We start from the raw sequence: 960,180 nt of genomic DNA on the forward strand, positions 1-960,180 counted from the left end.
GGACGTCTCAGCTGAAAGGCGGTGGGTGCACAGCCGAGGGTCACAGGTACCGGTCAGCGTGTGTGCATGTCCGGACACTGCCTGCCTCATCTTTGGCATTTTAGCAAATGCCACCCCTTGTTCTCAGGATGACAAGGGTGTCTCTGGCAAAACTTGACCTGTCATGATAAATGTCCTGCACCAGCCTGGGCTTACACCGGGCCCTACACACATCCCTGGAGGAACTGGGTGGGGACACAGGAATTGGCCTCGTGATATCGAACCTGGGGACTGGTAGCGCACATGAGCCCAGGGTCCGAGGTGTGCGACCCACCCCCATCAGCAGGACTGTCACACTGGGGGTGACAGTTTCCCAGGCACAGCCTCCCCCTCTCCTCCCTTGGGACAGAGGGTGGCAGACTCATGGACCCCGCTGGCTCCCCCAATCTCAGAGTGTTTGCATGCAGCTTAGTAAAGTCGGTCCCCAAGAGAGAAGCTCAAAGAAAGCTCGAAGCGAGGTTTGTAACAGGATGAACATTTTAGATGTAGGTTTGTGTGTGTGAAAAACACAAACACTGCCTTTCAAATACGTCTGTATTGAAATCCTCAGTGCCTAGTAGTTTCTTTATGGTTTTACATAATTTAGATCTCTCATGGAGGTTTTTTGGTGGTTTGATTTTAGAAATTTTAATAAATACAAAAAAGTACAGACATATTCTAACCCGGTTACAGGGTTTATAGATGTTTGTACAGCTCAAGATGAGCAGAACTCCATCACCTCCCAGATGGGGAATAGCTTTTCATGTCCACTGGGGAAGTCCCATCCTGTGTCACCAGCTCCAAACTGGGCAATGGTCACAGTCCACGAGATGCTTTTATAATTTCTTTGGCTTTAAGTATTGCTGTCAGTCGTTCTGATGAAAACCTTTCATTTTATCGTGAGGATTTAGATGCCGTCGGAGCTCAGAGGACAGGTGACCTTATCCCATGCCCAATGGGCTAAAGCACTTTACAGAGAGATAGACGTTCCTTTGGAATTTGGGGACCACGTGATGCTGACTTTTCTCCCTGTTTGAAAATATCACTTCTCCTGGAGGGCTCAAGGCACTTCTGACCCCACATTTCTTTCCTCCCTACCTTCGGCCAAAGAACATACACAGCTTTCTGTTTTCCATTATGAGGTTGGAGCTGAAATAACCTGCTACTTTATTGTTACCTCTTTCAGAGGCTGTGACTCCCTGAGATAACACCCCTGCAGGCACTGCCCTTGGGACGTAGTGTGTTCACTTACAGGTGCGTCCTTAGGGAGTGTGCCTTTTCCCCTGTCACTCCCTGTAGGATCCCCACCTTACCCATCAGCATTCCCACCGTACAAACAAGCTCTGTTCCCAAAAATGTTTTGGGTTGGCAAGGGTCCCACGCTGGGCACCGATCAGCACATTCTTCCAGTCCTGGGCACTTCACTAAACTCCTCTGTGTGGTGCGTTGGTTCCCGGGGGCACCTGTGTACATTTCCATCGTCACCCTGGTACACGGACATACCAGATGCAGGGAGCACTTAGCACAGCCCTGCGGGAGAGCGACTCCTTTTCTGTAGTCGTCAGCGCTCTGAGCCTTCCCTGGGACCTCCAGCAAAAGGCAGGGGTTTAGAATTCAACGTGGAGGCCGAGAACAAGCCCGATGACAGTGGATGCTTGAGGCACAGCCTACATGTCATTGCAGGTTTAAGCAAATGCCTGAATTACAGGCGGCAGGAGCTGAGAGTGGAGAATGAAATAATAAAGAATTGGTCAAAGCCAGGAAGAAAGAAGTGGCTGTGAGACCCTGAGAACGCTGCTCACACTCACTCGTGAGCAGTTCTCTCTCCCTCTCTCTCTCTCTATCGCTCTCTCTCTCGCTCTCTCTCACCCCTTCTCTCTCTCCCCCCTCCATCTCTCAGATATAGTATCTTTTGTATTGACTTGATTTTGAGATCAGCTTTCCCTATGTGGTAGCACGTAAGGACCGAAGCTGATGGAGACTTCCATTCTGCCTGCTCACACCCCATGAACACTCACGTATCTGGAACGAGAGCTCTGAGTGAGGAGGCTTCCTTGCCCAGGAGTTTCTGGCTGCCCCTCTGTGACCAGGAGGTGGGCGCATTGGATGCAAGAGGCACAAAACAGAAAAACACCGGGGCCGTGGAGATGCCGCTGAGCTGCTGGACAGACCTCCACGGAGGCGGCGCATGTTTACACGGCTCGATAAGCTGTTCTTCAATCCAGTTGGAGTCTGGTTTCCTCTTAATTGCAATGGAGAGATTTCCAACTGGCAGGGAGCAGCAGCATGGTTTTGTGCATGGCCCAGAGGCACTTGGAGGCGTTTTAAGAATACATCTATTTGTGATGGAGAAGAAGGAAGAGGATAAGCCAACCTTACAGTTCTCTTCATGAGCAGGGTGATTAATTTCCTGCGTAATATCCCTATTTTTCGATCCACTGGTGAGAACACGCACAGATGCCTCTTCATTCTGAAGACTGGTTTCAACAGCAAGCCAATACTTGAGCTTCTACTAGTGCACTTGGTCCTAACCTGGTTGTTGGTGGTGTTGCAAAGACGGACAAAGTACCAGCCACACCTTCGAGAATAAAATAAAACAGGGTCACGGTTGTGATACGTGCTGGGGACACACACACATAGCCCTGTGTGTGGGGCAGCTGCAGAGTTTGCAGGACCCTGTTCAAAAGTCAGGATAAGAAAGGATAAAAGGACCAAGATAATAAATTATAAAGGTTTTTCTCGTGGACTCCCTCTCAGCTTGTTATGGTTTTTTTGTTTTATTTTGTTCTGTTTTGCTACTTAATATTTTAAGTAAATACAATTTTTAAAAAATCGAAATGAATTTTGCCATTAATCTTTATACTGTGGTAGGCCAGTTTTAAATGTAAATATCAGTGCATGCAACTTATATGCAGAATCACTGAAATTTGAAAAATCTGTATTTTAGAGCTTTTAAGTGCATACACATTTTGTTCTTGCCCAAACGGTGGAAATGTTCTACCAAACTGACTCCACTGCTTTTATTTCACGTCTTGATATACACACATTCGAACAATCTCTACCTTCAGCTTGCTGATGAATTAGGGAAGGTGGGATAGAACAGCAATTCTAGGCTGTTCTATCTTCCCCTTTTCTTCTATGTCACAATTTCTGCACAAGCCGCCTGCTATCGTAGGGGAGTAACCTGAGTAAGAAAATACACAATGGTTACGAGGTTGGTTCTTCTTGGGACCCGAGGGGACAAGGGCCCAATAGAAAGGACACATGCCGTGGGTCTGACTCTTCCTAACCCCAAAGGGGTGTTTTGAGGCACAAAGGGCTGTGGACTGAGAAAAGCATGCATGTTAATTCAGACGTGCTCACATACATGGTGCGGAATGTTGGATGAGTGACCTGAGCAACCTGTTTCTCCATCTGTAAGTGGCAAGGACAATACCTGCCTGGAGGGTGATGGTTGAGACATCAATGAGATAAGACAAGGTGGCTGATAGATGCTACCTATTCTTGTCCTCCAGTACAGTCCACCTTGCCAGTGGTTGTGATGGGGGGACAGTCAGGGCATGGGATGGCGGGCACAGAATTGTTAAATGACCTAGGTAAGCCCACCCCGTCCTGGACGGCCTCCTCATGAGCATGTGCCTGAGGTCCTGCATCCGTGCTCGTCTCCTGGGGGACGCTGGGACCAGGTCGGGCCATCAGACATCCTCCGACACCACACATCACGCCGGCTGCCTCATCCGGCAGCACGTTTGGGGATAGTTCCAACCTCGTCTGAACAGTTGAAGAAAGAAGGAAATTCAGAATACATATATTAATCGTAATAAAAGCTTCCAATCATTGACTTAATTTAATCCTTGCTGGTAAGTTAGATCCTATTTATTTCCCCATTTTGCAGTTGAGAAAGTTGAGGCTTAGAGATGAAAACCAACTGACAGAGCTGGGATTTGAGCCCAGGAAGCCAAACCCGTAAATCCTGTCTGCATGGTCCAGTGTTAGGAAAATCCATATGTTGCTAAGTGTGTCAGAGAGTGGAGGTTAAATGTTGCAGAGTGTCACTTTACAATTTCACCACGACAGTCCTGGGTGGAAATTTGATGGTGCCGAGAAGGTCTTGAAAGATGGGGAGAAGAGACCCTTGTAGCCGACTTATCGGGCACCTCCATCAACTGAAGGCCAAGGAGGAACGAAAACCAACAATTAGAAAGTCAAACTGATACCTGTCAGAAAGCATAGCTCACTTTGACAATTGCCCTGACAGACTGCTTTGGAGAACACCCCTGTTTTGTAAAGTGAGGCCCACATCTGTGTTTTATGTCCTGGTTTTGTCTATAAAAAATGGATGTCTGTCCTTCCTTCCCCCAGCTGTCCCCCTTGTCACATTGCTGGGCACCTCCTGTGAGGCAGCTACCGGTGGCCCATGCCTGATACTTGTCCTAAGATGTGAGACGTCAGCTAGACCAGAAACATTAAGTGGAGAAACAAACAAAAACCAACAACAAAAAAAGACCACATTAGCTTTAACAAAGTGACAATTCTGTTTTCCTCTGAAAAAAAAAGGAAGTCCGCAATAAATTACCCAGTAATTTTTGAAGTAGAAAAACACAGTCATTACCCCAGAATATCAGGGTACAAGCATTTGTAGGAAATTTGCAGTCTCATTAATTCTATATACGGCATATTTGGCCTCAAAATGGAGTGAATCACAAAGTGAATTGAATCACAAAGTGAATTTTACTGCCTCACTACCATATTAAATGCTGTATTTTGTCTGTAGTTGATTATGTAATGTTTAATTTTACCTGTAACACATATTTTATCTGCCTTAGGGTGATTCACTTTCCATGTAAGGAAGGAACATGCTGCAGTGGTCCCATCCTTGTTGCTACAACACAGTTTTTAATCTCAGTGGGCTCATCAACACCCCTGCACACTCACACACATGTACACGAGGTTTACTCTGTCTTGCCTGAATGTGCAAAATCAAATTGTCACTATCTGCCTGGTAATGATAATTCCTTATGGCACCTTTGCTTTTCAACTAGATGGAAGGGACTCTTCCCTACACATTTTTGTTTCTGCCTCAATCGTTCCTATTGTGCCTTCCATCTAGGAATGATAAGGTGATGGTTATGTTGATGATGGTGATGATGATGATGGTGGTGATGGTGATGATGGTGGTGATGGTGGTGATGATGGTGATGGTGGTGATGGTGATGATGGTGGTGATGGTGGTGGTGGTGATGGTGATGGTGATGATGATGGTGATGGTGGTGAGGATGGTGATGGTGGTGATGGTGATGATGGTGGTGATGGTGATGATGGTGATGGTGTTGATGATGGTGATGGTGGTGATGGTGGTGATGATGGTGGTGATGGTGGTGATGGTGGTGATGGTGGTGATGGTGGTGATGATGGTGGTGATGGTGGTGATGGTGGTGATGGTGGTGATGATGGTGATGGTGGTGATGGTGGTGATGATGGTGGTGATGATGATGATGGTGGTGATGGTGGTGATGGTGGTGATGGTGATGATGGTGATGATGGTGGTGATGGTGGTGATGGTGGTGATGATGGTGGTGATGGTGGTGATGGTGGTGATGGTGGTGATGGTGGTAATGATGATGGTGGTGATGATGGTGGTGATGATGATGATGGTGGTGATGATGATGGTGGTGATGGTGATGGTGGTGATGGTGGTGATGATGGTGGTGATGGTGATGATGGTGATGGTGTTGATGATGGTGGTGGTGGTGATGATGGTGATGGTGGTGATGATAGTGATGATGGTGATGATGGTGATGATTGATGGTAGCTGCTAAAGTGGGTTGGATTATTTGCTCCCTCTCATTAAGCAGTGTATACATTCTGCGCTTGCCTTTCAACTTGGTCATGTGGCCCTCTTTAACCAAAATAATGAGAGTGAAAATGACAGAAGGCTTATTCCAAAAAGGCTAATTAATTTGGAGGCATGGTGGACTCCTATTTGCACCCCTTGAGTGCCCTATACCTTGAACACAGCAGACCCTAGATTGTATTCTCTCCTTCAGCTTGGGTCCTGGAATGAGAAGCTTGGGTCCAGCAATTGCAAAGGCCTTGAGAAGGAAGCAGTCAGACGTGTTTGAGGTACAGCAACACAACCAGAGTCATGGCCATGACATCATGCCTATCCTGCAAGGCCTGGTAGCCATGGAGGCTCGGATCTGGCCAGAAGGGGGCAGGTGACAGAAGCAGCGCTTTTGCCTGCTCGCCATGGATTCCCCTTTCTTACAGTCACTTCTGCTCCCAGCCCAGTGGGCTCAGGCTTAGTCAGACAGTCCCACCCAAGCTGAGGGGGTGGAGACTTACAGTCCTATCGTGTTTGGGGTCAAGGTGTAACCTGGAGAATTTGGTACACAGGACTAACAGCTGCTGTTGTCCTCCTTATGTTATGATGTGAGCACAAGTGCATTTACTGACAAGAGTGCACAACCAAAATGCTTCTGAGAACTAATGCACCAATTCTAGCCTGAGGATATTGCAGTCAGGTAGCAACCTCCAGCGTTCCTGCCGTGATGCGTATTGAACTTTGGGGCATTCTGAAGTGACTTTTATTTTATTGAGTGACTCAGCTGCAGAAAGGATGAAATTGTACAACCACAGAGATAAAAAATGCCTCACGAGCAATGGCCGTGACAGGGCCACCTTGTCCGGCTGCCCTGCCGTTCTGTGTTGTGTATTTCTCCAACACTGAGTAGTCTTTGATGCAGAAAGCCATTAGATCGCCGCTGTCCCTGTAACTGGATGCTCAGATCCAGAAGTCATGCCAACAGCCACTTCTGTCACACCAAAACAGGGTCGACGGATTCTTTACACATGCAAATATATTCTGAGTGCTGGCTCACATTCATAATTGTTAGATGTTATAAGATAATGAAACTAATATTTTAAATACCATGCCCTGTGTAAATGACAGTTAAGCTTTCGGGAGGATCAGGAAGGAGCGCATTGTTTCCTTCTGCTGGGTAAATATTCATCAGACTGCGATGATGCCCTGTCATTCCCAAGGGCTTGGGGGAGGTTTGGATTTTCATTGCTACCTGTAGCTTTAGTTCCTCGTATTCTGAGGCCAACTGGGAGGAACCTTCACCACACCAGCTGTCCCTCTGTGCCAGGTAAGTGGCTGGAGCAGCTGAGAATGACTCTGCTTAGCTCAGGGTTAAAGTCCAACTCTAGACCAGGAAAATTGGGCTAAGGGCCAGATCTAATCACCAGCCAATGATGGAACACGGCTCAGGCTGATGAGCCTTGCAAAGCCCTTACTTGGTTTAAGGGAAAGGGCACCTTTCTCTCCACCAGCAGCCTGCCCACAGAGCTGCGTGTGGGTTCTCACGTGTGCGTCGCGCGTGCGTGTGTGCACCAAGTATTCTATGGGCCACCTGCAGGTGCAGGGTCTGTTCCAACCCTGTGACATGGGCACGGCCATTACCTCCATTTTAGGAGTGGAGGGAACTGAGGTTCAGAGCGGTGACTTCCTTACCTAAGGTCGCACAGTGAAGAGAAGAGCTGAGATTCTAAATCAGGGACACCTGCAAAGGTCTCTGGATGAAGTGCAACAGTCTCTCCATCCTTCCCAAAGCAAAAGGCACCCTGGGGATTTGTAAGAGGTGGGCTCCTCCCGGGTGCACCGCCCACCAACCCCAGGGCCCAGGAGCTCCACCTGCGCAGGAAGCCCACCTCTGAATCTCCCAGTTCAGCTTCCGCGGTCCCTGGTATAGCGCGCCTTGCCCGCCCCTTGGAGGCTGGAAACCAGCGCCAATCTCCGTGGGCGCGGGGCGGCCGTGTGCACAAGTGCGCCCTCTAGCGCCGGCGGGCGGGAGTGCACCGCGTGGCGCGGGTCCTGCGGGCGGGATGCACCTGGGGCCCGCAGCGTCAGGACGCCCACGCCCGCCATCCTCACAGCGCGGCCTTCCCGTCAGCCTTTGCCCCTTTCCTCACCCTCTCCATTCCTTTTCCTGTTCAGCCCTTCCCTGCCACCTCTAATAATCTGGTAAAATCAGAGGTCTTTCTTGCCAAAAAATGCGCAAGTGCATAGAATTCAGCTGGAAATGCCAAATTTCAGGGGATCACAGGCCTCTTTGCAGCTCATCCACGAGAGCCCTGGCCGCGTAGGGGCTCAGCAAGGCCTCTCTGATATAAAGAGAGGGCCAGGCCATTTCAATTTCCCCCAGATTTTTGTATAGAAGGAAGGAGGGAAGCAGGGAAGGAAAGAAAGAAGGAAAGAAGAAAAAGGAAGACAGAAAGCCGACATGGAACTTCCAAGTAGGTGGTGTATTTTCAATGCTCACGTTTGACCACGTAAATGCTTTTAAGTTGCGAAAGGTATAATACGGCATTCACAAGCTCCTTGGAGAATCTGGGAACGCATTAGTTTTCAGTGAGGTGACAGGGTCTGTTTAGCTCCGTCCTGTTGTCGCTGTGGCTGTATCACTGGATGGGCAGGTTCCTCTGGTCGTAACGTTCAAAGGCCCGAGCTGATTGTCATTATTAACAACAATTTCCTCTTTCCCCTGTGGTCTGTAATGGTTTCAGCAGCTTTGAGGTTATTTGGTCTTTTAAGGTTTGGCAAAATTATTCTCTGTGCTTTAAAATAAGTGAATTGCACTTGCTCAAAGAGATTTCTCATAAAAATCTCAGTGTTATGGTTTTCATGGAACGCAAAACATTGGAAAGGCAGTGACCTTTGTTGCACATCTGTGAGGAGCAGAGACGAGCTGGCTGGGGCTGCGTTCCTGCTGCTCTGAACCCATCCCCACGACCAGACCCTCTGGTCTGATCTGCTTCACCCTTTGTGATGTTTCCCGGTGCTGCCACAGAGGCCATCATCTGTGGCACTGTCCCTCTCCTGGCTGCCTGCACCCTGCTGCTGGCCTGGCTGGAGGAAGCGTCCGGCCTCTCAGCTGGTCTCACTGTGTATTCAGGACAGTAACCGCTGGGGGACGCTTGGAGCTGCCTGGCTTGACAACGAGATAGGACAGTGAGTAGAGAGTGTCTGGGCTGGTCAGGGACACATCCCTGAGGCGAGAAGGGGCCAGCCGCGTGCAGAGCAGAGGCTCAGGAGGGCCCGGGCTCCATGACTGAGGGACATGGGAGCCTGGAGTGGCCGCGCAGGGGGAGGGGAGGGCTGCTGACCGCTGAGATTGTGTTCATGGTCTAACTTGACCGAGGGATATTTCACCAGTTAACAGGGAGCAGAAACGTCATAGGATCTGCTGGACTTTTCATCAGAGACAGGGAAATGCCCAATTCACCAATTTGAAAGGGCCGGAGGAGACAAAGGGACATTGTATTTCGGTCCCATGCTTCTTCACGTTGTAAATTCAGGGTACCAGGTGCCTGTGACATGGGGAGGAGAGAGGAGATGTGCCACGGACGTCACGGTTACAAAATAATCACCAGCATTTTCTCCTCTGTCCCACTGTCCCCGGTGTCCCGTCCTGGGGGTGGGGCTGCAGCGCTGAGGATCTGGGCAGTCTTCCCACATGTGCCCTTATGACCCAGGGTCATGACCACAGAGGAGAACCTGCTGGAGGCTGGGGCTCCGACTTGCAGGGCAAGGTGCTTCTTCCCCAGTGCGGCACCCACCTCACGCCCTTTGCTCACTGGGGCAGGTAGGACAGGTGTCGTCACCCTCTTTGGACAGGTGGGGAAACCCAGCAGGTGTAGCGGTTAGGACAGCACTGTCAGCTGGCAGGATTTCTGGGGCAGGACGCCACCCTCTGACCCGGGGGCCCACTGCTCTCTCATCACAAGAGGGTTACCAGGGTTCAGGGGAGCGAGGCTGGGATACTGTGGGGCCAAGAGCACCGGCTGATTCAGCATCGCTCCTGTGTTGTTCATGAAATGCCTCGGCTGGAGCAAGGGCTGGGGTGGTTTTCAGGTATGCCACTGAAAGGAAACCTCAGCCTCTCTCGACACGGGCATCTTCCTGTGTGCAGCTCTGAAAGCTTCTGCAAAACCCATCAACTTCACCCCCAGCAGGGAGCAGGGGGAGGCTCCCAGGTTGGGAGGGGGGCCTGTGATAGTGTGTCTGGTCCTGAAGCCACAGTGTCACCCTGCAGTCCAGCTCTAATAAATGTCCACCCAGCAGCATTTCAGATGTCCCATTTCATGCCCACTTAGTGTGCCATCACCAGCTGGAGGAGGGAACGCCCATGGAGTTGGTTATCACGAGCGCTCTTAGAGAGCTGGGGAGTAAGCTCGGAATTCATTAACGTTGCATTTGGGTAATGTGAACATTTGATTTTATTGTTGAGTGTCTCCCAGTTAAGCAACAGGGCTCCCTCCTCCAGAAAGCCTGGTGGCAGTGGGCCTGCTGCTGGTCCGTGGGAGAAAGAAGTGAGAGTGTCGTTTGTCACTCTGTGTTGCTGGAGGAAACACACGCACTATGGTGGGGGGTGGGGCGGAATCTCACATCTTCAGCTGAGAAATGGCCTGGGGTCGGCCACGCGACGTTTTCCAACTACTCTGATACTGCTCGCTGCTGTGAAACAATATACGGGGCTAAAATCCGACCTGGTTAATCTCCCTAAATGACATCCTCTCAGTCTTCCATAGAATCATTGATTAATGCAATGTCTATTTGAATCGGGCAGAGAAACCAAGGCCATTGCATTCTGGTGGGGCATCGCCTACCCAGGAGGCAGTGGGGGGAGACTCAGCTGAAGGGCAGGGTCTTACTAAGGAATGTCTGGAGCTCTGTGTCAGCCTGGCTTCTAAGAAAGGGGGGGACATTTCTGAACCGAAAAGCAACTATGCACGTTTACAGTTGGCTAATGGGGCTTGGAGCTTCTGTGGGGTTACTAGGCAGACAAAATGGAGTTTCACTTCACTATCTTCCTTGTAAACTTCTGGCAGATGGTGGTGGTGGTGGTGTGTGTGTGGGGGTGGGGTGGGGTGGGGGTTGTGCCTCTCACGTTGGACAGAAAAGACCAGCCAGGTTCCTGGACCCCTGTAATTAAATCCCACACACTGTGGTTTGGCTGTCTTTTTCATGGAAACGATCCATCCCAGAAACCCAGGTCGGAGTTTGAACTGTGAGTAGGAACCGCGTAGGTGTGTCCGCTATGAGTGTGTCACCAAAACGCACCCCAGCACCCACCCACCCCGGCTCATGGAGGCAGGGCAGAGCGCTGGGAAATCGCACCGGGAAAGAACGGGCCGTCATGCTCTCGTTAAATCCCTCCTTAAGTGGCATACGCAGTGCCATGCACTTTGTACTGCTAGAGCTTTGGGCAGCGGTACCTCCAATCCCAGAAACCATTCTTCATACACTTCTCGTGGGTCCTGGAATTTTACAAACAGAATCTCAGTCCCTTTGGCTGCATCTACCTTGGATCAGGGCCGAGGAACAGAATGTTCGACTGGGAGGCTTGGAACAAGAGGGGTTGTTATCTCCTCCACCACGCAGCCTGCACTCGCTTCGTCTCTCTTCAAATCCAACAGAAAACCTTCTCTGTGATCGTCTGTGAGGGCAGCATCCCACAAACCCCACTAGTCCTGGTGTCCTGAACTTGAAGGTCAGGACAATTGGAATGAGGTGGGTTGAAATTGTATTCAGAAAACATTTGGTGAGCAAAGGAAAGTGCCCAAGTTGCCGTTTTAAGCATGTGTAACGAGCAGGGTTATCCCAAATGGAAGGAACACCGCCAGAAAATTCCTAGGCCCACTTACCTAAAATGGTTGGGGCTGGATGTTGATCAGCATTATTTAAATTGTCTTCCATGCAAATCTGACTGTAATAACATTATATTTCTTTTTCACATTTCTGATCCCTTCACAATTTTCGACTAGTGTAGACTCCACATTCCCGCTCAGTCTGGACTGAAGAGTTTGCTATATTTCTCCTCAGAGCGCTCAACAGTTTCCTTTGAAAAAGAGGAAACAAATATTCACAAAATAGGCAACTGGAACTTCCTTTCACTAGTTGGCCCTCGTTACATGCTGCTTTCCTGGGGTCTGTCACCTTTTCCAGAAGAATCCATCCTTACTCTTTTGCTTAACAACTCAGATCTTAGGTTTGAAAAATCATTATGAGCAGTTTTCTAGACTGAGAGCTGAAGACTTGTGCCCTTTCTGATGACAGAAAACGAGCATTCTTGTTTTGCATAATGTGTTTAATTTGTGAGGCACGTTGGCAGTTCATTGCACCGGCCCTGACACACGGTCACACCCAGGAGGTTTTCAAAGACCAAAGCGGTTCTCCACGCGGGAAGTCCACTCAGTGGCTTCCGTGCAGACACCGAAGAGGGCGAGATGAGTCCCAGTGTCACAGACCTCTCCTTGGCCCGGGGGTTCTGCCAGAACAGGGTCTTGACCCCTGCCCAGATTTCCCTGACGTGCCTTGGAGCTCAGCCCTTTCCAGGTGTCAATCATTCACGTGTCATCCCCATGTCTTGTTAAAAATTCCCTCGCCGCCGCCGCACACCAGCTCACACCCATTTGTGCAAGTCAGCATTTTCCTTTAACTTTACTTAAAAGCATCATTTACAGATGCATCACATATCACTGACATAAATACATCAGCTTGCAGCTTCCTCTGTCATTACAATGCTACATTTCGGGACAGAAATCAATGCATTTTGATTCATGACCTTGCACACTTCAGCTTGTTTTGAAAAACCACTGGAATTGTGGTAGCAATCAATGAGAGACGCCGACGTGGCATTCGGCGATGATGGAGCAACCAGGTAGCTGTCCGTACACAGGCCCACACACAAACCCGCACCTGGGGAACCCTTCACCCTGCAGAACAGGAGGGGCTGCTTGGAGTGGGGAAGGAAGAGGCTGGTATTCCAGAGCTGAGGGGTCTGCTGTCACTTATCAGCCTATGGAAGTGACAAAGGACGACCCTTCTTTGTTTCATCCCATCAGTCTGGTCATTTGCTCATTAGGTCTCAGATCCACTGCTGCCCTCGCCCCACTCTGCGTCCTCTCACAGGGGCCCGTCTCTGCTGGCTGCATGTCCCTCCCCCTGCCCACTAGCTGCGGGGTAACCCTGACCCCGGGGAAACACCAGTGAGACCAGAGGCCCAGGTGGCTGTGCTCGCTGTGCTTTGGGTTTACTCCTGGCATCCCCTGTGTCTCCTTCGCGGTTCCAGCTGCCACCAGCAGTCCTTCCTCCCACGGGGCTGGAGCTCTTGGGGGTCCCTGCTTTGCATCCCACCTCCTCCTTTTGTCCCTCTGTCCCCAGGGGTGATAATAGCTCCTCCAGTTACTAATCTCCAGGCAAACTTCCACTGCCCAGCTGACCTGTCACCAACACTGCTGCTGCTGACCCCCCACATTCATGCCTGGGGCCGTGCTTTGAGCTCCCCGAGTTCTGTTTTCCCGACAGGAGCCTGAGGGGAATGCACACTCACCGATGCACAGGCTTCATTTCAAACGGAGGAGCCCCTGCAGCAGAGGTTTAATAAGGACGATGCCATTTTTCATTCTCTATTTCTAGCATCTAAGGAGCATTTGTGGAAAATGCACTTTGCGTCTCCCTGCGGATGGTGGGACCAGACCCAGAAAACTTGACCGGCATAGCTAAGCTGGGACTGTGTACTGTGGGTCTGGGGGCCGTAACCGGTTTTCAAGTAGATGCGTGACAGAATTAGATCAGCAATTGTAGAAAGGCACCGCAACGGCTGTGGAAAGAAATCAGGAGGGAGAGACTAAAAATGTGCAGATGGGCCCCCAGTGTCATCACTGATGTGGGTCAATCCCCTGTGGCCGCCCCAGTGACCGCGAGCTCAGACGAGCTTCAGGTTCTAAGGCGTTAAGGTATCTCTCTTTATCTCCACTTTTTCTTAAATAAATTTGTTTCACAATGAAACTTTAAATCACTGCTGTAAGTGGAAAAGCAGTATTATTTGGCACAAACGATAAGCAATCACAAAAGTCATGCACACAGAAAAGGTTGTTAAATTCTAGTTCTTAGACCCTGACTGAACTTGAAACCCAATTTCTCTTTGATAAAAGGATGATTTTCAAGTGATCTGTCAGCATGAAAATGAGATGCTTTCTTTGGTGCAATCAGAGGACTTGGAAGAGAATCAAAAACAAAATCTTTATCGGATCCATGTCTTTCTCAAGAGTGGGTAAACACAGGAAAGACTAAGTGGGCCAGCTGTTTCCAGAAAAGTGGGGCGCTCACATTTCATTGTGAATGTGAAGAGTATTCCTCTTTGTTTCATGGGCCAAAACGTGTGGCCCCAAGGAAATGACCAGCATGTGTCATTGATCAGCGTGTGGCCCCTGTGGGCACTTGAGTTGGAGACCCCTGGCCCACAGTCTGTGGAACAAGGGACCTAATATTCTCCAGCCCAGAGAGAAGCAGGGTGTCTGTCCACTTTCCCTGGAGCCCAGGAGTAGAGATGGAGGGATGTCCACAAGGTCAGAGCAAGGTCAATGGTTCTTGTTCTTCCTTCTCTTCTAAGCCTGGATGAATGAAGCAAAGGGTGTTTTGGGGCGATACCATTTTCTTTGAAGAAAATATGGAAAGCTCATTGGGCCTCAAGCAAATTAAAAATGGCAGCTGCGGTGTCCTCCATCTAAACTCTGCAGAGTTCCCCAAGTGGAAACGTGGGAAATTGCATGTATCTGAAGTCTTCATTTCACACGATTGATGAGCATTAAGTGGGAAAATAAAATTAAAGTTGTGTGAAAGATTAAAGCCGTCTTGTCCTAATGAGACGCTTCTGTTTTTTTTTTTTTCCTGTTTAGTAAATATATATTCACTCACTAGACAGGATTTTTTAAAGTTAGAAATAAAAGTTAAAAAAAAAAAAACCACAAAAAAAACAAAGATGGTTGCTGGTACTTTCGGGGAAACTGACAGAATCAAGACTGAATTTGGTTAGAAAAGCTGTGTTTAGAGAAAAGATCTGCAGGATTATTTCACAGTTTCCGACGTACATGTTTGGATTTCCATCTTGCAAATGGGTCAGTGTCGTGTTAATGCCGACTGTCCTCCATTTGTCTGTGTGACAGGTATTAACTGAGCGTTTTCCATGAGCTGAATGGTGCTAGTGCCGAGGATACACTGGCGAATAAACCAGACATGGTCCCTGCCCTCAGGGAGACCGTGACGGACAGGGTGACACAGAGGTGGGGCAGTCACATCGAGCGGCTAACAGTCCTCTAGCCTTCACCATGCAGCAGGCACTTTTCTAAGGACTTTCCAAATTTATTTACTTTGTAAATCCTTTTGGTAATTCTAAGATGGAGCCACTCTTATTTTTGTCCCTGTGACATGGATGAGCAAAGTGAGGCACAGAGAAATTAGGTCAAACAGTAAGTGTTAAGAAACAGTACACGAGGCTGAAAATTAAGTTGGTGAACTCATCCTAGAGAAAGTGCTACATACCTCATTGTTGAATGTCACTACGGTCACCTTCGAAGTACTCCCCTTGGGAAGCTATGCACTGATGCCAGCGCCTGGTCCACCCTTCAAAGCCATTTTGGAACTCTTTTTCTGGAGTGGCCATCAGAGCTGTCCTCGTATTACCCTTGATGTCCTGAATATCATCAAAATGTCTTCCTTTCAATATTTCCTTTACTGCGGGTAAAGAAAGAAGTCACTGGGGGCCAGATCAGGAGAGTAGGGAGGGTGTTCCATACAGTTATTTGTTTATTGGCTAAAAACTCCCTCACAGACAGTGCCGTGTGAGCTGGTGCATTGTCGTGATGCAAGAGCCATGAATTATGGCGAAAAGTTCAGGTCGTCTAACTTTTTCATGCAGCCTTTTCAGCACTTCCAAATAGTAAACTTGGTTAACTGCTTGTCCAGTTGGTACAAATTCATAATGAATAATCCCTCTGATAGCAAAAAAGGTTAGCAACATCGTTGCAACAAGTTCGTGAACTTAAGAGTCAGACCTCGTACTCTGTGAATGATCAATTCGGTCAAGGTGACAGCACGTGAAAGACGAGGAGGCCCCGATTTCAAATGGGTGGTGGGTGTCCTCTCCGGGGCATTGATATCTGAGCAGAGCTGCAGGGGGAGTAGAGGAGCCGGCAGGAGAGATGTGAGGAGGTGGCTGGGAACCGCATGCTCTTCCTCTCCAGGTAACACTGTCCATTTCCTGGTGCCCAACTCAGTGAAGGGAAACGATTTCAATCCAAGCTCGGCTTTGTAAAATGTGTTATTATGAAGGTTAAAGTCGGAAGGTAGAACGTGCTTTACAGCTGGTTATCTTGGTATATAATTAACTCTTAATTCATTGCAACGTCTGAGGACCTGTGAGCGTGACCTTACTTGCAAGTAGGGACTTTGCAGAGGGAATCAGGTTCAGATGGGGGGTGCTGGCTGAGGGAGGGCCCTAACCCAATGACTGGAGTTATGAGAAGTCCCTGTGATAGGAAGACACAGACACAGATGGGGACCGCCTGACGATGGAGACCGGGTTCCGAGTGAAGCATCTACAAACAAGGAGCACCACGGGTGGCCGGCCGCTGCCAGAAGCTGGAAGAAAAATGGCAGGAGACTCCCCTGAAGCCTGCAGAGGGAGCCCGGCCCTGCCGACACCTGGATTTCAGATTTCTGGCCTCCAGAGCTGTGAGAGAATGAATTTCTGCTGTTTTAAGTAGTTTGTGGCCCATTTGTTAGGGCAGCCCTTACACTAAGAGGGGCCCACGTCTGTCCTTAAAGAGCCCACTGTCCAGGGGGAGACATGGGGGCAAAGACAGGAAAGGGCCTTGTCTCGGCGAGCCCACTGTTGGGTCTCTCAGTGGCTTCCCAGCTGACCGGGCTAATGTGGATTAATCTCTAGGGACGCATTTAGGTAAGATGGAAACCCTGAAAGTGAGCTGGCCTTGCTGTGACAAGCTGTCGTCAATCACAGCCGGCTGCCAGCTGTGGAGGCCACGGCCACCAGCTTCTCCTTGGACGTCAACATTGCCCACCTTTAATGACAGCCTTGCCCCCACGGAATCCACCCAGAAGAAAAAATGAGGCTCTCACGTTGCATCCTCTGTTTCCTGTGATTTCTCCGTCCTTCTCTCTACTGTTCATTGCCCTCTGGGAATTCTCTGACAATCCTTGTGTGCAAAATTCTAATTACTATTCCCGGGACCGGCAAGTCTCTTTTTCTTCTTGTACCTCCTGGAAAGTTTGACTTCTTGATGATTTCCTATTTCTGCACAGAAAAAGGCGGCTCTTGGCACGGGCCGCCCATTATCAATGACTCGAGGACACGCCAGGCTGTGTAAGGGGGCGTTGAGAGTTGGTTGACTTCTAAGTGCAAAGATGCAAACCCACCAAAGAGAAGAACGAGACGTCACAGCCTGGGGCTCAGAACTGGACCGCAGCCGCCCAGTTTCGTGGGCAGGGTGCTTGCTGCTGTGGGTTGAGGAAAACCGCCAGGGTTCCTTGGCCCTGAATGGTGGTTTTGACTAAATGCAGAGGGGCTGGCTCCTTGGGGAGAGGCTTCTCCTTCAGACGGCCCCACAGGGAAAACGTGGACATGCTCTTCTCTCTCTGACCTCCTGGTTCTCCTCCTGCAACACGAGAGGGTCGGAGGAGGCTCCAATTCTGTTTTGTACGGAGCGCGTCTTAAGTGTTGGGCTGCTGGGAAAGCAAAAGCTGTTCTGCAGGCAAACAGCTCTGAGAAACCCTGAGTATCTTGTTTGTTAAGTGTCACGCAAGGCCTAACAGGTGTAAAAGATGAAGTGAACTGCAAGAAAGGAACCTGTTTAAGTTTACCAAATTCTTTCATTTTGTCATCGTTTTGTCTTGGTTCACTTGGACCATAACATAAAAGGAGCCTAAAAGTAATACCTCCATGCGTTTATGTAAATGGACATTCACGTGTATATGTATTTTTTCAGCTACTTTCTGGGCCCCTCCCTTTGATTTTCTTTTGTCCGCTCCCACTGGACTTGTCGCCACCCACACCTCTTGCAATGGACTGGAACCTTCTAATTGGACTTTCCACATCCCGTCTGGGCCCCTCAAATCCATTCTGTGTATTATAGCCAGTGGGTCGTTTTTAACAAGGGAATCTCATCCTATACCCTTTCCTACCAACTCCTCTTCCTCCTGCGGTTCTTGGAAGAAACACAAACACTTAAAATGTTTCTGTCCAAGCCAGGCCTCTCCCACCCCCTGCGGGCCCTCCAGCCTCCCACACCAGGCGACCTGGGCTCTCCATGCCCCAGCCCACTGGGCCCCCCTTCCATTCCCTTTCCTGCAGGGTCTCCCTCTGCTCTGAACACTCTGCCCCTGTTATTACCCGGCTTAGTTCCCATTCGCCCTCCAGGCATCTGCGGGAACCTCCCTCTCAGGGAAGCCTGGACTGATTCTGCAAAAGCAGGTCAAACCAGACCATTTCACATTTGCAGGCGACCGTAGGGATTTTCTCGGTAGCTCTTCTCTGGTCATGCTATTTTTACACGATCACAGGACCACATCAATCTGCCTTTGTCCCGCCGTCACCTTACATACCTCTTTGTGAAGACTGATCCATGTGTGTTTCCCCACGGGAACCGCGTGGGACAGGTCTGGTTTCACCCCGGTGATATTCCCAGCTTTTATCTTGGCAACAGGCACCACAGGTGTGCAATAGACGTGTTGACGTGTGAGGGATGAGTGAATGAGTGGATATGCCAGGCCCGTGCTTGAGACAGAGGATGGGTAAGACACGACCGCTGCCCTCGAGAAGGTTAAGAATTAATAATTAAAGTGTGAATTGACAGATATATGTACAAAACGGGAATGTATCTAAGAGGAGTGTGGGGAAAGAAGAAATAAGGAGGGAACTCTCCCCACAGGTGTTCCGTCTGAGCTCCACCAAGAGGAAGGAATAGGGGTTATTATGAGCATGTTTGTTTGTTTGTTTATGGGGACAGAATCTCATCCTGATTTTTCTGGTATTGGCTCCGTTTTTATTCCTAGTCGATGTACTGCTGGGCAGACCCAGGACGCTGGACAAGTCACCCAGACCCACCCTGCTCCAGTGTCACCTCTTAGCTAATTCCACCTGCAATGACCCTATTTCTAGAGAAAGGCACTTTCTGGGGTACTGGAGGTTAGCAAGCTGACAATGAATTTGGGGGACACAATTCAATCCATATACTGGGAAAGTTAGCATGGTTTGGGGGGCTTCTGAGGAGTTCGGGATTTATCCTTCAGAGGACACAGTCCCTGAATTGTAGGGGGTCCCTGTCACTCTTATCAATGTGTTGTCACTAAGCAAACGGAGGTTGACATCCTTCCGTCTTCCCATTCCCACCCCAACAGCCATGGAACTTCAAGGCAGACACCTTGCCTTTAAAGGGAAGTGTTCTTTTTTTGAGCCTAATGAGGCAGGATGGACGACGCCAGGCCGAGTTTCCCTGGGCTGCAGTGGGTCTCCCTGGAGGCCCTCTCCAGGTTCTTATTGCCTCCTTGGGTGCACCCTGGGATGGGGGCTACAGGGTGGCCCCCAAGTGTCTGGAGAGTCTGCAGCATGTGGCGAGCACAGGTTGAGGGAAAAGCTCCCTGGTGTAGCCATGCTGGGAAGCGGTCACTGCAGGTCAGAAGTGTCTGGCAGCCAAACAGAGCCGCTAATGGTGTTTACATGTTCCCACAGTGATGTATTACATTTTAAATCATTAAAATGGGGAGATTTCACATCAAAATACAGATTTCTGGTTTCTCCTTTAAAATTAGAAGCATTGACATGGTTGGGACTCATTTCTGTGTGCACTGCTCTGCAGGACCCGGGGAAATGCTCCCATTTCATCTCACACATCCCTTTGGTCCCACCCAGGTGTGACACCAGCCAGGCGCCTGCAGGCACTTAAGTTTGCGACCCTGGGCTTGGTGAGTATGGGAAGGATTCAGATGTTGGGTGAAAAAAATGGCAACACAGATTCAGGTTTTGTTTGTGTGTGTGTTGGTGCCAGTGAGTCTTAACCTAAGTTCGGTGCCTAGCTTTGCTTTTCATGTATTATTCTAGGTGGGAGCTAAGGGCTTCTCGGGCAGAAGGTGTATCTGATCACAGACTAGACGTCCCAGTAAAGGACACACATGTGTATCATCTTTTAAGGACAGTCACAAAGGACCTCCACTCCAGGGTCTGATGATCTACATGTGACACCGAGATGAAATGTGACACTGGGGGCTAGAGGAAAAAGAAAAGAGGGGGAGAAGCTGAGAACGGGAAGGAGAGAGGGGCTTTGGAGGGCTATTAATTCAGTTACTTTAAAGGCAAAGTGAGTTAATAAATGGTGAGCTTGATTCCGCTGGAGAAGGGCGGTATTACTAGCAGGTCCTCAGCACAGGGCCAGGTGTTGGATAGAAGACAAAGCTGCACCGATATTTTATCACCTGGGTCCAGGCGATCAGGGCAACAACTAACTCTTCCAGGGTCCTCGGTGTCCTGGGGAGTCCCCAAGATAGGGAGGCTTGAGAATGCCTAGGGTTGGGTGGTTTCTGTCTCACCTGAAAGCAGGACATAGCCCCTCTGGTCTCTACTTCCATCTCTTGTCTGTGTACCGAGGACGAAAACCCTTTCTCCTTTCCCTCCATCCCTGGTTTTTTCCCGTTGAGCCACCTGACTGCGCTCCCCAGTATCAGACAGAAATAAAATTTCTCCCAGGCAAGCTGGTGGGCAGAAATGTGTCTCCATAGGTCCTGAAATGCAGATAAACACCTGAAATACCAGATGCTTATTGAACTGAAACGTGCCGTCCATCCTTCAGGGCGTAATCCCTCACGACATCTAACTTGATAAAGCAGAGGCCATTATCTTTCCGGTCCAGGCTTCACGTAATGGTTGTGCAACGATTTTTGTTCCTGCATCACGCTGGGAGAGGGAACCTTTTCAGCAGGTATTATTAAAAGGCTTTTAATCCACGAAAGCTTAACCAGCTCAAGTAAGCTGAAAGCACCATTGCTTCTGTATCGAAGATACATGAGGCCCCTTTATCTAGTAACCACCATTTGCTGTAACAAAGATTTTGGATCAAAGCCGTTGAATCAAAATGTGGTGTTTTTTTTTTTTTTTAATCTCTTTCTGCCACTAGCTCTAGGCCTTCATAACCCGTTTCATTGCCTTCTCCTCCTAGGAGAACTGGAAGCAGGGACGCTCTGTCCCCTCCGAAGTCCCTCCAGCATCTGAACTGAATTCTGTCTTTTCCCCCACATATGAGCCTAATTTCCTCCACATTCAGCCTAATCTCACAGGAACGGTGGAGGCGTTTGTGGGCCATAGGACCTGAGTTCTGAGTCCCACTGTGTGTTCAGGGGAAAGCTGCCTTTGCACACAGTATGTTCTCTTAGCCATTTGTCTCCAGAAAAATGACATCACACAGTTCTGCACACATTTTCCTCCCCAGTAGGGGCACTGTCATCCCACTCCTAGCTCATTGGCTTTGCGGAAAGGGACCCATATACAAAGTTTCTGAAATAAAGAAATAGTAATAGCAACAACAACATATCAAATACTTATTGTGCGTCTGACCTTGTGCCAAGAGCTTGCAAATGTTGTCAGGTCTAATTTGCATACCTAATGGAAAAGTAGCTAATGTTTATTAACTCTTGAGCCGGACGGAGGGAGCTCCGGGCTGCACTTGCATCACCTCTTTTGGGGCATCAGCAGTGCTCATTTCATGGGTTGGTAATGTAACTGTGGCAGCGACTGCCCATTTGGATACCAAACATTGCTCTTGTGTCTGGGACGTCCAGCTCAATGACATTTTTCTGCTTCCATAGACTGAGTTCCGGCCAATGGAATGTGATGTGTGCATTTCCAGCCCTTGTTCATATACCCTCCCGCTCCATCTCTCCTGCTCTCCCTGCCCTCACCTCATGGCCAGGTGAAGCAAATCCAGGGGTAGGCTTGGAGGCCCCAGAACACGGCAGCAGTAAGCTATGGCAGGAGCCTGGGTTCCTGAGTTACTGCGTGGAGTCGCCAGAAGACCATGCATGTAGACACCGCTCTGTCTATTAATCCAGTGTGTTTAGTCAGCTCGGGATGCCGTTGGGACGTTCCATGCACTGGGGCCGTAAGGGACAGAAACTTAATCTCTCATACTTCTGGAGGCTGAAAGTCCAAGGTCAAGGCACCAGCAATGTTGGTTTGTCCTGAGGCTTCTTTCCTCGGCTTGCTTGGCCATCTTCTTGTTGTGTCTTCGTGTGGCTTTTTCTCTGTGCACACACATTCCTGGTGTCCCTGCCTCTTCTTTTAAGGACACCAGTCGTATCCGATTAGGGCCCACCCCTGGGACCTCACTTAACCTTAACTATCTCTATAAAGACCTCATCTCCAAATTCAGTCACATGGCAGGTTAGGGTTTCATCATAGGAATTTTGTGGGACACATGTCACCATACCAGCTAGGTGGCCCAGCCTTGGGCAGTGACTCTTCTGGATATTAACAGGACATAGTCACACAGGACAGAGGTACACCCCTCAATGTACCAGGAGGAGAGTATGACTTGTCAGCTTGTCATTGTCTTGTGTTTCTAAACGCTGCACTAAATTCCAAGCATTTGAGCCTTTGTTTGGTTGGGGTTTGTGTGTTCCTGCCCCTTCCCCAGGAAAAGGGAGCTCTGGCAGCTTTGCGAGTGTGGCTTTTGTGGCTCTCCAAACCCTCACAAAGTCACTGTCCTCATCTTCTGGGGTCATCGGGGAGGGTCATCTGTTCTGGGTCATCTCATCCTCCCCTGGACCCCAAACGGCCCGAGACGTGCCATTTAAGTCTGAATTAATTGATTTAGAAATGGTTTTTCTAGGGTATCCATTTAGAACAGACTTGTTTATCAATGTCCACTGGTCCGTGTAATTCACCATCCAACTAAACTTACTTAATTTCCCTTTCTTTCAAATAGTATGATTTTAAAGGTGGTTATTTAGTAAGAAAGCACCCCTGGGAGAGAAACATAAGCCTAACAGAGCATTTTATTTCATGAGTAATACCATCGGAAACACAACACAGTGTTTTGTGAAGCTTGTAAAACCCACCAAGCTATGTCCACTTCCTGTTTCTCAGGTTGGCCGTTCAGCTTAATTTTGACTCTCAGTCCCCTTCCTCCCACCCCCCATTTCCCTCCCTCCCTTTCTTCAGTGTCCACTTGGCTTTAGATGCAATTCTACAAAGCAGGAAGACCAAGGTTAGCAATGCATGGTCCTGAGTTTATGAGATGCATCAAAATGTATTCATTTGGCCTCTTAGTTTACAAGTAACAGAAAATCCAATTCCAACTGGTTTAAGCAAATAACAAAACAGTTACATTTTATGTAGCTAACCACTCAGGGGCAGTCTAGGCTGCAGGTCCAGCTGCCTCGGGTTCAGCAGGATAGTTTCTCTTTGCCTCATTTCCCACGGTCTGCTCCACGTGTTCCCTTGTCAGACAGGCAGGGTGGGCTCCTGCAGCTCCAGGCTTATGTCCTTCCAGGCAGAAAAGGACGTTTCTTTCTCAGTAGGTCCCACCAAGTCTTGGGATACACTCTGATTGCAGCCTGGTAAGAGGGCAGGGTCTGGGCAGGACCTTCTGGACTCAGCCCCTCTTAGGCATTGAGCTGATGGTTCCTGTCCAGCGAATGGACGTCACACAGCGTTGCAAAGCAGCTGGGCAGGAGTGATGTCCAGCCATGATGGCATTACCTGTGGACAATGGGTGAGATGGCACCTCTAGTATAATTACAGTGGATGGCAGATCCAGGCAACGCCTCTGGCTGAGGGCAGTTTTTATAAATGCATCAGGTCATCCTTTCAAAGTTTTAGAATGATGTCATTGGAGAAATAAGAAACTTAGTAAGCTGTTGCTCACCAAACTGACAGGGCCTCAGCATGGACAGGCAGACACCCCAGACACCACCGCCAAACACCCCAGCCTGAGGTCTTCTGAAATATGGGATTTGTGCTTCTTGCAGTAAACTCCAACTTCTATGAGATGTCTGCAGCAGTGCTTATTTCCAGCAGGCCACCAACCTTGTGGGGCTGTGGGGTCACGTGTCCGTTCCTGAAACATCATGGTTGCTGGATGCGTGTGGATGACACATTTCCTCTATTTGCACAGAACCATTACTCAGAAAGAATGTGCGGGTCCAAGAGACTCTCCTGAATGTGGCAGGTGGTTGGGAAGGACAAGGCCAGGGATTTCAACATGGTGGTGCAGACGATGGCACGTGGAGAACAGAACATTCCAGCTCTTAAACCTGCTCTTTCAACCAACTTGGGTCCTCAGATGTAGGGCATTTCCTCAAAGCTCCCCTCTCCCGTGGATTTGACTCCTCGCTTCACCAAGACAGCTGCCTGCTGGCAAAAGGGGGGTGGGGGGCCTGGCCCAAAGCCCCTGTTCTCCCCACCAGGCCCACGTCCTGCCCTGGGCCATGGGACAGGCCCTTTGTAAAGCACACACGTGTCCTGTGGGCTGGGTGTCCGCTGCTCCTCTCCCACCTTTCTCTGCCCCTTTTCTCATCTTGTTTCCACAATTAGTAGATTAGAGATAAATCCGTCTTATTTTCTCACGAAGAATAGCTTAAAAATTATTTCTGATCATTTTCCCTTTGGTTTACACCTTCCTACTCCAGTGCTCTGTTTTTCCTCCAAATTGCCTCTCCATATATCGTCTCAAGCACGGTCGCTCCTTCCTTATAGATCTGCTGCCTGATGTTAAGACAATAGACATTTCAGTTTATTAACCTTGCTTTCTCCATGTCCCTTTTCTATGCCTGGTTTTTCCTCCTTTCTTGCATAATTTGAGTTGAACTATGATTCCTTTTCTCCATTTGCTGGTTTGGACATTTTGCATTCTGTTGCATTTTTAAACAAGTGTTTGAAATTTCAATTTGTCATGCCTAATTGGTAACATATCTTCTGGAAACAATTTGTCGTGGTTATGATTCTTATGATTTCCTTCTGGAGCAGGGAACATTGCAGGGGTTCCCCCAAGTTCCCAGCAGTGTGTGAGCCTCCTGTTTTCTGAGACCTATGCTTAGTTTCGTCCCTCGCCCCCTTTCTGTCCCTTTTTCCGACCATCCCAGCTGACGAAGCTTGGGTCAGTGGCTGGCCTTCTTAATGTCATCCACATGACTTTGACTTCAGGGCTGACTTCTGTGCACGTACTTTTGAGACAGAATAAAATAATCACTCTTTCTGACTCCATCGTGCTTGAGCCTGTCCAGTTGCCATAACACATGGGCTAGCAAGTTCTGCTTCCTCCTGCAGGTAGATGCTAATCATTAAAGGGAACTCACTGGTAGCCTGGGAATTACTGAAACAACCTCCCAGCTCCAAACTTCCGCCCCAAGGAGATAAGGAAGGTTTGTATAAAACAATGACTGTTTATCCCAAGATTTATAGGAACCCTGTGACTGGGACCACGGCAGCAGGAGTTTATTGACCAAAAACCAAAGCAGTTTCACCAACCCCCTCGGACCCTTGCTCTGTAGTCATCAGTCACCTCCTGACCTCAAGCCCCTCCCACTCCCCCCTTCCCCAGACATAAAAGAAGCCCGAATTCTGTATTTTCTCAAGATGGTTCTTTAGGTTGCTAGTCCACTGTCTTCTCAGCTTGCTGGCTTTCCGAATAAAGCCACTTTCCTTGACCCAACGTCTTGTCACTCCACTTATTGGCTGTCGTGCAGTAAGCAGTTTGAGCTTTCAGTCAATTATACTTTCTTTGTCTTCTCTGAGACAAATGCTTCACTTTATGACTTTAAACAAGCCGTGAAAAGCTGAACACTAAACTGTCGTATGGCTATTTTTATAGCACTTTCTCTACAGAGTTCTACGGCACAGGAAGACACCACTCTCCTTTGTCTTCCATTTGAATAACTTCTGATAATAATTCCCTTGAAAGTTCTGATGTTTCAGAATGTTGTATCCAGAATGGCTCCCACTATAATTAAGCAGCGTGTTTGTCCAAATCATGGCGTACGTCTGTGAGACCCGCCCTTCATTCTTCAGTTCCTGTGCAATTAATTTTATATCTTGATGGGACACACTGACGCCTGACCATTTGAAACAGTTTTGTGATCAGGTTTGTCAGACTGGGTGCAGGTGACAAGGTCATACGGTCCTGCTACCTGCAGAACTTTTATGGTGCTACGTTCTCACCTCAGAGCCATCTCAGCATGGCTCGGGGGCCATGCAGGCGGCTCGCTGCTCTGTTCTAGAACACACCGGTTTATGTTTTGGTCAGGTCAGGTGCTCCACGTGGGTTTTGCTGTGTGGCCGGCCAGACTAGGAGGACGGACCCTTCCAACAAAGATAACCACAGTCACTCCCCCCTTAGCTCTTTCTTGTCTTTACTGACTTTCCTTCTCTCGAAATTCTTTGAGTGTTCTCCTGTCTTATTGGCGGCTGTTCATGCCCATTTGAATATGGCCAATCAGCGTGGCCAAGTTGCCTCTTCCTGGGTAATTAACTGACACCGATATTACCATGGGGGTGTTTGTTTAAAGAATCAACATAGTGTGGGCATTCCTTTCCACTCACCCTGAATGTCACTGGTTGTTTTTTTTGTTTGTTTTTTTTCCACATTGTAGGGAGGAAGTTGGGAGGAAAATTTTATAATTCTATTCATTTTAGTGGAAAACAAAATTCACTTTTCACGTTCTTTGTAATATGACGGAAATGAGCCAAGTCGTCATAGCCTGTTGTATTTCCGGGGCCGAGAGGAAGGCTATCCTAAAACAGCTCTGTCTACTACAAATCTATTTTTTTCTTTGGTTTAATGTAACTTTGCCACTTTAGACATCTTTTAAAACTATTAAGGTACTGGCGGTACTGAAAATTCCCCAAATATTCCCTTGCGCCCATCAAATCTCTGTCCTTTTCGAGAAGTAGAGTGAGCAGCTCAGTAAGCACTTTTATCAAATGCTCCTGATTGTATATTTCCATGAAAAGAGTCTACCTTTTGTCTTTTTCTATCAGAATTTCATTTTTTTGAGACTGGAAATATAACTCTGCATTAGAATATCAGGGCTTTATTACACATTAAAGTACAATGAGCTATCAAAAAAATAAGGCAAAATTATCAGGGCTTTAAAAAACATATCACCTCCTTATAAATTACAGTTTCCAAAAGTGTCCTTTATTTAAAAAAATGAATACAATTTTGCATGGGGTATTTGGATTAAGCATTTACTTTACAATTTGATATTTTTTTCCTTTGGGACTTGTGGTGCAAGTAATGAATGTAGTAAAGAATTAAGCTATTTCACCCTCCCGCATCTCATTCTTTTATTGATTTGTACAGTGGGAATAATTATGTAGACGCTGTAGATGCACCTCATAGAAGGAGGAGGAAGAAGAGATGTGTTGTAAGTGGAACGGTCAGATTTACCAAATAAAAATGCAGGACCCCAGTTAAATTTAAATGTCAGATAAATAATAATTTCAATAAAGATAAGCAAAGCAGTAGTTGAGATGCACTTGTACTAAAAATGTATAATTTATGTGAAACTCAAAGTTTGTTGGATGTCCTATGTGTCACCTCACAACCCTAATTATGGGGGGGTAGGTGACAGAGTGACAGAGAGGAAAGTGTACGGAAAAGACAAGAAGGATTAGATATATTTTGCGTCCTTGGGGACTCATCAGATAGGAGCACAGAATAGCTTTGTGAGTAGTGAGAAGCAGTGATACATTTAAAAATCGGGCTGGAGAAAATGATGGAATTGATGTCACAGGGGGATGGCTACACTTTGATTACTGCCCTTGTGTGGGACACTGGCAGCGACCCTGGCATTACATGTGTGAACGTGTCATGCTGACCTGGCCCATGGCGCACGCTGGGAGGCCACGAGGTGTGGAGGGAAGGACCCCGTTCAGACCCAGGAGCTCGAGTGTCGTCGGACTCAGGACCTAGTCAGGTCTTAGCCTTGTGCTGTCCACGTGGCCTCACCTGCCGGACCTCAGTTGTCACGCTCGGCACGAATGGTCCTTGTCTTGTGTACTTTTCAGCAACGTTGTGGGAGTTGGAGGACTTGATCGATGTCATCAAAGCCTGTCAGGGGGGTTAGTCACGTATTGACGTCATTTAGCTTCTAAGTTCTCGAGGATCAGTCTGGTTCCCTGCGTGATTCATACCTACTAGCAGGTACACGTAGTCAGATCAAAACAAAAATTTGCTGTGGAATGGACGAATCCTACTATATACTTTGTTGAACTTAACCAGTCATGTAGAATCCAGAAATACCCATTGTGTGTGTGTGTGTGTGTGTGTGTGTGTGTGTGTGTGTGTGTGTGTGGTTTAACGTGAGCCTGGCTGCCAGCACAGCAGAGGGAGAGCAGAACGTGAAGCTTGGTTCTTGAGATCCTCCTGATTCTCCCAGATGCCAAGGCGGTGCAGAACATTAGGCCTTAATTTTAGGATTTTCTCCAAAACTGTTTAGTGAAGAAAAGATAATTCTATTGAAAGACATAGGGTGATGTTATGGAAGAGGAATTGGAAAGGCACATAAAAAAAAAATAGTGCAGGAAATATCCACCTCATTTCGTAATATACGTTTTACTCTCATCTGTCCTCTCCCAGTGGGGAGTTTTATTTGCATAACAAGACTGTAATCAGCCGTCAGTCTTGCACAAACCAAAGGAATTTTGACTCCTTTTCGCTGACTGACTATCACATTGGCGTTACTTGGCCGTATGTAAACATATTCCTACATCTTGATTTAGTTCAAAGCATAAAAATTTTTGATGTGCAATTAATTACCATTCTTTGTGGGGTGAACCAGAAGCCAACATGATGGAGTCAATTGTGAACGGAAGCCGAACACGGCTTTGCCGTTTAATAAAGATGTGCTACATTTGAGCCTGATGAAAGCCTACGCACCCTGATTAAGGCTTTATTTTTCAGTCTTTCAGTATTTTCAGCCTGAGTGTTCTCTGCTACAGACAAGTACCTAGATGCAGAGGGTACAGGGCTCACCGTCAACCAGGAACCCAGTCAGTTCCTTCTGCACAATTAGCTGAATGTTGGAGCCGGAAAAATAGATACGAGTTTGTTCAATAGGCTTTGTAATGAGGAATAAAGCCCAGAATATGTTCACTTTTCCCTTCTCCATTCTGGGGTCACTTTCCTCTGCATTTGCATCCTTACCCAGATTTTTAAAAAATATAATGGATTCCTATGTACTCACTTTAAAAAAGTATCCACTGACTTTTGTCCCATTACAAAGTAAGCCATCGGGTGATTGTGAAGCATTTCATCTCCTGTTTCTCCTGTGCCCATTCCATGGGTGGGGGTTGTTTGGTCTGTAAGACCAGTGGCCAGGTTCTGGTGTAATCTGTATTTCTCAGACTCTTCCATACCTGGGGCGGGTGGACTCATTTGGGCACCAGTTCAGATCGCCTGTAGATCCAGTTCGTTTTCACATGTGCAAGCACAATCGAGTCGGTCATTGTTGACATGACTGGCTTTCCTGACCCCATATCAATCCTTTGCATTCAGCTCCTGACTCTTGCTGGCATCTCTTGTTTCCTTTCCTTTGATGATGCAAGAATTATCTGGAACTGGGCTGTTAGGGTGGCCTCCCACTGAACTTCTCACCTTCATTTGTATCTGCCCCCATGCATCTCATGCTTGCCAGCAAATTAATTCCCCATGATCTGATAGATGAATCCAGGTCTAGAAACTTTGCATCATCCCACATTGAAATGCTGCACCCATTACACAGTAACTCCCTGGGCTGGGAGAGCCACATCCCACAGAGATGGGGAGTCTTTACTAGAACCCCAAAGAGAGTCAACTACTTTGACTCTCAGATGTTCAGGCAAAACCCCTTACAATGGTCCAGCCCTTGGACATGGCTTCGCTTAAATTATCTGGTCTCTGGGAAGTACATCTGTATCATTTGTGCTTGGAAACTGCTGATCAACAGCTCCCAGACTGCCTCTCAGTCCCCCTTCTGGGTCATTGAACATTACTGACTTCCAGTTCCCATGCCAGACACCGTGCTTTAATTGGTCTGTGGTGAGACCAGGGTGTGAGAAATAGAAAGGAGGAGAAGATGGAAGCATCATATTTGATAATGAAAAAATAATAATTTTCCAATTCTGCAGTCAGTCGTAAGTACTGCACTAGTTGAGTTTGAGGTAGGAATATGCTTACATTTTAGTACGTATTTTGATTAGATAATTATAAGATTTTGGGGGGCCAGGTCACTATTTTTAGAGACATGATATAGAGCGTATGCTATTATGTTTTGTTCTCTGATCCCAAGTTTTCAATATTCACTAAACCCATCTCCGTGAATAGTGCTGTGCCAGGACAAGTGATTAAAACAAAATCAGCCCTTCATTCTCAGAAATTCACAGCAAAAGTGCTGAGCAAATCTTATTTTTAGTAATAACTATTGCTGTTTGAACAATTTTAATACTATCATTTTAGAATGAGAGTGATTACTAACTGAGAAGTATACTTAGGAAGCAGCCGTGGTGCTAATGACATCCCGTATCTCATGTTCCCTCCAACAATCAGACAGACCAGGCACTGTTATTTCCTCCTTTCCATGCCTGAGGGAACCAGGATTTCCTAAAGATGACTTTTACCTAGTGAGGATCAGAGTCAGGAATGAAACTCAGTCCTCCGACTCCAAAGCCACGCTGGTCACCACTGAGGAATAATCAATTTAAGTGGTCTTTGCACGGGACGGAGGTGAGTGGGGGGCCAGCAAGGCTGTTTTGCCTAGGCCCCTTATTCCACAAGGGCCTCGGGTGAAGACTTTAGCATTGTGAAAATTAACAGAAGGAGATCTCAAGTCAGATTGGAGTTGGGAGGGCCTGTAGGGGGAGCTCTCTGGCCCTGCCACTCATCCAGGAGGAGGAAGATTTTCTCCTCCCTTGGCAACAGCCCAATCACAATCCAGCCAATGAAAAGCCACTCTGAACTCCTAGTTTCCTCCAATGGTCTCTTTGTTAATAACAGCTTCACTGCAACTTCCCCTTTCGTCTATAAAGGAACATTCCTCTCCTTTGTTCTCTGGACTTGCCTGTGGTTTTGCTGCAGCTCACCTGTCCAGAATTATAGTTCCTTGCTATTCCTGAAAAAAACCCCTTTTTGCTGGTAGAATACCCAACATATTTTTAAGGACAGCATTGTCTGCAAGGAAGGCTGTGATACCACAGAAGAGTCCCAGTGAAGGACGGGAAGGTGACCGAGGATCATTAAACAACTTGACGCTTACATCATCTCATTACCCCAATATAATTCTGCACTTGCTGTAAATTAACATTTTTATACATGTTATAATTATCTTGTGACTAGTATCATTATGTCACAATGTTTTTGCATGTGTTGACAGTATCTATTTAGAAAATGTCAACATTTACAACAATCAACTTGCATTGGCATTTCTCTTAAAAAAGAAAAAAGGAATTAGCTGGGCTTTTTTTTTTTTTTTGTCTTTTTTGTATTTCAATGGGCTCTGCTCTTGTAAATGAGTTGCTGCTGGTGTGAGAGAATCTGTGTATGTAAATAGCCAGGATGTCAGTGAGAAAGGGAGGTCCCATCACGTGGGACGAATATGCTCACAGTCCATGTCCCTTCCCGCAATTGTGATTTTGTCTTCGTCATCAGGCAAACACCCAGAAACCCAGGAGAAGCAACAAACAGATCCCCAACACCCCGAATGACCTCATCTTCTGTTGAAGTCATGTCTTCTTCTATACCGAGGCAGCATTGCACTCAGTGAGGATAAAAGCCCCTCTCTTCCAGATTAGCGAGAACAATGTGAAGGAATGTGTCACACCTTTCCACACAGGTGAGCCAGCAGCATAGGGCGATGTGGCAAATGAGCAAGGAGAGTGGCCAGGCCTCTACTTCATGATCCTGCAGCCGTGAGCCAAGCAGGCTGCATTCCCAGGAGTAGGTAAAGGAAGACACAGGTGCCAGCCCTGTGACTGGCTCTGAGATACCTGCCCCTGCCTCCGGTTCACACTGGCCATGGGCTCCCAGTGGGCACTGCTGATCCGGCCTCCTGTGTATTCCTTTGACTCAGTGTCTCTTACTGTGGAAATGAATACATTTTGTGGGCCCCATTTTGACAAGAAGGACCTGTTTTCTAGGGCAGGGATCACCGTTTCAAAATAAAATGTTTTCTAGAACACATTTCAGGAGTACAGACATAGCCTGAGTAAATAAGATAGTGTTGAAAATTTGACTTCTAATGGTTTTATGACTTTTATACTGTTCAAAAGGATTTTATTTCCTAATTCTGCAGAGGGAATTGTCTTGCTCATCCAATAGCTTCCAAACATGGAAAGCATTACAAAAGTACAGTGTTGTGGATTCAGGTGTTTTTGAAGTAAAACATTTCCTGTTTGGGGATATAGAGCTCTCAGTCACTTCACAAATGTACCTTCCCAAACGAAATGTCCCAGCAGCCCAGATTCTTTCTTCTAAAGGGAAGCACTGGTTTTGGTGTCAAATGCTTCTTCCATTCTCTGTGGCTTTGATGAGTGGAGATGGCATCCGATGCTTTGAAGTTACAGCCATTGACCCTCAAGGAAGTGCAGCGCCCCCTAGTGGCAGCACAGGTACGACCTCCGCCAGCACTGATTGCATCTCATGTGCAAGCTTGCCCTGTGACATGCCTCTTGTAAAGGAAGGACTACAAACTCTTGTTCCCATTTCATTCCAAAGTCACACTCAGAAATGCACAGATGCCCAGAGCTTCCTGTCTGGGGACCTAAAATAAACTTAAATTCTTCACGAAAACGTTTTGATTGCTTGAGTCACACATCGGCACAATTTAAGAACCTAATCTTATGCATTTTTTTTTTTTTCTGGAATAGGCAGCATCAGTTCCCCTTATGGCTTTCTGCATTTCCGGCACACATTCTGGTTACTTTTCTAACTCTGTGGTCTCCCTAAGTGCAATGTTAAATCTTCTCCATATTAAAGGTGTGGCTAGCCCTGTCAAGGCAATCCACTGAATGGCACACTGAAATTGGCTTAATCAACACTTACCACTAAAGAGAAATCATTTTTTTTATTTAAACAAACTTTCACTTAAACAGGATTTAATACCTTGTTGTAGTTAAGTCACTGAGAAGCATGAATCACGGCTCATTTGCAAGGAGCAATGCAAAATCAGCTCCTGGGCCTGCTTCCAGAGTTAGGGTGAATGAATGACAAATCTGATACTGACCAACAATATTTTACAAGCCTTTAACATTTTTCAGCACTGCTGGTTACCAGGAATTTAGGAGACCCAAATACTATAAAATGTAGTGAAATAGATGAGTTCTCTTTTTGAAATATTAGTAGACAGTGTCCGAGGTAACCATATTCGTAAAACTCCATTAAGTGTGTGTGTGTTCCTGCTTCGAATTGTGGAAGGGGTGTTTAAATTTTCATGCCGGGAAGCACTCCAACATCCAAAATAAGAGAACAGCTCTCAAACAGGTCACAGAAAGTGGACTCTCGGATGCTAAATTGAAGTAAACCTGAATTCCCGAGTCTTTGTCTTCAGGTAGATATGTCGCTTTGTTAGTTGAGTAATGGATACATACCGGAAATCCAAGAGGTAAGGGGCACTTAAATCTTTGCTCAAAAGTGACATCATCAACTGCTTGTATGAAACGTGGGTTCGTTTCTGTCCAAGTTGGTGTAGTTTTTCTTTCAATGTTAAAAACAGTTGGTTGAAAAATTATTCTTACTTTTCTTTACGGCTGAGTGTTAAACATCCTGTAGTGGGTTCACTTTGCCCCAAATCAGCGGTGCTCTGGAGAGTCTCTATTTTTGTTGTTGTTCTTTTAGTCGTGTCTTTGCTCTGTAGACAGACATTCACTACCGAACTACAAATAATTGCAAACTTCATTGTATGAAGGACAAGCTGACATCACCAGCAGAGGTCCGGGCATCATTCTGTGTCACCTTCACCTCTTTTCCTAACAATCTCCTGAAGTATGCCGTTAGGAGAGGAAGCTGTCAGAATGCGTAAACACACCCTAAGGGAAACCCAGGTTATTTTGTCGGTGTTGTTATCATCCATTTCCCTCCCCAGAAATCCACATTTGAACCACCATAAACAGGCATCGGAAGCAGCATAAAGATTTATTTCTGTGGGATTTTGTCACTATTTAATTACCATACATACCTAGGCCTCCAGCCTGCAAAACCACAAAATGTAGTCATTCCAGAAACATCTCTCTTGTTCGTGCTTTAAAGAAATTATCTTCAGCTCAACTCCCAGTGGACAAAAGTTCATGTCCACACAGGAGAGAGCGATGGTGCACTCCCAGTGGTAGTAACTGTTCCTCTCAGCCTCTTGCCTCCAAAACAGAGACCTTCCATTGCTGTCTTGTCACAGTCAAGGAAACATGGCACATGCCGGGACTGAACTAGAAGCAAACACTGTGGGTTACAGCATCATTGCACACGTGAGTGACGTTGTCTCTCTAGGGTTGGAGAGGTAAAGTCAGCTCTGCGCCCTGGCCAAGTAAGAACAGGAAACGGGTGCCTTTCCACTCTCACCTCTGTCACCTGGACCTTGGCCAAGGTGCCACCAACTCTCTGGACCGTAATGTCTGCAACTGCAAACAGAGTCACAATGAGGCACCATCCGGACGTTGGGAGGTGGGGGGTGCGTCATTGCCAGGGACGTTGTTTGATCCCAAGGTCTCTGCCCCCAAATTAGGGGTTTAGGGCTTTCCTGTCCTCTGCACTGATGGAAGACCTAGTCTTCTAAGTCAGATGTTTGCTAGTGACAAGGAGACCCTGGCTCCCCTCACAATTGTACCTCCTTTACTTCCACCACCTGTCTCTCTGAGGCCCCACCACACCCACACTCCTGGATGGAAAGTCCGACTCCCGATACTGAGGTCACCATGAGCTTGCTGTGTGATTTAAATCCACCAATTTCTACCCTTGACAGTGTTCACAAGGGGTTATCAGTGTGTACTTCATCTCATGTGCAAATCATCGATTTTTGTTTATTTGAGTCACTGGAAACATTATGCATTCATTAAGACCTAAGCATGTAAGGACATTTACAAAAGATGGAAAGTGCTGACATAGCGTCAGGGACAATCTTCTCTAATGTTCTATTTCTTATTATAAAAAGGGAATCAGTATCCCAGAGACAGCTAATGCCTGGATTAAGTGTTCAGCTTCTGCCCACGGAGTCCTAACCTCCAGGACCCATGACGGGGGCCTTACTTGGAAATAGGGTCACTGGTGACGTCATGAGTTAAGTTGGGGTCACACTGGAGTAGGGTGGGGCCCTAATGCAATGTGACTGGTGACTTAAAAGAAGGGAAATTTGGACATGGAGACAGACACGCACACAGAGAATGTGTCATGTGAAGACTGCAGTCGCGCTGCCCTCAGATCAGGGGCTACCGGAAGCTAGGCGACAGGCCTGGAGCACGCGTGTCCCTAACACCTTTAGTGGGTCCGCAGCCCAGCTGACACCTTGATCTCTGGCTTCCAGCCTCCAGAGCTGTGAGACAACCCATTTCTGTTGCCGTAAGGCACCCCATTTGTGTGCTTTGTTATGGCAGCCCTGGGAAAGTAACACACCTGGTCATGTCCATTACAGCACTCTCTGGCCCTGTCCACCTTATTTCATTTGTGACCGTGGAGTTCTTTGCAGCACATTTCTCTGGCAATGCAGTCAGACTTGGCCTGGGGGGGGGGGGAGAAGCTGCTGCTATCAGAGCTGGACGGGGCGATGAAGGAGGGCAGGATGTGGAGGTCAGGGACTCGGATTTCAACTCTGGGCGCTACTGATGTGTACATTACTGTGTGACTGGGGAAACGCCTGTCATCTCTAAGCCCCAGTCTCCTCTTCTGTAAGTGGGGGTGCGTGTACCTGCCTGTCAGAACCATTGTGAGGATTAAATGAAACTGTGCTGGAAGAAACACTTTGGCAGAGAGCCTGGTGCCTAAAAGGCTTCAAGAGCAGGTAGTGTTGTTATTACACTTTCAGCTCCTTAAGTTCTGAAGAGCATCTTTATTTTGTCCTCCTGATGGCTCGATTGGATTAATCAAGACACTTGTTCATTTCCTTTCAAGTAAAACTGGAAGGCAGCTGGCATGAATCATCAATGACGTATCCTGAGCCATCCATTTCCGGGTGCTGTTATCATCGTTTGGGCCAGGCAAGCAGGGCACATGGGGACCAGGAACACCCTCTGGGCGAGGCCCACATTCAGTTGGCCAGAACGTGGACGCTTGGCCATGTCGGGCTGCAAGGGATGCTGGGAAAGGTGGCCTGGATCCTGAGCAGCCAGTGAAAAATGGGTGTTCGCCTGAGAAGAGGGTGGAAGTGGGCTCCATGGCTGCCTCCATCCCGATCCCAGGTCAGCACGTAGGTGGTGGTCACTGAAACGTGGTGAACGTGTTATTATATGGTTACTGTTGTTACTATCTGACGCTGGCAGAGTGTTTCCTGTCTTAAGCAAACAGAGAGCAATTTCCACACCACCAACTAAAGATTACTTAGGACCACGGTACTTTGAATGAAGTCAGTCCCTTTGCATTAGAATTCACTGGCCAGCTGTGGGGAAGTGATTACCCCTGGGTCACAGATGGCGGTGCCATGATTCTAGTGGTAGGGAGTTGGCCCCCGTGATGAGATGTCCCCCCGGGTCATGGTCTGACATGAGTAATGCCTCACTCACCCCGTCATTTCCCCATGTGGCAACTCCCACTATGCGGCTTCTATAATCTAAAAACGATGGGACTCAGGGAAGCAGCTTAGTATTAATGGGCCCAATTATAGGACTTGCTGTTTTTTTTGTTTGTTTTTTCAAAAAACAGAATTACAAGACTGGAGAAACTTAAACAGAAGGGACGATGCATAGCGGACAGAAAGAGCAGCTGTGAATATTCTGAGTCCCAGCTTCCATAAGACTCTCCTTAACTCGGTTTCTTAAATGACCAGAAAATTGTTTCTTAAATGACCAGAAAAGCTACTTTGTGGAAAAAATGTGTATTTGGGAAATGAGTCCATTTTCCTATACAATACGTACTATTTTTTATTGTTACCATCGATGCAAAATCTGATTTGTATGCTAAATTATTAATAGTTTGCTCTCTGTAGTTGGGAAAATGTTTTAATTTTAAAGATGATAAAACACCATTTAAATAAGGGAAAGAAATGACTGAATATGAAAACATCTGTAGCGAGGGTGACTGAAGTGCTTATCTGCCAAAGACATATGTCAAAAATAAGAAAACATTTCGGAAGGGCTAATTCACCTGTCAGATGAGTATTTTTGACAGGCTGCATATTGCTAATGGGAAAATTAAGAAGTATTGTTTAGCTTTGGGTGAGTTGGTGAATTGAATTTCCCGACTTGTTGTTTGGGAACATAATTTTTCTCTATGTAATTGCATAGTTATATTGTTCAAGTGCCGTTAGACTCGCTAATAGATAAAGAACAACCACCACGAAAAAAGAGGCAAGTGGCCCATAGCGGCAGATTTGGGGGAGAGAAGAAATCCTTCTTTGCTCTTCTCTGATGGTGGGTCAAAGTTGGGTGGCCCTGGGGACCGAGCCCAGTGAAGCCAACAGTAGGCATATCGGTCGGGGATGTTTAAGAAGGCAACTGGGCAGAGTGAGCAACACGCCTGTGAGCGGACGCAGGGACTCCGGCTTTGTGCTATGTGTGCTGTCAGGGCAAGGTTGCCTCCACCTACTCCAGCTCAAGCGGGCTTCCAAGGAGAGCATTATTCCAGCGTTGTTCTTTATGGCATTCCATAAAAGCCCTTTTACGGCAGCTATTAAAGCTATCTGCGTAAACGTAACTTTTATGGCTGAACGATACTCCAGCATATGGCTACACCGTCATTGACTTAACGATTTCTCTGTTGTTGGATATTTAGGGTGTTTTGTGCTTTTCATTATTATGAGAAGGGTGGTAATATTTCTCTTGGGCATAAAAGACAAGGTCTTCCTCGAGGGGAACCTGGTGACGGCATAAAAAAGACTAAACTCAGCTGTACCCCTCTGCAGTAGAACGTTGTGCTGTAGGCAAGCTGGGGAGAAGCGCCTTTGTGGGGGAGGGGCTTCACTAACGCCCTGGAAACAGAGTCCTGACCGCCCAAGGTGTGACTGCACTCAGGTCCATGGGAAAGATACTCTGTGCTCAGGGCAAGTCGCTGGGTGTGTCCTCAGCGGTTACTCAATAAGCAGGCCACACCATGCAGCCTCCACACACTTGTTCAGTTTACAAGTATTGACCAAACACCTACCATGAGCCAACAATTTTTTGGTGGGGAGCAATGATTCTCCAAGTGTGGTTCGTAGACCAGTCGCAGCAGCACCTGGGAACTTGCTAGAAACACAGATTTTTCTGTTAACACCTCAGACTGACTGCATCAGAAAGTCTAGGGGTGGGCCTGGGCAGTGCTATTTTAGCAGAGCTTCCAGGAGGTTCTGGTACATGCTAATGTCTGCGGATCACGGTTGTAATATGGCCCAGGATGACAGCCATGGATGAAACCCCCGCCTTGTTTGAATGTGCCTTCTAATGCGAGGAGAGAAACCATAAACATGCATTTAAGTAGCAAGTGGTGGGTTTGGAGGAGGAAAGAAAAGCAGGGGTGTGTGGGACGATACCTGAACCTGAGAAAGGTGCACACCTGGACACTTGGATACCTGTTCCAGGCAGAGGGCAGTGAGCATGAAGGCAAGCGTCGGGGGCACAGGTTGGCTCGTGGAATTCTCTGTCTCTGCGCTAGGAATGGACTGGAGTGCTGGTTTCCCACCTCCGTGCAGGGTGTGATGGTTTATGTTATGTGTCCACTTGGCTGAGCTGAGGGGACGCCCAGAGAGCTGGTGGGATGCGATTTCTGGGGTGTCTGTGAGGGGGTTTCTGGAAGAGATTGGCATTTGAATCAGTAGGTGGCCCTTCCCATTGTGTGTGTGGGGGGAGCTCAGCCTTTGAGGTCAGAACAGAACAAAAAGGCAGAAAAGGTGAGTTTGCTCTCCACTTGAGCTGGCACGTCCATCTCCTCCTGTCCTCCGACATCAGCACTCCTGGTTCTCAGGCCTTCGGGTGTGAATTCCAGCACCGGCTCCGCTGGGCCTCCAGCTCACAGACGGCGGCTCACGGGAGCTTCTCAGCCTCTGTAACTGCGTGGGCCCCTCCCTCGTGACGATCTCCTTCTATGTGTCTGTGTATGTCCTATGGGCTCTGTCTCTGGAGGAGAACCTGCTGTGAAGAGTGTGGACCTGGAGACGTGGGAGCCCAAGGTGAGGCTGTCCTTGGCCTGAGGCTGTCGGCAAGGCAGGGACACGTTTGTGCCTTTGCCTGAAGTGACCGCCTGCAGAGCTGCTTTTGAAAATTCCTCGAAGATGCTCATTGACACCAAACTCTGCCATCTGCCTTTGGTTGGTCCCCACACAACTACACAACGTATTATCCCCACACGTTCTCTATGGCTGAGCTGTCATCTTGGGAAAGAAAGAGGGGACTCGAGCGCGTGGACATGGGAAAGATATGTCTGCACATGCGGAGGAATCAGAAGAAAAGTCCAAATGACCTCAGCTCATTTCTTGGAAAGCGTTCTTATGTTGGCTTCCTCCTGGTTTGGTTCACACGAAAGTGTGTGTGTCTTTAAGGAGCATTTCAGAAGAGAAGCGAGAGAACCGGGTACCTGAGTCAGTGTCAGTGGTGAATTCTAACCACGACTGACCCTAAGGTGTGGGCACTAATCTACCAATAGTGTTTACACGTGAGACCAGAACGCTGTAGCAGTAAGCGGACTCTCCTGCAAGTGTATCGCTGAAATTACACAGCAAGGATGGGTATTCTCAGTTTTTCATGCGAAGGGACTCTGCTGGGATTATATCTTTATATTTGGAAAAGGGAAAAGAAAACCCCGGGCATTTAGATGTTGACTTTTCTTACTTACATGGGCCTGGGGCAAAATTTGAACTGACCGAGATGTCTCCCAGAAAACAGTATCTGTGAAACACTCGGCAGCAGCTGTTAATATAAATAATTCACGGGTAACTGATTGCAGGGGTGCTTCTAAATCTGGCATGCCAGGCTGAGTAACAGGATGATAGCATAATGGAAAGTGATAAGATGTTGGGTGCTTATTCCCATCCCAGCTCTGTAGGTTATAGCACCCAGGGTCCTTTCCACTCATCTGAGTCAATCATGGGAAGATATTTAAAGAAATCACATTACTTACCGTCCCTCTCCCATTCTGAGTAAAGATGCTACCGGTTTAATTTAATGATGATTTATTCTTTTAGATTCTGGCTTCAATCGGCACTTTTGAAATGACATCTATTTGGCAAAAATGACCCAATCTGATTCCTGGATTGGCTACTCAGGTGTCCAGAGCTTATTATGGGACGGGAGAGAAGGAAGGTGGCAGAGGGGTCATATATCTGGGTCTGAAACTCATACTAGGCTTCACACATAATCATTTATCTTCATCTCAAAAGACCATCATTCTGTTTGGGAGTATATGTCAAAAAAATTCATTTACAAGCATTTAAAATATTACTGAATTTTTGTCAGCTTCCGTAAATTTTTATAGACACGGAGACTCATATTAAGGCCCTGATGTGGGTTTGCCCAGCCTCTGAGAGATAAGGCTGATTCCCTCTTTTCTGGGACTCTCCCCTCCGCCAGCTTTCCAGCCCACTCCCCACATTGGAGCCCATTAACTGGAGAGAAACTGTCCTTGGGCCTTATCCTTCCTGGAACTGAACGACCCAACCCCACGGTGAGGGGTCTTTATCCACGCGTCTCGTGTCGTGTCTTAGGTGATGAGCTCATTCAACTTGGGTACCACATGTCATGGTTTTGTTACTCAGCCTCTGCATGTCTTTGTAAGGCTAGGTCCGACAGTAATACTGGAAAGTGGTTCATATGGTCGAAGCACAATTACGTGGGGAAACTTGGCACGATGTGCCCTTGGCATCACTGACGATGTAAATGCAAATAGAAAAATGGCCATTCACCTCACAGGTACGTGGCTGAGTTACTCTATGGTGGTCCGCAGACAGCTTAAACAGAAGTGGGCTCCTTACACAGATTTCCGAATCGAAATCCCCACTTTGTAACTGAATACAAAAAAATGGAAGGAATGAGTTAGAATTATGCAAACTTGGAATGCTTTCCCGTTTCCAGGAATGCCCTGTTCTCAGAACTGCTCTTTAGCCGAAGCACGTTGCAAACACAGAGGCCGTGGTGACCCCTGCCGTGGTAACACTGATGGGACTCAGCTGTTTTGCTCCTTGCGTGGAAGATGCAGCAGTTAGCAGTAGATGAAGGATATTAGCGTCTTCCTAGTACAATGGATTTTTACTGAGTACTTACCAGGTCAGGTCAGTGGGTGCTAGGATCCATGGCCAGTGCTTTGTGAGCACTTACCTGAAGTAACACTCCATTCAACATCACGCAGAAGCACTTAATGCAACGAGACAAAGAGAAATAGATGGAATATTGGAAACGAAGGAGAAATGCTTTCTTTGTCCACAGACAGCATGACTGATTACACAGAAAGTTCCAAAGTATCTATAAAAAGCTACTGAACTTAGAAGGAGTTTAACATAGTCACTGTATCAATACATATAAAGTGTATTTCTTTATTCCATTGGAAACCGGAATGAGACAGCCTCTTTTACAATCACACAGAATTGTGAAATTCTTAGGTATAAATCCAGAAAATAGGGGCAGGTTCCACAAGATGGAAACTATAAAACACTGATGAAAAAAACACACAGAAATGAAACCCTGAGATCTGAGGTATAAACCATATTTACGGATTGCTCAGAGGTCGCGGGTCCCCGTGCAATCTACCGATTCCGTGTAACACAATCCCGACTAACACGCCAGCAGAGTTTTTCTGAGACCTTCACAAAATGGATCGAAAATTTATATTACAAGGCAAAACAGAAAAAAAGACGAGCAACACTTTGTAAAAGAAGAACCCGGTTGGAGCACTCCAGGATCTGGTTTTAAAATGTGTCATGAAGGGACCATCCCCAAGACGGAATGGTATTTGCAAAAGGAGGCGCCTGTGAGTCAGTGAGACAAAGCTGAGGTCAGACGTGACTTGCACCTACACGGAACATTGATCTTTGTCTCAGCTACAAAGGCAATTCAAAGTGTCAGAAGTGGCCTTTTCAACAAACAGTTTGGGAACGACGCGTGTCCCTTAACCCCTACCTTATACCACATAAAAACTTAAAATGGGTCCCCAACCTACATGTAAGGCCGAGGACTATTTCTGAGGACGTGGGTGAAGAGGATGGGGAGGAAGAATTATGAATTTATTTATTGTTTACAGTTGCGCTGTGGGATGGGTATTGTTGTCATTTTGTTTGCGGGTCAGGCTGTGGGGTACAGAGAGGTCAAGTCATTGGCTCAAGGTTGCACAGCCGGTTAAGTGGCAGGGCTACGGGCGCAGGACTGATTTGGGGCATCTGATCTCCCATAGCACTAGGTTGTCTAAGCAGAGACACCCACAGGAGGCTGGTGAGACCCTTTCTGAGGGGGGGGGGGGCTGCACCAGACGGGCTTCCAGGAAGTCCCGACAGCCGAGGGGAAAGCGATTCAGACCTGGAAGTTGTGACGCGTGCTTAGCCAAGCTCCTGTGAGTGACGGATGGCTGTCCCCTGCATCCCCTTTTCTTTCTCTTTCAACGGCGTGACTGGGTGTCGACGATCAATGCAGAAGCAGGGGTGCTTGCAGGCCAGCTGGAATGGAAGCGTCTTCAGATAGATGCCTGCACGTCGATGCTTCTCTCAGCCGTGACTGCCTTCAAAGATGGGATGGTCACCGGAAGGCTCTTAAAAGGACAGAATAGTGACGTCAGAAAAGACAAGAATATAGGGCTTTCACCACCCTTCCCCCAGCCCCCACTGTCACCGAGTGCTGACCTCCCTGCCCCCCACCCTCTTGCCAGCAGACGGGGCAGACGCTGCCCTGGTGATGGAGGTTGGAAGGATGCAGGCACGCAGGGCAGGAGAAAGATATTTTGCAGATAGTCAGGATTCTGGAGAAAGCAACGGGAGAGAGGAAATTTGTGCGGCGGCCTCTGTGCTGTTTTTATTCTGAGTATAGGACCGGAGGGGATGCAGACGCAGAGATGACTGTGACAGGCCCCGCCCCTTACATGGTCACTGCCCATCAGCAATGAGCAGGGACTTGGGGTCCCTGGGGAGGGGGAGCATGGGAGAGCAGGCATTTGATTTGACAGCAAATTCACCGGCCGGGGCGAGCTCATGCTGGTGCCATGTATGAAGAGAACAGGGTTAGACGGTGGCGCCAGGACTCAGACAGCACCCTTCTGAGTTGGTGTCTGCGTCTCTCCATTCTTCTGTGCTGGAGTCTCTCTCATATATCCCTTCCCTACCTGGGGACAAGGAAGGACATCTGCAGTGACAACATCCATCCTGGGAGCTAAGAGACCTGAGCGGAGAGAAAACATGTTTTCCCCGTTATCCCTGGGAAAGTCCCAGGTAGGGCTCGCTGGTCCACCTGTCCCTGCCGTGATCACTATGGCAACGCACTGTGGTGCTTTGATTGGCCAGGTCTGAAAGGGGGCATTCCCTGTGTTCCGGTGGTAGGTCAGGCCCAGTGGAACCAGAGGGAGGGAGAGGGGAGGGCTGTCTCCCCTAAAGAAACCAGGGGCTGCTATGAAAAGGGCATGTGGTGGAAGTGGGGAGAAGACTCATGTGTCCATTGTCGGAAGACGAAACTGGAATGCAATCTGGGGCCCTCTTGTGATCTAAAGTGAAAGCTGGGCAAACGTCAGTTGTAGAGGGAAGACAAAGGATGTCCCAGAGCCCCGTAACTAGTCTCCTTGTATTGTTTTGCCCAATTAGGACAATAAATAAAATGTTGGAGTAAGTAAAGAAACAGTTTCCTCCCTTTGGTTAAAGAAACAGTTTCCTCCCTTTGGTGCAAAACTCTAGCTTGACTCAGAAATACTGCTTTTATTGTCTGCCTACTGTTTGCAACCCTCCAAAAACCATTCCCAAGGGTGCTGCTAAAGTGAGATGGAAAGTTGCTTTGCCCCAAAGTTTATAGAGGGGAGAAAACTTTGGGGGTGGGAGTGGGAGTGGGGGGGAGACTTGAACATACAGAGAGAGAGAGAGAGAGAGAGAGAGAGAGAGAGAGAAAGAGAGAGAGAGAGAGAACAGCAAACACTCTTCTCCTGCCATCTACTCAGACCCACCGTCCTTGAAGGGGCAAAGGCCTGGCTGCTCTGAGGGGTATCTTGTCTGTCCTTTGAATAGCGGTGCTGACACAATCCCCAGCCTGGGAAGTGGGGGTGTGGATTTCTCCTTAGAGAACTCAGGCCTGGTCTTGTTGTTTGTCAAGTTGCAGGAACTGATTATTTATTTACAGAAAAGTCAGGAAAGCAAGCTACTGGGTCAGTGGTTTGAAGATACCGGTGGGTCCTCGCCACACATCTGCTCTGGTGGGCAGCCTGCAGTGTCATCATGCCTGGTGAGACCGTGTCTCAGGCGTGAGAAAGCCTGAGGGACGGTGGGTGTCCTCGGTACACTGACTGCTGGCCGTGCTGTGTTTCAAACACAGCTTGAATAACCATTTCGTTTGTGAGAAACGGGTGCTGGAAAACGCTACTTTGTCGTTAGCCAGCACCACGATTGCTTAACTCTGATGAACACCAATGAAAAGGGAAACACTTGCGTTCGTGCTGTATCAGAAATTCAACTGCTTCCTCCTACCAAGAGTTCAGGTAGTTGCTACGCTTTCTCCTTAGGACAAATGTTTAGAGAATTTCTACAGCCCAACTTCCCCCCCAGAATTACTAATTCCACCTATTGTGACCAAAACTCCTTTAAATAAGAGCAACATTTTTTCTGTCCTAACTTACCCTTTACTGTGTGGCCCCCATCCCTAAGCATGTCAGAGGGCTCTGTGCTTCGATGGTCAGTTGCTAGCTTTTTACATGCAATCCACGGCCCACTGGCTTAGGTAGCAGTGACTGCCCTGAGATTGCTGGGGGGCTGTGTGGCCTCGGGAATTCTCCCGCCTCTTTCCCTGGTGGCTCCCAACAGCCAGGCCCTGTCGGTCCAGGTGCAGCAGTGACACTTGATGCCTATCTGGGGTGCTCACACCCTGTCTGAGTAACCCCAAGGTTACTCAGGGTCGCTGTCGATGGAACAAGAACACCTGAGAGGTGCCAGTCATGGGACCGGCGTCTGTGCAGTGGGGTCGGCTTCCCCTACTCCGCCTTCATATCTCTTCAGGGCTGACAGCTGCACCTCACAACCACCCCTTAGAAACATACATGGGAGCGTTGGGCTCATCCTCAGTATTCTACCATAACTTGGAATAGTCCACCTTTTGATTGGCAAAGTTTGCAGAGGGAGAGAGATGGGGGGGGGCAGAGAGGAGGGGAGAGAGAATACCTACATCTAACACCTATTTAAAAACCATTAGTATTTCTTAGCCTGGGGCCCGGAGACCAGCACTCATTTTGTCTTCAGGAGACCCCCATGTCACCTGTCTCCTGAGAAGCCTCACGGACCCCCAGCCTGCCTGTGACTGGTTTTACATTTGCAGGCTTGAGCCCCACGCAGCAAAGAATGTCCTATAGTCCGCATGGACTTGACACCTTCTGCGCCAGGGCCAGCCCTGCAGTCATTTCATTTTCACGGCTGTGCTTGGGCAGCAAAGCCATGCAAACACAGCCGATGTTCTTTCCTCTGAGCCCAAGGTATTGACATACATCTTAGCATCCTCTAGCCTGTGTAAAACCATAACGTCATTTGTTTTCTTCAGAGCATTAGAGACAAAGATAAATTTGAGCTATTTGGGGGTGGTGGTGTATCTGACTTTCTTTGAACATTTATTTCACCCCAAGGAGCACTTCCGTGCTTCTGTGAGAGTGCTTACATTGATCTCAGATAGGAAAACACAGCATATCCTTAATTTGATGGTTTTCGAACCAATTTAGTTCCCTGCTCTCAGCCAACAGGGCAAGTGGCCAGCCTGTGAAAACACACTGTGTTCCAACGCGTGGGGCGGGCAGACTGTGCAGTGGGGCAGGTGCAACACCCTTTCCGAAGATGCAAATCCACAGGGGGTGGTGGATCCCCCAAACCCATGCACTGTGGGCCATTTGGGGGAGATGATTAGAGTTCTGACTGAGATTTTTACAAAGTGGGGAAGTTACGAAGACTGACACCCAAGCCCTGCACCTCTGTACATTGCTTCTTTTCCTTTCTGTTTTGTTTTCTTCAAGGCTTTTCTGAGCAAAGCAGGGGGCACAAGCGTGGGTGTTTGTGTGGGAGATGCAGACAAAGGATAGAAACTTGAGCTAAAGTGACGAGGAAAGAACAGATGGCTCAGGACAGGTGACTGGGAGCTCCAGTGTGAGGAGCAGGGAGGAGCGGGCGGCCGGGTGTTCTTCCCCCGTCCACGCAGGGTGGGTGGCCTCCAGGCTGCTGTGCAGTCCACAGAGTAATAGCTGTGATGCACAGTATTTCACCCAGAACAAAGACAACTGTGGTCCAACGTCGGGAAAGAGAAGCCTTTCGGTAATAAACATTCTTGGTGAGCTGAAGTCCACGGTGTGTTGAGATGCAGTCACCCTAGAGGTAGAAGTCGTTCGGCCATGTCTAGGGGAGCTAAACGCAGCCTTACTTATAACCCAGCGCTTGTGCTCCTCGGCACACACCCGAGAGGAATGAGCCATGAGAACATATGTCCAACAGAAGACCAGTGCAGGGCTGGTCCACGATAAATGCTTCGTTAACGTAGGTTTTTTTTTTTTTAATTGCAATTTTCATTTTACATTTGAATTTTATTTGTGTTAGTGGGGGCTGGAATTTTGATTGCCTCAGGGAGACGTGAATGGGAATCTATAAAACAGATTGATTAAAGAATAACCCGAGCTGGAAAGAACATAGTGTACGAGTACATTCATATGATGGAATAATACACAGGAATTGAAGGAATAAACTAGGATTGCACTATGATTGGGGTTACAGCTTTTAGGGAGGGCAACCGCAGAGGCAAGTTGCCGTCTGTGTCACATCCCATCAAAGGTACGTACTACCAACTTGACTTACCACGTGGTTGCCAACCTTGACCACCTGGCTGCACTGGTGTCTGTCGGGGTTCTCCGCTGCAAATGCCCTCTTCTCCCCTTTTCCATATCATGCTCTCTGGAAGGAGGTCGCTACGTGTAGCCCACGGCTGAGGCCTTGAGGACAGGATATCTACCTATTTGGAATTCTTATTGCGTGGCACATTGGTCTCTCTCCCCCATATATGAACTTGTTGAATCATTTCTTTATATCAGTGTGGACTCATGTACTTTATACTTTGGGTATAATCCAATACTACTGTGTTTATGTATTTTACTTTTGCTCAAATTCTCCCCACGTTGGCCATTGGGACCTCGTCTTGAATCCTGTGCTCCTTTGACAAACCACCATCAATGTGGGTCTAAAAAAAAATTTTTTTTAAAGCACTTCCTTACTTTCTGGAACAGGAAGCTCCAGACTAATCCTGTATATTTCATGCCCCAGCCCTAGAGTCAGACTTTCCCCAAAGAACCCTGGTTCCTTTTATTGGAGTATGATATCGGAAACCAAGATGGTAGGTGTGCTCATTGCTATGGGGTGTCGTTCCTTTGACGCTGACAGAGCAAAGAAATATGTGTGGGTATACTAAGCCTTGTATATATAACACCTATCTATAAATATTTCCACATGCAGCCATCTGTATCTACATTAAGGTAAACATGAATTCATAACGATGTTTCCAGCTCTAGTTCATTGCCGCATGGATTATTCCAGCGCCCTCCTCTCGCTTATCTGTAAATTCCCACTCCATCACTCAGAAATCTGGCCAGCCCCCACCATCTGCCATCTGTTTACTGAATTGTTCTATGGGTGCTATTTTTAATAAAACTTTCAAAATAATTTTAGACTCACATGAACGTTGCAAAAATAGTGCTGACAGTTCCTGTACCCAGCTTTGCCCAGTGATAACGTCTTAAAGGAGTGCAATTCTTAAAGCCAGGAAATGAGCGCCACAGTGATGAACTGCCATGGTCTATAGACCTTATTTGGGTTTGACCAGTTTTTGCATGCATTTCTTTTCCTTTGTGACTATTTCTGTGAGATTTGATCACACGACCACCACCACACTCAGGGAACAGGACTGCTCTATCACTCAAGGAAGTTTCCTTGTGTCACCCCTGTGCCACCCCTCGATAGTCTCATGGTCCCCCCATCTCTGACTCCTGTGCTCCAGCACTAACATTTGGTCATTTGGATCAGAGAGCATGTAACCTTTTCAGATGAGCTTTTCAAAACTCTGCAGACTCTGCTACGGCCCGTCAAGTTGTTCTGTTATCTGTAGTTAGTTCCTTTTTCCTGCTGGAAAAATCATCTTCCACCCTAAGGGTGACCCTCAGTTTATCCTTTCACCCCTTGAAGGACATTTCGATTGTTTCAGATCTGTGGCTATTCCAGTTAAAACTGCTATGGACATTTGTGCACAGGTTTCTGTGTTTTCTCTTCTCTAAGATAAACAGGTGTGGGATTGTCGGTTACAGATGTGGAAACAGACACACAGCGGTTAAGAAATGTGTCTGACTTCGCTCGGTTTGTAAGAAGAAGACTCAAGATTTGGCCACAAGACGTCCAACTCCAGATCCTGAGTTTCTAACTGACATAAGCTGCTCTAATAACCATAATCATCGTTATGGGGACACCTATATTAACGGGGCATTTAGCACGGACGGGCCCTATGTGAGCTCCGCGCGTCAGCCCTCTCTGACAGTCACAGCGCCCTGTGCGACGTGGGTCCTGTCACGACCGAGGCTCCCAGGATCAGACTTGCGTTCAGTGGTGACAGACCAGACCCAGGGCCCAGGCAACTGCCCGCTCCCGAGGGAAGGGGTCCGGCTTTGTCCCTGGCCATGCAGTCTTCCCGGCGTGCTTAAGGCAGCTAATCCTGGCTGCATGACGAGACCTGGGGACATGAAGCTTCTAGAACAGTGTGTCCCTGTGGAAGGCCAATTCCTTCTCCTGATGGCATAGGGGAGCACGATGGCTCTGTGACAGTTTTGCAGGATTTATTAGCATGCTGAGAAAGTCACTTCGTGTGACTCCACGAGCACTTTGGGCCTCGAGACGCCTGACAGACGTCTGGAGCACTCGGCCTTTTGTCCGTGTGATGGGCGTACCCTCTCTGAGCGCTGAGCTGCTCTGGTCCAAACAACGGTGGTCTCGTGTGGCTCTGAAGCAGTAAGAACCGTGCCGGGAAGGACACAGGTGGGGGCTGGCATCTACAAGACTGGAGGACAGGACTCAGAAGAGAAGGTCTAGGGACCCAGGATCACAAAACAACCCAACGTCCTTCAGACAGGCGTTGCCAGAAGAGATCCCAGTGTCTTCTCCCCACCCTGCTGCGTTGATCACACCTGTGCTGGGTTCCCGCTCCCGGTCACCTGAGCAGGTGTGTGTTCAGGTTCTCTCCCCAGCGCCTATTTGGGGGTTCACCCTAGTCCCCACTTATGGTTTGAAAGCTCCTGGTTTTCCCACACGGACGTCTTTCTTATTTTATTCCGAGTCGTGATCTGGTGGGAACTGGATTTCTAGGCAGGCGCCCTCTTTCCACATTTAACATCTTGCGGCTGAGGCCGCCGCCCTAGGTGTTGGCATTTCATTACAACCTGGACTTCCCACACAGGGAGCTGCTCGTCCTGGGGGGCTGAGTGAGGGGAAGCGGAACCCGCCATCAGAGGCTCTCGCCACCAGGCTGACTGTGGCTGAGGTCCTGCTCCTCACGTCAGGAAGACAACCACCATCGTCCCTTCTGCTTCAGATCCACTGCCCTCCTCCAAGGAGGCAGAGTGGGTGCAGCTGTCACTCAGGTGGAGAGCATGGTGAGCTCTGGTCCAAGACCTGGGAGATGCTGGGAGATGCCTGAGAGTGGGGCCAGAATCTCATGGCTCAGGCTGCGCATATCACAGGGGAAATGTCCCTGACGAGGGCCCCAGCCCCGGCCACTGGACTTTTCAGCCCCGTCCTGCCCACCCGCTCCCGTTATAGTGAAACCCTGTCCGTGCCCCCAACGCCTCCAGGTCTCCCCCCTGGACAGCCTGTCTGACAGCCCCCTGCCCACTCCCCTCCTCCACGTTCAAGGCATGTGTCTTGATCTTTTCACGAATAAAGACATGCGTTTCCACCAGCCTCTCAGCTCCAGGCAAATGTGCCCCAAGGAACCGGCCCTTTGCCCCGGGAGCTCTGAATGGCATTACTCCACCCCAGGGGGTCCCTTTTTCTTGAAGAATGTTGTCGTGGCTCATCTTAAAAGTGGGAGATTTTGTGTGTGCTTGTTAAGGAGACTGACCTATAATGGGGAAAAATAGATACTTAGTTTTCGGCCATTTGGGCCAAGGCTGGATTCTCAAAATATTGCTCGAGTGCAGAAACCGCATTTTATCTAAAGCCCTGTAAACAGCGCCGAGCGAGCAAGGGATGCTTGTTCATATTAAGGGGGTGGGATGTCTACTTCCCTTTGACTCTGGCACACAGCTCAGGAGCTGTTTGTCCTTTGTGTATGGATTGTGGGCCCCACAGGCCACTGCTACATTGTCATCACAAGTGGCCTTTGGGTCTGATTTTCTCCGTGAAAACTCCAAGTCTCTTGGTGTGACAGCAGGTCTTTCTACTGCGCTTTTGTCACAAAGGCCACAGGGACTGTGGTGGCGCTTTTTAGAAACAACAGTTTCTCTGTGTCTTCTGTCAGTTTTAGGAGCTTCCATGTCCCTCGTCCTCGGGGATGAGAAGGTTTGAAGGGCTCGTGCACAGTCAGTTCTGGGGGACAAGACAGCCCAGTGAATGATCGATACCAGGACTTGTCCACAATTACGTACAGAGAAGACGGAACTCAGGACGTGCTCCAGGACAAGCTTTCCAGTTGGCATTACATCTGGATCCCGCCAAGTTATCTGTAGTTTCAAGGCACAGTACAGTCTGCTCAAGCAAACACCACTGTCCCCTCGAAGCCACTGCCGCTATAGGATGCTATCTAAATACACAGGTGCCACCTTGTATTTTCAGCTCTTGGTTTAGGCTGAAGACAGTGACAAGAGCGTTATGTGCCTGCCAAGCAGGGACAAGACAAAGCACAGTCTCCTGTGCCTCATGCGTTTGCCTTGTATATTTTTAGTTATGTGTTTTGTTCATGGTGCTGGTGACCCTCCCTTCTTTTGGTATCTGTCTCCTCAGTCTGCTTTGATTCACATTAATTACTAGGAGGCAAAGATGTCATCACAAAGGTGAGACTAGGAAATTTACAAGTGAAGGGAACATCATTTTCTATGGTGGAAACGCTTCTTTCTCGTACAATCAATTCTCAGAATGTAGTCTGTTTACAACAGACACAGAGGCACGTCACGCGCCTGAAGTGGCTGTGCACACGCTCAGGTCTAACTCCTGGGCAGCTAAAAAGAAATGGCCTGTGCCGGTCACTTCCAATGACTCGATACCGGGGAGAGGTGATGGATAGTTGGACTTAGGTCTCGCAGCTGCTAAATGTCTGATTTGTGTTGTGCCTGAGCTCCCAAGATCTGAGCATCCATTGGACAAACCAGACTCTGGATTGACGTGTTTGTTGCTATGGTGATGGAAATTGCCAGCGTTTGAATAACCTCCTCGAGCTTGACAAGCATTTGGTAACAAGGCAGCTCCTCCCCGTCACTTAACAACAAACCGTAACAACCGTGACTGTGTTGAAAACGTTCCAGAAAAAAGATAAAAGCAGACAGAAATAAGCCATTGCAAGCCTAAGATGTGGAAATGTTTGAGCTGTGAGAGAGCACATTTCCTGAAAAAGATCTTATGACGGGAAGCAGTATTTCTGAAAAATGGTGCAAACCCATGATTAGTTGTAAAGGAAATACCTCTGTATTTGGAACAATTTTTCACCCTCACTTTCAGGTAGGCAAAGACAAATACATGCTCCCTAATTACTGGGACACATGGCAGGAAGGACATTTTCACAGGCTTTAGGATGCGTTGGTCATCACTGGCCCCACAGAACATGGATGGGTCTTTGGCTTGGGTACCGGTATTTAAAGATACGATCACTGCCAGCTGAATCTGCGTCTAAAATATTGCCAGTGGGTTAAATTATTAATGCTGTTAGTGCAGATCATATGATGAAATTATTTGTATTCCTATATATTCTTTAAAAATAATCAACTCAAATGTATTTTGTTAAGAAAGCTACATCACTGTTTTTTTCTAGTGTGTCATTTTCACTGGGATGAGTGACATAATCTCTCATCATTCCAACTATCTCCTAATGTTGTTAGCCCAGGTCTTGCTGCACATAGTAGGTTCTCAGTAAACATTTCTGAGATCGCGTCTTAGATGAGAACTGAACGTGTTTGCTTCAAGAGGAGCTGTGAGTACATATGACAGCAGAACAATAAAGACTAGTCACCTTGTCTGAGAAGCTTGAACCGGAGGGTACTTCCATATTCATCAAGTTATTTCAACTTCTGTGGTGTAAGAAAAGCATATTAAGTATCAGCCCAAAGATTAAGACTCTTTCGTTGTCCCCTCTTCATCAAGAAGCCCCAAATCAGGACACGTTTCTAGAAGTCACTGCAGCTTCTCTCCTCGTGTGTACTTGAGCGTCTGCAGATAACTGGCCAGCAGCCATGCTGGAGTTAAACACTCTGACCAGAATTTCTGGTTGCGTCTTTAAGTAACTGAATCCCCACGGGCTGCTTTGCAGCCAAACTGACCCTGAATAGCATTTTGTGTCCACCAGGGCCCCCATGACAGCCCTGCAGTTAGAGATGCTGGGACCACGGTGTTGTGTATTTGTACCCGTTGCCTCTTTGACCTGTCCGCTGCCTCATGCCTTACTGGGGGTGGGGGGAGTGGGCGTCCAGTGACGACGGACGGCTGTCAAGCTGATTGGGTCAGAGTGAGCATTGCGGCCAGAGCCGGGCCGATCAGAACCTCTTTCCTGGGAATCTGGACCTTCAGTCTGTTGCTCAGTTGGGAGGAAACGTGTGGCAGAGTCGGGGCTGAGGTGCCCCCGGTGCATCACGTGTGAGGGGATGCGAGAGAGTTCACGTGCACACAGGGAAAGGAAGGGGCAGAGAGTCAGAGAGAGGCAGAGAAAACGAGGTAAGGAGCTCCAGAGACAGGACGGAGAGACGAGCTGTCTTGTTTGTTGGAAATGATCACATTTTGAACCCTCCTGTCTTTCCAATAAACCCATTTGTCTCAGCAAGTCAAAGCAGCTGCTGTTCCTCGCGAGCAAAACAGACCAGTTGCTAAGACAAACCTGGAGGCACGTCTCTTCCCTCCTTGGTGGGCTGGGAGAAACTCTATCCCCTCATGGACTCTCTCTGCGTGTATTGGTTACTCTCTTACCAAAGTACTGCCGATGGTTGATAAGTGAGGGAAGGCTTATGTATTTAAGGAAGTGGAGTTGGTTGGTACTCAGACCAATGCTTATTTTTTTCCTCTTCATTTTCTTGGTTAAAATGCAACAAACTGTTGGGACAGAACGATCAACATTACGATTTGAGTAAGAAAGAAACATACAAAATATGTGGCTGTGGCTATGATTGTCGCACTTGGCATTCTCTAATGATGTTATATGATTCTTAGATACCACGTGTTTGCCTCAAAGATTCCATCAGCTTCCCGAGAAAACACCAGCGCTGGTATTTCTGGCGCTTCTGTTTACGTAATGGCTGTTTACGTAAACGTGGCTGTGTATCGCACAGACATGTCTGTGTGTGTATACGATGAAGACATTTCCTTTCTGTTCGGCCTGTTTGGTACGGCAAGCAAACTTTCGACCATCTCTAAGTATAGAATTCAGGTTTCCTAAGAAGCTATCCCAAGAGAAACAATGAGACTGTGCATAGTTCAGACTGACCATCTCCTCGGCATCCCACAGGCTGAGTTACTTTATAAATCAACCCTCCTAAGGAAGCTGCAGTGCGTGTGCGTGTGTGTCTGTGTGTGTGTGTGTGTGTGTGTGTGTGTGTGTGTCCCAATACCGCCAACCAATGCTCCCACACCACCTGGTTGCCCCACGGTTCAGTTCAATTCTGACACCATCGACCTGGAGACGCATCACATCCCACAGGCTGAGGGCTCAGTCCCACGAGACTGCCCCCCACTTCTGATGCCAACTGCAAGTCCAGGCTGTCCCCTGTGCTTCTGACTGACCAGCTACAGATCAGAGGTTCCAACCACCCCTCCTTGGGTCCGATTAACTTGCAAGAGCGGCTCACAGAACCCAGATGAGCACTTTCCTTACTAGATTACCAGTTTCCTCGGTTTCCTATAAAAGGACCTAATTTAGGAATCCTCAGAGGGAGGAGATGCACAGGGCACGGTCTGACAGACGATGCCTCTGTCCCCGAACCCCCGTGTGTTTACCAAGCTGGACGCTCTCCGGACATCGGAGGCCAGGCATCTTCCTGTCCTCCGGCCTTTCCACAGGTGGCCCCTTTTACATAATTACTAGCACTGTGAGTAGTGGTGGTGTTATGCCGAAACTGCAAATCATTTTGTCAAACGGTGCTAGGAAATAGAACCCACCTCCTAGGTTTGTGGTGGGGACAGAATACGACCATGCAAATAAAGGGCTTATTGTAGCACTGGACACAGGATGCATGTTCAATATTATTATTCATTATTGCCCCCATTTTACCAGTAAGCAAGTGGGACCGCTGAATGGTAAAGACCCTTGCTTGGTTACCCCGCTCATGAGGGCTGGTGGCAGGACCCGATCCCAGAAAAGCCAGCTCTCCAGGCTCATCTGTCCCTTCTCAGGACCCCTGCTTCCCACGCGGCCTGTGAAGGCTCAGCTGTGCCCTGCTCCCCCTCAGAGCTTTCAATGCGCCCCCCCCCCAGAGAAGGCTGAGGCCCCACCTTTACGGATTTGTTTTTGTTCACTTGAACTCTTAGTTCTTTTAGAGAAGGGTCTAGCTATTTTATTGCCTCTCGTCCTAGAGTTTAGACCCACAGAGAGCAGGGAGTAAATATTGTTTTGAATAAATTACCATAGATTAACATCTGGCCCAAGTGGGGTGGGAGAGCCAGGAAGAAACGAAATAAAATCCTGCCCTCAGGCAGCGAGAAGTTCTCCCTGTTGCTGAGACTTAAGAGATCATGTGGTTTCATCACGGAAACCTCAAGCCTCCCACACGGGTCTTTGTGGAAATGGAGAGGGAAGCCATGAACATCATTTAAGAGGAATTTAAGTGGTGAGCCCAGCCGTTCTTGGAAGCCAGGAACAACAGACTGTATTTTCATGAGCTCTGATAAGCGCCGCGATGTGTTTCTCATACAAAAATTATTTCCTGTGAATTTGTTAATTAATTTAAAAGAGGGCTGAGCAGAGAGATAACAGTCACTGGAAAACAACAGTTAAAAATCAAACGGGCTTTTGTGGCTGAGCTCTCACGTCGTCATTTGCAAGAATCTTGATTATAGAAGCTAATGGAAAACGCTTGCACTTTTCTCATGCAATGAAACAAAATCTGGACGGTGACATCGAAATCATTAAATGCCACCCGAAAGCCAGGTCAGGAACATGATTAGCTGCTGAGAGAACATCAGGTGGTCACCATTCTCATTGCTAAGTGAGAAAGCGTCTTGAAGCTTTAGACAGTCACACACTCTGGGAGGATTGTTAGAATCCCCAGTTTGAGAGGAAGCTTCTCAAACATTGGTTGGGAAGCAGTGAAACCTTGAACATTCCCAGCCAGTGTGAAAGGAGTGATTTACTGCGAGCAGCGGCATTTAGTCTCCTTTTAAGAACACAACGCAACAGGTCGTGCTGACGGCGGGACCTCTGTCAGGTGGGGGAGTGTAGGGACGGAGTCCCAGAGAGTTTCCAGGCTCTCGGCCTCACATGGAAAGGTGCTGGCTCCAGTAGTAGATGGCCATCAGCTGTAAGCAGTTAGCCATTGGCCACTGATGTAACTACCGTGGTTGATCTAACAAGGGGCGGATTGCAGTTAGCAAGGGGTTTGTTGGTTGGTTGATTGGTTGGCAGAGAAACGGACGGTGGATTGCAGTTAGCAAGGGGTTTGTTGGTTGGTGGGTTGGTTGGCAGAGAAGCGGACGGCAGGTTGCGGATCGTGTGGCTCCTGCTTCCTGTGTCTCCAACCCAGCCGCCAGCGAGACTATAGTCGTGTGACTCCCCTATCTATGGCTCCGTGGGTGTTCCTTTTTGGCCTCACCATATCCTGCGTTCTTGTGCGGGGAACGGGACCAGAGACCCTGCATGACACACAGCGCAGCGAGTGGGGTGTGGTGTCGGCCGGAACTCTCTGAAGGGTGGCGGAGCAGTTTATCCGTATGAACACTCAGTCTCAGGAGGCCTGTGAGGAGTGGTGCCGGGAACAGGAGGTGCGATCTGCTTGGGAGAAATGTTACCTCTCGGTGAATTGGTGGGTCTCTCAAGCCTCGGGGTGGCACACCACCCTGTTGGCTGTGGCGGGTGTCACCTTCCTTTTGGAGGTCTGCTGCTGCTGTGGGCTCCTAGAGTTGTCGGCATCTGACACGGAGGCCTCTACCCACTCGGATGCCTGGCGCGGCGAGCAGGATTCTGCCAGGTAGGAATCGTGTGAGGTACCCGGTGGCCACTGTTCTCAGAAGGTGGACCCCCAGGAGGGGTGGGAGGACATGGATGGCTCGCCGTCCAGCATGGAGAGGGCCCTGCAGGCTCTAGTTGAGCGGTTGCCGGAGGAGCCGGCCGCGTGGGCTGGATGTTCCTCACGGCCTTGCAGCATAGCTTGGAGGACGGGCTTAATGAAATAGCTCAGGTGCCGGACCAGCAGCCCCGGGGGAGGCGCTGGAAGCTGGGGACTGGCATTTAGAGGAGGTTCTCACCGCGTTGTGTCATAACTCGGAGGAAGCGCTTGCTGGAATAGCCCAGGTGCGGGACCAGGTGTCCTGGTGGGAGACTTTGGAAGCTCGGGTCTGCTTGTGAGAGGAAGAGCCCCACAGTGGAGACTCTGAGGCAGAGGAGGAGGAGGTGAGTGCAGACAGTGTAGCTCCCAACCCCCAAGTCCGGCCCATCTTGAAGCAAAGGGTAAAACGTGAGCAACCTTTGCGCCCCGGGGGCGTTGCTGCAGGCAACCCAGCTGTGACTGAGTTCACAACCTACACCCCTTACACTCCCACTGAGTTGCAGGAGCTGGGGAGGCGGTACAGACAGCGCCCTGGAGAGCCAGTTTCGGCTTGGCTGTTACGTTTATGGGATGAGGGAGCAGACAACATTCTCTGCTCCCCAGGCGAGATGGAAAAGCTAGCCTTCGTGACAGTGCATCCGTCCCTGTGACAAAGGTTACAAAACTGCCATAGGTTGGCCAACAACCAGGGAAACCATTCTCTAATGCAGTGGCTCACGGCTGCGGTATGCACAGTATGGGGACAGGCTGGCGAGCTGCCAGACACTGTGAGTTAATGGCAGTCATATACAGAACTTACACAAATCATCCATGAAATGGGTATGAGACATGCTATTTTTAACCTCAACATCCAGGGCCCAGATGACGAGCTTTTTACTGCCAGCATGAGAGATCTGGTTTTGGACACTGCACCTGCGAGTGCTTTTGGATCCTTGGTCGCCATTCTTATGCTCTATGTGGGGCGGTGGATCCATGAAGTTACAACTGCCATGGCCACCCTGGGGGATGTTGAAAGCTGGCAGTTAGGGAAGTATAGACAGGAGGTCCGAGAAGTCAAGACCTGGAAGCCCAAGTCAAAAGTAAGGGGGTGAGGTCGCGGGCCTCAGAGAGTAACATGCACGCACAGATGTGGTGTGATCTCGTGGCAGCAGGGGTCGATCAGGAAAAAATAGACTGACAACCCAATGCACTCTTGTTGCAACTTTGGAAACAGTTGCGTCCGGAACAACAATTCCGGAGAAACATAAAGGAGGAGTCTGGGAAAGCGCGACCCGTGTCCCTTCAGGACTTCATGCAGCCGCTTGAGGCCGACTCCTGCCAGCTTGATTAGGGGTGGGGCCAAGGTACCCGGTCAGAGGGGACGAGCAGGGACTGGAGGCCCCACGTGGAACTGTCCATACATTGGTCCCCTTCTAATGTGCAGAGGGTTTTGGCCCTAGTTGACACTGGCACAGACTGTAGTCTTATTTATGAGAAAACCTGGCTGTTCCCAGAAAGTTTAGGGACACCCCCTGGGACATTGCTTGGACTGGACTGAAACTTTTTCTCGTGTGAGCTGGGTTCCAGACACAGGGCCCCTCGTGGAAGATGCTTGTCGCATAGATTGTGAGGCAAAACTCTATAGGGGTGGAATGTGGGGACAGAGTCCCAGAGAGCAGTTTCCAGGCTCTCCGCCTCACGTGGAAAGGTGCTGGCTTGGGTAGTAGATGGCCATCAGCTGTGACTAGTTGGCCATCAGCTGTAACTGGTTAGCCATTGGCCACTGATGTAACTGCCGTAGGTGAGCTAGCAAGCGCGGATTGCAGTTAGCAAGGGGTTGGTTTGTGGGTTGACTGGTTGATAGAGAAGCAGATGGTGGATTACAGTTAGCAAGGGGTTGGTTTGTGGGTTGACTGGTTGATAGAGAAGCAGATGGTGGATTGCAGTTAGCAAGGGGTTTGTCGGCAGAGAAGCGAACGGCGGATTGCGTATCGTGTGGAATCTGCTTCCTGTGTCTCCAACCCAGCCGCCAGCGAGACTATAGTGGTATGAACCCCCTATCCCTGGCTCCATTGGAGTTCCTTTGTGGCCTCACCATATCCTGTGTTCTTGTTTGGGGAGCAGGACTAGAGACCCTCCATGACAGGGAAACAGAGCCATGACGGGACCCTGGCCAGGACCCTGGCCTCAGGGCTGTCCCCATCACCACGCTCTCCACACAAAGACCCTGGGCCCACAGAAGGACACTCGAATAATGCCTGCCTTTCAATATGGCAGTTATTCCTAAATGTCTTTGTTGACAGCTGGTGAGGCACAAAATAAACACAGGCCCATTTGCAAGTAAGCAGGAATTAGCATAATCGGCAGCTGAGGCATTCCACACAGACACAGAACCATAAAGAACCTAGTTCCTTCAGAGACAAAGTTGGGGACGGGAACTGCCTGGAATACTGAGTCACTCACCACCTGCCAAGGTCCAGCGAACCAGACCAAAGACGAGCCATTGTTTTCTGGCCTAAACAGTTCTCAGAGTTCATTTTTCTAATTAAAATAGAAACTAAGCTCATGATAAAAATATGGCACTGCGGTGATTAAAGAATAAATGCTTTTGTAGATGATGAAAAAAAATTATGGATTTGAGTCTCCATTGCCCAAAATATAGCAGATAATTATCACAGTCATCTATGGAGGGCGATTATTAAGTCTTCTCCGTTTTGTCATCCCCAGAGTCTAATCAAAATAAGAGGGACTGTGAGAAAACAGAGTGTTTATACTTTGCTCTGGGTGAATACCAGCCAATGTGCCCGTGGAGACCGTGTCTGCCAAGCCTGGGGACCATTAGTCTTGGGCCATAATTAGAAATGGAGCATCGCACTGTGTGGCCGTGAGGGTCTCTGCACAGCCCAGCACCCTCCCTGTGCTCGAGCGGCTGACAACGAAGTCATTCGCACACTCAGGACAAATGTGTCTGCTCCTTTTAGCAGAGCTGGAACAATTTGTAGGAAAATAGCTCTTTATTGCTCAAAGATCTGATAGCAAGGGGCACACAGAGGGCCCAGGGAGCGCTAATTAATTGGTTCCTCTCTTTTCTTCACGAATGCCATTTGCACCCGTACGAGCCACCATCTACCTTTTGGCAGCACGTTTCTGAGTGTTGAAGCCCATCATTCAGGATTCACACCGGTCAGGCCGAACCTTTGTGAGCCAGACTTGCATTTGATCACATCCATCACAATAAAGGATCGGCCTGAAAAGTCCCCGTCTCTCTCAACTCATTGCTCTGAAGGCTGCTCCGGAGCACGGCTGTTTCCCAGGCCCCTCTTCCTGCGACTTACCTTTATGCGTGTCTCAAAGCTGTGCGGGCCACCTGCCATCTGGCCGTGACCTTCCCTTGTGCAGACACAATCAGCGCCCCACCGCCTTTCTCCCGGAGACAAACTGCTCCTATAGATTCTTCCCCACCTTAGTCATAAAAAGTAGGTCAATTCTAAAAATAAACACGGGCGAGTGGCCCCGATCCCAGGGTGTGTGAAGCCGGCCTCCGTGTGGCTGGAGTAAGGAAGGGACATGCGACAGGTTGTAGTGTTACCCAGTGGCTTCATTTCCAAATGCTCCATGCTTTTCGGACACAAGAGAATGAAAATCCAATTCAAACGGGTTTAGTTTTTTTTTTCTTCTTTTTTTTAAGGCGGAACATATCAGCCCGTGTGTAATACCAGAGCTTCAGGCTTGACTCGATATGGAGGCTCAAATAATTTAAACGGGACTCGGTTGCTTTACTGTACCGTTATGTTTTATGGCAAAAGTAACACATCTTCCTGTAAAAGAATTAAAAAATACAGGTTAAGTGGAAAGAAGAATATACAATTTACCAGTAATTTCAATATTCAAAAGTCATCAGGGTTCGAATTTTGGTGCCTTCCCTTTTAGTCTTTTGTTCCTTGCCAACATGCATTCGGGACTGTGGTGGTCAGAATTGTAGGGCAGGCCCCCCGGTTTCCAGCCTGTGTGTCATGTCCTGTACTTGAGTGGGGTGGGACCTGAGGGTGTGTTATATTACCTGGTAAAGCATTCTGGCCCCTCGGCAGCTAACTCTGACCTAGTCCAAAGGGACGATGTCTGGGGTGAGTCCAAGACATTGAGCTCAGGTGAGCCCTTCAGAAGAAGAATCAAGCCTCCCTGTGGTCAGATACCAGAAGGACCCGGGGGACTGTCTCCTGCTGGCCCTGAAGAAGCAAGCCACCACAAGTTCTCTGGCTTGGAGAACAGGAGTTCTGTCAACAGCCGCAGGAGCGGGGAGAGGACGCCGAGTCCCAGGTGAGCCTCCAGCTCTGGCCGACGTTGGCTGTACTGGTGCGACCCCTGGCAGAGGACCCGCCAGGCTGCACCTGGACCCCAGAACCCTCAGCAGGGAATAAACGCATGTTGTTTTGATCCATTCCACTTGTGATAATTTGTCACGCAGCATTAAAATCTAATACAGGGCCATACAAATAAGAGGGACCATTTGCATAATGACTTGTGACATTTTTGTCACATGGCTTAATGGATGACATGTGTCCCATTACATGGGTGCTCTGTTGGTTATTTCATTCCAGTGTCATAAACACAAACAGTTACAGGACGCAGACAGGGACATACGTTTATGAAGAGACTGTGTGATCAGTAAGAGTGGTGGGTGACACGGAGAACTAGAACACGCGTGGCCAGTCTAAAGGGCGCAGTTACTACGGATACAAACAAAAGTTGTTTTTCCATTTTTTTTTTTTTTTTTGGTGGGGGGGAGGTAATTTCATGCTGGGGCATAGTATTCCAGACCTTCTCTTCTCTCTGAAGAGAAGCCATCTTTCTGGAAATTGATGGGGGAAATCACGTTTATAAATATTGGCAGCTAATCCAATTTTTATTTAACTCCCTCAGAGGGCTGAGTGGAAATGATCAGTTTTCCATAATTACCTGACAGGTTTCCGATTTGCAAATTATGCTGTAACTGATTCTGTATTGTTAGACACAGATTGTCCCCAAAATTTCATTACTATAAACACGTATAAGTGAACATATTTGAACTAAATCTTTACCAGCATCTGTGATAAATTCCACAGGGTCAACATCAAGACCTGAGAAGATGTGTTGATGTTTATATATGTTCTGAAGGTTCTTAAAGCCAATTGCAAACATGACCCCCGAAAGGTGATAAAGTTTTCTCAGCCTCAGCACAAGTACTCATATATGTGTCCTGGTCCCTATTTCAGTTTTGGATATCATCTTTTTTACATGTATATTAAATTATATCTATACAGTTAATATCTTGTTGTGTAATTTGTAAATATTTGGTACTGATGAAGTTGAATATCTTTCATCTGTTCACTGCTCATTTGTATTTCTTCTTAATGAATTGTCTTTTCAAGTTCTTTAGTTTTTCTTTTAGATATTTAGAGCTCTTTATGTATTAGAAAATTAACAAAGAGTTTACATTCTATACCATATTGGAGAGGTGCAAAATTTTATCTTGGCATAGGTTACTATTTAACCATATGGGCACAATATGTCTTAGAATGATTTTCTCCTAATTGAAACGTTCCAAGATGTGAAACATGAAATTCGTAGTCTCCAGTGCATTGTGTGAAAATCAGACCATCTGTCCAAGGTCACAGCCCCACTCAGGTACATGTGTAGGTCTTGCCACTGGAGAAAAGTAATAACTAAATCGTTTCAGTGATAAGAGGAGCAGAGGCGTAATAAAAATGAAGAAATAGGAAGACATAGGATGAGCTTTCCCTTTTGCTTTGGGTTTGGAAAGAAGTAAAGAGCACGAGTGCTGTTCTAACAACAAGACAAGCCAGGTCAGCTACAAACCATACATTTTCTTGGGCCCATCGGAGAGCCACCCAGTAAACTGAATTCCAGAGCGGACCAGGTCTTCCAAGGAGGGACTGGACACCACTGTTCCACCTTTGCCAGAGTATGGGAGGAAGGGGCGGCCGCCCACAGGAGGGCGAGAGGAAGGCACCTGAGGTTTGTAACGCCTGATCAAGTGAGCCAGCAGGCAGTCTGGAATATTAGGGCCCCAGACGCAGAGGGGTTCACACACGCGCAATCTCTTTTCCTGGACGTCCAGTGGACACTCAGGAGAAACCTCAGAGGGAAGGCAGACCTCACCTGAGAGAGACCCTGAATGGCTTATGCATGCGGGTGGGTAGGGGGTTGTGGCTTCTGCAGGCTGGACACAAAACCCTGCTTCCCAGAGTTTTTTCTCCTACTGACCAAAAGTGTCAAGTTGGTGACAGAGACACAGGCAAAAACCCATTGCTTCTGGAAAAGAAGCAAAACTTTCTTACCTTTTCAAGAGAGATGGGAGTCTCTTTCGACTCCCAGGGCACAGATTAAGACCCATTGTTCCTGGTGAAAGCACACAAGGAAGAAATCTCGGGAGGGACAGGAAACCGTGCGGGCAGCAGCATCCATGATACAAGGCGGAGTTTGGTGCCATCACAGGACAAAGAGACTCTGAAAGCCGACACCCGAATCTCGGGTACCAGGCTGTGAATCAGGAGAGGGGAGAAAGCACCCCGTCCCCACAGCTAGCCACAGGAAACACACATGCACAGATGGGGACAATGACAGGTACATACAACAGAATATGACTCAGCAATAGTGAGAAACGCACTAACTAGAAACACAGCAACACCCACAAACCTCAGTATCATTCCGTGAATGAAAGAAGCCATCACACCCGCAGGTCAGGGCTTGTCTGGGGCCCCAGGGGAGGGAGGGCGGACTCTGAGGGGACAGGAGGAATCAGGGGTGGTGAACGTGTTCTGCACTGTGGGAGCAGCTTCCCGGATTTACGCAGATGTATTTAAACAAGGAGGCCATCGGACGGGGCCATTATCGACCTATACAGCCCTTTCTGAGAAAGCAATCCAGCAGGTGGGGTGGGAGGCGAGCGGCGTGGGGCTGTCCCCCTTCCACCCACAACACGTTTCATCTGGGTTTCCGCTTTCTCTTTCCATTCTGTTTGGAGTGGGTGCCACCCTGCATCTCCAGCTGACCTATGCGGGGCTGGCTCTGTGCCTACACCTGCCAAGCACTGTGCTGGGGTTGCAAACTGGTGCAAGACGCATGAGTGCAGGACTCACACAGGAATTGTTAGATAAATGCAGTCTCTTAACTTCAGGGGCTGAAAGGTGTGTGGGGAACAAGAGTCTGGAATCGGGTGGAACCGGAAGCAGCAGCCAACTTTGCAGAAGGCAGAGCTGAGAGGAGAGAAGAAGAAGACTGACGCTGCCTCCCTGCATCCACAGAGTCATACCAGATGACGGGGAGCCCCTTGTTGCAGAATGCAGCTGGAGGGGTGTTCTGATTCCTGCAGGGAGAAGAAAGAACACCTGGCTGGACATTCTGGAAGAAGCCACCCTCCGGTCCTATTTTAGGGGAGGACAGGACAGCCATCAGGCGAATAAGCACACATCTGGGGAGGCTTTGGAAAACAGACAAGCTGCACAGCAGCCCTGCCGGGGAATCTGAGCTCCAGCAGAACCAGCAGAGTGTGGCCAGTCTTCGCCGGGACCAAGCAGCCTAAGCAGAAGCCTGGCCAGGTGGTCTGTTCCACACAGAGGGTCACCAAACGGAAAGGCAGCTACAGACAGCTGGACACCACTGCAGGCGTGAAGAGGACTCATCACAGAGGAAGAACTTCCCTTCCAGGACCACCTGGAACCCTGGATCCTTTTCTATCTCCCAGGCTGTTGGATTCCCAGACATTCCTTCAGGCTAGCCCCTCCAAGCGGGTTCAACAACAAGCAGGGAGGGGACCCGAGGGAAATCCACCAAGTCTATTGAGTAAATATGAATAAATATCTAGCACTGAGTAAACATCTAGTAAGATCTTAGGCCTGAATATTTACTCCTTTACGGGTGAGTCAACAGAACACACCCACACATACACACACACAACAGAACACACACCCACACATACACACACACATGCGTGCACACACACGCCATGTAGGTTATACAAATTTGTTTAATAAAATGGAAAGAATGTAGCCTCTGAATGCAGAGGAAAGAGCCCCCTTTTCATAAAAACGCGCTAAAGGAAACACATAAATTCTAGACAGTCCCTGCTCTGTGTCCTCAAATAAGGCTGTCGTGGTGGCAGAGGCAGGAGTTCTGATTCTTGTCCCCAAAGCAGCCATCCAGATGGACTGTACGTGCTTCTTTTGGCTGCCAGTTGTTTGAGAAAGTGAGGGGATTGAGTACAGGAATCTGGGGACGTGAGAAAGACCGACCTGCAAGCTGGGCGACCGTCCTCCCTGTGCCTGATCCCCAGGTTTTGATAAAGCGCAAGGGGAGATGGCCGTGCTCACTCACCAGGACGGACCCCTCCGCTGACCCCCTTTCACCAGCACATGTGCTCCTCATGGGCCTCACGCACCCTATAAACCCATTTTTCCAAATGCGGGGTGACTGTGCCAAGCCACGAAGCCTGTGACCAAGCCCTCCAAAGCCGCCGGTCTGCTCACAGATGAGGAGATTTAGGAAGGAATCCTGTCAGGAAGGACTCCGAAGGCAGAAATGCCCAGGATTAGCCCAGCAATGGAGGTTTGGAAGCTTAACCAGGGAAGGACCCCAGGCAGATCTGAACTCAGGCAGGCATCTTTTTTTCTTCTCCCTACCTGTGTCTCTTATTCTAGAGAAGCAACAGAATATAGACATTTTGTAGGGTCCTAAGGCCAAAGATTCTGTACCTTGGCATCTTGCCCTGCCTTGTCATGTGTGTGGTAAGGACAGATCTATTTATGAGTGACCCTGGAAATATTTAGGGTGGCAAAGCACGTGCCCCCAAGCCCAAGCTGTGTGCCTGCGACACCCACTCTTAGAGGTTCTCTAGTGAGGTGCTTTCTTTCACCATGCTAGAGAAATTAAACTTTTGAAATGAGCTGTAAAATAAGACTATGTACGTGTACACATATACAAATATAATCTATTAAATGTAAATGCATATATGTCAATATATAACATATTGTCGTGTGCATACTAGTACTGTCTATTAAATATTACATCAATTATACATTACACATGTGTACTACATACACTTTACAAAAACAATGCAAAAATAACACTGTAGTGTTGCATCATGCAGAGTGTTATTTTTACAGTCTTCTCTATAGTTGCATGTATATTTCACAAAATAATGTAAAATTAACATAATATGTAACACATACATCCATATTGTATTTCCTATATATATATATCACAGAAGATAGATTCCAGAAGTTTCTGATCGCCTAGATGACCTCTCCCTGTTCTCCCAGCCAAGTGTACCCCACCTGCTTTATTATCACCATTTCTTTTCTGCTCTCCTGGCTCCATGCATAGTGCATAGAGCCAGAGTAATTATTAACCCGTCTGCCACATTTTTCTGTCCTTAGAAAAGCAACCTCATCCAACTGCTTTGAAGTCCAATTTTAATTCAGACGCAAACTGCTCCCTTAGTACTAATAATGGAAGAACAACCTCGGGCGAACTGTAATTACAGAGGGTTGCTGCTCTCCGTCTGATTAGAATGTCATTTCCTGACTCCTGCCCGACCGCACGCGTCCATCCAGCATTTCCACCTCTTCCTCCTTGTGGCCTAACCCCCGCGAGGCTGTTTATCACACGATTCCTCACCTCTCACGGGAGGTGTGTTAATTTAAATGTTAGAGAGCAACAAAGGCCAAACAAAGATGGGACAATTATATACACATTTTTATATATACAAAGAGGCTTATTATGAGGAATTGGCCCGTGCAATTGTGGAGGCTGACAAGTGCCACGAGCTGCAGAGTGGAGACCAGAAGCTGGAGGCCCAGGACGGCTGATGGCTCAGGCCCCGTCTGAGTATAAGGCCTGAGACCAGGAAGAGCAGATGCTTCAGGTCAAGTCTGAGCACCAGCAAAAGGACACTGTGCCACTTGAAAGCCATCAGACAGCAGCATTCTGTCTTCCTCAGGGGACAGTCAGTCTTTTTGCTCTAGTCAGCCCTTCAACTGATTGGGTGAGGCCCACCCATACGAGGGAGGGCAATCTGCTTTACTCAGTCTACACACATCACTGTTCACCTCATCCGAAAACACCCTCACAGACACACCAAGAATAATGTTTGACCAAATATCTGGGTGCCAGATCACGCTTTCCAGGTGTGGATGGCAGAGAGGGTATCATAGTGGTGACACACAGGCTGTGTGACTGTGGGCACGCAATTTTGCCTGTCCCAGAAGTAAGGTCCCAGTGCAAAGACAGCAGCCACGTTTCTTGCCCCCTGGCCAGGAAACCGCCCCTCAGACTTCCCCTGAGCTTTCTGCAAGGAGAATTCTTTAAAACGCAAAAAAGCTCCCAAAATTCTAAAACCTCCATGCCTTCCCTGAATATAAAATTCTAATTGTCTGGAGCGCAGTGGAATTCAGCAGATTCTTTCTTTAAAAGTAGGAAGAACTCACACACACAGCCTTTCGGGGTGCGAGCCCTCTTCTCAGCCCTTCGTATGTTTATAAGCAACTGAATCCCCACTAGACCCTCCCTGCCAGACAGCAACGACCTTCAAGCTGGTGTACCACCCAGGTGAAACCAGACATCCAGGGTAAGAGCGAACCAACGAAGCAACAGCACTCATGGTTTAAAACAGTTACTTTTCCAGGTTAATTCTGGGAGTCTGTGCCTGGAGTAACTTGCCACACGACCGAAGCCGCCAACGGGAAATACTTCTTCCTATTATTATACTTTCATCACATCCCTTATAAAACCACTGGCCAGTCCGAGGGTTTGGTTACCAACATGACGATGTGCTCTATTACCTAACTTACTGGCTGAAAGTTAATCCATGGCATGCCTTGTAATTGTTATTTCTTGACTGCTAATACCACTGTCAAAACTTCAGGACTGCAAATGCCTGGATTATATCCAGAGGATTTGTAAAATGCCAACCACGAAAAATACTTTACTGTCAGGTCAAGGCTAATTTCAGGCTTCTGGATGGGTGAGGAGCTGAGTGCTTTGGGGCTGTGTCTCTGCGCTCAGGAAAAGAGAGCGTGCTGCGTCCAGTAAGGTCGTTGGGGTCGCTCTGCTTCAGAATGAAAATACTCCGACAGTAAGAAATAGGTCTTGTTCTTTTTTTATGTACTTGGCCTAGAAATGGACAAAGGAAGGGAGAAGTGGGAAATGCCTTCTGGTCAATTAATTTTAACGAATGAAGAGTCTGAGTGGCAGGATGACCCTCCCTTTGAGACTGTGTCATAGACAACATGTGCAGTGAGTAAAGTTTTAGTGTCAACGTAGTAAATCACAGAGTAGTACGTGTAGTGGGTACTTACGGAGAACCCTTCATTAATACTTTTTAAAAAATGTTTGCTGGTAGAGTCCCAAAGACAGTTCATAGTGTATTTTAAAAATCTCTCTTATTTTATTGGCAAGCAAACCAGCAGACACATGAGGAAAGAACGCAGGACTTGGGAAATAGATCTCATTTCGGTCTGTTTTCCCAGTAAATTTTCAAAGCCTTCCTCACTCTCACCTGCATCCTCCAAGGACGCATATATACTACAGACCTGACACATCTGGGTCTTGAACTTGGGCTAATTTAAAATTATAACCCACTGCTTTCCAGTCCTACCCAGTTAATACCAAGGGCAGCCAGGCTGCAACTATCATCACATTTTCTCTGTTTGTTTTTTTATTTTCCCCACTTTCCAGGCTCTGAGTCTTTTAGGCATGAAAGCAAAATGTAACTGCCTTCCCAGCAAATGTCACCATAGGGCCAGAGGGCGGTAAGCTGAGAACACTGTTAGCTGAATATGTCACACGGCCCTCGCGCTTGGAGTCAATATTTCACCTTCTAAGTTTTCACTGCTGACCAAAAGCTCACAAGAATCCCTTTATAACATCGCTTCCATATCTGAGAAGAACTTAATGCCACCGGGGCTGGTTCCATAGCATGAGAAGCCACCAAACAGGATTTGCTCTTATGTTAAAAAAGTAAATTGCCTTTTTTGTGGAGAGTGTGTCAGGCCTGCCATGCCTACAGATCGTTTTCATGGAGCTGGTAAAGAAACTCCGGGTATCACAGGGCAAAGCCGGACCATGCCTTTTGACATGACCCCTGGACGGACAATGGTGATTTACTTAGTAATTAATTATTCAATAAAGTACTAAAATCAATTAATTGTATAATAGTTGTAAAGGTACAGAAAAGTTGCAAAGACAGAGAGAGTCCTCACGTAACCCATACCCAACTTCCCCGATGGTGAACATCTTGTGTTCCTACGGTACGTTCATCGCAACTACTGGATCAATAGCGACACATTATTATTAGCTAGAGTCCATTTATCAGATTGCCTCCGTTTTTCCTACTGTCCCTGTGCTGTTCTAGACCTTCCTTGTTTTCCTGACCTTGACAGTTTTGAGGCTCCATCCGGCACCCTGAGACTCGTCAGTCCTTGCAACATGGGTACATCATCAATGAGGGTGAGAAGAAGCCATGTCGTGTCTTTTTTGCATAGCTCAGTCCTTGGGTGACCTTGAAATTCCCCACCCCAGCCTTACTTTTAGGTTAAAACTGCTGCTGTTTTTAGAGTGTCCTTGGCTGGAAATCAAAGAGCCAAGCTTTCTCCATCCACGTTGGCTGCAATTTCCAGGCAAGGACCCGACTCCCTGAAGACAAGTTTACTGGGGCTGCCGCCATCGTGTGGGTTGTTCTGGGGGCTCGGCAGAAGGCGGGTCTGCTTGTCTCCATCGCAGGGGCTCCCCTCCCCGAGTCACGATTCGTTCACCATCCTGTGTGCGAGGCACTGACGGGGTCCTGGGGGCATCCCGGTCACCTTGACAGTGTCTGCCCACATGGGGGACAGGGGGAGGCTTCAGAGAAGGCAGACCATGTGTGCGACTGCTGGTCCAGCAAAGAGACAGGGCTGCCACATAGTAAGCGTGTGTCATCCACATCAACTGTGCTGTCCAGTAACGCCTGGGGCTGTCCACCCCTGCCCTGGAAATCCCGTGGGTTAGGACTGTCCTATCGCCCACTGCTGTGCCCTGGGGGTGTGACTCTTACTTTGTCACAGCAGCTGGCAGCTTCATGTTCATGTATATTATGACAAAAGCTGATTTTACTTCTTTCAGCCAGTGCTTTAATTTTCCACCAGGATGGGAACAAAACTCATCTTTTAGAACAAGCTGAGCCTCGTTTGTCTGCTGAGCAGTTTAGCTTCAATCCTGCAGGAAACCAGACTCCATCAGAAGCAGCAGCCCCAGGCAGTTTGGCGAAGGTGAATCTAATTAGAGGATTTGCCGAGTTTAATGGAAGCACAGAGGAATGAGAGGTTGACACGCTGATCTATAGAAAGAAGACATGAGACCTCACAGGCTACAAGCGAGGCTTTCAAAACAGGCTCACACATTTGAGAAAACATGAATGCTTACTAGGTATTTGATGACAGAAATTATTGTACAGCGTGTTAGGCATGATATGGCATTCGAGCTTGTTTAAAAACAGTTGTTACCGTTCGGAGAAGTGTACTAAACTATTTACAGACTATAGGTAAAAAAAAAAATCTTTCTCAAAGGTTGCAGGAGATGCTGTAAACACAGGTGATTTCCAAGGTTTTGCTTCGCGGAGGAGATGTATGCTGCCGTGACCACGGGGAGTTTTGGAAACCAGCTCAATGTTGCAGCCCCATGACACACAGCCCGTATGTACATGTGTTATCTGTGCACTTTGACCTTCTGCTTTGCGGGTACAGGCCCCTCTTTGGGATCTTTGCCCACATTTTCGCTTCTGAATATGTGGTGATGAATCGTTTCAGAGCAGATTCTAACGTCCATGTACAGCAGAGGCTTCCAAATGGCTGTGGCCGTGGTGAGAACCCCTGGCTGAAAAGTCCTCTGAATGGAATAATTGCAGACACATAATTACTGGGCTCCGTGCCACGCGAAGTCGTAAATAGCGCTGACAATGTAATTTGCTCTCATGGACGACGCAGTAGCTCATTACGGCTCCATTGCCACCCCTCCATGAACAAGCTCATCTGTGTCTGAGGGGAGCCCCTGTTGTGTCAGACGCCTGGGAGTGTGGCCTGATGGCAAGTGGGCAGTGGTGGTGCTGCTGGTGGGGCGTCTGGCCTGGTGGTGCCCCAGAGTGTCTGTGCACCCCCTCCATAGAGCAGAAGGCATGATGGGACAGCGTGGAGATCTTCTGTGTGATTTATGTGTGCTCGGATTGCTTCCACGCAGGGGACTCTTAAGATAAATAAACGATTAAAATAGATGCCATCTGCAATGAGATAATCATAGTGCCAACAACAGTGAGAAGGAAGAGGAGGACGAACATACAGTCAGGATTCCTTGAGGACCCGTCATGGGTCAGTTTCAATGTCAGACTAGTTACTCAGAATCCTGCACCGTTATCTCTTATTCCACTGTTTTAAATCTTGGGTCCCATGTGTTTTTCATCTTTCTGAAGACATTATTTTTGTTCTTCTTGTGCCAGTAGCAGCCCCAGCCTATTGCTACAGGACCACAAAATAGGAACTTTCATCCCCCCAAGCCTGTTGGCGTGAAACTGTCCCCTGCTGTCCCCGTCCCTGTGGGAGTCCTCTTTCCGTGGACGTCGATTAAAGTCCCTGTCCTAGCGTTCTGGTGCGTCTTCATCACGTGACTCTGTCACTGCCCCATGTCCAGCCATGTGGGCCCCGTCCCCAGCTGCCTGGCTGGGGGCAGCTTTATCCCTCCTGGGTCCTACACCCCACAGGACGAGTTTGCAACTCTTGGTCTGTGAGCATGAGGCCATTTCCTTCTAGTGCATCGTCTCTCAGCTTGTTCACAATTCCAATCGGCAGGAGACATGTTCACCGTGGTGCTGTCGTTTGGGCCGCCCAGGGGAACACGGTGATTCTTAACTTTGGAAAGAACAAGCCTGAAAAACACGTGTGCTGTGGTTCAGGGCTCTGGAGTGGGGCAGACCTTGGTGATAACCTGCTTTCCATCACTGTACCTGGTTACTGAATTACCATGTTAGGTTTCGCTGTTTCTGTCGGTGGCAGTCGGGTGACAGTCTCCATCCTGGGACTCCTATGGCTGCATCAGTCATGCAGCTTATATCTTGCCACCCCCGGGGGGGCTCCTGCGTGAAGGGCAGCTGTCCGTCGTGTCCACTGCTGCAGCAAAACCCCTCTTCTGGCTCAAGAAATGCCCCTTTTTACCTGAGACCGTGCTGTCAACACAACCACTCTTGGTGGCAATGGGGTTCCATTTCAGGCTCAGAAATGTCAGCTTCAGCATCGAGTAGAGCAGTCCCACTGGCCGGGTATTTCCATGTGTGTGGCAGGCGTTGCTCTGCAGCTCCCTGTGAGGAATGCGTGTTGTGTGGGTGTAAGAGGCTCCCCTCATTTGCCGCGAAAAGTGCAGTTTGGGTTGGGGGACTGACGGCATCGGGCACGTTCACATGGCAAGAGAAGCACGTTCTTGTCCGTTTCTGTGACTCCATGGCCTGGGCTCTGTTTTGTGTTCTCTCCGCCCTCAGGCAGATGGCAGCAAAATGTTGACCAGGTCAGGATGAGTTTGTGCCATGGAGAATTAGGGCTAGTTCTTTATTTTTACCTCAACATATCCATGCTCTTCTGTTTTTTCAAAAAAATCTTATTCCATTTGTAAGTGCTTACCACCAATTTAATTTCCATGCAAACTTCCTTCCTGAAAGCCCTATAATTTCTGTAATTCTGGACTCCTTTCTGTTTCATCTGAGTAACTTGCTGTAGATACGTTGTCTCTGGTTCTCCGAGTACGTCAGTGTGACGGTGGAGTTGCACCGGGGTGATTTCTCCTTTCACTGGAGGGTCAGCAGACAGAGTGCCTGTGGTACCTTTTGATCCTTGATCCCTCCTGATTCTCCTCACGTGGGGAAAAGGCCATGTCTCAACGCGGCCTGTGTTCTCCATGACGTCCATAAGGGTGGGCGATTAGAAATTGAGGAGCCCCAACGCCCCCTTTCTTTTTGCAAAGTACAAATTCCTTTAATGGTGGTAAAAATATTACTAATCTTAGAAATGTTTTTAAAAATACAGAAAAACTAAGGAAACATATTTAAACAAAAGTGAAGCTTTACGAATGTCTCCGTCCATTTGGTATTCCTTTTTTTCTGCGCATTTTCATATTTTCTTGTGCTCATATTTCAAACACTACCTTGTATTTTGCTTTTTTCCACCCAACATTGAACATACATATTTACCATGTTATTTTTAAATTCTAAATATATTTACCATATTATTCTATTTTTCATCTGCATAATTTAATGCCTGTGTAATCTTCCGGTCTTTACAACTTTGATTTAATCAATGCCCTATTTTGCAAATACACCTATGATCTCTCTAGTGTTAGCAGCAGAACTAGCTGCCATTACCAACCTTCTTGAGCATTTACAAGGGCCAGGTGCTTTCCATCGTCTCATGGACCCTCACAAGCTGGAGGGAGAGTCTATCATGATTGCCCTTGGACACAAGGACTTAAAAAACTTAACACACCCAAGGGGACGCCCTCTGGGGCCAAGGGTGTGCCCGCTAGTTTGATGTGAGAGGCACATTCTGTGTTTGCATTCATGTCTAGAGCAGGGAAGTGAAGTCCCATTCTGGTTCTGGTCCTGTCACATCATGGTCATTTGTGGGGTGAAAGTGGCTTGTGGTTGTGACTGAGCCTTCAGAGCACTTGCCTTTCCCTGGGGCCAGAGCTGCCAGGTGCTCCGGTCCCCTCTGCATTCCCACCCCGTCTGTCTTCCTTTTCTGCTCCCTTCCCAGTTCTCTGAGCACTTTCCCTCCCTTGCTTTGTCTCGAGGCAGGGCCAGTTGCCACTGATTTTGCTGCAGTTTATTCTTACGCCCGAGTTATTTCAGGATCCCCTGAGGAGTTGTTTAAAGGAAACCCTTTTTTGTTTTGTTTTGTTGAATCCCCTGGACTTCTTAATCCTGTTACAATAATCCCAAGGGTGATTCTTTAGTTTAGGTATCGAGTCCTACACACACACACACACACACACACACACACACACACACACACACACACACTCACACACCCACTCACTTTCTTGTTTTCACTCTTCCCCTTTCACAGAACATACGACCTGCCCTTTCAGACCCCGCTTCACCTCATACACATTCTTTCACAAGAATCCATCATTCTTTACTGCAACCATTTACTTATAAATTTTAAAAAAAACACATAAAGAAAAACAAAATCAAAAGCAAAAACAATCAAGAAACTCTGACATACTTGCAAAGACAGACCTGGCTCGGTGGCCCCAGTAGCAAACTCAATGCCTGGAACATGTGAACCTGAAGTAAGTTCTGGGACAGACACTGGCAAATGGAATGAGGGAGATCTGTCCCAGATAAATTCTACCCATGCTCTTGATCCTGCTCAAAACACGGTAGCGATCAGGCACTTACAGGGAGCGAGATCAGGTGGAAACACGCAGGCCCATAGAAACCAGGGAATTATCTCAAAGTGATCAATTTTCACCTCTCCGTGCAGTTATTTTTTTTTTCCCACATAAAAATGTGGCAGGAAAGAAATCCTTCATGATATAAAATAATCAACCTCTCACCGTTAATAGAGGAGCATTAAAAAATGTCACTGTGAGTGAAGGAGTTTTCCATGTCTGCCCACCATATTTTATAAGTGTCACTATGTAGATTACATTTAAGATTGATCGATGTCTACAGACAATTTCTTTCACACAAAACTTAAGTTCTGTTACTCTTATTCTAATGTTCTTGTCCCTATAGGATTAGGATTAGGTTATTTCATCATTCTCTTTTGAGGAAATAAAATGTGACTTTTATTTTTTTGTGGAAATTTTCAACATACATCAAAATAGAAGATAAAAACATAAGTAAATGAATTTCCAAGTTCTCACGACCCAGTTTCAATAATTGTCACCATTTTGCTCATCTTGTTTCTTTGCACCTGAAATATTTTTAAAAGAACATTCCAGATATCAAAGGATTTCATCCGTAAATCCTTTAGGATACATCTCTAAAGAGAAGAATTTTTTAAAATGTAACTATTACTACCTTTAATAAAATCAACAATGATTTCTTAGTATCTTCTGATATCAAGTCAGTGTTCAAATCTTCTGATAGTTTTAATAGTGACTGTTTACCCATTGGTATGTTTCAATCAGATTTCCAAGTTGTTCTAAACCAAATCCATCTTTATCTCAGAAATCATCAGGGGAACTCATTTTTTTAAAAAATGAAATGTATGTGGCAAGATAGGCAAAAAAATAAATTTAGTAATATCCAGGTTTGGAGTAATCATATTGGTGAAAATGTGCACATTTATAACTTTGTGGAAGACAATTTGACAGTAGCAACTGAGATGTACATATCTTTTATCTTGTTTTAATGAATATATTATATCAGTATGTTATTATGCAGACTCTTTTCAGCAGATAGTAAGAAAATGTCCAGTCTTATAAAAATCACTGTAAAATGAAAATTTATTGACAGAAGCATGAAAAAAGTGACACTTTCTAAATTGTACATCATATTGTATGGGCTAGTGGCAGTCCTGCATGTGTGCACAGTGAAAAATGCTCAAGGGGTGGTGGCATTATTTGAAATAGGAAAATAATGATGATGGTGGTGGTGATGGTGATGGTGGTGATGGTGATGGTGGTGATGGTGATAATGCGGTAAAGCTCTTGATATGTAATGGCACAATTTTTAGATGTTGTGGACTGATTTTGAGGTCATGAACACCATATCTGAGCAACTCTACCTGGATCCAAATACCTGTCCTGTCCCTTATTAACTTTGTGATCCTAAGACATGTTACTTAACTACTCTTTGTGTCAGTTTCCTTATCTGGCAGCGGGAGGTAAAAGAATTCCTATCTCATGGGACTGTTGCAAGAATTAAATGAGTTAATACATGAAGAACTCAGAACGTAGCAAGGAGCCTGGGACATTGTAAGAGATTTATGCACTTGGGTACTGCTGTCATCATCATTACCATTTTCTCACACCTGTGATGAATAATTTGAAAATCTTGGTATGTCCAGTCAGCAATTGGCATTTACTTTTAAATGTTTCTTATTTTATAGGGAAAAGACAATTTTTAGAAAATACGAATTTGACTGGTAATAAGACTGATTCTAGCATAAGCTTGTTCAATATATTTACTTGGTCTTTTGTGGATTCTCTGTGTGAATCCTTTGCCCAGATATCAATGACTGTTAAAAAAATATGAAGGTAAATTTCATTTTTAGAGACTTTGCAAAAAAAAAAAAGTTTAAATGATCATGAGCTTCTTAGGATATTTCACACGTCAATGGTGCTTACTAAAAATTAGTTAAATAATTAAACATTCTCTGTCAGGAATATCAGCAACTTTAAAAAATGAAATAATTCTGAAAATAAAGATATTGAACAGCATCCTAATATAATCTGCATATGACAAGGATCGCAAAAGTTCAGTTCTAGTCCCAGATTCAGGGCTTCAGGTAATATTCCCTTTTTAAAAAGTTGCAAAGAAAACACACACAAAAACTGAGAAGATAAACTAAAAATAGCCAATGCAATAAGTCTTGAAACCATGAAATGCCAAAGGCTGAAAGTTTATTACACACATTCATGATGGATTTACTCTGTGTGCGGTCCTGAAATCTCCAAAATTTCATTTCAAGGCTCGAGTGTTTGCCCAGCCCCCTTGGGACAGGGAGTTTATAAGAAAGTTTGCAGAAGATTAAAAGTTCAAAGTTCTTAAAATGCACCCTCTCTGCCCCCATCTCTGACTTTCATTCTCCTTTCCTACTTTTCCAGGACTTGTATGTCCAGTCAATAATTAGCATTTACTAATTAGCAATAATTAGCATCTCTCTCCATCATTGAAATTATGGTTTTGAGCAGGAAATCCCCAGGCCCCAGCAGGAAGGGGCTTGTCAGCAGAACCGCCCCCCCAGAGTAGCTGCGGAAGTGTCCCTGGTGCTGACACCTGACTCCAATTGGGACGGTGACAAGATGGGCTTTGCTCTCTCAGCTGGAGGCTTATGGGAGCAGGTTATACCTCAAGTGGGCGTTCCGCTTATGGGGATGGGAGCACAGGGTAGGGTGATGGGAGGCTGAGGTGCGTGTGTCAGTGCTGTGGCTACAACTATCACAGGCAAATAGACGGAACCCTTTGTCCCTTCTCTGGCTTTCAGGTGGATTCCAGGGACACTAGGTGATGCCCACCTACAAATCTGGGAGGTGAGTGAAGGTGTCAAGGTCAGTGACGAGGAAAATGAGACAGAGAGCATGGGAGAGAGGCCAGACCACACTTGAGAGGGTGGTTCTGAGTGTTTCATCCATCAGGAAATGGACAAGGAGGGTGGACGGTGAGGCCATGACCTGAGCATCAGGCTTCCTGGGTTCCCAGCTGTCAGGTGGAGGGGAGGACCCGTCCAGGAGGACCCCCGAGTTTTCATTTTTGCACAAGTGCCAGGGGCTGGCTCCAGAGCTGCTACTGAGCAGTCACGGCCTTCATCAGCCGGACGTTTAAAGCGGGATGATTCCGGCCTGAGGTAGATGTGCTTTGAAGATTCGGAAAGCTCTGGGGGTTTGTTAATTTGATAACAAATACTTTATGTTATTTCTCCTTCCCATAAATCTGCCACTGAAGCCATCCATTTGGATTATTTTTGGAGGGGGAGGGGGTCATTCTCTACTTTCAAGTTCTGTTTAACATTAGTTTTACTTTTGCATAAGGCATCTCTTCCTTGGTGTTTACTACTTATTCAGTTAGGACTAAGACATATGGACATTTTGGGGACTTACTAATTCTTTCAAGGACTAAAATGGAACTTTCGAGTCACCACCCTGCTGGGTAGACTGAAGGGTTTGGCCTTCACAAGTGCTACCTACCTTTTTTCTTTTTCGTTAAGCAGTGTAAATGTATTAAATAAAATAATTGATAAATTTAATAAGACGTTATCCAACAGAGTATTATGCAATCACCAAAATAATTTTAACTCATTAATTTACTTATTTGACAAATATTTCTTGAGCAGGAAACATGTGTGCTCACCCTGGTTAGGCCCTGGAACACAACACTGAGAAAGGCACATTCTAACCACCTGTAGGTGAGCGCCGGGAGGGGACAGTGGCTGGAGGTTGAGTCCATTCCCAGTGGCCAAGGAGCTAATTAATCACACTTGTATCACGAAGCCTCCATAGAAACCCAAGAGGAAGGGCCTGGGCGAGCTTCCGGCTTGGCGAACACATGGAGATAAGGAAATATTATGAATGTTTATCACCATAGCAACACATCCTAAATGCTTTCTAGGTCATTTAACCCTTGGGGAAACGCCATGAAGAAGTCACTATTGCTGTGCCCATTTATAGACGGGGAAACGGAGCCACCGAGAACTTAGGGACATGCCCTCCAACCCGCTAATTCTACCCCCAGGAATATACTTGAAAGGACTGGGAACATGCTTTCACACCAGAACTTACATACGAATGTTCACAGCAGCATTATTCCTAACAGCCTAGAGTTGAAGCAACACAACCGTCCATCCACTGATGAGGGGATAAACAAAACGTGGGCCCGTCGTCCCTCGGTGTCTGCAGGGGGCTGGTACTAGGACCCACCACCAGTACTAGGATACTGGAATCCACGGATGCTCACCTACGGCGCTTATACAAAACGGCACAGCGTTTTCCTGTAACCTACGCACGTCCTCCCGTACACTGTAAACCATCTCTAGGTTACTCGTAATACTAATACAATGTAATGGCCACGTAAATAGTTGTTTTGCTGCATTGCTTAGGGAATAATGACAAGAAAAAGTCTGTACCTGTTCAGTAGACACAACCATCGTAGGCCTAACTACACAGCACACGGCAGCAACAATGTAACCTTTCCAGAGCGATATACATGATTTTCAATACCAACCCACAGCTACGGAGACCTGACTGTGCACCCACACGCTGGACCATCACTCAGCCGTGAAGCAGCAAAGTGCAGGCACGTGCTACACTCTGGAGGGACCTTGGAAGCATCACGCTATGTGAAGGAAGCTACACACAAGAGGCCACACACTGTGTGGTCCCATGTATACGAACGCTTCGGAAAAACCAAATCCATGGAGACAGAGAGTAGATTAGTGAGTGGGGGAGGTGGGAATGGGTAGTGGCTGCCACTGCAGGTGGGTTTCTCTGGGGATTTCTGAGAAGGGTCTGCCATCAGAGGTGATAGTTGCACAACTCCGAACCCCTGGGTGTACACTCTTTATGGCATGTGATTGATTTCTCGAGAAAGCTGTTACTAGAAAAATGAACAGGCCGAAGTGACCGTTGCTGGGTCTGGAGCGACCCTTTCTTTCACTAGTTGAAGAGAGCCCTGACTGTCACTCTATGGGGAAAGTGATCTGCTCTGGAGCTTTAACACCACGGTACTCCATGGACGGTTTCAAAATGAATTTAAGCCAGTGTGGCCGTCTGAATCTCAGGGAAGACAGAGTTTGCGCTGCCCTCATTTAATATTAGCGTCGGGGAGAGGGCTTTACAGCATCTTCCAGGAACAGGTGTGATGCACTCTGATCAGGAAACAAATTACACGAACAGCTGAAAATGTGCACATTTCAAAACACGCACAGGTATAGGACCATACGCACACATAGGGCAGGCACTGCGTAAAGTTAGCTGCTGTTAGTTGTCTCACGATGACAAGGAGATAATCCACGGAAAGTCCTGTGTCTCACACCAGAAGCTGTGTAACCCACTATGGGCTACAGGTGTTCGTGTGTGACATATGTGACCACATGTGGCTTTGTGAAGACCAAGTGTAGGACTCACCATCCTCGCTCCTGTGCTGACATAAAGGAAGGTAAAGGACAAGCCTCACCCAGAGGAGAAGCCACCGGCAGACTGTCATTGATGATAGGTCATTCCACGAGTGTCCCCAAATTCACCGGTTGAAGACAGAATAAAAGGAGAGGCAGATTTATCCTTATGTGTGTGTCCCTGCCCTTGAGATGTCTTTTGAAAGCAGCGGATGCTTTCTCTTCCTGAAACATTTAAAGATGTCCCCTTTCTGTTGGTAATATTTGAATTAATGGAGGTGCTTAGGCCAGGCAAGGGCAGGGTGAATGCCGTGAGCTCTCGCCTTCTCCAGTGGGGGTCACTCTGTCAAACCTGTGTCATTGGTTGAATGTCAAGTAGAAGAATATATCAGACCAGGAAGTGCTTGCCTCGTAGCACTGTAGCATTTAGATAATTGAAAATTACAATAGCTTAGCATCTTGCTTTAAGTTAAAAAATACAAGGGACTATTTCTCAACAGCTTTCAAACCCTCACAATAAGACGAGGTCTTGTCTGGGCTCTGTACGCAGAATTCTTGAAGCAGAGCAGCTCCGGGTAACAGACGGATTTAGCCAGATTAACACATACATTACCACGCAGAGACGAGTAGTTATGTAATGGAGCATGAAATGCCCTCACTCTGTAGAGCTCAGTGGATGCAGCCTCGCGGGCCTGGCCCCGCCAGCGCTCAGTCCTGCCACCTGACTTTGGAGAAGTTTCAGGGCTGGAACCTGAGCCCAAGTGAGGTCTCCCCATTACATACAACAAACACGCTCCCGGAGGCTTCCTTTGTCATGTGGATCCCAGAGGCAATGAAATATTAGCGTGCAGCCACCTTTTCTGTGCAAGTCGCACGCCTCAGTCTAACATTAGCGGGAGGGGTGAATGACAGGTAGGCAGCCGTCCGTGAGGGGCCGGTGTGAATAGAAGGGCGTGCGTCCCCCTGAACAGAGGGTTCACGCTCCCCTGTGGTCAGCTGTCTCCAAGCAAGAATATGGGCCCAAAGCTGATTAATTGTCCGCATTTTAAAAGGAAGGAGATGCTATTTTTACATGCAATATTCTGACATTTAAATGTCCATGGCTAATGAAAGGACACACACTGTGCCAGACAGACATAGCTTGGCCCCTGCACCGTCACTTCACAGAAGACAGATGTGTGGTTTGCTCTCTGTCTCCATGGACGCACGGGATCGAAGGGAAGAGACCTGCCTTTGCTCCCCACGGCACCCCCAGACACTAGCATGCCGTCCGGCATAAAGAAGTGGCTCCGTCTGTATTTATCAAGTAAACACATTTGACGAATTAAGACCACCATGCGAACAGGTGGCATCTTCGGACAAGGAACGCTAATCATTCTAGGGAAGAAATGTGAGGAAAGCCATTCCTTTCTAGCCCTGGCTTTTGGCAGTTATTTCTAAGTTCCCTTCAGTTTGGTTCTGGTTCCTTATTATGAAACAACATGAGACAGGAGTGCATAGTTTGTGGGTAGAGTGTCGCCACAGGAAGGAAAGCTCAGCTTTCACAAGCCACGCAGTGGGCAGAGCACCACTGCCGAGTTCACTGTCCGTCTTGGCAACTTCCAGGTTAGAGAAAAAGGGTTGTTGGTGTATTTTGGTTTCCATTAACTAAGACGGTTACTAAGTAGCTTTCTAGAAAGCACTGAACTTGTGCCCCTGGCATAAGTTATGAGGGCAGCACAGATTGAAATACGCACAAAAGCAATGCTGAACGAACGAGAATGTCATTAGTCTCACCAGTCTTCGTACCCTCTGTAAATGTCAGTGCTTTAGCTCTGAGACATCACTTATTCTTTGGAAAACGGGGGAGTGTGAGGGGCACACACCCAAGCCTAGAACCCGCGATGAGAGTTTCGGTCCATCCGTGCCCAGTCCCCGAGCTCCCACAGGCAGAGAATTGGGATTTGCTGTGCTCTCTGACCGTCCCTTCTCCTCACTCCCGCTCTCTGCACGAGCACATCTGCAGACTGGCCGTGCAGTGGGGCTGCTGCTGCCACCCATGTGCCTGTCCCTTGGTCTCCTTGTGAATCCTGTGCCAAGAGGCAGGAGGTTTCTGCCCGCCCACCTGGCACCTTCTCTAACAGACGCTGACACATGAGTGATCTTTCCACATATGACCTGGGAGGCTGGAATCACCCTCACGCTAACGTGCTGTCACCCCACTGCTTCTGCATTTGATCTCCGTGGGTTTGATCCTTCATACATATGTGAGTAGACATGAGTGGGTGTTAGCTGACGAGACAGATGAAGCCACAGAAATGGCTTCTCCTCCCGCTCTCTGCCCCTCCCTCGTTCAGGGAGACCCCGGCCTGATGGCTGACCTCATACCGCTGGCTGTGTAGCTTTGGGCTGTCCCTCTGCACCCTCCATTTCCCCACCAAATAATGGGACCATCACGTCCACCTCGCGTCGTGGTTGGGAGTTTAAAGACAATCAGGCAGGATAACCTCACACTCAGTCGCTCAAGAAATGTTTCTCGATTGCCTGCTGTTACAAGGTAATATAGCTTTTTCCTAACTCCACTCATTTGAGGAACCTTCATGATTTGGGGGCTCTGCCCCACCAGTTCCTGGGAGACCACCAGATGGGAGGGGGAGGTCCTGTCTCGTGGAGGTCTCGCCCATTACTGGGCAGGGCCAGGGGACAGCACTCCTGGTGGGGAGGGGGTGACTGCTTTTGGTGCCTAGTGATGGTGGGGCTGGTCCACATGGTGCCACCCTCTGGGCTCCTGGGGTGAGTAGAAGGGGATACCCCTTATTGGTGGGGAGGGCTAGAATGAAAGGTGCATTCACGCCGTCCAGATGTCTAGAGTTCTGAGAGGAACAACATCTGCAGTGTGGTCAGCAGGACCCGTGTCCTCCTGACCGCGTCTTAACTGGAGACCCAACTTTCCTATCTGGAAAAAGGGACACTATAATGGAAGGTCAGGCTCAGTTGCAAGGAAGAATGTGAAAGCACCAAGGTTGGCTACTGAGCCATAAACTCGGCTTTTCCTGGTTTTTCTGGGTAGATATTTACATTTAGATCCTCTTGACACGTGGCATAAAACCTGTGCTCTTCATAGATTGTCCCCCTTTTAACTCTCTAGATATCCTACTATCCTACTAACTTTGAATGTTTCAACCTTTAAGGGTGAAGCAAACCCAAAACAAACCACATTGGGACTTGTTAGCTATTTCAACGGTTTAGTGACAAGAGGACATTAAATAAACGGTTTGGCTATACATAGGTTTTATTTGTGTGGCTATATAAATACTCCCCTAATAGGCACAACTGAGAATTAACTACACAGCTCACTTTGAAAATAAGCAGCATTGTCCACACGCAGGAACCAACGCGGAGGATTAGCCAATATTCTGAAAGTTTCTATCCTTTATAAAATAAGCTTAGACTCACGTTTAAAGAATCAACATTTTCCAGCGTAGCAAGCGTAATTTGGTTGCATTTGTACTGATTCAGAGATGACCAACAAGGAGTTAAAATATTTCTGAATGTATTCATTCTAAATCAATATCCTGTCAAAAAGGCAATTCTCAGAAGAGTTAAAAATTATTCGTAAGTACATGAAAAAAATTAGTCATGGATCAAAGAATCAAGGAAAACAGACTAATGACAAGCTCTCCCTTTCTGTCGTGGCAGGCTAGGTAATTCCGGGATAATTCTAGGGTAATGAATCCCCCCTCTTGAAGTCGGTAAAAGAGAAGGAATGCAAATACCAGCCAACAGTTTATTAAATATAATAAAGACTCCCCAGGCTGGTCTCAGAATTTCACAGAGACCCAGGGAGTCACCCAGGCTTTTGAGAACTCTGCTCTCTGGGGCCAATTCCGGAGGAATTAGCTGAAAACCAGAGTCTGCGAGGCTCGCAGCTGGTGTGACGATGGATTTAGGGAGTGACTGGGTGGGTGGGGGGCTTGCTGAGCCATCCGTGCTGTGATTGGGTCTCCGGAGGGCAGCACCCATGAGGAAATGTGCAGCTGAACTAGGCAGGCCCTCACAAAGGCTGAAACTCAAGTCCACGCCCATTTCTGTAGCTTTTTTTTGTCCTAGGTAGATAGTGTCAACTAAAAACAGATCTAGACGGAGGTTAGGAGAGACTGAGCAAAACAATGATTGAAATCAGGGGAGAGGGGCTCCGGGGATAGGAGAGAAGGGACGGCTGCCGTCGGGAACAGTCCAACCTGACGTCAGCAGGCAGCTCATGCTCACACAGAAGAGACGCTTTTCTTTTCCAGGGAGGAGATCACAAACCTGGGAAGAGTCAGGCGAGGGAGAGAGGGATGAGCAGGTGGGTGTGCCTGGCGGGTGCCCTGAGGTCTGGGGGCTGCAGGAGCGTCTTCTGTGTGCTGACGCTCAAGGGTGGGCCAAGGCTGAGTGGCCTGGGGAAGGAGAAAAGCTCCAGTAAAGTTTGGTCAAGTGGAATCAGTGGGATGTTTGTCCAGACTGGTAGGTGGGGACAGACAAACAGATCTGCTCCCCACCCAGCAGACAATGACCGGGGCCTGGGAGGGGCCATACGCAGGCCGTAGTGAAGTCCTGGGGGAGCAGTGCTCTTTGCAGAGCCCCCAGGGTGGGGGTATATCCTGGCCATCGCCGGCTCCAGGACACGGGGGTCACATAAAAGTCAACACTGTTGCTACCCAGACAGGTCCGTGGGATTACACACCATCCTGACACTGAAAGCAAGTTTAGGGACAAAAGAACGACCGATTCTTTTTCTTTCTTCTTGTGTCTCTGCAGTAGAGATTTTTTGCCATTAGTCTCTTTTGATTGTTCTGGTGTCAAACGAGAAAATACATGTGATTAGAAACAGTGCCTCGCACACAAGAGTGTCATCTGCGGGTCTCATCATCATGATCATGGAAGGAAAATAATTCAGAGAAGTGACTTTTAAAAGAACAGAAGTGACAAATTAGTATCCTGCGGAACTTCCTATTTCTCCAAAGTTCCTCATGAAGCAAACCCAGGCCTCTGCTGAGGACGGACTGAGCTAAGACGTGCAAACGTTAGGGCAGCGCCCCGCCCCTGGTAAGCCCTTATTACGTCCTGGTCATTATCAAACCTCAGCCTGTGAGCAGACGCCATTCAAGCAAGCTTTCTAAAGGATGTTGTTTGCTGCACAGTATTACGTTGCTCATATTTATACAAGAAACATCCAGAATATTCATATCCTATCAATAGTTTTTGTGTCTTTTAAATTCCCAAGCACTGCATACAGACTGGAGCTAGTACACACACACACACACACACACACACACACACACACACTTAAATACACATTCCTTCCTGTCTTTATCCTAGGATGGGGGACTCTGTGGTAATGCAGTGAAGCATTTTATTTTCCTACTAACGTGAACACGAGCCTGCATCATCGGCCCTGACTGCAGCCTCATCCCACACTGTCTGCAGACAAGAACCTTGGGCCCTGCACACTGGTGACACGCTGACAGGTTCAGCTTCGACGTGGCAAAGGGGTTTCTTGCCCCAAATACTGGAAAGTCTCATGTGACTGGCGGCCATCAGCTAATGACTTTGAGGCTGCATTTCTCATAATTAACAGTGATCATGAAAACTAAATAGTACAATAAATCCCACAGCTGACACTGCAACAGGAAATTCACTGGTCCGGGCAGCCCTCGTTTCTGACCTTGGAAGCAGCGCCCATGAGAAGGTCAGACCGCAGAGCACACGGGTTAAAGCGTTTACTCTGTGGTCAGGCGGCTGGACTCATACATCAGCTTCAGCATTGACGAGCTGTGGCCGTTGGCCAGTTATGTCATCTCTCTGGGCCTCATGTCCACCATGAAAAACAAACGTGGCTCCTAACCACGGCATCTACCTCACAGGTCATCTACGTGCTGACTGCTTGCCTCATTAGGGAGAGTGCACCCGCGAGGTGCTCAGCAGGACACAGGAGCACATTGCCACGGAGAAAGCGGAGGACTAAACACAGGAAATGTTTCGATGCACGTGGACAAAATTAAGAGAAGGCAGAGCACCTGGGAACTTGCACAATGGCAGCTGTTTCCACCTCCAGGCTTGAAAGGCAGAAGAGTGAGCAGCTACCAGACCCGATGGGACCTGTGCCCATGGGAGAAGGACCAGCCAATGGAATGCAGGCTTCTCCAGAGGGACGGGCCCCTCAAACCATGGCTGGCAGGGAGCAAGTGAGGGGACGAACACCCACCCTCCCTGATATTGTTCTCCATCAGAAGTCAGAGACAGGGGCCCCAGGCAATGCCATGGAGAGGCCAGCCCGCTGAGTGCAGAGCAGGGGGGTGGGGAAGGGGCACACGGACTGGAGGGGTGGGCAGGAACTAGCTAACCCAGCGACCACGACCACCAAGGTCAGCTCAGGTAGGCACACACCCTAGACAAAGGAACAGAGAAAATGCTGGCAGTACAGTGACAGCTGTCATTACGAAGAATTGCTCAATGGACAAAAGTAGCTGTCACAATCACTCCCGTTCAAAATCTGTGACACTGTCCTACAGCTCAGCTAGAATCGGATGAGAATCCTACCAAGAACGAGCTGGAGAGAATAGAGACAGCAATGAGCCTTTCTGTAAGGCTTTAGAATTTACAAGTGGCTGCCATATATTAAGTCACTACTGGGCCTCCTAACAGGACTGTTTCAGTGACTACTTAGAGCTATTTACAAGTGAATAAACTGAAACATGGAGAGTTTACGTGGCAAGGGTCAACACTCGTGTAATTTAAGATACTGAAATTTTTAGTGTTCAGTGGCTCTGTACACACGCACAGTGGCGTGCAGCCTTCCCTCCTCTCCGCTCTGGAATGTTCTCGTCACCCCCAAAGGAGACTCCATGAAGCAGTAACTCCCCATTCGTAGTCTTTCTCAGCCCCTGGAAACCAGCGTTCTGTTTTCTGTCCCTACAGACCCGCCCATTCTGGACGTTTCCTGTAAATGGAACCCTACAGTATGTGGCCTTGTCTTCTACTCAGCGCCGAGGTTTTGAGGTTCATCTGCTTGGGGCGTGTGTCACTCTCTGCTCCTGCTATGACCAAATACTACCCCATCGTATGGACGGACCTCACTGCGCTTAGCCATTCATTAGCGATGGACACCGGGTGGTTTCCACCCTTTGGCCACCACGACCAGGACTGCCAGGGCTTACTGCCTGATTCTAACCTATGTCCTTTTAGAAGGTTCATGGAGATGACTTGAAAACACGGCATTGGAACACACGATCGAGATTTACTCCTCTCCTCCAAGCATATTCAGCAATATGCTTGGAGCGCAGAGTGGGGGGCAGGTTCTGTCCTAGTCACTGGGGACACAGGCAAATCTCATCTCTCAGGGTGCTGTCTGGTGAGTGAGAGGGGACCCACGGGGACACACCACCAGGTGGCAGTAAGAGGCGGGGAGAGAGGACCGCCATGGATTGGGAACGGACGGCAATCTCATACTGACCATTCTCAAGAAGGTTCTCTCACCACATGAGAGTTCAGTAGAAGCTTTAAGAAGTGAGGGCTGAGCCTTTCAAGGGAAGAGGGCTTTCGGCAAAACAGACCCAATTCAAACCCAGCCCGACCAGATGGCAGCTGTGCTGCCTTGAGCAAGTGACAGCTTCTTGGAGGTTGTTTTGTGACTTGTACAATGGGATAAAATAATTCCCGTCTCACAGGGTTGCCGCCTCAGCACCGTTAGAATGCTGTAAACTGCTCTGTTTTCCAGCAATTGTTTGTTTAGATGCATAGGACTCTCCACGGTGCCACTGAAGAATCTGGCAGATGCTTTGAGAACAAATTGGAGGGTGGCCTTTACGTCCGTGTGACTCGTTTCTCGTCAGGGTCACGGCCCGTCACGTCCTGGCTGTTTTAGCAGCTGTGAGTTCAATTTTGTCTTTCCATCCACGTGGGATTGCAAAGAGCGCCATCAGATATTTATTCTCTGGAAACACATGCCTCACAGAACCAAGGCCAATGTGGTATGTCCTCCCTGTGGGGGTGCAGAAGGGCAACTATTGTCCCCAATTACAGCCAATCTGAGATATCAGAGTCCTGCATTTCACTGCATTTCAACATTTAACAGTTTTCGTTAAAAGGGCCATCTCTTCCTTTCACTCTTAAACCTTTTTTTTTTTTTGTCAGATTCTGCCTTAAATTGAGAAGCTAGAAAATGACATTTATCTTGTGGGCGGCAGGGAACTCTGAATGCCCCGAGTGATGAAAGCTATGTGGACAAAGGCACTTGGAAATGTTCATCCTGCCAAGAACTGAGGAGTGAGGGAGAAAGGTGAGCTAGAGGGGACTCTCGTCAGTGATTCCCGATCACCTGCTATCGGTCATCTCGTGTCACAGACGTGGGCGCTCCACTTCCGAGCGGTGATTCCTCTGTCCGCATCTGCTCTTTTGGGGCTGCTGATATATCTTCTTATCAAGCCGTCTGGGGAGTGATGGCCTTTGCGAATCAGTCACCTCCCAAATGACCATGCTGATAGGAGCTCACCAAGAGAGTGACATGGCAAGACAAGGGCTGCCCTATTGGTCTTGGGGGAGATCAATTGTTTTCTGACACCGTCTTGCCATTTGTAAGAGTGTGGCTGCTTCTGTGATAACAGACGTAGAATCTCACCAGCTTAGAGGTGGGGCTCAGCACCCCTCCCTCCAGTGGCGCTGTCTTGTTTTACGCGCCGCCATAACTCTGAGCCCACACCCTTCTCCCCGGGGTTTCCTGGAGTTTGATACCTATGCCTAACCGCGATTCCAGCCTTCAATCGCAGGCCCTTTGCTACCCAAGATAGTTGTAGGAACGGGGGACTTTGTGGAAGCAGCCAGCCAGGGAGCAAGGATGCTCGAAGCTGAGGAGGAGAACCTGACCAGGCAGCAGACCAGCCGATGGCTGAACGGGGTGGAGGTGACATGTCTAAACTCAACCCTTGTCTCCATCACTTCTGAGGAAAATCAGTGAGCGTCACTGTACCTCAGGTGCCTTTTTCCTTTTTCCACGGTAAGAGCACTAGTAAAACCAAGTGTACAGGATGAATACTCATGAGAAAATGCACTCAGAGCTCGGTGCCTGGCACTGCCCACAGTGGCGTCTCTCCTCAGTAGACACGCCAGCCAGGAGCAGCCTCAAGGGTCCTGTGCTCATCCCCTCTTCTTGGAATGCCCTGCGCGTTATTTCTGCAGTAGCACTGGTAGGCTAGCGTCCACAGCAGTATTCATGAGTAGATCACTTGTCTTCTCTCACTAGACCACACTGGCCTGAGGGGGGGGGGGGCATGTCCATTTTGTTCACCTCGATAATCCCAGAATCCACAAGTGTGCTGTACACAGTAGCTTCTCAAAAAGTTTGTGAATGAGGCCATGAATGAATGAATGCGTGAATGAATGATTGTTTTTATGAGCATAGAGAGCCTTTGCAGCAAACCATGATGGTGCCAGCAAGAATGAAAATGAGAAAACTGCACTGTACTAGCTTCTTTGAGAGTCACTCGCTTCCCCTCCCACAAACCTCCCGGTCCACCCTGCCCTAGAGGACAGGTCACAGTGTTTCTGTCTGGGGACTGACTAGTCGCGGACCCACCCACCTCTTGGGAAAGTCTCCCTCCAGTGTTGACCCTTCTGTACTTTGCAAGTTTGGGCCGGCCTCCCCACTGACATTAGTCCACAAGACAAGTCAGATCTGTTTTTTTCCTGCGATGTCTTCCCCCTGGCTCCCTAAGGTGGGTGTGGGGGTGGGTAATGTCATCACTTGGATTTCTCTGATGTCTGGTACACATGGCTAACCGGGAGAAGAGACTGGAGAACATGCCTCCACGGAAGATGTAAGACGTGACTCTCACGGATGTGACTGGGTTTAATGAAGACTTAGAATAGAGCTGACTGATCACTACACAACTAAACAATTGCATCTCCATTCCAAATTCTGGTCCTTAAGATCCAGGAAGAGAGATGGGCTCTGTAGAGAAGAGCCAAGTTGATGCTCAGGGAAAGCAAAGAAACTGTCCGGGATCTACAGTGAGTTCCTGAGATAGTGCTGTTCGCACATGGCACAGAGCCACACAGACTGTCAGCTCAGGACACGAGATTGACACTTTCGTCATCAACAATTTCTCTGTGAGTGAAAATAAGTCACTACTTAAATTGATCTCCATTCTGCTCTGAAACCTGTCCAATGATTTTACCGGAACTTCTAAATCTGCAAACAGGGAGGGGAGAAGAGCCCTCCCATCGCCCCTGATCGCCTTTGATCACCATTTACTCAGTTTCAGCATGTTACTTGGTTCTTCTTCCAGATTCATAACAAATCGCTCCACACAACTGTCCCTTATTTAACATCTGGGAACAGGATAAAGTTTAGGCTGTGGTTTCTAAACTGTCATGATTCAGACAATTCGAGGCTAGAAATTCAAGATGAAGCTGCCAGCATGGCCCCCTTCTCACCAGGGCCACCCTGGTCACAGCCGGTGTTTCCCGCTGTGTCCCCGCATGTGGAAAGGGCAGGGAGCTCTCTGGAGCCTCTTCTATAAAGACACTAACCAGACTCCGGAGACTCCACCCTCATGACGTAAGCACCTCTCAGAGGCCCCGCCTACTAATGTCACCACCTTTGGGGGTTAGGATTTCAACACATGTATTCAGGGCAGGGGACACACACATTCAGACCGCAGCAAACTGCACTCTCTGTTTCCAGGAATATGCATATTTTTAACAAGATTGCATTTTTCATTTTCTCTGGTCCATAGTAAACATTTTGGAAAAACTTAGGCAATAAATGAAGTTTCCAGTGTTCTTGGAGGTTTGTTGGTCATTGCTTGCTTGCTCGAGGGAACTTTTCAGAGCAAGGCTCTTTAATAACCACGTGACTAATGTTTTTTTGTTGATAGGTTAAAGGGAGGGTGTCGTACGGGGCGGCCTGCGGGGCCGCTGGTCCTGCTCCCCACATAAGAATGCAGGACATGGTGAGGCCAAAAAGGAACACCCACAGAACCATAGATAGGGGAGTCATACCACTATATTCTCTCTGGGGGCCAGGGAAGACACACGCAGTAGTAGCCACACGATCTGCAGTCCACCATTCACTTCTCTGCCTGACAACCAACCATCCAATCAACGCAGCCCCACAGTTACATCAGTAGCCAATTGGCTAACCGGTTACAGCTGATGGCCAACCAACCACAGTTGATGGTCATTCACTACTCGAGCCAACACATCCCCCCAGGAGGCCGAGAGCCTGGAAACTGCTCTCTGGGGCTCTGTCCCCACCGGTGGTCAGCTTGAATGTTCTCCAAACCTTCCCTCTGTGCCCTGCCTCTCTCAGTCTGCTCCCACTTGTGACAACTATTGTTGTTTTTGACACTAGAGAAACAGAAGACAGCCAGGATCCAGAGAGACCTAACTGAAATGGACAGTTAAGGGACAATAGCTGTTTTTGTTTTTTTTTTCTCTCTAATGTTCAGAAACAAAATTCATGCTAAGTCTCTCTTATGGGCGTAAGTGGGTACAGACACCTCAGTTTTGGAGATTCAACCCTGAGCACCTGGTCATTATAGAGATCGGAGTATATTTGAAAATGGCCTCAAAACAAATGCTGGAAAAGTGGCAGGACTGTGAGCCGAGGTGGTGATGGGGGCTGGTGGTGAGAAGAGCTTCTGAACTGGCCATATTTCACTCTAGACTCATTCCTGTTTCCAGCAGAAACCCCAGCCCTGGTGGCTCATGGTGGCCTTGGCCGACAGTCAGGAGCCAAAGGGGAAGCCCCACTCGCATGCCCATGATATTTGCATATTTTAGAAAAACTAGTAAGTGGCGGCAACTGCAGTATTTGCCTGGCTTTGTGCCTTCTTTCCTGGCAAACTTTCATAGAATTAAATGGCCTGTTTTGTGGTTTTCCGCTTTTCAGCTTTAAAGTAGCCTTCCAGGGGACTGGGAAGAGCCTAGAGACACAGCACCTCCAATAGCTTACTTTTATAAAATTTTTTTTTTGAGTTGGAGATAAAGTGACTTGATCTTGAGTCTCTATCCAAATCACCTGCTCTCTGTACCCCAAAGTGTCCCTAGATTAGAATGGAGTCCAATCTGTTTCTGTGGAATTCAAGAAACAGGGAGTTGAAGGCAGATGTGACAGAATCAGTCATGTCATTTGTCTGCAGTCACTTCTCCTGGGCACAGCCTCGCACCCTGTGCCATGGAGATCAGATATTCGGTAGAAAGACGAAAGGCAAATGGCAGAAATGGGGACAACCTGTCTCCTGCCCAGACACCCAAGCTTCCACCATCCCTTGCTTGCTTAGGAATATTCAAGACCTCTCTCCCTATCTGCTCAGGAAAGTTCAAGAGCAGAGGAGCGAATTCTGAGTGGTAGACGCAGCGAGTTGGGGCCTGACATGGCACGTGTGGGTCCCATGTCCTCACCCAGGGACGACAGGGTATTGGATGGAATCGCAGGCCCTTTCCAGTACGAAAACCAGACCCCGACAATGCCTCGGTTTCTGCTTGCACCCTCTGGGCCCATGTGCCTCGGGCCCCAGCGGCTCAGTCAGAACAGCCGTATTTCCTTAGTGCACCATCACTGGGCAGCAGACCCTGTGCTCAGCTACAGCGCGGACCCCACTGCCGTGTGGGTTGTTGGCGCAGACCTCGCATCAGCCTCCTATTGCTGGTGTAATGAATCACCACAAACCATGGCTAATGCAATAGAACGTCATGACCTTACCATGCGGGAGGTCGGACGTCCAGCACAGATCTCAGCGGGCTGAAATCCACGTGTCCGCTCCGAAGAAGGGAATCCATTTTCTTGCCTTTTCCAGCTTCTGGAGGCCACATTCCTTGCACACAGCCAGCATCCCTGAGCCGAGTCTTTCCCATGATGCTGGCTCTCGGGTCCCCTGTCTCCTGCTTCCATTTATAAGGGCCCTTGTGATTACATTGGGTCCACCTGATAACGTGGGGAAATCCCAGGTAATCTGCCCTTCCAAGGTCAGCTGTTTGCAACCTTCCCTCCATCTGTTACCTTGATTCCCCATCGCCATGGAAGGTAACAACCCCAGACTTACTTAACTGGTCACGAGGCCCAGAGCTCGCAGCCTCCTGGAGAGTGAGGGCTTTATCAATCCAAGACAGATGGATGTGCTTCCTCCCTCCACTAATGTTTCAGCTCTGTGAGGAACTGACCCTCAGCTTCAATTGCAAATGTGGGAAGGAAACCAATGAGAGGGGAAGGTCTGCAGAAACCACTCTCCCGAGAAAGGCTGGAGGCCGTCACCCAGTAATGATGTGTGGACGTGAGACCCATGAAACTCACGAGACTTCTGTATATTTGCAAACAGAGTCCCTGAACAGACAAGTGGCTTGTGTGTGGCGTCAAGGTCAGGACCATTCTAACGTTTCCCGTGATGTCCTGTAATCCTAAACAGACCTGTGAAGTCCGTTCAGCAAAATAATGAACAAAACAAAGGAAACAAGTTCTACCTGAAGAGACATTGACTTTCCATCGGCAGAAATGAAGCACATCTTTCTTTACGTCCAGGTTCTACGAGGATTGGCCAGTTCCAAAGGTTGACACATTTTCAGAGAAAGAAGGGTTCTAGTTCACAGTCAGGGACGGGAGCCTGTTGGTGGATGGACGGCACGAGCCAATTCCCACAAGAAGCTCTCATGTCAGGCGATGGGCTTGTATCATCTCTGAAGTGAGCGCCATGCTTTTTCTCTGCCAAGTGACGAGGGTCTCAGTTCTGTACATATTTCCTGGTGGTGGTAAAATGAAAAAGCCAGCTCTTCAAGCGTGAACTTGACAAGGACGGGTATTAGCCTTACAGCTCAGCGTCTAGCCATTGCCGGGCACAGAACTGGGCACATAAGGAGGCTGAAACACACTCGGTCGTTTTACACCAGGGGTGACAACCTTGTTCTGTGAAGGACCAGCTAGTGGGTATGTTAGTCTCTGAGGGCCACTCCATCCCCGTTGCACTGACTCATCTCTGCCATCGTAGAGTGAAAGCAGCCACACGCAATTGTGAGTGAACGGGTGTGACTGTGTTGCAATAAAACTTTATTTACAAAAATAGGCAGCAGATCGGATTTTAGCTGTGGGCTGTAGTTTTCTGCCCCCTGCTTTGCACCACGGAGTTTAGGGTCATTTGTTCACTGGAACATTATAGAATGATTATAGCTAAGAGATCATTAGAATGTGATAGAATTATTTCTAATTAGGTTATAATTAGAAAGGTCAGGTACCATTTCTGTTTCATAAACCAGTGTCTACCCGTGTCCTATCACATGCCAAGCACAGAATGCTCCGCTGCATGGATCGCTGCTGCACCCACCTGTGTCATTTGTATTCTAAATCCTAAGACTGAAGAACTAAAAGTCTTGTGACCTGAGACATCAGTGCCATGCCCTTCCTCTGCCATCGACCTCAGATAAATCCCGTCCTCTCTGTAAACTCTTGTCATTAAAACGACGCGTGTTCATCACCCAGAGTCAGTTCTCCTTCCATCACCATATATTCGCACACACAATGGGATTTATAGATGATGTAATACAGAATTGTACACCTGAAATCTATGTAATTTTACTAACAATTGTCACCCCAATAAATTTAATTTAAAAAAAAAATAAATAAAATAAAAAAAACACACAAAAAAACGACGCGGTCAGAAGCAGATTGAGCTTCCTGAAAACAGAAGCCACACACCCCAGCAGCAAAGCGGGCGATCTCAGGTGGCACCAGGCACAACATTGAGTAACGTTAAGTCACATAGTCCCGTTCAGTTCTTCTTCGGTCCTTTCAGTTACGGCCAGGGGAGTGTCCATTAGCTGCAGGTAGATCTATAACACCTTTTAGAGGCGCTGCCCTCAGGTTCAGGATCCTCGGCAGAAAAGAGTAGCTGGATTTTGTAACACTTCATAGCATTCATTTTAATTGTATCTATTTTTTACAGTTCCCTCCCAGTGGCGGCAGGTAGCACTGCATTTCTATGGCCCTGTTTTCAAACAGCAGCAGTAAAGCCCGAGTTTCTGGTGTAAGACTTTTCTAACTCCTTCCTCACTGTTCACTCCAATAGCCTTCTAAGGGACGACCTTCAGAAAGCACTTCGGATGGATTTTCTTTTTCTCAACTCTGTTCTACAGGTAAGGGGACCGTATTTGTTTATACAGAATGCTGAGAGTATCCCCTGTGAGTCCGAATCTCAACCCCAAGGGACTCGCTGGCTTATGAAGGTCAGCTCTGCTCGTAAGCCCCCTACGAACTTAGCAGCCTTGAAAACGGCAGAAGTCTCCAAGTTTCCACCTGCTGTCAGGTAACGAGAGAAAAATGGTGGGGGCCTCACGTGTCACTGAGCATCCAACAAACATGGAAGACAAGCAAAGGGGACTTTCGTTGGAAACCAATCTGACACGGTTAGAACTGCACAGCGGCTCTCTGGGACCAGGGAAGACACTTTTAAGATCACAATCTGATGAACTGTAACCTTTGCTTTAAGTCACGTGTGGGGCCATGCCGAGAAGACAGACTGAACTGCCACCCACTGTGGGAGAGACACTTAGAATCCCCCTCCTGTGCACACTTTCCAGGCCCAGCATCCCACAAGCAGAAGTTCCTGGGCGGGATCTGTGCTCACCAGCGCCAAGAGTTAGGTTTTAAACTTCTCTGCGTTGCAGACGTGTCTGTCTCAATTATCTCAATTATCAACAGCCTCCTGTTTTAGCTCCTGAACTTGCCAATGCGCATTCTTTGTTCACTGCTTCCACAAATGAGTGTCGTTTTTGGAAAAACAACAACAGCCTTGAAACAATTGTAGCATTTATATCCAACAATTTCAGGAAATTAAGTGACGAAAACAATTACAAATAATAAGGTAGCCATTTTTAATTTTTCAAGTATTAATATTTCTTTGGCTATGAGAACATTATGGAAAACATATCAATTCACAAATATGATAGTCAAATGCTGATCAAGCTTCCCCCTTGCACACACACACACACACACACACACACACACACACACACAGAATTTTTCCTTCTGAGTATTCCATTAAAGTGAGAAAAAGAAGATTTCTGGCTCGATTCTCCATCACAGGTTGAACTTGCCACTCACAGATATGTTGGCCAATCACAGACTGATGGAGTCACAGTTGGGTATCTGATGACTGAAAACCTCAAGTCACGGGAGGATAAGCAGGACGGGGGCCTGAAGTGGCACGTACAAGCGGTGACATCGGATGGCAGGAGGACCCGAGGTGACCGGACTGATTAGAAGATGCTAAGGGCCAGCGGTGAGCAGGGGAAGCCACACTGTGCCAGTAACAGAACGGCAGGGCTGAACCTGGACAGGTGTGTCCAGCTGGACGTGGGGCTCGGAGCTGCCAGAAACAGTGGGGGGGATTTTTAAGGCACATTTGGGAACCGAGCCCCCCCACCCACCGCGCACGAGCTGAGGTTTTGACCTTAGTCTCTAAGAACGAGTGATTAATCAGAGGTGTCAGGGAAAAGGACAGGATGCGAGTGGGAGTTAAATCAAAGCAAAAAATAGTTAGAATCCCATTTTTCAACGCATCTTCTTTTCCAAGAATTCAATGTATCAGCTGGAATGAGGGCCAGATTGAAGTTTAAGAGAAAAGATAAGATGAAGGATTAGATGGTATCCAGTCCTCTAAAAAAAATTTCTACTAGCACATAATGCAATTTTTTTCTCATTTACTGAGCACCATTTTTTTTTTAACAGATTTTACTGCTGATTTTCCTCCCCTCTGTTGTCCCATAGACTTGAAGCTGGAAAAACCAAGTCCAATTTCTAGCTCTACCACGTAAAACTATGTTGTATCAGGCACATATCTTAGATTTTTTTCTGTAAATGAAGACATTAATTTTTATATGTTTGAGTAATAGCAAATAAAGTAATATAATCCCGACTCAAATTGTCTTAAACAAATAAGAACTTCCTCTTATTCCACAGCAGGGAGTCCAGCCTATAGAGCAGTCCTGACTTTTCTCTTTATGGACCTGTATGTAAAACCCTTGTGACTGACACATGCGTTCCTTAAAAATAAGACAAGCAAACAAACAAAACCCAATAGACACAGACACAGAATGGTGGCCACCAGAGGGGTGGGGGTGGGGGCGGGGGAAGAGGAACAGGGGGTCACATATACGGTGACGGAAGGAGACTGGGCTTTGGGTGGTGAGCACACAATGCAATAGACAGGTGATGTATTTAGCATCACAAACTTGAAACCTATATAGTCTTATTAACCAATGTCACCCCAATAAACTTAATACATTAAAAAAGCAGTGAGTGCAAATTAGTGGAATTAGTGCTTTCCCACCACTAATTTCCTCTTTACACAGAAGGAGAACATCCATGCCCCTCATCTGAGTTTCCACATCACCGTCAGCTCAGCAGGGTCTTGTGGACACAGGGATGGAAGGAAACAGTCGGCAGAGAGGCTTCCCCCTGACGCCCCTGGAAGGGGAGCTTCGGGGCGACTTTCTTGGTGAACCTTTTGTGTGGTGTGGTACCTCGGAAAGAATAAAGTAAAAAAGACAGGATTAATCATAGCTGTTTTTCTTAACTAGAGGGAAACTGGTTTCACATGTCCCTCCCTCGATGTCGGCGTAAGCAGCGTGCACGGTAAGAGACCACAAACACGCCATGTGCCCCACATGGGCTCGCGGGCATCACACACAACATTTGCATGACCTTCTCTCCAAGGTCACGGGGAGCAGCTGGGGTGGGGCGGAGGCTGTTTAAGAACCCACTTCTGGCCCAGTGACTGCAGTGTCCCAAAGGAATCACTGCAAAGGGTTGTGCAGAAGCTCGTTCTCTCTGCCCGAGCTCAATCGGCAAGGCTGGTGTTCTTATTTGCTTTTTGTTTTTTTCCACACTACAAACCAGAACGTTAAAGTGCGAGCGAAGACCTCTGTCACCCTAATAAATTTAATTAAAAAAAAAAAAAAAAAAGACCTCTGTGCATTGTCTGGAGGTTAACCTGGGTTCACTACCATCCTGACCCCCGTCCCAATTGCTTTGGGGACAAAGAGACTTTCCAGCAACGCTGGCTGATAACATGTACAGAGGCTTTTGAACAGTACCTGCTGTGCCCGTGGCATTCCTCTGTTGTCACACATTCCATTCACCAGGTGAACCTTGGTGCAGAACCCATTTTAATGAAACGCTTTGCAAGTCCTGGCTGAAGGGATGGGATCGGAATCACCATTGTTCAACAAATGGCTACGGACTCACTCAGCCACGGTTACATTTAGATTGAAAAACTGCATGAAAAAAAGGAGTAAACATAATTAGTATTTGGACGGGCAAGAATGGCTGAATAAAAATGTTCATCTTTAATTGATCGCACACATCTTGTATAAAGAGATTATTTTTCCTGGTTTGGGCTAACAGCACAGAATTATTGTGCATAATTATGGAAACAGTTGGTCTGTGACAACTGAATGGTGTTTTGCAAAACCCTCATTTTGCAAGCTGCTTGAGTCAGCTGACCTCCCCCCCAACTGGGTTTATCACGAATAAGTTCTGAGGGACACTGACACAGGCCAGCAGTCCCCACACAACTGGTCAGTGGTACCGGTTCCCATGTCACAATCTCACCTGTCATTTCCACTGAGTTGCGGGGAGAGAAAGGGGTGGGCCACGGGCCATGGTTCATGCTTAGCATCTGACCCTGGGAGTCTGCTCACCTCACGTCCAGGTTCACGTCTCCTTCGCTGGGGCTGCCGTAACGAAGCCCCACAGACTGGGTGGCTTAAATGCCAGAAATGCATGGTCTCCCTGCTCTGGCGGTTGGAGGTCTGAGACCAAGGTGTGTGCAGGGCTAGCTCTTTGTGGGGACTTTCAGGGCACGTCTGGTCCAGGCCTCCCTCCCCGGCTTCTGGTGGCTGCTGACAATCCTTGGCATTCCTTTCCTTGAGGGGTCGTCACTCCAGTCCCTGTCTTCAGAGAGTGACGAATCCTCGATTCATTGCTGATGCTACCAGATGACTGTTCCCTGACTAAGTGCACACACGCGAGGGCCTGTGACCCTGCCGGGATCCACTTCCAGTAGTCCAAATGCCATAATCACAGGACTGCCGGCCAACCAAGTGGCGGTGGGAAGAGGCACCTCTCCACCATGAAACACCGTGCACCGGGAAAGCTCCGGTGGTTTCAGAGCTCAGCCTTTCGCGAGGCCAAGAAGAGCACGCCACTTTTGCAGCTTGGGACCCAGTGCCCTTTCCTGAAGCGCAGATTCGCAGCCACTGCTGATGTCAGTGCCCAGATGCCGCTCTGTGAGCTTCAGGACAGCCTCTCAGGAGCGGCCAGACAGGAGCAGCAGGTGGGGCGGAGCGGCCTCCAGTGCTGATGGGAGACCAGGAGTTAGTGCCCGCCTGCCCTGCTGTCACCAGGCCCTGGCAGCAATGCAGGCTGAAGTATTTGCTGAGGGCGGTGACTGGACGGTTTGCACCCAACGCAGGTGGCAGGGGCTGGACTGTGGGCGGGCGTGGCTGGCACCTGAGCTGGGCACCTCCATCAGCTCGGAGCCCTGGCCCTGGAAGGTGGTCCACCCGTCAAGAAAGTAAATGGGACGTCATCATACGTTTGTTTCCTCAGCTAAACATCCTTAAATTGTGCCCTCTTTCCTTCGTAATCTGTCCATATTTAATCAACTGTGAATGAATCTTTTACTCCTCTAGCCTGGTTTGGAGCTGAAAGGGCAGCTAAGGATCGTCACACCTGCCCTGCACGGGTTTCAGGCAGAGAAGGGACAGAAATAACATGTGCTTTTGGAACTGGAGATGAGCTATTGCGCCAGCTGTCAGCTGCTGGTCCCCTGTACCTCAGGGCGGCCTCGGTGCCCCTGACCAGTCCTGCCCACCAGCTGCCCCTTCTGCCCAGCTGCATCCCAGGCTGCTCCAAGCGTGAGGTCAGGGACAGCCCTGACAGAGGGACTCCTGTGATCCCGTTTACAGGTGACAGGGCTGAGACAGGTGTGGAGGGGCCGCGGCAAAACACAGGGGTCTCAGAAGGCGGACACGGAAGGAAAGAAGCCGGCAGCCAAAGCCGGCAGCCGCGGAATCCATCTGTACGACTCCACCTGTGGAAAGTTCCAGATAGAAAGAAACGGAGGCGTTAGGACACGGGAGGGGGAGGTGCGTGTGGGTCGCGATGAGGCAGGCAAACCGAGCGGACTTGGGGACCTTCCTGATCGTTTATTTCTTGACCAGGTGGAGGTTGCACACGTGCGTTCACTTTGTAATGACCCGTCAAACTACACTCTGCTGATTCGGGTACTTTTCCGAAGGCCGGTGGCAGTTTACTAAAAACTTTTTTCAAAAATTGTATGCCGGTGTCAGCCCCATCAGACCGAGTGAAACGCGTGGACAGAACTGCTCTCCCTTCCGCGTCCTGAGACGGCTCCACAGACACCGCGGAACTCGCGTTGTCACTGCGCTGCGCTCCCAGGCCGTCCCTGAGGGGAGAGAAGCCGTAGTCACGCCCCGAGTGGCAGGGGCCGCCCCCTTTCCCAGCCCGTGGCAGCTCTGTCTGGTCCGTGGGATTTGCGGGGTTTCTCCAGCCCCGGAGCCGTGGGCGAGGGAGAGGCTGGAACACCTGGGGCATCGCACGGAGCAGAGTGTTTGTAATTATGCGGATTGACCCTTTAGTTCATTTTCCTTGATGAGATTCAGGTCCACACGGCGTGACTGCTCAAGACCAAGTGGACTGGGGGCTGGGCGGGTTGCTCTCACCCCTGAGACTCGCAGGAACGCGGGGTTCAAATTATGAGCTTGCGGGTGCTTTGAAGGACTAGCTGGGGCTCGTCTGCGGAGACCCCAGCGCACTTTATCTTTAGAAGGTCAGACCGAGCCAGGGCGGGCAGGGGTCTCCAGTGAAACTCCTGAGTCATGTCGTTTATTTGGCGTCGATAAATACATCCCGTTGCCCTGGAGCTAAAATAGGCAGGCCTTCCTTCTCAATTCTGTTGTAGGAAAACATTAGCTTGCTTTTATTTGGGGGCGGGGGGAGAGGCAGTGACATTCACATAGAAGACCGATCAGCATTAGAATAAAATATTTATCCAATAGTCTGAGATTTCTCTAGAGACTTCTCCATTAGCAAAAGAAGTGCGTACACATCGGCTTATTTTAAGGAGATCCAGACAGCTGTTGGAATCAACTTCTGCTCAGGCTGAACAGCACAGCGATGACAAACGTGACATATGCAAATAACCTCTATTATAAATAAAGATTATTTGCTCTTTCCATACAGCGTGGCAATCACAATAAAAATGAGCTGTGCGGGGGAGACCAAGGTGGCCACTGGGAAGCAGAGAGAGGGCTTTAGTGTGTGGCTTCATTGAATTACGTGCCTTTTCATCGCCCGAGCCACTGGCACTGTGCTCTAATGTATGTCCCCAGGCTGCAAACGTTCTCTGTGCTGAGCCAGGTCCTGAAGGCCCCGCGGGTCTCCGGTCTCACTCTCGAGTGTGTGCAGCGCGGCCGCTGAGGGGGTGTCTGGTCTGAAATAATGGGAATCCCGCCAGTCCTGACCCTGCAGGCCCTGGCCCTCACTGTCCACCCGGCGGACGCCCTGTCACATGCGCCCTCCAGGCCAGGCCACGTGGCTCTGCTGGAGCAGTGTCGTGGAGGCCCCTGCCTCACTCTTTCAGGACCCTTGGATCAAGCAAAGCTGCAGGAAAAGCTACACACCGTGTCCCCTGGAATAGGCACACCCACCAGCATCATCACAACTCTGGTGTGGACACTGAAATGGGGACGAGCTACCTGGCTGCAGTGTCACACAGATGTGGTTCGAATTATGGTCTCAACTGACCCATCCTACACCCTCGCTGGGGAAGCTATGGGCAAAATTTTCTGCCAAAACAAGGGCATAAACCAAGAAAGAAACATACCCAGGAAATGGGGGCTCCAGCACGGGACAGGGTGCAGGGGACCCCCCAGGAGAGCTCTGCGGCTGTGCCCAGGCACAGAAGGCAGCCGGCCAGAAGGGGCAGGTCAGCAGACAGGAAGCTCTTTGCAGAAGATGACGGGTGGGCCTGGGGGCAGTTTCCCGCTTTATAAAATGGGTACGACTGAGCGACCTCACGGGGTGGGGTGAGGAGTGAATCCGTTGCCTGTCACGTCTGGTCTTGCCCCTCCCCCACTTTCCCTAAGAAAGGATCCCATCTTACACACAAAATTTCCAGTAACAGGCTCTCTGGCAAAAGCAGAAGACTAGGAAATTAATTTTCTGCCAGCAGTGTGAGTTAATGATGACACAATTTGTAAATGGCTTTGTTTTCGTAAAGACGTTATATGAGTCCACAGAAGAAATCACTACAACTCACGCCTGCATTCTTAAATACAACACGTTCAATTGCTTGTAATTGGTTTACATGTTAACGTTTGTGCAACGCACCATATCAGGGAGTATTCAAAAGTCAGGTGCCCCCAACCTTTACTAAATAAAGAACATGGCAGAAACATAAATTAACCCATTTCAAAAGAACCTCAGAAAAGGTCTTTCCTGGAGCCTCAGATGATTTAAAATTGATCTCCTATAGCTTGTCCTACTTTTATATTCTTAGCCACAGACAAAATCGTGGCTGCCAATTGTCAGGCGAGATGCTTTGAGGACCCAGGGTTCAGTGGTGCTGCTGTTCTCAGGGCTTACTCCTGGTGTTATCTCGTCTCGCCTCCATAATCCCATTACAGAGCAAAGAAATACCCCACCACCGGGATGCAACCGCCTCTTCCAAGCTGCAAGGCTTGACTCTGCCAGTGATCACACAGTCAGCAGACACCCCTGCCCTGGCAGGTAGGCAGGCCCACACACGTGTGCATTTCATGCGATTACACAAAGACAGCAGCATTTGAGGCAGACATGTTTGGAAGTCAGGGAGGGAGGGAGGCCTGTGCAAACTGCGCCATGGTTCTCATTTGGGCAGACATGTATTTGGATGAAAAACGCCCATTCACAAAATATGACAACGGATTTTACAAGGCCACAGATTTCTGCACAAGCATCAGTTATGTTGGGGTGGTCCCGATGAGCAGAGAAGGAGTAAGACAGGAGTTGAAGAATTAAGGTAACAAAGAAATACCAAAAGAAGAAATGGACCTCCCATGAACCAGTGATTATAATGTAACCCAAATCCAGTCGTGTGGTCAACTCCACTCTGTACCCTGAGTACAAGGATATTTTTAAGCAATAAATAAATTTATTTTTAAATGAAATTCCACAAACCAGTGGTTTGTAAACACATATCTGAGTCTCTAATTAAAGCGTCTTGATTACAGAGGTTCACAGGTCGGGAAGAACGCGGTCTCCTTTGAAATAGAACAGAGTGCGGGTGAACAGTTTTTTGTTTTGTTTCTTAAATAAATTGATTTATTTAAAGAAAGTAGAGAGTATGGTCAGCCCTGGAGTCCCAAAATCAAGTGCCCGCAGGAGCCAGGCGATCTACACGAGGGAAGCCGACCCCTGTAAGGGGCGGGGGATGTGGGGCGGGGCGGGCCGGGTGGGCACGCCCACCTCAGGGGGCGGGGCCTGCTGCCTCACGTCCAGCCCACAGCTGCTCGGCGGCAACGTGGACCGTCACCACATTGTCAGTTATTTTACTGGGAGCCAATCATCCTGTATTTCATGTAACATCTTCAGACATTTAAAACACCGAGAAGAACGAAGGCATCATTTCTGAGAGGCAAATCCAGTCTCTGCACCACCCCTGCAGCCTTCCACGCACCCCCAGCTTCTCTGTCCCCTGAGTGACGCACGTCACTCAGATATTTGTTGACACATCCCCACCGGCGCACACAGACTGACAACACCCCCACCCTGCGGCAACCCCAAACCTAAGGTGACCAGCCCGTTTCCCACCGAAAGATCTTTTTAAAGGTTTTTATTGCCAATTTAAATAGCTACAGTTTTAAGATGTCGGTAAAACAGCCGAATGCACGTCCGTATTGATCGCTCCCTGAGGCCTGCGTGGGTGTAGAGCCACGTCTGTAAAACGACACAGCCCTTCATGCCTTCGCGCGCCCCACGGCCTCAGTCGGCGTCCGGCCTGAGCGCAGCCTCAGTGTCTGCGTGTGTCCCTGGGCCCTGCGTGGAGAAGCTCCGCGCTTCTCGGGGCCTCGCTTCCCTGTGAGTCACCCGAGAGCAGCAGCCCCGAGACGCCTCGCAGCCGGGTCACAGCGGGGCCGGTGGCCGCTCTCTGTGCCGTGGGTGCATGTCCACGCCCCAGCCAGTCACTGCGCAGCGTTTTCACCAGGCGTGGAAATCCTCGTGGGAAATCCTCCAGGCTTTGAAGCCCTCCAGCGGCAACGACAAAGTTTACACGCCAGGACTCTGTCTGCCTCCTGTTCTGGGTGGTTCCACGGGCCTCGCGAATTTCCAAGAACCACCAAGCCTGACTGGGGAGGAGGTGTCTTCCCCAGACGGTACTTAGTTGTTCAGAATAATGTCAGCGTGACAGCGCCTCGCGGTCGACGCCGTCCCTCGGGGCTAATCACTGGGGACCAGCTCGCGTGCCTCCACATCACAGAGGGGACTTCTGGGCTAAATACACTGCCCTCTCCTTGTTGATAGGAGCACGATGAGACGGAGGTCATGACTCCTTGGGCCTTGTGTGTCACTGGAACCATGCTCAGGGGAAGAGCTAAGCCTAGAAAACCTGGACCGTTGCCAGATTCACCTCCAGCAAAGGCCGCCGGCTCGCGGCGCCATGTGGCCTGAGGGGACGTCAGTGAGGTCTTCACCAGCACGTGCCTGATCTGCTGTGACAAGTGCTGTGTCGCTGGTACCGGAGAGGGGGCTGTTCTCCGTGCCGCGCGCGTCCAGGTTCTTGGCATCTGGAGCAAAGAATTGAAGGAGACACAGAAATAAAGTGGTGAAAGAGCAGTTTATTAGAGGAGCTAGCACACGCCAAAGAAATAGGAGCGGACCGAGTGACAGAGAATGGTCAAGAGCCATTATTAGAAGAGAAGGTACACACCAAAGGGTTTGGAGCAGGCCCCTGAGCCAAAGCAAAGCTCAAGAGGCTCTAAAGGGCCAGACTGGCGAGGACTTGGAGTTTTTATCTTTTTTCTCTAGAATGGGCTGTTCCTTTCTGGGTGTGGGACCACTTGATTGACACCTGTGATTGACAAGAGGCTATTATCTCATCTTTTCAGACTGCCCATGTTCCTTCCCAGAATCCAGTCTGTTATACTGATATTAATGAACTTCCGGGCATATGTATGATATTATAATGATGGTATAATGAGGCCCAGGTGAAATGAAGGTCGTTGTGGCCTTTACTGCACAGGTGTGAGTGGCCGGTTTAATCTACTTGGGTATTTTGTACCCATTTGTTCCTCATAGGGGTAGATAATTACAATGAAAGGGGCAAGTTTTGGGAGAGGGGAGGTCTTTTGGGCGGTTGCATTCTGTGGGTTTTGTTGGACGTGCAGGAATGCAGACCCGATGCCTGTCTCTAACTGCCTGCCTTGTTTTCCCCTTGAGAGACGTGATCCCCATAAAATCTCTATGGGAAGTTGAGGGACAGGGGGTCTTTTCTTCTGTATCTAGTTCCTGCTGGATGGGGCGTAGAGCTGCCCCTATCTATTGGGGGATTCATGGAACTCTCCTCCTATCTGATCTTAGATGAGAGGAAGGGGTCTCGAGACCCCCCCTGAAAGACTGTGTTGGCTTCTTTGGTTGCAACTGGCAAACTTGCTGGGGAATCCTCTGTATCCCCAATGCCCTGAATGAGGAAAAATAGATTTTAATAACTCCGTTAGCTCTGTAGAGCCTGTGGCCATTCAACCAATCATTCAGGTGTTGTTAATTGTCCAGGAGTTAGGCCCAGAACGCGTAGGAGAGAACATTAGGCTTCAATGATTACAATCAACAAGTATGAATCACAAGTTTTAGGGTAATTATCTAAAGCAGGGGTAGGAGATTTCTATGATTCAGGTTAAAAACAATCTATTATTTATGATTTAAGAAACCAATGGAGTTAAAACACTGAAGAAAGAAAACTTAAGAGTTTCTGTAGCAAGAAGCCCTTTCATTTGGCCCGTATCATTGCCAGAAGGCACACTGGCACCTGCCGTTAAAGAATAGGTCTGGGGGGGGGGTCTGAGTTTCCTGGGGACCCGGAAGCTCACCCGCCATCTACTTTCCCCCTGAAGTGCTGGGGACCCCACACAATCAACCCCCCCTCCTGGCATCCTCTGACTGCTGCCTATTCACACCCAGGATATTAATGGTGGGTATGCCGTTTGGTGGCCAGGCATCAAAGAGCAGGAACTGAAATGCACTGTGGTAAACTTTGCTGTAAGCTGCACACTTAAATTAGTAGGTGAAAGGAGCAGAAAGCTCAGTGTGCTCTCTTCCCACGTCCCAAGTCCCCTATCACGTTGACTTGAGTTTTGAAAGACAACCTGGCTGTTGGACGCCTCGTGTTGACCGTGTACGTCTGAGCATATTCCTCCATTGTGCGGAGATCTTCAGTCCTTATTTCCTGCCAAAGCCCCTCTTGGAATCTATCTGTCCAGATGGTTCTCTCATCTTCACGTGGTAGGAGAGCTTTAATTAAAGAAATCCAACACGGACGCCACGGGGAAGGAGCCAGGGTTCAAGGATAATGAGGAAGCCGATTTTCTTCATGCAGAGACGAAAGTGACATCTTCTTAAAATTGTTAATTCAATTTGAAGGGAGAAATAATGACCTCCTCTGGCCATCACATTGAAATGTCCTCAGAGAGGAAAGTGGACGTCACCCCATTAACTCCGTGGGTCGGAGCCAAGAGCTGCATTAGCCAAAAGGAGGCTTCCTCAAGGGTACAGCTCCACCAGCTCAACGTGTGTTCTCCAGAGAGCAGAGCGGGAAGCGTGTGGGTGACCCCAGTTAGAGCTGGTCGGCGAGTTTTCTGTTTTTAATGACTCTCACGTGTTGTCCTATCGGCAGGGGCACAGCTGAAGCGGGTGAAGCAGGAAAGTGCTTCGCGTCGGAAATGATTTTCCAAGTTCTCGTTGATGGCAGTGGTTCTCGTGTATTGATCCATTCAGACCGTCACAACCTGCAACACAGGACAATTCATCTTTGCTCTGAGCTGGGGGCATTCAGACACCACGTGTTCCGTCATGTGTGGCCACAGACCTTAAAGATACAAAGCCTCACTGAGCCAATGCGCAGGTCCAAAGTGCCTCCCACACAATGGGAAATAGCCCTGCCGGGGGCCGTCTTCTCACAAGCATTCATGGGCCATTCCAGCAACACCGTTTTATACTATTGGCACACACTTTCAAACCCTCCTTTGAAAGAATTCTGCATTCTGTAATTGGAGAGTAATTCAAGTCAGGAGCGTAATGGGGGTGGGTACTATTTTATTTTTCCCAACTGCTAGAAGTCAAGCATTCATTTCAATGACACTGTATAACTTTTAGGATGGTTGATGGTCATTTGGCTCATGGGAAAAGCAGGAAGACCAAGAAATCTAAAGAAACTCCATCCTGGTTTCAAGCAGGCCTTCTTGGAGCGTGTGGTGTGCTCTATTTTGTACGCGTCAAATCTGAAAACAACGAACGAGCTGTAAAGTGAGACCCATCCATCCATCCATCCAACCAGCAAGCGTCCACTGTGTACACTGGACAATGAGAACATGCCCCTCAGTTCATAGGGAGGGATGGCAACAGGTTTACATTGGGGGACACCCTAATGAGGTATAGTGAGTGCTAGGGATTTGGGGGCTGGTAAAGGAAAACAATATTCGGCCACGAGGTGGCAGCAGTGAACAGTTGGCTTATTTGGGCGACAATGACAGGTTTACAGGCCGAAGGCCCCTGCCCAGTGAAACCCCTGAGGCCATGGTGTGGGGGCCACAACCCAGAAGGGCAGGAGGAGGGGCTCACTCATGCATTTCCTGTTTTAAACTTACTTTAACAAAGAAGGGAAACACAGCTATCCCAGCATTTCTCTGCGTCCACTGACGCCAGGAAGTGTTTTCGCAAACTCATTGAGCCCGAGGAGCCTGCAGGACCGAGCCCAGTTCCTGGGTCGCGTTCAGGGGCATTACCCTCCGTAGCCATCCGTCTGTGTGTGTTGGTTTGGATGCCCCTTAGGCCCCTGCTGAACCTTGAAGGGTTTATGGCACTGGTGGTGAAGCAAGGAGGAGATGGGTTTCGGGTAGATACTGTTCATTCTGGAACACCACCCCCTCCGCCGGGACCATGGACAGAGGCGGACACAGGCCGCTTTTTGGAGACGCAGGAACTAAAACGCCCACAAGGGGGCAGGCTCGGGTGCCCTGGGGGCTTCTCTCCTCTGCCTGAGGCTAGAAGCCGAGTGCCTGCACTTTTTCTTGTGGTTCCTGTGCACCCCACCCAAACCTGTGCGATAAGCTTCTTTGAAAATAAACCCTCTTTGATCCATCCTATTTGTTCCATCTGATTCTCGTTGAAAGCCCAGCTCCTACCGTGTGTATCAAATAATGCCCGCTCCTACTTTAGTGACACGCATGTTACTTTTTAAATAAGCATAATTAAGTTTCTTCCTGCGATGGTATGTAAATACATAGCTTAAGTACACAGTCAAACCTGTGTGTCAGACAGGCACCCACCAGAGAACAGACCCGACAGGACACACAGGAAGAGGCTCTACCAGGGCTGGCAATTCCGAGGGTGGCTGAGTCTGAAGCGCGCAGGGCTGGCCGCCGGGAAGGGCAGGCTGGACCTCTTGGGCGGAATTCCTTTTTTTCTCAGGAAGCGTCAAGTCTTCTAGCTGATGGGATCGGTCCCATCCCCCTTATCTATAATAACCCCTGTACTTAAAGTCAACCGAATGTGGTCCCCGAATCACAGCTACAAAACACCGTCCCAGCGACGCCTGGGTTAGTTCGGGAGCGCAGCTGGGGGTGCAGCCCGACCCCCAGCTCCCACCAAAAGGCCATCTCACCGCGGAGCTCAGATGTACGCGCACATCTCCTGACAGTGATGTGTGGACGGTGGATCTGGAAACAGTGACTCAGGCCATTCAGTTAAGGGGAATGAAGACGAGGACACGTCCCAGGCCACCTAGAAAGTGAGTGGCTGCTTGACACAGTCAGAACTAGAAACAAGTCCCCCGATTCGTGGTGCATTACTCCTGTAATAAACTGTGCCGTTCATTCCGGCCCGGAGGAGCTGGGCGGGGCAAAGGCAGTGTCACCAACCGCGGGTGGAAAATTCCACCAACAGGTTATTGGCGATGTTTGTGAAACCTCCTTACAGGCACATTTCCAAGCTGAGCAGAATTTCAGTTGTTTGGGGCCGCTTAAAAACTCCAGCCTACGATGAATATTTACCTTAATTTCCAAGAACGCTCAAGGAGACCCAGCTAACCCAGAAAAACGGCTCAAAGTCACCTGCCAAGGAAACACAGGGGCAGTTATTACAAACTCAGGGCAGCTCCAAAGAGAGGAGAGAGGAAACCGAGAACCGCGGTCTGTCCAGGGAAGAGAATTCATCTGCAAGACCTGTGCTCTCCATGCAAATTGGCTGGGTCACAGCAGAACTTTCCAGAACAAGGAAAATGATGATGCCCCCATGCCCCACCCCCTCCTGACACTGCAAGGCGTAGCCTCTCCCAAGTCTTATGCAAAAACATCTCCTACTATGAGCCTGTGTAAAAACAATTTATGGGTCCGCAGCCTGGACCCACCTGCAGCCTTATTTTCTTATTCCACACACTGTGTGTGTTTTTAAAAAAATTTTAGTTGCATTAACATCTAAGATTAAAAAACTGGACATTTTCACATAAAAATCTAGATTGTCTCTTGAAATGGGAAGAACTGTTGCCACATGGGAGCGGTCAGCTGGAGCTACGGTGGACCCACGCCTTTCAGCGTCGCAGCGTCTCTAGTCTGGTTCCCCTGTCTGGGCCCGGTGCCCTGATTTACATCTCTGGTCTGGCCTCTCTGGGCACGCAGATCTGAGGACGCAGGAAAAGGAGAACGTCTCTAATGGCCTGTCGCTCATCCTGTGGGCCCGAGGACTGCCCAAGCTCCTGTCACGCTCAGTCCTGGCTAGCAGCCATCCGTGGGACCAGAGCCTGGCTGGGGCGCCAGCTGGGCAGCGTCGCCCACGTCCCCCCCCATGTGCAGGCCCATGTGCTCTGCCTGCTTCCTTGTTTGTGGGTAACACCCTAGCAGATCACTGCTTCTTTTGGATGCCTCCTGTCTCCAATTTTATCTCTTTGCTTAATCACTACCCCCTTTTTGTTCTCAGATGAACCCGATACAATTTCTCTGAACACCTGTAAAGTTAATTCGTCTCTGTCACCCTATATTTTGAACCAAACCAAAAAACAACACTAATCTCTCATTTATACCAAACCAGTGATGCATGAATTTTATTAAATCAGATGAGACTAGAAGACAGACTTTGTTTTATCCGAGATGCATTTGGTGGAGCCCACTTAACATCACATTTGTTCAGTGAGTTGAATTAAGCTAGCTGCTCTGATTGCTACTGGAGTATCAGATATACACTCAGCCTTTTCAGTCTGCTCCTTCTTCCTAATGCTTAGCTGAGAAAAAGTCTCCTCTGTCAAAAAGAAATATTTAGAATAGGTCATTTCTAACCTGAAAAACAGATGGATTAAAACTCTTATATTATTAAGCAATTGCACACACTTTACATAATATGATAGTTCTGTCCACACCGCCAAGTGAAGGCAGAGGAATGGGAATTATAATTATCACCATGAAATGCCAGGTGTCTTAGCAAGAAAAGTTCACTTTCCCAAAGGTGGTTTAATGTCATGACCACATCGCCCTGTTTATATAGAACTTATTTTGCATGATGAGCCCAGCAGGCAGAGGGGCAGTGTTAGAATTAGCAAGTTTATTACTGTTAGGCAGGAAAGAAGACTCTAGGAGAGGGCTGAATTCGTAGCCAATCCATTCTCTGCAATGACAATGAGTTTCTCCCCTGGTCGCGCGTACCCAGTTTCCCTGGGACGTAAGCCCCTGGCCTGCCTTGTTATGCCTTTTTAGGGTCATTATGTCAGTTAACAGAGAGGCCCCTGCTCCCTCGGGCCCGGGGTACCAGTCCTACAGCAGCCGCTTCCCATCAGACGCTCAGACCTGGTGCTCAGGTTGCTGTGGCCCCTGATGAGATGCATCCGTCTGCCTCACTCCCAGGTTCGTCCCTCCGGGCAGGGCCACGGCCCCTGACGTTCCCACAGACACGCACTGGGATTCTGTACACTTCTGTGTCATAGGGAAAAGGTCACCCCAGTGGCACTCACCTTCCAGGCGTCCATCCTCAACCCGCAACGGACTAATCAGCCCTGGCACTGTCACCCCGTCCCAGTGAGTATTTTCAGTCCTTTTTGGCCACTGTTGGTAACTTCCTGCTTGAAAATGGGCTTCTGCCGATCAGACTCTAGATTACAAATCAAACATCAATGTCTTGTATATGTACATCTTCCTGTGTGGAGCTAATGCCGGCAGTTTCCAGCACGGCGGGGGCGGGGGCGGGGGGCACTCAGTAGCTGTTTGCTGATTGAGTGATTGGCAGATTTTTAACGTCAAACTTTCTCAGGAGTGAGGCTGGAGTCGCTTAGACACACAGTCAATTGTTTGCTTATCTCTTGAGCTTCTAGCACAATCTCTTTGGAGGGCTGGCCAACAGCCGGGACTACAATTTAACAGGCAGATAATCCAGTCACAATGAAAGGCTAAAGTCTCCTCACACCGGGACTTAGCTCTGAAAAGCTTTTCAGGGATCAGCTGGCCACACGGAGAAAACAGCCTCTGGGCCAATAAGGGGGCGCTTTCCAGCAGTGCCCCAGATAATTAGGTGGTATGTCGGAAAGATGAGATCTACACAGATGCCACCGGGAATATTTGCTTTTAAGAAGGTATAAACACATAAAGGACACACCAAAAAAGGATTTAAAAGAAGTTCCTTTAAGACTCTTTTGCTGTCAATCAAACTCAAAAGATGTTGGTACCAAAAGGCAACCAATCCTTTCTTTTGAGGCTCCAGTATGAAAATGTAGCTGGGCTCGACAAAAGCTAACCCCGCGCTTTGGGACCCTGTTTGACATTTCTGTATGTGCATTGTTGAATTTTTAGTATGTGAATCTGCGTTTGGTAAGGACAGGGGCTGCTTATTTAGTGAAGGTAACAATGGAGGGACATCTAAGGCAATTAGAACAGAAGGAATATTTGGCCAAGACGGAGCCACATGAATGTTAGAATTTGCTTTGTCACTAGGCTAGACTTGGGCTGCCACATGGAAGGTTAATATAAACATGCTGCCTTCTAAAAAGCAAATGACCCTGATAAAGCCTGCCATTAGCTGGCAAGTTATTGCAAGCCAGAGGGGTTTTAGCAACAGGCTTTGCTGCTGTGCATCTTGATTAATAAACAGAAAACAATAGTCCCACATTATTTGCTTGAATTAGGTAACTATCACTGTAGATTAAGTTTAGTCTCGGTGGGAAGGCCTGTGGAGTGTATTAGTCAGCACGAGTGATGGTATGCGGCAGTGACAAACACGTCCACATCTCAGTGGCGTCACACACTCAGGAAAGGCTTGTTTCTCACTTGTACTAAAAGTCCATCACAGGTGTGCTGGCTCCTCTGGTCCATGACGTCTGCACTTGGGACCCTGGCTGCTGGAGCAGTGGCCACTGGGGACATTACAGATCATCGTGGCAGAGAGAAAGCGAGTGTGGTGAATGTATGATTGGGATTAACGGTCACCACCTGGAATTAACAGGTTGTAGTGTGCAAAGCTGGCCATACATAACCCCCATCTCTGAATCCATGCCCTTGCAGTGTGATTTTGTAACTCTTCCATCAAGAGGTAGAATCTTTCTCCTCTATTTGAACGCAGGCTGGCCTTGTGACTTGCCTGGCCCACTGTGACACTAGCCAATGTGATATAATCAGAAGCTTGAAAGGGGACTGTCATTAGCGTTTGTCCTCTTAATGTCCTTTTTTCATGTGAACAAGCCCAGGCTAGCTTGCTATTTGCTGAGATGCTGGCAGCAGCCCCCAGAGCTGTGGGGGGGGGGGGCACTGCACGAGGCTGACCTGACATCTGAGTGCACAGGCTTGGGTGAGCCCACCCGCGATCAGCCGGACTCGGCCCAGATCAGCAGCAGGATGACCAAGAGACTCACAGACTCCTGAGAAGCAGGAAGTGGGTTTTTGTGTGTTTTAAGCCACAAAGTTTTGGGATGGTTTGTTATGCAGCAACAGACAACTGATACCTAACAGACTCCATTTATACTCGACTCTCGTTAGCCAAAGAAAATCACATGGCCACACTCAACTTCAAGAAAGAGGGAAGGAGAATGCTCTAGTATGTCCAAGAGAGTTATCGGATGTAGTGACTGGACAGCACCAATGACCAACACAGGTGGGCATACCAGGGAGTCAAATGAAAAATAAACCCAAAGCCCAAAACCGAAACAGTCATATGTGGAAACCATATGTTCCACAATTTGGTGCTTGAGTCAAAGCTACCGACCTATGCAGATGAAAGTGTAAGAGTCCTTGATTATGGGAAGTCACTTCAATACTCACCACTTGCAGGGAGGGAATGTCCTTCAAAAATAAGTGACAGTGCAAACATCAGTTTACAAGCTCACGTGCAGATGTCATCACCTTTCTCTGTTTTCTAGAAGTGAATCTAATTTCTAATTTAAATTCACATCAGCCTAGGTGAGCTGGAAATTTCATTTCAGTCCTGTCCTGGGTGACTAGGTGTGGTCAGGACCCAGGGTCTCAGATGCTGCCAGGGCCGAAGGGTTGACCCATCTGGTCCTGAGTCTGCAGTCACCCAGCTTCCTGCTGCAGTCCCATTCGAGGACTCGCTGAAGCTGCAGATTTTAGAATACACTCTGGAGACAGGGATGCTTGTGAGGTGTACCATGCTTCTCCACTCAGTCTAGAAATTCTCCATTCTGGCTGCCTCTAGAATGCCCTAGAAAACCGTTACAAGCTACAGACACTCCGCTGTGTGTCCCCACAGACCAAGTGAACCAGGGCCTCTGTGGGTGGGGCCCAGGCAGGCGATCATCCTTCAATAAATCACCCCAGAGATGCTGCCATGAGCCTGCATTGGGGTGTATCCAGGAGGTATGGGTCCTGGTGTTTTGATAATTTGGGGTTTCTCTTCATTAGAAAACCTACAAAATAAAAAAATAGATAGGAAAGTAAATATTTATTTCAGAAGGGAAAATAAATTACATCAAACTCCAAATTTTGAAAATCTACTAAATGCCACACGCATCACAAAATCCAGAAAAAGAGTAAAATGATTTTGTTAATTAGCTGCCTAACACACCTCTACTCTCCCTCCCCCACACTCCAGGTTCATTTTGTCTGCATGTCCTTTGTCCTGATTTTATAGCACAGATTTGTACACCAATTTCTACAGCAAGAATGGACAATACTTCTACGTTAGCATACTATACTTTAGTGAATAAAAATGTGTTTTATTTTTAACATTTGATTTTTGAATGTATGCATTGCTAACTACATCGCTAGCATTTAAACATAGTGGTATTTTATGATAAATTCACGTAATTCTCATCAAAGGTAGAATACATAGACACATATGTGTACGCATCCACCTACATCTATAATTGTATCCGTATGTGTGCAGCTGTGCATCTGTCCATCCTTCTCTGAGTGATGTGTATGTCACAGTATATACTGGCCGGATCGATCAGGTCAGGCTCCCAGAAGCAAATACCATAAACTGGTTTAAACAAAAGCACTTTATTTCTTCACAGTTCTGGAGGCCACAAGTCCCAGATTAAGGTCTGGCAGGTCTGTTTCTGGTGACATCTTTCTCCTTGGCTTACAGATGGCTGACCTCTCACTGTGTCCTCGCATGGACTTTCTTTGGTGTGTGAGCTCCCTCCCTTCTTCCCTTCCCTCCTTCCTTCCTCCCTTCTTTTCTTCCTCCCTCCATTACTGATAGCCATCAAGAATCCGCAGTGCTGTTCTGAATGAACAAAAATAAATGCCTCCAAATGTCTTTCCCCGTAACAGATGATGGATTGCTTTTCTCCCCTCAGTGCAAACCAGAAATTGAAACGGATGGAGCGTGTCTTAGGCAGTGTCAGGCAGACAGCCGGGATTGTGGAGCGTGGGTCTCTGACCGTGTGGGGTACAGGAGGGGGAGCTGGGACATCCACATTGGAGGTGGGAATGGGGGTCCACGGTCCCCAGGCCGGAGGCAGATGGAGGGCTCGCTCTTCTGCCTAATATGCCTTTTTACTGATTTTGCACATCCTTCCCAAACATCTACAGTTTGACTGTTCAGGGGTAAGGAACAAGTCCACTCAGGGATTCAGGGAATTTATTACCAACCCTCAGGGCACGTGTGTAGGCATGAGAAAAACCGGAGCAGCATCTGCATGTTGCCAGCTGCTGTGGCACAGGAGAGCCCTGCCTCCCGCTGTGAGCTCCACGCTGTGAACTAGCGTCCTTCTGTCATCTCTTCAGGGCCACTTTTCTCCTTTTTTTTGCATTTTGGTGCTTTTTTGGTTGATTTCCTGTTTAAAATAGCACCAAGCAAAGTGCTGAAATGCCCTGAGCGGCCCTGAGAGCAGGGAGGCTTCCAAGCGCCTCGGAGAAAACACGCGTCAGATAACCTTTGTTCAGGCGTGAGTTACAGCAAAGTTACAGCACTGATGGCTGAGTTCAAGTATGAATCAACAGTGCATATTAAATAAGGCGTCTCTAAACTGAAACACATAAAACAAGGTTATGTATTGATCGGTGGATGAAAATGTGGCAAGAGGCTCCCAGGAACCTATATGTGTATTTCCTCTGGAAAAAACAGTTCCGCTATGATTCCACTTACAGGAGTTAAAATTATAGAGACAGAAAGTAGGGCAGGCTGGGAAGCAATGAGGACTTTGCAGAAATGAGCATCACCTGTCTGCGTCTGGATGTGTGCAAGCTGAGCCCCAAATAGTCTAAACCTAGGGGACTAACCATTGGGTGTGTTTGAGACGCGTTCTTCTCAAGACTTGAGGCTTTCGGCATTAAAACGAGGAAAGTCCCAGGCCAGCTGGAGAGAGTTGGACCCGCGTGCACTTGGATGGTTTGCAGATCAGTGCGCTCTGCCTTCCTTTGGCTTCTCCACGACAGAAGTTCTAACGGGAGTTCCAGAACATGGTGAGGGCTGAGAGGAACCCTGACGTGAGCTGTGGTCTGGGAGCTCCGGCCTCACCCACTGTCCATCCTCCTGGGCACAGTTGCTGAGAGCAGGAAGGGACATTAGACAGTCACCCCTTCATGCAATACTGAGGTCCCTCCACTTTTGGACCTTCAAATAGATGTGGAAGAAATTAGAAACACAAAAATGGGGGTAAAATTCTCGTACGTGTTCTTGGTTTTATTTAGTTTGTTTTTGGTTTTAAAGTGACACTTATTTAGCATCTATACACATAAAAGACGTCATCGAGGCCAGGACTCACGGCTGGGCCTGTTCCCAGCAGCCTGAGAACCCTCCAGGCGCCAGCGGAGGAAGAGGAAGGTCAGGTCAAGAATTCCTGGCTGAGGAATTGTTAATTCAAGACTCAACACCTTCAAAGTCTATGCTCACTAGCGGCCAAATGTGAACAGACCCAGGCTGGCACCATCTCATTAATATTCTTACTCACATACGCTGGTTTTAAATAATAGATGATCGTGAATGTTTCCCCAGGTAGTTTTACTTTGTATCATATATTTTATCCACACTTCTTTGAATTATTTAGTTAGAATAAAAAAGGCAGTAATCCTGCCATTTAGCTCTTCTGATTTTCCCACTCAGCAGCCTCTTAAATTATTCCAATATTTTGCATCAACAACAGAAATAAATAGTTGTGTACAAAATTTAGTCACACCAAGATTTTCTGACCCAATAAAAGAGTTAGTTGTCCAAGAACTCCTTTCAGGCAATTATAAATATGTCAAAATAATGTAAAAGTATGGCATTTGTGATTGAGTCCAAAGTAAGCATATGAAAGTGGTTGTAAATTACTGTATTTATGATTAAATATATGCTTAAATATACACCTTCCTATGTACTCTTGAGAGCTGGCAAAACCCAAATCCAATTTTGAGAAACTCTTTAGAGAAGAAAGTCAGAGTTTCTCCTGGCAAAGTTTTAAAGGAGAAGAGGACATTAAAAGCAACAATCAGGGGCTGGAGCTCCGTGCTCCTAACTCCGAAGGCTGCCAGTTCGATTCCCACATGGGCCAGTGGGCTCTCAACCACAAGGTTGCCAATTCAATCCCTCGAGTCCCACAAGGGATGGTGGGCAGCGCCCCCTGCAACTAAGATTGAACACGGCATCTTGAGGAGCTGCCTCCCGGATGGCTCAGTTGGTTGGAGCACGGGCTCTCAACCACAAGGTTGCAAGTTCGACTCCCACAAGGGATGGTGGGCTGTGCCCCCTGCAACTAGCAACAGCAACTGGACTTGGAGCTCAGCTGCACCCTCCAAAACTAAGACTGAAAGGACAACAACTTGAAGCTGAACGGCACCCTCCACAACTAAGGTTGAAAGGAGAACAACTTGACTTGGAAAAAAGTCCTGGAACTACACACTGTTCCCAATATAGTCCTGTTAAAAAAAAAAAAAAAAAAAAAAAAGCAACAATCAGAATGTTGATAATATGAGCTCAGTGGATTGCAGGAGAAGATGGGGGAGGGGACTCCTTCCTGCTCCCAAATCTTGAGATTATAGGATTGTCAGTCTCCTCTATGAAACACTTAGATTTTTTATTTAATATTTATGGGGGTCTTCATGGGTCAGTAGACAAGATTTTAAAGGTCCTGGTTTGTGGGACCAGTTGTCCACTTATATCTGTTTGGTGAACTTCTTGCAAGTACCCTGTTTCCCCGAAAATAAGACCTAGGCAGACAATCAGCTCTAATGCGTATTTTGGAGCAAAAATTAATATAAGACCTGGTATTATATTATATTACATATTAAAGACTGGGTCTTATATTATAGTAAAATAAGACCGGGTCTTATATTAATTTTTGCTCCAGAAGACACATTAGAGGTGATTGTCCGGCTAGGTCTTATTTTCGGGGAAACACGGTACTACTGAAATAAAACAAAATCTTCTCTCCTCCTTCCACCCCCTGAGCAATGGAAGCTTCTAGTCCTATGGTGCCCAGGTTATTCCTCACAAATGCCAGCTGCTTTGATCAGGAGTGGGGTCCAGGCATGGGGGAGTTTTCCAAGTTTCTTAGGTAACTGTAAGAGATACCCAGGACTGAAAACCACTTCCGAGGGGAAATCCCTGAGAGTGGACAGGACTTGACTGAGACAGGAACTGTGTCTGCTTTTCTTGGCAGGTTGATCCCGGGAGAATGGAAGACGTATTTTTATTCCCCTTTCAAGGAAAAGCTCACGCTGTAGGTTTCTCTCCGAGAAGTCGAACTTCTCCTTGCTTCAGAGAATAGATAAGAAGGTTTGGCTTTCCAAAGTCTCGAGTTCTTGGTGTGGACTCTTTTCAAAGAAAGAGAGGGTTCTAGGTGTGTGATTGAGAGGGGTGGCCACTGAGAGGGTTTCCAAGGCAAGTGACCCAGTTTGGAGGAGGATAGAGGAGATGGGGTCAGGGTGACCAGCTGTCCCAGTTTACCCAGGACTGAGGGGTTTCTGGGAAGTGAGGCATTCCAGCTTTCCAATTATGCTAAAATGCACAGAGTCCTTGGCAAACTGGATGGTTGGTCACCCTACCTTGCAACTTAAGGACAGCACCCTACAAGGCTAGAACATCAAGTGGGGGGTGGGGAACCTCCCCAGGCAAGGGGAGCGTCATGTCTCCAGTCCCAGCTTGGCTTAAGAGGCAGGAGCTGACGTCTCTGAGCGGATCCTACGGACGTAGGTCGGGGGCACCCAGGGGTAGCAGCCATGATGGATCGGTCAGAGGATTTCCTCAATTCTGGATTGGGCAAGCTCCAGGAATCTAGAAACTTCCGTGACAGATGGAGGAAGAGTCCCCTGAAACTTACCAGGATCGATTTTCTGTCAAACCAGATGGATGGAACAGAGCCAGACCGGAAGGCACTAAGAAACACACTCAATGTGATACGTGTGGAACTTTAGTGCGTGATACACTCATTTCCTTGAACTCCTGCCTCAGTTGAAATGGGGAAAGGAGAAATATAAAGCGCTACAAGGACGACTTAGAGAAAAATGGGAGGGAATAAGCCTCAACCACCCCAATTCTTTCTCCCTGTGCACAAGCACCTTAGATGCTTGTTCTGGAAAATGCCTACTTCTGAAAGATAAGACTGAACCAAATAAACAGCTCGCTTATCATGACTTCTCACTGCTGTGTCCACTGAGCCAAAGAATAAAGGGAGGCAGACTTTCCTCGAAAGGCACAGCCAGGGACAGTGAACACTTCATGGGTAGCAAGGTCCAGCCCTTGCTTCTCTGGCCCAGTATCAGGTCAGGCCCAGGCTGCCAAGCTTCCGGCCACGTCAGGGCAGGTGGGGTGAGGCCCCACCTGTGTGCCCTGGGCCCAATCACAACCAGCTTCCTGTTTCACAAGACCCTCCTCCATCACCCAACCCTGGGCTCAAAACCTCTGAAGATTCTGCCCTCATTTCTGTTTTGAAACTACCAGGACCATGTAGGTGGTGTCCCCCCCCCCCCCCGACTCCAGTAAGTCCAAATACTTACGTGTGCTGTTCACCACGTTTTTCTGTCAGTCCTTCTGGTGTGACATTGATAAATAAGAATATCTCTTTCTGCTTCCAAGTCTGTCAGTGCTGGCGATGACGTAGATGCCAGCCCATGGAGAGATGTTACAGAGCAGAGCTCGCAGGAGTCCTGGAAGACAGGGGCAGCATGAGGGGGTCCTGGCATCTCTGACGTCTTGACTTCAATAGCACGGAGCGTGGAAACCTCTGAATCCAGGTGAGATCAGCGCAACCACCTCACCTGTATTCATAGAGGGACGGGCAACATCATCATGGCCGTTTCTCTTCATTTGGCTGGAATTTGGGAGAAGAAAAGAAGAGTCCCATTGGGTTCACGTGTGTCATGCATCTCGGAAGCCATTGTTTCATTTTTGTTTCAAAAGGAGTTACAAAAACTAACCTTCAGTTTTAAATCACACAACAATGACATCTGTAAAGGCAAATTTACTGGGAATCACATGAGAATGAAGTAATGTTTCTTCTTGTCGTCAAGATTTGAGTTGTTTTCTATTTATATGCAAATGTCAGATTCCTAAGCTTGCTTTATGCTTAACAATGCTGAAATAGTATTTATTTCCCAACACATACGCGAGTGGAGTCCTGGTAGGACAGCGAAGCCATTCTGATCTCAGGTTTAAAACACATTCCTGAACCCAAACATGTACAGCCAGTTGCTCATTTTCCTTTTCAGATACAATAAATTATTCTATTTTTTCACAAGAGTACAGTGATTTATCGATTTTAAAATTAGCATTGGATTTTAAAAAGACACATTTGCCTCTTAGTAGAAGCAAAGCCGATGGCCAGAAACCCCAACTTTGTCTTTAACTCTCTGTAACCTACTATCTGTACGTTTGGGTGTGAGCCCTTTCTTAGTTACTTTGTATTTCCCTGGAAATCCCCGTATCTGATTGCCTCTGTTTTAACTGTATTTTAAGTCCTTTGGGGAGAGCAGCTTATAATTAAAATGATTACTAATTGGGTGTTTTTAATTAGCTGCTGTCTGATGAGAAATTACAAGAAGATTTGGTCCCTGCAGGAGGATGAGTGACCAAAGAATCCCTGCAATTTAGGGGCCGTGCTCTTTCCATTTAACTTCCTTCTAGCACCCAAGACCTCAAATAATTGTAGCCTGTTCAGAATGTACAAGGCAATGAGAGAACACAAGGCAGTGAGATTTTTCTCTGTTCTTTCTCACTGTCTTGCACATTCAGAAAAGACCCTCAACATCAAAGAGGGATCTGAAACTTCTGCTTGGGACTGACCCAGATTCAGCCTGGCCAGTCAACAGCATCTAAAAATTCTTCATCAGAGCCCCCATGGACGTCCGGTCTACCGATGTCAACAAGCCAAGCCTCAGAGGAGAGATTACACTGGGAGGCAATTATTTGACCCTGTTGGTTTTCAGGACTGTAATGAACACTGCCAACTTTGCTTTGCTCCCCTCATCTTCTCCTCTCCAGCCCGGCCCTGCCCTCCCTAGCCGGGGTCCTTCCCAAGAGATGGTAAATGAGAAGGGAAGCCATTGGAAATGAATGAACATCACCAAGACCAGCCTGTTAGTGACTTGTCTGACAATGTCTTGGCTGTGTGTACAAGGAATTCATTACGGCGCTCGCTTTCATGTACCCCACCGGTGCGAGCGTTCACCCCTCACATACAAAAGCAGGAGGTCCCAGCTGGGAATGACGGCGCATCTGAGGACGCCACAGTGCAGGCTTTTCCAGAGGTTGCTGTCTTCTTTGAACTTGACTCCAGGGGCTTTTGTTAAGAAGCAACACGTAAAGTGCTTTCAGTTATTTTTAATACTTGCTTGTGAAGATACTAGAAGTCAGTGGTTATCAACAGAATCACGTGGATGGCTTGTGAAAACAAAGACTGGGAGGCCCCACCCCCAGGGTCTGGGACCTGAGAATCCGTCCTTCAAATAAGATTCAAATAAGATTCCGTTGGTCCAGGCACCACTCTGAGAACCACTGCTATGGGGTAGGAAGGACGTTTCTGGAGACAAGAGTATTTCCATCTGGAAGATATGGAAAGTTCAAGGGTTTGTTTTTGTTTTTTTTTCCTGTGGCCATCACCACTGCCCTGATCAAAAAGGGTTCTCTGCAGCTCCAATGAATACAGTCTGTCTGCATGGGATATAAGCAAGGTGAGAAAAAGGCAGCAAGCCTGGTGTTTCTCACAGGACTTCAGACTTAGAAATGGCAGTGGCATTGGAGGAGAACGGTCTGGAACCAACATCAGAAGGAAAGAAACCAAGGGGAATTCATGGAAATCAAACTCACTCCTTTGATAGATGGTTTGACAACTAAATAGACAAAATGCAATAACACATCAGCCTAGGCTTTGGAGTCCAATAGTCTCAGGCTCAACTGGCCCTGTGAAGTTGGGCAAGGTCCTTAAAAAGTTTCAGCCTTAGTTCTATCTCTACAAAATGGTAATGACAATACTACCTATACTGCAGAGCTATTGTGGGCTCAAATGGAACACTCTGCTTAGCATATAGTAAGGGCTGAACAAATGTTAGGCATAATCACCATCATCATCATCATCATCACCATCACCATCATCACCACCATCACCATTACCACCACCATCACCACCATCACCACCATCACCACCATCACCATTACCACCACCATTACCACCACCATCACCACCATCACCACCACCATCATCAACATCATCAAACTACTAGGGAAAACTGTAGGGGAATTTGTGTGTAATCTTGGGAGTTAGGAAGACTTTCTAATATTAGTGAGGGAAAATTTTTTGCTATTAAAAAGTAGAAGTCTATCTAGAGTGGAAAGAAAACTAATTTTTAGATGTTACTTAGTTATAAAATAATTTACTTAACAATTACTTATGAATGAAATAATCATGCTAATGCGTGAATAAATATAAAAAGAGAGTGTTTTCTGAGGGAAACACATGCGGTTGTTTGAGCAGTTATAACATGGGGAAAATGGCCCACACAGAGGGTTCGATTTTCCAGAGAGAAAGTACAAAGGAGCTGAGGCCCTAAAGCTGACAGTGAAGAGAAGTCCCAACGTTGGCGGCTAAGCACAGGCGGTGAGCCTGCGACTGAGACTGGTACTTCCTGACCCAAGAGTTAGGAGAAAATCAGGAAAGTGAGAAAGCAAGTTACAGCCTACTGTTCAAAGCTCCTGAAGTATGATATAATCTCCTGCCTCCCTTCCCCAACCATGCACTTCTAACTCGCCTGGATTTAAAAAAAGTTTGCTCATCGGGCCTCCAGGGCCCAGAATATTCTGACCTGTGCACGTTTTTTGTTCCAAATCTTCCTTCCAATGTGAACATCCTGTACGGCCCCTCAATTCACACCTCTGTAAAATGCGGCTACAAATACCTCCCTATGAGGCTGTTATGTGAAGTACTGGAACTTTCCTGGTTTGCTCTACACGTGACATAAATGCTTGCAGCTGCTGTCATTGTTATTATTATTATTACTATTATTACCTTCTCCCCATCCACTTCCAGTGCCAGTTTCCTGCCCCTGGCAGCCCGCCCCTCCCTTGTTCTGATGGGAAGTACTGACCAGAAGCACAACCGATTGCATTCTGTGTTGGACTGTTGTGTAGAGTGAGCAGATAAGAGGTGCTCGGTTATTATTTTTGTAAAAGTATAACTGTGTAGAGGGTATTTTGAGTTTTGTTTGAAAATGAGAGTGCTATCTCAGGGAATACAAGAAAGCATGTGTCGTGTCTCCTGATGGCAGAAAGACATCAGGAGGCATCTGCAGAAGAAACAGGGCTGGGGTTTGTACATTATCTCAACTGCAGAGCGGAGAGGCCAGGATGAGCTGCACGCTTGGAGGCGGCACGCTGGGTTGCCCTGGTAACAGGCATCTCCTGTTCTCACAGTGATGGTGGTGTAATAAGAATAGGAAATATTCAGAAGAAGTGGTCCATGAGCTCCTTTTTAGGGATAGTTTAGGAGGGAGTTTGGAGTAGTTCTCAGAGATGATAAAAATTAAAGGGTCTGGTGAACAATGAAACTGCTTGATGGTGTCTGAGGCTGCCATCTGCCCATCAGTTTTCTAGACCACGGATGCCATGATCCCACACAGCTCCCCACCCTGCTGCCCACTGGTGTGAGTGGACTCTGTTGGCTCCAAGTAAGGACATTTCCAGAGGGCATTTGAATTATGACCCTTTCTCGGTGGGTGTTATGTGATGACATAGGAAAGGTTTTCATTATTCCACTGATGGCCTCGTTGTTTAATTTCTTGGCTTCCTAGTGGAGCCAGCACGGTATTTTACGCCCTGCACTTCTGTGTTAGATAAAACAGGCACAGGACCCTTTAACGGCCACGTTCGATTAAGGTAAAACACACTGATTTCTCCACTTAGAGTAGCTCTTTTCATGAAAGAATGTCTACACTCCACCACTGAGCTCCAGGATCTCAGAATATGCACATGTGGATTTGGTCAGTGGTCAGTCATCTGTGGCCTGACAGCCCAGTCCAGCCCACCTACTTTCAGATGACCCAGGAACTGCGAATGATCTTTACATTATTAAGTGGCTGAAGTGAAACCAAGAGAAGATACTGTCTGTGGCATTGGAAAGGAGTGTGACATTGAAGATTTACTGGAACACAGCCTCGCTCAAGCACTCATGTGTCATCTATGGCTACTTTCACGCAGTGACAGCATTGGTGACAGGGGACAGGAACCTAAAACGTTTACCAGGTGGCTCTTTACAGAAGTTTCCCAATTTCCGCATTAGGGAAATGGCTTCTGGAATCTCATTTCCTTTCATCTGGAGGGATCCTTTCTCCCCTTCTTTCATTCATTTATTAATTAGCTCGAGGAAATGTGGAGGCGCCCCGGTTTGTGCCTGAGGCTGCTCGGTACCGTGGCTTCACGAGTGGATAGAGTTGAGCCAGGACGAGGGGAGTTAAAGCCAAGATTTGGAAGAATGACGGCCCCGGGCAACAGGCCTGGCTGCCCTCACCGTTGTTCAAACGTTCCCGCAGCTCGCACCCTTGGCGAGGTGGCCGTACCTACGTTATCCGGGAGCGGTCCTCCCCGTGAACCTAACACCTGTGGGTCACTTGAACAATACAAACGGTGAGCACGACTGTCCCTTCCCAGGGAAACCGCCATCACTGGCAGTCGAGTGTTGCAAAATTGAGATAGGCACACACACGAACATCGGGCTGTCGGGGCTTAATTGGCTATTTGTAAAGTATATTAAAAGTTTTTAAATTGTGCCTGAGCCATGAAGCGTTCCCGAAATGAGAGAGCTGTTAGGTGGTGAGGACACGCTGCCGTCTCCTGACGCTGCCGTGCTTTGCCCTCCCGACGCCTGCAGCAAGGTCCTGACTTCTTTGCCTGGACCACTGGGGCCCATCACAGCATCGCTTCCCCCTGAGAACCCACCTTGACCATGACTGTGACCCACTGCCTGCGCCCAGAGCCCTCCCGTCGGGTCTCAGAGCTCGGTGCCCCTGAGGTTGGAGCCGCACGCTGCTCTCAGAGAATTCACTGGCTGCTGCATTTTTCTCCGGTCGATTGTGCATTCTCGGAGGAAAGGGCGGGTGTTCTCTTCATCTCTGCATTTCCGGGGCTTAGTCCAGTGAGCCTGGGGCATAGTGGTGAGTCGTGTTTTTGATGAAAGAACGTGGCAGGGGTCACACATCCAAAGGTTTTCAGGGGCCAGGCTTGTCACATATGCAGCAGTCGGGGTGTGAGAGACAAGATGGGGAGATGGGGACTGCTGAGCGGAGAGCCTCATTTAAAGGGCGGCAGCCCTTCACGGGGGCAGGTGGGGTCAGTAGAGACAGATTTTCTGATTTTTCAAGAGAAGCAGAAAAATTGCCTTTGTGTGCCATATATTTTATTCATATTGAGAAGTAATTTAAAAATTCAAGAAAAAAAAGCCCGGACCCGGCCAACGGGTCAAATGAAACGCTGCTGTGAGGCCAATGAGAAGCCGTATCACTCTCTCTGGGCGGTGAAGCTTTGGGTAACTGGGGAGTTGGGTGGCATTCCAAGCTGCCAAAGGACCCACGGTTTACTGCTGGGTCCCCCAACTTTCTGTGTTTGTGACAGACATCGAAAGCTGGCTCTCGCAGTGGCTCTCACATGCTGAACTCCCTGCATACTTGGTTTACTTTCCTGTGGAAGACTGCAAAGGCAGAAACTTCATTCCCCACACTCCCCTGCATGGAGTGACCACGTGACAGAATTCTGGCCACTGACGGGCAGAAAGGGGCAGAAAGGGGCAGGCTGGAGCTCCTGGGAGGCGGTGGGCTTTTCCAGTACAGACGGCCCCTCTTGGAGTCCCTGCTTCCTCCTGCTTGGGACATGCCAGTTTTAAAACGTCCTTGGACCACGCAGAGGAAGCCTGGTCCCTGCGGACTCACTGCACGGCTGCCCTGGTCCAGACGGCCTGGCTCTGCATCTCCTGAGACACGAGCAAACGGGCCACTGCCGGTGGACGCCAAGCTCCTTCCTGTGGGCACGGGGTCCTCACTGCGGCACTGAGGAGATGTCTGTGTCTCGCTCCACTTGTATCTTGGGATGGTGGCTTTGGTCCTGACACAGAGATCCATTTGAAGGGTGTGAAAGCCTGGTTATGTCATGTCCCCTGTGAGAGCTTTTCTCTGGCCCCTTGGAGCCTGTGGGTTGAAAGGTGACCACATGTGTGGACTGCTTGTCTACCCAGTGTTTACTTTCACAGGGATAAGTGTGCCCGTGCACCCCAGCACCCTGTTTCCTAGGGCTCACCCAGCCCCTTCTGCATAGGAGGTGCCTGCTTAGCTCACAGGCATCTGGCCCGGCAGCACTGGGCCCTGCCCCTGCCCCCCCCTCCCCCCCGTCTTCCTCACTCGCCCTATGCCCCGCGCCCATCCACAGCACACTACTCCACGTTTTGGAATGTTCCCTGCTCGGCACAGCTTGGACACGGGCCTGTGTGCCCCTTACACAGGCAGCTTTATTTCTTCTCGACTCACCCTCGCCACCTCCACTCATCCTTCTGGACTGAGCACCAACGTCACTTCCTGTGAAAATCCTTCCCTGGCTCCCCTCAACTGAAGCTGTGGCCTGTAACCACCCCAACCTCTCTGTTCACGCCTCTAAGATACAAGGAGTGACCTGACTAAGCAAATGACACTGCACCATGGAGCTCGGAGGCCATTCACCCCAGGTCTCCCAGAGGGGGGATGAAGCTCAGGGCTCTGGGATGGGGACTGTTGGAATGATGGACGGATGGGTGTGGGTGGGTGGGTGGATGGATGGATGGATGGACAGGTGGATGGATGGACGGACAGGTGGATGGATGGGTGGATGGATGGATGGATGGATGGATGGATGGATGGACAGATGGACGGGTGGATGGATGGATGGATGGACGGACAGGTGGATGGATGGGTGGATGGATGGATGGATGGACAGACAGATGGATGGATGGATGGATTGATGGATGGGTGGAAGGATGGATGGATGGGTGTATGGATGGATGGGTGGATGGGTGGATGGACGGATGGATGGATGGGTGGGTGGAAGAAGGAATAAATTACACAAAAGCTTATAGTAGGTGTTAAAAATACTTTTTGAATTTAAGTTTGAGTCATAAGTTGACGTTCAGCAAAAAGCAGGGGGCCTAGTAACCTAGGTGATGGCATTTTGGCAGGAGCACACATCGATGAGTAGCATCAGAGGGACTCTTCAATGTCAAAGAACCACTTAATCCAATCTGGTCACTATATTCTTTTTAGTCCAATGGCATTTTCCAGTGGTCACTCCCTGGGCAGGTTCCAGAAGACTGAGCAAGACTTGGAAGGATGCCACACACAAAACACCCAGAGAGGAGACAAGAGCATCATTAAGAAAGTGCCGGAAATGTTTCTAAAATAAAGGAAATGCTAATGGCCCTTTGACTGGTGGCAATGGACTCATGTCATATTCTTCTCAGGCTAATGGAAAGGGGGTGTCACTTTGTGACATCTTCTTGACTGCTCTGCCCTTGTCAGTCTGCAGAGATATTAACGTTCTGGCGCTGCTGAAGTCCCCAGGGCCGGGACGTGCCATTCACTTAGTAGCGATACCAACCAAAGAAAACAAGACTGTAAAAATACAGACGCTGCTCTCCTGTCTCTCACTGGAGGGACAGGAAGAAATGGACAAGGAAAGGCAGGGAGTAATTAGGGAAATAGGAGCCCAGCTTTGTCTCTCTGTTTGGACAAAAACTGGTAACAAACTGAATGAGTGCCCCTGAGTCTGTGTGGATGACAAACCTTACTCCACCTGAGTAATAATAATAATAACAACAGCAACTGTAAATACAGAAACATCATTTACTGTGTGCCTGACACTGTCCCAGATGCTGTTTCCATTTGTTAGCTCATTTCATCCTTACCACAGCCCAGTTTGGTAGAAAATACTATAATCATCCCCATTTTACAGATGGTGAAACTGAGATCCAGATAGGCTGAGTGCCTTGCCCGAGGCTGCCCTGCCCGCAGGTGCTCGGAAGCACCCCACCAGTCGACCTGCTGTGGGCAACTCTCCCCTTAGTCCCCCAGAGGCACCTGTGTTCAGGGGCCGCACTCAGCTGCCCACGTTTTGCTCTCTCCATCTCTACAATCACGCATCCCAATAAAAAGTTGATGTGGGTTCCTCTTAAACATAATTGATTATTTGTATTGCTTCACTTCACTTTCTGTGGAAATGCCATTAAAATTAGAGTAATTTTATAGAGAATGTGGGAGGTGACATAAAGCCACATACACACATAAGAACTAAAGGGAGAGATAACAACTGAGATAAAATTTGGAAGGTGCAAAGCGGATAGACACGTGGTAACGGACTTCGCTGAAACTTAAGTGGGCACTGGGGGCGACCAGGAAGTAACTGAATTCACCCTGTAGAGTCCTGAAAAGTCTGTGTTGGGGCACCACGACCAGCTGAAGAGGAAGCATGGGTGTGGCTGGAGACACCAGGAAGCCCCGAGATCCTCTGGAACCTCAAGATAACATTCCCTACACCTGGAAAGGAAGGTGCCTCTTGCACTCCTCTGCAAGAGACTTATTCTGTAGGAATAGCAAACCAAGAGTGAATTCAGACCTCAGGCTTGTCTGATGGAGGGGGCTTCACGGTGAAAATAAGGATTAGGGGAAAGTCAACCTGCTCCTCACTGTGGACACCCCAGTGCCCTCGGGGCTCAGCTCCAGGGTGCAGGGGCCAGGCTTGCATCCCTCTGCGCCTTCCCTCTAGGCTGGATGAGTCTCCATGGAACCTGACAAGCGTAGATCAAACCAACACACACAACTACAAATGGTGACAGTGACCCGAAATGAGCCCACGCTGCCAGATCACCATCCGGGCGTCACCCGATTGGCACGCTCTGTGCGTGGCCCAGAGCTTCTGGGCAGCTTTTCAAGTTCCTCACCTTTCCACATGAAGGAGCAGCAATGAAACCCCAAACAGCGGGAGAAGAACTCTAACTGGGAAGGAAACTACAGCACAAAAGCCACACAGGGAGGAGACGAGAGAACATGGGGGCAGGAGGTGTTCAAGAAAAGCTTCCTTAGTCTTTTTAGGGAGACGACGGGGCAGGGCAGCTGGTGATGTCTCGTTCACGCCAACCATTACCCGGGGAACAGGTTAGACAGAGCTGGGCGGGAAGCAGGTGGGCGAGTGACGAGGCGGCTGGCGAGCTGACCTGGGGACAAGGTGACAGCAGTCTACACCCCAGCACGTGGTGGAGAAAACACGAAGGTTTCACACCACATTTCTGAGTGTGATGACTGACTGAGTGGGGAGGCGGCAAGGAGGAAGGAGTCCCTCCCAGGCCTGGGTGAGTCCAGCCTCTCTGAGTCTGTGCCACCAAATCCAGAAAAATCCTTGGATGACGCAGCTACTCGGGCAGTGTGAGAACTCCATGGGATTGTGTGGAACTTCTTTATAAATGACAAAACATTCCACAAACAGAGTGTTTGTGATTAACGATAAACCAGTGGGAGAGTGACAGATGGGTTAATCAACCATTGTCTCAGTCCAACAGAAGCAAAAGGCACGGTTTGGGTTTATTTTCATGTTTGACTACTTTTACCTAATCAGACTGCGGTTTTGACATTATTCATTCACTCAACCAGCGGGTTTTCAGTAATGACAACTGCCAGTTTCTCTGCTTGACACAAAGGCATCAACTAAATCAGAAATGACTCTTTCCTTAAGGTGTCCCTGAACCTTGAGTGCCAGTCAGAGAGGGGGTCTGTCCTGCACACGGAAGGCGGGGTTGGGCGGGCGCTTGCCACTGTGCTCACAGGCACCGCAGGACGTCAGGCTGCCGCCCGCAGAGGCGGACGGCACACAGGCCACGGAGCAGAGTCGGGTCCCATCCTTAGCGAGGCTCCCTCTCTCACATGGGCTTCATGAGTCTACAAACGCTCGCTTTGGTCTCAGCCTGTTCCATCCCAGTTTCTGTCACTGCCAACCAGACAAAGACGCCTGTTACGTACAGTTTCACAAAAGGGATGTCATGTGAACTGTGCCTTCAAGGATGACAAGCGGCTTGCTGGAAGGGGAAGGGACAAGCCATTGCAGATGGGAGGAAGGTCATGTGCTAAGAGACCAGTAGAGAGGCTGGCGGGGGTGGGGGGGAACACGGCGCTGGTGGGAAGACCAGGGTGGGTGTTGGTGGAGCAGCTGCAGGACCCACACACGGAAGGGACGAGCCAGGTCAGAGCAGACTCTGATCTCAGAGTTGGCTGCTGGCTGCAAAGCCCTGTGTCTTCTCATCTCCAGGCGGCCATGGGGACAATCAGACCACACGGTGTCCTCTGGAAAGGGCTGTGAATGGGTTCAGTGTGGGGTCACACGCTGCCCCCTTGGGAGGAAGTGAAACAGCTACAGAGAAAGCACTTCAGAGAAGGACACCTCTTCTCTGGTCCAGTGGCTGGAGGTCACGTGCGAATGACTTGAAGGGCATTTAAGTCCTAAACGCATCCACTAAATGGGTTTCAGGAAATGAAAACATATGAGAGAAAATAGTCATTTTTCTAATGGCTCACTAGTAACCCAAGCACCACCTTTCCCATTTTCTGCTGCTTGTTTCACAGGAAGTGCTCTTAGCTGTGGTCAGAGAAGATGAATGTACAAAAAGGAAGAAGAAACACACACACAGACACATACACACGCACGCACACACACACGCACACACGCACACGAGGAGTGCGGGCTCTGGAAGCCTCAGGGCCAAGCTGTTCACACGAGGACACCACAGGATCTAATGCCACAAGGACGTCTCTGCCTCAGCGCTGGCCCTTAGTGACATTAACCTCCTTACGCAGAGCGTGCCCGACTGGCTGTGCCTCCTGCCTGCTTTCCGGACAAAGACAATGACTAGGGAACGGGCAGGGGAAACATTATATGGAGTTTCCTCTGTTCATCCGCTGACCTCACGAGGGGCTATGTGAGGACAATGACATATGCTCACTTGCTTTCTGTCCCAGAACCTTGCAGCCCACAGAGCCGCTCTTCAGAAGGGCAGGGTGGGGGCTGGTACCTGCTTTCTACCTGCCCGGCATCGTTTCCTTCTCCTCTGCACCATCCCTGCCCCAGGTTCCCCAGCAGGAGACGGGGTGGCACCGAGGACGAGGATGTGTGTCCCCTCCCAGGAAACAGCTGCTACTCAGTGGGCATGGGGTCCCCCTGGTGCCACAGCCTTGGTTTTCCCACCAAGAGACCCTGAGATGGAAGCACACACACGGGAGAGAAGAGCTGAGAGGTGACGACAGGACAGACCCCAGTCTGAGGCCCTGGATCAAGCCGCACCTGAGCCCACACGACGCTTTTCATGCTGATGCGCCAGTCAACGTCCGCATGTTTTTCCCTTTCGATTAAGTGGGTTTGAGTCGGGTTTCTGTCACTAGTAACATGAGGATCCAAGTCCACAAAGTGAGCCCAGCATGAATAACACAGGGCGCCAAGTGCTGAAGCAAGTGGAGGCAAGTCGGAGATGCAGACATCTCTGGACCTGCGCCAACCAGGGGCAGGAAGTCTTCCTGGGAGAGGTGGCATTTGGCCTGGATGGGCATGGTCACAGAGGGCATCCAGGAGCGTGAAGAGTAAGGGCTGTAGCCGGGCATTGGCAGTCCTGACACATGCCTGCATCCGAAGATGCTGTTGACAGCATCCCTTCCACTCTCAACACTGTCCTGGATTGGATGATAAGTCATATGATCGCCCTCAGCTTAGGGAACCTGAAAGAACCCAGGTTCCTGACACCCCAATTTGCAGCTGTCCCAAGTACAGTGTTCAGCTTCTCCACATGTTCACCAGTGCTGTGGTCCTCGGCCCTCCCAGGAAAGCAAAATGAAGAGGGAAGGAGGGAGGGGGAGGGGAGGGAGGAGGGGGCGGAGGGAGGGCGGGGGGGGGGGGAGAGAAAAGGGAGAGAGAGACCGACCCCCAAAGTGGGTTCGGGATGAGCTCATTTGGGGACTGCTTGAGGGAAATCTGCCTTCCTGGAAACAGCGGTGCTCGGAGGGCAGGCTGGCGATGGAGGGTGATAGGGGTGAGCTGCACGCTGGCCAGAAGTCTGCCTCTTTGAACTAATTACTGCCTGCCAACAAATGACAGCCATTCAAATAATGAAAGACAACCTCAGTTCAAGGACACCTGTCAAAAATGGGGCAATTAACATTCGGAGAGGTCCATTAGCGAGAAGGCTTAGGAAAAATCTGTTCTTATAAACCTTTAATCGCATTAGTCCTTTCAGAACCGGGTTAGGAGAGAAGGGACCCTGTGTGGCCTCACAGTTAAATGGCACTTCCTGAGTAATGTATGTCCCAGAGACCAGGTCAGAGGTTAAATAAATCTGATTCAAATGTTAAGGTAAGTGGAATGTAAATATTTGCTAGCTTTTCCTTTTATTTACCTAAACATGCATGTCAATAGCTTCTTAAAGTTCCTCTACAAGTTGTTAAAAATGCTGTGGTTTTGTCTTTAATTTCAGTCAGGGCTGAATTAAATTTGCAGCTAACTTATAATAATCGTTGTTCTGTTTGTATTTTGTTCCTGATTAACCTCTCTAATTGAATATTTCCATCATCCACCTTGTAGTTGTGACATGTTTACTAGCTTTTCCCCAAAAGCTACTCATTGAAAATTACTGTAATCCAGGAACCCATTTGACAAGATGACAAGCGACAGTCCCTTCCCACCGCAGATAAGAGCTACTGGTGAGGGATTTCAAGACAGCAGCAATGAGGCGAGTCCCCAGCAGCCAGGAGCGCAGCCCACAAACACGAGAATAAAGACAGGAACCCCACAACTCAGGGTGGATGGCATGACATAAGTAATAAGACCCGGGATACTCAGCAAATGACAGGCCGAGTTGAGGTTACGTCCTATATGTGCTGATTTTATATTTATTATCGCCCCAGTATGTCTCAAACAGTACTAGAAGTGCCAGGGGGTCCTTGATCGGCTTAGATTTCCCCAGGTGTCACTCATTTTCTCCCCTGTGGCTTGCTCTCTACTAATTGTCAAGGAGATATTTATTTTCTTCCTGCATGCATGAGCACCGCATTGGAATTTCATCAAGTTTTTTCTCTCTGTATTTTCTCGTTTTTTACTGAAATCTTTGTTTTGTGTACATTAATCTCACAACGTATGTGGGAGTTAATTCAAAATGTATACCTTTGTTGTTGGTGTTGCTTAATTTACCCTGACTGCAAGTACATTGTAAGAATGTATGCTAATGTCGTTCATCTTCTACTGCGCCTTCTTTTTAGTCACCAGTATCCTGTGAACTACCTACCACTGGCATTTGTTTTCGAAATGATACGTAGAAGGCATAGACTCAATTTCCTAGCATATTTGTGGTATTTCTTCTGCTGTATTCCAGTGTGCATTCAACAATGCTGACAGATTTCTTTTAGCTACGTGATTTCATAACTTCTCAGCACGCGTTGGCTATTTTTCAAATCCAGGACTCTCTTCTTATACACAATATACAGCACATTGTATTTATATAAGCAACAGGATACATTTTCCCTCCAAAACCGTTTTAAAATCATTTCTCATCCATATATAATGTAAGGTACTTGTATTTTCTCCCATAAATATTTTTAAAGAGAAAGGAATGTTCTTTCCTCTTTTACATCGTGTGTTACAAAACTTATAACTGTTTTGTAAACTCTTTCAGTTAACCTTCAAATAGGGTTGCCAGGTAAAATACAGGGCAGCTAGTTGAATTTGGACTTCATATAAACAATGAATACTTTCTAACTTATAAGTATATCCTAAATATTGCATGAGATACACGCACACTGAAATTATCCATTGTTGATCTGAGAGTCGGCGTGAACCGACTGCCCTGTATTTCATTTGCTGACCCTGTAACCCCATCCTCAAACAACCTGTACGGCCCCAACTTGTGCGGCTTCGCTTCACTTCCCTTCTAGATCGTTTCTCCCACAAAAACAAGAGGTTTCTTTGGGAGAGCGTGGGAACCTTGAAATAGCTTCTTACATAGAGACTTGGACACTTCAAATTTAAAATAAGGTTATTTACAGCCTTTCCTCCCAGGTCTGAAAATACAGCAAAATGCAGACTATGTTCACTTTCTCTAGCATCAGATTGTCGAGTTCTAGACTAGAAGCACGGAAAGTTTATGCAGGAAGCGACCTTGGCATTCACCTGACCCACAGCTCTGTTTTCCACATGGGGGTTGGGGAGGGGGGCATGTGCCCAGGACCCTGCTCCTGGCAGGGCCTTCACACCGAGTGAGGGCTCCTGGCTGACTCCAGGAAGGGACATTTCTACCACAGTGGCTTCTGCCAAAATATGATTCATGCACAGTGTGTGAAATAATTTCTAGGGGACACACTGACAAAAGAGAAAGCTACACAGGCTGAGGCCACACAGGGTGGGGGGGCTGAGGGAGGGAGGACGGGGCACAGGCAGGATGGAGCGGTGGGGCTCGGTGAGGAACACCCTGTATTCTGTTTGTGGCGCCTAGACCCGTGCGGAAGGTTCCCCAAGTTCTCTGCCCGGTCCTCCGTTTTCCTTGGGGCCAAAAATAACAAAAAGGGGTTCCTTGAGGGAAAGATATCCCTTTAATATCTACTTTCCTTTCAGAAAGAAGCCAAAAGCCATTTAATGTCACATCCGCTGGCAGTTGAGACATCATTTGGATCATTCTTATTCATTTTTTCACGTTAACATAAAATGTCTCCCCTGTCTTCAAGTCTCCAGTGAAGCCTAACAGCTTTCTAATTCCTGAGCTCGCACAAGGCGGTTTTTACATTCCCTCCAGCCCCAGGTCAGGAGCTGGCACTGGGCGAGGCTTTCCAGCTCATGATCCATCAGCAAATGCCAGGCCGTGGACGAGGAGACCCAACATTTAAAGAAACAGTGGGGATCTCTTTTGGAATATGAATAACCATCACTGTATTTAGTAACTCCCCAAATGCACGCTTTCACACTCAAAGTCCCTCTCGGAGTTGGACCCAGCTGGGACGCACCCATCTTATTGCACATATGCTCATTCCAGACTTAAAACATCTATGATTCAAGGAGGATTATGATTGGACGTGCTACCAAGTAGCTGGCAAAGTACAGAACAGAATACAGAAAAGGCGCACCCAAAGTCCTGAGGGGTTCCTGAATTAATGGGATATATACCTATATATAGATATCTACATATACCCAAAAAGTGTGTACAAGTGGACACTTTGGTTAGCGTTGCTCCAGCAGTAGTTCGCCGTTAACAGAAGTGTCTGGACACTGGTGGGAACCACTCTGAGCACCTCTGGTAATTGCAGACGTCAAACTTGTATTCATCTTTTATTATCGGTACATATTGAGTATGACAATTTTAATACAGGTTTCCTTTCTTTCTTATATGCGTATTCATTTCTCTCTCTCTCTCTCTCTCTCTATATATATATATATATATATATAATATATATTTATTATATATACACACATATATATAATAAATTAAAACTAGGGAGAATGTTGGTGACTCAGAATCTGATCCCTGCATTTATGAAAACATTGGGAGATTTCAAACTAGTTTTCCCTGCGGGTGTTATCATTAGAAGCAGCTCTTCTCATTGATCTCAATGAGGACTACACTTCCCAGGGACACACGGATCCAATCATCAGTGTTTTCGTTACAAATATCTCCTCTGTTTTTTAAGAGCTCTGGATAGAACAATGCGTTCTCCTTAGGCCTTTGTTTCAGTCAGTTGAATTAAAATTCAAAACCCAGAGATATTCTGTAAAGCAACATATGTACCAAAAAGAAGCAGATATTTTATTGAATTGTCTTTCCAGACCAGATTTGCACAGAAATTTCAATCTATTAAAAAAAAATTGGATTCCTGTCACTACTTCCTGGTTTCAGGAGCCTCTTTCACATGTTAACCTCATGAATCTCAAATGTCCTCTTGTCTTTGTTAGAAGTTGATGAAAATGCTTGCCTGTGTCAACACATTCAAATTTCCACTTGAAATACACCTTAAAGACAGTATAAAGAAGGAAATGGAATTTGTGTGTATTTTTTAAAGGTGGACACTGGATATTTCAAAATCCTTTTTTTTTTTTTTTTAAATAAAACCAAAGTATGTCAAACAATCTGAAGAATTTGGGGAGGAAAACCAAAGGTTGACCTTTTGGAACCATTTGACTTTTACATTTTGAGTTTGCTTGCTGCAGGAGAGTTGGGGTGAGATGGAGAATCTGGGTGCAGGATGTCACCTGCCCCTGGAGCCCATGAGAACTTTGTTCTCCATCCAGAAGCCACCTGTCCAAGCCCGCGAGGAAGCAATGAGGTTTCAGCATCCATAGCAAATAAATGGACGATGGTCAGGCCACTGGGATTTTCCCCACTTCCCTCCCTTCAGGTCATTGGGGGGTATTCCATCCCTCTACCAAAGGCCACAACTTCTGTGAAATGGTGCCATCCCGTAGCCATTTTTTCCTGGTTCTAGACACCACTGGCTCCCTTTCCTCTTGAGGCACAAGAAGTATATGAGCTCTCCACTCTCACTGGCCTTGTGATCTTCTATGTGTACTTGGTTGTATTAACACTATTTCTGCCTTTTCAAGAGCTGAACTGTTTTTGAATTACTAGTTTGAGTGTGCCCCTGTTTCCCACAGGATGTCAACTGACAAAACCTTAGACAAAGCTTCTTTATGTCATGCATTTCTACGCCGAGCTTGTGAGAAGCCCAGGGCTCTGGCCAGCCCCACACCCAGCCCTGGGGGGAGGACAGGCTCTGCTGATGGCAGCTTTTCTGCAGGAAGGTGGCTTTAACGTGCTGTCCTGACTAAACTTCAGCCAGGTTCCCCGGCCTCCACCCCAATGGCCCTCTCAGTGGTTCCCACAGAATCCAGAGGCACCAACCACAACGGCCTCTCCCCTCCCTTTTCTTACAGCATTTACTTTAGAAAACTTGTCACTGTAAGTTCTTTCTCTGCCTCTGTGAGACAGAAATCTTTTAAAAAGCCTCTGGCCAGATTTAGAACCCTAACTGACTCTCTTTCTAAGGACCTGGGAGCCATCGCCTTGAAATGTAATTGTCAAGAATGGAGCGACCGGTTAGCTCAGTTGGTTAGAGCCGGTGCTCATAACACCAGGGTTACCAGTTCCATCCCCACATGGGCCACTGTGAGCTGCGCCCTCCACAGCTAGATTGAAACCACTACCTGACTTGGAGCTGATGGGCCCTGGAAAAACACACTTAAACTAAATAAAAGTTAAAAAAAAAAAAAAAAAAAAGGGTGGAGCAAAGCCATCTCCAGTGCCCGTGGGAGCGCAGGAACCTAAGTGGGAGGATGCCTTGCCCGGAGCCTTTGGGTAAAGCCAGCCGGCAAACGCAGACGGCCTGCGTGTTCCCTCTCACCCTCACACCTGGCCTTTGTTTCAGTGGCGTTGAGCTCAGGCTGAATTCTGTACTCTCTCCTCTGCTGGTATAGCCTTGACTAAAGTCGTTCGTTGCCTGTTAACTTTACCTGCTGCAGCTTATGTTTTGACGATTGCAAACAACGGAAACAAACTCTGGTCATTTTGGACTAAAGATGAGAATGATGTGTAGGCACAGTCATGTGGCAAGATCGTAGAAGACCAGGGCTGGGGACAGCAGGGACCAACAGTGCTCAGCCACCTATTCCTTTGCCATCACCTGTGCTGGGGGCGGGGCGCAGACGCGCGGGGCGGGGCCCTGAGGCGGGGCGGGGCCCTGAGGCGGGGCGGGGCGGGGCGCGGGGCCCTAAGTGGGCGGGGCCGAGGGCCGAGCACAGACAGGTTTGGCGCGGCTGGGACCAGGGCGGGGCCCCGGAGGCGGGGACCGCGGGGGCTGCTGGAGAAAAGTTGTGGGGATCCGAGCCCCAGCAGCCGCCAGAGCCGCCCCGGCGAGGACCTCCCTGCTGGGAGAACGCGCGACCTTCGGAGACGCAGCCGGACGGTCCCGGCTGGGTTGCTGGGGGTCGCCCCGGGGCACCGGGCCGCCGGCGGGGCCGCAGGATGCGCTCCAAACACACCGCCCCGGGGCTGTGCGGGGCCGCTGCCGGCAGAGGTAAGGCAGGGACGGGCGGCTGTCACACTGGCCTCTGGCGCGGGTAGCCTAAATTTGGGGAAATCTGGTGACGGCGCTGATGCCACTAGCGGCGCCTCTGCGGGTCGCGGGGCGGCCCCTTGCCTGGACGGGCAGACCCCGGGGCAGCCCTGTGGGGGGTTGGGGCAAATCTGTCCGTTCCAGGATCTGCGGAAACGCTGCGTGGAACCGTGTGAAGCACCTGGAATCAGACCAGGTCTTGTTCCCAGAGTGAGGAGGGCGCGTGGCTGAGCGAACGCGTTCACCGTCCCCCACTCGCGGTTTCCAGGGGTCTACCCCAAAGCACCCTGAACACGATGTAACGCTGAGGACCCAGGAAGTAGGGCTGGGCTATGTGCACCGACTGCAGAGCGTACGATCACATCCTGCCCCCTCCTCATCCGTACCCTCAGCTTGTCAGACTGGGTCTGGGGCTCCTGGCTTTTTGCACCTCTTCCGTCCAACCCCAGCTAACGCTCGATCTCGGACCGCCCAGGAAGGCGCGCTCACAATGCAGCTGCAGCAAACCCCAGCCTGGCAGAAATCTGGACTCACCCTAGATTCCGTCCGATGACCCCCAGTTTGTCGGGCTCAGCGATGGGCGTGTCTGGGGCAGTGGGCGCGTCTTTCGAACAGACTGGGCTTCCCAGGAGCCCATACCCGAGGCTTTTCACCCCAGGCCCCGTTTCAAGGCGGGATTGTGCAGCCTCCTGGAGTGGAGAGAAGTTAATGTGCCGTCGGGCGCAGGTGGTATCATGACTATTGCTATTTATTCTGCGCAGGTGGCCCCGGAGCCCCAGGAGCAGCTGGCATGACGCATCCTTCCTCCCCGCCGTATCCCAGACGCGGGCGGCCCCAGGCGGGCGACGCCTCAGCTCCGCGGGGACGTGGCTGAGCCAAGAGCTTTTGCCAGGGACCTAAGGTGTGGATGTAGGTGGAGAAAAGAATGTTTCTTGCCGCCCCCCAGGCAGTGCGCGCCCGCAGTGCGCCAGCGGGCAGCCGCACCCCTCCTGCCTCTTGCTTTGGCGCACAGATTCCACTCCAGCCCCTGGACAGGCTGGTGACCAAAAGTCAAGTCCACCTCAGTGGGCCTCACTTTTCTCCCCCTTCACTCTCCTTCCTGAGACGCTTTAAGTTGGGCTTGATGCACTTGGCAGACACAGATTTGTTTTTCAGAAATCATTATGTTGGCCTTGGAATTCCACAGAAATCCCCGCCCTGGAGAATGCAGGTTCCTGACAGCTCAATAGACTCTGTTCTTTACAGTATCACTGCCCAGTTTAAAGCAGTGCCCTTCTCTCCCAAACACTTCAGACAAATGGTGCTCCAGGTGTGTGTGGGGGGGAGGCGGGGAGGTCTTTCTCTGTGTTTCATTGGAATGTTTCTACGTGTGTGCCTAGACCGAGCACACGTGAATCTCTGCCTTCCTCAGTTGGTTTCATTTTCCTTGAAATTCTTCCAGTCTCGTCTTTAGACAGGCTGTCTGGGTGTGTGCACACGATATGGTGCATGTGCACGCATTTCTGTTTTTTAATTGTTTTCAAAAGGAGCTTAGACTCAAGTTCATCTAGAGATGGGCCAAAGAAAGAAATCTGGCACAACACTGGATGGTCTCCTATGGGTGGTTTTAGATACTTGCAGGAGTAACTCTGACTCTTGAAATGGAGCCCCGCAGCATAGGCGGAGAGTGGGTTTCAGCAAGCTGTGTAAGCAGACGAGCCTGTAGTGCCTGGGACTTTATCCATTGGTAAGCAGAACCTTCCATATACCTTAGCATAAAAAACTAAGTTGTCAAGATCAAGTGAAAAGAAATCTTCTAAGATGAACTACCATGTTTCCCTGAAAATAAGACCTACCCTGAAAATCAGCCCCAGTTAAGATCGTCAGCCAGACAGACGCATTTAGTACGTTATGACGATGTTCCCCAGAAGGAGACGACATGACTGTGTTTGAATAAATGCAGATTGTTGTACAGGAAAAAATAAGACATCCCCTGAAAATATGCCCTAATGCATGTTTGGAGCAAAAATTAATATAAGACCCGGTCTTATTTTCGGGGAACACGGTATTTGAAAGTCACTCCACAAGTGAGCAAACACTGGGTGTCTAAAACCATCCTTGGAAAAGTCTTTCTTTGTAAGTACCCTGAACTCCTCCTGCCACTCCCAACGCACATGGCTCTTCTCATTCGAGGAGACTGTAGGGAATGAAAGAACGCCTTTCTTAACTAAAAGGAGACTTCATTTGAAGTCAACCAGGAGTCCTGACCAGAGAAAGTACCTGCAGAATTGGAACAAATATGCCAACTGCAATTATCAAATGGGAACAGGGTAAGGAAACGCATGTGAAGTGGAAGCGTTGCTACATTCTCTCAGCTCATAAAACTGCATTCGATTGATACAGAACCAAATATCAGTCATCCAGAAAATCATACAATGGAAAGCAAAATTGTCTTTCTCCATTGCTCCCTGTTTCTAGCCTGCTTACCTATACGACTCACGTTTTTCACAATCACCCATCGCCAGTTTGAAGATTTCGGGAGGGCAGCCAGTTGTGGGATGGATGGGTTTGTGGGTGCTTCTGGTTGGCACATGGATGGGGCAACGTGTCCTCTCTGGACTCTGGATTTCCTCAGTAGGAAGGATTTTCCTTTAGGGCTCGTGGGAAGGATACTGTCGGCAAGAAAACAATGAACAAGCGCCTCTAACTCCTTGACATTAATCTCTCTGGAATATCTTCTTCCTTAAAATCTGAACTCCCAGGATCCTTCACTCCATTAGGGCAGGTGTGAGCCTTGGACACAGTTCAGCTGGACTGTCATGGAGGCACTTGAGGGGTGGGGACCTCCCCCGACCATCGGCCAGGACTTCACAGCCTGTGTGCCGGTATCTTCACCAGCGGTCGGCCTTGGACATAACGCAGTTTCTTTGGGCCTCAGTTTCTCCATCTTCCTACACCAAGGTTTGCTGGAGCCAGTTTGGGGACACTAAAAAAAGGCCACCTGCTTCTTCTGGCGGGTTCCTAGGGGGTTAGATGAGAGATGCGTGGCGGAGGGTGTGATGGGAGCCTGAGGCAAGCACAGCCTTGTGTGAAAGGCTGCCCAACACAACGGGCCTGTGAGCGCTGCTAACGGGCTTTTTCCACCCAGGACGCTGCCCGACAAGGAAATGATGTTGATGGAAAGCAGTGGTTCTCAGTGTGGGCTCCAGGCACCCCTAGGATCCCTGAGGCCCCTTCAGCAGCAGCAGCAGCAGCAGCGATAGCAGCTGCTGTTATTTGCTTTTTCACTTTCACTGTGTCCAGTGGAATTTCCCAGAAGCCACGCCATGTGTGACATTGCGAAAGAGTGAATGCAGAAACTGATACAAGAATCCAGTTGTCTTCTATGAAGCCGGACATCAGAAATTTGCAAAAATGCAAAACGATGCCACTCTTCTCACAATTTTTTTTTGTTTTGAAAAATAGTTACTTTTCATTAAAAAAAGTTATTTATGTTAACTCATGAGTTTACCATTTTTAATGAGTTAATCACTTTTTTTAATTCTCCAAAAATTCTGAAACAACTTTGTAAACTTGAATTCCACCGATGCACAAGGAAATTCTTCAGTATTTCAATTCTTTTTCGGGGTTGTTAGTGCACGCCTCAGGTCAGCTCATCTTCAAATAGGTTTTATTTCCCCTTGGCTAGAAACAGCTGGCTGACAGGTAATGGTATCTTGGTAATACCTGTGCTTTGTCCTCTCTGTGAGTCATACATGTTTCTTGCGAAGGTTCAGCCTGAACCTGGGAGGCAGGGAGACCAGCTCACCGAGGACGCTTTCTGGGACAATCATCCAAGGCTTCCTCGGCAGCTTCTCCTGCTAAGACCCCCTTCCCTTTTGTCTGCTGAGGCTCACTGCGGCTCGCCAGTATTTTGAAGATTTAATTGGGCAACCAGTGCACCTTTATGCTCACCTGCCGCTTATATTATGTACTGGAATGGGGGAAGGGGAGGAGAACACTTGTGACTTAATGAAAAATGAGATTAAGAACATACCCCCAATGCTTCTGACAGCATAAATTCAGTCACTCATCCTGGTGGCTTTGTGTTATAAGGAAAAAAGCTATGAGGACATAGAGTCCATTTTGCAACAGGCCTGGACTGCACAGCTGGAATCTGTAGCTCAGACACAGCGTTCCCATCCCTGAGCAGGTTCCTGAAGCCCTAATAGGATCTGCTGGCCATCGGAACTGCAGGCCGAGATTGTTTATTGGCCATTTGTATGTAAATTTCACATATAATGGATATTATGTCAGAAACATTATTGCAATTAGATAGAACACAATGCACTATCATATTTGAGCTGAGATACAAAGAGACAGCCTGTGTGTATACATGCACATGAAAAAGCCAGCTCATTCTTGGTTTCTGTAAGAAACTCCATCTCAGATGCTGAACCTGTGATCACAGTGGTTGAACTTGGTTAAAACTACGGCAGTCACTCCAGGCTGGGCAGAGGGGATGGACTTTCAGAGGAAGCAGCGACGCCTGGCCTTAGTGACAGCTCTCCGAACGCAGTGCCACTGATTATTCTACCAAGCGCTGCCTCAGATGCCCTTACGGCGGAAGGACAGACATTCTTGGAGCTAATTATAGCTAATCACAGAATAAAGAAATAAGTTCTTTGCTTTTTTTTTCCATTCTAAAGAGAAATGAACTGACATGAGGAAACGGAAAGATGAGGACCAGGTACGCGGCCGTCAGTAAGTTACAGGTGGGGACACCTGAGGTCAGGGAAGAAGGAGCAGCTGCCTCCTGCCACGGGGACGTCACACTCCGCACCACAGCGTCAGAAGCTTTCACTTGCCATCAGCATATAAATTAAAGCACCTTCTATGGAACTGTGTTTTCTCTCTTCTTCCTCGCTCTACAAGACTGTGAGTGACGTTAGAGACACTTTCAGTGCTCCTGGATGTAAGAGGTGGGTCTGATCTCCACGTTAACGTCAGATGAGGCAGCCTCAGAGCTTTGAGGCATCTTAACCCAACACACGTTGCTAATGTCTGTGAGAAATGCTTTCACTGCAAGTGACTGAAAACCCACATGGCTTAAACTACTGGCGACAGTGCTTTATTCTGCTTACTTAGCAAGCTGTCTGGGCCGAGGCAGCTGCTGGCATCCGTTTAGTTTTTCTAGACTGTCAGCCCTGGAATCTACGTCTGGCTCTGACCGTCCCTCACGGTCACACGGCGGCTGCTGTCACAGCCACGTTCGAGGCAGGGGGTGGTGTGGAAGGAGCCCACACCGGGGATGCCGGTCTCATTTATCAGGAAAGTAAAGGCGTCCTGGAAGCCCCCAGCAGGTACCTGGTTCTGTCTCATTGGTCAGAACCATCTGACACAGGCACCTGAGAAATGAGCATTTACTTTCCCGCTGCCTCTGGGGTTTACTCCCTGGGGAATTAAGCCAACACTGACTGAGAGCAGAGCACCTGGGGTTCCCCAGTGTAAGGGGGGGACACAATGACGATCAAGACAAACGTGGTCCTTGATGTTATAGAAATGATAGGCTTCTGAGGGAAGCAGATATTAAGTAATTGATTAATGATTAAGTATTTAATGAGTTTGTCGTTAAATGCACAGTGGCATGAAAGAGGTGGAACAGAACTCTGTGGAAATGTAGAAAGCTTCTCTGGGGCAACAACACTTGAACTGAGTGACAAAGGATGAAGTAAAGTAAACTGAGTGCAGAGAACGAAACAATCATTCTCAACAGGACAACGTGGGCAGAAAGAACTGTGTGAAGTCCAAGAGGCGAGGCCAAAGGGCAGGGACGGGGGGTCCAGTCCCCACAGCACAGAACGTTATGGCGTCTTGGAAACACCCAACACCCATGATTGTGAGCTTTGCTGTCCAGTGCTATGTGGAGCCATTGGCAGGGACCATTATGCACTGACACTAAATTGTCATTTGGTGGCTCTTTCTTCTCCAGCCGATAACTGGCAGCATCTGTTTGCTGTGCAACAGCCTGAGTCTGGCTGGATGTGCGCTGTCGAGCACTTTGCGTGGATCCCAGGGGTTGTCCGCTCTCGCTGGGACTGACCTCAGGAAACCCACACGGGTCTGCACGCCCTGCTGCTATCGATTCCCCAATTTACACCTGACAGTTGGTTCGAGGGACCAATGAAGACATCAACGGCGCCGATGTGACAGGTGAAGACAGCTGCTGCTTCTCCCCCAGAACCAAGTCCTCAGAAATCAGCTCAGCAGTGGAGATTCTCTGATGCTGACAACTTTGCCATCTTTATTTAATCTCGTAACTTGAGGGGATCAAACAAAAAACACATGGACAACCAAGAGCCTAGAGCAACGGAGCACAGGCTAGGGTCACCTGGCCGATCACCTTCAGACCCACTGCTTTTTGTGCAAGTGAAGCCTGGATGGCAGCTGACTGTGGGCCGACCGTTGTGGAGTCTGGAGCCTCCGGGACAGTGGGCTTGGGAAGAGGCTACTTGGAGGCGATGAATCAGTCACTCGCGAGGGCGGGTGCACTTTTCAGGAGCAATCAATTCCGCAGAGGCTCTTCTGTACCCTCTCTGCCCTTTCTCCCACCCAGCAGGCATGGTTCCAGCTCCTCCGTAACCTCCAGGGTTCTGTGATGTACAAAAGGATGGCGCCAAGAGAAGGACTGGCCCATGTCACCTGGGGCATTTTCTCTGGAGCGCTGTGTCACCCCTGGGGTATGGGTGTGTCTGCTTTTGTGGTGTTGGCCTCTGCAGTTGTCTGGCAGGTGCGGTGTGTGGAGACGTCACGTCAGACACACATTTCCCAGCACAAGTCCAGTGGTAAGCACTTGTGGCAGAGACAGACTGAACAAGGCCTTCCATGGGTGCAGGCAGCGCCTCGGAGGAGGAGTGTCACGGCAGGCACGCGTCTCCCCGTTTAGTCTCAGGGCTCCCAGGACCCTCATGGCCTGGAAATCTCCCCACGCGTGTGATTCTGGTGTTTCTGGGTCTGTAAACAAGCTAGCTACTCAACTGGTCCCCGACCAAAGGAAGTGTGGCCCTTTCCTAGCAAAAGCTACGTGTTAGGTGCTTACCGTCTGGTTTGAGGGATATTCAAAGGTAATTTTCAAACATTGGTTCTTTTCTATCTCAGCCACACTTGAGGACTAAACTCTCACATAAAATTCAACTCCATTCTCCTAGTGAGACTCTCTAAGAATTGAACATATTTTTAAAAATTTAGGAAGTGATATTGTTGAACAGAAGCTAGTATGTACGGGAGCTCAGGTCTCCAGGCAACAGGCGATGTACCAAGGTTTCATGGAGACAGAAGACAAGCCAGGGCCCAAGTCCCAGACAGCAGCAACCGTTCAAAAGCCAGGGAAGCCACGCAAAACCCATCTGCTAAGAAACAAAGCAGACCTGGAAGCAAACAGGAAAACATGGCGGTACTTGCAACCATGCCGTGGGGTCACAGGCGTGCCTTGTGTTATCACAGAAGCCAAATGCTTTCTCCTCCTAAGGAGGAGTTGTGTTTTCATTTTATTTTTAAAATTCCGAACGGCTTCAAGCATTCTTAAATACACGGAGGTTATCGTGCAAACATCCCTTTGTAACATCCAGCTTTCTAAGAGATTAACGTCCTGTCATTCTGGGTTCAGAAATTTTGTTTTTAAGGAAGAAGCTGCTATACAGACGTGGCCGCGTGTTCGCTCCCCGTACGTGAGGAACTAAGCCTCACATTGCTGTCCATTCTGGACACGTGCAGAGACCACACGGTCTTTTCAGATTCACTTGCTTCTGTTTCCCCTCCGTGCAGCACTGAGAGCTGCTGGAGGAAGCGAGTTCTCACGGGTGGCGGTGACCCACGTGGGGTCACGAAGGCCACCACACCGGGAGCATAAGCCCTGCTAGCTCCTTACTCCGGCTGTTTTACTTTTCATTCATGCTACTTGGACATCAGGCAGACTATGAGACAGTGAAGATTTGCAAACATTTGGTTTAAGAAATTGTGTCACCAACGAGCCAGAGACGAGCCTGTATCCTGGCTTCCTGCTGCTTCCTTCCTGTCAGCAGCCTGATACCCATTAGCTAAAAAGGCTGCTGGCACCAAAACCAAAGTTTACACGTCCAATTGTTTTAAATATAACCCCAACAAACAGATCTCTAGCCAACATTCAGAGGCTGCCTGCTTTGGATAACCCCCAAAACTGCACTTGACATCTGCTAGCCGTAGGTATGGCCAGTCCTGCGGCCATAAAAGACCCCAGGCCACTGCTGCCTGCGGGGCTCTCTGCCTCAGATTCCCCACGGTGCCCCGGCAAGAAGTCACTCAGACCTGGGAGCTGCCACCAAGCCCCCTGACCCTCCGCTCCTTCTGGGCGCTGAGCCCTGCAGCACGGCCTCCGGAAGGGCTTGTGCTGTGAGGGACGTCCCCTAAGGGCAACGGCCCAAACACACCCCAATAAAGTCATCATGTGTGAATAAAGCCACCTCGTGGTTACAGCCCCAGGCCCTGCCACTCTCTCCAGAGAAGATGGATATTGGGTTCCAGAGCGCAGGCATCTCAGGGTCCCTCTTTTATGAACAATGTGGGTCTTGTGGGTCCCTCCTCTGCCCCCTGACAGCCGCCTCCACCCGTGAACTTGTGCCTACATGAGGCTAGAGCTCCTGGGGTGCCAGGTCCCTGAGACACTACCATGTCATATCACGGCATTAGTGGGAAGAAGGCACCTCAAGCTGGGATGAGTGCACTGGGGACCCTGCAGCTTGGAAAGACCTGAACCCCTTCTACACTCAATAAAGCGTCAATGCTGTTCTTGGCCCAGGTCACTGGGCAGGTCGTAGGGGGCCACTCCATAGCTTTCTACTTGTCCTGCTTGCCCTTCCAGAGTCTCCCTGACCAAGAGGCGACCTGCAAAAGCCACAGCTGTTTCTTCCTATGCAGCTTCTCACGCCTTCCCTCCACGGCGCCATCCAGCTCACCGGACAGGACGGGTCAGCTGTGTGTCCATTTCCATCTCTCTCAGCTCGCAGCCACCCGCCAACGGGCAACGCCAGGGCAAGGTGATTTGAGAACTACTTCGGGGCGAGTGCTATTGCTGCGTTATCACTGGCACAGAGTCTGAAGGAAACTCTTTCCTTTGGGGTCAAGCTGCCCGCTGCAAGTTAGTCACCAGGACAGAGTTGGACGATGACGTTAATAAAACCCAGTCTCGGTCTCTCTCAGGAGAACTTAACATTACGCATTTTGTAAAAGGCTGTTATGCTGATGGGACGTAACCTTAATGTGAAACAGGCCGCCGTCCTCCTGACCTCAGGGCCTCGCTGGCCAGGGAGAGACGCAGGCGAAGCTGCACAAGGACGGATGGTCTCACTCGGTTTCCCTGACTGGGTCCAGAATGTGGGCTGTCTCCTTGGTAAAGGCAGGCACCGCTCTGCTTTGGATGTAAGAACAGAGGTTCGTCACGGCCTCGATGGGGATATTGTCATTGTTCCCATTTGACACTGTGACTGTTGTAAATGCCCTTCAGCAGACGGTGAATCTCCCAGCACAGGGCCAGGCCTGTGTCATCCTCACGTCCCACTGTCCAGCACAGGCCAGTCCTGTGCCAGATACTCAGTGACCACTGCCCAGTTAACAGCTCTGCTTTCTCCGAGTTCAGGGCAGTCTCACCGTGTATGGGTCACCCTCGTGCTCCATGGCCTGCGGCTCGCTGGGTCATTTCGCTGGGGCTCTAATGTCTCCTGGTAGAAAGCAGTCGATTGCCCTGAGCGTGGCTCAGAATCTATTGCTCATTAAATTGAGTTCCGGAGAAGACTGCAAGATATTAGCCCTGATGCTCCAAGGCAGCAGAGAGGCTCAAGGGCACAGAGTAATTATTCGTTTGCTAAATAACACAGACACACAATGGCTTAATTACCGTATTTCCCAGCGAAAAAGGATTGTAGTGATTTTCACATCAGAGCATCTCATTAATGAGATTTGCTAACTGTTATTGGCGATATTCTGAAATGCCCTTTTGTTTTAAATCATTTTCTAAATTGCTAATGTCGTTTGTGGGAGAGGAAAGTTCCCAAAAATGTCTTGTGGAGGTGAAATGTTAGCGATTCAGAAAATCCTCCGTGTTCATTTCTTCCCCAGCGGCAAGACTTGATGGAACGAGAGAAAAGGGCTTCTGACATGTCCTGTGTCCACACCATCAGCATTCACGTTATTACATCTAGAATTTAAACGTAAACAAACCACATCAGATGTGAGAGTGCCAGGAGTGCACAGACTCTAAGGGTCCCGTGTCACACCTGTGCACCCAGCTCTGTCACTAGTACCCGCGTGACCTGGGGAGGACCCGTAGCAGGCCCCAGTCTCCTTTCCTGTAATATAACGAGGTCCACGGACTGATTCAGCAAGTGTTTCCTGAGTGCTGCAGACTCCCTTCTAGGCACTGGGAAACACAGCAGCAAATAGAAGTGGCCTGGGCTCCTGGTGTCCAGGAGCTTATATTCTGGGAGAAGAGACAGACAGTAAGCTGGGGAGCGAACGCATGCCTGGGAGTTGAGCTGTGTATAATTGTGCAATTTATAGGCAAATGACACCGTGTAATTTAACCGAGAAGTGCTGGAGCTCCTACTGCCAGGAGGGCGGCCCGGGAAAGCTTCTTGAGGATGCTGACATTTTAGCCCAAGTGTGAATAGTGAGAAGGAGCCAGCTTTCAAAATTTTGGAGGAACATTCCAGGAGGACGGAGTAACGCCTCTTTCCACTTCAGCTACCCCCCCAGCCCCTGCCCTGACACATTTGCCCTCCTGTCAGGCGGGCGGTGTTTCAGTGACTGGGATAATTTTGCAGAACTGACGAAGGGGAAGTTAAGTGAGGCACCCCTGTAACTCGCTCGTAGTGGGACCTGCAGTTCTCACACTCTCACTGCGTAATTAACTTACTGCCCCGTCTGGAGTGGCTTCCTCCCTCTTCAGAGGCCCCTGGTGTGGGCCACCTGAGAGGAAGCCATCGGCTGCTTAGGGCCCCGGGCCACCTCTGACAGGGGCAGCTTCCAGGTGGGAGCCAGGCGGCCTGGAACAAACGTGTCACCCCACCCGGGCCTACAGCTGGGGGCAGCTGTGGAAGCATTTAAATGGGACAGTGCACAAAGGGGCGGGTGCCGACTGAGCCGGCCCTGTTCTTCCCTCTCCCCTCCCTCCCTCCTTTCGTGACCACCCTACTTAACACAGCTGCCCTGTCACGTGACCCTTCAGCTACCGCACTGGTCCTTCTTCTTCACAGCTCTTAGCATTTCCAGACCTTGAGGACATCGGCGCGTTCAGGTTCCACCTCAGTCCACAGTCTCCTCGCTGTGGCATCTCCAGGGCCTCGAGCACTGTTGGACCAGGGTCGGTGCTCGAAAGCGTCTGCCAAATGAATGAGGCTTGTCATCAGCCCCTTGACAGTTCACTGGCCAGGCAGGCACGGGGCAAAGGCGCCCAAGCTGTAATTTCCAGGGCTCGCTCACAGGCAACGGTTACGTTCACACGTTTTCTTCCCTTTTTCCAGCTTTATTGACATATAATTGACATGCAACATTGTGCAAGTTTAAGTAAGCGCACAATGTAGCGATTTTTAATGTGTATGTTACAAAATAGTTACCACAGCCAGGTTCGCTACCGCACCCCTTACCTCACCGTTCCGTGCGCATGATGAGAACTCTAAAAACCTAGTCTCTCACCAACTTTCAAATCTGCACCACACAGTTGTCAGCTGGAGTCGTCATGCTGTCCGTTACGTCCGGCACCTGCCCACCCTGTCACTGGAAGTTTGTGCCTTTGACCCCTTCACCTCTTCCCCAGCAGCCAGCCCCCCGCCTCTCGCTACCCCAACCTGCCCTCTGCTTCTATGAGTCTGTTATTTTTAGCTCCCACATATAAGAGGAATTGCTCAGCCGTGAGAAAGAAGGAAGCCCTGCTGTTTGTGACAACGGGCATGAACGCTCTGTTCCTGCTCCTTCTCCTTCCTGCCATTTGTTTGGCTGATGAAGGAAGCCAGGTGTGTGGGTACAGGTGGGACCTATACCCTCGCCCTTGGGTTCCCCGAAAAGTGCGGACCATCTACACTCAATAAATCCCACTTCTGATAAATGGATTTATTAACAACTTCCATAAAAATGAGGGAGTTTAATCGCTTCAACTTAAAAAGGGCCAGTTTAAGGGAATATGATCTAATCCATTTACAGAAACTTCTTTCTGCTTTGTGAATTAAGAGTATAAAGCAACTGGCCTGATAATCCCTCGACAGACTAATAAACGAGAATCAGCTTTTTAAAATAGAAAATTGATATGATTAGAAAGCTATTAACTTTTCTCTCACTCCAGCAGCATGGAATAAGGAAGCCACAGGGGACGCGTCCTTCAAAATAATTAAATTTCCAAATTAGCCTTTTGGTTTAAGAATGTTCTGATTTAATCCTTTTGTTAAGTTGAAGTACGGTCTGGGTTTATTTCCCCTGCATTTGGGGGAGCTTCAAAGCGTGCACCCAGGAACTGCTGGTGCTGAGGGGGTGCCACCTGCTACACAGGGCCTTCTGATCTGCACCCCCCTCTGACAAGGGATCTGAAGTTCAAGGTCCCATTAGCCCTGGGTTTGAATCCACGCCCTTACGTTGTTCACCACACGCTGCTGATAAATAAATGCGTAAGAGGGCAGAAGCTAGAGAACGGATATTTGACTGAACCTCAGGCATCAAAAGCCAGCACCCTGCAGGGGGCAGAGGGAAGTGCAGCGACCCTTGACCTTCCAGATTAACTCCTAGGGTCACAACTCTCGATTAAAGAATGAATCCCATGAGACCACTGGCTCACGACTGCTGGTGTGTGTGGTGTTTCCTTCTTGAAGCTCTTTTTAGGAAGACCTGTTCGTGTTTCCTCACCTTGATCACCCCAAGGAGGAGCTCGTCAGGGGTGCTGGTGACAGTGTGACGTGCCTCCGGGGACCGTGATAGGAGACTGTACTAGTTTCAGAAACGGGTCAACCCAGGAACCCAGGAATAGTTTCAAGTTTCTGGATCTCTTTCTCTCCCTATCTCTGAACTCTGTCTGCCCTTGTCTGTGTGGGTTCTTTTTAAGGCACTTTCCCCAAATGTTGAAACACAGCCACCGCAGCTTCCTTCCACCAGGAGAGAATGTACAAAGTTCTAGCGACAGCACAGTGGTGTCACTCGCGTTCACTTCCAGGGTGCGGCCATGTCTCCTGTACTGCGAGCGAGCGTGGCAGCCACAGGGCCACCACTGCCCTCCCCTGACAGACTCAGAAGTGTTTGTAGCCCTTCCTAGTGACACAGGACGCTCTCTTTTCCGATGTAAAGTCCCTCCTCCTCATTATGGGACTCAGCAGCTATGTATGTCTAGCCTGGTAAGTGTCAGTCCCTAATGGCCATTAGTCTGTGACGGTGTTAGGAAAACTTGCTTGTTTGATTCTTTCTACTCTCCAGAACACTTTGGTGTGCACTGTCCCCTGTCACCTGGAGGCTCTTGTGACGTGGTTCCATGGATGCACTAGTTTCCTATTCTGCTGCAGCCAATGACCACAGGCTTGGAGGCTGAACACAACACAAGTTTATCATCTTAGGGTTTGGGAGGACAGAATCCATCATGGGTCTCATTGGCCCCAAATCAAGGTGCGGGCAGGGCTGTATCCTTCTGGAGCCCACTTTGTAAACGGTTTGGTGTTTTCTTAAAATGCTAAACCTAATGGAATCCCATAAGGTTAAGGATATTATTCTACTATTCCGTTACAAGACCAAAGAAAACGCCAGCCCAGAAACTCATGTAAGAATACAAGTGGGTTTCTGCAATGAGCAGTCACAGGTCAGGAACTATCTGGGGCAGACAATCCCATGAAAGAGAGAGTGTAAACGCATCAAAGGGATCCCCTAAAGGCTCCCCATGTAGCTCAGGGAACCGAAGGACCCTATAAGTCAGCCGGTTTCCAGGGGCAGTTTCTGGGCCACTGGGCCACACCTTCGTGCATGAAGGGCCGGGGGACCAGTCATAAAGTCCTGCACTGATTCGGCACAACCTTCCAAACATAATGAATGCATCACTCTACAGTCAGAGAGGAGCCGGCCAGCGTGTAAACCAAACCAAACCGTCATCACAAGTCTCCCTCCCCCTTCCTCTCAAGCTCAGAGTTTCATCAAAAGGTGGAAGACAAGTTTGAAGACATGGATTCACACTTATGCCGCCAGACATCAGATGCTTCTAATTAGCTGCCTAAAAGGCAAAACACTATTTGGGGTACACTTCAAGACGCTAACAGACATTGAAACAGCAGCCATTGCAGAGGATGCCACAGAACAGATGAAAGAGGTAGCCGCCGTCACAGGGTCTTAATGAGCCAAATCACGGTGTTGCTGGACGTGCCAAAGAAAGCCATCCTGTCCCCCAGTTCTGGGCAGGGAGGCGGAGAGAGCAGCAGAGATATAAAACCTCAGCACTTACATGGAAGCAACTAAATGGCCTCTTCCATTTAAAAGAAATTATACTCCTCCTTGACTAATTTCCACCCCTTTCCTGTAACTTCCAGGCCCTCTGATTTACTGACTTGGCTTAACTGCCAGTCCAAGAGCCGCCTTTATTGTTTTCCTTTTAGCCGAACTGTTTGCCTGAGAGAAAACCTTCTCATTTTAGCAAATTAAGAGAGTTCTGCTTTAAATACTGTATTTATTTTACCCGAAGTGGCCTCAGGGGAAAGCGTCCATCTGAGGCGCTCTCAAGAACCTGATTAGAGGTACTCAGACTGTGGCGGAAAACCCAGGTCCTTATGAAAAGCAGTGAGGTCAAGGAATCCCTCCTCTTGGTGCCAGAGCTACACGTGCTTTGGGCCTTATTAGCACATCTTTCGATTTCCTAAGTGAGTCCAGCACACGGCCGATACATTCTCTGCCTTGCATACACAGCTATGACTGGTTCTGTTCTTCTCAAGGTAACAGTCCCGTCTGGGACAGAGTCAAAGCTATACGCGGACCTCTAGTCGGAATAACAGACAAAAGCAAAATGCATCCTATCCACTTGAAAAATAAACACATTAAAGTCTAGAGGACCTAGTTGACTATGTTTGAATTTTATCAAACATGTCAATAGTTGATCAACATTAACGGAAACTAAAATAATGTGTCTCCCCAGGCTAAATAAAACTTGTTTTAGTAGGAAGAATGTAAAGGTCCTAGAAAAAAAAAAGTTTTACTGAGAAAGAAAAAGAAAGGGAATAAAGCGTTAACTCCTGGACTAATTCTGCTGAATTCTTCTCGTAATGCCGGGGGGTAGGTTATGTGCGACACTGAGACTCTGCAGCATAAACCAGGAGAATTGGGTCACTCTGCTATCTGGTTGGCTCATTATTTTTCTGGTAAACTGTAAAAGTTAGGATATGATTGCTTTTGAGTTTGAAACGTTTTACAATTCATTTGGGTACCTCTCAGTGAAAGGGAGCTGTAGAGTGCTCTAAAAAGAGGGATACGAACTTGAGTTTGGTTTGAAGCACCTTGGGAGGGCAGGGTTCAGGTGATAACACTGGGTCACCGTTTGCAGGGGCAGGTGACAGCGGGGTGCTCGGAGAGCTTCTACTGACGCAGGAGGAGGGCTGCCAGGACTGCGTCCGGCGTCTGCCTGTAGGAGCGCAGGCCCCTCTCTGGAAACTCCCACCACCCCACACACAGCCGTTCTCGTCTGCTCACGGGTCCAGAACGTGTGCAGAGGAAGGAGACGGGCTCTGTGATGGTCCACATGGTCTCAACATGGTAGATGAAATCCGAGTAAGTGTCTAGATTCCTCTCCGTAGAGTTATGCGTGTGATCAGGCTGAGCTTTACACAGCAGGGACCCCTAGGAGACAGACATTTCAACCTCCATTCAGCCTTTGGAATGAAGTCATCTGGTCCGTTACTACTTTTAAAAAGCCTCCCCTTTCATGCTTTATGCTACACATCATAATTTTTCTTCCACTTCACATCTGTTGTTCTTATCATTTTCTGTCCCCAAACATTAACTAAACACATTGTGATAGAATCACAGCGTGTGCTGAGTAGATGACGAGAAAGTCCAGGCACCCAAAGGAGTTGAAAACTTACGTCCACACAAAACCGGCACAAGGACGTTTATTCACAGTCGCCCAAACGGGAAGCCACCGATTTGTCCTTGAGTGGGTGATGGAGAAATAAGCTGTGGTCCATCCAGACGACAGAATAGTACTCAGCGCTAAAAGGAAATGAGCTACCGAGCCATGAAAAGACATGGAGGACACTTAAAGGCATGTTACTAAGTGAGAGAAGCCAAGCTGAGAAGGCCGCACACTGTGTGATTCCAACTACATGACATTCTGGAAAAGGCACCACTACGGAGACAGAAAGATCAGCCGGTGCCAGAGGCTGGGGGAGGAGGGGTGAAGAGGTGGAGCTCAGAGGATTTTCCGGGCAGTGAAACTACTCTGTGTCTTACTATGACTGTAGATACTCATTAGATATTTGCCAAAACTCACAGGACATACAAAAGTCAATGCTGTGGTGTTTGGGTGACAATGATGTGTCACTATAGGTCCATCGATTGTGACGAATAGCTCCCTCTGGTGGGGGTGTTGGTAACGGGAGGTTGTGCACGTGTGGGGCCTGGGGGCATACGGGAAATCTCTATCCTTTCGTTTTCAATTTGGTTGTCAATCTAAAACTTCTCTTAAAAGTAAAGTCTGTCAAAAAATAAACAAAACCCAGGCCTCCTTATGTGGGTCTCAAACGTTTACATCAGGACCAAGGGTGTCATCACCTCTTGGCGCTGCCTGCTTCTGTGTGGGCGCCATCTCTGGCAGACTTTTTTTATGCACCAACTTCACGTATTTAATTGCCCTGCTCACGCAGAATACAAGACATCTCAGTGGCCAGTGCTGGAGAGGTGCACGCGGGTGAAAGTCTCCGAGCGTTAACAATACATCCTGGGGAGTTTGCAGCCAACGGCCCGTCTCAGGTCAGCGCATGGCCTGATGTCCGGGGACCAGGCCGAAGGCGCAGCCGCCATTTGGAATGTCACTGGTCCTTGGAGGGTCTCGGATTGGCAGTGAAATGCTCCTGCTTGCCAGTGAGACACATGCTGCTTATAAAGTAGTCAGAGAACTAGCCATGGGGCCATCCTGCCACAGGGCCCGCCCCGCCACCGGGCCCGCCCAACCACAGGGCCAGGAAGTGAACTCCTGCCATGTGCCCACCAGGTGGAGGGCAGAGATATGCCAGGAGGGCACTTGTGATGGTCACATTCACTGTCCACTGATTTTCTCCTTTTGGTTTTGTCTGCATGCACTGGAGTGTGAGGAGCAGAGGCCATGCTTGCCTTTCACCTGGGCTACCCAGTGCCTAGAGTGGGGCCTGGCACACAGCAGTTGCTCGGTACTGCTTGTGTGTCAGTTGGGTGTGTGTCTGCCAAGGAGCACGCACGTGTAGACTGGCATGGGTGACAGTGTGTCTCCACATCTTGTGTCACCACAGGTATGCTGGCCTGAACTTTCTAGGCCCGTCCTAACTTCAAACATCATACTCCTTTAGTAAGGAAACACCTAATTTCCTGTTCTGATTCTGTATTCAAGGAGCGTGGTCTGCAGACTCTAATCCGCTCATTAGGGTGAGTCAGTCAGCCTGGATCAGAGACAAGACACATTTTCGCTGGGGGACTCAACGGTTTTCAAAGACACTGGCTCCCAGGGCTCTGACCTTGAATGTTCAGAAGTGAAGCGGAGACTGGCTCTTTATTGAGCTATCAGGCCGGAGACCAAACCCCAGGAGGCCATGTGCCTTTCCCAGCGCACTCCTGACCCTCCCCTGTGGTGGCAAACTGGGGACGGTGGGGGCACCCTCAGTGGCAAAGGTCGGCCTGCCCAGTGGCCATCGCATGGCCCATGACCCCTCATCAGTGCAGCGTGACGGAGTCAGGCCGGCTCAGCCATCACAGGGGATGTCGCCTTTCACTCTGGGCCCGTGAGTGTGCTTCATCTTCCAGGGCCTGGCCTGGCATCACCTCCCACCCAGATTCCGTCACCTGGAATCCTTACCACGCCTGACAATGCACTAGCGGGGCCACCTCCGGAAACCCTCTTCACCAGCCCTGCCAATGTGTTCCAGAACACTGTGCGAACTCATTCCCCTCTCCTGGAACCCAGGAGAACAGCCACTCAGGCAATGAGCGTGGGGGCCATTCCTTCTTCTGAGCCACTTTCTTTCATGTCCCATAACGGGACCCATGGGCAAGTCTTAAGGGACCAAAGAGAAGCGTTACCATCCACTATCACCTCACACGTTCATTTCTCATAATTAGTTCCAACCAACACATTTTTCCTTATCAAACTGTTGCCAGTGAGGATAGGGGCACAGCTCCACATACGATGTGGATACACTGCTGGCTGTCACCCCGGATGTCACTGGCATTGAGTGGGTAGGCGCCAGGAAGGCTGCTAAGCAGCCCACGTGCGCAGGGCAGCCCCCCTTCCCCAAAACAATTATCTATCACGTCAATAGTGCCCAGGCCGAGAAACCCTGTCCGGGAAGAACGAGTGTGAGGCTTCTGGAATTAACACAAGGAGCCAGCAGGAGACGTGACCAAATGATTGGATTTTCATTAATTAGAGACAGTATTTCCCTTCTTCTGAAGGGGAGCTCGTGGCTTAGGACTATTTACACAGTCTGCGTTTATGAGAGCTAGCAAATCCCTCCATTGAATTTCTGCCCAGATGAGAAGTGTTGGAGAGACCCCAGGTTAATTGAACATTATAAGTATCCTGATTTGATTTTTTTTTGACGTGAATGGCATTCAGAATTCCTTCCCGCTGTGGGTGACAGTAACTCCCTCACTGAGTCCTCCAGCTTCCTGGGGCGGGGGCCACATTTCGGTTGTCTTTGTCACCCCATGTCCTTGTACTTACAGAACGTGCGGGGCATGTCCTTTCTTTGAATGACAGTTTTTGAATAGTTCACGGCGCTCTTTTTCCTGAATACATGTGTATGCGTATGTATGTGGGCATGCCTGCGCGTGGGTGTGCGTACTTTTTCTTCTGTCTTGTATTTAATTTCTTTGCTCTGGTGACATTTAAATAGTCCCTGGTGCTAAGTGGTGCTGTGAGCTCTGGTTTTCTTGGAGAATCCTGGCTAATCCTGTCACTGTCACCCCATGAGAAAGGTCACTGTCCTCTCCTCATCAGTACTGAGTCAATTTTAATGAGACCTGCCTCCAGAATGGTCGCATTTCCTCGCCTGCCTCGCTGCTTTTCTCAGCTGGGAGGATTCTGCCCATGTACACGTCGCAGTGGATTGCTCTCGTTTTGAGAGCAACACATTTACGGAGCACCCTTGCCTCACGGCTCCCTGGGGAACTCAGCCACGAACATGAGCGCGTCTTTGCTCTGGAGGAGCTGAGCACAGCCTCAACGCTCAGCTCTCAGGGTCGCCAAACCTCACTCACTAGAGCGGCTGGTTTGAGGGCAGTGCCAGGTCCTCAGCCTCCCCCTGTGCTAGTGCCGGGTATGCTGTGGTACCTAATAAGTGCTCCAGGAAAACGCTGTGTCATCAGAAGCACGACGCCAGTTACATGCACTTGCACTCGAACACGTGGCTGACACTGTAGGAAACCAGGGGTGGCCCTGCCCCAGCCCCGTCACAGCAGGAGGGAACCTGAGGGTGAGAGTGAGGCCCCATCTTTCCCCAAGAAGCGCACGCACTGCTCAGGGCAGCAGGCCCAACCCTCACTGTGCCACCGGAGACGCTGAGAGTGCCACCTGGGGAGACCCCTGGCTTCACTGCCCACAACTGCGGTACCAAGGGGTGAAGGGAGGCGAGGTTGGGTCCCCGCGTGAGTCCAAACTGTGGTGCAGACGTGACACGCTCCTGCAAACGGAGCAGCTGCTCTGCTTTCATCAGTTTCAGAGCTGTGGTTCTGCGAGGGCTTCCCTTTAGTTTGTCGGGGGGCCACCGAGCGCCCCACAGGCAGTGGAGAGCATGTGCAGTGGGGCCAGCCAGGCCTGCGCTCGCGTCCCGGTTCCTCCACCTCCCAGCCGAGGGATCCCTGGGGGGCTTTCCAATTCCTTTAAGCGTCAGTTGCCTCACCTACAAAATTCATTAAGTAAATCAATTCAACAGATTCTTTTGGGGTCGTGACGATACGCCGAGCACTGTTTTAGGCACGGGGGTTAGAGCAGTAACGAGTCCTAGCCCCGCGGGGCTCAGGGCCTCCCGCTGCCTTACTACCCTCTTGCTTCTGCAGACCCTTTGGCAGGCTGACGAGCCTGCAGACTCGCCCCACGTTAATGCTGTGAGTGCATAAAATACATGGCATTACAGAGGAAATGCATTATACTCAGATGTGGTTATCAGAATCTGGACTAGGAATGTACACTCATCTTTATTACTGTACTGGTAACAAGACGGCAGGGCTAATAGCTACTATAGTTTTGAAGTAGTGGTGAGTATAATTGACATTCTGAAGCATCTGCTGTGACTGTAATGTGATATGAAAATATCTATAATTTCTCCTGGTGACAAAGCAGAGATACTGCTAATACTGCTAAGGCTTGTTGCCAATATTTATAACAGAGTATTTGAAGAAAACGTTACATTGATGTTAGAAGTTACTGGCACAGCTGGCATTGCCCCGACACCATAAGTTTTTAGGAAGGAGCCAGTGGGACAGAGCGTGAGCAGAGGTGTTTAAACCTTCAATCCCTGAGGACCCTGTGTCCCGGTGGTGGCATCTTTTGCAGAAAAGCATGTGACTGTCAGCACCGGAAGGAAAGAGCTGCTTCTGGGACCCTGCTACATTAATGATCCATTTTCCTTATAAAAGTAAAGACGTCCTAGTCCACGAAAGATTGTCTGAAAGCAGCGGGGAAACCTTTCAGATTATGAAGGTTTACAGGTGGGTGAATGTTAGGATTCCCATTCCCAGAACAAGGGACATCTGCAGTGCCCTGAAGATTGGTGGGGGGAAGCATGTTTTCTTGTGCCTGTTGGCCATCTGTGTGTCGTTACTATGTTTCTTACTTAAAAGAAAGAAATTAAATTGATTTGGGGGAATGGGAGGGCTGAGTTCTCTGTCAAATTTTCTTTTATTTTCTCTACAAATGGGTCCTAACTATTCACATCCTTCTAAGACGCATCTTAGATGGTGGGTCGTGGGTCACCGTGGCAAGTCCAAGTTCAAGAAAGGGACAGCCTGCTTCGTCCTTCCCCCAAGTCACCTCCACTGAGTGCCTCACCCTCAGCCAGCTGAGCCCATGAGAGCCGAGCGTGCGGTGCTCCTCTGTGTTTTGCTTTGGTTCAGCCTCTCCTGTTGGTGTCGGGCCCCTTGCTGAACTCTGACCTACAAAACTAATTTATACTTGTTCTCTCCCTTGAAGGAGCTCCCAAGTCAGCCAAGAGGCGACAGCGGTGGGGCCGGTGTGACGGAGGAGAACTCAACCCAGGACCAGCCGCTGGAACCAGGTGGCACCACCTGATTTCTTGTTTCTACCACAAATTCAAATAAAAGTATTTCGGGCTTGATTTTTAAGTTTTACGCTTTCTCTCTGGAGTGCTTCTCTCTGTAGTGCCATCTCATCGAGTTTAAGTTTTAATGAAACATCTGTCATTTGCTTGTTAGTCCTGTGGCAACCTGATGCTTTACTAAATTTTAATTTAGCCCAAACCGGATAAGGTTTCTTCAGACAACAAAGGAATGCTATTAGCGGGGAACAGTCAAGATGAAGCAGTTTCCTCAAGTGCTAATAGATTCAGGGGCAGGGAAGGAATTACTGAGAAGCACTTGATTACGATTGAGCACTGAGGCCGGGGTGTGTGAAGGCCCAACTGAAACGGCAGAAGCCAGGACAGAAGCACAGATTGTCCAGACCCAAGTGCACGGTCTGTGTGCTTGTAGGTCCCCCCATTGCTCAGCAGGGTGCCGGACACTGCAGGTGTTCAGTGGAAACAACTGGGAGAAGGAAGGACGGGAGGGGTGGAGGGAGGGGGAGAGGGAGGAGCCAGTGAGGGAACTGCATGAGGTCTTCCAGGCTGAGCGTCTGCTGGGACACCTGTGAATTCCTTTTCACTGGAGGCAATCAAATTAATATGGACCCTCTATAGCCAAATGGATTTTCACTGGATGGAGACTTGGATCTAAGCACTTAGATGCTACGATCTAAGCTCTCTCTGGTGCTCACGGAATGGAAGGCATTTATTCCACAGCAGTCACTGAATCCCTGCTGTGTGCAGGGGAATAGAAAGCTCAGGGAGCTACAGAGAAGGAACTGTGGTTTCCTCCCTCAAGCGTTTACAATGTAGATAACTGACAGGAATAGCTACTGGTCATTACTGGTCAAGCACTATTATAAGCACATCAACATGCTGACTTAGCCACGCCTCACACCGGACCTAACACAGGTAATGCTGCTCCCTACATGTTACAGAGGCATCGAGAGGGTAAGGAGCCCCAAGGCCATCCAGCCAGAGTTCCCACCCAAGCTCCCGGCCCTGAGCCTGTGCCCTCACCCCCATGCACTGCTGCTTTGCCCTTCCTGGAGGTTCTGGATTACGTGCTGGAAGGGGTGTCTTGTGAGCAGAAGAAAGTACCACCCCTACCGCTTCCTCAGTGGAGGGCTCCGTATAATGAGCTTTTCTGAATTCTGTAACACTACTGTTTTCAACCACATCACCTGAAAGACGTGTTTTCTTCTCACTGCCAAGGTACTTTGAAGGTCTTCACAGGAAGGATGAAAAATGTATTTCCAGAGCGGCAATCTTTTCATGTGTCTCTTCGTGATGAAGTGATGGCTTTATGCTTTTCTAGGCTCCTAATTACATTGTTTGCGCGTAAATTCTGGCTTCGGGACCCCTGGAGCCTGTCACACATCATTAACAGGTAGGTAACTGTTTTCATTCTTCAAGAATAAGCATAACTAGATGCACGCAGGACAGAGAAGTGCCCACCTACTCACTCTGCCATGATTACATGCCCGGACTTGTGGGTTCAGCTGGACTGGGCAATAACAAGACACTCAAGACCCGATGAAAAGACGTGAATTTGTTGAAGTCTTCCTGCCCAGAGAAACACTTTGTTTCTGAATCTGGCTTATGAGCTGGCGGACCAAGCTTTCCTGAAGGGTTGACAGAAAGGCTAAGATGGCGGGTGGCACGTTTTCTGGATGGGTCTTCTGAGAGGACACTTTGAACTATAATAACGAGACAAAGGCATCATTGAGGATTGAGGTGGAGAAGACACAGCCAGGTGTGGTAAGTAGCAGGACCTGGCCGGTCTAACACACCTCCCTACATCAATTAGACTGTTTTTGGGTTACAAATCATGAAAACTGAAATGCAGCTTTGTTTAGCCAAACGGGAAATTGGTTGCATGATGTACCTGAAAAGGGCTGCTAATGTTTATTGCAAAGTCGGATTGAGGGCTTCCCTGGGACCTAGTTTCTTTCCATTTCTCAATAGTGATTTCCTCTGTGTTGTCCTCATTCCCAGCCAGGCTCTTTCTGGGTGGTGGCCCCCAACAGTTTCGGGGCTTATGTTATTCCAGCTCAAGTCCAGCAGGAGGAAAGCGTCTTTTCCAGCCATTTCACCGTAACGGACCTGGTTCCTGTGTCCCTTCCTGAACTGGTAGCACTGTGGGCATAAGACGGAACATGCTGACTGGCCAGACTTACAGTGTATCCAGATGTGGAGCTGGGAGTGAGCGTTCAACCTCTTCGTCTTCAGGGTAAAGTAGAGAAAACAGCCAATAAGGTCACACAGAATGGACAGACGGAGAAGAACTGACAGAAAGCCCACCATGTGTACATTGGCGGCGGGGGGGGGGGGGCATAGCAGGTCTCCAGAGGCATCTGCAAACGGCTGGAGAAACACTTCAGCCACCAAATACTTACTATGTGTCTGTGTTATTGATGGTTGCATAACAAATCACCCCCAACTTAGCAACTTAGAAAAACAAGCTTTAGTTAAAAACACTTTCTGTGGGGCAGGAACCTGGGGATGGCTCAGCGGCACGGCACTGGCTCTGGCTCTCAGGCTGCAGGTAAGATGGTGACGGGCTACAATCGTCTGAAGCCGGTGGGGCTGGAGGTGCCACCTCCAAGCCGGCCACTCCCACAGCTGTTCAGTGCACGGGGGTGTCACCGGGAGGCCTCAGGGCCTCACCATGCGGCCTCTTCACAGTCCACAATGGCTTGTTTTAAGTAAGACCTACGTTTAAAATTGTTGTGTCCTGTTTTCCCTAAGCATTGCAAATGACTGAGCATAGATTGTCTTACGTTAGGAATTAAGGAACACACCAAGAAACACCACAAAGAAGAATGTGAAATCCTTTCCTAGTCGAAAAGTGTTTGCACCAACAGAGGCAGAGATGAGCTAGAACTTTCCTGATTAAATCACACTGCTCCGCAGATACGCCGGGACCTGAGTGAGCCAATGGCTTTTCATTGCTGTATCTCATTTAGATAATGTGGATGGTCAGAAGGTATTTCTGGCTGTAGGTACCGGAGGAAACAAAAATCACAGCTGAGCTGAGAACCCCACGAGATTTCTGATTTGCACAACTCATCCATTAAACAAGGAAGAAATTCTCTCTTCTAGTTTCCTTGTCCAGTGGCATGAGCAGCAGGCAGAAAACGATCATTTCTGTTACACCCTGTATTCAGCCTTTTTCTAATTACATCTGCTAAACTGCCGTTTGCATCGAACATGCCGTTGACATGCATTACCACTCATGGACTAAGCTACATCGATAAGAAAATGCCACAGACCCGAACGTGCTTCTTTCCCTTTAATTTTTCTTCTTCCCCTGACAGACGGTTCTAACCTTCTCCTGACGGACGGTGCTAACCTTCTTAAAGATCCCGTTCCCAGAAAATGAGTTGGTTAATACAGTGTCTCTATGTTGTAGACTCTTCTAAAGCCACGTTTGCCAGGCCCCGCATGACTTTTTTTTTTTCCAAATGGAGCACTGATCCCAACTCCTGCCCAATAACGGTAACTCGTTACGCTCTCTCCTGCCAACAGCTGTTCTTATTAACCAGGGTTTCAACCAGTAAATATGTTACCAAACACGAGTGACAGATAAATCAAACATTGCCCAACACGCTTTGACTGTATCATTCAATAAATATGTAGGTTCCAACCCTGATTTATTTTTCAGCACAGCTGTGCAAAACCGTACTCGACATGCATTTTCTGAACTTTCTTGGTATCTGAAAACCCACTTGTGATGATAATAATGTCACGAAAAGCTGATTTGCGAGCCATGGTCCCCGGTCCTTGTTCCATCGCTACAACTGGGCAAAAGGGGCTGTGGTCTAGAATATTGGGTTTGTACCAGAAACGTCTGACAGTATAAACAGGACAGATAAGACAGTAATGTTAGTCAGCGTTCTCCAGAAAAACTCAACCAATAGGATGTACGTAGATTTATAGAAAAAGATTCATTATGAATGACTGACTCATAGGATTATGGAGACTGAGAAACCCCGAGTGGCCCTGTCCAAGCTGGAGGCCCAGGAAAGGCCACTTATTGCTAATCTCTCCCAGACACACCCCGCAGACACGCCCACACAGCATGTCTCACCAGCAATCTGGGCATCCGTCAGCCCAGTCAGGGTGACACCTAACAGGAACCATCACCACAGTGTATTGAAAATACCCATCACAGGGTCTGGCATGAGTAAGCCACTGGTAAATGTAACAGTCGTCATTATGATTACACATTGTTTTCACACGGAGGTCTTTCACTATGAAGGGGTGGTGACACTAGATCAGGGTGTCAGGAGATGGTGCTTTACCTCCTGCTTTGCCATGTTGAAGCCACCTGTCTTTATCCAACCCCTTGGCATCTCTGGCCTCAGTTTACTCTTCTACCAAACAGCGGTGGTAGCATCTGGCCCAGCTACCGCACACAGGTAAGTTCTTATGACCCCCCCCCCTTTAGAACTTTGGAGAGGATTCATCTCCCTGTGTACACACATGTTATCATGTAATTACAAAGAGAGACTGTTACACTCACACCATCACGCCATCACCCTATGGCCCGGGAGCAGGGGCCATGCCCGACACTTTCTATTGACTGTAACAAAATAGTAAGTCCATAACACATATTCAGAAATGTATTAAATCTAAATGAAAATCTGTCGACTTTCTTTACAATTATTTCTTTGAAAATTCCTAATGTCCCCCCTTTATTCATGTGGCTCTTCCTCACCCCCTTGATTCAGAACAGCAGAGAATGGAGACTCAAATGTGTTGACTATCTTCCATCTTCTGGGTGCTTGATACTCTCCCAGAATGTCCTGTAGGAGGCCTGTTTCATGTTAAGGTCACACTGACTAGCTCTTCATAATTAGTACCACTGTCTTTTTCCTGGCAGGGAGATGACGGCCCAGAGAGGCTTGTGTCTCACGGAAGTGGATCTTGCTTTTGGATCTGCCTTACTCCAGGATACGTGTCCTGTTGGGTGTGTGGCGTGGACATGACAGATGTACCATATAACATTTGTGACTTAATGGATCCCTAGAATTTTTCACTGCAGTTTGGGGTGCTCTTTGTGGTGTGGAGATGATGGGAGGGACCCAGCAATTTTGACTGAGCAACAGTTTCACGACGAAGGCTAAGGACTGTGGTAACCACACACATGCGTGGTTAATCAAAGCTCTAAAGTGAGAATTTGATTCCATGGAAAAGACTGGACCACATGGGACTGGTGACATGGGAAGGACATGTGGGGCTAAAAGGTGGCACTAGGGTTATTTTCTTCAATTGCACTTTACTGTTTTGCTAAAATGAAACACAGACCGAAACCTAGACCAAGGCCTTCCCCTGGAAAGCAGACATCCCTTTTGCTGGAATCAATGGCATCTTCTTTGTCCGGCCCTGCTCACTGGCTCACGGAGACACAAGTGCTTTGCATCAATCTATAGAATTTCAGTGATGGATGCCTTTCAGCCAACACAAAGCCTACAAAGTGCAGAAAAGTCAACATCCACTCCAATCAAAGAATGTGCTATTTAAGGTTAAATCAATAGGCCCACATTTCTAGACTGAGTAAAACATGAATCCGTAATACAGTTATTCCAGAAAGTCAAGTCTGATGGGCCTGCCCCGTAGTTCCAAGATTTACCTATAAAGATAGGACTGTATGATTATAAGAACAGGAACAAAACACAGGATGAAAGAAATGCATTTGACATTTGCTCCACCGCAGGCAGTGCGCAAATGGAAATCAATACACGTGAAGCCCAGGCCTCCCCCCTGTAGTACAGAGGTGGTGCCAACATTTATTCCCACAGTGTTTATTCTCCTCAGTGGGGAGAGCTGCACATTCAGCCTCAGGGTACGGCATTCCGAATTAGACCTAAAAGTGAATTAATCCACTTTCCTAACAATACGTGGCAAGGTCAATCTAACCCAGCTCCCAAAACAATGAGCAGGGAGGAATTTATTCACACCCAAAGCAAACAGAAGATTGGGGCCTTCACAGTGACAGTGATAAGAAAATGATCCATGTCGAGATACTTTCTGTTTTTCTTTTGTGCATGAGTTTCATTTCCCCAGAGAAACTCGTGCACAAGGAAGGGATTTAGGCCGAATACAGACCTAGACTCGTGGTTGTCCAGCCCCGTAATAAGAGAAGAAAGTAGTTTTTGTTACTGGTTTCCCTTCAAAGCGTCCTAGGGAGGAGTCTCACCACACCCGGGTAACCAGCCTAACGCCCAGGCCAGTTGCTATGAGGTAGGAGGGTCACTGACGGGCCGATGGGTCCTGCTTGGGTCACGTGCTCATCCCTGAGTGTGTGGGCCGGCACCAGGAGAAAGCGCAAGCACTGCCATGCTGTCACAAAAAATGAGATCCCTTCTGCTAAGGTTTTCAGTTCAGAGAAACAAGCTGAAGACTTTAAGCTATTTCCAAACTTGGTCATTGATTTGGAAGATCTGAAAATATAGATATCACTTAAGTTACCTGGACCCTCTTTGGAAATTGAGGTGTGGGTGGGGGTGGGGGTGGGGGAGAAATAAACTCAGAACAGGTTGTTACTAAATTCTAGTTTGATGACTTGGGGAGGGTTGGACTTGCTCTTGATGGCGAGCGTTAACTAGATGGTTAATGAAAAATAAAAGATCCTCCTCCAGGAGGTCCAGCTTTCATAAAATTGTGCCTCCGGGCAGAGGGATGTGGATTTCAGGAGCTAGATCGGGAGGTGACATGGGAAGGACATGTGGGACTAAACTGCGAAGTTACTTCAGCCAACGTGAGGCGCTTGGACTGCAACCCATCACCCCTGGGGGCGGGGGCAGGGGAGTCCTTTAACTGGGAGAGAACCTTACGAAAATCCCTGAAAACAAATGCAATGTTGGCACCATGTGGACTGGGGAGGAGAAAGAATCCTTGAAAAGTTTCTTCCTTCTATCAAAAAAGACAAATCCATTGGAACACTTCCATGGCGAACCCCAAATATTTGTGAGATGATTAGTTTGAAAGGTTAGAGACGCAGCAGGAAAAGAGCCATGTGACAAGGGCACGCTCTCCTGCCATAGACCACGGCCAGCAATGCCCTGGGAGACCCACGGCATGAGCACCCAGTGGGTCTTGCTCCAGCCCCCTGTCAAGGACCCCGAAGGGCCTGAGGTTTTACTCCATTGCCACAGCAGTTTATCCTGCCACACTTTCACGAATGCCAGCAGAACACAAGAGACTCCAGGGCCGGAGACGAAAACTCTGTTCCGCACGGCATACATCACATTTACGTACGTCACTTCTCTCTGCCCCTGCGACTTCCACGGGGGTGCTGCAGCAGGGCGTGTTTACATGAGGAAGCCAAACCCATTCCTTCTGCAAGGTTCCTCTAGTTTATCCACAAAGCTCGACATTGTACCAGCTAGCGATGGAAAAACGATTTCAAGGGTCCATACCCACTCTTGAAATGCAGATGATAAAGGGGGGATTTGGCGATGAAGGGAAATAAATTAATAACACACTCCTCAAAGGATTCTGTGGGAGTGAAATGAGAGAATTCAATATTCTCCAAAGTGAGGTGGAAATTATTTTAGAGGATGCAGAGATCCACTTTTTAAAAACGATACTTGGGGGACTGTTTCAATATATACACTCTCTGATGAGTGCTTCAGCATTTGGCTAAATAGAAAAGAGCAAAGTCAATTTAAAGGAATTCTTAAAACATATTAAGTGAGGATAGAAAAGGTGGCACTAGGATGGGGCAAAATTCTGGAAAACAGTATAAAAATGGCTACAGTTTTAAGAATCGCCACCATGATATGAACTCATGTTATAGGTTGTATCAGAATGGTATTTTCCTTTTATTTTAATTGAAATTATTGTTAAGATAAGGGAGAGATAGAAAGAAACAAAGCAGTGGGGATTTTAGGATTGGGCAGCAAGCTGAGGATTTAGGTGTGAAATCAAGTTTTAGACTGAGGTAGACGCTGTATGACTGTCGGGTGGCTGCATTTCTGGGGTGAGAGTCCTTTGGCTCCTTCTGGAACAGCCAAATGTGCCCTTGCTGATAAAAGGAGTGGCACTTGGCTTGGCAAGCAGAGTCTCCAAGCACGAAGTCCAAACAGGACCAGAGCCCAATTTCCCGAGAAAGCTGTACCCTGTGTGTTCTGCAGGCGCTTCTGGGCCTTGGAGGCACCAGCCTGGCTGCCTGCCGTGGCATTTAACTGGGCACTGGCCTCCGCAGCAGGCAGTGTTGGTGATTTGCTTGGGCAAGGATGCCCAGGGGCCATTAGGCACGAGTGTCCACATATTCAAAATAATTACTGTGGTACTGAATTATACGTCTCTCTGATAAAGGAGAGAATCAATAACTAATTCCATTTGTAAAGGAATAAAAGAAGATTATGCAGGCTGCAATCTTGTTAAAATAAAACTGCTGCACTTAGGGCATTAGTGGCTGGTATTTAGGGTTTATACCTAACTGCGTGTCACCATCTGTTTGTGCTATCGTCATGATGCCCACCAGGAGGAAATTCCGTATTCCTAGGGCTTCTGTTTACTCAGCCACAAAGCAGATATCCTCCAGTCAGTGGCACCTCCAAAATGACCGATGGATCGCCCGTGCAATGTGGCAAAGGGGGTGCTGCCAAGAACAAATCATTCAAGCCACTGTGTCCTCAAGCATGGCGCCTATACCCCTGGAGGCTTATAACATGGTTTTGGGTGGTAAATGACAAAGCAAGCTGTTTTTTATTATCTAATACTCACATTTACTTGATATGTGTTGGAAATCAATGTAAGGACAATGCGAGAGCCATGACTAGTGGGTATTACTGCTTGGATTACAGGCACGCGGCCAGGTGTGCCCACGGGTATAAACCTTCAGCGAGTGAATGCCACCTCCTGCCACCGGAGTTGGGACTATGGAGCGATCGCATCACACAAATCACCAATAGAGTTTCTCACTTTCTCAATTTAAAGCACCCGGCTATGCTGAGCTCTTTTCAGTTCAACTTAAATATCATGTGATTTTTGGAACACAGACATGGCAGAAATTGGGACAGTACCATAGGAACAACTGGAGTTTAAGGAAATTTGGCCTAAGAGACGCTGATGACTCAATTTTTTTGTGTATTAGAAGTCATTGCTTCATCTGTGCATCCATCCGCCCACCCATGCATTCATCCATCTATACAACAAACACAGAAACTGTTGTTGTCTAGATGTTGGGGATACACAGGTGATTAAGACAAGATTTATGACCTTGAGTGGCTCACAGTGTATTGGAGGAGACACAGTACAATCTGAACACTTCCCTTAAACATGGGCACAAAGTGCAATAAGAGCATAGAAGAACTGAGATTAGAGATCTATGTACCACATGGAAGGAGGTGGCGTTTCAGCTGAACGTTGAAGGTGAGGAGGCGTTCACCAGGCAAACAAGAGTAAGACAAGATGGCCTTTCAGATGGCAGAGGTCACAGCAAAAGTCTAGAGGGACAGGGGGTGTGACAAGTCTCCTCTTGTGCAGGGGAGGGGACACAGTACAAGGTGCACAGTGGGGGAAAGGCATGGGGCTATAAATGTAAGTAGGGTCTTTAAAAGCTCTGAACTGTATGTTGGGATTTGGAGTCTACTTACGAGCCCAGAACGGTAGAGCTGAGGCATGCATCACCGCTCCCCAGCATGTGCTCATGGCAGGCATCACTAATCAATCCCGTGCTGCCTCCTGCTACAGCCCCTTCCTTCTCAAGTCAGACCTCTCTCCAGCGGCCATTGCTAATTGGTTTGAAATAGCAAGTGAGATGAAACCTCTTTCCTGTTTCTGGCAGAGTCTGTGGAGCTGGAAAGAGCTTTTAATAAGGATTGGAGCTTGATGGAAAGGAGGCCAAGATCTGTACTCCCAGACAGTTATATAGTTAAAACCATCAAATAAACAAACAAAACAAAACATATCCACATTCCACTGGAATCAGAATCACATGACCAGGGTCACCTTAGTCCAGGGGGTGAAAAATGGTGACTCTTGAGGCAAATACAGCTCGAGATTTGCAGTTTGCTCTAAAAACATTTAATCTTTTACTGATAATGAATAGCAAGGAGATTCTAAATTTCTTGTTTTTCTTGAAAGATTTGAAAATTCACAAACACTGTGTGTGCGTTCCTACCTGGCAACAACCAAGACCGTCCGGTCAGTGGCTGCCCTTTGGCGGGCGTGTTCCCTCCCGCATGCAGTCAGGGCATTTCCGGTTCCTGGTACCAGACGCCTTCACTGACACCTGTCACTTGCCCGGAGCCGGGAGGGAGGTTTTAGTTTGGCTCCTGCTTATCTCACTCAACAGTATCTCATGACATATCCCTAGATAATGACCTGAATATATGGACACATGACATTTTTATAAATTGAATTCTGAATTGTTACAGATATATTCGATGCAATCGAGGTGTTTGGCTTTTTGTTTTGCCTTTTGAATGCAAATCGAGGTTTTCCCACATCAGAACCTTTCAAATGAAGGAACTCTTAAATGTTACAGGAGGATAAGCCCTCTGTCCATGCAGAGTAAGAGTGGCACAGCCGGGGCCCTACCCAGTCCTGCTAATAGTAATTTCAGTCCTTCACTGTTCACCGAGATCCTTCTAGTGATAAATGGCACTGAGCACGGCATGTTCTAATAAGGCTTTTATTTCCTTTGCGTGAAAAGAGCCTTAAGATTCCCAAGTTGGTTCTGATCCTGTAATTAAATGGAATGTACTGACAATGCCATGAGGTGATGGTCAAGGGGGTAAGCTTTCAGTTACAAGGTGAGTGAGCCCTGGGGACCTGAGGTGCTGGCTACACTTAACACCACTGCGCTGTGTATTTGCAATGTGCTAAGAGAGTAGATGCTAGTGTTCTCAGCACACATGCACACACACACATGCACACATACTACATAGCATACACGTACACACACACTCACACAATACGAGGTGAGGCATGTCAATTAGCTGGGTTGTGGTTATTTCATACTGTATGTACATCAACTCATTGCACTGCACCCTAAATATACACATCTTTTATTTGTCGGGATGGAAAAGTGTCTTGGACTAGGGTTTTGGGGGAACTAAACAGACGTGGTTACGTGTGGGGCTAACGAGAATCAGAACCCTCTTCAAATGAAGTAATGCGGAGAGCAGTACCGTGGGCTGCAGGCAGCGGGGTGCCCTGGAAACAGATGGTGGGAACCTAGGAAAGGGGCCGTGAGGAGCTGTGGTACCAGGTGTCCATCAACACTAAGCTTCTCTTCCCAGCAGGTGCACACGCACGGGCTGGCCAGCTGAACTCGGAGGCAGGCCCACTGACTGGTGTGCAGCCTCCGGGGAGCGGGGACAGGTTGCCCTCAACCTCCCCATGGGACCCAGAGCAGTGGCACTGGGGCTCAGCCCGCTTCTGCTGTGACAGGAAAATGGTCGGCTCGTCCGCTTTCGGTTCTTACTGACACCCTGTCACAACGTTCTCTTTCCAGTCCTGCACACAGTAATGAGGTTTTAAATCCTTCCAAGTTGCTCTGAAAGGCAGTTACCAGCTCTGTTACTGTGACCTTTTCGGTGCCACATGATTTACGGCGGGTGGGGGACTCAGAGAGGAGTGGGTCACGAATGCCTTCCCTCCAGCCCCACAGCCTTTGGTGTTTAAATGACGGCACTGGGTTTTATGTGGCTGCGGGTTGTTTCCCAGAAACCTGTGTGGCTACACATCTGGGAGCATGTCACATCCCACGCTTCTGTGTGGTATCACTGACCCTGGCACTTTGTCACCATTGGTCAGACAGCCTCCGATAATATTCTTAGGAGACACTGAATCTTCAAGTAATTGGTTGTTTTTAAACCACTTTATTGGGGTGTGATTAACCTACAAAAGGCGGTACATATTTCGTGTGAGTTTACAACTGGAGGAGTTTGCAGACAGGTACTCACCCCTGGACCCACAGCCACAATCTCTGCTGAGGACCACACTTCTAGCACCTCCGTCCGTGGCTTTCCCCTCACCTTATACTTAGAATTATTGTTATTTTTTGTGATAAGAGGACAAGAAATTCTAGAACCTCCCCCCTTAATGTGTTCTGCTCTCAGGGGCTGGGCAATAATCAGCTTAGCAAACACAGCCCTTCTGATCTTCATGTAAATTGTTTTGTTTGGGGAGATTTCTTCAGTGTTGTTTATCTTTGTAACAGAAATTGGATTTGTTTAAAATCTCAAGAAGCATCAGCAGATTTTGATAGAGTTCAGTACCTGAAATACTCCTGCAGTTCTATTACCTTACATCCTGTCTCAGCCCCCAGGTCTTCTGCACACCTTTACCACAAACGCCTGAGGGAGAGGGACCAGGCCTGGACGCTAACCTTCGGGGCCTGCTCCACTGTCCGGGCCCAGGTGAGCGAGGACTGCGCGGAGATCACACAGCCTGAGCCGGCCGCAGCTAGGGAGGGAGCAGACGCAGGCAAAGGGGACCCACTTGCTGTGCTTTATTTGTGCATATTAAACTCATAGACATATTATTTACTTTATGAAGCACTGTGTCGACCCTCTTTTTTCCTTCTAACGGGCACATGGCCACCTTGCTTCTAATGGACGCATGGCTACCTCATTTTAATGGACACACAGCCACCTCGTTCTAATGGACGCACAGATACCTCGTTCTAATGGATGCACGGCCCCCCTTCATCCCCACATTTGCGAGCAGGCATGATGACAGCTGACAGTCAGGTCCGTGGTGAAGCTGCAGTAGGCCCAGTGGCCCTAATGTGTAAACCAGACACTGCTGCCTCATTCAGGGCGCCATCCTCATGACCTCATTTAACCTGTATCAGTTCCTTCCCCCAGAGGCAGTCACATGGAGCATCATGGCTCCAGCATATGAACCTCGGGGACACAATTCAGTCCACAGCACCCGTGTTCTCTGCGGCCCCGACAGGAGCCGAGGAACCAAGAACAGACGACGTCAGAGAGAGGACGTGGGGCTGCGGCCCCGGGGGCCCAATTTCAGGAGGCAGACTGGCTCCCATGAACCCAGAGCCCAGGGCAGCGGCACCACAGAGGGTAACAACAGTCTGGGCTTGGGGCTCAGGGGGCCCCCACTGCTACGTGTTAACGGGAAGGAGCCTCATAGCCTGGTGCAGGTCATGGCCTCAGAACCAGACATTGCCAATCACTGCAACTTCCGTGGGAGAAATGCCTTCATTCCCCTGAGCCTCCATGAGGGGCCCTGCCGCTCAGGAATGCTGTGAAGGCTGATGAAACAGTGCATCGGAGGAGGCCTCCGGGTGCTTAAATGCTATTACTCATCCTCTGTGCTTCATGAGCTGTATTACCCTTTCTCAGATGCCTACCTGTAAATACGAACCAGTATTTGTCACATCTCGTGTAAGCCTGAAAGCGTGGGCTGTCCAGTCGGACTGTGTTTGCCACTTACAGTCCTGTGGCCTTGGATACGTTACTTAATCTCCGTTCCTCAGTTTTCCCATGTGCAAACTGGGGGCGGTAACTCCACATGAACTTGTTCAGAAAACCTAATGTGTATAATGCACTTGGGGTGATGCCTGGCGCCTGGCAGACGTGTGATAAAGGTTACACATTTCTTCTGCAGCAGTAAAAACAGTGTATTTTAATGCACTGGTTAAAACCATGCTGTGAGACATAGAACCCAGGGAGCACGATGGCTCAAGCACAGTGGATGTCCCATTTCTCACTCACACCACGTCCCTGCAGTGGGCAACTCTCCTCCAGGCAGGTGGACGGCTGGGCACCTCCGTGGGGTCTGGGCACTGCCTGCTGCGTCCGGCTGGCAGGTAGAGTGCACGTAGGAGGCAGAGCCCTTTTCACACACCATCTTCTCTCACACTCTCTGACGAGTCATCACGCATCCACGCTGACGCAGGGGCTGGGGAAGGTCAGGCCTGTCGGACAGCAGCTCCCTGGATGCTGCTGGGCACTCTGGGGGAGGGGGGCTGTCTCCATCAGAGCCCCCGTGTTAACACCAGCAATTCCAAGATGTCATTGTCCTTGTGTGAAAAAAGTGCCCCTTGTGTTGGGTCATCAGGAACTGACAGCCCTCCAAGGTCCCTTGAGGTTCTGTGAGCTGCTGGGAAGAGCACGGCCATCCCGCCTTCCAGTGATTGGTTAGAATATGACACGAGAAAAGTTCTGAGATGTCCGGAATTAAATGACAGTGGGCAGGAGAGGGAGAGAGCCAAGAGTATTTACGCAGTTCAGAGCCGCGGGCCAACTCACCACAGCCTGCTCACATGCCTGAATGCGCGTGTGATGGGCCAGGCCTGCTGCCCACAGCCAACCAAAGTAGTAAATATGTCTTCCTTACGGACTCACTGTGAGCCTAGCCTAGAAGTGCCCCCTTATCTGTAGCCAGTAGGAATTCTTTCAAAACCACTTACAGCTTCAAAGCCCACACATAACACATAACAGAGCCCGTTAACTCCAGGATGGCTGACGTGTTGCCTTCTCCATCCAGCACTGAGCTGGTGGCTTAGACCCCAGGCCCCTGGACGTGGTCCTTTCCTGGCTAGCACTTGGCTGCATAAACCCCTACCTATAGAAAGGCTTTCACCTGCGAAAGTTTTTCCTGAACAAATACACTCACTTGCCCTGAGCAGCCTCAAGCACTTGTGCTGGGTGCCCTTGAGGTGGCAGTTTTTTCCTGCAGGGGGGAGGAGCCCAAAGCAAACTTATACAGCCCAGGGGAAGTGCAGCTGTCTCTCCTGGGGTGAGGCGTGTTCTAGCGAAAAGCTTCGGGGCCTGGGGAACGAGTTAGATGAAACAAATTCTAGGACGACATGTTTTCATAGCGCCTGGACACGATTCGGCAACTTGGCCTCAGGAGACGTTTTCGTTATTTGAATGGAGGACACATTTTCTCCTTGCAGAAAAAAAAACAAACCGTTTACGATGGTGCTGGACGAACACAACCCATCTGCAGCGGGAAAAGGCCCATCCCGCTTTGGGTTGGTCCTGAAGGGTGCAGGAGTGTGCGATTTGGGAGTCCCTGGGGCGCCCACAGTTTGTCCGACAGCTAAGCTTCCTACAGGAAACTTCCTTACGCAGCCCCAGGGCGATGCTACCAGGCTCCCTGGCGGCCGTCAGAGGAGTGAGTGATACTCTTGTGCTTTCCCTGTGCTTCCTCCATGGTTGTCGTTCTTCTCACACAATCTACATCTTCAATTTTCTGTTTCGTAACCACTCGCAGGCTCATTTGTTCAACAAGAAAGACTGTGACCACTTGTAGCAGCAAAGCACAGCGGGTGCCCGAACACTGCTAAACCAGTGAGTCACTCTGCTCCCCACTCCACGTACACATGCGCCGCGTCCACCCCGCTAGCAGAGAAACGCACCGCTAGTAACACCCTTACCGGAGCCAGCAAACAGCGCTTTATTCCCCAGCACACCTTTCACGTGGGAGGGAGCTGGGTGAAGGCTCTGCTCAGCCCCACCTTTGCCGCAGGCTCTGCACCCACAGGCGTCAAGGTGAGCAGGCTGGGGACGTGAGTGAGGGAAGGATCAGAGCGGGAGGCAGTGGACGCAGCCACGGAGAGGAGAGTGGAGCAGCAGTCAGGACACTGCCTGTGTCAGGAGGCAGGTCAGCAGTCAGACATGGTGACAGTAGGAGAAAAAGACGGAGCCGGGAAGGGAGATGCAGTGAAGAGATACGGAAAACTAAAATTTTTTTTTTAAGTTAAATATTTGTAAACAGTTACAAAAATTTTTTGAATGTTAAAAAAGACTAAGAGAACAAAAAGCCCAGTGCAGGGGCAAAGACCTCAACTGGGAATACACATGCGCGCGCACACACACACACACACACACACGCGCAGTATTCATACCCCTGTACGATGTGTTGGTGGGTTGGGGGAGGGATGGAGCAGGCAGGAAACACTGTTGGGAGACACAGGAAGTGACATCCAGGACACTGTCCAGTGGTGGACGTGGCCAAACCTCCAAGCAGCCTCCTTATGAGCTGCATTACGGGCAGGACAGGAACAGCTGTATGTTATGTAAATGCTGCTGCACAGCAGAGAAAGTCTGGGGTAGATTTGAGTCATGCGTTCCAGTCCCACTTTGCCGAAGGCGTATGTTGTGCTCCAAAGCCGGGAACAGACCTATGAGACCTGGATGCATTGGCTCATGGGGGGCAGACACAGACCCACAGCTACCTATCTGACAAACAGGAGAGTCCACCAACTGGGAGGGCTGAGCCAGTGATGGAGGAGTCAGGGCTGGGGGGTGGATCCAGGACTCCAGGCCGCCACCCAGCTGGCCCCCCAGAGAAGTGACCGGGAAGACCACCATCCTTTGGGTCCCTACATCTCAGGGCCGGGCCCCGACTCAGGGCAGGGTGCTGCTCCAGTTGGGAGGGTTGGTTACTCAGATCAGGTGGCGTGTTTCTAAGTGTGTGGTTTTAACATTGTCATAAAACAATTCACAGCAACCACAATTCACTTTTATAACAGCGTTTCCACAACCAGTGCATCAGAAAGCCTATAAAAGAGAGGTGTGTTGTCAACACATTAGGAACAAAAGGAAAAAAAATTCCCCAAACACCATCAAAAGTAAGTGTTTTCTGTTCCTTAGTTTTGGAAATTGTTACCTGCTCAAGAATTCAAGCGTCTTGAAGCCACAAATTCCCCTGCATGGGAGCATAACGAGCCGGTTGATGACGGCCTCGGGGAGCGATATCTGGCTTTCACGGCAGGAGGAAAACCTGGCGGACGGGTGGCCTCTGCTCTCCTGTCTGCAACTACAGGCCGAGCTGGATGGGAAAAGGCTCAGGTTGAATACTGTCTCACTCCTCATTCGGGTGGTGCTGGCTGAGAAGACCGAGTTTGCTGCTGCTAAGGGCTGCTCCGCTCCGCTCGGCAGCTGCTCAGACAAAAGGGGAGAGAGCAGAGTCCGCTTTCCGGTCAGGCCGCCATGAGGCTGTGAGCAGTGGCCCACCTGCCCGTCCGGACGCCGTCTGGAGGTGGTGAGGGACCTGGGACAGGAACCAGAGCGCTCAGCATAAGGACGGACCTTTCCGAGATCCTCTCTCCCGTGCATCTCTTCTCCATATTGTATTTGTGTCCACGTATCACCTGATGCTCTCAGGTGGTCAGTGTCTCATTAGCCCCGCCCCACGGATGGGGTCTGGGCAGGTAGCTGGGACATTCCACCCGAGTTCCTCAGTGTGGGTGTGAAGACAGGATGTGAAGTCAAGCAGTTCAGCAGGAAACGGTTCCATGTCTGGGGAGCAGACCTTTCCAGGCAGGTCGGACGCTGACCCTGAGCTCCTGGCTCTCTGTGGATTTTTGTCTCCCTTCCCAGTTCTTCTACTGCTTCTCTGCTCATTTGCCTCTGGCCTCAGCTCTCAGATATAGAAAATGTTACTGGCGTTTACTCTACCTTTTCCGAAGGTGTGTTTTACTCAGGACGCTCCTGGGGGAGCAGTCAGGTCCATGGAGCCCCTCTCAGATGGGCGGGGGCGATGGGCCCCCACAGGGAGACGTCACTCATGTCCCCACCACACCTGGGGGTGCTCCAGAGGGCAGGGACTCGCTTCACTCAACAGGACCTCAGTAAGATGTGTTTCAGTAATTAGGAGACACACGCACGCACACGCTTGGGGAGTCCGCTGCCATTTTTGTGCCACATTTGAAGTCAAGGAATCAATACATTGGTGCTCACGACCTGGAATGTGTCAGCTTGTTTTCACGTGGCAAGTCCAATGACAATCACTGAGAAACGCCAGTGTGATACGATGACATAATCGGTATCAGTTCATGAGCAAATTCATCACGATGGAGATTGGTTATGGAATTCCTCTGAATTAGCAGGGTGGTGTCAGGACAGGAAGTCTTGACACAGCTCAGCTCTCCAAGGATTTCCCCTGAGAAAGTTACCTGGCTGCCGTGTTCAGTTTCCTCGTAGAAATATATTGACTCAGTGAGGAAATAGAGTCAACTCTAAGTGTTTCAGAAATAAGACACCTAAGACAGGAATTGGAGCTTACACGGATGTGGGTGAGCTGGGAAAGAAGTTTGTGGAGGACGCAGCTGGAGGATAAAGGAACAGTCACTGGATTTCAGAACTTGTGAAGCACCAGAGAAGCAGGGCCTGAGGAAGCAACACACCTCCCAGCCGCCATGGCCTGTGCTCTTCAAACGCCTACAAAACCTCTTTCAGTTCCCGACTCCAAACTCTAAACAGCCTCTGGGGAAATGGACCCAGAAAATGCAGCGCCCAGCCAGAGAAGAAGATGGTGGTGGGGCTAAGCTGCCCACAGGAAATTCAGCACGGACGTGTGCACACCCAGGGCAGAGGAAACGCGAACATACGCTGGGAAACACAGCTCACTCATTCGTTTATTGACTGATTCTTTCACACGTGCAGACTGAAGCATCACCTACTTTCTAACAGTCACTGTCTGGTGCTGGGAGCTAACGGTGTACAAAGCAGACGCCATCCTTGCTGTTATTCTGGTGGTGGTTCCGTCTCACGGCTCTCACTGCAAATGTCACTGATACCTCTTACTTCTGTGAGGGAGAAAGTGAATGAGCTTCTGATTGTTGTTTGCTCTACAGAACGTGACCTCAGCCCAAGTGGGAGCTTGGAAAGCTGTAGATGTACAAAGTTGAAAAAGAAAGAAACAACAACCAGACCGTCTTACTCCCTATTAGCTCCATTTATGGCCTTATTCCCTCTTTTCCCAGAAAGCAGGCTTCAGTGACATGGGTTTCTTCCTAGAGCCTGGGATGCCTCACCCACAGGACAAGAGCTGCGCGGTAGCTAGCGAGCGCCCCCCAGTGCTTACGGATGAAAGGGCAAAATATGGAGATGGGGCCTCACAGCCACTGTTTTCTTTTTATTTCAGGAATCAGTGCTCGGGGCCCACGAGCAGCCACGTGGACACAGTGCGGGTCTCATGTTCTGATTATTATTTGCTATGAGCAAATGCCCTATCAGTCCGGGTTCTGATTCTAGAAAAGCGTGTGGCAGAGGGGGTTTTCTGCACTCCTTTCAAGAAGAAAGGTGGTAGCTCGACTCGTGACTCGTCGTGACTCGTGCTAAGGGAGCAGGCAGGCGGACACAACTCTCGGGCAGGGTCCCCAAGTTTGTTCTGACTGCTTGAGTTTCACGTTACTGACGGCTGCCACACACAGCTGCATTTATGTCCGGGTGACACTGAGAGAGAGGAGAAGGCTTGAACCAGCCACTCCTATGCTGTGAACAGGGTGGCTGCCAGTGAATTCCGGCCTCTTCAAGGTTTTCACTTTAGTGAATTCACGGCACAGTGAGTTGGGGGAGAAAGGTCTTAGCGAAGACGCATCCTAAGTGAGAAAGCTGCGGGGAAGAGGCTGCCGGCCTTGATGGGATTGGTTATGGAACTTGACAGGAGACCATAATATTTGTTTTGCTGCCCTGTGCCTGCTGAAATGAAAAGCCATGTCAGGGGAGCGCTCAGAGAATGATGTTCTTATTTCTTCTACCTTCTTACAGTGCTGGGGCTTTTACGGATGCAGAGCTAGAAATGATCATCACACTCCATCAATATGAGAAACAAAAGCAAGGTTATGAGTCAGAGATATTTCAGCCTCAGAACAATAAGGCTACTGATTGAGTCCAATGTGACTGACGGCCAGGCATCTCATCTGTGTGGCATCATTGTGACTGCCCACAGCCCCGGAGCTGGAGGGACAGTGACTGGTAAACCAGATGTCCCGGATGCCCGGACTGTGTCCTCTGATTGTCCTAGGCCTACGTGTGGCTACTGATGCACTGACACAGACAGGCATCTCACAGACATTGTGGGAGAGTTCCAAAGTCCCCAAGTTAGAATGTTGCATACGCTGCAAGGCTGGCCATTTTGAGGCCATTACTGAGCATTCAAAGTACAACTGCCAAGACTTCTCCCCACATCTAGAACAGCACATAGAGGTGGCAGGTGGGGTGGAGCCACCTCACATCTGTTGAACCACATTCATTCAAATGTGCTGGGCCCAACTGGCCTGCGGGTTGACATGAAGAATTTTGTCCGAGAGAGAGATGAAGAGGAAAACGCACACAGGTAATTGGTTAAATAACTATTGTGTTTGTTGAAGTCACCAGGAGTGGACATGGGAATGTGTGAATTAGAGAAAACCAGGTGACAGTCCACTCAAGCCCGACTCATGCACCCCGAGAGCCTGCTGTCCTTCCGCCATTCGACGCGGCCACACTCGCTCGCCTCCATGGATCACACCCTGCCCCTCGTGCCTGTGGGCTTGGAGCTTGTCCCTCACTCGCTGCTGTTTGTTCCGAGGTGCTGCTCATAAAACCAGGGGCTTCTCCAGAGTATTCACAGGGAGGTGAAATACTAGTATTTTCCTGGAGAGCATAAGAGGTGTTCGCATGGTCCCACAACGGCCACAGTAAAAGGCGGTCTCCCTGCTGTCTCTCTTTTGGCCTGCTGGCCCCATCTTAGGCCAGCCTTTTCCTTCTGTGGCATTTACCAAATCACTACACATACAGCTGCACGACTGACGCCCTGCGAACTTTAGAACCAGCGAGCTCGAGCCACCGCCCAACTGCAAGAAGACTCCCGCTGTCTTTAGCAGTAAGCATTGAATGAACCCAAGTCTCCTGCCATGGGATGGCGTTGTGAGGACACATGCTTCTGCCCAGGGACCCGCAGGGGTAGTCACAGGAGGTCACTCTCCTTCTCCCTCCTGTCTGCACACCCATGGATCCCTGTCAATGGCTGGGGACAGAAGGACCAATCTCTCTGCCACGGTGTCTGTTGGCTAAAAAGCTGAGAACCACGGGGAGGTGAAAGGCTCCACAGAGATGGCAGGTACGTGTTTCCTGAACTACTCCCCACCGGGGGTGACTTTATTCCCCGCCATCCTACCCATGATTTAAAAGGTAACAGTCATACTGGTGATACTAACGTTTTTACGGAGCAGTTACCACGTGCCAGGAAGTCCATTAAGAGCTTTGTATGTGTAACTCCTTTTAATTAACGTCCCCACACCTTTTCGTGAAGCGGGTTTGTCACCATCACTGATGTACTGACGTGGAGCCAGCAGCAGCAAATGTCTCCCCGCGTCACAGAGGCGGTGGGAAGCCGGTGAGGATGCCCCGGCCCTGCCCACACGTCTCCAGACACAGAAGTACTGTTTGTCTGCATGTCACAGGGAAGCCCTGTGGCCATGGCGCTCCGCGGCCTGGACGCTGGAGCCAGACCGGCTGGGTCAGCGCCGCTCAGTCCAGCTCACTGCCCGGTGAGCCTGGGAAGCTTCTAATTCTGTGCTTCTCAGTGTATTCGTGTGTAAATGGAGAATCAGGGCGGTGCGCTGTGAGGCCAGTACCAGGGACGTGCTAAGTATTGCACAGGGGTTACTGTTAATGCCACTACTGTCTTCGCCATCGGTGTCATCACCACCATCTATTTATTATCGGGCTTTTCTGTGTTTCTACCACAACTTGTTCCAATGTCACCTTCTCAGAGAAGCATTCCTAGCTACCTATTTGAAACTGCAATCCCATCCGTCTGTATTTGCAATCGTAACGTCTAGTACATTACTTCCTTAGCTTCCGCCTTCCTCCTGTCAAATGTGAGCCCCACAAAGCAGGACCCCTGCTCTGCTCCCCACCAGGGCTGCTGCCCAGAACAGTGCCTCCCCGGGGGATCAACACACACCTGGTGGGTGGGTTTCACATGACGCTGGGGGCTCAGGCAGGTGGCTCACTGCCAACCGCAGAAGCCAGCCCCAAACCAGGCTTTGTCCCACAGGCTCTTCGTCAGCAAGATGGACTTGGGGAGCCAACTGGTCCTCAAGAAATCCCTCCTCCTTCCCGGAAAAAGACGCTGAGTACCATCAGGCATCATTTTGCTCCATCCAGCAACCGGCAGAGGGACCGTTTTACAACCAACTATTAATCTTGTCGTCTGCTTTATGGAGCTGTTAGAGGAAGATGCCTTTAGCAGCCGATTTCTCAACCTTTGGAGCTCCAGGATCACAGTTATTCAAGTGACAATTTCATGACACGGTGTCTGGATGACATTACACTGGTTTCTAAGACGCGAGGTGGTGGCAATCAGAACCTCGTGTGTGCACTGAACAATCAGAGGGAGACTCGGCAGACACAGTGAGCCTTGCCATTCGTGGGCTCGATGGCATGGACGGGGCCCGAGTGAGGGCTGAAGCTGGGGTGTGCAGGGCTCCCCTTGATCTTCCTGGGGACCTCCAGGAGTGAGACGGGGAACCAGCCCCGCTCTCCTTTCACAGAGCCTGGTGGCCTGTGGTACGGCTTTCAGAGGGCGGCGTGGGGCCCCTCGGCAAGCCTGTGGCTGGGGTGACAGGCGCGAGGTGTGGTCTCATGTGACAACCAGAGAACAGAGCAGCGGGCACTGCACGGTTTGGTCCCATGAAACCTTCCATGTGGGCAGCTAACAACCATTCTGTCTCTGGGGCCTCATGGCTTCCTGTGACTCGCTCCTTCTCTCTGAGGTTTTCATTTCCAAACTGTGCCTCAGTTCCCTGGTTTGTAAAAGGGCTAAAACAATACCTGCTGCACAGGTTGCTGTGAAGACTAAATATATCCATATTGGAAGTGTTTGGAACAAAGCCTGGGACACAGTACGTGCCCAAGGACTCTCAGTTGTTACAATTATTGTGCAGCAGCTTTGTTCATGCTCTGATCCCCTTTCTGCGGGTCTGGTTTCTCTGTTGGTTGCCCCACAGCTTTGGGGTTCCTTGGTACAAAGTAACCCCATGTCACTGAAGGATGGAATTCCAAGGAGGGAGAATCTGATTGGCCTGGCTTAGGTCAGTGTTTACTTGTGGACCAATCATCTGTGACCGGGAGATGAGGTCACAGTGTAAGAAGAGCAGGGAGGCTTGTTCAGGGCCGAGGGTGAGGAGGAATGACGGGCATGTGTTGGTGCATTTTTTAAACTTTATGTGACACTGTTTTTCTGTCTAGCGTGCAGGCCCCTTAGAAGTCCCAACGAGGCCTTTGTGTGCACCCCTGAGCGGCCCAGGAGCACCAGGGATGCAGCCGACAGGAACGGCCATCAATCCTACGATTTCTTACTTGTCCCAGCTCCTCAGCTTTGCTCCCACTCCTCGTCCCAGGGTGTGGACGGAGACACGGGGCCGGTGTGCAGGGGGGGAAGGTGAGCCAGGGCTGGGGGTGGGGAGCTGCCGCCGCCAGGCTTCTGGAAACTGGGACAGACAGCAGAGCAGTCTCCCCTAGCGCCTCAGAAGGAAGCAGCCCCACGTGGATGTGGACCTCCCCTTGTGAGACCACGTCTGACTTTCTGCCTCCAGAACCTGAAATGATCCTTTGTGCTGTGTAAGGAGGATGGGGCTTCTGGAGGACAGACCTGTTTGGGGTCAGGAGGCTACTGTCGCCATCTTGCGGACAACTTCAGAGGGAGCGTGAGTCCTGGGAAGGAAAAGGGACATTGGAAGATACCCCTAAACCCCTGCCAAGTACTTGTTGGGGTCAGGCCAGTACTTCAGGTGTCTTTACTTTGCGCCAATCCTTGGCCCATTGTGGATGCTCAAGTGAAAGGGGAAAATGACAAACGTCCCTTAAAATGCTGCTTAGCTCTCTCCTCCAGAGACTCCCACAGAGAGAGCTGTCTGCTGCTAATGCTGGTCTTGGGTTCACAGACACAGGGATACTCAAAACTATTTCCAAATCAAGCAACAGCGGAGATGACCAAACATTAACTGTTTGGTAGGCCCTGCCCTGGGCCCCTCCGATATTTTATCGCATTGAACCCCCCAGGAGTCTTTGGTTGTATCGTTTTATAAATGTGGACACTGAGGCTTAGAGAGGAAGACAGGTTTCCCTGGGCCACAGAGCAGGTTAGTGGTGAAGTCAGGATTTATATCCCGCTCCCCACACCCAGAACCTGAGATCTAAATCACGAGGCTGTCGCAAGGCTGACCATCACACAGGATAAATGGAAAATGCCGCCACGTCCTCTCCCAGCCCAAACACAAAAGATCAGAGATAAAAGACTAAAGATAGCCAGAATCAGGGGTTTTCTGGATCCTGAAGGGTCCCAGTTATTAATAAAATGTTAGTAACAACTAGGAATGTGACCTTTTACCGTTTTTTTGTTTTGTTTTCTTCTTTTTTACCTTTGACGAGATTCCCTTTGGTTCCTAAAATGTGGTAAGAGATTAGTATCTGGACAACCTGAAATTTTCTCCACAGGGGGTTTTTGGGGTGACCTTTGGAAAAGGACCAGTTATGAAGCTATTCCCACCACCTTTCCTGGGGCCTGAGGAACAAACACTCTGAGTCGTAGCCCTGCCTTTCTGGGACGGGTGTATCTGCGACTCATGCATATTTATATCAAGTAACACATTAGAGTAAATGTCAACGTAACATGCAGAAAAGTAAATGACCCATAAAGAAAAAGAAATGATTTTCTCTCCCATGAAAGCTTTTAAATATGCAAACATTTTGATGCCCAATAGAGCAGGTCGTAAAGAGAGTTTGGTGCATTTTCTTGACAGAGGTTTTATAAGGTTTTACAAGGGTTTGGGTTGGCGTGCAGTGTTCAATATTTCACTCTATTGCATTTTGAAACCTGTTTATTGGGCAATTCATACTCCACAGCACTGACGTCTCCACACATGCCTGGTGTGTGTAGGGTAAAGACTGAATACTGATAGATTTCTAAACCCAGAACGACTACACTTGGGGTGATGGGGATTATGCTTCCAAAGATGCCTGGAAATGTTAGGGATTGAAGCTTTACAAAAGTCAATTCTGGACTTCTAGCTGAGTTAGAGTGAGTTCACGACTGATAGGATACAGTTCATTTTTTTAAGCCCCTTAATTTGTTAATGCTCCTGGTGGCAAATGATTTATTAGACCAAGTCACGGGAAAGGTAATGAGAGAGGTTATCTCTTTATGAAACACTGGCATCCTCGAGGTCTGATAACAAAATTCCGATGTGAAACCTCTCCTTCATGCGTAACCTCATGGGGTTATTCATGATGTCTTCATGCCTGTGTGTCAGCGCAGCCCAACCTCCTAGCTTGAGGAGCCCCAGGAGATGATTTAGACCAAATTTAGGACAGTGTTTATATCAAGGGAAGGAAAGGGAGGATACGACTGGAAAGGGGCACCCAGGAATAACCAACAGGATTCGAATGTTTTAACCCAGCTCTGCCTGTATCCACGGGCGTTGCTGCTACTGTTCTGGTGACGCTGTTTTGTGGGGTTCTTTCTGGATCAGGAAAACGGCGGGAGGCTCGTACTCTTCCCCGCCCCCCAAAGGGAGGTGCTGACTCCCATGGATACAGTGACGCTGGAGGACAGAAAGGGACTGAAGTTCTGAAACGTGGCATAAGGACGACCTGCTTCGGAGCGCTGTCTGTGTGCTGATGCACAGGCCGCTGGCTGGCTCTGAGGGCCGACCCGACCTTCTCATGGCCCTGCTCGGGGGTGCTGGACTGGGACATGACCTGAGTGAAATGGGGGGCAGAGGGCTGGGGGTGATGGGGAAGTTGGCCTAGAGCAGAATAAAAGTAAGGAGACAGCCTGAGGATTCAGATGTGAGAGGGTGGAGATGTGGCTTCTAGAATGTGCCTAAGAAGACACTAGGCAGACATAAATTCACCTTAGGGAGGCCACTGGACATCCCAGCACTGTGGAGAAGGAAAAATCTTGTTTTAGTTTTAAATGTTAGCGGACTACATGACCACAGGTCCCACTGAGTTACATGTCCACTGTGATTGTAGTTTTAAATGCAATGAAGTTTGTCAGCTGCACTGGAGACTCCATGCGGGAAGGGTGGTATCTGCAGTTCTCACTTATATCCCTAGCTCCCTGCACATTTTCTGGATGGAGGGACAAAGGAAGGACGTGATACGACCAAAACTCGGTCGCCCCTCAGAGTTAGAAACCACACAAGGCCCATCCAGTGCGATGGGAGCGTGGAGGACCGGATCCCGAGAACCCGACCTGAGGAAGACAGCGGAGGAAAAACAGCCTACACTCTCTCTTCCTCTGTCTCCCAATCTACCGTCAGTCCATCAAGGTCTCCTACTGGCTCAATCAAGTCTTTACTGAAATATAATTCACATACCATGAAATTTGCCCTTTTAAAATATACAGTTTAATTTAGTGGCTATTAGTATACTCACAGAATTGTGTAACCATCACAAAAACCTAGTGTTAGAATAGTTTCATCACCCCAGAAGGAAACTGTGTCCCCATTAGCCGTCAGTCCCCCACCCAGCCCTGGGCAACTACCATCTGCTTTCTATCTCTATGGATGTGACTACTCTGGACATTTCATGTAGATGAAAACACACACACGTGGCCTTTTGTGTCCGGCTTCTCTCACTTGGCATCATGTGTTCACGGTTCATCCACATGTGGCGAGTGTCAGAGCTTCATTCCTTCTGGCTGAGTGACAGTCCATGATACGAACGAGGAGACCACATTTGGTTTATCTGTTCATTAGTTCCTGGACATTTGTTTTGTTTCCATTCAAATGCTAATCTTAACTTTCTATTTCTACAATCTGTTTTAATAATATGGAAAGAAGTGGAAGGTGACAGACATAGCATTTTCAATAAAATATCTCAAAATACAGTTTGCTATCACACAACTGTTAACTTTGTAGGAGGTTTCAAATGTTTCTCAGGACATAGTTATTGCATTTCCAAGTATATCACTTTATACATGGGCATAACTTATAAAGGGGGAGAAAATAATTAGTTACGGGGGGAATTGTCTGAAACATGTCATTTAGCTTAAACTGAATGTCTGAATTTGGATAAACAATTTCTGGAAGCAAAGGTAAAAACTCCTGGGAGAAATCGGTAATTTATCGCATGAAAAGTCCTAATTAAAGGGAAATAATAATTCCTTGAGTCTTTGCCTTTATGAATTTTCTGTTTTGAGAGTGTAATACTCTACAGACCCATAGAGGTAGAGCTTTTACTAAAAATGATATTATAAGCTATTTCAACTACCCCAAATTTGTGTTGGATACTGTTTAAATTGGTGATTTTAAAAATATATTAGGTTAACAACAGTTGGTTAAGAAATTCTTCTCCTTCTGTGTCCTTAAAGGCGAGGGTCACGGCGTAAGAGTTCCAATGTGGCGCCTCCTTATCTGAAAAGGACCCGCGCTTTGGGAACTCACCGTCATGCTGAGGCTGTTTTCTTGGCCCTGTAGCCAGACATCCACTACGGGCTACAAACGGTCGGGGGATTCTGTTTATGAAGTGCCAGCTGAAACAGGCGCCGTTCACTCACCGTCCGAGGTCACTAAGCGACCCTCATTCCTCCTTCTCTAAATATTTCTAGAAGTGGGAGATTGGGGAGCATTCCATTCCCTCTGACTCATCAAATCCTATTCGAAATCCCAGGCACATCATTACCTTTTCAACTTCCCACAATACCCTGTTTTAAAGACTATCAGCCCCTCTGGAAAGAGCTTCTGAGGCTTGTTTGTCAGCCAATGTGTGACGTTTCTCCCACTGTTCACGGGGCCGGATGCACGAGCCTGGGGAGGCACCAGCCTGAGTCAGCCCAGAGACCTCCTCTCCTCACCCTTTGTAAAGGTGAGCGACTCACAGCCCGGCCCGTGGAAATTGTCACCGAGAGCTCCAGGCTGCCCAGGTAATGCGGGCGGCAGACGCCTGACACGCCGTTGTCACTTTCCTCCTCACCCCCAGTCATCGGCACACACGACGTGACCCGGTCCCACATGGCTGCCACAAGCCACATGCCTGTCACAAATGGTGCTAAGTCCTACTCCGCCCAATCACCCAGAAAGCTTTTCTTAAACGCCTAGGGAAGGAGCAGGACACTGCCCCTGAAGGACGCCGGCCACAGACCAAAGCAGCAGCTGCAGCCCGGAGCCCCGCTTCATGGGGATTTCCTGTCAGCTCTGCCGGCTTAAATGACCAGAAAAGCTATTTCGTGGAGAAAAAAATGTGTTTCCTGCTAATAAGTCCAGGCTGCTATATGATTCATAGGACTTTTTATTTTGACTATTAAAGCAAAATTTGATTTGTTTTCCACATTATTAATAACTGCCCTCTAAATTCAGATAAATGATTTTTAAAAATAAGACATAATACCTAGAGTAAGAGAATACCATTTAAACGGGCACGAAATCATTCTTGTTCATAAAAATATCCGTAACCAGGTAACTGAGCTGCTCATGTGCCAGCTCCTGCGACGCAGTCCTACTTACGCCTATTGTCTCGTGTGGTATTTATGGCACTGTCCTTTCACTCGCGGAAATGTCCCAGTGTGGCTAATAAATTATGTCACCACCCCAATTAGAAGCTTCTTCCAGGCCCTTTGCTCTCCTGGTGCTTTAATATATCATCTGATTTAAGATGTTTTGCAGAATCCTGTCAGCTGAGGAGGCTGGGCGGTGAATCCTGTGACCCGTGCACCGGCTGTGCGCTCGGTGGTGAAGGAAAGCGGGGTGCAGGCCGGGGTGCTGGTGCTGTGGGGGCAGCCCCTTGTAAGTGTGGGGTTCGCAGTGGGATGCAATGCGGGGTGCTGCAGGCTGGCCAGGCCACCAGGCTTCCAGCCCTGGAAATGGGTACTAAGTGTTTCTAGATAAAGGCCAACGTTAGCCAATAGAACTTTCTTCTTTCTTTCTTACTTTTTTTTTTTTTTAAGAAAAGAAACAACAGTAGCAACCAAAATGAATATTTTTGTTCTTTAAAACCTAGTCATGTCACATGCTCCATCTACAAAGTAATTAATACCTCCGAGGGTTCGGCGTTAAGATTCTGCCACCTGCTTTGCCACCCGGAGAAGGGGAGCTCCTGGGCATTACGGTGGGAACCCATTTCAGGAATGGCCCTGAAAACCCAGGGCCTTCACATGACCAGCCCTCCCAGAGAACACCCCCGAAGACTTCCTAGCTCCCAGAAGGGCGGTCTTTTGCCAGAAAGACTTTGGCCAGCCAGAAAGGTGTTTTTAGGGTGTCAAAAAATCATAATATTTATAATACAGTTTCTGTTTCTCATTTAAAATTTTGATCACAAAGACAAAAGAGGAGATGGACAAAGTCAAACTCTCTAACAAACGTAATCAAGTTTGTTGGAAACACCTTATTCAGAAAGCTCACAATTCGATCAATACAAATTGCAGCCCACAGCTTACTCAAAACTGGTCCTCGCCAAAGAGAGAGCATGATTTACAAATTTCTAGGAGGCAAATTCTTTTCTTTGGGAGGGAGTGTGGGCAAGTTACTTTGCATTCTTAGGTGTTTAAGATTTTCCTGACATTCCCTAACTCCTGCCTGTCTAACCAGCCTGAGGTCACCTGAAGCTGGCCATCTGTAGGAATCAGAAAGCATCCAGGCTTAAAACGACAAGGCATCGTCCAGATTTAAAGCAGCCAGAGACCCCATGGGTTCGTGGATGACTGATCTCAACCCAGGAGACCCACTTAGAAGGTTTAGGGTTGGCCTGTGGAGGATTTCTAGAGTGGCTTGTATAGCTGTGTCTGAGACAAACAGCACCCCAAACGGCTGCGAGGTTAGTACTGCTGCCACTGTGTGTGGCTGAGCCCAGGCGTTCACAGAGGCAGGTCTGGCACGTCACCACCCCATAAACTTCATCGGTAGGAAACCAGAGAAGCGATGTCCGACTCCTGCCTCTGTCATGCTAAATATGGGTTGAAATGTCATGTTTTTATATTTTGGATATGTTATTTGAGATTGAATTTACTTACAAATTAAAAGCACTGTTGTCAGAAAAAGATAAATCTATATGATGCTGTATATTTACATTTATATCATTTGAGAAAAGTTGCCAAACTATCAACTGTTTTAGCCTCTTGGTGGTAGGATACTGGTGACTTTAAATTTTGTTTCTTTCTAAAATAATCTGCAAGTTCTGATCATTCTAAAGTGATTGTATTTCAGGTTAGTCAATGTATTTACAAGAATACTCCAATGATGTGTGTAAACGACAGAACGTTACTAGTTTGAAAACGAGGCTGCAGGCCTGTCTTCTCACACGGACCTGCCCTCTTATCTGCCTGCGCATTGTAATTCAATGGAAAAACGATGCTCTTCATGGCTGTGATTATTTCATATTAATTTCTATTCGCTCTCAGACTCACAACTCACACAGACGCCTTTGTTTCCCGTAAGCACTGAGCGTGCCTCACTGTGGAGAGCCTCCGGGACGTAGGGCCCATTTGTGGTGGAAATGCCCGAATGAGCCTGGTGGTCGTTCGCTTCCGAACCTCGTCAGGATTCAGCCATAGATCTGCCCGGCCTGGATCCGTGTGGACTCGATGGCCACTCACAGGGAATGACTCACAGGGTAGCCCACTCGCGGTGCACATGCGTGACACACAGATGTGTTTCCAACACTATGAGACCACAATACGTGAACTGTGCACACTTCTGTTTTTTGGTATATAGTTGTTATGTGACTAAATTTACAATTTTGGCTGTTTTTCCCATTTGAAATGAATGCCAAAAACTTTTCAAATGACTATGACGTATGACTTGTCATTAAATAATCAGATTTAATAAGACACAGAAAACTCAAAAGAGATGACAATGAAATAATCCATTTTAACATGGTTTAAAAGGTTAAATGAGGTAATTTTTCCTTCAGCCACTCTGAAGGGTTTCCGATTTCCTGGGTGACCTTCAAGAATTCTATCTCTGCATTTACCAAAAATATTTCTATTATTCAACTAAAACCCTGCCTTTATTCTTCTAAGGAACTGTGTTTTTAGGGTGGTCATGTCTGACAGAGACAAAGAGCTCGTCCTCTGGTGTATAATTTGAGGGAGATCAACCTGGAGGAAAAACAGGGTATCACTGGAAAGGCAGTTCTTAACTGCAGTGTGCTTTCTCCTCGAGAGCAAAGTCAATTTTGAACTTAATTTATATTTATTTTTTTAAAAAGATATAGTCATAAAATTGTTTTAAAAGATATTTTCCTACTTCTTTCTCTCTCCCGCTTTAACTTCTGTTCTCAAGTCTTGGCTTCCTGTGGCTGTCACTGTTTACTCCCTCGTAACGGCCACCTCTCTTGTCCCCATGGCCAGGATTCTGACATGGTCAGGCTACGGGGTTTCCAGCCCCGTCCATGAATCAAGCCTGGTCTGAGTCCGTCAGAACAACCGGGCACTCCTTTGTCTGTGATTGGCCTAGGCATGAGCATGTGACCCATTTATGGCCAATGAGACAGGAGGGGAAGGATGTTTGGGGCACTGGGAAAATTTTTTTCCTTAATAAGTAGAAATAAATCACACAAAAAGCCTTTTGCCGCCCTCATATTCCCTCTTGTGTTGCCTGCTGTTTTGGAGGACGTGACACCTGGATCTGAGGTCAGCACATTGGGACCATGAGGCACTGGGCCCAGAAAACAGGCACCAGCCCCTCCCCAGGTCACTTGAGTGCACACACGTGGTCAGTGCTAATGGTCGTCTTGGATTTGCCAGTGGATTAGCTGCTGTGCTTTGTATGGAGAGAGAGCTAATTTAATTTGTAGCATTGCAAATACTGTGGCCAAGTTCAGATGCTGAAAATGAGAATGATTACGATACCAACACGCCCCACACGTGACCAAAAAATGTGAGAAAACTGTCATCTGAACGACAGACACATACCAATGAGTTAGAGAGGGAAGTAACCCAAACAGAGCACCCTGCACAACACGTAGGAAGGAATCTGGGGTTGGGCATGTTGGAGAAGGGGACGTGACCGAACCTGTAGGAAAGTCCTGGATGAGACAGGCAGGTACTTGTAAATCAACCACATTTTCTTATCTCCCCAGAAGACACCAATGCTCACTGCAGACAGCGGCTACTGAATTCGCTTGGCAAACCACATGAAAGGACACATATTACGGTAGGTCCCTTGATTGCTCTAACAAGCGGCTCATGTTCCATATCTTAGTTCAGAGGTTGAAAGCACCAGGGCCTGTGGGCAGACGAAGGCGGGGGTTGGATCACAGACGTCCCTTACCTGTGGCACCGATTCTGTGAGTCCTCACCGAGGATCACGCTTTCTGCAGCACATCAAGCGATGTGTTCCATCACGACAAAAAGTTGTCGCCCCCAGCTCTTCGGTACTTTGCTTTGCAAAATGGAGTTTCAAATCGTCTGTTAGTGAACCTGCAGGAGACATAAGACAAAAGAATATTTATAACCTGTTCAAATACGAGCTAGAATGTGCTCGTCTATCTACGTATTCGGCAGACAGCGCAGATGCAAATTTTGGCTAATTCCATTCCATCTGTAATGTCCCAAAGGAAATGGAAAGATCTCACTGCTGGAGAGCCCGGGTACACTGCGCACAACCCTGCTACAAAGGGGCATGATTGTCTTGACTGTATAATGAGGCCTTCTAAAGGGAAGTCTCAGCTCACTTCCCGGTTCCTTTAAAACATGCTGCGGCATCTAATGAGACTTCTGACTTCACAGCAATGGAAGGCGAGCGCCTCCTGAGACACTCACCAGGGCCACGGCTATTTCTTTCGGCAGCCCAGGAACTACGTTAACATGCTGTCTTGTCATGAAGCCACATTTCCTAGTGTGGGAGAAAAATAACGTCTTTCTCTAATTTGTAAATACACTGAGGATGAGAACAGAGAGACAGAGGATATTAAAACAAAAGTCTATGTGCTGCTTCTCTTAGACTGTCCGATGGCACCTGAAGAAGCCACAGAAGCCAGACTGCACGCCCCCCCACCACCACTCTGAGTTGCTTGGTGTGTTCAGTGTTACGTGTGCAACCGAGGCTCGTACAGTGAAAAAAATGAAGCATTTATTATTTTTTTTGAAATAAGAGTTCAAAAAAAAAAAAAGCCCCACCCCCACCCCCACCCCCCACACCACCTGCTAAAAAATGTCACCAGGAAAGGACAGCCAAGACATTGGTGCTGTTTTTACAGCAGCTTCGATAATAATTCGAAACATTCATTCGGGAATTGTGCTGGGGAAGTCAGTGGCCCGCCTCCAGCTGAGCCCCACTAATATGTGCTGCCCTGACTGGCGAAGCCGTGCTGTGCTGTACGACTTTCTCAGTGTCTTTACTAAGATGCTCACTTATTTGGAACCCAACGTCAGTTTCATGAGTTCAGACTCCCCCTGAGAAAGAGGGTCTCATGGATGTTGGCGTCTGCTGTACGTGGCAGTGTTTACAGGTGCTGGACCTTTCAGATGTGGCTGGCCAGTACGAGGATTTATAGAAACAAAGGACCTGATGGACAAATGCCTCGTCTGTCAAAATAAGCCTGCAGATGGGAAGTGGTGGGTATTTTTGGAGAGCTAGAAACGCAGTCCTCGAGGCCAAAGTCATGCTGTTCCAGTAAGCGAAATCCGCAGTGCCAGGCCCAGACAGTTCTGGTGATACTGTATTTAGCCTGATAGCATCACATTAAACTAACAGCAGGACTCAGCAGAACGCAGCCATGATAAAAGCAGCAGAGCTGCTCGTCACATAGGACTTTATGTTTAACTATATTCAATTTCACCACTACATAAAAGGAAAGAAGGGTGCCCAGAGGGTTGCAGGCAGATCAGAGAACTGCTATTGGAAAAAGAAGCAGAAAGAGTAAAATTATCCTATTCTTCCACGAGACAGAAAGAAACATGCCATTGCTATTTTTAGTCAATAAAATTAATGTCTAACTAGTCCTATTGCATTTACAGTCTCCTTTTAAAAAGTCATACATAAGTTGATATAACTATGCATGCATTTAAAAAGTAACATACTGTATTTTGCTGCTTTTAAAATGTCCTCATACCCTGCTTTATGAATTCAATATATTCTGAGCATATCCCTGCACTATTAAACACACTATTTGAAAATCAAATCATTTGTATCAAAAATATATTGCCATCTTCATCTTGTTGGATTTTTTTAAAACAATTTAAAAAAATTATCCCTGATTGGCCGATGAGACAGTGGTCCTGGAATGATATGGTCAGGATTCAATTCAAGTCTACTGGGACCTCAGAAATATCTGAAAGCTGTGAAGTGACAGTTTCAGACGTCCCCTCAGTATATGTCACGTCTGGATCAGAGAGCGTGACAATAACCAAATAATAATGGCCGACGTTTCCCCTTCTCCATGATGGACACCAGGCATTCTTCTAAGCGCTTTTCCCGAATCAGCCCACCCAACTACCACCCTCAATAAAATGTAAATGTCACCACCTCCATCCTACACGTGAGTCATCTAAGAAACAGAGACAGACAATCGTTGAAGGCCACGCAGGAAACAGCACTAGGAAGTAACCGACTAAGAAGACAAGCCCAGGAAATTGGACTCTGAAAACACCCCTCTTAGTGACCCTTTTGATATCTCCTCTGTCGACAGGGTGTACAGCCTCTGGGCCACCGAGAAATCGTAATGTGGGTCGTGGGCACAAGACGCCTACATGCTCGTCCGGCAGACACAGGAAGGGGTTCCCACATCGTGGGCTTTAGCTGTGGGCAGGGCCCTGACTCCCCAGCAGATCCCTTAATGGATACTTTGAATTATTATCTAAGATGTAGAAACAACACCCAAATAACACGTCTGTCTTCTCACAGGGAATGCCACTGATGGGCTCACTGGTCACTGAGTTCATTCTATGCGCCCATCACTTTGCAGGGAGCGAGGAAACACAGTGGTGAGTCACAGACACGGTTCCCACCCCCAGAGGGGCGTGTACGTGCACACGACCGTGTGCATGTAACTGACGTAAGTCTACAAAAGGAAAAAACGGATTCAACGGAACATAAGAAAGGCCCCAGAGTAGAGGATTTAGGTTAGGGACCTGAGAGGAGGTTTCTGTCTTTCAATAGTAGCACAGTTCACCCCAACATAGACGGGGCATGGGCCACTGCAAGGCCCCAAATGGCGACACTGCCAAGCCCACCACCTGGACCTACGGTCGGCATCACCTCACCTCGAGCCTGGAGTATCAAAGCAGAAGCAAGGCTTCCTGGGCCAGCAGGAATTGGGGCTATCTGCCCACCTGGGAGTTCCAGCAACAGACTTCCTGAGTCTTCAGTACCCACAGACGGCTTCACAGCCTCTGGTGTTTAACTACTGGGCTGTTTGAAGGCAGAATTTATCTTTTTTGACATACAATGACCCAAACAGCTGTAGAAACATGTTGGGGTGAAGTGTCTCCGAGTGTGCTGACGGGACACAATTGTCAGGATAAGACAGAAGACCTGCAGCTTAATTGATTCATCTTCTAGGAAAGGGAAGCCGTGGGCAGATCGACGCGCCCCCACATACCGGGGGAACAGTCATTAAAAGCGTATTAGAATAACAGATCCAGGCCGCAGACCGGAACACGCGAAGAGAGAGGACCACCACCAGCTCCGTCTGAATCTGTTTCTCACACAAGCATCCTCCTCGGTTTATTCTGCCGAAAGGAATTAACTTAATGCAACAGCGTGGGGTCCAACAATTTCTGTGTTTGAAGCCAGGGGCTGCTATAGAGGGAACCGGGGAAATTGAAGTTCCCAGATTCTAGATTCTAGAACCTGCAAGACTGAAAAGGGAATTCTCCCAACATGGTTTTATCCCGATGCGCTGTTAGGATCATCAGAGGACATCTCAAATATCAGGGGACATGTGACGGCGACAGGAGGGCCCCATAAAAATCTATGTGCCTCCTCTCTGCTTCTTGGTTTTTCTCGCAGCTCAACTGGGGCTTGTGACTTGTTCTGGGAGGGCATGTGACATGTAGCACCTCTGGGAAAAGGGACTTAAGGCCGGTGTGCCTTCTCTACCTGTCACTCCCCTGCTGCAAGGGCCTTGGAGGTCACCTGCTCTGGTAATGCAGCTACAAGACAGAAGACAAATGCCATTTAAAACCAAGTCACATGTGCATGGGGAGTGAACCTATAAGATTTCACAGTGTGTGGGGGGAGCTGGTGAGCCTGACTCTCCTAGAAGCCCTCTTCCTGATGCCTTTCCAAGCCCACTCTAACAAATAAAGGAATGTATTTTCGTCAACACGATCTAGGAATAGAATTTCTGGGCCTCAGCCAGAGGCTACTGTAGGGGTGACGGATTCTAGAATAGTCTTTGTGCGTTCACAGTGGCGCGAGGACCAAATCTGACGGAGGATTACAGCTCTCTGGGGTTGCAGTGACGGATGGTGTCCACACGGGCTAAGCAGATGCCATAAATCATAAGACATTTTTACTGACTGTACTGTGACTAGAGCTTGAGCCCCGACTCTGACATTTCGCACATCTTAAATTAAGAATAATGGGTCCTTCTTTGATCATTTACCCAGTAGGTAGAATAAAATATCAGAGCTGAAAGGGCTTTTCATTGGGTTGGTGCAAAAGTAATTGCGGTTGAAAAGGTTAAAAATAATTGCAAAAACCGCAGTTACTTTTGCACCAACCTAATAAAATGGTCTTAATGAATCCCTCAGTTTAATCCAAATATCTATTGTGTTCCATGGACTGTGATGGGTACTGGGAATTCAGGAATAAAAGAGACCAATTCCCATTCTTAAGCAGCTTATATTTTAAGTGAAAAAACGAATATAGAAACTAAATAATTAGATGCATCCAACAGACTCATACAAAGCGTGCGGTGGGGCTTGGTGGCGGTGTGCTCAGCTCAGCGTAGCCTCTCTGAAGGAGCTCATGACCCACCTGCATCACAAAGGATGCCTGGCCAAAAGTACAGAAAGATGTCCCAAGAAGAGGGAACTGTGTGAGTAAAGGAGTGACGTGTGAAAGAGCAGGGTATACAAGGAACAAATGATCAAACACGTACATGATGGTGACTGTGTCGAGACCAGTCCAAATTCTTTGTACCTATGGGTTCCATCACATTTAATTAGGTGTTCCTCGGATGTGAGGTGGAGAAATGGCAGTACACGAAATTGTAATCTGGCTTTGTACTTTTCTAGCACTTTGTTTTCACGCATCGAATCTTGGTTTTTTGTTTTTTTTATTGTGGTGATATGATATATTCACCACATATTTCTGCATGAGCTGCAAGACTGTGTGTAAATAAGAACATCTCTGATCATGTGCAGATGGCCCATTCTCAGATACTGCGTTTTGGGATGGAATGGCATATGTTTCAAATCTTGGAACACTTACAATGAAAGTCATTGTAAGAAATATTATGTCCATATGGTTAAATATTAAATCTGTGTTAAGATGGAATTTTATGTGTTTTCAAATATGGTATAGAATATAAACCCTTGGCTGATGTCTTTAATATATAAACAACCTTAACAAATAAAAAAAGCAAAGAGTACATATAGAAAATTCACCTGAGAAGAAATAGAATTGAAAATAAATATCAACCTTTCCGATAACAAAACACAATATACCATCTATATTGATAATATTTTTAATCATATATAATATTATACGCGCTAAGAGCTAATAACCCAAATTTGGAAAAGAAGATTGTATTTAGTACAAACTATGTATTAGTACAAACTCTTCGTAGGACACTTTTTCAACATGCATCAAAAGCCCTTAAAATGTATAATCTTTAATCCAGCTCTTATTTTTGATAGTAAACATCAGGTTTTAATCACATCTTGAGCATATTTCTGTTCAAATGTAATTGATTTCTACATTGCTTAAAATAATGAAAATTCAGATCAATCTACTTGTTTAAAAATTACAGCTGGGTTACATCTAGACGGAGGTTGCAAACCAGAAGTCATGAGGGCAATCTTGCCTCCAGACATGTCCCCATTGGCCAACTCAGTGATTTAAATCAAAGTTCCATTGTTCCCCAACATTTATAAATAGGCCCTTAAGATAAACTCTGGGATGCTGACTGGCCTTGAAAGAACAGAACATTTGTCAGCACTGCATTCTAACATGAGAAACCCCGGCTGCCACTAGACGTTCAATCAGACAGTGGACGCGGTTTTCTGTTTACTGCAGCTCCCCTCACCCCTTCCTGACCTGCACAATCCCTTCACTCACGTCCTCCACCTGTCTGCGTCCTGGGAGTGTCTGAGTTTATCGTTTTCGCATTATACACCATGTAGTCAATCCAAGTAGTATCATATTAGTCAGCCATTAGAAATGGTATCATTGAAATATTTACTGATGGAGAAAGATGCACCTGAGGTAAATAAGTGTTGAGAATGTTACAAATCAAAATTCCCAACATGATTATTTTCTTGCCTCCAAAATGCATTTTTGCAAAGAACCAAAGACTAGAAAGCTCTGCACCAGAATCTGAAGTAGGTGCCTCAGTGTAGGAATAGCTGGCACTTTTCATCTCCTCCTCCTGCTTAGCTGCACTTTCCACATTTCCTATGGTGCCCACCTCTGCCCCGTCTCCGTCCACGTCCGGCTCCTGCCCTCAACCCCTCGCTCGCTCCACCCCGCTCACCACTTTGGTTTGGCCCATCGGGGTTGCTCACCTTAGGGCCATGGCTTGTCCCCAGAATGTGCCGTCCTACATCTGTGTCTGGCCGGTCCTCTGCACTGTCCCTGTCTCGGCCCCAGTGACACTGCTCCCCTGACTCTGCAGAAGCAGATGGCCAAGAGCGGGAGCTCGGTGACCTGGGCCTGGGCCTGCCCTACCAACCACTTTGGAGTTCGAACCTCTATGTCACTGTCACTTTAAGTGGAATATAATGAAAACTTAATCATAGGCTGTAAGACTCAGAAACCTGAAATGTCTAACAAGATTATTCATTAGGAAATGTTTTTTTTTATTTTTTATTAGCACATGGAGGGGAGAAAGTAAGATCTGTTTCTTCACTGGCTTTGAAGTACTAGTGCCTAGTTCTCAGTATTTCTCCATGTCCTGTATTTCCCACGTATGTTACCTTCTTTGAAAGGCAATGTGTATGTCATTAAGTGATTTTCCAGGCATGTCTCTGGATAGCTGAGACACAGACGAGATATAAATCCTTTTAAGGCTCCATTGTTTCACCTGTAATATGGGAGCTAATTTTTGAAGTGACAAACTTACACTGTTACTACTTTTACAGCCAAATCTCATTTGAACATGTGTTTAATATGGCTCCAAATTTTTTGCTCACCATTTGAGGCCATAAAATTTCTAAAACGGAAATCCAAAGAAACTTATACAAATGGACAGATATAAATTTAGATATAGAACAGATAAAAGGTAGATACGTGTGTAGATACAGACCAGATGTAGATACGGATGTGACCTAGATGCAGAAGATGGCCTGAGGTGTCGATAGCTATGGCATCGGCACAAATGGAGCTACAGAATAGATGTACTTTTCCTGTGTGTTGGACCAACCATTTTTCTGCCACTTTCTCTGCCCCTAAACCAGCAACAGCCTGGAAATAAACTACATGAAACTAGAAAAATGTTAATGTCTCAGTGACATCAAGGTCTCCAAAAAGATTCTCAATGGGAAAAAAAGAAGTCTCGAAATAGAAAAGTGTTTGGCATTAAATTAAGTATGCTAATTAGCCCGAACGACTCAGAAACCTCATCGACCAGCCCTGTGAAGAATTCACTCCACAGGGATCTTTTATGACTGCTGGACTCAAGTCATTTTCCCGGGTCACCTTCTTCATTTGAGGAATTGATTCCTCTATTGGAAGGGGCATGGCCTTTAATTTGTGCTGCGACTTGTACAGGTTTCTTCTCCTTGGCACGTGAGCCCGAGGCCTCTCCCTCAGAGAGAGGAGGCCGCAGCCCTCCCAAGACAGGCTGTGTGAGCATTGCTGACATTTCGCACTGGATTTCCTGGCAAGCATTTTCCGATACCTGCACCTCGAGGAGCCGGCAGGCACCTGCGGGAACAGCTTAAAAGCTCCCAGCAGAAAACATGGATTTCTAATGCATACTCAGATGCCAAGGCCCGAGGCTGACTGCGTTAGGTCCAGACTCTTACGTGCTTAGTCAGCACAGACCTGGAAAAACAATTCCGTAACCAGTCAGTCCTCTCAGTCCACCTCGTGGGAACATCCCTGGGTGACTTCAGAGGCTTCTGAGTTGGGGAAACAGGAAATGTAAATGAGGGAACGCTGACGTGGGCAAGTTCGAGGGAGAACCAAAGAGGAAGAAAGTGCTATTACGGGACACGTGGGGGCGGAGATGGGTCATTTCTGTCATTCATCCACACGAATTCTTTTCAAATAGTAAATGCATTTTAAAGTTGTAGAATGCATTTCATTCCATTTCTAGAATATGGCTTTTACTCTTTCCTTAAGATATTTTTACATTTCTGATTAGGGAAGTAAGTGACAGGTGACCAGATCAGATCTATTATTGTGTTTCTGGTGTCCAGCTGACGGCCTGTCCACTGTGTGGCAGTCTTTGGTGGGAGGTATTTGAAATGAATTAGTACAATGGCTCTACCCACACTTATCAGTATTGCTCTTCAGAAATCCTGGGCGGTTTGATGGAGCTGGTTGAGGCTTTATTAAATTCAAACTCAAGCTATTAAATCAAGGCTTGGAGCTCCTACGGCCTGGCCAGTAGAGAAATCAATCGCCATCTATTGCTTTGGGGGTTTCTCTCTGTTATCCTTGGCCCCTGTTTTCTCTCAGAAGTACGGCCACTCACAATCCCCAGTGGGACGGGGTGAGTGAGGAGAGAAGAAAAGTGGGGGTTCAGTGATTCAGTGGGGGCACCTGCACCCTGAGTCCCGGCTGGGTGAAAAGTCATCCAACTGTCTTCAGATGGGTGCATTTATTGTATGTAAATTACACTCCCTCACGTTGATTAAAAACAGGTAGTAGAGAGGACACACAACAATTAAAAAAGGGTAATAGAAAAGACACATAACGATTCTTTTCTTTGAACGAGCTCCAAGTCGCACAAAACGTCTTTTCTACGCCAGTAGCGAGTGTTCTCTTTAATTTTCTGCAAATACGTAAGATGCTTGTTTTGAACAGCACCTTGTTAGGTGAGAATTCCCAGGTTTCCCCCAAAACCTGGTGCTGTGAATGGGTGCCGGGCGCATTTCCTAATTCTGGAAATTAATGGCCGCATCCCTGTTTCCTTGGCGAGGCACGTTACCTACTTCCTCTCGAGAACGGCCGGTCAAAGAGAAACACAATTCTTTTTCCTCACGTGTCCGGTAGCAAGGAGGAGATGGAGGAACAGGAATCAATACATGTGACGGCCACCTTCCCACCGGAGTGAACGGGCTGGGGTGAGTCCCTGGAGAGAACACTCACTACTGGCCTAGAAAAGACGTTTTGTGCGACTTGGAGCTCGTTCAAAGAAAAGAAAATTTATGTGAGTTTTCACCCAGCCGGGACTCAGGGTGCAGGTGCCCCCACTGAATCACTGAACCCCCACTTTTCTTCCCTCCTCACTCTGTGGGTGAGAAGTGGGTAAGTATTGGAGAAACAGGAAGCCCATTCTGAGTGCAACACCTGCCCCACCTTCATGGCTGAACAGCTTGCTCAGGGAATTTGAATCGCATGTGCCGGGGTCAAGACAGGCGGCAATTCCGAGGTGATGATGCTTGGTATGTGCTTTCTAGGTCATTCTTTTGCAAGAAAATCAATTATTAAAATGACACTATATCGTCTTTTTCACACTTGAGTGTCTTCAGGAGGGACGGTGAAGAAAAGCTTGGAATTACATGTGGAAAGGTCTCCTTTTCAGTGCAGCTCTGCCACCAGTTAAAAATGCAAAGAACCCACAGGGATGCATAATTCTTGTTACGTTATTGCATCTGTTTGTTTGTTTCAGATCAAGGGTCAGCAAACCTTTTCTGTAAATGGCTGACTAGGAAATATTTTTGGCTCTCTGGGCCAAAAACTCCAAATGAAAATGTTCCATAAATATCTCCATATCCATGTAGAACAGAAAGACCATTTTCAGCACGTGCGCTTTACAAAACCAGCGGTGGCCCGTGGGCCACAGCTGCTGACCCTGTGGTCTCTCGGCCTGACACGACTCTGCCCACAGCCAGTTACAGCAAACGGCCTAAACCTGAGCCCCCGAGTGTGCCTGTTCTACCAGCCTTCTCGGTGCTGTGACAAATTATCACATATTTGGTGGTTTAAAAACTCATAGTTGTCATCTCACAGCTGTGGCGCTCAGGAATCCGAAAGGGGCATTTTGTGGCTAACGTCAAGGTGCCAGCAAGGCCGGCTGTTTCCCGGGGCTCCAGGAGACAGTCCGGCTCTTGTCTTTTCCAGCTCCACAGGCGCCGCCTTCCTTGGCTGGCAGCCCCTTCCTTCAACACCAAAATCAGAACCACAGCGTCTTAAATATCTCTCTGGGACTCTGACTTCCCTTCTGCTCCCTCTTTCAATGATGAAGTCCTTTATGAATGTGACATTGGGCCCACTAGATAATCCAAAATAATCTTCCTACTGTAAAGTCGGCAGATTATCAACCGTAATTCCATCTGCAATCCGGACTCCCCTTTGTCACGTGACCCACACACGCACAGGTCCCAGGTCTGTTTGAGCCTTTCCTGGGCTGTTGTTAGCAGTATATGCAACTCTAATTCTCACACCTTCTATCATCTAAATCATGGCTCTGAATCCCTCTCAGTTTCCAACTTTAAAGCCTGTGTACCACTGTTACATCCCCACCTTTTCACGTCACCTCCTAATTCTCCATTTCCGCTAAACAATATTGGTGAGTTCTATTTTCCCTTTTTCTTTCACAGTTCAGTGAGAAATACTATTTATTTGCAGAAAACCCCTGACAACTTCCCTTTGATATCCCAATCGCTAAGCCAAGGGACTTGCTATCTAAAAACAGGGAGACACTGCTCAGTGTCTGTCCCTAAACTTTACAATAACCCAGACTTGACACCTCTATGTGCTGTTATTTAATGAAAACACAAGTCAGTGGCTTTGCCCATCACCAAGCGTCTAAGCCAGTGGTTCCCAGCGGCGGGCAAGTCGGTCCGCTTGGGAACATCGGCAACAGGGAAACACTTTGGTTGTGACTACACGGGCCATGGGTTGGACGCTGGTGTGGAGAGACCAGGGTGAAGACAGACACCCCACAATTCACAGGACAGACACCCCACAATTCACAGGACAGACACCCCACAATTCACAGGACAGACAGCCCAGAACACAGAACCATCTGGCTCCACGTCAGCAGCGTTCACACAGGGAAACCTTGATGCAAACAAAACGGTCTAAAAGTTAGAGAGTTTTACTCGAGGGAGAGGTGACCACTAAGCGTCAGGCAGTGACCCCTTCCCTGAGCTGAACTATTTTTAAAGCATGTCCTCGCCAGTGGTCCTCACTGCTCTACGTCCCAGGACGGGTTATTTCAAATATTTTTTTAAAAATTGACATACAGAAACCTGAACTCACACCGCCTTAAACAACAAGGTAATTGTTCTTTTCAGGTAACAGTAAGTCCAGTGTACAATAAGCTATGGGCTAGCGGCCAGTGGCTTCAGGGCCTCGGTGATGTCACTAGACATGCACTGCCAGAGGTAAAGGGAACCACTAGAACAAACTCCTCTGCTCCTGGGAGACGCAATGACTGAGGCAGAGAGGCTGTCCACTCACCAGGACACGGGGTTCAGAAGAGAGGGCTGGTCAGGGCAGAGAAGAATGATTTCTGAAACATTCTAACCATGTCAACACCCATGAAATAGATCCAATTATACATTTAGAAACTTCTCCTAAAGTCAAACCCCGCCCAGAGTGTCACTGGAGCATGCTACCAAATGTTCCAGGAGAGTGAACGTCTCCTTCACGAAATTTTCCAACCTATTCAAGAGGAGGGCACACTGTGCCATTCATTCTTTGAGGCCCCGTGTTACACTCATCACAACCCTGAAGATGCATCGCCAGAGAAGAAAACTATAGACCAACGTCTCTCATCAATATCAACACAAAAGTCCTCAACAGAACACTAGGCAACTACTAAAGCGACATGTGGAAAAAGACCATACACCATGGCTAAGTGGGACTTATCTCAGCAATAAAAAGTCGTTTTAACATCTGGAAACCAATTATCATCGCACATTGTATCAACAGAATAAAGGTCAGTGACTCAGATTATCTCAATAGACTCAGAAAATACTTTGTGAAATTCAATACCCTATAATAATAAAAATCTTTAAAAAAATAAGAATATAAGAGAGTTTCCTCAGCCTGAAAATATCATCTGCAAACATTCCATCGCTAACACCAAATTCGACGGTAAAGCACTGAATGTTTCTTTCTAATATCATAAAAGACACAGATGTTCCTCTGACAGCTTCCTTTCAACAGTGTACTGGAGGGTTTAGCCAAGGCAATTAGGCAAGAAAATGAAATGTAAGGCATATAGATTCAAAAGGAAGGAGTCAGACTATGTTCTTTGCAGATGGTATGATCTTGTGTTTAAAAGATGCTAAGAAATTCATTTTTAAAAAATTTCTTAAAACTAAGGAAAGAGTCCAATAATGCAGCAAGCTTGCACAAAATAAAATGAATATACAAAAAAAATCAGTTGCGTTTCTATGCACTGGGAATGACTAATACACAAATTAAATTAAGCAAACAGATCAATTTGCAATAGCATTAAAAAGAATAAAATACTTAAGGCAAATGTAACAAAAGAAGCATAAAACTTGTACTCTGAAAACTACCAAACAGTGTTGAAAGAAATTAATTTTCTAACCAGGGCAATTAGTCAAGAAATGAAACAAAAGACCACAAAAGTAGGAAGGATAAAGTAAAACTATATCTACATGTAGAGGTCATAACCTTGTATATACAAAATCCTAAAGAATCCACATAAAAACTATTACAAATAGTACAGGAGTTCAGCAAGGTTTCAGGATAAAAGATTAAGAAACACAAATCAATTGTATTTCTAGACAGTAGCAATGAGCAAACTGCAAATGAAATTAAGAAAACATTGTATTTACAATAGCAGTAAAAAAATAAAATAGAAATATGTATTTTTTTAAAAGTACAAATTGATACTCTGAAAAATGACAAAAATTGTTGAAAGAAATGAAGGAAGGGCCACATCAATGGGAAGACATGCCGCCATGCTCCTGGACAGAAAGACTTAGTCGTGTTAAGATGCTAATCCCCCCAGACTGATCTAAAGATTGAATATAGTCGCTGTCAGAAGCCCAGCTGACCTCTTTGTGGAAATGGACAAGCAATCAGCTTCACACAGAAAACCCAAAGATCCAGATTAGCTAAACAATCTCGAAAATGAGAACAAAGCAGGAGGATTCACAGCGCTCAATTTCAGCACTTAATGCAACACGACAACGACACAGAAGTGGTCGTGATACTGGCACTGGGGCAAACACACAGACCAGTGGGACAGAAGACGGATGAGACCAAGTCTGGATGAGGACGTGGGAAAACTCAACAGTCATTCACCGCTGGGAGGAATGTAAAGACATACAGCCACCTTGGAAAACAGCTTGGCAATTCTTCAAAATATTAAGTAGAGAGGTACAATGCGACCTGAAAATTCCCTCAGGGGATACACCCGAGAGAAATGAACACACACATGCACAGGAAGACTTGTGCATTAATGCTTGTAACAGCATTAGCAATAATAACCCAAAGTGGAAACAACTGAAAGGCCTGTCAGTGATGAATGGGTAATTAAAATGTGGTTTAGCCACACAAAGGGATAATGCTCAGCCACTCCAAGGAACGAAGGACATGCCATATACCATGGATGAAACTTACAACTATTATGCCAAAGGAAAGAAGCAGTGCACAAAAGTTCACATATGATTCCATGTAGATGAAATGTCCAGAGTGTGTAATGCATAAAGCCAGAAGGTAGATTAAAGATTGCCCAGAGCGTGTGGGTTGGGCAGTAATGGGGAGTGACCACTAATGGTATAGGTTTTCTTTTTGGCTCCATGAAAATATTAAAAAATTGTTGGTGATGATGATTGTGTAACTCTGTGAAGGTGCTAAAAAATACTGAATTTTACATTTTAAATGGATGAATTGCATGATATGTATATAGTATCTTAATAAAAAGATGGGCTTTAAAAAACAGTCCCATTGCATCTTGCCAAGCAATTACCGTGCTAAGAAAGAGCATCAAAGAATGATCCAGAAGACATTTTATTAAACTCACACTATTTGTTCTATCCACGCCATGCTTTCCTTACGTGCTTAGCACACGTAAGAATGGTATAAAGGTGGTACGAGAGGTTTCTGTGCTTTTGGTCCTGGGGTGGTTCCTGTGTTTCCCTGCTTTTTTCAGTGAGGAAACGCTGATGTATTCCAGGGAAAAAAAGGGGATGCAAAGAGACTTTTAAAATAGGTGATGAGGAGATGGCATATTCATTCTATTTCCACAGATTCAATTCATTGGGTGAAACCTGGAGCAAAACTCATTTTAATGAAGTGCTTTGCAAACCACTATGGAAAAAAGAAGAATAATCAGCATCGCTGTTCAACAATGTTGAATTGACTAAACCATGATTACTTTTCTGGAAATAAAAATCTTTGCATGAATACAAAAAATAATTGTAATTAGGACTGGGAAGAGCGAGAGCTGAATTAAAAATGCTCATCTTTTATTAATCACATACATTTTTCATAAGGAGACTATTTTTACTAGCTCAGGCTAATAAAAAACCATTATTCTATAAAACTGTGGAAATCGGCTCATGACAATTTAATGCTGTTTTCCAAAGCTCTTATTTTGCAGGGGCTGAGATAAGCCAAGCTCACGTGGGTGTTCCTTAATCAGACTGTCCTCGAGGCAGGTGCCCCAAGCCAGCAGCTCACATGCAGGTATGGAGTGTCACTGGCCCCGGCCTAACAACCCCTACTGTGCACTGGATGCTCTGAGAAGGAAGAGAGCAAAATGGGGCAGGATTGCACCCGACCCCAGGGCTTCCGGGGACCGCACCGCCCCCTCTCCCCAACCCCCACCCCCTGTGCCCACACAGGTAAGCTCCTATCTTCTGACCTAAATCACACGAAGAAAAACTTCTCTTACTTGGATGCCTGAAGATTAGAAGAGCAAGACTGAGCGAAGACTGAGCGCTTAGCGGACCGGAATCCTTTAATTATCTTTGACCTCCACCGTGCACATGGCTTGGCAGACAGAACAACAGAGCAATGAAGCCGCTCACACGAGCTTGGTGGGTTCTGCAAGGCAGTGGCAGGTAAGCCACGAAGCCGAGGTTCAATTCCTGCGTCTGAGACTCTAAAACTCATTCCCTTTCCGCTAGACTGCGTCCGTGTCCGTACACAGGGGATGGCGTTTGCTGGCAGCGCGGAGGAGGATAACAAAGTCATGGTTTTAGGCAATTCGTTATCGACAGAACAGAGACTCAAGTCAAGGGCTTCCTTCCAGTGGGCCGGGGTGTGTATCGTAAGATTTTGTTTTTAGCTCCAGGTAACGTAAGTCCCTATTCCAGGCTATAAATATATAAGGAGTTATGTTTTCACACAACAAGAACCAGATATAGGCAGGTTATAGATGACACGTGGCTCATGACATTCCTTCCCTCTTCTTTCTCCCCCAAATTCAGCAGGTGACTTCTGTCACATGGTCACAAAATGGCTGCTCCGTCTCCACATTTTGCATCTACATTCCCAGGAGGTAAAAGGGGGGTGGTGCCAACAGACTACTTCTCACAAGGCTTTTTATGTGGATAAGGCCGCCTTCCCTAACAAAATTTCAATTGTGTCACAATGATTCAAACTGGGTCACATGCCCTCAGAACCTGGGGACCTGGGGGATCTGGAAAGCAATTTTGTTTTCCAGCTGCCGTAGTAAAGAAAGGCAGGGAAGGACCAGGAAGGAGGCTGGCTTCAGGGTGGCCAAGGCAAGCGGCTCCCCAGGGAATTGAGTCCTACAGTGACGTAAGGAATGCTCCCGGGACCGCAGAGGAGTGAACAAAAGTTCCTCGTCTGTACTTTCAGTGAATCTGGCTTCATCTCATTATAGAAATGATCATGAATATTGCTTGAGCACGACTGTGACAGCTTCCTTTACCAACATTTCGTCAGTGAAAAGCAGTATGATTGTTGGGCGTGGCACGCGTCGTCAAAATGACTGTGTGGGGAGACGACAGTCAGAAGGCAGAGCTAAAGAATTCATGCTAAACGTGAGTGTGCTGTGCAGAGAGAAACAGCAAAAAGGAGAGTAGCTGGTGTTACCGGCTCCCCTCACAAAGCAGTGGCGAATCCGGCTAACACGGGTCTACGGCTTGCCCTCCGATGGAAATGGGACATGTGTTACCGTGTCGTGTCGAATCTGTTTCTGAAGGAGGCCGTCCTTCACCCTGGCATGACTGGATGTTTCTTCAGCTGAACTCTGTGTGTTTTACACGTGGATGACACTGGGTGACACTGTGCACCCGGAACCTTCTGTGACTGTTGCCTGAATCTTTCATGGTCGAAAAGAGAAGGGGAAAAGCAACCTTGGGACACGGTGAGGCCAGAAGAATGGGTACTCGTGAAAACCAACTGAACGTGCCATTTCTTCTTCCTGAATGAATGTCCTGCTTGACGCCAACTGCCAGGGAGGCAAAGAACTTCCTGGCTTCTGCCTTAGAGATCAGAAGTGCAGGAACTTACTCAGACATGGCAGCAGAATTCAAACTACGATGGGTGACCAATATGCCCTCCCCACAGTGCACTGTGGGGGATGGACCTTCAGGTGGGCCCAGCAATTGCAAGACCATGTTTTAAAATAACACCAAGGGCAATTCAAGTCCTAGTGGGGCTCTGAGAAAGTTTCACGAGGACGCGTGCTCTCCTCTGGGACAATGCGCTGTCCTGGGTACTGGAGCACAGTTCCTTTCCGACCAATGGGCGCCGGTCCCTGCTCAGCTGTGTCAGCCTGCACACCACGTGCCGTGGGCCTGCCTTCACAGGCACAGCATGCTTAGCTCACATTCCTCACAGTCTACGGGATACGTTACAGTGGGCCTCAATTGACAGGCAAAGTCTTACCGGGTTTGGTTCTGAACGAGCCTAAATCTTAGACTAGCACAAGCCATGTGAAGTCTTACTGGGGACGTGAACTGAGAGAGAAGCGTCTGGCTGGGGAATGGGAGTCCCTGTGGGGCGGGGACGTGCCCACTCAGGTCCAGCCGGCTGCTGCCAAATGGGAATTCAGGCCAAGTATGAGCCACCCTTCTAACAAGAGGGGGAAGGCTGAAATGTGGGTGTTTGTCTGAAATCTCGCTATTTAAAAACAAATGTTGGTAACTACCACAACTGAAACTAAATTTAAGCACAGAGCACCTTTAAGGGACACGCTACAGGACAGTTTATCTGCAAATTGCCAGTTTTCAATCTCTGACCTACATATTGACTTTCCTTGAAAAAGGCACAGTTTCTCTTAGAGCAGACGGTATCATTAGACTGGAGCGCCCCCCACGCCCCATTCCCTGAAGCTGATATAAGGATTCTAACATACCATATTTTGTGCTCCATTTTTTGCTCCAATGTTTACAGAACTAGACTAACAGTTACATGGGGAAATACAAGTGCTATTAGAAACCACACGTTCTGTTAGAAAATTAAGTCCATCCGGTGTGAGAAGCCAGCGCTACAACGTGGTCTGTGTAGAATTATGTGTGCACTTAAAGCCGTTGGCTCATCTGCCTGATGAAACGGTAACAAGCTGTTCTGCTTTCAGTCACACCCAGATTGGGTGTGAAGGGCTTTTTGGAATGCTGTGTATAAATTACTTATTTCGCATACTTAATTTTAATACTGTTAGTAGTGGGATTTTTTTTTAAGAGTCTGTACCTAAGTGAAGCGGGCTTGAAGAATAAGAATGGAAAAATAAGCGTGCGTCCCCCCTCGACAGGCAGTATTAGAATGCATTCCTGAACGAACGGTATCTCCACTGAGTATCAGTGCACAGGCGTTTTTATTACGTTAACTGGAATTAGGGACGGCTGAATAATCTTTACGATCACAAACAGGCCTGTAAGTCATGGTTTTAGGATCTGGGTTTTTTTTTTTTTTTCTGCAGTGAAAACTCTCTTGCTCTTCTGTTGTAATTTCTAATTTTCTTACAGCTGAATAACAAGTAGAAGTAACAGGCAGGGGCGCGTTTCAGAGAGTGGAATTCTTTCTGCTGTAAAATACCGTGAAATAAAATGCCCGGGGCTCTGTTTGTGAAATATGCAACTTGAATTTATTTCATAAAGAGCATGCCTATATTGCATTTCACTATTCACTTATCAGGAAGTATGAGTTATTAAAATGTAAGCATTTAAAACATTTTTTGGTCATATTTCCTGATACTTCTTCATTCTTCACACCCCAGGCATCTCAAACATGAAAGTGGTGGTCCAGTCTGTCTGGACTAGACGTAACAGACTTTATTTGCCCAGCCTGGAAAATGGGGTGGTATTGTGACACCCCATGGGTGTTAGGAAGAGTGGATATGTTGCATGTACTTGTTAATCCTGCCTTCTGCTTTTCCTAAAGCAAAATTCCACTTTACATATTAAAAAACTAGTAACATATTCTCATCCAAAAAGAAACTAGTTTTCTTCTGACAGTGTAAGCTGATGAATAATACACTGCTCTCAAATTATTTTACACTAGTTAAAGCATTCTAACCATAAGAAATGTCATAACGAAGACATTCTCGTCTTTAGTATAAGTAACTGCAACTGTTTGTAATTGATTTGGTGCTTCTGTGTGTCTCTGTTAAAAGACCAGAGCAGAAACACATTTGTTTTTTGTTCTTTTTTCCTCAGGATTGCGTTGTGCCTTTTGTGGGGTTCTATACAAATGTGATGATTACTTGTTCCATTTCTTTGAGAAATGCCAATGGGATTTTGATGGGGATTGCATTAAATCTGTATTTTGCTTTGGGTATTATGGCCATTTTAACTATGTTAATTCTTCCAATCCATGAACATGGAATACCTTTCCATTTCTTTGTATCTTCTTCAATTTCTTTCAATAATGTCGTGTAGTTTTCAGTGTATAGGTCCAATAAAGAAGATGTGGTGCATACGTACAATGGAAGGCTACTCGTCCATGAGAAAGGATGAAATACTGCCATTTGGGACAACGTGAATGGATGTTCAGAGTATAATGCTAAGCAAAATAAGTTCAGACAGAAAAAGACAAGAATCGTGTGATTTTACTCATATGTGGTACATAAAACAGAAAGCAACAAACAGAAAAGACAAACAAACTCATAGACACAACAACATGGTGGTCCAGAGGGGAAGAGAGCAGCGGAGGGTAAAGAGGGCCAAATATATGGTCATGGAAGGAGAACAGACTTTGGTCAGTGAGCACACAATGCAATAGACAGGTGATAGATTATAGAATTGTACACTTGAAACCTATATAATCTTATTAAACAATGTTACCCAAACGAATTTAATTAAAAAAACACATATTATCCCACTTGAGAAGACATTTCAGAAAATGTCTGTTCTGTAGCTTCAGATGATTTAAATTGATGACCCATAGCTGGTCCCACTTTTGTATGTTTAGCCACAGACAAAAGTGTGGCTCTCGATTGTGAGGCAACACACTTGGAGATTTCAGTGTTAGTCACATTGCCACTCTCAGGTTTACTCCTGGTTTAATCTATCTTTCATTCATAATCCCAGTAAAGAGGGAAAATGTTCCATGACTTTTATTTGAGCTACAGGGGACTTCTCCAGTGATCAAACACCTTTTGTGTTTCCAGATGTATTCACTATGACAGATAGATACACGTGTATGTGTCTGTATTTTTGTTTATCCATTTCTTTAATTTCAGTTTTTTCATGAATATTTTAGAAGGAAGTAGGAGATATTTACACCAGGTGTAGGGGCCAGATACCATGTGTAATCGATGTGTCTAATGAGTTGTCAGTGAGAGGCAGACGGGGTGGAGGCTGTGAACTCAGGATCTAGTTAGTTTCCTGGATTCAGATCCTGGCTCTGACACAAACTACTGGTGTGACCGTATGCGATGTCCTAACATCTTATTTTTTAATCTGAAAAGTGGGATTAATAACTGCACCTAGTTATAGAAGTATCATGAAGATCAAATGAGTTAATACTGCAATGCCCTGAGAAGTGGGGCATGTAAGTGTTTGATAAACAACGATAGCAGGTGCCAAGTTTGACCTTATCAAGGACGGCAGGTACAGGTAAGGAAGCTGGCACCATGGAAACGATTAGCACCAGCTCTCTTCCTGTGCTGCTGCATCCTTACATATTTGAGATAAGTAACCTCAAATATTAGGTGGAAAATAAAAACAAACAAAGAAAGGGGACTCGGAAAGGGTGGAGGAAGACGAAGGTGAGAAAGGAGTACAGCAAAGGTCGAGACCATCACGCCCTACGAGGCATGAAATAACGTAACGGCAGTATTTGTATTTGGTGGGAAAATAAATAAATGCCCCGGATGCAGAATTGAAAGCAATCCTTTTCATCCATGCAGACTGCACTGCAAGGAGGAAGGGCGGACGTGCTCACCACCCAGCGAGTGGACCATCACTCCAGCTCCACAGGACATCAAAACTGCAGGACTCCTCTTACATCTGAATTTGCCCAACTTTTCTCTCTCCTCGAATCATCCCAAAAATTCTTTGTGATCTTTGGGGAAAGGAAGATCTTTTTATTCATCAGGAAACTGCCTTTGAAATAAAAATGTAATATGCATTTGAAAAGAGGTCAATATATCTTTTGAAAAGAGATCAAATACACCTTTGAAAACAAGAGGAGCCCCAGTTTGTTCAGAATCAGAAAGGATGTGACTTTGAAGATCTGTAAAGGAGGCAGGATGGCTTTCTGAAGGAGAAGGTATTAGGCTGTTTGTTATTAATTGGGTTATTAAACAGACTAATGAGAGGGCATTCTGTTGAGCGTAGAGACCTTCCCACACTGATGCATACACACCAGGATTCCCAGGGGCTAGTACACAATGTGCACTCCCGAGTGCTTATTATAAACACTGGCTGGCATTGGCAAAGGCCCTGCACTCGATACCCGTGCCGCGTTCTGACCCATTCACTGCCAGCCATGTGCCAGGTGGGCTGACTGAGGCACGGACAGGTACACAGCCTGCCCAAAGGCACCGAGTGCAAAGCGGGCGATCTAGGATCGGAACCCAGGCCGTCTGACCTCAAAGTGGGCCCTGGACCTCTCAAAAACTAGCTGTCTGGAGGGGGGAGAGAAAGGAGGACAGGTAAAGCGCGCACAAGAAATGGGGGAAGAGACACAGGAGAAGCATCTGGCTGGCAGTCACGGAGCCATCCACCGCCTTCCAGGGGAACTTCAGAAGACTGGGTGAGAAGTGTGAGTGTGTCAGAAGGAGGAGTGACGGAGAAGCAGGATGTGGGGCGAGACCTGGTCCACGGAAACCACGGAGCAGATAACCTCAGTGGTGCAAAGCTGGTAAGGGCACCGGACAGACAGGCAGGTGATGGAGGCCAGTCCTACCTCACAGCCTCTGTTTCTTCCAGGAGTTGAGAGGCAGGTGCTTTCCTGAGAGCATGGAGTGTGGGGATTGGCTGGCAGATGGGGAAAGTGACCTGGCAAAGGAGGGGCCTGTCTTCACGTCCTAGGAGCGTTGAGTGGCCTTGAGGGTCCCCTTGGGGCTGGAGACCATGAACTAGCAGAGCATCCAGAGTATCCTGAGCCACTGACGGCCTGGGCACAGGTTCAGTCCACAGGGGTGTCTGACTTCACCGGGAGCTTTCCCTGGGCCGGGCAGGCGCAGTGGGAAGATGAGAGAACCAGGGTGTGGCTGGCACAGGGCAGTGAAGAGGACGGCCTGGGAGGCCGCACGGGAGAGGAAGCTACTCAGCAGGGTTTCCTGGCCGGAAGCACAAGAGGGGCTGAAAGAGACAGGAGAGGCTTCTGGGAGAGGCTTACGGGCAGATACAACACAGGAGGGCAGCGGAGCGGCTGCCCACGGACATGTGACTGATGGGGGGGGCGTCCCAGCTACAACAGCAGTGAGGACACTGCAGGCGTCCTCACTGCCCATGCTGTGGGGACAGCCTTCTGGCGTGCAACCAGTAGGACTCTTCAGGAACACCCTGGGCTGGGGGGGGCTGCTGAGACGGGGGGTTCACTGGCTTCAGACGGACGACTCCGTGTGTCAGGGAGGAGCCCGTCTAGCCTCAAAAGGAAAAATACCAGTGGATTCAAGTTCTGAACTCTGTCTTTGTTTTCAGGAATGAATCTCTCATGACATATATTCTCCCTACATGTTTATACATTTTTAAGTATTTCACAGAGATGAGATCATCTGAACCGCCATACTACTCTGAGCCTGCGTGAAATTGTCTGCAAAAGAAGGATCGTACTAATAGCCACATCGCAGAGACAGCATGCAGATAAACTGTGGTCGTGTTTGTTAAAAGACTCCTACACAATGCACCCTTCTCTTGGTTCAGGTCCCACGTCCTGATGTCGGGGGAATTAGCTGAAGAGCAGTGGCATTTTTATTTCCCCGGCTAAATTAGCACCATAATGAAGCAATATCATTAACTAAGTTTATCATCTATTCAGCCAACCAGCTGTGAAATAATGTGGTTCTTGACGATTTATTACGTGGTATCTATTATTTCCAATTATTCAAATGCAGTAATATTGAATTAGCATTTCAAATCACACAATAGTTAATTTGACATGTTCCAAATTTGAGTGAAATATAACTTCAACATGTATTTACAGGACTGGAAGTCGTGCTGCCCCCTCTTGATTTACACGAGGCCTTTTCTGGGGAATTGTCCTGGGAAGTCCCTTGGGGCTGGGGGGTCTCTCCGTGGGGCCCGGTACTGACTGACAGGCAGCAGGTTTCAGGCCGGGAGAGATGGAGCTCAGTGGGGAGATACAGCAAAGAATCCCTCTCTGCTGAGGTCAAGGGGAAGAGAGGAATCTGGGGGGAGCGAGGTGAGGGTGGAGAGAGGTGGGGTGGCAGGAGGCTGAGTGACAGGGCTCTGCCCCACAATCCCCAGGTCCTCAGTCAAGTCACTAAATGAGGTTCGCCAGCTTCGGCCCGACCAATGTTTGGGGCCAGACCATTCTTTGCTGTGGGGCCGTCCTCTGCATTGTAAGAGGTTTCACGCCTCCCTGGCCTCAATCTACTCACTAGCCAGTAGCACCCCCTTCTAGTTGGGACAACCAAAACTGTCTCCAGACACTGCCAGTGTCCCCTGGCAGGGGTGCCAATTTCCCTGTTTGGGAACCACTGACCGAAGTCTCTGAAATCCTGGATGTGATTGGACGTTATAGAACCAGGAAAAGGGGCTCCGTGTGGTGTCTGGACTGCCAGGGGAAAGGGAAACAAAAGTCTGCACAGAAGAACGGCACAGAGGTGACCCCGCGGACCTGAGGCCCCAGATGGTCCCAGGCACTGAGTGCGGGTGGGCAGTCACCAGTCCCGGCGGAGCAGGCTGCATGCAGCACTGGGGCCACAGCTCAGGGTCCCCGTCATCTCAGACTCAGTAGCCAGGACACTTTTCTGGCAGACGTGGCCAGCTTCCTGTTGTTGTTTTCCTATGTCACACTTTTAAAAATGCCATTTGGGACAGCTATGGGGTTGGGCATGGGAGTCCAATTACATTTATTTACATAATTTTGTAAATCATGTTTTAAAAATTGGGGAAAGGGAGGTTTTACTGAAAATAGTCAGGTGGGCTGTCGCTGAGTGAGATCCGGAAGCATGTCTAAGAAACTGTTACGAGCGCTTCCGTCTGGCGCTGGGCTCTGTGACAGGTGCTCTGAGGGTGACTCTCTCGTTATACGTGTAGGAACCGAGTATGACTTTTGTAGTAAAAGTAAGTTAAAAATGCAATAAACCTGAAAAGTGCCTTTATAACTAAAATCACAGAAAACTGTGTGTCTGAGGAGTGAGTGACCGACCGCATGGGGCCCTAGTGCTGTGGTGGCCACACAGCATCAGGAGACCCCTCGGGGACGGCGTCCACAGGACCATGTGGAACGTTCCCGACCCTGTCACGGGCTCACGGTGACCTGTCTCCGCAAAGCCTAACGGGAGCCCCCACGTGATAACCTACAGGCGACTTCCTCCTGGTCCACTCGCCCTTTCTCATCTCCCATTTTCCACATGCTGGGTGTGCTGGGGTGACTCATTAGTAGTGACTTTCTGTAGGGACAAGCAGTCGATGACATGGACAGGTGTTTGGTGATGCAGATGACACAGCCGTCACACCTGCACTCTATGGACGTGGCTCTTATTAGATGCCGGAAGCCGGTCCACAGTGGATCCGATTCCTGCTCAGTTCCCCATTAGCCTGCAGCCAGCTGAGGCCCAGCTAACTGGTGCAGGGTACCTGCCAGGAAGTGATGCCAAACACTGCAGTTTTCTCCCCAGATCCAGAAAGAAGCCTCTCTAAGACAAAAGGAATGGAAATGAACTGTGTTGCCCTCAAATCAGTGTTGCAGGAGGGCTGGCCGGCGCCCTCACGAGCCGTGTGGACAGCTCAGAAGCACATCTGTCAGGGGTTTAAAGTCCTTTACCAGATTCATGAGTCCCTTTAGAAGGAACCACTTATTTAAATTCCTTGTCTTTTAAATCAGACTCTAGAGTCAGGAGGGGGCACAGCGGGGAGTGTGGGACGGGCCCCACTCCACGGGGCTTCACACAGTTGGGGAATGTATTTGTTCTCAGTTGCATTCTCCTGATGCACAGACTTGGAGCTCCCACTGCACATCTCGCACATAAACAGGAGCCACGATGGAAATCTTTCCTCTATTAAAAACATTAACGTTTTAGGAAAGCACTTGTAAGTGGGAGAAAAAAGGCTATTGGCTGCATTGATTAATTTTCAAAAGTACACCAGGAAAGGAGCCAACTTTACTCAATGTTTCCACCAGTTCTGAAGATAACTATTGAACTCACACAAAATTCAACCCAGCCAGTGGAGAGTGAGGCAACGTTATCAAAACTGGACCCTAATGCAAAGGCTTTAATTTTGCATCCAAGAAGTATGGAGTATTCAATGTCCCATCCAGATAATAAACATCCAGAACAAATCAATGACAGACGTATGGATTCTGGGCGAGGAGGCAGGGGCTGTGGGAGGCAAGAACACCAAGGAACTTGGGGAACAGAATGTTTGGGGCGCTGCTTGGAAAAACAATACATCCGAAACTCGTCTGCAGGCGGTCTTGCACCACAGGGAGGAAGGAGACCCACCAACATCAAATCTTAAAACAAAACTACATCTTTGCTCAGAAGCCCCTTGAAACAATCTCATTCATTCATTTTCTAAGCATTATTAGGAGTCTAATATCATTCCTGAGTTAAGTTTCATAATTCATAAGGTACTAGGGCCAGAGATGGGTGAAGAGATGGTTATGTTGGACAATAAATACTGTATCAGGACAATGAACATGGCACTCCCACTGGTCATCCATCCATCCATCCATCCATCCATCCATCCATCCATCCACCCACCCATCCACCCATCCATCCATCCATCCATCCATCCACCCACCCATCCATCCATCCATCTCCCTATCTCCTCCCTAGGGAATACGTGAAGGTAATAGATGGTGCCCAGGTCGCCACACTCCTCCCTGTACAACCTCTGCATCACAGCACGTAGGGAGCACGGATCAGAGGCACTTCATTTCTTACCTCTCCTCAGATGTAGTCACGCTCTTTTGCTAGAAAAGTGGCCCTGAATAAATCAGAGAGGGATGTGTCCCTTTGTGCCTCAGATGATGCAGAAGTTGTCCCTGGAGTTTATGGGGCAGGACATCAGTGCCCTGGGCCTGGGGGAAGGATGCTAACAACCTCTGCCCTGGGCACGTCATGGTGGTGCAACACCCCCTCCCCTGCCAAGGGCGGAGGCTGCCCACAGCTCTAGGGAGTGGGGTGCAGCGAGAGTCCGCCTGCTGACTGTATCTGGACGAATATCCCCGTCTGCTCTAGCCTTTTGGGGTAGAATCTTCGGAGAGTAGGGTGCTTTCCTCACTGCCCTTGACCCAAATGCGATCTGAAACCTCAAAAGGAATTTCAGTCATCGCCTAACACAGTGGACTCCCCGACTGGGCTCTAGCCGGCAGTACGAGATAGGGACCCACGCACACATCTCACATGTGCATAAAAACCCAACAGGCCGGAGCAGTCTCAGTTTCTGAAAACAAAACCAAACTCTACTGCGCTGTCTGGGGTGACCAGCAGCCAGCAGCTCGGACACTAGCCGCGCCCCCTTGTCACTGGCTTCAGACCCCAGTCCCACGGGGGTGGGGGGGGCTGCAGGTGTCCAGTCTGTTTAATGAGGTCTCCACGCCTCCCGGGGCGAGGAGTCTCCTCAGACTCAGAGAGGCATTTGTAAAAATACCCCCAAACACACTACTGAGAAGAACACAGTGTGGGTTTTAGAGAAAATAACAGAATTGATGACACCCTGTCGTGGTTACTAAACAGTCCACGAATTAAAGAGTTTACAGTTGAGTTCCCAGAGTTTTTATACATGATGTGGAGAATTAATGCACCCTGAGGGTGGGCTGGGGGGGACACAGACGACACGGTGAGCTCCCTATGGGCAGCCCCAGCCCCCACGTTTGCTTGTTTTTTAAATCAGAACTCTGTGTAAAACCCCACGGTAGCGAGCGCCCCACGGTACTTCAGAGAGTGTGAACGGGGTTTATTTGTAGCTGTAGAAGCCTTTTCTCGCGTCTGTACTTGAGCAGGTGGATTCAGCAGGACTCGGCACCGCTGACACAAGGGAAGTGCCCACAGAGCTGACCACATGTCCCCCGTCACTAAGGGGGGCGGGCCTGTCTTTTGGGGGGTGACGGCTCGGGAACCTGTTCCCACGTTCACAGGGAGTTCCAGAGCGTGGGTGGGATCCAGTCCCCTGACTCGGCAGAGGCATCTGGACGGGCTCCCACTTGGGCTCCAACGGGACTGCGTCTGTTCCTTGAGACCCCAGGACCAGAAGTGGGGCCACCCGACACCCCTGGTCACGGGGCAGCTGTCTTGGCCATGATTTCTTGGGAATGACACCCAAGTCACACAAAACAAATGCAAAAGTAGACAAGTGGGACTACATCAAACTAAATGGCTTCTGCACAACCAAAGAAACAATGAACAGAATGAAAAGGCAATCTATGGCACGAAAAAATATGTTTGCAAACCATTTATCGCATGAGGAGCTAATATCCAAACTAATAAGAAACTAACCGGTGGGGTTTTTAAGGTAATTCCACAAATACTGACTGGGCTGCTACTACATCCCCAATATGCCCTAGATACTCAGAAGGACCCAGTAAAATGTTTTCAGAGTCTAGGTGCACTAACCGTCGGGAGTGAAAGAAATCTGAGGGGCTGGTGAGACTGGGAGGCAGTTCGGGGGGAGATGGAGGAAGCCCCTTTCTCCACGGCCTGGGACGTGCTGTCCTCTGTAGTGAAAGCTCTTCCCTCTCCTCTTACCTGGCTGACCATGTCGCTCACGCTCAGCTCAGCTCGCTTCCTCTGGGCAGCCTTCCCTCAGGCCCCACCTGCTGAGGCCCACCTGTCTGTCGGGGGCTGTCTCAGACCCGGGGGCTCTCCTCCTCTGCCCTGTCAGCACTGTGACTGCACATCTGTTTGCTGATTACTGGCCTCTGATGTCCTCCGGCCACGGACTGTAAACCCCATCAGGATGGCTGCACCGTCTGTGCTGCTACGTCTTTATTTCCAGGGCAGCACAGCACTTGTCACTTAGGAAACTGCATAAAAGGATGAAATCTGGGCGGAAGGAAGCCAGGGAGGGGGAGGAACAAGCCTCTGTGCGAGTTAAAAGGCAGGGAGGGGACCTCAGAGCCCTCAGAAGCATTCTGACCCAACCGCGAAGCATCTTAGGTCTGAAACGAGAGAATGGCCTGGCCCTCTCACTGCGCCTGGGGAAGGTCCCTGGGCAGTGGGGTGGGCTGGTATCTAATGGCACTTTTCATGTCTGCGAGGCACGTATTGTTGTGGGGGTACTTTTGTTAAAAGCATGCTTGAGAAGGCTCATTATTGCTTTATGAGCCAGTGCTAAGGTGACTTTCCTGGGAGTGCTCACAGGTACAGGAGGAGAGAAACCGGGATGCAGATATACTTGAATGTACTTGAGAAAACTCAAGTGCCCAGATGCCGTGTTACGCATGTTGGTTATGTGCAGTCTCAGCTTTAGTGTCTGCCAAGTGGGTGCTACAGCACTTCTCAACTACCTCACAGTCCCGGCTTTCTCCACAGCCAGGCGTTTCATCCTCCTCTAAATCATTAGAGCTCATTTTCTTTGTCATCTGATGCTGGTCATTGTGCTAACATTTATGTGAGCAGACACATTTTCAGAGCTTGTTGCATCAAAGGGTGGATTAACTTCCAAACGTGAACTAAGAGGTGTTTATGGTACGAAGAGGTGTTTTTGTTTTTTCGTAGGAACCTAAGGTATGGATGTGATCTAAACACTAGATATTTTCTGGCTGGTTTTGGTTCAACTGCACTGTCGTTGGACCGACACAATCAGGCCTGAGCAGACGGCAAATGCACATGGACCCACGACCAGAAGTCACGGTAAGAAGGAACTGAGGTTGTGACCATTTTATCAACTGCCCGGGAACCATCAACCAGACCTGCAGGGTGGGCTGGGCTCGGCTCTGGACCGGCCACGCGCTTCACCCAGGACGCACACCTGAAACGCACCGGCGGGGTCAGAGGACATGGGTCCCCACGAGCTCGGGGAGCAGGCAGGTAAGAAGAGTCTTTGGTGCCGGGGGCACTGCCTGAGCTGCAGCTCTGGGTCAGAGCCTCACTTTCACTCAGACTCGCTGTGGATTCTTCAGCAAGCGGACGCCAGGGAGTGTGTGCTCCCGTGTTTCTAAAATCCAGATGATACTATATCCTTCACAGATGGTTGAGATTAAATGAGATTGTCCATGAAAAGTAGTAGAGACGTACTTTCAAGTGCTGCTCAAGGAATGCTGGCCACTGCTTTTATTGTTTTCGTCCACACTATAATCATTCTCTCTGCAGCGGTAAGACCCCCGTGGCCCCATTACACGGATGTAGATTTGCACTGCCGAGGGCAGTATCTTCTCTGAAAGTGTTACGCAACATTTTGGTTGTTCGTGCCGGTAGCACGACGCCATTCGTCCCATTCCTTACTAAGGGCAGGAAGTGTGACATTTTCTAACACACTTGCTCCCCTCCCCCGGAGGCCTCTGGGAGGCCGCCATGAATGGATTCCTTTCCTAAGGGTTTCTGAGGTCAGTTGACCTCATAAGGCTTTTTAACTGATTTTTTTCTGTTCTTTTAGGTCCCGAGGAGCTTGGGTCTGGACATACTGCAATCCATAGGTGATCCTCTGAGCAGGCCTTTTCCTGGAGAAACGCAGCAATATTGTTAATACTGGCCAATCAGCGTTTCCCTTAATTAAGGGTGGGCTCCCTCACTGGCGAAGGTGGTCAGGGATAGAAATCCATTAGCAAAGTAAACAAGCTGATAAACTTCTACTAGGCTCTGGGGAGAACTTTCTTCCCTGTGTTCAAGATTGAAAACTGATTGCAATATTGTCTGTAATTACTAGAACCTATTACAGGGCCAGGCACTCAAAGGAATTGTGTGGCTGCTAAAATGACAGGATTATCCCCACAGCCCAGCCAGAGCTCTGTGGAAATGCACTTTCTTAAGTGTGCTTTCTTAAAATAGATGAGGGCACACTCTTCTCGAGCAGGGAGGTTAAAGGAAGCGTGTGTAAGCTGAAGGTGACAGCTGGTGCAGGTTCAAAACGGATAGGAAATGGGTTTTGTTTTTTCGTAGTTTTCAGGCCATGACTGTCTTTACGTTGCTTTAATCTCAGCCTCCGTGTCGGAGCTGAATGGTAAGACAGTTACTGCCAAACACAAAGCGGTGAACTTTACAAGTCATCCATTGAAGGTGTCTATTCAAAATCATTGTATGTGGTTGACCAAAGCTGAATGGAGTCCAATTATTTTGGGGTGGCTTCAGGAAACATCTGCTATGTTTTCCACATGGACAAATGTCACAAACAGCCACCTTGGACAGATATCTGTCCTACTTCTCAGGGACACCCCAAGAGACAGAGAAGCTGGCCAGGCAGCCCAATGTCACACTTCCTGGGAACAGGGGCAACAAGTAAGAGACAGGGTGGCCTCAAGAGACAAGAGAAGCAACCCAGAACCTTTGTCTGCCCATGGAAGAGAACCCCTGGATAATCTGGGCAAAAGTAAGTCTCCCAATGCGATCGGCTGGGTCAGACAACAGAGCATCTAGAGCGAGGCAACTGTGAGGCCGTTACCGTAACCTCCTCATGAAACTACAAGCACAGCGTTTCCTTCGTAAGAAAAACGTCCTGTCACAGATGGTGTAGGAGGTCACCCTCAGTGAGGACCCAATGTGCAGGCTACACTGTTTTTAAATAAGTTACCAGAATTTACAAGTGGGAGATTTCACGTAAAAGTCTAGGTTTTGAGACTGTTGAAGTCGTAGGGTCTGGACCCGGGTCTGCATTCTCACGGGACAACTGGCAGGACGGGGTCTTCACCCTCTGCCCCTCTAGGTGGCGCCTGCTCCCAACCGAAACTGCGATCATCACTGAGTAGAGGGGCTCATTTATTTACATTCTGGGTCTGGACCCCCCAGGTATTGAGTTTGCGAATTCCCAAAAGGAATGCATGAGATGGCCTGTGGCTGACACTTGCAATTCCCAGCCCTTGTGGCTTTTTCAGACCCACAGCCTGGCGGGACGTGAGTGTCAGCGGGGTGAAGCCTGCTTCTCTTGGAGGTGCTATTTCCTGACCCTGCCCGTGCCCGCCTGCTTCCTGTGGGCGCTCTTCTGTCGGGTCGATGCTTTTTGGGGAATACTATTGACTTGAGTGTTACCACTTTTCTTAACAACCACCTTTATGCTCCCTGGGTGAACCTAAGACGTGTCTCACCCCTGGCAAGCAAATCCACCTCGCGTCACCTTGTATTCTGAGTCAGAACAAGTATGTGTACTAATCTTTCTAGCATGAATTTCTTTAAATCACGTGGGGCTACAAGGCAGGCTTCGTTGTCCCACGACGTGTTCTGGGAACACCACTGTCACGTGTTCAGGCTGCTCCGTTCGGTAGCTGGGCTATTAAACTCTCTCAGTCTTTTAGTCCAGCGAGGTCTTCCCAAGTTTTACAGAAAAAAGTTCTCCTCTGTCAGAAAGCAGTATTTAGGTCATGTACTGAAGTCATCACTGCCCTGGAAATTAATTACAGAGCAGTTCAAGTCTCGCTTTATATTCCTGAGCCACTGCACACCTTTCTTACTTGTCCTGTCCCCACAACCAAGGGAAGGCCGGATCGTAAGAATGGTAATTGTTGCCATTAAGCTGTTGTGGGGTATCGCATCACGAGACGTCTACTCCCCAAATGTGAGCTCCTTCACGCACACGTGGCTCTTTTTATAAAGAATTGAGTTTGGAGGCTGAACTGCAGAGCGATCGAAGGCCTGTGGCTTCCCCCAGTTACCGGACGGCACTTCCAGCCAATTAGCACACGCACAGATGGGGTTCTCTGTCATGGTAGGTGGGTCCCCCACATTTCCACATATACCTACTTTGCTTGGGCCCTCAGTTCTGTAGATTTGTCCTCTAAGTGGCAGCACAGGAGCATAGCGTGAAAGGGGCCATCTTTTGGCACTGAGCGCATTTCTGATGTTGAAAAGATCTGCATTTGTTTACACAACATGAGCCCTAAACAATGACATCACCTGTTAGGCAGTCGGCAGAGCAATCCATTCGCACAGAGCGGCCCCGGCTCCGCTGGGTTTACTGAGTTATGCTGCTCAGGCGTGGTTTTCACCTGTTTGTTCTCCTTATAACCCAAGCCGAGCATCTGATGTCGCTTTATGGACCCTTCCCCTTTGTCCAGGATGCTCTTTCTGCCCATTTCTTCCACGAGGATTGAAACACCTCTAATCTCACCCACTGATGCCTGGTAGGGTATCCGCACGGGCCGTAATCTTCCAGCCCCCGGCAAGAACTAGAGGAGACTGAAAAGGGCAGCACGCGACCTACAGAAGGGCCTGAAGTCCTCCCTCGCCCACAGCTCTGCGAGGCAGCGCACTGCGGGTAGGACCAGTAACGTCCCGCTTCCCCGGGGACATCGTTTCCCCTGGGGACCATCTCTATTCTCACTGGGAGAATTGCTCTCTCCTACCCAAGAAAGCCAAGGCCACATTGGGGTGCGCATGGCATGTGCCTGAACCTCGAAGGTCCATGATAGGTGTTGAGTTGGCAGAGACAAGCTTTATAGACTTTGGAGTCACATCTGACTGTCCACCGCTCCAAGTCACTGTGACACGGATCTGGAGCATTTTTGTGACGTGTCAAAGCTGAGCCAATGGATTCAAATCAAAGGCTTCAGGTCCCATGAGGATGTGGGCACAGCATGAAAGGCAGAGCCCCAGACTAGTGCCAGCTGCCCAGGGTCTTCGCAGGTCCCTGGAGATGGGAGGGTGGTGAAGAGCTGCCCCTGAGCTGGCTACCCACCCTCCCTTCTTATCTGCGATCCGGGCAGTGATGTGTCCAGCCTCAGTGTGGGGATTCTGATGGCCCCCAAATGGCCTTTGCTGGACACTCATTTTCCCGTCTTTTCTTTCAGTAGAGTGGCCAGATGACCCACAAAGAGACAGTGGGAAGTGGCTGAGACAGTCCCCTCCTGATACAACTAAAGCCACATTTTGCCCTCCCACTTCCTTCCCTTGGGGACACAGGTATTAGTAAGTTATGTGTGGAGTTTCTCCACCATCTTGTCACCAGGAGGATGACAGCACGAGGATAAAAAGCCAACACAGAGTATGATAGTAAACAAGGAAAGAAACAGGTCGTGTGACATCACAGAGGCTGAAACTGCCACCAAAGCACCACTGGCGGACTCCCTGTGAAGGAAACTCGTTCCTCTGGCTTAATCACTATGGCCTGAGCTTTTCTATTATTATAGGTGAATCCTAAGTGATACAGATAAGTTTTCTTTTTTGCTTTTCTTTTATAAACATGTTGATTCCTGAGAAGCTAAGGAAAACAGAAAAGGAGAAAAAGAAGCAATCACCTCTAATCTCACGATTACAAGGCTTTCCGTGTCTTACTCCTCATCCTCACGTCCCCCCAATTCCCTTTATCAAGACCAAAGCAAGAAATACACATCGTGTCGTCTCTTTCCTCAGGCTTCCCCTGGATCCTTCAAATTCCAAATGAGAAAAGCTGTCATTTTTAAGAAACGCAAAAGCTCAGATTGAAGACCCTCTTTCAGAGGACGCCCTTCTGGCCAGGCCGCTGTGCCGTGGTTCCCGGCAGCTCAAGAGCACCTGCCCGTCAGCCATTCTCCGGGTGGAGAAGGGCATGTTGGAATTCCCATCCTTTCCAGGTGAGACTGCTATTTTCCATTTACAACAGTCACTTATTTGCCTTCTTTTTGAATATTTTGAGTTTGAAAAGATAAATATTCTAGAGTAAAAACATACCTATGTGGCCTCATCACTATTTTGCTATCAACCACTTGCAGAGACAATGCTAAGATAAGCCACGCAAACCTCTATCGGGGGCACTAGTGTAAGCAACACTGCAGCTGGGCTGAAAGCTTGAAAGGCACTCTTGTGTTGTGTGATGTTTATGTATGTGTATTGTTGGAGCTTTAGTATGTAAATCGGCCGTCAGAAAGGATGGAGGCTGCTGACTTTTTACAACATGCTCTGAAAGGTCCTTGGTGCCGTTAGAAGGGAGAGGCCCACTGGGCCAGGAAGCGGCCATGGCAGAGACAGAAACTGACTCACCTCTGGACTACACTGGGCAGTGACGAGGTTACAAACGGACACCTTACCCCTCAGCACAGCCCTGGGAACTCTGCAGCCAGTTCGTCCCATTGCTGTGGGCAAAACCGCTCTGTCTGTCACATTTCTTTTTGCACATCCTAACTCCTAAGCCGCAAACCTATCACTCTCCATTCCTGCGGACGAGCTGCTTGAGTCTGAGCAGCCGCACAGGTCGGCAGGCCCCCTGCCTGTGGCTGAGTGACTGCGCAGGGTGCAGCTGTCAGCACGGGCACGAGGACACTGACGTAACAAACAATCCCCAAGTCACCACGGCTTCGCACACAACAGAGAGAGGTGATTTCACACATACTGTGGGGTCCCTCTAACTAATCCATGGCTCTGGCTTTGATCTCCGGGAAGGGAGAAGTAAACGGATTCAAATACTACGACAGCCAGGTGTTACAGAGTGGGGTCTCTTATGAAAGTGAGCTCCAAACCCCTCAAACTGTGAGGTTCCTTGGGTGTAAATGTCTATTACATTGCTTTGTACACCTGAAACAAATAAAAAAGAAAGAACGAAAGCAAAAAGAAACTGTGAGGTTCCTCTGATCATGGGGAGAATCTCATTCTGTGGAAGAAAGAGGCACAGTTTGAACTTGGAAATGGAACCTACTAATATTTTCCAAAATTCCACTGACTTTCTCACTTAAGTCTTCATTGTAATAGGCTGATGAAGGAAATTTGGTCTATGGCTTAATCACTGTGGCTTGAGGTTTTCTGTTATTACAGAAACCTTCAGCTCTACCCGGGCCCAGGGGAGATGGAAATCCATTTTCTGTGGTCTCATGGGCAGACCCCCTGCATCACTTAAATTCGTTTTAACTTCTCACCTGGCTTGGGTTCAGGCTTAAGATACACGAACGTGTTAGGAGGTGACCAGTGGTCTCTCCACACAGAGCAGTTGTTTCTAACTGTGGCTGTACCTTAGAATCCCAGGAAAAACTTTTAAAAAATGATTTAAGGAAGGTCCCTACGTCAGACCACTTGAATCAAAGTCTCTAAGTGCTGGCTGGGCCTGTCTCCCTACTTGGTGACATGTCCCCTGGTGGTTCTACTCTCAGACAGAGCAAGAGGCTGGTCTCAGTTCTGTGGAACCTGAAGATTACACAATTATAGGGACCTTCTTAATGAAAAATAATTTAAAAATGGAAATAAAAATCAGGTATAGATGTGAATATTTACTTAGGATGAAAAAATAAATCACAAGAGGTTATACATTTTAAAAAGCTGACAAATATCACAAAATTTGCAGAAATAAATGCAGTTTTGTGAATAACAACTGCCTGACAAGTCTATGCTACTGTCCTCATGTTTTGTTGACTACTTGAGAGTTTATTTATGTGACAGTGACTTTGAAATATGATTTTTCTGTAATGATATAAAAAACCAAGCACTCCTGTACCTTTTTTATTATTGATATTTATTAGGCCTAATATATGTGACATATCTGCCACTAGGTGTGATCAAACAATACAGTGAATGTTTAAATTAAAAAAAAACACTTATTATAGTGAAAGACACATTGCCATTCATCCCCCTCAAAATACTGCCCCTCGCTTTGAGCACACTTATCCCATCGTTCTTGCCACTTTCTGAAGCAGTTCTGGAAGTCCTCTTTCGTGAATGTCTTGAGTTGCGCTGTCGTGGCTGCCTCAATGACCTGAATCATTTTAACTTTGGGGAGTGCGTGCTCAACTGCCTCTATTTTGAGACCCCCCAAACTATTTGGGGGATACCTGAACTTAGGACTCCACACACCCTTGCTTACTTGGCTCTCACATCCTCTCTGAGCTGCCCCACAGCATGTGGCATCTTTATCGTAGCTGAACAGGAGAAAGGCACTGACAAATCTCATTCTCTTCTTCACCCATTGTTTAGATCAGAATATAATATCCTAAATTGAAGAGAAGACGATTCCTATAACTCAAACCCCTCATTTTGTTCTTTCAAAAGCAGTGATTCTGCCTTGAGTTTAAATTTCTCTTATGAATCTCAAAAGCTGGCCCTAGACTTGTTTACTTTTTGTGCACGTCTTCTGTATGTGCGCTCATTTGGGCAATCCGCCAGAAACGCCCTAGCTGATTGGTTATAAAGGAAAGTACAAAGGAAGGTGGGGAAATGCTGTCTGGTTTGATAGTCCCTATTATCCCGACTCAGGTGGAATTGTGTGACTGCAGGACCACAAACGTTGAAAGACAGCCAGTCCCGACTCTGGTGTTCCTTACACCAAACCCACATGCCCTCAGTCTGTGTGGGGCTTGGTTGATTTCAGTGCGACTTCTCCAGGGCAGGAGACGGTGTGTGTGGTTAATAAAAGAGCCAGCCAATATGGAGAAACCCACAATTGCTCCCAGAGAGAAGACAGGCAAAATTAAACAAGCCTCTTCCTTCCCTCGTGTGTGTAATATTCATTTAAATATTTACTTAGAGCAAATACATTTTAATGAATTTTCAGTTAAATTAAATCAACTCATTAAACCACGTTTAAGAGATCAGAAATGTAAAATGAATGCCAGGAGCGACTTGTTAATTTCTGCATCTGGCTGACTTGAACCTAGAGAAAATGGCCCGTGTGAGGGCGCTGTTCTTTTTCTCAAGAAAGACAGTCCTTTCCAGTGTGTAGGGCTTGTTCACATCCATAACCGTGGAGCGTGACCCCCATCATGGACTCAGATGGGGAAGGCGGGGCTCAGAGAAGCTGAATCACTGAACTTACTCTGCCAGACAACAGAAAGCACAAGCGACAAAGGCTTCAGACACTCGCCCCGTGCACTGCTCAGTTGCTATTTGCCAAACGCTCTCAATGTGATCTATTTTCTGCCCTCCCAGCTCTGTTCTGAGCCTTAGAAAGCTCACCTTTACCTTCCTGCTTCCAGTCAGATTTAGCCAATGGGTGGCAGACCCCGGAGAGCAGGAGGAAAGACCTATCAGGGTATTTCTTCCTTAATCGTGTCCAGGATTACAGCCCTCAGCCCGGTGACACTGGCCCTCCTCTTGCCCTTTCAAAACTAAAGTGAAATGCATTGTATGAAAAATGCTAGTAATAAAAATGTGTATAGTAAGAAGCTATAGAAATGAAAAAGAAAACAATGTAGTCTGTGTTTCGTCAGACCCAAGCGTATTTACATACTGCGTTTCCCCGAAAATAAGACCTTGTCAGACAATCAGCTCTAATGCGTCTTTTGGAGCAAAAATTAATATAAGACCCAGTCTTATTTTACTATAATATAAGAGCGGATATAATATAATATAATAATATATTAATATAATATCAGGTCTTATATTAATTTTTGCTCCAAAAGACACATTAAAGCTGATTGTCCGGCTAGTTCTTATTTTCGGGGAAACACGGTAGTTGTGAAAATACAAGGTTTCTTATCAGTGGTGTGATCACAGGTCAGCCCCCTGGTCCCCACAGGTCACCTCACCACCAGTCACCTCTACAGGGGTTAGTTATGTGAAAACTGAGGGATCAGCCACCCCTGTTGGATGGTGTTCTTCTGAAGATTCAAAGTCTGCAGAGTAAGGCCAGGTCTGTTTCCTTGGCCTGAGTGGAGTAGAGGCGACAGCAGGGAATGTGCTAAAGCACATGGCTGTGCATACAGGGACTGGAGGCAGAAGGCAGGAGACGAGCCAGGCTGCCTGCGGTTCCCAGGCCGGGACCACGGCCAGTCTCACCCAGCGTCCAGTTTTCTTCCCATCGGGCGTTTCTAACTTAGGAGTTACTTATTGCTGTAACGGCATGTGAAAGTCACTCTTTAGCATGCATTCTGCTTGAATCCAGCTCCCTCTGTTTAGTCTGCTAGAACTCTGCCTCCTCTGCATTCTTTCCCCGACCTTCCTACCTGTCCGTAGACTGTATGTCCATTCGTTTTACTCATTACGCCCTGAGGACACGAGGTTCTGGTCAACTCCAGACTCGCCGAAGAGTAAAGCTTCAGGTCTGTCAGCCATGACCGAGATACAATCACCCAAACGCAAACGAGAAATAGCTCCAGATTCATGAAAGCAGAACGGGCCCCTGGGCCACGTGCCCCGGGAACCGGGCCGAGCACAGGACAGCCCCACGGGCCACGTGCCCCGGGAACCGGGCCGAGCACAGGACAGCCCCACGGGCCACGTGCCCCGGGAACCGGGCCGAGCACAGGACAGCCCCACGGGCCACGTGCCCCAGGAACCGGACCGAATGACGCCGTGACTGACACCAGGCCCTGAAGCCAGGACCAGCTGCCCCGCCTCAGCCCCGACGGGTCAGGAGAGCCCAGTACAGGACCCCAGCTCCCACCGTCACCGTGATTCATGAACTTCCCCTGCATAGCCCGGCCCCTGGAGGCCGTGGGGAGCCAGGTTTCGGAGAGCGCTGGCTCACCTGTGTCCTGGGTCGGCCCCAACTCCTAACATAAACCTTTAGCTTCTTTGCCGCATACTCCTGCTTCTGTCTTGTTTGGCTTGGATGGGCTCAGGCCAGAGGGCCCTTTGAGTCTGCGGTGACATGGCCCCAAGGCTTCTCGCCTTTCAGGCCTGGTCTTATTCGTGAGTAAATTTAGTCAGAGCCAGAACAACATAACCTCGTCCACATCTTACTCACCCACTCTGGCTTTTAATAATATTAGGTTGGTACAAAAGTAATTGCAGTTTTTGCAAATATTTTTTACCTTTTAAACTGCAGTTACTTTTGCACCAACCTGGTATATGTCCTGTTTTTTCTCATGTAGCATTTATATTTCTTGTATGTATTATATTGTGCGCTTGATATGTTGATTTTATACAGTTAGAATAAAAAAAAGCAGAAATCAGGCCATTCCCATTTATTTCTTCGAATTTCGCCTTCATTACTTAAGAATTTAAATTTCTTTGATATTTTGCATTCACAACAGAAATAACTGAAATGTGGCAGATAAAATTTAGGTTATGTCAAGCTTTTTGTGGTCCATAAGAATGAAAGTCACCCACATGACTTGAATTTCCAGGAAATTCTAAGCATGTGACACTCACATAACTGTGAGGCATTTCAGACGGTCCATGGGAATCACTTTTAAGCAGTTGTAAATGCATTAATTTATGATTAAGTTTACACCAATTACTATGCTGTCTAGAGCTTATTAAGCCAAATCTAATTCTGAAAACCCTTTAGAGAAGAAAAGCATTGTTTGAGAAGCAAGGGGTTGTGGGAAATTAGTGACATAAGTACATTTTGATAACTCACGTCTGAGTGGGTTATCGGGGGAGATGGTGGCGGGGCACCCCTTCCAGCTCAATGATCCGTGAAAGGATCCGTCCTTCTGTCAGGCTAGTGGGTGGAGCAGAGTTCACAGATTTAACCACAGCTCCTTCCCAATGAACAGGAGCACACTTCAGTCAAAATCTTTACGCAACGCTAGAGAAGATGGTTGAACAATATTTCTAGGTATTCAAATACAGAATACACGCCTTCCTAAATTGGTGTACTCTTTATTCCAGTGTTCCTAAGACAACAATTGCCAGAAGTTCTCTGCATACACATAGAGTTAATTGGCTTATTTTTGATGTCTACTGATGACCCTTAACTGAGGCAATGAATTCACGTCCCTATGCTACAGAAAATAATTATGGGGGCTTGCTATAATTTTACCAAAGTTAGAAATAACAAGGCAAAGCTACCACATTTTCTAGGACATTAAACAGCCTACATTTATGACTAATTCATGGCTTAGGACGGGCGGGAAGAGAGAGGCAGAGGAAGAGGAGGAGGAGGGAGAGAGAAGGAGAGGGGACTGCATAAACTAATTTAACTCACGCAGTCTTTGCACTGCTTCCAATACACAGGTTGGCCCCCGAGGGTGTGGGCCCGGGACGTGGGTGTGGGCTGTGAGAGCTGACAGGCTCCGCCAGGTACTTCCCTGCTTCCCAAACAGCTCTTCCTCTCATTACACTGAAATGCCTAGTTTCATGGTTCGAATGGCACTGCATAGTAGAGCTCAGTGTCATATATTAGCATGACCCCAGTCAGACAGGAGGGGCCAGGCTCAGTCCACATGTGCTGTTGTGTCTGTGCAAACACTCAGAGCAATCACTGCTGGTCTCTGTCTGACGACAGTCTCTGGTACCTGGTCGCCATGTGCTTGAGCCACTGAACGGACGCACAGGGAGCTGAAACTCAAGAGCCACGTAAGTCACATCTGTGCACGAACGCTTTCCTCTCTGCACAGCAGACAGCCGTCTGCGGCAGCCTTCTGCCCAGAAATCTCCATCAGAACTGCCCGACTGCCTTTCCTGCCATTCTGATGGGTGGGGGCCCAGCCAGCCTGGAGGACATGTCAGAATCTGAAGGCACAGGCCACTGCACTACCTGGAGTGCTTCGTGCACCCCTGGTTTCTCATTGGCCTTTAATGGATGTGAGGAGGTGGCAGGGCTCACGGCCCAACATTAGTTCACAGACAGGAGGCAGGAGGACACCATCCCGAGGGCACTTGATAAGCAGAGATGTGCTATTTCTTGACAGGGTATTAAACACCGAGATGCGGGGGATCGCCTGACCCCTAGAGCTTTCGGGCAGCACAGGGGACGGTCACCTCCTCAGGAAGATAGCGTAGGTCATGAGAGCCTTGATTTTGTGGAGATTCTGAAGGCGATGAAAGCAGAAATCTATGAATTGGGGTCAAGAGCAGTGAAATGAAGTGAAAGGAGAAGCATAGTTCAGATTTTGTTTAGCTCTGGCTAGAGCTTGGCAAACCCACCGACGTCCTCACGGGCCTCAACCACACTGAGCAGCTACTTCTTGGCAGCAATTTCATTTTTATTCTTTATGTTAAAAAAGAATCAATCTACATATTTAAGTAACATGACAATGACATTCCTAAATGTTAATTTACTGAGTTAGATGGAAATACTGAAAATCATTATTTTTCACTAGTAATCTGAATCTGTGTTCTTTTCTATCTATATGCAAATGCTGGATTCCTTAGCCTATTTTTTTAAAAAAAATATTGTAGTATTGCCTATTTCATAAAGTTAAAATTAACGAAGTTCTGTTGTGATAGTGGGCGTTTTGATAGCAGGTTTGATATGCTTTTTGTTGCCATGAAGCTACTCTTTGCATTTTGATATTTAAGTACATAATGAACTATTTTAATATCTTCTCATTGATCTAATAATTTATGAATTATTTTTTTAAAAACATACGTACATTAAAAAAAATCAATTTCTTAGAAATCAAGCCAAGTAGTTGAATCTCCAACTTTGTCTCTAATTATCCACAATGTGCTCTCTGCACAAGGTCCTTTTACTGGAGTTTTCTCTTCCCTCCTTGTTATTTCCCCGGGTTTTATTCAATTGTCTATGTTTTAACCATAATTTAAGTGCTCTTTGGGAGGGCAGCTTATAATTAAAATCGGTCCTAATTGTGTGTTTTGATTTCGCTGCTGCTTCACGAGGAATTATAAAACAATTTAGTGCGCACTGGGAGATTTGAGACCAGGGAGTGGTTCCAGTCGGGGAAGCTCTCTATTTCCAACCTCCGTGATGCAGACGGAAGCCCAAGTGCACGCAGTGTGTTTCCAGGGCTCAGGGATGTGGTCGTGACCCAGAGGAAACAGGGCTGCCAGCTTAGGCCTGGCCTGGCCACTGGCTCTCCGATTCAGAAAAGAACAGGGAAGATGGGAGACTTCCTGTGACCTCAGTGTAGCGACCAGATCCAGTCACTACAACCAAAACTTCTGCTGACTCTCCTGCTGTGTGACCCAGTGGCTTTCAGGACTGTAGGCTCGTACACTGTGCATTTTTTCCCCTTGTTTATTCCACTGAATTTCCTCCTTTTCAGCCCCACCCCTCATTAAATGAGGTCCTGCCTATGAAATTATCAATGAGAGGTGACTTCCTCAGCGTGAGTAATAAATATCAAGGCTTGCCGAATGCACGACTTGCCTGAGAAATCCTTGTTCATATCGGCGGTGCATTCATTATGGCCCTTATTTTAATTCAGTTGAATCAACACAAGAAAATTGCCTCCCTGCAAAAGCAAAAAAAAAAATTAAAAAATTAATAAATGAGAAGGGGGAGGAGAGAAGCAAAGTGAGAGAAAGAGGGAGAGGGAGGGGGCAGAGGGAGGGGAGGAGGGAGGGGAGGAGGGAGGGGAGGAGGGAGGGGAGGAGGGAGGGGAGGAGGGAGGGGAGGAGGGAGGGGAGGAGGGAGGGGAGGAGGGAGGGGAGGAGGGAGGGGGCAGAGGGAGGGGAGGAGGGAGGGGAGGAGGGAGGGGAGGAGGGAGGGGGCAGAGGGAGGGGAGGAGGGAGGGGAGGAGGGAGGGGAGGAGGGAGGGGAGGAGGGAGGGGAGGAGGGAGGGGGCAGAGGGAGGGGAGGAGGGAGGGAGAGAGAGAGAGAGAGGGAGAGAGGGAGGGAGGTGCAGCCTGTGGGACGTACACTGGTCTAGGATCATCAAAGTGCATGAATCCAGGAATATTCTCTGTGTGTAGTTTGCAGAAGCTTTAGTCAGGGAATAACAACACAGCCTGCATTCTCTTACAATATCTTTCACTGTCATTAATTTTTAACCCCTAGGATACTATCACTGTTCATAAGGTTCTGAAAATTGTCAGTGGAACCATCTAGCAAAGATCGGAAGTCCAGGTTTTTCTCTGTGATGGCTGCCACTGCCCCGATTCCCAGGGGCTGCCTGCCGCCCCAGCCCCTATACACGGCCCGGGATTTGCGCTGGGATAAGAAGGAAGGTGGTCAGCCCTTGGTGAGTGTTTTTCATGTCAGCTTCTCATACAAGGTATCACAGCAAATAGAGGAAGGGCAGGCTGCTAGCGAACACAGGGAAGGGCGTCCGCGTCTGCACACGGTTGGGCCCGTAGTGACAGGATTCGGCTATTCCGTGCCCCCCACACCCGCCATAAATAATACTTAGGGTTCTAGGTCCTGTTGGACCCACCCCTGCCAAGCTGCACATTCTCAAGCCACTTGGCAGATTGCTTCCAGGCAACATCTTTATTCCTGGCCAAGACTTTGTCGTAAGTCCCTACTGTCTCTACCTAGACAGCGGGTGGAAATGCAGAGGACAGTGTCCTCTGTCTCTCAATGTAATCAGCTTCCCCAGGACTGTTCTAGACAGAGCACGAAGACGTGGTGCCACCCTCTTTTCCTTCAACAGCCCGGACTTTCTCTCACCTGCCCCCATCCCACACTCACGCGGGAGGTGACATCATGGCGCGTGCTCACTGGAGAGAGAACCTTTTCTGTTGAGAGGGACACAGGGGCCACCTACGGCCAACAGGATGCGAGAAGACAGCCACTTCATTATGGGCGTTACACGCTGGCTTTTGAAAGATGCTCAGATGACTCGCAAGTATACACGAGGTTGATCAATCTCATCTTTGCGATCAGAGAGCCGCTGCATTCTGGGTCCTGGCCTTTGTGACCATGGGACCTTGAGCGTGGCCCTCACATTTTCTACGCACCCACGTGTGGCCTGAACCTTGGCTTCCAGGCAGCATTGACCAATTACAGTTGGTACCGCTCTTCAACAGCGACACCGTGTGGCCGTGTGCAGCATGACAGCAGCTCCTTTCCACTTCGATACTTACAGGACCTATTGCTTCTGAACTATAAATGAACACCCAGGAATCCTGAAGATGTGAGGATGGGAGGAAATCAAACTGGAAAAACCTGTGATTTTTACTAAAGGAGCCTGTATTTTTTTTGAGCAATTACTTGGTGGTGGTAGTGGGGAGGTATGGCTGTTTACGTTTCTCATCTTTATGCAAAGGGTCATACTATTCGCTTCTTCCATACCGACAATGCCCCACTTTTCTTCACAAGTCAACTGGACAGACGTATGTCCTTGGGAGTAGATCACTGTGAAGCTGCAAAGGTGACTGTAACTGGTCTCGGCCAGTCGTGGCCATTGCAGTCCTGGCATCTTCCTGTTGGAATGAGTCTGTTGGCCCATCCAGGCCGATGAAATGCAATTAGAATTTGCTAAGGCTCCTTGAAAAGCTCTCTGAGAAAGAGAGAACCCTGTGAGAAAGAGGTCCCGTTTCTGCCTGCTCTGTCTCAGCCTGTTTAGGACGCTGTATGTAAGGACACACGCCTGCGACTGTGCAGCCTTTTGCAGCCCTGGCCAAGGAAGCCGCGGAAACGGGAAGCGGGAAGCAGGAGTGTACCTGGCACTGACAGCTATGTAGCGCCAGGGAACAATCCTAGCACTGTCCGTCTCCACACGGCTTCATTTCAGCCGTGTTTATGTAGGAGTTTTGTTATCTTAGCACCAAATGGCCCCCAAATTGCAGCTTTGTCCATTATTGTAATGAAAATACACATTTTAGCAGAACTAAAAATAAAAATGCATATTAAAAATAAAACAGGTTCCTCAGTTATACGTCTGAAAAGCATCATGCACTCCTGCTTGACCATCTTCTCTCAAATGTAATTAAATGATTCATTTTGCAATTTTTTAATAGCTGTCTCTTTGCGTGACAGCAGATCCCACAGGGGCAGGAGCCACGTCTCTTGTTTATCGCCTGCCGCATAATGGAGGGCCTGACAAAGCAGCGATACTCAAAAATACCTGCCAGATAAAAGTTGGATGAGTCAGAGCAGTGCCATTTCACATTTGTACTAAACACTGGATGCCGCTACCAGATCCCAGGGCATCTAAGGCAAGGGCACCTTCCAAGGGCCTTGGAATTAAAACTGTTCCTCCAACTTTGAGTAGAAGAAACAAGTACCCAATTCAGGCTCCAGCGCTCACTCATGTTTGATTGATGGTGTGTCTTCACAGGTAAAAGATACAAATGGGCTCTGAAGGAGAAACGCACCAGGAACCTATCGATTTTGCTCCAAGTGTCCCAGGGACAAGGCTGGTCCCCAAGGCAGGCAGCGCTGTGCAGGCTGCCATTGCCACCGAACGCGGGAAACCAGCATTATCAACTGCACTGTTAGTACTTCCACTGAAATCTTCTGAATATTTTGCACTGAATTGGCCAATGTTCCAATCGTGGATTGAGTCCCACAGACCACACAGCTCCTTCAAGTGCATCATTTGCCCAAAGACTGTGCAGAATGAGTAGATTTGGACGAGCTGAAACGCTCCGTCTTGTCTGGCAGAAGGAGGACGGCAGCCCCTGGATCGTAGGCAGGGATTTGTCTGGCTGCACTTTCCAGAGTCACTCAGGGCAAACTAGTTCCTATTACAATTCTTGCTTCCCCCCTGGTTTTTACTGCGTGCATGGGAACGACCTTGAAGTTTCCTCTACTGTAGTCTTTACTGACTTATCCAGAAACACTGACTTGTCAACAGGCACTCTCGCAACCTGTGTGGGAATTCAGTCAAATTTATGTTTCCTTGTTTAATTTCTTTGCTTGTGGATAGACACATTCATTCTTATTTCATTTAACTTTTTACATTGTGACTTGCTTTTCTAGCTACCAATATTTTCTGACTCACAGTGCTGCCATTTGCTTTTATAATACCATGAGAAAGACATAAGGATCCATTTACCAGGATTTTTCGTGGCATTTCTTCTCCTGCTTCGTACCAATATTCACATCAGCCAACATATTTCTTTTATTTATGTGATTTTGTACATTTTTTCAGAGCAAATGGACTATTATTTTATATTCCAATCAGTTTCCTGCTACATTCTAATATAGATTATGATATATTTATATGGGCAGAATAATATATTTTCTCTACAAACCACTTTCGTATCACTTTCAATGAATTCACTGTGAAAATCACTCAGACACTCCTACAAATATTCCACATGGAATAAGAATGCTTTATGCTCTCAGGTACCTTAAATGCTGGCAAATAAAGTATGTGCTCCTTCCTAAAGGGACCCTGAGTGAGTGAAATGGAACCAGCGTTTGCTGAACACAGAGGCCTCTTTGCATGAAATATTTTCTTTAACTCCCTAAACACCTAAGATGCTGGAACCCAGACGCCCGCAGTGGAGGCGGCAGGGTGGAGACCTGGGCCTCGGAAGAAGGACTCCCGTCCAGCTGCTGGTGCCACCACTAGAAATGGAGCACGTCCCCAAGGAGCTCTGCAGAGGTGGCCCTGCCCAGTGGGTGCTGGCATCTGTGACGTCTGTCATGAGGCTGGTTCTGGAGTGTGAACAGAAGCTGGAAACTAGAACCAGCTACCCCTGACGGACTGAGGGCCCTTGCCGCGGGTCAGGAAGGAGCGAGTGCCCTTTTTCATCCTCCATGTCACCGCCGCCCTCTAGCACCCCTTTGGGCAGAGCCCAGCAGAGTGGAGCGCCAGGCCCAGCATCGCAGCGTGTAGCGAAGAGGCTGGAGCAGAGGCAGGACAGCTAATGACGGACAGAGCTACTCCCCCAGACGTCCTCGTGCGGTACAGACGAGTCTTGTCTCCGCCATGTCTTAGAGCCCACGGTGTGTTCCGGCGCCACTGTGAAGGAGCGACATGGGTAGTGTTGCTGGGCCGTTTCCTGTCTGAGCTGCGTCACACACCCTCCCATGGCTCCCGGGCGTGTGTGTTGTGGCCTCGTTTCTGTAGGTGAAGAAGCTGAGCTAGGGGGAGGTGGCCTGGCCGGCCCAATGCCACACGGCAGAGAAGTGGCCGACCGTCCAGGTCTAAGGGTGAATCTTCAGTCCAGAACTCAGCTCGGGCCTGCAAACTGGGTTTCCTGCAGTTTTGCCTTTTCCTACCATCTGTGGTCCTGCAGCCTGCGGGCTGTGCTCGGGGGTCCGAGGAAGGAAGGCCGGCAGGCAGGCCAGGATGCAGCGGCACACGGCAGGAAGGTGCGACCTGAGGGTGGGCTGTGCACTGACGGCCCCCCCTCAGCAGGCCGTCACCCACTTCGGATGTTGTGGCTTTACTCATAGTTCATCGGTTCCAAAGCACATGTTTTCAAACAGTCACATCTCTGAAATGGGGGGGTGGGGGACATCTTACAACTGATGCATCTGGCAATTACAGTGGGCAGTATTTGCTTTTCTTAGCGATACATAAAGTTTTACAACTGCTGGCACGAACAATGTGGTATCATCGTAACTGTCAGAGTGAGGGCAGTCAGAGTTTTGAGGACGAGCAGTGCTCCTACGCTCACCAAAGTGCTCCAGGGATCAGCCCCAAGGTGCCACGTGCATGGCCATCGGCCCTGAGATGGCACTGCTGTCACGTCTGGCCTCGTGGCCTGGCCTGCCCCGCGTGGCTCTACGGGTGTCAGTGACGGCGACAGCTAATGTTTCTGAGCACTTCCTATGTCCTGGCACTTTGCCGAGCACTGTACGTAATGGTATCACAGAGCCCTCACAATCATCCCAGGAGAAATGCATTTTTAACATTTTCACTGGAAAGATGAGAGAATCAGGGCTTAGAGGATCTAAATGACCTATAGGAGAAAAGAAGCAAATGGAAACGAAGTTACTAGATGGAAGAAGAGAAACTAAGACAGAGAAGTAATCATGTGACCCCTGCACGAGGCCGTACCTGAAACCATCCTCCTCCCCTAGACTTCAGAGTTTTAGGAGCCAGTGAGTTCCCTTTTGCTAAGAGTATTTGAAAGAGTCCTAATAAGATACTTAATAAAACTCCTTGATTATATTTTTGCATGATAGCTCAGCCCTTGCGTGCATTACAAGCTAAACGGAGGCATTTATTTAAAAAGTCACTATTTTTTTTTCCTTTGCCCAGTGTCCACACAAAGAAGTGATGTTGATTACGTGCTTTCCATGGCTCTTGGCAGCGGTGTCAATGTTTATTTTACCACCCCAACTTTTTAAACTTCACTAGTGGTTTTCGCTTTGCAGCTGCTCCATTCTGCTAACACTGAATATGCTTTGGAAGGGTCTCTCTTACTTTCAAGAACATTCTGGGACTTTGAAGGCATTATGCTAAGGGAAATAAGGCAGACAGAGAAATATAAATGCCATATGATCTCACTTATATGTGGAATCTAAAAACAAAATAAAACAACACAACACATAAGAACCGAACTCATATTATAGAGAAGTCATTAGTGGTTGCCAGAGTGAGGAGTGGGCTGTCGGCAAAATGGGGGAAGGAGGTCACAGGTCAAACTTCCCGTTACAAAATGAGTAAGTCCTGGGGACGTAACACATAGCACGGTGACTACAGTTCAGAATACTGTGTTGCGTATTTGAAAGTTGCTAAGAGAGTAGATCTTAAAAAGTTCTCATAACAAGAAAAAGAAAGCTGTGTAACCACGGGAGGTGATGGATGTTACTAGACTTACAACACATACATATATCAAGTCATTATGTTGTACACCTGAAGCTAATACAATATTCGGTGTCAATTATATCTCAATCAAACAAGAAGCTAAACCAGTGATGTAGCACAAACAAGCCTCCCCCAGAATGCAAAGTGAGGGAACAAGGACATAAGATAGCAAGAAATGCGATGACAGATGTGGAGGAACAAACGGCATTTGGCACAACACTACACGGTGTTTCCACAAAAGCAATCACAAAATTAGGACAAAAACAATCGTCAGAGCGATAAAATGCCTAGTAACTCACCTTCTAGATTTATGGCGCACCTGAATTTGCAAGTGGAATGGACACAGAGGACCACCCTCTAGAAGCAATCTGATAAAGTTTCAGAATTTCCAAGGATACATTTTTCAAATCCTACATGCAGCCAGGCAGAAAACAAAACAAAACAACTTAAAACACGGTTTACTTATAAAGATTGAAACATCACACTGGTCTCAAACTTTTCTGCCGTAACATCAAGGTTTGAGAAGGAAAGATTGTGGCCCACGAATCTCCACCAAATCTCCGGTTGTTATCAGTGTACAAGGAAATGACCAACTCAATACAGAACAACAGTCCTCTGATGAAGTCAACATTCGACACAGTGAAAGCTTAGAGCCACTGGAATAAAATGGACGTGGCCTCACTACAAGGTAATTGTCGCAAGTCAATGGCTAGCATCAGACAAGGAGATGGGCCGTTACCGTAAATGATACGACGCTGATGCCCACCATTACCTACTATTGCTCCGGACATTCTCACGGACCCACAAGGTCACAGAGATGAAGGTGTGTGGAAGCTCATTACGTATCTTACTTCCATAAGATACAATTACCTAATTAGAAAACATCTGGGACTCCTGTAGAGAGAGCTTCCAGCAAAGCTATCGCTTCATTGTTACAAAACCATGGCATGCATTTACCTGATCTTATGGAAAGGCAGATGCTGCCGCCCCTGCATCCCTGTAAAACGGATCTGTAATTAGCAGAGTGGCCCCATTGCCAGACGTGGACTTGTCAGCGGCTGAGGAGGTTTGCACTCTGTCAACTGAGGTAAACTGCCCTGTTGGTTTCCAGGCGACAACTGGTAAACAAGATCAGTTTGCTCAGATCTGGAAGGTGGAGATGAAGGTTGCTGTGGGCAGGGGAGACGCGGCCGTGGGGTGCCAGTGGGTCCTCTCCTTTCTCACCTCCCAGCTCTCAGCCGTGTGCCAGCCCTCTGACCTCCACGCCCCAGGCCCACCACGTGTGCCGCTGCAGACCTGCCGCAGCAGTGGCCACACGGAAGGGACGGTGTCATACAGACTGTGTCCCAGCACAGCCGTTCACAGTTCACGCTGGCAGCCAGACTTGCCTGCTCCCCAGAACCCCCGTAAACTACGACCCATCCACTTATGCAAAGCTTGTGCCATCACTTTGGGGGGGCCGCCTAGTGACTTTTATCTGTCCCTCCAACCCTTCCCTCCAGACCCTTGATTGCCTGGCTCCCCTCTCCCCAAATTTGGTGAGGCCTCATTCTAAAGATACCCCTTACTCCATAACAGGAATGGAGGTGCTGCTTCTCTGATTCAACCCCTCTGATAGGGGACAGTTTTTCTCCATTCAACAGACACACAGCATCAAGTCCAACCTCGTGAAGCAGCCTCCCCCAAACAACTCGTTTCTTATCCCAGTCACTCAGCTCACCCCTTGATCCGCTTGACCCAAAGAATGTGTTGTAGATCGAAGAGAATGATGAGCTCTCAGAATCTCTACGCCCCAAATTCATGTGCTGACCTCCTATCCCCGAAGGCGATGGTGTCAGGAGGTGGTGAGGTCCTGGGGGTGGGGCCTCATGAAAGGATCCGGGCCCTTGTAAAGGAGACCCCAGAGAGCGCCCCCACTGCTTCCTCCACGTGGGGACACGGAGACGGTGGTCCCTCTGAACCAGGCAGCCCTCACCAGACACCGAATCTGCCGGAGCCGTGATCTTGGCTTTCCAGCCTCCAGACCGCGAGAAATCAATTTCTGCTGTTTAAGCGCCCAGTCTGGTATTTTTGTTACAGCAGCCTGAACGATCAAATGCGAATCAAGGGGCGATGAACTGGTCAGCTGCCTGACGACACAGGCCAGCGTGGAGGCCTGTGCAGAAGCCACACACTCCCTGCCGGAGCAGTCAGACCAGTTTGCCGAGAGGGAGCCTGTGTGAGCCTTACAGTGGGACGACCGGAATCCGGCCTCAGCAGCAAGTCCTCTGCTGGCTCCCCTAACGCCGCGATCTATCCTTAAGAACCAGCGTATTTTTAGCTGGCAGTTCCCTGGTGAAGGAAAGCGTCCTGGCCATAAAGCTGGGGGAACAATTAGAAACACATTAAAGGATGATTTAATATAAATGAGAATATTACAAGTTGTAGGCTTCACATGCCTCTATTAAGCGCTATTAGTCAGAAATTGCACTGCATATGGTACCACAATCCATTTTGCTGGAAAAAAAATAGCATCTATGTAGACTCCAGATACACCAGTGTAATTAAAAGCATCCTTCTAGTGAATTTTAAAGCATCCAATTGACTTGGATTGGTCCTTGCAGCTCCCTCCACTTGCTAATCAGTCTGTCAAGCGTAATAGCCATTTGGGGCTGGAAGCATTGAGCCCTGTGTGAATGGGCTTATCAGAATGTCTTAGAAAGTCAATACATGACTTCCTGCCAAAGAAATGGCTGCAATTAGGCAGTAATTGTGCAGTGTCTGTCCCTGTGGCTTTAAAATCCTACCAGGCGGATCCTGTCCCAGAGGAACAAGAAGCTCCCACCCAGGGTTCAGAGCGTGATGTGCGTGGGTGGGCGGGACAGTTCTCGGAAGACCCACGGGGCTCTTGACTCCAGGGTCAGCTCTGAAACCTCTGTGTCCAGCGTGCTGAGGAAGAGTGAGTTTGGGCCCGGCCTCCATGGACGCTGGAGTGTACAGCTGACACGCTGCCGCGGGACATCCCGGGAGGTGATGCTGCTGTTGGCTCCCGGGGCCCAGTGCGCGGGCTCATGGTGGGTGGACACCTGCACCCTCCAGCCACGCGGGGTCCAGACTCCCTGGCGTCTGCCTGAGCAAAGGCAAGTAAATGTATTCAGATCGACAGGAAGTCACTTAGCTTCTTGTGCTACAACTTGTTTTTTCTCTCCAGTATTCAGGAGCCATCATTACAACCATCCATCAGAACAGCATCCTCACTTCTCGGGCACCTGGTCCCCCGAAAGATACGGAATCAACATTATTTCGCTGTGAGTTTGGGAAACTTCTGTCAGAATTTTACTGTGACTCAGAACCACGCTGCAGAGAATCAGGGTGTGCTTTTGAGTTAGGTTTTAATCATCTTGGGGAAAAATCAAAGTGAGGATAAGACGGACTATTTTAGGGCAAAAATCTGAATCTGAACGACAATCTTGAGTCTGAAGGCTCATTTTTAGTCTGAGTCTGGAAACCGAAGGCTAGCCTCAGTTGGGAAGACGTAGAGGCCTGAAATATCACATCCCAAAGGAAGAGCGAGCAAGGATTTTGAGAATGTAGAACAGGGAAGGAAGTCGGTTGCGTCCACTCTTGATGGTGAGGATGGTTCCCTCGGTGGAAAGCTCCACACTGCTCGGCCATGTCTGCCATGGGGAGAGGCCCTGTGTGTCTGCATTACCCTCCCTGCTTCTGGGCAGTGAGGACAGTGAAATGACAGAGTCCCAGCCAGGTCACCCTCAGGGATTCTCTACTCCTCTGTGAGGTGCCACTGAGACCCCATGACAGTTCAGAGCCCTCCTGGGACAGAGGAAGCAGCTCCCGGAATCCTCCAGACCCCTCTTGCGACACTTGCCCTGAGATCTGGCTGTGCAGCCTTCCCGGGTCACTATAAGAAACCTTATCTGGGAGAGTGACATGCTGGGGATTCTCCGGACACGGGGGGCGGGGGGGTCTTTGAGGCCCCTGACAACTGACTCTGTCTACAAGATTCTGCTGGTGGACTTGACAGCAGCAGTGGACTGGCCTGGGCCCCACAGGTTACCTGGCAGGTGAAGTGTCCCATGAGTGACTGGTTGTCTTTCATTTTTCATTAGACACCTTTGGGGACACTGTCTCTCTGTTGAAATCTCTACCTAAAAAAGCACATGTGACGACAACCATTTTGTTTTGCACTCTTCTATTATCAAAAGGAACATAAACATATTACAGTTGGCTGTGTCCCACGTAGGTGATGCAAGTTGTTTGAACAGAAAAATGCACTTCGGTAACGTCTCATTTACCACCTACACTGTGAACGCTCCTTGAAAACAATTAGGTGCTTCCGTTTATATCCTTCTTCATCTGCTGTAGGCATTACTGAGCGGGTGCCCGTAGAGGGCTTGCTTTCTGGTACCTTTACCTGTGTGTACATCAAGACTAACGTGGGCTGCTAACCCTGGGCTGACGGGCAGGGCGGGTCTCAGCGCCAGCCCGGCCCCGGCACCTGTGCGTTTCCAGGGAGCACTAACTAGCACCCAGAATCACGCCTCCACAGACCAGCAGATCTGCAGCGTGATGAGCAGGAGCAAGAAGAAAGTTGTGGCTGTGGGACCGACTCGCTCAGGGAACACAGAACGGGTGCCTACATGTTTGCAATTGATCTCTGCGTAACCCGCACTCCAGCAGACCTCCGAGGTCCTGCGTGTACCTGTTTTCCCCAGAGCAAGTTTGTCAGTGATGCTTGGAGGCCATATGCCATCGAGTGGCCTGTCTGTTTGGCAGTGGGTTTCCAGAATAAACTTGCAGCAGATGGCACTTTTATGTTCTCTTATAAACCAGAGTGAGGTGTTCTGCAAACCGCTGTTATCTCAGTTATATAAAAATGATTTCACAACTGAAAGGAGCAATTGTAAAATGTCAAGGAGAATGTATGCCCACTGGGTATCCTGTGCAAATGACCAGAAATAACCATCTTTGTCTGACCAGATGAAACACTGTGTACTTTCTAAATATTCTTTTATGCAATTGCTCCAGAGTGGGTGGCCACACTTCAAATTTTCCAATGGACTTCAACTGCCCACAGCTCAGCACAGCGAGCCCGGAGTCTCGGCGATTACATTCAGTAAACCCATTACACCAATGTTCACATAATAGGGTTTTAGATGTTTTGTCATTTCCGAGCACACATCAAAATGCAAAAACATAAAAGGATTTCTCTATAGAGTGAACTGGATTCAACAAAGCGGAAAAGAAAATGGACGAAAGCATGAAGATATTGGGTCATGCTGACCTGCCTGTATTCAGACAAACCTTTGCTATTGTACATTTCTCAAGATAAAGAGGGAGAAAAAGCCAGCTAAAGAAGTTCAGGAAAGAAATTGGTTGTTGTTAGTCAGTCTCAGTCAGTAATAGGTTCTGGGTATTTCTACGGCAGGAATGCAACATGACACATTTTCCAAGATTCTATCAATATCATTAATATTTATGATATGTTTAAAAAGACAGTGACTGGCGGCAATCCATTAAATATTTGTTTTTGTACATGAGGTTTTACTGGGACACGGCCATGCCCGCTCATCTCTGCTTGTCTGTGGCTACCTTTCATTACAACCTCAATGTCGAGACTGCAGGGCCATGGGCTAAAATATTTACTATCCGGCTCTTTACAGAAAAGTTTGGGACCTCTGACATTATACATTCAGCTGCCCCGATGCAATCCTACCTCCCCATTTACTAGCTCTGTTGCAACCTTAGGAAAGTGTCTTCACCTTTGGGAGGTGGAAACGGTTTGCAAAGAAGGTAAAATAACTCCTCCCAGAGTCCCTTGCTGGGTGTCTGAGGATTGAACACAGCGATACGGGCGTGGTTCTTAGCGCAACGCTGACCACGCGGTCAGAACACAGTCAGCGTTGGGAAGCACATCCATGATTAATTCTGTGTGCTCATAAAAGAGGCACATTTCAAGGTATTTCTCATCAGAGACTCGGAGCATGGCTGCGGGCACTGTGCCAGCCCACGCGAGATAGAGGGGCAGCCTGAAACACTTCCACACACAGGGCATCCCCCAGCACAGCATGCTCTTTTCGATGGTCTTCATTTTACAAACTGTGACAATGACAGTTGTAATTGTGCTTGTTTTATCTCCGTATTAGACTAGACATTTCTCTGACAGATATAGGGTGTGATCCACCTTGCAGGTGTTTTCATTACTGCTCCCAAAAGATGCTCACGGCACACCTAGCGGATCCTTCTAGCAAACTGCCTGCTGGGTCACACCCTTTCCTGTCCTCTCTTCCCCCCCAGTTCCGGAGCACCCACAGTTTCCACCTGCTTATGCATAAATGAAGGCTCTGTCCATCGATGGAGGGGTCGCTCCACCCAGCTCCTACCGCCACGCCGAGACATGGGGGATTACAAACGCCATCAGCTGCTACTCATTTCTAGCCTCATGGATAGGTGGCGGTGTCTGTATTTTTAATTGGTATAATTAGCATTTTAATTAAAATAATGCTTATTATAAAAAATTGTAAATAACAGAAAGGTTAGAGCAAAAAATTCCTCAAATCACAGCACCCTAAAATAACCACTGGTGGTATTAATGAAAGACCATTTCAGTCATTTAAGTACAGACGCGTATTTTACAAGAAAACAGACACGAATGCACAGAGGGAAGAACAGAATGTGCTATTTTTAAAAATTATATTCTGCATGTTTCCAATAAAATGTGCTAAATTTATGGTGGCTTGTGTCCAATGGAAGACAAAGGATCCCGAAGGAAACTGCTGGTCTTCAAATAAATATTAGTTGACATCAGAGCCATTGGTGTTGAAAACATTCGGTAAGAATGAGGGGTAGAAACTATGGTAAAATGAATGTTTAGAGCCATCATTTAAAGTGTTGTTTCTGTTATTGTCTTAACGTTTTAAGCTCCTTTCAGCTGGGAAAGCCTGCGTCCCGTCTTCAGAAGGTGAAGGGATGACCAGGCTCGTCTTTCCCCACTCCCTCCATTCCTGATTATTACTCACATTACATGTTAACGTTTCTAACAGTCACATCCTCCAGTGAACTTCCAGTTCCCACCCACTGACTCTTAGCTCCCCATGAAGTGGATCCTGTCTGTCTCCTTGCTCACTCACCATGGCTTCACTGCTTCCCGTCTTCCAGAGGGGTGTTAAGTGTATTCAGGAGTCCTCACCAAGTCCCTCCAAGTAACTGATACAGGCGGGTGGGGGGCTTTCATTGTTTCATCCCTTCACCATCATTTCCATATGCTCTCAGGAGCAGAAAGGGGGTCAAACTATGTGTTAAACCCACTGTACTGGAGTGAAAATCTCAAAATGTTTTTAAAATGTAAGATGTAAGGGACTTCCATGCAATCATCTGCTTGATGACGTCGACTGATGGCCTGGGATTGTAGCTGAGGCCAGAGGAACGTTTGCTATTTCGCTGTTGGCACCAGCCAGCTCACTGAGGGGCTGGGAAGGGTTTCTGCCCAGGGACAGACTTCTACTTAATGGCAGAAACTTCTCTAATGAGCTACGAATGCTTATCCCACAGTTAAAGAGTGACACCCTCAGGGGAAGTAACTGTGCCCTCATTTATGTAGAGTCTGGTGGACAAGGGCTGGCTTCTTTCCAGAGTACAAAGGAAAGATCAGGGATAGACAGGGAAAGAAGACACGGGGATTGCTGTGGACGTCATGGCTCGTGTGCCAATCTCTCCAATTCTCCGGAAACGTCTCTCCCTCTGAAAAGTATGTATTAGGTTGGTGCAAAAGGAATTGCGGTTTTTGCATTATTTTTAACCTTTTAACCCTCAATCCCTGTTGCACCAACCTAATACTTCTGGCTGATGATGTGGCCCATTATTAGCACAAGTGTAAAGTCCTGCTCCCTGTTCAGGGAGGGGCGGGGGCAGCAGCAGGAGCGGCCAGGCCTAGGAGACCCGGGGGGATGGAACAGTCTGATGCCTGGGATGCCTGTGCAGCTGCCCTGGGGTTTCACAACCACACGTTGACTTTTCCTGTGGGTGTCCCTTGCAGGCTGTTCAAAATCCCCAGTTGAGAGGCAGCCACGCAAAACAGGCTGGTTCTGCGGGGAAGTGAGTTGGGTCTGAGAGCAGAGATTGTCCCATCTTTTGTTTCCCAGAAACCTGCCTGGAACCTTGACAAGGAATGAGGAGACGCGGTGCTCAGAACACTTTGCCACCAGGCGTTGCTGACCTGTCCCCACCTTTGTTCCAAGGTGGTGACTGACTGCTGCACAGAACAAGACGTCACAGCTAACACGGCTCACTCCCTAAGGAGAATGGCACCGACCTGATTTCTCACAGTGTAAAGGAACCAGAAAACAGACAGCCAAGCATGTGGGCTGGCTGGTGCCTGTCCTTCACTTGTGCTTTCATTTTGCCTTCGGTGCCATCACCTTTGTGAGGGCAGGTCCAGAGTCAGATGCTGATCAAGCTCCCAGGAATTTATAAAGTGCTGAGCGCGCACGGGTCAGGGTCTGAAAGCACCATTTCTCCGGGCAACGAGGCTCGTACGTCATGAGTGGGAGCCGAGTCTGGTGGGTGTGTGGGGAATGGACTGGACACTGCAGGGCAGCTGCCGTCATCATCCACATAAGACGTGTGGTCGCTGGTCCTGGGGGGAGGACAAAGAAAGCCTGTGACCGCTGGCTCAGGTCTGTCTGGGAGCCGAGTTCTCATGGGAGCAGAGCATGTGCGCATCCTGGCCTGAACTACAAGGCAGAGATAAAGTACCCACGGTCAGGGACGTGTATGTTCGCGGGATCCCCCTTAAGGTCCCGTGAACCCCCAGGACATGGGCAGCCCCAAGGGAGAGTCTAAGAAGAAACCATTCTAAGCTGGACACGGAAAGTCACGGCAAGAGAGAGCGTGGCAGCTGTTGTGACATATTGTTGATCAGGGTAGGTCTTTAAAAAAAAGCTCAAGGTGATAACAAGCTGTCTGGCGAAGCGGCTGCCACGCAATGTTCAGGTTAACAGTTAACGCGCTTTGCTCATGAAGGCGGTGCCTCTGAGCACCGCCCCCGGGTCCGCACTGGAGACCAGGCAGCTCGGACCAGCAGCCACCAGCGCTTCCAGGAAGAGCGGGGGTGGGACCAGCTGCCGTGGGGCTGCTTCCTTCCTCCATCACTGGCCTGTGACATACCGCCAGCCACAGAGTGGCGGATGAGGAGACTGGTGACAGGTGAGATGGCGCACAACTCAGATTCTGGGTATTTGGAGGCAGAGCTGAAAATATAGGAACTAAACTCTCAGAGTTTTACTGATATGTCCCCTCAGGCCAGGGAAACAAAAGAAAAAATAAACAAATAGGACTACGTCAAATGAAAAAGTTTTTTCACAGCAAAGGAACCCATGGACAAAATAAAAAAGACATCCTACTGAATGGGAGAAGATATTTGCCAATGATACATCTGATAAGGGGTTACTATCCAAAATTTATTAAAAAAACTCATACAACTCAACACCAAAAACAAACAAACAAACAAACAATCCAATTAAAAAATGGGCAGAAAACATAAAGAGACATTTCTCCAAAGAGGACATATAGATGGCTGGGCCAACAGACATATGAAAACATGCTCGATGTCACTGACCATCAGAGAAATGCAAAAAACAATACTGAGATACCACCTCGCTCCTGTCAGAATGGTCATCATCAATAAATCAACAAACAAGTGTTGGAGAGGCTGTGGAGAAAAGGGAACCCTCGTGCACTGTTGGTGGGATTGCAGATTGGTGCAGCCACTATGGAAAACAGTGTGGAGGTTCCTCAAATAATTAAAAATAGATCTACCATATGAATCAGCAATTCCACTCCTGGGTATTTATCCAAAGAAATTCAAAACACTAATTTGAAAAAAATATATGCACCCCTATGTTTACTGCAGCGCTACTTACTATAGCCCAGATATGGAAGCAACCTAAGTGCCCATCAACAGACAATTGGATAAAGAACTTGAGGTACATTTATACAGTGGGGTATTACTCTGCCATAAAAAAGAATGAAATCTCACCATTTGCAGTAACATGGATGGACCTAGAGGGTCTTATGCTAAGTGAAATAAGTCAGACTGAGAAAGACAAATACTTACGGAATCAAGAACAGAATAAATGGGCAAATAAAACAGAAATAGACTCATAGATACAGAGAAATAACTGATGGGTGCTAGATGGGAGGGGGGTTGCGGATTGGGGGAGGAGGTGAAGGGATTAGAAAGTACAAATTGGTTGTCACAAAATAGTAACAGGGACGTGAAACATAGAATGGGAAATATAATCAATAATGTTGTAAAGACTGTGGGGTGTCAGATGGGCACTGGACTTATCGGGGGGAATCACTTCGTAGATTATATAAATGCCGAACCACTGGGCTGCATACCTGAAACAAATCTAAAATAATATTAAATGTCAGCTATAAATAAATATATATGTAATGCACATACATAGTCACAGGATATAAAGTACAGCGTGGGGAATATAGTCAGTGGTATTATAATAGCTATGTACAGTGTCAGAAGGGTAGTAGACTTGGGGGGGTTATCACTTTGTGAGGGGTGCAAATGTCTAATTGTTATGTTGTTTTGTACGCCTGAAACTAATTAAAAAAACCTCTAAGTGCTTGCCTGCCTCCCCTTCAAATGGAACTTAGAGAGGCTTATGTCTGTGACCCTCAAACCTCACCTTTGAAAAGCACCTCACTTACATTTTAAGTGCAAAGGAAATTGCTCACCTGCGTCTGCTCGCCTGCGTCCCTCACATAACCGTAAACACGTCTCTTTGCCTTTTCCCCAGGAGTTCAGCAGAGTTAATATTCCTATTATTAAAAGCTGCTGAGTAGGTGTCTCCCCAGGTTCCAGAACGGGTTTGTCCAGTTGTTTCCAGCTCCTGAGTCCCACGTGTGAGGTAGTTAGGGAAGTGAGTCTAACTGACCAAGGCTGGGCTCAGTTTCCTCCCTGTCACCTGCTCCTGTATGGAGGCTGAATCTAAATTTACTCAATCTTAAGGACGTCAAGGTAGACAGACAGAAAAGCCTCATTTTCTGCAGTAGGAAAAACTGAGGAGTTCCTTTCTTCTTGCGTCTAAAATTGGGGCTGAGACTTTTAGAGACGACTGCCCTTTAAGCTGCAGTTTCGACACCGAATAAATGATACTGCACGATAAATACTTCAAACCCCATTGAGCATGACTTGTTTCTCGGTTGGGAAGACAACGTTTTCATGAGAAAAAAGGTGAATTAGCGTCACTACTGCTGCGTCTCAATGTGAGCCTTAAATAAAGTAAGTGGGAGGGCACTGGGAACAAAGGTCTGGAAAGGCGTGGGCCAGAGCCCAGGAGCTCGTCCCAGAGGCTATGCTGACGTCATAACATGGCTACTTGCTGTGCTGGAGGCCTCTGGCAGTGCGCTCCTTGCTGTCCCTATGCCCAGCATCGCAGAGGGAGCCGAGAGTCACCGCGCCGGGGGTGTCCACGTGCAGCAGATGAGGAAGGCTGCGAGCGGCTGGCCGGCCGTCTGTTTGTCCTGCAGGAGGCCCAGCGTGCGGCCTCCTGACTGAGGTGGAGTCCTCCCTGAGAGCCCGAGACGTGATCCAGCCCCACTGATGACTGCGATGGCTCATCTGATGTGTCCACTGGAGTGGACCACAGACATTTGGCTGGACATCACGTGTGGGTGCGTCAGTGACACCAAATCTGCCGCTGGGTAAAGCAGATGGCCCTTCCCCATGTGGTGTTCCGTGGCGCTGAGGGCCTTTGAAAGAAACTCACGGAACACATGACACAGGAGGTGTGAGTGTTGGCCTGGTGACAGGAGAGAAGAGCCGGGGCTGGGACAACAGGCGGCCCTTTATGTGCCTGGGCGTTCCGCTGTGTGGCAGGTGGAGCGGATCGGCTGTTTATTCAGAGTGAGTGGGAGCCAGAAGGGAAGTGTTTCAGCCGACAGAAGAAAACGCAGGCAAGGCCTGTGCAGTTCAAAGGTCCAGCTTCCAGGCTCTGAGGTTAGACAGGCCTGGGGTCAACCTCCCCCCAAAGCACTTCCCCGCTGGTTGACATGGACAATGTCACTTATCCTCTCTTGGTGTCATTTCCCTGCTCCACAAATTGGGGATAATAACAGTAGCATGAAATTATGCAAAATGTCAGATTAGCGGGCAACATTTACCAATTTTCAAAATAACCTTTAAAAATCCCTTAAATATCATTAGTTCACTAGGAGCTGGATTCCTAGAAGCTCAAAATGCCAACAGTTAACTCTTGTTATTTTTCTCTGCGTCTCAGCTCTGGCCAAATTGCCTGGGGCAACGGAGGTCAGACCTACTTGTAAAGAGGTTCGGGAGGAGTCAGAGGATACATAGAGTTCCTTCTCTCTGTTAATGAGCCCACGTGACTGAGTTGTCATTTTCCTTAGACTGTAGACAATACAATCCTACTGTAGAATTAGGAAGGGGAAACAAGACGGCACTTACAACTGGGTGACCGAGTACCTCTGTAAACATCACACATGGGTGCCTGCGTATACAAGGGACGCTGCGTGTCCCCACTGTCTCTTCCTTGCAGATCTCAATCTGGTGCTCACGAAAAGGACTGGGGACAAGGCGGGGTGCCTGGGAGCCCCCCTTGGTTCAGGTGCCAACGTGTGAAAGAGGCGCAGGAGCCGCTGCCCCATCCTCCAGGAGACGGGTGGTGACCAGCTGCTCCTGGGTGACAAGGCAGAACACACACCATAGACTAGCCGTCTGGCCCTCGGGAGGACAGGGAAGCCACCTAGCACGCTGCCACCACACAGCACGGCTGCTTAGAGAGGTCCGCTCACGGCTTTGAAATGCACTCGACAAGTGCTTCTGTGCCTTCCTGTTTCTAACTTTGTCATGAGACTCTTTTCAGCAACAGCAATCCACTTTTATAATAGTATTTCCATAACTATTATTTCAGAGAGACTAGTAAAGAGAGGTACGTTGTAAATGCAGTGGAGGGGAACAAAGGGAAAACAAAAAATAAAAACACTTTCCTAGACCCCATAAGAAATAAGTGACTAGCGACTTTTTTGTTGTTGTTTTGCCCTGGCTTTAGAACTAGTGATGGGCTCAAGAAATCAACTGTTTTCGGTCAATGGGGTCCCAGCATGTGGACCTAACGGGGAAAGTAGAAACGGTGGTTGCCTGGGGCTGCATGCCGAATTTTCAAGGCAGAGCCAGAGCTGGAATGAAGGCACGAATGTGTCTGTCCTGCTGTGTGAAGACAGGTGGGCGAGAGGACCAGGAGCTGGCGGCAGATAAAGTGCTCACGTCCTGACGGGGGTGCTGCAGGCTGAGAACGCCCGGCTTGCTGTCGGGGGCTGCCCTGCTTCTCTCCCTTTACGTGGCCGGTCAGGTGAAACACAGTGACAACAGTAGGAAGGACAGATGAGAACAGACTCACGCTTGCTGGGCAGTCCCGTCGAAATTGGGGATTTAGATAATAACGACGACGATGAAATTAACGTGTCAGTGACCGAGCGCCAAGGCTGTGCCAGTTCCCGTTAGGTGCTCGAAGGCACGTTTTGCATGTAATAGCTGGTGAGCTGGTGAGCCAGCCTATAACCTCCTAAATGGCTTGCTGACACTACCACCACTTTGCAGGTGTGGAAACGGACGCTGAGAGTGGAGGTGCACAGGCCAAATTCCACAAGTGACGCCAGCAAAGCTGGGACTTGAATCCATGCGTGTGGCCCACCCAGCGCACGTACTGGGGGCACCTTTGTTCCCCCGCCTCTTATGCTTCTTTCTAGGGGAGCAGAGGCTTATTTGGGGCTCAGGGACTTGCATTAACTTGTGAACCCCCTTAGGTCTGGTTTAATGTCTTTCTTCCTAATGCTGTGCCTCTGATCTAGAGTCCCCAAAACCAAGATGGAAAATAGTATTTACTTCTTTTACTGAAGGTTTTGTTTGTTTGTTTTGCTTTGCTTTTTAAGCCCCGTGAGACCTATATCAGACTTTTAACTTCCAGAACACTCAGGGCAATGTTGTGCTGATTTAAGCCACCGAGTTTTTGGAACTGTGTTACAGAAGCAATAGAAACCTAATCCATCTCCTGCCTCGTAATGGGTGTTTTTTACATTGGTAATATGAACAGGCTGACTGCATCCTGAGAGACTGCGTACAGGCTTATCTCTGCAGCAGAGAAGAAAAGCAGCAACTTTGGGTCCTGGGGGTTGAGCCTTTCTAGTCAGGGAAATCGTTTGTTTGAGGAAGAGACACAGTACCTGGAAGGCAACTGTCACTATAATTGACGTGAGTTGCACTTGGCTACTTATAAAATGTGTACGGTGACACTCAGACACATTCATTCCCATTTCAGGCTTGTTGTTACTGACTCAAGGGAATTTACATGAAATTCTTTCATGAAAGAGGAAGATTTCAGTAACATAATTCATAACGTGGCCGAGTGGTGGCACAGGCAGACTCAGGCTGATGCGAGGTCATTTGTCAGACGGGGGACGCAGGCAAACCCTTGATCTCGCTGAGCTTTTCATCATCAATGAAATGAGAATAACAGCACAGCCAGTTCTATCTCACAGGACTGTGGTTAGAAAACACAGACTAACATGTTCATGTGACCTCATTTTGTAGGAAAACTAAGTTAAAACACAAAGGGAAGCAGCATTTTCCCACGAATATGAGCTTCTGCTTTCTGCATATTACCTATTGAACACAGAAAACCCCTGAAGGTTCTTACTCTCTAATCTGGACGCAGTGCCGTCTAGCTGTACTTAAACTTGGGCAGTGGATGAAAACATTAGAAAATTTAAGATTCTGTATTTTGCATAAAATACAAAAGTACCAGAGTCTTATCTTTTCTTATACTGCTATTGGAAATATTTTCTGGCTACTATTACGGGATAATGTTATGGAGGTTAAGCGTTAGGTATTCCTGATAAACCTGTAAAATGTTACTGGAAAATGTTAGTCCACAATTTGTTTTCTAAAATCCATTTTACCAAAAGCTAGTTTAATGGTGATACATTCTGCCTGAGAACTAAGTTGCAAGATATTTAAGTGAAAGGACTGATGCCTTCAGGTCATTAAAATTGCTTGTCCCATTGTGATTTCCGGGGGACTTGAGAATGTCCTCAGGATCTGCCCATTATTGTTCCATAAACATCTCGCCAAACAGGGCAAAACCAAAGCAGGACAGGATGGCTAAACGCCACGATGTAAACAGATTAGCTCACTTGTTGTATTTTCTGAGCAGACATACTCATTTTTAACGTAACGAGTCACACAGTTTGAATATCCAGCACCAAGATGGTCATTCTTTTTGAAATTTTACATTATTGTCACTAAATTAATCCAAGGCTTTGATAAAGAATGCACGATTATTATAGTTAGAAGCAAAGACCAGAAATGTAGTAGGTTGTTCTTTATGGAAATCCTTTAATTAGCAGGTGAAATCAAATAATTATGAAATGCCTGAATAAGCCATTCCAGCAGGTGTTCTTTTGCCTGTAAATTAGGAAAGTATTTTTCCATAACTGTAAATTACAAAGTTGTAAGTGGTGGTGATAAAGCTGTGATTAAACATAAAGTATAGAACACCCATTTGATATTAATGTCTCCTTTCCTCATGCGCTGTGCTCCCCTCCGGTGATTTGGTTTGTGAGATGCTGTGTGCAGACCCGGGCGTCCGCCTGACCGGTGGGCGTCCCGTCACTCACACTCCATCTGGGCTCAGAGGCAGTGTAACCACTCACCTCTCCCCCTGCATCTCCACTAAAGAGACAAGAGTGCATTCCGGGAGTGTCTTCAGGTTCCTCGAGAGACCCCAGGGAACTGGTCAATGGGGCTGGTGTGTCTTTCTCTGCTTTTGTGTCCCACAAGTGGGGGGGGGGGTCAGCTAGAGCACCTGCAGCCGACGCTGGCGATTCTTGAAGCTTCTCCCTGCTTCTTATCCAGTCGCTCTGTCTTCGAGAGCAGCATTCCATGACAGGGTAATTAATGTCGCCTCTTCCATGCTTTTTATGTGCCAATCACAGATGCGTATGCCATTGACTTTGCAGCAGGTTACCTATTCAACTGACGTTCTCATGTTAGACAGGAGTCCATTTATCCAAGCAGGTGGTTTTCTACTCTTAAAAAATTCCATTTCAGCTACTGGAAACAGGTCCCAAATTGCTGTCTACTGACTATAATTATCGCCAATTCTAAGACTCCCGCATCCTCACACGTTTAGCAAATCATTTAAAAAGTTACCAGGAGCACTGTGTCTTTTAGACAAGATGGGTTATAAGTGCGCTTTTTCCCCAAATACCTCAAGCCAGCACTGTGTCACCCTATCTGCACCGGCTTTCCAATACATTACGGTTTAAATGGCATTATCTTGGTTAGTCGCCTGAATAGTTGCACTTGAAAATGATCAGGAGGCATTGGCTCATCTTTCAAAATTGTTTAGAAAGGTGCAAGTACCACTCAGTTGTGCGACAGGAAGTGGACGCCTAACCGTAGTGCACTAAGCTAGAGGGCACTAGCTGAGCTTCCCGTCAGGCGCTGTCTCCTTAGCACTGACCCTCCGACCTGGTCACGAGCTGTTGAAGCTTAGAAAGCACTGCGGGTCCTTCTCCTAGTTCCGTGTACTTATGACCTTTACGGGAACGAGCATTTCTGTGTATATAACCTGGCAAATCGGAAGGAGACCGGTCATCAATGCTCAGGTTTCGCTTCTCTTGGATCTTATTCAAGACGGTTCGGTGACACGTGTAGACATGTATCACCTAAGGATTTTTCAGTGACTGCCTCATCTTGTTTTCTACAGGATGGCATGGCTTCAGTGCCCCTGAGGCTGACATTACAGGTGCCAATCCACAGTCCGAACAACCTGATACGTCTTAATTACCACTGCTTACCAAGCCTGCTCTACCCCCGAGCCCCACAGGCATCCTATTAGGTTGGTGCAGAAGTAATTGCGGTTTAACAGGTTAAAAAAAAAATTGCAAAAACCTCAATTACTTTTGCACCAACCTAATATAATAATGGACATACAACATAAAGTTTGTCCTGGTGAAGCTAACCTGTGAAGCTGCCTGCTTTCAGGCTTCTAAAAAGCTGCCTCAAAACGAAGCAAACTGGCACAGCCACTCTCTTGCACCCGCCTTTGTTCTCGGCACTTCAGGTAACCCCGTTCCACTGGCAGCTTCATCCTGTGCTTTTTCTCCTGGGATGGAGGTGGCCCAGGCCACAAACCCCACAGGTCTCCCCCACCTCACCACGCATGAGTGCAAAATTATAAGCGCCGTTTCAAAAAGAGAAGGAAAAGCAGGATTTTGAAAATAGCATTCAGGAAACAATGAACACCTGTTATTTCAAGGGGCTGGGGTTTTGTTTGTTTGTTTGGGGTTTTTTTGCAAAGTGCAAACACTGCATTATAGATTTTTTATAGGCAGATTTTTAGTAGCCATCGATTGTCTCCTTAAGAATTTATTTATGTTATGCTGGTACGTTTAGTTTGCTTTCTAGATGTTTTTCCCTAGAAGAGAAAGCTCACAGAAGACTCTGGAGTGGGCTTCAGTGTTTTCCTACCGTGTTTCCCCGAAAACAAGACCAGGTCTTATATTAATTTTTGCTCCAAAAGACGCATTAGGGCTTATGTTCAGGGGATGTCCTCCTGAAAAATCATGCTCGAGCTTATTTTCCGCTTAGGTCTTACTTTTGGGGAAACAGGGCAGGGCATCCTGACTCAAGGTGAGCAGGTCACTGTTACTTTCCAGATGGGAAATAACGACTCAAGGAAATAAGGGTTACAGTCCATTAGGGAAATAACCCTCCCTGTCCAAGAAAGTAATAATGTTCTCAGTGCCCAATACGGGACCGTCTTTGTGTTCTATGAGATGCCCTCACAACGTCATTGCTACACTAGGGTCAAATTTTCAGAGGATTTATATATATATATATATATATATATATATATATATATATATATATATATATATATATATATGAATTTATTTCAAAATGTGAGGCTCTGTCTCTTTAGGTTCTATGAAAACTGAAAGAAAAAACAACTTCCATATACTCCCACTGCCTATAGAAATAAAGTACTCTGCAAACACGACATGGATATTGTCTTAATTTGTCGTCTGTGTGATTATGACTTTTGCTTCAACAAATGGTTTAAATCACGTGTAAATGACATTTTTCCCTTTGCTTTTTCTGCACAAAGATAATGTGAAAATAGGGAGAGGTAATGTGCAGCTCTCTGTGTTTTATTGTTAAGGTTGGAACTGAAATGACTCACTGCTTCATTTTGGGAGAGACTCTAGACTCAAGTGTTAACATTAAAAGAGCAAAGGTTCTATGACAATACAGGAAAGAAAATCCTTGCTACTTTAGCAAAGGTTTCTTAATCAGGACTCAAAATTGCTAACAATAAAAGAAGAAAGTGATTGACCTTTAAACAATTAAAAACTTCTGCTGATGAAAGATACAGTTTGAACAATGAACAGGCTCAGATTGGGAGGAATATTTGCAATGCTGTCTGACAAATTTTAGACAGATTACATTAAACACTCCGACAACTCAATAATGAAAGAAAACCTAATTTACGAAATGGGCAAAAGGCTTGAATAGACTTTTCATAAAAAAGAGCATATAATTGGCCATGAAGCACAAGAAAAATGCGGTTAACATTTATCAAGGGAATTCGTATTAAAACTACAATGAGATCCCTCCACAATCTTCCAGAACAACGAAAATTTTAAAGTCTGGCCACAAGAAATGTACGTGAAAATGCGGATCAACTCTCTTCCATTGCCGGTGATAATTATTTGCCAGTTCCTTTTAAAGGTCATTATATACCCGGGAGTGTTTCCAGCACCACCAGCTACTTGTGGTTTCTCCAGACCCCAGCTGGGTGTCCTCCAATTCACCTCCGTTGCGACACTACCGACCAGGAGCAGGGCCCAGTCCCTCAAGACTCGTCATGTATCGTACAAGTCCAGCTTGTCACCTGTACTTCTGACTGAGTGACAGTAAACTTCAGTTCCCACGACCCCTTCTCAGGTTCGACCATGTGCTAGAATGGCTCACAGAACTCAGGGGAACATTTGCTTATGTTCACCAATTTACTATGAATGCAAGTCAGGAGTACCCAGCTGGAAGCGATGGGTGAGGTACGGTCGGGGGCATTTCACTCAGGAAATCCCACGGGTTTTAGGAGCTCTGTGCCAGGAACTGGGGACAAGACCAAATCTATTTCTTATTAGGAATATTTTCTATGACTCCGCAACTGAACTTCTAGGCAGTCGCCCAAAAGCAGTCACCAGCAACTGAAAGCAGTCCCCAGAGACCTTCCACACAGCACACTTCACTGCCTGAAGTGTCCTTGTCATTGATTGATTTATAGTCTGTGAGAACAAGAATTCTCTTTCGTTCACAACTGTCTCTCTGATTCCCGAAACAGTGTTTGGAACACAGCGGTTCCTAAATAAATATTTGAGGAAGATATGAACGCATATAATCTCCATATTGACAGCCGGAAGTAGACCAACGTACTCCTATTTCACAGAGAGAACTGAGACACAGAGCAGTGACTGACTTGTCTGCCATCACACAGCGGGGGCTACACAGCTGGCGGTGCTGCCCTCAACACACCCGTCCGACGTCAGCCTGGAGGTTGGCTGGTGTGACTTCCTTTGGTCCGTGAAGATGCAGTTCTGACTCCAAAGCCACCCCCCAGTCTCTCAGTCACTGTCACTCAGTGGGACTGCTTTGCTTGTGGCTGCCCAGCAACCGCGTTCTCAAGCCTGCCCCCCTCCCCTCCCTCTCGTGGAAGCGGCAGTTTCTTTAGGCTGCATCAAAGGTTTTCACCAATTGGCTGGAAAATGTAAGAGAATTCACAGAAGACATAAGTACTGAATGGGGGTCTTTTCTGGAAGCAGGAGAGACGGGGAGACGCTGCATGCGACTTGGGTTCATGAAGTAGATAGTCACGTGTGTCCCTAACAAATGCTACTAGAACACCTGCTCTGCGACAGTCACTGCTCAGGGGCAGGGGTGACAAAGTAAACAGAACAGACAAGATGCCTGGTCTCCGTGTATTCTGGAGCTTGTATTGTTATATATGGAAGAACGTATAAAAATTCACAAGTATTAGGAAAACTACCCAAGAAAGAGGCATATGAAAAGCCAGTGGCCAGGATATGGGTTCTGATTTCAAACAGTCACAAGACGCCCTTTGATAAGCTGTCATTTCAGCAAAGACCTGCAGGAGGCAAGGGAGTGAGTCATGTGGCTCTCTGGGGATAAAGGCTGTTTGAGCACTGATGGGCAAAGTCAGAATTACCCTCGGGCGTCTCTAAAAACACTGAAAAGTGCCAGACAGGGAACCTCTGCACGTCCACGGCAGGCAGCTTCCCTCTGGTGTGGGGCCGACTGCTGTACCCTCAGCTGAGCCCCAGATGCACAGGGCCACGCTGTGTGAAAGCAGGACAATCGCAATCAGGCCGACGACATGCTCAGGCTGAGCCACGTCCGGGGCCAAAGCAGAGGGACCTGCACACGGGGACTGGTGCTCAGTTTGGGCTTTGCTCACTGGGCGGTGGGCAGCCTCGCCTGAACCATTCAGGTTCTTCTTCCTCTTCGTTTAGTCCTCCCTCCGTCGCTTCCCTTTCTTTGTTTTTTCCTATCTGTTTCTCTCTCGCTCTCCGGTATGTATATGACTGATTATGTCATTCCAGGATACCTATGGTGCTTGGAGCTAATGAATGTAGGCACACATTTAGCCTCTGTTTGCAAAGGGCCAAACCACAAACGATGGGTACAAGTATTAGGGAAAGAACTTCCGAAGAGCTACCCAAAGGCACCTGCACTGCCTTGTGAGTGCCGGGCGGGGACACAGGGCAGCTGGAAAAGCCTGTTAGGGCATCACCCAGAGTGCTTGGTTGCAAATAACCCCAGGGTCAGTGCACCTTAAACAGAAGATGACGGTACTGAAATTCATGGCCACCTCCCAGAGTCCACGGGACACAAGATGACCTGGAAAGCAGCAGGGGCCAGCGGAGGCTGGAGGCAAGGCAGATGATGCAGCCGAGTTTCACCACAGGAGCACGTGACAATGACCTTGCTACTCACTGCCACCACTGGACGCTCACTTCTGGCCCCATATTAAAGTCCCTCCTTCTGGATTCAAGTGTCATGGAAGGACCTTCAGTGGGTCACGTCTGGTTCCCCTTCCTGTGCCCGAGCTGGCAGATGTTCGCAAGATAATTTTGGGCCCCTTTTGACTTCTTCAGAGAGAAGTGAGCCCTGCCTCCATCAAGACTCCCAGCAGGGTTTACCCACCCAGGAAAGTCTGAGGGGATACAAGGCAGTCTCCCCCCCAAACGGTCAAATATCGTTGAAAGGTGGAGTTATTACTGAAAGGACTTCTGAGTTGGGTAATTTGCAGAACTCGGTCATCTTCAAAATGTCTTCCTATTTCTAAGGTTTTACAAGTACGAGGTGTTTGAAGCAAGAATCTATGGGACGTGTGTACAAGCTGTCCAGCTTTTCAGCGGAGAACAAACTCTACTGATCTCTGGCCAAGTTATCTGAGCTCTTACCACATTTCTGTCTGATATGGCTGCACTTTAACTGACCGGGTTATCTGTGGACCCACTGCACGGGTCCAGGACACACTGAGTTCTGTGTTTGCGTGTAAAAGAGTTAGCACAGCTCGGAAGGAGAATGCATGAGAACCCGTGTGTCCCACAAGAAAGAGGTGAAGCTGAAGGGGCCCCAGAAGCAGGGAATTCCGGGGACCCCCGGGTTATGTGTGCCTCCCTGCTTCCACACTGCCCTCTGTACTCAAACATCTACTGTCTCCTGAGGGCCGGCAGGTGAGTCCTGTGACACCTGGGTCTGAACGTCACGGTCTGGCCAGGTCAGCTCTTTCTCTGGGGAGCTGCCTTACTCTCTTTCTATCGCTTATATGTAGCTGATATCAACCCTACAACACGCTTCCCCAGCCAATGGGAGACGGGAGTCTGCTGCCACCCAGGACACTGCTTCCCAGGACAGGCCGTTTCAGCGTTACGCCACCATCAAATCTGACATCCAATTACAGTCACTATTAGTTACAAACACAATTTTACAATAATTAATGTGGCAAATTGCCACTGAGAAATCCAGTTAAGCAACATAAATTTCCCCGTGTTACACACGGCTGTGACTTCTGAAGGACAGGGGAGGCTATTTTTAAGCCAGTTTTCATATCTCTAATAGGAGGTTCTTCTCCCCTGGGGAAGGAAACAGCGTCCTTTCATAAACAGAACACTTGCTTGAGGAGGAGGAAACTTGCATTACTTTCCAGCTGTACTGAGGTATCAACAAATAAAAATGGTCTATACTTAAGGTACAATTTGATGTTTTGAGATATGTATACATTGTGAAAGAATCACCACCATCCAGCTGACTAACATTTCCCCCACCTCACCGTTACTATTTTTCTGTGTGTGTGTGTGTGGGGGGGGTGGTGAGAACACTTACGATCGCCCCTCTTAGCTGATGCCGTGTTCAGTACAGTACTGTTAACTACTCACCATGCTGGACATTAGATCTCCAGAAAGGACTGAACTTGCATAACAAACACTGCACCCCACTTCCCCTCCCCACCAGCCCTTGGCAACCACCATTCTGCTCTCTAGTCCTCTGAGTTTGACCTTGCCACGCTTGGGATCAGAAAACTGCGATTTTCAGCTCTCCTTCCTGATCAGTCAGGGAGAAATCATTTACAAAGGACGTGTATTCTGAGAAGGCTATGGAATGTCCACTCGTGGGACTCTCATGGGCAGGGCTGCCACGTGCAGCCATTCAGGTTGGTCACTAGACAGAGGCACTAAGGGCATGGGGAAGTGGGGGCGACATTTAGCTCTCACACCCTGTGTCCGATTAAAGACGGTCACATCATTTTTGTCACTCCGCACAAAGCAAGCAAATGTTGGAGCCCCAAATCACCCCCAAGCCAGCAAAATCCAGGACCTGACTATTAAGTACCAGGTAGAGAGAAAGCCGCATACCAATGAAAACAATTCCCAATTGCCACCTTGCATCCCTGTTACCACAAACACAAACGGATCAAGGCGTCAAAGGTTCGGGCCATTCAGATATGGTGATTTTGCTGCAGCGGTTCCTATTCTAATGAAGGTCATTATCACCTGCATGGATGATATTTCACAGATTTGCAACTTCCTGTGACATTTCCTGAGTGCATAAATGCTGGTAAGTGATTAGTATTTAGAGAACAATAGAAGAACTGGACTAGAAATGCCAATCACAAGGAAAGGTCAATTATCAAAATATTCAGAGGACCTTTTCAGACCTGAAGAAAAGAAACAGTTTGGAGTTCACACCTACTTCACTTTTGAGACAAACCTCCTGCAGCTCATACATATTTGCACTAAGTAACATATTACAGTGAATAGCATCTAAGAGATTCGTTTCGTTTCTTCTTAGTTTAATTCAGTAATATCAATGACCCCTAAAGAAAAAGACAAATATTATTTTTCAATCAAAAAGACTATCAACATGTAAACAACATAATATCTAGTAGAGCAGGTGACAACAGGAGGTCACAGCATTTTCTTCATGGAAATTTCACAAAGCTCTGCTAGGCAGTTCAGTTACTGAGAATGATTGACTTCTTGTTCTAGAATATTCTGTAACCTGTGTTTCTGATGACTCTCCCTGCTTTGTACTAACATTATCAGAAATGTTGCAGGAGATTGCATCACAGACCTTATGAAAGGGTGATTTAACGTGAGGAGTAATGGAGATTATCTTTTCAATGGTGTCAGCATTTTTCAGGATTCTCTGGAGATTTCTAGCTGCAATTGTGTATGACAAGCTTTCAGCGTTGTACCCTGTATTAATTAAAGCAATCTAGCAACAGCAACAGATAAATCCATAATATCAGGCAACCCAAGGAAGTGTCTTTTAAGTCTCATTAGTTGCTGGGGGGTGAGGGGCGCCGCCTCACACTGTCACTTAGGCTCTAGGCTTCTGCCATCTGTGACTACAGGGCCCCCTACAACCTGACACCCCAGCTGGCTTCCTTCCCTGTGGCCAACAGATGAGAACAGAGCGCAGTAGGAAAGTTACACAGGAGGAGCGCATGGGCCACGCCTGGAGGTGCCGTATGGGCACTGCGCCCACATGTCAGTACACAGGCCTGTCACACACCCCACTTACCACACTAGAGGCCGGGAACTGTGGTCTAGCCGTGTGTCCAGGAAGAAAAAAATCAGATATGGTCGATACAGGACGCACACTCACTGTATATTTCGATGGGTCTCTTAATTGTGAATCCATCTTCCCAACATAGAATAAAACCACCTAAAAAGCTCCATTTTCTAGCCTCAAGGTCATCAGAGTGTAGGCCTGAGACACTTTGGTGTGAGACCCTGACATGGGAGCAACATTAGGACAGACAGGTGTGACACAGGGCATAGTTACTGTGGCAGTGGGTGGCAAATGTGCAGCGTGTTCTTGAGTCAATGGTGGCAGAGGTAGCTTTCCAGCGGTCACAGTCATCATGGTTCCCTCCTACTTCAAGGTCACTCCATTCCCATGGCTTCCCCCACATAATGCGCTCAGGTCATGGCCCCGCCCAGAGCCTAGCTCCTCCCCTCTCATCGCTCCTCCCACATAATGCCCCTCATGTCAGAGCTCCGCCCACTCCCGTTCTCCCTTTGCCAAATGCTTGCTCTGTGGAGAGGCTCTGAAAGCTTTTACCGGAAGCTTGGACAAGACCCTCTTCTACGCTTGCTGGGAACCATTCTTGAGCTGCTTAATATTCCTTAACATTTCCTTTCCTGATTAAAGACTCTGCTCTGCAACTAATGATGCTGAAATGTGATAATCCTTCTTTCTGAGGAAAAGAAATACAAACATAACAAACACATGCCCTTCCATACTGACCTTTCACTCTGACCAGCAGAAGAGGTGTTTTTTTTTTTTTTTTAAGTCACACCATATATTATTGCTATCATTTAAAAATCACAGGATTTCATCTCTAAACACTGATTTCTGACTTCTCTTTAAAAAAACATAATAATTGGCATATTTGAGAATATATGCCAGAGGTGCCCAAGAATGTATACACATGGCTTGTATTCATCTTTTGTTATCTGTATATATTGAGTATTACAATTTTAATACAGGTTTTTTCTTTCTTAAAATGTGTATAGATTTGTTTGGCAGCCTCTGTACGGATGATGCTTCGTTAAACATTTACTTAATGCTTAGGATTTACCAAACCCAGGTAAGAGAAAGCAAATTTCAAGGCATTTTCTTGCAGCCACACTGTATGTGATGCGGACACAAGTATTATCTCCTGAGATGGTCAGGTTTGTGCCAAAGAATCGACTTCCATTCTATTTAATGGGAATGTGTCTCAAGTGATGGGTTTCTGATCCTTAATACCTACAGGTTTCAAAATGAGAGGCTGCGTTTTGGGGCCACAGGTGCACGTTTCCACCATCACGAGAATCTGTGACGGTGTGAAGTCAACCAAACTGCTATACGCCAATTGTTTTAACAACTGAACCCCACATGTGGAAACCTGAATACAAAGTACACGGCGTAAGCAATCCATAAACGATGAACGGCACATGGCCAGTAAAATTAATTTAAAAATTTTAAATTCACGAGTAACTGATAAAATGGAAATCAGTGTAATAGTTTGGTACCAAATTATAGCACTTTTGGGATGCAGAGTTGATTCTACTCCACATTTTCTCTCTTTTCCCTCCCTCAGCTGCTGTGGAGGAGGATGGAGTCTAAGACGCGACAGAAGCACAGGAGAGAAGAACCCGGGCCTCTGGGTGACGGCTGGAGCGGGGACCTCGTGTCCCACACTGAGCCAGGACGCAGGCAACAATCCAAACCCTGCTGATCCAACCCACTGCATAACACAGCCCTCCATGACTGCATTATGTCACGTGCCTTCAATGTCCAATCCGACACTTGCATTCAGAGTCACAGCATTATCAAGGACGCCCTAAAATAAACGTCTCAATTTCCCCAGCAACAGGCTGGACCTCACAGACATCCTCTTTAGTTAGCACAATGCAATAAAGATTTTGAATTAGCTACAAAATTTTTGAGATTCATACAAAACACAGAATTCCAGTATTCTGTGAGAATGACGGCTCTATTTGGCTTGTGTAACGATTGGAGGCGAGCAGCAAGTGCCCTCTAATACACTGAGTTTCCCATTCTCTCCCCCTGGACCCCCTCACTCATTTGCGTTCACCTCTCTTCTGACTTTCTGACACCTGCTGCCGACTGACAGTGAATAACCAGCAATTCAGGATTTTCCACACAGCAATCTGGGAATTATTCTTGGATGTCAACATTTCATTTCACCTTTTAAAAGGAGTCTAAATGTTTCTCAAGTTTGGAAAATAGGAACTTTATTCATCTCCTTTCCACGTCTGCATTTCTGAACATTGGTTCATTCAAAAACAAGGAATGATTAAACTTTTTTTCTAAAAGAAGTTTTGCTGAAATCCAGTTCCCTCAACACTTCTTTCCCTTGTCTCTTATGTGGCAAGACAGAAAAAGAAAAATCCAGGGCCAATGTCTAACGAATAGGTAATCATTTGTATTAGGGTATAAATATCCACCATCCCATGATGGTGGATATTCCAAGATCCAACATGAGACCTCCATGAAGGGTCCTCTTGAAGCATGAAATCTAATTCATTGCTGTTTTTAGAAATTGTTTTCCCAAGGTATCAGCCTAGAACAGGCTTCTTTATCAAAACCCACTGTTCTGTATCACCCACCATCCAATTAAAATCCCTTTTTTCACACCAATGATATTTTGAAGGTGGTGTTTTAGTTTCAGACACATCACATGGTTGGTGGACAGTGCACTTTAGTGAATGGGTGGAGGCCTCTGGGGCAGAAGAATAAGATTTCCATGGACATTTGCAGGCTGCCCTTTAAACCCTCCTGCTTTCTCAGATGGGCGGTTCAGCTAAAACTTAAATTTCTCTCTCACCCTCCCACCACTTTTCCTGTTCCTCCCTCCCTCCCTTCCTTTCTTTCTCCCTTCAATTTTTTCTTCAGTGTCTCCTGCTGTTTTCTGAGAAGCACCGTGTCCCACACTAAGTCAGAAATGGTCCTGACTGTATGGGATGAATAAAGTATGTCTCTTTTGCAAGTGAATATAAAATTGCTTCAGCCCTAGGCAAAAAAATAAAGGAAGTTCGTTCATAACCTGCAGTTTGCTCATAAACTGCATTTCGTGCACGTTTTCCACCTGCGAATTCTGTACCTTTTGGCCTCACTAAACCCCAGCCAGGAGCTGGCTCCATGCTGAGTGTGGGGAGTTGTCCTGGGGAGACCCTGTCCTGGTGTGTCCGGGGGACCCACAGGGATCCCCACTAACTGCAAACCTACTGTAGTTCTGTCTGGCAAAGACAGGGGAAAAATCTACGAACTCCCACATATTTACTGAAAGCTGATTTACTGAGTATTAAACATTTTTATCTGAATAATTTAATATAGTGTAGGTTGCAAAATGCAAGCTTTTAATATATTTTCGGCCTGCTATGATTACTGTCAATTTCTTGGTTATTCCATTATGATGTAGTCTCAGCTTTTAAGTGCTTTCTAATTGCCAATAAAAATACATAAAAATTCAGCACTGAGGGTTCCTGACAGTAAAATCAAATTTTTTTTTTCCTGGTAGGTACAGTTTGTATATCAAGCTTTTATGAAAAGGCAGGGGTAAAAATGAACACCAAGAATATAAAAGCATATTTTTTTTCCTGTCTAGATGTGCTCAATGCATAATTCCTCATGCCCTTCAATGTCCCGATATCTGCCCCCCAAATCCATTTCAATCAAGGCACCTACATAACTATAGTCCCCGAAGCCCTGTGGAGCAGAGGCAAACGGTCAAAACATATTCATAATGTATTCATAATGTACCTTTTCCATTCTAAAGATGTGTTTCTTGAATAGATTTTATGCCAGGCCATGATAACTAGACATAATCCCTAGGTCTTAGCATGTTAACATTACACCATGATTTAAGAGCTTGTAAAAAACCAGTAGCATTTTCATTTTCTATATACCATGAACCCAGGAGGGAAATAAGGTGTGCTTCTGATATTTGGCTCACCCAGTGAGTGGGAAGAATCACGGCAGCTTGTAAATTAAAATATTACTATGTACCTTGACTCTCTTCACCTTTTTTCTCTTTATTGCTATTCTCATCCTATTAGCTGTCACTAACTTCAGAGAAAACGATATGTTCTCTACAAGATAAAGAAATTTTATTATGACTTGCAAGACTCATATTAAATGATTAAAGAATTATAAGCTTTATATTGAGAAAAATGAAAGCAATACATTATATTATAGGGAAGATTTTCCTCCTTCCTTTCTTCCTTCCTTCTCTTTCGCCCCCTCCCTCCCTTCCTCTCTGTCTTCCTGCACATACACCTTAGTATTTTTTTTTATGAACAGAAAAGAAATGAAATGATCAAAGAAGAAAAATCCAATTAGCTGTAGGTAATTCATTCCTGTGCATTATAAAACAGCCACTACTTTAATTTTGTATGCAGCATTTCAAATGCTTGGTCTCACTTTGTTTTACCCCATTACTGCATCCTTTCCCTAAAGCTTCTCTTTCCTCTGCGGTCTTAGGAGTCAGCTTTTATAACTCACTGGGAAGTCAGAGCTTTACTGCAATTTTACAATGACCGCTATACACCTCCTTTTGAAAAAAGGAGTTAAGAGAAGCCGATGAAATTGCACACACAGGATACCTTTTCATCCATGGGAAGGAGTGGGGACAGGGACAGCAGTTGTGGGAATGCAGGACAAGCAGAGGCGGCAGCGTCTGAGCTGTCAGCCGTCTGCGCACGCAGGGCACTTGTGTGCCCCTCACACTGGAGGGGCAAAGCCTGCTCATGTGGACTCTTAAGAGTCTCCAGCCCTGCTCACTTTCTAGATTTCAGGAGCAGCAAGAAATGATACAGTGTAGAGCGCCCTGAAAAGTGTGTTTTTACATGAGCAAGAGTGACTCCATCTTGGGCACTGAGTGCTGTGGAACTTCCCCATGAAGATAAAGAAGTAAACAAGCACGAGACAGTCGGTGCAGCAGCCGCAGGGGCTGACAGAAAACAAGTCTGTGAGGACTGATGAGGTGACGTCATGGGGCTCTGCTCCAGTGCTTAAGAAGCCAGGACTGTGACAGCTCAGGGAGCCCCTCGTCTGCTCCATCGGACTCAGACCGAACCTCTGCTGACCGACGCCCGGACCAGCCGCCCTGCACACCGGACGCTGACTGATGCTGGGACTGGTTCGTTATCACAATCCTTTACTGAAGTGTCACTGCTACGTTGATGGCCACATTGCTGTGACTACTGTACTGTGACGTTGATGTTAAGAGGCTGTTCCACCCACGGCACTTCTGTGTGAACAAACGAGCACACTAAGGCACGGCACCTGTGGGTTTGCCTTGGTTCCCGCTCGAAGCCACGGTGACCGCAGGGGCCTCCGTCAGTGCCAGGTGGATCCTGGGGGTCTGAGAGTCTCAGGGGTTAGTCCCTCTGACGTGCAGGAAGAGATTGCAGAACAATCTGTGAGCCTGACACTTGTGACAGATACAGAAAATCAGATGGTATTTTGTAATTTGCAGTGGAGAGAAGGGAACTCTTTCTAGTAACTTCAGATGCCAAATTACATCTCTGCCATGGACTCTTCATAAACTTTCCAGTGCACCCTCCGTTGGAAATCTAATTCTGTAAATGAGTCCTTCAGGGACCGGAATTATCTTACGTCTAACGCAGTGTTCTGAGAAGACTTCACCCCTTGGTGCCGTCATTCCAAATGCATCTCCTCCAGTCAGAGGAGAGCCTGGGGCACATGAGGCAGACGCTGGGTGATGGAGTGAGAACCTATGATGGGGTCCCCACTTTGGGCTCTGGAGCTTTGTAGCCCGGCCAGAAACTGCACTTCCGTTTCCTAAAAATGAAGGTGAGCTCCCGCGTTAGTTCTCCTGCGAAGCCCGCTCTGGACCAGCTGACCAGCCTGCACTGACCTGGCGAGGCCTGTTCCTTAGCTTCGCACAGCTGAGCGCTGACGGCGTCAGGTGGAGACGGAAGCAGTTCCTGGGTCAGATAACGAATGCCTCTGACGCAAAGTGCCGCAGCAGCTAAGGGAGCGAAACAGGTACGGGATGGAAGCTAGGACAGCCGTGCATCCATCAGCCATCGCTGGGAAGAGCACATGATTCTATGGTACTCCAAAGATTCGCATAAGCCTTAGGCACCCAAACCTGGCTTTAACCCTTTGTATGGGTGTCCTTCCCAAACGTGTTCTGCTTACTGTTCTTTAAGAGGAAGGGGAGGAGTGTGGGGTGACGTGTGTGGGTACAGAGGGGTGACTGTGCATCACTGAGAGTAACCCTACAACCACTGACTGGATGGGCCCCAGTGCTGGCAGCAGCGAAGGTCAGGAGCTGGCGCTCTCATCCTGCGTGATCCTTTATCAAACGGTCCTGAATGAGCAAACGTTCTGGATTCTTCTCTGGGGGTTACAGTTTTACTGCCCAGTCTTACTACCCTGCACCGTCACTTTTCGTTGCTCTCAGCATGCTTTCTTGTAGCAAGTTCCACGCAAGCAAATTTGCTTCTTGTAAACAACCTTTGTCTCGGAAAATTTATTTTCTATAACGTAAGTTCCAAAAGGAAGGCTCTCTTTTCTCCTGTTCGTCTGGCACCTGACACAGCACAGCTATGCTGAGAGCCCGTTAGGCTTTCCTGGAGCAAACACCAATTGTGCTGCAACTATGTGCAAAGTAAGAATTGGTGGCTCAGATCCAAACGGCTTGACTTTCTACAGTTCATAAGACCAGTGGGTCTTTACTGGCTTCCAAGGGCTTTTGAAAAATCTCATAGTTCTTAGTTCTAGGAAGTGTGTTTTCTTATCACAAAGTCTCCCATTATTATTATTATTATTTTTACCCAGATAGCCTTGCCCACTTCTGGGGAATTCTTCCTCCTCACCAACTATGTGGTTCCAGAGAAATCTTTAATGAGAGACCTTTGCAGATCCCTTCAGGGATTACACTTGAATTTTGCTGGGTAGCCAGATTGCAGGAGAGGTCCTTCCAAAATCTGCCCGCGTATCGCCTTTTCACGTTTTCTGACTCCACCTGACTTCAGTGACCTCGTCCTTCTTAGGATTCTGTGAGTGCTTCCCTGTCTTTCCTGCAGCTGCTGATACCCATGTAAATCTCTTCACATCAACAAAGCCACTTACTTTGTTCGGGTAATTTACTGGCCCACATGTTACTTACTGCCTGCAGATATTTTTGCCAGTTAATCCCAGGTCTGGCATTTTCCTCTGCCAACTCTGTGCATCATTTCTTCTATATAAACCAATGACTCACCGGGGGGGGGGGAGGGGCTGGAGGGGCGGGCAGTAAACAGGGTCTTTTACCAACCCCTTCTGTTTTACTGGACAAGTTTCCTTTTGTGTTACTCATGTCATCACGGAGAATTTACACCTTGAATGCAGTGATGTAACATGATGACGACTCCCTTCTTAGAAGAAGCTTATCTTTAACGTGCTTTTGTCCAATCCAATTATAATGACTTATTCTGTTCAGTTTAACTTTCCAATTTCAGAAATCTCCTTAAAGTAGGATTAGATTGCAGATGGTCACAATCCTATGACCTCTATGAAGGTATTTGTCCCTTTAAATATGTATAGTAAGCATCTCAATATATTTTATTTGATAATGAACTTTACTAATAATTGCTACTGCTAATACATTTCCTCAAAATATGTCATCATTTTTAAAAATTCACTTTAAAAAATGGTAAATGTCAAATCATTCATAGGGTTGTCATTTTTTTATATTCTCTCTTCACAAATTACAGTTTTCTAAACCATTTCTTATTAAAGGAAATGACTTTGCATTGAGTTATGGGCTATGTTTTCTTTCTGTTTGCTTTTTAATTCTTTGAGAATAAAGGTGACAGATGACAGACATGAAAGGAGGTTATTTCCAGTATCTTTCCCGTGCATCTCGTTGTCTGCAGGCTGACATTCCTGAGACTCGGGCAAGGCATAGCTAAGATGGGGGCAATTATGCAGGACCTGTTCACATGTTTGCCAGAAAAAGTGGCAGCAAGAGGCATGTGTGTCATGGCTGGGTGACGGTGGGGGCTGCAGGGGGAGGAAAGACAGGGTTGACATATTTTACGACTCGAGAGACTATCAATTAGCTCGGAGAGAGGTCAGGAAAGGGAATAATGGGTTTATTGACGTCGGGAGAAAAGAGAGTCTAACTTTGGTACCTGTATTGTTATGTGGGCTTTGGTGTCTTTTTAATTGGCTCCCCTGTTCTGTTTCTGTCCTGATTTTGAGATTCTGACATCATGTAGACTATGTAGAATCTATTGTGGATGTGATAACTGTCGGGAAGAAAGAGTATGTGGAAAGAATATTGGATTTGGACTCTGAGACTGGAATTTTGTCTTGGTGAAGGCTGAGCAGGAGACATGCAGCAGGAAGGAGAGAAACGAACAATTATGCGTCTATTGATCTAACATGGGGCCCGAGGAAACACAAAGTTTACACATCAGGTCACACTTGGCAATGCAAATTCCTGCAGGCCTTTATCTGTAATAGTGGGAACGAGATAGACCAGGAGGTGACGTAACTCCTGACAGTGGCTTTATTCCACGAAGCAGAAGAGACAGGCCAGATGAAGAAAGGTTTTCAAATGCGTCATGTCAGCAGACGCAGCAGCAGAGGATTTAGAAGCCCTCTCAGAAGTCCCTACTGTACCCTCAACAGGGGACACGGCTCCTTAAGCAATATACACAGTATCCGGAAGGTATTTTTGTATTTGTAAAAGAAACGTAACGTGTGAAAGAACAAAGGTGACGTCAAATGCTCGGCCAAGAGATGTGAAGCTGCTGTGAGACACGTGGGGGGTGGGGGGGTGACATGTGTGCAGTGTGTCCCCCAGGGTGCATCCTCCTTTCCTCGGGTCACCTCGTCTTAAGTCTTGGCACCCAGAATACTACCACTTGGAGGCGGCAACGGCAAGACACGCACTTGAGCTCCGGCTGCGTACTCAAGTAAGGATACAGGTTAGATCACAGAGTAGGTACGACGCCTGCCACTGCGAGTGAAAACTCTACGGCTGGTTAAGACAACAATGTCGACAGTGACAACACCACCAAGTTCCAAGGCATGAAGTCTCCTTCGAATGCAATAAACACCCACGGCCGCTGAGAACAGCTCTTGTTCTGCCCTCATTTGACTCAATCCTTCCATGATAAAACCCTCCAACTTCTACTTTCTGAATGTGGTATCATTTAATAGAACCGGCAGAGAAAACCAGTACCTGAGTTAAAGAAACACTGAATGTCTCCTTTCTGCTTATAGAAAAATCAATTTATCTGTAAGCCAAACCCCATTTTCATTCTGCTATATTGCAAAACATACTTCCGAGAGTCTATTTAGGGTTATGAGACAGCAAATGCAATAGCACAACTTGACCAGACTGCCCTCCTCCAGGCAGGACCCCAGGAGGCCACATGACTCTCAGGAGCTCACCGGGAAGCCGGCCTGGCCAGGCGGTAGAGGAAGCTGCCTCCATGAGGATGGGTCAGGGGCGCGGGCTGCACGGGCCTCGCACCTAGCGCTGCTCTTCCCTCTTGAATTCCACAGTGAAGGCTGAGGGTTAGTCCCTCACAGAGCCCGAGCATTAGCGCAAGCTGGAAAGACACCCGGTCTCAGGCTGGGAACGCCCTCACCTTGGCGCAGGCTTTCAGCTCCGTGCCTAGGGCAGTTATGCAAGTTCCTCCCTCCTTGCCGCTGGGTTCCCACGTGAAGTCCAAGTCGGAAACACTCCTGCCGGTGGGCTGCTCGCCCTGTGGGCCCACACATCAGGTGAGGAAAGCTGCCAGGGGTTCTCCCCCAGGGACCCAGAGGGACACCTGGCAGGAGGAAAGAGTTCTGACACAGCAGCATAACACGGAATGAAAGCTTCCTGAGATTATATAAGGTGGAGGAAAGAAAAAGAGAGACTGCTTTGCTGCAATTTTCTCATGTTTGCATCTGTTGATACCACCTTATTCTGCCTCGTAATAACACAAATGGAATAATTTATTCACTCACACATTTTTTTTTTGAAAACCCGTTTTGCGGCCCTAAAGTGTAAGCTACTGGGTTCACTGAGATGAATGAGGCCAACAGGGTGCCTGTGCTCGGGAAGTCACTCTAGTGGCCCAGAGACCGCAACCAACAAGGAAAACGCTACCATTGCAGGTCCTGGAAATGGTGCCACAAGCAGAAACCTGGGGCTGGAGCTCCAGGTCGCAAAGAGCTTCAAGAAGGGCCTCTCAAAGGAAAGAAACCTGAAAGATGAAGTAAAGTTGGCCCTAAACAGAAGAAACGACAGTGCAAAGGTCCTGAGGTTGTAGCCAGGGGTGGTCACACCGCAGACAGGCCCACATGGAGGGTGGCAGGCATCCTCCATCACTCACATGGTTGTTGCAGCCACTCAGCGAGGCACGCGTTACTCTAATCCCCATTTTGGGCGAAGAAACTGAGGTATGAACATACATTCTTCTCAAGCTCACATGAAACATTCACCCAGACAGACTACATTTTGGACCATAACACATATTAACAAATTTAAAAGGACAGAAAGCATATCTAGCCTCAGACCACAATGGAATTAAATTAGACATGAATAACAGAAAGATAATCGGAAAACCCAAAAACATGTGGAGATTAGACAACACACTTCTAAATAATATGTGGGTCAAAGAAGAAATCGCAGGAGAAACTAAAAAAGCACTTTGATCTAAATGAAAATGAAAATATACTTATCAAAATTTGTGTGGTGCATCAAAAGCATTTCCTAGAGGAAAATTTACAGCATTGAATGCATATATTAGGAAAGAAAATTATCTAAAATCAGTAAGTAATCTAAATTCCCACCTTAGGAAATTAGAAAGAAAAGAGCAAATTAAATCCGAAATAAGGAGAAAAGAAATAATAAGAATTAGATAAGAAGAAGAATTGGTAAGCCTCTAGCAGGCTAATGAAAAAACAGAACTGAGAAATAGAACTGAGAAAAACAGAACTGAGAAAAAATAGAACTGAGAGAGAGAAAATACACAAATAACTAATATCACAAATGAATGACAGGACATCATGATAGATCTCGTGGAAATTAAAAGGATAATAAAGGGATAAATGCTATGAACAACTTTATGCTAACAAATTTGATAACCTACATGAAAAGAACCAATTCCTGGAAAGACATAATTTGCCAAAACTCAAACAAGAAGAAAGTCAAACTGAACAGGCTCATACCTATTAAAGAAACTGAATCAAAATTTATAAGCTTCCCAAACAGAAAGAAATAAATTATGGTGCATCCAGACAATGCAGTATTATTCAGTGCCAAAGAAATGAGCTTGTGCTCTTAAGTAGGCCGCCCATTTCTCCTGCCTCTTAGACCGTGAAACAACATGAAGCGTTCAAGACAGTTACACCCTTTAGTGCTGGGGAGGCATGGATTTGAATCCATAGGTACAAAAGGAGCGCTGGGCAAGTTTCTTAACCCACCTGACGCTCGTTTTTTTTGTTTGTTTGTTTGTTTTTTGTTTTCCATCTGTAAACAGGACATAACAGTATCAGTCTTGCAGAGGTGTTCTAAATAGCTGAAGTACATTTTGTTACAGAGATTATGGACTAGGGTGGACACTCAAAATGACAGTTAACAGAATTTAATTTTTAAAAAGAACCAATTGTCTTGCTCAGGTGACTTATTAAAGATTAAGTGAAGATTCCAGCTTACCATGCAGTCTTTCCATCCTTTGTGCTCCGGGGTATTTTGTTTAGACTTTTGTATAGCAACTTCTTTCCCTTGTGTTACAAGTACCTACTTCCTCTGTCCTGCCTAGAAAACACAGGCAGGGCTCCACCCCATCGCTTACTAAAGTATAGCACGACAAATTACTGGTACATGATTTGCATACGTGGACAACTGAAAATAAGTAACAGATACGTATTTTAATGTGTATGACTAGATGGTCTGCACATTTTCACAGGTGGTTCCACAGCAGACATCAGCGCTTCTGACACTGTCCAATGGCTTATAGGTCTGGCGTGCCATGAGGACGTCATGTCATACCACAGAATATGCTCTCTACTCTACGAAATTACCAACTATGATTTAAGACAGGTACTTGCTTGTCAGACCATAATGTGAATTATGGTGCTAATATTCCGAGACTAGGAGTTAATCCTTTTCGGAGCATCTATTTATCTATAAAATGGGCACGTTATAACTTCAAGTGATATTTATAAGTCACCATGTACTGTTTGCACATATCTTCCCGTTTACCGGGGTCCACCTGCTTCATTCATTCATTCATTCATTCATTCATGCCACTTCTCTGCTGATTGTGACGCCCCTAGAAAATTCCATAAATAATGTTTTCTTTGGACCTGTGATCCGTGCTACAAAGAAAAAAACTAAAAATACAAAAACAGGGCTTCTGAACAGCATGTTATGTACCAGATGGCTCAGACCTGGTCTCTTCGTTCCCAGCCCTGCTAATTCCTCCAGCTCAGGTTGGAGGCATAAACAACGGACAGGGCAGGCAGACCAAGCGTATCTTCCCCCCCGTGCTTTATACACCAAAGTAATTTCAAGCTCCATTAAAAAGTGATTCATCTTTGCTTGGTGATGTACATATTATTCTGGCTAAATACATTTGTTTCCATGAGCCGATATGCTTCAATAATTGTGTGCCCAGGGCCTGGTCAGGACATTGTAGTTATTGTGAGGGTTTTAAAGCTGTTGAAAAATGTGCTGCTGGGTGAGAAGGATGCAAATTCTGATATTTAACTCCAAGCATGGTGCTGAGCCATTACAGTGTCTAATTACTTGGCTGTTGTAAGGCACATGTGCCCAGGTCTGACACATCCCTTGACTTGACATTCAAAACTGTGCCCTGAGTTTTTACAGAGTGACCCCCGCTGGAGAAGGCCAGAACTCGCGGCATTCACCCTGCCCCCTGCCTGCCCCAGCGTCTCCATTAACGCACTTATTACCCATAAAAAGGGGACACATTTAAATGCTTCAGGAAGAGAAAAAGCCTGCAGCTTTCACAAGAGAGATCTCACGGTCAGGGAGGTTCGGAATTTGACATAACGGGAAAAATGACCTTTTAGAAAAAATGAATTCTATGTTGAACAATCTAACCATGAAAACACTAAAACAATTACTTTCTTCTCAGTGTATTTCTTTCAGCTTAGTGGCTTTTCAGCTAATTTACACTCCTCACTAGATATTCTCTATGAAAACAGAGAAGCAAGGACTGCCGGCCCTAAGAGCTCCCTTCACAAAGCCACACGCCCTCTTAGAGTTCACAGGCAAACAGCTTTTACAATGACAATCACCAGTGAGCAGGCTCCCCTGTGCCAGGCCTCTGTCAGGCACTTTAGGACATGACCTCACTTCTCAGCTTCCCAGCCAACTGACAGAGGACGCCCTGGGGGCCAGGCCCAGCCCTAGGACGTAGCATGGGTCCCGTATTCTCACAACAATTCTGACGTGGGGGGCACTTGTGTTAGCTTCCTACCACTGCTGTAACAGATTTCTACAAAAGCAGAAGCTTAAAGCAACACACAGTTACTATCTCACAGCTTTGTACCCATGTGTCACCTAACTGAACTAGGATGCTGGCAGGACTGCATCCCCTGAAGCTCTGGGGACGAATCAGCTGCGAAGTTCATCGGGTTGGTGGCAGAAATTTAGTCCACGAAAGCTGTGCGGCCTGTTTCCTTGACTGCCGTCTCTCTGAGCTTCCGGAAGCCTCCCTGGGGCCGAGGCACAGCCTCGTGGCTCGGCCTCCTTCCCCCACCTTGATGGCAGGTCCCGGCTGCTCACACTGCACGTCTCTCTCCTTCCCCTTCGGCCACAGCTCTGCTCTGCTTTCCTGTTCTGCCCCAACTCTCCAACCCAAAGAATGTTCTCTACTTCCAAGGGTTCACTGATTGCATCGGTCCTCCCCAGGCGTCTCAGAGCACCTCCCCATCTCAAGAGCACCTCCCTTTCACACCTGCGAAGTCCCCTCTGTTGTGTCACCTAACATTGTCACAGGTTCTGGGGACGAGGCGTGGGCATCTTTGGTGGCCATTCTTCTGCTCACCACACCACAGCATCCAGGGGTTAAATAAAGATGAAGAGACTGAGGCTGCAAGATGTTCACGTGCCCGAGAAAGACGAGCTTACGAATGGTGGCACCGGGCGCACCTCCTGTCCCCCTCACCTCTGCACCTATGCACTGTAACCTGCAGCCCACGGGCTTTATTCAGAGCCACACTTCCTCACCAAACAGGTTCATATTCCATCCTGAACACATCTGCCACTTGTGCAAAATTGCCAGTCGTTGGGCACAAGAGGTTTGTGTGCGACCCGCAGAATGCAGCCCGGGGCTTTGTCATGTCAGCACCGTGTTATCTGATAACCACTACTTACTTCTATGATTTCAGTCCTTTTGGCGAATTTCTTTTCTAATGACTGTTTCCCACATCTGTCCCATTAAGACGCGTATTCCAGCTCACGGGAGCTGGCGGTAAATGAAGAGAGTTACAGCGTTAGCCTTCCCAGTGGCGTTCGCTTAAATTGTGTGTGCAGACATCCCCGTGAGCTCAGTGGTTTTTGTCTCCAAAGCAGGAGGCACATTTCTGACAGTAAAATTCCCGGTTAGCTGATGCCACTGTGAGGAGCAAGCTGTGCATGAGCAGAAACCAGAGCAAGACTCCTGGCTCCGATCCAGGTCCCACTGCTGGTTGGCTGGGACTCTGAGCAAGTTACCTCGCATCTCTTTACCTTAGGTCATCCATCCATAAAATGGGTGCAGTCACCAAAGGCATCCTGGGGATTTAACTGAATTTCAACAGACAGCATTTCCAGTGATGTCTGCCACATGTTAAGACCCATCTGTGTGTGATTTCAGGTGGAGTGTGCTTACTTTCAGAACATGACTTTTCCCCCACCTTGAATTACATACTCTACTGATTATTACTTAACCTTCTAATCATGACTCAGTATGATAATTACACACATGCATTTTGATATGTGAAGAAGCTGGAAACAAATGCAGGGTTTATCGAAGTCACGTGAACTATTTGCTGTAATAATTAGAGGCCCACACTGATGACTTTGTGAGTCTTTCTTCCTCCTATGTGTTTATTTTATCTTATTGTCTCCTCATATCAGCTGTCATATCCTGTCTGTTGCTTCATCCCATTTGCTAGTCTGCTGTTTCATATCTACTGTTGGTTTAGACACCAAATAACCAACCTCATGACACTGACGTGCAAAATAATTTCTTGTGAGACTCCAAGGGCCGTTCCATACGCACAGAAATGAACTTGACAGGATTCAGCGGTGCTGCTAGTACACAGAGGTCTGTGTACCTGCTCTGACTCGGGCAGGTAGCTCCACATCCCACCATGGAAGGCAGGAGAGGAGACGTGGGCGAATGCAGCCCTGAGCCCCCTGGGCTGGGCACACCATCACCACCACCACCACCACCACCATCATCACCACCATCACCATCATCACCACCATCATCATCATCACCACCATCACCATCATCATCACCACCACCACCACCATCATCACCATCATCATCATCATCACCACCATCACCACCATCACCACCACCACCACCACCGCCACCATCACCATCATTTTCACCATCACCATCATCACCACCACCACCACCACCACCACCACCATCATCATCATCATCACCACCACCACCATCATCACCATCATCATCATCATCACCACCATCACCACCATCACCACCATCACCACCACCACCGCCACCATCACCATCATTTTCACCATCACCATCATCACCACCACCACCACCACCACCACCAGCTGCTCCCGACAAGGCAGCGTGTGCGCCACAGCGTGAGGCCAGGATGCTGCCACCCAGACCCACGGCCTCCCCACGCCGACCTCCTGCCATCCCCGCCGCCTGCCGTAGCTTGGCTGGTGTGAAGCAGCATTTGCCAAGTCATAGCAGGTTCAGTGAGCTCATTAACTTCATGGATTCCATTAAAGCACAACTGATTTACTGCCATTTTGTGAATTAACTAATCAGTCTGCAACCAGAGGTCAGGACAAGAATTAAAGAGACATTATTTCTGGGTAACAGTCAGCATAGACTAAAATCTATCTCTCTCAGGGACCCGAAGACTGGAGAGTGTCAAAGATCCTGGGGTTTAACAGTCTTAGGGGCTTCCTGGTTTATTAATCCCACCTCACATTAATCCTCGAAGCACTCTGAATCAAAGTGATAGACAATTAGGAAAAAATTACACAGTGCTTTATTTCAGTTATGTTCTCAGTTCTAGAATTTTCCTTTTATTTTTTCTGTAAGATTCCACTTAGAGAACTACTCTAGTTCCATATTATCCAGTTTCTCAAATATGTTAATCACAATTCTTAAATCCATATCTAAAGACTAAAATACTGGCATAACCCATAAGTTTGTTTCTTCTGATTGGTTTTTTTCTCTTGGTCTAGTACATTGGAATTCTCTGAGGGTCTTATTCTTTTATTTATTGTTTTACTAAATGCTGAACATTTCTGTAAAACAACTTGAGACTCTGGATAATGTTGTATTCTTCCAGAGAGGTTTTACTTCAGCTGTGGCCTACAGTTAGATTGGAAGCAATTAACCTTAATCCGATCATAAATTGAGATGATTTGAGGCTGCATTTTAATATTTCTAAGGCTTTATTTCTGGTTCTCTCTTAATCCTAAGTCATAGCTATTGAGTGTTCCCAGTAGAAAAGCTGCACTTTTTAAAATATATATAAACGTCCAACTTTTTGATAGAGTCCACCGTTAATTGTTGACCATTTCCGGCCAACATCTAAGGTCAGTACGTCAGCCCTTCGAGGCAGTTTTCTGTTTGTCTCTCAGCATCTCACTGTCAGCAGCTGAGGTTTAGCAAGTGCCTCAAAGGCCAGTGGACGCTGAGTGTGGGCTCACACCCCATGTGTCCCATCTCTGTGGGCTTCTATCGGTCTCTCTGCCTTGGTCTACCTACCCCCACCTCTCTCTCTCTCTCTCTCTCTCTCTCTCTCTCTCTCTCTCTCTCTCTCTCTCTCTCTCTCTCTCTGTCTCTCTCTCTCTCACACACACACACACACACGCACACACACACACACACAGCAGTCACTGGATTCCGAAGGTGCTGGTGCAATCCTGACAGCTTCCATTCAGTCCCCGCTCGCCAGCACACAGCCTCATTCATTATGTCAGAGGCTTTCAGGTGTCTACTGCTTCTTTCTCTGGCCTGTGCATCAACCTTCCGGAAGGGCCAGTAAGGAATACAACAGCATCCTTGGTCGTACGAAGCCCACTTGAAGCATCCTAGGAATGCTGAGACGGTCCCCGAGTCCTACAGCCTGGGCACCTCTTACTAAGGAGCGTCCCTTTCTCTAGAGACCTTCCGAGGCGACACTGAGAGGGGTGCTGGGCGAAAACCTCCCAGGTTGACAGGAATTGGGTAACAGTAAATCTCCAGACCCTCCCCACAAAGCCCCACCAGTGAGCAAACTGGGCAAATCCTCAGCGGCTCAGCAAACTGGGCTCCTCATCTTTGAACAAGGGGAATTTCTGTGCGGCAACAAAACACGGAGCAAGCTGTCAGCTGCATTCCTTTTACACCCTATTATGCACCAGCGCCAGAATAACATTGTGTTTGGTTCTAGTCTGTGGGCTATTGGGTCTGCTAACTGCTAAGACAGTGAGGACGCCAGGAATGCCTCTGTTTCTGCGGCTCTCTGCCCGACTGCCAGAACTCTAACTAACACCCTGAGCTGCAGGGCGTGGGGTAGAACTAACAGGCAGAGGGAACCTTAGTTCGAATCTGCCTTAAAATACTGTCGCTGAAACCCCCTCCCTGCCAGTAAATGTGGTTGAAAGTGGGAAGAAATATCACAGGATGTGGCTCAGAGGGCCTGCGGCCCTGCTCCACGAAGATGCTCAGACCTGGCGTTTCCCAAACCCCTGCCCGTGTGTGGGGACGAGGGTGGCAGAGAGTAAAGCTGTGCAAGTCCACCTGCCACACGACGGCTTCAGCTACGGCCCAGCTGCGGCCTGGTGAGCAACATGGGACAGAAGTGGTTTCTCCTTTTTATACCTGCAAGAGGACGCTGACCAGGGTGGTGACGTCTATTTTAATCGTTTATTTATCTTAAGAGTCCCCTGCGTGGAAGCAATCCGAGCACACATAAATCACACAGAAGATCTCCACGCTGTCCCATCATGCCTTCCGCTCTATGGAGGGGGTGCACAGACACTCTGGGGCACCACCAGGCCAGGCGCCCCACCAGCAGCAGCACCACTGCCCACTTGCCATCAGGCCACACTCCCAGGCGTCTGACACAACGGGGGCTCCCCTCAGACACAGATGAGCTTGTTCATGGAGGGGTGGCAATGGAGCCGTAATGAGCTACTGCGTCGTCCATGAGAGCAAATTACATTGTCAGCGCTATTTACGACTTCGCGTGGCATGGAGCCCAGTAATTATGTGTCTGCAATTATTCCATTCAGAGGACTTTTCAGCCAGGGGTTCTCACCACGGCCACAGCCATTTGGAAGCCTCTGCTGTACATGGACGTTAGAGCCTACTGTAAACGTCAGGGTACTGTGTGTCCTGAAACAAAATTGTGGCTCAAGGTTCTAAAGATGCGCCAATTTGTGGGAATGAGCCGCTCAGAGTTTAGAGAAAACATTACGGTTGTGGTGTGTGAGGCAGCAGGACTGAAATAGTGCATTAAACTCCCAGTACAGTTGTCAGGTCAGCATAAGTCCTCCCAGGAAAAGCACAACCTTGAAGACAAAGTGAGACCGTGGGTTTTTACAAGCTTTGAAAGTCATTCGGACAGCTTTTGATCGATCGTAAGTGTTTCGTGCAGTTCACTGCTGAGGACACTCAAAGCAGTGACTACATTGCTACATATAACGTGTGTGTAAGTATGTTTTACCTTATTATTTAAATCATGTTAAAAGAATTGAACCAGAATTAATTCATGCAACAAATACTTACTAACCACTAATTAGGTCTTGGGCATTTAAGGTAGATTTGGGGGAATGCTTCAGTGAAACTGCCATGAAAAAATAACTTGAGAGAGCTATGCAAACCTGTATTCTGGAATACGGAACAATATATAATTTATGACCTTCACAACGACTTGCTTTATTAGAAGGACAAATATATAAGCAGTCAGAGAACCAGCACCGAGTCGGCAGGTACTCAGTTAGGAGGCTGTGCGACAGCAAACCCCGCTCTCGTGTGACACAGGACTCACAGGTCCTCTCAGAGCTATGACTCAGTGCGTGCTGATGGAATCGGCACGGGCGTCTGAAATGAAATGGTTCTTGCTTTACAGAAGCACTGTATTTAGACTGGTTTCTCGGCATATGCGGATCATCTCCCCGTGCTGAACATGGCAGTGTTATTTTGATTTACTTGCAAAACCTCTGTGTAGGTCTGGATGTCACTTTTGTATTGTTTGGGAAATCCTTTCTGGATCTAGTTTCGTTCCCAGTCTGATGGTAAGACCCCAGAGAGCAGACACGACCTCTTTGCTTGGCTGAGAAGCTCACATCCAGCTGTGAACGTGAACACGTGAAGTCTGGGTGGGGACGTGTCCAACAAGGAGGCCGCACGCGCGGGCACAGAGACGCTGCGGGATCAGAGGCTCCCACATGCCGCTACTTGTCACCGCTTTCTAGTTTCATGACTGTATTAGTACCACAGAGCTGCTGTAACTATGACAAACTGGATGACTTGAGACGACAGAAATTTATTCTCTCGAGGTTCTTGGGTCGGAAGTCTGAACTCAAGGTGGCAGCAGGGCTGTGCGCCCTCCGCAGACTCGGGGAGCGGGGTAAGAGCCTTCCTCTTCAGCCCCCGAGGCCCCAGGCATTCCTTGGCTGGCGGCAGCATCACGTCAAGCTCTGCCTGCGTCATCACAGGCCATCCTTCCCCGGGGCTCTCCACGTCACCTCTGTCTGTGCAGCTCTGTCCCAGGGTCAAACGCCCCCTCCTAAGGACACCAGTCAGCCTGGATTAAGTTGTGCCTTGACCGCCTCCCCTGGACTTGGTGACATCTGCCAGGCCTGTTTCCAAGAAGGTTATACTCACAGGCACGAAGAGTTAGGACTTCAACATATCTTTTTGGGGGGACACCACTCAACCCATAACAATGACCATGAGCAAGAGCCTGCTTTCTCCAGGCCGCAGACGCCACATCAGTGAAACAGAACAACAGCGGCGGTAACAACCGCGGGTTATCCTAAGGGCTAAACGAGACCAGGGAGCGACCCACGTCGTTCTGAAGTGACGGTTCTCTGCCCTGGAAAGAACTGGATTATTAGTCTTCTGCCCTTTTCAGGTCTTTCAGGAGGAAGAAGGTGGGCTGGGGGGCAGTGGGGGGCGGCAGGAGGGGAGTGGGGGTGAATTAAAAAATTTTTTCACTTTTTTTTTTTAAGGCACTACTGAAAATCTACAATGAAATAAGGATTTAAAAAATGGGAAACTCTCATCTGACTTGGGAAATCTTAGCAGTTCAGGCCTTTGAAGAAACGGAAGTGCTACTAAATTTGAGCAGAATATGCGAGAAAACCGGATGCAAACAGTCAAAATTGTACATCACGTAATTCCTTCCTGCGAAGTGAACCTTACAAAGCCTATAGAAAGAAAATCTTCTCTACCCACAGTCACAATACTAAGCAGAGACAACTAAAATCTATGTTACTGTGTCTAAACGGTATTTTTCTATAGCAGATTCCAAATTCTTATTTTATTTTCAGGCACACACCTGGGCCCCCCTCAGGGAGAAAGAAATCCCCTGTCAGCCCCTGCATGTCACTGTGGTTCTGAGTTCAGCTGGTAACTCAGGGCTCCCATGCTATCAGATCGCCACATTTTCCGATTTAGAAATTCTCGTGGGCACAGCGGAGAGTTCCCCGGGATGAGTTTAGGAGACGAGGTGTTTTGTGCTGTGTCCATTTAGTGCACACTTGCCGCCGCCCACAGATGTACGCTGCATGAGTAAGTACCATACACGGTCGCCGATACATTCAGTGCTAAGCCCACCCTCTGTGCCCCTGTTAGAATTACACTTTCTTCTGCTATGAGCTTGCAAGCTCTTTAACAACTGGCAACCACACCTAGCAGAATGCCTGCAGGACCTGTTAGCAAGGGACTTAAGGTGAGATGCCAGGGACATTTAAATCGCATATTATGAATACAGCCTACAGCCTTTACTCTCTGAAAGACACAGTCCAAGAGACTTATGTTCAAAGGGAAGTGATTCTCTGTAAGCTGCTGCATAAATGAATGAAACAAGAACACCGCTTCAGGGCACGTTCTGATTATTAGGAAGCTGACCCAGCTTGTAGGCCTGGGGCCAGGTGGTCCTAAAAGACTTGTGTGTTGGTGACGTTTCCAGGAAGTCTGGAGAGATGTCTGAATCTTTGGCACTCGTGTGCACAGCTAGCTTGGTAATGGATATACCTTTCTCTCTTGAGCCTTTGTCCATGCAGAGGTCTGTCGGGGGATTAGAGTTCATTACGGAGATGTAGCACTGCTGAGCACTGCCTAGCCTGCTTCCAGAATTCCCTGCACACTCCTGTTTCTGAGACTGTGACAGGTACCGTGTAGCCAGGGCCAAACCAACATACTTCCTTAAGTTTCTCTGAACGTCCATTTCCGAGAAAGTCCCTATCTGGGTGATGAAAAGCAGAAAGAAACCAGGCTTTTTCTCCCAAACCACATTAATATATCTTTTCTCACAAGGTTTTGCAGTGAGTCTAGTAACTGAGTACAGATTCACAACTCCAGCAATTAGCTTCTGGGGTTTTCCATCACATCTAAGAGAACAATTTTCCTGGCGTTCCTTTTGCTGCCTCAGAGACTGAAATGTATCCTGCAAATCTTTCCGCCCGGAGACCTGGCCTTCCTCCCTGCACTGCTGGTCAGTGTGGTCTCCCTGGGACTTCAGTGGTTAAACACACATCCATCGGCAGCCACTCCCTACTGTCAGCAGCTTAACACAGGGAGTGGAAGGCAGAGAAGAACAAGCACAGGCCTTGCCTTAAATTTAGGCCTCATGTCTCACCTGTGCTCAAGGCTCTCAACACAGCAAGACCCTGAAGGCCCACCATGGGGCTGAAAGCTCACTTTAGGGTGGGGATTATCACAGGCGCAAGCGCAGGTAAGCGAGTGCTGGCTCAGCACCATGCAGCAGCCCCTGACGCAGACAGTAAGCGCCTTTCTGCTTCTGAAGGCGGCGGAAGGATCTGCCTGCAGTTGGGACCAGTCACCACCCTTAACCCAGAGAGCCAGAGTGAAAAAGAGCCATCTGGGGCTGGCCGAAGCATTTTCTGGATCCATTTTGCTAATAAAAGTTGAATCTCTATTTATGATTTTTAAAAAGGCAACAGAGTAATAGGAAAAAATCATGTTTCTCCTATAATAAATACACTATTCATTTTTAAATGCTTTTTTCCTGTCTAAAGTGTAGCAGCGTGCTCTTCGTCATTTATGAACAGTGGCGATTAAAAGCCCAGAGACTGATCAGAATATAAGAGCAAATAAAATAGAGTCAAACGTAGTTTGTTTGTTTGTTTGTTTTTCCTTCTGGGGTAAAAGCCCAATCTCTAGGTCCACTGGGTCTGTATTTGCAAGCCCTCCAGGGAGGGCCATTTGGTAGGTAGGAACACACATTTGGTAGGTTATATGCATTATACACTGTACTCTTACACAATAAAGGAAGCTAAAGGAAAAATGTTACTAAGACAACCATAAGGAAGAGGAAATGCATTTACAGTCCTGTATGTATTTACTGAAAAAACAGCAAAACCCCTGCAGACAAATTCAAAGCCCTGCTCGGGGGCAGCCGTGCTGTGTCGTGTGTCCCTAGGGCCCTGTGACCCTGTATCCACGTGTGTCCCCAGGGCCCTGCGACCCTGTACTCATGTGTGTCCCCAGGCCCTGCGACCCTGTATCCACGTGCACCAGTGAGTGCTGCTCAGCCCGTCACAACGCAAACTCCGTGAGGAACTGGACTCCGTGTCACTGACGCCTCAACAGTCAGTGTTCTGCACAGTCCGTGTGACACAGCAGCAACTCAGGATAGTTCCGAAATGAGAGCATTCGGGAAAACACAGGTCTGAAATCTCTGCCATTTGACTGCACTCACGGGTCAAGGCCATTATTGTTCACTGAAGACGTGAAAGGTCAGGCTCTGACTCCGGCTGTATTTACAGTCCAGCCACGACTGGTAACAGTTTATAGCCATGATTCCACCTGCTGTCCCGCACATACGGCCATGATCACCACTCCCTCCCCTGCTTGGTGGCCCTGGAGCTGGAGCCACGCCCTTCTGAAGTGAGCAGAGACCAGGACCTTTACCTCTCCCACCGTGATCACAGTTTCTGGGTCAAAAACCCCATTTTTGGTACCTACTGCCTCACAGCTTTCATGCCTATATTGGCAAGAATGGGTGCTATAGACTGAATATGTTTGGGTACCCCCAAAATTCATGTTGAAGTCCTTCCCTCCCAATGTGATGACATTAGAAGATGTGGCCTTTGGGAGGTAATTAGATCATGGGGGTGGGGGTGGGGCGTGGAATCCTCATAAACAGAATTAGTTCCCTTTAAACACAGTCCCCAAGAAATCTCCCTTGCCATGGGAAGTTACAGTGAGAAGACAGCCGTCAACGAGGAACCGGGCCCCCACCAGACACTAAATCTGAGAACCTTGATTTTGGACTTCCCAGCCTCCAGAACTGTGAGCAGTGCATTTTCATAGTTGACAAGCCACCCAGTTCATAGTATTTTGTTACAGCAGCCCAAACGGACTGAGGCAACAGGCCTGTGAGAAGTCATCGGAAAGAGGCATTCTCTACTAGAGTGCTCAAGGCCAGCGGCTGCAACACACGAGGTCTGCAGTCTTCCTGGCCTCAGACGGGATGATTCTATTTCTCTTGTAAGCCCGATGTGGCCAGGCAGCTCTCTTCCACACGACAGGAAGGCCACTGTGCAGCGGAGAAAGACTTAAAGAAGCTTCGGCCCTTAACTGCCACTCTCTTCTCAGGCGTCCTTGGCAACTTGCCAGATGTCAAAGCAACACCAGGACACCATGACAGCCAGACCCAGGTTCAGTGTGAGAAAGGGACTTTCTGAGAAGAACTGCAGTTACCAGGTCCTCACTGGTCCTTAGAAAGCCAGCAGCAGCCCAGAGCCCAGGCAGGAGACGGAGTCACTCAGTGGAGCCCTGATTGGCTGTCAGTTGGTTCCACGGTCTGGCTTCTCACTCGCTGAGACAGCAGAGGAGGCCTCACTCCAGCCCCCTGCCTCTGTGGCCTCTGTCCTCCCCCCACTGGCACAGGAGAGCGGCCAGGTTCCTGCCGCAGCTGCTCCTCCTGTGCACTCACTCACTCAGCTGTGCACCGTCTCAGCTGCTCCGGGCCTGGCTGCTGCCACCTGCCGTCTGCACCTGCCACCTGCTCGCTCTCCCTGCCTCACACCATCAGGTCTGCATCCAGATGCCTGAGTAGTGACCAAATGCCATGAAATAATCCTGAGGCGGCTGGTTTATAAAGTCCCACACAAGTCCGATATTCTGAAATGACCCTCTTCTGATGAAAAGATTGCAAGGAAGGTCCTACATGTGGCAGAATAAAGACTGCTTTCCGATCCATTTCTTGCCACGTTTCTTTTACTATTTCTGACAACCGTCGTCGTTCATTCCTCCTGTGGCACTGGTCCCCGCTGACTACTGGAGATGAAGCCTTTGTGGGCCAGTGTCTGGATCACGACAAATGACGACGTGTGCTTCCAGAGGAAGGCCGATTTCAAATATGGGATTTGCCATTGTTTTTGCTATTATGACTCCACAGCAAAAATCAATCTTTTCTATATTTGGAGATAAGAAAGCTTATTTGGTATGTCAAACCACAGCAAACACAGGGTTGATTTCAAAAGGGACAAACACACACATATGCAGACAGACAGACAAGGAAGTTTTTAACAGTCATTTAAAGTAGTAAAGTACTGGAACTCACCTACAAGTCCAACAATAGATGTTGGCAAAATGAATTACATTAGTAATTATAACAAAATAACAATGAGTGAACACTTGCTATGCCAGACACTATGAGAAACAGCTTTTGCACCTTTTCTAATCCCCCAAAATCCCTAATCAATATGTATGCGGCGTTTCCCTGTGTAGTGAGAATATCTAGCAACACACTGACTTGCATTGGTGACATACTCTATTAGGCAGCTGATGTCGTGATAATGATACATAACACCAACGAAATCAGTTGCTTATCATTCAAGAACTTATTTTTCTTGGCCGGGACCTGTGTTAGCATCTGTGAACGCTGCTGGAACCCGCTAGGCTTGGCTGGAGGCTCCGGGACTGGCTGGCTCAAGTCCGTTCCACCTTTCCAAGTGTCTGTCTTTCGGTGATTAGGAAAGAGGACACTTTTCTGGCTGCTCTATTGAGAGTTTTTATCTCCGTTCAATGAAGCACAGAGGAAAAAGAAGAAAGAAGCTTCACTTCGGTTCTCTGGTGACACATTGCTCTGGTGAGCGCCAGAAATAACAGGATAAGCGTCAGGGCCGTTTATTAACTTCCACAGGCTGCTGATGGGGCAGCCAAGCCCCTTCCCAGACACAGTGCTTGGCACTGAAAAACACTGATTTACGTTGTGAATGTGAATCTAAACTTCCTTAAGAGAGCTTTCCGTTCTCGAGCCTACAGATGCATTCCTTTTTCTGGAGAGGAGTCTGATCTATTTAAAACATTTTTAAGGCTTTCTGTGCGGACCCCGCTGGAGCAGGGGTGTCTGGTCCCGGGGAAGCTGTGCCTCTGCCCTTCTCCGCCCACCTGGTGGCGATGTGCCCTCCAAGAGGCTCCTCCCACCAGGCGCGGAGTTGCCACGCCCACGTGGCTGTCCCCACGCCCACGTGGCTGTCCCCACGCCCACGTGGCTGTCCCCACGCCCACGTGGCTGTCCCCACGCCCACGTGGCTGTCCTCACGCCCACGTGGCTGTCCTCACGCCCACGTGGCTGTCCTCAGGTCTTCCTCGCTGTGTCTCCTCCACAGCCGCGTAGGTTTCCCATGAAAGACACACACATATGGCTGTAGAGCTACCGTGGGTCTTCTCTCCACGTTAACGCGTGTTCCGCGACGTGTTTGTTTCCTTCCGTCTCCCACGGTCCCTGATACGTTCTCTGGCACACGGCACTTAGATTCTCGGTGACCAACTAACCAGACAGACCCAGCACGGAGGGCAGACGCGGCGCCAGCGGAAAGCCAGGCCCGCCTCCCGCTGCGGGGCCGCCCTCTCGTTCCTCTCGCGTCTTGTTAGACCCACTTGCAAACCAGCCACAGCAACGAGAACGGCGCCACAGAGGGACCGCCATGAAACAGGCTGCTAGGAAGAGACGCCGGCGACCGAGCGGCATCTCTGGGCAGCCCCGCCGCCCCCACGTCGCTCTGCCCAGCGCACGGCGGGCTCACCCTAGGGCGCCCTGGCCCTCTCACCTCCACTTTCCCCCAAAAGCACGGCGTGGACTCGACTGCCAGAGAAGGCGAAGCTGTGACTGGCGCAGTCGCCTTCCTGGCGCCCACAGGCAGGGCGGCCAGGCTGCCCGCTCCTCTCGGCGGAAACCACAGCTCCTGGCCCGCAGCCCCCCCTCTGCAGGTCCTCAGAACCCCTCCTCCCTCCCGTGGCCTCGCAGGCCTGCGCGTGGGAATGACCTTCACTGTAAGTCACACTGATGGGATGCACTTGTGATCTCCCTTCACCCCACTGCGACCTTCAGGGATTCCACACACGGTCCAAATCGGGACCTGGGAACACACAACACACCCTGCATTTCACTCGGGCTCCTGGGGGAGTGGGACGCACCACCGTCGTCCCCCAGAGGCCCTTTAACTCCACTCTGCACATCTGAGCGCCCCGCAGGGCCGGCCAGCCGCCTGCCCCCTGTGTGGGACAGAGGTGCTGGCTAGGGCCCCGACTGGCTTCCAGAATCCGTCTTTCCACAGTGACAGCCCAGCCTCCTCGGCCAGGCCACCAGCAGGAAGAACATGGGTTTTTCCTTGAGAAAAGGCCACGTGAATATTTCAGTCCCTGCTGTAGCCTTAGAGCAGACAGGATGCTGCTTCCAGCAACAGACACCGGGAAATCATGCCTCTGCCCTATTTAAAACAATAAAGAAAAACCAGGATCTCACAATTCAAGGCCCAAGGCAGAAAAAGCTCCAGCTCTAGTTAATTCAGCTGCCAAAGCCACTGCGTCCTCAATAACCAAGGCTCACTTGTGGGTGCAAGGTGACAGTGACAACACTTTGAGCCATGTGTTTCCTCAGAGAGATGGAGAGAAAACATCTCCCGAACCAAAAACTGCAAAGCCCTGCCTTTCGCGGGATTGGGCCAGCTCAGCTCCTGGGTTTACTCTTGAACCAATCACGGTTGTCAAGAGGACACGGGGTGTGGACCTGCTTAGGCAGCAGGGGAGCCGGCAGCCAGGTGCTCAGCATCCCGAAGGGGAAGGAAGAAGAGAAGGGCCCTGACCCCAATCAGTGTTCTTAGGATTCATGACAAAGACGTTCACGTGTTTGTGGTGAGGAAATTATTTCATTATCTTTCTTCCCAGCACCGCGCTCCCCTAACGTCTCTCCCGCTCCCCTCTCTGTCTATGTCCATCCTTCCGGCCCTGCACTGAACTAAGTGCTAACTCTCTTCACTCCCGGCTGGCTGTGAAGAGGAAGGCAATCGCCCCAACCCTCTCAGAGAGCTGGAGGCAAACAACTTCTGGTGAAGGAGAGAGGAACGACCTCTTATAGTTTCACCCACTGGACACAGCGGGAGACAACTTCAGTCTGCAGTAATCACACCTCCTAAGTATCAACATTCTGGCCAAAGGACAGTTCTGCGGCCCAGTAGTCAGGGACTATAAATTCCCACGGCAGCCTGTGAAAAAGCCACTGAGGCCACGCGTCCAAATATTTTGTAAGAATGCGTTTCCCTTAATTCATATGAAAGAGAGGAGGGGGGGGGAGAGGGGGAGAGGGGGAGAGGGAGAGAGACAGATAGGAGAGAGAGAGAGAGAGAGAGAGAGAGAGAGAGAGAGAGAGAGAGGAGAGAAAATGGTCTGGATTCAAGTGTAATTGCTACGACGACCATGATTAGCCATCCTTTATCAGACTAGCTATTTCTATCATCAGTTTTCTTTACGCCCAATCACACCCACAGCTCAGCTCAGATATTTACATGTTTCAGGTTTGGGATGATTCATTTCTATTTGCTTTTAATTTCCTCATATAATATGTCAAATTTGGCCACAAGTTGTTAAGAATGATTGCTGTTAAATTACCCAGAGGTGTTATATTGCTACTTAACGCCTGTGTTTGATGTGGTTATTAAAACGGTGACAACACAAATTACCATAGCAACACAAACAAGAATTTATGGCCCATCTTAAGCTCTTGAGGCTGAAAATATTGATGTCTATTGAAAGCTTGGGCGTGCAGCCAGTCACACGTCTAGCTTCGGGGTAGATGCGGTCCCGCAATATACCATCTTGGATATGAACTCTTTGGCAGAGTCTACACTGAATAGAGCAGGCATGTATTTTCCATTGTCCAGCCGCTGGGATGCTTGAGCACAGGCCTGTGTACACGACTTTCACCCACATGACACGTTTATGCATCTTTCCCAAGCTTTCCTTCTGCGAGTTCATTGTGCGAACAGGAAAAGTCACCGCCCTGTAAGATGGTGCTGTCCTTCCCTGTCAGTGTCCTTAAATGCTGCCCAGAACAGTGCCAGCTTTGTCTCCACGGTAACCAAGGCACTGAAGGGCCCAAGTCATCAAAAGGGGATATGATACTACCAATACTATAGATAAAATATGTGCCTAGAAATACAGAAGGTGCCAAAAAAACATATATATGTTAAGAAAGGAAAAAACGATTAAAAATGTAATACTCAATATATACCAATAACAGTAGATGAACACCAGTCACGTTTGACTTCTGCAGTTACAAGAGGTGCTCAAAGTGGTTCCCACCAGCATTCAGACACCTCTGATTATGGTGAACTACTGTTTGAGCAACGTTGACCAAAATGCCCTCTTGTACACATTTTTTGGCTTAACGTGTGAGTTGGGAATTAAAATAGGCTTTGTTCTAAGGAGAAAATTGCCAAATTCACAAAAAATACTTATAATAAAGGCTCAGTAATTCTTAACTATTATTTATTACTAACGTTGTTTCTGGGGAAACTCACTATTTTCTCTCAATTGAAGTATAATCTCCACACAGTAACGTGCCCAGACCTGAGAACACGGCCCCACGCACTTCAGCACAGCGGCATACACCTGAGCACGCACTTCCAGGACACCCCCAGCACGTCAGCGTGTTCCCACACGCCTGTCTCCATCAGTAGCTCACTCCTCACCGTGACTCCCTGAGGGGAAGGCAGTGGGAGGAAGACAAATCTGCGACCATACCTATGTGTGTTCTCGAAATTCCTATCAAGGCAATCATTCCGCGTGGGTTATTTTTGGTTGGTTCCTTTTGTTCTCGTTCACGTTGGTGATATTTAGGCGCGTCGCTGTGTGTGGCAATAGTTCCTTTTTCTTGCTATACTGCATTTGTTGCCTTCTGCAATATTCAGTGGTCTCAGTCTGCTGAGGTCGATTTATCCATCCTCCTATGGGCAGGAATTCGGGTTGTTTCCCAACGTGGCTCTTGGGAAGAAACCAAGTACTATGTGGACTCATGCACTTATTTCCTTGAGGAAATACCTAGCGGGGGACTTCTGGGTCAGCCAATAGGTGTTGGTGTAGATTTTGTAGGTGATACTGCCACAGGTTGTTGGATACCCGAAGTAATTCTATTTCAATCAAACATTTACTATCTTGCACCTAAGTGTGTGTTCACCAAAAGCATTTTTGTGACATTGAACGGAAGAAGCCATTATTCCTGGTCCAATTTTGCATTCTTGTCTATTATTTTTTTCCTTACCAACTTCAGAAAAGCCCTTGGTACTGCCTGCCCTCTGAGGGGCGAAGGAAAGAAAACCCAGCTCACCCACCACCCTTCACTGCTGTTACTGAGAAGCCTGCTCACAGCGTTCGATCAGCTGATGCTTTCCGCCTTCCTCCACCCCGACCTCTTCTCCTACTTGCAGTTTGGCACCCCCAAACATCCAATGTGCTCCAGGGAAGAGCATCCCTTGAAGGGGAAGAGAACTAAGGCAGGAACAGAAGGCTTAGGTGCCCGTGCTATGTTTCAGTCCTACATGAAATCTCAACCAAACAGCACTGTTCCGTTTCTCCAGGTTCACGGTTTTCACTGCTCTTGCCACCCCCTGGCAGGGTCACCATGTCAGAAAGTGTGGTCCTGTGCACCGCAGCCCCCACACCCCCCTGCGCCATTAGCCCGTCTCCTATAACAGAGCAAAGCAAGCTTCTGCCAGCTCCGCCTCTGTGCCAGGGGCTGAACCTTGGCCCTCAAAAGGTTCTGAAAAATTAAGGATCTGCTGTCTTTGCTCCTGGAGCACAACCATCAATCGAAGCTCATTCACAGAAGTGTGAAAACATACCTGGGAATCGATAAATTCTAAAGGAAGTCGTAACCTCATCCTCTAGCCGCTCAAATTGACTGTGTCTATAACTCCAAACAGGAAGAATGCTCTGGCTTTGCAAAAGTGTGAAAAATGTGAACACATGTCCAAAGTTTGAAGTTAAGGAGTGTGTGTGTGTGTGTGTGTGTGTGTGTGTGTGTGTGGTGTGTGTGTGTGTGTGGTGTGTGTGTGTGTGTGTGGTGTGTGTGTGGCCGTCGCCCCACAAGGTGCTCGGAAGGTAATTGTGGGGCTGGAAGCTGGAGGGTGGGAGACCTGCTGGTCTATCCCTGTGCAGCTGGCACCGGACAGACTCTCGGACACTTTCTCCCACTGAGCCGAGTGGCTGCGCCTCATGTGACCAGCCCGGGCAGGCTGAGTTACGGACATGGTGTCTCTTGGCCAGTGGAGACGAGGTAGGGCTCCTGCCGACGGTGAGAGGTCTGACATGAACCACTGGTTTTCTGACCACAATAACCCAAAGAAAGATAATAAAACAACACCAACACAGAGATGTGGGGGAGTTTTGTCTTTGCTTTTCTTAAACTCAGACAGGTACTAGGTCATAGATTTCAAAGCATGAGACAACCCTGAAAATGCAGTGAAACCCTGACATAGTCCTTGACGTGGAAAGTGGTGGAGTCCAACGGCAGCTACTGGAGGAGGCAGGGCAGGAGCTGTGGCCTGCTGCGCTCCTGCCTTCTCGTCACCCTGGCGGTGACCCTGAGGGGCCGTTATGGCAGCCAACGAGCTCATCAGCCAGGCGTCTAAGGCCACACACGGCTGCACAGGGCTCAGTAGAGCAAGGCAGGCTGAGTCCCAGTGAAACGAAAGGAGGATTGTCTAAAGTCACCGGGGAGGAGAGTACCTCCCCAGGAAAGGGACTGGCCTGGGACGGGACTGACATCTCTTCAGGTGGCTGAACACCTGCTCGCACAGAAGAGCCACCCGGATGCAGACTGCCGTTGATGGAGCCGTCAGAAGCTCTGCTGACGGCCCAGTCAGCCAGGACAGGGCTCAGCACGGCCTGCTGGCAGGACACAGGCCCCATCTGAGGACGGCAGCTCAGACCAAGTCTGACAGGCCCGGGCGGGAACCACGCCGCCCCATGGGGCTGTGGCAGGAAGCACGGAACGTGGTTTTCTTAGTTCCGGAAAAACTGTCCGTTCTGAAATCTTCCACACTATCTGTTACAATCCCTGCTGTTAGCTTGTACTACAGGGCAATAGTTATCAACACAGCATGGTATTGGCAGAAAAACAAACACACAGACCAATGGGATAGAACTGAGAACCCAGAAATAAACCCACATAAATATGGACAGATGATTTTTGGCAAAAAAGCCAAAAACATACAATGGAGAAAAGACAGTCTCTTCAATAAATGGTGCTGGGAGAATTGGAAAGCCACGTGCAAAAGAATGTAACTGCACTGTTATCTGCCACCATGTACCAAAATTAACTCAAAATGGATCAAAGACCTAAGCATAAGACCTGAAACAATAAACTGCATAGAATAAAACATTGGTACTAAATTTATGGACCTTGGGTTCATAGAGCATTTTATGAATTTGACTCCAAAGGCAAGGGAATTAAAAGCTAAAGTAAATGAATGAGACTATATCAAACTAAAAAGCTTCTGCACAGCAAAGGAAACCATTGACAAAATAAAGAGGCAACCAACAGGATAGGAGATTTTTGCAAATAACACCTCCAATAAGGGGCTAATATCCAAAATATAAAAGGAACTCATACAACTCAACAACAAAAAAACAAACAATCCAATTTAAAAATGGGCAAAAGACCTGAATAGACATTTCTCCAGAGAGGACATACAAATGGCCAATAGACATATGAAAAAATGCTCAACATCACTAATCATCAGAAATGCAAATAAAAACCACAATGAGATATCACCTCACCCCAGTCAGAATGGCTATCATCAACAAGACAAATAGTAACAAATGTTGGAGAGGCTGTGGAGAAAAAGGAACCCTCATACACTGTTGGTGGGAATGCAGACTGGTGCAGCCGTTATGGAAGGCAGTGTGGAGGTTCCTCAAAGAATTAAGACTAGAACTTCCATATGACCCAACAATCCCTCTCATGGGTATCTACCCAAAAAATCTGAAAACATTTATCCATAAAGACATATGTGCTCCAATGTTCATTGCAGCTTTATTTACGGTGCCAAGACATGGAAACAACCAAAATGTTCTTCGATAGATGAATGGATAAAGAAGCTGTGGTATATATACACAATGGAATACTATTCGGCGGTAAGAAAAGATGATATAGGAACATTTGTGAAACATGGATGGATCTTGAGATTATTATGCTAGGAAAAATAAGTCAGACAGAAAAAGTCGAGAACCATATGATTTCCCTGATATATGGGATATAAGACTGAAAACAACAAAGGAACAAGACAAACAAATAAAGAAACAAAAACTCATAGACACAGACAATAGTTTAATGGTTACCAGAGGGTAAGGAGGGAGGGGGGTGGTAGATGAGGGTAAAAAGGATCAAATATATGGTGATGGAAGGAGAACTGACTCTGGGTGGTGAACACACAATGTGAGATATAGATGACGTATTGCGGAATTGTACACATGAAACCTATGTAACTATACTAACCATTGCCATTCCAATAAATTTTAATTAAAAAAAAGAATTTTTATACATATCAAGAGAAAATCCATAATTAGATTTTAATATATGATAAGATAAAATGGCTATTTATTTTACTACCATATTTAGTAGTTTTATTCAATGACAGAAAGAATTATGTGCTATGAGATATGATTTCAATAAAAACTAGTAACAGTGGTAAAAAAACATTTAAGATGTTAAATTGAATATACTTTTATACTGAAAGCGGCATCATATAAAATAGTGCCATGCATCACAGACTGAACCATACAAACAAGCAAAGTGAGTTTGCTGCTTGGCTATGAAGTGCTGACGGACGGAGATGGCATCCGCCGACGTGGGACAGGCTCTGAGGGGCAGGGGCTTACAGTGTGCTCCGCCCAGGCTTGGCAGAAGCACCCTGGCTTGGACCATGGTGGACGCCATGTAAACACAGAGCTGAGGCTCCCCCAGTGACCTTTGGCTTACCGGGACCTACGGTCATACCATGGTGGTCGCTAACATGCTGGTGTCATTGTGTGACTAGCTGCCACAAAACCAGTGGGCTCACCCACCTGACTGTCACCTCAGGTCATCAGTCAGCACCTGCTGAAATTCTGAAGCCCAATAATGTCACATGTGTAACAGCAATGAGTTATTTACCCACATTGATAAATGTTAAATAAGCTTTAAATCCCCCCCACATAACAAAATACTAAACTCTCTTAGTTCCAGTCCCCAAAATAACTGGCAAATCAGTCTGTCTGTCACTCTGTACACTGTCAGCCCCCATCCCTCACCACTGTCACTCGTTCCTGGACATTTATAAGAACCCCCAGTCTGTTTCCACGATTCCCTCTTTGCCGTGTGCCAGAAAGATCACTTCAAATGTTACATGCACAGCTGCCCCCACTGAACTGCAAGAGAGGGAATCGTGGTTCAGCGGCTTCCATCTAGGAACGTCTAAAACCCTAACTGAGCACCCAGAGATTAATGACTGACTGACTGCTTTGAGCAACTTCGGGTAAAAAGCAAACTTCGGGGAGAAGCTGTTTTGGCTGTTTCAGGAAGACGCACGTGGGTCACAGGTGGGAGGGTGGTGGCAGCTGCCAGCGCATGCGGAGCCCAGAGCCGGAACATTCTGAGCAACCCATCAATCTTGGCAGCGAGGCCCTGACGCTGATTAAGGAGCAGCACCGCGGAGATGAAAGATGGTCTCAGGCCTTCGCCCTGGCATTCGTCAGCCACCTGGGCAGGGGACAGACAGGGGCCTCCGCAGATGACAGGGGTTGCTCCTCGGATGGACTGTAAACAGATGGAGGGAACTCACTGTGTGGCCGTGCTCGTCCTCACCCTCCCCACTAAATCCAATATCGTGGCTCCAAGAGCAGAGGGCCCCTCTGGGGAGCTCAGGGAATGCCAGATGAGAAGCAGGAAGCTGATGGCGCGAGGGAAAGGCAGACACTGAAGGGCGCTCTCCTAAGCCAGCTACCATAGCGGTGACTGGGTCTTCACCAGCTGGTGAAATTTTGGGCAACATTGCAACATGCGACCCTTAGAACTGTCCCATCGGAGGTACGAGGGGCTGGGGGAGCACATCCTCCACCCCCTAAGAGTCCCTGGTGAAGGGCTGCTTATTCCTCAGCATGGCCAGCCCTGCCCAGACCTCTCACAGGTGTGGGGAGGAGAGAGAGGCCTGGGCCACAGACACACACAGAAGAAGTTCCAAGGTACCTTGTTTATAGAGTTTTATTTGAAAAGAATAATTGGAAAGGCTAATGACACATGACAGGTCTAGAGCTGAGATTTTTATGTTTTTTTCTCATGTAATCTAACCTCACCATCAATATTATCCTCATTCCATGGGGAAACTGAGTCCCGGGGGTCTCAGTGGTCACAGGTAGTGGCGGATGTCAGAGCTGGGATTCAGACTCAGCTTGGTCTGAGCTACCGTGTTTCCCCATAAATAAGACCTAGTCGGACAATCGGCTCTAACACATCTTTTGGAGCAAAAATTAATATACAACCTGATTTATAGTATAGTATAGTATAGTATAGTATAGTATAGTATAGTACAGTACAGTACACGACACGACACTACACTACACTACACTACACTACACTACACTACATTACATTATATTATATTATATTATATTATATTACATTATATAAGACTCGGTCTTATATTATAGTAAAATAAGACCAGGTCTTATATTAATTTTTGCTCCAAAAGACGCACTAGAGCTGATTGTCCGGCTAGGTCTTATTTTTGGGGAAACACGGTAAGACTGTGCTACTGACAAGTTGAGCACCCTGGAAAACTTTCCTGAGAAGCAAGCTGGGTGAAGGAGGCTAAACCGTGAGTGCCGAGCATGTCCCTGGTCTGTAATCTCCAAGACCCAGACCGTGTCCCTGAATTTAGAAAGGGAGGCGCCCAGGGCCTGCATGAGTCTGAGGTTTCCTGGGGCTGCCGATGGGGGAGTCCATACCGATGCCTCGCTTGGGGGGGCACAGCCTTGATTCTTTCCACAGGTTCATTAGGTACCTTCCTTTCTCCCTTCTACTGAAAGGACTGTGGTACAAGTTGGGCTTTCACTGGGCAAACAACATCCTTGTTCTCCAACTCCTCAAGGCCACGCACCCCGCAAAGACAGAGGGGCATGCGGTCACGCTGGCAGTTTCAGAACGTCAGTATGCCTCGTCGTCTTGCCACATCACAGCCCACACTGCTAGCCGAAACTCAGTCCCTCACGAGGAAAAGTGCCAGATAATGATTCCATAGCAATCTCACGATTTAACCGAGACAAAAGCGCTGCAATTAGTGGCACTGCCCTAAGACCAGGTTCACGTTAGGATGCAGGCAGGGGAGACAACCGGGCCTGAGACGGCCACTGGGAGCCCGATCTCATAGCAATCTGATGAGCTACAAAGTAACGCAGATTAAGCAAAGTGGCCAGTTTGGGTTTTTCAATATCAAATATGGTCACACGTGCTTGTCGGAGAAGTAATTCCTATTTAGCAATTTATTTCTACATTTAAAGGATGTTCAATTATTTTTTAAAATATCTTTTTTCATTCTAATGATACTACTTAAATTTATAGAAATAAATTTTAATTTGGCACATAGATTAAAATTTACTTTTATACTGAAAGGAGAAAAGGGCTGTTGTATAGTAGCAAATAAACAGTGACAGAACATGGATTCTTTTTATTTTTGTCTCTTTAATATGGGAGAACTGATACAAAAGTCTTATTTCTAAATATAAGTTCAGGAAGCACACATCTGGCCCATTTGTTCTCTAATGCATCATCTTCCATGTTTAGCTTTATGCTTTCTTGCGATTTTGCAGTTTGAGAAAAAGCATCCCTAATCATGAGGTTCCGCAGAACTCAGCTGGTTCCCTAAATTCCACCACTTCGTGAATGGCATGAGTGCATGAAAAGAATGGGGCAATGGCTTGTTTTGAAATTGTGCACCAATTAACTTACATTTAAATTTCCTGAGTTCTATTAACCATGATGTGGGAAAGTATGTTTAATCTCTGCCAACCACAGACTATGTCTGAGAGAAATATTCTAGAAATCAGTAGCTTTCTTAGTATGTATAAAATAACTTCTTGTGCAATGAAATTCAATTTTGTAGATATATAGCAGGTGTAAGCAATCTTAATGGGTGGTTTCAAAACTGTTCCCTATTTGTTTAATATAGAGAATATCTGCCAGTATTCGATAATAGTATCAATAATATTAACAATAATAATCTCTCATTCAGCACATACTTACCCAGCAATCACCTATATTCTTGACAAGGATGTACAGTTGTGATAAGGCTGCTACTTGCCAACCCCCATACACATTCTTCTCCTTTTCACTAACGAAATCCCCAATTTAAGCTGACCGTGCAGAATAAACACAGCATTTTTTGCCTCCCTTGCAGCTATGTGTAGTTGTGTGATTAAATTCTGGTTCACATGATATGGAAAAACAATGTGTGTGTCTTCTGGGTCATAGTTTTAAAAGCAGAGGACTTCTCCTCCTCTTTCTTCATACCCTCGCCCCACTGGCTGTAACAGGATTGGAAGTCCATCACCTTGAACCGCTTAGATAATGACAATATCCCAGAGAGAGATAAGCAACAAAACAGAAAGTACCCTCACGTGACCATTTTCTAAAGAATGCCTAATGTTTCCAGAGACCCAGACATGGATGCAATGATCAGCATTTTATACCCCAGGTCAGGTGCGTATCATCACGCTGGTTGAAAGCTGCAGCCTGGCAGTCAGAGGGATCCACAAGGAGGTAGTGGGAACATCAGACCTAGAAGCCCGATTTTCCAACTAGGGCTCTTGACAGGGAGAGATAAGAGTGTTGAAAGCTAACAAAGGCAAATTTCCTGTGAGAGCCAGTATTTCACTCTAACTGACAAAGGATTTAATGTAGGAGGTGGTGATATAATCCATCAGTGCCAAAGAGAGCTTTAAATTCCTGAGTTGTAAGTAAAGATCTCAGAGTCAAACGGTATTACCGGTAATCAACACCTTCCCTGCTCTCATTTCTCCTCATAATGCCTCCCGTGCAGACAGAAGCATTGTTAGTAACCCCGCGCAATTAGAGAATTGATACCTAGATGTCGGAAGCATTTGGCCAAGGGCCATTTGTGACAACATAAAAGTAGACAGAGCCAACTTATTTTTGCTTTGTCCAAGGATATATGGATGGCTTCCATTTTCCCTACAATGAAGCACTTGCTTTGTTCACAGATCCATACACATTTGGGCACAGCTCATCCTTTCTTTACTCTGACAGATGAGAATAAAATCGGGTTTCCTTTCTGCAAACATAAAGCCGAGAAAAACACCCCCTGCCACTTGGTACTGACATATGCCCTGCACCATCTTGGCAGCTCAGGCCCCTAACCAGACACTAGGTCTGCTCTGGGTCGAGTCATTACTATTTTTTAAGTGAGCAAGAGGAAGATTGCTAGAATGGCAGAGACTGGCAGATGCCCAGGTGGTCTTGCATGTCAACTCAGAGAGCTTAACAAACCTTTTCAGAGAGCTGCTCGTGTAGGCCAGGATGTGGCATTCTAGGAACTGGATGAGACAATGACATAGCTGAGATTTCTGATTAGATCTGATTATTCACATTGAGAGTTTCCTGGACTTTTTTTTTAAGGAGATGCTTCTGCTGGTCTTTCATAACATTTCTAGCCCAGAAATAAATGTCTGGCTATAGGGCCAAGTAAACAGTTAAATTAAACACCAAGAGTGAATGCCCAGAATACCACTAATTTTCCAAAAAAAGAGATCTGGACTTTACATTTGGCTCTTAACACTTGACCCTAAAGTAAAATAGAATATTTTCTCAACCAACTATTATTAACCAAACGTATGTGTGTCTGTGACACACACTCTCATATACATAACATACACACACACACACACATGCATATATATGTGTGTATATATATAAATTTTGACCATACAAATCCAAATTCGAGACATGGTTGACGATAATCTTTTTTAGTACAATTTCCAAATAACTGTAATCAATTTCTATTGTTAGTACTTTGGATGGAATCCATTCACAAATCAATAGCTTTGTTAAGACAAAGACCAAGATCTGGGGATTCAGATTTTAATTAGAATATGAAGGGGTTAAGTTAAACTTTTATTCTAAGGGAACTTCACTGTTTGGTTAGAGTAAGTCCATTTTGGACAGTGTTCTAAATACATTTTTAATAAACGGAATCCATTTTGATCCATAACTGATGATTTTACTGTGTGTTATAAGTGGTTCCATAATAAAATGAGCTGTGTGTGGAATGCAGGTATCAGAGTGGAGAACATCTGAAGAATTCCCCAGTGTTGAATTTTAAGATGCTAATGTGTCTTTTAAGGGATCCTATAGTCATCAGGCTTTTCCTGTGTCTTTTTTGGTTGCCCTTTCCTGCCCCACGTTTTTATACAGGATTAGAGAGAAATGTTGAACCATATAGAAAATAAGGCATCGCCATCTGGGATTTTATTGATTTAGCTCTATTTTTGATGAAAGTTGGTTTCCTCCAAGTTGAAACTCCCACAGAGACCTCGCGTTCACAGTGACACCAACACAGTGAACTACGTGGGGATTTGTGCTATACCTGGAAGGTGTGACAGAAAGGCCCACCTTCGCTCACAGTTGACAAATTACTTACTTCTATCTATCGAGAAATAGAGTCATTTTTGTTGCTATTCGAGCCATCCTTTTAGCTGTTGCTAATTAGGGTTCTGCCATCAGCCCACGTGACGAGAGCCGCGTGGGGTACAGGCATCACTCAGGAGGGGTGTGCAGTGTTAGCTGGCGCGCAGGCCTGGGTTCCACGTGGGCTGGGATCCAGCTCCGCTGCTCACTAAGCCTTGTCCTTGGGTTTATGGCTCAAACTAGGAGGGCCTCACTTCTTTGTCTGTGAAATGAAGCCTTCGCGTCAGTCAGCCCCTGTGGCACTTCAGTTAAATAACAAAAGGGGGGCGTGAGCATGGTTATTACTTTCTGCCCAGCGCCTTTTCCTTCCAGGGGCTGCTGCTACCACCTCCATGCGATACTGTCACTAACTCGTTAAACACATGGTTCTAATGCTTTTCAAATATTATTTAATCCTCACACCCTGGTGAGTTGCTGTAATTGAGATCACTTAACAGATGAGGAAACTAAGCAACGTAAATTTAGTGACTTAACTGAAATTATATAGCTCGCAAGTGGTAGAGTCAGGATTGAAACCCAGGCTGGTAGGACCCAGAACCCATCATCTTAACTCCCGTGACATAATGAGCATGTGACTCAGGCGGGCCAATCAGATTACCCACACTCTCTGGAATCAGTGCTTGGCTCAGAGTTGGCATGTGACCCTTCAGACCCAATTCAGTTCATTTCAATTATTGATCTGGACACTAGGAAAGATAATTTCACTGTCTTTTGTTTTATTTTTTCTGAGCTTGCTTGCTACAAAGAGGGTGTTCTAAAGTCGATGGAAGCCTGGAGTTGTTAGGTGCCATGTTGCTTGAGGACAACTGCTGAACCACTGAGCCAAGTCAGTTTGAGCCAACCTACCTGGACTTTCCAAATACATAAGGCACTAAATTACCTTTCAACTTAGGCTGATGTGATGTGGTGTGACAAATACAGCAGATACAGTCACTGTTACTGCAAATAATGAATTCATGATCCATATTTTAACATGGATGAACCTTGAAAATGTGATGCTAAGTGAAAGAGGCCAGACACAAAAGGCCACGTATTTATGAGTCCATGTGTATGAAATGACCAGAATAGGCAAATGCGTAGACACAGAAGCAGATTGGTGGTTTCCAGAGGTGGGGGGCGGAGGGGGAATAACTGTTAATTAGTATGGGGTTTCTTTTTGGGGTGATGGAAATATTTTGGAATTAGATAGCGGTGATGCTTGCACAACCTTATGAATATACTAAAAAAACTAAGTTGTATACTTTAAATGGAGCATTTTATGAAATAATGATTTTATCTCCATTAAAAAAGAAATTATCAAAGCATCCTTTACTGGCTTCTTTCCTTTCCCTGCCTTACCCCCGTCTCCACCAATGTTTCCTGGGAACACTTCCCACATAAACCACTTGTGTTTGAATACTTGTCTCAAGGTTGGATTTTTGAAGAAATGCAAATTAAGGCAAAATCCTTCTCTCCCAGTTTAAGGTGAAAGAGAAGTGCTCCCCCTGCTGCTGGCTCAGGGAAAAGCAAGGATTACAACGCAACTCGCCTAAGGAAACCCCTCTTTCAGGATTTCAACCTACTGGACTGCCCATCTTTGTGTGCCCTCAGTGTTTGCTGACCATCTGTATAATGGTGGTCTAGCATCTTCCTGTGAAAAGTGAGCTTTTCCCACTGCTTCCCTGAACCCTGAATTGTTATTTTATAATATCTAGGAGAAGTACAAGCAATATTCCATAGTGACTTTAGAAATAAAATGTTATAAACACATTTGAAACACTTGGATATGCTTTGTCTCTCTCCCCTTTTGAGATATTCCCCATCCTGAAATTGGTGCTAGTCATTTTTAGTGGCCTTTTTAACTTCGGGGTTCAGTGTGCTTCTTGGCATGAGGGCTTACATACATCATTCACTATTTGAAGTAAACGTATCCATAAAGTAGAGATTTCAAATGTAGACTCACAATTATCAGATCTCATGCATTTTAATTTTTCATAAAGAAGCAATCTATTTCATTGCAATTTAATTTATTTGACCTAACAAATCCTCATTCACAGTCTATGCTGACAAATTCAACAGACTTTATAAATCATTCATCAATATCTAGTTTGTCATAAATTCACTCCAACTCTGGAAACAGGGCCAGGAGCTAATTTTGTATTGCTTCTTGCAAATGATCCATAATTCATAATTACTGTACCCTTCAAATGTGACAGGTATTTGATTCTGTAAAATGACCAAGTTTGCTGAACACACACACACATTTCCCTAAAAACAAAACAAAAAACTGGGGTTCTCCAAAGGCAGCACATTACCAGCAACTCTTAAAGATACGCTAGGGGAAATAAAAACAACTTTTAGAGAAAAGAAAAAGTATGTCAGAGTAACAGGAAGCGGTAAGGAAAATTCCCAGTGCTTATTTCAGCAAAAATGATGTTTAAGTTTTATGATTGTTGGTGGTATGTGACTTAGAATAACTTTTTTTGGTCAAATTGAAATTTATTTCAGGTGTTCAGATAGGAAAATAGAAAGCTCTGGGAATTTTTAGCACCATAAATTTCTGGTGTGGCTTTGAAATATACAGGGCATATTGACTTCATCTTCCCTTTCTCACCCAGTAAGTTATTTATTGGGCACAGGCTTGTTGAGGAGCAATATCAGATGCGTGCGAGGCTGAAGGAGACCGTATATGTTATCCCACGTGGGGCACTTAACCTCCTTGAAAACTGGTGAAAATACCTTTAAAAATATTTGACTGTCTTGTGAACTCAAGGGAAACAAGTTATTTAAGCCTCAGAGACGATAACAAGTTCTTCCTTGTTAAAAATGTGACACTGAAACCAACATTCCTCTTGAGAAGAGAGGATGTTGACGGCTAGGATATTTTCTCTCCAGCAACATAGCTATTCTGTAATTGAGAGCTATATAGAAACAGACAGAAAATGGTTTGAATAGTGGTGACACATGACTCAAACAGACCTACACTTTTTTGATACTTTTCATGTGCAGAAGCAATTGGATAAATTCCCAATTACTTCTCCAGACCTTGGAATAAGATAGATGATAGATAGATAGATAGATAGATAGATAGATCTATATCTATATCTATATCTATATCTATATCTATATCTATATCTATATCTATATCTATATCTATATCTATATCTATATCTATCTATCTATCTATCTATCTATCTATCTATCTATCTATATGTCTATATCTATGTATATAAAATCAGTACTTAGCAGTCAGTTTTCCAACCTGCTCATCCTCAACCAGGCTAAAAGTTTACATTCAAAAGCAGCCATGGTCAATAATTCATCAGAGATTATGAATTGGTGATCATTTCCAAAACAGGCACAGGTTTCTTTCTAAGGAGAAGTGAGCGCACGACACATTGATTTCCGAAGGAGCTACGACCAGGGTCAGTGAGTAAATGTGGGCAGGGGCCGTGGACACGGAGGCGGGACTTCCTGTGCTGGGGGCTGGCGTCCAGCAGGCCTTCCTGAGCCTGCAGGTCACAAGGTTGCACCGCTGTATTTACGGGCGCCTTTCAAATGGGTGCTCCTGTGGCTCACTGCCCAGCGCGGAGGGACAGAAGCCCGTGTCCCCTCTGAGGACTCCCGAGTTGCTGCTGACAACTAGTCACCCCTCCCCAGGTGACTTCCTTCCAGGACGTCCCCATAACCCGCACACAGATTCTAGTCCGTCAGCAGCTTATTCACACGTCGGTCTAGAGAGGTCCAGACAGCCCCGTTTTGAACATGCCAACACATGGAGTCATATTTTCTTTAAAGATACAAAAACATTTTCGTTTTTAAATAAAGGAATGGCACTCTAGGGTCTAAGAAACAATGGCATATTTTAAATCTATTTCCCCATTGAATTCCTTCAACGCGTAAGGATGTTTTTATTGGAAGCACTCTGCTCACAATGACAGCCCTTGAGAAGGCGACTGCAGATGGAGGGCACAGTGGTTGCCGATTGGTAAGGGCACAGGGTTTTCAGACACTTGAACACTCGCCCTGGTCAGTTTTCCCCACCCCGCAGTGTGGTTTTGTTTGTCTGGCGTCTGCCCTTTGCAGATAACGTGACGTGGCTTAAGCCGTCATATTCTGGAATGGAGTGTCCGCGCAGAGTGTCCCTTCTAGTATTTGCTCCACACCCCTGCTGAAAAGGGACTTGCTGCAAAGCGTCATCCTGGTGGTTAAGAGAACGGCTCTGGAACCTGAACACCATCCAGGCCTGTGTCCATTACTACAAAAGCCAAACCTACTGAGTGAAGTAACATCCATGTTTCCAGCTGACTCTCAGCTAGACATGCTGAGGCACGTTGACACAAATATTTTGTCCACCGGCTGGAGGTAATGCCAACTGTCAAGCGTACAGCTCCCCCAGCCTCTCTAGGGTCTTGTTCCGAGCAGAAAATATTGGCGCTGGAAGCGGACGCTCTGCAAGCACAGTGAGTCCTTCACTCAGGTCCCTGTGTGCTGATCGGTTACCGATTTTCAGACAAATGCTCGTGAGAAAGTGAGGGATCTATTGAAGAGATTTAACTCGATGTGAGTAGCTACAAACAAGATACTATAATACTTACCATTTAACTACGAGAATGGCTACTAAAGGTAAGTTTTGTAAAAGAAAAAGAGAAAGCGTGAAGCGTGGTGATACTCTTTCCGTAGGTCTGACTGCACACAACACAGGGGGAGGTAACGTGGCCGGGGCCGCCTGAGTAGTGGCTCAGGAGACCTGTATAGAAACACATGGCTGTGGAGGCAACACAAGTCCCCGAGGGAGGTGTGCAGCCAGCCACAGCCCCAGCCACAGCAGCCGACGGCGTGCCTCCCAACACAAGAGCCCAAAAGGAAGGCATCATTTCAAAGCTCCTTAAAAGCCTGTGCATGCCCACTGAGTTGGTGCCTCAAGCCCTGAACCTTGAGCAGAGGATATTCCTTTGACTTCTTGGAAGCGATTTACTCTTACTTGACACACAATTGTCATACATGTGGATATTCACTCAACGGACATCTACTGAGTCATGAAAACTGCCCTGGCTCTGCACTCACGAGGTGCTAGGTGAACAAGAGGGATAGCAAGCTCAGTCTCGAGATCACGTGCTCTCCTCGGCAAGAGCAGTTTGCAGGAAAGAAACGAGAAGGTACAGGGCCTAACAAGGGAAAAAACCTCAGGGAGAAGTGACAGCACAGTGGGTGGCAGGAACACCATAACAATCAAAGGGAGATTTCAAAGAGCTTGTCCTTTTGGGTCACTCAATAATGGAACAAGGCGGCTTGGACTAATAGCTCCAGTGGCAGTTACTGCATTCCACAAAGGTCACGGCTACAGCCTGGCACTTGGAGTGATACTAAGTCCTGTACTGGAAGTTAGCCTAAGTTCTCCCGATGTGCAGATTGCAAGAAAGAGGGATGCTTTTCAGCCTGTCAATTCTCCATTAAAACGTGGTTATTCTGAAGTGTTGGTATTTGGAGGTACACACTTTGGTTATAACATAGAACCACTCAGTTCTGACTTTGCTGGAAACACGACATTTCTCATCGTCTTCTGATAACATTCTTGCTCTTGCCGTCATCACGGCTCCCCACATTGACGGCTATTTCACCTGGAACGCGTTTTATTCCCCATCCCACTGGGCCACTGGCTCTGGAATACAACCATACCCAAGATGCACGCCATCGGGGAGGACAGGCTGAGGAGACGCAGGCGGAAGGCCAGACCCTGCTCTGAGAGGCACAGACCTGCAGTCCTGCCGGGAGGCGGAGTGGAGCCATGCCTGCGGAGGCCAGGGGCGCCGTCCGCCCCTCACGCTGCAGAGGACAGTGAGACACAATGGCGTTCTAGGGCACGTGTGTAAATGGAAAACACATTCTAGGAGAGGACGGCTTATAACTGAGGAACTGAAAACTTAATTAAACAGGCATATTCCATGTAAGGGTTACATTCACTGAGCTTATGTCTAAGAGCAGAACCAGCCCTGAACTTTAGATTAGGGACAGACCTTCCGCCTGGGGAGTAAGTTAAATGCCAACATTGTTATCCAGAAGAGTTCGGAAATTACAAGCCATGCAGAGCTTTAGGGTAGACAGAGGTCGCGTGATACGTGAAAATGCTGCTGAATTTTCTGAACTATTTACGGCTCCTGTCCTGCACCAGAAATGTGGGCAGAGCTGGAGTCTGTCTGTGACACTGCACACCCATGTGAAAGGAACAGATTGCAGGCCAACATTCAGATGGCCAGTTACGCTGACCAACCCCAGCAGGAGGCTGTCTGAAGACCCAGCTGTTCCCCATCACAGCCCACCCCGAACTGCGAACTGCGGCAGCCGGTGCCTTCTGGGGGTGGCTCGTCTGGCACTTAGCCACGTAGCCCAGATCAGGGACAGTGGGTCTTCTTTCCGTGAGATTTCATTACTTTCTCCATGATCCCTCAAGCACTTCCCGTAAGTCTTCTCTTTAGGGAAGCAAAGAGCAACCATTGCAAAAGGAAGCGAAAGTTCTGATTTTCCAGGCAAAGGAGAAAGGGGTCTCTTAGGAGAATACACTTTAGACGGCTGCAGGCAGAGGGCAAAGATGAGGCAGTGAGCAAATGCGTGACTTTCTGAAACTCAAACAGTGAAGCAGAAACTAAAGGCAATGACTGGTTTACAAAGCACAGGGGTCGACTGACTGACTGTATGTTGATAAAACAGTGGCCATGGTTCCGTAGGGCCTCTGTCTACCTTTCCTTTCTCATGGACAGAGACCGTACACCCAGGTGTTTGGCAAGCAGGGACGGGAGGGGCAGGGAGCGCGAAAGAAGGAAAGATTATATACATACCTCTCCTATAATGCTTTGTTTTTAATCTTGTCAATAAGAAGCCTGTAATCCTTTAAATTGAAATAACTTAGCAATAAACATATAAATCATACCAAAGCCACCATCTTGAAGGGGATGTATAATTTTTCATGAAATAAGTACACTAATATGCCAATAAAAACGAAATAATAAATTATAAAAAGATGCCAAGAAAATCAATCATTTGAACTGTCAAAGTAAAATGAACAGTTTATTCCCTAGACAAGTTACACACTCAAATGTGATCTTGTCTCCCTGTGAAGATGAATCGCTACAGACACGGCCACTGTTTGCTGTTTAACACAGGGCCGTGCATCACCGCGGGGTGTTAGCAAGTTGAGACCTTGGGATTAATTATTATCGGGTGCAGAAATGCACCCAGCAAGCTTACCTGTAGGCGGGAAATGCAGTTTGTATGGGCCGTGACCCCTGGTCTCTGCTGTGCGGCTCCAGGGAGTCCCCGCTGGAGATGGATCGTCACGGAGCTCAGGGTGCAGGGAACGCAGCCCCACAAGCCGGGGCAGAACGTCCGTAAGACTCCAGGTCAATTTCCAGGTTTGCTCGGTCCCTCCAGCCCCTCCTTTTCCTTTGGCCATTTTAGCCATGGCTTGAAGTTTTCTTCTTTTTCTTTATTTTCTCTCTCTCTCTCTCTCTCTCTCTCTCTCTCTCTCTCTCTCTCTCTCTCTCTCTCTCTCTCTCTTTCATTTTTAGTTTTTACTTATTAGTAGGCACTAAAATCTAGAAAATTTGATATGGAAAAAGAGGCTTAAATTATCTGTGAACTGAATTAATTTTTATCTAGACACTTCCACTGCTCATGCTGTTTTAATGTCACCTACACAAGTAAAATCATTCAAATGAAAAATGTGAGGAATAGGGATTTTTCATTTTCATAATTTAAAAAAATAAAGGAAAAATGCATTGATTTTCTTTTCTTTTTACATTAAAATATGTGAGGACTGAGGGAATGGAGGTAGACAAAAAGGGACACACATTACGGACGCGACATGAGATGCCAAAGACGAGGCTATCTCAGAAGAAGGCCGCGTGCCCCACGGAACCCCTAGCGGCTCAAGAATGGACGCGTAAACAAAGTGATGCCTGTGCGCCTGCCCTCAGCACATGCTCGCTCCACCCCGCTTGCTAAGGAGGGTGCCTGACCTAGGACAGGTGCGGCAGGTAGGTCAGCCCTGGCTCCATCAGTGCAGTGGGAGACGGCTGTGCTCCCCTTGGCCTTGGCAGATGTTCAAAGCCACCTGGGCTTTTCCAGTTGAGGTGACGTTGCTATACAACATTACGTACGTTTCAGGTGCACATCGTAACTCGACCTCTGCGGGCACTCAGAAGTGGTCCCCACCCAAAGTCTAGTCCAACTCTTTCTTCACGGGGCACTTCCCTCAATCCTCCCATGACTCCACTGCCAGCCTTCCTACCCAGGTAAGGCCGTTCCTCCGCAGACTGCTTCTACCGCGGCCCCTGCCAGCTCTGCCCCTGAAAGAACAGTAGGCTCCTCTTGCCAGGAACGCTGCCCCTCGGGCAGGATCTCCTTTGGAACAGCCCCAGGCCAGCATTCCTACCCTGTGTGGGTTCTTTAATGGGTCCCAGGATTTGCACGCCTTTAGCCCCCATCAGAGGGCCACGCTCTCCCCGGCTACACGTCCAGCCCTCTGTGTTGCCAGCACAGCTGCCCAGCTTTCTCAGTGTGTGGTGGCACCTGTCCACTGTGCCAACCTCACCGGGGGGGGGGGCACAGGTCCAGCTGGAGCTGCTCTCCCCAGACCAGGTTTGGGAGCTGGCACCCCCAAACTCCCTGTTTGAGATGGGAAGGAACTAATAGTCCAGCTCTGTCCAAATGAAGCCCCCTCACAACCATATTTTTGTGTCACTTGCAAGAGAAATAGAGCTACTTGATTTATTTCATAAAATCAGGACGGCGTATGTATCTTGGCCTTTCTGGCTTTTTAAACATGAGGAAATGTTGACACAAAATGTCTGAAGAAAGAAGGGAAGGAAGGATGTAAGGGGAAAAGGGGAAAAAGAGGAAGGAAGGGTTAGCAGCAATGATATGTGGGTTTCAACTGAACAGCCAACCTAAGAAATAGAAACGATATAAGCCGGCGGCTTGCTAATCACCAAAAAATCCTTGTTTTACCCATGAAATAAAATGTACCTGTTATGAGCTTGATATCACAGTCCCATGGGTGCTTTGAAACTAAACCTCCTCCTTAAAAAAAAATCTCGTTATTATTTCAGAAAGTAATTTTAGCTGGATTGTGAATTTATTTGGATCAGTGGGTTTTGATAACAAGCTTGTTCTAAACTGATACACCAGAAAAACCATTTCTAGAGACAATTAAAAATGAATTGCTTTTCGTGCATCAGAGAACCCTCGGTGGAGGTCTCAGAGGGGATGGAGGTGCGACGTATTTTACCCGCAGCACAGACAACCCCCTCCTAAGACACTGATCCTGAAATTTCGGTTCTTTATGACCACGCAGAGCAGAATGAAATGAAGGATGCCGGGTCTGTATTAAAGCAAGTTAAAAATGTCCAGGCATCGCTTGCATTTCAAAGAGACGATGTGAGGAAATACAGCTGTGGGAAAGAGAATGAAGGCCAGTTTTACCAATTTGAGAATTATTTCTCACCCCTTTATAAACTGAGAAAACATGGAATCCAAGATCATTCTCCAAGTGGCTGGCTGGGAAACACTGAACGAACAGTGTCCCCATGCCATGTAGGGCAGGTGCCAGCCGGTCACAGGGCAGCAGGCAGTGCGGGTGGTGCGGCTGGCCAGGGGAAGAGACAGACTGAGGCCTCATGTTTCCTATTGTGACGTAACAGCTTCCTGCTGTTGGCTGAGCTGGTGGCTGGGAATGCCCACCTCCTCACCCCCAGCGCCCCCGGGTCAGACGCCCTGGCAGGCTCTTCTGGCTTCTCTGCTGTGGGTCTCACACGTCAGCGTGATGGCTGAGTGGCGTTCCTTCTGGGACAGCCTGCATCCCAGCTTCTTCCGAATGTGGGCAGAATTCGTTTCCTTCTCACGCTCTGCACATGACCCCTGCATCTGCAGCACCCCCGCAGCAAGTCCCCGTGCTGTGCCGGACCCCTCCCAGCCAGGAGGAAGCTCTGCTTTGAAGGGCTCAGTGATGACACTGGGCCCAGCGAGAGAACCTAGGATGGTTGCCCTATTTTACCGGCAACTAATCAGTAACCTGAATTACATCTGCAAAGTCGTCCTTGACAAAAGTTAAGACAGTCACAAGTGAGACGGCAGGGGCAAACGTCACAGGGACCAAAATTCTGCCTCCCACCACAAGATACGAGACATCTGTGTGCAATTTTATATTTTGAATTATTGACAACTACTCAAAATTTGTTTTCCTACTTTGTGAGCCCAGAAGTCTACGGCTTGGGTCCAACCACATGCTGCTGAAGTGCAGCCTCTGCTTCAAAACATCACGGACAGCGGCAGACTCCAAAATAAAATGCCACATTGGGCGCTAAAGGCCCGTGTCGGCACCCAGTTCTGCGAGGATGTCACCCCAGGGTGCGACACAGCACAGACATCACTGTCCAGGCCAGGGCAGTGGGGCCAGCCTGTCACTCAGGGATCTGCTGTTCTCAGGACCCATCCTCTTCAGCAATCAGCCAATGGATGGGACAGGGAGTGGAGAAGTCAGACCCGCTCCCAACTGCTTCAGCACAAAGGTACCACACGTTACGTCTGCTTACATCCTATTGGTGAGAACTGGTCACATGGCTCCACTCCAGCAAGTGTAGGGGAAATGGGACAAAGCGACCTTCACTGTACCCAACAAGAGGGGAATGCAGGTAGGCATTTGCGGGCGCTAGAAGAACCTGCCACAGAGATAAACAAGATAATTCCAAATGTGCTTCTAGTATTGTAAAAGAATTATAAAGTCAGCAAGATTAAACACCGTCATACAAATAATGGGCTATGGGAAATGCATCTATGGATTTCAAAACCCAATTTGAGAAATTTGAATTAAAAGACATTTGTCCAAACATTTTTATCCATGAAAGCTTTTTGTGCATCTGTAAAATGTAATTTGATTAACAAAATGATTGATTTAAACACAACTCCTCAGAAGCCCAAAAATATCACAAAAAATGGTAGTTTCTTTAGTGATAAAAACGCTAGTCATCCAGAACAGAGGAAAGGAGGGCCGACATAGCCTGCTAGCTGTCCACACAATTTCCGTTCTCCTGTCCCACCTCTGTAACTGAAAATAAAGTTATTTGGTGAGAGGGACATGTGCTCAACCAACAGACTTCATTTCCTGTCTGCCTGTCTGTCTGTCTGTCTGTCTGTCTATCATCTATCTTATCTATCTGATCTTTATTTTTTGTGATTATATGTACATAAGGTATTTAACTAAACCTCTATTTTGAGACATTTCTGTTGTTTCAAAATTTTTCTTGTTGTGGTTGTAAGAAAGCACTGAGAATAACCTCTCCACACGTGTTTACACATCTCTACTTTCTTAGTGTAATTCCACAGGAACAAAATGACTTGCTTAAAAAGCATGCTCGATTTTAAGTGCAGTCGGCCACAATTCTTTCCTGAAATTTGTGCTTCCAATAGAAAGGTCTGAAATGCACCTTTACGCTTTGTGCAGTTACTGGCAACCTGGTTAACACAAATTGGCTTTAATTTATATTTCATTATTACCAGTGATGCATTCTGTGCCCATTTGTAGGTCACGCTGCATAGATTTCCTATGCAACACACGTTGTGATTTATCTTACACTTGCTTAAATGGTGGGGTTCATTTTCCAGTTGCACTCAGACCCTCACCGAGGCGCTATGAGCTAGAGCTGACCATCAGCCCGCTGCTGCGAGGAAATGGGTGCTCACACAGGTTAAATGTGTCACCCTCACTGTGTGTGGACGGGGAGGATGTGAACTTAACATCCGAAGTCCCACAGTCTTTTCCGGAAGACCACACCTCCTTCCTCTTGCCGCTTGTCCTCTGCAACACCCCTGAGAGAAGCTTGGCGGGCCTGTCAGAGAGCAAGACGGGAACAAGAACTAAAGCAGCCCTCGGCCATGCCCTCGTAGTGCAGGCTCGGGAATCACCATGCAGCTGGCACAGGATGGGGGACCAGCTGACTGGGGACAGGCGACAGGCTGTGCTCGCTGGACTCTGACCTACGGAGTCGGCCTCTGAGCCGCACTTCCCTCGTCTTAACACAGGTAATGCTACCTCAGCAGCTCCGGTCACGCAGTTCCCGTCAGGGAGGGAAACCAGGAGGGCAGTACAGCTACTGCCGTGAGCGCACTGTCTCACTGCAGCCGTTATCAGACATAAAGACGCCGCCCTAGTGTGCTAGCAAATGCAGGAACACACATGAAACGGTTTTCAGAGTGTGCGACGTTCAATATAAATAACCAAGTTGTGGTGCCATTCTTACCTCTCTTAAGTGTGCTGTGTCAGGCTGAACGACCCCAACAAATGTGCACATCTTAAAAACTTTTTACATCTTGTAAGTTCATCTTTAGAGGCAAAATTTCGCCTAAGATGAGTGAGTGAATTCTTAACAGTTCGGGTCTCCCCGGTGACCCCCTCACGGTGCTTCAGAGAAACCCCTCCTCCGTTCCGAAGCTGGGCTAAGCCTCACATTCCCCGTGACGGCCTCTCAGACAAAGGGCAGAGCTGGGAAAGGAGAGGAACCAAGAGGAGTAACCAGCCCCTAAGGAGAAGCCAGTTCCGGGGCTCAGGCCGCTCCGCCCCAGATGAGCCTGGAGAGAAGACGCACTGCGTGTGACACGGAAACAAGGCGGACATGTGACACAGCAACCGTCTGCATTCCTACAGGCCCGTATACACGCAAAAATGCCCAGTGCAATTCTGGAACAGTCCACACTAAAACAGGAGCGAAGGTCATCTAGAGGTTGGGCCCTAGGATGAGGCAGGGACGCACCAATTTTAATTCTTCCTATTAGATTGCAGTTTCACTTTCACTTATTTTATATTTGTTTTTAGAATTTTTACATTGAAACCCTTTCAATTAAAAATTTCAGTTTTAGTTTCTATATCTGTTTGTGTTGTATACATTACTTAAATACACAAAAACGAATTTAAACAGATTTAAAAATAAAAACAATGCCCTTTTCTACACAGAACAGTGCACTGGTCTCACCCTGCTGACAGACAGACTGCAGGTGTGCAAATCACCCACATTTACCCACGTCAAGCCTCAAGTCACCAATCGTCATTCATTTTTCGGAGCAGCAGGGGGGAAACGGTCCCAAGTCCATGAGCACATTTCCTCCTCAGTAAATGCTGATCCCAGAGCAGCTGCTCCGTGCGATCTGCCTGCCGACACGTGGCGGGAAAGCCCGTCCCACCCTCCTCCTCCTCACGGCCAGTGACCAGCGCCCATTCACGGTCCCCTAGGAGCCCTGGCTTCCAGTCCCTCGGTCCAGTGCCTGATTCACTGTCCCATCCGCAGTGTCACAGCCTCTCCAGGATAAGGTGGGCGACACACGGTGTGAACACCTGTATCCCACACAGATGCACCTACGCAAACACTGCCCCATAGAAACCCGTACATCCTCCTGCACAGACCTCTCCAAGCAGGACCGCTGCTCTTGCAGCAATAAGGACAGTTTGCTTCCCAGATGGCACCAGTTTCTCTGTTCAGTGCTAGTTAACGTTTCCATTAATAATTAGTAAAACATGATTAACTGTTTTATTTATGAGGACAGAACCCTCCCCACGAAGGGCTACCAGGCTGGGCATCTGCCATCTCATCATCACAACTCGGAAAAGCAGATGAGTCAGCCGAGAGTAACACCCAGGGAAAGCAGGGCGCTAAGGTGAAATGACCGATCACGGATCCAGTTACCCGGCGGGAGGGCGGGCAGAGTCACGGCCCTGCGGGTTTAACGTCCCAGAGCGAACGAGTGGTCACAGCCCACAGAAGCTCCATTCAGAATCGAGGGCAGTGGCACAAACCTCATTTTCCATAATGTGCTGTCTCATGGGGCGTTTGGCTTCTGCACACGGCCCCAGCTCTGCTCTGTGCGGAGGGCTCTCTTCCAGAAACGACCTGCAAAGTCCTCTCACCTTGGGGGCCTGATAACATTGGCCGGGAGGCTGTGGGGCAGGAGTGCAGTGGAGGAGCTGTGAGAGTTGTGAGAACGCGGAAAGGGCAAGAAGGGAGTCTCTCTGACGGGAGGCTGGGCACTGGCGTGAGGGCTGTGCTGGGGCAAGGCCCCGCTGAGCGCAATGCTCAGCAGAAGCGGCATCCCAGGCAGGGCAGACCTGCCCTCGGCCTAGACCAACAGGAAGGAAACGTCTGCGGCCCATTCTACGGAGCTGAGTCTGCTCTGCCAGCAGGTCATGAGGGTGAACTGAGATACCGGATGTGAAGCTGGCAGCACCCAGCCCAGGACTAGGAGGCTCCCCACCCCCCGGGGGGCTCAGGACCCAGCGCCCGGGTCTGTACAGTTCACACTGCAGGCGGGAGAAACAGCCTGCTGGGACCTGGTCTCTGCTGGGCTCCTAATGGATCGTTAGTTCTCATCAGTCTCAGAGCTGAGAGGAAAACCAAGTAAAGGGAAGAGGAATCAGCCGACAGGAGCACGGACCAGGGCCATGGCTGGCTCACCGTCCCCCCTCCTGCCACATTCCTCCTGCTTCTGCATCCATTCATCCATGATTTATGAATGGAAGTAACAGAAAACACTCCACCAGGCGATGCACACAGCGCCACGTTCAACACCAGACGTTCCCAACAGTGATTATGTCAGAGTAAGAACCCGGGGACAAGGCCTGGTCACCAGTACTGCACGGTGAGGGCTACCAAGACCGACGGGCTCGCCAGCCGCGCTGCCAGGGAAGGCGCTTGGTGGCTACTGCCGTGGCCGCCTTCTGCCCAGCGCAGCACCTTCATTGCCATCTCTGTGCCTCAGGGTCAGTTTGTCCCACCCCTGCCGTCCTAGGGGAACTGTTCTGGGAGAAGAGGCGAGGGTAGCACCGGACAGCTAACTGACCTTAGTGGGGTGTTCCCCTCTGCATGTGGGGCCGGTGGGGAAGCAGGTCTGTGGTTCCTCCAGCTGTGACAACATGGCGCTGGGTTCCCTTCATCTGTTAGAAGAGTCCGGAATTTGTGCTGATGCGTGGGTCTGAGGAATGGGAACCCACCTACTGGCCAACCCAAAGTCACCCCAAGGAGGGGATATGAATTCACTAAGTCCTCTGTGTGGCGCTTGCGCCAGCCCTTACCTGCCCAGGGCTCTGTGTCCTCACACTTGGTGGAGGTTGTGATAAGCTGTGACCTCGTCGTCAGCTGGACGGCCAGAGGCGCCGTCCAGCAGCCAGAGCCGCAGCTCAGGGCGTCTCCTGGTCAAAGGGCCATGCTATGGCGGGTGAGCTGCCCAGGACTGTTTGCTCTCAGGCTCCGGGCAGCAGGACAGGGACCCTCCCCTCACGGGGAGCCCTTCTCAAGCTGAGCGAGGCCATGCGTGTCCTGGGAGGGCTCCAGATAACCTAGGACTAGGTTCCATCCTAGCTTCACACTCTCTGCCTGCGTGATTGACCCAAAAGCCTAACTTCTGAGCCTCAGTTTCCTCAACTGTAAAACAGGGATGTCAGTTCTCCTATGTGCCTTCTCGTTGTCTGTTGTCAAGGGGACTGATACGTTCTGCCCGTCAGAGCTGCCAGAGTTTACTCTGGGAACCAGGCACCGAAACATCAGCGAGGGTCCCCTTCCCACTACTGGTCACCAAGTACATGTGTTTCCAGGAGACACAGGCACGGGGCCATCGCCGACCCTGCCTGATCCCGAGACACATTCCCACACCCCCGGCCTTGGACCTGAGTGGGGCCTGCACGGGGAAGGGCACACGAAGGGCTGCCGGGAGGAGGGAGGGAGCGCAGGGCGATGGTTACTGAGGGAGGGAAGCTGGGAGGCTGGCCGGTTTGCTCTGGCTCGTTCCAAGATTTCTCCGCATTATGTGGAAACAATCCCAGAACGTTCCTTCTTAATTAGAGATGCAAAAGCAGAAATGAACAAAAGATCTAATTCATCTCGAAATCTCAGTGATGGTGACAGGAACAAAAGGTTGACAATGCAGCAATAGCTACGCTCCGGCCAACAGGAAGCATATGTCACATCTCCAACGAGAACGGAACAATAAAAGTCCAAACCACCGGCGTAAAGGAGGACAGAATGCGGGGGTAACAGCCACTCTGCCTGACACTTATTCTCAGCTCCCGGCTCTGCGACGGGCGAAGGGAAGGAAATGCATGCCCACAGGTACAATAACAGTTTCTCTGTAGGGATGTTTGCCGAGCATGGCTCAGAGGGAAAGAAAGGGCCTCACACTTCTCTGGATCTCGTACATCTCCTTCCTAACAAAGTTGGGAGCAGTCTGAGAGCTTCCCTGGGGCCCGTGGAGCCCACAGCAGACAGGACGCTTTCACGCAGGTCAGTGCAGAGACATCTGTGACCCCACGTCCTCCTGCTCCCCTGTGGGGTCCTCACAACGTCAACCCCACGTCACCTACAGGCACAACACAGGGCCCAGGGCAGACCGGCAGCCCCGGGCCAAACGTGTTTGCAGAGCTTTCCATGGGGTGACTTGGCAATATGTAATGTGAAAAATCTTACATAAAAATCGAAATTTCCAGAAACACATCATTAAACAAGAGAAGAAACAGGAAGGAACTGCTTGTCCACTTTTTGGTACAATGAATTTGGACACGCGGTGGACTGGTGTTGATTCCAAACCCACCGAGTACAGCCACTCAAGCCTCTCTGTGCCTCAGTTTCCAGAACTGTAAAAGGGGGTGACACTTGCACCGACCTCATGGGTGTTGTGTGGGTTCAATGCTGTCATGTACCCGAAACGAGCAAGACAGAGTCTGGCACAGCGGCCTGTGTGCTTTCATTGGTACTGCTCATGCCAGGGGGCCCTGGGGACAGGGACATAAGTCAGACATGGAACCTGCCCTCAAGGACAAACACGTCAACATGCACGGGGTCCCTCACACGTGTATCTACACGGGGGCTGGAAACACAGAGGTGAGGACCCGCGGGGGTGCAGGCTGGTGGGGGGGAGGTGGCTGCACCCGTGGGAGGGACGCTGGGCAGAGGCACGAGCACAGACGCGGGAAAAGATGTCAGAGCCTCAGCTTGTTTGAGGACCTAAGTAGGTTCGTGCTCCTGAGATTCAAAGAGATGAACATGACCCTGAGGAATTGCCCCTCTCGTCCCCTCCTCACCCCCTCACTCCTGGACCATGTGTTTCAGCTTAAACTGCTCCCACCGCCAGCCCCAAAGGTGCACATCTGACCAGGCAAGACAATGCCCATGTCCTATTCAATGGCCAGAGAACTGCCGGGTCAAGAATGGACACTAGAGCAAGTTCCATTCACCCCTGGGGCCCTTGTTGGCAGCGTTAGAAAAGAGAAGTTTCATGTTCCTGAACCTGGATGTGAAATGACACCAGCCTCTGAGCTGCTGGCGGCACTGAAGAACCCACCTGAGAATAAACACAAGACACAGGACATCAGAACGTGACGGAGGGAAACAAACTCGTAATGCGCTTCAGGTCCAATTTGGCTTGAAGTCACCACGGCCACCTTCAGCTACGTGAGCCAATACGTTTTCGTTAGTGGCCCGAGCTAGTGAGGTTTGCACATCTGTGACTTGTAAACAAACAAACTGGCCAAATGTCACTGCAGATAGAATGGAGTCACACCCGTCAGTTCCCACCAGCTGTCACCCCTGCCCACCCCCTCCCAAGATGCTTAGCACGATTGCAGCTCAGCCACATGTCTCAAGCACTGATGCCCGGAAATGCCTCCGTATGAAACTATAACTCTCAAGATTCAAGCTGGAGGAAAACTTAGTCAAAAGCCCTTTGGTAGCTACTGGAAATTAACCCAGGAAATTCGGCTGATCTATCAAAGCTGGTGTTTTCTCTAGAGGTGACATGGGGCTCTGCTTAGTGACCCTCCACTGCCACGTGAGGAGCCAGGCTCCTTCACATTTCCCCCTGACAGTGCATCTCCCTCTTCACCCCACCCGAGCCTTTCCTTCTCATCACCAGGCCAAACACTCACACTCCCTTTAATCAGTTCTCCTGTGATTAGATTTCAAGGGCCCTCAGCCACTCCCAGACACTCTTGGGCAGAACATAATCCAATTTCCAGTGCTTCGCTTATGGTTAGGAAGGCAATTATCGGCCGGAGTGACAGAGCAAGATCTACCATGTGTTGCCTATTTTTGACAGAGACCAAGGTACAAAAAATAGCTCACATTCCTCTGACATCTATCAGAAAGCCAGCGGCACAAATGTGACAGGCAATGACAAAGATGGGAGTGGTGGGCAGTGTGGAGCCCACCCACCTCTACAGATGGTAGTAACCTATCAACTGCAGAGGGTGTTGACAGACAGGAACAGGACTCGGGGCAGCCCAGCCAAGCGGTTTTCAAGGGAAGCTGGAAATCCAGACCTCAAGGTAAGACTGGCAATTTTTACCATGGTGGCAACTGATTCATTTTTTTAAACGCAGAACACACACACCCCTCTGAGCCAGATCTGGCCCGCAGCCACATCATGTGTGTGATGTCTACTCTAGACCAAGACTGGTCAATGCCAACAAAGGTCATGGCCGCCTCACGGCAACCTCTTCAAATGGTTGACTCGCTGGACTCACTGCGAGTGGCAGGGCTTCCTCACACAGCTATTGCTGCTACACTGCCTCTCATGGAGTCTCTCCTAGTGAGGACTTTTTTTTTTAATATACAGGTAGGACTTTATCGTTGTCCTTCCTCACCTGCCAGATTAGGTCAAGTTCCATCTCTGAAAATCATCGTGTTCCTCCAGATTCTGGACTCTCACAATTGCTCACAACACCCCACCCTCCCCCCACCTTTGATCCCAATTCTGACATCAAAAGATAATTTTGTATTACCACAAATTTCCCCAGTTCACACTCTTCTCCCTTAGCTAATCCCAATGCACAGAATTTCCCCGCTACGCACTCTTCCTACAGAATTCCAGGAGCTCCTTGCAATCCTCACAAGATCCACCCTCGGAATTGCCCAGAAGCCCCTGCACGGCCACAGGAGCGGTAATGCCTTAGACGACGCGTTCTCAGCAAGGTGCTAACGAGTGGTTACACTACTCGAGAACCCCTGGGAACATCCCATGTCAGCACCAAGGACAGTGCAGCTCCGTGGATTCCTCCATTCCTCTAGGAGATGTGGCAAAATCCATTGCTGACGTGGGCCTTACAGCTGTGAAAGATGCAATACAGTTCATTAACTAAGTCCTCTCGATTTATAGGGGCCCCAGGACCTGGCATTGCCCAGACAACGGATGAAGCAGCTCTGAGCCTGGGGTGTTCCTATGAAGATTGGGCTGTACTTTTCTGGAAGAAAGCCCATCTTTATGCAGCTACAAGGGTGACCATGGGACATAACACTTTTCCAAAGGGGTTTATCTATTAGGTTGGGCCCAGGATAGTTTCAGTACATTTCCGTGGAGGAGAGACAGCCAAGTGTAATGCAGCAACGGAATCCAGCCCTCCAGTGGCTTGGACTTGCCCCTGTAGGGGAGACGTCTCCAGGGCAGGAACGTGGGGACCCTACCCTGTGGGCTTCATACCAGGCTCTCGGGAGGGAACACAAGGTTTAGGGAACTGCAGAGCTGAGCCACTACGTGGCCAATGGCGGCATGAGCACACAGATACAGGCGCTTTCTAAACACCATCATTCTTCTCTCCTTCGGTAATTTATGGGAACTATAAATAATGTGCATTGTCAGAGGCGACCAAGGGAAATGAACCATCAACCATTTCTGTTCCTGAGCAGATGATCAACGACGACTTGGCTCAGATTTTTCTAAACTCTGAATATTTAAGCCTTGGGTTTGTTTAATCAAACCTGCCCACAGAGTACAAGGGCCGCCACGAGCCCCGGGCCCAGGTTTTAAGCTTGTCCATCTTCTGTCTTGAGGGAAAACGAACATTTTAAGGCCAGGAATAGGTTGTGCCAAATTTGGATTTCCTTTGGATTGTTAGTGTTTTTTTTTTAATATGCCTCACAGAAAGCTCACTGCTTCTTTATCAAAACCATCTCTGGCTTACGGTACAGCCTCTGTCATGCGGGGTCTCAGCTCCCGCTCCCCGCATAAGAATGCAGGACATGGTGAGGCCAAAAAGGAACACCCAGGAGCCATGGATGGGGGGCCCATACCATTATGTTCTCGCTGGCCGCTGGGTTAAGACACAAAAACAAACATCCACCAGTACCCCAACAAGGGGGTCTTCCTGCACCCCAGTCTCGCTGGTGGCCGGGCGAGACACAGGAAGTAGGATCCACACGATCCGCAATCCGCCATCCACGCTTGCTAACCCCACTTGCTAGCCGCAATCCGCCATCCACTTTTCTGCTACCCAACCAACCCCCTAGCGTAGCCACGGCAGTTATATTAGTGGCCAATGGCTCACTGGTTACAGCTGACGGCCAACTAGTCACAGCTGATGACTGTCTACTACCCGAGCCAGCACCTTTCCACGTGAGGCCGAGAGCCTGGAAGCTGCTCTCCTGGCTCTGTCCCCACAGCCTCCTGTGAAGTGTCTGTCACACTATGGCCTAAAACATCAGCAAAGCAGCCGCTCCCCAATCTTTCCTGCCATAGAACATCCCACGGGCCTTTGTCTACCGGGAAGTGTTTAAGGCTGAGACCAAGTTTCCTTTAACCTCTGAGCCAGAGCCAGTGGAACGTGAGGCCCAGCAGGGCTCCCAGACGCCTGTATTTATCTAAATGAACGAACACCTAGAACCTGGGGGCTCTCTTAGCAACTGAAAGGAAAAAGATGGCTCCAAAGATTTAAGTCCTGTCTCCCCGAGGTCTCTGCTGCAAAAGGAAACTGCCAACTGGTCTGCCACAAAAAATAGACACTACACTTGGCGATTCAAACAGACCCCTGCAAAGAACATGAAAAAAACCGGGCTGGTTCCTGGCTGAATCTGGGTCATAAATCCAGCTACTTAGAAGGGAGAACTGGCAGCAACGCGCCGTGGCCAGATTTCCCAACCTGTGAGCTGTATCCCCCTGGGAACAGCCGGCTTAGGTGGCACAGGGACGCACGTTTCTTAGTCCTCGAATTTAATGTACATGGAGAAAAAAATAGTACATCAAACTCATGATTTTCTTGTCATGTAGTGAGGCTGAAATTGATCTCTAAATTTAGAAAAGTGAATCGTTTGAAGAACATATGTTGAAAAACAGTATGTGATACGGGAAGCAGGCAAAAATTGTGAAGACGGTGGGTGGAGAGACAGAGGGAAGGGAAGGGAAGTACTTTATACTTAATCTCAACAATACTCCGAATTATTATTATTCCCGTTTTACAGATTAGTTGTCTTCCACGGATATTACACTTGCAAATAACAACAAACTTGTCAGCAAAATACATCAGTTTTGAAGTAACCATTTGAAAACAATGTCAACCAATGCAAAATTTATTGCATTAAAACATGTCCATCCTTCTCTGGACAGACTCTCTTTCACTCACTCACCCACTAACTGTTACCTGAATGCACGTGTGGAGACAGACCCCAAAGCCTATCGGCTGCCATGTCCCCGAGAAGCCCCGTTTTACCAGGGAGAGGACACACACATGTAAGGTGCGCAGTATGAGCAACACCTGCGGAAATGGCTGTCAGGCCAGCACACGCAGGACAAGTGGCCACGGCAACACTCCCGTCCACACAGAACGGAGGCTGCACCTCGTTTCCACCACACGTGGCCAAATGCCACTTGCTCCTTCGCAACCTCGGCGCTTCGGGGTGACGTCTGAACCTGACGGCGCTCAGAGGGCGGGGAGGGACAGGAGGGAGGGACAGGCCACTGCGGACGGAGGGTGGAAGTGTCACCAGCAAGGGTTCCTCCATCGGGAACCACGAGGAGCTCCCCGATCGCCCGCCAGGATCTTACCGTTTCCGGAGGGGCCTCTGCGAGCTCAGTCAGGCCACGGCCTTGAAAGCAGCTCCCACGGGGACATTGAAGGACCGGAAGGGTGACGGCCCAGCTTCCGGGCCACCCTCTCCGTGACCTCCTCCCGCACGATATTACGGATTTTGTCACTAACTGTAAAGTCACGTCCTTGCCCGAGTTTGAAGGTGGTTGAAGGGGAGACGGAGCCCAGGCAGGGCCGTGAGTGGCCGGAGGCGGGAAGGCCGGGGGGACCAGCGTCTCTGCCGAGGTCCCCTGGGGGTCAGGGCCGGACCCTGCGAGGTGGCCAAGCCTCTGTCCTCGGTGACGGTGTAGCTGTCACAGTGAGGGGCCTTGGAGGACGGAGCTGACACTAGAAGGACACGAGTCTCTGCCGAGGTCCCCTGGGGGTCAGGGCCGGACCCTGCGAGGTGGCCAGGCCTCTGTCCTCGGTGACCGTTCAGTTGTCACAGCAATGCGGCCGCGGTGGACAGAGGGGACCGAGGGACGGAGCGGTCCTTCCACAGAGACACCGCCTCGTCGCGGGGGAAGCCCGGTCCCGGCGCCGGGCCAGGAGCACAAGCGGTGCCGGAAGTGCCGCCGCGTTGGTTTCCCGACTTCCGGCTTCACCTCCGTCAGTGTGGTTCCGGGCCTCGCGGGTCCCGGAGCCGGTGCCGGTGCGCACAGCGGGTCAGTCACCGGGCGCGCGGCGTGGGACGGACGGCGTGGGCCGCGCGGGGGCGCGTCCGGGTCACAGCGACCCTGGCGGCGCTGCCCCTGAGCCCGTGAGTTGACGGGACCGGAGGGGCAGCGCTGGGCCAGCCCGGCCGTTTCCTGTCCCCTGCGGCCACACTTGTCACCAGTCCAGACCGGTGTCCGGGAGCCGAGAGCGACCCTAAACCAGAGAAGCCGGTGAAGGCCTGGGCCCGGGACCGCCGGCCCAGAAAGGAGCGCGGACACAGGCGCCTGGTCAGTTATCTCACCCCCTCGTGTCCTCGCGAAGTCCGCGCGGGGACTCCCTGGGGCGTGTTCCCACAGCGGCGACACGGTGACAGCGCCCCTGCCACATACCCGTGTCAGGCAGTGCCCACGTGGGTGGCCCGTGGGCGCCCAGCCCGAGGCGCTGTGACCGGAGGGTGGACGGAGCCGGGTGACGTCAGAGGTCAGCGGGCTCGCGGCGAGTGGCCGGGGACACGCGGGGCCCGAGCTGCGAGGCGGCGGCGGCTCCCGTGGGAGCGCGTGGGTCGTGGGCAGCGGCACCGCGGGGGCCTGCGGCCAAGGTCTCGGTCAAGTGCCCGGGGGGCCGGTGGCGCAGGCCGCTTCCGGGGTCCTTCAGGGTCACGAGCAATATTTGAACACGTTACTTTGACTGTGTAATCGCAGCTTAAAGAAAAAAATAATGAAACCCAATTAGTAGGTTTGCTTTCTTCACAGAGGTGTGAGTGAGCGGTTCCCGAACGGTTCTAGCGTATTCTGGGGTTGAATAAATCAACAAAAATACTGTGGCCAATGAAAACCCAGTTTCTCCCCGAGGGAGGTGTCGTGGTTACAGGGTGGACAGGGACTCGGGTGGAACCGACTCATTGGTGTCGGGTTGGAATTGCACAGAGAAAGACAAAACACGCTCGCTTAAATAGGACAGAAAGAGACAGAAATAGCCAGCGAGATGGTAAAGGAAACACTGTTTTTGTATTTTTAAATTTTATTTTTAATGTATTTATTGAGGTGTACTTGTTATAAAGATTTTTAAACCAGATTAGACACCTAGAGAAAGCGTGACATAGAGACATATAGAAAAACAGACAATAAAGCTTAGAGACACAGAAAGAGAAAGATGGTCATGGAGACCAAGAAAAATAAAGTCAGAAAATTTGGTCTGTGTCCTCTGATTCCTGTGTCCTCTGCTTCTCTTGACTTGGGGGGCTCAGTTTATTTCCATTTCTCAGCTCTTAACTACAAATAATAATTCTATGAGTATTTTCTCTAACTCCTTTCTTGTACCTTGCTGTTACCACTTTGGCAAAGCTCTGCTCGATTTCAATGGTTATTCTGTTATCTGAAATAAATGTTCTTTTCCATCTTGGGCTAAATTAAAATGTAATAAAGCTTGAGTTTGCCACCAAACCAGCAAGCAGACAGCTGCTCAATTAAAACCAAACCTGATTAGATGGCACCATTGAGAGAAATGCTCCAGAGGAAGAGCACAGAACCAGTGCAACTCAAGTCTATAATCATTACTTTATTTAAATATGAATAAACCCTTCTGTGCATTTTTTACTGTGAACTGGCTGGTGGCTTGGTGACTGCAAAGACCATGAGGGCCTGGGCTGGAGGCTCCAGCTGGTTCCTGATCTCTGTCAGGTCTTATCCATAGATAGATGCAGATGGGGATAAAGCAGAGCCAGGATGAGAGGAAGACGAGGACAGAAAAATACAGAGGGAGGGAGAGAGAAGATCAGTAGAAAGAGATAGAGAGAATGTGTAAGCTGAAATGAAGTCAGAAAGAGACAGAGACAGGCAGAGAGAGAGAGGATGGTTGTGTGACAAGCTAAGGAAAGACACAAGGAGACACATGTAGTGAGAAGCAAATAGAGAATGGCCTAGAACCGGTGACAGCCAAGGAAAGCAGCCAGACTGAGAATGGCAGATGGAAAGACAGACAGAGATACCAAGAAAGACAGAGTGAAGAAACAGGGAGACAGGTCTTTGCATATCACAAGCATAAGCTACATGACATATTGTAATATGTGCACTTCCTTCTGTTTAATGACTCATTCACCATCTTTTTCTTAATAGACATATACCTATTATAATGAATATATAAAGTGAATACTAAGTTATTGTAATCCAAAGTAATTCTAATGTACTGCCCTAGCACTTATGAATATTTCAAGAATCAAGTACATATGAAAGTGCTAGCTATAAATCTGTTTCTGTTTTCACAGCTGTACGATATTTAAATCCAATTTCACTTCTTTGCCTGAGTCTCTAAGCATGTGAATGGGCTTATTTCTCAGGACTGATCTTTATCTTGCTAGAGAAACACACACACACACACTCTTTGAACCTTCCTCTATTTAGAGAAAAGTTCAGTCTTTCTCATCATCTATCAATTCTCCAACTGTGTTAGAAGAAATTAATATATTTTCCACTTTTACAACAAATTGCAAAATAATCGATCACCCGTTTTCTTAATTCCTTACCTGAATCCTAACATTCATTTACCTCTAATGAAATTACATCAAACAAGAGCTCTCTGGGGCTCCGCTATCCTGTTTGTCTAGACTCTCCAGATCGTGCTGCTGCCATGGAGTGGCCAGGCTAAGGGCAGCTTCACCACTGCCCTCACCAAAACCTGAGGTCCCGTCTCCCCATCTCTGCTGAGAAAACATCCAGTCACCCTTCAGGGATGAGACAAACACAAGTTGAGCTACTAACTTATCTGCATTTTCACCAGGAGGTCAGAGCCTTCTACACTTCCAATGCCATTATCTAATATTGTGATCGTTACCTTTCATCTCATTTCACCTGAGAAGAAAATTACACAGGTTGTTTTATCAGATGTGGTTTTAAATGAGTGTGGGTACTGATACAGAATGCAAAGGAGCAGGAGCTATTACGACAAGGAACTGAAGAGAAAGCTGAAAGCTTCCTACTTTTTCTCACAGAGAAATCTAGGGGTGATAGACACCAAAAGGAACCATTTCTCCTCCGGACAAAGACAGCGATTCCCTCAGTTCAAGATGTAGACCCTAGAGTTACAAACTGGGTTCTGGTCACACCTATTGAAGAACTCATATGTCGACACATAAGGTTTGAATTTTGCGTAGAAAATAGGCTCTCAAAATGCTATGCCCAACATTATTTCTAAGTTTTCATATGTAGTATACTTTTGAATTTTACGCAAGTCACTGGTTTTTATTTTAAATCACTTAGTTCATAAATCATTATAATTCAGTGCTATAAACCAGAGGTCTTATCAGGATAGAGGGTAAGTATGTTGGGCTTGGCGGACTACACATTCCGTTGCAACAACTCCATTCTGCTGTGGTGGTTCAAAAGCAACCATAGTAATAAACAAATAGATAGACATAGGTGTGTTCCAATAAAACTTTATTTACAAAACCAGGCAGTGAGCCAGAGCCACAGGCCCAAAGTCATAGTTCCCTGACCCCAACGATCAACGATCTTCCTTCCAGACTCACCAAACCTACTCTCTGAAAGCTTTCCAGTCTCAATAGTCTCAATTAGTTGCTGGCTAGCCTTTTCTGTTTTTCAAGATAAAAATCTTGCCATCGTCATTCTGTCATACTCCATATGAAATTCATCAGCAAATCTTCTCAGATCTATCCTCACGTGTCCAGAATTTGGCCACTCCTCCCACCTCGACCTCCAGACCTATGTCCTTGGCTCAAGCCACCATCAGCTCTTGGCTCAATGACTGCAGCACTCTGCTAAGGAGTCCTGGCTTTGCCTTTATGCTCCAGTCTTTGCTCAACACGGTGGTCAGCGTGATCCCATCAGAAGACCTCTAAGACCTTGCTCTTCTCAAACCCCAACTCACACAGAGATCAAGCCTTTATGAAAAGCAGAACCTAGAGTATGGCCTACAATGCCCAACATAATCACCCCCCACCCCCCGCTGTCTTACTCTTGACCATACCTCTCTATTCCTGCATCCTCACTGGCCTTGAATGCTCTCCCCACATCCCCTTTCCTTTGTCTAGTGAGCCCACTCATGTTTTGCACTTATTCATTCAACAGCTATCTCCTGGGCATCATACACTTACTTGGATGATGGTCTCTAAGTCCCACTGGGCATGTAAGCCCCACATGTGTCTTTTCAGGGGTAGGTTGACCTTGTTCTTCTACCACCAACTAAGAAATCCAAAAAGAATGGTCATAGGAGAGATGGAGAGCAGTCAACATAAAAAGGAGGGAAAAAATAAAAGAAAACAAGACAAGCCATGGAATGAAGGGGAAAGGAGACAGGCTAAAGGAACACTCCTCAAAAGACGGTATAACCCAGATGGTAGAACCCAGCCTCACCTGTGCTGAAGCACGGGCTGGGTAAAGGTCTCCCTCTGTCCAGTAAACCACACCGGAAGGGGCCCGAGGGCCTTCCCATTACTCTCTGGACCCTACACTCCATATACTGTCTGCCTGCCTCACATTTGCAAATTTCATGTATTGTATGAGTGAGTGAATGAATGAAGGAGAGAATGAATGAAGTGTGCCACAAGACAGGAGGAAGAGAAAGCCTGAGAAGGATATCACTGGGCGCCTGGATCTGAAGACAGACCTGACCTTGCTTTAGTCACCTATGTGAGCTAATTAATCAGTTCCTTTTACATCTTAAATCAGTCTACTTGGGATTTTTCTTCTGTCGTTTGAAACCTAAATGTTCATAACTAATAAGATGGTAACTTGATAATTTTGAGGACTAGATTTATGATTTTATCCATGGTATGATTTGGTTAATTTCAAACAATTTCTATTTTTCTAAAGTAACCTGCCTTTGGACGATGGTGGTGATGACAGATACGTAACACATGGAGTGTCCACTGCGCAGCAAGTGTGTTCACCCCTTTATATATTTGTACATATCAACGTACATATCAATCCTCACAGTCAACGTGCATATCAATCCTCACAGTCAACGTGCAAGGTGGGTACCACCCCATCCCGTTTTATAGATGAGAAAACTGATGCACCAGAATTAAGTGGATGGCCCAGGGTTAGAGAGCTAGTGACTAAGTGGTAGAGCAGGATTTGAACCTGGGTGGCCTGGCAGCAGTCATGTGTCACCATATGTGCTGTAGTAAAAGTGTACACAGCCCGCTCGACAGAGATGACCGACTAGGGCTTCAGCATCTCCACCAACGAGGGTGACAGACCGCCCCGGGCTCCAGCTGAGGGTTTTGTTACTAGCATGCAGGCCACACGTCATGATGACCGTTGCTGCAGGAGCACCGCCAGCTCCCCACGGGGCCCTAAGCACAGTCCTAGCTGGTCCCTCATGCTGGCCTCTCTGGAGGACACAGTGACGATGTGGACAGCGTCCCTGCCCTCAGTGAGGCACCATCCAGGCCCCACCTGCCTGCAAATGTTGTCAGTGCTTTGCATTCTTTTCAAAATTTGAGATAACAGTTAAAAATTGGAAAAATGTTTCATCTTAAAATGGCTGACCTGTCATGAGAGTGTGGATGGTCTGGCACTTGTGGGCTCCCATGCCCCAGGGAAACAGCGGAGGGGGGCTGCGTGGTGATGCCCTCTGTGGACTGGGAGCAAGCCCCTGGTCATCAGCCTCCATCAGGCCCTCTTTTCTCTTACACTCACCCATCTGACCCTGGTTCCTGGAGAAATCTGGTTTCAGCTCCTTGACGGATGGTATTGGCAGCCCCGTCCACTGTGGGGCATGATGGGAGTTTTATACCTGTGTCTGTGGTCCTCTTCTCAGGAGGCTTATGATCCAAAGGACACAAATCCCACAGAGCCAGCAGGACCTGGCCAGCCTGTGGGGCCTCCTACCGAGTGTCCCTGCTCTTTACACATGGAAAGTTCACGTTGATGGCGTTGTCCTTGGAGCTGGCGTACCCAGTCAACAGCAGTTCAGTTGAACTGCCCTGAGCAGCAGCTGAGCCACCACGAGGGGACATGTGCAGAGTCAGCCCACCTTGCTGGACAATCCTCTGAATACCTATTTCCTCCCTTCTTGGCGGGCCAGAGGAACAGCAAGGTCAGGGCCACCTGACACGTGGAGACAGGAGCACAGGCAGCCTCGTCATGCTTCTCCAGCTGAGTCTAAATAAATAAGGCAGTAACAGCACCCTAGGACTCAGGGTTCAGCTTGGACTTTAATTATGAGCTAGAATATGTCCTCCTTCATTAAGGAAATTTCACCAAAACCTCGGAGAATTCTGTTTCTGGGTGGAAATCCCTTGCTGACGTCACTGATGCCGAGAACTGAGTCTCCCCGTCCATCCTGGCTCCCCCTGGTACCTGGCACTCAGGCCCCCCATCAGGTGTGTGGAAGGAGGGACTGACCACCTACCCCTTACATCTGAACCGCACTTCAGTATTTCAAAAGCGTGTCGGGATTATGGTGGATGAACCCCTGGGTTTGTCTCACTTAGCCTCTGGATCACATTAAAATGAGGAAAAAGGGATAAAAGTGTTGTGATCCCACAGCAACGATGAAAATGGGCTTCAGCAGATCAAAGACATCGATCATCTCTGAGGCTGGGAAGCAGCAGATGGTGTGGGGGTAACTGATGAAGCAAACAGGGCAGAGAATTAGCAACAAAGGAATGCAGGATTTAGGCTCCATGAGAGCTTATCAAGTTTATGGACTTTGACAATGTAAAAAATTACAGACCCAATAAATATCCAAACAGGAAAGTGGGGAGAAATCTCAGAGTGCCACTTCTTCTACTTTCAAAATGGGAGTTGATCTCATTGTCTAAAATTGTGTCACAAAAACAGGGATACGAAAGACAGTTTGGGGAATGTAATCAATAATATTGTAACGATTTTGTAGGGTATCCGATGGACACTTGTCTTATTAGGGAGACCACTTCATGGATGATGTAGGTTCCTGACTACTGCAGTGTACACCTGAAGCTGATGCTGAATAGTAATGAATATCAACTATAATTTAATATATATATATACATATATAGTCACAGGAAGCGGAGTACAGCATCAGGAATAGAGACAGTGGAAATGTAACAGCTGTGTGCGATGTCAGAGGGGTAGTAGATTGGGGGACGGGGGTTATCACTTTGTGAGGGGTATAAATGTCTATTACATTGTTTTGTACACCTGAAACTAACAATGAAAATAAATAAATAAAAATAAATACATAAATAAATAAAATTGTGTCACAAAAGAAATAGAGGTACTAGGAGTAACAGCTATAGGAATACAGCAGGTCCTCAACTAACACTGTTTCCTCATAACATTCCTGAGGTGCCTAGGAATTTACCTCTCGTTTATATGAATTAACCTGTGGGAAAACTGGCTTCATTATATGTTATTTTATCACAGTTCTGAAAACCTATTGATGATAAGTGAGGACTTAATGTAGTAATAACAACATACTCATACTTGTTCCAAACCTTGGTACATTTTTTATGTAAGCTTTGTATTTCCTAACCTTATTCGGGTACTTTAAAAATTACAATCTCTGGCTGTAAGCTAATGTTCATTTGTTTTCCAACATATAACAACTCTGTTTTGCATTCTTTGTCTTCCTTTCCTTATAAATCAAAAGGAATGTTAGCACTTTCATAAATAAAATAGGGCTTCATTTCAAAGGGTTTCATTGTTACATGGTGTCCATCTGTTATCTATTTATGCAGCCAGCCAACCACTCATCTGTGTGTTCATGGATGGATGAGACCTAAAGAGATGATTCTTCAGTAGGACTCATCTCCACGTTGGGGAGTGCTGGCATTTGGGCCTTTCTCTTCGGTTTAACATTTTTGTAATGAATAGGTTTTGTTTTAAATAAAAACAAGAAAGCCTTTCAAGAAAAAAAGCCCCACGCAGGTGCCCAGCGAGCCTCAGGGCGGCAGTGTTGGCTGAGGGAGGCATCACCGTCCAAGCTGCCAGGTGCCAGGTGCCAGGTGCCAGGTGCCAGGTGCTGTGCTGAGCGCTGGGCGGGGCTGCAGGACGGAGCCCCCACTTCTCACACTTGGGGAAATCCGGAGTCCCAAGTACAAAGTGTTTGAAGAACAGCCAGTTAACTGGGGAGAGGGGGCGGCGGGGCAGGTGTTTAGGGAGCCCTCTGGGGGAGGGCAGCGCAGGGCGAGGGCGGCCACAGCTAGTCTGTGAGCGCCATCTAGTGGGCACCCCGGGGACTGTCGCCCGTGATTCTGTGTCCTCGGAAAAGGAAGTCAGTTCAAAGCCAATCAGAAACGCCATCTTGGCGTCTGTAAATGAAATAGAGAAAGGTGTGCTGGGCTCTGCACTAAGCTGTGCGAAGGACAGGGGCACGGTGACATTTCCTCGCGTTCCTCTCAGCGGGGCTGATGGACAGCTGGGGAGCACGGGGGAGGCCAGGGCCAGCAAGTCTTTACAGGCGGCGTCTATTCCGACTGGTCAGTGACCGTCCCACCCCGTTATGAAACACTCAATATCACCACTACTCTCTAGTGTGTCGCCTGTAAGCACGCTGGCACATCGGTAAGAAGAAGCCATTAACATTTATCACACACGTGTTAAGTGACAGACCCTGCGTATCTTGCCGCATTTCATCCTGCGAAGACCTTGACAAGGTTATTCTGGTAGAACTGCTACCCCTTTAACAGACTGGCCGACTGAGGGTCCAAGGGCAGGTCGTGGGACAACACAAAGCTTAAGGAAATGGCAGGTCCGACTTGCACCGAGGCAGCTTGACTTTTCTTAAACGCACACGTCTCGGCTCAGACAACATACACATCCACGATCCAGGTCCCCGTCACGGGAAAGGAGAGTTTTGTTTTCAAAAGGAAGATGATTTGCTCAGAATACGACTTCCCCATGATTTCAGCACTTTAAGGGGGTGTAAAACAGAAGCATAAAACCCTTCACATAATCGCTCTCAATTTTGTCATTCAGGGCTCATTACCCAACAAAAGAGAACAGTTCCCAAGCAGGAGTCGGACGGACGTACCACACGACAGACGTTTCTGTGAGCGAGGTCATATTAGTGGTATTGACAGAGCCTTAAAATTTGTCACGTCACATTCCTGCAACAGAAACCCCCAGAATTCTATCCCTCTGTTGCTCTGACTGACAGCCACTAGTTTCTTTCATGAACTTGCTTACTGGGTCTATTTCCCCCCTTTATCTTCAGAAATCGTACATCAGCAAAGGCTTCCCCGAGTAGATGCAGGTCAGCTGAACTTTAATGGATGTTTTCCTTCTGCTTTTCCGCTCAGCTGACTTGAGCCGGCATTCTGGCACCATGCCTTTGTATTCTGATATGTTTATTGTGCACTAGGAAACACGGCAGTAACCGATGTGCCGAATGTGTCCACTGGCTGTGTGATTAGCTGTGGGTAATTGGATCTCACTAGACACGTTAGAAGTCCAGTGGTCCGCGGTGTGGAAACTTAGAGTGCGTGGCTTTAATCTCATCCCACAGAGACGGCTATTGCTGGTCATTTGCACAGTGTAGCCTCTGGATGACCTGGGGGCAGGCAGGAAGGAAGTGGGTGTGTGGATGGTAGAAGACAAGTCTCAAGATGCTGAGTGGGATGGATCAAGTGGCCGGTCCAGCAGCCTGAACGCAAGTGTGTGGTTTCAAAACCATGTGGCCTGGGGACTGCGGTTGTCACAAAACATTGTTTTAAAAAGTGAAATAATGTTTAAAGTTTGAATTAAAAAATAAAAAGGTATGTTTTTTAAATAATAAAAATGTAATATAAAAGAATCAGAGAGAATGAAGAGGGCCTTTTTGTAGACATTGACAAGGTGATTTTAAACTCCCTACGGAAAGGCCAAACCAACTTCGAAAACAAACAACCATGGAGGACTATTACTACCTGGTTGGAAGACTTATTATAAAGCTGTAGAAATGAGCACTGTTTTGAATTGAGCGTTTGGAAATATATCTATGTATCCATAGCTAAACTTAATTTTCAATGGACGTTCAAAGACACACAGTAGAGAAAGAATCATCATTTCAAGAAACAGTGGTCCAAGTGCATAAATCTGTAATTCACAGGAGAGGGAATTCAAATGTCCATCAAACACGTAGAAAGATGCTCAAATTTGTTAGTAATCAGTGAACTCCGAGCTAAATCACGAGATGCAATTCAATATCCCAAATATTGGCAAACAATGTGAAAATCTGACCACACCAGGCATTTGGAGAAGATATAAAGAGAATACAAATTGATACCATTTACAATAGAGAACAATTTGACAATGTCTTGTAAAATTGAAGATGTACTTGCTCTACAAACAAGTGCTTTTTCTAAGTGTATGTGTGCGTGTGTGTGTGTGTGTGTGTGTGAGAGAGAGAGAGAGAGAGAGAGAGAGAGAGAGAGAGAGAGAGAGATTCTCATGCATCTGTATGAGGAGATATGTATAAGAATATTTGTGGCAGCATCATATGTAAGAGATGTAAGCACAAAATATTGGAATCAACCTAATTGTCCATCAGCTAAAGAATGGTTTAATAAAATGTGATATATCCATACGAAATAAATACCACATATGAGCTAAAATGTATTAATCATAGTTATATATTTCATTACTAAATTAATCTTAAAATGTAAGAAAACGGAGAGAAGGGCAAGTTACAGATGATAAGCATGGTAAATACTTTTTATAAAAATGTTAAAAATGCATGTAACAATTTTACAGAGTTTATAGATCCACAGCTACGTAAAAAACTATAGAAACACGTGTGGGAATTATATGACTATCTTGGAGAAGAGAGAGAATGAAATCAGAAAGGAAGGGGTACATAAGGACTTCCAACTAGTCTGTAATGGTGTCTTTGAAAATACCAGAGGAAATATGCCAAAATATTAAGAGGGGCCAAATCCAGGTGCTGGGTACATACGTGTTTGTATATTATTTTCCATACTTTTCTATAATCTGACACGTTATTTTAATTGAAAGCTCACATCACCACATCTGTCTTGTTTGACAGTCTGCCATTATTTTAATCTCAAATGCATTTCTTCTAGCCTGAATGCTCTAAGAAATTTCCCATCTGACTTTTTATCTCACAAGTAGTCCAATCCATTGTCCTACTTTCCAACCGCAGGAGAATAATCTTACATTTTCTTCCTCCTCCGTTTTCTTTTTTCTTTTCTTTTTTAAAGAAAAATGTACCTCACAGACTAGTATGGATGACCTTATTTTTGCTTTGCCAACACCTTCCCAGAGCTGAAAACAATGAATCTTCATAATGAACCAACACTTTGAGAACGACGCTTCCTCAGCTGCCAAGCCCACGACTGTTTCTCACACTAACAACTCACCCTCACTCCAGCTTATTTCATTTCATCAGCGTCATCTTGACGAAGCCCAGACACGGCTAAGACAAGGCTATAATTATCTTCTTCTTTGCCTCCATCTGTCTGACAACATCCCAAACCCTTCCAGAAAACAATGACTCAAAAATCATTTCAAACTAACTCCCTAATACAATTTTTAGAAGTTATCCTTCTTTTTGTTTCTTTCTATTATCGCCCTTCAAAAAGCACTTATGAATGCAGAATGACTTACGAACTCCATTTCTCTTAAAATCTTCCTAAGGTGGGGTCCCTAAGATTGTCCCCTGGTTGGGGTGGCTTCAGACATAGTATGCATGGTATGTACCAGTGACATGCACCAGGGAAGGCCTTTCCGATTTCTTAACTCTCCTTTAAGGTTCCTGGAGTCAAGATTTGGGGGTGAATTTTCATGGGTCTGTGTATTTGTCTGAGAGTGGAGCTGGCAAATTTGTATAACAGAAAGTCAAGTTTTGTATAAAAGTAATTCATTCCCAGGCTTCAACCCTCACAACGTAGAAAAGAAGGTAACAGCACAGTGTCTTCCTCCCATCGCTGCCACCCCGACCCTCAGCCGAACTAAGTCATTACTTGTTTTCTTATTGACCCCCGAGATAGTCTGTGCATCGTCCAGCATGAACATGTGAGATTCTTGGCTGCGGTTTTACACCAGTGACGCATTGTCCGCTCTGCTCTGTCCATGCAACGTCCGACCTGGACCCGAGGGGACGGGAGCACTAGTCATTCTGCTCCCAGACAGCGGGGTGCTCTGGCTGGGAAGTGAGGACAGAACCAGCCACGTGGTCCCAGGTGGCCACAGGGACCAGCAAGGACCATCCTCCTGCATCCCAGCAGGGAAGCAGTGACCACAGCACGAGGAAACCCAGGCTGAGGCAGGTCCCACGGCTATGAAGGGGGCGCCTCCAGGATCCCCCACCCCATGGCTGCAGGGCCCATGGTGGAGGCTAAAGGTCACGCTCACGCAGTGGAAAGTTAATTATTGCAGTCACATTGAGATTTACTCTTTTTAGTCAGGCCTATGAGCCACGATCTATGTACAATAAAATTCTCAATATTAGTTAAGTGTCTATTTCAATGAATGTCAACAAACCAGCATGACACAGTAAGTACCACCCTCAAGACACAACGTTTCCATCCCCCCCAAATCCCCGATTGCCTCTTTGCAACCAGTGCCCTCTCCATAACTCGCAAACCTAACAATCACCGACATGCTTTCTCTCATAGGTTCTCCATTTCAAGAGTTGTATATAAATGGAATCATACAGTGTGTAGTCATTGATCTGGCTTTTTCAATTAGCGTGATTCTTTCCAGATTCAACCATGCACTTTCATGCATTACATATTCCCTTTCAGAGTCAGATGGATAAATCCGTTTATTTATCCATTGACCAGTTCATGGACATTTGGGTTGTTTCTGTTATTTGGCTATGATGAGTAAAGTTGCAATGACATTTGTATTCAAGCCTTAGCATGAATATAATGTTATCATATCTCTGGTAAATATTTACACATGGGGTTCCTGGGTCCTATGGTACGGGCGTATTTCACTGTGTAGGAAACTGCCAAACTGTTTTCCAAGTGGCTGTGTTCATCTGCACTCCCACCAGCAATAAGTAAGAATTCCAATTGCTCCAAATCCTGGGTAGCACTTGACATTGTTCATCCTAACCACCCGTTGGGCGTGTGCTGGTATCTCACTGGTTTCCCTTCACGTTCCCCCACTGACTAGCTGTATTGACCATCTGTCCATGTGCTTATGAGTTATTTCTACATCTTCTTTGTTGTGGTACCTGTTCCAATATTTTTGTCATTTTTAAAATGAGTTGTTTACTTTCATGTCATTAGAGTGTAGGTGTGCTTTGTAGAGTCTGGCTACACATCTTTTTTCAGGTACAGAAAAAAGAAACACTTTCTCTCAATCTTTGGCTTGTCACCTCTTTGAAAATCAGTTGATCTTGTATGTGTATGTTTCTAGACTCTTGATTCTGTTTTATTGATCTATTTGGCTATATCTATGCCAGGACCACACTGCCTTGATTCATGTAGTTTTATCTTAAGTCTTGAAATCAGGTTATGTAATCCTGCAATTTTCATGATTTTAGTTTTCCAAAATATATTGTTTTTTCTATTCTAGATCCTTTGAAGTTTCAAGCATTGATTTCAATCTTTTGTTCACTCTCCACTCCTTTTAGGTAGATGTCGTGTGTGTGTGTGTGTGTGTGTGTGTGTGTGTGTGTGTCTGTCTGTCTGTGTGTGTGTGCGTGTGTGTGTGTGTGTGTGTGTGTGTGTTCCTGTTTTTACTTCTTACAATCGCCATTGGGGAAGTATTGATCTGCAAGAAGCGACTCAGCCCTTCCCAGAAGTGGACTCACCAGTGAGGTGTCTTGGAGGTGCCTGCTGTTGCGGTGAAGCAGGAACGTGTCAGGGGACTGGAGGTGACTTTCTCAAGAGCATCATGGATAACCACGATTACCAGCTTCCCCAGGAAGGTAAACCACCCCTTAGAGTCAGTCCTCACCAATGCTCATGGCACCTCAAAACATCAGGGATCATTTCAACATCACGGAAAAATAAGATCAAAGGAGATGGAAAGAAATCATTGGCCGAGAGAAATATCACAAATAGTTTTTGACTAAAAGTAGCTCAGTCCACGTTCTGTGAGTACCTAGCTGTGGAAGTCCTCTGAGCCATTTGAAGACAAGCCCAAACAGGACCTCCATTCGCATACATTTTGAAATATAGTAGGATAGTTCAGAGAAGCCCAGAATATATACAGAACTCCTAAAACTCAACCACGAGACACAAACAACCCAACTCAAAAATGGGCCAGGGACGTGAATAGACATTTCTCCAAAGATCATGTACATACAAATGTCCAATAAGCATATGATAAGTTCAGCATCACTGATCGTTAGGGAAATGCAAATCAAAACTACAATGTAATGTCACCTCACACTCAGGAGAGATACTCTCCAAAAACAGAAAATAAATGTTGGCAAGTATGTGGAGAAATTGAAACCCATGGGCCCTGTTGGTGGGAATGGAAAATGGTATAGCTACTATGGAAAACAGGATGGGGCCCCGCAAACTACTAGAAATAGAATTATCACATGATCCAGCACTTCCACGTCTGGGTATAGAGCTAGAAGAACTGAAAGCGGGGTCTCAAAGAGCCAGGCGTGCCCCCGTGTTCACCATAGCACCGTTCACAACAGCTAAAACACAGAAGCAATCCAAGTGTCCTTGGAGATGGATGAATGGATAAGCGAAATATGGTCCATCCACACAATGGAATATTACCAGCCTTATAAAGGAAAGAAATTCTGACACAGGCTACACCGTGCATGAACCTGGAGGACGTTATGCTGAGTGAAATAAGCCAGACACAAAAAGACAAATACTGTATGATTCCACTTAAATAAGATACTTAGGATGGTGGTTGCCAAGGGCTGAGGGAGAGGGGATGGGGGGATTATTATTTAATAGGCTTAGAGTTTCAGTTTTCAAAATGAAAATAATTATGAAGATGGATGGTGATAATTGCACATTGTAAATGTATTTAATACCACTGAACCGTATGTACATTTAAAATGGTTACGATGATAAATTTTGTGTATTTTACCACAATAAAAACATCTGAAACCGAGAGAGAGAGAGAGAGAGAGAGAGAGAGAGAGAGAGAGAGAGAGAGAGCCAGGAGCTTACTGACAAGCTGCATATCATTTTAGTAAGAAATCAGAGTTATTCTTGTAACTTTCCATTTGTCTGGTGGTTTTCAATACTTCTCAGCTTGGCAGAAATTCCAGGAGGAAAAATTTTTATAGGCTCCTGAAATCCCAGAGCATATACATTCGCCTAAATGAAGAGCTCTCCTTCGGGAAACATACATCCTCAGAACCCAGTTAATTAAGGCCCAGTGATTCCATCACATGCCCTCCTTGGTCCACCATATCCATTATAACTGCCCCAAAAGCTTTCTTACAGGGCAAGTGCTCTGAAGCCATCAGGTCGTAAGTTAACCATAGCTAAAGGAACTGAGGGCATGTGACTTCTCTAACTTCTTCTTTGTGAATGACATCGATGCAAGTACTGCTGGAGTTATTTTCACGCAAAGGTGCTCTTGTCTATTACACGTTGGTTATATTATTTGGTCTGGCTGAGCAAGTACCCACTAGACTCACGCATGAGGAAATGGTAAACCATATATATTTTTTAAAAGTTGTGTTTCTCTTTTGTCTTGCAAAACCTGCTCATGTCCAGTGAGAGAACACAAACGTAAGACGGCTCAGGATGGCAGGTGGCCGCGATGGCCATTACTGATGCATCCATTTCTCTAGGTTGCAGGAAACAGGGTTCAGGCCCCCATGCCCTCACCCAACACTCAACGCCCAACGCTCAGCTCACAACAGAACTCAGAACCCTCATTTAAGAAAATGGGTCCATTAGCGCATCTGAGGGAGGGAGAAGGAAGTCCAGACAATGCTGGGATGTTGAGCCACCACCAGGCCAGCCCTGCAGAGGGCGAATGCCACTAATTGGCCTAAAACAATAAAATAAAAAGGGACATGGGGCCAGCTTGGTTCTTCCCACCGTGCACTAATGAGGGGGCTCTGTGAGGGTCATTCTGAGAGACCGACCTTTCACATCATTATTGCGTCCCCCACCCTCGGCCACTAAGGAGAGTCAGACGACTGCTGGGAACAAAGCAGAGCCTGCTGGGTTTGCCATATCCAAAGAAAGACTGAAGCTGGACTTCAACTTTGAACCTGTCAGACCAGTCCCTGCAAAAGCAGTGTTTCTGAAAACGTTGTTTAGTCCTAAGGTGACCATTTCTCTCCTCTGTCTGTCTACGTGGACTGCCTCAGTCTAATGAGGGATGCTGGAAATCTGAGAACCAAGATTTCTGAACCCAGATCAAGACCTGTGGTCTGAGAAGTAGGAGCTTCTGAGGGGCAGAGAGTAATTAAAGTGAGGACTCTCCCACCATATCCAGTGTAGCAGAATTATGAAGATATAAGGAGCAGCCGGAGACAAAATTAACAATCTGGAGACAGTCTCCAACTCAACAAAATGTCACAAATGTACACTTTTCTGGGTCTTCAAGTTTGGGACATAACTCATTCATTCAAACATTCAATATCTATATTGAACATATATATGTATGTGTATATATGTAATATATACATACATATTATAATAAACATTTTATATAAATAAATACATGCTCAGCAGTTACTGTGTGCCAAGCTCTCTCAGCAGATGAGCTTGCTGCTCTCCGGAGCTTATTTCCTAGTTGGAGAAGACAGTTTCGAGCGAACAAAAATACAGGGGACAATTATTAAATGGTGAACTTGGTGGCCCACCAGCGCTCCCTCCCCGGCCTCTCTTTCCTCTGAGATCTGGCTGGGGGGTTGTGGGGGGGCTGCACCTGCTCCTCCTGCCACCTGCTACGGCCTGGAGCCACCCTGTCACCTGCCATCAGGGGACTCACAGAGGGAGCCAGAAACCTTATTTTCCCTGTAAACCCTCTGGCGTGTTTGTCATCCCAGCACCAGCTGGCCCCCAGCCTGACCAGCTATATGCAGAGATGGAGATAGAAGAAGCTGAAGTGGTGAGGAGGAGGGTCATTTAAATAGCGTCCTGAACGGAGCTGTCTCTGAGAAAGTGACGTTTGAGAAGACTATGGAGGACAAGGTGTCCCAGACTAGGGGACAGCGAGGGCAGAGCCCCTGAGGCTGTGATAGGTTGGCCACATTCCAGCACACGTGTCCTCCTCCCATGCACACACACCTTCACATACACACAACACGTGCTCACACACATACACACACTCACAGAAGTGATGGACGGGGCAGAGGGTGAGTGGGTGGTGGGCCCCTCGCCCACCTGCAGCCCCGAGAACCAGTCCTTGTGCCGCAGGCCCACCCATAAAACCTCACACGTCCTAGGAGGGGTGGGGCTTTCCGAGACCCCCTGCAAAGGTGGGTCCCCTGCACCACACACCTCAGCCTGCCTGGATGCTTCTGCTGGGGCTGCCATCATGAACAAGTTGCTTGAAGGACTCACAAAAGTCACTGACGCTCTTTCGTTCATGGATATGGTTTAACTAGGGACAGGACACAGGCCAAAATCAAGCGAAGATGCACAGGGCAGTGTGGGAGGGTTCCAGAAAGTTCCGTTGTCCTCTCCTGTGCAGTCAGGACCCGCCCCTTCCCACCATCAATGTGACAGCACGTACCGCCGTCCAGAGCAGCGAGCCCAGGCCGCAGTATGCAGAGATTTCCTGGGGATCCACTACATTGGCATAATTCACGGACTCAGTCTCCAGATCAGCTGATGACGCCCTGTGACCCAAAGCCCAACCCTAGATACCAAGGTTGGTCTTTCTGGCATGGGCAGCCTCCTTCTAGGACCCTTGGCTGTGGCTGCCCCACTCTAAGGTCCGGTGTGGACAGCCACTGCCCTGAACAAAGGTACTCCTACCAGGAAATTAAAGAAAAACAAACCGCTACATTTGGGTTCCAGTCCCCAGGGCGGATTTCTGCGGAGGGAAGAAGCGTGAAGAACGAGGTTCACCGAGGCGGGGCTGCTCCGTATTTTACTGCGTTTAATCCCCTCTGCGGGCCTGCAAGGAAAGCCCCACTTTACAGAAGACGCAGAGAGTCTGTGGTCTGACTGACTCACAGGCTGGCAGAGGTGTGGGGCCGCCACGCACCCGCCCTGCCTACACCCCAGGCCGCACCTGCCTCCAGAAAGACCCCTTTCCCTGGGCCCCAGGCTCTTCCCAGGTCACCCAGGGCTGCTGCTGCCACAGCCCAGTGGTGGGTGGGCGTGCGGGGTCTCAGACACCCGAAGGGCCGGCAGACACGCTCAGGAGTGAGACCCCGTGGGTACGTCACGCGTGTGCGGCTCACAGAAGCAGCACTCGCTTATTTGCGTGTAGAAAGGACGCTGTTGAAATCTGAGTCCCTATCGCTTCAGTGTGTTTTTCATGATACATCTTCTCTGTGTATTTATCACAGAGGCACCAAGGTTTGTTCCTAATGGGTGTTTCACATTGATTCTTTCAACACGTTAACCTGTTATTTGCATATTAATCATATAGGAATAGTCTTTGTTACACAGAGATGTGCTTTCTTGTGTATCTTGAAACACATCAGTCTCTGTCTTTCCCCTACTTTTGATACAAGAGTGGATAATAAAAATCTTAGCTCAGTCAATACTTACAGGTCACTCTGTGCCAAATACTGTTAAAAGCACTTTCCATAGATAAAAGAGAGTAATCCTCACAACACCCGCGCTGGGCAGTGCGATGGGCTGATGCCAGCTCCCAAAGCCTTGTCCATAGTCTACCCTAGAGCCCTGAATGTGACGGCCTTGGGACCTGGGGTCTTTGCAGATGTAACTGAGTGAAGGGTCTTGAGCTGCGAGCATCCTGCATTAGGCTGATGGGCCCCAAATCCAATAACAAGTGTCCTTAAGAGAAGAGGAGAGGACCCAGGGGCCTCGTGGAAATGGGGGCAGAGATGGGAGTGACGCAGCTGCAGGAGCCAGGGGCCACCAGGGGCCACCAGGGGCCAGCGAGAGACCCTGTCAGCAGGGCTGCTGTCTCTTGGGGCCTCTCTCTGTGGCATCTCCATGTGTCCCCACAGGGTCGTCCCTCTGTGCACTTGTGTCCTGACTGTCTCTTCTTTTAAAGACACCAGTCATGTTGCATTTGGGCCCACCCACATGACCTCATTTGACCTTATTTATTCTTCCAAAGTCCCCATCTCCACACATCAACACATTCTGAGGTCCCGGGGTTAGGACTGCAGCCTACGGATTTTGAGGGGACACAACTCAGCCCCTGAGGTTAACTTTACAACAAACGGTTCACATGTTTAAAGTGGTCAGGAGGCCTGGGGTGATCTTCACAGCAATCGCTTCTTAGCTCCACACGTTTTATTCCTTCCATTAACTGGAAAGTGACAATTTGCTGCAATGAGTCATAGAGTCAGGGCACACCAAATCCATCACTGCTGGGTTGTTGTTGTTTTTTTTTTTTTTTTTGCAAATGATTAAATATTACTTTCTTTCGATTTATAGTCTAATCTCAGTGACAGCCAATCCATCAGTTCATCTGCTGCTGTTTAGCTACAGCGTTTTGCATTCATTATTCCCTGCTTCTATCATTCTTTTAAAAGGAGGGGTAACTTAATCCGCCTCCTGACAGCAGGGAAATTGAATGGTAAGCCACAGAGATGAGTGTTTCTCTGGAAAACAAAACACTGATTGCAGTGCCGTAGAGCCAAGCAGAGGTCTTTTGTCCCAACATAAGATGGACGAGCCCCAACTTCTGGAAACTCCTCATTTCAGAAAGTGAAGAAACCTCCAAACCTCAAACATAACTTGCTAATTGGTACAAATATTCTGGTGAGCAATTTGGCAACATTGAAAATTAAAGCTATACCGGGGGTGCCAAAAAAATGTGTACAAGTGGACACTTTGGTCAATGTTTCTCAAGCAGTCGTTCTCCATAATCAGAAGTGTCTGGACGCTGATGGGAACCACTTTGAGCCCCTCTTGTCATTGCAGAAGTCAAACGTGACCTGTATTCATCTTTTGTTATTGGTATACAATGAGTATTACAATTTTAATAGTTTTTTCCTTTCTTAAAATGTGTATACATTTTTTTTGGCACCCTCTGTCTATACCCCCAAAATGTAGTGATTCTACTGCTGTACACAAACTCTAAAGGTTTGGCATCATATTTTCTACTATAACCATGAAATAGATCTGACACGGCCACTCAACGCACACGTGTGCACACACATAGTGGATGGACACTATGAATCGACAATGTTTTCTCAGAGCTGTCTCCCTGTCAAACAACTCTCTCCCTGTCAAAATACAGCCCCCAGAGATCCAGGCTGCCAGGACATCCCGCTGAAGGTCACGGCGACCATCAGTCAAGGGCCTCATGCTGATTGGACAGGATGAGTCCAAGGGGGCCAGTATGCTGAGGCCTTGGGCTGCAGAGGGCGTGGAGGTTTGGGACCTGCTCTCCAGGGGTCACAGGCCTGCAGACACCCTCCCTGAAGTAAAGGGCTCACACCCCACAGCACACGAAGGAAACACAACGCACAACGCCCGTGGGCCTCTGTGGGTTCTAGAGGACCCACAGCCCACACCCAGGAGGACGTGCCAGCCCAGGCACCATGTGGCAGGCTGAACAGCCAGGCACGGCAGTCAGTTCAGGGATTGGTGCAGTCCACGCTGGGCCAACCCATCAGGCAGATTCATGGTGTTGGAGGTGTCCCAGGGAGAAAGCTGCAGCGTGAAGCCCATGGACGTCCCAATGGGAGGATCCCTTGGCGTTTTAGAATGAGGTCACGCTGCCCAAAGCAGCAGGCTCTGCATTCTGTGTGCCCTTGTAGAGTTAGGACACCCGACAAGAGGGAGACGGGCCATGTGTCTGGACGTACCCACTGGCCAGATTCTGTCTGGACTGCCACTTGTTCAAGTCACAGGGGCCGGCAGCAGTCCCTTGTAAGAAGGAAAAGGTACATCTGGACTGAGCTTGAGCAGGACCAGAGGGCACTGAAAAATGGCCAGAGCAGGTGGCCCCACACTCACGTGACCCAACTTCCCTGGGCCCCACGGGGGTCCAGCCCTTGTTCCCACTGTGCCCCCCCCAGAGTGCACAGTAGGTGTCTATGCATGACACAGGACCTCTGCCACCAAGGCATTAGGGTCCTATGTGTCATTCTCCTGATGTCACTAAGTGAAGTGGACTAAAATGCCCCCAAGTCTTCCTCAGTCAGCCGAGGGCCAGAACCCCAGCCCCGGGGAGCAGGCAGAGGCCAGGGCTGGGGAGAGCTGTCCCGTCTCCCCTTTGCTTCATCAGCAGCGGCTCTTGTTTCTCTAGTAGGACCAGTCTTAGGGAACAAAGAAATGGATTTGCAGTTTCTGGATCCTTCTAGTGTTTCAATTTGTGTTTCTTTGTGAGCTTGCTTGTTTTTAAAGCATTTGGGATCAGGATACCCTTGGCGGTTCTCTAATAACCAGGAATGAAGGTGACACATGAAAAAGTGGGGCAGGCTGCTCCTGATATGTGAGTGGGCACAGGGCGCGCCCTGGAGGCTGCCCTGTAGGTGGGAAGCACCCACCCTGAGGCACTGCCAGAGCTGTTGGTTTGGGGAGGGAGCACAGCTGGAGTCTGAATCTCCAGGAAGAACTTCTCTTCTGTTCCTTCCACCTGTCACATTCCAGGAAGGGGGTCAGAATCCTGCCCTGCGAGGGCTCAGCGCCCCCAGGGACCATGAGGCTGAGCACAGGTCACCACACCAGGTGACAGCTGGGACACATCCTGAGAGGGAGGAGTAGGCTGACTACACTGGCACTGCTGGTGCAGGGACAGGGCTGTGGGGACAGGTTTGTTTGTCTGCTTGTTTTCTTGAGTAGATAATACAAACACATTAGGAAATCAAATAGTACAGGAAGAGCAGGAACGGAACAAGTAATTGTTCTCCTGTCCCCATGTCCCAGTCCCTTGCCCGAGGACACCACTGCTAATCATTTCTGGTGTGATATATACCTGTGTAAATATTCTCTAGTTTTGCGCCTTGTTTTTTCTCCTAAGAATGTAACTACAGATCTTCCCAAATTAGCCACACAGAACCTTTAATCCCACATGTCCCGCCTCCCAAGACAAGATCGGGGTGTGGCCAGAAAGCTGGCGGTGGGGAGTGCTGACCTCGCCCCGCAGGGCCTGGGAAGGCTGGAAGGGCCGGCTCCATCTCGGTCGCTGGCGATCTGGGCAGAATGATCAGGGGCTGCGACGCAGAGCGCCAAGGAGGGGGTGCAGCCGCGAAGAGTCTCGCTCCAAAGAGAGGCTTCCCCCCCGAGGAGCCGGTCCTGCCCTCCGCCTCTTGTCCCGGACGCTACCTGGGACCCCGGAAGGATGCTCACCCCGCGCCTTCTCCTGCGCTCCTGGCGCTCACATCCCATCCGGTGGGCGCAGGACGTGAAGAGAAGGGGCCCAGGGCGGAGGGGCGGCTCGGGAGATGGAAAGGGAAGGAGGTGGGGAATGGGGTATTGTCCGGAGGCGATGGGAATCAGGAGTCAGAGATGGAGTAGGACCGAGTCAGGATGGATCCGTGAGGCGGGCGAGGCTGGGGCGGAGTTCAGGTGGGGTGGGTGGGGCTGGGATGGGGCGCGGCCGTGGGCGGGGCTGGGATGGGCCGGGGGCGGGGCGGGGCGGGGCGCGGCCGGGGGCGCGGCCGTGGGCGGGGCGGGGCGCGGCCGGGGGCGGGGCCGCCCGGACTGAAGTGGGTGGGGAGAAGTTGTCCCCACTGGAGGGCGAGTGGCTGTGATGCCGAGCCTCTGCGGGCAGGACCGGCAAGGGCCGGGAGCGGACATCGGAAACGCAGCCGGGCCGCTGACTCGGCTACCGGGGTCGCCGGGCCTGGGGACAGCCGGTGGGACTCGCGCTCCGAGGGCGCGGCCCAGGGCTGTGCGGACGCCGCGGGTCACAGGTAAGGCAGGAGCCGGTGGCAGTGGCGCTCGGGGCTCGGAAAGGTCCCCCCGCCCCCTCCCTGATCTCTGGTGCCTTCGGGCGGAGGGGGCCTCAACCTGGAGTTTGTGCGGGGAGCTGGCGGGAGGGCGAGGCGCCTCCGGGGCGCCCGTGCGCGTTCCTTCTGCCTGTGCGCGTTCCTTCGGCTGGCTGGGCACATCCTGCTGGGAGCAGCGGGGCACTTGGGGCAGTTTGGTCCCGCTCTCTTGGTGCTGTCCCAGGAGTGGAAACGAAGGGAAAGGCTCCGTTGATTGTTTCCCGACTTCCCAGCCTCAGCTCAGCCAAACTGCAGCCGTGGGGATAGGAGCATCCCAGCCCCTCGCTCATCTGCGCCCCAAACTCGGGGTCCTTACCCCCCAGCTCAGTCAACCTGTGAGGATGGGAGATGGAGCGAATCTCCGCGTCTCCATCCTTACGACTGTGGGCTCCACTCCAACGCCCGTCTGTGGGGCTGCAAATCCAGGACGAGGGAACCCAGTTTTCTGAGCGCTCTTCTCCCCACCCGCTCGTGGCCCGCGGAGGAAAGCACGTTCACTGCCCAAAACCTGGCACCTCCCCTCGGGCACTGGAGGTTGATTTCAAAGCAGTTTGGGGGAGCGGTGCGAGTGGAGATTGCGAGGCTCAGGGAGGCTGCTGTCTGGGGAGGGGGCTCTCCGGAACAGGACTGGGTTTGCCCCCCCCACAGCGGGAGTGTAAGGTCTCTTGGAGTGGGGGGAAGTTAACCGGCGCTCTGGGCTCACAGAAGAGTCTGCGGCGTTCCAGGGGAGACTGGCTGGTATCACGACGATTGTTTTGTGCACGTGGGGTCGGGGTGGCCCCACACGTAGATTTGGGGGCACCAGGCGAGAGGATGGGGGGTTTCAGCCTCTGGGTCCCGGGAGCAGTGGGATAGGGCAGCCCGCCGTGCAGGACACAGGCGTCAGTCCTTGGGCTCAGGTCGCGGGCTGATCCGAGAAAAAGGGAGAATGCCACCCACGCTGAGTGGAAGGTCCGCAGGTCCGTGTTCTGTGTGCGGGGCCGCAGCACCTTCTCCTCCAGCCCTTCGCTGGGGCCGCTGGTTCTACACACACACCTTGGGAAGGTGCACACACTCACCAGTCCCAGGAGGAGCTGGCTGCCTTGAAAGCCAGAAGCGCAGGGGACACTCACTTCCTCTCTCCCCAGAACCTTTCTGCCTAAAGGTGGGCTATAAGCGCACCGGAAGGGGCATTGCTAAGTGAAGTTACAAAGTTGGTTTTGCTTTCCCCATCCTCCCTGGTAATTCCCTGGTAATCCATCCTCCTGGAGGCTGCAGCTTCTCAGACAACCTGCCTAGACCCAGTTTTTCACACACCTGCTCTCTGCCGTGTTAAAACCATGTCCCTTTCTGCCTGGCACTCCAGTTATGCAGGAATGAGTGGGGGGGGGGGCGGGCGGGTGTTTCTTCTGTTACCTTGAAAAGGTAAGATCAATCTCCAGGACCAGGTGCACAGGAAGCCCGGTGAGAGCATGGTGAAGGACCCAGGTGGTCAGGACGGGGTGGTGCTGGACGCCTCCTTGGGAAGGTGCACTTTGGGGCGGAGACATGAAGGTGACAGAAGAGCTGTGGACACTTGGGAGGCGCTGTCCAGCCAGCACCAGGCACATGGAAATGGAACAGGCTTGGTGTGCTGGAGGGACAGCAAGAAGGACAGGTGCCTGGAGCAGAGGGAGGAGGAGGAGAGTCAGGGGACGTGGGAGCAGGGAGGTGGGCAGGGGGGACCAAGCTGGCCCTGATGGGCACCTGTGGCTGAGGCTGCAGTCTTCCCCCACTCTCCATTCTCCCTTACCTTCCTCAGGCATAGAAACCTGGATGTTTGACTATATTCTCTAACTTTATTTTTCTTCAGGTAGGTGTGGCCCTTTGACTAACTTGTGATACATGTCAGAGGTCGTGGTGCTGGAAATTTCTTTGATATGCTTTTCATGGGAGGAGGTATGACTTCCTATCTGCTGGTGGATAGAATGCAGAGGCCATGGCAGGAGCCCCAGCATCCATGTTGGACCGTGAGGTGACCCTGGCAGTGGACGCTTTGCACAGTGGAGCGACAAGAGGAGAGTGTATTTGTTAATTCCCTGTTTCGCACAGGGACGCGCATGTCACTGTCCCCACCGGAAGGCTTCCTCCTGGTGGTGGGGTGCAGGTCAGGGGCCTTTGTCCCACGGATGCCGTTAGGGACTGTACCAATGAAGTAGGAGCAGAGGGGACTGGGGTCCCGCACGCACGTGCACAAGTTCAGGGCGTCTGGACCCAGGTGCTCAGGCAGCATCCTTGTCAACCTGTCCCATGTCTGTCTTCTGGCTGGCATTATCCCCAGCAGGCTCCTCCTTCCTGGGGGCGTGTGGGCCACCAGCTCCCGTAGCGGCCGTCCTGCTGGCTCCGTCACTCCAGGGAGAACGCCGCTTTCCCCCATCAGGTCAGCACACGTCCTGGGGGTGCTGGTCACTGGCTCTGTTTGGCATAACTTGGATCATGGACCCGCCTGAACCAGTCTGTGTAGCCAGCCCTGGAAGTGGGGGGGGGGGGGACGTGGATGGACCCGCTGGGACTTAGAAAGCGCAGAGGGGTTCTAGTTGGAATAGATGCTGGGAATGTAGGTACAACAGGTGACCTGGCTGTCACCACAGTCTTACTGCCCCCAACATTGTGCCTGAGGAGTCCAGAGATGCTTTTCCAACTCCACGCCCTCGGAAAACACTGTCTCACTACGTCCTAGGAATATCTGTGGGTTTTGCATGGGGCGTCTATTTTCTTAAACTATTTGATCAAATAGTGATGTTCTCACACTCAAAGAACAACACAGATGGTGTTTATCACTTTTTTGAGAATAAATGTTGCATACTTTTTGGAAGAGATAAGAAAGATTGCATGAGCAGAAGTAATTCTATAACCAGAGTTACATACATAGGAGAAGTTCTCACATTTCATTCCTGTTTCTCCTTCCCTCCACCAGTTCCCTTTTTCTGTTTGTCCTTGCAGAGCTAGAAATGCAGAATTGTTTGCTTTGGGATGACAGTATGGACTTACCCAATACTCCTGTGAAGTCCATTCCATAACATTAATAAATACTGCTTATTTTGTCCTTTTTCATTGAATCATGCTATCAAATGAGATGCTAAATGCAGGCTCCTGGGGTGTGTTTGACGGCTAACAAAGTGAATATATGAATACATTCTTCACAAGACATCCTGCGGACGCTGTCCTCTCCCAATTGCGACAACCTTGAGTGGAATCATTTTAATAGAATATAATATACAAACTGCCTGAAATCCTGTGATAAGAATTTAGAAAGCTGTTAAATGGAAAGATCCAATGCCCTGGGTTAGAAAGCAGGGACACATTTCTGTTGTTTAAACCGCCCAGTCAGGGGTGTCCTGTTATAGCCGCCTGAGCAGATGACGGCACTCGGGAGATGTCTGAACGGATAGGCGAGGTGAAGCCTGCTCCCTTGAGGACGAGGCATGGCCTTTGGCCAATCAGTTTCATTCTCTAGGCCTGCTTCTCCATAGTTCACATGAAAGGGTCAGACCATTGGTTCATTCACCTATGCAATTCATTCATTCATTCTGCAGATTGCACTTCGTCCCCAGGATATGCTGTCCACAGAGTTATTGAGTATACCGAACATAGCATACTGTGGATAGCGGAAAAGCTCAGCTGCTGAATCCATGACGTTTCTGCATAAACGAGAACGAACAACACCCTCTGCAAATGCTGCCATTTGCGGTCACCACAGAGTGGGCAGCCCCCACCTAACACAAGTACCCACAGCTCAGAGTTATCCCAGCACAGGGACGCCAGTGGGCAACCCCGGCAAACTCATTACCACGCTGGCCACAAAACAAGGCTTAGATGTTGTGTCCTTTCCGGGACATATTCAAAAATATAGAAATACCAAAGGATTGGTCTCAGAGAACACACTGGAGTCAGCTAGACATAAAAGAGAGAAAATAAACTATAAAGGTATTTAGTTCATCCTTTCAGGAAACCTCCCCGACGTGCAATTTGTTAGGTTAGATTGGAAAAACAGACCCAGGTCGACGAGTCAAGAGGGAAACTACTGTCTGTCGGCCAATAATAGAATCCTGAGTGTTTCTGTGGCAAGAATGGGACATGACACACTTTGAAAGGCTCTGCTCATGCCTCTGATGTTTGTGACCCACTTCCAAAGCAGCTCCTGCAGCCACGCGCATTGCAGGCTGGTTCACTGGGCTCGTTCTGCGTTGTGAGTGATGATGGATGACAAGAGGAAGGACCTGACGTGTTAGTGAAGCACCTGTGTCGCACCCCCACCTTCCAGGTGCTCTCGCCAGGATGTTATGTTCTCAGACAATCATGTTCTCTGAAGAAATAAGCACCTTCACTGTCTGTAGGTGACCAGGTTATTTATGACAACGTGGAGTCATGAAGACCAAGTTGTGTAGGGGGGACATGACTTTGCTCCAGAATTACTACCTCCATCTCCTCCAGAGTCTGAGACACCTGCTCTCAAATGCCCACACCGACGCCATGCCTCTCTGCTGGGGAACACAGAGGAAAATGGAGCTGTGTGTTCATGTTGCGATTCCTCAGTTTCGTTAGAGGCATAATAATATGTTCAGGCTCCCTGAGTTCAAATCCCAGCTCTTCATCTATGATCAGTGGGACCTGGAAGAGTCTCTTAGCGTTATATGGCCTTGGTATCTCTACCTACAAAAGGGTAAAAGAATTCCTACCAGAAACACCTCATCAGGGTATTTTGAAGATTAAAATTGTATAAGTAATAAAATGCTTAGTGCACAGTGAGAGAATGAAAATGAACAATTCCCTTCAGTTTAAGCCTGTTTGCTTTAAAAAAACAGAGAGAGAGAGAGAGAGAGAGAGAGAGAGAGAGAGAGAGAGAGAGAGAGGAAGTATTTAAGAGAAGAAATAATAGTCAAAAAATTTAAGAGGGAAATGCCATGAGAACTACCCCATCAGAACAGCCGCCAGTCATAAGCTCTGCCCCAGAGAGACGGCAGAGTTGGTTGCTACACACAGCTGTACACAGCAGTTCCTGATGGTAGCGTTTTAATGGTCTTTATTTTACCTCCTCTCAAGATGACATTTTAAATTGCGTTTAAGTCCTTTTTCTCTATGACACATCTCTGACAGCTAAAGGGTGCCATAAACACATATAATTTATATATATATACTCATACCTAGCTTTATTAAGGTATAATGCACATACCGTGCAACTCACCCGTTGAAAGCACACAATTCAGTGGTTTCTTGTATATTCACAGAGTTGTGCAGCCATGACCACAATCAGGTCTCCAACATGTCCCTCATGCTGACAAGACCCCTCATGTCCATGAGAACTCACCTCCCATCCTTCCCCCACCTGCTTACACCCCGCCCCGCATACCCCCTGCCCAGCCCCAGGCAACCAGCGATGTGTTTTCTATCTCTGATCACTTGCCCGATCTGGACATTTCATGTCCCTGAAATCATACACGTGTGGTCTTTGTGTGTGACCCTCCTCACTGAGCATGTGTTCACAGCAGCCTGTGTTGTAGCCTCAGTCGGCAGTGAGTCCCTGTCTACATCTGAGTAATACTGCTGTGTGGTTAGACCACCTTTGCTCATCCGTTTGTGGGCTGATGGATGCCTGATACTGTCAACCTGCTGGTGATTTTGCCCCATCCCCACGGTGTTTCTCAGGGGTTCACATGACTCACCCTTCTCTCGGGTTCCCTGCTGGGTCACACTCCTTACTCTCTCCTGCTCTTACCCACCTCCTTGGGGGGACGGACCCCTCCCCTGGTGCACTCCCGGAGTGTAAATAAATGAAAGCTCCTTCCAGAAGCTTGTGCCACGGTGGCTACAGGGCAACTGGAAGCTGAAAGGGTGCATCTGCCTCCATCAGCTAGCACCCCCTGCCAGCCCCACGGACTGACGGGTGTCTCTGTGCTCTGGTAGACTTCAGTTTTTATTTAAAAAAAAACACACACGCTTATTATAGAAAAGTCAAAAAGCATAGACACATGAAAATAAAAACTCTCTTCAAATCATAAGATTCTACATTTTCCATGTTTCATATTGGAGCACTGTCATAGCTACAGGATAGATATAAATGGATCACCCAACGAGTGAGAGCCATATGTTATAGAAGTGCACTAGTATTCTGCAGGCCCTTTCTGATTGAGACGTGTGAAGTATATTTTTACTTATACTGAGCAGGAGACCACGGATCCAAAGGAACACTGATGGACTTCAAACCTCTCCTCCTTTGAAAGATGGAGTGGGTCTTTCATGATGAGACCTCAAAGGTCACAGGGTGTAACTTCGCCAAGGCCACATGTCTGCCCAAGATCAAGGGGAGGAAATGCAGACCTCGCCGCGGGCTAATGGCAGTGTCAGTGTCACATTAATGTAACGTGGAAAGCACCGTTACAGACATTGCTGGTTGATGCAATCTACCCTGGGTTTTACCCCACAATGAAAGAGCACGCGTAACAGATTGATATCCTGGAGGGAAGTAAGTATTCAAGACGAAATAGAAGAAGCTGTATGGTTTTTAAGGGAGTGGAAAAGCCCCAGAAAAGGGGAGCTGTTGACCTCAGAGCCTACGTGGCCACTTCCCCCATCTCCCCAGAACCCTCTCTGCCTCTGGAAAATATTTATCTTTGGCTGATGAGGCCGCGCTTTCGTGGGTGGTGTGGTGAGGTCCCGATCTCTTGCCCCGGAGGACAGCTCACACACGGAAGCCAGCCGTGACTCTGCACAATGAGCTGCCTCACGCCACAGAGCGCAGTCGCATTTTCTGAGAGCCCTGCAGCCACCCAGCGATTTTACATCCAATCAGCGCTCCCACCCGGGGCTCCCTTGCGGGCTTTTGAAAACCCCCATTAAGAGGCAGCTTTGTACAGCAGTGCGCACCGGCAGGAAGGTGGCTGCCCCTGGGTCTGTCTGGATGGCCGCCTGTGTGACCTGCTTGTTAGATAGCAGGGTGGCCCTGACTCTGCCACCGTGCTGACCTGCTGAGGAAGGAAAGTCCAGGGTGCCCAGTGTACGGCTCTGCAGGAGGCGGTGCTGGCTGCCACAGAGAGAGGTGACGTGCATTTTCACAAACAAACCCGCGACGTGGAAAGAATAACAACTTAATGAGGATCTGTTATTAACACGCAGCTTCAGAAATGAAGCGTCACCCGCGTGAGGCTGATTGGGTTCTGCTCCGCGTACTCTTTAGTACTCTTGGATTATTTCTTTTATTTTCTGTTCTTTTTCCTCTCTTCCCTTCCCCTCCTCTCCCCTTCCCTCCCCTCTCTTCTCCTCTCCTCTCTTTCCTTTCTTTCTTTTGCCCGAGATTCTGGAGAGATGAAATCACCATCAGTTGAGTTTAGCAAGATGGAGGGAGAAGTTTATTGCACTGAATTATCATTATTTATGAACTAAGTGGTTTTAAATAAAAATGAGGGCCAGATTAAAACCTCCAAAGCCCACTCATTATGTGTGAAAATTTAAAACGGATGTAGGACGCCATGAAAGGGAATGTCAGCAAGAACCCACCACCCCAGGCTGTGCTCACAGCTCTCAGGTCCCTGGAAGCCCAGCCTGACCCCAGGGGGCTCGGGAGTTGACAGCCCCAAGTCAGTGACACTAGGCTCTGTACCTTGTACACTAGGAGGGCGAACTACTCCTTTTGGGGTCTCTCCCCCAGTTTCCTCCATTCTCAGAGAAGAAATAACCTGTCATTTTTTTCCTCCCAGTTTCCTCTCCATAATAGTTTTTGTCACATTACATTATATACGAACACCCGAACTCATTTAAAACACCATCTGATGAAATAATCTATGCAATTTTCTCTTCAGATGGAAACGAGGGAAATGGATGATAACAACAGTAGATGATATCTTTGCCCCGTGACCTCCACCATCTCCTCCAGAAGATTGAATGCAGCTGATAGCTAGAATGGCACGGGTTTCCCACTGAGCTCGTGGGAAGAAAGGGGGTGTCCCCTACAGGACAGTTCCTCTGAAATCCCGTGACGGCATGTGGATGCTGTCTCTTCCCTTGCTGCGTTCACAGACTTCAGTACAATTCCGAGCTGTAATCGTGGCCGTGGGGTTTGTCAGCCTCAGCACGCTGACGTTTGTGCTGGACCACTCTGCTGAGAGGGGCTGTTCTGTGAGTTGTGGGCATTTAGCAGCGTCCCTGGCCTCTACCCTCCCCCCAAGTTGTGACAACCAAGTTATCTGCAGACATTGCCAGTGTGCCCTGGGTGACACAATCACCCCTGGTTGGGAATTCCAGTCTAGAATAAGCTGTGTCCCTGAGTCCCACAGAATTATGAGCTGCCTCTACCCCATCGTGAAAGAACAAAACGAAAACAGTGCCATGCCCATCGCCTTGTTTGTCTCCCTCCCGTGTGCCCGAGACTTGAGACCCCGCAGAACGCTCTCTCTTTCCTTGCTGCTCCCACAGAGGTGCTGGCTCCTGCCTCTGCGAGGTCTGGGTTGTGCCTACATTTGGACGACAGCATACTCTCAGGTTGTGGGTTAACGTAGACGTCAGTAGGTTTGCTGTTTCCTTCTCTTTACTCCTTTATTTTCAATCCGCCATCGTCCTAGAATCTGGCATTTCTCTGGATATTGCAAAGGTCACAGTGGCGTTTCCATTCCACGAAGGTTAGAAAAGGGCTGGAGGTCAGGCTGGCTGGGGCACAGAGTCAGCCTGGGGGGTCGGCTTTGATCTCCCCTTTTGCTCTGCACTGCCATCTGTAACTCAGGAGTCAGCACGGCTCTGTCCTCCCTTCAGGGGGGGGTGACAGGGGCATGGAGAGTGGGAAAACGTGTCCAGAATCTGTGAAGTTGGTAGATAAAACCAAAAAGCCACCCTGCGGCCAAACTGACCTTCAGACACAGAACACAGCTCACGTTTTTACACTGGGACTGAGTGGTGGAGGGTAGCCCTCTGTGACCTGAACCCAGGGGCAGAGGTGGCAAGCCATTATCTGGGTCCACGTCTGCAGAGGGGGAGACCGTGGCACCTGCATCATACCCATCAAACAGGAAAACCTGCTCATTTCCCACAGTTTAGATGGTAACCACGGATTTCATACAATTCCTGGAGCACAGACGGGCGTGTGCAGTTTTTTACAAGGATCCGTTGTTAGAAGGACCGTTTTCTTCTTTCTAAAGACTGAGTAGATTAACAGTATCATTTTCTAGGTCTTTTGCCAACTTGCACAGAAGACGGAAATATGTGCTGGCTCGATTGGTGAGCAGCCATCGAAAGAAACTTGGCATTCGTCAGTGAATCCGAGCTCTTCCACCTTCCCGCTGGGGGTCCTTGGGGAAGTCACATAGCTTTTCTGAGCTTCCGCCATCTGCCAGCTCCGTGCTTTCCAGGTGGAGCCAGCATCCCTCCTCCAGAGAAAAGACGCCACCTCCCTCTTCTGCTCTGTGGGTTTATGTAACCCTATGCGGTTCAGCATTTTCAGCGTCAGCGTCGAAAGTCATTTCTAAATTCCACCATGACACATGCGTGAGGAAATTAGATTATCCCTGGGCATCAGTGAGCCGTTGAAGCTCATGCAGTGTAAATTCCTGGGCTGGGGACCTCTCCCGCTGTCCGCTTTCCTGATAAAAGGAACCACTCCTTAAACTGACCTGTTAAGTGGAAGCATGGATTTTTTTTTCTGTCTCATAATAGCATCAGCTGGAATCAAATGTCCAAAGCCGTGACCCCAGGGTCTGTCTTCCAAACGGAGTTTGGGGGTGTGTATGTCTGGGGGGATAAACTGACGGAACTGGCTGAGCTTCTGGCTTCCTGCCTGTTTCCTGCCCCCCCCGCCGCCCCTGCATCAACACTCTTTGGAGATCACTGGCCCGCCCACGTGTGGCCTTGGCAGGGTGACCTGAAACCCCTGGCTCAGACCTGCACTCTCTTTAGACCCTACGCTGCCCCCCGCTCAGTGGCACATTTTAGAGACCAGTATAAAGCGGGCAGCACGGGAGAGGGGGAATAAAAGCTTATGTTCCTGTTCTCTCACGAAAACAAACAAGGGTCATTTTCTGGGGGAGAACCATTGGAAGCAAAACGAGGCCTTGACAGTGACCTTTGTGATAACACGCTGACACTTATGCTTCCCCTTGCCAAGGAGGCCCAGAAAATGGTTGCTTTGCAATTTAAGAGTTCTTTGAAAAAAATGGGAAACCAAACTTTTCCCCCACATTACTGAGGCATTTTAGTAGAAGATGAAGGAGATTTTCTCTCTACGAGGCCCAATAAAAGGAGAAAACACCACGTTTTCTGTGTTTTTCCAGCAAGATACATGCCAGGGACGGATGAGATCCCATTTGGCTTCATGGCCTTGAGCAATGAGCCTACCGTGTGCTCTGAGACTTGGGCAAAGACAGGAAGGTGTCAGCTTGGCTGTAACACTAGACCACAGAGATGGCGTTGGCCCAGCGTGGGCCGACGTGGGCCATCGTACGCATGTGTGCCCTGAGGAACGGCAGAGAAGTCAGAACTGCTCTGGGTTATCAATTTAGCAAACCATCTGATTTACATATGAAGCTGGCGGAACAGACACAGCCCCCTGCTCTTTCATCTGAAAGAAAGGGTGGCGAATCGGAATCACTACCACACAGAGAAGTGTCGCCCTCTGTCCCTTGTCTAAATGACGCACAGGAGGATGGCTCCACCAGACCCTTCCTGAGAGCCCAGCTCCCAGTGGGTGGGTTCAACGTGGAGTCGACCAGTCATAGCACCGGAGGCGGAGTTTCCCTGGAGCTGGGCTCATTGCTCCTTCTCTAAGCCTTTGCTGGAACACAGCCGTTCCAAAAGCTTTGTGGAGCAAAAGCACAGTTTTCGATCACATTTGCCCATAATGATACAAAAGCTTTCTTTATGCATAGATACATATTTTTGTACAGTGTTAGACAAACTCTCCTGAGCTGAGTGCTTCCCAGTGGGACGTGGGGGAGGGGTCCAGGGTTAAGAAGGGAGGGGACCTTCACACCCCCTCTATTTTCCAGCAACTCCACACACCTCACCCTCCTGGAGTTCTCTTACTGTCTGAGTGACCAGTTCACGCCAGTGCCCTCTCTGCCTCAGGCACTCCACTTGACTCTAGGCATAGAAAATAAAACCAAACTAGACCCGTCCCTTACCTTCAAGATTTTTACTGTAAAGCTGAGATAGAGATATGAGTGGTGTCCCTAAGGCGGAGAGGAGGCATTTTGCACGTGGTATGGTTACATATTTGAAGAAAGAGCGAATGCTCCCAAGAGGGGAACATTTTCCAGGAAGGCTTCAAAGTAAAGGCAACGCTGGGATGGGGCTCTGAAGGAGGGGTAGGAGTTTGCCCGGGAGAATGATGGGCTGGGAGTAACAACGTATAGTTACTCTTGATTGAGCAGCGACTATGTGCTTCATCATTCACAGTATGAGTTACAGAACCTCTTATTGTGTCCATTTTACAGATAAGAAAACTGAGGCAATTCACTCTCCCAAGTGCAGGTAGCTTTTACAGCAGGGACACCGCCCCAAACCCTGGGCTCCGAGCCACCCCACCACACTGCTCGGTGTTACAGAAAGAAAAGGTGTCTCGAAAGAGAAGTTTGATAAAACACGAATGGTTAAAGGAAGTGCGTGCATCTCATCGGCCCAAAGAGTGGAGCGTGTGTGACACTCACCAGCCGTGTGACAAACCATGGAGCGCTCTGAGCCTCAGCTTCTTCTCAGAACGGGATGGGCAAGTGGCCTCCCTCACAGGGGCTTGGGGAAACCCTCCTCCTTCCTGCTCCTCTCTTTTCTCAGGCCTTCCTCTCCTCCTGCCTTCTAACATGTGCCTGTTGAGTACCTACTGTGTGCCAGATACTGGCTAAGCACTGGGGGTGCGGCTTCAATGGGGCCCTTCGGGATGAGCCCAAAGCTGGGGCTGAGCTGACCCCAAACAACCTCACAACAACCCAGTTAGTCTCAGGTGTGGGTGGGGCCAGCGGCCCCCAGGGACCCTGGGTCCTCGGGATGCTGACAGCACATCGCTGTCAGCGGTCAATTTGCCTCTCCTTCCATATTTCTCTGACTCTCCCTCTCTTTCAGTATCTCTGTCTTGCCACCTAGCTGTTCTGTTGGCTTTTACTTCTCTCTGTGTCCTTAGCTCTCTGCCTCTCAGACTTCCTATCTGTCCTTTTTAATCAGTCTGGTTCTTCATATTATCTATCTATCTATCTATCATCTATCTATCTATCTATCTATCTATCTATCTATCTATCTATCTATCTATCTACCTACCTACCTACCTATTCTCTCTCTCTTTATTTCTCTCCCTCTCTCCTGGCTTTCTCTGTCTTCCTTTATGCTAAATGCTCTGTCTTTCTTCTTGCTATCGTCCCGTCTGTCTTTCTGCTTCTCTGCTTTGCACTTTCCTTGTTTAGGCACATAGCCTCTCAGCCTCCTTCTCTTTCCCTCTACGTCTGGTTCTATCGCTTCTCTGTCTGTTTCTTGCTCTCTCTTTGCATCTGCTGCCCAGAGACAGGACCTGTGCAAGGAACGGAGAGTGGCCCAGAGCCTGCGGCTTGGTCGTGCTCGCCGCCAGGACCCACCCCGACCAGTCTGCAGGAGCTGAGGGAAGCCACGGTCCCAGGCTCAGGGTGCCTGTCTTCTGGAGCCTTCTCTCAGCTCTGCTGTCTGAGCAGGTCTAGGCATTCATTAAGTGACTGATACCTGCATGCTTGCTCTGTGGTGGCTTGGTGTCGTCATACATTTTAATATGGCCCAAGCTGGATAAGAAGGTCCCTTCAGGGATGAAGTCAGTCCCATTAGCGTGTCACAGATGTACTGAGGCAGAGCCTCACTGAACTGCTAATGGATTCAGGTGTGGGAAGGAATCAGTGATCATTATTCAGCGTTGACACTGGGGTGTGAGAACAGGCAGGGCCCTCCTGAATTACGGGGACGCCAGGTGCCAAAGTACAGGAGAACCATCCGTGTTTCAGCTGGGGTGTTGTCAGAGCTGGGGTGCCCTTGAGGTTTTCTCCATCTCACTTTCATCCTTTCTCCATTGACGTCCCTTTCCCTCTTACCAAACCAAAAGCAAACGGGAGAGGTTATAGGGCTTCCTCTGAGAAGAAGGCCCCGCCCGAAGGTGAGTGTATAGGAGGCTTCTCATATTCAGCATTGTATGCAGGTTCATTAAAACTCAGTGGCCCCACGGACTGAAAAGCTTCAGGGAGCGAGGCCTGTCAGACAGCATGGGGGCCGCGAGCTGCAGAAAAGGAGCCGTGGACTCTCCAGGAAGAAGGATCGCTTTCAAGTTGAATCAATAGGCCGCCTCTCCCGCTTGCGCCAGCCATGAAACATCGAGAGGGTTGTTTGAGAAAGTCAGGGCTCATAAGTTCTGCTGTTACTTGATTTCACTTCAGAGATTGGTCTGTAACATTGACCGGAAAGAGGAAGATCAACGGGAGGAAAGTGTTTTCTCTGGGAGGCTTGTCAGGAGTGAAGACTTTGAACTAATCCAAGGTTTCTCACCCTGACTCTTGAAGTCTGATAACCCTTTGTTTCGGTGGGTCTGTCGTGGGCCTTGTAGGGTATTTATCAGTGTCCCTAGCCTCTCCCCACTAGATGCCAGTGGCAATGACTCATCTGTCATTATTAAATGTCCCCTGGGGTTAAAACTGTCCCTGGATGAGAACCACTGATTTCTACTTCCAGAAAAAGGGTGGAAAGGAGGGGAATATGTTGGACCTCACATTTAGAAGCCCGAACACCTGAGCTTGGGCCCGGGATCTGTGCCAGTGGATGGTAATTGGCAGCACCGTCTCCCAGGCTCAGGGTCTGTGGCCAGAGCTGGTGCAGGAAGCTGGGCCACCCATGTCCCCGGCTCCCCCCCACACACAACTCCTCATCCTGGAGGGGGCGCTGGTGGTGAACCCCAAGTGTGCGGGTCTCCTCCTAAGCTAACCAGCATGGGTGGCATTTTGAAAAAGCCCCAAGTCAAGGGATGAAATGCTGAAATGAAATCCTACAACCATACGCATGTTAGACTTTGCAATGACCCAGGATGCTCGGAAATTTTTATAAGGGATAATCTGGGGAAGATACTTATCTAGAAAGAGGAAAACCTTATTGAAGTGTTTTGAACAGAGCTTTGTCCCCAGGGGAAAAAGACTACATGACTTAGGGTTCCCATAGAGGGGGCCCATCGAAGAGAGAGGAGGTGGGTCTACAACTTGGAACCAAGTACCAGCTGTGACTCATTCTGCAAACCTTTGCATAGACTGTTAGATATTTGGTGTTTATGAAAGTGGATCATTAAAGGTTTATGTAGTTTGTCTCCCTTTGCATAGATTTGTACATTTGAGTGCGTGTGTGAGAAACATGGCATCTGAGTCTGTAGCTTTTCTTCCTTGACAGGTATCTCCACGTTTCTCAGGTTAGAGCTCAGGTTAAGGAAGAAACACGATACACGCCCAGGTCACCCTTCGTTGAGACAGGCAGATAATAGAGCAGCAAACTCAGCGGGCAGTGGGCACACCGATTAAAGCCGTACTTTTCTTCTAAATAGAAAAGAAAGCACTGGATGGTTCTTGTGGGATCCGCAGATGAAACATACTTCCTTCCAAAGAGTCCCCCGGTGCCGCTCTTACTCTAGAGTAATGTAGCGGCAAGATTTAGCAGGAAAATGATTCATCTCCAAAGACAACTTTTTTGAGATAATATTTGCAGACCATCTCACACATGTTCGTGAAGTTAAATGGTCTAACCATCCGTCTTCTCTCTCCATGTTCACATTACCTTCCACTCTTTTCTTACACCGTGAAAATGGCTGGTGTTTTTCAGAACTGTTCATTGTATCAGAACGTTATTTCCGTGAGCTTGGTTGCTATGGGCTGCAGCAAGCTCATCCTGGGATGTACATGGATGTCTCCCAGCCCGTGTTCTGGAGGGGAGGCCTCCGTCAGGGCGCGGCTGGGCTCCAGAGGGACCCTGCAGGAATGGCTGTGAGGTTCAGCACTGTCACCATGGCAGGTTTTTAAGGAAACCAAACAGGGCCATCGATTGCCTTGGCAGCTCTGATCGAAACTCCTGCTACAATCGCTCTTTTTACAAACGTGGCCGTGATAATGAGGTTTTGTATCCATCAAACATCCTCTGAAAAGCAGTTATCACCTCTGCCAGTGTGACCTTTTCAGTGTGGTATAGTTTCCATGGACGGTTATTTTGAAAATAGCAACAGAGATGGAACTATGTCACTGGACATACGAACAGCCAACAGAACGCCTGTCTCTGCTCCTGGCTGACGGTCTGCAGTGGTGGATCGCTGAACCAGCATGTGCTGGCTCTGGGGTCTCCAGGAGTGCAGTGCACAGCGTAGGGCGACACGCAGCCTATGTTCCTCGGACGTTTGCCCTATTGATGCATGTTTACTAAGAAGGAGACTCAGTTCTCTCCTCAGTAGCCTCTGCTAACATTCTTAAGACTCTATAATATATTTATATATAATTACATCTATAATATAAAAGAATCTATAATTACATATATAGTTAAAGCAAACAAACATATATATATATATATATATATATATATATATATATATATATATATATGTATATATATGCATCTGGAAGTTACTATTTAAATACCTAATACTTTAAAGAGATTTAATTATGGCTTGTGGAATAGCAGTCAATTGGAAAATAAACAAATTAACACGTCAGAAGCTGACATGAATTATTTTGCTTTAGGGAACTCCTGTGATTATATCAGTTCTGAACATTTAATTGTTGCCTCTTATGACCCAAAATGAGGCAGCTTCAGCACTCCCCTCCTTGTAGTAACCTAGAGTACTAACAAATATCTTTTATAAACCTGGAAAATGCTATCTCACTAGTGTTTGCTTTGCATGGCTTTTTAAAAAATTTTTAATAGAAATGAGATTATCTTTCATCGTGATTGAAAATGCAAAGCATTTAAATTCATGAAATGGTCCTTTACTGTTTTTGTCTTTAAATAAAAACCCAATCAGAACCTTCATATTATTTTAGTAGATCTGAGTCTCAAAGGAGGTAGGACTAGAGAAGTAGAAAGTAAGAAACTGGGTCCTCCCAGCTCCTCATTTGGATGGAGCACCAAAGGTGTAGGACTAACCTACTGTGGGGACCAGATGGCTTCTGTACACCAAGGTGTGAAAAGTACAAACATGGGCAGAGACCAAAGTGAACCCTGGGGCAGACGCCCTGCTGTTTGTTTCTGCACGGAGCTCCACGTTGGTGCTATTCTGTCGTTTTGTTCTGTATCTTTCCTTAATACTCATCATCAATAAACATTGGTTAGGTGTCTTCTATGTGCGGGGAGGTGTTTTTTTGTCCCTGGGACAGACCAGTGACAACACAGACAAAAGTCCTACCCTAGTGAATAGACGGGACCCTCCTTGTGTGTTCGCTGGTTGGGAGCCTTCAGAGACAGACGTACTGTCACTGTAGGTTTGTGGCTGTGGGGACCCCTGGAGTGGCCCAGAGATGCTGTTGTCTGCAGAAGTGGCCAGGGAATCCCAAGCCAGCCTCTCCACTCTGCTGGGCCTCAGTGTCTGCATATGAAAAGTGAGATTGTGGATCCATTGTTGCTGGAGGTTCTGGGGAGAACTAGGACTTGGTGACTTTTTCATAAGAAGTTACTCTCGTACACACATCTCCATCTCTGTCCACATGTGCTATTTTCTGAAGGCCTCGGAGGGAAAATCGGATTGTCTCCTGTGCTCAACAGGAAGATGAGGAGTAAAACGGAGCCCTAAGTTATCCTAGTCTCAGCCTGCTGATCGGCCCGTTCCTCGGAAGGCAGGACACAAAGACCATAATGAGAGGCTCGCCGTCCTTCCATTCTGCAAAATTACAGTTTACAGGAGTAAAAACACTTACATTCGTTTCTTCAAACCCTTTGTTGAGTACTCTGCCCAGTAGAATTCTAACCAGTCATAAAACCCCACTATCCTGCTCTGGTATTAGCACCGTACAGCCAACACTTACGCATTGTCCAAAATGGCCCAAGCATAAGATTTGATGCACCTGACATTTGATCAATGGAAGAGTGAGTACATCTGGTAGGGAACACACACACACACACACACACACACGCACGCACACACACGTGCACACACACACACATGCACACACACGCACACGCACGCTCACACATGCACACGCACGCACACACACACACACACAGAATAGACTGTAATTCTATTAACTTCGATTAAAAATTTTGCTCGTCATGGCTGATGGGGACACAGTGATTTTTCTGGAATTTCTTTGTCATCATTTGTAACTTGCACAAAAAGCATGTTAGATACAAGCCCTGTTAGTCTGGTGGTCTCGGTGTCTAGTCAATCAGACTGTGGCAGTTTTAGGAACAGTCGTCGCTGGGACACAACGTGGAGGTAGCTGGAAGACAGTGAGCTAAGTGCAAGAAGCCAGTCACATAAGGACAAATACTATTTGAATCTACTTACACGAGGTGTCGAATGACAAAAATGTTACAATTTAGTAAAGAGTTTGATGTCCTTTATTCAAGAGAAGACAATCCATGGATGGGGACAGGGGGTGTAGTGCCTTCCAAGCAGTGAAGAATTTGTTCCCAAAGGATTTGGGGCAAGAGCGGGTTTTACAGACAGTTGGAAGAGTCCCCTCAGACACAGGGCATGATTGGCTGGGAGGTCAGAATTTCCTTATAAGGTGGCAGGTCCCATTTTCTAGGGTCAGCTGAGCCAGCTAGGGCTGAACTGGGGGCTGTGACCGGTGGATGTCAGGTGTCCTTGACAGCTGTTTCCGTCAGTGCAGACTGACTTAGGTTGAGATTTGTGGGGGGCTGGACCCCTGGAGCGGACCCCATATTGTGGGTCCTGATATACAAATGAACTTTACCAAGGTCTCTAAAATAGTCAAATTCATAGAATTACAGAGTAGGATGGTGGTTGCCGGGGGCTGGGGGGAGGGGAAGGTGGGACGTTATTACAATACTGTATTGCACGAAAGATTTGTTAAGGGGAAAGAACTCATGTTAAGTGTTCTTACAACAACAACAACAACAACAACAACAAAATAAGTCCACATTTTTGGCCTCTGCTGGTTGACAAATTGGGAGGATTTGTCCACTCACTCCTATCCCGTCACCTACGTCTGGGGCTAGAGAGGTAGGTGACGGGATAGGAGTGAGTGGAACGCATGATTCTGAGCTTGTTATGCAGGCAGCTTCCAGAAACTGCTCTCCTGGGTTCACTTTGTCCAAACACTTGATCAAGAAACAAGGTGGCCCAGATTAGAGCTGTGTGCATACAGCTCCTTGGCTGGGAACGTTGTCACAAAGCAAATCCTAGCAACATAAATTTGCTTTGATAATATCTCTCCCGTAAGTGGTGTTGCAGTGTATGAAGAGAGACACAGTATAAACACCCTGGGGGGAAAGAAGAAGAAAAGAAAACGTGCCCAAATATAATCATATATAAGTGATTTTGTTGCTGTCGTCTTACTTGGACTAGAAATATCAGCTCAGGGCATCAGGCATTAGCGAGGCAATGAATTCCCCAGCATGCGGGCATAATGAGACAGCCAACGGCTGCCTGGGGCTGAATATTTGATTTCTGAGGCACAAGAAAAGCCGAGGCGCGTGGATAAAGTGCCTGCCCTGTTGTGTAAACAGAAAGTGAATTAGAGAGGGAGGCGTTTATGTCCCGTGGAGTCTAACAGCCCTGTAAGTGGATGGCGTTATTCAAGAAGACAGGGCTCACTGCTACTGGCCACTGCTTGCTCCCTGCTTGGCAGCTGGCAGATGTCAAAAGGTCGCCGAGAACAGAGTCCTGCGTAGTGACAGGTTGTCCAGGTGTCACTGGGGCTGGGGGCTCGGGTGCCCTCTGAGAGACCGTGGGCAACCAGACGTAGCCCCGTGGTGAGAAATCAGGTCTACGTAGGCAATAGGAATGAGGACAGCAGCCAGTGTTTTCCCAAGAGCTGGTGGCATGCTAGAGACGGCTTGCGACAGTGTGGTTTGTCGTAAATGCATGTTGGCTCTTTGTCCACAGCTCCGCTCACTGCTCCCCAAATTCTTGGCATTCCTTGAGTGTTCAGAGCAAGGGGAATGTCTTTTATTAGAGTGTTTGGTCACTGGTTCTCAGTTCCTGAGATCGGCATGTACGCTCTGCTCTGTGTCTTCTGCCTGGCCATTCTGGTCTTCTTAATCAACTGTGTGGCATTTGCTTGGAAATACAGACACAAAAGATTGGCTGTGAGTGAGCAAGGCAACATCCCTCATTCCCATGACTGGGTCTGGCTTGGGAATGAAGTGGAACTTCTGGAGAACCCCGTGGATATCACGCTCCCATCAGAGGAGTGCACAAGCATGATGGACGGGGGCTGTAGTCCGAAACATGACTGCATGTAGGCGCCCGATTTGCAGTGAGCGCTGCTCTTGCTTTGGTGGGTCGGGCCGCTAGGCGGAGGGCTGGGCCTGAGGTGTGGCTGGTTGCTAGAGACGTGCACTGTGCAAGACAGAGTGAGTATCCCCTTAACTTTGGTGCCCTGGGCTCTTCGGTCCCCTCACCCTTTTCCCCTCCCTGCATGTGCAACAACAGCTGATTTCTTTGGCTTCTGGAATTCTTTTGGAAACATGAATAAGAAAACAAAAGTCAGTCTTTTCTTCCAGAGCGGTTTGATTGGCATGTAAGTGTTATTCCCCGGGATTTGTCATGTCATGTCATTTACCGCGTGTCCAAGCTCGACGTTAGTTTTCTTGTCCTTACTTCAGGGCTTAGGGACAGAACCTAACTTCTTATCCCTACTTTATCTGTCTTAGTTTCCCTTATTGAAATATCTTATGTCTGAATTGGACAGGGAGTTTTATTTAATATATGAGTGCCAATAAACAGTGCTATTTAACAAACTATTTTTATATGAAACTTTCTTTTTTTACATGAACATTTGGGGAAATGGTGAGAACCATACCATGTTTATTTTTCCCCCCGGTAGTTGTCACTTCATGGGGACATGATGGAGTTAACTTCTGGGGTACAATCTCTCAATTGAACTCCTTTTAGTTATATTTAGGTAAGCATTATATGAGCATCATTTTTTTTTTACATCCAATCTGAAATCTAAAAATAGTATTGATATTCACAGAAAGAAAATTGCCTAGGAAACAGCTGCAGACGAGGCTTGCCATATGCCTGAATAAAAGTAAAAAGAAGTAAATAGAATGATATTTCCATCTAACCGTATGTAGACATCCATCCATACAATGACCAGTAAAATGTTCACAACTGCTTTTCTGGCAGAGACAAAACATTCACACAATGAGCTCTGAGGGACATACACACATACACACCATCATAGAAAATGGCTATGCCAACATCAAGAAACCACTAGGAAAACACAGAGAATGTAAATCAAAGTGACAAAGAAGAAAGAAATTGCACATTACATGACTCTTTTATAACTTAGAAAATATAAAGTGTTGCTGGATGAAGCACAGAAATGGTCTGAAGCAACGCGAGGGTTCGAGGCGAGGCGGATTTAATACAATGTTTTATTGATAAAGATAGAATAGCTACTAAAACGGATTTGGGGCTAGAATGGCCCATCATAGCCTCTACTGAGCCATTTCATTTCTAAGAAATACATTTTTTTGAAGGTAAAATAAAAACTTTCGTTTTTCTTACTCTTAATTGAGCAAACAGAAACAACTTGTTCAAAATCACAGTAGCGACGATGGCTTCCCTCACGCGTGCTCCTGTAAGCGCTGTGAGGACCACCAGTGACCCAAGGAATGGGAGGGAGGAATTATAATTGTTTTCTTATTTTATTTTTGAGCTGAATCGGTAACGTTTTACTTCTTTAAAAGAGACAGATCTTCGGGGAAAATGGCAATGCTAACATCTTAAATTTCTGCGGCCTGTGCACTGGCATCTCATTATTATGCTATAACTTCAAATTTTTTCATCGTACACATTTCGATACGAAAGCTCGCGCTTAGCGTAGCGCCCAGCCTCCCGTGACTCCTCCAGAAATGTTTGCTGCCATCATTCTGACACTTTTTCGATGCAACACTCTTTCCTTGACAATGATTCTCCCTTCTGGCTTTGTGCTCATTTCCATGTGGGGATGTCTTATTCTCTTTGACTCAGTTCATGGAAGCTTCCATGCTGGCTCTGCTCATGCCTAGCCCAATGTCACCTCAAGGGAGGAACTTGCATATCTTAGACCAGAGGCAAGAAAAGGAATTTTAAGGAGCTGGGTTGGAAGGTCCTGCGTAGATGAGTGGGCAGCCCTGCGTCCTGTGGATGTTCTACTCGGGTTGAGAAGTGAGGACGGCAAAGCTTGTTTTTCTTTTTCCCAGTTTGATGGGAGAACAAAGCCAGGAGACCCAAGTCATTTAATATCAAAACTCTGGGTGATGAACACACAATGGGATTTATAGATGATGTAATACAGAATTGTACACCTGAAATCTATGTAATTTTACTAACAATTGTCACCCCAATAAATTTAATTAAAAAAAAATAAATAACATAAAATAAAATAAAATAAAATGCTGCAGTGAAGACATAGAATCAAGTCCCTCCTATAAGGGTGTCTACAGGGTCACCCCGAATGGGTGAGCACCGCAGCTTAGGCAAAAAAACAAAAATGAAACCAGACTGGTTTAACCCTGCATTTTTGTTAGGGGAGCGAGGGAAATTTCCATTACTTTTCTGAAACCACTACCTGTTATCTCCACTATACTTGGCCTTGTGGGTCCCCGGAAAAAGGAAGCAGCTCCAATTTCATTAAAGGAATCGGGTCCAGCAGAGACAGCGCAGGCCTGAGCTGGCTGCACCCCTATTATAGGTCTGCGTCCCGGCCAAGCCCAAAGGTGTGTGTGCACCGGACGCCTCGACCACCCGCACCCTGGGCTCTGGGGTCCATTTCAAACTCCTGGACCCTTTGCAGTATCCATCGTATTCATCATTCCCATAATTATAAAGGAAATGCGTGTTTTTTAAATAAAATATCTGGAAAACGCATGCATATATAAAGAAAAAAAAAATGTAAATGGCCAGAAATAACCACTAATCACAATCATGACAAAAATAACCACCACTAACCACAGTCATGACAAAAAGTTATTTTAAAAGGTGTCTGTGACTGGTAGGAGCGCTGTAGCCGTGACGCGATTCCGGGGTTCGGGGGGAGCGGTGGCGCCCTGTTGTAGCGAGAGGTACGTGCTAATCCAAACATAATTCTTCCAACGCAGCCTCATGCTTCTCAGACTTACTTTCCACATTATCTCCATGTGGATACTTGACATTCGTCCCAGGCCTCATGGGGATTCATTTCGGACATAGAAGAATCTAAATACCACTACAGGGCCCGTCTACACAGTCAGCCAGGCGTCTCCCCGTGGACAGGGACGCTCTGTGGCGTTCAGGGGGTGGGGAGGCAAGGAAACGACCCCGGTGACGAGGAGGTTGATTAAAGCGCCTGAAAACACCCCGTTCCCATGACAAGCGCGCTGGGCGTGGAGCAGGACACAAACTCGGAGCATGAAACGTGGCCAAGGTTCAGTCAGAGCTGGAGAGCGAGCCACGTCCCTCAAGAGGGTTTGGAAAGAAAGATGACGGAGAGTCACAGAGGGCTGGGGACCCTTTTCCTCCCCTCCCCACTTCGTGTGTGTGTGTGTGTGTTTGCGTGCACGCGCACACGTACACACATGCTATTTATCATGAAGGAAAGAATCAACATTTTAGTGTGAAACAACCATGATGCTAAATTTTTCTGAGCTTTGGTGCTGACCCTCATCAACTTCCCAAAATCCCGCTGGGGTTACATCTGCTCTGCAAGAGTCTTGTTGAGCTATGGTCACCCTCGTTTGGCATCAGCGTGCCAGGCACAGCATCCTGGAAAACACACAGCAATGCACCAAAATGGACCCGGGTTAGTCGTTCTGAAATGCAGCTCCCTGGGGGTCCCATGACATTGGCCTGAACTGAGCACAATCTTAGTGGGTGAGAGATCCCCATCGTTGGTCTGAAAAAAACAGTTCCATCCAAACCGTGACTTGGGAGGGTCCCTGCACTGCTCCAGGATGGAATAGCTAGAGGTGGTTACCAGAGGCTCTCACCCACACTCCGTCTGTGGATGCTGTGAGGTGCAGAAGGCACAAACGCTTAGTAAGAATGTTCGCGAATGTGAGGTGCTGGTCCCAGGATCTAGAGTCACACCACAGGGATGGAGAAGCAGTGGCCCCAAGAAAGAAGTGGAGTTTGAATCCACAGGCGGAGTAAGTTGGGGGAAAGCAAGAAAAGAAGAGACGTGATGTTTTCCCTGGGCATAAAGAGCACGTAGCAAAGCCCAGAAAACGCCGGGGATGCAGAGAGAAGGCGAAACTGATTGCCTAGTTTCTATTTTGCAAACGGGAAGGATTAAATCCGCAGAGTGCTGTCATCCTTCAATGGAGCCAGAACCTTTGGGAAACGGAGACCATGGAAGCAGGTGGCAATAGCATCATTTGTTCCTCGGCCAGTGCCTGTTGTCATTTTGACAATGTTAGGTGACTTCAAAGTCCACTCTCAGTATAACAGCAAAACTGTTTTGTCCCTTCCACTCAGTAGCCTCAATGCTCCGCTTCACTCTTTGTATAAAGGCAGCAAAAACACCTTCTGAACTCAACAGCCATCTCCCAAATTAAAATTATACCTGACTAATGTAACACATTTTCTCTATTTATAAAGAACACTCATTTGAAAGGATGGTGGAAAGTTACGCCAAGATATTGCTATAGATCTTTATGCATGCAATGCAGGCAAATTACTGAAACACTAAAAGGCACATTGGAACAAGTACATCTTAAAGGAAAAGCATACAAAGTGTAGATGTTAATGTACAGCCATTATACTCTGAATCTTTAACCTAAAGGAAAACAGGCATTTGCAGAGAACAAGGTGGCATGCACTGAATTTTAAAACGTGGCCCATGTTTGACGGTGTCCCTGGTGCCGTCTAGTCTCTATTCCTTTTGAACTTTCTTTTCCTGGATTGACATCTGAAATAAAATGACTTCATTTTCCAGCATAAAGAGAACCACAGGGCGTCACACACTGAAATATGAACGTAAAGACTGACGCATTCTCCCCGTCGGCCCCGATCTTTCATACACACACACTTGGACCCTTCACACGCACACCCGGGACCAGTTAGGACTGAGAAGAAAGGGTTAGTGCAAAGAAGCGTCCGATCTGCTGCGTGTGCTGGCTCCACACTAAGCTCCCTGCCTTCTCCCAGAGTCTCTACAGGGCTGGACACCCCCGGTTCCCACTGCGTCCAGGTTTGGGCAAATAGATATGACAGCACTGATTGCACGCAGGTGTTCTGAGGCTCATATGCCAGAAACGCACATCTACTTATGCAGCTGGCTGGCACGGGGGGCAAAGCACACATCTCTGTGATTGAACAACATTTCCCTCTAAATAAGTTGGTGCTTTTTAGCAAACCTGAAAAGATAGATGCACACTTCACGTGAAAGTCTTAAAAGCTCTGGGAAATTTTACCTCCAAGAAACACTTTGTTTATTCTTGTAGCAGCCGAGACAAAGGTTGTTTGTACAGAGGACCCAGGCTGCTAGGTTTGCGAGTCAGACCTCAGCCCCCAGCCAGGGGTCAACCAAACTGACACTCAGCCGAAGTGAGCACTCTGTGTTTATCTGATGGTTGCCTTTGTTCCTCTTCTGAGCTGTGTTTGCTAGTGGCTTAGATGTGTGCATGTGTGTGTGGTTATGTGCACGTGTGTGTTTATGTGTGTTTGTGCATGTAGTTGTGTGTGATATGTACATGTTTATGTGTGCATGCATATGTTTATGTACTTGTGTATATATGTGTAGCTATGTGTTTGATGTGTATGGTGTACATGTGTATGTGGTGCATGTGTTTATGTGCATGTACACGTATGTACATGTGCATGGTTGTGTGTTTGGCATGGATGATGTGTATGTTTATGTGTGTATGCATGTGTTTGTGTGTATATGTGTATGTGCCTGTGTGTGCATGCACATATCTGTGTGTGTCCATACATGTGTGTTTCTGTGTGTCTGTGTGTGTGCATGCATACATCTGTGTGTGTCCATATGTATATGTGTTTGTGTTGGTGGCAGAGACTTATGTCGGTCCGAGACACCCCAGGTGCCAATGCCACGGAAAAGGCCGAGATCTAAAGCGCAAGGAAAAGCAGGATTCCTGTGGCTTCTGGTTGGATCTCTGAAGGCCTCTGCGTCTGTGTCAGTGGGAAGACTGGTGGCGCCTGTGCCAGGAGCCCCGCAGACGCTCAGTTGGCTGTGTGTCCACTTTTCGAAACTGCCAGCATCCCCTTTGCCACTTTGGCAAATGCCACACTTTGCTTTCAGGATGAAAAGAGAAATCTCCTTGGAAATCCAGGGTTTGAACAGCTTGACATGTCTTAATAATCCCCCACGGCAAGCCTGCTCTGCCTCCTACCCACGGAAACCCGTGCGTAAACGGGCACAAACGGCGAAGGGCTCTGTGGAGCCGCGTCTTGAAGCAGCACGTTCTCCTGCTTCAAAACAGTCGGCAGAATATGAACCAACACGCCCCCCGCATTTCCAAGCCCATTCTTCCCCGTCAGCGTTATTTCAGATCCACAGAAAACATTTTCTCACTAACAGCTTCATCCAGTCCTTTCTCTAAGGGAAAACAGGAGGGCTGCGCCCCGACCACAAGAGTTCCCCCCAGATCTCAGTGTGTATGGATGACTTCACGTATAATTGCATTCGAAAAGGGAAGATACAGAGAAAGTTGGAAATGAGATTCATAAAAGAACAAACAGTTTTTATTCAGAGGTTTATGTGCAACATGCAAATACTGCATTCAAGATTTTTTTTAAAAATTGAAGTTCTTAGTACTGATGGAAGATTTCTCCCTGAACTTATATAATTCATACACATTATGGTGAAGGGCTGGGCTGCTCTTTGTTTTTCAAACCTTAAAATACATAGGAAAGTACAGAGAAGAGTTTAATATGAGCTTTTTCTTTGCTGGAGACCAGTGGGACACTATTACTTTCTAGGTGGAAATAACAGTCTAAGGGTTTTAAGATCCACGAGGGAAATTTCCTTCTTACTCTACAAGGCTGGAATGTTATCAATAGATAAACCAGCTGATGGTTTTGTTTTACGGGAAGCATGAAAATGACTCTGGCTCTAATTGTGGATCCAGGTCATTTGCTGAGACGAAGTGTGTTTATTTTATTTTAGGTTGAGCATTGCCTCTTTAGATAGAGCAGGGGTTGAGCGTAGGGACGACCTTTTGGTTCATTGAGGTAAATTGCACTTTACAATGAGATGGGTGTTTTGAAATCCGGGGTCTGTGTGAGGCTGACTTTTCTACCCATTTTTAAATGTTTTAATTGTTTAGGAAGGCTTAGGTCACTCTTGACCTGTCCCTGTTCCCTTTATTTCTTTGGCCTGAAATCATGCAAGAAAAAGGGGGTCACTCCCCACTGTAATATTGTGTTGTTTCTTCCCACATCTGCACTCTTTTAATTATGTCTTCTCCACGGGGAGCCTCGTTTTTGACTTGTAGAGGTAACGTCACTGAAAATTACACCTCGAATTGCAAAAGCCAGTGAAAGGACAGATGCCCCTATGATGGGTGATATTCTAGAGGAGCCTCGTGTAGCCTTGAACGGTTAGGTCAACTGGAGACACTGTGAGGTGAGGGCAGGCGCTGGGCGTGGAGAATCAAGTAACAAACAAATGATCAACCAGGGAAAAGACGTGATTCCAAACACTGACAGGAACGCGCTTTCACACTACTTGTCTGTACAGGCCATCCATGCTCTTGGGTGGAAAGGGTGTTTATGCCAAGCTGATGGCACGTTACTGTAAGAGCACTGCTTACGTACTATGGGTTTACACAACATGCTATCTTTTCACACATTCATGTATGTGCTGGCCTTAGTCCCCAGCTCACAGTCTCAGAGCAATAAATGGGTTCTGGGGTCCTCAGGCCAGACGTGGATTTGAGGGAGAACCGGGGCAAGTTCTTCCCAGGGAATGCCCGATACAGGTGTGAATGCAGACCAACCTGGATGCAAATGCTCTAGAGCTTTCTACAGGTCAGCAAGGGAGGGGCAAGGGGCCAGCGGGACCAGTGATGGGATCATCTTGGTCTGCAAACCACAGGCAAGGAGGTGAGCTCAGCAGAGAAGTTCGGAAGAGACCAGACAGTCACCATGTGCTGGCCCCAGGGAGCAGGATGCTTTTACTAAGTCAAAGGCTCAGTAAGGCTTTCCCCAATCCCTTCCCTGTCCCCAATCCCTTCCCTGTCCCCAATCCCTTCCCTGTGGGAGTGAGGGCTGGAGTCATCACCACGGGTGTAGAGAAAGCCCTGGGCTGACGTGTTGACAATGCAGCTCCAGTCAACATTCGGCTGTGGCACCGCGTGTGGCACGGAGGTGAGAGCAGGGAGACAAAGGTTGGGTCCCTGTGATCACCAGCCGACTTGGGAAAGTTTGGGGCAAGTGCTTAAGTAATTAAGGCTGCATTTGAATAATGTAATGAATGTGCTTATTTATTTATTGTCACACTGCTTCCAGACACCCCAGGACACCGCCTCCTAGGACTGCCCGGTGGCGGTGGGACAGCTGATTGTCATTTGCAGGAAGAATTAGCTGTGCTATTTTTAACTCTCCATTATTAGAGGAAACACACATCTGGAGCCTTGTGCATAGTGATTATTAGCTGTTCAGCTGAGAAACAGCCTGGCGTCCATAATGCATCGTTTTCCAATTATTTTGATATTTTTCAATGCCCTGATGCTAGAGGCATGTAGAATTCAGCTCATTTAATCTCTCTAAATTATAGTTTTTCCATCTGCCATGGTCTTACCGTTTAATAAAATCATTACTTTTATAAACCCGGTAAAATCACAGAATCAGCTTCAGCTTTCTTGGGTTGTTACTGTTGTTGGTTTTCAAAAGAAGAAACATACCTGAACTGGAAAATAATTTTCATATTTTCAATCTGCTAAGGGAGTTGGGGATTCCTACAGGGTGATGGAGCACGCTGTTTAAAGGAAATATACTTTTATGTATTTCTTATGAGATATTCCAGAAGGCTGTGGAATTGAGCAATAGTGCTTTTCCCTGGAAATAAGGAAAAGTAAGCCCGATTTGCTGACCCCATAACTCAATTTCACATCCCTACGGTTTGGGCTGCATTTAGCAGCCTCTCTTTATTGGAACCATCTGCCTCCCACGTCCGGGTCAGCGCTGGGAAGGGTAGAATAGAGGCGTGGAAAGAGTCGGAATATTCTGCTGAGTTTATGCCTTGAAGTAAGTCAATACTCACATATGCATGGAAAAGCGTTTGACATTTGCACAGGGCAAAGATGGTGGCTGTGCCAAGGTCAATTTTATGCTAAAGCAATAGGAAATGTTCTACTTTGAAAAGAAAAAAAAATTTAGGACTGTGGGAAAGCTGCACAGGAATCCAGAATACATTTTTCATGTATGTATTATAGTTTCTAGAGTTTACCATTAGAAACTCAGGTTGGAACTCCTCCAGGGAGCTTTGTACCAGTGCCCACCGACAAATACTCCAGGAGGAGGCTCTACCACGTTGGGTGTTGTTCATACAACACGAGACCGAAAGCTGAGCGATCACCTGGTTGGTTCAGAAGCGCTCAAACGTCCTCACACAGCCAGGTGTTGTCCGTCCTTCCTCTCTAGTTCCTTCAGGCTACTGGCTTGCTTTGTATGTTTGTCACCTCGTGCCCCAAAATAGCTGCCAGAGCTCCTTGTATCACATACTGATACAAGCACATTTAAAAGCAGGACAAAGTCAGGTGTCTCTTGAATGAATGAAAAATACCTTCATAGAGATCCCCAATCAGACTTCCCTACAGGTAACGTTGGCAAGGGTAAAATTTCTCATTATATTATTCTCTTGTTAAAAGCTCTCTGGGCATCACCCACGGTCATGTTATATCATGAGCAGGGCAGTCCGCTCTTTGGAAAACACTGTTAAAATATGTACTATCCAAAATCAATATATTTATGCATGTAAGCCTGTTTAAAACACATAGGGTGAGGCATCTTTTTCTGGGTAGGAAATATTGATGTTACTCACCCTGAGTTTTAAAGTAGTGTTTGCTTGCATGCACCAGAGATGAAGAAACACTGTTAAACATTGTGTGTATAGATGTGTGTTGTACCCACACGTGCATGAGCTCATGAATTCTTCTGTCATTTTTGTTACTAATTGGAAAACAACAAACTCGTAATGGTGAATACTGACCTGGAATATATCAGGCTGTTTTCAGAAATAACAGTAATTGTGGCGGTAATTAATGACAAATACCATGGTCAGCTCAAATGAATTTTGAAACAACCCAATATTTTGATGTTTGGACCCACAGCAACTTGTGTGTTTGGGACGTACTGTGGGCGCCTACCTGCTGGCAAAAGGAACGGTGACCTGGCCCAGAGCGTATGTTTTAAGTGTCTTATTTTTTGCCTTAGAAATTAATCTACAGGCAGCTTTCAGGTTTTCCCTACGGGTTTACTTACATTGTAAGCCTATTTCTCTCCCACGAGTCTTTAAACTACATTTTCCAATTTCAGTCTTTGGTTGAACATTCTTACAATTTCCCCATAATTACGATAATGTTTGTACTGTTATCCATGCAATACTTACTTTAAAGGTCTGATTTTACTGAAATAAATGCATTTTAAAAGGAGATTTTAAATACAGAGAACTGCCTGAGCACTAGGAGTGGAAAACCACTGTCACCTGTCAACCGCAGCAGGTAAGTACGGAAATGACTAGCACAGATCCGACGCACCACGACCCAAATGCTGCTACCTGCGTTAGGCTTGAGCCTCAGCCCTGCTGTCTTGACATTAGAAAGGAAGGTTCTAGAATATCAACAGGGATTGATACACATCAAACAGGCAACTTCTGGATGAAGGAACAAGAACCCAAAGGGAATCACTTAGTCACCATGTGATTTAATGTAATTTCAGCTCCACATGCCTTTCACCCAGGATCCTGCCTGACCCCCTGGAGGACCGACCCCCCCTTTCTGGCTGACCAGGCTGGGAGCCCAAAGCAGCGGGCACTGTTAGCTCCTCCCCATCCCAGGGGTTGGATCATGATTGGTCTAATCCAACAGAGGTAATCCCATTTCCCTGCCAGTGAATGAGCCAGAAATGGGACATGTGACTCAGTTTCGGCCAATCAGACATTAGGAGATATTTTAGGAGAAATACTTTCCTCTTGCTAATAACTGTAATGCAAGAAAGCTCCTATTGACCCATGTCCCCCATCCTGTTGTAGAGTTCTGGAAAGAGGGATCAGAAAGATGGCAGGAGGGAATCTCAGCCCTTGATGGCAAAACCGATTCTAAATTTTCCTCCAGACTTCTAACGTCAAACAACAACAACGTATACTTATGGTTACGGGACGGTTGGCTGAGTGTTGTGTGTCTGGCACCTGATGCTCTGGTCTCCTGTTACACCGACTCATGTCACGGTCATGTCCAGTGTCTGATTCTGTTCCCTGTCACACTCTGCTCCCCACCAGAATAATCTTCTTCTCACCAACCTATGCAAATCCCAGCCATCCTTTCAGCTTCAAAAAGCAAGTACAAGCAAGACTTCTATGCGTTAAAGTATTTGGGGATGAGGCTCTGGAAAAAGCAAACATATTACACAATGAATGCAAAAAAAGAAAAAAAAAAAAGAAACCCAAAAACAGAAAAAAAAGCACATCCATTAGGATACTGTGTCCATCTGTATCAAGAAAAGAGCCATCAGAATGGTTATAAGGACAAGAGGTTTAACAGATTTAATAGTGGGATTCGGCTGTGGGAGGCCCTAGGAGAGGGACTGGAGGCCAGAGGCAGCCCCTGAGGACGTCAGCCTGGCACGATGGGGCTCAGGGGCTCTGCCAAGGGCCTTTGACCTTGTCCAGAGAACTGTGAAGCCTCCAGGTCTGCCTGCCATGACCTCCCAGTAATAATGGCTTTTGCTTAGTTGTTGCCTTCTAAATCTCGTTTGAGTTCCTCTCACTGGCTGAGATTTCTGGAAGAGAGCAGTGGCTAAATTGGCAATAAGAAGAATCACCACCATCATCCAACACAGATTTGCATGTACCAAGGGAACAGAGAAAGTTATTTAGGTAAATAAAATAAACTGTGATAGTATTATTTTCTACGTAGCTGAGCTAAGAGCAGGGAGTAAAGGAGACACGATCTTTATTATTATTATTATTTACAGTTATTTGATGAAGAAACTCTCACTGTTGTCACTGCACCTGGCAAGGCTCACAAGTCCCTTTTATTTCCCTGGGGAATAAACTGCACGGCCCTTTTATAGGTCTCCACTGTTCAGAAAGCCTATTCTGAACCCTTTAAATGCAAAATTCTACCTAATTCCTAGTTAGGTGGGAGCGTGGGAGGGGTGAGATAATTAAGACAAAAAAAGATGAAAGTAAAATAAAAGAAACCGAACAACATTTATTCTTTTTCCTTATTATTTTCCTAGAAATTAGATTTTTGTGGCATCGGTTTCGCCCCAGATTTTGGAAAGCCTCATCAAAACGGTAAGACAGGCACAGAGGCCACCAACAACTTCAGTTTTTGTGAATTAAGTGCTATGGAATTTGGACATATCATCTAGTGACTGAATTTCCTACAGTGTTGGTTCCATAGGCAATGAGCTAGCCATGTTGACATAGCCCCAGATGCAGGCTGGGATGGCTACTAGCTGTGAGAAAATGCATACTCCTTCCAGGAAGAAAGACGGTAACCAGATTTAGGTGTCCCTTCACGGACTACAGGAAAAGGAAAATGAACACAGTTCTCGACCAGTGTTTCCGAGTTTGTTTGGCCAGTTTTACACGTCCACCCTAGTAACTTCTGCAGCAAATACTGTATTTAGGTTCAGATTAAACCAAAGAGGGGAGGCGACTACAGCTCGCAATTCCTGCGCTATAAGTGGAGGACATACCCAAATGGGTCTCAGGTTCTTTCAGGTTTGTGCCTTAGTGGATGCACGACACAAATCGTGGGGGAATGAACACAGGAGAGGAGAAACACATCCTAAATGAGAATTGCGGAGGATGCGTGATTCCTGTCATTTATGTGATTAGTTATGGAACTTTACACAAGCCTGTAATATTTGTTGTGCTGCCATGGTGTGACTGGTGAAATGAAAAGGTATGCCAGGGGAGTACTCAGCAGACGTTCTTCATATTTCCTTCATCATTTTTATAGTTCTGGGAGGATTCTGCCACTCAGAGTTAGAGATTAATATCACACTCATATAATGGGTGAAACAAAGGTAAAGCTATGAGATGGAGACCTTTTGGCCTCAGAACAATAACTCCATCGATTGAGTAAAATGTGTTGGACTCTGGCAGCAAGACATCCACCTGGGTGAAGTCACCGTGGCTCCAGCAGCAAATGGGAGCCTCTGCGTTGGCTGAGCCAGAGGGAGAGATGCTGGTAGACCAGATGTCCCGAGCTCCCAGGCCTGTGTATTCTAAGTGTCCCAGGATTATTTGTGGGTCTCAACAGACTGACATTCATAGAGACCTCCAGCTCACAGATATTGTGGGTTATTTCCAAAGTCCCCAAGTTAATTTGTAACTGAAGACAGAGTATTGGTCACTTACTCTGTGTGGCTGGAAAGCCAGCAAGTGCATCCATGTATGTTCCTGGGGGGCACGTTTTGAAACATTTGCTGATAATTACAAACACTTCCAATAAGACTTGTCTCCACATCTGTGACAGCCCTAAGAGTTGGCATCTGGGACTCAGCCATCTCACATGTGTCTTAACAACATTTACTCGAATGCGGTGTGTTCATGGCCTTCAAACAGAATTGCATAACCCCGGGTAGTATTTAAGTCACTATTCTGCCCCCGAGAGAGATGAAGATAAAAACGCACTCAGGTAACTGACTCAAGTGACATATTTTGTATCACAAAGAGTAGAAACTGAGACTTGTAAACTGAAGAGAAACAGAACACAGGCATAGGAACTGCACTCAGACAACAGAGAGGGGCCCCTCTGTTATTACCAAGGGCGGCCACACTTGCCCCCTCGATGTACCAGACAGTTATTCTCTCCAACATGTTTGTACAGGTTTGGGGGTCGGTTGGTTTGTGCGTCCAGTGGTTGCGGCTCAGAGAAGAATATATTCAGAGCCCACGGGAAACTATAAACAATAGTTTCCTGGGTAACATCACAAATGCTCTCTTGGACTTTTAGTGATAAGTAGAAACATAACACACTCTAGCTTTCTCCCCCATTTTAGGCTGGCTACTTCCTTCTACTTGTGCCAAACTATCCCATCATAGTGGAGAGTGGAGATTTAGGTCAACTTTAGAACCAATACTTAGGAGCCCTCCTGTAAGATTAAAAAAACAAAACAAAACAAAACAAAAAACTTAGGGAAGATTGTCTTTCCTATTAAGTGTATGGTTTTGTTTTTGCCTTTCTTTTTTTTTTTTTTTTTTCTAGTTAAGACTCACGTTCGGACGGGAGCAGAGCACTTCCTCGGTGTAAGCTGACACTGCCTTAAGCCCCAGGAAAGAGGGACGTCGGCCCTGGTGTTATCTCAAGGCCTTGGAGACTGATGCTGAGGGGTCCCAAGCTCTCCTGCGAGGCCTTCACATGTGGTCCGGATCCTAGCCCTGCTTTCCCGCCAGAGACAGGGTGCGGGGTGCCCCCAGGTGAGCTGGCGAGGTGGCTGTACCACCCGGCTCATCTCGCGAGTCTAGCTGCTGTTCACTGAGTCCAACCTTAGTCAGCAAACCTGGGGACCTTCCAGACACCTTAGACCGAGGGGTGGAGGGAATGTGTGCCTGCTCTCATGGGAGCTGACGTGCACGCAGCCCTGCTCCACTGGAGGGGGTGAGTGACACGGAAGGGATTTCACGACATGGGGTCACTTAAAATGGACCACCCTCCAGGGACGACAGAGCCATGCCTGCCGTTGGGTATTCCCACGCGTTGGTTCTTTCCCTGCTTGCGCCGAACCCCAGCCCCTGCTCTTCTGCTCTGCTCTGTAGGGCAGGGCCTGACCTTGAAAATGGCCTCCCAGGCTCCTGTGTCCATTTCCGGGTAGGTTTGAGCAGTGGATGGAGGATAAGGGTGGGGAAGGAGCCAAAGCCTTTCCCCCCACGTCTTCTCTCTACCTTGGGGTGATTTCTGGCGTGGACTTTGTTCTCTCTGTGGTTCCATCCCCACCGGGGAGACCACCACCCCATGGTCCCAGCTCCACTTTGGGGATTTCCTGCACTGGCTTCCACTCTGGGGGTGCCGCCCTTCCTTCACGTTTTCCTCTCTGTCCTCGGGGTCCCGGATCCTTCGCTCGGCCCCTCCAGCCCTTACGATTGTAGCAGTTTCCTGCAGCTGTTCATCTGTATAGGCTGCCCCACTGTCCTGAGACGTGAGCTCTCATGGCACCTCTGTCACGAGGTCTCATGTAAATTTATCTCTATCAAACTATGGGCACAGGCTCTGTTGTCCCAATGGGAGCCCATGAACACATCCACTATCTGGGACAGATGTCGTTTCGTTCATTACCTGACCAAAACGTAGCCTTTCCCACCTCACCCTGTATCTGAAGCCCCTTACAGTCCAAAGGGGATGAATGCTAGATACCCGCCTTGCAAAGCTATCAGAGCACCACATACAACACATTGCAAGCGTCGTCTATAAAATGCTGACTCCGTGATATATGTGTATCCGCACATGTTTATCTTATTTAACATATTATCACTGGGAAAAGCATAATGATTACGCTGCATGTCCCCACACAGTGGGGCTGCCCTGGCTGTCTGCAGGAGAGGCTGCTCGGGGCCCCAGGTGTGTGACGGCGCTGGTGGGGGGGAGCCAGACGGGGAAGGGTCTTCTGGTTATTGCTCCAGCGCTGGGTGGCTGCTGGGCGCTATGAAGGGTTTCTGAGCAGATGAGGGACAAACACACATCAGTGATTGGAACGGCCCCGATTCTGATGTGGAGTGAGGATGGAGGAAGGCGCAGAAACACGGAGTTGTGTCCCCATCCCTGCGGCCCAGGCTGGGCGGCAAACACACCAGACCTGGCGTTTCTGACTGCGTGACCCTGACATCGGGCTGTCGTCCCGCCTCTGACCCCTGCCGGCTGCATGATGAGCCAACACTTCCCACACGGCAGCGCCCTGTGTACACCCCACGTGGGTGTGGACAGCTCTGTGAACACCCTCTTCTAGTATCACTTCCTTAACCGCTTCTTTGTAATTTCCTTTCATTTTAAACTTTTTGCAAGTTTATACAGAAAATGTGCACAGCTTGAACTTTACAAATCCTGCATGCCCAGATAAAAATCCATAACATTACTGGGTCTCCAGAAATCCCCTTGGGTCCCCTTGTAGCCACTTCTCCCCCCCATCAAAGTAACAACCACTTCTAACATTCTAACATTCTACAACCCAGCAGGAAAGTGAGCAGCATATGGTTTGAACAGGCATCTCACCAAAGAGGCTAAATGGCCAAGAGACACATGAAACGTCCTCAACCTTCCCCAGGGAATTCAATGCAAGGCCGCTCACTCAAATGGCTCAAGCGAAAGACAGAAATATGCGAAGTGTTGGCAGGCATGTGGAGCAGCCAGACCTAGTATATCCTGCAGGTGCAGGGGCAGGTACAGGCCTCTTGATAAACTCTCTGGAAAAATCTATCAAGGCTGCACACATGCGTACCCCAGACTCCAGGGCATACATACACCCTAGAAATGCATATATGCCCCCAAGAGAAATGCATATACAGCCCCCCAAGAGACATGCCCTAGCGTGTCCATGGCAGCTCTACTTGTCCTAGTCCCAAGTGGGGAAGTATCCAAAAGCAAACGGACAGCAGAGCAGATGACTCACTGTGGTCTGCACTCAGCGGGAAATGCACATTCAGCCCTGAGAAGGACCACACCTGCCCTGTGTGATAACAGGTGGATCACAGGGGAAGGCCGAGTGAAGGAGGCTGGCACCAGAGAAAACAGGACATACGAGTGTATTTAAAGGAATCCATATGTAAAAGAAATTTTATACACACAGGTGAGACAGTCAAGTTCGTGAACTTTCCACTGTGTGCCTACACGGTGGAAGGTTTGCGAACTTGTCACACCTTTCGTATGTACCAGCAATGGAAATATGTATCACTTGCCACCAAAAAGTATCCCTCCTCGCCAAGTACGTAATGGATGAAAAATAACGGCACTAAATTCTAGTTAGATTCTGTTGGCTGACAAAGGTTCCAAGCCGAGACCAGTTTTCTCTTCATTACAAAAGATTTGCTGGTATTAGAGAAGTGCTCAGGATGTATTCGTATCAAACTGAGAATTTGTTTTAATGTAACAAAGGGGCTGGAAAGACCACTGAAAATCAGATGAACCGCAGGGCTCGTCTCTAAGCTTTGGACGGTGACAGCAGTTAAAACCGGCTCCTGGTCCAGCCGTGGTGTGAGTGCTGCTCGGTGGGCCTGGTCCTCAGGGGATTTGATTCGCTGCCGGCACCTTTTGGGGATAAAAGTGACAGGGACCAGGATCCACTCAGAGAAGGATGGGCGTTCCTGATGAAAGGCAAAGGAGGCCATTTCAAATGCTCAGGCATGATTGTGGCTGATCACGTGACCCTTCCATACACCGGTATTTCTGAAAACGCACATCAACAAGGCCTATCAAGCCAGTGAGAATAAAACCCTGCCTTTGGATAAAGTCAGTAAGTTATGCAGTTCACATCCAATCCTTCGTGAAGTTTCTTTCTGATATTTAATTTTCCAGAAACTCTTTCCCAAATGTGCTCTCTCTGTGTGCAGGAGCTGCAGAAGCGGTTGTGGTTTACACGGCATTGCCAGGGGCCCCAGGTGTCCTTTGGAGGGGGTGGGGGACGGTGTAGTCAGAATTGCCACTTCGGCCCTTCCTTACGGCTGCTCTGCAGCGTTATATTAGTGTTTCAATTCTTCATATTTCCGATAAGGTAAAAAGTCAGTAATTTTAATGGAATTCTCACCCTTCCTCTTTCAGTTCTCAGTTTACCTTTTTTCTTCCTTGTATTGCTTTTCTCATATTTGGACTCTTAGCATCAGCCTAGGGAAATTGAGATATTTTGATTCAAAGGCATTTCTAAAAATGAAGCTTTTAAAAGTTCTGTCTGATTAGTAGCAGCAATTTCCATAAGTGCCCCTTTCCCTTTACCCATGATTAGGGGGTAGGGTGGGGCTCTCCTCAGGTACGGCCCTTTTTTGTGTTATACTGAGAGTTGATCATGGCAGGAGGAACTGAAAGGTGTAATTTTCAGCTTAAGTAACAGGGCAGAGAGAAGAGCAACCTTCGTTTTAATAAAACATGTTAGGAATATATAATTTTGTAGAGGAAACTGTTATCCAGTCAAATATCAAATCTCAACCCACAGTCACACAGACTTGACTCCACTACTTAAAAATAACAAGTAATTCTCTTACCCTCAGGGGCTGAAGCATGGTGGGTGGACGGCTTAGTGTAGGCGTCTGAATAAATTAATACGTGAAAGAAAGTATCATGAGAAGTAAAAACTGGAGATAACGATAGTGAGACCTCCCATGGAGGTGTCATTAAACAATGACTCTCCCTGGCTGCCTGCGACCCTCCAGCAGGCTCTGCGGCACCCCAGGTTCACCCCTGAACCCTGAACCCCACCTCCTCCTGCCCATGGGGTGAGGTGACAAGGCTCTCCAGGGGACCAGCCTGGGTCCTCAGGGGTTTCAGTCACTTCCCTCCTGTTTGCACATCTCATCAACCCCTGTTGATGGTTGGGGACAGAAGGACCATGGAGGACATTCTCCCCAAACATGGTTGGGTTGGTGAAGAAGCAGAAATGTGGTAACACAGACACTCCTGAAAGCGCCACAGGCAAGGCCAGTGCATGGTTCCTGACATTCTCTCCACCAAGGACGACTTTGGTACCTTCCCAGCCCCTTATTCACCATGTGAAAGGTCCTACTCATCGTGGCGGTATTAACAGGAATCCCCAACATTCTTCACGCAGCCAGGAACTCTTCTTAGAGCTTTACATGTATTAATGTGTTTAAACTTCACAACAACCCAAGGAGCATCATGTTCTCACCACTGATGCACTGAGTGCAATGGCTTCCCATGTCCCCTGGCCAGCGGGCAGCAGAGGTTGCACTCTGCAGCCCTGACTACCTGGTAGCAGACTCAGGGCCTTACCCATTCTCCACTGCGTTGTAGGGAAGACACAGGGACACGGCTCCAGAGCATGGATGCCTGGGCAACGCCCGCCGTGCAGCTTATTGCCTGTGGCACTTGGGAAAGCTCCTGACTGTTTGCCTCTCAGTTTCCTTATCTACAAAAAGAAGACTCAGTCAGGTAATGACAGTGCCTGGCGCACAGGAAAGGCTGTAGAAGTGTTGCCAATTGTTATCACTACCGTTTTATTATTCTGCCTTTCAGTTGCCAGCCTGAGTTGTTCCAAGGGGAGCACCTTCTCAGTGAGGAATTCCTAACCATTTTCCTAAAATTCTCCCCCGCTTCCCAATCACACACTCTCCCTCTTCCCTGCTTTACTCTTGTCAACGGCCCTTACATGTCTCTGAGACACCATGACTTTCACTAACACACTTGTTTCCTACCAGTCTTCCAGTAGCATTAAGTGCATAAGAGCAGGAATTTTCGTCTGTCTTTTTCCATGTTTTGTACCCAGGCTCTAGGCAGCGTCCAACAGGGCAAATGCTCACTGAAGGGTCATTGTCCCCTTAATCAATGTAGCTAACTGTCACCTTCAGAACAAACAACCCCTCATTGCTGAGAGCTAAGGAGGGTTTGGATGGAGCCTTGCTCTTCCTAAGAAACCCATCCTTCCTCTTAGAGAAAGCTCCCTGGTGGACCACTGTCCATCCCTTTATCATACCAGACCACCTGCAACACGACCACTTTATCACCACCTATTAATCACGCTGTCTGCGTTTGGGGGCAGCTGTTATAAATTTCACCCACATTCCCACCCCGGATTCCTCTGCATTAGAAACTCCAAGGTCACGGTCAATGCAAGTGATAACTTGTGAAATGCTTGCCTGGGAGGACGTTTCTTCCATTTCTGGACAGGCAGTTGGTGATGCAAATGTTCTGGAGAAATAAACTGTGTGTCCATTGAAGATTCAAGTGAGGAGGCTTGAGAAACATGATGAGAATGACGCCCCAGCAATGCCTGGTAAATATAAACTGTGCCTGATGCCCAGCTGGGAGCAGGGGGGTCTGCTGCCAATCATCCAAGGCCATCACGAGCCCGGATGGCAGCGGGTAGGGGCGAGGGGTGTGGCCTCCTCATCGTGATGGGGAGTTTCCCTGGGGGCCCAGATGAACCTTGTCCTACATAAGAGTCTATCTCACTCCAGCTTGTGCTATATCAGCAGCTAGTCTCTCAGCCCCTGTCCCTGGTGCTGAAAGCGGTCGTGTCCTGCCTTCTCTGTGTTCCTCCTCCATTTTCAAAGGGTCTCAGTTCCCTCATTTGTAAAGTAGGGATGATAATAGCACCTGTTATTAAATGTCTTAGTGCCTCAGGCTAAGATGAAGGTTTGACTTATAATTAAGTAGATTAGTCTAAGCTACTATTTTATGGTTTGTTTCTAGCTTCCCCTCTGTTGGCCCTTTCCTGCATCTGCTCTGGTTTCTTTCCTTGTTAGAGCTTTGGGGTCTCACGCACAATCTCTGACCCCATGCCCACCTGGTTTGGGATCTCAGCTCCCTAAAACTGACATGCAGGGGCTCCAGAGGAGAAAGAATCTGCTTGTCCCACTTAAGACACAAATGAGATTCATCTTAGTAGTCAGCCATGTGTTTTAGACAAACTGTTTGTGTACATGTTGGGTATAACACTGCGTACTTCCAGTAATCCAGAATTTTAACCACCAGGAAGATCAGATAGATTGGTTTTGCATGTCCCTGGAAGGTCAATCCTGGCCCAAGAGACTGGGTGCTTGGCCACTGTTGCAGAGCCCAGTCTCCTGTGACCACTGCAGCCACATCCTCTGGGGGGAGCCCTGGTTACTGGCCTCACAGCCCCCCAGTGTGAGCACTTGGAAGGCAGGGATGCTTGTCCTAGCACAGGGCTGGTGAAAATCATAGCCCTGCAAAGATCTGTTAAATTAATGGGGGAATTGATAAATGAACAAATGTGTGAATGAAATCTACTTCTCCGATAAAGAACTCATCAAGGAAACAAGCCCCCCTCAGGAGTGGGAGTAAGTCCATTACAGGTACATGTTGGTGGCTGCTGTGCAGGTGTGCCACCTGGATTTCTATAGGTGGACATTGAGCTGCAAATGGTCATTAACTGACAGGCTCCACCTGTTGTGCTGGACCTGCCTTGGTTTTCAGTCTCCTTGGGCAGCCAGGCAATGGCTGAGCAAATAACCGTGGGGATACAGGGTCTGGCCAATTCCGTCCAAGGCACGGCTCCTCTGATGGGCCTCGGACCTCCCCATACTGAAACTGTCTCAGGTCCACTTCCCAAATCCCCTCTGCCCTATCTGTTACGTTCCATTCCTTGGGTGTTGCCCCAGGAAACTGCCTGGGCTCCTAACTTGTCTAAGTATCTGCTTCCCAGAGGACCAAACTAACAACATGTTCTTACCCATCAATACAGCAGAGGTTCCAAACTATTCAGGAAGTTTTGAAAAATTGAAATATTTGACAACACACAGAAATTGGAAGACCAGAAGCTGAGCAGCCTCCAGGGAGCCAGCAGTGCGCTCCAGCCATGGGCTCTGGCCACACGCCCACCACCTGCAGCCCTCAGTGTGCAGGTAATTCCATAAAACAAGACTGGAAGCATGTCGGAGTTTTGCTGAATTTCTGCCCTTGGCGATAAGGGAAATTTACAAGCTCTGGGGAGGATGGATACAGCAACCCTTAAGTCCAACCTGTCACAATACCAAATTCACCATTTTTGCCTTCAAAGTGGGGTCCTTGGATTCATGTGCTGGCCTCTCTGATGAGTTGGGGAAACTACACCCTTGCTGAGAGCCTAAGAAAGAGAATGACCTAGAACTGGGGGAAGTGATGAACGATGCAGAAGGGCAGTGTCAGGAGACCCTCCTGGCCAGTGGAGTCGACTTAACATCCTTTGTGAGCACTTTCCCTGAGCACAGTGACCAGGCACAGACATGGTGGTGGACACAAGGTCAGGTCAAGGTCAGTGGTGTGTCTTGCTTGCTCTTCTAACCCCAGATGAAAGTGTTTCACTTGAATACCATTTTGGAAAGTCATATAATCTCAGAACAAATCGAAGCCGTCTCCTTGTCCAGAGTCTGGCCAAGCTGGTGTGTCTCAACTCTACAGAGTTCCTCATGTCTGGAAACTTTCAAAATTTGATTATTTGACTGAGGCCTTTATCACATCCAGTGACGAGCATTAAGGAAGAAAATTTAAGTTGGGTAAAAATGAAAGCCCTTCTTTTGCTAATGAGAGACATCTGTTTCTTCCCTTCTTCTTTTTTTTTTCCTTGTAAATGTGCATTTGCTTAATAGGCACTTTTTTTTTTAATGCCAAGCAAGGGTGCCATGACTTTGAGAAATTTATCAGAGTCACAGCCATTTTTTGTCATTAAACATGTATTTAGTAAACTGCTGCTGTTCACTGGAAGGAGGAAGATTAGGAAGGGGGAGCAGGTTCAGCAGAAAAGGGAGAAATTAAGGGCTTAGAAAGAGATGTCTCTGTGATAGGAAGAATGGCGTCCCCCTGAAGATGGCCACATCCCAATCCCGGAAACCTGTGAATTTGGTACCTTCCATGAGAAATGGGACTTGGCAGAGGTGATTAAACTAAGACTCTTGAGAGGAGGGGATTACCCTGGCTTGTCCAGAGGCCCAACATAAGCATACACATCATTGTAAGAAGGAGACAGGGGCAGGACGCCCGAGTCAAAGCAGATGTGACAATGGAGGCAGAACAAGAGCCAATGTTGTCAGCCTCCAGAAGCTGGAAAAGGCACAGAAATGGACTCTTCCTCAGAGCCTCTGGAAGGAAGTGGCCCTGCTGGCACCATGACTTTAGGCCTTCGGATGCCAGCACGAGAAGGTGATAGATTTGGGGGGTTTTGAAGCTGCTGCATTTATGGTGGTTCATTCTAACGGCGACAGGAAATGAATACGGCGCCTCCGCACGCGGCTGCCCGGATGCTACAGGGCACATTCAATGCCAGTGTGTCTCTGGGCACCGGGCCCAGTATAGCCACGGACAGCATTGCTGTGGGGCAGCATTATCAGAGCAAGAAAGCTCATTTTTGCATGGCGCCCCCGGGTCTAGGGCTGTCACAGTGCTTTACTCACAGTGGCTCATTTCGTCCTCACAACACACGTGAGGCAGGAGGTGTCATCATCCCCCAAAGGACCAAACTCAGGCTTGAGACTCAGAGCCTGTGGCTCCAGGGTGCACAGCCGGCAGGAGGGAGAGACACATGGACACAGCTTGTCTGGCTCCAGATGCCATGAAGTTAACCACCACCCTGGACGGCCTGTTCTAGAAGACTGGGTTTTGAGTAGAAAAGGTAGGCCAGTAGAATCAAAAGGTCCATTGCAGTGAATAAAATGTCCGAGTCATGGGGACCATACAAAAAATGTCCATTGTGCATTGTCAACGTCTGCTCTGAACTTGCATGAAGCCTTGATGATTGCCAAGAAGAGGGCTGTCTGATGCTTTTGGGGAGAAGGACGAGCAGAACCATTTGTTCCTGCAGTTATTGTTACCATTATTTATATACGGATAATATGCCATTTAAAAAAAATGCTTCCATCTTAGTTTTACTTAAATATCCATGACCCTCTTTATTTCCTGGCCCAGCAAGCCCTTTCATCTCAGACACAACAAAGGTATTATTCATCCTGAATAAGGTTTGTTGTTCACAGATTCTGCATAAATACTGGATCCCAAATTCACGGAGGAGGTTGGGCAAACACGCCACCTTCCCTCGCCACCCCTCTGCTGATCTTACAAATACCTAAGCACATTTGCTGGATGTCGTCCTTTGAGTTTTCAAAGGGAAGTAACATCCTATCAGACAGATCTTTGTTCTCAGCTTCACAAGAAGAGTCACTTCCTACTTGTGCTGCCCCGATTCTGAAGCAGGCAGGAACTCTGGGAAATTTGGTTTTATGAGTCATCTGTGCTGCGGGTACCACAACCCTCCCAATGCCTCACCGTCATGGAAGCATCTGGGCTAAATAAACGGGCACCAACTTGCTGGGAGTTTGGGATAATTTCTTTCCACTCAGGATTTAGGGATATTGGCTTTCTGTTATTTTTATATAATCTGATTATCATCTGTTTGACTCAGGTCAATTCAAATAATTACATAAAGATGATTAATTAACAGTTACCCGGTGCCTAGCTTCGTGTTTGGAGCTGGGATACAGGGATGAGGCTCGTGCGCCCCTGCCCATCACAGTCTGGTGAGCACATGACCGTGTGTGTGTGGGGAGGCCCCTCAAACTTGCAAAACCCACTCTGTTTGGGATGATCCCTGTCTTTTCACTTCACTGGGACAAACTGCCCTGAAGCTGTTCTGTATTTCTAGTAATTTGTCCTTGGAGGCTCCATTGGGTAAGAGTGACTGTCTAGCAAACGAGCCAGCCTTGATGTGACAGGATGTCTGCACATCACAACAGGCTGTCAAACACCAGGACCACGGCCACTGGCTTCTCCTTGACCACTTGTCATGCTTATAATTAATTACAGCTCTTAAAACCAAGGCCTCCATTATAGAGATAATAAGTAATAAAAGCCTTTTGTGTTGGATTCCTATTTATTTTATTGAAAATGTCCTTCCCTTCCCTTTCACCAGAGAGCTCCTGGAATGGGTCTTTGTGTGCAAATCCTAATTATCCTTCTCAGATCTTGCAAGCCACTTTCCCCTCCTGCTCCAGGCAAAAATGTTCATTTCCTGTTTATTGTCTATGATTCCAACACAAAAGGAGCCCATTAGGTGAATGGTGACCTTGGCTGGGAGGACATTAATTACCACTGGGATACAGGCCAGAGTGCCCTCAGGGGCCATCAAAAACACAGTTGTTTTCATTTCAAATGCAAAGTTGTGCGTGAGAAATGAGAAGAAGAAAAAAGGTGGCCACTGTCAGTCATGCAGCCGGAACAGGAGCAGCTCTGGGGAATGGCTGTCTCAGGTGTCCGCGAGGGACTGCGAGCCTGGTCCCAACTTTCTTGTGAACTGTGGTCTCCATGTGACAGCAAACCAATGTGAAGTTGGTTCCTCTTGAAAGGTCACTGTTTTTGACCTTGAAGTGAACCACTAAGACTGCTAAATACAATAAAACATAATTGATTTAAGTGAATGTCAAATATGCATGAAATGGGGCCCTGGACAAACCCCAGCGCTTCCACAGTAATGCTAGGGGCCATGCAAACTCTCTTGGAGTTTCATGACCTGTGATAAAATATTGATGATTCTGAAAAGTCCTGCAATGAAAGAGCCTGTTTACATTTGCCTGATCCTTCACTCATTCATCCACTTCCTCCTCAAATATTTGCCACATACACAGAGGGCGCCCAAAAGTGTATACGCATTTTTAAGAAAGGAAAAAACTGGATTAAAATTGTAATACTCAATAGACACCGATAACAATAGACAAATACAAGGCATGTGTGTACTTTTCTTGGCAACCACAGTATATACATACACACACACAGACACAGACACAGACACACACACATACACATACACACACATACACACATACACACAGACACACACACAGACACACACACACATAGACACACACATACACACAGACACACACACAGACACACACACATACACACAGACACACACATACACATACACACAGACACACACACATACACACACACATACACACACACACAAACAAGGTTTGACAATTAAGATCCTGAACTTGCTGCAACGATGTCGCTAACCTTTTTTGATATCAGAGGGATTATTCACTACAAATTTGCACCAACTGGACAAGCAGTTAACCAAGTTTCCTATTTGGAAGTGCTGAAAAGGCTGCATGAAAAAGTTAGACAACCTGAACTTTTCACCAACAATTCATGGCTCCTGCATCACGACAATGCACCAGCTCACACGGCACTGTCTGTGAGGGAGTTTTAGCCAGGAAACAAATAACTGTATTGAACACCCTCCCTACTCACCTGATCTGGCCCCAAAGGACTTCTTTCTTTACCTGAAGATGAAGGAAATACCGAAAGGAAGACATTTGGATGACATTCAGGACATCAAGGGTAATATGGCAGCTCTGATGGCCATTCCAGATAAAGTTCCAAAATTGCTTTGAAGGGTGGACTAGGCGCTGGCATCAGTGCATAGCTTCCCAAGGGGAGAACTTCGAAAGTGACCGTAGTGATATTCAGCAATGAGGGATGTAGCACTTTTTCTAGGATGAGTTCGTGAACTTAATTGTCAGACTGTGTGTGTGTGTGTGTGTGTGTGTGTGTGTGTGTGTGTGTGTCTGTAAAAGGAGGGGTATGAATGGAATACATGTCTGAAATAGTTATTCAAATCAGGTGAACACCTGAGCCTCTCATGCTTGTCTGAGCAGAAGAGTCACAACTTTGGGGTGGCCCCTATCACCAACGCTAACTCTAAAGAGGAGGCCTTGCCTGCAAGTCAAGGGGGTAAGTAGGGTTGGGGTGGAGAGAGGACTGAACACAGACATTCTTTCTGCAGAAATTATTAGAAGGCTTTTCATCCATGAACAACTTAATCACCTAAAGTGGACGAAAGAATACGAGACATTTTGTTTTCTAATAATTACCATTCCTGTAAATGAAGAAAACATTTGAAAAAAATATATACCAATAAAAACTTGGAGCCAAAAATGACAGATTTAAATTATTTAAAAAGAATCGTTCTCTGGCAATATCTCTGGACACTAACAACCTTTTCAATCATTGTTTTCCATCTTTGAGATCTGAGAAAAGAATGTGTCTGCATCCCATTCTGGCCCTTTAATGACCATGCCCTTTGTAGGATGAAACCCTAATTGTCAATGTCTCCACAATAGTGGGGTACTCTGTTAACTTCAAAATGGCACCAGAATGAATCCTCCCTTCTGCCTTCACGCGTCTTCTCTCTCATTCATCCCTTGGGGACGTATGTTGTTAATCCCTCAGGGGTGACTTAGTGGGGTGTAGAACACAAAATATTTGGGCTCTGGGCTCTGTCACATTTCTTTCCCGTGCCGTTCTCTCTAGACAAAAACAATATCAAATGTGTCCTTAGAACATCCAGTTCTAGTGGACTATTCAGAGATGCAGACCGAGTGGACAGTGGCCCAGCTGTCCTGCCCCAGGAGAAGTGTATGTACCTGCTCCATGCTCGACCGTTGATGCTGAACAGACAGTCATAACCGGTCCCAGCTGCACTGTGTAATCACACAGGTGCTTCTTTATGGGTTTCTCATGGGTGATTTCAACTTCAACAGGGTACCCATTCATGGGGGGAGTGGGATGGCTGCTCAGTAACCGGGACTGAGTTATATCATCTGGTCCATTCCATGGCATGATCAGAAATGAATTCCTGGACACACCCAAGGCATGTGCCAAGGGAGGACGCTACTGTCATATGCTTGGGAAACTCCTTAAACAACTCTAAATATTTCTAGATCTTGTCCATTGGGGAATCAGGGAAGTGTGTTTAGCAGTGAAGCAGCCAAATCCCTGTCCTGGCATTAAGAAATCCCTTGCAAAGGGTGATTGTTCCATTAGGAAGGGAGTTTCATTCGTGGGCCTCTCCTGGTGGGGCTGCCTCGTACAGCAGTTCAGGTTGTTCACTGAGTAAAAGCATCCAGGTGAGGAGGCAAGTGGGGGCTGAGATTTAGTCCTCATTCCATGTGATTGATGAAAGGTGGTTTCCAGTTCCTCCTTACCCGTCCTATTGAGAGGCGGGGTCTACGTGTCCCGGTCATAAATCGAGGCTGACTCTGGCTCTTTGACCTGGCGTCATCGTGGGAATGACTGTAGCACCTTCCTGGCCCAATGGGCAGAGGCAAAAACCAGAGCATGTTTAAAATGCACATGACCCCTCTTGAATTTGCATTGATTAGATGGGATTCAGGGCCTATCTAATAATGATTAATCCCTGGGTCTCAAAATGCTAGCATCTTGTAATGATGGATGACCCTAAAGGGGTACAATTTGCATTTTCTATACAGAATCAGCTCAGCAGGGAAGTACAAGACAGCACTGGACATGTGGCAAAGCAGAAACGACTTCTTACCTTGACATTTCCAATGAGGACCGTGTTCTGTGATTCCCTCTTTTTCCTGTGTCTTACCATTTCTATTACTATTTTACTATATTCCTATTAGCTGCCACTCAGTTCATGTACAAGGATACAGCCTCTGCAAGATACTCAATTTCTGGTATAATTTGAAAGCTTATAACTGCTAAGTGAACAGTTTTTCTATTGACAAGCTATCAAGAGCGACATTATAGGAAATATTTCTTTGTTGCATTTTTAAAAATGTACTCTTTAGTTGTTTGTGTCTTTTATAAAAAGATTAGGAGAGACAAAGGAAGGTAACAAAGCAGGCAACATTCACCATTAGCTGTAGATAATTCACCTTTGTGAATTACATAGTAGACATTTTATATTTTACGTTCAGTATTTGATTTTCCTAGAGACATGCATTGTCTCACTCCATCAACTTTACTCTTTCCCTAATGCCATACCCTTAGCTTAATTTTTTTCTAAGAATTACCTTTTGTATTTTACTAGAAAGTCAAAGTTTTGTCTTAATTTTACAGCGATTGCCCACTTGGAGTTGAAAAACACGCAGTAAGAGGAGTTAATAAAATCACACAGAAAACAGACCAGTTGTCACCAGTCTGGACAGCCCACTGCTCTGTACACCTGGCATTTATTATTATTCAGCTTCAGGTGTACAGAGCAGTGGTCAGGCATCTACACTGTCCATGACGTGGTCTCTCAAATATATATATATATCGTCACAGGATGTGGGGTACAGCATAAGGAATAGAGTCAGTGGAACTGTCACAGCTACATATATACGATGTCAGAGGGGTAGCAGATTGGGGGAGGGACTTATCACTTTGTGAGGGGGGTAAATGTCTAGCTATTACATTATTTTGTACACCTGAGACTAATTTAAAAACAAAAAATTCTTTCCTGGTCATTCTTTCTACCAGGTGCTGTCACTGTCTCCGCAGCTTCCTCTGGCAGGCCCCAGGCCATCGGATTTGGTCCTATGCAGCTCTTGCCGAGGAAAACAGGCTCTTATCGAAGGAGGGAGGGGGTGTGTCACCCTGTGTCTAGCACACAGCTGTGCCTTGGCAACTGCTCATTCAATACTTGTCTCGTGCAGAAGTAAAGCCATCGCCGTGAGCAGGCGGCAGGAGGAAATCGTTTGTAGGATCTGAAGCACTTCCGTTTCCCTGAAGTGCATGAACATAACGCACAGACTCCAGTGGGTCTGTTACGTCTTCCAAGAAGCTTCAGAAAAAGCCTCCTGATTGTGGGCAGTGTCATCTGGGCGTGCAAGGCTGCATGGCAGAGACGTGTCATTTGCTCAGGAATCCTTACCTATTTACTCCGGGCAACTCTCCAGCCCTCTTCCTCTGCACAGGTCTTTGCTGACTGACCTTTGGGACCTGGCCAGTCATGCATGGCACCTGGGGTGTGCAGTGTGGCCACGGCGCTGAGAAAGCCTGCTCACATTCTGACCACCTGATTTCTCACTGACTCTCTGCAGTATACTCTTGGTTACCTCCCTCCCCCTGGAATTCTGTGCATGGGCTCCGGCCTCGTCGGCCACCACTTGCATTCACTGACATCTCCAAACGAAGAGAGGCCACCTGTGACTTCACTGGTCACGGCCTGACACACTGACTGAGGTCTATTTGAGAGTGAAGGGCAGCCGTCCCTGCTCCTGTATCCTCCACATCATTGCTTCCTGAGAGAAAGGACTCACCTGACCAGGAGGCAGCCCACACGCCGTTCCATCTGCTGTAAGAATCACCCGTCCATACGACTAACTGTATTCCAGAAAACAGACCCAAACCACCCACCGCCCACCGCACTGGTGAAACACTACGGGGCAGCAATCTGCGTGGCGAAAAGGCAGACTCTTTTCATATATTTTTTGCCTAATAAAATTCTAATGCTTTATTTTCTTTAGTTTAATTTTGCAACCTCCAGAAATCCGAATTACACGGAAGACGCCCAAATGCCCTCATGCCACCCAAAGTCTTTGCCTCTGGAAACGTATAGTGAGCATCTTGAGCTTTTACTTGAAAGGGAGTGCTTGTAATAAGTGTTTTCCATGGCTCAGTTCCCCAAAGCATGCCACTTTATTTACAGCCTACAAGGTATTTATTTGAAACATTCGAAAGTATAACACCCTTCATAGGAATATCAGGCTATTTATAGGACCTCCTTATAAATTCCAGTTTCCAAAACTGCATTTATTAAATACCCTATATATGATTTCACGTTGCGGTTTGGATTATGCATAAGCTTCGTGTTTGTTTTTCTTTGCGATTAAAGGTGACAGATGACAGTTATGAGAGGGTGTTATTGAAAATGTCTTCTCTCTGCAGCTCATTCACTGCAGACTGACATCTCTAAGAACTAAGAACATGCAGGAAAAGGGATGATTATGCAGATGCTGTGAGAAAGAGGCAAGAGAGACGTGCGGTTAGGGGGCTGGGGGAGAGGGTGCAGGGACAAGAAAGAAATGATCAGAAATACTGGACACACACAGAGAACCTTTGGCTCTGCCAGGTTCGTAAGGCTAATCCTATGAAAGATGACGGAAATCGTGGTTTTCATGTAGGGTCGGAGAAAAAAGAGAGAAAGTTAATATTTATTGCTGTGTTTTTATTACTGAGTTACTTTGGCTGCTCTGGAGTCCTTGATGTACCCTTGGTCTGGTTTAAGATCATCAGGTCCTGTCTGGGCACGTGGGTCCGCTCTGGGCTTGGGGAACGCTGTGTGCTGCAGGGTAAAGGAGGGGACATAGGATCTCTGGGGTTTGGTCCCACTTTAGTCTCTCCTAGACTTGAGATCCTTACAGAAAAGCTGTGGGAAACAATGAGTTAACTGTGGCATGTTTACTGAGCCCTGGGCCAGGTCCAGTCCTCTGCTTAAGTACTGAGGGGTGTGTGTGTGTGTGTGTGTGTGTGTGTGTGTGTGTGTGTGTGATGCAATAGGATCCTTATTTTTTCTGAAGCTTAAAAACATAGTTAGCCTGGTAGTTTCCTTCCTAGGGTACAAAATTTCTTCTTCACTGAAATGGTCACAATCCACATTCAGTCTCTAAATATACAGAACGTTCATACACAGCAGTTGATTGTGTTTCTGATTTATAAAATATTTTTGGTATGCATTATAATTTTTTTAAATAAAATTTATTAAAATAGTCATGCTAAATAATATTTGGGGAGAGAAATTCTTGAGGATTTTGATGAAAACTTTTCCTTAAGATCCCCAACCAAATTCCAGGCAATTAACTGGTACTCAAGAGTTATGTTGATTAAATTGAATGCATTTTAAATGTGTACTATTGGTTGGGACCCTCGGGTATGTTGAGCAGATAAAGGGGGGGGGGGTCACAGGATGGGAAGGAAGTGGGGTGTGTTGGATGAGGTATGTGCAGATCAGGGCTGCCCCGGAACCTGGCACCTGACAGAGATCCCACTGCTGGAACCATCCAGAAAGGGAACAACATGGTACATGCAACAGAACGACGCTCGCCTGCTCTGCCCCAGTCCCAAAGGTGCACCTCTCTGGGGCACGTGCCCTCCCTCACGCGGAGCACCACGGAAGTTCCGCTGACAATATCCATCGTTAGTTCCAGTATACGAAATGGAAGGACTGCTGGAAAAGAGTTGTACTGAGGCATCGCAGGGAAAGCAGAGCGGGAGGCTACACACCCTGCTCCCGTTTTGTGTTCTCAACTCAGAGCACCGAGTTCTCCTCAGGGATGAGCTCTGTTTGCATAACAAGCGTCACCTCTACAGTGCAGAACTCGCCTAAGGAATTTGCTACTTAGTTGTTTAAGATTAGCTTTGCCCATCATCATGCAAACGAGCTCCAACACCACAGTATTAGTTCATAGGAAGAAAGCAGCTAATCTGCCTGTACCACTGCTTTGCAATCCGTTGTTTTCTTCATGAATCAAAGCGGAAGCCCATCAGATTAAGGCAATTACTAGTACGAGGGAAAGGTTTTGGTTTCATGTATTAAAAACATGATCATTTTAAATGTAATAAAAACAAAACCTGAGTGAAGCCTCTGTTTTTCCGCTCTTTTGGAAATTCCAGTTTCAGTAGAAATACGCTGTGGTACAAACAAGAGCCTAGGGATATAGGAGCATTTCAGGCTTAAACCTTCCCGTGTTTCTTTGGCGCATTTAGCTGAATGTGTGAGCTGGGAAATGTATCTGATTGTATTGCATAGGTTTGGCTTATGTAAGAAACACCAAAGGCCTGAGAAACTTTCACGCGTCACTTTCCCAGATTAGAATCAGTTTATCTCTGTATCTAATTTCCTGCTTCGATGAGAAACCAAGTCCCCAATTGCTTCCTTAAAAATACGTCCTCTGTGGGCTCCTACTGCGGGCTAAACTGTGTATTTTAAGCTCGTTAGTTATCATTCTCAGGGGTCTCATCCCACTTCACCTACCCTGGGGGATTCAAGAATGTTCTTTCTTGGTGCCACCTCACTCCTGTCAGAATGGCCATATCAATAAGTCAGCAAAAAAGCACTGGTGAGAATGTGGAGAGAAGGGAACCCTCGTGCCGTGTTGGTGGGATTGCAAATTGGTGCAGCCACTGTGGAACAGAGTATGGAGGTTCCTCAAAACATTGAAAAAGCGACTACTTTATGACCCACAATTCTCCTTCTGGGTATTTATCCAAAAAAAAATCTAAAACACTAATTAGAAAAGATATATGCACCCCTATGTTTACTGCAGCAATATTTATAATACAATAGCCAAAAAGATATGGAAGCAACCTAGATGTCCACTGATAGACGCCTGGATAAAGAAGTGGTACTTGTACACAATGGAGTGTTACTCGGCCACAAAAAAGAATGAAATCTTGCCATCTGCAACAACATGGATGGACCTGGAGGGTATAATACTAAGTGAAATAAGGCAGACACAGAAAGACAAATATCATATGATCTCACTTATACGTGGAATCTAAAAAAACAAAATAAATTAACGAAAAAATAGAAACCAACTCACAGACACAGAGACAAAATTAACAGATGCCAGATGGGAGGGGTGGGGGATAGGTGAAAAAAGTGAAGGGATTAAGAAATACAAATTGCCAGCTATAAAAATAGTATAGCACAGGGAATATAGTCAATATATTAGGATAACTATGTATGGAGTCAGATGGGGACTAGATTCATTGGGGGGTCACTTTGTAAGTTCTATAAATGTCTAATCACTGTGCTGTACACCTGAGACTGATATAATATTGTATGTCAAGCGTAATTGAAAAAAATTAATAAATGTAAATATATAATACAAGACTGTTTCTCCTCATTGGATCTCGCTCCAGATTCTAACTGGACCTGGTCCTTCCTTCCTCTGCGATGCTTTACCACCACCTGGACCCTGGGCAGCTGTGACGGTTCCTCCCTGCTCCTCTGACTTCAGCTGTCATTCGCTAGCTCTCATTCATCCTCTGCTCACCACCGAATTAATTCTCCTCTACAGAGCAGACACACGTGGGACGCCTACTTGCTATTTACTCGCGTAAGATAACTAGTGTGCAAAGCAGAAGAATGAATATGAAAACAATGATAGACGTCATTTCTTTGAAACCACATTGAATGCAGTGTAAAAACTGGATAGGAAAAAATATTTTGGCCAATTAGCTACACCTAGATGACTATAAATGTTTTTAAAAGTAAAAGAAGGCAGATGGCATCTTGACTCAGATGGCGTCACAAAGTTCTTTTATTTCTTGCCCCTTTAAAGAAAGTGAAGCTGAGACTAATCGGAGGTGGGAGGGGTCTGTGTTGAAAATGGCACGGGGTCTCCGATCAGCGCCTGTGTCGCGTTAGGAGAAAAGCTTTCACTCTTGCTGGGCTGTTCCCAGGAGGCAGGGCCTGAGAAAGGCCTTGGGCACATGTCACTTCTCTGGAAGGTGGTTTCAGGAAGTAGAAGTCAGGGAGGGGAGAAAGGACTAATCAGAGACGACTACTTGAGTTGGTTACTGCAGTGCATGCTCGGGTCAGTCCCCTGGGGACCCCAGGAAAAGCCCTAGAAGGGTGCCCGTGGGAAATAAGGGGCTGGAATCCGTTTTTAACGACTTCCTATTGGCTGGGTCTTACTCCTGGGACATTAACGACTCGCAGTTCCACACATCTGTCTTAAAACCAAATATGAAAAGCGGTTTCAAAGTTTAGCGTTGTTTGATTCAAATAGTGAATGAAACAGAAGACATTTTCTGTCTCTCAATTACTGGAAAATGGTGCTTCTCCCAAGAAACCCTCCTAACTGTCCACATTCTGTTTTAAGAACCCTGGTTTTAGTTTCAAACGCATTATAAAGGAAAGGCTGCGAACATTCTCTGAGGATGCAATAAATGTCTCCCTCTGAGCTGATGTGACAGCCAAACTGAAAGGTATTTGCATAAACGTCAAAGAATTGCAGCGCCCCCTCGTGGGACACCGGACACCCTGCGCCCGCTCAGAACCATCCCTGACGTTTTGGTTCACCTCCCCTGCAGCGGTTGGAATAAGGGTCACAGGCCATCCACTCCAAAGACGCACCCCAAACTCCGACTATGGTCCCCAGAGTTTCCAATTCACTTTCCTAGATACGAAACCAAGGGAAAGGGTTTACCAAAATGTTACTGCATGAGGCTCATGCCACTTGAAATCAAAGGAACATATTTGGTGCTGAATTAAGCCATGCAAATTCTCCCCGCAGCTTTCTGCCAGTCCAATGAGCGTGAGTCCTCCGAACGCTGCGCATTTCTCTATAACATCTGTAATTGTTTGATCATAAGGCGAGTTCTGAGGGGGATGCTGTGCCAGTGAATGAAGTCAGGATTATCCAAACCAGTGACAGAAACAAATTCGTTCTTATGTGTTTGGCAAACCTTGCGATCTGATAGAATTAAATACCTTGTCTCATCTGGAATCCATGATAATGATAAAGGATGGATTATTTGCAAGAAGGCAACATAAAAGTTGTATCACTTCGTCGGGAGAAAATGAATTACATAAAAGCACCTGGAAGGAGGTAACTAAGTGGCTTAGCCGCCATGCAAAAGTGACAAAACATGTAAAATTAAAAGTATTGCTTTCCCGAAGCAGTTCACTTAGTAACCTACCAGATTCAAATCTTTGATTGGCTGCACGCTGCTTAAAGGAAAACAAAGTAAGGATTAATCACGTAATTTTTAGCTTAGGGTTGAGCTGATGAGTTTAATTTCCCAATTTATTTTCTGGAAACACGATTTGCATAGATGAATACATGTGGCGTGGCCTCCTTCATATTGTCTTTAGAGTTATTTATACGGAGATAATAAGGGACACGTCACTCCCTCGGGATGCACCCTTTAGTCTCGGTGCTAACAGCCCTGCTTTCTGGTGACGGTGGCGGCACAAGTGTCAAGTGTTAGACTCAGGGTGGGGAGAATTTTAGGGTAGAAGGAGAGTCTCATTGCTGGCTTTGTATGAATTCTGTTAACATGGAGTGTTTCTGTGAAACAAAAATTATTTAGGTTTACTTTTACATCAGGAAAGATGCTTCCTCAAGATTGCCGTACCATAGCGTGTTGCAAATGGGGAGGTGACATGTGTGAGAAGCACGTTTACCCTTCTGCAGCCACAGCAGACATTATAATCAATCATGACACTCTGACACAGCTTTGCTCTCTCAATCCCTCTCGTCACATTACCTAAGACAATCCCCACCGATGGGGAGAGGGTGCACAGGACCCCAATTGGCCATCTCAGCTCTAGAGAATCCTGCAGACATCAACTGCTCTGCTCATGTGCCATTGGGTGTGCAATGTGTAACATTTGCCCAATAATTAAGAAACTTACTAAGAGTGACAATGACAATGCATTTCCTTTCATATAAACTCCTTTTTTAGTACAAATGCAGCACACGCTCACTAGAGAACACTTGCGAGGCACCGAAATTTACAGAGAAAATAACTGTTGTTTCTAATCCCACCACCAAGATAAAAACACAAATGCCATCTTGAAATAATTTTTTGAGATGTTTTGGAATTCAGATAAAGACAGTAATAATATTATGCAAACGAGTCCCTGTATCCTGAAGATTGCACATTTCTTCCAAACTCAGTGGTGACTTAGAAGGCTACTTGTAAATGACTCAAGTAATAAAGTGTTATTGGAACACAGCTATTCTCATCGGCTTCCTGTCTGTGATGGTTTTCACATTCCAAGAGCAGAGTTGATAGGTTCAGCAGAGGCCATCTGGCCTAAACGTCTAAATATGTATTTAGTATCTGGCATTATAGAGAAATTATCTATCTATCTATCTATCTATCTATCTATCTATCTATCTATCTATCTATCTACCTTCCTTTTCTAGAGGTTGGGTCTTTCTTTCCACATCTCTTCTTAGACACACACTTTCCAACACCTTGTGGGCCACATGCAGTACATTCATAACAGCCATTCTAATAACCTTGTTCTATGTCCGTCACCTGTGTCATTCCTCTACCTACTACTATTGCTCTATTTTCTCCTCCTCATGGATCACATGTTCCCATGTCTTTGTATCATGAGAGACATGTGAGTGTGGCCAATTGTCAGCCGACCATGAACACGTGAATGACAACAGTGCACATCAGACGAAGCACAGATAAGTTGTCCCAGGTGAGCTCGGGACATCTGCTTCTATTCAAGCAAAAAAAGAGGAGCAAAGGAAAAATGAAAGCTTTTGGTTACAGGAAAATAGCATATTTCTTCACTATCTAATATCCTCACTTGGTTTTCACAACTTATCTAGTTTTGCCTTAACATCAGATACTGTCTTCATTTTGCTTTCTTTAGTCGTAAATTTCATCTCTTTTCTTTTTTAAGGAGAATTTTTATTTTAATGAAGCACAAAGATGAGCAGAAGAAAATTATAAAAGCCAATCATTTTAGGAAAACGAAAAGGAGAAAACGTAAATAAGAATAAATAAGGAATAACTGAGATGGACAAAATTATAATTTTGTCCACAGCCATGATTTCCACACGTGCTGTATGTGTGTGAGTGTGTGTGTGTGTGAGTGTGTGTGTGTGAGTGTGTGTGTGAGTGTGTGAGTGTGTGTGAGTGTGTGTGTGAGTGTATGTGTGAGTATATGTGGGTGTATGTGTGTGAGTGTGTGTGAGTGTGTGTGTGAGTGTGTGTGTGAGTGTGTGTGTGTGAGTGTGTGTGTGTGCCAACTAAGTTCACATTTTTGCTCATCAGTTTTCCTGTAAATAGTCAGAAAATGGTTACATTTCTCATTAAAACTTTCCACGACAGAAGATGGACATCAAAAACCCAAGTAGCGAAAATTATCGTACATCAGCATTTCTGTTAAAAAGATATCATTAAGGAAGAAAAAAAATGGAAGTTACAGAAACAGGCTCACAATTTAATTGATAAAAAATTGCAGCCACCTGCTTTCGCATTTCCAAGGAAAAGGGTTTTATATGTGTGATGAATTAATTTATTTGGGGGAAAAACAACTGCAATCTTACTCGTTTAGGCTTTGATCAAAACATGCTCCAGCCGGACCCCTGTGCTTGTTATTATGTGAACAGCAGGTGGACATCTAGAACCGGCCAGAAGGCACAGGCAAAAGATACCCAGCTGAAACCGTTTAAAATGAGAAGACACACTTCAGATTCAGAGGAGCCAAAGAATTCAATAGACTAATGGATTATCGATTTCAACAGAGGAGACATATTTGAAAGGTGTCGGTCTGGCCGGTAAAAGATTCCAAAATGGCTGGTAAAACTGAGAATAGCACTGAGATGACGCGTACTCTTTAAAATGGCTTCAGTGGGGTGCACTTCAGCTCAGGCATGGAAGACATTAGCAGGCCCGGGTCCGTAAGACGCAAGTGCATCATACATATTTGGGCCCAATACCCACAAAGCAGAGAAACGCAGTATGTTCCTTCATTTTTTCATGTCAGAATTGGTTTGGAATTGTACCTTTTGTATGTGTGAACATCATATTAGAACTGTTATTTGAAACCAAAATTATTTCACAATTTAAGGCATCCTTATTGTAACTCTTCAATCCTAGTAATTCTGTATGGAAAATATGACCAAAATATTCAAACCTCTTGTTCTTGAATGGCATAGAGCTGGAGCAATCGCAGTTGTCCCTTATTTATTCTTAGTTACATTTTCTACTTCTCTCTTTCCTCAGATGATTGCCTATTGTGATTTTAAATATGTTTTCACACTCAATATTTTGGAAAGGAGTGTGCAGCTGCTGTGGAATCACAGGGTTCACATTTTCCCCTTCCAGAAAGCTGCTGCAAGTGGCCTGGGGGCCTGGGGCCGGCCAGGTCCCGCCAGTGGGAGACTTGTGTCAGGCAGTCTTATCACAGGAGCTGCTCCCTCGACAGGCCAGGCTTTTCAGTGCTGCAGGGAAACCATCCCCTTCCCATTCGGGACCCCTTTCCATTATTCCCCAATGTCTTATGCAACTGACACAGAGACTGACCGCATTCGTTTGAAAAGGAGACACGGAGCCTGGCCATCTAGAACCTGAGGTCTCATATCTATCTTCTTTGTTGTCGTTCGGTCTGAAGGAAACAGCAATGGACTTCCATGCAGTGATTAACTCACGGCCATTGATACCCATCTCCCTGGGACCGTCACTCGCTTGGTCGCGCATTCTCTTATTTCCACAAAAGTCTAGAAAACATGAATCGCTTCTGAGAAACTCTGCAATTGAAGGATGTGTTTGTCGCCGAAATACCAGATGGAGAGTGTGATCCCTTGGTCAGGTATAAACCACATCCGGTGTCTGCCTTGGATGCCCATGGTACAGAGATGTGTTCCCTGTAATGTAGGACCGTCACAAGTACATGAGGATGCCACCCCTGGCTCTGAGGCAGCCACCTGGGACTTTGCAGTAACAAGTCATGGGGAAAAAGCAACACGAAGTGGAAAGCAGAATGAAAACAGGGAAAGAGTCTGGGTTCCTGATGATATCACGGAGCTGCTAAATCAACCCTGAGAAGAGCCCCCCTGATGTGAAGGCAAGAGGAAACACCTAATGTTTTCAGTCTCTGTGTTAATTCCAGCTGAACATGACCTGGAAGATGGACCTTCTCTCATATATGTCGTGTCCTTTTTCTGTTACGTTATTCTTGCCCTGTGACTGGAGCCTAAACAAAAAGCTGTCAGGGAACTGGGGCTCCCACCTTCTACTGTCCATCAGTGCTCTTCCTCTGAGCTGCCATGTCTCCTCACTTTCCTCCTTAATGGTCCATCGTATAGAACAGAAATTACATACTTATTTGTTGTTATTGAACAGTTTCATAGTTTTTGTCCTTAAATATGTAAATAGATATGTGGAATGTTTTGTATTTCTCTAAGCCTTCTATGCTCATTTAATTTGCTCTTTACTCATGAGACCTGTCTATTCCTCTCTCATAGTTAATGATCCTAGAAGAACAGGGAAAAGACAGATTTTTGCATGTCATCACTAAGAATTCCATCCAGACACTTTCTTGCAAAAATCACAGTCACTGTTACCACCAGCCACATATACTGTGAATTACCAAGTTAAACCTCACAGGAATTTTACACCAAGCTCTAGAGACTGACTTCCTTTGTTTCCCCAAACCAGACACAGTGGATTTTATCAAATGTTTACTTAATTTTAGGTCAATAAATGAATTTGTCTTCACTGAACCACTTATTGGAGGAAAATGCCAGAACTCCAAGCTCAGCTTTACTAGTGAAATGTGCAAGTAATTGTTTAATGATATGCGATGTCATCAGGCAATTTAGTCAAAAGATTGGAGGTGGGGTGGCAACATTATAATTCCAGAAATTAGCTGCTTTGAAAAACAGAACATCCCTATTTTAAAAAATGTGTCAGCAATTTGGGAAGGTGAATATGAATTCCTGGTTTGTTTGGATATCGAAACAGTGAGAATACGGACGGAGTCCAAGGCACGTAAGCTCCAATAAAAATTTTTCCTCCTGGAAATTATCCTAAACTTATAGCCAAATTTTCCTGGATACAACCTTTAAAACACTACAGAGTTGAGTTAATGAGTCATAAAAATGTGTACATGAGACGGCAGTCCAGAACCTGTGTGAAACAGGAAGGACTGAGTGCAGTGGGGAGGCAGGCAGAGCGTGGCTGGGTCGCACAGGGTTTGAGACATGGGAACGTAGTCATGTATCTATGTGTAACTAACCTCCCTCAGCCTCCAGTTCCCAAGCTGTGAAATGTGGCTACTTAATATGCCCCTGCTTTGGGGGAATGTCATGAAGATTGCACAAAACAACATCTAAGTCCTGAGTATAACGCCTGGCACAGAAGAAAGAAATGTTTTGTAATATAAATGCTGCTGTGGTTATTATGTAAGCAGGGAACAATGAAGTAATCAGTGTTTATGGGATAAAAAAACAAAACATTACAATGTCTGTGATAAAAATAAAGAGTAGCAGGGAGCATCATGGGTAAAATTATATTTTAGAATTGTCTTTACCTTATCTCACAACCTCCCAGTTCTGGTCTCCACAGATAGTCACTGTTGAATCGTGTGTGTGTGTGTGTGTTTCCAGAGTTATCCAGTGCATGTCCCAAGACACACCACCCTTTAAATAATACACATGGACGCAGACCAGACCCTGAGCTCCGATCCTCTCTTTCTCTCGCTCAATTATATTTCTAAAGATGGTTGCAACCAGAACACACAGGCCTACTCCCACGGCCTTTTCTGAATCTTGCTCACCACCTTTTCCTCCAAGGACAGGGAAAGTCACTTCCACCCCACAGGTCATGCTTTCTCCTTCCTGCTAATGACATAACAGTTTACGGGGACACTGACAGATAAGGCATTTTGACATTCAGATCAGCGGTCTTGACAGTTATTCTGGCTGGGCCCACAAGGAGCAGACAAGGATAGGCATCCAGCCTCCTGAGGGTCTAACAGAAAGGAAAGTCATATTTTAAATCAAGCTGTTGTGAAATCTTTGTTTGAAACGTGCTTCCTTTTGCAGGGCTGTGGGGAAGCCGATTACCTTCCTGAGCTCTCATGCTATTTCCTAGAGCTAATGTGATGATTTCTGAAAGGTGATTGGAGAGAGTGAATTTGCTGTATAAGGTGGGTTTTCTCAACTCCTCACCCCATAACTTAGTCTCTTGTATGCATTTTATAGAGCCAGTGAATCACAAGTCTGGCGAATATCTTTGGCCTTCACATTCAAACTTCGCTGTAATAAAGAAACTATAAAATTTATTTTAAACCAGCTGTTATATGTGTCCTGAATTCCCTTCACCCATCCACGGGGCAATTACAAGTGTGGATAGCGGGCAGTGGGTGTCTGCGTTCGGACCTGACCCAGGCTGAGTGGCTGCTTTCTTCAGTCCTCACGAGGCCTATTTTCGTGCACACCAGCAGTCTCCCTATGTTACAGTGATGGGACTGAGAAAACAAATGTTTCTTAATTCATCTACGGCCAAATAGCAGTAGGAGTCAAACCCGGGTCTCCCTTATCCTAGAATTGTCCCATTATATACATAACCTAATAATGCTTCCTGACGGGTGAATGGGGGCAGAATTCTCCGAAATGTCTCATGTGTAACTGCTCTTCCCCATGTGTGGATCCTTTCTAAGCACAAAGTGGAAATTTAGGGCACATATTTTCAATTTCTATAAAGAAGAGACATTGATGGGCCATAGTATGACCCACAGCAAGTTTTAAAGTGAATAGAATGAAAATTCATATTGGAAATATGTGCGATTTCCAAGATTGCCGGAAACAAACTAGGGTGAAAGGAGCTAAAGAGGAAAAGACGGATTGAATACTTTTCAATTCTAATGGTATCAGCCAAAAAGAAGCAGCAGATGGTTCCAGGACACCTCTAGCTATTTCCCTGCTTTGCATTAACAAACACAACCCCTGCAAACACCAGGGTGCCCACTCGTTCACTTATAAATGAATGTACCTGCCGAATCCACTCACAGCATTATCAGGAGACTCGGACCTAAGAGAAGAGATGAATGTACTCATCCTCATTCGTTAGGAAAAAGTTGGGTAGGAAAATCCACACAGAATTTTAGCTTTGACACAGGGGCTCATGAAGACAGAGAAGCAGTTTCAGGGCTTCCATGGCAGGAAAAGACACCAGAGCCCGTTTCCACTTAGTAAAAGCTGCTGCCTCTGCTTCGCCCCAATCAAAGTAGCCATGTACGCAGAGAAGAGCAGTAGAAAGTAAGTGTTGGAGCCGGGCCAGGACTGGAACCCTAACTCTGGCACAAAAGATACCTGCTTGTTCAGAAGACTTGACGGCCAGATGTTTAGCACAACTGGGATTTCTGACCCTAGATCCAGACTCAGAAAAGTGGGAGGCGGACCCGGAGTCTGCTGAGATGGAGTTCCCACCATGCGTAATGAACGGGGGCTCAGAAAAGAAACCAAGGTGAGATGGAAAACAAAAGAAGTTATTATTTTGGAAAATTCCCCCAAACCTGAGTTTTTAGCTGAGATTCGAACCCACCCTACCAGTGAGGTCTTGAAATGGCCCATGTTCCCGGTAGGCTTTTGTGATACAGATGCTCTCAAGTGCCCCAAATTAGCTCTGCTTTGCAGCTGTGCTGTGAGAAGCTCTGGGATCCACGGCAGAGCTGGGTGTTTGCTAGGAGACCAAATGTGGCTGTTAATGAAATGAAAAAGAAGTTCTTCACGGAAGTAAACCCCTCCTTTCTCTGCGACCGCGGGGCCATTTGGTAAGAACCTGGCTGATTGCCTTAAGCCCCAGTCTCCCACCTCCTCTTTCGAAAACACGCTCCCAGGTGGGGTCGAGCGAAGCCAGGGTAACCGTGGTTTTATTGTTTTGATTTCTGCTCCCATAATGCCAGCCACGTACCCTGTTCATTACAATTATAGTCTGGTCGTAATGGAGACTCTTAAGTGACCCAAGCACTGTCACCCATCTAAGCTCAGATGGAAGTTTAATGTTAGGAAATAGCGCCACCAGCATTTATGTTAAATCGAGCTGTAGGAGAGCCAGACATTCAAAGAATAAATACAAACACTGACGGTTGCAGAAGTCTTTGTTCTCCTTCTGAAAAAATACTGATATTTTTCCACCCCTCGTCCCACCCCTGTGATAGGCCTGAAAATGCTCACATTTTCATTAAAATGGTCCTCTCAAAAGTCAGGCACGTGAGACCCTACTAGCCTAACTCAGTGGTTCAGGTGTCTCCACAGGGACCAGCATTCGGGACATTAGACTGGCATCTTCTCACACCGGAATTCTGAGGGTCAGGGCTTTGAACGGTTGTGGCCACGCACACAGGTACCCAAGAGTGAAGTATGTGCATGTTCTACATATGACTACATGCATACGAATGTGTGTGTGCGTGTATAAACCTAGGATACACACCTGCTGAGACAGAGGTAAAGCTACAGATGTGGATGGAGGTGGCGCTGGACCACAGGTAGGTGGGTGGCTATGCAGAAAGGTATCCAGGGAGAGAGAGTTGCCTCGCCCAGTCTGCACCCTCAGCGCCCATCCACATGGCTCACCCCCACTGGCCCTCAGTACGTCCTTATAGAACAAGCCACGTACACTGAGCTCCCAGGAGGCAGAGCTGCTTCTGCGAGGCAGGAAAGGGATGCACCCTTGTCCCTCTTCCCTGGCATATGGCCCGCTGCCCTCGGAAACTTACTTGTGTTTGATGAATATTTATGAAAACCGCCACTTGAATTAAAATATAAAAGCCTCATGCTAAATTAATTGGGCTGTGGAGAAAAAACAGCCCACAACCCACTTGCACGCTGGAAGATAACAAATGAGGGGCAGAGGTTGGCTCTGTTCGGAGCCACAGAAAATAATTCTGGAGTTAGAGATTCAGGGGAGGGACAGAGGGTGAAAGCATTTCGAAACCAACAGATGCTGGAAACAAATTTCCCATCACGCTTGCTGGCTGGAATCACCAGGGACCAGCCCTGGGTTTTAAATGAATATCCTCATGGGCCCTCGCTATGTAGGCTGCTGTGTCACCCGATGCCAAATGGCCCCTTCCCATGGGCACCATCTAAATGGTGCTTTCATCCAATCCCCTGAAACCCACAGGATGCACGGGGAGCTATCCCCTGACCCCACAGTATTAAATCCTTTCAATCTCAGTGCAGACCACACCGCTTACCAGGAACCTGCCTCTCCACACACACATCTGCTGGTGGGGAAACGGGGAGCAGGCACTCATAAAGGATTGATGAAAACGTGATTTTGGGGGGTGCTGTTTTGCTCCAGTTCCTCGTGGTTGTGATGTTGATTTTCTTACATCTTATTCTCTCACCAGAGGCCTTGACCGAACCTCCCCCCACCAGGAGCACCACGCCTGGGTGACGAGGTAGGGGGCCAGCCACACAGAGCTTCCCAGATTTTCCATCCTGGACCCAGCTCTGAGGCCAAAGGGACCTGGGGTCCCCTCCACTTCCTGCCCAAATTTACATGTCAAGACGGGGTTGGGTCCTCAGCACCTTCCTGACCTGGGGAAAGCAAATCCACCCTCAGCCCAACCACCCGCTCCCCTGCTTTGCAAAGCCGCGCCCCTTCCTGCAGCCTCTCAGGGGGCGGTGGCAAGTGGACTGGCGTCTTGTGTCCGACATCCTGCATTTGTCCCTGTTCGCGGAGGCAGCATCCTACCCCCAGTGGAAAAGTCTCATCTCTCGTTTCACTGAAGAAGGGCCCCATATCTTGTGGCTCAATTATTTCTCTTTATTGAGTTTGAGGCTTCACGTGCATAGAAAACTCACCCTTTTGTTGCAACGTTTGAAGATAATGAGAAGGCACTAAACCCGATGAATGAATCATCACAATATTTTTAATTAAATATTACCAGCAAGACACACTCAAGAGGATTTTCATTATTGAGACACACAAACGGGCAGAGATTTCAATTATGTCGAACAATAGCTCCCACTTTCGACATTAAAAAGTGCCATTGAGATAAAATTGAAATTCACCTATTGATGCGATGTTGAGAACAATTCATTCACTTTTCATCCACTTTATTGTAATCAATGGGAATTTATTGTTGGTAATTCAAAGTATGAAAAGACTAAAACTTAAAAGTAAGGAAATCTAACCATGGTAGATAAATATCATTATTCCAATCATCAGAGGAAAAAAGGCACTTGAAAACCGAACAGCGAGATCAATGGAAATATACGTCCACACAAAACCGGTAAGTGAATGATCACAGCAGCATCCGTCACCATAGCCAAAAAGTGGGAACAACACAAACATCCATCAAGTGATAAATAGCAAAGGGTCACATGTCCACACCGTGGAATCTTATTTGTTAGTAAAAAGGGGTGAGGGACTGACACGCTACGGCACAGGTGGACCTTGAAAACATCATGCAGAGTGAAAGCAGCCAGTCACAGAAGATGACACAGTGCATGATCCCATTAGTATGGAATGTCCAGAGTCAGCCAATCCACAGCCAGGAAATGGGGGAAGGCAGCCAGCAGTGACTGCTAATGGCACTGAGGTTTTCTCTGGGGACGGTGAAGGGACTTTTCTAAAGTTAGACTGTAGTCGTGGCTGCACATCTTTGTAACTGGACTTTGTAACTAGACTAAAACACATTGAATTGTGTGCTTTAATTTGGTGAGTTGTGTAGTATGTGCATTATACCTCAGTAAAGTCATTTAAAAAAATGAATGGAAAAGGATAATTACTGTCCCCTAAAACATCATACAGAACTTTAGAAAGACTCACTTACCTTACTTTTTGGTAAAAAAAACAAAAACAAATTCAATCATATGTTTATATTAAAAATTAAATAAAGCCTTACTTATGTTTCGTATTGCATTTTACGTATATATATATATATATATATATATATATATATATATATATGTATTATATATATTGGTATGTACATATATTCATATCAGCGTATACACCAGGGGTGCCAAAAATGTGTACAAATGGACACTTCGGTCAGCGTTGCTCAAGCAGTCATTTGCCGTAATCAGAGGTGTCTGGACGCTGATGGGAACCACTTTGAGCACCTCTTGTAATTGCAGAAGTCAAACGTGACTTGTATTCATCTTTTGTTATTGGTGTATATTGAGTATTAATTTTAATAGTTTTTTCCTAAAATGTGTGTACATTTTTTTGGCACCCTCTGTCTATATACATATAGGTGTATATATATTTACATATTTATCTAAACTCATATGTATATATATTTTTGTATATACTTATGTATGTATATATGTGTAAATATGTATTATATATATGTATATGAGAGTCATGGGTATGTGTGTGTGTGTATCGTGTTTCCCCCAAAATAAGACCTAACCAGAAAATAAGCCCTAGCATGACTTTTCAGGATGACATCCCCTGAACATAAGCCCTAATGCGTCTTTTGGAGCAAACCTTAATATAAGAGCTGGTCTTATTTTTGGGGAAACATGGTTTCAGCACTGCTACAGCCATGGGTTGGAAATAACGGAGGCAGATTTCTACAGACACTGATGCTTGAGTGATAGGGCCACAGTTTCGCTAAGCTACTTCTTTCTAGATTCTGGAAATAATCCAGGCTTTTTAGAACTCATCAGGTTTAAGGACAACTTCTGAACTTTACAACAAAATTAAAATTATTAATAATAATGATAATCTACACTTATACAGCACCTTAACATAAACCATAGGCAGTTGTATAAATCCTCGTTTAGTTCTGAAAATATTAGCTTGGTCCTATTACTATACCTAGTTGAGATAATTTGGTTTAAATTCATTTCTGCAAATTAAAACTATTAAATGTAATTGTCCTATTAACACGATGAAAAATTTTAAAAATATAATTCATTGTTTTTAACACTGCTTATTAACTCAGTTAAATTGGGGATTATATCAGTGGGGTTTTTTTAATCAAATTTTCTTTAAGGACACGTCTGACAAATTACAGGTTTTAGCACATAGATGTTGGTTTTTTTATTATTTTAAACCAAGTGACCTATCTACTTATTCAATCCAATAAGAGTCTGTGTTTTCATCTCCACATCTGAATTTTCCATTGACTATTCTTTTCTCTGAAGAATGCTTACCTACCCTGCCTCCTACACAGCCAAATGAAAAGATCTGCATAATTCTTTTCCCACCTACTGATATATACGGTGAATTAAACATGTTTGGGTATCAATCATTGTCAGAGGGTTTTGGACAAAAGCTAAATTAATTGGCTACTTGCCCTGTTTTCTACATGCTCTTTCTGGAATGAAGGAACAATTGACTTGTGACATTTTTAAAAAAGCAAACATCATTTTGCTAGTGTCTTATCATAAAAAATGTCATCTGCCCCATCAATCAACACAACGAGGGGAGGCGGCTGGATGGATAGTTCACGGGCTTTTCCTCGGGTTGAGATGGTCAATGACTTGGAAATATAGGCACCAGCAGACACATTTAATAAATGTTTCTCTAGTGATTGAACACCTTTAAAAGGAGGACGTGTCTTTGGTTGGCTGTAACTTCAGCCCTGCTTTTCCCGATGTCAATAAGGCATAAATAATTTCAAACTGATGTACGTCTCTGTATAGGAACTAAACTTTGTGTCTTGTGTTAGAAACATTGTATTGTCTTATCAAATCGTCAAGACACCACTGGTAGGTTGTAATCACTCCCATTTTAAGGTTGAGGACACGACGTTTGCAGTGTGTCTTAGGAGCCCCAGAGCTGGCACTGGAACCCAAGTCTCTCTAAAGGTGAATCCTTACGTGTCCTCCCTGTCACTACCATCACTAATTCCTGCAGAGGTTCTGGGTCTCAGGGGGGCTAGAAAATGCACAAGGTACATTCATCTGTCACGGACATCTGGGTGGCTTCCGTATCTTGGCTACTGGCATATCCATGCAACGGAATATTATTCAGTCTTAAAAAGAAGAAATCCTACCATCATGACAATATGGGCGGAACTGGAATATGTTTTGCTTCATAAGTGAAATAAACTTTTTTTCTAAACAAATGCCATTGCTACAGGATTTGATTTTGAAAGTCATGTAAAGGACACTGAGCAAAGGAGGTGACGTAAGACTCAATGAAGGTAGATTCCAGATTCATGTTCTTTCCAAACAAGCAGTGGTCTCTGCCGTGACAAAAAGTTGCTTTCTTTGCTCATGAGCTCCCTGGAGAAGGGACTTTTTCCATAAGCCAGCTTCATTTCTTTTGTATAGTAGAACTTTATTTCCAGGAAACAGCGTGTTAGTGTGAGATGGGTGTTTAAAAAAAAAAATCACGGAAGAGCTAATATGTTTAACAAAATTAGGGTGTTCAACCCGGGGAAGAAGAGGAAAGGTCCCCTAGTATTTGCATATCATCTTGCTGCAACCAGAAATCCACATGTAGCGACGATACCCAGGAATATGGTCTCTCAGAGAGAGAGGAAGAGAGAGAGAGATGGGGAGAGGAGAGAGACAGAGAGACACAGACAGAGTCAGGAGTGCCGCTTTTAGGAGAAATGGCGCAACCAGCACCCATCAGGCCACACACAACCTTTCTGTCAACATTTGGCCCCTTATGGGCAGGTTGTTCTCAAAGCACAGCTGGCCTCCGTGCTGGGGAGGAACAAAGAAACTATAGCAGCACCTAGAGCAGGGGCTTTCTCTGAATAGAGAGGTGCTGCTGCCCAGTGGTCAGGGCCCTGCTGCTGCTGTTTAAAACCAGGAAATCCCCTTTGAGCTTGCCTTCGCCAGTGCCCAGGCTGGGGGACAGGGCATCACGGGCCGAGGAGCGTGCCTGGAGGACCTCCAGGAGGAGGTGGCAGGGCCTTCCTGAGCCTGGCAAGCTCGGCGTGGCTTTCTCTCTAACTCTGGGAGGTTGCACAGCCCTAAGACAGTCATGGGCATTGCCTCACTATACAGAATCCCTTGTGTTTGTGGTAATAAAATCGGTGAGCACCACGGACTTGAGTGTAAAGAAAGAACCATGCATCACATTTGTAAACTGAATCCACGTACCCCTGGAGTTTCTGTTCTTTGTTTTTCCTGATTTGGTCTGTTCAGTGCTCACCATCCTGGCTCCCTCTACGGTTGGCCAGGAACCTCCCCCAGAGGCACAGACTCATACGCTCTGGAATGAGACCCAGCACAGACACAGCAACGCTCACTAACAAAAACTCAGGTCATTCCGAGGTGCGGCCACGCATGAGAGTCACAGATGAACTGGGGAAAGACCTGCAATGCACGATGTTTTGTTTGGATGAGAATGGATGTCAGGACAGTCTCGGTGTCCCCACCAGGCTGGCAAGGATTTCTCCCATGATAAAGTGTGATGACAGTGACAGAAATCTTTCGGAAGGAAGTAAACAAATATCAAGGTGCACCGTGAGGGCGTCGTTTGTCACAGCCTTCAGCCCACGTCCCGCCTGGGTTATGATAAGTGACTTTTGCTGTGCAAGTTCTCATGTCCTTCGGAGCCGGGATCTGGGGTTTATAGTCCTGCTGATAAAGAACGGTTCTGAGACATTTCCATGGCATAAGCGCGTGAGTTATAGCCCTGGGGTAAGTTTAACTGTGGAAAAACCAAGGCGGATGAAACGCTCTGCCGCAAAGTCTGTTATTTCCGACGTGGAACATTGCCCACTGCATGTTCTGACCTCGCACAGGGTCCTGATATGCAGAAACTTAGGATATCGTCACGGTCTTTGAGAAAAAGGAACGGTCATAGATTGTAAAATACCCATTAAAGATGCTGATGATTCGACCAGCCTCCGAATGCCTGAAAGCCCTGCATTTGGCTTCATGGGAGCTGGGGCCAGGTGACAAGAATTCACCTTTCTTCCCCACTGAGAGTTGGCCTGCAATGGCCAACAGGCCCAGATTATCTGGAAATGAAAGCTCTCTCAGGATGCAGGATTTTCAGTCCTAAGACCATGCCATTCACAGTCAAATAGGATAGCGGGTCACCCTAACACCGCAAATCACTGACTCCAGTGGACAGCCCCACAGATGCACCTGGCTTACCCCACACGATGTGTGTTCACGGCGCACAGCCTGAGTCAGAACCCAGAGGACGGAAGCTTGCCTAAAGCATTCTCCCGTTGTCCGATTAGTGCCAAAAACACCTCCCGCCCTCCACTCTCCACTTTTACAGGGTGAACCCCTCAATGAATCCTCTCAGAGCCTACTCAGAGCAAAAGGACCTGTTCCGCGTGTTTAACACTGACCAGGAAGGGCTGCTGTAGTGTTCAGGGACGGCATTCAGAGGCTGGTCTATGATAAGTTGTGGTGACCACGTCACAAACACATTTTCCGGTACTTTGATTGGACAGATGAAGAGAGAGTTTTGGTCAGAAGTGTTCACCTGTGATCTCTTGTTCAGTACCTTGGAGCTTCTGTGTACGAAGCAAACTTTGTAAGAGAACATTAGATAAACCTACTAACCAGCTCGGCTAAGCTGCTCAGCATCACATCCATTGCATGTCACTCTACCCGCAGCCAGTGTCACATCCATGGAGGTCACCATTCGACAGTCTAGTGGTGAAGAAGGGAAAACTCAAGGGATCATGTTTGTAGGGTCTCATGGCCTATGCTCGATGATTTTAAGGTGAGTCTTTACAAGGCAGGAAAGTGGCCCAGATGAGTTTTGGATTAGTGAGCACAGAGAGGTAAAGGTCTTGATGGGGGTCTTGGTAAGAAAACTGTAAATCATGATAAGGCGGCTATTTCAGTTGCTTTAGAGCTTTACCTTTCTGAACCAAGTATGTCCTGGAACAAGCAGACAAATCATCTCTGGATGCTCTGAGTATATTTAAGATAGGAATAAGAAAGTGCGCCCAGCCTTGTTAAACAGGTCAGGGGGTGATGCCGCCTTTTGCTCTGAAGTGTCTTAATACTTGGGTCACCTATTGATTTGGGGTGTGGGTGTCGTAAGACTTCTGCTTTTCTCTGGAGGGTAACCTCCCCCCCAAATATTGGTGGGACCATGGATATAGATAATCCCCCACTCACGTATGAGACTCTGTCAAACACTTCCTGGAATTTGATTCGTACGCAGAAGGAGGCGAGACTATAAAATGGTTGCAGTTGATTTTTCCAGCTGCATTAACTTGAAGCGACTATTCATTCGTTCAATGTGTCAGTCGCCGTGAGTGCACTGGAAGACGGCCCTGTTGACTTGCTTATCTAAACAGCCTGGCACGCTCCCTCTCAGAGAAGGGGACAGGATCCTTTTCATTCTTTTCTTTATTCAACACCAATCTGAATTCCTGCCACGTGCCAGGCAGGCCCTGTTCTAGGCACTGTGGACACCACAGTAAAGAGTCCCTGCCTTCATGGAATGTGTGCTCTAACGTCAGTAAACAGCCAGGAATGAGGAAATGTATGTCAAAGCGCAAGAAGTAATTAAAAGGAAACTAAAGCTTAAGTGTGATAAAGGCGGCTGGTGAAGGTGGAGGAAAGTTGCTATTCTATCAAGGTGGGGCCAGGAAAATCCTCATTGCAAAGTGACATTTGAACAAAAACTTGAAGGTTGTGAGGGGGTACAGAGCTCTCTGGGGGTGAAGGCAGAGGGAGTGGTGTGTGCAAAGGCCCCGGGGCAAGGGTCTGGAGAGTTTGGCGGACCAGCAGGGCCAGTACGACTGATGCCCAGAGAACACAAGGGGGCTGTAAGAATGGAGCTCAGAGCTAACACACAGGACTTCCAACCTGGCAGGCCATTGTAGGGACTCTGCCTTTACTCACAGTAAAAGTGTAGCCACTGCAGGATTTTAAGTAGATAAGTAACATGGTTGACTTCCATTTTAAAAACATTAATCTGGTTGGTACATTAATAAATGGCTGACGCAGACGCAAGGGTTTTTGAAAATGGGAACCAGATATGAGACTTTGTCATAAGCCAGATGAGAGAACATGGTGCTGAGGACAAGAGATGGTAATTGAGGTGTTTAGAAGTTTAGGTTCTGAGTATACTTTGGAAGAAAGACCCAGTAAGATTTGCTCACGGATGGGATATGAAATGGGAGGGAGGGGGAGAGAGAGAGAGAGAGAGAGAGAGAGAGAGAGAGAGAGAGAGAGAGAGAGAGAGAGAGAGAGGTGCCAAGGATGAGCTTAGAGTTTTTGCCTAGAGTCACAAGAAAAATAGAGCCAACACATGGGAAAAATCACTTGGGGGGTTTAGGGGAGTCTAGAACTCAATTTTGGACGTTAAAGGTGAGATGTCCGCTAGTATACAAGACGAGATGTCCAGTGAACAATCAGACACAAGAGTTTGGAATGTAGGGTAAAGATATTAGTTGGAAATCATTTATCCGTCACCAGCCAACATAGCTTATTTGAAGCCTTGAGACCAGAAGGGATGAGCCAGGAAATGAGTACAGGTAGAGACGGGGTTCAAGGGAGGAGACAGAGACCTTCCAATATGTAAAGGGGGGTGGGTAGAAGAACCAACGCAGGAGACTGAGAAGAAGTGGGCAGTGAGTTAGATTAAGAAGCTCATGGAGGTTTTCCAAGGAGGAGGCGCCATCGCCTAAGGTCAATGCTGTTGAGAGGTCAAGTAAGAGGCCATATTGACCCTTTTAGCCACGTGGCCACCCAAGCAGCCACCATGCCCCTCACCATATACAGAAAAATTATATCCATGCAAACATTAATGGGGGGCATATCCCTGCCTCCCTGACAATTAGCCAAGACCGATGCATATAACTGGGTCTCCAGAATCTCAATGTCATCAGCATTATGTGTTGCCTAAACCAGTTATTTATCTTCAGAAAGGGACTTATAAAAACAAACTGCTGAGCATGGCCTTGAATCTCTGGGTGGGTGGGTGGATGGCGGGGCGGGTTCTCTGGACAAGACTGACAACCTTAATTAGGAAACATCAATGTTTGTTTTTTGCTCCTTCTAACAACCCTTGGTTTACCAAATCCATTTCAGTCACGTTTGTGAGGTTGACATATTAGGTAATATCACTTGTTCCAACAAAGTGCCAACATTCTGTGCTTGTTATAAAGAAAAGGAAGAGAAATGGCAGCATCTGGAAGGCAAGTCATGCCTCTGGCACCCAACTCAGGCTCAGAAAACCCTTAGGCCCCAGAGGCTACAATTTGAAAACCAACCCGTTTTCAAATATGAACAATAAAACTGCTTTAACCTTAGGAGGTGTGTCCCACTCACAGATGCAGCTGAGTTAGTTCTGAGGCTGCAGGAAGTGGATTTTAACAGGAAATGCCCGGTACATGCGAACTTCAGAGGATTTTTCTGTAATCACAGAAGCTCCTCTAAAAATGAATTCTAAAAGGCTTTAGCCAGCACATGTAGATATGCTAAAACTTATATAAATTATCTCATAGCAAACAAAACACACACATCACCATTACCACCATCATCATCGTCATAACCACCATCACCACCATCACCATCATCACCACCATCACCACCATCACCACCATCACCACCACCATCATAAATGATTTACTCTTTGGCATACAGAGGACTCACATGGGGGATAAAAAAAGCCAAATACCGAAATACCAAAAACAAACAAACAAACAAACAAAACCCAGAAAACAAAACCCCTAGTAGCTGGCTTGTGTCTCTCCAAACACAATGACTTTAATCAATTCTGTATAAGTACTTTCCACGAATGCCTCTCTTTGAATAGGATTAAAGGTGAGCTCTGCCTAGCAAACATTCGTAGAATTCTAAAGTGTATTTTACTGTTTATGAAATTAAACTGAAAGACCCAAAAAGATGAAATGAATACAAGCCATTTTATCCTGGGGGAGGGAGGACCCCAGAAAGAAGGATGAGGCCACCGAACCAGCCACAGATGGAGAACGCATTTTCCATTTAAGGGAGCAGGGTGTGCAGTACAACTGATGACTTGAGGGAAAGTTTCCAACCCTCTCAAACCTTCTCTCGTCGTATAGGACACCTTTCTGGAGACCACACAGACCTCTGAGCAAGAACACGCGGATATAAGTCAAGCAAACCCCACCTCAGCCCCATGCCTCTTGTTAAGCCCTGGATCCTCTGCCGGCTCCTTCTACCAAGACCAGTTGCAGGAGCTCAGTATTTCATCCTGGGAATAAACCTAATTGATAGAGTCTTCCAGTGTGGCGCTTTTATCCTGCAGGAACCCATGGAACTAAATTAAAACCTGTGTTGCACATTTTGGAGGAGAACGTAGTCGTGTCTGTATTAAAATTAATGAGAGCAGCAGCCCATGCCACGGACTCCAATTTCTTCAAGGCAGCGTGAACGTCCTGTCCAGAGCGCCGGGGGACAAAGTGCTATCTGAGTCCACGACAACGTTTTAAACTTTAATAACATTTGGCCTGAAAATGAATAATACAGGTCCTATATGATTTGAATCTTTATAGCACATTACTTTCTCTCATTTTTGAAGATGATCGTATAATAGCTTCCCTCGCATGGCGCTTACTCTTGGCCAAGCACTGCTCAAGGGCCCTACAATTGCCTCCTCGTTTAATTCCCCGACCTGCCTGATGAGGAAGGTGCTAGAGTGATCCTTCTTTTACAGACAGGAAAACTGAGGCACCAAGATGGTAAAGAACTTTGCCCAATTTTACAGGCAATAAGGGGCGTAGCTAGGATGCCAACTGAAGCAGGCCAGCTTGATTCTGTGTTTTTAGCTCTATGGCAAATGGCTCTCAGGTGGTTGCATGGTAGAGCCACCTGGGACACTTTTTAAAAACATCGATGCCCCAGCTACATTCAGAACAATTAGAGAAAACCTGCCTGGGGAGACTGTGTGGTGGGAGGACTTGGAAAGCAAGGTCCACACTCTCTAACTGTGGTGAGGGTGGGACATTTGGGTAAATTTACCTTCTTTAAGCCTTCTTTAAACCAAGGTAGGAACAAACTGGGACTAGTCTGCCCTGTAATTAAATGAGCTGATGCCAGCATATCAATGCACATTTCCCCAAGCACTTGTAAGCAGTTAGCAAACAGTCATTAATGTTTTCTATGCATCTATTTTGCTTTAAAGCTATCCCACATGTTATCTAAGGGATTTTCAAGGCCAAAATGAATAGGTATGTTTGAAGGTCAGGAGAAATCCTGTGTGGATGGACCGTGTAAAATGAGAGGTCATGCCAGCCAATCTCAGGGGTAAGGAAGGTAATAAAAAGCCAGAGAACTACATACAGGACCAGGTATTCAATCTGGTCACATTAAGTGAACCTCAGAAGCTGAGAGTTTCAGATGGGAAGAGGGCCAGAGAAGGTCAAAATCATCCCCACTGAGCAGCCAATGACAACCATGAGAGTGAGTCCCACCGATGACACCAGTTCTTATCAGGAGACAGACTCGTGCCACAGTGCTGGGCACACATGGGAGGCTCGCTGGAAGGTCCTGATAAGCTGGCTGACTGAAGTTCTATTGAAATTTAATAAACATGGTCACAGAAGAGGGTTGCAAAGCCAAGGTCAGGACTGGAGGACAGAGGTGAGAGTACCTGACATCTAGCTTCACCTGTAAAGCATTGTTAGAATGTCTTTACCTTGGATAACTGGTGGGGCCAGGAAATTTCTAAAGCATGGTGAGACTGTTACCCACTTCTTTACTGTCCTGTGAGTTGAAATCCCCATGGCTCAAGGTCAAGACAAACAAATACACTTGTATTTTGCTCATGGCTTTTATTTTCTCTTATTTGTTTTGTATTTCCTTTTAAAGTAATAATATTGAAATTCTGACCGAGAGCTAAATTCTCCCCAATTGGAAAAGTACGTAAGTGGGAGAACTCCTTGAAATGGTGACATATAGGAAATGTGTCACCCTTCACTCCCATATAGCTTTGCCTCTGGCATAGTCACCCTCTCGCATGAGTGCTGGGATGGCAAATCCAAAGGTCTGCATGGACCAGGCAGGTGACATAAATGAAGAGCATGGGTCCGGACCCAGAAAAACAACAGTGTGGGTGGAGGCACGAAGGAGCAATCTCACCCTTGTCATTGCCAGAGCCACAGGAGGGAGACAGGCCTGCTACAATGTAACTCAGATCCCAGACTCTTCAGCCGAGTCCCATCCAGTGGCCTCATATCTTTGCAGAATAAAGGCCAAAGTTTTTACAAAAGCCTGTACTGCCCTGCACAATCCTGCTGCACCCTCCTCACCTCTCAGACTTTCCCCAACCTGTCTGTATTCCTGCTTCTGCTCCCTGTGCTCCAGCCTCTGAGCTGTGCTTGGCAGATACCAGACACATTCCAGCCTCAGGACCTTTGCACGAGCTGTTCCACCTGGATGGACACAGAGCTTAACCCCTCACCTACCTCAGCTCCTTACCCAGGTGTCAGTTTCTTAGGCAGTTTTTCTCTGTCCATTGCATCTCAAATTGCAGCACCTCCTTCATACCCTCCTGCCACGTGCTCACTATTCCCTGTTTCTGTTTTTCTTCTTAGCCTGTGCCACCACCTGATATGTTACATAGTTAATTATTTAATTTTTTACTACCTGTCTCTCCCCGCTAAAAAGTCTAAGGTGCATAAAGGCAGGAATTTTTGCCTGTATCTTGGTTTTTGAATTTTCAACTGTCTCTTTCCATCACTTGGCACACAGAAAATACTCTGTAAATATTTGTTGGACGATGAATGAATAAAATCGATGACTATGCAGCCTCATGTGACCTGAGAAGAGCATATTGGCTTAAAAAAAGAAAGTACAGCATGAGCAGCTCAAATCAAATATGTTGACGGGTTGATGCCTGACAGGGGCTGCAGTTCTCAGTGTTTCCATCACCATTTCATTGAATTGTCAACACTGTCACTGGGCCACATGACAGATTCTATCGTGGGTAGCAGCAGTAGGGGGCAGGATGAAAAGGCACGAGGGTGAGGCTTTAAGGAGCTCGTCGCCTGCTTAGATGCAACACAAAGAATCGCCAAACACTTTCTAAATCAAAGATGGCCACAGCGATGTCAACTCGGAACCTCCAATGAAAACAGAATAGAGGAGAAATTAGTCGTTGTTAACGCGAAGCTGTGGTGTCTTCAACTTTATCTGGAAATACACTTCATCTGCACAATACGCGCTTCTCCTTTAAATATCCAGCTAGGGTTGATCCGTAGATGGATTCAAAGGAGCCTGAGCCACCTCTTCTTTATAACCTGCAAGGGTGCATGGGAATAAATATCCACACCATTATCACCTTCCGTTGCACATCACCGTGTCAGGCAGCCGGGCAGTGTCAGGGGTGACCCTGGAATCAATTAACAGTGAATTATTTATATTAGCAACTGCTGCAAAGTGTTTCCCAGCTGTTGTTTCATGAAAGACATCTTGTTCTGTTCAGCTTTCGCCCCAGGCATAGATGTAAGTGACCGAATTTATCATCACAATGAAAGGGGATTTCTTTTCCTTTTCCTTTTCCAAATAGAAAGACATGCCCACACACAGCATCCCTCAGCTCGCTTTGGGAAAGTGGAGATATCAATCATCGCTGTGTAATTTTAGCTCCAGCCTTGCTAGATGGAACTCTGAACTCCCGCTGTGCTGGACCGAGTTAAATGCAGAATCACATGAGGTCGGTTCTTTCTACCACCAAATGGAGACATTCTGAGAGTCAGTCGTAGATGAGAATTCACTACCCAAGGGAAGTTACAGGATAACACTCTTCCCTCCCATTCTAAAATGCTCCTTAGAAACATAATTCCTTGTCCTAATAGCCAAAGCAAAAGGTCATCAACAAGGCAAAATCATAACACCTTCCAAAGAAATTAGTTGAAACTGTCTGGAACGTTCTCGCGCCTTCTATGTCAAAACAAATCCATTCAGTGTCTCAGTTCCCCTAGGAAGTTATTTTCTTCCCATGGATGCAGCCAGCTAATAGATAAATTAATTTGGGGAAATACATGCAGTAAGTATTAATGTGCTGACTAAATACAGAAGGCAGGTTTTCATTTCTTTAGGAGTCTTGTGAGAATTTAAAGAGGGATTCTGACATGCGAATTTCTTGAACAGCCAGGAAAACACCTAAAATTGAAATCTGCATGGCATTAATTTAGGGTTCTTCATTGTGTGTTACACCTTCTTTCTGAGGCAACAAGGCGAGAGATGTTGGGGAAAATTCCCCTTCACAGTCCAACGTGTGACCCTGTTCAACACGATCATTGAGGTTTTCTTGCTCTCCCTCATCCCGTGTTATTTTGGTGAATAGAGAGAAGGGAGGGAGCACCGAGGCCACAGGTAATACTTTCCCAATGGCTGGGTTTGTTTTCAGATCTGAGAACCAATGCACATCTGTCTGGGAAAGGCACACTCACCCTCACCCCATGTGCACACACTCACACACACCCACAGGCAGAACCATGCAGACATCAGGGGGAGGTGGAAAAGCATGGAGACCCCGTATGAAACCCCACATGTGATCATGGTAAACTGCGTTGGGTTGGAGGGTTGGGTCGTGGCTGGTCTTCTAGCTACAGTTTTTTTTCAGTGCTGTAGGTAGGTAAGCCCATGGAGAAACGTTCTGCAAGTGGGTAATATACGTGCTTAATGCTGCCGTTTTCCTGGCCCCATTTTTACAAGAGTTGCCTTAGTCTCTTCTTCAGAAAGTTTCCTAGAAGAGCCAAGCAGTAGGACCAGCAATCAGCCTCACCATCCCCAAGGCATACGCAGTCCATCTACCATGTCCCAGGCGCCAGGACTGGATGACGTCAGCTCCGGGCGCCAGTCAATTCCTTCTAATCCACTCCCACTGCAGCTTTAATGAGCTGAGCCGTCTCCCCCAGACCTGTCTGCCAGCACTGCACATTGGGGAGCACCTCCGGGGGTTCAGCTGGTTACTGTGGGCTCCCCAGAGAAATCCCTCCTGGTAAAGCTCCCGAAACCTAAAGGACTGGCCCACTTACGTATATCAGCTTCACAGACCCTAAAGAGGCTCAACTTCTTAGAGACGTTCTGCTCCTTAGTGGCTCTGAAATGACCCTGCCCTCAAATGCAGGACCCAGGGAGCTTCCATGGAAAGGCAGAATTGGGTGGCAGTTCTGCATTCTCAGAATCTGCTGGATTTCTTTCTTTCTTGATTCTTGCTCTCCGCTAAACAAGATGGTTTATAAATGCATGATTGGAAATTCAAAGAATGCTGATTTTGTTTGCTGAATTTTTAGCTGTATAGCAGGGGGGAAATCATGGGCTAAAAATAAGGAAATCTGAGTTAAAACCCCAGATTTGGTATCTACTTACCATGTGATCATTGTCAACAATAATAATAGTTGTAGCAATAACAGTAATAATATTCAGGATTATTATTATTATTTACTTAAGGTCTACCATGTACCAGACAAGATGCAAAGACATTTGTGACCATTATTTCATTCAATCATTCCAACATCCTACGAGGAATGTCACCCGTGGTACAGATAAGGAAACTGAGGCTCAGACCAAAGGAGCCATGGGCCCAGGGACATGCATTGAGAAAGGGATGGAGCTAAGATCTTAAATTCAGGTGTGCTCTCTGCTTCTTACCACTGGGTCATATTCTGACTGGCCTGTGCCTATCGTGTGTCTTTTGTATCAACCCCAATAAAAGCCATTAGAAATATTCCACTTGCCACACTCCCCCTACGGGTCCAATAAAACTCTTTATTAATTCTTATTTAACACGGTGCAGCATGTAGCCAAGCTCTAGTTCTATGTTCCAATTCTTTTGGTCTCAGAGAAATGACGACAAAGCTCAAATGTCTCCCTGTCTTTATTACAGTCTGGGAGGTCAGCCAAACAATGTCCTCGGGGCTGAGAAAGAAGGGAAGGCAGCCGTCCTTGTTTCTTTGTTTATTTAGAAGACAGAGGATGTGGCCATCTTTTCAAGGAATATGTGCACCCTTGGGGGAGGGAGGGAGGGAGAAGGGGAGGGAGAATGAGAGAGAGAAAGAGAGAGAGAGAGAGAGAGAGAGAATGGGGGGGAGGACTGGGGGAAGAAGCTTCCTGGCAGAGGTGGCAGTGAGTGCAAAGGCTGAGGTGGGGAGGGTGGGAGGCACGGGATGGAGTCAGGAACATGATGGCCCATGTGACTGGAAAACAGGGAGTGGAGGAAGAACAGTGGGAAATGAGTTTGGAGAGGCAGATTGGACCACAGCATCCAGGGTCCTATGGAAAGGACGTCAGATTTGGTTCTCAGAGGAATGAGAAGCCATTGCAGGATGGTGAACAACCGAGTAACAATTCCTGATTTGCGTTTTAGAGAACGGCTCCAGCTCTTCTGTAGGGAAGTCATTAGAGGAGCATGGCGGAGACCAGGATGTCACCATAGGGGACTGTGGCAATCACTCTGAGGCAGTGACGCTGCTCCAGGGTGGCAGAGGGGACATGATGACAAGTTTTCAGAGTTGGGATGTGTTTTGAAGGGAGAGCTGAGGACAGATGAAGGAAGCTGTGATTTACAGAGATGACACACCGGGGAAATCCCTTCTAGGAGCAAATGACCTGGGGGACCTTAGGTTTGGAGATAACTTTTTAGATACAACAACAAAGACACGATCCATGAAAGAAAGAATTGATAAGCTGGACATCATTAAAATTTAAAAATTCTGTCCCTCAAAAGATACTTAAAAGATTCTGTCCTGCAAGAGAATGAAAAAACAAGCCACAAACTAGAAAATATTAGCAAAAGACACATCTGGTAAAGGAATGTTACCCCAGATATACAAAGAACTCTCAAAACTCAACAATAAGAAAACCCAATTTGAGAAATGAAAGAAAAATATTAACAGACACCTCACCAAAGAAGATATACACATGACAAATAAGCCTATGAAAAGAGGCTCCACCTTCCGTGTTTCCCTGAAAATAAGACCTAGCTGGACCATCAGCAAAAATTAATATAAGACCCACCTTATTTTACTATAAGACTGGGTCTTTCATATAATGTAAAACAATAATATAATATAATATAATATAATATAATATAATATAATATAAGTCAGGTCTTACATCAATTTTTGCTCCAAAAGACGCATTAGAGCTGATTGTCTAGCTAGGTCTTATTTTCAGGGAAACAGGGTTGTATGTCAATGGGGAAATGCAAATTAAAGCAACAATAAGATACACACCGATTAGAGCGCACAATCCAAAACACTGACATCACCAAATGCTGGCGAAGATGTGGAGTCACAGGAATCCACACCCATGGCTGGTGGGAGTGCAAATGGTACAGCCACTTTGGAAGACAGTTTGGTGGTTTCTTATAAAACTAAACCTACTCTCACTATACAACCCAGCAATTCTTTTCCTCGTTATTTACCCAAAGGAGTTGAAAACTTATGTTCACACAAAAACGTGCACACAGATGTTTGTAGCTGCTTTAGTCATAATTGCCAAACATGGAAGCCACCAAGATGAACTTCAGTAGGTGGTGGATGAGTAAACTGTGGACTATTACTCAGCGCTAAAAATAAATGAGCTATCAGCCATGAAAAGACGTGGAAGAACCTTAGCTGCATATCACTAAGGGAAGGCAGCCAATCTGAAAAGGCCACATACTGTGTGATTCCAAGGCTATGACTGTGGAAAAGGCACAACTATGGAGACACGTCAGTGTTAAGGGGGAGGAGGGGTGAAATGGAAGAGCTCAGAGAGTTTACAGCACAGTGAAAGGACTCTGCATGACGTCATAACGATGGCTACGTGACGTCATAATGATGGCTGCGTGACGTCATAATGATGGCTACGTGACGTCATAATGATGGCTACGTGGCGTCATAATGATGGCTGCATGACGTCATAATGATGGCTGCGTGACGTCATAATGATGGCTACGTCCTTATACGCTTGTTCAAGCCCATAGGCTGTACAACACCAAGAGTGAACCCTCACGTCAGCTGTGGACTCTGGGTGACGATGACGCGTCCATGTAGGTTCATCCTTGGTAGCAAGTGTCCCATCTGGTGTGGGGGAGGGGTGTAAATGGGGAAAGCTGGGCATGTGTGGTGGTGGGGGGATATGGGAACTCTTCATACCTTCCTGGCAAGTTTGCTGTGAACCTAAAACTTCTCAAAAAAAAAAAATGAGGTCTTAAAAAAATCCCAAGAGGGGCCACTGAGGCGCTGCGTGACCCATCCCTGTACCGCCTTCACCCCGTGTCCCCTCCCTCTCTTCACTGTGCACAGACACTGGGGTTTTTAATCAACACCAAGTGGCATCCGGCCCCCAAGAACCGGGGCCTTGTTTTCAGACACCTTCAGGAAACGAGGTCCAAGGTCCTAGCTGAGCACACACTCGGTGGACACCGCTGATGGACTGTGAGAAGAAAGCAACTTCGGGGAGAAGCTGTTTTGGCTGTTTCAGGAAGACGCGCGTGGGTCACAGGTGGGAGGGTGGTGGCAGCTGCCAGTGCATGCGGAGCCCAGAGCCGGAACGTTCTGAGCAACCCATCAATCTTGGCAGCGAGGCCCTGACGCTGATTAAGGAGCAGCACCGCGGAGATGAAAGATGGTCTCGGGCCTGCGCCCTGGCGTTCGTCAGCCACCTGGGCAGGGGACAGACAGGGGCCTCCGCAGATGACAGGGGATGCTCCTCGGATGGACTGTAAACAGATGGAGGGAACTCACCGTGTGGCCGAGCTCGTCCTCACCCCCACCCGTGACATGAAATTCACAGGAGGAGGACTAAAGCCGGTCTCTGGTGACAGGAAGCAGGAAACAGCCTTGGAAAGGACTTGCCCCTGGGAGGGTGCGTGGCTTCGGTGGAGCCAGTCCATGAACCCTGAGCGCTCACCTGGGCGCGGGAGAGGAGTGCCTGGCAGGGCCCCGGTGCCCAGCGGCCACCGTGGGGAATGACAGGACCCAGACGTGAGCATCCAGGCCTTGCCTGTCCTACGCGACTCCTCGCACCACTGCCAAGGCCGACAGCACAGGGCTGTTGGGACAGAAAGTCCGAAGTCACACAGGACCGCGCAAGGGCTGGTCTCTCTGCTGGGAAGGTCCCCCTCAGAAACCCGGGTTCACTGACTCGCTCCCTTTAAGTCCCTTTTCCACACGTCAGCTCCTCAGAGTGGCCAACGCTGATTTATTGAACGTTAGACACTGCACCAGCAGCCCTCCTAATCGCCTTTATCTCGCTATGTATGTTTTCTTGGCACTTACCACGTCTTGTCATAGTCGCTTCCCACCCCGAGACACACGCATGCGATTGGAGGGTTATTGCTCGACTCCTGACAGAAAATCCCAGCCCTGTGCCCGCCCGCCTCACTATAGCTGCCCTTTCAAGGGCACCCCAGGCCAGAGACATCTGACTGTTCAGCTCCTTTACAGAAGATTTCTTTCTTATTTTCTTTTTTTGTTTTACATTTATTTTTCCTCCCCCCCTCCTCTTTTCCTTCTTCTCTCTCTCCCCCCCTCAATAGATAGATACATAGATGATAGATGATGTAGATACCTTTATGTATAGAAGATCTTTATACATCACCACACACACACAAACACACACACACTGCCAAAAAATGTACACACATTTTAAGAAAGGAAAAAAACCATTAAAATTGTCATACTCAATATATACCGATATAAAAGGTGAATACAAGTCATGTTTGACTTCTGCAATTACAAGAGGTGCTCAAAGTGGTTACTATCAGCATCCAGACACTTCTGATTACAGTGAACTATGGCTTGAGCAATGCTGACCAAAGTGTCCACTTGTATACATTTTTTGGCACCCCCAGAATATATACATACACACACACACACACACACACACACACACACACACACCCCAGGGGTGCCAAATAAATCTATACACATTTTAAGAGATGTTATCTATGTATTACTTTTTGAAGTTGAATTGAATTACAGTAGCAATGTGTAGTATGACATTCGCTCAAACATTGGCATTAATCAAGTGAATGCCAGCGTAGTTCATTGTATTACAATTTTAATAGTTTTTCCTTTCTTAAATTGTATAGATACTTTTTGGTTCCTCTCTTTTTGTGAAATTCAGGCTGAGAAGAACGGAAACTCTTACACCAGCAACAGATACGGTACCAAGAGTGACACACTCTCCCTACACAATATTGAAATGCGCTCCATTGTGGAGTATTGTTTGACAGGTCTGGTGGCTTCTAGAACATGGGGTTGGAATATAAAAACATATTGTGTTGTGATCATTGGCTCTCCTGACACATCCAGCAGACCCTCAGGTCGGCAACAGCAGATAAGTTTTTTTCTTCTTTGCTTCTTGCACAGGTATGAGAGTCTCAGTTTCCCACTCTGTCATGGTTGGAGAATGGCAATGAAAAATACAGAGAACTCCCTGCTGTCAGGGCGTCCCACCTCAGTGGGGGCTGGCAGTGCCAGCGGGCAGATGAGAAGGGGTAGGCTGTTTCTGCAACTCCAGTCTTTTTGTTTGTTTAAATTTTTGAGTAAGAAAAAAAAAGACATTGAATCCCAACAAAATGGAACCACATTTTGCTTTCAGCGAACCTCACCCAACAGACACACAATCCGCGGAACGGTCATGGAGTGATGTCCAGGGTGCCATCTAAGCTTCTCTCTCATGCAACCCTTAACCAGTCCCAGGTAGGTCCTGCTGCCAGTGAAGCCCAGTTTACCATGCTTTCATTCTTGGAAGTAGGTGATAGTAAAGAAAAAACAATTACAGGCTCCATCTTGAGAGCTAAGTGAGAAACGTCTTCTGCCCAGCAGACCACCAAGTTCATCACAGAGTCTTGGTTCCCAGGGATGGGGCGAGGAGAAGTGCAAATCTTTTAAAGCCAAAAAACCAATGTCTGTCCTGTATTGGGGAAGTGAAGTCTCTGAGTGGGGCTGCTGGCATGGCTGGGGCAAGCCATGCCTGGATGGGGGGGTCTTGTGCATCAGGTCTGCCCCTCGCTCCAAGACTGGCATCTGGCCACACAGTGACATGTCTGAGTTGGCCTCTTAGCTTCGCCATGTTTGCACAGGTGCCTGCAGGCTAGGTGGCCAGGTCAGAATTCATCGATAGACAGTGACAAGACTTCATGGAGCACAGTATCCGGTGGTGACTTTTCCAGACCATGCAGTCTGATCTCAGGAAATGTGTGCTTATGGCAGGCACATGGCAGGCCACAGTGGCGGGCTTGTGTGCACACCCTCAGGCTTCCCAGTGGGTGAAAAGGTAAAAAGAAACGGCCCCGGTGGGTCAATACTGACCATTCCAGGACTCAGAGCTTGCCCGCAGGGATGGATTTCTGACTCAGTAGCTAAGGGCTCAGTAGCTAATAGCTCATGCCTGAGCTCTTCAGAGCTGTGCGGTTTGCTTCAGGAGCAAGATTATGAAACAGGCTATGAATTTATGCTTTTGTTGCTATGGTAATTTATATTTCCACTGTTTTAATAACCTCATCAAATGCAGGCTATCAGAAGCAGCATGGCCCCTCTACATAATTTAAACCATTCATAACAACTAGCGATACCATGGAAACATTGCGTGAGGAAATTAAAAGCAAATAAAAATAAGTCATCTCAAGCCTGAAAGCTATAAATATTTGAGGTGGGAGCATAAACACTTCAAGAATGATCTTGATGGTTGGAACAGATATACCTAGTAAATGGTGCCGGAAAATGATATATTGTAAATGAAATATCTTCGAGACATTTTTTTCTCTCATCAAAAGAAGAGAAATACTACATACTGCTTTCTAATTATTAAGACGCATAACATAATGGAATTTTCCACAGGCTCCAGTAACACATTTATAATACTTGACCACTAGACTATGAATATTAGCTCATGCCAGAATATTGGTATTTAAAAGGAATCATTACTACAGACTCAGCTTGTGTGCAAAATATTTACAATGGGTTAAACGCCGAAGTGCGACGGTTCTTAGCATATGATCAAACTGTGTGTATTCTTACACACACACACACACACACACACACACACACCTCCATTCAAATGCATATTATTAAGAAATTTCATCAGTATCGTTTGTTTCTGGTTCATCCTTATTGTGGGTTTAGTGGACGAGGTGTGTTTGCCGTTATCCATGAGTAATTCCCAGTGCTGTCGGTGTTACTCTGGGTCAGGGAGAGCTGTATTTATGTCACCATGGGAAGCCCTTCTAGAAGGTACTTTGAAGTGGGCATGTGGGGCTGGAATGGATTTCAAAGTTCGGACAGAATCCAGCCCTTCGCTATTCTGGAAACAGGCCATTCCTCCTCTCCAGATAGTGAGCCATGGGAAGTCGAGTACGAATGACTTTGAACCCTCTGTGCCATATATAACATTTTCAAGAGAAATTTTTGTTTTGTTTGTTTTCATATTTTTTTTCCGGATCTACTACTATGATCCCTCTTTTATTGCTCTCCAAATTCTCTGTGGGTTTAGAAGCTCACGTCATAGGGGGCTGTATCTGTGAAGGCTTCTCTGATTTGCACCGAGAAGCAATACTTGATGTGTTCCTGTGACTAGTTCCCTCTATACGTACGTCTTCTACGTCTACAACCAGTTCTTAACTCCCAGGATGTGTCCTGGTGTCTTTCCCACTGCACGGTTTGCTACTTGAGGTCATTCACTGTGTCTGCTTATCTTTTAAATCCTCATAGTTCTGTGAAAGGAAGAGGCTGCCACTGAAATGAAAGCTCACGTCGCGGCTTCTTAGCACCAGAGAGCTGAGCTTGTGAGACACGGGCTCTCAGCAGTGGAGGGACTGCCTGGCAGCATCAGGCAGGCACAGACCGCAGGACCAGGGACTTTCGGAGGTCATAGCATCATCGGCTGCCATCCGCATAACTGGGGGTCCAGGAGCCGAAACAAGATCCCGTCCAGCCATGTCTGAGGAATCTTTGCGTGGGATCATCCAGGTGCTGATGTGAAAGAAGACATCTTCTCTGAGGGAGATGCCAGGAACTCTGGGGGAGGGGAAAAGGGAGGCGACACGCAGAAAGCCGGCAAGGAGAGAGACCTTCGCCGTATGATGGAGCAGATGCACGCTTTTCATAAAGTCTCCCCAGAAGAAACATGCATCATACATTTTAGACAGCACCTGCTCTGGGCCCACCAATAAGGCTGGTCTACTGTGCAGAAATGAGAGTCATGACTCCTGTCGCTGAAGCAGCCGTCCCGATTAGCTGTAAATACCGCCTCTGGCTGTCATGGATTTTAGCAAACTCAGGGGGTTCGGCAGAGGAAACTGGGACAAAGTAGGAAAGACAGGCCCAGAGAGCTTAGAGACCACCCTTCATGTCTCTGCTTCTCCCGGGTCTTAACTAAGCAGTGGTCAGAAGTGGTTGGAAGCCCCCAGTAGGCCCGCCCTCCCTCACCAGCCCTCCAGCTCACCAGCAAGCTCGCTGCCTGCAGGCCCTCAGTCAAAACCGATTCTCCCCCATCAAGTGCAGGGCGTAGGGTGGCCAGCTACGGCAATCTATAAATTGATATATTTGGAACACACTAAATTTTACTATATGTTGGTCCCCTTTATATGGGGGACATAAATACATACACATATATTTTTGAATATATAAATATATGTATATTTACTTATTTATATATACAAAATTTAGTATCGATAGGAAGTTATTAATATAATTAATTACAATACAATATATTTTATAATATAATTAACATAATTATCAATAGATGAATAATTATTAAACTGATAAATTTAACATAATGGCATAGGATAGAGTACATATGCTAAGTTCAGTATATATATACCATATTTGCCATATATTTATTTATTACATAAAATAATTATGTATAAATATGTAGACTACATATATACTATATTTATATATATTTAGTATCAGGAGGTCCCATGAAACATCTGGAACCTCCTCATACTAAATTTTTTTCTGCTGTTTATATGAAATTCAAATTTAACTGTTTGTCCTGTATTTAGGGTTTGGGATCCTGGGGGGGGAGTGGGGAGGAGGTAGGCGGCGTGGTGTGTGGCTCATTCAGGAATCCCACAGTCACAAAGGACCAGGGAGACACGAGGGGGATAGAAATCAAATTGGAGACGCCCCAACTGCTGCAGCAACTGTTTAGAACCTTAATCAGGGGAAGATCCCACCGGCTGAGTCTGGAGTCGGGAGGCTTTTGCTCCCTTTCCTCTGAACTGTGCCTGTTATCCCAGGGAAGCAACTGAAAACAGAATTTTTCTTGAGGGTGGTGAAAGCCAAAGGAAAAATCTGTACTGTAGTTCCTGGCCTGAACATCTACTACCAGCAGCAAACAAAGATTTACTTATTAATACAGCCATAAATATTTAGGACACTGCAGCCGGCCACCGGCGAGGACGCCAAAACAAACACCCACGGCGCCCAGTCCAACTCGGAGACTTTCCCCACCAACATGTCTTATTTTGCCGTCACTGGGGAAATTAAACAAACGTTTGAAATGAGCTGTAAGATCAGATCTAGGTATAAATAATTCACAGGGAAATTAATGGGTTGCAGACGCTTTCCTGTTCGCGGGGACGCTGCTCCCTGCACATCTCCTCTCTCTTCTCTCCAGCAGCTGCAAAGACCCACGAACCAAGGACCAAGTCACTTCCTCAAGCTTTAGACTTTGAAACACACCGTCTGCCGCTTTGACATGCGACTTAATTTTGAGGCAACCCCCCCCCCCCACCTTCCGGATCATCTAAAAGCCCCGGCCTGGGTGGGATGTGAGTACAGACGCTGGGTCTGCACAGGTAGGGGGCCGGCCTCTGCCTCACCTGTGCCCCTGGCTCCCAAGTCACCTTCCTACACGGCCCTTCCCTGCCCCCCTCTCTGTCTCCACCCCAGCGGGCACCACCACTTAATGTTGAACATCCATATATGCGTTTGGTTTTTAGAAACAATAAGGCCAAACGGTGTGAAACACAAATAAGCCTAAAACCCACGCACGAATGGCCGCCTCCTATGCTCTTTGCTATGTAGGTTGTGCCTTAGTCCACGGAGCTCTGAGTGGGGCCCCCGCGAACCAATCACGATTCCGCGGCAAGAGGCTGGGATGGCCCTTGTGAGATGCGGGAGCTCATCCCAGCACCGTGACCAAAGACCCAGGAGGAGGAAGGCCTCCTGGCCCCGCCCCTGATGACACCTGCCACTCAGGACAAAAGGGGGAGGGGCAGCACTGCAGAGCGTCACCTCCAGGGGGCGGCTGGGGCTGCGGTGACCCCACGCAGCACCCCAGTCTCCACACCCTGGTGGGGGCTGTCATGATTTCACGTGACATGTGAAACCAGGGAGACACCGAGAGGAAGTGGCTTCTCCAGGGTCACCAAGACGGTCGCACAGAGGACACTGGTGATTTACTCCACGCTCACAACCATTTTGTTTCACCAGGCTTCCTCTTGGCCTGAGTAGAAAACTATGTTTACAGCGCACAGTAAAAAAAAAGAATCATCTGCTCTTTTCACTTTTTTTCTGCTATAAAAAGTCTCACTGTCTTGCTGTTTAGAACATTTCTATTCAGATTCCTTATTGCAGAAATAACGGAAGCAAACGCATATACAAACCACATGATCCCATGGACTCATTTAATAACTTCACGTGTAAGAACTAATTCCATCATTACAACAACTTACAAGGTAAGAACGCGTTATCTCACCTTCAGACATCAGAACTCTGGGGCACACAGAGGCTAAGTAACTGGCCCAACGTCACACAGCTAGTACAAGTCAGTAGGAATCTGAACCCGGGCACTTTGGCTCCAAATAGGCATCCCACGAAAGACGTTAAATTTCTGTTAAGAACAGAATTCAATGCCCAATGGGATACAAAAAAAAAAAAAAGGAAAGAAAGAAAAAAGAACCAAAACTTTATTTCAGAAAAATCTGTGTACCCCAAACAAAGTAATACAATCTAATACGCAATCAGTTTATACAAGCAAATAATTAAAAAAAGAAAATTAAAAAGATGATTTGTATTACATCATCTATAAATCCCATTGTGTGTTCATCACCCAGAGTCAGTTCTCCTTCCATCACCATATATTCGATCCCCCTTACCCTTATCTCCCACCCCCCACCCCCCGTCCCCCTTACCCTCTGGCAACCACTAAACTATTGTCTGTGTCTATGAGTTTCTGTTTCTCTATGTAATTTTACTAACAATTGTCACCCCAATAAATTTAATAAAATAAAATTAAAAGATTTGAAACTGATACGACCACTTTATAAAATTGTTCAGTACTATCCATTAAAGCTAGGGTTTAGCAGAGCTAAACACAGGCGTACCCCGTTATCCAGCATTCCCACCCTCAACCATATGCCCAATACAATCGTGTGCTCATTTTTGCTAAAACTTATATATTAGGAAGCTCAAAACAGCAGTACTTGTAATAGCCAGAAACTAGAAACTAATGAAATACCCTACAGTTAGGTAAATTGTGGTACATTAATATAATACACAAATAAATATTGTATAAAGTATGACGCATATTATATAAAATAACGTAGTATTTATGTGATGTAAAAATAAACTATTCAGCAATGAGAATGGACCATCCAAAATGACATGTAAACATATGGATGAAAGGAACAGAGACAACACCGAGTGAAAGGAGCCACTACATGAATCCTTCCAGAAGGTGCTGCCTGGGGAGTCAGGTGACTTAGCTGGAGGAGGGGTGCACAGGGAGGGACTCTGGGGGCTGGGTCCCGTCTGTTTCTGGAGACAGGCGCAAGTTACACAGGTGAGCTTAACTGTGACAGTTTGTCCAGTGCAGCGGTGATTGGGAACCCGCCTATGTGTACGCTACACTTTAGCATGGTTTTAGGGGGTTACATGACTTGGTCTTTGCTCACTGGGGCCGGCCCGTCTTCACCTCTGCATGCTTTATCCCTTGACCTTGTGGTAAACCTGTGACATCTAACGTCTATGCTTTGTTTTTTAAGGTTCTTCCTTACAAAGACCTTGTCTTGCTGCGATAAATAAATTGGCCTCTTGGAATGACTAAATCCCTGTCCTTCAGTTGAACTTGGGTGGGGTGGGGTGCAAAGAAGACACTGCATGGAATGGGAGGGAGTGGAATTCGTTCACGTTCTCAGGCCCTTCTGGTGGGCGGGGTCTCACTGACTCCCGCGCAGCCTGGAAGGAGCCCAGGCGCCTGGCCTGCGGAGGAGGCTGACCCCCGACTTGCACACTCGGGGTTTCTTCTCAAGGAGCCTTCCTGGGCCGCGATCAGGGCTGAGAGCCGGGGGAATTACAGGTATTGCTGATAAGCAACAAGGAGGTAGCTAAGAATGGAGAGAGGCTTCTGCCCAGGGAAGTACCCGTGGGGGTGGGCAAAGAGGCCTGCTGTCTGGGTAGCCCATGAGAGCAGGCAGCCTCCGTGAGAAAAATGGTCCAAATCTGTGAAAAACCTTAACGATTGTGCAAAGTCTTCAACTCAGAAATTCCACTTGTAAGAAATTATTCTAGGTAACAACGGGGCACTCATATTTCTTTTTTACTGGTGCTTGGGGTAAATGTGATTGTAACCTAATCAATATCTGTAAGATACAAGCTAGAGTAACTTAACATGGCACTCTAAATCATTACAAAAATAAGGGCTGTTTTGAGACCTATAATTTTCTGGCTGGCAGGTGAAGCAAAAGTCATTTTCTCAGGGAATTTTGGAGATGCGCTTTTTGAAGAAATGTGTTGATATCCATCCTGGAATTCAGAGACCAAGTGTGGATTTATTGTAGCTTCCAGGAACCAGTTAACCCCCAGAGACACGTATCTTATTTCCGGTCAGGCAACTGGCACTCAATATTTTAATGTATTTTCTCCACAAATGAAAAATAAATTTGTCACCATTTATTACTTTGCATACTCCCTAGTGGAAATGCCTTGAAACAGATACATTTTTCTTGCTAGAATGAGCGTCATTAGGTCATGGATAGATCACATTTGCCAATAACCCTTCTTTGGAATCCTGAGGCGTCACACAATTGTTCAAATACGTTGAGTGATATGTCCAGAGCTTAACGGTTCCATTTTTTTTCACTATAGAGAGTAAACAGACAATTACATGAGCATCTCAGCTAACCTGAGGTTTCTATTCAAAGGATGTTGTAAAATGCAGGTTTTATTAGTATCCAGGGATGGTGAGGCCACCGTGTCTGCCCTGAAAAGACACTTTGGCCCCAGGAGGAAGGGCCATGCCACACCACGAGGGGCCTCCTGCGGAAGCTCGAGGATCCGCCAGGAGGCAGAGGGATGGGGAGATAAACGAGGACAAAAGCCTATGTTGTGGTTTCTGCAGGAGGAACAGGCCACACGGTAAGGAGGTTTAGGACTGGCTAGCTAGAATCATTTCAGCGGGCTCTGGGTCATAGTGGCTGTCTCTGGTTTTCTGGCACCTGACCCTGGGGTGACTAGGGCAGGACAGTGGCCTGGAGTGAGAGCCCGTAGGGTAGGTGGTCGGGTGTGGGTTGTACTTTCCTTAGTTTACATAAAAGGTGTAAAGCCGTTTGCTCCCTCCAGGAATCAGCTAAGCCTGAGAGGAACAGTCCATGATCAGCAAGACCCCAGATGATGTCAACACATCAGAAAACAGAAATAAAAAATGGATGCTAATACAAAGGGTCACCTCACCCGGGCCATCTGGGGAGGCAGGAGGTGCTGACCCTCTGTCCTGCAGCATCTTGTCACCGCTTCCCGCCCTTCTAGTAAATGCTTATTGCTCCCCTGCCCGCCCGCCCACTCCCCCGAATCACATGAACACAGCTGTGCACGTCAGTGGAGACCCCTCAATGAGAACAAGCATTGACTCGGAGCTGGCTACTGCATGGGGTCAGCCACACCACCTGTGCTCGGCAGAGTCTCCAAGGCGGGCGGACTAGTGGGGAAGTTTAATGATGGGGATGAGGGGAGACTTCAGGTGTGTCCTGGTGGGAGACTGGCCCTGGGGAGGCCGGAGGCAGGCCCAGGAGAAGAAGGGCATCCAATGGGATTGGTTAAGGGTGCAAACCTAGCTTTCTCCAGGTGAGCCTACATTAGGAGGGAAGGAAAAACTATTATCAAATTCTGGCTGTTCTGGGCCAGCTGTCACAGAGATGCTCTTTGGCTCCCTGGATGGAGCTGCCGCAGACAACAAGGTCCTGGAAGGGCCTCTGGGCGGTGGCCTTAGGACGTTCCCCTCTAAGAGGGAGAGTGCAAAAGAGCCAAGCTGGATGCAGAGCTCCAAGCGGAGGACAAGGGAGGGCAACGGCTGAGGCAGGAACAAGCCTGGATTGTTCTAGAAACAGGAACGGACCCGGCGTGTGAATCCTGACCGCGTGCCAACAAGACCGTTTATAAGGCAGGTTTGAAACACCTCAGTTCCAAAACAGTCAAAGAATATAAGGAGTGTGTGGAGATGCTGTCGTGTTTGTTTCTAATATGCTTTCGTGTGGATCAAGGGAGGAGTGGATGAATGTTGACCAAAGCCACAGGTGGGCCACCACCATCACAGAAGCAGGTCAGGTCATTACTCTGCCGAGATTTCCCCAAGTGCAACTTTGGGTTGACCGTTGTTCCCCATCGAACGCTGGTCTGTGGCAGGGGCACTGGGGATGAGTGGCTGCATCTGTGAGCCTATGAGGTGGTAGCTCGACACAAAGCAAGCCCATGTTGCCTCAGAAATGCTATAGGGTGAGAAGATGGGAATGGCCGCTTTCTCACCTCAGTGGCTGTGATTCCGTTTCTGTCATGGTTGCTAGAGGCTTAATGTTCACTTTCATTCTCTAAAAAGCTGATTTCATTCCTTGCAATTCAATGCTGGAGCTTTCCACTAGGCTGGCAACGTAATTCATTTTGAAACCAAGCTGAACCTGGTTTTGTCTCGACAATTTAGTTATGTCGCTTGGCTCCCACCAGAAAACCAAACTCCGCTGTCATGATGGAACGAGCAGCGGTGGACAGTACGGAGAGATGAATGTAATTATGAGATCTGCTCAGCTTGGTGGAAAGGAAGTGGATTGAAAGGCTGCCGCGCTTATCTATGGAAAGAAGAAGAAATGTAACATCTACTCATGATATATTAGAGGTTTAAATACAGGCTCAGGCATGCAGGGAATTGGAACAGTGACTAGGTAGTTCATGATTTTAAGGATATCTTTCTTATCATATTTAAGAATGATCATGGTATTATAGTCATATTTTTTAAAAGAAAGCTTACATTTTCATTGCGCATAAAGAAGTAGTTACGAATGATCTGTAACCCAACAAAACCAAACGAAAATAACTCACAAGGCATCCAACCTTGGCAAAAATTTCTGATCACCTTTTCTTTCTGAGTTTTGTTTTGTTTATCTTGGTATGAGTGCGCTGACCTGCCCACTGTGCTGTTTGGAACCCACCTCAATACCTGCACAAACAGACGTCGCAGCCGGTATGCTATTCCTAAACACGCGAGCATCCTGCCTTCAAAAGTTTGCCCATCTGTAGACACGCGGTGCATACTTTTCTCCTGAATCTACGAGGATGATGGACCCTTTACACTTAGTTTGAATCCAATATATAACAGAAGCTTCTAAATGGACTGTTTGGCACAATGAGAAATCCTTCAACAAAACCCCTCCGAATGCGACAATTAAGTAGACAGAATTACAAGGCTCCGTGCGACGTAAAATCATGAAAAGCGCTGACAATATAATTTATGTTCATTGATGATACAGTAGCTCATTATGGCTCCATTTCTATCCTCATCGGTTTCTCGGGTAGAAAGTCCTCTTGTTTTAGCTCCAGTCCTTTGTCCCTGGCCCTACCTGGGGAAGGAGGAGACGCTTCGGATTCCAGGTGGGGGTGCAGGCAGGCGGAGAGGGCGCTGACAGGGCTGGGGTTCCACCGCGTCAGATCACCTTTGCCAAGTGACAGTGTGTTGTTAGTATTTCCAAGTCGTCCAGTGCTATACACACACACACACACACACACACACACACAGAAATTGAGACTTTTCTATGAGTTTTAAAACTTTTTACATGTTGGCTACCAATTAAGCATCTTGATGTATTCTGTGTGCCAGACATAGTGTTTGCAGAATGAACTGGGCTGATGGCCACCCATTCGCAACCTTCGTTCTACAAGAACAGGGCCTGTCCCCATGGGCTCTCAGTTTCATGAAAAGGTTCAGAGACGAATGAATACCAAGGGTGTTGCTTTCCCTTTCGTCACCAAATATGAAGATGGGATTGTGGTGTAATGTGTGGAACATGGTGGAATAAATAAGAGTATCAATAGAAAGATGAAGGTCCCAGAATTTGGAGTGGACATGCTTCCACTGTATTCTGGCTTCCGTGCCTACATTCACTTGTGAATTTACCTCCTAAGCCTCAGCATTTTGTCTGTACAAAAAGGATAATACACCCCCCCACACCCGCACGCACACACGCACCTGGCTCTCAATTAAAATCCTTAATTCGCCTAAAGAAAACATCCTTTGTTTAACTGAGACTGCATTGTGAGCGAAACTGCTCTCGACAGCCAATTAAGTCGTGCTTACTGCTCGGGAATGCAGGCTTCTAGGAGTCCAGTGGGACACAGGTTTTTCTGTGTGTGATGTACCGTCCCTGGTCGCTCCCTGGAAGGGACACACGTGTCGGTGGGTTTTCAAGATGTACTTACTTTCAAGTTAAAACTGCAGAGCCCGTTGTAGCTTCAGCACTGGTGGGAACGGGCTCACTTAGGAAAATACATGGTGAGTGGAGTTCCCCTCCGTCTGCGTCCCTAACTTCATAGCCTGAGTCCAGTACCTGTTTCCTCCATCCATTCTGCTCATTGGAACAAAGCTGTCAGCCCCACCAGGAGGAAAATGTGTTCATGGGAATGAGAGCAGAGTTCACTTCTTTCTTTCCCCCAAGCTTTTCCATTTTCTTGATAATAGTTTCCCCTTTTCCACCGCAAATGCTTACTTCAGCTATTCCTCTGATGCACTGCCCTCCAAAACCCTTCCATCGGTATAATTATGGAATCCTTAATTTCATGACCAGGAACTGATGGAGATATTTTGTCACTGGCTCTCCAGGGAGACAACTACTGCCATCCCCCCCAGTCCTAACGGGCTGCCCGACCACTGGGGCTGGGTGTCAGCAGGGAGTGCTTGTATGGAGGTCGTTCAATGAGTGGGTTTCCTCTGGACCCCGCACACAGCGGGCCGGGGGTCTTCTCAGCACGGGCTGTGCTTTCCCAGTAGAGATAACAGACAGTAATTGAAATTTATGGCAGGGTATGTCTCTTGTAAAATATGAAACCCTTTTATTATAATATTATAAAACAAAGCTGACAGAAGAAGTTTAAAGATACAGCAAAAACAGCAAGTAGGAGAAAGTACTCAACCCACAGTATCGACTGTGAACGTATTAATCCACTTCCTTCATGTTTCCCTCTGCCCTTTAATTGCATTGTGTTCATTCTGACGTATATTTTGAATCCTGCTCCCTTCACTCAATATGAAATATAAATATTTTCTACGTTGTTCCAAGGTCTTCACAAATCTATTATCAATGCCCACAAGTATTTCATCTAGCATTTCGACATAATTACGCTGTCTCCTACTTTGATCCTTAGATAGTATGATAATTTGCTCTTGTACACGATCCTGTGCCGGGCACTGTTTTCACTATTCAGGTTGTCTCATCATCTCCGTGGACATATGAGGACATTGGGGCTTCAAGAATATAATTCCTAGTAGGCCCAAGGGCAAACGCTCACGTGTGTTAGAAGCAGGAGCTGACAGCTGGTTGGAGTGTGCAGTATAGTCTGTGTTTGAATTCACAACCAGAAAAATGAGGCAGAGCCCAGTTCTGGTTCTGATGCCGTCACACCATGGTCCTTGGGAAGACTGTGACAGACACGTGGTTCCCATGACAGCCCTTTGTCTACTCACCACTCCCTTGACAGCTTTACGTGGCCAGTCGCCTGCTCCCCAGCCAGGAGCGTCTGTTTTCAGCAATGCACACAGAAAACGAGCCTTGGTGCCCCAGGGCTATAAATTGTATGAGACCCCATCCAATTTGGTCCTGTATTTCTATGACCTAGTTCGGTGGTTCTCACGTGGGAGTGACTTCTTCCCCGAGGAGACATTCAGTAATGTGTGGAGATCATTTAGGTTGTCACCATCAGAGGGGGCTACTGGCATCTAGTGGGCGGAGGCCAGGGACACTGCTGATCACCCCGCAGTGGACAAGTCAGCCCCACAACAAATAACTGTCTGGGCCACAGTGTTGTTAGAACCAAGACTGATCTAGCAAGAGCATCATAAACAAATGGACTCCGAATCCCTCTTCTCTACCCTGATTGGCAGATGCAGTTGCTATGGAAACCAGGTGCCGCACATATGCACATTCAGTGGCTGTGCAGAAGTTTCAAGGTCAGGGTGAGGGAAAAAGACAGAGAATGAATGAAACAGCAGAGGAAATACTAGCAGGCAGGGCTCTGCAGGTGCTGACATCTCATCCATCACACCTGGACATTCCACCAAGAGAAGCCGCCTCTGGAGCAGAAGCGATCCTTAGTTATCAACTTCTGGGTTCATCTGAGAACCACGGTCAGGAAACCGTCTCGTTTCCCCTTCTCTCCCAGGCTCACAGAGGTCCTGACAGAGAAAGAGCTGGCTACAAGGACTCCTCCCAGTCCTGGTGGTCACAGTCATGACAACCAGAGATAGTTCAAAGCACATGGGTGGAAAGGTGGTTTGGAAATTCAGGAAGACCTAGAGAGTTTGCTAATTTGATAACAGATCAATTGTTTCATTTCTTCTTGTGGTAAATGTGACATTGAAGCAATCACCTTGAATTTCTTTGTGTTCCTTTCTGCTTTCAATTTTCTTCTGTTTGAGCAACTTACTACCTTTGAGAAGGCATATTTTTTTAAACTTGACTTTGATATTTAAAATCTCTGTTTCTACCAGAGAGTATGAAAAACCATGCTTATTTTCCTAAGCCTTACGAGTGCTATTATAGAATGGGACAACTGAGATGTGTCTGTTCAAGGAGACCATTCCAGCTTCTCCAAAGGTGATCCATCTCGGTTATTCATTCTCTTTCTTTCTTTGCTCTGTCTCTCTCTTTCACTCTTATGTCTTTCTATCTCTATCTCTATCTTTCTCCGAAAGCTAACAACAGTTTCATTTTAGCCATAACTGAATCTTGAACTAATAGACAGTATCAGGCTAACACCCATAGAGAAAGATTTCAGTTATCAGAACTCAACTTGGTATACTGTAAGTAATTTTGTAAATTCCAGTTTTGTTATTTGAACATCTTAAATCACTAAAAAAAAAAAAATCACAGAGGTAAGCATACAAATAAACAGGCACATTTTGGAAGGCAACTAGCAATTGCATCAGAAGCCTTAAAAATGTATTTACACACTGAATCCATATTTCACTTGTAAGAATGTGTCCTAAGGAAATGATTTCAATGACGTAGTTAACAGCTGTTTCCATCGAGCATCTTGGCTCTGTGAGGCAGGCCTGCTGTGTGTCCCACTGCGCCTGCTACCGAGTGTCCCACAGGCTGGGAAACAAGTTTCAGTGACTATAAAAGTATTAATCTAATGCCAAGTGTATGCTATGAACAACATGGAATTGAATTAGTAATCAATAGCACAAAGACTTTGGAAAATCCCAGCATTTAATAATTAAATGACTCCTTCTGAATAACCTAAGGGTCAAAGAAGACATCAAAGGGGAGCTTAGGAAGAAATCTTGAACTGAATGAAAATAAGACAACGTTCCAAAATGTGTGGGTGCCCTTGTTGGACGTGAAAAAGAACAAGAACTGTGACGTGTATTGTTGCTAGATACGAAAAGGATCACTGCCGTTTCCAAACACACTTCGCATTTGTACTAAATGGCAAGGACAAGTCAGTGCAGAAATGATAGCTTCCTCAACAAATGGCCCTGGAAAAAATGGGTATCTCTATGGAAAACAACAACAACAACAAAAATTAGACTGAGCCACACCGCATAACATACACAAAACTCAACTTAAAATGGATCAGAGACCTAGCTGGAAAGTGTAATAATATAAACCTAGAAGAAAAATGGAAGAGAACCTTCCTTATCTTGGGTTAGGCAGCACTCATCAGGATGGCACGCCAACCCAGTCCATGAAAACAGATGATAAATTGTACCTCCGTAATTATAAACGTCTGGGTTTTATAAGACGTTAAGAGAAGGTGAGCATAAGCTCAGTGGGTGAAAACATTTGCCAGTCATATATCTGACAAAGGGTTTATATCCAGAATATAAAGAACTCTCAAGACTCAATAAGAAAATAAGCCAATTACACATGGGCAAAAGATGTGAACAGATGCTTCACCAACAGGGATACTTGGATAGTGAGAACATGAAGAGACATTCTGCATCATTAGTCATTAGGCAATGAGAACCACAAGGCAGTATTCTACACCTACTCGAATGGCTAACATTGAAATCCTGACCACACTGAGGTCAAGGGTGGAAGAAATAGGAGCCTCATGCATCGTTCATGGACGTATAAAGCATAACCATTTCACAACACACTGGCAGTTTCTTACATACATTTACCAACAATCCAAATCCTAGGTATTTGCCCCCCAAAATGAGTGCATATCTCCATACAAAGCCTGTACGTGAATGTTCATTGCAGTTTTATCTGTAATAGCCCCTCGCCCCAAGTTAGGAACAATCCAAATGTCCATCACCAGATTGATGGATAAACAGACTGGTGGACTCATATGACGGATACGAATCTGCAATAAAATGAATGGGACTCTTGTTACACCTGCACCAAGGAGAATCGTCACAGTAACTGTGCCAAGTAAACAACCCAGACACAGAAGAGCATGCCCTGTGTTCCTCCCCTCAGGTGGCAGTCAAGAAAAAGGCATGCTAATCTGTAGTAAAAAGGCAGACCTGTGGTTGTCTGAGGAGGGGTGATGGGCCAGGTGAAGGGATGGATTCTAACGTGGCCGAGAGGTCTTTGGGAGCTGGCGGATGTTTTCATTGCAGGGATGCTGTCATGATACACATGTGTCAAAACCTATCGAACTGTACACTTTCAAAGTGTACAGTTTACTGCATGTCAACGATATGTGTTAAAAAGTCCACAATTTCTTTGCCATTCCTTCTAGTAAAAATGAAATGAAAGATGGGAGCAATAGAGAAGCATTTGCAAGAGCGACGTGAGTCCCCAAAGGCCGGCTTTCCCCACCGTGTGGTCATCTCCATGTCATCCTGTCCATTTTGGCACGTGTGCTTCCTGGCTGAGCGCCGGGGTGGAAACGCACGCTGTCTGGGGAAGGTATATTAATTGCCACGCTACTCATTTAGCTGAGCGTCAGCAAAATCAGCTCTGAAATCACAGTTTTGTGTGCTCAATATACACTCTCATACATGTGAAATAACTTCCTGTTTTTTCAGAGCCCTGTTTTCTGAAAATCATCTTTTCCATGAGCGGCTTTATCCACCCTGTATGGAAGACTGTCAGAGCGAAACGTCCCGTTCACGTCACATGGCGCTTTCCAGGAGCCATCCTGATCCTAAGACCTCCCCCCGCCCCCAGAGTTCCACAAAAGAGGCCCTAGGGTCATTTGGTCAGGAAATGTCTTTATGATCTGGGACCGTCCAGGACTCGGAGCGTCTCTGGTCACAGCCATCTGACAGCATCTACAGCTCCCGGTGGCCTGTGGGTGCCCCGCTTCTCCAGGCAGGGACCCCTCTGGGTCTGGGGAAACCTTGTCTGCTCCATGTGAATGGCTGCCTTTTCTACCTCGCATGTTATCTTTTCTCTAAATGCTGTGGTGATTTCGAAATGTGTGGATTTGCATCTTGGTTTCCATATTTTAAGCACTCAGGTAGCAGGTTGACTTGGATCACTAACCCTCAGCTTTATTTTTGTGCCTTTAGAACTCTGAGAATGGTCTGGGCTCTTTTCTGTAGCAGTGTCGCTAGTGGGAGGCACGTGCGTGAGGTTTGGAAGGTAGAGAAGGGAAGGTTTTATCCCCTGGTAGTGGGTGCAGAAAGCCCGTGGGCACTGGCAGGTGGTGAGACTGGAGTTTTGCTAACAGTTTCCTCGCTCCTTCCCGAAAACCAGCCACTTGTGTGCTACAGGCAGCCGACAAGACATTGCTTGCCCAATTCTTACCTTGTTGGGCAATCCGTAAAACCCTGCACGTAACAATTCCTCTTAAAAGATTCTAGTGGCTTCAGATGTATTGACTGAACCAGTGTTTTGTTTGTTTGAAGGCACTAAGTTTGTTTTTTTCTAATTGTGGTAAAATATAGAGGACATAAATCACAGCATTTTAACGGCTTGTAAGTGTATCATTCAAGAGTGTTAAATGCATCCAGCAACCTCCAGAGCTGTCTTCATCTTGTAAAACTGAAACGCTGTCCCCATTTAAATATCAGCTCCCCATTCGTCCTCCCCCAGCCCCTGACAACCACTATTCTTCCTGTGTCTATGAATGTCACTACGCTGGGCACCTCATTAGTGGAGTCCTCCAGTATTTGTCCTGTGTGACTGCTTTGTCCACTTAGTGTAATGTCCAACCCACTCGTTTTTCCATGGCTTATGTTTGGAGTATGGAGGGTTGGCCTGAGAAGTATCAGATGTTTGTTCTTGAGAGCGTCAAACATATTCCTCTCCTAGAATTCCAAGTGTAGCGTCCGTGAAAAGAGCTCACGGGTCTTTAGCCCTGATTTTGCACGTAAGCTTCACCCTGGTGGAGTTGGTCACAGGTGACATTAATACGCCAGAGAACTACTGCCTTCCACCCCAGAAAGCCACTCTCCCCTTCTCGTGTGAGCAAGTCTCTGAATCACACAGGCTGTTGCCCAGGCTGCGTGTGGACCAGGCATCATTTCTCTTCAAATTCTGTTCCTGGCCTTTGGCTGCAGACAAATCAGTTAATCCACATCTGTGTCAATAACTCAGTCCCACTAAAATGGAATCAATGAATTTAATCAGATCTCTACGTCTGGTATAATCTGGCGTGAGAGCACTCCCGGGGAGGGGGCACAGTCCTCCTTGGATGTCAGGAGCGAATCTGGTTGGTTTGTGAAGAATTCAACCCCAATCATCCCCTGGCCGAAGTGAGGCTCCTCAGCCATGGGTTTTCCTGGACAGCGTCCTGGCCAGATACCATGAGGGGCCTCAGTGGGTGACCACGGAAAGATGACAGCCTGATTGCTGCCACCTGGAGACTGGGAGTCTGATGCCCCAGCACCCTGCCTGGAGGAAGCTACCATGTTTCTCTCCATATGTCACCACAGTGTCATGGAAGATGTCATAGGAATTACAACGTGTGGACACCCCAAGGAGCTGAAATAACAGTGCAGTGCCTTAAAGGAGTTAGGGACGCAGTGACACTCAAGGGGGAGTCCCACCCCAAACATATGCACAGCCTCTAACGTGCACCAGACATTGTTTGCTGAGTATACAGCGGTGCCTATTTCCAGATGGGGAAACTGAGGCACTGAGGCATTCACTAAATTCCCTCAACCTCATGGACTCATCAAGTAATGGAGCAAGGATGTCAGCCCTAGGCCCCCCTTAACCCCTGGAGTATATGTGACTGGCCCATGATGGCTCCAGGTCGCCAAAATGCTTCATCCTATTATAAAAACATCATATTGCCATGCAGACTAAAATTATTGGAAACGTGATATATCTTTAAAATTCAGTTCTTTGGAGCCAGTGGGGGCTGTGTTCTCCACGTTACACACTAGCATCAGTGAGTTGATTCTGAAGTTTCTTAGATGAACAGGTGTGGAAAATGTTAATTAGGAAAGAAACTATTCGGATGAAATAAAATGGTGGCAGCAGACATCACAAGATTAAATTGCCTGCATGTTACAAAACATGCGTCCACACGACAGTGTCTGCTGTGTACTGTGCACCGCCGTGACAGATGGTTCTGCAAACTCACCAGCCCCCTGCACACAGGCGCCTGATAAAGAAGACGATCCTAGGAGTGTAATTGGGCTGCCGATTACGGACGAGTGGCAAGTGGTGTGATGATGGAAATAATGGGCTGTCAAGGAAAAAGACCTGGATTTGATGCCTCCCTCTGTAAGTTCTTTGGTTCTGTGAATGCTAGGTCCTTATATCCTTCCTTCATTTCCTCGTCTGTGAACTGGGAATGTGCCATCCCCCTGGCTGAGTTACAGGGAGGATTAAATGAATTAATGTTCATGAAGTTCTTAGACCAGGCACCAGCTCTCTACAGGCCAGGGATTAAAACATGTTCAGCTTTGCGGGCCACAGGGACAGAAGTGCCACCAGCCGAACTCTGCCTTTTTGGTGGGAAAACAGCCCTGGGCGATCTCTAAATCAACGAGCGTGATTGTGTTCCAATAAAACTTTATTTATAAAACAGGCAGCAAAGGTACTGGACCCGAGAGCAGTCGTTTGCTGAAGGCTGCGCTAGATAAATGTTAGCTGTTATTATCAAGCCGTGCAGTGCCTGGCTCGTGGAAGTTGTCAGACAAATGTCCGGTATTAGTACCAGGCAGACAGTTTTCTATGTGTAACCTGTAAGTCACATAGGGCTTTGTGAAGACAAATCATAGGACCCTCTGCCCTTGTTTCTTAATTTTAATTGATGAAAGTGAAGAGAGAAGGTTAACGTAGCTAAGGAGCAGCTACAGGTTGGAATAAAGGTAAGGAAGGTAAAGTAAATTGGTCTGCCTTCTGAGACTCACAGTTGAAAATGGGACACAGAGGAGGGAGCTTTCCTCCTCAGGCGCCTTCCCTGAGCTTGCAGCCTCTGTCCAGAAAGCTGCAGATCCTGCCCCCTTTATACACCATGAAACGTGACCACTAACATTAGTAGGAGTGATGAATGGGGGTGCTGGGGGCAGGCAGGGGGACAGCTGAGTGCCATGAGCTCTGGCCTTCACAAATGGACGTCACTATAAAAATACAACATCATTTGCCAGCTGTCAAACAGACTCGCATTTCAGACGTGAAAACACGTGCCTGCCAGCACCAAAATGATTGAAGACTCAAGTGGCTCAGCACCGGCTTGTTCTAACCTGGTTAGAGCACCAGGTTTTACATTCTTCTCAGCCACAGGCCCATTTCCTCCCAGTTTTTAACAACTCACCTCCCTTCCCTTTGTCCCCCACACAGTAACTAGAATGTCACATCCAGCAGCGTCTTACACAACAATTCTTGACGCACGTCCGCTCCCGGAAACAAATGCCCTTAGCCAGAAAACACACGCACATCAACCCACCAAGAAGAACCCTTATTTAAGAGCACCTGTGATGACCTCAGGGACAGCAGGGACAGGAAGAGACTTCACCTGCCTGGCCCAGCAGTTGTTTACTCTCCATCTGACCTGGGGAGACTGAAGGATAGGAGTCTGAGACCCGACAACATCACCCTCAGAGCAGCTCTCAGAGGTCAGGGCCCCCCTTTTCTGTGGTACACGTCTCAGGAGAATCGCATCACGGTCTGAGAAACCACTGTGTTCTAGAGCCACAATCTCAAATTCCAAAAGCCACCAGAGAGGTGACATAGATGAATAATTGGTACTTGGGGACACTCATGAACCCAAGGGGGTGTGCCCCAATCAAGGGATCAGCCTCGATGCAGCTTGTCAACTCTTTCCATGCCAGAATGACACTGTTTATTGATTTTTCTATTGATTTTAAGGGAAGCAGGAATTGCCATTTTTAATACACTTTTCAGAATCGTTTTAGATTTACGAGACTGAAGAGAGTAGAGAATGTACCCACACACCACACAGACATGGCCCGTGTCATTGACATCTTACATTCATATGGTGCATTTGTCATAACTTATGAACCAACATCAATGCTCTCGTTAACTAACGTCTATGCTTCAATCAGTAGGACATACCATTTATAAGGTCAAAGCTTGGGACTTAAATGCCAATCGTTGCAGTAGGCAGAATAGCAGCCCCCTCAAAGATGTCTCTGATCCAATCCCAGAACCTGTGACTAAGTCACCTTATATGGAAAAAGAGACTTTGCAGTGTGACTCGCTCAGGACCTTGAGATAGCATATTAGTCGGGATTATCCCCATGGAATCACAACATCTTTATGAGAGGGAGGCAGTCAGAGAGGAGGTCAGAGTGAGGCAGCCACAAGCCACATGCTGTGGGCAGCTGCTAGAAGCTGGAGAAGGCAACAAACTGAGCCTCCAGAAGAAACCCCGCCCGCCAGCCCTGCCGACACTAAAACTGAGCCCAGGAAGCTCTATTTCAGACTTCTGACTGACAGAACTGAAAGATTAAAAAAAAATTGTGTTATTTTACAATGAAATTCATGGTAATTTATTCCAGCAGCCAAGGGAAGTAACATAGTCGCGAATTGAACTGAGAGGAGCACGACCTGAGAGTCAAACACAGGTCCGTCCCCAGGCCTGCCAGTTGGCGCAGGATTACAGCCTGCTTGATGCCATTGCCCTGGGTGACACTGCCCCCCAGGGGAGACGGGGTGACCCCTCCCTCTGCTTCACAGACCCTGGCACCCTCCCAGCCCACAGAACGTGCTCAATCTATGTGTGTTCAATGAATGCTTTCAGCACATCTAAACCACTGAATAAATTATCGATATCCTCAGACAAGGAATAATATGTATTCTTTATTCTCCTTGGGAAAAAATTGTGAGAAATAGCAACTCCATCTTCCTCTGGCCACAGAGGGCTCGCGAAGTATGAACCCTTATTTCTAAGTTACTTTACTCCTGTCTTTGATTTCTTATTATGGAAAAAATGAGACACATACAGATTGCGGGTGGAGTACCATTGCCGACAAGGTAACCATGCTTTTGAAATTCATACAGATGGAGAAGGCACCATTTCAGAGTTCACAGTCAGGCTTTCCAATCTGGAGGTGCCAGAGGGGAAAGCTCATTGTCCTATTTCAGTTTCTCTGAGCTAAGATGTGAGCTGTGCGGCTTTTCTTTTGCTGGGCTTGGGCTGCTGGGATACACGAATGAAACCCACACAAGGATAATGGGGGGCTACCAAGAGTCATCGATGTCATCACCCCCCACTGCAAAGGCCAGTGCTTCAGCTGCATGAGACACCAGCCATCCGCGGAAAGACAGGCGGCGTCAGCATGAGGACATGAGGAGAAATGTAAAGCACAGACACGGGGGACCCAGCGTCCAGTTATACACTCGCTCGTCTTTCCCAGAGAGCAGCTGCTGGACGAAAGGTCTAGTCTGGACTGCTTTCCCCTTATCTTCTCCCCCCTCCCTTCCTCCCTGTACAAACACATTTGTAGACTTTCCCCACTGGACGTGATTGTGCACATTCTTCCCATTCATGGAAGACAACCGCTTTGGCCCCTCCAATCCCTGTGTCACCACTGGGGACTCACCAGGTGCCTTCTGGGCACATTCCATGATGTTCGCTGATGTGACTGAGTGTCTCCTCCACATTCCTGATTCCCTGTGTCACCTTAAATCGGTCATTCCCAATGTCACTGTCGCGGTTTCAGACTGTCATTCTGGAATTACATTTCTGTGGATGTCGTTCTTCACAGATATTCCAGAAGCAGCTCAAGTGGGTGGTGGTCAACAAGGGAGACTGAGTCACAGAAGTGGCTCCTCTCTTCTGCCTCTTCCAGGAAAATCTGGGCTCTGAAGTCAGGTTCTGCTGGCAGCTGGCTATGACCGCGGTCCACCCCAAGGCTCCATTTCCTCGTCCACTTAAGGGGGCTGGTCCCATCTGCCCATCACAGCTGTGAGTTCATGGTCAGTCACATGACGCACAGTGAGTTCTTGGCTCCCAGGAAACAGCAGATGTAAGCACCAGTCATCCAGCCATTCTGGATGGTGGTCTGCTGGGCACAGGACCCTGGAGTGAAGGCTTTGGGTTCAGACCGCTCCGGGTTCAAGTTGCAGCTTTGCACGGACGCCCTGGGTGAGCTGGGTCAACTTACATGATGTTTACTTTCTGCTTCAGTTTTCTCCACAGTAAAATAAGTTCTACACCGGGATTGGCCTCAAAGGATTGTTCGGGGAAGAAATTAAGTATATGTAGAGTATCTTACGCATAGTTGACCCTTAATAATAAAAGGTAGCTAATAATATTACTACAATTATAGTAAGGCTCAGTAGTTCTGATTCCAGAGCCTGTATATTAACAACTGTGCAAAACTGCTTATGTAACTCTTGTTGATAATAACAAATCACCTTTATTCCCAGTAATCCTGTGGGTTATACCTTTGATGCTGGTGGATTCGTTTTGTCCCTCTCAGCACTCATCCTGGGGTCTTGTGGGAACCCTGGCTATGAGGAGAGGGGCTTCAGGGACAGGCTGGGTGTTAAAACTCTCGAGGGGAATTCAGTCTGGTGACTCTGAGCTCTTTGGGGAAGTCCAATGTTTCCATGGGTAACTCCTGACACCTACTGGTCGTTTTGTTTCTGGTTAGTCCACTGCCTGCTGCCATCCAGCTGGCGGTCACTCATGCCAGCATACGTAAGACTCTGTTTTGGGTTTGAGAAAGTTCACCTCATAATTCAGCTCTAGAGATGGTAAGTCCAGAAGTTTCCACATACGCCAAATGGAAACATAAAGAAGCTGAAACATGGAGTAGAAATTTTAATGGTGGAATAGCATAGTGGCTGTGAGACTGGATTTTGGAGTCCGTCACATGAATCTGGATTCAACTCCTGGTGGCATAACTGTATTCACATTAAACAGCCCTTTTGTGCCCCATTTCCTGGTTTGCAAGATGGGACTGAAGTAGAACAGGCCTGCCCGGGTTCTTATGGGATGCAATGAGTTAAGACATACACAACGTTAGAACGCTTCCTGGCACATAGCAGACGAGAGCCATTAGGAATTCTACAAGTGTGAGCTCACACAATCCAAAAAAGCTATTTAATCAATCTGATTTGCTGCACAACGTAATATATATATCACATTTATAAAATAAAATTCCTCACTGGTGACAGCGGCTATTTCCATTTTTGTGCCTTTCCCTCCGGAGCCCGTAGTACTGTAGGCACCAGCAGATAGCTTTGGGAAATAATAAATGCCCTATATATACCAACTTCTTTCATCCCCTGCCTTTCTCCTAAAATACGTGCGGCTGGGGTATAAATACGGCTGTGAAGCCTTTTATTATTCCTATGAACGTGAAAATGAGCCTGTGGGACGCACCCTGATTGTGTCTGAACCATCGCCGCTCCTGCCTGGTTTCCCATTGTCTCTGAAGAACATGAGCCCCGTGCAGAAATCACAAGTTAGCAAACATACGTTAGTTATGGCACAAAGAGCTTCTTAGTGGATTAATTCAAAGTCTCACTGTGGGAGCTGGAGGATCTCAGCTGGTGACATTGAACGTGCACTCTCACAATTGATGGGACTAATGAAAACTGGTATCATGCATCTCACTGCCAGAATTGGGATAAGAAAAGTCACCACCTGCACTGTCCTCATTTCAGAACTGGAAGGCAGCACGGATGAGGCAGCTGCACAGAATGAACTTCAAGCCTGAATCCTATAGCCAGGCCATCGAGGTTTAAATCCTGGCTCTGCCTCTAACCCACTGTCTGACCTTGGGGCAAGTCAACTCTTCTCTCTGTGCATCTGTTTCTTCATCTACAGAATCGGAATATTAGTCTCTATCTCAAAAGGCCACTGTGAGGACACAGTGGGCCAGCATGTGGGAATGTACCCAGAACAGGCCAGCTTTGTAAAGAGTGCAAGGTCAGAGTCATTGATGATGGTGGTGATGATGGTGATGGAGGATCCATTGTAGGACCCTCACAGGAAACACATGGCACAATCAAAGTAGAATAGGATTTAATACAGGTAGTATTTAAATGGATTGGGCAAGCTTAAGTAAATAGGGGATGGCCCTGAACCCAGGAACTAGCAACAGTGGAAAGCCATTACAATACCCCCACACCCCCGCCCCAACCAAAGGAACAAGAAGAGGAAGAACAGTTTCCAGAGCATGAGAGCCACGGCAATGAAAAGGAATTGTCCAGTGGGAGCTGTGGCTTCTGTGAAAGGGACACAGACAATGCCAAGTCATGGAAGAGCAGGGAGAGAATAGGGGCCACAAATCATGACTTCTCTCTCCTTTTGACCCCCAAATTCCAGTGCCTCCCATTAGAAAATCTCACCAGACGCCAGAGAACAAGGGAGCCCCTTTGATCCATTATGAAGAGGTCGGCGCCCAGATTTCAGTCACATGCAGCACATACTAGAGCAAAGAGTAGGTCTGGAGTCATGATTGAGAAACATTCAAGCCCCGGGACAACAGTTTTAGGACTACCTATGTTATGCATACGATTAGTATGAATAAAGTGAGCAAATACTGCCAATGTCGCCACACACCCCACTGCCACGAAATGCTAAAGTGACAAATGGAGGAAGCCGAAAATGTCTCCTGTTTTCCAGTCTGTGGGAGTTACTTTTTCATTTTGTTTGGGGTCCAAGTCAAGAAGAGTGATGGCCCCAACAAAAGCCACCTGAACGAAAATAGTAACAGAAACTGGCATTTCTATGATGCTTAACAATTTCCACATTGTGTCATGGATTTAATCACATTCCAGCCTTGTACTAAATGTGTTGTAAGGACGACACTGACCTCCATTTCAGAAATGGAGGAACTTGAAGATGAACTATGTCGCTGGCTGGGATCAAAACCCACTGTGTCATTCTTGCTTACATTTTGTAGAGAACGCAGGGAGAAATGTTGACAATTTAGAACAGGGTTGAAAAGCACAGGACGTAGGATTTACTTATTTGGTTGTTTTTATTGAACTAATAAATAGTAAGGGACTGTGGTGTGTCAAACTGTGTCCCAGACACGATGGGTCCAGCAGTGACCAAAACAAAGTCCTGTCTCTCTTTGAGCTATAGTTGCTTTGGAAAAAGACTCGGAAGTTCCTTAAAAAGTTGAAAGAGTTACCATCCAACTCAGCAATCACAACAGAAATGAAAACATGTATCCCCACAGAAACTTGAACATGAGACTGTTAGAACTAATCAATGAATTCAGTAAAGATGCAGGACACAAAATCAACATACAAAAATTAGTTGTGTTTCTATACACCAGCAACAAGCCATCTGAAAAGGAGGGTAGGAGCGTTCTGGAGGCATTGACGGGAAGCCTGAATATACATATTTATACACATTTATCTCTAGACCTAGTTCTTCCTCCAAAGTAAAGTTACTGTAGTTTAAAATGAATAGAAGGGGCTATAATTTTTTGAGATAATTAGAAACTTTCATGAAAACAACTTAATGAGCTATACACATTCCTTCTGATGTTCTCACCTGCTTCAGCTCCCAAGAAAAGGTGAATATCCTTTTGATGTGCTTTCCACTTTGTTTTATATTATTCTTTGATGTTAGAAATTGAAGTTTCTTAACTTTTGTGTCAGTGGTTTTGTTGATTGTATCACTTGCCTTGCTTAGAGTTCAAACAGCCAGGCATCTCTTGCCTTGGGGAAAATACGCAAGTTCAGGCTGCTCCCCAAAGCTGAGCTGTCCTGGCCACACCTGCCTTTCTTTGCCCTGGCACAGCCCTGGAAAACCACATCAGGCCACTATGTCCCCCAACCATAGCCTTCACCTCCTAAGTTCTACAGAGAGCCCTGTGGGACCTTCTTGCTTCTGGCCATATGAGGCTGCCATCATTCTGTGCATCTCTCTCTGTGTTGTCTGTATAGCTGGGACAGGGGAACGTAGACACTTGGTGTGTTTCTATGTATGTTTCTATGAGGCTAGGACTGTAGGTAGCAGACAGACTTGGGGAGCTCCCTCCTAAATTCCCCTCCAAGGGGAGACTTGTCAAATCCAGAAGAAGTAGGAAAATCCATCAAGTTGTAGACTCACCCCAACACCCAGGGCAATGGCAGTGAAGCATCTGTCTAAATTTTAGGCCTTTCTGTCCTGTATGATCTCATCTTAGGCTCGCAAGCTCTGTCTCTACAGCCAGAGAAACCCAGGGCACAGGGGGAATGAAGGAGTCTAACTTCCCACCCCACATCTCTCAGCTTCCATGTGGGGCGCAGCCCAGCAAGGGACATATGTGTACAAAGCCTGCAGGGAGTGAAATTGTACCTTTGAGTATATACAACTGAGAAAAAGAACACACAAATAATCAGTAAACTAAATATCCATTTCGTTGATGTTTTTTAAAAGCAACAAATTAGAGAAGAGAAATGAAAAAATGTAGGAGAAAGGATGAAAAATAAGGGCAGAAGTTAATGGAATAAAGAAAATACACAATAGAAAAAGTCATCAAATGCAACAGTTACTGCATTGAGAAGACTAATAAAATTGATTTTAACTGAGTCTCGCAAGACTGATGAAAGCTGTGAGAATGAACTGATCTCAAGTAATGAGAACGAAAATAGAGTATCACTAAAGATTCTATAGACATTCAAAACTTATGTATATATAATAATAAAAAGTAAAAATTCTTACGAATGGCCAAAATGTTGGGGGAGAAAAAAACTCAAAAATATAATCTATTTGACACAAAAAGAAACAGAAAATTGGCACATATGTATGTTTAATGAATAAGTGTTTTTTTCTGAGAACGTTTTCAGATTTTGCCCTCCTGCTGAAGCGTCTTTTCATATAGTACCTAGTTTTATTTTTTTCATAGCATTTAATCACTTTCAAAAATGATTTTACCTAATTTTTTACCTGAATGTTGCCTTTCACTAAAATGTAATTAATTCCACGAGCCAGGAAGTGTCTCCTTTTTGATCACCTCCACAACCACGGTACTGGAGGAAGGCTGACCCACAGTGAGTTCTCAAAAATAGATTCTAAACAAATGAAGGAATGAATCCCTTGGTACTGTTAAGAATTTCACCATCAGGGAAATGTTCCTGACAGGAAATCTTGTTGCCAAGGTACACGTGTGGACACAAATACAAAAGTGAAAAAACTCCACCCAAAGAGGTGACTTCCAGAAACTTATTCTTCCTAGATTCTTTGGAAGTCTCCAAAAATATTATCTTGCAAATTGTGAAGATATCAGACTTTTATGACTGCATGACCCTTTTGCACCAGACAACTGCGGTGTATCTGGTTTCCTCTGCCAGGTCCGTCCCCGGTTCATTCAGCGAAAGGTCGTCACCAGCTTTCCCTGCCAGACATGTGACCCCATAAGATTAACTGGCCAGAGAGACGACAGATAACTAGCCCTGGTGACACCAAGACATTAAGATGTGGCTCTCTGAGCACTTCTGTGTGTCTGTTTAATAAAGACACGGGGGAGGGCTCCCATTACAAAAATGATAACTCTGAACCAGAGTTCTAAGAATTCAGGGGCAGTGCTGAGCTTGTAGGACAAGACAGCTGCATAGCAAAGCCCTCCTGACGCTCAAGGAAGGAAGAAGAGACGTGGCCAAAAACACACAGTGAGGTTTAGGACTCACATGGCACTTCCTGCCTCCAGACGCGCCCCGGGACGAGCCAGAGACAGGAATCATCAGGTGAGGCACCGCTGTTTACATTTAAATCACCAACCAACCCTCTTACTAGCTTGGGAACTTCCCCCCGTGCTCTTTGGTCTGTTTCCCGTTAGATCTATTTCCAGTGAGTCAATTGATGAAGGAAGAGAGGGCACTGCTTTCCACAGATGACCGTCTTCCCTTCTCACGGTATTCTCTGGCCAGGCTCCCAGACGCTGTAAGAACTCGCTGTGGGTGGCAATCCACCCATTAATATCTGAACACAAGATGCACACATCCCGCTGAAGTTCCCAAGCGGAGTTCGGCCAGGGGACCCTCCAAACCACCTTCCTGTCATCATCAATGTGGAAAACCATCATTTCGAGGACTCGGAAGAATGAGTCCTACATCATACCCACATTTGATTGAAAATCATAACTGAGTATTTTGAATATCTTTCTAGAAGAAATTCAACTGCAGAGTTTCATGACTTAATCATACCCGTAAAGAACAATTATGGCAGAGAGTCATCAGGTTTCACACTGAGAAGGTCTTGATTAGAGGACGACAAGCCAACGGTCGGTCTCTTCTCCGTACTTGCTGCCAGTGACCTAAATCACCAGGGTACACGTGACCTTCTCCTCACCCGCATGTAGGGGCTTAGATGGCAGCTGCTACGATTGCAGACTCTGAAGTCCAAGGTGGCTTGGGTTCAATCCCCAGCTCGACTACTTAGGATTTATCTAAATTTGGACAATTTATGTCACCTTCCTGTTCCATTTCCTCATCGGGAAGAGAAGTATTGAGCATATTGCTCAGAGCAACTAGGTTGGCACAGAGAGCTCGCTAAACTATAAGTATTATTTTTGTGTCGGTTTCCGTTATTTGTGACATTAACATGAAGTTTTTGCCTACTATTTGGCTAAATTGAGAAACACTTGAAGCCCATTGAAAGTACTTCACTATTGATTTTAGGAAGTAATCAGCCATTAAGATTTTCCCGTGGACAGATTTTCTACAATATTTCTTAAACTCTGTATTTGTGGGATCCTATTTATGACAAGTATTTATTTTTACCACTTTCGGTTATTACACTAACTTTTTCAAAAATTAAATAGGAGATGGAGACTTCTGTATCCCGGCAGGTTTGTTGGGAGCAGAACCTTAGATTCCTGAGAGCAGCTGCCATCCGGTCCTCACGCCGATGAGGTGCAGTGCTGAAGAGCCACAGGAAGGGCGACCGAGCACGCGTGAAGCCCTCCTTCCTGGGCCACTCAGAAAAGCCGCTTCTGCAAATATGCTTCTGTTGGCGATTTCGTCACTTGAAGAACAGAAAACAACCAACGGTTGGAATGACCTCATTGAAATAGGTCGCTGTGGAGGGAACGTTTGGCCTGATGTGCTCAGAAACAACTCCTGACGGCTCCAGTATATGTCACGGGCTTCAATGCGAAAGGCGTGCTTTGGACTTGGTGGTTTGATGCAGATGACAGGGCTGCCCCTGAGACGACAGGGCACTGGGGCGGCGTCACTGTGAATTCCGAGGAAGGGACAGGACGGAGGAGGAGCTTTGGGACTGACTGTGATTCATTCTGGAATAATTAAGTTTCCAACTAGAAATTCCAGGCACCAGTGGCCATAGGGCAGCTTTCACAGATACCCAGGGGCCAAGAGGAAAGGGGGTCGTTTGCATATAAATTAAATTTGCATACACATTTTAGCAAAAATAAATGGAGCTTTTGCCTGGACTATTCTTCTTTGGCAGGTGTGGTTAGAAGAGGCCGGTGTCTGGTGAGTTCTACAGCTGTACACGCTGGACCCTGGGCACCCAGGAAAGGACCTGGAGACCCAGTCCCTGAAATAATGTACCTTCCACTGAAACGTAATCTGAGACAGAGCGAGTTAAGACTTTTCTCGCTTCTACTTCTTCTAACCACTACTGACGATGGCCTCGCATATCTTCTAGAACTGCTTACATTTCTAGAAACGCCCTCAGAGAACAGAGTGAAACCTGGATCTGATTAAATTCAAGAGACGGGAAGTGGAGATGGAATATGACAAAAGTCAGCACTTGGATTCGCCGTTGAAACCATCTACAAGACGCCTGCTCTCTGCCCTGCCCTTGACCACAGGGCATTCTTTTTACCTGCTGGCACAAGGGCAGGTGCAGCCTGAATCAGCAGACGGGAAACTGGACTTCAGGGGAGGGGACAAGCATTACCAGTGCAGGCCAAGCACACAGGGCCCTACGGTGACAGGGCTTGGTAATGGAGTGAAGACTGCAGCATGGTTGGTCACAATTAAAAATGCGGTCCGTGACATCTCATCTTTCATGAGCGTCAACGCCCTCCTCATGCCAGCCATTAGACGGACTTCTGAGAAGGAAGATGCACTGAAAGACGGGACGCCCTCTCCTTATAGTTTTACTCTTATGAGACCGGCCGTTCACTCCCACTGGGGCCCTCTCTTCCCTGAATCTGATTAGTCACTGGTCAAAGGGATGAGGTCGCTATGTTTCATGCAGACACAGAAGTGGGTGTTTGTTGTTGAGTGCTTAAGAAAACAGGGACTTTGTCCACCTTCTCCACTATTGGGGGATTTCACAAAGACAGTGGGGTTCAGCCCCAGCGTCCCTGCTGACCAGTCCCCACCTCTCCGTTTTTCCTCACAACGCCCAGCACTCACAGGCACAGTGCTTTCCTTGGCTCCCACTGGCATTTCATTTCTTGCCTGTAAAGTCCTTTTAAACCTGTGTCCTGTTTGTCCCCTTTTTGGAAGGGTTTCACCCCCCATTAGTCTACATAGCAATTTTCTCGTTCTGGGCACACAGATATTTATAAGAGAAGACAAAACGCTAGTGCCTGGCAAACTCAACCTTTGATGGAGACGTGAGTGAGAACGTTCACTTGATCTGATCACTCTGAAGAAAAACCAGGAGGAAGAAATCATTGTTCTGTCTTTGACTTACATTTGTCTATTGTTTTTTAATTGATGTTTATCTCTGAGAATTATTTCACCACTGAAAGACTATCTAAACAGGATGAAAACGACGATCTTATAAGTTTTAGTCATTTTAATATTCTGAGAGGATTTGTTAACGTTGCAAAGGTCTGTTTCTTAACAGCTGAATTTGATTATGCTAAGGGCTTTTTAAGGATTGTTTGTGACATTTTTTTTCCTCCTTAACATATTTATGCAAGCAGTGGGGGGAAAGAACTGATGTGCCATTTCAAAAGCCATTAGAGAAAGCAGATACTCACCCAGCTCTTTTGTACCATATCCAGGCTTTCAAATACAACTCTAGGTCTGCTACCCCACAAAATGGAGCTTTTGATCACAAGCTACTGAAAATCTCATCACCCATTACTAACCTCCATTACCTCGAAAACGTGGGGGAGTGTAAAAACGGGATTGGAGCGGCATAATCTTTCATTTTCTGTGATTTCTTGGGCTTTCTCTCGGACCTGACTTAAACTAATGCATACCATTTCCAAAAACCGGGTTTAAAAATTGCTTCCATTTTAGTTAAGGATTGCTGTAGTTTCATTTTAATACGGTCACATTCCCTTCAAGAGAAAATGTCTCCCACTGTTATTAGATGCTCAGAGATGTGTGATGCCCTTGTGTGAATTCTTCATTGATCAGCAGCAAGTAGAGACCTTTCTGTGTGAGAGGAAGGTATCGTTAGTTGCCGGTGGGGAGGCAGGATGGGACTCCCGGGGGAGCTGGCCCTGTACAAACCACGAGTCCCTTGTGTGAGGAATTGGAAGTGGATGCACGAAAGAGAACTAGCAAAGATATCCAGATTATAAAGAATATTGCTTGCTGAAACGTGGAAGAGACATGAACAGTAATTCCTTGATTCACCAAAGGTGAGGATGTAGTGTACTGAGTGAGTGGATGGGTGTGAGTGGAATACTGGGGTAAAGATGATGTCTGCTCCGCACACTTGTAAGAAATGAAGGCGTTTGGGGGCACTGATGATTTGCCACTTAGGAATTCTGTTCAGATGCAGATAACACAGATATCCCCCCAAATACGGGTTTGTTTTCCCTTATACATCATGAAGTCCACAGATGTCGGTAGATAGAGCTAGTACCATGGAATGTTACTGCCACCAATAACACATCCCCCCTTTTCTGCCATCGTTCGTCCCAGGCCTTTATTCTCAAGACGGCCTCAACATCGCAAGAAGGCTTCTGTATACCAGCCATCGCTTCAGTATTCCAGTCAGAAAAGGGGAAAGAGTGAGAAACGCCACCAAATTGCCAGTTGAGTCAGCTCTTCACCCTAGTTTTCCTTGGATGTCTCTCATCTAACAGCTTTACAGCCTCGAGCTCCATCTCATTGGCCAAAACTGAGTCTCATGGCAACAGAAATCTCTACTTGTAGTTTATGTTAGGTCGTGTATTTGTTTAGATACACTTTTCCCCACTCCCCAAAAGTTAGGACATGTTTAGGAAGGAAGAAAGGGTGAATATAAATTAGATAGAATGATTCGATTTGAAGACCAGAAGGGTCCTGGGAGACCAAGGTGCTGTGTTTCATGAGTATCAGTGTTTTATGCACAAATATCACCACAGCTGAGGTCTACCCATTCTGTTTCTTAGTAGTTCTCCATAAACTGGCAAACTGTTACACTTAAATTCATTTATTTAAAAAGGAACCTTTTATTGAACTCTGTGTAAGAGCTGCCATGTGGAAAAATCGCCATGGCTCACCTTAAAAATAAATACAATAAACATGAACAAATTTATAAAACCTAGTGCTACAGTCATACTGCCGAACTCCTGAGCATGGATCGGGTCCCAGGTGGTAAACAGGAGACCAGGAAGTGTTAAAAAGTGCTGTCTCCGAAGAGACAATTCTTCCACGTCTCAAGAAGTCTCCAGCAGGACGCCAAGAGGAATAAATCCTACTTGTGTCATTTAAGGTTGCATCACCTTGTGTTCCAGCCAGAGCACGTGTCCTCTGTCTTAGCCACATGGCCCGGGTCCAACAATCTCACTGATGGATGAGAAACGCAGCCCGTGGAGGGTCTGTGGTGTGTCTCAGATTTACAGCAGAGGAAAAGCTAAGACACGTGTCACTGGTGTCTGAGTTCATGACCGTCCCAGTGTGTCCCATGACCTTTCATCAACACCGACACACTGTCGTGTGCTAAGGACCCACCAGCATATGGCTGCAGTGATACCATGTGGGTGGTTGTGAGCCGAGCCGTGGGCCAGTGCTCTGCAAGGTAATGAGCAAACTCGGGTTTTAAAACAAGCGCGGAATCTGCCCTTGTGGACTGTAAAACCTAATGGCCACTTTAGAAAATAAAGCAGAAAGAAAACAAGTTCCAACGTAAAGAAAATGCCTGGAGGCTCGTCCTACACAACAAAAGCACACCGATTTCTGAGAATGGGCCTTGTGGGTGTGGACTCACCCTCTCAACCTCTAAAAACACCCTTCCCCACGATCTGACTCGATCCCTCCATAGGGAAAACCACTGCTCTCTTCTCTGCGCAGGACGTGTTTAATTGGACTGGCAGGGGCTCGTAACGATAACACAGAGTTACAGGAAATGCTCAGCTACTTCATTCTGCTTACAGACACCAAACCGGTGTATCTTTAAGTCAGACTTGATTACCATTTTGTTATATTGAGAACTCCTTTCTGAGAGTCGATCTGGGTTTTGAGGCAGCACCTGAAATATTAAAAACTGGCCAGATTGCACTTCTGGAGCATAGATCCTGGGCCCCGCCATTCGGACTAAAATGCTCTCCTTGCTACTGGGCAGAAGTGAGCCAGGCCCCCTGGTCCCTCCTTTGCTGTGCTGGCAGGGCTCGGCCCTGCTCCAGGATTCAATTACACCCCATGAAAAGGGCCAATCAGATTGGACAAGAGGACCGGCGTTCCCAGCAGAGACGGCCGGAGAAGCTATGCCTCTTTGACTCACCCAAGAACAATTTGTTGTAAATACAACCTGTCAGAAGTCATTCAGAAGAGAAAGACAGACAAGGGCATAAATATGAATAACTATCTGAAATCCAGAACTAAGCGTGTGGATTTCAGATAGTATAAAAGGGTGCAAAACCTTTCCTGAGTTTTCTCTCTATTCTTGAGGAAGGTGATAATAATATCTCCATCATTCCCGACTCCTGACGAATTACATAGTCAATGATACCCCACCAAGTCATCTGCTTTCGTTATCAATTTAATGGGATCTACCGGCTCCACATTTGACGCTTTGGGTTGTTTATTCTTCAACTTAAACTCCAAAGATAAAGGTATTTTAAGTGCAAAGAAATCTGAGGCCATTCTTTGAGTAAGTAGTATTTCTGGCTGGCATGTTTTCAGACAAGCAGTAGGCGAGCACAGCACAAACCTTGCTAGATGTCACCCCATTTCTTTTCAAATCTCCGTACAGCAGCCTCTTGGGGTCATTAGCCTTTGGGGTCAGATTGCGTATGTAGGAAAACACATCTGCACAAGTGTACAGGGACGGGGCATAAAAGAAGCCAAATGGTTCGATTGGTCCCAGGAACGCAGGAGATTGAACACAACGAAGCTGAGCTCAGCCCCAATTTGTGAGTCTAAGTCCAGTCCGGTCTCAGGAACTGCCCCTGTGTGTTTCATGGGTGCTGTTTCCAGGCCCACAGCTCTGCCTACAGCAGACACAGCTGAGGGAGCAGGACAAGGGGCAGACGACAGGGCTCAGGCCACTTTGTCATCAACACACTGGCCTCTGCTCAGTCCTACTGCATGGGGGCCTGAAGGCCACAGTGAATTTCTTTTCTCTGAACTTTGCTGAAATAGCATGTGAGACCTGTGCGCCTGGGGGTTGGATTGGTTTATAATCACGTGGTCGTGTGTGTATCTACAGTCTGTCCCTGGACAGCCATGCTGAGTACAGGCTGTGGTGAGTGGCAGGACTGAGTTTACTTCTCGCCGTGGTGTCTGCTCATGAGGCCTCACCCCACTGCTCCCCAACCCTCCACCCCACCCCTCGCTTTCCTTATTTCTGTTCCTAAAGCCACACCCCTCCCTTCCCAGCTGCTGCAAAGGTAAACTGCGGTCACTCTGCAGTCTGCAGCCCAGGCCGGACCCTTAGTAGGGCTCCAGAAATGATATCTGTTGTGTCCGCAGCACCGCACCTTGTGACGTCTGTTTGAAAATCTATAATTCCACATTGCTGATGATTTTTTAAAAGACCTGAAAGATGGGAATATTAGAGAAACTTCCTAATGTAAAAGCAGGGGTTGACAGGCTACTGCCTTTGATCAAGGGTCCACACAAACCAAGAATGGGTTACACATTTTTAAATGGCTCTAAAAGGAGGAGGGGGAGACAGAAGGTGGGATAGAAACTGCATCTGGGCCACAAAGTCTAACATATTTACTATGTGGCCCTTTGCAGGAAAGAACTCGCTGGCCTCTGTGATAAAGGATGTTTACAAAAACCTACATCAAATATCGTACTTAATGGCCACGTGGACGTTTTTCTTTCTGACTCTGGGAATGACAGAGGCTTCCTGCTATCACCCCCTCTATTCAATGTGAAACTGAGGGGCTAGCCAGTCCACAAGGAGAGAGAAAAAAATTAATTGAAAAAAAGATATAAGGAAAGTAAAAACAAAACAAAACATTATTTTCACATTTTATCTACATACATATATATGAAAAAATCTACATGAATCTATAGGAAGACTATTAGGATTCAGAACCAAATTTGTCACGGCTGTGGCTTTTATCACATCAATACACAAAAATCAATTGAATACCTATATACCAGTGATATAGCACAGCAGCAAAGTGTGATAAAATGACGTTTAAATGCCATTTGCAACAGTATAAAAATGAAACACCTATCGTAGGAACCAACCTAAAGAAAGCTACACTAGACCTTTCCAATGAAAATGACAAAACACTACTGGGAGAAATTTTAAAAACACATAAATGGATATACGACGCTCATGTGTTGGAATAAGTGAAACGACAAAGACATCCATTTTCCTGCGATGATCCATAGAATCAATGCACGCTCAGTGAAATTCTCAATGAATATTTTTGGTCAAAATTTACATATTGATTCAAAAACATACCTAGAAATGGAAAAGACTAAGAAAAAAAATGTCGTAAAGATGTAACGCAAGTCGGAACAAATCCTGTCCGCGTGTGCAGGCCGGTTAATGTTACAGTAATTCAGACGGTGTGATATTGGCACAAGAAGAGACAGATAGACCCGTGAAACCAAGCAAAGAATCCAGAAGTCCACTCACACGTGTGTGGCCACTCGATTCGTGATACGCCCTTCAATGCAGTGAAGTGGGGAAAGATGGTACATTAGAAAATAGGAGGAGAATTAACTTCATACACAATAATTAATTCTAGCTGGATCGCAGATCTAGAGCGAACATTAAACTAATAAACTTTCTAGGAGAAAACATAGGAGAATATCTGTATGGCCTTAGTATAAGCAAATATATCTTAAACAGGATACAAGGTAGTAACTATCAAGTTAAAGGTTTACAAATTGTTGAGGCTAAAAGGAAACCCGACTGTAGGAAAAATTACTTTCTGTGCCTCTATTCATCAAACGGCTTGTTGCCAGCTTCAATAAAAAAAACTCTAAAATCATTAAGAAAATGACATACAACACAATAGAGAAAAAAGGGTGTAAGTGTGAATTGTCGCTTCACAAAAGGTATCCGAATGTCCTATAAGTATATCAAAATGTGCTCATGCTCCTTAATTACCAGGACAGTGAAAATTCAAACCGCAATGAGTTATCCCCCATAACCACCTCAATGGCTAAAATTCAAAAGCTTGACTGTACTCTGTACTAGGGACGATGCCGAGAACTGGAGCACACGTGATGATGGAAGCGAAAACCATTTTAACCTCTTTGGGAAACTCTCTTATCTACTCAGGTGGGACCTATCCTCACCCCATGACTATGCGATTCCACCCTGACATACCGAGTATACACCTCGAGCAAACTGCACACACCTGACGCCCAAAGACAGGTGCAGGGATATTCACAGTGGTGGGATTCAAAAGGCCCCCAACGTGAAACCACTCCAGTGCCTATAACAGTAAAACGGATAAACACACGTGGGCATATTCATGTGTACACTACACAGCAACGCACATGTGTGAGCTAATGTCACCCCAACCACATGGGCGGCTCCCAAATAAAATCTCAAATGTAGGAAACCACACGGAAACTACGTCTTCTTAATGACCCTCATTTATACAACTGTGAAACAGGCAAAACTTATGTGTGTGTTGGGATGATGGGCTAACGGTTATCTTCAGGGAAGAGAAGGCCAGTGACCAGGAGGCAACATGGAAGCTTCTGGATGCTTCTTATTGACGTTGGCGGTGGTTCCAGGTATACGTGTGTGTGGTCACTTTGGGATAATTCTTGCCACAGGGCACTAATCATCTCGGTGTGTGTGTTTGTAACTGTGAAGTTTTTGCATACACACAGAGATCTTTACTGCAATATACTTTGCTAATGCAAAAACTTAACAATTATATGCACATTACCTGCCCCATCATGCAAAAAAAAAAAAAAAAATTGTAGAAAATACATTGAAAGGAAAAATGCTCCAAACTCAGTGCTCTGCATCTTGGAACCACTCCACATACACCAAAGGTTCCATGTGACTTACTGTGAACCGTGGAGTGTACTTTTGCTGGGATAAAGGTGGAAGAAAAGGAGATTCAAATAAAACACCGTTAAGTCATGAACTACATTCTTCGAAAGCACTTGTGACAACCATATCCTGTCGATGAAATTTTCATTGCATCACTCTCTGGACTTTATTTTAATGGATGAGAGCGAAATTGGAATATTTTATGTATTTTACTGTGAGCAGAAAATACTATGATTATGATTGCGTCACATGTATTCATCTTCTGGAATGTTGTCCCCTGAACGAATCAAATTCACAAAGGATGAGTCTGTGAAGGACAGTTACATTGGTGGGAATGTTACTTTGTCACTGGCCCTACAACATGCAGACCTGCGTCTGTTACACTGAGGTGTGGGATGGTGGCTAAGGAGCAGATGCGTCTGTTTTAAGACCCTCAGCTTCCTCATTTTCAACACTGATACAATGTGACAAGAGCAGCATGACTGACGGGGCCTCCACCACCCAGACACGTAACTCGGGTCATTCATCCTTCATTGGGCTAAATTCCCATTGCCCAGGAGCCAAAGGAGGCATGCCTGCTTTACTCTTTCCTCTTGTAAAAGTTAGTTTGGTCATCAGAAAAAGACTGCTCAGCAAAAAAAATGAAATGTTTTTATGTCTTCCGTTTCTTAGTAAAAGGGACTGTTTTCCATTAGTCCTAAGAAGGGCACACATATCAGCAATTTTAAAGAATTTCATGCACTGTGTTAAGGATTCATTTCCATTGAGGTTGAATAGTACAGAGAGAAGAGTAAACATGAAATGTGCAAATAATTTTGCACTGTAAGTACAGATTTTTAAAAATAAACTATGAAAAAAAATCACAATAAAAATGTCAGCCTGTGGTAGGAAACACGGTATTTGAGAAGTTCAGGGAGGGCATCTACGCATACTTTCATGAAGATAGGTTTATTGTTTCGGTTACTTTGCGCTCATGCTTTTCTATTCTAATTTATTCCCCAGACTGCAAAGCATGCCTTATGCTCAAATCAGCTTAATTATATCTAATTAAAACAGAGTTTTGTTCTTCCCGGTTTATTCACCAAATGTGCTTAGCGCTGATGGAGCTTCTGTTAGAAACAGTCAAGAATTCCTCCCCACCCATCAGCATTTATGCAAAATTCCCCCCACCCCCAGACAATGGCCATTCCTTGTTCCCTCACACAGTGCGTGCCCCTTATAACTGCCGGTAGGTCCCCAGGTAATTCTGTGAGCTCTAGTCTCGTGGCGTGGTGCGGCACAGAACCACACACTGAGAAATCGCTCTCCTTCCCTTTGTCCGCGTCAGGGAACAGACACCTGTCTTCTGAGAGTCTAAGGTCTCGGATTGGAGCAAAGCTGCATTCAAAGTGAAATGCTGCCCTCATTCGAGCCTCTATTTGATGCCACATCAATTGTGAATATCAACACTAGTGAAGAGGCTGAAATGGGAGACATCACTTGCTTTTGAAGTCGTCATCTCGATAAATCTGAATACACGTAAAACTGAGAACATGCTTACAGAAGGAAAATGCTCAACTGACAGAAGGCTCAAGCTAGCTGCTCACCTGAGAACGTGAGAGGGAAAACCAAGGAGACCCCGTTTTACACCCATTGGGTAGAGTGAGCAGGATGGATTAATCCCAAGAACTGGCAAGGATGTAGAGGAACGGAGCTCATGAGCTGCTGGGCAGACAGAGCACCTGCCGGCTGGCCCTTCTGGAGGGCACGTGAGGAGACTCAGTTATCAGTGAGGCCGAGCACGTGTGCACTTCTATCCACGGAACACCCATATGTGTGGTACACATCCAGAGTCACTGTGGCACGGAGCTACAGACAGATGTGAACGAGAAGCGTCATCTCCGAAGCCCGCAGTGGTAACAGGAAAACAAAAGCAATCTAATTTTCCATTAAAAGGGAATGCGCAGAGAAATCAAGATAGACACGCATTACGGAAAACAAGGCAGCGATGAGAAGAAACATCGCATACCTGCAGCAACACAGACATGTTTTAAAAATGAAGTGCTTGGAACGCATAGGTAAACTTTGAAGTGATGGGAAGATGGGAGTTGAGCATCTGCTGTCACTTCCTCCTGCTTCTTGCTCGTTTTCTAGCAGCAAACCAACTCTTCCACGATCATCTTGAATTGGGGGTCTTTACTGCCACCATATTCAAAACGACTTGGAATCAGAGTGTCTCTCTCAGTTTCTCAATAATATTGTATTGAAAATAATAAAGGAATGCACTGGCATATAGACCCAGGGTACAGAATTAAGAGCCCAGAAACAAACCCACACAGATAACCACCTACCGATGCTTTGGGCGGGGGCAGGGGGCAATACATAAATGGTGGGGATTCCTACAGCCCAGTGCATGCAGTGCCTCATTAGACGATGGGGATGGCTAAGCATTTGCACCTCAGCCCTACTCTTCTCCAAATAACAGAAAGAAAGGGGGAGGCTGTCATTGAAATAAAGTGTAAACACCTTTGTAGAAAATGGCAGAGCCTCCAGAAAACACTGTGGGTCTCCCGGCAGATGCTGGTTTTAAAAGACCTGCTCTGAGAGGTAAGAGCCGGAGAAGAATTTAAAAGCGGATTTGAATCCTAGTCCTGACTTACATTGTTATGTGACCTGGGACACATGTCTGAGCCTCTGGGTGCTCAGGCCCCCCTCTCAGAATCACGTTACAAAGTAAATGAGATAATACAATGGATGAGTTTTGAGGACATTAGGCTCAAGTGAAATAAACCAGGCACAGAAGGACAAATACTATATGATTCCACTTACAGCAGCTCCTAGAAGAGTCAAGGTCATAGAGACAGAAAGTAGAAGTGTGGGTGCCGGGGAGTGGGGGAGGGGGAGCGAGGGAGCTGTTGTTGGATGGGTTGGGCTTCCAGTTTTGTGAGGTGTGGAAGCTCTGGAGACTGCTTCTTAAATCTAAGCATGTGACATAAAGCTACGTTTTCGGCCATCCTGTTTGGGCATTTATCCATGTTAAACAAGAAGCCTCAACAATGGATGTGTTTTGGGCCTCTCGTGATCTAGAAGCAAAACATACACCTCTGATGCTTTGCTTTTTTCATCTGTAAAATGGGGGTGTCATGATCACCGCGGCGTGGTGGTGAGAGGTGAGTGTGTGGCCTGTTGCTGTTATTCCTGCCACGTTCTCTAGGATTGTGATTTCAGATTTCACACATGGATAATGCGCTCCCATCCAACCAGAGAAAACAGGAAGTTGTTTTTTTCTCCAACAGTGTGAGCTAATGCCTGAGATATAACTCTCGTTTTATTCTAGCGACGGCATCATACCCATAAAAAGAAAGCCATAATTCAATTCTATATTCTTAAAAGAGTTAACTTCAATTGCTCATAATTGGTTTAAATGTTAATGCTTGCATAATGCATGGTTTCTTTATTAAAAGGCCACGGCAGAAACATACATTATCCCATTTCCAAAAGAGCCTCAGGAAAAATATCTTCCTGGAGCCTCAGATGATTTAAAATTGATCTCCCATCGCTTGCCCTACTTTTATATTCTTAACAGCGACAAAACAGTTCCTTTCAATCATAAGTCAGACTGTTCTGAGGACACAGGGTTGAGTCATGTTGCTATTTTCAGAGTGCCCTCACGGGTTTATTTTATCTTTCTTTGATAAAGAAAGACACAGGGGGATAAAAGGCACTATAATATTGATTTCAAATTCATTTATGTGCCATAAGCCTCGATTTTTCCAATTATCAAACACGTGTTGTAAGCAGATGTGTGTGCCGTGATGCACACATGTGTGTGTCTATGTGCCCCACACAAGACGGGGCATGAATGTGAGGAAGCAGGTGAATTTGGGGCCAGGGAACCAGCTGAACTGCAGCTCCCGTCTGACGAAAATGACGTCTGCTTTTCCAGGAGTCTCTGATCGTCTCCTGACTCCTTGTGCCAGGACGGGGCTGTAAACATCAGAACGCAGCCCCTGCCCTCATGGTTCTCATGGCCTGAAAGGGGGGGGCACGCATGTGAAGAAGTCTGCGTGGTCGACGTCCACACAGAGGGGGGTGTGGAGGGAGGAGCTGATGGGCAGGAGCCTGTGGTGGGAGCCGCAGCTTTCCCAGGGAAAATGGGGGTCGGGAGGTTCGGAGGACGCGGGTTTTGAGCTGGGTCTTGAAAGATGTTCCCGTCAAGAAGGAAATGAAATTCACCCATGGCTGATGGAAAACGGGGGACGTCCCCCTTCAGTACAGTGCTCCATAGAGAGGTGTCCTCCAGTGGGAAGAAGAGAGAGGTTTTCTGAGCTGACTCAGTGACCAGAGCAGCCTGCAAGGAAATGGGTAAAAAGGAATGTTCCGGTCCTGCCCGAGGACCACATGGCACTGCCCGGGGTTTCATCTCAGTCTTACCAAGGGCTGAGGAGACATTTTATGATGATGGATTCTTACATATTTAGAACTTTTCTTCAGGTTCAACTATACTCACACAGCCCCCCGAAATGTCCCTAGACAGACACATACATCATAAAGATGACAAAAAAAACCAGGCTGACTGAAAACATGTGAGGAAAAGGCTGAGGGCAAATGTGTCACGTGGAAGCAAAGCACTCTGTGCACACACACGTCAGGATGCGTGCGTTTTATATTAAGGGCATATGTCAGACGTGCTGGGACTGTGCTTGTGGCCTGGATGGGGGTGGGGATAGGGAATAAAATACATAAAATAATAAAACAAAATAAACAAGAGTGGAGAGTGCACCAAACAATGATGAGAATGTGTTAGGTTCCGAAAAGTACCTGCAGCCCAATTTTCAAACACAGATAGAAAATAAATTAACGGCAAAATAAATTCCTCAGACCAGCACGTATGGATTCATTCTCACACTGAGAACACACATCTGCAGCACCAATTAAAGTAACTCACAGGTGAAAGGCCAAGGTTCTGACAAGAAAACACAGATGGGATAAGAAGTCTTTGGTCCTCAAAGGTCCCGTGTCTTCTAGGATAAACACAAGTCATGGACAAGACCTAGTCACAAACTCAGACACCTCCAGGGCCACACGGATACCACGGGGCTGAGACAGCAGGGTGTGGTGGAGACTGTCTCCGTGGAAAGCAGTTGCCCGTGGAAAGAGGCAATGGTGCCACCTCACATCCCACTGATGGCCGGTTACCCACCGGCATGCCCGGTATTATTATATTACATCTTCAGATTTTTATTTTTATAGATCCTATATTGAAGGTAAAATCCCCTGGCATTAAGTGTTCACAATGGCTGCAAGCTTTAAAATATCAGGCAAGTCACAGGAACCCTATGGGGTGCGACACTTCCCCATTGTCATACGTTTGCAAACTCTGACGGAGGGAACGCTTTCCATCATCTCCTGCTCCTAATCTCTGACCCAGCGCTGAAACGCTCAGACTCCATGCCTGGGGCTGTGCATCCATTTGTTGACCAAATCCTCTTTACAAGTTATCTCAGATCAGGTTTACTAGAATCATACTCTAAGACGCAGGCTCACTGGGCAGAGTTCTCAAGAGCAGTGCCTGGGAGGGAGTTGATAAGGAAGGATCCAGAGTGAAGAGGGTGATATGTCACTGAACTGCAACACCCCAAGGGAGGTGCTGGTGCTGGGCTGACTCTGCAGTTGTTCTTATCAAGGCAGGGGGCCGGTGGGCCGGTGTGCCCGGTGGGGCCGGTGGGGCTGGTGGGGCCAGTGGGGCCTGTGCCTGATCAAGACCGTGGGGCCAGGCGTCTACAGAACCTCTCTCTGCCCTCCCACAATCCCTGGACACAGGCTGCACCAGGGATGGTGGGTGACTTTAGGAGCCTTCAGCAGCTGATACATCTGATAGCTCCTATGAGGGAATTTGGGCGGGGCATTTCAGCAGCCCTTGTGTACATCACACCACACCCAAATAGAAGGTGGCCAGCCCTACCTTACAAATTATAAGACTAGTTTAAAAACAGGTTTTTTTGCCAACTTAAATATGTAAAATTTTAGAGATACAGATAGAAGAGTCAATCTACGTATATAATTATTTAGTATCATGTGTAGTTTTCGAGTCACATATATACAAACTCACGTATTCTCACTCACATTTCAGGAAACAACTTAATTCACATTCTTTCCAAGTATCCCTGATGTCAGTATATTTTGCATCACTCTTGAATTTATCTATGTTAGTTTTTCAGAGTACATCACTCTTATTTCTTGGTAATTTGAGGAAAAGCCCTTTGCATAATTCTTGCCTGGAAATATCGTTCCCAGCCACAGAGACCTATCTTTATTGTATTAGAGCATTTCCCCCATTTTATCTCACCTTAAATGATTGTTCTAAAGATTTCAACTCCCCAGGGTTAATCACAAAGTCTGTATTGAATTCGGACTCTGCCTTTCTTTTTTACTGAGGGGCTCAGCTGACTCATGTCAGTTTCTACTGCCAAGTGAGGTTACTTTGAGACTGAAGCATCTGCTTTAGCTGTCATAAGAAATACTGTCTCGAGGGTAATTTGGGGAGAACCTCACCTTGTCATTGCTCATAGGAGGTACTTTCAATACTGTCATCTCCCAGTGGGTACTAACACCCAAGTGTGTTTCCAGATGGCTATAGAGAATCACGCACCGAAGCAAACGCATTTGCTTCCTGGCGGCATTCTGCTATCATGACATTCTGCCATCAACATTTGGGCATAGAAAGCTGATGCATCGAAGGCCGTGATGACCAGTATCGTCTCTTGCAGTTTCTGTAAAAGGCCGCTCACTCGCTACTGCTGTGTGGCCTCAAGGGGAAGGCACTGTGACATTTATATATGCACAGACCAATTGACAGTGGCAATCCTTGTGTACCAGAAGGTACTTGGCTACCTCCAGTTACAAAAATGAGCTGGGGCAGAATGCAAGATGGGGGGCGGGGGGACCGCGGGAACTCCTCGACACTTTCCATTGTCTCTGATGTGCTTGGATGCCCACTGCAGTCCTTAGGACCCCCCAGGGCACGTCACACTGATTTTGACCAATGGATAGAATTTGCTTCATTTCAATTCTGTCCCTGCATCTTTCTAGTACTCCTATACCTCCCTCCTGTCTTTCCAGTCCTTTCTATTCTGGCCCCATCTAACTTCAGGAAACTGACTCACCTGAGATGCTAACAATATATGACATGTTTGGTTACTCATCCCCAAATGGGAGATGTAAAGACCCAGATAAATTTTGATATAAGGTTTTGTGCTTGAAAGTTTTGGCTGAGATGAGGCAGAGACCACTGTGCATTCATTCTCCTCTCCCTATGTCCCTCAGGTCACCTGTCACTTTAAATGGAATTCAAAAACTGCCAGAAGCCAGAGCTTGCAGGTCTATTTCTATATTTTGTGGAGCTCTTGAGTCCTGTCCCCGAGCAAAGCCCTTTCCCAATCCTAACCAACCAGATGGGTCTGCAGTGTCCGTGCAGCAAAGGGATTTTATGCAGAGGCGTCCAACGCAGATACCATGGGAAAAGGTCTCAGGGACCCAGGATGGTGGTAAAGATTGTTCTTGCGTTCAAATAAGCAGCAGAATCATATGATAATGAATGAATGGAGGAAGAAATGGAAACCTGCTCTGTCATCATGGCAAAGGGTCTGCAGAGGTTAAAGAGGGCTTCACCTGCATTAACTCCACGGGTCAAAGCCAACAGCTGCGTTATTACAAAGGTGCTCGCAGACCTAACTGCTCTCAGATCCACGTGCGATCTTAAGACAGCGGAGTTTGAATGTTGTAGAAAGCTGTCCTCAGAATCAGATGTTGTTCTTAGAATATCTTATTGCCTTGTGAGTACAAGCAGATTCTCCCTCAGAGACCGGAGCAAAGCAGGGATGTGATATAGGAAGTGATTTTCAAGTTCTTATTGATTTAAACCCTTGATCGGTGGCTGGCAGCTGCTACCTCGGCATTGATCTTCGCGATGTCACATGAACAAGGCCTGCACTATAAGACCACTTTATTTTCATTCTCTGCCTCAGGGAGGACACTTATCTAAATTTCCCATTCATTTATGTCCATATATAATACTTAATTCAGTTTCAAAACACCAAGGTCACTCGATCAAATACAAAGTTAAAAAACATTGTCATACGATGTGAAAATACTAGGAGTAGGACATTTTTATCAGCATTCATGGGAACAACGTAGGATGTACCATTGTATACTGGTATATACACATATTAGAATTGTAATTTGAAAAGTATTCAACCTTTGTAGTTTGACGAAACTTTAAGTCAGACATTCAAGGAAGTATTGTATACATCTCATCGTTTTCCAAACACTGAAAAATCAAGCACTTGCTTTAAATAAGTGTTGGAGTGTTATGCCAGTCATTCAGCCCAAAGAAAAAGCAATCGGAAGCCAAGAAATGGAGATAAAATCCGGACTGACTTTGAGCGAGCTTTCCAACAGACTCTGATATGCTCTATGTGATACGATCAACTTTAAAAACAATGCAATTGAAACTGAAATGACTGAAGTGATGTTCGATGGAAGCCCTGTCGCTAAAGAAGCCACGACAGTCTGGGTCTTAATTGCCCGGGCCTATCTCTGCACAGAGCCAAACCCAGTTCTCACCACTTTACGCTCACAAACGTCTCCTTGCCCACGCACCTCAAGAAGATGGCGCCCTTTCTCACTCTTTCCATTTCCAAGTGAAGACTGATGCAAGGTTGAACACTGTCCCTTTGCAGTGTTATTTAGGGACATGCAGCAGATTAAAGAGAAGGGTGTCTGATGATGCATATGACATACTTTTCAGATCTATATCCTCTCAGGAACGGGCTCTTATTAGCAGCAAGAAAAAGAAGCCTGTAGTATATCAAACCCGTGTGCAGATTTCCCATTAGTACCTAACAAGTGAAATTCAGTTAAATGATATGTCACCAGGGTTCCTGCGAGGAAAAGTTTATGCTGAATTTTCAAATTGATTCCCAGACCCTTCCAGAACCCACCTTGAGAGAAAGATAATGGAGACAAATTGTTTGAAGTCCAACTTCAGAAATGTAATTAGGAACGACCTTGGGCAGCTGTGGCTTTTTATGTGCAACTCGGAGGCGTTCTCAGAGTTGGAGCTGCTTGCCAACGCTGTGAAACCTTATTTTTCTAAAGAGCTGTTTGTTCCCATCCTCTGCTTTTTAAACAAGGTTCCAGAGTTAACTAGGGAGGAAGAAAGGACGGGCTTAGCTTTTGTTATAAGTGGGACTTTCTGTGCTTTCACAAAATGCTTTTTGTTCTGTTGGTTACATAGATTTTGAGCACCTGCTCCTTACATCTTGCAAACAAACAAGAGCTGAGATAGAAATCTTTCTTCCATTAAAAAGACAGAAGATTTAGGAAAGCACTTGCAATCGGGAGGAAAAAGCTATTGGCTATGTTTTTTCACCCCCAAGAGAAATAGAGAGAGAGAAAAAAATTGCCTTCATTAAATGTCTGGAATCGTTTTTGTTTTTTTTTGAAAGTAGCTATTGAACATCTCCCAGGATTTCCATCCAGGCAGGCGTGACTGTGAGGCCACCATATCAAGCCTGTGCCACACAGCAAAGTTCATGGCTAATCGCCTTCTAGGAGATGCCAGACAGTGACAAAGAATCTGTTATTCAAGTAAGAAACATAGAGAGCAAATGAATTACTATAGGATTGGCTTTCCACTGGAGTCTACGCAGCTCTGGGTGGGCGGGGGGAGCAGGACTGGGGGGCACCAGTCCTTGGACCTCGGAAGACCAGAATGTGGTGAATGTCGCTTGAAATAAACAGGACATGTGACTGTTACCCAAGGGAGGGGAGGAGGAGAGACGCCCCCTTCTTCCCTTTTTCAAATGTATCAAACAAGCTCGTTCATTCAACGCGCATTATGGGGAGCTGGGAAGATGGGGGTATTTGCTTCTCCATGAACTGCCGGGGACCAAAAGCAATCCTAGAGATGCTTACAGAACATCTGCGATGTGGGCCCACACGGGAGCTCACAGCATGCGTGTGTCAGAGTGGACCTCCCGGGATGTCCCCAAAGTGGGCCTGGAACCCCAACCTTCTCATCTAACGCTGCTTTTCCAAGGGACATGGGCGCCATCGGTGATGCCGTAGTGACAGCGTTCATTCCTGTAAGAGCTGGACAGCAGGGGTGACCACGAGGGAATGCGTGCGGTCAGCTCTGGGAGAGCGCTGGCCCCGCACAGGCTGCAGGAGTGACCCTGCAGCCCTAACGGAACACGAGGAAGTGGACTGCATGGCCCAGTGGCACAGCCACAGCGCTGCCCTAGAAAGGGCACTCAAAGGACACGGACGTCCTCTCCCTTAGAGGCCCAGGAGGTCCCTAGAGGTTTGGGTGGAGGTGTAGACGTCCCCCCAGCCTCTCACCCGGGTCGTGAGTGATCACTGACAGCTCAAGCACCCAAAGCCACAGTGACAACAGCCACTTCCTCGCTGCAGGCAGAGGGGACAGACTGGGCCCTGCATTTGGGACGGAGCAGAGGGAGTGTCACGCTCTCCTCCAGGTTCCGCCTGGTGCCGCACGTTTGCCTCGTTCCAGAGACAAACCAGGCTCGACCCGGCCAGGCTGTCCAGCCGAGCAGGGAGCCTGTCTCCACTTCAGCAGACCCTACCACTGTCTCAGGAGGGACCGGGAATTCTTCCTAGGAAGCAATGAGTCCCGAAAGCTGAAAGGGAGGAAGCCACAACCCCGAGGCACGTGGCCAAGAGGCGCCAGGGGTTCCACGGCCCGCTCAGCAGGGTCCTGTGTCTCAGAGCCACCAGGGCAGTAGGGCTGGGAAGGTTGGAGCGGCCTCAGGGCATCGCTGGGCAGCGTGCAGTGGGTGAATCAGGAGAACGGCAGCAACACCTGTGCAGGGGCCGGCGCGGGACGATGCAGCCTGGACAGGGGGACAGTGTGGTGACAAGAGAAGCTGAGTGCATTTGAGTGGCATTAAGAAGGATTGTACTGCATTTCTTTCAGCTTCCAGAATGGCATAAAAGGAAATTGAATAAAAAAAAGTAAAAATATGCTACTACCTCACTAGGCTCAGGAATCAGTATAATCAGTATAATATGTGTGGTGCCACGTGGGTGTTAGACTTACTGGGGGGCAGAGGGGAGGAATCACATCGTAAGTTATATAAACGTCTAACCACTATGTGTACACCTGACGCTAATACAATTGGCATGTCAACTGTAACTGAAAAATTAGAAAAAAAAATAAAAATAAGTTAATGTAACCATAACCAATTTATAATATATATATTTTAAAATCAGGTGACAATGTTACAAATCTCAGAGCTGCACTGGAGCCATGTGTGAACATGTTTTCATTGATCTGCTCTGACTAGGGATACATCTGCCTGACACACATCGGCTCTGCATTTCCAGTAGATTCACAGACGTCCCCGCAACCGTGGCCCCTCACGTTGACCCGCCCATCATCAGCAGTCTCTTCCTTTCCAGGGCTCACCTCTCTGGTTATACATCATTACGGAAAGAGGGCCGCCCAGCCAGAAGCGGTTTCCGTGGGGCTCACACAGCAGATGCTTTTCCGGAGGTAGCAGAGCTCCAGAGACCTGGTTCACACCTCTAATTACCAGGGAAGCACCCGGCAGCCTCTTTCTCTAGGACCTGGCACTGTCCCAACATCTCCGGTGAGGGCCCTGACCTACCACGTTCTGTTTCTGTCCGCGAAGCCTGGCATATCTCCATCCTCCGAGGGAAGCCAGCTGCCCCCTCGGCCCGGCTACGCTGTCAAAGACCTTCCCCATGGCCCTGTCCCAGGAAAACAAGGCCCCCACTCCGCTGCCTCTCCTGCTCCCTGAATATTCCTCGCCCGTGTTCTCCTTGCCCGCCTTCGAGATGCGCGTCACAAAGTTCTGTCCTCTCACAGATTTTTGCATCTAATGAAAATGACGCCAACTATTGAAACTTGTAATCAAGTTACCCTCTGCGTTACTCTTCTCTAAGCTAAAACATTCCAATTATGTTAATTTTTCAGTTTCACTGTTTTTTGTGTTTTTTTTTAATCTGCATCAGGACCAAACAGGGGTGAAGAGAACCACTGACTTGGATGGAATCATCCTGCCTGCTCCTCCTTTTCACAGAGGAGGAAACTGAGGCACAGAGATGTTCAGTGAAGGACCTGAGGTCACACAGTGCTTTAGTGACAAAGCCAAGGATGGGACTTGGCTCACAAGCACCAGTCCTCCCGTTGTTTTGATAGGTGACACCCCCTCCCAGTCCGCCGGGCCCCGGGCTTGTCTGGGATGTGGGGTTTCAGTGATCAGTTCAGGAAAGTTCCAGATAAACCTGATCACATGGCCCCCCTAGTCCTGTACGAGCCCATTAGACATGAGCCTGTGGTTGCACCCAGGACAGGACAGTGGGGTGGCTGTGAGTGTGGATGCTGCAGCCCGACTGCTGGGTTCAAAGCCAGATTCTCCCCCTCCCCCCCAGCTGGTGACTCAGGTGAGTCGTTTAGCCTCTCTGGAACCAAACTGTAGCATCCTCAGCCTGCATGCGACAGTGGGGACCCTACTCCACACACGTGCGGGGATTAAATGAGGTGACACATGGAAAGGTCCTCGCATAGCATCGGCGTCCGGTGACCTCTCAGCAATACTCTGAATCCATGCATCTCACCAACTACTGGCCTGGGAAGAGCCCAGACGCCGGTCCTGGCAGCTCCTTGCCAAGGCCACGGCCGGGACTAGTCAACAGGGGTGAGTTAGACATGCGCCTTGAGCACAGAATGTAAGGAGGCCCTGAAACACTCAGCAACCAAGACAAATCATTCACTAATTTAAATAATGTAATAATTGTATTGCAATATTTTAAGAAGTCAGAATGAATGCGAAAGATCTGTGATGAACAAAATATCAAAATGTTAAAGGCAGAGCTTCACAAAGGCGGGCTGAGTACCTTGGAGCCTGGGACGAAAGGAAACGTGTGCACCCTACGTATGCATGTCTGTGTGTTTTAATTGTTAGTGGTTTTAATGAATAACTATTGATGAGTTTGCTTCCATCAAAGCCGGGAAAGTAAAGTTATAGTAAATGATGTGTGGAGTATAAATAAAACTTTTCAATTTAGAAATAATGCTGTGAGTTAGAACACACTGACTTCAATTTGTCATTATTTTTTCTATTTGTCAGGCATCAACTAGTCTAATATTCTGGAAAAAATAATCAGAAAAAATACATTCAACTCTGTGCCCTTGTGTCTGGCTGCATAACGTTTTTGACTGTTATAGCAGGTGTCAGGACTTTGTTCCTCTTTCGGGCTGAATAATATCCCATCGTGTGGATGGGCCACTTTGTTTGTCCATCCACCTTTTGATGGACCTTCAGACTGTTTCTACCCTTTAGCCACAGTGAGTAATGCTGCTCCAAACATACACGCACTTATCTGAGTACTCGCTTAGGGCTCCATTTATATGAAACATGCTGACTACGGAAATACCCTGAATCCATACAGGCTGAACGCAGACGGGTGACTCCAGGTGCTGGGGAGAGGAGCACAGCAGTAGAGATTTCCTCTCGGGGGGATGGAAATGTTTTACAACCAAAGAAAGGTGATGGCTGCATAGCACTGTGAATATCACTGTAAATGTCACTGAACCGTTCACTTTAAAATGGTGAACTTTGTTATGTAAATTTCACCTCGACAAAAACTTACATTCAATACCTCTGTGAGGGTGGACACTCCTTTCTGCGTGGGGCACTCGCGGGGCTCCCCGCGGCAATGTCCCCTGCTCCCATTGGCCGCGTCGTGGGCTGTGCTCACCCATCTCCCAGCCTTAGCGCCACAAAGCCCCTGGGCTTCTCTCCTGTTCCTGGTACTCGCCTCCCACTCGATTTTGCTTCCTCGTCTGTTCTCTAATGCAAAGAATAATGAAGAAAAGATACTAACACTTGGCGTCCATTGAAAGCTCACTACAGCCAGGGTTGCTCTAAGCACCTTATTTTCACAAGAACCCCATGAAATGGGCACTGTTCTGTTCTCCATTTTGACCACTGAGGAAACTGGGGCACAGACAGGTTAAGGGGCTTGCCCGTGACTGCACAGCTAATGAGGGCAGAGCTGGGGTTTCATACCGAATGTCTGTTTCCAGGACCCCTTTCTTCCCAGGGACCCGGGAGTCATCCTGCACGACCCTTGCTTCCCTCCAGTCACTATTTTCTTGTCAATTCTAAGTTGTTAACGAATTCCATCACTCTGCAGCGACCACACATGCTTCAGACACAAACTGGGGTTGGCTTCAGTGGATTCATTTTCCTGTCCGAGGCCTCATACACCGACAGGTGATGGAGCCGCGCCCATTTATTAGAAAGCCACTTGGAAACACACCAAAATCATCTTATTAGAGACAGTCCATGTGACCCAGGGAAAATGATTCTTAATTTCTAAACCATATTTATCACTCATTTCGTGGACAGTCTAGGCGGTGAAAGCGCGGCACGTAAATGTGACCCTCTTTAATCACAGCGCATACCCTGTGATTCAACAGTGAAACTATACATTCTCAGAGGTGGTGTGGCATCTGTCCGATTCCAGGGCAGCCGTGTGACAACACAGTTCTGCAGCACGTGGGACGGCTGCCATGGCAACTGACGTTTCCAGACTGGGGGGCAGGGAACTACGCCAGCAGGATGCCCACATTCTCATCGTGCCACGAGGCTTGACAAGTCTGTTTCTGTTGCATTATACTGTTTTCCTCCAAAAAAGAGCCAGGGACTTACACCAGTTCACCTCCCTTGACAGGTGGGGAAACTGAGGCTCCGAGGAGTAGGCACCATGCTAAAGTAACACAGCCGGGACTGAAAGACAGCAAGACATGTGACTAGGTCACCTGACTGTCAGCCTTTCTCCAGGGTACCAGCCCGGCCCTCAGTTAAATCCCTCCCTTTTACTAACAATTGTCACCCCAATAAATTTAATAAAATAAAATAAAATAAAATAAATCCCTCCTTTTTCATTCTCCAATAGAGTTGCCTTTCCGTTTATAGGGCATCTTCATTTTGGAAGAAGGTGGTGCAAACTTGTCCCCCTAGAAGCACCATTTTCCTTACAACAGTCACTGATGGAAAACAAAACTGAGACATGTGTGGGCTTGAAAAGATACCGGTATGATTCACTCCAGTCATCTTACCAGTAAGTCTTTTATTTCCTCAATTAGCTGCAGCTAATAGCGTCCTTTCAGAACGTTCTGGTTTATGGAGGCACAGATATTTTCATTTGCATGAAAAAAAAAAGAGTGATCTGCAGAGGGTAACTGCTAGAGCATCCCCTTACTGATTCTTCAATGAGCCACAAGATGGGAGTTTGCCTTCCTCTGACTGACAGGAAGGAAAACGTGACAGTCTTTGTGGGAGGGTGTTTGCTTCAGTTGGTTCATTTCATCATAATTTGAGAGGCACAAATGCAGTTTTTTTTTTTAATTACAGTTTTCAACCTACAAGAGAACAATTCAGTCACCGAGATTTAAAAAGCTGAGAAGCAGTTCCTTGCAAACCATGTCACGTTTATAGGAAATTATTTAAATTTTGCAAAAAAAAAAAAAAAAAGTCATAGATGTTTTGTCTGAAGAGGCCATTTTGGCAGTTCTTGAGAAGAAACTGTATTACCATTCTATTTATTAAAAAGATGCAACTTTTAATAAAACATGAATCAGAAAACGGTTCAGATGAGGAACGTGCGGGCTTCAGAACTGGAGGCCCCTGTGAGCACGTCTGACCCTGCCTCCCACCTGAAATTTGTCCTTCAGGAGTAATGGAAGGCCCTCCACAGCCAGGCCCAGGGCCTGTCCACTCGCAGAAAGGGGCTTGTTGTGGCCTCCGCCCCCACCTCCCTCCCGAGATGGAGGCTGGACACATGGGTGTCCTGAGGTCCAGGTGGGCCTGGACATTCCAGCCAAGCACACTGAAGTCTAGAATGTGCATTAACGGAAAGAACATGTTAAGCAACTGACAACACAAGCGATACTCACGTGTCTATGGAACAAATATGAAGACGGAGAGTAATTAACAAAAGGCTCTGTGCACACCTCACAGAGCCAGAGAAGTGATTTCAAGGACCGGGAATTTGTTCCCTAAGCATTTCTTTTGTGTTTTCCATTACTGTATTGCAAACATTAAAAAAAAAAAAATTGAAATAATTGTACAGTGAATACTCATACATCCACTCCAAGTTTCTACAGCTGTTAATATCTTGCTAGGTTGGCCTGCAAGCTTTGCTTTTATTGTACTAGTAACTGTACGTGACCAGGTGTATAATCGGCTCATGAAACACATCATTTCATGGACCTTTCGGCTTAGGACAAACCAAGAGTAAACACGCAAGAAAGTAAGTCCATTTAAATCAAATATGTTCGGTGACAACAGTTGGTACCTACACAGGACAAAGTTGGAGGGTAGGACACATACAGCCTAGTCTGGGGGACAGAAGCTCAGACAAATGACACCTGAAACACGACTGTTATCAAAAGATATATCCCAAGGTCAGACACTGAAGGTCATGAACTCATCCTAGGAAATCTGCTACACACCTCACTGCTGAGTATCACTATGGTCACCTTCGAAGTACTCCCCTTGGGAAGCTATGCACCAATGCCAGCACCTAGTCCACCCTTCAAAGCAATTTTGGAATTCTTTCTGGAATGGCCATCAGAGCTTTCGTTGTATTACCCTTGATGTCCTGAATGTCATCCAAATGTCTTCCTTTCAATATTTCCTTTACCTTCAGGTAAAGAAAGAAGTCATTGGGGGCCAGCTCAGGTGAGTAGGGAGGGTGTTCCAATACAGTTACTTATTTACTGGCTAAAAACTCCCTCACAGACAGTGCTGAGTGAGCTGGTGCAGTGTCGTGATGCAAGAGCCATGAATTGTTGGCGAAAAGTTCAGGTCGTCTAACTTTTTCATGCAGCCTTTTCAGCACTTCTGAATAGCAAACTTTTGAACAGCAAAATAGTGAACTGTTTGTCTAGTTGGTACAAATTCGTAATGGAGAATCCCTGTGATATCAAAAAAGGTTAGCAACATCGTTGTAACAAATTCGCAAACTTAATTGTCAGACCTTTGTATCTTAATCAAAACTCTGTGTAAAACCCCCACGGTGGCGAGCGCCCCACGATACTTCAGAGAGTGTGAACGGGGTTTATTTGTAGCCATAGGAGCCTTTTCTCGTGTCTGTACTTGAGCAGGTGGATTCAGCAGGACTCGGCACCGCTGACACATGGGAAGTGCCCACAGATCTGACCACATGCCCCCCATCGCTGAGGGGGGTGGGCCTGTCTTCTGGGGGACAACGGCTCGGGAACCTGTTCCCACATCATAGGGAGTTCGAGAGCGTGGGTGGGATCCAGTCCCCTGACTCGGCAGAGGCAGCTGGACGGGCTCCCACTTGGGCTCCAAAGGGACTGCGTCTGTTCCCCGGGACCCCAGGACCGGAAGCGGGGCCACCCGACACCCCTGGTCACGGGGCAGTGGTGATGGGCCTGCCTCCTCTGGCCGCTCCCAGCCTCATCCAGGGGATGGCGGCACTGTCCTTTTTCCCTTCCATTTATTATCGCATGTAAACACAAGAACGAATAACAACCAGCAGAAGAATCTGTGGAGCAAAGAGCATATGACAAGAATAATATTTTTATAATTAGAGGAAATCGATACGTGGCCACGCAGATGAAATCTAAATGCATCGTGAAATCTCCCTCATCACAGCGGGTTCCTCTCGGTTATGAGGAGCTAACCCACGGCCCTTCATTCAGCCCATTCATTTGTTTGTTAATGAACAAACGTCCTGTCCTGCTAAACTCGTTCTTATTTAACTCTTTTTTGTGTGAGACCCATAAGGAAGAAACATATATATGTGAACTGAAACCAAACATTTTACAAACTAGTACCTGACATTATAACATACAATATACAATGCACTCATATTTTCTATTCTATTTCTGTGTTTTGAAATGTCCTTGATGGTCACAGTTTGGAAGTCATGACACCAGACTCTCAGCCGGTAAAGCAGGGACCAGGCTTGGCGTGCACACGCCCCCGCCCCCCACTGTCTACCCCGTCTGTCACTGTCCTCAGCACCCGCTGTGCCTGGTACAGGGTGGGCCCTAGGGATTATGTGACATCAGTACAGATGTGCTTCACTGTTTTCCAGGGAGTTTACAGTCTGATGAAGAGACAGGGGAAAACAGTGAAATATAAACGATTATATGAAAAGGTCACACAATTAAGTTCATGAACTTTCCACTGGGTACTTACATGGTGGAAAGTTCACGAACTTAATATCCGACCATCGTATAAAATACTATCAGAGAGTCAATCAGCAAACCTTAGGCAACCAAACTTCTGGTGGTGTCTGTTCACTGTTTGTGTCCTTTGAGCATTGTATTCATGACCGACGTCTGCTGTACCACAGAGCAGGAGGCTTCAAGCAACAGACATTTTTCACAACCAGTTCTGGAGCCAGAAGTCTAAACCCACGGTGTCGGCAGGGCTGGTTCCTTCAGCTCAGGCTTCTCTCCAGCTCTTGGTGTGGCCACGGATCCTGGCCCGTGGCTGCGTCACTGCCACCTCCACACACACAGCAGCTTCTCACTGTGCCCTCTAGTCTTCTTACAAGGACTCCAGGCCCTGGATTTAGGACCCACCCCAATCCAGTACCGTCTCGTGTTCACTGAGTACATCTGCAAAGACCTTATCTCCCAACGGGGCTGGGCAGACACGGATTTGGGGGGAGGGACCCCTTCACCCCACTACGGGCACCACGGTCTCGATCCCACAAAGCTGCAACTGTGGCCTGAACTTTTCACGAGCATCCTTCTGGGGACGGACCAGTTTTCCTCTTAATAATGACCAGCTGTGCTCACTCACAAGGAAGTGATGGGGGATAAAACTCCATGGAAAGATGAGCTGCTTGATATACCAGCTAGGCACTTCGGAGGCTTTTGTCCCCACGTTTAGGACCGAAAGCTGAGGGCAGTGTCAGCAGGCATTATCTGAGCCATTTCCAGGCCGTAGACAAGTGGCACTTACAGAAATCGTGCTGATGCTGAAATTGGTCTCCAAGAGCCCTCCACGTAGGTCCGACCCAAACGTGGTGGAAAACACAACTCAAAATAGATCGGAGCTAAGTCTCCTGCAGCAGGCAGGTGGGCAAAACTGGAAGGCGACAGGCAAAGTGGCCTCAGGGCGGGGAGAACAGGGCTTCCTCTAACCCATCACCCCCGCTCAGAAAGGGGCGGCTTTGCTTCGATTTCAGACCCTTCAGCATTGTCATTACCCTCCCTGTGCTGGGACTGCCCAGGTGCCACCCTGCCCCTTTTCAAGCAGGTGCTTTGCTCCGGCTGCTGGGAATGCCATCAGCTCAGACACCGCCACCCGTCCCAGGATGGCTCAGCTGCCGCGAGCCACAGGTCATGCCCTTCTCAGGCTGCCCCAGCCGATGACCGTCCATGCAGTTCACGTCGGGGCACCTGGTTCTCACTGGGCCATTCCAGTCCACCGCCAGCCAGTGCGGTCAGCCAAGGCTGTCTCTGGGCCGGCCTGGGCATCAGCAGCCCCCTGCCCTTTCCTGGGTCCCTTCCTGCCCTTCCACAGCTGACAGCTCCAAGCCATCCCTTCTATGCAGTTTCCATGTCCTCTTACCTGCTGCCCGTAAGGCCACACGAAATGGCTACACTGCTCACGGATGATTAGTTTGAACCTGAAGCGCTGTGCAGACAAAGAGATCAATACCTATTTGTACAATAAAGCCTGTTTGTCCAGAATAGAACTCTGTGAAAAGCACGCATACATATTTGGTTCTTTTAGACTCAAGCCCAGAATGGCTTTCGGGTAAAATACCTCATTCTTCCGAAGTAAAACGTTCAGTTTGTTACATAACAAGAGCTGTGGTGTAAAGTTGTTAGCTGGTCCCTGCAGAGTTGTGGTCAGTCACGGCCCAGGGCAGGGTGGTAGCCCAGAGTCCAGAGGGGACTGGGAATCACTGAGCCCCAGGGGACGGTGGGAAGACGTGGGCGACACTCAGGTATGATTTGAATCACATGCTGAGGACGCTATGACCTTTATTCTTTTGTGTCCTTTGGCTCACACTCTGAGAGCCTCGGGGTGGAACTCACGTGTCTGGAACAGAACTTCAGCCCTTGTGAACCCCCCTTTTCACAAAAAGATGGCACCTTCCACCCGGAGCCCTCACGGGGGGAGCAACAGCAGTTTGCTCTGAAACATTCCCCTTCGTGGTCATCTGCTGAGCTGGAGGGGCTGTTGCCCCCCCCCATCAGTCTCCACATTTCTCCGGGCTCCACTCTCTCCCGGGGGGGGCTTGACCTGCCTGGACACCACCAACAGGCTCCGTGGCCCCTGGCTGCCCGCTGGGTTTGGTCCTGGAAACCCCAGCAGGAGACCAGACAGAGGGCAGGGCTACTGCGCTAACCGTGGCCTGCCCCCCACGACTCTTCCAAGGAACTGTCCCTGCCCTTGGGCCTGTGAGCGCACTGGGGGTGTCGGCACTGCCGGTGTGAGCTCGGGGTTCCCACTCTGGGCCAAGGGGTTCCTGACAGACACCCACCTCGTCGTCATCAGCCCCTTTGGAAATATGCCGCCCTCCAACCCTCATTGGAGTGTCCTGGCGGAGACCCTGGCTGCTACACCGACTATTTATTCATGTCACTTTACGTTTGGTGTCCACTTTTGTGACTGCTGTAGAGAAGGGGTGGCCTCAAGGTCAGGAGTGGATCCCAGCACCTCAGTCTGCCCAGAGAAGAGAACCACCGTTTATGTAGGCAAACACGGAACCTTCGACCGTAACCTCCATCACAGGACAGCGGTCCAAAACAAGGACGACCCTGCCAGCCCCTGTCCCCAGCCTCCTCCAGAGCTGCGAGCACGGCCTTGCGTCTTAAGGGTAAAAACAGAGCCTTTTGCCAAGCGATAGGAGAGAGGTGACAGGTTGACGGTCCAGGGCTGGCTCCATCTGCAGCCTTGTTTTCCTGGCTGACGGCATTTATTTTTCTTTCGTAATGTTTTGAGTTGGAGGCCAAACTCTAAAATTCAACCATTTTCATATAAAAACCCAAACTTCGACACCCTCTTCAAATCAGAAGAATTGACCCCACGGGGGCCACCCGACCACCCGTCCTGGGGCTATGCCTGCCGTCTCCAGCTGAGCTGTGCCTTCCCAGGTGCCCGGCTTTGAGCCCGACACCCCAGAGGGAGGGGACGGTGGGGCGTGGCTTGGAGCTCGCCCCGCTCTCGCTTAGATGCCTTGCTTTCTTCCAGTCCTACAAGTGGTTCATGGTCAGCCTTACCATAGACACCCGTTCTGGGGTGTCTGTGGGTAACAAGCTGGAGTGTGTGGACTCCTGGGTGAGCTCGTTTGCAACATTCCAGCAGGTCAACGCTTCTTTGAGGTCCCTTCTGCTGAGAAGGGAACCCACGTCTTCAGCCAGCGCCCTCCTCTGAACTGCTCCGGTCGGCATATGTGACCCTTGTAGTTTCCTTGTACGTGTATCGAAAGGATCCATTTGCTGTGTCACCTCACACTCTGAGCCAAACCACAAGCATGTACTAATCTTCAATTTATAACAAACCTGTCTTTCATTAAATCAGGAGGGACTAAGAAGCCAGCTTTGTTTTTGTCCCAAGACACAGTCAGTGAGACCCACTTAATTTCACATTTTTTTCCAGGGAGCTGAATAAAAGCAAACCGAGCCGTTGGCTGCCAAGTGTCTTCAACTGATTAGACCTTGTTAACAAGTCTGTTATTTGCTCCCAAACTTTATCGAAGAAAACTTTCCTTATTTCAAAAGGAAATATTTAGTTCACTCACTGCCATAACTTTTGCTCTAAAAACTTAATTACACAGCTGCTCACTGACTTCTTTGGTTATTAAGCAATTACATTCTATTTATTTTGTAACAGTCCTTTTGTCGACCAAACAAAGCAGGATTATAACAATTGATGGTGGGTGCTGTGTTCCTTCTATATATGTAGCAACATATATGTAGCAATATATGTACTATTTATATACAATATAGTAGCAGTGTTATTTACACACATATACAGCAAGCGCTTCACACCAAGTCCAGCCATGGTATCGAATCTCCATGCTGGAAACGGTCCACACCCACCTGAGGTACAACTGGGCCAGAAAGGGCAACATCTGCGGAAGCTCAAACAGCTCAACTTCACCGATTCCATCCTCCCCCCGCACCGCCCCCCCCCCCGCACCGCCCCCCGCACCGTCCCCCGCACCGCCCCCCGCACCGTCCCCCGCACCGTCCCCCACACGGTCCCCCACACCGTCCCCCAAGGAGATGGGGGCCGTGAAGTGCTCCAGGCTGACTCCAGAGGGTGGGTGATGGGTTGGGTCACCTGCGGGGAACGTAACCAGCGTGGGCCAGGTGCAGCCAGCCTGCTGCAGACGCTGAGCCTGCCCGCTGGACATCAGTCACCACCACCCCCCGGGGGTCTCCATCACGGACATGCTCTGTGCTGGTTACAAGTCCCGTGCAGGGCGAGGGGATGTTTGTGAAGGAGACAATGGGGGGGGGGTCCCTTTGTCAGGAAGAGTCCCTTTAACACCACTGGTATTGAAGGGATATAGTGTCACGGGGTGAAAGCTGTGACCAGATCGGGAAGTATCACGTGTTTCATTTCAGTGAGTGTACGCGGAAGGTCACGGGTCTACTGGGAGGTCAGGGGGCCACCCTCATTCCGGGTGCATCACTGCACAATCACAGAAACCAAACCAGAGAAAGAATTCATTTTGTGCTTTGGTTCTAAAACTGGATTCCCAATAAAAAGGACTCACTCAGCGGGAAAAGAAAAAAGATGTTAACGCACGTACACACGCATCAGGAAAAATCTACTCGAAGCTGATTTCAGGAAGAAGGTGCTCTTTTTAGAAAGACTGACTGTGGCGTCTGAATTACAGCACTTGACGCTGACATATTTTAACCGGAAATGTTTTGCTTCCTGGGAGAGAGAGATGTGAGGGCGGAGAATTTTCCCAGTTGGAGACATTACTTCCAGCTGGTTAACATGGGCACAGTGCCAGATCTCCAGGACAGGTGGGTCCCTCCCACACTTTCCCAGGGCCATTGCTGCCTGTAGTTTGTCCTCTAAAGAGCAGTGGGGCATGAGCAGTGGGGGGAGGGGCACTTGAAGTTCAGGCTGACCTGCTTGGGGCCCCTGGTCCTTGGCACCCGTTTCCAGCAGAGGAGGAAGTTAGCAGCAGCCGACATCCCTCTCGTGATGACATTTCTGGCCCTCACACCCCGTGTTAGCAACGCCCACCCCTGGGTTTCCTTCCTACCAGGAGGGCTCTATCGTTATAAGAAAGAGTAAATCCTAGGGCCACAAAGGCTGAGTGTCAAATGGCTGTCACTGCTGATGGCTCAGGTTTCGGTTGGTGTCAGGAATGATGGAAAGTGGCCCCAGGAGTGCTGCAGTCCTCGGGCAGCTTGCTCACCCATTCTGCACTCAGGTCATCTGTCTGTAAAGTGGGGATGAGACTAGTACCCAGGTTATAGGTCAGCTGTGAAGGTTAGATGTACCGTGGCCAAAATGAAAGAACTCAGAGCGGTAACTGCCGACAGGAAGGGGTAGGTCTATTTGGTGATTGGTCCACGGTTTGCCTCTGCTCATTCCTGTTCTCCGAGCTCAGTCTTCCAGGCTGAAGCCTTGGCTCTGGTCTGTGTCAGGGGAGATCCCCATGCCCGCTTTGCATTGCTGCAATCTTGCTCTAGGCTTTTGTAATACGTTCACCAGCTGCTATAGCTACTGTGCAAAGACAGAACCCCCCCTCTCTGTTTAGGGCTCTGTCCAACTCAGGGGGTGCGTGCTGTGTGGATAAATATCCAGATTTAAAGTGAGGGGTCTACTGGGCATGAGAGAGGACAGCTGGCGAGGCCTAGTAACGTTTCTAAGTCCAACCCCTGGCACGGTGGGCAGAGCCTCCTGGCTGAGAGGGGCCTCCAAGTCCAGGGTCTGCTCCTTCACCTGTGAGCTGGGGGGCCTCTGTATTTACCCGGAGGCCGGTTTCCTTGCCTGAGACATGTGGACAAGAGTGTTGATCTCAGAAGGTCAGAGGGAGTATTCATTTACACGTGTAAGCACTTGTACCGTTCGGCAGACAGTACGTGTATTTAGAGGACAATTGTACGTGCTCGCTTAACTTCATAAGGAACCAAAATTGGCAGTAAAACCACACAACAGGGACTCTTGGCTCATTGCAACTGCCTTTCAATTGGGTTCTATGGCGTTCTCCATAGAACACCTATGAGCACAGGTAAGGAGGGTCCTCTTCTTATTTTCATTTGACAGAGAAAACTGAGACAGGGACAGGTTAAGTGACCTGCTCGAGGTCCTCTGGATGGTAAGTGGCAGCTGCAGGTTTTACACTCAGCCATTCCGGCTTCAGAAGCCTCAGACGCCTCCCAGGCCATAGTTAAGGATGGATTCTGGGTCCGGGGGCACAGGTAACAAGAGCACGTTCACTGGCATAGCCCCCTGGGTCTCACCCAGGACTCAAGGCCGTAAAGCGGTCCTCGAATAGGTTGGCGGAAAAGATACACAACAGTCAGGCCTCGTTCAATGTCACCAATGGGTTCTGACAGCCCCTCCCACTTTGGAGGCAAAGAAAGTGTTTTCTCTTTGCTGCGCAGGGGATCCCCCTGGAGAAAAGTGACAACTGTCAGAGCATGGACAGGAAAGACAGCCCTGGAGGACCTGGACCTTATCAGACGCTCACATTCCTTAAAGGTTTCAACAAACAAGGGGACCCGGAATCAAAGAATTAATTGCTTAAGTTAATGAGGCTAGAGTCCCCGACTCTCATTCAGCTTTATACCTCTATTGGGGTGGGGGTGGGGGAGAAAAAAAATAACTTTTTAAATAGAAAACGAAGTCTAATCCATAGACATAGATCTGAAAATAGGAAACTCCCATCCCCCTTCTGCTGCAATCACCACGGCGCTGTGTGTGTCGGGCGCTGACGAGAAGACACGGCACGAGGACGCAGTGACACTACACGCAGAACCACAGCCACCCAGACAGCTACTCAACCGCCTTCTGAATCGATGATTCTGAGGATTTTCACACCAACTCCTTTTGCCCTTTGCAGTCGGAGAGATGCATCACGTCCCCAGAGTAATAGAATCAGATTAGAATCATACATCCTGGTGACCAGTTGTCTGTCCTTTCATGTCCTATTTTTCTAACCCGGTGTCCAGGGGGTTAGGTGACCGCACACCTTACTGGTCATCACCCCCCCAGGACCGCCCAGGGCCCCTACCTGGCAGCGTTTTCCCTTACAAGCCCGGTCACCATTACACCCCCGCCCCAGCAGAGGCCCCTTCCTCATGTACTTCAGACGGACCTCCCACGTGGACTTTCCAAAGAGCACAGTGACGATTTGCGGACATGTGTGTTTTAAAGTCCCCTAAACATTATTCACGCTAGGCCGTGCTGTGTGTCCCCGTGTTTACACTCAGGACTCTGTTCCAAAGAGCCCCCAGGCTGCTCTCAGCCCCTCTGGTTCACGTCTGCTGCCAGATTCAATGATGACGTCTGGCTCCCCAATGCTGCCCCCACCCAAACAGCACAGAGAGGCCCACACGCACCGTCTCCTGTGAACGCTCAGCCCGAGCTTTTGACGCCTTAAAGGGGTCGTCCAAAAAAGACGATGCACAGCTACTTGTCTCGTTTTGTGCTTTTTCATATTCTACGTATTAAAGTAAGCATTGCAAACACTGTGTTTTTGCGAAAGCCTTGATGTTCAACTGAAAAATTTTAATAGTCTACTTATAAATCCACCAGCTTATTACATTTAAGAGGAAGTTTTAATAAGTAAATTCCTTTAAATATTTCAAAGTGCGTTTATAAATTTACTTATTTGGCTTCTGTTTAAGTAACGTGTATGCCCCATCAACACGGAAAGCTCTCCGAAACACTTAAACGGCCCTCATAAATCTAATAAATCAACTTACAGAGGGCTCTCCTGTTCTCTTAAACATTCCAATCTTGTTTATACTTATGCTTTTCAACTTAAAATTGCAAATCTGACCTTCATTTCTAACTTGCCTGTATTAGCTGAAATCACAAGGGCAGCCCCTTACCTAATGTGACAGGTTATCTTAACAGTTAAACATACATTAACATATATTTAAACACTTTACATACAAAATTTTTCCCAATACACAAGCTTAACACGAAACAGTATCACTAAACAGGCCCGACTTCCTGTACCGTTCTTTTTAATTTTTCTGAATTTCAGAATCACTATGGAAGTAACTTTACCCTCTCCAGCAAACTGAGGTGACAGTCCCAAACAAATGGAGTTTCATCATCCCCAAATAATTAGGATTTTCTCCCAAATGGGCCAAGATTGCTTGTTGACTTTTTTTGGGGGCCAGAACAGGTGATCTAAAGTCTCCAAACAGCTGGAGAACTGTTGTCATCACCCAGATGACCTGGTTCAGGATTTTTCTAGAATACCCATGAGAGGGAGGGGCTCCAATTCCGCACCCTCCAGACGGAGGTCTCTGTCGCCCATCTACTCGGTAATTCCAGTCCCTCCAGGTGCTTCCCCATGAATGGACTGTTGATCTACTGACCCGTCCATCTGTCCTGAATTGTTCCCAGGTTCTTCCGGCCGGGCAGGGTGAAGACCCCTTCAGAGATGGGGGGCCTCCCACTTGGATGCTGCTGCCCCTGTTTTATTCTTCACTGTCTGAGCTAATCCCAAAGCCATGCACTGGGCTTCGTCCACCCGCCTCGGCCCTCCAGGGACCGAGACGCCCGCATGAGGACCATCACGTCCTTGTTGACTGTCTACGGCTCACGCTTCTGTCCTCCTGACACAAGGGAGCCATCCCTCTGGGGCGTCTCCTCAGCGTCCTGATATTTCTGACCATCCTTGTGGTGCTTTTACTATAGTTGTATTTGTATCGTTCTTCTAGGTCCGGACGGGGGCTGGAGGTCATAAAGAGAAGTACTTACAACTACATAGTTGTACGTGGTATAATGAGTTACACTTTCTAAAGCCCACTCATTCATGTCAATACATTTTCTTAAACATGTTAAGGGCAATGTTTTCCCTGAGTAATGTCTGGCTGTTTTTCAGTCTTGATAGACGTTAAACAACAGAAAATTTTAATATAAGACTGGGTATAATATAATATAATATAATATAATATAATATAAGACCTGGTCTTATATTAATTTTTGCTCCAAAAGACGCATTAGAGCTGATGGTCCAGCTAGGTCTTATTTTGGGGAAACACGGTGCATACAATGGAATATTACTCAGTCATAAAAAAGAACTAAATCTTGTCATTGGTGATAACATAGATGGACATAGTGCATATTATGATGAGTGAAATAAGTCAGGCAGAGAAAGACAAATACCATATGATTTCACTTATATGCGGAATCTAAAAAATAAAATGAACTAAACAGAAACAGACTCATAGATACAGAGAATGAACTGATCGTCACCAGATGGAAGGAGGGTTGAGGGGCTGGGTGGAAAAGGGGACGGGATTAAGAAGTACAAATTGGTAGTTACAGAAATAGTCACGGGTATGTAGGTACAGCATAAGGAATATAGTCAATACTGTAATAACCGTGTATGGTGTCAGGTGGGTACAGGCTTATCAGGGAGATCACTTCATAAATTATATGCATGTCTAACCACTAAGCTGCACACCTGAAAGTAATATAAAATAAGACTGAATGTCAACTGTAATTGAAAAATAAAAACATGTATATATAAAATAGTTCAGTCATGGGCTACACGCTTCTATGTGCCAATTTTATCTATATCGAAAAAGACTTTAATTTTGAAATGGCTATGGTTTCACAGAAAGTTGCAAAATTAGTGAAGTCACGTGTGCCCTTCACGCAGTTTCTTCCAGGGGTGCCATAGCTGTAGCACAACCTCAAACCCGTGATTTACACGGGAAGCACGCACAGACCGTGATCTAGTCAGCTTCTGTGTTAGAATGTAGGCCCTAGGAACGTTGCCTATCGTTCTCTCCACGTAGGAGGCCCTTTGTTACCCGTTCTGTCCCCTGGAGTTCCCTCCCCTCATTCCCAGCCCAGTCACTCTCCCATCACAGTGTCTGAAGGGTCAGTTCAGTCACCACCCCCACCCTGTACCTGGTGGTCCCCCCTTCGTGTTTCCATAGCACCCTGAGCACACTGCCCCCTGTTCTCACCACGCTGTGTGGTCGTTAGGTCTCTGCATCTATTTCACACACGAGGGGGGAGGGTGCGTCTTTGTCCTCTCTGACCCCCGATCTTCTACCTGCTATAGTATAGGACACAGAATAAGCATCGAGTAAATCTGGTCCTAATTTACTTTGAAGAGAAAATACCAGAGTCTTAGATGAACCCATGCAAATCAAAATATCCTTCTTAATAGGAGACCTCAAAAGAGTAGCAGCGTTAACTAGACATAAAACCTGGGAGAGAAAGCTGTGTTCTTGAATAAAATCTCCCCCAAAGAGATAGCCTTTCAGCAACTAGCTCAATTAGGGCAAAGAAGACACCAGGAAAACAAAAAAGCAACCTTATATTTACCACACACACACACACAAAAGATGTGTTTTCATATATGAGGGCACTAGGCTTTCAGAATTCAGAACTGATTCCGTCAACCAGATGAGGCTCGCTCTTTTAAGACGTGATTAGTTATTCATGCCAAGTGGTATTTATTCTCTAGCTACCTAGACACTGAAAATGATATTTTTGACAAGTAGAAAAATATGTTCCATGCTTTATCTCCAAAGAGGCAAAATACCAACTTGAAAAAGTTATTTGTTTGTACAACCCAAGGGCAACACAGCACAGGAATAAGGGGGCTATGAAGACAGAAACTCCATCTGGCTTTGAAAAGTTTCCTTTTACATATTTGGTTGCGTAAATAAAGCAAAACAGAGGGAAGGAAAAGCATATTGGAAGGAAAGACGGAGGGAGGCAGGGAGGGAAATTCTAGGGATGATCTCCTAACGGAAGCCTTTAATGCCTTTCTCAGGGAGTAATTATAAAAGCAAAGAAGGACGTTCTCCTGGGCGTAGCAATTATATGGAACTCGTCTTTAATCGATGCCACTAAAATTAGAAATATACTCAGGAGGACTTTGGATAAATACATACATGGCAAACAGCCAGGAAATTTAAATCACTTTAAATTAAATTACTTTACAGGCATTTCATAAAAAGCTTTTTGAATACTTTTTTGTTTCAAGGGTATTGTACTGGAAATGCTGCAGTAGCCCTCCCCGGGGGTTAACACCTGGGACTCTGCATTACGTAATCGGTGTCCTGAGTTAAACAGTGGCCCCGGACAATTCCTGTCACCAAGCCATCAGAAGCTGATCTCGTTTGGAAGTAGGGCCTTTGCAGATGTAATTAGTAAAAATGAGGTCATCCTGGATTAGGGTGGGCCCTAGATCCAGTGACAGGCGTCCTTGGAAGGCGAGGACACAGAAGGAAGACAGCCGTGTGACAATGAAGGCAGACACTGAAGTGACACAGCCACAAGCCAAGGACGCCAGGAAACAGCCGGAGCCGGAGCCTGAGGAGGCAGGAAGGGTTCTTTCCTGGAGCCTCCGGAGGGGGTGGGGCCTGCCCACTCATGATCTCGAATTTCCGGCCTCGAGAACCGTGAGCAAATAAATGTATGTTGTTTGAAGCTGCTCACTTTGTGGTAAGTAGTTACAGCAGCCGAAGAAACTAAGCTAATCTGATTGTAGCTGTGTCTGGAGAGCTCGAGGCACCGGAGGAGAACGTCACGTTCAATCGCTACTTAGTATCTAACAGTCATGCCCTCCGGCGCCAACTGGGAGGAGAGCGCTGTCACCCTAAGAATACAGGGGACTCATCCTCGCTCCACACGGGAAACCAGTGCCGAAGGGAGCTCCTGTGTTTTCAGGACAGGTCCATCTTAACCCTCTTCCTGCTGGCTCAGACCTCACCCATGGAGAAGAGAGATGGAGAAGGGAGCAGGGCTCTGGAGGGCAAGGCTTCCTTCCCTTCCCTTTGCCGCGGACAACTCTCCCACCTGTGGACACACAGAGCCATTCACGGCCAAGCACCCTGCAAGGGGAGGTCCCTTCTCTTTGGGGACAGAGGCCACACAGCTCACTCTTCCTGGACCTGTTTACACGAGGGCTCAGGGTGTGGCTGGACCAGGTGTACACAGGTGGGGAGAACGCAGAACCAGAAGGTAAGAAAAAAGGGGAAAGAAGATTTTCTCTCACTGAAGCCATAGCAACAAACAAAAAATGACATTAGGGAGAAAGGTGCTATATTAGCTTCTTCGAGCTGCTGTAACAAAGGTGGCTTAGAACAGGAATTTATTCTCCCACAGTTCTGAAGGCTCGAAGTGTAAGGTCAAGGAGTCGGCAGGGCTGTGTGTGTCCCAGACCTGTCTCCTCGCGTCCGGTGGTTCCTTCCATCATGGCAGCTTCACACGGCATTCCTCCTGTGCGCGTCTGTACCCCCAGTGTCCCCTTTTTGTAAGGACACTGGTCACACTGGACGAGCTCCACCCTAATGACCTCCTCTTAGCTCGCTGACATCTGCACTGACCCTTCTCCAAAGATTTCTCTCTGTATAATGTTAAACATACAGCTTAAGGGCATTACGTTCAGTTACTTAAATAAAGAATCCTGCTAATCAAAATTTTGGAAGTCGGAAACACTCCGGAAACTGGCTTAGTAGCAATTAATTTAAAAGGGGGCTGACCAGGTGCCCCACTGACTCTTATAGATGCTTAATTATCGCATTGAAAGAGACCCATTAACCAGAGACAGCTGGAAGGATGGCAGACAATGTAAAAACGCATGTCAGGATCAAAGCTTAGGCGTGACCCACTCAGGACGAGTTCCATCCTCAGGTGACTCTGAGATACAAGGTAAAGCCGAGTCCCACCCACACCCCGGAGGCAGGGAGGTCTCTGAGCCCAGGAGTTTCTTCAATACCAACACCACTCGTGGTATCAGAGCCAACTGCCGGACGGTGTGGTTGAAATCACTGCTGTTTTGCGAGTCAGGAAGTGATAAGTACACAGGCCACCGAGGTGTGCACCTCAAGACCTTCAAAAGGAGCCAATCCACAAGGTCATCCCCACGAATGAAAGGGTGGGGAGAAGAAAGGAGAAAAGTAGAAGAGGACGCTGCTATTTTTAAGTAGAACATTCTTTCCTCCACAGAACCCACGTGCGCGTTGAGTGGGAGAGAGGCAAATTCATGCTGAAAATGGACTTTTATTGACAGGAAAGTACTTGGAAACGGGAATCTATTTTTGACTCGAGCTAAAAACAAAGTCGTGTTTTTGGGGAGAGAAACTGTGATTGGCATCGCGCTTTGTTTATCATTTACATGCCTTGTCTCCAGAGGAACAAGAAGCATGTTTGTTTATTTTTTCAAGCAGTTCTCTCTCCCCTTCCCTTTGCAGACGCCAGCGTGAAACTTCTGGCAGCGTCCTCTGATGCACGAGAGAAATGAGGCAGCTCCCTGAGTCCTGTCCTCAGTTCATTCAGCAGGCCCACCCCTTGGGACTGTCACCTGTAAGACGGACCATCACCACTAACTCCTGCAAATACTGGTCTTGCCTCTTCCAGCTTCTGAAGGCTGCCTGCAAACCTCGGCCCGTGGCCCCGCCCTTCGTTTTCAAGCCAGCAATGCAGGCTGTGGCTCTCTCCCCGTCCTCTGCCTCCCCTCAGAGCGCCTTCTCTCACTCCGACCCTCCCACCTCCCACTTATAAGGACCCTCTGATTCCATTGGACCTGCCTGGATAACCCAGAATGATCTCTCCATCTCGAGATCCTTAATCACAGCTGCAAAGTCCCTTTATCCATGTAGGTTAACATAATCACAGGTTCCTGATATTAGGACATGAACTTCTTTGTGGGGGGCATCGTCCAGCCTACCATAGTCCCGAAGGGTCACAAAATGACCAGAAACCAACCTCAGTTACAGAAGAGTCACCCGCAGTCAGCCAACGCCCCCCAAGCCCTCACCCATGTGTCCATCCATCCCGGTCAGCATCAGACACAAGAGTAACCCAAGTTTAGCATCAGACCACAGAGGACTGTTGATGAAAACCATACTGATCCGCACGGAAGTCTGTGTACGATTGTCCGTGGCAGCTTCATTGTAAAAGTGGAAACTGGAAGCAACGTGGATGTCCTTCACCAAGTGAGCAAACACACGGTGCTGTCTCCCTGGAATATTATTCATCAAGGAAAAGGTCTGGATTGTTGATACGACTTGGATGGGTCTCAAAGGCACTACGCTGAGTGCAAACAATGACAAACGGTAACGTGCCGAGTGATTCATTGAGATGATATTCGTGACATAAATGTGTAGAGGACAGATTCGAGGCTGGCAGGGTTAGGGATGGTGGGGAGGAGGGTGATGTGCCTATAAAGGGGTGACACGTGGGTCCCAACTCCACGTTCCTGGGTTTAGTGCTATTGTTAGAGACAATGTAACCACTGAGACAAAGTGAGTGAAGGGTCCACGGGACTTCTCGGGACCTTATCTTCTGTCCTAACACTGCCCCTTAATGACAGTATAACACGAAGTCACTGCAGCTACTGCCAGTGGCTGCCACCAGCGTTTCTGTACAAGCGCCACCACCCTGGAGGCTCAGTTATTCTGTAGAAGCTTCACACTCTCGGGTGGGTAGGTGAGGGCAGAAGCAAGTCAAGTGGGGAGCCGAGTGAGATGAACCCCGGGCCCACTGCAGGTCTGCTGCATCACTCTGGACAGGGGAAGGTGAAGGCATGACCGATGCTTGCAAACTGTCTCACTACAGTCAACGTCCTTCCTCCCTGAATCCCTGCCCGGCGGCCACAGTGTATGAACTCTGACCCTCCAGACCGCCATTTTCCTGGATCCTTTGCAGCTAGGGTGGTCTCAGGACCTAAGGGGTAAGCCCAGCTTTCTGCCTGGAGGCTCTGGGGAAGAGCTCCTGATGACAGGAAGTCCATTCTTTCTCACCTCCTTTGTCCTGTTGGAGGTACTGTCATTGGGACCTACTCCTTGCAGCTGCTTCTGCTCACCTGGGACCATTGTGAATCACCAGGGAGATGAAACACCAACGTGTGGGCATGACAGAGTGGACAAAAGGGACAGAGACTAAGGGTGATCCAAGCGACATGTTTTTTTTCTTTTAATCTTTGTTTTTTTAACCAGACAATTCCTGTTTCCTGCTAAGCCGTTAAAAACACACCAAAAGAAAAGAGAATAGTTCATCACTTGTAATCTCATAACGTTGACGGTTTTCTGTTGCCCTCTCAATCCTTCAGATTTTACTTCTTACTAATGTCCCTCCCGACCCCAGAACCAGAGAACACACTTGGTTTCCAGTCTCCGTCTTCTGAGTCCTCCAGCTCTCCAATTCCCAAATTCCCAAATCAGCCCTAAATCACCTAGAAGCTGAGCTTCAGCCACGCCCTCCTGGGCTGGCGCCCGCAGAACAACCGGCAGGGGCTGTGGGCCGGGCCACTGACTGGAACATCAGAATTCTGCTTCCCCGGGGCATGTGAAGTCCCCTACGCACTCACAGACACTCAGTTGCTTGCTTATCTCTCGAGTTTCAAGCACAATCTCTTTGGCGGATTGACAGATGGAGGGCACAGCAGTTTCATGCCAAGATAATCCAGTCACAGTAACAGGAGGCCCTTCAGAAGTACTGAACCCTTGGCGGGCACGAGTGGGCCCTGCATACTCATTACTCAGCAGTGGGAGCCTTTTCAGGGCCCCTCGCTGGCCGCACAGAGAAAGCAGCATTTGTGCTGTAAAGGAGGCGTCCAGTCAGCGCAGCTGGGGCTGAAGCGGCCCTGACAGCAGCTGAGGTGGCTACTGACGCAGTGGGAGACGTGACGGAAAAAAAATAAATCGGGACAAACATGGGAAGAGCTGCCTTAAAACTCCGTGGATATCACCGGACGTGACAACACGCTGCCTACGGAAGAGGGCCCATCTCTCACTGAAGCCACCATCTAAAGTGGAGCTGATCTTGACAAAAGCCTGGGGCGACTTTTGTGAGGTTTCTAAGGCGTGTGTATGCACATTGTTGAATTTTGAGGTGTGTAAATCTGGGCTCCATACAGAAGGAAGCTGCTTATTTAGCAAACGTGCAGACAGAGCTCTGATGCCCTTAGGATGGCCCCACTTAGGATGATCCCAGGGGATGCCTCAGCGTCCACTGGGAGAGTGTTTTGTCACCAGGATGCACTGGGCCAGCACAGTCACATCGCATCGTCCTCTGTGGAACCTGCAACAGGCTCATGTATTACGAGCCATCCCGCCCTTATGGACACTGTTATTAGCACACATCACACGTGTTAAGCTGCAAAGATCGGGCATAAGCCGGTTCTGTCATGAGGTCAGTGAGTTTGGGATCAGACAGCAGAGGCCAGCCTGTCTGCAGAGGGGCCGCCAGGGGCCAAGCACCGCTCGTGTTCACACCCCAGCCGGGTCGCTGCCAGCTGTACACACATTTATTTAGCCCTCTCCACCTCTGTTCTATCTCCTGTAACATGGGTGAGTGAGACACGGAATGAAAAAATGGACAATGGTACAGCAGTGCTGACCCACTACCTCTGAGAGCCAACGCTCAGCAAACGAGAGCATGGCCTCCACTGCCATCAGCACGGAGCAGTCAGGACCTGGTCGGTGATTCTCAACTTCTCCATTTCTAATCCCTCCTCTCCAGCTGGTACTTGGGGGACCAACCAGAGAAAGTCTAAAGCCTCCCCAGATCAATGCCATAAGATGCCCCGCTCCTACTGAGTGCGCCCCTGCTTCCCCAGGCCACCAGCCTCCATGGGCACCCAGGAGCCTTCCCTCTTTCCCAATGGAAGCTTCCTGTCTCTCCAGCTGCCTAAGTCTCCACTGAATGCAAACAGATGGTGGCTGACTCCCTTGGTAGAGAAAGCTCTGGATACATAGGCTGTGTTTGTTCTCACTTGAGAGGTCATTTGCTCCTATATCATAATGGCACTTATTGGTAAGGCTGTTGTGAGGGTTTGACAAATTAATGAGCATAAAGGGCTTACAGCTGTGCCCCGCCTTGGCAAGTGTTAGCTAAGGACATTCTATGTCTCCTGAGCCCTCAGCCCTTTGACAGGAGCCAGAAAGAATCAGTCAGCTGCTTTCTTCTCCCCAGGCAACGGGCTGAGAGCTGGGCTTCCGCTTGGAAGAGGAAAGCTGCAATAGAAAACAAAACAACAGGAAGTTAAGACCCCAGAGTATTTCATCACCTACATGACAATAGCCGGAAGACACCTCTGTCCCCTGTGCATATATCACCCTCCAAACCAGACCTCACAGGAAATTACTCCTATGACCTCCTCTTCTATTTATGAGCTCCAGAAAACGCGATTCTGTGAGGGGCGTAGGCAAGGAGTGAGCAGCATTTGGGGGGGCTCTTTTGCTGGTATCATTTGATTTTTCCCAGGATGCTGGTCTGCATGTAGAAAAATATATTTCCCCAAATGGACTTTCTGGCCCGAGAAATAAATGATAAATTGCGCTGCTCCCCTCTGTGCAAACCATAAATGGAAACAGATGAAGCCCATCCTAGGAAACATCATGGGGAACGAGTCTAGATGTCTCGGGGAGCATCTGTCTTTGGGTTCCTTTCAGGGAGGGAGGGAGAGGTGTGACCCTGCGCTTCACACAGGAAGAGGGGCAGGGTTTGTGTCTCTGCAGTTATGGAGCAGAGACTGGGCATTTCTTCTAATAACAGCATGACCGCCCACTCCTGCGTTTCTGATGGATTTGCATGTTTTCTGACATCTTCAGCCTTGCAATCGAGGTGAAAAATAATCAGGTGCACTGGTTCCAAGGACACCCTGAGCAGTCAAGAAAGGGCGGAGCCCCTCCTCCCTCGTAAACAACCAATCAAAAATATGGAATGTCATTCACCAATGCTCCCTCGGTGGATCTAATTAAAAATTATTTTCCCAGCGTTTATTAGACGTCCTTGGAGAATGCAGGAGCCAGATCAATTTTTAATGAGCAGAGTGCTGTATGAATGCTGCCCAGGTCAGTGCTGGGGTCTACTGGTCAAGCGCAGGTGGAAGTGACCATTGGAGACGGACCACAGCCAGACTCACTTCCCCACCGTCCTGTCTACCTGCAGCATCAAAAGAGGAACCAGGTTGGGTGAGCAAGGATCCAGTCTGCCGTAGCCTTTATGGATCCATGCCGAACTGCTTCTGGTTTCATGAGGGGACGCTTGTGAAATTCCAGAGAGGAAAATAGGTGGCACAAATCTCCACTCCTGGTTTTGTCCCCACACTATGTGGTTTGAACCCACAGCAGAAAGATTTTGTTCACCCATAGTTTTTAAAATGAAATGCTGTATGTAACAGAAGCTACGAATGCCACAAAGTACAACATACCATTTCCCCCCACGATGAAAAAGAATGTACATTTGAAAAAATATATATAAGATATTATAATTTGTATATAAAAATATTTCAAAGAGAACATTTTGCTGGCTCTTTTCCTTTATGTCATAAATATGGAAATCAGCAGTCTCAAAGGCAATCTCCACCCAAAGACACAAAAATATGTACAACAAACAAACAAACAAAAAACAAGCAACAGTCTTAAACAGGCTGAGCAGTGGTAGCCAGTCACAGAGCTTAGGTAACTGGTGCACAGCCGGGCCAATCATTTATGATTCTCTGTTAGTGAGTGTGCTGGAGCTCCCCAAGCCCTCATTTCACCTGTAATAGCTCTTTAATCTAAAAAACAAAACAAAACAAAACAAAAAAACCACCAACAACAAAACAATAAGGTAGGTACTATAATTTTCCCCATTTTGCAGACAAGGAAGTTATGTAAATCAGTCCAGATAGGATTTCCTTTTGTCATCACAGAAGAATCTTTCCGCAAAGCGTTCTCAGACACAATGAGGTACCGGCTTGATTCTAACAAAGTGAGAGAGAAAGACGGGGCTTTCTTTAGGTGTAAGTTCTTCACGTGATGTGTTGAATTTCAGAGGTAACAGGTGAGAGAAATGTTACGTGGCTGCTCATAAGCCTGACCCTGAATTTGTGTCCCAGGAGAGATACAGCCCCGGTCCTTCAGCTGGAGCGTCTCCCACGGATGAAAGGCAGCGTGAAGGATGGAGAGGCAGAAGGAAGATGCGGAGAGGTTTGGTTCAAGGTCAGAGGCTCTACGACAGAAAGGTGGACGTTCCAACACCCTGAGGGACTAAGGCAGGGCACCGGGTGTGTCAGAGTTTGGGAGTCTTGCTGGGGTCCACAGGGGTCACCAGCCTAGGCCAGAGATGTCACCTTCAGGTTGGGAGAGCCTCCCGTTGAGTTGTGGAGTCCAGGTTCAACCATTATTACAACCCCTGCGATGACTGTCCATCAAGACAGGCTGCTGTGGGCTCCCTGGCAAGTATCCACACCTCCCCGTACAATTGTTAAAACCAAGGGGTTTCGCATCAGACAGGTCTGGGTTCACATCCCCACCTGCCATTTATCAACTAAATGACTGTAGCCTAGCTACTTAACAGGTAAGCATCCATTTCCCCCTTATAAGACTGAGACGACAATAGTTCCTTCTAAAAGGGGGTGTGTGTGAATTAAATGTAATTATCATAAGAAGTGCTTGCCCTCAGCAAACATTGACTTCATCATAATTAAAGGTGTTCCTGCTTTGTCACCAAGACTTTCCTTCTCTTAATGTGCCTCAGTTTTGTCATCTGTTAAAAACCACTACATTCAACAACTCCGATGTGTCTCCATGTTTTAGAGTAAATGCTGTCTACCAGTCAAATGTCAGAAATGGACAAACAATAACAATTGGTTATCATTATAATTGCCTACAACAATTAAAAGATGTTTCCCCATTGTTACTAAATACCCAAATATATATGGACGGGCAATAAAACAAGTCAGCAGTCTCACAGGTTTTCCATGAGGTTTATCCTGACATCCTATCAAATTTGCATCCCGCCACACCCGTGTGCTCCAGAATCTTCTCGCCTTGCTGTTTTTCTTGCCACATCACTTGTAAGATACCAGGAATGTAAGTACTGATGAGAATTTTATCGCACATCTTCTCTACGTTGCACGATCAGGGGCACCCAGGGCTGGCTACCTGCGTGGCGAGGCCCGAGGAATATTTGCTTTGCAATGTAGCCACAGGGTTCAAAACCAGAGATTCTACAGGAGGAAGAAATCTCACTCCCTGCTCTGCTTTACTGAAATGCCCATGTGCATGCTTTCATTAGGAAGGAATTTTCTGACAAGTTTCACTCTTTGCACAGATGTCACAGAACTGGGCTCCTGGGACTGACAGCCAAGCCGGCCAATCTGAGCCCTGGTCCCGGCCCCCTGAGGGCTTCTGGTGACCTGGAGCACAAGTGCAGGGAGGTGAACACTGCTTCTCCCCGCCCCCCGCTGTGATTCAACCCCCCCACTGCTTCCTTCAGCTCATTTTTTCCTACCAGAATTTGTCCTGGTTCACCCCAGAAACCCAGAGAGTTAACCCCACTTTCCGCTTCTCCCCAATGCCATTGGCAGACTCTGCATTCCAGAATGTCTAGAAATGGTTCAGGAAGGAAAATGCAACACCAAATAGTACTGCACACAACCCTTCCTCAGGTAATGAGTAGGAGGCTGAGAAAGCTGTCCTCTTTCTACAATTTCTAACAGTGGTGGCAGCTGTAAAATACCCATAAATGATGGCCGAGAGGCAAAAATCTGCACCTGGTCTCCATCCCATTAAATCAACCGGGCATCATTACCCGACAGGGGTCCCATGTGGAGTCCGGCTCAGGCTGAATGAGAGCATTTTACGTCTGGTGACAGAAGACTATTTGTACAACAAAGGGATCGTGACCTTTAGTTCACTAATAAATAACACTGCTGATGGAAGACTGCGCACCAGGGCTCCCTGTGTGACCCCAACCACAAGGGAGCTCCTTTTGTAAGAAACCGAACCCCACTCTTCACTGTGGTTGTAACCTGAGGACAGACAGCCCGTGCTCTTTGGAGGACGCCATTCCAAGGGACTCACTTGTCTTTGTTTGCTATGCAAACTCTTAAGATGGGAATTAGAAACATGGAGTGTGGCATTCTGTCTCCGCCCTTGGGGTGGGGGTGGGAGACCTAAACATTCTGAACCATTCCATTGCCTCCATCATAATAAGCTACCATCCTGCCCCACTGCCGGGTTGGAGGGTGGGGCTGGGGGGTAATTGCCAGTTGATTTGGGAACGGAAATAAAGCCCTGACCTCTGCCCTCACGGATTTAGCAGTGAACCGAAGGAGATAATCAAGCAGAAATCTGACGACGATTTGCTGACAGACGTATGTCTGCCCGTCGAGGAATCGCGAGTAGGGAGCTGAATTCACACAGGCCGTTGACAAAGACGTACTGATGTGACTGTAGGATTTGTCTATTGCTCTGTAACGAAGTAGCTCAAAACTTAAAAACTCAGAACTGCACAGAGTTCCTGAGGGTCAAGCTGTGGGAGCTGCGTAGCTGGGAGGTTCTGGCAGAGGCAGAAGGGCTGAGCGGGGCACTGAGTCGTGTGCTTTGCATCTGACTCATGGCTGCACGTGCTAGGACAGTGGGCCACAGCGTGCTGCAAGGTGGGGTTGCAACGAAAGGGAGCACACACACACACCTTGCTTACTTTTCACGACACGTTGGCGTCTGCCTACAGGCCACACGCTAACTTATGGCAGAGTCGCTTCCTAACGGTCCCCTCCACCCCAGCTCATCCCAGGGCCAAGCGCAGAGCTCATTCAGAACGTGCTGGGCTGGTTTCCGTGTAGCTTCCCCAGGGCTGAAGGACGGAGAGTCAGCCGACACAGAGAAGCCAAGTTGCCCCAGGTCACGGCCCAGACATGGCCTGTGAGCCTCTTCCTCCCCTAGTGAAATGCGTATCTATTTACTTGGGGTGAACAGATGGAAGTTTTCAGCTCAAGTTAAATCCACTCATTAAAAAACGTTTAAAACAAGCAATGGCTAATTGAGTGGCTGGGGCAATGTATTAATCTCTGTCTGTGACTGACTTGAATCCAGGTGAACGGGTCCCTCCATGAGGACAGCGCACCCTGTCCTTGGGACCTACAGCCCTTCACAGTTTGCATGTAGTTTGCCCATCCACTCACCCAAACAGTAATGAAAAGACTGGTGGGATGAGCAAAGCAGACGTAACTACCGTGGTGTTTCCCCCAAAATAAGACCGGGTCTTATATTAATTTTTGCTCCAAAAGATGCATTCGGGCTTATGTTCAGGGGATGTCATCCTGAAAAATCATGTGAGGGCTTATTTTCCGGTTAGGTCTTATTTTCGGGGAAACATGGTACCTCCATCATTTGGTGATGGTGAGGAGGATGAGCTCCGAGTTTCATGTTTCCTAAGGACACGCCATCAGCCAGTGGCGGCAGGAAGACATGAGAAGCTCTTCAGCCCACATTTGCCCACGGGGCTGGTCCCTCTTCTGGTACCACCGTCTCCACCACCCGGCCCGTTACCCACCCCTCTCTACCTGGCTCTGACCCTCAGATCTAACTCTTGGGCTCCGTTATCATCAGACATCCAGGTGTTTTTCCCATCATTTTACCCACAGGATTCTAGATTTCTCACGTAGAAAAAGCCTTGCTCGCTCTAATGAGTTTCTCTCTACTAACAGTTTCATTCCCGATGTTTAAAAATCTAATCAATCTGATCTGTACTTGCAGCGGATGAGTCAAGGAGCCAACTTTGTAATTCGGAGAATCTCGTTGATGGTTGAGTAACAATCCCCCTTTTCTCCTTTTCTCCTGTGTTCCATTTCCAACGTACACTTGGGGCTGAATCACGACAATTTTTTCATGAACCTGTTCACGTTCATATCAGTACAATTGTTTAAATTCCTTCACTTACATGAATTGCTAATCAGACTCACCCTTCTAATATTTTTTTCCTTCTTTAAATGTTTCTCACTTTTATTTCACACTAAATGAACTTTGAAATTCTTTGACAAAATTCAATAAATATCCTATTAGAATCTTACTAGTGTTGCTTTGAATATATAGATTAATGTGAGGAGAAAAGATTCCATGATGGGAAATCATTTCATGAAAAGTTGCATCTCACCAGTCACATTAAGATTCCTTAGCAGAGTTCTAGAATGTTCTTCATATAATTCATATACTCATTTATTCCTATTTATTTCTGTGTATTTTATGATTTTTGTTGCTCTTGTGAAGGAAATATTTTCCGCATTATCTCTCCTGTGAAACAAAATAAAGCAGATAAATACTGGCTAAGAGAAAGCAAAATTATTCTTATTTGCAGTTGATGTATTTGTAAGAAAACTCAGGAGAATCTGCTAAAATATAGCATTAAAAACAGTAAGAATCTAAAAATGTGGATACAAAATGATATAAAAATTACAATAACTTCCTATAAGAGTTATTTCACCTTAAAAATATTTTTATAAAGTAAGTTGTCATTTTTTTACATAAAAGTGTACGATAAATCACAAATTTTGTTTTGGAAAAATTGTCTTTTTAGTGCAGGCATTATTTGAACCTGTAAATTTTCATTGTTCATATCAATTTATAGTATTTTCATTATTAGGTTCTTTTAAACCGTTATTTTTAAAAATTGCACCAAGCCCCGAAAGGCACACCGCACATTTCTTTGTCAGTATCCTGCACGTCTCAGTTGCAGGCCCCTGCCCCACGCCACGCTATGTCTTCTCTCCACTTTCAAGGATGCTTGGGAGGATACGGAAGCTGAATAGCTCTCAAAATAAAACGACTGTGGAACTGGGATGGCCAATTTTCAATTGTCTGAATTGGAGGAGGACCAGGAGGAGGTTTTCTCATCTATAGTCCCCCTGCCAGACCTGCTCCGACAGCCTCTCCATCTCAGTCAATGCAACTCCATAAATTCAATTCATCAGGCCCATCCCTCATCTGTGCTCTCTCTCTCTCTCTCTCTCTCTCTCTCTCTCTCTCTCTCTCTCTCTCTCTCTCTCTGCACACTGTGACTGAGTTCGGCTCCAGAGACATATGGCGGGGCCTGTGCCATCACAAAGGGCCCCTCGCTTACAACGCCCTGCCTGCTGCTGTCATCTTGAAATTCCTCAACCGTTTCAGAACACGGGGCCCTGCATTTTCATTTTGCTCCAGGCCCCCCAAACTATGTAGGTCGTCCTGCATGTCACCATCAAGATATATCCAGGCTCTGACCACATCTCGGCCTTGCGTCTGCTGACACCAGGGCCTGGCCCCCACCAGCCGTGTGGGTGCGGCTGCAGTAGACGCTTCAGGAGATCACCCTGAGGCCCTGGCTGCAGCCCCCTGTCTGATCTCCACCAGCAGCCTGGTGGTGCGGTACCAGTCAGCTGTGCCGCGGCTCTGCTCACGCTGCCCACTGGCTCCAGTCACTCAGGCCCGTACAGACAGTGGCCCAGGGCCACTCGGACTTTTTCTCCCACTCTCTGCCCATTACCGCCGCTGGTCCCCTCGCTGCCCCTCAAGACACTGAACAGGAGTGTGCCCCAGGGCCTTTGCACCCATCACGATGGCCCCTCCCACAGACACCCACGCAAGTCCTCCATTTGCCTCTTCAGCTCTTTACTCAAAGGTCTCAGTGAGGCCTCAGACCAACGTGATTAAAATTAGAAGGGTTGCTAAGATTACTGAGTAAAAATACAGGACCCCAATTAAATCTGAATTTCAGATCAACAATTTTTTCATTATAAGTATGACCCAGTATTGCGTGGGACAGACTCACGCTCAACACAGTATTGTTTTTCCTAACTGTTATATTTAAAATGCAACATCACTGCCACCTATCACCAGTGACCTGATTCTCCTTCTTTCCGGTTTCTTCAACTGGACTTACTGCCACCAGACCTGCTATGTATTTGACTTAGTCATTTGTTTTTATGATCTGGGCACAGGAGGACAAGTCCCCTCCCATCCAGCAGGGTTTGCACAGGAATGAGTAATTCCCAAGAAGGTGGCCTCCGAGCCCGCCGTCTTCTGCCACATGCACAGAGGGGCCAGGAGAGCCAGAGGGGTAGGGGAGAGGGGAGCGGGGGGGAGGGGAGAGGGGAGAGGGAGGTAGGGCTGGCCAGTCCCGGAATGTGATTCCGGTTCCTTCCTGAATCTTCCTGGGCACCTGCCCTGGGTTTCCCACTAACACAGCCTTTTCATAAAATGTGCTAAGCTGACTCTAGCTGGTTTCTATCACCTGTAAGCAAAAGACTCTTCTTAGCAATACACGCATCCCAGGGAAATGTACCGCAGAATCTTCTCTATTTAAATTCAGAACGTCCGCTCCCTCAGCTCAGCCCCAACCCATGTGTCACTTCTTTCCTCCTGCCCACGGGTCACACCAGCTGCTCCCTGCAGGGCTCCATGAGCCCCCGTGTGTTCAGAACTGCTCTTGGAAGATGCGTGGGCGACAAGAGCAGATTTCTAGAGGCGGGGACCTGACACCAGAACTTTCTAAAGCTCTAAATTCTAACTGCAGTCAGGGTAGAGAGCCGTAATGTGGACAGACCGTCCCACCACGGCTGTGATCCGCTGGGGCTGCCAGGGGCCGGACACAAGCTCCTGCTTCCGACGTGACATCCACGGTTCATGGGCAAAGAATTCAGGTCCTCTGGTGTCCCAGGATGGATGTAAGACGCTCATAAATCCGCCTTCTGAAGACCTGGGGGATCTGTGCACTTCTGTCTACCCCCTGCGACCTAAGCCATCACCTGTCACCGGGACAGCGGGGAGGGACTCAGAGCCAGCCTCTCTGCTTCCACTCCTGTCCCCTTCCCCCCACACACATCAGTGACCCCAACTGAAGTCAAAGTTGCCTTCAAAAGTGGGTCCCACAGTAAACACTGCGGTCCATCCACACGGTGGAACATCAGCGGCAAAGGTACGTGAGCTCTCAGGTCGGACGGACGTGCAAGGAACGTCAGTGCACGCGGCCAGGTGAAGGGAGCCAGTCTGAAAAGGCCACATTCTGTGTGAGTCCAGCTGCGTGACATTCTGGAAAAGGCAAAACTAGACCAACCGTGACACAGAGAATGTAACTTGGCAGGATCACACAGCCCATCCTGCTCCTGCCACACCCAACAGGCGCCCAGAAGTGGAAACGTCAGCCCCTGCGGCAAACTCCACTTCTCTTTGGAGCCCTCCCCAAATCAACACGGGCGCTGGGATGGTGGGTAAGACCTGGCAGGTCTGTGGGTTTCAGTTTCCTCAGATGAAAAAAATGAGGGTAAATTGTGTATAGTGACAATTTACCAGGAAGGGCACAATGAAGCCAGTTTCATTTCCTTGATGTTGGGGTGAAGGTAGGCAACAGCCGGGATCCCCCTGCGTTCGGAGGCTGAGAGGGGCCAAAGCAGGGACCCCCAACACCATTTGTAGCAACCTCTAGTAACGCCGAGGCCCCCACGCTGGGGGGGCTCCCACCTCCACACTGTGTCCGGGCTCCGGCCACCCTGCCCTAGGAGACCAGGTCACAGTGTTTCTGGCTGGGGACTCACTAGTCTCAGACCCACCCAAGCGGCCAAGTTGGAAGAGACTCTGGACGACCTTTTTAACATTCTTCACCTTACTCACCACTTTACCATTTAACCATCCACGTGCTTGTGTCTTTCCTTTGTAGCTTCTAGTTTATAAAACCGAGCTCGATTTCTTTGACTCTATTTAAGCAGAACACAAAAGGCCACACGCCTGCCATTTCTCTCTTTCGATTTCACTACTCAGCACGATCTTAAATTACTCTTATATTCTGCATTCACAACAGAAATAAACAGAAGGTGATAGATGACATGTAGCTCATGCCCAGTTTTTTATTGTGGGTTTTTTTTCTGGTCCAATAAAAGTGCAAGTCCTCTAAAAAAATCTTTCCAGGCAATCACAAATAGGGCGGGATAATGTAAAAGTGTGGCATTTGAGAATAGTGCCATTGCAATCTTTTTAAAGCAGTTACAAACACATTTATGAGTAAATAGACGCATCTCTCTGTGCTGCCGGGAGCTGATGTAGCCAAATTCAATTGTGAGACACTCTTAGAGAAAAGCATTGTTCTCTAAGCCCTTTGTTGGGATACGGTCAGTGAATTGAAGAATATTAATGATGATGGTGTGAAATCACCATGAGTTGTGGGGAGAGGTGGGAACTGGGGGTGGTGGCATCTCTTTAAAGCCCTGAGACTCTAGGACACAACGTGCCCAGGTGATTCCGTTACCTGGGTGTTACATGTAAGCACCTGTGTAGGTCAGAGAACTCGGGGCATTCCAACTGGAATTAATCTAAAGCAATTTGACGGTGGGTGACTTCCTGCACACAGGTCAGTCCTTTGTTTCACGAGCTGCATCTGCCACCTTAGCCTTCCCAGGTCAGTGACCCAAGGGACCCTATGAGCCACAGGTTAGGGCAGAGTCCACAGGCTTATTCGGTGAAAGGCCAGACTTCCTATTTCAGGCTTTGCTGGCCAGGCCATTTCTGCGGCTCCAACTCCAGTCTGTCCTTGTAGCAAGGAGGCAGTGGACAGGACAGCACCCCAATAAGTGGGCGTGTCCCTGTGCCACCCACCCAGCCTGTGTACAAGGCACCAGGTGATTGCATTCACATGGGGACTATCGGTGGCTGCCCTCTGATTCAGCAAACAGTCACTTTTTTGTATGTTTTTTTTGCATTGTTTTTTCAAATATATCTAAAAAATAATAAAAGGAAAACCACGTTTTCTCTACCCCTGGGCAGAGACTGGAGAAAAATACTATTTTTTGCTTGGGAATTTCATCAGAACTTGCAAGAAGGAACTTCCAAACTTGGATCCTGGCAGTCGAGGCTCGGGGGCGAGGTGTGAGCTGAATTGCAGAATAGCAAAGGGAAGCTGGGGTGAATGTTGCTTTAGGGTGGGCGGTATACTGAGGTTCAAGATGGGCTTGGCAAAAGGGAAACACGGTGTGTGTGGTGGGGGGCTCTCCAAGCTGAGGGGCCAGTTTGTTGTGCAGACGTGTCCATGAAATCCTTTAAAAACTGGGGTGTCAGATACCCAGTTTTGAGTTTTCTGAGGCTCTGCAAGGTTCAACTCCCCATTTCCTGTCTTCAGTGAAGTCTGTGGAACATACCAAGGCTTTGGGGGAGTGGGAGGGTTAAGTGCGATTTCCAAATCCAGTGTATTCTGGGGACAGTGGCAGCCTCACCAACAGTGAGAGACTCACAAACCAAATCAGCAAGAGGAGTCGGCAGAGCCAGTGGGGAGAAGGGGACTTGTAAGGTGGTGGAGGGACGGCCAAGCTGCCCGCCGCCTGTGGAACTGGGCTGCAGACTGTCCAGTCGGACTCGGCAAAACCACGCAGAACAGCCTAGTTCTGAGTTACACGAAGCCACGGGTCTTGTTGCCTGCGGTCTGGTTTCTTTTTTAGTTTTATTAAGTTTATTAGGGTGACACTGGTTAATGAAATTATATAGGTTTCAAGTGTACATTTCTATAATACATCCTCCATGTATTTCACTGTGTGCTCACCACCCAGAGTCAAATTTCCTTTCATCACCATATAGTTGACCCCCGTCACCCTTTTCTGCTTGTCTGCTTTGTTTGTTTGTTTGTTTGTTTTTTAATGAAAGGCTGTTGTTGGCCTGAAGTGACTGCACAGAAGGGAGATGGTGACACATGTAAGGTCCACTGTCCTTTGTCCAGCAGCCACCAGCCACGGGCGTCATGCCTATCCAGCAGGCCTGCTGTGATGGCCACTCTTTGTCATCAGCCGGTACAGTTCTAATCGTTCAGAAGCATGGCTGCCTCAGGTAGTAACCGTTTTGAATATCCTGCCCAACTCCACACAAAACCCTCTAACTGCAAGACAAAGGCCCTGAATCCAGAAGCTGCCTTGTCCTGCTTCCTTCTGGGACTTCAGGTCTCTCCTAGGCGGTGAACACTTCTGGGTGGTGAGCAAGCAGTCAGCACCCAACCCTGAACTCCCTGTTTCTAAACTGTTTACCCATCTGTGCAGTGGGCACACCGCCACTTAGTGTTCACAGTCAATTTGTGTCTTCTCTTATGTGACGATGAAACGAACCCTAATGGTACCTGGGAAGAGGGGTCACAAGGGCTGTAGAGTACCGGTGTCCTTACTGCAGGGGGTGGGGGGCCAGCCTCACAGTGGGGAATATGTGTCCCACAGGCTCAGGGGCTACTGTCACCTACAAGGTCCTGGCCCTGCTATTTCGGATGTTCATCAATCCTCACCAAAACCACAAGAGACCAACGGGAGGGTCGCTGACTTTTAAGTGAGCAAAAAGCACAGAGATGGCATAAAACTAGCCAAGGCACATCTGTGAGTCATGGAAATGGGGCTCATTCATTCCTCTTGTTGGACCATCAGTCTGCCACGTTGGGCAGAGCCCCCAGGGTGGGAAAATGGGCAGCACACATCCCATCCGTAGAGAGGACATTTACGGGGTGGGGGCGGGGGGTGGCACGCATGAAGAGTAAATGTTGCATTCTTTGACATTTAAAAGAACAGCCGCAGTGTTTACGCCCACAGTATACTTCGGAGGAGAGTGCTCTTTGAGTAAAACTCAGAAGTGACATTTACTTGTTTGTACTTTTAGGTTTTATGGGCTCACACGGAGGATGCATAATTCATGCCAGTCGTCGCCTGGCTCAAAAAAACTAATTTAGTTTTATCCCCTTCCAATGCAACTGCAAACACACATATGACGACAGGTAGATCGGGGCTGGGCGTGCGTGTGTGTCAGAGCACGGTAAGGTTGGGTGAAGCACTTCACTTCAGCCCTTCTAGGAGTCTTCCAACACACCTTTCTCATGATATGAGTCTTGATTTACTTTTTTAAAAATAAGTCATTGCTCATTAGTAGTGAGCAAGGCTACACATCGCATTATCAGAGATACAGCAGCTTTCTCGTGTGCTGAGATTCCCGCGCTAAGCATGGCAACCTTCTCTTACTGTGATGACACTCTCTGTCACGGAACACTACGTGAGCTTCAACCAGCTTCACACTCAGATGTTTAACAAGTGATGGCAGCAAAACGGCAGAGTAAGCGTCTGCCCCCCGTCTGTACTCCCAGGGTCATCGCATTATCCACTGTAGCCCAGACCTGGAAACGACGAGGAAGCCCTCATTGAAAGGGCAAGAGATACAGAGGAGGTTGTGTACAGACACAGTGATTATTATTCAGCCCCGAAAAGGAAGGAAATCTTCCTGCTGCCTTGCAAGCACGGCTCGAGGCCCCTTGCCAAGGTTGACTGTTCTGCCATTTACAGCAATGGAGACATGATTGGTAAACCCATTTTATAGATGGACAAACAGAGGCTCAGGAAAGTCATGTGACTTGTCCAAGAGCACACGGTTTGTGAGCAGGGGGCCAGGATGGGGGCCCAGGCGTCCAGTGGGGAACCTCAGCCTCGCGAGAGAGCTGGGGCTGCGGCTCCTTGCTCTTCCTCCCTCACCCCGAGGCAATCGGCATTAGTGATAGGAGGGGACCTCCCTCACCCCGAGACAATCGGCATCACTGATAGGAGGGCATTCTTGCATGTTTTCACCCCTTTGCACGGTGTCGTAAGCAAAGCACAAACCTGCTCTTCTGTGTGTGCGACCTCTAGCATGTTCTTTTGTATTTTCTGCTGGTTCCCTAGTATTTCTAGGTTCCAGGCCGTGATCTGGGTGGAACCCAGTCGCAAACACCCGGCAGGACTGCAAAGCCTGTGTCCCAACAACCAGTTCCAGGACACCCACTGGGAGCAGCAGTGAGTGTCCTCAACGCTGAGTCACCTTTCAATTCCTCTGGTGTCCCCGTGCCCCCCTCCAGAGTCTCCATCACTATCAGGTGGAGGAGGCCCAGGGGCGACAGTAATATGCCCTGGGCTGGGAAACCACTTTAAGAGACACCTGTGTGCCCAGGTGACCTGAGAAAGTGCTGACGACATGAAAGGAAAACGGGAGGAAGAATTCTGAGCGGATGGGGCGTTTTTACACCCCCTCTTGAGGAAGAAGCGGGGCTGTAACTTCCTGTCAGCTGACCCTGCCTCAGAAGTCCATTAGGCACCTTGGATTCCTAAGGAACTCTTGGAAGTGCTGGGATTTTCCCTGAGGAAAGGTCCTGGCACTGACTTGGGCAGTGGCACAGTGGGGGATGGGGAAGGGTGGGGAATGCAGCCTTTCCCAGCACCTGGGGAGACGGAACAGGATGGCTGCAGAAGGTCCCTCGGCCCAGGTCCCCTCCTTGGCTGAGAGAGCTCTGTGGCTGTAGGATGGAAGGGCCCCGACTGGCCACCACCATGGCCTGACACCAGGTTCCCTCAGCTCTGGCGGGCGGTACCACCCAGGGTGAGAGACCATCCCACAGGACAGGAAACGCAGCCCTCCCACCCCCATGCCCCCAGGCTGGCTTTCCTGCCACCCACTGAGGGGGACACTGAGCCAGGCTGGGTCACACTTAGAAATAAGTGTGGCATGTGGCGTGCCTATGAGAACTGGCTTTTACTTACACATGAAACCACTTCCAGAGTCTGATAAGCAGAAAGCTCACCACCCTCCCCTGCAAAAAATGTCCATTCTCTAATCCCCAGAATCTATGAAAAGGTATGTTACGTGGCAAAAAAGACTTTACAGATGCACTTAGGGGTCCAGACCTTGAAATGGGGAGAGTAGCTTTGATTCCCTGGGTGCGATGGCTCTAATCCCACGAGCCGTTAGAAGCAAAGAACTTTCTCCAGCTGGAAGCAGAAGAGGCAGAAGTCAAAGAGTTGAAGCTGGAGAGGGACCCAGGATGTCATCGCAGGTTTGAGGACAAAGGGACAAGACTTGTACCTGGTCTTGCTGAGCTGGGAGAGGCTCCTGTGACAGTCACCGGGGAAACAGGGACCCCCTGCAGCCCCAAGGACCAGAATTCTGCCAGGAACCTGAGTGAGCCCAGCGCACCCCTGCCCCACAGGCCTGAGCCACCCGCGGCCGGAAAGCCAGTCCCAGGTTCACAGCTGCCACGCAGAGCATGGCCGGCCCGAGAGGGAGCCGGCCGGCCGGACACAGCCTGTGACGGACCAGGAAACACTTCTTTGACTTCAGCTTGTTGCACCTGAGAGGCTGTGGCTGCCGGACCTGAGGCGCGCTGTCCAGGGAGCCGAGTTATCCCAGAGGAAGCAGGGGACAGGGGCCCTGAACTCCCGTTAGGTGACAGAGGAGGGGAGAGAATCAGTGAGGACAGGGGCAGGAAAATCACCACCTCACAGGCTTCTATCTGTCCAGGAATTCGTAAGGAAGGTTTTCACTGCCTTCAACTGCCCTGTGCAGCTATGTCTTTGGGGAGAAAATTTTTCATTTTCATTGCTTAACTAGGGAATAAAAAAGAAAAAAAATCAATCTACATGACAAGGACATTTTTAAAGGCTAATTTAGTGAAAATTATATGAAAAATGTAGAAAATCATTTGTTCCCCACTAGTGGGGAGCTGAGTTCTATTTATATGCAAATGTCAGATGACTGAGCCTACTTTATGTTTTACAATTTTGAAATATTGCCTATTTCATAAACCTTAGATTAATGAAATCCTGGTGAAACAAATGAGGCCTTTTAGAAAGCAGTTTTAGAAACGCCTTCCTGAAAGCTTTCTAACCGGCTCTTCTTTTCTCTGCATAAAGCCACAATAAGCATTTTAATTTTTAGATGTAATCTATCCTGGGTTTGTGTTTGTTTGTTTTCCCCCACAGTACTCTAGGAACACGTTGATCCTTTAAGAAAAACAAATGTTAAATTTTAAAAAATAAACACCAGACGCGTGGAAGCAAATCCAAGTCGCAAATGTGCCAGCTTTTCCTGGGTTCCTGCAGTCGCCCCTACGTGATGACCTTCCATGTGGCGTCTTTTCTTGGTTTTTCCCTGGGTGTTTTGCATTGTCCCAGTGTTAACTGTGCTTAAGGACCCCCCCACCCCCCGCCCCAGAATAGAACGCAAATGACCTGGGTGATTTGTTTTTAACCCACAGGTGCACAAGGAGACATAGTCAAGCTCCTGGGGTCACAAAGAAAGGTTTACCAGAGAGAGCGGCTGTTTGGAGAACGTCTGCCTCACTTTGAACCACCTTGCTGCAGAGAAACAGCCCAGCTGAATACAGCCTGACTTCTATGGCTCAGGATTGGGGCGGGAATGGAACCCAGAGAGAAAACCCGGCTGCAAAACCCTTTGCCTGTTCATCACAATCACATTTAAAAGGGGGCTGGGGAGACGGGAGCAGCAGCTGGTGAGCCAGTGGCACACAATTCAAGTCCAGCCTGGCCAGTCGTAGACAAGCAGAAACTCCACACCTGCCAGGCAGTTGGTCCTGCAGGGTGTTAGTAACTGTTTGTATATCTGGGAGTGGGGGCGGGGTGTTCTGCATGTCTGTTGTTTCCCCTCTCTGCAAAAGTAAGCTTTGTGGCTCTTAGCTCTGTATTCCCAAGTCCCAACCCTCATTAGCCTGGCTCCTTCCGATGACATATCTTGAGTAGACGCCCTGAGAATGAACAGCGAGAGGCACGCCTACCTAGCCACTTGCCTGCAAACATCTTAGCAGGGTGTGCAATGCCTTCATCAGAGACCACCCTCATACTAGTTCTGTTTCTCTAGGGAAACGCTGCTTGATGTACTATCTAAGCTGAAAATAAATCCATTACGGTATTATTGGGGAGCTCACAGAAAAGCCAGCGTGGATGCATTTAAAAAGCCAGGGGGAGAGAAACGAAGCAATGGACTTGCTACAGAAATGGCCTTGTGAAGATCCAGGAGGGTGCTAGCAGGCCAGCCGCTGTGTCATGACCCACACACAGAACTCTGTCCCCAGAACCGTCCCTCTGCTGCCCAAGCAACTGGATGTGCCCACTGTCACTGCCACCTCCTGCTGCCGAAACGCCGGCACAAAGCTTCTGGGCACGAGGCTCCCAGACCATGACCGAGGGAGCGAGGTCGCAACGCCACGCTCCAGCTGCAAGGGAGTCTGACAAAGCAAGCAGCTGGCATTTTCAGCCTTTCTGGTGAAAGCTGGTTGGTGGCTCATACGAACACTCTGCAGGTAAAGAATCACCCCAACAGCAGAAATGACTTCAAAGGGATCCCCCGTTTGCAAAGGGGCTGCCCCGATGGCTCCTTCCAGGCTAATAAAACTCCGCTCGCACTCACGTGGGCAGCCACATCCCCGTGAACGCAGGGCTCCCCTGAAGTTGCAAAGATGAGTCACTGAGAGAAAAAGCCAGCCCCTTTCTCTCTATCTGTCCGTGCTCGTGGAGTGAAGACCCGGTGAGTTTGCGGCAGGCGTCTGAAAATATTGTGGGAGCAGCTTTCTTTTCTGCTTGGCCCATCCCAACTGGCCTGGGACGCTGTCATGGGAGGACGCAACGCTTGGAGCTCTGCAGCCATTTATAGCCAGGAGAGTCACAAATGTCCCTGGGGACCCACTGTCACGATTGCACAGAGCTTCTGAAAAACACTGGCACGGCTCCCCTCCACACCTGTGAACTTAAGCCATTATTCCTCAGCGCGAGACTGCTATACAAATACACAACACATCACTCTGGCCACAGATGACAACAGATCTCTGATCTGTGACCTCTGCCCCAAGCCGGCCAGACATTCAGACATTGGTCAACGACTGCCAGTTTCCCTTTTTATTGTCTGGCTTCTGACTCGGGACCAATGAGAGAAAGCCAATTAGGCACCCAAACCCATCCCCTGAGATGCACATGTCTTGTTCTCCTGTCTCCAGCCTCCCCAGGTCAGCAGCCTCCAACCCCGCGAGCTTCCCCTGGTCTCCGCTGTAAGCGTCCTGCCCTTGTGTCTCTGCCAAATGTAATGGTGGAGGCTGACCGCCTTGCCACGGCCGGCTCTGAATAACTAGCCCATTTGCCCTCATTTGTCTGATTTTTATTTCTACATCAGCTACCTTTTGCAGAAAGCATCCCGACTGGACACACCTTTCTTCCACTGTTATAATTAAAGGCATATTTTGTAGATCAGGTTCCCTAGTTACACAGCCTCGTGTTACCTGATCCTTCTGCCAGGTAGCGCTTACCACGATTGTAATTGTAATACAGGGGAAGGGCATGAGGACTGTTTTTGCAGAAGGGACTAGGAGGTTGGGTTCCAAGCCTGCTGCCTACGTGCCACCCAACGCAGAACTCAGGCAGACGTTAGTCAGTGACACACAGCAAATTCTCCGGAGACTAGAGATTCCATTAGACCCTTCCCTGCAGTGAAGCCCCCGGCGAGTTACACACAGGTTGCGCTGTACAAGAATTAAAGACAAACCTGCCTGATTCTTCCTGCACCTTACTGAAGTTAGAGGTAAACTTACCGTTGGTCTCCTAGCTTCCGCGCCCCCACAGCAATACATTTTCTATGGAAGCGGAAAACACACATAAACCCCAGTCTGGCGGATGCAGGGGGCTCCCTCTTCCACTAACGATTAGAGACCACCTCTCTGTCTGTGGGTGGCCTTTCTTCCCTCACTTACTCTCTGCTAAACTAACTTAGTTTTACCATAAACTCTGCATCGGCTGACGCTTGAATTCTTTCCTACTTAAAGCCAAGGACCCTCTATTCCTGTGACAATTGCGTGAATAATTGTGAAATGAGATGTTTCATGCCCTCCTTTCTCCCGGGATCCCGTGAGGGACCAGCCAAGAGCTGAGTCGACTCTGTTCGTTCCCCACATCACGAGCCCCCAATTCGGCCTGTCACACAGACAATGCTCCAAAAATATTTGTCAGATGAAAGATGAATGAATGAGTTGACTGTTTCGCTCTTCTATTAGAAACAGGAAATGGTCACTCGGGCCCAGTATGGGCCACAAAGCAGCCCAAAGCCACAGGTGCCTTCCCAGGGGATAAACTGGGAAACTACTTCTCAGAATTGAAATAAGTTTCAAAACATTATCGACAGTCTCTGCAGATTCCCCCAAACTTCTGTTGCTTAAGGAATAAATGCTCCGCACACGCCATAGCGATCACTCATATTTGGTTGATTGGGGGGGTTATTGCTAAAGGCAGCCCCAGGGATAAGACAGAGGGTGGGGGTGAGGAATTGCATCAGATATGCAGAGGTCATCAGATAGCAAGGGTGGGGGATTTCCCTAAACTTGACCCAGTAGGACTCTTGCTCTGACCTGACTGAGAGCACCACGGACGCCGGAAGGGTGGCGCCTGAGCCAGGTTCGGTCCAGGACAGTCTAGGTCTTGTCTACTAAGCAGTTGCTCTCTGTCACCCCCTCCCGCAGCCACTGGCAACCAGTGTGCTTTCTGTCTCCAGGGACAAATTACTGTGTTTGAAATGTGCGAGTCGTGTATTATGGAATAACAGACACCTCAAAAGCTAGGCTAGGTGCTCTCCCTAAGCCAAACCAGGAGGTAACCCCTGGAGAACCCAGCGGAAATGGCGTCACTGATGTCAGGTCAACACGGACAGCCAATGCAGGAATAGAAAGGCAAGTTAGCCTAACCGTACAGAGATTTGCTCGTCAGTCCCCAATGTTCAGCTACCCAGATCCAAACGGGAAAAGGACCCCGGGCAACCCATCAGCTGAAAAGGTAAATAACCTCTGTAATTATTCCTTAAAAGTCCCCTAGTCGGCCAGCAACTGGGCCGTAACCTTGCAGGCCAACAGCCTTGCAATAACTCATCTTCCTGCTCTTGGCTTTTGACGGCACACCGCCCAATGGGCCACGCCTTCCTCCCTCTGGGAGGTTTTATCACATTAGACCAGAGATAACCTGTGGTCCCTGAGCCAGCAGCACCCATGTCACCTGGGAACATGTTCGCAACACAAAATTGTTGGTCCCACCCAGACCTACTGAATCAGAAACAGGAGGCGTGTGACTCAGCAATCTGTTTTGAAGACACCCCCAGGTAATTCTGAAACAAGCCACCGTGTGACATGGGAGTTATGCAAAACTTGTAGGAATTGTGTGCCTTTGCTTACTGCAGTGGGTTGCTGTCTGTGCCCCAACGCTCCACCTCTCCCAGCATCCGTGCAGCTTTCTCCTGGCAACAAGGCCAGCATTGCCTTCCTAAAGCACACATGGCTCAGGCTGGACAATCAAAGCCTGTCACTCCTGACTCCATCTCGGGGACGGATATATGACCTGACGGGAACCGAGGAGGTTCAGCCTCTCATCTTTTGCTGTTACTGCGAGGAATGAAAACCAGGTTTTATTTTCACAGAACTTGTACCTGGAAGACTGTTGGCCTCATGCGGAACCCAGATGAAGCGACCGCTGGGCAGAGGAAACCAAGACATAAAGACCAAGCCCTGACACCATGCGCCCCACTTTCCAGCCTCATCTGCCTCCAGCTACCCCCTCAGATGGCTCTCACCAGGACCAGCAAACGCCCCGCTTCTGCTTAAGTCACTGGCAGGTAGCCTGTTATTTGCCAATAAAAGAGTCTAGCGACTGCCCTGAGGAGCACACAGCACCCTGGGAACTTCTCTGTGTAGATATAAGTGTGTGTGGATGACATATTCTGTTCCCAGACAGACTTGCTACATTCTATGCCCATACAATGTATCAGATAACAGTTCCAATGAAAATTGAAAGATTTTAATAAGCCGAGGACAAAAAGACTGTGTCTATTAAACAAACAGGTCACCCCTGTCACGTATAGGACCCCCTTCCTCACTGAAACAAGCAGACTGAGTCTGAGGAGTGGGGGGAGGAGGGGAGTGGGAGACACAGAAGAGAAGGAACCTGCTAGAATTTACCGCCAAGATGCAGCTTCTACAAAACACATCACCATTCTCAAATATCCCCCTCCCAGAATCAGGAAGAAAGCATCAGCATTTGAAAGAAGGGAGAGAGAACAGTTAGAACCCGAGTGACAATTCTAACCTTGGACTGTTCCTGGCTCCCACAAAGTTTGTAATTGAGTTTCTGTCCACACACAGCCCACTCGGCCGTGTGCTCCGTGTGTCTGTGAACACGCCCAGGGGACTCTCCACCCTCCGCTCATGTACTAACAGATACGGCGCCTCGCACCCCACATCTTCCCGTCTGGTCCCTTTTATATCCCCTGAGGTTTTACATAAAGTGAAATAAGAAGTTTTGTTATGAATAACTTCACCTATATTAATATAATACACTTTAGAAATGGAAGAAGACTGTATCAATGTTAATCTAAGTTATGGCAGCACGTTCGATGTAAAGTATTTAAGTCCTGGACAATCACCAGTTACGTGTTTTTCAGGTCGTCAGGAAGTCATCGTTCGAGCTTTATATTAGGCCATGGTACGGGGAGCTTAGGCCCAAGTTTCACTAAGTAGAAATAAGACACTAGATGTTTTCCTCAAATGCTCCCTTCTGGCCGCACAGACCACGCTCCCTAAACGTTAATCCTACTATAAGATGCACAAGTTGTCAACTTTAGATCCACACGAGTGGCCTCAAGTAACTGTCACCTTGCAAATGCACTAAAGCCTGACACAGCTTCTCACTGAGTGTTTCAGTCACAAGAACTCACAGCACACCAGTTCACTTGCACACAAGCAGATACACGCTGTGGAAGTACCTCGTCCACACTGGGATGTGAGAACAATTTCTTGAAATGCAGCAAAGACCGGCAGCGCTCACGTGTTCAGCCTCATTGCGTGATGGAGTCTGCAGCTCAGAGCGGAGCTGGGCAGCGGCTGGATAGAAGTGAGTTTGCTGGGAACTTACCCGTCTCGTGGACGTGGCCCAGCCCCAGGAAGGGACCAGGTGCTCTGGGCCACTGCTTCCCTGGGTTCTCAGGATTTTGACCCCGGCTTCAGCACCTGGTCCGTTCTATTGGCTGGGTTCCTGGCGTCCCTGGGGAGTGTGGCTGGGTCCCCACTGCGGTGCTACGAGTACCTTCCTCCATTTCATGTCTGTGTTTGCTCAGCACCTCTACCAAAGCCTCTGAAGTTACAACATCGACACAAAGGCCAGGAAAGCTCATCAAGAAGGGTTCTCAGACTCAGACGGCTCAGAGTAGGGCTGCAGAAGGAGCATGGTTTTAACAGGCCAACCAACAAGATTCGGAGGCAGGGCATTGGGGCGGCACCACCTACCGGACGGGAGTCCACGTGCCTCATCCGGCGTCCCGAACGGGATTTTGCGATGGCTCTGTGGTTCCCACCCTCCCCTCCTGTCCCCTCCGATACAGTCCTTCCTGCCAGCGGAGCCAGCCCACTGGGTCCACAGTGGTTTACTGCGCCGCAGGACACTACGCACTTGGCTTATTTTATCTCATTTAATCAGCACAGCAACCCTTTGAAGTGGTTGCTTCCATTTCACAGAAGGATCCAGTAAAGCTTGGAGGTCAAGTCGCCTGCCAAGTGTCCCAAGCCAACCAGTGGTGAGGTTGGGCACAAACCCGAGTCCGCCTGAAGTCAGAGCCCCAATGACCTCAGTGCCTCCACATGGCTCTAGTCAGACAGACAGACGGCCTGTGTTCTTCGCCTGCCCCATCTGTGTGACTTGGAGAAAGAAATCAGTATATTGTTCTATAAAGTCGGGGGACCTGGTCAAGTTCCCACCCATCTCTGGTTTTCTATGATGCTGAAATGAGCTCGTGACATTTCCTCACCTTAAAACCCTTCCGTGCAACCTGCTTCTATTAAAAACAGTCATTTACGCAAGTTGACAATTGTCAGGCCCCTTTGCAAGCACTGGAGTTGCGGAAGGAAAGAGACGCAGTGATGCCTTCACACAGCTCACTGAAGTTGACGAGAGGAGACAGGCGGGTCCGATACTATGATATGAACAGGCAACAGGGGTCAGGGTGTCAGTGCTGCCACACACGCCACGACAGGTGCCCGAGGGGCGGCTGGGATTCAGGGCTCAGGTGTCAGGGAGAGGCTTGTGGGGAAGCCAGCACGAGGGAGCTCGTGAGAGTGCAGGTATGATGTGCACTCAGGTAGTAAAGAGCAGCTACGCTACTGCATGCCTCCTGCACCCACCGTGCACCCTCAGGCACCATCGCGTTCGTCCCCACCTGCGACAAGCTGCTCATCATCCCCCTTTGGCAGAAGAAAGTCTGAGCCTGGGAGGGGTTCAGCGACTCACCCGTGATGGCCCAGTCGGCACACGTGGCAGCTCAGATGCAAACCCGGGTAGAGTGGCCGGAGACCACTGGGCTCGACTTAAGAAAGGCATGTGTCACTCCAGAATGATGGGGAACCTGAGGCCTCCGTGAGGGCCTGACAGAAGCACCAGGGAGGCAGCAGACACGGCGCTGATGAGGGCAGGTGTGGGTGGCACAGGGGCACAGGCTGAGAAGCTGGCATGTCCCACGTGGGGTAGAGGGAGCCACGTCTCGCCTCTCCGTGTGGCCTGGCAGGGCGGCCCGGCCTACGCGGTCCCTCCCTTCTGGGGACACTTGTCTGTGATGTGCTCAGTGGCCCTTGAGCTGTGGTGCTGTTCTCAGCTCACGTGCTGGCTCAGCTAAGCCGTGGCTTCCAAGGCTGAGGACACTGCTCTGTCACCGGAGGCTCTGCATTTTGTCACACAGGCTCTCATGTCCCTCGTCTTCCAATGAGAGGATCTAAGACGTGACTCTGAAGTCACCAATGGTAGATGAGAGCCTGGGTGGACATGGGGCTGAGGGTTCACTCCCCGACGGCCGTCTCGGGGGCCCTGCTGGGGCGTGTCTGCGTGCCCGCAGGCTTGACCACAGTCCCCACGCTCCCCCAGCCCCTTCTGGCCCAAGGGAGGAAGGCCCTGTCACGCGTGCCAGCCCTTGGTGCTTCACCAGCTCACTGATCCAGCCTTCCCACCCCTCCTAAGTCGTCCTTTCCTTAAGCTGCCAGCATCTGGCCAGCAAGTGTCTGTGGGGTCTGAGAGGAGCGACTTCACTGTCAGGTCAAGACGCTCCAGACAAACATCTCCCTGTTTTACGGTGACTGTTGAAGAGGGAAGAAGGATGGGGACACACACAGCCTCACACTGAGCGAACAGCCTGTAGCTAAGGCACCACCTCACGTAAAATATGGGGAAGTCAAACACTGACGGACATTGAGTTTTTCTGCCCTTTTGGATGTGGGAGCTTATTTTAATCGATGTTGAATTACATGAAAATGAAAGTTACACTTCTTTCAGTGAAGTCAATGCGCTGTCTCATTCCCACTGCACATGGACGCTGGGACCAGCTGCTAAGAGGACACCACCCCACTGCACATGGACGCTAGGACCAGCTGCTAAGAGGACACCACCCCACTGCACATGGACGCTAGGACCAGCTGCTAAGAGGACACCACCCCACTGCACATGGACACTGGGACCAGCTGCTAAGAGGACACCACCCCACTGCACATGGACACTGGGACCAGCTGCTAAGAGGACACCACCCCACTGCACATGGACGCTGGGACCAGCTGCTAAGAGGACACCACCCCACTGCACATGGACACTGGGACCAGCTGCTAAGAGGACACCACCCCACTGCACATGGACGCTGGGACCAGCTGCTAAGAGGACACCACCCCACTGCACATGGACACTGGGACCAGCTGCTAAGAGGACATCACCCCACTGCACATGGACGCTGGGACCAGCTGCTAAGAGGACACCACCCCACTGCACATGGACGCTGGAACCAGCTGCTAAGAGGACACCACCCCACTGCACATGGACGCTGGGACCAGCTGCTAAGAGGACACCACCCCACTGCACATGGACACTGGGACCAGCTGCTAAGAGGACATCACCCCACTGCACATGGACGCTGGGACCAGCTGCTAAGAGGACACCACCCCACTGCACATGGACGCTGGGACCAGCTGCTAAGAGGATACCACCCCACTGCACATGGACGCTGGGACCAGCTGCTAAGAGGACACCACCCCACTGCACATGGACGCTGGGACCAGCTGCTAAGAGGACACCACCCCACTGCACATGGACACTGGGACCAGCTGCTAAGAGGACACCACCCCACTGCACATGGACGCTGGAACCAGCTGCTAAGAGGACCACCCCACTGCACATGGACGCTGGGACCAGCTGCTAAGAGGACACCACCCCACTGCACATGGACACTGGGACCAGCTGCTAAGAGGACATCACCCCACTGCACATGGACGCTGGGACCAGCTGCTAAGAGGATACCACCCCACTGCACATGGACGCTGGGACCAGCTGCTAAGAGGACACCACCCCACTGCACATGGACGCTGGGACCAGCTGCTAAGAGGACACCACCCCACTGCACATGGACGCTGGGACCAGCTGCTAAGAGGACACCACCCCACTGCACATGGACGCTGGAACCAGCTGCTAAGAGGACACCACCCCACTGCACATGGACGCTAGGACCAGCTGCTAAGAGGACACCACCATCTGCCTCATCCCAATACTCCAACTAACACCAGCTTCACTGGAGCCAATGTGGTACAGCAAAGGTAAATCTGTAACATCACAGTATTAAGGATCCCAGCTCACTCCCGGCGATGGAAAAGACACCGCTTTACCTGTGTGTTTGCCTCCGCACCTGCTTATTCAGTCATCTGTAGCTTGATAACGTTTGCTAAGCTTCTACTGACGAAGCGCATAGAATGGACTGGCGGGGGGTGGGGGGGGCGGCTCTTGGCCTCAGCACTTTGCACCCATTGTCTCGCTTTAATCCTCAAACCTGTTCACTCCACATCCACTCAGGCAAACGCTGCTTAGTATTTTTCTGCTCTGAGAGTTCACCTATGGAAAAAGCGCTGAAGCCGCAGTTGTATTTATAGAACGGAATATAAGTGTTAATAACCTTGAAACTGTAAAAATGTGGCTGGCAGAAGGGGGCAGCTAGGCCAGGGATGGCAGGAAAGACGTGAGAGTAGAAACTCTGATATCTTCACCTTATATAGCTCAGGTTGCAGATGAGAGGGGACAGAAGAAGAAACAATTAAAACGGGCAGCAGTAGAAAGAGCAGCCAGGTGACCAGCTCACTAGCTACCTTGTGAAGCTGGAAAGAGACGTGTGAACAGAAAAAGTTCTCTTTCCTAAAAGAGTAAATCCCTGTTGTCTAAAGCTGGTAAATACAGAAATAGCACTATAAGCATATTATAACATCCTGGAGGAAAACAGCAGGAGAATCAAGTCTCCGAGGCTTAGAAAGAAGTTGCTTCAGAAGCATGGAACTGAATGTGGGCCGGGGTGGAATGGAGTCTTGTGAATCTCATCACAAACCTGTGATTTATTTTCACATGCAGATAGTACAACACAAATACATTTTTCTTACTGGTCAAACAGGCATTGATTTTGTTTGGGCCCACACCACCTGAAAGGGACACATGTTCTTCGAAGCCGAAAGTAACGTAACAATCCTAAACCAGGAAATATTACAGAATAGCCTCAAATGTTCTCAACTTTTCTGACTTCATCTCAGTTTTCTTGTTGTGCCTGTTTATTTTTTGGTGCCTATTGATACATAGCTTAAAATCACTAGTTTTCCTGGGGCAAAAATCTCTACTGCTGTACTTTTCATTCTGATGCCACTGTTTAAAATTAGCATCCTCGTTTGAGAAAATCAGCTACCCGTCCCAGACAGAAACGGCAGGCGTCTTGGGGGAAGGCCCAGCACACGCTTCTGCTCTCGGAGCCCTAACGTCATGACTCTCTCGCCCATGGCAGCTCTGATGGGCCAGGGTGACAGAGATGAGGGGACATTTCTATCCTGTGATGTAGCTGGCCGAGCTGTGAAGCCCCGCCCCACCACCGCTGGTTCTAGATTCAATTCTAAGGCAGGCGAGGGTGAAAAGTGGTTTCTTCTCATTCTCAGTCATGAACTGGCAGTGTGGTCTGAGGTCTCTGGCCCCAAGATGAGAGGGTAACCTGACTGATCTGAGGGTGTCGGTCTGGAGGATGCTTCCACATTTTGCAAGATCACCATTTATGCTCTGAGTCCCCACAAAGTTTGGGGAGGTGAGGCTGAGCTGCCGCAGTTTGTCTAATTTGAAGTCATTTTGGGTCCCGGGGGCAGGAAGATTCTGGAACCCACAGGATTCCCATAAGATCAATGCTCATCCACATTATCTCCCGAGAACCCAATTCCAGATGCCCGGAGGTGCCCCGTTTCACTGAGTGCCTCTGACCTCCCTTGGAGAGCGCGGACACCAAAGCTGATTCCATGGTTGGGCTAAGATTCCATAAATCAAGTTCTTACGATTAATCTGGAATCACTCCCTGCATTGCTGTTACGCTGCCTCCCCCAGAAGGGAAAGCTTATGTTCAGACCAACTGGCTTCTCTCTGGTCACCCCGAGTCTCGGCCTACAGCCCTGAGTGGAGACAAGCAATGAACGCTCTGTCTCAGAGGCATCTCATGTTTTCAGTGGGTGAAATGAGCAGGAACGGAAAACAGAATCTACCAGTCAGAGGTTAACAGTCACTGAGAGATGGCTGATTAGTTTCTACCTTGAACAAAGCCCAGGGACATTAATTTGATGAGCACCTCACCACTGCAGACCTCAGCACTAAGGAAAACTCCCCTCACTTCCTGATCGAAGGAGTCACTGCGGGGCACTGTTTCAAATTCCAATATCAGGCTTGGCCATGGGAGTCTCTTAATGCCCACCTGGCGGGCCCCGCCCACCTGGCTGGCCCCACCCACCTGGCCGGCCCCGCCCACCTGGCTGGCCCCGCCCACCTAGGCACCTGCGTACCTAAGTTTTCTTTTAATACTGTAACAAAGTACCACCAGTTACACCTTTAAACAGCAACCATGTATCAGGCGGACACAGGCTCGGTGGGATCCTCTGCTTAGCAGCTCACAAAGGCCTGGGCCGCGCTTCTTTCCAGAAGCTCTTGGGGGTCTGTCTGCTTCCGAGCTCACTGCGATTGGCCGAATTCAGTTCTTTACCACTTTACCATGTTTCCCTGAAAATAAGCCCCAGTTAAGGTCGTCAGCCAGACGGATGCATTTAGTACGATGTTCTAAAAGATGACATGACTATGTTTGAATAAATGTAGATTGTTGAACATGAAAAAATAAGACATCGCCTGAAAACTAAGCCCTAATGCATCTTTTGGAGCAAAGTTAATATAAGACCCGGTGCTATTTTCGGGGAAACACGGTAGAGGGAAATCTCTGCTTCCCCGCTCGCCGCCAGCCAGGGCCCACCTTGGCTCCTGGAGGCTGTCCCTGCTCCACGCACGTCCTGATGTGGGCTTTGCACGCAGCCCCCCTGCAGCAACAGAGGATGAAGCCCTGCTCATGCTTCCCATGTACGTTCCCTTCACCTTTCTACCTGTCTTCCTGGCAGCAGCCACTGTCTGCTTTAAGGGCTGTGATGACACTGGGCTCACCTGGGTAATTCGGGACACTTCCCGTCTCAGGGCCCTTGCCTTATCTTAAGCTGATTAAGGTGAGGCAAGAGGTCCTTTTGGCCCTAGAAGATGGTTTTTCACAGGTTCCAGGGACTCAGGTGTGGACACCTGTGGGAGCCATTATTCTGTCTTCCACACAGCAAGTGCCTTGGCCTCTCAAGCATCCATGTGGTCAGAACATACCCAGAGCAGACGTGCCTGGTCCCCAAGACGTACCCTGACCAGCCAGGGACCAGGCCTCTCTGCCCTAAGTCCCAGGTGTTCCAACACACACCCAGGTGAGAACCCAGGTGCAGTGACATCTCGGCTGCTCTGAGAAATGCGGTAGGAAAAGGAAAACCATGGAGCATGGAGGTGCTATTAGGAGCGTGGGGGGGGGGCGGCGAGTTTCCACTATAAACAGGGCAACTGCAGTGGGTCTAAAACCGTGTCTGGCCACAGACTCAGGCAGGTGAAGAAGTCGGCTAGGTGGCCACCTGCGCCTCGGTGTAGCTCCATTTCCTCATCTGTCAGATGGTCCCAGTCACTCCATCTGGTTGGGTTGCTAGTGTTAAATGACCCCCCACCAGGTGCTTAGACCCTTACAGACGGCCCGATCAGGCGGCCCAGTCAGGGGGCCCCTCCCCGGCTCTCTGCCGCCACCCACTGAACACTGACTATACCCCCGCGATGTTCTGACTGTACACAGTCATCCCAGACTCACAACCCTGCGAGGTAGCCTGGGCAACAGCCCTGAAGACACCCCACCGCCCCACCCTCCAGTGATACAGTCAGATACCAGACACGGCTGCCCATCAACAGACCTTAAGACATGGCCTTATCCATGGAACCACATAAATGGGTCCAGACACACCTCATTTTCTTGCTCTTCGATTTATTGTGCTTTGCAGATGTTACTCCCCTCCCTTTTTTTTTTTTTTTTTTTTTTTACAAATTGAAGGTAAGACCCTCACCCAGTAGAAAGATGACAACTCGCTTTAGTGTGCTGTTATGGAACCAAGAACCAAACACAATTATCTCTGACGAGGTCCTGCCTATACTGGGTTTCTTTTTAGGAGAACGAAAATGTTTACAAGTTAGACTGTGGTGGTGGTTGCACAATTCTGTGAGTATCCTAGACGACGCTGAATTGCAGATGAGCGAACTGTATGACACACAAATGATACCCGTATACCAATAACGGTGTTTAATGAAAAGCAGGAAAAGGAGGCAGAAGATTCCGAGAGGAGGCAGAAGGAAAGAAAGTCAGCTTTGAAGTGACAGGGCCTTGAGCATCGGTCACGGTCTTTGAAATGACCCGCGACCCAGGGACTGGCCTGGCTAAGAGTGACCCCGGGTCGAGCCCAGGAAGAGACCTCAGTCCCACAACTGCGAGGGACTGAACGTGGCCACCCTCCGTGTGGGCCTGCAGGGTGCTTCACCCCTGAGGAGAAAAGCAGCCAGTGGATGCTGGATGTCTCCCTCGGGACGTGCCAAGCAGAGAAGCAACCATGTTGTCACCTACAGAACTGGGAGACAATGAATGGCTGCTGCAAGCCACCAAGTTTGTAGGAACTTATTGCGGCAGGAATAGAAAACTAACACAGGAGGTAGGGTGATGGTCCTCTGTTTTCCAGATGGAGAAACTGAGGCACAAAAAAGCTACTACCTTGTCACTCCACAGTTAGCATGGCTTACAGCAAGGATTGGGAGCCTGGCAGTCTGGCTTCCGAGCCCACGGGCTCAGTCTGTGTGACACCCACAACAATAATGCAACGGGCGGCAGTAATGATGAAGAACCACAGTTTCCTGCCATGTATGGGCACTACTCAGGGACAGGCATTATGCCGAGGTCATCCTCACAGCGACCTTGTGCAGTAAATCCCATTATCCCCATTTCCACGAAGAGAACACTGAGGCACAGAGAACTCAAGTAACTTAGACAAAGTCACACAGCCAGAGGGTGACAAAGCAGAGACCACCACACAGATCCCACCTGATGCCAGAACCTTTATCCAGAACATAATTCAGTCTCTCTTCTCTGCGATAACCTCTCAGTAGTCACGACCTCTCGGACCCTTAGGTCAGCCCAGGGCCCACAGCCCCAGAAAAACAGATGGCACATCCCGTGTGGCCCTAAGTGCTTTGCGCAGGTGAAGTAATTTAACACTCACACTTCCCCTCAGGTACACCTTCTTGTTGGCCCAGTTTTACAGGTGAAATAACAGGAGAGGTCAGGCCACAAGCCCCGAGTCATGCGGCAGGCTGGTAAGGGACCCAGGCAACATCTGAACCCCCCAGGCTGGCCTGTCTAGGCTTACAGCCCTCCCCACCCCAGAGCCCTCACCCTCGGAGCACTCACCTTGTACCAGGTGCCATCCAGGTAACCTCCACAGAGGCCCACAATGCAGGAACTGTGACGTCCCTACCCAGAGAAGGGACCTGCGGCTCCGAATCTTGAGTCACTTGCCCAAAGGCACCCATGGCAATCGCAGTATGTCGGCGTTCCCCCCCAAGAAGCTCACCTCAGGGCCGCGCAGCGCAGGCCCACCCCCACCCCCGTGCGAGTCTGTGCGCAAACAAGTCTCTCCTTCACAGAAAGCACAGTGGCTTCCCAGAAAACCCCAACAAAACTGCCTAGGAACTTGGGGAGCTCTCACATACACGCTGCAACGGGAGCCCCTGGCTCACTTCTTGGTGCCCATAAAGCGTCCTTCCCTCCATCCCCACGCCTACCCCACGCCCACCCCCACGCCCCCCCCCGCGCCCACCCCCGCGCCCACCCCACGCCCACCCCCGCGCCCACCCCGCGCCCACCCCACGCCCACCCCCAAGCCACTTGCTCGGCCTTCCTTCTCAGACTCCCTGCCTGAGAGGCAGGCACAGGCTTGTCAAACATAGACCCTGAACGCCCGCCCGGGTTCGTGTCCTCCAGTCACAGGCCGGACAACTGAACCAGGCATCACTCAGCACCTGTGTCAACGTCAGGCTCCTCTTTAAAAGTAACAACGAAAACAACTTTAAAGTAGCAAACCTCTCAGGCTTTTCCACCCTTGGGCCAACAGTGGCGCTGTCCCATTGCAAAGACAATTCCTTTTCTTGAAGGAATACAGGATCAGAATCCCCCCAACCCGCCCCATGCTTTGCCTCCGGTCACTCGGAAGGGCGTGTTCATTTCTTCCCACTGTTGTAACAAATCACCACAAACTCAGTCGCTTAAAATAACACAATTAGCTGACGGTGGGTTCTGAATTTCAGAAGTGGTAACAAATGTCAGAGGATTAAAATCAAAGACCGCCTTCCTCCGAGGAGGCGCTTTAAGCAAGAACCCATCACCCTACCTTTTCCAGTGTCCAGAGGCTTCCACACCACTTGGCTCCCAGCTCCCCAGTGCAGACGCGCTTCCATCCTCACAACCCGTCCGCCTCGGACCCAGCGGCCTCCGCTGCCTCCCGGCCCTGGTGATTAGATGGGATTCACTTGGATAACCTGGAACAATCTCCCCATCAAAGAGCCTTAAATAAATCACACCTGCAAATCCCCTTTTGCCACGTAAGGTAACATACTCACCGCTTCTGGGACTAGGTTGTGGGCATCTTTGAGCGGTGGTGCGTAGGCAATTATTCTGTCCACCACGGGTGTGAAGGTGGCAGGCGGCTTGGAAAACTCGCCTTTTCCTGCAAAGGAGAGACACCGTCCTGGGGTGGGGTGCAGAGTTCTGGGAGCACGAGGAGTGTTGCTCCGCCCTGACCCCCAAGACTTCAGGCCAAATGGAGACGCTGAGTGAGTTTCTTATACCACTTCAAAGTCAGATGTGCATTTTTGGGCCAAAGCGTTCGTCCCAGATATAAAATGAGCACAGAAAGCATGAATCTGTCATGCCCTCCCTGCCACTTCTCTCTGGCTCCTTTTGATCTACAGGATAAAGCCCAAACAGACCATAGCTTGTGGCCAGTTCAACGTTCTGTTTTGCCAGCCCTGTGCTGGTCTTTACACAGCACAACCAGCTACAGTTTGCCGCAGTCCCCAGCACTCCCTACTGTCACCCCTGGCCACAGACCTGCACGATGCCACTATGTCTCTGAACTCACTGGGCTGACAGCCTGGCCCATCCCTGCGGCCCAGCTCTCCAGCACTCCATCCTGGCACCCTCCACACCCCTGCCCCAACTTTGTCCACCTGGACGGCCTCACCACTTCCCAGGTAACGTTGCCTTCCACAGCTGGCTCCCTTTTACTCTCTCCACTTACCAAAATCCTCTGCATTTGGTATGGCCCAGTTCAAATGTCACTGCATGTATAAAAGGTTCACTAACTTTCCTGGATGTAGAAGCTTCCCTCTTGGGATTTCCACCTCCCAGCTCTCTGTTTAGACACGTGGGACACCAGGCTTTCCACACAGTCGGTAATTCCTCGCATCACAGCTGTCTACTCGCTGAGCCCCTGGAGCCCAGGGCCTGCGTCGTGCTCACTGTGTATCCCAGAGTGGAACACACACTCCAGACTTGACTCCCAGCAAGAGAAGACAGAACGAAAGACAAACAGCTGAGTGCGACTGCACTGGCAGGCGGACGAAAGTGAGAAAGAAAGAATGCAATGAGGGAAGACAGAAAGGAGGAACTGTAAGAGCCTGATTCATCCAACGTCGTCAAAACTCCTTTTTGAATTTAATCAAATCAGAGGAATTGAATTTCTGAAAACTGGAGCTAGAATAATTTCAGCTGCTGTGTTCAGCAGCCCCTACTTGGCAGAGCAGAGTCAGATGGCCTCTTCAAGCTCCAAGGAGCCATTTAATCTGAGCAGGTCACCATGCTCATTGTCACCCCTAAGCATTTATTCCGAGCTCACTCCCCAGGTCCGGTTTCAGTCAACTGAGCAAGACATGAAAAGAAATCATACAAGAAATGCCCAGCATAGGGAAAAAAGCGCCGGAAATGTTTCTAAAATAAAGGAAATGCTAATGGCCCTTTGACTGGTGGCAATGGACTCATGTCATATTCTTCTCAGGCTAATGGAAAGGGGGTGTCACTTTGTGACATCTTCTTGACTGCTCTACCCTCGTCCGTCTGCAGAGATATTAACGTTCTGGCAATGCTGAAGTCCCCAGGGCCGGGACGTGCCGTTCACTTAATAGCGACACCAACCAAGGAAAACAAGGCCGTAAAAATACAGACGCTGCTCTCCTGTCTCTCACTGGAGGGACAGGAAGAAATGGACAAGGAAGGGCAGGGAGTAATTAGGAAAATAGGAGCCCAGCTTGGTCTCCCTGGGTGTCTGCAACTTGTTTGTAGCTGGTGACAACCTTTGAGCAGCACCTTTTAAACTTTAGGTGATGGAGGCAAAGTAGAATAACAACACTTATGTTCCGGTGCCGAGCCTTCACATTTAATTCCATGAGTAGGTCACTCACTCATCACCCCTCTTTTAGAGATGAGAAATGTGGGCACAGAGGAGGTTAAGAAATCCACCCAAAGTCACATAGCCAGGAACTGGTGGTTCCAGCGATGGTGCCCGAAACCACTGCCCAGCACTGCCTTCTGAGTGGTTGTGCCACTCAAGCGTTCCTTGGTATCAGAGCTTTGCAGACAGAGCGGCTGAAGGACCAGGAGAAAACCAGAATCAACATGCCCCTCCCTCACGGTGGTGAAACATGCCAGCTGAGCACACGGGCTTACGCGAATTCTTTCCTAAAATCTGCAAAAATGTAAAGGGATGACAAAGGGATAAACTCAAAAGGACAAAGAAAATGGGAAAAGGGACCTGTGAGCCAAAACACCGGGGTGTTTGGGAACGGAGGTGATGGCCGTGGAAAGCTGAACCAGGCCTGGCACAGGGGCCCCCACCAGGGGAGCGCTCTGCGGTGTGGGGAACGTCACTGGCCTCAGACACGCAGGGCTCTGCCTGCCTCTGAGATACGGGCACGGGTGGAGTCAGAGACAGGAGTCTCCTCAGGGCGGGTGGGGGACCCTCACCACTTCTTCCCGCTTCACAGGCCAGGCAGTTCCCCCACCTGCACTGACAGAAGACTGGAGCTGCGTCTCTGCAGAGCAAAACTCAAGGGGGATTTTGTATCCCAGACCCAGGAGGGAGGGAGCCATGCTGGAAACAGGGTTTGTGTGTCTGTCTACTGACTGGACAGTGCCCCCCAGGCCCCTCACCACCCCAGTCCACAGGGCAGCCAGCCAGATGTGCCATCCCCTGTGCCCCAAGCTGCCTCCGGCTGGACACGTGAGGGTGTCTCTCTAAGGAGACTGTGGATTCTAGGGATAAACTGTGTGAAAGGCCTTTACAATGGAAACTGAACAAATGCTGCTGAAAGATAGTAAAAGACCTAAATTAGTGGAGAGGTATAAACCCTATTCATGGATGGAACACTCAGGACTGTTATATTGTCAGCTTCTCCCAGAGTGTTTTATAAACACACCCCCAAATAAAATACACGCCCCATTTGTAGCCGTAACACATGCTGTTTATCCACTCAGCAGTTGATGGACGTTTGGTCGTTTCCTTGTTATATGAATAATTGTCCTATGGACATGCGTGCACAGTTTTTGCAATCGCCTTGCTTCTTGCTAAATGTTTTTAATAAAACGTGTAATTAGAGCACTGCAGTTTGATCTGTGAACCTCTCTGATTCATGACCTCGAGAAGAGATGGCTGGCAGTGTGTTTGGAGGCCAGCATTGCACGCAAGTAATTTCCCAGAAGACAATTCTAGTGCGTGACCATCCAAGACGCTGCCCGGATGTCGTGCTCAGCTGTAACTAAATGGGAAAAATCGATGCCTGAAGTGAGGGCACAATTAATAAAGACTTCACAAGGAAACAGAGCAGGAGCATGGTCAGAATTAAAGCCTCTGCTGCCTCATCCATTACAACCCAGCTCCTGTGACCCCAGGCTGGCGAGACCAGGCCAACTTGACTCTCAGGGCTGGACAAGGTAAGTGCACGTTGCGTCCGTTTGTGCAACAAGATGCTCCTGCAAAGCCTCTGTGTGTGTGTGTGTGTGTGTGTGTGTGTGTGTGTGTGTGTGGCTAGCACCCACTCATATGCACAGCTGGGCAACTACACAAATGCTATATTTCTCATCCATAAAATTTCTGAGCGGGACTTAGCAAGTGAGGAAAGCTGATGGGGTCAAGTGACCATGTCTGAACCAATCACTGAAGCCAGGGGTGGACCTACACTGATTGGCCAGTCGTGGTCATGTGACCCCACTAGAGGGCATTTCTATTCAGAGCAGGGCAGGAATGGATCCCCACTGAAGATCCAGGTGTTGTGACCAGAATCTGGGGAAGGGATCCCAGGCAGGGAAAACAAAACACAAAAAACTACAGCACGGGTGCAGGAGGCTTGTAAATGTTAGGACATAATTTCTGGAGGTATTCATTAGAAATGAAAACATGATGCAGGTTTGGTTTCAAGTAGAAACTATTTTTTTTATAAATTTATCCTGTAGAATATTTCCTTCAGAAGAAAACAACATAAGCATGGAATCTCACACACGCACACACACACACACTCTCACACACACACACACTCACACTCACACTCACACACACACTCTCACACACACACTCACACACACACTCACACACACACTCACACACACTCACACACACACTCACACACACACACGCACACACACACACACACACACTCACACGGGACTCAGCAGAGATCCGTTTTAGACCTTGGGCTCCTCCTCTCCCCACCTCTGCTTCTGAAATGCCCACCATGATTAAGAATTTGTAAGAGGTTTCCCCACGGCCCCCGGTGTGCGTGCAGCTTTCAGAATGTTAAGTGATCCGTTTCTGACACATGCCCCGAAACGGAGTTTTTCAAGAATCCTGACAGTTACTGACACAGAGTGAGTGGTCTGACGGAGCTGCCTTCGGCCAAGTGTGTGACTTACCTGAACCATCGCCTCCCTCCACGTCCTCCTTTACAGGAAGGCAAACGCTCTGTTGCCGGAGGCCACACTGGCCCACTTGCAGGATGGCTCCCCCCATCCTACTGTCTCCCTGGATGGGTCTCCAGGACGTCAACACGCGAGAAGGAAGCCCAGGACATTGTCTCCAAGGAATGTGTTGCCGTGTATTCAGAACTCCTGAGAATTAGGTGTCGGTGTCGGGAAATTTGTGCTTGTTCAGTACCCTAAGCAAAGGGCGATTGCTTGATTTTGGATCCAAACCGGGAGAAATCTGAGAAAGAAACAGGATACTATCAACAAACAGACTGTGAGAGTCAACACGAACTGATGACCCTGGGAGGACCAGTGAGTGGTCCACACACCCACCTAAAAGTAAACCCCAGCTCCACATTGTAGCTCCGACTATCCGCTCACCCTCGAATGTCTCGCTTATTTTCACAAGCACACTTTAGTCAGTTCAAATGCCGTCTCTCTGATAAAAATTTCCCTTACTCAGTCCAGTTCCAACAATGTCTTCCACTTCATGGCCCTAAAACATTTTCCTTTGTATTAGTCAGGCCATTTTCAAACGAAATTTATTGAAGTACCATTGGTTAATAACACTATATAAATTCCAGGTGTACATTATAATTCGATATCTGTATACACTCCGGTGTGCTCACAGCCAAAGCCTAGTTTCCTTTCATTACTGGATATTTGCCATGTTTGGGTGCAAATGAGAGAAACCCTCAGTCTGATGACCAAATATTTCACCTCCCTCGCTTGGGCTCAGGGCGCACATGGCACCGAGTGGGCCAGTATGCGGCGGTTGTTCAAGGGCTCATGGCCATCCAATGCCTCGCCTATGTTTTTCTATTTTCTTCTAAAAGTTTCATGATCTTACATTGTTTGCCTCGTGTGTATATAACACACCATGGATCTGGTGCCATGTGTACACATATTCCGTGTATCATGAACATTTAATGCTTCATATGCCTCCACACAGGACCCTTCCATCCTCTTCTACCCGCATTCTGCACCCAATGACCTACCGATTTCACCTGTGCACAACACAGCCCCATATTCAATTCCTCTTATCCATCTTATTTGTTTCTTTCTCTTCTTTTCCATAGCAGGGTTGAGTATTCTTAAATAACCCAGCAAATACACAACACGAGAAGCGAGCTACCAGTCCATCTTCTTTCCAGCCAGGGGGTGTCACCACCCGGCAGTGGTGTCTTTTTGTGGCGTGAACATCGCGGTATCTATGACCGTACCGTGCCCCACAAGAGCCAAGGACGGCTCTCATGCCCTCAGGCCCTGGTCAGACCCCGACTTCAGTGAGAACCAGCAGAGGGAAGAAGGATGGGTGTGGCTTCTTCAACTGAAGAGATGGGACTTCCAGCCTGCGTGAGAATTCAATCAAATTTATTGGGATTTTTGTTATTAATGTTGCTCGGTGTGTGTTGCCTGTGTGAAAAGGAATCCATTCTAATTTCCTTTATTTCATATTGTGACTTGCTGTTTAGTCACCAGTATCCTGTGTCACAAAACTGTTATTTGCTGTCACAATAAAATGTCTAAGGCCCAAGACACTGTGTAGCTCACTCACGACTTGTGCTGTTTCTTCTCCCTATGTCAGCCTTTGCCGTGCCCAGCACATTCCTCTCACCTTTGCGATTTCACGACTTATTTTCAGGGCTGAAGGACTACCATCCAGAATCGGCTCCTATCATATTCCAATATAGGTCATGTGGGATTTACGTAAGCAAAAAAAAACCCTATGTTTTTCCTTACAGCATCACTAAAATCACTTCCAATAACTACATGCTGAAAAGAATTTAGGTTTTTCATTTTAAAAAATTCATATGAAGTACAATGTGCCTCATACTCTGTTATATGTACTAACTGAGCAAGGTAATCTTCAGGAGATTCTGGGGAAAATAAACCTAAGTAGCATCTAGTGAGCACAGAGTATAGATTTGTATACTCCCGTGTCCCCAATTCCAAGACACACGTTTTTCACACTTTAATTGTCCTTCCCTTGAGGTCCATTTTAAAACACTTGGCATCTGCCAGTCGTCGCTGGTGGCATTCTTGATTCATGGTCTATAAAGTACTGATACATCTCATAATAGAAGGGACCTTAAATTTGATAAAATGGATATTTCTCCCGAGACATTTTCTCGCCCATGGCTGTGAAGTTGCTTGTACTGAAACTGTTTTCTGACAGATGACGGTAAAGTGTCAGCAGGAAGAGCTGGCGTTTTTCTGTTTTTGTTTTTTTAATTTTGCGTAAGTCCCAGTATGAGAGAGCGCTGGTGCCACAAGTCAGACAAACAAAACAAGAACTTGTCTTCCATGCAGAAGCAATTAATGTCAGCAGTGAAAGCGAAAGAGCTTTGTCTCCTCCGCTTTCAAAGTTTCTACACAATTCAACTAATTTTATAATTTTCAAAGACTGATTTGCACAGTTAGCGTCTCACCAGAACGGATGCAGATTTCGATACATTGTTTTCTCACCTTGACGCATTCATACTTCTGTGTCTTCTTTGCCTACTCACATCCATCCGCACACAACTCTTACATTACTTTTGTTGTTATCACTGCGTTTCCATTTCGTGCCTCATTGGGTTTTCTCATCTTTGCCAGCACAGGTCCCGGAACACAGATGTGGGTACCAGGGGCTCGTCCGCCATTCCCATCACTCCTGAGTTGATGTCGTGGATGGGGGATCCGAGATGTGGCTGCTCTGCTTTCTGGTCTGGCCCCCAAGCCGTGTTACACCACAGGCAGTGACCACATGGCCTCAAAGGGAGTCCGTGGGCTGCCCGCCAGCACTCGGCTCAGCGTCCGAAGTTCTCATCCAACCTGTTGTTCTCATCCACCTGTTGTTGGTGCCAAGCAGCCGGACAGAGCACACGTCGTCACAAAACCATTTCCGTTTCCCAGCTCCCAGTCCATTAGCCTTTTTACCTCCGTATCCTCTCCAGTCTTTAACAAATAAAGTGCAATTTTAACCTATTTACAAACCACCTGGCTCATGGCTCATTTTAATTACTCAACCTCTAAAAACTAATGTCAGCTTCTCATAATTAAGTGCAAGAAGAACAGTGAAAAACTATTATTTGGGGTTACAAAGCCACAGTCTTCTCAGACACGCCCCTCGAGACCATGTCATGTCTTAAGAGTGTGTGCTTTTGGTTGTTTTTGTCTAACAGTCTCCGCCAGGTGTTGTCTCCTTCCCACGGCCTTCTTCTCTCTGTTTCTCTGTGTCCTCTCCTCTTCTTATAAGGACACCAGTCATTGGATGCAGCCCCCACCCTCATCCAGTCTAACCTCATCTTCATTTAATCACATCTTCAAAGACCGTATTTCCAGATAAGGTCTCGTTCTGAGGGGCCAGGTAGATGGTCATTTTTGAGGACCTCACTCAACCACTACAAAGAGTGAGGGCCAGAAAGGGACAGACCTGCTTTACGCCTGACTCAGTGGCAGAGACGCCCTGCACCGTGGCCACTGCTGAAGACGGGACACAGGTGGTCCGGTCACAGTGGCTCTCCACCTCCTTCACTTTGAGTTTCTTCTCAATGTCCGTGGGTTGCGTTTGTGGGTCCCCACCTTCCCCATTTCATTTACGTGCAATTGCCTCCCTGCGGACCCCAGATGTAAGCCAGTTACTGCACTGCATTCCCCAGCCAGTGTCGGACCTGCTGTCTTGGGTCTAGGATATCCGGACACATATATGATAAATCCAGTTTGTCAGACCTATGGCCATTCCAGCAACCCTTGCAGGGGTTGGTGGCCCAAAAGGGACAGTCCTTTCCTGCAGTCCATCTTGATTGGCCTTAATCCGAGTGATTAAGGGAGGGAGGGAAGTACCACAGAATGGTGTGAACGAGGAGGAGGGGGCTTGAAATTCTAAAATAGAGACTTGGGGGTTCACATCTTAAAACGAGGCCATTGTCAGTCTTTCTGATCGCGCCTGAGAATTATTATAAAATATACATTTTAGCAGCACTTAATGAGGCGTTAACATCTTTTATTTATAAGCTGGGATCATGGAATGTTTGCAGCGGAAGCAAGCGTGGTCAGCATCCTGTATAATCACTTCATTATAAAGAGGGAAACTGAGGCCCACACGGCCGTGAGTGGCCTGAGGTCCAGGCATAGGCGGAACAGTGTGAGGTGTTTGGCAGTCCCAGTTTGGAGTTCTTTCCGCCAGAGGCGTGGATTTTAAAGCACAGTCAATGCAAGGGACAGGTGACACACTGCTGGAGGAGGAAGCTATGCAGGACAAGACCACACAGTGACAGGGTGAGAGCGAGCGGAGAGGAGCTGAGAGGGGACAGTGAGTCTGGTCCAGGAGTTCCTGGGGCCCTCACTCTGCCTTTTCCTGAAGCCCAAAGAAGGGAGGTCTTTGGGGACATGTTTGCATGCATACCTGACCTCCTTCTAAAAAAGAAGAGCGTTTTATGCCCGTGACATCCTTTGGATTCAATTTGGATACACTAGACTCTGCCCTTTTCCCGTTAGTGCACACTCGTCTGTCAGCACACGCTGCCTGTCCTTTCCTGACTGGCCATGCAAACCTGACTGGTACCAGCTCTGCTTCTCCAGTCCAGCCTGGTAGCTACTCTCAACTCAAATGTAAGGAGGAAGTTGTGGGTTAGACTTCAATAACTCATGACCTATAAACAACGCTAAGGCCGTGCGCTGGAAGTATTTAAGGTATTTGAAGGGAATGCTCTTTCTCCACATGTGGCCAGCCAGCACTGAATGTATTAAACAAGATTTAGGGTCTTCCGAAACCTGGGTCCAGCTAAGCTGTGATTATATTGCAGATCCGCTCACCCCACTGCCACGATACCCAAGACCCATGGACAATTACAGGTGGACGCCGGGTGCTGAGTGGCTTGCCAGGAGGTGGGGAACAGGACCTAGAGACGGCTTATCCAGTATCGGGCAGGGGGTAGGGGGCTCAACTGATAGAAGTTTGCTGGCAACAAAATAAAACTGACCAGGGGATCGAGCCGATTCTGAGCCTTGCCCTGGTAAGAAACTTTTCCAGATTTCAAATTAGGTTCCCCAACACCCCACCTGCGAGTTCCTTATAAGCGGTGTCCCTACTTGGTGATCTTTCTCCGGGGGCTACAGTCCCGTAGGGACACCCAGGGCCAATTATCCATGATCCTTTTACAACCCCCTCTTCCTTGAAGAGCTATGGATGGAAAATCGCTTTTCCTGACGATGTTTGTCACAACCTCTTGAGTTACAGGCTGTTTTCTCAAAACTCCAAACAGCTCAGATGAAGAAACAATCTCCAGCATCAGGAAACAGAGATGTTATTGCTGCATCTTTCCACTGTAGACTCGGATAGACGTTTCACTCTATCAAAAAATCAAAATTAAGGAAAAAAACACACAAATGCTCTTCTCTGCTCCCGGTGTCAAAAGTCCGTGCAAAACTCCCAGTGTCAGAAGCCATTACCATGCGTCTGAACACCCATCAAAAGATCATTTCAAATGTTCCTGTGAAGGCTTTTTTAAAGTTGCTCTTGAAAATATGGTGGAGAACTTTTTGTGTTTGTTTCTTTCCCCCATCCAAGGTGGATATGGTCTAGGGCAGGGGTGTCCAAATTTTTTTCAACAGTTTTCACCAAGGGCCATACGCGGTAAAATACACAAACAGCCGGGCCACTCACTCGAGGTGAAGTAGTATTGCCTCACCTGGTTTATTTAAGTAAACTAGATATATTTTTGGAATTTGCTGCAGGCCAATTACCAATGGATTGTGGACTGCAGTTGGCCCGCGGGCCGCAGTTTGGACACCCCTGGTTTAGATGAAATGACTGCTCTGAGTTTCAACACTTCCTGGGACCACTAGCCATCCAACCATGGTGCTGACTGATGAATAACCAGAGCAATACGTGTGTCCCCGAAACCTTGACAATGGTAGAGGGGGTGACAGGCTGGGGTGAGAGGGGACTCGAATAGCGCCATCCACTGATCCAAGCAGTTCGTTCCTGCACGTGGCATGGAGTGTTGGTTCCCTACCCAAAGTGCATTCACTGGTCAGAGAGGGTGACCCCATCCATCCCAGCTCAGGGGTAAATCCAGAACCATCTAGGCCAATCACGGTGTCTCTTTCCCTTGCCAGTGATTGGCTTAGGACTGGGCATGTGACCCAATTCTGACCAATGAGGTGTGAGAGAAAATGTGCCGGGAAGACCCTGGGAAAGGTTTCCTTGCTGATAAAAGGGACACACAGAACATTGTTGGGTCGTGATGGAAACCCTGGGCCTTCAGCTGCCATCTCGCCAAAGTCAAGAGAACCGGCCTGAGACCAAGCTCATGTGCTGAAGACAGAGAAGCAGGAAGAAAGGAAGTTTGCTTTGAGCTGCTGTAAATTAAGCTGTTCTGCAACTTCCACTGCTTTGGGCTTCTTGAGATGCTTGATTTTCCTGATCATTTAGCTCCTCTAGCCGGCTGTGCTGAGAAGGCGACTGCAGGTGGGGGTGCAGGCTGAAGGGCGGCTTTGTTGTCACCGAGTGGACAGAGCAATGAGCCGCAGAGGCTCTCTGACTTTTCGAAAGCCACATGGTGAGGAAACCACAGACAGACCTCTCTCCGGCCAGAGGCTCCCCCACTAAATTCCGTCTTGTCCCTTTGCTGTGACATTGGGACCAGCCGTGACACTTCTGACCCAATGTCCCACAGCCCATCTGATCTTTGGGGTGAGGAGGCACCGGTGGGGGAGCTGGCACTCACCGACCTAAGCTTTCTCCTCCCCAAGTAGGTGCAGCCTCCGCTATCAGATTCCATATTTTACCCTACTAAATGCATGTGTGGTCCCAAACGCTACTCAAACACTAACTGCTTGCGTTTCCTCCACGTGGGGGAAGAAATCTCGCTGTGATGAAATTGAAACTGTTATGGGCACCCAGAGACTCTGCGTTCCCGTCCCAAACACGCTTCTGAAGCAGAAAATGCTAAATATGAAGTGTCTGGTACCTTAATTTTAAATAACAGAGACTTGCAAAGGATGCCCCAAGGATTTCAAAATACTTGAGGAACCTACTTAAGACGATCTTTCAGCAAGTTTTATGATGCAGCTGGTTTAATGTACACGTCTGAAGACACAGTCTGTGCAGCCATCACTGTGCAGCCGCCATCATTATCAGGACAGATTGCCCTGGCTCGCAAAGGAAACGCAGACGCCCGACAATATTTACCACACTTTGTCATCCGTCCCAAACTGTCCAAGTCAAAACCTATTTCCCTGTTTTTTAATAAAAACAGCAACTGCTTAACAGGTACAGGGTTTCCTTGGCGGGGGTGGGGCAGTGACGAAAATGTTCTGGAACCAGGAGCTGCACACCACTGTGACTGCCCTTGATGTCACGGAATCGGTCACTTTAAAATGGCTAAAATGGTAGCTGTTATGTGGTGTGGGTTTGACTGCCATAAAGAAATCAATAAAACATCAGGTGCTGAAAAGAGCTGCAACATTCTTCCACGAAGAGGGGTCTCCCTTCGTTCGTCCACCCACCCAGACGACGCGTATGGAAGACCCGCTCTGGCAGGTGCTCTGCCAGAGCCCAGGGCTGCAGCCAACAGGACCAGAGAGGTCTGTCCATGGTCAGTCTTCCCCCCACATCCCAGTGGGGGAGACAGACAGTGAGTGACTGGAATACGGATGGCAGTTTCCAGGGCTGTGACGATGAGCAGGAAAGATGGTCCAACCAGGTGAGTGTGACAAGTGATGTGGGGCAGAGGCTGCTGCAGGTAAGGGGGGCTGCAGGTAAGGGGGGCTGCAGGTAAGGGGGGCTGCAGGTAAGGCGGGGGCTGCAGGTAAGGCTGGGGCTGCAGATAAGAGGGGCTGCAGGTAAGGCTGGGGCTGCAGGTAAGGGGGGCTGCAGGTAAGGGGGGCTGCAGGTAAGGCGGGGGCTGCAGGTAAGGCTGGGGCTGCAGGTAAGAGGAGCTGCAGGTAAGGCGGGGGCTGCAGGTAAGGCGGGGGCTGCAGGTAAGGCGGGGGCTGCAGGTAAGAGGGGCTGCAGGTAAGGCGGGGGCTGCAGGTAAGGGGGGCTGCAGGTAAGGCGGGGGCTGCAGGTAAGAGGGGCTGCAGGTAAGGCGGGGGCTGCAGGTAAGGGGGGCTGCAGGTAAGGCGGGGGCTGCAGGTAAGGGGGGCTGCAGGTAAGGCGGGGGCTGCAGGTAAGGGGGGCTGCAGGTAAGGCGGGGGCGGGTTCAACACCACAGGCCACCCTGGCTTCCCTCCCACCAGCAGTGGGAAGCTCTCCAGGAGGGTTCTTGGGCAGAGACAGCCCCAGGTGGAAGGGCCAGACTAGAGAACCACCCGTTGTTTTCCAGAAATGGGGAGAAGGCCTGAGTGGCTGGAGCGAAGGGGGAGAAAGGTGTGTGAGATGGGGCGGGAGAGGCGGGGCCTCCGAGCAGATCCCCTCCAAGGAGACGTCGTTCTCTGGGAGGAAAGCGGCCTCTGGTGGGCAGTGGGCGCCGCCCCACCTCGCGGAGCCCCGCCTGCCTCCTCCCCAGACCCCGCCCAACAGAAACACGTGGACTTCACAGAGCTCAATATTTCCTGCTCACAGGCTGGCAAGACTGAAATGCTTTTCTGCTCCCAGTGCAGGTCCCCGGGTGGCCCCAGAAGGAAAGCAGCTGCCCCTGAGGACCTGGCCGCCCCGCCCCAGGGCTCCTCTCCTCCCCTTTCCCCTTCTTTCTGCTCCTTCTTCCTAAATCTCATGCTCACCACCGGTTAGTGGCCACAAGGAGCCCTCCTTTCTGTCAGTGAATCCTCCCACAAGCTTATGAGGTCAGAATTATGACGACCCGGTTTACAGAAGGGAAAACTGGCGAGTTGTGACAGAGGGGAACCCGCCTGAAGGTGTCACAGTGACGCAGAATGGCGCTGCGTCCGTGAGGGGTCTCGGCCTGAGCCCCAGTGTCCTCTACTTTTCCTCCTTGTCCCCCCATTCTTTGCATGCTTGTCTCTCACCCGGGACGAACACGTATGTTCTCATCTGTTAACAAGGGAAGCAGAGGCTCGGCTGGGGGAAGCCGGAGGATGGAGTTAAAAATCGCTGCTGCTTGTGAGCTGATTACAAGCCTCTTCCGGCCGCCCTGCAGCTGTGGTTCCAAAAAGGCAGCTCCAGACCGCACCACGGCAATCACGCAACATGCACTTGTTCTGCCTGCTGACATTGCCACGCTCCGCCCTCTTCATGCTCACGGCTAAGGGTGCAGCGGGGGAAGGGAGGCGCTCTGGGCAGGTCGTCTCCTGGGGGCCCGACCGTCGCCCCCACCTCAGTTCTGGCCAGTTTGTCTGCCTCTCCCTCTGGAACAGGAGTGGCTGCTGGAGGTGAACGTTGACCTTGAAGCTGCAGCGGACACCTGTGGTTTTGCTCATCTGCCACCACCTGACCCTCCATGGCCAGCCCATGAGGTTTCGGGAGGATACACCTGTGCCCGTTCGGGATGCTGATGACCCACCGCCAGCCACATAGCTGGGATCACTCAGGGGTCAGCAATGACCCACAGTGGGGCCGCGAGCACTTCCTTGGGAATTCCAGTCTCCAGGGAAGCAATGAGCTTCCCACCTCTGGGCTTGTCGGCCATGTGACTGGCGTGACGCGTCTAATACCAAGCAAATCTCAGGGCCAATGGAAGCTGGAGGGGAAACGCAGGCCCCTCCCCGAGAGCTTTGCAGCGAGCACGGCCCTCCCCACACCTCCACTTTGGCCTTCTAGAACCTTGCGAGGACACTTCTGCATTTTAGGCCACCGCCTGTGTGGCCATTTGTTAACCGCGGACCTACACACCACACAGAACCCACTGACGAGTGACAGACAGCCTCTCTTTGTACGGTGTCTTCATGTCCCACAAAATGCACCCAAACCTTTTCCTCCACGGGGGACAACAATGAAGAGAATTCCATGACTTCAGGGACACAGGAGATGAGTGCCCAGCACACACCAGCACTATCTGACTGCCGCCGAGTCTGCCCACACGGCCCACACTCTGGACAAGGACAGGCTGGGCTGACAGCAGTGACGCATCTGCAGGCCGACCCCAGGAGCTCCGGTTTCTGTTTGCCGTGGTTCCGAAGTGTCCTTTTGTCTGCTTTTAACTTACAACCTCACCTCAGGCCGCCTCGCTTCCTTCTGGCACCCAAACCAATACATCTTTCTGCAGGCACGACCTCACACGCGCCATTCCCGTTTTAACGGTGGGAAGAGCAGTGCGTGGAAGGAACCACAGGTCTCGCCCACCAGAGCGCCATGGCTTTTCACAGTCGCACGCCTTCCACACCGGCAGAAACACAGACATGGGAAGAGTGACTCGCTCACAAGTTTTCTGTGAGGACTTTCTGGCAGTGATTTCCTTTGTTTCTTTAGAACAAGATCATCCAGGCGGAGCCAGAAAAAACTCACAGTCCCACAGACTTTCTGTTTTTTTTAAAGCTTAATCCACGTTTTAAAGAAGTTATATCAGAGGCCACCACCTATGCATCAGGACATTTTGCACAAACCTGTCAGTTTAGTGACACGGGGTCTCCACTCGTGCATGGCACCATCAGCCGGAGTCAAACACTGGCCACCTTTAAACGCAGGTGGTGCATGTCGGTTTGTCACCGTCCCCACCTCGCCTTGCTGCCTGACACCTGCTCTATTTGACTCAGCCCAGTGGGTGTTCCTGGACCTGCATTTCCAGACTCGGAGACAGTGACCTGCTTCATTAACCTCTTGTTCAACAAATACCTGTGGAGCATGTAAGTTGGACCAGATAGTGTGCTAAGAGCTGGGGATACAGGAGTGAACAAGAGCCACGACCCTGCCGTCAGGGGGCAGCCACACCTGCACCTTCGCGTCGACCTTCCCGGCTGGATTTTACCTGCAGTGATGACGTCACTTGCCCTGGTGATTTCACAGCATTGTTTTGAAGATCACATTGGAAAGGAGACATGAAGTTCAAGAATCGTTACAAAGGTTGTTCCAAGGTGAGAGCTCCGGCACGGAAGCACTTTAAGGAGATGCTCTGTTTTTCCACAATGGATGCAGGCGTGACAGTGTTGGAGGAGGTCACGGAGCGAGTGTGACCCAGGTGGATGCTAGAGCTGACCCAGGACAGTGGGTGGTGGGAGTTGTTTGCAAGGCCGCAGCCTTGAGAGAGTACCGGGTGGGTGAGACCATCTGGACGTGCCCGTGTCTGAGCCTGTGGAGGCCTCGATGAACTAGAACATTTTGGAGGGCGGAGCACAGATGCCCTGGTCGTGTGGCACTGAAAACGGCCCTGGGAGGACGTTCCCTGGCTTATGAAAGCATCCAGGTGCACACAGGTCCGAGGTGAGCTTTTCTCTTCATACCCCAACCCCCCAAACATGCCCGAACTCTCCACCTCCGCTCATGGTCTGTGTCTGTTTCTCAGACTGTTGGGTGGGGAGACACGTGTAGGTGGCAGGGCTGCAGCAGGGGTCCCCACTCACGCATAACTGAGGTGAAGTCCCTGCTGCAGCGCACTTAGGTCTCTCCTCCGTGACGAGCCCCGCCCAGACCCTTCATTCTTTCCTTCTACTTGCTGTCATCCCTGCCTCCTACCTGCATCCCTGCTCTTGTCCAGCCTTTAGGGACAAAAAAGCCACTCCACCAGCAAACATCTGGAATTTTCTGTCGCAGCCAAGCTCAGTGTGGGCCCTGCCTGACTTCTCCTGGGGGGAACCCCTGAGGCCGTGCCATGTGTCCTGCCCCCACAGATGCACCCCCAGCCGTGCAGGGGGTTCACACACATGGGGTGAAGCTCCAACCAGTGGATACGGGAGCCGGGCGTAAAGCCTTCCTCCTTTCTCCCTCCCCAGGGACTGGTGAAGCCCCTCCTTCCCACACCCTCTCAGAAGCCAGGCCCACAGGGTGGTAATCAGTCCTGCTGGTGATGGGCAAGAACCCTGCCCCCGCCTCCCTCCCCTCGCCCTCACTCCTGGCCCCTGATTCGCACGGCCTAATAAAGTCAGCTTGCTAAGACATTTTCGTTGGTGGGCCTGGCACCCAGAGTCTAGTTCGACGTCTGTTGGGGAGGGCGTCCCTTCCCAGATGAAGGTCCAAACCTCATAGCAAAGTATAGTAATTTTCTATTGCTGCCATAACAAACACCACCAGCAGAGGAGCTTACAACACCCCACATTGGTCAGCTCCTCGTCCTGGGGGTCAGACGCCCAGGTGAGCTCAACTGGGTCCCAAACTGAGGGTCCCACAAGCCGGAAATCCAGGTGTCAGCAGGCTGCACTGGGATCTGGAGGCCCTGGGGAATTACCTGCTTCCAGCCGCATTCAGGCCGTCAGAATTCAGTTCTGTGTGGTTGTCTGACTGGGGTCTCCACCTCCTTCCAGCTGTCATCCAGGGTCCAAGTGTCACGCACTCTCAGCCCCTAGAGACGGCGCGCATTGGATTAGCTTAAACCCACGGATTAATTAATTAATGCAAAGCCAACCGCGTAGTCATCTGGATTACAAAATCCCATTTATCATGTAAGCAGAACCACAGGCAGATAGCTCATCATGTTGACAGTGTCTGGGATTAGGACAGGAAATCGTGGGACCCATCTCTGCAGGCTGCCTACCACACAAGGCCGTCTGCTTCCTTCCTCCTACCTGGAACAGACCTGATACACAGGAGGCATAGCAGCCACCTTCCAACCAGGATGCAAACAAATGCCAACGAGGATGTGGAAAAAGAGACGCAGGGTCTGTGTGACCAAATGGATCTCTGGGGCAGGGGACAGGGCCACACCTCATGGCCCTTCTGAATGGCTGGGCACATGGCACAGCCAGAGGGGTTCCCCCCCGGAGTGGATCTCCAGGAGTGGATCTCTGTGGCTAATGAATGGCCCTTGTGTGACAACAGTGACAGGATGGCTGAATGACCTAATTGAACTCTCCACTGCACAAAGTCTGCAATCTTTCCATCTTAACTTCTTGCAACATGCTTCAAATAAACTCTTGTTTGCTTAAGCTGCAATTTGCTTAGCTGAGCGTTCTGTGAATCCCCCAAACACAGTCCTTTCTGACACACCAGGACTGGCTCTTTCTGCTTTCTGTAGATGGTTTTCTTGATCAGGGACAGAGTAGAGGGTGAGAGCAGCGTCCAGATCCGCTTCCTCTTCTGTCCTCCTGGGCTCCAGTGGGCTCAGCGATGACGCACACACCCAGGGCAGCGGGCAGATGCCCCCTCCAGGACCCCAGACTCAGTGCTGGGCTCAATCCAGCCCACCTCCCAGGGCCATCCTCCTGCCGCCTCCTCCGCCCCCTCGGCACATCTGAATTCAGAGGACCAGCTCACAGAGCAAATTGCATCATCTCGTTCCATCTGTTTGCTAGCAAGGAGCCTAAGGAGGGCAGACAGGTAATGTAATTCTCTCTCACGGCCGCGCTGCGGAGTGAAATGGAGCTAGATCTGATTTTTATTTCATAAAGCAGCCTCAGCAATTGGCTCCACAAGAAGAACTTCCCTTTTTATGGGGGCAAGGACGGTCACCTTTGGGTTTGTTTGTGTAACGACATAGGAGACTTTGACCTTCGGCCGGAGCCTAGGACCTTACACCTCTGAAGCATTCCCCTCCTGCAGCGCTGGGAAGATAACCCCAAGGCTGTGGGATCGCTGTCTTCTTTACCTATGAGAACAGAGGCTTCCAATGTGGCCCCAAAGCGAGACCCCGGGCGTGAGCCCCTGGAGAATTGCAATTCGTCATCTGAGTGACTGCCACGACTTCCGGTTGCTGGGTGGCTTGGCCGTTATTAATGCAAACTGAGAAGAGAAAGAGCGATTGCATCTAAGATCCAGGCAGGTTAAACCCACACCTACAGTTACTTGAATGCTTACACTAAAGCACCGTTTTTAATTATGGAAAGACAGAAGGCAGCGGAGCCCACATCCAAAGGCACCAATAAAATACCTTTTATTCACCTGATCAGTGAATGGAGGCGTGAGTCGGGTGGCTGTAGCTTATGAATGGCCCTTGTCTGGCAACACTGACTGGACGGCTGAATGGCCTAATTGAATTCAGTGCCGATAAGAAATTATTAGATGGAGGCAGATTTCAGAGAAGACAGTCGTTGCTGAGCAGGCTTACTGGTTTGGGTTCCCGGTGGCCAATGTTAGGCACAGGGGGACCCAGCGGGCTGGCTGCAGAATAGAAGCCCGAGTGGGCAGTCGGGAGCCTGGCCACGTGTTCAAGTGTCTGCTGGCTGAATTCTCTGTTCACTCCAAGCGGATCGTGTCCAGATGTGGGGAAATGGTACAACTCCGGTGAAACCTGAAAATGTCTGCTGTGTGTAAAACGTTCTCCGATGCACGTCTTCGAGACAAGTATTACTCTCCCTCTTCCTGAGAGAGGGGAAATAGTGAAACACAGGCCTGGAAATCTGGGCCGACCAGGACTCAAAGTGCAGCTCTGTCTCTGTCCTGCTGTGTGATCTTCGGCAAGTGAGTAAACCTCTCTGGGCCTTGTTCTTGTCATCTGTAAAATGGGACAAGTCCTGGCATTGGGTGGGACTGCTCTGCCGGACTAAATGGGGTGTTTCATTTAAGGGTCCCAGCACATTCCAGGTGCGCATCCCTCTCCCCACTCCCCCCGCCCCCGCCCCAGTGATTGTCACAGAACAGTGTTGCTGCTGGGGACCCCTAGTTCCTTAATCCCTGAGCCCCAAATAAGCTAGACCATAGGAAATTACATATCATGTGTCACAGGTCCTTGGGGGTTGTCCCAGGTGATGCTGTCTTTGACAGCTGAGGGCAGGTCAGCTAGTAGAGGTCCAGTGATGTACCCAGAGTCACAGGCAGGTCGGGGACAGAGCAAAGAGCGCATGGCTAAGAGTCTACAGCCTCCTCAGCCAGTGCGCCTGCAGCCACAGAAAGCCCACCTGACCTGGCTGAGTGACACCGGACTTCATCATCTCGTTAAGAAAGGGGCATCTGAGTCAGGGCTGGCTCAGATGCAGGTGACATTGGCTCGCCCTCTCCAGGCTCTGCCCTCAAGATGCCAGCTTTGTCCTCAGGCAGGCCCTGCACAGTCACACATTCAAGCCTTCACCTCCACTCACAGCTAAACCCACAGGAAGAAGAGCCATCCAGGAACATTATGCAAAAAAGCAACAGAATATGGCCCGAGGGGTTTGGCATGGGACTGAACCCTACCCTAACCTTAACCTATGTCCTATTCACGGGACCCCTGTTAACAGCAGAGGCTCCAGGGTGTGGCGAGGAGCAGGTTTAAAAGGGGGGAATGAAAGCCAACACAGAGAGTCTCTCAGCCAAACTCAAATCAAATGTAAACCACAGCACATTTGGAGAAGTCGGAAGGCTCGATCTCCACGCACAGGGAGGAGTACGGCACTGGGGTCCCAGCCCAGCAGGTCTCCCCCACCCCCCTTTAAAGACAATTCATTGTTACTCACACAAAGACTGAGCAGTTTAACGTAACGTCGGGCAAACATTTACAGTTGTAAGAAAATTAAAAAGGCTTTTCTTTTGGAAAAGCTTCACAAAATGCTCCAATTTCCCTCCGAGTGTCACATTTTTCTCTGTGCACTTTTGCGTGGAATCCGGCCCTGCAAATGATGGGAACTCACCAGGGCCAGTGGATGCCCAGTGCAGGCTGGGGGCGGCTGGGGACCTCATGCAATGTCAGTAATTCCAATGAGCAATTTCAGGGCAAGACGACAGCGTTCCTGCTTTCTTCTAATGAAATGCTTAGAGGGTGGCTGACTGTCAGGAGGTGTCCACAGCGTGATGGGGCCCCACCTGGGACATTCTGAGCCCAAAGAAGGTGATGAAGAAGGTCTGGGGGGGCCTCACTCCCAGCCTGGTCCCCCTCGCACCATCTGTGGCTGGTGCGAACTGTGAAACCGGCATTTCTTTTCTCTAAAACTGCCTCCTTCCCTTCCTTCTCACAGCTATAGGAGGGCCCATGCATCTGTAACCGCCATGGCCATTCCCTTCTCTAAGGTAAGGCCTGATAAGCCGGTTCACATCAAGGTGTTAAGTACTTAGTTTATTGCTTTAACAGCATTTTATTTGCAGAGCAGAACACACCCCAGTAGATAATTCTGCACCTCCTGCTGGGGATGTCACATATAAGAACAGGAGGCCATTGCCCTCTGTCCCGTTCTAGGAAAATCAGGCCTCTCAACAAAGAAACGAGTGGCATTTGGGCAGGGCAGATTTCCAAGGAGTGGGACAGCCATCCACACCGAGTTGGCCCCCATCCCTGGACCTGGCCCACTGGCTTGTGCATGGGAAGGCCTCAGCCCCTGGGACAAGTGCCCCAGGATTTGCCAATGCCCCTGAGGGACACAGTAACTACGAAGGAAGAAAGAAATACCAAAATAAAGAGCGAGTGTACTGCACAGATCCCAGCTCCCACACTGACGCCTCTCAGCCCTTCTCAGGGGCTTGAATTACTAATGCCATCACTTATAAGATGCCACCCTCTGGGAACAGAGACTGGGGGAAAGCTGGACCTGTGGCTGACTGGCTCATCCAAAGCTCCTTCCCTAGAATGTTTTAAATTCACGATGAAAGAACACAAGCCCTGGAACCGCTGGCACTCACGGTTCCAGGCTGTTGGAGAACAGGTGGTCGGAGTGAAGAAGGGAGAAGTGGAGGGGAGAGGCTGGGAGGTGGAGGAGGAAGAGGGGAGAGGGAGGGAGGAGGACGGAGAGAGAAGGGGAGGGAGGCCCCGAGTGTGTCCCAGGGCCCAGGTCTCGCTGACAGTAACCCCAGCCCCACACTGCTCTTTCTAAAGTTGGTGACAACGGATAATTTTTTCCCCATTTTTGTGGCTTTCTTCCAATTTTCCACCAAGTGTCCTGACAAATATAAAAGGAGGAGGAATGATGAATGATCATTTTTGCAGTAAAAGGATGCAGGAATGACTGCCTTCCTCTTGTCCTGCAAATGGCAGGGGGTGGCCCAGTCCATTAATGGCGCGTCCTTCCCCTGGTGCTGTAATAATTGTCACTGCGTGCCTATGGCTAGAAGACACTGCAGGCCCTCCCCTCCCTGCTGGGTCTGCTGGGCGCCCCTTAAAAGGCAGCGCTCTGCAAACTCCCATCTCCACGCGGAGGCCGTGAGAAAACTCCCCCTGGAACCCAAAGAGGTGTGACACACAAAGTGGGGGTCCCACATAAAAATCTATGTAATGTTGCCCCTGCCCTGTGCCTCACTCTGCCATTCTGTCCTTCACAGCTTAAAAAAATATATGTTAATATATGAACTGACCATCATCACTGCTTATAATTTATAATTGACTGGATATTTCAATTATATTTCATTTGCAAAATAAAATATGGAGACTATTAACACAGTCATTGGAAAATGTATATTTGGATGATGCTTTTGCTCACCCAGTATTAATCTTCCTTCTGTGAGCAGCACCCCATTTGTGTTTGGGGAACCACTCATCCTTCCCTCTCACTCCCTGGTTTGTGGGGGGCTGAGTCATTTCCCAGGCCCATGAGGGGGTACATGACCCAGGCTGCCCAATCAGAACTCAGCCCCTGATGGGCCATCGTGATTGGATCAGGAATAAACATGTGACCAAAGCCACGACCAATGAAATGCAGCCCCAGGACTTGTGTTCCAGTTACTGGGAAAGATCATTTATTTCTCCACTGAGGAGCTGAGCTGGCAGGATATACGTTTGGAATTCTCACAGCTGTCACCTAAGGCCATCCCACCTGACAGTAAAGCCAACCCAGAAGACCAAAAAAAGATGAAAGGAGGCAAAACAGAGCCTCAGTATCTTTGTTTGAGCTCCAGGACCCAGCCAGACTTAGGGGCAGCCAAACCCTTGACTGTTTGGTGGCAGGAGCCAAGAAAGTCTCTCTTTGCATCAAGGAGTTTAAGTTGGATTACTGTCCTTGGACCAGAAAGCACCCAGCTGACACCATATGCCATCACTGCATGGAATCCAAAAGAATGTGGGAACCTCCGGGGCGGAGAAAGAGTGCCCAGCCAGCACTCAGATGGTCTGGAGGCAGTCTCACTGCCCCGTCAGCTGACTCACACATGGCTCACCTCACTGAGCACCCGAGTTCTCCTCTGTAAAACGGGCAAGCTAATCTATATGCGGCCTCCTGTTCATTCTTATTTAGAGTGATTCTACTTTAGGGGGACTCAATGCCTTAGTCCACAGAGGTTGCCTTCGTGCGACTCAGGAAACTGACCTTGGATCTTTCTGGAGAGTTCACAGATTACAGCTCGGCCAGCTGACACGGGGGCATTCTGCTGGCAGCAGAATCTGGCACACCGTTTAAGTGCTACTAGTTATACCTAGGTCCCTAATGCAGGGATGAGCACCAAGGACCGTCACCAAGAAGACCCAACGAGGGGCTTTCGGTTCTGCTTCTACATTTTCCTGACTTTGAATATCAGATCCTTTTGGATTATTCTCCGTACACTGTACATGTGATGCTGGGGGGATTCTGGATTTTGTTACATTCCTCAGGAAAGCGTTAGCGTCTTTATTTTGGCTGGCAATCAGTTTGGTTGGATTTTTAAAAAGTTTCTTGGGCTGCAGCTCACATCACGTCAGTTCCTTCACCCTCAGCTGTTCCATTCAGGCTTCTCCATCATAGGTGGTTTGTGGGTCCTCCACAAACTTGGGCAAAGTTTGTACACATAACTGGGTGTCTTCCTTCCTGGTTCTGTCCATTTTTGGACTCCGCCCCACTTTCCAGTGGCTGTGATTCTTCCAAACTCTGTACTCTGGTTCTTCAGACCAGAAGAGCGGGTTTCTACATGAATATTAGTTACCACATGGAACCCTGGCTGTGACTGGTTTTAGGGGAAAAGCCACAAAAACAGGAAACTTTCTCCAGGCCTTTTCTTTCTTCCAAATGTCAATTCCCTTCCAGAGCCTGCCTGCCTCCCTTCACTCTTCAGAGCCTCCAGGAAATTTGTCTTATTCATTTGTTTGTGCATCTCCTTTTATTTTGTATTTTATGCAGGATTGATAGCTGTCAGCTTTGTGAAGATGGATCCAGCAGGCATGGACGTGGCCATGGCAGAGGCTGAGCCCGTTCATGTACTCTGTGGACGGTTCCCCTTACAGGGCCTTACTCTGGAAGCTGGACACTCCTGCCTCTCCAGACTCCCCCGCAAGTTACCGTTTGTCCCCCTGAAATATGCTGGAGCCAGCGTGCCAGAGTCCCACGCCAGTGCTTCAGGAAAGCTTATCCTCCAACTCCCCCTTCTGGAGTTTGATTTCTCTACCTTCTCCCATCTAAGGCCTCATTCTTACACAAATCCCCTATTCTGTTTCCCCAATTGAGCCCTAATCGTGGCACTTGAGTCCATCAGTAAACATAAGGGCAGCCTAAACAATGTATGTACAATGTCTCTTGTCACGGTCAGTCCCGGAGACCAGCCTGGTCCCCAGTGCCAGCTGGCCTGAGCTTTAATCTGTGAACTCTCCGGAAAGACCAAAGGTCAGTCTCCTGAGTTCCACCAAGGCAACTGCTTTCAGTAGAAAACTGAAATCCTATCAAAATTGCCGCCCCCAGGAAGTATTATGACTTTTACTCACAAGTCAGAGGCAAAGGGGCCAGTACTGACCCATATTGCATCCTGAGGAGAAAGACATGCATTAGTGTAAAATGCAGCCGAAATTAATGACACCCTTACGATATATCTACCTCTTTGCTTAGACCCTGAAATCTGAGCTTTTTTTTTTTTTTGCCAGCAGGAAATGCCAGTCAGCGCCACCAGGGGGCACTGTTTACTCTAGAACCATTTGCCTGAGGCAGGTGGGTTAGGGAGCCGAGCTGTTTCTCACATCCATGCATGGAATCGGCATTGCATTGTTCCTAGTATCAAAACACCGTTTTGGCACTTTTCCATTGGAAACTCAACCTTTCTTTTTAACAGGCCATCAGAGAGTTTTAAGGGGAGTCAATAACGCCATGCTTTAGTTACCTGGATCGTCCCACCCTGAGATGGTGGTTGAAAGCAGGTAGTCCCATGTAAAAGTTATCAGTGCCCCTTCCTCCCAGAAGCGGGCTAGGTCTGTAGTGAACCACAGCAACCACTTGGCCTAAGATGCCTTACACGGGAGGGAACTTACACGGCAGGCTAATGTGGTACCGTAAGTGCGGTGATGCGTCCCATAGCGGCGGGTGAGTTTGCATTGCGTGCTTTCGTGTTAAAAATTCAAAGTTTAGGTCCTAATGAATCGTGCCCATAAAACTGAGATAACGAAAACCAAAGATTTAAGGATGGAGAGGATGAAATCCATATAATGGTTGAACCCACCGCAATGACTGTGTGTGGAGTCAGTTTAATCCACGTCCCTAGGGGCGTTTATGGGGACTGACTGGGTGGGGGCAACATTTCCCTTCCTATTTACAGGCTGTCCTACGCTCCCTCCAGTCTTTCTTTCCCATTGTCACTGGTCATCTCCCCCAAACCTGAAGCCTGTGACCAAACACCCCTTCCTCAAAGGCATCATTTAGAATTTATTGAACAATAGTTATTAGGTGGTGGGGATGGGACGGCTCTGTCCTGGGTTTGGGGACGTGTCCACGGGAAGAAAGACCCCGTGGAGGGGGGGCATTTGAAAAGGACATTATAAGAAGGGAGCTTCAGGGACAAACCCCAACAGGTGTAAAGTCTCTGTAGGGAGAAGGATCAGATCCTGTGCAGGGGACAGAGCAAGGCCCATGCACATGGAGGGTAGGAAAGCGAGAAAATCCTTCTGCTCTTCTCTGGGCTCCTGTAACATTTATTGGTACGTTTTCTAGCGTTTGTCCAAGATACGTGTGCTTGCATATTATCTCCCCTCTGACTCTCTCTGAGGACAGGCCCCCGCCCAGTGCTCACCCAGTCATTATTCCACAATGTCGTAATGAATTAAAGAAGAAGAAGACATGGAGGGTGTTTTGTCCGCGCCACGAGATACTCCAAAGGGACGGGTACCATCGAATGGGTGGGTCATGCAATGGGCCGGAACACCTGGTTTCAGAGAGGATGGGCTATGTCGTGCTGCAGTAACAAAGAAACCCAGACGTCAGAGGCCTGAGACAGCAAGCGTTTGTCTCTCGTGTAGCATTTGTGTCCACTGGTCCCTGGCAGGGGACTCTGCTCACTGAGGTCATTCAGATGACCTTGACCAAAGCCAGTCTTCACATTCACGTCCACCCCAACCCACCCCACCCCCCGAATCCTGGGTTCAGTGAGAGGTATGTGTTAAGTAACTGTTATTCACTGACAGCCCCACCGACTCCCCAGTCTCATGGCTCTCCTGCAATGAGGGGACGTACTGTGTGTGCCCATGGTGGCTCCGTGTTGACCAGAAAGGAAGAGTTTGACGTTGGTGAACTCCTCTCATGAATAGAATTTGGATAATGGGACTTCGGGTAATTATGTAGGGAGCATAATAGGGTCTTGATTGAGTGGCTACTACTCCAAGGGTGGTGCGGCGATGCACAGCCAGATGGCCCGCTGGGGGCTTGTGCTGAGTGGTGGGCCCTCAACCCCTGAGCGACTGACTCAGAACAAGTCCCCAAGGTGATGTGTTTGCACAGCAAAGTCTGAGAGTTGTTCACTTAGAGCAGGGGTTCCCCAGCCAGAGAAACCAGGCTTGAACCCCAGCTCTGTAACATTTATATGTTACCTGGGCTCTGTATCTCGATTTCTTTGTTTGCAAATGGGGTTAATGACTGATAGTGATGTCACCGAGTTATTGTGAGGATTAAATGAGTTAATGCTTATCAAACAGCTTAAAATAGTGCTTGGTACAAGGTAAGAGATCTGTAAGTGTTAGAGATGGTGATGGTGGTGATGATGGTGATGGTGGTGATGGTGGTGATGGTGATGGTGATGATGTAGCACATATAGTAAAGGAAATATCAGTGTGATCACCTCCATTTGTAACCTAATCTGAAGCTTTTTAGCCAATTTTTATACTAAAGGGACCATTTTCTGACCCTGAACCCTGAGTGCAGAGGTAATGGGTAGAAAATCCATTCCATGGATCGTTACTGAGTCTGGAAACGCTGAGTCTGGAAACACAGCAGATACCAGGAGGGACACTGGAGGAGGGTCAGCGTGGGCATTTGAGCATCCGTCTTAAAAGCTGTTCTCACAGGCTAAAAGTCAGCGGCATCTTGCGTCTTACCTGGAGAAGCTGGGCCCACGTTCTCTCCAGGGGAAATTAATGGCCGTGGAGGCTGAGTTCAGGCACAGATGCCAGCTGCACAAGGCACTGGGGAGCTTGTCTGCAAGGTTAAGAGGAAGTCACAAAGGAATACTTTTTCTGTGTTTGTTCAAAATAGAAAGGTCTAGCAAGTGAAACCTGACACAAAGAGAGGGCCTAGCGAGAGAGAGCTAACACAGGTCACCAAGACACCTGGCGTAGGGAACTGTCAGTACTGTGCATACACTGAGTTCATTCCCAGTTCTGCCACTTCCTAGCTGGGTGACCTTGAACAAGCCACGTAACCTCTCTGACAACAGTTTCCTTGTCTATACAAATGGGATCCCAAGAGTAGATACCCACAGGCTTGTTAACAGGATTATTTGGCAATTAGCAAGCAACTAATAAACGTTCTTGTCATTATGACTGGTGTTACTATTACCCGCTAAGTGAGCTGAAAGTAAAATGTGTGAATCTCAATTTCCTCCTTAGTAAAATGGGGCTAGTAACCTACAGCTTCACGATAGTTATTCACTGGACAAACATTTATCTTCTCGGTGCACATAGGGGTGAGCAGGTCACACGTCACCTCCCATGGAGCTGACATGGGGCGGGGAGCTGCGGACAGACAGTAAACAAACAGCTCACAAGGCTGCTCCTACCTCTGAGTCCAGGCTCAGCCCCCTGCACTCTTCCAGGGCTCCTGGTTGGATCGCCAGCTTCTCTGCACCAGTGCCCCTGACAGGCCGTGTCCCCCAGGTGGCTGCAGCCATCCTTCTGAAAGAAGAAAGGAAGTCCTTTGTTCCTCCACCGCCTGGCCTTTGCACTTTGGGTTTTCCTAGCCTGAAAAGCTTCTCCCAGAAATCCACTAGCTTACCCACGCACTTATCCACCTTTTCTGAAGTTGTACCCCCAAATCAGACTTTCGGCTTACTCTGTTTTATTTTTAATCTTACAGAATGGATTTATTTATATATTTCTTTAGAGTCTGTCTCCTAGAATGTAAGACCCTTGTGTTTAGGACCATCATCTGTTTTGTTTACTGCTAGACCCCATGCCTGGGCCTGACAATGGTAAGCAATAGACAAATATTTGTTGAATTAATAAAGAAAATGTCAAAAGACAATAATAGTACACCTGTTAGTATTACTGTGAGGATTAAATGAGATGGTGTCTATATACATTAAGAAAAATGCTGGCACAGAGTGTTAAAAACATCCCTCCCTCTCTCATTCCCTCCCTTTTCCTTTCCTCCCTCCCTTCTTTTTTTCCCTATCTCTAACAGCAAGCACCATAGTCCTGACATTAGATCTACAATGTGACCATAGCTGCCTTATGAGGCCAACACATAGCTCTCGTTTTTTCCATCCTTAGTAATGCCTACCTATAGGTCCCCTGTCTAGAAGCAGGCCGAAACTGTCTGAGAAGTTCCTGAGCTAAAATTCACAAATTGCATCCCTCCTTTTACGCAATATTAAGAATTAGGGATTTAAGCAGGGACAAAAAGAAATCTGAGGTTGCCTCTTTGACTCGGGAACCCCAGGCACATGAAGAAGCAGTGGGTCACCTATTTTCCAATAACCCTTCTCTCCTGTAAATCATGTTAATTGTCTCCATGTGCCCATAGCCATGGAGAGTTTTGCAAGAGCCTTTGAGGAGATTAGTGGTCTCTGATGTTCGTTATGAAATTCAGAAAGGCATCTGGAAATAATTTAAGTTTAGGAATTAATGATTAGAGAGTTAAATAATACACGCCTTAAGAAAAAATAAATACAGGAAACTGTTAGCCCATGAACCTCTAAGTTCACACCTCTATTTTTATGGGTTTTCCTTAAAAAGATAAATTGACCACATCATCTATTTATTTGTTCAGCTTTTGTGTGCAAATTTGTTTGATTTTTGGAAGGTCACATGATAGATTAAATGGGATCCTGCATGAAATTTGCAAAAGAGAAGCCCCCATTCCCTGGGTCTCCTTTTGTTCATTATGGAAGGAACAGGATGGAGGCCCTGATTGGCGATGCTGGGACTTCACAGTCTCAAGGGACCCCTGAGACTGGCAACACTGAGGACAGCAGACCCTTCCGGTTCCGTGAAGGGCATTTACTCACTGCATGCTCTTATACTTTGTGCCCCTCATTTTGAATTGCTATGTATTTGCCATGGTTCGTTCAGTTTCCGTTTGGTTATCTGAACCATGGCGACTCGTGGCCCAGGAAGGACCTGCCTTTGGCTTTGCAGTAGAGAGGGCAATATTCTGTGCCAAGAGGAAAGAAACAATTTGGGGGGAGAGCAAACCGTGAACCTACAGAGGAGAACAGCGGGCAAGTGGAGGGCATAATTGGGGGCATTTTTGTTCCTTTCCTCTGACGGGCAGGGGAGAGGAGAAAGCAAATCCCCCCACTCCCCCCCAGTCAGGATTAATCAATATGTTGTATATCTGAGGCTAGAAACACTTAAATGAAAAATATTTATTCTCCAGTGACTTTCAGGCCAACAAATAAAAATGAGACAGGAATGTGCCTTCAATTTTAGGAGCCTGGGTCTACTTTATGACTGCTTTCCAAGTCTGTGTCTACACTAGCTGAATGAACTGAAGAATTGGGCAACTGTCTGCATAATCCACTTGAAAAATGAAGTCTCCACTACCTTGGCTTGTCCCTCCTGCTGGGGACTGGCTGGTGTTCCCAGCTGCTTGTCCCCACATCAGACAAGCCCAGTAGACTGAGAAAAGCAGGGAGAGAGATTTCTCTCAACTGGCCCAGAATCCCAGCCCTACCCAGCAGGGAGAAGGGCTTCCTGCTGGAGGTACCTTCAGAGCCTTTGCTTCCCCCCCCCCCAAGCTCCCCCTTAACTGAGTTGGGGCATAAGAAATGGATTTTCAGTCGTTCAAATTCTTTCACGGTTTTGTTTCTTCTCATTCAATCAAGGATATATGCATTTTTTCCCTTTTATTTGAAATTCATTCCTGGTTCTAGTGACGGGGAATGATGGTGACACATGACACAGTTGGGCTCCTTTTCTGAGGTTGGACTGAGCCTGGTGAGAGCTGGCCCCTGAGCCCTGTGCCCCACACAGAGGAGACCCACAGGCCGGGCTGCCTGCCTGGGTTTGGGGAAGTGAGCGTCTGGGGGAGGGCTGGGCAAGCTTCCGGTCTCAAACGGACCACCTTTCACTCACAGAGCGAGTAGGGGTACCGCCTGGGATTGCTCAGAGCCCCACGTGGCCCAAGAGGCCCCAGCGTCAGTCACCGCGCAGGTAGGCAGCTGGGATCCCTGAGAGGAGGGAGGGCCGTGCTGGCATCACCAGAGACAAGATGAACGACGTGGGGCGCCAAGAGTGGCGGCCAGTGCAGACCTGCCTCGTCCGAATCTGCAGAGCAGTTGCTATCGCAGGAGCAAGTCTGGCTGGGGAGGGGGCACACCCCGTTTGAAGAGTTAATAAAAACACATGGGGGGGGACATCCAACAATATGAAAGGGCCGTGAAAACGGAACCTTCCTTTGCCGCCGGCGTCCCGGTCCCCTCCTCAGAGGGACCGCTGCTACCCTTGCTCCTCTCACACACGTGTACACAGCTGTGCACGTGCCTCCCCGTAAATCCGTGTCCCGCTCTAGACTGCGCGTTGCTGTTTCCCCCTGGATTATCTACCCAGGAGAGCTCGCCGCCTCCGCTGCACCGGGCTTCTAAGTCCAGATGTCCCCAGCTCGCAAGGCAAAAAAAATCGGGGGACAACCTGAAGTTGAGTGCGGGAAGTGCTACGGTCCCACTCGCGCTGCAGCGACCGCCGGAGGGCGGGAAGGGAAGGGTCCAGCTCCATCTTGGGTACCTGCGCAGAACTCTCGGGGATGCGAGCCGCAGGGCGCAGAGGACGGAGGCTGCAAATGGAGGCGGCGGCCCCGGGGGTGCAGCCGGCGGCCCTCGCCTCCCCCCGCTGGGGAGGGACCCTTCAACTCGCTGCTCTGCGCCCGGGGGGCGCGCGCACTCTCTCCTCGGCGGCCTCAATTGGTCTCCGGCCCGGGGCGGGGTTGGGGGCGGGGCCGGCTGGGGGCGGGGCCGGCTGGGGGCGGGCCTGGGGGCGGGGCGGCCGCAGCTGCAGCGGCGGCGGCTGGAGAAAAGTTGTCCCGGCCAGAGCGCGCGCTGCCGCGGGATCCGGAGCCGCCGCGGCGAGCAGCCGGCAGGGAGGGGCGCTACCACCCGAGCCGCGCCGCTCCGGCCGACTCGCTGCCGGGGGTCGCCCCGGGGCATGGGACAGCCGGCGAGGGCCGCGGGCCGGCGCTGCGCCCCGGGCGGCCGGCGGACGGCCTGAGCTGCCAGACGCAGGATGCGCTCCGAGGGCGCGGCCCCCCGGCCGGTGGCGCCGCTGTGCGGGGCGCTGAGCCTGGTACTGGGCGCGCTGCTGGGCAAAGGTAAGGCCGGGGCGGGAGTCGCTCCCAGGAGCCCGGGCAGGGGGAACCGAAAGGCGGGGGTGTCGTGGGGACCTTGGCGAGGGCGCTGGTCCCACCAGGAGCGCCCGTGGCGGGCGCGGGGCGGCCCCTTTCGCAGCGGGGCGCCGCGGACAGGGTTTTGGGGCAAATCTGGTCTGTCCGCTATCCCCGGATTCGGGAGCTTACCGGGGTGGGGGGGGCGTGGCTGAGGGACCCTGCATGTTTGTTTCCACCCCGAGTACCGTGAGGACTGATTCCAGCGCAGTCCCTCTGTGGAGCTGGGGCCCAGCCGCGGGGGGCCGGCTTCTTTGCCCTTTTTCTCCCCGCCCGCCCCCTCCCCAGCCCTGGGGGCCCGGGAACCGACCTCGGCCCACAGAGGGATGCGCGCTCGACGCACAGCTCGCGGGGCCCTCCGCTCGTCAGGACGGGGACCCCTCCGACACCCCGAATTTGAGAGTGCGGGAGGGCGCATGTGGGACCTTGGCCGGGCTTCCCCGCAGGGGTCCCGGCGGCCCTGCCCCTCAGTCTCCTCACCTCTGCAATGGGAGTGCGGCCGCGCCTCGGGTCGGGAGAATTTCGTTTAGCGAACGCGCGGCGCCCGAGGAGCTCACCGAAGGCCGCCGCTGCCGCTGTTCTGACGGTTGTTATTTTATGTGCGGGCCGGGCGGCCCCGGGACCGGCGGCGGGAGCGGCTGGGCGAGGTGGTGGGAGCCCGGAGCAGCCCGCGCCTCTCGCTCTTCCCGCCCGCGCGGGGGCGACGCGCACAGCGTCTGAGCGCGGTCCGGGGCGGGTCCGCGCGGAGACCGGGGAGAGCGCCGCCTTCTGCTGCCGGCGCCCGCTGGGGTCGCGGGTTCCTCGGGGGTACAGCCAGGTGTGTCTCCTGCGCCCCGGGCACGCAGCCCACCAGCCGCGTCCCAGCTGGTGAGCCTCGCGGCGTCTCCCGCCCAAAGCCCTGCGAGCTGGGCTGGAAATGCGCTGGGAGAGTCAAGTTGCCCCATGACGTTCAAAAGTAGTGTTGCTTTTCAAAAGTCATTGCACACCGCCTGAAATTCCAGAGAAATCCACCTGCCTTGGGGCTGCAGGTTCTCAGACACACCAGCTGGACGAAATTGCTTAGTGTCCCTTTCTCCCCAGAGCTCCAGGTGAACAGGCGTGTGTGTGCGCGCGCACGCACGCGCGCGCCTTCCAATGGATGGGGAGCCCTTTTCTGTTCTGTTTGAAAGGGCAAACAAATCCAAAATGTGGTGCCTGCTATTAGCTCTGGGTTCCATCATTTCTGGGACTCAGTTTCCCCAAATATAAAATGGCCATTCAAAAAAAACCAATCCCTTCCCCAAATACTACACGGGGATTGTTTGATGATAAAGTGACTTAATGGGTGGAAAGCACTTCCTACACGCAGGTGTGGCCGTTTTACTTTGAGCAATGGGTGAGAGCCCCTCAGGCTTTCTGCCTGCCTCCACGAGAGGACTTAACCAGGTGAGAACTCCGAATGCTAAATGTGCTTTTTCAAGTCAGTTTTGGACTTTTTAAAATTAAAACTCACATTCCTTTCATTTTCCACTTGATGAGTTTTTGTTTGATTTCGAGTAGTGTCTGTTGCAAATGCCCACGTAGGAATAAGGCAGCGCTTCGGTGGGAAGGGGAAGCTGGGAATTTTGTTTGGAGGATGCTATGTACACAGCAAGGGGTGGGGGCATCTGAGATGATGCCCCACCCCTCCCGCTGGCTTAGTGCAGTCTCCATTGGGTGGGGTTTTGTCTCCTTGCTTTTGCTTGACCACGTGGTTTGGGGACCAATAAGTCTGCAGCCCATCCTGGGCAAAGTATTTTTCATTTTGTTTCTCCTGACCAAAAGTCGCAGTTCCCCTTTGATTCCTCCACAAAGAAAATGTTTGCCCCATAAAATTTCTTATAAAAAGGAAAGCTCTCTGACCCTTGTTTAAATTTGTGCCGTCTTTTAGGCAAAAAAAAAAAAAAAAGTCATTTCTGACTCTTCCTGCCCAAGGATTTAAGTGCTAGTTTCTGGAGTCTTTGAAACCACTGATCAATTTTTAATACCAATTATATGTTTATTTTCAACTGTGGGTTTAGAGGCTCTGTAATTTGCACGATTTGGAAGAGTCATCGTTCTTGGAAGGTTCCATACAGAGGACAGGACATTTGTCATGCAGGGTCTCCGGTCCTGCTCCCCGCATAAAAACACAGGATATGGTGAGGCCAAAAAAGAACACCCACGGAGCCATAGATAGGGGAGTCACACCAGTATAGTCTCGCTGGCGGCTGGGTTGGAGACACAGGAAGCAGGAGCCACACGATCCGCAATCTGCCATCTGCTTCTCTGCCAACCAACCCACCAACCGCACTTGCTAACTGCAGTCCGCGCTTGCTAGCTCAGCCACGGCAGTTATATTAGTGGCCAATGGCTAACCGGTAACAGCTGATGGCCAACTAGTCACAGCTGATGGCCATCTGCTACCGGAGCCAGCACCTTTCCATGTGAGGCCGAGAGCCTGGAAACTGCTCTCTGGGGCTCCGTCCCCACAGTGAAACAAGGGAGTCTTTCTAAGAGTTGAGATGCGCTGAGGTAGGTGAGGTGAAGTGTCCTTGAGAGAGAGGTTCAGGAATTGGCCCTAGATAAAGTGGTGGAAAGGTGGTGGTGGGCTGAGATACCATCAGAGGTGTGGTGTTGTTAGGTTGTTAGTCCCGTAGGCGACGTCTACAAAGGTCATTCAGGACCATGATCTCTCTTCTGAAATCTGTGGGGCCAGATGTGTTTCAAGATTCAGAATCGTTGAGATCTTTGGATGGCAAGATAGGTAGGTAAGCAGGTAGATTAGACAGACAGACAGACAGACAGACAGACAGATAGATAGATAGATAGATAGATAGAGGCAGGCATGTGGTCATATGCGTACATTGTATAACACCCCCTCACTGGTCTGGAGGTGCACCCTTTAATTGTACACATTGGTAATTTTGCAGGAAACATGCAAGAGGATAAATCACACACAAGAGGATGAGGACCCCAAATGCTTCATTTCACTGTAGATCAGCATTGGCTACCCAATGAATTAAACACAAACAAGTGAACCTTTGCCTTGTCAGACCTTCGGGGATTTTGAGTTTCTGATAAGGGGTCTGGGGCCGGCCACAGGTTTCATGAGGAGGAGGGGTCATCCCGGTGGAGAGGTGCTTCTCAGTTCCCCACATGGATGCTGCCACCAGAGAATGACGGTCACATCTCGTCCTCCCGCAGCTTACGACACACACAGTCATACACTTGGCACAGGCCTGCGTCTGACTTCCACCCTCCCCTTCCTGTCGCTCAAGCTGAAACTCCCTGCCATCTGGAAGCGTCTTAGGGGTGATTCCAGCTTCTTGGAAGCCATTGTATTAAACCACCACACTCTGACTGGTCCTCCTCTCCTTTACGACTAGTGCTTGCAAACTGCAGGACCTGTAGATAAGCACTGTTTTAGTGGGTTTTTTTCTTTCTTTCTTTCTTTTTTATTGAATAGGCTCCCCCAATTGGGAGACTTCACATCTGAAAATCAGGAGTGACAACTTCCCTTAAGCGTGCGGCTGCTCTGCCAGCCCTGGATGGGGCGTGTGTTCAGGTCCCCCTTACCCCCCCTTACCTACCTGCTCTCCCCCCCCTCAGCTGTTGAGTTTGCTCCCCTAGCCTTGTTCCTTCACCTCACTCTGAGCTTCATCACAAGGGTGGCAGAGACAGGCAGCAGAAAACGCAGAACTCTCAATTATATGCGTCGTTAGCACTTCCTTGAGCAGAGGTTAGAGCGGAGCCTGCGGAAGTCTTAGATAGTTCCTACACATCCATAGTCATGAGAAGCAAGGCTAATAAAAACGAGTCTTTGGTATAGTAATTGGAGTGAAAGGGAGTATTACTGAATTAATGGCATAAATGGAAAGTCTGATTGATGGACTATTTTTACAGCGACCCACTTTGTTTAAAAATCAGTTTTATTAAGGTATACTTTGCCTACAGTCAAATCCACCCTTTTGAATATAGAGTTATAAGTGTTGACACATGGACAGTTATGTAAACATCACCACAGTTAAGGTATAAAGCATGTCCTTCACTCCTTTTACCCCCCTGTGCAGCCACCTCCTTTCTCTTCCCCAGGCACCGGGCCACCACTGCTTTGTTCTGTCCTCATAGTTTTGCCTTTTTCATAATTCCATAAAAATGGGATCGCACGGTATGCAGCTTTTGAATCTGCTCTGTTTCACTCAGCACAGTGGGTTCGCTGTTTGCCTAGAGATCGGTGATTTGTTCCCTTTTAATGCTGCAGAATATTCCGTTGAATGGATGCACCACCCTTGGTGTTTTCATCTCCTCGTTGAATGAAGGAGGTTTGGGTGACTTCCACTTTCTGGTGGTTATGAAAAGAGTCACTGTACGTATTCACAAACAGGTTTTAGTGTGAACCGAGGTTTTCATTTCTTAGGAGTCAGTACCTAGAACTGGGACTGCTGGGGGTATGGTAGCTGCACATATAACTTTATCAGAAACTGCAAACTTTTCAAACATAGGAACCTTTTACAGTCCCACCAGTAATGTATAGCGTTCCATTTCTTCTGTATCTTTAGCACCACTTTATGTTATCCATATTGTTTTGTTTGATTTTGTTTAGCCATTCTAACAAGTGGTAGTGACATTTCTTTGAGGTTTTAATCCTCACCTTCATGACTAATGATGATGGCAATTCTTTCTCGTGCTTACATGCCATCTTATATCTTCGTCAGTGAAATGTCTTTTTCAAATCTCTGCCCATTTTTTATTGGTTGTCATTTTCCTATTGTTAGTCTTTGAGGGTACTTTATACATTACAGATGCAAGTTCTTTATTAAATTTGTGTTGACAGGTGTTTTCTCCCACTATGTGTTTTTGGAAGAGCAAAAGTTTTAAATTTTAATGAAGTGTAATATATTAATTTTTTTTCTTAGTAATTATACTTTGGTGTTACATCTAAGAGATCTTTGCCTACCCTAAGGTCACAGGGATTCTCCAGATGCCTGTAGTGATATTCAGGTACTTCAAATTCCTGCTGATTTTTTATCATTTTGTTCTGTCAGTTACTGAAAGTAGTGTTGAAATCTCCAACCACGTTGTGGGTTTGTCTACTTTTCATTTTTAGTTCTGTCAGCTTTCCTTCATGTATTTTGAAACACTGTTTTAGGTTCACACACATGTAGGATTGTTATGTCTTAACTCCTTTATCATTAGGTAATATCCGTCTTTGTTTCTGGGAATATTCCTTGTTCTGAGGTCTATTTCATCTGATATTCAGTCTTTTTTTGATTAGTGTTTGCATTGTGTATCTTTCCCGTCTTTTCGTTTCTAACCAATCTGTATCTTTATATTTAATATTAGTTGTTTATGGGTAGCACAGAGTTGGGTTTTGCCTATTTATCCCATCTGATAATCTCTGTCTTTTAATCACTGTGTTTAGACCACTTATATTTAATATAATTATTGATATGTTTGTATTAAAATCTACCATCCCACTTGTTTCCTTATGGTCCATCTGTTCTTTCCTCTTTCTTCTTCTTCTGCTTGCTTTTATGTTAAATATATTTTGATGATTCCATTTTATCTCCACATTGGCTCCTTATTTGAATCTCTTTAAATTCCAGTCATTGTCCTAAGGCTCACAAAATACATCTTTCATTAACCAAAGCCTACATTCAAATTGTGTGATACACTTCCTATGTTGTGTTAAAACAGTGTATCCCCAATATATTTTTTTCTTTACGTATTATCTTTTTCAAATGCATGCATCTTATACCCGAGGTATGGCTAAGAGAATTTTCATTTAGAGATTATTTGTATATACTTAGAAGAAGGATAAAAATTACATTGAATTAGCTTGCCTCTATGTCCGCGTGGGTACTTCTATGCCCTTGAAGCTGTTTTCTCTGCGGGACTTTATTTTTTCTCTTACCTGTGTGCTGAGCTGAACAAAAGTGTTTATACACGTTAGGGATTTCAAAGTTACTGCCTTTAAGGAGAGAACAAGGTAAAATACAACCGAACCAGAGTCTGAATTAGCAGAATCTCCAAGATACTTTCCCAGAGTGACTGATGCCTTATCTTGCACAGTGTGTGCATTTCTTTTTTCTGGTTAAGGTGCTCTTAGTGGTACCGTGTTTCCCCGAAAATAAGACCTAGCTGGACCATCAGATCTAATGCGGCTTTTGGAGCAAAAATTAATGTACGACCTGGTCTTATATATTATACCCGGTCTTTTATATTTATTATATTATGTTATATTAGACTCCGTTTTATATTGTATTAAAAATAAGACCAGGTCGTATATTAATTTTTGCTCCAAAAGACGCATTAGAGCTGCTGGTCTGGCGAGGTCTTACTTTCCCGGAGACACGGTATGTCACGAGGGTTAGCACACACCTACGCATGTCTGGGATCCTAACTCACTTGTTCTAGAAGAGCATGTCTGCCCTGGGGAACATTTTTCTTTCTCCCTCAGTACCTTCCATGGCCGCAGCACGGGAGCTGTCACTTCTGGGTGAGTTAGGGAGGCTTGTTCTCACAGAAGCGGAAGCTTTCCTTTGAGCTTCAGTTCTGCCAGGTCCTGGTGGAATTGGTCAGAAGCCTCTGGTTTTAGCAGAAGAAACATAGCAGGGCCACCTACAGAATGGGGGTTGCGAGCCCATGACCCTGAAGGTCGGCTAAAGGACCAGGCTTCCTGAGGGTCGGAAGGTGCCTGTCCGAGGGTCCCTGCAGTTCCAGTTCACGCCCCCTGTACTGAGAATTGTGCCTCTGTTGGGATACAGAAGTTCCAGCCGCCTCACTTGTTTTTGTCTTTAGGCTTCTGTTTTAGATTCCAAGAAGAAAGAAGCCCAAAGCCTTGGCTAAACTTGAGAATCTTCCAGGAAGCCCCCCAAAATGCCAATCCCCGGGCCCTCCCCTAAAGCGATTGAACCAGGATCTTTGGTGATGGTGGAGGGGAGGTGTGCATAGAGTCAAGGTTGATCTTTTTTTCTTTTCACAAGCTTTTGAGGTGATTCTAAGGTGCAGCCAGAGATGAGAACAGGTTGCCAAAGCCCATCTGTCTAGAAAAGTGTCAGACGGTCTGAACCACAGTGCCACCCTTTGTATGCAAGGGCATGGGGTCTTCACGCCTCCCAGTGCAAAACGGAAGAGCTGTTACAAAAGAAGGTGGGAGGGGCGCTGGGTGCAAAATCAACAAATATGGTCCCATCATCTTGGATAGCGAGTGCGCGTGGAGCAAAAATTTGAGTAAAGGGTCGCTCTTCTGAGCCTCAGTTTTTATTCTCTAAAACGGAGGTAATACTGCCTACATCGCAGGCTTGTTGAGAATGTTTAATGGAAAATGGGTGCGAGGCACTGAGTACGGTGTGTTTCCTGAGGCTGCTGTAACACGTTCGCACCGACAGGGGAGCTCAGTGTAACAGAACTTTATTCTCTCGTGGTTCTGGTGCCGAAGTCCAAACTCCAGTGCCCGCAGGGCCGCGCTCTCCCAAGACTCTTGGGGAGAATCCTCCTCTGCTCCTTTCAGCGTCCCTTTTGCTCCTGGCATCCCGTGGAGGGGGCTGCCTCCCTCTGGTCTGCCTCCATCTTCACGTGGCTTTCTTTTCTGTCTGTCTTTCCCCTTCTGCGTTCCAAGGACACTTGTCATTGATTCGGGGCCTGCCCTAATTCAGGATGATCTCATCTCAGATCTTTAGCTTACACAGTCACGTTCCTAGGTTCTGAGTGGACCTATGTTTTGGGTGCTTTTCAACACATCACATGGTGCGGTTTGGCACATAGTAACAGTTCAATAAATCATAGCTATTCTCGTATGGATATTCCTCAAAGCCACGGAGAAAAAGCAGCACAGAATGTAACTAATAGAAACCACACATCAATATTTTAAAAATAACTGACGACAGCGTAGAACACAGGAGAAGAGTGGATTCGACAATATCAGAGGATAGAAAAATCTGGTCAAGTCTGAGGTCTCCGTTTATTATCAACCTAAAGAGAGAGCCAGCAGTTTATATCCCTTGATGTACTTCACGCTTAAATACAGCTTAGACCTAATTCCATTTGGCTTAGTTTCATAATACTCTTGATACTCTCTTAACCCCCCTCCTCCCTCTGGGTTTGTAGTAACTAGGACCATCCAGAGCGGCTCCCAGGTCTCCCCGACGCTAGTTTCTTTCACCCAGCTCTGCAGTTGACTCTTTTCATCTTTCTTGCTCAGTTGGTCCCTCTGGCCTCGTAATTACAATGTTTGCTGTCTGCTGTGTTTCCACACTGTCTCTGTGGACTCAGATGCTACAGAAATGTGGATATAACACCACCCACTTTGGCACCTGCTGCTTCATTAGCAGCTCTTTGTGGCACAAAGGGATTCTCTTAGTCTCAAAATGAACACAAGGGACTTTCAGGCCATCACCTCCCACCCCCCAACACACACACGCAAAACAGAAAGCTGGTTCTGCTTTCCTCATGCTGTTCCAACTTCGTGATGATTTTAAGCCAAAATTAAAAACCTTACACCACGAACAGATGTCACACTGGAAGCTTGGTGTTGTCTCCACTGGAAACAATGGGGTTGTGTTCGAGGCTCTGAGGCAAAACCCTCTCCACCTGCCTAATGGAAATGCTCCTGGAATATGCATCAAGTCATTTAGTTTATTAGTTATCACTCCTTTCATTGCGAATGCAGAAAAACCCAGCTCACGCAAATGGCATCAAAGCCACAAACTTTTTAAAAAAGAGAAGGAAAAGGAAATGATGGGTGGAATAAATGTCTTGGGTCAGGGAACTGGGAAGTCCAGGTGGACTTCAGGCACCGCTGGATCCAGGATCAGTCAGTGTCGCTGGAGAAGCTTTCTCCCCGTCTCTGGTCTCCGCTTTCCTCTTTATTCGCTGCACTTTGGGGTGTCACCATGGTCTCCAGCAGCTCCAGGTCTATGTTCTGTCCACACAGCACACACAGAAAGGAAGTGACTTCCCAAAGGATTACAGAAAACGCTGGAGTGAATCTCATGGGACTTCCTGGAATCCCTGACCCAACCCTGAGCCAGTCGCTGTGACAGGAGGGGATGGAGTCTCCTGATTGGTTAGGCCTGGAACTCACTGAGGTCGTCTCCACCCACACTGCTGGAACCTGGAGTGCGGAGGCCTGACGCCCAAACACAAATGAGTGGACACCCAGTGGGCAAGGCCATTAGCACCCAACCAAGCGAACAAAATGAAACCACAGGCCGGCTGGATGGCCGATTCTTACAGGTGTACAGGTGCTCAGGGCAGCTCATGGGAGGTCGGCTTGCTTCTCCAGTTGGACGGATGCAGAAACAGCTAAGGCGAGAACATCACGACTTTCTCCACCTCCCAGCACACCTCCAGTTACGGTGGCCTTCTCTTGGGCTGTGTTTGCTTTGGCATTCATTCATTCATTCATTCATTCCTCCCTCCCTCCGTCACACATCTGTCCAGTAAAGTCATGCTGTGTTTCATTGGTTCTGTTTTGGTTCATGCCCCATTTCTGAATCAATCCACCTGGCCTGTAAAATACTCTCATTATTCTGGCTCAGAGCTGTGGGAGGCGTTTATGAGGGCTGAAAGTGGGGTGCAGAGGAAAATTGGGGTGCTACTAGCAGAGAAAGGGTGAGTGATTGGAGCCAGAAAATAAACCCAAACCAATACATATTCCTACATCTCCAAATTCAGGTACGTGAGCATCACAGGTGGAGAAGACAAAGAAAAGTCACCACATAAGGTGACAAAGGCAGGGTTCAGAAGGAGCTTGTTTCTGCCTCACCTGATAGGTCATGTTTGGGAGGCAAGAGTAGGGCTTTGTGTTCCTACAAGCCTGAGTCAAATCCTGCTCCCTTGTGTAGATGTGGGCACGCTCCTTGATCCCACAGAGCCTCAGTTTTCAGATCTGTGTAATGGGTCTGGGAGGACTTGTCTCATAGGTATTGAAAAGGGTCCAATGGGTTAACGTAGCTTGGCTCCCCCACCCCATTTGCCCATGTTCCAGATACAATCTGCGTTCTTCTCCATCCTACTCTGGGCCCTGGAAGGCTGATCCCTGCAGAGTGCAATTCCCATGCCCGCGGGACGCCATCTGGAGTTGGCCAGTGGACGGCAAGAGGAGAGAGGCTGGGGGTTTACTCTCCACCTGCTGTCTGTGCTTCTGACCCCACGAGTCTAACTGCTATTTGGGGGCCCTGCCAAAGGCTCCTGCTGTCACTGGGCTCAGTGACACTTCCTTCCCGTCTTGCCTCTTCTGATGGCGCCTGTTTCCCATGGTTTCTTTTTCTTTCTTCTTTAAAACAATTGTCTGATTTTTCAATTACAGTTGACATCAATATTATATTAGTCTCAGGTGCACAGCATAGTGATTAGACATTTATATACCTTAAGAGGTTACCCTCCCTGATAAATCTAGTACCCACCTGACACCACATGTAGTTATTACAATACTATTGACCATATTCCCTGTGCTGTACTTTACATCCTCATGACTATTTCTATAACTGCCAATTTGTACTTCTTAATCCCTTCCCCTTTCCACCCAGCCCCAACCCCCTCCCATCTGGCGGCCATCAGTTTGTTCTCTGTATCTATGAGTCTGTTTCTGTTTGTTTGTTTTGTTCTTTAGAATGCACATATATAGGGGAATCATACAGTGTTTGTCTTTCTCGTGTACAGTGGAATACTACTCAGCCATAAAAAAGAATGAAACCTTGCCATCTGCCACAGTTCCTTATCTCTGGGCCCCCACCCGGCATCACTTTTACAGCTCTTTCTGTAAGTAGCCCCCATGAAAAGCCCTGGAACTATCTGAGTTGGACTTTGTGTCCTGCAGGCATTGACATGTACAAATAAAACTCACTCACATAGTGGAGCATAATTGGACATGTGTTGTTTTTGTTGAAACAAGCTCAAACGTATAGAGAAGTTCCAAGAGTGAGTGTGCAAAAGTCGTGTCCCCTGGGCCGTCTAAGAATCACTGACTGAACAGATGCAAACTGCCCTGAGGTTTGCATTGTGTTTTCTTAAGAACAGACGTGCTCTCACGAAACTGCAACGCTCAACAGGCCACATTACTACCCGATCCTCACTCCCTAATTCCGTATCCCCTGTTGTCTCCACAATCTCCTTTGTGTCTTGGTTCTTTATTGCACTTCAGTCGTCCCTGGAATTTCATGACCTTGACATTTTTGAAGGTTACATGCTAGTGACTTTGTTGACACGTCTCTCAGTTTGGGTTTGTCTGACGTTTCTGCATGATTAGATCCCAGAGATACGCCCCTGGCGGGCATGTCCCAGAAGGGGTGCTCTGTTCTTCCCATTGCATTGTATCAGGTGATGCATGATTTAAATTTGTCACGATATCAGTGGTGCTCACTTGGGGCCCTGACCAAAGCTCGTGTGTGCCAGCCTCTACGGTGAAGTTGTTCTTATTTGCGTTGAAATCAATCAATATTTTGTGGGGGAAAATGTTTACAGACAACATAAGTATCCTGTTCCTCATTAGAATTTCAATATATTTTTTAATGAATTAACAGAACGGGCCATGAATTTCATTTGTACCCTGTGGCTTGTATTTCATTACTGTCTCTGTTTGTTGCGATGCTCAGAATACGCCACATTTGGCCCGTGGGAGCTATTTTCTCACGGCTTCTATGTCCTTCTATGTCCTTTTGAGATGTCATCATGAGTCTGTAAGCTCTTCCTTCCTTTCCAGATGTAAGATCTCCCAGACTCATTTTATAATCCCCCTACCCCAGTCCTAGAATCAGCTCAGTTCCTTTTAGTCGGGGATGGTATTTAGAAACCAAAGTCTAGGCTCTAGATGAGCTCGTTTCCGTTTGGGTGCTCCGGGGGCTCCGAGGGGACGAAGCCAGGGGACAGTAGTGCACACCTTAACTCTCTTTCTCTCTCTCTCTCTCTCTCTCTCTCTCTCTCTCTCTCTCTCTCTCTCTCTCTCTCTCTCTCCGTCTTCCCCTTTCTCTCCCCTCTGTCTCTCTGTCTCCCTCTGTCTGTATGTCTGTCCGTGTCCCTCTCCCCCTCTGCCTCCTCTCCCCCCTCCCCCCATGAATTCACACTGATACCTCAATTCTGATCCAGCAGCAGAAGGCTCATCCTAGATTTCTCTGTCTCTGTATTGTGACTCCTTTCTCACGTCTCTGCCGGGCCAGTCCCCTCCTCAGTCCGCTTGGTGCCAGCCCCTCTGCTGGCTGCCTTCCTCACCCACGGCGGCTGTGAGGCCCCGAGGTCCCCATCCAAATGGCTGCTGTCCTGGGCGCTTGACCCCTGACGCCCAGCTCCAGGCTGCCGCACCCCTCACCTTCCCTGCCAGGCCCCCCGATGGCTTTGGACCGAGCTATTCTGGAAAAAAGAGGCATCTGGTCTGTATTCTTACTTGCGTGGGTTTCTGTTGTCTTAGAAAAAGTCTGTCTTTCCCATCAAAGAAACCTCTGTCTCAAGGTACGTTCTTTTGGGGGGCGAGTGCGCTCTCTGAGGTGACCATGCGCCGCCCCACACGGACCAGCTGTCTTGGTCTGAAACTGCTGTCCGCAGGGTGAAGGGAGCTGTGTGCCTGCCAAGCCACAGCAGGCGTGGAGCTCCCAAATGCACCCCATGTAAGTAGTTTTGCACTTGCAATACCTGAGAAAAGCGAAGGCATTTTTTAAATGCAGCTAAGCACTCTTTTTCCCCCCAAATGAGTGTAGAGTGTTTCAGAGCCCCTTCTGTGTGACAGATACACCCATTTATATATATTAGCGTATTTACTTTATTACATTGTGGTCGTCACTGTCGCCCAGGAGATAAGTACAGTCGTTATGCCTACAGTTGGGAACACTGACATCTTACCGATTCACGTACACCAGAAGTAAAATTTTAAATAAAATATGAAATGGCTCCTTTCGAGTTTTGGCAACAAAATGAAAATATGTGAAAAGCTTTGTGGGCCGGACAGCCTGGCTTGTGGCGTCAGTGTAGCCGATTTTCCACCTCTGCCTTGGACCTCTCAGCTTTGGTAGGAAGCGGAAGGTACCAGAACTGGCCCAATTTGGGCACAGTCACGTGTGGCCATGGCAGCATGGTCCACACACATATTGAAGCCCCCATCCAATCTACGTGGTGGGAGTTAGGAGAACGACCCTTCCCAGAAGAAGGGAGGCATTGGTACCAGAAGAAGGGAGGGAAGGGGTGCTCGGCAGACCAAGTCCATGTCCATTGAAACCGACTCCTGATGTACTTGGTAGAGGTGGGCAGAACAAGCAGAAGTGTTGGACCAGAGACGGAGCGAGCAGGCTAAGGAGGGGGTGGCAGCTGGGTCGAACGAGGCTGCTTTGTCAACAGCTCTGTGGCTGACATCTGCAAAGAATATTGCTTCTTCCTCAAGTATTTAAATCAGGGTTCTCAACCTCAACACTACTGACATTTTGGGCCAGATAACTCTTTGTTGGGGACATGTCCTGTGTAGAACTAGATGCCACTAGCACCCCAGTTGTGACAACCAAAAATGTTGACTTTGCCAAATGTCTCCTGGGGGCAAACTCAGCCTGACTGAGAAACACTGTTTTAAATCATATCCACTGGGTACAAAGTACTTCTTACATCATAATGATTTTTAAAGCTTTGTAAAGAAAAGTTGCAAAAACAGTACAAAGAATCTCGTATACTTTTTACCTAGATCCTCCCAAATTAACATTTTACCATATTTGCTTTAACATTCTTTTTCTGTTTATCTATTCTCTCTCTCTCTCTCTCTCTCTCTCTCTCTCTCTCTCTCTCTCTCTCTCTCTCTGTCTATCTCCACACACTTATTTATGTACATATATACAGAGGGTGTCAAAAATGTATACACATTTTAAGAAAAGAAAAAACTGTATTAAAATTGTAATACTCAATATACGAAAAGGTCGGACAATTAAGTTTGATAACTTTCCACTGTGCACTTACATGGTGGAGAGTTTGCGAACTTAATTGTCCGGCCTTTCATATACTGATAACAAAAGATGAACGAATACAATGTGACGTCTGCAATTGCAAGAGGTGCTCAAAGTGGTTCCCATCAGCGTCCAGACACTTCTGATGATGGCCAACTACTGCTTGAACAGCATTGACCACGGTGTCCACTTGTACACGTTTTTCTGGCACCGCCGGTATATATATAAATACAATTATATACATACACATACGTATTTTTCTGAAGTAATTATAAATAGGTTGCACACATGACCCTCCTTCAGTATGTATTTCCTTAAAACAAGCACATTCCCTTATAAACATTTTGCAGTGATCTAAGTCAAGATTGTCCCATTGTCACAGTACTGTCACCTGTCTACATCCTTTATTCAAGTGTTGCCATTGTCCCATCAATGTCATTTGTAGCAAAATAAAGTAAGTTTTTCCTGGTTCAAAAGCGAATCAAGGATCACACACTGTTTAGTTGTCAAGTTCCTTTAGTCTATTAATTTGTAAACGGGCATTTTCCCGCCAAATCGCGTCCTAACGCGGGGCTTTTTTGACATTTTCTCGCCAAAATTAGACTTTCCGTAAAATATTCATATCTTTCGATCTATTTGATATTTTTCTATGAAACTTTCAGTGTTTTAGTTTAAAAAGAGGTCTCTATTTATTTACTTTGCAAAATTTTTGCCGGTTCCAACTAGAGGCGATATGATGAGTTTACTCGTTTCCCGCAAAAAATGTGTTAATTCAAAACAATCTCTCGGACCGGCCTGGTGGCTCAGGTGGTTAGAGCTCCGTGCTCCTAACTCCGAAGGCTGCCGGTTCGATTCCCACATGGGCCCAGTGGGCTCTTAACCACAAGGTTACCAGTTCAATTCCTTGAGTCCCGCAAGGGATGGTGGGCAGCACCCCCTGCAACTAAGATTGAACACGGCACCTTGAGCTGAGCTGCCTCCCGGATGGCTCAGTTGGTTGGAGCGAGTCCTCTCAACCACAAGGTTGCAAGTTCGACTCCCACAAGGGATGGTGGGCAGCGCCCCCTGCAACTAGAAACAGCAACTGGACCTGGAGCTGAGCTGCGCCCTCCACAACTAAGACTGAAAGGACAACAACTTGACTTGGAAAAAAGTCCTGGAAGTACACACTGTTCCCCAATAAAGTCCTGTTCCCTTTTCCCAAAAAAAGGAAAGAAAAGGGAAAAAAGAAAAAACAATCTCTCAGCATTTTTTTTTTTTTGTCTTTCATAACTCCAAAAAGTACAGGCCAATCTCTTGGTGGAATGCTTTCAAGGTAATCTCTCTTGGTTTTGGAGTAATAGCTGTATTCGTTTGGAATTGATCTGGCGCTGTGGACATTGAACTTCTGAGTCTGGAGGATTAAATGTTCCGTGTCACTGTAGTACCTCTGCTGGCCCCACTGACCCCTGCGGGACGCACGCCTCCCTTTCATGTCACAACACGGCAGAACGGCCCGTACACCTTGTAGGAAATTCCCCTAGGACAACAGAGAGCAGTTTGTGCATTTTAGCAGGACTTTCCGAGAGGTGAGGGGACAGCAGCAGGGGACCCTGTGGAAGCAGTCACCTGATACGCTCACGGCTCAAACCCCACTCTAGTCCATGAAACCCATACACCCTGCGTTGACGTGTCACCTGTTGTCTTAGCCTATGGTCACAGCCTCCCTCAAGTGACAGTTGAAGGGAAAATGACAGACGTCTTGCTTCTCCCCGCACTTTCGCTACCTTGGCACACCCAGCCCTTTGTGGCTTTCACGCTCCTGGAGGAAGGGCTCACACACGTCGGTGCCCTCACCCGTAGGACTGGACATTGGCATGTAAGCACACGGGAATCTCAGTCCGTATTTAGGAGGAAAAAGCAGGCCTGGCTCTGAGGGTCATAGTGCGTCCATTTGCATGTAAACAACACATCGTCAGGCTTATGGTGATGTCAGTTTCCTCTGAGAGCAGAGGTGCTTGGGGCGTGGGGGGTGCAGCCAAGAAAACTCTCTCTCTCTCTCTCTTTCTCTCTCCATAAAACTCACTTTGGAGGATTTTCTGAAAGGAAGGAAGTATGCCCAAGGGCTGTATTTAAGTCTGCATCTTCAAAGACAGAAAATTGCTTGTAACTTTTAAGTCACTAGTTTCTAATTTGCAGTCTGTCCTGTATGAGTCGCAATACTTTTTGCCATATATTAGTATTATCTGCACTTCCATTTATTTAATAACTTTTTCTATTTCAAATCTTTTCTTTTCATCTGAGCTTTGCCCTGAGCCATACTTTCCATGAAAGTCACCGTTTTACATGCTAATTGCATTTCCTCCCCCCAAATATTTAAATACATAACTGATAGCATGTTTGAAAGTCCTTCCGTGTTTTAACCCCAAATTATCTCAGACTCTGCACTTGGGTGAACACGGGCCTCGGGCACAGCGGCAGATGGGGGCGGGCAGATCTGATACCTGCGGCTTTTCGCTCCATGGTTTCAATCTCTTGATTGCATCCTCCGCCATGTAACTTGGAACCAGGGCTTCCAGAAGAAGTGGAAAAATGATTTCCTAAAATCTTGAGAGAGCACATCTAAAGACCAAGAAAGGAACCTTCTCTGCGGCCATATAAACACAGAGGGGCATCTGAGAACAGGACCCTGAGTCGTGACTGATGGGTTCCCGTACCAGGGCAGCCCTGCTGAGTTACCAAAGCAGCAGAATCCTTCACTGGGTGTGGAATTGTCCAGCCCAGGACATGCCCAGGCTCTGCGAATACACCTGTATCCAAGGCAGCATTTCCCAACTTTAAGCATACATGCTGTTTTCAAATCAACATAAAAACCCAGAGAGTTTTCTCTGCTCCTTCTCCCAGAGGGGTAGGCTGTTCCTTGAGAATCCTTTCCTGTCTTCTGCAAGCCGAAAGGACAACGAATATTTGAAATTTGCCTTCTGTGGTTCATGTAACGTAAGACGTACGTCATGTTTCAATTTTCCAAGAGGACGTACTGAATAGCATTTTGAATCCTAAATGTTCCTAGGATTCTGATAGGCACACATCCTGCTTCCCGGTGGAGAATTACTATCCTGGATAGAAGTTTTCATCATTTCAAAGCAGAAACTGGCTTACATGGGGGGGGGGGGGAGTGCTGTGGATGAGGTTGCCGCCCTCCTGGTGAGGCTGAGCATGGCAGGCGGACTTGAGACCCACAAAATAGCCTGTTGACCTGAGCATAGGTGGGGGGCACCCAGAGGGAACTGGGGCATCTTAAGGGAAGTTCCTGCAGTCTAAGCGAATGGCAAGGAAAAGATCCTAGAATTCTGATAGTCTAGCCAAGGAAAAGGAGCACACAGTACACAGAGCAGTGTTAGGTACACAATATCTAGAGCAGTGCTGAGTACACAGTACCTAAGCAGTGCTGAGCACATAGTACCTAGAGTGGTGCTGGATACACAGTACCTAGATCAGTGCTGGGTACACAGTAGGCTCTTCATAAACATCTGTTAAATGAATACATAAGGATGAAGTGAAATCAATTTAGTGGATTGCTACCAGCATTTCTTTTTCATAAATGAAGTAGAATAGAAACTCTCAAGAGTAATTTCACATGGTAGGTTTACATATTCCGTGTGCTGCCTTGTAATGTACAATGCATTTCTTATAATAAGTCTTGATAAAAAAGTTTCGAAACCCATGAGCAAGACCACAGGCCAGCTTTCCGTGCGTGGTGCAGAGGTGTGTGACTCTGGCTACAATTGTGTCTCTGTGAACACAGAGCATCCCTCTGAGAATCCGGGCCCAGCCACCAATCTGACTCCACCTTGCACCTCCCTCCAGGGTGAACCCTCCTTTCCAGGACTTAATTCCCTCATTTTCAGACTGTTTCATGCAGAATGGTTGCTGTTCACAGACTTTATCATATATTAAAAAGAAACACCTTTTGGTGATAAGAAAAGTCACAGGGTAAGCAGGTTTTATTTCTTTAATGAAAAATATCACTCCCTTGTCCCTCAGCTTTTGCATAATTGGACGTACCACCCGTCATGCAGGAGGGGACAGAAAACCTGTACGTATTTATTTCTAGAGCTGGCTCGGTGCGGAATTTCGAAGCATTTGGGCGCCCTGAGTGCCGACCTCCATTAAGGACTGACCATGTCTCCTTTAAGGGTTTTCTTGGGCTGGTGTCTGAAGACAGAAGCTTGAACTTGGTCTAGTCAGGGGAACACACCTTTTTGGAGCTCCTGAAGTCTACTTTCCGAAATGGAGCTCATTCTGACACTCGCGGGCCTCTCGCTGTCATCTTTGTTTCTTCACCTGCTGAGATGGGGGATAATTCTTGGTGACAAGGGATGGACATTCTGGTGACAACAAAGCCTCCCTCGGAGCAAGCCAGAACGTGTCTTGTGCCTCCTCCCTGGGTTTTATTTTAATTGCCTTTCTCGCGAAAAGCGTGATTCCGATTAAATTATTCATGGTGGTATAATGTTTATGTGATCAGAGTAATTATTATAATCATGCATTGTGAATTTTCATAATTAATGACCTCACTCAGATTTCACTTGGCATGGAAATCTCCAGAAGGGAATCAGATTATCAGATCCCGGGGAAGAGAATGAAATACAATGGTGACCTCTCTGGCGTCCCTCTGAGAATCAGGGCCCAGCCACCAATCTGACTCCACCTTGCACCTGTGTTAAGCAGTAGACACCTTAGGCATTCACCTCCAGGAATGGGGTGGGAGGTGTCTTAAGGAGAAGTGCAAGGAATGAGATCCGTTTCTCGGGGTGCATTCGGGGCTCCCAGCTCAGTATCTCTCAGCAAACCTGCCGTGGGAGCTGCAGGAAGGTCTCCTGCTGGAAGAGCCTGCAGAACAGTGAGAGGATGGAGGGGGACTGGAAACGCGGCTCATTTCCCATGATGCTTTGGACCAAGACTGACACCTGCCAGCTTCTCTCGTCTGAATCTGCTAAACCACCCAAGGATGCCCATGATTCCCGAAGGCAAGGTGGCATTGCCAAGGTTGCAGACCTCAGCTAGTTTTCGTCCCCTGATCCTTGGAACAGCGTAAAATGCCAGCAGGTGTGGACACGCTTAGTGGTCTCCTGAGCCCCGGGAGTCATTGGCTGTTTCAGGATTGACACTGTGGTCAGATTTTAAGTATTTTATTTGAATGCCTCAGTTCCCCATCTTTGACTTGCATCTGAGGAACCAGTGTTTGCAGTAAGCACAAGATAAATATCCTGTGTAGCTATTCCCAAAGGCCTTCTACGAGTTTTATTCCTTCTCAGCCTCAAACCCACTTGCGAGTAAGGCAGCTCCCTTCCCACGTGGCAGACGAGGACACTGAGTCACTTAGTGAGAACAGAAAATAAGTGGTGACCACACTGAACTTCTGGCCTCCAGGCCTCTCTGTGCAGCAGCCAGCCCCCCGCCCCCCTCTGCTAGGTGTGAGCCAACGCTTTACTTAACTCTCAGGCTGTTCCCACCACACGCCTTTCAGTTCCCTCAAGAAGGAGACAATCAGAAAAGAAGAAAACAGCAAGCCCTGCATGCTTTCTTGTTTAGTGACCGGACATCAGTCAGCCACTGTGCAGCTTAAGCACCAGCTTTGTAACCAACTCAAGTTCCCCTGCCTGCCGTCTTTATGCACACAGAGTATTGTACTGTTCAGGTCATTCTGAGCTGTCCATGTATTCCTCTCTCCCTCTCCTTCCTTTCCCTTCCTCTCCTCTGTGATTTCATTACGACATGGACTCTGCCACATGAATCTCCATATCTTCAGGATGTTATGGAGTATCCAACACATAGCAAGAGTCGCTCTTCTTGAAAGAATGAATGACCATTATTCTCTGTCTCTCTCCTGGTTTTCTTTCGTCCTTGCGTCCAAGTCTGTTTGTCTTCTTTCTTTTGCCCAGTAGCTCAGTGTTTCAGACAATATTTGCTAATTGGATCTACAAAACTTAGGGCCTGAAGTCTGAACCCAGGAGAGAGTACTTAGGGCAGATCCAATATGTAGACCAGAGCTCCCAAATCATTGGCCCGTTAGGTATTATAATTAGGGTGCTTTGAGCGGCAAGGAGCCGGTTAGTACCAGCTGACTGCAGGAGGGCGGCCCCCACATTAAGGGCTACGGGCTGACTTTGTCCTAGGGCTGGCTGGCCTGGTGGTCCCAGGAGAGCCCTTTGTGGCATTTAGGGCACATGACACATATTGCATGGCTGAAGGAGGGACTGCATTTTCAGGGCTTTCCTTACTGAGTGGGGGACAACCAACCGAGAAGTTCCTTCTCTTCCTGTCTTTCTCCTCAAATGTAACGCTCGTAGCCATTCCTGAACCAGGCCCAGGGAAGGGAGCTGGATGAGCCCTGGATCAGAACCAAGCCCTGGAACTGAGAATGGAGTTGGGTTTCCCTTTGGTTCCTGGCTGTGGGGGTGGCGAAGAAGAGCGGTGAATAAAGTCAGGCGCCTGTAAGGAATTCATGCTTTTCTCCAAAGCGATTCATTTCCTTGACCTAGCAATAGTACACGTTAAATCTCAGGATTTAATGGTACCTTTGTAATAATTTCTTCTGATAGGCATTAAAGTACATATACAATAATAAAAATAAGAGAGATGCCGCTGGTGCCATATTGGGAGCAGTGGGTTTAGACTCTGCTTCCCAACCTGCATCTTCCACTGACATTCACCCTGTTGTCTTTGGATGGAAGGAATCCCATGTTTCTATGGACATGGGAGCTACAGCTGTAATTCTGCCACATAGGTTTCTTTTGTCCTAATTGTGGTGGGCACGTACTGGTTTCTTGCCTTTTGACCTTTCATGGCTCACCAGAAAGAATCAAGAGGTGGGTTTTAGGGCCTGGACTGGCCAAAATGGCACTTGGCACAGGCGTGAAATGACAAGGGGCAACCAGTAAGTAACGGCAGTGAAGGAGATTATATAGTATTGGGCGTGCGCCTCGGGTTAATTTTCTGTGGTGGGAGCATGTGCAGAACCTGGGCTGGATGTGATGGCCCCCAGCTGACGTGGGGCCAGCGGCTGTGAATATTAGAGGCCTGGAAACTCAGAAGGGCTTTAGTGTGGAGCCAGATTTATTTAAAGTCATAAATGGATTATTGGATTACTCCTCGGTCATGCCTCCAAGTAATTCATGGCTGCTAGCATGGCTTCAAGGCTCTAATAAGCTCGGCCTCCCTGGGGTGGTGGCTGTCCTGCCTTAATTAATGTTGAATCTCCCCATTATGTTCCTCCTGCGTTGGGCTGACATTTAACCAAGGCCTTGGAATGCTGGCTTCGAAGGCGTTTGGACTTGAACTGACATCTGACTTTAATTCTTCTCTCTTCCGGTCCTTTTGGGGAGAATAGAAATATCTACCGATTGGCACAAATTTGCTTTTTGTGTTTTTTTTTTGGATTCAGTGTTTCATCTGAACTTTCTCCTTCCGACACCCACGTGATTCTAAGGGAAAACTCTGAGTGTGACGATTTGTTTTCATTTTAAACATAATCCTTACACAGAGAGTAGAAGGTGGTTTGCCAGGGTGTGGAGGGCAGAGTGGTGCGACATTGGTCCGAGGGCACAAACGTGCAGTTATGAGTAAGTTCTGGGGCTCCCACGTACAGTGTGACGACTGTAGTTAGCGACATAGTTGCTAGTGAGCAGATGTTACGCGTTCTACAAAAAAGATCCACGACCTCTTGCTGCCGAGGGTCTGTCCCCAGGGCTGTCTGTCCCAGAGCCCAGTCCCACCTTCAGGCCTTGACTCCGTGAGATGCGGCCCCTGCATGGCTGACGTCCTTGGATTTCTATGCAGCAACTTGGATATTCCCCACCACGTCCCCAGATGTAAGTTCTCATAACTCCAAGGTGTCAGCATGGAGCCAGGTGTGCCACACCCAGACCAGCAAGGGACCAGGAGTTTGGTGCTAGGAGAAGTGGGTCAGGCCCATTTCAGTGATGAAGTCAGTTTAGGGTGACGGTCCATGGCAGTGCGGGGTACAGGAGATAGGCACAGAAGGAAAGGTACGAGTTGAGACGGGGTGGGGGCCAGGAGTGCACGTTTCTGAGTAATGTCACGAATAGAGCAGATGGGCTTGCGAAGGAGACAGCCAGGAGAGATCGCCGGAGGTCATGGGTTTGTCACTCTGGTTGGGCTTCTCCTGACGGCTGCTGAGCTGCCCTCCGCTGGTTTTCAAAGCATAGCCTCTGAGGTCACAGACCGGGAAACCTCCTGCACTCTGCCCCACTCCTCCTTGGTGGGACCAGCCAGGTGGAGGAGGGCACACAGGGTGGTCTGGGTCTGGCCTCATCAGCCAGCTCTGCCTTCCGAGACCCCGTGATCTGCGTCCATTCATTACCTGGCAGCGAGGGCTTTGATGAAGTGCAAGTTTTATCGTTTGACCGACCAGGTGGGTTCAAGGTTCTTCTTAGGGACCTCAAAACAAAAGCAACCTTTCTATCCACCTGTTGTCTATGCAAAAGGAAATGCATTTATTCGTAAAGGGGTGCTATGGCAGCCCACGTACAAAATTGATCAGTGAAAGTGGGTCCGAGCTTTTCGTGGCTTCAGCACCGTCTCGGGTGGTACCTTGTGTTCCCCTCCTTCAGACCCTGCACAGTGGGGATGCAGCGGCAGATATTCTGGTGGTGAAGCAACACAGAAATCGTTGTGTCTTATCCTGACCCCCCAAATTTCCTTCATTTGGGGAGAGGGGGCAAAGCACCAAGTGAATAGTTCCTGCCGACTTCCCAGCCGGTCTCTCAAAGTCACTCCTGACCACGTCGTTATCACCATCAGTCAGTCCAAGCAAATGTTGTGATTGTCCATCCAATTATTGATAAGCGGAAAAGCATGAAGGAGGCCTCAGGCCTGGGGACGTCAGCCCACGGAGTACTGTCGGCGTCGCTGGTGTCGCGCTGGGTGGCACAGCGGCCCCGTTCTCCTTCCCGCCTGGCAGCACGCTGCTCTGGAGCTCCTCCCGTCAGAAGGTCGCGTCTGACCCCCCTAAGTCTTGAGCCCAGCTGGCCTTGGGGTTGTGTTGGCTGGGAGAACGTGCTGGAAGTGGCATTGTGCCAGGCAGTTCTGAGCCGACGCCTTGTGAGGTGTTGCCCACTTCTGTCTCCCTCTTGGAACTGGCGGAGTCAGCAGGTGAACAAGCCTGAGGGAACCTGCTGGAAGATGAGAGACCTGGGGGGCGTCTTCCCAGCACAGGTCACTGTTGATCTCACTAGCCTGACAGTTGTGTGTGAGCCCAGCAGAGCCCAGATTTACCAGCCGAGTTCTCAGTTACTGTTTTGAGCTGAGTTTTGGGGAGGTTTATTACGTGGAAACGCTAACTGATACAGTTGGTGTCACCTGAGTGACAAATAGGTTACTGAAAACTTTTTGAGGACATAAATACATCCTTTTTCTTTGTCTCCTGCGGATGCATCATATCTTTTTTTCTTTGCCCAAGAACAAATGTAGGATGAATGACCCTCCATGCGCATTCAGAATTGGCATTTGCTAAAATCCTATGTGAGAGAGCGTGTGTGTGTGTGTGTGTGTGTGTGTGTGTGTGTGTGTGTGAAGCTTCGGAACAGCCTTCTAGAAGCACGGGATAGAATCTATTTGAGGAGTAAGCATCAGTACATGTGAAACCATTTGGGGAAATTTTATTGCAAAATTCAAAAGCCTTGCCTCCGTGGTCCCTTCTGACAGTTCCCACTCAGAGACCCCGTAGCTTTGAAGACTCAGAGGTAGAGAAAGGTGAGTCTGGCTGGTGCAGGATGGATGGGAAGAAAGGTTTGGATGTGGGAAGAAGTGGGAGGGGCAAATTCTAATGTGACAATGACATGAACCAGGGTCCAGAGGCTGGAGTGGCCATAGACGGTGGCCGAGAGGAGTCCCAAGGAGGGCTGATGGCCAGTGGGCTCCTGATGACAAGAGATGGCAGATGGGACTTGCCCTCCTCACGTTCTTCCAACTGAGATGTGCTTAGAAGAGCTGCATGACCCCTCCGTCTCAGAGGGAGGTGAGGAGAAGGCGACTTAACGTGTGAACGACCTGGCCACTCCTCCCACTGGGCCGTTCATTCTCTAGTCCCCACATGGCCCGCCCCTTGGAAAACCCGAGTCCTGATGTCACTGTCAAGCCTGAGAACTGAACTTCATTCTCTAAGGTTAGTTCCCACGGAACTTGGGCCGATTCAGCGGTTTTGTGTGGTGATTTTGTGGCTTTTTTTTTTTCAATTCAAAATTAAATTATCTGGAATGACAAAACCACAGCTGTTAAACAGTGGGCATTCGATGACATTTAAACATCATTGTCTTATGCTCTCATGGAAGAATTGGCTGGGGATGTAAAGCAAGACCTCCCTATAACAGTCCGAAGAGCTGCCACTTGCAAATTGCCTATTTTAAGAAGACCCCCTGAGTCTTACTCCATACTTGGTCTTTCAGAGAAAAATGTAATGGCAGATGCATCTATGTCTGAAACTCTAAAGATGGTGCTGACTGCTGGCAGAATTTTCCAGTCTGATCCTTGCAGCGCCTTGACCTGACAGGAGGCTGGTGATGTTTATAATTACGACATGCTGCTTATTTTAGAGATTATCTCGAGAAGTCAGCAATCCATTTTCCGAGTTTACTTGAGACTTAATTCAGGCATTCAGAGTCTCTCATCAAATGCAATTAGTAAAGTGTGTTTGAGTCTGTCTGTCCTGAGAGTGACTTGTTTCATGCCAATGACAGTAGGCCCTTCCCCCGCCGGGAATGCAAATTCTTCATCCTGAGAAAAACTGTCGTCCTACTGACTTCAGTTTCAAGTGCTTAGAAGTAGATTCCAGGCCAGTCATTGGCACTGAAGAACACACATTTCGTTGCCCTGTGAAGAAGTTCTGGCGTGCAGTTTGGGGGTTTATGCTTTTCCTTGTGTAATGTTATTTTTAGAAAGGCTACAGGGAGAGTGGATGATTGTCTGCAGTGTAATATTTAAGTGACAGCAGCATTTCTGCAGCAGATAACGTAGTTGTTTTCAGTGTTCTGGTTTCTGAAGCCTTCAAGCAGGGTGCATAAAAAACAAGGGACCTTTGTCAGCTCCCACTGAACCTCAGCTTTCCCATCTATCAAATAGGTTGTGGCTAAGGTTTAGGAGAAAAGGGAAAATGAAAGAATTAATGAGGGTAGCTAGTCTGAATGTTTGTGTCTCCCCCAAATTCCAATATTGACGTCCTAACCCCCCAAGGTGATAGTGTTTGGAGGTGGGGACTTTTGGGAGGTGATGAGTTCACGAGGGTGGGGCCCCCATGGATGGAATTAGTGCCCTTATAAAGGAGACCCCCAGACAGCTCCTACCCCTTCCCCCAGGTGAGGACACGGGGAGACAACGGCCCTCTGCGACCTGGAAGAGGCTCCTCACCAGAACCCTGTGTTGCTGGCACCCCGATCGCAGACTGCCAGCCTTCAGAACTGTGAGAAAATAAATTTCTGTTGTTTATAAGCCACCCAGTCTATGATGGAGTTATAATAGCCCAAAGGACTAACTAAGGAAAGGTTCTCGAAAAATTCCGTTAGAGCAGAAATGTGAGACGGGTTTTTGTTTGTTTCTCCTTCCGCACTCCCGCCCACCCAAAAGGGTTCTCTAGTTGGTCCATGGGGCAAGTGTGGCTGCTCCAGCATGGCTGACCTTTGGGTGCGTTAGTGCTCTTGAGCTGTCAGCAAGACACAGCTCTGACTACGGTAAGCAAAGAGGGCGTGGGCCAGCCCCTCGCTTTGAGGAGATGCCGCGACACCCTGAATTAGTATCACAGGAATTAAAGGAAGGAACGAGGTGACATGCACCATGGCTGGAAGGAATGACCTTCTTTCTAGCATCCTTAGCGCTCAAACTCATTGGCAAGAATCCACTCAAACACAACAGTTGGGCCACATGCCCTCCCGCCCCGCTGGATATATGGCACCGTGAGAGGCAAGGAGCTTCTGGGGACCCCGTCAGCTTTGTGGACTTACTTCTCCACTTAGACTGGGCAGAGTGGGGAACGAATGATATCTTCCCCTAACCAAAAACAAAACAGAACAACAACAACAAAAAACAAAATCGCGTGCTGTCAGGGCAGGACAAAGGACGCTGAGTTGTCAGAATGTACAAATATTCACCCCAACAGGAGGCCAAAATGTGTCGTAAAAATTTAGGAATGTTTGAATAAAGGTGTTCAAAAACTATAAACCTCCTCATAAAACTATAACCTCCAGCTCTCAGAATTGGGAAAAAAAAAGGCACAGTTATCAAGGGCCCATATTTTCATGTGCATTATTACATTCCGCAATTGTTTTGCAGGATAAATTTCCATCAGGTGACATGGGAATGAGGCCAGATATTTCCATAATCTCCTGTGACCCAAATGTATTATGAATTCCTTCATCCAGTTTTAATATAGCTCTAAATTATTCCTCCATGTCTATTAATAATTAAGGGAAGCAAAAACTGTATTATCTCTTAATGGCATTTTGACTTTTTAGTTTCTCTTTGGGATAGATGTTCCCAGTGCATCTCTTGTGATGTCCGGATTCCAGAGAACTCCCGATGTCTATACACCCTGTCTTTCATGCCCTTGGCTCGCGAGTCCGCCTGTCACCTGTGACAAGTTCCCCACCCACCTCTCCACCCGGTGGTTTCCGCGTACCCAGAAGGCATTGCCCTGCTTACAATGGCTCATTTTTCCTTTGGGGGAACTGCCCCTCTCTACTGTCAGCCCCTGAGTGTCAGGCTTGCAACCCACGGGCTCCAGCGGTGATCACATGACCCAGACCCAGCCAGTGAGAGTCCCTTATGTCATGGGAGTTAGAGGATTGGCAGATTTTCAAAGTGTGACTATTCAGAGGCCATGAGTGACAGTCCCGGGAATTTGGCTGCCACAATTCAGAACAGACATTTTCTTTTCACCTGGCTTAGCCCCTGGTGGCCATGTTGCCTACGAATGAAGTCCACACAGATGGACGCAGCCCAGAGCGTTCTCGTGGCTTCATCTGAGCTCTCAGATCCAGTCTCTTTCGGAGCAGGGCACTTGCCCCGGGACTTCTCGCCGTAGGAGCCCGTAACAGTCTCTGTGCGTCAGCACAGTGAGTTCGGCTGCGTTCATGTGTCACCGAGTCTTATCAAGCACATGCCTGCTAGTGGTCCTTCTTCCTTTTCACTCTGGTGAATCAGATTCTGGAAACTCATTCCCTTTTTTCACCTCTGGAAACACATTGCGGAGGACAGCAGATGCGAAGCCCTGGAAGGTAACAAAAGGTCGGCAGGGACCAGTGCACACAAGAGAAGCTAGACCTGTGTCGGCCCCCAAGACAGCTCTGTTGAAAGAACGGAAGACTGTGCGCCCGCGTCTCCTAGGCATTCTCAGGGAGGGCTGCCATCTCTCCAGCCGGCATCCCCCAGCCTGGAGAAGCACCAGCGTCAGGCTCACCCAGGATGGGCGGGGGGGTGGGCGGAGAGGAGCTCTGTCTGCCATTCTCGTCCCCCAGGGTGACTGACCTTCATTAAGCGTCCACTGAGCAGGAATGGGGAGCTGGAGGTTTGCCCCCCTGGTGTTTTCAGTGACGCTTCCTGCAAATCCGCGGGAGACGCTGGAAGTCTTACGGTCTCATCACGGTGGACTGAGGTTCTTCCTTCATGTGAACTAATTATCTCTTGGGTTCAATTACCTGGTGTCCCTCGGTCTCCAAAGAGGGAAACAGCCTCTTTTAATGCGATGGGAAGCAGTTTCCTCCCGCTGTGGGGAGAGGTGTCACCATGTCTGTGCCGGACGGACCAGGCAAGTCTTTTGGGATCTTTGGTGCATCTGTGACAAAGTGCGCAGGAGACACTCCAGGGGCCGGTGTCCTCCCTCAAGCAAAGGAAGGGGCTTTCGCTGATCTCCGTGATGTGGGTGCCTCGCTCCGGAGACCAGCTGCGGCCAGAGCAGGTGGTTCAGCGCTAAGCGGAGTTTTGTGTCTGAGAGCCGTGCCCAGGATTGAGAAGGCGGGAAAGAGAAGCGTGATCTTCTGCCTTTACTCTTTTTACCGCCATGACGCTTGGCAAGTTAACTGTTCTTGCAGGGTCCAAGGATCTTTCCCTGCAAACTAGAAATTCATGGCACACAGTAAGCCCCAACACAGGCATTTGTTTTTTTTTAAATTCTTATTAATAATGAGGTGGAATTCTCCTCGTATACAATTCACCTTTTTCAAGCGTGCCTCTCAGTCACTCCGAGGGCTCCCCCAGTGCTGTGTAGCCACCCCCTCTCCCTGGTGCCAAACCTTTGTCCTCGCCCTAGAAAAACACCGCACCCTTCAGCGGTCACTCCCTCCTGCCCTCCCCCAGCCCCCGGCCACCACGCACGTGCTTTCTGTCTCTACGTTGGTCTGTTCTGGGTATTTCATGCAAAGAGACACAGACAACATACGACCTTTGCCTACGGTTACTTGTACTTAGAGTAATGTTTCTCAGGTCCCTCCACACTGTCGTGTGGACCCCTTCTTCCTTCCTGTTCATGGCTGGATGACCCTCCCTTGTATGTTTATGTCACATTCTGTTTATCCACCTGCTGACGGACGTTTGGGTCATTTCCACATTTTGGCCATTGTGCCGAGTGCCGCTCTGTGAACAAGTATGTGCGTTTTGATGATGGTGAGGAATGCAGTGCTGGTCATTTATACTGATTATAGAATGAAGTAAATACTCCTTAATTAATACTATTCAATTATGTTTTTAAACAGTATTAGGAACTGTTTATGTTAGCACTCATTGTAATAATATTTCTATATTAACAGGATGATATTAAGACTGTTTATAATAATACACATGTGACCTGCCCACAGAGCTCATTAGTCGGACCGAAGTGCGGGGAACCTGCTCCCCCCTTGACGTCTCCAAATTTCCCGGTTGTTCCAACAGACAGTCTCAAACGCTCTGATAAAATAAGGTCCAGACCACTTTCTGGCCATCCCTGATTAGCTCAGCTAAGCTGGCTGCAGAGGTCGCGTGCAGCGTCGTCTGCCTTCCATTATTTTCCTCCTGTCACTCAGTGTAATTATGGAATTGTGAAGTATCACCCACTCACTGAACTAGATGCTGGGCTTGTTTTCCATTTAGTGCGCGCGACGGGGGACTGATACGATGGCCCTGAGTGAAAACGACACAACAGGGAGGGAAGGAGGCGGCCTGCGTCCTGGTTCTCTTCTCTACTTTGGTTTTTTTCCGAGGTAAACGTTCAAAAAAAACAATGTTGCCATAGTGACAGGGCTACCATCAGACATGGATGGAGTCCATTCGGTTTGCCCAGAGGCGAGTGTAACTCCCCCACAGTACTTGCAGAATCATTTTTTTGTCCCCACTGTCCCTTGTGGAAGAGACATGGCTGCACATGGTTTTATCCCCACTGTCTGAGTCCTGTGTGTGTGATAGCACCTCATTTCGTAACCACCCCAGGAGGAGAGCCCAGAGATGCTAAGTGACTAGTCCACAGTCACGCGGTGACGTGAAGTAGCAGACTCAGAACCAGCACCAGGCCCTCTGTCTCAGGGCCCGGAAGCCCCATGCACTCTGCCATCGGCACACGGTCTGTCTAAGGCAGACTGGGGACCCAAAGGAGTGTGCGTTCTCTTCCCGGAGGCCAGCATTGTCCAGTTACCATGACATGCTTTTCTGTGTTTCTATTAACAACGAGCCAAGCACATTGCTGAAGCCAGACTGTGGATTCGCTGGAGCAGGCGGCCCCGAGGTTTCCTCCAGGGCTTCTGGAGGTCCTGGGTGTCCTGTCACTCTGATTAGCTCTGGCCGTTAGAACCCAGCCCCTGGGAATGTGGACGGGGCCAGCAGACCAAGAGTAAATGACTGGTCCAACCAGGATCCTTTAGGAAGGAGGGGGTGACGGTGACCTTTGGACATTTCTGTTACCCCAGGTGATTCCACGGCGCAGAACACTGGGCAGAACGAGCAGAATTATAATCAACACACAGTGTGAGGAACACGTGACTTACAACTGGGAGTGCAGAAGTGGTTGTGCACACGGGGATGCATTTATTTTAGTAGCTTTTTCCCCTAAGAGAATCTTTGAGTTCCCACAAAAAGAAAAGACCTGCCCCCTTGTTTGAGGCTGGATGTTCTCTTCATATTGCACGTTGTCTGAGAAGTTGATTAAATCCATCACTCACAGCTGAGAAGAAAGGGTGGGAAACCCTAGAAATGGTTTGAGTTCCCGGGCGACACTTGAACTTGGCATCTGTTTAATAGCTCTTGGTGTGGGCAGCAAACAAGAGTCTCAGGGATCAAAGGACTTTTATCTCGCTCAGTGGAGAAATCTGGTACTTCAATCACTTATTGTTGGAGCCAAAAATATTCCTGGAGTGAGAAAAGAAGAAGAGACATGTTGTCCATTTCTGTCTCTGTTGCAAATCGGAGTGTTTGCTTTATAGGTGATTTCTGAGATATATATGTATGTGTATATATATATATATGGTTTTAATTGGTGCAGGCACAAATGAGTAGCTGACTTTCGGACCGTGTATTTGAAGCTGTCGACAGTGATGGTTGGATGTGTCACTGCCAAGAAGCTCTCTCTTTGATTCTTCAATGCTTAATTAAGAACCTACTATGTGCCGTCCACCTTTGGGAAACTCAGTGGTGGAGTGGGTTGGATAGCGTCCCCCCCAAAAAACGTCCATGTCCACCTAGAACTTGAGAATGTGGCTTTATTTGGAAATAGTCATTGCAGATGTAATTGGTTCAGTGAAAATGCGGTCCTCCTGGATTCGGGTGGGGCCCTAACTCCAACCAATGGTGTCCTTGTACGAACAGGAGGGGACACAGAGATGCACAGGCAAAGCGGCCACGTGACCGTGGAGGCAGAGGTTGGACTGCTGTGTCCAGAAGCCAGGGAGCACCAGGGTTTACCAGGAGCCACGTGTGTATCAAGGAGAGGCTGGGACACCTTCGGCCCAGAAGCCTGCAGAGGGGGCGCGGCCCTGCTGACACCTGCATTTCGGACTTGGGGCTCCCGAACAGAGAGAGGATCACTTCTTGCCGGTTTAAGCCTCCTGGTTTGTTGGTGCTTCTTCCAGCAGCCCCAGGACACCCACCCAGCCGTGTCACACAGGTCCCTTCCTTCAGGGAATGGGCTGTGTTTTGAGAAGGAAAAAAAAGGCCCCACGCCAGGGAAAGGCATGCCTTTTGTGTTTTTACTTTTTTGGTGGAACTCAGTCATTCGAGCACATGTCTCCCTGTGTCACGGATGCGGTGGCACTGTCCCCGTGGGAACCCGCCACCCCTGCTGCTGCCCAGGTCAGGGAGCTCTGAGCTGTCCTGTCCTGGGAGGCGTGTCCCTGTCAGCGGCACCTGGAGGGCTGTGGGGGCACCTTTCTCCTCCTCTGCCTCCTTTGAGCTTCGGGTTTTCCTCTTCCAGCAGGAAAACAGACCCACCCGGCTTCTTTGAGGACTGTGGTTGATGTGGGAGACATGCCTTTTCCATTCTAGAGGAGGGAGGACAGCAGGCAATGTGTTTAGAAAGGACATGAGCTACAGGCAACTGTGAAATCTTTGAAGGAAGCCAGGCTTTGTGTTCGAAAGTGCAGCTGTAGAAAACGGGGGCGACACGCTTTGTGGCTCCGTGTGCTACAGACACAGAAAGACATGACGCCAATTAAAATTACGCCCTCCCATTAACCTCTGATACGGTTTTTCATGTGCTTGTTTCATTTAAAAAATTGAAGTGATACATCATCTTGGGTTAAGTTTTTTTTTTGTTTGTTTCTCTTTCATTATCATTTTTTGACCACAGGTGCAGAATCGACTTAATCATAACTCTTGTTCTATATGTAAACACTCCCTGTTTTGCACCGTGGGTAACTCATTTGTGTTTCTGTAGCTATTTAATTAGTTCTGTTTTAATAATGTAATAAGCACCTGTGAACTCATCACCCAAAACAGAAAAGCTGGGGCCTTGACATACATGGATATAACCTGCATTTTTGAGTAGCTCTCACCCACAAGTGTTTTAAAATGTAGTTACGTAAGTACTCGGAAAGCTTGATTTTGTTTTCTTTTTTCTGTTTTCTCTAATAACCAAATCTGTTTCAGAGATGTCTTTAGTTCTTTGGTAGGAGTTTTCATTGTTCAAAACCAAATATGTCATCGTTGTCTTCTGGGTAGACTCATCTCTTCTCTATTGACCTGCACCAAATGCAGTTATGTACTCATTTTTCTTCTTTCCTAAGCAAAACTTTCTCCCTTCTTAACTGGTTTCTTTGAGGAACAAAGCCAAGAGTGACCTGGGTTGCCATGTGGTTATATAATAAAAAGAAGTAATAACAGACGCTCAGTAAACTCAGCAGCTAACAAATGTATCTTTTCAAGCCAGAAATGTTTATTGTGTCCTAAGTTTTCAGATCATGGTGCTACACATTCAAATACCAGATGATAAAACGTGAAAGGGAAGGGCCGGCCGTGTGGCTCAGGCGGTTAGAGCTCCGTGCTCCTAACTCTGAAGGCTGCCAGTTCAATTCCCACATGGGCCAGTGGGCTCCCAACCACAAGGTTGCCGGTTCAACTCCCGCAAGGGATGGTGGGCTGTGCCCCCTGCAAATAGCAACGGCAACTGGACCTGGAGCTGAGCTGCGCCCTCCACAACTAAGACTGAAAGGACAACAACTTGACTTGGAAAAAAGGCCTGGAAGTACACACTGTTCCCCAATAAAGTCCTGTTCCTCCTCCCCAATAAAATCTTTAAAAAATAAATAAATAAAAATAAATAAAATAAAATCAGAAAAAAAAAAAAAAAACGTGAAAGGGAATGGAGAGGCAAACTTACATTTGTCAAGAAAAAAGCTAACCAACAAATAAAAGATGAACTAATAGGCCTAAAAGAAACTTTGATACGCTCTGTGTTTCCCTTCTGTTTTCTTTTACATAATTACCGTAGGGATCTTTTAAAAAGCATTGCTCTGGAGGAGAATGAGGGTTATAAATCAGTGGAAAGTGTAGATATTTCAGAAGCAAGTAAATTCTGGCTGTCATATATTTATTCCGGGATCGCCGATTGGCTATAAAAAATACAGACAAGGTGGAATGTGTGTAAGTCCCTGTATGCAACAGGCATGTGTTGAGGACGTAGGAGGTACCAGTTTGGGACTGGGTTCCAAGGACACTGTGGTGTATAAAATAGACTCCGTCCCAGCCCTGAAACTTACCAAGGAATGAATCGAAATCACAAGTTTGGAAGAGACATTGAACTTGACTGGTGTTTGAAGATAAATTCCTACAGGACCTCTTTTGGGTCCCCTCTAACGTTGCATTGTGTGGCAAGTAACAAAAAACAAGTCCAAACGTCTTTCGCGCATAATCCCCGGGGAGCACAAGCTTGGAAATTTATGTGGCTTGCGTTTCCCTGGCATTGTAAATGTTACCAGCCTATTGGCTAAATGCTCATTAGGAATGATTTTATGTACTTAAGTGATAAGTATAAACACACACTCCCCTAGAGGGATCATTCCACTTGCCAGAGGATTTCGTCTGAGAACAAGGGTCATTATGTGTTCTCGTGATGTGACATCAGTACAGCTTCAAGAGTTAATTACATGCTTAATTCCAGCTTTTTATTGAATTAGGGAACTATCATCCATAGCATAATTGAAACCCTGCTGAGATCACGTCTGTTGGCAGCTAATTGCACACCATTTTTTAGAAAAACTAAGCTTTAAATAACAGCCAGTATTTCATTTGTCTAAGCTTTAATTAATTGACAGGAGAAACTCAATTGGGAGGGAGGCTTATCAATAGGTTGAATAGTTTTAAATGATCATTGGGAGATGAGTTACCTTGTAGCACAGCAGCCTTTAAATATTAAACTCTGAAGGCGCTTACGTGAAATTTAGGAAAGAAACACGAATAGAAATGTGTCGCGCTACGAGAGGCAGGGATGCTGGGGAAAGACGTCATGAAGTAAGAATCAGAAGCTGCGGGTTCCAGTCCCGCGGGGTCCCTTTCTCACTGTGCCCCCAAACATACACCTCACCTCTAGCGCTTACGTGTCTCCATCTCAAGAATAAGAGTGGACAGGCCTTGGAAATCCATTGCGATTCAGATATCCTACCTTTGTGACTGAGGGTAAGATGCCCCGGTCAGGGAGGGTCGCCACGATGCCGGCCCAAAGACAAAACATTTCGGATCGTGAGGCACTGCTCTCCTGTACGGAGCAGGGTTCCTAGGTGGTCTGCAACAGAAGTTCTGTGGTTAACCTAGGAGAGAAGGAATCTCAGGGAAGATGCAGGAGTAATCGGCACCAGCAAAAGCCAGACATAAAGACCCGGCCACTGGTCTAGTTAATGGAAGCCTGACAGCCTCACCATAGTGTTGTGATGGGAATGCTGCCCCCCGACAGCTTTTCTGCCCCTGCCTTCTCTCCACTCAGGATTCAGAATTTCTCCAGAGAGGCTGCTGGGCTGAGCATGGCTCACAGGCTCTGTCGTGGCTGAGAGAGGACAGGACCCTGGACTGTCCTGCTCCCTCTCATACGACAGGGAGGCGCAGCTACCGAGATGAGAAGTCAGGATGCTGTCACCACAAGGAAGAGTCTTGAATCCTGGGCAGCCAAAGCTAACAAACCTCATGTCCTTTCCCATCTTAAACCTTCTCAAGCCAGTACATGATACGTCGGACTTTCGTCTGAGAAAGCCCTTCTCTGGGTGAGACCTTGGGCATTTCCAAGTGATAAAAACGTTGGCAGGAGTCTTTAGGGGGAAAAAGAAATGTCAGCATAAAGATTATGGATCTCGACATTAGGAAAGAAAAAGGAAACCTTTCTTTTATTATCTTGCCCAATAGTCTAATAAGGCTCAACCTAAGTCCCCAAAAGTTATTGTGAGAAACCTTCTGTTTTTATTTCATCTCAGTGCATTTTCTTGGATAACTTGCTCTTGTCATAGAATCAGTTCTTTTTATTTCACTGGTCAAGCTGCAGTGAAATGTGAGATCAAGTGAGCTTCTGTCCACAACTTCTCTTTCTTGTTTCTGTTTTTTTTTTTTTTTGCATTTTGTGAAATTCTATAGGTCAGTTTTGTTATTGTTGATTTGGAAGTGTGACTTGAATTATTTTTTGTACCAATACATTTAGGATTCGTACCTCTTTTCTTTGAATTATTTTGTTGACTGTCATTGTCATTGGTCTTTAAAACTCTGGTAGATGGTAGCACAGGTGGCATCGTTTAATAATAATTGGTTTTAAATTAGGTTTCCAAGAAACTGGGACCATCCTCAGTGTCCATTTCTTGGGATGGTGGTGTGAAGCCCTTGCATTAGGTGTGTGTCAAGTGGGGTTCTTTAGTTGCCTGCACTAGAAACTAATTTGGGATCCTTTGAGCAAAAGAAAACCTGGCCTAAGCCTATCAGAGAAACCACGACGGAGCCAAGGGGACTGCAGCCATGATTTTCAGTTGGGGCTTGCTGTTCAGGACGCCATTCATGAAAAACAGATGCACAAACAACCCAACCATGTCTTTGGCCCTTATGTCATTGTTTATGATTAAAAATTCTGGGAGAAGATGTCCTTCAGTAAGGGAATGGTCCAACAACCTGGTACATCTATGTGACAGAATACTACACAGCCGTGAACAGGAATAACTACAAATGCCAGCACCAATTTGGATGGATCTCTGAGAAAATACGCTGTGTGATAAACAGCCATTCTCCGAAGGTTATGCACTGCATTTGAATAACATTTTTGAAAAGACAAAATTGTAGAACTGGAGAACGAATTAGTGACTGACAGGGGTTAGGAATGTGGGCGTGGCTTGGAGGGAGGTTGGTGGGGTTATAAAAGGGCCACAGGCGGCCTCCTGGGGAGGGAACAGGGAGTCCACGGATCTCTCCCTGTTGTTTCTTACATCTCCATGTTCCTCTGCAGCTATCTCGATAACAGTTTCAGTTTACAAAGAACATTCTAGGAGAGAGTATCCATTTGGCCTATGGCCTATCCCTAGCAGGACTGAGCAGAGCCTGTGCTGGATGGCCTGTCAGAGACCCTGCAGCTTGTGTGCTAGGAAGCCACACCCTCACTCAGTCACTGTGGCAGAATACGTCGTCTCCAAACGGCCATCGTGATATTGCCAGCCCCACAACTCCTCCAGAAACGACTTCCCTTTCCCTTGAAGCCGGGCAGGCTTGCGATTTATGTGACAAATCGAATATGCTGGCGATACTACGTGACATCAGGATGAGATTATAGAAGGTGAGGTGGCTTCTGCCTCTCTCCCTCTCTGTCTCTCTTGGGTTGACTTCCTTTGGGACCCGCCACATTGTGAGGAAGCTCAAGCCTCATGGAGAGACCACCTGTGAGTGTTCTGGCTGATGGTCCAGCTGACTGACAGGCCAGACACGTGAGTGGGTCTTGAGATGAGTCCAGTGCCCAGCTCGAGCCACCACAACTGCTGTCGTGCGGATCTGAGCTCTGCCCATGTGACAGACGTGGGAGCAGAAGGAATGTTGTTTTAAGCCCGAAGTGGCGGGAACAGAGAAGCAACGGGACCATGTTCTCTCCAAACACCGCGCCCAGTGAGAAGCGGGCAATTCCCCATTCGGATGATGCTGGAGGATGAAAGACAACGTATGGCTGTTCCCTGGGCCATGAGCCAGTTCCGACCTGTCACACACCTGTCACTTAGAAGAGCTTACTTCCGGGGCTCGGGGAGTTGGGGGAACATCAGTGACCAGAAGAAACCCGGACCTTTGGAAGCATCTAGGGGGTGCTGTTTTGTTTACTATTTTTTGCATCGGTTGTAGGTAAGCACTGAATAAAGTCTAGTGGGAACATTCCAGTTTTCTTCAAGATTTCTGACTTTTGCACAGACTGTTCCCCGCAGTCTGTGAGAAGGAGAGCTACCCATTAGAATGATCAGGGAGGGGTGCGCTCAGGGAAGGTTCAATAGGCAATGTTATTATGCAAAATAAAGCAGGCCTCAGCCATTCCTTCAGCATATATTTTCAAGTGCCTACGCTGTTTTGGAATAGCAGGCACAGCCGTAAACAAGCTGGCCAGGGTCTCTGCTCCTGTGGGTGTCATCCTAGCAGAAGGGCAACTGAATTAAACAGACAGACAAGCAAACCAGCGAAAATCCATCTTTCCTGGTGAAGCATTGAGAGAGCATCAGGGAAGAAAACTTGGAGAAAGATGCAGAATTCAAACGCCAACTCTCGGAGAATTATTTCAGTGAGAGCCTGGCTCCGTGCAAGCGAAGTGAAACAGGGGCCAAGAATTCTATCAGTTAACAACAGCGAAGTTTCCCGAGTCTGGGCTGATGGGGAAGGTGGAAGACAAAGTGTCAGGCCCATCAGCTGAAGATTGGCCCAGAGCCAATGTACACTACACAGAGAGCACACCAGCCTAAAAGGCGAGATTGTCAGGCGTGACGAAGCAGGAATTTTAGCCAAAGAATATTCACAAATTGCAAGCCAGAGGGAAGGGGGGGTGTTCCTCTCCTCTTCACAGCCTTGTTCGTTGGCGGACCGCTGTCCTTTATTGCTAATATAAAAAATCAATACAGCAAGCGGCGAGTCTGCTGCGATAATACTGGCTCCTTTCTCCAGGCGTGTGGAATTAGATTACTGATAGACGTGCCTCTGTCGCCTCCCCAGGCTCCAGATAGAATCTGCAGGTTTGCCGATGAGCACAGCAACAGAGCATGGATGAGGGAACAGCGGGCGGCCAATCGTGGGCGGCCAATCTCGGAGGAAAAAGTGGAATTCCCTTGCAAGACACCTCCTGGAGGGAGCAGGGGAGGTGGCCTGTCTGATGGCATGGGCTCAGCTGCTCTGGGGGCAGAGTCATCCACAGGAAGCTTTGGTACCTGTGTGCAGCGGTAAGGCCGCACGCATGGGAGGTGGCCTGGATTAAGAGAGAAGGGAAGACAGAAAAAGAAGGAGAGAAAAAGGAGGGAGGGAGGGAGGGAAGCCACATGGAGAAGGAAGGTCGACAAGCAGTGCTTTGAGAAGACTTAACCGTCAAAACCTTGGGTTAAAAAGCAGAGCTGGAGGTAACAGGGACAGATGGCACCTGTGTTTGCCCAGATATGCCCTGTGTCACATGGAAACTCATTGGTACACACACGTGCTCTGGCTTACAGGGTCTCTGGGGGCCCCTTTCTCCATGTCAGCTGAGCCCTCGTCAGCCTCTCTCGGTCAGCAGTCCTTCCCTGAGATCAGAAGTGTCCATACAGACGGAAGGACGCCCAACAAGGTTTGAGTGGTTGAGATGAAGTGGGGGCGTTTTTAGTGTCATGTTTGTTTCAGATTCTAAGAGTAACAAAACATGGAAAGAACACAATGAAAACCACTGCTCGTCCCCACTCCATATGTCAACTGTCAATAATTGCATGTATTTCCTGCCAATCTCTTAATCTAGTGCTCACGCTCTGTGTATGTGTGTTTACAGAGTTAAAACCAAATGCTACTTACACATTTGTCCTGCAGATTGTTTTTGTCATTTAATATCCTCTCATGAGCATTTCCGACTTCGAGAACTTACCTTGGAGAACAAGCCCTTAATGATTATGTTTTACGTTCAATCACATTAATGGACAATTAAATTATTTCCAGGTTTTTTTTTTACTCTTGTAACAGTCTTAGGTGCAAATCGCTGATTCCCACCTAAGTTATCCCTGTAAATGGCTGAAAGTAAATTCCTGAAACCAAACTCCTAAAAGTGAACAGCTGAGGCAAGGAGCTGTCGAGGGGCCCTGCCCTGTCCTCCCAACGGTTCCACAAGCGACACGCCCCCCGGCGTGAGTCCATCTCTCAACGAGGATCCCCGTCTTGTTTCTTTCATAGTCTTACTCCTGGCTCCGGTTGCTGCTGCATATTTTATACAGGGAAACAGAATGAGGTAAACTAGTAATAGTGCCATACATTCAATGCCCAGGCCACCCTCTTGGGAGTTTAAAATACCAGCCACCACAACAACACAAGTGTCGGCATCTGGGCCAAAAGTTGGACCACAGCAGAAAGGTCACCATGAAAATTGAAGGCTCCTAACCTCGTTGCAGACGATCTTCCCATATGGTTCCCGTTAATGTTGGGATCCTTTCAGAAAATAAAAAAGCACATGTGTGTCTGTGTGTGCATGGCATATATATATATATATATATATATATATATATATATATATATATATATATATATTCTTTTTAAATGCTACCTAAAGTATGCAGTTTATGTGTATCTTCTTCACCGTGGTTTTCAGTGTGCCTTGGAAAGATCTCATTTTGGCATGTGCTTCCTCGAATGGTTTTCTCATCTAACAACTAGCCTTAGATGGTCAGTCCCTTAGGGAAGGACAAATAGGGGTGGTTTCCAGTGTGGGACCTGAAGTCCCCTCAGTACCTACCATCCTGTGGTCCCCCATTTGGTGACCTGGAGTGGTCTGGACATGCTTTGTCCTACAACCTGCCCCCATGCTGCCCCCTCCCAGTAAGAAAAGCATCCCAGTGACCTATGGCCGTCCCCACTGGGGTTGCGGGACCACGAGATGCTTTTCTTTCTCGGAGGGTAAGTTCTGCTGTGGTGGCTCTTTCTTCCTGGGTTCTTGGCCCCACATGGACAGGACAGGCGTGGTCCCTCCTTGCATGTTCATGGTGGGATTGTCCTGAGGCCTCAGAAACTGGTTCCTGGGTCCTCATAAACTGGGTTCTCAGGACACTATCCGCTCAGTGTGGGGATGGATGAAGGACAATGAATACATGCGTAGTTTCTCAAGGATAAAAATCACTGTGACGATTTAGTAGATACCATGTTACAGTTCACTATAGTTTTGATAAGTGTAAGAAAATTCTACGTTGTTTAACAAATTCCAAAGGAAGCTTTAAAGCAAAGATGTATCTTGGTTTTCTTCTCCATCTATCCCCACGGCCTCACTCAGCCAAACGTGCAGCTTCCTTGGACCCTCCCCTTGTCTAATTCTCTGGATAAAGATGGTTGTCTTACTGGCCTGGCAGGCTGGCTCCTTTCAAGTCACCAGATGTGCTAAAAACAATTACGAAGATGCAGTTTTTGAAGCCTTAGGCTGCTACTCAACGACCCCTGGGTCATGCATCTTTCCAAACACAGTTTTACAAATTATCCCAGTTCTGGGGGTCTTGGTTTTCCACCTGCCCCAAGCCCAGGGCTCTCCGATATCTAGAAATGGAACTGTAGCCAGAGGGGACAGGGGCGTGGAGACAGCTCCTACCAAGACCTGTTCTCAGCCTGGGTCATTAGTCTGTCACTGTCAGGGAAGGAATCTTGAAGCGCATCTCTGGCCGTCCTGCTCCCAGGACTTTGCAGGTTAGAAAGCAGGGAGCAGAGAAGTTTGAAGGTTCGTCCTGTGTCTTCAGGGCGTAATCTCAGTGCTTCACGATGTATATATTTTTCTACTTCTTTGTAAACAGCATAGTAAAACAGTACTCAGGGAGTAATGGCATTTTCAGTAAAGCAGAGTCTGGTTTTAAACTTTTATTTATGTGTTTTGCCGTGAACTTGCTTAACTCTGGGAACTTTGAGATGACCTGTGTTGTAGGGGAAAAAAGTTAGAAATTGTGAAAATTTCAATAGATGTTATAGTGATTTTCTTTTTCCCTTTAGGTTATCTGCCCCCTGCCCTAGCCCCACAGCTATGTCACAAATTACCTCCCATGGCAGGTTGAATCAGTGTCTTATCACACCATTCATTCATTCATTCATTCATCTAACAGGCCTGTGTAGAGTGACTCATGGGCTGGCAGTTCTGTCTAGAACTTGGTTACCCAGTCCTGGCAGGGTTACCCAGTGAGGGAGGCTGGTAGAAATGAACAAAGAAATGAACGAGAAACATCAGGTGTGATGAAAATTAAACAAGGAATGAAGAAAAGGGAGATTGGACAGCTCTGTTTTCAAAACCACTTTTAAGCTGAAGTGTTTCAAAATAACTAGCTCATCAAAGCTTTACTGGCATAGACATACTTGCTGAAAACAAGGCTAGTTCGATGAGCTGGTGCCGGGAAGTCATTAAGTGACAGATAACTGCTCACGTACGGATAAGGCCAGATTGAGACTGGGCTGCCAGTCAGTACGAGGGAGAAACACTGGCGCTGAGCTCGTGCTTGCCCTCAAGCCGCCGTCAGGTACGGGGCAGAGGGGCTGAGCCCACTCAGGGGAGACCCAGTGCGGAAACACCCCTGTGATTTTAACGAAAGACAGAATCGCCAGGGTTGTTTGTGTTCTTGCCTCGCAAGTCTCGCTGCCCACACCTGGGAAGCAAAACGGGGAGAACTGTTGCAATTCATCCCTTGCTATCTTCTGCTCTTTGCTTTTCTTCATGTTTCCCTCACTGGTGGTTTCCATGGGAACCTCCATGGCTATTTTCTGGAGTTTTCTGCCTTGGGCCCTGGGACTTCGCGAGGAAAGGGCCTGCTCCATGAGTGACAAACCTGGTGAGGACGTCATTGCCACGAGAAAGGTGCTGGCCGCCCGTTTCTATTTGTTTCATCTGAGTAACTCAGCATCTCCCTCTTACAGGCCCCCAATTTGGTTGAACTTTGGGGTTACTTTGGAGATGAAAGCTCTCGTATTAGCATAGTCAGATCCCGCCCCCACCCCCTACCTTTCTGTTTAAAAAAATAAATTGTTTAATACCCTGATCTCAGTAAACTCCATCTGGGAGTTGGGAAGAAAGGGGTGCCATTAGGAAGGCTGACGATTAAGCCTTTGAGGACCTAGGACAGGGGGCTGAGGCCCTTTGTCTGTCCCTGAATGCATGGGGTCCGGGAAGGTCTGTGGCAGGGGCATTAACTTTTATTGGTTTGTGCAAACCTCACTTCTGAGAGCAGTTGAACCCAGTTGTGTTTTCCCTGCCTGGGATCTGTGAGGAGCCCAGCTGCCTTTCTTCTGTTCTTTGTGTTGGAGACAGGGAGATGGTTTGAATTATCACCCTGCAGATGGATGGCCCTTGATCTTCAGATGGTATGCAGAGGTCTGCCAGCCCTGGGGGCTGGAGCTTTCGCAGCCCCCCGCCGTTTCTGTAATGGAGAGTCCGATGTTGGGGGTGGGGGAGACCCACAGAGCCGGACCCCTTGGCAAAGGCATGTGGAGACCATTAGGCTGGTCCCAAGATGTCTGGGTTGCTGAACAGTAATAAGAAGAAACTGTTGCTCAGCTCTGCACAGCCGAGTATTTAGTTATGATCGTCCTCATCAAAGCTGCCACGGTTTGATTTATCAGGTGGGATGGGAACTTGTGAACCGCGCAGGTGATAAAAGTGCCCGACCCCCTCATCGCTAAGGTGTGTGTGGTCACATGGGTTTCATTACTGTCCACGTGGCACACACCGCTGTATGTGCCTGTGACCTATTTGTGCAGGCCCGGGGCTAGAAGCAGCGTCACCCCACCTCCCTGTGCCCCACGCCCTAAGCAAACCCACTGCTTCTCTATCTGACTTCAGTTTGTTCTTATGCAAAGGAAGCACCTAATTCAGGGTAGCCACAGCCCCTTGGTGGCTCTGTAGGCATGCAAACATGTAGGCACTTCGGCACACACGTGTGTAACATACCTGATGCAGGAATTACCACCAGCTAGGACCCCTGGGAGGTCCCACAACCAACGCCCACACTGCTTGTGTATACACCTCCACTGCCAGGGCCATTCCTCTCGGCTGGGTGTCATCGTCACTAACCATAGGCGTGTCAAACGGGCACAGAGGGTTTCAAAACTCCATTGCTGCTAATACATCGATGTGAAGAAGTTTTTGTGAGAGGTTGTTTCCTGGCTGCTCTGTTTAATTAGAAACCCTCTGTTTGCTTTTGTAAATCACCCTCATGGACCTGTCATCACTTGCGTCTCATGTCCCCCACTCTGAGTCCCTAGTAGGAAAAAATTTTGTTTCAGCAGAAAATGTCATCTATTGGTTTTCAGTTAGGAGGGAAGACTTGAAAAGCTGAGAGACCTCAGATTTCCATATGCACGACTCATAACATTGGCAATTAAAAAACATAGACTAGTATAGAGAATGATATAACAAACAGCCATCACCTAATTACCAATGTTAAAATTTCAGGTCTATTGTTTTTTGTTTTTTTGGTTTTTTAATCAGAAAAAGAAACCAAGTGTTACTGATACAGTTGAAATCCTATTTGCACCCTCCCCAGGATGCCTTCCCTCGTCTCTTCCCCCATCTTCTCCTCTCCACTCCCTCCTCCCACCCATCTCTTCAGAGGCCACCAGGAGCATGAATGTGGTGTTAATTTTTCAGTCCCTGTCTTTGAATTTTCGTAACATTGGCTTATCAATACGTAACAAAGTTTCTTAGGAAACTAAGCGTACAGAGTATCATCCTGTGTCTTTCTCCATTTGCTTTGTTCACCAGAGTGATACTTTGATACTTTGAAGCCCCTGCCCTAGGAAACCAATGGGTGTAGCTCATGCATTTCAACCCTTGTGTTTTACTCCATTGCAGGGCAGTGCCACACGCTTGCAGCCAGGCCTTGGTGACAGGCGTGTAAGATGGTGGCAGTTTTTCATGATGACACTTAATGGTGCTCCCAGTGTTGTGTGCGTGGGAGCCGCCTTCTCCAGGAGATTGCTTCTGATGTTTACTTGATGTCTGCAGGACATCTCAGCCCCTTGCAGTGTTTTGCTTCTTGAGACGGAGAGCAAGGTGGTTTGTTCCAGGAATGTTGGTCTCCTTGAACCTCTGCTGTCCTTTTTGTGTTGAGGGAAAAGCTGTTTCTTCACCCGGCCCTGCTGCTGTCCTAAGAAGACGAATATTAAGAGCCATGTCAGTTTGCTGTCTTCTGTTCCAAAATTGTTACCAGCTCTTCTTTGAAAAAGTCCTCTCTCTCTCTCTCTCTCTCTCTCTCTCTCTCTTGCTTTTTCTCTCTCTCTCGTCCTCTGTCTGCTCTGAACTACAGCAGTATTCTTGGAAGTGATGGACCATATAACTCTCACGTGTCAAGGTTCTCAGCCAAACCCTCTGGCACTGTCTCTGATTTTCTTGAAGGATTAAAAATAAGAGACCATAACCCTCTCAGCAGCGGTTCCCTCAGCACAGCTCCTCTGTGCACCTGTCACGATGTGACACCTGGAGGGAAGGCTCTGCATCCTGTGCCATGGGAACGCACTGGTCCCCAAGGACCGTCCTGCCTCCCTGCTGTGCCCCCTGTGCAAATGAGCGGGTGTGTCTGAGCCCTGGATCTCTGCCTTTCCTCCAGAAGGGGGGCCGGGCGTTTCCCAGTGGTCTCTGAGATGGTCATTATCCTTCCAGGAGCCACCGTTGCCTGAGCTTCTGCAGGTCTCACCAAGTGGCCTCGGCCCTTGGACACGCACCTGGTGGCTCTGTGGGGGCCTCCGCCCTCTGGACAGCACAAAATCTGCTGCAGAAACAGCAGGTCTCCAAGGCCAGTGCCAGGAAACCCCATGAAATGGGTACACAGGGTTGTGCTTTGAAAAGTTAGGTTTATAAGTTCGCTAATTGTGTGTGTTTGTGTGTCTGTTCCTTGTGTGAGAATGTGTTGTGTATACATGTGTTAGAGTATGTGTATATGTGTGTGTGTTTGTGTGGGGTGTGTGTGGGTCATGTCTGTACATATATGTGTGGGAAGAGTGTTGTGTGAACATGTGAATATTGTATTATGTGTGTGTTGTGTTTTGGAGAGTGGGTGAGTATTTCTATGTGCATGTGTGTCAGTGTGTTGTGTGTGTATGTGTGTGTGACTGTGACAGCATGTGTGTTATATGTGGGTTATGTCTGTGTGAGCACATGTGTGAGTGTGCTGTATGTAGTGTTGCAAGGTGTGTGTAAGCTGTGTGTGTGTGGCTGTGTGACAGTCTGTGTGTTGTGTGTGGGAAGGAGGAGGTGGGAGATGGAAACCACGGCCCTTCTCTCGCTCTGGTTTCCATGACCGCCTCCACCCCACGTCACCTCAATAGAAATTGGAAACTTCTGGATTTCACAAAAAGCTGGAAGGCGCCTTAAAGACCCTGTCGTTTCAATGCACTCACTCAGCTGGGATGGCCTGGAAAATAGTTGTAAAAGTCCTGAAGGAGCTTCTGCCCTAAGCCCCCTGCTCGGTGTCAGCCCTGCCTGTCTCCTGGGACCACCACTCCCGCCCACGTCCCCAGGATTCAAGGTGTCAAGACCCTGGGGCCAGCGTGCGTTCTGACTGTCAGTGCTCAGGCCTGACGGATGTCATGTGTTCCACCATGTTCCTGTTGGGCCTAATGGTATCACCTGTGGTCCATAGACACGTCTCACTCCCTGTAGAGGGTATGTACACGTGGACTTCTCATTTCTTTAGCAAAAAAACTTTCTTTTAAAATTAGTTTCTTGAAATTAAGCATGATTAATTTATTTCCATTTTTTTTCCATTTTCTGACACACACGTGTAAGGCTATGAATTTTCCTTTCAATGCCACACTGGCTGGATCTCATTGCCCTTGTCACTCAGTTCTAAATAGTTGCAGGTTTCCATTTTGATTTTTCTTTTCATTTAACTCGAGAGTTATTTGGATGTCTCATGGTCGCTAAAGTTACAGGACTGAATCAGAATTTTTTTTAAATTCAAATCAGTACTTTGGATTCATGTAAAGCTCTGCAATAAGTACACCCCCTGCCCCCCTTCTGCATTCTCAGCTAAATGTGCAGACCTCATATGCTGCTGGTTGGGGAACGCTTAGTAGGTTTTGTGGTAATGATATTGGGATAGTGGGATGCTTGTGTGACTTCTGGGGTAATGTCTGACTTTTTACCTTTGCAGAGGAATTTTAGGTATGTGTGCATCCAGTAAAATATCTTCCTATCGACATCTTCTTACTGATCTACTGTAATAAGTCCTTTTGTACATTTGAACTTGGACAATGAATGCATCATGCCTTTTGAATGTTTTCCATAGTGACATTTAATTTTTTTATATGCGAGATCTGCTAAGAAAGATTGGCAATCAGCGATATAGTCTCACGTCCCATCATTATGTTAATGAGGTCACGAAAGCCGCTAGCCGCCAACATTGTTAAATGCGTGCTGTGTGTCGCAGCCCTCACCCTTAGACAAGTCATTCAGTTAGCGCTGTCGCCTGTGGAACAGAAGGGCCAATACAGACTTACCATCATTTTACAAGAGAGGGACATGAAAGCAGAAGAGGTAAAACCGACATGTCCCCAGTGACTGAGGAGTACAGCCAGAGTTAACTGCTCAGTCCTCACGGCAGCCCCCTAGCTGTCATAAGTACTGGCATTGTCCCCTTCTACAGATGGGGGTATTAAGGCACAGAGAAGGTGAGAGACTTGCCAAGGACACCCAGCTCGTAATGGAGGTGGGGGAAACTGGGATTTACATCTAAGGAAGCTGACTACAAACTTGCAGGCTCTTAACCCCTTTCCTGCCACGCATCGCCCCCCTGGTGAGTCCTTTCTGTCACTCTGAACCATCTCTCCTGGAATTATTTTATTGGAAACACAGATATGTAGATATTCTCCTAGATCTGATCCTTAATTATCTATAAAGCTTTCTCCCAGCTTATTAAATTAGATCAATGAGTGGGGGTGGGGGTGTTATTTTACCTCTGTCGTAGTGGAGTTGAAGCGATCAGGGTAATTTTCCATTACAATTTTGTGTTGTAAATAGATAGAACCAGCTTCATTGTGAAAACACTTGTGTAATAGTGGACAATAAATGTTTAAGCGATTTGGGTTTAATTACCACTCACATGATTGCACTGGATGAAATAGAACTGGTTTTGAGTTTGCTCCTCAGATGGGAAGAGGCTGAACTTCTAAAAAAATATATTGTGCCTCTTATGACTGCATTGAACTGCGTGCCATGTAACTAGACACTTGCTTATTTCTACACGTGGTCATTACAGAGCTTGCGAGGGAGACAGTTTTGTCCCCACAGTCTGTGTTCAGGGGACGGGGTTGTGCCGACACCCTGTGCCCATTTCCTTACCGCACGGCTCCAGTTCAGTAATTACATGATGAAGACGTCCCAGCTGCGACTCTATATTTAAAACCCAGTTACTAATTCTAGCAAGACGGTTCTTTTGAAAAGTTGATAAGTCATTCCTTTTATTTGGCTCTCTAATTGAAATATCAACTATGCGTCATTTTTCTTAAACACATAGCAGTTTCTCTGTAGGGTCTTGTGTCGTGACTGTGCTAAAAGGTGAACCATCTTGGTCTGCCATCTGTCTGCCCCTAAGCTGTGGTGGCATTTCCTCTCTCTGTCAGCAGGAGATGGACACCAGGTGATGTGTCACATATGGTGCCAAAGTCCCCTGACCGAGCTCACTGGGAACGCCTTCTAGAAGCCCACATCCCTGCCAGCCATCGTCTTCCTTTCCCGTCCAGGAGTCTGCAGAGAGCCCATGCCAGTCCAGTTTCTGTTTAATCCAGAGAGGCTTCCTGGAGGAGGCAGCTCCGAAGAAGGCGTGTGCTCGCTCCCCTCCGGCCATTTGTGGTCTGAGATGCCATTGCTTTTAAGTTGAAAGTTTCTGCTTTATCCATAGTTGGCCTCTGTCCAAGTTGGCATGACAAACTTCAGTCTAAGGCCATGGAAATCAGAAACCAGTCAGCCCTGCAGCAAATGCTTCAACAAGCTGTGGAGAAATTCGGCTGAAAGGGAGAGAGCTTCAGGAAGAGATGGGATGGGAGTTTCTCCCAGTTTTTTCCCATCCCCTTCTTTCTGGCTCTTCATGGTCTCTGATCTCGTTAGCATGTTGTTTCATTACTACAGCTGTTTATGCAACATTCTGCCTGAAGACGAGTGTCGGGCTTATCATAGTCAACGGGGATGGCGTGATCAGAATAAATGTCACCGGGGTTTGATGCCTTGAGCAGGTTGTTCCATTGTTCCCAGAGACGCATGTTGTGTTCACACAGCTGGCCGACGCTAAATCAGGAAGAGGCTTCAGAGAAGAGTGTGGGTTTTCCCAAGGTGGCCTTTCCATCATGTGTCCACCTTTTCCTGGCTTCTCAGGTTGGACTGGCCCTGACACGAAGGTCCGAAGCCACACACCCTTAGAGCAAAAGCCTATGACTCTCCTCCCCGAGATTAGCCTCTGCACGGCGCACTTCTGATGCCAGTTACAGTTGCAAACACAAGGAGGGCCTCCGTGGCTTCTGCTTTCTTTTGTTCCTGGCAGCCCTTTGCAATTATCTCAGCCTCTGTGCCGTGTCTTTCCTTTGGGAGACTTCATAGCACCCCTTCTCCTATTTCAAACACCCTCTGTCAGACTTTTTATCCTCACGTTTGGATGGTTTCCTGTCTGCTTAATTCCTTCCTCCTGCGGCTCTGGGAATGGGTGCCTTCACGTGAGGGGAGATTTTTTATTTATTTTTAATCCCAGTTCACAAACCTGTGAGGCGCTAAAGCCGTAGTAACACTGAGGATTGTAACGCCCCAAAGAGGGGCAGCTGTATGCTGCCCCTGAAAGAAGCAGTAGCCAATAAAGAGCCCACTTGTCCCCAACCTCATTCCTCTGCATCGAACCCCTCACCCTCCCACACGGTGCTTTCCTCCTGCCTTTTCTGCTTTCGATTTTTACCTGCTGCCTGGAGAGGCTCTCAAAATAATAGCCAATCAGCTGAAGAACCAGACGTAGCGCTCTCTTTAATAGGTAGACCAGTGTCATGAGTAGCTGGCAGGTTTGTAAATGGCCCCTTTTAGATCACAGTGAGGGGACCTTACTTGTCCTTACAGGTGGAGGCAAAACCATGCAGGTAGGGCCATTGGAATCCCACCCACGTGTGCATTGTGACTAATGGACGTGTAACCATCCCATCACCAGCAGGGCAACAAAGTAACCAATCAGAGGAGACATTATCCCGCACACGTGACCCAGACTCCTCCCACTGCCTACACAGGGGACGAGGGTCATAGTTTGGGGGCTTGTTCTGTTCTGGCTCACTGGGAGCACATTTAAGGTAAGACGCTGCTCTTCCTCAAGCCCATCGAGGGTGGTAGGTTTGTTTGTCCTTAAAGAAATGACCTCACAGGACTTGGATTTGTGGGCGTCCAAGCACCTGTCTGCTTTCCCAGTTCCTTCTCACGACACTTGTTACTTCCTAGCACCGCCCTGAGGGTCCTGGCTTTGCCAGCGCTCATCAGATGAGCCTATTTTAATAAACCTTGTCCTAGAAAAGTGAAACGATCAAGCTAGTGAGAATTGCTTGAGAAAAGTAAGAATAACAAAGGGGGTGTCTTCACTTCCTAAGTGTTCCGTTAAGAAATCTGGTTCACTGCTCTTTAAAGAAAGCTTTTGGGTACTGAGGCTTTTTTGTGTGCGTTTTGCCCAATTCTGGTTCTGACCAGAATGGACTATCTGATTCTGGGTAGTGGGAGTTGCTTTCCCAAGCTGCCTCTCCAGATAAGCGAGATGTTCTTGTGGTGGGTGGGCTGGCAGTGGCTGGCCTGGCGTCCCAAAGAGACTGTCTCTCGGGTAAAAGTGTGGAGAGAAAAGTAAACGATAAAGCTGTCTAGAGAGGAAATTTATGGTGACAGCCCTGGTCCTCCATGGTCCCCTGTGACCCTAGAGCTGGTTGCAGGCACTTGTGTGGAAGGATATAATGGGTGTTCTCAAGTGGTGGATAGAAGTGCAGGTTGGCTGTTGACATGACAGGAGTGTGAGAAACCAGTGGGGGTGCGAATGGGACCCACTGCGGGTTTGCTCCCCAAAGGGTCCCAGGCTGTCACTCACTCCTTGAATTTGGGCGGCATTATGACCTCACAGCATTCCAGATATGTTTGCATATTTCTAGTGTGATGGTCATACCCTTCCCAGAGAAGCAACATTCCCATTTTATCCAACTTATATACAAAGGAAAACAAAATCAACGCTCGGCAGATCAGACTTTCCGATATCTGCGTGGCTTCCTCCTCATGTCCACGGAACGTTTCTTTGTTTAATGCCATCTTCTTAGAAATCACCTTAAGGAAAATCGCAGCCTGCAGCATGTACCCATCTATTAGAAGGGCTAAAATCCAGAACACTGTCAACACCGCACGCCGGTGCAGCAGGAACTCTCAGTCACGGCTGGTGGGGACGCAAATGGTGCAGCCACTTCAGAAGCCAGCGTGGCGGACACTCGCACCATGCGCTCCAGCAATCACGCTCCTTGGTATTTCCCTAAGGGAGTTGAAAGGTGTGTCTACACAAAAACCGACATACAAATGTTTATAGAAGCTTTATTCATTTATTCATAGCTGCCAAAACTTGGACGCACCAAGACATCCGTCAGTAGGTGACGGATGAATAAACTGTGGTCTATTCAGACAATGGAATATTATTCAGTGCTGAAAAGAAATGAGCTCTCAAGCCACGAAGAGACACGCAGGAACCTTACGTGCATATTAACAAGTGAAAGAAGCCAATCTGAGAGGGCCGCACACTGTGTGATTCTAACTCTATGACATTCTAGAAAAAGCAAAACTATGGAGACAGTGAAAAGATCAGTGGTTGTCAGGGGTGGGGGTGGTGGGGGAGGAGGGGTGAACAGGCGGAGCACAGAGGAGCTTCAGGGCCCCAAACTATTTTGTATGACACTGTCATGGCGGGACATGCCATTATGCGTGTGACAAAACCCATGGAACGTGCACGACAAAGAATGGATCCTGAGGTAAGTGATGGGCTTTAATAATGATGTATCCGTACTGGTTTATCAGCTGAACACATGTACCACATGAGTGCAATGGTAACTAATAATACAGAAAACGGGGTGTGTGTGTGTGTGTGTGTGTGTGTGTGTGTGTGTGTGTCAGAGGAAGAGCAGATATCCGGGCCCTCTCTGCACTCTCCACCTAATTTTTCCATAAACCCGAAGCTGCTCAAAGAAACTGAGTCTGTTTAAAAATAAAAAAATGCAGCCTCCATTCACCACTCCTTACCGGGTTCTCCCTTAGTTTTCCACAACAGGTAACAATGTAGCTCTGAGAAGATGTGTCTTTATTGTGTGTCTTGTTTATTGTCTGTCTCCCCCAAACCAGGTAGGATGGAGCCTCAGGCGGCAGGAGTGCGTTTTGCTGTGTGCTCAGCCCTGCCGCCGTCCAATAAGCCTCACTCAGTGGGTGGATAAGGGATAGCTGGGGAAAGTTCTAGAAAGCCAGCGTGGTCAGCATGTCCCCTTCCCCCCCTCAGGGACCAGAGCTTTCTGATCCGCCAGCTGATTCACTTAGATCCTGTTCTTTCCGATTTCCCTTCTTTCAGGTACATATTTTTTCCTTTTCTTTTTTTCTGTGCAGAAGATGAAATCCATCCCAAGGTTTTAAGATGTATTAACTGTTGCCTGAGTCGTTGCACAGTGTGTCGGGGGAGGAGGCAAGCTGAGTCTGCCCTTAGGCCTCGCCCTGCACGCAGGGCTCCGGGTAATTCCCTCGGTTTTGTAAAGATGTTGGTTGGCTTAACTGATTAGCAGGAGATCTTTACCGGGTCCTTAACTGAGGCGTTTACGGGTCTTCTCTGCTTCCCCGAGTGCCCCTCCCACGTTGCCGGGTTCGCACATCTGGAAGGCAGATTTAAAAGGGGTTTCCAGCCCCTCTCCCCCTCTGCTTATTTTCTGAGCCCTGTTTGTGTGTGACCCTGTTAGGCGGGGTCCCTCCTTCAAAGCACTGGAGGTCAGCCTCCCCTGCAGGCATGTGGTCTGCGTTGTGTGGGGCGGGGGGCTGGCCAGGCACCTCCAAGAGCTTCCAGACCTCGGGCGAAGGGGATCACGTTACAGAGGCTTCTCCTTTTAAGTCCTTCGGGGAGGGCAGGATGTCAGCCCAGGGGTTGGAGGCCTGTCTCTCTCCCGGTCTAATCTTGCTTTTGCTGGTTTATCCGAAGGAGCCAGGAAGTTCAGAGCAAGCTGGGGGGAGGGAGGGCTCCTGGGGGGGGGGGCTCGCTCCCCTCGTGGGGGCTCTCCTGATTCATTTCACTTGCATATCAAGAGCTGTGGCTCAGGGCAGCCTGCCTTTCACAGGAGGGGCCTGCTCTGCTTGGTTCAAGCTGAGAGCCCCACCCCCGCCCATTGACTGGGAGGCTGAAGGGAAGGTGGGCTTGTGCCCAGGGACGTCAGGGGGCCCTGACTCGGTTTGGCGCTGCTCTGGGTCATGTTTATCTTCTTTTCACAGAGGGGGTCCTCGCCCCAGGAGCCCCACTCGGGGCACCGCGCTGCCCTGGTCCCAAACCTCAGCACTTCAAAAGAGACTCAGGCATCTGAAGAGGCAAGTCTTTCAGACAGGCCCCTGAGCCAGGGACGGAGGATGCCGGCGAGCCTTGCTCCCGTTCCAAGCAGGCCCGCAATGTTGGCAGGAGTGTGTCCAGACAGATCCCCTCCAGGGGACCCTTCTGGGATGCTTCCCTTCCTGTTTCTGTAACACAAATATGGCCACGGACGCACGTCTTCGTGCCAACAGTTGGAAAGCAGGAAGGATCATGATAATATTGGGGTCTGTCTTTGGAGTGCAGAGAGCCTTCGTGTGCCTCCCCACATTCGTGCGAGGCGCCGGCAGCGTTTTACAGTCACCTGCAGCCGTGATCACAGAGACACAGTTGGAAAGATGGCGATGGGTTGGGGGCCCGACAGAGCTTGGGTGTGTGTGGGGACCCTGATGACCGGTGGTGTTTGCATAGACAGTGCGTCTGGCTTTCTCACGTTCATCGTCTGTCTTAAAATCACCATCTTATTCCTCCAGGGTCAAAAATGCTTCCTGCGTATTTCTCTTTACTGACTTGGAAACTGGAACCCGTGCCTCTTCATTCTGAGTTTTGTTTTGTTTTAAAAACCCGTTCGTTACTTTATTAAAGCTTATGTTGATTCCAACAAGGAGACAGAGGCATTTTATTTTCAGTATATAAAGAGCTGTTACAAATCAATAAGGAAAAATAGCCTAGTAGAAATAAAAAGAAAGGGGAGGTAAATCGTGAAAGGAAGGACCCAGGATGTTAACTAAATGATCAGTCTGCTAATGTTGACATCAGCAGTCTTCGCTCACCAAAGTGTTAACCCTGCGCTGAAATGGGTTCCCTGAGGACAAGATGAAACATACAATGTTTGGGGACAGGCTGCTGACGGTCTTCGCTCTCTACTGAAGGCTTTGACCTGCATAGGTGCTGCTTTTCATTTGTCCCCCCGGAGGTTCAGGGTGCAAAGGCAGTCTGACCACTTTTGTTCTCTTTGTCAGGAGAATTTTCTGTATTTTAATTTGGAGCAGTAACGGACCATAAAATGTCTGTTGACGTCAAAGAGACTTGCTGTCATTCCTAACCATTTACCCCCCAGGCGTTTCATTTTACTCCAAAGGACTTTGAAAGATTTTAGCTCATTGTCAACCACACCTTTGGGTTCAGGCAAACACGTGTAGTTTACAGACTACATTACGTAGTTTACCCTGGAGATAAGTGGAGCTAACTAATCTATACAACTATAAATGGATGTGGAGGGTGCAACTTTTATGGAATATCTGTCAAAGGACTGGGGACAGGCTTCTTCCCTTTTCTTTTGGCTGCTGGTTAGAATGTAGACGTGATGGCTGGAACTAGTGCAGACATTCTGGGCCACGAGGCAGAAATCACGTGCAGAGAAGGGCATGTGGATTTGTCGGTCTGTCACACTGTGGGTTTGTCAAAGCAGCCCTGGACTCCTTCACTTCTTTGGACTTTAAAGGAGAAAGAAATAAGGTTCTGTTTACTTTATAATTCACTGGGTGTCCTGACCAACATGTATTATGTATATGACATTCTCTGTGTATGTGTCTCTCAGATTCCAGTACCACAGGCAACTCAGCCTCCTTTGTTAAAAGTCCCCCCGGCCACCCTTCTTTAAAATCGTTTTGGCAGAAGAAAGCAGGGAAGAAAAGCATCCTTCTGCGTGATCATTTCTTTCTCAGAACATCTTTCTAACTAGCACCGTGTGCACGGATTAGCGTGCAGTTATCTTGGCAGCACAGGCAGGGTAGGAAGCAGGACAAAGGAGCTGAGACACGGGTCGCAGCAGACCCCGTGACTGCAGTGTCACCACTCTCCAAGAGCTTGATCGCCGGCTGCCATTCCTTCCTTGCTTTCCCTCTGTTCTGCTGGGGTGTAAAAAGCTGGGCCAGTGCTAAGAAGCCTTTGGTCTGTTACGCTCCACGCGCCAAGGCGGCTCTCTGGACCAGGCGGGCCTGGTTTCATCTTGCTTTGATCCTTCCGGGCACAGCAGAGATGGAGTCCTGCTCTCCTCTGGTCAGGGGCCCCTCCACGCTTGGGATATTTCTGCTTGTGGCAGAGGGTGGTTTATTTTTATTGCCCTTCGTGTGCACAGAGGACCTGCTCTGGCCAGCTGTGATGTGAACGCGTGGTGAGCGCAGAGGGGGAGGGTGGCATGGTGACAGGGACATCGTCTGCACAGTTGTCACAGGGTCTAACAGCAAATTTGTAGTGCACAGGAAGCAGAACCCCTGGGTCGTCCCCAGGGACACTTAGTGGAAGGGAGCCCCACGCGGGGTCTGCATGGATGAGGCCCAGCAGAAGCGGGGGTGGCATCTGCTGCCAGGGGACGGCTGGAGAGCTTGTCAGGCAGTTTTGGAGTCTGTGCTGGCAGGTGCACCACAGGGCTCGGGAAGAAGCTGCTTTCCTGCCTTTTTAGAGGCTCAGAAAATAACTCTATACTGTTCCGATAACTTCTTCAAAAGGCTGGAGAACTGTTGGTTCTTATCCAGTATCCTAGTCTATGGAGAATAACCAGAAAATGAGGGGTTTGTGGCAGATGTGGGAAGAAGCGGAACTGGCCTGTCCTTTCTGGGCAACTGAAGATTTGAAGAGGTTTGTCAGGAATCGTTTTGGCCTGCGTGACGTGCACCCGACTTGCAGACGTCAGAACGCACTGCAGCACAATGTGTGGTTCTCGGGGCGCTTGGACTGGGGTTCGAGCCTTTGTGAAGGGATGGAAGGAGCCGCTGCTCCCAGCTGGGGATCCTGCTCGGGGTGGCAGCACCCCCACATCCCATCACTCCATCTACACACACACCTTCTTAGCAGGCAAACCAAGGCCCACGCCACCCAGGCCAGGTGATGAGTCCATTCTGCTACCTGAGAGAACCGTTCGCACGCCCTCTGGCATTGTGGGTAAACCACCCAGGGGATACACACCCTGGTTTGGAGAACTCCTTTCTTTATGATGACGACCCCCAGTCCCTCCTACTGCAGTCGGGAGACACGACCACGGCAGCTGTAAGAGGAAAAGAAAACCCCCGCGGGAGAGTCCATGGTGAGCCAACCAGAAGCCCAGAAATGGCCTTACGATTACGATGGAAGCGGAAGGCTCCATCTCGCAGGGGACCAAGAAGAGGCGCCGGGAGCGAAAGCCGGGCTGGATTCTCGCAGCTGTTGGCCGAGCATCACTCTGACTTGCCCGTCCTTCCGGTACCCGGGTAACAAGGAAGGACCAGGAGGGCAGAGGGAGGGGAGAGCGTATCCGACGGGACAAGAAGGGTTCGGATCACGGAGGGTCCTCTGGAGACGACCGTGTTTTCAGCAGGTGCAGTGCCCGTGGGTGTGTGAGCAGACAGCGCCCCTCAGGCCGCAGGAGCCTGCAGCCTACAGTAATGGGGCACAGCGTGGACTCCCCTCTTCCAGGAGGCTGTTTCCATGGTCCTCGGGGTGGTCAGGACGCAGGAAAGCCACCACATCTCTCACCGGGACCACAGCCTGAGCTGGGAGCAAACACCAAGTCATGCAGTTGCCAACGGCGGTGACCTCTGCCTCCCCCACAGTGGCCTTCTCCATGCTCCTCCGGTGCTTCAGCAAGCTGCTACCTCAGGACCTTTGCACATGCTCTGCCCGCTGCTGACAGCTTTGCACGCTCTGCGTGGGTCTCCTCTGGGCTTAGCTTAAATCCCATCTGCTCAGTGAGGCTTCCCAGGGCCCCTCCTGCCAGTCGCCTCCTACACCCCTTTGCCTCTTCCTGCTTTATCACTACCCCATCTGCTACCTGCTTTCTTCCTTATTTGGCCGCCGTTTTCTACCACCAGTGGGTCATCCCCACGTGAGAAGGTATTTTGTCTGCTTTGTGCTCTGCTGTGTCCTCAGCACTCAGAGCAGAGCTAGGCATCCAGCCGGCACTCATCGCGTGTGGGATGAATGGATAAGCACGTGACTGACTGCATACACCAAATCGCCCTTGAGAATCCCCTGGGAGTGAAAAGTTGGATGTTCTCTCTGCTCTCGGAACTGATGGCTTTTTCTCAGATGGAGCTCCAGAAGAAATATTTAGCTTGTATTTCAGGGCCATGTTGAATGGAGTTGAATGAAAAATGCATCTTTAAACAGGAGAAAAGCCAAGCAGCGGGGGAGCCCACAGTGAGAGAAGCTGGGGATCTGAGATCCACCGAGTGAAAAAAAAATCCAGGTCTCCTCTCTACCTCGGCCCTGCCCCAGAGCACCGTCACCGCCTAGGACAGCAGAGGGATGAGCAACGCTAAACTGTCCTCTTTTCTAGAGAGTTCCACCTTCCTCACCAAAAGGCAGTGACCCCACTATATTGTGGCATCAGAACGACTTTCTTGCTCACTCAGTAGGAAGGAAATGAGTGATGCTCTGACGGACAACCCCTCCCAAGAGGAGAGCATGTTTATAGCCAGAAACCATGGAGTTAAAACAGAAAGCGGGAGGTGGGGTTTCTGCATTTAAATAGCGCCCACACTGTCATTAGTGATTTTCCATTGAACAGGATGCTTCCTGCTTTCCTGGGAAAATCAGGTTGCCACTGACCATCCCTAATTGCTGGAACGCTGAGTAACCAGCCTCTAATTTGGTTGTAATGAACCGTGTGTTAATGGTACAGCCTGCTGCCCACTCCAGAGACTCCAGGCCACGTCTGGCCTTGTAATGAGTCTTGTCAGCTCTGCGGTACACCTTTCTGCATTTGTGTTTTCTTTAAAAATGTACTTAATTCCACCTAAAATAGAGATGGATCCTACAACTCACCCAAGATAAATATAGGAGATAGAAACATTATGTATATTTAAGGTCTTGTAAAGTCTTTCTCTCCCCCCTCCCCCCTCCCTCTGTCTCTGTCTTTCTGTGTCTCCTTCTCTCTATCTCCCTCCCCTTCTCTCTTTCTCTGTCTCTCTGTCATTTTCTGTTTCTCTCCCCCGATACATGTGTACCACACACACATGTGACCACACACACGTGTACCACACACACACGTGTACCACACATGCCCACCTTAAACATCTCCATACATTACCCAATGACACCCAGTGAGTTGACCCCCGACGTACAGGATGACCCTTCTCTCGAATGGAATAGGTTAGGTGTTTGGAGGCTCATGTGTCCAACTTGGATGCACTGATGTGAGAAGGGGGTCCTTTGGGGAGAAGAGTGTAGGCCTGTGGCCCAAGGACCTTTCTGTCCCTGCGGCCGTGTTGTAACCCTCACCAAACAGACACCACTGGACAGGCACTTGATGGGCACAAATAGAAAGACAGCAGCTAATTAGTCTTTACAGCAGGAAAAACCATGTGAAGCGTGGTAATGACAGGATCTTAACGCAGGGAAGACAGAATATCAGTTTGGAGCCCAAGAGGGCTGGTGATGAAGGGTGTTTTTATTTTGTGGTAATTTCTGTAGAATTGAAAGGAGAATGGTGATCACTGCGGTGCATTTGGACGTTATCTGTGTGTGTGTTGGACAGGCATTTACTGAGCATCCACTTTCTGTTAACGTTTTGCTCAGCGCTATATAGAAAACCAACACTGCCTTCTCCTGCTGATCTGACAGTCAGTAGAAGAATCAAATAGGAAATGGGTAAATCTACGAGATCTGACAATTAAGTTTGCAAACTTGCTGCACCAATGTTTCTAACCTTTTTTGATATCAGAGGGATTATTCATTATGAATTTGTATCAGCTGGACAAACAGTTAACCAAGTTTACTATTTGGAAGTGCTGAAAAGGCTGCGTGAAAAAGTTAAATGACTTGAACTTTTCGCCAACAATTCATGGCTCTTGTATCACGACAATGCACCAGCTCACACGGCTCTGTCTGTGAGGGAGTTTTTAGCCATGAAAGTATTGGAACACCCTCCCTACTCACCTGATCTGGCCCCCAGTGACTTCTTTCTTTACCCAAAGATAAAGGAAATACTGAAAGAAAGACATTTTGACAACATTCAGGACATCAAGGGTAATATGACGACAGCTCTGATGGCCATTCCAGGAAAAGAGTTCCAAAATTGCTTTGAAGGGTGGACTAGGCGCTGATGTCAGTGCGTAGCTTCCCAAGGGGAGTACTTGGAAGGTGACCTAGTGATATTCAGCAGTGAGGTATGTAGCACTTTTCCTAGGATGTTTGCAAACTTTATTGTCAGACCTTGTATATAGCAATTTTAGATTGACACCACACACACACACACACACACACACACACACACACACACACACACACACACCAAAACCAGCGCATGTGAGAGAAGACCGGCAGGAACCTGAGTTTGGTGGCAGTGGCACTGTCCAGCACAGCCATGTGACGGTGGAAAGGTCCTCGGACCTTTGTATCCACTGTGGCCGTTGAACACTTGAAATGTGGATCGTGACACTGAGGGTATGAATTCTGCATTTTAGTTACTTTTTATTAATTCAAATGTAAATGGCCCCGATGCCTGCTGATAACGGCCCCTGGTTCCCCCAGGGAAAACCCCGTCTCCCCCGCCAGCTCCTGTGATCAGGGGAAATCGATCTCACTGTGACTCCAATGCAGGGCAGGTACCTCAGGCCTGAACCACCACAATGGGGATCTCCCGGCTGCCATGATAGTGAGGGATACGCCAGCCCGAGGCCCAATCCGGGAATGGGAATCTTTAGCACGGCTTTGGAACCAATTCATGGGTAACACCCCGAAAAATGGAATCCATGTAAACCTTAAGATTTCGGGAGCTACCCTATGCCTGTTGTTCCCACGCCTGCTTCTCCATCGTCCCCCTCAGTTCTCCACGTGCCCCGCCCCCCAGCCCTGAGGCTGCTCCAGGCAGTTCTGTGTCTTTGTACATGAACCAACGTGGCTTCCTTAGCTTGTAAGCTGAGGCTCTCACTCGGTGTCTCCTTGATGACCACATGTGGCATTTCCCGATTCAACACACACCAAAGGAGCACCTACTATGTGCTGAGCGCTGCTCAAGGTGTTGGGGACCCCGACATAACAGAGCTTTTGCATTTACGAAGCTTGAGGTGCAGGATCAGGGCTGAGAAGACACCGTAATGTCTGCGTTTGACCCTAGTTGTCCCCAAGAAACTGACCTCGCCCTGTGGCCTGAGTTCCCTCATCTGTGACCCGGAGGGTTGGCCAAAGTGGACATGTCACAACACGGCCCAGAGAAGGCTGATGTAACTGAATTTTTACAGAATTCACCAGGAGGGGAGGATGTGGGGCAAATGCCTGAAGAGTTCCAAGGATGGCTGTGTACGTGGCCCACGTGTCGGCCACAAGTTCAAGGGTGCCTGGGAGTCTGCGTGGGGAACCTCCAATTAGCGGAAAGCAGAAGGGGCCTGCCCGGCCGTGCCACGCATGGCCCTCAGCAAGAAGCGACCTTCTGAAGTCAGGACTTCCGCAAATAGCAAATGTCTCTGTGGGTGGTGTTGAAACGTTCAGTCACCAGGAAAAGCAAACGCACGGCGACTGGTGGGCTTCACAGGCCGGCAGCGTCTTGAACGGCTTTCAAGCGTTTGAGGCTCTGCAAAAACTGAAACATGTTTCCCTGAACTCCCTTCCTTTTCAAGTTTGTTACACCCGTGTGCCTATGGGAGCAGACGGGGCCATATGCTTCCAATTCTTGAGGACTCAGCTCTTCAAATCGTACTCTGGGAAAAGATGTTTGATGTGCGGCCATCCCGAGGCCGCATGGATCGTTTTGATAAATCCCTTTCCTCTAAGCGTTTTTTTTTTGGAAAGCGAGGCCGCTTTTTTTCCCCCCATTAGGAGACAAATGTGAATCACAGAAAGGTTTGAGCTATGTCAGCAGGTTTGGAAGGTGGGGGACTCGTTCAGAAGGAATAAAGATGACGGAGCCAGTGGCTCCAACCCAGAAATCACGGGTCAGGGACGTGGACTCTGTCTGCCCCGGGTTTCTCCAGGAAAGGAACACTGGCTTTGGACGCCATGAGCCTGTCCCTCCCAGGTGACAGTGCTGCCTCTGGCCACATGCCACTTGCTGCCTTGTGAGATGACCGGGTTGGGTGAGCAGCAGTTATGGGTTCAGCTCAAAACCAGCCCAAAAGCAAAATATAAAAACTGGTCACAAGAGACAATGAGCAAATGGTGCCCAAAACTCCAAGAAAGAGAGTAAATATGGCCCGGAGGTGGGGTGGGAGGCGGGGGGGGGGGGCTTGTCACCAGGAGAGTCCTTTCAACCCCCTCCAGGACCTCTTCATAGCCCCATATGTGTGATCTGATTGCCTCTTAAGAGACTGTTAAAAGGTGGACTTTGTGTCTGAGGAAAACACTCTGATGATGTGACTAGTTAAAAAGCTAGTTAAGTGTTGCAGCCATCACGTGTCAAGACTCTTTTCGTGATTATTCTCTAATTTGGGGTATTGGAAATATCCACCAATATAATACAAAAACAGTGGTATGTTTTACAAAGTGGATTTTCAAATAAAGATGTAGAATTTCCTGAAATCCTGCTCTAACCACATGCAAAACCTGTGAGCGTCCGGTGGGGTTCTACCCATTGTCAGCAGAAAAAGAGAAGGCTTGAATAGCAAGAGAGGGCCATTGTGACACTGAGGCAACATGCCCAGCCATTGCAAAAATTAAAAATGAAAAGAGATGTCTTTTAGGATTGCGTTGTGAAAGTCAATTATAAACAAAAACTTAAGAGTACTGGTCACTCGTCTTTGGAGGAATAAGTCCAGTTGCCGCTTTTTCGCTGGAAGTAACGTTTCATTCTCTGTTCTAAACATGGTACATGGTTTTAATTAAAACCTACATTTTGTTAAAAGGCAGATCAGATGTAATTATTTTCAGAGCTTTGACTTTTCAAAAGACTCCCAGTCGGAGCACCCCTCCGCCTCCCCTCTTCAGCTATTTAGCTTAAACAAGCCCCCTGAGGGGTTCGATAGTCAGAAAGTGAGGTGGTTGAAACGAGGTGGTTTCCCTAAGGGGAAGGCAGGGGGCGGGACCCACGTGGAGCTGTGTGGGTGTGTTCCTGTCTCAGGCGGGCTCCTCACCTGGCTGTCTGCTCATGGACACGTTTTTCTGTCTCTTCCCCCATTTGACAATGGGATGATCACAGTTCCCACAGCATCGGCGGGTTGTAAGGATTAAGAAGATTTCGTTCCCTTCAGTATTGATCTGAAGGAAATGAAATCACGGTCCGAAGAGATAGCCGCGCCCCCATGTTCATAGCCCCGTTATTCACAGTAGCCAAGACCCGGAAGCTCCCTAAGGGTCCGTCGATGGATGATGGATAGAGAAGAGGTGGTGCATAGATGTAACGGAATATTATTCAGCCACGAAAAGGAGGAAATCCTGCCATTTGCCACAACACGGATGGACCTGGAGGGCATTGTGCTGAGTGAAGTAAGTCAGACACAGAAGGACAGAAACTGTATGATCTCACTTATAAGTGGAATCTGAAAACATCAGACTCATAGAAACAGAGAGTAGAAGGTGGTTGCCTGCTCTGGGAGGAACGGAAATGGGGAGACGTTGGTCCAAGGGGACAAACTTCCAGTTATAAGATGAGTAAGTTCTGGGGATGGAATGTACAGCATGGTGACCGGAATTAACCATATCGTATCCTATACCTGAAAGGTGCTGAGAGAGTAGATCTTAAAAGCTCTCACCAAAAATAAAAATAAAAAAACTTATATGAGGAGGTGATGGGGGTGGTAACTACACTGATTGTGCCGGCCAGTTCACAACATGTACATATATCAAGTCATCACGTTGTACAGCGTCAGCGTACACAATGTCCTATGTAGACCGCGTCTCGATAAAGCTGGAAAGAGGACTAAGGAGACAGCGATGCTTACGTGTTTGACGATCTGGCCAGATTTATGTGCCTCCTCGATGAAACTGTGAGCCCTGTACTGGTATATCCTCTGTCCTGTTACTATTACTGATTTGCCGACATAACATATTTGTTATTAATAAGTGACTTTACTGATTTAAAGCTCATCGTTGTTTTCCTCCTGATGCTTCTTGGCTGACCAAACGCTCACTTCTCAGTTCCCTTTGCTTCGCTCCCAAAACTGTATGATGTCTGAAACTACCAATTTCTGTCCACCCTCTGATTTTGCCGCTGGGTTTTGAAGGGCTGGGTTTTGGAGGGCTGTGTTTGCAGGGGGTGTGGTTTCCATTGAGCTCTCTAACCAGATAAAATGCAAATGTCCAAGGAAGTCTTCCCTCCCGGCCCTTCCCCCCCAGCTCATCCCCCGCCCACTTGTGCTCAAAATGCATCTGAGTTTCTAAATGCATCTGAGTTTCGCTTTTACAAGGGGCCTTTAAAAGCTCCTGGCCCCTTGCAAAGCCCCAGCCCCCTTTGTGCAGATGGGTTGGAGGTGGCCAGGCTGTCCCGGGAAGGCTGTGATTTATACGCGAAGGCTTGTCACGCGGTGAAAGGAAGGGCCACTTTTTCATTTTGATCAAATGTTAGGTTTGAAAGCCACCCACTGCTGTAAACTCAGCTGGGTCGCGGGCCCAGATGAGACACATTGCGTGCTTTGTTGCCTAGGCGGTGTTTGGGAAGGCACCCTGAATACCACCAGACTCAGAGACGAGACTTGGGCTCTGGGGCAGGCGCCTGCTCCCGCCTCCCTCCCGGGCGTGGGACGCAGAGGACCCTGTTCTCCCCACAGCCCCCAGCCCCCTGCTGTGCTGTGGGTGCTTCTCCCCAGCTGCACAGCATCCCAGGTGCCAGGTCTGAGGGACGAGGCTGTGGACGCAGGCTGCCATCAGCGCTTTCCAGGCGTGGCGTGTGCACGACGCACACTCGCTTACTTCCCTTAGCCAGCCTGTGGGACGGGTGTAAAAAAAGGCACCAGTGTGTAAGTCACCGGAACATACTGTCATCCTTAGTGACCTCCCTGCTTTCCAGCTGGCCGGGCCTCCCCATGTCCCCGGATGGTTTCCTGGGTCTCCTCTGGCCGCCAGCCCACCTGTCCGTAAACGGGACATGGAAGTAGCCCTCCTCTCCACCCTGTTGATGAAACCTGAGCCTGTGTGTTGGAACTGTGCTCCAGGCCCTGCCATGCAGCTGGGGCACTAGTGGGAGCATCCTGGGGATGGCACTGGAAAGGTTCCAAGACCCTTTCCAGCTTTGCTCATCCACTAACATACGTTTCTTAAGCTCCTATTAAGTGCTGGGTGCTTTGTCACAGAATGGGGACATTAGCCTGGCGTAAGAAAGACAGTGTCCCAATGACCTTTCTGAGAACAGAGACAGAAAACAGGCATGTTCATAAATGCTCAGGTGAGTTCAGAAAAGCGTAAGCAGCGGAAGGAAACCAAATAGTTGATGTGACCGAGAGCACCTGGCGGTGGGGGGGGGGAGGCGTGGACTTAAAGTTCTTTAAACTGTGGTGTTAACAGAGGGCTTTCTACAGGGGTGACCTTTGAGCTGAGGCCAAAACGAAACCTTGCAGCCAGCCATGGGTGGGCATTCTAGATGGAAGAAACAGAATGTGCAAAGGCCCTGAGGCAGGAGGGGAAAAAATCCAGATTTCCTGCCCGGATATTTATATGCATCCTCTTAAAAAAAAAAACACAAAACACTTTTATTTTGACATAATTCCAGATTTACAGAAGAGTTTTAAAAATGGTGCAAAGAATCTGGATTCTCCATCTGCAAATGTCTCTGTTTCTGTCTGTCTCTGTGTGTGTGTGTGTGTGTGTGTGTGTGTGTATCACATACATGTACCCACACATTTTATTCTGAACCGCTTGACAGCATATTGAAAACATAGTGCCCCTTTACCACTAAACCCCCTAAAAATAAGCACATTCTCTTACATCACCACAGTATAATTCAAATCAGGAAAGAAACCTTGACATAATATTATAATCAATCCACAGGCCTTACTCACATTCCACCAATTGTCCTAGCAATGGCCTTTGTAGCCAAAGAAAGCCCCCGATGCTGTGTTGGGTTGCCTCGTAAAGTCCGTTATTTCATTCTCGTTAATCCAGAACAGGCCCTCGGGCTTTCTGTGACTGCACAACCTGGCCACATCCGGAGAGCACAGGCAGTTATTTCCCAGGGCGGCCCTCTGTTTGGGTTTGCGGGCTCTTTCCTTGTGATTCGATGCAGGCTGTGCTCTGTACGCCGGACCCCACATGGATGTTCCCTTCTCAGTGCATTGTATCAGGAGCCGTGTGCTGTCCATTTGTGCCCGTCCAGGACGATGTCACTTGCCTGCCAGGCGTTTTCCACTACGTTTCCCTTTGTAACTCATAAGTATTTTGTGGGGGCGATTTTCAAGACCAAGCAAACGTCTTGTTATTCCTCAGACTTTACCTGCTGGTTTTCTCATCCATTGCTGATTTTCACGTGAAGTAATTACTACTGGGTTGGTTGCCAAATGGTGATTTTATTTTTTTTCTTAACTCCTACCTTCCTATCTTCCTTCTACATTTATTGCCTGGTTTTGTTTATTTGTTTGTTTGTTTTGTTTTGCTCTAAGAAAGAGCTTTCCATTCTCCCCCATTTATCTGTTTATTTTTCTCCTTAATCAGTTCAAGAATCCTTTTCATTTGACTCAATGGCCAGCAGACTCTTAAAATACTCTTTTTTTGCCTTCAAAACCACACCCCCTCAACCTGTAGGTTTTAACTCTGCTTCCTTAGAGTCTTTACCAAAACATGGATCGGGACCCCTCTGCTCCCAAGTTGAATTCTTTCCGTGGTTTCTGACTGCCTGAAAGTACACAATTAGGAATCTGAGAGATTAGAAGTGAGGTGGCCTGCAGGTGGCCAGCCGCCTCTCCTAACTCTCCCGGCTCCTTCCAGCACAGCCGTCACATGTCCAGCTGAGCCCTTGAAATGGGTCGAGACCAAATTGAGATGTGCTGTCAGTGTCAAATGCACACCGTGTTTCGAAGACGGATAACGAGAGAAGAATGTAAAAGTCTCATGCATAATTTATAGTGATAACATGTTGAAATGATAACGTTTTGGATCTATTGGGTTAGATAAAACCACCAGTTTCTTTGTGCTGTTTTGCTATGACTTCTAGGAAATTTACTCATTGGGGCTTGTTTTTGAGGTTTACATTGTGTTTTGTGTCAGACAGCGCTGGTCTAGGCAATGCCAAGTGCACCTTCCACTGCACTTGGGAAGTGAAGGAGGTAATATCGCACAGGACGTAACTAGAGCTCTTGCTGTTTACATGGCAACTCCGTGTGAATTAGAAAAAGTTGCTGCGTCTGTGCAGAAGAAGGAGAAAACACCCCTTCTTCCCAGAAGATACAGCCCCCGTCAGGGGCCGGCTTGACAATCGGGGACATGGAGCATAGTTCAGCCTCCTCTAGTGTCCTCTTGGCCAGAAGCGTTTGTGCAGTTCACAGCCTGCACAGCTGTGCCCAGCAGCCCAGGACTAAGTTGTCCCCTCTGGTCTGTGGTAGAGCCAGGCGCCATGTTGTTTGGTTTGGGTGCCAGGGAGGCTTCTTAGAAGCTAGGCAGTCCAGTGGTGCAGAGTGACTGCCGTCTCTGAGGTCAGGTGTGCGTGAACTCCTGTCCCGCTCTGCTCACTAACTACCGGACGGACATCTAATCATATCCAAGTTACTTACGTAAACTCTCTGAGTTTCCATTTCTCCATTTGTAAGACAGAAATGACAATAACAGGCCCTGCGGGTTTGGGGGATGTCCCTGGCACATAGTAGTCACTCCATGAATGTCAGCTGCCGTTGTTGTTGTGACTGTCCGTGTTTTAGCTCAGCAGAGTGCGCAGGAAAGCAGGAGGCATGGACGACCACGCTGGAGGAAGCCATTTTGCTTCTGGCCTTGGAGGACCCGGAGTCCATTGGCTGGAAAGTGTCTTGTCTTCCACCCAGAACGACCCAAGGAAATATAGACCGTGTTTCCTGCACACCATTTGTAGGTGGCTGTTGACTTATGAGCTCACATCCAACGCGGGCATTGCCAGCCCATTCCACAGATGGGGAGACCAAGGGTCAGCATGTCCTTTCTCTAAGTCAATGCAGCGAGTTAGAGGAAAGCACCCCAAGGGCAGGGTGATTCAGGTTGGCTTTATTGATCCAGGTACTTGATTTTAACAACAACAGCAGAGATAATGAAATGCGGATGATGACCATGGTAACCCTTGTTCACTGAGCCCTTCTTCCGTGCCAGCCGCCATTTTAAACACTTGCCACAGATGATCTCCGGATGCTCGAAACGCCCTCCAGAAAGTGTGTTAGTATGGTTCCCCTTTCCCAGCTGAGAACACTGAGGCTTCGTGGGTGAGCCCCTGCCCTGGGTGACGCAGCTTGAATGTCCAGGAGTGCCCATCTCTGCAGCAAAGTGCCTGAGTGAATGCCACACCTGACCCTGTAACGCTGGGCGCGTGATGCCAACTTCCGGAGCCTCGGCTTTTCATGTGTCACTTGGGGTAGTGTGGCATCCATTTCCCAGAGCTATGGGGCTCTTGCGCTGGACACTGCCCATGAACTTACAGCAGGCACCCGGCCCCGAGTGAGCGTCAGACCATGACCTGCCGTGACTGCTCTTCTGTTGCATAAATGGGCTCCATGGTTCTCAGATGGAAAGCTGTCCGCCTAGCGTGTGGTTTCTGCTTACAAGTCTCGGCCTTGGGGCGACATGTGTCATGGTCTGTGTGGTTTTCACTCCATCCCGAGGCCAGGCAGACAGGGCTTGGGAGCCATGGTCTCGCGGAGTCATGTTGACCAGTGTTTTTGTCCTCTGTGCACACATTTTGGTTTCTTACTTGTTCCTGCTGCCGAGACCCTCGTACCAGATCCTGAATTAGTGTCTGCATCAGGACACAGCTGCTCACACATTCCCAGGGTTACCCTGGCTAACACCCCACCCAAAACATTAGTTTGCGTTTAAAATCCAGAGTTGGATGCCGTTCTGTTTACTGCTGGTCAGGCTTCCTTTCTTCATTGATTTCCCGCCTGCAGCAAAACCATCTACCATCTCCATTGGCATCTTGGGGCCCAGGCTGAGACTGGGAGACCCCCAGCCAGCAAGTGTCCCGCCGGAGCTGGAGTCCCAGCAGGACCCACGCCCTCCTGCATCGATGACCTGATGTGTGTGTGCAGTGACCACCTGGTTTCCCGGTGCTCCCGTGGCTCCCTTTGGGCCATAAATGGGATGGGTCGGGCCACTGCAGGTGAGCTAAAGGTGTCCTGAACGTGGCACAGGCATGACCAGGGAGTATTCCTGAATTGAGCAGCTTCCCAGCAAGAAGGAGAATTTATTCCGCTTGGTTCAAATGATGCATCTTTAACGAGGGCACTATTGTCTGAGTTGTGGGCAGGTTCAGGGAACAGACAAGATATTCTGCGGTACGTGGGTATATGCAGCAGAGGGAAGCTGTGTTCCCAGAGCCCAGGAGTGGTGACAGCTGGGGATGAGGGAGATATTAGCCAGGAGGGAAGCCGCCAGCACCAGAGGCGAGGCCTCAAAAACGGGAGGGAAGGCAAAGGCATCCCGAGCTCTCGCTCCTCCCTGACTCTGTGCCACCACACACTGGAGTCCAGGTGACACATCTTTGGGGCAGCTGCCCCAGGCCCAGAGAAAGGTCGAGAGTGGATTGAGAGGCTGTGGGGAGGCGAGTTATTTCCAGCACAGCTCCTGAAACCAACAAACTCCTAGGTATTCCTAGAGTTTGGCGTCCCCTGCACAGCACGAGACCAAAATAAAGCACAGAAGGGAGCTTGCAGTGCCCCGGGCATTGTTCTGGGGACTCACTCACCACAGCAGCTCTTTGGGGTCGGGAGTGCACTGTCCCTGTACAGACGGAAGTCACGGAGCTGGGACTGCAGTCTGTGTATTTTGGCTCTAGAATAATCCATACTCGTAACCAGCAAGCTCACGAGCCTCATGTGACATTAGCAGGATGGAATTGAACTTGAAGGGGTTGCTATGGGTCAAGCATTGGGTCCTCGCTTGGGCAGGAAGTTTGTACAGATTCAAATATTGTTGCTTTGGCTACGTAAGACACGTGCAACTGACTTCGTCTGAGTGGCAGGGAAGACATGTGACCCAAGCCTGTCCATTCAAAGCATTCATCTCCCTGGCCAATGTGATTGGATCAGAGGTGGGCTTGTAACACAGATTAGACCAATCAGAGACAAGGAGACTCATCCTGGGTTTTTATTGGCTCTGTTGAGGGAGAGGCCTGATCTTTCCTTGGGGAATGCTGAGGTGATGGGATGTAAGCATGAAATTGCTGTCATTGTTTTATTCATTTAAACAACCATATTGAAATATAATTTCCATCTTCTAAAATTCACCCATTTATGTGTACAGTCCAGTGACTTTTTAGTACCTGTGTGTGGGCATGTGTGCGTGTGTTTGTATACGTGCGTTTGTGAGCTAGTTTGTTAACTTTTCTGTTTCAAGTAACAGGAATCCTCTTGACTCCCGTATCCAGATTATAAATTATAATCCAGAGGGAGAGAGAGAGAGAGAGAGGAGCGCGATCTCAAGGTGAAATGCCCATGAGAGAGAAGAAGGGTTCGGGGTGCTGGTGACAGAGCTGAGTGTGATGTATGCGCACAGTTATTCCCAGCAAGACTGGTGCTGTGCTTCCTACTTCTTTGTACAATAAAGACTTGAATGCCCATTTATTAATTTCTTATATTCTGTCTTGGTGAAGAAAAGGCTTTCAAAGATGCTGAGCAGACAGGAAGATTAAGTAAATTAAAGAAGAAAAATGAATTGAAGGGGAAATGTGGGCTGGGAAGGAAGCTGGAACTAAAAGCTTAGTAAACAAACTGCGTAAGGCGAGGACGTGTGCACAATTACCAAAGACAGATGACAGCTGAGCTCTAGGCTGTGTGGTGACCAAAACTAAGAGGGAAATATGCTTAGTTTCTAAAACCTGGGGTTTACGAGTTTACAGGACAACTAGTTGCTGAATTACTCTCTTGGGTCCCTAAAAATCACAGTGACAAGTAAGCTGGGGCTGAAGTGAAGTGGAGGAATGAGGCGTGTGTGTGTGTGTGTGTGTGTGTGTGTGTGTGTGTGTGTGTGTGGTATTGCAGGAAAGGTGATGGATGCCAGAGTGATGCGTTGGAGGCATCGACAAGTCTGATATGTCCATTATGCACCTAATGACCCAGGATGCAGGTCTGGAGTAGAGGGAACAAAGGGGAGATTTAGAAGGTGAGTCTGCAGAGCCAGGCAAAGGCCAGACCCGCTGGGCCTCCGAGGCCAGGAGAAGAAGTTTGGACTTTGTCCTGAGTGCCAGGAGTGTCAGGGTTTGCAGCAGGGGCTTGTGGCTGCGTTCTGCTTCCGTTTTCCCTTTGGAGAAGGCTTCAGGAGATAGTGATGACTGCAGCTGTTAATCCTCAGGAAGCTGTAATCACTACGAGAATGATGGAAATCACCAGTTAAGGATTTTTAGAAGGAAGCGAACCAGAGAAATACTGCAGTAGCCGGCCTGAATTCTTTCCCGGGCTCAAAGTAACCAGGGGCGTGGAAGAAGAGACGTTTTCCTTCTGATGTATGAAGGTCTTAGGGTCCACATTTCGAAACTGCCGATAGGGCGTGTTCTGGGATGCTGTCACAGGAATCTGAAACTTTTCCACTTGTCTCACAATAAAATTTCTTTGATTTTTTTTTCCCCCTCAAGGTCTTAATAGGGAAGAAAGCTTTCAGAATATATCATGGTAAAGTATCTACTTTAAATATCAAGAGAATTATGTGATATGTGTTACTACAAAAGGGAAAGTAAGGGACTTAACAGAATTGAAGGACTGAAAAACTCATGAACTTGGAGCGTAAAGACCTTGTAGAGGTCTCAAGGCTTGTGTGTCAATGTGCGATGCAACTTGCAAAAGGCCAAGCACATTGTGACATTATTTAGAGACTTGGGGGATTTTGAAAGCTAGAACAGTGCGCTGGCCCTAGAAGGCATTCAGAAAATTGTGTTGGGTGAATGAATGCATATGTCACAGATGAGAAAATGTAACTCATAAAGAGTGTTAATGTCATTTCATATGGACAGCAGAAACCTTAACAGAAAGAGTGATCTCATCGCTTCTCCATGTATGGCCTCGTGCCCGGAAGTGCGCGTGGAATGTGCATCTCTCTGTTTTCCCTTCTCGCTCTCTGTACTTTTCATGGAATGAGTTCCCTGTATAAAGATGCGTGGTGCTACTCCAGCATGGCTCCTCAAAGGGTGCCAGTTACCCCTGGTGTGCAACTGTAAGAACGCCCATTTCTCTGACGCTGGAGAGACGGACTACTGGCCTCACTGAGTTAAGAAGTTGTGTGGCGTTCTCCACCATCATGCTTTCCTGAGAATGTTTTTTCAAGGATACAAGGACGATATACTTTTGCCTCATGAGCGAACTATAAAGCCTACCTCCCATGTGTGATTCCATTGCAAGGTCGACAGGTGGTTTTCAAATTGCAAGTGATGACCCAGTAGAAGGAGGTGAGATTATTTTAGTGGGTAGTTAAAAAGAACGGGGTGGGCATTAGAATAGCATGGAATGAAATGACCCCGAATGGAACAGGATATAAGAGTAGAAGAGACAACGTGGAACGCTACGTAATGAAGCTTTCGTCCTGGTTAGATGAATGTATATATGTGTATGTGTGTGTCCTGCTTTTGACGAACGTGTTTCAAACGGTGGGCACACTCCCCAAATGTTTGCAAGCTGCTGCCCTTCGTGCCCCCTCCCATCTCCTCATTGTCAAGTCACGGAGTGAGGGAAGGGCTGAGACTGAGAGGTTGAGGTCCTGAGGAGTCAGTTTGTAGATTTTTCGATGACTGGACATTTCTCTGGTGTCAGATTGTCTCTCCCCAGGAAGTGTCCCTTCCTTCTCTTGGGCTGGCAGTTAGAGGTTCGAGGGCAACGCTGAGTGCCAGGGTCTCCAACGTTACGTCTTACATTTCCTCCCTGCCCACGTCCTTTCCATGGACGAACCGTCCGTGCTTGCGTGAGCTCTGCAGTTGGGCTTGGTGTACAGACTGCTGGGAGAACAGGGCCGGGAAGCAGGTTCGTCTCACCAGGGCCGTAAGTACGTTACTGCACTCTTAGGAAAAAACACTTGGAGATTTAAGACGACAGAAGAGTTTTGGTTTGTTTGTTTTGAGAGCATCAAGTGCAACTATTCATTTACACCTTCGTTACCCAGCGAGGAGATCAAGACTTAATAGAACAAAAGTATTGAATGCCGCTCACGGCTTTTGATAGGCTGCCCTCCTCAAAGCACTAATTGGCACTGTGACAGCGTCTCCATCTCCGTAAGCGAGCGTGGCTGGCAGAAGGGGTTGTCATGGTGATGCTGTCTTCTCCAGGCTCAGAGACTGGGGAGCGGGCTGGGGGTCAGTCCGAGAGACACAGGACAACAGAAGGCTGAGGTGCTGCGATGGGCAATTCGTGGGGGCCGTGCATCCCTGCCGAGCAAGCCGCCTGCCTAGAGGTCGGACAAAGGTGTGGACTGAAGGGTAGGACGGCGGGAGAAAGAGAGAAGATTGATTTCCTGGCTGGTGTTTGCACAAATTACTTGAGCGGCAGCCTTCTGAACCTCACTCTATGTCGCTTCCACAAATCTTCCCACCAATTTGGGGGGTTCTGACTGGTTTTCTCAGCTGGGCTTTCATAACCTAGGTTAGCTCCCAAAGGCTGCTATAGCGAATGACCACAAGCTGGGTGGCTTCAAACAACAGAAACGCCTTCTCTGCCGGTCGAGAGGCCAGAAGTCAAGGCTCCATGCTCTCCAAAGGACCTGGGAAGGGTCCTTCCGGCCTCTTCAGCCCCTGGGGGCCCCAGGTGTCCCTTAGATTGTGGCCATATCCCTCCAGTGTCTGCCTCTGTCTTCACATGGACTCTCCTCTGTGTCGTCTCCTCTTCTGTCGTGAAAAGGACTCTCATCGTTGGGGTAAAGTTCCACTCTAAGTACAGGATGACCTCATCTCAAGGTCCTTATCTCGGTTCTGTCTGCAGAGACCCCCTTTGCAAGGAAATAAGTTCACAGTCTCAGGTTCTGGGGTTCAGAAGCGGCCCTGTCTTTCTAGGGGCCACCACGCTACCCACCTAAGCGATGAAATGTACTCTCATGGGGGCAGAGTTCTGTTCCATAATTATTTGCTAATAATTGAACTGGGGCCAGTCTGACAGTCAGAAATGAAGAGTCGGTCCTCACGTTTCTGTCCCTGAGGGGCCAAGAACCTCAGGCAAGTCCCTTACTCTCTCTGTGCCTCAGTTTCCTTCTCTGTGTGGTCTCCCTCCCTCATAGCTTTTTCTCGAGTTGTCACCTTCTCAGTGAGATCTTCTGGAATCACCAGATTGAAATCACACGAACACCGACCCTCCAATAGTCCGTATTTTACTCAGCAGCCTTTATCAAAATCCGACATACTATGTACTGTGCTTATTTACTGCCTTAGTGCCATCTTCTCCCAACAGTGAGTCAGCTCCAGAGGGCACAGTGTTGTCTCTTTGGTTCGCTGTTCCATCCCCGGTGGCTAGAACAGTGCCTGGCACATAGTGGGTGCCGTGGGGCATCTCTCCAGATGTTTGTGTGCATCAAATGAGAGAATCTGTATAAAGCGTCGTGGCAGGTGTTGTGTGAATGTGAACTCCCCTTCTCCTTCTCCCGTTTCCGGAATTACTTCTGCACGAGACTCATAATGCCTTGGGTATCGTTCCCTCACAGAAAGAAACGTGCCAGAGGCTTTGAAATAACATGGTAGTGAAATGTACTTACTATTTGAACGTCCCGTCTCCTCCAAGGCAAAGGTCCTAGTGAGAAATACAGCCGAGTCTCATTCCTCTTGGTAGGCATAGTAATTACGTTCTGAAGTCACTGCGAACACTGAGCCAGTCCTGAACCATCGTTGTAAGGGAAATAGCGTTGGGGTCCTGCGAGCCTCTGGCACAATATTTTTATCAGCCGATCAATGCACAACCTGATTTTAAGTGGGTTTCTGTTTAAAGGCACCTGCCTTGATATATCCTGTTGCTTCGTTAACTCTGAACTCGCGGCCAGCAGCTGTCACTCAGGCCTGAGCACAGCTCGTCCGACACACGTCGTTTTCGCGGAAGGCACATGGCAGCCTCTTGCGTGTTGGCACACTGGACGGCACGTCAACCCTCTGCATCTTAGACAGCAAATCACCAACAAAGAAAGCATGAAAAGAAGGGGAACGTGGCATTAAACGACCATGAGAAGGACACTTGTTTACGCAGGGTCTGGGAGCTGAGACGAGGACGCAGCAGCCTCTCGGCTGACCTCTGGCGGGAGTGCCCTGTGTGGCCTCCCACCACCTTCTCCACACTGTCTTGTCCCCATGAAGGTGCCACCGACATGGTGACCCTCGGCGAGTAGGTGGCTCGCCGCTGCCGGAGCCTCGTGGGACGAGGGTGGGTGGTGGACACGTGCGGCCCCGCTGCAGGCTTCTCCCTGCCCTGCCCGTGGTGGGTATCTTTCCGGAAATAGACACAGATGCTCCTTGGAAACAAACCTATGACCATGGAATGCAAGTGCCAAGGTGGTGGGGGGCCTCCATCTGCAGACAAGCAGCTGAGTCGTTCTGGGTGGGCTTACTGGGACCAGGACACAAGCACCCACGGGTGTGAGAAGGGACGTCTCTTCATTCTCAGTCCCTCCAGGGAGGTCCCCTGCCCTGCTGGGAAGTGCTGTTCTGAGGACCCCATCTGCGGTACTCCCTGGAAGGTTCCTCAGATCACAGAAGGAGCCTTCCCCACTGGGAGGCTGGAGGGGACTTAATACCAGGACAAAGCGCAGCTCCGAGGGAGAGGACATCTGTCAGCTTGACCAAGCGCCAGTGGCAAGACACAAACCTCACTGGCTCAAAGGACCAAAGTGGGACCCCTCCCTTGCTTCTTATAAGCAGTGGAAGTGGCAGAAGGTCTGTCCCCCTCTAAGAGGAAACGGGGTCTGCCCTCGAGAGGGAGATGGCCACCAAGAGGGGACACCGTCCCCATCTGGTCCAGTTTCCCCTCCCCTTCTCTTTGTCATCGTCCTGGAGAAGACCCCCCTCCACACTCCTCCCCGGGGGTGTCTCTGTGTTCTGTATTCATTTGTAGCTTTGCTTTTAGGAGCCAAAACCTCATACCTTGATGTCTTAGCTAAGTGCCCGTTTCTCAGTAGCCACGCCACCTTACCCCCTCCTTCTGCAAAGGAATCCGCTGTTCTGACCTTGTCGATACCCAGACCCTTTGACACGTTTCTCACACGTAGCTATGCGCCCATAGGAAAAGACGGTATTGCTTTCTGAGCTTTATACGTGTATGTAAGTGCGGTCATACTGTACACGGTTTTCCCTTGTTCTTGAAACTCAAGGTACCTTTTACATCTGTGTTGCTAAATTTAGAACCGGCCAGGGCTGACTAACTGAACCGCAGCAGTGGAGGTGTCCACGGAGCCCTGGAAACATGGCAAGTGGGACCCCGGATCCGAATTCTTCATTTTACCTCATTTCAGTGCATTTAGATTTCAGTCGTCACACATGGCCGGTGGCTGCCGTGTTGGGCAGTGAGCACAGACCTAGGTCACTCTTTTTATCACTTTTTCAGTTAACATTTTATTGTGGGAAAATTGCAAACAAACACAGAAAAGAGAGGATTGTGTAATGCGTGCCCATGTACTCGGCCTCCAGCTTTAATAATTACCAGGATGCTGCCGTGCTTGTTTCTAGAGTCTTCCTTTTAACAGCGCTACCGTAATCCCTTGCAAAAGAAAAAAACATTATGGTTTAGCCGTGTTTCTCCACTGATGGTCCGGTATTTATGTTGTTTCAAAGCTTCTCCTAAAACACGTGAGAGAGTGAGCTTTCTCGGGGTGCATGAGGTTATGTGGACGTGCGTCTGTATACATGTCTGTGTGTGTCTGCGGGTGCGTGCGTGTGTGTGCATATGTGTAAGCGTGTGTACAAGCATGAGTGTGTGTTTCTCTAGGGCAGACACTTAGCAGTGGGTCATAGGAGGGGTGCGTTTCCTGCTTCCTGGCTGCCAGTGGTCCCCCCGCTCCACTTGTTTCCATAAGCAATGAAATAATGACAAGGTTGAAACGTGAGCCGGGCCCTTGAGGAGCTCACAGCGATGCCCCAGTCGTCCCGTCCGCAGTGACGGATACTTGAGCCGTTTCCTATGGCGCTCAGTCCCTGGACACCCGATTGGGAACCCTGGTGTCCCCAGCTCCAAGGCGAGATAAGGGCAGGTCCGATTAATGCCACGAAGCCCCCCCGCCCCCCTCATCATTGTATCATCCCCAAAGCTCTCTACCCCAGGAGAGTTCTGTTCCCTCTGCAGCCCTCGTCTTGGCAGGATAGGGGACCACCCATGTGTTTAGAGGTTACTTGAAGGCGTTTTTCCAGGCGAGTACTTTCCCATAAGACACAGTTAATGCAGGAAGGAACCAGAAGCTCTGGATGGGGCAGCCTCAGCCACTTGGCTTTTCTAACAGCCCACAAAGTCTGCGTGCTCCGAGGGGCCCCGGTCGTAACCGCCCTTGGTAATCTAGACATACCTCAGAAGTGAGCTCTGAATGGATTATCTAAGTAACTCCGTTTTGAAAACTGTTAAGCAAACCGACGTCTGCTTAGCTGACATTCTGTGGCCCAACTGCGAACACCGAGTGGGGATTAGCTAAGCTGCTCAGTTAAGTTTTTTTTCTTTTTTTTTTTTTTTAAAGAATGAAAACATTTAAAAAGCCCTACAAAACAGAAGGAGCCAGTCAGGTTCCGGAACAGGGAACAAGGGACAAATCCAGCGAGTGACCTAAATCATTATTAGAGAAACTGATGTCTGGCCTGTTCTTGGAAGACAGGAAACCATGTAGAGAGTAAATCATGACTTAATTGGCTCAAGTGGTTGGTTGTTGGTGTGCTGGACACAGGCCCAGGTGGAGGCGTGGGAGGAGCAGGCCTGCTGGCCACCCCCAGAAGCCACTGTGGGTGCCGGGCAGCCTGGGGAGGGGCCTGGGGGCTCTGAGACCTGCCAGCAGCGGTGGCCGGGCCCGATGGCTGTGCTGGGTCACTTTGCTGTTTGGTTTCCATCAGGCGAAGAGGGGTCAAGGATCATAGGCCAGTTTCTGTGATTCCCAGTGAGGGAGCCTGGCGACCAGGCATCCAGGGGCCTTTCCATTGCGTTTGTGACACAGCCGAGTGCGACATGGGTTGAAATTCCTGGCGCAGGGGTTCCCCTGGGCGCTGCGAGGTCAGAGCTGGTGTCCGCGGTCTCTTTTTCTGAATCTGCCTCACTCACTTCTGATCGTTTCACACATTTCCAGGAACTCTGGGTTCACTTTATCAGGCCTTACTCAGCAGGTGACTGTTGGGTCCCTCCACACCCCCACCCCTCTGTGTTGGCACCAAAGACTGGCTCGGTGAGGGGACATTATCTGCCCTACTCCCAGCGATGTCCCCACCTCCCTTCTGGGACACGTATCCAGCCTTAGGCAGAACGTCTTGTAAACCGCACCCCGAGCCTCTCCCAGCAGGACCTGCCCCAACCCCAGCCTCAAGCCTTTGCGTTACCAGACCGTCCACCTTCCCGGTATCTGCCAGTGTTCTGGCTCAGGACCCAGCCTCCAGCCTTGACTTTCATCATGTTGGAAACATCTGGGAACCCTTTGGGCTGCTGTGTCCACCTTGTGCTGACGCAAGGGGCAGAACGGTGTCTGAAGGGCGGGTTTGCGGCTTGCTGGGGTCTCAGGAGGAATCTTGTGTGACTGGCAGGTTGTTCTGGAACCCCTCGGCCTTGCTCTTCCCAACTGTGGGGTGGAGGTTACAAGACCGAGGAGTGCTTTCTCTTTGTGGAGATGTACTTGACATGTATCACCTTCGGGTGGACAACCTAATGGTCTGACGTGTGTATCTAGCACCAAACGGCCACCGCACTGCACCTAGTTACCATCCTTCACGTCCATGGTTCCAGTTCTTTTTCTCGTGAAGCAATCGGCTGCAGCCAATTGGTGCCAGGCAGGCAGGCCAGCCAGGTATTGCCCCAAATCCCAATTTTCTCAAAAGAAACTAAGAATCGAAATATACACGTGCTCGCTCTCATTTCAAGGAATTCACATTCTTCCCTCTGCCCTCCCTGTCTGTTAAACACTGTGCAATGTAATAAACCTGGCTGAGGGCCACTGTGGCCCCCGGGGTGTCCAGTTTGAGAGTCCTGCACGCAGAAGCTCCCGTGTGGCCCCGACCAGCTCCTCCGGGAGTGACACACGTGCTACCAGTGGGAGAGCCACGTCTCATGTCCCCAGGGCCTCCTCAGGCCCTCGGAGCAGACTGACCCGGGCTCTCCCTGCAGCCCGCGTTAACTGTCTTCCCTCTGCTTCCCCCACTTCTGTTTTCCGTTGTTTGTTTCGGTTGCCTTGGTTTGGATGCAATATCTCGTTTCCACATTTTAATAGAGTGTTGGCTTCACGCATAGCTTGAGGAAACCAGGGACAGCTGCCTAAACACATTCCAGACACTAAATTCACAGGAGGCAGCTCTAAAAAAAAGTCCATGCAGGCAGCCGAAGGATGTGACAGGAGGCTGTTGTCAGGCCCTAGGCTACCTGCTCGGCTGCAGAAGTTCTGGGAGGGCCAGAGGCCCAGGACGCTGGCAGACGTGTGAATTAGTTCCGGGCACTCAGGGAGCTGGCAGCCGGTGGTTCACAGGGCACCTACTCATTTACTTGTCTCATTCATTCGTTTGCTCGCTCATTCATTCATCACTCGTTCGTTCATGCATTCATTCATTCATTCACTTGTTCGTTCATTCATTCATTCATTCACTCATTCGTTCATTCATTCACTCATTCGTTCATTCATTCATTCACTTGTTTGTTCATTCATTCATTCACTCGTTCGTTCATTCATTCATTCATTCATTGCATAAATACTTACTGAGTTCTGCCATGTTCCAGATACTGAGTTGCCATTGGCGCTAGAGAAGATAAAGTCTCTCTTTCATGGGTTTCCCTGTCTAGTAGAAGAAGAAAGACACTTAAGCAAAAATCCACCAACAAATAAGCAAAAACCATTTTGGGGAGAGCTGGAGAACAATGATGACCACGAAATGGGGTGAGCCCGTGGAGACCGACGCAGGCTCTTTGGAGTGAGACCACCCTCAAGCCTCGCAGGGTTTTCCATCCATTGAAGCCGTGTCCTGCCCGCTTGATGTGGGTTCTCGGCAGAGTCGGGTGATGCCTTAGAGCCGAAGTGGTTCTCCAAGTGGGGGCCACAGTAGCATCGCTGAGAGCTTGTTAGAGATGCAGCCCCTTCCCTGCCCCCCGACTCCAGGGGGGGACCAGCGACGCACGGAAGCCCCTGTGTGAATATACATATGCATAGTGGACAGTGCTGTGATTCATTTTGTTCTTCTTGTTATTTACCATTAGTATTATGTCACCTGTGTCAACATTTATTAAGTTTTCTCAGTATTGATATGGTTATTATTTTTAACATAATTATGTGAACCTCAGTGATATGCCACTTCTGTGATAATAATGCAAATTGTCTACTCAATACCTGTTCTCCCGTCCGTCCTCACTTACAGAACACTAAATTGCCTGGAGGTGGCAAGGTGCCTGTTCAAAATAATCTCCTTTCCCAATTTCCCTGCATCTATGTAATTATGACACATTACTGGCAAGAACTTATAAGCTGAAGTTCACTGGGAGAGTCTTCTGGGAAAGTCAACACGAAAGCTAATATTAAGTAATATGCTCAGCTGGCACAGACCTTTCGCCCTTCATTTCTTTCTCCCTGGGACTCAGATGCAATGGCTGGATGGGCTGCAGCCGTGTTGCAGTCATGAGCAAGAAGGCGTGCCTTAGAGATGGTGGTGCAGGTATATAAATGGAACCTGACCCTTAAAGGATTCAGGGAGCCGCTGCATAAGTCCTGGGTACATTGCTTGAAAGCTCTGTGGAAAGGAAAAGAACCTACATCATAATGTAATTCTCACAGGTACTCTGATTATTTGTTTGTTTTTTTCATACTCTTATAAATGACATTGTTCTGCAACTTAATTTTAACCCAAGAACGTGTCTTAGAGATCGGTCTATGCTCAGACATGGAGCCCTACTTTTCAGCTGCTGCCTAATAATAATCAAAATTGATAGGCAATGGACTTGAGTGCCCACCATGGGCCAGGCACCACTCTGAGCACTCGACAATGGTAAGTTTTTAAACCTTCCAGGCGGTCCCACTATGAGGAGTGTGCTGGTGTTAAGCTCATTATACAGATGGGAACACTGAGGCACAGGACAGACTAAGTAACTGGCCAGCATCACAGCTAAGAAGTTCAAGGCTGGGACTGGAACCTGGTGAGCTGGCCAGAGATGTCCTCCTACCTGGGGCCCTACCTTCTGTCCAATTCTCATTGTAGCCTCCCAGTTTCTGCTCTGCAGCCAGCTGTATATGGGCAGTCTAGTACTGATTACAAACTGGGCTGTATTGGACACCTCAGAGATGACCTGTGACCATGAGTGAGGGTGTCCCTGGGATGGCTACTCACCAGGAAGAGTCTTAGCTCAATGGATGGGACATTGTGGACACCACTGGGTCCCATCAAAATACCTTCCAAAATGGTGGCATCAACTCATACTAGTGAGCTGCTGTTGCCCCACTTGGAGGAACTTTCTAGTAGTCTAGAACCCTGAGCTGACATGTCTCTGCCCCCTGCCCATGTGTAGAGGGTGTTTCTCCCTCCACTTCCTTCCAGGTACACCTGCTCTCCACCTGCACTTGGGGGACATGGTTTGTTGTTCTTCTAACATGCGCTATACTCTTTCCCTTGGACATGCCTCTCTCAGCCTGTGAGTTTCTGCAGGAAGGTGCATCTTTCTGGAGGCATTGTAAGCTCCCGTGGCCCTGAGCGCCCAGCCCCCACTGTATCCCAGGGCAGGAGCAGTTGGGGACAGAAGGGCGTCTGTGTTCTATATGTACCTCAAAACCGCAGCAAGACTGAGTGCAGGTTGGTCTGCTTTCCTTGTCACTGCAACAGCAGGAGTGTGAAATACTGCTCCCTCCCCTTGCACGTCACTGCCTTGTGCAAACACCTCCTCCGAGGTCCCGGTCTCCACAAGTGCCACCGTCACCTCCCTCCCCAGCCGGGATGATCCCGCAGTGCTTTTTTGCTCCTCTTGTCCCATGGCCACCTTCCACTTCTGAGCAGGTATTGGGGCTCCTGTCTTGTCTCCCCGACGACTCCACCTCTGCCCATCTTCAGTCTTCTCTCCCTGCTCAGCGTCCCAGGAGCTTCATGACGATGGTTTATCTGTATCTTCCCGACACCAAGGCAGCACCCGGCTGGGAAGGGCCTCTCGGCTAATGTACGGAATGAAGAGCAGTCCTCATAATATCCCCCTGCTGACTTTCTTCTGCGTTTGAGATTACGGTTAAGATCAAGACTGATGTGTTGCCCCTGCAATATTAACTAAGAACAGTTGTAAGCTCAGCGGGTGCATCAGTGAAAAACAGGCTGGGACGTATCAGTTAGTCCAAAGTGGCAGGAAGCTCATCGCAGGCGGGCTTCAGCCAGGAAGGGAAAGGCGGGGGGTGCTGGCTGTAAGGGCGCCGTCGCCTTCTCTCCTTGCTGTCAATGTGACTTTCAGCTGGAATTCAGCATCTGTAGGCAGACACGGTGTTAGATGGAATGGTGCTGACACTGCTCTTGTCACCAAGCACTGGCCCTCATCTCTGTCCTGTGTCTCTAGGAACAATGTAGCTGGACGTGCGATGGGAACGTAAGCAACGCCATAGAGCATAAATATAACACAGGGGTCCTGAGTTCAAATCCTGACTCACGTATTCCTAGCTGGGTGACCTTGGGTAAGTTACTTAACCTCTCTGGGCCTCAGTCTCCTCATGTGTAAGTGAGGGATAACAAGAGGCTTTACATGTAGGGTTGTTGAAAGTGTAAGTCTGATATGAGATGCGGTCCCTGGGCCTGTAGGCAGCTGCTGGTTATTGTTACCATTTCATCCTCCTGCATCGATAATGTAGGTTTCATGAGGCTAAGATGTCACCTTCCTTTCAAGGGATATTTTTCCCTCTTGAGATTTCTGAATCCTCCCCTATAATTGTCCATTTGTCGTGGAAGACTCAGTCTAAATGTCCTTTTTCCCAATACGAAAAGGTAAAGGCTATATCATGAAAGAGAAAACCACTTTCATCTTCTCGTGTGCTCTTTCCTTCTTTTGTTTCTCCACCATCAGGACGGCATTTTCTCCCCTGTATCCTAAGACTTCTCATTAATATAATTGCCCTAAATACTGGGGTAACCAAACAAAACTACAGATGCTAAGTAGCGGGCAAATGAGACTCACACGTGGGGGGGAATGGGCATGACTCAGTGGGGTGTAGAGACTTTGTTTTTCGTGTTTTTTTTTTTTAAATTATCTGTAATTAGTGGGAAAGAAGCTATGTGGACCATATTAAATATAAACCCTTTCTTTTTGAGGCAAAGACCATCCTAAAGAACAGAAACGCTGTTCCCTTTTATTTACATGAATGGAGCTAATTGGGACTCTCAGGATTAATGTAAGGTTTCATCATAAATAATACCACCATCTGTGACAAATAAATGCCTGTGTCTTTGAAAAGACACAGCGAAACATCTTGAAACCATAGGATACATGGGCAGTTCTGCCTGAAAGGGTCACGTGAAGCAACTCTAGATCCCTTCTGATGTTTGAATTTGATCAATTATTTTTGTTTGTTTGTTTGTTTATTATTTTGCTTACATTTCTAAACTGTTTTGGAGCCATAGTAAAAGCCTCATTTACATTTTGGAGCCATGAGGTAAAGCTGGGATGTAATTCATACTGTAAAAATGCCCCGAAGGAACCACCAAGAAAGTTATCATGTACCTGAAACACAGCTCTTCGAAAGGCTTTGTTTGTGTCAGATGTCACACCCCAAATCCAGCCCACCCCTCTTCTTGTGTGGCCCCCAAACTAAAAATCGCTTTACATTTTTAAGTGGTTGGGGAAACATTTTTTTTTTTATAACAATAATGTTTCTGACGTGGAAATTCTATGGAATTCCAATTTCAATGTTTATAAATAAAGTTTTATTGGGACACAGCTTCCATTTGTCCTTGGCTGTTTGAGTGGTTGAGGGTTGAGTGATCGCAACACAGACCATTTGGCCCCAGAACCTAAAATGTTTCCTCTCTGGGCCTTGACAGAAATGTGTGCCGCTCCCTTCTGTGTATGATTTGTGATGCTGTGTAACTTCAGTTGGGACAAAGCCAAAGTGTATCACTTTAGAAGCTTTTGGCTGAAAGCAAGACAAAAACTCTGTACTAAATGGACGTGCATTGGTTCACAGATCGGGAAGGACAGCGCAGGGGGCAAGGTTTAGGGTGTGTGTGTCCAGTGTTCCCTCGTGGTTGTCACGACCCAGGATCCCTCAGCTGGGTCCTCCCATCCCTGATACTGTCTCTGGGAGTTTCACTCAGCGTTTCGGGAAGGATGGCAGCATTGATGGGGTGACCTGGGTGCTCGCTTGCCTGTGGGGAGGAAGATGCTTGTTCTCGTGTTTCTCTTAGGAATGAGGGCACTTCTTCCGCAGGAGTCCAGCTCGCTGGCCACACTGGCCCCGGGCACAGCCCCCAGCCCCAGCACTGCTGACCTCTGGGACCCGGTGCTCTGCCCTGCGGCTGTCCTGTGCATGGTGGGTGTCGGACACGCTGGCCACTGGCCACGAGATGCGACTGGCATTCATCCCATCCCACCCTTGACAATCAGAAACATCGTAGACATTGCCAGATGTCCCCTGGGTGGCAAGAGTGCCCCCAAATGAGAACCACTGGCCCACAAGCTAAGTAATAGTGACATAAAATGTAAGAATGGTAAAACGTGAAAATGTAAACGGTTACATTTTAAATGGTGATAGAAGTACCCACGTGATACTGATTTTGCCTCTTAGCCTGCAAAGCCTCAGATGTTTATTATGTGGTCCTTTGAGAAAAATTTTGCCAACCCCTGGATTAGACCACTGGTTCTCAACCCTCACCTTTATGCATCTAAAACCAAATTTGTAACCTTGTAACTACCTACATACATTATTAAAAATAAATCAAAAATTGCCCGAACTTCATAGAGAGGAAAACACGACCAAAAGAATCCATAGTCAAATAATATCGTAACGTGTATCTCCAGAAGACTGAGTTAAGTAGTCAGCTACTGGCCGCTGTGTTGTCACCACTGATGTATCAGCCACAGGGTCAGACTGGAATAGCTAAGTTTGAGCGGCTTGGATTTCACAAGCAGCTTGGTCATTGTTCATGCAACTCTCCAAAAAGACAAACAACGCTTTTGTAAAGTTCCATGAAATCAAAGTGTAGCCCTCACGCCAGCAGTCGTGATACCAGAAAACACACAGTGTATTAAATCGTGGCCCTCCCTCAGTTTCCTTGTGGGTGTCTGGGATAGATCCCTGGCCCGGATGTTTATCACAGGCTCTCACGTTTGTGATGTCCAGTGGGCCCATCAGAAGTCACGCAAGACCTGCGCCATGATTTCATGTGTGGGACTGCCTCGTGCCTTGCAGGCTGTCTAGCAGAGCTGGACGCTGGACCCTGCTCTCTAACTGCCGGTGTTGACCACACACCCCTCCACAATACCCTGGGAGCCCTCTGCGGGAGGCTGAATCACGCCCCCCAGGTGTCTGTTTCTCAATTGCCAGAAACTATGACTATGTCACCTTCCGTGGGGAAAGGGACTTTGCTGCTGTGAATTCAGTTAAGGATTTTGAGACGGGAGATGGCCCTGGGTCATGCAGGTGGGCTGATGCCATCAGAAGTGTCCTTATGAGAGGGAGGCAGGAGGTCAGAGGGAAGAGGGGCTGCGAGCGCCTGGCTTTGAAGAGGGAGGAGGGGGCCGGGAGCCAAGGCGTGCAGGCCACCTCTCGAAGAGGGACGAGGCGGGGACACAGACTTCCCCTTCACTTTAGACTTCTGACTTCCAGAATTGTAATTGTTTTTTCCCATCTTAAGCCCCTAAGTTTGTGGTAATGTGTTAAAGCCTCAGTAGGGAACCCATGCACCATTTCAGGGTGGGGCGTTGTTGCCTCCCTTGGTGGGGGTGGAGTGGGACCCTGGCTTGAGCCCGTCAGAACCTGTTGTGTGGACCTGGGCTCCAAGCCCCAGGGCCAATGGAAGAATTGGCCACATGGCCATCACGCATGCCATTTGCCAAGCTCAAGGTCAGGAGATACAGACAGTGCAGTTAAACACTGCATCTCAGAGTTATAACTTTGCCTGCGAAATACTTCCTCTGCTGCCCTGGGCACGGTTCTCAGGCTGATAAACCCTCAGCATCGGGTGCGTTCGAGAATTTGTCTCTGAAAGGGGCGTCTGCTTTGCTCCACTTCCTCGGCCTCCTAGAGGAGCACCTGAGAGTGATTTTGGGGTTCTCCCAGACGAAAAGGGGGAGATGCCTGCCCAGGGACTCAGAGGGGAATCTGGGGACCTGCTCTTTTCAAGGAGAGTTCGACTGTCCCGAAATTGCAAACCACTCTTTGTAATTTCAGCAAAGGAGACCAAGGGGTTTGTTCAGAAGAGGCATTGAAATCAAATAATCCATTTATCAAGGTGCCTTTTGTTTCAAGAAAAAGGAAACGAAGCAGCATATTTAGCAGAACGAGGCACTGTGTCTGTGTCTGGAGAACGTTAATGAATCACAAACAGGGAATGAAAAACCCCTCTCAACACTCAGGCCAGCTCGGTTCCAATGCAACCAGGGTTTTCCTGGAGACATGGGGAGAGGCGGGTCTGTTCTGCAGGTGTCTGATGTTGGGGTAACCTGAGACAGGGGTGCACGGCATGCCGCCGAAGTCACTGAAGGAGTCCCTCTCCCTGGGTTCCAGACTTGTTTTCTCATCTGGATATCATCCCAATTTTCATTTTCACGAATTATGGATGTCACCCAATTTTTTTCACATTTCTGAAGCCTTACAAACTTTTTGCTATTCTTTACCAACATTGAAATAATGGTAATGATTATAACATAATAATAATAATTATTATTATTATTATTATTATTATTATTGGGGCAGCAACTTCTCCCAGTTCTTAGGCGTGTCCTACATGCTGGGTGCTTTGCTTATTGCTCTACGTGCAGTGGTTTTGATATGATTTCTGTTATAGAGATAAGGATTCTGAAGCCCATAAGTTTAAGGTATTTGTTAAAAAAACAAACAAAAAAAACCCCATAAAACAAACAAAACCCTTATATATTTCATTGGGTACATGAATTCATTTTTAATTAAATTCATTGGGGTGCCATTGGTTAATCAGATTATATAGGTTTCAAGTATACAATATTATAATACATCCTCTGTCTATTCTATTGTGTGCTCACCACCCAAGCCCAGTCTCCTTCCGTCACCAAGTATTCGACCCCCTTTACCCTTTTCATCCTCCCCCCACCTCTCCCCCTCTGGAGACCATCATGGTATTGTCTGTGTCTATGAGTGTGTCTGTTTGTTACCTTCAGTTTTATATCCCACATCTGACTGAAGTCATGCGGTTCTTGTCTGTTTCCATCTGACTTATTTCGCTTTAGCACGATGCTCTCAAGATCCATCTATGTTGTCACAAACGGCAGTGTTTCATCCTTTCTTATGGCTGAGTAGTATTCCGTTGTACACATGTACCCCATCTTCTCATTTTCGTCTTTGTTTGACAAGGAACGCTCTAGACCACTCTGATGCATTTCCTCTCCCTGGGCTGGGGACGGTTTGACTAAATTCCTTCCTCTGTCTCTGTGGTGCCTCTGACAAACCACGAGCACTTTCTGTATGAATCATGTTAGATTAGGGTTTCTCAGCCTCGACACTACTGACATTTTGGACTGGACACGTCGTTGTGGTGGGCCCGTCCTGGGCATTGTGGGGTGTCTTCTACTTTCTAGATGCCAGAAGCACTCTGGCCCTCTTCCCAATTGTGAGAATCAAAAATGTCTGCAGACATTCCCAGGTGTCTCTGGGGACAAAAATCACCCTTCGTTGAGAGCCACCTACTTAGAGGTTCTTTGTGAAAGTCCCTCGCATGCCCCGAAATTACACCACTTTTGCATTTGGGTTATTCCAAGGATGTTTATTTTCATCTTATCCAATTGAAGAGGAAAGTGGGTACTTTCACCAAGGTATTTTCATCCACTGCTGACCCAATTCAGGGCAAAAGCTGGCCCCAGCCCACCTTGCTAGACCGACTTCCCGTTCCTCACACACCGCGGTCCCAGCTTTCTCTCCACCGATCCTTTGCTCAGGCTCTCCCCCTCCTGGAATCCTTTCCCTAGTCCCTTCAATGTCCCTAGACCTGCCCCATCCTTCACATCACAGCTCAGAGAGAACCAACTCTAAAGATTCCATCCTGGTCAACATATCCCAAAGAGAGCATCGTGATGGAGGTGATGCATTATGTTGACTGAATGGGTCATTTCCCCTGATGTTACTCTGGGTGCTAAGTGACATGGATGTGTCCTAGGTTCATTATCTCAGAATCTCAAAAACTCAATTTCCGCCAGCGGCTCTGCAGTCAAGTTCTCTGATGAACAACCAATGGGGGACACAATATCCCCAACACTGGCAGGCAAGCACAGATAAAGAAGATGGATAAACAGGAAGGGAGAGAGCAAATGAATGTGCTGTCAGTGGGAGGCCAGATAGAAAGGGGCAGCTGTCAACCAATCCTCTGTTCCCCTCTGCTGTGGCCTTAGGAAGTCAGAATTGGACTTTTCCAGATCAATAAAAATTACTCAATAATCCTATCTTTCTGGGAGACGTAGGTGTGAGCACATGAACCAGAACAAGAGAGTGGATGTTTCTCAGTGCTCATGAAGTCCTGGCAGCCCTGGATGGTTTCCTTGAGTCAAGAGATAAAGTGTCAGGAGAGAGATACAACAAAGACTCCTTCCTTAATTTGCTAGACCAGTGTCCCCCTAAATGAGATGGGTTGAGGTGCTGAAAACAGTGCCGTAGCGTGTGAGGGTGCAGGTGGGGCTGCACACAGCTCCAGGGGAAGCCATTCTCATGAGTCCATGTGGTTGATTGTGGGAGGTACGTGGAGATAGTGTGAAATCACCTGAGCCTCAAAGCTGGGATAACTCTGTTCTCCTCCACGTGGTCTCTCATCCTCCAGGATGCTAGCCTGGGCTTCTTTTTGGTGAAGGCAGGAATCCAAAAGAGAGGTGTTGGGAATGTGCCGTGCCTCATGAAAACTGCACTTGGAATTTGCGCATTGTCTCTTCTGCTATATTCTGTTGGTCAAAGCAAATCACAAGGCTAGCCTAGACTCAAGAAATGGGTCAGTGAAGGGAGGATTACAAAGTCACATCCAAAGGTGTAGATACAGAAGGACAACTGGGGCATTGGTAATTGCTCTATTGTATCCTACATATCTAGCTCTGTCTGCCTACCTATCTTTCTATCTACCTATGTATCCATCCATCCATCCACCCATCCACCCATCCACCCATCCATTCATTCATCACCCATCCATCATCCACTCATCCACCCATCCATTCATTCATCACCCATCCATCCATTCATCATCCATCCATTCATCCATCCATCATCCATCCATCCATTATCCATCCATCCATCCATCCATCCATCCATCATCCATCCATCCATCATCCATCCATCATCCATCCATCCATCATCCATCCATCCATCCATCCATCCATCCACCCACCCATCAATGGAAACTGAAGCTCCAAGGAGATAAGAACTTGGCCCACATCACATGGCTGTTGAGTAGATCAACCCTAGATCTCTGTGGCCAAACTCCACATCCATAACCACTATACCAGACCCCACTCTCTTCTTTATAATGCCTGCCTCTTCTTGGCTCAAGTTAAATCTCTCTTGAACTGGAAAAACTCAGAACTAGGTTCAGCCGGAAAGTAAGAACTAGACACTTTTTCCCCATGTGAAGGATCAGGAGTGACTTGCTCACATAATGGAAGAATCCTCACAGAGGAAACAGCAAGCCAGCAAGCCCACTCCAACTTTATTGTAAATAAACTCACCATTTATTGAAAATAAACTCACCATACGCTTAATAGCAAAAGGTTCATGTTTTAGGCTTTTTTTTTGTTTTTTGTTTTTTTTTGTAAAAAGACCACAAAGTAGAAAAAAGGAATCCTTACGTGCAGGAAAAGTGAAGAATGACGATAAAGCTTGTGGACACATACTTCCCCTTGTAGAATGTTCCCCTACCGAGATGGGCCTTCCAATCCTTGCTCTGTTCCATCAGAGAGCCCTTGGCCCACTACCTCCTCCAAACAAATGAGTCTCTAAGTCTCTACACTTCAAGGTTTAAGAGCTTTTTTGGAGAGGGATGAATACATCAGAATAAAAGCATCCAATGTGGCAATTAGTCCATTGCCTTGTGTACAACATTACAAGCTGCTTAAACAGTCAATGATTTTTTTTTTTTAAGAACATAGAGCCAGGCCCTTCCTGGAATGTGGGGCCTTGGCAGGGCCTTTTGAGAGTGTTTTCCCTGGCTCTGACGTGAGTGGGTTAAAATGGAAGCACTGAGACATCCCCAGAGAGAGGGGCCAAGTACCCTGTTATTGGTGACCTCAGAACAGGGCCTCTGGGCAAAGAACAGGGGAGACAGCTCCTTCTTTGAAAAGTCATCCTGATAACCCACGTCCATTTGGCTGCAGCACCAAAGGCAGCTTTGATCTGACAGCCAGTGTCCCTGACGGAGAAAGATTGGGAGAACTTCCTGACAGGAGATGCATGAGGCTGCCCCAGAAGCCGGATGGGGGGAAGGTTGGAAAGATGGGAAGAAAGGGGGGAACTGTGGTCATGTCTGTCCATCTATGAATGGGGGCTTGTTCACGTTTTCTGGGCTGGTTTTGAATGATGAGCAATGGGCTTTCTTGGGCTTTGCAATGTTCACAGTTGGGGCACGTTCACCTCCTGTGCCCTGGGGGTCGCCAGTCCTCCGTGGAACCACCAATAATGGCAGAATAAGCTCGCGGGGATCTTTAGAGAGGATGACCTTCCAACAGCAAGGAGCCCGCTGGTTGTACTGCTGTGGTTCCGCGATGGACCAAGGCAGACGGAAGACCAGGGAGGCTCCATCCTCTCAGCGCTGATCTACAGCCCCCCGTGGCCCTGGACTAACCTGCCTGGAAGATGCTAATCGGCGCTTTCAAACTGAAGTGTCCCCGAGGGTCAAACCTAACTGAGCAGTGTGGGCTGCTGGGATCTCCTGTTATTGCTGTGGGAGCACGAGGCCTGCCTGGTGCCAGTGCATCCAGGTGTGAGGAAACGCTGGGAACTTAGTTACTTCCCGGTGTTTAAAACGGTGCCCATTCATAGCGATCTTTTAAAGTATTGTGAGCAAAACAAAACCCACCTGCAGGCTGGGTTGAGGATCATACGTGTGCAGTTGGCCATGTCTCCCTCCCCGTTTGCCATTCTTCTTTTGACTTTGATTATAACCCCTTTTTCCGAGGCAAAAGAGTTTTTAAATTATTATTTTTTACATAGGCAAGCGTATCATTTTTTTAAACTGTATTTGGATTTTGAATCATAATTAGAAAGCTTTTTCTACACCCATGTTATAGAGGAATTCATCCATTTTTTTCTTTTAGTGCTGGAAACATTTCATTCCCTTACGTTTAGATCATGGATCCATTTAAAGTGTACTCTTGTGTGTGGTGTGAGGTATGGATCTGATTTTATCTTTTTCCCGAGGTGTCTAGCCAGTCGTCCCACCATTTATTAAGGAGTCTGCCTTTGCCCTATGATGTGCAGTGTCAACCTTATCAAACTTATCACATACTGAATTTCCAGATGCACTGGCTTTCTTTTTTTTCTTTCTTTTTAAAGATTTTATTGGGGAGGAGGAACAGGACTTCACTGGGGAACAGTGTGTACTTCCAGGATTTTTTTCCAAATCAGGTTGTTGTCCTTTCAATCTCAGTCGTGGAGGGCGCAGCTCAGCTCCAGGTCCAGTTGCCATTGTTAGTTGCAGGGGGCACAGTCCACCATCCCTTGTGGGAGTCCAGGAGTCGAACCAGCAACCCTGTGGTTGAGAGCCCACTGGCCCATGTGGGAATCAAACCGACAACCTTCGGCGTTAGGAGCTCGGAGCTCCAACCGCCTGAGCCACCAGGCTGGCCCGCAAGTGGCTTTCTTTATGGACTATTCTATTCCCTTTGTCTTTTCTATTCACATCCCAGTACTGTTAAATGTGTTTTAAACTCATGCAATTTATTAGTAAATATATTCACTTTCCACTCATCCGTAACTTGCGGGCTTTCTGTTTGATGGAACCACACGGAATTGCCACTGTGCACCCATTCTTAACATACGAAAGTGTCAGTTGCCTGTGGTTCAACCTAACACATGACGCATGTGTAAGTTGCAGAGAATGTAGGCTCACTTACTGGCTGATTCCGGAAGGAACATGAAAATTCTGACCAAGGTGACGTTGGCGTGTTTATCTCTCGTTTCTAAATTGCTTGTGGACCGAGGGACTGCTAAGGAGCCCAGTGACCTCTCATCTTTGTTTCTTCTTTCCTTTCTCTGTCCCCAGTGATAGAGGGCCGTGGGGTGGCCGACACCATACAGAGAGTTTCCTCGCTGCCCCCCTACCTGCCGGCGAGCTTCCATGTCCTCCGGGCAGAGACCACCTTCTTCCTGAGGGAGACCCGCCAGGACACCGCGCACAACTCCAGCCTGCAGTCGCGCGTGGAGTCCTTCTTCACCTACAGAGCCAAGCGGCCCCCGATACTAAATGCCAGCTACGGGCCCTTTACTGTGGAAAAGGTCGTGCCTCTGGACTTGATGTTGGTCTCAAACTTTCTGGGCCCAACCAGTAAGTTCAGTTTCAACTGGAAGCTGAAGGCCCACATCCTGCGGGACCGCGTCTACCCGGGCCGGCCCACCGTGCAGGTTCTGTTCCACGTCGTGGGCCGAGACTGGGCCGAGCGCAGCCCCGGGGAGCAGCTGCCCTGCCTGCGGGTGTTCGCCTTCCGGGAGACCCGGGAGGTGCGGGGCGGCTGCCGGCTGCGGGGGGACCTGGGGCTGTGCGTGGCGCAGCTGCAGCTGCTGTCCAGCTGGTTCAGCGCCCCCGCCGTGCTGGCCGGGAGGAAGAGGCCGGCGGAGCCCGCGGAGGGCAGCGCGGTGGAGCTGTACTACGCGGTGCACGCGGGGGACGAGCGCGGGGACTGTGCCGGCGGGGACGTCAGGAAAGGCAATGCCATCCGCCCGGGGAAGGACGGCCTGGAGGACACCACGTCCCACCTGCAGCGGATCGGCTCCGTGGGCCTCTACCGGGCGCAGGACAGCGCCGCTCAGCTCAGGGAGCTGCGTTTGGACGGCAACGTGGCCGTCTGGCTGCCCTCCCGGCCGGTCAAGCAAGGAGAAGTGGTCACTGCCTATGTCACCGTCGCCAGCAGCTCCACCGTGGATTTCTTCATCTTGAGGTAGGTGCCCACACTGGCCCACGGGAGTCTTGGCGTGGGCGGGGAGACTGGGCTGGGTGCCGTGGGCTGGGTGCTGGGGGGGCGGGTAGATTGAGCTGTCAAGCTCCCGACCTGCAGGGAACGTCCTTCACAGCGGAAGCCAGACTCTGCACCAGCTCTTTTGACCTTGAATTACCATTGAATTTGGAGATGGGTATGATTCTTCTTTAGCTCTCAATTCTTCAGTAGATATGCTAATACTGTTTAGTGTTTGCATGGTTGAACGTACGTGGTCAGCGGGCCCAAGAAAAGACAGAAGCAGTGTGATACCTCACTCTGGGTGTATATGTGGAAAAAGCCAGAGATAATACCCTATTCCTGACTTGGTGGGGTTCACTATTGCCAGGTAGTCGCTGGGAAACCCCCAGTTCATGAGTCCAGTTCTTAGCAAAGATTAATGGAATGTGCCCAACAGAAAATTATTCAGCAGAGGAATACCTCTCATAAAAAAGAAAAACAGAAACTAATTTAAATCAACAAGAGAATAACCCACCTGCCGTCACCACTGCTGGTTCAGCAGATTGCACCCAAGTTGGGACAGGACTGCCCTGTCACTCTGTGTAATGAGTGGTTCTAAGGTTTGGCCCAAGAGCACCTGTTATCTGGGGATAGTTAATACTGGGGGGTGGGGGGTAAAGCAAATCCTCTTAAATGTGGACCAGAATTTCACAATTATGGAAAAGCGTATTTGATTGAGATTTGTTCAAAACATAAAGACGATAAAAATCAGTTTTGGGGGATATTTTTTTTTATAGTTAAGAAGGACTGAGGTTATAATTGCAGCTGTGCTTTAGTGCTTTTTAGAACAAAAATTAATCACGTGTTGAATGAGTTGCTTGGGGAAATATTCGCAAACGAGAATGATAGTGTGTTACAGCACTTTTCATTTCTGTTGAACTTTTGTGCTGTGACTTTTAAGGAAGGTCACGTTAAAAGGTTTTCATGTTTTTACAAAATGCATTCCGAGGTTTCAGGGAGTTCCTCCAGGCGCTTCTTATTCCTTCGGGTTTGAATAATAATTCTTTCCTGAAGTGCGTGTGTTGTCACCATCCTTCCAGGTTTTTCTTTCAGTGTTTGAGTGGACTGATCTTACCCGAGCCTCCTCTGATAGCGGTTTTTGATCGAGGCCTTTTACAACGTGGCATAAGGAAACCCCACTTCTTTTATAAGAGATCGAGTTCACCGTCATGTGGGTACTGTCAGCCCCCTGGTCAGGGGCACCCGCGGACTTTGTGTCCGGAGGGAGGGATAAGCCTCCTGCCACAGGGTGCTTGTGACTTACTGAAAAGTGTCCCAACCTCACAATCGTGGGGCCAGGATGGCACCAGTTTAGATGAAAGGATCCGGGGTTGCTTCCTCCTGCCGAGCAGGAACTATGCTGATCTGAAAAGTCTGAGGTCTGTTTCGCTGAGTCCCTCAGCGCCCTTGGTTTCACGTCATTCTGTCGAAAATGACGGCACCGGGGAACCGACAGCGTGCCTAACAGGTCTTCAAATTCTAGGGCCCTAAGAGTCTTCCCATGGTGCTTATCCTGAGCTTCTGTCTTCAGAAACGCAGGCTCCGTGTCTGCCGAGCTGGGGACGTCTGCACTGCCTGTGGCTCCAGGTCAGCAGTCACACCTGGTTCCCCGGAGACAAGAGCTATTTGCTGTATTTTTCATCACAGAGACAAGCATGGGGGTGGGGAACAAAGGTCCTGCCACCAGCTGTCCTCGGTTCTGATCCTGTCTGTACCATTTCCTGGCTGTGGCTCTATAGACAAGTCACCTAACCCCGGGGCCTCAGTTTCCCCATCGCTAAATCAGATGTGATTCAAGTAGCTACTGCCACACAGGTGGGAGGACACAGTGCACTGATATTTATTTATAAGATGCTTGTAAGTGTCTGGCGCATAAAAAGGGCTGATATGAATGTTGGCTATTACTAACAGGGTTGTTTTTAAACATCCATCAAACTTTCCATGAGCATTGGATTCTGTTTGTGCAGTAAAAGGACACCGTGCCTTGCATTAAACAACAGTTACCCAGTTTGTACTCTAAGCTACATTGCTTTTCATTTCACCATGATTTTCTTTAAAGAGGGAAAAAATATGTATGATGACAAGAGCTTTTGGAGCCAGAGGGTCATCGCAGCGTGGTCTGGGCTGGGCGCTGACTGGTGCCGGGGAGCGTGGCAGTTCCGTTTCCACCTTCTGGACCTTGCCGATCACCAAAGCCCTGCAGAGAGGCAGAGTCAAGACGGACTCCAACACACCCGCATGAAGGATGCGGCTGCCATGACAGGGACGTGAAGACAGTGGGAGAAGCAGGTTGTCCCTTTTCAGGTAACATGTTGAATTTAAACGTGTACATTAACTGTTTTAAGAAACCCATATTCGGAGGATGTACGCAGATGTGGCAAAAACAGTGAAGTCTGTGGGAGGCTCAGCAGAAGTTTGGGGAACCCCAGCCTTTCCTCGCAGGGAGTGTGGCTGCTTTTGGAAGCCTGCATCCATCCAGCTGCCTCTGCCCACGGAGGCTGGTGAGAGCACATGAGAAATCACGTGACCCGTCACTGGGACCACTCGGCTGGGTGATTCATGTGGAAGGACTTTGAGAGACCTCTCCTGATGGTGAAACCCACAGACATGCTCCATCATCTTGCCCTGAGGCTTTTCTTACAAGGCTGTGGTTTGTGGAGATAGCCTGACTTCTGGGGACTTTTATAGGGACAGTAACATATATGGAACCTTGGCCTATGTGTCCTTTACCAGATCATTTCCATAAATGCTACTCTCGTCCATAGAAAAAAAGAACGCAACGTGGATTTAATTCAAAGGCCCGCTGAGTTATGGATTTATATCAAGTCGGTTCCTAAGACGCGGGTTGGGTCTCCCACTGTAGCTAATTCAGAACCTGCAGTTCAGTGACTGGAATTAGATGCTAAGAGAGTCACACGCGTCCTCCTGCCACAGGATTAGATTAAGAGGCTGCCGTGAGCTTGCGCACAGTAAATGTCCCGTCTCCACGGCTCGCAGTGAACGCAGATGACCAGCGGACAAAGTGGTCGAGTCGACGCCAGGGTTTCTCCAGCCAGGCACTGGGCATTTCAGGCTGGGTGATGCTTTGTTGGGGCCTGTCCTGCACATTGTAGGAGATGTAGGGCCATCCTTAGTCTCTGCCAACTAGATGCCAGTAGCATCCCCTCTCCAGTGTGACAAACAAACATCACCAGGTGTTGCCAAATGTCTTCTGAGGGACAAAATCACCCCGATTGACAGTCGCTGGTCTACATCTTTGACTCGCAAAGAGTACAGTTGTCTGGATGGTCCGTGTGCAGACTTGGGTGGGAGCATGAAGAAATTCCTTTGGGCGAAAGCTGCTGAGACGGTGCGTCCTCAGTTTCTCTTCTGACAATGAGCATATGGGTTTCGTCATTATATTCCTTACCCCCAAGAGCTAAGTGTCCAATCAGTCTAATCAGTGAGATAGTGAAAGATACGGACTATTTCGGAGTCAACTGAGGAGGAGAGAAGATGTGTGGAATCACCGGCTTTGCACATGCGTGTTTCTGGCTTTCTGTGGCCCTCGGGTAGCTGTCTCATGTCCTGTCAGCCAGTGGCCCAGCCACCAGCCCCGCCCTCCCAGGCCGCTGCCCCCTCAGCTCACGTCACCAGCCCACCGTAAATAAAAATAGAAATTCTCCACCTCCTTCTCTGCACACTCTTCTGGGCCTCGTGATGTTTTTCAAGAATAAGTGACAGTAGTTCGGCGATTTGCATGGCTGCGTTGCCCCTTCTGGGTAGGGCTTGTGTGCCAGGACTGTTATAGAGCCTGTGGGGCATAAATCCCAAGAGATCAGTTTTCTTTTTAAAGTACAGCACTGTGAGTGAGGAGACAGTCCCCCCAGAAGACTGAAGGACCCAGTGAGAGGGCCAGTGGGGATTTCCGCTAATGGGTACGGGGGTGAAAGCACCCTAGGATTAGATAGTGGTGATGGTTGCACAACTTTGTGAATATACCAGACACCACTGAACTGTGCGTATACTTAAAAAAATAACCCCCCCACCTCAAGGAAAGATATCGCAAGAGATGATGTGTATTATAGCAAAGATTGTTGGCTTTGGCTTTGCTTTAGAACCTCTAAACCAAACAATAACCTAACCACGCATTAAACATCAAACCAGATACTTTTTTTTTTCTTTTTACTCTAGTCTGTGGAGGCTTTTTCCATCAAGTGACCAAATGTTTGTTAAGCTGGCTTTCCCACACTAAACAATATTCTTAGGATCTTGCGAGGTTGAACCTTTTTCCACTGATGCTCACGTATTGGTGTGTTATACTTTGTACCATGTCACCATGCGAAGCCACTTCAACATTTCCAGTTAATGAGAATGGCCGAAGCAGGGACCAGCGGGCTTACATCAGATGTGCAGTTTGAAAGAGGCAAACTCAAACGTCCATCCCAACTAGCGAGGGGTCAGATGAGTGAAGCTGTAAGGAGGGACATGGGGTACAAAGAGCTCACTTGAGAGGGTCTTAGCACCCCCTGCTTCTCAGTTAGCCCACGCCCAGCCCATATATTACGTAAACATCCTTCCAAAGCTCAGATGGGGACCCTGCCCTCTCTAAAGGGAGCAGAGCCTTCTCAACTCCCAGTAACTGAGGCCATGCTGGAACCCGAGACCATTGCAACCACGTTTGTGGCTTTGAAGACACGCTGGAAATGAAGGCTTGTAGGTAGAACCTTCCAGTTTACAGCTGTGGACAACAGAATCACTTCTCAACCATTGCCGTGCAGGCCGGGGACCCCGCTGTCCTCCGAGGCGGCCATGTTGTGTCTCCTGACGTAAGTCAGGGCTCAAAGCAGAAGAATGCATTCGCTTCTTAAGGATTCTGTAACCAATTGCCCCAAACCAGGTGGCTTAAAACATTAGAAATTTCTTCTCTCCCAGTTCTGGAGCCAGAAGCCTGACACGGAGGTGCTGGCAGGGCCGGGCTCCCTGTGCAGGCTCTGGGGGAGGGTCCGTCCTGCCTCCTGCAGCTGGCGCTCCCTGGGGTCTCTTGGCTTGGGGCTGCCTCCCTCCAACCACTGCCTGGCTTCATATGGACCTTCCTTCTGTTTCTCCTTGTGCCTGTGTATCTCCGATCTCCCTCTCTTTTCTCTGCCAAGGACACGGCCATTGGGTTTAGGACCCACCCTCATCCAGAACGATCTCATTTGAGATCCTTAACCAGTTGCACCTGCACAGACCCAGTTTGCAAAGCAGGTCACATTCCGAGGTTCTGGATGGGCATGAATCGGGAAGAGGCACTCGTCAGCCCACTCCAGGGGGGCCAGACGACCGGACGTGTTTCAGAACCTTCCACTGCGTCCCCCTTGGTGCTTGAGGATGGCTGTGTGCGCCTTGGTAATTCCAGTGGATGGCCCCTGTGACGCTATGGTGGGAACCCCTGCCTGCGCCATATGGAGAGAAACCCTTCTGTGCTGGGGAGGCCAGGCCTGCGCTCAGATCTGCTCCTCTAATTACTCAGCACGGCCTGTGCGTGTGCCATTATCCTTCCATTTCAGAGAGTGCTTTAGTTTCTGATCCCTTTTATGTCTGAAGATGTGAGAAGCCCTCAAAGGTAATTTCCAGATACCTGGCTGGCCCTGGGTAATCGCTGGTCTCCATTTCCAACCGAGCCTCAATATGCAGGGTCAAGTGCAGCCCTTGGGAATGACCGGTCTGTTCCCAGACTCATCACGAGGGGGAGACCCGAAAACGCAATCGAGTTTGCCTGGCCTGCTAAATTGGAGCTCATTCGGAAGATTCTGGAAACTCATTTTCCCACACTCTGTCTAACATTCATTTCCCTGTCGAACGTCTCCAAAGGAAAGGTTTGTTTTCATTTTCTTCAGCTTGTCTTTTTAAATGTATTCTTCTGGAACAGAGAAAAGGCACAATTTTCCTTCTGCTTGGGAAGAAGTGAAGAAATAATGTTTCCTGCCCAGGGCCCCCTCCCCAGCTCCCCACAACACATCTGGGTTGCCAGGCAGCCCGGCTTTCCTGCAACATTTGAGAGCGATTTGACTGTTGTGGGAAACGTTTAAACCTAAAATTGACTCCAGCTCTGTGAAAAGAGAAAGGAAGCAGAGCCCTGCTGACCGAGTCCTGCCTCCTTTGTTCCACATTCTTTTACCCATTGGAAAGTCATCTTCATTTTCGAGTTCCCCAGATCACAGCTTTGTCTGTAGCAAACACGTTCCCGAATGCGTAAGTGGACCTGTGACATACAGTCCCTTTCCATCTGGACGTTTCTGGAGACGAGAGGCCAGCGAAGGGCTTGAGTAATCATTGCTGTAGGAGTGTTGGGTATTGCTGCATTGCAGCCTACTGGGGTATTTTCAAGTGCCAATTTGCTGCTACTTTGACTGGTGTCATTACTCCAGGTTCCCTAAATATGGGAAATCGTGCAACCCCAAGCATTATTAGCTACATCAAAATCTCACATGGGGGAGAAAAAGCCCACCTGTTCCAAAGCATTCTGATCGCAATGGTTTAAAACCTTTCTTGGAATTTCATTGTTAGGTCAGCTCTCATTTCCTATGTCCCAAGAGAAGTTGAGTATCTCTTCTTGTATGTATTAGTCCTTTGTGCTTTCCTCAGGCCCACCGGGGCGCCCCACCAGTCTGCTTTCAGAAGTACGATGCCCTTTTTTACCGAGAAAGGAGGGGCATGGAGTAGGAGGGACGACCAGGAGCAGGGAGGTGTGCCATGGCTCTCAGGCCTAATTACCAGCCATTTCCCCAAATGAGCCCAGTGACCCCACTTTCCCTGTGGCTGGAGCCCCATTGGCCCCTCTTTCCTCCCAGGTGGGATCCATGTTCTTAGGACTTCATCGTGCTTCCTTAAAATTATGTCAAGTAGGACATTCTTCCTCTGTCTTCTGACCTTGAGAGCATCCAGCGAGAAAACGCAGAGTCCGCAGACCTGGATGGTGGCTGTCACTCAGGTGGAACCGCTTGTGAGGGCAATGCCTAGAAGAAGGCAGAGACTGCATCCCACGTTTACCTAAAATCCCAGCATCCACTGGCGTTTTGCTTTCGTATTACTGTCACTTTGGCCACGACTTCCTGAAAAAAGCTGCTTTCCTTTGAGCTTTTCAGAGGGATCTTTAAAAAGTGGAGTGCGCTTAACAGCAGAAAGGAATACAGTCTTTTCAGTGTCTCTGACCCAGTGCTGCGTGGATTGGACCCATCGCTCCTGGGAGTCCAAACATGGCTCCTCCCGGGACGTGGGTGGGACGGCCCTGGGGTGCTTCTACATGGTCATGTTTGCATCGTGGCAGTGAGTCATTCACCCAGAATGTGCCCTGAAGTTGTCCCCACACCCGTTCTGGGATTCGAGTCCTCTCACCCCACTGTTCAGCTCCCTTGCTTACACGTTACTGTTCTGCTTGGTCTCTACGTGGCGTCCCCAGAGGTTCCCAGCTCACACCCTGCTTAGAGTCTAAAGGTGGACTTCTCCTGCAGGGAAATACCACCTCACATCTATGAGGATGGCTACGATCAGAAAAACAAAAGCTGTTTACAAGGATGTGGAGAAATTGGAAAAGGCTGCCCTGTTGGTGGGAATGTAAAATGTGCAGCTGCTGCAGGAAACAGTATGGCCGTTCCTCAGAAAACTAAAGAGAGAATTACCATATGACTTAGCAATTCCACTCTTGTGTATACACCCAAAAGTATTGAAAGCAGGGTCTCGAAGAGATGTTTGTACACCCATGTTCATAGCAGCGTGATTCCCACCGGCCAAGTCTTCATCGATAGATGATGGATAAACAAAATGGTTTGCCCACAGAAGACAATATGATTCAGCCTTAAAAAGGAAGGGAATTCTGATGTAGGCCACAATGTGGATGAACCTTGCTGACATTATACTAAGCGAAATAAGCTGGTCACAAAATGACAAATACTGCCCCCGCCCCCACGGGGACATTGGAAATATCTGGAGACATGTTGGTTTTCAAAAGTGGGGAGGGAGTTTCTACTGGAATCTCATGGATACAAGGTGGGGGTGACGCTAGATCTGCTACAGTGCACGGGACAGCCTCCCTCTCCCCCTCCAACAAACACCATTCCAACTCAAAATGCCAGTCACTACGGCTGAGGTTGAGAAACCCTGAGGAAAACTAATGGTTGATCACAGGGGCATCTCCACGACCATAGGTTCTAAGTGCCTGTCTCCATGGCTTATAAGCCAGCAGTGGCTCTCAGTGAATCATGAATTTCCATCGAGCATGTGGTGAGCGCCATCTGTTGCCAACATAATGGCTTTGTCTGCCAACTCGAGGAGCTCTGGTTCTTTGAAATGTTCCTCGCAGACGTTGGCGGCAGATGATATGGCCACAAGCCACTGCCATCAAGGCCAATGTTCATGTTCCCCAAAGAGCAAGGACCTAATCTACTTAGTTTTATACTTTGTGATAAGTATATTCTAATATCCCTTCTGGAACAAAAAAGAAGAAGAAAGGGCCTTTGATGACATCAGAGAGGTATATTCACAGATGGAGTCCATCCTGGAGAACAGGGGCAGAAGCAGGGCCACGCTTCAGTTACTGGTCATTTCATTAGCTGCTAATGAGCGCTTCCCAGAACAGGCTCCCTCGGCCTGGGGCTGGCTCTCCAAATTGATAGATCCGTGTCAGTCTTTCTGAGATGGAAGAGTTAACGATTGTTCTAGCTGACAAGCCCAGGTATGCCTTCCAGAGATGAGGCTCAAATATGGCAGCTACGTCACGTGGACAGTGGGAAGGCGCCATTTTCACTCAGCTGAGCTGTTGCCTGCAGCATAGGGGGCACCTGGACCTTCTCAGTAACCATATGGGCTACAAAATCTCTAACGAGTTCCAGGAACTGTTTGTGTCCCCCACCACGTTCCTAGTCAACCTGCGATGGGCATTTAACCTGCCACCGGCCCCCCTCATGTTGTGGAGATAATACTTTGATATAATAAGTGATGTTTGCATCCCACCGTGCTTATCACACCGTGGCTCTTCTCAAGATTTAAGACCTGAAAACAATATGTTATCCTGCTTCCCGTAACGTGAGGGAGATCCCAGCACAAATGGAAAACCAGAGACTGAAAACCTTTTGAATTGGACAAGAAACGTGGAAAATTGTCACCGGGTTTGTTCTTAATTCAAAAAATTAGATAAACTTTTCCTAAACTGAGGGTGAAGCGAGAAGTAGCATCAGATGCGGAGGGGAAGGAGCGCCTGGTGAAGGGGACCCTGAAAGGGTCCTCGAGCCTTGACAGATACACCTGAGAAGTTCGGAAAATCCAGAAAGCAACGGGTACCTTTTCTCTGTCTCTGGATAAAGCAGAGGAAACGAGCCAGATCTCAGAGCTCCCCTGTGCCCAGCAGGAAAGGAGGGAGCAGGAGGGTGGAAAGGGGGTGAGATATGTGGGCAGGAGGCCTCAGCCCCAGGCGGCTTCCCACAGCAGCGTCACGGAGCACGGAATCAACTGAGGGAGACCACTGTGTTGCTGTCAGAATGAACAGGTGCCTGGGTGCCCTGCCTGGGAGGTAGCTGTGCTGATGCCGGGTGGTCCCTGGACATACATGGGCCTAGAGAGGACCACAGATGGCTGGCCGGTGCCTGCGTGGGCCGACCCCACAGGGACTGGATGTGCCCACTCAGCCCCAACCCCCAGAGAATGGAGAATCCCCTCTCGGGATGGGAGTCTGTCAGCTAGGTCGCTGTCAGCTGCAGTGAACAGCGCTCAACCAAGAGTGGGTTCCAGCAGTGGTTCCCCCACCTGGAGTGGGCCTTTCAAACACGAATCGCCAGACCGCACTCCAAGAGTTCTGATTCAGTAGAGTTTCTGGTTCAGTAGTGGAGTTGGGCCAGAGAACTTAACGTTTCTAGCAAGTTCCCAGCTAGTGTGGGATGAATTGTGTCCCCCCAAAGGCATACATTGAAGTGCGAATCCCCAGGACCTCAGAAGTGACCTATTAGGTAAAAGGGTCATCGCAGATGTCGTTAGTTAAGAGACTATGGAGGGTCTCTAACCCAAAGGACTCATGCGGCGATGAGTCTGTCTATCTATCTGTCTACCTATCTGTCTATCTACTGTATATGTAGGTACATATACATAGATGTAGACATACAGGTTTAAAATTATTTGATAAGAAAGATGTCAGTCACTGGCTACCACTCGAGTCCGGTTACGCCAGATTCTCTGCGGATAATGCGGGGGGTCATTACACTTTTAAATCATTCCCAGTGATTCTGATGAGCAGTCAGATGGAGAGTCCACGTCTCCAAACTCATTTTTTTATCCCTTTCCCATGCTCATACAAAAGCCCTGCCTTCTTCCTGTAGCAGCACGTAATCCAGCCTCAGGGCCTTTGCACTTGCTCTTTTCTCAGCCTGGCCTGGGATGCTCTTTCTTCTGTCGTCACAGAGTGGGCTGCTTCTTGCTGCGCAGGGTTTGGGTCAGGTTGGTTCTCAGCCAGATGTGCGCTCACGCCCTCTCAGTTCTCGGCAGCGACCTCTTCACACCCCTGTTTTGTCATTTAGCGTCTTTGCGCTACCCCGCGTGGATTGGCAAACTTGACATCCCCTCTCTGTGCTCCATGCCTGGCCATGTCCGGGCTGTTGCATCAGGGGAAGGTCACTGACACACTGATGAATGATGGTGCTCGGGGCCTGCTGCTGTCTGGGCCTAGGGTGAGCGCGTGACTGCACAAGAAGCATTGATGGTTCCGTAAAGACACCCCTGGTGTTTGCAGGCGGTGGCGGGTGGACTGGTCATGAATTCAATGCATTTTCAGATTCTGTTGTCATGTGCCTGATAAGACCAGTGATGGCCGCTTTAAAGGGATCTGTGAGGCTGATGCGGGCGTGACCTTAGGTTCTGGCTTTCAAGCTGGGCCACATTCAGGCAGTTGACTCTTGTAGCAAGAAATCCTCTCAACTCTTCTTTGCCTGAAGAGACTGGCAATTACAATCTCTCCGGTTGGTTCAGCGTGAAGACTTAGGGATCCTTGCACTTCCCACCTCCTTGGCACAGACAGGACTTGGTGAGTTTTCTTTTGTTGTCCCCCGACCACGGCATTTGAAACGCAGTTCCTGCAATGAACTCTGGAGCAAAGATCATTAAAAAGTGATCTCAAGTCCAGACCCAAAGAGCTCATTAAGAAATTCACGTTTTTTAATCCATCTGGGAGAGAGGAAACTAAAAGGAAGAAATTTAAAAATTGTACAGAGGCAGAAAGGCCACTATATCAGGCTCTCCCTCCCTTGAAGTTAACCGCAGCCACTGAGAGCATTACTCCGAAAATAATGAAAAGTTTGCCCGGATCTGGAAAAGTCATGCAGAACTGAAATTCAGTCACCTGGCATGGCGGCTGCATCCTCAGTTCTTGAACTGTCTCCAAAAAAGCAAGCAATAGGCCTGTTGCTATGGAAATGGTGACCTTTTTTTTCTTCTTCTTCTTCTTTTTTTTTTTTTTTTTTTTTTGCATAAGGAAAGTTAAAGAAAATGTTGTTACTTAAAAAAACACCTACGCCTTTTCCCCTGCCTCCAGGTTGCTCTCGGTTTGGCCATCTAATTTAAACCGTCCAGTGGTGGGCACATCTGAACTGAATTGAACAAAGAAACAGATTAAAAGAGAGGGGTGCGATTTCTAAGATTCACGTGGACCCTTTCTCCCTCTCATCCCATCCCTGCAGGCAGTGTGGTCTTAGTTCTCTGCTGTTCTGTCCGCCATCTCACCAGGAGCTCTGGAAGCCCTCAGCCCACTTAGGCAGAGCCACCGCTCTGCAATGTGACAGGAGTTGTTGGTATTTAACAAGTTCTGCCTTGGTCCCGAGGACCTTTGTGAAGCAGGTGTCCCCAGGGAAACCTGACTTGTCTGATGAGGAGACAGGCCCCCTTCTCTGGTCTGTCCCCTGTCCCTGCTCTAACGGGCAAGCCCTTGTGGCTGCCACCGGCTGGCGTAGGAAGGACTCATCCTGCACGTCTGATGCCTGGCGTTTACCAAACCTCCAGAGAGTATCTCTCTCAGGTTCTGGTACTCGCTGGAAAGTCTGTGTGGAATAAGAATGAACTCTCCATAATGGAGTAAATGGTGATTAAAAAGCCTCCTCTGGGGAGTTCGCACTGGCTTCTAGAATGTTCTGTCTTCAAACGCAGCCAAGCCCCTGTTTGTAGAACATGAAAGGAAAGGCCACAGAACACTAAAGAACCACAGTAATTGAATCATAATGAATGTGAGATGATTAATCTCTGTCATCTTCAAAGCTGCTGACAGCTTTATAACACTGCATTTTCCTCTGTATCCGTTTTTCTCCCCCTCCAACACCACGAAAAGTAAGCAGCAAAGGAGGGCTGTGTGGAATGACTGGTGACGTGATCCAATATACATCCTTGGTTAAAATTATCTGCCCTCTCAGATGGATTAAGGCAACTCTGCTTTCTGCAGATTGAATGCATGGCTCTTACCAACTCCCCGGACAAAATCATCACTGATTCTAGAGAAATCTGGCTCCCGGGGCAGGGACGCGTGGGGTACACCCGCCTCAGTCCTCCTGAGGAAGTCCTTTGCTGAACTCAAGTCTCAGAACTCAGAAGTTCTGGATCCCGGGCCGTGAGGGCCGCACACAGACTCGGCAGCATTTTGGAGGAGCCGGCTGCAGGCTAACGATGGGTCTCGACTGGGACACAGGACGTTGGTGCACCAGCAGGAGCTGAGCCCCATCTTCAGTAAGAAAGCGTAGCTCCTGACGCCGGCGACCCCGCATTCAGGAACACCCTACTTCCCAGATCCCAAAGGCATGTACATTTCTCCTCCTCATCCACTTCAGCTATTTAGCAAACGTCCGTTGGCTGCACTCAGGAGTCACCGGAAAGAAAGCCACGTGGTCAGCATGTTGAGTGGAAGGACACTGTGACTCCTAAGTCCCGAGGCCACTGGTGTCCCTGCTGGCTTTGCATCCGGCCTTTATATTAGGTGTGGTGTCTATGCTTCAGAGAGCTCTGGGTAATTCGGGCACTTCTGAGCCACTTCAGCCCTTACTTAAAAAGGGGTGTCATAAGAAATGACCTTTCTAAAGGTGAAAGTCCTGATGACACCTTCATAATGTGCCCCTGGGGACTTATGGCACCACTGTTTTCTTAAAGGGGGCTCCACGGCTGCATATACAAACGAATACAGAGCCTGTGCGAGGCAAAGTCCTGAAGGCTGTATGGCTCCAGTCCTTTAAAATGACTCTTGTGTCAAGACTTCATCCAATAGATGGGAGAGAATCCCCTTAAAGGACTCTGGGGCCAGAAGAAAAGGGAAAACTAATATATATTAAAGAAAGAACTACATTTGGTGCCGGGATTAGCGTATAGGGGATGTGAAATCACCAGTTAGCGGGAAACATGTACATATTAGCTCACAGAGTCTAGATATCTAGGTAGGGCTTTCACCAAATGTTTCGGTCACTTTGGTTGTCACGTAGCTCATAGGCAAAGATTAAGAAAGTATGTCAGCCATGGCCCGGAGGCCTGCCTGTCCAGCAAGTTCCAGGAAATATTTTTAAAAATACACTTTGCATGAGGTAATAGAAAACTGTAGCTAGTTAAGCGTACACGACATCAGCTTAAACAATTACAAAGGTCACAAGATGTTTAGGTTCTGCTTTAAGATAATGTCACTGATGCACAACCATGAGACACATTGCAGAATCTTGGTTCCTCAACCCAGTGGGATCCCCCCACCACAGTTACAAAGGCTCCAGACAAGATGACGTCAGCAGCTGCATTAATTAGACTGTTTGCACAGACTAACCAGACAGCTTCACCCGCAACCCCTAACCTTTGATTTTTGCCTTTAAAAAGGCTTGATTAAAAATCATCAGGGAGTTTGGTTTTTAAGTGGTAGCTTGTTGGTCTCCTGGCTTGGCACCCTGCCAATGAATGGCTCTACGTTCTCCACTGCGAACCTTGGGGTTCAGTGTTTGGCTCTGCTGCCCATCGAGTGAGTGGACCTTCATTAGTTATGTAACAGATGCGTGCAGAGATATGCAGATACATGTTTAATAACCAGCTCTCCGGGGAGGGGGAAGAAACAGCCTCCATTTGTAGAGTTAACCTATTTCTACAGTGTAAATACTCACCATTCACATCACTACCCAGTTTGCAAAATTCCTGAAAATTGAGTATATGGGCTTCCCAGGCCAGACTGAGCCAGGGGCCGCCCATTCCTGGGTGCATGTCGCCCTTTCACTTGCTTTGGAGAAAGCATCTGAATCTCATCCCTAAAACATGCCTACCACGCATGCCCAATTTCTGAAACAAGGGGCCTGCAGAGTTGGTAAAATTAAGATTTTTTTGTCTTTTAGTTGTTACTGATGAAAACAGACTGGAGGTCTTTTTAAAAGTCTGGGCTAAAGACAACAAAGATGATTAGGCGATAACAGTTAACGAAGAACGTCCTGCATGCCAGGCCACAGTCTGAATGCTTCACATGGATTGTCTGCCTCCCTAACTCCCCCTAAATGCCCTATGGAGTAGATATTCTTATTACCGTCACTGTCGTTTTTATTCTCTTTGTTATCCCTACTTTACAGAGGTGGAAACTGAGGTACTAGAAGTTAAGTGACTGTTCCAAAAATCACGTAGCTAGTAACCAGTGGAGCTCGAGTCAGAACCCCAATGCTGTGGCTGCTGAAATAAGAAGAAGTAAGGGTAGCTTTTTCCATAATAAACCACCCTGCAGATTAGTGGCTTAGAACAATGAATTCTTCAGCTCGTTGTTCTGTGGGTCTGTATCTGTGCTGTGCTCAGCTGGACGGTTCTTCTGATCGTGTCTGGGCTCCCTCTTGGGTCTAAGATGAGCAGCTAGTCAGCTGAGCTGGGGCCTCGGGGCATGTGTGTCTCATCCAGCTGGCTTGGGCGAGGGCTGAGAGAGAGAGAGGGAGAGGGAGAGGGAACATAGAAGCAACGTCCGACTTGAAATCCATCCAACATTTCTTCTGCCCCCTTCTCTTGGCCGCAGTAAATTCCCGAACCATTTCATGTTCCAGGAATGGGGAAGTGGACCTCAGCTCCTCCCAGGAGGGTCTTCACAGCTGGATTATGAAAAGGCTCCTTACAGTAGGCAAGGAAAGAATCAAGGCCATTTTTGCTCTGTGCCACCAGGGGTTACCTGAACATGAAACTGTGGCCTGTGTTTGTCCTGTATTGACCAGTGCATCAAAACGTTACTTAGTACGTGGCTTAGGGTTTGGTGCCTTGGAGAAGTGTTTTGTTGGGCCTGCATAGTGTTGTAAACATGAAGAAATTTTATTTGAGAATCTGGTTTTTTTGTTTTCTCTTAAAAATCAGAAGAGCTGAAAATTCAGCCCACTTTTCTGCTCCAATAGTTGAGAGCCAACCTGAGGCTGCTTTGGGGGTGCTTTCGTCCTCTGCACCATCACAGCCCTCACCTCCCCCTTGGGGACCTCCCAGAAGAACCCCCCCCGCCCCCCCCCCACTTAAATTACTCTCCTGAGCCCTGGAGGCATTTCCTTTATGATGTCCACACAGGCTCAGTCACTGTGTGGGCTGCAGTGTTTGCTTTTATCCAGTTAATTGTGTTAACCTACTGCACTGAAGAAACAGTCAGACCAGAGAGCTGCTTATTAGTCTCTGCTTTGGGTCTGTTTACAGTTTATTAGGATGACTTGTCCATTTGGACTGAAGCCAAGATGGAACCTCATTCTTGTCTGATGTTATCGTGGTTCCATTACGGAGGGAGCACGAGTACTTTTCCAGGATGTAATGTGTGAAGACACAGTCTTATCGGGCCTTGGGTAAGTATGTATTACCAAGTACAAGATAATAACGCTGTAAATGATCTCAGTATCTTTGAAATAGCACTGATTTTATGACAGGTGCCTTCTTAGCAATGCAGCAAGTGAATAAAGGTACCACTTCCTGGTGAAATGACTGGAAAGTTCCTTGTGGCAACTCTTTGCCTGGAAATGATGGTATATTTGACACTTAGAAACAGAAAAGAGCTAACTTCCTGGAAAAGGGGAATGAGTTTAATACTCAGTAGCTTCCAGAATCTTCCACTGAAATAGACACAATGCCCATGAAGATTTGGGGATCCCAGGCTGCCTATAGAGGGATGTGGGGCCCCAAATTTTATACGCAAATTACTCAAAGTAGCTGCAGGGTGTGGAGGGACAGGGCATGTGCTGTGCTTTCTGGAGCAGCCCTGGCCCGCACGACTTAGCCAAAGGACAGAAATGGGCTAAGTAGGGCTGGACAGCACAGCGACCTCTTGCCATGGGTGGTGATCCAGTGCCTGAAATGGGGCTGGGGAGATGGAGGCACTAAATTCTGGATTATATTGAATTTGAATTCATTTTCATTGAAATAGCCACGTGTGGTTAGTGGCTGCCATATTGGATAGCATGAGCATTTGGGAGAAGGCCGATCTTAAAACCTGCCTCTGGGTGCTCAATGTCTAAAATAAGCAATAGCATGAGTCCAACTCCTTTTATAGTTGGAGCCCCACCGAGGACGAGGCTTGGAGAGCAGGCTGTGTCTCACTCACTGCTGTGACCCCCAGCCCCTCAGCAGCTAGGGTCAGCTGTCACTGACAGTCCCACAGAGATTAAAGGACCACGGAATGCCCCACCTTCAGGGAGATGGTTCTTTCCCAAGGTGTGCTAAGCGTGCCGCTGGCCATTACCAGATTTTAGTTACTACTTGGGCACACTTTTGACTTTACTAATTAGAATTTATTTGCATATGTATGCAAGAATTAGAACTAGCTTATCGAACTATGGATGTCATAAATAAGAACTGAGCTGAATTTTTAAAGAAATCCGATTGAATTCGTTTACAGGAAAACACAGGATTATTTAACTAACGAGAGGTTGGTTCTCAGGTGTGACAAAACTCACAGCGTCAGTAAGGAAATAACTAAAATTGAAGAAATGCTGACGTAGGCGCCGGCTCTTTTCATGCTCTGATTGTTGTCCATTTTTTTCTTTTCCTTTTTTTTTTTTTAAACAGATGCACATGTCTTAAAACATAAAATCTTGTCCTTCGAACCTTTGTGCAGCTGAGTGAACTACTTCTTTTTTTTCGTGTTTCATTTGGCTCCTCTTGTTTGTATTTGGAACTGAGCCGAAGGCATGAATATTCATGGTGCTGTTAAACAAGATTTTGATTGAAAACAAAAATGGATCTGAAGTTTCCCATTTGTGGCCCTTTAGTCCGAGAGTGAAAGCCCCATTGAAACATTGGTGTCAGAGATGTTGGTTGTCTGCCATTTACTTTTGCTAAGAATGTGGATTTTTCGCTACTGAGGTGTCAGCCTGTTTTGGAAAACAACAATATTTGTCTAAGTAGTATATTTATATCCTTCAGTTTTCTACCCTTGTGTGGCAGAGGAAGGCAGGATAAGATGGTTAATAAAATAGGGGTGAGTGTTTTCTTATCTGGTTGTCCTAAGTCCGAGAAGAAAAGAAATGGGCGTCTTGAGCTCAGAATGTGTGTTGGCTTCTCTCAGGCCGCCTTTGCCTTCTGAGGCCTAGGAAATTGATCCCCTTCATCCGTTTTAATTTGTGTGTGTCTCCACCCGCCGCCCCCTGCAGGAAGGGGGGCTGCATATTTTGTGGGCTCGATTAATCAGACATTTTTCTTCCTCGCACATCCCAGCAGTTCAGGGCTACCCATTTGTCATCAGACCTATTGTTGCTTGGCAGAAAATAAATACACCCTCCAAAACGTATGGTGATGCCGACGAAAATAGGCAGTGAGCACCTCACGTTGGGTTTGTGCAAACAGTATCGATTTAAGAAGAAGAAATCCCCCAGGAGAGTCTTTATAATCAGACAAGTTTACTCCTGATTGGTGGGGGGGGCGTGAGAGGCTTGGAGTCATCAATCATTCATGGAGTCACTCACGCCTATCATTAATAAATAGTTACTAAGCACCTACTAAGTGCAGTCCCTACATCCTGAGCTGAACAGATGAAAAGGGTTCTAAGGGAGGTTACATTCCAGGGGTAGGTAGGCGATTATCAGACAATAAAATGCAGTCGCTCAAAAGTACAGTGATAAGTGCAAAGAACAAATGTTAGAACAAAATGGCATCTTTCTTAAATATGCGAGAAGGTTTATATCCGGAAATGATTTGAAAAAGAGAAGGAAGACAGCAAAAGCGGGAGCGTTTCTCACACAGACATTTAAGGCCGTGTATTCTGGAGGGTGGTTTCGCGTCGGTGATTCTGTAGAGGTGAATATCTTTAAACGGTGATAATCACATATTTAGATCCTGGTCACCTCCCGTTTTACCCAGCGATGCAGGTTTCCCATTCATGATAGTAACAAAGTTTCATTGTCTAGTATCAGTAAATTAGGCTCATCGTAGTAAAGAAAAATGTTCAGTAAATTAAGGAAGTCTTAGTAGGTGGATCTGAGAACACGTATGCCAGAAACACACGCATGACTGTTCCCGTGAGCTGAATACATGTCTTCTGTTCAAAAATCATAACCGAAGAAAGAAACACAAGACAGGCCTCAGCGATCCCTTAATCACTGCAGTGTGACCAGCAGCCTACACGGAGGTGGTTTCCCTGGTCAGTTTTTCCCGCTGCGCAGTATTGCACCCCCAAACTCGCGGTTCTCTGGGGGGGTCATGCAGGGCTGAGCCACCGCCCTGGGCTTCCTCATGCAGCTCGATCGGGGCTCGACGATGGCCTCACCCGCGTCTGGTCTCTCAGCTGTGGCTTAATCTCCTTCTCCTCTTTGACCTCTACACTCTCTCTATATATATGGTCTCTCCTGCATCATTGCTGGGCTTCTTTACGTGGAAGCGAATGACTGCAAGAAACAAATTCAAAACCTCCAGGTTCAAAGCTAGTCCCTGGGCCAGCCCAGAATCAGGAGAGGGGACCTCTGACTCCTGGTCGGAGGAGTCACAAAGCCCCATTGAAGAAGGACAGGAGGGATGGGAATGAGGGTGGCAGCCATACTTGGTAAAATCTACGGCCATCCACCCTCTGGAATTAGCAGCACACGGGAAGCAAGCAAGTTAGGAAGCACGTGGAGAAAGTTGGGTGAGTGTGGCTGGTGTGTGCGTTGGAGAGGCCGCCCTCAGGGGTTGTAGCTGTTTCTGACAATGAGGAAGGGGAGGAGAGTGACTCTTTGGCCATCTATCTACGTGGAACCAAGAGAGACAGGAAGATGGGCATGGCAAGACTTAACACCACAGTACTTACATTTGATACAAATTCCAATATGGGGAGAGACTGCTACACAAAAGTAAGGGAGAACGTATAGAGACCACGCGTCAGGAGGTGGAGAAGGAGAAACAGAAGAATAAATGGAAAAGACTGAGCTATGGCGGGGGCGTGTCTGTTTTATTGCAAAGGAAGGTTTAGTCGTCTTCGCCCCTGCATTTTTTCCCATCTAGATCAACAAGCAAGTTGACAAGATAACCAAATTTTACTTGTGAACTCCTTGGGAGGGCACTTGAGAAACTCTTAACTCCATGTAAACGTAGAATAATAATAGAAATAACTATCATTTATCATGTCCTTATGATATGCCAGACGCTATGCTAATACTTTGCACAAAGTAGTTCGCTGAGGTTTAATGCATGGCATTTTTCAAAGTTGTAGGAAACACTGCTGGTTGCCTACCCAGCGCCCATTGTCTCCATCGTAACGGACTCCGGGTTTAGTTCAGGTTTATGTCCTTACGCTTCCTACCCATCCGTGGGCCTCAGGGAGTGTGGCTCCCTCCCCCCTCTCCAGAAAGTTGATATGATTGGTTTTCTGCTTCTTCTTGTTGTATACACATTATCCTGAAACTTAGAAGGTTAAAACAGCCGTTTGGTTTGGGGCATGATTTTGTGGGGAGAGGGCTTTTCTGGGCAGTTTTCTCTCGGGGTCCCTTGTGAACTTCTAGAGATGTTGGTTGGAGCTGAAGTTATCGGAAGCTCTACTGGGCTGCACGTCCAACATGGCGCCCTCAAAAGGCTGCAAGTTGGGGCCGGGAGCTCAGCTCAGCTGTCATGATCTTTCCAATGTGATGGCCTCAGGGTCGTCAGATTTTTAAACGAGAGCTGGCTTCCCTCCGAGAAAGCCTTCCAGGAGATCTTTTTTGGACCTGTCCTTGGAAGTCACATGCCTCCTTTCTGCCATTCTCTATTGGCTGAGGCTATTGGAAGCCTACCCGGATTCACAGGGAGGACTCATAGACCCCACCTCTTATGATGGGAGTGTCAAAGACGTGGGGGCCATATCTTCAATCTCGTCTAGGTGACCTAAGGAACACCCATCCCTTTCATCACTGATTCAGGAATGGGCATGGCTCCCAATTTGTGTCACTTGAAAGTTCTCCTGCTTTCTCCGGGTGTCATTGTGTCTGATGTGACACCTGGAGTTCAGCAGCCATTTGTATACCAGCTGGAGGAGGAAGCCAGCGTGAGGCATGGCAGGGAGGGGAGCAGAAAGGCAGCAGACTCCTTGGTAAGTGACTGGCCTCTGGAATCATTGAGCTATGTGTCCTTCAAGGTGCCGCATTTCTTTGTTGGTTAAGCCAATGTAAGTGGGTATACATCGCTCTCACCTCGGCCAAAATACCTCAATGTTTAACTCTTCTGACATCGGTGGAGGGGAGGAAACGATCAACTGCATCTTAAAAGGTGTGTTGCCGACCTCGGCTGTGGTCTTTGCCTTGGTGACCGGGCCTCCCGCCTCTGGACTGTCATTGTATCTCCATCAAATTCACTGGCTTTGTATAAGCGTAGGGTTCCTATTTCAAAGTACGGGGCCCCCGTTTTATTCCTTTCTGTGTGGGTGCCTTCCAATTCTTTCTTCTGTCTCTTTCCATACCTCCACCTCCCCTCTTCTGGGCTTTGCTCTGATGTTTTAAAATGCCCACAGGACCTTTGCATAGAAAGCCCAGAGCTCTTAGGAGATAAAACACTATAGATACGTGCAATAGGAGTTTCTCAAGCATTCCCTCCCAGGGTTAAATGATATTTCTGGGGAACTATACATTGATGGCTAGACAGAAGGTTAGAATGAGGTCAAGGTGATTTAAAGAAAACCATTTCCTATTTTAAACGTGGGACTAAATGAATATACAATGGAATACCACGGAATCCTTTCACCGTCTGATCTGTGTAGGATTTATTTAAGAAGTGGATGATCCATCAGGTCTAAATGAAATTGGAACCAAAAATAAATAAGTAAATGAAAATGTTAACTTGCTCCCCACGTCTCAGGGGGGCGGCAGGTGTGGTTGTGCCAACCTGACTGGCTGCGATGGCTCCTCGCTAGGTTTCAGGGCCTCATGAGTTGCCTGGACCCGAAAGGCAAGCGTTTCATAATAGCAACCGCCATGTACGGAAATGCTTTCTGTCATCCAGGAGATACACAGGCTGGGCCTCACCGCCCCACGTGAAGCACTTCGTCTGTCAGTGGGAGGTCATTGGGATTGTTAGCAGGTTCTCCACTCACAGGTGGTCAGAGGAACATGGGAGAAACATTGAGGGAGGCACAGGGACCCCCCCATGGTCCCGAGACGCTCCCTCAGCCTCCACGTGTGGGTTGGGAAGAGCCTTTGGCGGGTCCCACACCCTGTCTCTGGCCGTGTCCACTGTTGCAGGAGCTGGGCAGCTGCTGCAGGCTCTCAGGGTCTTTTATGGGAGATTCACTGAAAACGGTTTGCATATTTGAATCATGGTCACACGTCCCTGGAGAAGTAACTCTGGGCTATCTGAGGAGTCCATGCAGAAGCGGTCGCCTGCTCCGTGAAAGGACACTGCACGCCCCTGAGGCCAGTAGCCCCCTGAGGGCAGGGGCTGGGGCTTGCCTGTCCCCGCCTCCCTGATCCAGCATAGTGGAAGGGCCAGGAACACGATGAATGAGATGGAATTGCCTTTAATCGGAGCTTAAATGACCAAATGAACACGGCCGTCCTGCACGTCAGGACACCCAGCCAGTCCTGGAGCTGGGCTTCCCCCGTCTAAGGTCAGCGGACGATGACCCAAGGGCCACACCTGTACAGCCTGCGAGCTAAGAATCGATCGTGCATTTTTTAATGATGAAAAAGAAATCCAGAGAAGAAGACGGTGTGATCCATAAAAGTTATATGACCTTCAGATGGCACTATCCAACAAGCACGTTTTGTTGGAACGCAGCCACGCCCGTCCCTTTCTGCCACGCCCGGGGCTGCTCCCGTGTGTAGGTGACAGGGTTTCGTAGGAAGCAGCTCTCCGTGGGGTCCTCCCTGCAGCCCTCCGCTGCTCAGCACAGTTAATCACGGGGATAGACTGACCTACCCTGACGGCATCAATCAAAATGCTGTGGAAATGTATTTCCTCTCTGGTTATATGAGTCCTGACCTCATATCCTCAGTTTTGCCTCTCCACCGGCAAGGGCTAAGATGCCTCTCCACCGCTCCGGCCCTTTCCGGGAAGTTCGCCTAGGCTCCCAGAGAGCCTGTGAGAGCCTGGGCATACAACTCGCAGCTGCGCTAACGGCAGGGCTGTGACTAGTGGGGACTAAGAGAGTGACGAAGGGGTGTGGGGACTTCCTGCTTTGCCCTGCACAGCAAATGGCCCAGGGATTTGGAGCACTGTGTCCTTATAATTTCTACCCCCCATGTGCAACCTCAACTCCCAAACAGGAGAATGAAACCAGCACCAGGCAGACAGTTTCCAAAGGAGGTATGTGTACAAACAATATTCTGATGTCTCCTGGCTTCTGACACATGCCTGATGCTGATGGATGGCCCCTGTCCTTGCTGGGTCCCCAGCCTTTCTGAACCAGGCAGCTGATTCTGTCCCCTTTTAAAACTGGCCTCCAGGCACAGCGCGGGTGGGGGACCTGCCTACGACAGTAGAGCAGAGATGACATGAACTGGTTTCCGTCATCCTCATACCCTCAAAACCTGCAAAAATTAACTGTGAAAGGTAGAAAATTGAGGCCATATAACTGAACCTTTTTTTTTAAGGAACGCTTTGTGGTATCTTTCCTTCCCTCCCCTCCTCTACTGTAACTAGAGAGTGTCAGGGAAAATCTGAATTTTCGGTGCTCCAAGGAAGCTCAAGCAAGATAAGGTGAATCTTAGGTGTTGGATTATGGCTCGAAGCAAGGAGCTGCTCGGGGAAATAAATCATGGCTGTCAGGCCCAATTAAGTGGGTCCTCTGTGACTAGATCCACCATCTGAATCCAGTGCCACTGCAGACCCAGACTGTCCCCGAATGGAGGTGGCAGATTTCAGAAACAGCAGACCCGAACACGTGGGCGTTGCCTGCCTGCTTGGGGTTCGGCCACTGGGCCTGGTTCAGGGTGGGACTGTGCCTGCCCTACTGCAGACGTTACCTCTGGCCCCGCGAAAAGATGAGGGAGCCGGGAAGGAGGAAGGAGGGGACAGCCTTGTCATTCATTGTCAGAGGAGGTGCCTTTCTCCCACCAAGCTACGAGGGTGTGTGGCTGTGAGATTGCTGGGGCAGTGGTGCCACTTACCTTCCAAGGAGCAGATTTCCCACCGTCACGTCATTTTAAGCAGTAAAGCAGAGACAGACTACCTCGTTCTGTGGGTGATGAGTACGTGCGACCTCCATTTTACTGGTGCTTATCAATGGCCCGTTGTGCACTCCCAGCCCTGGACCCTAACAGCCAAGGAAACAACGCACTCAGGGACGGGGCAGTGACAACAAATGCTGCCATCCAGGCTGTGGGTAGGGCAGGTGTCAGGCCCGCCCCGTCCATCTGAGTGCATGCTCCGGCCCCAGCACGGTTTGAGGGTGTTCTTTGCAGGATCAATTTGGCAGGCGCCTCAGACGTCGTGCAGGTGTCTGTGAAACAGACGTGGTTGAGCTAGTGACTTGTCCCTGAGAGCTCACGCTCCTCATTGGGGATGGCAGATGTGTCAGCTTCTGTCTCTGCAGCGACGGCATCATTGAGTGACGCATCGAGAAGGCCTCTGAGACCAGCTTTCAGTGGAGGGGAGCAACCGGAGGTGCTCAGGCGCCATGTTTGTTGTTGACACATTTCGAGGTCAGTGAGTCAGGATGTCTCAGCGAGTGCTGCTGATGACATCTGTTTCGGGTATATACAAAACAGGACCACTTTAGTTATAGCGACCAAAACTCAAATCAATCTGGCTTACGGAAAAGGGGAAAAAAGGAGGTAGTGGGTCATGGCATTGAAAGGACCAAGGATAATGTAAGCTTCAGGCATGGCTGGATCAAGGGCCAGTGACAGTGTCACGAGGACATGTACTGTCTTCATGTTTAGCTCTTGTCTCTGCTTTCTTCTACAATGGCTTCATTTCAGGGCAGGGTAGCAGGGGGCTGCCAGCAAACCCAGACCCTTTCATCTGAGCAGGTCTAGTTGTTCTAGCCAAACTACTGAGGCTGGTTCTCAGTGGCCCAGATTGGGTCACAGGGCTGTTCCTGAACCAGTCGCTGTGAAAGTGTCCTGGTCAGGCTTGACGATTGTGGCCACACCCAGAGAGGAGGGCAGGTCAGTCCCAGCTGAACCACATGGAGTGGCGATGGCTACCCCCAAAAGAAACTAAAAGGTAGCACCAGAAAAAGAGAGAATGGATGCTGGGCAGGCCAGAGCAGCAGATGTTGGACGGCTTGCGCTAGTTTCCAGGGACGAGCTGCTGTGTTTCATTTGGCCCTTACTTTGTCAGGGAAGTTCATGCACACACTTGTCACTTCCTACCTGAGTCCGCTCTGGGTCTGTTCTGTCACCAGTGGGTCTTGGGCTCTTGCCCCTGGAGCTTTTCACAGCGTAGCATCTCGTGGGCCAGTGGCCCTGATGGGACCTTAGCAAAGAAAAAGGGAAGCAGGCCAGGGGCAGTCCCTGGCTTCTGACGGCTTGGCCCACGGCCGCTGCTTGATTTGAAAACAAGTAGTTGGAGAGAGGAAGTGTGTGCATCAAAGTCTTGGACCTCTTTGTGCTGGATTTTAAAAGACCGTTGATGAAGGCACATTGGAAAAAAAAAATAACAGTAACGCAGTTCTATTGGTGACCTTGACAATGACCCAAATTAAAAAACCACTTATCGTCTCTGTGTACAAGTTTTACCTCAGAAAGTTTGCTCCTGGCAGCTGCTAATTAGAAGGGGGGAAGAGGTGATTGGCATCCTAAAATCTTTTCCTACGTGCTCTGATTCTCCTTGTTCAGGTCCCAGAAGAGGCCGGAGGGGGAACGAAAGACTGTGCCCTGGGAGGCATGCAATTAACAGACGGGTGGTGGGATCTGTAGACGACTGCTAAGTGAAACCTGTCCTAGCTAAAGCCATTTGAAAATACTGTCAGTGATTTGGAAACTCTATATAGGTCAGCGAGAGAGAGAGAGAGAGAGAGAGAGAGGTCTGGGAAAAGGATTTGGCCTGAAGACTGTCAGCTTGAGACCCCTGAAGAGTGAAGCAAGGCTTTCCTCACACCTCATTTCAGGGAACTCCCGCCTCACTCCCAGGGCTGCTGTGCACAGTTGTGCAAGTTGTTCACTGCTCAAGTCGGTTCAGCTGAGGGGATGATGGGGGCTGAAACCCAGCCACCCAAGTGCTCACCAAGCCAGGACCCCATTCTGTGAACTCCGTCCTCCAGGGCTCCTGCAGGTCCTGGCCTACGACCCACTCACAGAAGGCTCCTTGGTGAGCTAGCTCAGTGCTGTCTGGTGAGGTGATACTTCCTTCCACACCTGGCAGGTTTCTGCTACCACCAAAGGGCAGGCACAGTCTGATCCTGAGCGTATGGCCCATGCGTGCGCAGTCAGCAGAAGAGGGGCGGGGGGAGGGGGCTTCTTCTTTCTGTATTCCAATCCCCTGAGGGTCTGGGAGTAAATAGTTTTCCCTTTGCCTCTGTATTTACAAAAGCAGAGTTAAATGCATGGTCACCACCAAGAAAAAAGAAAAGCACCTGAGATAATTACACGAGCCTTTTATTTTTCAACATAGATTTATTGAGCACCTACTATGTGTCAGGTGCATGTCTGTGACTAAGGCAGTCCAAGAATCCTTTCTCTCTGGGGCTTAGGTTTCAGTGATGAGACATGTGCCATAAATAGGTAAACACAGGCAGACATAAGATAATTTCAGATATTGATAACTACGGATTTTGAAGAAAACAAAGTGGGATGTGAGTAGCGCTTTTTGATTGGGTTGTCAGGGACTGTCCCCCTGAGCAAATGACATATGAGCAGAAGTATGAGGAGGGGTCCGACCCTATGACGATCGGAAGGGGTCCAGATTCCTAAGCTCCCCACCACGTGCCCGTCTTGGAAACCCAGCCTCACGTCGGATGCTTCTTTTTGTGTATCTACTGTTTATTTCAAGCCACATCCATCAAACATAACCACCGGCCATCGCCCACACCCCCCACTGCCAGCCCCACCTCAGAAGAAAGACTCAGCGCCCTGCACGCTCCCCACGTGCTGTCCACCGGGGGGACTGTCCCCTCACCACCACCAGGTGGCTCGGGCCCAAGCCTGCGCGATTACTCAGCGACTCGTGCCACCTCCATCGCGACCTAACCTCTCAAGTCCCCACCCTCTCCCCACGTCCAGCCTCCACGTCACCTCAGCCCCGTGGATGCTCCTCCAGCTTTGGCACCTTCCCATAGTCTGTTCGCCTCGTGGCAGCCGGCGAGGTTTTAAACAATGTAAATCAGACCACGTCAACTCCTTCTGCTTCAAACTCCAAAGTCTCCCGTTGTGTTTGGGGTGCCAATTTTTTTCCCTTAAAAGTGTTTTTTATTATCATTAGTATTCAATTACAGTTGATGTTCAATATTAGTTTACATTGGTTTCAGGTGGGCAGCACAGTGGTTAGACTTTCATAGAATTTACATAGTGATCTTTGGGGTGCCGGTTTTGACGGGAGTCCCTTCTTCAGTTCCCCGGGAGCAGAGCCCCATGACTTTGCATAATAGTTTCTGTTTTCCTCTGTGACGTCCAATGGGCGGGGCTGGCTCTGTTTCTCTCGCCTCCCCAGCACCTAGCACAGTGCCTGGCACACAGTAGGTGGTCAGTAACAATCGGTCAGGTGAAATGTCTTCCAGAATCATGAAAAGCCTCAAACGATCTTACTCATTTATGGGGAGCCCCTGAGAGTTCTTCTGTATTAGAAAGTTCTGGAACTGAGAAGTCCCCATTGCATTACTGATAACTCCTTCAGGGAGAATGTCTCTCCCCCTGGAACTTAGCTGATTGGACAAGGGGGGGTGAGCTGACTGAGGCTGGGCCAGTCAGATTCTCTCCCTGGGCATTTGGAAACAGAATTCAATGGCAGCAAACACATAGCTGGGAAGATCGAAACCGGAAGGTTCCATGGGCGCAAGGCCCTCAGGCATCATTCGGGGGCCACCAGGATGGGTGCATGTGCAAGTAAGGGAGTGACCTTTCCGAGACGTGGATGCAGCAGACGAGAGGGGCGGGGAGAGGAGAAGCAAGCAGTTAGGAGCGTGCGGACATGCCAGCTGCCCCGCTTCTGTGTGCTTTCTGTAGTCACGTCCCACGCACACTTGGCCATTCCAGACAGTGTCACGTGTGTTTCTTCATCTTCCGTTCAGACACGCTCTTCAGACCTTCAAACCCAGAAGCCTAGCAGCCTGATGACTTATTATTTAGTTGCTCACGTGACAGGTATCCGTCCGCCCTCTCTATCTGTGCAGCCTTGTTACAAGCTGGGTCTGCCAACGTGACACGAGCACCAGCTCTGTGCTCTTGAGGCTGAATCACGGACTGTTTGGGGTTTCCTGTCTCATCGTACCCTGACCCGGGTGTGCACTGGTGAGCAGTGGGGTAAGAATCTGCTTTGGGATGGTGGGAGGGTTCAGAAGGTCCCTCAGGCCAAAATAATAGCCCCAGCTGCCCCTCGGTCAAGGCGGCAAACCCAGCTGAACGCACGCTGAGCCTTCATCAGCCATCGCTGCTGGTGTGCAAGCAGGCAGCTGCCCACGTCCACCCAGCAGTGCTGTGTGAATGGTGAGTGGGGACAGGCTGTGTCCTCGGAAAATGGATGTAAATGCACAAGGGAAGGGCCCATCTCAGGAACAGCCTTGACACAGAATTTAAGAGGCCTCCTGACACCTCGGCAACCAAGACAATATTTTAATGCAGTAGTTTAAAAATCGAAAGTAATGCCAACCATCTGTAATGAATAAAATATCAACATTCTAAGTAAAGACAGGGCAGGGCAATGTGGTTCCAAGTAGAAGGGCCCAGGGGGACATGGGGGTTCCGCGGGTGACATGGAGACCTCCCAGTCATTTGTGAAGGGACGAGCATGGGCATGAAGGAAGCAAGGTGACCTCCCTGTGGGAGCGACAAACCCCAGGGCCTTCTTTGCCCTGGGGGAGAACCATCGCACATGCAAAATCCTAGGAGAGAGGGAGGAAAAATGGTTTGACCTGCAAGCATGTTTCGTTTACCTTCTATGAAGTTTCCATTTTGCTGATTGAGTTGCCAGCATTTAAAGTATTCATTTGGAAATTCGACTTTCTGAATACTTAGGGAAATCAGAACGTTCAGAAACATGGGTCACCGGCAGCACAGTGGAGCCTGACCTCCCCTCCAGGGCATGAGTCTCACACTGGACGCGACACGTCTTAAGGTCACCTGTCCGGGCCCGCTCGGCGGTCAGGTTGGGGGTCCCTGACCCACAGCTCCACGTGGAACGAGACAAAGCTCCACACGGGCTGAGGAGGGAGGGGTTGGGTCCTCCAGGTGACCCGGCTAAGGACGTCATGGCGCCCTGAGCTGGAGAATGAGTAAGATTTCAACACGATGAAGAGGGGAGTGTTTGCAGGGGAAGGAGGGACCACGTGCGACACACCGAGATCTGGATGCGTGAGTGGGTGACCGGCGGTCATGGCCACTGTGAGGGGACGGCATCTTCAGACCGAAAGACGAAGCAGGCAACTCCATAGGCCGTAACGGGATTTTTATGGGATGATTTACTTGCAGGAAGATTGGGTCGGAGCAGATCAGACAACCCAGCCGTTCTGGGCAGATTGTCCTCTGCCAACAGACCCCTGTTACGGTCTTTTTTAATAGTATAAGTCAGGTACTGATGACTGACAAGGCAAAGGGCCAAGGAAGGCAGTCTGCGCTGGGGGCCACACCGCCTGGTGGTCCTGTGATGGATGATTGTTCAAAACCGATACCATCACTAGTCTGCTATGTATCTCGGTGGTCGTGCCCTTGCGGCTGTTGCTAACACACATACTTATGGCTGCGTTTCAAGGGATACACGTTATCCCCAACTAGAATGCTGTGATACGCTCGCTAAGGACGGTGAGGCTGGGCCCAGCATGAAATTTAATCCGGGCCGCAGAGGTGGACTTGGTTCTGTTCACATCCACTGCTGTCCCACTGGGCAGGTGGTATTGTCCTCTGTCCCGGCTGCTATGGGAAACCCCCATCCTGCTGGGAGTTGGCTGCATGTGTATTGCAAGCTCCAGACACATGGCTAATTTGGGAAGAAAACCCTTCTTAGGAGCTATTTATACCCGCCATCATCTCAACCCTCACGGTTGTTTGGGTGGTGTCTTCCCTCATCGCTTTGTTTGAGGAATTAAAAAGAAGCCTTGGGCTGGCAGGGACAATGGGGGTACGGCAGCTGCCTGAGCATTTCTACTGGGCAGCCGCAGGAAGTTCATAGTCTTGATAAAAACGCCGAATCGCCACGTCTCATAGCGAGTGAACACGATGGGGTTTCCGATGACAATGGCTGCGCTGGCTCGGGCTGTTGCTGAAATGATTGAATTAAATTCGTTTATATTTGAACAAGGTGGCTAATCAGAAGCGGATTGTCATGGACGTTTTGAGCCAGGGGAGCTAAGTTTTGTTTCCTTTTCCTTTCTTTCCAGTTGTTGTTGTTCTGTGAACTGGAATGAATGCACCAAGCTGGCCTCTGACGCCTCTGTAGCAAGAGTCAGGTGGGGATCTGGGGCCCTGAGAAAGTAGGGACCTCCCAGCACTGGCCTGGGGTGCATGTGAAATGTGTCCCTGGGTTGTTCGGTGCAATGGTTTTCTCAGGTTTCTGTGGAGAAGTGTGAGGTGTGGGAGAGAGCAGGAGAAGAGGCCGCAGTGCGAGTTCTCATGTGTGGCCTCTGCTCACCCCGGCCCCCCAGTTCTCCATCTGCAGAAATGCACACACATCTGTCCGTCCATCCATCTGTCCATTCATTGAACCAATGTGACATGTGCCCACCTGTGCTGGCTCTGTCCTCCTGAGACAGTCGATGGAGGCGAGCGTGTCGGTCTGATGGTCACACAAGAACGTGAATACCACCTGTGACAAAGTGGGCAAAGGGAAACGGGCAAGGTGTTGCTGGGGTGGTAGTGGGGGGTCTGGCCACACAGCGGGTCACAGACAGGCTGGGAAGAATCTGACCAGGAGGCCGTGATGCTCGACAGTGCAGCTGGAGCACGTGTGGGTGCACCTGTGAGGTGAGCAGGGTGAAGGTGTCAGCTGTACAGAGCGAGTGGTCCAGGCAGAAGGACCACCTGCGGGGGTGGCCAGGAGCGTGGCCAGCTAGAGGCACTGGCTGAGCCCTGGTGAGGGGCCTGGTGAGGCAGGAGTACATGGAGGGGGGGGGGCAGCCTTCTCAGAAGAGCCCAGAAAGACTGGCGGGGGGAAGTCAGGGGGATCCAACTTGCATTTTGAAAGGATCCTCTGACTGTCTTGGGAACAATCAATGGGGGGGTTGGTGGCAAAGTCAAGATTTCCCCAAATACACTAGGTGCACCACCAATTTTAGGTGGTGTGTAAACACTTCTGTTTGTGTAATTATGTATTTAGTTGTGTATTAGGAAGAAAAAAACTATCACAGAAAAATCGGTCCTTGCACACATGCGATCGTTTAGGATAAAACTTATAAAAATCAGTTAAAATATTAAATAATAGAATATGAGTTCTGTTGCTAACAAAAATCATGAAAATACTTAAAAGACTCAGTGTGGAAAATGGACTATTTTTTTCCTCGTTTTGTTTCGAGTCCTCCAATGCTTTGGTGTCTTAGGTCACAAACCTGACCCTGCAGGCCATGTCCCCCCTTGGTTGACATTAAATCACGCGTAGGGGACACAAAAGGAATTGCTGACTATGGTTTCTTAACACGAGGCAGTGGGAATATTTCTTTCTGACTTCTTAATTCTGTCCCAGCAGCTTAAGCCATTTAGCGATGAGCTGTGGTACCTCAGGTAACTCAGGTTCCATTTAAGGTAGGGCCTGTCAACCATTTTTCGTTACACACAGAAACACATTTTAGGTTATGGCTTAGAGCGTGTACACAAGTGTGCGTGTACAAACAATATTACGTAACACATCCTTCTATAACATCTGTATTTGTGTGTGTGTAGATATACATACACGCATATAGGTATATGTATATTTACATCTGAAACAAAGTTGCACAAAACAATGCTGACCGTAGTGCTGTGTGACAAGCTGTGTGACAAACTGACAGCTTTCTGTCCAGTCTCCTCACTAGTTATAAAAGCTACTAGACACCCACTAACCTGACCTCAAGCCCAGAATGGCTTACCACGTCTGTTTGAAAAACACTGATTTGGACATTTTTGTGTTGTAAGTGGGCGGGTTTCTGAAGCGCAGGAATGGCATGTGCTCGGGTAGGACGCCAGGTTGGCTGGTGGCTGTTCATTTCATCTTTGCCAGGTGACAAGGAGGGGCAGGGGAGGGTCACCCATCACCGTGGAGAGAAAGGCTGCTGACTCCCCGCCCTGGCCTGGCTGTGTCGGCAACTCGGGCGGAGATGCAGTGTTTGTCGCCTTCTGTCTGAATTCCCTGCTCTTCTGGGACCAGCCACACCCCTCCGCATTGGTTTCCCGTCGGTTCTGTAGCTCAGATGTGGGCTGAAGGATCCTCTCATGGCTTGTTCACCACCGGCTTCCCTGGCCCCCCTGGTCTTGCCGAGCCCGGTTTTCCGGCAGTTCCTACTTTGGAAGGAGAATGTACAGGCCATCAAATGAGAGGATGGGGGGGGGGGGGGGCGTGATAATTACTGACGCTGTCACTGCAGCTAGCACCCGTCAATCACACACACTGAGGAGCCGAGCAGATACCGACCGGGGCCGGGACACGGTGAGCCACTCCCCGCCGAGCATGCAGGGAGTCAGCAGACTCTGTCAGGTTGAATGTACCATGCGGGAGCAATGTGTTCAAATGTGGATGGACCCCTTTACTCAGCTGGACAAACTTGGAAGGGCCAAGCAGTAAATCGTTTGATCTTTGCAAAAGCAGCCATAGACGATACATGCACAAATGAGGGTGCTCCACTCTAATAAAACTCTATTTACAAAACTAGTCTGCAGGCTGGGTTGGGCCCAGGGGCCGTGGTTTGCCCGCCCTGCCTTATATTGTACGTGTTTTCCACACGTCTCTTTTCCTGCAACAGACGAGGTTGTGAACATCTTTGAACCAGCTGTCCTCACCTCGGCACCACTGACATTTTGAACGGGTCCCTCTTTGTGGCGGGGGGTGGGGGCCCTGTCCTGGGCACGGCAGGGTGTTCAGCAGCGTGAGTGATCCCCACCCTCTACACCCAGAATTCCCGGGGAGGGGGGATCGCCCTCAGTTGAGAATTCCTGCTTTAGACCCTTATTTCCATTCATGTTGTATTTCATGTGTTTGGTCCCTTCAGCCAACGTATTACAGCATGAAGTTGGGGATTAGGAAGCACAGACTGTCCCCGGCTGTCACTCCCGGGATTGATTCTGGCCGTGAGCTGAATCTTGGTCTTATGTCTTCTGAACAAAATGGGACGGAGTTGCCAAGCCCTGCTCTGGACTCTGGGCTTAGCTGTGGAGAAGAGATAAAGCCACGTAAGATAAGGGTTTTAAAACTTATCTTTACTAGACAGATTTAAAATGAGAGGAAGGCTTTCGGGAGAAGCACCATGGCACAGCATGCACAGGTCCTGGGGCCAGATGGCCCGGGATGTAATCCTGACTCCAACACTTCCTGGCTGTGTGAGCTTAGGCGAGCTACTTGACCTCTCTGTGCCTTGGTTTTCTCCTCTGGAAAACAGGAGTGATGCTCATCCTTACCTGACAGGGCTGTGTTGAACACCGACTAGTGCTTAGGTGGCGTCCGGCCTGAGGTAAGCTCTCTGTTCATCAAATCACATACATAAAAGCAAAGCTAAAGTCGGGGAGGACGATCTGAGGCCTAACGTCCGACAGCCCTAGAGGAGGAAAGTTGGAAACACGTGGTCAGGTGTGGATAGCAGTATCCTGAGTGCCCAGGAAAAGCAGACCACGCGGTATAACCACAGGCCAGGGTGGTGTGAGAGAACGCTGATGAAGTCGTCACTCTCCACCAGCCCTGGCACTTCCCGAGGGATTTGCACATGGGCCGCCTGGGGAGGGGCAGGTGCGTCCGAGCCTCTTGATCTGGACTGTCCAGGAGGAGAGGGTGCTCTGCCTGTGACACGCTTCTCCAGCGATGTGGCCCCCTGGTGTGTACATGGGCTTTGGGGCGGCGGGAGAAGTTGAGATGAAAACCAACGGCTGGTGGCCCCCTGCATTGCTCTTCCTGTTTGGCGGGTTGTGGACACGCAGTCTGCTCTCCCCACCATCCCTGATAACACTCGTGCTCGGTGGCAGTCGAGCACTGCTGGAGCAGAAAGGACCCGCGTAAACACCACACAGTTGTTTCGCCACAGTTCTGGAAGCTGGGATCACGGCAGCAGCATTTCGGTGACCGGTGAGGGCCCGCTTCCCGGTCCGTAGACAGCGTCTTCTCCCTGTGTCCTCCCCTGGGGGAAGGGCTGAGAGAGCTCTCTGGGGTCTCTTTTATTAGGGCACTAATCCCATTCGTGGGAGCCCCACCCTCATGACCCCATCATCTCCCAAAGGTCCTAACACCATTCACCTTGGAGGGTTAGGATTTCAGCCTACAAACCTGGGGGACGGCGGCGGGGGGCGGGGGGGCCAGGACGCAGATTCAGTCTGTAGCTTCCTTGACTCATCGAGGAGCAGACTGCCAAGCTCCCTTGAATGTGTGACCGTAAGAACAATTGTTCTCATCCTGCAGCCTTTGGTTATCAAATGGCATCTTACGGTGCAGCCATACTTGAGGGTCATGTGACCCGGAGACTACGTGATACAGGTCAGGCCACGTGTGGGTTTCCTAGGGTCGCTGTAACAAAGAACCCTAAACACAGTGGCTTCACACAAAAGAAATGTATGTTCTCCCAGTTCTGGAGGCTGCCGGGGAGGACCCATCCCTGCCTGCGGCAGAGTCTGGCGGCTCCTGGAGCCCCTTGGCTCTGGCTGTGTCACGCCAGTCCCTGGCTCCGCCTTCAGGGGCTTCTCCTTCTCTTTGTGTCTTCTCTGCGTGTCTCTTAAAGGACACTTGTTGGAGGATGTGGGCCTCCCTGGATAAGCCAGGATGGTCTCACCTTGAGATCCTGATTCAGTGCATCAGCAGACTCTGTTCCCACACAAGGTGACAGGCAGTTTCTGGGATGTGGGCGTATCTTTTTGGAGGGTCACCGTTCAGCCCACTACCGACCATGTCATCTGGACCATTTCCGATGCTGATGATAACAGCCGACTTGAGGGACAGCTCAGATCCATTACACTGTTTCTTCGGTGGATCGTTCTGTCGTAACACGGTAGAACAATAGTTCTTAAACGAGTCGCGTCGGCAGCTCCTGAAGGGCTTAACCTGCCTGTAGTTAAAACCTAGGTGACTAGATCCCACCCCGGAGTGTGTGATCTGGCAAGTCTAGGGTGGGACCCGGGAATTCACAGTTTTAAGATGTTCCCAGGTGACGCCAGTCCCGCTGGTCCAGGGAACCCACTTCGAGAACCGCTGGGCTAGTGGGTTTTCTGTAGGAGGCAATTCATAAGCACTGTGTTGCTGGGGGTTTGTGTTCCTGGATATACCTCCACCTCCCTAAATTGTTGCTGAGAAAGCTCGCTGACTAGCTCACTCTGTGATGCCCCAGGAAGCCGTCACCCAGAGGGGGTTTGGTCCCTAAGAAGTACTTCACCAACTGCCTGGTGGCACACATTCAATGGAGGCAACTCATTTTGCAGCAAAGCAGCAGAACAAGCTGTCTTAGATTCAAACACATTTTCTTAAGTAAGATTACAGTGACAGAGGTAATATTTTGGTATTTGTCATAGTAATTACAATGCCTGATGAGAATGCTCATCGAACTGGAGAAAATTCTGACATCCCTGGAGGGGAAATTACAATATAGCCCGTTTGTGACACACCATGCCGTCCCTTACTTTTGTTATGAATTCCAGAATTATGACTGTGTCTCTCCTTTGAGCAGTGGTCTGTTGAAAAACTTCACAGTAGCACGCTACACAAATTGGGGAAAAACAGTAAATCTTTGAAACAACCTGTCCCTTTCTTAAGAACAGCAGCTTGGTTTAAACAATGGGGATCGTCCGTGTCTTGGGCTTTCTGTGTGTGGCCCTTGTCAACCAGTGCTGTCTTAGGAAAAGCTCTCCCAGGGACTTCTGTGTCAGGATGCAGGAGAGCAGCCGTGGGGCCCGTGGAAGGGGCGGGGAGGCGAGGATGTGGGAGCAATTCTGCAAAGAAGCTGGGGGAGGAAGGCCCAGCACAGCAGGGAGTCAGTCCCACGAGGTCCAAGGTCCGTTTCCAGCAGGTGGAGAAAGCAGCTAACACAGCCGGAGTCCAAGGCTGGTGCAAACAGCTGTCCCCCATTTACCCCAGGCACCATTGCTCGGACATCCAGGAAGTTACCTGCCATTAAAAAAAAAAAAAAAAATGACTCAGGTGTGGACACAAAAGGCCACATACTGTATTTATTTCCATTCTGTTTATAGAAAATCCCATTTATAAAGCAAAATGTCCAGAATAGTCAAACACACAGAAACAGGTGGATCCATAGTTGCAGAAGCTGGGGAGAGAAGGGATGGGGAGAGACCGCCAATGGACCCAGATTTCTTTGGGGTGATGAGAATGGCTGGAACGAGATGTGGGGAGGGGTGCACGACTCCGTGCATATGTGAATGCACACTGAATAGACTTTAAAAAGGTGAGTTAGATGGTGTGTGAATTTTATCTCAATAAAAAATGATTCAGGCTTATCATTATCCCGAGGACCACTTTATCCAGCAGGGGACAAAATGTAGAGGAAAACGAGGCCAATATTGCAGTCCAATCTCATTGCATTCACATGTCTGCAGTCCTTTTAGTTATTTATTTGAAAAGTAGCTTTTGCTGAGCCCTTGACCCATGCAGTGTGAATACAGTGGGAAGGCATGCACGAGGGTCGCTCAGGTAATAGCAACAAAACCTCCAGAATTTCCCATATGACGTGGGTCCCATGTCACCCCAGTTCTGACACACTGCCTGCCCAAGATCCACGAGCTGGCAAGTGACCTGTGGGGGTAGGTGGCTCTTGGTCCCTGCTCACTTCCACGTCATCCACGTGGCTCAGGAAGCTGCAGAAACGTCTGCCTACCAGTGACTGACTTGGGCTCTGTGATGTTCCCCGGGCGATAAATCAAGCCCCATCTGGACCACAGGGTGGGAGTTAGCCACTGAGCGCCTGCCTGCTGTTGGCAGGAAGCAAAGGGCAGACGCACCTTTCACACGGGTCTCTCATGGGCCCTGTGCTTGTGCTGAGGTACCTGTGATGGGCAGAGGGCCACCAGGAGAGGCTCGCTGGGTTCATTTCCTTGGAACTGAAAGAGAAGTCTCACGTCCGCCCGCAGGTGTGGAGCCAGCGTTCCTGGGACAGGGTATTTTTGGAGAGGGCTATAGAGCACACGCATGGCAGCACAGAGAGAGCAGTTAGGGAGATGCCTCACCTCCCCTGCGGGATCCACATCCAGCAAGGCCACGGAAAGAGGCTTGATGACTCTGGGAAACTTGAATGCGAGAGCGAGGATGAAGAAATGAACGTTTCTCACATGCCGCGCAGCTGCCTCCAGCCTGGAAACAGAACATTTTCTGTGTACACCATAAAATCGTGCAGGAAGAAGCCTCCTGTCTGATCTGATATTGCTGGCAACAGTGAAAGAAATACATTCAGTGTTAGGGAGGAGGCCCATGGAATTTGCTGAAAGTCTCCATCTCACTTTACCTCTTTAGATTTTAGCATCAGGACGCCCAGCGCCTCTCAGCCTTAGCTGCACCGTACAGTCACTTAGGGGGCTTTATAAAAATTATTTGTGAGCCCCCCCACCCAAGACCAGTGGGTTCCTGAGCTGTGGGAGTGAGGCCCAGATGACAGATCTTCAGATAAATGTGCTGTGCAGCCAGAGTTGAGAAACATTTGGTATTTATATTGGCCAACTATATCCCTAAGTTCGGAATTTTATTATAATTCCCATAATGTGTGGGACAGAGTCTCAACTATCCACATAAATAGCCATCATCCAAACCTGTACATAAAATAAATCCTCACATATCACAGTTATTTTCTGCAGCAAAATTAGTTTTCTGTTTATTGTGTGCTTAAGTTTAAAGTCGATCAATGTATCAGTTAGCTACTGCTGTGTAACAAACCACACACCCCCAAAAAGCTCAGTGGCCTAAAACAACATTCACTTGCTTTTTCTCTCTATTCTGGAGTTTGGCTGGGCTGAGCATTTTGCTCATGTCACTGCTGACCCTGGCTGGCCTCACTCACACATCAGTGGGGCAAAGCACCCTGCCTTGTCATTCTCTCGGCCACCTCCTGGGCCAGCATGCTAGCTTGGGAATGTTCTTATCGTGTCACTAGCACAGCGCAGCAGAGCAAGCAAAAGCTCAAATGGCTTGTTGAGGCCCCAGTTAGGACCTGGCATGCCATCATTTCCACCTTGTTCTGTTAGTTAGAGTAAGTCCAGGCTGAGCTCAGAGGTGAGGAGGACCAAAGAAGCCACCCCACCCCACCCCTCCTTGGGAGGGGCTGCCAACCACATGTCAGGGCTACAGGAAGGGACAAAGAATCAATGCAATTAACACAGTGTACACTGTCGTACTGAGTGACAGTGAGAAGCCTCTCTAGAACAGAAGTTGGTCTCAGTCATGCCATCGTGGAAACAGATGTGACTGTATGTTCCCAGCAGCAGGTCAGTTTTGTGCAGAAAAGAAAATGATGGTGCACAGCGCCTGACAAACGCCTTTTCTTAGGAGGCCTTCCAGCTGCTCCCAGGAGCCTCTTGGCCTGTGTAGTTCTCCTCAAAGTTGTCCGACTTTGCAGACTCTACCGAAACCCAAGCAGGTGAAGCATCTCTACTGGACAAAAGGAGGCCGATGCACCATTCCCTTGAAAGCCCCCACAGTGCCACGTGCAGACAGACGCTAAACGAATGCTCATCCGTGATTGCGACTGCTGCCGTTTCCACCCTCCATTTAGCCATCAGCTGTTTATTGAAAAACACTGATTGTTTTGGGTTTTTCCCCCTCTCCATTTCTGAACACTTACAGTTCTTAAAGAAAACAAATCGTGTGGTAAATGAGCAAAGCTCACTTCCTCCCACTTTAACTCCAGGAGGCCAGGGAGGCTTCAGCAAAGGATGAAGAGCCAGGCGACCCCCGTCCAGGGAAGGATTCTACCTCCATGTGTGGGCCCAAAGAGCACACCGAAATTTTGTTTATAGGTGTCTTACCCTCAACGACTCTCTTATCCCCTGGGTAGATGGGAGAGTGTTCAGTTCCCACCCATCTTCTGCTCCTGACTCGACTTCTGAAGTACTTACCCACTTTCTCCTTCAGAATGATCCATTCCCATTCTGTAGCTGACCAGAGGGGCAAGGCAACATCCCAGCCTTCCAAACGCCGGTACAACTTGTCTCCTAAATGACCGTGTTCAGGCCAGGACAAATGAGCCTCGTAAGTTATTTGCACACCCATTGGACTCAGCGAAGACTCAGCCGTACCTATTCACTTAATCATGTCTACAGAGCACGCCCGCTGTGTGTTACGAGAGCTCGCAATGGTAGCCATCCTAGCTGGGGACTGGGGACATTGGGAGTGTAGTCTGTTGTTCTCTGCACGTGCGCGCTTGGGAGTTTTCACAAGACAAAGCTAAGAGAGATGGCATAAATGTCCCAGTGTGGTAGAGGAAACCCTAATCGTTCAGGGACTAGAAGCAGGTGGCGTAGCAGATTAGCTAAGCGTTGCAGATTGGCAAACTGCAGCCCACGGCCAGGTCTGGCCTGTCACCTGTGTTTGTACGGCGAAGAATGGTGTTTACATTTCTCAGGGATTGAAAACAAACTGAAAGAAGAAAATGTTTTGTGACAAGTGAAAATTACACAAAATTCACATTTCAATGTCCTCAAATAAAGTTTTATTGGAACGCAGCCAAGTTTATTTGTCACGTATTGGCTGCAGCTGCCTTGACACTTCAGTGGCAGAATCGGGTAGTGACACAGAAAGTAGGCCCCAAGAAACCCAAAATGTTCACTCTCTGGCCCTTTGCAGTTAACGTTTGCCAACCCCTGGCTGACAGCATAAAGGCAGGACAAGCCCCAGCTCTGCTACTCACGTGCAGTGTGACCTTAAGTGAGTTTCTCAACGCCACTGTGCCTCAGTTTTCCCTTCTGTACACTGGGAACGATGGTGGTGGTAATAACCACATCCTTCCCATGTTAATATCATGAAAACAAAAGGAGTCTGTGAAGTGCTTGCAACAGTGCCTCACACATAAAAATGCTTCTTTCCACGATGAGCGAAACCCTGATGGGAAAGAGTGTGACCAAAATCTCCGTTTTGACCTTCCTGCTGGACTCCGTGGACGGCAGACCACGGCAGACGTACTTCTGAAGTAATTGGGAAAGTGCCGCTCATGGCCCCAGGTCACACAGGTGAGTGGCGGAGCACAAATGCCACCTCAGAATCCTATCCTGACTCCTCCGCCAGGGACATTCCCAGCCTTCAGCCGGCATTTGTGTCAACTGCGGGACTGCAGGACACTGCACGCGTGTCCCCAAGAGAGCGGAAGGGGGCTTGGTGGTTTGAACCCCGGCTTCCCTGCTGTGTCACTTAGGACACTCTGCCCCACCTGTCAGAGTCCCTGGGGGGCACTCATGGGAAGAGGGGCCTCCGACCACATCAGCCCGCTCCGCTTCCCAGAACCCTGAGCACCCCGGGCGTTCGCCACGTGAAGACTTGTTTCCTTCCCTCTCGCTTCCTCACCATCAAGCTCGGTCCTCTCAGCGCCCCCGATTCCAACTTAGAGACGCTCTCAGCCCTCCCCCTTCTGGGGCCTCCCCTGGGCCGTCAAGATGGAGCCACCACGAGAGCCCCGAGTGTCCACAGTGGCCTCTGGCATCCTGAAGACGGGGGCCATTACTTCTTGGGCGGGGCATGGGAGTGGGGTGTGTGCGTGGGGGTGTTTCCCTCACCCCCCCAGCCCAGAGCCTTGCACAGAACCGGAGCTCAGCACAGATACTGCTCCGTGGGTGGGTGGATGGATGAGCCTCTGAGTAGAGGCTGGCGGCAGAGCGAAGGATGAAATAAAGAACGGCTCACACCGGGAGGTAAGAGCCGCGCCTGTGCATTGAAGGGGTTCCGGATGCCCCGCGCCGGTCACAGACCCCGGGGACTCACTACGTGGGTGCCCTGGGTTCGCATCCTGTGGGCGCGTCCCCGGTGCGTGTCCCCAGTGCGTGTCCGTGGGGCTTGTCCTGGGGGCGCGTCCTCGATGCGTGTCCCCGGTGCATGTTGGTGATGCACCACTAACCAACCGTATGGATGTTGAAAGGTGCCCACCTCCTCCCGCCTCACTCTCCCTGCTTGTAAAAAGCCCTCGCTGAGAAGTCGGGGATAAAACGTTCAGAGCACAGCCTGGTCCGTACCGAGCGATCCAGGGATGTTTGTTCAGCGCGTTTCTGTGGCTCCGAGCGCTGGCCTGCTGGGGGCTGGTCAGGGCCCAGTGTGCGTGTCCAGGAGTTGTATGAGCCATGGGGATGTCAATTAGATCGAGGCCAACTAGATTAGTTGTATTAAGAGCAGAGGTCATAAGTCATCAGAGGTCACCACATCCCAGCGGTTATATGACATGTTATTATTACCCATATTGTTGTCTTGAGATTTTTCACATCTCTTGTATCAACCTGGTGGAAATTCTATGTAATATGCTCCTTGCATCTCTTCCCAACTGGTTCAGAGTCCTCCTGTGAACTCAGCTGTACTGGAAATATTTACACCACAGGAATTAACACATACTGCAAAGCAGGTCTCTGTTCTTTCCACGTTTCTGAGAGCTGGTTATTAGTCCATTTTCCAGCACGCTTGTGTGACGTCACCGCTGGTCCCACATAGTTCTCTTAAAGGCAGGGGCCCCGAGGGAATGACATTTCAAGCTGTTTTCACTATTAACTTCTCAGTGTGGGATTTTATCAGATCGGGATCTGGCCGAGGTTCTGACTGTGGGAGGGGCCAGAATGGGACGTGGAGGAGGGGGCGTTGCAGAGGGAGGTATAGGGTCGGGGTGGCGAGTGGGCACCGTGACCCCCCAGGAGCACGCTGACCCCACAGGCCACCTCAGATGCAAAGTCTAGACCTTGCATCGTGTCTGCATTCAAGCCAAGTCTCCCTCCCTGACCTCTGCCTACAAGGAACTCCTCACTTCTCATGGTAATAGCTCTTCTTGTGGGAGATACTGCTGTTCTCAAATATTAACAGGACTATAATATAGGAAATAATACAGCCATTGGAAGAAGTTCCCGAGAGAGAAAGAGAGTTCAGTTCAATTAAAGACTTTTTTTAGTAGCTAGAGGTGAACTCCCCAAAAGCGGGCTTTTTCCTAAAATAAACTTCACAGAGTTGGAGCACAGTCCCCTGGTCATCTGAAGAGGATTCTGGAGAAGCCCCCCAGAGTTTATGAGGCTGTACTAAGGCCACCTTCTACCTCTTAGGTAGTGGTTCTCAATGGGGGGCGATTTTGCACACATACCCCCCAGGGGGATTTTGAAATATCTGGAGACAGTTTTGGTTGTCACAATGGAGTGAGATGCTACTGAGGTCCTACAACGCACAGTGAACCCCCCCACCAAGCAAAGATCTCGCCACCCCCAAATGTCAGTAGTGCCCAGGTGGAGAAACCTGCTCTAAGTGCCCCTCTGGCTCATAATAAGATGACACGAGGGGTTTTTGTTCCAGGACCGTTGCCGCTCTCCCTTCCCACCATCATGTAGATCCTGATACCGCGCTGATGGAAGGGGTAGAACTTAGGCTCCCTCCCCACCTCCGCCTCTTTGTTATTTCCACCCACTTTTCCTTTTACAGCAGCTGTATATCATATTTATAGCACGTGATGCTTCAAGGTTAGACTCGGAGCTGTCAGGTCGAAAAAACAAATGACCTCTCCCTGGATACGCAGAGATTTCTCTTCATATTTTGAAGACAGAGATTGACGCATTGTGGGTTGATTTCATTTTAGAAATGGGACAACAGGGTAATTCATGGTGACATAGTCAAAAGGCGCTGCCCACCCAGCTGTCCCGTCTAGACCTGGCATAGTACCAGACTGGCTGGCTGGCGAGGCATCTACAAACACATCTGCTCGTTCCACTTTCCGTGGTCTTGTGTCAAAGCCTTGCTATTCTGCAGATGCTCGTCCCCTTTACCTGGAACCCTGGGTGATAGCGTCTGACTTTGGGAAGTGACAGTGTTATTTGGGCATTCCTATCTTCACACTTCCAAGACGGGCACCATGCTGAGTCAGGCGAGGTCTGGGAAATCTAATATTTCTCCAGGATAAGGAAAGTAATTAAGGGAACACATAAAATTGAACCCTGAGAATGAAAATAAATTGGGTGGAAATTGACCCGACATGTATCTACAAGCTAAGAGGCACAGGTCTCCCTCCCCTCTCAGACATTACCCGAGTGGATTTTCCACACTCCTGCCTCGTAGATTCTGTGGGTCAGTTGGACGTTGAACAGACTTACTCCTTCTGAGGAACTGTGTCTCCTTGACAACGTGTTCCTTCTTTATTTCTCCCTTGCCTCTATATTCTTACCATCCTCGAAGACACAATGACAGCTAAATTATACTGTAGGAAGGGTGGTTGTGACAGGGAGGGCCCCCCAGTGCTTGGGCAGTGCTGGCTACCCTGATAGCTCATTGTCAACGTAGCACGAACCTAGGCTTTGTGGGGAATATACAGCACCTGCTGAAATAATTGCGTCTCAAGAATGTATTTTTAGACTCTTTACCTACACGTGTGTGCGTAGACACACACAATTCAGCACTTTTTGTGCTGCTACTCGTGTGAAATCCAAAAAAGAAAGGATATCAAGGAGTCATAACACCCCCAACACTATGCCTGTCCAGGCTAGAAGCTCACTGCCTAACCCAGGTGACAGCAGCAGTGAAGAAACCAACACCAGAACATTCTGGAACATTCAGGTGGCAGGGACCGGGGAAAGTTCTGGGCTGTGGCTTGCGCTCAGAGCTGGGACTTCATGCCTTGTTCCTCCTTTCCCTGCAGTGACAGCACAGTGACAGTGCGTCCCGCATGGAGCCGGTCCCCGGGTCCGTGGAGCTCAGGGGCGTTTGCTTCCTACTCGCCCCTACCCACCCTCCCTGTTCTCATGAGCCCCGTAAAGCCACCCTTTCAGTGACATTTGTTTCGCCCCCTTTCCTGATCCCCTTCACTGTGTTGTTCTAGCTCTCAAATGGAGAATTAGACCAGAATCTAACCACTTCTTAGCAACTTTACCTCAACTACCCAAGAATGACCTACTTACACCTCTCTCCAGATTTACAATAGTCTTTAAAAAAAAAAATAGGTACAATAAATGAACAATGAGATGCATAGATCGTAAGTGCCTTGTTTCATCAGTTTGGACAACTAGTAATTAAGGCACAGAGCTTTCCCATCACCCTGGGAAGACCTTCCCTGCCCCTTAGTCACCGCCTCTCCTGCAGAAGTTGTCAGAATGCGTCTGGTTTCTACCCCCACGGCTCAGCTGTGCCTGTTTGACAATTTCACACCCATGGCTCTTTTGCTCTGCACAATGTTGAGGCCGTGTGTGTTGTTGTGCGTGTCAGCGCTTCGTTCCTTTTCATTGCTGAGTACTATTGCACGGTATGGACATACCACAGCGGGTTTATCCATTCACCTGTTGGAGACCTGGACCACTCCTACTTTTTGGCTATCCTGAAAAAAGCTGAAATAGTCTTTTTTTTTTTAGATTTTATTGGGGAAGGGGAACAGAACTTTTATTTTTTATTATTATTATTGGGGAACAGTATGTACTTCCAGGACTTTCTTTTTTCCAAGTCAAGTTGTTGTCCTTTCAGTCTTAGTTGTGGAGGGCGCAGCTCAGCTCCAGGTCCAGTTGCCATTGCTAGTTGCAGGGGGCACAGCCCACCATCCCTTGTGGGAGTCAAATCGGCAACCTCGTGGTTGACAGGATGCTCTCCAACCAACTGAGCCATCTGGGAGGCAGCTCAGCTCAAGGTGCCATGTTCAATCTTAGTTGCAGGGGGCGCTGCCCACCATCCCTTGCAGGACTCAAAGAGTTGAACCGGCAACCTTGTAGTTGAGAGCCCACTGGCCCATGTGGGAATCGAACCGGCAGCCTTTGGAGTTAGGAGCATGGAGCTCCAACTGCCTGAACCACCGGGCCGGCCCCTGAAATAGTCTTTTAACTGGTCTCCCTACAAGCCACACCCTCACTCCTTGCTCTTTGTAGTCTGTCCACAACACAGCAGCAAAAGTGATTCTTTTAAAACATTAAGTGTGATCATGCTGTTCCTCTGCTCAGAATTCCCCAGGGTTTTCTCATGTCACTCAGACAAGCAAACCTCAAGGCCTTTGCACAGCCAGCCAGACCCTGCATGATCCATCGCTCACAGGGGTCTGACCCTGTCTCCCACGACTCTCCATCCAGGTCACTGTGTGCCAGCTGCCCCAGCACTTTGGCCATTTTGTGAAAAGGCCGGGGAAGTTCCTACCCCAGTGCCTTTGCATGCACTGCCAGGAATGCTCTCTCCTCAGGCAGCTCAACTTCTCCCCTCATTAAGATCTCGCTTCATTAGACAGTTCTCCTCTGACCGCGCTGTCTGAGACAGATTCCGTGGCCTCCTCACTGTTAGCCCTGCGCTGTCGGTAACACAACCACTAGCCACACATGTCTGGTTACATTAAAACGAGTTAAAATTAAATAAAGCTTCAGACACAGTCCTTCGATTGTAATAGGTGCATTTCCGGTGTTTAGTGACCACATGTGCCGTCATTTGCAGACAAAGGTTTAACAACTGGCTCTCTAATGAGCACAAAGCCCCGACTGGTAGCACTTGCCGATGTCCACAGTGGGAGTGTCGCCAGTGTAGCTGGTCTCACAGATGGCTGCATCACCGACGGGCTAGCGACGCGGTGGCTCGTGGTCGCCGCTGAGTGGGGCAGATGAAACAGCACTGCAGAGTCTCAGGACATTCTGCTGGACAGCAGTCCTCTGGATGTTTACCTTGCCTGACTGACTGATTGATTGATGGATTGCATTTATGGTCACCTGCCCAATGCAATCTTTATATATACCTGTGTCTGCTCCAACAACGAGAAGCCTGCTCCCTGCAAGTGGCGGAAGCTTTGTCTGCAGGACTCAGGACACAGAGGGCTCTTAATAGCTATTTACTGCATGCAGGTTTGGGTGTCACCAAGTCCCTTTCCAAACAAAACTAAAATCAGAAACCGTGTAGCTTTACTAACTAAAGCCCTGTCTCCAGCTCCTGACTGAGTGCTGTCTGTGCCAGGCAGGTTGATGGAGGTTGCGGTTCTTCAGGACAAAACAGGCTCTTTGTCCCCAAATTTGTGGGGAGGGTCCCCTCCAGGGTTGTTACTTCGGGGTACCTTGGAGAGTCCCAGGGCACACCCAGTTCCTGGAGGAGACCAAGGAATCGGGGCAGCAGTGCTGCTCCTGCAGGAGCGTGAGGCAGGGGCCTGGCTTCTGCCCTGTCTGATGCCATTGTCCCATCAACTCTCGCTCCAGCTTGGTCTCCCACTCAGTGAGGGCTGGAAAGGCAGACGCTCCACCAAGAAGGGACAGGATTTCAGTTCTTCGTTCCAGCACATCTCTACTTGCCTCCCTGTTCGCCGTAATGTCAGAAGAAAGAGAAGGGGAAGGTGGAGAAGACACGAGAGAGGGAACGCTGAAAAAGACATGGCCCTGCCACGCGTTGTGTGCAGGAGTTCTTAACTGCTATGGCACAGACTGCCAGGGTCGCGGCTGTGTCACTGTGATGTCTGTCGGGGACGCTAGGCTGAGCAGCCGTGAGAAGGGGTGTGGGGCAGGTGCATACCATGCAAACACGAGCTGATGCCAAGAGAATGCAGGGCGACATGAGAGCGGCGCCATCTTTGTTTCGTGAGCATTTAAGTCTGGAGCAATCAGAGAACGCGCTTGTGTCCAAGTGAAGAGCCCAGTAACGGGGGTGTTTTCACCTCCTGAAATGTCCTTTGAAGTTTTAGTTCTTTATCTTCCTGTTTCTGTCACAGCTGACATACAGTGTTATGTTAGTCTCAGGTGTGCAGCATAGCGGTTAGACACTCACATAACGTATGAAGTGACCCCCGATTAGTCTAGTCCCCACCTGACACCACATGTAGTTATTCCCATATTATTGACTGTATTCTCTGCTGTACTTTGCATCCCTGGGACTATTTTGTAACGACCACTTTGTGCTTCTTAATCTCATGTTTTTCACCCAGCTCCCCAAACCCCCTCCTATCAGGTAACCATCAGTTTATATGACTTTGCTTCTGTCTTATTTGCTCATTTATTTTGCTTTTTCTGTTCCACACATAAGTGGACATCATATGGTATCTGTCTTTCTCAGTCGGATCGAGTTCACTCCGCGTAACACCCTCTAGGTCCATCCATGTTGTGGCAAATGGTGAGATTTCATTCTTTTCTTATGGCCGAGTAATATTCCGTTGTGTGAAACAAGCAGACGACCTACGGAACCTAGAAGCTCCCATGTGGAGTCCACAAAACTTGTAGTGTTTGAACGTGAGTCATGAACGTCAAAAGACTGAGTGCCATTGCCTTGCAGTCTAGACAGGTCTTGTAAATACAGTTCAGACAAAAGTCCTGTTAAGGGGGCTCAGTGTGGAGCAGTGTGGAGCAGTGGAGGGGTCATGGGGGGCTGATTTGGTAAAGAAAGCCCTCATGTCACCCTATCTTGGTGAACATTCAGTTTCCTTCATTGAAGGCCCATGAAAGAGACTGGGTTTTGAGCCAATCGCTTAGTGTTGACTCAAGAACTAGCTCTGGGCGTGGATGATTCTAGATCACAGCTGGTGTTTTAGGGACTAGCCTGGCTCTCCCATGCTCAGAAGCACCCGAGGTCTTTCTTGCCCTCACCTGGCCCCAGAATCCCACCAACCTGCCCGGAGAACACCTGAACCACGCCAGTGGCTTCCGGGACAATGAAACAAACTCTGTCCCCTTCCCATCGTATTTAGAAAGAGGACTGTGGGTGGAGCCTCAAGGCTCCGTGGACCCAGCTCGAGGGCAGATAAGCTCCAGGAGATCCGCAGTTAGATGGTCACATTGAATAACGGGTTGTCACAAAATCTCTTTATAAAGAGTCACCATTGTCACTTTACTGTGGACACCTCTACGGATCAGTTCTAAACAACAAGTCAATTACTTAAAGAGTAGTGGAGTGGGAAGAATATTGATTATAAATCAGGAGAATGGGGGTTTCAGATCTAGCTCTGGTCCTAGATGATGATGTGATTCTAGAAGAGTCCCTTAGCCCCAATTGCTAGATCAGAAGCTGTGTGATAAATATAATCTGTCCTTTCCGTCCCATGGGATAATTTATTAATGCCGATGATTCTCCTTTCTTTAGTGCTTACTGTACGCCAGATACTCTCATAGACATCTCATTTAACTCATAGCCATATTAGCTCTTCCAGTTAAAATACCCATTTTTCGGATGAGAAAGTCGAGGCTGGCTTTTGAGTGACTCATCTATGGAGCACAGTCAGTAGGCCTTGGGGCTGGTGTTCAGCTCAGCAGTGACTGACTCCCAAGACCACACTTTCAGCCACAATTCTGGGGTCTTGTGGGGGCCCAGTGGGAGGGAGCAGTGCGGCTCCCCTACGGCCAAACGAAGCACGCTGCGCCATTGTGGGGACGTTTGTTCTCGATAAGGAGCAGGATCTTGGTCGGCCTGGAGCCTCCTTTCTTTTTTCTCAGAAAACAACAATTTTGATTTGATGGATTTGGCTGCCATCGAAACTTTCAGGCATCTCAGTAAGTTCAGAATTACCAGGTGAGTCTGTTCCTGCGTTTAGCTTCAAGCTTCCGTGCCTCGCTCAGCACGGGGACGCGCATACCTGCCACCGCCTGCTGGCTGCATGTACCCAATGCAGGAGCTATTTTTGCGACTTCTCTTTAGCTCGAATTTCCATCGTAAGCATCCTGATGGTCTCCCTCGGACTTGCAGGTGCCCAGGCAGCTTTCCCGAAACCACTCAGGGCCTTTTCACCTTGTCCTTCACTTGCTCCTGTTGCAGCGTAGGTGCTGGTGTGCTGGCCCCTGGCCTCCAGGCCTTGCTGATGAGCTCATTCTTGCCTTTCAGACTTAGCACTTATTTGCACCGTGTCTCCTGCACTACGTTTTCCTGGCTCCTTCTCAAGGACTGTGGGTTGTACAAGTGTCACCAGCTCTCGTCTTCAGCTTTCCTCTGGCTGTCTGCCCTACCCCAGTGTCCTCCTGTTGGCCACCTGCCCATGACATTTTTGGTGTTACCAATCCCCTTTGAGGGATGTGTCCGACAGAGTCTTCCAGATCAGTGGTTCTCAATGCTTCGCAATCATCCTTATGGTCCTTAGTTAGGCACTTTGTTAGGATTTATACATTCTGTAAGGATCTGAAATGTTTGATATGTTTTCTATTTGTATTAAGCCATCCCCTTATATGAGTAGAAAAACACGATACCTTTGTGTATATTGCTCACTACACTCTATAAAATAGAATCTGGATGATAGGGAAGGAGAAAGATATGTCCATTCCTGTGATTTCTTTTGAACATTGCACTGGAGGTTCCAGCCAAGGCAGTTAGGCAGGGAAAAGAAATACAAGGCTTGCAGATGGGAAAGGAAGGAACAGAACTGTCTCTGTGTGCGGATGGCACGATGCTGTGTGGAGAGACCCCTAAGGCCTCAACTAAGAGCTCTCAGAACCAAGAAAAGAGTTCAGCAAGTTTGCAGGATATAAGAGTAATTTTTAAAGTTGTATTTCTGTGCGCTAGCAGTGAACATCTGAAAAGGAAATTAACACGTTGCGTACGGCGGGGTTTAAATCCCTCGTGAAGATTCTCGTGATCCGTACACAACGTGTTAAGGAAACAGTTCCATTTACAAGACCATCAAAAAGAATGAAATACCTAGGAATACATTTTTAGACAGGAGGACAAGACTTGCGCTCTGAAAACTAAAAACTATTGTTGAAATAAAATAATATCTGCGTAAATAGAAAGGCATCCCGGGTTCTGGAATTGGAAGGCTTCCTGTTGCTCAGATGGCAGTCCTTCCCAAACTGATCTACAGAGTCAACGCAATTCCTGCCACAATCCCGACTGCCACTTCCACAGACGTTTTCAAGCTGATCCTAAAACTCATATGGAAATGCAAGGGAATCAGAATAACCAAAACATTTTGAAAAAGTAGAACCAATTTGGAGGGTTCAAACCTCCTGATTTCGGACTGAAGCCTGGTAAAAACGTGCTACAAAGCTACAGTAAGTTTTGTAACACAAAGACTCTGTGTCACTGGCATAAACATAGACAATCGAGTCCAGAAATAAACCCATAGATTTATGGTCAATGGATTTCCCATAAGGGTGTCAAGACAATTCAATGGGGGAACGATAGCCTTTCGACAAATGGTGCTGAGCAACTGGTTATCCTCTTGGGCAAAAGCACGGTCTCTCATCAGGTACTCTGATCTGATGGCACCAATTGTGATGGGTGATTTCAGGTGTCAACTTGACTTGGACCAACGGGGGCCCCGATAACTGGTGAAATATTATGTCTCGGAGTGTGTGCACGGGTGTTTCTGGAGGAGATTCGCATTTGAATCGGTGAACTGAGTAGAGGTCCACCCTCACCAATGTGGGGGTGCCCAGCCAGTCCACTGAGCGCTCAAATAGAAGAAAAGGCAGAGAAAGCACGAGCTCCCTCTGTCTTCCTGAGCAGGGACGTTCACCTCGTCCTCCCTCACACATCGGAGCTCCTGGTTCTCCATTCTTCAGACTCCAGGAATGGTCAGCACCACCACGCCCCAGCCGTTGCACTCAGACTGCATCACACCCCCGCTCTCCTGGCTCTCCAGCTTGTAGATGGCAGACATTGGGGTTTCTCAGCCTCTGTAACCACAGGAGACATTGCCATAGTAAGTCTCCTCGCATATCTCTGTACGTATCCGGTTGGTTCTGTTTCTCTGGAGACCCCCGACGACTACACTGACGATGACGCCCACCCCGAGACCACCCCACCTGTGGTGGGGGGCTTGGCGGCTTCCTGCCTAGGCTGGGATGCTGCCTTCTTCTGAATCAAAAACACGCATCCATAGACCTTTCCACCTGCTCTGTTCTCCTGAGTGTTTCCTGTACAGTCCCACTTAACCAGTCACAGAGCATTTGAGGAGGCCGTGTCAATCGCAGGCTGGGATAATCGCACTGCCATTACCTCAGCATTGTTGAAATGTGAAGGGTAAAATGTCTCTCATTATTCTGGTGCTCGCGAGCGATGGCATCGAGCCAGCAGGGTCCCATTAACTCTCGAGACCTTACTTCGGATGCTCTCCACCTTTAAATAATACCTTCTTTTCAAGGAAGTGAAGAAAAGTTGAGGCTATCATTGACCCCAATACAGCAGAGCTTCTCACGTCTGAAGATGCATTGTCTGTGCTCGAGGCTCTCAGAGTTTATCTGACGAGCGTTTGACGTGCACTTTTTAGAGTGAGGAAAATTCTCCCACTTTTGATTGAAAGCAACAAGGAACTCAAAATGCAGGCCAGACGCAGAAGCGTCTAAGGCTTGGGAATAGCCTGATGACACTTTCTGTGCCGGGCTCCTGCTGAGTTTGACAGTCGGGGCTCCCAGCCTCTGTCAGCCACCCCCCCAGGTCTCGGTCCTCCCAGCTTCTGAGGCGGCATCCCACCCCTGCACACCAAAGACAGTCATTTCATTTGTCCCAAAGGTGCAGGTGCTCAGGTAGACGTGTGCAAGATGCTTTGGTTTGCTTGCAAACGTCTAGACCGAGGAAACAAAAGAATGGATTTGCCACGGCACCACGATCTGCCAGGTTCCCATCTTCACAAGACTTGGAAATAGAAGGGAAGAGCCACAGTGGGGTCGACAGGGGAGGGTGTGGAAGGTGTATGTGTGTCATCAACCTTAAACCAATGCTCAGGCCCTGAGGCCCGCTCAGGAGGCTTCCTGGATGTCCGTTGCTTTCACCTGCCCGGCTCCCAGCCCCTTCGCCTGAAAACGCCACCCCCCCACTTCTGGTGATGTCTGCCCCCCCTCCCTGCCCCCTCACCCCTCTCCCCACCCCCTCCACGCCCTGTGGCTCTGGCCCTCCTGTTCTCACCACCCGGGAGGCAGAATCGGCGGCCAGGCAACACGTTTCGTTCCCACGGGCCACCATGTTTGCTTCCCAATGGGCACAGGCCCTGAACCAGAACCTCCACAGTCCTGGTGACGACCCTGTGGTTCACTGGGACCCAGGTGTCTCAGCAGCGCTGCATCCTGGGACGTTTGCTGGAGGTGTTGGGAAAAGAGCACTCTCTTCCCACGGGGGTCGGGACTGGTGGCTGCCACCTTCGCTGCCACCTCGAAAGGTAGTGCCCTGAAGTGAAGCCAGTGCAGAGGGAAGCAGAGCCGGAGGGGGAGCATCCAGGGCCTGAGGACCTGACGGACCCCTGGACTCATTTAAAACGTGTTTGCTTTCCACCACGTGTTCCCCTTGCATCAACCTGTACTAGACTTTGATGCTTTCCACCAAAAACATTCCCAACCAACACAGGGTGCCCTCCACCCTGGGTGATTTATTTCTTGTTCCATTCCTACATACTTCACCTGGAGACCTCACTGTACTTGAGAAATGTGGGACCACACTGGCGAGGAAGGTGACAATGAGATTTTAGGGCCAAGGGAGGGAGAGAAGAAACTGAAACCCTTGCAGCTGTGTGCGAATGTTCCAACAGGTTATGGCGTTTTATAATAAAACCAAACCATCCCTGCAGCTTTGTCGCTCAGATGCTCATCCAAAGGATAGGTTTTCTCCCGAGGCTGCGTCCGTGGGCTGCATTTCCTTGGATTGTCTTTTCAAGAGCACTCTAGAGATGTCGGGGAGAGATCTTTGAAACATCTCCGTCTCTAAGGAGACGGAGTGGCTTGGAGTGGCTGCTGTCTCTTTCTAGGGCCACTTTGCGGGGACGCCAGCTCTGCCACTCACACTGAGTAATCAGATCCTTTAAACGTTTTGTGTTTGGAAAGGAACAGACGCACCCTCACGCTGACACCTCCGTGATGACGTTATCAAGCTCTCTGAGAAGCCTGTTTTGAAGGGAAAAGGGACTCCCCAGACTCTAAGTTTCTCTGTGGGTGATCAGACGTGCTGTTGATGGATATTGATTGTAGGTGGGAAATCAAGGCGCCTCAGGACCGAGGGGGGGCCTAACAGGGGGTAGTTATAAATGACCTCCACACAAGGAAGTCTTTGGGGCGCCCAGAGGCAGGGCCGCTCTGCAGTGAGGCAGCTCTGGGGGCCACAGGCAGAAGCTCTGACACCCACGCGTTTCGTCCCTGTGTCTGTCTGTGGTTGAGACAAACGGTCACAAGGGGCGTCGCTCCCCGACAAAGCAGTGCAGACAGGGTGACACTGGGCCGTCAGAGCAACTAGAGCTGTACCCCGGTCACCATTCGGCCCCTGTCCGGAGATCAGACAACACGTCAACGTCAGTACTAGGGCTTTTGCACTGAACTGCTTAGAGCCTCGGCAGCTGGGTTTGCACCATCGCCACCCTGTATCTTTTCTTCTGACTCAAGTCACTCACGCTGTGCCCGGGAAGGGCCTTCTCACTCCCACCGCACCCCACGTCTGTCCGTTCTGGCCGACCTGTCGTCCAGAAGGCGCGTCTCGCATTTTCTGCACCACCGGCTGTGGTTGGCAGCTCCCACCAAGCTCCCTGGCGGTCCGCCCTCCATCAGATTGATATGACCCTGTGCCACCAGGGGTCCCACTGACCTGCCACAGGCGCAACACACCAAATGGTCTTGCGTTCTCGGAGCTGTACCCAAGGCAGGGTTAAAGGACCTGGCAGACTGTGCCCTGCTGAGAAGGAGACGTCGTGGAAGGGCCTAGAAGGCCTGAGCCATCCTCGCCTGGCAGCTGGCAAGCGTGGCGGCCTCCCAGTGGTCCCGGCTTGCGGCCCATTCCTTCCCAGGCTGAGGGCAGCCTGGGCCTCGCTGCCCGGTGCCCCGCTGGCCCATCTGTGCCCACGGGGCATTCCAGCAGACCCTTATTGCATTCCTACTGGCTGACAGTTCCCTTCCGGGTCCTGCTGGAGGACCCCTGCCCTCAACAAGCCAACAATTTTGTGTCTCATGAACGCTGTCCATGCCAGCCTGGCCCTGGCATCGGGCCCGGGCCTGTGCATTGATTGGCAGCTGCTCTGAGAAGGTGCGGTTGGAAGCAGCCATGTGCCTGGATGCTGTGCCCCACAGCAGGTGCTCTTCTCCACCCCGAGCCCTGCTGCTCACATGCATTTGGAAGCCGTTTGTAAAGCCCCTTCCACAAGCCAGGCACGTGCTGAGTCCTGGGCAGCTGGCATTCTGATACGTGTGCGGGAGAAGTCCACCCATCGGAAGTTAGGGACCATGGACCACCCTCACCTCTGGCGCACGCCACAAAGTCGGAGAGTCCCCAAACCACCATTAGGTTTGCTGATTCGTTAAGACTCCTAGAACTCACGGAAAGCTGCTATACTTACTAGGACAGGGACAGCCTAAAATCCGTGAGGGTACCACGTGCATAGGGCAGGGTCCAGAGAAGCAGCAAGCGCAGTGTTGTCGGTGGTCCCCGCCTGTGAGGTGAGGACAGCATTACCCTTCAGGCCTCCCTGTGTGGCAAAGCTCGCCTGAGCCTGGGGGTCCAGTGTGGATGGGGCTCCATCTTGAAACCATACTAACCATCCCCAAGGTAACCCCAGTTTCCAGCTTCTTAGGAGGGCCAGCTGATACTGTGTGGCCCAGAGCCCCCATAAGGCACCCTGACGGTGTGGCTCAAAGGGGTGGCACCCTAAATCCCATTGTTACTGTCTCCAGCCGCAAGGCCCCAGGCAAATGACCACATTCCTAGCCAGTGTGACATTCCCCGGCTTGGAGATCACCCCCCAGGAGCTGGATGTGGGGCCTCTGACCTTGAGGTCGCCAGCCACACGCTTTTGCTTCTGCAGGGACCACTTTGCGCTCAGCTCCTCGGCTCCCGGCACTTCCTGCGTTTTCCTGTCTTATTTTGATTCTCCTACGTCTGGAAAGCCACGGACTGCAGTGTGTTTACATCTCAGCGTTTCCAAAGGTCTGACTTGACCCCCGATGCAAAGTCTCCTCCCGAAAGAGCAAATCAACGCGTTGGATATTAACACAAGCAAAGCCGCCTTGAGCAGCAGGAAGTGACGTAATGAAATCCTTTGTTGGGCAGACGAGGCGTCCGTGCCTGGGGGAGCCCTTGTGCCTCATGACAGACGGTACTTGTCCATTTGGCCAATACTGATGGCTATGGACGTGTATCAGGCACCGGGGCTGTCATGCTGGGCACAGCAGAGGAAATGCCTCTCCACTTTCTAGTGAGGGCACTCAGACAATAAACACATTAAGTAAATAAAATGTGTCGATAGAGTGGGCAGACGGTTGGCTGAGCCTTTGTCTCCGCAGAATAAAACACTTGAGGGGAACCACTTTGTGGAGTGTCTACACAGCCGAGACAGAGTCTGGGCACCGATGACGCAAAGCTGTGTAAACTCCACCATGAACATGATTCGAGCCCTGGCATGTTGGATGAGTTCTTTGTTAAAACTGAGAACAATTTCATGGCCCACTTCAGTAGTCTGCTCACCAACAGCCATTACCAACAATCCATTTTCTACCTTGCTTGGCAGAGGAAGCTGTCTAACCTACTTCTGGTCATTTACTTATATAGGCGCTTTCTGAGAAATGAATAAGGAGAAGGGTATAAACAGGTAGCTCCCCGCAGTTCTCCAGCCCTTATGCCGACATTGGCACTTGGTAATATGAGGGCATGACATCAGGAGCTTTGGCAGCCCTTTTGTGAGCATGAGTATTTAAGCCAAAGCATTTAAGGTCAGTCCCGACACATGGAGCGGCAGAATCAACAGGGGGACTGCCTACCCACTTTTGATGCAGTCTTCTTTTGTTTGCAGTTGACGGTGTCTTTAATTGGTCTGTTTTTAAAACAAACACAACCCATTACAACACTAAGCTATCCACAAAAAGGCTTGATTAAAAATGTTTATAGTAGCTTTAATCACAATAGCCTAAAACCAGAAAGAGCTAAGGTGTCCATTAATAGAATGAAGAAACAAACGGTGGCATATTCATACGGTGGAACCCTACTGAGCAACAAAAAGGATTGGCCAGCTGGTCCTTACAACTACGTGGGAGAATCTCAGATGCTTTGTGCCAAGAGAAAGATGGCATACTCGAAAGGGTACGTACTATATAATTCCACATAGAAAAAGCCCTACAGGAGGAATCTAATCTGCGGTAGAAAGAAAAAGCAGGAACTGATGTCTCCAGGGGAGTGGGGTGGATAGCAACTAGGATGGGGCATTGGGGACCTTTCTAGGGGGTTGTCATGTTCTGTACGTTCATGGGGGGGAGGGGGAAGTAGCACAGGTGGGTACAGATTATCACTGCTACAATTTCCGCATTTCATTGTATGTACATTTTACCTTAAAAAGAACAACAACAACAACAACAAAACACCACTTTAAAAAAAGATTGAAATCAAGGGACTCATTTGTTTTGCACACAGTTCCGCGGCGACTTGTACTGCAACACTTAGAAATGCATCCAAAAATAAGATTGGTAGATGGATGGAGAGTGGGGTGGGTCAGTGGATGGATGTGTGATGACGGGTAATGAATGGCCAATGGCAGAATCTAAGCCGTAGGGCGTGCGTGTTCGCTGTACAATTCTTTACGTCTTCCCGTAATAAGATTTGGGAGGGAGCCTATTAATGTAGACGTGGCAGAAGTTGTTACTGATAACATTCGTCATGGTTTACCCAGCAACCACGTCCTTCCGAGGGTGAAGGCGGCTTTATGGAAATGAGATGTGGACCCAGCAGTTTGCATGAGACAGAGTGGAGTCGTCCTTCTGGGGACTGAACTATTTATGCAAAGCTTCATGTACAGCCAGGGAAGACCATCTCTGGCAGATACAAAAGGGCCCCGTCAGCTACTAAGTAAGCTTAGCCACACAGGCCAGGGCAAACCTATAAGCCAGGGACCTCAGGATTAGGCTGCATTGAAAGTTTCAGCGAGAAACATTGAAATGCAGGTTCCAGAAGCCCTCACGCTCGGGGGCAAGGACGGCTAAGCTGCAGCTTTTTCACTGTTATTAGAATCGACATCTTACGTGGCACAAACAAATGTGCGATGAAGGCTCTGACACTTAGCCCTGCCCTTTCCGGGCCCTTGGTGGATGAAGCTTGTATTTTCTGGGCCACTGGCTTATTTGCGCAGAAAATGAAATAGTGTGATCACAATTAATGAGATTGAGGTGGAAAGCACCTAGGCATATATTCGAGGACTCTTTGGTTGTGGTTCGGAGTTGCTTTGCAATTAACTCACGAGTTTTACCAACGATAGCTTAGTTAGGAAGGCGGAAAGGTAGAATGGTGCCTGCGGTGCAGGCTCCGAGACCGTCCTGCCTGCAATGCCCACCCTCCCGTTTCTGTGATGTGAGGTCCTTGTACGGACGGAAACACAGGTGTTATCATTCGGAAAGACACGGTCCCTGGGGGACAAAACTGGACCCGATACAAGGTATTGAGTCATTGCTGAGACATCAGCTCCACTTTTCAGTGGATTTAAAAATATATGATTAATTATGAAAAATTATGTAAAGATACCTTTTGTAAGTGTTTTTTTTTAATTTTACGTGTAAAAGTGGTGCTTCTTTTGATCTTCAGCTTCAATCTAGACCCCCACCCTCACTTCTTTGCGGTAACGATTGGGGTGCATGCCTGCAGACGTACGTACACACACTCTTGTGAAGCCAGAAACTGGAAGATGGCCTAACTTGAAAGCCCGCTTGACTATTTCCAAGCTGGGTGACCTTGGGCAGGTGATCTGACCCTCTGAGCCTCAAAGACTATTTGAGGAGATAATGATGGAGATTTTTGCCAACTCTCACCTGGGAAGGATTGCACCTCCCCCCTAGATAGTTCCGTGTGAGGATTAAATGTGGTCGTATATTTACAGAACCGAGAAAACTGTTTGGCCTGGAGAGAGCAGAACGCAACGTTACATGTTCCTGCATCTGATTTACATGTTATACATAAAATGCCTACATGCTAGGTTCAGTTTGGGGGACGCGGCATTTCACATCACTCTGCAGCGCTTGAGTTCCCTCCCCCTCAAGGTGTCCTGGGGGACGTTCCCCTGGGCCCCTCTGCTGCCGTTTCTCCCCTTCACCTCTCAGAGATCCCACACTCGCGTGGGTGTACCACAGCACTGAGCCCTTCTCCTGACAGAGTGACTGCGGCTCACTGTCCAGATTGGGAATTTCTCAGAGTGAAGGGATGTCTCAGTAGCATAATCCCGAGACAGCTGTCCTGGGAAAACCACCAGATGTGACCCCGATTGTCACCCGCTCCATCAGAGCCGCGGTGACCGCTCACGTATGTCTGTGCACTAAGCCCGAGAAGGAAACTCACTGGCTCAGAGGGTAGAGGGTTTTTATTTGTAGCAGGCACTGCTTTGTGGCTGTGCTCAATAGCTGAACGTTTAGCATTCCCTTTCACGTTTATGTAAATGGGGCATTTGCCCCTCTAGTGCCACGTACCTCCATCCACCCTTCATTTCTGTTCTTCCTTGTTTGAAGGGTGGCAAATGGTACCTCGTGTTTGTTCTGATTTTCATTTCCCTGGACTGCTGACGTTAGCGTCCTTTCCTTTTTCTTTCCTCGTCACCCTCCTCATCCTCCTTCCCCTTCTAGGTGTGTTTTCTGACGACTGAGGCTTAAGGCCAAGACCTTGCATCATAAGCCTCGTCACTTTTATTGTCTTCATGAACGTGAAGGATAATTCTTAATGTTTAACATGTGATAAGAGTGTATCTTTATTTAAAACCAAAAAAAATGCAGTCCCACCCGCACTCATCTACTTACCTGGCTGGTTTTTGAGTCTGATAAAGAGGAAACCTCTGGGCAAGATGGAGGAGACCCCGTCCTGCCTCGGGTTTCACCCTTCTTTGGGTCATCCCCTATCAAATCCTATTCTTTGAATGGCTGTTTTCAGTTAAAATTATTGAGAGCTTACTCGAAGGCAGGCGTTGTGCAAATGCTTCCTTGTGTTATCTTCACTCACCCTCTCAGCAACCCTCTGGGGTAAATATGATTATGTCCCCATTTTGCAGATGAAGAAACTGAGGCAAAGAGAAGTCAGCTGAGTTAATTTGCCCACGCAGAGCAGAGCTGGGGCTTGAATCCAGCAGGCTGGGTCCAGAGCTTGTCCCCCTCACCACCAAGTTCATTTTCTTCATCTTAAAGGAAATGTAGTCTTAAAATATAGCGCCATTTAAATATGTTCTTATTCGTCGTTTTGAAGTGAAACTTACTTTCCCTTCGTAGGGAGTCCACCAAAGAGGCTGGAATCGGAGGTGACCCCCAACTCCCCAAACCTTTATGTAGAGGCTCAAGGTAATAGTAATAGTAACACCTCCAACAGCGTAACCCCCGGTTTTACAACAGCCAGTCAGCATGAGACACTGAGATAAGCACGTCCCCCATCGAATCAGTTTATCCATGTGACAGTTCCATGAGGCAGCCCCATTTTCCATGGTTGGAAACTGAGACTCAGAGAGCTCAAACATTTGCCTGAGGTCCCACATCTAATAAGCGGCAGAGGCAAAATTAAACCCCAGCCCATCGCAAGTGACGTCCATTCCCCGTGCTTAGCTGTTGCATGTCTCCACCAGTGAGGTAAACATGGCCACATACATAATTCACATAGGACCTTGTCTCCTTATCCTAACGTGTTGCTGAAAGTGCTTTGTTCAGTGGTTCCCTGGTCTTTTCTGAGCTATGTGTTGTGTGAGCTGTGGAGACCGCACTTTCTGGACCCAAACACCAACCACATTGATTTGACACATGGTCAGACCACAGGGGTGGAAATCTGAACACCACACTCTCTCAAGAACACTGGGGTGTATATTCCCTGTAGCTGTTTCACACGTGCCCTTGTCACATCTTGTCACAACAATTAGCAGTGCACACAGCAAGTAGGGAGCCGGCCACACCACCCTGGGTTGTACCCTCGAACGTCTGCGGGTATTACAGGAGCCACGTAGCTCAGTTTAATTAGTGCAGTCGGTTTCTAGATCTGCTGGTGACAGGACAGGACCCAAAGCCTGCCTTCTCCATGACACCTTCCAGATTGCTCGCTCCCCGTGTGTAGACCTTCCCTCGCCCCGACTTGCAACCCACTCTTCCTGTACATTTTCTATCAGAGCCTCTTATTAACATTGCTTGGTTGTGTCATTTTATTTTCATTTTCTGTTGGATCTCAGTTCCAGAGAGTGACGGGGATTGTGCTCCACCCCCAGACCACCTTCTCACCTGTCTGTAGATGCCCCCCCTTCCTGCTTTCTTCCTCCACCTCGTTTCTCACTTTGTCCATTAGCGCTCAGGGTGTAAGAACCATCCGAGTTCTTGTACAGCTGGGCCAAAGGTTCTCCAGCTTTTGGGTGTCCCAGACTCTTCATACTCTTAACAATTATTGAGAACCCCAAAACGCAGTTGTTTACGTGGGTCTTATGCATCAGTGTTTATAGTACGAGATATCAAAATTGATCATTTTTTTGGAAATTTTGTAGTAACAAGTGATAATAATAATCCATTCTAAATATCAGAGTAGGCTTATTACATGTTAACATAAATTGTATATTTTGTGATAAATAGCTGTTTTGCAAGAGAAAACCAATTTGACAAGAAGAGTTTCATTCTTCCCCGTTTTTGCAGCCCTTGTGTGTCAGAGGCACCTGGATTGTCCCATTGCTTCTGAATTAACGCTGATATGATGTGTTGCTGTACATATGCTGAAGGACATGGAGGTCATCTGGCCTCCAGCAGTTGGAGAAAGGGTGACCTCTTGGCGCCATGAAAGGGCTTGGGGAGCCCTGGGGACCCTCGGCCACCCTTTGAGACCACGGACTGCTCTGCGGCACCTTACACACGGACACTCACACCACTTCACCTGTCTGTTCCCCCAAACACTATTCATCTACGTAGAAATTTCTGTTCCCTTCCCCCAGCCTGGAGCTAGTTGGCATCCTGGTTGTGGGGAATCCAGCAACATACATGCAGCATTTAGCTGCATCTTTAGTGACTATGTTCCACGTGGGTCCGTTCACACCATCTCCACGTGTCTATGAAATGCCTATTTTATTTGAGGGAAATACAGCCGTGAACAAGACACACAAGGTCCCTGTTCTCATGGGGCTTACATTGTACCGGGAAGACTCACTACTTATAGAAAACACACAAAAACGCACATTCAATCCTTCAGTTAGTAATCGTGCTCTGAGGAAACGAAACTACGGAGTTGTGTTAGAGACGAAAGGAGAAGAGTGATCAGGGCTGGCCTCTCGGAGACGCAGATGGTAGGATGAGCCCATCCCCAGAAGATCTGAGTGGGAAATCATTTAGGAAGGAGGCAGGGAAAATACACAGGCTCTGAGGTGGGGCTGGGGGAACAACGCATGTGTCTGAGGCATAGAAAAGCCTGACGGAGCCACCCAGGCTGTTTGTTTATGGTGACGCCCCCTTCCTAGTTTCTCTGGCAACCCGAACAGTCAGAGGCGTTCTAGAACTTCTAGAAGAGCGCTTCCACTTGAGAATTCTTGACTAAGGTTTGACTTGTTTCCTGTCTGTCCAAAATGGCGACGGAGACGTGGTTAAAGGCAAGAGGGGCCAGCCCTCCTGGGGATACTCTGTTGTCCCCTCTGCCATGGGCATGGGAGGTGTCAGTGGTACCAGATAAGATACTCTCGGGCATTCAACAGAATCCCAACTCAAACCGCTCAAGCCAAAGCAAAAGGAGATGGAATCATCCAGCAGTTCTGCGGGGTGTATACACAAAAGTGACTGAAAGTGGGGATTCCAAGAACTATTTTACAGCCCGTGTTCGCAGCAGCATGAATCACAGCAGCCAGAAGGCGGAAGCAGCCCAGTGTCCGCCCATGGATGACTGAACAGTGTGGCCCGTCCGTGTCATAGAACAATACGGATTCTTGAAAAGAAAGGAACTGTTACACAGGCTACAATGCGGACGCACCGGGAGGACCTTATGCTGAGTGAAATACGCTGGTCACAAAAGGACAATCCTGGGTGATTCACTTACAAGAGGCACTTGTGAGGAGTCAAGTTCACAGACAGGAAAGTAGGATGGAGGTCACCAGGGCCCGAGGGAAAGGGGGAGGGGAGTGAGTGTTTAATGGGGACAGAGTGTCAGTTTGGAAGATACAGGTTCTGGGCGGCTACACAAACACTGCGAATGTACTTAGTGCCACTGAACTGTGCACTTAAAAAATGGTGAAGATGGTCAATTTTATGCTGTGTGTGTTTTACCCCAAATTATTTAGAAAAGGAAATGGATTCACTCTCCTAGCAGAAAAGTCTGGAGGTCATGCTGCATCCAAGCAGAACGGTATCCAGGGGTTTGAATGGCGTCATCGAGGTTCTGCCTTTCTCTCTATGTCCCCAAAATGTCCACAGTATATACCGGATGCCACCGACAGATTCCGGTTCACAATCTCCCAGCGTACTGACCCTTGACAAGGCACAGGTTTGCTGTTCCTATGCCACAAAAATATGGAAAGAACTCGGATGAGCCAAGCTTGCGTCACGATTCACCGTTGGCCCAATGGCCATGGCTCGGGGATGTGGTCGTTACGGTGGACACAAGCTGAGCTGCATTAGAACAACACAGAATTGGTTCCTTGGAGTAACGTGGTCTCTGTTATGACAAAGGAAGAAGAGGGCTGCTATCTATTCAAGGTCCACTGTGTCCTAGACGTGAGGGACCTTTTGGAAAAACAGTGGAATGCGCAGAGCACAATTCTGGTCACTCTATGATGTCGTCAGAACATCCGTGGTGGCGTCCGCAGTCTCCGCAGGCCGGGAGTGCTGCCACAGGCTGTCTCTAAACCACGAGAACACTTCATGCCACCTGTGGCTTGTCTGCCGAGAGTCCCCTCCTGCTGGCGTTAGCCCTACATAGCTCAGCGACAGCCTGTCATTGGTGGCCCTGGATATTATCTGTCTTTAGTTGTGCACCTTTGTTCAACCAAGTATGTAATTTTAACCCTAGAAGGCAAACTCCGGGACAGAATTCATCAAAAAGAAAGCTACAAACCGTAATTTGTGAATTGGGAGCAAACAAGCCTCTCATTCAAATTCTGCTGTCAGACACTCAGGGTCAGCTTTCAGGTGGAAATGACCTTCTAAAGCAGGCGTTGGGGTGGATGGAGTTCTCTGCTCTGGTTTTCTCTTTTCTTCCTTTTTTCATACAGAAAAGGTACCTGTGGAAACAACAAAATTCCCGATAGGGAACACGGCAGCTCTCTATAAATCTATGGGCTTTGGTTGTAAATGCAACTGCCCCTGAGCCAGACGAGAAGCGCTGTTTATCACAACCTCTAGGGAAAGCCGTCTTGCCCCTCTTTGCCCAGGGTGCCCTGGGGCTACGGGGGTGCCCTTCCCGAGACTGGCACACAAGCGTGCCCTCATCTTCCGTTTGTCCCCAGGAGCGATGCTGTAGCTTCAGCTGGAAGGAGCCCCCAAAACAATTGCTGTGGCAGATGCCTGTGGAGTTGATTCAGTGCCCAGTAGCCATCCGTCCCTCTTCACTGCCGGTAGATGTCTGATGTGGTTGGGATTGCAGGTGGGGATGTCCTGATCTCCAGAAGATGAATGGATGAACCGTGGTTGGCCTCGTCCCACTGCCTTTTGCCAGCTGGTCGTCCTCCCAATTCCCCTTCCAGCCGGGGTGGGCTTTGGCCCGTGAGCTGTAAAGGGGAGTCTTCTGGTGTGTTTCAGGGACAGTCCTTTGAAGAGAGAGCCTTTTGCCGGTATCCATATCCCTGCCTTTTTCTTTTCCTGCTTGCGATGGAAGTGAAAGCACATATGCTAAGACCTATTGCAATCCCCCTGAGACAATGTGAGAAGATCCAAGAGCGTCATGGAGACATAGACAGCCGTGGCCAGTCTTGTTCCTTGAGACAAGCAAATGTCTTTCTTCCCTAAGCATTCCTTACACTAATTTTTTGCAGCCCAAAGCATTACCAGTCCATCACGTCAAGGGCTCAAATGTGTTTTCCATTAGTCGCACTCAATGGGTGAGCCACGTTTTGTACATGTCCTGCGGAGAGAAGTCTAATTTCTTGCAACAAGTAGAATGTAGATGGTGGAGCACACCTGCCTTGCCCCTTTCTGGCTGTAAGGGACTTAACTTCTCAGTGCCTCAGGTCTCTGAGGGGGCCTTACTTTGATGAGCTAAGCAGTTAGCCCCCAAGACCCGTAAAAGTCTTCCGAAGAAACACCTGGGGCTGCCGGCCTGCCCGAGGTGCAGTGGGCTCAGTGGCAGCTGATGGCACAAAAAGGGGCAGCTGATGGCATTGGAAGGCCTGTATTTATCTGCATCCCAGGACGACCGTGTAAATATGACCCTGCCTTTTAAGAGCTCGCAGTCGAAGACGGAAGGCTTCGTTGCTCCAACCTCCATAAGCTACTTTGCTGAGAGAGAAAATAGACACTGAACCAAAATATTGAACGTCCTAGAATGAGGGCTCTGCGGGTGTGACTCTGAGCCTTATCTCTGTATTTCAGAAACCAAGTTCACTGCCAGTCACAAGGCAATCACGCGCTCAGCAAATATTTACTGAAAGTTCTCAGTAAATCTTTTTGAGAGCCTGCCATGGACCAGCTATGCTTCTTGACCCTGGAAATCCTGCCTTGGACAGAGGAGCCAGGTCCTTCCTCTGAGGACCTTTCCGTCCTGGTGAGGGAGATGCACGCCCCCAAAACGAATAATTGCATATGTCGGGTAGTGGTCAAGGCTCTGGAGAAAAATCAAGTGGGGTCAAGAGATACTAAGATAGGGCAGGGCCTATGTTACACAGGCCTCCCAAGGTGAGATTTCAGCAAAGAGGAGAGGAGAACACCAGCCAAGCAGGTACTGAGGGAAGGGCACGCAGGAGGAGGGAACAGTAAGAACAAAGCTCAGAGGCAGGAGAATCAGGAGCCCATGTGGCTGGATCATGAGTGGGGGCTGCAAAGCGAGGTCAGAGGCAGGTAGGCGGGAGAACGTGGGGAAGCAGGCCGTGTGGGGCGTGAGTGGTGAGCAAGAACAGAGCGCATCTAGGAAGTGTCAGGGGCAGGATCTGAAGCCAGGCAGTGGACCCCAAAGCACACGCTTCTCAATCCCACACCCCACTGCCTGACTTCCTGGGAAGCAGGAGAAATGCCCGGCAGGTTAGAAGTTTGTCTTGGTCGCCCTGCAGAGAGCCTGGTGCAGCAATGGTTGCACCCTGTGTCCCGAACGGTAACCCACAGAAGAACAAGAGGAAGATGAATTCCTGAGGGGCTGGGGGGCGGGGGTGTCAGGAACATGGCTGTGCTGTGGTGGTACCCCCTTCTGGGGCTTGGCGTTAGCATCCCCTGCTCAGCTGCTTATGGGGAGGGAGTTTCGGTTCCTTGCTGGGAAAGGAGCCCTGCTGAGATACTCAGGCCTGCTTCGGGGTCAGACTCATGAAATCTCCACGGGCCAGCTGCACCGAGGCCATCTTCCTCCTCCTCAGCTCCCCCTGTGACCGGCCATCGAGTCCCTCGAGGAGGCGGCAGGTACCTGCAAAGAGTGACTTGTGGAGCCGTTAGGTTTGATGGATGGGCCCTTCGCCCTTTGTGGTTTTTATTATTAATACATTCTTTTGCTCCAGTGGTTCTGGGCTACAGGGTAGTGAGCTGGCCTGTAAGTTAGACGTGGGATGTGCCATGTACGACCCCCGTGGGGAAAGCTGATGTCAGCGACAATGTTTGCAAGCCTGCACTTTATGACAGATCACCGATCCCTTTACTGAGGGGTGGGTCAGGCTGGCCGTTCCCAGTGCTGGGTCAGACTGTGACGATCAGACCCCAACTGCCATTTAACTGCTGGGGGACCCGGAGGCGGGGTTTCCATGCCATCGGTGTCTCTTCTTTCTCACCTGTTTCAAAAAGGAGCGTGGTAATGGGACCACTCAGAGGGGTTGTTGGGGGAGTTTGTTGTTTTTTAAGACCCTTTTTAAAAAAGCAATTTTAGGTTTACAGCCAGATTGTGAGGGAAGTGCAGAGATGTCCCATGCCCCCCTGGCCCCCCACACGCAGCCTCCCCCGTCATCAGCACCCCCAGACAGGACATCTGTCACAACTGAGGAACCTACACTGACAAGGCTTCATCACCCAGAGTCTGCAGTTGACATGATGGTTCATTCCTAGGGTTCATTCTATGGGTTTGGACAAATGTGTAGTGACATGTATCCCTCACTGTGGTGTCACAGAGACGTTTCGCTGCCCTGAAAGCCCTCTGTGCTCCACCTGGTCACCCCGCCTCCCCCTGAGCCCCCGACAACCCCTGATCTCTTCACTGGCCCCACAGTTCTGCCTTTTCCAGGAGGTCATAGAGTTGGGATCACAGAGTGTAGCCTTTTCAGGTTGGTTTCTCTCACTTGTTAAGGCACATGTAAGTTTCCTCCATGTCTTTTCATGGCTTGATAGCTCGTTTCTTTCTAGCACTGAGTAATATAGTCCACTGTCTGGATGGACTACAATTTATTTACCCATCACCTACTGAAGGAAATCGCTGTTGCTTCCCAGTTTGGGCAATTATGAATAAACAACCATGTGCAGGTTTTGTGTGGACATAAATTTTCTACTCCTTTGGGTGACTACCAAGGAGCAGGACGGCTGGATGGTACGGTGAGTCTAGGTTTGCTTTTGTAAGAACCGCCAGGCTGTCTTCCCAAGTGGCTGCGCCATCGTGCGTTCCCGCCAGTGATGGGTGAGGGTTCCTGTGGCTCCACGGCCTCCTCAGCTGTTGGATTGGGGCCATTCTGGAAGGTGCTGGTGGACAGCTCATTGTTAAGATTTGCCTTTGTCTGATGATACACAGAGGTGTTGTTTTTAAACGAACACACAGAAAACCCTTAGCAGAGAGCCTGGCTGATTCTAGAAATTTTAATGTGTTAGTTTGGGAATATTCTCGAGAACGCGGACTGCGTGGCTCTCTCCGTACCTCCAAAGAGTCTCGTAAATTGAGGCGCCAGGAAACGGCCAGCTTTGCTTTGCGTGGGCGGGCGCTCGGTCCGGCCGCTGGGTCTCGCCTGGGGAACCCGCGTCCTCGCTCACCGCGTCGTGCGCACTGACTGGCGCCTGGACCTCAGCATGAATTGTCCTCAGGACAGTTTCTTCTCCGGTCATCAATTTAGCCCCGTGCCAGCGTGCTGTCTGAAACGGACGAGGCGCGATGGGAAACACGGTCCCGTGCGCTCGGGGAGGATACGGCACAGTAACCTCAGGGCAGCAGGCGCCCCGAGCGTGTTGGGGGAGCGCGCTCGTTACTCTGGTATCAGGCTGGAGCGTCTTCTGCGGGCCAGGCTCGCTCAGCTGCGCCACGCACTCGGCCTGAGAGCGTGTTTCTCACCTGCTCACTGCTGTGGGTGGGGGCCAGACGGTTCCTTGTTGAGGAGGCTTTCCTGTGCATTGCAGGGTAGTTTTCACCATCTCAGCCTCTACCCACAGATGTCACCTGTCCCCCCACCCCCTAGGCATGACGACCAGAAATGTCTACAGGCTTTGCCAAATGTCCCCTCCCTGGTGGTGGGGGGGGAATCACCCCTGGTTGAGACCCACCGCCTTGGAGCATGGCTCAGAGTGACATTTGGGGCAGATAAGTTACAGCAGGGTGGGCTGGGACCCCCTCCATGGACCGTTGCACAGAAAACCTTTCCATGCCGGGCTGGCTGGCTGGCAGGGCTGGCCAGATGGACAGATGTCTGCCTCAAGGAAAGTTGCGTTACTCTGCTGGGACTATGCCCGCCTTTTCGCCCCAAAGCTAAGATGACTTCACATTTTGATCCCTTCCAAAACTATGCCTTCTCAGAGCCATGCTAAACTGGTGCCCAACCAGCGTTTCTTAACATGTATCATCTCACCCTACCTTGTGTAATATTAAATTATAGCACCATTCATCCCAGAAATATGTATATAAAACATTTCAGTACAGGGGGACCCCTGTACGGAGAGTCAGTACATGGAACAGTGAGAAATACAGGGCACCACCCATGAAGTATTCTTGCCTAAACCATTCAGTCCGCACCTACCCACGTTTCCAGTCCTAACACCCAATTTAAAGGAAACACAGGAGATAGAGAAACAAATTCACTGACATGCAGAGACACCATCTGATCAAACCAGAAAGAGGATGTAATAGGCCAGGTGACTTAGTGTTTCATAAAATACCAATTGTGTGATACAAGGAGGGGATAACTGTTAATGGAATAAAAGAGACTTAAGAACATAACGCTCAGATGTGACTCTGGGCTGCCCTGGCTTGGATTCTGATGGGAACAAATGAATTCTATAAAACAATATGCTTGAGGTAATGAGGGAAATTTCGACCTTATGAAATTATTCTTTTTGTTAGGTCTGATGGTGGCAAGGTGATTATGTTTTTCAAAACCGTGAAGTATTTACATGTGAAATGGCATGAAGTCTGGGTTCTGGTGTGAAATATTGTGGACCCTGGTTCCTTGCCGGCCGTCAGCCAGGAGCCGCGTTCAGCTCCCACCCTCATTCCTTGACTCGTGGCCCCTCCAAATCCACAGCCACCAAGAGCAGGCGGCACCCTTCCCACATCGAATCTCTCCGATACCTCTTCTGCCACCAGCCAGAGAGAACTCTGCTTTTGGAGGGCTGGCTGGTGTGACGTGATCAGGCCAACCTAGGTATCTCCCTGTCTTAAGATCAACTTGGGATTTTGATTTCCATCTGCAAGTGCCCTGAAGAGCAAAATTAGTGTTTGAGTAACCAGGGCTGTGAGTTCAGGTGGTAACTTCCGAATCCTGCCCGCCACACGGCCTTGCGATGGGCTTTTCCTGCTGAAAATAGGCCCATCTCCGTCATCCATGTGGGTCTCCCTCCCCATCCCCCAGGCTCTGCCTGATGGCCTTCCACACCATCCTACGTGACAGCACACCTCCTACCACAACCCACCTGTTCTCTTCCCAGCTTTATTTTCCGCCACAACCTCTGCCAACGCCTGACATGCTGTTTATCTTGATTATGTTTTGGCTTATTGTCTGATGCCCCCAACTGGTACGTGAGCTCTCCAAAGGAAGATGTGTGGCCCCGGGGACCCCGCACTGAGAATGACACTGGGCACAGGGGAGGCGCCCAAAGCGATTGCCGGATGACTAGACCTCACCCAGGTTTCAGACGCAGAAATCCAGGCTTTCACACGGGAGCTTTCGACTTCGTTTTAGAGTTGGCCACTGTGTTTGCTTCTAGAGCTGCCATCACAAAGGGCCACAGGCTGGGGGCTTCAGCCACAGACGTGCTGGCTCCCAGTTCTGGAGGCCAGAGTCCATCTTCCAGATGTGGGCAGGCCTGGCTCCTTCTGGGAGCTCTGACGGAGCGTCTGCCCTGGGGCCTCCCGCCACGTTTGTGGTCAGCCGTCTTCAGACTCCGTGGCATCCTCCCCGTACAGCGTCCGTCCACCAAAGTCCCCGCCTTATAAGAACATGAGGACACCAGTCCTATTGGATGAGGGCCCCCAAGAACCTCACTTGATAAAGAGCCTGTGTCCCTGCAGGGTCACACTCGGAGGTCCTGGGGGTTCGGGATTTGGAGGTAAGGACAAGTCCCTCCGTAATAGCAACTGGTTATGTATGTTTTGCTTTTACACGAGCTCTGAGGACCAGGTTCAGCTCGCAGCAGACTCAGCCTTCCAGGGCCAGATGCCAGGGGTACCTGCCCCTCCCACAGGCCGCCCTCTGGACACCCGATGGGCACACGTTCCAGCAGAGACCATCTCAGCGGCTTTCAGAAGCCGCTGGACAGAGCATTTCACATGGAGATTAGAGCGGCCCTGAGACAGATGGCTTGCGGGCTGGAAATTACGCTTCCTGTGTTCGAAATTTGTACTGAACATTGATTTTCTTTAAGGAACACTTAATCATCCCCGAATTACACCTGAGTCCAGCACATTTTAAAGAGAGGGGGAGTAGTTTTGGGTTTTAACCACTGAGAAACCTGATAGGAGTATCAACTGTCCACGTGTCGTGTGTGCGGCCCGAGCGTGCTCAGGGACCCCCAGACCGGCCGGAAGCACCCGGGGGCGGCCATGCCAGGGACCCGCGCTGACACCTCCCAGCATCCCGCGCTGCGCCTGCGGGGACAGTCGGCTCCGTGTTGACCTGGTGAATGAAATGACGCGTCGGCATTAGGCACTGCTGTCTCTGACAACCCAAAATCATCTCCCAGGCCAGCAGCTGCAGTCCCACAAGTGAGGGACCCCGGAACTAAGGCCACGCCCCAGTGACAGATGATGAAAAAGGGCAGAGGTCAAATAAGTGATTTTCCCAAGGTCATAGAGCTCAGCACCCACAAAGACAGGCCTGGAAGGGGGGGTCCTGTGTCCCACCCACTGCCCTCCCCCCAGCACATTGGGTGGCCTCTCACGACGCCACCTTGCGCCCGCTCTGTCCCCAGAAGCCAGCATCCTCAAAGCCTGTGCTCTGTCCCACTGTTTTAACCCTGACTCTCCCTGCAAGACTTCTCGTCCTGGGACCCGAGTTCCTGCCACAGCTAGTTCCTCAGAGAAGATGGGACACCCGCTGACCTCATCGAGGAAAACTCCCTGTTAATAACATCGGCCTTGGAAAGCCTATGCTTTTCTGCCATCTCGGGGGCTCCCGGCCCCACCCCCACACAGGGAGGACACGGCCCGCGCCACCCAACAAGAATCCGCCCACTTGCGTGAACTCTTACATAAGTGGAAAGAACGATGCTTCAGCGAAGCCTGTACCCTCGCACCCAGTGCAAACGCAGCAACACCCGGTGTCCCCGTGGTCACATCTCAGGAGGGGTTTCTTCCGCGGCAGGACAGGTGGAAGGTGTGTGTGCTGTGAGCCCGCCCGCGGGTTTCCCTGCGTTAGGACAGAGGGGCGGGTGGTTTCCCCTGCTGTGTGCCAAAAAAAGTATGCCTATTTTAAGAAAGAAAAAAAAAACTGTATTAAAATTGTGATACTCAATATATACCAATAACAAAAGATGAATACAAGTCACGTTTAACTTCTGCAATTGCAAGAGGTGCTCAAAGTGGTTCCCATCAGCGTCCAGACACTTCTGATGATGGGGAACTACTGCTTGAGCCACGTTGACCAAAGTGTTCACCTTTATACATTTTTTGACACCCCCGATATATATATATATATATATATATATATATATATATATATATATATATATATGTATGTACTCTTGTCACCCTCAGATAAATGCATTCCTTTCTATGTCTCCATCCTTTCGATGTAATAATCATATTTTGTCTACATTAATATTCAATGCTTAAAATATTGTAAGTACATGTGTTCATCACAGTATCACTGAGGATTCAATTATGATCACGTTTCCTTTTCTGTATAATGATTTCTTATCGTCAGCTTTAAAACCTAATTTGTTTTTATTGTTTTTCTTCATTTTCTGTCTATTGAGCTCTCATTTACTCCCAAACTCTTCACTGATTACCTAAATCTCCTCTCAACACATTCATTCGCTTCAAATTTATTAGGAAAACTTCAGTTTCCTGCAGACACTGTGGCCAGAATCTTCCGTGCGGGCACTCGGCTGTGTGGGCCTCCCGTCACCAGCAGCCATGTCTTCACCAGGGTCCGCCGTTCATCTCTGATTCCTGTTGCCTCTTCTGTTTCCCATTCCTCATGAGGCCCCTTCCTCAGTTTACTCCCTTGGTGCCTGGAGCACATCCTCACGTAGCTTTCTGAGCGAGGGGGTAGGAGGTGAATGTTTGGAGGACTTGCATGTGTGGAAATGTTCCCTTTGCCACGAGGCTGGCAAGAGAGTGCTGGGTGGGAAAGCCTTTCCCCTTTGAGTTGGGAAGAGTGTTTTCATTGGCTGTTGTGGCTGCTGCGTCTGTGCTGAGTCCTGGTCTTTCTTCTGCAGGGAACTCTCTTCCGCGTCCCCGGTGTCCTGCAATTACCGCTCGGAGCCTGGGTGTGGAGCTGTTCCCATTCCCGGGCTCGTCACCCAGGGGCCCTTCCAACCTGGAAGTCACGGCCTTTCATTTGGGGAGACTCCTTGGATTGTTTCCTTGATGCTCCTGCCTCCCCCTTCTCTCTGTTTTTTCCATTGTTCAGATAAGGAGCCTCAAAGCCTCCTGTTGGTTGATCTTTTCTGCTGTCTTCCATTCCGTTGTTTTCTCTACTTCCACGGACACATTTCCTCAACTTTATCCATCCACCAGTCCAGTGACTTTCCAGTGCTGCTCTAATATTTTTAATTTCCAAGGGCTCATCTTCACCGTTTCTTAATAGCATCCTGTTTCTGTTTCACGATTGCGGTATCTTCTCTCATCTCTGTAAACGGGAGTGATTGAGAGTGTTTTTCACTTTGGTCTTTCCCTCCTAGGCTTTATCTCCTACAGAGTGCTTGTCTTTTCTGTTTGCCTGTTTTGGTCTCTGTATCATGGAGAGACTTTTCTCAGTGTCCAATACTTCCTGTTCGCTCGTATAAAAGAACCAGGGACTCCAAAGCCACTCGAGGCTCTGAGTCCATTTGCTGGGACTTGCGGGCTCCCGGCTTCTCTGAAAGGTAACCGGGCTGGCTGTTGGCAGAGGCCGCGGTGTCGGTACCAAAGCCCCTGGGACCCAGGACTTTTCCCGGAGAGTGAAGGTCCAGCGCTGGGGACAAATGCCTAGAAGTCTCAATGTTCGGGACACATAGGGTCACGCACACCGTTTCCAGCATGCTGACCCAAGCCCCATGGCCCCCGAGGGCCCACACGGAGCTCTGGGCTCCCCAGCCCGCTGCTTCCCATGCAGGTTTTCAGCGCATCTTCCTTATTTTAGCCCCCATGCACCCCCACTTTAGAGCTAGCTGTTCCACCAATTGCTGAGACTGGGGGATGGTATACATGTCAGTTCTTAGCTTTTCCCACGGACAGCTCACGACTTCCTTTGGAAGTTCTGCGGTTAGCTGTTTACCCATCTGCTTTCCACTCTCCAAGAGATGTGGCTGCATGTCCCCAGCGGGCTCTATGCCTTCCGTGATAGTCCCTTTTCTCCTTTAAGTGGGACTTGGGGAGAGAGCACAGTAGATATCTGTGCTCAATCTGCTGTCACTGTCATCAGTTTATTGATGATAAACAGGTTTAGAGAGCCCAGGAGATTGGCGGGAACAGCAGCTGTAAGGGGAGCGCTGTACCCTTTTTCATTCAGCCTCTGACTCAGTGCACTTTGCATGTGCACCAGGACGAGGCCCTGCAAGTCACATGAGTGTGCTGGGGACCTCCCTGGCACAATATGACAATAACGACTGTTTATTAAGTGCTTGCTGTATGTCGGACACAGTTCCAGTCTCTATATGTATCAATATATTTCATCGTCACAATAGCTTTATAACCCTATCCATTTACGGAGCAGGGGAATGAGGCACAGAGACTATAATTTGCCCAAAGTCACGCAGCCACAAAGTGGGGGAACTGGGGTGGGAACCCAGGCCAGGCTTCTGGACCAGCACTTGCCACTGCAGACTGGATAAGTCTGTGTGCCGGGGGTGCTCTGGGCACTGTAGGATGTTTAGCTGCGTCCCTGGTCTCTACCCGCTAGATGCCAGCACCCCCTCCCAGTTAAGACAACCAAAAAACGTCTCCAGACAGTGCCCTCTGACCCTACAGGACACAGTCATCTTCTGTTGAGAGTGACCAGCCTAGGCCTGACCTGACCCCTTGTCTGGGCCACTTCCTGGATGGGGGGCTGTCCAGGGGCCCCTTCCCCTCACCCTCGGAGCTGGCCATCATGTCCGTGATCCCCAAGTCTGGGGGCAGCTCCCCCTTTCTCTCCCATCCACCCGCATGGCATTCCCACCATCTGGTGCACTTTGTTTGTCAGTGTCACTGGCTATGAACAAAGCAGACAGAGCGGCCAGTGCTGGCAGCGGGGCGGAGCGCGGCCCCTCTGGACAGGCCATGTCCTTGACTCTGTGCTCTCACCCACCTTCCACCCACAGAGCCAAGGTGAAGAAGGGGGTGAACATCCTGAGCACCCGGCCCAGCGAGCCCCGGCAGTGGGACGCCAAGCAGGAGCTGGGCAACGGCGGGAAGCATGCCACCACCACCGTGCTGTGCCAGCGCCTGGGGCCCAGCGCCCGCAACAGGTAGGTGCCACCTCCCTCTCAGGCGCCGCTCAGGGGCCCGGTAACCCCATCTCCGCCTTAGAGCCTTGACCGAGACGTTCACCGCTGCTGAACTGAGCTATGAAAGCCTCGGCCTGGAAATCTGGGGCCCTGGCATCCGTGGCAGCACCCCCTGCCGTCTGCGGCCCCGAGGGCAGGCCGCCCACTCGGAAAGTGTGTTGTCAGGGCTTTGGCGCAGAGACGAGTTAGCGACATGCTGCTCTGCTTTGCCCGGGCTTATGCGCGCCCGTCACCTACACGTGTGTCCTGGGCGCCATGTCAGCTCCCGGCGCCCTCCATGGGGGGCAGAGGCGGCTTCCTACCATGTGCCTCCTTCACACGGAGGGTTGGACTGAGCGGGTGGGTGGGCGATTAAAGTCAGGAGGTGACAATCCCTGGCAATAATGGATGAGGACAAGCTGTGCGAGATCCTATGTAGACATCGGGTGATTATTTAAAATAATTGCTTTCTGCACATACAGTCACACATACTCATTTTAGAATATTTGGAAAGCTCAGTTGTATGTGGCAAAACGAGTTAAATACGTAAAATCCCTGCCACCCAAGGTGGCCACTGCTAACGTTTCATTTCCTTCCCGTGTTTTACATATATAACATCTGTATATAGTGAATGTGAAGTGGATTCATTTATTTTACGAATTTGGTATCAGAATCTACACACAGATTTTTTTTTAATTTTATTTAATTAAATTTATTGGGGTGACAATTGTTAGTAAAATTACATAGATTTCAGGTGTACAATTCTGTATTACATCATCTATAAATCCCACTGTGTGTTCACCACCCAGAGTCAGTTCTCCTTCCATCACCATATATTCATACACACAGATTTGTAAGGCACTTTCACTTAGATCTCAATTATATTGAAAGCATCTTCTCTTGACATTAACTATTCCTCCATGTTTTTAATGGCTGTATAATGTTTCGTCATACAGATTTAATGTTACACACCTAATCATGTCTGTACTTTTGGGCACTTAGGTTGTTCCCAAGTTTTCTTCTCAGAGAAAACAGAGCAGTAAACCGCCTTCCACGTATGTACACTCTTCCTCTTGCGTAACGTGGCTTCTCAGAATCAAAAACTTTCATCGTTGTTTAGGGCTCTCGATATATTCACTTAGGGTATTTTCTTGAAGGGATTAGCACGGAAGGAAGAAGTGTCCATTGTGGGGCACATTTTCTCAAGCACACGCGACAAGGCTGTCAAGACATATTCTGCAAGTTCTCCATTTTGCTATGAGACGCCCAGCTCTTTTATCTCCAGCACCCCCTCTTCTCAGCCCTACCTTTCATGTGCAGCCAGCAGAAACATCTGGCGGCCCAAACAGCGCACTGGTTTAAACACCAACCGTCACCATCATTACCCCAGAGGGACCGTCAGTACATCTGAGGGGTGAGGGTTAGGAGTCCCAATATTTCATCTTGTGAAAAAAACGGCCAGAAAAAAAAAAAAAAAAGCCTGCCTGGGTGCAAATTAAACCTCCCTTGTCAAATGCACATAAAGTCTAATTAACCCACCTGATTAATGTTGATTATGCAAATAAACGTGACCATGTTAATTCACAGACAGGGAATTGTGTATGTAAATAGTTTCTCCTATTATAACCAGGAGGTGTCTCCACGTGAGGGGGACAAGCCTGGCTGATGGCTTCTGAACAGTCCCCGTGGCAACGCTGTTTTCTCTGCGTCTTCCGGAAGCTCTGCTTTGAGACCAGTTGTGTTTCTTGAGTGCAAACACTGTGCCTGGGTTTCCGCTGTCAGTCATGCTGGATGTTTCGGCAGAGGGAGCTGCGATTCCAGACGTGTGTTTGCGCCTTTCCAGCTTCAGAGTTTGCACTGCCATGACTTAGAGGCGTGGATACAAGGTCGTGGGAGGTGTGACCAGCTCTGCATGCTCTTCGGTTTTCACGTGATATCTTAGAAGTAATGTTTGCGTGTGCAGGAGAGGCGGTCCGGCAGGGCTGGTGTCAGGCGTGCTGCGTCGGGTCCCCGTCTGCCGTGACAGCTGGGTGGACTGTGGACATCTCTTCCCAACTCCTCAGTCAGTGATTGGCAAGAGCTTGAAATTGACTCTGTAGCAGTATTTACACCCCAGAAATTGGCCACCGCCCCAAGTCAGGACTTGTGGTGATTGTGGGAAAGCCTGTTTTTCCCACTACGGGTGGGTGTGCTCTGCTCACGCACTTCCTGCCTGGGGTCTTCAGAAAGCACTGGTTGGTTCACCTAAGGGAAAACTGCGACGCTTCTTGTCAGGCAGGAATCCACTGAATCAGGCCCAGACGCCAGCCTCACAGAACCTAAACATTGCGGGGCAACTGGGACCATCAGTGACATGGAAGGTGCAGGTGCCACAGGGCAGGAGGCCTTACTTCTCTTCACCTGTAGAGAACAGGCCAAGTGTACTTGTTATGTACACTGCTGCGTAACAAATTGCCCTGAAACTTAGAAGTTGAAAACAACACACGCTTATTGTCTCCTGGTTGCTGTAGGTCAGGGGTCCAGGCCTATCGTCGTGAGGGCCTCTCCTCGAGGGTCTTTCGCAGGCCGCAGTGACAGTGTCAGCCAGGACCTGTGTCTCACGTGGAGGCCCACCCGGGGGAGGGTGAGAGTGCAAGTTCACGTGCCCACTGGAGTCCGCCCTCAGGATTGCGGGGCCAGGGGCTCAGTTTCTGGTTCCTCGCCAGGTGCCCTTCTCCAGCTGGGTGCCCATGAGAAGACCCAGGAAGAGAGAATGCCAGGAAACGAAAGTCACAGTATATTTGAGCCTGACCTTGTAAGTGACACCACACACTTGCTGTGTTTTATTAGTTCAAAGCCTAGGCCGCACTCAAGGGGAGGAGAGTACAGAGAGGGGTGAATACCAGGAGGGGGGCATTGTTGGGTCTTACTGTAGCCATTTCACACCGCCTACCTCACTGGACAGCTCGTCCAGGCTGTGGAGGGCCCCCACTGTAGCTGGAGGCATGTGAGTTACAGACCAGCTGTTGAAACCGGCACTCCCTTAGCTGGGTACCATCTATCCAAGTCTACAAATCCATCTGCTTTTTTATTTAACTTAAGCCAGTTGATCAAAAGGGAAATTTTCTGTTACAGCCGGTATTAGTGAGTGTTCTTAGTTGCTCTAAAAGGTGATGACCCTGACTTGTTTAAGCAGAACAGGAATTTATCCAAAGAGATTGCCGGGAAGGCTGTAGAAAACGTGAAAAATGGACAACATCGGGGAATCAGCCAGAGCCGGGAAAGTGTCCCCAAGCCATCCGTCATCACATACCACTCAGACCGCTATTCATTTAGGAGTTTCCTTTAGATCAACTTTTAATTGGTCTTGTTTTTAAAAATTCACCCACATCTTTAGTGATAATATCCTTGAAATTACACATTTCAGGCACTTTGATTATTTTCTAATGTATGTTACAATGAGTACAAAACTATAAGAGTTACTTGAAATAAGTATCCTTGGTGATAGGCACAGGGGCATAATTTATGCGTATTCTTGGTCATAACAGGAATACAGCCAAGGATTCGCGCAGTGTGATGGGCGCTGCCTTGCCAGGGTCCCCTCAGGTCCCTGGAAAGGCGTCTGGGCACCTGTGTGGGTGTATCAGGCTGTGTGAGTTCAGGCTGCTGTAAGAAATACCTCAGATTGGGAGGCTCTAACAGTGGGAATCTATTCTCTCCCAGCTCTGGAGACCGGGAGTCCGAGATCAAGGTGTTGGCAGGGTTGGTTTGTGGGGAGACTTCTCTTCTTGGCCTTCTGACTGTATCCTCACATGGCCTTTCTTCTCTGTGTGTACTCAGGGGTCGAGCAGGACAGAAAGAGCTCTGGGGTCTCTTCTTCTCGTGAGGACACTAGTCCTGTGAGGTTAGAACCCCACTGTTACAACTTCATTTAACCTAAACTATCTCTTTAAAAGCCCTCACTCCTAATACAGTCACCTCGGGGGATAGGTCTTCAGCTTAGGAATTTTGGAGTGGGGGTACACAGTTCAGTCCGTAGCTCGAACACCCCAACCTGCATCCTCCAGAGGTCCCTCTGGCCCACTCTTCAAGATTTCTGGAAAATCCTGGCGGTTTCATCTTCCTGGGATGGTTCTTGCGAATGATGATGGGTGTGAAACACGAAAGCCCATGCCCCCCGCCCCCAATGCAGATGACTCTGAATTGTAATTGACACCCCAGAACTCCCAGGGCTCAGAATTGGCGGGGATGTTTCCTGAAAGCGTGCCTTTCCTTTGCATGAACTGTTTCCTCTCTCCCTCTCCCTTTCTAGTTTCTCCTGGGAAAGCTTCCTGGGTCAATCACTTACAACCAAATCCTTGTCGTAGGGTCTGCTTCTAAGAAACCGACCTGAGAATCTCAGGAACATAGGGGCCCCCTGCTTCCTTGCCTGGTGAACTGGCCTCTTATTTGTCCAAGTGGGGGGAGCACTTGTTAAGAAGACTGTCAGACAAGACAGCTGTTTGGATGACACACTTGGTCCCTGGAGCCCAAACCCTCTGAAAGACCCGTGGCCTTATGGTCCTGGAGCCATCTGTTTGTAAACCCTCAGCTCCAGGAAGAGTTTGCCACCGGTCTGTACACACACAACGTTGTGCTGCATTTAATTTCCGCCCCCCCCCCCCCCCCCGCAGATTAATATTTTAGCAGCTCGAGCATCTCCGCAATCATGCAGAATCAGTGAGCAACCTACTGGGTTGTATTTCATACTTACAGGGCATGAGGCCAGCAGAGCAATTAACAGCCTGTCCAGATCCGCCAGCATCAGAGCTCTGTGAGTGAGTAAATCCAGCGTGAAGAAAATGCCCCTGTGACCACCGGGAAAGAGAAGTGGATGGCACGTTCGAACGCAGGAACCCATTTGTGGTCCTGTCAGTGGACGTTCCTTAGGAAACACCTTCTGCTAGCCCTTTCATCTCCTTTCCCCATTCTGACTCTTCCTTCACACCTGAGCGTCTGGGCGAGTCTGGGCGGCAAGAATTTCATAAAACCTTTGAGGGGACCCCAGCCCAGAGGGAGCGCTGACCCTGGGCCCCCTCTTTCACCCCAGTGTCAACCCTTCCTCTAAGACATGCTTTGGACCTAAGCTTTCCCTGATCTTCACCCTCTGAAGTTCATTTCTTCAGGGGAAATGCCAATGAGGTGTTTCTTTAAACTGAGGGCATTCTTTTAAGTTAAGGGGGAATTTAAATTAACATGTGACCTCTGCAGCTGTGACTGACCCCGGCTCCCCAGGGAGGGTCCCTGCTGCTACCTGCAAACTCCCGGCCTAGCCACACTCACCAGTGCCACTACTTACTTATGAAGCACCTTTACCCACGTGGGGGTGCAGGCCCCGTGTTGCCCAATCTCTGTAGTTTTCTAGAAGGATGGCAATTCCAGAACTTCATGTGAAATCTCCCAATTTTTAGATGTTTACCCGGATTTTCAAAACCACATGCAGATCAAACAAAAGGGCCGTTATTATCAGCAGGTGACTTACGGGTGCTGGGCCGGTCTGATCCGACCCTACGGTCCATTCCACGTTGGCTAAAATCAGGCCTGTTTCCTTCAGGGGTTCACTGTATGGTCAAGGGATGGAGTCAGCAGCAAAACAGCCGTCCTGGCCCTCCTCTGCCTCTCTTAGAGGGACATGCACGTGAGGCCAGCCCTCATTTTCACCTCGGGAGTGGATCAGGTCACACCAACTCTCCGTGTTTCCAGCAGATGTTGTACACACGTGTCCATCCTCTGGTTCCGTAGCCATGTTCACCCTTGGCTTTCATACAATGACAGTGCTACCAGGGTCCTGCCAGTGGCACGGTGTCCCTCCCTCCTGCTGTCCTTGTCACCTAGCTTCTGGGTGGGTGGGCTGGTAGACCAGCAGGGGTCTGGCAGGTGGCCCCAGCAGGACACATGCTCTGAGTCCACACACTTCCACGGGCCACCAAATCCATTTCCTTCCCCCCGGGCCCCCGGGACCCACAGCTGCTGCCATAATCCCCATACCACTCGGTCATCCTGCTTCAGGGACACTCCGCTGCTGGGGAGAGGCATAACTCAGGAAGGTAGGGAAAGAAGGGCTTTTCAAACCACAAACATCATTGAAAATCGTGAACAAATGCACATGAGTACTCGCTGGAGCAGTCTCAATTGCAGACTTTATATGCATAACGAGAGTCCTCCGATGTTTGTTTTCGGAGGATTCTGGAATCTGAATGGGCCGCTTCCTGTAAAGAGCCTCAGCACAGCTGAGGGGAATGGCACACCAACAGAACCTGCTCGTCCCTGGAGGAAATTGCCCACACCGAGGCCTGTCTTGCAGAGATATGTGAAGACAGCACAGAAAAGCTGCCAGGCAGCCTTCCACAAACGAGACTCTGCCAGTTAGTGCCATGAGTGTGCCCTCTGGGTCCCCAAAGGAAGAAGTAAGAAGTGGCCCCCCTCAGCCCTCCCTAAACTCACAGCAGGCTCATGCCAGCATCTGTGGCAGGAGAAGTTATTGACAGACACGTTGTGTGTGTTCTCCCTAAAAAGTCCCCTTTCCTCCACTGTCTCTTTGGAGCCCAGATTTAGGCCCAAGATGGTGGAGTTCTTGGTGTTTCCTGCCATTTATAGAAGTTAAAATCTCCCAAGAGAATTTTCTAGAAGCACCTGGAGGTAGGAGAACAGCTAGAGAAGAAGCTTTGAAAGAGCGTGAGAGAAGAGATTTTCCTGGAGACCAAAGGGCGGGCTCTACCTTGATCTGACGTCTCAAACGGTCTTTGGATTTCTCCACTGTTTGGCACTGTGTGAAGTACAGCACCCCTGGTTTATCCTCCGTCCGAAGCTGTGTATGAGGAGGAAATCGATTTCAGCCAAGGCAATTGGCGCGCTTCTGCACAGAAGGAGTAGATGCTGGGCGCTGAGACCAACGCTTCGGGGGCGGCACCTGCTCGAGCTTTCCCCGGGTGGACACTTGGTACACACACACCATCACCCATTTCTCCAAACCCTCCATAGTGAATATTCATGTAGGATGACAGTGTGTCTGAGAAGCTGTGTTTCCCAAAAATGTGTGCAATGGACATGCTCTCGGTGTCTCCTAGACCTCATTACTCTCCCATGAAGATGTGAGTCCGCCTTCTCCCCTCGGAAGTGGGTAGACTTTCGTGACTGGCTGACTAACTGTGGACAGCAGAAGTGACTCTAGGTGACCTTGAGAGCTAGGTCACAAAGGAGCCCCGAGCCAACCTGTAAGCAGGGCTGTTGCCTGGAGGGGCCATGCTGTGAGGAAGCCCACCTAGCCCAGGTGGAAAGACCACAGGAGACCCTTGGACAAGGGAGAGCATGGTGTCCAGCCAGCCTCTCAGCCAAGCCCTTCTGGAATTCTTGACTCACAGACACAATGAAATGATTGTTTGATGCCACTGAGTTTCAAGGACGATTATGACACGGCACCATCTAACCAAGTGCTGGGTACCCAAGGGGATTAAACAACTTGCCACCCTCACAGCTACGCAGGGCCAGGCCACTATTTTAACTCCGTTCTGTCTGATTAAATCCCGTGACTTCTCCCACCCCATGGAAGTGGTTCCTAGGTGAAGAGCTGAGGAAAGTCTCGTCTTCTGACACCAAAGGGTCCTTCCCAATCCCCCGTCTCTCGAGAAGCTGATTTCCTGTCTGGATGCACCCAAGCCTCATGGAAGGCCTTTCACACCAGAATGAAAGAGTTTCTGTTTTCTTCCTCCCATCCCAGACTGACACGTGGTCCCCAGTCCAAACTGAATATGTATGAAGTCCTGTATCCCAGTGCCTGTGCTGAGGTGACTTACGGTGTCGCGTTACCGAGCCCTTGGAGCACTTGACGGGAAGGCATGAGGCCAGTGCTGTGACCTGTGACGAGCAGGCGCCTTTCAGAACCCAGGACACCAGCGCAGAGAGCCCGTCTTACCCAGAGGCTTGGGTGACGTTGTCCTCCCATTACGGGTCCTCAGAGAGAAAACCACGAACCAGAACTGGGCTATGGGGACAACCCTGCAATGCCTGGAGGCTCCAAGTGTCACACGGACACGTGCAGAGTCCCCCAGTCCCCCTCCCCCCCAAGCTTCCATGACACACCGGTTTATCCACATTGTCTCACTCCTTTAAATTCGGGGACTTTTGTTCAGATCGAGGGTCCGTCTCCTACCTGACTGGTCTTCATAAGCAAATGGCGAACAGCAGTGGAACTGAACTGTTTCCCATTTTTAAAAACGTGATGTGTCTGTGTTTCTGCATCAAAGGTAGAAGCTTTGCGCAGGTGGTGCCTCCGTTGCCAGGTAGCCCGGGAAGCACTATGGCACCGGGAATAACCGTGTGGTCTCTGGAGCCAGCCAGGCACCTGGGAGCCAAGTCTCAGCTCTTTTGCTTGGAGTCTGTGTGGTTTTGTGCAAATCAGTCAGTCTCTTTGGCTCCTGTCTGAAAAAGAGGATGAATCATGGCTGTGCCTTGGTTGTGACGTGCTTGCAAAGATTGAAGGAGTTGGTTTACATCAAGTGCCCACGTGGAGTGTCGGTGCTTGTGTTTTCCGTGGAATGAAGCGTCCTTAAGTTCTTCCTGGCAGTTTTACACCGGGGCCCAGTGTTCTTTCCCATTGGGGACACCTTGGTCACACAGCCACACTGCCCGGCTGAGCTGGACGTCATCCCGGCATCCTGCTGGAAGCTCCGCCCTGCTCTCCCAGCACCTCGTCCCGCCGCCCTGCAGACCTCTTGGCTCACACTCTTGGTGGAGCCTTGGTGTCTGGTTGGCTCTGGCTCTGCTCCCACCCTCAGGGTGCCCTGGACTTGTGAGTGATGGCGGAGATACCCTCAGAGGAACAGCAGTAGCCTGCGGCATCTGTGGCTGGATTAGTCCTTGTTTTGACTATTTATAAGCCAACCCCAGAGGTCTAAGGTGTGTGGTAATTTGTCACTTCACTAAGGCGCATTTCCCCTTTCTGCATTTATTTATTTATTTTTTTACTCTTAATTTATTTTGTATGCGTGTTGGGTGGAGTGTGGAAGATAGGTAATACATTCACGTAGTTCCCAACTCAAAATGTAGACAAAGCAACATACTCCTGCCATCCAGCAACCTTCCCTGGAGGTCACCAAAGTTTGCACTTTATCATAAACCTTTCAAAAGATATTTTATGCACATCACACACACACACACACACACACACACACACACACACACACTTCCTTCCCAACTTTAAACAACATTACTTCTGTGGGTTTTTTTACCTAACAATATATCGTGTAATTTTCCCATCTCAGTACATGAAGTTCTTTATTCTTTTTTAAAGCATCTGCAAATCATGGCATTTAGCATCACTGGTCTAAAACAAGCCCTGCTAACTGGCCTTTACGTTATCGCGTCTTTTGCCTGGAAATGTGGCCTTGAAACACCTTCCCAAACACCTTGTCCACACAGCAGCTTGCACTCTCGTGGTCGTACCTGAAACAAAGTGCAGAGGTGGGCCAGCTGCGGCCCCTGGATGTGCACCTGTCAGCCAGGAGACGGACGTGCTGCCTGCACAGATGGGACCACGGCCCCACCGCCGCCCCCACCCACACTGCCAACCCGCCATGTGATTCCGTGAGGCTCCTGTTTTATTTCCTCACGAATGACTTGGCTCACACGTCCCCTGAGAGGGACGTTCCACGCGGGAGGGTGGCGTGGACGTTAGGGTGCCACTCCCTGTCCACCCCGGGACTCCCGGGCACTGTGGCCCCGGGGCCTGCCGGCTTCCAGGAGCACCTACCAGGTGTGCATGGACCTACTGTGCTGACCGTGCTGTCGTGACTGCATGCCGTGTGCAGCCCTCTTCCAAGTTCTCACCTCCCCTGAGCTCTCTGTCTCCACTCTTCCCAGTCCCAGCCCCATCCACTCTTCTCAGAATGGCCGAAGTGTTGTCTTGAAAACAATCATATCGTACAACTTCCTATTGGCTCAGTCTTTAGGGCTTCCATCACGCCCAGAATTAAATCCCAGCTCCTGGCCATGACCTCCAAGGCCCTGGGTGATCTGGCCCCAGCCCACCTCCCTGACCTTACCCCTTGTGCTTCTCCCATCAAGCACCACTCTCTTTCTCGCTGGCCTCTGTGGGGCCTGTTGCTCAGGAACCAAGCTCGTGCGTGCCACAGGGCCTTTGCATCTGCTGTTCCTCTGACTGGTCTCTGCAGGACTGGATCATTTCAATTTATAGGTCTTAGCTCACGTGTCATATGCTCAGAGAGGCTGTCTGTGGGCACCCACACCGACCACCTGTTTCACTTTCTTTCTAGAACTCACCAGTGGGGAATGACCTTGTTTGTTTTATCATCTGTCTCTCCCCACAAGAATGCAGACTCCGTGAGTGAAGGCAAGGACGTACGCATACCCTCCTCTCTGAAGTCTTAGTGCTTAGATCAGTTCCTGCCACAGAGCAGGGACTGAAATACGTGCTGAGTTAGTACACACGCGAACGGCCTTTGTAGCTGTGTGTTGCTCTGAGTTACCTTGTCTGCAGTTCACAGAGGAAGAATGACAATCACGGGTCCCCTTTGTTGGGAAGAGGAGGACGCTCTGCTGAATGATGAGGTGATGGGGTGATGCTTGTGACAATACACCGAGTTAGAGCCAGGTGCCCCACTGTACAGGTGAAGGAATAAGTCCAGAGTCTGTCTGTCCTGGGAGATGGTGTCGTGGGAGCCCAGGATGGAGCCCCCAGGTTTTACAGGGACCATGCGGGTGGAAACCAGACCCACCAGCAGGCCCCACACTTCCTCCCCCGACACCTCCTCTCCCTCCAGGTTTCATCCTCTCAGTCGCTGTGATAAAGGAGAGGAGACATGTTTCCCCAGTAAGGGATTCATGTATGTATGTCAGTGTCATACAAAGCTCTGCCGGATGTACAGACATTTTCTTCAGATGCCATTCCAGTTGGTAAGAACTTCAGCGCTTTGCCCAAGTCTGAAACTTGCTAGTCGTCAGGAAATGCAGCTCTCCTCCATCTTGATATTTCACGCCAGGCTGCCACACGGGACTCAGAGACCTGCAGGGAGCAGAGAGGCACAGGATGTCCCCCAAAAGCTTGGGAACTAAGAAGTCGTCAGGTGTTGCTTTTTAAATACCTGTTCAAGCTTCACAGGGGTTTCAGCCTGATGGGGGTATCGCGGCGTGAGAACCTGAACTTTTGTGTGTGTATTCAGTAATCAGATGATTATTACATGCCTGCCAGGCAATGGCAATATTAGGGTTAATACGACAGGTATGGACGCTGGCCTCACATAATCCATTGTCCATTTGAAAAGATGGAAAATAATTAAGAAGCACACCAAGAAGTATTCCATTGCATCAATGGCAAGTGCTATGAAGTGTGTGGTGTAAAAGAACTCACAACAAGGGAGGGTATTGCTTAGGATATGGGTCAATTCCTTGTGAAAGAGACCTTGGTTTATGGCGGCGTAGATTAAAGAAAACATTATTTTTCTGCCACAGGCGTCTAAAGTGCTTTGGTGCCCATGCTCTGCACTGTCGTCCAAAGCCTGTGTTTTCTCTCTCTCGCTCTCTCTCGCTCTCTCTCGCTCTGTCTCTCTCTCTCTCTCTCTCTCTCTCTCTCTCTCTTTCTCTCTCTCTCTCTCTCTCTCTCTCGCTCTCGCTCGCTCTCTCTCTTGCTCTCTGGTTGCTCTGATTCCTCCAGGGGCCGCCCTCACTCACATGATCCAAGATGGCGCCCAGAAGCCCCAATCATGGGCAGGTGGAGAGGAGGGAGGGCAGTGGATGCCAGGCCGCGGAGAAGTGTTTCTGTCTTTATCTGAAGACCAGTGAGAATCCTTTAAAATATTTCAAGCATGATGGGGCACCATCACACTTCTGTAAATGGTATTATCAATAGAAGTGTATAAAACCGACTGGGAGGAGGGTTGGCCAAGAAGATGCAAGTCACAAGTCAGACGAACACAGTGGCCCGAAATACGGATGAGAGGTCGGTCCCATCTGCCCACCACTCTCTTCTCCACGAGTCTCCATAAGGCCAGAGACCCTGTCTCCTCATTCCTCCAGCACCCTCCATGCCGACTGGCACCACACATTCTGAAATGACAGCCATGCTCCCTAAGTTGGCAAAATACTTGAGGTTTCTGTTCAGGAGAAACCACAGCAACACTTATTAGAGAAATAAAAGAAAAGCGTATGGAAAAGAGGCAGTCTCTTAGCACCGAGAGATTATTCTAATAACTTTAAATTAGTCCTGCAGACCCCTCACTTACTGCTCTTCTCAAAGACGTGGTGACAGGTTGTTCTGCAGGCTGCTTTCCATGCCTTTCCTGGGTAACCTAATAACGTTTTTCTTTCCGTTTTGCACGTCACATTAATTCTTCATAAGTGGTCCTTATTATTCCTTACTTGTTCCATCTCAAGTGCAGTATTTTCTCACCAGCGGTGTATAAACTAGGCCAACTAAATGGCAAAGACACCTCATCCATCATGCCTTTAATTTTCCACCTTGGGAGGAAGCACTGAGGCTTAAGTTAAGGATAAAAGCAAGTCACCTTAATACTTCTCCAGCTTTCCGGCTGAGGCTCTCACCCCTCCCGTATCTGCATGGGGGCAGACGAAAGCTCGTCCCTGTCTGGAAACTACAGCCGTCATACAGTAGGTGTGCATCGGTTTGGACAGAAGGATCAGCTGCTCTGACAGAGGACCGGGATCCCCGTGATGATGACTGTTTAGCAAGAAAGAAGTTGATTTCTTTTTTGTTTAAATATTTGAGTTCATGAGGCACGTCTCTGCAAAGGCATCGGGACCCTAAGGTGTTGCTGTGGTGGACACAGGTTGAGGTGGTTCATCACAAATTCCAGCCCATCTGGAGAGAGAAAGCAGAAGCGGAGAGCCTGGCTCTGCTGTTTAAGGGCAGGACCCAGAAATTGCACGTGTTACCTCCATTGCCATCCCAGGAGCCGAATATACACCCATGGCCACACCTAGCTGCAAGGGAAGCTGGAAAGTGTCACCTTCTACCCTAATTAGTTGCACGCCAAGCAAGAAGGGAGTACCGGAAGGGGAGAGTTAGCATTCTCTGACAGAAGTAGGAATGTGAAAACATTAGAGTATGAAGGTTAAAGGGAAATCAAGGGGGAACAAGGAGACCCCCGGGGACGTGGGGGTTGGTGCTCTGACGTGGAAGAACATCCAGTAATCAAGCAACAGAGCCGGAGTCTTGGCGGTCCCTGCGACCCAGTCTGGCAGGATGTCTCCCAGACAGGAAAGAGCGGGCTCACTGGCCGAGAGCAGAACCAGGCAGGTGTTCAAACTTTCAAACACATGAACAGGAACCAGGAGGGCACACGAGCGCTGCCTGCACTCCAAGGGCCACCGTTGCCTCCGGTGAGAACTTTTACTTGCTCCCTGTAACAATGACAGTAATGGTTTCAAAATCAAGTGTCCTTATTTGCAGAGCACCTGCTGTGTTGCTGGCACCGAGCCACCTGCCTTCTGGCACCAGCCTGTGCGTGATGAGCCTGAATCCCAGCTCGGTGCTGTCGTGACAAAAAACTTCAGGCCTCAGAGTTCTCCTCTGTCGAATGGGGATGTCCTAGGATAGTGGCGGGGATGAAGTGATGTCATTGTAAGAATCTCCTCACTGCACTTGTTACTACGGGAACGCTCGCTAAATGTTACCTGTGTAGTAGCTATTATTCCTGGAGCTTGGTCAGGAGCAGGATAGGAGCGGCTCGGTGCTTCTCGGCAAGGTCCAGCATCCCCTGAGCCAACCTAAAGTTCGAGTAAACACAGTGCTGTCAGCCAAAGCTGCCTCCAGGCCAGCCCTCCGTCTGGCAGTGCCCTGTGCCCCCCACCACCAGTGGCTGCCCCTGCTGCGTCCAGGTAGAAATCCTGGGTTAGCGCAGCTGAATCTCTGATTCTTACAACAACCCTGAGGCGAGGACGTTATCGGTCCCACTTACAGGAAAACGGAGTATGTGTAGCAAAGTGGTTGAGAGAGCAGGCTCTGCCTTTTGAAATCAGCTCTGCATTTGTTTGCTGTGCAACTTGGGGAAGATACTCAGCTTCTCTGATCTCTAAAACAAAGGTTGTATTTCCTGCCTCATAAGACTCTCCTCAAGAGCAAATGAGGTGTCATGTGTGAAGCACGTGGCCCACAGTGGTAGTTGGTGTTGTGAGGAAGGCCGAGTCTTTGTGTCTGGAGTGGGGAGCATCCGACATGCGCCCCCCCCAGGTTCCTCCTGCTTGTGGCCCCCCAGGTTCCTCCTGGTGGTACTGGTCAATTATGACATCCTGCTTTCTTGGGTGTAAGCTGGACTGGGCACTTCTAACCAAGGTCAGAGAGGGTTTAGGGGCCTGCTTCCTCTGCAATCCCCTTTCTGCAGCAAAAATCAGATCCCAATAAGGTTTCCCTCTGCCTCCTTTACAAACACAGATGGGAACAGCACTCGTGAGGTCCTCACTGGGGGAAACAGCAAAAGGGCCCTCCCCAACCTCAACAAGGGTGTGTGAGTGTCTGTAGAGGATGCACGTCGAAAGAAGAGGACAGAGATTTCCCTAACCACGGAGCGAACTCTACAGGAAGGGATGGTGGGAGGGGAAACAGGAAATAAAAGCACAATTTACATTTTCCATTTCTACCATCAGCTTTTTATTAGCCAGGTGACTCTGAGACAGAGCCCGCGCTTCCCGCGGCTTATGGAGAGAGCAGTGAAACCCGACAGGTAATTTGGTAAATCAAGACAGTCAGCAAACATCTGCTGAGGATGATAACATTCAAGGGGCTCCATTTTTTTTCTCTGAAAACTTAGTTACGCGGGGCTGGGATTAATTTTTCATTGTCTCCAGCAAAAGGAGGATTGCTCACACAGCTGTCTCAAAGAGAACCTTGATTACACTGTGTCTTGTGCCAAAATCATGAAACACACACACACACAGAGTTAAGTAAAATCAGAGACCAACTCCACATGTACTGAAGCCATTTCTGCCCTCCGCACCCCTGGATTCTTTTCTTTCTTCACCGCTTTCTCTTTTGATCACTGTCAGTGTTCTTTTATTATCATGCTGTTAACATGAGAAGGGAAATGGGAGGTGAAGAATTAGTTCTGGCCATACTAGGAAAAACGTGAAAAAGCATGTCACCTGGCGTGACTACAGCTGGGTTCCTTTCTCCACATAAAGCCACGTAGCGCCACAGAGGAGTGGGAAGGCAGAAGAAAGAAAATGCGAAAACGGAAACATGCACACTCACCACGGTTGTCACATTGAGGGAAGACGTGACACATTCCTGACGTTTTGCAGGAGCACAGCCGTTTGGGGTGTGCTTTCTGTTGTCAAATAATTAGCAGCCGTTGAGTGCGTTCGTGGGTCTTCACCAACCTTGTTTTGATGTGCTTGTCAGGAAACTCTGCTGTGATGAACGAGTGTTGGGTTAGACTTCCTTCCAGAATCTGGCTGGTTTTCTCCTCTTTTTTATCCACTCTCTGCCCTAATGGACGCTTTTACTGATGCCATGTACACGCACCGGACGACAGTGGTTTCTTTGTCCCCTTCAAGCCACAGCATGAAGTTCGGAGGCAAGGGCAGGGCCTGGGCTGTGAGCTGGCCCCACACAGCCACGGGCCCCGGCTCCTTCTCGCTTCCCACGCTGCCATGTTTGGCATGTGATTTCTTTCCTCAGGCTCACAACGTGGCAGCTGTATCTCTGGGCATCTTGTGTCCCAGGTGGGACACATGGGGGGAGGCGTGTGGCAAATGCAGTAGATGAAGACTGGCCAGGTCTGTCTCTTTTGATCAGAAAACCAATAACTTTTGTAGAAACTGGTGAAATAAGGGACAGATGCGTAAGGACATTTCTCTCTCGAAGTATCACGATGCCTCCCTCTAAACGCACACACTTCCTCATTTTGTCGTTTCTTGGAGCATGGCTAGCCCTGTGCTTTCTCTAACTTTATTGATATTGTTATAATTAGTTATGGAATAGTAGCTTTGACCAGCTCTCATGGGATAATTTTCCAAAAAAAAAAAAAATGCAGTAAAATCATGACTCTCTTACAAATATGAAATGAATATGTGTCATAAATTTTAGTTGGGCAGTGATTAATGAGGGAACTGAAAAATGTTATAACCATTCGAAGGCACATTTAGAAAGCACAGACATATATTAGCATTGAAGTAAACAGGTACATAGGTGAGAACTGACTGATTCCCCTTGGGTGGGGAGTGAAATCAATTGTCCGTCTACTGGACATAATTTATTTGCATGTCTATTGACAAGAATTATGGACAGTGCTCCCATGTATCTATAGCTTACAGAATTGTAGAAGAGATCAAAGATAATGAAAAACAGCTCTGCAGAATCACATCACAGGAAGGGTGCATTCGAGACATGCATAATTTTCCATCGAAGATGCTCTGTGGCCTTTTTGGGTCCATTTCCATCTTTTGCAGTAGTTCCCCACCATGCATGACCAGCGGGTGCTCAGAGGCTGAACTCGACCTTTCCTGATGTCACATGCCCCTGTGGTGTCGTGTTCAGGACCCACCCTGCAGAGCTCGCTGCGTCCTGTGTCTGTGAGGGTGGGGCCGCAGCCGCTCTCCTGAAGCTTTTGAGATGATTTGGAGCAGAGAAGAGCGTCGTGTTGAATGGGGAGAGGGGGTCACACCTGGCGAGCTGCGCCTGTGCTCCGTTAACTGAAACAGCCCAGCACACTCTCCCTGCTCAGTGGCTCCTGTGTTCCAGTTCTTGTCCTTTATGTGGGACCCGCTTTTGCATCTGTAAGTTGGGTGGACTGACAGGTGGCACTCCAACGGCAGCCCTTGTCACACAGAATGGCTGATGTGTTTGTATGCTTTCCCCTTGCTGGGAGTTTGGCTAAGCACTTTGCATTCCGTATCGGTCATGCTGACCCGTGACAACTATCTGTTTGACCCGCGGGGACTCTGAGGCGAACAGGGGCTGCACAAGTTGCCTGCACAGCGAAGGGAGTTCCAAACGCCGTCGCCCAATTGCAGGATCTAAGTTTTTGTTGTCGTCGTTGCTGATGATGGTGGTGAAATGGATTATCCTGGGGAATGCTCTTCGGAACACGTGAAGGGTGCTTTGGAAATGAACCTCTCTCGTGTCTTTCGTTTCTCTTACTTTTTGTATTGTATAATTCAAACTCCATAAGATTCACCCTTTTAAAGTGTAGAATTTTTTAGTGTATAGCAGACGTGTGTAGCCCTCATGACGATCTAATTCGAGAGCATTTCCATCACCCCATAAGGAAACCCATCCCTGTGAGCAGTCACTCAGCCTTCTCTCTTCCCCCACCACCCCCAGTCCCCGGCACCCACCAATCTGCTTTCTGTCTCAATGGATTCTCCTATTCTGGACTTTTCCTACAAGTGGAATCATCAGCTACGTGGCCTTTTGTTGACTGGCTGCCTCCCTTAGCCGAATGCTTTCAGGGCTCATCCACATTGTAGTGTGTCCATACCTCATTCTTTTTCATGGCTGAGTGACATTCCCATGTGTTTCTATGCCACGTGGGCCTGTGTGCCTCTGCCTCCAGCTTTACTGAGGAATATTTGCAAATAAAAAAATAAAAGTGTATACATTTAAAGTATATGATGTGATGAGTTGATATATGAGGTGCGATCAAAGAACACGGTGAATGTTTATATTAAAAAACTGATTACAGTAAAAGATACATTGCCATTCATCCCCCTCAAAATACTCCCCCTCGCTTCAAGCACACTTATCCCGTCCTTCTTGCCACTTTCTGAAGCAGTTCTGGGCGTCCTCTTTCCTGAGTGTGTTTAGTTGCGCTGTCATGGCTGCCTCCATGTCCTGAATCATTTTGACTTTGGGGAAGAGCCAGAAGTTACATGGGACCAGATCCTGTGAATAAGGTGGATGAGGACACTGTAATGTTTTTATTTGACAGAAATTGTCGTACCAGAAATGATGTGTGACATGGAGCGTTGTCATGATGGAGGATGATTTACGGCACATTGTAAAACACACCTTCTCTGAACCGAAGCTCACTCCCAACTGACTGTACCAAACAAGTTGAAACTTGTCACACACTGTCACTAAGGTCTGACGTGCTGCTTCCCGTATTGAAGGTCCCTGCCTTTCCACTGGATGGCACTCGGCAGCAGCCTTCACTGTATTTTGTGGTCACAACGGAAGTCTCTGTGTCACACATCACTTCTGGTACAGCCATTTCTGTCAAATAGAAAACATTACAGTGTGTCCTCATCCACTGTATTCACTGGACCTGGCACCGTGCGACTTCTGGCTTTTCCCCAAAGTCAAAATGATTCAGGACATGGAGGCAGCCACGAGGATGCCACTAAAGACAGTCATGAAAGAGGACGCCCAGAACTGCTTCAGAAAGTGGCAAGAACGATGGGATAAGCGTGTTCAAAGCAAGAGATGGTATTTTGAGGGGGATGAATGGCAAAATGTCTTTTACTGGAATCATTTTTTTATTTAAACATTTACCGTATTGTTTGATCGCACCTCGTAAAAATAAATGCAGTTTAATTCTTGATCCTAACAGACTCCCCTCCTCTCTGAATGCCCCACTAGAGCTTCCGTTTTAATCCTTGTCTTGTGGGAACAGGACGCATTTGAAATTCAAATGTAGGTCATGCCTCCACGCGAGGCAAGCTGCCTGCCTCGTGCCTCCCAACCCTAGATGGTCGCACTTAAAATTATCTTGAGAGCTACCTGCTACCTGCACACCTTACCTGGGGAAGGCTGGGAGAGCAGATGGTGGTGTCTTCTCCGCCCAAAGGTCGCTGTCAGCATGAGTTCTTACCTTCTTCCTTGAGCAACCTCCTCCCACCTCTGTCTGAGCTCCTCGGGTGCCCACTCGTGGCCTTGCTCTTTCTGGTTCTCCCAGCAGTGATAATACCCTCTCCCTCCTCACCCATCCAAGCTCATCCCTACCGTCAGCCTGCTCTTGTCTGGCTATGAATTATCAGATGCCAGCGAGTTCCCAAATCATCCTTTCCTCCTCTTTCGTGGCTGGGAAATGCTATGTTTCTTTCTTTTAAATAATAAAGACAGTTATTAGGTTGGTGCAAAAGTAATTGCAGTGTTTGCAATTATTTTTAACCTTTTAAACTGTAATTACTTTTGCACCAACTTAATATAATTTGAAAAAAGCAACACGTATCATAAAAACCAGTACTCCAAATAGAAATGACTGGGGAGTTTTATTTTGGGGGCATTATTCAGACTCTCCCTGCCTTCCAGCAACTCAGTTTCCCAGAGTCCCTTCAGAAGAACGCTGGAACTGCAAACATGCAAACCAGCAGGTCAATCCTGCCACAGGAAAACAAGTGCCAGGTGCAGAAGTGGTGGTGGCGCCGTCTTGTAATCTGGGAGTGGGAGCCATGAAGAGGCTCCGTCGTCCCTGGGAGTGGCCCCAGTCCTGGGTGGCTGGAGAGTGGCTGCACGGGCCTGTCCTGCATGTCTCACCACTGGGCAGCCCAGCTTCATTCATACCTTGAGCAGAGTGGCCCATGTTAATAAATCTTTTCTACTCGAATGTCTTCCATTAAGGGCGCATCAGTCTTCGTATCAACATACTACTCTAAACACACTGTTGAAAAGCTGCCAGTTTGTGCAAATACGCTGTGGCAGAGAGAGCACGAACGATCCTCTCTCATTACTCGCTTCTCCTCCAAACAGCTTGACCCCTGGTTCTTGAGTCAGATAACGTTGGGAAACTGCAATCTGTATCCCCTTTCTTGAGGCATCCCAGTGTACCTGACTCTGAGAAGTCCTGCAGGAAAGGAAAGCTACTCCTCCCCACATGTACTGAATGGCAGAAGCTCTCCCCCCACAGGCACCCAGGGAGTTCACTTAGACAGTGAAACCTCACTGTTTGCTTTGTGCCTCCGCCATGCAGGGCAGGTGAGAGGGGAGGTGGAGAGGGATGAAAAGGCAGAGTGCCTGCCTTCAAATGTCTGTAGTCCCACTGGGGAGATGAGGCTGTGTGGTCCTGACCCAGAATTAACCAGGATGGTTGTGCAAATCCACGGCCTGGGTGCAGTCAGGGAAGACTTCATGGAGGAATGTGCCCTCTCCAGGCCTGGATCTTGGATTTAGGGAAAGAGAAAGGGGAAGATCAGAGAAAGGTAACAGCTGGGGTAAGAGACCCGGAAGCACTGCCTGCCCCTGCAGCCAGGAGCGGTTCAGGCAGACAGGGGTTCAAAACCCACTCTACACCCTGGCTGTGGGGCCTGGTCCCAGGAGCTCATCTCTTCAAGCGTTGTCAGCCCTCCCCTCCATGAAATGGGAATAAGACTAAAGCCGAGAGCTGTTATAAGGATAAAACAGGTAACGCCGGTAAAGACCCTGCACACACAAATCGGACCTCCCCGCTGCCTGGTTAGCAGGGGGTCAAGGTCTCAGTCCAAATCGGGAAATTGGATCCCCGAGGTACGTAGTTTTACTCCAGGCAGATGTTTTGAAATCAACACATTTTTCACAAAAGTCTAGGTTTCTGAAGTCGCCTTCCAAGGACAGAGGTGCGTTTCCCAGGACACGGATGGGCCGGGATCCGAGGCCCAAGGCGTGGTTGGCGTGGTTGCTATAGGGACAGGCCCCGTGGGAGACCGGACACTCCCGCTCACCCCACCTTGCTACACTTGGTCTCGTGACCTACCTGCTCTAGTGGGCGTTTATATCTCCACTGCGGCTGTATTGACACTTTGGACCCAGGATTCTGTGTTGTGGGGGCGTCGTGTGCCTGTGACGATGTTTAGCACCAGCCAGGCCTCTTCCCGCTAGATGTGGAGCGCACTTCCCGGCCCCGGTGTGACAACCAGAACTGTCTCCAGCCATTGCCAAATGTCCCCTGGGGGTGGGGGACAAAATAACCCCTGGTTGAGGCCCAGTGATTCACCACACGTACCCTCCTCCCCTCCAGAAGCTGAGGACGCTACGGAGAAGAAAAGGGAAGCCAAATTAGTGGGGAGACCCTGGGGACCCAGAGTGTCTGGAAGAAGTTCCAATGGGGGCAGATACGAAACCATCGCAGAGGGTACGGGCACCGGCAGGCGCGCACGGAGCGCTCAGAACCTGTCTCTGCGCTGCCGGGGTCCCCACTCCGGGAGATTTTTGTCTTTCCTTTGAAACTACACACCAGCCAAAGAAATGTTTAATGTGCAAATCACAGCGAGCTCCAAAACCCAGCCAGTCCCTGAACAAATGTGCGGCATGTGTGGGCGACGAGGCCGCGTGCCGACCTCGGCTTCCGTGGGGGGGTCGCCGTTCACCACTCTGCCCGGGGCACGCGGCACCGCGGTACAGCGATATTTCATAGCCCGCGTGGACTTTCCTTTGAAGAGGCTCGTTCTGGTCACAGCGGTTAGAAAAAGCCCCGGCTCCTTGAATCGGAACCTCTCTCCCAGTCTTTGAAACGCCAAGTGCGCGGTGATAATGACCAGCACGGAAAGCAGACACATTGGAGGCCCAGCTGGAGTGGATTTCAGAGCCGGGCCGCGGATGACACCTTCCCCGACTTCTCATGTTCTCTTTTCACGGCATTAGCTGCAGGGGTTGTAGTTCAGGGCGATCGGAGTGGTGCCGAGTCATAAAGGAACAAAGTTAGGAGGCACACGGAGGGAGCAGATGTTTGATGCCGGGTCCCTGGGGAGATGAATTGGGGCTGATGTGTGGCTGAGGGTTTGGTGCCATTGAGAAAAGCGGGGGTGCAGGCTGCTCGCTCAGCAGAAGCAGACAAGTGGCTTCCGCTCCAGGACTCCCCCTTTCTCAGCAAACCCACCCCCTGACCATGTGGCAGGCAGGAAGCTGGAAAAGAGAGGGACAAGAATTAAAGCAATAAGATCCCAGGTTTCAATGGCCACGAGGCTTTGTTGGGGAGACGAGCATAGGAAAAGGACGATGGAAATATTTGCAGCCGGGGCACCAGACACGGAGCAGCATGGAGCAGAGAAAGGGAAACAACCCGGTGGAAAATAACAAAGACCGAAGGGAAACAAATGTTGCCGATACGCTTAAGGCACAACTCAGCTTCACTGGGAAGGAGGGGCAGGTTCGCTGAAACATAAGAAGCCACTTCTCACCTGTCAGATTAGTATCAATGCAAGGGTTTGCTTGGGGGGGGGAGGCAGACTCCCACGCACCCCATGTGGGACTGGGGTGGACACAGGTTCTCCGGAAAACAATCTGGAATTTTCTGTGCAGTGTGTAAGTGTTCAAACCTTATGAGGCACCGTCCCACTTCCTGGCGGGTACAGAAAATGCACCAAGTGGCATCAAAGCTTTGCTCATGGGGGCATTATTTATGAGAAAAACCGTGAGGACAACCTCAGAGTTCATCCGTAGGGAAATGGCTGGTTGACTCTGCACACCTCTGATTGTGCGCCCTAATTGTCAGTCATTGCGACGTATAATTTTATCAGGTTACGTAGATGCACTCCGTGCTGATATAGCCTAGGGACCCTACACATACATGAGACCTTTTTGAAATATTTGCCCCAGTGTGTCACTCGTCCACCGTTCCAGTCCCCACAAACGGTGGATGGAGGAGGCTCTGGAGGTGGGGGGTCTGTGCGCCGTGGCTTAAAGCTGTAGGGAAACCCTCCCGTGCATTTTCCATCCTGACAGAAGCAAGAAGAGCTCTCCACTCTCCAGGCACCTGCTGGCTGTGCTTCCGGGTCTGCTGTGCGTGTGTGTGTGTGTGTGGGGGGGGGGTCCTGCTCACACATCGTTAAATCTAAGCTCTAAGGGGCAGCTGAACTTCCGTCAATGGAGCTGGAACTGTGGGTGCTGGAGAGAATCCTGACATCACTTTAATTCTCAGCCCCACCCCCACCCCCACCGCCACAGCGTTTCAGAAGAAGCCCCCTGACCTTGGCTTGACTTTATGTGTGGGAAGCAGTTCCCCCGAAGCATCAACCATCGTGAATGAATGAGGACCTTTCTGGAGCTTCATACTGGAGAACTATAGTATCACTCAAGGCCCAGGACAAATGTCACCTCCTCTATGAAGCCCTCCTGAAATCCTACCAACTGGTAAAGTTAGTTGTCCCCTCCCTTCTTGAACCATAACACTTTCTACACATGCTTTCGGCCCTCAGCACATTCCAGCATAAGTATTTGTTTCCAGCATCTCTCTCCATCCAAACAAGGACCCTCGTGGAGGGGGGGGTGGGTTGTTTTCCTTTTATGCATAGTCCACTGTGTTTTCCATGATTTGTAAAGGAAATTTGCTGTGTCACAGGCACCCCCTGAATGTCACTTCTGACAACTGTTTTTCTACTGCTCCTGACACGTCTTGATCAGCCTCATCTACCCGCGTGGCGTCAGCGGGGACCTGAAATGTCCGTGCGGCCCATTTACAGCTGGCACTTTGGTGCTGCCTGTTGTCAGCTGGGAGCTCAGCCTGGGCGAGGGGGTCCTTGCTTCCTCTCCAGTGCTCTCCTGCCAGCCGGGTGGGACTCTCCCCTGGTCTCCGGGGAGGGGGAGGCCGGCTCTCCCAGAGCGCAAAGCGGAAGCCTCTGTGTTGTTGTCCTCTTTTTTTCTTACCGGGCTATGATTGACATGGAAAAATCTGTACATATTTAATGTATACAATGTGATGAGCTTGGGGATAAGTACCTGAGACCGTGAAAGCATACCAACCGGCAAGGCCGTAGACGTGTCCATCGCCTCTCAGTTTCCTTATTGTGGTTGTCACATGTGTGTTTGTGGGAGCCGTGTCTTCTGAAGGCTTGGGCTGGGGCTGGCATGGTATCAGCTCTGCCACGTTCTCTTTGGCAGAGCACATCCAGGACCAGCTTAGGCTCAGGCGAGCTGGTTGGTGGCGGGTTAAAGTGAGTGCATGGACAGCACGCCAGCTGTCTTCATGCTTGTAGCCAGGAGATATGGGACCGTGGTCACTTTTTGGAGCCCTGAGTTGTCGAAGCCAAATAGCCCCCAGTGTGGGGAATGTGTCTTCTAGGCCACTGCTGCTGACATTGTGATTTGGCCAGCAGTTCAGCAACATGAAACTGGAAATGCCCCAGACCTGTGCCCGACAGGTCCCCTGTGGGAATGTATCCTGCAGCACGTTTGTACCAATGCACAGATTTATCATGGCACCGTCTGTAACAGACTGGAAACAACAGGTCAAATACATTCTGGCACTTCCGTTAAATGGAATATTATATTGCCACTTAAAATGAGTAATATCTGCATCCACTGATCTGGAAAGTTCTCTAAGAAATATTGCCAAGTGGGGAAGCCGGGCACCGAGCAGTGTGGGTGGCATGTCTCACATCCAATTTCATGGCTGAAGCTTGAAGATACGATGCTCAGTAAATAAGCCAGTTACAGCAGGACAGACGCAGTACGTGAGGAGCCCAGAGGAGTCGGATTCACGGAGACAGGAAGTAGATGGCAGACCAGGGACTGGGGAGGGGGAGGGGCGAGTGTTTGTTTAATGGGGACAGAGTGTCAGTTTGGAAGGTGACAAAGTCCTGGACATGGATGATGGGATTGGCTACCCAACGTGAAGGCACTTAATGCCACTGAACTGTGCACCTAACCGTGGGTTTGATGGTGAATTTTATGGTATGTGTATTTTGCCACAATTTAAAATGAAACAAAGGAGTACGTTTGTAAATGGACAGCAGACCTCAGGAAAGGTATACGATGGGTCCGGGCATTTTCACTGTATTCTTTTTTGGATCATTTGAATTTTTGTTATTGTTGCGTGTGATACATCTTAAAGTATCTTTTTAGGTGTCAAACATGGCAAGTAATTACAATAGCCAAATATACTTTAACAGCATATGTTATAAATATAGGATACATGCTTACATGTAACTTATATTGTATATTCATATAACGTATTGTTTATATAAATATATAGTGGATATTATAAAGACCTATTTAGCAGTATATATTTAGCAGTCTCTGACCTACTTTGCAAGACCAGAATTCTGCTCTGTTGTGGTTAAAAAGATTATTAGCTACAGGGAGAAATGGAATTGGACTGGTATTTTTCCACTATTACATAAGCAAATAAAACCACCAAACTGCTGTCTTCACTTAAATATTCCTTAGTTATGTGTGTGATTTTTCCTCTGCATCTTCCTTTTTTTTTTGCCCCTTTCTCCTCCTTTTAAGAGAAACAATCATGCCTTTTGTGGCAAGAAAATTGTGGCAAATATTACACAGGAACTAGAGTGCAGCAGGAAGGAAGATGCTTCTCGCTTTGGAAAAGCGAACGTGAGCGCACGTGATGGTAAATTGGAAAGGCCCCAAGCAGCCAGCCAGCTGTGGGTGGTTTGGTTGTCCCCGCCCCCACCAGTCTCCGTCCTGAAGGCATCTCTGTAGCCACATCTGGGTCACTTACTGGAGGCCTGTCTGCAGCCCAGGTACCTTTCCTGGGACAGCACCGGGACAGCTGCTTGTCCCTCTGTGGGCACAGAGACACGGGGGTGGGGACAAAGTTCAGTGCCAGGGACCTGGAGACCCTGAGTCCAAGGTCTGCTCCTCGTTTCACTTAGGGAAACGCTTACTTTCCACCTTGGAAGAGGAAGGAGACCCAAGGCAGCATTTCTGGGGGCAGCCTCATGCCGAGAACGTCCCCAGGGGTGCCGGCGACAGTGACCATCACTCGCCACGTGAGCCACAGAAGCAGCATTCCCAGAGTATCCCACACGATGACTTTAATTCTGTGGTGCCCATGGTGACATCAAGTTGCCGAGTCCCTTTCCTTAGGGACCATTTAACATTCAGGTGCCGGCCTTGCCTTTGTCATCATGAGGCATTAAGAGGCTGGGTGCTCTGAGGACCGAGTTTCCCTTGTCAAAAGCCTGGCTTCGCAATGGGGTCCACTGAAATGACAGTCACGACTCCTCCTGTGTCCTCACGTTTCCCCTGCCCTGCCCTGTCCTGCAGGAAGGAAGCTGCACGGCTTTCTCCTCTTTCTTCTCCTCCTCCTTCTCTCCCCTCCCCGCCCTCCCCGCCCCTCCCTTCCCTTCTTCTCTCTCTCTCTCTCCCCCCACCCCCACCTCCCTCCTTTTCCTGTCTTTTCGCTTCTCTCTCTTCAAATTAAACTAAGAGAAAGATCTCTGATCAACTGAGCTGAACGCCTGGCTCTTCCTATTTTCGAGCCAGTTCCGTGAGGGATGTGCTGTCACTCGTCCTGTGCCCTCAGCGTAGACCCTCCCAACATCACACCGGTAGCAGATGGGATTCAGGTCTCTGCCTGGAACTGGGTGGAGCGGGGCGAGTCCCGGTTCACGACCTCTGTGCTGCTCATTCTGAGTGAGCCGGATGGGCCTGCATCCGGGGTCCTGTGAGGCCCTCGAGCGAGTGGACGTTAAAGAGCCTCGCGGAGCGTGTGCCCCACATACGGGCGCACACTCCCCACGCACCCCCAGCCCTCCAGCTCCAGTTCCCCGGGCAGTTCTGAAGCTGGGAGACCTGTTACGGTGCTTGGCGCCCCATGTTCCACTCCCGTACTGCCCCCAGCGCCTCTGCGTTTTCATCTCTCTTCTGAGTGTTCCGTGCTTATCTGCAGGACCGTGGAAAGCGCGCTGGCTAGTGTGTTAGGAGCTTGGCTTCTAAGCCCGGCCTCCCCTGATGGCCCGGGGGGAATACGGGCTCCTTCTGAGCCCCCAGTTGAGGAAACAAGAGGACAAAGAAATGCGCCCCGTGAGGACCTTCCCCCCTCCAAGGGCTCCCGTGCCTCTGTGGGCCCTGGGTGGCATCATTTGCCAGGCGGAGCCCCCAGCCCCCTGCACAGTTTTGTGCAGATGCCAGGCAGGGTCCCCACGACTTGCGACCCAGGTGCCCAGAGACACACGTGTGGGATCACCTCCCAGCCTCCGTGTCTTGAGCGTTTGCCAGGGCCACATGCTGAGTGTGTCACGGCCACTGTCACAGCCACGCCGCTTCCCTCGTCAGTCTCCCCCCCGTGCCTCGTGCCCCCAATACGCAGAGACTAGAACAGAAGTTCCGGGAGAAGCGAGGCCTTTGTTCTGTGGCTGCTGCGTCCCCGTCCCTCTAGAACCGCCGTGCATACAGCAGGCGCTCCATCGCTGTTTCTTGACAGAGCTGCTTGTGGCACAGGCAGGTCACCAGAGACCCCCCAGTCCTGCGTGGAGGGACTCAGAGAGAAGGCTGGGAATGGGACAGTGGCAAGCACAGCGGCCGCAACTGCTTTGGGGCACGTCAGCGCACAGCACTCTGGGATTGGAACTGTTTTCCAGCAAGGACCGTGTTTGCACTTCCAGGGTGAGCAGTGTAATTCAACCCCACAGTCCCGTGTCTGGGGAGCCCACCTAAACGAGTTTACTCTGAGATGAAATTGCAGCCTTAAACTGATTTCTCAAAGGACACGGCTCATTTTGGCATCTTTACTCCCTCTTCCAAGAGTCCTAAAAATGGCTCTTTCCGAATTGGAGGTCCCCTCGGATCGCCTCGGCCAAGCAGTTATGGCCTCAGTGCCTTTGATCTGAAAGTGCCCCGCTCTCCCCCACGGCTGCTGAGGACCAGGTTCCGTGGTGGCTGCATCCCTCCCGTCTGCGGATGGACGGAGGGGGCTGCCGGCCAGCAAGCATCCCTTTCTTAGGAGGATGGGTCGAAACGGTCAGCGAAGCTGGAAGTGAAACGCTGCTCCCCCGAGAGCAGAGTGGGGAAATATTGCTTTGATCCTCCGTTTATTTTTCCATCCATTGAATTTTTCCCTGATATTGGATTCTCCTGCTGGGCCTGGTGATGGCTCAGAGGGGACACATGTTCATGCATCTGCCTGCCTTTCAAGCACAGACCGCCACTGTTAGAACACGAGGAACCGTTTACAGATGAAAGGGTTTCACGTGGCCTCCAGGTTACATGAGGGAGGCAGGGACACCTTCTGAAGCTCCACTTTTCCGGCTTCCCAAAGTGCTGACGTCAGGTGTGGGACCAACACCACTGAGTTCAGAGCGTCACAGCAGAGCGCAGAAATGCTCGGCTCATTTCACTGTCTCCTTTTATAAAAGGGGAAACTGAGGCCCAGGGAGTGCAGGGTAAACCAGGTGTATCGGCCAGGGGTGCTTGTTGCAAAGCAAGAGAAACAGAATCGAGGTAACTCAAGCCAAAGACAACGTGTGACCCAGAGTAGGAGGTCACAGGGCTGTAAGAGGCAGAGGACAGACGTGGGGGGGGGCCAGGGTCTACAGAGGACAAGGTGACGGTGACCATGGCAGGGACCTGGGGGCATTGGTCAGCGTACGTATGACCACATTCCTTCCTTCCTCCTTGGCAAGGTCCCAGGAGGTGCACCCACCTCGTTAGGCCACGTCGGCCACACAGAAAATGGGAGATTCAGCCCCTTCATCCTAAAGTGGGGCATAACCCGAAATGAACCTCCCGTCACAGCTCAGCGGGATAGGAGATGGATGGTGCTCCAAGAGGAAGCGGCCATGCCCCTCAATCATATTAAATTGGGTGGATGGAGAGACATCACACTGCATCAGGGCTGTCGCCATTTCCTGATGCTCGGCCAAGGGTTGTGTCACACTGGGCAGCATTGTATGGGGGTCCTCACGTGACAGGAAGCTCCAAGGATCTGCCTTCCCCCACACGTAGTGCGACAGCCCTGTCAGACCGACCCTTCCCCACTCCGGGGCCCCGCCTCCCGGAAGCCATCTGTTAACACTGACTCAGTCAAGGGCTTTTCATCTCCAGGGCACGAGCCACTTGTGTAGCTGAAGACTTCACTCACTTTTCAGCTCATCTATTTTCTATTCGTGACACTTTCAAGACACTGAATAAAGGCCATTCCTATACCACAGATGTCACATGATGCAAATGCACCTCACTGAGTGGACGGGGGCTGGTTCCCCGAGGAGGCGTGTCCCCATGCCATCGCTGGGACACTGAGGGCCTCTGGAGACTAGCAGGAAGGTTGGCAAGGGCAGGCTGGGCCACCCCATGGTGCCTGAGCAGCCTTGTGTCCTGTTGGGCAAAGACAAACGACAGGTCCTTGCAGACTTGCTCTCCCTGTGCGTTTCAAACTGCACCTCAGCAGTGCCTCCTCCCCACCTTCCCCTCAGCTTACCTTTGGTCCCCTCGTCAGCTTCACCCCTTGGACGTGACCTTTGGGAAGTTGCCAATAAGTGTTACTAGGTTAGGACAACAGGGGAATTTACAGGGTGACTGGCTGATGCACATAAGGATACTACTCGGAGAAGGAAGCCGGAAGCTTCCCCAACGGGACGTGTGTGCATTCACTTGACTAACAAAGATGTATCCATCGCCCCCATGTGGCCAGGCCCCATTCTAGGCACTGGGGGTGCAGCAGGGACCAAGACAGGCCACGTTTCTCATCTCAAGAAGCTTACGTCCTGGTGGGGGAGCCAGTGAACAAAGGAACCATGTCTCTGACGGCGATAGGGCGATAAGGAAAATCTAGCCGTAGGTTATTTCTGGAGGGTGGGCATTGGAGCGTCTGCTTGAGTGTGGGTGTTCTCGTGTTTGCAGGTGTTGACTCCTGTGATAAGACAGCACCTAGAGGGAGCAGCCAGAGGGAGCAGCAGACGTGAAAGTGGGGGTGAGCTGGGCGTGTTTGTGCAGCAGACAGCAAGGTCTGAGGGAGAGGCCATGTCTGGGGAGAGGACTTCAGGTTGTATTGTAACTTGGGAGGCCAGGGTGACTGCCAAGGACGCAAGTGGCCTCATGAATTTTGTGTTATAGAAAACCCTCTGGCTCTGGGGCAGAGGATACATCATAGAGAGATGAGCACAGAATCAGGGAGAAGAGGCAACTGCCATGGTCCAGGAGAAAGAGGAAGCTATCCTAGGAAGCTTTACCAGAAAAAAACAAGATATCCAGCCCACAACAGTTGAATCTTAAGGGAAGAGAGGAAGGTGTTTTCTCCAAAGCACTGGTGTGTTTTAAAGTCTCACTAAGAAATTCTGTCATGCCGCGGGGTTGCGGACAGTATAAAGTCTTCCAGAACGAGGGCGGTATGGACCCCCAGACACAAGGAGAAGTTGGTGGGGCAAGTATGAGCCTGCTCTCTGGCCTGCGGTGGGACCACCTGCTTGGAAAACGCCCCGGAAGGGAACCAGGCTCTAGAGTAGAGCAGCCTAAGGTACGGCGTCTGCATGCGCCCCAGCCGTCTGCTGGCTGTGTCTCTAGCCAAATACACGGGGAACTGGAACTGACAGCAGGCGTGTGGGCGCTCCTGGGGTGGGCCGTGACCCACTGTGGACCATAGCACATGCTGTTCTGTATCCCTACGATCAAATGACAGTGCCTGGCATAGTTCCGGGGCTTGGAAAATGCTGGACGGAGGGATGGCTGGGCGAACGAGTTGGGTGCTAAGTGGAGTGGGCCTTCTAGTTCAGAAATGAAACTCCCCTCCCATCGTTTTAGTCTCAGCAGTTCCTGCCACCTCAGGGACCCTTGACTCATCAATTACAACCATTAACTGTAAATTATATTTTTGCAAAGTTAATTCAGCCTCTTCATTATGTGTTTAGTGGAGCTCAGCAGGCACCGAATTCAATAGCCAGCTTTGGAGCACATCCAACGTCTGTCTTCTGTGATATCTGGAAAATGAGAAGGTTCGGCAGCGGCCCTTGGAGCATGTCTTTCCTGGAAGACCTCCAGTGGGCTGCGCTTTCCTCTTTGCTCTTGGAATGAGTTCAGCCCTTCTGGAAAGGCTGATAGCTTCAAGCGACGCTCCTGCCCTTCTCACCAACGAAGCAGAGACTCCTTCTTCTCCTTGAGTGAAATTAATATTAACCTGACTAGTGGAAGGAAAGAAAAGAGTGAATCTCCAGGAACTCGGCTCCGGGAGCAATCCCTCGTTCATTGTTGATTCAATAAATATTTGTTGAGCGCCGCCCATGGGTCAGCACTGGGATGTATGGTGAGAGTAGAACGGTGAATAAAACGGTATCTTTGCTCACGTGGAGCTCGCCTTCGAGAAGGGGGAGCCAGCAGTGGGTTGTGTGTGACATAGGACAGCCGCTGTGTGAGCCGTGGGTAGCAGGGCGGACGCAGTGATGGCTGAGCTGCAGGATGCCTGGAGGAAAGCACGTGCAAAGGCACTGAGGTCGAGGAAGCTGGGTGTCGCTGAGTCATACCGAGGGGGTCGAGTGGAGTAAACTGGGGAGGCGATGGTGGAGGAGCAGTAGTGGTACAGTCAGGGGAGGGGCATCCTATTGCCAGGATTTGGGAGGTGAATGCAATGCCAAGCCCAGGCCCAGCCTGGTGCAGGGGCCCCCACGGCAGCACTGGGAAACCTGCCACAGCGGGTGCCATACTCTTCCATCCAGACCTCGGAGGTCCTCTTGGCAGCTGTACTTCCTGAGGTGTGATCTAACAGAGCGACAATGTCAGCTCCTTGCAAATTAATCTGCTTGGGATGTTAGGGCCACGTAAGCCCCAGGCTGCATTCAGGGAACTGCAGCCGGCAAGGGAAATAAAACCAGCAGGAATACACGACCACAACTAAGCCCTCGATGTGGGGCAAAGGGAGCCCTGGGGCCACTCGGGGGGGGGGGGGTTGCACACAGGGGGACTGGAAGCCCCCATGCTCTTTCTCTCCACCTGTCAAGAGGTCCTCTTGGTCCACGGTTTTGTTGTCCTACCTGTGTCCCTCTCACCAGCCCCAGTTTCTTTTGTTAACTGCATGAGCTGTGAACAGGACACCGCTCTGTGCCCGGCTTCTGGGCCTGTTCAGCATGGGCGTTCATCTCCCTCAACACGCCCGACCCCTGCATGCCCAGAACGTGTGCCCCCATGCCAGAGACGCACAGACTGGGTTTTCAGAGCATGCGTCATGTGAGCGATGTGCCAGGGCTAAGAGTGGGGTTCGCACCCAGGGCTTTGGCTCCAAACTGTGTCACACTCATCACTGTGCTGCAGCCAGGAAAGTAAATGGCAGGGCCTGGCCTGGCCAGACTCAGAGGCAGGGCTGAACTTGACAGCTCTGAGGGACGCTTAGGTCAGAGCCTGGGGAGAGCGGGTGGGGTCTTCGTTCTACAAATCCCAAGGCACCTGGCTCTAGGAGGACAAAGGTGAGCAAGGGCTGCAGCTTATTGCACAGGAGGAATAATTGTAGCAATGAGAAGCACTAAGAGTTGACAGGTGGTTTCTATTGTATGCACTAAGGTCTACACAGACCTTACACCATTTATCCTTAGAACAGTCTCAGGAGGCTGGCTTATCACAGATCCAGAAGCTGATTCTTACAGAGGTGAAATTCGTGGTTCTTCAACTTTGCTACTGGCAAAGTTGCCTGGGGAGTCCTTTCGAATCTTTGGGTCCAGACCCCCTCCCAACCAATGAAAGCAAGGTGGACCCAGGCACCAGCATTTTGTAAAGCCCCTCCACCAAATAATTTCAGATTGTCACCAAGGTTGAGAGGTAATGGATTAAGTAACTTGGACAAGGTCTCTCTCTCTCTCTCTCTCTCTCTCTCTCTCTCTCTCTCTCTCTCTCTCTCTCTCTCTCACACACACACACACACACACTAAATGTCAAATTCAGAATTAAAACCCAAGTGTGTCTGATTTCATAGCCCATGGTCGGAACACCTACCCAATAAACTTGCTACATAGACACGAGGACGCAAAAAGTAATAATGATTTCAAAGTGAAATGCTTAGTGATCACGGAGAGAGTCCTTCTGTGTTGAGCAGTAACTCTCGACCTTGACCTCACATTAAACCATCTGAGCCTTAAAAATACTAAAGTCCGAGTGCTGTCTTTTGAGATTCTGATTCCATTGATCCAGGGTAGACCCAGGTATTGACAGTTTTTCTTTTCATCTCGCCAGGTGATGGTAACATTTAGCCAAGGTTGAGAGCCCGTAGTTCATAGGGTGGGAAGGCTCAGGTGACTTTTGTCAGGGGGTGCAGTTCTCCTTTGGACAGACGTCAGTGGCATCGATAAGATTTGCCTCATCCCTTCACATTTACCTGCTTCTATAAAATTTTAGGCTTCGAGGACTAAGAGAGAAGGAAAAATCTTTTTCAGTCCAAACTCATGGTCTAATCGAAGTGTGCCTGGAAACAGGGCAAGCTTCCAAGGCTTTTCTCCTCTTTCTGCACTTCACCATTACCCCACATCCTGAATGCCATCCTGTACGCTCATTAGAGAGCAGGAGGAAAGAGATGATTCTCTCAATTACGGACCAGACCCTTTCTCACTCCCCTGACCCATTGGATTAGGGTGTGTTATCTCATCCCAGCCAATCAGATATTCCCACTCAGCGTTTGGAATGTGGGATTAGTGACGCCGAGAACCAAGGAAATTCATTGTGGCCTCAGCAACAGTGTCCTGTCTAGTAGAACTGGTTTTCCCCAGGGTTCTTGTCTTGTAACTTTCCTTTGCTCTCACCTGCTCTCCATGTCTTTTTCTCCATGCTTCCTAGTAATGGTGAGACATTTCTTAAATCCACTTTGTCAGTCAGAGCAAGGAGTTATTTCTTACTTGGAACTGGCCATGCAAACTGGTCGGCTTCAGCACCACGGAGAGCTCTCAGAGTCACGGGGGAATTCTCCTTGTGGTGGGGTCATTGGGACCAGCTAATGAAGCCTTTCCCACAGGTGTGTGTGTTCTGTGCCTTCATGAAATACACATGAAGTAGAATGAATAAAACAAAGCCTGGGCAAATTGATTCTGTTCTCCTGAAGTGGCTTCCCTCTTATAAGGTTGATTTCTTCATTTTGTTAGCCTCGTTTCTTTCTGCAGGCGTTAAGCTGTCAACAGTGGGTAGTGACTTTGGTTCTGAAATCCCTTCCAGACCGTAGTGAGGAAGTAAAGTCCTTTTGGCTTCGTAACACACCCCCAGACTCCACTTTCTTATAAGATAAAGTTCAACAGCGAAGGGGTGTGGTAAATTGGGTTTCAAGTGGTCCAAACTCGATTGCGACTATTGGAGGAATTTATTTGGTTTTGAGTAAGAGCTTTTTTTAAGCCAATTTTTAACATTTTCTTTTGAGAGTTATTGCAATACATCTACACTATTGATTTAGCAAGTGGTGGTTCTGGGGCGCTCTCTGCAGTCACTTCAGGGTTTAAATTACTCTCTTTATTGCTCCAACAACATCACAAGCCCCTTATAGGATGCCGTGGCTCTTGGTCCCTTCAAGGCGAAAGCTTAGCAAAGATTTTAGTTGGCCTAGAGACAGTAGGGGGGCATTGACCACAGACAGAATTGCAGACAGATGTCTTCTTTTCTGGGTCCCCATCTGCCAGCATAATGCATCGTACCGTGGTATCGTGTCTGCCAGGGGCAGCTATCGAGTAACAAATTTGAATGGGTCCCAGTGCACACGGAATGGCACAGAGTCAGCATTTCTGTTGTGGTTTATTGGCAGGGAGGTCCTGGGACCAGCCCTAAAGGAGCATGTTTCAAAGGTGGCGGTAGGCAGCCAAAACTACAGTTGCTGTGAACGCTGCTCGTGTCGAGAGCTGCTAAAATCAAGAACAGCTGACGTCTGTCGACATTTCCTGCATAGTCCCAAGTCCTGTTCTCAGTGCATGAGGCTTATCCACTCATTTATTTAATCCTCTATGAAATAGGGAGGATTAGTATGCCCACTTTGCAAATCAGGAAAAGGAGGCCGAGTAGCACAGAATAACCCAGCCAGTAACTGGTGAGAAAGGACTTTGGGAGCCCGCAGCATGAATCCTAACACACTCCGTGTCCCTGGGAACAGCCATAAGTTAAAGCCCTGGTTCTAACGCTGATGTTCCCTCCTCCCCACTTCCCTGTCTCACTTCTTCGTCTCTCCTTCCCTCATTTCATTCCTTCCTTCATTCCTTCCTCTCTTTTTCACTCTTTAAGTACAAAGCTTCTTGGAGACCCAATATTTACAACGTGTAAGACTGGAGCTGCTTTGGTTGCCACAGGAGTAAGACGGGAGCAAGGGGTGGTGGTAAAGACCAGCTCCAGCCCCGTGGCCATGGCTGGCTACGCTGCAGGCCCTGGGAACAGGTTGAAAATCGCACTGCATTGTCTTTCGGGGGGTGTCTTGCACCTGCAGTCATGCCGCTTCTGTGAAATGCTGCCCCCAGAATTCAGGGCTCACCTAAGCCAGTGATGGCACACAGCTAGCTCCGGTGGTCTGAGCTGCATCGCAGCACAAAGGCTGAGGTTCTGAGGTTTAAAAGTCCAGAGGTTTTCTAGAAAGATTCCAGATCCCCAGCTTCTCTAGAACAATCTGTCACTGTCCAGTGCCACTGGCCCGCCCTCCCATAAGGAAAATGCAGTGGTGATGTCGCATTTAGATGAACATAGGGGCCATCTAACCTACTCCCCTCAGCTCCACAAAAGTCTCCAACTGCAAAATATCGTTCAATTGACTTTAATTTGGGGATAACATGTTATGCAGTTTTTAGAAATGGAAAAGGTAAAGGCTGAGGAGGCATAGAAAGAGCTATGATTGCATGAAACTATTAAGGGAGTCAGTTGTCTGTCTTCCCAAAGGAATTTCTTGTCTTGACTCAGAACGTTCAATCCCTAGGTTTCCCTCGGGTTCACTTATCTGTCAGGTTACACTTGTCTGGCCTTTTCTCTCACACACACTCCCTAGGTCCCTGTGGACACAGAACAATTTCTTCTCTTCATCTGAGGTCTCCAGCTCCCTGCCAGATGGGCGTCAAAATTCTAACAGGCACGTGCCCCCAGTGTCCCCAGCTGCTTGCCCCGATGTCACTCTGACCCAGAATTCTGCACAGCTCTGCAGGAGGCTAGAGTTTCCCTCCAATGGTGAAATTTTAATTTATTTTTTTATTCTGAAAGCAAGATTAAGTGTAGATGGTTCACAGGAATGGGAGTCTGGGCAGGGGTTGTGGCATATTTCCAGTGGACGCCTGTGTAGTCACTTCCTTCCATCCACCGGTGGAAACTGAGTAGCTGCAAACACTCTCCTGGGTGCATATATGGGAGAACACCCCTGCTCTGGCACTTTGGTAAAATGGAACCATCCTAGCACCGTTAGGGTTTTTATTGGGACTTGGAATAACGTATGCGTGGAACCTGACCCAGGGCCTGGTACATGGGAAACATTTCACATTCAATGCCTGGTTGTCTTTATTCTTATGTTACCTTGAGCAGAATACTCTAGGAGAGTAGCCCCATTGTTCCCCAAAAATCAGATAACAGAATGTCTTTCAAAGCCAGAGAGAAAAACACTGCTTCTCTGTACTCTTGTGCAGCATTCCGCCACCCTTAATGCCCCTTTTTAGCCTGAATGCAATGGATGCGGGCACAGCTAGTGGGTAAGAGGGTGGCTAGCCCCTTCAGCACGCCAGTTTCCTCCCTGAACACAGGGAGTGCCATCATTTCAATCGTCTAGCAGAGAAGCTGCGTCTCAGAGCGGTGGCGAGGGCCGTGCTGATGCTCACAGAAGAACTGTGTGGCAGAGGGAAGATGGATGTAGATTTAAGGCACATTGCAAACTCGCTGGTGTTACTCCCTGTGTGGGTCTTCCTCTGGGGCCACCGTGGGTCTTGTAGCAACTGGCATATCCGGGACGAGGGAAAGTGAATTGTGGGTTGAATGGAGTTTGTCAAGTCGCCAGTCCCGAGCTCTGCTGTCGATAAGGAGAAGTCAAGACCCGTGTTCTTGCTGAGAGGACAGGGTTAAACCCCCTGGGATGAGGGAGTGCTGCTGCCCCAGGGACAGAGAGGCTGGGCCGACGCGTGCGGGCAGGGTTTCCAGGAACGGAGTGGAGCGGCCTTAGCTCCTGCACCGAGAACGTGGCTCTTCTACTGGAAACATTCCAGACTCCAGACCCCGCTCGTTCATGTTCCAAGGCCGATAACTCACTCACGAGACTGTCCAGCCAGGGCTGGATGTTCCCGACACTGAATTTATTTTCTGTCCCAGAGGAACACCCAGCATTTCATAAATCATGAAGCTCTGGGCCCCACTTCCGGCACAGACAGCACAAGGAAGATTCATGGGCCCCAGAGCTTCGGCAGGTGCAGTGACCTTCCTGCCCGAGCCCCCCAGCAGGGCTGAGGGTGACGGGATGACAGTCAGCGTTCTGGCTGTTGAGCAAGCCCTGAAGAGTGAGTGGGTGTCTCCCCAACTGACTGTGACCCCCTCAAAGGAAAGGGGTTCCCCACCACACCTCACGGCAGTACCAGCACAAGCATGGGGTGGTTTTTAAGCCCATGTGGTGCTTCTTTCTTGATGGGCTATGGAAAAACCCCTGAATGCCTCTGAAAACACTTAGCTGGTGGATGCCCGCTGAGGTGTCGTACCTGTTGACCCACCACTGACAACAATACTTAGCATCAAGGCGAGTATTGGAGGGACCTCAGTCTGACTTCGCCATCTCCCCCGAGTCCTGGCCCACCGACAAGCCCCGCCTCTGCCCGGAAAGCCCTTTCTTCCCGCGTCCACCAATATGGTTCTTTTGATTGAACACCTCCAGAAAGGTTCCGCAATGCCCCCTCCTCTGATCTCCTAAACAAACTGGCAGACATGTTCTGTAGGGTCCAGCCAATCCGCACTTCGGGCTTTGCAGGCTGTGCATTACCTGACGCAGGTACTCAGCCTTGTTCCTGTAACACGAACGCTGCCAGAGATAAAGTGTAAACACACAGGCAGAGCTGTGCTTCAATGACACTCTTTACAAAATCAGTCAGCAGGCTGGGAACGGCACACAGGCCACACGGTGCCGACCCCTGTCCTAGAGAAACTCACTGGGTGGCTTGTGACTTCATGCTTGACCACCAACTGTCATAGAGGTGAATGCCATCAAGAGCATGGGACTGGGACCTGGGAAGTGCTGCAGGCGTTTGGACTCTGCCACCAGCCAGCTGTGTTGTCATCAGCAAGCCAGTTCCCCTTTCTGGGCCTTCATTTCATCATCATCTGAAAAAAAAAAAAGAGAGAGAGAGAGACGTTTGGACTATCAGTAGTTCCCAAAATACCAGAATTGCTGGGGAAAGCTCGCTAAAAATACATGTATCTGGGCCCACCTCAAATTTAGGATGTTGGTCAGAATTCTAAGTTGTAGACAACAGAGTCCCTTTAGCTAACTAGTCCCTCTAAGCAGAAGAGGTTTCATTAAAGGATACCAGGCAGTTCAGTGAATTTCTAGGAAACCCGTTGGATTGTATTTACTACACAGCCGGGAACAAGGCATAAAACACTGACAAGAAAAATGACCAAATCTGCAGGGCTCTGTTGTACCGTGTTTCCCCGAAAATAAGACCTGGCCGGACAATCAGCTCTAATGCAGCTTTTGGAGCAAAAATTAATATAAGACCTGGTCTTATTTTACTATATTATACGACCCAGTCTTATATTAATTTTTGCTCCAGAAGATACATTAGAGCTGATGGTCTGGCTAGGTCTTATTTTTGGGGAACGAGGGTAGTGGAAGCACTGCTGCTAGGGGCTTACATAACAATCTGAGGGTTTGGATGCACAAACTGCCACCAGAGCTGACCCTTTAGGACCAGAAAATCCTAACTCCCTCCCCAGCTCTTGCTTCAAAACCCACTTCTACACCTAAGTCCCAGAAGAGTGTCTCTAACTACTGGAGATTCTTCTTTAAGCCTGAATCTAGCTGCAAGGGAGCCTGGACATGTCATTGTGAGCTCCTTAGCCTCTGTGGGACAGGAGGGTACGCTAGGGAGGGGCTGAATGACGTTGAGTGAGCCACCGACAACATCTGCCACACTTATGAAATTGAACTTAAAGTGGGTCCATTTAGTTCAAAGGCCATCTAGGTTTATACCACCAGGGTGAGGCAAACTGGATTAACTCATTGTCTGAAAAGCTAGTAAAAATCAATTCAAGAGACACATCAGTATTTTCACTGGTTAATGCTCAATGCTGACGGCTCTTCGCCCAGGTCCCTGACTTGCAGTTGGTGCCATGTCCCAGGTACTATCTCTGAAATGGGTTTTCTTTGTCTTCATATTCTAGTGACCGTGGTGAGGAGGAGGGCCAAAGGGAGAGAGGGCCCTTCCACTGAACAAAGCAGCTTAACGCTGTTCTCTTTTGCTCCTTTCCAGAAGCAGCAGTTCGTTCAATGAGGTTGTGCAGATGAACTTTGAAATAGCCAGCTTCAGCAGCCTCTCGGGGACCCAGCCCATCACTTGGCAGGTTGAGTACCCCCGGAAGGGAACCACAGACATCGCCGTGTCTGAGATTTTCATCAGCCAGAAGGACCTGGTTGGCATTGTCCCCTTAGCCATGGTAAGCCTTGTGTGATCGTGGACGCACTGTGTTCAGCTGTCTGAGTGCGTCCTGTGTCCTTCCTGTCTTTCCCAGAATGTTTGCTGCACTCGTTTTACGAAATGTTTACGTGAAGTTTCCCATCTCCTGCCAGCCTGGAAGGCGCTACATTTCATTAGTCCTGACGTCTCAACTTCAGTTGTTTTCATACCAGCTTCATAATATCTGTCCTATCCTTATAACAAGCTTATTATTTACGTACATTTCATTCTCTAAGTCTATTCCCATTCTTTTTTATAAGGAATCTTTGGGTTACCATGCATATTAGGATAAGTATGCTATGCTAGTGCAACGAGCAGCCCCAAATCCTCAGGTGCCTAATACAACATGGTTATTCTTGCTTTGATACGTGGCGTAAATGGTACCGGGTTGTTCTGTGCCATCCCCCAGACACCTGGACTGATGGCTGCATCCTCATCCTGTAGCGCTCATGTCAGGAACACGTGGCTTCTTGGTCACTGTGAGAGAGGAACAGAGAGCTGAAGAATTACACCCAAGCTCTTCTAAGCAGTGGCCTAGAAATGACATGTGACACTTCCGCACACGTCCTTCTGGTCAGAAGGACTCCCAGGGCCCATCAGCTTTCCAGAGGCTGGGAACATGCGTGCAGAAGGAGCCCTGGGCGAACCCCATGGTCTCTGCCTTACTACACGATAAGGCAACACATCATTGACACAACTAGCGCACAACACAAACCCGTCACGAACTTCGAGCTAGACCCTGGGCAGTGAGCAAGGAAGAGGGAGAATGGTAAGAAGCTAGCTGCAACCCTACCCCAGGGTCACTGAGCCACATCTGCCATTACCTGGGACCATTCCTACGCTTATGCAGAAGGTAAAGACCCCCTGCACTAGAAGACCCACAGAGTACGGGGTTTGAGGGGATGGGAAGGTGCTTGGAAGTTCAGCTGTAACTATCTTTGCCAGAATCTAACCTCGCAGACACGGAGCCTGGCCTGGCATGTCTAAAACTCACTTCTGTTCCACTTAGGAGAGAGCAGGCTGAGAAGTAGCTCGATTAGGGTTTGCAGGGTGATGTGATGGAAACCCTCCCCTGCACTGGGTTAGGCACTGTGAGAATTTACCGGCTGGTGCAACTCAGTGTCTAGGGTTCGTACTGGCTTCAGAGATACCTGATCGGGACTCAGACAGACTCCGTCACCAGGACCTCGTTTTCCTCTGTCTTGTGGCTTTGCTCGTAGTCTACTCATGGTGGCAACACAGCAGCCGGTGCTGCTGCCAATGGTTCAAGCTCCAAGCCCAGGAAGAGCTCCGCGCTCCTTTCCAGAAACCCTGACAAAGGTCTCATGGCCACGTGTGGTGCTCATTGGGTCATTGCTCCTCGGTCTACCCCAAGCAGTCACTGTGACAGGGAGGTTACGCCCCTAGAGTCTGGGATGGCCTGGAGCAGACACTGCAGCCCCCCGTCCCCACGCCCTTCTCCTTCCTGTATACATACGCTCCTGCCAGTTTCCACCTCAGGCACCGCCAGTTTTTGCCTAAGGGTTTCATCCTGCATCCAAAGCCATTTGAACTCCCTCCCCTTTCAGGCTCACTCGGCAACACAGCCCTTCCCTTCACGGAGGCAGGAAAGCACCAGGTTTCAGCTCTGTCGCCTTCATGTGTCTCCCTCCCCTGGTCCCTGGCCCCTGGCCCCCGCCCGGTGCCTTCACTGAACCCACGTTAGGCTGGCGGGAGGCCCGGGGTGGGTTGTCTGGTTGAGAGGACAGATGGGGTTCCGGGAGGCCTGCAGGCAGCTCAAACTACGAGATGAAGGAGAACCTTCCGTCCCTGGGGTTCAGTTCTGCTTTGACGTAAGAATAACATACACTTGACCCATGGAGATTGGGGTGCTTGCAGTTGAGAATCCATGAATAACTTCTGACTCCCCAAAAATGTAACTACTCATAGCCTACCGCTGGCCGGAAGCCTTGCTGATAACATACACCATATTTTGTATGTATTAATAATATGTATCTATACTATATTCTTACAAGGCAGTAAACTAGAGAAAAAGAAAATGTTACCAAGAAATTCATAAGGAAGAGAAAATACACTTACAGTATTTATTGAAAATATCCGTGTATAAGTGGACCCACAGTTCAAACCCGTGTTGTTCAAGGGTCAGCTGTGTTACATCTCAGTTGAAACCCCACAATCAGAGGCCAGGCCAGACCACCTGTGGCATCTGTGCAGGCAGTGGGCGGTACAGGGTGCTGGCCTCTTAGAGGGTAAAGGGGTCACAGAACCCACTGGACCTCACCCTGAGCTCTTAGAATGTGCTGGCACCGTGCGTATTCATCAGCCAGTCCTGGGACACCAACAAGAAACAGACAGGTCTTTCCCTCAAGGGGCCTCCGCTCTGGGGGTTGGGGGACAGCAAACAGGTAGGTGTTTCCTAAGCTGAGAGCCCGTGATGATGCAATGTTTCTGTGGAAGTTCAGGGGATAGAGTGTAACTCCTTTCTCGCTCTGTTAATGTCTGAGTTTCTCCTTAGAGTTTATTTAAAAATGTATAATGTATCTAAACTTCATGCCTAGTCTAGGGAAGCAGGAGACCCTCATTTTGACAGGCTAGCAAGAGGCCCTTTGCTTCAGGACTGACTGACTTAGGCCCAGATTGGGTTTTCTGGGAGGTGGTGAAATTTACCCAGAATTTGGAAGTCTTCGACAGTTATGATTTTTTGCCTTTGCACACGTACAATGGAATCATTTTCCCGGGCCCCTGAAACATAGTGGGAACTGGGTTGTTGTTTGTTTATTTTTTTTTCTTACATTAAGTTTTTAAAATTCCTAGAATGTATCGCTATCTCTCTGCATAAAATCAAATTTAAAATAAAGTGGCTATCAGGAGGACTGTTTAAAGGAGAGATTGCTACTTGTTCTCAAGTCTGCAAGATAATGATCTTAATTCTCACCTCTCCGGGGAGTCATGGAGATTCATTAAGGTCTGAGAAAGCCTCCCCACGCCCCCTCCCCCAAAGTGTGCGGCAAGAGTGTTGTTGGTTCTGGCTTCTGGTGAGGTTCAGCCAGTGGAGGCACCAGCGGTGAAAGGACCAAGTAGGGAGAGACAGTCTCCTGTAGTGTCTTGAATTATGTCTCCCAAAAGATATGTTGATGCCCGTATCCCCCTTCTATTCCACCCCCTATCCCCACCCCACTGTGCCTACGAATGTGACCTGTTGGGAAGTAGGGTCTTCACAAATGTGATTCAGATGAGGTCCTAAATCCAATGACTGGTATCCTGACAAGAGAGAGACATTTGGACACGGAGGGAAGAGATGCAGGGAAGAAGGTCACATGAGGATGGGGCAGAGATTGGAGTGATGCACCTACAAGATGAGGAATGCCGACGGTTTCCAGAATCCAGGACAGAAGCAACGAAGTGTCCCCCATGGGCTTTCAGAGGGAGCGTGGTCCTGGTGACACCTGATTTGGGACTTCCAGGCTGCAGAATCTCGCGAGAGTAAGTTTCGGTTGTAAGCCACCAGTCTGTGGCACTTTGTTAGAGCAGCCCTGGAACACTAATGCTTCCCTACCTGTGCCCCCTTGTTGCACACCTGCCAGGGCCGTGTCCCCTTTGCCTACAGCTCCTGTCCTGTACATCTACATCTTCCTGGACACTATGTAGCTCAGCTACAGTCTGGAAGGAAACAGTTCCTATTGAAACTTACAAAGCAGAACCCTCTGTAACAATGTTCCAGGTCTGCACTGTGCCCTGTGGGAACCACCAGCAGCACAGGTCACTGAGCGCTTACAATTGCCTATAGCAACAGAGGAATTTTCAACTTGACCTAATTTGAGTGTAAATGGCCACATGTGGCTGGTGGCTGCGTTATTGGATGGGACAGTGACTAGAGTGACAGTCATGAAGGTGGTGGTTATCCATGGGTGGATAACAATTTACCCCAAGGGCCAGGAATTCGGGACCAGCCCTGCCGGGGGTTCCGTCTCAGGGTCCTTCAGGAGCTTGCAATCCAGGTGTTGGCAGAGCTGCGTCGTCCAAAGGCTGGGCGGGGGTTGGAGGACCCACCTTCGAGGTGGCAATTTAGTTCCCCTTCCAGGGGCCTCACAACATGGTGCTGTTCCCCCAGAGACCAAGGGGGACAAAGCCTGCTGGGACACCTCGGCAGTCACACACCATCAGCTCTGCTGTATTCTGTTGGTTCTGTCAGCCATCTCTGGTTCAGCGTGGCAGAGTTTGACAGGAGCTGTGAGCGCCCGGAGGCGAGGGTGCTGGGCCACGTGGAGACCGGCTTTCCAAACACTACCACGTGACCTCCCCTCTCGCTGTGTCTGTCTCGGGCACGGAGGCAGTGGATGCTGTCCTCACTCAATCGGCTAACAGAATGTGTGCTGTTGTCATCCTGAGTGCCCCAAGCCTCCAGTTTTCACTTTCTAATACGATAGCTATCTATAGGTATAACCTCCGTAGGCAAAAACTCCTTAGGGTCGTCCGTAATTCTTGGGGCTGCAAAGGGATCCTGGGAACCGCTGGCCTGGTGAGGGCTGCCGGAGGGCTGCAGGACCAGGGATCTGGTCTTCAGGACCACATACTGCTTTTCAAACGTGTGAGTGAACTGAGTGGGGGTTGGGCCCACTTACCTTTCCATCCAGAATCCCCCTTGTCTTTCTTTCTGTGGAACTGATTATTCACTCCTTCCGGGGACCTTCCCCGCAACCCCCCCAAAATCGTGACCAATGCTTAATATTCCCAAGAGAATGGAGAACAGCTAAGGGCAGAAGCTAGCCATAGGAGGGGCTTCTGTGCAGAATGGTCTAGCAGCACATTCATTGAACGAATATTTATGGAATGTCCACATCGTGCCAGGTCAGGCTTGCAGACTCGGAGCTTAAGGAGTAAACAGAATAACCAAGGCTCCTGCTTACCTGCTACGTGAAGCAGCGCCCTTCGTTAATGACACCGAGAAGTAGCGAGGCTGGGCTGCGTGTAGAAACCCATCTTCTCTGTCTCGGGAGAGACGGCTGGGAAAATATCCATGTGCTTCCTCTTAGAAATTCCTGCTGTCCTGAGAGAAGGTCTGAACCATCGGCACAAGCAGTGTCCCCATGCGAATTAGAAAGGGAAGCCCTTCCATTGACACCCCTTCCCTCTATCAGAAGATGCGCTATATCTGCGATGTGAATACACAGCCTTGTGCAGTGCAAAACCTGGCCAACTGTACTTGGCAGCCCTGCCTGAACTTACCAGCAAACCAAGTGAAACCCACTTTCCTGAGTGACAGGGCAAGAGATGCCTCTACCCACGATGCATTTCTTCCTTCGTTTTCCTTTCTCCCTCATTGTAGGTTTCAGCACCAAACCACGGACTTTGCGCTCTGCTTTGGCTGTGCCAGATCCAAAGTGGCTGCCCTTAGTGGCTTGAGATGCACGGTGTCCCTTTTCCTTCCTCTCCTGCTCAAGGGGACTGGAAAAGGCAGGATTTATTGGAACACGAGTACCTGAGCATATATAACTCCCCCCCAAGGACTGTCAGGCAGTCGTAGCGTCGCAGCCGCCCCCATTCTGGCTGATAATGCCGGGCTGGTGTACATGGCACCCTCAAAAATGATAAGTGATCGAGTTACTCAGAGGCAGTATTTTCAATCACTCGCTGTAATCAGACCTGAAAGTCACTTTACCATGTGTTCCTGGCGTTATCTCAGATACAGGCTTGTATCACGTTAAGAGATTCTAAGTAACAAATTTCCTAAGATACTGCATTGTGTCCTGTAATGAGAGGGGAAAAAATCGTTTTCTGAATGCTTACAGAACCCCCACTGTGTTTGAGCGCAGAAATCACCAGAGCCCAAATTCTTGAAAGTAAAAATGAAAGGGAATCGTTAATGGAATTTCATTTTCAAGCACCTTTGGTGGGTGCACATTTGAATGAAAATTAATCTTGGTATTTTGCTTTATAAATTAATATAAGAACGGCCGGATGAAATGAGATTTTTTTTTTTTTTTTTTTTTTGGTCTCCATCTGGATTTTGCCACAGAGTTTAAAAAGGTCAGAATCAGCACACTCATTTATTTTATTGAAAAGTGTTTCTTTGGCCTTCCAGACACGTACATGGGAGAGTTCCGGTTTTCGCTCTGAGGGGCCACCCGCGCTACCAGGTTCACGGGCACCCCTGAAACAGATCTCCGTTAACAAAAAGCCACCTGCAGCGAAGTTACCACTGTGCAGGGTTGCAACCGAGAGTTGTCAGATTCCCCGGCAACGTGTAATTCTGTTTTTGGGTCAAAAGAGAACTGAGCCTCCAAGGCTGGCCACGTGGAGACCACTCACACACAATCCGCCCTGCCACCGCCTTGCCCCAAATCCTGCCCCGTGGGCATTTCCTTCTGCCCAGACATTGTGGGAAGGCCCATCGCTAGGACTATGGTCCTGAGTGGCACACACTGTACATTCAATGAGCCCCCGAGGAAGGTCCAGCCACCTTCCGTGAACCCCCATCTCAGCGTCAGGCCTCCACTCGCCAGGGCAGCCAAGCTCTGTCGCTTCCTCTGAGCCTTGAATGGCTAGGAGCCTTCTCATCTTCCTTAGAAAAAACAGGCTTTATTGAGATGTAACAGAGACATAGACAATCCTGTACATGGTGACGTGCAGTTTCATGATGTGGACACGGCATCCACCTGTGAAATCCTCACCCTGCTCAGCGTAACGACCATGCCCACCTCCTCCCAGGTTCCTGGTGACCCTCTGTGGTTTCGTTTTTGCTTTTCTTTGTGGTAAGCAGACTTAACCTGAGATCCACGCCTAACACATCTGTAACCGTATTGTTAACTACAGGCTATGTTGTCCGGCAGCCCTCCAGCTCTCACTCATCCTGCATAACTGAAACCCTGTGCCCTTGACCTGCAGCTCCCCACTCCCTGCCCCCAGCCCCTGGCAACCACTGCTCTGCTCTCTGCTTCTGTGACTTTGACTCTTTTAGGTTCCACTTGTAAGTGAGATCGTGCAGAACCGGCCTTTCTGTGTCTGGCTTATTTCACTGAGCATTGTGTCCTCCAGGTTCCTCCGTGTTGTCGCAAACTGGCAGGATTTTCTTCTTTTGTACGGCTGAGTAATATTCCACTGTCTGTACACATCACCTTCGCTTGGCTCATCCATCCATCCATGGACATCTGGGTTGTTTCCGTACCTTGACTATTGTGAAGAAGGTTGCAGGGACCATGGGAGTGTAGATATCTCTTTGAGGTCCTGACTTTGGTTCTTCAGGATGTTTACTCAGAAATGGGATTGCTAGATCATCTGCTGGTTCTATTTTTAATCTTTTGAGGTCCTTTCACCCTCCTTTTGTTGATTTTCCCAAAGGGTCACAGAAAACCTTCCCACACTCCACAGCAGTAACTAACATTTTGGAGTGCTTCCCACACACTCAGCATTCCACAGACAGTGTCTCCTGAAGTCTGTTCAAATGCTCCGTGAGACGGAAATTATTGCTGCCACTTTACAGATGAGAAAGCTGACGCTCAGGGGCGTGAAGTCACTCACCCTCGGCCACACAGCTTGTAGGATGCAGCCATGGGATTTGGCCCTCGGTCTGCATGACACCCTCCTTCCTCCCTGTAACCACACGAGAAGCTGAGACCCCCACGAGGCCGGAGTTACTACAGTCTAAGGCATTTTCTTAACTGCAACCTTTTCTAAATAATTTCTGCTGTCTCGTTAAAGTGCCGCCCCTGTACCCCTCTCTACCATGCAATCCTGCTTCCGGGAAACATGGCAAACAAAATGGGGCTCACTGATCCAGACACCCCCATTGGATCCCGCAGTTGACGGAGTGGGAATTCCCAGAACAGAACTTGTCCAAGTGCACTGTGGGTATTTGTCTTTCCATGACCCAATTTCCGCAGGCTTTCTGTCTAGGAAGGGGCTCTGGGACTTTCCATCAGCAAACAGTAAGTCACCTGTAATGTGGGGCTTGGTTTCCATTGAGATTACCTGTAAAATGCGTTTCCTAAGGGGCACCGTGGGAGATGGGAGACTGCCTTCATTTTCTGCAAAACCTCCAGAAGCTTCCAGTTCCACATGGGAGGCCTCATTTTGGGGGGTTTGTCCCCATTTCTGCATAGAGGGCAGGGTAGAGAACTGGACTGGGTGTCCCCCGTGGTTCTGTGAGTGGCCGAAGGCTACTGACATCTGCTCGGCACTCTGCTGTTCATAAAACACTTTCCCATATTTGGTCTCATCTTGTGTTTGTCAGTGTCAGTCATGGAACATGACTTCCTTAGAAGCAAGGGTCACCAATCCCCCCTGAAAATGTGGCCGTGTAGTTCTGGGCGACCTAGTCGGAGACAGAGGCCAAAACTAGCAAGAATTTCCAGAGATTAGAGCTGCCCTGGTTTGGTGGCTCTGTGAAGTCAAAGTTTGCCGGATCACATTGAGATTCATTTCCATGATAATAATAATTAACATTTACTGACAGCTTGGCACTGTGCTAAGCGCTCATATTTATTAATTCATTTAGTCCTCGGAGCAGCTGCTTCAGCAGTGCCTGAGCTGATGTTATCTTCATTTTATAGCTAACATGCCTGTGGTTACACAGCTTTGCAGTGGTGCAAGTGGGGTTCAACCCATGTCTAACTCTGTCTTCTCCACTTCTACACTTTATAGCGGAAAATATTTATGGTAAAAGGGTACAGAGGAGGCGACGAATGATGATGATGGTGATGGTGATGATGGTGATGATGATGGTGGTGATGATGGTGATGATGGTGACGATGGTGATGATGGTGGTGGTGTTGTTCATGGTAATAGTGATGATATCATCTTTGAGAACATTCATCAGATCTGATGAATGCGGAAGTTGGAGGACGAGACTGGTATCTTTGATCCAAAAGGAGGTGTCTCTAAATACCTCTGGATTACACACTTTAAATAGATGAGTGATGTGGCTGTGAATTGTATCTCAAAAAGCTGTTTTAAAAAACTGTGCTGTAGTCTAGCTCCGTTCTACATCAAACACTGTGCTCCTTGAGGAGATGGAATGAAGAAAAGCACAGGAGACTTAATGGGGGAGGCTGAACAGTCCGTGGTGGGAATGCGGACTCCAGAGACAAGCCACCCTGGGTTGACTCCTGGCTCCTGGGACTTCCAAGCCACGCTGGCTCCAGGCTCCTCTTTCCCACATTTCAGCTTCAGACCCACCAGCATGATGGGCGCCCTTCACACAGCCACTTCCAGCCTCCAGGCCTGTCCCTATGCCGTTGTCCTCACATCACCTTCCTCATCGAGCCATAGCCAGCACCTCCTTTAATAATAATAATAATAATAATAATAATACAATAATTGTTGGCATCTTCTCCAGTATCTCTTTGAGATACTGAGCTGGACTGTATGCCACAGACAGATATTTCCAACTCCCAACCCCTGGTAACTGTGAATTTGACGTTATTCAGAACTGGGGTCTTTGCCAATGTGATTAAGGTAAGGATGGAGATGAGGTCATCCTGGATTAGGGTGGACCCTGAATCAGGAGGTGTTCCTAGAAGAGACGGACAAGGAGAGACAGACAGACACAGAGAATGTGAGACAGAGGGACAGATTCAGTGATGTGGCCACAAGTCAAGAAATGCCGGGGACGTAGACACAGCCAGGAGCTGGAAGAGGCAGAAGGACCCTCCCTAGGAGCCTTCAGAGGGAGCCTGGCCTGCCTGCGCCTGGATTTTGGATGTCTGGCCTCCAGAGCTGTGAGAAGATAAATATCTGTTGTTTTAAGCCACGTTTGTGATGATGTGTTACAGAAGCCCCAGGAAACAGAGACGGGTTAGTAGCATTATTTTCCCCTTTTTGAAAGAGGAAGCTCTTCAAACAGAGAGGTTAGGTAACTTGCCAAGGACACACAGCTAAGAGGTGGGAGCCCGTGAATGGGAATGAAGTGGTTGGTGCTGGTCACCACCACTGCCTCCCGGGACAGCTGGGCAGAGTCCTGGGAAGGGTTTGGCGAGCATTCCACAAGCAGGAGCAGCAGATGGTCGCATCTGTTGAAAGCTGCACCTGTCCTTATAACTGACATCGTCTCTCACGGACCAACGGAGAACTCTTCCTCCTGGAATTTGCCAGAGAAACCATGGCGGTGACAAACTAGTTCTCTTATCCTTCATCACTGAGAAGAGGCAAGATTGTCTCTTCTTCCCAGAAGACTCGTATTTGTCCCATACGTGAGGAACTCTGCACGGGACAAGGGGTTTTACAGCCGGATTGCTGCTCACGCGTCTCAAAATTAAATCTGCAAAGCTGGCCGAGGCAGAGGAAACTGGAAACATTTTCCACTCATTTACAAAAGGTCTGCATTCGTCTGAGAGGTCAGCCCGCAGGCGGTCAGGGAGCCTCGAGGCTGTGGCTGTCTGGGGGTAGCCTTTTAATGTGGGCCTCACGTTCCGGTGGATTCTCCCAGACTCCTCAGCAGACACACACGTTAACAATGAAGGAGGAGGTGATGAAACCTCGGCTGAGAAACTGGGCTCACCGGGCAGAGAGAAACCACCCAGCCGACAGCCAGCAGCGGCGCGTGTGCCCAACCAACAGCAGCCAGAGCCAGCGTCTGGTGCCCTAAAATCTCATTATTCAGACACTGTATTTGCTAGTATAAACAAGAGGCAGCACTGTTTTTTTAAATCCCAATTTTACAAGGAAATTTTAAACAGTGAATGTGAAATCCTTCTCATCATATGTATGTTGATAATTAATTTAGATGTTTTTACGTTTGCTGTATCCAGCTGCTTTGAACTATCCTTCTCATTTTCTTCAAATTTGTTCTTTTTTTAAATTGGTGATAGGCCAGAATGCCTTCTTGCCAGCCTATTATTTGGTTCTTTTCAAATTCTCTTAACATAAATGATTAAACCGGATGTTAGAGCAACAGTTCCGTGAATTTGAGCCAAGACTTACCATAGTAATTCATTTACATCTGAAATGTTAGGGGAATTAGCATACTCAGTGTCATTTGTCATTGGGAAATGCACATTAAGTCACAGTGGAATTAGCCTCACCCTCACTGAAATGGCCCAAGCGGAGGAGAAGGCCCAGTGCTGACCTGGACGCCAGGAAATCGGATCCAGATCGGTGGTGGGAATGTGACAGGATACACAGTTGTTGGAAAACAGTTTGGCAGTTTATTAATACATTACATGTACACTTGCATACAACCCAGCTATGCGAGTCCCAGGTAAGTAGAGAAATGAAAACACCTGCCCACCTGGAGACAGGTAGGCCGATGTTATTACACAACATTATTCATAATTGCCAAAACCTAGAATCATCCAAGTAGCCCTCAACCGGCAGAAGAGTAAGCAGATGGAGGGACAACCAGAAAATAGAACCCTATTTAGCAGTAAAAAAGGAAAAAGCTACGATGCACCAAACTACTGGGGTGAAAGAAGCCAGGCATTAAAAAAAAGGAAACGAATTGTAGGAATCCATTGTATGAAATTTCTAGAAAAGGCAAAACTGTGGAGACAGAAAGCTGATCCGACTAGCGATTGCCTGGGGCCCAATGTAGGAGTGGATGTCCCAAGGGAGGCAGAGAGCGATGGAAATGTTCTAAGGCTGGGTGGTGTCGCTCAGTTCACCAAACTGTAGAGTTAAAATTGTTAGATTTTACCTCCAAAGCGCCCTGGAGCAGACAGCGGTGTTAGGAGAGTAAACTCCACTCTGTCTGATCAGCGGTGTGGGCCGTGGCTTGTGTTCCCACAGAAAAATCAGCACCGGGTCAACCATCTCTGTTTGCGGTGTGATTCTGCGTGTTGCCCATCTCTGCCACTAGGGGGAGTACGGTCCATTACTAATGTGATACACGTTCCACTTTCAGTCTAGACTTAGGGCCACGTAGGATTCACAGTGGTTTTGTTTTCTGTTTTTGGAAGATTTGGGCAGGCAGTGTTGAAGGGATAGGAGTCCGCTGCGCCAACCACTAGAGTGGAATTAGTGGAGATGTAGGCACTGTCTGGCCTTCACTGAAATACAACTGATACAGCCCACAGAATCAGAGTGGATGGTTGGTCCTGCAATGGCTCTGACCCTACGGGACACAGCCTGGGAAACTAGGCATGGCTGTGCGCACGCCAGCGTCCATGAGTGCCTGGGTGGCCCTGGAGCTGGGCACTCTCCCCTCATGCAGCCTCCCTCCCTCTCCCCACCTTGCGACTGTGCCTGATGGCACACCGTCCACGCTGGGCCACCTGGGTGCCTCTGTCCTTGACGGGCATGACACAAGGACACAAAACGATGCTGCATTCATTCATTAGCATCTCCATGGTGAGCGCCCTGTTCCCCAGCTGACCACCACGTCTGAGACACCTAAGGTCCTTCTGGAAGGTTCCCTTTTTATTTGAGTTATCCAGAGTTCACGTACGTACTCACAACCCAAAACCCCACTTGATAGATTCTCTCTATGATTTGATGGGCACCAGGAAAGCCCACCTGCAAAAATTCTCCCCTGATAGGCTGAAGCTGTTGGCTCAAGGGTCCACCATTGGTGACTCGTGCCCTGGGCCAGCATTTCCTCTCCATGTGGTTTCCTCTGAAAGCCCAGGGCCCTGGGCAGGGTCGCCCACTTAGTTCTGTCCCTCATGCTTGGGTGCGAGCGTGTCTGCCGGAGAGCTCTCTTGTGTCCAGCTGGACACCACACCTGGTGACTCAGATGTGACACACCATCCTGCCACCCTAGGCTGTCCCCCCAGGGACGGAGAAAGCAGAGAGCTGACACACTGGCTCTTACCTGCTTACCTGGACCCAGAAGGAACACACATCATTTGCACTCATGTTTTGTTGGCTGCAGAGGGTCTGGGTCATGTGTTCTTTCCAGGGGCTCAGGAAAGAGAGGAGTCCCAGGTCTGAGTGGACACCTGGGGTGACCCTCATGCTGGGTGTGTGCTGTGGTGACAGGACCATAGGGGCAGAAGCAACACAGGTGCCACTGGTCATCTCAGCCCCCTTCATACGGTTCTGGAGCAGGCTCTGCCCTCGGGGCCAGCCTTGGAAACCCCCTTGATTCATAGCAAGAGCTTTTGTACAATTTAAGTGATGCAAAAGTATTGAAAACAGAAAGACACTACAACTTTGGAGGAATAAAGTACCTATTCCTCAATGGCCTTTCTCAATGAGGTTGCTTTAAAAAAGTGACATTTCTCTGGGAACTTGGTACCACGTATTGCACGTGCCCATCCCAAAGGATGACCCTGTTTAATAACTCAGTTGTAGCACTGGACCTTCTGGAGACGCGGGCCTTCTTAAATTGAATTGCTTTCTTGTTTTAAATGAACGTTTTGGAATAGCATCTCCATCTTGTATTAAAAGTAAATTGATGGATAAGTAAAGCTCGGTGCCTGCACCCCAGTTTGCACGGTGAGCGAATTAGGAGTAAATGAGGTGGGAGTTGAGTTTCCCCGTGGTGACGGAGCCCAGAATTATTGGTCTGTTACCAGGAGCCCACAGAGCTGTTAGTGTGTGTCCTCGGGGAGGGAGGGAAATTTGCTCAGCTACCGTTGGAGACAAGTTGTAACTCCCCAGGATTGAGCTGCTGAATGGTTCACTATTGTGAGGCTGTGTTTCTCCAGTGGTAACTGCTGGCAGGAACTCGGAGCTGCAATAAGGAAGAGGAATGAGGCTTGTTTTTAACTGCATGTGACTCACGCAGTGAACACAGTTCTCCAGTGTGGAAAACCCGCGTGCCTGGACCTTTGTAGGTCATCTGGGCAAGACCAACAACCTTTGTGTTCTGACCGTCCAGGCACCTCCGTGTAAGCATCACGTAAAAAGTAACTGCTGGACCACTTCCAGCAGGAGATTAGGGTGTCATCGTGGCCAGGTACAGAGTGCCGGAGAAAGTGCAGAATCTCTTTTGTGACCTTCAGTGCCCCTTTTGCAGTCTGAAGTGATGGGCAAACTCCTTACCGATTGGAATGGCACAAACTCCAACCAATCAGAACAGATCAGAGGCGTAACACTGACCAATCAGAGAGCACACTGGCTGCGCCTGCGTCATCACCTACACGTATAGCAAAACCATCACTCGCCCTGATTTCTGCCCTTGCCTCCCATTACATCAGGCCCATAAAAAGCAAGTTCATCCCAGTCCTTCTTGGAGGTTGGACCCCCCTCACATGTTTGCAACAGCTCCTGGCTCTCCTGCTGCCCACGCCAGCACTGCAGCGCTCAGGACAATGTGGGTCCCTGGGCCTGAGGCACAGGGGTCGCCCTGAGCCTCCACCATCCCTGCCTTGTGGGCTCTGCGCCCTTGCCGTTCCTTGTCTCTCTGCCAAACCCAAGGTCGCTGCCTTGTCCCAAGGCTGGCGCTGCCAGGCGACGACTCCCCCAGGGTCTTGACTGCATTTCCTAGACTAGAAGCCCTCAGTTTCCCTCCCTCTAAATGCTTTTAGAACCACCAACTAGGAAGGCGTGCAATTTTTCTTTTCATCTTTTCCACGTATGTCTGTGGAGCATCTCCCGTGAGCAGCCCCTGTTCCGGGCACTGGGGATGGAGGCGTGAACAGGACAGATAGGCAGGATGTCTTCTCATGGAGCCTGCATTGCCCCAACAGACATCGCCCCAAAGTTGAAATGACATGTATGCTGTCTTGGCTCAGAGCGCTGCAGAGCACAGTGGGCAACCGGTGGGGAGGCGTGGTGCTGGGGAGGTGACATGTGAACAGAGAGACCCACAGATGGAGCCATGCGGATATCTGGAGGAAAAGCATTCCAGGCAGAAGGAACAGCATATGCAAAACCTCGGTCGTGTTCAAGGCGCAGCAGAGACTGCGGCGGCCAGAAAGCAGGTGGAGGGGGAGAGGAAGGCCCAGAAACCAGTGCAGCCCCAGGATCCCACAGCAGTGCAGCTTTCCTCTGAGTGAGCTGGGAAACAGAAGGCTGTGTGGGAAGAGGAGGGACCCAATCTCATTCAGGTTGTAAGGGGCGCCCCCTGTCTGCTGTGTGGAATATGATCCAGTGGCCACGTAGGTCAGATAATGCTCGAAGCCAGGCTTCACGTCAAAGGGGTGTGTGCCAGGAGCTGAGCTGCACATGTCACACACAAGGAGGACCCTTTCCTGTTTCCCCGAAATGGGAAGTGAGACAAGTTTGCCTCAGAACACCCCATTGATCTGTGCTTCAAACATCGGAAGAGACACGAGTTCCCACAAAGCACTCCTGTGCTCATAAAGGGTCAGCCGTGAGGAGACACTCATTAAGAGGCAGCTGGAAAGGCAGCCAACGGACGAGAGGGGCGGTAGTTCACCAGATGCAGTCTAGGAGCGTTCGGGGCTCGGAACACTGTGTCCCGAGAGGCACAAGAAGCGGCATTCACAGGAAAAAGGAGATGTCACCGCGCGCCTGCACATGGAGAGGGGGCCAGGGACCCTGAGACAGGGCGCCTGACTGGCGGTCAGCATCTGCTCTTCCCGGCCACTGACCTGGGGCAAAGCCCAGCTCGCTGCCACCGCGGCTTTGCGAAAGGACCGGGAAACACAACCTTCCGCTGCCCAGAGGTCCGAGGAGTGGATTGCATTGTGTTAGGAAAAGTGTTTGGGCCGCTTTGGAGGAAAGGGGGTCCATAAACCCTCGGGGTTATTGTAACTTTCTCAGTGCAAATGCGTCCAAGGAAGATACTTCATCTCAGGTAAGAGTCCATGTCATTACCTGGCTTTAAAAAGGAGCTTTTGCAGCCCCCACTCGTGGGTATGCGCGTGGGAAAAATGAACACCGACTTCCCTACACACACACAAGTAGGTAAATGTCCTTAGCACCAGCCAAAAAGTGGTCCAATAACAGCTCACTCATCCATCCGTGGATGAATGGACATTCAAAGGCCGTCCATCCATGCACTGCAGCACCACTCGGCCACGGAAAGGAGCGGAGCGCTGACGCTCCTCTACGTGAGGGAACCTTGGAGACACGACACCCGTGAGAGAAGCGTCACAAAAGGTCACGTGTGGTGTGCTCCCCCGTTTATGTGACATGTCCGGACAGAACAGGCGAATCCATAACGACAAGAAGCAGATTCGAGGTTGCCAGGGGCCGGGGCAGAGAGGGTGGGGAGAGGCTGCTAACGGGGTGAGGGGTTGGGGGTGGGGGTTCTTTTGCGCTGCTGACAATGTATTGAAACTCCATAGAGGTGAGCGGGTCACTGGCTGTTACACAGGAAATGGGTGGATTGGCCAGCATCTGAATGACCTCTTCACAGAGCTGCGTGTTTTAAAGGAGCTCCCCTGAGATGGTCAGTTGGTGCATTTGCTTTTTTAACATCCATTCGCAGTATTTTAGGGGTGCGGCTGCCCGATGGTGTAGTGGCCCAGAGCACAGGGTCGTTGCGTTTCCCCCACACACACTTAGCGCCTACAAACTTCTAGCGCAGGTTTCTAAAACCCCCTGTGGAGGGGGGAGAAGTGAAATACCTGCCTCGTCGGGGTGTTGGGAGGAGAAAATGATGAGTCCAGGCGAGAGGCCAGGGACAGCGTCGTCCTGGGAAACTCAGAGTCGTGGCCGCTGTGCCGTGGCCTGTGGTGGGAGTGGTACTGTCACTACTCAGGAGAAAGCTGGCTGGTGAGTTCGGCGTCGGCTCAGAGGGAGGTGCTCACGCGGAGGCTTGGCTGTCAGGAGAGTGGAAGGTCCAGACACACGTCCTCGGCCTCAGTTTCCCCCAGTGCAGTAACAGCAGCCCTTCCACTCACCATGTTGATGGTCAAATGGGGGAATAATCCACGTGAAAGTTCTCTGCAAAGGAGGAAGTGCCATTCTTATGGATATAAGGATAATCCCTCCACAAAAATAATATTGAAGTCCTAGCCCAGAATACCTGTGAATGGGACCTTATGTGGAACTAAGGTCTTTGCAGATGTCATCAACTTGAGATGAGCTCAGGACGGGCTCTAATCCAGTACAGCTGGTGTCCTTATGAGAAGGGGGATATCTGGACACGGATTCACACACACGGGAGAAAAGGCTGTGTGACCACAGAGGCAGAGAAGGGAGCGAGGCCTCTACACACCAGGGAACAGCAGGGATGGCTGGAGGACGCAAGAAGGACTCCCCTGCAGGTTTCAGAGGGACCCCAGCCCTGCTCCACCTCGAGCTCGGACATTTCTGTGGTTCTAAGCCTCCCAGTTTGTGGGCCTTTCTAGCAGCAGCCCTAGCAAACTGATAGACATAAGTCATTGTAATGTGGGTTCTGACCATCGTGCCTCTGAATGCTTACTGCCTGGCGCCTTGTGAGGCCCCGTAAACCTGGGCTGGCGTGGCCATTTGTAGCCGTCCCCGGCGCAGCTGAGCTGGTCTCCCTCAGCTCATGGCACCCTGCCACGCTCTATGCTCTGGAGTGTTGAATACTTTCTGGGTTTAGATGTGGACCCTAACTGCTCCACTATTCATTGTGCTAAGATTTCTAGAAGGAATTGCAAAGTGAAGACCTGCAGAGATGACACAGGAGGGCGAGTAACTGGGAACGACTTGGGTGTGGCTGGACTGGCCCAGTTATCCGGGAGTTCTTTTCTCTGGCTCCCTGCAACGTCAGGAAGAGAAAGGCCTCCTGCTGGACCGTCCCCCCTCCTGCCTCTCCATCCCTGGCCCTCGCCGCTCCTGCAGAGCCCAACGCCAAGGCAAGGAGCAAAAGACCAGAGTGTCAGTTTCTATTTCCCCGTGGACATCCTCCTGAGCGTTTTAAAATCAATTCTCCCGAGAAATCACCGCATCCTGGGGGATGCTTTCATTAGGAAATGGGAACGGAAGAGGTGTGTGGTTGGTCAGGTAGCAGACCCAATCTGCCAGCTCCAGCTGGCCTGTCGTCTGCAAGCCGGCCCACAACAAGGGTCCCCTGCGCTCCCTGATGACAACATTTGTTAGATGGAGCCATGCAGTGGGACTGGGTGTCTGCATCCGACTGGTTAGAGGGAAAATTCCATTAGTAGCTGGGATTTCGAGAGGCCGCCCCCACAAGGCCTGTGTGCGTGTGTGTGTGTGTGTGTGTGTGTGTGTGTGTGTGTGTGTGTACAGAATGCATTCTTCATGACAGGAGTATGTAAATAGCTGGTTATACCTGGCAAAGTCAGCTTGTTAATCAGAGAGCATTTCCCTGTGCTCACCTGCCCTGAATCCAGAACCCTCATTTCAAACACCCTCACTAATCAGCATACCAATTGGCTGCGGGGTGGCCCATGCTGTCATTTTCACTAGGATGCCTGGAATTGGGGAAATGAAGCGCCCTCAGGAGTGATTTGTCTGCTATAAATTAGGCTGAATTGTCAGTCTCTGCTTAGCCCTGCTGTCAGGCTTGCTCAGACAGGCGCCCGCCACCACCTCCAGCCGAGCTCAGTGGGACTTATTACCATTTCCTGCCATTCCCAAATGGGAGCCACCATCTAGCCAGCACCCTCGCCCCAGACTTGCTATCTCATGGTTACACAACTGGAAATGTTGCACGCCGGGATAGCCAGTAGCAGTCGCCCTCCACCATCTCCAGCATGCAGAGAAAGATCTACATGAATTAGCTTTCGGTTTGCCTGAGTATAACAGAAAACCCTTGAAACCAGTAGCCGAAACATAAAGGAAGTTTATCTCACGTATGTAACTAAGCCCATGACCACTCTGTAGTCGTCTGGATTTCTACCCCACCATCCTCAGCGAGTGGCTTTCATTTCCAGATTTGCCTCGTGGTTCCATATGGTATTCCAGCCATTGTATCTGTATTCCAGGTAACCAGAGGAAAAAAGGTCGAAAGAACATCTAAGCCCCGCCCCCACTTCCTCAGTCCAGCCCCCACTAAGTAGATTTCATAAAGTGCCTCAGAATATTCCTGCTTACATTTGGACTAGAACAATAGTTCTCAAACTTTCAGCCTCATCCGAGAGCTGGAGAGATTGTTAAAACAAAGGTTCATGGGCACCACCCTCAGAGTTTCTGACTCAGTAGGTCCGGCCGGGGTGGGGCCCAAGGATGTGCGTTTCTAACAAGTTCCCAGGTGGGGCCCGAGCTGCTGATCCAGGCAGGAGACCGTGAGAGCCATTGTCCCAGGCCACATTTGGCCACAAGGGACTGAGATGTATGGCCCTTTAGCTGGGTTCTCTTCCCCACTCTACCCTCATCCCACCCCCCAAAAAATCATGGTTCAGCTACTAAGGAAAAAGAGGAGAGTGGGTACTGAGTGGCAGCTGGCCGCTTTTCCTACAGTATCTTGAGGCTCGATTTCCTCCAAACCCAATCGTTTTGTTTTCGGAGTCCCCGCCTTTTTTGGGTGCCCTCTGGGCCTCGGAGACCAGGGGTGTGGCTGCGTAGACACACCGGACACCCACTTGTTTTGCCTCTTGCTAGGGGTGCTGTCCAGACACGGGACACTGTCCCCTTGGCTCAGAATCCACAGCTTCCTCCCGGGAGGGGGACTCTGTCTTCCCAGAGGGGAGGTAGAGGCAAGGACACCCATTCTCTCTCCTGATTTTGGCCAAGACTCTGTCAACTTGTAAACCTACCCCCTCTGGGGAATTTGGGGTTTGCTTGTCATCCTGCCCCTCCCTCCTCCAAAGACTCCGGCTCAGAAAGGGTTTCTGGGCTTGAATTGGGTGGTAAGGATGGTGAAACCACAGAGGGAAACCAAAATTAGATTAATAGCTTCACATATTATTCTGCCAGGCAGACCTGGCCGTGGTTTAGCAGGCAGGAATTAGAGGGAGCTCTTTTTCTCTGCTTCAGGGGCCTTTATCACTCCCTGGAAGGTTGGTCGTACCCCCCAAATTCTCCGAGGGATTGGCGCCAGTTCACCCCCCACCCTGGGGTTCAGCTTCAAGTCTCTGGAGCCACAGCAAAGCCCATCCCCACCTCCTGGGGTCCTGCTGGTGATGCCTCCGGATCGAATTAGAAGTTTAATTAAATGACTCCTCCATCGACTTCCAAGCAACGTTAAATTAGTTCCCAAATTAGTGATGGTTGAGTGCTCTCCTTAGAACCGCGAGGCTGGGGTGCTCAGGAGCGACTTGACATAGGACATTGAAATTCAAAGTCACAGCTCTTGGACTCTCTTTTCCAGGATAAAGCACAACAGGCTCGTGTTTAGGGGGTGGCCACCTCTGGGCCCAGCACCGAGCTGGGGGTCTCGCGTAGGTTCTCTCGTGAAATCCTCAGAACAACCTCGAGGAAAGTGGGATCACCCCATTTCACAGATGAGGAAAACCAAGCCCAGAGCAGCCCAGACCTGGCAGGCCAGGCAGCCGGATACAGGCAGCGAGACGGGGTCACAGCAGCAACGGGCTCTCAGCCATCGGGAGACCTGCGGCCGGACTCCCTTCTTGGTTTTCAGAACAGGACCTTGTATCTTCCCAGAGTCTGCCCCACCAGCAGGGCCCCGTCCAGCTGTCTCAAGCATCCCTCTTCCAAGAAGCGTCCTTCTTGTGGCATGTTTTCCCAACCCACTGTGCTCCAGCCGAGACCGTTCACGTGTCTGCCACGTGCTTTTCCTTTTCAAGCTGCCATTCCATAATGTTCTGTGCCTCCTGACATGTGAAAGAGCCACCTGGAGGGGCTTCTTGCTCGAGTATCACATTCGCGTTCCTAGAGATAAGGTGTGTGCAGGGAACCAAAAGCTGTCACAACATGGAAATAACCACCTGTCAATTAGGAACCACTCACAAAAAGAGCCCCGCTTCAAATGTCCCTGCCTATTTCATGTGCGTCCGTCTGCTTCAGGGCAGCGTTTCTCGTGGGTGCCAGACCCCCAGGTCCCTGCAAAGCAACATATGGTGACGCAGATCTGCCCGAGTCCAGCTAGAGGTGCAGTCATGGCACTGATGGCAACGTCTGACTGAAACAGTGAATCCGAGGAGACGCCCACTGAGGAGAGACAGGCTGTAAGGATGACAGGAGTTAGCACGTCCACGATGCGGGCACCATGGGCTCTGCAAACCACGGGGCCTGAACACAGACGGGTTGGAGGGCCCTCGGGGGATGGGCTGAGAGCCCCATCCCTTTGGGAAAATGATCTTCGTGCCCAGGGATCAGCAAGGTTTTTCTGTAAAGGGCTAGATAGTAAATATTTTAGGCTTTGCAGAACACAGTCTCTGTCACATTCTCTCTCTCTCTCTCTCCCCCCACCCTTTCTCCTCTCTTCTCTCTCCTCCTCTCTCCACTCTCTGCCTTGACAAATGTAAAAGTCCCCCTTGGCTCACAAATCCATAGAAAAGTGGAGCAGTGTGGCAGGATCACAGAAGCAAACGTGCGTGCCACTCCCCGAGCAATCCCACCGGTACAATACATGCTAGAGAAACTTGGGTGCCCACAGAAGGAGCGTTTGGAAATTCTACATTTCCGTCGGTGGGGGGTGGGAAGTAAAACGTGGGAAAGCTGCGTGATGGACGTCCGGTCGCTCTTTGAGATGAGGATTAGGTCGGTGTGTACATCTGGGTGTCAGGGAGATGCGTACCCATGACAGGGACATCGGGAAACGTCCTGGTGAGCAGAGAAAAGAGCAGAGAAAGTCCCATGTGAAATGTTGGGCTGACTGTGTAAAGCGTGATTCTAAGCCACATAAAGGTGGGAATGGCACCGTGTTTAATTCGCATACACAGGAATATGCGATTAAAGGATAAAATCGCTACCCGGAAAATGATGGCACGGTCCCCTTAGTGATGCCCTGGGGTAGGGAGGGAAACGGAGGAACAGGACTGGAGAAAATGACAAAGTTATCAGCCACATTTTTCTCTCTTTTATAAAAGACAAAATAACCTGAAACGAATACAGAAGGCGCAAACAGCCTGTCACTCCAGGTTCTGTGCTGCGTTGGATGCTTGCTACGCACCCGCGTTATTTTTATTTTATTTTCTGTCCCTCCCCCTCCACGGCCCCAATAGGTGGAAAGTGGGAGCATTGGCTTTTTTCCATGCACGAGTCGCCTAATCCCAGACACGTCCCATTTATGCTTCCCAGCTGCCCTTTGAGGCCCCACGGACTTGGTTCCAAACCCTGACAGTCAATTCGGAGACATGATCGGATTCCATCTTCCCAGCAACCCTAGTTAGTCCCCACGTTCACAGCCGAGGAAACCGACGCTTGGAGAATGTAAAGAATGGCCCGAAGAGGCAGAGGCAGGACTTCAGGCGGGTCCGCCCCAGGTCCTCACCCTGGACCAGCAGGAGGACACAGGTGGTCAAGGACACACCTTCCAGGCCGGTGGGGCCCCGTTCACAGCGGGTGGGTCACCTGCGGGCTGTGGACCCCGGAGAACCCCTGAACCAGCTCTGGGTCTCCGTTCCCCCGTCTGGAGAGTGGGGATCCTAAGACTCCCGCCTTGTGGGTTGGTCATAGGAATGAGAGCGTTTAGCTGCACCTGGCACGGAGCTAGCGCTGCCCCGATGTCATCTTTGTTTTTCCCTTTCTATGAAGTCCTCCCTCTAAATGCCCCCGAGACACATGTGCGTGAGAGGTGGTTTCCTGCTCTCTGGACGTCGTAGCTTAAGCCCACCCCGTCCTCAGCCCCTCGTGAGATGTGAACCCCCCGTGTTGGTTTAGAAGGTCAGGTGCCTGGGGTCTGAGCTGCAGACGTGTTTTCTCTGCATCCTGTTCCTGGGACGAGGAAACTGAGGGTGGGTGGACTGGTTGGCTTCACGGAGGCCCCATGGCCTGGCGCGGCTGTGGTCTGTCCACGCGCTGTTTTCTTTCTTTCTGTTCGTATTGAGATGTAATTCACATGCCGAAAAATGCATCATTAGAAAGCCTGTCATTGAATGAGTCTTAGTCTATTTGCAAGGTTGTACCGCCATCACCGTTATCTGATTCCAGAAGACTTTGATCACCCCCAAAAAGAAACCCCAAGCCCTTTAAGTGGTCAGTCCCCCTCCCCCAGCCCCTGGCACCCACCCCGCTGCTTCCTGTCTCTATGCATTTGTCTGCTCTGAACAGTTCATAGAAGTGGAATCACATACTATGCGGCCTTCTGTGCCTGGCTTCTCTCACTCGTTGTCCTCGTTGTAGCGAGTACCAGGGCTTCGACCCTTTTCATGGCCGAGTGACATCCCGCCGTACGCACAGAACACGTTGCCACACTCGTTTCTCCCGGTGAGCAGCCTGCGGTGGGGGTGGCAGTGCGGGTTCACTCCCACTGCTGGGGTGCGTGCCCCTCCCCTCGCCAGTCAGGCTTGTCTAATATCCGTTTAGCCGGCTCACCCCCTTCGGTCTTTCTAACGCTCCACAAGTAACTCTGTGTTCTTTATTTATTTAAAAATTAAAAATACGATTTGTAAAAATACAGGAAAAGGGCAAAACCAATTTACATTTATGAGGGCGAATCCAGTAGCAGAGCGTGTTTTCTCCGAAGCCTCCGGCTTTGCTCAAACTGGGAACGACAGTGATTTAAAGTACCGCACTTTATTGATTCTGTTCAGCGCAGCGGGGCCGCTCTCTGCTTCGCGACGGGAGGGGTGGAGGGAGAGAAGAAACAGTAACCAGGGGAGAAATCGCGGGGACCCAGGGTCCGTGCTAGTGCGTCTGGGGCTCTGAACGCATTGATGGGTGTGTTCTCATGTCTGCAGGAGCCCTCGTGTCCCCGGGGATGCTGAGCAGCTCCCAGGGCAGGAGGGAGGGAGGGAGGGCAGGTGCCGTCCAGGCTTTCCCCAGAGCGAGCTGCAAGAGGTGACGGCGCCTCAGCTCACCCTGCCTGCCCTGCACGTCCGTTCCTCCGGGTCCCCAGCTTCTGAAAGCCACCTCGCTGGCCTGCTGGGCACGTCACCTGCTCGCCTGAAGGGCACTTGGGAGGAGTCACCGGCTCATCTCCCTCTGTGTCGCTGTGTCAGTGTGTCACGCACGCACACGCACACACGTGTGTGTAACTGTCCAGGAGCCCTTCCTTCCATCCTGGCACGTCGTTGTCTCTGATGGGCTCCGAGTCCCTAGGACCGACGAGCGACCTCTGCGCTCAGCCGGCCGATGGGCCCGCTTTGTGCCCGGGTCCTCCTGCTGCTGCAGGGTTTGCTGGTGTCGTCTGTAACCCCATCGCCGTGCCTGCACTCTGGGGACGGGGACAGTACAAGCCAACCCGACTGCCGCTCGCTCGGGATCAGAGGACGCCGCAGGACCTCATTACTGTACCCCCTCAAATGTGCCGCGCGGCTGGAAAGGCAGCCACAGCTTCCTCCTCAGTGGGGATCCCCTGACCCGTGCCCTCCCCCCTCGTCCCCCCGAGTCCCAGACACGCCCTCCAGGCCTGGGATGTAACAGCCTCCGGACACACCATCACCACCCCTCTGTGCTTCTGCCAAGAGTCTGTCCCTTCCCTCCATGATGCCAATGGCCCCTTGTTGGGTCACGATCAAGGATGTTTCTTAGCCCCTCTTCCCACCTTAACGTCCAGGGTTATGTCACAGTCCTGTAGTAATCTGCTTGGGCTGCCCCAGCCAAACGCCACAGGCTGGCGGCTTAAACAACAGAACTTGAATGTTCTCCCCGTTCTGGAGGCTGGACGTCCAAGGTCACGGTGTCGGCAGGTTCTGCTCCTCCTGAGGCCGCTCCCCTGGGACATGTAAACCACACAAGGCAGTCGGTCCCCTCTTTGCTTAGACCAATGTGAGCTGGGCTTTCACCACCAGTTAAGGAAAGAGTCCTGACGAGCACGGTGTCTGCAGCTTGAGTGTCTGCGTGCTCGCGTCTCCCTGCCATCCTATCTGCCTGTGTGTGAGCAGGGACTTGTCACTCTGGGTCACTACTTTGTCATCCAGTGACAAGAACATGCTGGGTGCACAGTCAGTGTGCCCTACCTGGCGGTTGACTCTCCATGGGTGTGTAAGATTTGCCAGCTGGAAAGATGATTGGCCCAACCCCTCACTTGTAAAATGAAGAGACAGAGATTCTAAAAGGTGAGAGACAGGATCGGGTTACACAGAAAGTTGGAGTCAACGCAGAGTAGAAGCCAGGGCCACAGACTCCCAGTGACAAACACCCACCGGAGCGATGCATCAGGAAAGTGATTTCTAAGTACAGGGACCTTCCCCCGAGCGCCTCAGCCAGCCAGGCCTGGAGGCCAAGACTTCCTTCAGCGTTTGGTGTTCTCACGGCTGCCATTCTCTGCTAAACCAGTCTAATCTTGGCAGTAATTCAGATCAGGGATAGGAAGTGTTAGGTAGAGGAGAGTGTGAGGGTGTGACTGTGTGTGTGCATGTGTGTGTGTGTGTGTGTGTGTGAGAGAGAGAGAGAGAGAGAGAGAGAGAGAGAGAGAGAGAGAAAGAGAGAGGAGATTGCAGCAACCACTTGAAAGCTAATCACAATTGATCCATGAGGGAGTTTGGGGCTTTAATGAAGCCATTAGCCAAAGGCCATTCTGAGAGAGAAAATGGGAAGAGCAAACTCTGAACGTATTACCTGTAATGAGCCTGAGGGTGGACTTGGGGGAGTCCTGCAGTATTCTTAGCATCTGTAATAGCGGATGTGCCAGCTGCCCAGCCTGCAGCCCCAGCTCAGCGAGCCCGGGAGAAGGCAGGGCAGAGGCTCACTGAAGTGCTGGCTGATGGCATTGGCATCAGACAGAGGCTGGGACTCGCCTTATACCTGATGGCTGTTTCAACTGTGTCCTGTGTAATGCAAAAGGTCATTTCTGTGTCAATTGCTTCCCTGGGAAAGAACTGAGAAAACCTCTCCCCTTGCATCTCCTGCTTCAAAGTGGAGCAGTGTTTCTGGAGAGGGGCTTTGGGAGACATCAGCCCAAAGGTAAAAGGTACCCGAGATGCTCCAAAGCCATGGGCCCTCTTTCATCTTTATCCGGCCACAAAGAGAAAGATTTCAAAAGTGCAAGCAGGTAGCATCTGCAGACTGAAGAGAGAAGGCATTTCCTCCATCAGTCTGCAAATCACACCATGCGTGAGAGATGACACTTTGCATGAAGTTAGTATGAACAGGACAAGCCAAAGTCCCCATAACTGCGATGGCAGGGGCTCCCATGGGCAGCAGACGGACAGCAGTTCGGTTTGCTTAGAGGTCTGCATACGCAAACGAAGCCCCAGTGGTCTGGTGTCCATTACCAAGGTGGAGTGACCGTGGGCGTTCGGGGATAAAGAACCACTGTTGCTGTTCTTTGCCTGATGGGATTTGGTTATTCTGTCTTCTACCTTTCTCCCGTGGGACTCACTCTCACAGGCCTGTCAGTCAAAGTAGCCCCACCTCCCTGGATAACGGACGGGCCCTTAAGCCAGGTGAGGCCCAGTAGAGTCTCCATCCAGAGCATTTCATTCTTAAGCAGAGTGGCTCGGGGATAGGGACGGTTGACGCCATTCATTCCACGTCACTCTGGAGAGATGGTCCACTCTTTCCTGTTTTCAGTGACGTGGAAGCCGGTCTGGGCCTTGCGGTTCCAATGCCTCCTTCAGCTTCTCCTTTGTTCCTGTGAGTGAGCCAGGACCCAGCCAGTAAGAACCCGTATTCGTTTTCCTGTTTCTGCTGTAACAAATTAACACCGATTTATTATATCCCAGCTCCGGAAGGCAGAAGGCAGAAATGAGTCTTACGGGGCTAAACTTAAGGTCCAGGCAGGACTGTGTTCTTTCTGGAGGCTCTGGGGAAAATCTGGTCCTTTCCAGCTTGCAGAGGCCACCCACGTCTCTTCGCTCGTGATGGTATCACTGTGACCCCACCTCTATCCCCACACCGCCTCCTTTCCCTCTGAGCCCCGTCATGCCCCTTCTGAGAACTCTTATGGTTCCATTGGGCCCACCCAGGTAATCCAGGAAAATCTCTGCACGTCACGGTCCGTAACTGAACCACAACTGCAGAGCCCTTTGTACCATGTAAGGGAACAGATTCACAGGTTCTGGGGATTCGAACAATGGCATCTTGGGGGTAGGTGCATTACCCATCCCATCACAGTGCCTTCTCCTCACACTGGCCAGTAGTACTTTCAGCTGCTCACAAGCAAAACCTAACTGACGTGTAACTTCTTCTGGGTCTCTGCAACAGAGAAGAAAAATAAACATTTTCTGATTGTTGTTGGAAGCTAGGGAGATGGTCATAAATAAACCCAAAGTAAATTAATTGTTCGACGTTCTTGGGAAATTGCCCCAAACAATGGCCCTTTCGCCCAGGTTCCAAAGGTAAGTGCTATGGTGTGTAAACAAGGACCGCTGGCCCAGACCTGGGGAGGTTGCTGCTCGCGTCCGACCAAAAAGCTCCTTGACCCAGGTATGTCTGCTTCTTCCTGCAGGACACGGAAATCCTGAACACCGCCATACTCACGGGACAGACGGTTTCCTTGCCCGTCAAGGTGGTCTCTGTGGAGGAGAATGGTGCCGTGACGGACATCTCAGAGTCTGTGGAGTGCAAGGCCACGGACGAGGACGTCATCAAGGTAAGTGATGCCGTTACCATCTGGAGTGAGCTGGTGGGGACGTCACTTGGGAATCTTGTTCCGTAAGAGAGTCTCACCCTGTGAAACACGAGGTTCCAGCGGCTGGCTTGTGCACACCACACTTCCGGTCCACCCGCTCACGGTGTCCGCGTCCATCTCTTTATTTTGATATCATGCCAACCTGGTTTTCATCAGGTGTGCTGTGGGCCGTGGGTCCGACCCCAAATGCCTGCAGTAGCTAAGCTGATGGTTTGCAGGACTGAGGGGAAAAATCACACACGCCTTGTTCTAGAAGGGCAGCCGATATTCAGTCAATGAATTTAGTATCGTGATTTCTTCACGAGAAACTGAAAATTTGGATTTTATGTGAAAGTCACATTGTTTTTCAGTGATGGCAACCAATGATACATTTTTTTAAATGGGCAAAAAATTAAAAATAAAATCCATCTGCAAGGTGGGTCTGGCCCATGGGGCAGCTGATGAAACCACTGTTCTATAAGGCAAATTACGAGCCATGGACCAAATTCAGCCTGCCGTCTGTTGTGTAGATAAAGTTTTATTGGAGCACGATGGCTCAGACCTGTTTCCACATTGTCTGTGGCTGCCTTTGCGTTACTGAGGGAGAGCTGAGTGGTTGCGACAGACCATATGGCCGGCAAGTCTCACATAGTTACCATCTTGCCCTCCCGAGAGACAGCGCTCCTGGAGAACTCACTGCTCTCCGTCTGAGTTTCCTGAAGGAGGGACCCTAGTTCTTCGTCTTTCCCACAAACACTTGCCATGGCAATGTACCCACCACACTTGCTCAAGGAATAAGACAGCGTGAGGGCTTTTCCAAGACAGAAATGAAGCAGTTGGTCTTTCTGTATATTTTTTGTAATCCCAGAAGCACACTCAGAAAAAAACATAAAGATCCAAAGGAAAGCACCCAGATAATGGTGGGTTTTTTTCTCCCCTCAAATGGAGTCTGACAGCACAGGTGTTAAACACTCTGTGAACTGGGCCGGCCAGGTGGCTCAGGCGGTTAGAGCTCTATGCTCCTAGCCCCAAAGGCTGCCGGTTCGATTCCCACATGGGCCAGTGGGCTCTCAACCACAAGGTTGCCAGTTCAATTCCTCGAGTCCCACAAGGGATGGCGGGCTCCGCCCCCTGCAACTAAGATTGAACACGGCACCTTGAGCTGAGCTGCCTCCCGGATGGCTCAGTAGGTTGGAGTGCGGGCTCTCAACCACAAGGTTGCCAGTTTGATTCCTCGAGTCCCACAAGGGTTGGTGGGCTGTGCCCCCTGCAACTATCAAAGGCAACTGGACCTGGAGCTGAGCTGCGCCCTCCACAACTAAGACTGAAAGGACAACAACTTGACTTGGGGAAAAAAAAAAGTCCTGGAAGTACACACTGTTCCCTAATAAAATCTTCCCAATAAAATCTTATTTAAAAAAAAGAAAAAGAAAAAAAACAACAACTCTGTGAATCTTACAAACTGTCGAGGGGAGGACTGGGTGGGAAAACTCTTTCCTGCAAACGCCACCCCCAGCGAGGACCAGTGGCAGCACAGCGGCACAGACTGTCCCATCCCTGGGCGACATTCACGCGTTATCTCCACCACCGGCCAGGAGGGGGCAGTAATGCGTCCCGGCAACATCAGGCTGCTCCCACCATTTTCTGAGTGTTGGAGGCAGTGTCTCAAGGAAAAGACGCTTTTTCCTAATTCACCAGAATGTGATCTATGGGCTAGTGGTGGCCCTGACCCCGAAGTGATTTACAGAAGACCCCAAAAGTCTGTGGGAGGAGGGGAGCAGGGGGATGCCAGTTTTTCTAAACCCCACTGTCCAATAGACACACAACGTGAGCCATGTACGGAATTTAAAGTCCTCCAGCATTCAGTCTAAAAAGTAAAAAGACACAGGGGAATCTAATTTTAAGACTGCACTGCGTTTAACCTATTATATTAACATACTATCATTTCACAAGTAATCAATAGTAAGAGCACTAATGCGACATTTCATGTTTTCGTCCTCGGCCTTTCGGGTCCTGTGTACTGTAGACTTAGGGCAGCCCTGTGACAGCCCCGTTGCAAAGCTCCGTCACCACACGTGGTGGGTGGCTGCTGTCTCGGGCAGCACACGTCTAAACTCTCAGGCAGGATTTTGCAACCCCAGCACTACTGATACCTGTTCCAGGTAACTCTTTGTTCTGCAGGCTGGCCTGTGAATTAGAGGGTGTTTGGAAGCATTTCTGGGCTCTGCCCACTAGGTGCCTGTAGCACTCCGAGTTACGACAGCCAGAACTGTCTCCAGACATTACTGAATGCCCCTGGTAGGGAAAGCCACCCCCACTGAGAATCCCTGCTCTGAGGGAACCCTACTCTGATTCTGGCTGGACAGTCACCCCGCTTTCTTGTGGTTGAAATGTAACTGGCTAAGAGGGAGAACTGGGGGGCACTTGGCTTGGCTCTGAAGCCTATCCTCCCCCGCCCACCCCCGCCCCAGCCACAGACACACCTGTTCTTGCCAATCACCGGCCTTTATGACCAATTAGCAATTCCCCTAAGAGCCAGGACCCTTGATAAGTGTCCTTTGAAAGGACACCTGCAGCACTGATGACTTTTCTAGAGGGGTAAGAAGGCCACCTTGCAGCCTATAGAAGCCAGAAACAAGCTTCATCACGGTTGTAGACATAACTACCCTTAGCTGCTCTTCAATGAGTTTGATGGAGCCCCAGTGCTAGTATTTCTAGGGATGTAATCAGTGTCTTTAGGGAAATAAATGTATCCAAACTGGAAATTACCTCGGGAAATGAGCTTGGAGTTGATAATGCCAAGGGCTGTTGACAAAGCAATATGGGAACTTGAGTCCACAGAGCTGGGTGAGGGTGAGCGGGCATCCTCTGATGGAGGCAGCAGACGGTGACAGGCAGGGGGGAGGGACGGCCCCAGAGGAAATGCAGCTCTAGGGTGTGGCCTGGCTGTGCTGGTGCCTGTAGATGGGGTGGTCTCTAAGGAGGGCACATTTGGGCCAGTCAGCAGGACAAATAATGACTGCCAATGCCCGCTGCTGACCGTGTACCCCATCTTGTTCAGTGCTCTATGCACACCCCCCATCCTGACACTGCGACACCCACCGTGTGTTCCCGGGCGGCTCCTACCTGGTCCAAAGCCCTGCACGTGCTTTTCCTGGGAGCTCCTGCGGCCACGGGATGGGCACCACCCACGCCGCAGTGGGGACACAGGGACTGAACGCCTTGCTAAAGGAAGTTCATTTACTGAATTTGCTGTGTAGCCTGTCTGACCTCCAGGGCCCGGTTCCAGCTAATGGATCCCAGCACAGTGATAAAAAATAACGCATCCGGGCACCCAGGGGCCAGCTGCCCTGTGACAGAGGAGGCTGCGTAGCTCCGGTCGGAGCAGCGCACGCTCGCGTGAGCAAGGCCCGAGGATGTCCCCGTGCTGGCTGCTGACAGCATGCAGCTCTCTCCCTACCAAACTTACTGTACATTCCACAAGCTCTGAGCCCTTGAGAGAGCTCAGTTTTTTAGTAAACAGCCATGGTTTTAAAGAGTCCACGAGTCTGATCGTCACTGTGGGTGCCACCCCCTTGCCCAATGGGAAAATGGGCCGACTTTTCCCCAAGATGGCAAGAGTTCCGCTTCCGTGCTTCTCATACCCAGGGGACTCTGAAAGACATGCTGGGACGTCTTTATCCTCAAGCGCCATTTGGTTCTGAGAAAGAAAGAAAATCGAGGACAGCAGAGCAGTTCCTGGAATCCAGCTGAGTGACACTGCCCGGCACGCTCCCTTCTCGGCCGGAGGTGTCACTGTGAAGCGAGGAAGTCCTGCCCCCCAGCTGGACTACGAGGGCAGTTTAAGCAGCGTGTCTAAGAGTGTGTCTGCCGCTGACAAGGTCTTCCTCCAGCCTCAGTTCCTTCATCTGCAAAATGGGGACATACTCATACCGACATCATCAGGTGGTAGTGAGTTTTAATAAAGCACGTAGGACAATGCATTCATGTAGCCCATCTTACTAGCCAGGTAGACCCCCGGGGACACTTGGCAATGTTTGAAGGCACTTGTTGTCACAGCTCAGGGAAAGGGCGATGCTACCGGCATCCAGTGGGTAGAGTCCAGGGATGCTGGTAACCATCCTACAATACTTAGGACAGCCTGATAACAAAGAAGGACCCAGCCCCAAAGGTCGGTCATGCTAAGGTTGGGAAAGGCAGGAAGGGCCAGGCTGCCTGAGGCCTTGGACTCTAGGCTCAGAGTTTTGTTTTAGGAGTGATGGGACCCTGCAGGGCATTCTGGCTGGGGTTTTACATACATCACTCTGGCAAGTCTGAGATAGATACAATGATAAGTTAATTTTACAGATAAGGAAACAGGTTCAGAGAGGCTGAGTGGCTTGCCTAAGACCACACAGCCTGCGAAGGGCAGAGCCACGATTCAAAGCCAGGTCTGCCCGATTGCCAGGCCCGCAGGTCTCAGGCTGCCCGTGGGCTCTGACAAGTCTGAAACCACACTGCTCTCCTCGCAGACGGATGTGAAGAAATGCCTAAAGCTGTGCCTACCCACATGGCAGCCACCTTCCATGTGTAGCTCTTTCAATGTCCACCCCAGGGACATTTCAAGCGCTCAGTAGCCACCTGCTGCTCCTGGCTACCGTATCGGATGGCTCACAGACTGGACATTCCAACATCGCAGAAAGTTCTTCAAGAAACACAGACCCAGGGCCCTCGTCTGGTAGGACCTATGCACACATTTGTTCCCAGGAGAGGCTGACAGACAGAAATAAGTGCCCGGGACTGGCCAGGAAGGAACAGGCTGTCCTGACCCTGTCTCTTAAGCTACAAAGAACACTGTATTCTACGCCAAGATTTTGCCAAAGATAAGAGCACTTACTTATGAGTCAGACCTCACGTGAGCCACGTGAGACTCCATCTGGGTTTGCTCAGCGGGGAGCAGAGGTTGTGAAGTGCCAGGGATCCTGCAGCTGGGAGCCAATGGCCTTGGCAGGAGGGAAGGGCCCGGCCAGCTCCGGAAAGCACGGGCTGGAGAAGTCTGGAGTGGAGCCGCATGTCTGGTTTGCCTCGGGAGGTGCAGATCTGAAAAAACGTTCTCCCCCTGTGTTAGCTTTGTCTCCTGCCGGTTACACATATGTCTGTCCCTTTGACCTCAGCGGAAAGCCATCTGAGAACAAGGATTGGGTCCCAGGCAGCCTCATATGCCAACCTCCAGGGGTCCCTCGTATGTTTATCAAGGAGTATGCGGTTGTCGAATGTCTACGACTCTTAAAGTGTCTTAATACGGAAGGGGAGGCACTCGTGTGAATGGAAGGTGTAGGGCAGGGTGGGCTTCAGGCTCAGGGCATCCGGAATCAATTTCGCTGTTCCTCTTGGCTCTGCCTGTGACCCTGTGGGTGTCACTCTCACTCTCCATCTGCTGGTTCCTGGAGGCTTTAGGTCCACAGCGTCCCAGGTTCAAGTCCAGCAGAAATGGGATGCTGCCTTTACTCAGCCACAAATCCTGGCACTTCCTGTCATTGGGCCAGGCTGAGTTGTGTGACCCCCGCACCCCCCGGGGCCCATCCCTGCAGCCAGGGTAGTGACGTGTGTGGTGGGCCCATCCCACCGGGCAGCTGAGGTCAGGTCCACACACATGGAGTGAGCATGGGCATATGGGGAGGGTCCCCTGAAAATATTTTCAAAAATGTCACAGGAAATGAGTGGATGTGGGGCCACAAATAACCAATAACCACCATATCGGAGCTGGAAGAACTGAAATAACTTTTCACCAATTAAATTGGAAAAGATTATGTTTTAAAAATGAGAGCATTGCTGGAGTTAGGCAACGGCTTTCAAACCCAAGTCCAACACCTACTAGCTGTGTGGCCTCGGACAAGTTATTCTACCTCTCTGTGCCTCTGCGTTCTTGCCTACAAAATGCTTTATGTGAGGATGAAAGGCGTCAGTGCGCACGTACAGAACGCAGACACGTAATAAATGCCAGCTCTTATCGCGTCTCTCTTCCTGGAAACCACTGCCCCCGAGTCTCTCAGGGTGGCCACCTTCCTGCTAGTCAAGACTCCATCCGAATGGCGCCTCTCGGTCGTGGCTACCATGTTTTCTTTTTCTCATGGCGGTGATTGCCCATGTTTGTCGTCGCTATCCCCACACTGCCAAAGTGTGAATTGCTGAGAGGGTCTCCTTGTCTCTCACTTCCTATCTCCAGCGCCGAGCAGAATGGTAATCACATAGTAGGAGCGCAGGCAGCATTGCTGAAAGCAAGCGAGTCTGAGCCCCAACCACACATGTGCAGCCTCCAGTGGGCGCTTCCCTCCTCAGGAACCCAGGGCGCCCTGGAGAGGCCTGCTGGTCCGATTGGCCCGCGTGGCCAGGCCCGGCCCGGCACCGCCAGCTCCGCGGTGGACAGGGGCCCGGCCCGGCACCACACTGCATTTCCAGGCCGCAGTAGCATCTTGCAGTGTCAGCTGGGCAGAGTGTGATTTACCGCAGAACCGATTCCTGCCCCACCACTTAGGTCCTGTTTGGCCATCCTAGTGAGAGGCAGGCAGCAGCACGGAGGGAGGGGACAGAGATACTGCTTAGCACCTACTTGTCTCCCTGCTTCCTTTTACTTCATTTTCAGAGGTGTCAGGAAGGGCTGCAATGCACGTCTGTGATGTCTGTGACGAGGGGCAGCTGAAGCTGCCCGGAGACCTCCAGGAATCGTAAACTTTCTCTCTGGCAGCTGTGGGGGAGGGAAATTGTGGCTAAGATGCGAGCTAAGCCCGAGGGTCACTGGGAAACAGAGAAAGGAAAGGGTTCTCACGTCCCAGGGCTGGGTCCAGGCACAAGTGACCGCTGCAGGACCAGAAGCGCTGACACGGAGGCTTCCTGAGACCCCCACGCTGGTCCTACACCTGGGAGCAGGGCTCTCCCACCCTCAGTGGCCTCCCGCTGCCCAGGGAGGAGAGAGAGAGAAAGGCGAAGATGCAGGGAGGATGGAGCGGGGAAGAGAGGGGAGGGGAGACGGAAGCTCTGAGAGCGGCAGTGAGGTCGCCTGCTCCCTGCTGCTGAACCGCTCAGGCAGCTGTGCCGAGTCACAAGTGACGCCATGTCCAGTTTCCTCTAAAAGTGGTCACTCGTTCTTGCTCGGGCATTCGCGGGCTGTCCAGTGGCCTGCAGGCTCAGCTGCGTTTGGCCCCTGATGCAGGCTGGGCTAAGATGGTCTCCTCGCATGTGGCCACCTTAGGAGACGTTCCCCTCGTGGCCGAGGTCCCAACAGCTGGCAGAAATACATGACACCTCCTGAGCCTGAGCGTGGGATGCTCAGCTGACACTTCTGTCCGTATTCTTTTGGCCACACTAGTCACGTGGCCAGGTCCACCGTGAATGGGGAGGGGACATGGAGGCCGCCCACAGTAAAAGAGACGGGAGAAGAGGCCAGAACAGCAACTCAGTCAGCACACAGCCAGTGGGCATCATCATGGTTGAGAGCAGAGCCCTGGGGTCCACTGCCCACACTTAAATCCCTACTCACCACCTCGCTGCTGTGTGACCTTGGGCCTGTTACATCACCTCTCTGTGCCTCTGTTTCCTTGTTTGAAATATGAATGTGATAAAAAAAAAAAAGTAGCTCCATCCTAGTTCATGGAGAGGACCCAGTGAGGTCATCCATGCAAACCTCTCTGTGTGGTCCCCGTCCCCTGCAGGCTCTCAGTGCACATGTGCTATTGTCACAAAGCAGGCAGGTCCATCGTCGTGTGTGTGCACAGGGCTGTCACACGTGTGTGCGGTGGGTGTGTGCGTGTCAGGCCATGTGGGACCGGGCCGTCCTGAGTGTCCCCTGAGTTGGGCAGTGTGTGGAGAGGCCTGTCCCTGAGCACCTTTCCACCACACTGCGGTTGCCTTGGCAACACTCTGCCCTGGGGATATTGAGACCATTTCTGGCCCTTTAATTCTCCATGGAGAGTGTTGCTTGCCGGTGGTTTGCATGGAGAAATGATTGGCCCAGCGGTCTCCCAGGGGCACGCTCCCCGGCAGCCCCTGCAGGCCAGCTCCTGACAGGGCAGGCTTCACGCTTTGCACACTGCTGGCCGGGAACATTGCGCTAAATAAAAGTTAAGAGACTGCTAACAAAATAAATCGGTAATGCTGGCACTTAGCAATGATGGGTGGTGAGGCATGGAGAGCAGGGGAGAAAGCAGACACTGGGGGGAGGCAGCCTGCCAAGGGGTGCAGCCGTCTCCCAGGCTGGTTTGCAACACCCCCAAGGCCAGCTGCCAGCCGCTCCCCCTCCCAGCAGCACCCCTAAACCCGCCATCTGGTCTATGAGACCAGCACGACAGCAGGGTAGATAACTCAAATGCTTCCAGGGTTCAGGCTGGTCACAAAATTGAATGTAATGGTTTTTCAATGCCGGTAACTAATCTGATATTGTAAACACACTGTGCAGGCCAGATGTGACCCAGGGCGGCTGGCTTGCAAGCTCTGATTCATTCGTTCATTTGCTTATTTTTCCACTTCTCTTTCTTGAGCACCTACTAGGTGCCAGATTTTTGGCACTAACACTGCGCATAACCGACAAAATCCTACTCATCCGACAGTTTATGTTCTAGCGAGAGAGGACAACTAATAACAAGGTTAGACGGATCACGGATGGGATGGAAATGAGTGAGAGGGGAGAATAAAGCCAGGAAGTGGTTAGGACGTCTGGGGGAGTGGCCATTGTAAATAGAAACGTCAGAGGAACAGTCTCTGAGAAGTTTTCATTCCAGTCAACTCCAGAGAGGGCTGAGGGTGAGAAGGCTGAGTGAGGACGGCTGCTAGGCCGCTGCAGGTATAAAACACGGTGTCACTTCTGTATGAGGCCATTCGGCGTGTTAGGTTCACAGAGCGGGAGCACAAGAACTGTGAATCTGATGTTTCTGTCTCTGAACTTAATTTCTATTGCCAGCCCCCATTTTCCTACATGGCAAAAAAAAACAAAACCAAAACCAAAAAAAAAAAAACAAAACAACAACAAAAACAACACAGGAGTTTGATTTCTGAACATACTAAGATGCTACTTAGAGATGCAAGTGGAGATGTTGAATGAGCAGTTGGATATGGGGGGGCCTGGGGAGTGGTTAGCTCACCCCTACTGTCACTCAGGCTTGGCAGCTTCCTGAGACATCACCTGTCTCCTAGGAGAGAGTCTGGGGATGGAATTTACAGCACCAGTGAGGAAAGGGATGTGTTATGGGTGGAATGTTTGTGTCCCCCCAAAATTCCTGTTGCAGTCCTAGCCCCCGAGGTCATGGTGGTAGGAGGCGGGGCACTGGGGAGCTGATGAGGTCATGAGCGGTGAGCCCCCAAGATAGGATCAGTGCCCTTAGAAAAGGGACCCCAGGGAGCTCCTGCCCCTTCCACACATGAGGACACGGCCAGGTGTCATCGATGAACCAGAAGGCAGGTCCTCAGTGGACGCTGGATCTGCGGGCACCTTTACTTTGGACCTCCAGCCTCCAGGCTGTGAAATAAACGTCTGCTGGGTAAGCCACCCCGTCTGTGGTGTTCTGTGACAGAGGACAGGAGGCATAGATACCATGGAAACAGAATGTAGAAGAAGAGCCATTGCGTTACTTGGAGGGGCGAGTCTCCAGCTGCGGCCTGCAGACCTGGGGCCTGTTAGACGTGCAGACACCGTGGCCCCGCCCAGACCTGCTCCATCTGAGACTCTGGGGGTGGCCCAGCCGTGTGCGTGACGAGCCCTCCCTGATGCACATGCAGGTTTCACAACCTGCCTGGCTGAGGGCATTCAGACGGAAGTTGTGCTGGACGTCAGCGGTTGACCAGCTCGGGAGGTGATCCCGACTGGGAGACAGGTGACGTCCTCAAGAAGTTGCCAAGGCCTGAGTGACAGCAGGAGATGTCAGCTGACCACATGCAGCTCCAGCAGAATCCACGTGACCCACTGGCCCTGCAGGTCCTGAAGAGCAGACATCGGTGGCTGGTGCAGGGGCCACCGTGCATGCAGCCTGTGTTGTTTACATGTCACAGGGAGCAGAGTCCGGAGGGCAGTTTTCTCTGTGGGCCTCCCGGAACCCACAACGAGAGAGGAAAATGATTTCCGGAAATCAAGCTTGGGTACTGAAAAGATTCCTGTGGGGTTTGGGGTCCCTTTTTGCTGACGAGCCAGCTCATTTTGTGATACCATGGTGCCACTGTAGTCACTTAGGAGTTGATAAATGCGTCCTGAGACGGCCCCAGGCGTTTATCGCACCTTCCGGAACAGCAGTGCCAATGGCTCCATTGCACACGCCACTTCTCCCCATGGTCTTCCTCTTAATTATTTATATATTCTGGAGCAGCCAGGTTCCCTCCCACCAGAGCTCAGAAAGGTACTAAATGAGGAAAGTCAATGGTCTGTAAATTACAACATTGATTAAAGAAGTGATTACTGATACAGCTCTTGCCTGGCTGTTCTGCTAATGGCTGCCCAGGTCCAAGATGGTGTTTACATGCTAATGACAAGCCTGGGACAGCGACTAAAATGGGTTTCCACCCTTCATCAGGATGTACACATTTTTAAACCACTCTTGACTGTGCATGAAAAGACCCCCCCGTGTGGTCCCCTCCCAACTGCTCCCTGCCACTGTCCCCAGCAGATGGAGGGAGTCTCCCAGCCCAGCCCTCCCAGCTGCCCCTCTGAACAGAAGTGTGGACTGAAGAGGAAAACGGGGCCCAGAGTGGCCGTTCATCGTTCCTGGAAGCTGTGGAAAGAGCGTGTGATCAGAGGCACTCACTGCTCAGTGTTGGATGTTATTTAGCTGGGTCCACCGTTGGGGTTCCGACAGAGTCAGATAAGCACATGGGCAGTGAAAGTGCCAAGTGACGAGTCCGTGTGTGACTTCGCTCTCTGAAACGTTACCCAACACTTTGCACGTGCGTTTCTATAGCAAGAGCTGTGGTTGTGTGAAGCCCCAAGGGTCAGTGACCCCGAAGAGGTGAGCACACGCTGCCTGAGGGCTTCCGACAAGCTTCCGGGTTCGCTGCCTGTGTTTCCACTGCTCTTGGCTTCATCTTGTCTCAGTCTCTCACCACATCTCCCCTCACCCCAGGATTCTGTTTGTTTGTCTTAAAGCGGGAATTCCTATGAAGAACGGGTCCCACTCACCCATCCATCCAGCTGCCCATCATCCCTCCCTCCATTATCCATCCATGCATTCATCCATCCATCCATCATCCATCCGCCATCCATCCCTCCATCCATTCAGTATCCACTTCGCTGAGTTCCTGCTGGTGTGGGGAACCAAGAGACCAAAGATAAACAAGACGTACCTCTTGCTTCAAGGATTTTACCGTTTAGTGGGTGCTATAGGCCCATGGGCCAGTATAAATCATCCCCCATAAACTTGGCAGGCAAGACGGGTCATGTTTCCCTATAACCCAACTTGATTTCTATTTTCAGTTCCCAATTCATTTAGGTGGCAGAACATAATCCCAGTCTAATTTCCAGGAGACTTAACTATTGGGGGGAGGGTTTCTAGTCTTCGGGTCTTCTGTTCGCAGTTCCTGGGGGCACCCATTTTCAGTCAGAGTCCACATGGGTGGCCTCTGATGTGGTCTTACTCTGTGCCCCTTCCAGCCTGCCCCAGAGGACGCAGGCATCTTCCTTCGGTTTCTCTGCCACGGGAGACTGTCCTTGGGGCTGTATATGGATTCGTGTCTCTAAGGGTTGAGTCTTTGGAACGCAAAATCCAAACGCATGCAAGCTTTTAGTTTCATTTTCTTTGTATGTTTGTCTTGCTTTGTGCTCTATCTGTAAAGATCTACTAGGAACAGGGAAAGCAAAGGGAAGCATATAAAGGAAGGAAACATAGGCTGGTAGTCGCTAATTTGATGCTGCCATTTATGGGATGAACAATCACAATACAAATATATAAACAATCCAAAGGTGTCGGGGAGGCACCTGGCCAGGCCACCAAACGGAGGGAAGGGCGCTCCCCGGCAGAGGGAACTGCACGTGTGAAGCCTGCGTGTCCTGCAGGAGCGTCAGGGCTGCGTGATTGGAGGAGAAAGTGTAGGGACGGTGAGTGTCCTGATGGCGAGGAAGGCAGTACAGGCCCCTGGGATCCTGGGAGACCAGGTGGGGTGGCAGGTGAATGTGCTCATTCTCTGAGCAGATGTCAGCCTGGGGTACAGACCCCTGTGGTGCCCAAGGCACATTCCCTCGGCCGACCCATAGTCCCAGCTGCACTTCTGTGCGGGTTCAAGGTCACTGTGATTGCACCCAGTTCCACCTCACGCTGCTTTCTGATGCCCGGGGTCTGTGTCTCAGCCTGGCAGTGCAGGGGAGTTAACCCCCAGGACAGCCCTTACCCAGGGAGTGACAGGAGCTGGTGGGTGACCGTCCTACCTCTGACCCTTCAGGTGGACAGTTTTGTGGGTGTCTCATGAAGCCCTGGAGAAACAGCCCCATGGTCACAGCAGCAAATGCAAAAATGCACCTTTCTATTTCCTTTCCCTCTTTCTCTGTCTCCCTCACTCTGCTCCTGGCCCCTCTCCCCAGGGTCACCTCCCAAGTTAACAAACTGCACTTGTCTCAGCTTCTGCTTTGGGACGAGCCTAAATTAAGCACATGTGCTTTGCAAGAGGAAAAAGCGAGTGGAAGAAGGGTCCCGTGAATCCTTCCATCCCCTCTCTGTCTTTGCAGGTGTCCGACCGCTGCGACTACGTCTTTGTCAACGGCAAAGAGATGAAAGGAAAGGTGGACGCGATGGTGAACTTCACGTACCAGTACCTGAGCGCCCCCCTGCACATCACCGTGTGGGTGCCTAGGCTGCCCCTGCAGATAGAGGTCTCGGACACGGAGCTGAGCCAGATCAAGGGCTGGAGGGTCCCCATCATGGCCAGTAAGAGGTGAGCCCCGTTACAGAGGCTCAAGGAACCAGGCAAGGACCGGCACATAGTAGGTGCATGTAGTAGGTGCAGCTTCTTGCAGCCAAACAACTGCTCTGAGGAGACCAAGGCCAGGACAGCCCAGCCAGGCAGGAAGGCTGCCCGCACGTGCCCCCTACACTTGGGCCTCCAGTTGCCTGTCTCCTGAACGAGCCTCCCCCAGAAGGAAGCGACAGACGTTACGCATTCTTCTCACCCCTAAGCCCCCAGAGGATTTGACTTTTGGTTTATTTTCTGTAAGCGAAACAGTCATTCCTATTTCTGCACCTTATGAATATCCATAAGCTTTGCAAAGCTCTGTGCATATCAAATTATTGGCTACAATTTAATTGCATTTTACTGGGCCACGGGGTTACTATTTGCTCTTAAACCTCTGGTGTATTCTGTGTGACACTGGGTTGTCCTGTCGGCATCTGGGGTCTTGTTTGCCCAGCTCTGTGGCCCCTCATATACTACGTAAGAGTCATTGCCAAGTTCCCGGATTCCTGCCTGCAGTACTCGGTCCTAAACCATCAGGGCCATTATACGGACAGTCTCCCGGGCACCAGGGTCTTCATTTTAAGGCCCGAGCTACAGTCCACCCAAGGAGAGGAACCGGGATGGTGAGATGCTAGCCCATTTCTACAAGGAGAAATCAGGCCTGACTCCAGGATGGCAGCCATGAATCCAGCCAATACTTCAGACCATTTAGTGGTTGTCAGTGGCCGGGAGACTGCATTTGTCCATGTCCCTGAAGAGGGCCCAGTGAAGACTTGCTGGGTTCGAATCCAAGCTCTGCTGCTTTCTAGCTCTGTGAGCTTGGGTGAGCTACCTGCCATCTCTGGGCCTCAGTTTTCCCGCCTGGAACATGAGAATGATTACAGTTTTACCTCACAGTGTTATGGGATGGGAAAGAGTTCATCCATGTGGAGCTTTGAATGGCACAGCTCAAGAGCATAATATAATCCTGTCCTAGATAACTTCCTGCATTGGTGGAATGTTCTAGAACCATGCTGTCCAATATGGTAGCCACTGGCCCATGGAGCTCTCAGAATATAGCCTGTGTGACTGAGAAACTTAATTTCTTAACGTATTTAATTTGTATCCATTTAAATGAAATTGTAAATCGCCACATGGCTATAAGCTACGTAAGGGGCAAGGAGGCTTCGTAAATGTTAGCTCTCAAGCCTCCTGTTTTATCAGTGCGTGTCTTCAGGAAGGAGATGACTGGTGCTCAGTGCTCCCGTGTGCTCCCGCGGCTCCTGCCGGGGCCGTTGTCTTGGAGGCTGAGGACCCTCTGCCGGCAGGTCTGTGACATCAGACCCCCTCTGATGGCATCCCGTGGTCTGAGGGTGTCCCCTCCTCCTTCCCACAGGCCCACGCGAGAGAGTGAGGACGACGAGGACGAGGAGCGGAGGGGCCGGGGCTGCGCCCTCCAGTACCAGCACGCCACCGTGCGCGTCCTCACCCAGTTCGTGTCCGAGGGCGCCGGCCCCTGGGGACAGCTCAGCCACCTGCTCAGCCCCGACTGGCAGGTGGACATCACCCACCTGGTGGCTGGCTTCATGAAGCTGGAGGAACCGCACGTGGCCTCCCTCCAGGACAGCAGGATCCTGGTCGGGCGGGAGGTCGGGATGACCACCATCCAGGTAGGAAGCCGGAGCTCGGAGGTGCTGCGTGCCCAGCACTGAGCTTGGCACCGGCACAGGGGAGACGCGCGAGATGGGTGGGTCACTGCGGCCAATGCCCTGTCCCTGTGACGGCCTCCTGGGGACACCAGAAGGTGAGCCTAGACCAGCTCGTTGAGTCCCGATCTCCTTCCAAATAGAATGGAGAAGGCGGTGGCACGTGGCACCCCACACGACCCCCTCTGGACGCTGCAGCGTCCATTCCCACCTCTGCCCAGCACTCGCCATCCTACCTGTGACCCTCCTGTCTTAGCTCCACTTTCCAGCCCCTGGGAGTGACCCTCCCACGCTGTGCTCCTCCAGCGACCAAGGGAAGGTGTGTCCTTCCCTCCCTTCTTTCCTTAAGCCATTCTGTCGTTCTACCACACAGTCATTCAACAAACTCTCCTCAAAGTCCTACTATCTCTTCTGCTCAAGGAAACGTATAGAACGGTGGGGTTTCAGGACAGACGTCAGAGGGTGGAGGGCCTTCTCCACAAGCCCTGACGTCCCTCCCTTCTGACTCCGTCTTTTTGGAATGTCCTTCTAGATCCTCACCTGACCACCACATGTGGGAATGGCTGGTACCTCTCTGTCATTTCACCTGGACATCGCAAGTCCAACACTGGGCTTATGAGATGGGCAGAAAGTCATGTTTCAGCAGAGGATACATTGTACTGGGGGTGTGCTGGGAGCACAGACTATTTATAATTCAGTTCTCCCCATTAATTCCATAGCTCACGTAGAATGTGATTCAGGCTGCACGAACTCAGTTTATATGCGACTCTTCATGAGTCCAACCAGCAGAATCCCCATGTCCAGTTACCCAGGTTGTGCACTGTACAAGGGGGGCCTCATCTAAATGGAAGGGGTCATTTCCTTTTAAAAACAGGATGGCTTTTGATGTTTATTCCACTTTTCTGACAGACAGACCTAGTGTCTTGGGCACAATGGGTGACTTTTTCTGATTCTCACAAAGGCTCCGAATGGGCTAGCATACAAGGTGAAGGTGGTACCTGAGTCCTTCACCGTGCATTCTGCACCTCAGGCCTGTTTGGGATGAAGGGAGCATTTGCTGGGGAAGTTTCTATTGAAACGTGTGTGACGGATCTGTCTTGTGTCCCGCTAATCCCACAGGTGTTGTCCCCACTGTCTGATTCCATCCTGGCAGAGAAGACAGTCACCGTGTTAGATGACAAAGTGTCGGTGACAGACTTGGCGATCCAGCTGGTGGCTGGGCTGTCTGTCACGCTCCATCCCAGCACAGAGAACAGCAAGGCCATCACAGCTGTGGCTACGGCTGAGGAGCTGCTGTGGGCCCCCAAACAGGTGGGAGCTCAGGTGGCAGGGAGGGGACAGCAGGGCGACTGGGCAAAAGGAGAGCGAGTGGGGGCAGGGCCACAGAACCTCTTCCAGCAGGAAGCCAGGTCAGTGCAGACAAAGGCGCTCCTCTTACCTGCCCAGGTTTGGGGCAACTTGTCCAAGCAGGGGGGTCTGTGATGAAACTGAGCAACGACACACCTAGTGCACACGGTGTATTAGTGATCTACTGCCGTGTCACAAATTACCACACACGCCACAGCTTAAAACTGCACCCGCTTATTAGCTCTTGTTTAGATTAAAGTGATTCTCCGGTCTTGATGTAAAACTTGAATGTTTTCTCCCCAGATTCATCAATCATCACTTCCAGATCTTGAGTTCTGCCCGGTTTCTTTGGGTTCTGTCCTAGGAGAGGACGGGTGGGGACCTAAGGGAAGACCCCCACACACACCAGTGGTCCCTAACTGGCTCTCTCCCTGCAGGAAGCCGTGGTCAGCACTTGGCTCCAGTTCAGCGACGGCTCAGTGACGCCTCTGGACATCTACGACCCCAAGGACTTCACCCTGACCGCCACCTCCCTGGACGAGGCCGTGGTGTCCGTCCCCCAGGCCCGCTCCCCCAGGTGGCCCATTGTGGTGGCCGAAGGGGCGGGCCAAGGGCCCCTGGTCCGAGTGGACCTGACCATCGCAGAGGCCTGCCAAAAATCCAAACGCAAGAGCGTCCTAGCCGTGGGCGTTGGCAACGTCAGGGTCAAGTTTGGCCCGAACGACGCGGACTCCAGCCCCGGCGGGGGAGACGACAACGACGATGACGAGGGCGACATCAAGAACCACGCCAGTGACCGGCGGCAGAAGGGCCCGGACCCCGAGCGCGCGGGCCAGGACGGGCAGTTCCAGGGCAGCTCGTCCTCGGAGCGAGAGGAGGGTTCCCTCCGCAGAGGCAGCCCCACGGCGCGGCCGCTGCTGGACAACAAGGCGGCCAAGGACAGCCGGCAGGACGGGGGCCGGCCGCCCGCGGAGGGCCGGCTGCAGACCATCCCCATCGACTTCAGCAACTTCCCTGCGCGCGTGGACCTGCCGCAGGCCGGGGCCGGGCTGGGGGACAGCGGCCTGGAGCCGGCGGCGCGGGGCCTGAGCGACCTGGAGATCGGCATGTACGCGCTGCTGGGCGTCTTCTGCCTGGCCATCCTCGTCTTCCTCGTCAACTGTGTCACCTTTGCGTTGAAGTACAGGCACAAGCAGCTGCCGCTGGAGGGACAGGCGTCCGGGAGCCACTCGCACGACTGGGTGTGTCTGGGCAACGAGGCCGAGCTCCTGGGGGACGCGGGCGAGGGGCCGCCCCCGCCCGACGAGCACACGACCGTCATAGACCGCGGGCCCGGGGGCTGCGAGGAGAGCAACCGCCTGCTGCTCAACGGGGGCGCCCAAAAGCACGTGCAGGGCCAGGTCCACAGGCCGGCGGACGCGGGGGCCAGGCCGGGCCGGGACCAGAGGCGGGAGCCCCTGCGTTCGCCCACGTCCAAGAGGAAGAAGGTGAAATTCACCACCTTCACCACCATCCCCCTCGACGACAGCGGCCCCACGGTGAACTCCATCCTGGGCGGCCACGAGGAGGACATCAAGTGGGTGGGCCAGGACCCGGACGTGGGCGCCCCCAAAGAGCTCAGAAACTATCTGGAGAAGCTCAAGGACCAAGTGTAGGCCGTGTGGCCACAGGGCCCCCGCCGGCGCCACCTCAGTGCCCTGGGGACCCCGGCACAGTCGTGGGGTGGAACCGGGACGCGCTGGGGCCCCTTATGGACCACTTGGAAGGTTTGAAGCCGGGAAGGGACTTTTTTTGTAATCAGAGGTTTTTTAGCAGACGATGAGGGCCGATTTTCGAAAGCCAGCGGATCAAACTCTGGGAGTGGAGATGACACAGACGTGGGACTGCGAGACCAAATTAGGGATGCTGTTTTATGAGTCAAAATATAACACAGACAAGCTACCAAAAATTATTTGTTAAAAAACGCAAAAAGACAAATAAAAAGAGACAGAAATAATCATCCGTTTATATTTCTGATAAAGGAGCCTCAGATAAAAGTAGGGCCCGCTGAGAGACGGCTCCATTTTAATACCGTGTCCCTTTTCCTAGGACAGTCTCTGTCCGAGTGAGACGGGGAGGAGACGTCTGAATATCAGTCTCCTCTCGGTGTAGACCTGAGGATTTTTAAATCTTTACCTGGTCGTCTTTTTCTCTCCTTTTCCGTACTTCCTTCTCTTCCCGCTCTTTTTTCTTTCCATGTCCTAGACTTCCATTTGGTTTCTATTTAATGTTTATTTCTGAGGGTCAAATGATATGTTTTTCCGACATTAACCATCCCATTCGTTAGTTGAACTCTTAGAAACCATGTCAGGTAATTCATTCTTTAAGTAGTAAGCATCGACGCTTATCTGTATCCCTCCGGCCTTGTTGGTATTTGCTGGGTTTGTACAATTACAGGAAGCCCTTAGAGCCTTTTGGGGGGGTGAGGGGAGCTGCTCGACCCACCACCACCGGCACCACCAGCACACCACAGGGGCGAAGCCGTTTCGTGGGACATTGTCAGAGGCTGCTCACAAGCCAGCAGCACAAGCCGGGGGGCCACTGACCTCTCAGCCACTCCATGGCTGGTGTTGTGTTGTGGGGCTGCTCCCACCTGGGGGAAGGTTGGGCCAAAGCCTCCAGAGACACGCTGTTGCCAGGGGTGATAAGCGTCAGTCTCCTGGGGCAGCTCTGTCAGGAGACAAGCTGAGAGCAAGAAATGATCAAAGATGAAAACTGGGGGAGGGTGTTTTCAGTCGGTTTCCTAACTTTGTGGGCGGGGCGTACCAGCACACCCTGAGAAGATGAAAATCTATGTTAGATTGCCAATGAACTATGTTTTTTTTAACAGCCTAACTGTGTAGCAGCCACCGCATTCATCCAAAGCAAGTGTCTGTGGCAGAGAAGACCAGCACGTGGTGAAGGAAGCCCCTTGCAGGGCCGGGCTCCGCCCTTCTGCACCCGGCCGCGGGAGGGCGCCCCGCTCACACAGACCAAGGATGCGTCTTGTTTTTATTTTTTTAGTTACTAAAATCAGTAGCTAAGACGGGGTCCTTGAAGCCTCTTAACCTTAGCTGGACCTTTTTAAAAAATATTTCTAGCACATGTGATAGAAGGAAAGGAGGAGATATTTATTTACACCTGTGATGCCAGTTGTCATTAAAATGCTTTCCGTGGCTTGGCACGTCTGCATCTTGTGGGTTGTTTCTTACTTCACTGAACTCCTATTACCTCTCCCTGCCCAATGTACAACTTTCTGAAGAAATAAACTGTCTGCTGGGCTAGAGGGAAAAGAACACACTTGCCAACCTTTTTTTTTTATCCCCCTCTTGGTTTCTTGACAGATGCAGAGTAATTCCTAACAAGGAAACCCTTCGATTCCTTGTTCACCACCATGGACGTCAGCGGTTTTCTAATCTTGAGCGTGCTCAGAACCACCAGGACAGCTGATGAAGCACGGCTTGGTGAGGTGGGGCCTGTTCACCTAAAAATAAAAGGTCACAGTGAGAGACAGGAGCGTTTGTTTGAGATCAGTAAGAACAGCGATTCAGGACACACTGATTCTGGCAGAGCCCAAGGCGTGTTCCGCTGAGGAGACAAAGCTCTGGTATTTATGAGAAGGGAAGGGGACAGTGACACCCGTAGAAGGGAGGCATTGCTATTGGTGCAGATAACGTGACAGACTGACAACAACTCGAAACAACGTTTTTAATTTCCAGTCCTAGTCATCAGTCTGACAGTCATAACATCTGCTTTCTTGTATCGTTACAAACAGTTCCCGGGACACAGTGTAGCCTTAGGCTGCACTGTCCTGTGTTAACAAGCCCAAGGCTCAGCCGTAGGACGTGCCAGGCAGCGCCTGTGGGACGGCAGCTCCTATTTCATTTTAAAGTGGCCCCGTTTGTACTGTTTTTTTTACAGGCCAAAAAGTGCATGTATCTAACAAGTTTGGGGTGTTTCCGATGCTGCTGCTCTGAGAGCCACACCTTAGGAACCACCCGTTACATCAGAGAATGGAAGCCTTGACACTGCGTGGAAAACTCTGTGGATCTCTCATCTGGGGAAAAGGTTTACTTTTATTTTTATTGTTTTTATGTTTGTGATGGCTATTTCAGGTTTCAATGGTTTCGTCTTGCTATTGGTTGGTTGGGGAAAGAATTTTTTGGTAGAAGATAAGATGGTACTGAAAATAAACAGCTTTATTAAGATAGAGTTCACATACCATAAAAGGTGACCCATTTAAAGTGTACCAGTCAGCGGTTTGGGGTACATTCACAGGGTTTTACATCCACCATCACATCAATTTTAGCACACTTTCGTCACCCCCCAAAAGAAGCTCCATACCCGTTAGACTCACTTCCCATTTCCCCCCAAAGCCCCAGACCCAGGCAGCCACCTACTGTCTGACACTCTGGCTTCACCTAGAGGGGCTGGGATGTGTGTCGTTACGCGAGACCCTCCTGAAAATTCGCCACGTGATATAATCCCCACAACATCACCATAGCAAGTGTTCTCGTGAGAAGCCGGGGGCTTCATGTATTGTGACTGTCTCCTTACAGCACCAGGAGAGCAGCCCCTCCCACAGCACGGCTGCTCTTGCGCAGCGAGGAGCTCAGCCTTCACGGCCTTTTTGTGTGTGAAAACCATGTCCGCCCCTAAGTCTGGCTACCTACCTCATCTTTTCAAGATTAAGGCTCCAAATAAGGGAAAAGGGGGTGTGGTTGGCGCGAATGCTGGGCGCATAACTTCTGTGCTGAGTTAAACTATTAAATGCCAGCTGCTGGCCATGAGCAAATCCATCAGTGGTCCACTCTGGTCAGCTGAGCGACGTCGGGTCTGAGGCCTGAGACCACGAGGATGGTTGAGGTCTTCCTCCCTCGGGCATTGTTGTCAGTAGAGAACACCCTTTGGTTATTCACTCACAGCAGCCGTCTGGGGAAGGCGCGTGACCCGGTATGACAGACGCAGCACCAGGCTCCAGCATCCTTCTCAAGGTCACGGCTGGGAAGTAGCAGAGCCGGGACTCAGACCCATGCTTGGATCTCCCAAGACTGTGGTCTGTTATTACACTAATACAAGCTTTATATTTTCTTGTGTTAAAAAAAAATGTAATGAAACTGACCCAAAAAAAAGCAATTCAGGCTTATTGCACAAAATCTGGAAAATAAAGTAGAAGAAATAAAGGGCAGGAAAAAAGCCCCCTAGCCCCTCTTCCTGAAAATAAAAATGAAAAACTCATCTTATATATCCTTCAGTGTGTTTTTTTCACTGGTGCACGTAATTTTCTCAGGGTTGTATTCATATTTTGCAAGGATGCCTTTATAAATATGACTGTTAAATTATCTTTCCAATTTTAAAAGCAGCCCATGAGCACTGTGGAAAATGTATAAAGGTGACCGAATTCACCACTGTGGGTGCTTTGGTTGTATCCGTACAGGTTTTTGCCCCCGGATTTCTTTTCCTTCCATAGTTAAGATCAAAGTGCAAATATTGATTTGTAAGCATAATGAACAGGGAACACTGCACAGCCCTCTGCAGAAGATGACGGGACAAGCACGTGTGCTGGAACCGCCTGAGACGCATGAGGGGCCCCACCACCGTTGGGGGGTGGGGGGCGATGAGGGATTAGCATCCAGCCCAGTCCTTGCTTGTGGGTTTGCACCCACCTGGAGGAGAGGCCCCTGGCACTGATTTGGACAAGAGCCCATGTGCTTGCCAAGCACACCCAGGGCGGCACCTTCCACAAGAAGGCTGCAGGTTACGGCTTGCTCCCAAGGGCAAGGAGCTCTGGAAGGTGATGGGAAAGGTTCAAGGGGACAGAGCTCTGACCGGTGACCAGCCTCGCCTCTGTGACTGATGATGAAGGATTTGCTCACATCAGACTTGCTCTTCCATCGATACCAGTGGCACAGGGGCAGGAAGTATGAAAAACAGCTGTTTCGGGGCATTGGAGCGCAACCACGGCAGCTGAAGTTCAAGGGCCAAGATTTGTGCAGCGGGGCGTGTGGAGGCAAACCCCACGATGGCCACCACGCTTTCCCCTTTGGGCGTTATCGACCTGCATGGCAGAGCTCAGAGACTGAGCAAAATGTGAGAGCCTCGCACTTCCAGGAGCATCCCTGGGCTGCAGGGGGTGGGGGGGGAGCAGGAGCCGGTGTGAATGGAGCGGAAACTGAGGGAAGGTCCAGAGGGGCTAAATCCCAGCAGAGGTGGGTGCTGTCAGCACTTCCGGCTAAGAGCTGCCCTGCAGGATGCAGGTCCCAGGCACTGCTTGGCCTCTGCAGAGGTAGCAGATGGGGCTCCTCTAAGAAAGCCACAGGCGCTGGACATCGGACAGGACAGATGCAGAAGCTGGGCAGATGGGAGCGGGGACGGGGAAGGAGGCGACACGCAAGGGACGGTCCATAGATACCTGGGTCTGGGCAGAAAGGCATACGCTCCCTCACAGACATGCATCAAACATTCACGCAGGCAGCTGTAAAACGTCAGGGGTGACAAATATTACAGAAAGCAGACGGTGCCAGGACAACCTCTGATGGGCACTCGAGGTGCCCGCGGAGGCCGCTCGAGGAAACGCAGGTCGTCCTGAAGCAGAGGACGCACTGGAGGTGGCAGGTGACCCAGGTGAAGTGGCAGGTGGAGGCAGCACAGGTGTGAAGGCGCCGCACGGAGAGGCGACAGCGTGGCAGGACAGGGCATGGGGAGACACGTGGCCGGACACACGGCTTTTCCGGGGTGCTGCCTGCACGCTCACCCGGGGAAAAGTCACGTTCTCACCACTCGACTGCGAACAGAGGCCAAACGCCTATGTAATCCGTTGCTTTTTAAAAACGGGCGTTTCTCCCCGAGCTCTATCTCGCGGTCCCAACTGGCGGAACCTTTGACCAAATACTAGTGTTTTGAATTGGTCTCTGCATCTCCAATTTTCCAGCTGGAAGAAGCCGAGTTGGGGGCATTTCCTAAGGGCGTGTCTGTCCGGAAAGGCCTGTTAACTGCTCCCAAGCAACAAATCGGGTGGGTTTCCACGGGCGAGTCTTGTTCTGGGTGTTCTTTCAGGCGGAGGCGCTTGTTTAACAATTGGGAACGAGAAGGCTAATGAGGGAGAACTGAGAGAAGAGTCGGGTTGGGTTATCCTGTCGCCCCTTGTCCGTTAGGGGGCACATTCGACAATGTGTCAAAAAATGAAGGAAATTATGAATTTTTCCAAATTATCGTCCACTAATCAAAATGTTCTGTTCAAAAAGGCTTTTTTTCCCCTCCTGTCAAAGAGGGCATTTGGGTGGAAAGGAATTACCACCCTGTGAAATTTCATTGATTTCAAAAACCCAGGTTAAGTGAGGAGGTGTTTTCCAGGTGCTTTAAAACATCCACTCGCTAATTCCTGACAACACACCCATGGAGTAAGTAATAGTATTATTACTGCCACGTGTTTACAGGTAACAAAAATGGGTCAGCGAGAAGCCAAGTCGCTGAGTCAGGGGCATCTGGCTGTTTGGGGGGTAAAGTCAGCAGCAGGAAAGGGCAGCCTGGATCCGGTAGCTGTGCTCTTAACCACTGCACCACACTGCCCACCACGTAAAAAACGCCATGCAAGCAACACGCTGAGTGCCCCAGGCCCGGGGACGGATCGATAGATGGAAGCGATTCCTGAGTTTTCTCTGATCGGCCTGAATCAGCGGGAGATGAGGGAACAACCAGTCACAGACTTTCCTTCTATCTGGAGCACTGAAGCCCCTTCTCAAGAGGGGAGTCAGATCCTAGACCTGTGGCCTCCCTCCCTCCCCCCACCACCACCACCTGGCAGCCTCTCCGCTGCAGGTCAGGAAACACCCTGCAAAAACCAGGCTTACCATTCCCGTGCTGCCAGAAGGCCCCAAGTGTGAATGAGGACAATGGCACCCATTGTTTAGAATTCCTCAATAAAACAGGGAAACTGAAGAGTCAGCCTCAGAGAGGCTGAACCCGATTTTCCATGTAATTTCACACCTGCCTGAGCCCTGCTACCTGTCTGCCTTTCCCACCCTAACCTGATGCCCAGCACCGCTCCTTTGGGGCTGTTCTCTCTGGCTCATTAAAGACAAACAGGCTTCAGGAAGAGCTGTGCTTCTTCTTGAGTGACAAATGAGATGTCACCTGTCCCAGCTGTCACACAACGTCCTGCCTCCCGGGCTGCTCCAGCCAGGTGGGCCAGTGGTGAGAGTCACCAGATGGTCAGGGAGTGAGAAAAGGGGTGGGGAAGCCGATGGCTCTGTTTCCGAAGTGTCTGAGATAACTGTGTCCCCAGGTTGGACAGAAGACACACGCACAGGGCCACCCATGCCCGTCCTGGCACAGCACACACGCCAGCCCACAGCCACCTGCTTCAATACCTGCACCTGGAGCCCCCGAAACCAGTAGGAACGTCTTACTAAACAGACTGTTCAAAGCAGGTGACGAGGTCTAGGAAAGAGGAGCAGTTGGGTTTGTGAGGTGTGGCTGTCTCCGTGGGGTTGGGAGGACCTGGAACTCTAACCCCAGATCCAGGAGAGGGTGTTCGTCCCGCTCGCGTTGCACAGCCCTGGTTCAAGCCTGGATTGGGGGGGACCCCCAGCAAGGGAGACAGGTTCTGTCTGTTCTCATCCCCCGGGGTTTTGAGCATAGCAGCTGCTCAGATGCATGAATAGGTGACACATTTCGTGGTGATCTTAGACCCACGCTGTCCAATACAAATACAATGCAAGCCATGGGTGTAATTTTAAACTTTCTAGAAGCCACACGTTTAAAAACAAAAAGAAATGAAATTAATACGTTTTATTTAATCCAGTTTATCTAAAAAATTACCGCTTTGACGTGTAATCACTCTAAAATGCATGAATGGATGGTGTGTATTTTTGTGCTGCCTTCAACATCCAGCAAATACTGTGGCTCACTAGATCCGTCGTAAAACACTGACAGCCATCTCAGCGCAGACTCGCCTCATTGCCAGGGCTCCGCAGTATTCCACGGGGTTCAGAGCACATCACCCCCACTGTTTGGAGCTGAAGGCAGTTGAAAAGAAGCACACAAGAGGAAAACTCTTGGCCCTCCCGCTCTCTACGGTTCTTAATCATCAGACACCACTCGTTCTAGACTCTTCCAGCCCAGGGACAGCCCGCGAGGAATCTCCGGAACAAACCCTGCCAGTGTGCCCTTAGCTCCCCTGACTCTCCTCCGTTTATGCACCTTCCCACAATTGGCCACCCTGAGAAGCTCAAAGTCCCTTCTTTTTGTCACTCCTTGTCAGGTTTCTGCAAAACCATTGTCCTTTTGTTCAGCTGTTTGTAAGCCCAAGTCCCAACCACCTCTTTGGGTCACTCATTGACGAGTCCCCGTGTGTGTGTGCAATGCCCGCGTTAATACACGTCTGTGTTCCGCTCCTTAATCTGCCTTCTTCCAGTCTAGTCTGTGGGCACCGCCCATGAAGCCCGCCTCTGCGGTCATGTCCCATGTACCCCCATCCCCTATCAGAGCACACAGGTCAGAATTTTTTAAGCACGCCCAAGTAATGAGGGCTTCTGTCTGGTTCAGCCTACGCCTGAATTTTGGAAGAATTTGCTTTATGACTTTCCAAAGACGAGCCTCTGAGGCTTGGTAAATCTCTCCATTTGGAGCGATTTAATGCAAAAGGTAGAAATTCCTACAGCAACAGCAAGAAGAGAGCCGAGAAGAGAATGGAGGGCAGCTGCCAAAAGGTGTCTTTTCTAATTAGCTGAGCATTTTCGGCAGCTTTGGAGAAGTCAGCGTCCCCCGTTTGGTCTGCACTGATGGATCTGTCTTTCCGGTTGAACAGAGTAACTCTTCCTGGGGCTTGTTACTTACCTTTGAAGGGAAGGGAGACAGAGGAACGCCAGGCAGTTCAGACTTGGGGAGCAGAGAAACGAAGGCATTTAATGAGGACTCGGGGAGGCTGGGAATGTCTCTCGCATCTCCCTCTTCTGTGCTTCATCTCTGTTTTCATTTATTGACCCGTTATTAACTGGCAAAAGAAGAAATAGAAAGAATCGACAAACATCTTTAAAAATGGTCAAATGATTGCAAATGAAAACAGTCCATCATCTGTCATCTTCCAAATGGGCAACGATTTTCGTTGTAACTGTTTTACTAAACTGCTCCAAGCTGGGGGGTTATAGAGAGGAGAACATAGTCACACAGGCTGGTGGGCATAAAACTCTGAACAGCACCTGGCAATTTTGAAAATGTGGGTCACCGGGCCCAAAATGTGAGTGATAGCCAAAGAGAAGCAGGCAAATAAAGAAAAGCAAGGGCCAATAAAAGCAAGCAAATCGATGGACTGTATAGAAAACAGAAATCCTTCAGAGGACAGAGCGAGCTTCAAGAAACTCTGAGTATCATTTTCAGAGCAATTATACCCAGAACACAAGAGCACGATAAAGAAACAATCAGATCAGAGCAACAAAAAGTGCTCCTGGAAATTCAAAAACAACATCGCTGGAACCTAAAGTAAACTGGCATGGAATGGCTGGAAGGTAAACTGGAGCGGTTTTCCCAGCGTGTACAGCAGGACAGCAGCGACGAAATGCTCAGGAGACCCCGGAAATAACAGAGGGAGCGAAGTTGTTATTTAATTAAGGGTAAATCTTATTAAACTTTGCGTCATTAAAACCAAAGGAAAGCTGACAAAAGAGGGACAGAGAGAGGGAAGCGACGTCAAGGTACTTGGTTCCCATCCAGTCACGTGGACATGACCAGATACAATTTAACATTGATGGATCAAGAAGTAGAGATCGCTGTACGTTATTTAAAGTTACAAACATAACCAACCAAAGAATTAAAAGCCCAACCTGACTGGCGCACGCACATGCCAGCTGAGTGGCTGTTGGCAAATGACTCAATGACTTTAGCCTCAGTTTGCTCGGCTGTGGGATGGGAAGGACGTCCAATTCCAAGGTCACTGGGAAGATTTTCTCACTGAGCTCAGGCAGGGCACTGAGTCCAGCGCCCGGCTCTTTGAAATGACCCAGCAGAGAGCAGAACTGTCGGCAGTCCACTCAACTGTGACAAGAGGAAGCCCTCGGTTTTCCTTTCTATCGTCTTGAGAATGAGTCAGACACTTGTAACGTGGGTCTCGGGAATCCATGCCCGTCGGCGGGCTGGAATTTTCCTTGAGCATCCGTATTCGGCAAAGCCTATTCTTTCATCTTTGTTACAGGGAGAAAGGACAGAAAGAGAAGAGAGCCCTGAGGGGTTTGTCAGACAACGGTGCCTGGCTGGCGCAGGTAGACATGTGACGTGTGTGTCGGCTGTGCCCACTCCACTTTGCTGGGAATCTGCAGAGAGAAACTGACTGTTAACGTTTCCATCGTAGCAAGTGATCAAAGTCGGCTCTCTCTGGAGAGGAGGAAAATCAACGCCGCTCAGCCCGCCTGTGGCCCAAACGGTAAACTCTCAATCTTTTGATCAGTCGTGAAGAGCTTTTCCATCAGAAACGACCGTTTTCTGCATGTCCCTTGTGAAGAAAATGGGCGTTTTTGGAAAACACTGGACATCTGCTTTTTTCATCAATATGACGGGCTGGTTTTTGTTTGTTTGTTTTCTTCCTTTCTTTAGTTCTGAGAATGATTAATCTAGCAATAGATGTGGAGGTTTTTTCCATGAGCCAACCATGTCAATGGGACCGCTAGCCCATTAATACTGGCCAAATGCCACTGTCACAGCCAGCCACGCTCGTCACCGAACTAGAGTGACAGGCTGATATTGTCACGTTCGTGTCAAGTAGGACCTGAGAATACCACTCACGTGGTCCAGCTGTGGAAGGAGACCCCCAAAAGCAGACGCATCAGATCAGTAGCTTTAGTGGGGACAAATAGTCATAAAGAGGCAGCACTGCCCTCACCTCCGGGCAGGCAGGCCCCGCCCTGGGCCCACCCTGCAGAAAGCCTGACTCTGGCTCTTCTCCACCTACATAGTATTGCAGACCTGTGGCCCCCTTAGGAGGAGGCTGTCATGGGCTGAATTGTGACCCCCCCATTCCTATGTTGAAGCCCCAACTCCCAGTCTCAGAAGGTGACTGTATTTAGACATCGGACCTTTAAAGAGATGGTTAAGTTAAAATGAGGCTGCTAGGCTGGGCCAAATCCAGTCTGAGAGGATATTTGGGCACACAGAGACACACGGCATGTGCACACACAGGAAAGACCACCTGAGGACCCAGCAGGAAACGGCCTCCTTGCAAACCAAACCGCCAGCACCTTGATCTTGGACTAACAGCCCCCACGGCTGTGAGAAAATCAATTCCTGTTGTTCAGGTTGCCCAGCCTGTGGCATTTTGTGATGGCAGCCCTAGGAAAAGAATGCAGAGGCCCACGGGACCTGCCCACTAGGAGTGTGGGCCCTTCTGGACATACTTCAGGTTCCTGAATCCCAGAAGCCCCTGTACAATGGCCCTGGGTCCACGGCCACACTGGCAGGGCCTCGACCACAGGCCAGCCTCCTGCGGGCCGACCAGGAAGCCTCTGTGTCCAGGCCCGGCTCAGAGAGGCCCAGGAGACAGCTGTTTGTAGGGCGTCTGAGCAGAGCTTGCTTCTGCAGGACAGGTGTCCCCAGGTGTGCAGGTGAGGCCTGTCCACGTGTGCAGGAGAAACATGTGGGATGGAAGAGACGAGGGAGGACAGGGGCCAGGTATCCAGTGCTGGCCTGCCCTGTTCTCACACGTTCTGCACGCAGCTGCAAAGAGTGTAAGGATTTGCAGTTCCAGCCTAGCTGTCCGGGCTGTTATGCAGGCATCGTGTCAAGGTGATGGGGAGTCGGGGGGGGGGGGGGGGGAGCACACATTTCATTTAATAGTGAGCCTCGTCAGTATGTGCCCATGGTGTGTGGCCCTCCATTAGCGTCGTTTGGGGGCCTCACGTATGTTGGGGGGAGGGGTGGCATCCAGCCCACGTGGGAGTTCAGGACTCCACTGGCTATGGGTGGCCTCATTTTCATCTTCCTGATACTGACAGTAAGTCGGCCCCAGAGACAGTGGGGCCCAAAGCTGCCTTTTCCAGCTTCTTCCACAGACAAGTCAGCCCCACATCTCCAGCTCTGAGAAGTCGCAAATGACGTTTTCTGAAGGTGTATTTGAAAATGGGAACCCGGGACGGAGTTCACACACAAGCAGGCTTTCAGTCCAGGGGTGGCTGGGAGCCAGCGTCCAGTGTGGGCGGGTTGTTAGCAAAGCAAGGTTGCCATGGAAACCCCTTAACGGCTGTGAGGCCAGTACTCAGGTTCTCATCCATGATGTCCGAATTTTTATTTCATAAAAGTTGTGATGTCCTGGTTACTCTGACGCGGCCGCCTCGGTAATTCATGTCCACAGATGAGGGCACTGTCCCCCGCGTCCCCAGGTCAAAGTGGAATCGTGCCTTCCTGAGGGTTCTTCTTTTCCTCTGTTTTGGGGAATAAGGAAAGCAGCCGGGTATCATCCAGCAGGCGCCTGCAGTACGGCTGCAATCCCTGTGTGCTTTCTTCCATGAGAGGGAGGAGGGATTGTAAACGGAGCTGGGTTTTATTTTTCCCCAGCAGGCTATTTACTGCACAAATGGCTGGAATAACACTGGACTCCGTCTACGCGTAAATGCAGGCTTCTGGATCAGATCCTTGTAATTCAGTGTGGTAGGCATCGAAGAAGCCGAGACAGTGGGGACAATGACATCTCCCTTCCTTGGCAGGGCAAACCTGAGTGTAAAGATGAAGTGGCAAGACTAAAATTAATTCCCAGGTTTCACAGAGCCCGTCAATCCATTCCGCTGTGGGTGGGAAACCAGCTTTCGAAGGGCGATATCCGAGCTTAAAGGATGAAGCCCATTTTGGGAGCCTCTGAGGCAACTTCGGGTTGGGACAGCTTTGCCAGGGTCAAGTCCAGGTCCGACATCATTTTAATGCTGTTTAATGACACCAGTGCCCAATTCATCCATTACAGCCCCAAAAGGGACAGTGTGATATCAGTAGCTGAGAGCTGGAAAATTGAGTGGAAGGCAATACGGATTAAAACAGAAGAATCTGAAAAGGTGAGGGTAAAACAAGATAGAAAAGGAGACAAAGGAGGAGAGAGAAAGAACGGGAAGTATTACATGATTTCTGTAAGAGGCGGGCCTCTTTTGGTCCCAAGCAGTGAGAAATCCAACTCAAAATGGCTTAAGAATAAAAGGAGAGGTGGCTAGCTGAAACTGAGAGTCCAGAAGCTTCAGGCACGGCTGGATCCAGGTGCTCCCACAAGGTCCTCAGTTCTGCCTGTCTCTGTGTGACGTCCTTGCTGGGGCAGGCAGAAAGATGGCCACCGGGAGTGTCCGACTTGCTTTGTAACCTGTCAGTATCACCAGTGGTAAGAATCATTCTTGTTGCTAGCTATTAAAAAAAAAAAAAAAAAACCTCAAGAGTTGACTCTCTTTAGACCGTTGCATCATGTGTCTGCCGATCAATCCACCACCATGTCTAAGGGTATTTGATGCTCTGATTGCCTGGGCCAAATGTCCACCTCCAGAGCCAAGGAGAACTTGAGACTAAAAGTGGGCTCTCTCCCTCCCCGAAAAATTAGATGGTTTTGTCACCAGAAGAAGACAGAAGGGGTATAGCATTGGGAAGAGATGGAGACGGCACAGCTTAACCACACGACTCGGCACTCAGAGAATCCGAGCCGTTCAGACCCACCGTGGTGCCCATCTGCAGACCCAGGACTGTGCATGCACCACACCCTCTGCGTCCGCTTCCTCTGCCACCAGCACCTGGAGACAGAGATGATTGTAAACACCTGCTCCTTGTTGTCTCCTGGCACTTTGCTCCTCAGCAAGAAAATGCTCGTGTACCAGACAGAGGATATGGAAGTCGCTGAACAGAACCAAACGTGTATATTGTCATTTCTTCTTGGCCTCGTTCACATTTCTGGTTTTTTTGTTTGTTTTTTAAAGATTTTATTGGGGAAGGGGAACAGGACTTTATTGGGGAACAGTGTGTACTTCCAGGACTTTTTCCAAGTCAAGTTGTTGTCTTTTCAATCTTAGTTGTGGAGGGTGCCATTCAGCTTCAAGTTGTTGTCTTTTCAGTCTTAGTTGTGGAGGGCGCAGCTCAGCTCCAGGTCCAGTTGCTGTTGTTAGTTGCAGGCGGCGCAGCCCACCATTCCTTGCGGGAGTCCAACCGGCAACCTTGTGGTTGAGAGTCCACTGGCCCATGTGGGAATCAAACTGGCCTTCAGAGTTAGGAGCTCGGAGCTCCAATCGCCTGAGCCACCGGGCCGGCCCCATATTTCTATGGTTTTGACAGCTTCTCTTTAAGAAGCTAGCAAATCCTACTTTTCACTTCCCCCCTCCTTACCCCCACCCCTGGGCTAGCCAAAGATAACAAGATGTTGGATGTTCTATAAACATGGGGGGGGGGTAGGTGACAGCTCTGGACAGATCAGTCAAGTGGACAGATCAGTCATGTGATGTGTACTCAAGGGCCAGCACTGGGAGAGCTCGGAAAGTTACACTCAACCTCCATCAGAACGAATAGCGACCTCTCAGAAAGACGTGAATGGATAGCAGGTGAAGGCTGGGTTGTCCTGGTTCCGAGACAGGACATGTTAGCAGCGTGCTCCTCTCTCATCCGCTTGACGTCTCTGCAGACACCAGGTTGGAGGGGTTAGCAGGGGAAATGGTGCGTTTTGCAGAAGAGTCTACCTGCCCCACGCAGGAGAGAAGGAATTTGCACTTACTGAACCAGCAGGATCCTGAGACCCGGTTTACACAGTTTGCTGGAGTCAAAATGGCCTAAGGTCTGGCTAACGTCTCAGGGTTTTCCTCTGCTAAATTCACACACACACACACACACACACACACACACACCTGGGTCCCAGGTAGGCCAGCCTCTACAGTCCCACACCCTAACAACGAGAAAACAGTCCGGCAGCCAGAAGTAATGTTTTACGGGCAGCTTTCGTGAAGATCAAGTGTCTTATTCACAAGTATCAGACGCTGAGTGTAGCTGCCGAGTTCACAAATGTCTCCTTCGAAGCTGTTGGGCAGCCCGCAGAACCCTTCTCAGGACGAGGGAACCAGCACTGTGCTCGTCCCCGAGAGCGTGTCCAGCTTCACGGAGCAGACGGGCCCCCGCGGAGACCACCCGCTGCTGCAGCCCGGCCAGGACCAGCTGGCACAGTCGGGCCCCAGCACAGGTGCGAGCGCCCCGCCCCCTGACACCTCCTGCGTCACAGGGCAGGGCCACGCCCACCGCCCGCACCTGCGCGTGGTCCCGCCCACCGGCCCCCTGACACCTCGTGCGTCACAGGGCAGGGCCACGCCCACCGCCCGCACCTGCGTGTGGTCCGCCAACAGGCCGTCGCAAAGGGCGGCTGCGGGCTGAGTGTTCACACTGCTCACACCGGGTGAAGGTCCCCGAAGCCCCGGGGCGCGCAGCTGGGGAGGCAGGGCCGTGGTTGCGGAGCTCCTCTGCGTGTCCTCGCTGCAAGGTGTATCGGCCCCTGCAGCAGGGCAATCTCAGTGGCCACTCAGGTAGGCAACTGAGAAGGTCAAGGTGCCTGCGGGGGGGCCGCCCTGCCTCTGCCGCTCCCCGCGAGCCACCAAAGGCACTGGGCCTCGGCCCTGGGGGCTCCAGCTGCGGTGCGCTTGGCTCTGGGTTGAAAACACCCAGGGCCGGGTGAGGAATAAAGGGATTCACACACGTCTCTACGTCTGCAACAGAAATGGCCAAAATACCAGGTTCTAAGAAGTGAGGGGCCATAGATTCAACAGGCATGGCCGTGTTGGTAGCTGGAGGCTGAGGGGCAGTTGTGAGATGGTCGTTGCGCGCCTCTCTGCCTCCTTGCAGGTGTGAAAAATCAGGTATAAGAAGGATTCTTTAAGGAAGGCGAATAACAGCAGAAAGATTACAGTCTCATTTTAGTTAAAAGAATCAAAATAGGGCCGACCCGGTGGCTCAGGCGGTTAGAGCTCTGAGCTCCTAACTCCGAAGGCTGCCGGTTTGATTCCCACATGGGCCAGTGGGCTCTCAACCACAAGGTTGCCAGTTCAACTCCTTGACTCCCACAAGGGATGGTGGGCTGCACCCCCTGCAACTAGCAATGCCAACTGGACCTGGAGCTGAGCTGCGCCCTCCACAACTAAGATTGAAAGGATAACAACTTGACTTGAAAAATAAAAGTCCTGGAAGTACACACTGTTCCCCAATGAGGTCCTGTTCCCCTTCCCCAATTAAAAAAATAATAATAACTTTAATTAAAAAAAAGAGCTTTAATTTTTTTTTAACAAAAAAAGAATCATAATAATCCACACAGAGATAAACAAGCGAGGCAGGTTTCCTCTCGGGCTGGCGTGGGGTCTGACAAGGCACTTTCATTTTCTACTTTATTCCTTTTTAAATCATTTGAATTTTTGCAGCAAACAGGTATTGTTGGGGAGCCCAAACTAGAAATAGGCTACTTTTCTTTTAATTCCACAAAGAAAAGAAAGTGGGGTCGAGCTCCTGATCTTCTGTGCCCCGTGTCCTCAGGGGGACCGCACGCCTCAGACACCCTTGATTTTGGTGAATTGTCGGCTCTACCCAAATACCACATCACCATCTTTCTTCTGTGGGACGTGTCCTTTTGGGCCTAGTCAAAATGCTTTTTATGGCGGTGATCCAGTGCATTTGTTATAAGTCCCTTTGGTGAGTCACAGCACAGGTGATGCGTCCCTGCTGGAACAGCAAATGGTTCTCCAGGGGTCTGAGAATTATGACTGTCCCCACGTGTCCACCCTCCAACGAAGGAACAGCCTCAGCACACAGGCTGTGACCTTCCCAAGTCTACTGAGTGCTGGGCAGTGTCGGGAGATTTCCGTGGGCTGTCACCAAGCGCGGGGCCCTGGGTGGGTGCAGAAGGGCTGCACGTTTCAGTGGGAGTCTCAACCGGCTGACCCACAGCTGGGCTTCTTGCTCTTCCCAGCCTGACAGGACAATGCCAGTAAACACGTCCACAGTCAGAGGGATGCGGGCAGACCCGCTGCAGAAACACACCACACAGGACGCACCGCCACCAACACCAAGTTTCAAACCCAAGGACATTGTTTCTTTTTGACAAAGGGCTTTGTCAAGGTTGCCGGTGAGGTTGGTCTAAATACCCTTGTCATTCCTTCCCACCCAGGACCCCGGAATTAAAATGAACTCGTGGGGACAGCGTGGAGAGTGGCGGCCATCAGCCCTGCACACGATGCAGCACAGCATCGGGCTTGGGGGACACTGGGCACCCCAGGCGAACCCTGTCTCATTACCAGGTAAGGAAGTTTCCTTTGTCTTCCACTGGCAATGGTGTCAGTGTTGCCGGAAGCAACAGGAGAAAATCTGTCATTGTCGTTTCTCACCTGTGAGAGGAGCGTTGCTTTGCTAGAGACTAGAGCCAGAGGGACGAGTGTGAGAAGGGAGCCCTGCCCTTCTGGTTTGGTGGGGTGCAGAGGTGGCCTGTGGAGCTGCCGGGCTGCACGGCAGGCCGTCCTCTGCCACCATGTGACAGCGGTGTCCCGGGCTCACACAAGCTGATAACCCCATGCCCGTTCAGGGTCTTTAATTGTTCAGTCTATATTATTTGTCACTTCCCTGCGGACCCATTCATTTGCTCAGGAAGGGTCCTATGTGCAAAGTTCATTTTTAGGCAAGGAGAGTGACACAATGTATAAGACAAGTGAACTCCCTGAGGTCCTGGATCTCACATTTTCCTGGAGAAAGGCAATTCATAGAGAAGCAAATAGATAAACGATACTATTGATACAAAGTTGTGATGCTTTGAAAACGCTATGCTAAGTGAAAGAAGCCAGTCACAAAAAGGCACATCTGGAATGATTCCATTTATATGAAATGACCAAAATAGGCGAATTGATAGAGATAGAAAGCAAGGCGTGGGGGAGGGGCCATGGGGGGGCGACTGCTGGTGGGACACTGAGCGTCTTTCTTGGATGGTGAAAACGTTCTAACGTTGATGGTGGTGGTGGATGCACAACTCTGAATAGGCTCAAAACCACCAAGTTATATGCTCTGGAAAGGTGAGCTGTGACACTTGTGGATTATATCTTGGCAAAGCCGCTAAAAGAAAGTTATGATGGCAACTGTTTAAGTTATTACTGAGCGACATGCTGCCTGAGACGCTGCAGCTGGGCAGCTCGTTGTTGGTCCTGAAGCCACGGGAAGCTGCGGGGCTCTTGGCTGGTTGCTCGCAGGTCTGTGGTCAGCCTGACAGGTGGCCGAGGGCTGGGGGTAGGATAGCCCCACTCACGTCGGGTCGTTGGTGGCTGTGGGCCGGGGCGAGGGCCGTGAGTGGACCATGTGTCATCATCTACCAGGCTGGCGCTCGCTTGTCACCCGCAGGATCCTGAGAAATGGCAGCCATGAAACTGACATAGTATCAGTGTCACTTATGCTATGTCCTTTGGGCCAAGACAAGTCACAAAAATCACCCTGAATGAAGAGTACTGGCTCTTTGTGAGCAGCTCTCTGAAGATATAATTCCTGGCTGTTCAGTTTGCTCGTCTGAAGTGTCGTTTCCGTGGGGTGAGGTCCACTCACAGGCATGTTTCCATCAGTCAGTGTGAGCACCTTCTCGGCACCCCCACCAGAATCACTTCCCCCCTTCAGGCCGCACCCCAGCCCTGTGCCACCACGAATCCCCGTTCTGTCTCTGTAGAACTATTGTGGACATGCCGTATACGTGGCACCGCACGCTGTGTGTCTCTGTGTGTGGCTCCTCTCGCTCAGCGTCACGTTCCCAGCGTTCGCCCGCATTGCCGTCCTCATCAGCGTCTCGTTCTGGTCACCATGGCACGGTGACTTGCGGTGTGGCTGGCCCGGGTTGCACAGCTGTGGCTCCCGAAACACTGTCCACGCCGCTGTGGGAGAGCAGCGGAGTCACGTAGCGAGGAGCTCGGATACAGGACCGGGCATGGAGGGCGGCACAGATAAGCTCACAGTCCCTGGTGGGGGCGGCGATGGCAGCGTCTGTGTGCTCCCCTGTGGCAGATACTTGGTTCCCTCTCGGCGGTCACACCTGCTTTCTGTTCACATCAAATTTGTGCAAGAGACAGGGTGCCAATGCCGCGATGAATCATGGTCGGGCGACGCCAAGCATGTCATTCCCGTCCCTTTTGATACAAACTGGTCCAGGGGAGGGGGCAGGGCGGGGGCATGGCACCTGTGACACAGTTCTGCTCAGTGACAGTGAAGGGGGATCTGAGGGCAGTCTCAGAGAAAAATTATCTTCCCTCATGAAGACCTCTTTGTCTATCCCCCGAAGGGTTCTTAAGTGTCCTTTTGATCATGTATGGTTTTGGCCTCATGTACCATATATAGAAGTGTCACCATGTGTCTTGGGCTGAATATCGTCCCCCAAATTCACGTCCACCTGGAACATCAGAATGTGTGTGACCTTATTTGGAAAGAGTGTCTTTGCAGACGTAACCACGTGGGTGCGCACTAGCCCAGTGATAGTGTCCTTAGAAGAGGGAAATGCAGACACGGAGACACGGAGAAGGTCATGTGACAATGGAGCAGACATCGTGACATGTCTACAGTCCAAGAGACGCCAAGGGCGGCTGCCACCTGCCTGGTAGCCGCCCCCAGATGTTGAATGTTTCGCGTCCAGGACTGTGAGTCAGAGCCTGTTGTTTTGGCCACTCAGTTGTGACATTTTGTTATGGCAGCCCCAGGAAACAAACACACTGTGTCATCCCAGTATTTTTTAAAAGAGTCGAATTCCTTACAACAAACCACAGGGAACGAAGTGGGAGCCCGTCTGGGGGCGGGGATGGAAAGAGGCAGCGGAGGGCCTGGGTGAGAGAGGAGGGCCACACACGGGCTCCGAGAAGGTCTGTGCCCCCCTCCTCACCTCACACCCAGCCGTGCAGCTCCAGAGCCCCACCCCCCACCACAGGCTGGGATCACCGTTTACGGGGTCATGTTTCTCTGCCAGCAAACGAGCAGCCTTCACTCTGATGCCTGCAGGAAATGCTGCCAGCATGTGTCACGCTCCTAGAAGAGCAGGGCCTTTTTATCGTAGGCAAGAAAATATATGATTTCTCATTTTAAAGGATTATGGTCCATTGATGCCCACTTTCCATATGGTAGGAGCGTATAAAATGTTTGAGCAATGAAAGTGAATAACTTGAGGTCTGCACACAATAAAAGAATTTTACTTTTTACTATAAAGCAGTTTGATTTGAGGTGACAAGAGACTGCTGCACTTTGGAGGGCCGGGTGTTTGTCCTTTGGTGAAGGACAGTGGAAGGCTTATTGGGTCTCTGGGAGATCATTTGATTACCGATGGGTGAGGCTTTGCAGGGGCTCTTCCAGAAGGAACTTCCATGGGTTTAGCTGTGCCCAGGAATAATACCGTGTTTCCCCAAAGATAACACCCAGCCAGGCCATCAGCTCTAATGCGTCTTTTGGAGCAAAAATTAATATAAGACCCAGTATTATATTATTTATATTATATTATACCCGATCTTATACTATCGTAAAATAAGACCGGGTCTTATATTAATTTTTGCTCCAAAAGACACATTAGAGCTGATGGTCCAGCTAGGTCTTATTTTCGGGGAAACACGGTACCCTGAGGCTGTGTCCCCAGGTTGTACACACACATGCACACGCAGACCTCACGGTCTGTGTCCCCTCCCCCCACACACACACACGCCTGCCCTCTCTACCTGACAGCACAGTCCCACATCTCACTCCCGACAGGTGTTTCATCTGCTGTGATGTGGCGTCTGCTCAGGGTCTGTTACTGAGAAACACAGTTAAAACCTGGACTTCCTGAGACCTCCTGCTATTCCCATGGAGTGTGTGTGTGTGTGTGTGTGTGTGTGTGTGTGAGAGAGAGAGAGAGAGAGAGAGAGAGAAAGAGAGAGAGAGAGAGCCTCTTAAGGAAAGGCTCCCAAGGGATGAAACACCTAGATCCCGACAAATGACGTGACGTCTGCCCCCACCTTGCTGTCTTTCCCAGCGCCCTATCACCGGGGGGACTGTGGCAGGAAAGGGACCCTGACCAAGCAGGCTGTGATCTGGCCTCAGGAGGTGGTCAGAGCCCGGTGGCACTCGAGGGGCCCACAGAGAAGACACCTGTCCCGCCCCCGGCCGAGCCTCGGGGCTGCGTGGTGGCTGCCTGGTGTAACTGACGAGAGCTGTGACTGTCCCCGGTCCATCAGGGGCTCTCCCGGTGACGACAGGGCCCTCAGAACACTGCCTTTTTGTTGCTGAGGTGAAATGCACACAGAATGAAATCAGCCATTTAGACGTGTGCAATGGGCTGACAGCAGTCCACACACACACACTGTGTGGCCGTCACGTCCGTCTAGTTCCAGAGCAGTTTCATGCCCCCAGAAAGAAACCCTGTGCCCATTAGAAGTCAGACCCCACCCCCTGTGGCCCCAGCCTCTGCTTTCTGTCTCTGTGGACATTTCTGGACACATCGTGGACGTGGAATCACACAGTATGTGGACAGTGGGTCCTGACGTGCTGAGGAAGTTCAGAGGGGAGAGTCACGTCCAGCAAGGGATGTCCTGAGGCTCCTCCAGCATCACCCAACTCCATGAACAGCAGAAAAATGTCCTCTTGCCTCTCACAGAAGCCCCGGGGTCGGAACGTGTACGGAGCTCTTGACTCAGACCATCAACAGCACCATGGAGGAGCTAGGTCCCAGCTGCCTACTCTTTTCTGTGTGGTTTTTCCTCACAACCTGCCCTTCAGGGATTCAAGATGGCAGCCAAGGTCTTGGGCGTCATGGGCGGACACACGCGTGAAAGGAGAAATCATTCATTCCTCTATGTCGATCATTCTTCTGAAAAAGCAAGAGAATTTCCCGGATGCCTCCAACGGCCTGAATTGACCTTCCATGGACTGGAAGGGTTTCATAGTCTCACTCCTAAGCCAAGGCCTGCTGAGCCAAAGGGGATGATGGTTGCTTCAGGGGGGCACCGGGCTGTGCAGAGGGCTGGGCCTGAACCCCGTAACGGTAGGGCTCCCCGGACAAGGGAGGCAGGTGAGGGGTCTGAGGAGGCTCCTCCCACGGCTGCAATAGGGGAGGGAGGCTGAGTGCAGGTAGGCGCTGGGTGAGCGGGGAAAGGCAAAGGTAAGGCCGGAGAAAGCCCCCTGGGAGAGCCATGTCCCAGTGGGTTCTGCTGGACGTTTCGAGGCTAAACCCCTAAACTTTCCTTCCACGGGTCCCATGTTCTCCAGCCATTTGTCCTGACCAGCATTTTAAGCCATGTGTCCACACTCAGCATTTTATCACTTTGATCAGGCGTCCACAGACGTCTCAGCTGTTTAAGTCCCCAGACTGTGACACCTGCTTATCTGTTAGCGTCCTCCGCGGGGCTGGGGAATGTGTGGATCAGATGGATGTCTCATCAGCCTTGAGCTTAACCCTGAGCTGCCACCAGCTCCCGGGGAGAGAAATCGATAGAGAGGTAATTAAGGATCATGTAGTCGGGGAAATAATTACGGGGGGAGGAGGACCTCAGACAGCAGTTCTCAGAGCCGTGGCATGCCAGGTGACTCGTCAGCAAAACCGGAGGTGCCCTCGTGGGAAGGGGGAACAACGTTCCTTGTACGGTGTGGGGACAGAGCCCCAGAGAGCAGTTTCCAGGCTCTCGGCCTCATGTAGAAAGGTGCTGGCTCAGGTAGTAAATGGCCAACTGTGATTGGATGGCCATCAGCTGTGGCTAGTTGGCCGTCAGCTGTAACCAGTGAGCCATTGGCCACTAATATAACTGCCATGGCTACGCTAGCAGAAAATGGGGGCTAGCAAGAAGATGGTGGCTGAGCCTGCAAGCGGTGCAGTGAGGGTTGCGAATTGCGTGGCTCCTGCTTCCTGTGTCTCCAAGCCAGCCGCCAGCGAGAGTATAGTGGTGTGACTCCCCTACCTATGGTTTCGTGGGTGTTCCTTTTTGGCCTCACCGTGTCCTGTGTTCTTATGTGGGGAGCGGGAGCAGAGACCCCGCAGGCCATGATGCACGACATACAGCAACCAGAGGAATTAGATGTTGGGACAGAGGTGTGACTGTTATGGGTCCTTCTTTACTGCGGGTCTGCCGGAAACCCCACAGCTTCGCTCACTGTGGGCCTGGAGCGAGGGTCATCACTGACTGTCTCCTTCCGAGGCTGTGCCACCCCTCCCCAGGCTCCCAGCCTAGAGGGGTCAAGGAGGCCACCACACCACAGCCGGGAAATGTCACCTCTCCTCTCACCAGATGGCTCACTGCTCAATTTACAACTGTGTGCTGAGTGCCTACTGTGTGTGAGGAGAAAAGACATACACAGCCTGGATTCCAATTCTAGGAGGTCATAAGTGGGGGGGTGGGGTGGATGTGGATTAGGAGGAAAAAAAGATGGAGGAGGGAGGGAGGGAGGGAAAGGAGAGGAAATACTTTGTATGAGAGCGAAGGTCTTTCATGAAATTCTGAATGGGGCTCAGCAGAGACACTGGCGTTCGCAGAGTGGGTCTCAAAGTAAAATACAGACCTGCTCCAAAGCCTTATTGGGCCTCAGACACCTGTCTCTAGGTTGGCACGGTCGAGGCAGCCTCCAACCGGGCCCTCATCCCCTTATGCTCCTTCAGATGCCGCCCCTCAGCTGGGAGTCATGAAAGAGTGTGACTCCGGGTGCCTTCTCAGGGCCGGGCTCACCCCGCTGGAGAGGAGAGAACCTTCTCTCTACTCACAGGGGCCCAGTCTCTCTCCATCAGCCGTGTGGCCACAAGGAAATCAAACCAGCAAATTCTCTGGCTGTCTCCTCAGAGGGAGGGTCTGTGATGAACAGCCATGCTTGCAAAGCAGCTTCCTCAGGAAGAAACCGGAGGTGGGCAGGTGTGACGGACGTGCAGCTCCTGGGCCTGAGACGGCCTAAGCCGGTGTCTCCGTCCCAGGGTCACCACCAGAAACACTGAGACAGACAAAGCCACTTAGGGTCCCATGAAGCACAAATCTCGGAGGGAGAAGACAAATGCCTCCTATGGTTTTTCTGATGTTTCTTTGCAGTTTGTCAAATACAAACCCACTGGCATTTGAAGGATGGGCTATTTCCCTCTTCTTTGTAACGCAAGATGGTCTAACTCTGGGAAGCAGAGGAAGGAGAAGTGGCCATTCCCCCAACCCCAGGAGTCCCTCCCAGCTGGCAGCCCCTTCGGATGGACCGCAACGACCCCCACCTGGTGGCCCTCAGGGCCCTGTGTAATTCTCTCCCCTGCAGGGTGGGCTCCGTGGAGTGACTGGCTTCTGAGAACAGAAGTGAAGCGACACCCCTCTGGGCGTCCCACAAGGAGATGCTGCGCTGTGTTGGGCAGTCTGTCCTCTCTCTCACTCCATCTCTCTAATTCTCACTCTGGGAGCTACAGGCTGCTGTCCTGTGGACACCCCATGGAGAAGCCCCATGGCAGGCTACGCAAGTGCTCAGTGCACATCCGGGGAGAAGCTGGGGCTGCCTGGGAGCCAATCATCGCCTGGCAAACCTTAGACGGTGGCATTCCCGCCAACACCTCCATTTCAGCCAATGACAGGGCCCAGCTGTGAGCTGCCTGGACTCCTGACTCCGCGAAACTGTGATGTAATAAACGTGCGCTGTTTTCAAATGGCTCAGTGTGGGGGTAATTTGTTACGCAGCACAAATAACAAGTACAAAGCTCTAGCTGCAAACATTTAGATATATTTCTACATGTTCAGAGTAAGGGAACCTCCCAGTGTCTCCGGGGAGGTGAGTGGAGGGAGGAAAACACACCGAGCAGTGTGCCCGTTCAGCCCGCGGTGCCACCCTTCCGTCACAGGACCTGCCTTGCCAGCCCGCCTAAGTGTCCTCCAACAAGCAGTATTGAACTTGCAGAAACTTGAGATTCAGGTAGCATTCCATCCACATTCTTTAATCAGAACATTCAAACAATGGAGCCCTGCAAGCAAACCTTCGCTTTTAAAGCTTTTAGCTAATTGAGGTCATTGTGTGGGGGGGGCAGGGGGGCGGGGGAGGCAGAAAGCAAGAAGACCCTGAGGTTTATTTGTACAGAAGCATGGAGGGACGGAGCAGTGTGACAGTGAGAGTCAAACGACAGCAAGATTTCATTTTGAAATTATCGCACTGTGCTCTGCAACTCCCTGATCTGGAGGAACAATCTCGTGCGAGAATTCCCGTATCTAATTAGGTACATTTCTATTCTGTGTCACAAGGGAGGACAATGGGACAAGCCTATCATTTTTGCAGGATCCAGATTTGGTAAAATATTAGAAGAAACCTTAAGTAGAGGTCGTTTATTCGATAGGTTTTATGTTGTAAAAATATTTGTCAAACAAAGGCTTTCAGAACAGAAGCATAAAGGACACTGCCTGTGAAAATACCTGGGCTGAATATTTTATTATTAATTTCAATATTTTAAAACATCATAAAAATATCCTTGATTTAACAGCACTGGTTCTGAGCTTGCATTAGATTATATTTTAAAATGTATTCTTCAGAAAGATAGCTGTGGTGCAGTATTAGAGACATACATGGCTAAGAGACTAATGAAGGGATATGAATATGTACTATGTAGATAGATGATAGATGAAGGTAATGGATGGATGGATAGACAGACAGATGATAGGTATAGAAATAAAGATATATATATATATATATATATATATAGAGAGAGAGAGAGAGAGAGAGAGAGAGAGAGACTATTAGTTCTGGTTTTCTGGAAAACTCTCATATATACTAATCCATGCACCAAAAATAATTAGCCTGCTTGTATTATTTTTAAATTAATCTAAAATATTTATATAATATGTAATAAACTATATTAATATAAAGAACTTAACATTTTTCTGTAATGTACACAAACATGTGATGTTTATGTTTTAGAAAATATTATATTTTCAAAAATCGTTCCTGAATAGATCTGACAGGTTCATCAATATCAGAAAACCAATCTGTCAGTCCACAGAAATCCTCCTCAGAGCCTGGAGTGTTCCCAGGCTGTCCCTCTCCGAGGCGTCTTGCTCTGCACGATCCCGCTTCAGTCAGTCTTCCTGGGCAGAGGAATGGACGTTTCCTCCTCAGACACAGAGGCGTGGGGCGTGGGTGCCTGTCCCTCCCTGGAGGGCTGTCCCCGGCTCTTACCGTCCTGAGCTTTCTGAGGGTGTTACCCCATCTGCGAAGGGCTGGTTCTGTCTTCCCCTCAAACATCCTCCCAGCGACATGCTATTGTCCTTTAGGCCAAAATGTGGGGTGTGTCCCACTGAGCATCCCAGGATGATTTCAGGGCACAAGGCATGAAAGTCACCTCACAGCAAGTAGATGAGGATGGCAACGCTTCCTCTCCAGCCCTCTCTCAGGGCCTCAGGTCCCCAAGTCCACGCTTCACCCCCTGAGAAGCTCTTCTGTGCGCAGTGAGCAGTGATTCTCACAGAACCTCATCAGAGCACATCAGGCCCCTGCTCAAGGTCACCCAGTGGCCCCCGGCTCACGCAGAGGAACAGCCCAGGCCCCACCCTCCCTGTGGGCTGTGTGGGTTCCTTCTGGGCAGTGACTGACAGTGACAGGGTGGCCACCCCACCCCGGGGGCTTCCAGGCGGTGGTGGTGAGAACGGGGTGTCCTCAGCCCCTCCTCCCTCCTCAGCCTGGCCCTGGCTCCCCCGCAGTGAACTCAGGAAGTCGAAACCCATCTGGGGAGACGGACTCGCGCCCAGGACGGCTCCCCCTGGGCTCAATGCCTCTTGTGAGGCCCCCGCCCGCGGGGCCGGCAACTGTGTGGCACTGGGGGGGCGGGGGGGGGGGACAGGCGCACGGACGTGGGGTTCTCTCAAAGCCGGGCTCCACTCCCGAGAGAGCACCTGCGTGGGGTCCTCGCTGTGTCCCAGAAGCAAATCTGCAACCACTCAACCTTCTCACACAGAAAACGCTGCCCTTGGGCTGAATCTCACTGGCCCCGGGGAAACGTAGTGGCTCGTGTCAGCGGAGAGGACCCTGCGTGCGAGAAAGGGACGTGAACTAAAGCCAAACGGACACGTGTAGGCAGTTCTCGGTCCTGTTGCCTTTGAACCTGGGGGGTTGGGGTGGGGGTGCAGGAAAATGGCCAGAGTGACCAGGTTCCATCACACAGTTTGCTGGACCCTAAATGCATGTTCCTTCTCTACACAAAATTTCCCTTTTCAAATTTGTTTTTTAAGTGAACTACAACGGGCCGATACCCTGTGGACGTGGACGGTGTACACCGTGTGGATTCGACACATGTGCACAGACGTGGGCGATGCTGCCACCGCGGGCCACGTCGCTCTCACTTCTGCTGAGATCTAGTCTCTTACCGACTTTGAGGTTATATCCCAGCCTCGTGGACGTTGACTGAAATCACTATGCTGCACATTCTCTCTCCCGGACTTGTTTCTCTCCTCCTTCCCGTCCTGTACCCTCAAACTACGTATTTTTTCTACCAGAGGGATTCAAAAAAATCCCTGAGCCCTTTAGGAAAACAGCCTGCAGTTCTAGTCTCAGCCACTAGATGGCAGAGCAAACGAGACCCGCGGACCCCTCATGGGCGAGAGGGGGCCCCCCCACCCAGAAGTGCTTGCCGGTCCTCTCAGCATCTCACTGCCTCACCATGGGGGTCACGCTAGCCCCCCGTCTTCTGTTGTCTTCGCCATAATCCTTCCACTGTCTGAAATGTTACTGTTTGCCTCCATGTGCACGGATTGGCTGGCTCCCTCCACAAAGCGTGAGCTCCGGGCAGCGGGGACTGTCTGCTCAGCGCTGCACCCACCGCGTCTAAACCCGCGGGCTCGCAGCAGGTGGCTGAGGCGTGTGTGCGGGTGAATGAATGATACCACAGATGCAAGGACGTGACCTCTGATCCACACGAACAGACTGGGTCTCCTTCCCTGACTTTTCTGTCTCGGGTGGCGTCACAACTCACGGTGAACCACGCTTTGCACTGATGGGGTGTCGAGGACATTTCAAACTGCTGGCCCTGCGGTTTGCTTTATGTCGTTGAAACCCCTGAGCCCTGACGGGAAGCAAGCAAGAAGTCCTGTGGGTCTCACCAGCGTGGCTCGGGCAGACCGTTTTCACTGGCGCGCATAAACCCACTGGAGGTCCCTCTGACCATCTCTGGTGTGTCCACCCCCCTCCCCCCTTCAGCTCCAGGAGTGACAGGAGGCGTGAGAAGTGACGCTGTCTGGCGCACTGAGGGAGCTTTAGATAAACCCCCCATTTGCAATCGGTCAGCGCACTTGCTGGGCTTGTGGGGAGTGCCCGAGAGTGTCACCTGCTGGGAACGAACAGCAGGAGGGGGACGCAGGTGGGCAGGGGGAGGCTGCTTCTCCTGAGAGCGGGGACAAGTCCTGCCTTCATTCAAAATTTCGGTCTTTTGTTCCTCGTGGAGTTTTCATATCCATTCTGATTTTTAAGATAAGGCACTAACATATTACTTATCTTGGTTACTGAGGTTTGGGCGCCCCTTACACTTTGTACCCAATCTCAGCCCCGGTGGGGAGGACAGCCCCACCCTGCTGTCCACAGAGGGGCTGGGGCAGAGTCCCTGATTCCCAAAATGTGAAAGGTTGAGGAAAGAGCGTTAAGATACCTTCCTGTTAGGGAACAGTCATTTAGTTCTGTATCTTCAAAATACATCACAAAGCACATGAGTATGGCTAAGAAATCTTACTATGTTCAAATGTAATACATGCCCTGTGTTTGTTTCCTGGGGCTGCTGTAACAAATTCCCAAACGCTTGGGGGCCTAAAACAACACACACTTACTATTTTATAATCCTGGAGGTCAGAAGTGTGAATGTGCCATGTACTGAATGTGTGTCCCCACCCCTTAAACTGCCAAGTGGAGGCCCTAACCCCCAGTATGATGGTTTTTGGAGACGGAGTTTGGGGGAGGTAGTTAGATTTAGTTGAGCTCATGAGGGAGGGGTCCCCGTGATGGCATTTAATGCCCTTATAAGGAGAAATACCAGGGAGCTAGCTTCCCTACCCCTCCTACCCACTGCTGTCCCCACCATGTGAAGACACAGCTAGAAGGTGGCCTTCTGCAAGCCAGGCACCCACCCGGGCCGGCACCGGATCTGGACTTCGAGCCTCCAGAATTGTGAGAAATGTTTCTGTGGTTTGAGCCAGTCTGTGGTGCTGTCCCAGCAGCGTGAGCCGACCAAGGTGTCAGCGGGACAGCGTTCCACCTGGAGGCAGAATCCTCTTGGCCTTTTCCAGCTTTTAGAGGCACCCAATTCCTTGGCTCGGGGCCCCTCCTTCCATCTTCAAAGCCCACAACCTCTGTGACCTCTCCTTCTGTCCTCACTTTGTCTCCTGACGTCCTGCCTCCCTCTCACTGTAAGGACTCCTGCTGTCAGGGCTCAGCCAGGTGACCCAGGGTCACCTCCCCACCTGGAGAGCCTTAACTTCCTCACACCTGCAAAGCCCCCTTTGCTATGTAAGGTCCCCCATTCTCAGGTTCCAGGGATCAGGATGGGACGTCTTGGGGGAGGAGGGGTTGGCTTTTTCAGATCTCCACAATGCTGATCTGAGCTTCCACCGTGCAGAGCACAGAATAGAGACTAAAACATGGTCTGGTGCCCACTCCCGAGAAACTTAAGTACCTTTATGAAGAGCCGCCTTAAGTGAGGCGCCATGTGCCACCATTTCTGTAACTGCAGGGCCCCAACCTCCACTGCTCTGTCCCAGCCGCCAGCTAGATGCTCTGTATACGTATGTGCTTGTTCATTTTAAATGAGGGGCGCCCCATGGGTGACAAATTGTTCCCGACTGGTCACTGATACCACCATCAGGCAAGAAGGGGACTGTGTACAAGGCGGGGGAGGAGGTGAGCCCGCCACCCAGGAAGGCTGGCCCGTTAGAGACGGGAGACGCGGGTAAGTCCCATGGTGTAGACGGGGGTGACCCGTGGTGTGCAGATGGGGTGACGTGTGGGGCGGTTATGTCACCGCGGCTCCCAGCCACACCAGTGTCAGGCCTGCAGAGCACAAGTGGGGTCACCAACATAAGGCAGCAGCGTGGCCCCACCAACTCCTACCTCCTCAGGAGGCGTCGGTGGGGTTTGAAGGATCCGGTGGCCTGGGCATGGGGGTCCGCCCGGCCCCAGGGGCTCACACAGGAGAAAGGCCTCTCAACACACACTAAGTGACCCATAAAATTGCCAGATACTAGTGCTTCACAAACCTCCATAAGACCAAACAAAGAAAGCCTCCCAAAATAAAAGAAACTCAAGGCCCACCTGCCCATCAGGAAACCCTGTGCCCTGTCCTGCCTCCTGTCCAGCCTCCTCCCACCGTCTAAGTTCAAATGAAAAATTAAAGTGTTGTTTCTCCATAGTCAGCACTTCGGCTAAATTCCTAGAGATTCCCCTTAACATACCGAGGGTGTGCCTAGCTCTGGCCCCAGACGGATTCAAGAGGGGCCCCTTCCAGCCCCCAGCCCACGACGGACACCCAGTAAGGGGAGGCTGGTGAGGACCTGGTCCTTCCTTTCCCGCCTTACGTGCCCGGGTGTCAACACTGCACGTGCACAGCAGCCTGCAGACTTCCTGTCATTGCACCTGCCATCCCTCCCTCCTGTGGCTAATTCCTTACAGAAAACCTCCTTCTTGACAGCATGGCTTCATGGTTTGCGCTATGCAACATGTCCTGACGACACACGTCCACGTCTGGAGGGTAACGCGTGACCAAGGGCAGAGCTTCTCCATCTTTTATAGGTTGTTTCTTAACCAGCGCACACTGCAGCCCTGAGAGCTGGTGGTACGCTGACAGTACCTGACTGAACCCCACCGGTCAAGACTGCCTCGTGTTTTTCTGTAGTTTTCCTCCACTTCGTATTACCAAAACATAGTAAGAAAAGAATGGGGGTTTTGTGTTTGTGTCTGTTTTTTCTGAATATAAAGTATATTTGAATCCAGACCAGACTTAAGAATCACCACCTCGGGAAACCTGAGTCGTGTCAGGAACAAGTACTTTATCGTGACTCTCTGTGAATTCCTGACTCGGGAAACTCGATGCTTCCAATGTGACAGCTCGTGGAGCCTCATGACATTGTGTAAATGCCAAAGAAACGATGGCTATGGAATCCATGCAAAGAACTAGTTAATGGGTCTCGAACTGGCGGTGCTTTTGATAACAAAGTTATACCAGAAGTACAGCAACAAATAAAGAACAGTTTATTTAACAAAATCAGAACGCCACGAACGTGTAAAATAACAACACAAAAGTTGGGGACGAGTCAAACAGTTCAAGTTCACATTTAACACTTTCCATCGTTTGTAACTACATTAATTCTGCCCAAAAGAACTCGCTCCTGACACCCTCCCGTGAAGGGTGCCCAAACGGCGTTTCACAGCAGGACTGGTGCGGCAGGTGTAACACACTCTTTCAGCTGCTTTGCAGCCTGAGACAGGACACATGCTCTTAAATACGTCTCGATGCCCGTTCTTAGAGGAAGAAAAGCAGTGTCAATAGTTCAAAAAATTAGGATCGTTTGAAGCAGTGCCAAGGCATGGGGGAATGGCAAGGCGTGTGGCTCACAAAAGAAACATGACCAGGACATTCACACAAAGCCTCTGGAGTGTTTGACCACACTTCTCTCTTAAAAATCCTCCCGTTCTCCGATATGAGATGCTTATTAATCAAAAAAGAAAAAAGTCAGATCACACGGTGTGTGCGAAGGAAATGACAACATCTGTTTGAAGCCGCCTGAGACACGAGGAGCCTCCCGAGACCGTGCGCTCCACGTGTGGGTTTCGTCCAAAGGAAACCCGCAGCCGGGTGGACGCAGCAGCCTTCACTTTTGAGAAGCAACACACCTCTGCGGCCCAGTCCAGGAGGCCCAGCGTCCCGGGGACAAACCAGTAAGGCACTTACCAAGCTCATCTGGCTGAAGAGGGGAGACAGCAGTGCAGGTGTCACACAAGCTTTGGGGAAGCCAGCCATTCACGGCGACCTGAACCCTGCCTCCCTCAGTCACCTGCGGGCCCCTCAGGTGAAGACCCTGCGTGAGCTTCAGAGCCGAGAGGCCCTCCTGCTGGCGGGGGTCCCACCCGCTCTGGATCGCTGTCGGTCGTATTTCACGGAAACAATCAGGAAAAGCAAGAGGGTGGCTCCTTGAATGGCAGCCAGAAGGAAAAAGTAATAGTTCAAATGGCAGCCGTTAATGTTACCTGGAAAACAAAACAAAGACGCCTATGAGAGACTTTAAAAGATTTTGCCTATTTAATTTGGTTCCTACTAAGTCAGAGTGACTTTTAAGGGTGGTCAGAAAAAAAAGAAAAGAATCACGTATCTGTAATTCAAAACACACAAGCATTTTGTTTTCAAAGCTGTTGCAAAAAGTCACCGGAAGTCAGACATGTCTCTAAGAGGGGCTCTGGACTGGGGTCTCTGCCGGGTCCCCCCTGCTCCTGGGACCCCATGTCTCTCCTGGAAGGGGGGAGGGAGCGTTCCGAGCCCCTGACAAAGGAACACGAGGATGTGACCCCCTTCTAGCCTCATCCTCAGGAAAATCCATGCGGGGCTGAAGAGGACGAGGTGACAATCAGTGGACAGTGTGACACCGCATGGCAATCTGGGAAAAACTGGCCACGAGAGAAATAATGTCAACTAAGCCTCTTTCCACTTTTTTTTTTTCTGTACAGAACATTTGGGGAAAGTAAAAAAGTCTTTTGTGTGCTCTGCCAGCAGAAGCAAACATCAGACCGGATGCTGCAGTGCGCCCCAGCCTGTTTCATGCCGTGTTTCCTCCCAACTATCTGCAGGGGCTCCCTGCACCCCCATTAGGCAGAGGGCAGAGCTGACGTTTTGGAAGACAGGTGTGAAGACATGCAGAGGGCGGCTGATGTCCCCCCTCCAGGCCTGGGGTGCTGTGGGTGTCACTATGGATGCCACACAGAGCAGCGAGAACACACGAGGAGACAGGCCTCCGTGTCCTGGGCCCCTGGGAAGCTGCCATGAACTGGACACAGCAAACTCGCCTTTTGTGAGCGTGTGTCCAGCGCCCCAGGTGCCACCACTGCCCTCAGCTGGGAAACCCCATACGATCGGTCTGAGTGACGTTTGTTTACTGAGAAAGGGCGCTTATCTGTTGTTTTAACAGCAGACAATTAAAAGGCATGGTCGGGAAGAAGCCGCCACACGGACAGATGCCCATAAATGAAACCGTGACGTGGATGTTAAGGTGGACGAGGCGTCTGCCAACCGAGGACGTCCCAGGCCGGCCGGGTGCGGGGACAGCAGGACTGGCCGGGCTGGAGGGACAGGGACAGCCCACGCTCACACCACGCTCCTTCCCAACCTCCCCTCGCGCAGCGGGCACTTGCTGAGCGGGGATGGTGGCCTCACCGAAGTCCGTGTGGTTGCTCATCCACCCGATGGCCCTGAGCGACACGAGCGCCAGCAGCCCCGAGCCCACGAAGGAGCCGACGCCGGAGAAGAAGAAGAACAGGCCCATGATGGCGCTCTGCATGGACTTGGGCGCAGCCGAGTAGGCGAACTCCAGACCTGCGGGCAACGGGGGGTGAGCCCGGGCGCCGGCTGCTGCTCTACTGCCCGAGGTGGCAGGAACGCAGCCAGGGTGCGGGCTCAGCGCTTCAGAGCTTGAAGCAGGAGCAACTGCCCCCTCTCCTTGGAAGACAGTCTTTATGGGAACCCAAGAATCAGAGGTACGCGCGGGAGGCTCTTCCTCCTGTCACCACGACAGGTCCTACAAGACACTAGGACACAGACTTAGCTCCTTGCTCTCAAACTGCAAGGTAACATTTGATACGTAGAATTTCTTGGTCTTTATGGAAAGAAAGGTTGAGAAGCAAAATTTTCCTATAGCGTCAACTAATGGGAGTATGAAAACAAAGTAGATCCACTAAAATGGGGAACCTACTTAAGAATTCTATTTTAAAGGCAATATATTTTAAAACAATTCCAGCAGGCACAGCTATAAATTCAGATTTTTATAATAACCAGACGCGCAGTTCTGCCGTGGATTCTAAAGGAAGGCCCATTCTGTGTGATTTATCCCCTCAGAGGCCCATCAGCCGACTTGGCATGTGTGTGAGGTGAACACCCTCAGCTCCGCCCCCACGCCTCTCGCGGCTTCTGCTTGTCACTGATTTTCTCTCCCCACCCAGCACCAGAAACGGCCTGCACAGACCCCCCGCCTGATCGCAGACTTGGTGGGGAAAGGAGAGCATGACCCAGGAGAACGTGTTTTTAAAAACCAGACTTGTTTTCTTGTGAGTCCGAACTGAACCCCCGAGCTGGGGCTGCCATTTGTACCCTCAGGTCGCGTGGCCGGGCTGGACCAGAAGTGCCAGACCCGGAAACCCCACCCCCCCTGTAGGGAGGCCCTTCTCTCTCTCCTGTGGCCCCTCCAAGGTGGCAGGGGACGTCCATGGACATGTTTTTGGGAAGCTGTTTTTATACTACGAAAGGAGAACCCCAGCCACTATTTACTTACCAATTCGTATTCTGAACCACACCTGCCCACCAAAAACACAAAGCGCTGTTTTTGTCTCAGCATATTCAACACAGTAAGAAAACGTCACGACTTGTGTCACTTTCCGAGCTGACTCGCCCACACACCTCTGCCACGGACGCTCACCTGCGATACTCGCAAATATTTCACTGACGCCGATCAGCACGTACTGAGGGACCTGCCACCAAATGGGCAGGTCAGCGGCGAAGTACACGACGTTCCCGATGGTCTGGTTGATGGTTTTCTCTTTAACGAGGTCCAGCCTTTTGCTTTCCAAAATCCCTAGAATTCATAAGTCGGTCAGTACAGCGTTTGCTCATTAACATTTGCAATTAAACAACTGCATGTCCGCTACCAGGTGTGTGCTGCCAAGCACACAAAGGCCGACACCCAAGTACACAGCTCCCGGGACCCAATGGAAGGGTGCCCCCCGCGTCCAGCTTCCTGAGTAGGTCACTAAGACACAGGGTCACATCACACGCGTTTCACATGGGGTTCATAAGCCAGCTGTGCAGCACGTTTAATCTAATGCTCACACCCCGACTGCTCACCTACGCGCCTGTTTTGTTTTCAAAGGGGGTGGGGAGCTAGAGCCCTGCGATGAAAAGACACTTCTGTTTGCTTGTCCGTAGGTCATACATTTTGAGACTGTCACATCACCGTCAGGGCTGTAAGCTGATCCACTGCAATTGTCATCACCATGGTAACTGTGACTAATGAGGCACCTGGACCTCAGAAGCCAAAGGAAAGGGTCTGCTCTCGGTGGTGGCAGCCACCACCGAGTGACGGCTCATCCCACAAGCGGTGGACGACATGGAGAACTCAGCCAGAGTGAAACGGCCCCTCTTCACAGAAGCAAAACTAAACCATCACAATACAGTTCAGAAACGACAGTGTGCAGGCCCAAGGTCTGAGGTTAACAACGTGGACATGTTTGGTTTCCAAGAGCTCTAGCTGCAAGTGCAATAACAGACCCCAGCATCTAATGCGTATATAAAAATGCACGTTTTAGAACCGCATGGAGCAGGAGAGGAGCCTGGGGCCTGGCAACGGGATCTACATTAAAAATACGAAAAAGCCCAGATCATGGCTGGCGGGGTGATGACGAGAGAAGCTCTGGAACCTGCACCCCAAGCCACGTCTCAAGTGACATGTTCAAGCAAAGAGGGACATCAAGGGACCACGGGAAGGAAGCAGGCAGCTCGCTCCCATGGAAACCTGCACCTCCTCCCCGCAGGCCAGCCGGGGGTCCCCGACCTCCCCATCCTCCCTGGGGGACAGGCAGGACAGTGGCCTCAGAGCTCCTGCTTTCACTGCAGAACAGGAAAGAGGAATAAACAAGAGAAAACGAAGAATTAGCCCAGGAAGTGAGACAGAAAATCACAAAACAAACCCAAGGTAACAGAAAGAAATTAATAACTTAATCCTTCACTTAGAAAACACAAACTATCAAACCGATAAATCTAAGAGATGGAATGACCACAAAATACATATAGTCTTGGCAGAGCTAATAAAAAAGAGAACATATGCACATGAAACTAGCAATGAGGAAGGAAACACAAAAGATTTAGTTAAAAGTCTATTTTTATCTCCACTAATGATTTTTCTAAAACTCAATAATAAAACGGATGGTTTACTAGGGACATTTAAAAAAAAAAGCGCTTAAGTGATTCAAGAGAAAATGAAATCGGCACAAAACTGAGAAAAAGGTGAAAAAGCTATCAAATTTCATCTCAGAGGTCGTGGGCTCACAGGTTTTCTAGGTGAAGGCCTGCACCTCCCTGGGAGCAGACAGACCACTCTCGTCGTGTCCGTCTCCTGCCTACAGAAACGGGGCTCTGCCCACTCCCCCGAGACGCAAGGCACTGACTGGTGTCACTTGCGGACAGACACACAGGTGCTCGATGAAACAGCGGCTGATTACAGTTCAGCCGTCAAAGCAGCCCTGTTAACAAACATGCTTTAGTTTAGAAATGCAGAAACACTTCAATATCAGGAAGCTAGTATAAATGAAAAGCATGGGCAGCCAAGCTGGGGGGCGAGGGGGTGGCACGTAATCGTCTTGGAAAACAAAATGAGGCGTCTGAGCAAAATCCAACACTCATTTCTGCCCCAAACACTCAGTAAACGTGAAGGAAAGTCAGAGAGCAGCATCCTTTCCAACTGAGAGGCCACAGAGACCTTGAACCTTCACAGTGAGCGAGCCGCTGGAGGCGCTCCTTAGTCAGGTGAGAGGGGACAGTCTGGCCAGTGCTGGCAAACAGGAGGGAGGTAGAATTATTCTAGAACTGCTGTTTGAAGAGGACGCGTGACCACCATTCGAAAATAATTCACTGAAACTCAGAATTAAAATAAATCTCATATATGAGCAACCAAACATATTAGGTTGGTGCAAAAGTAATTGCAGTTTAAAAGATTAGAAAAAAAAAATTGCAAAAAAATTGCAAAAACCGCAATTACTTTTGCACCAACCTAATACATAAAGTAGTTGGGAATAAACTTAACATTAAATGGATAGGACCTAAATGAAGAAATGTGTAAGACTTTGCAAGATACCGTAAATGAAGTTAAAGGGAAAATTTTTTTAATTGGAAAAAGTATATGTAAGGTGAGATAAAATTCTGAATAATAACAATCGATTACATATCACCAAGAAAAAGAAAAACCCATCAGAAAACTGGGTACAACACAACTGTACACAGAACAGAGCGACTGTTCAATCTGGGGAAAAATCTTAAGCATCACTAAAAAAATACCTGAAAGCAAAGATGTACCATGTTTTAACCCATCAGAAAAGAGATTAACACAAAAAAGTAACTAGTACTGACAAGGGTCCTGTAACATCAGAAATTCTGTGCACTTCGGCTGGCGTTTTCATGCTGGGCTGTCTGCCCCACGGAAACAATAAGACAAGTGCACACATAGGCACACAGAGGGCGTGTTGTTAAATAAGGACCAGAATCAGCCATCATTTAATAAGAGAGGAATCGTTTTCAAAAATGATAGTACATCCAAAAATGGAAGATTATGTAGCTGTTAAAAAACCGTAATTTGAATTTGTAATCGACACAGAAAATGGTATGTATGTAGCACACAGAAATAGAGGGCTATGAACCGTGGGAATGGCTTGTTCCTTTGTTTTAAAAAGAGGCAATTTAGCTGTCACAGAAAATGTCGTAGGAAGATATAAAGTGGTCGTCACTGGGTGGAAGGTGGACGAATCCGCCCCCCTCCATCTCTGTATTTTTGATGACCAGGGACTGACTGTGCAATAATCATCTTTAAAAACTCGCTGCAGACCCGCGGTTCTTGGCTCTTCTCTAAGAAGTGCGGACCTGGGGAAAGGCCCTTGGGTTCTGCCCGGTCCCGGAGTGCGTGCTGGACGCCTGGCCAGAGCCCCAAGCCCCGAGCTGGCAGCGTGCAGCACACACTCCAGCCGGGGACATTCACTGTGGTTCCTGCACTGAAGGCCGTGAAGGGACGGAGGGACCTGAACAGCAGACATTTCACTAAAGCGAGGCCCGTAATGGTGAGAATGAGGACCCTAAATACATGGCAATAAAGGACGGCAGCTGAAAGTTTGACACAGACGGATACTCGTGATACGGTAGGGTGTTTAAAGCAGGCGACAGAGGGAGTCCCACCAGTTGTCACACACCATGGAGGGAACATGCCTACGCACGTGCCAATGGCAGTGTGGGCCTCCTGGGGTGATGGAACTGCGTCTCCACCTGTGTGAGAACGTCTCCACTGTACTGAGGGTTTCCCTCCTTATGTGTAACATGCGTGGCTGTTACTGTACCTTCACGCTTTTCTTACGCTTAGTTTTTCTTAATCAGGCTCACGTCAGCCTACATAGCAGGATTGCATTTGTGCAGAAACACAAACAGTGTATGTGTGCAGCAAAATCAAGACCAGACACACGCCATTATCAGTCGTGTGAGCACTGCGGATTACGTGATTGTGTTTGTTCTTCTTTGTGGTCCTAAGGTTCTCAGCAGGCGTGGGACTATGTTAGGAACTAAAGAACACATACACACGTTTTTAAGGGGAAAAGGAAAACTAACAAATTAACACACTTTCCATTTCTGCGTTCATCAGTTCAGATGCTGCCATTTCAGATGCTTCTTTTTCTTAAGACTTGAAGAAGCCACTTAGACCTGCTCTATTCTCATCTGAGAAACTTTAAAGAAAGAATTATTAGTGGCTGGTATGGCACTAAGTGGAATATATTGATTTATTAGGGGTGAATGTAGTGGGTTGAAAGGCAAATTTATTAGTAGTGAATGTAGTAAGCTACTAGGCAAGATAGTTTCTTTTCTATCAAAATGTTGGTTTGCTACAATAGCTGCAGGTCTCTATTCGAAGGTCATTACTGCTCCAATTCAGTGATCCTCACTAGCGCTGGAAAGAAGCTGTACGAGATAGGGCCGTTTCCGTGACACTAACAAACTGTGCTCCAGTCAAGTCATCGGATGTTTAAACTGTCCGGACCAGCGACAGGCACATTCCTTCCCAGGATTTGGCCACTTAGCAGAGAAAGCCTAAAACTACAAGCATAGCAGGCACTTTCCATTTCTGAGTTCATCAGTTCAGATGCTGCCATTTCAGAGCTGTGCAGCCACGCCAGCTCAAACCGTCTGTGTCCCCACGCGTGCCAGTGCCACTTCAAAGGCAGCCCGATTCTGCTCAGCACAGGAAGCTGCCCTGTGTTTTCTAGCACTTTCCAAAGGCAGGACGGCTGTGTCCCATGGGCATTCTCAACGGTCCCTGGACTGCCAGCTGTTTCCTGCACAAACAGGTTCCGAAATCAGAGGAACTCCCTCCAAGGCTCTCAGGGCAGCTGGCAGAGACTCCTCAGCCATAATGAAACTGAAAGGGACGGCGGGTGGTATTAAAGGAGCCCAACCCAGAACCTACTAGAAAATGCCTGGGAAACCAAGCACATGTCTTTTCCCACAGCGAGAGGACAGGGCCTACCCTCCCTGGCATGTGACCAGCGTGGTCGTGTGCAAAGAGAGGGCTCCCCAATCTGGGAAAGGGGGGCGCTGCTGAGACCACAGCCGAGCCTCCAGTAGGGACTCGGGAGACAAGACGGATGGACGGACAACACCTCCAGCCAATCACGGCTCCTCCAGACATTCCCGCTGACCGCCGCCTGCCTGCCTGTGGACACCTGCTTGGAGCCCAGCTGTCATTTAGCTCCATTTGCTCGCGCCTGGCTCCCCATGTGCCCCAGGCCTGGAGAACAGGCGGAATGACAAGGAAAGCACGCGGTCCAAACTGCACTCAGACACGACCTCACTGTAATTATCTATTTGATCGAGAGAAAACGTAATTGTCTTCTAAGATGTCGCAGTCTCTGGGATATGGATTTCTTAAGCCTGGGGACTCATTTCTTTACATCTATTAAGTACCCTATCAATATGTTCGCTCGGCGGTGGGAGAGGAGGCTGCTGAGAATATTAAATTCCGTCTCAGCAGAGCTTAGCATCCAATTCCTCACAGCAGTGCTGATAGAGTTGATTCAGGAATAGCTGCTTTCTTGTTATAAATGAAGCTGTTTTCGGCGCAATAATTTTCAAATATTAATGAGGGAAGAAGTCCAAATAACTTGGGAAAGTCGCAATACCTCGGCAGAAGACATTTCAATTTATATTCCAGACTAGAAGAATTATAGAGACAGAAAGGGCCCCCCAAAGGGTCGCTGCCCCCCTCGGTGATGGATACTTAGGCATTACCGCTGAACTTTTTCCTTTTTTCTAAGGGGTGGGGGCTGGTCGTGAACCTGTAACTGATGAAACCTTTCTCCAGGAAAACGCACGCTTCCTGTCTATGGAGTGCACAGGGCTCGGGGGAGCGCTGAAGCCTAGGGGTGGACCCGACGTTTAGAACCCTAGGGGGTGTGACAAACATACACCTTAAACTTATAAAAACCCACCTGGTCAGCAATCAGCAGTTGTCCGAAACCTAACTCAGTGGGGTGTGGACAAGTTTCCTTCGACCCAGTCTCAGCCCCTTCCCAGAGCACTTCCCTGGGGTGTGTGCTACCAGAAAACTGACACGTCCCTAAAGAAGCCTAAACTTCCTATAGCGAGAAGGTACAAAGCAAACATCTCGGGTTTAAAGTAACCCGTGCAGTTCTCTTTTCAAGTCCACACTTCCTGGTAACACAGGGACCAAGCAGCTGGGGTCGATCACTATATTCTGAACTCCCCACAACCGCCCAAGTCCATGTCGAGCAGAAACGAGAGGAAGTGGCTTCTCACCTGCAGCGAAGGCAGAACACATGACAAAGAACATGCCGACGGCGATTCTCTTTAGGGATGACGGGAGGAGGCCATGTCTCCTCAAAATGGGATCCACCAGCTTATCCTTCAGCGGAATTAACAGGAGGATGAGCACCGCGTCGAACATGGTGAGCCAGGCTGCCGGGAACTGGGAGGAAGACGGGAAACACGAGCTTACTTCTCTGCAGAACAGGGGGCACCTACCCAACAACTGAAGGCTTATCCCAAGCGCATGTCTACAAAGCATTCGGGCCTGTCAGTTTCAAGACGCCGGAATTGAGGCAAGATATTACTTCTAAACAGATTTGCGTTTATTTGTCTGTGCTTTAAGGTGAGGCTGGGAGATTCAGGTGAAAATATTCATTCGTGTTTAATCGACCGACATTAGTCAACTTAATCAAGTAAATGACCCAACCAACAGAAAAACAGTCTCTAAAATAAGGAAAAACTCCACTTCAGTAAGAATGCTTTTGGTTGGTGCGAACTGGTAATGCTTATAAGGTATCCACGATGGGTGGGAGGGACCCATCTGTCCCATAAACCCCGAGTGACCACTTTCAGATCACTGCCAATTGTTCTCACCGTATGATGAATGCTTGTAATGCTGGAAATTTCTGGAATCCTCAAATGAAGGCTCTGTAAAACATACGTTGTCTGCATCTAGGGGTAAAAAGCGGTATCGTTATCCATGAACAGCTCGCCTTCAAACACTTCCCGCAACTCGCCCCCCCCCCCCCCCCCCAGCCTACGCGCGATCAGACAGGGGCTCAGGTCGGAACAGACAAGTCAATTATCTGACCATCATAAATTCATCTGGAGATCAACTTTGAAAAAGAGATCAGAGTTATCCAAATGAGAAATCAAACGAAAATAAGGGGCCTGGAAAAACAGAAGCGTACCCACTCCTAGCTGCTGCTTTGAAAAACAATTCAAACATTTAAATGAGCAAAAATGAGTCCGTAACTAAAAACAAGATTCCAAGACCCTAGAGACTCACGGGGAAGAAACCACGGAACCCTACGTACTTCAGTGACGGCCCTGCCGGGTGCCAGGGTCACATTTCACAGGGAGATAAAGGAAATTAAACCTGTTTGTCACCACTCACTTGAAAATACACTGTCCAGTAAGGTATCAAAGCCAAGAAAACAGGGACAATCTTGACAAGAGCCTTCACGTCTTCCACTTTGTCTTCTGTGAATGGCCCTCCGCGAGACATCTTACATGAATCAAACAGACTTTGTTTAGAAGATTGCTGAAAGACTCCACTGCCTTCACTTTGGGAAATAAAATGAAGGAATTAGTTTTTTTCCACCCCTCGAAATCAATTATTTGGTCACAAACTAAGTTTGGGGGAGGAAGGCAGCCTGCTGCACTGAATTTACTTAAACATCATTTTATTACCTACTAATGGTCCACACCAACCAGAGCTGCCCGATGATTGCCCAACATTGCAAAACGTTCGAAACAGCTGACACAAAGTGCGACTGCAGCCACTGTCACTTTACGAGGCTACAAGGTACAGTGCGGTCCCAGCTTTGGTCCCATGCCAACCGTCCACTTGTGGGAGGAAGGCCTGCAGTTTTCCATCTGAAGCTGGCAACACGCACAGCAGCCCCACCATGGGGTTCATGTTTGAAGAGAAAACTGCGCTGGGTTGTTGGGATTTCTAATTAGGGAATTTATCAAATGTCCAGGCCTGACAATCGACACAGATGCTGCCATTAGTCAAACTGTGCTGGTTTATGTAAAACGTGGTCACGGGTGTGACGTGAGGCAGGCCCTATCCTATTACAGCGGGGAAAGCAGTCACCTCTTATAAAGGCAGAGCTGAGAGGGGACAGCCAGTGCTCACGACAAGGATGGTAGATAATGTGACGTGAGTGCTCACTCCTTAGGTCCGTGAGGGTCAGGACACCTTGCCAGCCGCCTACAGAGGAGGAGCCAGGGCACAGAGAGGGCAAGGAATGGACCTGAGGTAACACAGCCTGAGCTGGGGCTGGTTTAAGCCCAGGCAGCGCTGGCTCTGTGCCGGCGGCCCAGCCCTCGGCAGGACACACCTACCCTTCTGCTCCCCACCCACAGGCATCACCCCCACCCTCAGCAGGCCTGTTGCTTGGTCAGAACTCAGGCCTTAGGTCCTGGCTCTCGTATTAGCAGCTTCCCTCCCTGGGTCTGTTTCACTGGTGATAAAATGACGGGGTCCCAGTGGATAGCTCCGAGCCCTTTCCTAGCTCCGAGCCCTTTCCTAGCTCTGAGCCCTTTCCTATTTCCGAGCCACTCTAATGGAGAAACGTGCTCTAACGTTTCCTTAGGGCACCAGAGAAGGGTTTTGCTTTAACCGCACACTAGTCTCTAAAGCCAGAGACGCCAATCAGCGGCTTGCCCGCCTGTAAACTGCTGCCCATTTAGCGGAGTCACCACCATTTTAAATCACCTTTGTCTTACAATGTTCACATTTTTCATCTGAACTTGAAGAGCACAGAAAACTGAAACTTTAACTGAATATTTTAGTCAAATTTTGTACTGAAAAACTAAATTTATTTCCACAAATATTTCCCGAGCACCTATGCTCTGCCCAACCCCATTTTAAGTGGGTACTGGGGGTACTCGAATAAATAAGAAAGACACCATTCCTACCCTCATACAGCTTTGTCTCCTAGGGGAAAAGAATCAGAAAAAAAAACCCACTCAGAGTGAAACCTCTAAATTCCAAAGGTTTTTTCCTACTTTCTTTTGAGAACATTCACAGCTGTTCCAATTTTTTTTTTTTACCAAATAAGGAAATTGAAAGTCCCTGTCTACCTCATATGACTACGACTGTCATACTGCGCGTGTGTTTCTAAATACACTTAAATGTCGAGTAACACCCATTTTCTCACCAGGAATACTGGCTACACAGGCTACTGGCTACGTTGTTTTTGTTTCATCTCATTACATAGTTAAAGAACCGCTAAGTCAATATGCATCTAAAGCCTGGCCTAGCTCATACATATTGTTAGTGTATTATTTTTGCAACACACAAAGGTCCAACATGGAGGCACGGTCACTCATGACACGGAACAGACAAGTCGATGGGGTGAGCTTGCTCCCGGAACTGTCTGCAGAGGCTGCATGCACACGCGTGTGCCTTCTCTGGGAAGAGGGTCCATTAGTTCTCAGATTCTCAATTCCAAAAGGTACGGATCTCAAAAAAGGTTTAGAACCATTTCCACTCTGCTCTGATGAACTGAGTGGATTTTCATTTAAAATCGGCACTAAATCATCCTCAAACATTAGACCAACCTAAGTCAGAAGGAAATGGAGATGGGCAGATGAAATGAGAGCGCCAACAGGGAAACCTGGGGTGCTGCCTGCTCCCTTCGGATTCTAAGACGAGCACCTTCGTGCACTCGTTAATATTAAAGGTGCTGTCATCAGGGGCAGGTGTGCTGCTGGGAGCTGTGCACACCTCAGCGCACCCAGGACTCACGACGTCCTATGGGATGCATCCCTTTCCACTGCACAAAAGGACACGCAGACTCTGCAAGGTCATTACCTGCCCGAGGTCACAGAGCCCGGAACTTGTGCATAAGGAGGGAACAGGTGGAGAATTCTCTGGGCCATCAACTTTTCTGCAAGCTACGTAGTCCTTTTTATCTTAATTATGCCAAAGGAGGCTTCCAAAAACAAACCTAAAGGGAATCCGATTCCTGAGTGAAAATCCTCCTCACTATGGCACCTGTGCATTAAAACCCACCAATGTCCCCGGAGCAATGGGTCCTCTCGCAGAGTGTCCACCAGGAACCACGCACACACACAAACATTGAAACCGCGAGGGGTTCCTTCCAAGGATGCGGTTTGCTAAAGGGCCTTCCGTGTGTAGGATGGACGTCTAGGATGGGAAACTCCTTTTGCCTGGAGAAAGGCGGTGTCTGAGGAGAGCACCAGTGACCGCTGCTGGCGCGGAGTTATTTTCACTCTTAAAACTGTGCCGTGGTCCCACCGTCTGTCATTCTCAATTGCGAGTCACAATGCCACACTGACCCACCAGGATTCCAGGTCCCACGGGTGGCTAAGAGACCCGTCGGAATTCCACACAGGGACAGCTGAAGGAACCAGAGGTGTTCAGCCAGGGTGAAGGGCCACAAAGGCTGTTTCAGTGCAGCTGCAAATCTCCCCCGTGGAAGGGACAGCAGACATTCCTTATGGCTCCAAGGACCAAATGAGACATACAAGCCACAAGGAGGCAGATGTGGGGGCCGGTCTGGAGAACATTCCAGCCATCAGGGCCACCCGACCAGGAGGGTGCGGTGCCACAGGCAGGGAGCCCACGTGCCTGAGGTCAGCCTCGGGCTCAGGGACTGGCCGCCCCCTCCAGAAGGCCACCTCGGTGGACATGTTCCCTGAGGTGCTGACTACACGGGTCCCAGCACCGTCCTGGGCGGTGGGCTAGATCCTGTCTGCACTGTGCTGACGCCACGGAACAAACCTGTCCTACTTTCCGGAACTGGACAGCCAACGGGACGCATTTACTACATGGAAATTATACTGCAATAAATAGCAAAACACAAATTCTGAGGTTTCTCTTGGGCAAATTCTGAACTAGGCTTTAGTGATCGGCAAAGGGGACCCCCTCTGCCTAGGGCTGTGGGATTTCCCCAGGTCATGGGACTTTCAGGGCTGAAACCGGGAAGTCCCACGCAAGTGGGACCTGGAGCTGCCCTACCTGCACCTCAAAATTCTGCTGTGTCCTCTGTCAGAGAGCGGCTGGCGTGACCATCGGATCAGGCGGCCCTTGCTGACCCTTCACATGCTGACCCAGAGCGTAAGGTGACAGCTGACTGTTTAGGGAGCACACAGAGGTACCTACAAAGTAAGCAACTGCTGCTTGCTTTCTCATTCAGAGGACTGTCCAAGCTTTCTAAAAGAAGAGAAATGGACAGAGTGCGTGCCTCTCCTCTAAGCCTCTGCACCTTTCTACTGTACCCGCCGCATATAACTACGCAGTCGGGAGCTGCCATCGGCATCAGCGGGGAGACAAGGTCACATGCAGGTTAAAACGTAAAAGCAGAGCGAGTCAGGCTGCTGGGCTGGTTTTCAGGTGGAGACGGGCACCTGTCCCCTCCAACTTGCTGGCGATGGGAGTTAAAGGACGTGACACATGAACCGCTCCGCCCAGTGCCCCGCCCAGTGAGCAGGTGACAGACAGGAAGCAGGTGCATGAGCTACCAGCGAGCCCGTGACGGGGTCACACTCACCCACTCTGACCGTGCTCTCTAGTGCGCTTCTGCGGACGGCAGGAATATGCCAGAATCTTGACCATATCGGTGAAGGCACTGCCGTCGGGGGGCTTGGTGATGAAAAAGCTCTGGCCGCACAGGAAGATGAGGAAGGAGACGCCGATGCAGACGGTGGGGATGGCGTAGCCGCTCACGAAGCTCACGTTCTGCTGCACGTAGGCCGTGCCCCCCAGCGAGAGGATCGCGCCCAGGTTAATGCTCCAGTAAAACCAATTAAAGAACCTTCGTGTGGCTTCTGGGCCTCGGTCTTTAACCTGAAACAACCGGCAGGAGACAGGTGGGAAAGCGTCTGAAAAACGTCAAAGATGAAACACAGACGTAATGTGTTTACGTTACAACTATTTTTTCTGTATTACAATTATTATTGTCATCAAGCCTGGAAGACGTGCCGCACGACTGTGATGTTTACTGATCCATTCGGGGTCCCCTGACCAAAACTAAACAAAGCATCCTACACTCTGCGTTGCTACACGTTCTGGGTAATGTGTCTCCGAATTATGCTTAAATCCAACAAATCCTGGAGAGGCTCCCAAACACGGTGGGGACTACCTGCCTGGGGCCTCCTGGGGCCCCGGCGTCTGCATTTTAATCAACTTCCCAGGAGACTTTTCCTGTCACAGCTCCATAGCTCCCGCCTGGAGAGAACTGGAGCACAGAGGAAATTACAGACTTTAGATCAGCAAGGCCACCACTGGGATCAGGGGACATTCTGACAAGGACAGATTCCTGGAAGACTCAAAAATCCCTCACTTTCCCGAACTTGGACAAACATAGGCACCGAGGGAACAAGCCATTTCTGGGTGTACAGTCTCCACAAGACGACTTCCTTACAGGGGCCCATCTCGCTGGTGACGGCCCCTGGTGGGGGGGCACCCACAACTTCCCTTCCCACTTGGGTTTTCACATCCACACCAGCCAGAGTCATTTCATAAAACCCGTAACAAGCTTACTGACCAAAGACTGGCACTGGCTCTCACACAGACCGTCTAGTCCGCGGTGTTAGACTTCCTGCCGTCTCGTCCTGACCTCACAGCTTATGGAAAGGCCGGACAGTTCCTGTCCCAGTAACAGATCTGATTCTGGTCCATGGGGCAAACTCCTAAACAACAGATGAGGCTTCTCATGGAGCCCAAACACCCAATTACGATCCACAAAAACGCATCTTTTAAGCAAGCACAATACTTGATGATACTTGAACCTCTGTTTTTCACGCTGTTGACAAGTAACGTGCTTGAAGTAATTATATTGTAACCACCATCCCAAGCTCAAAACCTGAGTTCTGAATAAACTACATGTTCTCAGGAGAAGCTTACACTTGCCTCCCACCTACATCTGAACTGCACAGAGGTCCTCGACCAAATGCTGGCCCGACTACTGAGTAAGTGACTTGTCTGGGGAATTTCTTCTAGGTCTAGGGCAGACAGCTCTTCATGCACGCAATGCATCTCAATGTCACTAAGCTGGATGTGACCCGCCACGCTCTCCTGCAAGCAGACCAGACGAAAGAAAAACTGTGGGCAGAGAAACTATAACTAAAGATATAAATACAAGTAATTGGGTGGGTGGTGGGGGGGGGCGGAGCTTACCAGGGAAGGGGGCCAGTAAACAGGAATCTAAAATTAATGCAGACATAATTTAGGAACACCAAAATACAACGGGGGCCTCCCCATGACCCCAGGACACTGTACACACAGTCCCACGTCCTTAGATGTATCTTCTTGAAACAAAGCATGAAAAAATTAACAGTTAATTAGTCTGGCAGCACCCTGACTAGGATCCCAGTCACACTCACACCCTGTGTGAACCTGCCGGCCCGCTGACTAACCTTCCAAGTGCACCGCACCAGAAATGACTTGAGAGGAAGCTAAGCCTGGTGCCCAGGCCCTAAATAGCCACATACCAGGGATTCTTTGGGAACAAATGGGAAGCTGGCTCCTACACACTGCAAATCACATGCCAGGTGCCCTGGGCAGAGGAGCCAGCAGCCATCACTCCATTAGTCACATTACATCATTGTCCCCGCCGCACACCAAGGGCAAACAGCCTTTCACGTGACTGCTGAAAAGCCAAGGCTGCATCAATTCAGAGGAGAGCGGAAAGATCAGAATCACGGAGCCCAGAGCGTGGCTCAAACAGCTGGCCTCTTTGGGAAAATTCCTTAAAATGCACACAAGGGAATTTTTTCCTCTAGAAAAAAATGTATCATTGGCTGTCTCTATTGGTAAAACCGTGTTTTCTTCTTTCAGAATACTGCTTCAAATCCTCAATTCACCCATCAAGAATGACTGTGACCTTTGAAAAAGGTAAAGCACTGGGGGAACCTATGGGGCTGGCAGGATTCACATCACAATCCATCACCCTTAGAATCTTCAGCTACGCATCTTCTTTCCAAAGTCAACCCGGGCCTGAAGTACAGCCTGACCCCGTCCATCTCCACCTCGCGTGTCTCCCAGAGGCCCTACGCTGGAGACAAAGACGTGCGTGCTCAACAGCAGCTTCAAAACATAAACAGCTGTCCTCAAAATGAGAAGGGCCAGCAGATGACAGTGACCTGACATGCTTCACGCCCCAGACCACGGCTCCCTTCACCAAGCAGCCAGCACCCCTGGGAGGGCAGCCTCTGAAATTGCCTTCAGAGACCAGCCAGCCAGCACCTGCCATAAGCTTTTTCCTTTGACACGATTTTAAAGAGACATAATTCACACACTTAAAAAATCCACCTTTTGAAATGTACAACCGAGTGGTTTTCAGTCTGTTTCCAGCGCCCTATAACTATCAGGTGACCATCCGATTCCTCACTCTGGTCACACCAACGAGAAATTCCCTGTGGTCACTCCCCACCCGCCTCCCCCAGCCCTTGGCAACCACTAGTCTACTTCTCGACTCTCTGGATCTGCCTGCTCGGGACGTTTCATGGAAATGGAATCATGCGCTCGTGGCCTTCTGTGCCTGGTGTGTCTCAGCATGTTTTCCAGGTTCCTCCAAATTACATTGAGAGTCAGCACTTTGTTCCTTTTTATTGAATAATATTCCGCTGTGTGGATGGACCACTTTTGCTTTATCCATGGATCAGCTGCTGGACCTCTCCTTAATTTTTACTAAAAAAAGTTTTAAACTGATAGAAAAGTTGAAAGAATAGTTAAGACATACGCTCCTATGTCACTCACTCACATCCTTAGTTCTTGTCTGTATCTTTGAAATACTCTTTAAGGCTGAACTTTTTAAAAATAAGTTGCAGCATCGTATGTCACCCCGGAGATTTCATCATGAATCCCCTAAAAACAAGGCCATCCTTCTACACGACCACAATGCCATTACGACACCTGAGAAACTTCACATCAACACACGTGTGTCTAATATGTTGTCAATATTCACTTATCCCAACTGTCTGAAACAAATGCCTTAAAAAACCTCTGGGACCTCCTCACGAGCACGCACTGCTTCTGGCTGCCCAGCCTCTAACACGGCCGAGTCTGCAGGGCTCCTGGTTTTCCCAAGTGTCAGACGTGGAGAGATTAGGCCACTTATCTTGTAGAAGAGAACACATTTCTTTTTAATGTCCACATTTAACGATGCCTCAAATGAGTGCACATTTTGTCATGTGTTGTAGATAACCCCTATCAGACCATTTGTTCTTTAAGAAATTACATTAATTTCGCATCTGTCATCTCCCGGAGAAAACTACCATTTAAGTCATCACGCCTGGGTCCAAACCCCGCTGCCCCACTCACTGGCTGTGTGCCCTGGGGGGGTGAAACCCTCGAAGCCCGTTCCCTATAAGACAGAACAACTGCAGCACATAAATAGTTGGGGGCTTAGTGGGACCAAGTAGGAGCACGCAGAGCAGGAAAGGGCCTAAGACTCATGTCACCCTTCAACCCTGTGGCCTGGCCGTTAAAGACAGGCAACTGCGCTCCCAGCAGGCGGCCTTTGCTGTGGCCTGTGAGCTGATGGCACCTCAAGGCCAAAGCCACACGCCCCGGCCTTGAGACCCAGGCCCCCGCATTTCTTTTGCATCCTCACAGAACACACACGTCCCGCTCATCTTGGTGCAATGGGGAAAGTGTGGACTAAGAAATCGGACCTGGACTCAACCCCTGGCTTGATCACTCACTGCCCACAGGACGACAGCAATGACCAATCCCTGCTTCGTGCCTGGTTCCTGGTCTGAAGAATGGGTGTAAGAAGATCCATGTGAGGTTCAAATGAGATCAAGTGTGTAAAGCACATTCCGCGGTGCAGAGAATGAAGAACTCGGTACACCAGGCAACTGTTACTTCCAACGTCACTACAAGGTGTCGCCTTACTGTGACGGATAGCCTTATACAGGTATCGGTGAAGCTCAGATTCCAAAGACCAGGCTCTCAAATGCTGGCCCAGTCGTGCACTAGCTGTGTAGCTTGGAGCAAATGACTTCACATCTCAAAGCTCCATTTCCTCATCTGTAAAATGGGCACAGTAAGAGCAGCAGCGTCGTGTGGACTAATAAGGTACTTAGCACACAGAAAGCCCGCAGTGAATGTAGGCCACTACAGGGCTCCTTAACAGAAAAACCTAGGAGTTATGGTTCCTCTCGCTCACTCTACCTCCATAACTCATCCCAAAGCCACCCACTTCGCTCCACCCCACTGCCTCCACTCTCTCTCATGTGGCTAGTGTAACACACTCCCACCTGGCATCCTGCTGCCACCACTTCCCATTCAACCTAGGTTCTCCACCGTATGTCCGGACGCGTCGTCTGACGAGCAGGGCCTAAGTATTTTAGGTTTTGGAGACGTGCAGTCTCTGTCCCAACTACTCGACTCTGCTCCTCTACTGTGAAAACAGCCATTGCGCAGCCCAGAAGCAAACAGGAATGAGCGGGCCCCCTGTTTCAATAAAATTTTCTTTGTGGAGACTGAAATTTGAATTTCATAGAATTTGCACTTGTCACAAAATATTCTTGTTTTTCCCCTTCCACTTAAAAACCCAAGACCCATTCCTATTCTTAGCTCCAAAAACAGGAAGTAGCCCAGATTTGGCTGGCAGGCCACAGCTGCCACGCCTCGGGCTACAGAAGTTGAATCTTTTACAGACATAAATCAGATCACATTGCTCGCCTGCTGAAAATCCACAAAGGCTCCCTCCTGTATCCGAAACAGACATGCAGCTCTTTACCAAGCCTCACGGGACCGAGCCCCTGCCCACCACCACCTCTCTTCCAACTTCAAAGAAAATAGCGTGTGACCTTGTGTAAGTTCCAGGCGGACAGACATTGATTTGATACATTTCTGGGTTGCAACACCATTGCTGCCGCAGCCACAACACCCCCACGCGCTTCCTCCCCTCCCGGCCCAGGGCCTCGGAACTCGCAGACGCCCCGTCTGGGAAGGTCCTTTGCTATCGCCCAGGTGCCCCTCAAACGGCTCCTTTGCACAAAGGAGGTCCCTCTATTCGCAGCCATCTACCCGTGTGCCCCGTCCCCACGGCCCCCTCCCCAGGGCTCATCCCAACGGGTCCTCGGAGCCTTGCACGTCCCCGTCCGCACCCAGCGCGCTCACCTGGTCGGCGCCGAAGGGCGTGATGTTGGCCTTGACCGCGCCCACGCCCAGGCCCACGATCGCCAGCGCGCTGAGCGTGGCGGGCGCGCAGTAGCGGGCGGGCGCGTCGGCGCAGGGCGGCGCCGTGCAGTTGCGGCCGCGCGTGGGGCGCGGGGCCCCGCAGAGCGCGGCGCGCGTGGCGGGCGCGGCCAGCAGCGGGAAGGCCAGCATGCCGAGCAGGTAGAGCGCCAGGCTGAGCAGGATGGCGCGCGCCCGGCCGAGCAGCGCGTCGGCCAGCCAGCCGCCGAACGGCGACACCAGGTAGGTGAGGCCCATGAAGAGCAGCAGCGCCTGGCTGGCCTGCGCGCCCTCCCAGCCGAACGGCGAGCCGTTCAGGAACAGCACCAGGTTGGCGGTGACGCCGTAGAAGGCGGCGCGCTCCAGCAGCTCCGTGAGCAGCACCGCGGCGCACGCCGCGCGCCGGCCCGCGAACGCCGCCCGCCGCGCGCCCAGCAGCGGCGCCCGCTCCTCCGCGCGCCCGCCCGCGCCCTCCATGCGCCCGGCCGCCCGCCGCTCTGCCCGGCTGGGCCGCCGCCCTTGTCGCGAGACCGGCCCCGCCGCCTCGGCCCGCCCCCCGAGCGTCTCCATTGGGCGGGCGCGCCGCCTCGGCCCGCCCCCCGAGCGTCACCATTGGGCGGGCGCGCCGCCCGCGGGAACTTCCGGGGTCAGGGGGGCAGCCCGCCCAGGGGCGGCCGCGCTTCCGCCGTCGGTGGGGCCGCGGGGCGGGGGCGTTACCGGGGGCAGGGTTTTAAGGCGGAGTCTTTCCCGGGCGCCCCGAGGTTCCAGCCCCGCCATTGAAACCCGGGCTGCGCAGACCGGCCTGGGGCTCTGCCTGTCCTGCAGGCGGACGTGCGACGGTGGCGACGGCTGGTCCCTGTGCCCGCGCCCGGCCTCCTGCCTCCCGGCTGCCCAGTGGGGCAGGCGCTTCTCTGATGTGCGGCTGCCCTGTGCATAGTGGGACGCTTAGTCGCCTCCCTGCCCTCTGCGCTCCACTAGATGCCAGTCCCACCCCAGTGTCCCAGCTGTGACAACTGAAAATTCCTCCAAGTGGCCCCTGGGCAGCAAAGTCACCCCCATTGAGAAACCACTGCCCTAGAATAAGCCAGTCTCAGCGCCTGTCTCCGTGTCACGTGGTTGGCATCCTGTTTTCCTCCCATTCCCAACTCCAGGGTCGTTTCTTAGACGCGTTTCTTGACCAGCCCGTCTAAAACCGGCCCCACCCCCACCCTGCTTTAGTTTCTCCGTAGTATTTGTCTTTGCTGTTGTTGTTTATTCTTTTGTCTCCCCAGCTTGTCCGTGGTCCCCATGGTACAAGCTCCAAGGTGGCAGCGTTCTTCTGTTTCATGCCCCCCGGTACCCACAGCAGTGCCTGGCGCGTGGAGTGGGAGAGTGTCGTCCAACACCGGCCCCCAGCGAGTCTTCAGAAATGGGGAAGCGTGGCTGCAATGATTCAATTAGCGTGAGATGGTTCCCTCTTCCTCCATCCTTAACTCCCGGGAAGACAAGGATGGAGCCATCACCTTGCCAGCGGGTCATCTGGGTAGGTGGGCCTTCCAAAGACACTTCAGTAGCAAGTATTAACATTTTTACTTTCCTAAATGTCTGATATCTAGACTAATGCCTAGTGTGCGGGCCCACAGCACGCAGTAGATAAATATTTCATGAGAGCACAAGGGAAGCCAGAATAGGACCTTCCCCACACTGTCCAGCGGTGCTAGTCAGCGTAATTATCACACTATATCACTTTCCCGATCCTCCCAGATTAGATCAGATCCCCTCCTTGTATGTCATTAGAGCACCCTATACTTTTTTTTTACACAGCATCCATTATAATTTATAATTACTTATTTTGTGAAACTAACACCTATCTTCAAAGCTGGAGGGCTGACTGTTTATTTTGTCCTCACTATAGTCCTAGAATCAAGTGCAGTAGCTGCCAATGATAAACATGTGTGGAATTAACTGCATAAATGAATGAATATTTGTTGAATTGTAAATGGTGCTCAAAGAACATCTCTATTCACCTGACTTTTTTTTTTTTGACATTCCCATGGTGTCTACAGCATATATTTGTATCCTCATTTCACTGATGGGAAAAGCAAACCCCTGAAGGGGATATCCCGCTGCAGGGTCATACATAGTAGTAGGCATTGGAACTCAGGCTTAAAGAAAAGGCTTGTAACTGGGTAATTCCTACTCCAGTGCTTCTTCCACACTTCAGCTGGTGGATGAGGCAGGACCTCTGAGTGTTTGTTCCAAGACTGACAGGACTGACACACTCAGAACAACATGAACATTCGACGTGGGGTGGAAAGCCATTTGGCGTGGCTCGTGCGGTGACTTGGTGTTAAAGCTTTGCCCACTGTAGATGGGCCATTTTGGAGGACAGCAAACCACCTCAATTGGATTGTTTCAGTTAAGAAGCATAAAGCTGAGTGAAAAGAGGGGAGGGAGGCAGTTACAGAGTTCAGATTGACACTGAGGAATTTGGAGTGCTTGTTTCTGATCTGTGGGAGGTCTCTTGTGCACTGCCATCTCTAGTGCTCTAGATTGCACAACAAATCCAGCAGGCAGAAATGTTTTGGTTTGGCTGCAGTGTTAAAAAAAGAAAAAAAAGCCAAGACCACGTACTGCAAGATTCCATTTCTATGAACTGTCCAGAATAGGCAAACCTGTACCGACCGAATGCAGATGGTGGTGTGATTGCCAGGTGCTGGGGGGTAGCAAGATTGGGGAATGACTGCTAAAGGGTCCGTGGTTCCTTTTTGTGGTGATGGAAATATTCTAAAATTAATTGTGGTGATAGTTGCACAACTCTGTGACTGTACTAAAAATCATCAAATTGAACACTAGATGGATTGAACTATATGGCGTGTGAATTATGTCTCAATAAAGCTGTTGCCCCCAAAAAGGTGAGGTAACAGTTAAAAATTGGAAGGTTTCACATATAAATTTGGATGCCCTGCTGCTAGTAAAAAACTGAGAACTCTAGTAACTTTGGGACTTGTGGCCCCCTGTTACACTAGTGACAGCACCCTATCCCTGCTTGAACCACGCCTCTCGTGTGTGTGCCTTTATGAATCCTTCACAGGTCACAGTCTTACAAGGCTGGGCCTGTGACCTGCTTGGCAAAGAGACCGTGCAGAAGTTTCCCTGGGCCAGGTCTGGGCCTAAACCTTCAGAAGGTCTGGCAGCTCTCACTTCTGCGCCTATAAGAGTCCAGAATGCTATGTTAAGAAGTCCAGCTACCTTGCTGGAGAGGTCACGTGTTGAGGGACAGGCAGCAGTGACCTGGGGGGGGTCCCATTACCCCACCATCCCAGGCCATCTGCCAGCTGAATGAAGCTACACAAATAATGACCAGCAAGACCAAAAGAAAAACTGCTCTGCCGAGCCTCAACCCAGATAGCAGAACTGTGAACAAATAAGATAGTTGTTATTATAAACTAATAAGTTCTGGGGAGGTTTGTACCCGGCATCAGATAGTGGAAACACAGCTGCCTTCCCTCACAGCAATAGTCTGCTGATGGCCGGTAATAGCTGCTGTCTTTAATGAGGCTTACACTTTCTAGTTTACTGAAATCCTCCCCTCTCTGTTGTTTTGTTTTTCTCACGGCAGAGAAATTATCCTCTGTGTCTGCACTGTCCAGTGCAGTATTTGAAGTTAGATTAGTTCCAATTCCATAAAATGAAACTGCTTTCCCTCAGTCTCACCAGCCACATTTCTAGTGCTCAGTAGCCACGCGTGACCAGTGACGCCCATGTTGGCCATCACCCCACCCCTGCAGAAAGATCCGTCTGACACTGCTGCTCCGCGCCCACGTGAAAGGGCCCGATCACTCACTTGTCCAACACCCACACCCTCTTCGTCCTTCCAAACAGAATCCTGATCCCACTCAGGTGTTTACTTGTCCCCACCCCTTTCCGCTCCCCACCAGCTACCCGTCTAGCCTGGAAGAAACTAACGTCATTGTTTCTGGATCTGGCTAGTCGGAACCAATGCTGGTCTCGCCTGCTCTTCAGGAACCCAGATGCTAGCCACCGGGGATGTGAAATCTCTTAGGACCTAGGAGAAGACAAGTGACATAAATGGGCCCAGCCAGGCTGAAGGAAAGGACCCTTATTCCATGACTGTGAGACAGACATGCTTCTCCAAACTGGGCCTGAAGTAGGAAGCCCGTGGCCCCCGTTGCTGCCGGCAGCGATCTCACAACCCCAAGGTGAACAGGTCCAGGATGAAGCCAGCTTTGTGGGTAGCACAGCTGAGAATCGAGGGAAAGTCAGATAATAGAAGGTAACAAATCATACACTGTTTAAGCTGCTGTGTTGGATTTTCCGTTACCTGTAGCCAGAGCCACTTACTGGGATTTGATCAGGAGTGGGAACAGTAAAGGTAGAACAAGGGAGGGCAGCCTGATCTTTGCTTTCTCATACCTGGCCCAGTTTGCTCTTACAGTTCTCTGCCTGGCCCCCTGTGATCGGGGGGGGGGGGGGGGGGGTAAGCCCTTGTACTAAGCCCCAGTGATTGTATAGCTAAAGACGGTGGAAATGGCCTCTCCCCACTTTGTTGGGTATACTTGTCCTGAAAACAACTGTGTGAGTCTCTCCTGTGCAGCTGCAATAGTCAGATAAATAAATGACCTAATGCGCCCAGCAGGTACCCAAAGGATAGACAGTACTGCCTTACAAAGCAGTTCTGTGGGCGGCCTCTTCACTTCAAAGGCCCTCTGGGAAAGAGGACCTTGCAGCCAGGATACTGTGGTGTGGACTGGCATTGAAAATGCAATGTTCACTCTAAAAGGCAGTGGCCTTCCTTCTCCGTCCCCGCCAGTCCCCTGTGCCTTTTCCAGTGCAGAGCTCAGAGAGATGCTACCGGATGGGGTGGATTCAGGAACCAGCAGAGACTGAGGACATTTCAGGGGCTGTCAGATTTCTCTGACTTGTTTCATGACACTTCTGCTTGTTGTTTCACATCTGCATTGCTCACCCCTGGCTGCCCCATCTGTTACTCACAGTTCCAGCTTCCTCAGAACACTGGTCTGCTACTAGCCATCATGGACTCTGCGTCAGCAGGACGTCACTCAGTCAACAAATAACCTTTGAACACCTGCTCCCTAGGTCACGACAGCCCATTGTCAGCGTCACGGCCCATGCTTCTGCTTTTCTGGGCCCCAGTTCTCTGCCAAGGGACTCTGATCATCTTTGTGTCAGGCCACGGCGTAAGTCATTAGCCATATTAGTGTCACCGGCTATGTCATCGAGCTTTTGACTGTCTTTGGACATGGAGAGTTGTCATAAATTCTATTTATTTCAAGGAGTCCATTTCTATCTGGCTGCAGGAACCTGGGTAGAAGCAGAAAGTACAAGAGCTAAGAACTGCCAACAACGGATGGAAGCAAGTCTTACATTCCTGAGCCCAAACCAAAGCCCCACGAACCTCCTTTGTGTGAACTAGCTCAGCTCAGAGTAACTCGCGTTTTGGTTTCACAGGGGATGTGAGAGCGTGTGGCCAGGGAGATGGGTTGGGATTTGATGTTTTTCAAGCCCTCATTTTATTGGACCCGGGTGAGCAGAAACCTCTACTTCTTGGGTTCTTTCCCGCCTGCGTTTCAAAAACCTGCAAGACACCTGCAAGAGCCGGGCATTTGCCAGTTAAGTGGGGGAACTGGGAGAGGGAGGGAGAGTAAGTTCCAGAAGTAACTTCTGCTTCCTCTGAGCTGAAGAAGTACAAGACGATGACAAATGAGGGACCGTACCTAGTGGTTCTGTTTTGACTACCACCTGCATAATTCCTTACAGATACGTGAGTCTGTATGGCAACCATAACATGATACTCAGCAGTTATAAGTGTATTTGTTCCTTAGATTAGGCCTCCCAGGGAAGATCAATGGAGGTGAATACAGAGGATTAGGATTAAAGTCCATACATAAATAATTCAGCAGATGATAAAGGCATTTCCAATCCATGGGGAAAGGATAGATTGTGCAATAAGTTCTGTTGGAATAAGCGATTAAATGTGAGAAAAGGAGGCTTTGCATATCGATCATACCAACACAAATTCCAGATGGATAAAATACGGTCATGGAGAAATGAAAAATATGAAAGCATCAAGAGGAAATATTGGCAAATATAAAATCTTAGGAGGGGAGTGCTTTTCTAAGCCTAACACTAACGTCATAAAAGAAAAGTCGACTGATTTGACTGCATAGAGGCTTAAAAACTAATTTGTATCAAAGATAATCATTTTGGTTAACAGCCAACAAACTGGAAAAAAAATATTTAAAACACATACGACAAAGTTAATGGCCTCATTTTATAGAGTTCTCAGGAATCTCATGAAATGTATTGGCTAAGCATCCAGTAGTTACAATTGTCAGAGTGAACCTCCGGGCGCTGTGAGGACAGCTGTCCTTGGTCTCCCTCAGTCAGCATCTCCTCCCCTGGCAAGAGCACCTTGACTTTTCATTAACCACCTCCCTGTGGTTCAGGGAGGATTGATTGGTCTCCTAGGCTCGGAGTCCTCAAGTGACCTCAGCCTGTCCAATCGGCCGCAGTCCATCTAGTATTGAACTGCAGTGATTGGCTCAGAGATGGACATGTGACCCAAGTTGCTTGAATCACAGCTAATCCCATGACTTACTCTGGAGTACCCAGGGAAAAAAAGCGTTCTTCTTTCTGCTGGATTTATAATTATAAAGGTATAAGCCTGGAGTTGCCAGGGCCCATCTCGTGAAACTCAAGAATGAACCTAGAAGAAGGGAGAAAGACCTTGTATCAAAATGACATTTTCTACATCTTGGGTCTGATCATGGCTCAAATAGCTTCTTTCCTGGACATTACAATTGTGACCTCATAAGTTCTCTTTCTGATTAGGCAAATGTGAGTTTGTCACTTGCTGCTGAGAAAGTCCTAACTCATACAAGCAGTAGATATGCACACACACATACAGAGAAAAGAAAAAAGACAAATGCCCTCAGGAAAGAAAAATTCAAATGACACCAATAATTCAAAAATGCAAAAAGAGGGGCCATGCTTTGTCACTTGAAGTAGAAAGTACCCAGGGCTGATACTGTTTTGGGAAATGAGTGTGCTCATAAATGACCAATAGAAAAGTAAACTGGTGCCACTTTTCTGGAGGGTAATTAGTCATTTGTATCAAAATGCATTCACCTGCACTTTGTGCAATTGCACTTCTAGGAATCTAAGATTGTGCGCAGATTTAGCTATTTTATGTTCATTATGATGCTGCTTAAAAATAGCACGAAGCTTGGAAACAGCGAAGCTGTACAGTCAGAAAGCAGGGATGAAATCTGCAATGCCAGCACACAGGGAATACCATGCAGTTACTCACGTGATCCTGTAGGAGCGGGATTCTGGAAAAGTATTCGTGAGAGCTTATTGTATTGATTTTCTGTTGCTCTGTAGCAAAGTACAACTGTAGCGACTTACACAACACCCGTGAGCTCACAGGCCTGTGGGTGGGAAGTGGGCCTGGCTGAAATCGAGGTGTGGGCGGGCTGGGGTCTCCTCGGGAGATCTTTCCAGCTCCTGTGCTTGTGACGGAGTCTAGTTCTTTGAGGTGGGGCGTGGAGGTGGTCATTTCCTGCTGGCTGTCAGCTGGGGGGCTGCTCTCTGCTCGGAGACCCTGCCAGTGTCCCTTATCACAGAGCCACCCCCCGTGCCATCATTCCTAAAGCCAGCAATAGGGAACCAGCTTGACATTAGGTCCCTGTCACGCTTTGACTCTTTCTGATGTCAAGAAATGCCCGGTCCCTTCAAAGGGCCCATTATTGGGTGACACTCACCCTGCATCCTCTCTAGCTGAAGGGCAACTCATCTGGGATTTAATCACATCTGCAAATCTCCTTCACAGCGCTGCCTGGATGTGTGTCACTGAAGGCAGGCAGGCAACTTAGGGGCAGATTAGAATTTCCTACCCCAATGATTAAGTAAAGAACAAATGACAAGAACTATGTAGACAGGGTCCCTATTTTTTGTAACAATGATAAACAAGACTCACACCAGAGTAAAAATCAACAAAAAAACACACTGTGTCCGTATATCAGAGCTAAAGAAACTTAGTAAAGAGTCCACACTGCCTGTGCTCCTTCTGGACGGTCATCCTCTCACGTCTCAATTTATTCATCCATAAAGTGTGGGATGGGCGAGGGGCGAAAGGGCAGTGGGAGGGGATCAATGGAGGAAAGCTGTAGCGTGCTTAGAACACAGCTAGGCACATGGGGAGCACAGTAAACACGACTATAAAGTCTGGAAAAACTTGAAACCAAAGTATTAATAATGGTTATCTCAGGGTGGTGGGATTCTGTGTGGTTTTTAAATCGTTTTGTTTATCTGTATGTGTTCAACATATATTGGTTATGTGATAAAAGTAAATCAGATTATAAGAATAAATGTGGGCTTCTGCGAACGACGCGTTGTTACTAAAGGCAGTTAAAGCATCTTCCCTTTAGTAAACCTCCACTGTGCACAGAATTGGACATGTGTCTCCTGCACTGTGACGGATATGAAGCGTCAGAGCAGCACGAAGGCCGTCAGATGCACTGTCTCACTGAGCAGTGACGACAAGCTTTAGGTGTGCGTCCTTCTGCTGAGAAGCTCAGAACCGGTCTGCCCAGCCCTCAGGACAGCAGTGGGCATCCAAGGCCTGCTTTCTTGCCTAAAGCGCAAAGGGAAAGCCACCTAGCGCTGGTGACTGTTCTCATGTTCATTAAGCAACACTGGGAGGAACTAGTTATTTTCAGACCAACAGCTTTTTTTTGGTATTTGGTCACTTCCCAGTGCTGTAAGTGAAAGCCAGGAAGAGGAAACATAAGCAGGGCATTTAAACCACAGTTCTGTAGCACCTTGTTTTTCATAAGGAGATAGAATGCTCTCTGTCTGTCTCTCTCTCAGTGTCTCTCTGTCTCTGTCTCTGTCTCTCTCACACACACACACACACACACAGCATTTGTGGTCCTCAGTACTATAGAGGGGATGATGATGTAAAGATTGGAAACTGATAGAAACAAAGGAAGCGAGTGCCTCATTAATACCATGAAGGCAAAAAAAAAAAAAGATGTCCTGATTTTGGTCACAGCGCCGTTTCTAAAGTCAATATGCCCACAGTACTGTCCCTTGAGAATGCCATCATTTTTATACAGGGTAGATAATAAAGTCTCATTCTCTCCAGTGCTAGAAACTAGAGAAATAGTCTGAGCAAACACTCTGATCAAAGGAAAAAGCAGATTTTGCTTTACATGTACGTATGTGAAGACCCTTATGCTAGAAGTATCTGCAGAAATCTCAGACGCCTGCAACCTTTTCTGGGCTACTGCCCCTCCCCCAGCAGTTATTTCTGCATTATTCCATAACAGCACATTTGTCTTTGTACCTACCTGGTATAGTACCTACTTGGGAGAATCATAAACGACTTCATCAAAAGGAACTGATTAACTATGATACTGTTGGTGGGTTTTCTCGTTTTGCAAATGGGTAAATGGTAGCAATGAATGGATAAAGTAACAGGCCCCAGAAGTGACATGTCAGTGTCTCTTAATTTATGGAACAGATGTATTCCAGAAAAATTGAATAACAGCAGATTTCAGCCTAGCAGATCCTATTATCGTGCTGACTCCTATTGAAGATCAGGAATGCAGTCTCGTGGGAATAAAATCTGACAACAGTGCAAATTCAATGATTTTAATTCAAAAAGCAGCTATGGCTGCCTTCCCTACTCACGACCCTTGTCCTAGGCAAGCAGAGGCAAGGGCCCTGAGTGAGCTCACCATCTAGCTGGGGTGTGGGGGTGGGGCTGACTGCTCTGTGATTATAAAGCAGGATGGGATCAGAACAGAAGGGACAAAGAGCCATGATTGTAGGGGACAGTCCCAGATGAGGCCATGGGAGGCTTTGCTTTCATACATGCAGTCATTTTTGAAATGGGCCTCTTTAGTGGATTGAATGGTGGCCCTTCCAAAAGGTATGTCCACATCCTAGTCCCTGGAGCCAGTCATCTGTTGTGTGTAACCATTTTATTCAGGGTGGCAACGTGCCCAGCTAAGGGACTACATTTCCCAGCTGCCTTGGATGGAAGAGGTAGTCCTGTGGCCAATAAGATTAAGGCAGAAAGGCTGTGCTGCATTCCAGGAGGAGCCCTTAAAATGAAATGCACCGTTTTGGGCTCACGGTTTTGCCTTTCCTTCCTGCTGCCTGGAATGTGAGATGAGGGTTGGGGCACGGAGCAGCCACACTGCACCCTGAGGCCATCTTGAGAACAGAGGCCCAACAGGAAAAGACTGGGGTAGAAAGAGAGAAGCCTGGGTCCCTGCTGACCATGGAGCCAAGTAATAAACTTCAGTTGCTGAAAGTCAACTAGGCTGTAAGCTGTAGTCAATCAGTAGTGTCCTCACGGTTGATTCTCCACCTTTTCTGTATTGAAGTCTCTCCTGAGCTCTTGTCCCCCGGGTCCTCCGAACCACTTCCGGTTTGGTGACGCCCCGTTGGAATGGCTGTTTGTTGGAACTTAACATTTTCAGTTTGCCTAGTTTATCTTTTGACACATCTAATGGGGGCAGCTGCTGCTTCGCTCCTGTCAGCTGTGGGATTGATGGCTTCATATTGTCAGATCTCTCAATTTTCAAGAGCTCTCAGAAACCCCTGGAGCTGGTCTCCATGGGAGCGGCCGCCGGCTACCCTGGTCCCTGTGGCAGGGAATCTCAATCACCGCTGGTGCTGACCGGAGGATGGGGGCCCACTGACACCTGGTCCCCATGCGAGCAGCCCGCAACCACCCCTGGTCCCTGTGTGCGTCTGTGTGGGGGGTGTTATCTGTGGCCACCCCTGGTGTCCTCGAAAAGGTACCCGAAATCACCACTGATGCTGGTCTCCATGGGAGCAGACTCACTGCCACGCCTGGTCTCCTAGGAGCGGACCCGCGGCCACCCTCGGACCCCATGGGGCTCCACCCTGGTCTCTTCTGCTTCCCATGGGAGGACCCCGTGGAACCCCTGGTCCAGGTCCCTTGGAAGTGGCCCCGCGCCCCTGCTCCCCGCCCCCCAGCACGCGCCCCCTGCCGGCCACGTGCGCCCGGGCCCGGGGCGCTGGAACCGCCGAGCGCGGGCGCGGCCATGGGCGCGGCGGGCGGGACTGACCCAGCCGGACGCCCGCCGGCCGGGTCCGCATCCCGCCCCCGCCCCCGGGCCCGGTCGCGGCGGGGCGGTCGATGGCCCGGCGGCGACGGCGGCGGCATGAGGCTCCTGTTCCTGGCGGTACTGCGGCCGCACACGGGCAACGCGGTCACAGCCCAGCGCGTCCGGTAGGTGTGGCAGCCCCCGAACATCGCGGCGTGGCGGGGACCGGGGGCGGGGACCGGCCGCGGGGCTCTGGGTCTGGCCTCCCCGCCGCGCCGGGCCTCCGGGAACCGCGAACCCAAACGGACCGGCCCGCGGGGCGCGGGGGGCCTGCACGGGCGCAGGCGCAGAGAGGGGCGCGGGGCAGCCCAGGACCCGGCCCCCGCCCGCCTCGGCGCGGCTGTCCTAACGCGCCCCCGGCCCTCGCGTTGCGGGAGGAGACCCCACTCGGGGACCCGCGCTGGGCAGGACGGCCGGACGCGCGCAGAGGTCGCTGGCGTGCCCTCCGCGCTCGCCTTCGCCTGGGTGTCCTCACTGAGGCTTTCTGTGTATTGTGAGCGCCCGGGTTTGGGGACACAGCGACGCAAAGGAAAGTCGGGACTTCCTGACCCTTCCCTTTCAGTGGGGACAGGAGCGACAGAATAGAAGCACATGGATCTGTAGTGTGACACGCACGAGTATGACAGGGACCTGGCTTGCTCGTGCGCATGTGCCATTTAGGCAGGATGCTCCCGGGAGGCCTGCCTGCCGGTGACGTTTGCGCAGAATCCCGAGCGTGAGGGACGGACCCTTGAAGCTAGAGGGTTGGCGGGGGCTGTGCAGCAAGGGCACAGACCCCCCTGTCCTTCGGGTCTGCTCTGCACACGTGTCCTGGGTCCCGGCCCGAGGAGCCTTCCCTGTCCCCTCCCTCTCAGCATCCCCTGCTCCGATCTCTCGTATCGTCTAGACTTCTTATCTTCTAAACACTTACCCTTTGCTGCGATTATCTTGTTTTATGTTTACTTGTTTACTTTTTCTCGTCTCCTCTCTGGAATGTAAGCTCTCAGGTCGGGGAGGGGGCTGGTTAGTGCCTGAAGCTTAACAGAAGCCTTTAAAACAAACCTGACTTGGCTTCCTGAAATTTCTCAATTCACTTCCCCCTCTGGGTCTACTTCCTCATTATTAAAAAGAGCAATGGGGGCGACCCCAACCGTGGGATGCCCCCTACTGCTTAAAACTGTTAGTTCTCCCGAGGATCCTAAGTGAAAATGATGGGTGGAGGGTACATGAGTCTTCTGGAGTTTACAGTTAGGATTTCACAGTGAGGATTTTCATTGCACTGGGTCACCGTGAGTGTCATGCCAAGCTCTGCCCTCACTCACTGGGCATCTATAGCGAGGACCAGGCCTGTGGTCTTCCTCTCAGGAAGCACATCCCAGGGCGGGGGGAGACACTGCAGGAGGACCAGAAGAAAGGAGGCAATTTCTGAAAGTGATTTGTGCTGTGGGCCCCGGGAGGGCTCCCTGAGGTGGAGACACTCAGAGATCTTGGAGGATGAAATATAGAGCTAGGAAGTGAGGTCCGAGAGAGAGATGGCAGGTGCCGCTGAGCCTGTGTCCATGGCGGGGGGGACAGTGTGTACTTAGGACACTAGACAACACGTGGATTATTTAACATGTCACCCCCGCCTGGAGCCACACGTATGAGCCCACGTCTTCCGCAGGCGCACACCTACCCCCACCCAAAGGGCCACTAGCTGTGCGCTTTACGTACTTTTGGCCCATTTCAGAGGCACACGGGAAAGACGACTGTTAGCTGCTGTTCTTAAATTCACGCATTCCTTTATTCGTCCCCTCATCACGTCTGTGGTGCACCTCAGATGCTGTGTGTCCTGGTAGGCCTTGGGGACCCTGATGGGAACCAGGCACGCGCGTCCATGGAGACGTTGACACTGGGGGGGGGGGGGCGGAGAGGGGTACAGGGCCCATTTAAGTGCATACTTGCTTCTTTGCTTTCCTGGCTGAACAGGATGCAGAATAAAGATTGTTCTCTTCAGAGCAGCTTTTGTCTCCCCTTCACTCAAGAACGATTGCTGGGGAGAAAAAGGAAAAAGCAGAAGCTGCTGGAAGACAACTCGGTCTTGTGAAAGCCTAGGCTCCTGGAAGAAATGATGCTGTGTCCTGGGGGCGGGGTGTGGGGGAGGTTCCTATGGTGACACCCCCCCCCCAGCCAAATGCCAGTCAGCAGTGAGAACCAGAGGATCTTATCAGACTTCCTCTGTAAGAGACCCCTGCCCCTCCAAGAGAATAAGGTCAGGGTCCCCCTCAGTGTAGCAGGGGAGGGTGTCTGAGTTACGTAAGACTGGATTTTTTTTTTTTCCCTTTTCTGTTTGGTTTCTTTCTTTCTTTTTTTTTTAATTAGTTTTAGGTGCACAAGACAAAGTAATACTTAGACGTTTATCATTTATATCTCTCACACTGTTGAACCCCCTGCCCCCATCCACTATCCCTCTGACATCGCACAGAGCCATTACATTTCCACTGTCTCCCAAATGGGACACGTGTCCATCGGATGCCCTACAAAATCTTTACAACATTATTGATTACGTTCCCCAAATTAATTTTCAAAACCCCGTGGACATCTTGTGGTTCCCGACTGTTTTCTAATCCCCTCACCTTCCCCCTTATCCCCACCCCCCCCATCTAGCAACCCTCAGTTTTTCCTCTGTGTCTCCAAAACTGTCTCTGATTAGTTCATTCACTTATTCTTTTCTTTAGATTCCACATATAAGTGAGATCATATGGTGTTTATCTTTCTCTGTCTGACTTATTTCACTTAGCATAATGTTCTCTAGGTCCACGTAAGACTGCATTTTCAAAAAAGGAGAAACGGGTCCATTCTTGCACACTCGAGTCTTTGGTTATAAGTGGTCACTGGATACATAAATCCTGAGGCTGAATTGGGGGACTGTGTGGACACGGGAAGTCCAGGGCGCTCTGGGAGCCTCTGGGGGGCAACCCATGCCAGGCGAGAGGCGAGGACAGCCTCCGGCCTCCTGCCCTCACTGTGGCAGGTCAGGCAATGGCGTTGCAGACAGCTTGGGCCTCTGCTGTCTAGAAGGTAGAAAAATTTGGGGATCAATAACCAGAGAGTGACTGTTTTATTGCCTGTGTGGCCCTTTAAATATCCTTCAGTAGATACGGTACGCATGGGGTGCGTGTGTTAATTTCTGACTCTGGGGCTGTTAGGTAGCATTTTAAATATCTTTCAGGAGTTTTCCTCCTGAGCACTTTAATCTTAGAATCTACAGTAGGACCTGCTTATTAGCATAAAGCATTTCAGAAGTAACAAGCGGGGTTAGGGTATGTGGTTTGCTGGGATGGTTACGTGGGCCCTTGTGTGAACATAAAGTCAGGGAGCCTGCAGCACTGTCCCTTCTGTCCCCTGGCTCAACGAGGGGGTGGCTGGTCTGGCTGTCAGAGTGGGGCCTGCGGGGAGGGGAACCTCTGGTTCCTTACCCACCTCTCATTCCCTGAGGCGGTAAACATTTTCCAGAGGAACTTGCCAAACGTTTTCCAGAAGATCTGCACCTCCCTGAACCAGGCACACGGATGCAGGTCAGCGCCTCACAGTTCAGGTCAAAATTCAAAAGCAGCTCCGGGGGCGGCCGGATGGCACAGTGGGTTAGAGCGCGAGCTCTCAACAACAAGGTTGCCAGTTCAATTCCCGCATGGGATGGGGGGCTGCGCCCCCTGCAACTGAGATTGACAACGGCGACTGGACTTGGAGCTGAGCTGCACCCTCCACAACTAGACTGACGGACAGTGACTTGCAGCTGATGGGCCCTGGAGAAACACACTGTTCCCCAATATTCACCCCCAATATTCCCCAATAAAATTTATATATGTATCTATATCAGCTCCAGTGAGTTGGGAGAACAAGGTTCGTATCGTGTGGTGAAGAAATATACTGCACGAGTAATGGATTGAAAAACAAAAACGTACCACGGTTGCTTTAGCGACGAAGTGACGGGAAATCTCTATATAGTTTCAAAGGGTGCCTTCCGTTAGGATACATAGGACACATCCTCAGAAACCTTGAAAGAATCTTCTAAATGGAGGCTGGACAAACTACTGCCTGAGGGTCAGACAGAGGCGAGAAAGTCTAGAGGCACAGAGCCCGTGGGCGGTAAGAGGGACCCTGTGTCCTCAGACCCCAAGGTATTTCCTCTCTGGCCATTTCCAGGGAAATTTTTCCGTCCTGTTCTTAAACTAAACTGTCAGATACTCAGCTGGCTTCTTGGCTTCCTGGAGTTTTGTCTGCAGGGCTCCTGCGGGCAGGGGAAAGGAATGGACAGGGGTGGGAAATAAGCAAACGGGGAAGGATCCAGGCTTCTGCAGCAGCAGTCTGAGCTCTGACTTCAATCCAGGGATGAGCGTGTTGGCATCAGAACTAAGGCAACACCACGGTGGTGCTGAGCGCTGGACTTTGTGTGGTGGGCGGTGACTGTTTGTTCTCTCTCCAGCTGGGACACGGTGTACGATTATAACATTATAACAGTGTTTGTGTTTGAGTGGAAACACTTTAGATAACAAGAGCAAACAGAAGCCCAGAGGGAAACTAACTCCCTAACTAACTGGGAGGGCGAGGGAGAAATGCACACTTGGCACTGCGCTATCCGCGGCCCAGCTGCTTCCTGCTGTCGGAGGTGTCATACTCCTGGGACGCCAACACTGGGAAGAAAGCAGGCCTGCGGGAAAGTTTTTGAGTTTTCATTTTTCTTTAGCATCATGCAGGGGTCTTATTAAGAACTGAGTAACGTATGCTTAAAAACAAACTTTGGGTGTCACCCGGAACTAATGGACGGGAGAAAAAAGTGGAATCAAGGCGATAAAGATGGAGTTTTCTGCCATAGCAAGTGCCGCTAAGAAATGGCCGTGCGTGCCTTGTGTCTCACGGCTGCCAGCACTTCCTGAATTAGCCCTTCATCCCGCTGGCCTCGGTCCCAGCCAGTCCCAGGTATCAGAGACTGGTGGGTGGATGGTGACTGTCCTTGGCCATGACCTTGTTCTGTATTTCAGGTGGATTGTGTCTCCAAGACAATGCAGAGCAGACACAGCATTAACTTTCTGATGTAATGGTCTTTGGATTTGCAATCTTAATCACGGCAGCAAAATGAGGTGCATTAATGTTTCTCCATCTTTTTCTTTCCCTGTTTGTGTGTTTTGATAAAGGGACCATCTAGAAGCCGCAGGTCACGTGTGTCTTCTGAAAGATGCCTTTGACTTTGATGGCCCGTCCGAGATTGCAGCCCTCATCCAGGCTGAGGCCGTGGAGGCGGCCCTGGCTCTGCACCTGTACCGAGGAGGCCGGCTTCTGCTAGGTAACCCTCTCCCTTCCGCGGTGCAGCGCTAGGAACCGTGGAAACCACAGCGCCTCCCTTTAATGTCCAATTAAACACCCACGAGACAGCTTCTCTGGTTTACCCGGTTCCACAAGGGAACACAGTCGTCCTTCTGGTTTGTTTGTCTTACCGGTAATTTTCTAAAATGGTATATGTAACTCTGCCCATTGAGAACAGACTAATGTATAAGCTGTTTGTACTGCACGAGGGGCATTATCCTGAATGTTTTCCGTCTTTCCCTAACTCACAGTATCATTTTCAGATGGAAAACAGGACTCTTTTACAAAACATAGAATGGGCACCCAGGAACGATGTTATTGCACTGATTTACAAATGAGGGAACTACGGAGATGCTAAGGACAGTTTGACGGGCATCAGTTGATTTCACAAAGAGTATTAGAATTAGGTTGCTAGCTTTGCACCTGACCCCTGTCAATGGGGGCTATCGTTTCTGCTGGTATAGGAGTCAAGTTTCCCCAGAGAAACAGAGCCAAAGGGACTGAGAGAGATGTGAGAGAGGAGATTTATGACAGGGATTGGCTCATTTGCTGTGGGGGCCACGCAGTCCCGTGACCTGCCGTCTGCAGGCTGGAAACCCAGGAAAGCTGGTTCCGTCCGAGTCCAAAGCCTGAGACCCGGGTGTTGATGGTATCAGCCCCGGTCTGAGAACCAGGAGTGCCGCTGTCTGCGGGCAGGAGGAGACGGACATCCCAGCTCAAGCAGATGAGCTGAATTAGGTCTTCCCCCGCCTTTTTGTTCTTCTTGGGCCCTCGATGGATTTGTGCTGCCACCTGCACAGGTGAGGGTGACCTCAAAGTCCACCAGTGCCAACGCTCATTTCCCCCCAAGACGCCTTCACAGAGACACCCAGACATAACGTTTTGCCAGCACTCTGGGTGTCAAGTGGACACATAAGGTTGACCATCACAGCTGCACAGGAACCATTTGCATCTCCACCTGGCGCAAAGCTGCAGAGTATTTACTGCAGCTTCACAGAGCATGAGCTCTTCGTTCATAGTCAATAGTGAAATCAAACAGCGGCGCCTGCTCTTAGAAAATCAGCTCTCCCGTTCTGCAGTTTCACCAAAAGAGACTTTCTCTGCTATTTTCCTTCGCCTCCTTCAGGAGCAGGTTTCTATGAGGGAGCATGTTTCTTGGTGGCGATGGGAACGCTTCCTCCGTGGCGGTGCCAAGTTAGCACACACGCAGGGGCTGAAAGGAACGCACGTTTATTACCCTGTAGTCCTGGGGGTCTGAAAGCTGAAATGGAGCTCGCTGGGCTAAAACCAGGATGTGGGCAGGGCTTTCTCTGTTTGGAGGTTCTTGTGGGGAATGCGTTTCCTTACTGTTCCCACCTCTGGAGACAGCACAGTCCTTGGGTCACAGCCCCCTCGCATCTTCAAAGCTGGCAGTCGGTAGCCAGTGGAGTCCTCACACGGCGTCATGCCGACCTGCTCCCTCCACACTAAGGACCCCGCGATTACACTGGGCCACCTGGCTTATCCGGGGTCATCCCCCCACTTCAAGGTTAGCTGACTAGCAACCTCAGTTCTCTCGCAGCTGCATTTCCATTTCCCCTGTAACAGATTCGTAGGTTCCGGGAATTAGGGTATGGACGTCCTGGGAGGCCATTATTCCACCTACCACAGGCCCTCCGCCCTTCATTCTGCAAAGACTCATGTCCGTTCCACATGCTAAAATCATTCACCCTGTCTCAGCATCCCCGGAAGTCTAAACTCTCTGCAGAACGGGCGTCATCTGTACTGGGTGTGTTTCTCTATGTCCATCTGTGTGTGTTTTCGGAAAAGGTACATGTCCATAGTCTGCGCAGAATAATATGTTCCTGTGCCAATCCTTGCACACTTTGCACACACAGCACCTCGAGTATTTTGGGTCCTCGCCATGATTTGTCATTCCTGTGGCACCGCATGTTCCCTGGGGGTACGTCACGGCGTCTGCATCTCCTTCGTCTCCCTCTTAGTTCCTCGTTCCATGGCGCCTGTCACTACCCTGTGTCCCCGAAGGTAAGACCTAGCCGGACAATCAACTCTAATGCATCTTGTGGAGAAAAAATTCATATAAGATCCGGTTTTATTTTACTATAATATAAGACCGGGTCTTATGATATAATACGATATAATATAATATAATATAATATAATATAATATAATATAATACTGGGTTTTATATAATACAATAAATATAATATAATATGATATAATATAATATAATATAATATAATATAATATAATATAATATAATAAATACTGGGTTTTATATAATACAATAAATATAATATAATATGATATAACATAATATAACATAATATAACATAATATAACATAATATAACATAATATAATATAATATAATATAATATAATATAATATAATATAAAATACTGGGTCTTATATAACACCAGGTCTTATATTAATTTTTGCTCCAAAAGACGCATTAGAGCTGATGGTCTGGCAAGGTCTTATATTTGGGGAAACATGGTACAATCCATGGCAGGACTCAATTTGAAGAGGTCTTTTTCTGCCAAACACCCAGTAATAGTTCCAGATGATCCCATTTCCTAGGAATGATAAGCTTGGCTTTGATAGATGGTGGCAAACAATATTATTCATTGTTGAAATCTAAAGCAAACTGATTTCAAACAGTCCTGACAACGGTGGCCGGTGTCTCACGTGATTAGTCCCGGGTCACGCCCGTCATGGTGATAACCAGTGTACCATGCGGGAGACCTGGGTAAAACTAAACTAACAACATAACTCGCTCCCTGTGTTCTGGGCGCTTCGGTGTTTAGCCTCACTGTGTTGGGACGGGTTGGCGAGGGCTGTCCCCAAGGCTGCCCGCTGCTTTGTTAACTGTCCTAATTTTACAGGTCATGGAATTCCTTTTGGAATCATCTTCGGTGGAACTGATTTAAACGAAGATACTAACCAGGGAGAAAAACACCAAGTGATGGGGAAAGTCCTCGAGGAAGCCAGGTACAGCCGGAGAGCATTTCGAGGCATTAAAGATTTAACCCTTTGGGTGGAATTCATGGAAACAACAAGACCGAGGAGACCAAGAGATTGGGAGGGTTACATCTTGCCATATAAAGCCAACTTCTTTCTATCATTTCATTTTATTTTTCTTCCATTTGGTACATTTTTACTTTGCCACGAATAGTCCTTGTAAACAAGTTACTGCCGTCGAGTAATTCTCCGGCTCCAGTTAATGTCGGATGAACATTCTGGGGATGTTGGGAAGGTACGTGATGGAGGCACTTGTGGCTCCTAAGAGACAATACGGCAGATAAACTCCGGCTTTATTAGCGCACAAGTTAGGGCCCACTTTGCATCAGTGTGCCCACGTAGGATCTTTTGGATGTGGCACTTATTTCTACAGATTTCTGGATTATGTAAAAACCATTTGTGAGAGGGGCCACCAACTGGATTTCTCAATGGGGTTGCTGTGGGCCTTTGGGACAGGGCGGTTATTCAGTGCGGGGGGCTGTCCCGCACACCCCTCACCCTGCACACTGCGTGTGAACAGCACCTGCCAGGGGCTATAATCTAACACGTCTCCACATGTTTCTAGCTCCCGGGATGGGAATGGTTATTGCCCTGGACACACACGTAGCAATACAACCTTTTTAAAATAGAGAGTGCAGTGTGTGTGTGTGTGTGTGTGTGTGTGTGTGTGTGTGTGTGGCACACACATGTATGTACGCGATTGGACTCACCTTGGAAGGTGATCTGTCGTAGGTTTTCTTGATGCTGTTGTTCTTATGCTCTCCAAATGTATTACCTTTAGGCCCACGTCCTTTGTAATGTACTGTCTTGTAGAAGGGAAAATAATTCTGCTTGGTAGAAACAATATTGAATGAATTCGTCTTGTAGTATTATCATTAGCATTATTCTTTGCATTGTTATTAAAACACGCATTGATTTTTGTTTTCAGGGTATCGATCGAGGTTAGTGGGCAGGAAAGTTGCACGAATCATCGATTTCTTGTCCGACACAATATGGCACATTTCTATAAAACAAAGTATTGAACCTGTCTAGCTTTATAATGAGTGTTTCATTTTTAATCAAATACTTGTAACTAGTTATATTTTCCCCATCAGGTATATTTTACAACTTTTTTTTTTTTTTTTTGTATTTTAAACTTTTTTTCTATATCATATAATATTCAAACTTATCTTAGAGTCAAGTTTTTGGCTTATAATATTATAATATAATGAGTATTTGGTAATTATATTAGAAATACCAAAATTAAATAAGGGGTATTGAAAATTTGTGGAAATTTGTGGAAAAGGACCAGCTGCTGGGCTGCGACGCCTGCCTCCCTCACAAGCGGCATCAGCTCCCACACCTGCGACGTTTTCCTGCACTCTCCTCCCTGCCCCCACCCTCCGTCCCTCACCCTGAGCAGCAGGACTTCCCCTTGGATCACTGGTTCTTTCACTTATTGGGTCAGCAGGTATTGCTGTCTGCCTGCGGGGTGCCAGGTATCCCTGGTGCGGGGAGGCAGAGCAGAGCCCTGTTCCAGATGGCACCGAGCTGACATTCCCAGGGCAAAGCAGGTGCTAATCATGCTTGCCAAATGTGTGGCTCTAACGTCCCACAAAAGTCATCCTGAGGATTGCATCTGAGCATTTATCTGTAAACGCTGTTTTGGGGTAAAATGCACGGTCTTTATAGCACTGGCTCCATGCCCTGCTCAGCAGCTTTCCTCTGCTCTTCGGGTTTTCTTCTTTTTCTGAAAGTTTGAGGTTGTTCGCTGGCCATGTGGGGTGCTCTGATGTCTTGCAGAAGACATGGTAATAGTGGTGTTAGTACCAGTAGAAAATAGTAATAGAAAATACCTATCGGGTGTTAAATTAATGAGGGAGCAGGAACTCTGGCAAGCAGGGTGTTGTTTAATTCTTTGATTCTTAAGTTTCTCATCGTTGCAGACGCCCACGAAGGAAGGTTTCTACACCACCCTTGCAATTTCTGTTTAGTTGCTTTTCTTCCTTTTTATCCTCATTTCTCAGAATAAAGTTGATTCCGTCAGAATATTTGTATTTCTTGTCGATGTACAGGGAGCGTGGAGAGCGTGTCCTACGTGATGCCAGCCAACCGGTCCCTGTTGGCTGAGCCTGACTCTGCACCACCGGGTGGGGCCCTGGTGGCGAGTGGGCTCAGATGCAGTGTGATGTGATCCTCTCCTCCTCGCGAGCCTCATGGTACCCAGGGGAAGCTTTCCTTATGTCTCCCTTCAGTAGAGGACATGCGATGGTGTCTGCAATTGGTGACGGCATTGTAGGAGGGCACGGAGGCGGAGGGAAGGACAGGCAAGGCAGAGCCACTTGCAGAAGGGCACCCCGTCCTTCCCGGTCACACTGTCGGGCGGGAATCGTCCATGAAGCCTCAACAATGATTCCTGCGGTGTTTGCCTCATAGTGATTTTCTATTTCCCCTACTCCTTCTACATGTGTTAACTGGAATTCTACTATAGGGAGGAGTTGTCTGTTTGACCTCACTGACTTATTAAGTTATTTATTTATATCAATATGGACTCAAGGGCATTAGTTTTACTTTGCTCTATGGGTTACTCATCACTTTCATTGTTAGTTTGGATGCTCCAGTTGTCCCAGCCACGGCCGTTGGAGATGCGTTGAGTTGACTCCTGAGTCCTTTTGCCATGCCCTCGCCGTTTTATTTTTGTTTTGTTTTGTTTTTGAGCACGTTCTTACTTGCTGGCACTGTAAGGGGTTCCTGGTTCGTCCCATGTGAATTTGGCCCGACGTCTGGAAACAGCCATTTCAGTATATTCAGATGTCAGCGCTCGTTATCCGTGTCCCTTCAGTAGGTCTTGAATGCATCAGCATAGTCTCCCTTTGGCGAAGCTGGTGGACTGAGTAGCCGGCCCTGGGACGGTCAGAGGACACATTGAGGTCCTTGCTTCCCTCTTGCATCTGACTTTTGGCTTTAACCTTGTTCTCTGACCTTGTGTAGAAGGAACACACAAGAAAAATAGGAAGTTCTAGCTCCATTTATTTATTTCTTGCATACACAACTTTTTTTTTTTTTTTTTTTTTTTTTATGTCAGCAGAGATGAAAGCCAATGGCTGATGACCACGAGTAATAAAGAGTCATTACACTTTCAATTGGCTCTCACAGTTTGGTCTGAAGTGCTGCTTTGCAGTTCTGTTAATTGAATTCTGCCCTAATTGTTTCCATTTTTATTTTTGTTCATTTTACTAGATTTGCAGTCGCTTTCACAGAGTCAATGAAGGAAATGGCACGCCTGCAGTGGGTATGTATTTATCTTGTCTTGTTATTTTGGTTGTGCTGGTGAAGGCAGGTTTATGGGAACCGACCATCTCCCATCGACACTGCCTGTTGTAGCCACAGTAGCGTATGATGTTTCCCGTCTATTGATGTTTTTTATTTGTATAGCTCCTCTTAAAACTGCACTGATTTTTTTATGTGGTTATTGAATAGCGAAAATAGCCCAATAGCCAAATCTTAATGTTTTGTCTGTTTTCATACGCTCAGATTGGGTGACTCACAGGCTGTGCTATAAAGGTTGCAGCACCTCGTCCACACGCAGAGCAATCTCTCAGGTGGCAGATGAAGTTTCCCAGTTACACTGTTTATTTGAAGAGCTTTAGAGAATCAGCGACTTTGTAACTGTACAAGTTCACCCCCTTATGACTGGGGGAGGGGCAGGTGAAATGAGCTGCTGGGAGCCTGAGTTCTCAGTGGGCAGCTATGTAAAGGCACGATAGAGCTTAGTGCCTGCGAAACCAAGGAAAGGCCACGCCGAAGGTCACTTCCTCTGGTGGACCGCAGGCATGAGCGTTTCCTCTCTGGTGGGGAGCCCGTGGTGGGCCTGTGTCACCAGCACGCTGGTCCCCGGGCTCTGCAACTCACCCTCTGTGGGAGCCACTCCTGTGCGTGATGTCCCAGGCGCTGCACGTTCGTCAGAGAATTTCAGTCTGTAAAATCTGGCACTTGGTGACTGACTGCTGCAGTGGGTCAGGGACAAACACTGTCCTTTGTGGGACTGGTGGTCCCTTCCCCAAAGCTCAGGAAGCCCCATGCGTGTGATGGTGACGTCTCCCTGGGACAGCGGCTCTCGCCCTTCCCACCAGCGCTTCCCAGGCAGAGCAGGGAGGCTGCATCTCTTTGTGCAGTGTAATGAGTGGTCAGCCTCAGAATCAAAAAGGACTGTCTCCTGGCATCTCGTGTTATGCTGTCCCCTTTGCCAGCCCCTCATCTAAACCAGGGGTTCTCAGTGTGGGGGCCTGAGGGCTTTACAGGCCTCCACAGCATCAAGCCTGTTTTCATCATAACACTGACGTATTTTGCCCTTTTCCGCCATTGGAAAGGTGACGATGGAGCAGCCAGCCGATGCCCTAGAGTCACTGACCACTTCTTGCCACCCACTTGTAGTTTCAAAAAAATAATCACTTAAGAATCTCCGGGTAAAGCAACAGAAATTATTTATTTCGTGAAATATTAGCCTTAGAATACAGTTTTAAAATGTTCTGTGGCGAAACAGGAGAAGCATGAAGGTCTTTTGCTGTGATCCCAATGGAACGTGCTGGTCCTTGAGAAGAGGCCCGTGGGTGACAGTCTGAGTTGCAAACTGAACTCGCCACTTTTGGACACGAGTTTTCTTATCTGAAAGGGTGACTGACAGATAAGCCGTGGTTATTCAGACTTGGGCGTTTGGTAGCCAGCTCCTTCACAATGAATGGAGCCAGTCACGTCAAGAAAAACAGCTGGCAGTATTCGTTGCCAGTGGTAACATGTGAATTGTTGAGCCAGAATTCGCGTTGCAGAAAAGGCTGACAGCTTCCCCATAGAGACTTTCCTGATAAGATCGGAGTCATGTTAACAAACGTGATTTTTCTGGGATGTTGTATAATGAAACGTTTCAACATTTGGAAGATTGATGTCACTCATGGAAACAGTAGTTTCAAATGACACGGCATTAATACATGGCATTACAGAACCGTGCGTAGGTACAGGTTCATTGAAGGTGGAAGAGACACCAGTGGACCTTCAGGTAAGAGTGTGAGGTGGTTCCAGGTCCCGACTGCAACTCACCTTTAAGAAATTACCGTTCGTTGAGTTTGGGTGTAGAACCCAAGACTATTACCTGTCAGTGACCTGAGACAGCTATTAAAATGCCCCTCCCCTTCCCACCACCCATCAGTGAGACTCAGATTTTCTTCACGTACCACAGTCAGGATGACACATGGAAAACGGGTGGGATGGAACAGCAAACAGGAGAACGCAGAGGTCTCCTGTTACGCCAGACGGGAAGGAAAGCTTTTACCTGGCGAAGCACGTTCCTTCTCCATGAATTCCCTGCCCTTTTCCCCAGCTTCTGTCTTGCTCATCACCTGTCCATCAATCTGGTGACCCTCCCAAGTCAGTGCAGGTGTTCACTTACTGTACCACTTACTTTTTGCTGCAAATCACACCAAATGTATTGCATACTCATTACACACACACACGCACACACACGCACACACGCACATACATGCACACACTTTATTTTTCTGGAATATTTTAAACCATCACAGCTGTCATGCCATTTCACCTGTAAATAATATACCATTTTACCTATGAATGCACCTTGATAAAGAATGTTTTTTAACGTACGCACCATGGTGTGGGTAGTTTTTAGTGGGAAGACGACAGCATGTAAGGAAGAAATGAAGAGGGGCTCGCATGTGTTAACACAATTTATGATTTTTGATCAATACATTTTGGAGGGACTTGAGTGAAGGCATTTGGATGGGGGAAGGGAGAGGAACGGGATCTCTGAGTTCCAGACAAACGGAATTAGAGACCAGTTGGCCTGGGGGTAAGTATCCAGAATGCAGCTTCCAGTGGTGGCTGCCCCCAGACGAGGGCACAGTGGGAGACAGAGGTCTGGGGTCACCCATGTCAAGGGGAAACTGAAGCATGGAAAGGATTATCCTTAGATGAGTTTAACTTTCCAGTATAATAAGAAAATGCTACTAACAGCAGGTGGATTACACTTGGGGCGGGCTGGGCAGCCATACTGTTGTCTTGTGCTGTCAGAAGGATCGTCTTCCATCTCAGAACTAAGCTGACCATTCATTTGGCGGTCACTTGAGTGGCCAGCCACACCACATCTACTCCAACCCTGGGTTAGCCGTCTTTGTTTGCAGAAAGATACTCTTCCAAGTACAATAACCAGGTATCTGAGAAAATAGCGAGACGGCAGCAAAACTTGTTTGATCTTGGGTGATGCTGTCAGAGGCACTATAATGAAAGCTAATAAAAGTAAGGATGAATTTGTTTTTATCATTTAAGTGGTGGGGGTTAGTTATTAAATTCGAAGGTGAACTGTTTTTTAATAGGTTTTTGTATTTTTATTTAGTGTGGGTGATTTTTCAATACAGTTCAGTTCAATACTTTGATTTGATTAGTCTTGCAAATAAAAACTATGTGTAAATAATACAAAGGTTCATCATGCAGCCATATTCATATAATTATCTTAGGTGGATTTTGTAGAGGGACTAGTTTCATTTGCGTATCCTGAACGGTGACACAGTGTTTGAGTAATTAAGTTTTATCCTTCATTATTAAACCACCAGCTTTTGTTTCCAGTGTGAGATGTTTGCTCTTTTAGTGAGCAGCATGGTTCAGATTGTAGATTAGTTGATCCTACCTAATTATTACCAAAGCAGAATCAAATGCCAATCATCTCAGATGAGAATGAATTACGGCATTTGCTTCTTATTGCTTTTGTGACTTCAAAAGAGGGAATATACATTATATAGTTTATGTGGGTATGCATGTAGCTTTGAGCATAAACTCTGGTCTAAAACTTGTGTTTCTCAAGCTTAATTTAAATGAGGACACACGTAAACACAGGCACACTCTCGATGCCAGGGCTGTTCACAGCCGTACAACGCAACCCACGAAGGTGAGCCATGAATGTAATTTTAAATTTTCTGGTAGTTGCATTAAAAAAAGTAAGTGGAAAGAAGTAAAATTAGTTTTAATAGTATATTTTATTTAACCCACTGCCTGGAGTTAGCCAAACTGCAAAGTTTGTGTCCCCAGGAGCCCTCACTTCTGGCACCAACTGTGAGTTCCCCTGAAGTTTGCTAGTTTGCTTGGAGGACTCACAGAACTGAGCATTACACTACGCTCATGGTTATGATTTATTACTGGGAATGGGTGCAGACAGAAATCAGCCATCTAAGGAGACACATAGGGCCAAGCTTTCAGTGCCTTCTCCCCCAGGGAGTTAAGGCATCTTATGCTCTGAGGTTATTGACCTGAGACCATGTGCACAAAGTACTATCCCCCAGGTAAGCTCACCCACGTTTGTTGCCCAGAGTTTTTCCGGGCTTCATTAGGTAGGCTGGACTGATTGGTTAATTCATTGCCCACATGGTTGAATGCAGTCTCCATCAACTGATACGGCTGGACCCGAAGTTCACACCCTAAATCACGTTTGGTCTTTCTGGCATGGCAGCCCTCACCTAACACTATTGGTTATGGCTGGTCCCACCCCACACAAAGACATGCCTCTCAGGTATCACATAGATTATTTCCCAGAATCCACAGCCAAAGGCCAGCCCTCTCCTGGGCCAAGGCTGCCGTCTTTGTATCCACAATCTCATTATTTCAACATGTAAGCAGTATACAAACGACTAATGAGGTATTTTGCATTCTTTTGTACTCAGTCTTCGAAATCCAATCGCTGTTCAGACCAGGTCCCTTTCAGGGTCTCAGTACCCTCTGGAGGCTGGTGGCTGCCATGTTGGATAGCACGTGCCTACAAGTGGGGAGTGCCCTGTTTCAAGGCTGCTAAAACACAGACTCGTGCAGTCCTGGGTCATGGGAGACATAGTAACAAAAATGTGCCAAGGGAGGGTTTGTTTTGCAAGCTGTGGGTGCATTTCAGCCCTCGAGAAAGCTGGGGTGTGCCTTTAAAAACGTTATTTTGGAGGCTGCATTTATCGTCACCAATCTGTCTTTGGCTGACTCTGCACAAATTACTTTGATTGGATTTCAATAAAGATGGTTTTATTTTCTCTCTTTTAATTTGAAATGCCTTTGTTTGGGCTCAGGTCATTATTATTTTTTTTTCAGTGTTGTTTTTATCAGCCGTAATTCAATATCGTGCCTATTTTGTAAACTGCACAACCCCAGAGGGCTCTTTGCCAGGTCCCTTTGCTGTTATTAATATTTATCATGCAAGTGCAGCAGTGCTTGTGCTCTGGGATGGCCTGACCCTGGTTTGTGATAGTGGGAACTCGATTTGGCATTTTTTTAGGAATTGGATTCACTATACATGTCTAACCTATATAGGCTTTGTGGGAATGTAAAAGTAGCCCGTACAGAATTTTGATTTCCTTTTATAGTACGTACTCGATATATGCAGATTGCAAATCTAGGCACTTGTAGGTCTAGTCCAAGTTTAGATTGCTTTCTCTAAATTTGCCAGAAAATGTATGTATTTCACCAAAAAATTAAAAATAAGTGAGATGTACGTCTTAATCGATGGCTCTTCTCTCGGCAGAAGCAATGAGTGTGGTTTAAAAAATCTGCACTGGGGTCAAATCCCACAGGCCTATGGGGTTTTTACTGCGCTATTTGCACGCTTTTTCGGATAGTGCTCTGATAAGAGGGCTTTCTCCAAATTCCAATTATTCATGAACTATTTTTAGAAAGTCTTGAGTTTAAATACTCCTGCTGGATGCAGTTTTCCAATTCACGGCAGCACAACGGCGACCCAAACGACACAGCCGTAGCCTTTTCTGAGGGTTAGCACGGAGGTGAGCCTCCTGGTGGGGGGGCTTTTCAGCGGTTTGTTTGGCTGGCTTTTAACGTGGCCACTCTGAGTCACTGCCTTCTGGCCTCCTTTACTGTGGCATTTATGAAAGGAAAATGACTTCCTTGGAGCAGTTGTGTTAGGCGACACCCACAGTGTCATTATGTGTTCAGTGGACGCGTATGCTCATCAGAATTCTTTTGGAAATTGAAACACAGACAGCAAGACAGATTTCGTTGGCGGTCACCTGCGCGGGTCATGGCACAGGTGAGCTAAAAAGTTAGTGCTGGCCTGACGTGTGCGAGCTGCTTAGCGACTAACGGCTGCGTGTCTAGTGAACTTCTGATGACTACCCCTTCCTCTCGCATGGCCCACTGCTGCGTATCTATTTCCGAAAGTCACGGTGGCGGTTTCAGCAGCGACAGACCACGTCTTTGATTACAGTTTCTAACACGATGGAACCTGAAAAGTATTCCTGTTGTGGGTTCCATCTTTCGACTCTCTAGCTTATAGGTTGGCCCTCCCCGCAAATGGTCAGCAGGAGAAACCCTGGGTGGGGACTGGTCACATCCCAGGAAGCTCGTCATTTTTAGTAAAATCTATATTTCTATTAAGACTGGCTCTCCTCAGAGACGTCGCGATGGGACTGCAAGTGTTCTTTGCACCCCCCCCCCCCCCATGAGATCCCTGGGAACTGAAATGTTTTAAAATAACTCAAAGGATGGAAACCTTGTCAGTGTCAGAGCCTAAAAGTCAAGTTTACCTTTTACCTGACCCGGGGCTCGCACATTGGTTCTAATTTTTCAAGTCTCGAAGGCAGAGAAAGGTAGGGGAGGTCTTTGAATAACCAGCGGTAATTCCGAGTTGTTCACTCCACAGATGTAACTTCCCGGGTGCTGTCCCATTGGCATCCCTGTTTCTTAAGCCACCGGACCCGAGGAGGCGTCAGGCTGTCACCCTGTGATTATGCCCAGGGTCACGGACTGTTTTGGGCTTGTTTCTGAGGCCTGCCCCACTGACACCCACAGGACTGGACCCCAGATTTCCTCCTTGTCTTATTCATGCGTGTTTTCTTTTCTTGAAAAATCTTTGTCTAGTTCAGTTGTGGGAGCTCAGTGACAAGGCCATGCCACTTCTTTTTCTTTTCTTTAAGACCACTATTTTCTTTCCTTGCTTAGAAACAGATTTCTAAAGGAAGAGAGTAGAGGGAGAAAAGAGGAGACCTGTGTCCCTGAAAGTGCCCAGTTTCTATTTACGTGTTTTGTGACGTAGCTGTATTTTGAAAGCTTTCCGTGTCAATGCACAATTTCTTTTAAGCCACTTGTAACTATTTTAAAAGTACTTTGAATGAAGCCGTCCCCCACATTGTCATTTCAAAGTAAAAAGTTCGTGTTTTTTGCCATCTGTGGAGTATGAAATTGCATAGATTTCCAAAACTAATATTTGTTGTGGTTTTCACTTGCAGAAAGTTTAGCTTTAGGAGGCTGTATTAATCAAAGAGCGGGCATTTTTGTTGTTGCTGACTGGCTGTTATTCCGTGATGAGACAGCATCGATCAGCATTCGGGGCTGTTACAAAGTCACGTCCTGTGTATTTCCAGGTATCCGTCCAACAGGGCCCTGGCTTTTTTAATCTAGTGATGGGTCAAATTAAGTAATGGTTTCTCACGGACATTCAAAATGGAGACTCCTCCCTTCCCACCCACTACAGACACACACACACACACACACACACACACACACACACACACACACGGTCCGTCGTCTTTTCCATTTTATGCATCGATGAGCTAATCTTGCAAAACGATATTTGACTTTTATGTTATTTCAAGGCAAGTGAAACAACAGTAAATATTGAGCAAAGAAAGCTAATTTGTATTTAGAACATTTTAATATAGAAAATGTTTTTCAAAATCAATATAAACCAATTTCCTTTTGCCAGATTTCTTTTATTACGATGATTAAAAATAACCCGGGTCCAGAGTCCTTTTATAGTGTGATTCTTATTTTATTGATTTGCTCAGAAAGAAACTTAAAATGTCATTTATGAGACATTTTAAAAGTCTGTAGAGGACTTGATACTTTTCGGGTTTGCAGTAGATTTTAGAGAAATAATGCTCGGGGACATGTAAAGGCCAGCAGTCAAATCCTGACGTTTCTGGTACAGTCAATTCATTCTGCTTATAGAGTTAAGATACTAGTTTAGTTAATTTTTGTTTGTGTAAAAGAAATCTTCTTGAAAGAAGCATTCTGGATTCACGTAGCTCTAATTACGGAGCATATTTCTAATGAAAATAGTGGCTAAACCCTAACAAGACCAAAACCCTACTTTGCCTTTACCGTCATGAGTCAGTTTTGCGTAGGGTTAGATTGAATCTGTTGTCAAACACATGTGTTAACATCCAAGTTAACAGGCCACACTGGTCTCTTTTTGGCTCTGTGTCACCGTCCTTCTTATAGGCAGTTTCCAGGCCAGGGCTTCCGGCTCAGGGCTGGTTAGGGGAGAGGCGCCCTTAGCCTCCACTATCTGCCAATAAAATGTTCTTCAGCTTTCCAGGGAAATTATAAACAGAAGGCATGTTTTAGGGGCTCTGAACTTCAATTTCCAGTTTCCAGTGGTGGCATATACAACGCAAGGCCAAGTCGAGACCCTGTCTGTGTACCGATTCCCAGTCGGCCGTCCTGAGCTGGCGGGTGCTGCCTCTCCCAGAACCTTCCATCAACCCGGCGAGGGCAGGGCCACCGCCTCTTCTCCCCTTTGATCGCCTCTCCCTTGGCAGGACAGCTTCCCCTTTGGCTTGTTTCCCAAAACATGGAACTGATTTGAGGATGAAGGTGGAGGTGCTTAGCGGACCACACACAACACCACGGGCTCCCGTCACCGAGGGGACCTCAGGGCGCCCTTCCACACATTCGGGGGGACAGCACTGAGGTTTGCTCCTGGGACCACCACTCACTGGCTAGTTTGACATTCCGTGCACAGATCGGATATTTCAGCCACGTGACACAGAGGTGCACCTCTTTTGGACTTCTTCACCCAAGTGACTCTGTCCTTTGATTACCTATGAGGAATAGCCATCGGTATCTTGACTCAACCCTGTGGCCCCTGAAACGTGGCTTCTCAGTGTACTCCTGGTACATCTGCCTGGTCTCTAAACTTGATTTTAAAAACGTTTTTGCCACTGTGTCGAAATGAACTCGAGACATGGATTCTTTTTCTCTCTAGTACTTTTGTGACGTTCCACCAGAAAACACCAGCAGGAATAGTAAGTTTCTATCTTGGTACAAATATCTAGATCACCTATGTGAGTGCCACACATTCCCTTGATGTCAGAGAGGCATTCGGGGACGGCCTTACAGGGTCCTTGAGACCAGTCCACTCACCTGCCTGGAAGCGTCTGCCCCTGGTGCCTGCTTTCTTGTTTCCCCACATGGTGGGCGCTCTTACCCATCGCCATCGCCTCCTTCTTCTCCTTCCCCAGAGTTGTGGGAGCATACTCTTTCCTTTCAAGGATGTGTTTCCCCAACCATGTCCCCAAATGCCTACCCGCAGCTTCAGCACACGATATGCACCAGAGGGGCTGTGTCACTGGCATGTTCTCGTCTGAGCTTCAATAACTTTGTACTAACATAGTAACTGTAAGACTCTAAAATTGTATGATGCCTAATATAAGGGCCTTCTTTCTCTGGGCTTCTCACCTTATAATGCTGTACTTTTAATGGGCTAATCCCCATTAAAAGCAGAGGTTAACTCTTTGCTCCTATAAAGTAATTAGCCTGTGAGCGGCTCTATAGCGGATGCTTTGTGATGTTTTCCAAGATGATTATTTTACGGCCTTTATTTTATTTCTAAAAAGCAGTTGTAACAATCTATCAAATTTACTTTTTTTCCCCTTTCTCCCCTCTTTTTTAAAGCCGCATGCTAAGGGTAAGATCTATGTCCAGAGCCAAGGTAAGAATTTTTAAATATATTTGAAAAAGAAATTGAGTCCTTATCTTTTAGAGACATGTACTGAAATGTTTGTGGATGAAATAACGCGAGATTTACTTAAATTAGTTCATAGAATGGATACCCGTTTATTATTTTCTAACGTTAAGATAGAAGATAAACAGAACATTATAAAAGAATAATTTAAAATGCAGATCACTTAATGTTTCAACCGGTAAAGTACAATGCACTCTGTCAGTGGGATGTTTAGAAAAGGAAAACGATGGGCTTCCCTGTTTAGGTTGAGTTGAACTGGGGGGCAAGGAACACTTCTGCGCTGTCCACCCCTTCCTGCCTCAGCTGGGCCTGGCCGGTGGTGGCCTCGACATCCTCTCCCGAAACCCTCGGGATCTACACACAGCCAGTAAATGACTGTACTGCCCGATGGGAATCGTGGCTTGAGCAGCTCCTAGGAAGAACACGTAACTGATGCCAGACTGAGGTTAGACCAGGTGCTGGGGCCAAGGTCAGCGTTCAGGCCCCGTGAGGCGCTTTCCGTGGTGCTGACCAGCAGGGGCACGGCCTCCCTCAGGCCCACCTTGCCCACAGCGCATGACACTGTCATCAGTGCTTGGGTGGTTCCACTGACGCCTGCAGCAGCAGAGTCGCTTACCAAACAAACCCTTTCTCGGAGCCCGCTTCTTAAAAACGATGTGCTGGCTCTGTGAGCGTGAAAGGTGCGTGCGTGTGTCAGGGCAGGAGGTGGCTGGCACCTCCCTGCTCCTCGGCCGTGGCCTGATGCCCAACCCAGGGAAAGGCTCGCCAGGCAGCAGAACCACGGCTTGGAAGCAGCACGTGGGTGTGAACGCTGCTCCTGCTGCCTGCAAGCGTTCTGAATACGGCGTAAGCTCTCGGAACCTCAGTTTCCAGCCGGATGCACTGAAAGTGTCAACCTGCTCAGCGGGGTTTAGGACTTCCAGGGTCGTGTGGGACACCCCCTCCCAGAGGTGCTCAGGGCAGGCTGGGGGGGGGCACTCAGACATTAGATGTGCAATGTGGAGGTGGTTGAATGACTTCATTTACATTTCACGAAATTTCAGTTTTTTTCTGCTACCAAGACAATCTGTTAAATGTTGTCACTGAATTTTCTGTATCTTAAAATGTTCAGATTTTCAGAGAATTTAAAACACATCTGTCTGAGGAAATGACACAGACAGCAGGCAATCATACATGACTTGGAGAGGGATGAGATTAGGAACTTGACATAAAGACATCCTTTCTACCTGGGGCTAGTAGAGGTTAGGTGCTAATGTTTTAGGAACCTCTTACTTACATGCATTTCTAAGGAACTCAGACTTCCAATGACCTAGAGGCAGCCTGGCCCACACATGGCTGGTGGGGTTGAAGGTGGTGGTTTTGCCCATTGGGAACCCGTGGGCTCGCTTTAAACCTCAGGTGTGGAGGTATTAACGGGCATTCGTGAAGCACTCAGAACGCCAAGTGGCTTTATGAGGCCCACGTGTGACCGTCGCTTAAATGCAACACGGAATAGCTGGTTCTGCGTCAGCAGTGTGTACTCCCTTCTCTTTTCTTTGACCCAGGAATCGCCACAGCACCAAACACCGCCTTTAATTGGGACGCCTTTCTTCAGCGTGCAGGTGAGAGAGAGAGTCTTCTGGTGGGGTTTTGTTTGACGTGTACCTTGTCAGCCAGTGTCAGAAGTTCCTGACGTGCTCGTGGTTGTGGAAAAGAGCTGTCGGGTCAAAGACATTCCCTGGTTTAGGAGAACAGGATAGCAGGAGTCGGCATCTCTGCTCTTGGAGGCGCCGTCAGGGTCTGATCCTTGAAAGGAAACTCCAGCTGCAGGGCAGGAGGGAGAGGGTGCTGCTCAGAGGACATGCCACCGCGACGTTCAGTGTCCCTCCGTGTGACATTTGGTCTTTTAAGGATGCCACCCTCCTGTGTTCGTTTCATGCTACTTTATTTGTTACACGCGTAATCAATGACCATTGTAGAAGGGTAAATGGAAAGCAGATGAAGAAACAAAAATTTAAGCCACTTGAAATCTCAGCACCAAAAGGAACTGCTATTAACATTTCGATGTGATCTTTCTTAACAATGTTACATATATAATGATTTTTATGTATTTATCTATAACATTGTTATTATAGCTATAGTATATCTATGACACTTTTGTCTTTGAACATTATAAATATATTTATAACGTAACATTATAAATATTTTTAATATATCAAATTACAGAATTATAATTATTTTATATTTAATATATACCTATATTTATTTTTAAGGATTTTATTTTTGATGCTATTACAAATGTTTTTAAATTTTATTTTTGAGTTGTTTGTTGCTAATATATAGAAAGACACTGGGGTTTTCCACGTTGACACCATATTCTGCAGTATTTTGTAAATTTATCTACTAGTTCTAATTACCTCGTGACTTTTCATTCCTTCATCGTATTACTGTGGCTTCTGTAGACTTACTTGGCCAGTCCTTGTTGGACGGTCAGAGTTTTTGCAGCTTCCTGCTACGCAGTGGTTTAGCTGCTGGGACTTCAGCCGTCACGCATCTGCCCAGCTGTTGCCTGAGGAGCCAGTTCTCAAAACAGAACCGCTGGGCTGAGCCGGCCCCTAATCAGCTTTCACACGTCGCACGTGAGCAGATGCTGTGACGGTACCACTTTCCCTGCATGTAATGCGGCTTGGAGGGTCTTGCTGCTGCATTTCTGTGCGTGTTACCATCTAAGCATAGTCACGATGTTTAAACAAAAAGATGTTTTTTGTACAGCATGTTTCAGGAGAGAAAGTTTCGATGTCCACACGTGAGGCTCCTAAGTGTGTGCCCTTTGGGGTTATAAATGCCTGACAGGCTGACCAGCCCAGTAATTCTGCTCAAGGTGCTAGGGCAGCTAAAACTGGCCCACAAATGCAAATGGAAGCCTACGCATGTACTTGTTTTAGCCTGAACTGTTTCTCCCGAGAGACGACAAGGCATGAGGACTCCCGGGGGGGAGATGAAATTGCAGGTCCGGCCATGAACTTCAAGGAAGAGATGGAGCATGGGCTTGATGTCCCGCCCTCAGCAAACATGAGGACACTGCCGCAAGCTGGCTTCTGCTCCAAAAACTTCAAACAAAACCTCTGCTGCACACTGTATGTCAGCGTTAGACTCCCTTGAAAAGAAAACCAAATGTCCCCGCATTTCATTAGAAATAATTTCTGAGTGTGTCCGTCAGTCTCAGTGACAAGAGCCGAGCTGTTCTCAGCATCACAGACGAGCCCACGCTTTGCTGTCCGGCTGCTTTATCTTGTCGGGTCATGCGTGCCATCGCTCAGAGCCAATGGGCCCATCTTTCATTGCCTGCTGTGAGGTGATTCCATCTTCTATCCATCGTAGGACCCAGTTGCTGTGTAACTAAGATTCATAATTTCCAAAAGCAGAAGGATTTCTTATTGAGTTCTGTTGTCTCATTGGTCTTATTATTGAGTGATTCACGAAACAGCTGAGAGATTTAAAAATGCTCCTTAGAAAACGTTTTCCCCAGAGACCTACTTGGCCACACGTTAATCGTAATGGGTGCAATTAGAAGGTGTGAACGTATGCAGAATAGATGGGTCACAGGGGAGCGTGGGTTGTGACTGGGCTAGAGAATGGCTTAAGGGGAAGATGTGCTAGGCTCAGTCGGGTCTCTGGGTTTTATGATCCGGCATCTGTTCTCATTTGCGTGGCCGTCCGTCTCTGCCGTCTGCCAGACTGCAGAGATGGGCCGCCACTGTCACCCACCCTCTATCTTACCCTGGCTTCTGGCGCGCTCAGAACTTGTGGTTGTGATGTGTCACTCCACTTTGAGCCTCAGGCGGTGACAGCAGAAGATACAGTGAATATGATACAGACGCTGCGTGATCAAACACCCTCTGAATTCTTAGGAACTGTTAACTGTGAAATCAAGGGGAGGGGGCTGCACAGGGTCGCTCTGAACACTCCATGTAAGTTGGCAGGTAGCTGATCCGTCACCAAGGTTTACAGCTCGCTTCTGACATATCTGCTGTCAAGTTGATGATGCATTCTCCCTTGCAGTGTGTCACACGCCCGAGCTAACAGACGGCTGTCTCCTGAGTTTATAGCATTACACGGTTTTTATGCTAACCAGATTCCACGTTCCAACAGAGCAGCGAGGAACACATAAAGAACAGAGTAGGTGAGATGCCCTAAGTGGCACTGCTGTCATTGCTCACGTGATATTTACAATAGCTGCTCTGATCAGAAGGTGTGGCGGGCACCTGGCCTGAGTCACCTGGTCTGCGAGGCTATCTGAGCTTTTCTGCATACACCTTCAATGTGGCAATGGTTCAGTGATCTTCTAAATGCCAATGACCAAGACATTTAAAGTATCGATTCATTGCAGGCCATCAAATCCCCAAACTATGAAAGCTTAAGTCTGACCTGGCCACACCTCCCTGTTTGTTTTCCATTTTATTTTATTTCTATTTCTAGTGTTTATTTTTCTCTCTCTTTCTAAACTCGATTTGTTTTTCTATATGGAGACTCTACTATGCCTAACTCAGATGGTAGTATACTTCTTCCTAGGAAAACTCACTGGTTTTTCATCTGAAAAATTAATGTTACTAGATCCCTTTATGCTCTCACAGCCCCCAAATCCAATCTTTCAGCTAAAATTCACGTAAGTCTACTACACTCATCTGAAGTTCTTGAATTCTTTTCTTCTTATAATAACACATACAGAAAATAAACAGAGCTGCTAGAATAGAAAAAAGGGGACAGAAAGTGCCTTAACGTGGACTGGGTTTCTGTTCAGGAGGCAGCTGATGAGTCACTTACAGGATGAGGAAGTGCGTTTTGGGACCGATATGGTGCCAGACCATGAAAATGACACATTTTATTTGGAAGATAAAAATACGCTTCTCCAGGAAGTGGGAACGTCAGAACGATACATAAATGTATGTGTTTGCAAGCGATGTGTTCAAACTTTCATTCATGTGGATAATCTGGATATTAGTGGAAAAGCAAAGATAAGAAAAGTTAAGTTTGGGGTTAATACGAGGAAACAAAGTCCACCAAAAAAAAATTAGGGTGGTACCTGCTTCACCTCCAGACCTGCACAGGGCAGTCTATTTTCCTTCTGTTTTTAAAATCTAAGGCTGAACACACTACATTTCCCTAAAGCTGGGCAGGGCCGTAGCGAGTCTGAAGTTAATCTGAGTTACCGTAAGTCACAGCCTGAACACCCTGAAGATCAGTGTTGTGAATTATCATTTTCTCTCTCCAGGCTGACGTTCCTCGGGGTGCTGGGGTGCAGGTGGGTGAGGGCCGCTTTTTTCCAGCTTTACCTGATCGAAAGGCCACCGGGCCTTCTGAACCGGCGGTTCTGAGGAACAAGGATGTGATGTGTCAAAGCAGGATAAAGGGAGACCATAGCTAGGTTTCCAACATCTGTACTGGTCGCATAGCAAAAATAAAGAACTAAATGTGTCTCTGTGCCCAAGCGTCACATGGGTTTTAAAAATGTTTTCTTTGCATGCCTTCTCAGGACGCGATCCTTGCTTGTTAGTTTTGTTCTTGAATTTACTTTTTCTCCATTCAGTAATAGCGAGTCTCCACTGTCCCCCTCTTTTTGGGACTTGCATGGTTCTTGTCCTGCCACCTTCCTTCTTTTCCTTCTTATATAGTTGAATAGCTGTAAGTGATGTTGTGTCCTTCTCTGTGCATCACGTCTGGAGACACTTTACATCAACTTCTCCCATTACTGGGTTTTTTATTTTCTTTTTCAATATATAAAGGGTGTGTGTGGTGTGTGTGGTGTGTGTGTGGTGTGTGTGTATGTGGTGTGTGTGGTGTGTGTGTGTGGTGTGTGTGTGTATGTGGTGTGTGTGTGGTATGTGATGTGTGTGTGTGTGTGTGTGGTGTGTGGTGTGTGTGTGGTGTGTGTGTGTGGTGTGTGGTGTGTGTGGTGTGTGTGTGTGTATGTGATGTGTGTGTGTGGTGTGTGTGTGTGTGTGTGGTGTGTGTGTGTATGTGATGTGTGTGTGGTGTGTGTGTGTGTGTGTGGTGTGTGTGTGTGTGTGGTGTGTGTATGTGATGTGTGTGTGTGGTGTGTGTGTGTGTGTGTGGTGTGTGTGTGTATGTGATGTGTGTGTGGTGTGTGTGTGTGTGTGTGGTGTGTGTGTGTGTGGTGTGTATGTGATGTGTGTGTGTGGTGTGTGTGTGTGTGTGTGTGTGTGTATAAACACCCATGTGCATTGGGCTAAGGTTTCCTCACTTAAGTGGGTGTCCCCGGGTTTTTCCATGTACAGATGTTCTAGTTCCTTTGTAAGTAATTTTTGAGAAGACACTTTTAATTTCCATCCTCACCAAACTTTCCCTCACTGGTTTCAGCATCCTTTGATGGTTCTTGCCCGGCAACTTAGATTTTGACTGTTTTTCACACCTTATCCTTAAAGGTATTCTTCCACTTTGATCATTAAAGAGAATTGCTGTCCCCTGACCTGGATTCAAATGCTTGACCTCAACTTCCTCTGACCTCAGCTCCTTTGATCTCAAGTTCAACTTCTGCACATAAGCTTCTGGCTTCAACTTTGGGTCAAACAATACTCAAAAAAGTTTGTATTTCTAAGATTAGTTTCAGGATACTCAGAATACTGGGGAAATATAAAAAAATAAACTCATATATCTCAATGAAATTGCTCACAGGTAATTCAGAGGCTGTGATAATTTTTTAAGGCTTTTCTAAGAAGGACTTCTGAATCTTAACATTTCAGTAAAGATTTTCTCTAGAGCTGGTTGTGCATTATTATTATTATTATTATTATTATTTAGCTTTTGTGATTGGATCAAAGTGGTGTCAATCATATTCCTATTCAAGACTTCCAAAAGGAAAATGTTTGCATTAAGCAATGGAGGAATGAAATGGAATGAATGAATGAAAACCTTTTACTTGCAAGATTTTTATGTTCATTTACATAAGTTTGCAAATGATGCAGTTTTAGGTCAGCTTGTGTTAATTGCATTTCCAATTTCTATTGACTCAGTGATCTATTTTTGCATAATAAGTCCCCTCTTCATTTGGTGGCTTAAAACCACCACCATGTAGTTTCTCATGATTTCGCGGCAGTTCGGCCCAGGTCAATTCTCACTTCACCTGAGCGTGCCGGCTCACTCCTACGTCTGAGCTCAGCTGAGATGGACTGACCTTGAGGAGTCAGTCCCTCAATGACGGGATGTAAGGGATGTGACGGTTAGGGAGTGAGAGCAGTGGTGGGGACTCAGAGCCCTGTGGCTCCCGGGCTGGCTGATGCAGTTGCCACGTATCAGGCTGAGACCTCGCCACTGAAAACACCTTCTGTTGCAGACATCCAGCAAAGCGCTGATAATTTACATGTGTTTCTCCTGATCTGTGGGCTCAGACAAGTCAAAGACCCGCTGTACTTGGTGGATGCCTTCGCAGGTATGTTTGGCAGTCAGCCTGCTTGCGGGTTCCCGTGGGCGCCTGTCTCACCCTGTTCTCATTTGGGCTTTGAGCTGTATCTTTTCCTCTGCACATTTGCAGACCCGTTTCTAGGTTACACTGAAAGCAACCAGAAAAACAATAGTTCTGAGTCGTAATGTCTGCTGCTTTCTACTTTCCTTTGCCCTAGGCTTCTGAGGAAATCATAAAAAATAGCCGATAATTATAAGGCTAAAATAATTTGATCTGGAAATGTTTCCCACACGTCAGAGTGTACCATGTGTGTGGATTTGTGTCGCTAAAGTCGATCTGCATGTGCTCCAGTATATTACTGAGCTTTGGTGGCGTGGCAGTGCTGGTATCTAATAAATTAGGTATCTGGACAATACGTAATGTTCTAGAAAAATATTTTGCCTAAAAGCAAAAAATGCCAAAGATTTACATTTTAAATAAATGTAATTCAAATTGACTAGTGTGAAAGAAAAATGGTTTGAAGTAATATATATTGTAGTGTAATAATTATGTTTTCAGCTGTGACTTATCACCATTTTAAAAGTTTCTTTCTTTTCTCTCCCCGAGAATGGCATCGAGAAGAGCCCAACGTTTACATGGTGATCGTAGGTCCTGAAGTAAGTGCCATGACAGCATTTACCTATTTCTGTTGTCTTATGCTTTTTATATATTTTCTAAAATTAATTTACGTTACTCTTCAAACCAAATTATTTTGTTCCTTGTAAGTAACTAATGTCTGCCTTTTAAAAAATGAAAACCAGAGCAGGGTAAATGTTACGAGGCTTTATACCTCTTTGCGCTTAGTTCATTGCTGCAAAGGAGAACGAGTGAGTCCTACGGAAACTCAGAGGAGCCGTAGAAAGGGAAAGCTGGTCTGAACCGCGCAGAAGGCAGGCCTCATGCGTGAGCCGCTTTGTCTTGGAAGCTCCCCTAAACTGCTCGGCAAACAGCAGTTTCTTCACCAGGGCCCCCATTCTGTAACTGACTTGCGCTGGGATGGAAAATAAGCGTCTGTCAGCAGGAGAGACACTCCACGTGGGGAGGGGTCCATACCTGACCCCTGGGGACCCGAGACCCGTGGAAGGGCTTGGACGTCCTGCCGCTCATTCCACGGGACTCCAAGATTTCCTCTTGCCCCTTAGCGCGTGCTCTGTTCCCCACTCAGGTCTGAGAGCTCAGGGCTGGGAGAATCTGTGGCGACACCGGTCATCTCATGAACGTGAACTTTGATTTACTCCAAGCAGTTTGGACAAAACACACGTAGTGTTTCCATGCAGTGACACGGAACACGGCAGCGACACCTCCCTTTCTCCGTGGGGTCTCTGTTCCGGGGTTGCACGGTGCACCCCATGAACAACTTCTGTCTCTTCCTTTTGCACGGTAGCCAAGCAGGCAGAGCTGTGTGTGCTTGTTGAATTCCTGTGTGACTGCACTGTGTCACTTCACATAACAGGTGTGAGCGGCCTTCTACAGAACTCAGTCTCATGTGTTCTGTAATTCTGCCTTATGCAGGTTTTCTAGTTCCCTGGGACCCACAGAGCATGCAATGCAGCGCCCACACTTTTCTCAGTATTCTAAAGGACCTTTGGAAATAGTACGTTTACCGAGAAAGAGGCCACCTAACCTAACCAACGTATCATGGGCTAGAGAATCTGTGTGGCCACATAGGCTGTCAAGGAGAATGAAGCAGGCCTCAATCTGCGTCATTTGGTTTAACACACTCACTCATACACACACGTACACCTGCACACACACACCTGCACACACACACCTGCACACACACACACACACACACACACACACACACACACTCAGTGCCAGGCTTTTGGTGATAACAAGATAATTCCTTGTGCACTAATTAGTGTTAAGTCCCCTAGTGGCAAAGTTATTATTATGACTATTTTAATTCTCTTTCCGTCCCTCTGTTTGAAGAGCATGGCTGAAAGAAGTTTCAGGTTGATGCTAAGATTTTTGCTAACCAGGAGAGAAGGCCCCAAGCTCAGAGCCCTGGGCTGGCAATAACGGGGGTAGAAAGAACTGAGTTAACCTGGCTTTCTTTGTCACTGTCTGCATTTTCATGGTTGCATTCTATCTATGGCACGTGACACTGGCTTTCCAATTACGCACATTTCCTTTAAAAATAAACTGAGTTGACTGCACGAAAAGTACCAAATAAGCTGAGGGACAGATGGCATGCAGCTATGACACACTGTGAAAGTGGGCGCAAATAGCTCAAGTTTGGGCAACGGCTCTCAGGCTGCTGGTTTCCTTGGGTGGAGCTGGGACTGCAAGTGATGAGAGGGCACAGCCAGGAAAGGGGGCCCTGGTGTGGGAGCCCCAACCTGCTGTGATGGTCGCCATCTGAGGGTCCCGAGACCTTCAGTTCACTGCCATGAATGACTGATTCTAAAGCACTTCTTCCAGAGGCATCCACTGCTCACCATGGAAGCCCCTGCAGGGAATGGGGAAATGCATCCCCGGGTGGTGGCACATGTGCCCCCTAGCAGACCACTGATAAGCATGTGGCACTGTGCCACCCTCACACTTAGCCGCGCTTTCTTAGGGTCTGGTCACTTTGTCCGTTCGCGGGAGAGACCAAGGCTTCCAGATCCGAATAAGCTGCAGTAAGTCACACAGCCGTCTCCTCAGCCTCCCAAAGGCCCCACCTTTTACTGTTGTCACCTTGGGGGTTAGGATGCCAGCACATGAACTTGGGGGAGGGCGCAGACATTCAGGCCACAGCAATTTCCCACCTTGTAAAAGGTCTTCATCAAATCTAAGGGGTAAACAAAAGCCACCCCCCAAAAAACTTGATGTCGTTTCAGCAGACGGAGTAATTTGTTTCTAAATTTCTGAAGGCAGCATTGAATCCAGTGAGCCACAGACCCCTTCCAATAGCATGTGCGCCTCGTTTCCCTCTGCCCCACAGAAGATTTAAAACTGACACACGTAGTCACACATTTCAGAGCCGCCCACGACTCAGGCAGGCTGCTGCCTTTCAGTCACGTGTGTGTGTCTGCTTCTCAGCCACAAGGAGCGGCACGCTGGTGAGTGTGCACAACCGTTCTCTGGGGATGGGGGAGAGAAGCCGTTTTCTAAAAGCCCTATTTGCCTATTTCCATGGCGTTAAGAACTTTTACCAGGATCAGGTTCAAGTTGTCAGGCAGATGTCACTGACCAGAGTTGAGAAGGGAAGTGGGTGTGCACAGCTGGCTCTCGTGAGCTGACAGAACCAAGTCAGCACACTGGGCACAGCGACACACACGCGCGCGCACACACACACACACAGAGACACGCATAGCAACACACACACGGAGACATGCACAGCGACACACAGACACACACAGAGACACGCATAGCAACACACACACGGAGACATGCACAGCGACACACACACACACACACACACACACACACACACACACGGAGACACGCTTTACCAAACAACTCTATTTACCTTCATTCTATGCTGTGCTATTCTAGTCCATGTCATTTTAGAAAAGCTTGTTTTTAACCCCCAAATTGATTTCATGATTAGCTTCATAATCTGAAGTTTGGAAAACACTGACTTGGCCCCGCTGGATGCTGTGTGTGTCCCCTGAACGTGTTCCCCCATAAGGCCAGTTCATTGGCTATTTCCTCAGCAAAACTCTCTCCCCAGATCTTGTTGTGGCTCAGACGTGACCTTGTTGGCTCTGCTTCTCCCGACCACTCAGTTTAACCAGCTGCCCCATCATCATGATCAGATTTCCAAACGTCTCATCAGTTTTCAGAGTCAAGGATTCAATTCACCATCATGTGTGAATACAGACCTAGCAGGAGACGAAAACGATTTTACATTTGAATTTGAACCTGTGCTACAACATTACGGGTTAATATGCTGGTAATCTGGAAATGGATTTGAGAAGTGGGTCAGAGGTCAAATCTTGGGACATTAAAATCCGTATTTTAATGGCGATCTCATCTAACAGATAAAATGCCCCAAGTACTACAATTATTTGTGACATCTGATGTGAGCACACTCTACTTTGGTGGCTGTCTTTCTTTGTTAACTGCACAGCTCAATGACTGAATCAACTCTTTAGGTAAATTACACACTTTTGGAGCGCTGCAGCTTTTCCAGGTCAGGTGCGGCCCCTCTTAGCGCAAAATTGCATCGACTTGGTTAGTTAACACGTCTTGACAAAGAGCAGTCTACTATTAGCGGGTAATTGTGGTGCTCACAGCAGTTATTTCCTCGTGTCCATCTCCCCACGGAGAGACCCCTCTGAGGAGGGAGCCGCACAGCTCAGTCAGTGCCCCATGGCTGCAAGCATCAGCCCAACTTCAGCAAAAGATGTTTATCAGAAGACTGCAAGAGCTACTAAGAGAGTTGCTGGGGAGGGTGAAGGCCAGGCTCGCACTGCGGCAGGAACCAAGAAACCCCAGAGGCCAGAAGTCTTTGCCGGGAACACTTTACTCCAGGCAGCACACCTGGGAAAACGTACTCCCCCATCTCTGTCTCCGGATCCTTCTGTTCAAGGTCCACGGTCCAGGTACCCGATTCCACGTTTAGCAGACCGTACCCAGTGGGGAGAGGAGAGGAAGCACCCCTGAAGGAAGCAGGGCTCTGGTGGAAGAGGTGAAAGTGATGCTGAGTGGTCCGAGAAAGCACAGATGCCCACAGCGTACGTGGATTACCTGTTTGTTTTCATCAACGACCAAGCGAAAGAGCTGGAGACTGTCATCGGTCTGTTGTGGGAGTACGATGGCCACTGTTTGTCCCTCGCATGCATTCGGTGCTTTGTCCCCACTCTTAGTGGTGGAAGGTGCGCTCAGACGGCACAGCTGTGGTAAGATTGTCACCGCTTCCTTCGTCCTCTTGTGGATGCCCGATGGGGCTGGCAGGCTTGGGTATCTTTATGTACTTCCTATCCGTTGACACAAGCAAAATGTCCATTGTCATATATGTATATACCCATCCTGTGTGTGTACAATTTTACTTCCTTTTTTATTTCTTCCCAAACTTACTGAGTGCCCCTGTGCTGGAGGCACGTGGGTGTGTCCCAGTGACGGGCACAGACCTGGCGCCAACTGCCGTGGGGCATGTAGTCGGTCAGGAAGACAGGTGGGAACGAGTGAACACAGGCTGCAGGTGTGCTGTCCGCAAACGGCAGTCGGGGCTGGGCGCCAGCACCCTCGCAGCTGCACCTGCCCCCTCACGGGGCCCTGCCCAGAGGCAGCTCCCACTCTTTCTGTGGGCGGCCATCACTCCACCTTCTAACTGGCCTTTACTGCTCTCCCAACCACTTATAAAATAGAGTGATGTCCCTAGGTGGCTGAAAAGTCCTCGGTGCTGTGTATGTCTTATTTTTGTAGATGCTGTATATCTATTTGTTTGGGGGGCCGTTCTCAGCGAGAACCTTTGAGAAACTTGGCGTTTAGTTGCATGATTTGCAGGGTCATGTAGTGCTGCTACCTGCTGGCAAGTCAGTTAACATGTTTGGATGCAAACGGCATAACTTGTATCTGCCATGGGTGTCAAGGATAGGATCTCTCCTGCTGGTGTTTCCTCTCTGTGTGGACGTGCTGGGATTCGGTACTGGCTGCGGGATGGCTGGAGTCTGGCACTGACCTTCTAGAAGTTTCTTTGATGGCTCAGTTCAGCCGTGTCAGCAAGTGTGTGGTCCCCGCTCGCAGGAGGGCTTTGGTGGCTGCATTTTTCTGGGGCTCTTTGATAAGGAGTGTGAGTGACTGTTTGGTTTGAGCAAGACTGCTTTATGACTTTCCTCCATGACTTCCTGTATTGAAGATTATTCTCCTTAAGCCTGGGAGTTGAAACGATGTGTTATGCTGGAAAATAAAGAAGCTTAGAGGAAATGAGAATTTTTCTCTGTTGCTTGCAATGCTTTGGCTTTTTAAAGTTTCATCAGATGTGCTCTCATTAAATAAAAATGTCCGTCCTCCCCTTTGTTTTGTTCTGCTTGGCTTCTCTGAGCGACTTGGAAATGGACTGACGTGGACGGCAAATCAGAAAAGTTGGGTGCAGTCTTCAGTTAAATTTCAGTTTGTGTGAGGTTTTGCAGTGTTCTCGTAAAATTTGATTGTTTTCTCCTTGATGAACTGCTTTTGCCCAAATAGTTAATCATGAGAGCAGAAGCATGCTAACAAAATTAGAAACGAGGAATTGCTGACTGAAAATGACCACAAGTAAAATGCGGACTTGAACATGAATACATGGAGCCCAAAGGCGGCTTCCGTTGGCCTGTTCACTCCGTCATGATACGACGTTAGGGTTAGGGTGGAATGCGGATGCTTTGAGCAAAACGAATCAGACAGGGGAAATGGGAGGTGGGGTCAAGTGGAAATCATTCATTCAGCAAATATGACTGAGCACAGAAACGTGTACAGGCCCTGGACGTGGCCTTGGGCAGGGAATGGAGACGGTGCGAGGAGATGAACTGGGGACAACAAAGGGCGCCTGTGCTGTCAGGAGGCGGCAGGAAAGCCTGTGGAGGAGACGTTTCTTCTGGTTTCGATGACGGGGCAAGAGACGTGGCAGCTGCCTGTGCTTGGGAGGCGGGACAGTGGGGCCTTCCTGGGGGAGAGCGTGGCACCCCGAGGGGAGAGGGGGGAAGGAGAAGGTGCAGGCGAGGACAGGGGGTCAGTAAATAGGTGAGCACTGGCTTATGAACCACTGGAGAAAACCCACTAGGCGCTCGGGTCAGTCTCCAGAGGCCGGAACTGGGTTCATGGCCCAGCATCTCTCTTGCTGTGTGACCCTGGCCGAGTTTCCCAGTTCTCTGAGCGTCAGGGTCCCCCTGCCTAAGGTCGGGGCAATTGTAACAGGATTATTGGTAAGAAATGAGGTTAACGCACGTACAGGACTTCACACAGGTTGGCCAAGCGTGAGCGGGAAGAATACAATCGGTACCGGCGGCCACAGACAACCAATTACACAGTCGGAGTTTTTCTCTGATGATCTTACTAGGAATAGAGCCGGTCTGCAGCCTCCACGCGTCCCGCTGTCCCCCATATGTTCCTCTGTCCCCCCACGCATCCAGCTGTCCCCCCGTGCATCCCTGTCCCCCCGTGCGTCCCTGTCCCCCGCGCGTCCCTCTGTCCCCCCGCGCGTCCCTCTGTCCCCCCGCGCGTCCCTCTGTCCCCCCACGCGTCCCTCTGTCCCCCCGCACGTCCCTGTCCCCCGCATGTCCCTCTGGCCCCCCGCGCGTCCTGCTGTCCCCCCAAGCAGCATCTAGCCGGCCGGCTCCATGAGGAGGGTACATATGGAGGTTGCTACGCTAAGGCTACTACAAGGCCCACGGCCACTGGCCCACGTTCCTCCCCGCGGCCCAGAGGCACCTACGTAAATGCTCAGAGTGGAAACAGGAGGCAGAGGTCAGGCGCTGGCAGTTTTTCTGTTTTCATTTGTATGTGAACTTTTGCAACAAAAGCGGAGCGTCAGAGCGTTAGTGCGGGTCCGAATGTTTCAGCGATTAAGTCTCGGCAGTCGACTTTCGCAACAGTCGGAAGTAAGCCCGTTCCGTTTTTCTGGGAAATGCCGGCATTTGGGGTTTCTTAACACAAGCAGGGTCCTTACTGACGTCAACTAAATGGTGTTTGCAGCATTTTTAAAATTCTTTTTTAATTTTAATTTTTTTCCATCACAGTTGACATTCAGTACTAGGTCAGTGCCAGGTGTACAGCGTAGTGGTTGGACATTTATATAACTTACGAGGTGATTCCGCAGTAAGTTTAGGACCCACAGTTATTACAGTGTCACTGACCATACTCTGTGCTGTACTTTACATCCCTGGCTGTTCTGTAACTGCCGACTCGTACGTGTTAACCCCTCCCCCTTGCAGCATCTTTGTCACATGCAGACCCTGTCCACTCACCGTACTTCTCTGACCTGTGGTACGTGCACGTGCCTGTTTTGAATATTGTCTGTCTTCTGTGCTGCTCCTGTAAGTTTGCTGTTAAAATACATCAAACTTTAACATACTCTTTCTAGGAATAACTTCAGTTTTCCTTACACACCCACATTTGCTGTGTCAGCTTTCAAAGTGACAGCGTGTTCTCAGGGTCATGAATGAACTTAGCATGACCAGTGTCTTGGGGTACATCTCGGTCACACCAGTGCTCTGAAGGGCTTGGGGTTACACACACACACCGCACACTGAGATGAAGTTTCTGGAAAACAGAATGATTTCCATCAGCATGATAAACTACAGGGTGGTTGTCACATTCGTCGTAAGACTGGGTTTGTCATTCCTTCGAGCTACTGGCGAAGCGTGACTGAGAAGAGCAGTCGAATCGTCTTCACTCCCAGCTCATCAGAAGTAACAGGATCACACCTTCCTCCTCAAACGTGTTCACACCCTCCTCTGCCCGCATCTTTGAAGCAATGTTGCAAACTTTGGGTTACACTTGCATACATTTAAGAACACTTTGCCATCTTTTTAAATTGTATTCATCGTTAACAGCACCAGGGAGGAGGGGGAGTACAGGGCAAAACCAGCCTCTTGGTTGTTTTGTTGCAGTTTGCAGCTGGATGAACCAGAAGTGATAAGTGTATCCGGCAGCCTCCTCCTAAGGAGGCTGTAGGACCCCTGGGGTAGCCGACAAGGGTCCGAGGTCATCTCCGTGCCTTAGTAGGTGGATGTACCTGGGACGAGGTCGGCTGAGCTAATGCACAGTGCTTTGCTTTCCGGCCGGGGGTGTGGCAGGTCCCTCTGACACAGCGACTGCCTGTCTCCACCTCCCCATCTGAAACCTTAAGAAGAGTGGCCGTGTCACTGGGCACTGCACATCTGGGGTGAGGCTCAGACAAGCTGGGCGCAGTGGCACCAGCTGCTGTCCATTATTGCAGGAGGGCTTTGGTATTTAACGCTTTTCTTCTGCTCGTATAGAAGCTGCCGTGTCCCAGGCACCGCTCTCAGCACGGATGTGTTTTAACCCACTTAATCCTCCCAAGGCGCTGTTATGTTCATTTGTAAAATGGGGAAACCGAGGCGGCGAGGTCCATTACTGTGAGTGGCAGGGGGTGGGGGTGGGGGTCTGGCCCTGATGTCTGTCCCAGAGCCCCACCCTCTCTGTGGCCCCTGGGCTCCTGCACAGGAGTTTGCTGGAAAACACGTGCAGTAAAGAGACTGTCCTAGCGGATCAGCTTGAAAACACTGCTCTTCACTGTTGCGTCGATTCAAAACACATGTCAATCACCAAAGGTGCAGCGGGACAAACACAACAGCTGTCCCAAAGGACGGACTCCCTCCAGATGTGACATGGGAGTGCAATCCACACTCAGGGCTCTGGGGGTGTCGTGATGAGGGGGCTGCACTTGGCTTTTTTGTAATTGAGATAGAGTTCACGTGCCATAAAAATGACCATTTTAAAGTATATAATCCAATGGGGGTTTTTGTTAGTATAGTCACAACATTTTGCAACCATCACCCAATTCTGGAACATTTTTATCACCCCAAAGAAACCCCACACCTACCGGTTAGCAGTCACCTGCATTCCCTCCACCCCTCCAGTCCCTGGCAACCACAAATCTACTTTCTTTCTCTATGGAATTGTCTATTTTGGACGTTTCCTACAAAGGGCGTCACATGATATGTGGCCTTTTGTGTTTGGCCTCTTGGACTAGCATCATGTGTTCAGGGCTCATCCATGGTGGGGCGAGTGTCAGAGCTGTGATCCTTTCATGGCTGAGTAATATGCCACTGTGTGGACGGATCACCTTTTGTTTATCCACACATCAGCTGATGGACTTAAAAATTTGGCTTAAAAATTGTGTTTCTGGGAAGGCTCCCTGTTAAAAAAATAACATTTGAATTCTGTCCTTTGTCTTAGATCTACTCAGGGTTCCAACTCATTCTGCCTCAAAGGTTTTACGACAAATCCATCCACGGTAATGCACTGCGTAGACCTATCTGAAGTGCTGTCAGGTTATCCCATGGCTGTCAGAGCTTCTGTCGCGAGGCCTGGAGTCGGGTGGAGGGCGCTGGCCCTGTTGCACCAGGCTTCACAGACCAAGCAGCAGGCAGGAGTGTACGTGCACTGCTCGGGGACCGTCTCCCAAGTCCTTCTCTTGTCCTAGTTCTTAGGACATAACCGCTGCACGCAGGGGCATTCTCTCCTACTTGACTTGCTTTTTCTCCCTTTCTCAACTGTCGAGTCTGGTTCTCTTGCCATCATATGCGATTCTTCTGCGACTTGGGCTCATTGCAGGCTTTCCCTAAAATCTATCTTTGTCTCTTTTCAGGTTGATCCAGTGTTTACAAGGGAAGTGAAAGCCAAAGTGAAGAGGTGAGCACGGGGAGGGAGGGGCCTTTTGCAGGAGAGGAAGCCGAGTGGCCAGCCCACCAGCCCAGTGTCCGTGTCCTGGGCTCGGTCCCAGCACGTTACAGATAATTCCTCACTTCATCCTCCCAGTGGTCCCGTGAGCCCCCAGGCACTGTTCCTTTCCCATTTACAGGCAAGGGAACTGAGATCCTCGGAGCATAAGCCGTTCCCTGGGGAGTGGCAGAGGTGCCCAGCCTCGCGAGATCAGGGAAAGGCCAGCGGAAACCACGCTGAGAGGACGATGTGCACCGGTCACATTGGCACAAATGGAAAAGTCAATACTCAGGGTTTGGTAGAGTCTGGGGAGCTGTTCCCTCTCCTATTCTGCTGGTGACAACTGCCACCGCTCCTTGGAGAGCAGTTTGTCAGAGTACCTGCGGTACATTGCATTTGTCTGCCCCGATCAGAGACCTGCCCACTCTGGCTTAAACATACTGGGGCTTAATTGTTCCCATGAAAATCTGACGTGGTTGGTTCAGAACTCACGGCCTTGGGCTCCTGTCTCTCTGTCCTGCGTCCTTCACCTGTGGCTGCAAGTGCCACCCATCACGTTCCACATTTTCAGTGGCGGGACAGGCCAGGGCGAGGGCCAGAGGAGTGGCCAGCCTCTGTTTAGTGATTCCTCACGGACCCCGGGATTCCAGCCCACCATACTGGCCACCCCGTCACAAACGGGACCGGAGATGGCGATGGTTCCCCATACTCTCAGGTGTCCTTACATTGCTCGTAGGTACAGAGAGCACGTATGTGAAGGCATAGCCAGTCATGTGAAAGGATTGTATCCGAGTCATGGGAGTCATGGAGAGGGGTGGGGGCCGGAGAAGCATCAGTGTCGTTGGATGAAAAATTTTAAAAAGGCAAAACCGAGAGGAAAAAAGATTGTCACCTGTGGGTGGTGGGAACGGGGGTTCTTGTTGCCTTTTTCTATTTTAGTATTTCTTTTTCTGTCTGTTTATTACACGTCTATTATGGTCTCTATTGGGATCTTTAAAAAAATATTTGAAAAAAGGTTGAATTAGAAATGGGATGTTGTGTAAATCTTATAGAGAAAATGGCAAACACATTACCTGCAACTTCCAATGTCTGAGACGTCTCCTTTGTCACATGTATTCAAACGACAGCAGAGATGTTAGCGGCTGTCCCCTCCCTTATGAGGGTGGGAGACAGATTCTCAGCCCAATATTGCTTTTTGTGTCCCACCCCGATCAGTGACCTTCCTGGTGACCGAGGGGGTTCCTCCACAACTGTCACCTGTCCTCCCAGCCCTCCCGTAAGGTCCCTGCCCGTATCGTTCCAGGGCCACTGGGGTGCGACTGATCCCTGAGATGCCTCAGGGCGACCTCCACGCGGTTGTGAAGAAATGCTTCGCGCTGGTGAACAGCTCTGTGTCCGAAGGCATGTCCGCTGCCATCCTGGAGGTGAGGACGTAACGGGGCGCTGGGTGTGCACCCAGGAAACTGTCCGTCACCCCTCGTCTTACTGATGGAGGTGGCGTCCAGGTCCTGCCTTCTCAGAGCTTGGAAAAAGCAAAGTAACATTTCCCTGGGTGCTCAAAAGTAGTTCTTAAGTTTTCTCTGGGACTTAAAAAGATCGTTTCATCTCTCGCTGCCATTTCTCCTCGCCAGCTGCCAACTAAAATAAAGCGAAGGCACACTGCGTCTGAGCCGCGAAGTATCACAGTGACAGGGCGCTGAGGTTGAGAAGGTTGGAAGGGGAAGGGGGTGTAGGTGTTTTTGCATGAAGCTCCCTTTCTGTTGGTTTCTTCCCTTCTTCAATGTGCTCGCTAATTTAGAATCAGGGGTGAAGGGATGGGAGGGGAGCACAGTGGTACCTCAGTTTTCGAACATCTCTGTTGACGAACATTTTGGTTTACGAACGCCATGAATTTTATGGATCTATGGTATCATTAGATAGTAAAATTCATGCTAAACTTGCAGTTTTAGGGGTTGATTTTAAAGGTCTGGAATGGTTTAATCCATTTTGCATTACTTTCTATGGCGAAACCCTGCCTCGGTTTTTGAACGTTTCAGACCTCGAATGGTCTTCTGGAACGGATTACGTTTGAAAACCGAGGTACCACTGTACTCTGAGACGCAGATGGGGTGGTGGTGGTGTAATCTAGTCTCTCCATCCAGCATTCAGCTCTAGCAAATCACTAGTCTGCTTGGTTAAATGTGCACCTTCCCACACAACTCAGATCCATTACCGAGTTGTGTGTTTTGCAGGGAGAGGTTCGAATAAAAAGCCCCTGCCGCTGAAATAATGGGGGTCTGGCTGGACCGTCAGCTCTTCTGTTGGGCTCTATCTGCCTCGCAGCCCTTCGCCACCTCTTCTCACTGGAGCGTTTTACGTGACGGGGTATTTTACCTGAGTATCTTAGCTGCTTCGCGTGACACGTACTTGAGGCAGGCACCAGTGTGCGCCTCTCGCGGAGGGGTGTCCTTTCTCTTATTTTGTTGTTAGTTCATTGCATCTGGACTCCTTTTGAGGAGTGGCATCTGCGAAGGGTGGACTCTGGTCCCTCCTGCTGGGGCCAGCCTTCGGGACTGGGTTTTCTCCATAGCATTACATCGCAGGCTGCAGCATTCGTATTTCCTACTTCCCAATGCTGGCATCGCCCACAGCAGACATGGCATACGCACTGACTGAAGAGCATGTGACAAACCTGCAGGAGGAGACGACACATGTGGCCACGGGCCTCCAGGCCTTTGACTCGGCTGCATTTTGTCTCTCTCCCATGCTGCTGCTTACAGTGTGTGCTTAGAGTGATGCTATTACTGGGTTGTAAGTAGCTGTAATATCCATGTATTATTATTCCTTTGGACATGGGTTGAAATTACTGAACTTACTGGCCCAAAACGTACGATTCGTGAACCTCAGTGTTTCAGAGAATATGGTAACTAAAGCAGGAAAAAGAAATCCTTCCTACATTTAAGAAATGACTGATGTTGTATGCCTGATATTTTCCTGTAATGTGGCATCATTAAAAAAAAGCAAAACAAAAAGACTGAGTGCTGGGGGAGAGGCTACACACCCACGCCCATGATTGATTCCGGTGTGGGGTGCTTTCAAAGCACGTCCCGTGGGTTTGTAATGTGTTCATCTCAGCCCGACGTCAATACCTCGGTCCGAGCTCAATGATTAGCATTAATCTCCTCTGTGGTTTAAAAGCAGCTTCCACTATAGTCACTGGGGCGATACAGTCCACGCTTCACATTAGAGGTAAAAATGTGCATTGTTACTGAGCCGGTGCTGGGGCTGCTGCTGAGTTATCCTTTCTCCGTAAATACACAGTCCCCCCAGCTTCTTAAGAAAAGGTGAAGTGGAATTCGGGAGCTTTATAACTCGCACACACAGCATTTCACTGCAGATGACTTGCTGTCAAATCTCATTTACTTCAAAGGAAAGGCAGCTGTGAGCAGTTCTGCCTTAAAGTGTTGTCGTGTTCCTTTTGAAAACTCCAAAATAACCTTTGGGCTGAGGGTTTTGAATGGAACTGATTTCAGAGGAGTGGGTAGGGTATGTTTCATCAGCATTGATTCAGATAACATGAGTGGTTAATCGCAGAATAAATGCATATTATTTTTGAAGGGAGGGATCTTTTGACCTTCCAGAATTAGCTTTGTTTTCTCATGGAAGCTTATAAAAATCCCGTTTGCAAAAACACATGCTAACATGATAAACTGCAAAACTTGAGCTGGATGGACACACTCCTACTACTAAGCTGCTGTTTCAGGTTTGGGCTTATTACGGACTTGAATTTGGCACAGAATTAAATGAACAGAACACAAAAAAAGTATTTTCTTATCCGGGTCTTTCTCATTTAGGCTCTCCTCCCCGCCCCAGAACGCACACACGTGCACACACATGCACATACACACGTATACACACGCACACACACACACACTGCCCGGGGTGAGGAAGGCCCCTTCTCAAGTAAAAAGCAGGAACAAGGTAATTCTGGGCTCTTAGCTTCCAGGTCCAGGCCCTGGAGGTTGAAGATTCATTGAAGGGCTTTTCAAGGACAACTGTGACTGTCATGTGACCTTGGCTAGTTTCCGGGTGTGTGTGTGTGTGTGTGTGTGTGTGTGTGTGTGTGTGTGTCAGTACGTGCCCCTCCCACCTTGAAAAGCGAAGGGACCTTTGATGTGTCACAATTAGAAGGGTGCTCCTCAAATATAGTTTGGTGGAGCCAGTAGGAAAGTGAAGTACTTTGCAAGGTGCAGGACAGAATCAAAGAGTTGTACCCAGAATGCCACTGGCATCCCCAGGGAGAAACACTCTTACCCCAGCGATGTAAGATCCGAGTGCACGTGTGGAGGTAACTGAGGGTCACTCAGCCTTACCGCATCCCCACATGACGGGCCACGGTCACTGGGCTGGACAAGCTCCCATCAAAGCCGTTAACTCGCAAGCAAACCTCTGCAAGAACATCTGGATGGGGTGTTTTCTACCTGGGCTGTGCCTCGCCAAGCGCTGTGACACGTGAACACCATAAACCCGGGGGCAGGAGCCCCCCTTCCAGGAGCCCCCATTATTGTTTGGTCCTGGAGCCTGGGCAGCTGCATTTTTGTTTCAGTTTAAGGCTGCTCTGCCCTGCAGAGTGGACGCAGTGTCTTTGGAGACTCTATGAAGGTTTTGAAGAAGGCTGAATGTGAACCTGATAGAAGGCTGAAGAGCTCCTGGGGCCGAGGCAGGTGGAGAATGAACTGACTGCAAACAACCACGTGTCAGACACCTCACTCTGGCACCTGCTCTTGCTTAAGACGTCTCCTTGATGAAAGACCTGGCCAGACAATCAGCTCTAATGCGTCTTTTGGAGCAAAAATTAATATAAGACCTGGTATTATATTTTATATTATATTAATATTATATTTCATTATATTAATTATATTACAGACCCGGTCTTACATTAAAATAAGACCGGGTCTTATATTAATTGTTGCTCCAAAAGGCGCATTAGAGCTGACTGTCCGGCCGGGTCTCATTTTCGGGGAAACAGGGTGTGTTAGAAAACGGTTACAGTGGATCGTTTTCCAGAACTTGGCAAATACGGTAAGAGATTAAAATCCAGTGCATCATGTGAAAACCCAGTGTTTCAACAGGGAAATCATTTTGTCAAGCTGTCCTCTCCGGGAGCTGCCAGGGGCCCCGTGAACAGGAGAAGCTGCCCAGGAACTGGCTCATCGGCCCGAGCCGCTCCTGCAGCCCCACCCACCTGTGTCCTCCTTCTGTCCTGCAGGCGATGGACCTGGAAGTTCCGGTCCTGGCCAGGAACATCCCGGGGAACGCGGCCGTGGTGACGCACGAGGTCACAGGACTGCTGTTCTCTGACCCCCAGGTAAGCAGGGGCTAGGCCCTGGCCCCCGCCTGTGTGGGTGGCTTTCGTGTGTGTCATCTTGGTCTGTGACGTGTGTTTTTGTCTGTTCGCGGCATCCGTCTCAGAACCGGTGGTTGCCCTGATGACACACGGTGTCTGCTGTGACCACACGAGCAGCCGCCCGGACATGGGGCTGGAGAAACCAAGCGTCGGTCAGGAAACAGGAGACCCGAGTTGTCCTCTGCTGCTGTGTGTGACCCTGATCCAGTCACATCACCTCTTAGACACTTAGATTTCTGATTTCTAAACGGGCTTGCTTCTCACACATCTGTGTCTCTAGAACACCTACTGGTGCTCAGAAGACTGCCCTACATCTGATCATAGTCACGTGTACAAAGAAGGCCGGGTGCTTGTGTGTAGACATGGATTGGAACAGAAGATAAAGGACAGTGCAGCTGACAAGGGGCACAGTGGGTGTACCTGGGGCACGTGTGCCAGGACGTCCCAGGAGGTGTGTTGAAGGGGGTCCCCATTTGCCAGGTGCCAGGTCCCAAGGATGTGCCCCCACATGTCTATCTGCATGTGGACCCCTCGGGACGGTGTGCAGGTGTGGGCCTGGCCTGCGTCTCCCAGCTCAGACAAGAGTTGCTCAGTAACTGCTGCTCTCAGAGGTGTGATGGGGGCTGAGTGGCAGGTCCACAGGCAGAGTGGTGTGCAGGGCACAGGCCAGAGCGGGACCTGCTGTCACTGGGAGAGGCCCTGCTTCATGCCACCTACGTCCTGTAGGTGGTGAATCCACATCTGAGGCCCAGCCTTTGTTTCAAGCCTTTAGCCCTGAAAACTAGGTTGTACTCCCCATCGTCTTTATGAAAGCACATGTTATATTCAGAAACATAGGGATTTATACTTAAAAATTACAGTCAGCTCAAAGACTTGAAAATTCAGTTTTTCAAATTTCCTGTAGCAGAGGTTTTACCCCCGATTCTTTTGCTTTCCCTTAATATAATCATGGGTCAGCCCTTTTCACGACCTGTGCATCAGAGTTGCGCAGACCAGATAGAAGCCAGCTTCACGGTGGTGGGGGGACAGCAGGAAGTCGGGGACCAGCCAGCCCCGGACAGGTGTGCTGCCTCAGTGGGGGAGCAGACTGAATGGATACAAGAGGCCCATGGCTTGTCTGTTATGGTCTAGCAAAAGGCACGTGTACTTTCAATGCCTTTTGACAAAACGCCTAGAACCAACACGACATCGGAGTGTGAAGCGCTCAGGTAGTTACTTGCTGATTCTCTAAAGAAAGGCTTACTGCTTCCAGCACTGGCTGAGCTTTAGGACGGAGAAGAGTGTCTCCATGCTGGCAAAACGGTTTTATTCTCATCTCCCCAAACACAATGTTAGTACGAGTCGCAGCTCAGTTTCAGAGCACACGACGATGTCAGTGCGTGTCTGAGCAGCCGTCACTGACGCACGGGCATGTCAGGCTGAACACCCGCACGGGAGCCTCTTGCACGGTACGGGTCGTTCTACTATGTGCAAATCACTGTCATGATGGCCACAGTTCTGAGTCAGCTCTGCTGGTGACCGGCCGCCTGTGAGCTCTCAGACACCATCCCGCAGCACGCAGTTAAGTCGCAGACCTTACTTTGATTCCAACTTGAACGTTCGTTGTACAAAGGATGTTTAAAAAAAAAAAACTAGGATGCTTGCGTTTCACATGGGGAGGAGGCTGCGTTTTTATAACATAGTTTGAGAACGTGCACTAGACACGGAGGTGGCTTTGTTTTGTTTGCTTTGTAGCCGTGATCGGACTTGACCTAACACAGAGTCAGAGCTGTTGCTTCAAAAACAAATAGGCCTTTTAAATGAGTCAGACTGTGGTTATAGTCTCTCAGCTAAGGAACTAAGGAACCGCTTGGCTAACCGACGGGTTGGAGGCCAGCGTTTGCAAGGTTTGTTTCCACTGTGGATTAGAAGCAGCATTTCACTTAGTAAGGACTTCCCTGTTAGAGCACCAGCCTCGTAAAGTGGGTATTTTTTAACCTTGAATGCTGTTCCAATCCATGCTAAACCTGGAGTTAGTAGCTCTGCCGTGGTTTTTACTTCCTAATTGAGATGGTAAAGAAGCCGGATAGAAAGGGTGACACCACTCAGTCGCTCAGCAGGTTAGACAGCACATTCCACACGCCGCTCGTGTATTTTTCTTTTTAAAGGATTTTTTTTTTTTGGTGGGGGGAAGGGGAACAGGACTTTATTGGGGAACAGTGTGTACTTCCAGGACTTTTTCCAAGTCAAGTTGTTGTCTTTTCAATCTTAGTTGTGGAGGGCGCAGCTCAGCTCCAGGTCCAGTTGCCGTTGTTAGTTGCAGGGGGCACTGCCCACCATCCCTTGTGGGAGTCGAACCAGCAACCTTGTGGTTGAGAGCCTGCGCTCCAACAAGCTGAGCCATCGGCACTGGCCCAGGTGGGAATAGAACCGGCAGCCTTCGGTGTTAGGAGCACGGAGCTCCAACCGCCTGAGCCACCAGGCCGGCCCTCGCTCGCGTATTTTTAAAAATGAAAAAAAATTTTACATACGTTTTGCCTGAACAGTTGTTAAAGGGGTCCCTTATCCTTTTGCTTATTTTGTGAACCTTTTTATAAGACTGAACCAACAACAGGAAAATGGAAACGTGACGTTTCCCCTGAAAGCGTAGCCCATACTCCGTGCTTGTCCTTGTTGGACAGGGGGCTCCCCGCCCCCTCCCTGGCACCTGTGTCACATGGTGGCTCCGTCCCTGAGGTCCAGTCATGCCCGTGAGGGGTGAGGAGGCGCGCGTGCGTGGTGCATCCATCCGTCTGGCAGGGCTCATTCTATGTGTGGGCTCCCGCAGGCCTTGCACCCAAAGACCGGAGCATCAGCAGGTGTGACAGTAATGATACACTGATGGCCGGGGTGGCAGCAGCGAGATCTTTAGGAAAGGGACGCACGATAAATAAGTCTGTGCCAGGCATGGGTGGAGGGAGTAGGAAAGAAGCTGATTTGGAGTTCGCATGCGCTGGGCCGGGGGTGCAAGCTCAGATGTCTGGCGGACACGAAGGCCTGCCCGGGAGTGGGGTTCCCTCCCTGCTGGAGACGACAGGCCCGGAGGGAAGGCATGCAACCCACCACCTGACTGTACGGACACAGGCCAATTTGAAGCGAGGCTGGGTATCTCGATTTTTATTTGGATTTTACCAACTTTTACATGTCAATAATTTAGTTAATTTTTAAAATTATTAGTTGAAACTCTGTGGGCCGTTTGGTCATTTGTGGCCCCACCCCCTGAAAGCCTTGGGTCCGCGAGGGCAGTTTCTTAATGGTGAGAGGGAGGCAGAAGCCGCCCCTGTGGGGTCCTGGGTTCTGCCCTGAGAGCTGAGCACCTGGAATGGGACCTGGTACTGAGTGTGGACAGGTGAGGGCTGCTGTGTAAAGATAATGGGGAATCTGGAAGGAAAGGAAATTTGCTTTGGGCAGCTTATCAAATCAAAGAATGTATTTGGGGCTTTTAACAAAATGAAGATTAAAAACCTTCAGCTGTCACAGGAATAAAATAATCTCTCTTTTTATACAGTTAATCCCTGGGAAGCCGTAAGGGATGATTTTGAAACCCACTAAACATTGATTTTCTTTTGTTACCACAACAACCCCTTTCTTTCTAAGAATAAGGACGAACTATTTTATGGTTCCCTGTCATAGCTTCAGAATTAAACTCCATTTGGCATTTAATAGATACGGTGAATCCGTAGTCTTTCTCAGGGTCAGACTTTTAAAGTGTGGCCCAAACTAGTTTTTCTGGGAGGTTCTGTTTGTTTTTTAGACAACCGTAGAGAAAAATAAATTTCTGGATGATGATGACAGCTACCACTGATCGAGGGCTTGTTAGATTCCGGGCACTGTTCCTAGCGTTCTGCGTGGATTTCCACGTTCACTCAAGATTGTTTCTTTTTCTTTAAATGGTAATGATGCCGACCGTCTATCCATGGTTAATGTTTGGAGAGAGCGACGTGTTGGAGGACGTCGCGTGGGCGGACGTGCTTGGTCTCGTTTTCCACTTGAAACCTGAGCGACTCCAGACACCTTCCTTCTCCCTATGCTTGTGCCTTGTTGGTAAGAGGGAGATGAGGCCCATCTGGAGAACAGAGAAAGCACGCGTGACGGAGGCCCTTCTGTCACTCAGATGAAGGCTGTACATTCTCAGCCCTTCGTACTCATGGCTTGGGCAGAACGCAAGGTGCCGTCGGCTGCTCCTTGGAGCCCTCTAGTGTGCAACACACTCTCGTGCAAGCGCTGGAGTCACGCTGGCTCGGCCCTCGGGAGAGGCGGAGGTCCCATTGAGCTCACTTTGGGCCACTTTCTCCGTATGGAATTCGGTGAGGTGTCAGCCCATGTCACGCAAAATAGCATTTCTCCCTTTCTTATTGTTATTATCTTCCAAATTTTAACTTCTTAACCAAAATATGTAATTCTTGGATGTTAAATGCAGCTGCAAACTGTAAGTGCACAGCCCCTTCTTCAGGAAGTTTTCCACCAGCAATGAAAGACTGCTCGGAAGGGAAGTTGACTGAAAACAGGCAACTCCTAACTGAATAACGACAAACACAAAACCAGGCTCTCCTGCATCAGTTTTGGTTACACTTTAGAAATCTGCAACCTGAGCCCTGTGGACCTGGGGTAGACCTGGTCCCCTTGGGTGTTTAGTTTGCTGTGTTTTTAAAATTTTGAATTACTGTCGGTATTTAACACGGGGTGCTTTCCCATAAATATTCAGAATTCAGACTTCTCTTGAAGAACACAGGCAATGTGGCATCAAGTGTAGGCTGGCATTCCCCGCAGCAGTTGGGTGGCACTGCCCACTTTCCCCGCTGGGCCCAGTGGGCACTGGAGTTTCCAAAGCTGATACAGAACAGTGCCTAGATCTGTGTTTGAATCTGTTAGGAAATGGCATTCCTATACTTGGTTTCTGTTTTCTTTTTGTTGTCTTAGTGTGTGTGCTTTCCTGCCTTGTGAGTTAGTAGCACGAATAATCTTTGAGACTGGTCGTTACACGGCACAGAGCCCTTGATAAATACCCTCCCCCAGCAAGTGTTTGTCAATCAGCCAATCAGTTTTCTGGTGAGTTCTATAGCAGACAGGTGTGTAAAATCTGTCGTGCTCTGGTGGGAATGATGACAAATGACATCTGTACTGGTTTCATAGAAGTCATGCACCAGCTCTTGCCGCCAAGTTCGGGTCCACTTGACGGGCCTCACGCGTGAGGTGGTGGACGCTGCTGGTGGCTGGCGTCTCTGCCCAGGTCATCTCCCACCCTTGTGGAAGTAGCTCAGGTTTTGTTATGTGGCGGCCTCAGGGCTCCGAGAGGCAAGGGTGGGGCTGGAAGGCCTTTGGAGCTTTGTGTGGACGCCCCACAGCATCACGTGTCACAAGCGAGTTACAGGACCAGCCCAGAGTCAGGAGTTGGGGGAGTCCCCTCTCCCCCTTAATGGAAGGAGTGGGGGACTCATGCAGCAAAGAGACGCGTGACGCATGCACAGGGATGGATGGGGCTGCAGCCACCATCTCTGCACACGCTCCAGCACGTCTCACTGTCCACAGGCGTGTGGTTGGCGCGTTTCCTCAGCGGTCGTGTAGGCAGGAAATGGGCCTGGAGCCTTGGGGGTGACGCTTACTGTCCCAGTGCTCTTTCCCTTGTCTTTCCGTGGTGCGTCTCCTCTTCCTCCAGCCTCTCTCTCATCCAGGTTTCCTCACGCCGACGGCCACAGTGTTTCCCAGTCCTCACTCACGCCCACCTCTATCTTGCGTCTGTGGTTTTGGTTCCACGCAGAGAGGAAAAAGTGCATCACACTGTATTCCTAGAAACCCTCTCATTCGGGATTGTGTTGTAAAATGGTCTCACCTGCTGCAGAAATTGTGTGTGGGGGGGTGGGCTCAGCAAAGTCTCTGCATCACAGACAGCAAAGACAGGACCAGCGTCATAAAATGACACACGGAATCTGTAAGCCTCGCACATGACTTTAGTAAGAACGGTGTTCTGTTATGTGATGGGGATAAATACGCTATGTTTTTATTACAAAAAGAACACTGATTTACTATAAAGTATATACACGACACCTAAAAACATAATCCTATCATAAGTATTGCTATTTATAACGCTAGCTATAACAGGCATTCGGCATTGAATTAATAATAGTGATTTTGAGACTATGTGGATATTCCTTCAAACAGCCAGGCACTGCGTTAATCTCGGGCGTTGCTGCGTCACTGGAATCTACACTTAACAGTCCAGGTAATTCTGTTTCTTTCCAATGAGGAAGGGCTTGGAGATCAGAAACGGCGCCTCTTTCCTTATCGCGCCGTGTCTGTGGACATCAACAAACGATGCACATTCGAGAAATATGGTCTGAAACTCAGCAGCGGGAGAAAGGGGAGGGGAGGAAAGCCAGGCCCGTTCAATCCCCTCTCCCGCCTTCTCCCGTGTCAGCGTGGACGTTCATCCTGGCGTGTGTGTGTGTGTGTGCACACCTGTGTGCGTGTGTGCACATGTACGTGTGTGTGCGTAAGTGCACGTGTACATGTGTGTGTGTGTGTGTGTAGTCTTACCCCACCCCACTGTTCGCATTAACTCTCATCCCTCCACCTTCTCAGAGGGAAGACACCAGGAGCTCATGCAGACACAGGCGTTTGGAGGCACTTGCAACCCTTCCCAGTATTCACATCTACTCTCTTCCTCTCCTCCTTGGCAGGAGTTTGTTCAGCTGGCGAAGAGACTGCTTAGTGACCCTGCATTAGAGAAAGAGCTCGTGGCCAATGGAAGGCGGTACGTGAGAATGTACCACTCGTGGCAGGTGGAGCGAGACACCTACCAGCACCTCGTCAGGACACTGGAGGGCAGCCCTGAGGACTAACGGTGCGTGCCTGGGGCCTGTCACGTGCCAGCCTGCACCTGCCATCAGAGGCACAGCCCTGGGCAAATAAATCCTGGGCCAGCAGGTCCAGCCCCGTACACGAATCAAGCCAGTTTCATTGGAATTGTAGATGTGTCGGTTGTAAGAGGGCTCAGCCCAAAGCTCTTGGTGCTTCCAGTAACACTCCCGACGTGTTTCCAGATCAGGCCAGATGGAGACACAGAGGCTCCTGGGGAGGGCTCCCTGGTTTTCAGGGGAATCAGGGAGAGAACTGGATTTGTGGCTTTAGCGGGCTTGTCTGTAAAGCCTCACAGTGCAGGCACCGCTCACCTGCCTTCTGGTGGCCTCTAAGCCATCGTCATCTGTCCAGAAAGCAAAACAAACAAACGTTTCCACTGCAAGGAGCTCTGGCAGCATTGTTCATACAGTACAGACCACAGCGAGTCTGGGTCCTGACAGATATGCAGGGGCCGTGGCTGACTGGACACTGGGGACGGGCTGTGGAGTCCACATGTGCACACACCGTCCTCCTCAGGTAAGTAACCGGAAAGCAGCAGGTGCCCTCTAGTAAAAACAGGTAGTGCCCTCTCCTCCAGTCCCTGAGCTTTAAAAGGAGACACTGAACACGCAAGCGTCTGATTAAGAGGGGTTTAAAACACAATCACTATTTTAATACCAAAGTAGAGATGAAAAGAGCAATGCTTTTCTGTAAACGCTGCAGACAGTTGCAGTTTCCTACTCAGTTAACTTCATGTTTAAACGTTTTGTGTATCGTTCTCAGTTTGCTGCTCTACAGGTCTGGGGACCTGAAGCTAAATCTCCAGATAGAGCTAACCGGTGACCTTCACGTATGGAGGGAGACATTGAATGCAGCACAGTGGTACCCTGAAAAGAGGGGGTGCTCACGTGGGCCTGCAGTTGGGGTGTGGGGTTGGCGCTCACTGCTCCCCCTTGAAGATCACTCTTTGCCTCTTTCCCACAAGCTCTCAGGAAAGCTAAACACAGCAGGACCTTTTTGATCTGAAAGATTCATCATGGATCTTACAGTTTACAGAAGCAGACCACGTAGGCCCTCCTTGCAGATGGGAATGTACGGTCCAGCGGACGCCTGGTGGACGCAGCAGACCAAGAACATGCTGCTCTCGGCATTGGCGGCCGCCCTCCCCACGCTCAGCTGAGGATGGGAGAGCGTCTAAACGTTTGGCCTCTCAGCAGGCCATGATGTGGCTTCAAGCGTGTCTCGCATCCCTGTGCTGGCCTCGGTGAGCGGGGTCTGCACCCTACACGGCCTTTCTCCTTGGAGGGTCTTGGCAGTTGAACCTGCCTTGTCCCCTGTTGATCTGCAGCTCCCTGAGGTCGGGGGAGCTGTCTCTTCTGCATTTGTCCACTGATGGCACATCCGTCTTCTTCCTCTTCCCCTCCCTCTCCTTTCTTGCACCTCCGACGCCCCACCCGCAGGTCCCCTTTGGGACCCAATGTCCATGTGGAGAGTCAGGGGGCTGAGGTTGGCAGGACCTACGGGAAGACCTCCTTACCCAAAGCTGCCCCTTCTCAGGAGAGGCCGTATACACTAAAGCAGAGGTTCCAGCCTCGCTTTTAAAACTTCTCACACCCGGGCTGCATCCCAGATGTTACATCAGAACCTTGGGGTGTGTGTGGGGGGGCCCGTCCTGAAGCTTCCGTGATCCAATGTGCAGACTAGATGGACAACTGACTGGAATGGCCCATGTGAACAGGGACCAGAATGTCACAGAAAACAAGGACAGTCTAAACAGAGGTTGGATGGTAACTTCCTATTGAAATATAAACCCGAGAACTAAGAAACTAGTTAGATTCGTCGCTAACAAAATTTATTTATACAGGTGGAGTTGCACCTGTAAGTGCAGGGCCAAGAACTACCCCTCCCCGCCCCCCAATACACACACACACACACACACACACACACACACACAAATCAATCCACAGGGCCTTCACCAATAGTCCCGTCCCAAGTGTCTCTTCTCTCGTTGATATTTAAGTTTTCTTCTGCAGCGTCTGTCCTCTCCTGGCCTTTCTCTTCGCTCGTCAGTTACCTGGTCTCCGGCTGTCGGAGCCGCATTCATCTGGGGTTCAAGTCGGAACAACAAATGTTTCATCAGTTTCAGGAAGTCCTGCAACTTTTGCAAGATTTACAGTTTTACTCTTTGGTTGATTTACGTGGTTGGCATTTGAATATTTTAAACATCTAGCAACAGTAAGAGGGACTGACTACACTGGTATGGAGAATGGGAATATCACTTAAGGTTACGTTTGGTTATCCAAAGAACAGTGGCTGAAGCAGGAGAGAAACACATTTTTTTCTCAAAGATTAACAGAGCATATGTGGTGTTTCCCAGGTCAGGGACTCAGACCCTCCATCCTGTTCCTTCTTCCTTAGTAGAAGGCCGTCTCTACCTGGTGGTGTAAGGTGGCTGCACAAGCCACGCCATCATACCTGAATTCCAGGCTGCAGAAAGATGGAAGGCGCGAACCAACACATATCTCCTCCCTGTCAGGACAATTCCCACTTCCAGGTCTATACTGTGTCCAGACCCAGTTGCAAGAGCAGCTTGGAAATGCAGGCTTTCCCGAGTAGCCCGGTGCCCAGTTAAAAACCAGGGTCTATTATCAAAAAGAAAGGGGAGGGTGCATACCAGGAGACTGCCTTTAGTTGCAGAAGCCACGGAGATAAACTTGTTTTAATTCTGCAGGAATCCTACTTCTTCTGAATCACTGAATACCTTTGAATGCCAAGAAGTGTTTTCCCTTAAATTAGCTTTTAAGGCCAGCCCTCCACGGCTTGCCTTTCTCCCCAGGACGTTTTTTGGATACGAGCTCTCAGCCAGTGTATCGGTCACTCCCTCAAACACTAAAGGCCCTGGGCCAAAGCCAGCATGGGTTTTCACTGGAATCTGCTAAAATGTTCCTTTGCGTCAGGTGAAACACAATCCCAGAAAACAGCGCACTTGAGTGGGTCCCTGTGTGTGTGTAATTTCGGTCATTCTGAGTATGTCGGTGGCTGAACCAGCTGTCATGTTGGAAGGGCTTAGGAAAGCGACCTTTTCCGAAGGGACCCGTGAGTCAGCTTCTAACCAAAACAGCAAGAACTTGTATTACAAGCAAGATGCCATGAAGCCCCAACTCGCATGGTGTTTAGGTTCTAAAAACAGTGTTTAGGGCAAAAATCTTGCAGGTCAAAATTACCCATGAAAACAGCCTCATTCGCCTGTGGTTCAAGTTGGTCTCCAACATTCCTATCCTCAATTTCAGGAAATTCTATACCTTTTGCAAGGTCTGCAACCTTACTTTTTGGTTGATTTATGCTGTGTTGGCACTTACACACATTCTCAACATGGAACAGTCGCTAAGAGGGACCCACAGGTGTGGCACGTCAGCCTGTGTCTCTACAGGCCCACACAGGAAGTCACGCGCTCAGGCAGGTTTCAGACCCAGGAAGGGAGATGAAAGGAAGTCAACCTCTGAACGTGTGGTTATCAATGGTTCCGACTTTCGATATAGAACTGAATCTCCAGCACAAATGGGGAAGCTCCCGTTTCCCGGGGGCAGGGCTATGCCTTCCATTTTCATACCAGCTATGTAACCCTTCGTCCAGTCACTCAACACGCATTTCCTGGAGTGGTGCATCCAGGCACTGCTCTCGGGGCCACGGACACAGCAGGGAACCAAAGCTCCCGCCCTCGCAGGCGTCCCTGCTGGCCTGGACAGAGCAGTCAGTCCCCCCAGGAGTTAGGACCAAAGTCTGTGAGGACGTGACCTACAGACAATTAAATCCCAACAGTTTCTGAGACTGAAAACCACATCTGGGGCACTACAAGTAATTTCTAAGAGGATCTCCATAGAGACTCCAAAGGAACTTTCAGTACCAGTGAATATGTTAAAACAAAAGTGGGGAGGAGGGGCGTCAGTTAAAAGAAATGACTTCATCTTACCTGTGGCCACAATCTAATTTGAAGACATTATTCTTACCATGTACTTTTTTCAGACTCATATATAGTCCTTAAAAGTCCAGGCGGAGAGAAACGGCTTTCCAAAAAGTGACGCAACCCTCATCAGTTACAAAAGCTTTCTCCCTCAGGAACAAAGAAATCGGTGTCCTCATGCGCGTCCCAGCACAGGCCTTCGAAGTCACTCCATGTACCTCAGAGAGCCTCCACTGTCACAAGAGTCAGGCTTCATTTACAATGGATTTTCTTCTTTAGCATCTAATATAAAAAATGTGCTAAGTATTTCCCCAAGTGAGAAAGGTTAGTAGCCAGACGTTTGCTGGAGAGCAAGAGTCCACGGAACACGAGAAGGCGAGCTTTCTGACTTGGTATTTGGTGCAAATCCCTGCCCTCGGAAGCAGCTGGAAAACAGTTTACACAGTGGAAATACCTGCTTGCCAAGGAGGCTTCTGTCTGTTACTTTCTGTCCCGTGTCCGCATGTGTTAGAGGCTCGTGGGCATGTGAGCGACTCTAACAAATGAGGTGGCTGAGAAAGCAGCTGCGCTCAGGACTTTAAACGGTAACATTCCTCCAGTTCTGTGGGTAAGAGCACTCGTGAATTGAACATTATGTTCAAAGGCTGACAGTGGTGCATTTTACCCAAGCCCTGTTCTCCCAGAAAACAGGAAAGTTTTATGTTCAGGGAAAGGACTTTCTGCAAAGGACTTTCCTTCCGCACATGACCTGTGATTTACTTAGATGGACTCACCAGTGTCCCCATGTTTGTGCCACCGCCAGCTAGAGGCCCCCCAAGGTCCCAGTCTGTCTCAGCCATGGACCGCACTGCTCAGTCATCACCAAATGTGTGTGGAGCAAACCCTGTGTCAGCCCTTCCCCTTCGCCGGGTCTGGGGTCCGGGCTGCGCGGGAGCCAGCAGACCACCCCTGAGAATAGGCTGGGCTCAGGGCCAAGCACTCTCCCACCCACGCTCCATCCAGCCTCGCCCACTCACCCCACTCCACACACCTGCTCTTTCCAGCCTTGCCTACCCCTCCCCACTTTGCCTCGACCATATGATGCTTGCAGATCATACGGTCAGAGCGTCCTCCCTGTTGCAAGAGTCCTCAAGAATCCTTTCCTGTGAAACCTCTTGTTTCCTGTGAAACAAGCCAGGACTTGTTTCTTGTTTGGCAGCACCTTCTCTGCACCGTTTTAATTTGTCCTCGGAACAGCCCCATGTCTTTACAGGGGAAGAAACCCAGGCTCCGAAACTGGTTCCAAGACACAGTGCACTTTCTCTTTCTCTCCCTCCCTCCCTCTCTCCTTCCCTCCCCCCCAACCCAACTCTACATGTGACTGTCCCCAAATCCCATGCGGTTAGTTGTCAGCTATACACTAAGAGATTTAGTTGGCACATGGGTTAGACAAGTGTTCAGCCAGGTCAGAGGGAGCTGGAAGGGATCAGAATATGTGACCCCAAAACTCCCCCTTTGGCATATGGATTCTCATTTTGAGCTGAAGGCCACTGAGGATAAGCAGATGCAGAAAGAAGCCTTATCTGGGAGCAGACGCTTCTGAGAAATGAGGTCTGTCAGAAACCTCCTCTCCCGGGGAGTTTCGTGGTCAGGGAGAAGACGGAAAACCAGCCTCACAAAGGAACTTAACAGCCCTTACCGTCCATTGGTTTCCCCATATATTTACCTGCCCACAGTTTAGGCCCCTAGAAGCTCAAAACTCTATCCCTTTGTCTTGTCACTTCTCCACAACGGTACCTCTCTTGTTAAAACGGGTCTATACGTCTCGAGGCCTGACCACCTCTTGGGGTTTTTATTTATTTCTCTGAGGCTGCCACATACTTACGAAATAAACCTTTTCCTCCTGGTCACCTGTCCTTTGCTTGATGTGCAGGGGCCTCGGTCACAGAAGCCACTAAGGTAAATGAAAAGTTATTTTCCCATCAGAAGCATCAGATTTAATATCAGCACATTTACTTTGAATGAGTTACATACAGAGGGTGCCAAAAAATGTATACACATCTTAAGAAAGGAAAACTGTATTAAAACGGTAATACTCGATACATACTGATAACAAAAGATGAACATAAGTCACGTCTGACTTCTGCAATGACAAGAGGTGCTCAAAGTGGTTCCCATCAGCGTAATTTTAGTATAGCTTTTTCATTTCTTACACTTTTGTACACTTTTTTTGGCACCCCCTGTAGTTATAAGAATTGTTATTTGTTGATAAGTGCTGCAGAGCTGAAGTTTTGATCATTAGGTCTGAAATACAGTAAGTCTTTCTTTTTAGACTATTTTTTAGTTGCCCGGAAATAGCTATTCTTTGGATCAACCCCATAAGCTATGACACTGCCTTTATGCAATTTTTTCCTATTTTGTGTTGGCAGAATAACATACCGACATATTCACCAATAAGCACTTTTATTGCCTGTGTGCATATGTGCGCGCGCACACACACACACACACACACACACACACACACACACACAGAGGAAAGGCCGCAGGGGGCTCAGCAAGAAGGCGGCCCTTTGAGTCAAGAAGAGAGGCCTCACCAGACACCACCCCTGCCGGCTCCTTCACCCTGGGCTTCAGCCTCCAGAGCTGAGAACTCATTCGTGTTGTCTGGGCCCCAGGCTGCGGTGGTCTCTTAGGGCCGCCCCCGCTCACTGACGCCCTGTGTCTTCCTTTCTGTCCCCTAAAGACACTTGCCGTTGGGTTTGGCCTCAGCCTAACCCAGGCTAAACCCACCATGAGATGCGGACCTGAATTACCTTCGCAAAGATGCCTACTGCACTAGGGTCACATTCGGAGGTTCCAGGGGGTCCTATCTTTGGGGACCCAATTCCCCTCCAACACCAGCACATGTACCTTACAGCCCATTTCAGATGCCAGCCCGGGCCTCTGTGCTCATAGACTGAGGAGTGCGTGATGCCCCTGCAGTTAGGCCATGCATGCGGGCCCTGCACACACGTCACTGTGTTTCTGTGAGTGTGGATTGTTGGTAAGGGGCCCCGGTGAAGGCGGGGCTTGGGCCTTTCACAGCAAACCCTGGACGGTCAGAGCCCGTGCTCTGCCGTGTGGAATCAGAAGGTTGATCCCACAGAAGGAGGGAGGACACATCTGCTGAGGACGTGAGCACTTCCAAAGTTCAGGCATCTGCTGCCCTGGCCTGCTCGCGCGAGTGTAACCGGCGCAAACTCAGCACAGTTCGGTTAGTTACACATAGTGCGGCACAGAGCAGAGAACAGCGTCTCACGGAACGACACTTTCCTGACTCTCTCACGCGGCTGCCACTGTTAGGTGTATGTACATTTTAAATAGTTTTTAAATTCATATACAATATATACTTAATGAATGGTATCATTTCTAAATTAGAACAAATAATCTGTAAATTTGTATTTATAATTTATAAACATGTATTTCTAAATGTATGAAATAATCTAGAATTAAAATAAAATTAACTTCATAAAGGATGAGAAATTATCATTAAAAATGATACCTATAATTATTTTTATATATAACCAAATATTTAAATAAATTACTTATTAATGCTATTAATGATACTTAAAACTTGTCTGTGATTAAAAACAACCTTATCTACAATTATATATAAAGCCAAATATATAAATATAACCTTGACGTAGCAATTTCACTTTTAGGAATTTATCCCAAAGACATAATCGGGGATGATTAAAAAGATTTCTGCAGGAGGCAAAGCCATCACAGCGTTAATTAAAATGGCCAAAGGTTTCCAGCAATGTCAATCTCCAGAAGTAACCAATTAGTTAAGTTATCGTGTACTTATAACACGGAATAGAAATTGTATTATAAGTGATGTGACTTGACAAGGAAATGGTCACCGTAGCAGGTGGAGTGCGACCTCACTTTTCACAGTGTTTGCTTCCACAGATGCAGAAACCAGGCCCCGGAGTGGCACACACGCATCTGGGGGCTGAGGCTACGGCCATATTTCCTTCCTTTTTCTTTTTTTTCAAATATTTATTTTCTTATGCATTTTTTCCTGTGGCTTTCAAGTGTTTCCTAAGTGAACATGCATTATTTTTTTGTAGGTTAAAAATGGTATTTTAGAAATAATTAAGAAAATAAAGCAGGAAAAGCAATCATTCGGCCCCGACTTCTCCATCCCTTGGCAGCAATTTCTCCAGCCCCCACGAGGCCCAGATGCTAGCATGAGGCGCCCACATGGATTTCTGCGATGACCTAGGCATGGCATGAAGTAAGGGCTCCTTCCCTCTTTGTTCTGGGTATCTTACTAGAGCTTTCTCTTAAAAAAAAAAAAAAAGAAAAAAAAGTGTTTCTTGAAATCTTCGTCGAAAGCTGAAAGATGTTTTGTTTGAATATTGCATGGGCTTCTGGCTTCTGGCTCCTTGGAAGCAGTGAACGGAAGGGAGCAAAGCAGAAGCCGTACATGGAGCAGGCACCTGAAGTTCAGAGCCACGGGCTGGGAGGCGGCTGTGCTCACGTCACACCCAGGCCGGCCCGTGGCTTTATCTGTGAGGGCTCTCAGGGGGCGTTCAGTCTCTGTCGTGTCAAACATGCCACATGCTTCTCAACCCAGAGGACAGCAGCCGTGTGTGCCTGTCAGCTTGCCAGCCACGTGAGCCCCTTCCATGGGAGACGCTGACCTGGGGTAGTGCGTGTGCTCAGTGCACGAGCTGCAGATATTTGGGATGCCTGCTGCAATTCAGAGGTGACCAGAGGGATCTAAAGACCCCACGGCCAGCCCAGGAGCCAAAGTAGCCAAGTGTGGATTACTTCAGGGCGCTCTGAGCTGACCTTTCATTATTTACCAGCCTAGTTAGTAGAATTTCAAAACCTCCAGACAGGTTTAATTCTTCCTGGTGGAAGGCAGTGCTGGGAAACTACATCGGAAAAGAAAACTGCCCTCTTTCTCTACAAGCGATTTGTAACTCAAGTCAACTCAAAACCACGTAATTAACACCTCATTGTAACTGGATGCAAAAGCGTCTTCCATCTTTAGGCCCCGTCCCTCTGCTTCCAGCTGGGACATCACTGCTGAACAGTGAAGCCCAAAGACACGGCTGCAGTTTGGGGAAAACCTTTCTGGTTCATCTCTTTCACCCATAACATTTCCATGAAAAACATAAAGAAACAGCTTGTCAAGGGCTCGTCACAGGCGAGGGAGGCCTCCCTGTGGAAAGCGACTGTTTAATGCCTCAGTGGGAACCGAGCCTTTTTCATTAAGTTGTCCAGTGTAATTTCATCATTCTGGGAAGTATTCCGCGTCCTTCGTTTCTTTTGGATTGGACAGAAGCCAGCAGCTAGAAAGGCGACAGCTTTATCTGGGTGGCCCGCTGCGTGGTCCAGCTCCCAGGACCCAGCACCCCCTACTCTGCCCGTAGCTGATTGGCGAGCATGTCTTTTCATGGTTTGCTCTTTGACAGTGGACACTTGGTTGTCACCCCCAGGCCCACTCCATGCCTCCAACTGCAGTCCACTGCGATCTCATCCAGGTTGGCCTCAAACGGGGCTCACTCACTGGCCCATTCATCCGTCACTCAACCCGTCTGAGCATGTCCGATGGGGCAGACACGGCTGTAGACGTGGGGGAATCCGGCCGTGATCCAAGAAAGGCCAGCTCCCTGCCCACATGGGGTTACATTCTCGTGGGCAGAGCCAAGCGATACGCCAGTCAACAAATCAGAAGGTGACCCCAGTTGGTGATACAAGTGGCAAAGAGCGGAAACAGGGCTCGAGGGTGCCATCTGCTGGTTTTGGATGATCAGAGAAGGCATCTCTGAGGAGGGGGCACTAACACAGAGCTCAGGGAATGAGGAGGAGGACAGAGGTAAGCAAACAGCTAGAGGCAAAGCTGCCCACGTTAGGGGGAGAGAAAACACCAAATCCCTGAGGTGGATGGGAACTTGGGGCGCTGGGGGAACCGAAGATGGCACTGTGGGTGGAGCTCCCCGTAAAGCGAATGGCGGTAGGAGAAGGGCTGGGATCTCACGGGGGTTCAGGTCGGGGGAGGCCTGGATGGCAATGACTCTCCAGCTCCAAATTAGAGAGTTTTAAGTAGGGGGTGACATGGTCAGAAGCTGCTGCTGCTCAAGCGGATTGTAGGAGAGCAGAGTAGACGCACGAGACAGGGGAGATGCACGGTGGCTTGGGTAGGATGGTGGTAGAGGACAGAGGAAAGGACAGATCTAGGATGGATTTTGGAGGCAGAGCTGATGGAATGTGCTGTTAAAATAGATGTGGAGGATGCAGGAAAGTGAGCAGTTGGGGTGCTTTCTATTTTGGCTCGAGCTCCTGGGTGGAGTGTGGTGTCACTTCTGGGACGGGAGAGACTGGGGAGAAGCCCGTCTGGAGAGCGTAGCTGAGACTGCTCCTTACCTAACTGATGCCCCTTCTACCTTCGTCCTCAGCCACAGAACCTTGGCTCTCTTAGGGATGGCAGGTTACTCAGCTCAAAGTCCACAGGTTCTGGCTTCCCTTGCTGCTAGGTTTGACCCTGTGACCAAGTCCTGGCCAATCAGATAAAAGCAGCAGCGTTGGGAGGCAGTTCCCGGAAGATGCCTTAAGGGGAGCGTCCCCAAGAGGGGTGCACCTTTTACTTTCTCATTCTTGGTACGTGGAACGATTATGTGACAGCTGGAGCTCCAGCATTCATGTTGTGACCTTGAGGTAGAAGAAGCCTGGGTCCCTGATGACTTGTTGCCACACAAGGCCCGGGCTGCCTGCCTCTTAGCTTCTTGTACGTGAAAAGGAGTGGAGCCTGTTGTGTTTCTGTGGCTGTTATTTTGAGGTATTTTTTTGCTTTTTGTTTTTCTCTATTCAGCGGAAACTACTCATAAGGAGAGGAATGGAGGCAGTGAACACATACCAGGAGTCTGTCTGGTCAGGATGACTTAGCGGTGACGTTGCACATCCATGAGGTGTCACAGAGAGAGCTGTGTACACGTGACGGCAGCTCAGGGCCAATGAAGTCACCCAGTATTAGTCCTGACCCTGCACCACAGGAAACAAGCTTCCTTTTCATGCCTCTTGGGGCGCCGTCTGTTAGTTTCACCTGGAAAAGCCCTGACCCTCGCTTCATGCAACCCTTCACTTACTTCATGCCTGTCCCCAGGCAGGTGAGTGGGGGGACACACCCACCGTGCCCACTGCTAGCACTTCCCGTTCTTGGCCACCGCCTCCAGCGATCCTCACGCAGCCCAGCAACCCACGTACAGTTCCCTGAGCCATCTGCTTCCCGGTCACGGAGGAAAACGGTAGTGGCGAGAAGAGAATTCCCCAAGCTCTCAGCACATCTATCAACACGCAGACGGTCTCATCCTGTTACTGCAGATGAATTGTTTGTGCTCTGATTCCATGTCCTCCCTTCGTCTTGGGCACTGGATCCCATCTACCACCAGCTTCAGGACACTTTCATTCCAGAAGTTGTCCCCTCGTCCCCTTGCAATACTGCTTGTCTTCTTCCTCTCGGACCAGCCATGCGACACGCTTTAATATGGCGAACGTCTAAGAAAGTCTCCTGCGTCTTTCCTCCTCAGCACAGCGACACCCCTTAGACAAGCTGTCCACAGATTCACCTCCGTCCATTCCTTGGGTTGTACGCCTTCGCGCCCAGCATGCAAGCGGGAAACCACTCCTGTCCAGATCACCGACTGTATTAGCCAAGGCTCTCCAGAGAAACAGAACCAGTAGAATATTATATACAATTTCAGCCGAGGCACTTCTCCAGGTCAGGTTCTTTGGCTCCTTGCACGTCTGGTCTTTCTTGCCTCTCTCTTCCCCGGCTTTGGGCATCATCTCCTTCAGGGGGCTTCTCAAACATCCCTCTCTGACAACTCAAGTATAACAGCGCCCCCTGCTGCCTTCTCTAGGAAGGGCTTCTATGCCTCTTGATTTTTATTTTGTTAAATATTCAAAATATAAATAATAATCTTTAAAAATTACATCACAGAAAAAAAGAACAAACAAATAAGATGTTTGTAAACAACTTGCTAAATTGGGTAGTTGCTTAGATATTTCTAAAAGTTTCCTTAATAAGCATTTCTATACACGTTGGTAAAAGTGTGTAAATGCACTGCCAAGAGTTGGAAATCAGCGTGTAAGTAAATGTCTTCTTTATGAAATATTTCTATCTCTTTTACCTTCTGTGAAATTTATTTTTCTTTACAGCGTGCTCTCTCTCTCACATACACACACACAGACGCACACCTCGTATTTGCTCGTTGTTTCTCTACCAGCACGTAAGTTCCACAAGGGAAGAGACTTTGTACTTGGGACCCATCACTTTCTCACCAGCACCTGGAGCAGTATCTGGTCCATGGCACTGCTCAAAATATATTTGTTAATAAGTTAGCTAATGGCTTCATTTCTCTCCTCCAGGCCCTTCAAATTCCTCCCCCACACAGCTGGACTTGTGGCAGAGACTGGTCTCTGCGTAACCAGAAAACAAGGACAGCAGGTCACTGGCTACGGTACCCTAAGGCCACGGGGAGAGAGAGATGCAGTTGTGTCTGCCCCGGTCTGTGTAAGAGCTCCCCCCATTTGGGGAAGGACAGGGCACCAGAAGCATCCTGCATCCAGGAATGAGATGAGTGACAACACTGAGTATTTTATTTTCCATGGACGGGCCCTAGAAGCCCCGAGAAACCTGGTTCCGCACCCAGATTTGCTTCTCACCCCGTCCAGTGAGGACGTGTGACCAAGAAGTGGCCCGTGAGATGCCTGCTTTGGGTTCAGCATGGACAGTGCCCCAGGAGGGGCTCAGATGACTTGTAAGCCCACAGAATGTCAGCGCCAGGACACTGGGAAGACGTGGTGTGAAAACCCCTCTTGCGGGCGTGGAGCTAGAAAACACCAGTGGGACTTGCACCCAGGACTACATGGTTGGACACGTCACCTTCTGGTAGAAATAGGTGAGTGTCCTGGCTGCTCTCCAGCTGGTCCCTACACCCCTGGGGACAGACACTGATCCAGCATGGCCTTTGTACACACAATATGTCCGTCTGTCCGATCACGGTGCCTGTACGCTTGCTGACAAATAATATGTTATGCAGACTTTACCAGAGTTTTAAAAAATTAATAGCGCGAGATGAAAATTTTCCAAAAAAATGGTTTTCATCTCGCTCTATTAATTTTTAAAAATTGTGGTAAAGTCTGCATAACGTATTGTTTGTCATTTAACCGTTCCTAATGTATAGACCAGCGGTATTATATGCAGTCACAACACTGTGTAATGGTCACCTCTTTATACCCAAATCATGTCCTTCGTCCCCATAGAACCTTTGTATCCACTAAATACTAACTCCCCGCTCCTCCCCCAGTGCAGCCCCTGTCACATCTATGCTACTTTCTGTCTCCATGAGTCGCGTGTGTAGGTACCTCTGTAACTGGAGCCATGCAACACTTGTCCTCTGTGTCTGCCTTAGTCTACTAATCATACTGCTTTCAAGGTCCACATATGTTGTAGCACATATCAGAACAGCATTCCTGCTGACGGCTGAGTAACATTCCATCACAGGCACTGAGCCCACCATCTTCTGATCTCCCCCTTCCGGTTGCGGTGAACAGGGTGTGCTGATGCCTGAGTCCCTGCTTTCAGTTCTTCAAGGTCACTCTTGCCCCCCTTCCAAAGGTACCTGGAAACCTCCAGCATGACTTCCTGTGTGGGAAAGCAGCATGCAGCTTCTGTATCAAATTGGTTGAATTTAACTGTCTACTTTACGCTGAGGGTCTTTACTCTTAGTGTTTCAGCAAAGCCCTCTCACCATTGCTAGAAAATTTCATGCTCATTTGTAACTGGGGGCCTCAGCAAAGGTGCCCCCTTCTGCTGCCTTTCCCAGTCCCCAGTGAAAGGGGCTGGTCCTGCCTGCCACCTCCCCAAGGCCTGTGAGTAACGACAGCCGATCTGACCAGGCCACGTTAGAAACAGCGGGCTAACGGCGCTCTCCCTGGGCACACATTTGCACTCCCGGGGCCCCAACGCATTGTAACTTACAGCAGCGTCTCACACAAGGACGTCCGGCGCCCCGCTAGCTGGATGGAGGGAACAACCATTTACGTCTGAGGACTTGTGAGGCGAGGAAGCTACCTCATCACAGCATCCGGCCCTCATCAGTCAGGTCTGTCAGCTTAGTGTGAAGGAACAACTGCGGCCAGCCACACGTGCCACCTGCGTCCCCAGCCCTGGTCAGCTGCTTCCTACTGCTTTGCCGGGGAGCCCATGGGACCCCGGGGGGAGCGATTCTTCACAGCCCCCATTTCCCACTAACAACCAGAAAATCCACTCAAAAGTCATTTTTGTTGTTGGGAAATGTGACTTTTTTTCACTTAATGACAACCTGGGGAATTGAAGTGTGGAGGGCTGTGGTGCTGAGGTCAGGGAAGACAGATGGCTTGTGTCTGAATTTCCAACTGTGGCTGAACTGCAGGTTCCATTCCTGCACACGCTCAGTCCCCAGCTGGCCCGAGCGTCACAGCTCCTCACACACGGACTGGTCAGTCCTCTGCCCAGGTGGCGCCCAGATGCCCAGGTGGCGCCCAGATGCCCAGGTGGCGCCCAGATGCCCGGGTGGCGCCCGGATGCCCAGGTGGCGCCCAGATGCCCAGGTGGCGCCCAGATGCCCAGGTGGCGCCCGGATGCCTGGGTGCCTTCCCTCTACGAGTCTGGCTGACACTACCGTGTAGTGTGACCGACGTGGGGCTCATCCCTGTCCTGCAGCAGGGGACACGCCCCTCCCAGCCGTCTCTCCTGCTGGGATCACAGCCCCCTCTCCCAGAAGGCTGCCTCCAATGTGGCCGTGTGACCACCTTGTCCAAGGAGGCATCCACCCCAGGACTCCAGCCCTGTGTCCCCACTTTCATTGTCTTCACACTGCACTCGTCACTGAAGGGACCCTGCCTGCCTGCGCCTCCCTGCGTCTTGCCCTCCTCTCTCTCTCACATGCAGAGCTCTGTAAACGTGGCCATGGCTGCGCTGGGTCCCACGCCGTGAACCTGCGCGGCCCGCAGTGGGCAGCAGGGAGACAGGAAGAACGGGCGAGGAGTCCGCGCCTGAAGGAGCGGCCGGGCAATTTAATGACGTCAGAGGCCAGAGGCCGAGCAGGGACCACGCACAGCTGCGGGTTACTGCACCGACCATCGCATGCTTCAGAGTGCCCCCTGGAAGGTGGGGCCTGCACCTGGCCGCCTCCAGCTCACACCACAGGCCTACGGTGTGGTTTGCAGAATGGTTTGTAAAATCAAGCCACTGTGGAAACGCTGCAGGGCTGATGTGAAATCCTGATTCTAGATTCCTTCCCACTCCCCATCACCTCCCGGCAGGTAATCTGGCAACACCAAGGTGAGGCTGGCTGGTGCTGGGTGGCGCCCACTCCTTTCCATGGGGGTTTCTGCAGCTTACCACAGCCCCCATTGTCATTGCTCTTCCCTGGACCCGGCCGGGGACACCTGAGTTTGTAGGACGAGGGGCTTGTGATCGCAGCAGCAGCCTTGAGCGCTGAGGGTCTGCATTTGCGAAGCAAGGGCTGGGGTGGGGGTGGGGGGTGCACACTCCTCAGCCCTGTGGGGCTTCAGCCAAGTTTTCAAACCCCTTATGGCGTCTGCTCTAGGCGGCCAAGCAGCGCTGTCTAGTTCCCCTCTGCTTGAAGCTGGCCCCTGGGGATGCTGGGTCTGGCCAAACATCCATGGGGGACGCTGGCCACAGGCGTGCTCCCCCGGGAGGCTGACAGCCACCGGCTCTGTGCTCCCGTCCAGTCAGGGAGAGCAATTGCAGTCTTCCTGTAAATCCTCAGGGCTTCCAGCTCCCAGACGCCGGAAGTCACTGCCCGGAACAGGGCCGTGTCGCACAGTGCCACCCAGCTCTCCACGGCCAGCCAGAGGGCAGAGACAAATGTGCCTGCCTGGGGACAGAACTGGCAAGCAGCTCTTGGGGGGCACTGTCGCCAGCAATCAGCTACGGGCAGGACCCACCCCCTCCTCACAGCAGCTCCCTAATGCCAGCCCCCAGGTGGCCCAGGCACAGGGAGAGCCAGCCTCCAGCAGCCAAAGGACCCCTGGGGCGTGTCCGCGCACAGGCCATTTGTTGTTCCTGCTGGAACTCAGCGGAGAGCCCCTTCCAATGCGGGAAGACTCCACAGAGCAGAGCATTTAGGATGAAAAGGCGTCCTCTACTCTGTCACCCTGGGGATTTATGTCACTGCAGGATGCTGTGTGCACAGGACAGGCAAGGGGGCTTCCTGTGGCTCTCTGAATGTGACAGAGCCAGAGGGGGTCCTCCCTGTTCTGTGGAAAGGGGATAAGAGGGATGCCTGCAAAAGCTCCCGTTCTTGCAAGGAAGCTTTCTTTAGGTTGGTGCAAAAGTAATTGTGGGTTTTGCAATTATTTTTAACCTTTAAACCTCAATTTCTTTTGCACCCACCTAACAGTAAGGGCTCGCTGTTGCAATTAGCATAACAAGGTGTTTTCTTTCCTGGTGCTGGCTGGTAAGGAGCCTTTTCTGGGGCTGGGTTTCTGCTGCTGGAAGAGGAGAGGTGTTCTGCTTTGGCCCTAAAACTGAGAGCCGGGGAAGGCCCTTCACACCGCCAGCAGTTCTCACGTGTCATCCACACACTTGGATGTGCTGCTGTTTCTTGACAGCCCGCTTCACACACACGCACACACACGCACACACCCTCATTACCAGATGGCACCAGGGCCGCACGCGGTCACCGAAAGCCTGTGGCTGTTAACATTCAACGTGCCAGGTTGTGGTCTGCCCAGGACAACCTCCAGTACATTGTTTTTCTCTGAGCTTAAATGTCACCCAGAACAGGACAGACAAGCATCCTAAGTTTGTCCTATTCCTCACCCCACAGAGCACATACAGAACCAACCCTGTCTGTAGTGAGGTGAACAGGGCCCCAAAGTGTCAGGTCTCCAGAACCTCAGAATGTGACGAAATAAGGAAACTGGTCTCTGCAGACGTGATTAGCTAAGGATCTTGAGATGAGATCACCTTGAATTTAGGTGGGAACCTAGATCCAATGACTAGTGTCCTTATAAGCAGAGGACACAGGGAGACACAGGGGGGACACATGGGGAGGCGGCCACGTGACAACAGGGGCAGAGCAGAGTGTCACAGCCACAAGCCAAGGGACTCCTGGGCCCCCAGGAGGAGGCAGGAAGGCCCCTCCCCCAGAGCCTTCGGAGGGAGCCGGGCCCTCCTGACACTTCACTGCAGACTTGCAGCCTCCAGACTGTGAGGGAAGACACTGTTGTTGTGAGCCTCCCAGTCGGTGGCATTTTGCTCTGGCAGCGCGAGGAAGCTGGCACGCCACGGAGGCCATGAGAAGCCCAAGCGCAGGACGCTTATCAGCCCAGGTGGCAATGACTGGCCTTCACTTCACTGTACACTTGGTTCTGGTCAGGGCATGGAGCTGGCAAGACTCAGCGTTTGATAAGTGCGTGGGCAGGTCAGTGAACAGTGAGACGGTCTGGCTGGGACAAGCCCATAGCGCTAACTAGGTCACCGAGCGGCTGCTGACCAGGAGCCGTGCCCACCTCTGCGGTGAGAACAAAGAGGGCGTGAATCTTGCCTGCTCACCACTTGTCACCATTACGGCCCTAAGAATGGAAGTGTCCGGTTCCTAAGGCTCATTTTTGGGCACCAATGCCCAGAGCAGCCCCCTGAGGGAATGCACTGAAAGAAGTAATGTTGTCTGTTGAAATTATGAAAAGCACCCTCGCCAAGTCTGTCTCCTGTCTGCACAACTGTTGTTCTTTTCAAAGCACCCCCGTCCGATCACCACCAGCACAGAATCTCTACGGCGTGTGATAAAGATTTGAGCAGACAACCTCCTTCTTCCTCTCTCTGCCCTCCCCCCACCCCGGTCTAATTCACAGCAGGCAACAGCGACTGACACGTGCACTGTGGTAATCACGCCTTTTGGTTACCTGGTACACACCCAAGACGGCACCAACGGTGGGGGGAAGCTGGGGACAAAATCTCGGCCTGTAATCGATGCTGTGTAAGTCAGTGTCTCCTGCGCTAAAACCTTTCCAACTCATGGTTGCTTAGATGAGAACAAGTTTTGAGAGACAGAGGAAGACTGAAAGCGTCGGGCATTTGGGGTGAGTGGCCCAAGGAGGGGAAGGGGGCTAGCAGGTGGGACGGTGTGCCACGGGAGACACTCACAGCACAGGTGGAATCTGTGTTTGCAGGAAAGCTACTCCGCTGAAATAGCGAAGGAGGAAGACGCCTTCCTCCCTGAGGAGCTAAAACCAGCCTTGCATCAACTTACCCAGTTGGGAGACTGCAGGGAAAGTGGGGGATTTCGGGTCCAGGCAAAATAATTTTTGTTTTTCCAACTTACAAGAATTCTTTATAAATTAAAAAAAAAGCCAAATTGCTAATAAGTCATTTCAGTAAATGAACCTTAGACCTCTCTTTCCATTGTGAAGAGAGGCCAGGAGACATCTGAATTACCCCTTGTCTTGGCAATAGCGTGCTGATTTTCCTTTCGGGAGCCTCTTCCATACTAAGTCACCCCCAGGAGGGGTCATGTGACTCCTGCCTAACCAATCAGAAGATTGCACCTTCGTGGCCACCATGATTGGCTCAAGGATAGACACAGGACTCAGTCATGAGCCAGTGACACTTAATTCTTGGACATGTAATGGAACTGCCAGGGAGAGGCTCTCTTTCGAGATTGAAGAGATGAGCCTGAAACTTTTGGGGAGTTGCTGCATTGAAAGAGACTGTGGGACGGTGACCCCATTTCAGAGGAAAGTTGAACCAAAAGACAAAGAAAGTCCAAGTCTTGGGGACATTAGCTCGGTTGGCCAGGCACCACTTTTGTTTACAGATGCCTGTGAATTCTCTTCTCAGCTTAAAGCCATTTGAGCTGGGATTTCTGTCATTCACTGAAAGGATCCTAATGGATGTACGTATCACAACTATTGTTTTTACCAGGAAGCAGAATAAGGGCGGATGGATGGACAGACTGCCTCCAAGAACACCCAGACCAGCCCTGGGAAAAATCATTTGTAACAGAATAAACAATAGTTTTCCTGCACAGTTCTGGAAAAACACTGATTAAACTATTCCCAAACCTTATTTGGTTTAGACCACTCTTCTCTGAGGTTCTCGCTTGTCAGGGTAAACGTTTTATTTTCAACAAACTTTTCATATCATCTTAAGAGTCTCATAGTTATAGAATTTTCTCCCTAGCGGATGCTTCCTGATGACACAGAGAGGCACTTCAGTCTCATCAATAATTTGTCTCCAAGCTTCACCGTGGGAAGATTTGCTTGCACGAAGCATTCTTGCAGACAGCTAGTTCCATCTATGGAGTGTGGCGTCTTGTTATAACCTCGTGGGTTGACTTATATCATGTCTAGAAGATCAGGGGACTCATATCTTGGGGTTCATCGAACACTCTTGGATTGACAGTGACAGAAACTGATTTAGGCTAACTTAATGAGGAATGGACTTTATTAGAAGTTTATGGGGTATCTCAGGAAATAGAAAATTAGGTTGAAAAACTAGATTTAAAGTGGACAGCAAAGGGCAGAGGTTGCAGAACCGAGGGCGCCCATGTGGTCAGCCCTTGAGTGGAGGAGCCCCAGGTGTCTTGATGGACAGGTCCCCCTGCCTGGCTGCATCCCACCGGGGAAGCAAACTTCGCCCAAAGCAAATCTGGGGTGCTGTTCCCACAGGATGAACACCAAAACAGGAAACCGCACGTGGCTACCACACCCTCTCTTGCTGGACACAGTGGATGCATTCAAAATATTCAGTAACGAGTCTGAACACTGACCAACAGGAGTGGGACTGGCTGTAAGTCCGTGGGGTAGCCCTGCCAGGGTACACGGCTGAACGCCAGCCCCACCGCGGGTAGTAAGTTTCACTCCCACAGACCGTTCTTCCTTTCCTGAAAGCCAGAGGTACTGGCTTCTCATTCACATTGTCTTCCTTCTCTCTGTGCTTTTCTCTGGGTGATCTTGAAACCCGTGTGTCCGACAGGATGGGTGCTGGGTTAGGAATTCTCACTCTGTCGTTTCAGCTCCTCTTCTTCAATTGGGTCTTGTTGTCTTCTCTGGGGTCTCCGTTTTTCCGGTGCACAACTGGGCTACACGTCTTTAAATCCAACTGAATTCAACGGCAGTTCCTTAAGATCTGTTGGCCGCCTCGCATCTCTCAGTGAGGAGTGACAAATTCATTAACTGTACAAAAGAACGCTCCCCGAATAAGACAGCCACTCGTCTGCCGGCTCTTTCCTTAGATGGAGGAGCAAGATTGCCTGGAACTGGAAGAGGAGTGTCTCTCACGCGGATGAAAGCTAAGAGCACACACGCTTCTGCTGCCTGCTTAGCATTTCTGCTGTCAGCGCCAGCTTTACTCGGAGACCTCATCCCCCTTGAAGGAATGAAAAAACAACCAAAACCGCCACACAGTGTCTCTTTTCATCTTCGAGAACAATAGCTTAATTGCCTGAGTCGTTTAGTAACCAAATGCATTGATAGGTTCACTAATGAAATGTTTCATGCTGTTTGGCTCCTTTGAGGGGAGAAGAGAGAAAAGCTCGGCCCAATCTATAAATCAAGTTAAATAATCCCTATTCCTTTTTAAGGAAACTTTTTTTCACCCTCCTTGTGCTCCATTATCTGTTTGAAACAGACACTGGTAGAGGGAAAAGAAAATGACAGGACCCTCTAAGCAAATTTAATGAAGTAGCTCTAAATATTGTATTAAAATAAATGAAGTGAATAATGCGTGAGCTCTTTCCTGGGTTTCTTTTTACAACAATAGCCCCTGTGCCCACAAACCAGAGGCCATTCAGCCGCACGGCTGAGTCTGCAGGAGCCCCTGTAACGATTCCGTGCCTGCTCTTTCCATAGGCAGCCCAACTGCCGTATTTAATTCCAGTAGCTGTTTGAGTCCAGGGACTGGGAGGAAGTGGGGGCGGGGGGGGGGGAGAAGGAGAATTAGGACCTTCCCGAGCCCAGGTTTCTGCTTAGATTTCACCAGCCGATGGGAGACAGGCGCTTGGGTTTTGACTGTTGTAGATCCGTTGGTGGACGGGAAATGCTGTCGAGGGGAGGACGTGGCTCAGAAGTGAGCGAGTCAGGGCTTCCGTCAGCGGGGCTTTCGGCGTTTCTTGCCTGAGCAACGCCCACGATCCCTTGAGAGGAGCCCCCCTGCGTCTGGTTCCCTGCGGTGGAAGGTGGGGTGAGGGTCTTCCTCACAGCGAGGGGGCAGCACATGGCTGGGCTGGGCCTGCGTGACTCTCCAGACATTTTGCATTTTTTACATATGATTATACAGATGTTTTAATACGGAGAATTTCCACGTATGGTCATAGTGGGAAAACTCGTCTTCCCTTCGCAAACAATCAGAAAAATTGGATCGAAACAATTGTTTTCTGACCTTGAAAAGCAGGAAGCGCAGGACTATGACCCGAGAGAAAGGAAAACAATGAGGACCGTCCGATGAATCCAACCTTTTGCCCGGGGTTGGGGGGGGGAGCACGTTTTCACACGGCGGCGGCGCAGAAAGGGGCGGCGCACACGGAGCGCGGGGACAAGAAGGAACAGACTGGCGCTCGGAGAGGCTGAGGGAGCCGGAGTCGGGACACAGAGGAGCAGGACAGCGGGACCCACGTTGGGGAGGTTTCCAGAAACCTCCGTGGGGACCCGAGTCTTTGAGCGCCAAGCACACGGAGTGCGACGCCGCAAACACAGGCCCAGGACAAGCACCAGCGTCAGAAAAGCTGCAGGAGCTGAAGCAGGACCGGGGGGCGTCTAAGTGCCAACTGCCCGGGTCGGAGAGGCTCCCGCCCACGTTCCCGACGCGCAAGCGGCCCCACGAGCCCACGCCGTGGACACGGGCCGACGAAGCGCTAAACTGAAGGCGACTCTGGACGCAGCCGACCGCCGCTCGGAAGCAGGTCTTGGAACGACTGAGCGCTCCGTCCACGGAGCCGCCTGCACGACAGCCCGCGACCCTTTGCAAAGAGCAACAGCCACGCGCGCGGTGACGTAACCGCCGCAGCCGAGCAGCCAATCGCACGTGGCCGGACGAGCACAACGTGACCAGCGCCAGCAGCGACCAGGAGCAACACCAGCCGATAGAAACAGACCGACAGACGGTCTGAATGACGGAGGCAGCAGGCAAACGTGAAAGCAACGACTGTCCACAGTTGCAAGGATTTAAAACGAAGGGAATTCGGAGAAAAACAGGCTAGTAAAGACCATAGAACAACTTTTAAACTGACAAACATATCAAATGAAAAGTTCACTCCATCAACTTAACAGCGGGCAGCTGTGAGTGACGAGGACTGACCTTGAGCCGCCCCGTCCAGCGCAGACGCCGCTCGTCCCGCTCTGGGGAGCCGGGGACCGCGGGGCAGCAGCACCAGCACCAGCACCAGCACCAGGCAGCGAACAGCTCCGGACGCCACCGCCCGGCTCCGCCCCCAGCCCCGCCCCCAGCCCCGCTAAGGCTCTCGGGAAGAACGCTGCCCCGTCTCGCGAGACTTTGGGATCTCACGCGAGACCCAGCCTCCCACTGCTGCTGCGGGCTCCTGGTTCCTGTTGCCACGGGAAGGATTTTGATTGTTGAGCAAGGGGTGGCAGGAGGCGAGGGCAGTAGCGGTCACTCACGCCCGTGGCGGGGACAGAAGTGGCTTTTGTTGCCTTTGCCCGCTCTCCGTGCGTCCCTTGGTTTTTGCTCATTTCCCAGGCTGTCGTCCCATCACTGGTTCTCGGAGCCCTTGATATCGTCCCAATAATGAGCCGATGTCTGTTGCCACCGAGAAACCCCGCCGTCTCCACCGAGCTCCTTACAAGAAAACGCTGTTTATTCTGCTTCAGGGACAAAGAGGCGGGTGTTTTAAAGTCACCCCACGGCTGAAGCTAAGGCAACGGTCAGCAAATTCGTTGGACTCTGGCTACCGTGTTTCCCCGAAAATAAGTCAGGGTCTTATATTAATTTTTGCTCCAAAAGACGCATTAGAGCTGATTCCGGCTAGGTCTTATTTTCGGGGACACACGGTACCACCCAGAGAGCACAGTGGGCTGGACATGTCATTCATCTGGAGATAACAGTCATCAGCTACCTCGTAGCTATGTCCCCTCTGTGGGCCCTGCGTAAGCTTTCTGTGCTTTGACCCTCTCCAACCATCTGGGACTTAGGTCCCTTCTGTGCAGGACAGATGCCGTTACGGAGTTACAGCACAGCTTTGCACACCTTGTCGTTTTCATATAATCTGTGGACAACATAGCAAAATGCCTAAAATGACCTCAACATTTCATGTGAGGTTTGGGGGCTGTGGCTTACTCAAAGTGGTTTTAGGACTCAGGAAAGGTGGAGACGGGCTACTTTCACAGTGATGTAGCTGGGGATACAAGAGGCCTGGTAAGCTCCACTTGGGGCTTCCTGCAGTCCTGGCCTGGCAGACCCACCCCCCCGCCACCACCAGGGAGCCTGTACTGGCTGTCACCCTGCCCACTGTGTCGCTGGTGTCTGCAGCCTTGACTAGGACAGCTGGATGGCCTCCACCGTCTGCAAGACCCATTCTCCAGCAGGCTAGCCTGGGCTTGTCCATATGGAGGCAGAAAGTTCCAGGAGCGAAGCTCTGGAGCCTTAGGTGTGGGGCTGGCACAGTGTCACTCCCTCCATATTGTGTGGGCTAAAGCAAGTGACAAAGCCAGCCCCATGGAAGGTCAGGGAAACCACTCCTTCTTGATAGGAGCTGCCGAGTCACGCTGACCACAGTGTGCACACAGGGAGGAGGACTGGGGCCCGTTCTGCTCAGCCCATCACACCAGTGGGGTACACTGACCGGCAGCCTGCGGACACTGAGTCTGTGAAAGGCCTCGGAAACCCGTGCCCACTGCGTGGGGCCTGTGGGCCATGAGAGCCCCATGGACTCGGTCCCCACTTCCCTGTCCGTGGACTTGGGGGTTGTCTCCAGTGTGACATCGCAGGAAACATCTGTGTGCCTCCAGCTGTGTCTGTGCAAAGGCGCCGGCCCCGCTGACGGACACATCAGCCAGTGCCCTCTGAAGAGGGGCTCGTCCTCCTTTGGGCGTCACTCGGCGAGGGAGCTAAGTGGCTCCGTGCGGGCTCCATATAAGGACAGAGCAGGCCTGTTCCTCGTGGCTCCTCTGTCCCCGCAGGCAGCAGTGTCCCGGGCTAGCAGCTGTGTGTGCACAGACACATTTGCTGCCCACACATCTGCAGCCATCAGCATTGGGCCGCCCAACAGCGAGCGTCCCAATGAGGCCCCTCCCTGTGCCGGGCACAGAGCAAGAGCTGCATTTACTCAAACCTCTGCTGAGGGCTCAGTAAGCAGAGCATCTGAAGTCCTACCCACAGGTCAGTGCCATCATTTAAGAAGAAAATGCCTCGCCCAGCTTTGACCTTGGGAAACTGCCCAGCACGTTCAGGAGGTGCCAAGTGCTAAGAGGAAAGCTATTGATCAGGACCAGGAGGAGGAAGGGCAGAGAGTCGTACACGCTTATTAATGTCTGGAGAAGGGACTGACGCTGGCACTTCTGGCATGAAGATAAAACGGCAGAGAGTGAAGTTAAAGAACTGGAATACAAAATTGTAATGTCGGAAGGCCGGTTCCCAAATCTGGCTATGTATATATCAGAATCAACCGGCGGGTGCGGGGGTGGGGTGGGGGGAAGGGAGGAGCTTTTAAAAATACAAACTCCCAGGCCTGCCCCAAATTGGGGTGGGGCTTCCGATCCACACTTTGTGAAAGCTGTCCAGGTGGGGTTTAGCACCGCTGACATCCACACCTCCACAACCACAGAGGACGAACCTGGGGACATTTACAAGGATGGTAACTGCTGCATATTGAGGGCTTACTCTCTCCAGGCGATGAGCCTCGTTTCATCCCTCCCTCCCTGACCAGCACTTATGTGGGCGATTACTACCATCCCCAGGCAACACATAACATAATTGAGGGTTAGAGACATGACGTGAACAAGGCACCGCTGGGAAGGGGCAGAGCGGGGATTCAAACCAGAGACCCAGGACCACAGAGGCTCTGCTCTCTTTGTCTTAATTGCTTCTTCTGTAAAATAGGGTTATTGGGAGCAGCTCAAACCCTCATCCCATGACCCCGAAAGCCTCACTCAGACTTTCCTGCCGCGTGTAATGGAAGTGTGTGCTCGTGTCCGTGAAAGTAATGCCCAGTGACTTTTATTACCAATACCTGTTCTCGGTACCTTTGTCTCTGGGGAACACAAGAAAAAGAGAGAAAAGAATGTATGGAGAAGTGTGTGTGTGTGTGTGTGTGTGTGTGTGTGTGTACAGTCGTCCGTCTTATCTGCCGGGGTTGGTTTCAGGACCCCACAGATCCGCAAACCCGTGGATGCTCGAGTCCGTTACATCAAATGCCTATAACCTATATTCTCAGAGGCTGCGGCTGGGGCTGCCTACACATCACCTGATCCCTGTGGGTTTGGCATTGTGCTCAGAGCTGGCAAGTTCAAGTTTTGCTTTTGGGAACTTGCTGGGTTTTTTTTCTGAATATTTTTGATTCATGTTGAATGAATCTGTGGATGCAAAACCCGGGGATACGGTGGGCTGACTGTATGTATATGTGTATACACACACAGCACATCCCACACATGCATATGCACACATACACAGACACAGGCACGCGTGCACACACACACATATGCACACACACACACACACACACACATACACACACACACACACTCATCTCCACATATCCTGCCAGGGTAACTTGAACCCATCGGCCTTCATTGCAGTGCCTCATGGAGATGCCAGGAGACAGCCTTTCAGAGAGGTGGATTGTCAGGGCCTGTGGCAGACGGCCCATGGTCCCCAGAATCCATTCTTCCCGTCTTTCTTTTAGTAAAAGGACTCCCTGAGCTGGAGCCAAGCACATGGCTGCCCAGGTGGAGACACTTCCCAGCAGCCCTTGCAACCTGGGGGAGATGGGACAGGTCAGGCTCAGCGTACGTGAGAGGGAGAGGTGCGCAGTTCAGGGTCACGTCCTTTGGAAAGGAGGGTCCTTGTCTCTACTGTCTTTTATTTCTCCCGATGGGCTGGGACGAGGACACCGCGGTGGTGACACAGCTCTGAGCGTGAGCAGCAGTGGTTCTCAACCAGAAGCAATTTTATCCCCTGTGGGACACGTGGAAATGTCTGGAGACATTTTCCATTGTCACAACAGGGAGGAGGTGCTACTAGCATCCAGTGTAGAGAGGCCAGGGGTGCTATGAAATGTCCCATGATGCACAGCACAGCGACAGCATCACAGGACCCCCCTCAAAAAAAATTATTCAGCCCCAAAATGTAAGTAGTGCCGAGGCTGAGAATGGATGTAACAAATGGCTCTATTTTCTTTTTTCCTAGAAGCTTAGCTCATGTCCCATCTGATATGGGACTTCATCACAATGTAGGAGAGATCCCCAAACGATTGTGGCCTGCATGCCAGGCTGGGAGAACAGAAATGTCCTTTTATTATAAGACGGTAATAGAAAGACCAGTTTTATCAGCTAGGGTGATGGATTCCAAGAAACCGAGTCTCATTAACACCAGCAAAATGTAATGCCTTATAAGGCCACCGGGACCTCACGGCATCAACAGGGGTTTAGAAACAGCCTGAAAGCAGGTGGCATTAGGGCCCCGGAAGCAACAGCTCAGGACTGGTCCCAAACAGGAGCACATTGGCCAGCGAGCTCCGAAGGGGTGGAATTGCTTCTTCTGTCTTGGTCACTTGCCCGAGAGAGAGCACCTAGCTGGTTAACCATGCTGAGGCGGTGAGCTTGCTGCTGGCTGGGCACGCCACAGACATGGGAAGGCTCTGAGGCAAGGAGTGTCCAGGCCACCTCTGACTCATGCGCAGGTCAGCCTCCTGCCTTTACCGTCCCGCGGAGAATACACACAGTGAGTGCGGTAATCCCCAGGGAATCTGCAGTGTCGATAGGAAATGGGGTTGCATGTCCTTGTGGCCCTAACCTACAACCACTGGCCTGGAAGTCAGGAGGACAGGGTCAGCCTGTAGCTTACCTACTTACTAGCCACGTGACCCTCAGAACATTCTTTTGACATTTTGGGCCTGAAGACTGGAAGCTCTAACGGACCAGAATCTCTGACGACCCATTCCTTCCACACGAAGTTACTCAGGTCTGATAGTTGCTGCTAACAGATGACCCTTCACACCACCATCTGTATATCGACACATATGCCTCAGGCCACGCGTCTGTCCAATTATGCATCCACACACGGAAAATTTTAATTGCACGTATTGATCATGTCTCAGTTTCTCGAGGGGCATCGAGGCAGGCTGGGAATTATTTTCAGAGCCTGCATCTATTTTAAAGTACCTCAGACGTTGGAAAGAACCAGAACAGAGTCTCCTGTCCTGGGAATAACCCAGGCAGCGATGGGCTCTCATCGTCCAGTTCGCCCCTCACGAAACCTCCCGCATGTGAGCCACTGATGCCATGTGTCTGCTGAGTGGGGGCAGGGGCAGGGGCGGGCAGGGTGAGCGACTGCAGTCCAACCCCAGCTGGGCCTGGCCCCCAGTTTCCCTGCTGTGGAGACACCCTCGGGCTGAAGGAGGGACCAGTGTCGGTGGTGGACATTGGTTGATCTTTCCTGCTCTCTATCCATTCCTCTGTCTTAGGGAAATAAGGCTGTTCATCCCAGTTTCCATGGGGACGACCCCTCCTGCACTCCCAGCCATGTGGGTTGGATGGGGTGATCCCAGCCCATGGCGAGGTGTTAGGGTGTCAGGTCCAAGTCTGGCCAGCGACTTCCATTACCCATCGGTGATACGGTGGCTGGTCAAGGAATCAGGTCAATGACTCCATTTCTGGATTTCTGTTGGAACCATTGGGAAAGAGATGGTCCCTTTCCTTAGTGGTTTTCTGAGTGGTTGGATATAAGCCTATCGGTGTGGAGAAGGCCATTTTTGTTGCTACTTGTAGAGAGCATGCCTGAGAAGGTTATGGCACCCTGGGATTCTTACCTGCTGGCATTTAGGACCGTGTGTGGTTCCCATCTATACCGAACAGGACACATCCGTGTGGCTTCCAGAGTTAGGTCATACAAGACATTATGGCTCCCTTCTTGCCGGCCAGCTTTCCAGACATGTGAGCGAGCTGCCCTGGTACCTGTCATTCAGCCCCAGACAGTCAGATGCCTGCAGCCCCCCCCCCCCCCCAGCATCTGACCACAGCCTCGGGACCACCCAGCGAAGCCACTCCCAGATCCCTGACCCTCGGAAAGTGTGGCCAGTAATAAAGTGCATTGTCATTTTAAGCGGCGACATTTCAGGGTGATTTCTTATGCAGAGATAAATACCTCACACACATTATTAGCTTGGGCCTTGGCTAAACACACGGGAGGAGTAGAGCCCTGATGGTCCCTGGCTTTTTAAAGCATCTCAAACAATTGCTTCCAGCAGGATTGTTGTGGAGATGAGTCCTGCCCCTTCTGGTTCTCATTCAAACTCTTTCTGCTTGGCAGGTGGTTTGGCTTCAGTTTCTATGAAGGAGAAAGTCCATCCCGATCTCACGGAAACACCACCTGGGGGTTCTGTGGCCACAGACCCGTTATTTAACCCAGGCTCGCTCTCTGTCCCTTTTAAGCACAGTTATTTTCAAATACCTTAAGGAGAACACAGATTTTTGCATATTCCTTGAGGCTTTTAAAAACTATTAGGATTTAGATTTTGATTTATCGATGTAGGAAAATATAATTTGTGAGGTCGTCTCATCTCTAGGTGCCTGAGCTCTGCACCGGGGCCCTCCAGGCTTGGTGTCTCTCTTCCCCTTAGTAGATTGAGGTGACAGTCTCGGCTGGGAAAGTGGCCCCGCAGAACACAGAGAACCATGCTGAGAGCAGGAAGAGCCACCTCGTGCTGTGTCTGAGGCCACCACGGGTGCCAGGGCATGGCAAGGGACACAGGGGCCCAGAGTCATCCCGAATGGTGGAAATGGATGGTTCCTTTTGGGGGCAATGAAAAATGCTAAAATGTTGACATATGAGTGGGATTTTAACTTAATCTGATGACTTGATAGATATCTTTGGCTTCACATGTTCCTAAGATGGTGGGGGAAAAAGGACTGAAAGAAAAACAAGGACGTCATCTTCCAGGACCTCTGTCTGCTGCTGGAAAGTCACAGAATCTCTATTTGTTGTCTCTCTCTCTCTCCTCTAGGAAGTGGCACATCCTCCCTGTTCTAAGGCTGAAAAACCATGATATGGTTCGGCTGAAAGGTTAAGGTTCAAGTAGGTGGCTGGCTGGAGACCATGACCTTGGATGACCCCAGCTTCTCTGTAGACCCACTGGGCTAGTGCAGTCAAAGGGTGGAAGGAAGAGGTGCCAGGCTCGCAGCCCAAGAGGATGTCACCCGTCACAGGGTCCCCACGGGTCCTCCATGGCCAATTCAAGATGGTCGCGTTCACTGGGGTGTTGATGTTCTTGTTCTAACAGCTCTTCCTGTTTCTGCACCAAGAAGAGGATGGGGCTTGTTGAAGACCATCCCTGATGTCCTTATAAGTTCACTCTAGCCATCTTAACGGGGCAGCAGGTTCTTCTGGTAACTAGCCTCGCCTGCGATGGCAAAGCCCCGTCTCGTGAAGCAGAACGCAGACTCAGTTGGAGGCTCAGCTGGGGTCGCTGGGAAGTGGGAGCCAGGAAGTGACGGCATCTGTGGAGAAGCAGGCAAAGGCGTGGTGTCCTCAGACAGCAGTTGGTGGCCAAAAATCAAACCATGGCAGTTGGGGTGCATGGAGGTCCTTGCAGGCAGAGCCGCTGCTGTCAAAGCTATGGCAGTGCAGGCAGAGCCTTACCACCTGCAAGGGGTGCCCAGGCCGAGAGACATTCTCTCTGTATTACGGGTGACGAGATTGAGGCTGGGGGGATGGAGTGGCTTGTGTCGGTTCCCGGCTCTATTACAGAATCAGCTCTTAGAATCAAGGACGCGTCAAATACCGACAGGGCATCTCAGCTTCCCTCAGAGCGGCACCGGCCACGCTGAGGTCTGAGCCTGCAAGTCTGCCCACGCCTGCCACTGTCAGGAGTGGGAGCTGGCACAGAGCTCAGTCCTGCTGTTTGGACGTCAAGCTGCTCGGTACGTCTAGGCCGCTGGGACGGGAGCAGGGAAACATGGCTGAGCAGAACACGCCTCTTCAGAGCTGTGGCAGCCCCCACCCCTTATCCGCACATCCTC

The 960,180-nt window shown here is 48.9% G+C and overlaps 3 protein-coding genes and 4 long non-coding RNA genes across 19 annotated transcripts; 5 read left to right on the plus strand and 2 right to left on the minus strand.

Annotated features, from left to right (window-relative positions):
- Positions 1 to 95,282: 95,282 nt before the first annotated feature.
- LOC141569167 (uncharacterized) lies at positions 95,283 to 563,268 on the minus strand. Of its 5 annotated transcripts, XR_016022426.1 has the most exons (12): positions 562,815 to 563,268; positions 552,954 to 553,067; positions 540,637 to 540,925; positions 536,295 to 536,401; positions 536,066 to 536,182; positions 191,247 to 191,395; positions 119,160 to 119,473; positions 115,464 to 115,797; positions 113,037 to 113,641; positions 98,172 to 108,857; positions 97,566 to 97,745; positions 95,283 to 96,992 (listed from the first exon to the last, which is right to left on the minus strand). It is a non-coding gene; the product is annotated as an uncharacterized LOC141569167 (long non-coding RNA). The 5 variants fall into 5 exon arrangements; XR_016022429.1 differs by lacking the exons at positions 536,066 to 536,182; positions 536,295 to 536,401; positions 540,637 to 540,925; positions 552,954 to 553,067; positions 562,815 to 563,268 and adding an exon at positions 324,616 to 325,479; XR_016022427.1 differs by lacking the exons at positions 95,283 to 96,992; positions 97,566 to 97,745; positions 98,172 to 108,857; positions 113,037 to 113,641 and having other exon boundaries at positions 113,660 to 115,797.
- On the plus strand, positions 137,473 to 141,260 carry LOC141569168 (uncharacterized). The gene is made up of 2 exons (XR_012492615.2): positions 137,473 to 137,744; positions 138,545 to 141,260. It is a non-coding gene; the product is annotated as an uncharacterized LOC141569168 (long non-coding RNA).
- Positions 347,935 to 351,292, plus strand: LOC141569191 (uncharacterized). Its single transcript, XR_012492641.2, has 2 exons — positions 347,935 to 348,148; positions 350,055 to 351,292. It is a non-coding gene; the product is annotated as an uncharacterized LOC141569191 (long non-coding RNA).
- On the plus strand, positions 553,184 to 562,900 carry LOC109456446 (uncharacterized). Its single transcript, XR_002138863.3, has 3 exons — positions 553,184 to 555,121; positions 556,591 to 556,642; positions 559,648 to 562,900. It is a non-coding gene; the product is annotated as an uncharacterized LOC109456446 (long non-coding RNA).
- Positions 563,269 to 566,943: 3,675 nt separating the features above from the next.
- TMEM132C (transmembrane protein 132C) lies at positions 566,944 to 835,141 on the plus strand. 5 transcript variants are annotated; one of them, XM_088801091.1, is made up of 12 exons: positions 566,944 to 567,240; positions 657,930 to 658,821; positions 732,420 to 732,566; positions 771,582 to 771,765; positions 798,964 to 799,107; positions 811,799 to 812,004; positions 813,398 to 813,671; positions 814,827 to 815,018; positions 815,492 to 818,541; positions 818,994 to 819,140; positions 833,206 to 833,335; positions 834,420 to 835,141. In XM_088801091.1, the coding sequence occupies exons 1-9, from the start codon at positions 567,156 to 567,158 to the stop codon at positions 816,707 to 816,709; spliced, it is 3,342 nt and encodes a 1,113-aa protein (XP_088657217.1). In that variant the 5' UTR covers positions 566,944 to 567,155; the 3' UTR covers positions 816,710 to 818,541; positions 818,994 to 819,140; positions 833,206 to 833,335; positions 834,420 to 835,141. The 5 variants fall into 5 exon arrangements, with proteins under 5 accessions (XP_088657217.1, XP_088657219.1, XP_088657215.1 ...); XM_088801093.1 differs by lacking the exons at positions 833,206 to 833,335; positions 834,420 to 835,141 and adding an exon at positions 819,998 to 820,299 and having other exon boundaries at positions 815,492 to 817,199; positions 817,924 to 818,541; XM_088801089.1 differs by lacking the exons at positions 833,206 to 833,335; positions 834,420 to 835,141 and adding an exon at positions 819,998 to 820,301.
- Positions 835,142 to 847,206: 12,065 nt separating this feature from the next.
- On the minus strand, positions 847,207 to 868,206 carry SLC15A4 (solute carrier family 15 member 4). The gene is made up of 8 exons (XM_074321929.2): positions 867,641 to 868,206; positions 862,059 to 862,354; positions 857,927 to 858,095; positions 857,404 to 857,481; positions 856,801 to 856,969; positions 850,658 to 850,813; positions 849,403 to 849,561; positions 847,207 to 848,225 (listed from the first exon to the last, which is right to left on the minus strand). Exons 1-8 carry the CDS (start codon positions 868,172 to 868,174, stop codon positions 848,068 to 848,070), a joined length of 1,719 nt encoding a protein of 572 aa, XP_074178030.2. The 5' UTR covers positions 868,175 to 868,206; the 3' UTR covers positions 847,207 to 848,067.
- Positions 868,207 to 878,757: 10,551 nt separating this feature from the next.
- On the plus strand, positions 878,758 to 930,093 carry GLT1D1 (glycosyltransferase 1 domain containing 1). 5 transcript variants are annotated; one of them, XM_088801094.1, is made up of 13 exons: positions 878,758 to 878,993; positions 884,022 to 884,170; positions 887,078 to 887,183; positions 890,433 to 890,484; positions 899,919 to 899,955; positions 901,533 to 901,589; positions 902,430 to 902,606; positions 907,319 to 907,414; positions 907,994 to 908,043; positions 917,673 to 917,716; positions 919,050 to 919,170; positions 922,995 to 923,093; positions 929,828 to 930,093. In XM_088801094.1, exons 1-13 carry the CDS (start codon positions 878,806 to 878,808, stop codon positions 929,987 to 929,989), a joined length of 1,338 nt encoding a protein of 445 aa, XP_088657220.1. In that variant the 5' UTR covers positions 878,758 to 878,805; the 3' UTR covers positions 929,990 to 930,093. The 5 variants fall into 5 exon arrangements, with proteins under 5 accessions (XP_088657220.1, XP_088657221.1, XP_074178032.2 ...); XM_088801095.1 differs by having other exon boundaries at positions 899,919 to 899,931; XM_074321931.2 differs by lacking the exon at positions 902,430 to 902,606 and having other exon boundaries at positions 878,760 to 878,993; positions 899,919 to 899,931.
- Positions 930,094 to 960,180: the final 30,087 nt, after the last annotated feature.

This window comes from Rhinolophus sinicus, chromosome 9 (assembly GCF_057876585.1).
Source record: "Rhinolophus sinicus isolate RSI-liver-muscle chromosome 9, RSI-T2T, whole genome shotgun sequence".
Taxonomy (NCBI): domain Eukaryota; kingdom Metazoa; phylum Chordata; class Mammalia; order Chiroptera; family Rhinolophidae; genus Rhinolophus; species Rhinolophus sinicus.

Excerpts from the sequence above, each read along its gene's own strand:
- TMEM132C (XM_088801091.1), top strand. The coding sequence starts at position 567,156 with ATGCGCTCCGAGGGCGCGGCCCCCCGGCCGGTGGCGCCGCTGTGCGGG. Across the intron at positions 732,567-771,581 it reads GGGCCCAGCGCCCGCAACAG|AAGCAGCAGTTCGTTCAATG; the intron begins GTAGGTGCCACC and ends GCTCCTTTCCAG. Across the intron at positions 813,672-814,826 it reads TCGGGATGACCACCATCCAG|GTGTTGTCCCCACTGTCTGA; the intron begins GTAGGAAGCCGG and ends CTAATCCCACAG.
- SLC15A4 (XM_074321929.2), bottom strand. The coding sequence starts at position 868,174 with ATGGAGGGCGCGGGCGGGCGCGCGGAGGAGCGGGCGCCGCTGCTGGGC. Across the intron at positions 857,482-857,926 it reads ACTGGACAGTGTATTTTCAA|ATGCAGACAACGTATGTTTT; the intron begins GTGAGTGGTGAC and ends TTTTACCCCTAG. Across the intron at positions 849,562-850,657 it reads AATATTTGCGAGTATCGCAG|GTCTGGAGTTCGCCTACTCG; the intron begins GTGAGCGTCCGT and ends CGTTGCCCGCAG.
- GLT1D1 (XM_088801094.1), top strand. The coding sequence starts at position 878,806 with ATGGGCGCGGCGGGCGGGACTGACCCAGCCGGACGCCCGCCGGCCGGG. Across the intron at positions 884,171-887,077 it reads AGGAGGCCGGCTTCTGCTAG|GTCATGGAATTCCTTTTGGA; the intron begins GTAACCCTCTCC and ends CTAATTTTACAG. Across the intron at positions 887,184-890,432 it reads AAAGTCCTCGAGGAAGCCAG|ATTTGCAGTCGCTTTCACAG; the intron begins GTACAGCCGGAG and ends TCATTTTACTAG.